This window comes from Notamacropus eugenii, chromosome 2, assembly GCF_028372415.1.
Source record: "Notamacropus eugenii isolate mMacEug1 chromosome 2, mMacEug1.pri_v2, whole genome shotgun sequence".
NCBI classification, from domain to species: Eukaryota; Metazoa; Chordata; class Mammalia; order Diprotodontia; family Macropodidae; genus Notamacropus; species Notamacropus eugenii.
In genome coordinates, this window is record NC_092873.1 from 199,511,851 (window position 1) to 200,665,283 (window position 1,153,433).

Here is a 1,153,433-nt window from a genome sequence, read left to right on the forward strand (position 1 = left end):
CCTTCTCACAGGGGCTGGTGAGAAGGGGGGGCAACTATCCCCACCTCTCGATGGAGTCAGTCGAGATAGGCACCCCTTGTGCTTCCCCTAAATCCCCTTGAGCCTCCATGGGGGCCAGCTGAGGCAAGCAAAGATTCCCCCCAAGCCTCACTGGGGGCCAATCAAGGCATGTACAGCATTCCAGCTTGTGCATTCAACTCTAAGTTTCCCCCCAAGCCTTAATGAGGACCAGTTGAAGCAAACACAGCATTTGGGCAAACAATCCTAAGGGTTTCCTATTCACTGTCTAGTGACTACTTGTTTTATGGCCAACAGACAAAGAGGGCATATTGCCAGCAATAGCCTCACAAGGTTACATCACCTCATCCCTGTATCTCACTGCTCAGTCGCAGAGGGTGTTTATGTTATTTACCGTTATATAACTCTGCGCGAGGTTGGTGGAGATGTTTGGAACCATCACTGTGGGAACTCGTATCTAGTACTTGGGAACCATTGATTGTTATGGCTATGGATCCTGGGAAAGTGAACTCTGCAAAATAATAACAAAAATTCACTTTACACACGCTAAAATCCCCCTTACACTAAAATTCACCTTATATACAGTGCGCTCAAATCCTCAGGTATTTCTGGCAAAGTAGAATATTTGATCTTCAAAGTGCCTTGGCCTGAAAGTGACTGCTAAGTGCTAGAGATGTCATGAGATAAACTCAGCAGGATTTTATCATTCTGTTAAAGGATATGATGACTATCAAGCTTCTCTGTAGAGCCATGAACAATCTGCACTACAGGTTTGTCTGTTTGATGTCTTTAGGCCCCAAGAAAACTGAGCAATGGTGAGACTTTAGCAATCTTGTTATTCTCTTTGTTGCCGGGGGACTGTTAGCCTTTAATTTATCTAATTTTGAAGGGAGGGGGAAAGACTTGGGTAGGAACTATTTCTAATGCATAAAGCCCTTGTCTGTTCAATATTTCTTCCTTTCTTTTTCTCTTTCCTATCCTTTTTCATTTCCTTAGCTTTCTCCCGTCCACCCCATTTCCCCAGAGTGCAGTTTTATAACAGTACTGATAGAGGAAAGGAGAATGGCAACCCAGAATATTCTGACACCAGGAAACAGTTGGTGATACAAAGAATAAGAGAAGTCGCCTAATTCTCTGGAAGTATGTTCTCTTTGGGAAAGATACATTTGTAATATAAAGAGAAATGGAAATGGGACTGCCATTGGGAAGGACAGAGGAAGGGAGGGTTTGTTATGGGCTGAGGAAGGGACATAACTCTTGTTTACCCAGAGACAGGGTCACTTAGTTTCTTACCATGGGTCATATTTTCAAGAGTAAGCTTGAAAATATTTTATTCTTATTTGACAGTGGCAGGAACAGGGAGATGAACATGTCTGCTTAGGAGACAAAGTGAGGAGTGAATTTCTAGCTTAGATAAATAAATTATACTTCTAGCTGTCCTTGCACCAGGAACTTTGCACATGTGTAGCCACTTTTCCACTCACTACAAGAGAAGCACAGACTAAGATAACTGGCTAATTCAATATTGCTCAAAGTGTAGTCCAGTCACCCTAAGGGGCACCCAGTCCTTTTCAAGGGATCTGGGAGAGCAAAACTATTTTCATAATAATACTAAGATGTTTAGGTATAATCAACATTAACAAAAGCTCTTTAGAATCCTGAATAATTTGTAAAAGTATAAAGGACTCCTGAGACCAAAAAACTTGAGAACCACTGGTCTCTAAATTATATCAGCTTTCAAGAAACATTAATTAAGCAGCACTAATGCACAAGACACTGTTGCAAATACTGGGGAGACAAAGCCAAAGTGAAATAGTTCCTGTCCTTAACAAGCTTACATTTCCACAGTACTTATATGAAGGAAGTAAATATAAAATAACTTGAGGAAGGAGAGATTACTAACAGCTGGGAGTGGCTACAGGATCTGGGAAGGCTTCATTGAGGAGGCTGCACCTGAGCTGAGTCTTGAAAGATCGGAATTCAAAGGAAGAAGCATGGGGAACAGCGTTAGGGAACAGTATTGGAGGCCTGTTGTGTTGGGGGAATAACTAATATCCAGTTTGGCTGGAATGTAGACTGTGTACAGGAGGATAGAGACAAGGACCTGGGATTTTGCAGGTAAGGGGAACCCTCAGAGAAGGAAACTTCCTACCTACAGGTCAGCACCTTCTTTGTAACAGAATTTACAATCCCCAAGAATTGCCTGGAGCATGCTGAGAGACTAAATGTTTTATTCAGGGTCATTTGAACCGGGTCTTCCTGGTTCCTAACCTAGCTATCTATCTGCTTTGTGTTTTTGGCTCTTGAATATGTGGGAGTGGTTTGATATAAGGCTGGAAAGATAGGTTAGAGACAGATTATGCAATACCTTAAATGCCAGACTATTCCACTAGCCTAGAACAGAACTCCTCCTCATTGTTGTGTTCATCTTTCGTTGCCCAAGAAGACCATGCCATCAGAGAAATGATGACATGACCTGCACTTTGTTTTGAGTGAGGGAGGGCTGTGCAAGGCCACCAGCCTCACTTCTCCTCCAGAGTCATCTGAATCCAGTGAATTCATCAGGATGACTGGAGATGACCCGGGATGGGGCAATTGGGGTTAAGTGACTTGCCCAAGGTCACACAGCTATTGAGTCAAAGTGTCTGAGGTGACATTTGAACTCAGGTCCTGCTGACTCCTGCACTGGTGCTCTATCCACTGCACCACCTAGCTGCCCCAACCCCTCCTCATATCTACTTCTTGGAACCCCTAAGTTCCTTCAAGACTTAGTTCAAGCACTACCTCCTCCAGGGAACCTTTCTAGATTATCCCCAGATACTTCTTCCTCAAGCTACTTTGCATTCATAGCTACACATTTTATATATGTGTATGTATGTGTGTATGTGTATTTGTGCTGTCTCCCTCATCAGCATGTAAACAAACACCTAGAGGGCAGAGGCTTTCAAGTGTGTCTTTGTATCTACAACATGACAACAAGTCTACATGGTAAACACTTAAGAAATGCTTGTGATAGTATTACAGAAGCAACAGGCAGCCATTTATAGTTTGAATAGAAAAGTGACATGGTCAGGTCTGTTATATTGGTAACCATCATAGAGAATGGATAGGAAAAAGATGTCCTAGAATCAGGGAGACCAATTAGGAGACTATTTGTAATAGATGTGGTGAGTACTTAAGGAAGACGGTGGCTCTGAGAAGTTGTATGTGAGAAAGATTGTGGACGTAGAAATTAACAAACTTGGCAACAACTTGGATTTGGGGTTTGAGAGAGAGAGAGTAAAATTAGGACCAAACTTGAGTTAAGATTAATTCTAAGATTATGACACTGGGTAGAATGATACTGATGCCTTCCTTCAATAGAAATCAGAAAGGTTGGAGAAGTGTGAGATTTAGAGGGAAAAGAGAGAGAATTCCACTCTGGACATATATAGAGTGAGTCAAAGATTTGAGTCCTGGAAAATTCCTGGAAGAAGCCTGCTTGAAACAGGAAGTATGTTTCTGGGCTTCTCAGCTGTAGGTTCAACTGAACATTTCCTGGGGGAAATCTATAGAGATAGCCTTCTTAGAATACTAAAGCACAGAGCACCAAAATCAGTCAGAAAACCTAGAACTGAATCCTGGGCTCTGATAACTTAGTTGTCAGACTCACTTTCGCTCTCTGCTACTTAGTTTCTATGAAATGGGGGATTGGGACTAGATTATTTCCTTCTAACCCTAAATCCTACCTATGATTTTTATAACTTTCTTCTTTGTGTCTTTTATGCTAAGTCCAAGCATGTGATTAATTTTCATAAACATAGATATCTGGCAATATGGTGCCATGGAAAGATTTGAACTCGGAAGACTTGGATCCAAATCTCAAATCTGCCATTTACAATCTGTGTGACTTTTGTTAAGATACTATTCTCTGAGCTTTTGTTTCCTCATCTGCAAGATGAAGGTGCTAGATTTCTGAGATTTAAATTTCAGTCCTAAAATCATGTAATCCAAACATAAGCATTTTTGCATCATGGACTTGATTGTATATATGGTTTTTGTTCCTTGGAAACCTAAAGTGTAGCCATTAGTAACTTACTTGGTGCCCACCCTTCAGATAGTCCTTCATCCCCTTCTGTCTTCATCTGTCTGGCACCAATAGTTCAGTTTATTAGCAAGGAATGTCCCCTTCAATAAAGTTCTTCAAATTTTTCCTCTCTCTTCCTGGCAATTTCCAGCAATGAACTTGCCCCAGACAAGCTAGTCTTCCATCTTCTTGCAACAGTGGCCTCAAAACTATGCTGTGTTTCTAGAGGACACTGATGACAAGAAAGGCTATGAATTAAGGCAAATCCTTCTGCCCACTGTGGGAGGTAAGTGCACCTGCAATAACCAAAGAAGTGTAGCCAGTCTCCTTGGAAGTGGTGGGCAGAGAGGGATGACCCAGTACCTCCCTCATGGAAACTGTTTTTCAGTTTTGTTAGCACTAGTTAGAGACAGCCTTGCATTTGTTGCCATGCTTTTGATGATTGATCACACATGGAACAGTCAATATTTCCTTGCCCTGTCTGGCTTCTTCAAGCATCTAACTGACTTTTTTTTTTTTTTTTTTACTGCTCCTTTGCTGACCTGGGTTTTCACTTCTTGGAAGCTGGCTGTTTGATATTAAAAAAATGTATTTTTGTTAGCCTCAAGGCTCATAACATTAAGATGGAGAAAAGCTTCTTGAATGCACAATGATTAACTACATATTCTTTAGAGATGCTACACACAGCTATTCTTCTTCAAAGCATAATTTTTCGGGAATCATCAGAGCTCTCTCTGCCTCTCAAATGGTGTCTTGTAGGGTCAGAAGTTTCTGGCTTCAGGTAAAGAGGGCTTCAGTTAGTTAAAAGTTGGTTCAATTACATGGGTTAGTTTAATATACATGGATGGGTATGGTGACCACCAAGGAGTCCTTGTGAAACATGGACCTGTAATGGCTATAGATTATTAAGCACTTATTATGCACTGGGCACCATAGTAAGCACTGGAGATACAAGTGAAACAAGATGATCCCTGCCTGCAAGGATCTTACATTTTAGTGAGGCATAATAACGCATAAAAGGGGAACTCCAGGGTACAGGAATATGGCAGCAACATGACATAGGGATGGCTTGGAAGTAGTATAGAGACTTGAATCTGGGTGAGTAGGATAAAATCTGGCTTATCAGCACCCAGGGTTGATCCAGGTTTGTAGTCTAAGGTTCCAGTGGGACAAGAATGGTTCTGGAGTAGAAGACTTCATACCTATAGTGCCAAGCCCCCCAGACTCTTTGGGTTAATTCAATAAAACATATTTGTAAATTTTCAGTAATGATGGTACATGGGAATAAGTGTTGGATCTGTTGATTTAAATCTCAATTAACGTGACTATAGACAGGCTTTACCTTCCAGATCTTCTTTCTGTCATCTGTAAAAAAAAAAAAAAAAGGGAGGCGCTAAATAGAATGACCTCTGAGGTTTCTTCCTACTCTAAGCTACATCTGGGGCAGGTAGATGGTACAGTGGTTAAAATGTGGGGTCTAGAGTCAGATAGATTCATTTTCCCAAGTTCAGATCTGGCCTCAAACACCGACTAGCTGTGTGACTCTGGGCAAATTGCTTAAACCTGTTTGATTTAGTTCCTCATCTATAAAATGAGCTGGAGAAGAAAATGGCAAACCATTCATGAATGGTGGCCAATAAAACCCTACAGGGGGTCACAAAGAATCAGACATGACTGAAGTGACTGCACAACCATAGCCACTAATCACCACCACAATAACATGATGGTAAGTTTCATAAAACCTTGACTTCACATATAACTCTTACTCCAAAAAACCTATTGTGCCTGTTGGAACTCCTTGGAGATCAGTTGCTAAAGATGCTTTGTTAGCTAGTTGTGGGTTAATTACTTTTGCATAGCCCTAGTCTATCTGGGGAAAGTCCAAAAGACAATGGAGAACAAAGAAAAAGTCCTAGCAGTGGTGCTAGGCAAGAGACAGTGTTTTTCTCTTTTCTCAGTTCACGCATATTACTTTCATTGACCCTTTATAGAAGAAAGGACCCATGGAAGGGTTACTTAAAATCGTAATGGTTTCTATATATGTTATTTAATGATCAAACTCATTTTAACACTTCAGTAATAAGATATTTCCATACATTATTCTTTGCCTTACTAAGGAGTGGAAAGAAAATTGGATGTAGACTTCACTTGGGTTCACATCCCAAGTCCTTTGCTACTTTAGGCAAGTTGCTTAGCCTCTCTGGGCTTCAATTTTCTTATCTATAGAATGAAGGAGTTGAACTGGATGTTGTTGTTTGTCCTTCATTCTCAAAGAGGACTATGAAATCAGGGATGTGATGCCATGACTTACAAGTGAATTGGATTTAAGTGAGCCAGGCAAAGTCACCTGCCTCACTTTCTCCTCTGGAGCCATCTGCATCCAGACATAAATCAGGACAACTGGAGATGGCCCTAGATGGAGTATTCAAGGACCCTTCTGCCTCTAAATTCTGTGGTGCTAGGAACTTTTGCTACGAGCTTTTGTATGGCCAGTTCAATGTATAACCATGAGAAGTAAAGGGACATCTCTATTGGGGAAAGGAAGGAATCATCCTTCTCCACTGGAATACTGTTTTATAATTAGAGAGTCAGAGGTCTCTTTCCCTCTCCTTTTGTTTTTGTTTCATTGATACTTTTGTAAAAATCACTGTCATTTTCCAATAACCACACACGCATATGAATTTTTCCTCATAAAACAAGCAAAGCAAATTAGCCCTTTTCTGAGTCTAAAAACTGTCTGCCTCATTCCCTACCTCTAGTCTCCCCGCTTTCTGCCAGGAGATGGGAGGCTTGTTTCACCATCAGTCTTCTGAAATTGTCTTGGAGTTGATGAAAATTCTACAAGTCTTTCAACATTGTTATTATTTGTGCTACTGAGATCCTCATGCAAGGGGTCCCTTTCTGAAATTCATCTTTGTGGAACCCAAACAGAAGCTTAAGTTGCTGTTTGGCATACAACAGTCATATCTATACGGACAGACTGGGACAAACTGAAGTGAGGGAGATTTTGCATCAAAAATATCTGTGGTATGATTGCAATTTTAAAATTCAATGCAGCTAGCACAAGGAGAGTGGCTATGTTCTGAAACACAATTTGACATTTACTCTCATTTATTTTGAAATGCAAATGTATCCAGCTTTTGCAGCTTACTAGCTTATTAGTGATCATGCTGATAAGCTGAATTTTTGAAATGCTGTTGCTAAGTGATGTAACTTGAGGCATGTAATGAAACTTTCCAGTAGCTACTTGAATTGGGGAAAAAATTATCTTGGTTTTACAGGTTACTTGATCATCAACCTCATTTTAATGCTTGGATGATAAGATGCCTCTGTATACTCCCTACGGCACCTAATTAAGAACTTAGCACAGTTACGTCACTCTAGTCTTGTGTATAGATATAATAGGAAAGGGAAATCTCCGTTGGGGAAATTATGTCAGTGTAGCGCCTGAATAGCCCTATCTAGAGACTTCATAAAAGTTATCACAGGTTCCCCATCCAGTCAACATTTCAGTTCATAAGCCCTCACCAATGCGTTCACTTTTAATAGTTAGCCAGAAGACACAATTAATTCAAAGCAGAAGCATTTAATGGAATAGCACAATAGAGGAAGGAGCCATGCGACATTTTCCCTGTAATTCTGGTGCCTGCTCTTTCTCCCACAATTCTACACCAGAGCTAGACACAACCTGTTTCTGTTAGTTGTTAACTTAGGCCAAAGTCAATCAAATTAAGCTCTGTGTATATACAGGCAGCTAAGTGGCACAGTAGATATAGTACTGGGCCTGGAATCAGGAAGACCTGAGTTCAAATCTGGCCTCAGACATTTATTAGCTGTGTGACCCTGGGCAAGTCACTTAACCCTGTTTGCCTCAGTTTCCTCATATGTAAAATAACTGGAGAAGAAAAAGGCAAACCACTCCAGTATCTTTGCCAAGAAAACCCCAAATAGGGGCAAGAAAAGCTGGACAGGATTGAAACGACTCAACAACAACAACATGATGCGCTCTCAGAATTTCTCAATGATGATCTGTTTCAAAGACAAGCATTCCACGCTGTGCATGGGATAACAAGCATCATTGTCAGCCAATCCTCTATAGCAAATATGACCCATTTTTGGTGGCCATCACTCTCTTGGTAAGGGACTCTCCCTAAGTCAGCACTTTTTGTTTTATTTTGTGGAGGGGAGAAGACAAGGAAATTGGGGTTGAGTAACTTGCCCAATGTCACACAACTAGTAAGTGTGTAAAGTGTCTGAGGCCAGATTTGAACTTAGATCCTCCTGACTCCAGGGCCAGTACTCTACTCACTGCACCACCTAGCTGTCCCCAAGTCAATTTTTTTAGACTAATGTCAGTATGCAGTACAAATGGATTGTCTGGGAAACAAACATTAGTACATGAATGAGACATTTGGCTAAGTCATTGAAAAATTGTTTATTCTTCTTGACCCAACAATTTCCAAATGGCGTGGAAAAGGGTCTGGCCTTTCTTGTCCTTCTATTTTATCAACAAGTGAGACAAAATCCTAGAAAAGTCTTTAGTTCGCAAAGAATTTTTGTATATGGCCTATTGATAAACCACCCTATGTTCTCTGGATCATTGCTCATTTCCTGTTGAAACATTATGATTTACACATTTGCCAGAGGCTCTGAAGAATAGGTACTTTTGTGACTGGTGAAACATGAAATGACTGACAAAGGTTCAAACTTCTGAGCATATTGATATAAGCAATGCAAGACAATTGCCCAACAAATTGGAACCAGTTTCCTTCTTCAGCTTTGGCACTGGACTTCAAATATAAGGGGAGACAGACTTTTATACGTTAAAAACAACTCATTAAATAAGGCCAATTAATTAAAAGGAAACAATTAATTAACATTAGGTAATCTGATTTCTCATTGGAGGAAAGATTTGAGAATTTCCAAGTTGGAAGGGGAGAGTGAACAGGCGCAATTTCCTGACATCAGAAAAAAAGGTATCCTGCTCTCCCCACCTATCTGTGAATGATCAAAGGAACACAAAAAACAATAGCTGATTGATCATTGTGGGGCCAGTTTTCAGAATAGACCTCTGGGTTGCTTGAGATGCATGGATAATTGTGAGAAAATGCCCTGCATCAGTCTTCTGATCTGACCAGGTTTCTAGTCAGCACGACCTAGGTCCTTAGTTAAGGGTCTCTAAACAGCAAGTAGACGTGGTCCAGCTTCTCAGCCTCACAGGGTTAATTTCAAAAAGGGCAACAAAGTTCTATCACAATTTTCACAATTGAATAAAGTTGTTTTTTTTTTTTTTACACAAGACAGAAATTGGATTAGACCCAAATTGAAGAGAAAGGGAATGGAGCTAGCTTCAGAATTGAATTACAAGGTGGAGTCAGCGTGGTTCACTCAATTCCCACCACTGCTTGGTGTTTTATTCCTCTCCACTGTCAATTACCAGTTCCAGACCAACTTATCCAGGACAGTTTAATACTTGCATTAGTTTTTCCTTATGGTTTTCCAAGGGCTTCCCCAACTAACTCTTATAGACAGTCTACATCTCCAGCTACTTTCTTCAGCCTTTGAAAAGTGGCAGGTACATCTGAGCTTGCCTGGGTCACATGCTAACACTGGTAATAATCTTCCTAGGCATTTACTTCAATTGAAGGCTATTTTTTCTTTGTCTTTCTCTGTCATAAGAATCTAATACTATCTACCAAATAGGTACGGGTTCAAGGCACTCTATGGATTTGATTCCAATCAAAACTTCATCTTATTAGCTCCCACTGATGTATTTACTTTTACTAGTCTGCTACAATATTTAATGTCAAAAACATTCGTTGTAAGGGTAGGAGGTCTGCTAGTGAGTTGATCAATTACCTCACTTAAAGTAAGTGATAAGATGCCACATCTTAATAAATTTATTAGATAATAAGCACCTCCCTTTTCTACTAGGTTTGAACAAGTCCTGGATATCTCCTTAAGTCAGATATGAAATCTGTTTGGGTTGCCAGAGGGGCTTGCTCATGCCCTCTGGAGCTGGAATAAAATCACAGAGTCAGTTGGAATCTGAGATTTGAATAAGCAGTAGTCTAAGAGAAAGAATTCCAGACAAATCTCAGAGGAGGAACTGGTTGGAGGGGGAAGAGAGCACCGTGGCTTCATTTTCCCCAGTCCCTTTGTCAGAGATTCCCATCTTTTCATTGGCATTCTTTAAGTGGGACATCTGATGGTAGTGTCTGAATTGGGAGCTAAGGACAGATTGAACACAGATTTGAAACTCTACTAAGAGCCTAGGAAAAACAAGCCTAAATAAACAAAAAACCTACACCATATCTAAGCAGAATGTTTTGAAGACTCAAGCAAAAATACTTCCAAAAGCTATGAATTACCCCTTTGCTACATGTGCTCTCTAAGCTCTAGCTTCTGGACTCTGTATGTACTTCTGGGAGAGTATGTCACTGACTTTTGTGGGGAATGTTTATACCAGTTGTACCAATTATATGACTTTAGTAAACACATCTTTCTAAAAGCTAATTGGCTGGCTAATATATATTAACTGATCATTGTGGAGGGATGCACATTGGTAGGGGCTCATGAGTTATAGCAAAGCAGAAACAACTCCCAGAGGCATGAGAACACCTTGTAGATACACTGTGGAGACCCAAGTCACCTGTATAAATGGGAGCTGGCATAGTAGTTTCAAGGCACGTGCTTCATAATGAAATATCATAGTAAAAAAAACAACACTAGAACATTTTCCCCATAATCTTATCTATTCTTCTGTAAACATATACCATCACTGTGAAGAAGGAATATTACTATGGAACATGTATGTAAAGCACACCTGTAGGCAATGTATACTAGGGTACTCAAAAAGGGACAACTAATTGTCTAATTTTACAATGTTATCAATGTCTTCTTTTAAATCAGTGATGATATCATGATGCTCTCTCTGGATCAGCTCCCAACTGGGCATGTTGTCTCTTCTGTCTTGTCACATGTCTTCTGCTGTTCTTATAGTTGCCAAACTTCTCTTTGTTGACAGCCTCTTATGTTTATCTCTTCAGTCTATCTTCTGGCCATCTTGGCTCTAGGGAATGCTCTAGAGTAATGAGCCGCTCTGAGTCACCACACTCAGTCAAATGTGGAACAAAAGTCGGGGAGAGCGCTCTCAGTCTAGGATTAAGTATATGCCTTAATTCACTTCCTGCTGTTATTAGAATCAATATCTCTATCCCAAGGATCTATCTGACTTAGAGTTAGAAAGTCCTGTTTAACTCCAGTGAGTTCTTAATTGTCTATCTTCGTTCTCCTTCAATCCATCTTGAGGGTTACCTTCCAAAAAAAAGCCCAAAGAACCGTGTAGGTCTGAGACGGGATTATTCCATAGTTCTGTAAAATCCCTTGGCTCTTGGCCATGCAAATAACTCTGAGCAAGCACAAAAGCAAAGCTAATGAATCATTCAGTAAGTATTAAGTATTTACTATGTACCAGGAGTTGAGTGTACAGTGAATAAAGCAATCCCTACTCACAAAGAGCTTACATTTTTCTGGGGGAGGCAAAAAGTGTGTGTGTAGGTGTATGCACATACACATACACATAGATATACATATATAATATACATATATATACATATACATACGCATATACATATACATATTATATATTTATATACATATATATATATATAATTTTGGGGAAGGGCAGTGACATAGTGATAAGGCAAAAGTATGTTGTGGGCACAAAGTCTTACTAATGCAAGGGAAAGAAAAGAAGAGATGAAATGTTGCCTTTGAGATATAGAGAAAAGGCCAGTGCAGAAGGATGACTAGTATCCAATGAGGCTGCAAAGAAATCAGGGTCAGATTGTAAAGGGGATTAAAAGTTAAACTGAAAAGTTTCTGTTTGGTCCTAGAGGTAATAGGAAGCCACTGGAGTTGGTTGAGCAGGGGAATCACATGGTTAGATGTGTGTTTAAGGAAAATTACTTTGGCAGCAAGTTGACTGGTGTCATGAGGGACTTGAGGCAGGGAAACCAATTAGGGGACTGTTGCCCGAACTAAGATGATGTCTGTCAGGGAAGAGAAAAGATTATATTTGAGAGATGTAAAGTAAGTAAGTACAGTAATCTGGCAATTGATTGGATATGTAGAGAATGCTGAGGTTAAGGACCTAGGAAACTTGTTAAAACAGTTAGGTCATATCTTTCAGACCCGTGGTCCACATTCCTACATTTGTTATATATGTGTGACTGGTAGAAAAACCCACCAATAAGACTCCTTCCTAGGCTTTTAACCTTGCTTCACACCTGTGCTAAGGGATTTGAAGACAGATTACACATATAAGAATACATTCCTTGCCTAAATGAGCAGGTCCAAACACTCAAAGGTATGACTAAATAGCTTTGCTCCCTGAAAGCTGAACTACTCACATCCCACTCATTCCCTGTTGATTCAGTTTCTTCTGTATGTTGGGTGAGTCAGTAAAGTTCTTTCCTTCTCCTTTTGTCCTTTCTCTCCTACTTTCCTTTATGACATTTTGTCTCATGAATTGTCTATCCACCTTCTTTTACTAACTAAAAGGGGCAACTAGGTGGTAGAGTGGATAGAGCACCAGTGCAGGAGTCAAAAGGACCTTAGTTCAAATCTCACCTCAGACACTTGACACTTACTAGCTGCATGACCTTGGGCAAGTCACTTAACCCCAGGTGCCTCATCCTGGGTCATCTCCAGTCATCCTGATGAATATCTGGTCACTGGATTCAGATGGCTCTGGAAGAGAAGTGAGGCTGGTGACCTGCACAGCCCTCCCTCACTCAAAACAAAGTCAAGTGCAAGTCATGTCATTATTTCTCTGATGGCATGGTCTTCTTCGGCAATGAAGGAAGAACACACACACATCAAAAATAAGGCACCTGTTTCTTGTGCAATATTTCCCAGGAGCTCACTAAGAGGAACTTTATAATTTTGTAAATAAAGAAACTAGGTGACTTGTCTAAAGTCCCAGAGCTAGTTAATGGCAGGTTTATCCTCTTAGAATGATAAAAACAATGGTGGCCATCTTGCCACTTGGGTTCAATATATAATCCACTGAAGGATGTTTTGACTGGTCTGATTTTCTATTTTAAGCCTTCCACACAGCCTTACTCCATTACCTCATGAAAGCATGGAGGTGATCCAGGAGTATGGAAGGCTATGCCAGTGGGGTCCAGTCTCTAACTGATACTACCATGCTGGAAAGACTTTGAGATCCTGGCAACACACTGAGTCTGCTTTCAAAGAGCCAACCTAGCTAAATATATAGAGTGTCTTCACCAGTTTGCTGTCCAAGTGGTGATAAACACTTTGGCCATAGTAACTCAAGAAACAATAGTCAAATACAGAATGGCACTCAGCCTAATGCAATTCCTTCTGCTTTTGTAGCGATGGTGGCAATGGTAGGAAAATGAGCAGAGGGTAATAAGGATCATTCCACTTTAGATAAAACTATAAACATTAATTTCACTGTTAGCATTCTGAATATGAGATTCTTGTCCAATAACTGAATGGACATCTTGATAGAATTGTATATAAATAACTAGAATAGAATGGTAGATAATAACTGGAATAGGGTATGAATTAGAATAAAAGTGTCTAAAAGAAATATAAAATGCTATGTGAATTCAGAGGGAGATAATACTTGGGGCTAGAGGAGATCAAAGAAAGCTTCATGGAAGAGGCAGCATACTACCATAGAAAGAAGACTAGATCTGGAGTCAGAGGACCTTGGACTACAACCTGTGTCTGTCACTACCTTGGGCAAGCACCTAGACCTCCATTTTATTTTTAATCTAAAAAAGGAGGTTGGACTAGATACTTCTAAAGTCTTTTCTAACTCTACAGCAATGATTTTTTAAAGAGGTAGCACCTGAATCAAACTTTGAGGGATAACAACAGGTAGATATGGGAGCAGGAAAACTTTGAGGTAGAGGCTGATATGAGCAAAGTCATGAAAGTAGGGAATTTACAAGCTAGTTTTGAGGAATAATCAAAAGACAAATTTGACTGAGGATGTACATGGAGACTGAGTCATATGAGGTAAACCTAGAAAGGTAGGCCAGAAGCAGATGGCAAAGGACCTTTATTATTCGGCTAAATAATTTGGACTTTATTTATCATATCTGATGTTCAGAAACCATTTAAGTTTTATCAGTAGGACAGTGGTAAGCTTAGAGCAGTGTATTGAGAAGTTTGCTACTGTTTTGAGCAGTGGTGAATTTGAGAGTTGAAGGAGTCAAGTGACTTACACAAGGATGCCTAGGAATCCATGGGGGACAGGGAGAAATAGAAGCCTGCAGAGATCAGGCATAACAAATTCAGCAGCAGAACAAGTGGCCCTTTGCTGTACTCTGCTTCTTCAGTTGAAATCTAATGATAATAATGAATAGTAATAATAAATAGTAACTATTATTTATAAAGTACCTACTGTGTGCCAAGCACTGTGCTAAGTGCTTTATAAATATTATATCTCATTGGATCTTCACAACAGCCCTGGGATGTAAGTGCTACTATCACGCCATTTTGCCACTGAGGAAACTGAGGCAATTGGAAGTTAAATGACTTGTCCAGGTTTATACAGCTAAGAAGTCTCTAAGACCGTTGTGCCACTTAACTACCTGTCCCATGATGGGTTATTATTATCCCATTAGGGATGCCTAATCCCATGAGCATTAGCTGCTCTTAGAATATCAGATTTTTCAACTATCAGTCTTTGGCTCTGCCATATGCTGTGCCAGTAAGTGACAGATTCAACCACTGAAAGTTCAAGATATCTTCTGGTAGAGAGTAAGTAAAAAGACTGGAGTCCCAGCTCCATCATTTATTAATTTTGTGACTGGTCATTTAATTTAATCATTCTGAGCCTTTTTTCTCATCTGTAAAATGCAGGTAATAATAGCTGACAAAGCTACCTCCTTTAGGATTGTTTTTAGGCTCAGATGAAAGAACATATGTGCAAATGGTGAACACAAAGCTGTCACTTATAGTATACAGTAGACATACATTCTCATTGTGCTGAACAAGGTTTGTTGTGAATAAATAAAACCTATACCTCTTTTACTGGAGCATTTTTTTTTTGTTGGTGGGGAAGGGAAAATTTGACTAGAGACCACCTGTTCATTTTATATATTACTCAGATGAAAGCTGAGGCCACTAGAATTTCATCCAACTAGTGACTCAAAAAGGAGATATCTTGAATCAATTCAAGCCCCCTTCCTTTTTTAGGTTCTATATGGTGTCAAGGATCATGCAGCTCTTTAATAATTTTAATAATTGTTAAATAATATGTGCTAAAACATTTTCTTGGAATGATCCTATTATGCCATCTTTAGGGTTTACCCATTAGCAGCCTAATGAAGCCCTTCTGTGCACAGGAGGCTTTGGATGAAGTGCAAAGTGGCTGGCAGAACAGTGATGAGCTCAGAGCTTCACGGGACTCATTCATCAACGCCAGGAACACTGGCCAAGATTGAGCAGCAGCTTCCATTAGCCTCATGCTGACTTTTCTCACATCTTGCATAAGTTAAAGCAGCCTTGGAAATATTTTACTCAAGCCTACCTTCTCAAAAATTCAATTGATTCCTGACTGTTCGTCACATTCCAACACTATCCTACATTCACATCTGGTAGATGCAGAGTACTGGATTTAAAGTCAAAAGACCTAAGTTTGAATTCCAGCTCTTCTACTTGCTATCTGTGTGACTTTGGACAAGTAACTTCCTCACTCAGTTTATTATTACCTTGGTGACCTTGGGTAAATAACAACAGACCTTGGCCTCAATTTCTTTATCTGTAAAGTAAGGGGTTTAAACTAAATAGCCTCTGAGGTTCCTTTGAACTTTCAATCTATTATCCCACAACCACCCTGTCTTTCTTAGGATTTTATATTTTATCTCTCTCTATATATATCTATCTGTCATATCTCTATCAGCTATCTATCTAATCTGTCTGTCTGTCTATATATTGGATTTAGAGATAAGAGAATTGTCATTTGACTTTGTGAGAGACAAATCCAGGGTTCCAGTCCTTACCTAAGGAAGATAAGGAATCTCAAGGCTTTGTGATCCTCACAGCTTATCAACTGACATTGGCTAGAACCCTACTTGACAGCTGGGTCCTTCCTACAGTTTGTTAATAACAAGGAATTACAGATCTGAATCAAGAATAGAGATGGTCAAAGTTATGCTCCAAGACAGAGCTGGACAATGAATGTATCTCAACAGCTGCTGAAGGTAGATTGTTGAAGCTGGGCTCCTATCCAGGTGTAAGCAGAAAGAAAAAGGACTTGGCAAATATTGCAAAATGGCAGGATGAGCCAGGGTTGGAAGAGTCAGGGAAGAGGGATCCAGATGGGAGATTGAAGCTATCAACTGAATGACAAGTTTGTGTTTGTGTGTTTTGTACATATGTGCCTTTTTTTGCTTTTAAGGAGACATCTTTCAGAATGTGGGACCCATATAATAGAACTTCTGAAACCAAGGAAGTAAATATCTGAGGTTATTTCCTTAGTGTGCTCCTTTGGATCCCAAACTGAGTCTCAGACTTAGCAGGACTTCTAACTGAAATAATATCTGGATTGCCTTAATGTACCTTGGGTATAAGTTTTAGTTTCTGTTCAAATAACTCTAAGAACTCTCTTTTATTCTTCCACATTCTTTCCCTTATAAAATAAAGTAAAAACAGTCAAGTAAAACGAACCAGTACATCTCTCCAAGTTGACCACATTCAACATAAGGAGGTCAGTATACTTCATTATCTATCCTCTGAAATCAATATTGGTTATAACATTTAATCTTTTGTGCCTTCTAGTATTGTTTTCATTTCCACTGTTTTGGTCATTGTGCAAATTTTTTCTCCTATTCTTTCTTTACTTTGCATATGTTCATAAAATCCCATTCATGTCTCTCTGAATTCTTCATATTTTTCATTTATTATAGCATAGTAATATTTCAATATATTAAAATATGTATCAGACTGAATAGAAACATCTTGAAGACAGGGACTACTTAATTCTTGTCTTTGTGTCTCTAAGTCCTACCACAGTGACTAATACACAGCTGGCACTTAATAAGTGTTTAGGATTAACTGCTGACAATTTATTCAGCCATTCTCTGATGAGAAGTATCAACTTTATTTCCATTTTCTTTTTGCTACTACAAAAACTACTTCTATGGATATCTATATATACATGTATATATATATGTATATGTGTGTGTGCATATATGTATATTTGGTATGTTTTCACTTCCTTGGAGGACATATGCCCTGTAGTAGGATTGCTGAGTCAAAGAGAATGCATATTTTAATGACTTTTCTTGTATGGTTCCAAACTGTTTTCCAGAATGATATACTACTTTGCCAGTGATGTATGTGTGTCCAACTGATGAAGTAAAAGAGTTGTTCAGAAATCTTAAATTCAACATGTCCAAAACTCAACTCATTATCTGTTCTCCATATTCTCCCTATTAATTTCAAATACACTCCTGTCCTCACAGTCACTCAAGGCTGGAATCCTGTTTGGCATCCTTGACTCCTCATTCTTTACTTCTCCACATTTCCAGTCTCTTGCCAAGTCCTGTCAATTCCACCTTCTCATCATCTCTCATGTTGACCCTCTTCTCCTCTGACTCTGCTACTACCCTGGCATAGACTTTCATCATTTCACACTTGGACTATTGCAGTGGCCTTCTGATTGATCTTTCTGCCTCTGCCCTCTGCCCTTTCAAGTTCATCCTTCACTCAAATAGCAAAGAGATCTTTCTAATGTGTAGATCTGACCATGTCACTCCCTTATTTAGTAAACTCCAATGCTTGCTTCTCACCTGCAGAATCAAACATAAAATCCCTGACTTTTAAAGCCCTTCATAACCTCCTCTCTTCCTGCCTTTATGGTCCTCTTACACCTTACTTCCATTCACATATTCTTCGAACCAGTGACACTGGACTCCTTGTTGTTCCCCACCCATGGGACTCCATCTCCCCACTCTCTGCACTTTCTCTGGCTATCCTCCATGCCAGGAGTACTCTGCCTTCTGGTCTCAACCTCCTGGCTTCCCTGACTTTCTCCAAGCTTCAGCTAAAATCCCTTCTTTTACAGGAAACCTTTCTTGGGGCACCTTAAAACTAAGTAACGCCTCTCTCACATTACCTCCAGTATTTATCTTGTTTGTATATAGTTGTTAGTATATGATCTCCCTATGAGATCGTCAGATCCTTGACGGCAGGGACGACTTTTGTCCTTGTTTGTATCCCAGAGCTTAGCCAACAGGCAGTATGCATTCGTGTATATCATATGCGCTTAAGTGCTGATGACTTGTTGACTTGTTGGGTTTGATTTATGGAAATATCAGTATTTTCTAAATAGAAAGTCAAACCTATGACCAAACATTGTTATGATATCTTTCATATATGGAGATTTTTACTTATTCTCATTAAATGCTAAAACAGCTATTCATATTTTAAATGTTTTTTGACGTAGATTTTCCTTCTACCAATGAAGACAGCAATCTCTCCATGCCTTTTACAAGATGATCATGAAGAGTTGCTGTGACTGAAAAAATGCAGTGCCTGGCAGGCAATTTTATGCAGCTAAGCCTGAGATGAGTTAGGTTGGGTCTATGATGACAGGTACCAAGTATATCTCCAGGAATTTTGGCCCATGTGGATTCAATACTTCTTTAGCATAATAGAATGCAGCAGAGCTCATGACCCAGCGTCAGTTCCATGTCATGATGAGGTATCATAACTTTAGTGGAGGGATATACAGATAAATATGAATAAATTATGGTTGATATCCAGTTATTGGCAAGAGTGTTGTCTTCATATGGTCTAAGAATCATTTCCTGAACCAAAAGTGGATCAGCGGAGCTATAGCCATGGAAATAGTTTCTTGCTACCCAGATGAGGTTACAAAGAAGTCCTGCAGGTAGGCTCCACATAACTTTTTATGGTTATCTATTCTGTTCTAATTGCTTCTTTCATTTATAGAACATCCCAAAAGTCTTACTGCAGTTTTTACTGAATCTATATCCTGGTTTATGAAGAATTTATTGGGTAGAAAAGTGGAATGTTACTCCATTCAATTTAACAAGCATTTTTCAAAAATCTGCAATATGTTAGGCTAGGGGTGGGGAAAGTATGGCCTTACAGTCACAGGTTCCCTACCCCTGTGCTAGACCCTAGGGATACAAAGAAGAAAAACAAAATTGTTCCTTCCCTCAAGGGTCTTAAATTCTACTAAGGAGGAAAAAAAAGCCTAAAACCTGTTCTTTCCCTCAAGAGATTTATGTTCTACTCAGGAAAAAGCAACATGTAGACAGATAAATAATTACAAAATATGTAGAAAGCAAACACAAAGTAATTTTTGGAAAGAGAGAGGGCACTAACAGCTGGGGGAATTATGAAAGGCCTTCTGTTAAAAGTGGCTCTTGATTTGAGACTTAGGGTGGGTGCTAGCTATTTTCTCCTTAGGTTACTCAAGTCATTCCCAATGTGGCTATCTGAGGGTTATTATGCATACTTTCAGGTTAATACACCCAAATTTTTCCTTCATGATCAGCGACCCTAGCTAGCTAAGTGTGGTTATGGATCCTTCTACTCAGGTCGAGCCTTCCTTAGGTAAAATATGGTTCAGGAACTGGGTTGATAGGGAAACCTCAGTCCATGATAGAGAACCTGGGCTCATGGATGTCCTTGGTTCTAGAATCCTAGATTGTTAAAGGTAGAATCTCCAATGTGCACCCCCCTCATATTTTGTAGATGAAGAAACTGAGGCCCAGAGAAGTATCCAAGGTCAACTCAAAAGCAAAGAGAACCAGGACTTAGAACTCATTTTCTTAGTCTGGCAGCAGAATTGCATATCTTGTATAAAGGTGTTTCAGGACTCCAGTGACAACCCATTCTTGCCTCTCCTCTGGTCCCTGCATCCAGGAGAAGCAGATTGAATTCTCTTTTGTGATTTTTGTGGTTAAGAGAAAAAAAAGAAAATAGTTTTTTGTTATGAATCTTGCCTGCAAAACTTGCTTTGTAGCCAGTGGCAGAGCTGTTTAGGTGTGATTACAGTTTTATGCTTGAGCCAAATTAACTACCTTGGGGCAGCTTTAGGGACCTAATAAATACTGTAGGGAAGCCCGCTGTAGAAGCAGGAAATGTCTTTTAAATTTGATAAGGACATTTTTTTAATCTTCCATCAGACCTCTGAATCTGTGATTACTATCTGTATAAGTGCTAATATAAATATCAGTAGGAGACACTGTTGTTCTCATGCAAATCTTTGCAAGTAAATCTGCAAATGCTCTGGAAGTATTCAATGCATTGTACTCTGAAGTAGATGTTTAGCATCATCTGAAAAAAAAGAGGGGCCTTTTCCATTTGGCTGGTTCACATCATTTGTGAATTCCAATGTCAGCTAATAGGAAATATTTTTTGGTTCCTTGCCCACAACTTCAATCAGTGCATAACAGTTTGTTGGAGGAAGAAAGATCAGTTTATTTTTCTCCCCTTGCACGATGAGATACGTTTGATGTTTGGAATTTCAATCTGATGGCTTCCAAATATTCAAAATCATATTTAAGAATAAGAAATTTAAAGAAAAATTGACATTTAATTGCTTCATCATTGAAGTGTGACACTTGTTACTTCTGTGATCCGTACTTAGCATTTCAATTTAGTGACCCAATCTGTACTATTTAAGGTTGAGTCAAATGAGAGACATATTTGAATAATGAGCCCAAGCTTTCAATTTTAGTCGCTGCAGGGGCTGGTTAGCCAACATCTGGTTCCATGGCCACAGATTGTCTTCTTTCCATGACTGAACAACTGACAGAACACAGGATTGTAGACTGAGGGTTAGAAAGGATCTTAGAAGTAATTTATTCTACTTCTCTCTTTTTACAGTGAGAAACTAAGGCCCTGAGGGATTTATTGAGTTGTCCAAAGTTATGTAATAGGATCATAGAGCAGAGCTTAGAGGGGGAACACCTCATTTTACAGATGAAAAAACTGAGGATAAGAGGGACTTAGGTGGCTTGTTCAAGGTCAGATAACAGTTAATTGTAGAGCTATCATTTGAATGCAGGACCTTGAACTCCAAATCCATAACTCTTTTCATTTCACTGCATTTGTCAGTTATGTGTATTACTGATTTTGGGGAGATAACACTGTTACTAGTTAATTTTGTACCCTGGGCAAGAATATAAAATTCTGCCTCTTTCCATCCCAATATCAGAACATGCTTGGAATGAAAGAGGCATATTGTGTAGATCTTTCTACCCTTCCTTAACTTTGTGCATCTATGGCATGCGCTTTCCATGCCTTGCCCAAACTAGAGTGTATTAGAGCAGGCCAGTCACAACCCTTGTAGAAATGACTTTAAGTGAAAATCCTACTGAGAGAGGGTCAGCATAATTATCTTCATATATAAAGGAACAGATGTCTTTCCAGAATCAGGAGACATGGATAGATATACAAACATATATGGTCTGATTTGGGGGTTTAACTCTGTCTTGAACAAAGCTAAGGGAAAATACTAAATGGATTTTCCAAGCCTAAATGGGCTAATTTTCCCTTCTCTCTTGCCCCTCAGAGCATAATTAATAGTAATAAGTCATATATCTAAAGTTCTTTCTTGCTTCTAAAACTCATCTTGGCAACTAGGTGGCACAATGGTATAGCGCTGGAACAGGAGGCAGGAAAACCTGAGTTCAGTTCTGGCCTCAGACACTTGACTAGCTGTGTGACCCTGGGCAAGTCACTTAATTGGTTTCCTTACCTGTAAAATCAGGACAATAAGAGCACCTACCTTGCAGGCCTATTTCGAGAATTCAAATGAAATCATATCTGTAAAGTGTTTAGCACATAGTAGGAGCTATTTGAATGCTCATTCCCCTCCTCCCCCTCCTTTCTAATTCAGAGCACATTTTTTTTTTTTTTTTGGCAGAGAAAATAGAAGCAAAATAAGAAGTGGCCATCCCTTTTTTGGTATAATCAGGTCTCATGGTCCATCCATCCAGCTCAGTACCCCTATCTTTCCCCCTTCTTTTCCTCAAGATAGTTTACAACAGCATTTTTGTTGTTTTTGGTTTTCTTCAACATTATCAATTCATTGTGAACTCTATCACTTTCCACATTATGTTTATAGGACCAAGCCACGTTTTATATTCATTCTCTTTTGCCTTCCCTTATTTCCATCTTTTAAATTTAAAATTCATCTCTTTTAAATTTGAGTTTCTAGGTAATTACCATGTACCACCTATATTAGTCTCTAAACAATTCTCCCTCTTCTTCCTCATTTCTCCTTTCTGTCACATTCTACTCTCTAGCATACTTTTATGTGCATGCATCATATCTCATTTTCAATTGTAAGTTCCTTCAGAACAAGATCTGTGCTGTTTTTCATTTTTGTGTCTCACTGTTGGAGAGAGAGATGGGAGAGCTGGTTCAAAATGTGAATGAATTCACTTAGACCTCTGTAGCCTTTGGGAGCTTTATTGATGCAAAAGCAGAGGGCCTGAGATCTAGCAGGGCACAAAATAAAGGCTACAATATAGAAAAAGGGTCAGACTTATGTAGGATGATTTTAGGGTTTCCTTGTGGGCGTTGGAGATCTAGGGTAAGTCTTGCAAAATAAAGGCACAGGGTGAGGACTATGAATGACACAAGATAAGGAAATCCCATTCCCCAAGATGAGGGTGGGGACAGGGAATTATACGATCCAGGATAAGGGAAGTTTTGTGGTAAGGGGAGACTTTAGGGCACTAAGAACTTCACAAAGTCAATCAATATTATTTTATCTCTTAGGGCACTGTTTCTATCCACATCAACTTCACTTATGATTTGTTGACTATTAAAAAGCTTTTAACTTAGTAGAACCAAAAAACAAAAACCCAACTGAGTGAAATGAGGTTAAGTAAAGACCTCTCAGGCATGAATTCCCCAAAACCGCCACCCTCCCTGCCAAAGCTAAAATAACTAAGTGTCCCTCTTTGGCAAATAAAATGCTCCAGGATGGAGGAGAACCACCAAAGTTTTGGTCATGTGACCTGGTGTACCCTTCCTCCTTCACCACCCCTCAGGCCAGCCACACCAGCATTCTGGTAACTGGTCAGACAACTATGCCTGTCTGTTGAATTATTATCAGAGGAAGCCATTGTCGGTTGGTTACTTTGGGGTTCAGGGTGTTGACTTCCCTGAACTAGGTGAATGATATGTGCTTGACTAAAGGATTGATGCATGTGCTTGATTAAAGGGATTGTTAACCCCTCAAAAGTTGCCTTTCCTTTTGTGAATGCAGATCTAAGAACCTGTTGTAGTAGGTCCCCTTGTGGGGGTACTTACTGTTGGGGTACTTACTGTTACAAGGGCTACGATGAGCCCTTGTTACTAGATGGTCTCTTGGTGCTTTGTAACTCTAAATCTATGAAAATTATGCTATTGGGAAGAATCAGAGGAAAGGATGTCATAAAAGAAATGTATAATTGAAAAACATTGGCTGGTTATGTGGTGTAAGCACTGAGGAATATTGTAGTACATTGGGTGCCTCCATTGTGGTGAATCAGTGGGAAGACATGGAGAAGTCATATGAGTTAGGCAGTCATAGATGGCTTCCAGTCTGCATACACATCAGTGAAACTACAGATGCATTTGAATAGGTGGATAATGCTATCCTAGTGTGGATAACACTGCACCTAGTAAAGTACCTTGCACATTTTTTTGTGAGATAGTCTTGAGTCTAGATATATGGTTTTATTGGTATAGCAAATTATTAATACAGAAACTTGCTTCCCTGATTCAAATCAACTAATTGATAGCTTTTAGTCTTCAAGATTTGTCTGGCACTTTGAGATGTCAAACTTTTGTCTGTGGTAATAAAAATATTATGTAACAAAGCCAGACCTTTAACCTAGGTAGACTATCCTGATTCCAATTCTGTCCCTTCACTCTTTTGGACATGTTACCCATAGTAGGCATTTAATTAATGTTGTTGGTTTGGATTGGACAATCATAGCCTAAAAAACTCTTGAGTAATCCCACAAAGATCATAAGAAAGAGGCACTTTAGAGAACCTTTGTATCACTTGACATTTTAAAGCTTAACTGTCTTCTCATTTCTCTTTCTTGTTCCTTTCTTTCTTTATTGTACTATGGTTCATTTCAGTACGTACAGTGCAGTGAATACTTATGGTAATAGGTTCCATATAAATGCCAACAGAGAGAGATGAATAAAATTTAGGACATTTTATCTGACAATAAATTGTAAATACAGTCCCAGGTGTGTGTTGGGGATTTATTTTTGCACCTTCAAAGTTAATCCATAGCATTTTGGTTTAATTACTAATATAACAGCAACACAAGCTGAGTGATAGCATGTGCAGAGAGACAATTATTAAAGTGAGAAAGATTTATTCTATAACACTTTAATGTAGTTTACTCCAACTTCAGTTATAGCAACTGCTAAATGTGTTTTCTTCATTTTGCATAAGTAATTGGCAGCTCATTAACAGTCCATTAAAGACATTGGAAAAAGTCAGGGATAAAAATATACTCACTCATTCTACTTGTAAATTAGGTGCAAAATTTAAAGTTTTCCAAGTTTGTGACTGTCCCTATCTCTTTATTTTGTTCAGTTTCAAACAGCTCAAAAGGCAAAGAAGTTATTAACTATCCTCTGGGAAACCTGAAGATGAACTATCTAGTTGGAATGGGAGAGAAAAAACATATCTTTTGTAACATCTTTTTGTTGCTTAGTAGAGTACCCATGGAAGAAGATGTAGCTAGAGTAAATGTCAGAGCTTCCCAGCTCTGACTAGTCTCTGACCAACTTCCTCTCATCTCTGCTCTAGCCTCTGCTCCACCCTTCCTGCCTTATCCCTTTCTTCCAAGTGACTTAGACTCATGTGACTCGGGCTTCTGTGTGCAGGTCACATAGACCTATTAATGGATGGGAAAGATCTTCTTATTCCATCAAAAATGGAATCAAAATACATCAATTCCATTAAAAATACATTCACAATACGTCATGTCTGACTCTTTGTGACCTTATCTGGGGTTTTCTTGGCAAAGATACTGGAGTGGTTTGCTATTTCCTTCTCTAGCTCGTTTTACAGATGAGGAAACTGAGGCAAACAGGGCTGAAAGACTTGCCCAGGGTCACACAGCTAGTAAGCGTCTAAGACTGGATTTGAACTTTGGTCTTCCTGACTCTAGATCTGATGCTTTTATCCACTGCTACACCTGACTTCTCCTAGAATAAGGGTTTTAGTCTAGGGTTATTTCATAGTGTCATAGACAGAAGGAAATGGTTTTTCTATAAGATAGGGAAGAGTTTCTCCTGTCTCCAGGGGATTTTCCCCTTGAGGGGGTAGGTGTACAAATGCAATAATGAGGATAACACTATCTCACACTTATGGAGTGCTTTGTAGTGCCAATAAGATATTCACAGCGCCTGTGCGAGTGTTTGTCCTTCATTGCTGAAGAAGACCATGCCATCAGAGAAATGATGACATGACTTGCACTTGACTTTGTTTTGAGTGAAGGAGGGCTGTACAGGTCATCAACCTCACTTCTCCTCCAGAGCTGTCTGAATCCAGTGACCAGATATTCATCAGGATGACTGGAGATAACCCAGGATGAGGCAATTGAGGTTAAGTGACTTGCCCAAGGTCACACAGCTAGTGAGTGTCAAGTGTCTGAGGTGAGATTTGAACTCAGGTCCTCTTGACTCCTGCACTGGTGCTCTATCCACTCTATCTTAGCTGCCCGTAGGCAGGCACGTAATAAATGAATATGCCAGTGCAATTCTGAATTGAGCAATACCACAGACTTTCCACATCGATGAAAGAACCAAAACATTTAGACACCAGAAAGCTGAATCCATCATAGTAACAAAGCAGTCTGTACACATTATCAAGCCTTCTCACAAAGAAGTTGCCCTAAGCAAAATCATTAACAAGCTCTCTGCCTCACACCAGCCTGCTTGCCTGAGTCCTTCCCAGCTCTGACTAGTCTCTGACCAACTTCCTCTCATCTCTGCTCTAGCCTCTGCTCCACCCTTCCTGCCTTATCCCTTTCTTCCAAGTGACTTAGACTCATGTGACTCAGGCTTCTGTGTGCAGGTCACATAGACCTATTAATGGATGGGAAAGATCTTCTTATTCCATCAAAAATGGAATCAAAATACATCAATTCCATTAAAAATACATTCACAATACGTGCTTTAAGTTTGAAAAGCACTTTATGTACATTATCTCCTTTGATCCTCTTAACAAAAGTATATTGAGATTAGGTGCAATTATTAAATTACAGCAACCTATAAAACATCTCTTTTTTACAGATAAGGAGTTTGAATCTCAGAAATGTTAAACAACTTATCCAGAGTCTGGGGTGAAACCTAGGGTCTGATTAAAAGACTAGTACTCATCTGCTTGGTTGCACTGACCCTCCGATACCACCACCAAATGCCAATGAAATGAAGGGAAACATTAGCTTTTATCTAATTTTACCCCCTTTTTGTATTCGTGTTTTAGATACATATGGATTAATAAATTTTTTTAATTAGCTAAATTTCTTATAAAAATTAGTTCTTGTGCCATATTTTGTCTTAAGATTTTTTTTCTGAAGAAATGAATGTTCATTTAAATCTTCATTTTTGGAATCTTGCAACCAAGAATCAATCTATATGTGTTATTTTTTTTTATCAATTGTTTGTTGTTTATTCAGTATTTGGGGTTAGTATGACACTTGAGGAATTGGTTGCATTGTTGTACATATACAGATCTTTTTATATAATATGGAAATTTACAACTCTTGATATATATATATATATACATTATATATGCAGACAAAATCAGGTCCTCTGGAAAGGTGATACATGGGGCCATGCTGTAGCACCCTAATGGAGGGGAGTGCAAAGGTAATCAATGCAGCAATAAAGAATTACTACTGTATGGTGTTTTCTATCCAATAGTGTTGTCTTCTGGACCTAAGGGAACCTGTAGCACCTGCATATAAAGCAGGTAGTTTATATACCTGTGGGGCACTGGCTCTAATTGACACCAACCACTGAGACTCTACAAGTCATATCCAGTGTCATATGCTAACTACAATAGGGTTCTATTTCCCATTTCTAACTTCAGGAAGAAACTAGAGTGTGTTCACAGGTTTTACATTTCTGGTGTTTAGTCACTCGTCAGAGGAAGGATTTGGCCTATTTGAAAAGGGGATCATACATAACCCCTCAACCCCTATCATGTTCTCTCGATGGCAGCACAATCAAAGGTTTTAAAATTGCAGGTCCTTCTGAATTCCCCAAAAAGTATCTGCGCTCTTCTTTAAACAGCTCTCCTCCTCCAGATTCAGGTTGACCTTCACCACATCTGAAATGCCATTCTGCCCCAAGACTCATGGGACACTAAGGAAGACATCCTCATTACTGCCATATAGGCCCTTAATCATGGTGGAAATTGGATGCACTCTTCTAAGATTCTTCATAATGCTTTCTGCCAGATCTTCCACAGACAAGTTAATGGCACAGGAAGTGTAGCCCTTCAGTTTGATGACCTCATAAGTACTTTCAACCACCTGTTTATGTAATCTTTCCAATTCTCTGCATCAGCATCAGTTCCCAAAGGATGAAGGGTTTTTAGAGACATACCAGCAAGATTCACACTGCTCCACACAGGAACACTGGAGTTTCCATGTTCCCCAAGGACCCATCCATGACAACTTGAAGAATAGATACCATGTCTCTCATCCATTAGGTAACAGAAATGAGCAGAATCCAGATTGCAACCACTTCTAATAAAAGTTTTTAGGAAAGCCACTTAGCTTCCAGGCCATATATGTGAAAATATCCTCTGGACTGGAAACAATAAACAGCTTGCAATTAGGGCTATATTTAACAATATTGGGAATGATGAATTTAAAGATATTCACATTACACTGGATCAGATTAAGATGACTTTCTCCCTCCTGTTAACGTGCCCTAGCCATAACAATGACCAGTTTGGAGTTTGCAGTCACACTGTAGTCTTTGCCAGAAACTATCTTTGGCATTTTGAGGAAAAGGCTGCCATGGTGGAGATCCATCATCTCTCCCTTTAGTTTATCTTCTATTATATCCACTAGGAACTACTGTAGTAGGTCAGATCTATGGTCTGTATGTTGAGTACTCTGACTATCTTGGGAGAGGGTTCATTTGTCCTCTTAGATAACAAAAAGGGACTAGAAATCTATCCAATAATAAATGCATCATTTAGCTAACATGTTATGGATTTATTTTAATAAATTTATGCAAACCTTTTTTGAATCTATTTCTGTTTTCTGTCTATGCAATGTCTTGAGGTTAGAAGCCCAATTTCATTTGAAAATTTTAAGTCTCTTTTATGAGCCTCACATTGTTCTGGGCAAAGAATAGTTCCAGACACTAAAATTTATTATTTACTGTGCAAAGTAAGTATTTTATTTTTATTTTATTTATCCCATACTTACTTCTGAAAATGTGTATTCATCCTGTTTATATCTATTATGGTTTTTATAGATTTTGATGTGATCTCCTCTTAGTCAATAGCATAGTGCTCTCAGAAACCAGCAACTCACTACCTTCTAAATCTGATGACTAAGAGATGTTTTTTCAATTGAATTAATTTTATCTTCCCATACTAAAGGGTTATACTTCTTTCAATTTTCTTATAATGTCCCCCCTCCAACTCTTTGATCATCATAGTTACCCTCCATTGGGCCTTCTCTGTCTTAAGGTAGGAGGCCAAATTTGTATTTAGCATTTAAGATGCAGGCTTCATATAATAGGTGATATTTATATGATGCTTCAAAATTTACAGAACACTTATACACCCATTTAATCTTTACAACAACCCTGCAAGGTATCCAGTGCATGTGATTATGCCCATTTTACAGATGAGGAAATTGAGAGATTTGAATGGTTCAAGTTCACAGGGCTGGTAAATGGCAGAACTGGAACTCTAACCATTGTCTTCAGATTTAAAATCCACTGGGTTCCCCTCCACCCCCATTATGTTATACTTTCTCAATACTAGGAGCATATTTCTTATTCCTTCACCAGATCTCAATAACTTTTTAATGTAAAGACGACATGACATATTATGAATAGAGAACTGGTCTAACAGCAAAGAAAACCTGAGTTAATTTGTAAAATCTTATAGAAAAGATGATGGACAATTACCAGTAGTGTACCTCATAAATTGGCAAAAAGGTGTGTGCGTGCGTGTGTGTGTATATGTGTGTGTGTGTGTGTGTGTGTGTGTATACCTGTGTGTGTGAAGTGAGCTTACAGAAAACTTGGCAGACCAACAAAGCAAAAGATCCATCTGAGGGTATTAAGGGATGGACTTGACATGAAAACATGACTAAAAATGGAAAAAAGTGTGTAAAATATTCTTACACAATTTTTTTTCACTATCAAAGATAGTGGAGCCGTCATACTTAGATTTTTACATCACAATTTTAGGTGTATTTATAGAGAAAGTAGAAATGGATTTGAAGAAAACTAAGAAGAAAGCAAAAGCAACCAGACTCGACCAAATACACATAGAAGAAGTCCATGATGGAGTTGACACAATTTTGAGCATGTTGAGATATCAATTGCCAAAGTATCTAAAGGATGGGAAGATATAAAAGGTTTGGAAAAACTCTCAAATCTTACTCTTGTCTCCCCCAAATGGCAACAGAATATCAATAACTACCTGCTGGGGTTGGAAGCTCAATTCCGTGTGGGCGGTCTCCGGAGGGTAAAGGTGGGAACTTCTAAATCTTAGAGTTCTCACGAGGCCCCCCAGGAAACGACTGGGAATCGAGGTGAACCGAGCTATCTCGTGTATTTCCGCCTCTTCCCGTGAGAAACGTGATGGGAGAGAGCTCTCCCCGCCCTCGAGATTGTCCCGGATCTGGGCACACCTAACAGGCACGGTATTCAGATGCAAAATATGCGGCTGGAGAGTTTTAATTGGAGTCAGGAAAGCCTGAAAGCGCTCTTGGGCGGAGGGGCCACGTGTGAGGACAGAAGGCTCCGCTTTTCCTCTCTCCTCTCTCCCCTCCCCCTCTCTCCCCACTTACACTTCTACTTCCAATCTCTTATTGTAAGATCTTTGCCTCCTTGGGAGATTCTTTGCTCCCTCCTAAGGAAGAATTCCCCTGCACTTGTAACCAGAACCCTCAATAAAGCTCAACCCTTGTTCGACTCTGGAACGTCCTTTCTCTCATACGAGCATCCGGCTTGGCCAGCCGAAGACCTCGAGAGGTGAGGTAAGAAGACTCGGGTAGCCCACAGGCCTCTAGGCCTGGCAACTACCGACCTATATAAATATTTCTATTTAAAATTTTATGAGAACAATCTACACATTCATAGTGAATATCTTTGATAAAATTATTGGAAAATAAAAGGCAGACTTTCCCAAGTGATATTCCCCAGTAAGCCACAATCTTTATTATCACAGAATCAACTGAAGGATGTAAAGAAGACAAAAATCTTACTGTGATTATTGTTTGTTGACAATAAAGAAGTGATTGAATAAGTAGAACAAAATGCTGCCTTAAAAAGTCTCCTGATTCAAGATGCCTGCCATACATAGGTGAAAATTATACAGGGACTCTTGAAAGATATAACAGAGGTATCCTTGTTTGATAAGCCTCTGATCATTAATGTCAAATGAGGCATAAAACAGGAAGATGAATGTTCACCAAAGATGTTTTAAACTGTCATGGAGAATCAGTAGAGCAAAAGTTAAAGAGAGATTTCCTACAGATTTGAGTTCCTCTAGATGCTCCTGTTTGTGGATGATAATTGAACCAAAACCCTGAAACAGAAAGCTGCCTGCTCAATCTGCCCACAACTTTTCCAATATGATTAACTGCTGCTGCCTTTCCTGAATCCTAGCTAATAAATAACTAGAAGGTACTGAAGTGAGGTGATAATTATAATATTACTGAACTCTGTGCATTGCTGGGAGGGTCCAGACTCTTGGTTTCTGGAATTTGTGTCATGTGGAAGAGATCATAGGGTCTACTTATTATTCTGAGTAAATATCTTCTAGAGGCTAATCAGCTCCAAACACTCAAATCTAGCATCTTTTGTGTTCCCTTGGTTTCTGCTTTGCCTCTTCCGCTGACTTCAATTCTTCCTTGCTCTGAGTGTATGGAGTCCCTATTAACCTTTCCTTTGCTGGGGCCTGACAGGGAAAGAAAAAAGACTTTGAATCTTCTTGACAAATCATAACTAATAGCTTCCTAAAAGTATAACTCGGATTATTTTCTTACATTTTTCAATTCTGAAACACATCTGTTGCCTGTTTATCTGATCTCATATCTAAGATCTTTCTGTAGCTTACTCTAATACATATGAAATTTTGTCATCTGGAAGAGTTTAGTATTATTTGAACTCAAGTAAATTTTAAAAGGTACAGATGTTGGAGAGAATACAAAGACAAAAGGAGAGAGTCCCTGCCTTCAAGTAAATTTCATTCTACTGGGAAGACATAGCATGTATGTGACTAAATAAATACAGGTTATAATAACAAATACAAAGTAATTTTAGGTGGGTACAAAGAACCGGGAGAACAGGAAAGACCCAGAAGGGAACTAAGGTTTCAGGGTGGAGATGACGAGGCAAAGGATTCCAGACACAGGAGAGACTGTAAGGCATGAGGACCTTAGATGGAGTGCCATATATGGGCAACATTGTACCAGCCAATTTGGCTAGACTACAGAGTGCATAAAGGGTTTAATATGTAATCGCTGGAAAAGATGGAACCAGGCTCTGAAGATCTTTAGATATCAAAAAGGAGAAGTTTATATTTTAAACCAGATACAACAGGGAACCACTGGAGCTTCTTGAGAAAGGGAGTGAAAGGATTAGGTTTGTGCTTTAGGAATATAGTTTTGGCAGCTGTGTGGGGGATGGATTGGAGAAGGGAGGGATTGGATGTAGAGAAAAATCAGTTAGCAGGCCATTTATAATCCAGGCAAAGGATGATGAGGTTCTGAAACAGATGGACAGATGGATAAGAAGGTAACTGAATGGCTATGGAGACCTTGGTAAGACCTTGGCTCTAAGTTGCAAAGCTTCATGCCTCAGTGGAAAGAGGGATGTTAGGGAGAGAGGTGAGTAAGAAGAAAGGTAAAGAGTTCAATGTGGAGTTGAGACACCTGTAAGATATCTAGGGAGAGGTATCCTGTATATAGTTGTAGTTCTGGAACTGGAGCTCAGCAAAAAAGATGAATGCTAGAAATATAAAATTGTGGGTCATCTGCCTAGGGATTATAGTTAAACCTATGAGAGCTGATATACAATTGAGAGAGAATAGGAGAGGTCCCCTGTCAGATCCCAACCTTTGAGATTTCACTGTCATTTACTTCTTCAAGATAGTCATCCTGCAATTAGTATTTATATGTGAACAGTGTGCTTGTTGAATGGGGCAGAAAAGTATCTTTTGGGAATGGAGAAAAATTAATAAATCCATGTGTGAAGAAACAAAGTTTTTCCATTAAAATTTGAGGAAAGACATATATTGTTAGGATAATTGGGTAGATAACTCCTTCTCAAATGAACACGCTGAAGGATCTGAAGGCAGCGAAATGATAGAGCCTGCAGAGGATTGTGTCACTAAGATAATCTGCATGTGACTGTTTTCAGCGTCTGAGAGGTCAGCCTGAGCAAGTTAAATCAAAGAGTGAGAATGGAGGCTGTCTCATGCCTGGTCCACCATGTGGGGACTCACCCAGCATTTATTAGAGTAGCTATTTGCATTGGTAAGAATCTACTGGAGAGATTCTTCATCTGGGATTTCTTAGACACCCTAAAGTCACAAGGATCCACTAGAGGAAAAAGCCTAAAATTGAAAAAACAATTTTCAGATGTATTTTTTTCCTTTTGCTAGCCAGACCATTTTCTGTGATATAAGGGATTTAGTAATAGCTAACACTTACAATAATAATAGCTAGCATTTATATTAGTTTAGTGTTTTAAAGTCTGCAAAGCACTTTACAAATATAACCTTATTTTATCCTCATAATAACTCTTTGAGGTGGATGCTATTATTATTCCCATTTGACAGATGAGGAAACTGAGACCCAGTGTCTGTGACAGATAGTTTCTCTGACCACAGGTCTAGCTCTCTATGCACTATGTTACCCAGCTACCAGGGCTTTTGCTGGACCATTATATTAAATATGGAAGCTATTGTGAATAATTCAGATGTAACGTGCCTGTAGGATTAGTGTTTAACAACGGTATTCCTCTTAGTTAAGGGAATTTACTTCATTTAAGAAATAAAGATTGAGACAATTTTATAATATACTGTTGAAAATGTGGGAAAATGTGAGTACTAATAAAGAAATATGTAGAGAAAAATAAAACTTTGTCCATTTTTGGTAAATTAATTGAGGCTATTAGATACTTGTAAAATTTCTCATTGAATAGGGGTTTCAGGAAGTGATTAGAATCTGATTGCCAAACTTTTTACAGAGGATGAGACATTCCTCAATAGAATTAAAATGATGTTAATTTAGAAAGGATTATTTGGAGACAAATTATGAGAATAACTTGGAATAAAAAGCCATTTGAAATACTAAAAAGAACAACACAATAGGCTTTTCCATGCCATAGAATATAATATCACATTAGTAGAACCACAGACTGAGTTAGGATTTGTCTTAGGGAAGGAGCTATGTCCCCCTGGTGATGAAACATGGGACATTTGATTAATAAATATAATTGAAATCATACCACGGTGTCAGGTATCCAAAGTGAAGAAAACAAGTAGATTATTAGAAAGAATAAATCTACCATTTGGTAGATTTATATAAAGGATGTACATCCTGAAATTATCTGGCAAGAATGCTTTTGAGGACTAAAAAGACAATTTCGTGTTGGTAGAACACTTCAGCAAGCATATATCAATTTCATCCAATATACTATCTATTAAAAAGCTTGTAACTCTGCATTTGTAACTTAAGTGGACAGTTAACTTCAAAGACAGCATAAGAAAAACAGCAAAACGTAAAGCAGATATAATTAGACTGAAACAAGTATGCTGGGGTATGGTATACCTCCAAGAGCTAAAGATATATTTAATTGCTCTTGATTATGAACAAAAGCTGCCAAATTTTGATGGTTTCTTAAAAATAAACCAATCTGAATGTATTCCCCAACTACATACCACAAATTAATTGACTCATGGAAATTCAATTCTGTCTAGCTTCAAAATATCAACCCACATGTATGTTATAGACACTGACCAGGGTATAGTCGTTGATTGATCATACATGAGAGTAAGACTTATCAACATCCCACTAAGAGACTGAATAGTAGATAAGACTGCTCCATGTGGAAGAAACAGAGATTCAGAATATTTTGATGACAAATCTCTAACAGCAATGTACAAATGAAGGACTAGCAGAGCTATCTTTTGTTACAACTGTAGATTAGATGGACATAGGTGTAATGTATGCCTTCGTCTTACAAAACTCAAAGTCTGAATTGTAGGTTTCTGTCTCTTTCTTTCTCCGCCTCTGTCTCTCATTCTCTTGTTTGCTGCCTGGCTCTTATTCTCACTCTTGCTATCTCTGTTCTTATTACAATGATATAAGATTGTAACTGAAATAATGCATTTGGAATTAGAGGAGTTGAGTTCAAATCCCTGTTCTGTCATTTGCACTTTGGACAAATCACTAAACTATCTCTCTACTTGGAATCAATGATTTTTACATGTTGCTCTGTGAAAGGTGTTGTTTTAGAAATACAAATGAATCCACTAGTATCTATTATGTGCCTAAATAGATGCCAAGCACTACTGCACCAGGTGAAGCACTAGAGATGCAAAAATGATGAAAGAAATTATCTCAGCTCCCAAGAAACTTCTCAGATAGTTCTTGTCCTCAAGAAGCTTACATTTTAGTAATGAAAATGGACAAAGCAAGTATATCAAACCAACTATGATTGCTGGTTAGGTCCTCACTTTACCCTAATCAGGGGAAATAAAATGTGGGTGTTAGGCCTTAAGGTAATTTGAGTATATAGTGATGGATAGTTTGAGAACTAGCTGAAAATAGCTTTTTGCTATACCTGATTGAAGGAGTGTTTTTCTGTATTTCTCAGAAAAGAGAAGATTTGCTTCAGAGGGAAAACAAAGATGCTGTTACAGCTGACAATAGAAACACACACACATACATACAGAAAACCTACAATCTTCTACAACAAACCCTGGCGAGGTAACTAAGTGAAATGAACCGAAACATTTGTTCACATAATTCAAACAGAAAACTTCTACTGTCTGATTCCCTCCCACTCCCACTCCAGCCCCTGGGAAAGAGGGTTTCCCTAAAGTAGTTCCTTTGGGATAGGAGAAATTACTTTTTTAAACACATACCCACAGTGTCTAGACATGTGTCTGGTATATAGCATATGCTTGACAAATGTTTATCAAGGATTTGATTTGATTTAATTTAAATTGAATCAAAAAGTTGTCCCTCTGTTTCTCTTTCTAAAGGTGATATGCCTGATTAGTTTAGCTCTAGCTGCTTTCTTTGTTGTCTCGGAAATTGACCAATCTCCAAGTGATGACCTGGAATTTTGAGAAAATGTTAGGAAGAACATGTGCTCAGTTGGCTTGACTGTATGTTTCTAGTCAGGATTCTAATAAATATCACTAAAATATGAAGAGAATTTTTTCACCATCCTCTTGGAATTAGGAGATTGGAAGGAGATCTCAAAGATTCTGAAGAGGAACTAATTTAGGTTGAGTTCTAATATTAGCTTAGATTGAGAATTAGAAAAGACTTAAGAAACTATCCAGCCCAACTTCTTTATTTTACAGGTGAGGAAACTGTGACCTTAAGAAGGAAAAATGACTTACCTAAATTCATTCATACTTTGGAAAACAAAGATTCAAAACTAGGTCCTTTGACTCCAAATACAACATACTTTGTACCACTTAGGTTGTTTTCATTAACATGGAAGTCCTTTGGGAATAAGAATTGTAACATGTCATTTTGCCTTGCAAAAAAGGCTGTGTGCCATTAGACAATTAATACCTTTTTTTTTTGTTTTTTATGATGATTTGAAAGGATGCCTTGAAGTGCTCTGTAGCAATGGATTAATTCAACTTGATTTTCTTCCTAGAAATCACATGACCTTTCCCCAAATCAATTATTTGCTTGTTATTTATAATTCTACACTTACTTTTGGATCCCACCAGTTTGCCTGATGTGGAAATATGACTCTGATCTATAATTTTCAAGGTTCCCTCTGGAAACTTTCTTATAAATGAAAGTCATGCAGGCAATCCACCAGTCCTCGCTTGGTGGCTGTTTGCAATGACAGGTTATATATTTTGACTAAGAATTCCTGAATTTCACCCTCGAGTTCCTTTAAAACTCTGGGTATAGATTTATCAGACTCTCATTTGCTGATTAGGGCTGTGACATTGGGCACATTTACCAGTTTTTGATCTAGTCCCCAGGCTCTGTCTGCTTCAAAAGATAATTTGGAAATCTGAATATGTACACACACATATATACATATGTGTACACATATATACACACATATAAATTTTTAAGTCATCAACAAATGCAAATGTTCAATATGCAAAGAAAAAAGAGGAATGTATAAGAAATTGAACTTTTTTTATGTACAAATTGCTTTAAAATTTTTTTATTTAGTAACAAAATTGCTTTATTTGTCTCTTATACTTTCTGTACTTAAAAAAATTATTTAAAAACCTTTTGTGTATATCTATTATTATGCACTACCCCCACTCCAGAAGACCTCTCTTATAACAATTATGTAGTTAAACAAAATGAATCATCATGTTAGCTCAATCTAAGAATGTACATCCCATTTTGTATCTCTAGTTGAGTACTTCTTGTCAAGAGGTGGAAGGTATGTTTCATGATCAGTCTTTTGAGTCTCAGTTATTTGCTGCTTTAATCTGAGTTCTGAGATCTTTCAAAGTTATTTTCTTTCACTTGATTATTGCTACCATCAAGTACATTGTGCTCCCAGTTCTCATTTCACGCTGCATCTGTTCATATAAGTCTGTTTCTTCTTATGGCACAATAATATTATATTGTATTTACATGCTACATTTTATTCAGCTAGTCTCCAAATGATGGGAAAGTATTTTGTTGCCAATGTTTTGTTATAATAAATGGAATCCCAAGGTTATTTTAATTTTTACTTCTCATTCATTGAGTCTATTCTTTGACCATTTATCTATTGAGGATTGGTTCCTGTTCTATATCTTGGATATTAGATCTTTATCAGCTAAATATGCTTTAAAGACTTCTTCAGTTAATTGTTCCCCTTCTAATCCTTATTTCCGCAATAATGACTGAGGCGAAAAACAAATAAACACATATTTCATGAGTGTCTATTATTTGCAAGGCTCTGTGTGAAGAATGCAAGGGATTAATTTGATCTCTCTCTCTCTCTCTCTCTCTCTCTCTCTCTCTCTCTCTCTCTCTCTCTCTCTCTCTCTCTCTCTATTTCTCTCTCTTTCCAAATGTATTTTTTACTTCACAGTCTCCAAATCATCTTGACGATTTTCTAGCTGTCTTCTTTTTTTATATGTTAAAGAATTTTCCTAGTCCTTTACAAGGTAATCATTGATTTTTTTTTCTTTTTATTTGCTGCCTTGCACTTGACTCACCTTACCCTTGGTTGGACTCAGCTCTCCTTCCTTGAACTATTCTTCTTTTTTGAGGGGAGAGGACATGTCTTCTTCTCTACAACAGTTTTTAAAAATTTTGTTGTTTTGTTTCCCTTTGCCAGTTAGGTATGTAAAGTTATTCCTTGCTTACCATCCCCCTTCTTTGCCTTTCCCTAAGGCCTGACTTTTTCTTTGGCATATATTAATTCTAGGCTCCTAGTAAGGTTATTTTAAAATAGTCTTCAGGCTTTTTCTAAGTGGTTTATACATTAAACTATTTCTTCCATTTCCTCCTTTAATGCCTGCAGTTTTTCATGGTTTCCCTTTCTAAAACTGAATAACTGTGTGATAAATCCCTTGAACTTTCCTTTGAAAATGTTGAACTTAATTGTGTTGTTATCTTTTCTGCCTAGTGGTTTCCCCATATTCCCCTGCTTCCTGCTTCAGTTTCTGTCTTTCTCAGAATAAGCTCTATTTCTTTTTCCTTGTGGATTCTAAAAACTATCAGTTCTAAGAAGCAGTTGTTGGTCATAATTCTAAACCATACCCTTTCACATACTTTGAAGCAACAAATTATGTGTCAATAATGAAAGTCTCCATTGTTACTGCCTAATCTAATACTATAGCCTCTTCAATCTCATTTAACTCTTCTACATGAGTTTCATTATCCTGGCCAGGTGGTATTGATCTAATATTACATCTGCACTATTTGTTTGAAATTTCCCTGGACAGAGAGTCTAAAAAAAATTCTTCTGATCAGTATGATTTTTGCACTGTTTGTATCACCAATGATGACTTGCACATAAGAATTGGTATTCATATTACGTCGTTTGGCAAACATTTGTTAAACACCTACTCTGAGCAAAACACTATGCTCTCAAGCACTGGGTATATAAAGATCTCAAACAACCCTTGTCTTGAGAAGCTTGCATTTGACCAGGAAATGTCTGGTGGGGAAAAAGAAGTGAGTTGATTTATGTTTTAAGAGTAAGAGATAATAGATATATAAACTGAATCCTGCATTGGTACCCATAGATGTAAGAAATCTGGAGAAATATCTTTGGCCCAGGTGTTGGATCTCTTCTGAGGACTGATGGGAAGACATGGCCAAGCCTCATGCAAGTTAAAGTATGGAAGGGTTGTGATCTAGGATGCTGGAAGAAAAATCAGTATTAGTTAAAGTCCAAATCCACTGGAGAGCTCAAATTCATTTTATGGTATTCCTCAGATACCATGTGTTAGTTATTATTCCCATAAGTATAGGTGGTACAGTCAAAGGAGTGCTGTACCTGGAGTCAGGAACCGCAGAATTTCAATCTGGTCTCAGATGCTTTCTACTTGTATGACTCTGAGAAAGTCATTTGACCTCTCTGGGCTTCAGTTTGCTCATGTGTGAAGAGGGAGTAATAGTACCTACCTCTCAGGGTTTTTGTGAAGATAAAATGAGATATTTTTAAAGTATTTTGCAAACCTTAAAGCTCTATAGAAATGCTAACTCTTATTATGCTTGTTGTCGTTATGTAAATGCCCCAATCCTTATGTTGGAACAGGAGTCCTTCAACTTTTTGTTTCATAGACCCTTTTGGCAGTGTGTTGAATCCCATTGGCTCCTCAGAATGATGTTTTTAAGTTCATAAAATTAAATACAGAGGATTACAAAGGCAACCAATTATATACAGTTATCAAAACACCTTTTGAAAAAAGTTAGATCCCAAGTTAAGAATTCATAAAACAGAATTTCTAGACTTTAAATATAATTATCTTCATTCTATCAAGTCTTTAAGATGCTGATTATTACAAGATCCTACACTGATTCTAGCAAAGTAACCTGTCTATAAGGAGAACCAATGGATCTTGGGATAAATGAGCATTTTTAAAATATAAGAAAGAAATCATATTGGACAAAAAGGTAATATGGTAATAGTAATCCTATTAATATTGGGGAAAGAGAAAAGGTTTTCTAAAAGAAAAGAAAATGTTCCAACAAATGATCTTAAAAATACCCCTTCCACTCAACGGTCTATCATTACGAAGTGAGTCTTTAGAAGTACCAATGTGTTTGGATGTGTTTCTGTGTTTATTCAATTATTACCATTCCATAATATACAATATAATAGCCTTGAGTAGGCAGTGAAATAAATCCTTTTTCCTTTATAGCTCTAACTGTGAAAGAATAGCATGTCTTAGATGTGAATTTTGAGACAAAGCCAGAAAAAGAGGGAGGTCAGGGGGTGGAGTGTCAAAAGCTGACAGTTTTTATCATTTTCATTTTTTTCTCCACTTATTCCCAGAGGGAGGACAAATATCTTAGGGAGAAAAATAGATAAAGCAATATTTTTTATTTTCTTTTGAGCTTAGGTTAAATGAAAATTTTTTTTAATATATTCATGCTCAAAGTTTTAAAGAACGTTGTGCCTTCCTTCCTCTTAGTCATAGATGGAACAAATAGCTAGTGCCTAAAATAATATTCTCTGATATTATCTTCTACATCCTTAAGCAAAACAGTTATTGAGTTATTGTCTAATTCTGTACAGGTTGCTTTGGGAATGATGCGTCCCAATGGTATAAGCTGGTAGGGGGAAGAAATAACCTTATACAAAGTAGCCCAGAAAATAGCCTCCAGTGTTTCTCTTAAAATGTAGTATGTGTTTTCAGAGGGACCTTCTGTTTGTTAACTTGTGTACTTCTGTTAGGAATGCAGAGCACACAGCCATAAATATTCAGTGGTTTGAAAATAATTTTGCATTGGTATGTCATTGTAGTATCTAAAACTTTAATTCTATGGCTTGTCTAGATAGAACCTACCCATTAAGTCATTTAGTTAAAGGGATCAATCATTTCAGAAAAAAACAAGTTAAAACAAAATATAGTCAATTTCTTAAAAAAAACCCAATGTTACTTGTTATGATATTATTGTTGTTGTTATTACTGTTATTATTATAGGGTAAGTGGGTGGTGGAATTAACAGGTGGCCCTGTCAAAGAGATTCTGTTGCCATTCCACCTTGATCCCCCTTGCCTTGTGTCTTCAATTCCTGTTTCTAGTGGCTGAGAGGTGTTACATTCTCTTCATCTCTATGGCTCAATGAATGGAGCTGATCTGAAGTGCAGAGTAGTGGTCATCAGATAAACATAGATATTTGATTCCAGGTACATATTAAAATCATTAAAGATCATTTCCAGAGTAAGAGAGTATTAATAACTGGGAGAATCAGGAAAGGAGGCGCGTAGGAACTAGCATATGAGTTGCAACTTTAAGGAAGCTAAAATCTCATACAAAAACCACAGAGGAAAGAGATGGAATGGTGTGTATTAGGAACATTTAGCAGCTAGTTTGACTGGATTAGAGTGCTGGAAAGGGAGTAAGGCAAAATAAATCTAGAGAGATGTGTGGGAGCCAGAGTTGGAGGCTCTTAAATATCATTCTGAGGATTCTGAATTTTGTCCTAGAGGCAAGACAGAACCATTGAAGGTTTTTGAGTGGGGGGATGTATGATGGTCAAATCTATGTTTTACTGGAGAATGGATTGGAGAGAGAGTAGAGTAGAGAGAGGGCCCAAGAAGAAGGGTATGCAAAAGATAATGAAGGTCTGAAGTAGGGTAGAAGCTGTGGGAATGGAGAGAAAGAGATGGAAGTGAGAGATGTTGTTAATGTAGAATTGACTAGGCTTAACATTGTAGCTGCAGCTAGTGGTACAGTAGATAGAGAGCTGGACCTGCAGTCAGGAAGTCTTGAGTTTATATCTAGCCTCAGGCACTAACTTTGTGACCCTGGGCAAGTCACTTAACTTCTGTCTGCCAGTTTCCTCGACTGCAAAATCAGGATAATAATAGCATCTATCTTGCATAGTTGTTGTGAGGATCAAATGAGATAACATTTATGTAATAATAAAAATTGCTTAGTGTGGTACATATATATATATGTGTACACAAAGGTATGTATGTATATATGTATATATACCCATATGCATCTATATATATATGTATGTACCTATATACATACCTATTAACATATATGTGTATGTATGTATATTTTATGTGTGTATATTATGCATGTATGTATGTACACACACATATACACACTATATATATATTCATATATATAGTGTATGTGTTTATTTATTTAGGACATATATAAATACCTCATTCCCTTCCCTTCTCCCTCTTAACAACCAATTGGATATATAGGGTAGGAGGGAGAAGAAAGAGCCAAGGATGCTTCTAAGGTTACATAGCTTGATAATCATAAGGATGGTGTTGCCATCAATAGAAATGGGAAACCTTGAAAGAGGATTGCTTTGGGGAGAAAAGATAATACATTGTTAACATGGTATGACAGATTTAGAGCTGGAAGTCAAATCAGGTCAACAAACGTTTCTTAGAGCACTTACTATGTGGCAAGAATTGTGTTAAGCAAAAGGGATACAAATAGAAGCAAAAATTTAGTTCCTGTCATCAAGAAGCTTCCATTCTAATAGGGAAGATACCAGATGAAAGAAACTGAAAGATGCATGTAAGGTGAGGTACCCCTAAGGAGGCATGGTAGAGAAAGAAGTCTAGAGAGTCATGAAACTCAACCCAGAGAGGGATGAAGGAGTTAACATTTCTGGTCGGGGGCCCTTCCTTAAAATAGAATGGGTAAAAAGCTGGAGGCTGGAGGCATCTTCAAGGAAGTAAAGGCTATTGAAGCATGGTATAAAGAGAGCTTTGAGAAAGGGACCCTAGAAATCATCAAGAGCAAACCTCTCATTCTGATAGATAAGGAAACTGAGGCTTATACAGATTCAGTGTTACATGACTAGTAAATGTCTGAGACAGAATTCAAACTTATCTTTCTGACAAGTCCAAAGCTTTCTCTATTTTACTACCTAACTATCTTAAATGTTGATTTTGAAATCCCATTAGGAATCTAAGTAGATACCCAGAAAGCAATTCATCATATGAGATTGGAATTTAAGATAAAGTTTAGAACTGGATGTATAGATTTGAATTTTTTTTTGCATAAAAATGATGTGGAACCCATAAGATCTGATGACAGTACAGGGGAGAGAATATATAGAGAGAAGTGAACAAAGTTAGAGCCTTGGAGGAAACTCACATTTATCAGGGAGGAGGAAAATGGTTATTCAGTGAAAAAGTTTGAGAAATAGTAGTCAGGTAGAAAAAGAACCAAAGGAGAACAGTGTCATGGATGTTAAAAGAAGAGAGAATATCCAGGAGGAGAATACAGTCAATAGTAACAAAAGCTGCAGAGAGGTTAAGAAGGATGAGTGGTGAGAAAGATCATAGTATTGGAGATATAAAAAAACATTGGCAACCTTAGATAGAGCAGTTTCACTAAAGTAGGGTCAGCATCATATAGAGAAGTAAATAAGAGGTTAAGAAAACAGACATGATGAGTACATACATAGTCCTTCTTATGAATTTGGGTATGAAAAACAGAGATTTTATTGTCATTCATTTCTTTCAGTCAAGTCTGACTTTGTGATCTTGCTTGAGGTTTTCTTGGCAAAGATACTGGACTGATTTGCCATTTCCTGTCCAGCTAATTTTACAGATGAGGAAACTTAAGCAAACAGGGTTAAGTGACTTGCCCAGAGTCACACAGCTAGTAAGGGTCCAAGGTTGAATCTGAACTCACGATGAATCTCTTCTTGATTCCAAGTCCAGTGCTCTTTCCACTTTAGCACCTAGCTGCTCCAGAAGAAACAATCTGAAATATCAGGGTCAAGTAAAGATCTTGTTTTTTTTTTTTTTTTTTTAAAGGAATGGAGAGACTTGAGCATGTGTATAGATGTTGATGAAAGAGCTAGTAAATAATGATAAATTTATGATCAGAGAACAGGAATGATTAAGGAGGCAAGATTTTAAATGAAGCAGGAAGGGATATTATCATGCCAGAGAAAGGAGGTTTTAGCTTTGGTAAGGAGGAAGCTCGCTTCTTCATCTGAAACTAAAACAAAGGAGGAGAGAAAAGAGAATGATTAAGTGGTGTCTTCATAAATAAGAGAAAGAAGAGAGGCTTACAACAAATAGCCTCTATTTTCTCAATAAAGTAGAAGGTGGGGTGCTCTAAAGTGGTGACACAGGAGTTGCAAGGAGAAAAGAGATTGGAAATGATGGTTGGAGAGTTCGTGACAGAGAGAAAATCATGAAAAATAAGAATATTGCTGTGTAGCAGTGAAGGCCAAGTTGAGATATCAAATTTGTAACAAAGCCAGTTATCATTGTTGCATGACTTTCTTCAGCATGTGAGTTGGAATAAAAAAAGTAGATAATAGGGGTGACAAAGGGTTGGAGTTTAGTAAGATATGGCTGGTGATAAGATGAATCAAGGACAAGGATAAATCAATTAAATCAGGACCCTGAAGGAAAAGGCAAAGGAGAAATAAATGGTAGAACAGGGAAGTGTGGATAGAAGGGGGATTTGTTTTGCCATCTTAGCCCTGCCCAACTCTTTGTGATCCCATTTGGGGTTTTCTTGGCAAAGATACCAGAGTAGCTGGCCTTTTCCTTCTCTAGCTCATTTTACAGAACTGAGGCAAACAGGGTTAAATGACTTGCCCAGGGACTCACAGCTAGTAAATGACTGAGGCCAGAGTTGAAGATGAGTCTTTCTGATTCCAGGCTTGGTATTCTGTTCACTGCATCACCCAGCTGTTCTAAGAATAGAAGGGGGCAAGGGAAGGAAATAAAGATTCATTTAGCATCTAATATATGCCAGGCACTGTACTAAATATTTTTCAAATATTATTTCTTTTGATCTTCACACACACCAGCTCTGTGAGTTATGTGCTACTATTATCCCCATTTTGTCTTTGAAAAAACTGACATAAACAAATGTTAAGTGACTTGCCCAAGGTCACAAAGTTAGTAAGTGTCTAAGGCCTGATATGAAATTAGACTTCCTGATTCCAGGCACAGTGTTATATCCACTGAGTCACCTGGCCACCTCAGGGACTAGGGGCAACAGTAAAGAACAGTTTCATGAGGCACAAGGCAGAGAAATACTGAAAGGAAATAGCAGGTTGGTGACACTGCAATAGGGAAAGGAAAATCCTAAAAGAAAAGAACCATGGTGGTAGATCCCATAAGGTGTTTCCTATAGATCCTCATGCAAATTGGGGGAGGGGGAGAATAATAGGTTGACTCATAACCTGGGGCAAGGTCCCTCTCACCTTATTCTAGTTATGGATCTGTCCATAATCAAGACCCTCTTCTCTCCCACTACCTCTACCCTACATGCTCTTAGGCTCAGGAATTGATATGACTTAGAGTTAGTTTTTCACATTGCAACTAATTATTTTTATAACTTAAAGGTTCTCTCTCTCTCTCTCTCTCTCTCTCTGTTTTTTCTCAATCTGGAATATCTTCTAGGGCTCACTGGGAATGGTGAAGTCAGGGGAGGGAAGGCTAAGTGTTAACTTGAGTAAGCCAAGCAAGTGCTGCATTGTTTTGGCCCTCATTCAAAGAGAAAGAAAAGTTAGTTTTCAAAACTGTTTTTATTGGTAGACTCCGTGGAGAAGAGCCAAGGAAGAGCATTGAAGCAATGCAGATTATTTTCTGGGGAGACAGAAAATTGGCAAAGCTATTGGACTTGGCTAGAAAAAACCTTGCATGGCTGCTGGGTCAGAAGGCACATGAGCATCTTTCTATGCTGAGTAAGAAAAATCACCCTGTCAGGAGCCTCAAATTTTGTTTGATAGTGGCCGACATTAGCAGCTTTCCAGGAGGCCATATTGAAGATTGCAACCACTTTCCTTCCAAACATTTTTTTATAATGCATTAGGTGGAAATTTTAGCTGCCAGCATGTAGTGTTCCATCTGGATCCAAGCAACAGAACAGCTCAAATTTGGATACAGCATCGTCACTGTGCAACCTAAGCTTTAAGTTTTCAATCATTATAGATTTGTAAGGACTTTCCAAAAATTACCACAAAAGTCCTGTTCCCCTTCGAATGAAGTTATACTTCACCTTTGAGATCATTGAGAAAAGTGTGTAAAAAAAAAAAAAGGATTGTTTCAATGAGCACAACATCTCTAGTCCCCACCATTTGCTAGTTCTCCAAAGTTAGGGGAATGCACAGACTTTGCTGAATAAAACTCTTGGGACCCCATTACTGGGCCCACCATGACTTAGATGCCCTATCTACTTCTTTCCCTTTTGCTTTTTTCTCTATGGATTCAGCACATTAAGACTGCAAATTTTTGTTCTTGTTTTCTCATAAAATCTTCTAATGAGTCAAGTAACCTTCTGCTGTATAGATTTTATTGGAAAAAAATGGACAGAATTATGCAGATTTGCACTATTGGCTGAGTCTTGACTTTACCACCTTCAGAGAATTAACTTGATTCAATTCAAGACCAAAAGAAGGCTCTGGGAAACAATGAGATGAAAATGATGTTAATCAGATTGATTTATGCAAAAGATATCAGAGAGCTGAATAGATCTGGATTATGCAAACCAGAGACAATGTGCATCACAGTCAAGGCCACCAAAAATCTTAATTACAATTGTTTCACATTCCAGTAGACTAACCCAACAGTAACCCATAACAATGCTGTTAACAATGCAGCTACTACCTAAATATTTTAAATGAGAAAGAACAATGAAGGAAAATCAGTAGTTCTTGGCTTAGCCAATTACCAATTCTGATAAAAGGCTGAAGGTTTTCTTTTTTTTGACATACCTCTTGGTATTCTAAAATATGCCATATATACCTAGATATTCAAACTATAACTTTTTCCATATTAGTACTATTTCCATCAGACAAGGAACAGGTTGGATTTAATAACAGAGCTATTTATTTAAAAGTAGGAGCATATTTTCTTCTAAGTAGCACAATCATATGATTTTTAGTGTTGGATTACATATGTGTTGGCTCTACGCTTGTGATTTAGTCAATGTAGGGTATTCCCAATATGGAAAATCTTTTCTATTGCAGATCAACTAGTCATGTAGCTTATATTTTTATTTTCAAAAATTTTATTATTTATTTTTAGACATTTTTCCTTTTGAATTTTGAGTTCCAAATTCACCCTGTGTGGGATGGCTCAGGTCCCTACTTAAATCAATTACTCAGAGGCTTCTCAAAGTGATGACAGAAAAGAGATTTATTCGATTCTCGAGAAGTGGGGCTAACCTGTAGGAGTAGGAAAGCCAAAGACAAAGAAAAGGCAGTGATTTATATAGACCCTAACGCAAGTCCCTCCCCCCTCACTGACCATTATTCTCATTAGCTGAGAATATGATCTTACATTCTAGACACGAAATCTAACCAATCCCTTTTGAAATGAAGACATTGAAGAATTAGGTAAACTTTATCCAATCATTGAGACCCTAATGTACTACACAGTTTTATATCCTTATATGGAATTATTCTGTTCTAAAAATATAGTAACCTTGAGCCTCTCGGTCTTACCTCACCCCTGGGAGAAGAATTACAATCTGAGAAGTCTTCACTAAACCTATCCCACTCAACCCCTTCTTCCTACCCTTCCATCACTTTCTGAGAAGACAAAATATATCAATTGATTAATTATATATATATATATATATATATATATATATATATATATATATATAAGATCATGCAAATTATACTGCCATATTAGTTATATTGAAAAAACAAAGAAGGAAAGCAATAGAGTGAGAAAATTATACTTCAGTTTGTACTCAGAGTTCATCAGTTCTCTCTCAGGAGAGTGGATAACATTTTTTCCATCATGAGCAATTTGAAATTGTCTCAGATCATTGTAATAATCAAAGTAGACAAGTCATTCACTGTAGGTCACCATTACAACATTACTGTTAACTGTACACAATGATCTCATTCTTTTCACTTGACTTTGCAGAATTTCATAGAGATCTTGCCACATCTTTTCTGAAATCACCTCCCTTTTCATATCTTATAGCACAATCATATGTCACAACTTTTTTAGCCATTCCTCAGTTGACAAGAATCCCCTCAATTTCCAGTTCTTTGCTACACAAAAAAGCTGCCATAAATATTGTTGTACATATAGGTTCTTTTCGATCTCTTTGGGGTACAGACCTAGTATCGCTGGATCAAAGGGTATGCACAGTTTTATAGTCTTTTGGACATAGTTCCAAATTGTTCTGCAGAATGGTTGGACTAGTTCAATACTCCACCAACAGCTCTTTAGTGTCTCTATTTTTCCTGATCCCTTCCAGCATTTGTCATTTCTGATAGGTATAAGATGGTACCACAGAGTTGTTTTAATTTTCATTTCTCTAATCAATAGTGATTTAGAACATTTTTCATATGACTAAAAATAGCTTTGATTTCTTCTTTTGAAAACTGTCTATATCCTTTTTCCATTTATCAATAGGAAATGATTCTTACTTTTATAAATTTGACTTACTTCCCTATATATTTGAGAAATGAGGCTTTATTCAGAGAAACTTTCTGTATATTCCAAGCCCTCTGCTCCTTTAATGTGTAATCTACTAAATCTTGTCTGATCCTGACTGTGGCTGCACTATATTTGAGTTATTTCTTTCTGGCTGCTTGCAATATTTTCTCCTTGACCTGGGAGCTCTGGAATACTATAATATTCCTGAGGGTTTTCATTTTGGGATCTCTTTCATAAAGTAATAGGTAGATATTTTTTCAATTTTTATTTTACCCTGTGGATCTAAGATATCAGTGTACTTTTCCTGGATAATTTCTTGAAATATGATATCTAGGCTTTTTTTTATTATGGTTTTCAGGTAGTCCAATAATTCTTAAATTATCTTTCCTCAGTTTATTTTCCTGGTCAGTTGTTTTGCTGATTAGATATTTCAAATTTTCATCTTTTTTTCATTCTTTTGATTTTCTTTCATTGTTTTTTGATGTGTCATGGAGTCATTAGCTTCCACTTGCCCAATTCTAATTTTTAAGGAATTATTTTCTTCAGTAAGCTTCTGTACCTCTTTTTCCATTTGGATAATTTTTACTGGACAACAAGTCCCCACCCACCTAGCACAGAGTGGATTTAAGTACTAAACAGTCATTGTTTCTCTTTTACCCAGGAACTCTGAGGGTCTTTTCCCAGTTTGATTTTTCTTTTATTAAAGGAGCCATCCCTTGAGCAACTACTTAAAGAAACTTATTCATTGAATGGGTGTATCTCATTCAAAGTGAGAATGCTATAAGACCATAGCATGAAAGGGCCAGGGTCTCACATTGGATTCTGGGCCATCTTCAGCTGTCCTGAAGAATATCAGACCACTGGATCCAGATGTCTCAGGAGAAGAAAGTGAGGTTGGTGACCCTGCACAGCCCTCACTCCCTCAAATCAAAGTCAACTGCAAGTCATGTCATCATCTTGATGTCATGGTCCTCTTCAAGAATGAAGGACAAACACAACAACAATTTTTCTCTGTAAAGAGTTTTTCTTCAGTGAATTTTCTTCAGTGAATTGACCTTTAGACAATTTCTATTCTTTAAGGTATTATTTTCTTCATTTTTTTTGTGCTTCTTTTCTTTTCATAATTTTCTTGTATCACCCTCGTTTCTTTTCTTCTACGATGCTTATTGCTTTCTTTGAGTCATCTAGGAATTCTTTTTGAGTCTGGATCCAGTTATCATTTTTCTTAGAGGCTTTGTTTGTAGCTGTTTTCACATTGCTGTCTTCTTCTTAGTTTATGTCTTGGTCCTCCATGTCATCTTAGTAAGTCTTTATGGTCAGGTTTTTGTTGTTGTTGTTTGCTCTTTTTTTTCCAGCCTATTTTTTGACTTTCAACTTTATGTTAAAGTTGGGCTTTGCTTACTTGGGGGCAAGAAGATATTGTACAAAGCTTCTTTGTGCTGCTGTTTTTAGAGTTAGTTTTTGCAGTCTACAGGTTTTCAGTATTTCCAAGGTGGTATGATCTGGGGAGAGGTATGGTCATTGCTCTTTTAGTGTACACCCAGGAAGGGTGCTACTCCCCTGTAGCTGTAAGAATTAATGTTTCTTTTTGCCTTGGAACTGTGACCAGATCCCCTGCTTTCCTGAAGTCACAACTGCTAGTGCTCCTCTCTGCCTTAGAACTTTGACCAGGACCCCTGATCCCCTGTGACTGACCATAAGCACTCTTCTCCATCCTAGAACTGTGACTCAGAACTGCTGTGGGTAAGAGAATTGCTGAGCAGCACCACCTACTTCTAGAGCCAGCAAAGGGTCCTCTGTAATCTCTGACCAGTTGCCTGACCCCCTTACCATCTTTGGACTGAGAGTTCCCAAAGCTACATTGCTGTTGCTCTCTGGGTGGACTTTCACACTGGTGTCATAGACCTCTCCTGCTGACTTCTTAAGTTGTTTTGACTGGAAAAACATCTCACTCTGACCTTCTGCTGGCTCTACCTCTACAAAATTTCATTTGAGGAGTTATTTTAAAGTTGTTTGAAGGGTAATGTTGAGAGAATTCACCTGGGTTGCTGCCCATATTCCACCATCTTGGCTACATTTTATTTGTAGTTTTAGAGAATTATCTAAGTGCACTGAGAAGTTATCTGCCTTGCTCAAAGTCACAGAGCCAGTATATGTCAGGGGCAGAATTTAAACTCTTCCTTACTTCAAGGTTAGTTCTCTATCTAGTATAAAGTGGTTGCCTCCCAAAGTACAAATAGGGTAAAACACCCCAAACCAGATTTCAATTGTCTTTGCATATCAAGATTTCTTAGAAGTCAATTCAACAAATATTTCTTAAGTACCGATTATATGCAAGACATTGTCCTTGGTGTTGGGCATTTAAAGGGAAACTAGGTACTACCTCTTCTCTCAAAGAATCCATTGATAGAAAAAATCACATCTTAGTCTAGAAATATACAAGAAAGGTACCAACAGAGTGCTAGAATTAGCTGGACCTTGAAAGATTTCAGCAAGCAGATTGGGGGTGGGGGTGGTTCTTGGGAATGTTATGATCAAGGATATGAAGTTGAAGAAATGTGGACTCATCCTGGTTCTGGTAAGCAGTCCAGTGTGGTCAAGTGTAAAAGTACATGAAAGGGAATTGGATGAAATAGAACTGTAAAGTTGGATTAGCGTCACATCATAAAGGAGTTAGGTTGCCAGACTGAGGATCTTGAACTTTGCTCACTAGACCATAGGGAGTCATTAAGTTTTATGGGCATGAGTGGTGATGAACTCACAGCTGAGCATTAGGAAGATTCATCTGACAACAACCTGGAGTATGAAAAAAGAGAGACAAAAATACTGGCAGAGATGTTAAGAGGCCAACTGCATAGCTTAGGTGAGAAGTGATAAGGGCATAGTCTAGGGCGGTTTTTTGGAAATGGTAAGGAGGAAATGATTAAAAAGATTTTGGAGCTAAGACAGGCAGGATTTCTGTGTATGTGTAAGATGAAGGCTAGGGAGAAGTAGTAAATGGTGTAGGATTATGAACATTGGTGACTGGACAATGGTGGTAACACTGATTAATGTAAGGAAATGAGGAAGGAGAACATGTGCTTGATGGTGGTAGTGGTGGTGGGGTGGGCGATGATGAATTCATTGCCAGATGTGTTTGTCAGAGTACAGGCTTACAATGCTATGGGGCCTTTAAAATGTTAGAGAGGGCAAGACCACCATGATGACTCCCAAATAAAAGGAGCTTAGGGAGGTCAGGAAAAAAGCTCAGAGAAAGGAGCTCATGTTGTTGTTCAGCAGCCTATGTGGTGACTCATTCCCACAGTTGACATCCAGCTTCACCAAGATTCTGATCAAGGCTTTGTTTCATTCCTGCTTTTTTTCTATTCAGATTAATTAGTTCTTTTCAGTATCTAAATTTTGTCTAGCTTTGCTATGCAGCTTCTTTAATTGTTTGTCTGCATGGATTTGATACTCTCCTTCCCCCATACCTAGACAGATCCAGTTGATCACAGAAACACCTCACAGTGGATCCTTCTCAGTAGGTGGGGAGTCTTTTGTTCTTTGCAACTATGGGATTCTATAGATTTATTTAATCCTTTGTCTTCTAGAAACTGTATAATCTGGCTCCATCTGTGTTGAGTTTCAAGTACTCAAGGGACATTTTGGTGGCATTTGCTAATGTAATTGGGGCTTGGAAAATGAGTGGAAAAATCAGGACTGAACTAAAAAAAAGATTGGAGCTTGGGGATGGAGTTAGATAAGACATCAGAGTGCCAAGCACCCAAGAATACACACTGTATATTGATAGAAAATCTTTCTCCACGGACCATTCCAAGAGCAGGAAGAAAGTGTACATCTCCATGGCAGCTCTTATAGCAATTCTTGGAGAAAGTTACTTTTCCTATCAAAGCCATCCAATTTGATCCAAAACCCAGTAAGATCCTGGATCTGGTGGTGATGGTAGATGCTAAAGCTGCTTTTAATACAGACTCAGGAGCTACACAAATGTTAAGAATCCAGCGTGGTCCAGGAGTTTGTGGTAATAGCCAGCTCCAGACCCTTGACTGGGCTTCACTCTAATTATATTTTTCTATGTCACCCTGAAGTATACACTAGTTATTCCTAGTTCTGCTCTCTGAGGACAAGAACAAGATTAACCCTCTTCCACATGGCAAGTAGTGTTTTGTTTACTATGCTAAACATTCCTAGTTCCTTCAGGAAATCCTTGAATGGCATGTAAAGCTTCATATCTCCATGTGATGCTTTCTAGTTTGTCTATGTGACTCTGTGGTCAGAATACAACCTCCAGATGTACTCTACCATGGCAGAATATAGCAAGAATGTTTCTTCTACGTTCTAGATTCTCTCTCTCTCTCTCTTTCTCTTTTAATATGCTACGATTGATTAACTTTTTTGAGTTTTTTTGAGTTGACACATACTGAGCTTATAATTTACTAAAATAAAAATAATAATAGATAATATTTATACAGTGCTCACTGTATGCCAAGCACTGTTTTAGGTACTTTATTATCTTATTTGACTTTCACAACTACCCTGAGAAGTAGGTACTATTATTATCCCCATTTTACAGATAAGGAAGTAGAGGCAAGCAATAGTTAAGTGACTTGCTCAAATTTGTACATCTATTAGGTATCTAAGGTTGGATTTGAACTCAGGTCTTCCTGGTTCCAGTCCCAGGCTTTTTTTTACTGTACCACTCATCTGCCCTAGACTCCTTTTAGACCAGCTGTTATATAGCTACAGCTCCCTGTCTTGTACTTGTAATATTAATTTCTTGAACCCAAGTGTAGGAATTTACCTTTATGTTGATTAGATATCATTTTCTTAGACTGTCCATTATTCTAGACATTTGGAACCTGATTCTGTTAGTCAATATTTTACCACTCTTAGCTTCATCTCATCTGTTTTTTATCCAAGCCATTGATATGTCATTTGGCTAACTAATGATGAAGCAAGCCTCCTTCAACCAAGTAGAACTGTTATTCCTTTCAAACTATCTCTCTAAGAAGAAAAAAAGAAGTGGGGTAGAGGTGGGAGGGAGAAGGCAAAGGAACAAGTATTTATTAAGCATTTATGATGTGCCAGGCACTGTGTTAAACACTTTACAAAATTATCTCATTTGATCCTAAGGGATGAAATATCTCATTTGCTCTAAAATATCTGAGGAGAGGTGTGTGTGTGTGTTTTCTGAGTTCCCATTGTAGAATAGTATAGAAGTACTTCAATTATCTACTCAGCTCCTATAGTTCAAGATTCCATATGGGGAATAATGCCTCCTCCTAGAGAGCCTCCTAGGAATCCAGCAATGTATAACTCCTATATACTCCTTTAGATATTTTTCTGAGTCATTCTCAGGAAGATGTTGAAAACCATGGTGGAACATAGGTTGTTGGAAAGGGGAAAACAATTTGGCCCCAATATGTACTGTGTGGGCAGCTAGGTGACACAGTAGATAGGGCACTGGACTTGGAATCAGGAGACCTCATCTTTATGAGTTCAAATCCAGCCTCAAACACTTACCAGGTATGTGTATGAGGTATGAGCAAGTCACTTAACCCTGTTTGCCTCAGTTCCTCATCTGTAAAATGAGTATCTCTACCAAGAAAACTGTAAATGGGGTCATGGAGAATTAGACACAACTGAAACAACTCAACAATAAAAATGTACTGTATATAGTGAATACTTTTATAGATTCTATGTTTTAAAAGAAGACTAAGTAATTTGGGATTAATAATGATTAAAAAAATGTATTTTACTACCAATTATTTCTTATTTACTACAGTAATGAAATTTAGTTTTGAGCCATGCTGAAATACTAGGTTAGAATATTGCCCAGAACTATCAATGATTGTTATCTAATTCCTCCTTTGACCTTTAGTCTGTATCTTTTTTGTTCATTTTTTTTGAAGAAGGTCTATGATTTCATTGGTTTGAGGAATTTCCAATGTGAAAACTCCCTCTATCACTGCTCATTGGCACCTGCTCTGCAACCTTATCTTAAAATCTTAGAGAGTTGCCTGGGATCACAGTCAATATAAGTCCAGTCTTTTTGACTCCAAGGGTATCTATTTATTCATTATACTACACTGATTCTTGGCCTATATAAGTATTTACTGGAAATTTGGATTTTGGTTCTTTGTGTAAAGGACTCTGACCTATGTTATTACAGTATTCCTTGGAATGTTTCCTTTTTCCAACACAGTATCTGATAAGGGAAATGATAATTATCATGTATATGCATTTATAGACATCATGTGTTTACTATATAAAATACCTTAATGCAACTTTAAAAAACATGAAATCATCATTTCTGATCTTTATTTAATCCTGGAATCACAAAGGCAAAGAATACAGCTCATGATGAAAGCCTCCCTTCCCAAGAGTATGAAATGTTTTTTGCGAACTGTGATGGTGCTCCCAAAGGCAGCTGTTTCTCCTTCTCTCTCAGATATTTCCCCTTCTCACCATGTTTATTTGAAAGTAGAAGTGCAGAAAATTCATGAAATGAAGCTATGAACCTGATGATATTGTTATATGATGACAGGGATGGAGGAGTATTTGCACAACCAAGGAAATGTGATAATATTTACTTTTTTCTTGCTTTTCTCTTAACAGAGTACATACTTTAATATACCAGGGGATCTATCATCTCATCAAAACATCACTCATTGTGTGTGCACCTGAGAAGATATAAAATGCAACCTAGCTACATCTTTTTTTGTGTTACTGTTGTCCCCATTCTCCCATGGTTCCTCTAAGATGGTCCATTGCATTGCATATATATATCCAACATGAATGATTTATAGTCATTGGTTTTTCTTGCTATGACTACACAAGTAACGCTTTCCATCAGACTTGATACAACTCAGGAAGCAGAGTACATAACGATTATAGTTACGTTCTAATCATCATAATTGTGAACATCATAGATGGGTTAATCCAGCTTTAGACACAAATTAATTACTAGCAGTCTCAGATGATTACTTTATCCTGTACCATCCCCAACTTATATACTTGATTTCTTAGAAGACCAAATGATATTAATATTCACCAATTGATATAAGTAGTCTTAGATTGTTTTAATGTGTATATCTGTTCTTTTTTCCTTAAGTGAAACATAAATTATATAAGGACAGAAAGGATATCTATTTATTTTACACTATCGTCTTTCTACCCTTCCCATCAGTGTTCTACACATAACAGTGGTTCAGTTAAGTTACTTGACTGACACTCCTTAAGAAAGTTTTCCAGGGGCGGAGCCAAGATGGCGGAGTAGAAAGACGCACATACACATAGCTCTGAACCCACAACCCATAGAATGGCTACAGGGAAGTAACTCACGGCGAATTCCGCACCCAGAGGCCACGGAACATAGGAGCGAGGGAGATTTCTGTTCCAGAGAGACCTGCAAACCTCTCGCGGGGGGTCCTTCGCGCCGCGGACTGGGCGCCGGGACTGGGAGCTGAGTGCAGCCCTGCCGCGGCCGCGGCACCGAGAGGAAAAGATCCGAGCAGGCTTCACAGACAGGATCTCCAGCGGCCACGCGGGTCCCTCCACCCACAGAGGGATCTGCAAACCTCTCGCAAAAGGTCCGTCGCGCTGCAGACACAAAGCCCAGCCTGGACCTGCTGCGGCCACGGCTGCGGCACCGAGAGAAACAGATCCGAGCAGGCTTCAGGGACGGGATCTCCAGCGGCCGCACAAGTCCCTCCACCCACAGGTGACAGGGGTGGGTGAGAGAGTCTCTTTGGCGGGTCGAGAGGGGAGTGGGGTGCCCCCATAATTCAGGCCCCCCCCCCGGGAGGTAGAAGCTGAGAGGCGGCTGCAGACAGGGGCTCCCCAAGCGGACGGGAGCTTGAATCCATTGCGGAAGGTCTGCGCATAAACCCCCTGAGGGAACTGAGCCTGAGAGGTGGCCCTGCCCCGATCTCAGCACCAGATCATAATCTCATACTGAATAGCAGCACTGCCCCCGCCAAAAGCCCTGAGGCTGGAAGCAGCATTTGAATCTCAGACCACAAACACGGGCTGGGAGGATCAGGAGGTGAGGTGGGTGTGAGGAAAATATTCAGAGGTCAAGTCACTGGCTGGGAAAATGCCCAGAAAAGGGAAAAGAAATAAGACTATAGAAGGTTACTTTCTTGGCGAACAGGCATTTCCTCCCTTCCTTTCTGATGAGGAAAAACAATGCTTACCATCAGGCAAAGACACAGAAATCAAGGCTTCTGTGTCCCAGCCCACCCAATGGGCTCAGGCCATGGAAGAGCTCAAAAAGAATTTTGAAAATCAAGTTAGAGAGGTGGAGGAAAAGCTGGGAAGAGAAATGAGAGACATGAAGTCAAAGCATGAACAGCAGATCAGCTCCCTGCTAAGGGAGACCCAAAAAAATGTTGAAGAAATTAACACCTTGAAAACTAGCCTAACTCAATTGGCAAAAGAGGTTCAAAAAGCCAATGAGCAGAAGAATGCTTTCAAAAGCAGAATTAGCCAAATGGAAAAGGAGATTCAAAAGCTCACTGAAGAAAATAGTTCTTTCAAAATTAGAATGGCACAGATGGAGGCTAATGACTTTATGCAAAACCAAGAAATCACAGAACAAAGAGAGAAGAATGGAAAAATGGAAGATAATGTGAAATATCTCATTGGAAAAACAACAGACCTGGAAAATAGATCCAGGAGAGACAATTTAAAAATTATGGGACTACCTGAAAGCTATGATCAAAAGAAGAGCCTAGACATCATCTTTCATGAAATTATCAAGGAAAACTGCCCTGAGATTCTAGAACCAGAGGGCAAAATAAATATTCAAGGAATCCACAGAACACCGCCTGAAAGAGATCCAAAAAGAGAAACTCCTAGGAACATTGTGGCCAAATTCCAGAGTTCCCAGGTCAAGGAGAAAATACTGCAGGCAGCTAGAAAGAAACAATTCAAGTATTGTGGAAATACAATCAGGATAACACAAGATCTAGCAGCCTCTACATTAAGGGATCGAAGGGCATGGAACAGTATATTCCAGAAGTCAAAGGAACTAGGACTAAAACCAAGAATCACCTACCCAGCAAAACTGACTATAATACTTCAGGGGAAAAAATGGTCTTTCAATGAAATAGAGGATTTTCAAGTATTCTTGATGAAAAGACCAGAGCTGAAAAGAAAATTTGACTTTCAAACACAAGAATGAAGAGAACCATGAAAAGGTGAACAGCAAAGTGAGGTCATAAGGGACTTACTAAAGCTGAACTGTTTACATTCCTACATGGAAAGACAATATTTGTAACTCTTGAAACATTTCAGTATCTGGGTACTGGGTGGGATTACACATGCACACACGCTCACATACACAGAGACAGAGTGCACAGAGTGAATTGAATAGGATGGGATCATATCTTTAAAACAAAATGAAATCAAGCAGTGAGAGAGAAATATATTGGGAAGAGAAAGGGAGAAATTGAATGGGGCAAATTATCTCTCATAAAAGAGGCAATCAAAAGACTCATTAGTGGAGGGATAAAGAGGGGAGGTGAGAGAAAAACATGAAGTCTACTCTCATCACATTCCACTAAAGAAAAGAATAAAGTGCACACTCATTTTGGTAGGAAAACCTATCTCACAATACAGGAAAGTGGGGGATAAGGGGACAAGCAGGGTGGGGGGGATGATAGAAGGGAGGGCATGAGGAGGAGAGTGCAATTCGAGGTCGACACTCATGGGGAGGGATAGGATCAAAAGAGAATAGAAGTAATGGGGGACAGGATAGGTTGGAGGGAAATATAGTTAGTCCTATACAGCACAACTATTATGGAAGTCATTTGCAAAACTACACAGATTTGGCCTATATTGAATTGCTTGCCTTCCAAAGGGAAGGGGTGGAGAGGGAGGGAGGTAAAGAAGGTGGAACTCAAAGTGTTAGGATCAACTGTTGAGTAATGTTCTTGCCACTAGGAAATAAGAAAAACAGGTAAAGGGGTATAGAAAGCTATCTGCCCCTACAGGACAAAAGAGAAGATGGAGACAAGGGCAGAGAGGGATGATAGAAGAGAGAGCAGATTGGTCATAGGGGCAATTAGAATGCTTGGTGTTTGGGGGGGGAGGGGATAAAAGGGGAGAAAATTTGTAACCCAAAATTTTGTGAAAATGAATGTTAAAAGTTAAATAAATAAATTTAATAAAAAAAAAATAAAAAAAAAAAAAAAGAAAGTTTTCTATAAGTGTATGCAAAGAAGACAATGTGACAAATTGTCAGAAGATCTAGGGTCAAATTCCTACTCTGATTTCTTTCTCTGAGTGAGCTTGGTCAATAATTTAACCTTTCTGGACCTCAATTTGTAAAATGAAGGGGGAGTTAGAATTGGATGAATCCTAATATCCATTCAAAATCCAAATCTATGATCCCAGACCTAGTTGGGATGGAGAAGCTACTTATATACTCCTTTTTCACTTTTGCTTTCTATGAGGAATATCTTTTCTGTGGGGTATGGCTATGATTGTTGGCAATGTAAACTTTGGGTACTTCCTTTTCCACCCACCATCTCTGGGGAGCAATGGATTATCCTTCTCATTATGTCTCTAGTATGTAAGCATTATTCAATGTTAGGCCCAGAACTGTCAACACCAATAGTCATGATGAACATCCTTTGCTTCCAGTCAGTGATTCTTAGCTTGGTGTCTACATTCACCTTAACTCTGAGTGGAGGGAAGTGTAAAGGAAAGATATTCACTTCATGGCTCAGTGGGCTTCATTGTGCATTGGAGAACCAGAAGCCTGGAACTGAGAATAACGAAAACACTGTGTATAACTAGAAACCTGTCTCTAGGGCATTTGCTTCCTGAAACTGTATATCACATCTTCTGATCTCTGTATCCCAAGAGAGGCAATTTAATGAATGGAGAAAAAAAGAAAAATTATGCTGATTGATAATTAGCAACCTCTGCATTCAAGTTCTGTAGTAACTTTTTGCTTCTCACAAGGTCTCCCCATAGTTTAGAAAACAGGTATTTTGACAGCTTTGAGTTTAAAGAACTACATTTTAAACAGTTTTATCATTTTGTTTTTATATCAGCTTTATTTCTGAATCTCTCTTCCCTCCCTTCCAAAGAAAACCAAGCAAATCAGTAAAACTTATCAGCATATCAACTGATAAGATACGTAATATTCTACACTAGAGGTGGGAAACCTGCAGCCTCAAGACCACATGTGGCCCTCTAGGTCCTCAAGTATGGCCCTTTGACAGTCAAAGGAAAGACCTAGAGGGCCATAAGTGACCTTGAGGCCTTAGGTTCTTCACCCCTGTTCTATACCTATAGTCTCCTTTCATGCCTGGCACATTGTAGACATGTAACGATTGCAGTCTTTTGTTCTTCAAGAGCCAAAATGACATCATTTTGTTGTGGTCAAGGTATAGTGTGTCTGACTGTGGTTAATCAGAACAATATGAGCTAAGAAGGCTCTACTTTCTACCTCTGGAACACAAATAGATTATATGAACTTATTGACTGATTCACCCTGATTAGGAAGAAAGAAGGGACATTCATTTTCTCCATCTTCTCCAGGCCCAAGTTTCTTGGTCATAATGATTAAACAATGTTCAGTTATTGGATTTTTGTTACTTCTCTTTCTGTTTATTTTGTTCTAGTAATTGTATATATATCTTTCCCCCAGTACTGCTTATATCACTACAAGGCAGTTTGGCTTACCAGACATAGTGATGATCTTAGCATCCTTAGCATCAAGAAGACCTGAATTCAAAACCTACCTCAGATACTTACTAGCCATATGATCCTGAGCAAGTCATCCAGCCTCTCTCAGAGACTCGAGTTCTTCATTTATAAATAATACTAATAAAATGAGATAATATATATTAAATGCTTTGTAAATATTAAAGTACTGTATACATATCAGCTGTTTTTATTATCAGCTGCATCAGTTTATATGAGTTTTCTCATGCTTCTCTAAATTCTTTATAGTCACTGTTTCTTATGGTGCAATGATAGTTCAATAAATGCGCATCCTCCATTCCCCAATTGATCAGCACCTATTTCATTTCTATTATGCTGCCATGAATATTTTAATGTAAGACCTTGTAAAGAACTAAATTTAAAAAAATACCTATATATGCACATATTTGTCCATGTATAGAATTACACATCTCCTCTAAAATTTTACCAGAATGCCTGATTAAGGAATAGAAGTCATACATCAATCTCTAGGCATCTTTGAAGTCATCAGTCTCAACATTTTCATTCTGCAGATGAAGAAACTGAGTAGTTGAGTGACTTGCCATGGATCACACTATTATTTAGGGTCAGATGTGGAACGCGAAAGCTGGTTCTTGCAGATTGTAAATCCAGTACCCTATTCATGACATCATGCTACCTCTCAAACCAAGTGGTGCTGAATTCCCTAATTCTATGGCAACAAAGCTTTGGTTCTTATTCAGTTATGGCCCTTCAATCTACCCTCTGATCCCTTTCCCAATGGTATCTGTAGTAATTAGGTTGGCTTTGGTTTAAGAGAGTATTGGCCTATGGGCCTTCTGCTTCTCACTCATAAAGGTATGGGAAGCTGTGTATACAGTGGGAAAAGTACCAGAGACCTGCATTCCAATCCTGACTCTGCTCATTATGACCTGTATGATTTTGGGCAAATCACTTAATCCCTTTGGGCTATGGTTCTTCATGTGTAAAACAAGAATGGTTGGATCATGTGATCTCTAAGGTTACTTCCAGTTTTAAATCTATGATCTTGTCTGATGTAGATATCCATTAGTATTCATAATAATAGTAACTTGCCTTGAGGAAGATTTCACAAGATTATGATAGAAGAAATCCCTGCAGCCAGACATAGAAAAGATATCCACCTTGACTGAACGCAAAGGACGCAAATATTGATAGAGACGAGACAGGATAGAATGATATCGGTCTGTGTCAGGAAAGAAGAATGGAGCTTAAAGAGCAGAATCTTAGATCTTAATCAATTAAACGTTGGAGATACAAAGACAAAAGGGAAATAGTTCCTGCCTTCAAGGAGCTTATGTTCTAATAAGAGTAAAAACGTACATTTTTTTCTTGGTCCTGTGATTTCATCTGTAAAGGAAGATCATATTGAGGAAAACCCTTTACCCCTGCAGACTGGCACCTTTCCTGCCACTTCTAGTCTTACAGTGTTACATGGGTGAGGGGTGGTCCCTGAGAGATCAGTCCTATGTGGTGTCACATAGCCAGTACATATCAGAGGTAAGACTTAAAAGCCAGGTCTTCCTTTCTCTGAGGCCAGCTCTCTATACACATTGCAAACTGTAAATACACACATACACATACATACATGCACACATATATTCGTGTATGGAAAGTATAGACAGTACACACAAATATATGGAGAATATTTAATTTTATTCTCAATTTTATATACATATTATATATATACAAGATGTTCATTATATATGGTAGAGTATATATACCTCATACAACAAATACACATGTATGTATATATGTATACATGTGTACATATCAATGCATATATACATATACACATATATGCATAAAACTTTGGGTAGTTTTGGGAAGGAGAGTGCTAGCTGCTGGGGGTGGGGGAGTGGATCAGGAAAAGTTTTATGTTAAAGGTGGTACTTGAGCTAAGTCTTGAAGGAAATCCGGAATTCCAAGAGTCTAAGATGAGAAGAAGAAGATGGGTTTGAGCTATGCATATGCAAAGAAGATGAGTTTTGGCAGCACTTGAGACTGAAGTGTAGCAGAGAGGTTGGAATAAAAACTATGTTTGTACAACAAGTTTCTCCCCCACAGCTGCTAGCCAGAAGTACGTGGGCTAAATAACTATATAATCAGAGGTTCTTAAACTTTGTGTCATGCGTTCCTTTGGCAATCTGCTGAAGTCACTGGACCCGTTCTCAGAAAGATATTTTTAAATACAAATAAAGTATATAAGATCTCAATTTGAAGGTGGCCTTACCAACAACACAGTTCAGTTTTTATGTTTTGACAAAAGCAAGCACTCATAAGTCATTAAATAGTTAACAAAAGGAGATTTACCTTTCCTTAGCCAACAACGATCTGCAACTAGGAAATGATCCACTTAGCTTCACTGGAGAGGCATTCCCCTTACCTCCCTTGTTTCCATATGGAAAGGCGTCTGGTCATAAGGGTAAAATATGAAGAAGGACATGAGACTTGTATTATTTTCAGAAATGCACCAAGTTAGAGGACCTCTACTGTAAATGGGCAGGATTTTTTTTTGTCTTTATATGCATTAGGGAAATAGAGGCTAATCAGTTCTGGGACTGCCTTGTGTCCTTTTACAGAAAATTGATCCCTGCTGCAGGAGGGAAGGAGGCAGGGTAGGTGTAGACTCCCACAAAAGAGATGGGATAGGGAAAGACTTAGGAAATAGGTTGGAAGGGAGAAAAAAACTTAAAAAATGGATGTGGTGCCAGGAAGATGCCTCATAGTTATGCCTAATTTTTGTTACTGCAAATAAGAAGTATCTCTTTACTACCTCCAAATGAGGTCTTTCCTGATGCTTCTGGCTCTTACTCCGTCCTTTCTTCTCACCCTTCCTTCACCCCCCCCCCCACATTACCTTGCTTTTTCTATTTTTATGCTAGGAATTAATAATAATGATAAGGCAGGTATGTGGTGAAGTAGATAGAGTGTTGGGCCTGGAGCCAACTTCCTGAGTCCAAATGTGGCCTTAGACACTTACTAGCTATGTGACCCTAGGCAAGTCACTTAAGTTTTTTGCCTCAGTTCTCTATCTATAAAAGGAACTGGAGGAGGGAATGGTACACCACTCCAGCATCTTTGCCGAGAAAATCTCAGATGGGGTTACGAAAAATTGGGCATGACTGAAAACGACTGAAAAGCTACAATGATGGTGATGATGGTAACAAAAATAGCCCCTATTCATATAGTACTTACTATATGCCAAGCATCGTGCCAAGTGCTCTACAATTATTAGCTCCTGTGATCCTCACAACAATCTAGGGAAGTTCGTGCTATTATTTTACAGTTGAGAAAGCTGAAGCAAACAGAAACTAAGTGACTTGCCCAGGGTCACATAAGTGTCTGAGGCAGGATTGGAATTCAGGTCTTCCTGACTGCAGGTGACTGTAGTTAACTATTCCCATCTTGAGAAGCCACAGTTGTAAGCTTTCAGTTCTTGGCAGTTGCCATACTGACATACAACCTTTCTTAGATCCTGAGCTTCTGGGTTTGATTTCTGGGCACATTGTTAACACTCCTTTGTCCTTCCTTTAGCTGCTGTGGTGTGTCAAATAGTAGATTAGGGAATAGGGAAAGCTGAGAGAACTTTCAAATGTTTTTCTTGTTATAATGGGGTGCTAATAAGCCTGCTCAGTGGAGCCTGCAGAAGGGTAATTGACAGGAATCACAACCAACATTCTTTGGACGTTTGGGAGGTTGTAGTTTGGGGAAAAGGTGACAAGGTAACTGATTTTCAGGTATTTTAAAAACAAAAATATTAACTTAAAAATTTAGCTTAACAGTGTATGAATAGAAAACAGGCAAATATAAGCAGATGGTCATGGGGGAAGGGAACAAAATGATTAGCTCTTGTCTCCAGAGTCAAGTTGGAAGAGTACAGAGTACTCTTTCTATATTAAAGTTGTCTATAAATGCTGTCTTGTAATAGAATAATAAAAATATTTACTTAATTTAAAAAACCAGTATGGTTGTAATTGATTCAATTAATTTCTCTTCTTGCCTGGGTGTCATTTCTGTATCTGTCAATAAATTTGTTGCTGGAACATTTTATTTCTATACACAAAAGTAGAACTCATTAATTGCTAAGCACATTCTGACATTCAGTTTGCATTGGTACTTCTGCTAGTTTGTATTTCTTTGGATAGCATATAAAAAGAGAACATTACAGTATGGAGTACTATCAGTGAGCCAAAAAGTAGGAAATTGCTAATATCTCAAATCTCCTCTAAGGTAGCTTTTTATTATTTCCATAAAGCTTATACTTCGCTTCAATCATTGTTTATTTTTTCCCCTCCTCTGTCCTTTCTTACATTCTGAAATACATTCTCATCCCAAATAGACTATAGATAGCACAAAAATGTCCTCAAGTAATTGAAAACAATGTCTTTGCTTTCAGGGCTTCTTTTGATGTAGATAAAAGTTTCAATATAACCCCTTCTCTGGCAATTTTCATACCTATTTCTTCATTTTGGGTGGAATTTAATATAAACCCCAAAAGGCTATGTGATCATCAAAGGAAGACTCCGCAGGAATATGCACACAGACAGACAGAAACAAACAGAACAACTGTTTCTTTCATTGAGGAATTTCTGAAGTTACTGAAGATAAAAGTTTCTCAAGAACTTGGAAAAGCTTTGTCATTGCAGATGAGACAAACACATACTTAAAAGCATGGGGGAAGACTTGTGTGAATCTCAAATCACAAAACCTTATAATGAAATGCTCTTTCTACCATTTTACGTGTGTGTCATGCAAAGATGGATTTTTCTTGATGCTGGCTCCAAATAAGCAAGTTGTCAAGTTGATCAAGACAAATAATCCAAGCATATATCCACACGGAAAAAAAATAACTACTGGCACCCAGCAATTACCTGTGATTCATTTTTCAGCCAATGGCACTATTATGTGGATTCCTGGGGATACTCCTAACAGTTAGAATCTCTTCCTGGGGGCAGAATGAAAAATTGTTTTCTTCTTTTCCCAGCAGCTTAAGAGAAAAATGATTGTTTGCTTGTGTTCCATTCCCAGACCACTTGAGGGAGGCCTCTGGGCTGTACTGTCACTGTTGTTTGTTTATGCTTTGTCTATAATGTTGGTTATAGAGCACTTCAGGGGATAACTGAGCAGCTTTGATGCCAGGAAAATAATAATAATAAGAATAAATTTTTAAAATAAACTGTCAAAAACTATTTTTGAACCTGAAACATATTTTTATCTTATATGCTATGCCCCAAGTATCTATTATAAATAAAACTCAAGTGTTTAAGATTGCTGTAGTCTCGAAAAACCTGAAGATTTAGCCTTTCTTTGTCCATACGCCCTTTCCCTTGCCTTCTCATATCCTTCCTCCTGTCCTGCTTCTTTTCTGGGGGAAACAACATTCTCTCCATATCTGGAAATGTCTATTCTCTGAAACTCCTAGTTTTCTATTTAATTGGCATCTCCCTGAGTGTAACCACACAGGAGAGAAAACTAATCCAATTTTGCCAGATTTCAACTCTTTTGCCTCCCTGTAGAACCTGTAGAATTACCCTAATCCAACTTGGGAGATACCTCAGTTGTCTTCAGGTATGAACTCCAGAATCCCTGAGAAAGCTTGGTGAAGTCTTGCATGAAAACTTAGGAAAAGCATCTTACTTGAACTGGGGGAAGGGGCTACCTCCTCCTTCTACCTAAGATGACATAGGGGGTCAGCAGCTGCCTTAATTTAGAGTGAGGGGGGTTGCCCTGGCAATCTTCACTCTTTACATACCTTTCCTTCTCTCCTTTGCCCTCTCAAAAACCTCTGCTTTAAAAGGAGGGTAGATATTATTCTGTTTCATTGTGAGCTGAAACACAGAAGGAAGAGTAGACATTGATTCTGTTTGGAATTGTCACAATGCAAAAAAAGGCAAACTCTAATCATAACCTTAGGTAAATGCATGTTTCCACTAAGTAGGATAGCCTTTAAAAAGATGATACAATTTTTTCCATGTACTCTCTAGATGTGATAAAGATAAACCCTCGAAGCAAACTTGAACCTTTACAGAATCAGCCTCATGTAGAGCAGCTTCAGGGAACCTCAATTCCCTCAGTTCTATTTCTTACTATTACTAAGCTATTACTGTTATTGTTACTAAACTATGGTTTAAAGCTGGCCTCCACCTACAAAAATTTCCCAAGAACACTATGTATTACAAATGGAGCTGGTTGGTTGTTGTCCTTCGTCTTTGAAGAGGACCAAAATGACCTCACCATGATAAATGAAATTTTAGTGTGTCCAGCTGTGGCTGATCAGACCAATATGAGCTCGGAATGCTCTACCACAGGTTGGGCACAGATAGTCCATGTGAATATTTGGGGTGGATATCCCAAATCTGCACATCCTGCATTTACTCTGTGCTGTCTCAATTCTGCGTTGGTCAAAGAGCACAGTACCCTTTCTGATGTGGGCACGCCATGCTGAGCAGTCCTGTGCCAGTGTCTCCCACGTTGCACAGTCAAATCCAAGTTCTTGAGAGAGACCTTGAGAGTGTCCTTGTATCTTTCTTCTGGCCACCACATGATCGCCTGCCCCATGTGAGTTCTCCATAAAATAGTCTTTTTCGCAAGCGTACACTTGCATTTTAACAACGTGGCCAGCGCATATGAGTTGCGCTCTCTGAAGCATAGTTAGAATACTTGACAGTTCAGCTCGAGTAAAGTGTCTGGTACCTTATCCTGCCAGGTGATCCTCAGAATCTTCCTAAGACAGTTCAGATGGAAGCAATTCAGTTTTGTGGCATGGCACTGGTAGACTATTCATGTTTCACAAGCATATAACAATGAGGTCAGCACAACCGCTCTGCAGACCTTCAGTTTGGTAGTCAGTCCAATACCTCTTCTCTCCAAACCTTTCTTCAGAGCCTCTCAAACACTGAACTAGCTCTGGCAATGAGTGCATCAACCTCATTGTCAATGTATACATCCCTGGAAAGTACACTACCAAGGTAAGTGAGCTTATCCACAGCATTCAAAACTTCTACATTTGTTGTAACCAATGGTTCCACGTGTAGATGGTGTGGTGGTGGTTGATGGAGCACCTGTGTTTTCTTGGTGCTAATTATTAGGCCAAAATTAGAACAGGTAGCAGAGAATTGATCCATACTTTGTTGAATCTCAACTTCAGAGGCTGCATTGAGTGCACAATCATCTGCAAATAGGAAATCATGCGTCAATACTCCCTCCACTTTGGTCTTGGCTTGTAGCCTTTTCAAATTGAAGAACTTGCCACAAATGGGGCTGTTCTCCCTCCAAGGGACACACTGGGGTGCTCAAACTCACCACTACATGCACATTATAGAGATAACTCCCATATCTATGTCTCTAACACTTAACTTTTTCCCAAACTCCATTCCCACAATACCAGCTACCTATTGGATATTTCCAACTGGATTGTCCTGTAAGTATCTTAAACTTAACTTGTCCTAAGGCAAACTCATTTGCTTTTACTCAAACACATCACTTTTCCTAACTTCCATATTTCTGTCAAGAAATCATCTTTCAAGTAACTCAAACTCAGGTTCATAACTTTAGAGTCTTCCATGATTCTCCCCTCTCCCTCACCCACATATCAATTGCCAAGTCTTATTAATTCTACCTCCATGGCATTTCTCCCATCTTTCCACTCATCCAGCCCTAACTATATAGTTCAGGTCCTTACAACCTCTCATTGGGACAATTGCAATAGTTTACTGACTGGTCTTTCTGCCTCCAGTTGCTTCCCTATCTAATTTATTATCCACAAAACTGTCAAGGTGACATTACTAAAGTAAAAGTCTGACTATGTCACTTCTCTGCTCAAGCAACTCTAATGGCTCCCTAATGTTTCTAGGATACAATACAAATGCCTTTGACCTTGAAAGCATTTCACAATCTGATTCCAGCCTATTTTTCCAGTCTCCTTTCATATAAGTCCCCTTTGTACTCTGTGGTCTCCCAAAATGGTCTTCTCCCTGTTCTTCACATATAGCATTCTGTATCTTACCTCTCTGTTCATTGCAAAGCATGTCCTCTGTGGTTGTAATGCACCCCTTCCTCACCTCTTCCTCTTAGAATCCCTAGCTTCTTTCGAAATTTAACTCAAATAACACTTGCTATAAGGAGGCTTTTCCTGATTTTTCAGCTATTAGAATCCTTTCCCCCCATTATTTTTCATTTACTTTATATGTGTCTTGCACTTATTTATGTATTTCCACATTGTTTTCTTCAAGGCTTAGGAATTCTTCTATTAGGCCACAAAAGGACTTTCAATTTTTACTGGCCCATCAGATTCTTTCACACATTCCTTTAAAGTCCCAGCAACAGACCTCAATCAGTCAACAAATATTCATTAAAAGTGTCATATGTGCTAGGAATTGTGTTAGGCTCTGAGGATACAAATATAAAGCAAAAAGTCTCTATTCATGAAAAGCTTACAAGAACTCGAAGAGGATAGTTCTATCTATGAATTCCACACCAGCTTGTTGATTGTGACTGTGTGTGGATACCAAAACATCTGGTCCTTTGTTTTGTTCAATTAAACTGCTGCCAGTTCAGTACATTTCTCTAAAGAGACAGGCAAACCCATTATTTAAGCAGAAGTCAGGTACCTGGGGTCCTAGTACTGCTACTGCTCCTAAGTTACTCTGTCATCATCTTTCTAGAAGCCATGGAAAAGTTTTGGACAAAAGTACACAGCCCAGTGTAGTGATGAGGATCAAGTCCTGCTCATTCTTGTTGCTATGTGTTCTTTGAGCAACAAATGACTGGAGGTAGCTCTCTGTGTCTCTCAGAGAACTAATTACACCTACCCCTTTTATGAGTGGCAGTATATATCTTGTTGTCTAAAGCAGAGATTCTTAAATTTTTGTGCAGCATAGAACCCTTTGGAAATATGATGAATCCAATGGATCCTCTCTCAGAATAATATTTTTAAATGCATAAAATTCAGTAAGATTATAAAAGAAAACAATTATATGAAAATAGTTATCAAGATATTAAAAAAGAAAAGTTCACAGACAACAGGCAAAGAATCCTTGGGAAATGATTAGTGTATGTATGGATCTATCCAGTCAGACTCTTTTGAGTTGTAGTTTTCCCCTCCTCCCTTGAGAAAAACCCCCCACTCCTTTTCTTTCATTTTTTGGGTGTCAACAGAGTTATTCCCCTAAGAATCACACAGTTGTATACAATTCTTTATTCGTAATGATAGGAAAAGGAATAAAATTGAATACTTTAATCAACCACCACTGGTTTCTTCTGCTAACATGAGCCTCCTAAACTCAGGCAGCACATTTAATCTACAGGCAAGCCCTGAAACCTAGGAGTTGAAAGCTACATAAATAGTTAGTTCTGATATGTATATTTAAATTTAAATTCAAAATTCAAATTAAATTCGGAATTTAAATTCAAATTTGTCACCAACTCACCTAGGGGGGTCATATGGCTAAGCAGGGTAGGTCTTAATCCCAACTCTGTTATCTTCTCACTTTACCCTAATCCTCGTTTTACTCGACCCTCATCTTGGTTTTCCTGGATCCTCTGGGTTCTTTCTGGTTCATATTTATACCAGTAAGTTGGCAGAGTGTGAATTGCCCAGGTTTCTTAGTCCTATCTAAATGACTTGGAAGGTAAATAACTAGTCTAATGCCATGACCTCTTTTCTGTCCTTTCTTCTTAAAAAATTTGTGTCCTAGCCATGTCCCACCTCACTTTCATTCTCAAGATGGATCCCAGCTCTTCCCTTTTGCTCATTCCATCTTGTTGCAACTTTGAAACTTGGTAAGTGAACTCATGGGATCTTTAACTCAGTTTGCTATATTCCCCTCTGCAACTTAGCGAGGTAGAGTGAGGAGGGAATTACATATAGATTTTGTACCATGTTGATTATGGAGTATCCAGGGCATGTTGGAGCAGCTTCAATGTTTAAGAATTAATGATCGGTGTAAAAACAGCCTGTAACATGTGGTTTGTTTTTTTTTAAGACTCAAAACATTTTTGTCCTGTTCTCTATACCCCCAAAATATCTGTTTATCTAAGACTTTGGTATTTAGAATTAAAGTAGTATAATTGTGTCTATACAATTCTGTACCAACTCAGAGATATATGCTGTGCCTACACAATGCCAAAAATCTGATTTACTTTGTTAATTTAATTAAATAGTCACCTAATTTAGTCATTTTTAAATGGCAGTCAAATGAATTAAGTGGAAGTCAGTAGTTCTAACCTAAAACTATCCCTGCCACTAAGTTGAGCTTAATTTTGGGCAAATCAGTTAATCTTTCTTGAACTCAACTTCCCATGAATACAAGAGGGAATCAAAATCACTAAGAAGGCTAAGGTCTCCTCCAACTACTAGTAACAATACTAGAAGCTAGAATTTATGTAGTGCCTATTATGTGCCAGCCACTGTGCTAAAAATTTTACAAATACTATCTCATTTGATCCTCAGAACAGCCTTGCGAGGCAAGTGCTATTATTATCTCCATTTTACAGTGGAAGAAACTGAGGCAGATAGAAGTTCATTGACTTGTCCAAAATCAAATGTCTGAACTACACAAGTATAGAATTCACACAAGGTAAGTAATCATATGAAGGTCGGAAGAAATGATACAAGGACATTCTTTAAGTCTCTCAGAAGAATTTTGGAATTGTAGAGTTTAAAATTGTTTAACCTTAAATAAAAGAAACTGAGGCAGAAGTCTGAGCCAATGGCACTTTATTGAAGTAGATCCCAGATCTTCCTCATGATCTTGGTCTCCAAGACCTTACTTTTTAGGATTTAATACCCAAATATGTAAAAGAGGCTTGGTAAAATACAGAACCTTATTGGTTGATAGACCTTGCTCTTGAGGGTCAAAAATTAAGATGGGCAAGGCAAGGGTCATCTCCAGTGACCAAGTGGTCCCTGTGGTCACAAGATGGTTGTGACCACCAAGTGGTCACAAGATGGTTTTAAGATGGTTACCTGCTCATGTTGGGCAAGAGAAGGTAGTCTGAAGGTACAAAAATTAGTTAGGGGATTTTCCAAAGAATCAAGGGTTTGGACATGGAATTTCAGTAAAAACAAGATGGAGATATCTGTGTCAGCATTCTTGTGACTGCACTAGTAAGCTTCATAGCTGGTAAACAGATAGTGAACATTGGATTCAAGTTTGAGGCCTACTATAAATGCCTAATATAAGAAACTACCTTATCTAATTATCCCTGTGTAATTTATGCAAAATATCAAACTAATTAATACTGATTGGAATAGATTAGGGGTCCAAATGAATCATTCCTCACAGAACTGATTGCAAGACATGGGAGACACTGGCAAAGGACTGCTCAGCAAGGTGTGCCACTGTCAAAGAAGGCACTGTAGTCAAGGAGGGAAGCAGAATTGTGGTATCTCAAAAGAAATGTGAAGTGTACACATTTAGAGACATCTCCACTCCAGTTGTTCATGGGAACTATTCATTCCTCACCCGTGGTTGAGCCTTCCGAACTCTGATTGGTCTTATCAGCCTCAATGGGATATACTGTAGCTTGACTCCAACATAGTGATGTCATTTTAGTCTCCTTTGTGAATGAAAACTACGACCAACCAACCCTGAGGTGAGATTTGGACTCATCATTCCTTTTAGCTTTTAAATCCTGTGATTTGGTGAATGAGTTAATTTAAAAGAACTTAAATTGCGCAGGCAAATCTTATGATTTGAAGTTCCATGTAGAAAAAGCATTAGTTTCAGTAGAAAAAAATAAATTCAGATAGTAATGAGTAAAATCAATTATTTACATCAGGCATAGAAACCCTATTACTTCCATGCTTTTGCTCAAGAGTTCCTTATTTTTGGAATGCCTTATTTCTTTACTTGTCCCATTCATCCTTTCAATACTAACTCCAGTGTCACCTCCTATTTAAAGATTTCCCAAATCCCTGTTGTTTTTTTCTGACCTTCCCTTCAGACCTCACATAGAGCTTTGTTTTGTGCTTCTCTAACACACTTATATAATGCTGTAAATTATAGTTATATATGTCTGCTTGATATGTGTAAGTGGCACAGTGGATAGAGCACTAGATCTATAGTCAGGAAGACCTGAGTTGAAATCCAGTCTCAGTCACATACTAGCTGTGCGACCCTGGGCAAGTCACTTAACCTTGTTTACCTCAGTTCCCTCAACTGTAAAAAGAACTGGAGCAGGAAAATGGCAAATCACTCCAATATTTTTGCCAACAAAACCCCAAACAGGGTCACTGAGAGCTGGATGTGATTGAAACAACTGAACAAAAACAAAAACAAAAAAGTGTGTTTTTTATCCCATTATGAGACTAAAATTTCCCAGGAAATGAATGGTCTTTTCTAAACATCCCATATTCCCCAGAACCCAGTACTGTGTGCTTAGTACTTACTTGTCAAATGAATGAATTTTTCACCATTCAAGTGACTATTGTGGCAAGGTATAAATATTGTGGGAGAATCACAGTTAGATTATCATAGGCATATGAGAACTGATTGTATTTATGATGGACTTTTTGTAGGTATTAGGAAGAATTACTTGTCATAATTGTTGTTTAAAAGGTGGGATGAATTCTAAAGGTTTCCTGTAGCATTTTCTTCTCTGTTGACCTTTAAAAGCAGAAGAGACCCTTATCTATCAGAGAAAGTTCATGCAATTGAACCAAAGGCAAAGAGATGGAGTTTTCATTAAGGTTGAAAACTGGGAAGAATTCTAGTGGCTTCACAATGTTAGTCTCAAGTAGTTTGTTTTCAACCACAGACAATCTATTTTTTCTGGATTACCAAACCCCTTCTCTTATAATTTAATAAGAAAAATCGTGTTTATGTTTTCTAAGTATCATTGATTTTTTCCCTTCCCATTTCTGGACTTCAGAAAAAAAAAAACTAAGGAAAGTTTCTCAAGTTGAGTTATCACTAATAACTATTAGTTATAACTAATAGTTATACTATTATATAATAGTTATATAGAGATATATAACTATCTACAGTTATATATAGATATATATAATCTATATACATAGATTATATATAGATATATATGTATAACTAATATAACTATCTAATATCAGTCTTTATTTTTACTTACTTAGTTGCCACTCAGTATTGACTTTATTTGCATTATTGATTATATTCTTTTGATTTGCCCTCATTCTGCATCCAGCCATATAAATTTTCTTTTCATATTTCTCTCAATTCTTCATATTTGTCACTAATTGCAATGCAGGAATGTTTCATTAGACACATACATAGCAGCACGTTTTGACATTTCCCAATCCATTTTCTAATCCTGTTTTCTTTCCAGCTTTCTGTCATCACAAATAATACCGCTATGACTATTTTGGTAACATGTCAATAATCTCCTTGGGAGGGAGTCCCTAGTTGTGGGACATAAGAGTCAAAGGGTTTGGACCAGGCTGGAGAATCTGTGGCCTGGAGGCCACATGTGGTCCTCTAGGACTTAGGGGTGGGGGACCTGTGGCCTCAAGGCTACATGTGGTCTTCTTGGTCCTCAAGTGTGGCCTTTTGATGGAGTCCAAGTTTTATAGAACAAATCCTTTTATTAAAGATTTTTTTTTTATTAAGTGCTTGCTTTCTCACAGTCTCTCCAATTTTAGATTTCCCATTTTTTCCTATTTTTGCTAGTTTGATGGTCAAGAAGGTTGTACTTATTTTCATTTTTCTGCTTCTTAATGATTTTGAATAATTTTTCAGATGGCTGTCATAGTTTGCATTTTATCTTTTGGAAACTGTTCATATGCTTTGACTCCTCATCTATTGGAAAATGGTTTTTAATCTTATGGTTTTGGGTCAATTCTCCATAGATTTTGGATACTAAACTTTTATCAGGTATATTTAGTACAAATATTTTCCCATTCCATGTCTTTTATTCTGAATCTCACTTCAAGGATTTCATTTTGATAAAAGCTTTGTAATTTCCTGTAATCAAGATGGCTATTTTATCATTTATGATGTTCTCTATACTGTCTCATTAGAAATTTTTCCCTTAATCATAGTTGTAAAAATAAAGTATTTCATTCCTACATAGGTTATTTATGGTATGACTTTTATACTTAGATCATTTATCCATTTGGAACTTAATTGTGGCAAATGATGTAAGATGCTGGTTAAAAAGTTTTTTTTTTCCACTGGAGTATTTTTCAGTTTTTCCTAGAAAGATTCTCTTTGTCAGGAGTTTGATATCTTAGGTTCACTGAACGCTATCCTACTCTGAACAATTTTTCCATCTATTTTTCTTTCCTAGTTCATTTTTTTCATCTAGTTGTCTATTTTTTCTTTTTTATGTGTGAGGCAATTGGGGTTAAGTGACTTGCCTAGCACCATATAGCTAGCAAATGTCAAGTGTCCCAGGCCAGATTTGAACTCATGTTCTCCTGACTCCAGGTTCATACTCTAACTACGTGCCACCTAGCTGTCCCTTCTATTTTTTAAATAACAGCTATTTTGATAATTATTGTTTTGCAATATAATTTGAGATTTGATAGGGCTAAAACACTCCAACATCTTCTTACTTTTTTCATTCTAACATTTTGTTAATTTTATTTATTATTCCAAATGAGCTTTGCTAATGTGTTATCTAATTATATAAAGTATCTCTTTGGCAATTGATTGGTACAATGATAAATCAGTAATTTGCATAATATCATTTTTACTATGTTGGCACAGCTCAGTCATGGTCATTTAAATCTCTGCCATTATTTAGATCTTTTATTTCTGTAAATATTATTTTGACAGCTGTATATATGATAGCCTGTGTGGGTCTTAGTAAGTTGACTCCTATATATTTAATGTATCATGCTGTTGTAAATAGGATGTCTCTTCTATCCTTTCTGCCTGGTTTTTGCTAGTGTCAAATGGACTTTGCAAAAACGCATCATGAATGATTTTCCTGAGACAGCAAATATTTGGCTAAAGTGGGGAAAGGTCAAGGAAATGGTCCTTGAAATCCTAGGATCTAATCATATATAAGGAACCAATAAAAAGTTATTAAACTAATTATTAAAATGAGATATATCAGATGATACATTATGAGGTACAAATAAATCCCTTGTGTGAGTCAGAAAGGATTAACTTCTTTGGATGAATAAAAATTGGATACGACCTCTGCAGCCTTTAACAGTCATGGTTCAGAGAGTCAGAGGAAGTTCTATCAGGAGTCAGTAGCTAAGGAAGAACCCAGACCCTAAGAGGGAATCACTCAGAGGGGATAATAGGGAAGTAATTTTTCTCCTGACCCTCCCATAAACTATGGTACCTAGCATCAGAATTGCACACCCCAAAGGAGGTACCCCATATAGCAGTTGGAGAGTTGGTTCGAGAGGTTTGAGTTCCAGCGAAGGAGTAGGGACACATTTTCCTGACAGACATGGATACAGAGAGGTAATAAATAGCATCCAGAAGTGTCTCCATGGAGCCAAATCACTGACAAGAGAAAAAAGAGCCACTTACGGACTTGGGAGTGCTGGGTATGGTAATCAATAATTAAACTGATGAGAGGATCAAGATTCCAGGAGACCAAAAGAGACGCAGGAGGAGTTTTGTAAGAACTCCAACAAGAGAGAAAGGAAATTAAGGCTTTCTTTAAAGTTCTGAAGTTGTGAGTTGCTTTGTCCATATGTGTTCCCTGAACATGTGCCTCACTACCATTGTATTCTAAGTTTATGCTTCCTCTTCCAATTGATATTGTATGTGATTGTAGGAGAGTGATCAATAGGGGTGAATCTTTCATAGGTGGTTTGATTACTAGGTCATCTAAGCAAATGCTTTCATTAATACTTAATTGTGTCAGTCGTGGTTGTGGTTGTCTAGAGAAAACACACCAGTGTGGGCTATTGAAATATAGTAGTAAGAATGTAGTCCCAGAATATATCATATGGTACCCAAGAGTAGTAGCCACCCTCTGGAAGCCCAGTGTACCAGTGTGAGTACAAGTCAAAGAAGGCCAAAGTGTAATATACAAAATAAGCTAATAATTTTTGTGGATCTATTTTGTACCTTGCTATTTTACTAACGCTACTAATTGTCTTGATAGCTTTTTTGGGTTTTATTTGTTATAATTCTCTGGGTAAATCATTGTATCATCTGCTTATAGAAATAATTTTGTATCTACTGTATTTTATAATTATTTTTAACTTTTCTCTATTTACTATGAGTTCACATTACTCATTTTTTATTTTGGCAATTTTATTTTTTTCTTCTTTTGAATAGTTTTGCTAAAGCTTTTTTTATTTCATAGTCATTTTCAAAAATAGTTTCTACAGTCATTTTTATTTCTACTTTATCTATATTTCCTCTAGTTTTTAAGATTTCTTCTTTTGAGCTTATTTTGGCCTTGTTTCTTTGTTAATTCCTGGTTTTTACAATAGTCACACTAAATCCATTATTTTTATATTTTATTAATATATGTTTTCAAAGATATATTTTTTCCTGCATCTCAGAAATTTTGATTTCTCTTCATTGTTATCATTCTCTTTGCAATTACTGTTTCTATGAGTTGTACTTCTCGGTACTCGTTATTTGGGGTGTTATGAAGTCTCCATTTGCACCTTTTGCTTGTTTTTTGTATTAATTGCTAATCTTTATTATGATCATCTATAAAGCCTGTATTTAGTACTCCTACTTTTGTACATTTATTAATTCTTGGTGCCCTAACACATGGTCTATTTTTATAAAGGTAATGTATGATGATGAGAAATATGTCTATTCTTTTATTCTCCCATTTAGAAAATAGTATAAATCTTTCAGATTTGACTTTTCTAACAATTTGTTAAATTCTAGATATTCTTTTAAAAATATTTTTCTGTTGCACTTATCCAGCTGTGGGAGGTGGCAGCTGTGATAGATGATTAATTAGGTCCCTATTTTATTCTAATCAGTGTTAATCAGCTTGATATGATTCTGTAGAGGTAGTGATTATAAATTCTGTATATTAGGCCCCAGAGCTGTGAACTGCAGATGATAAATTCACTTGTTTAATCATAGGAAGCTAACTAGAAGACCTCCACTGTTGTTTTTGCCTTGTTATGGTGACCAAGCGCAGTATGGCAGTAGTGATTCAATGATGTGGAAAGTCCCCCACCTATTTTTGTTGCCTCTCAGTCTTTCATCGTCTCTCTGTTGCCCAAGATAAGGAGATAGTCATGGGCACTTGACCAGTAAGTGATCCTGCTTGCTGGTCTGTGGCCTGCCTGTTGGTTGGTTCATTGATGCGTATAGTTGCTTTGACATCGGTTTATCAACCCAGACTGTGAGTCTGCTCACTGGCTCAGTAAAACCTGAAAGGCCAAGATAGGTCTGTTACAGTCTCCTCATCAGGTCATTTATCAATCAACGAGATGCTGTATTTTATGTAGACCTTGCTGGTGGAACAAAGTCAAGATCTATCAACCAATGAGGCTCTGCATTTTACTGTGCCTCTTCTGTATCATCTAGGTATCAAGCGCTATAAAACGAGGGCCCCAGAGGAAGGGAGCATCTCAGAGCATGAGGTTCACTTCATTGGAGGGGTGTCATGGACCCTTTGATAAAGTGCTATTGACTTGGAGCTTTGTCTCAGTTTTACTAGATGAGGCAATTTTGAACCCCATAGTATAGTAGGAAGAACAGTGGATTTGCTGCCAGAGGAGCTAGGTTTTGGATCTCAGCTCTACCCTAATGAAGTTTCCCTATTGATCTCTTGATGTGAATTTTGACGCTTGTAACGGAAGTCTCTTCAGTTCTGCTCCCTTCAAAGGACTCTTAGGTGGCTGTGGTGGTTGCTGTTGCCATTATTTTTGCTGTTGTTATTTAAAAACCTCAAGCAGCAAATGGCATAGGAGTATGAGGTAAGCTAGGTTTTTGTTTGTTTGTGTGCTTGGTAAGACCTTTTCTGGTTCAGGGTTAGATCTCCTCAGTGATGAACCTTACTCTAATTTATAGGTATCATTCAGCACATTTCCCAAATCTTCATCTCTGTAGGCTATGATCTTTTGTCCAACAACCACCAAAGAACCTTGGTGTTCAGGGTTCCATAGGTTTTTAATAATATTCTGAATAATATTCTGCCACCAGGCAGAATAACCAGGCAGAATATTATGGAAATAAATGGCTTGGTAGTCAGCTAGGTGGTATAGGGGAGAGAGAGAGAGAGATAGAAGAGAGAAGAGAGAAGAAAAAAGACAGGAGAGACTCAACTTCCTGAGTTCAAATCCAGCCCCAGACACCTACTAGCTGTGTGACCCCAGGCAAGTTACTTAATCCCGTTTGCTTCGGTTCCTCTTCTGTAAAATGAGTTGGAGAATAAAATGACAAATCATTCTAGTATCTTTGCCAATAAAATGGATCACAAAGAGGCAGACATGACAGTATGATCAAACAATAATAAACCTTTCCGGTATGTGGGGAAATCCCTGGGGCTGAAGTTCTATAAACAACTTGCGGGTCAGGACACATGGTGTAGGACCCACAAGATCAGTAAATAACATAAAAGAGGAAAATGGTAAATGTTGGAAGGGCTGTGAGAAAATAAGTGCATTAATACAGCGCTGGCAGAGCTGTGAATTTGTCTGCCTGTTTTTGAAAGCATTCAGGGCCTAGACCTAAAAAAATCATTAAGTTGTATGTACTGTACATAAAATATCCTTGCTGCTCATGTACCTCAAGGAGGCAAAGACAGGGGAATGTCTCATATATACTAAAAATACACAGTTGTATAAAATTCCATATATACGAAAAATATAGCAGCATTTTTTGTAGTAATAAAAACTGGAAACATAGTGGGTGCCAATCGACTGGGAAATGGATTTACCATGATGATAATATCATCAAGGAAAACAACACTGAAGGATAATATAACTCTGATCAATACCATAATCAGTCTTGACTCCAGAGAATGGGCAGTGAAACTGACCTCTCTCCTTTTAGGAGAGCAGTGATGGAGTCCAGGTGCAAAATGAGGGAGATGTTTCATACATGTTGTTATACGTTTCTGTATATGTCAATGTCAACTGTGTCACTTTGTTTTGTTTAAGTATGCTTCTTTTTTTTAACAAGGATAGGTTCTATTGTTACAGGGTGGGAGCAGAAGTATCAAGAACCCCCATCGTTTTAAAAAGCATCCATAAAAGAAGCGCATCTGGAGAACTCTAGGTGCTCTCTGCCAACAAGGCCACTGACTTCTAGGAGTGTCTAAACTAGGAACTTTCTATCTCCAGTGTTGCAAACACACCTTGTAGCATTACTAGTATGCAGAGGTTTGGAAAAGCCATCATCATATCCTTGTGGTCTCTGGGATTCTCATTCTCATTTACTTGATTTGCCATATGACAAATGGTTCTGCCATCATGATCTATAACCTGACTTTGGGGCAGCTAGACAAAATGATCACATCCTGCCTGAGGCATAATACAAACCTGCTGATTATTAGACCAACCTTAGAGTGAGGAAAGGACAACCCTTACCTATCAATGTGAGTTGTAAGCTAGGAGGAGATCTAGTGTAAACTGAGAAGTCAGGAATTATTGATAAGAATATAACTGCAGAGCATTAAAATCCAGGGTTTTGAAATAAGCAGAAAAATTGGTTGCCAATTCAGAAATCCATGCTGGGAGGTGTGTATTAGATCAAGAAGCAAACTGCAGGGAGTGTTGGAGAGTTGACCATTTGTCTTACTCAACCTGTCACCTCAAAGTTTCCTTCTTTCTATGATTAGTTTGTGCCTCCTGCTTTATCTTGTCCTGACTCAGCAGAACCTTTCTTATATAATTTCCAGATGGAAGCTTTGAATAAGTCTCAAGTTTGCAGAACACAAAGCTACTCTTCTACAAAATATATACTGGTATACAGTGAGATGGCTCCATCTAAGCACCATGGTGTTGGAAAAATTCCTTCCACAGGATATTTTTGCTGTCTGGACCGTGATTGACTTCTAGAAGAAGGGAAAGGGATTCCAATTATAAAGATCATTCTCCCAAATAAGTGGAGTCTCTTCCTTTAACAAGTATCTATCCTGTAACAGGGGCAGCTAAGTGGTGCTGTGGATAGAGAACCAGTGCAGGAGTCAGGAGGACCTGAGTTCAAATCTCACCTCAGGCACTTGACTCTCACCAACTGTGTGACCTTGGGCAAGTCACTTAGCCCCAATTGCCTCATCCTGGGTCATCTCCAGTCATCCTGATGAATATCTGGTCACTGGATTCAGATGGCTCTGGAGGAGAAGTGAGGCTGGTGACCTGCACAGCCCTCCCTCACTCAAAACAAAGTCAAGTGCTAGTCATCATTTCTTTGATGGCATGGTCTTCTTCGGTAATGAAGGACAAACACGTACAATCTATCCTGTATACTTATTTATGTGTTCTGTGGGTTCCCTGGTGCTCTTTGCTTCTTCCCTTCTGCTCTGTCCTTGGTGCCTGTGCTGTGTCTGTTCCTCCTTGTCCTGCCTGATGTCTGTCATAGTGGAGGAGGCTGTAGTTTCTTTTTACCCTTGTCTTCTATCGGCTTGTTCCCTGCAAGAATCTCATTATGAAGAGCCATTCCTCAATTGATAAATAGTCAAAGGATATGAAAAGGCAATTTTCAGGTGAAGTAATCAAAGCTAGCTCTGAATTGCTATTGATTACAGAAATGCAAATGAAAACAGCTCTGAGTTACTATCCCACACCTAATCTGGCTAAATCTGACAGAAAAGGAAAATGATGAATGCTGGAGAGGATATGGGAAAATTGAGTTGCTAATGAACTGTTAAGGAAGCTGTATAATGATTTAACTATTCTGTAGAATGATTTGGAACTACACCCAAAGGGCTATAAAATCATGCATACCCTTTGACCTGGCAAAACCATCACTAGGTCTGCATCCCAAAGAGATAAAAAAACCAAAAGGAAAAGGACTTACATGCACAAAAATATTTATAGTATTGGCATTCTTTTTATGGTGCCAAAGAAGTAAAAATCGAGAGGATAGCCATCAATTCGAGAATGGCTGAACAAATTGTTATATATGGTTGTGATGGAATATATTGTGCTTTAAGAAATAATGAGCAGGATCAATTAGAAAAATCTGGAAAGACTTAGATGAACTGATAAAGTGAGATGAGCAGAACCAGAGAACAGTTGGTACAGTAACAGCAATATTGTATGATGATCACCTGTGAATGACTTAGCTATTCTCAGGAATACAATGTTCCAATACAATTCCAAAAGATTTTTGAAAAATGTTATCCATCTTCAGAAAAAGAACTGATGGAGTCTGATTGCAAATTGAGGCATACTTTTTTCTTTATTTCTCTTGAGAATTTTGTTTTTGATCTGTATTTTCTTTCACAACATGACTAACATGGAAATATGTTTTGCATAACTGCACATTTCAAATTGCTTTTCTACTGAATGGGGAGTGGAAATGGAAGAAAGAATTTGGTACTCAAAAATTTTTTTTTAAATGTTAAAAAGTGTTTTTCCACGTGATTGGGGAAAATAAAATATTTAATTTTAATTTGTTTAATAAAATTTACTTTTAATATATTTATAAATGTATTAATTAGTTAATAAAATATTAATTATTTAATACTTACTTAATATTTAATAAATACTAATTATTTAATATTTAATAAAATATTAAATTTTAAAATAAAAATTTAAGAAGAATCTCATTATGCTGAGTCTTTATTTTTTAGGACAATTTTTTGCTTCTTATCAGCTGAAGTGTTTTGAACTAAAGAGTAAGTAGTTATGGATGGGCTACTATCTGCATCATTAGAGGAAGAATTGGTGAGATCATGAATTAACTGATGTGTATAAGAGTGTATTCAAATATGGCCATATCTCTGGCATATCTTCCTCTCTCTGTCTCTGTTTCTGTCTCTCTGTCTCTGTCTGTCTGTCTGTCTGTCTGTCTGTCTCTCTCTCTCTCTCTCTCTCTCTCTCTCTCTTTCTCTCTGTGTCAACAAACTCTCCATAACTCTTGCATTTTTTCCTAAATAACCAGGACTATAGTAGTAGGTTTGTCTATGACAGAAGATACTACTTGTTTTCCACCCAAAATGGCATCATTTTCCTGGCTGCCATACATAGTTGACTCACGTTTAGGTTTGGGGTTATGCTGTTCAGACCTTCTTTTTCATACTCCGATCCTACTTTATCAGGTTGCTATTGTGTAATAATTCACATGTGTTCTTACTGGATTTCTTTACATTTCACATAAAACACTCCTTCAGTTTGCCTAGTTATTTTGAGACTTGGTTCCCATATACTGTAACAGTAACAGTGCCAACCAGCTGGGACTTTCTGACAACTTTATGAGTGTATGCACTTTCCACATCCAAGATATTTGTAAAGTTTTTGTATAATACTAGGTCCCAAACAGTGGAAATCTGGAAATGGATTTTGATAAAGCTCTCAATTTGTACCCTGATAATCAATACATTTCTCTAGAGTCAAAGAAATGCAAAGGTCATAGATATTTGGGTCATTTCAGCAAAAAAGAAAATCTCATGATTTTCCTGAAATTGTTTGTAGTTGAGGACTATTTTTTGTTAGACAGAAATTCCCCCAATAATTACCTTTCTTGATACCTTATTATTTTTCCGATGGAATTCTGATCAGAGATGATGATGATAGCAATAACAATACACATTTCTGTAAAATGCTAAAGTTTACATATAGTTTTATACCTATTACCTCATTTGATCTGAAAAAAAAAAAAACCAAGTGAGATAGTGCTATTATTATCCTCATTTAATGAATTAAGAAATTGGTTCTGAGAAAAGTAAAAAGACTTGTTCAGGATCACATAACAATAAGCATAAGAGGTGGGTTGTGAACCTAATTCATTCTAATGCTTATGTCCAGCACACTATCCCCTAAAGCATGCTACTCCTCTGAAAAGTTCCGAACCTCCCTATCAGATCACAATTTATTGACCAGTTTAAAAATTTTACCAGAAGCAGTTTTTAAAAAATCACATCTCTTTAACCAAATGATGTTTAGGTAAGTGTTTTTATCTCTCTGGTCCTCATTTTTCCCTTCTGTAAAATGAAGAGATCACTTTTAGATAGTTCCTAGAGCATCTTCCAGATCTAATGTTTTATCAAATGATCAATTAATCAGTAAGCATTTATTTAAAAACACTTGCCACGTGCCAGGCACTGTGTTAGGAGCTATAAACTCTTTGATTTTCATTTTTAGTTTATGCCAGGATACTTACATTCATGGAATTTTTACTAAACTGCCAGTCACAATTCATTTTTATGAAAGTAGAAACTGAATGAGATGCCTCTTTAAAACCACACTTACTAGTTTTATGTTTTTGTTTCCCCACTAAAGAAGTAAACAAACCAACTTCATCTTAGAGAATTTCAATAGATTTTCTTGTTCCCTTTGTTAATTGCAACTGGTTTGGGGGCTTTGCTTTATTAACTTGGATTTGCATGCAGAACAAGCTAGTAAATTAGTGATGAACCTCTGTCTTCTAATTCACAAGACATTTGACTTTGAGTTCAACTTTTCTCCCCATTCAATTGGACTAAATCTACTGGTAGCAATAATTCTGAGGTTTAGACTTTTATTAACCTGTAGTTATTCAGGTTCAAGATAGTAGCTGCTAAGGTTCATAAATGAAATAATTGTATATCATATTAAGTAATATTCTTGTATTTTTAGATTTATAAACTATTTGCCTAACAATAACTAGACTTTACCTAGTGCCTACTATGTGCCAAGCTCTGTGCTAATTGCTTTACAAATATTATCTCCTCTGATCTTCCTATCAACCCTGTGTTGTTGTTGCTGTTCAGTTGTTTCAGTTGTATTTGACTCTAAGTGACCCCATTTGAAGTTTTCTAGGCAGAGATACCGGAGTGCTTTGCCATTTCCTTCTCTCCAACTCATTTTACAGATGAGGAAACTGAGGCAAACAGGATTAAATGACTTTCCCAGGGTCATACTGCTAGTAAGTGTCTGAGGATGGATTTGAATTCAGGTCTTCCTGACTCCAAGCCCAGCACTCTATTTACTATGTCACCAGGATCCCCCAACAACCCTGTGAGACAGGTGTTATTATAATCCCCATTTTGCGGTTAAGGAAACTAAGGCAAAAAAAAGTTAAGTGACTCCCAGGATCACACAACTAGTAAGTGTCTGAGGCAGAATTTGAACTCAGGTTTTCTTGCCCAGCACTCTCTTCACTTAGTTCCCTTAACAGAACTGCCAGATAGGTCATGTGAAGAAGACATACATACATACATGCATACATTTATATGATACATACACATACACACATATTAATCTTTTTCATCTAGAACTATGAGTTCATTGTATAGTGAAAACTCCCTCTACTAACACAGACCTAAACTACTCTGCAATTTCTAATCATAGAGACTTCTCTGGTGTCACTAAAAAGTTAGATGACTTGCCCAGGGTCACATGATCATTTATAAGGCAGAAACCTCATAATTGAATCAGTTCTTCCTAACTTTGAGGCCAGTTCTCTATCCACTAGGCAACACAGCCCCAATGTAAACATTACCATTCTCATTCTATAGATGAGGAAATTGAGGGTCAGAAAATTAAGTGATTTGGCTAAGGTAAAATAGCTAGTGTCAGAAATAGGATTAGAATCCAGGTCTCCTGGTATCAAGTCTAATGCTCCTTAATGAAAGAAATTGCCATGTGATGTGAATTATGATAAACATTATATTTTACCATTAATTATGGTGGAGGACCACATTAGGATTATTACATCAATCATTTGTATTAGGTATCAATTGATGTCTGTGCAGAAGTAGAAATATCATAGATTAAACAAAGTAATACTTTTTAAACTTTATTTTTTTCCAAATACATGTAAAAATAGCTTTCAACATTCATTTTTGTAAGATTTTGAGTTCCAAATTTTTCTCCCTCTCTCCCTTTCTTCCTCTCTCCCCAAGACAATCTGATACAAGTTATACATGTACAATCATGTTAAACATGTTTCCACATTAGTCATGTTGTGAAAGAAGAATCAGAAAAAAAGGGGAAAACCAGGAGAAACAAAAAACAAAAAAAAAAAACGTGAAAATAGTATGCTTTGATCTGCATTCAGACTCCATAGTTCTTTTTTCTGGATGTGGATAATATTTTCCATCCTGAGTCTTTTAGAATTGTCCTGGATCATTGTATTGATGAGAAGAGATAAATCTGTCATAGCTGATTATCATACAATGTTGTTGTTACTGTGTATAATGTTCTCCTGGTTCTGCTTACTTCACTCAGCATCAGTTCATGTAAATCTTTCCAGGTTTTTGTGAAATCTGCATACTCATCATTTTCTTTTAGCACAATAGTATTCCATTACATTTATACACCACAGTTTGTTCAGCCATTCCCCAGTTGATGAGCATCCCCACAATTTCCAACTCTCTGCCACCACATAAAGACCTACTATATATATTTGTGGCCCCTTTTCCCTTTTTCATGATCTCTTTGAGATGCAGACCTAGTAGTGGTACTGTTGGATCAAAGGGTGCATACAGTTTTATAGCTTTTTGGTCATAGTTCCAAATTGCTCTTTAGAATGGTTGGATCAGTTCACAACTCCACCAACAATTCACTAGTGTTCCAGTTTTCCCACGTCATCTCCAACATTTTCCTTTTCTGTCATATTATTCAATCTGAGAGGTATGGTATAGTATTTCACACTTGTTTCAATTTGCATTTTTCTAATCAATAGTGATTTAGAGCATTTTTTCATATTACTATAGATAGCCTTAATTTCTTCATCTGAAAACTACCTGTTCATGTCTTTTGACTATTTATCAATTGGCAAATGACTTCTATTCTTATAAATTTGATTCACTTCTCTATATATTTGAGAAATGAGACCTTTATCAGTAACATTGGCCATAAAAATGGTTTTCCAGCTTTCTACTTTCCTTCAAATCTTGGCTGCATTGGCTTTGTTTATGCAAATTTTTTAAATTTAATGTAATCAAAATGATCTACTTTGTATTTCATAATGTTCTCTATCTCTCATTTGGTCATAAATTCTTCCTTTCTCATAGATCTGACAGGTAAACTATTCCTTGTTCTCCTAATTTGTTTATGGTATCATCCTTTATGTTTCAATCACGTATCCATTTTGACCTTATCTTGGTATATGGTGTAAGATGTTGGTCTATGCCTAATTTCTGCCGTATTATTTTGCAGTTTTCCCAGCAGCTTTTGTCAAATAGTGAGTTCTTATACCAGAGGCTGGAGTAGTTGGATTTATCAAACAGTATATTACTATAATCATATCCTACTGTACCTAACCTATTCCATTGATCACCACTCCATTTCTTAGCTAGTACTGATATGAAAGTTATAAAATATTTAGGGAAGCTTTCCTTACCAAGCAAAAATACCAAGGATGGAGTGTGCTCTTTTTGTTAGATGAGGTTAAAAATTCAGCAAAGATGTGAGACGTGTTACACAAAAAGTTGACAGCTAGCAGCCATGTGTAATTGTCAGGATAGCCAGTCACAGTTGGCCTGAATTTCATATCAACACCATTACTAAAGGATGCTGAAAACAAACACATAGAATGTTCTCTCTCTCTCTCTCTCTCTCTCTCTCTCTCTCTCCCCTCACATACACACACACACACACACACACACTCTAGAAACAGATAGTGTTCACGAAAAGTCTTTGTATCTCTAGACATTGTTAGATTTACGAGGTTACTTAACCCGAAACTGTTTACATAGCATTCATCAGAAAGAAAAAAGTATTAGATACAGTCTCAAGGGTCAAGGATTAAAGACAGCATTTCTCAGTATCAGACAGGAGAAGCTTTTTCTAACTAAAGACTGACATGTAGAATTTGGGACAATATGAAGACAAACTGCAGAATAGCAGTACCATAAGATGGGAAGTCAGTGTCCAAGGTCATTTCCAATATATTCATTTGGTTTAGAATAATTATGAAAATAGACATATTTTCCATTGCTTATAGTATATATGTATATGTATATGTATGTATGTATGTATGTATGTATATGATACTATTATCAAGTCATTAGAGATCTCAGTAATGTAAGAAATGCCATTCTGTATGCTCTGTGGTGCTGCTTTATTTTTTTCTTCTCTAAAATGCTTGGTCTTTGAGAAGGGAGGGGAGAAATGAACCCATGGTATATGGCAAGAATGACAAAGTGGCTGAGTTGGTTTCATAGTATAATGGAGAGGGGGTGCAATCGCTATATGGAAGCAACTGGAAAGGCCAATTCTGGAAAGACATGATAATGTGTAAGAGAAGCACCCTGCTCCCCAATTTGGAGGAGGTGAAGTTATTCCCAAACTAGTTCTGTTACGATAACCAGTTGATAAATAGATTGACTCCTATTTGACTGTGTAGCTGGAATAAGGGTATATTCAAAAGGCATAGTCTTCCAGGCTGTATCAAATACATCTTGTATCTGGGCCTTTCCAGACTGGCTGGCATTGAAGAAGGAAGATGAGCTATTGTAGACTTCTGGTAGGGGAAGGGTTTAGGGTTCTCTCTCATCCAGTGCTGTCACAAAGCTGAGAGTGAATAACTTTGCTGTTGCTTCTGTCTATGTTGTATCTATTCTTTCCTCCTTTAAAGTAAAAGGACCTTTTGAGCTTGGAAAACTTTGAGAACAAGTCACATGGAAGTCCAGAGTAGAGTCCATGCTGAGTTTCATGGTTAGCCAGCCCCAAGACAAGGCCCTATCAAATGACCTGAGGGACCCAGCCCAGAAGTTGCAAAGAGAATACATTTTATGACCATGCCACATTTGGAAGTGAGCCAGGTGGAGTAGATGATATGGAGAAACTATGTCAAGTTTGAGACTACTCCTCTGAGACTATGGTGGTATAAGACAGATAGATGGTTTTGTTTGTTTGGGAGAAATGTTTGTACTTTTGTTTTTGCTATTTCTTTGAAATAAATATACCTTTGGAAAGCTAATTGATTTTGTTTGGTAAAATGGAACTGGGGTGCTATTCACTGGTGGTTAACTGCTATGGTGATGGCATAGTTTATGGAGAGGAGCAAGTCTTATGCCTGACCTGCAGGCTGCTTGTCCTCCTGTGGAGCTCGCTAGTAAAAGAATGAGGTGGGAGAGCGCGTCATGAAGCAACTCCGATTTATTCAAGCAAGCACTCTGATTATATAGTCTCTGCCAGCCAGCCCAGCGAACCATGGTAACAGACACACAAACAAACCTGAAACTATAGTAATGAACACAAGCTGGAACTATAGTAACAAACACAAACCAGGGGTGGGGCCATCCCTTCGAGCACCATCTTGTTCACCCTTCCCTGCACCGGACTCAGTTTACCTGATCTCTGTCAGTGTGGCATCCCAGAGGGTGTGGAGGTCAGTGCCCCTAACAGTTAACACTGGGGAAAACACCATAGAATGGGGATTTGAGCTGAAGGCATTGCATAAGAGATGCTCCAATCCCTCGGTGGCATCCCTAGATTCCTGAGGGTAAAATATGGCCCCATTTGGGGACCTGTCTCCTTTGTGAGAGTAGGAGTTGGGGAAGAGATGCCTCTGATATTACAGAAGCTACACTTGAGAGGCTTGAGTTCCTAGGGACATACAAGCTTAACATCTACAGTGAATATCTTCCCTTCTGTCTAAAGGTTCTATGGATTTCAAAAGCTAATTCTTATGTGGGGAAGGAGATGCTGAGATGGGACCAAGATGAAAATGGATCACAGTACTAACAGTGAAAAGGTTGGCTTTTACAGCACAAACAGTGATTATGTTTCTTCTCATGCTGCGTGGGAGTGAGTGAATTGATCTTGGCTATCAATAAAAACCTCAAGCATGTGCCCCAAAAGTCATCTCAATGGTAGAACCAACGTGGAAACTTACCCTTGGATCGAACATTGCTGACATTTCCTGGGGAAGGTAGGATGCTGGGTACCTCCAGAGCAGAATATGGTTTCTGGTCACGTTTATGCTCTAGAAGTCTCATACCTCAAATACGTTTTTAGTTATTTTTTAAAAAATTAGTCTATAATATATCTTACATAAGAAAAACAAATGAGATTTTAAATTGAGTCTAAACTGGTTTTTAAATGCCAAATGATTGGACCTCAAATAAAAACAGCTCCCCCTTTTAGGATGTTCAGAGAACCATGTTGATTTCTTTTCCTGAAGATACCTTCTCACAACATCACTGAGAGGGAAGGAAGAGGTAATCCATAGCCGTTTACCTCTTCTCTATCCCAGCACTGAATGGCGCTCATCTTCTTGTTGTTCACCTCCAACTGAGTCTTTTGGAGTTCAAGGAGTCACTAGAGTAGACAGAGCACTGGGCCTAGAGTCAAAAAGACCTGAGTTCAAATCCAGCCTCAGATGCTTACTAGCTGTATGACCTTGGCCAAATCATTTCACTTCCGTCTACCTAGCTTTCCTCATCTATAATAATTATGTATATATAACATATTAATATAATATATTTATATAATATGCATATATAATATATATAATATAACATTATATATACACACATATATATAAAATAGCACCTACTTCCTAGGATTCTTGTTACTGTTGTTCAATCATTTTTTCATCATGTCCAACTCTTTGTGACCCTCATTTAGGGTTTTCTTGGCAAAGCCATTGCAGTGGTTTGCCATATCCTTCTCCAGTTTATTTTACACATGAGGAACTGAGGCAAACAGGGTGAAATGACTTGCCCAGGATCACACAGCTAGTAGGTGTCTGAGGTAGAATTTGAAGAAAGGTTTTTCTAACTCCAGGATTAGTTGTTTATCTACAATGCCAAATGGCCTTTTAAGATAGAAAGGGTCATCTGCTTCTCAAGAGATGATGTATTTTAAATGTGAAATGAGACATATATTCTTGGAGATAGCCAATGTAAGGATTTGTTCTGTTTGATCATGAATATTCATTGTAAGGATTTTATTATTTTTTATAACTGTTTAGTGGAGGAAGAAGTGGGAGGGAGAGAAAGTAAATTATTGTTAATCAGAAAATAATAAAATTTAATATATGGAAAGAAAAATAGGAAGGGTATTGGAGACAATGCTGGATGAAAATCAAGTGAAAGAAAATATGTTTAAGCCCCAACTTTTTGCAGACACAGGAAGAGAAGGGGCAGGCACAGGACAGTTCTGGTCTAGTATTTTGAAGGCTTGTTACACTTGGCCTCATAGGGCAGAATCAGGAGTGATGTGTGGAAGTTACAGAGGGGTAAATGCCTAAGGATGATGAAAAAAACCTTAATAAACAAGTACCAAAAAACTTCTTAACAATTATTGCTGTCCAAAAGCAGCATAGGGTATCTCAAGAGGTAGTGAATGCGGTATGGCTAATATCTTTCTTTCTGCTCACTATCCCAGAGTCAAACTGCTATATACTTTCCTTCAGGATTTTAGGGATACCTCTAAGGGGTTGGAGTGTCTCTTTATTGCTGTCAGCTTGAACCTCTGTTTTGATTTTTTCTCTCCAAAATATGTCCATTATAAAAATAAAAATACCTGTCCACAGTCTCCTCATTATAATAAACTATGCTTGACAAAGGGCCATAGGGCCAGCAGGGGTGGAAGGAAAACATTGAGTGTATAATAGGATAAATATAGAATAAATTATGTTTTAATATGTATTTTTCAGAGGTACAATTAGCATTCGAGTCTGATTTTACAACAGTTTGCCAGGTACTCTTAAAGTTTCAAAAATTATGTGTCACTCAGAGATTAGTCATCTAAAAAAATTACATTGGGCTGTTGAGATTGATATAGGCAGCCTTTGTCAGCTTTCTTTTATTTGCCTGGATTTGACAGTATAAGCAAAATTTGGGTGGCATTCCTGCTAGGAAGATCATGGTTTTAAAAATGTAATCTGAGTAAATATTAAATATTTGTTCCATGGATTAGAAGGGGAGAGGGAGGAAAGAGTGTTTATTAAACTGTTTTTCATTTTCTCAGTTTAGTTTGTTATTTTTTATTTGCATGCCCTTGGTCATAGTTGGTCACTTTTTCTCATGGTTGTCTCATTATCTTTATAAAATTTTAATATTAAAGGAAATTGAAAACAAGCAAAATACTTTCCAAATCAAAACTCTTCCTATATTACTTATGACAAATGAATAGCAAAACTTTACAAAGACAATGTTTTCCAGCTAAGAAGAGAAAACAAACAAAACCCCAAACCTTTGCGAAGCCTTTCCAAATGCGCCAGATGGATATTAGATTACACCAGAGACTGAAGCTTCATAAAATCAAAAGGGGGAGTACTCTAAAAATGTGCTCTAGGGAATCATTTGACTCTGGCAGCAGGTGAGGATGGTCTAACTTTAATGTCAGTTCTAACTATAATGCCCACGTCAATGGACATTATAGTCCATTTCAATCAACGCTGATTGAAATTCATGGATCAGTGGCTGGCTAAGCCCCAAATTATACTTTTCACATTTAGTTTTTTTCTAAATGATTATAGCAAATAGCATGTGGCACAAAGCTTTGTTGTCTTATGTGGACGTTTAAAAACTCAAAGCAAATTAAAATACTTAAAATTAGTTGTGGCTCTGTGCATGGGGAAAATTATAAAAATTCTGGGTTTGATTCTATTTCCACCACCAGAATTCTATGACAACTCATATAACTAGCTTGCTTACAGTTTATTTCTTTGTATAGACAACTGTCATGACTGAAAACATGGCTAACATCAGCATTAGATTGGGGGTTCCTGCTGATGTCAACAACATTGTGAAAAATAATAAATGTTGCAATGGATATGACAATTGCCAAAGGATATCGCCCTCTGCCAGGGTATGGTTGTTCTCTATTATCTTGGACTTTTTTCTCTCCTTTAATAGCTAATCAGTTACCTAAGCTTCTTAATTCTTTCCCACAATATCTCTGATATCTATTCCCTTCACTTTTTTAATGCTGCTAATTCTGGCATTTGGACCAATCAGATCTGGGATTGCCCTGAAAGGCATAGCTTCCAGGAATAAGAAGCTGATAGTCTTATACTTCATCTTAGATCACATCTATATTATTTTGTCAATCAATCAATAGACATTTATTACGCGCCTACTATGCTAAGCATTGTAGATGCAAATATGAAAAAGAAGACAGTTTTTGCCCTTAAAGTGCTTACAATCTAATGGGGGGAGCAGAGGAGTAGTGGGATGCTGGAGGTGAAAGTACCAAACATGGATACATAATGGAGAAATCCAAAGGAAAGCACCCGATGGGAAATGGAGATATATAACTGACCTGTGCTCCCTCCTTAAATAGCGGTTGTGAGAAAAGAGGTCTCTACCTTCCAATCAGAGGAAGGGAGGAGTTTCAGGGCCACAATGTAAGGACTTTGATAAACTGGATAGATTCCAGAGGAAAATTACAAAGATGAAGAAGAGATCAAGGTATTATCCTATCTAACCTCCTCATCTTACAAATGAGGAAACAGAGGCCCAGAGAATTTAAGTGACTTGATGAGTGTTATATAGCTACCAGGTATGAAAAATGGGATTCAAACACAGGGTTTCCTGGCTTCAAAACCACTATCTACTATACAACACTGCTTCATGGAGTCTTGGACTCACATCCTCTGAGGATCAACTGAAGGAACTGGGCATGTTTAGCTTGGAGAAGAAATACTCAGGAGGGATCTGAGAGCTGTCTTCAAGTATTCTGAGGGAAGCCAAGTGGAAGAGAGAGTAGATTTGTTTTGTTTGACTTGACAGGGTAGATCCAGTGGGAGAGAGTTCCAAAAAGGCAAATTTAAACTGTGTCAAGAAAAACTGTAACAATTCGAACCAAACAAAATAAAATGGGCTGCCTCAGGAAGTAAAGGGTTCATTTTCATTGGAAGTCTTCATGCAGAGTCTGGTTATCCACTTGTCAGGCATATTTTAGTGAGGACTCCCTGTGCTCATGGGTTGGAACAGATGGCTGTTGAGGTACATTCCAATCTAAATTTTGTGACTGTATGATTCTTTGACTGTCGCAGTAATCTCTTTACAAGTTTTATTGAAGCCACTAACTCCCCTCCCTGATCGATGTATTCTTCATATGGCAATCAGACACATCTTCCTTACACACAGATCTGGTCATGTTACATCTCTGTCTCAACTCTTTCAGTGGATCTGAATTGCTGATAAAATTAAAACTCCTTGGACTCACATTGAATGGCCTTAACAATCTGATTTGGCTAGTACTCATATTTTCTATGAACTCTATATTTCAGTCTAACTGGACACTAACCATTCCCTATATATGTCCTATATTTTTCTGCTTCCATACCTGTTCTTATGTGATTTTCTATGTCTGAAATATCTTCTTCTCCTCCTCTTACTTCTCCCTACCATCAACTTAAGTCCTTCTTATCCTATAAAGCCCATCCCAAAAGACCTTCTTGGCTCCTCCCAGTTGGTAATGAATTTTGGCTCTTTGAACTTCATATGATACTTTGTTGGTATCTTTCTTGTGATGCACAGGTTATATTCTCTTATATCATCCAATTTGCAGAGAGGCACTATAGTGTCATAGATTAGCCAGCTGACTTTGGAGTGAGGAAGAAAGATCTGAGTTCAGTTCCTGTCTCTGGCACATATTGATAGTATTGGGAAGGTCACTTAATGTCTCAGTTCCCAGGTAATTGCTAGATCTGTAATCATAGAGGGCTCTTCCCTACTAGGAGTTCCCCACACTGATGAAACCATAGGTGTGATGTATTACATTACAATGAGTTGGGTATCTTATGTTTTGTCATATTATGTTACCTTACATTATACCATTTTCATTTATGATCAATGACCCTCTGATTAATAAGTATTAGGCACAGCATAACTAGAGACAAGTAGCTCACCAGACATTTCACTACTGAAATGGAAGGGATCCAATATAGTTTACAAGTCAAGGACAGAACTCGTAAAGATATTAAGATCCACCAGATGCTCCTATTTGCAGATGACATCGTATTGATTACATAAAGCCCTGAGACATTGCAAAGTCATTTGGAAGTGACCTGTAATCATTTCAAAATATTTGGCCTGTCTTTCCTGCAAGGAAAGACCAAGTAGATAAAGAATGTGTATTGCCCAGATTTCAACGTGCATTTGTATGGAGGCCATACAAATGCAGGCCCTGTAGTGCTTGTCCAACAGTATGTACAGCTGTGATAGACAGATGGAAAGTGGGATTGCCTCAATGTTGAAAAGGAGGATGGTGGGCTAGATTACTTTAAATATATCGCAAAGCTTTTTTGTTGACACTAGGCTTCCTATGAAAGCAAAGGCCTATCTTTTCCCATTAACAATTTACCATTGTTGTGCTAGAGCAGCAAGATGTGGAGCACCACTGCCTTTGAACAACTAAAGATGAGTATCAAACAATGCTCAATGGAAATGTGCCTGGTAAGCATGAACAAGCCAAAATATATAAGCCATTGAGAAAACTTGAAGAATAGGAGGAAGGGGTGTCATCAAGTGGTTGTTTGACATGAAGAGAGAAAAGGGTAGCCACACCTCAAGAATAAGTCATAAAATGGGATAACCAGAATGCTCCATTAGTACCCGCATAATGTTGGAGGGAAATGAGAATGCCTTCAGCATGTTGGATGGACTTTAAGGGGTGAACTTTTGGGAAAGCATGAATGGGAGTTGCACAGGATCAGCAGATGTAATGAAGGAAACTCCAGAATCAGTGAGATCATAGATTGATTTGAGTATTCTTAAATATCCTATAATATCATACTATATAGTGACAATATGGGGGAAAATAGTGCATGTAATAATCTCCCTCTTAAACTGTAAGTGCCATATAGGTAGGCCCTTTGTCTTTCCTTCAGTGTTTAACATTTCTGCATACAGTAGGTGCTTTCTAAATACATCTTGAATGTTTGTTGTGGAAATATCTTTCCAGTGAAAACTTGTACAGTTGTTTGAATGATGGGGCTCTAAATGTCAGAATGTTTTTCTCCAGCACTGAAGACTATCACAGAAAGCAAGGTTCTTACCTCTTCAACAAAAACATCCAAGGTTCTCTGCAGGAAAAAAATTTAAGAATGACAATGAAGAGAAATGTTCATTTGGAATTGTTCCAGGGTTTCCTGGTCTAGAATTCTATGAAGTGGCAGGAATATCTTGGGAAAGAAAGTAGGAGACAAGCTGGCAACATAAATTCCATTTAGTTGCCCAATATTCTCATTCTTTTCAACAGCCTCGGGTCATAGGTGATTTCCTTCATTCTGAAAAAACTTACCAGGCAATAGAAGACACAAAGATGAAAGGACCAAGAAAGAACCTAGGAGAGACAGGGCCTTTCTTTTCTCTCCAGTTTCTTCCTTATAAGAGTTTTCATTTATTTATCAGACTTTACTTAGACAAAAACTTTATCTTGTACAGCTACTCTCTATTCTAGAAGATCACCCTTTTCTATTTTGAGTTCTCTTGGAGAAATCTCACAGCACTTCATGGGAGAAATAACAACCAAATCTACTTAAAATATTTCAAAGATTTTTTATTTTATAGTTCCTTCACATCCCCGGATCATAGCCTTTTCGCACCACAGCATATGGTCTCCATGAATTGCTGTGCCAACCTCTGCTTTTCCAAATTAATTATATGGTGACCAGTCTTATGGCTCTGAGCATTAAGAGTAGAAAAGAGTTCTGATTATCTATTCTAATCATCTGAATTCAACTGGCTCATATGAACACATGTACCTCCCCAATCTGGGAAGTACTTAAGCTTTCTCTTTATTCCAGAAGTCTCACTTGATTCTTGCTTGACAGGAAAAATTCTAAAAAAGAGAGTAAGAAATTTTCCTCTATACTAAATCATCACTATTTCTGTAGATCAAAGGATAAAAATAATCCAGTGGAAGATATATTTAGCATGACAGGTCTGCTTATTTCTTTCTCAATAGACCAAATGCAGAATCACCAAAAAATGCTCCAAGTGGTGTGGGTTGGAGAGTTGGAAGAGTTTTGTTGTTATTATTATTTTGTTTTTAATGCCATCAGGAAAAACAACAAAGCAAGAAAGGACAAAATTATGGTTATTTTCACTTGAATTTCATTTCTTCACAACAGATACAATTTATTCTATTTCTCATGCAATTAAATTCAAATCAACAAAAATTTATTAAATGCCTCCCAATTACAAGAAATCAAGGAACCAAAATGGAAAAAAATAGAAATAATCCCCCTTTACTGAATTGAGCCTCTGTCTGTCCCTTCTCCCATTTAATCTTTCCCTTCTTCTAAATTGGAAGAACACAAACCAAAACAACTAAGCAACCTCAAACACATTTCCATAATGACCTCATTAGATAATATGCACCAACACCTGGTTGTTTAATCTTGTCAACCAACAGATACTTTTTTGTTCTTTAGAAAGAAAACCAATTTGAATACTTTTCCATCAACTCTCCCCTCCTGCAACTATTTTTAAAGTGTTAGCATATTAGCAATTACAATTTCTTTTGCCAAATGTAACTCAATCTGTCTTCTTTTTAGGAACATTGGCTTCCTCACTTCCAATTTGACTTGCTCTGATTGAAGTGATCCTCCCTACTAGCACATAGTTCAATAATTATGATTGGCTTTTCTATCTGTTTTAGATTACTCAACAATTAAACAAAGATGAAAGTGATGAGAAAGGCACAGATATTTTGACAAAATTATCATTCTCATTAGATATTGGTCAATCCCTATAGAGAAATGACCATATTTTACCTTAGGGGGAAGTAGAATGTGGGAGAAGTAACAGGGACAGAACTATGATCTTATTGGTAGAGAGAACTTCCAGAGAAGGAAACTCCCTCTACCAATGAAAGTCAAACTTACAGTCTTACAGAGTTGCTTGGGTAGGCACTGAGAGATTAAGCCTAGAGTCATTCAGCTACTGTGTGGTAAAAGTGGGCCTTGAATCTACTTCTTCCTGGCTCTGAGGCCAGATCTCTTTATATCCAGTACTCCAAGGACTCACTAGGAAGTGGTGATTTCTAAAGAACATACTAATTTACCTCATTAATAGGGGAAATAAACATGTAGAATTATAGCTCTATCATTCTGTGATATTGATATCACTTATTTATCCAAGGTTTTAACAATTTCATTCAATAAGCATTATTAAGCAAGGCCACCATGTTATATAAAACCAAGAAGAGATAATGGCAGTCCAAACCTATGTCATTTCAAAACACAAGGTCATATATAAAACAATATAGTGGAGGGACAGAAAATAATGAAAATCAGTGGAAAGGAAAATGGATGTGTAGAAAAGCTTGGCCAGGGGAGTGGAGCCAAGATGGCAGAGTAGAAAGACACACATATGCTGGCTCTCCCCACACAGCCCATAAAATACCTGTAGAGAGGGACCCTCAACAAATTCTGGAGCAGCAGAAGTGGAGAACAACAGAGTGCAGGAGATTTCCAGCCCAGGGTGACCTGAAAGGCCCACAGGAAATGTCTGTTGCACCAGACATGGAGCAGAGCCCAGCCCAGCCTTGGTCACTCGAGAACAGCCCTCAGGGGTGGAATCTCAGTAGCAGTGGTTTGCAGATCCCTCAAACTACAGGTGCCAAAGATCAGTGACAAGGTTTTTTCAGCAGGCCAGGAAGGGAGAAGGACCTTCCCATAGCTCCAGCTTTAGGCAGTGGCAGAAGAGGCCACATCAAGCAGGCAGCAGCAGTTCCCACAGCAGCCCCTACAGCAGCCTGCATCCATTGTAGGATCTTAAAAACCCTGGGGGCACTGAGCAGCCCATTCTTATCTCAGCCCTGTGTAGAGACACTGAGGGAGCTGATCTTTATCTCACACTGAATGGCAGCCCTGCCCATGCAGCTTATCTGAATTGACATTGCTGGCTTGGTGGAACTGGAGGCCAGGTGGCTGTGGAGAGGAAATTCTGCTAAGATTCTGGGCACAAAAATCTCTTCCTGCTCCCAGACCAGTACATGTTTGATTGTGCCACCTTGGAGGAACTGAGACCTTACAGATTCCAAGAGTATTCCCTACTCTTGACAAAAGACCCAAAAGTCAAGTAACTGGTTGGGAAAATGCTCAAAAAAGGGGTAAAAAAGACTATAGAAGTTTACTTTCTTGGTGAACAGATATCTTCTCCCATTCTTTCTGATGAGGAAGAACAATGCTTACCATCAGGGAAAGACAGAGAATTCAAGGCTTCTGTATCCCAAACATCCAAAATAAATATTCAATGGTTTCAGGTCATGGAAGAGCTCAAAAGGGATTTTGAAAAACAAGTAAGAGAGGTGGAGGAAAAATTGGGAAGAGAAATGAGAGAGATGCAAGAAAAGCATGAAAAGCAGGTCAACACCTTGCTAAAGGAGACCCAAAAAAATGCTGAAGAAAATAACACCTTGAAAAATAGGCTAACTCAATTAGCAAAAGAGGTTCAAAAAGCCAATGAGGAGAAGAATGCTTTCAAGAGCAAAATTAGCCAAATGGAAAAGGAGATTCAAAAGCTCACTGAAGAAAAGAGTTCTTTCAAAATTAGAATGGAACAGATGGAGGTCAATGACTTTATGAGAAACCAAGAAATCACAAAACAAAACCAAAAGAATGAAAAAATGGAAGAGAATGTGAAATATCTCATTGGAAAAACAAGTGACCTGGAAAATAGATCCAGGAGAGACAATTTAAAAATTATGGGACTACCTGAAAGCCATGATCAAAAAAAGAGCCTAGACATCATCTTTCATGAAATTATCAAGGAAAACTGCCCTGAGATTCTAGAACCAGAGGGCAAAATAAGTATTCAAGGAATCCATCAATCACCTCCTGAAAGAGATCCAAAAAGAGAAACTTTTAGGAACATTGTGGCCAAATTCCAGAGTTGCCAGGTCAAGGAGAAAATATTGCAAGCAGCTAGAAAGAAACAATTCAAGTACTGTGGAAATACAATCAGGATAACACAAGATCTAGCAGCTTCTACATTATTCCAGAAGTCAAAGGAACTAGGATTAAAACTAAGAATCACCTACCCAGCAAACCTGAGTATAATACCTCAGGGGAAAAAATGATCTTTCAATGAAATCGAGGACTTTCAAGCATTCTTGATGTAAAGACCAGAGCTGAAAAGAAAATTTGATTTTCAAAAACAAGAATCAAGAGAAGCATGAAAAGGTAAACAGCAAAGAGAAGTCAAAAGGGACTTACTAAAGTTGAACTGTTTACATTCTTACATGGAAAGACAATATTTGTAACTCTTGAAACTTTTTTCAGTATCTGGGTAGGTGGTGGGATTACACACACACACACACACACACACACACACAACACAGAGTGAATTGAATAGGATGGGATCATATCTTTAAAAAATGAAATTAAGGAGTGAGAGAGAAATATATTGGGAGGATAAAGGGAGAAATGGAATGAGACAAATTATCTCTCATAAAAGAGGCAAGTAAAAGACTTTTCAGTGGAGGGAAAAAGGGGGAGGTGAGAGAAAAAACATGAAGCTTACTCTCATCACATTCGACTAAAGGAAGGAGTAAAATGCATTCTTATTTTGGTATGAAAACCTATCTTACAATACAGGAAAGTGGAGAAGAAGGATAAGTGGGGGGGGGGGGGGATGATAGAAGGGAGGGCAGTGGGAAGTGGGAGCACTTAGAAGTCAACACTCTTGGGGAGGGACAGGATCAAAAGTGAGAATAGAAGAAATGGGGAGCAGGATAGAATGGAGGGAAATATAGTTAGTATTACACAACATGACTATTATGGAAGTCATTTGCAAAATTACACAGATATGGCCTATATTGAATTGCTTTCCTTCCCAATGGGGATGGGTGGGGAGGGATCGAGGAAGAGAAGTTGGAACTCAAAGTTTTAGGAACAAGTGTTGAGTATTGTTCTTGCATACAACTAGGAAATAAGAAATATAAGTAATGGGGTATAGAAAGTTATCTTGCCCTACAGGACAAAAGAGAAGATGGGGATAAGGGAAGGGAGGGATGTTAGAAGGGAGGGCAGATTGGTGGTAGGGGTAATTAGAATGCTCAGCATTTTGGGGCAGGGGGAGGGGAGAAATGGGGAGAAAATTTGGAACTCAAAATTTTGTGGAAATGAATGTTGAAAACTTAAATAAATAAATTTAAATACAAAAAAAAAAATAAAGTGATGTTGAATTTAAAAAAATAGAAAAGCTTGGCCAGATAGACTCAGAGGTACCAAGTTCAAGTCATTTCTCTTACTGTCTATATGGCCTTAGGAAAATGACAACCTCTCTGTGCCTCATTTTTCTTATCTTAAAATGAGGTTAGACTAGATAACCTCAGAAATCCCTTGCAACTCAGGATTTATGATCCCATGGCCTAGGTTTAATCTTAGCCCAGTTACTTACTACCTGTATGACCTTAGGAAAGTCATTTAATTTTTTTAGACTTGATTTTTCTCCTCTGTAAAATGAAGGAACTGGATCAAGGTCCATTCTAGCTTGTTTAAGAGGACAAATCAGTCAAATGAAGCTTGGAGAATATCTTTTCAAATTCAACCTCTGTGTGATTGAGCCTCTCTAAGCCCGAATTTCCTTATCTGTAAAATGGGGATAATAAACCTACCTTTGGATTAAATATGATAGTGTATATAAATTACTTTGCAAACTTAAAAGTACTACGTAAAAGTGAGCTTTTAATATTTTATTCTGATATTATGTCTCAGGTACCATTAGGTTCTAAGGAATATAAAGAAAAGAAAACATTTTAAAATTTAAAATAAAATTTAATGTAGTCTACAAAATGACATGACATGCAGTATGGCATAGTGGATGATGACGCCAGGACTTGGTTAGGTTAGAACATTGCCTCCGATCCTTGTTAGCTGTGTGAGTAGCTTAGTCTCTCTGAGTCTCAGTTTTCTCTTCTGTAAAATGGATGTAGTAATGACACCTACCTCACAGAGGGGTTCTAAGGATATAATGAGAAAATGTATAGAAAGCACATTGTAAATCACAAAATACTATTTATATTTCAGCTCTAATTATTAATCATCAGTGTATAAGGGTGGGAGTCACTTGAATAAATCATTCACCCTACTCTATCTAAAATGTGCTAAGATATTTACTGGGGCACGTGTGTCAGGTGAAAATATATATCAATTATTCAATAGGTGTGAATAAGTTGTAGATAGCATTGGGTGTGATAAGAAGTCTATTTGGATTGGCTGAGGGACTTGGTCATAGCATCTGCAGTCCGTTTAAAACCAAGGAAGTAGTCTGAATGCCTGGCTTTGGAGATGAGAAAGCACTCTGATTAAAACCTAGAGAATGAGTAGATTGGGGGTAGTGGATAGGGAGAGCAGCTAGGTAGCTTAGTGGATAGAGCACCAGACTTGGAGTCAGAAAGACCTGAGGTCAAAACAAGCTTCAGGCACTTATGTTTTATGACCCTGAGCAAGTCACTTAACCCTGTTTGCCTCAGTTTCCTCATCTGTACAGTGAGCTAGAGAAGAAAATGGCAAACCACTCCAGTGTCTTTGCCAAGAAAACCCCAAATGGGGTCAGAGAGAGTCAGACATGACCAAAACAACTCAGCAACAAGGGGATGAGAGAACAGAGTCTTGACCTCAGCTTCAGTCTTCATCTCTTCCTCTTCCCTCTAAGCTGGCAGAGAACTGGTGGTTTCAGAGGACCAAAGAATTTTGGACACCCCCACCACCCATTAGCAGCATCCTATCCCCTCAATGGGTGGTGACAATGTTGCATTTAATGCCCCAAAGCAGACTGGATGAAAATTCAAAACTTTATAAAAAGCCTAGCAAAGAGAACCCCCTCTCAAAAAATCCCAGCATATCATAATTAAAGGAAATATCTTAAGGGACTTCTAAGAGCTTTGAGTGTTCCCTTGGCCATGTTTACTCTCTAAGCTTGAAACCATTTTCCTCTGCAATCTGCATGTACTCTTAGTAAGTGTGTCATAGACCTTTAGGGTATTGTTTCTATCAACTATTCTTACCATATCATCTTAATAACCAACACAATAGAAAAACAAATTCTTGCTGACTATAAATTCTGATAATCATGTTGAAGAAACACATGAGTGGGGGTTTATGATGTATCTAATACTAGAAAAACCATCCCAAACCCTCAGGAGTATCCTAACTGCCCTGAGAAGTGGTAGCCTTACTCTGGGGACCCATCTTGCTCATGCTAATAGAGGTTTGAAGAATCACTTCAGTGCATGTGCTTATGAAGTATGTGAGTATATGTATTTGTCTGTGTGTACATAAAATTTATGCAAGGTAAATACAAAATAATTTCAACAGGGTTCTAGTAGGTAATAGACCTAATTATGAGTTCATACTTGAGCTGAGTTTTGAAAGGAGCTGAGGATTCTAAAAGGTGGAGCTAAGGGAGGAATTACATGCCAGGCTCAGGGTACAAGAACCCAGAGACAAGAGATGGAATGTTGCATATGAATACCAGAAAATAGGGCAGTTTGGTTAGAATGTAAAAGTATGGAGAGAGTAATGCATAATAAGCCTGCAAAGGTTGATAGCAACCAGATTGCTAAAGACTTTAATTGCCAAATAGAAAAGTTTGTAATTTATCCTAGAGGCTATAAAGAACCACTGGAGGATTTTGTTTTGTTTTGTTTTCCAGAAGGAAAGTTTCATGGTCATCTGTGCCTAAGAATGAATGTGTTTAAGATTTAGAATAAGACGTGGGTGCAGATCTTGTTTATAATACAATATACATGACTTGGCCAAGTCACTTTACCTTGCAAGCCTCAGTTTCTTCCCCCCTAAAATGAGGGAATTGGAGTGGAGGACTACTAAGTTCCCTTCACCTCTAAATTTATGATCCTTTGGTTACCGGGTTTGCCGGCTATTTGGTTGATGAATTGGATGGAAAAGGCAAGAAGTTATTCGATCTCCACAACATCTCTCAACAAATATAATATCAGGATTTGAGGTGGTGAACCAGATATAGATTCCTTAAGAAAGGAGAAATAATTCTCAAGGGAAAGTAGAGAAGCCCTGCTAGGAAATGAATAGGTTGAACTTCAAAGGAGGAGAGGTTTGCTGAATGGCAGCAGCAGAGAGAGAGCCCAAAGGTATGAGGGAGGAGCAAAGAGTGTTCCCCCTCCTGCTCCTGATCCAGCTTTAGGGAGCATGAGAGAAGGTGCACCAAGGACTAAGGAACATGGCAAAGGATAAAGAACCCTTTGAAAGTGAGTGCCAGAAGATGGCCAGAGTATAGGAGGGAGAGGTAGATAAAAGTAAATTTCTAAACATTAGAATGAAATTCCAAGCCAAACAAAGGAAAAAGGGTGGACTGGAACTGGATTAGGATTTGGATAGGAAGGGCTGAGGTAGATGGGGATGAGAGAATGGAAAGTGGTAGAAAAGGAAAGGTAATTTTCCTCTTACACAGTTAAAGATTAGGAAAAGTAGGATTTTGATAGCCATAAGAAAACAGGTGAAATGGAATATATCTGCCAGGGTTTCTATAGCATTCTTTTCTCCTGGAAAGCAGTGAGTTGTCATATAAATAATGTAAGTTTTCTATGTGTTATATGAGGAAGAGAAAAAAGACACTGGAAAATGAAATTAGGAAGAATTATTAGAATTAATTAAACACATATAGAAAAATCTGTCCCAGTGGCCTGATTTCAAAGGCATTCAAGACAAAATATTCGTGAGGGAAAATTTCTGAAAGGAGAAAAATAACATGAAGAGTATTATTACTAAGACAAAAGGGAAAAGAAGAAATCAGTAATTACTGACCCATATGCCTACTTAGTAATTTCTGTAAATTCTTTGTGATAATGGTTAATGTTTGTATTGTGCGTATTCTTGAAAAAATATATAAAAAACAAGCAAGCAGGCTTTCACAGGCAATTATCTACAGTAGGCCCCTTCACAGATACCCAACTGACTAAAATTTGTAGAGAATACAAGATCCCAGTGAACTAATTTTTTGATTTTTCTTTAAAAGCATTTCATTAGGTAAAAGAAAACTTATCCTCAAAGGAGACTCTCATATGGATGTATTAAGATCATAAAATTCTTTGTCTACAGATGCAACATTGCTCAACAATAACTGATCATCAATATTAAGTAAGGGGTATACTTCTGAAAGATTTTTGCCAGTTTCATGCATGTGTCCTACACAGACCAAAGGGAAAGATGTTGTCCTTATAGATGGTGAGATTCTCCTGATGTTCCCATTTGCAGTGATAGTCTTCTGATTATATTTATCCATGGAACATTACCTGACCTCCTCCCTGAGACTCATGAAGACCACCAAAAAAGACATTGACCTAGCAATAAATACAGGGAAAATTGGATGAAGATGTAGATATACATGCATGTATGCATGCATATGTACATGTATACATATACATACATATACATATACATGAATAAAGAATCACATGTTGTCCAGATCATGCCCTGCAGTTGCATAGGCAACATAGATGTACTAATCTGCGACACTTATCTTGAACATACGTTCATACGGACAATGAACTGGGCCCAGAATTGAATAGGGAGAGGAAATTTGAGATCAAATTTGAGAAACTGCATGGTATTTTCTTCCCAAGATGTTCCTTGACTTAAAAGACCATTTTTAAAACCTTCAGTATGTTTTTGATATCTCCTAGTAAAACTACATCTTGTGAATTATGGACTACCATGTTCTCAAATAAATCAAAATTACAAGTAATTCAAAAGGTAATAGAAAAGCACATGATAGATGTAAATAGACTGATGTTTACTGGTGATGACTCATACACTAAAAATTGTATAAATGCCATCAGGACATGCAGGACTAAATAAAGGAGGTGGGCTAGTCATGAATGGAGAATAAAGGATAGTAGATGGATGACTATAACGTTGTGCTGATATTTTCATGAAATATTAATAGACCAGCAAAAAAACCTTCCAAGACATAGAGCAGATGCTCTGGGGAGGATTTATATTTTTTTTAATTTTTATTCATTTATTTTCATTCATTCATTCATTTATTTAACTTTTAACATTCATTTCCACAAAATTTTGGGTTCCAAATTTTCTCCCCATTTCTCCCCTCCCCCACCCCAAAACGCCAGGCATTCTGATTGCCACTATCACCAATCTGCCCTCTCTTCTAACATCCCTCCCTTCCCTTGTCCCCATCTTCTCTTTTGTCCTATAGGTTCAGATGACTTTCTATACCCCATTACTTGTAGTTCTTATTTCCCAGTACCAAGAACAGTACTTGACAGTTGTTCCTAAAACTTTGAGTTCCATCTTCTCTTCATCCCTCCCTCCCCACCCATTCCCTTTGGGAAGGCAAGCAATTCAATATAGGCCATATCTGTGTAATTTTGCAAATGACTTCCATAGTAGTCATGTTCTGTAAGACTAACTATATTTCCCTCCATTCTATCCTGCCCCCCATTTCTTCTATTTTCTCTTTTGATCCTGTCCCTCCCCAACAGTGTTGACTTCAAATTGCTCCCTCCTCCCATTGCCCTCCCTTCCATCATCCTCCCCACCCTGCTTATCCCCTTATCCCCCACTTTCCTGTATTGTAAGATAGGTTTTCATACCAAAATGAGTGTGCATTTTATTCCTTCCTTTAGTCAAATGTGATGAGAGTAAACTTCATGTTTTTCTCTCACCTCCCCTCTTTTTCCCTCCACTAAAAAGTCTTTTGCCTGCCTCTTTTATGAGAGATAATTTGCCCCATTCCATTTCTCCCTTTATCCTCCCAATATATTTCTCTCTCACCCCTTAATTTCATTTTTTTAAGATATGATCCCATCCTATTCCATTCACTCTGTGCTCTCTGTCTCTGTGTGGGTGTGCATGTGTGTGTGTGTGTGTGTGTGTGTGTGTATGTGTGTGTATATGTGTGTAATCCCACCCACTAACCATATACTGAAAAGTTTCAAGAGTTACAAATATTGTCTTTCCATGTAGGAATGTAAACAGTTCAACTTTAGTAAGTCCCTTATGACTTCCCTTTGCTGTTTACCTTTTCATGCTTCTCTTCATTCTTGTGTTTGAAGGTCAAATTTTCTTTTCAGCTCTGGTGTTTTCATCAAGAATGCTTGAAAGTCCTCGATTGCATTGAAAGACCATTTTTCCTCTGAAGTATTATACTCAGTTTTGCTGGGTAGGTGATTGTTGGTTTTAGTCCTAATTCCTTTGACTTCTGGAATATCATATTCTATGCCCTTCAATCCCTTAATGTAGAAGCTGCTAGATCTTGTGTTATCCTGATTGTATTTCCACAATCCTTGAATTGTTTCTTTCTAGCTGCTTTCAATATTTTCTCCTTGACCTGGCAACTCTGGAATTTGGCCACAGTGTTCCTAGGAGTTTCTCTTTTTGGATCTCTTTCAGGCAGTGATCAGTAGATTCTTTCAATATTTATTTTGCCTCCTGGTTCTAGAATCTCAGGGCAGTTTTCCTTGATAATTTCATGAAAGATGATATCTAGGCTCTTTTTTTGATCATGGCTTTCAGGTAGTCCCATAATTTTTAAATTGTCTCTCCTGGATCTATTTTCCAGGTGACTTGTTTTTCCAATGAGATATTTCACATTCTCTTCCATTTTGTCATTCTCTTGGTTTTGTTTTATGATTTCTTGGTTTCTCATAAAGTCATTAGCCTCCATCTGTTCCATTCTAATTTTGAAAGAACTCTTTTCTTCAGTGAGCTTTCGAACCTCCTTTTCCATTTGGCTAATTTTGCTTTTTAAAGCATTCTTCTCCTCATTGGCTTTTTGAACCTCTTTTGCCAATTGAGTTAGCCTCTTTTTCAAGGTGCTATCTTCTTCAACATTTTTTTGGGGGTCTCCTTTAGCAAGGTGTTGACCTGCTTTTCATGATTTTCTTGCATCTCTCTCATTTCTCTTCCCAATTTTTCCTCCACCTCTCTACCTTGATTTTCAAAATCCTTTTTGAGCTCTTCCATGACCTGAAACCATTGAATATTTATTTTGGATGTTTGGGATACAGAAGCCTTGAATTCTCTGTCTTTCCCTGATGGTAAGCATTGTTCTTCCTCATCAGAAAGGATGGGAGGAGATATCTGTTCACCAAGAAAGTAACCTTCTATGGTCTTATTTTTTTTCCCTTTTCTGGGCATTTTCCCAGCCAGTTACTTGACTTCTGAGTTTCCTTTCCACACCCTCCTCACCTCTAGATCCACCCAGTTAGTGCTTGGGGGCTGAGAATCAAATGCTCCTTCCCAGCCTCAGGGCTTTGGGCAGGGGGCGGGGCTGCTATTCAGTGTGAGATTAAGTTCAGGTGCTCAGGTGGGGGCAGGGTGGCCACACGGGACTCAGTTCCCTCAGAGGGTTTATGCAGAGACCTTCAACAATGGATCCGGGATCCTGCCTGCTTTGGGAGCCCCTGTCTTCTGCTACCTCTGCTGCTGCCTCTGGAGGGGCCTGAGTTATGGAGACACCCCGCTCCCCTCTAGAGCCGAAAAGACTCTCTCACTGACCTTTGGTGCCTGTGGGTGGAGGGACCTGTGAGGCTGCTGGAGATTCTGTCCCTGGAGCCTGCTCGGATCTGCTCCCCTCAGTGCCATGTGGCCAAGGCAGGACTGGGCTCTGCTCCGGGTCTGGTGTGCGACGGACCTTTCGGGTAAGTTTTTCAGGTCTCTCTAGAACAGAAATCTTCTCCACTCCATTGTTCTGTGGCTTCTGCTGCTCCAGAGTTTGTTGGGAGTTCTTCTTTACAGATATTTTATGGGCTGTGGGTTCGGAGCTTGCATATATGTATCTTTCTACTGTGCCATCTTGGCTCCTCCCCCAGGAGGATTTATAGAAAGAAATGGATAAGAATCACAGAGGACAAGAGGGTATAGATGAGTTGAGATTTGTCCTAGTGGAAAGAGTACTCACTGATGAAATCATGGAGGTACTCATAAGTCTTAGGAATGTATTCCACCCTTTCATGTAGAATGAAAAGAGAAGACTCTGCTTTCAAGTAGCTTACCATATAAAAGGAGAAAATGTATACCTTAAAAAACCATGCAATAAAAGATGAATATGACATTCAAAAGAGCCATACAAGCAGTGTATTAAGATTAATTTGATGATGAAGAGATCACTTTTGTCTGTGGGGGAGGATAGAAGGGTAGGGAAGGCTTTGTGACAAGAATGGGACCAACTTTGACTTTGAAAGAAAGGAGGGTCTTTGACAGAAAGAAGATGGGAATAGTTCTTTGGATACAGAGGAGGAAATGGTATGCTCCTACAAGAACCCTATCCTGCTTTTCTTCTATCTACCTAGGTTTATACCTACTAGTCAGGAGATCAAAGTTGAGTCTCAGATCTGCCATTTAATTACTGTGTGACCCTGAGAAATCCCCTTCACTTATCTATTTAAAAGTTTCCTCTGAAAATGGGAGTCGTTAAACCTACTCACAACCATTTTTTTACTGGGATGTTGTGAAGATAAATAAAATACTGAGCCCAGTTCTCTCTCCTCTCCTCTTCTCTCTTCTCTTCTTTCTCTCTCTCCCTCCTTCCATCTTTCCCTCTCTCTTCCCTCATCTGTTTCTTTCTGTGTATATATGTATATACAAACTTGTAGAATATGTCAACATATATATATATATATGTGCATATATATATGCATATATAGTATAAAAGAAATACAAGAAAAATATATTTTTAAGTTCTAAAGCTAGAAATCAATAATATTGACTTTTAGATAGTCTCTGAATTACCAAAATATTCCTTCCATATCACAAAACTGAATAATCTTCTAATAAATATATACATAAAAAAAGTACAACCATTTTGCAGTGGAAATAGGAATAATGTAATAATTGTTTCTTTAAAATTATCATTTGAAATCTTTATTTTATATCAATGAAAACATTACTTTCTGTAATAATCTTTCAGAACCTCATTAATAAAAACAGAGGAAATAATACTTGCATCATTATAGGATCTGAGAAAGCTTTTCTGTTTTCTTTTGGGGCTTGTTCTTTTTGGAAATAAATTGGATTCTCTTCTGGACCTTTTCCTTTCCCTTTCTGGGACCCCCTTCCTTTTCTGGAATCTTATATTCCTGGAATCATCACACTAGAAACTTTTACCACTCTAACTTGTTAGTCAAAAAAGGTTCCACCCTTTCATGTAGAACTTCTCGTCTTTTTCCTTATCCATCCTTATCCATGCTCTAAAGCATGGGGTGACGATAGACTCATAAATCTCACTTATCAAAACTAGGATGAGTGAGTAGAGGCAGCCAGGTGGCACAGTAGATGGAACCCTGGGCCTGCAGTTAGGAAGTAGAGTTCAAATCAGACTTCAGACATTTACTAGCTGTGTGACCCTGGGAAAGTCACTTAAACTGCCTGCCTCAGTTTCCTCAATTTTGTAAAATGAGGATAATAGCACTTACCTCACATTGTTGTTTTGAAGATCAAATGAAATAATATTTGTAAAATACCTAGCACAGTACCTAGGACACAGTAGGTGCTTAATAAATGCATATTCCCTTCCCTTTCCCTTGGCATAATTAGGTGCAGAGTCATATAGGTAGCTTTTCATAGGACCCTCATAGAAACTTTTCCTTCTGCCATGACTTGAAGACCTTTGGATCTAAGGCTCTGGTTATGTCCTTGTCTATATCCCTTTATCACATTTTCCCCTTCTACTTTGGAGAGGTTGTTGCCCCGGTTTGGGATTGTTGTCATAACATCTTTACCTTCCTGTCCCAGTGTGCCTATTTTAGCACAGAGTAAGCACTTAATACATGCTTTCTCTTTCTCTCTCCCTCTCCCTTCCTCCCTTCCTCCCTCTCTCTCACTTTCTCTCTCCCTCTCGCTCTCACTCTTGCTTCTCCCCCTTCCTTCTCTTCTTTGTCTCTCTGTCTCTCTCTCTATTTCTCTTCTACCCTTCAATGTCTCCAGTTAAGCTATCTTGTAAATGATTTAAAATATAATAAATGAAGGCCTTTGATTTCAGTATTGACTGACAGGTCTAATTCTTAAACACTCCCATGACCACTGGATCTGCCTGCAATGGTCATCTTGTTATACAGTTCTGAGGAAAACTTTCTAAATCCTAAAGCATCATATAAACGTGAAGCATACACCCTTGTCCAAGTCAGTTAATTCACCTCAATGTGGTACCTATACCGTATATTTGTGAGGTGTTTTTTTTAACAGCACAGAACAGTATGAACAGTTCCTCTAGCAACCAGTGTACTACAAAACATTATTTAATAAAACAATATGTTTTTCATGAATCAAAAATCATAGCAATTAGATTTTGCATTTACATTGTTCCAATTTAATTAATTCTTCTAATTTACAAGAAGCATAGAATGCTTTATCGTTAATTCTGGTCCTAGAATCAGTCTTAGTAGTATCCTTTGAGACAGGAGGGCACAGTTATGGTAATTCAAACTTGGGGGAAGAATGGTTCAGATTGGTGACCTGACCTTTCCAATGGGGACAAAGATGTGTTATGAGAGTAATCTAAAGAAGAATGCCTAGTTAAAAAAGATCTAGCCAATTAGCAATGAAGCAAAACTCCTCACCTGCTGGCAAGGGGAAGCAGATCTTTGAAAAGATAATAATAACATCTTGCATTTGTCTACTATTTTATCCTCACAAAATTTTTTTCGTATATTATCTCATTTGAGCAACACATCAACCCCATAGGCTAGGTAATTGAGAGTGTTATTTCTCCCATTTTATAGCTGAGGAAGATGAGGCTCAAAGAGCATAAAGGGCTGGTCCAAAGTCACACACCCTGTAAGTGGAGGAGCCAGGATTGAAACTGATTCTAAATACAGCTCTCTCTCTGCAATCCTCATGAGTTAGTCTGGGGGATTCAGATTCCCCACTTTTCCCAAGGCTATTAAAAAATAACATGCTTCAGTTTGTATTCTAACAACATCAGTTCTTTCTCTGGAGGCAGATAGTACTACTGCTTCTTCATTAATCCTTTGGGGTTGTCTTGGATCACTGTATTGCTGACAATAGTGAAGTCATTCACAATTCTTCGTTGAACAATATTGCTGTTACTATGTTGTTACAATGTTGCCCTGGTTCTATTCGCTTTGCATCATCAGTTCATGAAAGTCTTTCCAGGTTTTTCTGAAATCATTCTTCTTGTCATTTCTTATAGCACAATAATAATCTGTCACAACCATATACCACAACTTGTTTAGCCATTCCCCAATTTATGGGCATCCTTTTGATTTCTAATTCTAAGCCATCACAAAAAGAGTTGCTATAAATATTTTTGTACAGATAGGTTCTTTTCCCTTTTTTGATTTTTTTGGGATATAGACCTAGAGGTGGTATTGCTGAATCAAAGGGTATGCACATTTTTATAGCCCTTTGGGCATATCCAAAGGTATTTATATTAGGAGGATATGAAGGTACTTTTGTGGGCAGGGATGGGCAGCTGTTTTATTAAGATCGTTGTCATGATCCCATGCATTTATCTGTAGCCACAGACATGCATCAAATTCAACATACATTTGTTGAAATTTCAGGAAGAAGTAAAAGAAATCTCTGAGATGTTAATAAGACTTTCTATTTTCAGTAACTGTCAGTTATACCTAGAGAGGTCTTCTGTGTCTAGTCAATATTTTTGCTCCCAGCACATGTCAATTGCCATGCCTGTCTGAATTCCTATTACGCCAACATTCACCCTGGTCACCTACCTCAGGCTATGTTCTAACCACCTCCTCTGGATTCATTTCTATGGAACAAATGTATAACCTATTGAGGACTGCTTTTCTCAGACAATGAATACTAAGAAATGAAACAATTGTATGGAAAATAAACAAGTATTATGCTGAAAAGGGAACTGAATTGTGGGATTGGCAAATATAATTTTGCATGTTTTAAGTAACTTCTTTTAGGGAACTTAGAACTTGGAAAAATTAATGAAGTAGCAAGTGAATTCATTTTACTGAACTCCAGGTCTAACATTTTTCTAGATTGTAAGCATCTTGAGAGCATTTATTTTACACCTTTCCATAGTCCCCATTGTGCTTAGTAGAGGGCTGAGCTCATGGTGCCACTCAAATGCGTAATGATTGATTTTGTAGATGCAAGAAGTGACATGATACAAGAAAATGAGAGCTGAATTTGGACTCAGAATCTGGGGTCGAATCCTGGTGACATCATTTACTAGCTGTAGGACTTTAGACAAGTTAATTGACCTCTCTGGGCCTTGCTTTCCTCTTCTGTAAAAGGAGGAGTTGCCCTAAGTGACCTCTAAGATTCCTGTGTGCTAGAAAGCAGCAACTAGAATTGTAAATATCAATAACTCTGCCTAGAGCAAATTTAGGGGTACTGTATGCCAGGAGAATAGAGTCCCTGAGAAAGAGGTGAAAGTTCACAAGGATCCAAAGGTCAAAGAGTGATTGAGCTTAAGAGAAGGGTGTCGATACTTTCTTAACAGTGTGAGGGAGGCCCTTGGTAAAATGTAAAACTGTGAAAATGTGAACCTTTCTTTTTAATTAAAATAGTATTAATAATAATGAGTAGAAATTATACTGAATAAACTATTCACATAGTATTACTATTATCTCCTTTCCCCGGGAATTTCAAAGAAGCTTATGATAGGATTTTTTTTTTTAAAAGGAGTCCAATTTTTTTTTTCCTTTTAGAATATAACAAAACAAGAGAGTTTGTAGACATGATATCTATTGTGTAAAGCCAGGAATACCTGTTGAGTAGACTCAATTATCTGTGCAGCCAATTTCTAGTCTCATGTTGGTTTTTCCTATCATTCATCACAGTTGCAGGCTGCCTCCTACTTCTGTAGGTCAGTATGTACTCAGGGAAGACAAAGTAATTTTAATATTAGCCAAAGGGCAGCGTAATTAGGATACTAAATTTGAAGATGAAAAAATCACATTATACATTCCAAGTCCAAATCCAAATAATTCTTGAATTCCTTCCTAATCTGAATTACTTGAACCTTACTTTATATCTTAGTGGTATACATACATACATACATACATATATATGTGTATATATATATATACACACACACACACACACACACACAATGGGAATTTGACTATTTCTAGATAATGCAGAAGGAAATCTTTTTGTCTTAAATTAAGTAGTTTATGTTTCATTTTCCATGATGATCACTCAACTCTATTTTTCAAATCATCTTGGTAGCTAATTTTTTTTATTTTAAAAATGAAATGCATTTATTAAAATGGAAAACATGATATCATTTTAGAAGAGATATCAGAAGGCAGTCCAATCGCTCTCTACATTATGAATTACATTTTTATGCTCAATTTAAAAGAAATTTGCTCTTGTTCTCTGAGTGGGTGGTACCTTAGTGGATATATTATCTTGATCAATTGCTGCTGCTGGAGTGCAGAGCCTACCTTCCAAGGGGCCCTGCTACTACAAATGATCCAGCATTGCGCACTGAGTATGCTGGAAGGTTTTTTCTTGAGGGGGGGAGAGGGAAATGGAGATATTCTCTGTGACGCTTGTCCAGCCATGACCTGGGTATTGGTTTGACTATAATTGTTCTAAGGGGCTACTGGTAGGTAATTATTGAGATGTTATAAATGTAACATTGAATAATTGCTTGCTGTCAAGGTCAAATGATTCAAAATTTTCAAAAAATAACTGAATACATAACCTCCTTATTTGAATGAGCAATTTTATATGTAGTATAATGAAGATCTACAGGATTCGATAGTTTTTTATCAGATGGAAACTATTTTTGCCAAATAACCTCTACTTAATAGAAAATTTGTGGCCTCTTCCCCACTGACTTTTAATTTTGATATATATATTAATTAAGTGATTAAAAAAATTCTTCCTCTCTCTTCTCCACATCCCTTACTACTCCCCATTCTGTCTAGGATTTGAGTTTTTTAGAAAAGCAACAAAAGATTGACTTCTAATTATTTTATGGGAAAGTATGTGGTAAAAATAAATGCAGTTTAAAAACAGAATAAAAATGAAATTTTTTTCACAGGTTTTTTCAAAATGGTAGGAAGACCTATCAACAAAGCAATCAACAACTACTTATTAAATACTTTTTATAGCTCTTTTAATATGTAATCTATTTTTTTCAGTTTTTAACATTTGTTTCCACTAGAATTTGAATTCCCTATTTTCTCCCCATTTCTCCCCATGCCCACTCCAGGAGAGCATGCACTCATCTACCCCTTCCCCCAGTCTGTCCTGCCTTCTATCACCCCCTCTTCTTCCATCCTCCTCCCCTTTGTTTCTCTGTAGGGCAAAATAAATTTCTATACTCCATTGACTATACATCTTATTTCCCAGTTCCATGCAAAAACAATTTTAATATGCATTTTTAAAGCTTTGAGTTCCATATTCTCTCCTTTCCTCCTTCCCCACCCACCCTCATTGAGAAAGCAAGCAATTTGATATAGGTCATACATATGTAGCCATGCAAAACACTTCCATAACAGTTATGTTGTGAAAGACTAACCACATTTCCTTCTGTCTTGTCCTGCCCTCCATTTATTCCATTCTCTTCCCGACCAGTCACCCCACAATAGTGTTTGCTTCTGATTATCCCTTTCCCTAATTTTCTGTCCCTTCTATTATCTTCCCTCTCTAATCCCCTTCCCCACTGCCTTCCTGCAGGGTAAAATAGATTTCCACACTCATTTGAGTGTGTTACTCCCTCCTTAAGCCAAGTTCCAAGTGAATAAGGCTCACTTATTCCCTTTTATCTCCCCCCTCTTCCCCTCCATTGTAAAAGTTCTTTCTTACCCCTTTTATGTGAGATGACTTACTACATTCTACCTCTCCCTTTCTCTTTCTCCTAATATATTCCACTCAACAGTAAATTATATTTTTTAGGTATTCTCCCTTTAAATTCAGCTTACCCTGCTCCCTCTGTCTATGTATGTATGTATGTATGTATGTATATGTATATATATACACATACATACACACATATATACACATATATATATACCTACACATATACATACACATATATAATATACACATACACACCCATACCTCCCTCCTACACACATGTATTCCCTCTAACTACTCTAATACTGAGAAAGATCTCATGAGTTACATATATCATCTTTTCATGTAGAAATGTAAACAGTTCAACTTGAATGAGTTCTTTATGGCTTCTCTTTCTTGTTTACCTTTTCATGTTTCTCTTGATTCTTTTATTTGAAAGTCAAATTTTCTATTCAGCCCTTGTCTTTTCAACAAGAATACTTGGAAGTCCTCCACTGAAATTCTACTTTTTTTCTCTGAAGTAATATACTTTTGCTGGGTAAGTGATTCTTGGTTTTAATCCTATCTCCTTTGACTTCTAGAATATCATCTACCAAGCCCTTTGATCCCTTAGTGTAGAAGCTGCTAAATCCTGTGTTATCCTGACTGTATTTCCACAATACTTGAATTATTTCTTTCTGAATGCTTGTAATATTTTCTGCTTGACCTAGGAACTCCGGAATTTGGTTACAATATTCTCAGGAGTTTTACTTTTGGGGTCTCTTTCAGGAAGTGATTGGTGGGTTCTTCTCATTTCTACTTTACTCTCTAGTTCTAGAATTTCAGGACAGTTTTTTTTGATAATTTCTTGAAAGATGATGTCTAAGCTCTTTTTTTATCATGCTTTTCAGGTAGGCCAATAATTTTTAAATTATCTCTCCTGGATCTATTTTCCAGGTCAGTTGCTTTTCCAATGAGATATTTTACATTGTCTTCCATTTTTTCATTCTTTTGGTTTTGTTTTATAATTTCCTGATTTCTCATAAAATCCTTAGCTTCCATCTTCTCCATTCTAATTTTTAAAGAACTATTTTCTTTAGTGAGCTTTTGGACCTCTTTTTCCATTTGGTCAGCTCTGCTTTTTAAGGCATTCTTCTCCCCATTGGCTTTTTGGACCTCTTTTGCCACTTGGGTTAGTCTATTTTTAAAGATGTTATTTTCTTCAGCATTTTGAGTCTCCTTTAGCAAGCTATTGACTCACTTTTCATGGTTTTCTTGCATTGTTCTCATTTCTCTTCTCAGTTTTTCCTCCACCTCTCTTACTTGATTTTCAAAATCCTTTTTGAGCTTTTCTGTAGCCTGAGACCATTTCATATTTTTTTGGAGGTTTTAGATGTAGGAGCCTTGGTCTTGCTGTCTTCCTCCAGGTGTATGCTTTGGTCTTCCTCTGGTTGTATGCTTTGATCTTCCTTATCTGAAAGGATGGAAGAAAATACCTTTTCACCAAGAAAGTTGCCTCCTATAGTGTTATTTTTTCCCCTTCTTGGGCATTTTCCCAGCCAATTACTTGACTTTTGAGCCCTTTGTCAAATGGAGGGTATACTACCCTCAGAGGTTTTGTGCAGCTGTTCTTTGAGATATCTCTAGGGACCTATAAGTTCTCAATTTCTCCAAAGTGGCATAAGCAAGGGAGAGGTGTTTACTCCTCTCTTGCCCTGTGTTCTAGACTGTGAACAACCACAAGCACTCTTTTCTGCCCTGGAACTGCAAGTAGGATTCCCTCTTCACAGCCGCCACCAGATCTGTCACACCAGCACTCCTCCTCACCCCAGGACCACCACTCAGAACTGAGACTCAGATCAGCCACTTGATTCCCCCACTGTCTATAGGCTGAGAGCCCCAGATGTGGCCACTGCTGCCATCCTCCTTATTAAATCCTTTTTAAAAAAATATCAGATATTGTATTAGGTGCTAGTAATGCAAAGTAAAAATGCTATGTCCTTGCCTGTAAGGAGCTTCCATGACCCTCTGGGTTACTTCTGGAAAAGTGAGCTTCCTCTGAGGTTGTCTAGAGTGTCTATGAGATCAGCCATATACTGTCATTGAAAAAACAATAGCTGCGCCAGATGACTGGGCAAAATGATTTCTTCACAGATTTTCTATGCAACAATTTCTTTAGATTTGCTTTTGTTGTGATAATGTTTATGCAGTTTTCTGACAGTTCTTTTACAGTTATTCACTTTGTTTTAATTATCATGAAAATTGTTTTAAAAGCTCAGAGTCCAAGGAATTAACCTTGGAGGGTCATGGATTAATCAATGGAAAGGGGTCTAGCATTTTTGAGTTTCCTCATCTGTAAAATGAGCTGGAGAAGGAAATGGCATACCACTCTAGTACCTTTGCCCAGAACCGCCTCCCCCCCCCCAAATGATCATGAAGAATTAAATATAACTGAAATTGACTAACCAACAACAATGACAATTCTTGAGTGGTGTCATAGAATGTTGCTCTGAATGTTGCTTATGTCACAGCTCATATTGCAAATGGTCTGAGATCTTGGGAACAAAGACCAAATAATGGTTTGGTGATGCTCCCTGTCTTTGTAACAAGGTTAATCAACACTGTATCTTGGACAACACTCTCTGAGCCCTTCCCATTCTTTGGAACATGTCTTCATCAGAAGTTAGGTGACCCAGACACTAGGAAGAAATTAGATCAGATAGTGAACCTGGGTGAATGACCATTTTGATGACTCCCTATTCTCCCTACCATGACCTTGGGGAGTCTGTTTGCTCCAATTCTCTGTTTTCATATGGGGTTTAGGTAAAATGGGCTCCAATAGGAGTTCTATTAATTTGTAAGATGATAGTTTAATCTGCTTTAAGCTGCAGAATATTTCATAAAAGGAAAGTAAAATTACAGAGAAAGGCCAAATAGCTACTAATACTTGCAGGAGAGAATAAGGAATAAATGTTTAGGACTTGGATATGTAGTTCTATTGTGAAAAATAAGCTTTCATTAACTCAGGAAGGCTCCCTTTATGTCCTATACAAATGGACATGCTCAATAAATATTTGTCATTAATAATGAGGATAAAAAAATTTACATGCTGACTACAATGGGATTTTAGATTTATCTGGTGATCTCATTTCTACTCACAGATAACTGAGGGACTATATTTAAATTGAGGGAATCTTTCTCATGATTTTCCCTACACATATTAAGAAGAACAACAACCCTATTCTTTTTTAAGGGGTATAGTGTTATTAGCAAATGGTTATGTGCTCTAACAGAGTAGGGTCTAGTGTTGTGATTTCCTCTATACCTTTTTCTACAACAGTTTTGTGAATAATACCTTTAAAAAGGTACCTAGAAGCAGCTAGGTGGAGCAGTGGAAAGATTTCTTGACCTGGAATCTAGAAGACTTATGTTCGAATCCATCTTCAGACACTTATTAGTTGCCTTAAGACAAAGAAGAAACTCCTAGAAAGTGGTCTTGGGGGCTCTCCAGGGCACTCTGCCTCTGGGACACCCTCCCTCTCTTAGAAGAAACCAAGTAAATAACTTTGCCTGAACCATGAGTATTTAAAAAAAATAATTCACAAACTTTCCTTAGTCCTCACTGTGAATCTTCATCTAGGTTCACCAACCCTCCTACCTTAATACAAAATTTCTCTCTCTCTTTTTCTCTTTCTCTTCTCTCTCTCTCTCTCTCTCTCTCTCTCTCTCTCTCTCTCTCTCTCTCTCTCTCACTCTCTCACCGTATATATACATATGTATGTATGTATGTATGTATGTATGTGTATTACAAACACACTATATAAAGAGAGGTTCCCTAGAATCCCTTGGGCACACTTTCTTTTCCATTAGCCCTGCCAATCCAAATGCAACCATCTAGGCCTTCCAGAATATAAGCCCCTCTGCTCACTACATATGCTTTAGCTTTCCATCAAACCACATCCTCAACTTCCCCACCAAACTATAATCACCATTATTGAGAACTATAGCTCTTTGGTGAAAGTACTACCCTGTAGCCACGTGGAGTTGGCAGTCCTTGCCTCTCCTCCTCTTCCTGACTCACCACTGTTCACTGTTATCTGGAAATAAGTCCATCAAGAAGCTGCTCCATTGCCATGGCATTCAAAGACTCTAGCAAGACACTTGTGGAGCCGGAAGTGGCCATTCACCAGATCTGTATCAGCCTCAGCATACTCAACATGAAATCACTTAAGAAAGTGCATACTGAGCAAATTAGAGGAGTCAAAGAAAATAACTTGAAAGTGAAGGGACCTGTTCGAATGCCCACTAAGACACTTTGAATCACAACTAGAAAAACTCCTTGTGGTGAAGGTTCAAAGTTTTGAGATCAGTTCCAGAAGAGAACCCACAAACACCTTATTGATTTGCACAGTCCTGAAATTGTTAAACAGATCATTTATCATCAGCACTGAACCAAGTGTAGAAGTTGAAGTCACCATTGCAGATGCCTAATCAATCATCTCTTTTAATAAACTGATTGCAACTATGAAAAAATATTTATTGAGAACAACTATTGAACGTTTCTCTAGCACTGGAATACACTAGCTGTGTGAGCCTGGGCAAGATGACCAGTGTCTGGCTCAGTTTCCTGAAATATAAAATAGTAACACCTGCCTCCCTGATAGGGTTGTTGGGAGGATAAAATAAGATATTTGGAAAGCAGTTAGCCTAGTATTTAGGATAATTTAAGTGCTTAATAAATTCTTGTTCCTTTCCCACATAAACATCAATCATTAGACCTACCAAACCACCCAAATTAGACCTTATCCACATTTAACAATGGCAGCCTCATAGCATAATTTCCCTTGCTTCCTCTAAAATCTGTCACTATCAGAGAATATCAAACATTGTTAATTACATATTATAGTAGCCCCACAGATGGTAATTCTCATTAAATAAGACAAAATAAACCCCCCAATTCCAAAGAGAAGAGAGACAAAATACAAAAATGTCTTTAAGTCCTGATGCTAAATTTCTGCTACTGTCATTGGCACTTGGTTGGTTGACAAGAAGGAAAAGACCTCAATCACAGATAGTTGATGTAGAAGAAGGATTAGGAATAGGGTAGGCAGCTATCTCAGGAAGAGATAAACAAGGTCGTTGGAGGCATGAAGCAGAAGGTGCTACAACTAGAAATGGCAGAGGTAACTGTCAAGGATTCTGGAGCAGAGGGAGGGAGAGCACACAGGGATCCTCAGGGAAAAGACCAACAGCTTCAGCATCATGATTAGAGCATACCCTTTCACAGGCTGAAGCCATTGTCAGGTGAAGTCAATCAGCCTATAAAAAAAAATAATTTTAGAAATATATTGATCTGATCTTACTCTCAGACTGACCCCTTGATCTCTCTGTGGTGTGAGAGCAAGTTAATTGAGTGGAAAAGCTCTGTGAAAGTGGTATCAAAGGCTCATGGAAGACTAATGCTTCCTAGGAGATTGATGTCCACACTCATAGAGGAATACTGGGCCTCTTTTTTCATGTGTGAGTTTATATCTCTTCCCTGGGATTTGCCCAGACAGGGAAAGACAGCTTGGTCTATGGGTCAGTGGGAGAATTTGGAACCCTGGAATGCGGAACATGTGTGTGTGTGTGTGTGTGTTAGTTATAGGCAATAGGAAGGAGTCCAGAATGAGATGATCAAATTGCTTGAGAATCAAGGAACTGATCATTTTGTTAACCTAATGAGCATCTATGAAGTGCCTAGCATGTTCTAGATATAGTGCTAGATGCTGGAGGTATAAAGACAAAAATGAAATTTTTCCTGTACTTATGGAACTTACATTCTGTTGGAGGCAGTTTAGAGTGAATAATGACTAAAAATTAGGCTAATTAAGGTCTCTGCTTTCAAATTTCCCAAGAACTATGTTCTAGATAGCAGGTCTACCAACTAGTCACATAGTAGATGTGTGTGTATGTATGTATGTGTGTTTGTGTTCATCCTTCATTGCTGAAGAAGACCATGCCATCAGAGAAATGATGACATGACTTGCACTTGACTTTGCTTTGAGTGAGGGAGGATTGTGCAGGTCACCGCATCACTTCTCCTCCACAGCCATCTGAATCCAGTGACCAGATATTCATCAGGATGACTGGAGATGACCCAGGATGAGGCAATTGGGGTTAAGTGACTTGCCCAAGGTCATACAGCTAGTGAGTGTCAAGTGTCTGATGTATGATTTGAACTCAGGTCCTCCTGACTCTTGCACTGGTGCTCTATCCACTGCACCACCTAGCTGCCCCCACATAGTAGATACATAAATCCTGAAGATGTTGTTGTCAAGAAGTTTACAGGCTAATACATAATATACTTGCAGTTTCACATATGATCATCTTTTTTCTTTGCTTTTGTTATTTCTCAAGTTCATAATAAAATAAACTTTTTTAAAAAAAGGAATTTATAGATTAGATAAGGAAACATGTAAAAATGTGAAAAGTGAGTCATTCTAAGTTTGGGCCTATGTCATGCATTAATTTTCATTTAAATTCACTGGAATTCACAATGTTAAATTGAAAAGGGGTGCCTAATATTGGAAGGTAGAGTACACAAAGTGAACGTTCCCTCATAGTGAAGGGGAAGACTTCAGTAAAACACCGCAAATAAGTATGGGAGCTGAGCCTATAGGCACTCATTGGTTCATTCATTCTCATATCTGCTATGTCTGAATTCCTGCATTACTTGCCACCATGAAAATAGGTAGATGAAATGTAGTGCTTTTATGACCATACCATACACTACCATACTATACCATAGGAAAAAACTTGCTACATATTTCTCAAGGCAGGAGATGCTTAGGAAAGTCCAGGGGGCAAAAAATAAATGAACTCAGGATGGCAAGCTCTTCTATGACTGCAATGGCTTACTTCCATGGAAGACTCCTTTTAACTCTTTCAACCACTCTGCACTATATTTGCTACTACACGATGACCTATTTTATTTAATTTATCTAGCTTGTTGCTGCCATTTTTCAGACGAAAAGGTGCAGATTTGTAATTTCATCAAAGTAGGGAATTCCTGGATCAAGAAATTCCCTTTGTTAATGCAGACTAGAACTGTTTAGCAATTCATGATCTTAGAGTTGCCTATGGAACTTGGAAGTTTGATGAATAGCCTAGGGTCACACTATCAATATGTCTCAGAGGTGAGACAGACACCTAGGCTATCTTTTTTTAAAAAAATTCTGAACTTAAGAAATAAAACAAGTATTTCCATAATATAGCAGAATGGAAGGTTGGGGAAGATGATTGTACATGAAACTGCAAATCTATTATATACAACTTGAAACAATTTCATTAAAAAGAATGACAATATTGAGACAATATATCAAATCCTATGAGATACAGTAAAAGCAGTAATCAGAGGAAAATTTATGTAAATTAATCTTTATATGTCTATGTCTCTAAATGTATACACCAATAAAATGGAGAAAGAGAAGAAGAATGAATTAGGTATTCTATTTAAAAAAATTAGAAAAAGAGCAAACTAAAAATCCTCAAACACTAAATTAGAAATCCTAAAAATTAAAGGTAAGATTAATAAAATTAAGTGTAAATACCCATTGAAATAATAAATAAAACAGAGTTTATTTTATGGAAAAAAACCAATAAAATATATAAACCACTGGTTAATTTTATTAAAAAAAAGAGAGAAGAAAACCAAATCACTAATATTAAAAATGAAACGGGTGTATATGCCACTAATGAAGATGAAATTAAAACAATTACAAGGAGTTATTTTGCCTAATTATATGCCAATATATTTAACAACTTAAGTGAAATGGAAGAATATTTACAAAAAATATAAATTGCCTAGATTAGCAGAAAGGGAAATAAAATACCTAAATAGACCTATTTTCAAAAAAGAAATTGAACAAGCCATAAATGAGCATCCTAAGAAAAAAGTACTAGGGCCAGATGGATTTGTAGCCAGGCTATATTTACTTTGAGTCTGATTTTCTGTTCGCTATACCACAATGCATTTAAAAAATATTTTATTGTGAACTTAAGAAATAAAACAAGGATTTCCATAACAGAATAGAATGGAAAACCAGAGGATTGCACCTGCTATCACAGATACATTATGCATAATTTGCTTTTCCTTTCAAGCTTACAACAGAGTTATCATGGAACTTTCACCCACTGCTCTCCCTGCCAACTTTGAGATGGCTACAATTAGACACAACTCTCTCTCTCTCTCTCTCTCTCTCTCTCTCTCTCTCTCTCTCTCTCTCTCTCTCTCTCTTTCTCTCTCTCTCTCTCTCTCTCTCTCTCTCTCTCTCACTGTCTCATGGTTGTGTGTGTGTGTGTGTGTGTGTGTGTGTGTGTGTGTGTGTATGCAAACATCATCTTCCTTCATAGGATCTTTGTGGTTAATTTGGGTATTCATAATAGTAGAATGACTTGGTTACTCAAAGTTCTTAAAAAACAATACTTCTGTTATTGTATATGGTGATTCTTTGGTTTTGCTCATTTTGCTCATTATTTCATGGTGGTTTCTCCATGTTTTTCTAAAATCATTGAGCTTATCATCTCTAATAGCAGAGTAATATTCTATCATCAACATATACAATTTGTTTAGCCATTCCCCAATTAGTGGGCATCCTCACAATTTCCAATTCTTAGCTATCACAAAGAGACTCATTATAAATATTTTAGAACATATAGGTTCTTTTCCTTTTTCCCTAATCATCTTGGGAAACAGACCTAATTGTGGTATTCCTGGGTCAAAGGGTATAGGCAGTTTAGTAATTATTTGGGCATACTTCCAAGTCTCTCTCCAAAATGGTTGGATCAGCTCATAGATCCACCAACAATGAATTAGGCTCCTAATTGCCAATCTCATAGGTGTAAAATGTCATTTCGGGATTGTTTTAATTTCATTTTTTAAATCAATAATGATTTAGAGCATTTTTTTGTATGACTGTAAATTGTTCTGATTTCTTCATCAGAAAACCCCCTATTCATATCCTTTGACCATTTATCAGTTGGGGAATGACTCACATTCTTATAGATTTAAAAAAATTGTTTATATATATATATATATATATATATATATATATATATATATATATATATATATATATATATATGAGTCTATATTTGAGATATTAGACCTTTATCTGAGGAATGGTCTATAAAAATTCCTCCCCTCCCCCAATTTTCTGCCTTCCTTATGATCTTCACTACATTTGTTTTATTTGTACAAACCCTTTTTAATCTGATGTAATCAAAATCATCCATTTTATATCTCACAATGCTCTATCTCTTGTTTGTTCATAAACTGTCCATCTGTCCATAAATCTAATAGGTAATATCTTCCATGTTCTTTGAATTTTCTTATAATATCTCCCTTTAAATCTAGATCATGTATCCATTTCCACCATATCTTCTTGGTAAATGGTGTAAAATATGCCTAATTTCAGCTTTCCCAACAATTTTTACCAAATAATGAATTTTTGTCCCAAAGACTTAAGTCTTTACACTTGTCGAACACTAGGTTACTATATTTATTTGCTGCTATAAATTGTATGTCTACTCTGTTCCACTGATCTTTCTATTTCTTATCCAGAACCAGATAGTTTTGATAATTACTGTCTTATAATATAGTTCAAAATGGTACTGCTAAACCTCCTTCCTTTACATTTTTCCCACATTGGATTGCATTCTTGCTTAAATATCCCAGAGTTAATTAAGGATGCCAAGCATGGGATTTCCTAATGTCACTTCCCTTTCCAGACGAGTGCCAATATTATTCTTTGTCCTTCTACCCCTCAGGGCACTGGGTTTACTAGTTCTTTCCTGGAAAAAACCATGTTCATTTCAATGGTTCCAGGAGAATGCAAATTCTTGGAAGACTGGGACTACTTAATTTTTGTCTTTGTATCCACAGAACTCGACCCAGCAGCTTATATATAGTAGACTCCTGACAAATGTAGGGGGGCTTAAAGCACGGATGTTTTGCTGTTGACTACAGTACAACAGGAATTTAGAAGAAAGAGTTGAGGTACAGGTTGTCGATAAACATTTGACAGAAGTTAAAGGGAACTTTCTAACCTCAAGTCAAATAGACTTGAATTCAAGATGTTGCTCAAGATGAGAAAGAGGAAGCAAGTTCAAAGACAGATGGAATGCCTACAGGTTATTAAATTGATAAAGTGTTTTGTGTTTTAAAAGAATTTTCCCTCAGAAGTTAACTCCCCTACTTGCAGAAAAAAAGCCACAAATAACTAAGAATCTAGGATCTGATAGATTTATCTCCTTATGGACAGAAAGCCAATGATGTTTTAATTTTTTTCCTATACTGATAACTGGGTTCATGAAGGACCTGCCTCCATCATTACAAGAATTCAAGCTTTTAGTCTCTGAATTCTAAGATAAAAGAAAGAAGATAGATCTCACTCCTTCTGTTATGGAGAAGAACTTCATATGAGGACTTCAGCTAAAGCCAGAAGCTGATATCATAGAGAATCTCTGCAACCCCATGTCCAAAGGAACATGACTAGGTGATAATCATGGGAAAAGCAAATCATCATCCAGTAGTGGTCACATGAGATTAGCAGGGAGTAATGCCCTGAAGGGACTACCTACTTGGCAAACTATATATCATGCCCAACAATCACAATGTTATGACATCACCAGAAAACATTGGTAAACCTACATTGTTGGGGCTTCAATAAATGTCACCTGGCCACCCTTATTCCCTATGTACGTGCCCCCTTGATAAATACTCACTCTACATATTCACTTCTCCTACTGATTCTGTGGGTATTTATGAGACAGCATGTCCCTCTTATTGGGGGAAGTATTCTACTGCTCACCTTACTATACTGTTTCATGAAATTCCTTTGCTTTAACTGATTGTGTTTTTTGTCTGGCTAGTAAGTAGGGACTTGTAACTACAGTTTTTGAATAGATGCAGACCCACACAGTACCTTGAACAGAAGATGGCTTAGAGGGGGATAGAGGGCCACACATAAAAGGGTATGACTGAGATGCTACATCTATATTTGTTGGATTAAATTTGTTCATTTCTCTCACAGCTCATTGACATTTCTAGAATATAACTCTAAAGTACATTATCAATTTTCCCCCTTTTCCCTTTTATTCCTCCCAAAGAAAAATTAATGAGATGTATTTGTCATATAATTCTTTTCCCCTTTATGTCTTTCCCATTAAGTTTGAATTAATGAATTAAAACTACAGATACTGCATTTTTCTAAATGTCACAAATTTCATAGTTGTTGCCATAAATGTTCACTTTAATGTAAAGAAAAGGAGAATTAAAAATGACTGAAAGAGTAACACAGAGATTGCACATGCCCAACAGTATTTGAGCTCAGATTGCACAAATAACTTGAAGCAACTATTGGAAGGTTTGGGGATGTGAATCAAATATTTTGGATGATAAAGATGAGACAGCAGGTGTCGGGCATGGGATAGATTAACTACGGTGTTTTGGTAAGATTAGCATTTAAAATTCGGCACAGGTCAAATTTTACTCTTATGCACACACAATTAGAGATTTCACTGAAGTGAGAAGCAGCTGGGCAGGTACATAAGAGCCAAATTTGGAATCCTAAAGGATTTCAACTGTAAGGATGTGTTCAAAGAGTGATACCAGGAAAGGAGCGGAAGAGAAAGAAGCATTGTCAGTGGAAATAGCAATAATTCTTTGTTGGAACAAAAGCTTTAAAAAATTATTGTCCCACCAATCATTGTTGAAATGTGTAATAAATCCATTTTCGGTGGTTAGTGGCTATGCCAGACACATTCATGAAAGCAAATGCCCAGAAGCAATTAGCATGGACAGTTCTAACATTCATCTGACTATGCTAGCAACTCTGGTAGGGTAACATTGTGAGCACAGTGGAGGGCTGTAGGGGCAAGTGCTGTGTGAATGAGCTTTTATCTGACATGGTACAGCAGGTGTTGGATGTGGAAGAGATTACTGTGAAGTGGTGAGGCAAAATAGTGAATATTGACAAAGAAAGGAAGAGTGTTATGGTGAATGGAGTAATGGGCACGGGGCCAGCAAGCCCTGGATTCTAATTGGCTTGTGACACTTACTAGATATGTGACTATGAGCAAGTCTTAACTTCTCTGAGGTTCACTTTCCTAATCTATAAAATGGCCATAAAAATACTTGTAGTACCCTCCTCACAGCATAGTTGCATGGCTCAAATAGGATAATGTATACAAGATTTTTGCAAACTGCTACATAAATGTCAAATATTGTTTGTTAAGCTTATAGGCAAAATGACCATCTTCTGTGAAGAATTTTGTAGAAATGATGCATGAACATGTGTGTGTGTGGGAGTGGGGCAGCCTGGGGCAACTTTCAGTGATCTCTAATTTTCTTTCCAAATCAAAGATTTTATGGAGGTAGGAGATGGAATATCCTGCTTGATGTATAGCAAAGATGTTAGTATGGATGAATAAAAAAGTGAGTGGAAGGCAGTAGAAGGTAAGAAGGTTGGAAAGGTATGAAGTCACATGGATTCTCTCAATTAGGTGTTGATCCAATTTCATCTATAAGTACTGTTGAAGGAATCTGGCTTAACTGGGTTTCATAGCAAACTTCAAAGCTTTGTAACTATTTCTCTCTCTGGAAGTATTACTTTCATTTAAAATGTTTTATTGACACCTACATTTTCAGTATATCATTCTGTTCACTCACTCTTAGAGAACATCCTTTTTTAATAAACACTAAAAAAAAGGAAAGAAAAAAGTTCAACAAAACTAATGTATCAAAAAGTCTGTGTTCCACACCCATGTTCCCTCACCTCTTCAAAGATAGACCAGGCTGCAGGTTCATTTTCTCCTCCATCATATCAAATATTTTAAGGTTTCACTTCTTGTAAACCCCTCTCTTCACATTTTTACTCTATCACATTCTATAAATGATCTTGCACTTTTGAATCATTGCCCTTGGCTGCTATGTCCTTCTGTTTGGAAACGAGATCAAATGTTTCCTGGATGAAGCACTTTCTGTTTTTTTCTTGCCTTCCCATTGTGTTGACTGTTCTGTATGAGTTCAATTCCACAATATTTTGAAAATCATATTTCACCAATTTCTCATTTTTAAATTTCGATAGCTTATTGAAAAAGGGTTGGAACTATTATAATAGATTAAGTATCATCTTATTTTATCCTATATTGGATGTTTGATGTTAATTTTTTTTACTCTAACCAGTCATTGAGAAAGAGACAGAAATGGAGACAAAGAATTCTAAAATGATTCCAGTTTCAATAACTAATTTCCTATTTAAGATGTAGTCAATTTTGTCTAAGGTAACATTGTACAGGACTTTCCATGTCTAGTATCCTCTTGAACGTAATATACATGATATACAGGCATTAAACTTCTACATATCCTAAACAGTCCATACATATAGCCATCTGCATGCTTATACATAGTTTAGAACTATTCGACAAAGACATGTATATGCTCCCTTGCTCCAACCTTTACATTTAAATCACTAAATATCAAGGTATATGGTGCCTTGGGTTGGAGATTGTCAAATCCTCCCTGAAATTTGTTTGCTTTTTTCATCCCCTGCAATATTTGTTGACACATAAGTTGCAATAATTTCCATGGTGATCTGTTTTCATATATTGACTAGCACTTAAAAAATGATCACTGAACCCCATAAAATAAAATTTCTTGTTGCCTTTGGACACACACAAAACCAACTCTGCCTACTTTTCTCTTTATCTCTTTAAGGAGAGTGTCACAGAAGTTCTCATAATATGCTGTCTTGCCATTTAGATGCAAACTTATTGTCTTATGGCTTCATTTATGCAAAATTATGTTAAACATATTTGGCTCAGTTTATTAATTAATTGTTGCATACATTTAGAGAACCAAATGTTTCCGGAGAGTCCAAAAAGATTTTTAAGATCTATCATTCTCTTTCCTACCATTTCATCACTGTCACTATGGGAACAAATAGAGAGTCAGAAGGACTGACTATTGGCCTTTTTGTATTTTTCAAGGGTTTCTGTGGCCAAGGAATTCATCTTCTAGCAGTCAGTGTTCTGATGGTGTACCTCTTTATATATAGCTACGCTTGTTCTCAGAAAACACTCATAGTCATAGATAGTCTGCCACTGGAGCTATACTTGAAGGTAGTTTTCCAACTTGGTAGAACCTGCCACAATCTGTGCTCTGTTTGCATAGCCTCTGAGCAAATGGGCTTATCCTAGCTCCACAGTAAGGTTTCAGAGTAGGATTTTTATGGAGGAATGGCAACATACCTTGAAAGAATAGTAATAAAACAAAAATATACAACTCTAAGTCTTTATTGTTTATAGAGGACTGGTTTCTCTAACAATGTAGCCAAGTAGATAATGAAAGCATTATTACCTTCATTTCACAAATGAGAAAAATTGTTCTGTCTGTGGTCACAAGGACAGTAAATGTCAAAGGCAGGACTCAAGCCCACCTCTTGACTCTTCAAATAGAAAATTATTTTCACTTTTGATAAAGGATGATAAGTCATACCCCCGAAGATCTGGAGATATTTGGGGAAAATTTAAACTTTGAGCGTATGATTTTGGAGAAATACAATATAATTGGTTCCTATTTGGGCTGAGGTTTGTTCATTCTGCTAATCTAAATTTGGAGGCCCAGAAATTTTAATAGTTTTGTTTAGTGGGAATCAATGTTTTCCACCTTCTCCCTACTTGTTCAGTTTTAATACAAATTCTGTATCTGCTGATCCAATCCCTAGAGGAGATTCGATTGGCCTAGATAACCTCTGAGATCCCTTTTATCTAAAAATCTGATTCTTTCAGATAGTACTAATTATAGGAATTTAGGGCTTCAGTCTTCATTCTGTTCAAATTGTCATTGATTGTCACTGAAATTCCTGAATTTAACACAAAAACTACATTTGACCCAGGCATGGTCAGCTGCCCTTTCTCTAGTATTAGTCGGTATTATATCTTCACTTTAAGGCTATATTTGTGGGGGGAGGGAAATTTGAAGAAGGGTAGTAATGAACAATTCTAAATCCAATTACTGAGCTATGGAACATAGCTTTTCTTCTCACAACTGTGAACATATCTAGCCCACTAATGCTCTGGAAAAATAAAGCTCTGAAGTGCCTTAGTCTAGTAAAAAAAAAAAAAGTTGATATTTTTTATTCAACTCAAAAGTCTATTACTTTGTACTTAGAGTAGTATTACTCTTCTTGCCATAATTATTTCTTGCAGAAATTTTCAGTTTGGAACAGATATGTAGTCTTGATTGTTTGCTGTAGAAGTCAAATTATTTAAAAAAAATTTCAGACTTAGGACCAGCAAAATGTTAAGAAATTATCACTCATAATTTAAGATAATCAGTTTAATATCTCCAAATATACTAAAATTATTGGCATATTATCTCTTTCAAAAATTATCATTCATTTATTTATTTTTAGCATTCATTTTAAAAAATTGAGTTCCAAATTCTTTCTTTTTCCAGCCCCTCCCCTACCCATTGAGAAGGTAAGCAATAGGATATTAATTATACATGTGAAGTCATGCAAAACATGTTTCCATATTAGTCATGTTTCCAAAAAAAAGAAGCAAGAAAAATAAAGTAAAAAAGTATGCTTTAGTATGCACTAAGAGGTTGTCTGTTCTCTCTCTGGAGGTGGATAGCTTTTTTTCATCATAGATCCTTTGGTATTATCTTGGATCATTGTATTGAGCATAGTAGTCTTTCACAGTTGACCATTGTTGCAATTACTGTTATTATAGACAATATTCTCCTGGTTCTTCTCTCCTCACTTTGCATTAGTTCATATAAATCTTCCCAGGTTTTTCTGAACTGAACATCCTCATCTTACCATATTTTCTTAACCATTGTCCTCATCTTCCTTTTCCAATCCATGCTATACTATTTTACTAAAATTTACTGACATACTATTTTACTGCCATTACTTCCCCTTCCTATAGATTTTCCACTGCCAATAGGATAAATGAAGTACAAAATTCTTAATCTAACAACCTTTCCTCTATTACTCTCTAGTCAACTTGTTTCTTCTAGTAGAGGTTATGAACATCCTTACTTCTGTGTCTTTTTTGTTTCCCTTGCCTAGAATGCTATCTCATTTTCCTTTGGTTACTACATTTTATATACATTCATTATTGAAGATCAGAGGATTTTTACCTGGAAAGGATCTTAAAAGTAATTTAGTTGTACCCTTTTATTTTACAGGTAAGGAACCTGAGAGCAAGAGAAGTTAAATAACTTGTCCAAGATTATACAGGTAGCAAGTTGAATAATGGAACTTATTCACTCTCACTCCAAAGTGAGTGCTCTTTATACTTTATACTAAACTAGATATTCAAGCAGAAACTTATCAGTGATGTTGCAAAGAGGAATGAAACTGGGTCATTTTTTGTTTTTGTATCTCCAGTACCAAGATTAGTGTTTCTCACATATCAGGCCATTAATAAATGTTTGTATTGAATTAACTTGGACTTAGAGAGCCATTGAGGTCCCTTCTGGTGCTAAAGCACTATGATTTCTTACCCTTGACTATGGAAAGTGAAGCTTATCTTTTCTTTAGTTCAGCAAATAAAGACAGCTCTAGTAAGTGAAGGGGCAAGATCAGCAATAGCATATGAAGCAATGAGGATGAAGAAAGATGAGTTTCAGGGGCATGGAGGTTTCCCCATTTCATGCTCATTCATATCCATATTAGTACATTCTATAACAGTTACCCTTTCTGCATTTGCTTCTCTGTCAATAACACAATACCTTACACATTGGGGACACTATACGATGATTCAGAGAATAAAAAAGGTAAAGTTATAAACTGCTTATGGAAGGGACCCTGAGGTGAAAACTACTCTCAACAAGTACAAAAGCAGTATTGTTATTTTACATGCTTTAATCTTATCCATCTTTATCTTATTTTTTCCATTTCTGACTAAGAAGAGATTAAGATCATTTAGATGCAGCAGAAAAATACAGATAGAGAATCCTTCTTGAAAAATTACTAGGAGTGAATGCAAAATTGGAAGTGCAGACACAGCACCAATTTGTGAAGTACCAAATATATGTATGTATGTATGTATGTATGTATGTATGTATGTATGTATACCTTAAAGATAAAAGAAACCAAGACAAATGTGAAAGAACAGGGCACCAAAGACCCAATCCTTCATGACTGACACTTGGAATTACCGTAAACATTGTTTTAATAATTAGGTTTCTATAATAATTTGCTATCAGGTTAAGCCAAAATGCTCAGTTAGGCTGAGTTTTCATTCTGATCTCAAAAATGTCAAGTCTTGAAGGCAAATTTCAGTGGTCCTACTGGGACTTTAATATCTTGTGGTAGACAGAGTTTTGGGTTCCTTTCAAGGTAAATCATCAGTAAATGCTCTATGCTTTTGAGGTAGAAGTAGTCTTAGGATGGAAAACTAATGTGCAAAAGGAGGGAAACATGTTAATTCCAAGAAATGTATGTTTAATTTGGACTATTTTGAATTGAAATAGATGTAATGAGAGAAAACAGACTCAGAAAAAAATGAGGTTCATTGAAATACCTGTTATCTACATTCTCAAATTTCCAATGCCCAATTAAATAGCAGAGGATGACTGTTGTTAACAGGAAGGGGAAGTAAAGGTTTAATTGGTCTAGTTTAATTAATTTTCACATGTTATTTCCCCATCCCCTCTCCTTAACTATGCTCCTCTCACAATTAAGCATGCCCAGTCTTTCCTTATTGCTCCTGCTTCTATCCTATTCTTTCAAAACTGAGACTAAAAGTATTTCTCATTTACTCATTCCCCTGCCTTTAGTTTTCTTTAACCAACCTGTAGGAGCAGCATTCCCGCATTTTCCTAATCCTTAGCTCCCGCACTGCTACTCTCTTGGTAAATGTTTGGTAACAAACCTATGTATTCACTATGTTTCAGAGACAGTTGGTTTAAAGTATAAAGATAAAGAAGGGTGCACATTATTCAGCAGGTACACTGTCCCTGCAATCTGTATTAGGAAGAATGAAATAAGAAATAGATATTTTCCCTCAGCTCCCATTACCTTAAGACTGCAGAAATAAATGGCATTTATTATTTCGGATCTGGATAAAATTGATATTCTGGATCCCTCAAAATTTTTGTCTAAAATATCAATTTGGTCAAATGTATGTAAAGCACTTTGAGAAGCTTAATGCAATATATAAATGTCAGCTATTATCTATGAGGAGATGATTAAGACATCAAACCAGTTGTTTTTTCCCCTCATAAAGATATGATCTCTTTTCAGTCTGAGGAGTCTCTTGATGCAAGTACCTACATATCTTTTTCCTCTTTTCAAGATTTTTTTTTTTTACAATAGAAAATTTCATGAATTTCAAAGATTGAGGTTTGGGTTGGTCCAATGTTTTTTTTCTTCTACTGTTCAGAGTGAGCAACATGTAGGAAACCGGTTGCCCACCCATGTCCTTAAAACTTAGTATTTTCACCACAGAAGTTGTATAAAGCCGGAAATAAGGAAAGTGTCCAACAGGCAAATATTGCCCAGCTTCTTGCCGCTGTCCGGAAGAAAGTGGTGCTGGAGTTTCTAGCAAGGCAACGTACAACTCCTACATTTTAGGATAGGGAGCAGAAAATAAGCGAATAGGGACAACTGGATGATGAGAGAGGACAGGAGGGGCTGGGGAAAATTAAACACCTCAAGGGCTCCCTCTGCCGAGAGGAAAAAGTGACTATCCCAGCAGAGCAGCATCCCCGCATCTCCCTGTCGCTGCCCCCAGTGCTGCCCTTCCTTTCCTCCTCTCTTGGCCTCTTACACTCGGAGAAAGACTACTAGCTCCGCGGGTGAGGAGGGAACCTGCCTGACTCACTCGTTGAAGGTGAGGGGAAACCTGCGGCTCACCTATGCCTTCTTCCCAAACCCGCTGCTTCAAACGAAGTAGGGTGGAGTAGAGGTAGGGATAGGTGGGCGGGGGGCTTGGGGAAGGACAATCAGAGTAAAATAGATTTCTGTGATTATGGCCTCGCTTCACCTGGCTGGACTTCACTATCGAACGCGAACAGGAAAGAGAGCCTATCTGCTGACGCTCTGAGTAGTGTGAAAGCACTTTGGAGTCGCTGCGTGAGGAGGTAGAGGAGGAGGAGGAGGCAGCGGAGGCAGCGGTAACAGCAGCCACAGCAGCAGTAGCAGCAGCAGAGTGAGGGTGCGCGCACTCTGGGCTAGAGTGAGTGAAGGCTGGCGCCGGGGCTGGGGCTGGGGCTGGGTGAGGGCTTACACGCCGCTCGCCCGCGGAAACAGCAGCAGCCGCGCTCAGCCTCTCTGCCCCTCCAACCACAGCACCGCCTCTCCCCTGCAGCGTCAGCCCGGGGACTCCCTCTTTCTCCTCCTTCTCCCCTCGTCTGGCCAGACCTGGGGCAGCGCAGAATGCGCCCAGCTGCTGCGTTCTGATCGCCCTCCCACAGCCGCCGCCGCCGCCACAGCCGCCACCGCGATGATCTCCCCCGAGCAGCAGCAACAGCAGCAGCAGCTGCAGCAGCAACAGCAGCCCAACCATGTCGTGGCTACCATCGAGAACCTGCCGGCCGAGAGCAGCGGCAGCAGCGGCGGGAGCCTCTCTGCCTCGTCCGCCTCCAGCGTGCGCCAGAGGATCAGGAAAATGCTGAACAGGTGAGCGGAGCTGCGAGGGGAGCGAGGGCTAGCCTGCGCTGACCGCGAGGGGCGTGGGCTGCGGGGACCCCAGCAGCCGGCAGAGGCCGGAGGGGCTTCCCTTGCTCCAGGGCTCGCACTTGGGCCCCCTTGGGACTGGGCTTTGGGCCCGGGGACTAGGGAGAGGGGGGAGTGGTTCTGCCTGCAGCACTACTGAAGGAAGCGCACCCCACTGGCGGCAGCGTTGTCCCAGAGAGAGAAACTAGGGGCCCCGCTCTGGGGGGCTGGCAGGGGCGGTAGTTTGGGAATGATATTGTGCCCTGGGGATGGCTCTTTCCCCTGCGTGTGTGTATGTGTGTGTGTGCGCGCACATACGCACATCTTGGTGTATAGGAGGAGGGGAATGCCCTCTTCCTTTCTTTTTAGTCCTCGGGCAGCTCATTACCAAGCCCTGTGCACTAAGTAGCCCTTGAGGGACCAGAGGGTAGCCAGGGTCCTTTCTTGTTGGGGTGGTCATCTAGAAATAGGCTTGGATGCAGCCGCGTCCCACTTCAGGCAAGCTGAGCCCCTCATTGTGCAAGCTACAGGAAGGCGGGGAATGGTGTCGCTGCTGCTGTCCAGGCGAAGAAAAGGAGGCAGGGGCAGGGCTTCTCTTGGCTTGTTTCTCGTGCCGACACACTGAGCCCTTTCTGGGGTGTAAAGACGGAGGGAAAGAGGCAAGAGGCCTGGAGCAAACCCAGGCAAAGTATGAAAATGGAAGGCTGAGGAGTTGAGAGACGGCTTGGGAAGGTGAATGTTGGTCACAGGTCCTGTCCAACCGACCTGGTGGTTCAAGAAAGAAAGGGAGGGGGGAGAGATGGACCATGCTCTGTGGTCATTTATTAGCACGGGGCATTCATACCTCTTATAGCTCTGCCTGCGATTGGGAAAGGAATCATCTTTTAACTGGCTTGAGGTGAATGAATTGTTGCTTGTAAGCATTTACATGGACAAAGAAGCCTGTCTACGTGCTTTTGTGTGCCTCCGTATTGGTGTGCGTTTCTCTGACTTCGTAGGGGTAACTCTGGAGAGAACCTTGGTCTCTTGCTCTGTTCATACAGGTTTCTCTGTGGTTTTAAATCTGAGTGGAAATACATTTCGAAGGAGTTCATATCACTTTAACTGACTGGAGCTAGAAGTGGGAGTACACAATGTCTACCGAAATAGATCTGTAAAATCAGCTCAGCTGGGGCTCCATCTATTCATTAGCTCATTATTTTGCTGGGTGGTTTAGGTATATAAACCCAAACAAACAAACAAAAGAGCCCAGTCTCATGACTGGAAAAAGATGTTAGACCTCTTTCTGGGAACTTAAGCAAGTTTCTCGTATCCGAACAGGAAGAAATGCACCGAAACAGACATGGGATATTGTGATGGAACCTCAAGCTTTTCTTTTGCAGGACTTGTGGCAGAGCGTAACACTTGCCAGAATATTAGACTGTAAAAATAAAAAATAAAAAAAAAACAACAACAAATAAGTCAAGGGGATGTTCCCTGCTTTGCATTCTATACAAATTTCTGGTTTCCTAAATGATAAATCTGCAATGAGTTTTAGAAAAAAGGTAACTGCAATATCATCACATTTACATTTTCCACTAATTTGAGACTGAATTAAAAGAAGAGATGAGAAAATGATTTTCTCAGACCAAGAAACTCTCGTACTTTGATGAGCTTTTTGTTATCCCGGAAGGGAAGCTGATGTAAGCCTGAATAGACTTCCCCCCTTTCCCCTAAACTGGTGATAAGTAGATAGGTTCATTTTCCTTTGTTTAACCTCAGAGTTTTAGAAATTCCATTTTAGTGCATCACATATGCTGTGCCTTAATAGAGATAATTCAGTTTAGTGGAAAGACTAGTGGATTTAGGAGTCAGGAGGTCTGGATTCTAGTTAGCTCTGTGGCTAAGTTCCCTTGTAGTTTTAGGTGAGGCATTTCATCTCCCAGTTTTTTCATCTGTAAAATGGGGATAGTAGTTCTGGCCCAAACAACTCATAAAATGATTACAAATAATCAAAGAAAATGAAATATGTGAAAGCACCATGAGTAGCACATCATTATTCAAATGTAAAGTAGAATTTTTGTTTGGTTTTTGGTAATGGCAGAACATATTTGTTAATCTTTCTGACCTTCTATTGATGAATAGTAGTATTTCTGTTTTTACAGAAGACGAAACCAAAGCCAAAAGGTTAAATGAATGACATTTAATCACAAGTGCATCTATAAATAGAACTATCAGGCCATGCTTTTAACACTAAGATCACTTAACTCTAATACCCAGAAAACTTCTGTTGAGAAATTCATTGAAGCTATATTATTTCTGTTGGCAGAATGCTACCATTGTCTTTAGCTAATGAAGTTTCCTTTTCCCTCAAGGACAAGTGTAACATACACTTCTTCTGGGAAAGAGCATCTTTGGCTGGAGGTTAGAAATATCAGAACAAACAGAAGCTTATCCCTGATGGAATAATTTATTTAGCATGATTTTTTTTTTTGGTTGATTCTGCCTGGAAATGAAAAGCCAATATGACTAGAACATCAGTAGTGGCTGCTAAGTGACTCTAGATCGAAACAGAATGCTGAGTGTTGGTCAAGAGTGGAACTTCTGTCCACATCTTTGAAGGAAGGAAATAAGCATTTATTAAGCACCTACTGTGTGCTAAGCATAGTGCTAATGCTTTACAAATATTATCTCATTTGACCCTCAAAATAACCCTGGGAGGTAGATGCACTTATTATTCTCATTTCATAGATGACAAAACTGAGGTGCACAGAGGTTGTCATTTATCCAGAGCCACACAATTAGTAATTTTCTGAGGCTGGATTTCAACCCAGATCTTCCTAGCCATTGACCTCTTCGGTCTGTTTCTTCTGTTTCAATTATCCTTCACTGTTAAATACTCAGGCCAGGTCTCAGTCCTTAGCAGAAATTAGAGGCAAATCCAGATGTTGTTTCTCCAGTTTCATACCATGCAAAAGCAGGTGTAATAGCTTTGCCACGAGTAACTGTAGAGAATATTTACTGATTAGATATGACACTCTAACCTTGATCGGTTGTCTTTTCTGTTGTCTTGTTGGACCCAGGAAAGGACGACTAAGAGAATTCAGATGATGCAGTATGAGCAACTGCATTATAATTATATTAGTACCTCAAGCACAACTCACCTTCCTGGCAGTTTGTCTCAGACTAAATAATGTAAAAGTCACCTTTTCACTCAAAAGGGGGCAACATACAGTATAACATATTAATAGAGTGCTTCAAGATTTCCTAACTACTTTGTAACAGTACTGTGGGCAAAGGTAATGTGAATATTGTTGTCCCCATTTTATAGATGAAAAATTTGGAACTTAAAAAGATTAAATAATGATGCTGAGGTGAAACTACTAATCCAACAGTTGCTGAACCTCAAATTTGAACCCAATTTTCCAAACTTTATGTTCAGCATTCTTTTCAGTGTACTAAACGACCCATGGCCTATAGGTAGAAGAGATTTTCCAAAAAAGAAGTGTTTTTAAAGAAAATTATTATGGTTTCTTTTTTTTACATCAGTCATTTCTTTTTATCTGCCCCACGCCCAAGCCACTGAACCTTTTAGTGTAATAAAGAAAAGTATTTATGCAAAGTGATGGATACTGTAACTGCCTCTGACAATGTGTAACATATTCATCATTTGTACTTCCTACCTCCACTACTACAAGGAAGAAAGTGTGTTTCTAGAGCTGTTATTCAGAACCAAGATAGTTTGTTAAAAATCCTTTAGTGTTTTATTGCTTTTCTTTCCTTTCACTTTACTGTAGTTATTGTGCATATTATTCTCTTGGTTCTGTTTACTTCCCTCTGAATCAGTTCATGCAAGTCTTCCCACATTTTTCTGAATCCCCTGTGTTGTTTCTTATAAGTGCAATAATCTTCCATTACTTACAAAGGCCGTGATTTGTTCAGTTGCTTTGCAAGTGATGGGCACCAATTTTGAGAATAATTATAATAGCTAGCGTTTGTATATTGCTTTAAGACTTGCAATGTGCTTTACAAATATTATTTATCCTCACAACAACACTGGGAAGGAGGTGCTATTATTATCTTCTTTTATAGATGAAGTAACTGAGGCAGATCGAATGACTTGCCCAGAGTCACACAACTAGGATGAATCTGAACTCAGATTTCCCTGACTCCAGGTCCAGTATTCTATCTGCTTCAACACTGAGCAGCCTGGCATTGTTTAATGTAATGAAAATTAAATGAGTTCAGTTTTAATATGGTTGCTTTTTGTTTTATTTAAATAACACATAAACATATATATGCTCTTTATTTTTGAGTAAGATGTAGTTAGGCTCTTGTATTTTATAGACTATATGGAGGAATTTCCACTGGTTAATAAAGGTGCTATCTTGTAGGAACAATGTGGATTATAATAGCATACAAGGCTTCAGTGCTCAAAGGTTACCAGAGAACCTTTTTTATAGAAGCTAAAGAGACCTTTCTCTTGTCATTTTATTTATACTATTCAAAACAAAGGTATAAGCTTCTGCCTTCTTCTTTATTTCCTGATGACTGGGAATGACATTTTGACCCAAGTTAGGAAGAATAAAGCCTAAGCAGCTCTTCTTTCCTTCTACTATAGCACCATATTTAGTGCATGTAACTACGTCTTGTACTCAAGGCAGTGATAAAGCTTCACGATATGTCCATCTCATAAATGAATATATGACATAATTTACTTGAGATAATAATACTAACCAATATTTGTTGCAGTAATTTAAAGTTTGTGAGCTGTTTTATATGCATTATCTCACCTGAGTGTCACAACCCTTTTTTGAGGTAGGTTAATTATATATATTATATATAATTATAGGTTAATTGTTCCTATTTTACATGGGATATAAAACTGAGAAAACTGAGATGAAAAAACTGAGCCTCAAGGAAGTTATAGGATTAATCCATGCCCACAAGCTAGTAAGTATGAGACAGATTTGAACCCAGGTGTTAATGAACTACAGAGCCAGAGCTTTCCCCACTATGTTACATCTTTTATCAAGTGCAAGCCAAAAAGTCATGGCCTATCTATTAACTCTGAAAAAAACAAACAACATTTTTCAGAGTTAAAGACAAGTTTTACTTTTGGGACTTATTTCCCTCTTATAGCCATTGAGTCTTTGACTTAGAAGGTACCTGAAAGGTCCTTTAGGCCAATTGCTCTTTGAAACACGAGTGTCCTATGGAACATTTACACTACATGATCATATAGCTTCCACTACACTTCCAGTTATTGCGTTTTCATCACTTCCTTAAGCATCCCATTTGCCAAGGTCTTATGACCTCTGACAGCCAGGATCTTGAGATGCAGGCATTCTTGAGAAAGTGAAAAATAGATCATAAGATATTGTCAAGGTCACAGATGTCATTGATCTTGTGATACAGATTTAATTTTTCCAAATCCTTCAGTGGCTGCTGTGCCCAAGACCTCATTCAGTTTACAGAGTAGCCTGGTACAGGAGACTTCCCCAGAGATGTAACCCCAGGAAAAGACAGACAAACACTAGGATGGGTACCCATCCCCCTTATAATTGCACTACTATGCCACTATGTGGTCTCACTTAATTCACTAGCTTCTCCTCTCTTTAAGACAATTAGTTCTGCAGCAATATAATGGATTGTTGTTTTAGTCATGTCCAATTCTTCATGACCCTGTTTTTGGGGTTTTATTGGCAAAGATATTGGAATGGTTTGTCATTTCCTTCTCTAGCTCATTTTATAGATGAGGAAACTGAAGCAACCAAGGTTAAATGACTTGCCCAAGGTCACACAGCTAGGAAATGTCTGAGGCCAGATTTGAACTCAGGAAAATGAGCCTTCCTGATTCCAAGACTAGTGCTCTACCCTCTGTATCACCTAGTGGTCTCATATGATGGACTAGCTTTTATAAATACTAGTCATGAATTCCTTGTTTTAATTTTATGGCTGTAGGTGATCCCAGCATGGAAAAGAAACACTTAGTACCTTCATAAAGACTATGGGTAATAGCTGCTGCCTTACTGCTCTTCCCCTTCCCCCCAATAAAATGCCATATATTCCTTATGTGATACATTATTTATTGTGCTATTATTTATAAGGCTGTGGGTCTAGAACTGGAAGGAATCATAGAGGCCATCTAACCCCACTTTATAGATGAAGAAACTGAGACCTATGGAGGTTAATTGCCTTGCTCAAAGTGAAACAGGTGATGGTAGTAATTAGTAGTAGTAGTAGTAGTAGTAATAGTAGTAGTAGTAGTAGTAGTAGTAGTAGTAGTAGTAGTAGTAGTAGAAGATGATGTTGTTGTTGTGACTTGTCCTTCATTCTCAAAGAGGACCATGACGTCAGGAAGATAAAAGACCTGACTTGCAATTTAATTGTATCTCAGTGAGGGAGGGTTGTCCAAAATCACCAGCCTCACTTTCTCCTTCGGAGCCATCCAGGATCAGTGGCCAGATTTTGATCAGGAAAACTGGAGATGGCCCAGGATGCAGTGGGAGACCTTGGCCCTTTTAAGCTAAAGTATTTTCAAGTTCTTACTTTGAGCTAGCCAACACCCATTCAGTAAATGGGACTCTTAAAGAAATGAGTCTAGGGATGGCCCCTTTTATAAAAAAATCAAACCGGGAGGAGAAGCCCCTCAGGGCTGCTGGCCAAAAGAGAAACAGTTACTATTTATATTCATTCTGAGCTAGAAGGGCCCCCCAAATTACCATTAAGTGGTGCTTGAGCAGGGACGTATTGTTGTCCAGCCAATGGTGAGAAGCAGCAGCCGCAGTAGCTGCTGCTAACATTTTTGTGGTATGTGGCAGACACTATGCTCAGTGCATCACAATTATGATCTCATTTGATCCTCATTAAAAATCCTAAGAGGTAGATGTTATTATTATCCCCATTTTACAGATTAAAAAGCTAAGGCAACAGCAGTGAAGTGACTTGCCCAAGGTCACACAGCTAGTAAGTATCTGAACACAGGTCTTCCTGACTCCAAGCCCAACGCTCTATTCACTGTGCCACCTAGTTATAAGTAGAAGGGGTAAGATTTTATTTTTAACGCAGATTTTCAAGTTGTTCTTTAATCTTGAATTTCTTGCAAGTGAGGATGATAGACACATTTGGATTCCTTTTGTTTTCATTTTTTATCTTGTATCTCTAATACTTAACCCAGTAATGGGTGTTTAACAGATACTTGTAGAATTGAACATTTTTGCATTAAAATATTTTCCTCTGAATACCTGATAAATGACCCAGATAATTCTGGTTTAAAAATTGCCAGAATGAGAATTGATTGCTTATCTATAAAGAAATTTAAATATATTTGCTTTACCATATAGTGAGGATGTGCAAAAACCTTGATAGTAATTATTTGCCTGTCACTTGTAAGGATTTCCTAATCATGGATATCCATATACCTACTTTTGTTTCATTTTCCACTGTCAACTTAAGGTTAAAACTTATTTCCAAAATTATGAAATATTTTAGTACTAACCTGAGGGCACTTAAGTGATTGCGCACAGGAGTTATAGGATCATAGCACTAGAACTGCAAAGTACCTTTGAGGTCATCTAGTAATAAATATAATTAATAAATCTGTAAATACTTTACATGTTTCATCATAAAGCATTATACAAATGTGATGATGATTATACTGATACTAATAAAGAAATTGACACCTAAAAGGGTAAAGGGCTTGCTCAAGGTCACACAGGTAGTAAATGCCAGCTCAGACACCAGAAACCACATCCTCTGGCTCCAAATCCAGTGCCTTTGTTAAAACAGTCAATGTCAAGAGGAAAGGGTACCATTTAAGACCCCTGTAATCTAATCGAAACATTTTCTTAGACAATTAAAAGAGGTAGGAAGGAACACAGGAATGAACACTGTGCTCATTCAAACACAGATGCCATAAAATAGAGCAATGTCTAAAATTAGCTATTACACCTAGCTAATGAACAACATCAGTACTATTCTGGGCAGTCTTCCCTCATCAGGTGCGAAAGCTTTCCCTGAGAAATTGATAGTAAGGATGCCATTTGTGGCTTTACCTCATGCTACCTAATCTAACAGATGACACAGTAAGGAGGGGGAGTATAAAATAAAAAATCAGCTATTAATGAGGATAATCGAGACAAAATTATTACAAACAGTAGCAGGTGGTATGTTGCAAAGAGACATTTTCAAGACCTCTAGTAAATGACGCATGTCTGAGGAATAGATTTTAACAAAGGGCATAGCAGTAAAAATAGAATAAAACACTATACTGCAAATTTCCTTTTATTCAGAAATGGGATGTTTAGGTTAATTAGATATTTTAGTTAAGTAAAAGGCATCATGTATACCACACATAGATGGACAATTTTTATAATAAAATTTTCTTAGTAAACCTGTATGGAATACAATTCATCAGTTTTTGATGATTCAGAAAAGACCTTATGATTCTTTTCTATCTTAGTGTAACTATTATGAACATCATTTATTAGGGATAACTAGTAGATGTAGGGAGTATAGGAGTTTAGATAGAAAGTGTAATGTGAGGTCTCATTGGGAGATCCCTGTGATAATGACTGCTATATATGCAGATATACACACATATCTATATGCAACTACTATCTATCTATCTAGTGAGAATATGCAAGATGAGAAAGTTGTGACTAGACAGTGGTTAATGTGAAAAAAAGATGGAGATTTCTGTGTAAGCTCAAAATGAGTCAGCACTGTAACAGAGAAGCCAAAAAAATTAATGCAGTCTTGGATTATATGGGAAGGCATAACATCTAGAACATGGAGGCAGCTTTAGTGTGGTGATACTCTTGCTGTGCTCATCTCTGATTGGACCACACGAGGACTATTGTGTTCAGTTTCTACTCCATACTTTAGAAAAGATAGAGACATGCTTGAGAGTTTCCTTTGGCGGATTGTCAGGATGGAAAGGGGGCTCAAGACTATGCTATATCAGAATCAGATTAGGGGAAGTTTAGCCTGGAGGAGAAGAGGATTTAACATGAACATGATAGTTGACTTTAAGTGTTTAAAGAGCTAGCATAAGGAAGATAGGGAATTAGAATTTCTCTGACCTGAGAGGCAAAAACTTGGAGTAATGGAGACAAGTTGTGAATGGGAAGATTTCAGCTCATTGTAAATTTAGAGAATGTGCTCTGAGCTCACAGCAAAGTGAGACCTGTTAACATTGCTCTGTCCAGATTCCTGGGGAGAACCCTGAGGGATTTGGGAGAGCTTCTTCTCTAATGTTGTCAGCTTGAGCCCCAGCAGTTGTCTTCCTACCACTATTAGCTCCTAGTGACTACTCCACTTCCATTTAACCACTTAACAACAATGAGTTTTTACAAAGAGCTATTTTCTTCAAAGATGTAACAACGACAACCCTCTTACACATCTGGGGCATATTCTCCCTTATACCACCTCAATCTCTGGGTAGAGTAGACTCATTTACAACCTAGCTTTAATGTGACACTGCTGCCAGATAAGTCCTTGTTTCAACTCTTACAGGGTAGCCTACTGAAGACAATGCCAGAAAGTCACTCCTTGCTCCTGGGGCCATGAATGATGGAGATGCTGGTCTCCTACAATGAAAGAACATATGCCAAGGCAAGAAAATAAACTGGACTTGTATTCATAGGACTACATGTTCTTAGAGGGGAGAAGGGTCCATGAGCCATTCCCTTATAGCATTGTCTTTCATGGGACTCCTTGAGCAAAAGAGTCAAAGAGATCCCCTAAGATTGAGCAGCCAAAGTACGACTAAGGCTGTAGTTGATAGATTGTCTTGAATGCTTCTACAGGTGATCAAAGATCCTTCTATTTACCATAGAGTAAGCCAATTGAATCAGTTTCAAAATATCTGTTACCTGCTCCAGTGTGTCTTCAAGGTACTTCTATTACATTTATTCATTAATAATAATGATGATGAATAAGTAACATCTAGCATTTATATACAAGTATTATCTCATTTGATCCTCACAACAACTCTGTAATAATAAATTATTATCCTCATTTTACAGCTGAAAAAACTCAGGCTGAAGTCTTACCCAGGATCCCTCCATAGCTAATAAGTGTTTGAGGCAGAATTAGAACTAAGGTTTTCCTGATTCTAAATTCAGTCATCTATCCACTCCATCACCTAGCCATCTCCGATTCAGAACCAGGCTCCCTAGCTTCTCCGTGTGGGGAGATGCCATCAGAGGCTGTCTTTGAATGTGCTAATCCCTGTTAGTAGATACTTTAAACAAATATAACTATACTTAAGAATGAATGCAATACCTCTGGAGGTCTGGATGTTGTCAAGGGGATTCTTGGTCAGGAATTGAATGAACTAGATGCCCTTCAGATTCCTTTACAGATCCAAGTTTCCATGATTATGTACTGATTCTGGAAATTGCTTTAAAAATTTACTGATATCAATTAAAAAAATCTTTAAGTCAAAATGAAATTAGCTTATTTACTTTTTTTAGTTGTGTCTCATCAAAGTGCTATGGAGAATATGCAAAACTCAAATGCAATGACCAGAGGCTTCTGGTTATGTTGATTCCAGGCAAATTGTGATTTCTTATACCTTTAATACTAATAAAACTGTTTCAACTTTTATAGTGCTTTAAAATATATGAAAATGGGGTGGGGGATGTTATGTGTAATTCTATTTAGAAACACAAATCACAACTAGCCAATACAAAATGTGCCTAGAATCATACTTTTTTCAAGTGTGGCAAACTTTATGACTGTGTCCACCTAGTGTTTCTAAGAAATGTTTAGATTAAAAAGGTGAACCCTTTGACCTCTTCTATTATTTTTTTCTATATGTGTATATGTGTTTACATATGTGTGTACACATCACTGAATATCTGAAAATTTCCAAATATTTGGCATCACATAGGTAAGTGTGAGGTTTAAAAATTTTCATCCATATATTTTGACTTTAGCTCTGGCATTAGAGTCCAGAAACCTGGAGCTGAATGCTACCCTCTAACAGCGATGTGACCTTAGGAGAGTCATTTAACTTTGCACCTTAGTTTCCTAATATACAAATGAGGATAATAATATTTTCACTATTTCAGAGGGTTCTTTTGAAGGTCAAATGAATATGAGATAAAGCACTTTGTAAATTTTAAGGCATTATTATAAATATTTGTAAGGTATAGGTAGCTATAACTAGGTATTCTGATACCTGGGGTAAATTCAATTGAGATGGCCTGGGGCACACCAAGCAGAATCCATGGGGTCTACAAGAGAGAGTTTGCCAGGAGAGAAACCAGCTTTCAACCTCTTCTCTGGATCTCTGCTGCTCTGTGACTTAGCTCCTACTTTTCCCAGGGCTTGCCTTCTCCATCATCCCCCATGGGCATATGTGTTGAGAGAACAGGTAAGTGCTGGGATTGCACTTTGGACCACTGTTAGAATAAAGCACATCTGTTATACAATGCATGACCCCAATATGATGTTAGTACCCGGGAAAGGCCTTGGTTGTCTCATCCTAGTTATGGCTCAGACAGAACTTCTTTCCCTATATTTCATTGTTGCATGGAATTGATCCTGGGTACTTGAAGTTAAGTAAGTAGAATACAAGACCTGTTAGGTCCTACCTACCTGGGAAAGCTTCAAATATAGACCAAGTGATGAATTTCCCTGAGCATTAAACTTGAAAATCAGGAGAGACTCATAAATTAGTTGTCTGCGTTCAGGGTAATGGATATTTTGACCATAGCAACTATTTTAAAACAGCCTACTATATCTGAAGCATTGTGATCTTTAGCATTGGAGAGAGTGTCCACATGGATGAAATAGTAGATCCTTGAGATATTGATGTAATTATCGGTAGCATGTAGAAACCTGCTTGAATAAGTCATAGCCAGGGAAGGAACATGAAAACCAACAGCAGAACGAAATATTAGGGACCTTTTAAATAATAACTGTACCACAGAAAGAAATTTCTTCTAGATAAAATTTGCCTTGTCACTGGTTTATCAGTGGCAGCCTGACTCAACTCTGTTAAAACACAGCGTTCTTAATTTTATTCTGAGCCAAACTCTAAGAATAATGCCTAAATTCCCCTGAAAACATTTGACTGCAAAACAAGAAATACATTAAAATATCTATGCATTCATGGTTCATTGCTGTTTAATAAAAGTTAAGTTCCTCACAAAATACAATTTTGTAATAGCAATGGCTAAACTTTACAAATGAAGGTTATGGGCCACTGATTCCAACTCTGTTTACCAAAATTAATTAGAACATTCTCCTGTAATTGTTTTCATACCTATTATTAAGGGCAAAACACAGAACAAATACATAGCAGAATTTAAAGGAAATCATTCTAATCACTCCCGGAATTAGGGAGACAGAAAAAGAGGTAAAGGTTGCTGTTAATCATCTTTGGCTAAAGTGAGGCCCAGAGCGCCCCAGTTCTTACCTTATTATACTACGTGGTGAGTCTTGCCTTCTCCTGCTGTAAACTAGCTGTGTGCCCTTGAGAGGGACAAAATCATTCTGAGAATTCTGCCCTTACTCTCAAGGCAGACAAATAGAAATAAAACAAAAATAAAGTAAAAAGAGCACTTATCTTCCTCCATAAGTGATAATAAACTCTTTCAGCTCATGAACAAAACAGTTCAAATGATTCATAGTATTTTTCACCTTAATGAAAAAAAGGCATTCGCTCAATAATAAAAAAGAATCCTCATCAGAATCCTTGAAAGTACTTAATGTCCCGCAATTCTATCTTCTGGCTCAAAACAGGAGAATGAGCTTTCATTATGTGTTTCAGAAAAGACAGAAATGACCCCAGATCCAAACCTGATTCTCACTTTACAATGTGAGGATGAGCGCACTAGAAACTATCATCATATAGTTCCCTGAACGTCTTAGCATATTGACAGCTTTTAAGTAGTGGATAAGTGGATAAGGGAGGCTTAAATTTTGTGAGGCCTATGAAGAAGAAATGCAATAGTTTATTATCCCTCATAATGTTTGCTGCATAATGATACAAATATTTCAATAAAATTTAAAATTTGGCCAACAATTGAATGTCTGTGCTTTTGTCTCATACAAAAGACCTGGAAGATGTTAGGCTGAGTAGATCATGTGCTGGACTTCGAGTCAGAAAGACCTGGGCTTGGGATTCCACCTCTGATACCATCTATGTGACCATTAACAAGTAACTTAACCTCTGAGTCAGTTTCCTCACCACTGTACAACATATCTCATAGGGTTGTGAGGCTCAAATAAAATTATATTGCTAAAGTGCTTTGTAAAACTTATCTATCTATAGATATATATGTATATATACATCAAAAATATCATATTGTATATGTGTGTGGATACCCACGTATATGTGTGTGCATATATGTATATGTATACATACACTTGTATATGTATGTATATGTATATATATATGCACACACATATACGTGGGTATATATGTATATGTATACATACACTTGTATATGTATGTATATGTATATATATACATGTACATATATTTGGCTCAGAGGCTAGGTCTGGAGTCAGGAAGACCTGTGTTCAAATCTGGCCTCAGACACTCACCAGCTTTGTGACCCTGGGCAAGTCACTTATTTTCTATTTGCCTTAATCCACTGGAGAAGGAAATGACAAAGCACTCTGATACTTCTCTCTCTCTCTCTCTCTCCCCACATACATATATACACGTATGTATGTGTATAAAATATGTTTTATATATGTATATAACACACACATATATACATGCATATACATACATATATCTTGTAATCATGAGGGTTGACCTAGATAACCTCTAAGGTCCATTCCAGCACTAAATCTATGATAATCATTATATTAAAGGTAAAAATATGTTTATTTTATATTATATGTAAGATATAGTAATTTTGGTCATATTTATATGTTACACATGAGAGGAAGTATGGTGTAATAGAGAGTAAACTTCCCAATCAGAAAGACCTGGATTCAAGTTCTGCTTATGTAAGATTCTGAGTGTGGGACCTTGATGAATCTTTTACTTATGGAGTTGCCTTATGGAGTGCCTTATGGAGGCACTGACAGCCTAAGACTTTAGACCCAATGCTTGTAGATCACTTGGCTATCTGCATGGATAAAGGGCCTTTCTTCCACTGATGAAATTGCAAGTTAGGACAAAAAAAATGTGGAAATAGACCAATCAACTAATAAGTATTTATTAAGCACGTAGTATGTGCCTGTCACTGTGCTAGATCTTCCAAGTGTTTGTCAGAGAAAAAGAATTTCCATTCATAAATCAGGCTTCTTTTCTTACTTTGTGAAGAATAATCATTAATTTGAGTAAGACCTTATGCTTTGTTTACAAGGTGTCAGCACATTAATGTTGAACTTGCTGTGAAATGTAAGATGAATAAAATTCAAACATATTTTGGAAATTTCAACCCGTTGTTTTTCACTAATTGCCATCCATGGATTTTCATCAAGACATAGCATATGCTTTAGACAAACAAATCATTAACCTTGACAGGAAAAGTGTAAACAGGAGCTTCTTTCTTGAGTCAGCTAACGGCTTCATTCTTTTAAAATTTAAGAATCCATTTCATGTTGATGGAAAGATTCTTCTTTTCTTGCTCTCCACTTCTACCCTCCAGTAAAAGGCATTATCTGATTTCACTGGAACTTGAGGGAAATTCCTTCTATTATGAGATTCAAACAGGATGCTGAAAAAAGAGATGTGAGTGAATTAGAGTATAGTTCAATGCCTCCAACTTCAAATCAAGGAGCAAAGTTTTCTTGACATTGCTGTTGTCCTCGTGTCTTTCCTAGATGCTCCAAAGCTACGTCAGCATATGAAGTCTAGCACTAACACTCCTTCATTCTTGTCATTTTCCTTATGGAGCAGCTGCCTTGTCAGTCTGGGTTGGAGATTGAAACATACTGATTTAGCAGGGCATGTCTGTTTACTGAGATGCATTTCTTTATCAAAACAGAAAATAAAAGAAAAATCTTAAAGAGTGTGGGGTGGGGGAGAGAGAAACTAACTTGATTTAATTGTCAAAAGGCATTTCTTGGGAAGATAATTTGGCACAGCACATATGTTTCTGCTGTCTGTGTAACTCTGAGTGATGGTGTGTAGAGGGTACCTGTTGTATGTAGAAGACAGTTTGACAGACCTTGTCACAGAGGCTTTGGGAAAAGGTTAGTGCCTCTTGAACTGGGGAGGTTTCAAAAGAGCAGCAGCCTAAATGGCTCCATAGAGGAATGGGGGAGGGATGGACAGAGTGGCTCTGATGGAATGGACAGAGCAGCTTTAATGTGCTAATGAGGGACAGCCCAGATGCCAGCAGTGATCAGAGGAGCTCTTTGTGACTCTGGGTCTTTTGAGATGGCTGCAGTCTCTGTCCTTATCATGGATCCTGCCGCAGGCAGAGAGAAACACTGGCACTCAAAGAGGTGCTCTGCTTTTTTACTTCGACAGATAGCCTTACCAATCAGCTAGTGAATGCTGAGGAGAATTGAATGGGTTGAGGAAAATCCTAGGGTGGAGGGGGGGCCTTAGGGGAGAAGAAGGGAAAAAAAGGAAGGAGGTTGGTGCTGGGTGATGTGTTTTGCTCCACTTAAATGAATGGTGGTGCTCTCCAGCCCTTCTGAGCTTGGTGAGATGAGTTCCAGTCAGTCCAACAGACAGTGGTCATATCCTACAAAATGGGGAGGTCAGTTAAAAACAAAATAAAATTAGAAATGACCACAGGGATTTCTTTTCTTGAAAGTAAGTGTGAATGCTTTTCGTGTTTATATTGTTCAGTCGTTTGAGTCATGTCCGATTCTTCATGATCTGGAGTTTTATTGGCAAAGATACTGGACTGGTTTGCTCTTTCCTTCTGTAGTTCATTTGACAGATGAGGAAACTGAAGCAAACAGGGTTAAGTGACTTGGCCAGGGTCACACAGCTAATAAGTGTCTGAGACCAGATTTGAACTCTGAAAGATGAGTCTTCCTGACTCCAGCTCTAGCATTCTATTCAGTGTGCCACCTAGCTGCCCCTTTTAATTTATATCACAGTCATTTCTAGATATACTTCAGTGTATCTCCAATTACACCCTCCTTGGCAACATAGGAAAATGGTTAAGTAAAAACAACTGATGAAGTGATCATGTCTGACAATGTAGGCGGTCTTCTGCCTCAGTAGTTTCTCACTTCCCTAGTGAGAGGAGTATGATAGCATTTCATGTCTGTTCTCTGGGACCAGGATTAGCTATGAAAATTCTAACAGCCAGAATTCAACTTTCTTTTTAATTGACATTTTTGTAGCCACTGTACTTGTCTTTCTTCTGGGCCAACTTTCTTTGCATCAGATCATATCAATCTTCCTGTTTCTCTGAATTCCTCAGATGCATCATTTTCTTACTACACAATACTCTTCTTTTGCATTTATACATCACTCTTTTTTTTCCCAACTCATGGACCTATGTCTTATCTCCAGTTCTTTGATACCTCGAAAAAGGGCTGCTAGGAATATTTTGCTCTATATGGATTCTCTCTCTCTCTCTCTCTCTCTCTCTCTCTCTCTCTCTCTCTCTCTCTCTCTCTCTCTCTCTCTGTCTCTCACTCATATCTAGTCCCCTAAAATACAAAATGGTAGATTCCACCCTTAACCGACGTTATTGCAATAACCTTTTGTGACAGGTCTAGGAATTAGAGTCTAATCTCAGGGGTGGGGAACCTGTGACTTTGCTGGTCCTCAAGTACAGCCCTTTGACTGAAATCAAACTTCACAGAAGAAAGTGAATTTGGGATTTGTTCTGTGAAGTTTGGATTCCATCAAAGGGCTGTACTTGAGAACCTAGAGGGCCACATCTGGTGAAACCATAGGTTCCCTCCTCCTGGATTGGACCCTCGATGACAGCCTCATGGTTGCTTAAGAACATAAAAGTGCCACTCCCTTCTGTTTAGGGCTCCTCTGACTTGGCAGATGTCCAAAGCTCACACCAGTCACTATACCACTATATCCTGCCCTGCTAACTAGAGATGTATTTCCATAAGGAAAGACAGTGACTGGGGAGGAGGTGGTGAGAAGCTCAGTGTCACTGTATCATTGTTGCATATCTTTGCTGGGTTAGCAAAGTAAACCTCATTTTGTCAAATGCTCAGTGACTTATGAGTGCCTCATTTTGTCTCAGTATTGAACCTTAACTAACAGGCGCTAGCATCAGGCCCATCCATCTCTAAGACTGTCTTATTGGTTTCATAGCCTTCAGTGTCTTCCCTCTCGAATCTGTCCTCTACAGAACTGCCAAACTGCTGTTCCTAAATCACAAATCTGACCATGATTCTTTCCTGCTCAAAAACATCCTCTTGCTCCTAGGATAAAATAAAAACTTTAGAAATTTGGCTTTTAAAGACCTTTACAATCTGATTCCAGTCTGTCTTTTCTGGTTTACTATACATTATTCTCCTTCATGAAAGGGAAGTGCAGGAAGGGAAAAAAGTATTTATTAAGGACTTACTATGTGCCAGACATGCCCTTTATGGCATGAAGCCATAACAAGCTCTGCTTGCTGGTTCTTATGGGGGAATTTCCATCTCCTGTCTCTGCTTTTTCTGTCTGACTCATTCCTGCCTTGTCTTTACCTCACAAAGTGTCTAGCAGCTTTTGAAACTCAGCTCGGGTGCCACATACTACCTGAGGCCTTTTCTAAGCCTCTCTGTTGCTAGTACCCTCCCCGCTCACAATTATGTTGTATATATTTTGCATTTAATTTTCTATATATGTGTTATTTCTCTTGATAAAATGAAAACCCTAGAAGGAAAGGACTATTTCATTTTTGTCTTTGTGTCCATAGTGCCTACTATGATCCCTGGCACATAACAGGACTTTAATACATGCTTATTTGATAAAGGAATTGCCACTTATTCACTCAGCTAATTTCCTTCCCATCTTCCCACTCCATGCGCTGTTCCTACTCAACATCTGCTTATAAATCAATGGGGTTTCTAATTTCTCAAAACTCCTTGTCATACATCATATATGGTCCTCTCATTTACTTTCCTATTTTTTGCACCTGTACAACCTCTTTGACCAGAATAGCTCTTTCTCTATGCCCCTTCCTTCAGTACACTCAGGGGCTAGTTTCTAACACCAGACTATCACAAACACCAGTGTCAAGAGTACATGCATCCTAGTGTACTTTTTAATTAAGGGCCATAAATGGCAACTTCAGGCAGTTATATTCCCTCACCACTCCCAATGCACAGCTGTTGCCTCTTTCCTGGTGTTTTCAGACTCTATACATATGTTTCCTATGGTCTTTTTTCTTTCATTTCTTTCCAGAGGTAGATGGAAACCTATCATGAAGGCCTCTGACAAGAAAATGCTACCATATTCCATACTGAGAATTTTATAATGTCGCATGAGAGTACATTCTGGCTATAAGTTTTCTCGTATTCAATACATCCGTGAAGTTCAAACTACTTGGTGTTGATTTACCTACAATGTGGTTTTATTGGAAAGTGTGATTATAATCAATCAACTAACTAGCATTTATTAAGGACGTACTATGCTCTAGGTAGGTATGGTACTAGTTGGTTCTTGAACTGAGACCAAGGAAACTGTATTCTATGAGATGGGAGGAAAGAAGGGATATATTCTATGCATGGGAGACATTATTTATACCATTATTTTAGTGTTTATTTCTATCCCCAGAAATATTTCCTTTTCCCCACTTACAATGGTTCAATTATAACATTATTTAATATTTAATGCTTCAGATATTTTGTGATTTTATGGATGAGACTATTCTATTGCCACACGAATTGCCATGGCCAAAAACAAAAACCCCAACAGTAATCACCTGGTGCCCAACTGCCTCTCAGACGTTATCTAAGTTTGCCCTCTGACAGTCATAGAGCAGTCCCTCCCTGGGAGCATATTCAAAAACTTTACAAATTATGCCAGATGAGATAATGTACGTAAAGGTCTTAGAAAGCATTGCAAGGTAAGCTCTTTGAGGTCAGGGACTTAGTTTACTTTTGGTTTTGTAATCTACAAGTACTTTGTGACTGGCACATAATAGACCCTTAATCACTTGATTAAAACTTTGTAACATCAAGTTGTCATTGTGACAACTAGCTACTGTGCTTTCAGGCTCCATCTCAGAGTCAATAGGAGGCAATGGAGAAGGACTTTACCATAACTCCCCTTTTAAAGATAGTGATGCTTGGTTTTAAAACTTTCCCCGTATTTATCTCCTGATATTCTGAGAAGATTGGATATTTTTCCATCAAAATCTCCCCTTTTATACTTATTCTTTATGTTTTATGCTTTCTCATCCTAATTGGACACATTGGTTTCAGAAAGAAGTGTGACCTTTCCTGATCAAGCCAGCAAGAAGTGATAAGTTGAAAGTATTTGGGGCATTGAAGGTCTTATTTACACAGTTTCTAGAAAATAGATCGTTTTCAGCCTTAATGTTGATAAATGGGTTTATTTGTGTCCAATACAACAACACTATAATTATTACATTCCTTGCTCCAAAGTAACCTGAAAGTTGGCAGTAGATGATGTCATAAGAAAACAATGTTTAAAACATTTGTACCAAGTGGCATTCAATTGCTCAGCTTATATGTTCATTTTTAAAGGGAAACTGTGACTTGTAGTTGTATGTGAAAGAGAAAAGACTGAAGAGATTATGTGGAATTCAAATATATCTGGCTAGCGGTTGGCTAGGGGTGAGGTATTTCTTTGTAGAATTCTTCCACCCTTTCCCCCTCTTAATTTGACACATCTGGCATATAGCTCCAAGTAAGTGATTTAAGAATGGGAAGGTTTTCTTCCCTTCCATACTGCAAGGTAGGTAAAGTGGATAACATAGTTTTTGGAAAAAGATATTTACATAGTTTGATATGTCTTGCATTATCTCTTTCCAGAGAGAATTAATTAATGGAGAGGTTAGATGCTTAAAGAAGAGGACAGGTTGGGAAAGTTGAAACCTGGGAAAATATTTTCTAAGAGGAACTCCTGAATTTTAAGCATCAAGAATTCAAATGCATCATGTTTCCATAGGTACAATTTCCATGTTAGGAATTTGTACTCCAAATATCACTTGTTAAACTCAGTTAAAGATGTATTAAGCACTTGTTATATGAAAAGCAAGGACCTAGCAACTAAATAGTTGTCTCCCCCATTAGACTGTGAACAACTTCAGAACAAGGAGAGACTATGCTTTGCCTTTCTTTGTATCTCCAATGTTCTGCACAGTGCTTGGCATATAATAGGCATATTCTAAGTATTGATTGACTGATTTTTCTTTCCTTTTTCTTTATTTACTTAGTTATTTTAAGTTTTAAACATCTATTTCCACAAAATTTTCTCCCCATCTCTCCTCCACCCCAAAACACCTTGCATTCTATTACCCCTTCCGCCAATGTGCCCTCCCTACTAATGCCCCTCCCTTCCCTTATCCCTATCTTCTCTCTTGTCCTGTAGGGCAGGATAAATTTCTATATCCCATTACCTGTATTTCTTATTTCCCAGTTATACACAAAAACTTAACTGACTTTTCTAGAGGAGGGTCAGCAGACTATTTAGAATGGGATGCCAAGTTGTGACTCTATTTCTGTTTACACATAGGGATTATAGGACAGGAAAGAGGTAGGCAAGGGACAGATGTATTTCCCTAATACATTCTACCTGTTACAGATTCATCTGCTGGTAACGGCTCATCCCTTAAAAAAACAAAAACATCCTTGAAGGGTTTATTAAGACTAGGAAATATTTAATGGGCACCCACTTTCTATAAGGCACAATGTTAGGAGCTATGGAAATACATTGAAGTGCAAGGCAAGGTCCTATCCTTGTATGACTTCCTAGTAATATATGTGTGCCTTAGTTTCCTTATTTGTAAAAGGAGGAAGTTGAATTTGATGCCTCCTAAGGTCCCTTCCAGCTCTAGAGTTATAATTCTGTGATAGTTTAGCTTAATCATATTTTGATAATCATGTGAATATAGTAAACCATATGGGGGCAGCTGTGTGGTGCAGTAGATAGAAACTGGGCTTGCAATTAAGAATACTACTCATCCTAAATTCAAATCTGGTCTTAGTAACTTATTAGTTGTGTGACCCTGGGCAAGTCACTTAATCCTGTTTGCCTCAGTTTTCTCATCTGTAAAATGAGCTGGGGAAAGAAATAGTAAACTACTCCAGTATCTTTGCCAAGAAAACCCCAGATGGGGTCATGAAGAGTCAGAATAACAACAACCATATACATTTGGATATATTGAGGAAAAAAAATCACATAAAACCTGCATTGTTTTCAGATCTCTGCCCAGGAAAATATGATGGGAAAATCCTGAGGAATGTAAGCGTAAGCAAAGAGGGATTTTTTGATTTTTTTTCCTGGAGTTCAGTTTCCTAGGCTCAGGCTAAATTGCAAACATCTGAAGGATTAATTGCCTTTGAACCCTGATAATTCACAGCTGTGCTGAGTCAGGTTGGTTTTGTGCCTTCTGGCTCTGAGACAATCAGGGGCTGAGTCTTTCTTATATATTTTGGGAGGTTGCCATTTTGCCTTGGGGGATGGCTCGTGAGAACGACCTTTGGATTCCTTGGACCAGACTTTGGGTGGCTATTTGTTAAGAGCCCCCCACCCCCCCAACTACTCAGATGTTGGTGGTCTTCCAGTCTGGTAGCATATGTAGATGGCTGTATTATTCTGCTTATACAGTTGGAGCCCTGTGTATTGGATTCTTTCTTGGATTACTTATTTGTACTTTTCTGTTAATTGAAGTAAGATTATTAACCCTTTTAAAGCTGTCTTTCCTTTAGAAAAGCCCATCAAAGAATCTATGCTAGTACACCCTGACCCCGGTGTGCTAGTGTGGTTGCTACTACAAGGAGGGAGAAAGCAGCAGCAATTCTCCTTTTGTTTCATGAGGTTGTTAAAGATGATGGCTCTCTTTTCCTTCTTCTCTTAGTCTTTTGTTCTTGATGAAGGAAAGTTGTTTTGGTTTTTTTTATCATGTTGGCATGGGGCGGGCAATATGGTATTCTGTAACCGTATCAAAATCTATCACCTAAGGAGAGTCCATAAAACAATCAGGTGTTTAATCTTTCATATTGCCAGTATTCCTGCATGGGTGCCTGTTGTTACTGCAGCGAGGTCAGCAGTAAGCCCCCAAACGTGAAGTGCTGATGTGACACAAACGTGTGCTCAGGGGACGATGATTAACTGGAAGACAAGCTAACCTCAGCAATAAGAAATACAACCCAACGGTGGGTTTGTCATAGTGTTTACAGGTGACGCATTTTACACTGTGAGATTTTTGTTTCAAAAATCAAACAAGGAAAAAGGGGAAAAATAATAGGCAGTTGATAAAATGTTATTCCTTCTGCTCCTTCCTTGTCTTTCTTCCTTTTCTATCCCACTGGAAGCAGAAGTTGCTTCCCTCATAACCTGCTGCCAGTCCCTTTCCCTCTCCCTTTCTCCATCAAAATGGATGATCTTGTTGCCTTCAATCAAAGAAAAGGGAAAGTTTATTTATTTCAAGGGTTTTAAACCTGAGGTCTGTGAAATTTTTTAAGATCAATGTTTTGATAATTGTATTTCAATATAATTGTTTTTCTTTGCAATTCTATACATTTTATGCATTTAAAAACATAATTCTGAGAAGTTCACAGGCTTTATAAGACTGCCAAAGGGAGGGAAGGAATAGAGGTCATCCATATTGCTCCCTTCATGTGGATGAAGGTTTTGGAAGGGAGATAAGCTCATGGAATGTATGGCCCATCCTTAGAGCATGCAGTGAAAGGACTTCTAGCACTGGCAGAGTTCATAAGAATCCTTGCCTATCTATGCCACAGTTAAGTTATCTTAATGTTCCCTTATATGTATATCTAAGATAGAAAACACATCATTTTGGGAGGATTTGGATTCATGGGATTGAAAGCAAGAAGGGACCTTAGAAGCCATCTAGTACAACCCCTCGTATTCCGCAAATGAAACTCAGGGAAGTTAAATGACTTACCCCAGGCCATGTAAGTAATAAACATCAGAGAGTGGTCTGAAGGGTTCTGATTTGCCTCCACTGTATGATGGTCAAGATAGATTGTAATATTTCATCCCTGAAAACTCCTACTTAATTCATAAAAGAAATGGGAATTAGACTTGCTGATAGTAAGCATTTGTTCTCAGAAAAGAAGAACAATGACTTTTGATTCAATAAATGTGACTAACAAGACCTGCTAAGGAGAGAAGTGACCAAGCTATGCACAAACTATTTTGCCTGAATTAAATGATACTGCTTTTACAGCATGTCCTACCAGCTTTGTTCTTCTATTCCTTCCTGGTGTGGGTGCTAACATTCACATGAAAATCAAAAGTCATAAAAATAGCTTAATTATGATTTTTTTTTTGCCCAGAGCAAGACCACAATTAATAGGATATGTAGCAATATTTCTGTAACCCTTCCTAATGAAAAGAAGCTCTACCATGAGTAAAGAAAGAAGGGGAAATGTCAAGCCTAGTAATATGGCAGCAAGGATTCAGTTCACTAGGTAATAGAATAAGGCATAGAAACCAACTGAGCATTGGGCAGGGAGAAGGGTTGCAGTTCCAGCAGGACAGTGAGAGGAGGTAGTGCTTAGAAGGCAGGTAGCTAATAGTGTTGTGGTGGAAAGGATAATGAATTTTTATACATACACACACCTATATATGTGTATACACACACACATACACATATGTATATATGTGCGCACACACATATATTCATAATTTATTACATTAAATATTTTATAATCACATTGAACATTTTTTAACACTCATTTTTAAAAATTTTGAGTTCCCTACCTCCTGCCCCTCCCCCACCTCTTGAGAAGGTGAGCAATATAATGTCAATTATACAAATGAAGTCATAGAAAACATAGTTCCATATTAAACACATTTTAAAAAATAAAATAAAAAAGTATGCTTCATATTTTCTCAGAGTTCATCAATTCTCTCTCTGGAGGTGGATAATATTTTTTAACCATGAATCCTTTGGAATTCTCTTGGATCATTGTCTTGATCAGAGTAACCAAGTCTTTCACAGTTGATCATCATTACCATATTGCTGTTATTTTGCACGTTGTTCTCCTCCCTTCATTGTGCCTCAGTTCATATAAGTCTTCCTAGATTTTTCTGAAAGTCTCCTGCTTGTCATTTCTTATAGCACAATCATATTCCATCACAATAATATACCACAACTTGTTCAGCCATTCTCCAGCTGATGGGCATCCCCTCAATTTCCAACTCTTTGTCACCACAAAAAATACTGCTATAAATATTTTTGTACAAATGGTCCCTCTTTCCTTTTCTTTGGTCTCTTTGGGATACAGACCCAGTCATGGTATTGCTAGGTCAAAGGATATGCACAGTTTTATACCCTCAGGGTATAGTCACAAATTGGTTGGATCAGTTCACAGCTCCACTGTTAGTGACCCTATTTTTCCACATCCATCTAGCACTTGTCATTTTCCTTTCTGTCAAATTAGCAAATCTGATAGGCTTGAGGTAGTATCTCAGAGTTGTTTTAATTTGCATTATGTTTCATATGACTATTGATAGCTTTAATTTCTCCTTCTGAAAACTGTCTGTTCATATTCTTTGACAATTTATCAATTGGGAAAACACTCTTATCTTTATAAATTTGGCTCAAAAGGGTAGGGAATTTGAAGAAAGAGAAGGACTGTGTTCAAATCCTACCTCTGCCACTTGATATCAATGGGATCATGGGCAAGATACTTTCTGGGTATCGTGGTCTATAAAAGAAGAGGCTAAGACTGGATAAAGTCGAAGGTCTTTTCTAACTCTTAAAAATCTTGTGATTTGATGGTTGTTATTCTTAAAACAGGCAACTTGTGCAGATATACCTGAGATTTGGTTAGATGAGTTAGTCACAGGGAATCTTGTGTAATGTCCTTGTGAATTTCAAGTTCTGACAGCAGTGTTGGGTTTTATGAGTTCCTCCATGCATTGCTTCCAAAGTTGCCTCAGAGTTTGTGTTATCTTCATTAGAGGAAGCTGATTGATGGCTGTGAATTCTTCACTAACATGAAGCTCACGTAAAAGGTATGAAAGAAAAATAATGTTCTTGACTTCAGCTTTGTCAAACCGGTAGGTTTTATAGCTACCCAGAGGCCTTCAGCAGAGTTTTTCCTCTTCCTTTCATTTCCTCTCAAGTAGATCAAAGTTTTTTGAAGAAAGGGCTATCACTTGGATGTAATCACAGAAGGGAATGAAAGTCATGAGCTACATTTCATTGAATACCTCTATGCCTTTCTATGGATAACAACAACAGCTGGCGTCCATATAGCACTTTAGAGTTTGCAAGGAAGGCGCTTTCTAGAAGGGGTAGTTTTTTTCTTCTTTCTGATCTTTAAAGTTGAAGTACTTGGTACTCATTAAACTATTTGATCCTCACAACCCAGTGAGGGTTATGGATATTATCAATTCATATCCATTTTACTCATAAGGAAATTTAGTTCTCAGAGAGATTAATTGACTCACCTTGGTTTACAAAGTTAGTTAAGTACCTAAGGTAGAATTTGAATCCAGATCTGCCTGACTCTTTCTAGTTCTCTATCTTCTATGCCAAATATTGCTTTCTAAATTAATTTCTATACTCTAAATCGTTAACATGTAATTCTAGACACCAATAGTTATTAACTAAGAATGAGGCAATCAGTTTCTTATGAGAATGAAGACCAAACAATCCTTCACTCACTTCATCTACTGAAAAAAATATGTATATGGAGATACATATATTCTCCCTCTCCTTCTCTGTTTCTCTTCCTTTCTTTCATGACTTCAGGAATTCCCAAACAATGTTATATGTTCTTTCGAATTTCTAATCATCAGTAAAATTTGTGCTTGAAATGTGTATGTGTGTTACATTGTTACAATGTAAACTATATTAGTGATTTTGGGGGATTGATGTCAAGAGACAGGTTCAAATCCCACCTGTAAGATTAGTGTAACTGTGTGTGACTGTGAAGGAATCTCTTAAGCTCTTTGAGCTTTGGTTTCCTCATTTGTAAAGTGGGGATCATAATATGTCCCAGTCCTCAATTACTGTGGGACTTAAAGGGGACTTCAAAGCAGAATTAGAAAAACTATTGATTGATTTGATCCAATAGGTATGGCATGTCTTTGGTGTGTTTTAATTCATCATTAAAGGGGATGTTATGTGGCTTTACTTAGAATACCAAGGTTGGGAACATGGAGGGGAAGACAAAGCAGTAAGAATATTTGGTCAGCAACATCCCCTTCTCACCCTGGTCCAAATAGAACATCACTAAACATCTCTAAACTAGGGCATTAACTGATGACTCAAAAATTAGGCCAATGTCTCTCCCATTCTGTACCCTCACCACCACCCCTTCCAATTCCTGTACCTTTCCACATATTATATGGGAAAATATCGCTGAAGATTGCTCAGCCTGACACTTATATACTAGTACTGTTTCTACAGTACTACCTAAAAACTCTCTATTTCTAGGTACAGGTTGGACTCCTGGAATTCACTTCAGTGCATGTTCCCAGGTGATTTTTTCTGTCCTTTTCCCTATTACTAGCAGATTCAATAAAGGTCAGGTTCACACATAGTTTTCATATGATCTTTGGATGGTTGGTTATCTGTCTTACCTGGTTGCTGGAGAATAGGCAGAAGTCAGTCAATTACTAGATATGTCTTAGAGTTGGAGAAGTCTCTACGTGACTTGCATTCTGTAGTTGTGTACCATGTTCTGATGAATACTGGTAGACAGGAAGAGTGGGACACTGCTGATCAAAGTGTGCTGTGCTCTCATCTAGATAGTTTCATGTGACTAGCCAGTTTACCCGTGAATACATTCCTTGAAGGAAAACATGGAAGCCATCAATCCATGCCTCATTTTCTAGAAGCCCCATATGATACTTTCACTCTTTGAACTTTCATGAACTTCTTGATTTTGGTCAAGTTGGGGCACTCTTGACCCATACTATAAGAAATCACTTTGTAGGAAACCACATTTTTATTACATCTGCCATTTTCAAAGGAAAGCTATGAATTGTACATGGAATTCATTGTGGAATTTTCTGTCTTTGATCAAAAATACTAGACTTGGAAGCGAAAGATGCAGGTTTTAGTAAGAAATTCAACATTTTTAAACTGTCTGTTCAGTTCTAGGCACTTGACAATTCAGTGTGATCTCCTGCTAGTCACTTCGGTCATTTGAACCTTAGATTTCTTATTTGTAAAATGAAGACATTAGAGAAGATGAGCTCTGAAGTCCCTTCCAATTCCTTGATATAGATAGGTTAATATGTGACCTGACTAGGAATCTGAATCAAAGACTAGTTTTGGTATGTATCTTGATAAATTCATTTCAATGGTTTGGAGGCTTAGGATCCTCAAAGACTCTGCTTTGTTATCTTTCCTCTGAGACTGAGAAAGGAGTCTCAGGGAAGAGGGAGCTTAATGGTACCATTCATGAGGGAAAAGAACTCATTGGGATCATTGCAGAGAAAAGCAACATATTTATGTGACTGCTATCAAGAAGATTGACAAATGTTTCTTCTTCAAAGGTGATGTGCTAGAAAGTTGGCAGACCCTAACTGAAGTTTGTAAGAATTTGTTTTGTCTCCTCCTAAGATCACTGTGCTGCTCCTGAGTGCCTCAATCATATTTATAACATGTCACATCTATCATTACTTCCTTTACAAAAGGAGAGAAATATTTTTTAGGGAAAAAAAATAGAAATCTGTTTTCCACTTTTTTCTTCTGTTTAAGAACAATATATATGACCATATGGCAACAAGTTCAGAGGTATAGAAACTGAATTAAAAAGACTCAACTGGTTCCTCCAGTTTAGCCCCAAACACAGTCCCCTTCAAATCACCTTGCCTGTTTTCACTGTGTGGCCCATTTGTCTCAAAGCTAATGGCTAACTAATGGTTTGAGTTCTGTCATATATACTCCCTAGTGATTCAGTTGCTAACTGGCACATCATTTGATAAGCTTTATACACCACTGCCTTACTATATCTACTTCAGATTATTTCATATCATTCCAGATGGCATTTTCTGTGAGATGGCCCACCTTACAAATGGGTAACTTTTTAAAACATCTCTTTATCATCAGTTTATTGAACACAGAGATTTTTTTCCCTTTCTCTCCCCCTCTTCTTCCCATCTCTCTTTCTTCCCCTCCTTTCCACTTCTGTCTTTTCTTCTCCCTCCCTCTCTCCCTTCCTTCCTTCCCTTCCTTTCATCCCTTCATCCCTCCATCCCTCCCTTCTTCCATCTTTCTCTCTAAATACACAGACACACACATATATTTATGTATGTGCATAGATACATTTTCTTGTTATTGTGCTATTAATCTGCACTTTATGTAGATGCCTAATAGATCTTTTACTATCTTACTAGTAAGAGATCTTCTAACTTCTTCATATAAATCCAAGCCTTAACATACAGACTCATTATGTTCTAGGTTGCTGAAAGAAATTTCAGAAGCCATTTCAAAACCATCATTACTGATCTATGAGAAATCATGAGAGAAGGAACGGAAGATTAGAATTTGACAAATGTCGTAATTTGCAAATGGGGAAAATGGTAGATTATCGAATAATAAGCTTGACATTTAGACTCTGGAACAATTCTAGCATAAATTAGTACACATCATTTAGGGGGAAAATGTAGCAGTCACTGGGTAACATAAGAGCATATTATGCCATATTAAAATAAGTATGGATCTCATCAGAGTACTTGACAATTTCCTATGAAATCCTTATGGTCAAGATAGTGTGCTACTCTATATAATAGTATCCTTAGATAGAGTCATAATTGGTTGAACATCTGTACCCCAAAAGTGCTTACTAATGGCTCTATGCCAACTCAGATGGAAGTATATATTAAATTTTTATAGAGGTCTATTCTTGGCCCTGTCCTATTTAACATTTTTTAAATCTCTGATTTGGATGAAAATTTGACAGCTATATAAAAGATGCGGGAATTGATAATGTGGAGAGACTCCTCCTGTATTGGGAGATGAGAGAAGGATTCATGGAGAAGGTGATATTAGAACTGGGCCCTAAAGGAAGAGTAGAGATTTTAAAAGGTAGTTGGTGAAGGGATGGGGAAAGAATTACAGATATAAGGAGCAATATGGACAAAACTGCAGAGGTAGTAAAGCATTGGGTATATTGGTATATGCCAAGTAGTCGTATTTGACTAAAGCACAAAGTGCCTGAAGAGAAGAGGGGGTGAGAGAATGTTGGAAAGCTTGGAGACAGATATTTAAAGGACTTAAGTGCCAAGCTAAAGAGTCTGGGCTTTATTTGGTAGGTCATTGGGAACTATTAAAGGTTTTTCAACAGAATTACATAATTAGAGTTGCATTAGTAAATTCATGGAAACACTAGAGGAGGAAGAGAGACTGAAGCTGTTGGACTAGTTAGGAAACTATTGCAGAAATCTAGGATTTGAAATAAGATGGTAGCCATAGATAAGTGGAAAGGAGAGCATGGATGTGAGAAATATTGGAGGGATAGAATGGACAAGACTTGGTAACTGGGGGGAAAAGGGACTTCTAAGAGACTCTTGTTTTCCCCTTGGAAATTCAGGTTAATACACATTGCTTATCCACACCAAAGGAAGCAGATTAGGAGGATAATGCTCATGTGTTTGTATGCAACCTAAGTAGTTGTACAGTGTGAATCAGAGTAATTTATTGTTGTTGTTGCTTTTAGAAACTCCCCCGGGAGTTATTAAATATCACCAATGACAGTTAGAGATCTAATTGTTCATGGAGCTCTGTGGATTCCAAAATATCCCATCTTATTAGAAACAAGGTTTTGCTTTACTTTGGGGAAATTGTGTGTTAGTCCTTGGGTTTCTGGCAGTTTGTTAGTTGGATCCATTGAGTAGATAAAGGTTGTTTGGCCTTGCTTTTTATTCATATTACCTAGTTTTCTTACTTTATTTAGAAGAGGTACTTTAGAACCCTCAAAAATATCAGCTCACTGATATCTATGGGAATGGTGCCGTATGTCATTAGGTGAGTAGGATAGAAATAATACTAGATACTGGCATTGTGGCAATATTTCCTGATTGAGAGGCATTGATGGTTGAAATGGGCATCCATTATATAACACTTTGGCAATGATGGATAGAGGTCTTCCACTGTAATTGTGGAGAATTTTGATAGAAGCTAACTTTGATTACATAGCTAATTTTTTTTTTGTGGGAATTGACATGAAGTTGTATCCTATTTCCAATTAAATATTCATTTAAACCACAACTAACATTTATATAGGGATTACAACATACCAGGCAATGAGTTAAGCACTTTACAGGAGTTTGCCCAGATTAACAAAGCTAGTAACTGTCAGGTTAGATTTGAACTCAGGTCTTAGGCTCAGCCACTCTGTCAACTGCGCTACCTATTTGCCTCTAAATATTTTAAATAGCAAGATCCTCTTTTTTTCTCCTTTCCCCTACGTTCAGTTACCTCTTTTGGATATGAATAGAATGATAGTGTAGGGTAGTTTTGTCATTCCCTAAAAACATAGGCCAGATCTGTAACAGAAGTGGAATGACTAGGACCTTGGCTCAGGGCACCAAAATCTAGAAGATGCTGATAGCATTCACTGGCTTTCAACATGTAGAAACAATTGAGCTTAGCTCCTATTTAAGAGACTAGTTAGTTAAAATAGAAAGCAAGGTGTGCTTTGTTCTACTTGCTCCAGGAGCAAAAATTGCTAGTTATGGCTCTGTCAGAGACACATCCTGAAACATATCCTAAGTAGTAAAAAATCTACCATTATGCCAACAGGAATAAGTAACTTAGTTAACTTTGTAGAGCAGGTTTTTTACTGATTCACAGTAAGGCTGACTTCATACTATAAATGGAATTGAAAATGGGAGAACAGTGGCATAAATACAACAGGTTTGAATATTGTTCAGGGTTTCTCTTCTTCATATATATTATCATCTGGTATTATCCATTCTCAGGTGTTTTTCTGTCCATTCTTTTTATTGTAACCTACTCCATGTCAATTAAGCAAAATGCATCCAAATGAGACCCCATAAAGTCAATTACTGCAGAACCTTTTTTTCATTTTATAATGCAACTACTTAAAGAAATCATTCCATTTCAGGAATATATTTTCCTAAAAGAAGGTATACTACAGTTGTATTTCAGAGCAAGCATGAATGTCATGTGATGCAGTGGTTGCCATGGGAATTAATCACCTTCTAAAAGGAACAGAACAGAATACAAATCCATGTAAATTGCCCAGAATGCTAGTTAGAATTGCCCCCTGGGCACCTTGGGTTTTGAAAAAATTCCAAAAAAGATAGGATATTCCCTCCCACCCTTTACTTCCTCCCTTGCTTAGAAAAGGGAATAAGCTGCTTTTATACTCCTTTTGCCTAGCTTTATCCTTTTTGTCTTGTATACTTCTGGAGATTCAGTGGAGTTTAGGCGGGCTCCATTCCCCTCTTATAGATAATAAATAAGAAGATACAGGGTTAGGTGAGTTTTATCAATTCACAAATATATTTTTTTTTCTTGAGCCTACCCCTGAAACATCTGGTATATTCTCTAGAACAGCATCTTGGAACTCAAAACCAGGTACTCTACTGGGTTGGCTGCTAATTTTTTGCTTTTCATATGTATATGTGCATATTTAAATAATTATAGCTAGTATTTATAAGGCTTTTCAAAGTTTGCAAAACATTTAGTGCAAATAATGAATCTTCAGAAGTGACCACACATGTTTGAATTTGCACTATTCAAAGTTATAATTATGTAAATTATGGTAATTGGTTCATGGCTAGTGGAAATATGTAATGTGAATTCAATAATTTGATTACTTCAGGGGATTCATTATTCTCACTAATTATGACCTAGATATTTTTAGGTCATTTTACATCTCATATCTCATTTTACCTTTATACCAATTTTGGAAGGTAGAGGCTCTTATTATTCCCATTTTACAAATGAGGAAACTGAGGCAGACAAATATTTTGTGACTTGCCCTGTGTTATACAGATAGTAAGTATCTGAGATAGCATCTGAACTCAAGTCTTCCTGACTGTAGGCCTAATGCTCTGTTCATTGGGTTACGTAACTACCGTAAATGGCAGAAAAAATTACTAAAAATTAATAATTATTAATAATAATTAATTACTACAAATATACATTTGATAAGAATCAGCAATGAAGTAATGATTAGAGAGCTGTCCTTGGAGTCAAGAAAACCCAGGGTCAAGTCATGCCTCTGAGAATTAATGTCTGTGTGATTGAGTGAATTACGTAACCTTTCTGGGCTGGTAGGCAGCTAACTCTGACACTCTAAGTTACAGAAATAGAAGGAGTTTCCTCCCCACTTCATCAATTGCACCGATAAAATCTCAAGTCTAAACCAGTGTCTCCTTATTCTTCCCTCCTCATCTCCAACAAATATTCTATAGGAATAACAAATCAAGAAAGTTTGGAAAGCTGACTTTTGTGCATATTTCTTTGGAGACAGTAAAAGGGGCTGAGAAACTGTAAAAGTTGCTAAGTAAAGGGAATACAAGGGAGTCAGCAGTATAACCCTAGTGTCCAAAACCCAAGGAGAGATGAGCAGTTGTCATTCTGTGCTGAGAACGGGATTCATCTTCTTAACAGCTCCTTGTAGGTCAAGATCAGAAGCTACCAATCCATTTAAAGGTAATTCCGTGTTCCTCAGTATATTGTCATGATGGAGAGCAAATCTCTTCAGAAGCCTTATACGTTTCTGTTTGGTTGGCAGAAAATAAACTCTTCATTCTCGCAGCACAAAGTGAGGGCAAAGCCTTTTCTTCCTTCTATACATTCTGGAAATAACAACAGCAGAAAGATGAAGCTTTTGAAATCTGCTATTACTTTTCATGCCCTTGCTACTTTCCCTCCAAATGTTCCTTTTAATATTTCTTAAAATCCAATTAATCTTTCAGATTCTAACATTGTACCTGTATTTAAAAAAAAAATTCTTTAAAGCGGTTCAGGAAAATTAGAATTAAGTTTCTCTCGAATTAAGTTTCATTCTACAGAGATTTTATTGGAAATGATTCCACCTGGCAAGGCCAGAGGCAATAGAGTTTAGTGTGATGGAGGAAGATGTTTTTAGTTAAGACAAATTCAGAGGCTATAAAGTCTCCCTCCCTAACCAGTACAACAAAAAAAGCACTATAGTAATCGTAACTGACATTTATATAGCACCTCAAGTTCTGCAAAATACTTTCTTTAAAGCAAACCCAATGAGGTAGGTACATGTAAAAGCAAGTACCCTGACATATACAGGAGGAACTAGCACAGGTTCTTTAGCTCTGCTTTTCTAAAAGGAAAGCAACTTGTGGCATCAACACTTTAATCAAGCATGTAGTACTTCATTCACTTAGTTTGGGGGAAAAAGTCAGCACCCTGAGCTTTAGAGAAAATACAAACAGAGAAATAAAGATCAACAGATAGGGCTTCCAGCTGCCTGACTGTAAGCAATACATATATCACAGATCAACAGACAGATCTAACTGTCTGACCACACATACATAGTTACCAGAGACAGAAGCACCAGCATGGGAGTTTTCAAATCCCAGTCTCATCTGGCCAAACAAACACTTCCAATGAGTAGGCCCCAGAGTAAAATCTCACTTCAGAGTATGTATACCTTTTCAGAGCCAGAGGGCATCACAACCCTTGAGAACCAGTACACTAGAAATTAACAAAAGGTGTGGGCCTTCCTACAAATCTCCCCTAATCAACTCCCTTTAATGGGCAGGCCCATTAATGAATGGGGAAGCTCTTTAATCTCATTGGCATTACAGTACATTACTCAGATAATATAGTGAGGAAACTGAAACTTAGAGAAGAAAGTCAACTTTTTCGAGGCCATACAATTAATATCAGCCAGAATTTGATCACAAATTTCTTCCCTCAGGCCAAGGACTGGAGAGATTGTGTCTTGCCCATTCCAGAGACCTTTTCCCACTATGTTGTATGTATCTTGAAGGGTTTTAAATGAGTGAATTTTAATTCTTGAAGCTATATTTTCATCATAAATTTTACTTAATATTCTTTTTTGTATGGCTTTGCCATGAAGAAGGTATGGGCAAAAGAACTCTCATTTATAGAATTCAATTCCACAAACATTCATTAAGTACTACCTAGGAGACAGACACTATGCTAGGTTTGGGGGTTTTAGATAGGAAAAGCATTTATTAAGCTCTTACTATGTACCAGATACTGTGCTAAAATCTGGGAATTCATATACTAATGGGCAAAACAGCCCTTATTCTTGAGAAGTTTACATACTAATGGGGGAAGACCACACAGTAAGGGCAACTAGAAAGGGTCAGGGAGTGGGGGAAGGAGGCAAGGCAACTGATGAGGAGGAAGAGGTGAATTCTGGAGAATCCCGTTAAGAATGAAGTGATGCATGGCTCAGGTCACTCCAGAAATCATGGTGCAGACAGGAAGGCATATAAAGACAAATCTTGTTGGGGAGAGACAACATGTACACACAAAGAAATTAATACAAAGTCATTGATTGGGAGAAAAATAGGAGGTTCTGGAAAGGCTTCCTACAGAAGGTAACATTTGAACTGAGCCTTGAAGGAATCCTGAGATACTGAGAGTTGAAGAGGAGGAGGAAGAGGAGGGAGAGAGAGAGAGAGAGGATTCCTGAAGAACTATGTTCACCAAAAGTTACTTATAAAGTGAATCTTACATTAAAATAAATGCTCATTGAATTGTATTCAATTGTCCCATTGACTTCTATGACCAAATAAGAGATGCATTCCCCTATAAAAACACATGGCCTTAAGAAATAATAAAACCAAACTTGAGTACCATTAAAAATAACAATTAAATGAAAACACTTTTCTGATAATATTTGTACTACACTAAATAAATCTCAAAATATAAGACTTTCTACATTTACCCAATTACAGTTCGATGAGATGCTATTGTTTTGCTTTTTTGATATTTGTATAAGAAAGTTAAGGATCTAAATAAAGTACAAAAAACATTACATGAGAAATTGAACAAAACACACTGGCCTGAAAGTCACTAGGTATGTTTGAAACCTCTTTCCTAATTTCTAGAGTAATATTTTCACTGCTTAAACAGCTCATATACCAGTCCCTCCTTATTACCCTTTTGTAATACTCCTTGCATTACAAGAGGAAAAAAAAGAAAATTCTTGGAATTAATCAGAGTAGAACAAAAGGAGAGATTTCTTTCTGTATCAAGTTAACTTGTGAAACTTTCAGCTGTAAAATGCCATCAAACTATGATTGGGTATGGATAAATGGATGGGAAGCTTATGATTACTAATAACAACATTAAAGGTCAAGGAAAGCTGCTCTCTTCTGGGTAAATTCTGATCTCATGGAGGAAAAAAGGAGTACAGAGAAATGACCACCCTCCCAGAATAATACTGTCCTACAGAAGCTCTCTATATGTGACATTACACAGTTGACTGAGTCCATTTTGGCTCCCCTCCTAACCCTCACAAAATTCCTTTAACGGGGTCACTGACAAATGTTGAATACTAGGCTTGATAAGCCAACAGTCTGATCTATCATAGAAAATCAAGTTTCTTAATGAGTTTTAGGAAAGGATTATAAAACAGGCAAATATATAATAAGATGGTAGTGTTCCTCTACTAATCTCAAATGAGACTAGTGGTTTTCTGGCCTGCCTCCAGAAACTAATCTAAATGTAAACATCACTGGGGAAATGAGGCTCAACACCAGACTTTCATTTCATTTTTAATGCCTTTTCCCCATCTGGTGTGTGGCCTTGCCTTTTGTTTTCTCCTTTCTCTATTTTTCCAATCTTGTGCCATTCTAGGCCTTTTGCTAAGTGGCTCTCTGTGCCTAATTGAGTTAGTAAACTCCTCCAGGAAAGGATCATACCTATTTCAGTGTTACTTACAGTGCCTAGTTCCCAGAGGACCCTTAATAGTTATTAAGCAATAATGATCCTTCAGACAGTCATTTTAGAGAGGGAAGATAGACTAAGCACAATTGTGGGAGTCAAGAATTCCGAGTTTTATCCCCAAATACTAGTGCTGATGACTAGTGTTGACCTTGGACAAGTCCTTTAGATACTTTCTACACTTAGTAACAGTTCTTATTTAACCCTTTCATCACCTTTTGGCTTTCTTCATGGGTGGGCTAATCTGATGTGACAACGTCCTTTCACACAGGAGGACAATGTTTATCGTCCAAGAGAGACATTGGGGAGTATGGTTTCAGGAAATGTCAAGAGGAAGCAAACCTTGGGGGGGGGGGCAAGCAGGTGAATTACTATGTAATGACTGTTATAGGCAGAAAGGGTGGTAATATTAGCAGGCTTAATTCATTAGAATATATGTGAAGTACCTATTTTGTGTAAAACACTAACTGCCAGGCATATTGATCTCAGCTTACCTGATTTTATTCAAAAAAAGATATAGGTCTCAAAGAGTGCCACACTCATCTTGGTTAAGGTGCCTGAGAGTGTGCACTCATTAAGAAGTGTGTAGATTTGTGGATATACCTAATTAAAACTTAGCCCCGAGCCCCTTAGATAATGACCAAACCCTGCCTTCCTACTTGAATTTGTTATAGTTCAGTCTTAGTCACATGACTTTTTAATAATGCAGTCAGCTCTACTGAGAAACAGACGAACTAGTCTAGATAGTTATTTTTACTCTTAGCAAGAGAATCAATGAGCAAATTAATAGTACATAATCAGAGAATAATGAATAATAAATATCTGCAAACCACTTCAAGCCTGTCACTGTCTTAGCTCATCAGAGTACTCCAAGATTTAGGATTAATGCAAACCCAGGAGTTTAAGGAAATATACAATTTTAGTTGTCCCTCAAGTGGGAAAATGAGTGTGAACAACATAGTTTGCACAGACAGGTGCACTGATGTCAGATGGAGAGCAAGAACTTGGGCTCTTGATGGCTGGGTACAGAACTTGAAATCCAATACAGATTTAAACAATGAAGGTTTGTGCATTCCTTAATCTTTAGGACCTCTGACTGTCTCTGACCTTAGCTAGCCCATTGTTGAGCAAAGTGAGTGAATTCAGAAGCTAATCTGGGCAAGGAAAAGTCTGACATCATCAGTGCTGTCCTGACTTGTCTCTTTCCTAATTTAAATGTGACACCTCCTTGCTCCCACACATGCATCTCACCAATTCTTTTGACTACCTCTTTTGCTCATTAGACCAAAGCAGTGGAGAGAATGGGTGAAGGATAGGTATGGCTGTGTTAAAGGCAAGACTGCCAATTGGCTATTCTGGGGAGGGAGAGATTCAACCCAACTTTTCACCCTCTGATTTTTACAACACACCCCTCAGATTCAGGACTCAACCTCCTTGGTGTTATACTACAGTCCTCATTTTGGAGACAGTTATCCTAAAAAGACACATACACTATTCCTAACACATATGTGTGTTTGGGGCTACGATCCCTAGCATACTTGCCATCCATTCAGGAGGATGCAGAAATGATTTGGAGATTTCCAAGTAGCCCATTTTAAAGATTAGATACGCATGGATATCCCTACTTAGTCTACTTTAAAAAACCTTCACGTGGTCCCAGTTCACTGAGTGTAACAGATTGTAACAAAATCTCCGCTCAGACCCTTCCGTTGACTCCTCTGGCTAGCATTTTCAGACTTGTGATCTGGTCATGTAAAGCGGACCGCTTCTCCATCCTCAGATTTCCTTACTGCCAAGAATAGTTTGGAATAGAAAATGAGATGAATAGTTCATATTTCTATTGTATTTTAAGGTTTTTCAGTCATTTAAACACATTGCCTCGTTTGTTCCTCAAAGCAATCTCTTCAGGCAGGTGCCATTACTGCATTCATTTTACAGATGAAGAAACTGAGGCTCAGGCAAGTTAGTCTGTCCAAATGTGCACACAATATATTATAATATATATAATTATATATCAAAGACAGGATTCTAAACATGTTCTCCTGATTCCATGTCCAGCATTTTTTCTACTCTGCTGTATTGCCTCTAAATATGGGCATTCCTATTCTTTTTGGCTCTGTTGAGACTATGGATTAAAATCCAGTGTTTGATCTCCTCTGATTAGAGGGAACTGTCTTTGTCTGGCTTCTCATAGCCTCTGTATCAGTTTTCCCACTACCAACCCTGCTTTGCTACCCACAAGCCTTATCTTCTGACATTCCCTGCTAACTGTTCATTGGTTTTGGACTCACGGTACCCTGTTTTGCCTACCCCCAGTAAGTGCTATGGAAGACTTATGGATATCATGACACAGTTATCACCCTTGGCCACATTCCTGGCCTAGACATAGAAATACATATTGTCTGTGTGCTTCTCCTATTTCTCCAGGATTGCCTTTGTCTTTCCAAGAACTATGATTTCATCCTTAGATGGAGGCTCTTGGTGAGGAGGCTCCTCTATCAACTCATACTTTTATCATCTTTGCCTAAGTCAGTGAGAGGTTAAGAGACTTGCCAAGAGGCACGCCATCAATATCTGGCAAAGGACTGGACTTGAACATAGATTTTCCTGAGTCCGAGGCCACCAGCTCTTTATCTACTAAGCCACACTTCCTTTCAGAGGATATAGTATGTATGTGTGTATGCATGCATGCATGCATGTATATAAGCAATATATGTATGTGTAGATACGCACGAACATGTTTGCACATTTATGTATATATGCATATATGCATGTTATATATAAAAGCATGTCATGTAGTACATATATACATATGAAACAAATGATCAATGAAGCTAGAATAACACAAATAACATTAAATAGTATATTTTATATAAAAGCTAAAGGTGAGCTGTATTAGTGGGATAGTGAGTCAGTTTTATGTTTAGAAACAAGAATTGGGGAAAATTATCAATTCATTTCTGATTTGTCTGGGAAGACTTCATGGAAGAGGTAAAGTATCAGGAACTATAAATTTCATTGTTGAATTTCTTTTTGTTACATGACTTAGCTCTCCATTTTTTTGAGGTGTATTGTAGGAAGAAATGAAATGATGTAGTAGATAGATTGTTACACTCAGAGTGAGGAAGAACTGGGTTCAAACCCCACCATTGGTACGTAGTACCTATCTGACTGCAAGCAAGTTAGTTCACTTATCTATGCCTCAGGTTTGTCATCTGGGAAATGGGGACAATAGTTTTCATATCACAGGATTATTAAGAGGCTTAAGTGAGAAAATATCCTGAAGTGTTTTGCAAATGTTCAAGTACCATAGAAATGTCAGTTGCTGCTATTACTACTACTACTAGTACTGCTACTGCTACTACTACTACTACTACAACCACTCCTATCATGATCATCACTATTATAGTTGAAATATATATAACTTTAAAAAAATTTGATGTCTTGTTTTCCAAGCGTTCACTGCAACATTTTGAGCTTAAGGTCTTCTCAACCAGATTCATAGCCTGTATTAACGAAAAGTAAGGGTGAGCTAGGTGATCAAATGATGATGAGAAAAAAACAGATAGGGGCTGATGAATGTTATATATGAAGATGATAAAAGGAAATTAATGGGGACTTGTAGAGAGATTTGAAGAGGTAGAAGGAGTACCATGTTTGCTGATCTCTCTCACCTTCATAAATGGTTAGGTTGAATTTGGCTATTGGATGTGTCAGTTTCCATTGATTTTTAATTCCATTATGCTTGCTTATACATCATTAATTTCCAACAACATAAAATTAATTTTTTCAGAATCACCAACTTTTGCCAGGTGTCTGAGAAAACTTGTCAGAATAATAAAGTAGAGATAGAAGGTAGTTATCTAGTCTAACCCTTTTATGTTACAGATGGAGAAACTGAGGCCCAGAGAAGTGAAATGACTTATCCAAGGTCACAAGGGAGTATATGGGAGAACCAGGATTTAGGTGCAGGTCTTCTGAATCCAAATCTAGCACACTTTCCACTATGTTAGCAGAGATAACTTTTATAAGACATTATTTCCAAAAATTATTAGTTAAATATATGCAAGACTATATATAAACACCACAAAGTAAATTGTGAGACTTTACTACTTGGAAAGTACCATATGATAAAAGCTAAAATCCATATCACTGAATTATATTACTGGACTTCCCGTTATTGCTTATTCTAAAATGAATAGCTCTTCAAAAGTTCATTTTCAAAAAATGAATTAATGATAAATTTAAAGCTATTACCAAGCATTAAACAAAAAATTTCCTTTCATAGGTAGTGCATAATAATCAAACATTTATTTAGCAAAAAAAGTAATTAACCTCTCTCCAGGATTTTGCACTCTGAATAAACAGGTAATAAATCATAGAAAACTTGCACGCAGCAAGTCTCTGGGAGAGCCAGGAATGACTCATAAAAGTCTCCCAACACCTGTACTCGAATAGATGTGAATCCGATTACCGTCCAAATGAAGAAGTATTGGTAGTGAACTGCAGAAAAGGGTGGGTGCATTGGGCAATAGCAAAGATGTCTCAGTTTCCAGTAAGCCTTTGTCCAGATTCACGACGGATTCAAAGTTTTGGAAAATTTGAGAACTCTAGTCTGACTACGGTCCCCATGCCACTTCTGCTCCTGCCAAATTTTCTAATTAATTTTATGGAAAGGGAAAGTTAAGATAAATGAAAACTAAAAACTTGAGACAACATTCTCTCACTGGGCATTCATTCTTCTCTTTGTGACTGCAGATCATTGGCTTTCTTCAGTAATCGACTTCCATGAATCCATAGGAAGCTGGTTAACACTAAAAAAAAGTTAGACAGATAAAAATTGGTCAAGAAGTCTCAGAACAAAATTAAACATTGTCTCTCTTCCCTTTCTTTGTACCATTTCTTTTGACTTCGTTCATTGGGAACCGTTGTTTGTGGGGAAATTTGGAGAAAGGAAATTTTCTTGAGTAAACATTAGCCATTCCAAAATCTCGAGACTTAGGAAACAACAGAAGAGATTTTGGAGGTAAGGGTCTGACTTTTGAGAAATATATTATAATAGAAAGGATTCTTGATTGTAGCAAAATCACTTCCCCTCTCTTCAGTTCACATGTAATTCAACTCCCATAGGTAGAAAATGAATGGGGTTGGAGTAGATAATCTCTAAACTCATTTCCAGCTTTAATGGTTTTGTGAAATCCCCCTGAGTGAGGCCAGTGAATATTTTATGACATAATTTTTAAGAGCCAAAATAATGTTTTAGAGAAAAGCCCAAGATTGCAGTAAACTTCATTTCTATTTTTCCTGTTTACTTCTATAAATTTCTTGTCACTATTTTCCTGACACAGATGGGGGAGGGGGAGAGGAGGGTAGTTAAAGTGAGAATCTAGGCCTTGATCCTCCACCTTCTTCAATAACCTTGGTAAATAATTTAGAACAGGTACTTATGCAAAAGTTACACAGCAGTAAGTGACTGCAATGTTGTAATGTCCATGAATAATTCCCAGGGGACTCAGGGCTAGAGGGGATAAGTGGGGCATTAAAAAACTTAACAAGAGTAGACCTGACAGCTGGGGGCCAGTCAGGGGCAGCAGAGAGCCACAAGTGTCCTATATGTGCACTGGTGCTTCCAAATAGGTAGGTAGCTGGTTACCAAATACTGTGATAACAGCAAAAACCAGGTGAAGTCTGGGAGTTGAGCCATCCCTGGGATCCTAGGGCCAATCAAACCACGAGAAGAGAGATGGGGATGAGAGCCAGGATCCCACATTCATAATGGAGAGGCAGAAAAGTTCAGAAAAAGCAGTCTGAATTAGGTCAAGATCCGAAATAAGGCAACCAAGGTGTGGAGTGATCAGACCATTGAGATTGGAGATAACCTGTGCTGCTTTAGTTACATTTTGAAGGCCTCATTTGGCTCTTATACAGCTTCCTCCCTTCCACCTTCTCATTCAAGTCTCACTTAAAATCCCTACAGGGATGGTATAGGAAACCTTCCCCAATCCCTCTTAATTCTAGGGCCTTCCTTCTGTTGATTATTTCCTATTTATCTTGTATATTGTCTGTGCATATTTGTCTGCTGGTCATCTCCCTGTTAGATTGTGAACTCCACAAGTGCAAGGATTGTCTTTTGTCTCTCTTTATATCCCCAGTGCTTAGTTCAGTCCCTGGCACGTAGTAGGTGTTTAATAAATGTTCATTGACTGACTGACATACTTCACAAGGCTCAACTCCACTAGACCTTAATAACTGCCCAGACTGACAGAAGACCCTCTTCTTTTGTGCTAGTTGCATTCAAAATGAAAGTGTTATTTAGAGAAGGGAAAAAATACATAGATTATAGATATGGAGATTCTGTGATACTAGGTTTATTAAAAGAGTGCCAGATATAGGGAGGTGGGATAATTTGTAAAAGAATTAAAGAATCATCTTTTAGTCCATTCCTCTTGTGGTGTTAGCATGAAGTTAGTAGATAGAGTTGGACTAGAAATCAGGAAGACTTGAGTTTAAATCCTGTCTCAGAAAGCTTATTGGCTGTGGGATCTTGGAGAATTCACTCTATCACTCTGAATCTCATTGTCCTCATCTGTAAAGTGAGGATGATAACAGGTCCTCTCTCATCACCTTGTCCTGAGGATCACAGAGAGTATTTGTAGAACTGTTTACACACCTTAAAGCACTACAGACGCTTCACTATTACTATTTTGCAGATTAGGAAACCTGACGCCCAGACACAACCTAACTTTGGCAATTAAAAGACTATTTATATTTGTGATTACTTTTCCTTTTACTGATTCAGGTTGGGAGCTTAAGCACCTTTAGCAGAAGCTGGGTTAGAGAAAAGTAATATTAGAAGTAGTAGTAGAAGGAAAAGTGGACTTGGCCCCCAAACAGCCACCCAAATTGGGTGACCTTGAATACTTCATCTTGCCTGAGTCTCACTTTCTTCATTTGTAAAATGGGAATAATAATGGTTATAACTGCCTATCTCATAGTTTTGTGATGTGGTCCTGTAATGTAAAGTGTTTTGTAGGCCTTAAAGGGAAGAGCCATAGCTACTTGGTCACTGTTTTCCGTATAGAGTTGGAAGTACCTGGGGAAATCTTAAGCAGATTCCCTTTTTACTGGCAGACCTGCAGCTCCCTTCTAGGGGAAAGGGATAGGGGAGACAGAAAAGGAAAGAGGCCTATGTGATCAATTCCGATATTCCTAGGTCAGAGGCTGAGTGTGGCCAGCCTCTGATCACTCCTTTCATTCAGTGTGCTACCTTGGCATTCTGGTGGGATATTTCTGAAGTCCTTTTAGAATCTCTGTTGCTGTTGCTTCTGATGTGTGTGTGTGTGTGTGTGTGTGTGTGTGTGTGTGTGTGTGCGTGCATGCATGTGCATGCACAGGGAGTTTGCAAGGAATATGTTTTGATTTTCTTCTTAAAATGGATAGGTGCCATTTTAAAAAAAATAGAAAAATATAATTAGCAGAGTTTCTCTGTATTCATTGCTTCTGATCCCCTGGCAATCAGGGAGTGAAGATTACCTTGGAGGGTTAGGGATAGAATGCTTTAATACAGGGGCTCTTAATACCAGAAGGATCATGTGGTCAATTGTTGTAAAATTTTGCTTATTTTTCCAACATATTCTTAAATTCTAGTCTTTCTCTGTGTCCTGGACCTCTTTATTAGGCTGCTGAAATTTATGGACTCGTTCTTGAAATGGTATTTTGTAGCCCATGTTCATAATTGAAAGAAATGAAATTTCAGCTAGAGGTTAGTGAAGATAAAGATGTAATTTTTTTCCTCATCCATGCCTTTGAAGAAAGCCTTAGGACTAAGAAAGTATAGTTTCAGTCATAAGGAAAGCTTTAGAAATGTTATCCCTCTGTCTAATATGCTTTTTAGCCACTAAAACTGGCTTTACCTTTTACCTTTAGATGCCTTTCATTTTATGCTTTCACATTCATGCATGTACTTCTTTAAAAAAATATAAAGGTAATTTAAATTTGCAAAAGCTTTGGAAGTTTTACATAGTATATTATTCATAACAAAAGGAGGCCACCAGCAAAGTTCTCTTAGGTCCCTTCTAGCTTTAAATCTGTGATTCTATTGTCCTGAGTTGGTAACATAAATATCACCATTCCCATGAAGACACTGAGACTCACAGAAGTAGACCAGCTTTCCTCGGGTGGCATAGCTAGTAAGTGTTGGATCTGGGATGGGAACTGAGGTGTACTGACTTCAAAACAAGTCATTAGGCTTTCCACTACACTACGTTTCCCTCTCGTAACTGAGGACTGATTTGTACTTAATCTTGTTTTTCTCTATTAGATACCTGATAGCAGAGACATAATTATAGGGAGCCAAACATCCAGCACCTTAAAAAGTAGTTGGGAGTGGGTTGAGGCATCAGTAGTAGTGGCACAGAAAACAGAAGGGATGGCACTATTAGGACAGATCTGCCAATGGGTGAGTTGTGATGGGAGCAGGTACAGCCCATTTCCTGAAAAAAAACTCTCATATGCCAGTTTTTTGTGGGTGTGGGTAGGTGGAGGGATAGGTTGGAGAGAGTCTCTGTCTCCCAGAAGAATGATTCAGTAATACTGGGAGTTTTGGGGTAGAGCTAAATGAGGGTACTGATTCCCATTGCATAATATGGGAGATTGGTGCCCACTATGTGTAGAGATTGCTGCCATGTCCCAGAAGGGTACTACCATGGTGTCCTTGTGAGGCAGACTCCTGATATTGTATACTGTATTTGTTGACTTCCTTTGAGTGAATTTAAAATTTCATCATTGTATACAGGTTGGCTTCTTTTGATGTTTTAAAGTTTTGACTTGTTTGCTATGATGTTTAAATTAACTAAAAAACAGGACAGAAATCCTGTTCTGATGTGTAAATTCTGTATTGAAAAAGAGGTGTTCCTGAAATAAAATGAAGCTTTTAGCATCTTAAGAGAAATATCCTTACTTAGAATCAATTACTTTTAGACTTTGATGCCTCAGGTAACATGTATATATGTGTATGCACATTTATACACATATATTTGTGTGTATGTATATTATATATATGTGTGTGAGTGTGTGTGTGTATATATGTGTATATATATATATACACACATATATATATACGTATATATATATATATAGGAGAATTTTGCTATTTTAAAATGCATTGAATCTAATTATCTTCCTTTAAGGTAAATCCCATAATATTTTCATTGTTTTCTGCTTCTGTGATAAAGACAAGATACTTCATAGAGTAGGAATTAGCCCTTTTACAAGTTGAAATCCCAAAGACCAACCAAAGTTTTAAATCTCAAATCTTGTGTAACTTGATTTAGAATTAGGGGCCTACAAGGTCCCATTTCATCAGTTTCAGGTAGGTAACTTGAATCTCTTTCTTAGCAAAAGTATCCTAGTTGCTTTTGGAGATAATGGATCCTTTGGCTAATAACGTACCCAACAGAGCTCTCAACAAATACCTAATGATGATTCAAGTCAGTCATGAGAAGCAGAAGTATAGCAAGGAGTGAATTATTCATAATACTTACAAAGAATATTTGAGAAATATTTGAATGACCAAATATTTCCATTAAACACATATTTATTTAGCATCAGCTTTGTGCCCGGGATATTTACAAATATATATTCTTTAAGTGTTCATTTTGTTTGCTGGAGCCTTTTCAGGAAGTAAACATAGGTACTTTCTGCAATTTTTTTCCTCTAACACCTGGGAACATCTGTCATTCTTGGAAAAGGGTGATAAAATGATAAACTCCATAGATTGTATTGAATTAGTTCCTAAGGACTGAGTCAACTAATTTTTGTCATAAACGTGAAACAGGAGGACTTGAAGTTTTGAAAGAGCAAGGTAAGGTTAGCTTTCCCTTTCAGTCATTCAACTAAGTACATGTTTGTTCATGCATACTTTCTCTCACTTCCCTCTGCCTCCCTCACTTCCCTTCAGCTTTAGTGAACAAACTTTTATTGAACCCCTGCAGAATAGGAGGCACTTCTATATATTGGGAACTGTTTGAAACCTACCTTTAAGGAACTTACAGAGAGATGAGAATCAAACACATGAAAACATAACAATTAAAGCTTGTAATCCTACACACTTCTCTCTTCTACCGTGCTCAACTTTATCTATGGATCAGGGTAACTCAACATTTTTATGGATTTCCTATGTGCTTTTGCACTTAATAGGCCCTGGGACTATGAAGATGAAAAACAGCACTGTCTCTGCTCTAAAAGGGGCTACCCTCTAAAAAGAGAAAAGACCCCAGCTTGTATAGGTAGCATCTATCCCCTCCTAACTTTGACATGGGTCCCCTAGACAGGCCTTCCCCAGATTCAAGCCACTTTGTGAATCTGTATCTTTTCCAAATCCCAGCTCATAAATTCCCAACTAATGTATTTACTTGTAGTAGTTAGTCAGAGGACACAATTGGCTCAAAGCAAAAACATTTAATCTAATAGCACAAAGGGAAAAGTAGTTGAAAAGTAGTAATAAAACAGTTCCTTCATAAATATGAGGCACACTCTCCCACAAACACCCATAACCATCAGTGGTAAAAGGGAACATGCCTAAGGAACATGTTTGGAAAAACAAATATGTAAGGAACATGCATGGCTAATACACATGTATGTAGGGTTGTGTAGATGAATGGCGTACAAGTCATACACATATGGAGCGGCACACATAGGGCATATATGTGGCCAGGCCATACATATGGAAGGGAACAAATATAGAAAATGTGAACTCTTCCTTGTGTTTTATAGGGATACAGATATGTACATGAATGTATGTCTATGTTTGTGTATATGTATAAAATCAGGCACATATACACATATGTATAAGCATATATAATATACACTCATAGATATGTAATGTTACATGATACTCCATGTGCTATTCCATATATGGTATATAAACACACCATAAATTTTATATATGGTATGTGGGTGTGGGTGTGTGTAAACTGAGTGCCAGAGATATTAAGAGACTTACCCAGTGTAAAAAAAAATTAGCAAGTAGGCTGTCCCCACAGCCCTAGGGGATACAGGCCCTCAGTGCCATGCTACCCTTAGCTGCACTGCGTGGACCCAGCCCCAACTGGACCCTCGGTGTCCCTGCCTCCTGGACTGGGTAAGGGCTTCCTCTTTCTCTCCCCTCCCTCCTTGTTCCCACCTCGGGTCCAGGTTCATGAATTATGTAGGCCACCAGCAGAGACCCTTTTACAAAATGGTTCATTGTATCAGAAGAATATGGTCCATGGCAATGACTTTGAACCCTGCTTTTCTGGACAGTCCTCAATGGCTGACTCCTACCTTTCCAGTTACTATGTACCATCTATTGGATTTCCTTACTCAGTGAAGCACCATGGTCAACTGGTGGTGATGCACTTACTCCATGTCTCACCTATGGACAGCGATAGACAGCTTAGTAATGGCTGCCATCATTCCATGCATGATGCTGGTTTTGGATAAACTGGATGTCTGGGAAAAAATATCTATCAACACAAGTTTAAATTTCTCCCACAAAACCCTACATTTTCAGTACGGGGAACAAGTGGATCCCAAGGACAACAGACTCAAAATTCAGCTTATGGAAGCAGTTATAGGTACCTACCCAGTTCTTTGGGTGGTACTAATGTTGATGGACAGAGAGATGCTAATGACACTTTTAATAAAACACCTTGAATGAACAGCATTGAACAAGGAATGGTTGGGTTTAAGACTGATGGAGATGTGACAACACCTACAGTTAAGAAAGTAGGGTCTGTTAACAGTGTTATAATAACCAGCACCCTTTTTGGTAATGGTGGGCCAAGTGTAAACTTAGCAGTTTCAAAACCAACATCTTGAGCTGTTGCCCGTAAACCTGCAAAGCCATAACCTTTAAATGATAACAAAAAGTAGACTTATAATTGGGGGTGCTTTACCTCTGCCACCTATAAAACACAATATGGACATTGGCATAAGAATTGGGATAATAAGGAGCCTTGATCACAGCTCCCACTGCCTAGCAGATTCCATCACCTCGGTCTCTCCCACAGCCGCAACAACACATTGTTCAGCCTATTTCAACTGAACCTCCTCCTTTGGCCTAGACTCGCTATCAGCAACTACCCGCAAACCAATGGATACTCCCTTGTAACCAAAATGAAACTTCTGGACAAAGTGGAGGACAGTGGCAATAGCTATTCTACTGGAAATACCCAAACTCATTCTGTTCCAACTGGAGAATCAAAGCCTGACCTGGAAAAACTGGAAACTGCCCATAGTTAGAACCTTATAGAATTTAACTGAAACCTTAAAGATGAACATGAGTTCGTAATAAAGAGTTATTCTGAAGAAGATATTCATCGTTCCATGTCTTATAGAACATGAAAACACACAATTAGGCAGTGCTTTCAGCTTTATGAACTGTAAGGCTCCTGTCTATTTGCTCTACAGTGTCAGTGGTAGTGGACAATTTTGTGGAGTAGCTGAGATGAAGTCACCTGTGGAGTATGGCACTAGTGCTGGTGTCTGGTCTCAGCTCCAGATCTAGGAAGGGACTGGAAGGGAAGTTTGATGTTAAGTGGATCTTTGTCAAAGATGTGCCCAACAAACTGACATGTCAGACTGGAGAAAAATAACAACAAACCAGTTACAAACTCCTGTGACACACAAGAGGTATCCTTAGAAAAAGCTAAAGTAGTGCTTAAAATTATTTCCACTTCCAAACCCACAACCTCCATCTTTGATGATGTTTCTTATTATGAAAAATGCGAAGAAGTGTGCAAGGATAAGACTGCATGGGTGATCAAAACTGGGGTCCACGAGCAGGCAAAGTGACATGCTGGTGATGTAGTATTATCATTCATGTGCAGTTGTTGCCAATCTTCAGGCTTAATTTTTTAGGAATGAGAGAATTGAAACAAACAAGAATGATTAACTAAAATAGTTCACAAACTAAAAAATGCTGATGCTAGGCATCAGAACTGACTAAGCTTTCAGCTCCAATATAACTTCTTCTCATGCAGAGGAAATTAAATTGTTACATCTTTAATTACTTAGCAGTTTTCGTTTTTTGCCCAGGTAGACCCGCATTAAGTTGTATTTTTTCTAAGTACAGTGCTCTAGAACTCATTAATAAAGTAGTATTTTAAAGTCAGTTATCAATCAGACTGACCCAATAAACTATAAGACAAGCATCTTTTTAAAAAAAAGTCTAAAAAAAAGACAGGCCTAATGCTTTCCTATAGATTGTTTTATAGTTTTGGCCAAAATGATGTTCCTTTTCTTATATTCGCAGTAATTTTATATATCTATAAAAATGTCCCTTTGTACTTCCTCCTTTTATGATTTTATGGCAAACATAAGAAACCATGTATTATTTTATCATGTAAAACATTAAAAAATACTGAAATCAAAAGGTGTCAGATCATTTTGCGAATGTTATGCCATTTGTTTTGTCTGTGATTATACTTCCAAAAAGCCAGAATTGTCAGTTTGATTTTCTACGAAATGAGGAAAAATTAAATTTAAAGTTTGCAGGTGCTGTGGAAAATTGTTTTGATTTCTTTAACAAAAACAAACGAATCCCTTTCAAGTTCTGTTAACCAGAGCTTTTTGACTGCGTTTGCTATTCCATATCCTGCAGAGAATATTATTTTCTCTCAATCAAAACGGCTTTATTAATTACATAGCTTAATAATAGTGATGATGTGATGCTATCAACATGCAACATTTTGGAAAATGTGTTTTAAACCTGGTATTCTTAGTCTATTACAGACATTTTTAATTTTTCCCTTATTTTTTACTCGAGAATCTTAGTGCCTTATACCAATAATGCTGAGTTTTAGTGTAGGAACTAATAGGGTAGAAAGTATGATGGATTGTGCCTCAAATGTTTAAAATGGGCAGTGTACATGTTTAATTTTTTTTTTCTGTTGAATGAGTAAAATAAAAATTTTTAAACCTTCCCCCCAAAAAAATAGCAAGTGGCTAGGATTTGAACCAACATTCTCTGACTCCAGATCCAGAGCCTTTTGTGTTATACACTGCATTGTCAGTTATAGTAGAATATAATAGTAAAGGCCAGACACTTCAGTCTAAAACAGAAGTGACAAATACTGCAGGCACAAAGCTCCCAGTAGTCAGAACAGATTAAAATGTAATTAGGAAATATTTAGCAAGATAAATAAAATTACAATAGAGCATAGTGTTAATATGTGAGATTTTAAAGTGAATTTGTGGCCTGCAGAAATCCACATCTATGGTTTATGACCTCCATTTCTATTTGAGTGTGACACACTGTTTTGGAACAGTGCAGGTGGACATTTGACATTTGAAGGTGGAAAGATCACTTTCAACTGGAGGATGGGGAATGGTCTTCTCACAAAGGTAACACCTGACCAGAGCCTTTGAAGTAAAGGAATAATTTCCAGTCCTTTAAAAAAAAAAAAGTCATTGGCTACTGAGTTGACCAGAAAACAAGAGGTGAATGTAGGTGGTTCATGCTAATATTAAGTTTGAATTGAGGATGTCTGGGTCACGTAAGCAACAACATGGTGGACTATATGTTTTCTCTGACCCTTCTAACCTCTCAAAAACAGAAATTATACAACAAAGATAAAGAAACTCCAGCCATTCCCATAGTGTATAACAACAAGAATTCAAAAGAAGGTTAAAAAATACTCACAATCGAGAAAGTGACCCCCATTGACCCTGAGCTCACTCGACAACCCTCCCATACCTCCCATGCTACAGGCTATGAAGCTTCTCTAGCAGATTCAAGGAAGGACATGACATACTCACACATACACCCTGGATGAGGCCTGGGGCTCTTGATGACTGAGACATCTACATCTGCTTATCCAGGAAGGGAGGGAAGGAATTGGGACCCTGCAGGATGGGTGACAACTGGCACCTCAAGGAACAATATAGACCCAGGCAGATTTTTAGGTAAATGTAGAAGAAGCAAAAAGGGTCAAGAGGAGAGGGTAGAGTTGGGGATGGGGAGAGAGGTGCTCTGTCATAAGACAGTGTCTTCACTGATAGCTATAATAATTTGCATTTTCCTGAGAGAGAACCATAATGTAAAAGGAAAGTCCAAGGCAGTGTTAGAAAGTGCCTAGAGGGAAAAACCTGGAATGGATATTTGGAAGCTTTCATTGTGTAAAGAATACAGAGAAAAGTGATAAATCAAATGCTTTTAGTGACCATGAATGTCAGCTCCTTGAGGGCACATAGTAAGTACTTAATTGCTTTTTGGCTGATTGGTTATATGCATATATGTACACCCATATATACATATACACACATACATATAGAAATAAATGAGTATATATCAGCTTTATCTAGCTATATTATCTCTATATAATTATCTCTCCATACAGTATATATGACATACACACATGTGTATATGTACATTAGTATATGTACATCATTTTCATGAATATAGGCACTCAGTAAATATTTATTGATTAGCTATAACATGATATGCTTTATTTCAAATTCTGGAAAATGTATTGTTTCTGTAATATGAGGGTTACCCGTTATGGCAGGGTAAAGGATACAGGTAAGCTAACTAGACTTTATGACTTCTCAGTTTTAACAAATAATTAATTTTGAACTTTTGAGTTGATATTCTTATTCAGGCATAGCCCCTCTCACCTTTTGCTTGTGATATGCCTTCTAAACCTTCCCAAGTGATTGCAGTAATCCTTAAGGTTTAAATTCTTGCATAAAAAGTAACTGCATCTGCATTTCGGAGATTTGCTGGGTAAAGGGCAAGATTAAAAAATTCTCTTGTCACCAGGTCACTTGGCAGAATTTCCAGGGGCAGGGGACGACTGCTGTGCAGCACCTCCCTCCACCTCATTCCCCTAGAACTTGCCATCTGGCAAGTGCCAGATTTCTCCCTGGAGTGGTCCAGCCCTGGATACTGAGGTGAAGTTCAGTCATACCCTGAAGGCATGAGTTGATGAGATTAGACTGTTTTTCTCCCTGGTCTGTACCATTTTTAGGAAGGCGGTGTGGGTGAAAGTGGCTCTACGTTCAAATAAGACCATATAGACAGGAACGTTGTCATCCTGCTTGAACAAATAAAAGTTTAATACCTTTGTTGGAGTAAACAGCAAATGTTCAAAATCATCACTTTCTAAAAATAAAAATTCCAATTCCTCCTCCCCGTCCTTGGGCTTTCAAACTTGAAAACAAGTGAAGACATGTTTTTGATATTGCAGTCACCGAGAAGAATCTCTTCTGCCCTTTGCAGTTGGTGTCATGTTTATTAAAGTTGCGTTGTGTCTTTCACAGCAGGGACATAAAAAAAAGCTTTCTTCTGGAAAGTAATGAATTAGTATGAGATTTTTTTGGATAGAAAGAATTTTGTATTTTTTTTTTGGAAAAGACTAGTAAGATGGTTGATATGCATTTGTGATAGTTCCTAAAATGTTAACATTTAATATGATGAGTGTTGGGAAAGGGCATTTGGGTGGGAGTCAGGGATAGATTAAGGTTCTATGGGAGGGGAAGGGGAGCCAGTTCAATGGAAAAAAAGAGACCAATCTGAACATTTTTCAAGGACCACAGAATATCTTTAGTTCCATCCATAGCCTCAGTTGCATGTTCTGCTGTTTCCTACAACTCCTCTTTCCCATTAACCAGACTTTTTGATACCTCTACTTTCAAACAGAAAAGTGGGATGGGTGAAGCAACTCCCCCCCCGCCCCATTCTACACTAACCACTCCCTCCTCATCCTGATCAAATTTTCATCTCTGCTCCTGATTCATTTATTTGTGAGGAAAAGGGATAGGAGGAGAGGATGAAGTAAGAGGGATGTTCCAGAGGAGTTTGTACCTGCTAAGAAATATGTGAGCTGAATGATGCCTCAAGAATAGAATGATTTTTCTTCTCTCCATCCCTGACCCCAAACTTGCTTCCATGTATTAGATATTTTAGATTCTTTTGACAGTGAAAGTATTTTGTTTTGCATCACTTTCTCTTTTTTCAAAGATAAACCCCCCCAAATCTGCCATCCCCAAGGATTATGTGATATATTACAAGTACACATTTCATCATTTTTTCTTAGTAATTGCAGAAAAATTAGTCCATTGGTAATTAGATGATTCAAATCAAGGAGTTCAGTTGAAACTGAGAGTCCTCAGCTCATTAGACAACACCTCCTTCCTTCTGAGCTGGCATCTGACATTTACTAATTGTGTGACCTTGGGAAAGTCACTTAACATACCTGAACCTAAATTTCCTCATCTGAAAAATAAAGACGTTGACTCAGGGGATCTATTACATCCCTTGCAGGTCTGCATCTATATTGCTAATATTTGTCTCAGGACATATAACATGAAGTAGAAGAGAAAGTGAAAAGCCCTAGGTCCCTGGAATCATAGTTTTCAGAGAGCTGTAAAAAGTATTCATCTAGGTAAGATTGAAAATAAGACTTAGAATCATTTAATTTAGAGAAAAAACCTGAGAGCTGCATTTGGCAAGAAGCCAAACTCTTTGAACAAATCCAACCCCCCATACAATCAAAACTGTTGTCTGCAAGGTTACTAACCATCTCTTAATTGCTAAATCCCATGGCCCTTTCTCAATCTTCTCTCTATTTGACATCTCTTCAGTTTTTAACACTGTCAGCCTCTTGGATACTCTTCTCCTTGGCCTCCCTGACATCTTTCTTTCTTGTTTCCCTTCTGCTGTTCTGGTTGCTCCTTCTCAGTCTCCTTTGTAGGAGTATCATTCATTTCCTCACCATAGTAGCCATACTAATCTAGTAAATGACAAAATCAGTGATCCAAGTTTTTGGAAATCAAAATGGGTACATAATTTACACATAAAGGGTGATACCATAAGCAAATTAAGAGAACATGGACTCATTTATCTGTCAGATAAGGGAAGAATTTAGGAGCAAAGAAGATACAGAAGTATTGCAGAATGTAAAATAGATAATTTTGATTATGTAAAATTTAAAAGTTTTTGCACAAGCAAAACCAATGCAACCAAAATTCTATGGAAAACAGAAAACTGGGGGAAAATTTTACAGCAAGTATCTTTGACAAAGCCTCATTTCTCAAAAATATATAGAACTGAGTCAAATGTATAAAAAATACAAGTCATTCCCCAATTGATAAATTGTCAAAGGATATGAACAGGCAGTCTTTAGACAAAGAAATCAAAGCCATCTATTGTCATATGAAAAAATTCTCTAAATCACTATTGATCAGAGAAACGCAAATTAAAATAACTGAAGTACTTACCTTTTACCTATTAGAATGACTAATATGGCAGAAGAAGAAAGTGTTGGATATTGGAGAGTATGTGGGAAAACTGGAACACTAAAGCATTGTTGGTGGAGTTGTGAACTGATCTAACCTTTCCAGAGAGCAATTTGAAACTATGCCCAAAGGGCTATAAAACCATGTATGCCTTTTGATCCAGCAATACCACTTCTAGGTCTGTATCCCAAACATATCCAAAAAAAGGGTAAAGGACCTATTTATACAAAACTGTTTATAGCAGCTCTTGTGGTGGCTAAGAATTGGAAATCAAAGGGATGCCCATCACTTGAGGAGTGGCTAACCAAGCTGTGATATATGATTGTAAGGGAATATTATTGTTCTATAAGAAATGACAAACAGGATGATTTCAGAAAAATCTGGAGACTTGCATGAACTGATGCATAATGAAGTGATCAGAACCAGGAGAACATTGTACACAGTAACAACAATATTTTTCAATGAAGAACTGTGAATGACTTAGCTATTCTCAGAAATACAAGGATCCAAGACAATCCCAAGGGACTAATGATGAAGCATACTATCTGCCTCCAGAGAAAGAAGTGGTATTGATTGAATATAGACTGAAGCATGCTGTTTTTCCACTTTCTTTCATTTTTCTTTTATTTAAGGCTCGTACAAAATGACTAAATTGGAAATATTTCACATAATTGCACATACATTTCTGGTTGCTTACTGTCTCAGGGAGGGGGAGGGGAGAGAGGGAGAAAGGGATAGAATATGGAACTCAAAACATTAAATAAAAATGTTAAAAATTGGGGGCAAAAATCTCACTAAGCATGGGTGTTCTCCAAGGTGCTAGCCTCATCACACCTACAATCCCTCTGGATGGTCTCCACTAAGAGATAACTTGCAGATCTGTCTAGCCAGTCTCAATCTCTATTTTGAATTTTAGCCCTGTGTCACAAGTTTGTTGCTAGAGATTTCCATCTGGAGGTTTCATTAACATTTCAAACTCAGTAGGTTAAAAAACAAAGCAACAAAATCAGAATTCATTAATCCTTTCCCCCCAGTCCTCCTCTAACCTTCCCCATTTCTGGTGAAAGCATCACTATACTTCTAGATTCACCAACCCTGACTCCCTCCTCTTCTTCATCTCTCATATCCAATCAATTGCCACATCTTGTAAATACTGCTTCCACAAATTCCTCATGTCCATCTCTTTTCTGCTCACACAGTTATTACGTTAAATTAAACTCTCATTACCTCTCACATTTGCTACTGCAGTAAATTCCTAATTAGCCTCCCTTGATACCAGTCTCTCCCCTTCTGAACTATTTGTGACACTACTGACAAATTAATATTCCTCAGGCAGAAGTCTAACCATGTTGCTCTCTTGCTCTAAAATCTTCACTGGCTCCCTATTGCCTCTAACTCCCTAGCACAGCATTTAGAGCCCACGATAATTTGGCTGCCACCCACCTTTCCAGTTTTATTTTCATAACCGCAACCTTATTCCAACCAAACTGGCTTGCTAGCTGTTACCGTACTCTGTGCCTTTACACAGACTCTATCTACTGTTCCCTCAGACTCTGCCTGGAATGCACTCCTTTCTCACTTTTGCTTCTTGAACTCTCTATTTCCTTCAGGGCTCAGTTCAGGTGCCATTCACAGTTTTAGTATTCCTTCCCTTCTTGAATTACCTTATATTAATTTATTTGTGTTTTTGTGAAATCTCCTCTTCCATCCTCCTTCCCACTAGAAAGATTTTTTCTTTCTTCCACTGGTTGGAACAGTACCTGCAATAGAAGTGCTTAACACTTTTATGTGTTTATTATTGCCTTTAAAAAATTAATCTGTTCCTTCAACTATCCCTTCTACCAAACCTAAAAACAAAAGTCCCCAGTGTATTAAATATAATAGGTAATTGATTAATATTTGTTGAGTTGTATTAAATGATTAGAGCAATGGTCTTCAAGTATAATTAACAATCAACACTAATTTTTATCTCTGTTGAGAAAAATCTAAGAGAAAAATAGACTCAACTTATGGCTAAGACTTCACTTCACTATTTCAAAATAAAATTTATGATTTCATCTGTTTGATTACCTTCAGATAATGGAGACTTGACTGTAGGAGATGTTGAATTCTGCCATCAAATCTGTAATGTAGTTGGAGCGCTCTAGTCATGGATAATGCTTCAAAGAACTGATTAGAAATGTGATTTTTAGAGTCAGTGCTGGGTGAGAACCCTCTAATTAGCCCCATAAGGAGTTAATTTCTTGATGAGGTGCATCAGTTATTGAGAGCTTACCAAAGGACATCTTGGATTTTCATTCCTAGGAAGTTGTTCATTGTGTAGTGGTCTCATTTTTGAGCCTGGGCAGCACATGCTCATTGCTTTCCAATCAGAATGATCTGTATGTGAGGAGCTCGCTACATCCAGTGACACGGGTCTAGTGCTAGGAGTCCGTTGGTGAGGAATTCTGCTCCTGGAAGCCCCTAGACTTCCTTTCAGTTGCTGATCTGATCCTGGTCAGGAATGTATCTCTAACACTTTCAATATATAATCTGATGTGTCCAGGAAGTAGGTAACATACATTTATTAAATGTTTGCTGTATACTAGACACTGTGCTACATGTTGGAGATGCAAAGACAAAAAAATTATCAAATAAAAAATAAATGATTATTGTTTTCAATGAACTTTTGTTAGGGGAAATAAAATATGTGTATGCAAGTCTATACAGAATACATGTATACAAAAAAGAAAAGGTTGAACTAAATGATATATAAAATCAAAGAATTTTAGAACTTCCTGGGATCTTAGACATTAACCAGTCTGACTTTTTTTTTTTTTTTTTTACAGTTAATAGCAAAATTCAGAGAAGAGCCCAAGTCACATAGCTAGCAGATGTCTCACATTCTGTAGACACCCTGGTTCACTTGTGTAGAACCCTGCAACAATCAGGCATTTCTTCATGTCACCATACATCTCTGCATGGTTTTCTGATCATTGTTTCGAAACAGAAAGACTGCCAGTGTTCTTGATTTTACTTATTTAATATGCTTTCTATGAAAAACTTGTCTCTAGGGAGAAGAGACATTGTAATGCTTCCATTGGGGGGGGGGTGTGGAATGAAAAAAAATAGTGAGTAACTCTTTTCAAATTACTAGTTGAGCTGCCTCATTTAGTTTTTTAAAAGAGCTGTTGCTGGCCCAAGAGAATACTCTTGCCCATTTGTGTCATTATCAAGGAAGTAAGGGTATGGGTATACAGAAAAGATCATGACTCTCTTGGTTTTTAGAATGACTTGATTCCTTGAATCTGAACACTAGCTGTTATAGGATCTGCAGCTGTGTAAAAACATTGTATATACCTTAGCACCTTTGATTTTCCCCTTCATAAGAGCAAAATGAGTGTCATGACATTTAGCCAGTGTGCAATATCAGCAGAGAATCAGTGGCAAGAGAATGTTTCTTGATTGGGCTTCTTTTACTTATTGACGAAGCTATGTGGCATAATGTATAGAACTCTAGATTTAGAGTAAAGAAGATCTGGATTCTGATCTTGCCTCAGACACTTACTAGGCTGTGTGACCCTGGGTAAGTCACTTGGCCTTTCTCAGCCTATAAAGTTAGATTAATAATAGAATCAACTTCCCAGGGTTGTTGCAAGGATCCAATGAGACTATATAAATTGCTTTATAAACCTTAATGCATTTGGCTACTATGTATGACCCATGGAAAGAATGGTACATATACCATGAAAAGAATGATAGTTGTCATTGTGTGTATGTCTGTATGTATGTGTGTGTGTTCGTCCTTCATTGCTGAAGAAGACCATGACATCAGAGAAATGATGACATGACTTGAACTTGACTTTGTTTTGAGTGAAGGAGGGCTGTGCAGGTCACCAGCGTCACTTCTCCTCCAGAGCCATCTGAATCCAGTGACCAGATAATCATCAGGATGACTGGAGATAACCCAGGATGAGGCACCTGAGGTTAATTGACTTTCCCAAGGTCACACAGCGATTGAGTGTCAAGTGTCTGAGGTGAGATTTGAACTCAGGTCCTCCTGACTCCTGTACTGGTGTTCTATCCACTGCACCACCTAGCTGCCCATGTATGGAATGGAAAAAATGACAATAATTGTCATGTTACATATACCATGGAAAGAATTAACAACAACAGTAATTAATCTTCTTGGTATATACATACCATGTCTATCCATATGAAAGAATGACAGTAGTTATCATAGCATACACATATAATGGATGTGTTTTTATATACATACATGTATGTATGTATGTATGTATATAATAGAAAGTGAGAATAATTATTATGGTACATGTACCATGAAAAATAACAATAAAAAGAACTTTATGGTCTATATATCTATATCTATATAAAAGAATGACAATAATTGTCATGGCACATATATGTATATATATACATGTGTATGTATGTATAGATACATATGTCTGTACGTTTATACTGGAAACTAAGAATAACTATCATGATATGCATGCCATGGAAAAAATAATAAGAATAATAATTGTGTTTATGTGTATGTGTATGTGTGTGCATTATGGAAACAATAACAATATTTGTCATGGTACCATGGAAAGAATAACAAGAATGATGATCTATCTGTGTATATACATACACACAAGAATTTACATGCACATGAAAGAATAACAATAATTGCCATGATACACATACACACACAATAGAAAGAAAGACAATAATTGTCAGGGTACATATACCATGGAAAGAAAGATGATATATATATGTGTGTATATGTATATATGTATATACATACATGCATGTATGTGTGTACATGTGTGTGTACACGCATATACGTCTATCTGTCTATCTGCCTGATTGTTTCCTTACCCTCCTACCTTGCCATTTCATATATTGCAGAAAAGTTACTTGTTCTTGCAAAAGCATTTGGAACTTTTGGAAGAACACTTTCTGCTCTGTTGATCTAATAATCCCCTGCTGCTTCCATGGGAGAGCTAACAGAAATGTCAATGTGGTCTTACACCAATGGGAAAGTTATAGGATTGAAACAGTACAGTCAAAACCATGTTCTAAGTCCCTCCAAATGAACTGAGTTCTGAAGAGAAGCCTGTCTATTCTCACCCAACATTGACTCCAAAATCAGATTTTTAATCAGTTATCTGAAGCAACAACCAACACTAGAATTCTCCAGCTGGGTTATAGATTTGACCACAGAACTCAACATGTCCTACAGTCCAGTCTCCATTATCTGGTGGAATTTTGTTATCATTGAGTCATGTCAATCATGTCTGATTCTTCATGACCTCATTTGGAGCTTTCTTAGCAAATGTATTGGAGTGCTTTGCCATTTCCTTCTCTATCTCATTTTATAGGTTAAGTGACTTGCCCAGAGTCACACAGCTAGTAAGTATCGAAGGCTGGATTTGAACTCAGATTTTCCCGATTCTAAGCTCACACTATCCCAGTGTTCTAGCCACCCCTTAGAATATATACTCCTTAAGTTTTTGGAATCTTTTACTGACATTCCGTCATCCTGCTCAGCTTAACTTGGTGCTTTATTGACACAAGTAGGATCTTTGGTTAATCTTTGTTGAAAGAACTTTACTAATAGTTGACATTTGTTTGTGGCTTTAAAGTTTGCAAAACTCTCTCCAAAATTTCATCTGAGGTCCACAACAGGCATAATTTTATAGATGAGGAAAATAAAGCTTACAGAGCCTGTGACTTGCCTAAGGTTAGACAGCTAGTAAGTTTTGGAGGTGAATTTTAAGCTAAGGCCTAGCTGATCCCAAGACTACAAGTCTACTATGATACCATCTTGCTTTGTCCTTTTTTGGCTTTAACTATAAAGACAAAACAAGTTAACAAAATTTTCCTATTTCTTCTTACCTCTCTTTATTCCATCACGCTCTAGGTCAGTATTAACCAGCCAACTGATTACCTCCCTGCCACAGGAAGTGTCAAGAACTATCAGCTTTGTAGAGAGTCCAAGCTCCATGTTTGCTGATCCTTGACATCATTCAGAGAAGTTATGTTTTCCTATCCTAGTATGCAGTAGGGAGGCTGGGATAAAACAAGTACATAACTTTTCCAATGTGTTTCATTATTTCTTTTTGGAAACTAGCTTCCCAACAGTCTTCCTGTCATCAAATAGGATTTGAAGTTATGGAAATAGATAAAATCACCAAAGAAGAGAGTGTAGAGAGAAAAGAAAGTGATGCTGAGGTTTTTCTAATGGATCAACTATTTTAATTGTCCTAGAATTTCTGTCTTACAAATAATTTCTAGGTTTTAGAGCTCATCAAAGGAAGATGATATATAAACAGAATTAAATTAATCAGCTATTACTATAGTTATGATTTTCAAAGCTTTCCCATATTCCTTTGTTTCCTATAGAGGCTTCCAAATCTTACCTATCCAGAACTTAGGCAATTGAAGGGATTTGGGGGTCGAAGGTCAATGGAGTTGGGATGGGAAAAGTCATTTTCCTTACCTCTTTTGCTTTCTCCAGGTACAATAGAAATAGAATTTTAAATTGCTCTTTTGGACCAAGTTTTGTAGGATTCTCATTGTTAATGGAATCTCTTCCCCAACATCCCTAGATTACTTCCAGGTTAGCAAATCTGCATTTCTTCCTTTTCTCCCTCACTCCTTAAGATCTTAAATCTTCAGGGAAATGAAAAGTAACTTCTTAGTGCAATGGAAACTTCTGAATTTGGAGTCCTAGGACTTGAGTTCAAATTCTGACTTTACCACTTGCCAGATGACCATGGGTGAGTTAAACATTAAAACCTGTAGAAGCTGTAAAATAGGAGATTTGAAATGGATAACCTTTATACTTCCTTTCACTTCTGGATCTCTGATCTTATGATCTGAATCTTTTCATGAAACTATTAAAGATACCTATCCAGTTCAACCATTAAAGATGAGGAATCTAAAAAGCAGTGAGGCCAAATGACTTGTCCAGTTTCACAAAGTTAGTGTTAGAATTTGAAAATATGTCAATTTAAATCTAATTCAAGCAAAAAACAAATCTTGACTCACTAATATGTTCCAAGGTCTATGAATTGTGGGAAGACCTAACTCCAAATTTTTGTTCAGCAGATATAATCCACATCACTGAGTTCAACTTCTTTTTTTATTATTTAAATGATATTTTGGGAGAAGCAAAGTTTATATGACTTTGAAAAGTTTTCAGATACCAGCACTATTAATATTTATGATTAATTCCTAGGCAAGCACAGTTTATATTACTTAGGAACCAAGTACACATGATCTTTAGCCAATTGATTTCCACTATTTAGTTTTGAAGTGAGTATGACTTCATGCAAAGTGCAGAGTAATTTCCCCCTTAAAATTAAGATAACCCAGAAGATATTTTGAGGATAAACATTGCTTGGTATTTAATGGAGCCTGAAATTGTTTTTCCATTATCCATTATTCAGTTGTTTTTCAGTTGAGTCTAATTCTTCATGACTCCGTTTGGGGTTTTCTTGGCAAAGATACTGGAGCAATTTGCCATTTCTTTCTCCAGCTCATTTTACAGATGAAGAAAATGAGGTAAACAGGGCTAAGTGACTTGCCCAGGGTCGTCACACAGCTAGTAAGTGTCTGAGGCCAGATTTGAACTCAAGGAGATAAGTCTTCCTGACCCCAAGCCCAGTATTCTATCCATTGCCCATCTAAATGCCCATAAAGGAGACTAATCATGTGGAAATAAAGTCTTGAAAGTATATATTTAAAAAAATTCACAGGTCCCATGTTATCTTGAACTAGATATTTTACACTTGGACAAGAATATTCCTTACTGCTTGTATGATTTGGGGATGTCATCTAGCTTTCCTCTGGTCTCAGTTTCTTCAACTATGAAATGAAAGGATTGTATGACCTTGGAGATTCTTCCAGCTCTACATCAATAATCCTATGATTCTACTGTTTATTTCAGTAGCTTGAATGTAATCTGGGAAGAAGATATTTCATAGCATTTGGAGACAGGAAGAAAATACCAGGATGCATTGAAAGGAATTTAGTTAGAACTAAAAGTGTCAAAAGTTTTGGAAAGAAGACTGACTTGATGGAAGTACCACATTTCATTATCGCTTCACTTCCTCAGTGGAACTACTCCTCTCCGAACGTGTACTCAAGTACTGAGGATAGGGCTTATATTGACTACATTTCTTCAGCTCAAGGACTGTTGAATTTTTGTTTTTGCTTTTGACAAAAAAAAAACAAAGTTTCAGTTGTAGCAAGAGGAGAGGTTTTTTTCCTCTCGTTTTTATGTAGGAAAAAGTTGTTAGAGGTTTGACTTGGGTTTTTCCATGAAATTGTTCTATATAAATACCTCTAAGGTCCCTTGCAATTCTAAATCTGTAATGTTATAACTGTATATGGGATAAAACTTAGCTGAGACTTCAGAGATAACACCTTTCCAGAATAATTTTCTTTACTGCAAAATTGTAGAGCAAGCTTTGATCCATCTTGAGGTCAGTGGGAAGTTCACAGAATCTGAATCACAGCCTGTGAAAGTTAGAATGGACCTCAGTCTCCATCTAATTCAATGCATATTCAAAAGGAATCCCTGCTGTAGTATATCCAACAAGTGGTCATCCAGCCTTTGGCCATGCAGAAGTCTTATGGAAGAAATATTTAAGAAAGGGCCACCTATAATTCCTGTTACTTAGAAAGGCTCAAGCTGTTGAATTGCTTGAGTTCAGGGGGTTTGAGTGGCAATAAGGCTAAAAATGACCTGGTATTAGCACTCAGTCTGGCACCAATATGGTAAGCCCCTGGGAGCCAAGGGCTACTAGGGTGCTTAAGAACAGCAAACAGCTTAAACAAAACCTAAGTGCTGAACCTTCAAGAGCTAGGTTATTGTATTATATGTTGTATATTATTATTATACATTATAATATTACATATTATAATATCATGTAATATGCCTAAATACATTACTACTCAAGCCTTATTTGACTTAATACTATAGATCTTTTTCATCCCAGTTTGGAAAAAAAACCCCAAAGATGGTTTAAGCTTCTGTCCTGATCATTCTATTGGAATCAGGCCAGTGAGGAGCCAGTATACTTCCAGCCTGGGTGAGGTTGGGAGACCCAGTCTTGAAACAAAACAAAATTTAAGAAGGAAGAAAGTGACAAAAATATGTTTGAAGGCACGACCTGAATTCCTTTCTTTTTTTAGACCTGTGGAGACACTGAGGAATTTTTGTTTTTACCTAAAAGGCAAGCACCTCCCCTTTTTCAAATGAGATAATATATCTACAACACTTTGCAAGCCTTACAATGCTATATGAATGATAAGCATTACTATTATTAATGTGCAGTATTATACTTAAGAAATAATTATAATAGTAATGCTAATGATATTCTGGTAAAGGGTCCATTTGCCAGAAGTTGTACCTTCCTTGGGGATATGGCTCAAGGCTGTGGCAATCCAACCAAAACAACTGACCAGGGGGCCCTATCCCCATGTTGCTTTGTCCTGGAAGCATGACCCTGACCTAAGGCTGGCACTGCTGCAGTGGGGGTGGGTGGGATTCAAGGGCAAGGGAGGTGAGGAAGGATTCTGCCCCAGTTACCCACTGGGCTGTCCCTAACGTGTCCCATCGAGCTTGAGGTGTCCCCTGCTAAGTGTCTCTCACTGGAATGCAGAGTGTCTGAAAAGAACAGTAAAAGTACAGCTGCGACTGAATGTGGCATGTGCGGTGGTTGCCAGCTGGTGGCCCTGCTTCTGGCTGCTCCCTGTCTGCCGAGCAGCCATCTGCTGCGACTTTAATGAATGAATCTCCCTCTTTCTTATTTTTGGGCAGAACAATAGCTTTTGCAGTGTGATCTGCATTCCAATGGATGGAGTCACTCTTTGCGCAAACTTCTATGTGGTCTACTGGGAGTGGGGGATGGAGATGGTATATGTGTGTGTGTGTGTGTGTGTGTGTGTGTGTGTGTGTGTGTGTCCATCCTCTCTTATAGGTGGGAAAGGATGACAGGTGTTGAGGCAGTTCACATTCTTTGGGGAAAAAAAATCCTGATTTTTATGGATGCTTTTTGTGTTTATATCACATTTATTTCAGAATATATTGCTTCTCCCTCCTCTACCAGTTACGTATCCCTTGTAACAAAGGTTGAAAAAGAAAGAGCGAGAAAAACAGTTAGACAAAACCAACCACTGATGAAATACATGCGATATTCCACAACCCATACTCCCTGTCTCCGATGTGAGGGAAGAGAGATGCACTTTCTGAATTCTTCTTAGGACACACTTTGGTCATTATTCAGCATTCAGGTTTACTTTTGTTCTCCATTTACATTTCTGTACTCATTAGAACAGATTTACACACATATTATTTATATACATACATACATACATTCATGCATACACACATATATCCATACATGCATGCATGCATATATATATACAGATATATAGGGATCAGTTTGCCTCTTCCCCGTAATAGCTGAAGATTTGCTCTGTCCCTTTTTCCTTTATAGTATACAGTTCTCCACACCTCTTTTCCATATTTAGCCTATTAGACAGGAAGTGTGAGAGTGGGAGTGAGAAGTGATGTCCCGGGTGCCTTGACTTTTTCTTGTATCACTTGACCTTCTCTGGGCCACCACATTCCCTTCTCTTTCTCCAGGCTCTGGCTGGTATTCGACTGCTTTCTTCCACTGGAGCACACTTGCAGGAACTTCGGCAATGGCTTTCAATCTTTCTCTTCCCTGTGGTGTTCTTTAAACTGAGAAGCAGTTTGTTCTTAATTACAATGCATAAAAACAAACAAACAACCACAACACCCCACGGGACAGATTGAAAACTTTCCCAGGAAAGGATTGATTTGATGCGTGGGTTAATCATTCCTGAGAATAGTGATGTTTTTGTCTGCTCATCCATAAAAGGTCTCATCGCTACAATCTTTAGTTGGACAGGTCTTTACTAAGGTAAAGCAGAGGGTTTATATGGAGAATAACTGTGCTTGTTCTTGCTTTGGAAGGGCACGATTCTAGAGATCATCCACTTTATTCTTCTTTTCAGCCAGAATTCTTCCAGTGAGGTATAAGAGCAAATCACCTGTCTTTGTTTGAACTATCACCAGAAAGGCTGCAAACCACATGGCTAGCTCACCCTCTCATGAACCTGCCTTAGTTTAGGGCAACCTATCAATCATCTGGATGCTTGTTCCATAGGATGCCAAGCATCTGGACATATGAAAACATATGGGGACTCTTGTAGACTTGGCATTTTGGAGGCAAAACAGACAGATGATTGGGTTTTTTCCACTTTTTAATCAGTGGAATGGTGGTACCTTCAAGGAGCTTTTCTGGACCCCAAGTTTCCATATCTGTAAAGATGATTAGCTAAAAATATTTATATTCATTTATGTTCAGATCTGTCTTTGCTTGCAGGGAGAGGACGCAGATCTGTGGAATAACAGAATTGATGGTTGAAAATTGATAAACATATTTGCTAAATAATATGAGACCCAAATCAAGCAAATCATTTGTATTTTACTTGGTGGTTTTGCAAAGTAATATCATGAGACTGGAAGTGACCTTGAGAGAGGGTATAGCCTTTAGATAAAAACAAGTATAGGCAATCAAGGATTATCTAGAATTGAAACAATGAGAAAGTTCAAATAATCAGAATTTTATTTTCAATTCCATGCCAGAATAATTGAAGTTTCCAAGTTAGACCTTGAGGCATTGGAAGGTCCTGAGCTATTTTCTCAGAACTAGGTCAAATAAGACAGTATGGTTTGAATATTAGTGTATTTAATAACAATAATAAACAATAGCTGGCATATTTACATAGTTCTTGAAGAATTCAAAGCATTATATGCATTATCTCATTTAATCGTCATAGCAGTTCTATGAAGGAAGTAGTATTATTACCCTCAGTTTACAAATGAGTAAACTGAGGCTGGGGAAGTTAAATAATTTTTCCTACAGTTGTACAGGTAGTAAGTAGATTTAAAGGCCAGATTTAAACTCGGGTTTTCCTGACTCCAAGTCCAGCATTCTTTGGACTGTGCCACCTAATTGCCTATATTTTATTGTATCTTTAAATACTTCAAAGGTTTATGATATCAACAGTATGGCTAACCCTTCCATGGACACACACTACAAGGCAAGTCTTAGTAGGTGGTCTTCATGAGTTACGGTGGCTAACATCAATTTGCCTTTCCAAATTTAACTAGACTTGGCCCATCTTCACTCATCACTCTGCGTGATGGATTAATTCAGAATCCATGATCAGTCCTATGAGTAAAACTTTTTTGACTTATGAACTACCATACACTATGCTGATGATTTACTTCCATTTATGAGAAAGTATTAGAGTGGGACCTTAGTGAGACTTACTGTAATTTAATGATCTATACAAATTAACAGTCTATGACACCGCAAACTTGTAGAATCTTGGAATTGAAAGAGATCTTAAGGGCCATTGAGTCCAAACCATACCAGGAAAACCCAACAAAATAAGACCATTACAACAAAGTTGGGAAATATTCATTTAACCTTTTTCTTGAAGAATACCAATGTTCAGGAGTCCACTTTCTCCACAGGTTGCCTTCTTTACTTTGGAACAGCTCTAATTGTTAGGAACTCTTCCCTTACATAAATTTTCAATTTTCACTTTTGCAATTTCTACTCATTGCTTCTATTCTTGCCCTCTAGTTCCATTTTTTTATATGAAACTTTTCTTTTTTTAATATGTAATTTATTTTTGAGTTCTTAACATTCACTTTCACAAGAATTTGAATTCAAAATTTTCTCCCCATCTCTCCCTACCCCCTACCCCAGAACATCACGTACCCCATCCACCCCTTCCTCCAATCTTTCCTCCCTTCTATTACCCACTGTTCTTCCATCCCCCTACCCCTCTATTTTCTTGTAGGGCAAAATAGATTTCTGTGCTCCATTACTTGTATAGCTTAATTTCCAGATGCATGCTGAAACTATTTTTAACATTCATTCTTAAAGCTTTGAGTTCCATATTCTCTCCCTCCCTCCCTACTCTCATTGAGAAAATAAGCAATTCAATATAGGTCATACATGTGTAGCAATGCAAAGCACTTCCATAATAGTTATGTCGTAAAAGACTAACCACATTTCCCTCTGTCCTATCCTGCCCTTCATTTATTCCATTCTCTCCCTTGACCTGCCTCCCACAATAGTGTTTGCTTCTGATTATCCCTTTCCTCAATTTACTGTCCCTTCTATTATCTTCCCTCTCCTATCCTTTTCCCCCTTGCCTTCCTGCAGGGTAAAATACATTTCCATATCCAATTGAGTGTGTGTTATCCCCTCCTTAAGCCAAATCCCAAGAGAGTAAGGCTCAATTATTTCCTTTCATCTTCCCCCTCTTCTCCTCCATTGTAAAAGCTCTTTCCTGTGATGTGATTTGCTACATTGTACCTCTCCCTTTCTCTTTCTCCTAGTACTTTCCATTCAACAGTAAATTTTATTTTTTTTAGGTATTCTTCCTTCATATTCAGCCCACCCTGTGCCCTCTGTCTATGTGTGTGTATGTGTGTATGTATATATATATATATATACATACACACACATACACATACATGTATACACACATATACACCCATGTACTTATACATACCCACACATACATAATATATACATACTTACATACCCATATACACCTACATATATATATTTCCTCTAACTACCCTAATACTGAAAAAGGTCTCATGAGTTACAAATAACATCTTCTCAGGTAGGAATGTAAACAGTTCAACTTTAATGAGTTCCTTAAAGCTTTTCTTTCCTGTTTATCTTTTCATGCTTCTTTTGATTCTTGTTTTTGAAAGTCAAATTTTCTTTTCAGTTCTGGTCTTTTCAACAAGAATGCTTAGAAGTCTTCTATTTCAATGAAATTCTGTTTTTCCCCCTGAAGTATTACACTCAGTTTTGCTGGGTAGGTGATTCTTGGTTTTAATCCTATCTCCTTTGACCTCTGGAATATCATATTCCAAGCCCTTCGATTCCTTTGTGGAGAAGCTGCTAAATCCTGTGTTATCCTGATTCTATTTCCACAAAACTTGAATTGTTTCTTTCTGGCTGCTTGCAATATTTTCTCCTTGTGAGCTGGGAACTCTGGAATTTGGCTACAATATTCCAAGGAGTTTTCCTTTGAGGATCTCTTTCAGGAGGTGATAGGTGAATTCTTTCCATTTCTATTTTTCCCTCTGGGTCTAGAATATCAGGGCAGTTTTCCTTGATAATTTATTGGAAGATGATGTCCAGGCTCTTTTATTAATCATGGTTTTCAGGTAGACCAATAATTTTAAAATTATCTGTCCTGGATCTATTTTTCAGGTCAGTTGTTTTTCCAATGAGAAATTTCACATTGTCTTCTGCTTTTTCATTCGTTTGGTTTTGTTTTATAATTTCTTGGTTTCTCATAAAGTCATTAGCTTCCATCTTCTCCATTCTAATTTTTTAAAGAACTATTTTCTTCAGTGAGCTTTTGAACCTCCTTTTCCATTTGACCACTTCTGCTTTTTAAAGCATTCTTCTCCTCATTGGCTTTTCAGACCTCTTTTGTCATTTGAGTTAGTCTATTTTAAAATTATTTTTAAATAATTTATTTAAATTTTCTTCAGCATTTCTTTGGGTCTCCTTTAGCAAGCTGTTGACTCACTTTTCATGATTTTCTTGCATTGCTCTCATTTCTCTTTCCAATTTTTCCTCCACCTCTCTTACTTGATTTTCAGAATCCTTCTTGAGCTTTTCCATGACCTGAGACCATTGTATGTTTTTTTTTGGAGGTTTTGGATGTAGAAGTCTTGACTTTTATATCTTCCTCTGATGGTATGCTTTGTTCTTCCTCTTATGAAAGGATGGAAGAAAATACATTTTCACCAAGAAAATAACCTTGTATAGTTTTATTTTTCCCCCATTTTGGGGCATTTTCCCAGCCAGTTACTTGATTTTTGAGTCCTTTGTCAAGTGGAGGGTATACTCTAGGGATGTGTAAGTTCTCAGTTCCTCCAAGGTGGCACAATCAAGGGAGAGGAGTTTACTCCTCTACTGGCCTGTGCTCTGGTGTGCGAGCAACCACAAGCACTCTTTTCTGCTCAGGATCTATGAATAGGATTCCCTCTCCAGAGCCTCCATCAGTGCTACCACTCTAGCACTCCTCCTCCCCCCAGGATCACCACTCAGACCTGAGACCCAGAGCAGCTGCTTAATTCCCTCATGGTCTTTAGGCCAAGGCCTCCAAAAGTGGATGCTGCTGCTGTTGCCCTGGGGCCAGACCCCCCCTCTCACCCAGCCAGGTCAAAGAGCTTTCTTACTGACCTTTGAAGCTATCTTTGGCATTTGTGGGTTGAGAAATCTGAGAATCACAGCCCTGAAGCCTGGTCCAGTCTTGTTCATGCTGTGCTGCATGTCCAAGACTGGGCTGAGCTCTGCTCTGAGCCTGGTGTGTCAGACCTTTCCTGTTGTCCTTCCAGGCTGTCTTGGGCTGGAAATCTCTTTCACTCTGTCTGCTTCTGCAGCTGTAGAATTTGTTTAATTTTTTTTACAGGTATTTTATGGGCTATGGGGGGAGAGCTAGAGCACGTCTATCCTTCTCCTCTACCATCTTGGCTCTTCCCTCCTCTAGTTCCATTTTTCAAAAAAAGAATATAATCTCTCTTCTGCATGAGAGCATTCAGATACTGAAAGATCATTATCTTATCTTCCCTGCATCTTCTTTTCTGCAGGATAAACATTTTTAGTTCCTTCAAACCATCCTCTTATATTATGTCAGTCAAGTGGCTGAGTGGATAGAGCACTGAGCCTAAAGTCAGGAATACCTGAGTTCAAATCCAGCCTGAGACATTAACTATGTGACCCCAGGCAAGACATTTAACCTGTATGCTTCAGTTTCCTCTGTGGTAAAAATGAGGCTAATAATAGCACATAGTTTGTGAAGATCAAATGAGATAATATTTGTTAAGTTCTCAACACAGTGCTTGGCATATAGTAAGTGCTTCACGAATGCTTATTCCCTCTTACATGGGGTTAAAGTTCTTCACCATGCTGATTGTACTCCCTAACTTTATCAATGTCCTTCTTAAATTGTGGTGCCCAGAACTGAACACAATACTCTAAAAGAGCCCTGAGCAAACCAAGGTATTATTATACAACTTTTAGTTTCTTATTCCTGGAACGTCTATCTTAATGTAGCCCAGAATTGCTCTAGATATTTAGGCTGCCATATCACATATGTTGAATGTTGCCATCCTTCAGTCAACCCTTTGGAAAAGGTGTGTTTGTCTTTCGTTGCTGAAGAAGACCATGCCATCAGACAAATAATGACATGATTTGCACTTGACTGTTTTGTGTGAGGGAGGGCTGTGCAGGTCACCAGCCTCACTTTTTCTCTACAGCCATCTGAATCCAGTGACCAGAAATTCATCAGGATGACTGCAGATGCCCCAGAATGAGGCAATTGGGGTTAAGTGACTTTCCCAAGGTCACACAGCTAGTGAGTGTCAAGTGTCTGAGGTGAGATTTGAACTCAGGTCCTCCTGACTCCTGCACTGGTGCTCTATCCACTGCACCACCTAGCTGCCCTTGGAAAAAATACTGTATTTGAAGTCAGATTACTTGAGTCTAAATCTCAGTTCTGCCACTTAACTATTTGTGTGACATTCAACACATCTCTTCACCTATCTGGGCCTCACTTTCTTCATCTGTAAAATAAGAATTTTGGACTGAATGACCTCCAAGGTGTTTTTCCAGCCCCAAATCTGTGATCTTATGGCTATTACCAGAAAGTTCTTGCTTACAATTCAGGATATTTCCTGTCCCATCCTTTATGGCTAAAATTTGCACTAGGTAGTTTTGATAATTAGCCTAATTAAGAGAACCTGTATCATTTTAGAGATTAACATTCCTAGTTCTTATACCTATTTGCTCTTAAAAACAGGTTAGGATAAAGAATCATTTTCATATGAGAAGGATTATTTTTCAAGGATGCAGTAAGGTTGAGTATTTGACCTGTATCCTCTTGAGATGGTAAATTTAGATCTGAGAGGAAATTCAGAGACCATTTAGTTAACCCCTCCATTTAGTAGATGTGAAAAATGAAGCCCAGAGAATTTAAGTGCTTGCTCAAGGTTACATAGATAGTTAAATGGTAGAACTGAGGTTCAAACCCAGGTTCTCTAACTCCAAATCCCCCTTTCTTCTCACCACACCTTGGTGCCTCATCTTTATATTCTCCTCCCAGGGCACCTAGGACAGCTCCTTTTGTGTAGCAAGCTTTAGTGAAAACAAGCAAGGAGCTTCCATTTCAGAGTCTAGTTTATCCATTGCTATATAGGAATCCATCTTTAAATGGGCAAGATGATGCTAAAACTAATTCTTTAATGAAGGCCACATAATGGCTTTAGAAACCAAGAAGTTGGCTGTTTCATGCAAATGCTGACCGTCCCAGCTCCCAGGCAAGTTCTGAGAACTACATTTGTCAGGGCTCAGGCCAGACACCCTGCTGCTGGGATCCTTTCTCTCTGGGATGAATCGAAGAATCAGACAGTCATGAGACCGGAGCATTTGAAGGAATCAACCTCTTCCCTCCTGCTGTCCACTCCCTTACCTCCCATTTCTCAATTCCTGAGTTTATTGCACTGTCGGGAGAGACATATGTAAAGGATTTACAGGCAAAAGGAGATGTAGTCACTGAACCGTGGAAAACAGCCAACATGATAGGCCTGTCTATGCATGGACCACCCCAGAGCTTGGCTGCAGGGGGAAGCTGGGAGTGACCCCCATTAAAAAGCTGCACTCATCAGTTAACCTCCATTGATACTACAATTCTCTCCCCTCTGGCAATAATTTTGGCCAGGTCTCTGCCTCATCTCACTCTATTGACTTGACTTTGGCCTCGCCACTTTCAGCTGTGTCCTGATCCCCACCCTGACTTGATTCCCTTCCTGTAACTCCATGTAGCCCACCAGCTTCCAGGGAAGAGGACTCCTTACATATATAATTCTGTCCCCAGCCCCTGATTGTAATACAGCACTGACTCTGTGCAAAGCACTGCAAAGCTAAATGCAAAGGAAGAAACAAAGATATAAAAAGCTTCTTGTCCTTAGAAAGTTTATAATCCAGTATGGCAGACCAGGGATATCTACAATGAATTCTGATGCAAAAAGAAATATGGTTCGTACATAAGGCAGGCATAGTGTACTCAGTACTGAGGAAAGAGAAATCAGTCATAGTTAGGAGAGTCAGGGAAGGTGTCCAGGAAGAGATATCACTTGAACTGGATTTTGAAAGATGAGTAGGATTTCATGCAGCAAAAGTAGAATTTGGGACTCATTACAGTAATGAGCCACAGACTGAGCAAAGGTGCAGAATGGTGTAAGAAACATCTGGAAATAAATGCGGATTAGGATCAAATGGTAAAGGACTTTGTCAAGCTGAGTAGTTTGGATTGTGTGCAGTAGGCAGTGAGGGCACAAAAAGTTTCTGACAAAGATTGGAACTCTGTTTTCAGAAGACATGTCTGTTAGTTAAGTAAAGGATGGTTTGGAAGGGGTAGGAGCTGAAAGGGGGAAGGATAACCAAAACATTTTTACAATTATCTAAATGAGAGACGGTGACAACCTGTATCAGGGTGGTGACAATAAGGATGGAAATGGAGGGATAATTGGTTCTCCCTGGGCCTGAGTGACAAAGTCTAAGCTTAAATCCTGCTAGAGAGTTTTCCATCATACTCAAGTCTTGCAGTTAACTTGGACAACCCAAGTATCCCTTCCCATATATTTGCTCCCTCCTAATCCATTTATTTACTAGAGATCTAAACTGGTAGTGATTTGGAGGAAGCCGGGGTCATAGAGGGAGGCTGTAGCATTGGAGAATGACTACTGGCTCAGGATGTTTGCTTAATGGAACTTTTTGGCCATCTAGATGTCAACTTCTCTGACCCCTACCATGCTAAGCCTAATGCTGTTAGTTACCTACACATAGTTTCTTTTTTCTTCTAATCTACATCTGTTGTAAATTTACTTGTTGCATATCTGGGAGCTCCTATCAGGGTCAGAAGGTATGAGAAATAGAGTTAAAAGCAAGGTGAAGCTTCCCGCATTCAGGAGTGACCTAATCACAATCTCAGTTTTCTCTTTCCTGATATTGGTGGAATTCCTTGTGCTCAAGCCTGGCTGGATTCTGGTTTTGCGCTGTCTGGTTTACTCTTAAGCCCTCCTCAGGGCTCTCTACATTTCCTTATCTACTGAAAGTTACTCAATTGTGGGTGAGCTAAATAGACACGTTGTCCATGATGTCATGAACTTGAGAAGTGGCATAAAAGACAGGAAAAGCATTTATGATCAGAGGACACCAATTGTCCAATGAGAGGAGGTCACACTGGAAGACAGCAAGTTTCAAGCAAAGCAGAGGAAGGTCTTCAGCACTGTTTGAAAAAATTCTGAATTTAAATTAACCCCTCCTCCCCCAAACAGTATTTTCCTACACACACTAGATCACAAAAAGAAGATTCTATATGAAACCATGAATTTCCATTTCATACATTTTTTTTTGCTTTGGATTTCTTCTCTGAGTAGAATTTATGGAAGGAAATGAACAAGGATTTCACAGAATGAGAAGGTGTGAACAGGCTGTTCTATCCGTATTTGGGGAGAAAACACCTACTTCAGTATTTGGAAGAAACAACTACGGTGGCTGAGCTTTTTTAGTTGTGGCTGTTCAGTCATTTCAGTTGTATAGGCCTTTTGGCTATAGAGACAGGGCCATTTTCCCCACCGCGTAGGCAAAATAATATATTGCCGCTGGGGAGGTTTACAAGAAAATCAGAAGCCTGCAGTCAGAGTTGTAATTTAGTCTCTGGCTTGTGACACCATTGTTGTATGTCCCTTTCTTTGTGGTTATATAGGTTGTAGGAATATATTTCATTCTGATGCATTCCCCAGGTTCACAGGCAGGTATTAGCTTCTGAGCAGCAGGAGTTCTACCCATCACAGAATAGGGCACCTCAAGCCCTTTCTTTCTGGTCAGTGACTAGAATGAGGGCTGCCCAACCTGCCAGGGGTGGTTGTGAGCTGCAGTGCTGGGGCCCAGGGGCTTTCCCATGTGGGAGAAGAGCACTGTTCTTTTTGGCTTTCACCAGACAGAAGGGACATAGATGAGTCTGCACAGACCTATCGCTTCATTTTCTTTGATGTACTATTCGGAGGTATTCTGCAGGGCCAGATTCTGCCTCCCTCCATTGTGGACTACAAACTGCGATTAAATCCTCAATGAGTGCTTCTTTACTAGGCAACCGGGGAACAGTGCCTGGAATCCAGGCAGTTCATTGATAAAACTAGAGGTTGAAAGCATGACTGTTCCTTTTGTGTAAGTGCATCCAGGCCTCGTTAATGGGCTCCTGCCCAACTCTGCCATCTGATTCAGCCACTGTCTCATCGGAGCCATGGCAGAGGCCATTTTAAAGCATCTACAAGCAAAGCTTTTAATCTCGTATTGGGAAATTTCAGGATCACCAAATGTTATTGAGGCTCTGGGAGTCTGATTTGCTTAAAGTAAGTAGCTCCCGTTTTGCAGACAAAACAGGGCAGACTGTGAAAGTTTTAGACTTCAGCAGATCTTGGCAAGAGCTGAGCAGATCTAAGGTTCTTGAAGAGTGGAAATGTTTTCAGTATATTCTTTTAAAAATGATGGAAATTCAAAGTTTTAGACATTTCTCATAACAGGATAATAAAAAGAATGGGGATGGAGTGGGGAGGAAAAAATATAATATTTTTCTGATATTTTGTCCAAAGTACCAGTTACTGTTATTTTTGTTTTTAATAAAATCTGATAGTAGTGACTTCCTTTACAATAAGCACTTAAGAGTTTTTGGAGGGTAGAGAGATGGATGGTGAACTTTTCTTTTTATGACTGAAGTATGAAGGACAATGTCTTCTCCTCTTGCTTATCAACTGTGTCACTGATTATTTCCCCTCTACCCCTCATCCCCCTCAGACTATATCTAGCTGAAAAGAGAATTCGCAGAACAATAGAAAGATCCCAATGTTCATTTGAAGTTTTAAAAAATCCTTTGAATTCTCCTTTTTTGACCCATTCTTTATAGAGAAGGAGAGGAGAAGAGAAGGGAATAAAAAGAACTTGAATGCCTATTGTGTGTCCAGTGCACTATCACTGTAATACCTCACTATTAGAGACACCTAGGTGGTGGTTGGCTGGAATTCAGGAGCAGCTGTCATCAAATTTGGCCTCAGACACATACTAGCTATGTAATGCTGGACAGGTCTGCCCCTGTCACTAACCACTGTCTGCCTGGCCAGGTCTACTGCTAACCACTGTCTGTCTGAGTTTTTTCAACTGCAACACAGTGATAACAACAGCACTTACCTCCCAGAATTATTGCGAGGATCAAATGAGAAAATATGTGTAGTTCTGGCACATAGTAAACACTGTGTAAATATTAGCAGTAATCTCCATTGTCTAGAGAATCCAGAGAATTGAGAGTTCTGAAAAGTCTGGGTTTTCCTGCTGTTCAAGTTACTTTCTGCATAAGACACGATGTTAGAAGGTTTTGAATAGTCAGACAGATAGATTTTTAAGCCTGATTTTAGTTAGGTTTTTTTTTGATAGTAGAAAGAATTCTGACCCTGAAGTCAGTGGTTCTGGGTCCAAATCATGCCTCCAGTGCTTACCATATTTGTTATTTTAGGCAAGTTAATCTCTGTTAGCCTCAGTTTGCTCTTATCTAAAGAAGAAGGAAGAGGAGGAGGAGGAGGGTTGGACTATATGATCTCTGAGGTTCCTACTAGCTCTGATTCTATGATCCTTTGAACTCATGAGAAAAATTAAAAGTACTTATTAGGTGTAGGAGGGTTTATATTCTGTGGGTAAGCAAAAGAAGTAAAAAAATATAGCTGCTGCTTCCAAGGATATTATAGATTAGGATGAGAATTATGGCAATCCTATAGTAAATAGCAGGAAAATATAAGGAAATTATCAACAATAGAAATTGAACGTCAATGCTATAGAATGTAGAGCAAGAAAATGATGAATAAGAAGTAGTGCTCTTTAGAGGGAAGTTTTTAAAATTAAATTTAATTGATGCCTCTTTTCTTTGCTACCACAATTGCTTGTCCATAATCTCTCTGCTTCCCACTCCAACTCCCTATTCAAATATCCCTCGGACCAAAACAGCAGATCTTGAAACATCTGAGGAAATAGACGGTTGGTGATTGAAAAGATCTTTTCAACCTCCTGGTAACTGAAGGCAGCTAGGTATCACAATGAATAGTGCCAGCCCTTGACTCAGGAGGATCCTAATTCAAATATGACCTCAGAACTTACTAGATGTGTGACACTGGGCAAGTCACTTAATCCTGTTTGAATTAGTTTTCTCATCTATAAAATGAGCTGGAGGAGGAAATGGCAAATCACTCTAGTGTCTTTGCCAAGAAAACTCCAAAATGGGGTCATGAAGAGTTGAACATGACTGAAATGATTCAACAAAAATAAAAATTGACACTTACACATTATCATGCTAGACCATGTCATCAAACATGTAAGACAGCTACTACAGGCATTATCATTTGTTATAATTCTTATTTTGCAGCTTAGGGAATGGAAGCCCAGAGGAATTGCTACATACCCATAGTTCCATAGCAAAGGTCAGAGGTGGGATCTAAACCTAGCTCTTCCTAACTTGAGGGAATCTAATCCTTGCTCCAGTACATCACCCTGTCAACGTAAACAAGATAAACTAGATAATTTTTATTTTATTATGTATTTAAGTGTATTTGCCCTATGTGAAACAAAAGGTTGAATCAAGATTTGTGTAAAGTATAAAGTGTAAAGTAGGGCATGCAGAAACATCAGTAGTCTTGGAGTCAGAAAACTACTGGTCAAATCCTCTACAAGTGAGGAAAATGAAGCCAGTGGAGCTTGCTTCTTAGTGTGAAAGAAAGGATCTGAACCAGTCCAAGGTCCTGAATCCCTATCCAGTGTTTTCTCAATGGCAAGTGGAGAGAGTCATGCTGTTTTATAGCTCTGTGTGTTGTCATAGTGGCAGCTGTAACATTGGAGAACATGGACTTCATAGGCAACCAGAGCCTCGTTCTAAGTACTCCTTTGGGGTCTAGGTCAGATAATCACTTCCTAAATTGTAAATGCAAGTGACAAAACCTTGGAGCAAGATCCTCCTAGAACTTCTGCAGTTAATAGATAAATGATAAAACTTCATTATACCAAATTTGATCCAATAACAAATAATGTCATAGCAAGGTTTCAAAACATCATAGCAGAATATTTTAAAGAGAAAAAAAATCTTTTAGCATCAGTGAAATGGGGGTAAAATATAGAATGGTTTAATATAGTATGAATTTAAAAAACCTCCCTACAGTCATATTTAGATATAGGAAATATGATTTTAGAGGAAATCCTGTGATAAAATAACATGTGAAAGAGCTTTTCAAATTAACTTCTCATGCTTTCATCTAAAAATGGTAGCCAACATTGGAAGCACTATAGAGGGGAAGCATTAATTTAATAGGACCCTTGTGAACTTAAAATATAACTAACATCTGAATAGCAAAAGCATGGAAATGGGGTGTAAATTGACATACATAAGTTGGTGTATATCTAACACACGTAGATGCATGTAAATATGCTATTATGCAAAATAACCATTTTCTATATCTATAATGTATGTGTAATTTATATCAATATATGCACGTAGAGGCAAGCTGGTGCTGTGTGAATAACCTATACCCTGACACAATTCAGACACCATGCATAATTCTAATGCACCGCTCTGGGCTTCTTACAAAGAGCTTTTTTTTTTAAAGTTACTATTCTTGGATGTTCACCAGTACCTCAAAATTAACATGATGGAAAACAAACTGATCCATTCTCCCTCAGAATCTGTCCCTCCTTCTGCCTTGAGTATTTGTATGAGAAATAGCACCATTGGCCTTGTTCCTATATTCAAAGAATTCTTGCCATCTTTGATTTTTCTTATTCATCTCTCATAACCACTAATAAGTTCTTTCATTTCTACTTCTGCAGTTTCTCTTGCATCAGGCACCTCTTCTCTGTTTCTGCTGGCACTACTTTAGTTGGAGGGACCCGGTACCCCTTGCCTAGATTTCCCAATAGGTTTTCCTGCATGTCTCTACTTTCTTCTGCCTTCAATTCATTCGATTATTGGACTTACCTGTCTTAAATAAAATTTTGGTCAGTTGTCCCTCAGAACTCTTGAATGATTTTCTTTTACCTAGTTATCTATTAAAAAGTTCTAACTCAGTTTGGCATTCAAAGCCCTGTGGCATCTGGCACTGCCATATCTTTCCAGATTTATCTCCATTCCACTTATTAGGTGTTCTAGTCACCTACTTGTTTCTTATTATGCTTTCCTCTTTTGGCTCATATTTCTCTGTGTCCCTGAAATGTCTCCTGTCCTTGACCATCCTTTGAACACTAGTTCAAGTGTTGCTTCTTTCATGAAGCCTTCCCTGTTTCTTAGCCAATAGCATTCATTACCCTTAAATTTCACCTAGCACTTTATACCTCTCTCAAGTAAGTATTACTTTGTACAATATTACATATTGCGTATTTGTCATTCCTTCCCATAGACTATGAGTTCCTTGAGGATTATATCTTTTCTAAGCATTCTACCTTATCCTACTAACTAGCATGGTAAAAATGAGCTGTCTAATAAAAGTGGTTGAGTTGAATTGGATTTCTAGGGGAATCCTATGTGATTCCCAGAACTGCATTCTTCCCCCTATATTTACCAGGGCCACCTATAAAGGATATTTTTACAGATAATATTAGAGAGTCATACTCATAGTCAGCTAGTATTACTACTGGCCTACTATGTGCCAGGCAATATACTGGAGAAACAAAGGCCAAAAAAAAACAAGCAAGGCATAACTGATGGAGTCAGGAAGACCCGAGTTCAAATTCAGCTTCCCACACTGATAGGCTGTGTAACCTAGAGAACAATGTTTGTTGTTGTTGTTCAGTTGTGTCCAACTCTCCATGATCCCATTTGGGGTTTTCTTGGTAAAGACACTGGAGTGCTTTGCCATTCTTTCTTCAGATGAGGAAACCAAGGCAAACAGGAGTAAGTGACTTGCATAGTGTTACACAGCTAGTAAGCGTCTGAGGCTAGATTTGGACTCAAGAAGATGAGTCTTCCTAACTTGAAGTCCTGCCACTCTATCCACTGCTCCACCTAGCTGCTTATTTATTCAGTACTCCATGAAACTCTCTAAGATTACTAAGTTCCAGAGGAGTTGCTGATCTGCCCCAAGGGAGAGACATTTTCACACAGAGGGATCCCTGTAATGACAAAGAGCAGACCTACTCTCCCTCCACTAAAAAAAGGATATGTTAGCTTTTGATTTTATGCAACTATGTAATTTGTATATGAAACTATATATTCAGTATTGATGACCACCTTTCATCTTAATCACTAATTAGAAAAATCATTCTTTAATCATTCAGTAAGTATTTATTGTGTAACAATCAATCAGACAACATTTTTAAGCACCTGCTATGTGACAGACACACAGACACAGTGCTATGTATACACTGGAAATACAGAAAGTGGCAAAAAAAAGTCAGTCCCTGTCCTCAAGGGACTTATAGTCTAGTGGAGGAGACAACATACAAACAGATATTTACAAAGCAAGCTATATATAGCACAAATAGGAAATAATTAAGAAAGGGAGGCACAAGAATTATGAAGGGTTGGGAAAGGCTACCTGTAGAAGATACATGTTGAGGAGAATATAAGAATCCTTGCCCTCGAGGAGTTTATACTATAAAAATGGAGATGAAACAAGCAGACAACCCAAATACAAAATACATGAAAAGGTCTAAGAAGTGCCATAAGAGCAGTTCAAAGTGAAAAGACTTTGAACTTTTGCAGAGGAGGTCAGGATTGGAGAAGGGAGAACCCCTATCTGACTTGAAGTTCACACCCTTATGAGGAAGGTGAGACCTGAATTAGAATTATAGTCAGGCAAGTTACACTTTGTTCCATGTCAAAAATAAGGTCCCTAATATCCCAATCCTGTTACTGTGCAAGTTCTAGCTAAAGTAATCTAAAATAGATATGTGTTTATCTTGCCAAATCAGACAAATAAGAGAAAAAAAGAAACAGAGATGAGTTATCCTCCAGTGACTCCAAAAGCAAGTTGCCAAGCTCTGTGGTCATTAGTGGATAATTTGCAGAAGAAATATTTGTTGACAGGAAAAAAGAAGACATATTAGGTTGTTTTGAATCAGCCAATGTACAGTTGAGACAGGGATAGACATTAATCAAAATCGATGAGAGAGGGTAGCTACATAGAATGAAGAGCTAAAATGACCCATAGAGAACATGTAGTCCAGCTCTCTTATTTTACAAATGAAACTGAGGCTTAGAGAGGCTAAGTAATTTGCCCAATATCACGCGGATAGTAAGTGGCAAAATTAGTATTTGAATGTGTGTCCTTTTACTCCATGTGTGGATAACAGGGAGAAAAGATGCATCATACTGTGGTCCTATCTTAATAGCACTTTGAAAATGGTAAAATATTTTAGAAATACAAATCAAAAAGTTAGTCTGTTTTCAAGAGCGACCTGCATCTTAATCTTTCTCTTATCAGTACAGTGAAAAAAGAACCATTGCTACATGGTACCTCCTTTGTTAGATACCCAACCCTCTTACAGCTCCCAGTATCACTTGGCTAAGAGAATACACAATCTGTCCTGAAGTCAACACGTTGGATTTCCATATAAACACAGATTCCCATAAAAACCAAACAACAGAAAAGAAATAGAAAGTGTTAGTGTACTAAATTATATTAAATTTCATATGGGCCTATTGCCTGCTTTTCTTTTGGCACATATACTTGTTTACTTCCACACTTTCTGGAGGGAGTCATTTATGGTCATTGACTGCCATTGCTTTCTCACTCTTGGTCCCCATCAAGGAATGATCACACAAGAGCATGCAGAGTATTCATAAAGGATGCTAATGACTGATGTTTACAAGGATCATTCGGTGGCGAGATGGGCTGAGAAACACTGCTAAGAAGGTGCAAGTTCAAAACCCCAGGTGCTTTGTTGTTGTGATGTTAATTTTCGCGTTCCTTCCACTCCTAATTGATTCTCTGCTCTTACATCTCTCTCCTTTTGTGACATCATCTTTAAATCAAGAATACAAATAACTTCTCTCACAGTGGGTGGCTAAAGAATAAGTGAGAAAATGCTTACTATCTTTTCTTTTGGGAAATTTGAGATTGATAACCTCCACTGAAATCCTACTCTGGTATCTTATCCTGGCATGAAGAAGAGCATGTGTTCTTAAAAATGATTTCAGCAAAATTCAAGCTCTTATAGGCTTTACCTTGTTGAAAAGATTTAGACTATAGACTCATTGATGTATTGTATGTCTGTCATCCCAACTAGTCTAGCTAACTTATAGATCAGAGATTCTTAACCTTTATTTGCATCAGGGACTTCATTAGCAACCTGGGACTAAAGACTACTTTTTAAAACAATATTTTTAAATGCATAGAAAATATGGATACATATGTTATATATAGATATATATATAAGATAAAATATATAGGATTACAAAGAAAATAAAGTATATTTAAATATACTGATGATGCATACGTATATGAACTTGCATGTGTGTGCATACATGCATGTATATACACATATAATACACTCATATTTGATGAACCTCAAGTTTATATATGTATGTGTGTATACACACACATATGTAATGTATGTGTATACACATGCATGTACACATATGTGTATACATGTACATGTACACATGTGATTTGTGTGTGTATATATGTGTATATACACACAACTTTCTGGTTAAGAACTTCTGGTCTTTCAAATATCTCTATATATGTATGCATATTGTATCTGTATGCACACATATATATTATTTACACACATGTATATGTAATGTATATATGTGTATACACACACCCTTCTTGTTAAGAACTTCTGGTCTTACACATATGTATATATACATGTGTGCACATATACATACACATATGTTACACACTGCACATAGATGTAATGTGTATATGTATTGTGCACACACCTCCTTCTGGTTAAAATTTTCTGACCTTACACATGTGCATGTATATGTACACATTTATGTCATATACACATTTGTAATGTATGCATATGTACATATGTATATGCGTGTATATATGTGTATATATACACATACCCTTCTGGTTGTTAAAATGCATGCATGTGCATATGTATATCTGTATGTAATACATGCATGTGTATGTATGTATATATGTACGTGTGTGTGTATACACACATACCCTTCTGGTTAAGAACTTCTGGCCTTACACATGTGTATACATGCATATGTGCATATGTATGTATATGGTATATGTCACATACATACATATATTCAAATTCATGGACCTCAGGATAAGCCCTTCTGGTTTAGGGGCTTGTCCCCAGCTTTGCTGAGGGATGATGAGCTTTTGGGTTGTAGAAACTGTCAAAGATCATCTCTTAAGTCATGGAGGAGATGGGGTCTGTGTTGGTAGTGGGAATACCAATGGTGACAGACTCACAGATCTGTGACATAGAATAAAAAATAACACCCCAGAGTCCAAGGTGCTCGGTACTCCTTTGGATATTGCCCTAGGAGAAGGATGTCTAATACAGATCTCTATGTGAAACTTGGAAATGTGATAGCTTAATTCCTGAAGGATAAAATAAAAATTTTAAGCCTTTAGGAATGTTTAGTTATTTTGCTAACAAACATTTTATAATTTTATTCTAGAACATGCCTGAAACAGTTCTGAAAGTCCCAGAATTATTTAGAAGCAGTGAACAGAAGTAGTACATCAAGGCCTTTGGGCTCATGCAGAAGATAAGACCATACAGAAACACAGATGAAAGACTTGCATCCCTTTCTTTTTCTACTAGGCTTTTCATGCCTTTTGGGCAATGGTCTGATTAATAAACAGTTCCAAACCAAAAGCTCTGTGGCTTCAGTTTGGTTGGGCATGCAGGGAAAAGGATTTCCAAGGGTTTCTCAATACTCAAGGGCATTTAGGGACAGTGTTCAATATTTTTCCTTCTTCCTTCTGCCCTGTTGGGGTTTATGTTCAGCTGTAGGGAATGGGATCCCCAATGTATTTCTTACGAAGAATGACTTTAGCTTCTCCTAGTGTCACTCATATTTTCTAATCTGAGCCTTAAGCTGAGGTTCATGCTGGGCATTTTATCCAGCACATACAGAATTCAATTTCATCCATGGTGTAGTGGAAAGAGTTCTGTTTGGAGAGTCAGAGAAATTGGGTAAAACTCTTGACTCTCCAGGTTTCTAAATTTTAGTCTCCTCATCTTTAAAAGATGGAGCTGGAGCACAACCTGGTCACTAACTGGTTTTTTCTAAGGTCTTTCCTAGTTCTAAATGCTTTGCTCCATTCAACAAATACTTATTCAGTGCCTACTGTGTACAAAGCATTGTTACAGAATTTCACAATCTACTACAGAATTATGAATTTGCCTAATTTGCTAAAGATTTGTAATTTTATATTTAAACTAAGCATGACTAGATCAACGATTAATTTGCATATGACTCCAAGTTAGCCTGTTATGTTTTGTTTCTCCTTGTTGGAGCTGTGATCTCTCTGTATAGGGAACTCTCTTACCATATAGACCAGCACCTGCTCTGCAACTGATACTTGTAGAGAGTTACTTGGGGGCAGTGATATGTTACCTGACTTTCCTAGGGTCACGCAGTGTCACAGACACACCATGCTGCTTCTATTATACACTATTTTTTTTTCTTTTTGGCCAGGCAGTCAAGGTTAAGTGACTTGCCCAGGGTCACGTAGCTAATAAATGTCACGTGTCTGAGACTGAATTTTAACTTATGTCCTGCTAACTCCAGGGCTGGTGTTCTATCAACTCTGCCACCTAGCTGCCTCTCTATCATATATACATATGTACATACATACATACACATGTGTGTATGTGTATATGATATCTCTTCTCTTCCCCTCCCCCATTAGAATGTAAGCACCCTGAGAGTAGGAACTGTTTTTGAACAGCCTCAGTATGGATGAAGTATGTTTCAAGAATAGGGCACAGTCTAAATCGTTGTACAGAGGAGGGAGAGAGAGTGGGAATATCATTAAATTGAGAGGAAATAGTTAATGGAAGGAAGGCACTTGAATTAGGAAAGGTTGGTTCAGTTTGGTATAAATAGTGTTATTAAACAACAATTACTTGCTCACTTCTGTGATCTTTGACCAAGGAGTTAATGACATAATGATGGAGTAAAAGGCTAGCCTTGGAGGCAGGAAGTCCTGGTTTCAAATTCTGCCTCTGACGCAGGTACACATCAGTTGTGTGACCATAATGAAATCATTCCTCCTCTTAATGCCCAAAGCAACTTTCTAAGATTAAAAATTATGAGTTTGGATTTGTTGAAAAGTTTTTCCATCATAAGGAGTCTTTCATACCTGATATCATAAGTCTAACCCCCAAACAAACAGGGCAATGGCCATTTTTTTCCGGTGACAGTGTGTAGTAGGGAAGTAGCTTGTACTGTTCCCATTTCCCAAATAAGCAAACCCTGTCTACATACGTGATTCAAAACATTTGTATATCTGGAGATATAGATATATTTGGAACTGAAATTCTTAGTTTCCACGCAGATGGTTGATGTCCTCAAGATATAGACTTGCTCAAGAGTTCTTTGCGAAGCCAAGATAGGATGAATGCCAAAAGCAAGAAATATACAAAGACAAGTGTTTCTCACTCTATATTTTTAACTCTCTGAGCCCCCCTCTCTTCTTGCTGTGATTGTTCTCTTAACACGAATAAGGAAGCATCATTCCTCATGAAAAATTCTTCTACTGTCCTAGTAAAGAAAAACAAAACTCCAGGTGTAATATTTTATGAGGCAATGAGAATTATTTATTTTTTTTCCATTCTTTCATTTATTAAAACCTCCTATTGTTTCTTTTTAACTTTTAACAGTTTTGAAATTGAAATCTCTCCTCCCCCACCTATCCCTGCCCTGAAAAAATGCAAAGTCCTTGAAAAAAATATTTTTTTTAATACTTTAGAATTCACCCTCATTTGAAACAAAACTACAGGGGCCTTGTGTAATCATCTGCTCACCCAGAGAGCAGAGGCTGGTCTATTTCCAAGCAAACAAAGGTTGTATAACAAAGGGCAAAACAGCAGGAAGATGTTAACTCTAATCACTTCCCTCCCACCAACATGGTGGAAGCCCCACCAGCTCACACTTACTTAGAACATAGATTCAGACAGCTCTGGAATGTGAGTTCTTAGCAAACAGTTAAGGAAGAACCAGCTGATTGTGTGTTCGTCCTTTGATGCCAAAGAAGGCCATGCCATCAGAGAAATGATGACATGACTTGCCCTTGACTTTATTCTGAGTGAGGGAGGGCTGTGCAGGTCACCAGCCTCACTTCTCCAGAGCCATCTGAATCCAGTGACCAGATATTCACCAGGATGACTGCAGATGACCCAGGATGAGGCAATTGGGGTTAAGTGACTTTCCCAAGGTCACACAGCTATTGAGTGTCAAGTGTCTGAGGTGAGATTTGAACTCAGGTCCTCCTGACTCCTACACTGGTGCTCTATCCACTGTGCCACCCAGCTGCACCAGCTGAGTATAATGTTGTAGAGAAGGGGAACTTTTATTAAGACACATATAAAAAATGCAGAGTGTAGCAGATTTTTGAATATCACTAAGACAACGCATAAGATTTTGATGTTTGGTGTTTTTTTGTTGTTTATTTCCTTCTTTTGTTTATTTTTGTCACTTTGGTATTAGTGTAGTCCTTGTCACAAGAACACTATCTTTTAGTGAGGTCATGAGTCTGTGACTCTTATCCCTTGGTTTCATGACAGAATTCAAGAGTTTTCTCAGGAGAGGGCTACATTCTGAAAACCAAATCAACAAGTGCCTACTATGTGCCAGGCACTAATATTAGATGTTGGTGATACAAAGCCTTAAATGAAACCACCCTTGTCCTCAAAGAGATTACATTCTAAAGAAAAGGAGATACTATTTATTGCTTTTCACTTTAGAAGCTAAAGAACTGGTGTTTTAACACTTTTCGGGATTGGGAGAAGAGTTCAGTAAAGAAACCATTAGGCTAATAACTGAACATCAAAGGTAAGTAGGGTAGACCTATGAGAGTTCCACAAGGCAAGTTGATGATCTTAAAGAGAAAAGAGTCTTTGAAATTTGTTGATTTTCTTCTGAACCTGCAGTTGTTTATTCCTCTAATGATTGTGGTCCCTGTTGGGAGGACGAATGCCATCTTACTATTTCAGTTATGGGACAGACACCCAAAGTGAATTGGTTGGCTCCATTCTTTGAGAGTGGACTCTTTTTGATAACCAGTAAAAGAGAACAATATACTATTCTCAGCTTGTTTCAACCTTTTCTCTTTGCCTCCTCCTGAAAGCACAGAAGATGAGGGGAGAAGGGGGTCATCCACTCTGGGGGCTGACAATCATTGCCCTTCAGCAGAAGCACAAGGTGAACCGTGTGACTTGCCTTTGTGCCCAGAAAGGATAGTTGCTGGACATTGTCATCTTGAACACTAGCCTTCTAACCATAAAATGTGAAATTCAAGAATCAGGCTTGGGGATTGCTACGTAAGAAACCCCGAGTTTGAAAGTTCAGAATTCTGACTATCCAGAGGAGGAAGACTACCCAAGTAGCATGCCTTTTAGAGAAAGGGGGGAAAGGTTGTTCACATAGTTTTCATAGCGAGGGGAGTAGAAGAAGACTAAGACTGTATCATGGGTGGTCTTAAAAGACATAAACTTTGCTCTTTGTTATTGCTGTGAGCTATTCGGACAGGTACAATGCCTGCTTAGCAATACTAAGGTGTTCTTCCCTTCCTGAAAGAGAATTCAAGTCCTTAGGTGGCACAGTAAATCAAGAAGATAAGTATAGTGTGCAGGTAAGACCCACAGGAAAGGGAGAATGGTTGTTTATGAGATTGTTTATGGAATAATATGAGCCTCTGAATCCTTTCAATGTACTGTGTTATCTGTAGGGTAAAATAAAAGTCTTCTTTTTCCTAATACGCTTTTGTTACCATGAGTACTTGTATGGGAACTAAGGGCCTCTTCACCCACATTTCTATGTCTCTATAGTGAGCTGGAAATGAACTATACCCAATTTTTATTTTTGGATCCCCTACATTAAGGTATGAATAGGAACATAGCCAAAGAGAGTGAATTTGGGGGTCAACTTGATACATGGGAATTGGTATGAATAAAGTCAGTGCTGGGGGATAGCCTGGGAGAGGGAGCTGTACCACAGCTTACAAATACAAGAACAATCTTATATCCTGGTTGATCAGTGATAAACTTTAGCCAAATTCAAAACATTCCTTAGGTAGAGATTGCAGCTAAAATCTGCTATTAGTAGGAAGTTCGAATAAAAGTGAACAGAAAGGCATTGTACTTGTTTTGTGGAAGTCATTTTAATCTTGCACCGATCTAAGACATTTAAATTCTCCCCCATTTCCATTACTTCCTTGTTTTTATAGCTGTATTTCCCACAGTTCTTTTTCTTAGTTTAGAATGTCATTTTTAAAATCTCTGGTTCTTGAAGTTCCATTTAATAAAAATACCAAAAAAGTCTTGGGGTGGGGGGTTGAGTGGGGCTAGAATCAGAATTATCAAACATTTTTCAAGAGTGTTTGCTTTCAGTAAATTTCTAAGCCTATATGGCAGAAAGATTAGATTAGCTAATTCTACCTGGACTTTTGCAAACCTACACCCAAATTTCTTAAACCCTATGAGCCTTTTTTTTAGTCCTTTTAGCATATGACAGAAAAGCAATATTGCATCAAATTTCAGAAATATGAATTGAGAACATAAGAACCAGAGACATTCATTGGAACTGCTGCATCTCATTTCCTCCTGGATAATAATTTCACCTGATCCTATTGCGAGGGAAGAATGTTCCTAGTTCCCAATAGCAAGTATGACCCATATTCTTGCTTTACAAAAAAAGTACATCTTGCTATGTTATCTGATGCTATTAGAGGCTATGCTTATGAATGGCTTACAATCTGAAGGTTCCATTAATGTTAAAGCTATAACTGTGACTCTGTATTTAAAGAGCACTGAAAGTACTTTTAGCCCTTCAGCAGGTAAGGACAAAAAAAATAGAGCTTAGCTGTTCCTTCATAGCTTCTTCCCCATCTTAACCTCCCTGTTGCTGTCTCTGCACTGAGGTCTTTGTGTATGTGTGTGTATGCACACATACACATATATATTTGTATATATGTACATATGTATGTGTGTGCATGTGTGTATGAATAATGGACAAGAAACTCCCATACACGTATCCAGTGTCAGTCCTGCAAGTATACATGACCCCAGGGTCCCTCCGTCCTTTTTTGAAGCTGATGAAGAATGAGACTCAGTCTTAGACAAAAGGTGCCAAAGGTCTGGGACCCTCCAAAAGCGATAGGAGCAGGTGCTGACCTGAGCTGAACAGATGTCATTTCCTGTTGATGTCACTGGTCTATAGCCACTGAACCTTCTACTTGGCTTGTGTCATCTATCAAAAGTCCCACCCTGCTTTTCATCCCTACCCCAACTGCATAATTTGTGTTTCCCCAGGTCTAAATATTGTTACTTAGGATTTTCTTTTAATGCTAGCTTTCATTTAGTCTCTCCGTGATGGAAGGGCTGTGAAATTTGGAGGATACCAGAAATCTTTACCCTTTTAATCTATCTAAATACAAATAATTGTCTTGAAAGCATATTGTGCCCTCTCATGTAGACTGGGAGCAGTATAGAAAATGAAGTTAGGGAGGGTAGGTTGCAATATAAAGAATGATTTGAAGAGTGTAATAATTCTAATGGGCACCTTTCCAAACCATTGGAGAGAAAATTGCCTCATGTAGCTAATCAGAAATGTTATGTTTTTAAAGCTTAGTTCAGATTTGGATTGATAATACTTCATCTGGAGGAGGAAGATGGGGATCCCAGGTTATTTGTCCCTTGGTACATTTCATTTGATATATGCTCCCATGTCCCCCTAACATGTCACTTCCCCCTTGACTTTCTTGACACTTGCCTATTTTGGGGTCTTCTCATAGGGGGTTAGATAACTACTTCCCTTACTCTGAAATGTTTAATTGTTGATTCTTTGGGATGAACAGCCTGAGGAGCACAGTAGATATAATTTTGTTCACAAGAAGCTGTTTTTTAGTCCACATATTGAAACATTTTCTCTATCTGTGTGTCAGTCATGCATAAGTATTTTTCATCTGAAAGATTTGATCCCTTTCACAGAGACAGACAAACTATATTATCTCAGCCAATAATCCTTTGCATTGTACATTAAAATTTTTATCCATAGACATCAAATTCTAGATTATATATGTTCAGTTTAATATGTATATGTGCACTACATAATACATATATGTATTGCACAATATGTATATACATATGTATATGTATATATGTGCTATGTTGTACACATACATTATATAACACACTACACATTATATACATGTTATAACATGTGCATGTGCTATAACATACATGGTATATTACATGCAATACACATATAATACCTATATACCTATGTGTGTGTATATATATATCTGTATATACATACATATGTGTATACATTTAAAATATTTCTGTTTTATGAATGGGCAAACAGTCTAGAAGGAATAAAATTTCTTTCAAGACTGTAATGGTGACTGACATATAAAGTTTTCTTTTGTTTAAATTACCCAAGGAGATATTTATTTCTATAAAGTTAAAATGATTTAATCTAAATTTTCAATTCTTCCCTCTTTTCATTCTCTGTGATCAATATCATCAGTCAGTTTCATTGAGTAGCTTCCTTAGATTGTGTCACTAAGCTATCTACTCTTGGAGCTTCAATTTCCTATCTTCTCTTTTGCTTCTAAATATACTCTTGCAGTCTGGACTGACCTCATCATTGAACTGAAGCAACTCTTTCTCTTTAAAGTTGTCAATGATCTTTTAAAAAATACTTATTTATTTATTCATTCATTTTTAGTCTTTACCATGCACTTCTATAAGATTTTGAGTTGTAAATTCTCTCCCCCTCCTTCCCTAAAATGGCAAGCAATCTGGTATAGTCTATACATACATTATGCATATACATTCATATTGAATATATTTTCACATTAGCTCAATCATCTTTTAATTAAATAATTTAATAGCTTTTTTTCTCTCAGCCTTCATCTTTCTTTACTTTTGTGCATCCTTTGACACTACTGACTACCTTTTCTTCCTGGATACCAACTCTTCTCTAGTTCTCTCCATTTCTCCACCTACCTTTTAAATCATTCTTTTTTAGTCGTCTTTGCTGGGTCTTCATCTGGGTCATTCCTACTAACTGTGTCTGTCACCTAAGGCTCTGTCCTGGGCCCTCCTTCCTTCTCCCTCTACTGTTTTGATCAATGAATTTCATCAGCTTCCAGGGATTCAATTACCATTTTTGTAGATGATATTCAAATATATATGTATGTATGTATGATATATATATATAATATGTGTGTATATATATACGTACACGTATTTATGTAATATATGTACATACACATATATACACATGCATATATGCTATAATGTATAATGAATATATGTGTGTGAATATATATTTGTATATATTTATATATGTGTGTGTATATGTACATATATATGTATATGTAGACATTTCAAATTCAACATGTCTTAAACTGAATTATCTTTTCATCACATCCCCTCACCTCTCTCCAAAGATTATAAAATGCTTGCAGCTTCAAAGCAATGTTATCAGTGAGTCTGGGGAAAAGATAGCTGGAGAGTAGGCAGTAAAATGAAATATGGATGGAGTTTTCTTGAAGTAGTGGGTCAGGAGAGACAGTCAGGACTAGGGCAGGGGTGCCAGGGTGAAAGTTCTACAAATTAAAGAGTTGAGGAACTGGGGCTCAGAAAAGTTATAGGATTTGTTTATGGTGACATGGCTAGTGTCAGAGTACACCTTTTTCCTCCAAAATAGAGATGCCAATGCATTTGTGCAGATAGACTATTAGATAATTCTTATTTGTTCTCGTGACTACTGTTTTTAACCATTTATTTATTTTTAGCTTTCAACATTCACTTCCATGAGATTTTTAGTTTTAAATTTTCTCCCCCTCCCCAAGATGACATGCAATCTGATATAGGCTCTAATTACACATTCATATTAAATATATTTTCACATTAGTCATGACGTAAAGAAGAATTAGACCAGGAGGAATGTTGTCATTAGTATTGAATGATGTCCTTTTGTTTGTTTTGTTCTGTTTATCTGGACCTGTGATCTGATCAGTGCAGGAAAATCCTGGTATGGGAGTCCCTTCCACACTGGTTAGCAACTCTTCTGCAATTTACAATCTTTGAGAGGTACTTGGGCTCATTGAAATATTAGGTGACTTGTCCAAGGAGATGGTATTAATACACTGGTATTAGGGATGGATATATACTGCTTTCATAATCTCTGAAGAATGAGGCGTAATCAAAAAATTCAGCCAGGCCAACTGGTTTTGTCCTATCTCCAGGACTGACAGCTCATCTAAAAGTGCTGGTCATCACTACTTCCATCTTCATAAACTGGGGCTAATAAACCCACTAAATCTTTCAGTCACATTGAATTGGCCAAGTGGAGATCAAGTCCAAGGTAGATCCTCCCCATGTGTCACTTGTTGGAGAATAAATTAGATTGGAGGAGGGAAGTGGATGCTCCATCAACTTTTTCAGTCCAAATTTCAATACCAGAATAACGATTTATGATACTGTGTTGTGTCTACTCAGTAAATATTGAGTGAATGGAGGAAAATCCATTTTCTTTTTTTTTTAAATCAGGGTACTACTACAGAGAAAAGAAACTTAATTTTTCTGAACGTTTTTTTGAATCAGCAAAAATGAAAGCTCTGGAGCAAAGTAGGGTGTTATTTCTGAATTCTAGAAATATAGAATGATCTATTGGAGTGACCAAGATTCAAGATGTAAAGGAATCTTTGCAAAATATGAGAAGGATCTGGGATTTACTAAGCCATCAATCAAGATGAAATAGGCCTATGAGTTGACAGAAAAGTCTTATAGAATTTAAGCAACTTGCCTGGGAATACATAGTTTGGATTGGACCCAGTTCTTCCTGACTTCAAGGATTTAGTCTATCCATTGTTATACTATTATCCTCTAAGAATATGTAGGGTGGGTGGTATATTGGAGTTGAACTGTATAACTGATCTGTTAAATTTTCAGTGTGAGAATTTGTCTTAAAAATTATTATTTTATTGAGTCTTTAGACTTAAGAAAGTGATGGAAAAGATGTTACTAACACAGATAAAACTAGCACACCCTTTTGAAAGGTTGAGGGACAACTATGGTCCATGGCTATGCTAACCACATCTATTTCAATTTTGCAAGCTCTTACATTTTACTTTTAGGACATTTTTCAGGATTGACTAGCATTGATGAGCTGAAGAGATTGGAATCTTTGCTTCCTTCTTTTGATGGCTAGAGTTAAGTTGATTAAAATGCTTTTTTTTCAATGTAGTACTTAAAATTCTCCAATGGTATTGCATAGCCTCAAAAGAATTAAGAAGATAAAATAGCTTTTGGAAATCTCTTCCCAAATTTATTTGACAAGATCAGAAACTTTTGATTAGAATTAGCCAAATTATAACTGCAGAGAGACAAGGTGCTTCCTTTCCCCAATTTATAGCTCTATAATTGGGGACTTCAATTAAGATTTATGCAGGATTGGTTGGCAGTGTCCCAGGATAATTACTGTGAAGTTGTTGAAGCAAAGAGGCAAGCTCTGGTGTCTTCAGAAGTTCTCATTTTTTCCCCCTTTTTCCTTTTTTTTTTTTTCAGTCTCACCCCTATGCAATGCTACAGTTAATTCCTGATGTATGTCTCTCTTGTCTTTGGGATGCAGTTAATTACTGCAGGAAGGTATGGGAAATGACCTGAAAAATGGGGTGATGAGAAATTGGAACTTCTTCCCTTGCTATCATGCTAGGGTGATGTTCCAATGTAAATTAGAGGTAAATGAGTATGTGCACACCTGCTTCATGCTGTACTGTGCTGAAGAGGCCCCAGGAACAGTTTCAGAAAACTCTAAGACTATGGACTCCTTTCCCAAATTAATGGGTTATTTTCATTATTTCTATTTCACACTTAAATATAACTGCTTGAGGTCTTGAAATATTTTTTAAAAAGCAGTTAGCTTTTGCCTTCTCTGAAGGCTTCTGCTTCCTCTTTTCTGATATTCCTAAATCTGAGCCATGTGCAAAATCAGGTGTATTTGCAAAAATGAGAAGATTTTTCCTTTTTTCTTATTCACTCTAATCCTATGTTGTAGGGAGAAGGACATTGAGATTACCAGCAAGATAGACTTAAAAATAAGCTAATTCTCAGCCACTAAGGCCTTAAACTATATTATGTTTTTCTGTTTTTTAAAATAAATTTATTTGTTTTTAGTTTTCAACATTTACTTCCATAAGTTTTAAATTTTCTCCCCATCCCTTCCCAAGATGGTGTGCTTATATGGGTTCTACATTTACATTCTTACTAAACACATTTTCACATTAGTCGTGTTGCATAGAAGAATTAAAATGAATGGGAGAAACCATGAGAAAAACAGAAAAAAACACCATAACACAAGAGAAAATAGTCTGCTTCATTCTGTGTTCTGATTACATAATTCTTTCTCTGGATGTGGATGGCATTTTGCCTCAAGAGTCCTTTGGCAATGTTTTAGGACCTTGCATTGCTGTGAAGGGCTAAGTCTATCAGAAATAGTCCTCTACCCTGTGGCTGTTACTGTGTATAATGTTCTACTGGTTTTGCTCATTTCACTCAGCATCAGTTCATATAAGTCTTTCCAGGTTTTTCTGAAGTCCTCCTGTTCATCATTTCTTATAGCATAATAATATTCCATTACATTCATATACCACAGCTTGTTCAGTCATTCCCCATCTGATGGACATTCCCTTAGTTTCCAGTTCTCGGCCACCACAAAAAGAACTGCTATAAATATTTTTGTGCATGCGGGACCTTTTTGCATTTTTTTCTCAGACAAAGTTAAGGCTAAAATATGTTAAATAAAAGAAATAAACAGGGTAACGACATTTTGATAAAAGCTACCTTAGACAATGAAGCAATATGAATACTGAACTTCTATACACAAATACTGTTTAAATTTTTTATTTTTTAAATTTTTTTCTTAATTTAATTATTTTATTTGTTTTCATTGTTGGACAATCATTTCCATATATCTTAGATTTTTTTTTTCCCCTTCCCTCCCCCTCATTCCCTCCTCTCTCCCCACTCCCTCCCTGAGACAGTGTACAATATTATATAGGTTCTACACAGACATTCCTATTAAATATATGTTGCATAGAAGAATTAAACTGAATGGGAGAAACCATAAAACAAAACAAAACATAATACAAAAGAAAATGATCTGTTTCTATCTGCAATCCAATTCCATAGTTCTTTCTCTGGATGTGGAAGGCGTTTTGCCTCAAGAGCCCAGTGGAAAATTTAAATCCATGTATTGCAATGAAATACTAAGTCTACCAGAAAAATTCCTCACGCACTGTGGTTGTTGCTGTGTACAAAGTTCTCCTGGTTCTGCTCCTTTCACTCAGAATCAATTCACATAAGTCTTTCCAGGCCTCTCTGAAGTCTTCCTGTTCATCATTTCTCATAGCACAATAGTATTCCATTACATTCATATACCACAACTTGTTCAGCCATTCCCCAATTGATAGACATCCCCTTGATTTCCAGTTTTTGGACACCACAAAGAGAGCGGCTGTAAATAATTTTGTCCATGTGGGACCCTTTCCCATTTTTATGATATCTTTGGGATACAGTCCTAGAAGTGATATTACTGGGTCAAAGGGTATACACTTTTTTGTAGCCCTTTAGGTATAGTTCCAAATTGCTCTCCAGAATGGTTGGATCAGCTCCATCAACAATGAATTAGTGTTCCAACTCTTCCACATCTTCTCCAACATTTATCACTTTCCTGTTTTGTCGTGTTAGCCAATCTGATAAGTGTGATGTGGTACCTCAGAGTTGTTTTGATTTGCATCTCTCTAATCAATAGTGATTTGGAGCATTTTTTCATATAATTATAGATAGCTTTAATTTCTTCCTTTGAAAATTTCCGGTTCATGTCCTTTGACCATTTACCATTTGGGGAATGACTTGTATTCTTTTAAATTTGACTTAGTTCTCTATATATTTTAGAAATGAGGCCTTTATCACAGACACTAGTTGTAAAGATGCTTTCCCAGTTTTTTGCTTCCCTCCTAATCTTGGTTGCCTTGGCTTTGTTTGTGCAAAAACTTTTCAATTTAATGGAATCAAAATTATACATTTTGCACTTCATGTTCTCTATCTCTTGTTTGGTCATAAATTTCTCCATTCTCCATAAATGACAAACTATCCCTTGCTTCCCTGATTTGTTTATGGTATCAGCCTTTATACCTAGATCATATACCCATTTGGACTTTATGCTTGTATGTGGTGTCAGGTATTAGCTTATGACCAATTTCTACCATACTATTATCCAGTTTTCCCAGCAGTTTTTGTCAAACAGTGAGTTCTCATCCCAGAAGCTGGGGTCCTTGGGTTTATCAAACAGTAGACTTCTATAATCATCAACTGCTGTGTCTTGTGTACCTAACCTGCTGCATTGATCTACCCTTCTATTTCTTAGCCAGTACCAAATCATTTTAATGACTGCTGCTTTATAATACAGTTTGAGATGTGGTATGGGTAGGCCACCTTCCCTAGCATTTCTTTTAATTAATTCCCTTGATATTCTAGACCTTTTGTTCTTCCAGATGAATTTTGATATTATTTTTTTCTAGCTCTAGAAAATAATTTTCTGGTAGTTTGGTATGGCACTGAATAAGTAAATTAATTTAGGTAGAATTGTCATTTTTATTTTATTAGTGTGGCCAACCCACAAGCAACTGATATTTTTCCACTTACTTAGATCTGACTTTATTTGTGAGAAAAGTGTTTTGTAATTCTGTTCATATAGTCCCTGGGTTTGTTTTGACAGGTAGACTCCCAGATATTTTATAGCGTCTACCATAACTTTAAATGGTTATATTATGTTTTTCTAATATGGTACAATGGAAAGATTACTGAATTTAGAGTCAAGGAATCCCAAGCTTGGCCATTTCCTGTCCATGTGACCTTGGGCAAGTCACTCTTCTTTTCTTGGCTTTAATTTTCTCGCCTATAAAATGAAGAAGTTTTGCGAGGTGGTCTCTGAGATCCTTTCTAGTTTTGAATCTATGATCCCATGAAAGTGAAATGTGAGATGATGTTAGAAAATTAGAGACTGGAATCATTTGAGCTGAGCCAATATATTTAGTATATGCCTAATAAGTCCATCACGATTGTTATTTCAGTCTTCACAGTTAAACGCTAGAGTCTAATATTTTATGACTTTTACCTCCATTCATCTGTAAAATGAAAATATCAAAGGGGATCATTGCTTAAAGTTCCTTCCAGCTCCTGCATTGAACTTGCCAACACCTCTTAATTCTAATACTTTCCCTCTGGTGATTGCTTCCTATCTATTCCAGATATACTTTGCTTTTTATACATTTATTTGCATATTCTCTCCCCTCCCCCGTTAGATAGGAAGCTTCCTGAGGACAGAGACTTTCTTTTGCCTTTTTTAAATATCTCCAGCACTTAGCACAGTGCTTGGCACATAGTAGGTACTCAACCAATGTTTATTGATTCTTAATTGCTTGATATATTAAAGGCCCTACATGCTCACAAACAGGCGTTAATTCACATCCACGCAAATACAGAAAGGATATTCCATTTATTCTCTCTCAAGGTCAAATTAAAAAAAAATTTGTCTGTAAGAATATTATCTGTTCATTTCTATAAATGATTTTGTTCTGTAAAGAAGCAAAGCATGATATATTTGTTGAATGGATACAAACTCAGTTTGGGAGGAGCAGTAGATGTTTGATAGCAAGTAAATTCAGTTTCATCCAAGATTTGATTGTTTTTTCTGAAGGTCAGTGCTATGAGCTGAGTGCTGGACTGTTGACTGAGAGGTCAGTGAGCTGCTAGAAGCCAGTTACCTGATTGAGGAGGGAGATTTAAGGGAAAGAATTTGACACACAGTTTCCCAGCCATTGGGGGTTACATCTTTTGCATATATAATTTTCCGTACCATTTTACTGTCCTGTCTTGCAGGAAAACTATCCCTTGAGTAGAAGAAGGATTACATTAAAATAGGGTTTTTTGGTAAGTAGTGGGGCTAGGCATTTGAACTTCATTCTTGTTTGTTGCTTAGGAGTAAGGGAAGGGCAATAAGCATTTACAGAATGCCTACTATGTGCCAATTGCTTTACAAACATCTTATTTGAGCCTCATAGCAACTTTGTGAAGCAGATGCTGTTATTCTCCCCATTTTATAGCTGAAGAAACTGTGGTTAAGGGATTTGCCTAGGGTCCCACAGGTAGTAAGTTTCTGAGATTGGATTTGAGATAAGATCTTCCTGACTTCCAGGTCTAATACTCAATCCATTGTGCCACCTATCTGCCTCTAAGAATGGTGGAAATAATTAAAGAAGAATTGCAGAATGGGTTGAGGTAGGCAGCTTGGTATAGTAGGGAAAGTACTGACACTACAATAACAAGACCTCTGTTCAATTCCTACTTGTGGTACCTTAAACTTTCTAGGACTCCATTTTCTTATCCATAAAGTAAGGGAGTTATACTAGATACCTTTCCATCTCTGTCAGTATTTCCCAAAACCAGAATTAGGAAGGTTTATTAACTTATGAAATTACTTTTAACTTTTTTTCAGTAGTGCAAATGGTACAAACTATCTTTGTTTTCTCTGGAAGCCCTAAATTACAGAGTTTTGTGCTATGTTCAGTTATTTTGTTAATACTCTGTGGCATCCAAGACATTCTCTCTGCAAAGTACATTTCTGAAAACTTTCTTCTTATCTCAGAGGATATAACTTTTAATTTCAGTTTCACTTTGGAAAAGGTTTTCAAGGGAAATTTACATCTTAAATCAGACTACTGGAGAGAAGAAATGAGCTACAATTTCTTTTTATGGGTGACTTGGGGTAGGAAGAATCTGAAAAATCATTTCCAGTTTAAAAGAACTACATGTAGTGCTGCCATAAAGCTTTTTAAGCCCAATCTCCAGCCAGGAATAATGCAGTAAAAATCTCCTAAGGAATTTCTTCACACCAAGCTTTCTTGTACCATAATGGTGATCATCTCTCTTGAATATATTTATTAACTTTTTTTAACCTACAGACTATAAGCTCCTTGGGGATAAAAATTGTTTTCCTCTTTGCTATGTAGACTTGATACCTAGCAGAGTGTCTTGTACATAGCAGGTCCTTAATAAATACTCATTAAATTGTATTAGAAATTCATCATATTTTTACATCTGTTACCTTGTGTGATGAATGCAAAAACCCTGAGAAACATTTTCTAGGTAATTAATCAATTTATTAATTAGGCTAGCTGACAAACAATAAATTGATGTTCATTGCTCTCTCTCTATAACCAAAGATGACAAGGGAGACTCTGAAACACCTTAAATCAAGGGAGTACCTTCTGATAGGGAACTCCCTAGAGAAGTGAAATTCAATGAGGAGGTGGACTAGAAGGAGGGTGGCTTCTCCTGCTACCTGAGAATGTGGCTTGATCACGAGTCTCAGCTGCTTTTAGCAGTCTGGATAAAGGAATCCTTCTTCATCCAAACCATTCTGGTTGGTTTTCTCCTTCATTAGTCGAGTCACCCTAAAGTCTAATGGAGGACTTTGAGGTCAGGGGCTCCTTTCTCCAGGGTAAGGACTCTCCCAGACTGGATTCTATTTATAATCTAAACAGAAGTTAGATCTCCTAATTGGGTTGGATCCTGCCAAAGATTGAAAAGCATGTGTAATCTCAATCAGTCATGTTCTTCAGAGACTGACTTTGTAATAATGAGGAAATTGAAGAGAAAAGCCTGGATCCCAATTGAATAATTATTTATTAATATAATAGTGAAATAATGATTTCTCTCACTTGTTAAATCCCTGTCCAGTAGGAGTCCCCATTTCTTTCTAGGGCAATGCTGTCTTTCTAGTTCCCAAAGTGAGGAGAGGTATCCTACCTCTCCTTTTTCTTACCCCTACCCCCATTTCCCCAATAATTGCCAGGTTCTTTCTACCTTCACCATGTCTCTCACATACATTTCTCCTCTCTGTACTCGCACATCTAGAACCCTAGTCCAAGAGATAATTATGTGAGTAGAAAAAAGGGAGCCTACAATAGAGATATTGTGAAGGCAGAAAACACAATTTGGGGTGAGTGTGAGTAGTCCAGTGCGACCTCTGGGTGACCAGAAAGATGCTGGTAACCTCAATAGAAATAGGGAAACTGCAAAGGAGAAAGGTGACAAGAGAAGGAAGTTCTGTTTTAGACATGTTGAGTTTGAGATGCTTATGGGTCATCCAGCTTAAAATGTTAATTATGCATTTGGTAATGTGAGACTGGAACTCAGGAAAGAGAGGTTGATGGGATCACCAACTATCAGTAAGATGATATTAATTCATTTAATCATTTACTCATTCATTTCATTCTTTCCAAGCTTTAATTTGTTCTTGAATACCCTTCCCACCATATCTGGTCACTGAATTCAGGTGACTGGAGAAGTGAGGCTAGTGACCTTGCACATCCTTTCCTCTCAAAACAAAGTCAAGTACAAGTCATGTTATCATTTCTCTGATGGCATGGTCTTCTCCAGCAATGAAGGACAAACACAATCCTGTGAGTAGATGCAGCTGGTTGAATGGGGACTCAGCTACCTGGGTAACTCAGTTCCTCCTCTCCTGTCTGCCTCCCCCTCCTCTTCTTTCTCCTCTCCAAAGGAAGGTAAATTTGGATGGCCAAAAGATGCCCAGTTGACTTGGGTTTTACTGGATAGTTTCCCTTCCTTTCCCCTTCCCTTCCCTTCCCTTCCCTTCCCTTCCCTTCCTTTCCCTTCCCTTTCCTTCCCTTCCCTTCCCTTCCCTTCCCTTCCCTTCCCTTCCCTTCCCTTCCCTTCCCTTCCCTTCCTTTCCCATCCCATCCTTTCCCAAAGCCTTGAACCTACTGCACTCTGAAGCTCAGACCCCTGTGGGTCCTTGCATAAGGGCCCTTCTGGACCCTCCTAGCTTTACAGTGATTATCAATAGTAACTGTTGCTGTTTACCTCCCAGCCTGATGTCTTTCTTTTTCTTTGTCTCATTAAAGGGACCATACTCTGGCTACTTCTTAAATAGACCTATTCAATGAATGAACATTACCTCACCCTAAGTGAGTAGCTGCAAAGACCTTGGCGTAAAAGGGTCAAGGTCTCCCAGTGCATCCTGGGTCATCTCCAGTCATCTTGATGTGGTCACTGGATTCAGATGGCTCTGGAGGAGAAGTGAGGCTGGTGACCTGCACAGCCCTCCCTCACTCAAAACAAAGTCAAGGGCAAGTCATGTCATTATTTCTCTGATGTCATAGTCTTCTTCGGCAACAAAGGATGAAGACAACAGCTTCATTTAACCAGTTTCTTTTTTCCCATCTCTTCTATGAATATTTTTCTCTGCCCTAAATTAGATAGTGAATTTTCTTTAGGATCACTCTCATCTAAATATACATTCTTCATTACACTTTACTCCTTTCCATTATTATTATTTTTTTAAAAAAAGCTGGCTATCTAGAAAGTTCCCAGATGACAGTTCACTCACTTTGTGTGACACATAAACCAGTACCCCAGTCAATAAAATGCTTGGTAAATACCTTTTAATGATAACATTCATGGACAGAGCCAGGACTCTTAGGCCACTGCTACTTCCATTAGACTCATCTCCTTTCTTAAAGTATCTTCCCATTTGGCAGTTCATAGAGAGTTCTTGAAAAATCTTAAAATAACGATAACAACAACAGGTAATATGTCAATAACACTTTAAATTTTGCAAAGTGTTTTACTGATGTTATTCATTTGTTCCTCACAATAACTGTGTTAGATGTTGTTATCCCCATTTTACAGATGGGGAAAATGAGGCTGAGAGAGATTAAGAGATTTCCTACTTAATTAGTTAAACTTAGTGCTTATAGTTTCTCTCTTACACTATCAGAGGCAAGATTTGAACACTGTTCTATATCAATATGTAACTTTTGTTTGGCCAGTCTCAATTTCTCTCATCCTAAAGGCACCAAAGGTTGGTTGAATTAGAAGTTGAATTACACTAGGGCATTTTAATGCCACAGTGCTTGTTCTTTGAGGGCCTTCAGGGTGGGAATAGTGCAGGAATAAAGAAAAACCTGGTCAAGCATGGATTCCATTTTAAACATGGCAATAATACAGAGGGTAGTTAGTTCATGAAATGAGTAGAGGGACAGGCCTAGGAGTCAGGAAGACTCATCTTACTGAGTGAGTTCAGGTCTGGCCTCAGACATTTTCTAACTGTGTGACCCTGGGCAAGTCACTTAATCCTGTTTACCTCAGTTTCCTCATCTGTAAAATGAACTGCAGAAGGAAATAGCAAATCACTCCAGTGTCTGTGCCAAGAAAACCCTAAATGGAATCATGAAGAGTCTGACACGAGTGAATTGACTGAACAACAATAATTCATAATTATGAGTGAAAAGGATTCATATTTCAATGATGGTAGAGCTGGGGAATTCTCGGTTGCCCTCTTTGACTTTAACAAAGAGGATTTAAAAAATTTTTTATTGGTGCTATTCAGATCTAAATATACCCTTCTCCCCATTCCTCACCCAAGAAGCCTCCAGGAGGATTACATGGAGGAAATAAGGTTCTTAGGAACTCACTGACTGAAGCAAGGCTTGGGACTAGTCCTTCCCACAGCTGGTTTTCTTTTTGCAAATAGAATCAGATTACATATTCCTCCATTTATTTTTCCTTCTCACTGATCTAAGTTACTATGCCCCTTCTCCCTTTCCAACACAGACTTCCTTTAGCAGTCTGCAACTCGAAGAGTTCCAATCCCATTGTGGCCAACCTTGGCCTCAAAATTTTTTTGAAAAGAGAAAAATCGCACTTAAACAGTTTTCTTGAAACAGAAAGGCACTTAAAGATATTATTTCTTCCTTTTCCTCACTTCTGTTTATAATCTTAGCCCAAGGTCATTTCAGAAGATCTGTGGTATGGAGCATCAAGCCTACCGCTAAAACATGGTGCTAACTCATTATTGCCAGCTGTCCTTGAGGAAGTTTGTAAAAGATACAGGTGCTCTCTGCTTCAGTCTTGTGGCCTGTCTGCTCAGCAGGACAGGACAATATAGCTTTTATTTATTTATTTACCTTGGAAGATTCCTGCAGTGAGGCCGGCATGTTTGTTTAGTGACTTTCTTCGCTCTGCAGGCAATCTAATTGCTTTTCAGTTTTATTCCCTTGCTGGGATGTCCTGGTGGAGCCTGCACAGATAGGAGTCTCCTTTGGCTTCCAAGCTCTGGGATCAAGGCTTTGAGTTATTTCATCAGAGAACCTTGTGGATTCTCATTGGTCCCTGTGTGTGGTGATGATGTGTCTCATCCAGTGATTGAAGGTTTTTTCCCATTCCATTTCAAGCATTGATCTCACTGTTTGAAACAGCCTTTCTGGGTCAGTTTCAGAAACCTAAGTTTCTGCCAGTTGTAATCGGTTTAACAGAATACATTTGACTATAAGGGACATTTTCCTATATCTTTTCATAAGAAAGTTATAAAAAGGAATAATTTACATAGGCACATAAGATTTTTTTTTCCTCCTCATTACTCAGTTATTCTGTTCAAGCCCTGAAGAGGACACTGAGGTGTTGACATATGGAAGAGGAAAACCCTCCGCTAAGTATATTTGTTAACTGGATGGCATCATGGAGAGAGTACTGGACTTGGAATCAGGACCACCTGAGTTCAAAATCCATCTCAGACCCTTATTAATTATGTCCATGAGCAAGTCATTTAACTATTCTCAATCTATAAAATGGAGATAAATAATAACAATTGCCTTCCAAGGTTATTGAGAGGATCAAGTGATATGTAAAAGCTGTATAAATGCCAGCTAGCTATTAGCTCTTATTACTGGGAAAGCTGGATTCTCCAATCCCATATAAATCCCTGGGAGGGTTTCTGCAGCTGCCTTAGTGTCTAAGTCAATGTTTGGAGAAGGCAGCTGGATGTTAGGCTGGGTGTCATCTAGGAATACTACCAAGACTCTTTGTTCTTCCAGGGAAAAGAGACTATATAGTTGCATAAAATTCTGCTTAAAGAATTTAGAAAAAGCTCAAACTGGAAGTTGTTATCATAAATAGCTTATCAGTCAGCAGTTATGGAAAGGAAAATGTGCTGCAAGAATCCTATTATGTTAATATTTCATTACTAGGCTCTATTACTAGGTTCACATTTGCTCAAGTTTGTTAGAGGAGTTGGCTCTTTTCTGTTGTTTTCTATTACTAAACATAGATAGCTGCAGTATTTTCCTCTCAGTTTTTCTCTCAGTCCTTTTTTTATGTTGTGCCCTGCAGAGGGAAAAGCTCAAGGGAATCCCTTAATCCTTTATCCTCTCCATGAGACCTTTACTGATGGATGGATGGGACCAAGGTGTCATCACTGTATGTCATCACTGTCATCACTGTTCCTACAGGGTGTGTTCACCTCTCTCTCCCTCTCCCTCTCTCCCCCCTCTCTCCCCTCCTTCCCCCCATCTCCTGCCTCCCTCCCCCCTCTCTCTCACTTCCTTCCTCCCTCTCTCTCCCTCCCTCCCTCCTTCTCTCTCACTCCCTTCCTCCTCTCTCCCTGTCTTTCTCTCTCATTCTTACTCTTGCTCTCTAGTTCTATACCTCTCTCCCTCCCCCTTTGTCTATTTCTTTCCTCATTCTACTTTCCTCCTCCTTTATTTCCTCCTCCCCCTCTGCCTTTCTTCTCCTTTCTTCTTCTCTCCTATTTCCTCTCCTGCTTTCCCATTCCCCTCATCCCTCTCTCCTGCTATCTTTTTTCTTCATTTCCCTTTTTTCTTTCTTCTTCCTCTCACCTTTCCTCTCTCCCTCTCCTGTCTTCCCCTTTTTCCTTCCTCCTTTTCTGTCTCCCTCACTACCTCCTATAGCATCATATTATCATGCTTCTATATCATAGTAATAACACAGCCAAAATTTTGATTCAAATTGACATCATGATCTATTATCTATTGGATCTGTGTCTACCATGTTGATATAAGACCCCTTTGCATCACTATGGAAATCCGTTTACTCCCTATGAGGTACTCTGTATTTAAAACAAACTGGCCTATTTGCTGTTCACCAGACTTCCTATCTCTTGTTTCCTATGACTTCAATGCTTTCCCTTTCCACTGCATAGTCTCTTAGATTTAGAGTTAGAAGGGACCTTAGAGTTCATTTAGACTAGCCCTTCATTTTACCGATTAGGAAACTGAGGCTCAAGGTGAAAGGACCTGTCCACGCTCATGTAGGTAGTAAATGGCAGAGCCAGGATCTGAACCCAGATGTTCTGCTTCCAAATCCACTGTTCTTTCCATTACTACCACAATATCCATCCCACTTCTTGGAACCTCTAGCTCCCTTCAAAGTTCAGACCAGGTGATGCTTCCTCCATGAAGCATTTCCTGATCTCTTAATGGCTTCCTGCACCCATGAAAAATTTTTAAAAATTTCTTTGTATGTGCTTTGTATTGGCTTACATGGTTTATTTCTATTTATTTTGATTGATTGATTTAATATTTTGTTCTTGCTTACATGCTTTATCCCTCTCAGAAGAATGCAGGTTCTGTGAGTGCAGAATATGTTTTATTTTTGTCTGTGGATCCCCGGTTTTTAGCATAGCACCTTATACACAATAAGTATATGCTGCATGCTTGTTGAATTATCTCCCCTTCTCTGATTCTTTCTTACATTGATGAGACATCTTTAAAATATTAGTGATTAAAATAAAAGTTATTTTGGTTCTAACCTTACTGGGAGGGAGACATCATGATATAGTGGCTAGAGAGCTGGTCTGCATCAGGTGGGTTTAAGTCTGACCTCTGCCACATCCTAGACCTTTCAGTGTCTTAAGTTGCAGAGAAAGTACTAATCGACTTTTGTCCAGGAAGTTCCTCACTGGGAGCTCCCTGTACTGAGGTCTGATCCAAACGAATGGCAGACCAAGACATTTAAAAACATTGTACCGTAGTATGCTTTCACATAATTTTTGTTTATTTTTCTCTTCCTTTTGAGTTAACATATGTACTTGTTAAAGACGCACAAATAGGTTAAAGATGCAAATTCATGGAAGGAAACCAAGAAGTCAATATTTAATGTAGATTTGTATTAGATTAGGTATGTTATCTGTAAGATAAGGTATTTCTTAAAATGTCATCAAATGAGATATTCTTCCTCCTATGCCATCATTCTTTCTTCCTCCTGATAGGTTTTTTTAATTATTAAAGTAAGAAAAGCAGAAATTATTTCAATTTTCCCTGAGAATGGCACCCAGAACATTAGCTGTTGTGATTAATGTAGAAAGATAAGTTGACATTTAATTTGAGCAGAATTCATAGCATACTAACGACAATGGGAACCTGAGGAAATAATGACTTTCCAGGCAAGAACTCATGCATTACAAATTAGTTACTGCTTAGATTTAGACAATTGGTAGCAATGTGATTGGATGGAGCAGCTGGCTGTGGAATTTTAAGGAGGCAACTAGAGTTTTCTCATAGAATTGGGAAAGGGTGATACCAATATCTATCTGCCTATCTGTTTATCTGTCTGTTCACGGAGAGAGATGGAATCTAACACTTTTACTCAAAGGGTACTTATATAGATCTAAAACTAGAATCAGGATTCCTGTTTTTCTTTCCATTTCTTCATATAATTCCTTGGTTTCTTCATATATTCCCTGATTGTTATAATGAAAGGATTCCGACCTGAATTTTAAAATACTTCCTATATGGCCCCTAGCAAATTCCTTGGCCCTACTAGAACATCATTTCCTGAACTATATAGTTAGGGTAATCATTCGGAATTGACTGACCCACATATTATGGGGGAGAGTGGCACTCAAGCCTCTCCTCTTTCCCAGCTTTTGCATTGTGCAGAGTCCTAGAAGCCACCACTACCTATTATTTCAGTTTTATGCAGAAAAAATTCTGTCCTATGTGCTCTATGTGCTACAAACCATATCCTCAAAGCCAGCCAGCCAATTCATTACTGTATTCTACAGGCCTCAACGAGGACCAGGCAATAAAATATGGCTGGACCACTGGCAATCCATGCCCATTACTAAAAAACAAAACAAAACAACAACTTCAAGACACACGCTCTCCTGATGGTAGGCTGGCCAGCAGCACCAGCTGCCTATATGAGACATAGCCCATTATTATTATTATTTGTAAAAAAAAAAATGGGTTTTGTTCACCCCACATTATAAATCCTTCAAAAAAGTTTCCTTCCTGAGGTTGCAGTAAGTCATTTAATTCACCTGCTTCCATTTGTCAGTTCTCCAATACAGCAGAAATCAGTTATGCTAAACTTTCAGATAAGTTACGAAAAATCTTCACCCACAAAATTTTCACTAATTTGCCTTCACCTTACAAGTATCAACGTGCTCCTGGATATGAGTGTAGGGAACCCAAGTATCTTGAGGGAGTTCAATAGTACTGTGTAATATACTTTAGACTAAATTAAAATTCTTGCCTGTGGTACAATTTCTATTAAGATGGACTTAAATACTTGTGGACTCTGATGTGTAGGTCTATGTCAACTTGGATGTTTGGGCAGCCATGCTAGGTTGGGTGGGATAGAAGTCAGATGTTTGAGTCACAAGGGTTACGCCTCTCCTGAAAAGACATCCTACAAAGTCTGTGGTATTATCTACTAATATTTCACAAGACCTCTTTAAAGAGAATAAAGTGGGTGTCAGCATCAATGGATTTAAATCCCACCTCTGATACATACTGGTTTTGTCACCCTGGCCAAGTTATTTAACCTCTTTTCTCCCGCTATCATCCTTTTCCCCACACCCACCTCCTGGCAAATTTCTTAAGATTCTAGGTTGCAAAACAGATGAAGATCTGCACCGGTGGAAGAAATTTTCCCCACTGGGAGTACCGTTTACTAATGAAATCACATTCTTCCTTTTGCTATCCTGATCTTCCCCAGATTTTCAATCCAAATTCTTTTGGTGGAAATTCCAGTAATTTTTCTTTTTTTTTCTAAATTTTATTCATTTTATTTTTAATTTATGAAATAAAACAAGCATTTCCATAACATACTAGGAAAAAAGATGATTGTACATGAAACTGCAAATCTATTATATGCAACTTACTCTTCCTTTTAAATATACAACAAAGTTATCATGTAAATCTCTTGTTTCCTTTTTATCCTTCCCTCTCCCCCTCCCCTAGAGGTGGCTATTACTAGACAGAAATATGTGTGTATGTGTATGTATATGTACATACATACACATATTTGTGTGTGTATGCATATACATGTATGTGTGTATATATGTGTATACATATATATGTATGTGTATATATGCATGCATGTATATACATGTGTGTCTGTATATGAATAAAATCATTCCAGACATACTTCTATTTATAAGTTCTTTCCCTGGTTGCAGATAGTGTCTGTCTTCCTTCATATGTCCTTTGTAGTTAATTTCAGTAAATTTTCTTATGCCTTCCAGCCTGACAGCATGAAGGAATAAACAAGTTGTGCAAACATCCTAATAGGAATCTAGCCTGGAACTGCAAGAACCATAGAGTCACAGCAGGATAAGGACTTGAGTGAAATAAGTGCTTTGAATTGGCTGTAGAGTTGAGACTGTTAAATGAGCATTGATGATGACCACTTATTTGTATTGTTTGTTTTCAATAGTGTGACTCTGATAAAAACAAACATTAGACAGTTCATATGTAGTGGATACAAGGAACAAGGATGTGACTGACAAATATCAGCAGGGTACAAGGTAGCCACAATGCTGTTGTATGTTACGTATAATATTTTACAACAGTGTTGAAAGACATTTTAAAATACATTAACTATCTTGTCTATTTATATTTCTGCATATATACACATACATGCCCCATAGAGATACATTTAGATATCAAAGGAGAGTTTCTCTGGATATTCATTATGGCATCAAAGATCATTGAAAGTCATCAAACATCTGTAGTTAAGCTGCATCGTTATCTTGTTTTGCTGTTCAGTAGCGTTTGACACTTTGTGACCCCATGGAACTTATTGTCATGGGGTTTTCTTGGCAAAGATACTGGAGTAAAGGTTTGTCATTTTCTCATCTGGCAAAATTATCTAGACATATGTCATTTTAGGGCATACATTCCATATGGCATTAAAATTTTTTTAGGGAAATTGTGAACCAAGTACATCTAATCTTAGACACCTCATCATGAGTTACTAAAGAGGAGAGTAGGCATCTCATAATCATTTCCATTTTTTTTCTTCCTAATAGTCCTTTTCACTTTTGGAGAAATGTAAGATAGATTTAGAAGCAGCTGACTTTGTCTTATGTATAAACCTAGGCCACACCACAGAATGACTTACCAGTGGCATTGATCACTACCTTACTGGGAAGTTCTTCTGTGATGGCACTGAAATGAAATCATTCTTCTTGATTGTCAGCAGTAATAGAGTGTTCTGTATATTTCAGGCAAGATGACTGTAGCTTATTTGAAGTTTTAAAGCACCAGTTACTGAGTACTTGAAAAAATTAACTAGATTATATTTAGGTTAAGGGTTATCATTAGTTTATTTGGCAACTTTTATGTTCTTGTGAACATGAAGTGGAAATGATAGTCAAATTGTTCAATTGTCTGTTACCTCTAAGGTCTCTTTTCTCCAGAGGGGAACTTGTATTGAGCTTGTCTGATACAAACAGAGAGTCAGTGTCTAATTGGATGTGACCGTATCTATCAACATTGCTTGCTTCTCTAATTCTGTTATGTGTTGAAAGGAGACAGGGGTAGTAGATGGGAGGGCAACAAACATGAACTGACACTGATACCTGTGAACACTGTGTCCCTATCACATAGTCTATAACAAATCAAAGGAAGAAAACCCAGAGCCTCCTTGCTTCTAATAGTATCTTCTATATCAACACACCCAACTCCCCAGCTCTGCCCCCCTGCCATGTTAACTCATTCATACCTAGCATTCTATCTTACTTATGTTGTCCCACCCTTGAGGCTGACTTTCTGTATCCACTAACCCAATCAGATATCCCAGCCTTCCTACTACCCCTAAATAATAGACATTTCTATGCCATTCACTTTCATTCACCTTATTTATTCCTATATGGAAAGGGATCATCCAAGGGGAGCTATAGATACCACTATCATTATTATTATTTTAATTTTAAAATATTGATATTTTTGTTTTTATATCACTTTCATTCTGAGTATATATATGGATGTATGTGTGTGTGTATATATATATACACATATATATTATATATGTAATATATAATATATACGTATATATATCTCAACATGTCTGTTGATTACTTTGGGGCTTACTGACTGGAAGTGTTTGCTTGGCTAAAAGAGGACTCTGGGAAGCCACTAAAGGAGCCTCCCGGCTTTGAGAACTCAGATATAAAGTGACTCATAGTGTATATATATGTCCTGGATTGGCAAATTAAAGCCTGAGGGCTAAATACAACCAACCACCTCTTTTTGGTATGGTCTAGATAGCTAAGACTGTTTTTAAAACATTAGAATGCAAGTTTCTTGAAGGCAGGGGTTTAAAACCTCTCAGTTCTCAGGGATATAATAAAAAGATGGAAAACTTTCATTTTTTTTCCCCTTAAGTATTATACTCATTTTTGCTGGGTAGGTGATTCTTGGTTTTAGTCCTAGTTCCTTTGACTTCTGGAATATCCTATTCCATGCCCTTCGATCCCTTAATGTAGAAGCTGCTAGATCTTGTGTTATCCTGATTGTACTCCCACAATACTTGAATTGTTTCTTTCTAGCTGCTTTCAATATTTTTTCCTTGACCAGGGAACTCTGGAATTTGGCCACAATGTTCCTAGGAGTTTCTCTTTTTGGATCTCTTTCAGGCGGTGATCAGTGGATTCCTTGAATACTTATTTTGCCCTCTGGTTCTAGAATCTCAGGGCAGTTTTCCTTGATAATTTCATGAAAGATGATATCTAGGCTCCTTTTTTGATCATGGCTTTCAGGTAGTCCCATAATTTTTAAGTTGTCTCTCCTGGATCTATTTTCCAGGTCAGTTGTTTTTCCAATGAGATATTTCACATTATCTTCCATTTTGTCATTCTTTTGGTTTTGTTCTGTGATTTCTTGGTTTCTCATAAAGTCATTAGCCTCCATCTGTTCCATTCTAATTTTGAAAGAACTATTTTCTTCAGTGAGCTTTTAAACCTCCTTTTCCATTTGGCTAATTCTTCTTTTTAAAGTGTTCCTCTCCTCATTGGCTTTTTGAACCTCTTTTGCCAATTGAGTTAGCCTATTTTTCAAGGTGTTATTTTCTTCAGCATTTTTTTGGGTCTCCTTTAGCAGGGTGTTGACCTGTTTTTCATGCTTTTCTTGCATCTCTCTCATTTCTCTTCCCATTGTTTTCTCCACCTCTCTAACTTGATTTTCAAAATCCTTTTTGAGCTCTTCCATGGCCTGAGCCCATGGAATATTTATTTTGGATGTTTGGGATAACAGAAGCCTTGATTTCTATGTCTTTCCCTGATGGTAAGCATTGTTCTTCCTCATCAGAAAGGAAGGGAGGAGATATCTGTTCACCAAGAAAGTAACCTTCTATGGTCTTATTTTTTTTCCCTTTTCTGGGCATTTTCCCAGCCAGTGACTTGACTTCTGAGCTTCCTCTTCACACCCACCATGCCTCCAGATCCGCCCAGTCAGGGCTTGGGGTCTGAGATTCAAATGCTGTTTCCCAGCCTCAGGGCTTTGGGTGGGGATGGGGCTGCTATTCAGTGTGAGATTAAGTTCAGGTGCTCCGGTGGGGCAGGGCTGCCTCACAGGGCTCAGTTCTCTCCGGGGGTTTATGCAGAGACCTTCAACAATGAATCTGGGCTCCTGCTTGCTTGGGGAGCCCTTGTCCTCTGCTGCCTCCGCTGCTGCCTCCCAAAGGGGCCTGAGCCACAGGGACACCCCACTCCCCTCTCAGCCACCCAAAAAGACTCTCTCACCAACCCTTGTCACCTGTGAGTGGAGGGATCTGCACAGCCACCAGAGATTCTGTCCCTGAAGCCTGCTCGGATCTGTTTCTCTCGGTGCTGCGGGGCCAAGGCAGGGCTGGACTCTGCTCTGGGTCCGGTGCGTGACGGACCCTTTGGGTCAGTTTTTCAGGGCTTTCTGGAACAGAAATCTCCTCCACTCTGTTGTTCTGTGGCTTCTGCTGCTCCAGAATTTGTTGGGAGTTCTTCTTTACAGGTAATTTATGGGCTGTGGTTTTGGAGCTAGCATATGTATATCTTTCTACTCCGCCATCTTGGCTCCTCCCTCAAGATGGAAAACTTTCCAGGGGACTGTACTTACTGACCTTTATTCTTCATTTCCCTTCTCTTTGCAAAGAAAGGAGAGTTAGATTTTCTTAACTTTTCCTCTTTTTCCATGGGACTACGTATGATCATTGTTATACCACAACCTTCAGTTTTGATTTTCTGTTCTTTCCATTTACGTTGTTTCTCTCCTTGTGTATATTTTGCTTAATCTACTCTGCATCAGTTCATATAACTTTTCTCTGGCTATTCTGAGTTCTTCACTATTATACTTTTTTACATACTCATACTCATTCCATCACATTTACATACTACAATTGGTTTTGCCACCTACTAGCCAATGAACATATATTTCATCTCCAGTTCTTTGCTATCAGAAAAAGTATTACTATTAATATTTTGGTGCATATTGGGCCTTTCTCAGGTATATATCTAGTAGGATATCACTGTTTTTAGTTATCTGTGATTGCTTTCAGACATTGGCCTTACTATACAAGTACGGTGATATTTGCATTGACAAATCCTCTAGCAATAAACTACTCTAAAGTCATTTAGTCAGTCAACAAGCATTTATTAAATATTTACTATTTGCCAGCCACAGTGATAAGTATTGGGAAAATAAATGCAAATAGAAAGATGGTCTCTTTGTTCTCCAATTACATCTAACTCTTCATGACTTGGTTTGGGGTTTTCTTGACAAAGATACAGGAGTGGTTTGCCATTTACTTCTCCAGATCATTTTACAGAGTAGGAAACTGAGGCAAGCAGGGTTCAGTGATTTGACCAAGGTCACATAGCTAGTAAGTGATTGAGGCAGATTTGAACTCAGAAGACAAATCTTTGACTCTACACCTGTCACTCCATTTACTGTGCCACCTAGATGCCCCAAAAAAATTTATATTTACTTATGTTCTAGTTAGGACAGACAGCACAAAAAAAAATCTATAAAGGGGGAAAGGCAAAAGTACCCAACTCTGCTCATCAGGGGCATGATAGGGGAAGTAAGGAGTACAGCCTGAAAAGGAATGAGATATGTCTGGTTTGGGCAACCTCATTAAATGGGTATTTAATGGGAGGATACATTCAATCAGAGGGATGAGGCATAGGGAGGGAAGTTACACTTATTTCTAATGTATGAATTCTAGGGCAAGAATGAGATTCCAGGATGAAGAGCTGGGGCATGGCAGAGGAAGCCTGGAGTAGAACCTAGGGGGGAAGGATTTGGGGAAAGTTGCAGTGATTTTGGCACAAGACTGGTGGCAGTCGGTTTGGGACTCAGTTTTGGTGAATCAGATGATGGCCTATTATGGTCTTTCAGGACCTAAAGAACCCTTCCTAGAGAGGTCTGTTCTTCCAGGGATCATGTGATCCTGACCCAAAGAAGAACAGGTTTTTAATGTAGTAAGTCATGCTCAGTCTGAAAGTCATTTGACAGCAAACTGTTTTGGGAGATGAGAGGGTTCCCAGAATGGGCTAAGATGGCTAGAGTTGAAATCCCCCTTAACCAGAGAGAAAAGCTGAAGAAATACACAGCTGAGATATATTCTGAAATATAGTGCTAAGTCTTCTATTTAATTTCCACCTCTAGTAAATAATTTTTTGACAATGAAGCATGTTGTTGAAACACATCCTCTTCATTAATAGAGGTATTACTATATAATTATGTGATTTCCATAATTCCTTGTAGACTGTTTTACAGCTTGGGTGGAAATGTATGTGCAATATCCATCAGGCAGATGTTTTCCTTTTGATCAAAACAATAATGAATTACTATACAAATATAGTAACGAGAAAATTGAAAACAATTATTTTCTACATTATAATTAGAAAGTTAAAAAATACAAATGCTTTGTAATAAGAAAGTATTCTGAAAGAGAATCTTAATAAGCAAACTTCATCAGTCCCTTCTTCCTCACCAAAATGACTACATTTTTGCTTCTTCATGCAACGGAAAGATGTAACTAAATGATACTTGGGTCAACAATATCCTTTTGTTGAGGACTCAGGAGGATGCTGCATCCTAGGGATTTAGGTCTTTTGGTCTTCAATATTTGAGTTTTTTCTTCTGTGGTTGTACAAGGTACATCTTGACTGAAGTCCTACTATAGTGTGTCATTATCATGTAGAAGTAAACCTTGAAATGCCAATAGAGTACAATCTCTGGTAAATCTGACTCCGGTAAATCCTGTCTCAGGAATTAGACTGTAAACGTGTTGTGATTAAGGATTGTTTTGTTTGTTGTATTTGTATCCAACACAGTGTGTGGCATGTAGTAGACATTTAATATATGCTAGTTGACTGATTAATTGACCAGCAGCCTAGGTGACTTTGGGGCGGTTTATCACTGGTTGACTCTACATGTTACAAAGGGGTGGTATTATGCCCACAGCAATGAAACAGTAGATTCTTAGAGTGTTGAAGTAAATACATGGCAGGATTTTGCTTATCAGGGATGATTCATTATTAGTGAGAATGTATAACTTAGATATCATTAACCTTGGCTTTCCATTAACAATCAAAACATTGTTTGGCTTTTGAGATATGCTGAAATAAACTTCCAGAGAGAACCATTGTGTGGGACTGGGGATATCAGGAGGCAGACCTGAGTTGGTCATTTGGCCAGTTAGTGGCAAAGATTGACTCCTGTTTAGACCAAAGGGTCCATGTTCTTGGGTGTTTTCAAGTGGAAAGAACAAGAAAGTGGAAGAAGGTGATGGGACAGTTTTATACTTGAGAAATGACATCTGTTTATTGGGTACAAGATGCAAATGATGAATGATAACACATCATTCTGAAATGATTGACCCCATTGAGTGCAGAATTGAAGAAGTTAGGGTATGCTGGTAAAATACTTTTGATGATCTACACATTTTTGTTTTTTGTAAGTTAGAATGAAAATATGTTTATGTTTGCCTATACTGTATAGAAAAAACTAAAATATTTCTTTTTTTCTCTACAGAGAAAAATATTGAAAGCAATAATACCTTAGTACCAACTGGAACTTGGTATTTAAGGAACATAGTAACAGGACATTTTCTGCTGTATTTCTTTAAGAAATGAATTATTATACACTTAGAAGGTGGTCAGTGTGCCTGCTACTAGTCCGAAAATAATTAATCATTTTATATTGCTTCCAAACTGCATATATGTTTATTATACAGTTTCTCATGAAATAATTAGGTGTCAATCTGTTATTTTTTCCTTCATGATTTATTTCTGTCTTGCTCAAAACTGATATGCATATTTTTGATGAAACAATAATTCTACTAGATTGAATTGGAATGAGGGGTTCAGGGGGTAGAGAAGAGTTGAGATGAAAAGAAAAACATCTTGTAACCAAAGATGTTGCATACCCAAAGTAGAAAGGCCTGGAGGAAAAAGGTCAACAGTTTTCTAGCATGTTAATGAAACTTATTTTAGAGGAATTGGGCCTGTCTGATGAAAAATAAAATAAAATTAGGCAATCTTGGAATTTTCCCTAGTTATAAATGTCACTTATTCAAATGAGGAAGTGAAGATAAAACTCTCTATCTGTCTATCTATCTTCAGTTTGCAAAAGTTAGGACTGAAACAAACATCAAAGCACATCTATTCCACTATGCAAAAAAGTTAATTCATTTGCTCAAGTACGCGCAGGTAGAAGAAGCAGAATCCCATACCAGGTCACCTGACTCTAAGTCCAGAGTTCTTTCCACTACATGAACATTTGAACAGATTTTTGGCATGGTATAGGGATACCACAACACCTTTGATTCTACAGTCTATAACTCTGATACAGTGCAGAATGTGATAAATGCAAAGGAAGAATCCAGCATATCTTTCAAGAAGTTTGTAGAGGGAGTGATCTAGCTCCTGAGTTGGATCTGAGGATGAGAGGGAGTTTGTTCCAGGAAGAGTAGGCAGCATGAGGATGAGAGAGGACAGGATGAGATAGGGGATGGTGAGTAGTTGAGTTTTTCTGGGATGTACAATATGTGAAGAGGAATGATATGAGCTAAGTCTAGAAATATAGATTGGAGTCACATTGTTGAAGGGTTGGCATGTCTGACTGAGGAATTATTGGGTAAGGGAATAGGGAACTCCCAAAGGTTTTTGAGCAGATTAGTGACATTGTAGATCATTACATCAGGTAGATTATGAGGGCAGCAGAGCAAAGAATGGATCAAAGAGAGGAGTAATTAAAGAAAGAGAGAACTAGCTCTACAACTTGAATGGGGTATTCAGGAAGAACTAGTAGTTCTGGTGTGAGGGTAACTGATAGGCCTCAAACCTGGTCGGTGAGTTAGGGGGACATCTACCCCCAAGCTCATGAAGACTTTCCCTGTAACACTGAGCAGATGACAATAATTTGTTCCAGTGTCCATGAAGGCAGCTGAAGCAGGACCTGTGGAGTGCTTAGAGCTTGGTCAGACGTTGAAGACACCAAGGTAATTCATTGCATCCCAGGTCATTGCCAGTCATCCGGATTTTTGTCTTACCACTAGACTTTGATGACTCTGGAAGTGAGAATGAGGATGATGCACTTTTTGCAACTCTGCCTCACTTAAATCTAATTCATGGAGTCAAGGCATCACCCTGTGTGGTCATCGGTCCTCCTCAAAAATGCAGTACAAGCAGCAACAGGAACTTAGAGATCGTCAAGTCTAGCCTCCCCCCTCATTTTATAGGTAAAGAAACTGAGGCCAAGAGAGCTTAAGTGTCACAGCCTAGGTTGCTTAAGGTCACACAGATAGGTAAATGGCAGAGCCAGAATTCTAACTCAGGAGGGCGGAGCCAAGATGGCGGAGTAGAAAGACACACATACACATAGCTCCAAACCCACAACCCATAGAACAACTACAAAGAAGTAACTCATGGCCAATTCTGCACCCAGAGGCCACAGAACATTGGAGCAAGGGAGATTTCTGTTCCGGAGAGACCTGCAAACCTCTCGCAAAAGGTCCTTCGCGCTGCGGACTGGGCACCGGGACTGGGAGCTGAGTACAGCCTTGCCGCGGCAGCGGCACCGAGAGGAACAGATCCGAGCGGGCTTCAGGGACGGGATCTCCAGTGGCCGCACAAGTCCCTCCACCCACAGGTGACAGGGGTTGGTGAGAGAGTCTCTTTGGCGGGTCGAGGGGGGAGTGGGGTGCCCCCATGGCTCGGGCCCCCTCAGGAGACAGAAGCTGAGGGGCGGCGGCAGACCGGGGCTCCCCAGGCAGGCAGGAGCCTGGATCCATTGTTGAAGGTCTGTGCATAAACTCCCTGAGGGAACTGAGCCTGAGAGGAGGCCCTGCCCCAACCTGAGCATCTGAACTTAATCTCACACTGAATAGCAGCCCTGCCCCCGCCCAAAGCCCTGAGGCTGGAAGCAGCATTTGAATCTCAGACGCCAAACGCTGGCTGGGAGGATCAGGAGGCGAGGTGGGTGTGAGGAAAATATTCAGAGCTCAAGTCACTGGCTGGGAAAATGCCCAGAAAAGGGAAAAGAAATAAGACTATAGAAGGTTACTTTCTTGGTGAACAGGCATTTCCTCCCTTCCTTTCTGATGAGGAAGAACAATGCTTACCATCAGGCAAAGACACAGAAATCAAGGCTTCTGTGTCCCTGCCCACCCAATGGGCTCAGGCCATGGAAGAGCTCAAAAAGAATTTTGAAAATCAAGTTAGAGAGGTAGAGGAAAAGCTGGGAAGAGAAATGAGAGACATGAAGTCAAAGCATGAACAGCAAATCAGCTCCCTGCTAAAGGAGACCCAAAAAAATGTTGAAGAAAATAACACCTTGAAAACTAGCCTAACTCAATTGGCAAAAGAGGTTCAAAAAGCCAATGAGGAGAAGAATGCTTTCAAAAGCAGAATTAGCCAAGTGGAAAAGGAGATTCAAAAGCTCACTGAAGAAAATAGTTCTTTCAAAATCAGAATGGCACAGATGGAGGCTAAGGACTTTATGAGAAAGCAAGATATCACAGAACAAAGCCAGAAGAATGGAAAAATGGAAGATAATGTGAAATATCTCATTGGAAAAACAACTGACCTGGAAAATAGATCCAGGAGAGACAATTTAAAAATTATGGGCCTACCTGAAAGCCATGATGAGAAAAAGAGCCTAGACATCATCTTTCATGAAATTATCAAGGAAAACTGCCCTGAGATTCTAGAACCAGAGGGCAAAATAAATATTCAAGAAATCCACAGAACACTGCATGAAAGAGATCCAAAAAGAGAAACTCCTAGGAACATTGTGGCCAAATTCCAGAGTTCCCAGGTCAAGGAGAAAATATTGCAAGCAGCTAGAAAGAAACAATTCAAGTATTGTGGAAATACAATCAGGATAACACAAGATCTAGCAGCCTCTACATTAAGGGATTGAAGGGCATGGAATAGGATATTCCAGAAGTCAAAGGAACTAGGACTAAAACCAAGAATCACCTACCCAGCAAAACTGAGTATAATACTTCAGGGGAAACATTGGTCTTTCAATGAAGTAGAGGATTTTCAAGCATTCTTGATGAAAAGACCAGAGCTGAAAAGAAAATTTGACTTCCAAACACAAGAATGAAGAGAACCATGAAAAGGTGAACAGCAAGGAGAAGTCATAAGGGACTTACTAAAGTTGAACTGTTTACATTCCTACATGGAAAGACAATATTTGTAACTCTTGAAACATTTCAGTACCTGGGTACTGGGTGGGATTACACACACACACATGCACACGCACACGCACACACACATGGAGACAGAGTGCACAGAGTGAATTGAAGAGGATGGGATCATATCTTAAAAAAAAAATGAAATCAAGCAGTGAGAGAGAAAGATATTGGGAGGAGAAAGGGAGAAATTGAATGGGGCAAATTATCTCTCATAAAAGAGGCAAGCAAAAGACTCATTAGTGGAGGGATAAAGAGGGGAGATGAGAGAAAAACATGAAGTCTACTCTCATCACATTCCACTAAAGGAAAGAATAAAATGCACACTCATTTTGGTATGAAAACCTATCTTACAATACAGGAAAATGGGGGATAAGGGGATAAACAGGGTGGGGGGAATGATAGAAGGGAGGGCATGGGGAAGAGAGTGCAATTTGAGGTCGACACTCATGGGGAGGGATAGGATCAAAAGAGAATAGAAGTAACGGGGGACAGGATAGGAGGGAGGGAAATATAGTTAGTCCTATACGACACAACTATTATGGAAGTCATTTGCAAAACTACACAGATTTGGCCTATATTGAATTGCTTGCCTTCCAAAGGGAAGGGGTGGAGAGGGAGGGAGGTAAAGAAGTTGGAACTCAAAGTGTTAGGATCAACTGTCGAGTAATGTTCTTGCCACTAGGAAATAAGAAATACAGGTAAAGGGGTATAGAAAGCTATCTGGCCCTACAGAACAAAAGAGAAGACGGAGACAAGGGCAGAGAGGGATGATAGAAGAGAGAGCGGATTGGTCATAGGGGCAATTAGAATGCTTGGTGTTTGGGGGGCGGAGGGGATAAAAGGGGAGAAAATTTGTAACCCAAAATTTTGTGAAAATGAATGTTAAAAGTTAAATTAAAAAAAAAAAAAAGAATTCTCAGGTCTGGTGACTCCAGGTTCCTCCTTCCAAGTTCTGTGCTCTGCCCAGTACAACATACTTCCTTGACCTTTGGCAGCTTCTGCCCATGCTGCAGTGCTTCTGAAAGGGCCATTGCACTCAATTGCCTCCTAAGCAGCACTAGTTTTCAAGCAAAGATCAGAGAAAAAAAAAACCAAACCCTCAAATTTCCACCTACAATAGTGACATGAACAAGATCCTTCTGTCATTCTCAGCAGAGTCCTGTTTTCTTCCATCCTTCCAGTTCTAAAAATGGAGGTCTGCTCTGAGCTGTCAGGCAGCTCCACTATTCTGAGAGAAGCCTGTCAGCCCAAAGAAATACTCCCCACTTGTAGCCTGTCAAACAACTTAGGATTCTTCTGCATTAAAAGGAGCCCATCTGAGAAAAAAATGCCTCCCACACAGAAGTTATAAGCAGATATTCAGAAGTGATTATTAATTGGATGAGCTCTTATCATAGGAATCTAGGTTGGGGGTCCTGTGAAGTCTCTTTGTTGTACTGATGAAGGAAAACAGAAATCAAATGATGATTTCCAATCCTATAAGCAAAAGTCAATTTTTTTTTTAGTGAGGAGGAGATAGTATTAGTTAAAATGACCTATTTAAAAGCTGAATGTCTTGCATGAGTGGCCAGTAGTCCTCTTGGGACTAATTGCAATGCATTTATCCAATGCAGACGAATGTAAATGTGTATTATGACTCACAGAGAGAAAGTAAGCCCCAAATCAATACTTTCAAGGATAGTGTGTGAGCAGGTTTTTGGAGTTTTTTTTTTGAGAAAAAAAACCTGGTTCAAGGGTTTTATAAGAAATTCCTAAGCCATTTGCATTGAATTTATTTTCATACTTGCTTTTCTAAAACACAGCTAAGTCCACTGGGACTGACAAATGACAATTGTTCTCCTACTTTGCAAGCTGTTTTGTCCTGCCTGTGTTTTTCAGAGGAGCTTAGCCCAATTTAGCATGTGAGTATGACAGTTAAGCACTTAAATTCAGAATCTTCTTCCTGCCAAAACCTAACTCAGAGTGGCAGCTGACATTTTTTATTTCCTCTCGTTAAAAGCAGTGAGTGGGGCACTTCCTCTAAGAATGCACCTGCATTGTTTTAACAAGTCCATTGCATGATAAACCTTCATTGAAAGAAGCGTCCATTCATTTCGATGATTGGTTATAATTCTGGAACTTGAAGCTTTGCAAGGTAGTTTCCTGCCTTGAACAAATCAATATTGTTAGACATACTCTTTTCCAGCTGGTGGTGACTTATGAGTGTTTGGTTTCATCTAGATCCAGAGGCAGAATGGAGAAGTGTATGGAGTGCTGGCCTGGGAATCAGGAAGGTCCTGCCTCTGATGTTTACTGTGTGACTGTGGGCAAGTTATTGAACTTTGCCAAACCTCAGTTTTCTCATCTATGAAATGAGGGTTATAATATCTGTAGTATCTCCTTCACCTGTTGTCATGTGTCTCCAATGAAATAATCCATGAAAAACATTTTACAGACTTTAAAGAGTTATGTAAGTATCAGAATTTATTATTTGCTTTTGTACTTGTTTTTCACACTGAGATGCTTTCTCTAGTTTGTATAATAGTAATTGGCATTAAATTATTTATTAAATGATTAATTTTGAGAATTACAAACATCCACTATTTAGTGTACATCTATCGTATGAACAGTTTTCTTTAAAAAAAATGATAATGACAATGATGATGACGGTAATGTTCATGTTTGACCCATGGACCAGACTGTCCATGGAGTTTTGGCAAGGAAGAGTGGTTTGTCATTTCCTTCTCCAGTGGATTAAGACAAACAGAAATTAAGTGACTTGCCCAGAGTCACACAGCTAGTGTCTGAAGCTGGACTTGAACTCATTTTCTTGACTCCAGGCCCAGCACTCTGTCCACTGTCCAGGCCCTAGTTATGTCCTGCTGAGGATGATTATGATGAGACATTTGCATTTATATGGTGCCTTAGGGTTTGCAAAGTGACTTGCCAACATGATTTCATTTTATCCTCACAATAACCCCAAGGAAACTGAGGCAGGTAGGTTAAATGACTTGCCCAGGGCCACACAGTTAGTAAGTGTCTGAATCTGGGTTGGAATTTGAGTCTTCTTGACTCCAAGTCCAGAGCTCTGTCCACTGTACCACTTTTATATAATTCTTTGTGGCTAACAGTCATGCGTTGTTTTGCTTGGTTCTCACCATAGCCGAGTGAGAGGAGGAGTGTAAATCAAGCATTACTATCCCTGTTGTTAGATTAGGCAGCCAAGGCTCATGGAGATAAAGTGACCTCTACAATGCAAAGATGTGGCAGATGAACCTACCCAGGTCTTCTGTCTCCACGTTCAGTGACATTTTTGCTATATTATACTGGTAGGCGTTGTAGGGATAGGACAAAAATATAAGACATAGAAGAGTTTAATCATTTATTATAATCTTTATAAACGTATTTTAGTTAGCTTTGTTTTATTTAGATTTTTTTTTAGGATATTTTTTAAAGTTGAGACCTGAAAGTAATTTCCAGAAGAAAGAGAAGTAGGAAGCAGGAAGAGTATGAGTTGGTAAGAAGAACCCTAGCCTAGGAATTTAGAGAAGCTAAGGTTTACAAGAGACCTTAGAAGTCTTCTGGTCCCTGAAAAGAAATCCCCTATACAACAAACTTTATGCAGCAACAGTGTCTTGTTTGGACTTTCCATCGATCTCTGGTCCTGCCTCCTTCCCCCACTAGTGTGTTGTGTGTGTTCGTCCTTCGCTGCCTAAGGACACCATGACATCAGAGAAAAATAATGACATGACTTGCACTTGACTTTGTTTTGAGTGAGGGAGGGCTGTGCAGGTCACCAGCCTCACTTCTCCTCCAGAGCCATCGGAATCCAGTGACCAGGTATTCATCAGGATGGCTGGAGATGACCCAGGATGAGGCCATTGGGGTTAAGTGACTTGCCCAAGGTCACACAGCTAGTGAGTGTCAAGGGTCTGAGGTGAGATTTGAACTCAGGTCCTCCTGACTCCTGCACTGGTGCTCTATCACCTAGCTTCTCCTCCCCAACTAGTAGCTTGACATTGAAGAGGTCACTATACCCTGTGTCCCTCGGTTTCCTTATTTGTTAAAAAAAAGTGGACTCATAACAGTTATTCTGCCTTTCTCATGGCAGTGGCTGTGGAAAGGCTTCATAAGTAATAAAACATCAGACAAATGTAAGGTATTATTAATACAGAATCTATGCAGTGGGCTCTAGGTTCTGTCTTCACATGACTGCACTAAAGAGATGATTGGTTACTGTCTATATGCTTGTGGGCACCTTCTTCGGGTGCTAAAAACAATGCTGATCTTTCTCAGGGAACTGGGAAGTCCCTACCATTGTGTGTGTGTGTGTGTGTGTGTGTGTGTGTGTGTGTGTGTGTGTGTGTGTGTGTGTGTGTGTGTGTGTGTGTGTGTAACATGGGGGTGGCTTATAAAAGAAGGCCCAAGGTTATAGAAAGAATGTTGGATTTAAAGTCAAAGAACCTGGATCTGAGTCCGGTTCTACTGCTTACTCTCTGAATGCCTGTAGTCAAGTCACCACCTCTTGGAATTTCACTTTCATGATCTATAAAATGAAGGGACTAGACTAGTTTTCTTTGATCCCTTTGAGTTCTTAAAGCCATGATTCTCTTATCTCCGAAATGATGGTTTGTAGAACAGGAAGCCAGCAAGAGTCCTGATGCCCTGAACTTCTAGAGCCAGTCCCACATTATCTTGCATTTATCTTGTTTGTATTTTGTGTGAAAGGTGTGATAGAGAGCCAGCACAAGAGCTGGCAAGCTCTGGGTTCAAGTTTCACCCATGACATGTGCTAGCTCTGTGACCTTCCTCAAGTCATTTGTTCTCTGAGTGTCCCAGGCAACTCACTGGACTCCAAATGGCAGAAAAGACACTCACCTGCATTGATAGAGAAAGTTCTTCACTGGGAGCCCCCTTTCCCGATGAGCTCACACCAGTCCCACCCCATCTCCCCATATTTGTATATACCTGTATATGTACATGTTGATTAGGGTAAGCTTATGAAGGGCAGTGACTTTTTAAAAAATTTTTGTCTTTGTATCCGAAGTGCAAACTGCCTTGCCCAGCTCACCTAGAGCAGGTGTTTAATCAGTGCTTATTGCCTGATTAATATTTTTTCTCTGACACATAAGGAAATTTTTAAAAAGTTAGTTCTTGAGTTTAGAAACTTGATGGGGGGCAGGGCCTAAAGGGAAAGGGGTTATGTTGCAAAGAAAGGGAAACATTGCCTCTGGTACTCCTGAAAAGTTTTGCTGGTGCCTTTTATTTTTCCATCACATTTATTTCCAAATAGTACCTTTCTCTGATCCAGTGAGCCTTCCCTTGTAGCAAAGATTAAAAACAAAAGAAAGTGTTCAACAAAACCAGCTGATAAATGGACCTTGTCTACTTCTAGGAGCAATAATTCTACTGTCAGTTCTGAACAGGTACAGAAATGTGTTCCAAAACATCTGGCTCAATAGCTAATATATCACAGACAAGTCTTGATTTCATGATGTGGGACAAATTTCATCTGCCAAATACAGATCGTGACTGTATTTACCTAACTCAGCTAAGTAAAAGGTCTTTTCCAGCTAGTATGTGTTATAGGAAAGATTTGAACCCAGACCACCCCGATGGAATCATCTGTGTAATATACCATGTAAAAAAGAAAAATTAGGAAACTTCATTCTTTTGGACCTGACGTGACTTTTCAAACTGAGAAGAAGTTTTAAAAAGTTTATGGCATGTCAGAACTATTTCCTATTCAGCTCTTTTCTCTTAGAGAAATTTTTCAGGAAATGGCTTAAGGTTGCTTTTTAGATGCCTTGGTGAAACTGCCAAACCTGATGGCTTCAAAAGAGATGGTAGTGTGGGGAAGAATTGAGTTTCTTATTTTTAGATTAATTGATCTCTCTCTATGAGTCATCTGGCATCTCTAGGAATAGTCTACTTTGGTTGGTTTCTCTCCTTCATAATTCGCCTGAGGTTCCAAATCAGAAAGACAGGATTTCTGCAGATGGCAATAGGCCATGCTTCATTGCTGGTCAAATAACACAATAATGATGTGACTTGTTCATCCATAAAAACTTGTGGAAGTGCTTGGAACATCTGCACATAATGAAACTATTCATGCAAAGAAAGCTTAGAGCCTTGTTTACCACAGAGGAGCTGCGAGGATCTCTTCTAGCCCTCAGATTGTGTCAAAAGCTTCTGCTGCCACTGGAGAGAAATGTCAGCATCCCATCAGCCTGATGAGCCAGGCCATAGAAATTGACTCTCTCTACACCGGTGAATGGGCAGTTAGGTGGTACAGTCGATAGAGTGTCAGGCCTAGAGTCAGGAAGACTCATCTTCCTGAGGACAAATCTGGCCTCAGACACTAGTTGTGTGACCCTGGTCTCAATAACTAGCATGATCCAGACCTAGCATTCTGCTTACTGTTCTTTGGTACTCATCTTCATGCCATGTCTACTCTTCACTTCCAGCTTGGGAAATGCTAATGAAATCAATTCTGTAATTCCCGGAAAGGACATGAAAGTTTGATTCAGTGTTCTTATATGTAAAATGAGCTGGAGAAGGAAAGCAAACCACTCCTGGATCTTTGCCAAGAAAACCCCAAATGGGGTCATGGAGAGTTGGACATGATTGAAAAACTACTGAATGACAACACACAGGTAAATTCCTAGTCTGATCTGGAGCAAGGTTAAAATGTTCTTAGATATTCTTGAGCCTGGGGCAGCAGTGTATTTTTAAACTAACTAAAGTCAGTAATATGGAGGGCTGGACTTATGACATATCCACACTTATCATACTTTCTTCAGAGTACTTAACCAAAGTGAATTAAGAGTCCCCAAAGATGTTGAAGTTTGATCAAGCAAATGTTGCAACTACAACTCTTTTATTACAAAGATTTCAAGAGCCCATTGAGTGGTCCTCTCACTTACAACATTTGATAGGACAAAAGTGAAGTATAGAGTGAAAGAGATACCCCGTCCTTCTACCCCAACAACTCCCAAGAGCCTGGAATTTTTGATTGGATCAATCAAGCAGAAATGTGAACTAGGTATGGAATTAGGTATAAACTAGGCTTTAAACACCTCCCTTGAATCATTCTGTCAATCAGAGTCTCTATACAAGGTTCTGAAAAACCTTTGATCAATTTAGAAATCCTTACAAATCATTGGGTGAAATGAAATGACATTACTCAGGAAGTATGTTTAGATTGATTGAGGTTGTGACTTGTGGGTTTCCTATAAAATTATAAAACCATTTGGAACTCAGGAATGACTGAAACATTTGGAAGCTTACTCATGGAAGCTTCCAGCTAAACCCTTGAAGAGAAATTGTTTGGGGAAGTGTGAGAGGAGGAGGCTTGGCCTCAGTCTCAGCCTCAGTTCCAATCCCTCCTACTCCCTATCATTTCCTCCCTTCACTTTGGCAAGAGGAGGACTTTATGAGCTTCAAAGGAGTGAGAATATTTTAGACTTCCTGTATGCTACCAGTATCTTTAGAATAACTGACAGCAGTTTCTGCATTGGGAGGTGAGGGTAGACATGTCCTCATGATGAGAAAAGTCAGGTTTAAGAGTCTCTGCAGGTCTCTGCAAGGAGTCCAGCCGATACACTACATTGCACCCAAGGAGGACTTCGTGTCCCCAAAAGGGAAGGAAAGGCCTTCCAACAACCAGGAGCTGTGCTCTCATAACACGTGCTCTCTAAACTTCAGATTACTTTTGTCTGAACTCTGAATGGACCAGCAGGAGAGTCTGCCACGCATTTTGGGGGTGATTTTGGACTAATTGTTCTTATTCTATTATCCTTTTCTTAAAAAAACCCCAAATTATGTTGGATTTAGATTAATCACTTTTAACTGATGACCATGAAGGGAAGCATACCAGTGCGGGCCCCTCTACTCAATGCTAGGGAGCTTCCTCCTCATTTTTCTACACCCATGCCATGTTCATTTTTACTGCCATGACTTTGCCTGATTGATTCTGATATTTAGAATACCATCCACTCTCCCACTAACTTCACGTCACTTTGTTGTACATATCTCTGGTGCATTTAGGTGGTAGCATATGTCATAGCTTTCTGTGTTTGTAACTCATCTCCCTCCTATGCTATATGTTCCAGGAGGCTTATAGGATCATAGATAGAGAATCAGAAGGGACCTCAGAGGTCAGATAGTTCTACTCCTTCATTTTACAGATGAGGAAACTGAGACCCTGGAGATGAAGTGATGTTCCTAACATCACATAGTAAGCATCATAGAAAAGATTTGAACTCAAGTATACCAGCTCCAGAGCTAAGGCTCTTCCTGTTGTATCATGAGAACGATGATACACATGTTGTATCGTGTAAGGACCACTAGAACACATCACATAATAGATGCCTTATAGTAAAGGTGGTGCTCAACAAACATTTTGTTGTTGCTGTATATGGGGGTTTACAGTTTTCAAAGATGGCTGTCCCAGCTCTCCAACTCCCACCCTGGGCCCTGCTTGCTCTTAGATGCTGAGAGGTCTCAGGGACTAGCATGATCCAGACTGATCATGCTGTTTACTGCTCTTTGGCACCGCTCTTCATGCCATAAACCCCTGTTTGCTCTTCACCTCCACCACCTCCAGCTTGGGAAACGCTAATGAAATCCATCCCGTAATTCTGGGTAAGGACATGAATGTCAGTCAATTATTCTGTGTCTCCTTTCATCCTCCCTGTGACTCCCCAGTCCAAAACGCCTTGTCTGCCTCTCCCTCATACAGATTTTCTTCTCTTTGTTGTTGTTCAGTTATGTCTGATTCTTTGTGACCTCCTTTGAGGTTTTCTTGGCAGAGATACTGTAGTGGTTTGCTGTTTCATTCTCCAGCTCATTTTACAGATGAGGAAACAGAGGCAGACAGGGTTAAGTGCTTTGCCCAAGGTCACACAGCTAGTAAGTGTCTGAGGCCAGGTTTGAACTAGGGTCCTCCTGACATGAGGGCTGCCCTTGTTTTCCTTTATTAGAATGTAAACTCCCTCCAGACAGATAGTTTTTATATTTCTATCCCACTGTTTAGTACAGTCCTGACGCACTGTAAGCATTTAATGAATACTTCTCTTCATTTATTTATTTATTCATTCATTTATTCATTTACTTTTTCAGATAACCTTAGCGTTTTATTTGAGCTTCATTAAAAAAAACCCTTTGTGTTAGGATAGGAATTCTTTTCTATCTCCCAGGGTGCTTTGAATGCATCCTAGGTTGTCAATACTGAATTGAACAGTTTAAGTACTCAGCAGAAACAACTGAATGGCTTTTTAGGATATCTTCCAGTATTCTGGTTCTAGGATTCAAGGTGACAGTATAATTTTAAAAAATAAAAGTCCCAAGAAATCTTTAAACAGTCTTTCCAGTCCTTCCAGCCTCATTATTCTTTGTCCATGCCATGTTCATTTCTGCTATTATGACTTTGCCTTATTGATTCTGATGTTTGGAATACCATCCATTCTCCCACTGACCTCACATGACACTTTATTTTATAAAGCTGGTGCATTTAGGTGGTATCATGTATCATAGCCTTCATCTCCCTCTTAAGTTGTGAGTTCCATGAAACTTCTAAGGATCATAGATATAAAGCTAAAAGGGACCTCAGAGTCAGCCTTTATGTAACTCTATTATAAAGAGTTAGCTATAATATTTTCCTGTTGGCTAAAGAGTTTCACCAAAATCAGCTTTTTTAGGCTTATTGTATCTATGAGAGTTCAAAGGCCTCTTACGGCAGCTGAATCTGTCTTTGAATAAAATTGGATTGCATCTGATTAAAGCTACCCAATGTAGGAACATTCTTTATAGAGCCTTTGTTGATGGATTATCCTTTCTTACTTACTTAGCAGTTTATAAGATGTGACTGTAAAGCAATGAGACTTAATGTACATAGCAAGACTTATGCATCCAAAAAATGTCGACGCCCTTAAAATACATGCGCATGCCAGGGATAGTTAAAACAGACCTATTGCTTACTCTTTAGAAGATCCTCAATCATGATGAGTCTTCATCCTTTGAATTTGAGCTTGATTTTTTGAAACGTTCAGAGGTGGGTGACAAGACTGGCAAATATGCTTTTTGGATTAAAAACAAAAATGAAGAACAACGTATCAAATAAATGTCGTTGATTCCCTTGTATGCCTTTTAAATTGCTTCTAAAGGCAATTCTCCTAGAACAGTTACCCCAAAATGGTGTGAACAGTGACAGCATCATTGCTGATTAAATCCGGTCTCCTTATGTTATACTTCCATTGGGATGGTAGCTGTTTGGATTTCTAACTTGGGGAATTTTTTTAAAGTTTATTATCTTTTTGTCACATTGTGTGCATATATAGCAAATTCTCTGGGTTGAGAAAGTCAAAATTTGAAATTCTCAGTATTGGTTATATTGTCTCTGGGGTCTTTAAAACTCTTTGTAGATTCAGTTACTTCTTCTTTTCTAATATAGTATAAGTAGTCCTAACCCTGGGAACCAATGACTACTGCTACTATCTACAGATGATATGAGGCTGGAGACACATATTCCTTGTTAAAAAGTAGATTAATTACTCTCCCTGGTTAGGAAAATTGCAAAGTTGCAAAGTACTAACATTACCCTCCATCATGTAATAATAAGTAGAAGAACATTAAAATAGAGAATTTGGAAAAGAAGCATGGTCCACTATGCGAAGCTTATTGTGTTAGGAATGCCTTGGATTTCTCTCTTAGTAGTTTCTATTCCCTATGAATAAAGGAGAATCACATATCTTTACACACACACACACACACACACACACCACTGCTTTTATTTGCTTTTGACTTTAATAAATCAACGGATTAATGATCTCATCAATGTGAAGGGCTTTTCTAGTGGCAGAGACCACAATCCAACCATACCTTTTTATCCAGTACTGTTGTTGTCCATATTCCATGGAAATCCTCCATAGGGCCTATACTTAATTTGTTGAGAGTCTGGCCATCCTCTTGATTTCTCTTTTTTTCCAAAAAATGTTGTTTATTTATTTATTTAACATTCTTTTTAAATTTGGAGTTTCAAGTTATCTCCCTCCCTCACACCCTTTTCCTATCTCTCCTCCACACACTGAGAAGGCAAGCAAAATGATATCAATTAATTATATATAAGAAATCATGCAACATTTCCATATTAGCGATATTGCAAAATGAAAAACAAACAAGTGAGAAAATTATACTTCAATTTGCACTCAGAGTTCATCAGTTTTCTCTCTGGAAGAGGATAGCATTTTTTCATCATGAGTTATCTTGGATTGTCTTGGATTATTGTACTGATCAGAAAGTAGCCAAGTCTTTCACAGTTGATCATCATTACAACATTGTTGTTACTCTGCACAATGACCTCCAGGTTTTTCTCATTTCACTTTGCATAATAAGTTCTTATAGGTCTTGCACTTTTTTTTTCCTGAAACTATTTCCCTTGTCATTGCTTATAGCACAGTAGTATTCCATCATAATTGTATGCTACAACTTGTTCAACCTTTCCCCAACTGATAATTTCCAATGCTTTGTTTCTACAAAAAGAACTGTGATAAATATGGTTTTGACAGATAGGTGCTCTTCCTTTTTCATCGATCTCTCTGTAGTACAGACCTAGTACTAGTATTGCTAAGGTATGTACAGTTTTATAGCCCTTTGGGCATAGTGCCAAATTATTCTCCAGAATGGCTGGACCAGTTCACTACTCCACCAACATTTCTTCAGTGTACCTATTTTCTCTCATTCCCCCAACATTTTTCATTTCTGATAGGTATGAGGTGGTATCTCAGTTATTTTAATTTGCCTTTCTCTATAATCAATAGTGATTTAGAGTGTTCTTTTTCCATATGACTATAAATAGTTTTGATTTCTTCTTCTAAAAACTATCTCTTCATATCCTTTGATAATTTGTCAATTTGAGAATTACTCTTTTATAAATTTGATTCAGTTCCCTGTACATTTGGCCTTTAGAGAAACATGCTCTAATTTTTTTTATTATTTCATTGTCTATGGTACCTTTTCACAAAATGTAGTTTCTCTGATTATCTCTTTTAATTAGGTTTATTTTTGCTTTTGCTTTGTCTGAGCTCATGATGGCTACACCTGCCTTTTCTCTTCAGATGAAGCATAACAGATTCTACTTCAGCCCTTTATTTTAACTCTGTGTGTTTCTTTTTCAAGTGTGTGTCTTGTAAACAACATATTGTTGAATTCTGGTTTGTAATACATTCTTCTATCTACTTTTGTTTTTATGGATGAGCTCATCCCATTCTCTTTCACAGCTGTAGAAATATTATGTTTTCTCAATACACAATACACAGTATAGAAATATACTACCTATATTTCTCTCTGTTGTATTTTCTACTGTTTATCCTTCTGTCTCTTATTCTGTCCCTTCTCTAAAGTCTATTTTATTTCTCACCACTGATTGCCTCCCTTAATCTGCCCTCCCTTTAATCATCATTCTCCCCTATCCCTTTCCAGTCTTATTTCCCTTTTGCATAAAGTAGATTTTTAAACCCAAATTGGTATGTAATTGTATTCTTTTCTCTTTGAGCCAATTCCAACGAAAGTAAGGCTTAAGTGTTGCCTCCCACTCCTTCCCCTCATTTTTCTCTCCAGTGTAAAAACTCCTTCTCTCTTTTATGGGAAAAAATTTTCCCCATTCTGTTCTTCCTTCCACCTTTCTCCTGGTGCACTCCTCTGTATTATCTTTCATTTTTTTTTAAGATCATCCCAACGTGATTGGTTCATATGTCTAACTTCTGTCTATGTAAACTTTTTTAATTGCCCTAATAATGATAAAGTTCTTAAGATTTACATGTATCATCTTCCCAATAGGAATGTAAACAGTTTCACTTTATTGAGTCCCTTATGATTATTCTTGCATGTTTACCTTTTTATGCTTCTCACAAGTCTTATATTTGAATGTCAGATTTTCTATTCAGTTGTGGTCTTGTCATCAGGAATATCCCCTGTTTCATTATATGTCCATTTTTTCCCTTGAAGGATTATATTCAGTTTTGTTGGTTATATTATTCTTGGTTGAAATCCTAGCTCCTTTGTCTTCTGGAATATCATATTCCCAGCCCTATAATCCTTTAGTCTGGAAATTACCAAATCTTGCATGATCCTGACTGTGGCTTTATGATATTTTAATTGTCTCTGGGTGCTCCTTGACCTGGAAAGCTCTGGAATTTGACTGCAATATTTTGGAAAGTTTTCATTTTGGTATCTCTTTTAGGAGGTGATTGGTAATTTTCTTTTCAATTTCTATTTTTCCCTCTTGATTAAAGATATTGGGTCAGTTTTCCTCGATAATTTCTTGGAAGATAATGTCTAAACATTTTTTTTTATCATGGCTTTCAGGTATCCAATAATTCTTAAACTATCTCTCTAATCTGTTTTCAAGGTTGGTTGTTTTTCCAATGAGTTATTTCACATTTTCTTTTATTTTTTTTCATTTTTTAAATTTTGCTTTATTATTCCTTGTTGTCTCATGGAGGCATTAGCTTCCAGTTGCCCAATTCTAATTTGTAAGTAACTATTTTCTTCAGTGAACCTTTGTACCTTTTTTCCATTTGGTCAATTCTGCTTTTTAAGGCATTTTTCAGTGAATTTTTGTGCCTTTTTTTTTTTATCATTAGGCCAATTCTGTTTTTTAAGGTTTTATTTTCTTGTGCCATTTTTACTCAAGCTGTTAATTCTCTTTTCATAGTTTTCTTGCATCACTCATTTCTCTTCCCAATGTTTTCTCTACTACTTTTATTGCTTTCTTTAACTCTTCTAGGAATTCTTGTTGGGCTTAGGTCCATTAACTTTTTTATGAGGCTTTCATGGTAACTGTTTTCATATTGTTTTCTTTTTCTGAGTTTATATCTTGGTCTTCCCTATCATCACAGTATTTTTTTGTGATCATGTTCTTTTTTTTTCATTTGCTCATTTGTTCCAGTTTATTTCTTGACTTTGAACTTTATGTTAAAGTTGGGCTCTGCTCACTTGGGTAAGGGAAGGCATTGTCCCAAACTTCAGGCTTTTTTAGGCTTCTATTTTCAGAACTAGTTCTGAGAGTCTGCAAGTTTTTTTTGGTGCTTTCATGGTGATATGATCTGTAGGGGGATGTAGTCACTGCTCTCCTGGTCTGTACTCTGGTTTTCACCCAGGAGGAGCCCCTGTTTCCCTAGAGTTTCAAGTGTTAGCACTCCTCTCCTCCTTGGAACAGAGCTCAAGTAAATCCCTTGTGACCTACCAGATGCACTCCTCTCCACCCTACAACTGTGACCCAGTATGGGCAGTGCAGTATAAGAAACAGAATTGTCAAGCAGCACTAGCTACATCGTTTGCCAGCATAGGGTTCCCTGTAATCTCTTCCTGAATAATCATCCAGCCCCTTTACTGTCTCTGGACTGAGAGCTTCAGAAAGGGCTGCTATTGTCATCATGGCCACCTCTGAGGCCCACTACTGGTGTCACAGACCTCTCCTGCCAACCTCCTAAATTGCCTTTGGCTGGAAAAATGTTTCATTGTCTCGGCAACTCTAAAATTTGATTTGAGGAGTTATTTTTAAAGTAATTTGAAGGAGAATGTTGGGAGAGTTCAGCTGGGTTACTGGGTTACCTGTATTCTAACATCTGCCATCCTCTTGGTCTCTTGTCATTACCTTGATACCAATGAAGGATGAATGCTCTCTCTTGCTTTTATACTAAGACTGTTCCCTCTTTCTTGGAATCTCTAACTAACTGGAATGGAGATGAGAAAATTACTTTCTTGTTGATTGATTTTTGCCATAGGGTCACTGGAGATATGTAGTTCCTCCATTTGCCTACTTCTAAAAAATGACTTGGTTTGTAAAACAAAATGACAAGATTTTAATCTCACAATTTTGTCCATCCCTAGAATTGTTAGAAAGGGAGGCAGAGTGGTTAGAGACATGGGTTCACACAGCTAGTAAGTGTCAGGTGTCTGAGGTCAGATTTGAACTTGGGTCCTCCTGACTCCAGGGGTGATGCTGTATCCGTTGTACCACCTAGTTGCCCCAGCTTCACCCTTCCTCAGAGTCTCAGTGGTTTGGGGATCTCTTTGCATTCTAGGTTAAGAAAATTCCTTCCCTATCTATGTTTTAATTCCACTTTCCTCTTCCTCCTTTTTTTCTTCCTCTTCTCTCCTCTCCTCTCCTCTCCTCTCCTCTCCTCTCCTCTCCCCATCTCTCCCTTTTCTGCCACAAATCTCTAAGTGATTATTATGGTTGAGATTATCCCTTTAGTGAAGACTTCTTCAGAGAATCATAATGTCTAAGTTGAAAGGAACCTTGAAGGCCAACTATTCAAACCACTCTTTAACCAGAATTCCTCCACCTAACACTCCCAACAGGTGGTCATCTGCTCTCTGGATGAAGCCTCCAGTGAAGGAGCAAGCTACTTCTTAGAGAAGACCTTTTCACATCCTAATTACTAGGAAGTTATTCCACACATTGAGCTGAAATCTATCTCTTTACAACTTCTTTCTATCCACTTTCTTCTGTCCTCTAGGATTAAGAAGGAGTCTAATCCCTCTACAACTTACGAGCTCTTCAAAAACTTAAAGATGATTATCAAATCTCCTGTCATCTCCTCTCCAGGCCAGATGACCCTATTTCCTTCAACCAGTCCTCTACAGCATAACTTCCAATTATTTAGCCACTTGGGTTGCCTACCTTTTGATATACTGTGGCATATCACAGTAATAGCTAAACTTTATATAGCTCTTTAAGGTTTGGGAAATATATATAAATATAAATATATATATATGTATATACACTATCTATCTATCTATATATATATGAAAATAAAATCTCCCTTGATCTGAGGTTATTATTATTCTTCTCCCCATTTTACAGGTGAGGACACTTAGGCTGAGAGGTCAAATGACTTCCCTCTTGTCGCAAAGCTAAGTGTCCATCTAAGGTGGAATAATCTTAGCTTTTCCTGATTCTAGCACTAATACTCTATCCACTATACAAAAGCAGCTTTCATGGATATGAAGGGTGAAGAAATCTCATCTAGACATTTTAGATCCATTACGTGTTGGTCAAATTTAAAATAGCAGAAACTACATTATTTGATGACAAGTATATGTGTGAAGAAAAGGAAATAAATGTATTGTTTATTCATTCAGACAAGATACTGCTGAACAAACCCTGAATGATGTAAGAGATGAGAGAATCTTATTAATGCCACGGCTACTTTGAAAAAGTTAGAATTTGTACTTTCTGGCTTGAGTGAACACTACAGAAGATGATCAGGGAAACTGATTTCCTTTTTTGACAGCATGTGTAATTTGGCTCTTCTCAGCATGATTCTTTTTCTCAGAATCAGCACAAATCATATGATTAATGAAGTTGTGGCCAGGAAGACCCCCAATACTTATTTATTTTCTTATTTCTTTAAAATATTCAGATAAAATGGATCCTTAAAAAAATTCTGTTGTGGTTTTGGGCACAAAGTACTTCAGAAAAACCCTCTTCTCTGTATTCTTCAGGCTAAGGAATGGTGATATGAAGAACCAAGGCCTATAGGAAGAATTTACTCTGATTAGATGATTATTTTCAGTCACATTATGGCCTATCATTCTGTCTACCTGTTGTCTGATGACTATATGCTGGTGCTAGCACAGTCATCTGGTAATAACTTGGTTCTATATGAAGAAGGTCCCCAAACCTCTGGATGTTCTACAAAACTGAAATAATCACTACTTTTGTAGGATTCCCCTATGGCATCCCTTTTTACTGTAACATGAAAATCCGTATTTCTAGTTATAACTGAGGAAGGAGAATAGTTATTGAAAGGGAAAAAAGGCAGAAATTGGTAGAGGGAAGAAGAAAGAATATTTATTGATTTGCTGTTGTTTAACAGCCAAGTCCTGCCACAATGTAAAATACTTTTGAACATTTATCTACTGGACCAGTTCAGTAAATATCCTCTTTAAGACCCATATTCTAGAAGGTATATTTACCTCTTTCCTTTTCTCCTCAACCCCTTAGCACTGCTAGACTGACAATCTTGAGTAGGAGAGTGTAATTATTTTTGCAAAAGCTCTCAGTAGATGTAAAATGTGTTCCATGGGTATTGTGCAAAGACAATGAGAGGAAGTGCTCAGCTCCTTGGCTGGACCTAGCAGAGTGAATTTACACAAGGACAAGGAAGATGGGTATCAAGGGTAAATAAGCTTCAGATGAGTTGCAACCTTTGAGGGGAATACCCAAATCAATGAGGTTACTGAACCATAGGTTCCTAGATTGAGCAGAAAGAGACATTAGGAGACATTTAATACAACTTCATAATTTTTTTAGTTCCAGGAAACAGGCCTAGAGATGTTAAGTGGCCTATATATTGAAACATTCTGATTTTGCCAGAAAATAAGGGTATTATTGGGATTAAAACTTATTATAACATTATTTGTCATAGAATTGATTTTAATGTTAGTTGGATCAGATTGAGTCTGCTTTAATGGGAAGAACATTGGCTGTAGAGTAAGAAGACCTGGGTTCCAATCCAGCTTCTGACACTTACTACCTATGTAACTTTGGGCAAATCATATAACCTCTCTGGGTCTCAATTTCCTCATCTGTAAGATGAAGGGGTTGGACTAGATGGCTTCTTGAAGTACCTTCCTATTAAAAATATTTTACTATGTGATCTATGAATCTGTAAAATATTATATTAGAGTAAAAGGATCACTTGAATTGGAGTCAGAGGACTGGTGTTCAAATTCTGGTTCTTTCACTTATTGCCTGGGTGATTTGGGGCAAGTTAATTCCCCTCTCAGGTCTCAGTTTCCTCATCTGTAAAATGAGGAGATTCAATTTGCATTTGTCAAAGACTCCTTACTTCTCAAAATATTTGATCTTGAAGTTTAATGAAATTTCAGGTTGTAGGTGGTGTCACAGCATGGAACACAAGGACAAGCTTTCTAGTGAGATTTGACTGTTACAAATACAACTCTCCCTACAAAATGATTGATTTATTGTGTTTAAATAAAAATTAGCTTTTCACAAGAAGCTAATATCACCTCTTGTTGAACTGAGAATTATTTCTGAGGTCCCATTGATTTGTTCTTGACTATCTCAGCATCATTTCTTGAGAGGCCCTTGTCTATGAAGACGCGTACTTGGTAGCACAGAATGTGGCCTGAATAAATATGTAGCCAAGTCATCAATGGACCACTGCTTCTCAGCTAAGCAGGCAGTCTTCTTGGAAGATGATAATTATGCAGGATAATTTTATTGCCCTGGAAATCCTATTTTGAAGTTTTTATTTTCATTCATTTTAAGTGCTCAAAGTGAACAATTTCTCTGAATATTCTAAGAGATCATACCAGCATAAGGCTCACAGTGTTCCCATTTAGCTCACAAAGCTCCTAGTACCATTTCAGACAGCTAAGTATGCTGTTTGTTGACTGAGACTTAAATGTTTATGGAATAAACCAACCTGAAGACTCTACTGGATTGGACAATAAAGCTTCTGACCTGTTCCACATACTATACAGAGATCTATTTTGATTTAACCAGTCTAATGCTAAATTCATCTTACCCTCAAGGGACATAATTCCTATTTCTGTCAGTAGTAGCAGTATTTTCCTGGTGTCCAGAATGGAAGCTTCAGCTCTACTTTTACCCCCTCCCTCTTTCTTGCCCAGAACATCCATCCTGTTACTAAGGGGATAAATCTTCCTATATCTTTTTGCCTCCTTTTCAGTTCTGTGGTTACTAACATAAGGTAGGCTAGTATCACCTTAGCTTGGAGTATTGGACTGACGTTCTAACTTCTCTCTTTCGCTGCAGATTCTCCATTGCACTCTCTTGTCATCTTTATCTTCCCCAGATACTACTTGGACCTTGTCATGGCCTTCCCTGAAATCATGTTCCATGAACCATGTCCTTGAAACATGGGTCTCATGTTGTTCTACCTGTAAGGAACAGATATATCAAGTGATGTAGCTCAGTCCTCTGAGGTATTCTCAAAGTCTGGTCCTTCATTAATTCTGAGATTTTTAGTGTTCCATGGCTCACAGTGATACAATACCACCAGACAGATACTGATATAAAAAAGATAATTTCCCAAAGGCAATCCAGCCAGCTCTCCTATTCCTGAACCAACTTCTATACACAGTGGAGAGGAAGCATGAATGCCGTTCCCCCCAAAAGTGTGGTACAAACTGATAACATGAAGTTATTAAAGTTTTGGATTTATAAGAAATGGATAATGCACCCATTAAGAGGAAGTTATTTGAAGTTTTTGCTGTAGTGGTCATCTAAGGAATCACTAAGAGTGACTGAAGCATCAATCGGGGACTAATCCAGTATCACAGTCTATATATTCCTATTGCAAAGGACTCATAAAAGGAAGCAGTGTGTGGCTTTGAAAACTCAAAATGGGTAAGTGATCCTTTTCAGCCTGATTTGCTTTGGGATCAGAATTTCAGCTTTTATGAACAGATGAAAAGTGACTTAGACTAACAGATGCAGATATTGTCAGCATCATTCAAAAAATTGTTTTCCAGAATGAAAAGCAGCCCCTAATTTTGTGCTTTTAGTGACCAGATCACTTTGGTGTTTTTCTTAGTATTCTTCTCCATAACCAATAGCTCCTATACTTGCCTCTATCTCTGAGTTAGAAAGCGGTCAAACCTTAAAGATTTCCAGTTGACTCTGTTCAGATAATTATTGCACACCACTGACCATCTCCAATATCTTCCTCCAATAATTCATGGGGCCCTGGAGGTGACTAAGGTTCACAAGCACAAGCTCTGGAAGATCCTAAGTTAGAAAGGCATCAGGTAGAGGTTCAGTGATGGTGCAAGGCCAAGTCTAGCTAAATTCACATAAACCTGTTCTTCAGAAGTCTAAACCTTTGGAAATATAATGGAGAAGAGGGAGGGCATAGAAAATCATGAATACCAAATTGCCAGAAATAGATGGAAATGCCCAAGGGTGCTAGTGACCTCCTTCCCTAACCCTTTGTTTATTTTGTTTAAAAATTTTCTATATTGTATACATATATGTATGTGTATGTATATATTTCATATTATATTTTATAGATGCATATATCTGTATATGTCTCTCCCAATAGAGTATAAGCTTCCTGAAGGTGTGAACTGTTTGATTTTTGTCTTTGTATCTGTAATGCCTAATAAGCAGTTTACATAGAGGAGGAACTTAATAAATACTTGTCAATTGATTGATTAATGAAAGGGTCACTCTTTGCCTGAATGGAGGACCATTAAAAGCAATTTTTTTCTTGAGATAATGAATAACTCTGTATTTGGGTGCCCTAACAGACAAAAATGAGAAGTCCCTGTTCTGAAAGAATATAGGTCCTACTAGGGGTGAGTTGGATGAGGAGAGCAGGGATGTATATTATAATAAAACCCTCAAAACACTGACAGTCCCATGCAGATAGAGCAAGAAACACACCAAATCAACAGACATTATTTTATAAGGTACAAGATATTATCATTCAGGGTCACCATAGCATGAAGCTAAATAATACCTAGTAAACCAGCCCCGTTCATTTATGAAATTAGACTTTATTCCCAGTCTATAAATAGATGAACTGAAGAGCAGAGGAGCTCAAGGTCTTCTGGCTGAGGTCACAGCCTGAATTTCTAGAATTTAGAAGAAACCCATGTGAGTTGATCAAGCATTCTCACATGGCCTCCCTGAAGTGTCCTTCTTTTGCAGATGTAATGAAACTGATGTAGAGATTTTTTTCTACCATTAGTACAATGAAGAAAACAAAATAGAATTCTTTGACTCTACTTGTCTATTCTTCAAGAAGCAGTGTTATATAGAGCAATGAACTTTGTGTTAGGAATGTTTGAACTCATATCCTGCCTTAGATTCTTATTAGTAGTATCTCCCCTGGTCAGTCACTTAATCTTTTAATAGTCTCAGTTTCCTTATCTATAAAATGCGAATATAAATACTCCCAGTACCTACTTCAGGGTTGTTGTGAGGATTAGATGAGATAATGTATATATAAAGTGCTTTGCAAAGTTTAAAGGATTTTACGAATGACAGCTGTTGCTACGATTCTCGTCTTTGCTCAAATGCTTCATTGGCATTAGGAAGTCAGGCTTGTATTGTTGCATATGTTCAGCCCCATTTGCACCAAGCACAGAAGGATAACCTTTCTTTTTCTATATTTCTTACCATCTTTGAGCTTATTATTTGTTAATATTAGGATTAATAATGATAATAATATTGTTTAGACCTATGATTGATGGAAATCCCAATACAGAAACTTCCATGCACATCTGTAATGCATCAGTCTTAGAATGGGCACTGCAAGGGTGCTTCCTATAGCACTGAAAAGTTAAATGACTTCTCCAAGATCATACGGTTTGTGTGAAAGGTAGAACCTGAACTCAAAATTTCCTGATTGTGACACTGGTCTATCTACTACACCAAGACATGCCTACACTACCTCAAATATCCAATTGATTGTCAGGTCTTTTCCATTTTCATGGCACCTCTTTTGGGTTTCTCCTTTCTACTCAAATAAGCAGGACCTTGGTATGGACTCTAGTCACCTTATTTGTGGATTATTCCAATAACTTGCTTGTGAGTCAACAAATGTAGACTTCAGAATATCTTTAAAAATGCAACATATAAATGACCTTGACGTAGTATTGATCCATTAAAAATTTTAGGATTACATTCTTAATAGATATTGCCAAATACACGTAATTACCAAGCTACATGGCACCCAGGGTTTAAAAGTTATAATAATGGTTAGCATTTGTGTAGCGCTTTAACTTTTGCAAAGCACATGGCAGATGTAGTATCATTTGATCCTTAGAATGACCCTCTAAGATAGGTACTACTAGTATCTCCATTTTACAGATGAGAAAACTGAGGCTGTGACTCAAGGTGGCTTATGCAAGTGGATGGCCAGGGTCGCATAGCCTGTAAAGGTCTAAAGTAAGAGTCAAATGTAGGTGTGCCTATCTACAAGTCCAGTTCTCTCAGTACTATTGCACTTAGCTGCCTTTGTAGAGATGTAGTAGAAGATATTGAAGGCACATAGAAACAGATAAAGTGCATATCATCTCTATTGTCCTATCTGCTCTCGGAGTTTTTCTGATGATGCATTCACTGAGCCTATAAAAGACACTCCTACATATCAACATTTTTATTCAGTTACCAAAAGCAATTATTTTATCCATCTGCACAATATAGTATAGAACATCAAATTTAAAGGAATAAATAGCAGGCAAGTGACTTGTCCCAGTACTGTCTATTGGAATTCGGTCAAAAATGATGACATGATGATTAAAGTTAATTCATTTAGTACTTGAAAATTTGTAAAGCTTTATATGTATACATATATATACATATATATATATATATATATATACATATACACACATGCATATGTGTATATGTATATATATTGCCCCTACATGATACCCCTTCTAGTGTTCTTATTTTTCCAAGGGTAAGGAAATTAAGTAGGTCTTTTTATACCATTAGAACTGTTATGAAAACAAAATGAAATTATTTGCTTCTATTTATTTCTCTCTTGGTGAAGCAGGGTAGTGTGATCACCAGAGAATGGGATTCTGGGTAAGGATGACATATGTTCAAATCTGGCCTCAGAAACACAAATGGCTATGTGATCTAGTGCAAGTCATTTAATCTCTTAATGCCCCAGGCAACATTCTGAGAAGACAAATTGCTAAGCAATTGCTTGCATGGATTGGTAAAGCTGAGTTTCTCCACTAAAAGTTGGCTGTACAAATGAAACCATAGATCTAAGCCAACCAAAGGGAAAAAAAAGTCCCTATTTTTTGGATAAGGAAGTAAAATTACTTTCCCAGTCTATGGAAGATCTGGATTCTAGTGTTAGCTCTTCAGGTGTTTGTCAGGGATGTCAGTTTCTCAATCACTTATGTGAATATTTTAATAAATGCTTATTGAATTGAATTGGATCCTGATTCTGTCTTTCCTCATTGTATAGGTTTCTTATGGGGGCAGCTAGGTGGTGCAGTGGATAGAGCACCAGTGCAGGAGTCAGGAGGACCTGAGTTCAAATCTCACCTCAGACACTTGAAGTCACTAGCTGTGTGACCTTGGGCAAGTCATTTAACCCCAACGGCCTCATCCTGGGTCATCTCCAGTCATCCTGATGAATATCTGGTCACTGGATTCAGATAGTTCTGGAGGAGAAGTGAGGCTGTGACCTGCACAGCCCTCCCTCACTCAAAACAAAGTCAAGTGCAAGTCATGTCATCATTTCTCTGATGGCATGGACTTCTTCAGCAATGAAGGATGAACACACACACGCACACACACACAGGTTTCTTATGAAGAAAAATGGGAAAGTGCATATGAATACATTTTAAGGTATTAAGAGAACAAATGCTTTATAAATTTGAGTGACCATAATGAGTAATAGATGTGCAAATCCTTAGTTTCATTGAAACGATCAATTTCCATATAAGACTAATCTCTAGAATATATGAAACCAATTACAATGAAACAAAAGACAGAAAGAACATTATATGGGAAATCCTCTCCTTCCAAAGATCTTACTTGTGAAAGTCCTGTATATATGAATGACTTCTGCCATGGCTCACTCTGCACAATTCCTTACTCCCTGCCAAGAGAGCAATCAATGATGACTCAAAGCCAGAAGGTGGGTTCTCTCAATAACTTTACAACTGGGTCTCCCTGCTTCAAGTATCTCCCTTCTCTAGTCCGTCTTCCTCACAGATGTCAGCATGATATTTCCCCACCATGGGCTTAACTGTATCATTCCTGTACTCAAGAAGGTTCAGTGTCTCCTTAGTGCATCTGGGATAAAAGACAAATTCCTCTGTCTCCAGCTTATCTTTATAGGTTCATTTCATATACCCTGTTTCTATCTAACTGGCTTTCTTGTGGTTCCCTTATGCGACATTCAATCTACCTATCACCTCCATATCTTTGTTAAGCCTTACTTTAAAAATGAAATAAAATTCTCCCATACCTGGAATGAATTCCCACATCCTAACTTCCTACACCCTACCTTCTACTTGACATCTCTCCTAATAACCTCAATTTCTGGTGCCCCCCACAGTTACTTTGGATTTACTTTGCATAGATTTTTGTTACTCTTATCTTTGAGAGGAAGCGTAGGAAGCCCTGGGAGATGTAATGTTTAGAGTGCTGAACTCAGCATCAAGAAGATGTGGGTTCTGGTCCTAACTCTGGCATACACTGGTTGTGGGATGCTGGACAAATCACATGACCTTTCCAAGCCTCAGTTTCCTCATCTGTAAAATGAGGGGTTTGGGTTCTTGATCTCCAAAGTCCCTTTCACCTTTAATTTCATAATCCTATGATCCTTATACATAATGTCTCAGAGCCTTTAGTAACTCCATGAATATTCAGTTGTAACACAATCTTCATTGGTAGAAGGGATTTCCTCCTTTAGGGTTCCCTTTAATAGTAAAAACACAGGCCCATTCCAAAACACGTCCATCTAGGGGCATGCTCCTCCCCTTAATAGAATGTATTAGAATGTCCACCTTGAGGACAGGAAATGTTTGTTTTTTGTCTTTGTATCTCCAGCCCCTAAATGGTGCCTGACACTTAATTCATACTTCATAAAGGCTTGTTGAATGCTGAGTAAATGATTACTCTCTAACTTTTAGGACTATAATAGTGGGAAATGTATTTTTAAGGGTACAACAGTACTAAATTTGGAGTCATAGGATTTGGATTCAAATTCTGCCTCTTGTACTTTCTGTCCTTAGGTGAGACCTCTAGGTCTAAATTTCCTCATGTATAAAATGAAAGATTTGCATTGTAGGACTTCTAGAAGAACTTTTAGCTCTCACTCTGTTGTTCTATGATCCTATGGGCTCAGAACTTATTTTCCCATAGAAACAAAGGCATAAATGATAGTTAGCAACTAGAATACTAATAAGCCATGCAATCTTACAATATGAGACTGGAAAAAGATCTAAAAGTTATCTAGTATTTCAGGATTCCTTTCTATAAAATTCATTCAAATATATTATTTGAATGTCTACTGATTTATACAGAAGACCTAGATATCTCCATTAAACCAATTCATCAATCAAATGTAAATTAGGTGTGAATAAGTTTTTTTTTTTATCTTTATTTATTTATTTAACTTTTAACATTCATTTTCACAAAATTTTGGGTTCCAAATTTTCTCCCCTTTTGTCCCCTCCCCCCACCCCAAAACACCGAGCATTCTAATTGTCCCTATCACCAATCTGCTCTCTCTTCTATCATCCCTCTCTGCCCTTGTCTCCATCTTCTCTTTTGTCTTGTAAGGCCAGATAACTTTCTATACCCCTTTACCTGTATTTCTTATTTCCTAGTGGCAAGAATAGTACTCGACAGTTGTTCCTAAAACTTTGAGTTCCAACTTCTTTAATGAATAAGTTTTAAATAAACCTGAAAGGATCATAGGAGCTTTGGGTCATTGGATAAAAGCATATAATACCACAGGAAAAATCTAGAATTCACGATGATCTCTGGGGCTGTTGATAGAGTAGCAAACATATCTAAGGTCTCACTATGCCACTAATAGGAGTTTTGTTGGGCTAAATATATCAGTGAAGTACTCTTGAAAGGAAATTGCCCAGGGTGGGGAAAAACGTTCTGTCTCTGTCTTCTCTCTCTATCTCTTTGTCTCTGCTTCTGTTTCTCTCCTTTTAAACACTGAAAAGACAGAACATCTGGGTTCCCTATTGTAACAGCAAGGACCCCAGCATACACAAGAGTGTCTGCTGTACAGGTTCTTAGATCTGCTTTTCTAAAAGGAAAGCAACTTTTGCGGGGTCAACAATCTACTTTAATCAAGCACATATATCATTCACTTAGTTCAGGGTAAAAAGTCAACACCCTGAATTTCAGAGAAAGTACAAAATAGAAAAACTTCAGAGAAAATACAAACAGAAATAAAGACCAAGAAACAGGGCTTCTAAATGTCTGACCATAAGCAGTACATCACAGATCAACGGACAGATCCAACTGTCTGACCTTACATACATAGTTACTAGAGAGAGAAGCACCAACATCTGGGTTTTCAAATCTAAGGGACTCCTTAGTGGCTTCCCAGAGCCTCATCTGGCTCACAAAGCTTCTTCCAAAAACTAAGTCCTGAAGTAAAATCTCACCTCTAAGAATTTATACACTTTTCAGAGCTGAAGGGCAGAATTCTCTGACCCAGTGCCTCAATAGAAATTAACAAAAGGTATTGAGGCCTATTAGTGGGTGGGGAAGATAAAGATCTCTTCCCATAACCCGCCTTAAATTACCATTACACTTATTGATATGGCTGGTGCCACTGTTACCCAGATCTGGGATGGTGTCTCTAGAGCATCAGTGGCTAATGGCAGTATCCACATCTGATACTAGGTTTTGATTTTGATTGATTTTTCTAAAGTGCATGTCTGTTCATGTAACCCCTCAAACTTTATTCTTAATAAATTCTAGTGCCTCCCTTTTATCACTAGGATCATATGTAAATTGTTTGTATTCAAAGCTCTTCAACCTGTACCTTTCCTGTCTTTCAGTGTTCTCCATGCACTCTGTGGTCCAGCCATAGTGGTCTACTTACTGTTTTTTATACACTAGGCTCCCTCTCCCAACTCCCTGCTTCTGTATAGGCTGACCTTCAAGCCTGGAACCCTCTTCCTCAGCCTCTTAGAATCCCTGGCTTCCTTCAAGAGTCAGCTCATGTACTTCCTTCTGCAGGAGGCCTTTAACAGTTCTTCCAGCTTCTCCTGCCATATCTTCAGATGTTAACTTCTATTTCCTTTGTATTTTTGTTCAAATTGGAATGTGACCTCCCTAAATTTAGGGCTTATTTTCACTTTTATCTTTGAATCTTTTTTATTAAGCACTGTGCCTAGAGAATGGGGTACTTAATAAATGCTTATTAATTTAAAAAAAAAGAATGTTTGGTGTGATTTGTTCCTTGTACATCCCTGCTAGAAAGGATCACTCCATTCCTTCATTTTTAAAAAATGAGTTTTTATATGTCTTGTTTTCATGTCACCTAAATTTCTCCCTGTATCCTTCCTTCTCCCCCATCCCCAAAGAGCCATCCCATGTAACAAAGAATTAAAAAAAAAAAAAAGGAAGAAGAGGGGAAAAATCAACAATGCAGAGCAATACATCAAAAACTTGACAATATGTGTATTGTTCCATACCCAGGTATCACCTCCCATCACTATTACTTCTACAAAGGAGTAGGGAAGGTGTTTTCTCATATCTCTTCTTTGAGACCAAAATTATTCTTGATAATATTGCACAATTCATTTTTTATTGTTTTGTGGTTCCATTCTTTTCTAAGTGCTGACAAACCATTTGTTCAGTAAACTATTCTCAGGAATTTTTACTTGGGATTAGCACAGTTTTCAAACTTTAACTTTATCCATTTTGAAAAAATTGAGACAGTGTCTGTCCGTTTCTAATCCTCTGGAACTCTCATATCTTTTGAAATTTCTAGAAAATATTACTCAAATTGGCCCTGATATCACTTCTGTAAATTTATTTTATGCAATTTGTTTTGTGCTAATATACACCATCTGTTTAACAAATTATTCCAGGGAATTTTACTTAGGATGAGCATAGTTTCCAAAATCTATCCTTGTCCATTAAAAAGAAAATAAGGTATTTGTCCTTTTCTCCATTTCCAGAGCAGCTAGGTGGCACAGTGGATAGAGTGCCAGGCCTGGAGTCAGGAAGACTCATATTCCTGAGTTCAAATCTTGCCTCAAACGCTTCCTAGCTATGTGACCTGGGCAAGTCATTTTACCCTATTTCCCTCAGTTTCCTCCTCCGTAAAATGAGCTAGAGAAGGAAATGGCAAACTGCTCCAGTATCTTTACCAAGAAAATCCCAACTGTGGTCACAAAGAGTTGGATACAGCTGAAATGACTCATCGATAACAAAGACTTCTGGAATTCTTCTATTCTTTGAGATGTCTCAAATGTTACTCAAACTGGCAATGATGCCATAGCTATAAATTTCTTTTGTGCTATGAGATGCAATTTGCCTGAGCTCGGAGATAATCTCATGTATAAGAGCTCCTTTTCACCTGAATAACATCTCATTTCTCCCTCTAAATGTGTTATACCTTTTCAACCTTTCAAAAAAGGATGAATGAGAAAGCATTTATTAAGTGAAAGCATTTATTAACTTAATAAATGCTTTTATTAAGTGTTTACTATGTGCCAAGAAATGAAGATGCAAATTCAAAAGCCAAGACAGGCCTTACCCTCAGTTTATATATGAGGAGACAACACCCATAGGGGAGGATTAACTTGGAAGAGACCTTCCTAACTTCTTCCGATTAGAATCTTTAGTCTTTGAAGGCTTATCTCAGTTTCCACCTTTTCCAGGAAGTCTTTAATATTCCCCCTTCAGTTCTTAACTTAGTGTCTGTGAACTTTTAAGAAAAATATTTTGATAGCAATTTCCTTTTCAATCATGTTTTTTTTATACATTTGAAGTTATTATTCCATAGACTTCACCAGATTGTTAAAGGACACCATCCTACAGGCTTCACCAGATTACCTAAAGAGTCCATGAAACAAGCAAACAAAAAGGGTTAGGAACTTCTTTCCTAGATGCTAATGATCTGTCCCCCCTCAGATTACCCCATATTTACTTCTCTATTTAATTATTATATTCCTGGAATTTAAAGTCATTGAGGGCAGGAACTGTTTAAAATTTTGTCATACCAAGATGTATTTTCATCTAGGAAATAATGGTTGATACTTTAACAAACAAATGGTGAGTTTTTCAATTGTGTCTGATTCTTCATAACTTCATTTGGAGTTTTCTTGGCAAAGATACTAGAATGGTTTGCTATTTCTTCTCCAACTCATTTTAGAGATAAGGAAACTGAGGCAAATAAGGTTAAGTGATTCACCCAGGGTCACACAACTAGTAAGTGTTGGAGCCCAGATCTGAACTCAGGAAAATGAGTCTTCCTGATTCCAGGTCTGGCACTCTGTCCATTGTACCATCCTGCAGCCGCAGTAAATAAATAGTCTTCTCCAAAGTAAATTTAAATTTTGGAGGGTGAAGTAAAACACATTTCTTCCTCTTAGTCTTATCCATTTGGTTCCAAATAGTTGCCCAGCCACACTGATATTTCAGTGAGTTTCAATCAAGTGATTGCTTCATTTTCTTTAGGGAAGGAATTGAACTCTAGACCTGAGTATGGCAGTGGGATGTAACTGTGCTAGTGACTCAGAATCGCTAATCCTGATGTACTCATTAACTTCAATACTCTAGGAATTCAATTCCATAAGAACTTACTAAAGTCACTTGACTCCTTTTCATGTCTGTTTCCTCTTTTGGAAAGGGAAGTAATGGCTTCCAGATGAACAAGAGGATTAATTAGTTGCTCATTAAACCATATGTATGCATTTTCATAGTTTATTAACAAGATAACATTAATAATGATAAATAAGAAGTGTCTTCTGATCATTTAAGAATGAATTCCTATTCATACTTTTTCATTTATTCTTTTTTAGTGATTGGATTACAATTACTTACCTGAATGGCAGAAGGCTCTATCGTATTAAAACATACAAAAGGCAGAAAACACAGTAATTAAAGTTTTAATGGTAAAATCATCTACCTACATTGTGCAAATATGCAGACTTCTTCTGTGCTTCAATTATTATTCTCCATATATAATTTTATCTCCAAGAATAAAAAAATACTTTACAGAATGCTTTGTTATTCAAAAATAGTACTTTACAGAATTACAGTATTATTCAGTTATCCTCTTGATTTTACCATGAAATAAATAGAGCTCATTAAGGAAAATAATAACTCATTCATGCAATTACTTCACCTTTCTCCATCTCTATTTCTACCTAAATAACCTGCAAAAATGACAAATGGGATGTGAGAGTGGAAAGAGCATACTGACTAGAAGGGTGGGGGTATGAGCAATTAGGAGACCTAGGATTTTAGTTCATTCGTATCCCAACATGAACAGATAATTCTCATTCTTTGTGCCTTGATGTTCCCACCAGCAAAATGAAAACAAAAATACATGCCCTTTCTCGTAGGGAGCCCATGAGACTACAGTAATGCAACATATGTAGAAGTAGAAGTCATTTAGATTCTTAGGCAGAATTGCTGATTATTCTAACTTACCTTGGTCATTACCTAGTCCAGTTCTTATTTGGGAGTAAAGGTTATTAAGTCACAGAAAAGTGAAACAATTTGCCAAAAGATATAACAGTATTCAGTGGCAGAGCCAAGCCAGGAAGCCAGGTCTCCTGACTCCTTAGTACTGTGTATTTTCCTATATACTGTATTGGTCACAGTTTTAGTAAAAGGTCAAATAAATAACTAAGCCAATGGTACTCATGAAGGAAAAGGAATCTCTTTTAACATCCTCTAACATTATCAAGAGGGATACCTTCCTAACTTTTTTTGTTACTGTTCCACACCTGATATTTCATCATTATGGGGATCTCCCAGAAGGGAAACTTTCTACCCATGGAGATCAGTAAGTTACCCAAAGCTTACAGTTTTACAAAATTTCCTGGGCAACTAAGAGGTTCAATGACTTCCTTGTGGTCACTGAATGAGTTTATGTCAGAGGTAAGATCCTTACCAGGTCTTCCTGACCTCAAGGTCAGCCCTCTCTCTATTAACCCATGAGCCTTCTTACTTAATTGTACTTCCCATTTACCTACCATACAGAGGAGAGATAGGAAAGAAACGAGGCAAGAGAGGACAGGAAGTAAGGAAGAGTCTTTTGAAGGAGGAGGATATAGGCTTAGAATTATTTTTATAATTTAACAAACCCAGTAAAACTACCCTTTCATTTATCAACAATGGTAGGAAATGTGATTTACCCGTGCTTCATACCTAACACATGTCATTTTTTCCCAGACATTATCATATATTGGTGGGTTGATTTTAAGCTCAAACTTGGTTAGTCTAAAATTCAAAATTGCAGAGAAGGTCCTAACCGGCATTAGTAGAGGGAGTTTTCTATCCCAGCAAAATCAAAGGTCCATTCCCTATCCCCTTATATTAGGAAAGATCCTGCTGCTTGTGTCTTCATGTATACTTATCCCTGACGTGTTAAGTGGCTCTTGGCAAATCACTTAACCTTTCTGAAGTGAGAATAAATGCTATTTCATTTGCTCCCCATAACTCAAGGGAAATTCTGAGATGCTGTTAATGAGTTTTGAGCTCCTTGGAGACAGGCAGAATGCTTCCTCTTAGTAATTACTTATTTTGTTTTATTTTGGATCTGTGATTTTAATAGTATGGGGAACTTGTGGTAGGGAAACTCTGCCCTCTGATGAAGGGTCTTTAATTTACAGAGCTGGACATTGTCTTGGGACATTGTTAGGAGTCAAAATGGTACAGTGGAAAGAATACTGAATCTGGAATGGGGACCTGAGTTCAAATCCTGCTTCTGATGATTACTGTCTGTGTGACTTTGATAAATTACCTAACTTAACCTGGACCTCAGTTTCCTCATCTGCAAAATGAATGCCTAGATGACCTCTGAGGTCCTTTCTAGCTTTGAATCTGTGATTCTATGGCTTAGAAATGTGTGTAAGGTAGGACCTAAACTCAGGTCTTCTGACTACAAGGTTAGCCCTCTATCCATTACACACACTGCATGCTAGTATATTATCTTCTTCTTTTATCACTACTACATGTGTAAAATATATAAAAAAACCCCATAGGTTATATGACTATCATTACTGATGGCCAGTAGATGGTACCATGGAGAGAGCTCTGGACTTGAAGTCAGGAATATCCAAGTTCAAATTTAACACTTAGCAGCTGTACATGTCACTTGGCCTCAGTTTCTTCAACTATAAAATGAGAATCCTAATAGCACCTTACCTCTTAAGGTTGTTGTGAGGGTCAAAATGATAATACTTGAAAAGTGCTTTGTAAAAATCTAAAATATATGGAAGTGATTGTAGAAAACTGAAAACAAATAATTAATGAAAAAATGCTTTGTAAACTTTAAATTGGTTCTTTAAATGCTAGCTATTGTTATTATTACAAATGTCTTATCAAATGATAAGAAGTGTGGTTGCAAGCTTTGTAGACTACAACTCTGGTCCAATCCATTTGCCCCTTGTAAAGGTTGGAATTTTAGTGATTTTTTTTCCTAAGCAATTTGTTCATTAGTGCAGCAGTAATCATGAAAATAGGTCAGAGCCCTCTTGGAGTTGAGCTGTTACGTCCCCCTAGAGAACGGCACTTAAATATTAATAGCATCACTGGGAAAACACGGCAGCTATTTCCCTGTTTGCTGCAACTCAATGAGGAGTTGTTCAGTGCAGGCCCCAATGCACTCCCCAGATGAATGGTTGTTATTGTGAGAAAATGATCTCCTACTAATGCAAGACGTGACACTGGGAACAAAGACTGGTTTTAAGCATGATGTGATGAGCTCACCCAAGTTCCCATTTGGGAACTTTGATGCTCGTCCAGGTGCCAGCTTTCTGCATATATGACATACTGGAGGGAGCTTTAGCAACTGGGAAATGGGCCATTAATTGCTGACTTACAGCGTGTGAATTCTGAGGTCAAATAGGGTGAGATATCATAATTTCTATTTTTTATGAAGTTTCTCCATGTGGAAAAGAAAAGCTGTTTTTTCTTCCCATGGGTGAAGGAAGAGAAGACAACATTTTCAACTTTGTTGTAAAAACCAAGGCAAATAAAAATGAATGAAAATCCCAATGTTTAATTTTTTTTGACAATTGCATAATCTTTTATATGGGGCAAATTCAGCGTAGTGACTCTTACCATGCTCTTTGTTGAAACAACAGCATTATTTTGGGAACACTATGTTTGGGACCTAAGGCTGTCTGTGGAGTGCTAAAAGAACCAGTTAAACTCTAAGAATCAATTGATTCTTGGTTTATGTGATACCAAACAACCTGATTGCTTGTCTTCCCTCCCTCCACTCCCCCAAATCAATTACACTTCCACCCCCACTGAATCACAGTTATTTTGTCAACTCATACCTGTAGCCTTCATATGTTGAGTATGCTGTCATCTACTTTCATTCATGCAGCAAATGTTTTCTTTATGAATGATGCTGTATTGTTAATATATCCTAGTTATCATACTAGCTAACTACCTTGCTGGAAATCTATATATTTTTTTAAATTTAAGAATGTAGTGACTGTTTTCACCAGCAGGTCTATTTTATGTAATGTAAATAATGAGTAAAGAAGATTTGAGTGATTCTAGGATCCCTTATGCATTTTGCACTGTCTTCTAATAATAATAATAACAAATATAATACATAATATATTATATAATATATAATTATATATCATATAACAAATAGAATAATAAATAGAATAAGCAGCAAACAGAATTAATAGTGATTATTAATATGGTTATCTTGGATGGAACTTGAGTTTAGGGAGTTCCCTATGTGAAATTTCCTCTTTTAAAGCAGATAGAACTTTCTGGGCAACCTCAAGTCTTAGAGAGTTGCTTGAGTCAATAGCAGGTTAAGGGATCTGTCCAAAATTGCATAGCCTGGGTGTCTCAGAGGCACTGTTTGTATCCAGCTCATTCAGGGTCTTTGCTCAGCCTTCTTTTCTTTATACCAAGCTTCCTCTTAATTAATAACAAGGAAAAGGGTGAAGGTACTTCTGCTATCATCAGCTAAACTGAAAAGAACTATTCTATAATGTATATAAACCTAGGATTGACTTTTCCCAAGTGTATGACATGGGCTTAGCACCTTTCTCTGCACCACACCACCATCAACTTGTAAGTAAAACCCCGTTGTTTAGATTTACAGCCATTGAACTTACTCAAAACTAAAAGTGACAACATGTTATAGAAGACAGAGAGGTAGCCTTGGAGCCAGAAAAAGCTGGGTTCAAGATCTAATCTGTCTTTGATACAGACCATCTGTATGTCCTTAGGCCCCAAGTAAATTTAAGATTATAAATTTCAAAAAAAGTACCCTTCTGCTTTAGTAGAATGAATTCCTCACACCAAAGGTTCTTTATTTGAGATCCATGATTTTTTTAAATATCCTGCAAACCATTTCAATATATTTGGTTTCTTTTGCACTTTATTTTATGCATTTTAAAACACTGTAGGGCTACTGTCTACCACTATTTCCCTCCAACTTGGGTTAGGCCCACCCCTCCTTCTCTTCCATGACAGAGACTAGTTTTCCCTAAAAGGAGACAGAGTAGATATTACCTTATTGGCTCCTGTAACCTTGACCCAGTTTCCTGGTCACCTAAAGGGGGAAAAAGTTCCACCCCCATGTAGTTGGGGTGCCTCAGACTCAGATTTCTGAAGATTGTGCTAGTCACTATATCCTGCACTGATGACCAGACACATTTCCATATGGAAATGAGGGGGACTGTGTCCAGAGAAGCTAAGTACCACTCTCTCCTTGTCATATATCCTTTTCATGTTAGGGCAAAATAAACCTCCTTTGTTAAATGGAAATTTTTTTCTCTTCACTTAATCCCAGCATTGAATTTGAACTAAGACAATGTTGGCCTTAGACCTGCCTCTGACAACCATGAGGTTCTATAGCCTCTGCCAGATTGCCAAATGCATCGATGACACTCAGAAAAACTCGGGATCCCTTGGACTATGCCAGTGCAATCACAAATCTGATCCTGGTCCCAAAGTGTCTTCTTAAGTAAAGGAATACAAAGGTGCCAATTAATTTTGCCAAGAAGAGGAAGCGTCAGTTTTTATGTGACTTCTCTTTACCATCATGCTATGAATTTCCATGGCATCGTGGATTTCCTGACAAGCCATTTCAATGTTGTTAGAACTCAGAACTGGTTGTGACATCAGTTTTTGAATTCTTCACGGGAGGCTCCTTTGTTCTTCATGGATATTCATTCTCTAGTTTCTGCTGCCTGGGATATTCTATGGTTATCAAAAGCTCAAATCTAAGTGGATCTTCTAAATAAGCAACTTGGCAACTACATGAAACTATGCTCATTATGTTTCTTCTCCTCATCTGTCATAAGCCGTGTTTCTATGACTCTTCTAGGAATGGCCCCAAGTTCTTATTTCTGTGTACTTATATAGACTACTCATTGAGTAAAGTACTTGAAGTTAAGCTCCTTTTTAATTTGTTTTGCTAAGATCATCATAATTTGGAAGAGAATGAATAGTTCTCTTTGGAGGAGTCTTTTGAGGAGAAAATATTTACTAACAGCCTAATAATAAAGCCAGTGTTTTGAAAAATACCCCCCAAAAAAGTCAGTGCATTCTGTACTTCCTTGACAGCACTTACTACAGTCTACCTTCTTAAGCTTCTTGAGGATAGAGACGGTTTCACTTTTGTCTTTGTTGCTTTAGCCCCTAGGACCATACCTGGAATATTGTGGACCCTTAATAGATACTTTTTGATTGATTAATCTTATAGCCTTTATCTGATTGTAAGTCTCTTTAGGGCAAAGGGACTATATCTTACCTATTTTGATGTCTCCCATACTACCTAACTCATTGTCTTGTGCATAGTTAGTATTGAAGAGTTGTATTAAATTTAATTGAATCATTAGTTTACATTTCCTTTCTAAGATATTTTAGCAAGAAAAGTCCATATCTCCATGTTAACACTCCCAGAAATGTAGTCCTATTTGGAACCAGACTGCATTGAAAAAAATGTGCTGTTCTGTATAAGGTATGAAACAGATGCCACGGGGCTCATGTAAGTGACTAAATATTGACGTCCTTAAATTTTGTTTCAGAAATTCATATTTCTGGAGATCAGAAATAAACATACTGACTATTTTTAGAGTGGCTTGCTTAATGCTTCTCTATTTTAATAGCTATTATTGGAGGTCCTTAGAGACAGAACAGCATATTGGATAAAGTGTTGGGAGTGGAGTCAAGAAGACTGGGCTTTAAATCCCACCTCTGATGCTTCCTAGCTCTCTGCGCCTGGGCAAATTATTTAACCTTAATATGTCGCAGGCAACTCCCTAGCTTGTATGGGAAGGATAAAGCCCAGTGGAAAAACACTGGTGTTGGAGTAGAAGACCTAATTTGAAGATTTGACTCTCAACAATGGAACCCTATGTGTGTGGGAACTTGTTATTTGAATTCATTTTTAAATTTTAGCATTTAAAAAAAAACTGGAACAATAGCTCTTTGACAGCTGGAAATCACTAGTGTTTATCTGATATTTGCACTACCCAATAGGGCTGTATATCATAGTAATCCAGCTGTGGGGCACTGGCATTAAAGATTACCATATAAATCCAAATTTTGAAGTTGAAGAAAGGTTTTCTACAGTAGAGTAATGTGACCTTAGGCAAATCATTTGATCTCTCTGGGCCTTGGTTTCGTCAAATCAAGTCAAGTTAGCAAAAATTGATGAAGGCCTACTGTGTGTCAGGTACTGTGCTAAGTGCTGGGAATACAAAGAATGACAAGGAGATACATAAACAATTCCTAGACTCAAGAGCTCGCAGTCTAATAGGGGACACAACAAATAGACAACTGTGTACAAACAAGATAAACAAGGTGGTTAGACTAGATGATCTCAGAAGTTCTTTCTAGCCCTGAACCAGGGTTCTAATTTCTACTAAGTCATTTATAGCTTTCAATCTGTTTAGTGGAAGGAGTTCCCAACTCAATCCTGATGCAACCACAGGCCAGGAACATCTGCTCAGATTTGGTTTATAGTGGGGCAAGTTGCCAATATGAGGTTCCTTTGACTAGTTGTAACAATATAGCATCATGATCTGGATTGTTAGCACAACCTAATTGACCTTATGGTATCAGTATAATATTTTTTCCTTTGATTAAAAACATACTCTAGAAATCACCAGTGTTTATCTGTTTACATTACCCATCAGGAGGACCTGAGTTCAAATCTCATCTCAGACACTTGACACTCACTAGCTGTGTACCTTGGGCAAGGCACTTAACCCCAAATGCCTCATCCTGGGTCATCTCCAGTCATCCTGATGAATATCTAATCACTGGACTCAGATGGCTCTGGAGAAGAAGTGAGGCTGGTGACCTGCACAGCCCTCCCTCACTCAAAACAAAGTCAAGTGCAAGTCATGTCATCACTTCTCTGATGGCATGGTCTTCTTCATCAAAGAAGGACGAACACGCTCCCACATTACCCATATTGATACATGTTGAGGTAGTGTAGCTATGGTGGTGGGATGTATATGCATTAGAGATTACCATATTTATATCACAAGTTGAAAATGAAGAAAGATGATTTTCTACAGTAGGTGAATGTTTTAAAGAAACATTCTATTAGTGGACTATATCATCACAGAAATATATAATTGGAATAGAAAGTGGCTGACCATGAGGTGAGAGCAAAGGAGAGAGAGCAGTTGTCAGTCCATGTCCTTCAATAGTGACTTTCTTATATCAAGGAAAAGAGGGAAAGTTCCTTTCCATCAAACTCATAGGACATGGGCAAGCATGATGGGTTGCATTCTGCATTGTTGGAATATATTTCTACACTGACCAGATCACAGATTTATTTGAGTTTTCAGTTAGCATTAATAAATGATGCACAGAGTGCCATTAGGTATATGACTTTATATGCTGTAAATAAAGGGAATTCACTTCTTTTTGTGCAAAGAATAGTTAGAGTACCTAATATCCACAAGGCACCAGGTTCAGTCGTTTCAATTATGTCCAACTCTTTGTGAACCCATTTGGGGTTTTCCTGGTAAAGATACTGAAGTGGTTTACCATTTCCTTCTCCAGCTCATTTTACAGATGAGGAAACTGAGGCAAACAGGGTGAAGCAATTTATTCTTAGCTAGTAAGTGCCTGAGGCCAGATTTGAACTCAGGAAGATGAGTCTTCCTGACTCCAGGCCTGGCACTCTATTTACTTTGCCACCTAGCTGCCCCTGCAAGGCACCATAGTGTTATCTAAAGATAAATAAAATATGATCCCTCATCATGAGGAGTTTACAGTTTAGTGGAACATGTTTATGTAGTAAACATAATGTAAAGAGGTAGAAAGATTTAGAAAAGAAAGAAATTACATCTTTTTTAAGGATAATGCAAGTCTTCATAGAGAATAGACAATGGTGTATAGGGGAGAGAGTTCAGAGCACATTTAGAAAAGAATGATTAATGGAAGCAACCCTGGAACTGGAGTCAGAAAACCATGGGTTCAGATCCCAGCTATGACTTTTATTATCTATGTGACCTTTGAAACTTTCTGAGCCTGTTTCCTTATCTATAAAAATGGTGATAAAACTACCTCCCTTATCTACTATGTGTAACCCAGGGGGCAATTGGGGGGATTAAATGAGTTATTAAATGTCAAAATGAGTATCACCAAAGAGTAAAGGACACAGGGTGCAAATAACAGCATATACATCCCATTGTCTACACAGGAGGAGATCTCCTTTGTCCTTTTCAGCTCTCGAGCTTGTAAACCTATGAGCCTTCATACTTGGTCACAGATGCACACTCTATGCTTGACATATATATCCAAATCGCTAAAGATTGACACCAAGAGTAGCGAATAGAAAACTGTCCGGGAAAGTTCCTCTCCTGCATTTCTACCAGTTTAACTGACTGTCCTTAGAGTCTTTACTACAGACTAGGACATCAGGTAAAAGACCACGTACCTGGAAGTGACATACTTAGAAGTCAGTATAGGACAGAGGGCCTGGACTGGAACCTCTCATCAATGTTTTACTGCCAATTATTTGTGGAACTTTAATTTCACCTTGACTACCTATTAATTCTTAATGTCTAATTCAATTAAACAAATATTTATCACTGCTCTAAGCAAGATGCCCTTGTCTTTTGCCTTCCCTTCACCTCCTCCTTAGAAATCCTGGCTTTCCAGACCCCATGGAGTAAAGAATGGCTTTCCCCTTTCTCTTCCTTCATTCCCTCCCTTCAGCCTTCCAGTCTTCATGGAGATGGAGTGGCCAAGTAGGTAAAGCAGGATGGCTGCTCACATCTCTTGATGAGCTGAATGTTGGAGCTGGGGTCAAGAGGGGTGACCAATTCTAATCCTTCTAGGGAGATAAAAAGCCACCAGGTCTTATCATTTACCTTGCAACTATGTACTGATATACTCCTGATTTTACCAGCTGCCTTGCCTCCATGCCTTCCAGAGGCCAGGAAACTGTCATCTGACCTAATGCATCCCAAGGCCCCTCTGATCCCATTGAACCCTCAGGACCTCCAGGCCTTCACAGCTATTCTGAAGCTGAATTCTTATGTCATCTCCCCCAAATGTACTGTGAGCTTCTTAAAAGCAAGGCCTGTTGTGTTTTTTCCTTTTGCATCCCTGTAGCACAGAGCTTGCTCCATAATAAATGCTTTTTAATTATTTGAATTCATTAGACACAGGAGTTACAAAAATTAAAATGTACAATCTTTGTACACAAGGAATTTACTTCCTGACACCCAGTCTAGACACCCTTTCTATTCCATCTGAGGGGAAAGGTGGGGGTCAGTGCCTCTTATTTCCCAGATATAGGCAACTCCCAGGATGAAGCTCTTTCCCCGGTGTAGAATGGTAGCTCATCTGTAGTTTTTATTTTTAGCTTATGGTCTTAATTGCCTGAAGGCACTGAGAGGTTAAGTGATTTGCCCATGGTCAGGCAGCTAGGAAGTCAGAGTAAGTGCTTGAATCCAGCTTTTCCTGATTTGAAGGGTAACCTTCCAATCCATTCAGGCCATTACTCCATGGGGCCTTTTATCCCACCTATGAAGACAAGAGTACTTGTTAGCGCAATTCATCTACAACTCTGATGTGAGCACTCAGGAAGGAAGGAAGGAGGGATTGGGACAAGAGAGAGAGCAATTGGGGAGGGGGGAGAGAGGTTGGCAGAGAGAAATTGGGGAGGAGGAGGAATTGAGAACAGGGAAAAGGAAAAGAGTTACTGGGAGAGGGGAGGAGGGAGAAAAGGAAGAGTGTTGGGGAGGGGGAGAGAGAGGGTGAGGAAAAAAAATTGGGGAAAGGAAAGAGAAAAGGGAGATGGAGGGGAGAGGGAAAGAAAGTTTGGGGAGACAGATTAGGGAGAAGTAAGGGAAAAGGGAGAGGGATTGGGGAGAGGGAAATGGAGGGGAGGTGAGAGGGAAAGGGACTGGGTAGAGGGAGAACACAGATTTTTTAGATGAATTAACTCCAAATGACTGGAGTTCTAGTCTGGTAGAAAAGTAGGATAAAATGCAACATCAGACTATGGTATGTGGGGAGCTCTGTTACAATTTTGTGGTTCTTCTCACCTGCTCAATGAAAGGAGGAAATGAATAGAAAAAGAAACTGTTGCCTTTTACAGAACCTTAGTGTCCTTTCCAAACCATGTGGGACACAGAATGAATGTGTATTGAAATGTCTATGGATGTGGTTGCTTTCCATGGAGATAGTTCAAGCTTGCAACTCCCCTTGTATTTCTCTGATAGCTAAGATGTGGTCGTAGAGAGTAGTGTCCTGTCCTATAAAAGGAATCTCTTTAATGTGGTGGTATTTTGACGTGTCTACCTGAACTATGCCCAGAATGATCTCCAGTGAAAGGCATGTGCTGCCCAAATTATCCCCCCTCCTCTGTCCCAACTAGAAACAAGGTGACGTAGAGGTAAAATGTAGTTGACTTAGCATACCATTGGCCAGTGAGGAAAAGCCATTTTTATCTGCTCTGAATTGAACATTGAAGACTCTCTTACCATTGGCCATCTCTGTGGATTCCCACAACTAACTGGAAGTATTGAAGATAACCTATCTGCCACCCTAACAATATGCCTGATCCTTTCTGGTAGTACATTGACAAGCCTGGATTCCTGCTACTGGGTCAATGAGGCATATGATGAAAGAAAGTCTGAAAAAAAAATTTATATATACATATATATAATTTTTTTTTTTGCTTCCCATCAGCATGGCCCTAGGTCGGTAGATGCAACTGTTCTTTCTCATTATTTTGGCCACCTATTGGCTTTTACTATGGCATGTTGCCCCAGCAGGAGCTTTGACCTTGGTCTTCTGCTAGGCTTTGAGTCTGAGGCCTGTACAATTCCAGATTCATTTCGGGAAAGAACGCATTTCTTGTATTGTTATTTAGATACACAGATTGGTACTGAGGTGAGCATGCCACACACTGGCATGTGCAGTGTGTGAAACAACAGGATCCTTGAAATGCCTTTGCAGTAAAAGACAGGCATCAGTAGCTCAAGAGAGGAATGGGGCTTAAGGGTGAAACCATCATTGCTTGTTTAAAAGAATGCCTTTTCTGACATTCCAATTGACTTTGTTAAGGAGTTTGTACACAGGATGCTCCAAGGTTAAGGTTTTATGGAATGGTAAGTGAGTTGAGCTTTAATAGTCAACTGCAACTAACTGGTCTCCAGGTGATGCTTCCTGGTTGGTGATAAAAGTATATTACTCCTCACCAAGATGAGGAAACAAAATGAGTCTTTCATAATATTTTTTATTTTGGTAAGGAGCAGTTTTTGTATTCTTAATAAGAGGACCATTTCACACCTATAATATACATTTCTCAGACAGCACAGTCTCCCCAAATTGCTTCAAAACCTCTTCAGAATAGCATAGAAAACACATAAGACTGTGGAAATTTTTCTTCCTCACATGATATACAGCCATGGCTACAAAATTATGATTCTTTTGAGGCAAAAATGATTCTTCAGCTCTCTCTTAGCTGTGAATTCTTTCCAAAAAGCCCTCTTTTCTTTTGTTTCTTACACTTAAAAGTTGGCAAGTCTTCTTCTTTTTCAAGGTTACTATCAACCTAATAACACAAGTTATTTGTCCTCAAAAATAATTTTCAAAGTCAGGTTTTGTGCCTGTCTGCCATTTTAGCTCATTTGCAGCTGATTAATTTCAGGAAAGGACTCATACAGTGGCAAGATAGAGAGAATTCTACATCCTGAGTTGTTTGGGTAGACCTGCTGAGTTGTTCTACTATGACAAAGGATTAATATTGCACTTGGTTAGTCTGAGGGATATTTCAAAATGGGGAGATGATGGATGTATACCCTGAAATCTTATTATAGTTATAAACTAAGCATGGCTGGAGCTCTTGCCACCTGAGAAGCTAATATGAGCAGAAGCAGAGAGGCGTGTGTGTGTGTAGAGGAGGGAAAAAATAGATAGACTTTGCATGTGACACTAAGCATATGGATTCATCCCAACATTGATAAAACATTTGGCATGATGAAAGTACAACATCTGGATGATAGTCGGAATTTTTCACTTTTCATCCAGATGTTTTAGCATGTGTTAACATAGCCACTCCAATCCACTTTGGAGAAAAGATCTCTTTCTGAAAACTCGATGCTATTAATAGCTAAGAATGGACTAACAAAAGAAAAGGAAAAAACAATCATTGGGGAGAAAATTCATTGAAGAATAAGAATCAGATGTTAATACTGTATAATAAACTAATAAAATACCCATTTCTCCCTCACTGTTCATCTTTGACTTTAAAACCAAGCTAGATAAAGCCAGTTTACATTTTATTGTTTTCTTTCAAATTTCTGTAATGTGAAGTGAAGAAGAATGTAACAAAAGAGGGGAAAAAGCAGGATATTGATACAAATACAGAAGGAAGTGGAAATATTTCAGAGATCACAGACTCATTTAGCACATAAGTTATTAAATATCCTGCTAGACTCTGTATGTCTAGCTCTATAAATATCTTGATAATGTAATTGGCTTCCTTGGTAATCCTATATATTAATTTTGTGCATTTACAAACATTATTCTGAAAAGGGGTGCATTGACTTGGCCACTGTGCCCAAAAGAGAAAAAAATCATACATAGAGTATTTCCGTTGAGCAAGGCCCTGTACCTGGTCCATGACACAAAAATAGTTAAGAAACTTTGGCTCTGTATAGAAACTAAATCTTTGTACTCTGTGGTGCCTTTGTCTTTCTGTGTGTTTGTCCATTTTTTTTCTTTTTCTCTTTTTTTTTTTTGCCCATTCTCTCAAGGTGGAGGTGATACTAAAAATCAGGACTGAAAAATGCGCATGTGCAGTGTAGCTTCATTCTTTTCCCACTCTGTTTTACGTGTCTCAAGAACTTCTAGAGAATGGCTGAGCTCATTGTCAGGTTTGTGAGAGGTACAAATAGGTGTGGCATGGGGTGTACATACTGTCATAAGGAATTCTTTGGCATCTTTTTTCCCTTTAAGCCATCATTATGTCCCTATGCCACCAATAGTAATTTCTGCTTAAATTTTGTCACATAACTGGCAACATGCTTACTTTCTCAAAGGTACCAAAGATTCCAGCTGCTATCCATTAGGATTACTTGTTTTACTATGAGAACAGCTTATGAAAAAAGTTTTTGCTGTTTTTGTCCTCTATGCAGTTTTGTAAAGGCGTTTTTAATTTAGCCACCACTTTTACCTGTATGTTCCCTCTGGCAGTCCTGGTTTCCAAGATTTTCTTTTCTATTAAATGCATTTGTTTCTGATTACTTCACAAATATACTCTGGCATAATTTCCCTTGTCAAATACACTTTTATTTCTGTTGTCTCCTATGTCTAACTCTTTGAGTCTCCTTTTTATATTCTAATACCTTTTGGATTTAATAGCAAAATAGTCATTAGTGGCTAAGTAAGTGTTGATTAATTTTTTTTTAATTCTGTAAGATGCAACACATTTGGATTTGACCATTTTAAAATTAATGTTGGGTGAGAACAAGAATTATTTTTAGAGACATATAAAAACTTGGGCATTATCTTTTCTTAGTATTCATATATACTAATGTTTTCATATGGAATTTAATTGAAGTCAGGGTAGATAGGTAGCATAATGGGTAGAGTGCCTGGCCTGGAGTCAGGAAGACTCATCTTCATGAGTTCAAATCTGGCCTTAGACACTTACTAACTCTGTGACTCTGGGCAAGTCACTTAACCCTGTTTGCCTGAGTGCCCTCAAATATTAAATGAGCTGGAGAAGGCAATGGCAAACCAAATGGAATCATGAAAAGTCAGACATGACGGAACAACAACAAATTTGTTTTTAGTTAGAGAGAAGCAACATGACTCTGGCTAGAAAGCCGCCTTCTGGGTCAGAAAGATTTAGATTCAAATTCTTTTCCTGACACATTAGTGACCTTGTGCAAAGCATTTAGCTTGTATTTGTTTCTTTCTTTTTTTTTTCATTTGTCCAATTTTGCTTTTTTTTTAATTATTTTTTAATGTTTAACAATCACTGCCATACAATTGAGATTTTATCCCCCCCACACCTACCCCCCACATCCCCCCTCCCTCCCCACGACTGCATACAGTTCTGTATAGGTTCTACATATACTTTCCTATTGAGTACATTTTCACTATAGTCATACTATGTAGTCGGACTAAAATAAATGGAAGAAATCATATAACAAATCAAAACATGATACACAAACACATACACATACACAAACATGATCTGCTACATTCTGCAAATGACTTCCATATTTCTTTCTCTGAGTGTGGAAGGCATTTTGCCTTAGAGAACCACCACTGGGATTTTATTATTTTTTTTTTTTAAGAAGTTCTTGTGTTATTACAAAATTCCAAGTCTACCAGAAAAAACTCTTGCACACTATGGTCATTGCTGTGCACAAAGTTCTCCTGGTTCTGCTCCTTTCACTCAGCATCAGGTCATATAAGTCCTTCCAGGCCTCTCTGAAGTCTTCTTGTTCATCATTTCTTATGGCACAATAGTACTCCATTACATTCATATACCATAATTTATTCAGCCATTCCCCAATTGATGGACATCCCCTTGACTTCCAGTTTTTGGCAACTACAAAGAATGCTGCTATAAATATTTTTGTACATGTGGGACCCTTTCCCATTTTTATGATCTCTTGGGGATACAGTCCTAGTAGCGATATTGCTGGGTCAAAGGGTATGCACATTTTTGTAGCTCTTTGGGCATAGTTCCAAATTGCTCTCCAGAATGGTTGGATGCGCTCGCAGCTCCACCGACAATGAATTAGTGTTCCAACTCTCCCACATCCTCTCCAGCATTTATCATTTTCTTGTTCTGTCATGTTTGCCAATCTTATAGATGTGATGTGGTACCTCAGAGTTGTTTTGATTTGCATCTCTCTAATCAACAGTGATTTAGAGCATTTTTTCATATGATTATAGATATCTTTAATTTCTTCTTCTGAAAATTGCCTGTTCATATCCTTTGACCATTTATCAATTGGGGAATGACTTGTATGATTATACATTTGAGTCAGTTCTCTATATATTCTAGAAATGAGGCCTTTATCCCCCTTAGCTCATATTTCTTCTAAGAAACTCACTGAACTCTAAGCTACAGATAAGATGCTGACCTGCATCAGTCAAAGAAGTTTCTTCCCTAGGAATTCCCTATATAGATAACATTATTGGATAAAAGGAGGGAGGATAGCGCAAGTAGACTGCTAGAAGCATTTTAATACCTTGGTTCTTTAGGCTTGGGCATACAGCATAAAATGCAATGGAGATGTCAATTATGCATTTAATTTAGTTCTTATAAACAACCCAACAGGATCATTCTGGTCCCAGCATGGAACTTTTGGCTTGAAGTGTTAGGTTTAATCATGCCTGCTGATCAAATCAGTTGCCAAATCTGCATTTCAGATTGTGCTATGTTTCTCTTGTTTGAACACGACTGAGTTCATTCCATGGTCTCTTAAAATTGGTACAAATATGATAGAAACTCAAATCTAAATTATACGTATATGTCAAATCCTTCCATATATACATATTTCTACATTTTTCTTGTTTATTGTCTGAGGTATAATAGCAACAATAATTTATATTTATATGGTATTTTGAGTTTCATGAGGAGAAACTGTTGAAGGAAGTAGTCAAGCTGTCACAGACCTTTGATTTCTAGAGTCAGAATTTTCACCATTCAAAAATCGCAGTCATTCAGTAAGAGTCTTAGAAAGTTGTCCGAATTTCAGAGAAGTTAAGTGAGGTGCCCATGTGGACACGCATCACAAGTGTCAGAGTCAGGGCTTGAAAATAGATTTTCCTAACTCCAAGTATAATCCCCATTGTAGGGAGGCAGTACAAACACTATTATCTTAATTTTACAGATGAAGGAACTGTTGGCAGTGTGGAATAGTGCTGGGCTTGGACTCGAGAAAACTTAGGTTCAAATCTCACTTTTGATATTTGTTAGCTGTATGACCATGAACAAAACAGTTAACATCTCCCAGGCCCATGATTCCTTGAGATTACTCTTCTGGCCCAGAAAACAGAGTGTTCCTGAAGCCACAAGTAAATATGTCAATTCTCATCTGTGCCTAGGGGTTCACCCACCAATTCATAGAGCTAGAAGGAATCTTAGAGGTACTTAGTTCTTCACTTTGCAGTTCAAAAGACTGAGTGGGCCTGGGAAATGTTAACTGTTTTGTCCCTGGTCATATTGTCATCACAATATTTTCATGACTGTATACTAATTGATGGTAGAAGTTGCTTCCCTTTCAAAAGACTGAATCAGTTATTTTAAAGCATTTGTCTTAGAGAAGGCAATTAATAGAATTATACATCTGAGGAAAGGTTAAGTAGACCTGGTCTTTAAAGAGTTAATCAAAAAGGACAAAAGTAAAACAGCCCCTGTTCCATAGGAACTTTAGTTCTGTGAAAAGGATGCACGTGTTTAGAGTAAATATCATATAAATGTGTGAATATATATATATGTGTGTAGATATGTTTATATATGTGTGTATATGAATATATACAATATGTATAATGCAAAATTAATACACAATGATTGAGGTGGACATCGACAAATGAAAGGTCTGTTAAAGGAAGTAACACTTGAATTGAGCCCTGAGCATTGAAGGAGAAGATGCAATTTTGAACATAGGGAATAACAATGAAAAACCCAAGAGACAGAGTCTGTGGGTAATGAATAATCATTTTATTGATTATGTTAGCTAATAATCAACAAATTGATGGTCAGTGGTTTCTCTTAATAATCAAAAACCTCTCAAGGGAGACATTGAATTGCTTGAAATACCTTTGTGAAAGAGTGACAAGTGAAAATCAACCCTGATTGTTAGAGGTTTAATGAAGAGGTAGGCAAGGAGTCTTCAGTTCCTCCTGCTGAGAATATGGTTTGATTGTGAGATTCAGCCTCCTCCAGTAATCTGGACCTGGGAATCCAGACACAAACCACTCTCATTGATTTTTTCCTCCAGGAACTGGGTCATCCTAAACTCCAGTGGAGGTGGTACATTTCCTAGGAGCTAGAATTTGCCTAGATTAGATTTTGTTTACACTCTAAACAGAAGTAAGGTCTCCTAATTGGGTGGAGTCCCATCCAAATTGAGGAGGATGTTTCCTGAGCATTAGGGAAATCTCATCAATTAGCTTTGTCTTTCAGACTGACCTATAACAGTAATGAAGATCAATACTTTTCATAGTGTCTTAAACATTGTAGATGCTTAATGAATGACATGGTCAGATCTGTGTTTCATGAATATGAATCTGGCAACTGTAGAGGACAGAACAGAGAGACTGAAAGCAGAAAGACCAATTAAAAACTTATTGCCATCATCTAGGCAAAAGGTGACTCGAGCCTGAGTTGGGATAGTAGCCACCCAAGTGGATAGAAAGAGACCATGCATACATGGAGGCAATTAGCTAAAAACTTTCAGTGACTCTCCACTGCCCACAGGATAAAGTTACAGCTCCCTAGGTTGTCACTAAGTCGTTCTGCAACTTTCCCTATCGTAGGCTATAAGTTCTTTGACAGGCACAAAAATAAATGTCATCTTGGGCTATATAAATAGAAAGAGAAGAGAATATGTATACTCTATCGTGGCCAGGCTAGGTTTGAAATATAATGTTCAGTTTGGAGAGTCACATTTTAGGGAAGATATTCACACACTGGAGCTTATTTGGAGCTCTATTATGATAAAAAACTTAAAACGTAAAGAAACTTAAAACCATGTTATATGAAGGAGAGTTAAAGGAACTGGATATTTAGCTTATAGAAGATAAGAGTTACAAAGGACATTGATCTCTGTCTTCCAGTATTTGAAGGGCTATTACATGGAAGAGAGACTGGAAGTATTATTATTGGCCACTGAGGTCAGATGTAGGATTGATTGGTAGAAATTATACTTCAATTCAACATTAAAACAAAACAACTTTCAGAACAATTAGAATTGTCTAAAAACAGAATGGGCATCCCTTCTTTTCTCTTTCTCTTCTATCTTGGGCTACTTGTTAGTTCTCATGGGGTCAGCTATCTGCAAATGCCTCCTGGATTGATACATCCACCTATGTGTTGATAAATGTTTAATAACTGGGGATCTTGGTTCATGCTTCAGGTAGTGGGTTGATCTAAGTGACCTCTAAAGTACCATTTAACTCAAAAATTGTATAAGTCTACCTTTCTAGCCTTGTTTAATTAAATATAAGCTCCTTAGGGAAAGAGACTGTCCCCAAACAACTAGCACAGTGCTTGGCACAAAGCAGGTACTTTATAATTATAGGCTTATTGATTGTTGACCTCTAGCCACTCACATATGTAGATCCTTGTCTCCCTTCCGATACCCAAATAGGTATTTTTTTCAGGCTGTGCCTTTGTGCACATAACCTTTCTCTTTTCTTCTCTCCTTTCACCTTATCTCAGGCTTAACCATTTATTAATGCTCAGGCAAATTCTACTTTGTGGGGTTCTCCCTAAATGCAGGCTGAAAGCAGTCCCTCTCTCTTCTGATCTCCTATAACAGGTATTGTTTGTACTAATAATAACCTATATTGTTAGCTTTCTTTTCCTACGGATGTGTTTTATCTCTCCAATTAGACTAGGGGTTTCTAACCTTTTTTGTGTGATAGACCCACTTGGCAGTTTATGGAAACATGGTCTGTTTGACAGAAAAATGTTTTAAAATTAATAAAATAAAATACACAGTATTACAAAAGAAAAAATGTTTAGGTTGAAATGCAGTTATCGCATTTGTGCACCCCAGGTTAAGAACCTCTGAACTAGAATATAAGTTCCCTTAAGATATAGCTTATTCTTCTTTGTAGCCTTCTGATCTCTTCAAAAAGGAAGTGTTGATCCTGTTTAAGTTAAATATCTCATAAATATTTGTTGATCGATTCCCACCTAACTATTCATAATTGAAATTTATATTGTACTTTTAAGGTTTGCAAAGTGCTTTACATGTATTATCTCATTTGATTCTCACAACAACCCCATGGGATAGATACTATAAATATTATTATTTTATAGATATGGAAACTAAGGCTGAGGTTTCAGTCCATAGTCATACAGCTATTCAGCATCACAGTTTTTCATTACAACTTTGTTTATGATCTCTGTATGTCCCCGTCCCCCCCGACAGAAATTCATCATACTTCTTTGGGAAAGCATTAAATGCTCAGAGCATCAACTCTTTTAACCTTTTAATTGAAGAAACATCACATCTGTAAAAACTGTCTTCTTTCCGCTCTTAAAAATGCTTCCATAAATCTTTCGTCCCCTGGACATAGATGACTTTACCCTAGAGCTAATGGCAAGAAACAACTATGTAGTCCCTTTCTCTGGTCTGTGATTTTCCTCCTACCACCTTCTGAATGATTGCTTTTCAATCTGGTCTATTTAAGGAAGCTCATTTGTTCTACTGAATGTGCAGGAGATGGCCTCTCTTTCTGTTGGTCCTGACAGGTCGAAAGCAATTACAGACAGTGGAAGACAAAAATGAACTGTTTATTGAATCATTTAGTTGTTCTAAATGTGAAGAAGTAACAGAGTTTATTTGGGATATTCAGTGTATCCTAGTCTAGAACTGATCCTATCAGTGGAGTTCAAATAAGGACCTTACAGGCCTGGAGTCAGGAAGACTCATCTTGACTTCTCCTCTGGCCTCACACACTTACTAGCTGTGTGACCCTGGATAAATTACTTGACACTATTTGCCTCAGTTTCCTCATCTTTAAAATGAACTAGAGAGGTAAATGGCAATCCCCTCTAATATCTTTGCCAAGAAAACCCCAAATGGGGATCACAGAGTTGGACACAACTGAAACTTTTCAACGACAATAAGAGTTTATTTCTTAGATTCTCTTGAATATACAGTAAGGACTCCAGTTGCCTTGTACTGTTGATTGGAACCAAAATAAAGGAAGAGGGACTGGGACTTTACTCCAGGCCATTGATAGGACTTTCAATCTGCAACATAGAAACAACAGGTGTTAACACCTAGTAGCAAAAATAATTATTTAAAATAAACCACTTCATGGGATGTTTGAGTTTGCTCTGCTTCTTTGACACCATGCATAGTAGTTTCTCCCTCAATAGCATCTCACTTCCAGTGTCCTGAGGCTTCCATCTCTCCACCACAGAGAAGTTTCTTTCCTTTTCCTTTAAACTGTGATTGTACCTCAAGATACCTCCTCAGAACCTGGTTTGTAACCCTTGGCCCAGGTCAAAATTCTTTGTCAGCTTTATTCCAGTTGGTGTTCCAAAATACACCAGCTAAAATCCTTCTTGCCTGCTAGTTTTTGTCAACTAGGATTTATCATATCCTTATATGGCTGACCTCTTAATCACTCCTCTACTCATTTCTACCATTTTTACCTTCTATGTGAAAGTCCGCTTATTTTCAGTCAAGTCATGCTGTCCGAATCCTACAATCACCTCTATCATAATTCCAGTACTCTTTGTCACTCTTTCCAGTGTAGGTAAGTGAATTTTCTTTTCAACGTCTCCGCCCTACTACCTCATTTATTTCTGGTGCAAATGCTTGTTTCAAGTCTATTGTCAATTCTCCCATCTTAGGCTCAAAGTTCATCAGCAGATATTTTCTGAAACATATAGAAGAAGTTACCAGTATTGGAGCTTTTAGGCTCCAATTCCAGAGCTCTACAAAGGTTTTCTTCTATAATTTTCAAGTCACAAAGTTTTTGTACATTTAGACTGCAGTTTTCAAACTAAATGTCTTAAACAAGTATAATCAAAGTCATACTAAAAATGTAAACTATTTTAAACAGTTTCAATCAAATGTTTCTGATTGTTTTCAATTATATTAATTTCTTCAAAACTATAGGGTTCCCATGCATTCATTCTGTGCTTGACTCAAATATACCAGAATAATTGACCTAGTTAACAATGGCGTGTTTATTTCAAGGTTGATGTTAGGAGATTGTGTCTTCAATTGTGTACCACAGGCTCGATGTAAAAATTAGACCAGTGCTGTTACCAGAAAGGAAAAGCTTAAGAAAGCAGCTCTGAATGACTGAACCTCCTGGAAGTACCAAATACTCTCTTGTCTGGGTCAAGGCATAAGCACATGAGTGAGGTGTATGTTTTCCTACACAGGTTGTAAGAAGAAGCACTTCTTGGAACAATAATATTCAGGTCTCTGGACTCCTGCTTGGTGCTTTCACCTGTAGTACCTAGTTGGGAGAAAGGCATGTATACGGCCCTCAAACTCAAGCTCAATTGTAGCTGCCTATCAGAATAATTAAAATTTTATAGTGCTTTAGATTCTGCAATGTACTTTACATATGTAGTTTCTCATATGATCCTTTCAGCAACCCTGATATGGATAGAATTATTATCTCCAGTTCACAGAAGAAGAAATACAGGCAGAGAGAAGGTAAATGATTTGTGAAGGATTTCAAAACTAGTAAATATCAGGAGAGAATGAGAACTCAAGTCTTGCTATTTCAAATCCATCACTCTATCTACCAAACCATCCAGATTCTTCTATTGCAAAAGGAAAATATATATGGTATTACTAAGCATCAAACAACTTCTGTATGATATACTTTAATCACCAAGCATTTATTAAGTGCTTACTATTTACCAGACACTGTGCTAAGCACTAGAGGTACAAAGAAAGGTAAAAACATGGTCCCTAACCCTCAAGGAGTTCATATTCTACTGTGCATAAACAAAATATATACACGATAAATTAGAAATAATCTTAGAGAGGATTACTAGCATTTCTTCACTTTGACCTCAAATACAGAAGATTTATCTGGCAAGAAGAGCTGGCCAATGTGTATCCTTCTGCTCATAACTATGACCTTGTTCAAAAGAGACCACTCACTGAACTCCTCACCAATTCCTCTCACCCTCCCCCTAAAATACAGATTTTGAAATTTGTCTAAATTCATTTATCTAAAGCTTGGTTAGCTGGTCTTACTTTATTATTAGTTTCTGGTTTTTTGGCTCTCGGTTAATAGTGATCAAGTCTTGAATTGCCTGACAGAATGACTAAAGCCAAAAGTCCAGATGGATAGAAGGAATGTCTTTTCTGTGGAGATGGGATTCAACCAGATGGACAGGAAAATGTTGTTTTATGCAATACAAAAATGATTAGCCCCTAAATATTTAAAATTCACTGATATTTCAATGAATCTGTGAACACTTTCCTAAAATAATGTCAGGGCATAGGATCTGAAGACATCTCATTCTTGTGGAACATTGTTTTGCATTTGCAAACAGTCTTTAGTCTTTAAAAAGAAGATATTTGGTATAGTGGAAGGAGCCTTAGATTTATATTCAAAGGCTCTGAGTTTAAATCCTGGCTCTAATGTATACTGCCTATATAATCAAAGAACCATAGGTTTAGAGGTTTTGAGATGGGAAATCATCTAATTAAATGCCCTCATTTCAGAGAAAAGGAAACTGAAGACCTGAGAAATTAAGTGACCTCTGTCCAAGGTCATACAGGTACTATCAGAGTTAGAATTCAAGCCCAATTTGCATTGACAACAAGTGAAAAACTCTCTCTATTATACCATGTTCAACTCATACTAATCACTTCTGATCTCTAAGCCTCAGATTTCTTATCTAAAGTTGAAGGAAGCTGGACTAATGGTCCTCTAAAGCTGTTTCTAACCCTAAATTATATGATTATATATTTTTAAAAAGCTCATTATGAAACTATTTCATTATAGAACAGAATTTATTTCAAGGCAAGTCTGTCTTGAACATCAAGGTGTTTAGTTACTGAAATACAAAATGGCCTCATTATAAGTTCATCAATATAGCAGCCCACTATATGTACATAAATATATGTGTGTGTGTATGTGTGTGTGTGTGTGTGTGTGTATATATATATATATATATATATATATATATATATATATATATATAGAGAGAGAGAGAGAGAGAGAGAGAGAGAGAGAGAGAGAGAGAGAGAGAGAGAGACACTCTCCTCAACCTCTGAGAACATTAATAGGTAGATGGAACATCCTTACCTAGCTTACTAAGTTGTCTATAACCATACCTAGAGGCAAGGATATAAACTAGGTGACGTTTCGAATGTGCCAGATACTCTTTTTTCACAACAGTTAGCTTCCTGGCACCGGATAAAATGGTTTTTTTTCCTCTCTTTGATTTTCCCCTGTTGTCTCATTATGGAATTGTGAAATTGCAAGTATATTTTAAATATATTGAAAGATAAAATATTCTACTGATTTCAAGAATAATCTAAGTTGTCTGACAATATCCACACTACAGATCTCTGTATTTCCTTTACAAATGAATTTTTTGAGATCGAAGAAAGGCCTAAAGTTGTATTGAAGTTAATGTGCATCTACATATTTTATTTCTATTTATTTGGGTAGAGTCGCAGCAATGGATTTTAAGCATATAGACCAATTTCTTCCCAATCTTATGTCAGACTCACTGATATGATAACCTGTACAAGCAATATTATACCTAAATTAAAACGCACATTTGCTGAAGTGAGGATTTTAGTAGACTGATGGTAATGGTAGACTGATGACAGCAGAATCTGGAAGGAGAGGGGACCTTTGGGTAGCATTCCTTTCTGGGACTTAGAGTGAATTGTGTATATGGATTTGGGTGGGCCAGGTGCTTTGAAGCCTCCCTTTTCAAAGAGAATGGTATATAAAAACATGAAATATATTTCTTTCCTTGGCTTCAGAAGATGGGAAGATTCTCATACAGAGGCTTCATTTATACAATGAGATTTTTTTAACAGTTCAAGGGGTTGTACATTTTTTGATTCATCATTTTTTCGATCATCTTTTAAAAAATTATTCTTTTTTTACTTTATGGAATAAAACCTACATTTTTATAACATAAAGATGAAAAAAAGATGATTGCACATGAAAAGTAACCTTTTCATATTTAGAATGAATTCTCAGAGCAGGGCAATAGAAGAGTGGATTAGAAGGACAAAAAAGTCTCAAAGGTGAGAATGAGGGAGTCTTTACTTCTCTAGGGGACCCTACAGCACCAAGCTCAGGAAATCCTTTATCTCTTTTTTAGAGAAATAAATTCTTATTATTGACATTGGAAAGGACCAAAGATTAAGGAAGATCATTTTAATAGTAAAAATTTTTTAAAATATTTTCTTCTTATAAAAAATTTAGGTCCAGGGGGTCTTATTCATGTGAAGAAAAGGAAACTGGATGAGAAAATGTCTAGCTCTCACTTTACCCATCTTGCATTATTAGAATAAAATAGGCAAGCTTTCGCACACAATATTTCACAGCAGATTTCATCTTTACAGTCATGTAATTGGCTGAAAAAAATAAAGAATGCAAGATTCTACTGAATTTATTATTTCTCTGTTATTTAAAAAAAAAAACTATTTGTTTCTTTGTAGTAAAATGGAACCTTAAAGGTATTCTTCAAACCAGCTCTTTCCCATGCATGTATTAGGATCACACAAGATTCCTTGATAGATATATGCACAGAGACACCTTTGTTTGATTCTCTGATTATCAATATTCACTGAGACTTGAGTCATGCATGCTCATCAAAGGAATTTGTGGAGGCATATCTAATGCAGATTCCAAGTGGAATAAGGATTCCCTTAGATGGTAAGAGATTCTTTTACATGATGGCAATCATCTAGGTACAACTTTTTGTGGGTGGCATTGTATTCATTTCTTCTACTTCCAGAATAAAAAAGAGCTTCCTAAACGAGATGCCTAGTCATTCAAAGGTATTTGACTGTACAGTCTACAAAGGAAAAATCAACTAAATGAAGAATATTCATAGTCCATACTATGAAATGCAATTGGATGGTAGCCCATTGATAGAGCCAGCTCATCATTATTTGGAGAAGACATTGCAAATAGGGCTTAGAATTGAATAGCAGAAGGAAGATAGTTGGCTTTATTGCCATTTGGAAATTGTCCAGAATTTTGAGAAATCCACAGCTTCTTCTTGAAACAAAACTCTTCTTCTTAGACCAGTGTATTTCAGTAATTTCATATGATTTTTGAATGAATGAAACATTACCATCACCAAAGAATCATGATAACCCCAAGAACAATGGAGAGATGTATCATGGAATTATATAAGCTTCAACATATTACCAGTGGCAAGTTGAAAGGAAGAAGTAGAATTAAAAATGTAATCTAGTTCATGTAAGACAGGTGCATCTAGGTGATGTAGTGGATGGCCTGAAGTCAGGAAGACTGATCTTCCTGAGTTCAAATCTGGTTTCAGACACTTATTAGCTATGTGACCCTGGGCAAGACACAAGTAAAATAAGCTGAAGAAAGAAATGGCAAACCACTCTTTGCTAAGAAAACCCCATATGAAGTGTCAGACATGACTGAAACAACTGAACACCAAATACGTGAGACAGAAAAGAAGGTATTGGATTGCTAACAGCAAGAATAAAGGATAACAAGTAGACAGCCCCCATTCTGCAATTTGTATGGAGGTCATACTAGAAGATCTGAAAGAAGGTCTCAAAGATGTTGGGTGGGCCATCTTTGGAGAATTTATGGGAGGACATAGATAAGAGTCACAAAGGATGAAATGGTATGAATGGAGTGATGACCACGTTGATGAGATTATGTATCCATTGAAGTACATTTTACATATTCTAGTATCCCAGCAGCTTGTACAATGCCTTAGAGATAGTGAACATCTCTTTGTTGGATATGAATTTGTAACACTAGGGTCTCTGTGTAGCTTTTTTTTTTTTAAACTAAGTGTAGGAAACACAAAAGCAAATAATTCTTATATATATATATATATATATATATATTAAAAAACAACCCAGGAGACAAAAATATAAGAAATTCTGGAATATGGAATATTTCAGCTTTGGAAGCTCTACTTTTCTGAGGTTGTACCAATTCAAATTAATTGAAAATCTAACTGCAGACCTATCAAGGTGTCAGGTAGCAATTTTTCCTTCTATAGCTCTTGTCCTCTTCAGTCCTTAGACACAAAGAAGTTATGACATCTTTTCCAAATGCACAGAGAAGCTATATTTGCAGATAGAAAATCGAGAGTTTTTGCCTCCCAAATTTTATGATTCTTTATAGGATTTGAGGACCATGAATGAAGGTTGCAATTATTCAGTCAGTGCTCTGAATATGTGGGTTTGCCAATCTCCAGAGCACAAGGAGTTATTGATAGTTTTTGAACCATTTTAGTTTCTGTGAACTTATAGTTAGCTGCTCCCAAATCTGGATAAGAAACAAATATGACTAATGAAATTTCCACAAGCCATTATTTTTTTTCAAAGATTGAGTCATCTGTTTTTTCAAAAGAATTATCTTTCTTGAGATGAACATCCTTGGTGGATACTTAAATCCTCTGCAGGCTACACTTGGGCTTCCTCTAACACGCCTCAGATCTTCATCTTGAAGCTTCATGCAAGACTTGGAATCTAAATATAGAAAGTTCTTCCTGACCTTGTAACCTTACTCTTTGATTGTAAGGCTTCTTCTAGAACTTCCATTTAAAGAGACTACCTAGGTCTGCCATGTTTCAGTCTTGTCCAGGTTCACTCTGAACATCCTCTACTATGCCCCAGCCAGTCCCTTTGTCTCTCCCTCCCTCTTTTTCACCAACCCCCATTATTCTTCCTTTTATGTATTATTTTCTCCTATTATAATGCAAGCCACTTGAGGGCAGGGACTTTCTTCCTACTTGTTTGTGGGTTCCCAGTGCTTTGTACAGTATTTGGCACACAGTAAATGTTTCCTGGCAAATAGAGGAAGAAGAAATGGAAACAGTGTCCAACTTTATATTCTTGAGCTCAGAGATAATTGCAGACGGTGACTGCAGCCATGAAATTAAAAGATATTTGCTCCTTGGAAGGAAAGCTATGACAAATCTGGACAGCATACTAAAAAAGCAGAGACAATACTTTGGCTACAAAGTTCTCTATCAAAGCTATGGTTTTTTCTAGTAGCAATGTGTGGCTGTGAGAGTTGGACTATGAGGAAAGTTGAGTACTGCAGAATCAATGCTTTTGGATTGTTCTGGAGGAAACAGCAAGGAGATCAGATCAATCAATACTTAAAGAAATTAATTCAGACTATTTATTGGAAAGTCAGAGAGTGAAGTTGATGTTTAAATACTTTGGCCACATAATGAGAAGACACGACTAACTAGAAAAGATGCTGATGTTGGGACTGAAGGCAAAAGGAGAAAGGGGTAGCAGCATATGAGTTGGATCGATAATGTCATGGAAGTAGTGAACATGAGCTTGGACAGGCTTTGGAAGATAGTAGAAGATAGAAGGATCTGGAATGCAATTGGTTCATGGGATCATGAAGAGTTAGACTCAACTGAATGACTTAACAAACACAAATGTTAGTTGACTTACTGACTGGACTCCAAAGAATTTTGTTTGGACTTAGACTTACTACCAAATGAATGTTAGGTAATAACAAAGCTGATATTAGAACTCTGGTCTCTTGATTCCTAGCCCAGGATTCTTTTCATACCACCTTATTCTAGAATGCCACTGAGCTTAATGGAAAGACTTGTAAGCCCCCAGAGGAAATCTTTCTATGTCTTGTCACTGTTGTATATCTCACTCTCTATTTGGGTTCTTTGGTGGTTCTGTGATGTCACTGATATGACTATTCCTCCAGTGATGACAATCATAGATCATTTTACCATCTCATCCAGTGTGATTCTTATTTATGTTCTTTCATAATTCCTGTAAAACCCCTATCCAATATGCTCGACTTCTCTTTATGTGTGTGTATGTTTGCATATGTGTGTATGTATATGTATATATATGTTTGTGTGTGTGTGTATTTCATGAGTACCAGTTCAGTACTTGGGCTGACCATTCTTTGCTCTTGTTACATAATCAAGTAACTTTTTTTTATTCTTTCTCTCTCTGTCTCTGTCACACACACACACACACACACACACACACACACACACACACATAAACACCCAGGCCCAAAATGATTGATATCTTTTGCTTTTCTATTGCTTATTTTCCTTAATAGATTCTTCACTTTTTGTACACAGAAACAACTACAGTGTGTGAGGAATTTTTCTGGTAGACTTAGTACTTGGTTGCAGTTCAAGAACTTAATCCCCAATGGTCTCTTAAGGCAAAATGCCTTCCACATCCAGGGAAAGAACTATGGAATTAGATCATGGAGTGAAGCAGATCATTTTCTTTTGTATTATGTTTTGGTTTGTTTTATGATTTCTCCCATTCATTTTAATTCTTCTATGCAACATGACTAAGGTGAAAATGTATTTAATAGGAATATATGTGTAGAACCTATATAAAACTGCATGCCCCCTCAGGGAAGGAGTGGGAAGGTAGGGGGAAGAGGGGGAAGGAGGGGAAAAATCTAAGATATATGGAAGTGATTGTAGAACACTGAAAACAAATAAAATAATAATAATGATAAAAATGAATTAAAAAAATAGATTCTTCACTCTCTTCTACCCATTGAGCCATTCCTGATAAGAAATAATAAAAAATAAAGAGAAAAAAGCACTTCTATAAAACTAAACCAAGAGAACTCTAACATTATAGCCAATATTCTGCTACTCCACTTTGGTAATAAGGGAAACATATTCTGTTATCATTTCTGAATGGCAAAGCTTGGTCATTATAATTAAATAACATCCATTTGTTTGCTTTTTTTTCTTTCTATTTACATTTTTGTAGTTATTGCATATATTTTTTTTTTACGGGATGGTTCTTCCTTCACTCTGAATCAGTTTGTAGGAATCTTCCCCATGCTTCTCTAAATTCAGTATTTTTGTCTCCACTTAATGGTACGGTAATGTTAACCAAACATTTCCCCAGGGGAATAAGAATTGTGGCTTTGTGCTCAGTACAAAATATTACAGAGTGACTATTTATATGGATTATTACATTAATGCCTGAATGTATTTCTTCTTCTAATCTATATATACTATGTATAGGTATTTTGGTACAATATTGCATTACATGTTTAAACTATAATCTATTTAGTCCTTCCCTCATCAATGTGTATCTCCTTTGATACCAGGTCTTTGCTAACGCAAAAGAGCTGTTCTACATTTTTCTAATCAGTTATGTCATTGTTATTTTTATGCCATGTCTCATGGACAAAAAAATTATTGCTATGATGTTATAGCTTATTTATAACTACCAAGTGTCCACTGCCTGTTGGGCCATCCTCAATTTTGACTTGTTGGTGATTATGAGAGATTTATAATAATGTGGGATCATAGATCTAGAGCTGTTAGGAACCTTAGATATCATTTTACAGGTTAGAAAACTAAGACTCAGAGAGTATAAGTGAACTTTCCAAGGTCACAAGGGTAATGCTATTCCACAATTTTCAGGGAAGAATACTGATGTTAAATAAAATGTGTGTGTGTGTGTGTGTGTGTGTGTGTGTGTGTGTGTGTGTTTATTTATGAGCACATCAAACTGGGGAGCATTGGAAGTGCTGAAATGAAAAGCCATTCCTTAATGTTTATGGTCAAAATGTGAATAAACAGTTCAAGAATTATAAACTGTTATCATCCATATTAAAGAATACACCAAATCACTAATATGAGGGAAGCAAGTCAAAGCAGTCTTGAGGTTTCACTTGATACACTAGAAATTGGCAAAGATGACAAAAAAGCAAAAGTTGTCAGTGTTGGAGAGGCTGTGGAAAGATTAGTACATTATTGGTAGAACTGTAAATCAGTAAAATTATTTTGGAAAGCAATTTGGAATTATGAAAATAAAGTTATTATAATGTTAATATCCTTTGACCCAAAGAGTCCACTATTACACATAAATTCTAAGGAGGTCACTGATGAGAAGAAAGCCCCTGTATACACCAAAATATTTATAATGGAACAGTGTGTGGTAGCAAAGAATTGGAAACAAGGTAGATGCCTATTGGTTGCGGAATGGCTAAACCTATTGTGGTACATGAAAAGAAAGGAATACTATTATGCTATAAGAAACAACATATATGATGAATACAAAGAAGCAAGGAAATACTTTCATGAACTGATGCAGCGTGTATTAGATTAGACTAGACAATGTAAATGGAAAGGACAAAATAATCAGAAGTGAATGTTGTAAAATTACAAAGAATAAGCATGGTCCCAAAGAAGAGATATGAAAAGAAACTTCCACCTCATACCTTTGTGGAGATGGAAGATCCATGGGTGTGATATATTGCATATATTTTCAGACTTTTGCAATATATTGGTGACTTTTGCTGGGTTTGACCTCTTTTTTTCTTTTAAAAATACATTGGTTATATGGACTGGCTCTATGGGAGGGGAAAAGGAGAGATACACTGGGAGAAATTTTTGTGATATATAACACAAAAGATATAAATAAAAATAACTTTAATAAAATGCAGCAACAGTCCCCAAATGTTTCTCTCTTTCTCTCTCGTTCTCTCTCTTTCTCTGTCTTTTCTGAGTTCAACTCATTGCCCACTGTTCAGCTAAAGTGTCTGTCTAGGCTGTAGGCACTGATACATTTAATCAACAAACTTCTCATCCAGTAGTTTGTCATAATTTGTACAGTAGTTTGACTTTATCTGCCTCTTTATTTTTGTTACTTTTTGGATTAATAAACTGTTTGTTATTTGTTTGTTTGTTTTTGTAATAGTGCTGGATCTCATTCAAGAGGCCTTTATTGTTCCTTGGCTTGATGTGATCACCCTACCCTGTCACTTAGTGAAATTCAGAGCAAGTTATTGGCATTCAATAAATATTAATTGAATTGAATTTGGCTGCTGGAATCCAAGTTTCAAAAACGGTCATTTTCCCTGAAAGATTAGCTCCTTGTGGCCTCACTTTTGGCTAATTAATGTCTTTTTTGGGGGGCATGATCTTGGTTTCATAGAAGCTTAGACCTGATTAAAGAACAATACAAACTTTATTATAAAAGATATTTCTTCCAGAGAGTACAAGGCACTTTACATTTATTATTGCCTCATTAAATCTCCTAATAGCCCTACAAGGCTTGTATCATTATCTCCATTATCAGGATGAGAAAATTTCATGATGTACAACCATTTGCCTGGAGTCAAAAACGAGATTCAAGTAGAGCGAAGACAAGAAACTGGTTTTCCTGTTTCTTTTTTATAGTCATGTAGAGCACTGCCTACCAGTTACTCCTGGATGCTAAGTGGTTTTAGGCACTAATGGTGATATAGGGGGAGTTGAGGAAGGAGAGGATATAAAAGAAAGAAGGCAGGAAATAGTGATGGTTACAGTGAACAAGAGAATTTTAGCAGCTGCAGTACTTGGGGAAATCATTTTTAGCTAAAGATACTTCATGTGTGATTCTTACAGACATGTGATGGTCACTCAGAACCTATAACTAACACAGGACTAGAGAAGCTTTGTATCAGGATTCTGGTATCCTAGTTGGAACATACTGTCCTCTCAGTGACTATTGGTCCACTTCCTTCTCTAATGCTAGCCACGGTTCATGTCTACCTTCCCTGCCCCACCCCATGAATATATTTGCCAGTCTTTTTTCATAATTATGATATCCCTTTCAAGAGGAACTGCTCTCCTGGGGTGATAGCACATAAGGTCCAAAAGTCCCTAGGTGATGTAGTACACACAGCATACAGTGCTAGACCTAGAATCAGGGAGATCTGGGTTCAAATTTCATTTCAGACCCTAACAAACCATGTGACCCTGCGCAAGTCACTTAATCTCTACCTGTCTCAGTTTTTTCAACTGTAAACGGGGTTGTTATGAAGACCAATGAGATATTTGTAAAGCACTTAGTACAGTGCCTGGAACATAGTAATTCCTTAATTAATGCTTATTTTCTTCTTTTCTACATAAAATCTCATTTCCTTCTTCCACCCATAGCAACAACAGGCTCTCTCATCTCTTTTTTAAGGGTTCCCAGTCTTACTGGTTGGGGTGGTGCATATCTGTAATCCCTATTATGGAGGAGGCTGAAGCTGGCAAATTTCTTAATCTTGGAAGTTCCAAGGCTAGGTTGCTCAAGTGTCCAAACTGAATCTGGCATTGGTATGTAGAACTTCTAGGAGCAGGGGGTTATCTCCAGGATCTTTGAAAGAGGGATGAACTAGCCCAAGTCAAGAATAAAGCATCCTGTGATGATCAGAGTAGGATGGGGCCTGAGACCAGCCCCTAGGCCTCTAACTTTACACAAGGTAAAGAGATAAAGTCTTAAAAATTAAGAAAAAGTCTCCCATCTGTTTCTGCTGCCTAATTGTGTCATAGAAGCCTACCTAGAATGTCAGACATGGAGACTCTCCAATATGGAAGTCCATTTAATGTAATCTGTACCTGAAGAATAATCCCCTTAGCGAAGTAGATAAGTGACCTGAATGGCCTTTGCTGGAGAAACTTGAGTGAGGAAGAACCCACTGGCTCTGAGGGCAGCCCATTCCACTAAAATTTTTTAAACAGGACACAAGGTCAATTTCCTTTGGTTTATTAATTAAGCATTTATTAGGTATTATGAGCCTAGAACTTTGATGACAATTGGTTGACTATTAACTGTCACCAATTATAATTCACTTCACATAATAGTGGCTTGATAAATGTTTCTTAAACATTTCTTCCTTCAATCTGGGATATTTACAGGGATATGCTGGCAAATATTTAACAACCGACTCTCAGGAAAGAAAAGCAAAGGTAGTTTTAAGTTTGATTTGCATTATTAACGTTTTCTCCATCATTTTTCCAAGTGAAGACAATCAGCAGAATAAGTCAAATCCAAATTTGTAGTATTTGTCAATTTCCAAGCATAAATTTGTTGCTGTTCCATCATTTCAGTTGTTTCTGATTCTTTGTGACCCATTTGGGAGTTTCTTGGCAGAGATGCTGGAGTGATTTGCGATTTCCTTCTCCAGTTCATTTTACAGATCAGAAAATTGAGACAAACAGGGCTAGGTGACTTGCCCAGGATCACACAGCTAGTAAGTATCTGAGGCCAGATTTGAAATCAGAAAGAAGAGTCTTTCCTGAGGCCTGGCACTCTATCCACTTGGGCCACCTAGCTGTCTAAATACTCATGCTTAAAAAAAAATTATCAGTCAGGTCTCACCAGCTGGTTCAAGCTGGCTTCTGCATATCCCTGGATAGCTCTAATTTTAGAAAACCTTTCTTCATAGTAAGCCTGAATCTGCATCTTGGCAATTTCTGCCTGTCACCAATGGTTATGCTTTTGAGGACCAAACAAGATAGGTTAAATCCTTTTCAATCTCCTTTGCTGGATCACTGATCACATCAGGAACAGTAGTCTTGAATATTGTCTAAGGCTCTGTCTTGGGCCCTCCTATCTTCTCCCTCTATGCTATTTCATTACATGATCTCATACCCTTTAGGTACTTGAAGACAGCTATCATCCTCTGTAACTCTAGACAAGTCACTTCATTTTCTTGAGTCTCAGTTTACTCATTTTCAAAAATAAAGCAATATAGTATATAGAATGGGCAGCAGATTCAGAATCCAAGGACTTTCATTTAAATCCCAATGCCCTCTCCGCCATTTAGTAGCTATGTATCCTTGGACAAATAGTCCCTCTTCTGTACATCCTATTTTCTCCCCCATGTATATACACATTGCTTTTCCCCATGGGAAATCATTCTTAGTTACAGCTCTGGGATCAGTATAAAATGATTTCTTCTATAGATTATTTTATTAACACCTGCATTTGTTTTCTTCTTCTAATCTCAAACTTATAAGAAAAACAAGGTTAATGAAAGTTCTGAGTTCATAGGATCAGAGGTCTAGAGCTTGAAGAAGAGACCTCAAAGCGTATCTTTCCAACTTCCACAGTGAGGCCCAAGAAAACCATGTGACTTGCCCAAGGTCCATTGCCAGTTAAGCAAACGTTGATATGGGATTTGAACCAGATCCTCCGACTTCCAAGATATCTTTCCTCTTTGACTGATGGAACTTTGCACCTAGAGTTGTCTGTTTGGAGTGTTGACACTGAAAGAAAGAACAGTCATGTCATCATTTAAGAGTCACTGTTTTATTATTTTTTCCCATTTAGTTATCATACTGGCTCTGCTTTTCATGAAAAATTGTTGTTTAATTTTCTAGTAATGACACAAAGTAAATTTTCTTTGGTATATTAATTAAGCATCTATTAGGTATTGTGGGACTAGAACTTTGATGACAGTTGGCTATTAACTGCTACTGATTATAATTCATCTTAAATAAGAGACTTGATAAATGTTTATTAAAAATGTAACAAATTACTTTATTATTCAATATTGTTAATAATGGAATGATTCCCCAAGCCTTCATGATAATGGGTATAATGTAAATGAAAATGTAAACAGATCAATCAACTAATAGTTATTAAACATTTATGTACTCAGCACAGTGCCTGGCACATAGTAAATGCTTAATAAATATTTTTGAATAAATGAATGAGTGGAAGACACTGATTAGGATTGATATCTGTCCTCCAAGAATTCATGCACTGCTTGTAAAACTCTAGGGAATAATAAAAGAAAATTTAGTGTTGAAATATCTGGTAGATATAAATACTGTTATAGTTCAAAAAAAATGGACTGATCAGTAAGGACAGGGCTAGTCAGACCGAGTTTGTGGCAAAGGCAGGAATTCAATCTCCATTTTTAAAATTATTTCCCAGGCATATAGTACTTTGTAATGTTTTGTTCTCAGCCCTTGGATGTCTATTTTGAATTTTTCAGTAAGAGTTCTAGGTTTTTCTTTTCTTATGCCTTTCTTCAGTGCTTGACCAGCATTTACCACAGTGTCTGGCACATAGTAGGCACTCAATAACTGTTTATTGATTCCAATCATATTTGGAATTCTCTTGTCCATTCCATTCTCTTTTTTTGAGGTTCCACTGTTAGCTATTGCATAATTGTTCTTTTTTTCAGATTTCTCTTTGTCATTCTCTTACCCTCATAGAATTTCTTACTGTATTGAGATTTAGTCTTTGCTGGGTCCTTTCCTAGTATCACTGCTATTTTTTAAAGGCATTTCTTCCTTTTCCCTTCATTTAGTTATAATTCTTAATTTATTTGGCATCGTGCTTCTTTGAAGTTGAGTTGGGCATAAGCAGAATGTCTAATTCAACTCTCATAGCTGAAATTTTGAGAAGGAAGTATTTAAATGGTGTCTTAAAGAAGGGGAGTGATAAGCAACACACACGTAAACATATAAAATGCTAGTTTTGCTATGTAAAATTTTATGCTTGAAGATATAAACTTAATGGCTTGGAAGATACTAAGGATGTCTAAACAATACTGAAACTGTTAGTGACACATGAGCAGAGAAGGGCTATAGTTAGGGTGTATTGTAACAAAATAGGAATACCTTGAGATAGGTAGGTAGGTAGGTAGCTAATGTTTGTGTGGCACTCAAAGGTTTGCAAAGCTCTTTACAAATATTATCCCATTTTATCCTCACAACAACCCTGTGAAGAAAATACTGTTATTACCCCCATTTTACAGATGAGAAAATGGAGGCAGATAGAAGTTAATCAACTTGCCCAGCATCATATAACTAGTAAGTGTCTGAGGTCAAATTTGAACTCAGATCTTCCTGATTCCAGGTAAACTGTCCACTTTGGATATTTCTTGTTTCCCAGATCCATGATGCTTTGTTATACAAAGAATTTCCTCTAAATTCAGATATTTTTGTCTTAGGTTCAGTTTATAATTGCCTTCCTAACTCTTAGCATCAATAGCCCATGTGGACAACTGGTTTTGACCAGAGACCAGAATTCTGTTTATTCCATTGGATCTTATTTTGAACCCAATTTGTCCTCCATTCCCAGTCTCCTCTGTTTTCTCCTCTATGCCCAGTAATTGCTGATAATCTCCTTTGACCCCTTATATTCATATGCTCCAATTAAGACACCATTTTCTATGTACGCCTGCCACATATACACATTGTATGTGTGTGTGTGTGTGCGCGTGCACATGCATTTGTATAACCATAACTAGGGTAGAGTAACCATGGCTTTGATCCATTATGATGAGTTTATAACATCTATGCTCAAGGACCTTGAAATCTAGCTGAGACAAGACCCATGTACAGAGAAAGATAACTTATAGGTTTGGGTGGTACAAATTGAGTAGCCAATAACTGTGATACTGGGTGCTTTAGGGATTGAGAAGGAAAAATAATGTTGGTGACAGAAGGCTTCACAGAAGAAACTGAAGGAGGTAAACAATCATTTATTAAGAATCTATTCTGTGCTAGTCTTTGTGCCAAGTACTTTACAGATATTTTTATCATTTGATCCTCATGACAGCCCTGGTAGGTAGATATTATTGTCCTCATTTTACAGTTAAATGATTTGCCTAAAGTCACGTAGCTACTGAATGTCTGAGGCCCAATTTGAATTCTAGTGTTCCCTATTGCAGGCACACCTAGCTGTCTCTTGAAGTATGTGTAATCACCATCACAGAAATAAAAGAGCTTAGCATTTTGTTGGCAAGGATAATTAGTTAAAATGGGATCAAGCAAGTAGAGGACTTTGTTTCCTTCCACACAAAGTGGGCCTTGGTCCCCTCAACTGGAAGGCTACAGGGAGGGGTGATAGCAAGGAAAGGACATATTGATCCAGTGCCTTGAGTGAAATAATTGACACTCTTTGATATTTCTTTGTCCCCTTCCCCACCCCCCCAGTAGAGTTTTCTGCTTGTTCTGAGGTTTTGAGTTAGTTGCCCCTGGTGTCAAAATCCTTATTTACAGCTCTGACGATGAAGGATAGACTCAGCTGAATGACTAAAATTCACAGAAAATTCACAGCTGATAATAAAAAAAAAGCTTCATCACCTTCACTCTTTGGCATGACATTTAAGGCTCTCTGTAATATGGTCTTAATCTGCCTTTCCATTCCTCTCTTCCAACATGAACCTCTTTAATCTATTAAACAAGCTGCTAATTGACCTCTGAAACATTCATTCTCCCTTTAAGAACTAAAATGTCATCTTCCACCTTGTTTGCCTTTCTAAACCTTCTTCCTCATCCTTCAATATCTGGTTTATATCCCGTCTCCTCGATGAAGCCTTCCCTCACCACAACTATTTCCCCTTCTTTCCATTACACCAAGTACTTTATGTCTGTTCCATTCATTTGGTAATTAACATGTCTTGTCTTCCTCAAATAGCCTGCATATTCCTTTTTAAGGCAAGACTATAGGAATTTTGGATTTTGTGTTTAGAGATGAAGGAGACCAGAGGCTAGCTAGTCCATGTTTTAGACATTCTTATGGTTCCTTTACCTCTGCATGAAGTAAATACTTGGGAATTTTTGTTAATTAGTTTATGATCCCCACACCTCAGTTTGAACACACATTTATATGCTGCCCTGTACTTGCACATAAATAATCCCATTTAATTCTCATAACAGTACTGTAAAGTAGAAAAGGCAGGCAGGCATTATTATTCCCATTTCACAGATGAAGAAACTGAATTCTAAGGATTAAGTGATTACCCTCCAAAGCTCATAAAGAGTCAGAACTTAAACCCATGTTGGAGTCATTTGACTCTATGTTCAATACTTTCTCCACTCTACTAAACTACCTTAATTTCTTCTTACCCAAATCTTTTGTCAGAATTCCTAACCAGTAGGAGAATTGGATGTCTTGATTTTTTTATTTCTTTTTATTTTTCCTGCCCACTCTTTAGGAAGATACCAGTGAGAAGTGAAATGTGCAAAAGGCAGGTCATCATAGGGAGAGAAGGTAAGCTCTGTTACAGAACAAGAACTATATAATTAGTCCCTGAAAAATCATAAATCAGTAATCTTTCTTATGTATTCACAATATTTCAGTTGACAAAAATGTTCATGGTTGTGACCAGTCTGATTTTTGAAGAGCATGACAGTCATATAGGCTATTAGGACCTCAGTGTTGGAGCTAGAAAGGATCTGTGGCACCAAGCATCTTATTGCTGTCTCTTAATGGGGATGGAGTGACCCCAAACTATATTTGTGATTGAGTCATTCCAGTCATATCTGACTTGTCATGACCCCATTTGGGGGTTTTCTTGGCAAAGATATCAGAGTGGTTTGCCATTTCTTTCACAAGCTCATCTTAAAGATGAGGAAACTGAGGCAAACAGAGTTAAATGACTTGCTCGGGGTCACAGAACTAATAAGTGTCTGAATCTGACCTGGAAGTCTCAAATCTTCCTGACTGAAGGCCTGGCACTTTAAGTATTGTGCCACCTAACTGCCCCAAGTAAATAGTAAATAAAACCATTTATCTAGGCAGATAGAAAAGAGAAATCAGAGAAGGCATGCAGAAGTGAATATGCCAAACAATATACAGAATCAAGTTTTTCCACCGAGAGTGAGATATCTTGTTTCAATTCCCCAGTCTCTAGTGTAGTAAGTTGAGGAGAGGTTCCTTTTGAATTTAATATTTAAATTATTCACTTTTCCCAGAGTCTTTCTCTCCCTTATGGGAACTTTCCCTGAAAAAAAAAAAATTTGAAACCGTGTGTATCCACTCTCAGTGCTGAAAGACCAAGTTTAAATTCTCTTAAGCTTTTGATAACTCCAGTCTTCACTTAAGCATGGGACATTAAATAATTAGTCTCCACCAGTGATGAAAGTCCTGTGTAATTGGGCTTTGAGCTGCAGACCATGTAAATAGATACAATGGAAAAGATGAAAAAGTTATATAACCATGATTTTTCTGTTTGATGAGAGTAATACTGCCCAAATTATTCTATTATTTATGCAATAAATATGCTATGCATCTTAATGAAGTGTGGGGATGATGACATAGGAGATAGGAAATCTGTCTTGGAGTAAAGAAGACCTGAGTTAAAGTCCTAATTTTGAAGTATACTGGCTTTGTGACCCTGGATAAATTATTTAACTTCTCAATGCCCCCACAAAACTATGGCTGGGTTATAAAGCACTTCATAGTATCAAAAATTTAGAATAGGAAGTGACCATAAAGAATATCTGTTCCAAATCCTCATTTTGCAGATGAGAAAACTGAGACCCAAGAAGTTAAGTGCTTTACCCATAGTCACACAGGAGAACGAAGAACTGGGATTGAAATACCTGTCCTCAGTTTCCAAACCCTGCTCTCTGTCCATTATATCTGCATTAGGAAAGAGAGTTTCCTCATTAAACATTCTCCACAAATCACAAATGGAACATGGGCAGTGAGGGGTGGAATGGGAAAATAATGAAGAATTAAAAAATAAAATCTTAGCAATTGCTCATGCAAAACCTCTTAATTGGTGACTCTTTCTCTGCTTGTGTAAGGTCTCTTCTGGGACAGCTAGGTGGTGCAGTGGATAAAGCACAGTGCAGGAGTCAGGAGGACCTGAGTTCAAATCTCACCCCACACACTTGACACTCATTCACTGTGTGACCTTGGGCAAGTCACTTAACCCCAGTTGCCTCACCCTGGGTCATCTCCAGTCATCCCGATGAATGTCTGTCACTGGATTCAGATGACTCAGGAGGGAAGTGAGGCTGGTGACCTGCACAGCCCTCCCTCACTCTAAACAAAGTCAAGTGCAAGTCATGTGATTATTTCTGATTGCATGGTCTTCTTCAGCAACGAAGGACGAACACTCAAGGTCTCTTTTAAGTACAAGGGAGATTTGGAGGGTACTTCAGATTGTAAAACAATCTTTAGTCTAGAACTTTTCACTATTTTGGATCCCAAACTCTCTTGACCTCATATCATGACCTCCTTTGGCTACTAAAGTGGATAATTTAATTGCTTCTTTAACAAATATAGTATATTTGATATTAGCAAATGTTACTTTTTCAGATATCAAGATTTATTAAGCATTTAGGTTCTCCTTTAAATATCAAATGGAGAGTTTGTGCTACCACATTGGTCATGGCTAAGCAACAAATCATGAAGTGTCTGAGTACAGGCATTGTTGATGCACTGATATGACCAATTAAATATTTGAGGCATAAGAGCAGGATTTTTTTTATTACTGGCAGAATGTTACATTCAGACATCATAGTTTAAAGAATCTAGCTTGGGTCTCTTAGGAAGAGAAGCCTTTGAAGAGAATCTATTGAATATCCTTCATCCTAGAATGTGCATGCTCAGACCAGGGCTAAAGTGTGAGAGGCTTGGAGGGTGGTAAACACTATCCAAGTTCAAAATCCTAGCTATCTCCCATTTAATTACATCCATGTTGATTGCATCAAGATCGATTTTCCACAAAGTCAATGAACAGCTGGATTTCTTGTAAGTTCAAATCTCAGGTGGTTTAACTTGATTTAGAAACAGTCTACAAACTGAAATTCTGTTCCCCTCCTTTGTTTTTTTTTAAAATATATAATCTTGAGATAAAGTATTTTAAATGATATCCTATATAATTCAATCCATTAAGCATTTATTAAGCCCCACTGTATGTTAGGTGGGGGCACTGGAAACTTTAATGTGTTATGTGTCCATTGTAATTATTATTACCTTCCTTCTTCAAACTCTTTCCTTTAGGATAAGTTTTCTTTAAATAAAAAAGCTAAACTATCAATTTCAACCATTTCTTTGATTCAAAAACCTTATTTTGTTTGTTTTATGTTAAGTAATTTGATACTTTTCTTGTTCAGAAGCAGGAGGAAGCTTTAATTTCCCTCATGAAAGGAGCTCCCAGTAAGGAAATCCCTTCTATCATGGCAGATCTGTAGTTGTTCTCCAGGTTGCTTTAGCGAGTTTCCTGGAACCCTGAGAAATTAAATAACTTGTCCAGCATCACAAGGTCAATACACAAAGGCAGGACCTTTTAACCCAAGGTTTTCTGATTCCAAGATTGGCTCTTTGTCCTATTCCTTGGTGTCTCTTATTCTTCTTTTTATCCATGCCTATAATGGCATTAGTGGAGGGAATTCCTGGTGAGAAAATCCTCTATCACCAGCACAGAGACAAAGGAATAGATTCAATTTTATTCAAATAAACATTTATTAAATTACTTTGTTGAGAGCACTATGGAAGTGGAGTTTATACATGCCACAGTAGAGGGTGGAATTACACTGTGGAGAACCTTAAAAGTCAGACTAAAGAATCTGAAGTTTTTACAGTGAGTTCTAGGGAGCCCTTGAAAGGTCTTGAGTAGGTGACTTGACATGACCAGATCTGCTCATAGGATTGTGATGGGGCATCTTTGTCAGGAATCAATTGGGAATTGGAAGGGGAAGAGATGGACAAGGGAAAGAGTGGAGGTGTGAAGACATGTTAGAAGGGTAGTGCAGTGCTCCTACCAGGGAATAATGGACACATGAAGCTTTCATTCTTAGGTGATTCACAGTATACATTTTAAAGGAGTAAGACTAATTTCTAATAATACCAGGAAAAGGAATGGTGCTATATTTATTTTATTTATCAAAAGCAGTTGAAGGTGTGATGGTTCGCATCTATAATCCTTGCTACTGGAGAGGCTGAGGCTAGCAGATCATTTGAGCTTAAACTTGATCTGGTGTCTGCACTGAGTGCGGCAGCAACATCTCCAAGAATGGGAAGCTCCCAGGCTCCCTAAGGGAGGAGCAAACTGGCGTGTGGGTTGGAAATGGAGTAGGAGAAGACTTCTAGGCTTATTTAGAATGGGGTCAAGCCTGAGAGTGAAATAGGGAGATCTATTCTCAAAAAAAAAAAAAAGAAATTGAAAGCATTTATTTATCAATTTAGTTGGAATTCAACCATTTAAAATTCAACAGGTGAATCCTGCATATTTCAATGATATTTTGTTGTCATTTTATATCAAAAAGACATTTTATTTTTCCTTTAACTGAAAACTGAAAGCTTTTGTGTTCTGGAAAGTTTCATTCAAGAATACAATATAATGAACACTTTGCCTATCGTTTTAAATGTAGATTTTTAAATGTTTAGCTATTTTGCTTATAAATGTGAAATTCACATTTTTTCCATAGCAGAATAAAATGAATAAACTATTTCATTCCAGGAAATGTGACAAATTTCACATATTGGACTCCGTAGCTAAGTCAGTCTCCATGTTCTTTATATTTATTTATGGATGGGGGAGGGGGGGAGCACCTTTTCTTCCTTTCTTAATTCCTCAAACTTTTCTCACTTTGAATGACTGGTTCCAAAGATAGAAGAAGAAAGAAACTACTGATATTGAAAGCTGAATTATCACATCAAGTAATCTCTAAGGAGCTGAGGCATTTATATAGCCTCCACCAAAGCATAGAAGTAGATTATTTTATAACCTTATCAGCAAATATATATGGTTCCAATATTTTGCCTCCTACATAGAGATGGACTGTATTGGTATCATGGAGGGCCGATTGTTGGATGAATACAGCTAGGTTTTCATTAATACACATAATGAATCTTCCTGAGGTGATCACATTATTTGTATTTTCATTGGGTTGGAACCAATTACCATATTACACATAATTATAACTTGGAATAGTGCAAATTTAAATACATGCTGCCACTTAAGGAATTTATTATTTCTATTAATTGGGACTTAACTGTATATCATTGCTGACCTTTTTTAGGAATTAGGGTTGTACCATACTGCTGAATATTGAGAGATTTTTTATGGGGATCAAGGGAGGTCTACCCTTGCGAGTACTGGCAAGAAAATGTTGAGGAAAGCCTGTGAGCTACTGAGAGCCAATTATAAATTATTTCTTAAAAAAAAGATAGCATAATTACCTTGTCTCAAATATTATATAAGACATAATCACTATGAGCTCAACCTAAAACTATCTTTAATATTTATTTTCCCCCCTTATCAAAAGCATTTAATGACATCAGGTTCAAATGTTAACATTTAAGATATTTCAAATTCTTCTTCCTTACCCCTACCTTGTATTCATTTGCCCTCTTGCCTGAGGTTGTCTTTTGCCTCCACTGTACCAAATTATCCACCAAACTACTTAAAAGTGACTAGACCTTCTCTAGGAAGTTTAGCAAATGCCTTTGAGAAAACCCTTTTAAAAAGTTGTTATCCTATCACATGATCCATTAGGTAAAAGTGGATGAAACTAAATAATAGTATATATCGAGTCCTGTGATGATGCCTTGTTAGAAAGGTTAGTAACTCACCATTCCAAATGATTAGTTGTAGGGTTTTTTTTAACACTAACATTGGGTAGACATCCTTCCTGGCATGGGATGCTTACTACTTGGAATGATAAAACATCTGTTACCTAAAAAGACTTATCTGTTACACATTGTGTCTCCAGAGTAGGGACACTCCCAAAGCATGATTAGGGTTCAATTACGTGTCATGTTAAGAAATAGTGTATTTTATATTTTATTTAATAGCAGAGCAAGGGAATGACAGTATTCCTGCTCCTTTAGAGTGTAAACTCCTTAAGAGCAGCAATGGTTACATTCTTTGTACTCCAGCCCCTACTAAAGTACCTGCACAAGGTAGGTGGTTCCTATACACTTATTTGTTTGATTTCATTGGTATTCCTTAGTTGGGGGGACCTGTGAGTGAATAAAAGCATCACCCATGATGAGAAGACATGGATAGGCCACAGTATCTGCGCTAGTTGAGGGAGAACCAAAATTTATTAGATTCCGGATCCATCAAAGTATTGAAGAATTTCCTTGTATCATAAATTCAGTGGGCATCATAGGTGGATGTTACAGAGAGGTGGTTTTAGGCTTAGTTTTAGGAAAAACTTAGCTTTAGGAAAAACTTGCTAATAATTAGAAGGAGAGCTGGCAATATGTTTTTGAACTCTGCATGGAGACTTTTAAATTAGACATATTGAACAAATATAAATCAATTCACAAAAGCTTAATAGAAGGCATCTGGATTTGTATTTCAAATCTTGATGTAGTCAGGCAAAAGGAAGCAATTGTAGCTGACTGTATCATAATAAATGATGAAGTTGACATCTTATATTCCAGCTCAGTGAAGCTGAGTAAGTAATTCAAGCATGGGAGGGAAAAAATAATGTTGTGATAGAGAATGATTCTATCTTAAATGTAGGGGGTGTGCACCCAGGCATTGTACCGGGTTCTCATTGCCCGCTGCCCATTGTCCTTTCCCTCTTTGCCACGGAGGAGGGTTTTGTTCTGGAATTGAGGCTCTCTTGTATAAACACCTCCGTTCACATCATATTTGAGGATGCCTGATCGAAGCATAATTTTTCATATACTTGAACTCTGCCTTTATATATATGACCTTTACAGGGAAAGGAAGAAAAAGACAGTCCTGGAAAGAGGAAAAAACAGGCTTATAGATAAAAAGGAGATCCAAATGGAAATTCTGGCTTGGGTCCCTGAAGGGGAGACCCAATTATTTGCAAAGGTACTTGTAGGGAACTATGTGGTCCCAGATAAGAATGAATAATCTAGTCCCAAGAGAGAGAGAAAAATATGTACCCTCCCCTCAAATGGCAATGACAGCTATGGAAGCTTACTGAACCAAGCCAAGAGCTTCAAGAACATGAACCAGTATGCATAGAATGGGAGTAGCAGAATCAGGAAATTTTACAGCAAGTTGAGGAATGCCAGGACCTCTTAGTAGGTCCCAGATGATGCTAAGTTCCTAGTTAGAAGACTAGGAACAGTCCCTGCACTGTCCTGAACAGTGCCCAATTTCTGGGCAAAGTGCAGAAGTTTCAGAACCACACAGGGAGAGCAAGAGTCGGAGTCCTAATGTATAGTAGTAAACTCACACTTTGCCTTTCACTTGTACAGTTATATCAGAAGGATGGAATAGATCCCCAGGAGAGATGGGTTTGACTGGAGATTGACTAGCAATCCAGAGAGCTTTCCTCTAAAGCAAGGGGAATTAGTATGCAGGAGATTCATTGAGGAGGTGTGGCTCAACAGAAGTAGAGTGGTAAACTCTCTAGTGACTCCAGGTAGGTCGGAACCTTAACTTTTCCCTGAGGAAATTCAGACCTCCTGAGACAGAGGAAGAGCTGCCTTGACTGTCATTGGTTCAGGTATGAATGCTTTTTGTTTTGTACTTTCTGTTGGGTGCAATAAAACCTGTCTCCTACTCAGTGTATTGCTATCCTGATTATTTGTATTAGAACTGGGGGCCCTTTAGTAATTTCAGCGGAATCTCAGACACAGTGAATTTGGGAGATTCTTAGGAGAAACTACAGGGGAAGGCATAAGCAACTGGATATGAAGGGGAAGGGTTTTGAGATCATACAATATTCATTTCTCCAAGTGTTCATTAAATATCTATTATTTGCCAGGAACTAGCACTGAGAGTTCTAAGATAAAGAAAAAAAAAGAAAGAAACAGCATTCTGTCCCTTATAGCCCTAAATCCCATGATCCTTTGAAGTCATTTAAGCTAAGATTCAGTTTCTTCATCTGTAAAATAGGATTAATGATGGTGATACTACCTACCTCAGCTTTGAAATGAGGAAAGTTCACTGTTAGCCTTTAAGCACTATGTGAATGAGTTATTAGTATCATATCATTATAATTATTAATCCAGTGGTGATTACTATTTCTTCTATGTAAATTTCATTACATTCCAAAGTCTGTGGAAGGACTTAAAAAGTCATCATATCTCTTGGTCCGCTTGGCAAGAGTATATTAAATTTAAAAGATAAATTCATTTGATTAGCATTTATGGAGTCACATGCCAGTGCCTTACAAATCCCCATTCCAAACAAGTCATTAATAACGTAGGCAGACATGCTTCTTGGGTCTGAAATACTCATGAATGGCATTGAAAACATTTGCCCTATAAACAAGCACCCCTCCTAAATGCCCCAGGTTGACTTTATTATGTTGAAAGTAAATGGAATGGATGGAGAGAGATACTATGAATAATTTTGATGATTGCCATCATCTTCCAATGGAACTCCTGGGGGTATTACTTGGGGCACAAATTCGCTTTATGAATGTAAGCGAATTGTTCAAGTAGCTAAATTTCATGTCAAACACATTCAATAAAGTCAAAGAATCTTTACCCAGTTAGATGGAAGCTGAATCTGCCAACAAGGAACTTCAATATTTCAAAGATTTGTAATTTCATCTGTGCGGCTACTCCCTTCACCAAAGTATATTGTAACTCCTTTATGCCTCAGGCAGAAGATTGGATGAGTTTCTGAGGTTTTGATGAATGGAAATTACTGAGGATAAAGGCAAGAAAGGAAATTTGAACTAAATTGCTGTCAGTTTATCAGTTAAGATTAACCAACTGGATAGCCACAGGCTGTTCTCCCAGCCTGAAAAACTGATGGACTTCTGAAGAGCAGAGAGGGCAAAAATGGTGGGATCAATTGCAGATAATGCCAGCGTAGGGGGTGGAGTGTAGGAGTAAAACACATAGGCTTTAGTGTCCTGTTTTGTTCCTACTACTGATGTTTTTTATAAGGCCCAAGGAAATGCCATTTTTCCCCTTCCATTTCACTTCCCTTTTCCCTTCCATTATTTAGAGTGGAACTCAGCCAGGGTTATCCTGCTGTCCAGAGGATCTAGTGTGTGTGACTGTAGTGTTTTCCAAAGGAAGTCCATATAGGAATGTTCATGGAATAAAGATAAGAAGGAAGCATAATTTTCTAAGTTCAATTTCAGATTCATAGCTGTTTGAGTGATTTTTTTACTTGGCTGAGTGTGAGCAAGTGAAATGCTGACGTTATAGAGAACTTGAAGATGCTTAAAGCATAATGCATCATTAATAACTGTTTCAGGAGAATGGTTTTTAGTGTGTGGCATAACTCCCCTTTATTAAGAATGTAGGGAGCCAAGATGGCAGAGTAGAAAGACGCACATACACATAGCTCCGAACCCACAACCCACAGAACGGCTAGAGGGGACCAACTCACGGTGAATTCTGCACCCAGAGGCCATGGAATATTGGAGCGAGGGAGATTTCTGTTCCGGAGAGACCTGCAAACCTCTCGCGGGGGGTCCTTCGCGCTGCAGACTGGGCGCCGGGACTGGGAGCTGAGTGCAGCCCTGCAGTGGCTGCGACACCGTGAGGAAAAGATCCGAGCGGGCTTCGGGGACGGGATCTCCAGCGGCCACGCGGGTCCCTCCACCCACAGAGGGACCTGCAAACCTCTTGCAAAAGGTCCGTCGCGCTGCAGACGCGGAGCCCAGCCCAGACCTGCGGCGGCCGCAGCTCCGAGAGGTGCAGATCCGAGCAGGCTTCAGGGACGGGATCTCCAGCGGGGGGCACAAGCCCCTCCACCCACAGGTGATGGGGGTCGGTGAAAGAGTCTCTTTGATGGGTCGAGAGGGGAGTGGGGTGCCCCCATGGCTCGGGCCCCCCCCGGGAGATAGAAGCTGAGAGGCGGCTGCAGACAGGGGCTCCCCAAGCGGGCAGGAGCCTGGATCCATTGTGGAAGGTCTGTACATAAACCCCCTGAGGGAACTGAGCCTGAGAGGTGGCCCTGCCCCACCTGACCACCTGAACTTAATTCTCACACTGAATAGCAGCCCTGCCCCCTCCAAAAGCCCTAAGGCGGGAAGCAGCATTTGAATCCCAGTCCCCAAACGCTGGCTGGGAGGACCAGGAGGCGAGGTGGGTGTGAGGAGAATATTCAGAGGTCAAGTCACTGGCTGGGGAGAATGCCCAGAAAAGGGAAAAGAAATAAAACTATTGATGGCTACTTTCTTGGAGAACAGACATTTCCTCCCTTCCTTTCTGATGAGGAAGAACAATGCTTACCATCAGACAAAGACACAGAAATCAAGGATTCTGTGTCCCAGCCCACCCAATGGGCTCAGGCCATGGAAGAGCTCCAAAAGAATTTTGAAAATCAAGTTAGAGAGGTGGAGGAAAAACTGGGAAGAGAAATGAGAGGGATGAAAGAGAAGCATGAAAAGCAGATCAGCTCCCTGCTGAAGGAGAACCAAAAAAATGTTGAAGAAATTAACACCTTGAAAACTAGCCTAACTCAATTGGCAAAAGAGGTTCAAAAAGCCAATGAAGAGAAGAATGCTTTCAAAAGCAGAATTAGCCAAATGGAAAAGGAGATTGAAAAGCTCACTGAAGAAAATAGTTCTTTCAAAACTAGAATGGCACAGATGGATGCTAAGGACTTTATGAGAAAGACAGATATCACAGAACATAGTGAGAAGATTGGAAAATGGAAGATAATGTGAAATATCTTATTGGAAAAACAACTGATCTGGAAAATAGATTCAGGAGAGACAATGTAAAAATTCTGGGACTACCCGAAAACCATGATCAAAAGAAGAGCCTAGACATCATCTTCCATGAAATTATCAAGGAAAACTGCCCTGAGATTCTAGAACCAGAGGGCAAAATAAATATTCAAGGAATCCACAGAACACCGCCTGAAAGAGATCCAAAAAGAGAAACTCCTAGGAAGATTGTGGCCAAATTCCAGAGTTCCCAGGTCAAGGAGAAAATATTGCAAGCAGCTAGAAAGAAACAATTCCAGTATTGTGGAAATACAATCAGGATAACACAAGATCTAGCACCCTCTACATTAAGGGATCGAAGGGCGTGGAATAGGATATTCCAGAAGTCAAAGGAACTAGGACTAAAACCAAGAATCACCTACCCAGCAAAATTGAGTATAATACTTCGGGAGAAAAAATGGTCTTTCAATGAAATGGAGGATTTTCAGGTTTTCTTGATGAAAAGACCAGAGCTGAAAAGAAAATTTGACTTTCAAACACAAGAATGAAGAGAACCATGAAAAGGTGAACAGCAAAGAGAAGTCATAAGGGACTTACTAAAGTTGAACTGTTTACATTCCTACATGGAAAAACAATATTTGTAACTCTTGAAACATTTCAGTATCTGGGTACTGGGTGGGAGTACACACACACACATGCACACACACACACACATACATAGAGACAGAGTGCACAGAGTGAATTGTAGAGGATGGGATCATATCTTAAAAAAAAAATGAAATCAAGCAGTGAGAGAGAAATATTGGGAGGAGAAAGGGAGAAATTGAATGGGGCAAATTATCTCTCATAAAAGAGGCAAGCAAAAGACTTATTAGTGGAGGGATAAAGAGGGGAGGTGAGAGAAAAACATGAGGTCTACTCTCATCACATTCCACTAAAGGAAAGAACAAAATGCACACTCATTTTGATAGGAAAACCTATCTCACAATACAGGAGAGTGGGGGACAAGGGCACAAGCAGGGTGGGGGGGAGGATAGAGGGGAGGGCATGGGGAGGAGATTGCAATCCGAGGTCGACACTCATGGGGAGGGAAAGGATCAAAAGAGAATAGAAGTAATGGGGGACAGGATAGGATGGAGGGAAATATAGTTAGTCCTATACAGCACAACTAGTATGGAAATCATTTGCAAAACTACACAGATTTGGCCTATATTGAATTGCTTGTCCTCCAAAGGGAAGGGGTGGAGAGGGAGGGAGGTAAAGAAGTTGGAACTCAAAGTGTTAGGATCAACTGTAATGTTCTTACCACTAGGAAATAAGAAATACAGGTTAAGGGGTAAAGAAAGCTATCTGGCCCTACAGGACAAAAGAGAAGACGGAGACAAGGGCAGAGAGGGAGGGTAGAAGAGAGAGCAGATTGGTCACAGGGGCTATTAGAATGCTTGGGTTTGGGGGGGGGAGGGGATAAAAGGGGAGAAAATTTGTAGCCCAAAATTTTGTGAAAATAAATGTTAAAAGTTAAATAAAAAAAAATAAAGACAAAAAATTCAAACAGCAAAAAATAAACAAAAAACAACAACAACAACAACAAAAAAAAAAGAATGTAGTCATTATTGCTGGTTTCTTTCCCTCCCTAGTTTACGCGATCAGCTGGTTACAAAACATACAGCCTTCATAAGTTTCCAAGATGCTCTAGGGAAGATGGGAAGCCCCTTGTTGGAAATGATTGGAAAACATTCTGTATTTAAACCACTATGTCTTCCAAAAGTGCCTTTTCAGTGGATTAATGAATACTTTTTGATAGGATCTATAAGTAACTTTGATATCCAACTTACAATGTATGCAGTTATGTTGGTAATAATATTTTCGTCTTTAATCATTCTTATCTTTTGCTGTTTTTCTGTCAGCCCCTGGCAATATTACATGCATTTGGATTGAAAGAGCAGTTTCTTAAAATAAAATGCATTTCTGGCTATAATTTGATCAGTTTTACTTTAGTTTCAGTGCCATGAAAACATAATGAAAAGTCTGAACTCCAGAACTTAGAATTCTGAGGTTGTTGTCAGTACAGAGAAGCTATTCATAGCTTTTCCCCAACAACCACAATATTTCCTTTCTCACTAAAGTTATTTGTAGAGTTTTTAATATATTCCTCTGATAATAAATACAAGGTGAGGTGGTTTTATTGGCATCCATTATTTTATAGATAATGAACTATGTGGGTGAGACAGGAAAATACCATCAATTTTTAAAAAAATCAAACCCAACAAAACATACAAACCACACATCTTTGTCCCCCCTCATATTGCACTGCAGCAAAGGCAAAAAAAAAAAAAAAGTGTGCCCTGATTGCTACAGCTGTCAACCTTGAAATTGGTCTTAGGTAAGAAAAAAAAATTCAGTGTAGTCTTGCCACCTTTAGTTCCAAGTTGCTTCTTAAACTTGAGAAAATTGGGGATTTTAGGAGAACTTTTTGTTCTCCAAAATTCAATGGAGGATTCAACAGGTGTGGAAAGGGGAACCATAAGAGGGAGTGATAAGGTGGTGGAACAGTAGCAATGCCAATATGTGTATGTAGGGGGGTCATCTCAAGAACTAGTAATGTTGCATTTTAAAATATTACGTTCACATGTCAAGAATATTAGATTGATTTAGTTGGATTATTGAGTGCCTATAGTGTTGTTTAAGTAGCCAGGCATTTAATAAATGATTTTGTTAAATTTTTATTCCAAATGAATATAAGTCCAAGTGGAAGTCATCACCTCCTCCCTCACTTTATCCTGACAAACTTTTAAAAACAGATTACTTTTAAAGTTCACATAAATCTTGTCTCACTTCATCATCAGGCCTCCCTAGTCTCCCTTGATTCTCAGCTAAAATCTTACTTTCTGCAAAAATACTTTTCATCTTCATACTTGTACCTTTCCCCTGAGACTTTCTCCAATGGATCCTGGGTATATCTTGCTTATACATAGTTATTGGCATGTTGCCTCCTTCATTACACTGGAACCTCCTTTAGAGCAGGAACTATATTTTGCCTTTCTTTGTATATCTTCTGTATTCCAGAAGATGGAAAATTCCTCCTGGTACCTGATGTGTACTTAGTAAATGCTTGTTGACCCGACTTCCAAGGAAAAAAACATCCCACACCTTCAACTCTTGCCACAGTGATTTTTCTTCACAAGGCAGTATTTCTCTGGAATACTTTTTATGGTTCAAATACTATTTAATTTTTGACAGAATATGGCCGATTGCACGGTAAAAGGAGCAACAAAAAAAAAAAAAAACAACATAAAATCAGAAATTTCTTTAGCCAATACAAAGTAGATAATAATTTAACAAATATACAAAAAAGTAACAAATGACCAGCTCTTTAGTAGAATGTGATTCCACGTAATTTGGCCACTTTGAGATGAGATGGTCCATTCAGAAACTTTCAGAGCTATCATGTTGTTTGTTTTAAAAAAGAAAAAAAAAAGATTGGCTTGAATGAAATTAATGAAGAAGGGGATGACCTCCAATTTCCATTTACATTCATTAAAATGGAAACTACTTACAAATGGAAATGTTCATCAAAAATATTAAATAACTAGTTACTAGACATGATACTGTGATAATCACTTTTTAATAATCCAGTCGAATCCCCTTAATTTTATTTGTTTCATTGGAAAAAGTAATGATTCTTTAGGCAGAGGACTTGGATTTGTATTCTACCTCTGATTTCTCTGTGGAACCAGGGAAGTCAGTCTCCCTGGGCCTCAGTTTCCTCATCTATTAATTAAGAGGGTTGAACTTGATGACCTTTGAGATACTTCCTACCTCTCTAGCTATGATTCTAAGTCCCTATTTCTTAGAATTCCAAGTATAGTGGATGCCTGCTTTGTTCATCCAATGAAGTAGTCAGCCCAAGTCTTAGAGAGCTGAAAGTCTCTTCTAGTGCTCATCACTTTCCCATTCTGAAAGAGAAAATAAACAAATTAAATAGAACTGGTCTTCAACTCCCAGCAAGCTGGAGACTTCGATCATGGACATGAAATTGCTTTTCTTTATAAGCATCAGTTGAAATCACCATTGCATAGCAATGAGATTTAATAAAGAGAAACTGTTGATGGCTAAGACATGTTGTCAGTCCTGCTGCTGTTTATTTTTAGACAAAATCGATTGAACAACCTGTTTGGTCCCAATTCCTATCCCTCTAAAATTGCTTCTTTTGATGGATTTTGTTCCTTTTCTTTTTTTCTAAATACTGACAGTAGTCTAGGACCTCCTACAGCTGGCTTATTTGATAGGTTCAATGATCATTATGAAAACAGAATGGATGAAAAGTTTGCATCTTTGTCACATATTGCTATTTGCAGCAAAAATCCACGATTAAGGTCTTCTTAAGAGCCAAATGAGAGACATTATGTCAGTTCAATCTTATTTCTTGGGCTTCTTCCCCCACTTTGTACATAAATCTGAATACACTAATAGAGATGAAGGCAACCTACTTACAAAATACAATGATTCTCTTACAGCAAAGAGTCTTACATCAAAGTATTTTAGTTTACATCTCTGGACAGATTTTTTTTTTATAGGTTATGTTATGATATTTCTCTTTTTTTTCTCTTTTAAATTTATTTATTTAAGTTTTCAACATTCATTTCCAAAAAATTTTGGGGTTCCAAATTTTCTCCCCATTTCTCCCCTCCCCCCACCCCAAAATGCTGAGCATTCTAATTACTCCTATCACCAATCTGGCCTCCCTTCTAACATCCCTCCCTTCCCTTATCCCCATCTTCTCTTTTGTCCTGTAGGGCAAGATAAATTTCTATACCCTGTTACCTGTATTTCTTATTTCCCAGTTGCAAGAATAATACTCAACAATTCTTCCTAAAACTTTGAGTTCCAACTTCTTTTCCTCCCTCCCTCCCCACCCATTCCCTTTGGGAAGGCAGGCAATTCAATATAGGCCATATCTATGAAGTTTTGCAAATGACTTCCATAATAGTCACGTTGTATAAGACTAACTATATTTCCCTCCATCCTGTCCTGCCCCCCATTTATTCTATTCTCTCTTTTGATCCTATCTCTCCACAAGAGTGTTGACTTCTAATTGCTCCCTCCTCCCATAGCCCTCCCTTCCATCATCCTCCCCACCCTGCTTATCCCCTTCTCCCCCACTTTCCTGTATTGTAAGATAAGTTTTCATACCAAAATGAGTGTGTATTTTATTCCTTTTTTAGTCAAATGTGATGAGTGAGCTTCATGTTTTTTCTCTCACCTCCCTACTTTGTCCCTCCTCTGAAAAGTCATTTACTTGCCATTTGCCCCATTTCATTTCTCCCTTTCTCCTCCCAATATATTTCTCTCACCGCTTAATTTTATTTTTTTAAGCTATGGTCCCATCCTATTCTATTCACCCTGTGCTCTCTGTCTCTTTCTCTATCTGTGTGTTTATGTATGTGTATGAGTGTGTGTGTGTGTGTGTGTGTGTGTGTGTGTGTGTGTGTGTGTGTAATCCCACCAACTACCCAGATACTGAAAAAAGTTTTCAAGAGTTACAAATATTGTCTTTCCATGTAGGAATGTAAATAGTTCAACTTTAGTAAGTCCCTTATGATTTCTCTTTGCTGTTTATCTTTTCATGCTTCTCTGGATTCTAGTGTTTGAAAGTCAAATTTTCTTTTCAGCTCTGGTCTTTTCATCAAGAATGCTTGAAAGTCCTCTATTTCATTGAAAGACCAATTTTTCCCCTGAAGTATTATACTCAGTTTTGCTGGGTAGGTGATTCTTGGTTTTAGTTCTAGTTCCTTTGACTTCTGGAATATCATATTCTGAGACCTTTGATCCCTTAATGTAGAAGCTGCTAGATCTTGTGTTATCCTGATTGTATTTCCACAATACTGGAATTGTTTCTTTCTAGCTGCTTGCAATATTTTCTCCTTGACCTGGGAACTCTGGAATTTGGCCACAATCTTCCTAGGAGTTTCTCTTTTTGGATCTCTTTCAGGAGGTGATTGGTGGATTCTTTCAATATTTATTTTGCCCCCTGGTTTTAGAATATCAGGTCAGTTTTCCTTGATAGTTTCATGAAGAATGATGTCTAGGCTCTTTTTTTGATCATGGCTTTCAGGTAGTCCCATAATTTTTAAATTGTCTCTCCTGGATCTATTTTCCAGGTCAGTTGTTTTTCCAATGAGATATTTCACATTCTCTTTCATTTTTTCATTCTTTTGGTTTTGTTTTGTGATTTCTTGGTTTCTCATAAAGTCATTAGCCTCCATCTGTTCCATTCTAATTTTGAAAGAACTATTTTCTTCAGTGAGGTTTTGAACCTCCTTTTCCATTTGGCTAATTCTGCTTTTGAAAGCATTCTTCTCCTCATTGTCTTTTTGAACCTCTTTTGCCAATTGAGTTAGCCTATTTTTCAAGGTGTTATCTTCTTCAGCATTTTTTTGGGCCTCCTTTAGCAAGGTGTTGACCTGCTTTTCATACTTTTTTTGCATCTCATTTCTCTTTCCAATTTTTCCTCCACCTCTCTAACTTGATTTTCAAAATCCTTTTTGAGCTCTTCAATGGCCTGAGATCACTGAATATTTATATTGGATGTTTGGGATACAGAAGCCTTGACTTTTATGTCTTTCCCTGATGGTAAGCATTGTTCTTCCTCACTGGAAAGGAAGGGGGGAGATATCTGTTCACCAAGAAAGTAACCTTGTATAGTCTTATTTTTTTCCCCTTTTTTGGGCATTTTCCCCAACCAGTTACTTGACTTTTGGGTCCTTTGTCAAGAGTAGGGTATACTCTGGGAATCCATAATATCTCAGTTCCTCCAAGGTGGCACAATCCAGTGTGTACACTGATCTGGAAGCAGGGAGATTTTTGTGTCCAGAATCTTAGCAGTTACCTCTCCACAGCTACCTGGCCTCCAGTTCCACCAAGTCAGCGCTGGGGGCTGATTTTCAGATAAGCTGGATGGGCAGGACCACCATTCAGTGTGAGACAAATACCATCTCTCTCAGGGCCTTTACAAAGGGCTGAGGTAGGAGTCAGCTGCTCAGTGTCCCCAGTGCCCTCAGGTTTTACGATCCAACAGTGTATGTAGGCTGATGTAGGGGCTGCCTTGAGAACTGGGGCTGCCCTGAGAACTGCTGCTGCCTGCCTGATGTGGCCTTTGTGACCATTGCCTAGGGCTGGAGCTATGGGAAGGCCCTTCTCCCTTCCTGGCCAGCTGAAAAAAATCCCTTGTCACTGACCTTTGGTGCCTGTGGATTGAGGGATCTCAGGACCCGCTGCTGTGACTAGGGATTCCACCCCTGAGGTATCCTCCTCCCAGAGTCTCTTTGCACCTCGGCCAAGGCTGGGCTGGGCTCCGCTCTGCGTCCGGTGCAACCAATGTTTCCCATACACCTTTCAGGTCACCCTGGGCTGGAAATCTCCTCCACTCTGTTGTTCCCCACTTCTGCTGCTCCAGAATTTGTTGAGAGTCCCTCTATGCAGGTATTTTATGGGCTGTGGGGGGAGACCCTGAATATGTGTGTCTTTCTACTCTGCCATCTTCGACAGATTTTTTTTTAAACAAATTTTAATATTACAAGAAACCTTACATTTTGGCATTGTTAGCATCATTGTTAGACCTTTACCAATAATTATTCAGGACCAGAAGAAATGGAAAAATGTTTATATTATGATATTTACTGGCTTTGTTAACACAGAAAAATCATTTCATATCCTTGAACCTCAGTTTTCTCATTTGTAAAATGGGAATAATATGCTGATCCTGCCTATATCATGAATGATTGTGAGAGAAAGCCTTTTGTAAACCTTTAAGAGTTATATGTTGACTGTCATTGCTAAATAAATATATGCTTAAGCAAAACTGAAAATTATTGGCTTCTTTGCAATACTCACGTTATTCTTGTTAAGGGAACTTCAGCCATGGTTTTTTAAAAGACTCTTAAAATGGGAGGGTTTTTTTTCCTGTGATTATTAGAGTGTGATTTGAAGAATACTTAGAGGTATGATTATAGGCATAGAAATTCTATTTGAAAAAATACCTTGAAGAGAAAAATGTAAGACAAAATTTTATAGGAATTATTTAAAAGATGCAATAGATTTGGTTGCTATGATTTTAGAAATAGCTGATTAAGGACACTTTCAGAGGGGTAAACACAAATCAGTGTAGTTAATGTTAAGACCTATGAGTAAGAAGTAAAAAAAAATTCAATAGATAAATGAGTCATTAGTATGGATACTTTCTTCATTAATTCAGATGAATTAATGTCCCTTCCATGCCTTACTCACTGGTTCCATGCGGTGCTATGGTAGCAGGGCAAGGGGCAGGGAGGAGGGAGGAGAAATCAGCATCTTTAATGATAGTCAACTTTTTGGTACAGAGCATTTCCAAGTAGAGCTAATCTGATGTTGGGATGGTAGTTCATCACTAGGTCCCAAGCCTTACCAGCTTATCACTCTCTGCGGCTAAGGCTTCTTGAGAACCCAAAGTCATTTCTATTCTAAAAGGCATCAGAGTTCAATTTCACTGAAGAAAAAATGAGGAAAACATCAATAAATCATTCCATTGTCCATTCTATATGAAATGAACTAGAACTATAATAAATTTTAAGTAAAAGATATTGCTGTGTTACCCTTAACAAGTCACTCAAATTCTCTATGCCATGATTTCCTCATCTGTAAAATAAGGGATTTGTACTCACTGGTCTCTGAGGTGCCTTCCATCTCTAAATATATTTTCCTACATTCCAATGTTAAATTTAATAGAGAAGGAAAGTAGTTTGTTCTTTAAAGATATATCCTAATTATAACATCTTAATATCTAGATGTTTGAAAGGCTTTTGTGTGTCTTGACATTTCCTAATATGTGCATATTTGTTTTGGGAGGACAGAATAGCCCAACGATGAACTAACTTGTCCTTTTCTCATCCAGTTGTTTTTATACACTTTTATGTGTCGGAACTGAAGGTTTTTAGGTGGGAAATCTGCTTTGGGTGAGCCTTTTGAATGCTGCTGTGAATTGAATTTGTCATCAGATATTCATAGAAATCTTATTTAGAAAAAGAAGTGTATTTATTTTCTTTCTAGATAGCTCACTTGAGTCTGAATACCATCAGGAAAGTATTCCAAGACACCAGTGGAGTAAAAGAGAGTGTGGAGCAGGAAGAGGAAAAAAAATGAAAGAGTGAACTTCTGAAAAAAAGAGCTGAATATTAATACAACACAACATAGATATGTCTTCTTCCAATGCATTTTCATTGTCTTATTTTGAATTTAATGAGGAAAATTGTTTCTAAAATTCCAGGGTAGATCATTTCAGTGCAGGAAACTGGACCAATTACCCAAAGCTTGCCTTTGATTTTCATATTTGAAAGTCAGAGGGCTAAAGGTCATCTTCTTTTTCATAATGGAGGCCTTGTATGAAAATGGGCCTAGTCTTGTCATACAGAGGGGTCATTCTTTCTCTCCAACTGTCCCCAGGACTATTTGTTGTGAGTCACTGGTGAACATTACCAAATCATAAGAGAAGTCTTATTAAAGAGAAAGATGTCAAAAATGGATAAGAAAGAGATTGTTGCCATCAGTAAGGATGGGCTCCCATTTGGAGCTCACACCAGAGAGAAAATCAGCCTGAATGACACTCTTGACACAGAACCAAATGAAGACGCTTCATGTTTCAAGTTGATGATGTTTTTGAACTAACGTCTTGGGTTAAGAAAAGTTAATACAAGTGTCTTTTTTTAATATGTTGAAAGGATGATGATACACAGGAGTGATATTATCCATTATCTCTAGTAACAGCTGATGTGTGGCAGTTCTCTCTTATTGCACTACAAGCTGGTAGGGAGCTTATGATCATCATCTTAGCTCATAAGTAGGTCTTCCTAACCATCATTAAGCAACGTTTGAAGAATGTCACATTTATATAATATGTATAATATATAATTCTGTTGCAACTTTTAGTATATAATAAGAATACCTAAGGGAAAGTGGAGCTAAAGAATTGTAAGTTTTATAAATATTATTTCACTTGATCTTTATAACAACTTGAGATAACTACTATTGGTAATAAAATTGATATGGTGTTTTAAGACTTACAAAGTGCATTACACATATTATTTAACTTAATTTTCATAATAAGCCTATGAGGCAGGTTCCATTATATTTCCATGTTACACATTAGGAAACTGAAGCTCAGAGAACCATAGTTATCTAATTATCAAATATTTAAGTTTGTAAATGTTTAAAAGACCTTTTATAGGCATTCCAAATCCAATAAGGTATAAATAGAGATGCTATCAATTAACAGTATCTATTCAAGGATCTGCTTTTTTTCTCAAGGTTAACTTCATTAATTTAACCTAACTAGTCACAAACCAGTCAGTGTCAGAAATGGAATTAGAATCCAGGTCTTGCCTGATTTTTCCCACTACAGCTTATTGATCTCTTCCCATACCCTAAATAAGGGGTAGAGAGTGAACGCAAAGTTACAACACCCAGCCACCACCCTAGTTCAGGTCCTCGTGTCTTCCTCTTCTCTGTACTATTGCTACATCTATCTGATCTGCCCTCCCTTAGTTTCTCCCACTTTCAGACTGTCTTCCACACAGTGGGCAAATTAATATTCCTAAAAGCACAATTTTTACTGTCTCTCTGTATGGTCCAAGAAGATACAAGGGCTCGCTACTGACTTTAAAATACAAATTTCCCCTCTTTTAATATCTAGAACCCTTCATAACCTGGTCCTCCACACTTCTCCCTTTAGAATGATTTCACATTCCTCTTCCTTTCCCTGACACATTGTGTATTGCAGTTCACTTGTCCTATTTGCTGTTCTCTATGTGACATTCCATATCCCTTCTTTCTCTCTTTGCCTAGGGCTATCTTTCAGACCTGAAATATATTCTCTTTGCCTCTATGTCTTGGAACATGTGGTTTCCATCAAGGTTTGTGTCATGTTCAGCTCTCTGTAAGGTTTACCTGATGCGTCTATTTGTTAGTATCCTCTCTCCCTGCTTCCCAAAATGTTTTGTATCTAATTTGCCTATTTTTTTCTTTTCCCCAGTAAAACATATTTTTTGAGGTCAGCTACTTTGCATTCATCTTTATATCTCTTAACATGGTTCCTTGCCCATAGTAAAAACTTAGTAAATACTAGTTGAAATAAATACACCTCAATGGCATTTATACCTTGTATATTTCTTCTTAGAATTCATTGTGGCACCATCAAGTCTAATCAGAAAACTTCTGAGGTAGAACTTTCTGACACTTTGGGAAGCAATGCAGAGACAAATGCACATTAGATGTAAGAAGAACAGGATCTAAGAATACTGAAAGCCAATTAGACAATCAGAAATACAGCACCCTCCTTCAGACTCTGTCCCTGAGCTGCGGGCGATCCTGGATGAATCTCTCTCCAGCCATTTTGATTTTTATGGTAGCAATGAGTTTCTGGAATCTCAGGATTTCCTAGTGGAAAGAATCTAAATCAAAATAAAAAAAAATAAGAACAAGGCCAGGAATATTACGTCTTGTCCAAAGCACAACAAAAAGCTGAAGGTGCTACCCAGATATCTGATAGGGTTGTCATTCATCTTTCAAGTAACTTTACCTGATCAGTTTGAATCTAAGAGGGTGAAAAATGGTTTTCTGAAAACTTTTTGCTTCAATCCTGTAGTGTAAAAAGACAGTGTATCACAGTGCAGTATTTTACTTCAAGTTCTCAGTACTTGGATGATCTCAAGCTAGGCACTTCATGGCTACCATTGTAGACTTCTGTTTCCCTATCTATGCAATGAAGGCTTTGACCCTTAAAGGCTTCTTTCAGCTTTGTACTTCTAATCCCATAAGATATTTGTTCAGTTGTTTCAGTCACATTCAACTTTCTGTGGCTCAATTTGGATTTTTTTTCTTGGCAAAGACACCAGAGTGGTTTGCCATTTCCTTCTGTAGCTCTTTTTTACATTTGTGGTAACTGAGGCAAACAGGTATAAGTCACTTGCTAGATAATTTAGGGAAAACAAAACTCCACCTCAATTTGAATTAGCTCGATTAATTTGGAGAGGGGAGATGGGCAAGAAACTCAGATAACCATGCGATATTCCCTAGTCTGCACTTGTAGATGTGATGCCCAGGGAACTACAATTCTGGACTTTTTGTTTCTAAACTCGGTGATATATCCATTGTATACAATTATATAAAGTTTTCCAGATTAGAAACTCCAACTACAGCAAAAGTCTTTATTTTGCAAAAATAAATTTGGCTGGATATTTTAGAATAAGACAGAATAAGATTTTCCAACCCACATTTCAATATGTTGTAATATGCTTTCTATACGAGCTGAGAAATAAGATGGAAAGGAAATGATTTCTTTTCGCTGATTTCTCCTTAGGGGTTTTAAAAATGTCATTCTTTGTACTTAGAAGGAGAAAAGTGATTGTGTCCTTCTGCCTGAAAATAGATTTTGGAAGATTGTTTTGATTCACAAAACTAAATGATGATTGCAAATTCTAAATAGTGAAGTCTGCTTCCTGAGATGCCCAGTGTCAAAGGACTCCTTTGCCATTTTCTGTTGAGCAAATTTACTCCATATTTACTCGATTTCCAAATTACATCAGTTTGGTTCCCCTTCTAAAATCTACTCCAGAAATTGAATGGTAAGTAAGTAAGGATTTTAAGAAAAAATAAAATGAAGTGTCAGATATCTGCTTATTATTTTTCATTTTAATAGCTTTCTTCCATAGAGAACTTAATAATTTTCAGAACATTTATGCAAATTATTTTTGCAGTTGAGTCTCACGACAACCCTGTAAAGTAGCCAGATAAGTCCCATTTTCCATAGTAGAAGACTGGGGCTCAGAAGAGCAAGTGACTTAGAGATTTAGCACTGGAAAAGACCCCAAAGGACAGTTGTTCAACTCTCTCCTTTTACAGATTAAAGAATCACAGCCCAGTGAGGTTAAGTGATTTGTTTGAGATCAAGCAGGAAGTTACATATCAAAAGAGGGATTTGAACCCAGGTTCATTGACTCCAGAGTAATTGCCATCCTGCATTGCTTTCCTTTGAGCAAAGTCAGACTGTTAGAGGCAGAACAACAGGATTTTGCCATCACAGGGACAAGGACTAGAACATGATTGATATGAGGAACTCCCTAAAGTCAGCACAAGTCCTGAAATCAGGGAGACTACTCTTTATGAGGTCAAATCTGGCCTCAGACACTTACTAGCTATATAATCCCAGCCAAGTCACTTAACCCTGTTTGCCTCAGTTTCTTCATCTGTAAAATTGAGCTGCAGAAAAAAAGTGGCACACCACTCTAGTATCTTTGACAAGAAAATCCCAGATGGGGTCATGAAGAGTTGGACAGGCTGAAAAGGATTGAACAAGAGAACTTCCAGATGAGGAAACTCCCTCTAGCAATGCAAACAGAACCTTCTCTGCAATTTATAGCTATAGAGGGTTGCCTAGAGCACTGAGAAGTTAAATGATTTGCCACATAGGGTCATAGAGCCAGGATGTGTTGGAGGCAGAACTTGAACTCAGGTTTTCCAAGCTCCAAGACCAGTTCTCTACCTACATGATAGCACTGCCTCTAAGCATAGTATAATTACAAAATGAAAAACCTTAAGTACAAAATTAAAAAAATAAAAATAGTAGATCTATCAGGCACATCTATAAAGAACAGTGAAACTTTAGAGAGATTTGTTTTTAGAAAATTGATATAAAATTTGCTTTAAAAATTAATTTCACTGGAATTAATTTTATTTTTTTAGAAAAGATTTCTTTCACAAGATCCAGGATTTATAAACACTGTGAATTCTAACCATCTAATTTATTGGTTTTTCTTTATGTGTCTTTGAGAGGTAGACAAAGTGAGAGGGTAGTAGCATTGTTATTCATCTGACCTTTTTGGAAATGAAAATAAACAAAGATTTATTTTTGCCCAAGCACCAAAATAGATAAATAACTGGAAAAAAGAACTTTGTCCAATAAAGAGGATACTGGCTTTTTCTCCATTTTATGGCATAAGATATTTTATAACTTTCTATAAGTTTGATTTTAAACCTGAAACAAGCTTCACTTCAACCTTCAAGAATGAGTTCTTTATTTCTTATTTGGGCATGGAAAGAATATTTGAGCATTCTTTAAAAACAAAGCCTCTTCATTTCTTTTCTCCTAGGTCAGGGATTATTAACCTCTTCTGTGTCATGGACAGACTGGAGAAGTTTATGGACTGAATCTCAAAGTAATGTTTTTAAATGCATAAAACAGGATTAAAAGGAAATCAATTCTATTGAAATATAATTTATATCAATTGATAAATGCACAAGTATATACGCACACTCTGTGTGCGTGTGTGTTTTATTTTTTAAAAGCAAGTTCAAGAGCTCCGGGACAAGAAGCCCTCTCTAGGTGACCACATTTAATTCTGCATGGAGATTCATGACTTTATCCTGGTTTTTTAAGCAATTAAAAGGAATCCTTGCAAACTACTGGCCCTAACACCTGATCTCAAGTTAGAAGACATTGTGAAACTACTGTAAGAAATAAAGTCAAGGTCACACTATCTTCATCGAGCAAACTGGGCACATTTCCATGCTGCCAGCTTGCTAGACAGAGTTTCCAAAGGTTTCACTCAAATGCTATTCCCTTCCATTACCTAAAAGGGAAAGTTATCCACAAAGCCAAAGGCAAATACCCAATTGATCTTGGTGCAGCCCTTCCCTGAAAGCTCTGGAGTTAAATTGTGTGCTACTCCCTTTTTACTTTTAAAGAAAGACTAAAAACCTCCAAGGGAAAATTTGAAGATTTAAATTTGAGACATTGCCTCTGAATTTCACAAAATCACGATTAAACCGTTCTTCTAGTAAGTCCTAATTTTAAAAATGTTCTCTCTGAAAATTATAGGATACTAAATAAAATACCTTCTGTGAAGTCTTTACTCTGAATTAGAGATGACAATGAAAATAACTTAATATATACTTTGCAGAACACTTATTAAGTATAATTCTTCTTTTAATGATGGGGAGTGTGACTTTTTTTATCTTAAAATGATTATTAAATGTTTTAAGTTCATATATGTTTTAATGGTTAGCAGTCTCGAAGACAAAATGCCTTTGGATGGAGCTATTTAAAAATCCTCTCTTATCTCCAAGGATAATAGCAATGAAAAGAATCTTTTCAAGGATGTACTTTTTACTCAAGGTTAGAGTTAGACCTAGCATATAGATATCCTCTTCCCTGAGTAGAATCTGGATATCAAAACAGGTTTTTTTTTCCAATGAGGTAGAGTCAACTTTATATCATGGACCTACTCCAACAAAGGATTATTTATTTTAAACTGAAAGGAACCTTAGAGATCATGTAGTACAATCTGTCATTTTACAAAAGATGAAAATGAGAACCAAAGATATTCAATGACTCCAGCAGTTATTAAATGATATCCACAGGCTGTAAACGGGAGGGTCAAGATGTGAATCTACACCTTTTGGTTTCACATCTTCAGTCTTTCCCCTGGACCACAATGCTTCTCAATAAAAATGGACTGGAAAAATTTTTAGATTTTCCCATATTTTTCCAATATAATTTCTTTCCTTCCTTTTACTGGCAAAAATCTTGTGGGCATTCTTCCATTTCTATCTGTTCATTATTTATTTACTACTTAACCCCTGCAATATTTTTCACTCCTACCATACAACTCAAAGGGCACATTCTTGAAGATCACCAATGACCTTCTACTTCCCACTATTCTTTTTCTATCAGTCTGTAGAATTGTGATCCTTTCCTTCTTCTTTTGTTCCCCAATTTAACATTGATCAAGCAACTATTTTATACGAAAAAATGTTACATCGCTTCCTTTTTGAAACATTCTCCCCCTTTCCACTGCTCGAGCTTTTGTCCACATTCAGACTCTAACTTCCTTTGTGACCTTTAAAAAGTTTTTGAGATTCAGATTGTTAGACATGGAAAGGCTCTACTCCAAAATCTTCATTTTATAAATAAGGCCCAGTACCACAAAGGGGCTTGCCTAAGATCATACAACTGGAAAATGGAAGGGCTAGAACTGGAATACAAATTTTTTGATGAACCCAGTGCTCTGTCCACTGTCGTGCTGTTCTTGAACTTTTGCAGCCTCAGTTTTCTCATCTTTAAAATGATGTTGTACCTCATAATATCTAAGATCTCTATAATGGTCAATAATCTATAAATGTTACATTATTTTAGTACTCCTTTACTTCTTCAAGTATTCCAAGAGCACTAGATAGATCCAAAGGCCTGGGTTCAGATTTTGGCTTTGTCATTTACTGTCTGTAGGACCATGGTAAATTAAGTAACCTCCTTGGTTCTCATGTATAAAAGTAAGTGGTTGAAAAAATATAATAAAGGGTCCTTAAGGGCAAAAACTATTTCATTTTTTGTTTTATATCCTTAGTGCCTAGCACAGTGCCAGGCATGTAATAGGCACTTTTAAATTGTTTGTTAAGGTGAATGGAATGATTGACTAGATGACTTTTTGGCTCATTCTGTGTCCAGTTCTGCAATATATGATCCTTCGCTGATTCTTCATTTTCCTTGTACCCTGATTCATCGGCAGTCCTCAGTAATCAATCTTTGATCTTCAAGCTGCTCAGGATCTCTGGCCTCTAACAATGTCATCCAACCTTATAGCTTCATCTCTCACCACAAAGCAAATGAGTCGGAAATTCAAATCTCTTACCTTTCAAGTCCCTCTTTCAAGTCCCTCATCTCCAATCATCCCAGTTAACAAACCCATCAACAAACATCTATTATTATGCATGAGACCCTGCTTTGGGTACTGGAGATGCAGAGACCAGAGTGAATGCACTTAAGCTTTTATGGTAGTGGAGGAGACAATCATGTTCGTCCTTCATTGCTGAAGAAGACCATGCAATCAGAAAAATGATGACATGACTTGCACTTGACTTTGTTTTGAGTGAGAGAGGGCTGTGCAGGTCACCAGCCTCACTTCTCCTCCAGAGTCATCTGAATCCAGTGACCAGATATTCATCAGGATGACTGGAGATGACCCAGGATGCACTGGGAGACCTTGGGCCCTTTAGGCCAAGGTCTTTGCAAGTACTCACTTAGGGTGAGGCAACAGCCCATTCATTGAATAGGCCTGTTTAAGAAGTAGCCAGAGCACGGCCCTTTTAATGAGGTCAAGAAAAAGAAAGATATGAGGTTGGGTGGGAAACAGCAACAGTTAGTATTGATAATCATTGTAAAGCTAGGAGGGTCCAGGAGCCCTTAGCTGGGGCCCCTTGGAGTCCCAGTTTCAGAGTGTAGTAGGTTTAAGGTTTTGGGAGAATACAGGGGAATGGAGAGGACAGGAGAAATGACAGGAGGCAGTAAAACCCAGGTCAACTGGGCAACTTTTGGACACCCAAATTTACCTTCGTTTGGAGGGGAGGAGACAATAGGTTCATATATGAGTACATACAGAATATATGAAAAGCGAATATAAGGTAGCCAACTGGGATTGGCTTCATGGAAAAGATACTATCTGAACTGAATCTTGAGGGTAACCAGAAATTCAGTGTGGTGTAGAGGTAAGGAAGGGAGTACATTCCAGATATGGGGGATGACATTTTCGAAAGGATGTTCACTAGAATCTCAAATTCAACATGGAAGTTTCTGTATATTTATAGTCAAACTCTTCTCAGTCCAGCTTCTCTTCCTCACATTCCTATTTCTTCCAGTGTTATTTACACATTGCCCAGCTTTGAAAACTCTTTTCTCCTAAATGCCCACATTCAGTAACTAGGTCATATGAATTGTTCTGTCATATTTTTTGTGGTTTTTTGGGGGGGCGAGGCAGAAATTGCAAACAAAACTTTCTTTTTATTCTCATTACCACAAAACAGTCTAGTTCAAAGAGTTGCTACTGTGCTACTTCAATAACCTCTTAATAGAGCTATCTGCTTTCAGTAATTTTCCTCATCTCTAATCCATCATATATAAATGAATATTCCTGAAAAAAATTTTATCAATCATGTCATTCCCTCCTCAAGATTCTTCAGTGGCTTCCTATTGTCTACAGAACAAAGTCTAAAGTTCAAACTCCTTAAATTGATTTTCAAATAGGACCCAGACTAAATTGAGCCCTATAGCTTTCTAATAGAAACCCTCTGCTCTGGCCAGATTCTTTCTTTCGTTGTTGGTTGTTATTGAGTCATTTCATTCATGTCCAACTCTCCATAACCCCATTTGGAGTTTTGTTGGCAAAAATACTGGCGTGGTTTGCCATTTCCTTCTCCAGCTCATTTTATAGATGAAGAAACTGAGGCAAACAGGGTTAAACAAGCGTTTGAAGCTGTATTTGATCAGGTTCTTCTGACTTCAGGGCCCGTGCTCTAGTTGCCCCAGGTTCATTCTACTCATTGATTTGGGGAGGGGGGGTTGTCTTTGTAATTCTAGCAACTACCATAAGGCCTTACAATCAATAGGCATTTAAGTGCTTACTATGTGCCAAGACCTATGCCAAGTGGTGGGGAATTTAAGAAAAGCAGAGAAAATCCCTGCTTTTCTGGAGCTCACAGTATAATTCAGGAGACAATCTGTATAAATCAGAACATTGAAGATAAATGCAGAGTGGATGGGAAGTAACCTAAGAGGGATGCCACTAGCATCTGGGAGGACCAGGAAAAGCCTTCTGAATGATAGAACTTGAGCTGAGTCTGAAATGAAGCCAGGGATTCTAAAAGTCAGAGGATGGGTGGAAGAGCATTCAGGCACAGAGAACATTCAGTGCAAAGATAGGTCAAATAGTAAATATTTAATAAATGTTTGCTGAATTGTCCTAGAAAACTTTTTACATATCCCCTCTTCCTCCTTTTACATTATATAGAATGCTTTTTGCCCTGCAGCTATCCAAATCCTGAACTAGAGTTTATTTCATACAGCAGGTCCTCTGGGAAACCTTCCCTGGGCATCCTAATTAGGAATGATCTATTCCTATTCTAAATACCTAGATCATGTACATTCTATAAAATTTTTTTGAGCTCACATCCTTTCTTGCCATGTATTGTTAGTTCCCTTGTCATTTTTAGATTGTATATAGTACTTCCTCAAAAAAAATCTAATTTTCTTGAATCTGGTCCTGTACCTCATACATTATAAGACATTGGACTTGAAGTCAAAAGGGCCTTGGTTCAAATCCTGACTTAGAATCTTAGCAGCTCTGTGATCCTGGTCAAATCACTTAAAACTCAGCTAATCTGTGAAATGGGAGTGTTGCATTATTTGATCCCCAAGGAACTATTCCATTTCTAAATCTATGATCCTGGGATACATCTTGCAATTCCCTACATATACCATTTAGGCAGTATGGTGCAAAAAAAAAAAAAAAAAAAAAAGAAAAGAAGAAGAAAGAAAGAGCAATGGATTTGAAGTCAGAGGACCTGTATTGAATCTCAACCTTGACATCTACTTAACCTATGTGAACTTAGGCAAGTAACCATACTTTTCTGCATCCAAGTCTCTCCATTGGTAAAATGAACTAGATAGGTTCTAAGATTTCTTACAATATGGATCTAGAAACATCTGAGTAGGTGTTCAATAAGTAACTTGCCATTTGGTTGACTGTATTTTCCAACTGCTTCTCATTGCTTCTCTCTCTCTCTTTCTCTCTCTCTCTCTCTCTCTCTCTCTCTCTCTCTCTCTTTCTCTCTCTCTCTCTCTCTCACACACACGCACACACACATACACAGAAATCCTCTAAGCTCACGCTATTTAAATCTTCACTATTTAAAGCCTTTATTCTAGCTGAAGTATTAGAAATTCAACAATTTTTGCTGTATATAAGGACTGCAATAACTCCATTCAGCATGTTTACCTAACAGTGGAGGAGTGCTGAAGAGCCTGAGTATTTTACTAGTTTTAAATCTTCTCTAACTCCCTCCTCCCTGTTGGAGGTAGATGAGATTGGTAATGGTTCTTTAAAAAAAAATCTCATTGTATCACCAAAAGCAATCATTAAACAACGTGAAGATTATAATGAGGGCATTAAAAAAAGAGAGACACTCAGGGAGGTTGATTTTTGCTCCTGTGTTTCTCCAAGGGAATTGAAAAAAAAAAAGACTGCCTTCATTTAAACAGAATTCCAGGGTCTAGGACGTACATTTAAACTAGAAATCCTTGCAAAGAAGTAAGAATTTGAGGGAAATAATAATCAATTCTTTATTTAAAACATGTCACTAATACAATAATGCCAAGAGCAATTGATATAAAAGGTGAAACCTTTGGGGGGAATCAGTTAAACTTGCTGTAATTCTGCCAAGCATTAAATTCTTTATCATCATTCCTGAAGAGAATTGAGTGTGGCTTTCACGTTAAAGAGGAAGTTGTACCAATATATCGAATTAATCACTTGATGTATTATGGATGACATCAAGTTATATGGCTCCACTGAAAAACACATTAAACAGTTACTTCTTCCTGTAGATACTTTCCCCAAAGATATCAAAATGTCATTTGGACTACAGAAGTGTAAAATTCTTAATGTGTGCCAGGGAAGAACAGAGTGAAGGCGGTATGCTTGAGTCAGAAGGTCAACTTAAACCAGTAGGTCAACTTAAACCAGTAGGTAAAGGCAGCTTTTTACAATTGTCTTGATCTTCTCCAGACTAGACACAGGATTATTAAAGAGATAATTGAGATCATTTATATTGAGAGAATGACTGTCAACTTGAAATAAAAACTTAAGGCAATGAACATATTTTCCGTGGTTAATATCAAATAAATACTAATATTAACATCTGCTTTTGCCTTAGTGAAATGGGATGTATGAAATGTCCACACAAAAATCTATGCAATGGTTTCCAGACACAAGGTCCATCACCTCAAGATAACTACAAAAAAACTAGTACTTCCTTTTCAAAAAGGAGGAAGATTAATAGATGTTCTCAGATCATATGATCAAAGGCTTACAAATTACAGAAATCATTTTGAAATCAACTTCACACAATGGACATAAAGACTGACATCAGGGTCTGTCAAGTACAGCTGAAGATGGCTTATCTCTGAATGGAGCCTATGAAGCAGCTAAGATCCAAGAGTGGAATCAAAATGCCTTCAATGGGCCACATCTACACGAACTCAATAGACAATATGTCAGCAAAGAAGTGTCAGGCAAAGGGATGATGATTTCATGGACATTTCTTTACAGAGGGACATATAGCTAGGTAGCACAGTGAATAGAGCAACAGGTCAGGAAGACTTTCAGTGAGTACCCCAACACACACAGTGGGGCCTGCTATCACAGATCTGCATTCATAAAAGGAAAGGCAACTTTTGAGGGATTAACGATCACTTTAACCAAGCACATGTATCATTCATCTAGTTCAGGGGAGGCAGCACCCTGAGCTTCAAAGAAAATACAGAGAAATCAAAGATCAACAGACATGGCTTCCTCTGCCTGACCATAATTCAACAGACAGGACCAACTGTCTGACCGGATTTACCAGAGAAGCAAACAGAAATCTGGGTTTTCAAGGGGGACGGGGCTCCTTAGTGGCTTTCCAGAGTCCTCCTCCGGCCAAACAAACACTTCCAGTCAATAAGCCCCAAAGTAAAACCTCACCCTCAGAGTATTTATATACTTTTCAAAGCCAGAGGGCATAACCCTCTGACTCATTGCCTGAATAGGAAAAACAAAAGGTACTTGGAACCCTCCTACAAAACAACACCCCAATCTAGCTTCCACATAATATGCAGGCCCATCCATGGGTGGGAAAGATCTTCCTTAATCACATTATTCAATCAGAGGCACCTTTAGTAAAACAAAAACAGTGATTGCCATCTTGAAGACACATCTGCCTGAGTTCAAATCAAGCCTAAAACACTTAGTAGTTATATGACCCTGGGCAAGTCATTTAACCTTCTTTGCCTCAGTTCCTCATCTGTATAACAAGCTGGAGATGGAAATGGCTAACTGCTCCACTATCTTTACCCAAACAAACAAACATTCAAATGGAGTCACAAAGAGTTGGACATGATTGAAAAATGGTTAAACAGCAACAACAACAAATTTACACTTGTTGAATTCAAGTCACCTGACCTGGGCAAACTGCATCCTCTAGGATACTGGAAGAACTGCAAATGTGATTTTTAGCAACTCATAGTAATGTTGAAAGACTAGAAAATGGGAGAGGTAGCACAAGATTGGAGAAGGCTAAATGGCCAGATTTTCAACAAGGGAAAAAATAGATCAATGAGCTTGACTTCAATTCTTGAGAAAATTCTAGAATGAATCATTAAAGACATTATTAGTGAACATTTAGAAAAAGGAGGTGGTGATTATAAAAATCCATTATGTATTCATCAAGAGCAGGTTATGGCAGCAGATATAAGACTAACAAGATTTCCATGTCTGTTTGTTTATTTTTTGTTACAAACTTACTACCCAGTAGGGAGAATACTGTAAAAATACTTTACCAAGATTTTTTGCAAAACACATGACACAGTATACTATTTTTGTAGAAAAGATGGAAAAGCTAAATATATAAGACTCCAATGTTCTAATATAATTAAATGATCTTGGAATTAGCTAAATGGTCAGATTCAAAAAATAGTCATGACTGGTTTAATGAGAGTGTGGAAATGATCTTTAGGGGAGTACTCCAGAGATCTGTGCTTGACCTTGTACTATATAATTTTTTTAATCAATGACTTAAAGGCATAAGTGGCATGTTCCTCAAATTTGCAGAAAACACAAAACTGGGAAGGATAGCTAATATACTAGATGACAGATCCAGGATTCAAAAAAATCTTGACACTGTAGACAGGGGTTGAAAGCCTGCAGCCTCAATACCATGTGTGGCCCTCTAGATCCTTAAGTGCTGCTCTTTGATTGAAAGCAAACTTCACAGAACAATCACCTTAATAAAAGGATTTGTTCTGTAAAACTCTGGTCAAAAGGCCACACAAAAGACCTAGAGGGCCACATGTGGCCTTGAGGCCAAAGTTTCCTCAACCATGCTAGGTCATTGGACTGAATTTAATAAAATGATGCTCAACTAGGGAAAATGTAAAGTCTTAAACTAGGGTTTATATAATCAGCTCCCCAAGTAGAAGATGAGGGAAGCATAGAAAATATCAGTTGTTTACCTAAAAAAAAAAATCTATCAGGAATTTTATTTATTAACTATCAGGGATCTCTAAGTTGAATGAGTCAGTAGCGAATTGGGTTAGTTTTGAAAAAAAAAAGAAAGCAATAAGATTTTTAAGAGAGGCATTGCTTCGCAAAGAACTGCTATTTCAAATCACATCTGGAATATGGCATTCATTTCTGGGTGCCATTGTTTTATAAAATGAAGAACATACAGAACAAGACAATGAAAATGATAAAAGACCTTTAGTCTATCATGTCATATGAGATTTGGTTGGAAAAACTGGATATATTTAGCTTGGAGAAGACTCAGGGATAGAAGGTATGATGGCCATATTTGAATATTTGGAGATGTATCATCTGGAAGAGGGATGTGACGTATACATCATTAATCAGAGGATGGATGACCACTTGTTGCATATGCTATAGTGGGACTTCATTTTGTGTACAGGTTGGAACTGCTATTGAGGTCCCTTCCTGTTCTGAAATGCTAGTATTTTTGGCATGTATATATATATATATATATATATATATATATATATATATATATATATATATATATATATATATATACAGTTCCTGAAAATAATGCCGAAGTTCTCTCATATTCAGAAGTGTGCATCTATTTTTAAGTAAAGATCTGACTATTTTTGGAAAAGAGAGGTAATTTTCAAGTTTGGACTCAGCATGTTGTCTTCTAAGTTCGAGTTTCAAGATAGTTTGTCCAGAGGGGGTGGGAGGAAATCAGACTTAAGCACCAATTCATCCTGACATTTCCCTATAGGATGGAAAATGTATTTAAATTATTGAAAGTACTGCAGTTCTTTGACCTGATAAGAACAAAGTTAGTTCTTCTTTTATAATTCAGTTTCTTTGCAAGTGGAGAAAAAAATTAGATATGGATTGGGATAAGAATGAATGTGGGTCTTATTTTGGGAGACTGTTCTTGATTTTCTTCTTCAAATGTAAAGAAAGGTTGCATGGAGCAGACACTTGGGTAAAAGTAGGTAAATATAAAAATAATAAGAAATAAAAGTAGGTAAATAGAAGAAAAAGCTCATAGAATAAGTGTGAATTAAGTTGAATTAGCCTGCCCCTTGACCTTGACCATTAGTGATTTAAAGACATTCTGATATTTTATTCTGATTCTGATGGTATGACCGTAAGATCATTTTCTGTTATATTTGTATATCGTCAATCAGTTTTCATCCTCCCTCTATCCCCTTATTTTTTTCTCCCCATATATGTTTCTGTATCTTGTTCTTTGGAATTGAATCTTATTCAAGTTTTGTTGTCATTGTTCAAATATTTCTCTCACTAGTTAAGATTATGTTAAATTCTCATTTCAGTATGGACTCAGAGAAGCAGTCAGGAGTATCTAAAGCCCTCGAACACCACCTCTTGGAAACTGTGAACATTAATATTCATCTGCCACCTACTACTGTCTCTATGGCTATCAGCCTCCTACACTTGCTATTCATGATATTCCTGACATTACTCAATCACCAGTCACATAAGAGCAAATTATCCCAAACCCCTACTGTTCATCCTCATCTTTCTCAACCCTACCCCACACGTGTTGCACTGTAACTCTGTGCACTGCTTTCATTTTGCTCTTTGGAATTCCCATTCCATCCTTAACAAACTTCCCTTCAACCTGAATCTTTTTCTTTCACAGTCCTTCCATCTACTTGTCCTCACTAATTCCTGGCTTCCCCCAGATAACATTATATCCCTGGCCATTTTCTCTAACACTTCACTCACATCTCCCAACACACTGGTCCTGCAGGGGAAATCACAATAGTCTTTGCCCCTCCGTTTTTACTTTCAGGCTCTCCCTTTGCCACCCACCATCACTCAGCATACTTTCCTCTTTTGAAGTTCACCCAGTTAAAATTTCTTCAGCCTATAGATCATGGTGGCTATCGTGTATCAATCACTACCACTCTCCCCCACCCACAGCAGTCATTTTCCTTTTTTTTTTTTCAAGAAGTTCAGCACCTGATACATCATTTTCCTCTCCTCCTCCACTCTTGGCCATATGCTAAGGGATTATAGTGTCCATGTTATTAGTCCCTCAAACTCCTTAATCTCCCAGTTGCCAGATCTCCTCAACTCTCTAGACATACCCCTTTCCTCTACCTTAACCACACACCAGAAAGGTCCTACCATTGATCTCCCCATTACCCACAATATTCAACTTCCTTAAAAAACACCTTTATTTGACCACTATCTCCTATCCTTCCAAATTACACACATTTTTCACACTCATCAAGATCCCTAATCCCTCCATCCCTCACTACTTTCTAAGGTCATTACCTCTGCTCTGACTTTACTTTCTTTCCTTCTCAGTCTTGACAATATAGCTAATCAACTTAATCCTACTCATCTGATTGCCTCTCATCTTTTGCCTAACGCCAAACTTGTATTACTGTCACCATCTACCACCTATTCTTTTGCTTATGAGACGTTGAATGGAGCCTGAGGAAGTTAAACAACTCTGCTGAGTGCACTATGAATTCGTATAATTACAACTAGGCCTTCACAGCAGCAAGTCCATTCTTTTATTCCTTCCTCACTGAGTCCCCATCTCATTTCTCATAGAAGCTATTCCAAATTTTCTCTTTTCTCTTCAAGCCCCATGAATCCCCCTCCCCTGAAATCTCTCAACTGAGGATGTTGCCTCTTGCTTTACCGAAAAAATTAAAGCCATTTGCCAGGAGATTCCTCTTGTTCTCTTCTCATAAGAGGCAGTTGGTGGTATAATAGAGTGCTGTGATCAGGAAGACAAGTTCAAATCCAGCTTTACACACTTAATAACTGTGCAACCTTAGGAAAATCTTTACCTTTTCCCCTCTCAGTTTGGTCCATTATAAAATGGGGCTAATAATAGCATCTACCATGCAAAGTTGTTGTGAGTATCAAGTGACATAATATTTGTTAAAACAGCAACTGCACATTTATCACAGTATTTGGCACATAGCAGATGCTGTATAATGCTTGTTCTTTTTCCTAATCTTTTCATTATCTCAAAACCCTTTTTCATTATCCCCCACTCTCTAATTCTTTTGCCTTGTCTTTGATAATGAGTTAACCCTTCTCCTCCTAATCAAGGTCAACCTCTCTATGTGTGCATTTGATTCATTCCCTTAAATATTCTCCAGGGGCTTTCCCCCTAAGTCATTCTTCTTTGTTCTCATCTTGTTGACTCCTTTGTATCAAGTGGTTTCTTCTACAGTGCCTCCAAATATGCCCAAGTATCCCCCATCCTTTAAAATAAAAAGCCTGTGAAGTCACCTGGATCCATTTCTTTTCCCCTCTTTTTCGTCCAAACTGCTAGAAAAAAAGATCTCCAGATTCACTGGCTTCAAATCCTCTTTTCTCTCACTCTCTTCTCAGAGCTTTGGCATCTGAGATCTGACTGCATCCTTCAACTGAATCTCTCTCTCTCTCTCTCTCTCTATCTCTGTCGCTGTCTCTGTCTCTCTCTGAGTCCAACAGCTCCCCATGAATTTGATTACCATGTCTATGCATATGATTCATAACTCTATACATCTAGCCCCAGACTTTTTCCTGAGCTGTAGTTTTTATCATCATTTGTCTCTTGGAATTCACACACTGGATATGCTGATGATGTCTCAAACTCAACATGTCTAAAATAGAACTTATTATCATTCCCCTAATACTTAAGGCTTTTGTAAACTTCTTATTTCTGTTGATGATACCACTATCCTTCCAGTCTCCTAGGTACATAAACTCATTATAATCCTTGACTCCTCACTCTTCCTCACAGTATACAGCCAATATATACTCATATCTAGGTGTTTCTACCTCCACAATATATTTCATGTCCAGTCCCTTCATTCTTACTTACACAGCTACTGTCTTGGTTCAAGTACTCATCACTTTTTTGCCTGGATTATTGCAACAGTCTCCTAATTGGTCTCTTCACTTCAAGTCTTTATTGCAGTCCATTCTCTCTGTGTTGCTGCCAAAGTGACTTACCTTAGGCACAGACCTAACTATATCACTCCTCTGTTCCAGTGGTTCCCTGTTGTCTCATTGAATAAAAATCAACTTCTCTGTTTAACTTTTAATACCTCTCACAGGCCAACCAATCTTTATAGGCTCATTACACATAGTTCACCTTCCCACCCTCCACCCTACCCCACCATCTTCATACTGCCCAACTTGGCCTTCTCTCTGATCCTCAAACCCTGTGCTCCATTTATCATGCCTGTGCCCCTATAGTAGCTGCCCTTGATGCCTGGAATTCTTCTTCACTATCTTCTTCACTATCAACTCATAGATTCCGTGTCTTCCTTAAAGACACAGTGCAAATATCACCTTCTATAAGGTGGTGATCTCCCTAATTGCTAGTGTCCTAAATTTTGTAGGTATCTACTTGGTATATGTTCTCTTCATATTTATTCTGTACAAATATATGTATGTATGTATGTATGCATATTTGTTTATATATATGCATGTGTATATATAGACATAAACACACACACACACACACACACACACACTTATTGTCTCTTCCTTTAGAGTAAAAACTTCTTGAGAGGAGGGATTGCTTCATTTTTTTATATTTATTTTCCCAGCTTCTAGAAAAGCACATAGTAGATGCTTAATAAATTCTTGTTAATTGATTCATTAACCCAGTTCCAAAGACTTCCTTACTTTGTGCTTTAAAGACCTTCAGTATTGCATTTTACTCATATCCTTTCTCACAGTTGAAGTTTCACACTTAGCTGCCCTCTTTCATTTCAATATCTTGTTAAATATTTTCTTGAAGAATCAAAAAGATGGTTTTGAAGCTTGATAGCTAAGGGCTGAATCCAGCAGCATGGCATTTACAAATCCCTCTATTAGAGTTGGCAGGAATTAGCTTGTGAATATGGCATGTGAGATCATACCCAGAGGAGTCAAATGTTTCATTACAATTAGATTTCCTTCCTCTGAAGCCTATGGTGTCACTGATTGGCCTTGCTACTAAAATTCCTTAGGTTACTACAAGTCACTTTTTCTTTTTGAGACTATGACTTCCCTCTCAACCTTGACAATTTTATGAGACATATAAAAATAATACAGAATTTTGACAGGCATTCTTATGGTTGGCCTCTTCTGGTAATATCTAGCTATGAAGTTATTCTTTGTGACAGAAATAATTTTATTTAACTTATTTATCATTTTTGAAAGATGGGAAAATGGAGTTTGCCAATTTTATAATCCTTAAACCTGATCTCTGATCCTTCTAATTGGGAAGAACAAAGACTCCCAGTATAAAACATCCTAAAATGAGATAATTTGTCCAAGAATGTTGATCTAATTGAAGATGATTTAATTCATATATGATGCATTATGCATTAATGGCTAGGGAATGTTTACCTAAGACAGGCAAGAGGAAGGGAGGGAGACAAGGGTGAGAGAGAAGAGAGGGGAGGGGGAAAAGGGGAGAGGGAGACAGAGAGACAGAGACAGAGAAGAATCTGCAGTCATTTCATATGGAGATGACAAATTAAATTTCAGAGGAGTGGCAGCTGGCCCTAATTTTTATATAGCAAGCTTTATTTCCAATGACTTTATGCATTTTCGGTGGCATAGTGTGGGAGAGAACACAAATTCTATATCAAGGTTGGTAGTTCAGTTCTACTTTAAACAATTGCAATGAGATTTGAGTTGGTGAGTTTCTCTTGGACATAGTTAAGTGCAAAAAAATTCCAGAAAGCCTTCTTGATGGTTGCCAAGGATTGGGACTGTGCTGCATTGGTCTGGCTCAACATCTCAAGGAACAATGCTATGCCAGGTGGATGAAAAAGGGAAAGCTGCCAGGCATCGCTGCCGTTGTGCCAATTGCACTCCTCTTCACAATGTGCACTCTTCACAGCTGAGCCCAAGAATCCTCTATTACACTGTTTCTTGAGATCTTGAACCAGATCATTACAGTGGGAAGACACTTTATTTGGAATCAGAAGATTGTCAGTGGAATCAAAGATTGGTTTCTTATATGTCTGTCTTCAAAGAATTAGCTTATTTTCTCTGAACCTCCATTTTCCTCATCTTTAGTATCGTGGATTAGTTGACCTGTAATCCGTTCTAGTTCTAATTCTATGAATCTATAAACTATGAGCCTTTCAGTCATCACTTTAACATTTTTCTGATCCTGTGCTCTCTATCCCCTCACAGAGAGAGTCTCATCTAACCAGCCTGCATGAAGTGCCACCTGTCCATTTCTCCTAGCATGAGTTAGTTTATCCTTGACTCCAACAACATCCAGAGTATATAAGGTACATTACTAGACTCCCTGAGATTGAGGAAATGGACACAAAGAAGTGCTGCATGATCTCAACCCTGGAAGAATGCATCATTCAATTCAATTGAACAAGCATTCGTTAAGTACATCTGGGCTCACTGGGAAGTATGCTGGGTTTCAAGGCAGAGATTCTGGTTTTGAATCCTTTACTATTGTTCTGATCCTCCAAGGAGTAAGTCACTTCCTGGGCTGACATTTCCTCATGCTCAAAATGAGGTTTCCTTGTTGTTTTCCAAGTTCAACTTGAGCCATCAAGTCATCAAAGAAATGATTATGATAACTCGTTCACTTTTCCTCTCGCCTGGTCACAATCAGTGCATATTCCATTCTTGTGCTTTTCTTCCCTGCTCATTATTTCATGAAGCTCTTTCCAGACGTCTTTGTACCCCCCATGTTTGTTGGTCCTAAGGTTGCCCCAGCTACTGGTGTCCTCCTTCCTCAGCCTCTTTTGTATTTATTTTGTATGTATCCTAAACCTACTTATAAATGCAGGCATTATCTCCACTGTTAGAATATCATCTCCTGGAGGTTAGAGACTTTAATTTTGTCTTTTCATCTCCTGTGCTTAGCACTGTGCCTGAGAGCACCTAATAGATGTTTGTTGATTGACTAATCAATTCAGATTGCAAAATGGAACTTTTTCTAACTCAGTACATTTATCTTTTCTAATAGTGTAATTTGTAAGATTCTTCTGTCTCCTCAAAGGCTTTGCATTGGGAATTAATCAGGATAGACAAAGTGCCTCAATCCCCATTATGAAAGAGAATTTATGTTCTTTCTAGGAGAAATCCAGTTATTAATTTCATATAATCATCCTTTTAGCTTTATTAAATAGTTCATCAGGTATTACGGTCACATCTTCAGGGTTCTCGCCCAGGAGCTATCCATAACTGCAACCCAAACTGTGTTAGAAGACTAATGAAAATATTAAAGTGACAAAATAGTATAATTAGGTGTGCAGATAACAGCAAGACCCTAACTAATAGAACTTATACAATCGCATTTGTCTGTTTATTTGTATGTTTGTCTTTGAACTGTACAAAGCCCTCATTGTAGAAATGCAATCTCTTTGATATCAGTTGTGGTATTTCGAAAACATCCTGATTGCCGTTTGGAGCCAGTAGTTCTAAGGACATTTCTCCAAGTTTTCATCAAGAAGTCCTGGCTTATTCATTGTACTGGACAGTTGAATTCTACAGAGGTCTGGGGTTAACTTGAAAGTGTACTGTATTTCTTTCTCAATGTATGTTAACGGTTTGCTCAAGAAATGAATGGGAAATGCAGCATAAAATTGGCAGTATTACCTTTTTATTGAGCTTACATACACAGTTTAACCTCTTAGTGATCCAATGAAATAGGAAATGCCGTTTAGTAAAAGTTTTTTCCTCTTATTCTTGAATTTACCTCGCAGTATTTAACTTGTGGTTAAAAAGTAATTAATAAGAGTAGGAAAAAGTCTTCTCTAGAACTGAATTGCAAATACATTTGAACCAAACATAAAGGTGTCTCATTTCTTCAAGTCCAACCTCAATGTTCTCCATCAGTATCTCCACTTCTTCGCCCCATACCTCTTTCATTCAGGAATTCACAGGACTCAAATCATGATAGTAAGATCATAAGTGTAGAGTTAGAAGAGACCTCAGAAACCATCTAGTCCAATGTCTTTATTTTTTTCTGTTCTATTTTAATTTTTATTTTCAGTTCATGAAATAACACAAGCATTTCCATAACGGTAGAATAAAAAAAGATGATTGCACATGAAATTGCAAATCTATTGTGTATAATTTGCTATTCCTTTTTAAATATATAATAAAGTTATAATATAGTTTTCTTTATATTCCTCCTCCATGGACTGCTACCATTAGACACAAATATAAGTGAACATATACATATGTACATACGTACATTTACATATATGCATATATATGTGAAATATTCTATCCATACTTCTATTTATCAGTTCTTTCTCTGGGTGCAGATAGTATTTTCTCTTATAGGTCATTGGTAATTAATTTGGGTATTTATAATAGTCATAAAGACTTAGTTGCTCAGAATTATTTTTAAAACAATGTTGCTGTTACTGTGTATAACATTCTCTTCATTCTGCTTATTGCACTCTTCATTGTTTCCTGAAAATCTATCCATGTTTCAAACTCTTAAAATTTGAGATGAGGGCCACTAGGGCCCTTCAAAGTTGTGACCTGCTCAGAATCACACAAGTAGTAAGTGACAAGGGCAGAATATGAAGTCTTCTCTTTGATGCTAGATGCCCAGTTTCATGCCCTCTCTTGCCAGTTACATTGCCAAGTATGAATTAAATGCATGTATATTACCTGGAGAACATGCAATGAAAGAACCTGAAATAAGGAAGACATATCAGGTGAACTGGAATCTTATTGGTACCATCTAGAAAGATCAATTCATAGTTCAAGGCAGCAATAATTTGTTTCTTTTCTCCCTCAACTATTATGCAAAGCAGAGCAGAGGCTGGGAGCTTCTGAGGCTGTTGTATCACCAAGTGACATTGAAAGGAGCCACTACCACTGACTTATCACCTAAAAGAGGGAAGATGACTTGCTGTTTCATAATATCCTACAGGAAAGTTTGCCATACTATAGCACAATAGAATAAAATTCAAAAAGTATTTTTTTAAGCACCTGCTATGTGCCAGGTACCATATCAGGCCCTGGAGATATAAAGAAATGAAAACAGTCTTTGGATTCAACTTTCTTGAATCCATTAGGAGGGGGGTTAGAAGCAACATGTATGCAGACAAATACAAAACATATAGAAAGAAATTCTGATAGGAGTGTCAATATGGGAGTCTGAGGGGAGAATCAGGGAAGACCTCATGTAGGAGGTGATATTTTGAGCTGAGGCTGGGAGGGAGCTCAGGGTTTTGAGACTTAGTGAGGAATGAGAGCAGTCTAGGCATAGGCAACACTGATCAGAGGCATAGTGATGGAGGAAAGTTGTATATGGGGAACAGCAAGGACGCTAGTTTGACTGGAAGAATGTGTGAGCAGGAGTAATATGCAACCATCCTGAAAATATAGGTTTCAACCTCATCATGAAGGTCTTTAATTGCCAAATAGAGGATTATATATTTTATACTAGAGGCATTTGGAAGCTAGTTAAGGGAGGGATGTAGTCAGATTTGTAGAGAGGTTGAAATGAAGGGGGGGAAACTGGAGATAGCAGAACCTTTTAGAAATCCATTGCAGTAGTCTAGGCAAGAAGTGATGAGACACCAAACTAGACTAGTGGTCCTGTGAGTGAAGAGAAATGGAAGGAGGCAAGAAGCGTTATGCAGATAAAATTAAGAAGACGTGGCAACTGATTGGCTTTGGGGACTGAGGAAAAGAGAGGAGTGGAAAATGACTCCAAAGACAGTCAGAATCAAAAGACTGAAGAATAAATTAGCATTTGTTATCCCTTATCTCTTTGTTTCTCAGGTGAGACCTACCTCAATGATGAATGCAAGGTAGAATTTTTCTAGAACTGAACCTCAGCCAAATAGGACAGGGTCAAAAGCAATATTGAGTTTCACAAAGATATAGCAGTCAACTATTCTGAATTCACTCAATCGTTCAACAATCATTTATTACGAAAAATTACTGCAATGCTTCCTAGTCAGCACTTGAAATGGTGAGGATATTTCAACAAAAGTTCCTTAACTTCCACAGATAGTAATTAAGTTACTTGGTTTTCCTCAATAATTTTCTACTTTTATTTCCCCTTCTTCTTAGAAAGAGAATATATTGGTAGTAGGATCACCTTATGAAAGATTCAGTCGAATAAAAGTATAATATTATGGAAGTTTGGGATTAGAATTTTAAAACTTGGATTTGCAATATATAATATGTTGTGACTATAAGTAAAACATTTAGTTTCTCTGGGTCTTAATTTCTTGGTCTGTAAAAGGAAGTATTGGATTAAATAATATCTATGGTCCTTACCTGCTCCTAATATTGTATAACTGCTTTCAAAATTAATTCACATAGTATTTTCTTTTTAATGAAAGTGTTAATGAAAAATTGTAAATTATGAAATGTACTCTTAACTTACGAATATTTCCATGGAGTTATAGAATTTAGTTTTACTGGAAATAGCATAATAGGTTGACTAGAAATAGCATACAGAAATAGCATTAGCTTCACTTGCAAATAGGAAGTGATCCTATATTGAGATCCATGGTTCTCAAACTTTTTTGGTCTCAGGACCTTTACACTCTTGAAAGTTATTGAGGACCCCCAAAAGTTTATGTTTTGTGGTTTATATCTGTCTGTGCTTACCATATGAGAAATGAATATCTTAGTATTATTATGAAAATAGGTTTAACCTTGTGGATCCCCTTCATGGATCTCAGGGATCACTCTTGGAGAACCATTAGCATAGACAAAGGATACTGCTTATAGTCTATAATATAAGGTAATTTGGCAACCAAAAACTAGATGTTTTTGAGCATCTACTATATTTCTTGAACTGCAATAGGCATTGTGGGTAGGGAGAATTGGGGAGAAGAAGGCACAGAAGAAGTATAACATTTGGAAAGGCACAATCTAATTGGGGAAACTAGACTAGTGAAGATTAATAGCACATAATATATAGAGTAATAGTAAAAATGTCAGGTACAGTAAATTACTTCTGACTCCAGAGCTCCTCAAAGGGAAGAAATTTTGAATCAACCAATCACCTAGCTCCAGGAGAGGATCATAGAACTTGAGAGTTTGAAGGGACCCTATAAACCAGTGGAATCAAACTCCAATAGACTCAAGGCTACTAAACCTTAAAGAAGAATCCCTGAAGGCAGCTTATTAGCTTTAAAAAAAAGTTCCACGTATTAACATTATATATCTTTCATTGCAATTTTATTTAGTTTATTAATACTTGTCAATTACATTTTAATCTGTTTCAGGCAACACTTGCTCAACTGCATTGGCCCAGTCTGTATTTTACACCTTTGCCATAGATGACCTAGTCCAGGACCCTCATATTTACAGGAAATAAAATGTAAGTCCAGAAGGGACTTCCCCTGGATGACATAATGAAGTGGTGACAGCAAGAACTAATCCCTAGGTCTCTCAAATCCCAAGGCTAAGCTTCTTTCAACAAATTGCTAACTTATTTTCAGCAAGTTTGGTCCTCAGTAAAGGGCCTTGAGATGGAAAAGTTTGAGAACCACCGGACTATGATATTTGTAAGTAATTTTCTGTTAACTCTAAATCCTATAATTCCATGGAATTATTCATTAAGTGGGAGTGCCTTTCATAATTTAGAGGCAGCTGTTAGTGTAATGAAGATAACACTTTGAGTCTGGAGTCAGGAAGACCTGAGTTCAAAACCAACATCAGATACTTACTAGCTGTGGGATGCTGGGCAAGTTATTTAATCTCTTTTTGTCTCCGTTTCTGGGGGGAAGTAATATTGCTGATCTCCCACAATTGGTGTGAGGAATCAAATGAGTTTGTAATGAGTTTTTACATTTGTAAAGTGCTTAGCACTGTGCATAATACATAGTAGATGCTTACTGATCTTCCAGCAGAGTGGCTGGCCAAGCAGAGCTGGGCCAAAAAGTGAGGCTGGCCATGTTTGTCATTCACTTCTCTTTATCTGTCCCTTTGCCCTGTCCTCTTCTGGGCTTATTGCTCTGGGGTCACCCAGCTCAATGGAGGAGCTAGATCCTTGGGGTTCCAATTCTAACCCCACCTCAGATTCCTGAGGAAGAATTCTGTTTTTGGCTCTGTTCTAATTTACTGATAAAGATGGGGAGAGGGTAAGGAGGGAAAAGGAAAGCTTTTTTAAAAAGTACCTGGAGTATAAAAGTGAATTGGGTGTGGAATAGTTATTCTTACTATTACTCCCTCACAGGAAGTGGAATGCTAGGCAGTAAAGAATTGTGCAACAATTAGGATCAGTTTAGAGACAAAGTATTCAAACCTCATTGGGGCATCTGCAATGGAGCTGTTTCCTTAGCTCCTTTCTATTTCACCTCTACTGAGAAACCTGATAAAGGTGAAGGTGGTTCTTTCTTTCTGTGGTTTCTCTCTGGCAGAGGGAATCCTTCCATCTTAACTGGTCTGCCTCTACTTCTGTGACTGATCTAGTTTAGGGGTGAGGAACCTGTAGCCTAGAGGCCACATATGGCCCTCTAGTACAGCCCTTTCACTGAACTGAAACTTCAGAGAACAAATATGCTTAATAGAAGTTTAGATTCCATCAAACAGACACACTTGAGGACCTAGAAAGCCACAGCTGGCCTCAAGGCTGCAGGTACCCAATCCCTGATGTAGTTGCTGATAATTCTCAGGTTCCTAGGAAGATAGAAGACACCAGCTGCTTCAGGAAATCTCATAAGACTGTTCCCTAAAGGAAAGAAGACATAAAACTGGAGGTGGCCTCATCCTAGGCTGTCCTAGGAGGCCATGAGCTCATCACTTGCAGACTGGTAGAGAAAAGGCCTTTCCCCACCCTCTCCGGAGCTCAGAGAGTTAGTCATCTTTCACCTCAAGGTCAAAGGGACAAAGCAGCCTGGTTGTTCCAGACTGCTCCTTTAGCAGAGGCATGAAGTTCTACCTCAGCAAATGATAAGAAGAATCTCCATTCCTGACAAGGGGCAGTCAGAGACTAGCCAACAAGCTCTAACTTGGGAGGAGGGAAGGGCCCTTCATCATGTATTCCTGGTAGGGTGCTACACTGCTACTCAGAAGTGTGACCTTCCCTATGCTCCCCAGGACCAACTAGGAACAGGAAGAGTGACTGTGCTCTATCATTTTAAGTCATAGGCCCTGTGATTTCATTGCTATAGGGAATTCCTTCAAGCAGTGCAGATTGGTCCTTTCTCTTTGACTTATCAAAGGAGAATTGTCTGGGGCATTGAGAGATTGAATGATTTGCCTAGTATCTACCAGAGGTGAGACTTGAGCCTAGTTAGTCAACTGGAGTTAAATGCCTACTATGTGCCAGGCACTGTGCTAACTGCTGGGGACACAAAGAAAAAACAGGCCTTGCTGCCAAGGAGCTCATAGCCTACTGGGGAGGCAAACGCTTATGTAAAAATAAGATATTTGCCCAATAATTTGGGGATAGTTTTGGACGGAAGGTACTAAGATAGAGTGCTAGAAGAGTCTTCTTGCAGAAGATGAAACTTTATATTAGACTTGAAGAAAACTAGAGGAACTAAGAGGTAGAGATAAGGCAAGAGAACATTCCAGGTATGGGTGATAGCCCATGAAAATGCTTGGAGTCAAGAGAGGGCATGTCATGTGCAATGAATGCCAAGAATCTACTGGATCACATAGGACAGAGAAGGGAATAAAACATAAGAAGACTGGAGAAACTCAGGTTTTTCTGACTTCGAGACAGATTTTCCTTGTTGATTATACCATGTTACCTCTCAATCTATGAATTTCTGAAAAAAAAAAAACCCATTGGTAAATAGGGAATACATAAAGAACTATAATGAAACATGCCTTAAGCTAAATTTTCATTTGGCCTGAGGAAAATGAATACATCTTTATTTTTGAAGTTTATTTTATGTTTAATTTATGGAATAAAATAACATTTCCATAACATAGTATAACAAAATGATTGCACATGAAATTGCAAATCTATTATATACAACTTACTACGAGAGCCAGAAGCATTTGAAGGTTTTGTTTTTTGTTATTAACATCAAGTATTTTAAGTGGGCCCAGGGTGAAAGAGGCCAACTTGGGAATCAGGTGATCTGGCCCCCTAACCTTGTCTTGGGTACTAATTCACTGTGCCTCACCGGACAAGTCATTTGATCTCTCTGGGCATCAGTTTTATCACCTGTGAAACGAGGACATTGGACTAGATAACTTCCCAGGTCAGTTTCAGTTCTAAAATGCTGTGATTCTTTGATGAAACTGATTTGTGGAGTAGTTCAATTTAAAAAAAAATTAATCTCTTCCTTTTGGGAAATTCTGGAGTCAGCAGTAATCTGATTTGAACACTCTACTACCTAATGCTTGGTGCTATTCTCCGGTGTTTCCTGCATTACTTGTGTTTCCCAAGTAGATGATAAGCTTGCATGCTTTTTTACTTCTGTATATCTTCCCTCCTATGATTCTCCTTGTCATCTACCACTGCCTCTTAGTGCCTTGTACAATGCAGGAAATATACTAGATGCATATTCCAAATGCTAGCTGTTTAATTCCCAAACCACTCTTAACATTGCAGCTTATTTCTGCTTCTTGGTCCTAATGAAGGTTTTTGTCACTGCTAAAACAACATTGCTACACTTACATCAAGTGACTAGAATTGCTTTTTTTGAGGCTCTGCGTTTAAAGAAAACCCTGGATGTACTTTGCCAAGTAACTTTCATTCATTTTTGTATTATTGAAAGATAAACAAATCCATACATCTGTGATTCAGTTTGGCCATTCTCCTTTCTTATTTCATAATGAAATGCTTTAATGTAGAGGTTCTTATCATTTTGCATGATGGACCTGATTGGCAGTCCAGGAAGCCCATGTTCTCTTTTCAGAATAATATGTTTAAATGTATAAGCCAAAATATTTGATTGCAAGAGAAATGATTATATTTAAATAGTTATCAGCTTATATAAAAAAAGTTTCTAGATCCCAGGTTAAGAACTTCTGCTCTGATGGAACATTTAGAAACACTGTCTGGGATTCTCAGAAGAAGGAAGTGTGAGAATGACTCAGAAGATTTACTCTTTAAGTGATTTCTACAGATCATTAAAAATAAAAGAATTAGTTGGGGTCAATGATTCCAAGTCATTCATTCACGGTAGTGATCTTTTATCATGTACACTAAAGGAAGACAAAGAGGAAAGGGTGTACCTTCGATTTTTCTGTCTCCTAGAAAAATTTCATTCATTCAATCACCATTTCCTAAATGCTTATAACATACAGGGCACTTTGCTGGGTGCTTGAGGTATTTTAACACAGTTTCTCCTACCTTCCTACGGTTTCTAATCTAGAAAGAGGAATATGATATATATACATATAAAATGTAAACTGGGGACCACCACAGGGGCAACGTAGCATGGTATTGTTACTGCAGAATAATGATTCTGGCACCAGAGAACCTGGGTTCAAATCCCACTTGTGTGGGATGGGTAAGTAACTTACCTTTATTGATTCTCAGTTTCCTAATCTGCAAAGAAGGTATTGGATTAGTTGTCCCCTGAGGTCCCTTGCAACTCTAGTTCTATGACTCTTTGTAAATAATAACTATAATAAAAAATAGAACATTTATGATTTAGACCTTTGATTTCATCCATGTAAGGTATTCCTTGTGGAAACCTCACACTGCCAATGCAAATTAGCAATCTATCTGTAATTTATAATCATAAAGAGTTGCTCATGGCGCTATGAAATTAAGAAACTTGTCCATGATCTTATAACCAGGACGTGCCAGAGTCAGAATTTGAACTCAGGTCTTCTCTCTCCCAATCCATCACACTGCCAAATAGAATATGAAAACGCAAAAGAATTCCAAAATGCTATTTTTAGGTCCAAGGAAGCAAAAGTCATTTCCAGCTGTTAGGGGTTTAAGGAAAGTTTTATTGGGTAAGTGGTGTTTGAACTGAAGGAAGACTCACAAGTTCTAGGCAGTATATAGTAAATGCAGTAAAATACCAAAGGTGGTGTGATGATGGTAAAAGAATGGTAGAGTTGGAGAATAACAAACAGTGCAGTTTGGTTAGGAGTATAGGGACCATACAGAGAAATAGAGGTAAGGCTGGAGAGGTATATTTGGGGGCATGGAGGGAAGTTAATGTTAGAACATGATGGGAAATGTGATGATAAAAAGGTATCAATAAAATTTATTATAAAAATAAGAAGACTTATATAGTGTTTAAATAGTCTTATCATCATTTCCTTCTGCTTAATCAACAGGAAAAACTGTATTTAGGATTCAATAGAGAATAAGCATCATATAATGCGTGTAATGCATCATATAATCTAAGCCTCAATCTCTGTGGTGATTCCAGATGGACTTCCATTGAGTGTAATCCAGACAGGCAAAGCTTCCTAGAGTAAGACTCTCACAGGAACTAGAAGAGCCTCTGTTAGTGGGAAGCCCTGATGCATTGATCTCAGGCAATAATTGCCTGCGCAGAGACCACAAATGGGTGGTTTCAATAGATGTGGTTTTTTTCCCTTTTATTCTCCAATTTCCCCATCCTTATCTCATATAAATAGACATTCTTACAGAGATAATAAAACATTATGGATGGCATTGCCATTCTCAAAGTAGTGAAATTGTCCTTATGTATACTCTTTTTGGGGGGTATCAGGGACCCTTCTAATTTCCCTGACTTCCTTCAAGACTCAGCTCAGATCTCACCCTCTGTAAGAGGCTTTCCTGTTCAAGTCCTCCTCCCATCCCCCCACTTCCTGACCCCTCACCTGGCTGGTGCATTTGCTCTGAGATTACTTTCCATTCACACTATATAAATCTTGTAGTATAATTTTTTGGTATTGTCTAGGTGATTTTAATTACAATATGAATTCCTTGAGTTCTGGGATCATGATTTTGCTTTTCTTTGTATGTCCTTTCTTTGTGTACTTTTTGATTGACTAACTTTATTGGTGCAGGGACATCTGGATGTGGAAAATTCCTTTATTTAGTGCAAATTAGTGTCTGTGGGGCCTGGAGTCAGCAAGACTCGTCTTCTTGATTTCAAATCTGCCCTCAGACACTTACTGGTTGTGTGATCCTGGGCAAGTCACTTAACCTTGATTGTCCCAGTTTCCTCATCTATAAAATGAACTGGAGAAGGAAATAAAAAACCACTCCAGTATCTCTGCCAAGAAAACCCCATATGGGGTCACAGAGTCAAACATGACTGAAAAATGACTGAAAACAACAACTACCCACTTTCTCTAACAGATAAGGTGACTTGTCCAGGATTCCATAACTCACTTGTGTTAAAACTGGGATTTTGAACCCAGTTCTGACTCCATGTCCATCTTTTCATCCATGGTGACAAGATGCCTCTCTCCTTTCCTTTATTCCCTTAAAATCATTGATCTATGCCTTTAGAACAAAGCCTTGCATTTAATAAGCACTTGATAAATGTTTGTTAATTTCATAGCATTTGATTTTCAGTCACTGAGCAAATTAAGGGAATAAGACTAAATGAATATTATTCCTACTTACCTTAAAGTGATTTCTTTCTTTCCTACTATCTGGTCAGTGGAGACTACTTTGACCTTAAGCTTGAGGAGTATAAGAATAGAGGGTCTGTAATCTACAAACTTCTCCTGAAGTTCTTAATGTTTTGATTGGCCTTCAGGACAACTTGTGGCATATTCATCCATTTTTCAGTCTACCTGAAAATATGCAGCAGAAGAAACCATAGAATGCCGTGTGTTCTACTAACGCAGCAGGTTGGGTATTTGATGTGAATTTTATTTGGAGACTGTCAACATATAAAAGCTGATACAAAATGTTGCAGATACACTTAGAGGTAGAAAGGATAGGTAGAAGCTATAGGTTGAAAAATAAATTAAGCAGACTTGGAAATAAAACATATCTATTCCCAGGGAGTAACAAGAAATTATAGTCATCTAAAGATCTCCACACCCAACAATAAACTGATTACCTGAAACCATTTGTCATGATTTCCATGTTTTAATTTTCTGGCTCACTAAGTTCCTTTTACTGTGGTGTTTAGAATTAGCATTGGTAGTCAATTTATCCTCTTTCTCCATAGGGGGAAAATAAAGATGGTGGAAATCTAATGTCTCTCCTTAATTGATATCTTATGATGGGACCAGTTGGGTAATGATGCCTGCTTGTTTCACTGACATTATCTTAACAATGCAGCAGAGTCAGGGATTTTATTAAAATTTCTTAGACAAATAAATAGGATAAATAAAATTTTAATAAATACATAATAAATAAATAAATGTTTTATTAAAAATGAAAACAAAAAACTTGAAGAAGTAAGGTCAGAGAAGTTCATTCTTTCAGTCAGTCATACACACACACACACACACACACAAAATACAAGGTCAAAAGGCATCAGAGTTGGCAGAAAGCCTTGCCCATAGACAGAAACCATGGAACATTAGACTTGGAAGTGACAGAAAAGTTCATTAAATCCAAATTGTACATAAGTAGCAGTCCACTTTACAACATCCCTGGAAGGTAGTTTTGAGTGTCTTACATCTACATGAATATACCCAGTGTCTGGGCATTTCCTGGCATTTCCTGAGGAAAATATTCTACTTTTGAACAGCAATTTGGAAGATTTGGACAATTGCTAAGAAGTTTTTCCTTATGTTTGAGGTAAAATCTGCTCTCTGAAATGTTCACTTGTTGCTCCTAATCCTTCCTTCCTGAGATACATCCAAGCAAGACTAATGCCTTTTCTACATGACTGCCATCCAAATATCAAATAGTTGAAAGCAGCATCACATTTCCTCTGGCAGTCTTCTCTTTTCCAGGATAAATATCCTTAATTTCAAAGGAATCTTACATGACATTGTCTCCCACCATTCTCATATCTTTCCTCTAGATGCTTCTCAGCTTTGCAGGGTCCTTCCTAAAACTTGGTATAGAGAACTGAGTAAAGTACTTCAGATGTGGTCTGACTAGGACATCCAGAGTATAGCAAGAATATTATTAGCCTCCCAAATTCTAAACACTCTCCTTCAATTTGTGATAAGATTCCATCAGCTTCTTTAGTTGCGACATTATGCTGATGCCTCATTGAATGTTCGGTGCATGAAAACCCACAGGAATTTCTCATGTGAATTGTCGCAGTTGGGCTTTCTACTTCCTGTTCTTCTGCAATTGACTTTTTGAGTGCAAATATAGGTATTTACACTTCTTATTGTTACATTTCATTTTATTAACCCCAGAACATCTTTTTAGATTGTGAAGATCTTACTGGCTGCTGGCTTTTTCTTCCAATGAGGAGTTTTTTCTGCTAGCTTTTCATCATCTACAAATTTGATGAACGTGTTCCTTCATCCAAGTTGCTAATAAAAATTATCTTCAGTACATAGTAGGCACTCTAATACAAATAATGAATGAACAAATGAATGAATGGTAAAGCATGTGCCCACTTATATATACATACAAAGGGAACCAAAGGCATCTAAGTGATGCAGTGGATTATGGTACTGGTTCTATAGTCAGGAAAACCTGAATTCAAAACTGGATTCATATACTATTGGCTATATGACCCTGGGCAAGTCACTTAACCTTTGTTTGCCTCAGTTTTCTTATCTGTAAAATGGGGATAATAATAGCTCCCAGGGCTGTTTTGAGGGTTGGATAAAAGTATTTGTTAAGGGCTTAGATAGCACTATATAAATGTTAGCTATTATTATTATTATAAAAGTCAAAGGCAGACTGATGAAAAATCAATTAGGCTAGAAACAAAATGAAGAACATATAATTTTTTTAAAAGCTAGGAAATAGTAGTGGTCATCTATTTTGGGGAATAATGTCATTGAAACTTTTCTCTTCCACATTGTCAGAAGTCTTAAAATTAATAGATTTTAAAAATTAGTTTAGCTTAGGTGCCACAGGCATATACAGTATGCTAAAGGTGATTGCCTGATAAGAATAAAGGTGACATATGTTATCCCCTAAATTGATTTTAATCTATATAAGCAGAGGGATCATCTTTAGTTACACTTCCTATTCTCCCCAGTTCTGCCCATAGAAGATGCATAATGATATTTTTAAAAACTGAGTTGAGTATAGTGACTACTCTAGCTAACTCAGTTTCCTCAGCTGTAAAATGACTCAGAGAAGGAAATGGCAAACCACTACAGTGTCTTGACCAAGAAAACTCCAAATGGAGTTGGACACAACTGAACAACAACTTTGATTAGCTGACTTGCCCACATCCTGCTTCCAGTTTCCACATAGTTCCCAGAGTTGTTTTTCAACAGAGCCACGTGGCTTCTCATAGAAGCACAAGATCATAGATTTAACACAGAGGGTGACGAGAGGTCATTTAATCCATGATGAGGACACTGAGGCCCAGAAAGGTAAAATGGTTTGCCAAAGATTGACCCTGATATTAAATTACAGATACAGTATTGAATCCAAGGTTCTCTGGCTTCACATTCACTGCTCCTATTCCTAAACCATACTGGGTCTGGAAGGTTGCTTTAGTAGTAGTATTAGCAGATGAGCATGGAGTATTAGCTTTTGCATTCAAAATTAGGCACTGCTGTGCAAATCAGAATACTCCTTGGGTCTTCCCACATTTTGTCTTTGGTGTCCATCTTGGTAGTATCATGCAAAAGATGTGAAGAATGATAAATTAGTTGCATGATTTTTAAAAAGAGCTATATATGTTCCCATTACTATTTTGTGTGATTATTCATTTCTAATGGTTTTTCTGGGCCCTAATTGAGCTATTAGAAACTGAGCCAGGTTTGAAATGGAGTGAAAGTGCTTGCAGCATATGCCAGAAACTCTTCAGAGTTGATTGAAATGGTGGTTGGGGAGAAAGCTTTTCAGATTTTCATGGACTCTTGTTGGTTTCATAACTACAAAATGCATTAACTTCTTCACATTTATTCCATTTAATATTTGTATTTAACTATGACATAGCAAATTTGGCAACAAAAACTATTTTCTATGGAAGGTCATTTTAAAAAATTTGCTTTATTTGGATCTATTTTTACATCAGTGTAAGAAATTCCTCATGAGTTTCTGAAATGATTCTTTATAGTTTTAGAGAGTTATCTGATTACTGAAAAGTTAAGTGCCTAGTCTTACATTGCACAACCAGTATGAGCCAGGAGTAGAACCTGAACTCAGGTTTTTATGATTTCAAGTCTTGTTCTTTATCTACTACTTGACCTTCCCTCTACCTGAAAGCAAACAAGAAACAAAACAAATATAAACAAAAACAGAGAATCACTTTGCCTCTCCCCACTGCAGTTTTCCTCCCTTCAGTGTCATTGGATAAAATAAACCAAATTTTAAAAAAATCTCATTATCCCCTACTTTTTACTGGGAACAATAATAGTACAACAAAAAAATCATAGAATGTTAGAATTAGAAGGGATATTTAGAGATCAAAGGCAGCATGACAGTAGGAGAGAAAATAGTGGATAGAGCACTAAATTTGGATTTGATTGAGAACTGAGTCAACTCATTTCTCAGACACTTAGTAGCTGTGTGATACTGGGCATGTCTTTTGATCTTTGCCAGCCTCAATTTCCTTAAGTACAAAATGAAGTAGTTAAATTTAATAACCTCTAAGGCCCCTCCAGCTCAAAATCTATACTCCTGTGAGTATGCTCTTTTATGTCAACTTCTTGAAACACTTGGTGGGTCAAGTGACCTGTCCAAGGTCCTAGTCTGTCCTATTTCACTGTGCTGGATGTTTTGATTGTGAGGCTCTTAAGCTAAAAATCAAGAGGTGTTACTTCTGCCTCTTTCCTTCTTCATATTTTTTCACAATAAGCTTTAATATTTAGTATTTAATATTTAATATTCCTTTTTCCTGTATACCTTGATTTATTGCAAGGAGATGTTCACTGAATATTCATTGTTAAAACAAAGCTTTCTAATTAAATTAACATTCTCCTTTCAAGCCATCTCCATGGAAAGTTGATCCTTCTTCCATTCCACCAGCATCACTGGGCTAGGAAATCAAAGAATATTCCTTGCTCTTCACTTCTCTTTCTAGTTAAATCCTCTTCCACCAATGCTTAACAAATTTCTCTTCTTTTCTCTTCTTTCCCCCATTGATATCATTCTTGATTATTTCAGCATTAATGTTAATGACCCATCTAACCATGATCTCTGAGCTCCTTCACTTTCTTGGCTCTTAAACTCTCTTTTTACACTCTATTTCATAATGCCACTGGACTTGGTTATTCTTCAAGCTGTTTGATGATCCAAGACCTTGGAATCTCATACTGCCTCTCTGATCATATAACAGAGAGCCCATGTGCTCAAATGGTATTTACAATTATGAGAAGTCTAGACAAAGACCCTCAGCATGTTGGATTGACTTCTTATAGAGAATAAACGGGAGGAGATGGACAAATCATATAGGATAAAAAGGCCTGAGTAGGTTGTAAGTCATACCATTGGAGGAAGTAACTCCATCTGTGAGATCCCATATCCATAGCAGTATCAAAATCATGTATATGTATTATCTTTCCTAATGGACTGTTTACTTCTCGAGGGTAGATACTGTATACATATCTTTAGATCCCCATTTTCTAACATAATGCACTACATATAATAGGCATATGGTGAATGGATATTAAATTTATTGAAGTCAGAGCATTTGTTAAAATGCTAGAGAAGCTCGTGTGCATGCACACATGTGTATGTGCATACACGCATACATACACAGAAGGATGCCCCCAGAGAAAATCCCTTAATCAAAGAGTTGATCAACTGAGGAAAAACTGGAGCTATGCATTTTGTAGGGAGCTTTCTAGGTCTGCCTTCACTTTCTTCCATTGCAAAAAAAAAGGATCTACTTGATGGAATAGCAGACGTATTTATGTATCATGTACATGACTGGTTACTGTAAGTAAATTTCATTCAGTCCTTAAGCCTATTCAGATAGGTCATTTTTTAGGTCATTTTTTATTTTTCCAGCCACAGTTTTCTGAAATGGCAAGAGGGAAAGAACATCTACTCTAGCTCTTTACTAGCTAACAGTTAGAAAGCTAAAGCAATCATGCAGACAAGAAGCTAACTTTAAAAAAAATCCCAGAAAAGAGGTCACCATTGATTCTATTTTCAATCGAGGTGGAAAAACAATCTGGCTCCCATCCTGTGTGTAAGATACTTAAAGGTGATCATTATCACCCTTCAGTTTTCTCTTTTCCCATGAGTAATCTCATTTTGAGTAACCTCATTTCATTGACTTTTCTCTGTCTCATTTTCTGACCATTTACATTTGTGGTGTTATCCTATATCCTCTGCAATGTCATCACACTCCACTATGAAAATGAACTGGATATGGGACTCCAGTAAAGGTCTGAAGGGTTAGAAGTATCATGGGAAAATTACTTCACATGCTGTTTCTTAGGTCATGATATGTTGATTGATGTAGTGAGGTGAAGTAAAAGACTGAGATAAGAGGTGACTGGGAAGGACACTTAGAAGTGAAAAGAAATAGTGACAGAAAGGTAGCTGAGAAAGCAGTGGGGACCAGATGACATCAGTGACAAAGGATAGAGTGGCCTGATCCATTCTTTCCTGCCATAGAGAAACAAATAACATGGGTAGAAACTTAACTGCAATTACTGGGGGAAAAATTTTTCCTCATCAGAGCAGTAAATGGGAATTTTTTCATCTTAAGCAAGTAGCACAGAGCATGCTGTCTGATAAAGGAATGCATTTCCCCTTGACAGACACAGAGAGACTGAGACAGAGAGACCAGGATAGAGACAGAAAGACAAAAATTGAGAGAAAGACAAACAGAGACAGACATGGACTAACAGACTCTGAGACACTATGGAAGTACCTTCCTATTTGAACCATTTCCCCTATATTTTAATTTTTTTGTTTTTGTAAACAAAATTTTCTGCTAAGGAATTTCAAGTGCTCTCAGTGGCCTCTAAATTCATTAGCCTGTGGCAAAGTCTTCATTGCTCTACCTTAGTTATTGCTTTAGTTCAAGGCTGAAAGAAAGTAGAAACTAAATCTCTTCTTCCCTAAGATAAAAGAGCAAGCAGATTAAATAATTACACATTATGTTACCCAACTAAGGTATTAAAGTGTGCAACGTATCTACAAGTATGTATCAGGTACTTCTGACATTCAAAATATATTCTGTACTTTTTTCAAGGCACTGTTAGGCTTTTATTACACCAGTGACACATATAACACATCTCCATTGGCTCCAAGAAGAAAGATGTGTGCCTGAAAGGGAGACTGAATTTTTCTCCACTTGATCCAGTATTGTTAAATTGACTGGACAGAGCAAGTAAAAAATAACAACTATTTAGAAGTTGCTGTGCTCTCCCAATACCATGAGTTGTGGCATAGTCATGGGGCTAATAGCTACTCAAGTAGATATGCAGATTTAGTTTTGTAGTGAAGAGGTAGCCTTGAACTTGAGAAGACATGTCTTCCCAAAAACTGCTTGTGATGTGTGTAAAAACAGAATAGGGAAATGTTATGACTGTAAAGGATGAAGCAAAAAACCTGTCATTGTACAACTCATTAAAGTTGTCCCCAAGGAACTTTCTTTTCAGAAATGGAAAGCAAATAATTAAAGAAATCCTTTTGGTTAAATCCATGGAAGCCATAATAGTACTAGGCAGAGTCAAGTTCATGAGTGGAATTTAGTACTTGGCCTTTCATGTGTGTGCAATTTCCCTTTGTGGTGTATTGCTATGTGCTTGCAGATACAGATGTCCAAACTTGAGGGAATAGCCAGCAGACATGTGCAAAGTTGTTTTCACAAAATTAGCACCAGTAGGGGCTAGCAGTCATTGACACATCCAGTATGTGGCTGACACTTTAAGCTGCACTGATGAAAACCTGGGGTTTCTCCTTAGTAAAATTTTAATTGGGCTAGTGTTAGCATTAAATCATGTTTAGACTTTAACCATCACTCATTCTATTTTTTCTGTCTTCCAAAGATTTGTGAAACTAAATAGAAATAATAACAAAATATGTATGGTGGGAAGGATTTGAATTTCCTTTTCTCATAATACCAGGTAAGGCAAGGCAACCTCTCCCTTCCTATCCCTCAATGTTTTTTTGTTGTTGTTGCTAATTCTTTCTTCTTTTTCCTTTCTAAGGAGCAAGAACTCAAAAATTATATTTTAGTTCTGGTCATATAAATGCAGAATTCTAAATATACCTATAGAAAAATATCAGATTGCCCACTGAGTTCATTGATGCAGAACAAACAAAAAACCCTGACACATTTATTGTGCACCTGTGTGCAAGCTGTTTAAAGTATTGTGGGAGATAAGATCATATATGCCCTGTGCTCAGCAAGCTTAAAATGTAAGAGAAGGTGTATCGAGACCTATATAACATTAACTACATAACAAGGCTCTGTTTGATAAGCACCATTTGAAAGGTATAAAAAAGTGTTGGGATTCAAAAAAAAGAACTCATGATTTGTAGAGGCTTGCTGAAAAAGGCCACATTTCTGTTCAAATCAAATCAGTTCAGTTCATTTAAAGAAGCATTTATTAAGATGCTATGCTAGGTTCTGAGGATACAAAGATAATCCTCAGCCTAGGAAAATAATTGGAATTTCATCAGGAAAATTATGTGTGGAGTTTGGAAAGGGTACATTATTGGTAGAAATAGAGTAGCACTTCTGATAAAGGAAAGACAAAAAACACTCTATACTACAAGAAACTTTCTAATTTCTGTAGGGGCCACCATTTTACAGTGACTATCCCAGTGATCCAGTGAGTAAGGTAGCATGCTACTGAGGACTGCTTTTATATGCTGGACATTCCTAGTTTTGTCCTTGATTTTTCTGCTTACATTTTCATTTTTTTTTTTGCTTCATGTGACTCAATTATAAGAGGTGTTGCAATCCTAAGCTTCTAAATGGTGCTGTATGAAGTCAAGGTCATTTTTTAAAATGACCTCAAGCAGAGGAGATTATAAGGATTTTTTTTTTTAATCCTCTACATTAGAAAGAATCTTGAAGAGGTCATTTAATCTATTTTCCTTCCTTTAAGCGATTTCTTATACGGTTAGTAACTTAAAGCCTTTCCTTATGCTGGGACTTTTGGCAGACCCTAAGGTAACTGTAGAAACTTCAAGGTCACTGTGAGATTCAGGTCAGGACTCAGTACTCAGTAGTCATTCCTATATGCCCTCTCCTGTACACTCTTACTCTAAAGCAGGAGTCCATAAGCTTCATGTGCATCTTGAGGACCCCTTTGTCTGGTTAGTGAAGTCTGTGGGCCCCTTCTCAGAATGAAGTTCTTAAATAATTGAAGGAAATGCTAAATTTCAGTGAGATTAGTGAAAATAATGATATAATAATTTTCTCATCCAAGATAACGGAACCCCTGAAATACATTCCCTTCCTTCCTTTTTCCATTTTTCTTTCTTCTTTTCATTATTTGTTTCTTTTGTTTCTTCTTCTTCTTCTTCTTCTTCTTCTTCTTCTTCTTCTTCTTCTTCTTCTTCTTCTTCTGCTGCTGCTGCTGCTGCTGCTGCTGCTGCTGCTGCTGCTGCTGCTGCTGCTGCTACTACTACTACTCCACTACTGCTGCTAAATAATAGCTAGCATTTATATAGTGCTTATTATGTGCCAGGCACTGTGCTAAGTAAAAATATTACAAACATTATTACATTTGAGGAAACCAAGGCAAACAGAGACTCAGTGACTTGCTCAAGGTCACACGGCTACATTTAAGTTCAAGTCTTCCTGATTCCGAGTCCAGCTGTCTATTCATTGTGCTCCCTAGTTGCTTAGACCACAGGTTAAGAACCCTTGTTCTAAAGGTTCCTAAGGAATACTTACCCTTCTCTCTCCACCAGGAGGTTGATCTGGGTGGGATTATTTCTGTCCCTTTTTAATAGGAGATCTCCAGTCTAATTAAGCACTTTCAGGTACTCATGAAGAGTATACCTTCATGATTTCAATACATTTATTATTCAATACATATTATTATTCAATACGTAGATTTCAATATATTCAGACCCAGAAAGTTCCAAATTTGTTTCTGATCACTGGATTTCTGCATATTTATCATATTTTAGTTTATATTATAGCTTTGTGTGAATATTTTCTCTCCCATGTTCAGTTGTTAGCTCTTATTTCACATCTTATTTATTTTGATATTTTCAACACTTAGCATGATCCCCTGTCCATAGCAGCTACCTTATAAATGTTTGTGGAAATTTTCTTGAATTCCTTGGCATTCCATTGGAGAACAATCACAGTCAGAAAGATTAAAATAGATGCTTAGGATTATAGTTATTTGAGTCAGAAATCATATCCAGGGTTTCTGAAAAGTCTATTTCTATTCTTCCTTCCACTATATATCTAGTATATCATCCATATGCATCCAGTATATCATATCATATAGTAAATATATTGTTTTATTCTTCCTGGTTGGAAAGGGTGTTTCAGTACTATTTCTTTGAAAAATGTCTGCACATTAAGGATATATACTTTTACTAATATCTTTGGGAAAATTTCTTTTTAAATGCTTGCTCTACACATTTCCTTCCTTTCTGCTCCAATAACTTTTATACATCAGGTAGAAAATACTTTTGGCCAGCAAAAATGATTCACAGATAATAGGAATCTAAGAACTGGAAGCAACTTCAGAGGCCCGCTGATCTAATCCATACCCTTTTGAGTATGTTTCTTATAACTTCCCCCAACAAGTGGCCATCCAGCTTCAGTTTGAAGACATCCTATGCAGTTGATTTCCCAGTCTGCATAGTGAACTCATCTCTCTCCAAAAATCATCCTTGTATTACTAACAGCTTAATGGATATCACTACCTGGATGTCCCATTGCACAACTCAAAGTCAACATATCAAGAGCAGAACTCAATTCTCCACTCCCCCAGCCTACACCTTTTGCTAAATTCTCTGTTCTATCAAGGGCACTAGTGTCCTTCCAGTCACCTAGATTTGCACCTCAATCATACTCAACTCTGTACTTTCATTCATCCTCCTCTGTAATCAATCAGTTGACCAATCTGTCAATTCTTCCTCTGTATCATCTCTCCATTCTCACAAATAACACCACCCTAGGTAAGGCCCTCATAACTTTTTACTTGGACCATCATAATGGTCTTCTGTTCAGTCTCTCTCTCTCTCTCTCTCTCTCTCTCTCTCTCTCTCTCTCTCTCTCTCTCTCTCTCTCTCTTTCTCCTTCCCTCCCTCCCTCCCTCTTCTCCCCCCCCCCCCCCCCCCATCTCTACCCTCTCCAATCCAGTTTCCACACAGTGTCAGATATTGCTCAATCATAGGACTGGTCGTATTGCTTCCATGCTGACTAAGCTTCAGTACCTCCTTTTAGCTCCATTATAAGATATGACCTTTCCTGGCAGGCAGGACCTTTTCATGGTCTGCCAACAATTTCCAGATTGATTTCACATCACCTTCCCATCATGAGCTCTTTGCAGCTAACCTGTTCTGCTTGATGCTGCTCCCCATATACAGTGTTGCCTTTCCCACCCCTCCCCTTTCCTTCTGCATACCTTCCCTGATGGAGTACAGGCCCAAGCCAAGACCTTCCCCTGTACCAAAAAAGGATTTGGGTCCCATTTGTCTATGGGCCTTGAAAACCCCACCCTGAATTCTCCTTGAATTTTCCCACTTGGTCAAATTTGAGCCATCTACCCATTCCAGTAATCCTTTCAACAGACCTTTCCTTGTAGCCTCAGCCCAATCTCTCAGTTCTCTGTTGTCCAGACCTCCATTATCTGTTACCTCTGGATCACCCCTGGTTACTCCCCACTGCTGATCTTATTTAAACTCTCTTCTCCCTTGGCCACTTGGTCCAGGTCCTTGGCATTCTGGTCCTTCTTTGTTACCTCCCAGTTACCCCAGCCTACTGGCCACTCCCATCAAGATCTTCCCTAGACCCCTTCTCCCAGTCACCCCAGACTACTTGGCCACTCCTAGATCCATCCCACAGTCTTTCTGTATATAAGATCCATCTTCCCTCCATTAAGGCACTCAGATTCCTTAAGAGTCTAGCCAATGCTTAGATCCCTTTAGAGTCTGGTCAATATGACAGATTTTTAGAATCATGCCCACCTTGTATTGGCGTTTTAAAAAAACTTATCTTTGGCTGAAAGAAGGTTGGAGTCGAATTCATTCAGGCAGGACCCAGGTGTCACTATACCCCAGACCTCAATATCCACAGTACTTGAAATGCTTGCCCTTCTCACCTACACCTTGTAAAATTCCTAAATTCCTTTCAGGCATACTGTAGGCATCCCCTCCTAAAGGAGGTCTTTCCTGACTCCCCTTAGTTACATGTGATCACTTTCCCACCTACCCAATTATTTTGTATTTGCTTGGCATGTGTCCTATATTTACTTTGTTTCTCCTTAGTGGAATATAAGCTCTTTGAAAACAGGGACGGCTTTCCTATTGTTTATTATATCCCTAGTACCTAACAGAGTTCCTGGTACATAGTAGGTGACAATAAATGTGTGTTGAGCATTTGGAAATGCTTGGGAAAAGGCTTTGAGGAATTATCTTCCTTAGGCCCAATTCAGATTTTCGTTAGACTCTCCACAAATATCTCTATTTTCCTACAAATGCAAGAAAAGATATTTTGCTGGAGCCCAGCACTCTGATATATGGATAGTTGGCTAACAGTCTTAGTATGCTAGCTAAATATTTGGTCCATTCCTATGATTTCATCTATTTGGGGAAGTCCTATGAGCCCACAGATTCCTTCCTTTATCACTCGATTATTATTCTTGAAATTATATTTATGTATTTTTTCCTGTAAGAATATTATTCTCACTTTCCACTGATGGAGTTTTCACATTATTCCTTTTAGCTTGTTTAACCAAACCTGTTTTGATTGATTGTCCTTACCTTCAGGGTGCTATCTTTTCTATTTAGATGTGATCAGCAAATTTCTCTGGTGAGTCATATTTCCCCTCCCTCCACCTGAAGATGTTTGACTGCTAGTAACACATTTACCTTTCATAATACTAGCAGAGCCTCTCATGTCCTTGCTTATTTCAAGCATTTATAAAACACTTACTGTATTTCAGGCATTGTGCTAGGTGTCAAAGATGCTAAGACAAAACCAAAACAGTTCCTGACCTCAAGAAACTTCTACAAATCTCACCATATTCCTTTCTATTTTGTGGTCTGACCAGTGCCAGGAAGGGAAGTTGAAAGTAAATTGTCATGTCAGACACATTCTGCTCAAAGATCTTATACCTGACAGTTCTATTTAGTACCTTCAAAATTTACAATTATTTAATTTATGATTTTTTTGTAGTGTCCTTTCTACTGGAACTTAGCCAGAATTGCCTCTCCTCAAAAAAGTAGAAATAAAAACCTAGCTGAAATGATATAGAAGTATATTTTTATTACCACTATCTTCTCAGTTATGTTTAGAAAAGCAATCCCCAGACTCTTTGGTTGCAGATACCCTGAAGCATCACCATTTTCTAATGCCAGGCCAATCATTATCCATTGGCATCCATATTGCCCAAAGAAACACCAATTAAATTCACTGACTGAGAACTAGATCACAGAAGCAGAGTTATTGACTTAAATCAGCTTTAAAGTTCCACAGCCATACACTATCCTCTAGGCAACTTGGGCTTATTGGATTTGGCGATTTGTCCATTTGAGTTTGTGGCTATTAATGTAATGATTGGCATTGCTTTTAAAGGTTTTCCTACAAATGCAAGAAAAGATATTTTGCTGAGGCCCAGCACTCTATGGATAGTCAGTTATCAATCTCATCTAGTATGCTAGCTAAATACTTGATCCATCCTTATGATTTCATCTATTTGGGGAGTCCTAATGTGGAAACTTCTACTAATGTAGATTGTTAGCTCATCCATAACCTAGTTTTTTAGGAAGTTGCCTGGGAACTGAGGGGTTAATGAACCTACTCATGATCATACAGTTAGTGTGCCTCAGTTTCCACAATTGCAAAATAAAAGAATTAAACTAGATGATTGTCAAAATTCTTCCTAACTCTAAAGTTCTTCTATGTCTACACATCCTGGCATATTGATGCCATCATACTTTCTCCCTACCCAGATGGTGCTGGGAGGTTGGGGGCAGAGGGAGCAAGAGAGTTATAGAAGATTACTATTTCCCTTCTCTGCATTCCTTTCCACTATCAATCTGGCAACCTTTGTATATTTTCAAATAGATTTTTCTGCCTGTATTTCTTGCTTTTTAGAAAATGTATGGGGGTATGGGGCTTTTTTTATATAATAGAATCCTAATTTACTTTTTTTCAAAACATTTTATTTTCAACTCACAGAAAAAAACAAGCATTTCCATAGCACAGTACAGTAAAAAAAAGATGATTGGACATGAAATTTCAAGTCTACCATGGACAATTTGCTATTCCCTCCAATATACAGTTATCATTTTTTCTTCTTGTTACTTTTTTTGCTTTAAACTATATCATTTTCCTTACTTTATTCCACAGTCTTATTTATGAATGCAAATGATCTCATTGTTCTTACTTATAACACTCTCCATTGTGTTGAGGGTAAAAGTTGATTGGTGAAGCATCTGCTGATGCACCTGATATTAAGCATGTAAACACATCTGGAGAGAATTAATATTTTGGCATCCCAACCATGTATTCTTAGATATCAGTGACCAGACAGATTGAGAAAAGATGTCAGTACACTGCATTATTCCAATATTCCAATATTAATTGTACAAGCTGGCCTGTGGAAATAAAACAATAGACATCTATTCAGTTTCTAAATTTTAGTTAGCCCAAAGTACAGAAATTTGGAAGATGTCAACATGACTCTCAGAAATACTTTTTCTTCCTAAAGCCTCAGTGGCCACATACTAGGTTATCTTTCCCTTACCTGCCTCTATACTCAGCAATGGCAGTATATTTTCTTCCCTTCCCTATCCCATAGTTCTATCCCAGCCCTTAGATTCACCATCCCCATACCTCTGTAGCAATAACCAATCCTTCAATAGTATAGAAACATTTTTGTGTCCTGGCAGTATATGTCCTTCAGCTGGTGGCTGTATCTGTCTCCCCTCCTCCATTCTTTCAGCAAGGATGATTTTTTTTTTGTCAGAACAGAAGTTTTCTGGTGCCCCTGGCTATACTTCTTCCCCCAATCAAGTACTTGCCCTTAGGTCAGCTCCCCTGTCTATGTGTGCTCTGACTCCCACTTTTATCCCAGATGCAAAGATTCTTAATTTCATTGTGAGAATGGATTCAACTACAGACTATCCATAGGCTAAGGGCATCGCTATATTCAGAAAGGCTCACATCAGAATTTTAGTCACCATTTTTAGATGACATCTTTGAACATAGCATTTCATAAGGATCTTCCGCTAAGGGGAAATTTAAGAGGAACATCATTACTGATGAAACCAAAAGTCTTTTAAAAATGGAAAAGATGTCATTGCCCATTCATCTGGATTAGAGATGGAGCATTCTCCATGAGGCAGATTCATACACGGCAGCATTATCGATGTAATTTGATCTTATAAGAAGTTGTACTCTCTGTGTTACTAAGGAGAACATTTTTCCACTCTGAATTGTGGAGAGTGAGGGACTGGTTTGGAGTATCTTACCTTGTTCTTGTTTGATCCCCTTGTCTGCCCTTCAGATATTACTGAAACACCTCGATGCTCCTCAGTTAGTCAAGTATGAATGTCAATAGTGGATTTTATGATCTTCCTTCCTATCCTTTGCTGCCAGTTGTAGTATATGAGTATGGGTCTGTGTATCACTTTTCTTCTGGAGACTTTGAGAGCCATATCTAGGATAAATGTCAACTGTTACATTTGGGTAGTTTGAGAGCCTGGGTTGGACCAGGTTTGACAGTGACATTTTTCTATGAAGATAACTTTGTATAGGAGATTTTATTCAAATCACAAATCTAATTTAGAGAATTATCCTGCTGCCAGCACCAGCCGAGGCAGCTGATAATGCCATAAGGGTCATAATTCACACCAGTTAAACAAACTATACTAATCCATCACAAAGAACAGTCAGCTGCAACCTTTATAAATCATTTGAAACAATGATGAGTAAATATTTCAGAATGAAGTTTTCATCCTTACTAACCCAAGGAAGTTGGTATATTATCTTTGTATCTCCGACTCATTTTCTCCTTCCTTTTCCTGCCCATGAAGAAATGCTTCCTATTTGTTGGAGTAGAAAGGGGATGGAATCAAAAGACCTGGGTTTGAATTCTAGTTTTATAATGAACTTCAGGGCTTCTTAATTTTTTTCTACTTACAACCCCTTCAATACTTCTGAAATGGGGGTCACTGGGTCATGATGCACAGTTTAAGAAGCACTGATTTGATCAGATCACTTAACTTTCAGGGCCTTGGTTTCCTCTTCTGTAAAATGAAAAACTCCAAGATATTTTCTAGCTCAAAACCCTATAATCCTATGATCCATTTCTAGGGATTTTAGGGATTATACTAGGTACCATTAGACTGGGAGCTCCTCAAGGGTAAGGATCTCTTTTGCCTTTCTTTGTTTCCCAGTGTTTCACATAATATTGGCACATGGCATAACTTTAATAAATACTTATTGAATGACTACTATCTGTACTCTGTCTTCAAAAAATAAAAATGAAGAAACATTAAAACTTTCCTCTCTGTAGATATTTTATTGTTGTAAACCACCCAAGTGTTCAGTGCATGGAATTCTCACTAATAATGATATCCTTTTTTAATTAATATTATGAGGAAGAAATCAGTTTATTGGGCCAGGAAGTATAATTATTGTAGAGCTTACATATAAAGAAATTTTTATATTTTCAATAATAATTGTGTTGAACCTAGAGGTAGAGAGAATAGGCAATCAACAAGGAAACAGCATACAGAGAAAGCACAATGAAAACTACCTTTTGATAATGCTTTTTAATAAATGCACATTTTTAATACCAGAAATTTCTGCCCTCTGTGGTATGTAGATATTTATTTTATATTTAAGGCAGCTTCCAAGTGTTACCATGAAGACTCAGAGTAACTGCGGGACAGTAACTTACAGGGGTCAAAATTCCAAGAACTTATGTAGCTTTGCTTAAAACACATAAAAACCTTGATTCCAGCTCTGACTTGTAGTAATAGGCCTTGAAACTCAACTGAGAAACCCAAGACTCTTGCTTCTCCTCTTCTTACTCCTATGTTAGAATGAAAATCAGCTTGTGACAACCCATAATTTCTTCCTGTATTTTCTCTTAGGTCTTCTTTCTTTTATGTTTTTTTCATATCTCAAATGCCATCCCCTACCTTCATTATGTAAAGGCCTTGCAAGTTCACTTTCTAATTTCCTCTCTTAAAATCTAGGCAAAAAGTATCTTAATATCTGCATTCCCATAAAGGTACTGGAGCTAAATATTTGCATTTGTCAAAAGTGCCACCCCCAAGGCAAAAGGGGGCAAGACTACCAGAAAAATTAATGTCAACAAATTAAAGCTCTTCTCTGAGTGTGAGCTGTTTGTTGCTAACTTGGAGGGAAAATTGAGCCAACACACAGTTGGCAACAGTGGAGCAGAAAAGGAGTGGGCAGCTCTCAGAGATTTGGGGTACAGCACTGCATTTGCTCATCTGGGTCAGAACACTCACAAACACCAAGACTGGATTTGATGAAAATGATGGAGAAATTCAGAAGCTGCTAAATGAAAAAGGAGAACTCCACAGGTTTTACCAGCAGGACAGTTCATCCACCTCTAAGAAGGCAGCATTTAATTCTATCAAAAACAAAGTACAAGCAAAGCTTAGAGAGATGCAGGATTCCTGGCTCAGTAAGAAGGCAGATGAAATTCAGTTTTATGCTAATAGTGACAATCCAAAGTGCTTTTATGATTCCCTCAAAGCTAGGTATGGACCAAAAACTTATGGTGCATCACAACTACTCAGTGCTGATGGAGTCACATTGATTAGTGATAAAGACATGATCCTAGAGAGATGAGCTGAACACTTCCATAGTGTTCTCAACAGACCATCATCAATCAATGCTGAGGCCGTTGTCCGTTTACCTCAGATTCAAGTCAATGTCTCCTTAGCTGAACTTCCAACTGAAGAGATTTTGAGGACCATTAGTCTCCTTTCATGTAACAAAGCACCTGGTACTGATTCTGTAACAGCTGAGATTTACAAGGTAGGGGACCATTGCTCGTACAAAAGCTGACTGAAATTTTCCGGGTTATATGGCAAGAGATCGTATCCCAGGAGTTCAAGGATACTTCCATTGTCCGTATCTTTAAAGGTAAAGGGAATAAGTTGTCCTGCAACAATCACAGGGTGGGGCGGAGGAATAGTCAATATGGTGTTTGCTTCCCAACAACTTGAGGAGAAATGCCAGGAACAGAACAGAGGTTTGTACACAACATTTGTAGATTTGACCAAGGCCTGTGACACTATTAGTCATGAGGGCTTATGGAAAATTATGTCTAAATATGTCTAAACTTCCAGAGAAGTTCATCAGTAAATATTGTGTATCAATTTCATGATGGCATGTTTGCCCGGGTTTTTGAATAGTGGACAACGCTCCCATGCCTTCCCAGTCATCAATGGAGTGAAACAGGGCTGTGTGCTTGCTCCCATGCTTTTTTTTAGCGTGGTATTTTCAGCCATAATGTCAAATGCTTTCAGTGAAGATGAACACAACATCAAGGTCAGCTACCATACTGATGGTGAGTTTTTCAATTTGAAAAGGTTACAAGCCAAGACCAAAGTGGAGGTAGTGTTGGTGCATAAATTTTCTGTTTGCAGATGATTGTGCACTCAATACAGCCTCTGAAGCTGAGATGCAACAAAGTATGGATCAATTCTCTGCTGCCTGTGCTAATTTTGGCCTAATAATTAACACAGGTGCTCCATCAGCCACCACCACACCATCCATACATGGAACCATCAGTTACAACAAATGAAGAAGTTTTGAATGCTGTGGATGAGTTCACTTGCCTTGGTAGTGTACTTCCTAGAGATGTACACATTGACACTGAGGTTGATGCATGCATTGCCAGAGCTAGCTCAGTGTTTTAGAGGCTCCAAAGAAAAGTTTGGGAGAGGAGGTGTTAGACTGACTACCAAACTGAAGGTTTACAGAGTCGTTGTGCTGACCTCATTGTTGTATGCCTGTGAAACCTGGACAGTATGACAGCACCATGCCAAGAAACTCAATCGCTTCCATTTGAACTGTCCTAGGAAGATTCTGAGGATAACCTAGCTGAATAAAGTACCAAACACTGAAGTGCTTGCTCGAGCTGAACTGCCAAGCATTCAAACTATGCTTCAGAGAGTGCAGCTCTGATGGGCTGGCCACATTGTTTGAATGCAAAATGTATGCTTGCCAAAAATAGAGAATAGAGAATTCACATGGGGCAGGCCATCACATGGTGGTCAGAAGAAGCAATACAAGGACACTCTCCAGGTCTCTCTCAAGATCTTTGGATTTGATTGTGGGACATGGAAGACACTGGCACAGGACCTCACAGCATGGCGTGCCCACATCAGAAAGGGTCCTGTGCTCTAAGAGCAAAGCAGAATTGAGACAGCACAAAGTAAACATAGGGTGCATACATTTGGAGTAACCATCCCAAGTGTTCACACGGGCTATCTGTGCCCAGTCTGTGGAAGAACATTCCGAGCTCGTATTGGTCTGATCAGCCACAGTCAGACACACTGAAGCTTGAATTTATCACGGTGATGTCATTTTCATCCTCTTCAAGACTGAAGGAGAACAACCCACCAACCGGAGACATAATTAATTTCATTTTTAGAAAAATGAAAAATGATAGCATAAATTCAGAGGAAACAAATTAAAACTTTTGAAAAGCTAATTATTTGTTGAAGTCTAGTTTTTCTACAAATCTGTCAAATACCTCTTTTATTGAATATCGACATTTTTCATTAAGGTCAGGCTTAGATTTCCAGTGTGTCACTTTGGGATGCATTTGGAGTTCCTTACCTTTTTAGAACACATTATTCCATATCGAATTACAGTACATGGTGTATATAGATGTCTCATGTTATTTGCATTTCCTTTCCTTTATATTTTAAGGTCCTCTGTTCACTTGTAGAAATCAATTTGTCTTTGGAATTTTAACCATTATTTGTATTAGAGTTTATGGTGTATGGTTTCAAGGTTTTTTTTTGTTGTTGGTTTTGTTTTTTTTTTTTTAGAGTAATCTGTGGGTTCCCTTGATTAGCATTTTGTTTTCTGGGTGCAGGAGTTCTGGACAGTTTTCTCATATTTTTTTGGATTATGGTGTTTAAGTGTTTTGATTTGTCATGTTTTTCTGAGAATCCTATAATCCTTGATTTGTCTCTGTACATCTTGTTTTATAGATCAATACATTTTGCTTGTATGGAAATCATGTTTTCTTTTAATGTTATTGTTTTTTGCTTCTCTTCTTCCAGATTAACCTTCACTTCTGTGTATTTGCATTTCTAGTTATCGTTTCTTTTTTTTTTAATTAATTTATTTAACTTTTAACATTAATTTTCACAAAATTTTGGGTTCCAAATTTTCTCCCCATTTCTCCCCTCCCCCCACTGCAAAACACCGAGCATTCTGATTGCCCTTATCACCAATCTGCCCTCTCTTCTATCATCTCTACCTTCCCTTGTCCCCATCTTCTCTTTTGTCCTGTAGGGCCAGATAACTTTCTATACCCCATTACCTGTATTTCTTATTTCCTAGTAGCAAGAACAGTGCTCGACAGTTGTTCCTAAAACTTTGAGTTCCAACTTCTCTTCATCCCTCCCTCCCCACCCATTCCCTTTGGAAGGCAAGCAATTCACTATAGGCCATATCTGTGTAGTTTTGCAAATGACTTCCATAATAGTCGTGTTGTATAAGACTAACTATATTTCCCTCCATCCTATCCTGCCCCCCATTGCTTCTGTTCTCTCTTTGGATCCTGTCCCTCCCCAAGAGTGTTGACTTCAAATTGCTCCCTCCTCCCATTGCCCTCCCTTCCATCATCCCCCCCACCCTGCTTATCCCCTTCTCCCCCACTTTCCTGTATTATAAGATAGGTTTTCATACCAAAAGGAGTGTGTATTTTATTCCTTCCTTTAGTGGAATATGATGAGAGTAAACTTCATGTTTTTCTCTCACCTCCCTTCTTTTTCCCTCCACTAAAAAGTCTTTTTCTTGCCTCTTTTATGAGAGATAATTTGCCCCATTCCATTTCTCCCTTTCTCCTCCCAATATATTTCTCTCTCACCCCTTAATTTCATTTTTTTAAGATATGATCCCATCCTATTCAATTCACTCTGTGCTCTCTGCCTCTGTGTGTGTGTGTGTGTGTAATCCCACCCAGTACCCAGATACTGAAATGTTTCAAGAGTTACAAATATTGTCTTTCCATGTAGGAATGTAAACAGTTCAACTTTAGTAAGTCCCTTATGACTTCTCTTTGCTGTTCACCTTTTCATGGTTCTCTTCATTCTTGTGTTTGAAAGTCAAATTTTCTTTTTAGCTCTGATCTTTTCATCAAGAATGCTTGAAAGTCCCCAATTTCATTGAAAGACCATTTTTTCCCCTGTAGTATTATACTCAGTTTTGCTGGGTAGGTGATTCTTGGTTTTAGTCCTAGTTCCTTTGACTTCTGGAATATCCTATTCCACGCCCTTCGATCCCTTAATGTAGAAGCTGCTAGATCTTGTGTTATCCTGATTGTATTTCCACAATACTTGAATTGTTTCTTTCCAGCTGCTTGCAATATTTTCTCCTTGACCAGGGAACTCTGGAATTTGGCTACAATGTTCCTAGGAGTTTCTCTTTTTGGATCTCTTTCAGGCGGTGTTCTGTGGATTCCTTGAATACTTATTTTGCCCTCTGGTTCTAGAATCTCAGGGCAGTTTTCCTTGATAATTTCATGGAAGATGATGTCTAGGCTCTTTTTTTGATCATGGCTTTCAGGTAGTCCCATAATTTTTAAATTGTCTCTCCTGGATCTATTTTCCAGGTCAGTTGTTTTGTCCAATGAGATATTTCACATTGTCTTCCATTTTTTCATTCTTTTGGTTTTGTTTTGTGATTTCTTGGTTTCTCATAAAGTCATTAGCCTCCATCTGTTGCATTCTAATTTTGAAAGAACTGTTTTCTTCAGTGAGCTTTTGAACCTCCTTTTCCATTTAGTTAATTCTGCTTTTTAAAGCCTTCTTCTCCTCATTGGCTTTTTGAACCTCTTTTGCCAATTGAGTTAGCCTATTTTTCAAGGTGTTATTTTCTTCAGCATTTTTTTGGGTCTCCTTTAGCAAGGTATTGACCCGCTTTTCATGCTTTTCTTTCATCTCTCTCATTCCTCTTCCCAGTTTTTCCTCTACCTCTCTTACTTGATTTTCAAAATCCTTTTTGAGCTCTTCCATGGCCTGAGCCCATGGTATATTTATTTTGGATGTGTGGGATACAGAAGCCTTCACTTCTGTGTCTTTGCCTGATGGTAAACATTGTTCTTCCTCATCAGAAAGGAAGGGAGGAGATATCTGTTCACCAAGAAAGTAGCCTTCTATGGTCTTATTTTTTTTCCCTTTTCTGGGCATTTTCCCAGCCAGTGACTTGACTTCTGAGTCTTCTTTCCACACCCACCATGCCTCCAGATCTGCCCAGCAGCACTTGGGGTCTGAGATTCAAATGCTGCTTCCCAGCCTCAGGGCTTTGGGCAGGGGCGGGGCTGCTATTCAGTGTGAGATTAAGTTCAGATGCTCAGATGGGGGCAGGGCCGCCACACAGGGCTCAGTTCCCTCAGTGGGTTTATGCAGAGACCTTCAACAATGGATCTGGGCTCCTGCCTGTTTGGGGAGCCCCTGTCCACTGGGGCCCCCCACTGCGACCTCCCCAGGGGTCCTGAGATATGGGGACACCCCACTCCCCTCTTGACCAGCCAAAGAGGCCCTCTCACCAACCCTTGTCACCTGTGGGTGGAGGGACCTGCGCAGCAGCTGGAGATTCTGTCCCTGAAGCCTGCTTGGATCTGCTTCTCTCAGTGCTGCGGGGCCAAGGCAGAGTTGGGCTCTGCTCTGGGTCCGGGGGCGTGATAGAACTTTCGCATCAGGCTTTCAGGTCTCTCTGGAACAGAAATCTCCTCCACTCAGTTGTTCTGTGGCTTCTGTTGCTCCAGAATTTGTTGGGAGTTCTTCTTTACAGATATTTTATGGGCTGTGGGTTCGGAGCTAGCATATGTGTGTCTTTCTACTCTGCCATCTTGGCTCCTCCCCCTTTCTTTTTTTTTAAATGAGATTTTTTACTCTGCAAATTGTTTTTGTTGTGCAGGCCATAAATTCTTCTTTTGTCTTATTTCTTCCCTAAATTTGTCATAAACATCTTGTTACTGTGGTTTCTTGCTTTCCTAAGAATCCAAAGTGTTGATTCTTTCTCCCCTTCTCTTGCAACATTTATTCATAGATGTCTGGACTCTTCTGTCTGATCTGGTAGCCATATTCTCTTCTGTTATTATCTTTCCCTTTGGTTTCCCTGTTTCTGCTCAATGTCTTCAGTTGAGTTTTAGTCCTTCTGAGATCTTTTGTGGTCTTAGTCTTTTTTCCTCTTTATACTTCCCTATAACTCACTTTGTGATTCTTTCCATTCTGGGAAATTCACATTTCCTGGATTTCAGTCTGTGCCCCAAGTGATTTCTTTGGGGACAATACTGGACCTCACTAGATTCTGGGCTCTTTCTCTCAGGCTTACTGGAATTCCACATAGCCACACAAACATATCCTCCTATTCCTCAGTTCTCTGACGGAGCTCTGTTGCAGCACAGAACACTGCTACGTTGCTGTCCCTGAGCAAACTTAATACTTTTTGCTTTTCTGCCACTAGGAAGAGAGAGAGAGTAGAATTATGTTCCATGGCAAACCTATCTGTCAACTTGTGCAGATCTGCTGCTGGAGTCTGGTGGGTAATTGGAGAGGTTGTGCTGAGGGAACACCTTTTTGAGTCTTAGATTAGATTGCTGTGCTGTTAATTTATTCAGTTGTTACTTCATGAAGATTCTTGGTATCCTAAACTATGGAGATGGATGAAATTGCTTTATTTCTTATGCATAATTCATGTTTTAGAGAAGTTTGGAAGGTTATGTGAATTGGAGAAATTTCTAACCCTCTATCTTGTTGGTCATATGACCCAGAAGTCTAAATTAAAACTTTTGAAATAAAATAATTTTATATGTAAGTGATTATATATGCAAATGTAATCCTGTGCATTAGGCTTCTCCCTGGCAGGAAAGGATCGGGTCATCTCTGGGGGACTTCTAACTTATCTGACTCATTGGCCCCATTTAAATAATCTGAAACCATTTAATATTTTATCCTGGAAGAGTGTTTTCTTTTCAATTCCCCTTTGAAGCATTTAGACTGATATGACTCAAAACATAAACCAGTTTTCATAGAGATTATGGGAAACACATATAGACAATCTCACATCAGAGCCTGTAAAAGTAGTAATATTCATCAATTATCAACTTTTGCTTTTGTGGTCTTAGTCATTTATTGTATTGCCTTGAGTTAGGCTTGAGCATGGGACACATGAATGTTGTTTCTCTGAAATGCATTTCTTTTACTTGAATATTGTAGGTATCTGTGCACTGTTGCTTCTTTATTTCTTTCTGCTCTAGAAAATGTTTCAAATGACCGTTCCCCATCATAGAACTTTCCAAAGCTAAGGGTTCCATAACCTATTGGCTTACTTTCTATAGTTCTCTGCTCTCAGCATATGGATCAGGCCACTGCTGTCCACTGTAGATCTTTTGCTATCTGGATTACTCTTCTGTTAGGCCATGTTTCCTGTACTTCTCTTGTGCAGGATGATGGTCATTCCCTTTCCTAGGGGACCTGATATCTAGCTCCAAAGTTACAGATATGTCTGTATTATAGTCCTAGGTGACTCCATTTCTAGAATCCCTTTTGCATCAGGCTGTATACATATGGTGATATTCAGTGGCTGATGACTTTGTCCTCTTTCCTAGGTGCCCCCCCCAGCTATGTATTTTTTATCTGCCTCAGTACTTTCTGTTTGTCTAATGACTTAGAAGAAGAAACATTGATGTAAATTTTTCACAATCCATTGCAATTTCCCGTGGGTGAATGGATAGTGTAATTCAAATTATGCTTAGGTACTTCTCCCCAAAGAGAAAGGAACTTTGTACTATCTGCCAACTCAATGAGAATTTTTGAAGTTTTCCACATTTTTTTGAAATCAGTCTTATGCTTGTATTGGTATAGCAAAACTCCTTTTACCAACTTGATCTTCAAAAGTTGCCTGGTGCTCTCAGAGGTTAAGTGAATAATCCAGGGTCATATTTCTTATGAGTGTTAGAGGCCAAATTTGAATCCAGGACTTCCTGATTATAAGGACAGCCCTCTAATCACTGAGCTATGATACTTCTCATGCCTTTCATGCTACTCAAGCTTTTCCTTCCCTCACTCCCTCCATCTCTTTCTCTTTTCCTCTCTCCTTCTTGTCCATTCTGTCTCTCTATCTCTGCGTCTTTCTCTCAATTTCTCCACATAAACATACACATATGCAAATATACATATGTGTATATTTGTATACACATAAAATAAAATTAAGCAAGTTTCCTTTCTCTCCACCAAATTATCAGCCTGCTTTCTGTCACAGTGGTAATGCCACTAGCTAGAAGCTGTGTTTGGTTCTATATGGAATCCACCTAATATGTACTCTGAATCTATCTTGATGCTGAATGATTATACAGATTATCACATAAGTTGCAAAGAACATACTATACCATAATGTGCAGAGAAGTGAAACATATGAACAGAGGAAGTTCAGAGGGTAATTGGGGGGACGCATTGATTAATATATCAATATTAGAGAAAAGTGGTACATTTAAGAAGGATGGTCTGTATGTGGTTGGGGATTGCGGCAACACTTGAAGGGAGGAACTCTTAGATTCAAACTTCTGTTCATGTGCTGTAGAATTTCCTAGAGGACAGAGTGGTAAGCAGAAAAGATTGGTCAAGCTGGAGTCCATAGGATTTTGTTCCCTTTCCTTAAGCATAATACCATTCTACATTTACTAGTTAGATTGAACAAGAAAATCTTATCTTCTCATGCTTGTCCTCCCCTCCTATTCATGGAATAAGGCTGACAATAGGAATCTATACCAGGAACCCACATTTTTACTTTGTGAAGTGGATTGCCCATCTGCCTCTTGGGATCAACCCCTAAAGATTCTGGTTGAGGCCCATCAGATACTACTATATTGGCTGGTAGATATTATTCAAGCCTTCTTTAGCCAGGGTGACTTTGATAGTTGCGACGGCTATTTTTTTCTCTCTTATTACACTGTCCTGATTGGTGGTAAGATATTGGCATAAGGAGGTGGAGATGGATTCATTCATTGTTTCCTTTATTCTGTTAAAAAAAGATAATGATGGAATCATTGGTCATTTAAATGTCAAAGTCCCAAAGCAAATGAGATGAAACGTTACTGATTTACACTTGTCCCTTGCCTACTTTACCAGAGAAAGCAGTGTTAGTTTATAGAATATGCTTATCTATATGAGTGCACCTTTCATGCAGCTTGACAAAATTGTTTGTGAGTTATGGACCAAATATGATGCTGAAAAGGCAGAGGACAGAAAGATGGAAAATCCATTAGACCTGTTTGATTTTCAGAGAAATTTATGGCTCTTGTTTTTAGAGTACTCTTCTTATATCAAGGGACAAATTGGATGAATGGGGGAAAGCACCCTCATGGCACCTTCTCTCATAGTAAACAAACACAAACTAGGGTGTAGGGAAGACTGCATCATGAATAGCAGCTTTGCACAGTGGAAAGAGTCCTACACAAGGCAGAGGTCCAAGATTTGGGTTCCAATCAGAGCTCTTCATTTACTGCCTGTGTGACGTAGAACAAGCCATTTAATCTCTGTGGGCCTCCAGAAACCGAAAGTTTTGACTCCATAACTTTGAAGGTCTTTTCTAGTTCTAAATCAGTTATTCTATTCTAGTACTCTTTTGTCTGCCACCCTGTTGGAGAAGATTTAATTGACATTCCAGTTAAGCTTAAGGTGGGTTGGCTTCTAGACATGCAGTGTAGAAGGGGCCCCAGAAAATTGTGGTTGTTGAGTAAGATTACCTCAAACATGCCTTCCAGGAGCAGCAGGGTAGTTCAGTGGATGGAGCCCTGGTACTGGAGTCAGGAAGATCTGAGTTAGATCTGGCCTCAGACATTTACTAGCTTTGTGACACTAGGCAAGTCACTTGATCTCTACTTGCCTGTGTCTCTTCAAATGTAAAATGGAGATAATAATAGCACCTACCTTGCAGGATTGTTGTGAGGATCAAATAGGATAGTAACTGTAATCACAGTGCCTGCCACACAGTGAGTACTATATGAGCATTAAGTAATATTATTATTATGATCATTATTATTAAATCTATGATCCTATGGCTAACTCTAGCGAACATATAGTTAATTGAGTTGGGACAAGATATAGAGATACAAGATATGGAGAACTCCATCCCAAGGAAAGTCCTGTGCATTGACTAGCAGTAAATACAAGTAAAATATATATATATATATATATATATATATATATATATATATATATATATATATATATATATATATATATATAGAGAGAGAGAGAGAGAGAGAGAGAGAGAGAGAGAGAGAGAGAGAGAGAGAGAGAGACACAAAGAGAGAGAAAGCGGGGGGGTTGGAGAACTGAGAACCCAGATACCAAATACCAGAGAAAATTTTCCAGAGCTAACAGTGGATAATGCAATATAGTTTAGTTGCCTTTCTTAACTGCAGTACCCCCAAGTATATTTAAAGCAAATAATAGTGCCTGTTGCATATAGGGGGATGGCTGGAAGGTTAAATGAGAGAATATATAGGCTTATCAGCTAACCTTATGAAAAGGATGCATATGTCATCATATAGGGACTAGAATAAAGCACCTGTAAATAATCCAAGGAAGGAGTCTTGTTCTTTTGAAATTCAAATTCTTAGATACATAGAGAGCAAAAGAAATTGGAGATAGGAAGAAAATGGGTGAAAACATATATTGATGAAAATCCCTGTGGAGTACATGAATTTATAGTTTTCTAAGTGAAATATAAATAAGCAAACAATTGAGAAATCTCAGGAAGGGTGATGTATTTCCAAAAGGAAAGTCAGGGGGAACCTTTCTTTCAGAGAGGATAACTGCTGTGAAAACCAGTACCCTATGGGTTTCTTTGCAGATGTCTTGCACAGAGTATGTTCACACACACACACACACACACACACACACACACACAAACACACACAAACAGACATTCTTTTCCCTGAATTTGCTTGGATTATTCTAAAACAGACTACTTAGCTTTGATTTCTGAAGTGAATAGGGAAATAAGGGATTACTCTAAAACAATGCGTTAATCCAGATCCCCAAAGTGGACAAGGCAAATATGTTAATGAATCTGAACTAAGTCCCCCTTCCACTTCTACCCAAGAGGGAGTCAGTGTGATGCGGTAGAAATAGATCAGGAGCTAGAAGCAGGAGATGTGTTGTTTAGAATCTAACAGGCCACTCAAGCTTTCTAAGCCTCAATTTTCCTGTGTGTAAAATAGAGATAATAATTACAGTAGTATTGTAAGGTCTTTGTGAAGATCAAATGAGATAATGTATATAAAGTGCTTTACAGACCTTAAAGATTATATAACTATTAAGTACCCTAAAGAGTTTAAGTCAACTGGATTACTCCTTGGCATTTACATACATTGGTGCTTATAGTCACTAACCAGGTAGGTAAACCTTTAAGAGACAAGAAGTTAGGATGACTAGGAAACGTCTTTGAGCTCCTCCTCCTCAGCCTCTTGTACAAACTGAGGGCTTGTTTCACACATTTTATTTGGTTCATAACAGTTATTTATATAGCCAGAATAGAGGGGCTTATTGCTGTTTTTAAGGGGAAAATGGACAAACTAATGTAAAGAGGCAGAAATAAGAAGTGTGATTTTGGAGCACCTGTTTTTTGGGTGATGGAGGGATTAGGAAAAGAAAGATTCATGCTGAATGGCAGTTTTAGGTTGGTGAGGAGTCATCATTTAAAAATGTTCAGCCCTTCAAAAGAGACAGTTCTGCTTTGATCTCCTTTGCTTCAGATAGAAAGAGGTGTGACAATGAATGATTTTGTTCCGGTATCTCAAGGGTATCTCTTTCAATGGTATCTCTTGCTTTATTTTTCAATCTGAAGTAAATAGGGGAGAAATGTGATTATTCTAAAATAATGTGTTAATCCAGATTCCCAAAGTGGACAAGGAAAATATATTAATTAATCTTTCAATCTCTCCATCACTTCTTAGGTCCTTTCTCATACTCTGCCAAAATGAAAGCCTTTGCAATAGAAGAATTGATGGAGGAAGATGTAAAGGGTGGGAAGGGTTTTAATTCATACTTATATGTCTAAAATAAGGAAGGAAAACATGAAAAGGAAATTCTTGGATAGCTGGATATAGTGAATATAGTGTTGGAGGTGCAATGTAGAAGACATGGCTTTGAATTCTACATATGTCAAAGTACTATATACTGTAAGTCATTATTATTTCTCATACAAAATGAAGGCAGTCTACGTGTCTGTCTCTATCTCTATCTCTCTCCGTCTCTATCTCTTCTCTCTTCTAAGCTTTCTTTTCCTCTTTTTTCTCTTTCTCTCTCTCTCTCTCTCTCTCTCTCTCTCTCTCTCTCTCTCTCTCTCTCTCTCTCTCTCTCTCTCTTATTTCATTGTGTCTACTCAATGACCTACAAACTTTTGCCTCCTTAAGTTCAAGTTATGAGCAAATACTGTGTGAATTTCTGCTTAGGGTTTTGCCTCCTTTAGGAATTGGCCCTATCCCTTCCCTGCCTCATCTTCACAACTTGGCCACAGTGCATTATAAAACAAAAGATAGTTGCTACTGTCTTCATCCTTGAGAAGTAGAAAGGAGTAGCACCAGCTTTGATTATGGCTCTCTTGTTTTCTTCCATCTGCAGGCCTGGAAAGCCTGAGGTGTTTTTCATCATGGGTCTTTTTGGAATTGTCTTAGATCATTGTCTTGAGCAGAGTAGCTAAGTCTTTCACAGCTGGTCATTGCTACAATGTTGCAATTTTTGTGTACAGTGTTCTCCTGGTTCTACTTACTTCACTTTGCCTCAGTTCCATGAAATTATTTTTTAAATATATTTATAACTGCATTATTGCAAATTATTTGATAGCTGTATTTAAATATATTTGATATTCTTTGTAATCCTATGTGTTTTCTTTTTTAATACATAATTTCTTTATGTTTTGTTTTTAGCATTCACTTCCATAAGATTTTGAGTTTTGAATTTTCTCCCCCACTCTCCCAAAGATGGTGTGCAATCTGATATAGGCTTTACTTACACATTCATATTAAACATATTTGCACATTAGTAATAATATAAAGAAGAATTAGAACTAATGGGAAGGACCATGAGAAAGAAGAAAAACAACAAAAGAAAAGGAGAGCAAATAGCATGCTTCCATCTGCATTCAAACTCCCCAGTTCTTTCTCTGGATGTGCAGAGCATTTTCCATTGTGAGTCTTTTGGAGTTGTCTTAGATCCTTGCATTGCTGAGAAGAACTAAGTATATTAAGGTCAGGCATCACACAATATGGCTGTTACTGTGCACAATGTTCTGCTGGTTCTGTTCATTTCACTCAACATAGAAGTCCAGGTTTTTCTGAAGTCTGCCTGCTCTGTGTTTTCTTTAATGCATTTGAAAACAGAAGTATGAGAAGAGGTCCATATGCTTCATCAGACTGCTAAGTGAGTCCATGACAAAAAACACAATGATTAAAAACCATTACCTAGAGTATGTGACCATAGCATCACTGAGTACAGACTGTGTGTGAAGAGAAACTTGAGAATATCTCTATAATAATGCAGTGGTTGCATCCAATATAGCTACATTAGTCACCTCTTTTCTAGATGTGACATCCTTATGAAACACTTGTGTCTTTCTCTGAATAAGAATCCTAGAATGTTAGGATAGGATGGGGATTAACCACAGAGACCACATAGTCCAACGTATTCATTTTACAAATGAAGAAACAAATAACTAAAAAGGTGGAATGACTTAGCCAAAGACAGACAAGCTCTCAATCTTGTAATTTTTCCATTATGATGCGCATGACCCTTTTCCAGTAGAAATGAATGTTCATCTCAGTTTTCTAGATCTCCAGGGAATTGGGTTAAGAAAGTGAAAAAGATTCCAAACCCTTTGGTAGTTCATTCTAGGATTAAATGAGGAAGCAGCATAGAATAGAAAAGAGAAAACTGACCTGAAAGCCAGGAAGATTTGGGTTCAAGTTTCACCTCTGATGGCTACTGCCATTATAACCCTGATTTAAGTGATGTAAACTCTCAGTGGTCTGGGAAACTCTTTAAGAGTATAAATTGCCGAGAAGATATTGACATCTATTGATTAGAAGGAATTTCTTCCTCAAAGAATTCCACATACCAATGAAATCACAGGCCTAGTCCATTTCCCTGTTCCTAATTTATCTAAATATATTGTAAACTTTAATGATACATATGACAGATGTATGTGTGTATGTACATACATAAGTAGATATAGATATGTTAGAAGTGGCAACAGTAAAATATGCATGCAACTTTATTTCTATTCATTTTTTTTTATTTTTCCAAAACTTATTTTATCGAAAGCAAATAGTCAAAGACTTGTGTGGCATCTAAACTTCTACCAATGTGTTCTTTTGGCCGTAGAATATATCACTATTTAAGTTCTAAAGGAACCCCTTGTCTTTTTGTAAATGGATATAGACAGTGCAAATTTTATAAAACTTTAAAAAGTAAAGACAAATGAAATGGCTTTTCCAAATAATAGCCAAGGCTGAGTTTTATATGCCAGTATTCTGCTACAATTTGATTTTGGTACCATATTGAAATTTCATGGATGGGTGTTATTGAGTAGAAGAGAGATGAAATTGCATAATGAATAGCAGGTTGGTCTTAGAATCATGAAGATATGAATTTAAGTTGCACTTTTGACAAAATTGTATTGCTGTGGGAAAATAACTTCTCAGCATCTTGGGCAACTGTCTTCTAAAACCAATCTTCATTGGAATAGAGTGTTTCTCTGCTCATGTTTAAGCATTTATCACATTAATGAATTAATGCGTCTGGGCCTAATATTTAAATAAATACATGAAATAAGGGGGAACACAATGGTATGGTTTCTTCTAGTTAAATGGACTTGGTTTATAAAATTAAAAAATATTTTTATAGAAGAGTAGATGAGACAGGTGAATGAAAACAAGATGAAAAAGTTCTACCAGAAGGCAGACACAGTGCTCTCACTGATTCTCTTTCCTGGATGGCAAACCCAAAGAAGAATCAAACATTCCAACACTATCTAATTGAATCATTAAATCCATAATTAATGCTGTTCATCTCTGCTATTTCCTCTTCCCAGTTACGAGAGGTATATTATACTAGAGACTGAAACATGCCGAGCAGATGGCTTGGTGGCCTTCCATGGATATCACAAGCAGCTCATTCGGATGCTATTTATACACACATCTAGATATACCAGGGAAATATAGCAGAACCTCCTGAGCTTGATTCCTATTATATTGCTGATCCCTGGAAGAGTTGAGACTTCACATTTATTTCATTCAATGTGTGCTACTTAACATAGGGAACTAGGTAGCATTGTAGCTAGAGAACTTGACTTGAAGTCAGGAAGACCTGGGTTTAAATCCTGCCTCTGACATGTAGTAGCTGTATGACACAGGGCACATCATTTAACCTCTCTTAGCTTCAATCTCCTCGTCTTTAAAAGGGGAAAGGTTATTAGTACTACTTCACAGAGTTGTTGTGGGGATCAAATGAAATAATATTTGTAAAGTGTTTTGCAAACCTTGAAGCATTACATAAATACTATTATTTTTTATATAAAGCATTTTACAAACTGTTAGGTGTCAGTAATAGTGGTCTGTGGTGGTGGTAGCAACAGCAATCATGGTAGTAGTTTAGAACCTAAACTAAGGGTGAATTTTGAGTTAAATTTACAACAATCAGTTCTAGGTTTGTACTAACTGGAGTTGGTAATTCCAAAGCCCCTTTGTTGTGGAACTGCCTAGAGAGTTTTCAGTACTGAGGGCAGAGAAGTGGAGCAAAGTGAATGAATGAGGAGCACCAAGATATATACTCTAATTTCATGCTTGTGTGTGACCACTTTTCTTCCAATGACTTCTGTGCAAATCTGGAGTCCTTAACTGTCTCAAGAATGTAGGTAGCAGAAGGAAATCTACCTATAATGACATGCATATTCCTCAAATACATAATTGGTTTTTAACTTCTAATGTGAAATCCCTATGACTTCCCTGTAGGGCACAAACTTTAAGTGGAAAATTTAGCTGCCAATTTCAAACGTAAATAACATTTCACTTTTGATAACCTCTTCTCTGGTCTCCATGCCAAAACCCTATCAGCTGACTGAATTTGGAACATTGTCATATTCTCAAAACTTTATATTACCTAAATTCTCTCAAAAGAAAACATTCAACTCAAGCAGGAAGCAATTTTTAAAGCATCATAAGAATCTTCTCAGTCACTGTGCTTTTTCCCATATGTCAAGACAACAATGTTAGCCCATCAACCGGATCAACAACAGAGTTGTTGCTGTGGAGTTATTTATATTAAATCACTCAAACTCTCTTCTCTTTGCCATTTTTGTGTGGGTAAATGGCACTGACAATGAGGTGCAATCTGCAGCAATGGCAGTGTTTTTCTCTATCCAAAATCATGTAGAAGTCAATTGTTAAAGACAACCTTGTTAACATTGGGCTCTACCCCCAGTGACTTCACCAGGCAGTCATCTTGAGTTTACATCACACTTTTCCTTTTATGTAAAGTGGTATTACAAAGTATTTACTTTTCTGCTTGCATTTGAAATGATTAGGGTGAATGACAAGTAGTTTTAAATGAAAGAGCACAAAAACATTTCCTCTGGTTCTCTACATTAAAACTAAAACTGTCAGCAGAACATATGTTAGAAAATGCCTCTTGGTTTGATACACTTAAGATTTCTGCTTTGGCTAAGCTTCTTTGTTATACTTCTGTCTTTTATGAAAGACAGCTCTGGTGAATCTGTTGGTCTATGAGACAAAATTTATTACCTAGAGCTGACCTGTTCTAGGTAACTTTGCTACCCCAAGATGATCTCCTGATGACTTCCCATTCCCCTAGAAAGGGGCTTCCCCTCCTGAGAATAGAGGTTTATGTTAAAGAGTTTCCTCCAGGTACTTTGAGAAGATTGCTTAAAGTGACTGTTTTTTTATACTTGGCCATTTAAGGTCAATCCCACTCATCTCAAATTCCCTATCCACTTCATCTTTTCCCTCATTTTGCTCCTTAACCTAGCATATTATAAGCAAGCAAGCAAAGACCCTGACTCTATGTAGGTCATGCTGAACTCATGAAAAAACAAAGAAGACAGTCAGGTTAGTTACCTGTTGCTGCAAAGTTTACTCAGATTCAGAAGTCTCGGTGTATAGATACTTTGGACAAATGTCCAGCTTTGGTGTTGCCACTGGAAAACACAGGAACTAAGATAACTAAAAAATTTGTACATAATCAGTAAATATGGAATGTATACACTGGTTTTTCTGATACCTAACATGATGTACATCAGAAGTTCTTACTTGGGTCTGTGAACTTATTTTTAAAAAATATTTTGATAACTATACTTCAGCATAATTAGTTTCCTTTGGAATCTTGCATACTTTATTTTATGCACTTAAAATGTTATTTTGAGAAGGGGTCCATAGACTTCATTAGACAAACAAAGGGGTACATGATGCAAAAAAAAAAAAAAAAGAACCCTGGATGTAGATAGACAGGTGCTGCTTTATCTTTTTTTTTTTTGATGCTGCTTTATTTTGTCCCACTGATAACAAGAGCTGCCCTGCTGAGAAGTGTGTCTCTTAGAACAGCTGTAGCATAGAATGCTGACAGCTGCTGCTTCATGGGTGGTCTGTTGCTCCCATGACAGCCTGCTGATTATCAATGCTGAAGAATTGGGCACATCTTTGTTGGCCCCTGCTTTAACATGTAGGGAACTGTCCAATTGCTGCTAACTTAAAGGCAGCTGTAGGGCAGGCTTGGCCTTCTAGGTCACCCGTAAAAGTACACATGTACCCAAATGAAGTTGAATGTAGCAAATTGAAGAAACCCCTTGTTAAACTCAAACCCCTGTTTAATCATACTATTGTACCCTCTTCTAATGCCAGACCTAGTTCTATATATCTCTTTGCTCTCCTTTAAATTTTTTTCTGAATGTTTATACTGTTCCTGCTTCTACTTTATACTTTGTATTTCATCTTTATTCCCTCAGCCTTGAAATTTCCATCCTGGTTACCAGCTCTGGTTTATCATATGACTATTTTTGCTTCTAGCTGTTGAGGAATTTTTCATCTGTGGCTTTTTCTTGCTTTCCAACATGGCAGGTTCCAATCTGTACTGTGGAATTTGTGCAGCCTCAGTTCCCAGCAGTTCCTTTCCCTAGTCCCACTCTGGGGAAAAGGCCAAGAAGAATGGCACATTACCATCCCCTGATAGTACCTGAAATGCTGACACAGAGAAACTTGAAGTTCCAACCTTGCTAAACTAATTTGACGTTAGAAATAACTGAGGAAAGCAGAAATCAGTCTACTATAAACTGAAAAAAAAATGTAAATAGAAAGCCTCCTGACTAGAAAATGCCATACAAACTCTTCTAGACAAGGGGGTCATTGATCCATCAAGAGACGTTCCTGTTTTGATGACTAAAAGGTTTCTATATACGAGGACTTTTAAAGTCTCTTATAGACTACCTGAACAACTTTGTGACTGCTTTGTTAAAGTTATATGCATTTTTGTTTTGTGATAGGTTGATGGCTTTGTCTTTGTTGTGTTCTTTTTTTTTTAGTGATCCACAAATAGTTGTTTACAGTTACGTTTATACCTAACTTTCTCATAGTTAAATTACTTTTCTTTTTTTCTGCTGAGCAGTGCTGTATACCAGCTACTCTCAATAGCATAAGCAGATTGTCAGCTCCCTAGAATGGGGCTTCTTCTCCTAGGAACAAAAGTATATTACTCAGATTTCTTAAAGTGTTTGGGATTTTTACGCTTGGCCATTTAAAAGCAGCCCCACTCTTCATCTCCCTCTAAATTCTGTGTCTGTGTCTACCTCTCCTTCCTTATTTTACTGTTTATATGTGGATATTATAAGAAAGCAATGAAAGGCACAGCCTATGTAGGGTACACAGAACTCATGCAAAAATTTGAGTTTTGCATGCAAAATATGTCAGTGGATATGTTAAAATTTCTAAAAAATTTTCTAAAAATTCTAAAAACAAAAACAGAAGGAAACTATTGAGTACCATTAGCTTTCCTTCTGTAGTGCAGCCTGTATTTGTGGTCCATACCTACTTGCCAGTGTATAAATGGAACTGGCAGTTTGGTTTCTGTTTGACAAGTGAAAATTGGGCTCTCAATCAAATGGACGCTTAGGAGCACTCCCAGTTTGGCCAAATATATTTTACCTTGGATGACAAGTTAATTTGTATTAACTTAAACATTTTTTTCTGTTTTAAAAATCTATTTATTTTCAGTTTTCAACATCACTTCCACAAAATTTTGAATTTCAAATTTTCTCTCCATCTCTCGCCTTTCTGCACTCCTGGACAATGTGGATTCTGATTACCCTGTCCTCTAATCTGCCCTCTCTTCTATCCCCGTGCCCCCCCCCCTTATCTCTTTCCCTTCTACTTTCCTGTAGGGAAAGAGAGATTTCTTTACTCCATTGCCTATATATTTTATTTTCTAGTTACATGTAAAAACAATTTTTAATATTCATTTTTAAAGCCTTAAGTTCCACATGACTACACATGTATAACCTACCCACATTGAGATGGCAAGCAATTCGATATAGGCTCACTTATTTCCTCTTACCTTCTCCTTCTTCCCTTCCATTTTAAAAGCTTTTTCTTGCCTCTTTTAGGTGAGATGATTTACTATATTCTACCTCTCCCTTTCATGAATATCCTGGCAAAATTCTGAATCTTGAAATACTACAGACTCTCCACCTGGAAGGCAGAACCAAAACATTTATTCAGACACCAGAAAGCCAAATCCATCATAGTAACAAAAACTGATACACAGTAATGATGTCCAGGACAACACCATCCCCAAACCTTCCCCCTGCTAGGTTTCCCACAAACCAGGTCCAATAAACAAAATCATAAACAAGTTCTTTCACTCCCAGTAGCCAGGAGCCCTCATCCTTCCTAGCTCTGACTTCTCTCAAGACTCACTTCCTCTCAGCTCTGCTCTAGCTCCACCTCTTCCTGTTCCACCTATTCAGCAAACTCCTCCCACCACAGTCTCAGACTTCATGTGACTTGCGCAGGTCACATGGGCCTATCAATGGATGGACAAGATCTTCCCATTAAGAAGGAAAATTACATAAACAATAAGCAAAAATACATTATCAATACATGGTGTTATTTACTATTTTATAGACTTGTATTAGTCACGGCCTCTCTGGTATTCATTTCATTGCTCTGTAAAATGAGAAGATTGAACTAGGTGGGGATCTCCTCAGCTTTTCTCACATTTAGTAATATTCTGGTTGGCAGCTGACACCTTCCAGATGTCTGAATTGGGTAAATGTGGTAGAAAAATCCACTCTTTCTGCCATCAGGGAACTCTTGCCATTGTAAGGAAATGTCACCCAATGAATCACAAAATAGAAGTGTGAGTTTCTAAAGGATTTATATGGAAGGTTCTCCTTGATCCAGAAAAGTGGTTGTGAAAGGTTCATTTAGACCCAATTGAGGGAAGTGAATTTCAGTATATTTGTGAGATCAGACTCTTCTCATTCTAAACTGACTCCTTCTAAGGACCTTCTGCTCTTTAGAACAGAACATGATACCTAACAGTAGAGCATATGTTGTATGGTTTAGTTGTAGGCAGGGCTTCTTAGAGGTTTGACTCTTAACCTCTTTTCCCTTTTCTCTCTTCTGTCTGATATCCTAATGCTGTTCCTATCCTTTCTTTTCACTTTCCATGAAGGAGCAGTTTCTTGACCCTTCCCCCACCTTTCCCCATACCTCTCCATACCATACCCCATACAGCTCAGGTTGAGCAGTAAAGAGAAACTTTTTATATACTTTGTCTTTTCTTTCTTATCAGCTTTACCTGAAGTAGAGTAGTCCATGTGGCTTCATTTTCAAATATTTTACATGGCTGAGGAAAGCGATATATAATGATATATTTTATATGCTTAGCATTTTTGTTGTATATTCTAGTTTTATTGTTGTTCAGTTAGTTTTCAGGTGTGTCCTAACTCTTTGTGACCTCATTTGGGGTTTTCTTGGCAAAAATATTGAAATAATTTGCCATTTCCCTTTCCAGATCATTTGACAGATGAATAAATGGAGGTAAATAGGGTTAAGTGACTTGCCATAGGTCACACTGCTAGTATCTGAGGCCAGATTTGAACACAGAAAAATGTCTTCCTGACTCCAACCCTGGTATTTTATCCATTGTGCTACCTAGCTGCCCTCTGTTTTTATTATATAGGAACAATTTTTGACAGATGAATTATTTCTTGTTTTATTTATACCTTACTTATGGGCCCATGTTCTCACTAGTCCAACTAATACAGGGATGGCCCATTGTCAGATTCTTGAAGACAAGGACTGATTTATTTTTTATCTTTGTATCCCCCAGTGTCTAGCACAGTGCCTGGTATATAGTAAATACTTAATAAATGTGTGTTGCTTGATTGCCTGGTGTACCTGTTACCAAGCTAACAATGTTCCTATATTCAGTGTACTGATAGTTCCCAGTGAAGTTCTCAATTTCCTGAGGAAAAACCATGGCAAGCAAGCAGGTAGGTAAAAAACATTTGTTAAACACTTACTCTAAACCATGTGCTGTGTTAAGCACTAGGGATACAAATATAGATGAAAAGGACAGTCCCTGCTCTCAAGGAGCTTATATTCTAATAGAGAAAAGCAACACACAAAATGGAGCTGAAAGGGGGTCAGGACAGGGAGGTACCCTTGTGGGCATGAAAAGAATGACTGCAGGGTAACAAATGAAGTTGGGAAGCGAATGAAGTAGGGCCTGCCCAGGCCTATCCCCAAAATGGAGGATGAAGAAGAGTATACTAGTAGGAGAAGGGAGCTATAGGAGAGAGATTCCAGGGTAAGAAGGTCCCAGGTACTGAAGGAAGTTCCAAGGATGGAAATTGGGAACCATGACAAAGTCTGGAGAGTCAGCAGCACAGATGAGAAATGAAGTAGATTTTTTTTAACCATGTTATTTTCTGGGATTTAGCCTTGTAGGTATTTTATGGTTGAGGCCTAACAAGATCCCAAGAGTCAGTTGGTAAACATATAAAGAGCAGAATATAATTATAAATATAAACAGTAAAGAGGGCTGGTCACCTTGGATGACTTGGAGAAGTCATTACACTTTCCAGGGGTACCTAAATACCCTTCAGGTCCCTTGCCTGACCCTCTCTCAATTTGTCTCTATTGCTTCTAGCCCTGAAATCCTGAATAGTCATTTATAACAGTGTGCTGATCCATACATAGCTACTACTAGGAGATAGATGAGGTCCTGAGAGAATCCTTTAAAATAAGCAAACTAATACTATTTTTAAGCCTCTTGAAGGAAAGGGATGGATTCTTGCTCATATATATAAATATATTTTCAGTAGCATTCAATGCAGTGTGTTGTAAATAAAAAGTGCTCAGTTATATTAGGTAATTAATGGATGGAAAATGTGCCATGACATGAGTTTGCCGGAGAATCTGAATGTTCTTTTACAAGGGCCATCAGCATGATTTAAGCTCTTAGGAACTCCTATATTTCTATATGTTTTAGGGTGTCTCTATAAAACATTGACCATATGATTAAATGTCAGAAAATAACCTTGCAGGACTTTTAAAAAAATTTCCTGAATCAATTGATTATCTAAAAGCCTTTGTCCAGCATTATTCCGTGCTGCTACTAAAGGGAATTGTTTGGAAGCTCATTTGTACAGTCCTTCTCAAATGCTGAAAACAATCAGTTCAGCTTGTGTTCCATTATTATTTTGTTCATTCTTAGCAAGCTCCCACCAGAGGCAGGAAAATGAGTTTAGCTCCTTACCTTGTAGTGACACCTTGGTATATTGTCTTCTCTCGCTGTGAAAATTAAGCTTCTCATAGGATAAAATTGCTTTACTTATTACTTTATTTTGTTTTGAATCATGCTAAAAGCATATATCTCTGAGTGCCACTGAAGGCATTTCTTCAGGGGAGATTATAATAGCTTCAAGTGGAAGCTGAGAAAACACCATGCAATTCAGGGAAAAAGGTTTGCAAAAGGACAGGAATGACGCAAGCTGAAAACAAGTTTCTCAGCATTCAAGGCAATGAGGCAAACAGAGTAGGTGCAAAAGAAGGTGGAAACAAGAAGTCAGGCAAAGTCATTCCAGAAGCCTGATTTTTTTAAAGAATTAGACACAAAAACATTCTCTCCATCTTATCAGGGTTGAGAATTTTAGATGGAATTCCTTGATTGTTGCCAAACGTTGTAAATTCTGCCTCCACAATCTTGCTCCTACCTGTCCCCATCTTGCCAGTCCCACAGCCACCACCTTAATTTAGGTCTTTATCCTTGTGCCCCTGGACTATTGTGTCCCCTAAAAGAATATGAGCATCTTGATAGTAGAGACTGTGTAAATTTTTGCATTTTTATCCCCAGCTCTTGGCATAGTGCCTGACATATAGCTGGCTTTTAACAAATGATTATTGATTGATTGATGGTACTGGTTCCTAATTGACCTTTTCTCAGTTCTTATCCTTAATTTTTCAGTAGTGTTTGACACTACCACTCTCTTCTCCTTGACACTTTTTTTCTCTTTTGGTTTCTATTACCCTATCCTGGTTCTCTTTCTACCTATCTAGTTATGCCCCCGGTTTCTTTGCCAGTTCTTCCAGGTTATGTCCTAGATCAGGGGTGGGGAACTTGTGGCCTTGAGTGAAATTTGGATTCAGTCAAAGGACCACATTTGAGGACCTAGAGAACCACATGATTTAGAACCATGAGTATCCTCCAAGGCTCTGTCCTAGATCCTCCTTTCTTCTCCCTCTTTCCTATTTCATTTCATGATCTGATCAACTCCCAGAGATTCATTTATCATTTAGGTTTTGATGAGTCTCACATCTGCCTATCCAGCATTAACTTCACATTTCCAGACTTCCATTTCCAACTGCATATTGGACATGTTGAACCAGAGGTTCCATGGACATCAGCATGTCCAAAACAGAATTGATTATCTTCTCCCTCCAAACCTCTCCTTCTTCCTAGCTTTCTTATTACTATGAATATCACCACTATGCTCCCAGTCATTCTGAGCCTTAACCTAGGTGTCATATGCATGGCTGCTCACACTCATTCCCATTTCCAACCTATTTCCAAGTCCCATTGATTTTATGTTCATAGCATCTGTACACTCCCTCCTCTCCTCTGATACTGCCACCACCCTAATACATGCCATCATCCCCTCATGCCTAAAGTCTTTGCAAAAGCCTGCTGCTTTGTCTTCCTGCCTCAAGTTTTCTCTCCACTCCAGTTCACCCTCCACTCAACTGTCTAAGTGATCTTTCTAAAGTAAAGGTCTTGCCACATTGTCTGTCTATTCAGTAAACTCGGATGATTTCCCCATAGCCCCCAGGAACAAATATAAAATCCTCTGGCTTTCAAAGTTCTTAATGACCTGGCCCCCTTCTCATCTCTGCCCCTTGAAACCTTTTATGTCATAAATTGAGGGCCCCCTCCTCCTAGAAGCCTTTCTTGATTCCTCCTAGCTTTTTGTGTACCCCTCAAATACTTTATTTCACTAATACTGTATTCACTTATCTGTTCCTGTTGCACTCTGTCACCCAGACACTACCCCCAATAAATTTAAGTTCCTTGAAGGTATTTTTTGTCTTTTTATCCCCAAGACTTAGCACAGTGCCTGGCACATGATTGATGCTTAATAAATGCTGGTTGAATTGAGGAACAGCAGGCACAGTGCATCACAGAATGTTCTGGCCCTCAACCTGTCCATTCCAGGGGTAACTAGGTAGATAAAGCCCTGGGTTTAGAGCAAGGAAGATCCAAATTCCAATTTGAAACTCAAATACTTCCTAGCTGTGTAACCCTGGGCAAGTCACGTAATTCTGCCTGCCTTGGTTTCCTCAATTATAAAGTGGGGACAGTAATAGCATCTCCATGCCAGGGTTGTTGTGAGGATCAAAGCAGACAATATTTGTAAAGCAGTTAGTATAATGTCTCTTTCCTTACTTCCTTTTACTATTGTGGTCATTATGTAGATTGTTTTCTTGCCAACTTACTTATTTTACAGATGAGGAAAATGAGGCCTATAGAGGTTACATGACTGGCACAAGGCCAAAGAGGTATTAATTAGCAGAGCCAAAATTCAAACCCAGATCTTTTGTTTCAAGCCTATCACTGTCCACTATATCACAATGCCTCTCAAAATGCTTGGAATGAAAAGGAGTGCAAAGTATGTCATATTAACAATAAACAGGAGAAAACCATATTTGCATATGAAAGTTTGTGGAAATTGCAACTTTAGCATTTACTATTAAGGTTCTTAACTTTTTTTGTATCGTGGAACACTTTAAGCAGTCTAATGAAGCCTATGGACCCATTCTTAGAATAATTGTTTGTTACTTATGTTCAAAATTAAAGGAAATGCTAAATTTCAGGTAGAAGTTGGCAAAAATACAAATATCTTTTTTTTTCCCGATCAGGTTCGTAGATCCCCTGAAATCTTTCCATGGATTCCATGTTAAGAACCACTGGTTTTGTATAACAACAACTTGAAAGAGTATCTGAGCCCTTAAAAGAAAAAAATCCTAACTAACCCAGTCATATAATGTCTTTTGCAAAAGAGAGAATAAAAGGATACACACGACAAACCTCATTTAGGGGTTGGGATATATTTTAGGCTTTTGAAAGAGCCATGTTGTACTTGCTAACAAATATCACTAACTATAATTCTGAAGGATGAATTTTGTCAGGTTTTTAACATCAAATGAGCATGTTTTTTCACCTGGAAATTCAGGGTCCCTGTGGAAGCATAGACTAATGACTTGGAAGATACTGAAAGAAGCCAGGTGAGCCATGTCCTCCACTTCTGGCAAGGCCAGACGTAACCCAGATGAGACTGGAGGAGGTACCTGAGCTTTAAAGGAACATAACAAAAAAAAATGAGCTCCCCCCCCAGCCTGATTATTCAGCAGTCTTTATTAGGAAATTGTGCTTTCATGTTGTAATTGAAACCCATTTCTTTTCATGCAAAAATCAGTGAGGAGAAACAGCCTGATAAAAAGAAAATACCACTGGATACGAAGTCAGAGGACCTGGGCTCAAATTCTGTCTATGCTGCATACTATCTGTGTGACCAAGGTCAAGTCACTTCACTTCAATAGGCCTTAGTTTATTATTGATAAAATTGTGGGGTCAGACTAGATGATGTCTGAAGTCCTTTCCAGTTCCAAATCTATGACTTATTATAAAAATGGAGAACAAGTAGTTATAACTCATTAGCTGAAGACTATTAGTATGTTTTTACCCCTAGGCCCATTGATTTATGGACTATGAGATTTGGAAAGAATAATGGAGAACTTCTTTTTCAACCCTATAATTTTACATGTGAAGGCTGAGCCATCCAGATGTTCCTCTCTCTGTCACTAGGGTCAGGTAGATTGGCTTATTATGTCCATCCCAGAGCCCTGGAGAAAGTATCTTAAATCTTGTATTTGTCTCTTGTCTAGGGTCTCCCCAAAAGCAATTAACTGGGTCCCTTTTAGGAAGGTATTCAATATACAATGTGGAATAGATATAGGACAGCTCTTTATTTCTTCCACCACAAAAGGAATGCTTAAGATGCAACAGAATGTTTTGACAAAAATGAAAACATGACATAGTAACCTTCCACTCCTATTTTACACTCTGAGGAGGTTAATTTTTAAAACATAAAGCACTTTGTGGTACTGCTCACAAGGAATATCACCTTCACCTTAGCTCTGTGCTGTCTAAGCAATTCACTCAAAATACATATCTTCTGCCAAGTCAGAACTTGGTTTGAACTTATCCTCCATAACACTGTTCATCTCTAAGAAGTTGTTTCAGGGATGACCACCTGCTGGGAAATCAGCACCAAGGTCTAGGAGCTCCCGATTTCTCAAATTAGCTAGGTTTCTGCCAGAGCAAGGAATATTCATCACAGGATCATAATTAGAAATTCTGCATTTTTTAAAGCTGTGGCCAACAGATTTGTTTAGCCAACATTCTGAACTGATGACTTTCTTCTTGGGAGTCCCAGCCTTTGCTTCTTAAAAGACCTCCAGTGAAGGTCAACATCATCACTTCTTAGGTCTGAGGTTTGGGTTTTTCTCTTTTATTTTTGTTTTTGTTCTTTGATTTGTAACTTTCAATACCAGATAATTGGGGGGAAGGGTGTTTCTTGGCAAGTGCTTAATTGATATAATTAAGTAATGAAACATAGTGTTCAAGATGACCTTATAAAGTACTGGATTTTAACTGACTCCTGCTCCCCAAAATCTAGTGATTGTTTTGTGATGCATTATCTGTAATGTCTTATTGGTTTGGAGAAGTAGCAATTATATTGCATCTAAAACTGAGAAATGAGGTTATATGTATGGGTTTCTTTAAGGGGGATGTAGACATTACTGTACATTGAGGGCTGAGAACAGAGGTCAAATGCAAAGGTTGCTTCAGAGTTATGGCTTTGTTTAAAATATTTTGCTGGTCCAGCTGAATTTGTCATTAGTAATTTCATCCATAATTCCTCATTTGTGAGCAGCTGCCAATGAGGCTATCATGAGAGAATTTGGTCAAAAGTCTTTCTGCAGTCCAGACATATCATGCAATCGTTAAGCATAATACAGTGGTGTAAGGCAGATGATTTGTGTTTAGTGTGTCAGGGTTTGCTTCACTGTAGCCGGAGAGGAAAGAAGGATTAGTACAGATTTATTGTGGATGAAAGAGACCTAAGAGTGCTTGAAGTAGGAAATGCTGTCTGTGTAGTAGATGCTCAATCAATACATATTTATTGATTGAAGGCAAGGTGCAGAAAGAAAATCAATAAAGGAGGAAGGCTGTGAGATAGTGGGGGCGTAGAGTGGGGAAGGAGTGAAAGATGCATAAATGATTCATGAATTTGTATGTGGGAATTGTGTATAACATGGGCTGTTCAGTTAATTCCTGGTCTGATCTCTGAAGTTTTCCTCTCATCCTTCTCTCCAGAATCTAACCTCGCCTCTGTCGTCTTTATCTCCCCAAAGTCATCTGCCAAGTCACCTTGTATTTCAATCATCCTAATTTCCCCGGACCTGGCCTCATTTCCACAGTCACTTCCATGCTTATCTTGTCTTTCCTCAATGATCATTCCAGACCTCACTTCCTCCAGTTAAACCATTCTGATTATGGAGACCCAGAATGAATTTCATTGTCCCAGAGCAGAATGGACATTTAGCTATTCCTCTGAGACTTTTCGTGAAGCAAAATAATAATGATGAACAAAAAGCTGTAAGAGAAAGGATGCAAAGAGAAAGGACTGTTTTTTTTCCACCTTGTTGCCACAAAAAAGGCCTGAGAGTAAGTTCTCCATGCCCTTCCTGTGAACTGACAAGAAGCTAGTCATTTTGAGGTTATAAATTACTATACATGATATTGATTTATGCATGTATGTACCATTTGGCTGACTTTGTATTAATAAAGGGAAGTCCTCCTCTTAGAATGTTTCATATGTTAAGGAGTAATATGTTACTTGGAGAAAGTGATGCAGATGCATCCATTAAGCTATATCTGCTTCATTTAAGATGTATGTGGGGGAATAGATAGAATGCTGGAGTCATGAAGACCTGAGTTCAGATTTAGCCTCAGATACATACTAGCTGTGTGACCCAGAGCAAGTCATTTAATCAGTTCCTGCTTCAGTTTCCTCAACTAGGGATAATAGTAGGATCTACCTCTCAACGTTGATGTGAGAATCAACTAAGATATTTGTAAAATGTTTAGCACATAGTAGGTGCTTAATGAATGCTTATTCTCTTCCCCTTCCCCAAAAAAGCAAAATCAAAAGGCCTTGAAAATTAAACTTAAATACAAAACAAAATTTCAGCTTACTTCTTCTGGAGAACAAGAAAGGAAAATATGTCATTAGGCTAATCCTTCCTGAACCTTGAAAGTTACTTCTCTGAATTCCAACTCTTTTGTAATTAAAAGTAGAAAAGGCTGATTGTAATTTGACTGAGCTGATAGAATGACTGAAATAAAAAGACTAATGGATGTGAAGACTGACAACTTTGTCCTTAGTATTATAAGTAGTGACCCAGATGACAGCATGGTGTAGAGAACAAGTCTCAAAGGGGTTCATTGCCCCTGGAATACTCCCTAATGTGTCTAAACCAAATTAAATATATTTTGGAAATATTTAACAAAATAAATAAAATACAATAGAACAGATAATGTTAAGATGTGGTTTTCTAAGTTAATATGCTGTGGAAAGGAACCATATATATGATTTAGTGGCCCATTTCTATTTGAGCTTGACAACTCTTGTGTAGAGGAAAGAATACTAGATTTGGAGTCATTGGGTTGAAAATCCAGCTTTGCTACTTTCTGTGTAACCTTGGACAAGTTGCTCATTACCTCTCTAGGCCTCAATTTTCTCATCTGTAAAATAAGTGTGTTTGCTTTCCATTTGATTAAATACAACCAGCATTTTATTAAGCACCTGCTATGTGCCAAACATTGGCCTAGGCTCTAGAAATACAACACAAAAAAATGAAAATAATCCCTGCCCTCAAGAGAATTTCATTCTACTGGAGCCAATCTTGAAGTTTCTTTCTAGCTTTTAAATCTTTGATCTATTTCTAGCTCTTAAAAATCTAGTCCTTTAAAAAAAAAAATTTTCTCTGTAGATATTTAGAATATATGACTAAGAAGCTAACCATGCCCGGGCTACTTTGGATAGTGTACAAGTGTGGATCTAAGAGAGACAGCTTGGTGGTATAGTGGGCAGAGTGTTGGAGCTGTTTAGAAGAGAGAAACCCAAATCCCAGCTCTGCCACTACCTTACTAGCTATGTGACCATGTGCAAGTCCCTTCACCTCCATGTACTGGAGTTATCCAGTGCTACTGGCCTCCTTGCCATTCCTGGCACAAGAAACTCCTCCCAGTTCTAGGCATTTTCAAGGTTGGCCCCATGCCTAGAATTCTTACCCTCCCCTCTCCTGGCTTCCCTGACTTCCCTCAGGTCCCAACTAATATCCTACCTTTTAAAGATTTTCTCAGTCCTTCTTCATTCTAGTGCCTTTCCGTTAAGATTATCTCTAGTTTATCCTGTATGTGTCTAGTTTGTATAGAGTTGTTTGCATGTTGTCCCTCCCCCACAATTAATTAAACTGTGAGCTGCTTGGGTACAGAAACATTTCTTTGTATCCCCTGCACTCAGCATAATGCCTAGCACATGGTAAATGCTTAAAAATGCTTGTTGACTTGGATAGAATTTCAGTTTCTCTATTTATAAAATGGAGATAATGCTTGCTTATGCTACCCCAGTGTGTGTGTGTGTGTGTGTGTGTGTGTGTGTGTGTGTGTGTGTGTACGTGTGCCTTATAGGGTTCTTAGGAGGAAAAGTGAATTGTAAACTTTAAGGATGCTTTATAAACTTAAGCTGTTATCTACACATCTTCTTTACAGATAGGAATCATCAAAGATCTCTTCTTTAACCATAGGGAGAGAGAATAGAGAAAGCAAAGATGGTAAACTTCTCCAGGGCATATTCAGGGACTAACCACCCAAGAAAAAAATAGTGAGACAAAAGACAGCAATGCATGAGCTTGGTATGGTGGTAAGAGACCATCCTCCCCACACACACACATCTTGTGTAATGGGTTTTATCCTATCCACGTTAACAATCCTATTTGCTTGTTGTTTGACTAAAAATATTAACACCTCAATTGGGAAAATGACCTTTCAAAGGAGAGTCTGGTTTAAACAATACCAGCCTAATTATTTCACACTAGTTTGCCTCTAGAAGGAAAGGGATCTGCATTCATTAGGTGGCCTCCTGCTTTCCTACTATATAGTGTTTACATTAGATTAAGGCATGGAGGGAAGGTAAGGACTTATATCTGCTCAAGAAGGTTTTTCTCTGCTCGATAAAACCATGTGAGGAAGACGGAAAAATGAGGGGTACCTCTGAGTTATATCATGTTCCGTGGGACTGTCAGGGAGCAAGGGGAAAGCTTGGGTTATCTAAGTCAGAGTTGACCTGGTAGATGGTGGTGCTGAGCCAATTTGGGGGTCACCTTTATCTCAATCAGAAGCAAGAATGAATCACAGTGCACACACAGACGAGATAAACCCAGCAGTCCTCTACTTCCGAGGAAAGCCTTTTGTCTGTGGAGGAAGTAACAAGTCTCAAATTTAGCAGAGAAACAAAACAGGCCTCATTTTGTGAAGGGTCTGGGTGTGAAGATAAGATGGTTCCCACCAAGATGAATGGCATGTTCCTGAGCAGCAGAGCACCAACATTTTGTTCAGAGCCCTGGTAATATGTACAGACAGTTTGAAGTGAAGAGAAAGCTGAATTTGGCATCAAATTTGGGTCCAAATCTGGACTTCCTCACTTATTACATGTATCACCTTGGAGAAGTCACTTTCTTATTTTGAGGAAATGAGGGGGTTCTCAGCTGTCTATAATACGAAGGGGTTGGATTGGATGACCTCTGAGAGATTGTCTCTAAATTTATAATTCTTTATCATGACTAGCAAAAAGAAACAAAACAGAAATTCCTGAAATGAAAATGATGTCTTCAGCTCTGTTTGTTTGTTTTCTGGGGACCCTTTTTTGGGGGGAAAAGGGAGCTACCGAATCAAAAAATTATTCTTTCTTTGAAGCCGTGAGATGCTAGAAGCTTCTTTCTTGGCAGAAGTTCTTCCACAACAGCATAAGGCGACTTTCAGCATTATGTCTGCATGTCAGACATTAACAAAATTACACTACAACACATTTGCCTAACTAAGTTATGACTTCTATATTGGGGTCACCAAGTCTTGGAAGCATGCAGAATAGGTCATCACCAGACTCTAGTTTCCAGGGGACATGAATTCACTTTGGAAGAAAGGGAAATGTGAGCTCATGTTAATGTTCTGGGCTGTGTTTAAGATGGAGGCTGCTAAATTTTCCTAAAACTGAATTCAGTGGTCTGACAGACGAATATCACAGCAGTAAAGCTGCGTTCTTGTTGTAAAGAGTAAAGAGGAGTTACAGATTAGTGCCTCGTCAATAACAATAGCAAAATCCACAATAATTTTGTGTCACCAAGTCATTATCACACAATATTTATTCAGTACCATGATGCACATGGAGAGGTGCTCATGAGATTCATCAGCTATCATCTCTCTAAGCCTTATAATTTACCTGTGATGAGTAAGGAGCACATACTATTATCTCCTTTTTTTCAGATGAGGAAATGAGGCCAAAATGGACATTTCAGAGAGAAACAGAGCACTGGGACTTTCCATTTGCCATTCTCAAATTCAGCCTCCACAATCTGAGTCACAGTAGTTTAGTGGAGAGGCAGTTTACAACCGAAACATGTTTTCTTTGCTTCAAATGGGCAGATATGATTGAATGTTAAAGAGTCCAAATATGATGAGAATCCAAGTGGGGGAAAAGAAGAACGGTGTAGTGGGAAAAGGGCTGGACATGGAGTCTTCTCTGTCTGCTATTCACTGCCTACATAATATTATATATGTGTCTTCTCCTACCACCACCCTCATTACCCCCTCCACAGTTGCTTTGTTTTTATTTTTTTATAATTATATATGTATGTATTCTCTCCTTTAATAGGATATGTGAACCTCAAGGGAAGGGACTATTATAATTTTGCCTTTGTATACTTACTGTCTAACATAGTGCCTGGCATATTGTTGTTCCATTATTTCAATCATTTCCGACTCTTTGTGACCCCCATTTGGGGTTTTCTTGGCAAAGATACTGGAGTGATTTGCCAGTTCCTTCTCCAGATCATCTTACAGATGAGGAAACTGAGGCAAACAGGGTTCAGTGACTGGCCCAAAGTTACACAGCTAGTAGGTATCTGAGGCCATATCTGAATTCAGGTCTTCCTGACTCTAGCCCTCCATTCTATCCACTGCCCCACCTAGCCTCCCTATATAGCTGCCTGGCATATATGAGGCATTTAATAAATGAATGTTGATTGATTGACTTCATTTGTCTAGACCACAGTTTCCTCATTAGTAAAATGTGTTGGACTGCCCTTTGTAGCCTGAACCCTTCCTACCTTTCCAGTCTTTTTATACCTTACTCCACTCTAGGTATTCTTCATTCCTGTGACACTAGCCTTCCTCATGCTCCTTACATAAGACACTCTATCTCCAAACTCTGTTCTTTTGCCTGGTTGTCCTCTATGCCTGCCTCTCTCTCTCTCTCTCTCTCTCTCTCTCTCTCTCTCTCTCTCTCTCTCTCTCTCTCTCTCTCTCTCTCTCTCTTCCTCTCTCCTTCTCTCTCTCTACCTCTCTCCTTCCCCTCCCTCTTCCTTCCCCCTCTACCTCTACCTTTTTCCTTCCCCCTTCCTCATCACCATCTCCTGGCTTCCTTCAAGTCCCAACGAATATTCTCCCTTCTATAGGAAACTTCTCACAATCTCCCTTCAGGGGGCAGGGAAAGTTTCTGTCCCTGTGTGACTTATGTCCAATTTTTCTTGTCTATATCTCATTTGTACATGGTTGTTTACATATTTTTTTCCCCTGAATTAGACTGTGAGTTTAAGCTACTAATATCTTAAAACTACATTAAGACTTTTGGAGATACTCTATATAAATGTTAGTGGCTGCTACTACTGTCAATCTAAGCTCTGAATGGTTTAAATAGGTATTACTATTAAGTGGCTATTAAATAGCTACTACTATTACTTTAAGCTATATTAATTATAATTATATATAATAATAAACTGATATCCTCAATTAATTACTATCTAATATAATAATATCTTTAAACTCACTAAAACTTTTGTGGACATATTGTATAGCACTCTAAAGTTTGCAAAACATTTGAAATACGGTTGTAAGGACCATATCTCCCTGACCCAAAATACAAAGATGACATGATTATTTAGAAAACACCTTCTCAATCAAGTGGGTAATCCAGAGAATTTATGCAAAAATGTTTCTCTCACATTGTATGATTTCCTAGACCACAAAGGATAGTACCTAATACAAGCTTTAAAAAAACCCCCTTTCACATCTAGTTATTAAGAAAAAATGCTATAGCATAGCAAATATAGGGGAGGTCAGGTTTGCTCTGTCTAAACAACAGAGATAACTCAATATCAGCATCAGCACCAGCATCGTCAAATTCAGTCAATCACATAAACATTTATTAAGAATCTATTATATGTCTGGAATAGTGCTAGATACTGGGTATATGACGATGACCAAGAAAGGTGCTTACCCTAACCAGGAGGAGGCAACATGGGCACATAGAAGTATTCATTTTTTAAAATACCAAGGAGGTGATACTTGAGCATATCTTTGAAGGAACTAGAGGAAAGCTGTGAGTACATTTCAGGAATAGGCCATAACCAGTGCAAACTCATGGAGGTGAGAGATGTGACATTGTTTGTGAGGAACAGCAGCCAGGTCAGTCTGGCTGGACTGTAATTCACATGCAATTCAAGACATCACCCTCTTGATGTCATTGGCCCTCTTCAAGAATGAAGGATGAACCACTATAACAAAAAAGTGTACAAAGGAAAGGAAATGTAATAAATTTGGAAAGCTACACTGGAGCCAAATGATGAAAAGCATTAAACTGATCACTGGAAGATTTTGTATTTTATCCTAAAGGCAAAACAAAGCCATTGAAGCTACGTGCACAGCGAACTGATGAGATCAAAACTCTTATATCATTTTGGTGGCTAGGTATTGAGGAAAGAAAGACTTGAGAAAGACGATCTCAATAGTCCAGGCAGTGGTGATTAGCAAAGAGGATAGAGGTGAGAGATTTTGGGGAGGTAGAATTAGTAAGACTCAGCAACTGGTTGTATTGGATGCATTGGATATGTGAGGTGAGGGAGGTTGAGGAGCCAAACACTCCAACATTACAAACAAGTGACTGAAAGGATGGTGGTAGGCTCATTGGAAGTAAGAGGTTCTAAAGTTTGTTGGGAAAGGTGGAGGATAGATAGAAAGATATGTGCTCTATTTGTTCATCATCATCGTGAGCATTAGCATTCTCAAACAGCAATAAAAAGATTTGTTAAAGACTTATTGTGTGCAGTCTCTTTGAGGGCTGGCAGTAGATATAAAGTTTAAATATAACAGTCTTGGATCTCAAGGAACTTACTAGTAAGTAATTCATCCAAAGCCTCTTGCTTTTACCTGAATTAATAGATAAATTTATGTGGTCAGGTGTTAAGAGGCTCTCTGGTCTAGTCAGTTTGTTGGGGCTTTATAGTGTGTGTGTGTGTGTGTGTGTGTGTGTGTGTGTGTGTGTAAGTGATGATTACACTAGATCAGCTCTAAGATATCTTTCAATTAAAATATTGTAGCCCCCCCCACATAGGGCTGTTGCTCTACTTTGTACTCTAACTTGCCAGTTGGGTTTCCAGAAGCAAATAACACTCAGCTTTCAAAAGTAAACCCAAAGGACGGGGTCAATTAGAAATCCCCATTAACGTTAGTCAGCCACGTTTCAATCAGACTTTAGGAAAGAATATCTGTGGTGATGGTAGAGTAAGGAATAAGACATCTGCCCTCAAACTGTGGGAAGTGCTCTCCCACAAGCACAGGTATTCCATAGGAGAGTGAGCTCTAAATGTGGAGGACAGATGTAGCCAAAGGATTAATTCACAGCCTCTAGGTCTTGGAACACTTTCTTTAAATCCATAATTGGAATTCTTCTGCGGCACAAGGGGTCCCACTGCTTGAAGTTGCTTCCTTCCTTATGCAACTATCTTTCTGTATCTAACCGTATCCAGTTTTGCCCTCAGTATGTCTTCTGGATGCATTGTCTGTTACTGGCCTGGTTTCTCAGATAATATTGCTAATAAGCAGGGAAGGATTCCCCAAGAATTATTCTTTTGTGAGGTCTTGGCTAAAATTCTCCAAATGGAAGTTCTTTCAGCACTAGACTGGCTCACTGATGGTTGAGTACTACTGAAATTCCTCTGTTTAAAGCCCCTACAATGATGTGTTGCTTATTTGGTTAGACAATTACTCAGTTTCCTTCTTAAATTACTCAATTAAGGAGAAGTGCTACTGTGATTAAATTGCGTGGTTGCATTGTGGTTTGTCCTTCATTTTCGAAAGAGAACTGTGACATCAGGGAGATGGTGATATGACTGGCAGTTGACTGTTTTGAGTGAGGGAGGGCTGTGCAGTCACCAGCCTCACTTTCTCTATAGCCATCTGGGTGCAGTGGCCAGATGTTGATTAGTATGACTGGAGATGGCCCAGGATGCAGTGGGAGACCTTGACCTATTTAAGTTAGGGTCTTTTCAAGTTCTCACTTTGAGTGAGGCAACACCTATTCAGTGAATAGGCTATTTAAGAAGTGAGAAAGGGGATCTCTCCTTTAATAATAATAAAAGCAATCAAAATGGAAGGGGAAGAGCCTCAGGGTTTCTGGCCAAAACAGAAACAGTTACTCTTTACATTGACTCTGAGATAAGAGGGGCCAAAAAACAATTTTAGGTGGTGCTTGGGCAGAGACCTAGTGTTGTCCAATCCATGAGATTTGGAGTGAGATGGGTTTAATGCGTAGTCTTTGAGAAAGAAACCTAACCAAATAAACTCCAAGTTAGCTTTTGGCACATTTTAAAACATAATCATGTCCATTGACTGATTGATTTAGTTGAGGGGTCTGAGGCTTCTGAGATTAAGAAACTCACCCTTATACTCCAAGTTTATGTATTTATATTCCTATATGTTGGGATTGGAAGTTCAAATCCGTGTGGACGGTCTCGGGCGGGTAAAAGTGGGACTTCTAAATCTTAGAGTCTTACGAGGCCCTCCATGAACAGCGGGGATTCGAGAAGGTCAGACTGAGCTAGCTCGGCTAGCTCGGGTATTTCCGCCTCTCCCCGGGAGATACGTGATGGGTGGAGTCTCCCTGCCCTCGAGGTCGTCCCGGATCTGGGCACACTATTGTTATCTAACAGCACGGTATTCAGATGCAAACTGTGTGGCTGAAGGTTAAGTAGGATTGAGGAAGCCTGAAAGCTCTCTTAGCACGTGAGGAGCCAAGAGGACAGTAGGCTCCGCTTCTCTTCTTTCCTCTCTCCCCTCCCCCTCTCTCCCCGCTTGTACTTCTACTTCCAATCCCTTAAGATCTTAGCCTCCTTAGGAAATCTCCCCCTCTTCCTCCTAAGGAAGACTCCCTGCACTTGTAACCTAGACCCTGAAATAAAGCTCAACCCTTGTTCGACTCTGGAACGTCCTTTCTCTCATATGAGCATCCGGTTTTGGCCAACCGAAGACCTCGGAGGTGAGGTAAGAAGACTCGGGTAGCCCACACAGGCCTCTAGGCCTGGCACCTATAAATTATGATGTCCTGAGAGGGCAGATCTTTGAGTGTGGGTATTTAATTTGCAATGTCTTCCTTCTCTTTCTCCTTGATTTCAAAATCTACAGAGGACTCCAAGCCTACATGTAAGAGTATTTTGAAAACCATTAAAGTAGAGAAACGAACAGAGAAGAAAAAGGGAAGAAATGGAAAGGAACAAGCTCTTATTGAGTACCTACTGGACTCTAAACCCAGTGCTCAATCCACTTCACCACCTAGTTGTCTCTGGAAAGAGGAGAGAGAAGAGTAGACAAGGAGAGCTGTGTAGCTAGACGAAAAGGGAGAACGCTGGTAAATTCAGACCTCAGGCAAACAGCAAGAACCTCAGGTCTTGTTAATATTTCCCATGCATGCTACATGCACACAGATAGTTGAACAATTTATTAATAAAAAAGATTCAGGAAGATTAGATTAAGTTATGAGGTAGCAGAAAATCATTTGTTAGGAGGCAGTCACAGGATTAAATTCCATATCTTTTTGTTTCCCTTGTAGAATCTCTTTCCTTATTATCCATATGTGTTGACTTTAAAAGAAATATTCTTTACATATAGCATTAGACATACAGAAAAGCTATTTAGAAATACCAATTGAACTGACACCCTGCTAGACCCGATGTATAATAGATGCTTAATATCTGTTAGTTGATCGAGTGTTATTGCCAGAATTTTTCTTGCAATAAAACAGATATTTTCTTTACTGTAAGAGCCCGTGTGAACACGTACACACACACACACACACACACACACACATACACACACACACACACACACACACACACACACTCAAAAACAGGAATCAGAGGCCATTTGGTCTAGATTCTTTCCACCAAATCAAATCACTCATGAAATACATTCCCATGTATCTATGGGTAGTCTATTTCAGAAACCTCCACAAGGGCTCCTTAATAATCCATTCCAGTATTTAATAATCTTCCCTCCTAGGAAACTCCTCTGACTCATAAAATAGGTTATGGTACATGAACGTAAGAGACACCTAGATGGTTCAGTGGATAGAGTGCTGGGCCTGGATTGAGGAAGAACTAAGTTAAAATTTGGCCTCAGACATTTACTAGCCTTGCCTGGTCAAGGCATTTAGCTTGTTTTCCTTAATCTACTAGAGAAGGAAATGACAAATCACTCCAGTATCTTTGCCAAAAAAAAAAACTTATGATCAGTATTGTGACCATGGGGTCACAGAGAGTCAGACATAACTGAACAACAAATTTAAATATAATGTGACATTTTTCTGCTATAAGAAAATAAGATTATGATGACTGCAAAGATTTACGAGAAAACTATGAACTGATGCAAAGTGAAGTAAGCAGAACCTAGGAAACAATATACACAGTGAGTAAAACAATGTAAATGGAAAGAATGAAAATTAAAAGCTATAAAATCTCGATGATCATATTTGACCCCTAAGAAGTGATATGAGAAGGCACTCTCCTCTTCTTTGAAAAAATTGGGGGACTAGGGCTGTGAGTACTTCATATGTTAGACTTTTTTGATCTGATGGTTTGTTTTTCAGAATTTATTTTCTTTTTTTGGTTATAAGGGATTAATGGGAGGAGGGAGTGAAGAGTATGTTGGGAAATATAGGTGACATTGAAGCAAAATAACAAAAATGAATTTTTTGTTAAAAAAAGTAAAATTTACCCTTTGTCTAGCTAAATCTTTTAACAACTAGAGCTTGAACTTCTGTCTTATTCTTTCCTCAGTGGAGGTAGAGATCCCACATATGTGCTCTAAGCATTATAATAAAAACCACAGGATCTTGGCAGCATCAATTGAGAATGGTAAAAGGATTCAGAGTTCACCTAATTCAAATTCATTTTACAGATTAAGAAACTGAGGTCCAGAAAGATGAAATTCACAAACATAGGAAGTGACAGAGCTGGGATTCAAACCCCAGCTTTCTGAATTCAAATCTAGATACCACCAAGATTCAAATCATGAGTGGGCATAAAGATGATTTAATAGAATTATATGTGTGTATGTATACACCACACTACAATGATTTTTCCCCGAAGCTCACAATTTATCTAGTATTATCAGCTAGACTGTAGGCTTCTTGAGAACATGGATTGTTTTCACTTCATTTTTCACATCCCCGATGCTTTGCACAGTACTTGGCACGGGAAGTGATTAGGTGATTAATAAATGCTTATTGATGAATCAGTTTTTAGAAAATTGATTTCAGGTGTTGCCTTCAGAAGCTATGACAAGAAGATTCTTTCTGTATCCAAAACACTATGAAAGTGTTTTGCGTACATGCATATACATACACATGTACATGCTGATGATACCCTCAGGAAATATGAAGTTGATAAAATGAACTCTTACTTTTGTCTTCCAAATGTAACATGAAGCCTGTGGTTTTATTTTCTTTCCCAGTTTGAGGGAAAATCGTGATACTCCAGTATACTGGAATTGAAGAATCTACCTTCTCAGATTGCTTCTATAAAAGCAGTTTCCTCTGATTCTCTCCTTCCCCTCCTTCACCTTTTGTTCTGGGAAAATGGACATAAAACAATCTAGAAACATAAACTGCATTGTTAGCTCAATCCATTAGCAGCTCAGCTGTGGTTAGCCTGAAACAACATGACAACTTATTCCCAGTTGAAGATTGTCCCATGCATACCAATATGAAAGGACTGGTTACAAAGGAAAGCTGCTCATTAAAGTGTTTTTGCTAAACCAGGAAAGCTTTCCTTTCCTTGTAGTGGTGTTCAGTGCACTCAGTGCTACATAGAGTACTTTCAGTGTCTGTGGCAATGGGAGATAGGGAAGAGACAATTAAGATATGCCAAGGATTGACAGACTTCATTTGAACTGTTTCTAAAATCTCTCTCCTGACCCCTCACCAAAGCTTTTTGCCAGAGCTGCCAAAAAATATCAAAATGGTCTCATTTGAATTTCAGCCCCTTTATCTAGGCAACCATTGGCAAAGGCGCTAATGAGCCGAAGAACAGCCAAAAGGCAGGCAGTAGGAGAGAAAGGCAGGGTAACTGGTTAATCCACACCCTGAATAAAGAGGCTCTGAATAATTGAGTTGGCTGTAAAATAAAACAGGCCATGTCTCATAAAGGCTCAAAGATGAATAACACGTTGGATAGGTTATTGGGGGTATGGAGGGAAAATGGTACATTGATCAGCTGGTGGTAATCCAAGGCTTAAAACAGGGAGCTAAATGAAAACAGGTTCCTGATATGAGCCAAGAAAATAGGCAGCTTCATAGTCACCTGAGAGCTTTAATAAAGTGATTTTGTCTTCTGATGATGAGGTCCTAAGTAATTGATATCCTAAAGAGAATTTTTTAAAAACTTATTTTCAACAAGCCAATATTTATGTTTGTTTACTTCAGTTCAGCTTGTTTTATGATAAATGTCTATTCCCATTATGAAAATAAAATATCAGGAGAAAATATTTCACTAGATCTGTGGGTTCAATTAAAGTGCTGGGTTGAGAAAATTTAGAGGAAAACAATTTCCATTTTTATTGGGATAATCCAGCCCAAGCACTCCCTTTGGCCTGACTCCAGATATTTTGCTGTGTTTTTAGCAGAAGCAAGGATAAAAAAATAATGATAATATTTAATTGTTGCTATAAGGCTAATCTTAGAAATGAAATATCAAATGACTCCCCCCCATTGAGTTGCCATGGGGATGGGAACTATACAAACAGATAATTTAATAAATGGCAAGAGGAGAAATTGACCATGTGTACTTGTGCCTGGAAAATGCCAATTTCAGATCCTTCTAGACTTTTGAAAGTGATTGCTGCATGGCAGGCTAACATTGCTCCTTTTATCCTGCTTCTGTATGTCAAGCATCACTGTAGAGCCCTCCTGGGCCATTGCTGACTGAATGCTTGGCCCTCCCTTCTGAAAAGGACATTCATCATAGGAAGGCACCCTGCTAAGTATAAAATCGAAAACAATTCTTTACTGACACCTTTCAGTCTTCTTCAATGGATCTCAGTCCGTTTTCACAACATCCTGCTGTCCTTTGGAATGGACTTGCTTGGAGTGAGCATCCTTTATTTTACCTCTGTGACAGTTGGTGTGAATGGGCATGGTTATGCCAGGTTATTCAGGCCAGGGGGCATTTACTTCGGGTGTTGAATAACATACTTTTCTTTTTGACTGGAGTCAGCAGGGGCCTATTCAGCAGGTTCAGGTTTAGCCAGGGTTGGTCAGGTCTGTAGCTGTCTTTTGCCAAGAACTGTGAACTCATCTGTAAAAGCACCAATTATGTATCTATGGTTGCACGCTAATGAATCACAGTTATGCAAATGTACTCCAAGTAGAAACTCATACAGGGCCCAAGTCAGAGGACCTTAAGAAAGCTTAATTTTTACTGATGATCTTACCCTCTCTCTGAGGGAGTAAGCAGCTCTCCCTTCCAAGAAGAGAAAATGAATGAAGAAAGAGCCTTAGACAGGAAAATAAGGTATCTGAATTCCATCTCTCCTTTGCCACTAACTACCCATGTGATCTTGATTTATGATCATGTCCCCTCTTTGGGATTGTTTCTTTATCTGTAAAGTGAGGTGATTGGACTAGATTTAGGAAGGGCATTGATGTGATATCCCATGTCTTGGGGGTTGAGGTGCTCTTTCCTTCTAAAAAATCCATGTAAAAATTTTTGGTCCCTCCCTTCATACCAGCAAACATCTGAATTTTTCTTTTTCTATTATAGGGTGTTTACAATACCTTACTATGTATCTGGTCATGGGCTATATGTAGGTCACTGTTAAGTAAGAATATTAGCCTTTGTGTGTGGCTTTCTGGCTTTCACTTTCATTTTTGAAAATTTTAACTTTTTACTTATTTTAACTTTAAAAAAGAAATTGTGTATATTTGTGGCATTAAAAGATAAATACTGATATTATAAAACACTATACATATGTTTTATTCATTTCTAAGTTTCTAAACATTTTCTGTGTTGTTTGTTGACCTTTGCGTGTCGTCTCTGTCTTCTGCAAAACTCCCCCCAAATTCCCGTTTAATTTCTTATGCTCACCCAAGATGTATCAAAGTCTCAATGAAGAAAGACATGATGTGGAAGGGATAACTGTATTCCATCTACCATCTTTGTGTTCCTTTGCATGGGCTCTCTTACATGCTTGAAATATATTCCCTTCTCACTTTTACCCTTTGAAGTCCCATCTTTCAAGACTCAGCCCAAGCATCATCTCCTACAAATTCCCTTCCCTGAACAGCTCTCCTCAACTGTTAGTGTTCCTCCCTTGTTATTCTGACTATTTAGTATTCATTTACATATATTATTTCCTTCTACATATTATTCCAATAGAATATAAGCCCTTGGTAGCTCGTTGGTTAGTTAACAAGCATTAAATGTTCACTACGTACCAGGTACTTTACTGAGTGCTGACAATACAATAAAAGACAAAGAAGGCTTATCCTCAAGGCACTTATATTCTAATTAAGGAGAAATACTTTAAATAATGAGATATACATAAGATATATTCAGAGTAGATGGAAGGCAATATGAAAAAAGAAGGCATTAGCACCTGGGTAGACTAAAAAAGGGGGGCTTCTGGAGAATTTAGGATTTGAGAAGTCTTAAAGTACGTCAGAGGTAGAAGTGTTGGCATACCATCTTCTAGGAATGAGGTACAGCAAGTGTAAAGGCCCTGAGAGAGTAGATGTAGTGTCATGTTCTAGGAGCTAGAAGATTTCATGGAGCAGGATAAAATGTGACAAGACTGGGAAGATAAAAAGAGATCTGATTATCAAGAGCTTTAAATGAAAAGGTCCCTGAGAAGGGGAGAGTGATATGTAATTTAATAAAAGCATACCTAAAAATCACCTTGGTTGCTAAGTGGAGGATGTATTGGAGTGGACAGAGACCTGAGAGAGGAAGACCACTTGGAAGGCTATTGCAATAGTCCAGACAAGAGATGATGAAGACCTATACTAGGTTTATGGCTATCTACGTGGAAAGAAGGGAACATACAGAAGAGATATGAAAGTAGAAATGACAAAATTGGAAATGTGACTGTGAATCAGAATTGAGGAATCAAGGATTGACCATCAAGGCTTTGAGCTTAGATGACTGGGATGATGATGATATCCTCTGAAGTAGGAGAGGAAATTCCGTAGGCATCTTAATATTAAAAATTTAACTCATCTTTCCCCCAGAAACCTTCCCTTTCCTGACTTCCTAATTACTGCTGAGGATATCACCATTCAAACTTGCTCTTCACTCCCACTCCCAGTAAGTTGTTAAGTCCTGTCATTTCTACCTTCAAATGTCTCTGATATATTTCTTCTCATCTCCACCACCCCAGTATAGGCCCTCTTCACCTCATGACTAGACTATTAAAATAGCCTTCTAGTTGGTCTTCTTATTTCAAGTCTTTCCCCACTCCAATCCTTCCTTTACAAAAACTTTTACCCGCACCACCTCATTCAGTAAACCCTAGTGGTTCCCTGTTGCCCCCATGATCGAATATAAAATTTTTGGTTTGCTTTAAAGCCCTTTAAAATCTGCCACCTTCTTACCTTACCAGTCTACTTACTTACTTCTTACTTAACACTGACCTTCTTTCCATTCCTCTTACAATACATCATATCCTGTTTCTTCATTGACCATCCCCTAGATGGTCAATTGGGAGATATCCTCATCTCTGCCTCTCAAATGTTCTCAGCTAATATCCCACTTTCTGCAAGTTTTTCCACAATCCTCCTTGATTTTAGTCCCTTCCCTCCAAAATTATTCCTGATTTATGTTGCAAAATGTCTTGTTTGTACATAGCTGTTTGCATAGTTGTTCCCCCTCACAGTGAACTGTGAGATCCTTGTGAGCAGAAATGTTTTTTGGCCTTTCTTTGTATCCCTAAGATTAACACAGAGCTTGGCACATAACGAGCTCTTAATAAATGCTTGTTGACTGACTAAAAGTGGAGAGAGTGTGAGGGAGGAAAGATAATGAATTTTGTCTTGGACATGCTGACTCTGAATGCCTACGAAACATCCACTTCAAGATAACGAAAGGCAATTGGTGATGTATGACAGTAGCTTTGGAGAGAGGATTGATTTATATACATTCATTCTGGAATCATCTGCATAGAGATGACAACTGAAACCATGGAAGCTGGTGAGCTCAGCAAGCGAGATATCCTAGAATATAAAGATGCTTAATAAATGATTTTTTCAATCAATGATTAGATGATGAATTTGCTTTCACAGTTTATATATGAGGACAAAGGGTTGACATTTTTGAGCCCTCCTTTGGATCCACTAGTTGGGATTTTTGGTTAGTTAAGTTTAAAAAAAAACAAAACATGTGAGGCTAGAGCAAGGTTTGTGTATTTTTATATATATATAACTATAGACCCCAGTTCCTTTGTACAAGCCAATTCTGTGAAATGAAGGTGGGTGGAGAATAGATAATGGCAGGAGGTCCTAGCAACTGCTAGGGGATGAACTGAAATGAAACATGAATTAACTGCTGAAGAAAAGTAAGTAAAAGAATATGGCAAGGGGCCACTAAAGCTTACCAGCTAATACATGTTCTCACAAACTGCAGGATCTCATCTTTTTAATAAAAAGTACCATTAGCCAAACATATACAATGATAGGCATGTATACATACAGAAGTATCAATAAATAAGACGAGTTTTACTTTTTTCATAGCTATTATTCATCTTTAATATCACAAAGTTTTATTGTTATACCTTGAATATGCAGTACTCAGTTCCTTAGATCCCAAACTGACATTTTTATTAGTTTCTGAAATTCAATTTAACCATCATTTGTTAAGTACTTATGTTGTGCAAAGAACTATGCTAGGCAATGAAGAAATAAAATAAAAATGAAAGCTACTCAGAATCCTAGATTTAAAGCAGGAAGGGACCCAGAGGTCACCTAGTCCAACTGCTTCATTTTTTTACAGATGGAAAAATTGAGGTCTGGGGAGAATTAGTGACTTGCCAAAAATCATACAGCTAATCAGCACCAGAGGTAAAAGGGGCAGCTAGGTGGTGCAGTAGATAAAGCACCAGTGCAGGAGTCAGGAGGACCTGAGTTCAAATCTCACCTCAGACACTTGACACTCACTAGCTGTATGGCCTTGGGCAAGTCACTTAACCCCAGTCGCCTCATCCTGAGTCATCTCCAGTCATCCTGATGAATATCTGATCACTGGACTCAGATGGCTCTGGAGGAGAAGTGAGGCTGGTGACCTGCACAACCCTCCCTCACAAAACAAAGTCAAGTGCAAGTCATGTCATCATTTCTCTGATGGCATGGTCTTCTTTGGCAATGAAGGACAAACACACACACACCAGAGGTAAAATTTGAACCCAAGTCTTATAGCCCCAGAGCCACTGATTTTCCCATTGAACCACCCCAACATTTCACACGTAAAGATTTTATAGTTTATTGCGGTAACACAAAATCCTTGGAGGAGGGCAAAAACACTAATTGTGGGCTTCAGGAAAGTTTTCTCTTAGGGTGTGACACCTGAGCTAAGTCATAAAGAAAGCTAAGGATTCTAAGAGGTAGGCAAAAGGAGAACAGGTATATTCCAGGCCTCTTAAAAGGCACAGAGGTGAAATGTAGAATGGCTGAGTGTGAGGAACAGCAGGTTAGCTAGTTGGAATTTTTTTTGAGGATTGATACAATTTAATTTGCATTTCTTATTGGCTCCCCTCCTTTGTAGGAAAAAAAAAGCTTTAAATCTAATTTATTTATAAATAATTTTAACTCCACTGGTCTTTAGACCAATGATAACATTTTAGAAAAAAAAAAGAATAACCCAAGGACCCCAGCTTCTGGGATAAGAACTCATTGTTTGACAAAAATTGCTGGGAAAACTGGATAACAGTGTGGCGGAAATTAGGCATAGACCCATACCTGACACCGTACACAAGAATAAAGTCCAAATGGGTACATGATTTAGGTATAAAGATTGATACCATGAATAAACTGGAGAAGCAAGGAATAGTGTATTTATCAGATCTATGGAGAAGGGAAGAATTCTTTACTAAAGGAGAGATAGAATGCATTATGAAATGCAAAATGGATAACTTTGATTACATTAAACTGAGAAGTTTTTGCACAACCAAACCCAATGCAACCAAAATCCGGAGGGATGTAGTAAATTGGGAAAGAATTTTTACAGCTAAGCTCGGGGATAAAGGCCTCATTTCTAGAATATATAGAGAACTGATCCAAATGTATAATCATACAAGTCATTCCCCAATTGATAAATGGTCAAAGGATATGAACAGGCAATTTTCAGAGGAAGAGGTTAAGGCTATCTATAATCATATGAAAAAATGCTCTAAATCACTATTGGTTAGAGAGATGCAAATCAAAACAACTCTGAGGTACCACATCACACCTATAAGATTGGCAAACATGACAGAACAAGAAAATGATAAATGCTGGAGAGGATGTGGGAAAGTTGGAACACTAATTCATTGTTGGTGGAGCTGCGAGCGCATCCAACCATTCTGGAGAGCAATTTGGAACTATGCCCAAAGGGCTACAAAAATGTGCATACCCTTTGACCCAGCAATATCGCTACTAGGACTATATCCCCAAGAGATCATAAAAATGGGAAAGGGTCCCACATGTACAAAAATATTTATAGCAGCACTCTATGTAGTTGCCAAAAACTGGAAGTCAAGGGGATGTCCATCAATTGGGGAATGGCTGAATAAATTATGGTATATGAATGTAATGGAGTACTATTGTGCCATAAGAAATGATGAACAAGAAGACTTCAGAGAGGCCTGGAAGGACTTATATGACCTGATGCTGAGTGAAAGGAGCAGAACCAGGAGAACTTTATGCACAGCAACAACCACAGTGTGTGAGAGTTTTTTCTGGTAGACTTAGATTTTTGTAATAACACAAGAACTTCTTACCAAAAAAAAAAAAAAAATCCCAATGGAGGATCTCAAGGCAAAATGCCTGCCACACTCAGAGAGAGAAATATGGAAGTCACTCACATATTGTAGCAGATCATGTTTGTGTATGTGTATGTGTTTGTGTATCATGTTCTGATTTGTTATACGATTTCTTTCATTTATCTTAGTCTGACTACATAGCATGACTATAGTGAAAATATACTCAATAGGAAAGTATATGTAGAATCCATACAGAATTGTATGCAGTCGTGGGGAGGGAGGGGGGGAGTGGGGGGTAGGTGGGGGGGATAAAATCACAATTGTATGGCAGTGATTGTTAAACATTACAAAATAAAAAAAAAAAAAAGAAAAAAAAGAATAAAGATATTTTGTTTCCTGGACATTATTGGAAAACTACCAGCTATGGCCTATTGCTGAGTAACTGTTAAGTCTTTGCTTTCTTTTACGTGCTAACAATATTTGATTTCTTTTCCCATGGGGCTTCACTATTAACACAAGCAATTTTTGACACAAGCAATCCTGGGGTTGCAAGCTCATGGAAATAAATTTGCATTTGACTTTTACCACACATATTTGATACATGTGGACTGATACAAGTAGTGGGAGTGGGAGAAATTTTATCCCATAGAGGACAATATGCTCAGGAGCTTATTTTTCTGTCCCTACAGGACGTCTAAAAGACCTGTGTCACACAGCATTTCAATTTTTATTTAAACAGTTTTTTTAAATGTTGAGTTTTGAATACTCCCTCTAATTCCTCCCCTACCCATTGAGAAGGCAAACAATATACTACTTATACGTGTGAAGACATGCCAAACATTTCCATATTAGCCATGTTGCCCAAAAAAGCAAGAAAAGTAAAGAAAATTTTAAAAGTATGCTTAAATCTGTAATCAGAGTTCATCAGCACTCTCTCTCTGGCAGTGGATAGCATTTTGGTCCTTTGGAATTCTCTTGGATCATTGCCTTGATCAGAGTAGCTAAGTCTTTCACAGTTGATCATCATTACAACATTGGTGATACTGGGTACAATGTTCTCCTGGATCTGCGCACTTTGTTTTGTATCAGTTCATAGAAGTCTTCCCAGGTTTTTTGGAAAACCTGTCATCATTTCTTATAGCACTACATAGCATTTTTAGGAGACTGTATTGGACAAAAGAGTAGACTTGCTTTGAAAAATTAAGCATCCTAGCCATCTCTCTGTAAGGAATTTATTCCAATAATGTTTACAGAAGCAGTTTAGGGTAGAGAAAAGTGACTGGGCTTGGACATGAGACCTAAATTCTGGTCCTAGTTCCACTCTTTACTATCTCTGTGACCCTTGATGAATTACTTAGGCTTTCTGAGCCTTCATTTTCTCATCTGAAAAATGGGGTTAATAACTTCTGGTTTCCTCATACAGTTGATGTGGGGTTAAAATAAGAATTAAATGAGATTGGGTAGGGGCTGCAATAGGAATGGGATTTGTAGTCAGAAAACCTGTGTTGGAATCCCAGATCGGTCACTTATTGCATGTGTGCCCTTCCCCAACTCAGTTAACTTTTCTGGGCCTTGGTTTCCTGTTCTGTAAAATGAGAGAAGTGGACTAGATAATTTCTGTGACTCCTTCCATCTCTAAATCTGATTTCTATAAAGCAAAGGTGTAAATCTAAAGGACTACGTAAAATGCAAACTATTGTTATTATAAATTATAAAAGTTATCCTGGATGTTATGTCATTTTGGTTCGAGATCAGCATTGAGAATTATAAATAAAAGAGTTTTTTATTTTATTTGAAGAAAAGGGAAGAATCAAAAGCAGGCTAGAACCCCTGCTAAGGATAGGTGAGATGACAATAACTGAGGCTACTCCACTGAGCCATAGGATATGGCAGTCTAAAAAGCTAAGGCCATCTTGGACTATATTAGGAGAGGCACAGCTTCTAGGAATAAAGTGCTTGAAGTCCCTCTGTATTCCACTCCTTGTCAGACCACACTTGGAGTATTGTGGTCAGTTCTAAGTGTTACAATTTATTAAGGATGTTAATAAACTGGAGAATGTTCAGAAAAGGGCATATGAAACATTGAAGGACAGCAAGTCTACGTCATAGGAGCATCAGGTAAAGGAAATCATGATGTTTAGAATAGAAAAGAGAAAACTTAAAGGGGATTTCATTACTATCTTTGAGTATTTGAAGGGCTGTTATGTGAGAGAGGGATCAAAGTTGTCTGGTTAGGCCACTGAGAGTAGAAGTAGGATTTATCATTGGAGATTATGAAGAGACAAACTTTGACTTGATTTAAGAGAAAAATTCCCAGCAAGGAGAGCTGTCTAAAAGTGGAATGGCCTATTTTGGGAAGGTAGCTGGTTCCTTCCCATTGGAGCTCTTTGAGCAGAGCCTGAATGATCAACCACTTATTGGGTATTTTCTAATGGAGATTCCTTTTAGGTTGTGAGTAAAGTTAGACAGTTATTGTGTTCCTTTCCAACTCTAACACTCTGTGATTCCGTGAAATATTGGGATGGGCTAGAATCTTCACAGTGTGATTTCTTCATGGTATTTGAAGTTCTGTGAACATCAAGATATACTCACATTTCAAAGTTAAAAAGCCTCACAAAGGGAAATGGTATACAGCAACAATGATATTATTTTAAGAACAACTTGGAGCAACCAAATCATTTTGACTCTTATAAATACCCAAATTAACTACAAAGGACATATGAAAGAAGATGCTATCTGTATCCAGAGAAAGAACTGATAAATAGAAGTATGTATAGTATGGGGTGTACACACACACACACACACACACACACACACACACACACACACACTTGTTTCTAATGGTAGTCATCTCTAGGGAGGGGAAGGAAGTGGAAAATAAGACGGTTACATGATAACTTTATTATATATTTAAAAGAAAAGCAAATTGTAGATAATAGATTTGCAGTTTCATAGACCATCCTTTTTTTCTATTCTACTTTGTTATAGAAATGCTTGTTTTATTTCTAGTGTTCAGAACAAAAAAAAATTATCTTCTTATACCATCTATATAGTAGATTTCACTAAGTTCACTAGGGGATTTTATATGGCTCTTATATTCCATACATTTGTTATCATTTAGTATATAGTAAGACAAAGGAAAACTGAGCATAGTCAATTGGAGTCAGAAAATCCTGGGTTCAAATCTCACCTAAGACACCTGTTAGCTTTGTGACCCTGAATAGATCACTTAACTTTCTGACTCTGTGTCCTCACCTATAAAATGAGATGATAATAACCATTTCACAATGTTGTTGTTGAGTGTTGAATCAGATAATGCATTTAAAACCATTTGCAAACCTTTAAGTACTGTATTTTATTTTATTATTATTTTTGTCTATTGTTCTGTATTTCCAAATAGTTATAAGGACAGAGGTCCTATCTCTCTTTGTTTCTTCAACATATATCTCTGTTTCCTGGACATAGTTGTAACCCAACATGTCAAGGTTATAAGATTTTTTTCATCTCATGTATTTTTGAATGTTATCTTTATGCATATATGTTGTTGATGAAGAAGGTGAATTAATCTCCTTTAACAAGGAAGTATAACACACATTGAAGCAGCACTGGGTTTGGGAATGTTAGATGTTAATCTCACCTTTGAGACTCCATGTAGAATTATAAGATCATTAATTAGGATCGTAGATTTAGAGATGGAAAGGAATGTAGATGTTATATACTACAACCTTCTCCCTCCCTCTTTTTCTTTAACAGGTGATAAAACTGAGGCCAAGAGAAATGGAATGACTTGCCCAATGTCAACTAGGAAGAAAGTGAAAGAGCCAGAGTACCATTATAGGTCTTTCAACTCTAATTCCATCAATCTTTGCAGCAGTGAATCATAGCAAATTCTACTGCCTAAACACAAAGTTTCTGGACTTGAATGAACCTTAGACAGAATATGACCCAAAGCCCTCAGTTTAGAGATAAGGAAACTATGACCCAGTATAGAACTTCCATGCCTAATGTCACCTAGAAAGTTCATGACAGAGCCTTTTCTACTAATTTCAAACTGCAATAACTTCTTACTCAAGATAGTAGTGGCAGAAAATTTCCGAGAAAGGAGAAAAGAATCTTTTACCCAGTCTTTCATATCAGTGAAGAGTGCCGTCAAGATACCCCAGTGAGATCAGTGGCCAGACACCAGGCTCACACATTCCAGAGTCCCTCTAGAATGGTATCAATGCTATGTATTTACCCTTGGGTCAAATGTAGATCTTTCATTGTACAGCTTGTCTCTATTTGGAGTTCAAGGACTGTTCTGCACTGAGGATGAAATGATCTTTTCCTTGAGCCAAAATATCTTTGAGCTGGCCCGAGGATCAAAGGGGATGATTTGATTTTCAGAACTGTATAAGGAATCTCACTAATGGCAAAAACCAACTGCAAAATCATGAGCTGCTAGCTCTGTGAAGAAGCTGAGTGCCGTTGGCTTGATTTGGAATATTTTTGCAAAATTAAGGAGTAGAAGCTATTTTTAGGAGGAAAAATGTCACTTTCCCACAAAAATTAGTTTTTGATGTGGCAATGGCAAAATGTCTGGGTAGAGATGGTGAATTTCCACTTACAGCAAATTTACAGAAAGGTTAATCATATTGAGAGGGTCAAATGGGTCCTTTCTCACAGAGAGAAAATATGTTCAGAAGTAGAAAGTATATAAAAAGGGAACATTTTTCTTTTGCATTCAATTTCTGGAGTGATTTTTATAGAGAAACTGCCTTCAAGTTTCAATTAGAAATTCTTTTGAAATCATTTTCTCTCTTCTTGGAATGCTTTTGCATCCAGGATTCTCTTCTTGTCTGTCTTCAGATACGATGAAGTCTGCATTTAAAAACAGACTTCTCTGTGTCTCATTGTCGGACTTCACACCCCAGGGACTGGTCTTCAGCTCCTTGGCCTCCCTTGTCACGGTCTCTATTTTAGCCTGCTTGAGATCCTGATGTCCTTTCTGTTTGTCTCCCATCTCTCCAGCCACAGTGGAACGAGTTGCCCTGCTCGTCCATTCAGCATTCTGCCTCTTGGAAACTCTTAACCTTCCTCTGTCAAGGGCCTCCTGGAACACTGCTAGCTCCTTCTTCACTATACTCAAGCTGCTGCTTCATATCCTTTATTTCTACACAATTATAAATCTATTAGGGCGGTCAACATCTTTCTATTTCTTTTCCTTCTCTTCCTTTTTGGTTTCTTTTTCTCTTAAAAGCAAGACAGACAGACAGATAGTGTGTATATATGTGTATATATGTATTGTGTATGTGTGTGTTTATATGTATATTTTGTCCCAAAAGGCTTAGTTCAGTTTTAAGCTATTAAAGCTTAAAATTTCACAGACATTTGGGAAACATATGTATGTGTATATATGGTATATTCTATATATTTTCACACATGTATGTATGTATATATGGGTATATGTATGGATCTGTATTTATTGCACATATGAAGATCCATATTTACTATACACATACATCTTCTTTCTCCATTCAGTCTCTTTTTTCTTTCTTTCCTTTCCTCCTTCCCTCCAATTTGATAAGGAAAAGTGAATTTTTTGTAAAGTAAAAAGATTTTATTAAAAAACACATAAGTCAATCTTAGCTCTCAGCAATGCAAGGATCTAAGACAATTCCAAAAGACTCATGATGGAAAATGCTATCCACATCCAGAGAAAGAACTTTGGAGTCTGAATGCAGGTGGAAGCATACTATTTGCTCTCTTTTTCTTTTGTTGTTTATTTTTTCTTCTTTCTCATGGTTCTTCCCATCAGTTCTAGTTCTTCTTTACACCATGATTAATGTGAAAATATGTTTAATATGAATGTATAAGTAGACCCTCTATCAGATTATGTGCCATCTTGGAAAGGGGGAAGAGAGAAAATTTAAAACTCAAAATCTTATGGAAGTGAGTGTTAAAAACATAAAATTAATTAATTATTAAAAAGATAACAAAGAAAAACATAAGCAATTAAGATCCATTAGGGACAGCTAGGTAGCATAATGGATAGAGCACTGGCTCTGGAGTCAGAAGGAACTGAGTTTAAATCCAGCCTCAGACACTTGACACTTTATGATCTGTGTGATCCTGGACAAATCACTTAATCCTGATTGCTTCACCAAAAAAAGATCCACTGACATGAGTATGAGCATAGAGTATCACACTAGGGAAAGGGACGCTATCTATGGTACAGCCTGGAAGAAAGTAGTTCTTCTCAACAGAGAGTTATGAAGAACCTACTATGTACCAGAAGCTACGATGAGGTAAAGGCACTAACGTCATTTTCAAAATTGTGCATTCTTATGGAAGGCAATAGGCCTTATATGTGATGCTAGATCAGATAACTGATTGACTTGAGGAAAGAAACCAATTTCTTAATTTATTGTGAAATCCAGTACCCTGTCTGGAAAACTTGCTTGTCCAGTTGCGAGAAGGGTGTTTGAATTTTTATTGACCATCTCTAGCTTTGCTGCAACACTCTGGGTGAGTGTTCAAGAAAATGGTTCCTTGAATGAGCAGCTCAGGGTAGGAGGTGTTCAATGAAGGCAGGTCTGCAAACAGACAGTACCTAGCAGGGGCATGAAACTCAAGTGAATCTTTAATAAATATGATTTTGTGGTGACAGATTTAAGGCCAAGATGTACACTAAGGTAGCAATCTGAAGTCAACAATATTAAAAAAAAAAAACAAAAAAAACTAAAGGCTTTCCCTTCTAGGACTGACACAGAAGGGAAAGTATTGCTCTTGGGCTTGTAAAATTGAGAGCTGGAAGAATCTAATTACATTTCAAGGAAAAACACTGCAAGGTGTGAACATTTGAGTTCTGGGTCAAAAACTAAAATTCTCATCTCAGAGACCTACAGCCTAATCTATCCATAAAGCAAATAGAAAAAGAATGGGGAAGGGAGGTCCAGAGCAGTGTTTTTAGTATTTCTGGTTTCATCTTCCTGTGTTTCCCCTTTTGTATCAAAAGCTGAGGTTAGATTTCCTGATTCCTAGTTTTCTTTGTCAAAATTTAGCTGTCTTCAAATACTAGAGGATAGAGTTTCACTGTCTATTTCTCATTGGAAAGATAGCCACAATGCTAAGAGTGATGAGGGTGTGTTTTAGGAGGAGTAGAAGTTGAGGATCATGTTGCTCTGAGATTCTATAGGTTCCTTTTGGTCTTTTTTGGTTTATATTTATAAAATATGTATAGTTTACATTTATAAAGCAAGGTAGATTTAGAATGTCATTCACAGACAGGGCAGGAAGGGACCACAAAACCTATCTGGTCCACTCTCATCCTTTCGCAGATAAGAAAAAATTGAAGCATAAAAGTAAAGCAGCTTTTCAGGGTCATACAAATGGCATTTGAATCTAGATTCTCTGGTTCTAGAGTCAATGCTTTTTTTTTTACCATATCAGGATACCCCATGCATATTATTTCACAGAAATCTCCCAATATTACTATAAGGTAGAGTAATATAATATTATCATACCCATTTTAAAGGTAGGAAGTCAAGATTCATAGGGTAGTAGTAGTAGTAGCAGTAGTAGTAGTAGTAGTAGTAGTAGTAGTAGTAGTAGTAGTAGTAGTAGTAGTAGTAGTAGTAGTAGTAGTTAGTAGTAGTAGCAGTAAGAGTAGGAGTAGGACCTTGGGATCATAACCCACAGTTTAAGTAATGCTGAGTATATAAGGAAATTGAGGACCAAGGGAGGCTAAGTAACTTGCTTATAGTCACATAACTAATAAGTCCCAGTGTTAGAATTTGAACTCAGGTTCTTTGAGTTCAAGTTTAGTGTCCTTGCTTCAATATCATAACTTGTTCAAGGTAACATGGATAGCAAGTTGCAAAGTTGGGACTCAAGATTCAACATGGATTCTTCTAGGTCCAGATACCAGTGTCCTTTCTGAACTACTACATGATCTCACAAAACAAGCTTCTCTGACATGCTGCCCCACCATCATTTGTTAGCAAGTAAAGAAACCACGGTGCAGAAAGGAAGGTTGAGTGATTTGTTCCAGGGACACATCATGTGAAATTGAAGCTCAATGTTAACCCTCAAAGCACTCATGTTTCAGTTGGGCTGCCTACTTAATATGCTAGCAGACTTTCAGACTTTCCTCTCTTCTGAATCTCTTGCTTCCTAGCCAGTGCTGCTGATTTCATTCTGTTAGCCAATGTCTTCCCCTTTGCCCACAAGGATTCAAATTTTGAGTCAATCGTTCTTCTCTGTAGCCACATAAAATATTATGTTGACTGTTACTTTATTTTCTTGTGAAGTGGCAGATTAACAAAATATTTAAATACCCTCTCCCTCCAAAGAGGAGCAGATTATGTCTGGCATGACTTCCTGAGTGTGCAAGAGCTGTCCTAAGTGAAGAAAGTCTTGGGCAGCACCTGAGAGGTAAAGGAGAGGAAAAGCTTGGGGCATAGTGAAATTTCTATTTTTTGAGTGATTGAAGTATAAGAATATAGATCCATCTCCCTAGAACTCTGTGGAATTCTTTTCAGAATTTGTCATTTGGTCTGGCTTACTCCTCAGACAATTGAACTGTCCACCTATTCTGCATCCCTATCTGGGGATGAGAAAATTTCTGAACCTGGGTGTCTCCATGTGCATGGATCAGACACCCTTTGATCTATCTCCTACTCCAAAGACCATTGCTCTGCTTATCTGTGGGCTAAAGTGAGGTGAGAATCAGCACCATCCAAGGATATTCTCTAGGCTTGCTGATGGGCTCAAGTACAGCTGCAGTCAGAGAAGGCTTGTGTTCACTGTGTTTTCTGATGTGCCTGGGGAGTAATAACATAGTTATGCCTCATAGAAGTGTAGCAAAATGGTTTTTAATTTTTTTTGTAGCAGGTACCTCCATTGTCAGACTAGGAAAACCAAGGGACCGCTTTTGAGAATTATATTTTTGATTGGATAAAATTAAATTAATAGGATTGCAAAGGAAAGTAATTATGTTGAAATTCAGTTATCAAAATAGCAACAAAAAAGTTAATGGATGCGTACTATAGACTTAAGGTTTGCCAAGCACTTTCCTCACAACAGCTTCATAAGGGAAGTGGTGCAAATGTTACCATCTCACAGGCAAGGAAGTTAATGCTCAGAGAATTTAAGTGACCTGTCCAAGGTCACGTAGCTAGTGTCAAAACCAAATTTCAAATACATAACTGCAAATGCTATCTACCACTCTTTCCAATACTTCAAGGGTATTCCCCAGTTCTGAGGGGATATTGATGTATCTCTTGATGACGTGTGTGTGCCGAGCCCAATGCTGAACATGATCCAAACTGTCCTTCTTGGGTTAATTTACTCCACAAGTCACTTCAGCTTAGGTACTGGCTCTGTTCAAGTCTATTAATTGATATATGGCAACTCTCAAAGTTGGCGGGAGCCCCAGAGGAAATATTGTTACGTGTATTGTAGTGTCAGGTTCTCAACTATATGCAGGGGCAACTTACCAGGCATTAATTTGTCTTAGTCTAGAAACCAAACTCAATTTTACGGATGCCAAAATCATCCTGGTGACTGGGTATGTCAATTTTGATCCTTCCTAAGGGGTTTCACTTCTTAAATTCCATTTTTCCAGTCCTGTGATTTCATAAGAAGTAATTTGAAATAGGGAACTCTATTACAGCAGGTATTTTCCAACCTTTAGAAGGCTCAGAAGCATTGTATTTTTTAAAGTAGAATTTCAATCAAGTCATAAGCATTTAATGAGGTATATAATTATAGCTGACATCTATGTCCATTTACTTATTGCTTTTAGGTTTGCAATGTCATTTACACACTTTATCTCATTTGATTCTTACTATAATCCTTTGAGGTAGATATCATAGGTGTTATTTTTTTCCTATTTTACAGATAAGAAAACTGAAGGGGATATATGTATTAAGAAATAGCCTTACTCTCAATAATCTTAAATTCTGATGGGGAGAAAATAAATGCATGTAAAATATATATAGTACATAAATATAAAGTTAATAAATACAAATATTTGTAGTAGTTAAATACGTGTTTGGGAGGGAGGGTGCTAGCAGTTGTGGATATCAGGAAAGGCCTCATGCAGAAGATGGAACCTGCCCTATGTCTTCAAGGAAGAGGACTCTATGAAGCAAAGAAAGGGGGGCAGTGCATTCCTGGTGTGAGGAACAGCTAATGGAGAGGCACAACAGTGGAGTATGGAGTGACCTGTGTGAGGTATAGAGAGAAGTTTGACTAGAGCACAGAGTTTGAGAGTGGGAGTAGTGTCCAATGATGCTGGAAAGAAAGGTTGGGGCCAAGTTGTATAGGAGGAATTTTTATCTGATCTTAGAGGCTACTCTAGTGACAACAGATGTTGGTTGAGCTGGGGAGTCACATGGCCACATCTACTCTTAAGGAAAATTACTTTGGCAGCATTGTATAGGATGGACTGGAGAAACTTGAGGCAAAGAGACCAATTTTACCTTTCAGTAAAATAAGTAAGAGGTGATCAGGGCCTAAACTGAAGTGGTGGTTGACTAGGCAATTGATCCTGGTTGAGTGTAGCCAAGTTGGTATAGTAGTAGAAGCATGTAAACCCCTAGAGAGGGAGGGTCAGGACCTTTGCTGGGTGAGTCTTTGGGGAACCAGTTAGAGAATGTGTGGGCCTTAATAGCCTCACTCTAGTTATATGTCTAAAAAAGCCTCAACTTATGTAGCTTACTGACTGTGTTTGAAATATCACCATCTTCACATAAGCATGATGTCATGTAATTGTGTGAGCTATGATATCTTATTTCCATCTATTTTTATATAAGAAGGATCATGGAATTGTTTGGGCTCCACTTCATTCTGTGGTTCCTAATGCTATCAACTATTGTCAATGCTAGTTTAGTTTCAGCCTAATATGTACACTATCTACCCCTGTCTAGGAGTATCTGTGTTTTGGAGTTGCATGAACCTGTCTTTAATAGGCTTATCCTTTCCCTGAGTTCCTGCCCATGAAGACCCTCCTCCCCCTCACCCCTTGCAACAAACTCCAGAAGTTCTATCTTACTCAAGTATCTATGCAACCTTCCACTGTTGAAGAGTTTCTGCATTTGGGATAGCATGGGCTAGTCTCCGTCCCAAGTAGATGCCCTAACTCCATAAATGTCCTTTGTCGATCAATATCTACCCTGCTTAGTACAGTCCAGGAGTTTCTCTGTATTTGGAAGAGGTTGGCCATAGCTTTAATGGTGTGATTCAAGTCCTCAGTAGACTCACTGGTACTCTAACTCTTAAAATCCTATCTCAATCAAACATCTACCACTGTCAGATAAACTTGGTGCTTGGGGTAAAGTGGACTTTATCCTGACTGGTCCCTAGTCTGAGTCCCCATCCCAGCAGGTTCTCTGATCACCCTAAAGTCCTGTTTTATTTGTAGCATAGTAGAAGTAAAGGGACACTGAATTTAGACCCAGAGTCTATCACTTTCAAACCTATGCCTGAGAAAGTCACTCTGCTTCATTGCACCTCAGTTTCCTAATCTATGAAATGTTCTATTGACATCTAAAGCTATGATCCTAGACAGACTCCAAAGGGAATTTCATTTTTGTCCATTAAATAAATATCTATGGCATAGTAAAAGGACGAGTTGTGTGACTGTGGGCAAATTACTTAACCTGTGATGGGGAGACTCTCCAAGATTATTAAGAGAAGTTGCTTTTCTGCATCAGAGGAAGGAGTTTCCATACCAGGATTTCTCTATGTGAATAATGTTCTAGGGACAGGTAGCCCCCTTCCAATCACTGTCCCCTCCAAAAGAGATTATTGATTACAGTCATAGTTTATTTGTGTCTTGAAAGAGAATGGAAGATGATAAATTAATGGAAGGAAAGAAGAAGAAAGAGACACAAGTGACCAGGTTTTATTTTCAGATGGGAGAAAGGATATTGGCATTCAGTTAGAGTTGTACCTTCTTAGCCAGAAATAGCAAGGAGTATGAGAAAGGAATGTGAAGGATGCCAGGAAAAATGAAAATCAATACCACCAGAAAATGAGAATCTTGCAAGGTATGGGTATGTTTTTTTAAATAATGGTTCACAGAAAGTAAAAAGAGTGTTGGGAAGTTTATGGGAGGAGGCAGGAAACAGCGAAAGATAAAAGAAAAACCCTCAAGCATCCAAAAAAATTAAAACAAAAATGAGAGCCAGGGATTGCTTGTAAAAACAATTGAATTGGGACTGCACACAAATATAGGACACTGGTTTGGTCCCAAATTGGTACTGAGACATAAGGGCTTTTTAAGAGTTAGGTAGGATCCTGTATTTATCTGCCTGGAATATATGTATTTAGAAAATAGTTATATTTTCCTAGCCCACCCCATTGACAAAGACTCTTCAGTTTCATTTTTATGACCCTTAAGATGCTGGTTTCTGTCACAGGTTCCAAATGCATGTATACACAAGGTACACACACAAATGCTCTCACACATTCCAACCCCTTGCCTCCCTGAGCCTTAGTTTCCTCATCTGTAAAATGAGGTGACATTTGTACTACCTATAGTACATGATACTTGTGCAGAAAATTTGTTAACATTAAAATGCTATATGAATATGAGTTATTATACCTCATATGATTATTTACATATCCAAATTAATCCCCTTTGCCTATTAGAAATTCTATTAGAAAACAGCCAATATTATTTTTCATCCTTGTATTCTCCCTGCCTAGTACAAAACTTTGAACATAGTTTAGTAAATATCCACTTGATTTAAGTTAGAATACAAGCTTCACAAGAGTAGGGATTGTTTTATTCTTTGCTTTTATAACGTCTTACTAAGGTGTCTGATGCATAGTAAGCACTCAATTAAAGACTTCTTGATGAGTTGATTGAATTGAAAGGAGAAGAAAGCTAACTTAAATTCATACGTCAAATAACTGTCAGTCAGAATTTGAATCCAGTTCTTTAATTACTGCAAATTCATAACTCTTCCCACTATACTAATCTTGAGGTAGAATGAGATAGAGGTCAAAGAAAAGACTAGGCAGTATGCTAGAAGAAATATGAAGCATGAGAGATCATTTTTATCATTTTCAGTTGTGGGGTTTAGAAGTAGTAAATTGGCTGGACCTTGAAGGATAAGGGTTTCAGTGGAAATGAAAGGAATTTATTTCAGACATAGGAAGAAAGGGATAGGATGAACTCAGGGAAATAGTAGTAGTCTAGTTTTACTAAATGTAGTTCATGAAGGGATTGTAGTGAAATAAGACTAACAGGGTAGGTGAGATCCAAGTTGTTGAGGGTCTTAAAGCAAAACTAAGAACCTAACATTTTATCTCATAGGCAGTAAGGAACTACTGAAATTCTTTAAGCAAGAGAGTTACATGGACATTGTGCAGTAGGAAGATTGATTTGGCAGTTGTGTAAAGAATGGATTGGAGAGAGAAGAATTTACATCCAGGTAACCCAGCAGTATAATGATACAAGTAGAAGGTAATTATGGTTTGAACTATGGTTATGGCTATGAAGGATTTTGAGTTATTGTCATCTGAAGATTGATTGAAGGAATGGAAATGCTTATCCTCAAGAAGAGAAGACTCCAAAGAACATGGTAGCTGAATTAAAGTATTAGAAGGTCTGTCATGTCATCAGAGAATTAACATGATCAAAAAAGAGAAGGAGAAGAAGGAGAAAGAAGAGAAGGAGAAGGTGAGGGAGGAGGAGGAATAGTTACTCATGGAGGGATGGACCACTCATATACTCCATTGGTATCCTTGTGATTTCAAGAGCATATATGGATTGCCCCCATTGTATTGGAATGATCCTCTTTGGTCACATAGGATAGGTAGATGTGGACAAATTGTGGTCTTTTTCTTCTGAGGAAATATCCATGCGGATGAAGTCACAGATTTGGTGAATATTAGAACACTGAGTCTTCTGCTAACTGGTTCCTTGAAGCCCTCTCAGAATAACCTAAAAGTTGAATGAACTAAATTTTAGCTTAGCATCATCATAATCATATGGCATGGAACCTGTTAGAGTAGAATCTGTGGAACTGAATTATTCCTATCCTAAACACATTCTATTATGCATTGAAAGATAGTTCCTATTAACCCAGAGCTTTCAATCTAATCAAAGAAAAAAATGTAGGTACACTGAGATAAACAGACGAAGCAAAATGCTCATCAAAATGCTGTGGGTGCAATATCCATGAAAGAATAACAGCATGAGTTAATTCTCAGATGCTCAAGGAAAAGTTTGTGAAGAAATGCCACCCCACCCTGAATGACCTCATTAGACGTGTGGGAATTGGGGGGCGGGAAGGAGGAATTCTTTCCAGGTCTTATGAGCAATCCCAAAGTCTGTGTGTTCTTAAGCTATACTTTGGACATACAATGGATTATGAATGGGATGATAAAAATGTTAACTGTCAAGAGAAAGGGGGTAGTCTGATAAAGAAGCCAGGACACAGGAAACTGGGAGTTTCTGGTTTCTATTGTCAGGCCTGTGAACTGAGATTAAATTGATTTATGTAAAGTGCCTTCAAAGCTTTCAGGTCTTATATAAATGTGAGTTTTATTATTTTCATCATCTCCATTTCTTTGATAAGTTACATAATCTGTGTCTCAAGTGAACCCATCTGGTAAATGGGAACACTTTAATGCTGACTGTGATGCTATATGTCAGGAGAGAATTAATGAAATTTACTTTCGGTTTTTGGTAAGGAAAGAAAGGCTGTCGAATTATAGATTTTTAAAGTTCTTTGGAACATTTCTTAAAAGAATGTAATGCTTCTATTTAAATATCTATTCATTATGTGCTCAGCAGATATTTGTTGAGCCCTGAGTATATGTGAGGTGACATTGCTAGATGAATTAAAAAATGTGCATCAGATATTATCTCTACCTTTAAGATGTTTATATTCATGATGTAAAATATGTATATAAATAACTGTAATGCAGAACAGAATTTTCTAAGGGCATATGGAAGTTAGGAAGCAAGGTATTATGAAATGTAAAAGGAAGGCTAGAACACTTTTGATTAAGAGGAATCAGGAAAGGTTTCATAAAAGTCATGGTATTTCTGTTGGTCCTTGAAGAAAGATTAGAATTTCAGCTGGTAGAGATATGGTGGAAGAGCATTTCAGGAACAGAAAACCACCTCAAAAAAAGCAAAGAGGTAGGAAATAAAGAGTCTGAGTCCAGAAAGCACAAGAAGTTTAGTTGAGTTAAAATATGATGTAAAAGAAGGGAAGTGGTATAAGAAAAAACTAGAAAAAATAGATTAAAGTCAGATTATAGAGGATCCTAAATGTCAGTTCAGGGTGTTTAGAATTTGTTCAGTTATTCAATAGGAATCTTTCTATCAGTAAACAGAGCCATAATTAACATGAGACACCATGGCTTTGCTCCATTCACCTGTACTTGCTAGGGGTTGTGTTCCTTCCCCTCCTCCATGCAGTATCACACACCTGGCTGATGTGCTCCCTTTCCCAGCCCCCAAGTAGGCACCCCTCTCTCAGGATAAGCTTCCCACAAAAATGAAGCAGATTTTTCATGCCTTCTTTTCAAATTTCCTAGCCTGGGGCTCAACAGTAAAGGTGGCACAGCTTGGCTACTGCCCTCACATATAAGAAAACTAGCCCTAATCTTTCCTAATGCCTATCCTCCCCTGCCCTCCCTTTCCACTGGACCCTCTAGAATTACTTTATTCATTCCCACATTTCCTTTCATCCTAGATTTCTTCCCCTCACATTCTTTCCATCTTTCAGTGCTCACTGAAACCTTACTTTTTCCAAGGCTGGCGGTTTTCTCTCTCCTGCCTATAATTTGAGGAAGAGTTGGCATGTTTTCTACGGACTCTTTCAGACCTCTCTTTACCACTATTATTTAATACTCTTCTCCTTCTTTAAAATTTACTTCATCCTTTTCAGATCCTTGCTGTTGTCATCTATGTACCTCTAAGTTGCCCTCTCTTCCTAAGTGATTTTATTACTTGACTCATCATCTTCTTCCCGCTCCAGCCCTTACCCCTTTGAATGCCCTGGCCTCCCCCTTCTTCAACCCTGTCATCTCTGATCTATTCCAATGGTGCCCAGGCATGCTGCTCCCTAACTGATATATTTATACTCCCTTTCTACTCCCCATCCAACTAATTTTGCCCCAGGTCCTAGAATTCTCTACCAGAAGAACTAGCATCCCACTTCAGTGAATGATGTTGACTTCTCAGATACAAGAATAACAAGTGTTTAACCATGTCTTCATGTTATAGCATTCTGTGAACTAGAGAAATATGTGGCAATCCTTCAAAATGATGCAAAATGAGTATTAAAGGCACAACTCTATTGAGGATCCTCTCTGTCAAGGACCTTGCAGATAATACTGCTTAAAAACTTATTTTGCAGATGAAGAAACTGAGACTATTAGAGATAGAGAGATTTTCCCAGGGTTATACAGAATTGTTGTAAAAGCAGGGCCTAGAACACAAGTGTCTTGGGCTCATGCCACTCTACTGATGCTGACTTTCATGAGAAATAATTAGGCATGAAGACAATGTCGGTCATTTTAGAATAAATATGTTTTTATTTAGAGGAATTAGATTTTATTCTGCTTTGCCCCAGAGGGCAGAACTGGGAAATAGTTAGAGGTTACAGAGAGGCAAATTTAAGCTATATATGAGGAACAACTTCCTAACACTTAGAACTGTCCAGAGGAATAGGCAAACTTAGGATGTTTCCCTTCCCTGTAGGTCTTTAAGCAAAGACTGGAGGATGACTTGTTAGGATATCAGAGAGGAGATTCTTGTTGGACTAGTTAGCTTTTGAGGTCCCAATACTGAAATTCCTTAACTCACAATATTACATGCCCTATGTGGGATTTTATAGATTGGTGTTGTCTCTATACAGTAGAGACAATAACTTAATTTTTATGGCTCTTGGACCATATTTCTATTTATTTTTTGGGAATGGTATTCAAATGAAATTTGTATGTTGGCAGAGATGGAGCCTATCTTCTCTTTTACTATATTATCTACTTCTTACACTGCCTTTATGGTCCTTTGGAATCCAAAATTAAAACCCAGGACTTAGTCCAAATGTGGCCCACCTGTATCATGGGGTATGATCTACCTGAGATTTTTGGTAAATAGCCCCATCAGAATAGAACCTCCTTGAAGATTAGAGCTGTTATTGTTGTTGTTTCCTTTGGGTTTTATCATCAGTGCCAAGCACAGTGCTGGGAACAGAGTAAACAATAAATATTTGTTGACTGGGATTAGTAGGTCTATGCATTGTAACTACATGAAATTTCTGATAACATATCCAACCTCTAGTCAATGCTTGATTCTTGCTGGCTCCGTAAAAGTATATTCTTGTTCGTGAAGTCATTGATGTTCAACTAGAGAAATGCCATCAATTGAGTTTTAATTGATATACTTTGACTGAATATCTCTTATGGTACTCAAGAATTGTTCAATCTGTTAAATACCAGTATGCTCATTTATTTGATCAAAATTGATTAGTGACCAACAGTGGGCTTATTACTGTGTGTTTTTATTTAAATAAAGTTAATTAAACTGCTTTCACATTACTGCTAAAATTCATATTTTGAATAGCCAACAGGCTATTTATTATTCACTGATATTATCACTAGAAACATTCATGAGGCCTGCACACTCATTTTTGTGATTATTTTAAAAAATGGACTTCCCTTGTCTAGGACAATTTAGAAATAAAAAAAATGAATGCTTCCTATGCCTTCCACTAATGTATCTCAAGTAGCATTGATTATGTGCAGAAGAGAACATTCTAAAACTATTGCATTAAATATGTATCACAACAGATTTTTTTCATGAAAGAACTTCATTTTTTACCTCTGACATTAACTTAGATACATATTATGTAATTTCCAAATCAATTCAGAGAGATATTTGGAGTGTAATATCCCCCCAAAATTAGATAGCTTTCATAGGAACCCCTAAACCATTCTGCTTTGATTACATAATGTCTCCCATCTTGGTGTGAGGAATCTTCTTCATGTTATATCAAATTTTTTTCTTCATTATATGTCTAATCCTATATCTTTAGTTTTTTTCTCCATTTAGACCTCAGAAGCCATGATTAAATCCTAATCAATCAACCTATAACAACAATAGCTAGAATTCGTAGAACACTCTAAGGTTTGCAATTCTCTCTACTTAATAAATACCAGGTACTATGTCAGGTTTTGGAGATAATGAAGAAAAAAATGAAATAGTCCCTGTTGTCAAGGAACTTACATTGTAATATAGGTTGGGCCTATAAAATTAGGTGCAAATTTTTTAAAAAATTGTATCTACAAGATAAATATGAGGTGATTAGAGAAGAAGAGTACTAGCAATTTGAAATATCAGGAAAGATCATATAAATGGGTTCTTAATCCTTTTGTATCACAGATATGTTTGGCAATCTAGTGATACCTTTGGACCCTGTTTCAGAATGATGTTTTAAATGCAAAATAAATAAAAATATAAATTTTAATATATCATATTATATTTTAGTATGATATATTTTATTGTATTGTAATATGTATATATATATATATATTACATATATATATATATAATATAAAGAAACCCAAATATTAGTGAAAATAGAGATGTAATTTTTCCCATTCAGGGTCACAGGTCACCCAACCCCCAGGTTGAGAATGCCTTGGTAGTTGAAATATATCTTAAAAGAAGAGAGAGATTTTATGAAACTGGGACCAGGAGGGAGTATAATCAAGACATGGGCGACAGCCAGTGAAAAAGCACATGGATGAAATACTCTCTGAGGAAATGAGAGAAGGTCAATTTTCAAAGTGGTTTCGAAAGCAGTGAAATAAGATGGAGTTTTCTTGACCATGATAAGTAACTACCCCAAACAATAAACCTTTCCAGAGGAAACAAGAACTGCAACTATGATATTTTTCTATAAACTTTCTGAAAACTGGGTAAAATAATGAAACAAGTCTCTTTTGACAAAGTACTAGGCAAGCATAATGTGCTCAATAAATGTTTGACAAATGAATGAAAGGATGGCAAATCTCATTGAAAATTAGCTTCATATTCCCATCACTCAAGGAATAAATGTCAGTATAAGGTCAATCTAACTCCTCTTCTTTCAGAGAATGTCACTAACACAGTCACTGAGAAAACATTCCTCTGCATTCCATCTGTAGCTTCATAAGGTTTATCTATGACATGCTCTTAAAACAATCTGATTTATCTTACTCAGTGTAATTTAATTACAATTCCATTAAATTTCTGCAGAAGACAGGAGTAATTTTTTTGGTTATACCTTGATTCAGAGTACATATGTTAGTGTTTTTTTTTTTTTGTTATTTGAGTAATGAAGTTGAACTAAGGACCTTCATTGCTTATTCCAAGATAATCCATTTTATACATTTTACTTATCTTCTCAAGAACCCAAAGAAACAAAATGGAATAGAGTTTGTAATGTATGAGAGACTCCAACCACTGAAATTTATTCTCTTTTGCAATGTGCGTACTCAAAAGATAGGGACATCTTAGGAGTTCAACCTGGACAAGAAATGAAAACAAAAGAAATTGTCAAATACTAATTTAAGTGTCTTCTGTATGAAATCCTTTCTATTTCATTGTTTCCTTCCTACTTGAATGTCTGTCTACTTCATTATTTCCCCTGGCTTTTGGTTTTCTATGAAGAGAAAAATAATACTTGACTTTTGGGGTCAACATTGAATGTTATGGGGTTAATTAAGACAGCCTTCTTTTGAAGTTTCATGCTTTTCAACTTCAGGGAAAAGGGAAAGTTAATTTCCCCCATTCAAGTATAATAATGCAGAATTAATCACCAGTAGATGTGTTGAGACATTAAGCAGTGTTCAAAACAGGAATCAAGGAATCTTGCATGATCCCAATGTAACCATGGAGATCCGTTATTGAAGGAGAAATCTGACTGCATTTTAGTTTGTTGAATCAAATATTTTAAGTCAATAAATATAAGCACATTGGGAGTATATATTCTCTATAGTCAATTATGTGACTGTGGAAATGAAGTTTATTGTTGAATATTGTGAAGGAAATCCTGCTTGTACTCTTCTCATATTTTCCTCAAGGGTGTATTAATACTTATAGAGATTGTTCTCACAAATATATTGTCCAGATGAGAAAATGGGCACATAGATTAATAACAGTGGTGATGACGATGATGATAGTTAACATATATATAGCACTCTCAAGGTTTGCAAAATGTTTTTAAAACATTATCTCATTTTATCCTCCCAACAATATGGGAAAGTAGCTGTTATAATTATCCCCATTTATAGATAATGGTTTAGTAACTTGCCAATAATTATACATCTAGTCAGTGTCTGAGATGGGGGGGGAGAAAGTGAGGCTGATGACCTTACACAGTGCTCCCTCACTCAAATCATAGTCAACTGCAAGTCACATCATCATCTCTCTGATGTCTTGGTCCTCTTGGAGAACAAAGGACAAACACAATCTGTGAGTAGTCTAAGCTGCCTGGATGGGGACACAGCCAGTGGAGTAACTCAACTCTCCCTCTTCTTCTCTCTTTCCCTCTTTGGTTTTCCTGTCCCTGTCCAAATGAAGGTAAATTTTGATGGCCAAAAGCTGCCTAATTCACTTCAGGTTTACTGCCTAGATATTTTCTCAAAAACCAAGCCTTAAACCCAATTCACTCTGGAGCTCAGAGGCTGGACAATGAGTCCCTGTCCAAGCACCACTTAATGGCTATTTGGAGGCCCTCCTGACTCAGAGTGGATGTAAATAATAACTTTTTCTCCTTTGGCCAGAAACTTTGAGGGTCTTCCTCTCTGAGTTTGATTTTTTTTAATTAAAGGGGCCATGCTTTGACTCACTTCTTAAGGTGACTTATTCACTAGATGGACATTACCTCACTCAAAATGAGAACCTGAAAAGACCTTAACCTAAAAGGGCCAGGGTCTCCCATTGCATCTTGGGCCATCTCCGGTCATCCTTATGAATATCTGGCCACTGGACCCAGATGGCTCTGGAGACTGGTGTACAGCCCGCCCTCACTTAAATCAAAGTCAACTGCAAGTCATGTCATCATTTCTCTGATGTCATGGTCCTTTTCAAGAACAAAGGACAAACATAGCAGGTCTGAGGCAGGATTTGAACTCAGGTATTCCAGACTCCAGATTCAACACAGTCCACTGCACCACCTAACTGCATATGTAGTAATTACTGATGGCTTCTCAATCGCCTTTGTCTAATAAGTTGATGGTCTTACTGAACACAGATACGTGATTTCAAATTGACTTACAACCACAGAATTTGTGGGATGTAAAGGACCTCAGCACGGATATTGAATAAGTCATTCACAAAAGGAATCCACATCATAAAATACCTGATAAATGGTCATCTAGCCTTCTACTTTAGTGACTGTTTTCTTTGCATATGAAGAACATTTATTATCCAGATGATAGAAGATATGTGGGAGAAAATGGACAAGATTTCTACAGGATGAGAAGATGTAGGTAGGCTGTTATTTACCCATTGGACAGAATACTCACATCAATGAGATCACAGATTAATGAATCAATAAACATTTATTAAACATCTAAGGCAACTACATGGCTCATTAGATAGAGTTCCGGGCATGGAGTCAGGAAGACTCATCTTCTTGAATTCAAATCTAGCCTCAGATACTTAGTAGCTGTGCGATCTTGAGCCAATCATTTACATTTTGCCTCAGTTCCATCATCTATAAAATGAGCTGGAGAATGAAAAGGCAAACTACTCAAGTATCTTTGCCAAGAAAACCCCAAATGGGGTCATGAAGAATCAGACATGACTGAAAATGACTCAACTCCAGCAATAACATGTACCAGGCAGTTTGCTAAGCATTGAAATACTGAGATATATCTATATATCTGTCTGTATAAATATATATAGATATACATGTATCAAATTCTTCCATGCTCTTTGACAGAATGAGACAAATATTAAAGTTTTTACTATACAGTTTTGATGCTTAATTCACAAACACATATTAAGTAGACTTGTATTCAAGATCATTTCAGGGCCTCATGAAAATCATGCTGAATCTTTCTTTGTCCTACTTCAAACTCTGTATTTCTCCAAAGTAGTTCCTTTAGAGAAATCTTTTTTTATTTGAATAGGTTCAAACACAAGATATTAAAGTTAAAGTAGATTTAACAGTCATCTAGTTCAGAATTTGTATTTAATAGCTAAAGAAACTTCGGTCTGTAAAGGTTAAATGATTTTTTTCAAGGTCAAATAATTATGTTATTAATGGTATAGCTGGGACTAGAAGCCAAGTCTCCTTATAGCACTTACAATGGGGTTTTCCACCCAATATAATACACTACCTCTATATTCTTACTTTACCTTACATTTTAAATAGTAGCTACTTGGAGGGGAAAGGATTTGTGATTTTATAGGATAGGGAATTTCCAATGTAAAAATTTCTCCAGCTGATGTATATCATCAGCTCCTTCAAAATTTATATTTTCAGAAAGCTACCTGGGGCAGAGTAGTTTAATGGCATACCCTTGATCAGCCTGGGTATCAAAGTGGTAAGGTAGATATAGAACATAGGACTTATAGTCAGAAAGACCTGAATTCTAATCCTACCTCAGATACTTATTAACTGTGTGACTCTGGGCAAGACACAGACCTAAATACTTAGCTTTGTTTGCCTCACTTTCATCAACTATAAAATGGGAATAATAATAGCACCTACCTTACAAGATTATTGTAAAGAACAAATGAGATAATATTTGTAAAGCACATTACAGGACTTAAAACACTATACAAATTCTAGTTATTTGGTGATGATAAGAAGATCACTTCCAGTATATTTAGGTGGACTTGAACTCAGTTTTTCCTGACTCCAAAGTCAACCTTGTGTCCACTGTGTCCACTATAATCAACTTTGTTTATAGAGTTGGAATTTCACACAAGTATTTTCCTTGCCATATTAGGAGAAAGTGAAGAATACTTCCAAAATAGTAAGCAGACATCCCTTGCTGAAATTATGATAGTATATGTACAAAAGTAACACAGAATAGACAGGCACAGATGGTTTGGGATCTGCATTGCTGGAAGTATTATTCAAAATGATAGAATCATGAATCCATTGTATTATTTGGGTACCCAACTGCCCATAGCAGCAAGCACCCTGACACATCCAGGAGGGCCTGCTAGCACAGGTTCTTAGATCGCTTTTCTAAAAGGAAAGCAACTTTTGAGGGGGTCAACAATCTTCTCTAATCACATATACCAACAAAGAAAATACAAGCAGAAAAATAAAGACCAACAGGCAGGGGCTTCTAACTGTCTGATCATAAGCAATATGGTCAATGTCTGTCATCACAGATCAACAGACAGGTCCAACCGTCTAACCATTACATACGTACATAGTTACCAGGGAGAAAAGCATCAACATCTGAGTTTTCAAAGCCAGGGGAGCTCCTTAACAGCTACACAGAGTCTCATCTGGCACAAGAACCTTGTTTCAAAGAGAAAGCTCATAAAGCAAAACCTCACCTCAGAGTATATATACACTTTTCAGAGCTGGAGGGCATCACAACCCTCATGACTCAGAGCCTCATTAACAATTAACAAAGGGTGTGGGCCTTGTTTATGGGTTCCACCTGAGACCCATTAATGGGTGTGGAAGATCTTTAACTCTCGTTAACATTACATTAACATTACTATTATACTATATAGCCTTACTATTAAAGAAATCTGGAAATGGTCTCCAACATTAGGGATCTGGACTTTAGTTTTTAATAACATTTTTTTCTAAAAGCTTCTTATTAAAGTATCAATCTGTATAGCAAAATTTTATTTTCAGAGAATAGCTTTCTTTTAGAAATATAAATTTTACCCAACAATTGTGAATATTATTTTATATTTGTCTCATGTTCCAGAAGCCCTTCTGGATTTAACTTTCACCTAGTAAAAATATTTTAAACACATATATTCTCATTATGAACTAATGGCTTCCTGCATAGCAATCTCTCTAATATAATTTTGGGAGTTACAGGGCACAGTGGATTGAAGTTTGGGTGTGAAGTCAGGAAGACAAGGTCAAAACCATTCTTAGATCCTTACTAGTTATATGATCCTAGGCAAGTCATTTCATCTCTGTCTGCCTCTCTTTCTTAAACTATAAAACAGAGATAATAATAGCTCCTACCTTACATGATTGTTGTGAGGATTAAATTTGATAATATTTGTAAAGTGCTTAGAACAGTGCCTAGCTCAGAGTAAGTGCTTAATAAATTCTTGTTTCCTTTTCTCCTCCACTGTTTCTTGTCATCTTGAGAAGTAACCAAGAAACATGCTTAGATTTTTCACTCTACATGCATTGTATATCTCTCTACCAAGCTTTCTTATCCTCTCCTACCTCAAAATCAAGTATGAAACTGAAATTTTCCTCTTGGGACATATTTCTATCCCAACTACTCTTTTTTCTTCCAACCCCCAGACAGGACGTAACAGTGAAGAATGTTTCTCCTGGTTGAAATTTATTCTGACCACAATGGAAATGTCAACATCTTTTCTTCTTGATCCTTATAGATTTTTTGTGATAAATTGCCAAATTCTGTTTTTACATGAAGTTATTTTGTTCTAGATCAAAAGCAGTTTCGTTGGGAGAGTAGGTTCAGATGTGACAAATTTTTCAGAGATTTTTGATTCAATTAAGTTTTGAAATAAGAGAAAGAAAAGAATAAGAATGTGATTAGGGTACTGTAGTAGTGTAATTAGGTTGATATGGGCCTCAATGAACATTCAGGACCATGGACAGAACTGGCTGTCAATCTGATTCTGTCCCTTCTTCTATTTCTCTGCTCCCAGACTTTTATCATCAAGAGTATGGTTTATCCAATTAATCTATCAATCTGTGGCTCATACCCCTGCTTAGAGTTGACCACATTCCCTTTTCCTTCTCAGTTTGTTGTGTCAATCAATCCTTGTACTCAAAGGTCAAAACTTTAGCAAGCAGCTTAATTGGATTAAATAAAAAGGTTAATACAATTCAAGCAAAAGGCAATTCCTTCCCACTCCCTTTTTGCTACAAGGTGGAATCTCACTGTTGTTGAGTAGAGGACAAATTTCATGTACTTAATGAAAAGCTTCCAATTTCCACCTCACTCAGCTACCATACTGTTAAAGAAACTATGGCAAAGAAGGAGTGTTTCAATTGCTCACCACAGTCAGTACCACCTGGGAGCTCAAATTTTTCCTTTTGATTTGAACACTGGAGAAACCTTAACTTCTCTTCCATCAGATCTTCATGCTGCTCACTTATTAGCTCAACTGAACAGGAACTTACTTGCCCTATAGTGGCCTTCATTGCCCACGTAAGGATCCAGCTCACCTCTGTACACAAGTACAGGTAGAGTAAGGACTTCTTATGGTCCTTCCCTAGCTACTAGGGGAAAGAAGATCATGCCCTTGATAACAAACTTCTTCCTCATCAATCTCTCTCCTTCTATCTTACAGCCTCACTGAGCTTCATTTTTAAGGTCTGTGCACCCAGTGGGATCTGTCTCATATAAACTACATGGTCCCCAGAGACATCACTTTTAGAACTCATTTGCTTTCAGACCTAAAGTCTTCTGAGAGATACAATCTAGAGGCAAAGCATGCAAATCCCCAGATACAGGTCCATTATAGGTATAAATATGACTTTGTCTATTGTCTGTTTAAAAGAGATTTTAATATGCTGCTGAGATACTTTCAAAGGACAAGTGGAGAATTACAGTGATTCTGTGCTACTCTGATTTTCAACATTCCAGTTCCTGCTAACTGAACAATTGTGTTCATCTTTAGATATAAAAAGGATGAAGAAATATGGCAGCTAGCATCTAATCATAGCTTCTCTGACAAAGAGTCCATTTATTTCTTAGCTTTGCTGCTCAGTGCCCCTAAGTTTCCTGCAAGTACTTCTAAGCAAAAACATAGTCAATAACCTCAATTATTAATTTTTCCAACAAGTTTTAATTTTGTGTAGAAAAGTCCATCACTTAGTAGAATCTAATTTTACCAGTCTGCATGACTTCTAATATATTTCATCTCACACATAGAAATCGGTGAATGTTCAAAGAACAAATATAATTTGCTCATGTTCTTTATTTTCCAAGAAGGCAAAGTACATAATAAAATAAATTTCACATTCTATAAATTCAAAGAGAGTGAAGCAGCAGCCTCTTTTTTCACATCAATTTCTTTTGGGCTTTTTATTTTTATTTATTTGACAGATTTTAGATAATTTGCTTTTGTGCATTTGGCCTAGGGGTACACTTAATATCTTAAAAGTTAAACATTTTAAAAGTTAAAAGGATTTTGCTCACACAATGCCCAAATCCCTAAAGTTGTACAAAGATCAAGATGAGCAACAAGGTCATCTAGAAGGTAACCTCCCTTGTCCAGAGTTTCCAAAATGATGGTGTTAGCCAATGAAGCAACTAGAATAAGAACAGCTTGTTTATAACCAAGGGCAAATAATGTCGTAACATTCAAGCCGCCTAAAATATTTACTTGGTTCTCATTTATTTCTTTGTAAAATACTCAGAGGACAACAGCTCCTTTAATTTTTCCAATATTAGCTCAATAAACATTGGGACCCAAGATATATAAGGTACTATGCTATAGCTACTGAAACAAAGATCAACAATAATATAGCTTCTTTTCTATAGGAGCTTACAGTCTAATGGGGGAGATAGACTTTTTTGTGTTTGTCCTTCATTGCCAAAGAAGACCATGCCATTAGAGAAATGATGATGTGACTTGCACTTGACTTTGTTTTGAGTGAGGCAGGGCTGTGCAAGTCACCAGCCTCATTTCTCCTCCAGAGCCATCTGAATCCAGTGACCAGATATTCATCAGAATGACTGGAGATGATCTAGGATGCACTGGGAGACCTTGGGCCCTTTAGGTCAAGGTCTTGGCAGGTACTTACTTAGGGTGAGGTAGTGCCCATTCATTGAACAGGGAAAGGAAAACACAGGAGAGGAGAGGAGAGGAAAGTAGCCAGTAAAACCCAAGTCAACTGGACATCTTTTGGCCATCCAAATTTACCTTCCTTTGGAGATGAAAAGGAAGGGGAGGGGGAGCCAGACAGGAGCTGAGTTACCCAGCTAGCTGGGTCCCCATTCAGCCAGCTACATCTACTCACAGGATTATGAAATAGGGGCAGATAGGCTATGTACACAAGTAAGGATGACATAAGGTACAGGACAAATGAAAAAGAGAAAATGTGATTTAAAAAATTGAGAAAGGAACAGTCTTTCAGATAGGGATGGAACAAGTTAAGGAAGGGAAGAGTAGAATCTGGAAAGGTGTATAGGATTGAGGTAGCTCTTGAGCTGGGTTTTTAAAGGAGAGATAGGTTTCAATAATGAGCATATGACCCAGACATTATTACAGAGTATGTGGGATTAAGACATGTAAATATTTTTCTCCAGAGATGGGAAAGGGTAGAATAAGATCAGAGTAGAGCTAGAAAGGATTGAAAGGCAAGTGGGTTCCAGAGTGTGGAGGACCTCAAAAGCCAGGCTAAGAAGGTTGTATCAGAGAAGCCGCTGGGTATTGGGGCTTTAGTGATCACAAGCAAGAAGTCATAATAGGAATATTTCCTCTAGACACATTTGCAAACTGGAATAATCTAAAATAACAAATGCTTTTCAACAGCCAGTGTAGGACCAAACCACTTCCTTTGCCTTCCTTCTGTGATTATCTTTCATTTACACACTATATATTGTGTAAGTACATACAGTATTGATTTACATGGTCTCTTCCCAAATCAAATGAAAGCAGATATTGTGTTTTTATTTTTCATTCTATCTCCAGCAGTGAAGACAGTGTCTGGAACATTGTAAGCTCTTGATAAATATTTCTTTATTGACATCTCAGAAACATCTTCCTATAGTGAATACAGGATCGTTGCTTTAAAGTGAATTGAAAGAGATCTAAGAGGTTTTTGTTTTGTTTTACCTAGTCCAACTTCCTCTTTCAAGGACATAGTAATAGTAAGTTTTAAGCCAGGTCCTTTGATTCCATAAACAGTACACTATCCACTGAACCATATTGTTTCCCAGTTCCCCAGGAAGCACCGATATTCAAGAAAAACCTAAACAAAAGGCAGTATAGAAAAAACTGAGATAAATCAATTTTAGGTCTGATGCTTATTTTCCACCCCCACCCACCCTGATTGCTTTGTAGCTATGAGCATCTGTTCCGTTATTTATTTCCAGAGAAGGAAGAGCCCTCTGGACAGATGTCAGGTCTCCTGTGTCCAACGATTGGATAAAGTCATTCTTCTTTTGCAGTTCTCTATAGTAGCAAGCTTGCTGTGACTCATCATTTCCCTACTGCCTGTATTTTCATCTCTTCACTATACTCTTCTCTTTCCCATCCTATCTTTGCAATATAGTGCTATCTGAAAATGTCTGTCTCAGCTACCCTTTAAACTCATTAGGCAGACTTCTTCTACTTTATCATACTTTTCTTTTTCTTGCCAATCCTATCTATACAAGCCTTTCTATTTATACTAATTCTATTTGTGCATCCCATACGAAAAGGAGAGAAGGAGACCTTCCAACAAATAAGGGAATATCCTTCAAAAAGGAGGCAAAAGAGGACAGAAAAAAAGTATGCTCCTTTTCTCAGAAGAAAAATTCAAGCAATAGAATACATAAGAAAGAGCAGCACTTATAATGCTATTTATTTAAATCTCAGTTTAACCATATTTGGACATAAGGTTGAGGGCATATACAGCATATGTACACACATAACTCAAGTTTTTCTAAGAAACAAAGTAACTTTTTTTAAGTCAGGATAGAAAAAGGAGGTTGAATTGAAGATTACTCTTAACCCTCTCCATGATTCTGTCCTTTACAACCTTCAGAGAATTGTGTTATATATGCACAAAATGATCCTACTAGGAGCCATTTCTAATGTTTCTAGAAATAAACCCTCTTAGTCAATGTCTACATAAATTTCACCTTGTCCAAAATTTTGTGTTACAAGAATTTGTGTTCTCAAAACTTATCATTCCACAGCCTATCTATGCCACCCATTCCCCTCAAAGATAAAAGTCTCACTGTAATTCATGATAAAATGACATTGATTTTGATGAGACACCAAAGAAGTATTCTTTAATGTTTTAAGGATCCTTGATTTCATCCCTCTGGATTAAAAAAAAAATGATACAGAATTCTTGTCTTTCTGTGTATCCCTAGTGTTAATATAGTGTCTGGCACATAATAAGTACTTAATTTGTTAACTGTACTTATTCCACCAACATGAATTGTGACTTAGCAGATGGTCTTTGGGAGTTTGCAAAAATGCTTTACATACATTATCCCATTTGAACCTCACAACAACTCTGTGACGCCAATCAGTCAACAAGCATTTATTAAGCATGGAATATATGCCAGTTACTGTGTGTACTAAGATCTGGGAATCAACCCCTATCCTCAAAAAACATATAATTTAATGGACTACATAATGGGAATGTTATTTGTTCCATTTTACAGAAGAAGAAATTGAGAATTAAGGAGATGAAATGACTTATTTATAGTTATAACAACTAGTAAACATCCAAAGTTGGATTTTGACCTGGGTCTTCTTGGTTCCTTATATAATTGAATGAGGTTATGAAAGCAGTATGTCAGAATTGGAAACTATGAGAGGAGTGAATGAATAACCTACTATATGATAATAGTAGCAGTTACTAATACACCATGTTTTCTGCCCCTAAATTTTCCTTGTTCATTCAAAGCCATATTTGTTATCAATTTTTTTGACTTTATGCTTGGGTCTGATATCTTTTCTTCTTTATTTTTGGCCACATTTATAATTTTTTTTTGCACACTTGAATATAATAAGCATGAATGAAAATCGCAGTAGGAATCACATACTATTTCTAAGTGGGCAGTCTTAGCTTTCATATTTCATTTATAGCCCCAAATCAGTCAGCACTGTTGTAGATTGCTAGTAAGCACTAGAAAGATGCTTTTAATGGACCATAAAGAAATTTATCTGCACTGGCATGTATTCATGTTTGTCAAGTTTTCTCTATAAAACTGTATAACCATTCACATTTACTAAGGTCTAGAAAGTAGCTCTATTTCACCTATTATACTGTGCACATGAATGTGGGGGGGGGGGTTGTGCATGTGAAACACACATACATGTGTATGCACACACTGGTTTCTCAATCTCCATTTCTTTGGAGTTTGTAATGTCTTCTATTTGTAAGGTCTACAAAAAGACATTTTGTAATGTCTTCTAACAATGTCTTGTTATTGCTGATAAATTTGAAAAACACTATGAGAAAACCACTAAACTGAGAATGGGTTGCTCAGAGTTCTATCTCCAGAATGTGATTCTGGTCTCTCCAAACTCAGAATGTGCTATTATCAGAGCTCTAGTGACTTAATATCCAATAGACTATCCATATATATGGCTAAATTGAAATAAATTTTCATAGTCTCTAAAGGAGATTTGATTTAGTTGAGAGGAGAAGAGGAGAGTAAGGGAGAATAAGAAAAGTAAAACATTTTAGACTCTTGTCTAATGGTCACAGAAGTTAACTCAGATGGAGAACTGACAATGGCTACAGTATAGAGATTTCTAGAATATGATGGACCTTGAAGGAAGAAAAAGCATAATAAATAGTTTTTTGCATCTCTTCCTGTTTTGTGCATTAAGTTCATTTGCAAGGCAGATAAACCCTTAATTTATATTCACTATCAAATCACATCAGTCACAGTTAAATGACACGGTCACTAATTAAAAAAAGAAAATTGAACACGGAAGTTTTGGTTTGTTTGACTACAAGAAGAGACCTGTGGTTTCCCAGTTGCTAAAGGGACAGTGGTAGAGACCTCAGAAAGAGGACTTTTTGATGAGACAGGCTTCATGGCTTCTTAGGTCCATCTTCACCCTACCCCCTCCAGTATATTTCTGGGAATTCATCATCCTGGTCTCCAGGAAAGTACCCCCTTTTTATTGTGGTTTGTGGGGCAGATGGTCTTTTTGGCAAAGCAAAGTCTATATCTCCTTGCCAGCTCAATTTGACAGCAAATTATTTGTGACTGGAAGGTTTTTTTTTGGTTTGGGTTTTAAAGTGCATTGAACAAGTTGGTGCCCACATCAATTAGGAAGTAACCACCATCTAAAAAGAAAAAAAAAAGCACTTTGCCTGCTTAGTGTTAACTAATTTTCTTTCACTTAGGTTTTCGTTCAATACAGTACACAAAACCATGGTGATTTTATTAGTATTTTAGCTTAGTGTGTTAAAGTATTGGGAAATGTTAGGAAATGGATCAGTGAGGTTTCTGCCTCCACCAAAAGCATAGGTCAACACTCCATCTGCCACTTAGAGGCAGCTTCCTAAGAGTTATCTACTAAGTCATAAATGGGTTGCAATCTGTGTTGGCATAGGGAAACCCTGACAAAACCACTGATCTTTCACATATTTTAGTAACATATGAAAGAATCTTCTTTAAATTCATGTCATGTACCCACAGAGGAAAAAAGTCATTTGATTTTTTGCTTTCCTTCCCCTAAAAAGATCTCCTGTGTTCCTGTCTCTGGATGTTTGTTTCCAGTATTTATACCATCTGTAATGCCCTCCACACTCTTCTTTAACAATTTATCACAGTAATGATTACAAACTGGCATTTATATAGAACTTTAAATGCTTCATGTACACTTTCTCATTTGAACCTCACAAAAACTCCTATGAAGAGGGAGATGTAGATATATAAGAGGGGCAGTTAAGTGTCACTATGGACAGAGCACTGGGCCTGGAGTCAGGAAGACCTGAGTTCAAATCTAGCCTCAGACACTTACTAGGTGTATGATCCTGGGCAAATCTCTTAACCTGTCTGCCTCAATTTCTTCATCTGTAAAATGGGGATAATAACATTTACCTCCCATAATTGTTGTGAAGATCAAATGAGATGACAATTTTAAAATGCTTAGCACAATGTGTCTGACACGCAATAAGCACTGTAGTAAGCTATATAAATATTACCTATTTTTGTTATTTTCATTTTATAGATAAGTCACAGGCCTATGGTCACACAATTAGTAATGTGTTAGAAGCAACATTTGAGCTCCACGTCCGCCTAGTTTCAGGTCCAATATTCTCTCCACTAGCTCATGTTGCCTCTCAAAAAAAAACCCTATCATTCAGGTTCTAGCCTAAGGGCCACCTTCTCTCTGAAATCCTCCATAACCACTGTAGATCACAACATGCTCTCCCCTCTGTGAAATCCTACAGCACTCAGATGTACGTGGCCAATTTGGACCTTGGTAGTCCCAGAAACCCAAGCTAGTTAAGTGAAATATTTGCTTCTGATGATGGCTACCATTTTTCTAGAGTGATCAGATGATGAGCTGAGTAAGGAGTTGTGTGTACTGTGTTGAGAATAACAAATACTGACAAATTCTAATCTGTAGACAGAGAACTATGGAAACTTCTCTGGCAAAAAAGAATGAGCTCCTTCACAGAAGACATCTGAATTGACTTTCAATGCTTGCTTTTTCCCAAACCTTTTAACATCCTTGATTGCTGAGATTTTTTCATTTTATTTTAGTATCCTGACAGTTGGTACAGTCTTTGGCATATAGGAGGCACAATAAATGATTGTTTGCATTAGATTATATTCTCTTGAATTATGTGAAGGTAGAATCTTAAAAGTAGTCTTGCATTGTTTCCACTTCTTAAATTCTTACAGGATTTTTACCCCCATAACACTGTGACTACTATTCTATCTGAGATCACTTATCATGACCACGTGGCCAAATTCAGTAGCCTTATTTCAATCTTCATCCTCCATGGCCTAGCTTTAGTATGTGACTCTGTTGGCCTTCCCATCTTATTGGAAATGTTTTCTTCTCAGGCTTTTCTAATTAGTTCTCCCTCATTCATTTGCTCCCTTTCTGATCTCTTCTTGATTCTGCCCTCTGGCATCTTCTCATCTCTTACTACAATCTCTCCGTTGGAGATCTTACCTAATACCATGGCCTTCAACTATTATGTCTACATGGATGAGCCCTACATCTATATTTTTCCAGCCTTCTCCTACATGTCCACCTCCCTGCTATAAATGTCAACCTGGATATCCTACCAGCAATTCTTTGTATCTAAAAGTGATCTTACATCTTTCCACTCTGCTCATCTTCACCCTTCCTTCTGACTTCCTTTTTTCTTCTAATGGTACCACTTTCTCCCAATTACCCAGTTTCACTAACTCCATGTAATCTTTGCCTTCTCATTCTCCTCCCCAATCCTAAACAGCTACAAAAATTCTATTGATTTTTCCCTTGAAATGTGTTTCAAACTCATTCCTTCTCTAAAGGGGCCATTCATGTATTCTTGTTACTATCACAAAGGTCTTTCTTATACTTCTTTTCCATTGCCACTTCCAGTATCCTTATTCAACATCATAATTAGTACCTTAACCTTGGATTAGAAATAATAATGATTATTATTATTAAGCTCTTTAAGGTTTGCAAAGTTCTTTACGTATCTGGTTGTTGTTTTTTTTTAAACTTGATCCCCACAACAACCCTGTGAGATACATACTATTGTTCTCCCTCGTTTTACAGTTGAGGAATCAGGCTATAAAGGCCTTAAATAAAAGATTTATACAGGGTCATCCTCCTAGTAAATGTCTAAGGAAGAATTTGAACCCAGAAATTCTGGACATTAAGTCTGAGTCTCAGAGTACTATGCCACCTAACTGTCTCTGTGTCTGGCTTAATTGCCTTTCCTAATTGTTTGTACCACTTCCTATCTTTCCTGTATATTTCCTTCAAGTGTATCTTCCTAATCCCATCATTATATTTTATTAAAGAACCTTTGAATAGCTCCCTATTGCCACTAAATTAGTTCAGATATTTTATTCTGACATTCAAGGCCCTCTATAACCTGACTGCCACCCTAAAAACTAGCAAAAGAATCTAAACTGCAAGTCTCTGAGTTGAAAAATTCCTCTCTGTTCATCTTTCCTACTGTCATTCACTTTTGCTCTTGTCACAGCAAAATGCCACAACATCATCATTTCAAAATTCAGTCATTGGAAAGGCCCTATCTGGGCTGGTGACTTTCCTGCTGTGGTGAAAGTGACACTAGAAGTCAAGATGAATCTTTGGAAAAGATGTCTTAATATTCTATAATCACAACTCAGTTGTGTGATAGGGTTTCATATGAATCAATAAGGGGTATGAATTATGGATTGACATAGGATAGAATAATAGAAGGAACTTTACAACCCTAGAGGCCACCAATCTATTCCTCTCACTTTACAGATGAGGAAACTGAGACCTATAAAGGCTAAATGCCTTGTTTGGGTCACAAGACTAGTAAGTGTCTAAGAAAGTATTGGAAACTACATTTTCCTAACTCCAAGTTCATGACTCTTTCTGCTACACCTTGCTATCTCTGTGTTCAGTTTTCACTGATAATTTAGTAGTGATAATAACATTGCCTCAAATCTAGGTATCTTCTGAAAGGTGGGGATAAATATGGGAATGGAAGATATGTCTAGATATGGGGTAAGAAAAGATGTGTCCTCTGAAAGATCAAGGGGACACTTACTTGATCAGAGCAAAATTTAGCCCTAAATGAGCTGCTTAAAAAAAACAAAGCAGCTTCTCATCGCTGTTTCTTTGTTAGTCCATCACTCCCTCTTGACTCTTCCAGATGCAACCTCTTAACTGTAACTTTGGTTATAAAGGCCTTTGGAACCAGTAAGTATATAGGTATAACCAATATACATAATAGTAGTTAGTAGTAGAAGAAATTATATCTACTTTACATTTTTAATTCCGTCATGGAATTTCTCTTATAGATAACAATAATTTTGTTCTGTGAGTACCTTAAAAGTGAAATGCTAAGTGGGCAACAAAATATTTTAATGATATCAGTGTAACTCCTAAAATATGACGGTGACTTTGGGCCCTTGGATTTCCTGGTGTCTAGCTAATCAGGCATTTATTCGTGGTGAAATTTTATCCAACTATTATTTCTTTCCTCAGTTTTCCCTTTATGCTGTTTATTGGCTTACCCATTCTAATTCCCTTCCTTAGTAGAATGTAAGCTCTGTGGGGGCAGGGACAGTTTCATTTAAGTCTTTGCATCCCTAATAGCTGGCACAGCACCTTACGTGCATTCAACCCTTAAAAGTGTTTGCTGAATTGAATCTGTAGCCATTATTTTATTTTCTTGCATCTGCCATAATGTTAATGCAATAGGTAATAGTGCCAAAGGACATGGTAGTTTCTCTCATTTCAAGGGGTCCTGGGACAATTCCCAGTTTTATTTAAATCCAATTTGCTTTGAAGATAATGTTGAGATTTTTCTCCCTCCTGTGATAGCTTACTACTGACTTCTCTTGTATTTCTCCTTTCCCTCAGGGAGATGATGATCTCTGTGGCCCTTGGACAGGTGTTATCCCTTCTTATCTGTGGCATTGGCCTAACCAGCAAGTACCTATCTGATGATTTCCATGCCAACACGCCAGTCTTTCAGAGTTTCCTTAATTACATCCTTCTCTTCTTGGTCTACACCACAACACTAGCTGTCAGACAAGGTAAGTGGATACTATGGGAGTCTCAGATGATAGGGCCTTAGACGTGAGTGCTAGTTAATTACATTTTAAGAAATATCTAAAATTGGGATGATAAGGGATAAGGTTTTCCTATTCTGTCGTATTATAACTTTGGATATCAGCAGAACAAATCAGAGTCCCAAATTCTTTCTTTTCTCTTTTTGTGATGATGCAGCGAATTAAATGAATGAATAAATCATAATGGAGCATGAATATTGAGGATTCAGCAGAGGGAAGAAAAGCATGTGTAGGCTGAATTGTAAAATCACTCACTCTGCCATTTTTTAAAAATATTCCTAATGCTTCTTCTTGGTTCTTTGTGGAAGTTCTCATTGATCTGCCTGGACAGATATATGTATACATATAAGGAGACACAAAACACCTCTTCTAATCATACCTCTTCATTCAGGTGAATTCATGATCTACAGAGAAATAATCTGGTTTGCATTGCCTTTTTGAAAGTAATCATCAGCAATAATTTATTTTAAGGAAACAAAATAAATGTTTTCAAAATAAACCAGGATGTTTACACAGTTATGTATATTGTTATATAGAGTTATACCTCTAAGGATTTATCCATGTGCTGTTACTTTTAGCATCTACTTATGCATCTGTGTTCACATGTGTGGATGGGGGATTTATACATGTGCTATTACTTTTAGCATTTATTTATGTATCTATGTTCACATATATGGAGGGGGGGGTTGTTTACTTTTATAGGGGAGGGCTGCAACTGTGGTTTCACTGCTGTAGTACAGCAATCAGGAAACTTGCTACCTGCTGGCTAAATTGGACCCACCTCCCTGTTTTTGTACAGCTCATGAGCTGAGAATGGTTTTTGCTTTTTAAACTTTTTTAAATAAACATTTTAATTAATATCTAATAGTTAGTTAATAAATTAGCACATTTTAAATTTATCTAAAAATATAAAATTCAGCTAGAGCAGTTGGGTGGCATGGTGGCTAGAGTGCCAGGCCCTGGAGTCAGGAAGACTCATCCTACTGACATCTAATCTGACCTTAGACACTTCCTAGCTGTGTGACTCTTGGCAAGTCACTTAACACTGTTTGCCTTAGTTCCTCATCTGTAACATGACCTGGGAAGGAAATGGCAAACCACTCCACATCATTGCCAAGAAAGCCCTGAATGCGGTCACAAGGAGTCAGACATGACGGAACAAAAACAATGACATAAAAAGCATTCCTGGGCTGTATAAGAACAGGCTGGTGTGTCAGACAGGACTGGAAGGTCATAATTTGCCTATACGTTTTGTGGGATATTCCCAATAAGGAAACTCTCTTTACAGATGCATTTCTTCAATTGTTTTACAACTAATAGTCTCCTTGGGGCACTAAATTGTTAAGTCACTGCCCTAGAGATAAACAGTCAGCCAGTGGTGTCAAATACAGGACTAGAATTCATGTCTTCATGACTTGGAGACCTGCTCTTTATCCTCTATGCTACATTTCATCTGCTCTGTGTCTGTGTATGTGTATATGTATGTGTGTGTGTAAGCATATATGTATCTGTTTAAATGATTTTTGGCCCAATATATTTAATTATTATGATTCAAAGAATACCAAATTTGCTTCATGCAAAATGAGACAAAATAAGCATTTGAGTAGCCTCTGAAATCTAGTTATGTTGTATGCACAACTAGATGCTCCCTGAATTTGACATACGGGCTTCTATCTCTTTGAAGCTATTCCCTTCTTTCTTCTCCACTTCCTTCACACCTACAACATACTCCCGCTTTCAGAATCCTTCTCAGTAAAGCCTTCCCTCTTCCTCTCTTCTCTCCTAAAATGTTCCCAGTGCCTTTGTCAGGTTCTCTCCTTTACTACCATCATAGTCTTCCCTATATTAGACTTATCTTAGTACATATCCTACCCCACATCCTCAAAGAGACAGTAAATTTCTCAAAGGCAGTGACTGTAACATTCTTGAATCTCTGTGGCCCTATTGCCATGTACCAATCCAATCATCAAGAAATCTTTATTGAATTAAATTGTTTGGTTTTTATCCCCTCCCAAACTCTCCAAGTCTGACTCCGTTCATGGCTTCATGTTATCTACATTCTTCTGAGGTGGCTATAGCACCAGTGCAAGCATCCTTAAGATTCTCTGCTTCCAATTTCTATATATAATCTGGGAAACCTGATTAGACAGCCAGATGGATGGATGGACAAGAATAGTAGCTAAATAGGCAGATGGACAGAGAGTCAGGAGAATAGACATATAATGTATGTTCTATATAGATAAATATGTTACATGAATTACATATTTTATATAGTCTTATATTGATATGTAAATATGCATATACTATATTTATAAATAAGACAAAACTTCAAATTGATCTAATCATTTCACTTTTTTAAAACAAGTTATAATGTAAGAAGAGCCCAGATGGTGATGAAGAGATGTTCTATGAAGACTTTCCAAAATTTTAACTCAAAGGTTAAACTAAACTCATCTACCAAATAATACATCTTGGATGGGTGTCCATTTGTCTCCAGCCCAATTTCATACTGGTGCTTTGTTCGCTCTATTGTTAATGTTCCATCACATTTGATTCTTTGCCATCAATAATCTGCTCTGAGTTTCCTACCTTAAAAGTTTTGTGTCTAGTTCTCCTTTTGCTAGGGGCTAATGCTTTGTTGGCTCAGACTCCCTCCAGATGGGCTTATAACTCCAAGAGTCCTCGCTGGCAGCACATGAAGAAACACTGGATGAATATAGCTATCCAGAAAAAGCATCAGCTTCAGAAAGGAACTGTGCTATGTTTCTCCCTAAGAAGAGCAAGATGAGGCCCATGTTGCAATTTGGAGAAAGTTTGATAATTTGGATGAAGTTCAAATAAGCATTAGCTTCAATAGGCTTTTTCTCTCCGCTAACGACTTAGTTCATTAACTAAAATTTCTCAAACTCTTGGATATGCCTAAATAACTTCTCATAAATAAATTTTAGTGGGAATTATTTCTCCCTTGGAACTCTCGGGATGGGAGAAGAGAGAATTCCTAGTTGAATCTAAAAATGCAGAAACACCAGGAGTAGAAATATCATGAACAAAAGTGGGGAATGAACAGGATTTGGGGCTGCATTCAATTCAGTAAGAAATTATTTACCAGCAAGCAATTGTGTTAGACATAGAAGCTGTAAAGACAAAGATAAAGCATTCCCTGTCCTCAATAAGCTTCCATTTTCATGAGGAAGTAGGAATGTATGTGCTAATATGAAATGTTTACAAAGTAAGTACAAATTAATCTGTGCTAACAGATGAAGAAATCTTGTAAGACTTCTTGTAGGGGGTGGTGCTTTCAGCTGACCCTTGAAAGGAGCAAGGGCTTCCAAGACGCAGGGAAGGAGAAATAGCCATCAGGAATGAGTTATGGTCTGTATAAAGGCATGTTGGCAGAAGATGGAATGTCATGAATAGAAAACAGCAAGTAGGCCAGTTTGACCCTTGTGACTAGAAAGCTCTCCCTCCTATACTCTGACTACTAACCTCCCTGGCTTCCTTTAAGTCCCAGTTAAAATCTAACCTTCTACAGGAAGTCTTCTTCAACTGATTTTAATTCAAGTGCCTTTCCTCTGTTAGTTATTTCCTATTTATCCTGTGTATAACTTGTTTTGCATGTATTTGTTTTCATGTTGTCTCTACCATTAGATTTTAAGCAATTTGAGGTCAAGGACTGTCTTTTGCCTTTTTTGTATCTCCAGCATTTAGCACAGAACCTGGCACATAGTAGGTGCTTAATAAATTTTACTGATTGATTGAATCAAACATAGGATGTATACTAAGCCTAGAAAGGTAAGCTGGAATCAGATTGTGAAGGGCTTTAAATGCCAGTCCTTTAAATTGCCAAATGAGGCAATGGGGAGCCACTGAAGCTTCTTGGGGAGTCCTTGATTTTCTAGTGATGTGGCTTTTAAACTATGACTTGGCTAAGTTTCTTATCCAGAATGGAACAGGTATTCAGACCTTTCCTTTAAGCATTTGATAGCAGTAATTAAAAATCTCACAGTAGAGAAATCTCCCTAGGTGATACTGTAAACACATACATTTTTTAAAAGTGAAATGATTCAATTAATTTGCAATATAGTCTTGTTTCTGTAGATGTATAGTATAGTATATATTTCCTTAGACGTATAGCAGGCTCTTCTTACATTATAACTTGTTTTAAAAAAGTGAAATGATTAGATCAATTTGAAGTTTTGTCTTATTTATAAATATAGTATATGCATATTTACATATCAGTATAAAATATAAGACTACATAAAATATGTAATTCATATAACATATTTATCTATATAGAACATACATTTATATGTCTATTCTCCTGACTCTGTCCATGTGCCTATTTAGCTACCATTCTTGTCCCTCCTTTGTGCAGTGATGTGGACTAGTTTGCCATTTCCTTCTCTAGTAGGATGGATATCCATCCATCCATGCATATATAAAGCCTGTTTTATATAGAGAACATATAAATTTGACTGTTCGTCTCCCTAGATGGAGGCAAAAATGGTCAAGAGACATTTACTAATCAAAGCAGAATAAGTTTTAGAGCTAGAAACAACCTCATTAATCATCTAGTCAGCAAACTGCGACTTCTGTAGTTTTTTACATTTTAAACAAAAAAATTAGGCACAGAGCTGCATTTTGCCCTCAGGCCATAGTGTGACCAACCCTGATCTAGTCCAGATTCTTCATTTTACAAATGTGAAAAGTAAATCTCGGGTAAATTTATATGAGCAAGGTCACAGGTGCAGCAAGTGGAACAGCCGAGACTCAAACCCAACCATAGACTGGGTTTTATCAAATGAGATATTAGCATATAGTAATATATATATATATATAGCATATAGTAGGTGCTAAGCATAATGAGTGTTCATTCCCTTTCCCCTCGTGACTCCAAATGCAGTACTCTTTCCAACATTCAATGTTATTCTTTGTTTTTCCTTTGGCAGATGAAGTGCACGTTCACTTTTGTTTCTTGGATGGCCATAGCTAGTGACCAACTTTCTTTGAGAAATATTCCTCCCATGTTTCTCCTTCATTCTCTTTCTCTTTTGCTCTCCTCTTTCTCTCCTCCTTCCTATTTATCCCTCTCTTTCCATTTTTATTGGCACTTTATCACCCCACCTCCTGAAGTATTGAATGCTAGGGAGGCTGATGCTTGAGTTCAGGATGTCTGATTAAGTTTGCAGAGAGTAAGCAGTCACTCTGATTCTTTTGTCTTGCTCTTTTGAACCGTACCCTGAGATCTTTAACAAGAAAGGAAATCAATAACCAAAGCAAAAATATGCTACAAAGGATCGACTGTTTTACATTGAGATCTTGGAAAGATACGTTGTTTCCATTACTGAATATCAGTGCACTAATAATATAAATACCATACAAATATTCTTTATAACTGATCCTTCAGGCTTTATTTTTCAATGAAAATCATTTTTATAAGCTCTTCCAGTTTAAAATAAAAAGCTTCCCCACTGAAAGTGGTCTTAAGAATACAGCCTGTATTTTGTAGCTCAGCAAATTCCCGAAACAGAGGAATTGAAATATCCATTACATATTTTACAAGGACACACAAAAAGGATAAGGCCATATGAATGAATACTGGTAGAAATCAGAAATGAATTTCATCCACTAAGTGTTCTTAAAACAATAATGAAAGAGGACCTATAGGCATTATTACTCCAAGTAAAAAAGATTTTCAATGAGAATGTTGATGTCTGCATACTCTCCCACACAAGCTGCCCTCCAGACTTGAAATGCACTCCCTAAACTTTTCTACTTGTATCCTTTTTTCTTAATGGGCTGCTTCAGGTACCATTCTCCTCCATGATCTACTTCCCTGTTCTGTTCTCCCTACCTACCTCTCAGGTAAACATTCCCACCTTTAAAAATTCCCTGAGTCCTTGGGCATTACTCTCATACTTATTCCACTCTATCTTCTGTTAACACTTATCTGTTAGAATGTTGTATCCCACTTATTAGATTATAAACTCTTTGTAAAGGAATGAATGATAATGCATTTATTAAGTGCCAGGCAATTAGTAAGCAGTAGAAAGAGATGGACAACTCCAACCCTGAAAGAGCTCACCTGCTACCTTTTTGGAGGAAAAGACGAAACGCTCAAAAATTCCAAGAGTTAATCTGCAGGGCAGATGGAAAGGACCAAGGGTTCTTAGGGTAGCCAAGGAAGTCATACAACAGTGCCAGGGATCCATATAGCTCAGGGACAAAGATAAAGACTATGATGTTTTTCACGATTGTATCTTCAGACTTGCTTAATGCTTTGTACAGAGTAAATGCTTACTGAATGTTTACTGGATGGAATTTAATTAACAGCTCATTTCTAAGGGGGATGGCTGAAGGCATTAAGGCAACTTAGAAATTTTGTGCCTGAGAATGACTTGTTATCTTTCTAGAAAGTTACGTAATGGAAGTCGTTCATGAGAAATATGAGAAATTTCCATGTTACCACATTCAGCTGACGTATCTCTGAACCATGCCCCTTTCTATCATCTCACAGTCCGTTTAGATGCATTCTCATCACAAACATGTGCCGGAAAAACCCTTTTTGGACCAAATATTTCTTTCAAATGAAGTCAGCCTGAAGAAGGAACAATACTACTTGACAGAGATCCTTAGCATCTCATCTTCTATTAACGGATCCCAGCTGATCCCCTGAGAGTGTACAAAATAAATCTTTGATAAGAGAGAACAAAGGAAAATATAAGAAATAAAATACTGTAATTCAATGAAAAGCAACAAATATATGAAATACAACAAAATATGGAAAGCCCTTCTGAGATAATGTAAATTTCTTGAAAAACAGAATAAGTAGAATGGACTACACACTGGTTATGATCATATGAGGAAAGTACATGAGAACAAAGGGCTAACGGATCCTTTTAAAGGCTTCTCTAACAGTAATGGTAAGAGTAATGATGATAACATTTAGGTAGCACTATGTGCCAGGTACTATGCTAAGATGTTTTATAAATATTATCTCGTTTAACCCTTACAATAACCGTGTGAGGTAGGTGGTGTTGTAATTGACAAATTTGAAGCAGATAACAATTGTGACTTGCCCAGGTTCACACAGCTAGTGTCTAAGGCTGGCTTTGAACTCAGATCTACCTGATTGCAGGCCCAGTGTTCTATCTACCTAGCTGCCTGAGTGACAGAAATAGTGTTATTATATGCTACGCATTGAAATTAACTAATTTTAATGTAAATGGTCATAAAACAACTGCTTGTCAGATTGATGTTAGTGTTAAGCTTTTAATTAAAATGCTTCATACAGCATCTTTTGGAAAGCCATGCGGTGGTTGGAAACACAATTAAACTGTCATTATCTATATGCAGATTGCAGCATTTTATGCTATACCATATTGGATATTTCTCTATTTCCCTCGGTACTCCCTCCCTAATTTAAAAAAAAAGCTGTTTAGATTTAAATAGTACTCTAAACACATGGCACCAGGACTCAGCAAAGTGAAGGACATCAATAACATAGCTATGATATGAACTTAAATCTTATGTCTTCCAAATCTGATTCATTCCTGTTAAAAGCAGCACTAAGTGTTTATATTTTTTCACTAATAAATCCTTTGAGAGAGAATCATGTCCCTACTGATAGTGGTTTATTTTAGCACATTATTGTAGAAGGATGGTGAGAGATGTTTGCTCCTCAATGAGTCTTTTATGTTTTCTTATACTTGTTTACTTTTCTCTTCCTAGTAAGGGAAAATAGCTTTCAACTTGCTTTTTTCAGTCAAAACATAGAAACTGATTCAATTTCAATGGCAGGTAACATATTGTACACTTGATGGGATATGAAAGAGAAGAAAACATTGTTTGCTTTTGGCTCACCATCAGAACATAAAAATGGAAAGTATGCCATGTTGGTGGACCTTAGTGGTCCACCCATTTTGAGGTTTTTCCAAAGTGCATACATGACATTCAATACATATAATTGTGCTGTCAGCTAGTGCTTTGGGAAGCTCTCTTCCCTCATTTTGATCTGCTACACACAACTGAAGGAGGGATCACAGTTCTCCAAAGGCCCAACTTAATCCCAAAGATGGCATTGGGAGAATCTACAAGATGTAGTAAAAGGACAGGTCTTGCAATCACAGAATTTTGAAACTAGAAGGAATAGTGGAGATCGTGTAGTCCAACTTGCCCATTTTATAGATGAGGTCATTGAAACTCAGGGAGGTGAAATGACTTGAGAGTATCCATGGCTGAGCTGGGATTTAAACCCAGCTCCTGATTCTAGACCCATTGCTCCTTCTAATACACCAAGGTTGTCAAAGACTCAAGTGCAAGTCCTACCTCTGCCACTTCCAAGCCCTGTTACTTTAAGCAAGTCAATTAAATATTTGATCTTCAGTTGCGTCACCTGAAACATGGGAATAATACTATTATACCATCTACCCTGAAGGATGGTTGTGAGGATAAAGTGAGTTATAGTATGGAAAACTTTTCCTAAGCCTTTGAGCCTTGTATGAACGTCCACTACCATAATCATTATTACTATTACTTCATATTATTATTAATAGCTGAATGAAACAAGTGATTAGATGGCTGTAATTGGGCTCACGTTCTACAAAAACAATGTAAATGCTACAAAAGCTACATTGTTAACAGGACTGGATAAATATGCATCAGCTCAAACTCAAATCTAGGTAAGAGTAGATACTTTGCAATATTTTACAACTAGCTGGGTTTTTTTTTTTAATAAAATGTACACTTTTCCAGAGAAGCAATATCTCCACCCCTCCAACACTCAGTGTCACTCAGGGCAATGAATGCCTTCTGAGAGTGAAGGAAATTTACACCAGTATGTGACTCCATCTTCTATGGCATTTTATAATGCCTTGAGATACATCATCTGGGCTCCACGCAAGAAACCTAGAAACTCTTTCTTTATAAAACAGACTCTCCATCACTCCTTGTACCAGATACTTATTAGTAATTGATCTTCCCTTTCAATAACTCCACTGCAGGCAGAAGAGAGGTAGGAAGGTTTGTTCATCCTATTTCATCTGGTTTCCATGCTGACTATTAATTCCTAAATCTCATTCCTGTGTTCATCTATCCATGTGGAGAGCTGGCACCCAGGAATACCCATTCCTGGCACGTAGCACCCATGTTCATATGGGAGATTTGAAGGGTGGTTACAAGATGATAACTGTATTGCCTGGAGGAGATAAGCCCCGTTCTGCCAGACTGGTGCTTTGTATGTAATTAGTGTAAAAATTCAGAGGAATAGAGTTTATCCTCACAATCATCTTTCTCATTAAAAACGAATCATAATGAAAGAACAAAGCAGTCCCTGCAGTGAGTTGAATTGCTTTCCCTAAGTTTTCATTAAATCAGAGCGCAGCAGCCGCCCATCTTATGGAACACGGTTGCAAGCAACTCACAAGATTTGCAGTAAAACCCCCTTGAAGCAAAAAACTATTTTCCCCCTCTTTCTTGCAGGGCTGGAATTGCCTTGTATTTATCTTAGATCACAGTGATCCTGTTCTCTGCTTAAGCTTATTTTCTTTTTCTCTCTGATTGCATTGGTTTCCATTTTGGAGATTTTGCCAACCAAGAGGGGGATCATCTAATTCACCAAAGCTTATGTATCAGACTTGGGAAACAGGCTGCTTCCCACTAGGTGGTTTTCTAACAACAAAGTGAAGTAGCCATAGCTTAGTGACCCCTCCTAAGAAACACGAGCATAATGCCTGCAGTGAATAAAAGCAAACAGGATCAGAGCCAACGTACCTGTCCTCGCGTTTTTGTGTTGTTTTTGTCCTTCCAGGGAGACAACAAAGTATGGTGGAAAGAGCAGAGGAATTGAAAATATAAGACCTGCCTTTGACTTCCAGCTCTTCCACTTGGAACACGTAACTTAATATCTTTGAGTCTCATTCTCCTCAAATGTAAAATAGAAGTTTAACAATACTTGCACTCCCTTCCCTATCTCAAATAAGATTATGTACATAAAGTTCTCACAAAACTTTAAGTTCTTTATAACTGGAAGGTTTTATTTTAATATTTTTCTTACTCTTTTTACTTGTAAATAGCTAGCAATAGAATCACTTCTGTAGGAATGTGTATGGAGCTGGGGGAAAGGAAGAGAAAATAAATGGTTGTTAATTGGAGGGAAATGAGAGGGGGAGGGGGACAGAGACAGAGACAGGAAATATATGTGTCTCTTGAAGGGCCAAATTCAGGAGAATTTCTAAGCATCAAGATTTGACTTAAAAGGGTATTTGGTCTTTTCTTATTATTTCCATACGTATTGCTTAGATCACAAGTTCCATTTACCTCTCAGAGTTTATCAAAGGCAAGCATATAGAGCCATGTTTCTGTATTCTTCATCCCAGACCTTTTTCCTAGGTCCCATTTTTAAGGCTCAGGTAATTGTGTTAGCAGGAGTCATACAGGTAAGGTGAGTTAGAGCCCTTCTAGACTCTAACTGCCTACCACTTTCTAGTGGATGATATAAGTGAGTAAAGATGTGACACTGCTAGTACTATAGCACCTAATTCCCCAACGCCCAAGCATTTGGACTGTACCCATTTGGGTGAAACCGAAGATCTAGTTAGGGAATGATTTCTGAAAGCTGGCATTCTAGAGCACTGTTGAGTTGGCAAGGGGCTTGGTATACATTTTCTCATTTGGGCTTCACCACAGCCCTGTGAGGAGGGCAATATAGATATTATTATTCCCATTTTCCAAAGGAAGAAACTAAGAATCTGAAAGGTTAAGTGAAGTTACACAGCTAAGTAGGTGCAAAAGGTGGAATTTGAACTTTTTTTGAGTTCTATTCACTATATCACACTGTGGATACACTTCTACCAGCAAAATGACAATTGATTTTTAAATCATCTTATAGTTTATAAAAGGATGTTTCTCATAACAACCCTTTGAGGAAGTTAACACCAGCGTTGTTTTCTCCATTTTATAGATGAAGAGACTGTGGCTTAGAAAGATTAAATAATTTCCCCACAGTGATTAAGAGGTAAAGCCTGTACCTACACTACAAATTTCTGCCATTACACCATCAAGCTGAAACTAGAGTGGGGAGTGAAACAGCAATTTCCTAGAATAATTTGTGTGAAAAGAAGCAAGTCCATCCCTCCATTTGGTGGATCTTAAAACTAGAGATGACAAAGAATCTGATCCAAGCCCCTCATTTTACAGGGAAGGATGCTGAGGCCTAGGGAAGCTAAGCAACTAGTCCAAGGTAAAAAGTCAGAGGTAGGCAGGTGTTAGACGAAAGATTTGAACCCAGATCTTTCTACCATACTGCAATGCTTGCTTTCAGCCATAGCCATTCCCCAGTGATCCCACACAACCAGAAATGAAAAAGGAGAAAGGTTAGAAGAGTGAGTGTCTAAGATTATGCTTAATGTAGTAGGAGTTTAAGGGTTGTGGAGGTTTGTTCTTATTTGAAATGCTTTATTTCTACTCTCCATTTCTGGGGATGAGAAAAATATTCTGCAACATACTTATGCCTTTCTTTTTATGCATTATTTTTTTCTTCTCTTCCCTTGCGCCTCCATAAACATATTTCCCTTGTGTGTACTTATGCGCGCGCACACACACACACACACACACACACACACACACACACACACACCAAGAAAAGGAAGAGACAATAGAAAGGATAATGTAATAATTGCTTTAAATCTATAAAAAAAGAACTTCAATTATAAACTCTGCTCTGACCCAAGGAAAGATCCATTTTGATTCACCTTAAGGAAAGAGTTAACTTTGTTTAATCCATGGCTACTAATAGTCACCCATTATTCAAGAAGGATGTGAGATTATTAAAGGAAGCCTATGGCAGCCTTAATGATAAGGCCTTTAAAAAAAAATAGTCCATAACCAAAGAATGTTCACACTAATGATAATGAACTGTGAATTAAGACAAAAACAGATCATTGCTGCATTTCTGTTTGGTAATGCTCACTCAAGCACATGCTGCTTGGAAAGGTCAGGTAATAGAAATGCTATTTGTCTGAACTGCTATATCTTTTTGTCTCTGAGTGTCTGGGAACAGGCAGTCCATTCCTAGAACTCATACTTATAATTCCATTGAGGAAGACAAATGTCCCCATGTGATATCATGAGAAATGCCCTGAAATACTTCAAGAGACTAAAATTTTAGTTCAGATTGTGCTCTTAAATTGGTTACATGACCTCGAGTAAATCCTCTCTTTTCTTTGGGCCTCAGTTTCCTCTCCTGTATAATGAATACATTAGAATAAATAATCTTCTAAAGTCGTATTCAACACGAAGTCCTATGGTTCTCAAAGTTTTTGATTTCAAGAACGTTTTACATTCTCAAAAAATATTGAGGACCTTCCAAAGAGGGAGGTTTGTTTGTGTGGTTTATGTCTCCTGAGATTTACCATATCAGAAACTAAAACATCTTAGTAATGCTTGGTTGGATGACTAGGTGGAACAGAGGATAAAGTAGAGTCAGGAAGATTCATCTTTATGAATTCAGATCTGATCTCAGTTACTTCCTAGCTTTGTGACCCTGGGCAAATGATTTAACCCTTTTGCTTCAGCTCCTTATCTGTAAAATGAGCTGGAGAAGGAAATGGCAAACCACTCCAATATCTTTGCCAAGAAAGTCTCAAATGGGTTCACAGACACAATGAAAGTGACTGAACAACAAATGTTTGATGAATGATTCTTAAAAGCAAAGTGTTTATTTTTATTAAGAGAATAGTCTATAAACCCTATCAAAGGGTTCTCAGGTTTCCCCAGAGTTCTCCAGGCCACACTTTGAGAACTGTTGCTCCAATCTATCATTATAGGAGTTAGAGTTCTTTAGATGCTTCCTATGGTTGCCACTCTTCCTAATAAAAAGTCAAAGTCTTTGTTTTAGGAATCAGTTAATCAACAATCATTTATTAAACACCTACTTTGTGATCAGTATTTTACTGAATGCTGGGAATTCAAAGACAAAAAGAAAAATAATCCAAGTTTTCAGGGAGTTTACAATATTGCCGGATAAGGCAACATACATATATTTAAATGCATATAAAATACATACAAGTTATTTTAGAGGGGAAGGCACAAGCTGCCAAAGATGAATAGGAAAGATCTCCAGCAAAAGGTGAAATTTTAACGGAATCTTGAGGAAAGTTGAATGATTTTACATATGTGTACATATTTGTGCTTAACGGTAGCCATCTCTTGAGTGGAGTGTAGAGGGTGGGGTGAGGAGAGGAAAGAAAAAAGGGGAAAAAATTTGCATGATAACTTTATTATATGTTTCAAAGGAACAGCAAGTTCTACATAATAGATTTGCAGTTTCATATTCACTCTTTTTTAAATTTTTCTATACTGTTGTGGAAATGTTTATATTATTTCTTAAGTTCAGAATAAAATAAATATTTTTTTAAAAGCCAAAGATTCTAAAAAGCAGAAATGAGCAGGAAGAATATTTCAGGTAAGGGGGAGCATCAATAGAAAGTTATGGCTCTAGGAGAAGGAATATCATGTGTGAGGGACATTCCGTGGGCTAATATATGGCTGGATTGTAAAGTACTTGGAAAGAAGTGGTATATAAGAAGACCAGAAAAATGGGAAGGGGCCAGTTTATAAGAAGCTTTATATGCCCAAAAGGGAATTTAGTATTTAATTCTAAAAGTAATAGGGAACCACTAAGTTTATTGAGGTTAGATGTGAGTTCTAGGAAAACCACTTGGGCATCTGGAGGTGATGTATTGGAATGGAAAGTGACTTAAGGTCTAGAAACCAGTTAGGTGATAAGATTGAACTGGAGTGATAGCCTTTAAATAACTCAAGAGCTAGTACACAGAGAAATAAGCTGAGCAAATGAATATTTTATGATGAAATGTGTGAGGCCACGATGTTGTTAGATGAGAACTATCTATGACTGAAAATGTATGTGATATATATTCAAACATCCCCTGCTCTAGGACATTAGCAGAAGAGTAACCAGGAGGTTCCAGTGAGGATGGAAGTCAGGAATACTGAGAAACATAGCAAAAAAAGAAATGGGACAGACAGGTCAAGCAGCTGAGGAGTGCCACAGATAACCAAAGGTGATAAGAGAGATGGAAACATGATCAAAAATTAAACCTAATACAAGATCCAAGATCAAGGTTAACAAAGCACAAGATCCAGGTTTTGCATTGCAAGAGTACTATGGGAGAGATTAGAGATTCAATCAACTGAGAGAATGGATTTATATTTTAGCACTCCAAGTCTTTATAATATTTTTCCATTCAATTCAAGAAACATGTATTCAGCACCTATTGATATATATATGAGGTGCTATGTTAGGCGCTTAGAATACAAAGATAAAAATGAAAGAATCCTTCATCTCAAAAAACTCACATTCTCCTGGTTGTGTGCAACATGTACATAATCAGATAAAAAGTTATGCAAAGTAATTTCAAAAGGGCGAGAACACAAACAACAGGGTGAAAGAGGGAGAGATCAAGAAAAATCCAGAGTAGAAGCTAGCCCCTCAGCTGAGCTTTGAAGGAAGCTGGGAATCCTATGCAGAGCAGGTGGTGAAGGAAGCAAAGCATTGTGTGAAATCACCTGTACAATAATGCAGAAGTGGACAATGGAACAGATTAGGCAAGGAATAATTAGCAGTTCAGTTTCACTGGAATAGGGAATATGTGAAGAAGACTAAGAGGAAATAAAGTGGGGACTGTAGGCGGGAGTCAGAATGTGGAGGACTTTTAAATACCAGGTTGAGGATTGCATACTATCTTGGAGACAATAAGGAGACTTGGAAGATTTTTGACTAGGAAAATAATATGCTGAGACTGATTCTTTAGGAATGTGAATTCAGCAAGTATGTGGAGGATAAATTAGATAAGGGACTGGACTGTGAGTTTTAAGCCTGTCTATGTGCTAGTCATCTGGTTTTTTCAACTGGACCAGACATATCATCTAGAGAAATCCTTAAGCAGTCATTATCTTTATTAGCCTCCATAGTATCTATAGGGTTGTGGGTTTAATCACACACCCAGTCACACAATGAGCACTGTGCCCGCAACTTCATTAACCTTTGTGGAATTTAACAGTGGAGGACAACGGGGGAAAGCTTAAACCATCTAATCAATAATGAGAGTGTACTTGCATTAGTTGTTATCTCAATAAAAAAAGGAGCCATGCTCCCATTGTTCTCTGATGGGGCAGCTAGTACATTTCTATCTGTTTTATAGATTAAAAACAAGACGAAGATAATGGGGAAAAAAGAAAGAACTGGAACTCTCCAGAGTGGTGAGTGGCATCAGGCAGATTATAAGGTGTGGAAAGTTCCAGACGTTGTTACCTGCATTCTGTCAGTATAAGCTCAAAAAAAGGCGAAAAAGCATGGCTATCATATCATGTTGAACCATCTCTCACAGCCATTGCCCTGTAGGAAGAGCCCAGCACAAACAAACCCTATTGACTGCTTGGGACCAACCACATCCAAAGCAGCGAGCTCTGTGGCTACGAATACATTTCAGCCTTGTGCTTTAGTGGACTTCATTTGCTGAGACTGAAACACCCAGCTGGGCTGAGTTAAACTCAGGGCCATTGTGGCACAGCTTTAACCAAGCTATTGATTTGAAAATTTGGTAGGCCATGAAGAGGCTAAGTTTGACCAGTCTAGAAAAAAAAAAGAACTAGGCTTTTTAAAATAAACACATTCACTTGAGAAAAAAAAATTGAGGTTGTTGAGGTTGGACCTGTAATTTAATTGAACACCTAACATCAAAACTTCTTCTCCTGATCATCGACTTGTCTGCTAGTCTTAGACAATTGCCTGGGCTCTGAATGATTACATGACTTGCCCATGCTCACATAGCTAATATGTGTCACAGGAAAGACTTGAATTCAGATCTTCCTAATTCCAGATCTATCCATTATGCCTCATTCTCATAACTGGCAAAATGCCAATCATCCCTATGGTAGGGTCATAGACTTAGAACTGGAAGGGACTTGTATAGGGTTCATCTGGTCTAGCTCCTTATTTACATATAAGAAAGATGAGGATGAGACAGGTTAAATGACAGGCCCAGGGTCCTACAGGTAATATGGCACTTCAAAGTTTGCAAAGTATTTTGCAAATATGTCATTGTGTCCTCACAACTATTCTGAGAAGTAAGTGCGATTATTATAACCCATTTTGCACTTTAGGAACCCAAGGCAGGCAGAGGTTAAGTAACTTGTCCAGGGCTACACATTTGTGAAGTGTCTGAAGCTGGATTTCAATTCAGGTCTTCCTGACTCTAGGTATTATGTTCTATCCACTACAAAACCTAGCCACTTTAGCTTTTGAACACACGTCCTCTGACTCAAAATCCAGAATTTTCTACTCCATATAGACTATAACCTCCCCCAAAATGGATACACAAATGAACATATATGTCTATACATGGCTTCAGAAGTTAATTACCATACTTTATTGCTTCAAATAACAAGTACTGTTCACAGACAGTAAAATTACAGTGATTTTTGGTGTCTAGTTATCTAAAACCATCAATAGTGAAATAAAATGGGGCTGCAAAGGACAGCACCATTTTGTATTTATATTATATAAAATATATTTATTTTAATTTTATCTGTTTCATGAATAGGTTAGGACCAGTTCCTTACCTTATCAGAAATTTTTTAGGAGAATTCTCTTGGTACTGAGCTATAAGAAGTGCTTAGGTGATAGCTATATAGGCTGTCTTCAGGCTTTCACTTAAAGCCCTTTCAGACAGGTTCAGCCTGGAACCTGTCTGAGATTGTACTCCCATGGCCCAACCTTAGAGAACCTAAGGTCACCTCTAAGCTCTGACAAAGCATGGGAATTGGGCTTTTATTCAGGAAATTGTTCCCACTGTTGAAATTAATTATTCATTACTTGTAATTAAAATCAACAAATTCAGTCATTTCTCACGGAGAAGGGAAATTTTCTCAGTGTGAATGCTGCCCTTATCATTCAATAGGGCACCATGTGTCTGCCCACACACATCCCTCTCCTTTTGTGCCCTCTACTTGCTAAGTCCTGCTTTGAATTAGAAAGCCTGACAGATGTTCTCTACACAAATCTCTATGCCCTCTCCTCATGTGCTCCTGTGCTGTCTCATTTAGAGACATCTCAGAATGAGATCTATTATACCCCTTAAATTCCAACCCTGTGCTGATTGATTTCCATGAGCTCAGAATAGTCAACTATTTTCCTTATCTTGGATGATATCAAAATGTTCTTCTGTCCCAAATATCTTCTCCCTCCTCATCTATCACCAAGCATATGTCACAGACGAGCATAACACTAAAGTCAGATTGAGGTTAAAATGGCCTCTGGAAATAGAAGGATGGGATCATGAAGATCTCACCTTTTATCCCTTTGAGAATTTATTACCTTTCCTGAGTATTTCTTAGATGAAGTCATTACCTCTCCAACCTTCAGTTTCCTGAATACATAGTAGTATCGATAGTAGCCAACTTACAGGGTTGGTGTGAGGATTGAAGGCAATCATGTACATAAAACATCTTGCAAACTTTAAAGCGCCATGTTAATGCCAGGTATTATTTCTATTCTATTCTGTTTTCCATCCTGATCTAAACTATCTTATTCTATCCTATCCTTTCCTTCCCTATTCTATTCAGTTCTGTTCTATTACTGTATTGCACTGAGACATAGACCATGCTAGTCTCTAAGAAACTGAAAATGATTACCACTCGAAGAGCAATGGAGAGGAGTCTGGTAAGTGTGGGCAGACTGTAACATATGATAAACAGAGAATGAGGAGAACCAGAGTAAATGGTGTCATCAAAGAAATGTCTGAGCAACAAAACATGGGCTGCTAATACGATGAGATCAAGGAATGACCAATGAACAGCCTGTATGCTCTGCTGGTATACTCATGATGTCAACAGAAAGCAAGGAAGCATATCAAGTAGACCTCCCTGTGGCAAACTTATGGAGGAGCTTAGACAAAATATACCTGGAATAGGCAGGCATGGATGGGTTGAAAACTGTGTCGTTGGTAGGGACTTCTACATCAATGAGATCACCAGTCCATTAGAGTATTTGAAAGGGTCTTATTACCTTTGTTGTCATTTTTGTTAGATATGATTATGGACTCACTCAGGTATGCTCTGCTTCTGCCTTTGATACTCTAAGTTTCTTTTAAAAGTTTACTTTCATCTTATCTTCCTCCAAAAGAATGGGGACCAGAGAACTGTGCTTAGTGGCAGGCAAGTTAAGAAGTAGCCTTAGGTGTAGCAATGGGAGGGAAGCACAGTAAGAGTTACTTTTTAATTCTTAATCCTAGAAAATTCTTGTTTTCATGGCATATAGATCATTTTGTGCTAAGTCAAAAAAATTATAGGTGTGACAATGAAGGATCAAAGTCTCCAAAATGAGCAGTAACATCCAGGGTGAACATTTTTCCAAAGGGGATGGGAAAGGACACTTTCTACTTGGCCTAAGATATACCAAGTTATTACTGCTAGAAGTAGAAAGAGGGTTTTTCTTTATTTTGTTTTTTCTTAAAGAAGGATTCCCTATTCTCTTATTGACCAGATGAACAGAAGGAGAAAAACTGAGTTCCAAAAAAATACCTTTAAATAAATTGGCATGTTATTTTCTTGTGATAAACAGAATGCAAATATTCTTTCAACGTTTCAGTTGTTCCTTGATGATACAAAACCGTCTTTGGAAATTAATGCTTTCTCTTCCAGGTTGTTGATATATTATTTTAGTAATACATTGGGGTAGCCTTTAATAAATGTTTCTCCTGCAGTTTCACTTTGAATATGGCTTCCCAAAGTACCTGATTTATAATGAAATGGAGCTGAAATATAGGTAAATCCAACACATAATTATGAGATGAATGTTTCCTTTTCAAGTCCATCAATAAATTCTGTTTCTCTAAGTTCTTTCATCTAAATCCCTTTATCCAATGCTTCACAGCAAGGTGAAAGCAGAAGACCCAGGGAGAATTGCATTTCCCTCCCAGTGATACTGTAGTGTAGTTTCCCTCCATCTGAGCTTTCATTTGTCAGGCTCTAGTTCTGATTGTCCCCCATTTTTCCTTCTAATATTAAGCTTAAGGAAGAGTTACAGGAGTAGCTGCCCCAGATCCTATTATTTAGGAGACCTGAGCTACTTTTGGAGGCCAGAGCTGGTGGAGATGGCCTGAGGCAACAGGGGTTTTTACCTTTGCTAAGGTCCATTTGATACTGCAAAATCTGCATCCTTTTGCCTCCATTTAAGTCTCAGTGGTTCCATTCATTTGCCTGAAACAGATTGTCATCAAATATGTTATAAAATATGAGCCATGTACACACTGTGAATACATATGCATGATGCCCAAGTCTTTTGATGGTAGTCCGATAGCCTGGACAATTTGGGGGCCTTCTACAGTTACCCCAGTGGTGTAGCTCCTGAATATTCCCAGAGCTTAAGATATAGAGAACGAAAGGCAAGGGTCTTTCAAACCCTGAAATGGCCTCCCTGTCTCAATCCTTCTAGCATAAACCTTTCAAAGAAATCTAAAACAGCATTCAGACCAGGGAACTGCCCTTCCTTAGCAAGTACTACCTAGGACAGGTGATAAAACACTTGGAGGAGGGGAAAGAGAAAAGTAAAGGGTGTTTTATTACTGTTGCTCTAAAAATTTTTATGTTTTTATTTATAAAATTACTTCAAAGCACCATGTTAATGTCAGGTATCGCTTCTGTTCTATTCTGTTCTATTATCCATCCTATCTATCATCCATCCATATAATATGTTTATATTATATGTTTACTTTTACATTATTATATTTTTATATTATACTGTTGCTACAAAAATTTTAGGGGCACTCTTCCCTGAACTCATTACTTAGAATCTCAAGATTTACATTTATGTTACTGCTTCCATTGTTTCAGGGTGGCACCAAAGGCTGTGGATACAGATCTTCTATTATAAACTGACCCTCTTTGTTCTTTGCTGCAAAATCTGCTCTTCTGGTGCTGCTGCTTGTCATCTCCAAGTACTTGAACTGATTGGTGGCCGGGGGATAGATATATGAGCTAGGGGAAGAAGGAGAGAAATGGGAGGTCACACAGAGAGATGAGAGGTCCAGCCCCTCCTTTCCCTCAGGTCACAGTAATAAATTATTTAATTTATTCAAACAAATTATTCATCTCCAGCAATTATTTCTGATTCCACTGGGCGAACAGGTTAGCAGGATCCACAGCCCAGTTCAAGGGCAGAAGGGACAGGCATGAGCAACCAAAGCTATTTCAATCATTTCTACAATAGTCAACACCACATATTTGCCCATATGCTTTAGAAAACCTGAAATGTTAGCCCCGTTTACCTCATGGCTGGCCTTGGTAGAGCACTGGTCAGAATTTGACAAACATTTTCAAGTCTGGTCTAACCAGACAAATGTTAATTAGGTTGTAAGTTTTTTCAGTGGTCTTATACTTATATAAACAGAAAACAACATCCAGCAATACATGTACATATTCTTCTCCAAAATATTTCATATATTGATAAATCATTTTATTTCTTAAGCACCAGTAACACTACCATGTACTTCTGAATCCCTTAACTCATATGGGAAAACCTAAAGAGAGTCCTTCCATTTTAAACCTCGAAAGGACTTTAGAGACCACCTAGTCAAACACCTTCATTTTACATATGTGACCTACAAAGATTAAAGGGCATGCCCAAGGTCATACAACTAATTAACAGCAAAACCAGAAGAAGAATCCAGGTTCTGAACCAGCCAGTCGCTTCTTTTTCCACTACATGATGTCGGAAGACAGAAATATCTGGGCAGCATATTAAAGGAATATGCTACCTCTATTATAAAAATGTCTTTTTTACCAAACCTGCAAGATCTGAGCTTTTCATTCTAGGGAACTAAAGCAAAATGAAATTAACTTTGCTGGCACAAAGCTTTGATTTATGCAAAATTTTAATGACATTTCTATAGGTAAAACTTGATGAAAAATACATCTACTTCAGGTTGGAAATTTTATCACTGTGGGAAAATCTAATGAGCTTTTGGATTGTGTTATTGCAGAGTAAATGCAAGTTAAAACCTCTCATTTTAAATTAAAGTATAAGGAAGACGACCATAATTTAGATCATTTGGATGCATGTGGCATCTCACTTTTATCTGCAGCAGAAAAACTCTGAAATAACTTTCTGATACCTTTTGCTGGGATGACACTGTCATTGAATATCCTTTGGAACAAGTGACACTCTGCTTCTCACTGATTCTAGGCAGAGAATAAGTAAAGGTTCTTTAAAAGAGAATATCGTCATTTGTGCTATTGAACTTGAAAAATAATGTGGCAAGTTCATCTGGAAGAACAAAAGGTCAAAAATAGCAAGAGAATCAGTGAAAAAAAATGTTAATAAAGATAGCTTAGCAATGCCACATTTCAAATTGTATTACAAAGAAGCAATCATCAAAAAAAAAATCTGGTGTTGGCTAATAAACAGTGATGGATCATAGATTAGGTACACAATACACAGTAGTAAATGACCATAGTAAATCTAGTGTTTGCTAAAGCCAAAAATCCAAGCTTTTCAGGCAAGAATTCACCATTTGATGAAAATTTCTGGGAAAACTGGAAAGCAGTTTGGCAGAAACTGGGTATAGATCAACTCACACCATATACCAAAATAAAGGTAAAAATGGATAAATGATTTAGACATAATGGGTGATAGCATAAGTAAACTGAGGAAGGATGGGAAAATGTACCTATAAGCTATATAGATGGAAGAGTTTATGATCAAACAAGAGACAGGGAGAATCATGGGAAGCAAAATGGACAATTTTAATTTCATGAAATTAAAAAGGTTTTGAACAAACAAAACCAATGCAGCCAAAATTAGAAGGAAAGTAGGAAACTGTGGTGAGGGGGAAAATTGTACAGCAAGTTTATCTGATAAAGTTCTCATTTCTCAACTATATAGGGAACTGGGCCAATTTTATAAAAAAAAATTAAGCCATTCCCTAACTGATAAATGATCAAAGGATACAAATAGGCACTTTCCAGAAGAAGAAAACTATCAATATCCACATTAAAAAATGCTCTAAATCACTCTTGAATAGATAAATACAAATTAAAGCAACACTGAGGGATTACCTCACACCCATCAGATTGGCTAACATGTCAGGAAATGAGAAGAACAAATGCTGGAGGGGATGTGGAAAAATAGGGACACTCATATGAAATTGTGACCTGGTCCAACCACTCTGGAGAGCAATTTAGAAATATGCCCCGAAGGCTATAAAACTGTACACACCCCTTGGCCACTGTATCCCAAAAATATCAAAGAAAAGGGGGAAAAGACTATATGTACAAAAGTGGCAAAAAAAAAATGGAAGTTGTAGAGATGCCCATAAATTAGGAAATTACTAAAGTTGTGGTAGATGATTGTGATGAAATACTATTGTGCTATAAGAAATGTGGGATGTTTTCAGAAAAACCTGGGAAGGCTTATATGTACAGATGCTTAGTGAAATGAGCAGAACCAGGAGAGCATTACACATAGGAACAGTAATGTTTTAATGATGATCAAAGACTTAGCTAATCTAATCAAGACAGTGATCCAAGACATTTATGAAGGAACCATGATGAAAAACACTATCTACTTCCAGAGAGAGAACTGATAAATTCTGAGTATACATTGAAGCATCCTTTTTTAACTTAAAGTTCTTGCATTTTTGGTGTTTTTCTGCAACATGGTAATATGGAAATATGTCTTGCATGACTTTACATGTATAATTGATATAATATTGCTTGCCTTCTCGCTAGGTGAGGGAGGGGCAGGTGAGAGGGAGAGAATTTAGAACTCAATTGTTTTAAAAAAAATAAATATTAAATGCTTTAAAATCTTGTTTAATGAAACAAAAACATTTTTTAAAAAAGAAAAGTAATGTGGCATAGCAGATAGGGGTCTTCCCTTGGAATCAAAAAGACCTAGGTCTAAGTCATGTCTCTGACATAGCTGTATGACCTTGGACAACTAATTTATTTTCTTAACTCTCCAGGCCCCTTTCTAAACTATTAACTCTAGAGGAGTTTTTGATCTATTAGCAGATGGAGGTTCCATCTCAAAAAATACTCCTTTCTAATGAAATCATAGGTCATAAACTTAAATACTCTAATGGTTTTCACAAACTGAGTGTCAGGAAACCTCTTATTTCTGACCCACAACAACAACAAGTAAATACTTATAAAATAATTCAAATTTACATAAAGCTTTACAGTTTATAAAGCATTTTCATAATAACCCAATGAAGTATAGAGGACAAGTATAATCTCTGTGATGTGGATGGGCAAAGAGAGTCTCATGGAGATGAAGTGACTCCCCAACCACACAACTACTAAGTGACAAGCCCAGACTTCAAACTCACTTTTCCTGATTCTATATCTAACATTCTATTCATTACAACACACACTTGACACTCTCTGGTTGTGTGACCTTGGGCAAGTGACTTAACCCCAAGTGCCTCATCCTGGGTCATCTCCAGTCATCCTGATGAATATCTGGTCACTGGATTCAGATGGTTCTGGAGAAGAAGTGAGGCTGGTGACCTGCATAGCCCTCCCTCCCTCAAAACAAAGTCAAGTGCAAGTCATGTCATTATTTCTCTGGTGGCACGTTTGTTTCGGCAACGAAGGATGAACACAAACACACGCACACACACACACACACACACACACACATTACATCACATTAGTCCAACCTTCCAATTCCTGTACAAATTCCATCTATAATATCTCTGACCAATTCATTCTCTTCTGAAAATGTCTGGTGGGTGGGAAGCACATCATCTTACAAGGCCTCCCTTTTTTTTTTTGAACATGATTAAGCCAAAATGTGTCTCCTGTTGATTTCCACTCATTGTTCCTGCTTCTTTTTTCTGAAGATTTATTCTAATAATCTGTATTCTCCCTGACACAGATACCCCTCCCTCAATGATCCATAACAACATTTATTAAGTCAACAACCACTTATTAAGTATTTACAATGAGATTGCCACTGTGTTAAGTGCTTGGAATACAAACACAAGTAGAAAGTCTCTGCCCTCAAGGAACTTAGATTCCAATGTAGGAAGACCATACATAAAAGGAAGCTGCAGGTGGAGAGAGAGATAAGGTATCTTGCACAAGATAGATAATCTATTCATGACTGCCCATCCATAGCCCTCTACAAATTTGTTACAAATGGCCCATCATACATGCTGGAAGCATTTCTCATGCTCTTCTCCTAGAACAAGGTTGCCAAGGGAACATACTAGCTATCTCTTAGTTACTTCTCATTGTCACTATTTGTTCAGCCTATATTCTTTTTTGCTCACAAATTTCTTAGATGATATCCATTACAATTTTTCTCCTGAGTAAATCATTTGTAATGTATGTTCACTGCTCACATCTTCCATCCACCTCTCCTCTGCCTTTTAGATTACCCTTGATTTTGTAGGGATTATAATTACCCAATCTACAAGAAAAACCACTAAGACAGATCTCAGAGCCAATGGTACTTTTTTAAGGAGTCCATGGTTCCCTCTTATAAAGTTGATCTCAGATCTTCTTCATGATCTGAGATAACCCTGGTCCTGAGGACCTTGTTTTTATAAGGCTTGATACTCAAATATATAAAAGAGGCATAATAAAATACAGAATGTCTTCAGTTTATAGACTTTGCTCTTGAGGACCCAAATGACACCTGAACAGGGGGACAGGGTCATAGATTAGGTGAAGCATGGGGCATCTCCACTGACTAAGTGGTCATAAGATGGTCATAAAGTGATCACCTGCTCATGTTGAATAGGAGATAATGGTCCAGCAGTAAAAAATAACTTAGGAGACTTTCCAAATCATCAAAGCATCCCACCTATGCTAGGTTACAACATGGAATTTGAGTAAAACAGGATGGAGATGTCTTTGTCAGCATTTTTTGTGGTTGAGCAAGTGAGCTTCATAACTGGTAAAAAAAAAAAAAAAAGTAGTGAACATTACATTAAAGTTGGTGGCCCATCATAAAAGCTTCTTATAAGAACCTGTCTTTAATTACCCCTGATTAATACTGATTTAAGGGTCCAAATGAATTATTTCTTACTACTTCAGTTCTTCAATCTGTTGTCTTCCATGACTCAGAGCCATACACCATCACCAGAATAATATTGATGTGATGGAAAAATTCCTTTGTTTTAAGAAGAAACCTGGAGTCATTGAAAGAACTATACAGTTTCCCAGTGGCAATTCAGCTCACTTTCCTCCTGTTTAATTCTGAGTGCAATTCATTGTCCATTGTGCAGCGTCTACCCAAGAAACAGCTACTGTCAATTGAACCAAGTGGAAAATAGACAACTTTATCCACTTCGTTATTCCTGTGTAATTAGTTAAGGCCAAATATTTTGAATAATTGTAAATGTCATTTGAGTCTTTGCAGTATTGTAGAAATTGATGCAACTAGCACAGTGTCATCTGGCAAACGGGACCATCTGGAGAAACTAAGCAAAATTAACCCAATGATAGTTAAAGATAAGACTGGAAGAACAAGAAACAAAAAAATAGAGAAAATACAAAGATAACTATAACTATTCTTTTTAACGTCAAGAACAGAGGAGTCAATACTTTGAGATTGTAATATCATTGTTTTGAAGGTCTTTATGAAGTATAAATGTCACTGGGAGAAAAAAAAAACATAGATTGGGAAAAACATCATGTCAGACCATATATACATGGAGCAGATCTGTGTTGAATATGATACAACTTTGATTTCACTGAGGAATTGATTCATAAGATAGCTGAAAGAAAGAAAGATGTCAAAGACATGAAAAAAACTAACGTTATTTTTATAAGAACAACTCTAATAACTGACTCATGAGCCTTCTTTCTCATTTATATAAAATTTTATGAGAATAACATATGAATCCTATGATGATGCTCAAGATAAATAATCATCTCTCTGAAGTCAAGTTCTCTAAGTATCTGAATACAGGTGTTACAAACTGTGTCTTCTTTTCTTTATGTACACATCCACAGTTTCTTCAACATTCCTCTTATTGAATACTTTTATTACTCCTCATCTTAGTTACCATGTCCTGAACATGCTGTACTTAGCTTTTAAAATACATCAAAACCCCCAGATCTTTTTTCAGAATTTCACTCTATGTATATGTTTCCCATATTATAATTCTGAAGTTGATTTTTTGAACCCAAATGCAAGACTTTGCATTTATCTCTATTGATTTTAATCATTTTAGATTCAACTCAATGTTCTAGCCTATTGAGGTCCTTACTTGGTCATCCATTGTGTTAGCTATTCCGTCTAGCTTTGTCTCATCTGCAAATTTGATAAGCATACCATCTAAGCCTTTATCCTGGTCATTAATAAAATGTTGAATTGCATGGGGCTATGCACAAATCTCTGGGATACTCTACTGGAGACCTCCTGGACATTGACTTTGAACCATTAATTACACTTTGGATGTATTTAGTTTTATTATTTTTTAATCCATATGCCTCTGTCTTCTTCATGCTCACAGTATGAAATATTCAAAAGTTTGGTTTCCTTTACCTTTTGAAGGATGAAATTCACTGACATATCATTATCTACTCTATTTTTGGCAGAGAAAGTACCACTTGATATCTGGATAACTGAAGTTTCTCATCACTCCTACCTCATGCCTCTGTACCAGAACTGTGATATTTTCTTTTTCTGTCCAGATAGCCTCCAATGTAATCCATTGACGAAATAATTTATTTTCCCTTCCTCTTTTGACCTTTACTCAAATATTCTCCATTGTGCTTCCTTCCTTTGATTCCTAGATTTCCTCACAATCTTACTATACAGTGCCACCTACCCTATCCCTCTTTTACCTATCCTACTTCTTTTGAATAAGCTACACATGTCTAGAACCACAGTTCGGTCATGGGCTTCATTCCACCAAGTCTCAATGCCACCCATGAGGTCTAATTTATCCCCTTGCATTTGACTATCTAATGTCTCTTATTCCTAAACTTTGGTCATTTGAGTATAGACAGCTCAGGTCATGGGTTTTACTACTGACTCTGTCTCTGGATTCTATCTCCTAGTATCTGTGGGTGTCCCAGATAATATTCTTATTCCTTTTTTTTGTGACTTCTCTTTATAATATCCAAAATGGGAGACCACAGAGAGGCATTCTTCTCCTGACCCCATTGTTTTAGTTTAAAGCCTTTCTGATTAACTTTGCAAGATACTTGACATCTATGTTGTTCTCAGTTATTATTAGATACATTGCGTCTCTGACCAGGAACCTGTCAATTCTGTATTCTAAATTGTGATACAGAAATCTAAATCCCATTGTCAGACACAAGCTTCTTAGCTCATTGATGATTTTCCAAATTAATTTTTAATCTTCAGTATCTCCTACATTCAGTGACCAAAATGAAGAAACTGTTTTGATCTTCAGTTTCTTGTCCAAGACTTCATAATGCTTGGCAATACTTTCTAGGTTTCTTCCAAAAGTGTCACGTATTCACATAAATCTTCTATTCCCTTCCTCTTTCCTTCTAAATGGGCAATAAGCCTACAATTGGGACACAAAGAGACAGTCATTGGTCTGTACCAAAAATACAAACATCATATGTTTGATTCAAGTCATGGCACAATTTCCCCTAGTATCTATAATGGTTGAGACTTTCAGCCTTATTTCTTGAAAGTAATTGTGAGTGTTTATGCCTTACCCCTAAGCATTTGATTAAAGTTTTTTATCATTAAATTACCAGCTTTTAAAAGATTAAATTGTTTTATAATTTATTGCACCCTCTAATCCAACCTTTTTGTTTAAACACAATTTTTTCTACTTCCTTTTCCTTACCTTGCCTTACCAACTATTTTCTCATTATACTTCTTTAATCTCCCTCTTCCCTTCCATTCCCTAATCCTTTTTTTATCCTTAATTATTCTCAATCTTGCTTCTCTTATATTCAGAAAGTAGAATGTAGACCAATATTTGGGCCTGGATATAATCCTCTTTCAAATTTTCTTTCCTTTCCTCAAAATATGCTAAATTTCTCCTTCCCAAATTCAGCCTCTGACCTGTTACACTAGTCCAGAGCCCTGTATGTCTCCTTACATAACACAATATCTCTCTTCTACTGTTCCTTCTATTACCTTCTCTGATGGAAGTCAAACATTGGACTTCATATCTTTTTTTGACCCATGCATAGTAGATTGAGATTATTACCTCCCTGGTTTTGGCTATTATAATTAAAGTGACTGGATGATCTATGAACATTAATGACAACATAGATCATAAAACCACATACAGGGTCATAGATTCCAGACTGAAAAGGATTTTAGAAGCCAACTTGTCATAGAATCATAATATAGATTGAGATCTGAAAATGACTTCAAGAGCCACCTAATCTGATGCTCCCATTTTAAACTAAGACCTAAAGAAGTTATGTCACTTGCCCAAGGTTACACAGATAAAAGTGGAAAAACTAAGATTTGAACCTGTGTTCTCTAATTACAAACCCAGTGCTCTTTGTATTGAAGATGACATTAGTTTTTGGGGCTGCCAACAATTGATTCATACTGAGCTTCCAGTTAATGTAAAGCCTCAAGTTTTTTTCAGATTAATTTTTAAACCAGGTCTCCCCATCTTATTCGTGTACAGGTGATTTTTTGAGCCAATGTGAAGTCTTCTTTTTAATCCTTATTACATTTTATCTTGTAAATTTCATTTCAATTATTGAATAAAGATTCTGTTGTCTAATATATTAATAATCACTCAAAGATTCATCTCATTCACAAATTTGATAAAGCATACTTTCTGTGTCTTCATAGACATGGTTTAAAAGTGGTGAGAAGTATAGAATTTTGTGGACATGGAGAAGAACCTACCATTCAATTGTAAATCTATTCATTAATCAGCACTCTGTACACAGTGGCTCAATTAGCCCCAAAATGTAGTATCAAATATCCCATATTTCTCTATGTTGTCCGTATGGATATCATGAATAACTTTAGCTACATAATTGAAATATGAATATGATATGTTTATGCATTCTCCTAATTTGCCAATCTAGTAACCCTGTAAAATTGAAAAGAATTCATTTGGCATGATTGCCTCTTAATCTCATGCTGTGATTAAGTCCTAAAGGATGGGCAAGCATGGATGAGTTGTGGTCTGCATCTTTGGAGGGGATATCCAAATTGAGATCATAGATCTATTTGAGTATTTTATTATTTTGAGACTGGGTGTTTTCTTCCTATTTCAACTGTATTTAGTTCTGTTCAAGGGCAGATATCAACTTTATGGATTTTCTTAAGGATGATTTCACTCTTCTAAATGTAGAGAAAGTAAAGAAGGAAACTGCTGATTCTAGACTAGAATCTAACCAAAAAGGAATGGGCAGCTGAAGTAGAAATGAGTGGTTTCTTGGAGAGAAGTGGACACATGATCATAGAATTTATTTCAGGGATGAAGAAAACTAAAATTAGCCTGACATGCTCCCCATATTTGGGAAGAACACATTTTAATCCAGAGAAAGGATTGGTTGAACACCAGTGTTAAGATTCTGTGATTCTGCCTTTCCCTCTTAACCATGTTTGTTCTTTCCTTTCCAGTCTGATAATCATTATCCTTGACAGGGAAAACAAAAGGAAAAGCAATTGTTCTTTTTTTCCTCTATTCTTAACTTTAAAGCATTTATACTCACAGATTTTCTCCCTTTCTTATTCCTCTTTTTGTCCAGAACTTATTTTAAAGCCTTGTTTTCTTAAGCATTTTTCAAAAATCATAACTCATTTTGAGCTTTGGCTTTTCTAGAATTCTTGCAAGTCACCACACTTTTAATTTTTTAAATCATCATTGGTTGTGCACTTTCCCTGCTGTTTTTTAGTGCATATTCTTTCAAAATCTCTGTGAATTCTCCAAATATATGACTGTTCATGACCAGCATTCCCTTCTGACCATTAAAAATTAGAAAATGATGTTCACCTTCTCCCAAGGTTCTTCCTGCTTCCATTTGGTTAATTAGTTTCTTCTCATTGGTCAGCATAGTAGTTCTTTTTTCTTTCTCCACCATCTGAAGGATGAAGTTGTCAGCCAAGGAAGCCAAGAATTTATCAGAAATTCTGCTTTTTGTGGAAAATAGACCTCAACACATGTCTGGTATAATAGCATTCCCCCATCATGCTATATCTTGCCTTAGTGCCAATTCTATGATTTGTTTTATGAAAGAATCATATATAATCTCTATCTCACTGGGAGTCATATACTGCCACAATAATAGGGGAACTATAACTAGAAACATTTTCACTAATAGCAAGCAATTGGGTGGGAGGAGGACAATGGGGGAAACTGAGGTGGTAAGAGGAGGTAGCATGATCTGGATATCTCATTGTTCCACTGAGTCAAACCAATGCACTGCTGTTGGAGGACAGGGCAGAGCTGGACAGGAAAGGAATGGAGCTGACAGAGAAGACTAGTGGTGGGAGAAGCAGAGATGACAGATGTAGCATGCTCTTCAGTGGTAAAGGAAGAGTCTAGCAGGAGAGGAATGGTAGTAGTGGGTAAGGGTAGTTGCCACGAGTGAGGAGGAAGTGGCCCTGGAAAGAAGACTTCTCAGTGACCTCTAGATTATCCATCCTAGGGCCTCTGTCCTAGTAATAGCTCTGCATGAAGGTTGTATATATCTCTAATAGTTCCCTATTGCCTCTAGGTTCCACTGCTTAAATTTTAAATCCCTTTGCAGACTAGACTCAACCTACCTTTTCAATATTATTATACATTACTTCTCTTTCCGATCTGTCTAAGTCTAGCCAAAAGGTCATTATGCTGCACTTTGTACATGACATTACATTCCTATACCTTTGCACTGGCTATCTCTTATGTCTGAAATGCCCTCCTATCTCAACTCCATCTCTTAGAATCCCTTGTTTCCTTCAAAAGATCCAAGTGATATCTTCTACACAAAAACTTCCCTAATCTCTGCTAGATCCTAAGGGTTCTGCCCATTTGAAAAATTATCTTGTATTTATACATATTGATCTGGTATATATTCTGCACATACCTACATATGTCTTCCCCAGTAGTATGTAAGCTCCTTAAGGGCAGGGAGCATTTCTTGTTTTGTTTTTGTCTTTGTACAACATTCAGTAGGCATTTAATCAATTCATGTTGAACTAATTGATACAGATTGTAATTCTCTCACCTTTTTCAATCAGCTCTGTTTCTTATGAACAAGGTCTACCTGTCTGTTGCCATATTCTGGTTGTAAGTTCCATCCCACCACATAAACCAATGAAAATGTTATTACTTTTATGATAAAATGTTTATCATCGCTTTCATCTTACTCAGGAACCTGGATGTGCGTAGTCAAAAGAGTACTGAACTTAAGAGTCAGGAAGATCTGAGTTTGAATCCTGTTTTGGGCATTTCCTAACTGTGTGACTCTAAATGACTGGGCAAGTCATTTAGCCTCTCTTAACTTTAGTTTCTTCATCTGTAAAATGGAGGTAATAGTAATACCTATTCCACAGGATTTTTGAGATAATCTTTGCAAAGTACTTTGCTTAAAGTGCTATATAAATGTTAGCTTCTGTCAGTATCAATCACTCATACATTTTCTTTTGATGCATCTAAGATCTTAAGCATTGTTCTAAATTTCCCCCTTTCTTGTTATTTTTTTTAAGTCACAGAGGACTATCTTCATTGATTCTCTTTCTATGTCATATCTATTGATCTCTATAGTGTGTGATATAAAAATTTTATGTGGGCATTTGTCTCTATATTCCTCAAAATTCATTTTCATGAACCCCTAATCAGGTTGTTAAGCTGTCTGCCAAAGAAGCTCTTCCTTGTCATTGTGAAACACTTAGCTTTAGCCCTTCCTGGGTGTCCATCACCTTGAGCCATGGCCCAAGAAAATTAATTCAATTCTTGGACTAGATCAATAAGGTCCTTTACTTCCCATATACTCCTTTCTCTTCCCAGCTTCATTTGGAAGAGAGCACATAAATATCCCTATCCCTGTGACTTGCAATTCTCCAGTTTCCCATCAAGAACTTCATAGTCACTAGAAATGTATTCTGGGTTTCTTCTATTGGCATCATTCATTTGCCCAAATCAATTGAAATGAATAATGGTTTGTAGGTCAGTAGTCATAGTAGGTCTTGTCTCAGATTCTCCCTTTTCCCCTTAGTGTCTCACAGTTGTATCATCAGAAAACTGCTGAAACCTTTACATGTAAGTTGTTAAGATAAAATGAGATAACGTATGTAAAATACTATTAAAACTTCAAAAGACTGTATTATTGTGAATTTCTTCTAGTAGGATGCTAAACACTTTACAGTTATTGTCTCCTTTGTTCCTCACAACAACCCCAAGAGGTAGATGATATTATTATTCCTATTTTATTTTTATTATTATTCCTATTCCTATTACCAATCAGGAAACTAAAGGAAATGGGTTAAATGACTTGCCAGAATCACACAGTTAGTACTTTTCTGAGGTCAAATTTAAACTCAGATTTTCCTGATTCCAGACCCAATATTCTATCCACTATGCCATTTAGCTACCCTATCACTAGTATTGCTATTATCAATACTTTGATTACAACTTCGCTTGTTCCAAGCCCCAGGTGTCAGTAGATGAGAACTTTGTTTCTTACACAGATCTCCCTATACTTCTTACTTCTATTTTGGATTAGAAAGTCATGAATGGGTAAGATATTTGTAAAAATATGTGTGTATGTATTCAGATGCTACTTCCTCTTGACTTTGTACCTCATTGTGTTCTTCTAAAAATGGAAACTGGTTGTTTATGAAGTGCTTTTAGGGTCTCGGAGTCAAAGAAAATTGGTATGGCTATTTGGGTTTGTTTTGGGGGTTTTTTTTTGTTTTTGTTTTGTTTGGGTTTTTTGGTTTTTGGTTTTTTGTTTTTGTTTTTTGCTGTTTTCTGTGTTTGTTGTGTCATCTCTGCTCTCCGAGGAAAGAAGATCAGTGAAATATCTCAGTTTTTCTCCCAGCAAAAGTGTCCACTAAGATGTTTAAAATGACCCAAGTTGTCTTTGATCTGTAATGGAAATTAGTCATTTCCAAAGGGAAATGTTTCATAGCTGTAACAACCATCTTGACATGGAACAGCCTTCAAATTGGTGCCTTACCATGGAGAAGCAATGTTGTAGAACAGACCGAAGACCAGCTTGGTAGTCAGAGGACCTGAGTTCAAAGCCTACCTTTGATATACTGTAACATTAATTAAAGAGTTAACAATTCTTCCCCAGCCGTTAATGGGCCTATCTATCAAGGTAAGCTTGATTAGGGGAGGACCAGACCTTTTGTTAATGAGGAGCTGGTTCTCAAGGGTTGTGATGCCCTCTGGCTCTGAAAGGTGTTTAAATACTCTGACATGAGGTTTTACTTTGGGACTTGTTCATCGGAAGTGTTTGTTTGGTCAGACAAGACTCGGGGCAGCCTAAGGGGCCTCCCAGCTTTGAAAACCCAGGTGCTGGTGCTTCTCTCTCTAGTAACTATGTATGTGTGGTCAGATAGTTGGATTTGTCTGTTGACCTGTGATGTATGTATTGCTTACATTCAGACAGCTGGAAGCCCTGTCTGTTGATCTCTCTGAAGTTCAGGGTACTGAGCTTTCCCCTGAAATAAGTGAATGATATATGTGCTTGATTAAAGTGATTGTTGACCCCTCAAAAGTTGCCTTTCCTTTTAGAAAAGCTGATCTAAAAACCTGTACAGCAAGCCCTCCTGTGTATGTCTGGGTCCTTGCTGATACACATACCAGCTGAATTACCAGCAAGTCTCTTAAGTAACCCTGAGTTTTTCTCTGAAACTATAAGTTACTGACACATAGGTTATCTAAAATATTGGTGAGAGTTTCCATATTAGGAATTCAATATACTAATGAAATCATAGGTCTGGACTCTCCTTCCAGTCATCTACCCCCAAATTCTAGAAATTCATCATTATTGCTGAACACAAAAGACCCATTTTTGAAATCAGTTGCATTCATTTGATTTCATTTGAGAGTCTTACATAAAGCTTAGATAATGTAGGCTTAAAATATCTATGCCAGCTCTGCTGTTTGATTCTAAGGGGGCATTTTTCCCTGAAATCACTAAACACTAGAGAAAGTCCACTAATGGAATGGCAAGGATGTTTAAAGTAACAAAGATGTCTTAAAGAGACAGAATGCTGTATTGAATAGAGCAAGCCTTGGAAATCTAGAGAGACCTGGCTTTGAGTCCTGTCTCTGATACATACTATCTGTATGGTCCTAGCCAAGTCACTAAAACTCACATTGCTCTGGGCACTTCAATTGCTGATCTGATCCATGGAGACATTTCCTTTAATCAATTCCCAATGAAATTACAGCTCTTGTTTGGCTTTGTTTTTCATCTACATTCACTTTTCTTCATCATAAAGTAGGAACCTGAAGTGGCAATGATTCCTCACTCAGTGAATCCTAGGTATAGCAGAGCTTTTGTTCAGTTTTGTACTGCATTGGCCAACAGTTTCATAGCCTCCCTCCTCATCTTCCTTGATGCATTTGACTTCGATGTATTTGATTTCATTTTCTTCTCCATGTGAATTAGTGCAAGGAGGAGAAAACAAATGAGTCCCTTTTGGAAAAATGCCACTGCCACAGCACCAGAGTAATAGTGTGGAAATTTATACTGGTCATAAACCTTTTATAGCAGTGTAATTAGTAAGGCTATTAATACTACCCTAGCATCTCTGTGCTTTATTGCAGGGACACAGCTTGTCATCCCATAAATGACATCAGTAATAGTGCTTTCGGGCATCATGTAAGCTAGAGTACCTGACTCTGTATAGAACTCCACCTGAATCTCCATGGAAAAGCAAAAATTGGAAAATATTCACCTTCTTTCCACTTTTCTCTTTGCTTAGGAAACAGGTCATGGGGGAGAAAGGGTGAAGGAGATGTATAAATTGTCATCTCCTAAGGATTTTTCCCTCATGTAGTAGTCCTGAAAAAATTGGAAACTAGGCCACTGTATGGTTCAGGTTAGTAAATCAAATGCATTCTGCCCAGAACCATAGTTTATGGAGCTTGGGGGCTTTTATATCTTTGTTTTCCTGATCTTCGTGTCATTTTTAGTGGTGCCAAAGAGACTGGAAGAAAGAAGTTCATTGGCATCTGTGTTTATCTTCTGTCTTTCAGGAAGGAACTGATATGGAATCAGGTTTAAAGGATGTTGAATCAATCTAACCAGACATCATAGCTAAGATAACTAAAGTAAGACATTAAAGAATAAAATTGTATTCTAGTGCAAACCCTATTATCTATTCATTCTGTTATTATAGGCAGGTTATTGAAATCTCTCCATGGATCAGTTTTCTATCTTTTTAAATATGCCATCCTTTGCTCATGCCTCATTGTGGCATGGAGGTGACCATCAGTTTTCAGAGGCTATGCCAATAGAATGCAACAACTGGAAGAGTTTCTCAAGGTGGAAACATTTTGAACATGGGCCTGTTGTCTCAACATCAGTTGTTGTGTACTGGCAGGAATGGGGGACTGGCATCCTGAATGCTGCATGGAAGTTCAGAAGGTGAAAGCTGGTGTCAAGGTTGGGTCTCTCTGGAGTGTCATACCAAGGAATTCTGTCTTGGGGAAAGCAGGAAAAAAATGGGGGCAAATATCAAGGAGAGAGAAAGGATTTCCATTGAGTTAGGTTCATTGACCTTAGAACCATACCTTTCATGATCTTGGCTGCCCTCCTCTGACAGTCTCCATTTTTTTGATAATAATTTTTTTAAGAATAGCCAAGAGAGTGAAGGCCCTTGAGTCCAGGTCACAAGAGGACTGGTTGAAGGAACTGAGCATGTTTAGCCAGAAGGAGAGAAAATTCGGGGAAGATATGATAACTGTATTTAAGGATTTGAAGAACTGGCACATGGAGAAGGGATTAGATTTGTTCCACTTGGCCTCATAGGAAAGAATCAGGAACAATGTGAGGTAAATTTAAACTTAATGACAGGAAAAACTTCCTATAATCATAGATATAATATACCTATTATATATACATATATGTGTGTGTACGTGTGTAAGTATACACATATATATATATGAAAAACTTCCTACAATCAGAGATATGTACCTATTATATGTCTGTGTGTATATGTGTGTACACACACACACACACACACACACACACACACACACTTATATGAAAACTTCCTACAATCAGTCCAAAAGTAGAATGAGCTGCACAGAAAGATAATGGCCTCTGCTTCTTTGGAGGTCGTCAAGCAGAAGTCAAATGACCACATATCAAATCCATTATAGTGGGAATTCCTTTCATGTGTGGACTGGACTAGATGGCCACTGAGGTCTCTTAAAATTCTCCAGTTCTGTAATTCTATGAATGTAATCTTCCTGAGAAAAAATGTTTTTATTGTCCTTTGAAGCAGCTAGGTGATAAATTGGATGGAGTGCTGGACCTGGAGGCAGGAAGACAGGATTCAAATATGACCTCAGATACTTACTAACCATGTGACCCTGGACAAGTCACTTAACTTCCATTTCCTCAACTGTACAATAAGGTTAATAATAGTACCTCCTCCAGGTGTTATGAGAATAAGATGAGATTATATTTGTAAGCACTTAGCATAAGACCTGGCACACATAGTAAGTGCTTAATAAATGTTTATTTCCTTCCTTTAATGTGGTCTTTAAATATATGTGTGAGTGTATATTCATTCATTCATTCATTTATATGATGTATGTACACATATGTAGATATATGTGTACATATGTATACATATATATTTTCTTTGACTCTTTTAATGGCTTACTAGAGGACATGTCATGATAAAGGAATAGATTACACCATTAAGATTCAAAGCACAATCATCTGACCTAGATATATAACCTAACGACTGCCCCCTGCCCAGGTCTTGTCATATGTCTCAGTGGGGAAATTTTGTCTTTCAGGTCTTTCTCTCCTCTCTGCACCTATATTCTTGTAGATAGTTTGTTGTTTTCCTAAATTAGAATTAGAGCTACTTGAGAATAAGTCAAGTCAACAAGCATTTATTTAGCATCCACTATGTGCCAGGCACTGTGCTAAGTTCTAAAGACATGAAGAAAGGCAAAAATGATCCTTGCCCTTAAGGGGCTTACAATCAAATCAAGAGAGAGACAACAAGTAAACAACTCTGTAAAATAACATATAGATAGATAATGGATTGGAGATCTTCTCAGAGGAAAAGCACTAGTATTTGGGAAACACTTCTTGTAGGATGTGGGATTTTAACTGAGACTTAAAGGAAGTCATGAAAGGCTTCTGGAGGCAGAGATAATGAGGGAGAGAATTCCAAACATGAGGACAGGAAGGGGAAATTCACAGAATCAAGAGATTGGGTTTTCACTGGATCGTGGAGTAGGTAGAGGGGAGTAAAGTTCAAGAAGACTGGAAAAGGTAGGAAGGGGACCAATCTATAAAGGGCTTTCAAAGCCAAATGGAGGATTTTTTTTATTGGATCCTGGAGATGATGGGGATTTTCTGGAGTTTCTTGAATGAGAGCGAGGAGTAACATGATCAGACATGCACTTTAGAACATCACCTTGATAGCTGAGTGGAGCATGGAAATAGAGACAGTAAAACTAACTAGAAGACTGAGTAGTCAAGAGGTGAGATGATAAGGGCTTGTGATAAGGTCAGTACAGTATCAGAGGGGAGAAGGGAGCACATATGAGAGATTTTGCAAAGATAAGATCAACTGGACTTGGCATGGAAGATAAGAGAAAGAATGAGGAGTCAAGGATGACACTGAGGTTTTAAGCCTAGATGACTGAAGATGGTGGTGCTCTTAACAGTAACAGGGACGTTGGGAGTAGAGGAGAGTTTGAAGGGGAAGATGACCAGTTCCGTTTTGGATATGTTGAGATGGCCAACAAGATATCTAGTTCCAAATGACCAATAAGTGATTGGAGAGGTGAAACTGAAGGTCAGAACATACGTTAGGGCTGGGTAAAGAGATTTTAGAATCATTTGCATATAGATGACAGTTAAAGCCATAGGATCTGATGGGATCACCAAATGAGACGGTATAAAGGGAAAAAGAGAAGAAGGTCCAGAACAAACCCTTAGGGGGATACCCACAATTAACAAGCATGGACTAAATGAAAATCCAGCAAAAGAGAATGAGAAGGAATTAGAAACATAGGAGAAAAACCAGAAGAGAGCAGTATCATGAAAATGATCGGAATAATTCTATTGCTAGCTATTTCCAAGTAAAAAGAGTGACAGAGATATTAAAACAATATCTTCTGGTTATACAGTATCTAAGGCTGCAGAGGAATCAAGAAAGATGAGGACTGAGAAAAGACCATTAGATTTGGTAATTAAGAGATCAATGGTGACTTAGAGAGAGCAGTTTCAGTGGAGTGATGAGGTCAGAAGTCAGGCTGCAGAGAGTAACGAAGATAGTGAGAGGAAAGAAAGTAGAGGCACCAATTATAAATGGCCTTCTGAAGGAGTTTATCCACAAAATGGAGCTAAGATATAGTATAATAGCTAGTAGAGATAAACAGATCAAGTGATGCCTTGTTGACGATGGGGGAGAGACATGGGCATATCTGTAAAGAGTAGAGAATGAGCCAGTAGAGAGGTAGATATTGAATATTATTAAGATCGTGCTCGTCCTTCGTTGCTGAAGAAGACCATGCCATCAGAGAAATGATGATATGACTTGCACTTGACTTTGTTTTGAGTGAAGGAAGGCTGTGGAGGTCACCAGCCTCACTTCATTGGTTAGTGAAGAAACATGTATGAACTGGTGCAAAGTGAAATGAGAAGAACAGGGAGATCATTGTGAGCAACAATGGTAATGTTATGGTAATGATCAACTGTGAAAGACTACTTTGATCAATGATCCAAGACAATTCCAGAGGACTGATGATGAGAAAGTGTTATACATCTTCAGAAAGAGAACTGATGAATTGAGTGCAAATTGAAGTATAATTTTCTCATTTTATTTAATTTTCTTGCTTTTTTGTAATATGGCTAACATGGAAAAATATTTTGAATGACTTAATGTGTATAACTGATATCATCTTGTTTACCTCCTCAGTGAAAGAGTGGATTTGAAACACAATATTTAAGACAAAAAGAATATTAAAATTAATTGATAAATTGTAAAAACCCATAAAAAAGAGAATGGGGATAAAAGTGGGGCAATCTGCTAAAATAGATAAGATGGAATGGGATCGTATGTGAATAGAGAGGTATTAGCTTTTTCAAAGTCTATCTCTTCATGTGAGATGGGATAAAGGAGGAGAAACTCGTGAAAGGTATCTGTGTAATGAGATGAGGAGGGGAGAAGAAGGAGCTCTTGGTAAAGTATCTCTTTTTTTCAGTGAAATACAGAGCAAGCTTCCCAGCTAAGAATGAGGGTTAAGGGGTGATTAGAGGTTTGAGGAGGAATAAAAATTTTTAGAAAAACTACTATAGTGAGTGGGGTAGTGAATTAAGACATACAAAAGGATTGCCCTACCACAATGAGAACCCAGTTTAAATTAGGTAATGTAAATTTGTATTGGACTTAATCATCATGGCTTTGTGATTTTCTCTAGCTTCATTTAGCAGCCTGTGAATAGAAGTGAAGACAGTGGATGAGCAGAGTAATACCAGGATGGTGGTTGGTAGGGCAAGATTAGTAATAGACCAAGGAAGGAAAGGACTCAAAAGAAGAAGTATTGGTTGATGACTATGGGGATTTAAGGCTGGGGGAAGGTAAAATGACAAAAGATTATAACAATATAAAAAAATTTCAGAGTTCATAAACCTGGAAGTAGAACACTTGTGGTTGATAGTAAGATCAAGAATGTGACTGTCTTTGTCAAGAGGAGTAGGTCATGGAAAATGAATAGTTTGAAGAAGTGAGAAGTTGGGGTATTTGAGAGGATATCGGTATATGTATAAAAGTCTCCTAGAATGAGCACAGTTGTTGGAGAGAAAAGAAAGATGATGAGCTTGGCATTGAAGTCATTGAGAAAGGAAGGAGATTCTGGAGGTCCATAGATAACAACTACCAGAATCTTAATTAAGTGATAAATATGGATTGAATGGTAGAGGGGATAGTCTTGAAGTGACAACGAGGAGCAGAGACATCTACTTCCATTTTCTCCACTTCCGATGCATCCTTCACACATCTGCCCAATTAATATTTCTAAGATACCAGCCTAATGTAGGGAGATTAATTAGGAAGTTTTTCCAATAATATAGTATCTTCTCCCCTGCCCAGTAGAGTGTAAGCTTCTCCAGGGCAGTCTGTTTGTATGCTCAGCAATTATTCATAGTATCTTGCATATAGTAAGTACTTAATACATATTTGTCATATTGGGTTAGAGGATCTGACTTGAGGTAGTATGGATGAAAGAAAGGAGGTGGAAGAGAGGTGGACATTCAACATCTGTTGAATGGCAACACTTGGATAGGAGAATGAACTTGAAATGAAGGATAACTTTGGAGGACTGGAAGGATGGTGGTGACCTTTACCAAAAGAGGGATGTTGAAAGGGGTAAAAAACTGAGGGCTTTTGGGGACAATTTGAATTTGAAATGCCGATGGAACATTCAGATGGAATATTCATCAGGCAGTTGGCAATATGGGAATATGAGATTATAATATTGCTGGATTACAGTAGTGTCATGAGTCACTATGAGCAGATAATATTTAATCAAATAACCAGTTTATTTGGTGATGAGCTTCCTACTAAAACTAGAGAAATTAGAGAAGGACAGATGTACTAAAGAAGATGATGAGTTTGTTTTAAACATGTTGTGTTTCAGGCAATAAGTACCCTGTCTTATTCATCTTTTGACCTTGCTTATACATGCTTAATAAATAGTAAATGAATGAAAGTTTGCACAACCCTCTAGAAATCTGAAACTAAATTGAATGCTATACTCATATTATTTGTACTATATTGTACTTTCTTAGTACAATAGTACTAATTGTAGGATTGTCTCAACACTTCTAAAAGAAGTTGATCCATTATAATCAAATTTCCTTTATTCTTTTTCTATCTTGGACAAATTTTATCTCAGCATTTTGTAATGCTTTCCTTCTTTCTCTCTACCACTAAATCAGGATTTCTTAGAATGATTGAGAGAGTGAAAAGAATGATTCTGCAATGAACCATGTATATATTTCAAGTTGCTTACTAGTAAGCACTTAGCTTCCCACTCCAAGGAATATTTATGTATTTTTTCCTGTTAAGTGCCTAAAGTTCATAGTTACACGCAAAACCTAAAAATGAAGAAGATAGAATATTTGCCCTCATTCCTGCAAAGTTCTCCTTCCTCAGTTCAAATTCCTGGCTTCCCTATCTTCTAAAATCCCACCTCCTTTCATTATCCCTCTTAATTCTAATGCCTTCCCTCTACTGATTATTTACAATTTATCTGTATATAGCTTTTTTGAATGCAGTTGTTTTCAAGTTGTCTCCCCAGATAGACTGTGAGCTCCTTGAAATCAGGGACTGTCTTCTGTCTTTCTTTGCACCCTCAGCCTTTAGTACAGTGCCTGGCATGTATCAGATAGTATTTAAAAATGTTTACTGACGAGCTAACTGCATAGTTTGAATTTTTCCTTTGGTTGAAAGATGCTTAATTGCCCTGTCTTGAGTTCTGGATACATTTTTCCCCTTATTCTAAAATGTATTGATATTATCATATGCATCATACTGCATGTTCCTAGAATTCTTTAATTTTGGAAAACTTGCTTTGGCATGAATCATTTTTATTTGGGTACTATCATTTCTATTGTTGGAAGTAACAGTTTTTAAATGTATAAAATTAAAATTCTGAATTTCTTGCACGTTGTCTACCAGATGGTATTTTTGTTCTGTTTACCTTAGTTCCAAAATTATAAAAATGTCAAACTATCAGATATTTCAATGTTCTATTTCTCTCTTCCACAAATACATACTTTCAGCATATATATATATATATATATATATGTATATACTATATGAGTGGATGCATATTCAGAGAGAGAAAGACAGACACTAGTAGAATGTCTAACAGAAACATGTTTCATATATATATATACACACACACACATACATACATATATATGTATGTATAGGAGAACTTTCTGATGAGAGCAGTGTATCTGTATAGTGAATTAATTGGCTAACTTAAGTTGGAAAAGCAAGCCATGTACAGAAGATGGAGACAAAGTTAGGTAACAGAGGATGAAAACAAAAGCCTAATAGCCATTTAAAAACAGTGTCAAATGAAATGAAGACTGGTGATGAATTTTAAGGATAAGAAAATATATTTTTAAAAGTTATATTGGAAGAGGTATATCATAGAAAAAATAGGATCACACTTAAATTACTGCAATCCTTCCAAAAATATGACATCCAAAGTTGAATTCAAAAAGCTAGAGCAAGTCTAGAAGATATCAGCCATCATAGTTATGGTACTAGAGATCAGGCCATTGGGTTGGTTGAAAAACGTCAATCTTAGAAAATTTCTTTTCTCAGAAACGACTTGAAAGCTATCATTGGGTTGGTTGAAAAACGTCAATCTTAGAAAATTTCTTTTCTCAGAAACGACTTGAAAGCTATCTTCACTGGTAGATTACACTTCTTCTGTTCCCAGTCCACCCCCCCCCCCCAAAAAAAAACAGAATAAAGAGCAATGGATAGAGGATGTGGAGAGAGATTTTTATCTTGATGCAAAGAGTTGTTTATTTTTTCATTCTTTTGGTTTTTCCCCCAATTTTATTTATTTATTTATTTTCAGTTTTCAACAATCACTTCCATAAGTTTTAAATATTCTCCTCCTTTCTTCCCCCTCCTTCCCCAGGATAACATGCTATTTTATATGGATTCTACACATACATTCTTATTGAACACATTTTCACATTAGTCATGTTACATAGAAGAATTAAAATGAATGAGAGAAAGCATGAGTAAAACTAAACAAAATCAAACATAATAAAAGAGAATATAGTCTGCTTCATTCTGTGTTGTCCTTTCTCTGGATGTAGATGGAATGCAAAGAACTGTTAGAGCTTTCCAAAAGTGAAATTGCTTCTAGAGGTTGTGTACTGGAGCAACTGGAGAGCGGGATAGGGATATGGGGATAGAGATGTATGTCCATGTGTGTACATGTATGTACATGTTCACAGAGAGACCTTTCTCTGCTGCTCTCCCTCCATCTTCATTCACATAGTGATGTCATTGAAATATAAAACTGGGAAGAATTTTTGATGCGTCACTTTTTAGATAAATGTCAGAAACATTTAAGCTATGACTTTTGTATGTATATACATGAATCATTCATATAGTCAAATCTCATTTAACCTCATATAGATCACCCTTGAGAAATGTTTAATCCCAGGTTAGTTTTAGCTCTGCCATGTAGGGCAAATGTGCCAGGGGTGGGGAACCTGAGACTTCAGGTCCACATGAGGCCCTCTCAATAAAAGGCTTTGTTCTGTGAAGTTTGGATTCAGCAGAAAGGTCGCACTTAAGAACCTAGTGGACCACATGTGACCTCTAGGCCACATGTTCTCCACCCCTGTCTTGGCCTTTCTTCAACTGATTTAAGCATAGGGAAGGTGATGGTTTCATTTTACAGGATGAGCAAAAAAATCTTCATACTCTTTTAAACTACTAAAGCTTAAAACAGCACTAAGACTTGTAGGATACCTTAATTAATTCTACCTTAATTAAGCCATAGTTAGAGTATTATTATCCTTCCCACAATGTGATGCCCTGAACTGAATTTGAAAAGCTTGAATATGTCCAGAGGAGAGTGGCCTTCATATTTTTAGTATTAATGTAATCTCAAAGGTTTCATCTTAGCATCTATAGGTATTGTTTTATATGTTGGGTAGATGTGGAGTTTTGTATAGCTGTGCACTGATAAAATTATTAAAAATGTATTGAGCTCAAATTCCACCTCTAATATGTAGTGGATATGTGTCCTTAGTTAAATCACTTAACCTCTCAGTGTCCCATGTAACTCTTTCAAACTATAAATTTTAGAATTGTTGCTGCTCAGCATTATTAGAGGGAATTTCTTCACTAGGAGTTTACTACACCATTGAAATCCCAGGTCAAGTTAATGAGTTGCTTTGTGCATGCATGTGTATATGTCCTTAAAAACACCATCCTAGGCATGGAGCCATGATGGCAGAGTAGAAGCAGGGACCATTTAGACCTCTCCCCTCAAATCCCTCAAAAACACTATCCTTCCATCTATCTAGCCTATCTATCTAAAATCCATCTGAGGGTCTATTTTGTGTATGTCCATTCCATTTGGGGAATCTTACCCCAGAAACTCTTCCTCTCAATTTACACATAACATATCCTTACATATACCAGAGGCTCTGAGGCTCTGGCTATCAATATATTACTATCTGCTCTCTATACTTAAGAATAATTCACATAGCAGTAGATTTCAATAGAAACAGGACATTAACTTCTTCCTAGATAATGAATAAACAGCATAAATTATTTTTTTTATTTCCAAAAATCCTGTAACAGTCTTTTTCATTGAGCAGCAAGAGAATATGTCTTCTGGGTACCCTTTGAGTCCTTTTAGGTGAAGAATGGTTTCTAACACCATTTTACAATGCTAGACTCAACAGAGCTCAGAACCTTTTCTTAGAATCATCTGGTTGATTTATCTCAGCTGTGTCCAACTCTAGGTGACCCCATTTGGGGTTTTCTACTGGTTTGCCATTTCCTTCTTCAGTTCATTTTACAAATGAGGAACTTAAGACCAAGCGTTATTCATGTCTGCTACATATACAACACAATATCCAATTTGCATCATGAAGGAGTAAAGGTTGCGTATGAGAAAGACTTTCAATGCACTGAAAGTGACTGAACATTGCTGCCAGTACCACCTTCTTAGGCAGGGTTAAAGCAGTAACAAGAATAACTTATAATTACATGGTCTTTAGACTTACAGAGCATTTTCCTCATAACAGTACTCAAAAGGTAGGTAGAAACAATATTATTATCCCCATTTACTAGATGAGAAAACTGAGGCTTAGAGAGGTTAAAGGACTTACTCATAATCACACAACTCAGAAGTTATCGGTGTCAGAATTTAAAACCAAGTCTCCTTAATCTGAATCCAGCACTCTTCCAATATAGTAAAAACTTCAGGAAAGGGGACGAATTAGACACCAATTAAATCTCTCAAGATCTCTCACAACCCTATGATTCTCTATTCCAGTCTTTGAAAGGAGTCAAATTCCTGAAGGCTTCTGGCTTCAAAACAGAAGTATGAGTATTTGCTGCGTTGTTTTTGTTTTTTGCATGTGGGTGTCAAACTATGTGTTGAGTAGTTGAATACCTATGTTTTCTTTCAATTTCAAAAGCTAATATTTCATACCTCCTTAGTCAGCTTAATCTACTGCAGGGAATTTTTTTTTAATCTAATGAAACATCACATTTCCTAATGTATAGTATTTCCTAAGAAGATGCTAATGATGAAGAACAGGTTCAGAAATTCTGCTTTGTTCACAACGTTACGCAATTTCGTTATTGTTTCTACATATTTCTAACATACATATTTTAGACTTAGCCTATAAAGCATCTAGTTGGGTATTGTAGACTTGTCCAAAGCCTGGAATACAGAGTTACCATTAAAGCACCCCTTTCTACTCTAACTTCTTTATTATTTGCACAGCTTTGTTGTATGGTTAGATGAAACAGAACATATTTTTGCTCCTTTGGAAATGATTGGGCTGGTAAGACCAGCTCTTTGTTCTGACACCAAAGTCTATCGAAGACTTCACACCAAACTTCGTTGCTAAAAAAAGGAGTTCTATTTAGCAAATGGGTGCCATCCATCATAGTAATTCCAGTGGTCTTAAAACACCCACCACCAGCAGCAGCAATATTGGGGTTGTTTTCCCCAGCTGCAAAAATTGCTATTAACCTATTTGGAACATATGACAGAGGTCCAAGGCTAGAGGCTATGAACTTCTGATGTATATACAAATGCTAGAAATATAAAAGCAGTAGCACACCAGTAGTATGCATGTGTGTGTGTGTAGGTGTCCATGTTGTAAGTGGAATTTAGACTTCCATTCTTCCCAGTGAGATGTGTTAGAAGCAGGTTGAATCCTAGATGTTGATAGACATGATTGAGACAGCAGGTAAAACTGTGAGAGGGAAATATTATTAAGGAAAAGTAGGGTATATACGCGGAAGAAATGGACAGAATGACTGAAATGTTAAGAATAAATACAGAGGGCACTTTTCATATTAAATACTGGTATCCCTGAAAAATCTCTTTCAAAAAATTTCTTTCAAGCATCTGCTTCTCATTAAGTTCTAGTTACTCAGAATCTAGTCCACGCTAATGTTGAAGAGATAGGAGAAATGACCGATGTACTCATGTTAAGGGATGCACCCTTTTAATGAGATAGCACAGTAAGATAGAGTGCTGCCCCTGAAGTCAGAAAGACTTAAGTTCAAATATATCCTTATTAGCTATTTGACCCTGGGCAAGGCACTCAAGTGCCTCAGTTTCCTCATCTGTAAAATGGGATTAATATTATCTGCTTCCCAGGAGTTGTGAAAATAAGATGAGATAATCTGTAAAGCATTTTGTAAACCTTAAAGCACTATCCAAATGATAGCTATTTTTAAAAGTACTAATATCATAGAGGCTCATGCTGGGTCTTCAGGACAACAGGAAAATTTACTTAGAAAAAAAGAATATAGAAGAAAAATTTCATATGACTATAATCATCAGCTTTAATATCAAAGTTAAAATCATGAATTCATGAGTGGGCCTCCACTTACCACGGAAACATGAGTGGGCCTCCACTTACCACTGAGCGCTGAGTGCTAGAAAATTGTTTGAGACCAAAACTCTTTTCCTGCCATGAGACCTCTGACAGTCTTCAAAATAAAGTTTTCATCTTTTCCAATCTGGTGATCAATTCCTTCCATCTGCCTGCAGGCTGGCTAATGGCATCTGATGAGAAATGAGCTTCTCAGATGACTTGAACTAAAGCCAGGTTCCCAAAGGTTTACGCTATCTCCAAAGCTGATTGAAACAGTTATTTTCTGTGATGTCCCAGTTCCTACTCTAGGGTCCACTTTTTTATCATGACAGTTCCTTCCTCTTGTGTTTGAAGTCTCAACCCCCCACTCTCTCAGATTGTATAGCTTGAGGAAAACTCCATTTTTGTCTAAGGTATAAACCTAGGGTTTTCTCACTACTGATGCTCTGAATATCAACTGTCAGAGTCAAGCTCAACTTATTCCTTTCCTCACCCCCTCACATTCACTCAGTGGATGACTGTTGTCAGAGATGCTGTGGAAAGAATTGATTTTTATCAGATTTGGATAAACCTGCCTTGCCTCACAGGTCTTCTGAGATTCTGTGATTTTTAACTCTGTGAGGTTGGGTAAGTGACTTCATCTTCATATCTCTCAGTTCCTTTATCTGTTCTAAGGAAGGGTAGAGAGCCAAATGATCCCTAAAGTCCTTTTTCTCTGACCTCTTATGATCTGTTATCTTGTGACTCATTTCCTTTTTCTCTCTTTTGGTATGTCTGTTGAAAGGGACATGCGTATTCGTGAGTAACCCCTCCCAACTTTTCCAGAAATGTGCCACCAAGAATCTATGGCAACAGTCTTCAATACCAAGAAATGAGAATGGTGTTCTCTCATCATGTCATCAAGGGAAAGAAAAGTTTACTTGAGTTTGCTTCACCTTTTGGTCAAATAGCTTATTTCTCTTATGAGAAGCCAGCCTACGCATGGATTTATTTTTGGTTCCACCCCACTGCACTCAACAGAACCTTGATCAGGTTTTCCTTAGTTATGTGGGTGGCAGTGCCCATGCTGAGACTTCAGAGGATGCCTGATGAAACATCTCTCTGAGGAATAATGTGATAACCCAGTCTTCCATCCCACTCACAACACAGACCCTAATGAGTCATTTCCATTTTATGTAGCACATCCAGCTAAATGCCCTACATGCAGAAAACAGGGTTTTCTCCACCAACAGTTAAAAATAGTTTTTGTTGCAGCCAACTCAGAAACTCTTCTTCCAAGTCTATCATTCATCCACCATCTGTGGACAGGAAAGACAGGTAGGCACAAGCCATGACTCTAGTGCTTCCTTTCTTCATTCCAAGAGCAGACACAAATTCCTAGAAATGCAAACTCCCTGAGGGTAGGAACTATTTCATTTTTTTGTCTTTTTCCTTGTAGCCCCAGGGCTTAACAAGGAGCCTTTCTCCTAGTATGAATTTAATGAATGTTTGTTGAATGGAACTGAACCGATTTTGTTTTCTGGAGAGGTTGTGTAGTATTTTCTATTGCTATTACGTGCAGACCATTGAGCACAGTAGGCTTCCACCCAGGCATTTAATAGAGATTGGCTCTGATTGCACTATTCTGTGTAACCAACATCAAATTAAGCAATAAACCCTTTAATGTAGCATCAAACTTTAAAATGGATCCCGAACCCTAAGCATCAAATGCCAACTGGTTTTGTGGGTCTCCACTCAATAAAATGCAGACATCTTTCTTAAAAATTACATTCTGATCCCCATTCCTATGTTTTTTGAGATTATTTCCACCTTCCTGCAAGCGATCTTTACTTTCTAAAGGCCAGCAAGAAAGGAGGTGAAAAAATTCTGTACTCTCATAGCCACAATCTGCTAAAGTTCAATGGAGCATTAGGATGAGGAATTTGGTTAATATGAAGTGTGGGGAGTGGGGTAGAGGTAAGAGGTAAAGGGGAGAAGATGAATGAAAATATTAAAATATCGAGCTCTGGATTTCTGAATCTATAAAATGCATCTTCTTGCTTAAATGAGGCTCTGGCTTGAATCAAACCCCTGAGTCTGCCAGTGTTCTTATAAATGTCCATGTAGGAACTCACAGTTGAATTGTGGAGACTTTACATTGTCAGCTTATAGCAGGAAGGGCTGGGAAGGTGGGGGAGGGGTTGAACCTACTTTACATGTGAAAAGGACATTTTCTAAAACAGCTGGTTCCCCACTAGGAGAGCCCCTTACTGACTGGCAGTGGGTTTGTCGTGGCTTTATTCTAATAAACTTGCAGATAAGATAAAAGCTGCTTTAAATTTAAGGCTTTTTGCCCTGATCCTCAAATCTGTTGCTTCCAAAATGAATCCAAATTCAGACCAGGAAGAAAAAGGTATTTTAACTGAGAGCTCTCCTGCCAGAGAGAGCCCCTTCGGGACTGCCTCTTCCTTTTCTCCTGCTTTTTTTTTTTGGTGGGAAAGGTTCTATTTTCCTTGAAATCTTCATTTGATTTGTGGCATATTATTCGCTCTTGTACATTAAAATGATGAGTAAGCACTTGGACCAATTTTTCATACGACTGCTACAGAGCTCTCCCACCAAAACACTCATTTAGACAATTAAATCAGCTCATGAACCCAATTATGTCATTTGTGCATATGAACGTGTGTTTTCAATTTTTATAAGCTCCATTGGTGGGGGCCTCATGACAAGCTGGCCCTTGAAACTGATGAATGTGTGTAATTGCTTACAGGTGCCTCAGCTTTACTCTCAGAAGTTTCTTACCTCTTGCTGCACACCAAAAGAATGAAATATTTCACATTTTATATCAGATTTCTTATCCCATGTGACTGTGTGCTTTTGATTTAATTTGATTTTTGAGGCTGGATCACCCTATCTTACTAGGCTGGAAGGGTAGCAGTCACTCATGGCCCAGTCCTACTGCTAATCCCATTTCTGAACTGAGTTAATTCACCCCTCCTTAAGTAGCCTAGTCCTGCCCTCCACCCCAGGTTCATCATATTTGGTGTTGGACTCAATAAAACATCCGTCAGGGCTTTAGCCCTAGCTCAGAACTCCACCAGCCTTATTAACCTTTCCCAATAGCAAGCCCTAGGGAATGGTGGTTTGTGCCACCCCTGGCAGCATGACTGGGCTTTTCTTTAACAAGAACAAATCGGTGCAGAATAAACATGGAACACATGTAAGGGACCATGTACATGTGACATAATACGTCCATGGTCACACAACTATCCACTGTCAGAGGGAAGTCTACTGTTCTACCTGCTATGACACGTTGCCTGTCTGGTTCCACAAACCAAAGATACTTTTCAGTTAACAAAAGATAATTTCTGAAATGTTTGGTCCTATAGTTGAAATGTATGCCATGTGTAGGAGGAATTTTTATTCTCTCTACATATGGTTATTGGTATTTTTTACTTTGCAGCAAGACCATAGTCTTCATTGTGACCAGAGTCAATTCTTAACTATACACATGGGTGGAGGAGAACAGGGGCTAGATTCATTTTTTAAAAGAAAACTAAAACTGAATACTTTCCAGAAGGGGCTTTTGTATATGTCATATTCCAAATGTTATCTTAATCTTGCTAATATTAAAATTAGTTTGCAGTTCCTCAAGCCAGGATCATCCCCAGGGAGTGATCTCTGTCCACCCTACTACTTCCTTCACTCCCATATACATTCATTTTTATACTGAGAACTTAGGTTAAAATGAACATCAGAGGGGAAGATATGTCACAAACAAATAATAGGCAGCCAGAACATGTCTGGTTGGAAGTTGGAGGTGGGAGAGAGGTGGTGTTGCTAAGCAGCCAGCCCCAGAATTGTTTGGAGTGTCTATAGAAGAGCACCTTAGGGCTTTTTTTTTTAAAGCACCAGCTAGCTGATTTTCTGCCTTCTCCCCCTGAAGGGTGCCTTATGTTCGTGCTACCTGGTTCTCCAAAACGATGTTGACTCCTGAGTAGCAAAAAGGCGACTGGCTGGACATTTGGGGGAATCTGGTACAGAATCAATTGATGAAACAGAAATTCCCACAGAAAGTCACAATTTGACTGCAATGATGACCTTGGTTATTGCCCATTCACCTGGAGATCAGTACCTAGTGATTTGCTATGTCCTTGTATGACTGGGCTTCCCAAGGGGATCTCCATCTCTTCCTCTCGAGTTGCAGAAGACAAGGATGAGTCCTTTTGCTTTATGCTCCATTTCATCATAGCATGTTGGAAAGACCACTAGACTTGGGGTGAATAAAAACTAAATTTTAATTTGTGCTTTTAGTTACTTAAGAATTCTATAGGTCAAGTCACTTGAATTCTCTAGTTCTGCATTTTCTAATCTACAAGATGGGTAGGGTGAAACTTGCATGACCTGTTTAATAGATTCATGGTTAGAATGAACTATAGAGATAATCTACTAAACCTCCTTATTTTGCAGTTGAGGAAAGTGAGGCTCAAACAAATAGACTAACTGCTCAAATTCACCCAGGTAGTAAGAAGCATGACCAGGAGTTGATACCGGGTCTTCCGACTCTAAACCCAGAATTTTATCCATTACATAATGCTGCCACTCAAGGAAATCACCTTATAAAATTTAAAGCACTGCACAAGAATTATTATGATTATTTGTCTTATATTCTGATCTGTTCTACTGGGCATGAAATAAAGTAGGGAGTTAGCTCAAAGATGCCTCACTCCTCCAAAAGACTGACCATGCCAATACTGTCCATATTCAATAAAACTAGCATACTAAGCAAATTTTCTTTAAGAGAGTTAAGCTTTGTTCTCAGAGAAAAGTTGAGAAAATTAGTGTGGGCAGCTAGCGAGGTGGCACAGTGAATAGATTGCCAGGCCTAGGGTCAGGAAGACTAATCTTCATGAGTTCAAATCTGGTCTCAGACATTTACTAAATGAGCTGGAGAAGGAAATGTCAAAGCACTCCAGTATTTTTGCAAAGAAAACCCCAGAAGGGGGTGTGAAAAGTCAGACACAACTTAAGCAAATGAATAACAAAAATATCCCCCACCACCACCTCTACAGAGGTGGGGCACTATGTGTGTGGGATATTTCACAGACTGTCAGACACAGATACTGTGTTAATTTTGCTGAACTTCTTTTCCCCCTTCTTTACTTAAAAAAACTTTTTTTTGTTATAAGGAATGACTTGCTAAAATGGGGAGACAGGAAGATATATTCTGAAATGGGGATGATGAAAGAGCAAAAGAAACTAGAAAATTTGGTGGTGGTGTTATTACCACTGTTTTTGTTTTAAAAGAAAACTGCTCATCTCAGGTCCCTATTTCTATTTTTGCCATGCTGAGGGTTTCTTGGTGATGTTTTTGGTGTTTTGACACTACAACAAAGAGGAATCATGCCCAAACTCTCATGTCATGTCCTCATGATGGGGTTGAGACAATTAATCTTCTATTTCTTGCATCAGGCCCCATCCTCACCTTTGCTCCCATCCCCTTTGTACATAGAAGCCAGATGCTCTGGGGTACCCTGGATCTGAAGGTGATAATTATCTTCAGCTAAGAGCAGGTGCTTCTTATTTCAGCAGCAGTATCTCATTATGTAGGCTCTCAGCTATCAAAAGTCATTTGTGCAGCTAAACACCAACCCTGGCTGCCAGACTCAGAGGTTGCCCCTCCTGAAGGGTTGTTTCACTCATTTGCAAGCTAGAGTGGCCTCTTGGAGCAGAGTGCTCACATGGGTTGATTTGTCTCTGAACTGCCTTCATTCCCTCTCTCTCTCATTCATCCCCACCCCACTAACTCTAATCTAAATGGTTTATGTGAGGATCCTTGAGCATATTATAATTGAGTTCTATGCTCTGCAGAATTCTGTGTGTTCCCATCCTGCACTAGGCAATCAGCAGGAACCATCCAGGTGTCCCAAGAAGGGGGCTAAGCCAAGTTGCTGGAAAAGATGTGTCTGGTTCCAGCCAAAATTTGTAGGAAAAACTGTCAGTAAGAGACTCTAGGGAGAAAGTGGCTGTAGAAGTTCTTAACACAACCTAAGACAGGCTCTCACAAGGCTAAAGTAATATTATTGGAGGACCTGGTGTTAATTATTGTTTATTCTGCCCCTGCATAGAAGATGTATGACTTGGCTTCATTCCTCCTCCTGGACCTTCATGCCACCTTATCTCAAGTCCTTTTGGATTCCTACTTAGTTTTCTGACTGATCACAAGAAGTTTCCTCTCACTGGGTCCTCCTGTGGAGTTTTCAATTTCATTTTCAAAGAAATCACAGTCACACTCTATAATGAAACTGGGTGGACAAGCTGTCACTGATGACTTGCCTGCTGCTTTAGCATGTCATAGTCATGGAATTTGGTCAGGAGGACTTACATAGCAATCAGCTGCCATTATTCACCAAAGCTGTGTGGTTCTGGGTGGTTGTGGGGTTAATATAGACATGAAGGAAAACTAGATCACATTATGCATAGACTTTTTTGAACAGGAAAGGTAAGTTAAAGGGCTACTAGGAAGAGCTGCACTTGCAAGGAAAAATAGAAGGGACAAATAGAAGGCATACCCTGACTTTCACAGTCATCAGGAAACTGTAGACTGAGGAAAGAGAGGGTCCTATGACATTAATCCAAAGCAGTGATTCCATTCAACTCAGAAAGCATTTATGAAGTACTTATTATGTGCAAAGAACTGAGCTAGTCTTCCTTTGTGGGAAGAGAAGGGAAGACGAGGGGGAGGAAAGAAGTGCCACTTTTCACCACCACTTCTGGGTTCTACAACAAACATGCTAGCAGGAATGAGTCCTAAGAGTATTTTCCTACTTTCCACTTTCTGACTCATGGATCAACATCTTATTGTGGGGATTATGGGTGAGGGATAGGGTTCATGAATTCTAACCTCAAATGTTATAATAAGAGCAAAAGCCTTCAGCAAAAGAATGTATATCTCTTGGTCTTTGGTCTGTCCTTGGGGAACTGTGGCAAGGGAAAAGGAAGGAGTAAGAGTAAATGAATCTTCAACCCAATGTGAAAATCCCCAAACCTCCCCTAAAGTTGGGTAGGAAATCCCTGTATCCTCTTTTAAAGGAAAAATAGTTAGAAGAGTAGTTAGTAAATAACATATCCTCTTGAGATGCTGTTCCAAGAGAGCAGAGGGTTCCCCATGTTCTCCTGTATCTCCCAGCAGGACAAATGAAAATGCAATTTGAAGGGGGTCCACAGAGCCCAGATCCACATCAAACTTATCTTTATAAATCCATGTTTTTCTCATGTGGAGTAGGAAATTAGATCATGTTCAGAGGAGGAAACCAAGATAGTGAGTGGTCAGGAGACATATCATTTGAGCAAAAATAGAAAGAAGTCAAGGAGCTTAATTTCTATTAATTATTTCAAAATATTGATTATTTTTCATAGGCTTCCAAAAGTTACTAAATTGGAGAATTATAATGATGTATATCATCAAATCAGGTGTCTAGAACTTTCCAGTTGATAAGTGATGTACAAAGCAGTTTTTATTTTAAACATACTACCTCCAAAATCCAAAATATGATCCATTTGAATAATGTTGCAGCTTCAAGCCAGTCTTCCAACAATTCCAGGTCACTAGCTTTATATGAACTACATTCCAAGGTACTGAAAATGCTAGTAACTGTGACTGAAGACCCACTCTTAGTGAGGCTGCTGCTTACTACCCCATGTGACCTTGAGCAAGTCAGTTACCTTTATTGGGTTTCAATTGCCCCATATGTAAAATGATGGAGTTGAATTAAATGGCCAAAGGAGGCCCTTTCAACTGTAAACTTATAATCTTGTTATAAAGGATGAGATTCTAGTGTAATGGTACGATGAGTCATCAAATATATAAAAAAATGATTTATATTCTACAATCCCCTAAGAGATGTGAATTTCTTTGGATGGATCAAGAAGGGGCTGCTGTGACTGACCAACCAAACAAGCTTACCATATTTTTTGACTTCACAGTACAGCAATGAATCAGTGAGACTTTTGGAGTGCCTTGAGAAGGTGGGTACTTGTGCCTGCACCAGGGTACAGTAAGGGATGGGAGGAAGGAAGCCAGAGGAAATATTATTCTCCTCTACCATAATTGATCATGGCATTGAAGATTCGATCAGAAGGAGATAATGTATCCAATCATGAGCAGAGAAAACCACAGTGAAGAGGGACTTAGATACAGAAAAACAGTCACTCAAAGGAGGAAGCAATTCCTTTGAACCCAAAAAGAATGCTCACTGTGGATTCAAGAAAGGTTTTCCAGTAATCAGAAGTTATGTATTTTTTCCCTTTGGCCATGTTCTCATGTGTAACTCATTATCATTATACTCTAGTACCCTTGACTCTGTATAGTGTGGCCCAGTCTTTATAGGGGAAGAGGTACATTTTAAACCAGTGAACAATAGTACTGGAAACCCCAGTGAGCCTTAGGGTTACATCTAGAACACTAGTTAGTAATCATTTTCTAGACACTTAGAGAAGGGCTAGCCAGTGTGAGTGGAAATTAGAGATGGGAGGAAAGAGAGAGCTGCTATGTTACACTATGAACTAGGGATATTTAGCCACAAGAAGACTAAGGAAGTTCCCTGCTAATTGTCTTTAAAGATTAGATAGCATTCCCACTTGTCCCTGATACAATGAAATAGAATAAAAGTTAGCAACTATGGAAGTAATAAAATTAATAGCTAACATTTATATACTAATGTAAGGATTGCAACATATTTTACATACCTAGCCTGAGCATCCTGGTTTTTCTGTGCTTATCTCCAAAGAGCAAGACTACAGGATAGAAGATAACATGATTCAGATTTAAGGAATATAAGGTTAGTAAAACTATGACCAATGGATGTAAGAGAGAGGGAGAGAAATCTAAGCTCAGTAAAATAATTAATAGCAACAACAATTGGCTAACATTTATATGATTTTACAAATATCTCATTTGCTATGTGATAATATCCCCATTTTACAGATGAGGAAACTGAAGCAGGCAAAAATTAAGTGACTTTCCCAGGCCACACAGTGTGTCTAACATTGGATTTGAATTCAGGTCTTCCTGACTCAAAGTCTGCTGTTTTATCTACTGGGCCACCTAACTACCATATATGTAAGAAATTACTGTCTATTGAATGGAGCTGTCCAACACTGAGAAAGGCTGAGTAACAATGTAGTGAGTTTCCTGTCTCTAGAAATGCTCTAACTGTAAACACTAGATGTCTATTATTCTAGATCAGATAGAAAGGATTCCTGCAGCAAGAAAGGTTGGACCAGTTAAGTTGTAATGTCTTTCCCAGACAGTATTATTGCTTTCAGATAGAGAAACTCTAGAAAGGCAAGTCAGTCTAAACAATACTGAAAAAAAGATTCTCTTGATCACCACTGCCTCATTCATTCCAGGAAATGGCAGACCTCTCCCTAGGACTAGGCCCTTGTAGGTTCACTTAATCTGGACTTGAATTTCCTTGCTGAGAGTCAAAGTAACATACAAGGAACCCAGAGCCAAGATGGTGGAGTAGAAAGACACATAAACTCTAGCTCTTCCCCTACAGCCCATAAAATACCTGTAAAAAATGACTCAACAAATTCTAGAGCAGCAGAAGCCACAGAACAACAGAGTGAAAGAGATTTCCAGCCAAAGGTAACCTGGAAGACAATTAGGAAAGGTCTATCCTATGGGACGCTGAGTGGAGCAGAACCTGGCCCTGGCCATGCAGCACTGGGAGGAACAAGGCCAGAACAGGCCTCCAGGACAGAATCCCTAGCAGGGAGGGTCTCAGATCCCTCAACCTACAAGCACCAAAGAAAGCTTCAAAGGTCAGTGAAAGGGCTTTCCCAGCTGGGTGAGAGGGGGGCAGTGTCCCCCTGAGCATAGGCCCCAGGCCATGGGTGGCAAAGGAAGCAGCAGCAGTAGAAGCACCAGCAGTGTCCATCTGTGAAGCACTCTGCCTAAAGCCCCTGGGGGAATTGAGCAGCTGATCTAAATCTAAGCCCTGAGCATGGTCCTGGGGTAAGCAGGAGCACTAGGACCCTCCTCTTGACAAAGGATTCAGAAGTCAAGTAACTGGCTTGGAAAATGCCCGTAAAGGGGGAAAAAAATAAGACCATAGAAGGTTACTTTCTTGGTGAACAGGTATTTCCTTCCATCCTTTCAGATGAGGAAGAAAAATGCATACTGTCAGAGGAAATCAAAGCTTCTGTATCCAGTACCTCCAAAATGAATATGCAGTGAGCTCAGGCCATGGAAGAACTTCAAAAGTGAGTCAACAGCTTGCTAGAGGAGACCCAAAAAAATACTGAAGAAAGTAACACCCTTAAAAATAGCCTAACTCAATTGGAAAAAGAGGTCCAAAAAGCCAATGAGGAGAAGAAGGCTTTAAAAAGCAGAATCAGCCAAATGGAAAAGGAGGTTCAAAAACTCACTGAAGAAAATAGTTCTTTAAAAATGAGAGTGGAGCTGAGGAAAACTAATGACTCTATGATAAACCAAGAAATTATAAAACAAAACCAAAAGAATGAAAAAATAGAAGATAATGTGAAATATCTCACTGGAAAAACAACTGACCTGGAAAATAGATCCAGGAGAGAAAATTTTAAAATTATGGGACTACTTAAAAGCCATGATCAAAAAAAGAGCCTAGACATTATCTTTCATGAAATTATCAAAGAAAGCTACCCTGATGTTCTAGAACCAGAGGGCAAAATAAATATTGAAAGAATCCACCAATTACCTCCTGAAAGAGACCTGAAAACAGAAATTCCTAGGAATATTGTGGCCAAATTTCAGAGTTCCCAGGTCAAGGAGAAAATACTCCAAGCAGCTAGAAAGAAATAATTTGAGTACTGTGGAAATACACCCAGGATAACACAGGATCTGGCAGCTTCAACACTAAGGGATCAAAGGGCTTGGAATAGGAGATTCCAGAAGTCAAAGGAACTGGGATTCAAGCCAAGAATCACCTACCCAGCAAAACTGAGTATAATACTTCAAGGAAAAAAATGGTCCTTCAATGATATAGAGGACTTTCAAGCATTCTTGATGAAAAGACCAGAACTGAAGAGAAAATTTGACTTTCAAACATAAGAATCGAGAGAAGCATGAAAAGGTAAACAGAAAAGAGAAATCACAAAGGACTTTCTAAAGTTGAACTGTTTACACTCCTACATGGAAAGATAATATTTGTAACTCTTGAGACTTATGTCAGTATTTGGATAGGTCGAAGCATTATACACACACACACACACACATAGAGAGCACAGGTTGAGTTGAATAAGAAGGGATGATATCTATAAAAAATAAAATTAAGGGGTGAGAGAGGAATATATTGGGAGGAGGAAGGGAGAAATGGAATGGGGCAAATTATCACTCATAAAACAGATAAGAAAAATCTTTTACAATGGAAGAGAAAAGGGAGGAGGAGGGGAAAAGTGAAACTTACTCTTCACACATGACTTAAAGAAGGAATAACATGCACACTAAATTTGGTACGAAAATCTCTCTTACACTACGGGAGAGTAGGGGAGAAGCAGACAAATGGGATGAGGGGGATGATAGAAGGGAGGGAAAATGGGAGAATGGAGTAACTAGAAGTAAACACTTTTGGGAAGGGACAAGGTCAAATGAGAGAACAGAATAAAGGGGGGATAGGGTAGGATGGAGGATGCACAACATGACTATTATGGAAGTCTTTTGCAAAATGACACATATGTAGCCTATATTGAATTGCTTGCCTTCTCAGTGGGGATGGGTGGGGAGGAAGGAAGGGAGAGAAGTTGGATTTCAAAGTATTAGAAACCAATGTTGAGAATTGTTATTGCATATAACTGGGAAATAAGAAATACAGGTAATGGGGTATAGAAATCTATCTTGCCCTACAAGAAAAGAGAGAAGATGAGGATAAGGGAAGGGTGGGGTGGATAGAAGGGAGGGTACATTGAGGGAAGAGGTAATCAGAATGCAAGGTGTTATGGGGTGGGGGGAGGGGAGAGTTGGGAGAAAAATTGAAACTCAAAATTTTGTGGAAATGAATGTCGTAATCTAAAAATAAATAAATAAATAATGGGGGGAAAAGCCATACAGGGAACCCTTGAGTAGTCAACTCAACTGGCCCATAAGGGATAGTGTCTTTCTAGGAATAGCCATGCTAAACCACAACTCCAGGTGAGTCTTAAAGGAAATTTACTTTGTATCTCAGTTTGTTGAGTATAGACATGCTTCAATAATGATTACACAATTATCTGTTGAAAGAAGAACTCGGTGTCTTCTAAGACTTTTCACCTTCATCATTTTGCCCCAGAAAATTACCTGCCTTGACCCTCATAAGCCAAAATTAAAATTAAAATGAAGGAACAAGAGGTTATAGGCCAAACTTTTTGGTTGTGTCATGTCTCTAGATGTTGGACTTGCTAGTTCCTTAGGTCCCAGTTGGTTACCATGGTGTCTTCCGTCTACTGTCTAAACTTGTAAAAGTATTCACAAATTCTTAAAACTTTATTGTGGGGATCAAGTAAGGTAAAGTACTTTGCAAATCTTAAAGCGCTGCATAAATGACTACAGTTATTAGCTCTTAATGTACACAGTGCTATATTTGCTAAATTTAAGAAATTCAAGAACTTACTCATTTGATGTAGTTGAAATTTTTTTGATTTAATTTTTACTTTCTTTAAAATTGCAAAAATAGACTTTATTAACTGATTTCATTTACGTTATTTGAGTTTTAATATCTTTAAAATTAAGTAGGACCTTTAGCAACATTGTCTTGAGTGTTTACAACCCAGAATTGTAGTTAATATTGATTTTTTAAAATCATGAACAGAAATTCTTGTTTTCTAGAGTTACATTCAGGATTTCTGTTACTGATAATAGTCACCTCATTACTTTAAGGATTCTTGTAGACTCTCAGTACCCTCTCCACCAAAGCAGAGTGCAATTCCTGGCATATAGTAAGCATTTGATAAGTGCTTGTTGATTCAGTTGGTTGATTGATTGATGGCCTTCGTGAGTATATTTGACCAAAGAAATTTGTCACCTGGGAGCCGACCTTCTGGTAATGAGCCTCTCCTCGCTTAGCTGGGTTTGTCCTCAGAAGACAAACACATCTTGTCACCCTGCCCTACACTCAAAACTTTGCTAGTCTTTGAACTCAACTAGCACCAAGGGCTGATGCCATCACACCAGAAGAGTAGAACCTTAGTGAAGGATAAGAAGATTACTGTTAAAGGTTACATCAAATAGTATATTTGGTTTGATGAGTATCACACTAAAATGCATTGGGTTTAGTTTCTACATTTACATTCTCACATATATTCTACCCCCACCCTAGGATAGGGATGGAAGGTGACATTTTGTATTGCCTTCCAGCACAAAGATGGATGAGTCTATTATTGGAGGATAACCTTTTGCTTTGTTTGAAAGAGTAGCTTTATTTTGATTCTTCAAGCTCAGGGTCCCTTAAGCGGTTCTTTATTGAGTATGTCCAATTTTAAGCAAATATTCAATAACAGATAAAAGCAAAAAGCATTGTTAAAAGTTATTCCCTATTTCTACATTCCACCCCAGCCTTTAGTAAATCTGATCCAAACAGTCCTACTTTCAGCTTAACATCTGCTTTGCCCAGTCTTCTCACATGCCACTAAAGGCCATGCCAGGTTTCAATAGAGACATGTTAGAAAATCTGTTCATCTATAACAGGGAATTATAGCTAAAATTTGATCTCCTTATTTTATGGAATCCAACCTATAGTTAGGAGAAGGCACATCACTACACGATCCTATAGTGAGGGCAAAGCACATTTTTTCTTGGATAAAGAAGTAGAAGAAAAAAATGCCCTAATTGACCATTGAGTTCTAAACCAAAGTATGATGTGGGAATAAAGATATAGAATCACAGAATGTAAAAGTTGGAAAGGACCTTAACATTAATTAGCTGAAGATTTTACTGAGGAATGAGTTGCTCTAATATCAGCTAAATGTGAAACCAGAAGAAACCTAAAGTGATTTTCCAGTGCCTGAATTCCTTCCAAAAATATAGAACACCACAACCAGACAGTGCGTTAGTCCATTAGTCCCAGAGACTTGCCAGCGGCAAATAGAGGGTAAGTGACTTGTCCGTGTTTATATAGCTGCTAAGTAGCAATGGCAGTTATTAAATGAGTCTTCCTAACTCCATGTCCCGAAATCTATCTACTATACCAGGCTACTTCAATGAACCTTTAAGACTTCCTTGAAATAAAGAAAAAAATAAAACATTATGTGCTAGGAGAAAAGTTAGACCCCCCCCCCCCAAAAAAAAAAGATACAGCCAGTCAGCATTGACATAGAGCTGATAAATTTTCAGAAAGAATTTGTCACAAAATGTTCATATTAAATTAAGGAAGCACAGATCATGAAGTTAAGATTCAAAGTTTAAAGTTTAGGTTATAAACAATTAGCTATATAGAATCAGTAATGAATTTAACTCAATTTATTTATTTTTTTAAATTATTCCTAAAATTAAATTAAATGCAATGAATTTAATGACAGTACATAATGAAGTACATATACTTTATTGTGCCTGGGGCAAGAAGCACAAGATTCCCTTTAAAGACGGAGGAGCAAGTCCCCAATCCATGGGGGGAGGGGTGGGGAGAAGAGGGAAGGATAGAAAGAAGGCAAAGGATCTGGGTTACTCCTTTGTTTTCAAAGAAGACCATGACATCAGAGAAATAATGGCATGACTTGCACTTGACTTTGTTTTGAGTGAGGGAGGGCTGTGCTAGCTGCTGTTGGGTGGAAGAACTCAACCCAGCCAACTTTCTGGTATCTTACTATTTTAGCTAATTATTCTTGCTAATGAGGTTCTAAACAGGCAGCTAGGTGGTGCAGTGGATAGAGCGTTGGGCCTGAAGTCAGGAAGACCTGAGTTCAAATCCAGCCTCAGATAAAACTGTGTGACCATGGGCAAGTCACTTAACTCTGTTTACCTCAGTTCCCACATCTGTACAATGAGCTGGAGAATGAGCTGGAGAAGGAAAGGACAAACCACTCTAGTATCTCTGCCAAGAAAAATCCAAATGGGGCCATAAAGAGACAGACATGACTGAAACACAACTGAACAAAGAAAAGGTTCCACACTCTTATTTCTGAATGACTGAAGGATCACAGTCTTGTTAGTGCCTTCTACATTGGGCACTCTGGGTCAAAGTCCAAATCATCTACCCTAGTTACAGTTTTGCCCGAGAATGATTAGGAATACAGACATTCTTTAATCTAAAGTTGGAACCTCATAAAATATAACTAAAAATCTTTCTCCTAATGTTGAGATTAGGGGTGCTCAGGAACCCAAAATACTGACATGCTGGCCCTGCCCAAATGAGTTCTACTCAAGTCATCTGTTAGCCAATGAAAACCAGCATTTATTAAAGACTGGCCATTTTGGGTAGACTCTTAAAGAGCCTAAGCATTTGTGACTCTTGAACTGACAAGCAGATCATATTGAATGTCTGCTAAATTTAATCTCAGATTAATCTGAGCACCTGCATGGAGACAAGAAGGAGTTTATATACAGAAAGACTGTGGGAGGAATCTTGGGGTGGCCAAGTTGTCTGGGGTAACTAGAGGAGAGGTTTAAGGAGGATCTTGATGGGAAGAGACAATGGAGAGGTAGCCTAGTTTAAGGATAACAGATCTGGGCAGAGATTGATAGAATCAAGGGTGGGAAATAGCCGAGGGCAATTGGACAAAGCAATAATGGAAGGCATATGGCCTCAGGCAGACACCAAATTAAGTGGGAAGAAGGAGAATTCTAGGAGGTTCCCAGAGACTGTATCCCATCACTAAGATGTTCAAACTTTTGGTATATCATTTCTGTGTCACAGGTTACCCAGTTTAACCCTAAGATTTTTTCCCATCTAGGAAGCTTTTTCTTGTTGGGCCCTGGAAAGTTTTAAATGGACTGTTAAAAAATTGTAACTGAGTATACAACTCAGTCTTCTCTTCTGTCTGCTTCTGGCTTTGTATTGTTTTCAGGACTATATATCTCTCATCTGTTCAAGAGAGTCAAGTCAAGTGAAATGATAAGATTAGTCATGTTCTCCAGAGTCAATGGACTTGTTTATTATTGATCATAGCTTCTCTATTTCCTCCAGAGAGCATGGCCTCTTCGATCACCCCTTCTCTCTCTCATTTTTACTTTCTCCATATGTATTGACTCCTTCCCTGCTTTCAACAAAGTTGCTAAGCTCTCCCCTATTCTTTAAATGTTTTTTCAACTGACCCTGCCATACCTCAAGTGATCCTCCTAGATCCCTACTTCCTTTTATAGCTTAACTCATAGAAAGTCGGACTAACTCCATTTTATTTATTCCTGCTCCTTTCTGATCCTCTTTCAATTTGACTTCAGATTCCATACTAGACTGAAACTATTCTCCTCTAGTTTCTACTTGCTGAATTTAATTCAACATTTATGAAAAGCATTTACTACATTTAACCATCTCCAGTCGTCCTGATCTATATCTTGCCACTGGACCCAGATGACTCCAGAGGAGAAAGTGAGACTGGTGGCTTTTGACAGCCCTCACTTAAATTCAATTCACCTGCAAGTCATGATATCATCTTCCTGATGTCATGGTCCAAGGAATGAACTACGCTTAAGGTACTGTATAAGCCTTAGGCATACAAATACAATAATAAAACCACCTCTGCCTTCAGGGATCTTCCCTTCTACTAAAAGGGAATATGTGTCAATACAAGAGCAAATACAAAGTGATATAAAATAAAACTTTTGGTACATTCTTAATCCTTATCCTTTTGGAGCTCTAGATTCATTCCTTTAAGCCCCCCACCCCCTTCAGGATATTTTCTTTTCTGGAACTTTGTTGCAATGTAAAAAACCCTGGATTTTGAGTCAGAACTTCTGAGTTCAAATCCTAATCCTCTATTAAGATGCTAATCCTACCACTTATGTATGCCTTTTGTCAAATTTCTTAATCTCTCCTGTCTTTAATTTTTTTTCACATGCAAAATGAATGGGTTAGAATGAATAATCTGTAGGGTCCTCTGTGATCCTATAATCCATGATGGTACTTTCTCATGGTTTTCTTCCTATGTATCTGCTTCTCAGTGTCTTTTATTGTAACAACCTCTAGGTTCTGCCTTCTAACTGTGTGTGTCCCTCAAAGTTCAGCTTTGGGCATTCTTCTAATCTTTCCTCTTTTAGCAATCTCATCATCTTCCACTATTTCACTTGTAATCTCTATTCATATATCTACCAAACCAATATATCTATCCCTTTTCTTTTTCCTGAGCGCCAATCTACATCATCAATTGCCTACTGAACATTTCCACCTGGATATAAAATAATCATCTCAAAAACAATATGTGCATGGAAAGCAATCTGGAATTATGCCCAAAGAGATATTAAATTACCTATACTCTTTGATCTAGCAATACCACTACTTAATCTATTTCTGAAGCTAATAAGGGAAAAAGGAAAAGAATCTATATGTTCTAAAATGTTTATAGCAGCTCTCTTTGTACTGGCAAAGAACGGGAAATTGCAGGGCTGTCCATCAGTTGAGGAACGTCTGAATAAGTTGTGGTATATGACTGTGATGGAATACTATTGTGCTGTAAGAAGTGATGAGCTCAGTGATATTAGAAAAACATGGAAAGAGTTGCAAGAAATAATAAGGAGTGAAATGGGCAGAACCAAGAGAACACTGTACACAGTAAAAGCAGTATGGTTTTTAAGACTGACTTTGAGCAAATAAGTTAATATGACTATTATAAATACCCAAATTAACAACAAAGAACACACAAAGATGCTATCTGCATCCAGAGAAGAATTTTATACATATATATACACACATATACATACATACACATATACATACACATATACACATATATATGTGTGTACATATGTATACATGTACACCTATTTGTGTCTAATGATAGCCATCTCTGGGGTATGGGGAGGGAAGGTAAGAAAAAACAAAGAAATTTACATGATAATTTTGCTGTATATTTCAAAAGAATAGCGAGTTGCACAAAGTAGAGTTAATTTCATAGTCAATCATCTTTTTTATTGTACTATGTTATAGAAATATTTGCTTTATTCCATAAATTAAAAATAAAATTTAAAAAAATGATCCAAAATGGAGCTCATTGTCTTCTCCACTAAACTTGAACTTATCTTGCTTGTTTCTTTTGAGAATATCACCCTTTCCTGTCACCTGGGTTTACAACCTAGAAATCATCCTCATTCATCTCCCACTTCCTATCATTTGCCAAATCTTGTCAGTTCTATTTCTACAAGATTTCATGTCCATCCCCTTCTTCACACTCACACAGCCACCACCCTAGTTCATGTCTTATTATTACAATATTATTACAATAGCCTAATTGATCTCTCTATTTCCAGTCTTCAGTCGCCTCTCTACTCTATCTTCCTCATAGCTGTCAACGTACTCTTCCTGAAAAATGTCACTCTTCTACTCAGAAGTCTTGATTTGTTTCTTAATTCATCTAGAATGAAATAAAGGCTCCTTTGACTGACATTCAATACTCTTCACCATCTGGCTTGAGCCTGTTTCCAAACTTATTTCATTTTACGCACTCTATACGTATTACAAACTCTACCAACACTACCTTCAAGTCAAACTGGCCTTCTTGCTGCCCTCTGAGCATGGTATTCCATCTTTTATCTCTCTGTCCTTTATTTAGGCAGTCCCACATTTCTGGAAAATACTCCCTCTTCATCTTGATCTACCTTCTGTCTCCTGATGGGAATGAACCAACCCTATCCAAGACAATTAATATTCTGCCATTCTTAAGCAGGGGAAGAGATACTATAAATACCTCTGGTTGTCTGTTCTACTACCATGTCAGAAAATTCTTTGTCTAATCTATCATTCTAAATTGTAATTGAGACCCTCTAGAGGCATTTGAAGAACTAATATCCAGGAGTGTATTTGTCCACTAAACATTTTTTTTTTCAAAAAGAACACACAAGCTAAATTAAATAAATCCAATAATCTTTTTAAATTGAGAAATTCACAAGGGCATACTTCCCATTCTTTTCAGTGCATCACTTGTCAGTTCCAAACCATTTTTTTCACTTAGTTCTTAATCAGAAGCCACTGTGTTAATTTCAAAATCCTAAAACCTGCAGGCCTACAGGATACCAAAATCAGTGCTGCTATACTAGCAATCAGTTAAGGACTGTTGAATTTCATTACCTTAATCAGCAAACATATAATTGATGGGAGATTATCCTTCAGGGCTGCTACATGAGATAAGAATTCCTGGTGCTATCTTTTCAGCTACAGGGGATTTTGTTCATGCTACTCAACCATTTCTCCTATTTTTTTTTCTTCTGAAGGGTTAAATTGCATGTTTTGCCCCTTGGAAAAAAATTCTCAGGCAAATCAATCACCTTCCCAACCTCCTGTGCATTTCACCTGACCCTTTATAGTTTTCCCCATGGTTTCCTATCATTCTAATACAATGGCCATACCGTGGTTAGGATGTTTGAAGATATATTGACTAGCACTTAACTCTTGGACTCTTAACATGTTCTAATCAGCTTTATAGTTATTGCATATTTATATACGTGTTATAGCCTCCTTGATATGTGTGTATATATTCACGTGTGCACATATGTACACACATAGGCATATAGATGTGTATACATATACATAGTAATACTATCAACAAAAAATTTAAATAAAATAGATATTGTCTCCAAATAAAACCTTAAACCAATTATTTGTACTGCAATATATAAAATAATAATATAAATTAAATTCTAATTAGATAATATGTTTATAGAACCTAATGTTGGATGAAACCTTAGAGGTGATTTTTTTATAACTTCCATTTCATAGATGAAGACGCTGAGAAGCAGGTAGGTGATGTGACTTACATTGCTAGGATTATATGCAGGTATTATTATGATTATTTCTGCCAGGCATTGAGCTAGGCACTGGGGAAACAAGTACAAAGAATGAAACAATTCCTAACTACAGGAAGCTTACATTCATATGTGTAAATTTATGGATGAATATGAAGAACTAAGACACATCCTTTGTGAGGAGGATTTAAAATTCAAAGACTATACTATTTTCCTGTTGAAGGCAATGTAGAGAATGAACTATGGAACCCTATTTGTGTCACCACAAATCAACTTTACGGTCATGATCCATAGGCATCCATCTCTATGGCAGCCAACTTCATAATGGATGGGGCACGTGAAAGCTAGCATGGTTGTCTCTGGTACCAGGCTTAACTAGTTGATTTTTCTAAGAATCAGCAGTCCCTACTCCCTGGACTATGACCTCCTTAGCCAATGCCTTATGATGGATGACAAGAGCCTCAAGCAAGTTATGCAACAACATCACAGAGGTCTGAGCAAGGCCCAAACCCCATGAAGCAGAGGCTGTCTTTGCCTCTCCTTGGTCCTGTTCCCTCCTTGCCTCTGTGTGAATGTGACTGCAACTGCACGCTCGGTGCCTGAGGGTTTGTGAGCTGTGATCATGTAGAATGACTTGTGTTGGGAATCACAGTAAGGAGCAGCGAGAGCTGACGTAACCAGGAGTAGCAAAAACGTGGCTGGCAGGAGACGTTTTCCATTTTGGAACAGACCTGTAATTTCACTGATTTGGACAGTGCCTAGTGAGGAAACTCCCTCTACCAGTGCAGACTGCCACTAGTTCTACAACCTAGAGTCATCGGGGGTAAGGAGAGCAGCAGCAGCTTCTGGGAGCCTGAGTGGACATATTTATAGGCTGACTTTTATTTACCTTGGCCTCTTATACCTTGGTCACCTTAGAATGCCACCAGCCCCACTTTTCCCTCCTGTGAGGCTGGCAGAAAGTTCAGTAAGATGCTAATTTATGTTTTCCCTGCATGGGAGATATTAGGTATAGGGAGGTCTCCCTAGAGTATACCTTCAGATGACTAGTATGGACACCTGAGAAGAGATCCCAAACATGTTATTTCAGAATATTTTAAACTAGGTAAAATGTAGTGAAATTTTTTATAGCCTTTTCTAGACAGAAGCGTGCCCCCTGTCCATGTGTATATGAATACACACTTGTTTATATACACATGCACATGTGTATATAAGTACATGTGTGTCTACATGTACATGTGTGTGAATACATATACACATTGTTGTATATTACATATAAATAACTGTGTACATGTATACATATTTGTGTGTATATATGTACATGTGTTATAAATATACATTTATTGCATATATATAATTTATAGATATATGCATATATTGTATATGAATACATATAGACACATACATATATGCTCACATGCACGCATATATGCATGTGTCTAGCTACATGCATGTATATGTGTATACATGTGTGTGTGCACATATACATATACATACACTTGCAGCTTCATTTGGGGTTTTCTCCAAAGATATTGAAGTGGTTTGCCATTTACTTCTTCAGTTCATTTTATGGATGGGGAACTTAAGTGAACAGGGTCAAGTGACTTGCCCAGCCTAGTAAGCATCTGAGGCCAAATTTGAAGTCACAGAGATAAGTCTTCCTAACTCTAGGCCCAGTAGTCTCTCTACTGCAACGCCTAGCTGCTCCTAATACATATGTGTGTATGTATAAACAATACATATGTGTGTATACATGTATACACACATTTACAAAATGGCTTGCAAATTTTAGAGCACTAAGTACCCTTAGAGTACAGCTTCAAAAACATGCTGTCTCTGGTTGCCCCCTGTCCACATGGAGGTAGGATAAAGTTAGGGGAGAGCCTCACAAATGTTTCCATCCAAAAAAGAAAACCCAAAAAAGCCATTGTCTAAGGGACATCTTTGAATTTATTTCTTTTCCCACTGCTACCTGTCCTGTTGATCCTTTGCCTCTCCATTGAGACCTCTGGTACCTCCCTGTACCTCTCACCCCCAGTTTTCCTGCTGCCTCCCAAGGTCCTGTGTGAACACATGTCAATAATGCCTTCTGGTCTCCCTCCAGTCCTTTACCAGTGTTATTCCCATTAGCTGTTCTCACTGCCTTTTTTGCCAGGTTATACTTTGGGGAAAAGGCTTTTCACACCTTTGTTAAAGTAACTGTCATCACAACTTTGTCTTGTTAGTATTTGAGTTGTATTACCCTGCTTATTGTCACTTCTACAGGGACAGTGGTATTCAACGTCTACAAACCTGAGAACCTTACTGGTAGAATACTGCTATTTCAAAAATGAGCCTTTATTTCACAGAGATGTTTTTGGGTCACTAATAAAAAAAAATGTAAACCTTTGTAATATATATATGGGGGAGGGGGAAGGAGTGGGTATGTGTGTGTGAGTATTAACATACATGTAAATAGATGTGTATATATATTACACATAGATGTATAGGCATGTACATAGATGTATGTATATATGTATGGTGATATATATATATACATGTATATATTTGAAACACCTTGGTTATTCTATGAACACTGAGCTAAGAGTCAGGACACCTGAATCCCACTCTCCCACTAACTCATTGTTTGATCTCAAGCAAGTCAAATTACTGCAATTTACTTTTCTTTAAAATGGGTGTTATGTTACCTTTCCTAAGAGGCAGGCCTGGTAGCTTGTAGGTGCTGGGGATTCCAAAATACAAGGGTACAGGGAGCATGCCAAAAGAATTTGACCACTCAAACCTTCTTTCAGTCAGAGTAGCTAAGGAGGTTATTTGTGACTCCAGTAGGAGCTGGCAAGATTCCTAGTGAATCTTTGAATTTGATTGGGGTAAGATTGGCATTTATATACAAGAAAAGACTGTGAGAAGATCTGGATAAGATTTAGGAGTGGTAAAAGGGCAGCTATGTGGTGCAGTGGATAGAGTACCAGTGCAGGAGTCAGGAGGACTTGAGTTCAAATCTCACCTCAGACACTTGACACTCACTAGTTGTGTGACCTTGAGCAAGTCACTTAACCCCAATTGCCTCATCCTGGGTCATCTCCAGTCATCCTGATGAATATCTGGTCACTGGATTCAGATGGCTCTGGAGGAGAAATGAAGTGACCTGCACAATCCTCCCTCACTCAAAACATAGTCAAGGGCAAGTCATGTCATCATTTTTCTGACGGCGTGGTCTTCTTTGGCAATGAAGGATGACTATACACAATCTCTCTGGTCCTCTATTATCTGTAAAATAAAGAATCTGAGATGACCTCTAATGTCTTTTTTCTCTCCATAGTACTGGTGCATAAGGCTGGAAAGTCAGCCTAGATGCTGAAAAGCCAAGTTAAAGAGTTTAGACTAAGTCATGGGGAGTCATTGAAAGTTTCTAAGTAGGGAAGAAGTATAATTATAGCAGTGCTTTAGGAAGATTCATCTGGACATGGTGTGCATATATCTAAATAATGGATAAGCAAACTTAGGATAGCTAAATTAAAATAATGTAGGAAAGAATAATAAGCAAATTCATTAAATGCCATCTTTTATACTTTTACTTTGAAAAGTAATTGTTTATCTGTTTAAATATAAGTCAATACATTGATTAAAAACTGACAGATATCAGCAAATTTAATTTTGTTTGCATTTCCTAAGTCTGCCTCAATTTCACAAGTCTTATCACTTTTTGAGAAAACAATGGATCTGAATAAGAAGAGCCGGTTTCTAAGTGAACTCTGACACTAGCAGTCTAAGTGTAGAAAAGTCACTTTATCCTCTCAACCCTCAGCTTCTGTCTGTAAAATGGGTATAATGATACTTCTAATACTTATCAGCAGATTTTGGGTAAGGAAAATTCTGCAAAACATATAAAAATTTACATAATATGCTAATACCTCAATGCCTTGTGAAAGGCATTATTTAACTCCACTAATGTCATTATTAGTTTGAGAGGCAGCTTGGTACAATTCATCAGCCTCAGATTTCAGAAGCCCTGGGTTCAAGTTCCATCTCTGAAGCTTACTGACCATGTGAATTGAGCAAGCCTCATAACCTCTCTAAGTGGCCCTAGCAGCGTAATAAGAAAACCAACAAGTAGACTAGCTCCTTTATATGCTGTAAGAGGGCATTGTATCCTCACTGTGAATTGTCTATACTGATAAAATTCCAGACCTGGATCAAACAAAACAAAACAAAATATTATAAATAGAAGTGAAACATAATTCATTACTTCGCTGACTGTCTCTGTTGCTGCAAACATCAGCCCTCCTTATTTGATGATGCACTTTATTGTGTACCATTTGCTGGCTATATTTTATGTGCTTCTCTCCTTTGCCCTTTATTTTCTAGCTTTAATATTGGGGCAGAAGCAACAGGAGAAAGCAGGGAAAAGGGAGGGTCTTTGGGACCTATGGGACATTTGCACGGGACAAGGATGACCATGCAGCAGAACCAACCATGCTGCCCCCATTATTCTGTCACCTTCCCAGCTCCTGGAAGTTGTTGAGGTTTAGAGTTGGGAGAGGTGGTTCAGGTATGAAAGAATTCCCTTAGACCTTCTTTATAACTATTGGGAGTTTTATATGTAAAGTAGCATGGGTCTCCTAGCAAGAAAGCTAAGTGAGACCTTGATATTTGGGGGAGTTATGCTTATATAGAGATTTCAGAAAGGTGATGTAGTTTTAGAGGTTTTTATGGAGATTAAAGATGAAAGACAGGACAGGATCGGGGAGACAAAGGGAATTCTTTATGGTTTAAGGATTTAAGGACAGGCAGGAGGATACAGTTTAAAAATGAAAGGGACCCAGGAGACACAGAACAAGGGAGACAAAAGCAATTTTTTGGGTACAGGTTCAAGATAAGGGGGAAAAGGACTTTAGGTCACCTTCAGAATAATCTAGGGACTTCACAAAATATTGAAAAAGCAACCTTTAATATTATTTTTAACCTTTAGGGCATAGTTTGTATCCACATCAGGAGTGACTGCCATGGTATGCTTCTTGGCAAAGCCCAAATGTCTAATGGCCCAACTGACTTTGTCCCATGACAGCCTTATCTTGTTTTTAGTTGTTGGCCTAAAAGCAAAATGTTTTATAGGCCACTGGGAATCCCCTGATCTATTAACCCTATTAAAAAGGTGTCATACATCGGATGTTGCAGGGTGGTAAGACTGGTCTGCCAGTCAAGTAAGTCAAGGAAAAATGCATATTGTACTTCATTTATTAGCTGTGTGACCACAGACAATCCACTTTTGTGCTTCAATCAATTGATCTGTAACTTGAGATTGGGAAGACCTGTAGTGACTAATTCACAGGGTAATCCTGGAACTAGAATGAGATAATGCAGTAAAAGACACTTTGTAAACCTTAAAGTTTACATAAATATCAGCTGCCAATCAGTTAATAAACTTTAAGCACTTACTACATGCCATGCCTTGTGCTGAGTGTTAGGGATACTGTCTTTACTAGAGTAGAATTTATGCAAAACTAGTCAAAGTCTATCCTTTCTTTAATGCACATGCCCTGAAAAGCAGACTGTAGTATATAACCTGACAGCAACTAGGAGGTGCAGTGGTTGCACATAGGACTCAGAATCCAGAAGACCTGAATTCAAATCCAGTCTCCCATACTTACTAGCTTTGTGACTGTGGGCTAGTCACTTAACTTCTTGGTGCCTCAGCCTTTTTTCTTCTAGGAAATGGGGGCAATAGTAACCACCTCTCAATTATTGTTAGGATTAAATGAGTTAACATATGTAAAGAGCTTTGTGAGCCTTAAAGTGCTACAAGTAAATGCTACTTATTTTTGTTGCTGTTATTATAACTCCCACCCATCTTCCATTTGGCCACTAAAGTGATTAGCACCTTAAGGTGGGCAATCAAGTCACCCCTCCCCAACTGAATAAACTCCAGTGACCTCCTATTGTCTGTGGCAGCAAATACAAAATGCTTAGTTTGACATTAAAAGCTCTTCATAACCTAGCCTCCTCCTATGACAGCCAGGTGGTGCAGTCAGGAAGGCTTGTCTTTGTGACTTCAAATCTGGCCTCGAGTACTAGCTGTGTGACCCTGAACAAGTCACTTAGTCTCATCTGCCTCAGTTTCCTCATCTATAAAATGAGCTTGAAAAGAAAATGTCAAACCATTCCACCAAGAAAACCACTCCAGTATCTCTTCTCACAGAGGTTCGGACACAATTGAACAACCCATGTGACCTGGGGAAAAATAACCTAGCTTCCTCCTATCTTTCTGTCTTCCTATGCCTTATCCCAGCACTGTGATCTTGTTCCTAGAACTAGACACCCCATCTCTTGACTCCAGGCATTTTCTCTAACTGTTCCCTTTGCCTCCTCCTCAACTCTAAATTGACCTCCCTGCCTTCCTTTAAGTCCCAACTAAAATTCTATCTTTTACAGGAAACCTTTCCCAACTCCCTTAATTCCAGTGCCTTCTCTCTTAATTCCTATGCCTTCCCTCTTTAAATTGTTTCCTGTATTTCCTGCATATTGTTCACTGTTGTCTCTTTCATTAGGTTGTGAGTTCATTGAGGGCAGGGACTGCCTTTTGTCACCTTTTGTATCCCCAGCCCTTAGCACGGTGCCTGGTAATATGTTGTTCAGCCATTCAATCATGTCTGACTCTTCATGACCCTATGGACCATTACATGCCAAAACCATGGGGTTTACTTAGCAAAGATAGTGGAGTGGCTTACCATTTCCTTCTCCAGCCTGGTACATAGTAGGTGCTTAATAAATCTTGCTTGATTGAACAAGGAACTCCAAAGAAGAACAGGATTAAAGGATGACATCAAGGAATTACCATGGGATTTGAGTTTTTGAGGGTGCTAGGGTAGAAAGGCAAACTAAATTACAACAAATCAAAAAAAGAATTGTTTTTCTTTAAAGATTCACTTCTTCAAAATAGTCCAGAGTGCCTTTTCAGGTTTTCTCTGTGTGAAAGGGTTGGGATGACTGTTTTGGGGTATAGAGGTAGGGCAGACAGGTGATACTGCTTCTCCTTCACTCCCACCATAGCCCCACCTCTTGTTTTTCTTTGGCTGTGATTCAGCTGTGAACTTCTCACAGTTCAGCTGCTACCACCTGAGGTCCAGGAAGGTTGGGAGCCAAGGGTTCTTTGCATGGCCTGGTTGGCAGCTAGTCAGACTTTTCCATTCTCATAATGAAAGATGAGCAACAGCAGGAAGAGCTAGGCATGGCTTGCGCTCGATCACTTGGAATTGGAACAGGCCCAAAACATGGAGCTGGCCATTGAGAAGCAGCAGTAGTGTGGCTGTACTGGCACAAAGCATAAGGTTGGTCTTTTACTATTATCACTAGTCAATCCCTCAGAGACAAAGTGGTTCAAAGGAATAGGGAGTAGAGAATGGAGGAGGGGTTTGGCTTTTTGCCTGAAATGTAGTCTTAACCATTTCTTTTGCCACCTGCTGTCCGGGTGCATAGTGGGCCATGGATTTGGAATTTTAATTTGAACGTGCATGTAATAAAAGAAACTCATGTACAATGCTGCTGGAAACTCTGGTTGGTAGTTTGGTGTTTTGTCCCACGGTTATTTGAGTGTGTTGATCAAAATATAATAGAACAGAATCTGTAGAAAGCAGCAGAAATGATTGCCCCATTGGGTTAGTTTTACAATTTAGATTATGAGGTCATAGATACAGAGCTAGAAGGGACCTTAAAGGCTGAGTTCACCCCCTCATTTTACAAATAGGAAAATGAGGCACAAAAAGGCTTAAATGACTTGCCCAGAGTCCCGTAGCTAATATTTATCTAAGAAGGAATTGGAATCTAGGGTTTCCCAACTCCAAGTACTGACTGCCTCTAATGGGGAAATGGTGAAAGTCAGGTGGTACACTGGATAGAGCATGAGACATGGAATCAGGAAGATCAGAACTTGAATCCTGTCTCAGACACCTAGTAGCTGTGTGACCCTAGCTAAGTCGCTAACCTCTGTGGTCCTCGGTTTCTCCAGTAATAACAAGTACTTCATAAGTTGTGAGGATCAACTGATACAAAAAATGCTTTACAAACCTTTAAGTGCTATATAACCATTATTATTGGTAATGGAACAGTGATGGAAATCTTAGGGATACTTTAAACCTGACTTTAACCTTTTTTTGTGTCATAGAACCCTTGGCCAGTCTGGTAAAAATTATGTACTCCTCAGAATAAAGCTTTTAACTGCATAAAATAAAGCATATGGGATTACAAAAGAAACCAGTCATATTGAAATATAGCTATCAAAATATTTTAAATTCACAGAGCTCAGCTAAGGACCCCCTGCTTTAAAGTAATTTTGCACAGTAAGAAGAATATCTTCTATAAGGGAAAATAAGTCCATACTGTGCAATGAAAGGGTTCTTTATGAACATTCACACAGAAGCCCTACATCTTCCATCACCATCGTATGGTTGTCATAATTGTACTTCCAGAAAACAAGATTGATTTCTTTGTAAACCAGTGGTGTTAATAAATCTTTTCCTTTGTGGGCCATTTTCCAAAGGAATGGAAGAAACCCTGTCATGAAACATCACACTTCATTGATTGAGTTCTAGGGTTGGATGCCTCTTAGGCAGTCACTTGGGAAGCAGAGGCTGTAGTCTGAGCAAGGATACTCAAAGTTGGCATTCCCTCAACTGTTTATGAGCAACCTTGGGAATCACAGCCTAGAAAGAATAAATGTAACTGTTTGGGCATCAGAAAACCAACCAGGATTGGTTTGTTTTTTTCTTCTACTCTGAGTCATGGAATATGATGAACTAACGAAATGAAGTTGAGGATTGCCCAAAGAGCAGTAGAGAAGTACGTCGTGGACATAAGCAATCTGTGACATGTTATACACAAAGAATGATCCTGGAGAAGTGGAGCAAAAGATATCAAAAAATGTGTAAACAAAAAAGAAGATAGACCAGTAACATAGTAAGAGCAACAGATAACTCACACACAACTCACATTTTCCATAGCAAGACTATGAAAATTTAAGAAAAGTCTCCAGACTATTGGGTCAATACCTATGTCAAACTTAGGAGAAGACATAGATGATGTTCAGCAGAGATGGACAGGTATGGCTGGGTTGCATTTTGTATTCACCAGAGAGAGTACCATGTTAATGAGATCACAGATCCATTTTGAAGGATGAATAATTCATACATTCAAAAACCACTGTATCGAATGAATACTAACTTTAAAGAATCTGCTGCTGGGAATTGAAAAGGGCAAAATGAAGGGTAAACAATGAAGAGATCCATGCTAGCCATGGGGGATAGTGCAGTATATTGTAGAAGATTCTGTATTCAATTTCATTTAAGTACATTCATTAAATGCTTACCAAGCGCAGTTACTATATTAAAGATACAAAGAAAAAAAGGTCCCTACTTTCAAGGAGCTTATATTCTATTTTAAGCAAAATACCTGGTACGTAATGGATACATAATAAATATTGACTCATTTATTCCCTTAACTTGAATTTTGCAAACATCTTGTACCCAGAAAACCTGGAAGCATCAAGGAGGAAATCTTAAATTATGTCAGGTATAGTGCATTAAACTTGAGTGGTAGACAAATAAATTTAAAGCTTTTGGTATCACTTTTAAAAGATCTTCTGGAATTAATTGTGTTGGATTATATTCTAGAATCTCTCATCAAATACACTGGAATTACATAGGACTTCTTATACCCTTCCATTTTATGAGAGATTTGGGTTTGGGGGGCTTTCTTCAATGTAGTTCAATTTAACAAGCATTTATTAAGATCTACTGTGTTCATTCCTACATGGCACGGTAGAAAGAGCACCAACACCTGAGTTAGGGAGACCTGAGTTTAAATCCAGCCTCATATACTTACTAACTCTATGAGCCTGGGTAAGTCACTTAAGACTATTTGCCTCAGTTTCTTCATCTGCAAAATGAACTGGACAAGAAAATGACAAACCACTTTAATATCTTTGACAATAAAACCCCAAAATGGGGTCACTAAGAATTGGACAAGACCAAGACAACCTAACAGCAGCAGTGTCCTGTGTACTATGCAAAGTTCCAGGTATTCAAAAATTAAATAATATATAGTCCCTACCCTCACAGGGCTTATTATCTAAAGGAGTAAGAGAAAACAAAGCATGTATGTCAATACTCATATTGTGACATTAAAGAAGTTACTCAAAATGGCTTATAAGCAAACAACCCATAATGAAGTACTCTGCTCTCAACAGACAAGTAGGGGACTACAGATGCAAAATGTAGTATACACTCTATCAGTTGGTTATGCTTAAGTGTTTTTTCCTTCTTGCAAGGGAAAGTTCAGTAAGAGAGGGATAAAGGAGGAATGAAGTCAGCATGAGAACAAAAGGCAATACTAAAAACTTTTAAATTAAAAATAAAATGAGCATCTAAGAGAGATGATATCAGAGCACTGAAAATAAAAAATACCTCCAGACAGAAAGACAAGAAAATTAAATTCAAAGAAGGGGGAGAGGAGAAAAAAAGAGGGAAAAGAAATTTACAGGGTAACATGGTACTATATTTAAAAGGAATATCAAGTTGTACATAATAGATTTGCAGTTTCATGTGCAATCATCATTTTTTAGCATTCTGTGTTGTGAAGATGTTTGTTTTATTCCATAAATTAAAAAGAAAGAAATAAAAATTCCTAATGGTAATAAGATAAAGTGTTAGGCACTGCAAATACATAGCTGAAACATGACATATTCAGTAGCTATGGAGTTTGTAGTCTAGAAGGAAGGAGAAAGCAAAGCCCTAAGTGAAAATGATAAAATTCCTTTTTTTTTTTCACCAAACATTGAACCATTTGAGCACCTAGATATGATGTAAAGAATGAGAAGTCACTGTTTGCATCTGGAGTGGGACAGGGTCCAAAATAAGAATGAAACGCTGCTCCTCTTTACGAATAGATGGCTTTTTGTCACCAGACTTTACTCATCGAAACCCATCAAAATTCCTTTTATCATAATGGACTGACTAGCACTTACTTCAGTCTTAGTGAATAGTCTCTGTCATGGCATCTTCCTTTATGTACTCTTGGTATAGGATCTCTATATGCTTCTCTAGGAAGCATTTGAAAGCCTAACTATTGAACAGCTCTGGAATGCTGAAGGCAGACTTTGAGGCATAGTTCATTTAGAAGTTGACGAAAAAAATAAGCTGACAACTACTTTGTGAGCTGGCACTTTCAGATGTGTTCTGTTCCTCAGGGAATCTATATTTGGCTAGACAGCAAGGTATTGAGGCAGATGAGGAAGAAAAGCTCTGAGAATAGCACATTGAATTTTCCTATGCTGTCTTATATCTCAAAAAAAAAGAGAGAGGTAATTTAACATGCATATGAGAAAAGGGCATTTTCCCCAATTTTTAATAATGAAAGAGAGACCAAAGAAGTACTTTCGACTGCACATTAAAGGTTATTTGCCTGCACAGAAAAGATGGAACGTGTTGCTAGGCAACAAAGTTATCCAGACAATGGTGGTCCATGAAGGGTAGGAGAGTTGCATGAGTCTTTCAGAATAGATTCTTGTCATAACAGGAACCAGGCAGACAAGCTCCTTTCAGACATGTGGCCATGATAGGAAATGACAGGCAGGTTTTTCTTACTCTACAAGAGAAAGTAAACAGTTGATAGATTGATAGATGTAGAAAAACATGACGTTTTGAATGATATACAGTCCATATTCTATGTGGTTAATTATTTTTACAAATTCAGGAGAACTTGGGTTTATTGGAGTCAATAATTTCCCCACTTTTCAAGTTTGTGTATAATGGTAGAACATGATGGCCAACTGGGTAGAAGCAACTGATTTTTATGTATATTAGAAAACTCTTATGAGCTCAGGTTGTTACTGAGTCTGTTTCTCTAGCTTCTCCAGAACTATAGTTTCTAAAATAGAATTTTAAAAAAGATTTGGCAATAGCATATCTTTGTCATATTGAGCCCAGTATATCTCAAATGCACAGATTTATCCTTAAAGACAGGGAGCATATTCATCAAACCCACAGGTTTAAAATATACCCTGATTACTTTCAGAGAAATATTAGCTTAAAAAATACCAGAATACCAGATAACTTCTTTTCATGAAATTTTGATTTTAATACAAAAATAATCAAAAGCATATACAAAACAAAGCAAGAATATGGAAAAGAGACAAAAAGGATTTATGTCTTTACACAGTTTATTTCAAATCAGTTCAACAACCATTACACATCTCCCAAGTTCAAGGTACTGTGTTAGGTCCTGGGGCTACAAAGACAAAAACAGGATAATACCTGCCTTTAGGGAATTATTTTAAACTGCGCTTGAAGTTTGGGACCAAGGAATCTTCTTGCTAAGGCCAAAACCTCTGGAGTCAAAAGGGGGGAAAAGATAGATCCCAGATGGCAGTTCCTGACACACCATGCCCAGATGAGTCTGACACTTCCCCCTCGTTTAATTTCTACACTGCTGTAGTCTCTACACTACTTGATTCTATAGCCCCAGACAGGCAAATGCATGGCATGGCAGAAGTCACTTTTTCCAAGAAATGTAAAATATGTCAAGTGCTCCATGAATATATGTATAGAGCCAAAAGGAACCTATATTTAAAAACAAAATCTCAGAAAGAATTTCAAGAGCAACTTGAAATGTCACAGATAGGATTCTGGAACTAGAATCAAGAAGACTTGAATTCAAATCTAGCCTCAGATGTTTACCAGATGTGTGACCGTGGGAAAGCCACTTACCCTCTGCTTCTTCAGTTTCCTCAACTGTAAAATGGGGATAATAGCTTTCTTTCTTCCCATTTTCCTTCTTTCTACCTTTTTCCCTTCTCCTTTCCTTCCTTCCTTTTTTCCTTCCTTGACCTAGGCTTGCTCTATTAGAGTGCCCTCCCAACTCTCACTTTCTCTAGAACCATAATCATTCACTCTACTACTTCAGAATTGTGTTGGCCAATTTCATATTATTGGTGACCATCTGCCAAAGACACCTACCTTTTAATATTAATTGATCATTGTTATGAATAATAACATGCATAATATTATCACAGCCATGACTGTGAAGTAACTTACCACTATCCTGAAATCAAAGCCCAATGACAAGAACACATTTGAAGCAATTAATACTTACAGAGTGTTATTCAGTGTGCACTTTTGGAACTTTGCAATAAACAAAAACAGATTTGGATGGATAGATAGGTATAGATACCAAGGTCATTTCTATCTGAACTCTATAGAAAAAGATGAGAACAAAATAACAATTTTAAAGCTCTCAAAATAGAGACACAGCAAAAGTAATCAAAACCATGCATGAGACAAGATGGTAGGGATAATTTATATCTCAATGTTTTGTTTCAATTACAAAAACCAACTGTTTTATAATATTGATGTCATGGTATATATTGCCCTGGTTCTGCTCATTTCTCCCTGCAGCAGTTCATAAAACCCTTTCCATATATCTTTGAAATCATCTATTTCCTTGGATAATTTTGAAGGCTTTTATAAACTGATGCAAAATGAAATTAGTAAAACCAGGAGAACAATTTATGCAATAACCACTGAAAATAAACAACTTTGAAAGCAGTAAGAATGCTAATTAATTCAATGACCCTCCATGATTCCAGAGGACTGGTAATAAAGTATGCTATCTCTCCCTGAATGAGAGATAATAGATTTAGGATGAAAAATTAGTTAGAGAGGGAGATATTACATAACCAAAGAGAGAATTTGTTTTGCTTGACTGTGTTTATTTCTTAGGAGGAATTTGTTTTTCTTTTTTCCCAGTAGGGTGGGATAGAAGGAAGAGAAAACAGGTATGTTCATTTTAAAATTTAATTCTTTTACTTGCCTGTGCAGTAGTTCACAGAACATTATACATAAAAGAATAATAGGATAGTGATTTGTCCTAGTACAGTTTCTAACTTAACTCCATTGGAAAAGATGAAAATGATGAGATTCTCAACAAAAATAACTGATAGTAACTGAGTAGAGCATGGAAACTGTGGTTCAGAGCAGGTAACAGATTTGTCCATGTTCTTACAGTTAGCAAATGTTGGAGGTAAGATTCAAACATAGATCTTCTTAACTTAAGCCCAGCACTCCATCCACTACATCAGGCTCCCACCAGACCAGAATTCCAAAGGGTCAGTGCCCAGAGCCAGCACCTGCACCTTCCTTTTTCCCTTTTTCTCTTGCCTCTATATGGTTACATGCACTCCAGGCATAAAGAATGACTGTTCCAACGCTGTTCATCAGTTCCTTTGATTCCAGGTTGAGGGATGAGGAGTTCATGAGAGTATTCTCTACCTGGGGTAGGAGTAACATGCATAAAGAAGTAGGAGAATAACAGAACCTGATACGCATGGTGATGAGAAAAACAAAAGGCTCTTGGAAGAGGAGCTGATACTGATGGTTCATTCATCATGGCCATAGCTGGGCATCAGGCCCTTCAAAGTTGTGATGCCAGATCTTGAGGTTGGTCACAGCAGTATTTTGTTTATGAAAGTATAATTTTTTTCTCAGTGTCAACTGTCAGAAGTAACATGTCACTAATTGCTAAATGGTTGTCAAATAGAGTCCCTTCATTTTCCATCAACAAACACTTAGTAAGCTCTTACTATGTGTGTGGCAGAATTGTGCCAGGAATATAAAATCTTCTGCCCTCTGGGAGCTTATATTACAACCCTGTAAAGTAAATGCTATTATGATTTCCACTTTACAGTTAAGGAAACTGAGACAGACAGCAGTTGAATGATTTGTCCAGGGTCACACAGCCAGTAAGTGTTTGAGGGTGGATTTGAACTAAACCCCAATGCTCTCTCCACTGTGCCACCTAGCTGTCTCCAGGTGTTGGAGGTGGGATTCAAAACCAGCTTTTTCTAACTTCAGGTTTAGTGCTCTATTTCCTCCAAAGCACCACCTTTCGAAAATAGAACCAGTGAGTAAAGTCAACCTGTAGCATGTTACAGCCAGAGAGCTATCATAAATGTCCTCTCTTCAGTTCCTGAAATTGCCCCATCCTTGCTGCCCAGAAGTAATTGATTACCTTCTATAAAATCTGTGTGAGGGGATCCACAAATTTGATATGATTCGCAGGTGAGTTACTGGTTTCCATACTAGAGAAGAGATAACTATAGTTGAATTGATGTGGGAAGGGAATGGTATAATTTTCTAAGGCAACAGAGGGCAGAGTTCAATTAATTTCACAAATCTTTATGTAGCATTCACTATGAACAAGTCTCTAAAAATTTAGGATTTGGGCAATGGTAAAAAGAAGGTGAAAATTCATTATTCTCAAGGTCCACATAGCAAGTGCTCAAGATTTATTTCATAGAGATCCTACAGAATGGGGCTTAATGAGCGTTATTTTGCATCTGCCACTAATCTAATTACTATACTGCCTATATTTCCTCATTATCTTCTTTGAAGACTTCAAAATGTATCAGATATTATTGCCACATTAATCCTCATTATGCCTCTGATTTCAGAGGTTGATAAGATAGCAAAAGGTGTCAGATTTTACATATGGTAAAAGTAAGACAAGTCTATTTTATCAAATCTGCAACAGATTTGGGATGGGAACTCCAAGTCTCCCAACTGTTAATGCAGTGCTCCACTCCAAATCTCTCCACATCAGCTCCAAGTCAGGGAGTATTGCATGCAAAGGACCGACTCATTCCCATTCACATTGTCCTAAACAAAGTTTTAATTTTCAGTGGGTCAAAGTTTGTATGATCATCTATTTGCCTAGAGCAAGTGAGTCAAAATACCAAATAGCCTTGTTGTACATAGACCTCCCTTCCAAGTCTCCACCTCCTGCCCCAGCCACCTCCTGCCCCAACCACTTCTTTGGGCTTCCAACCTCAAATGGCAAGTGTCTGAGGTAGAATTTAAACCCATTACTTATTTAACTCCATTGACTAATATACGCTGCCGACAACTCGAAGATGGCAGAGTAGAAAGACGCACATACACATAGCTCTGAACCCACAACCCATAGAACGGCTACAGGGAAGTAACTCACGGCAAATTCTGCACCCGGAGGCCACGGAATATTGGAGCGAGGGAGATTTCTGTTCAGGAGAGACCTGCAAACCTCTCGCGGGGGGTCCTTCGCGCTGCAGACTGGGTGCCAGGACTGGGAGCCCAGCCCAGACCTGCCGTGGCCACGGCACCGAGAGATACAGATCCGAGCAGGCTTCAGGGACGGGATCTCCAGCGGCCGCACAAGTCCCTCCACCCACAGGTGACGGGGGTCGGTGAGAGAGTCTCTTTGGCAGGTCGAGAGGGGAGTGGGGTGCCCCCATAACTCAGGCCCCCCCGGGAGGTAGAAGCTGAGAGGCAGCTGCAGACCAGGGCTCCCCAAGGGGGCAGGAGCCTGGATCCATTGTGGAAGGTCTGTGCATAAACCCCCTGAGGGAACTGAGCCTGAGAGGCAGCCCTGCCCCGACCTCAGTACCTGATCTTAATCTCACACTGAATAGCAGCCCTGCCCCCGCCCAAAGCCCTGAGGCTGGAAGCACCATTTGAATCTCAGACCCCAAACGCTGGCTGGGAGGATCAGGAGGCGAGGTGGGTGTGAGGAAAATATTCAGAGCTCAAGTCACTGGCTGGGAAAATGCCCAGAAAAGGGAAAAGAAATAAGACTATAGAACATTACTTTCTTGGTGAACAGGCATTTCCTCCCTTCCTTTCTGATGAGGAAGAACAATGCTTACCATCAGGCAAAGACACAGAAATCAAGGCTTCTGTGTCCCAGCACACCCAATGGGCTCAGGCCATGGAAGAGTTCAAAAAGAATTAAGAAAATCAAGTTAGAGAGGTAGAGGAAAAGCTGGGAAGAGAAATGAGAGACTTGAAGTCAAAGCATGAACAGCAGATCAGCTCCCTGCTAAAGGAGACCCAAAAAAATGTTGAAGAAATTAACACCTTGAAAACTAGCCTAACTCAATTGGCAAAAGAGGTTCAAAAAGCCAATGAGGAGAAGAATGCTTTCCAAAGCAGAATTAGCCAAATGGAAAAGGAGATTCAAAAGCTCACTGAAGAAAATAGTTCTTTCCAAATTAGAATGGCACAGATGGAGGCTAAGGACTTTATGAGAAAGCAAGAAATCACAGAACAAAGCGAGAAGAATGGAAAAATGGAAGATAATGTGAAATATCTCATTGGAAAAACAACTGACCTGGAAAATAGATTCAGGAGAGACAATTTAAAAATTATGGGACTACCTGAAAGCCATGATCAAAAGAAGAGCCTAGACATCATCTTTCATGAAATTATCAAGGAAAACTGCCCTGAGATTCTAGAACCAGAGGGCAAAATAAATATTCAAGAAATCCACAGAACACTGCATGAAAGAGATCCAAAAAGAGAAACTCCTAGGAACATTGTGGCCAAATTCCAGAGTTCCCAGGTCAAGGAGAAAATATTGCAAGCAGCTAGAAAGAAACAATTCAAGTATTGTGGAAATACAATCAGGATAACACAAGATCTAGCAGCCTCTACATTAAGAGATCGAAGGCCATGGAATAGGATATTCCAGAAGTCAAAGGAACTAGGACTAAAACCAAGAATCACCTACCCAGCAAAACTGAGTATAATACTTCAGGGGAAAAAGTGGTCTTTCAATGAAATAGAGGATTTTCAAGTATTCTTGATGAAAAGACCAGAGCTGAAAAGAAAATTTGACTTTCAAACACAAGAATGAAGAGAACCATGAAAAGGTGAACAGCAAAGAGAAGTCATAAGGGACTTACTAAAGTTGAACTGTTTACATTCCTACATGGAAAGACAATATTTGTAACTCTTGAAACATTTCAGTATCTGGGTACTGGGTGGGATTACACACACACACATGCACACACGCACACATACATAGAGACAGAGTGCACAGAGTGAATTGAAGAGGATGGGATCATATCTTGAAAAAAAAATGAAATCAAGCAGTGAGAGAGAAAGATATTGGGAGGAGAAAGGGAGAAATGGAATGGGACAAATTATCTCTCATAAAAGAGGCAAGCAAAAGACTCATTAGTGGAGGGATAAAGAGGGAAGGGGAGAGAAAAACATGAAGTCTACTCTCATCACGTTCCACTAAAGGAAAGAATAAAAGGCACACTCATTTTGGTAGGAAAACCTATCTCACAATACAGGAAAGTGGGGGATAAGGGGACAAGCAGGGTGTGGGGGATGATAGAAGGGAGGGCATGGGGAGGAGAGTGCAATTCGAGGTCGACACTCATGGGGAGGGATAAGATCAAAAGAGAATAGAAGTAATGGGGGACAGGATAGGATGGAGGGAAATATAGTTAGTCCTATACAACACAACTATTATGGAAGTCATTTGCAAAACTACACAGATTTGGCCTATATTGAATTGCTTGCCTTCCAAAGGGAAGGGGCGGAGAGGGAGGGAGCTAAAGAAGTTGGAACTCAAAGTGTTAGGATCAACTGTCGAGTAATGTTCTTGCCACTAGGAAATAAGAAATACAGGTAAAGGGGTATAGAAAGCTATCTGGCCCTGCAAGACACAAGAGAAGACGGAGACAAGGGCAGAGAGGGATGATAGAAGAGAGAGCAGATTGGTCATAGGGGCAATTAGAATGCTTGGTGTTTGGGGGGGGAGGGGATAAAAGGGGAGAAAATTTGTAACCCAAAATTTTGTGAAAATGAATGTTAAAAGTTAAATAAATAAATTTAATTAAAAAAAAAAAAAGATTACAACTCCCTGAGAGCTCAGATGATGGTTAGCTTTTTTTTTTTTAGCAACAAAGTGTTTTTAATTAAAAAAAAAGAAAAAAAACTAATATACGCTGCCTCTAAATGGGAACCCACACTCAAATAGGCACATGAAGTCCAGATCATTAAATTAAAAATCGAACCAACTGAGCTATCTAGTAGAAATAGGACTAGGGATAGAGATGGTATGGATAGGGTTAGGGCCTAAGACTATGATTTCATTTGTATAGGGATGGCTAAATCAGTAAAAGAAATCCCTGGGATCCCATATCTTGTGCTAAGAATTTAAGGGAAGCAATATTTCATATCAAAATTGACTAAGAGGCAGGAGAACTGAATTACTCACCTGGCTCTGCTATCTACTAACCGCATCACCCTGAGTGAGTCTCTTGCCTTCTTTCGGTCTCAGTTTTCCCATTTGCAAAATGAAGGAATTGAATTAGATAATTTCTAAGACCCCTTCCAGTTCTGACGTTCTATGATTGTTTGGTTCTAAATTACAAAGTCATCTGGTCTCTTTATACAGAGCTATGTCACAGTGAGATTTGTATAGTGTCTGTAGCCCTACATCCCATTAGTTCATTCTAACCACTATCCAGAAACCTGGGAACTTGTGACTACAAGTCCAGTGTTATTTCAGTGGCACCTCTGCTACCCCCCCAAAACATTTTGAGGGTGTCATGGAGAGTCAGCCGCTTTATGTGTGCACATGTGAACATTAGATATGGATACCTCATCATAATGTAACAGAGGAGATCCATGCCATTAGAGTGGATTTCATTTTCATATATATATGTATATATATATTCTTTGATTTCTGCTCTGGCTGACTACTGGCAAAGAACATATCATCTCTGTTAAACAGGTCACAAACTTGTGTGGTCTAGCTAGCCCTTAGTTAATAATCCTACTTTGCCAGTATCCTCAAGAGAAGTGCTTCTTAGATTTACAACTACATAGGACTTTCTGAAGTTGTAATGGAAGCCCGACTGAAGCAAGTACTGCCTGAAGATACTATAAATGATTCTAAAGAATGCAAGACATTGATAATAATAATAGCTAACATGTACATACCCCTTTACACTTTTCACCTAGGCAGCTAGGTGATTCATTGCTTAGAATGTTGGACTTGGAATGAGATCAACCTAGCTAAAAAATCCTGCCTCAGACACAACTTGTGTGACTCTGGGCAAGGCACTGAGCCTCTCTTTGCTTCAGTTTCCTCATCTGTATAATGGAGTAAATAAAGTGGGGAAAATGCCTACTTCACAGGGTTGTCAAGAGGCTCAGAGAAGTGTGAAATACTTTGCAAACCTTAAAACATTATACAAATTTTGATGAATGTTTATATAATTTATATGTAATTAATAATATAATATATTTAAAATTTATATGTCACCTGAGGTTTTCTACCTGTATGATTCAGACAAGTGTGTATTATCCCACATTCCAGACTTGCTAAACTGCGCTATCAAGACTCTTGACCTCTCTTAGCCTCAGTTTCCTTATCAGCACAGTTTGGATAATAATGCCTAGAAAGTATTTATATTACCTGTTGTGAAGATCAAGTGAGAGAAGGTATGTAAGGTAGGATTACAGTGGCAAGAACATTGAAGGTAGAATCAAAAGTCATTTGCCCCTCAGTTGTGTCCAGCACTTTGTGACCTCATTCGGCATTTTCTTGCAAAAATACTGGAGTCATTTGCCATTTCCTTCTCCAACACATTCTACAGATGAGGAAATAAGCAAACAAGGTTGAGTGACTTGCTCAGGGTTACACAGCTAGTATCTGAGGTCACACAATTGATATATGTGGATATGAACAGGCCATTTTCAGAGGAAGAAATTAAAGCTATCTACAGTCATATGAAAAAGTGCTCTAAGTCACTGTTAATTAGAGAGATATAAATCAAAACAACTCTGAGGTACCACACCACACCAACGAGATTGGCTAACACAAAATAGGAAGTTGATAAATGTTGGAGATGTGTGAGAGCTGGAACACTAATTCATCGTTGGTGGAACTGTGAGCTGATCCAACCATTCTGGAGAGCAATTTGGAACTATGCCCAAAGGGCTACAAAAATGTGCATACCTTTTGACTCAGCAATATCATTTCTAGAGCTGTATCCCAAAGAGATCATAAAAATGGGAAAAGGTTCTACGTGTATAAAAATATTTATATCAGCTCTTTTTGTGGTGGCCAAGAACTGGAAATTGAGAGAATGCCCATCTATTGGGGAAAGGTCAAACAAGTTGTGGTATAAGAATGTAATGGAATACTATTGTGCTATAAGAAATGACAAACAGGCGGACTTCAGAAAAACCTGGAAAGACTTATATGAACTGATGCTCAGTGAAGTGAGCAGAACCAGGAGAACATTATATACAATAACAGCCACAGGGCGCAAAGACTGTTTCTGATAGACTTAGCCCTTCACAGCAATGCAAAGACCTGAAACATTCCCAAAGGACTCTTGATGCAAAATGCCATCCATGTCCAGAGAAAGAACTACGGAATCAGAACGCAGAATGAAGCAGAATATTTTCTCTTCTGTAATGTTTTATTTTGTTTTCATTTTTCTCTTGGTTTCTCCCATTTGTTTTAATTCTTCTATGCAACATGACTAATGTGAAAATGTGTTCAATAAGAACGTATGTGTAGAATCCATATAAGACTGCATGCAATCTCCAGAAGGGAGGAGGGATGGAGGAAGAGAAAAGTTAAAACTTATGTTTTAAGTTGAGAACTGAAAACAAATTAATTTTTAAAAAAATATCTGAGACCAGATTTGAACTCAGGAATATGAGTTCATCCCCTCTATCCTGTCTGTCCACTATAGCTGCAATAGAATTAAAAGACTTGAGTATAAATTCTGGGTATAATGCTTTATAACCTACATGACCTTGTACAAGTCACTTAAATTCTCTGGACTTCAGTTTCCTCACTTGTAAAATATAAATATTAGATTCGATGACTTAGAAGTAACTTCTGCTCTAAATTTATGATTTTGCTGTGAAGTCTTTGTAATCGTTAAAATGTTACATAGATGTAAAGTATTATTATTAATTTGACTTAACATCAAGAAGTACTGAGGATGCCAAAGAATGCACCAAGAAAGTGCCTTCATTTAACTTCCTGCAGAAGGGGTTCTATATAAGATCAGACCTTGCTGGTAATTACCATTTTAAGGCTGCTGCTCATTTTGTTAACTTGAGTTTTCTTTCCACCTCCAGATAAAGCCTATTTAATCACAGAAATGTGTATACTCTGATCTCGGACAAAAGACACCCCAGCAGTGGCTGGTGCTATCATCTTTCTCTTCATTGCTCTGATGTCTGGTTTTTAGTGAGGCTAATTGTCAGTAAAGGTGGTGCGAGAAGAAAAGGCTTTGCAGCTTATTTTATTAAAGGTGCTATAGAAATTAATTGCATTATTCTTAGCATATCTGACCTTTGGCTTTCCTTTCTTTGTATTTGGTGGCTCAAGATGGACCAGCAAGTCTGTGAAACATACAAAGACAGAGTTGCAGATCAGCCTTCCCTTCTCCCAGGGCCTCTGGTACATGACAATGCCTATCCATCTCACCAGCCTTCTGTGTTGGACATGACCCATGTGTGTCCCAGAACAGATGCGCTGGTGATGGGGCTCAGGGTCAGCCCTCGGGAGATCAGCCTGGCACCTTCTGTCATGTTGTCTTTTGAATTCACTCAGCGAGTGGCATGAGTCCTGAGGCAAAGTTGGTGCAGATGCAGCTTTTATATCATGTGGCATTGGTTGATATACAGGTCTTTGTGGGGGAGAAAAAAAATCACAAAACTGACAGATTCATCTGGTAATGTGTGGAGATATCAGGGCCAATTACAGGGAACTGCCAAGAGACAAATGGGGTCACTCTCACATAAATAGAAGAGAAGGGAAATGTTTTTGTCATTAAAAAGACTAAGTGCAACTTCCTCTCAGTAAATGTACCTTAGAGAGATCATTGGATTATAGACTTAGAGTTGGAAAGAATCTTGCAGTCCACCTAATTCAGCTGTCTCATATTATGAATGAAAAAACTGAAATCCAGAGACTTGCCCAAGGTCATACAAGTATAAGTAACAAAGGTAGGATTCTAAAAATTCTAGAAAAGCCAGAACTTTCTCTAAATTAAGTGAATGCTACTCTGTTTCTCCTACAACAGCCCTAAGCAGGGATTGGTAGCAAAACATGGGGCCATGGACTGAGCTGAAATCTTCCATTGGATAGGCTGAAACCTCCATGGTTGAGAAATATGGTATAATGAGTTCCTTTTCCCTTTTCTTTGATCTCTTTTTCATATAGAACTAGTAGTGGTAGTGCTAGGATAGTTCCAAATTGTTCCACAGAAGGGTGGGACTAGATCACATCTTTACCAACAGTACATCAGTGTCCCTTTTTTCTGTATTCTTTCCAGTATTGTCCTTTTCTCTCATGTTAGCCAATGTTTGATAGATGTGAAGTGGTATCTCAGAATTGTTTTAACTTGCATTTCTCTAATCAATAATGAATTACAACATTTTTAATGTAACTATTAATAGCTTTGATTTCTTCTTCTGAAAACTGTTTATATCCTTTGACAATTTAGCAACTGGAGAATGGCTCATATTTTTGGAAATTTGACTTGGCTCCCTATATATTTGAAAAATGAGGCCTTAATCAGAGAAACTTGCTGTAAAAATTTTCCTTCTTTTCTTTGGCTGCATTAGCTTTGTTTGTGCAAAGCCTTTTTAACTTCACATAATCAAAATGATTCATTTTACTTCCTATGATTTTATCTGTCTCTCATTCGATCACAAACTCTTTCCTTATCCATGCATTTGACAGGCAAATTTTTTCATGCTTCCCTAATTTGCTTGTGATATTCCCCTCTTTATCTAAATCACTTATCCATTTTGACCTTATTTTTGGCATACAGTGTGAGATTGTTGGTCTATGGCTAGCTTCAACCAAACTGCTTTCCAGTTTTTCCCACAATTTTTCTTAAATGGTAAATTCTTGTCCCAAAATCTTGGTTCTCCACACTTATCAAGCAATAGATGACTATGGTCATTTACTTCTGTGTGTTATGAACCGAAACTGTTCCACTGATCCACCACCCTGCTTTTTAGCTAATACCTGATCATGTTGACAATTACCCCTCTGTAACATAGTTTCAAATCCAGTACTGCTAGGCTACCTTCCTTCACATTTTTTTTTCACTGACCCCCTTTACATTAAATACTTGACTTTTAGTTCTTTAATCTAGATGAACTATGTGTTTTCTAGTTCTATAAATTACTTTGGTAGCTTGATTAGTACGCACTGAATAAGTAAATTTAGGTAAAATTATAATTTTAAATGTTTTATTTACTTTATTCTGAACTTAAAAAATAAAATAAGCATTTCCATAATAGTAGAATAGAAAAAAAGATGCTTGTACATGAAACTGCACATCTGTTCTGTACAACTTGTATTCTTTTTAAATATAAAAGTTATCATGTAACTTTTTTTCCTTTTTTCTTACCTCCTCTCCCCCTGCCCTAGAGGTGGTTACTCTTAGACACAAATGTATGTGTATGTGTAAAGCTGTTCTATACGTATTTCTATTATCAGCTCTTACATATAGCATCTTCCTTCATATGTCCTTTATAGTTAATTTGGGTATTTATAACAGTCAAAATGACTCAGTCACTCAAAGTTGTTCTTAAAACAATATTGTTGTTACTGTATACAATATTCTCTTGGTCCTGTTCATTTCACTCTTCATTATTTCATACAGTCTATCCATGTTTTTCTAAGATCATGGCGCTCATCATTTCTTATAGCACAGTAGTATGGCATCACTATAATATACATCAGCTTATTCAGCCTTTCCCCAATTGATGGACATCCCCAAAATTTCCTGTTCTTTGCTACCCCAAAAAAGAGCTGCTATAAATATATTGTTATTTGAAAATTATTATTTTTACTATATTGGTTCAGTCTATGCATGAGCAATTAACATTTCTCTAGTTCATGATTTGTCTTTGTTTGTGTAAAAAGCATTTTGTAACTGTCCATATAGTACCGGGATTTGTCTTGGCAAGTATACTCCCAAGTATTTTATTTCTTTATTCTCTTTTATTTTCTAAATAATATGGAACGTTTCATGAATCTGCATGTCGTTCTTGCACAGGGGCCACTCTAATCTTCTCTCTTTCATTCTAATTTTAGTACACATGATGCTGAAGTGAGCACCCAAGTATTTTATAATGTCTGAAATTATTTTAAATAGAATTTCTCTTATTTCTCTTCCTGCTGTGTTTTGTTGGTAATAACTAGAAATGCTGATGAATTGTGGTTTATTTTATATCCTGTAGCTTTGCTAAAGTTTTAACTTTTAAAACGTTTTTAAACTTTTTTTCAGTTGGTTCTCTAGGGTGCTCTAAATATACCATCATATCATCTGCAAAAGAATGATGGTTTGGCTTCCTCATTGCTTATTCTTATTCTTCCTTCTTGTCTTATTGATACAGCTAGCATTTCTAGAATATTAAATAATAGTGGAGATAATGAACATCTTCATTTCAACTCTTATTAGGAAGCCTTCTAGTTTATCCTTATTACAAATAATGCTAGTGCTTGGTTTTAGATAAATATTACTTATTATTTTAAGAAAAGTTGCTTTTATTTCTATGCTTTCTAGTGTTTTTAAAGGAATGGATGTGTCTTTTGTCAAAAGATTTTTTTGCATCTATTGAGATAGTCATCATTTTTGCTGTTTTTGTTATTGATGTGGTCAATTATGTTTATAGTTTTCTTAATATTGAACCAGCTTTTTCTGGGCAATATGCAGAAAATATTCAGATTGTTCTTACACATAATCTCTATTTAAAAATATTCCCATCGTCTACCAAATAAAGCCCAAATTAAATAGCCTGATATTCAAGGCCCTACAGAATCTGAATCTGACTTGCCTTTTCTGTCTTACTTTTTAATGCCTGCCATGTATTTTCCATATATCTTTCATCTACACAGTCATTTGCATATTTTCTTCCCTATTACGATGGGAGTTCTTTAATGTCAGTGACTGGTTTTGGTTTTGGCCTTTTTTCGTATCTCCAGTGCTTAATAAATGCTTGTAGATAGTGGTAATGATGATGGTTGTGGTGGGATGTCAAAACCATCTTCCTAAAGGACAGACCTCACTCTATCACTCTTGAGATCAAAAACTTCAAGGGCTCTTTATTTTCTTTTGGACAAAATAGTAACCCTCCTACCTAGTATTTAAAGCTATCCAAAATCTAATTCTAACCTACCTTTCCAGACTAATTTCACATTTCTCCCCTTCACATACTCCATATTCCAGTCACCGAAAGTCAGTATTCCATCATTTGTCTCCTCATCTTTGGACAGTCCTGCCTAGCACAGTTCCTGGCACATAGCAGGCCCTTAATAAAACTTGGTTGATTTATTGAATAGTCCATTTAAACCAAATGATGAGCTTAAAGTTTTTTCTCTTTTGTTTTATTTCTCAATTATAAGTTAAAAATATGTTTTAACTGAGCTTAAGTTTTGATGTGATACTTTAGGCACTAGCATATACTTACAAAGAGATATCTTGAAATAACTAACTATATTGGACAGGTCTGTCTATTAAAAGTGGGATCAAACAACATTATCAACATAAAATTTTTAAAGTCACAGCAGAAGTACGATTCTTCTTTGAGGCTGTTATTGATGGTGGCTGCCTTATCCTTGTAAGTAGAACCATTCTTTTGTACCTTTATTCTTTCCAAGAAGATCAAATGATCTTCTGAACAAAGCACGAAGCACTAAAAATCACCCTAAGTGAGTAGCTGCAATCTCGAGAACTATTTTTGGAAAGAGGGGTCCTGTGACATCCTCCCAATCCCTAGTTCTAGACCCAAAGTGTTTAACAACTGAAGTCCCATTTTCCTACACAGGATTTTAGTTGTCTTGAAGAGTTGTGGTCTTTCTCATTCATGTTTTTACAACTGGAAAATAGGGCCTTACACATAGTAGGCAGTTCATAAACGTTTGTTAACTTGAAGGGAGGATGGGACTGAGGGTGCTTTTTGCTCTACGAGGCACAATAATTAGATTAATTTCACATCAGAACTATGAAATGCTCTAGAGGAATATAGCACAAAAAACTGCTATCTAAAATTTTACACATTCACCTCCTCACAAGGGGCTAGCATACAGAAATCCAGAAAAGGAAGACAATTTTCACAGATTTCAGCTGAGTTTGTGTTAAAGAGGAGTTTTTTAACACAAAGCTCATAGGTTTAGAAGTTAAGAAATGTTTCTTGTCAAATCAGAATGATTATTAATGTTCATGACTCGTGAAAGGCGCTGGTGGTTCAAAGGTTTCACATTTTGAACTAGAATAATTTACTTCTTTCTTATCATACAAGGGCTATCCATCTAGAAGCAGTGACATAAACCCACTATTAAGTCATTTACCTTGTATATAATTAAGCTCTCCACACTCACCATTTTCCTGATGCATTTGTCTTGTAATAAATGGCTATCAGAATCCCACGGTGGGCATATTTTTTTAGGTGGGCACCTTTCCACAGTGGCATCAGCACTGCTTCTTTCTCATTTAAGTACTAATTTACCTTCCACTGATGCGGTGTGACATTGGTTTCCAAATGGTAAGAATCACATGCCTTTTTCCTGTCCTTGCTATTCACCTTCCAGAAAACTGCCAGTGAACTCTGACTTGCAATTTTATTTTAAGGTATCACATTTACCAAAAACACACCTTCCTGCCTCGAAGCAAACAGCAAAACTTTTCAAGGTGCTGCAGACCACAGACAAGAGTATCTTAATACAATACTTTAATTGTTGTTGTGTTATGTTCATCCTTTGTTGCCGCAGAAGACCATGCCATCAGAGAAATATGACATGACTTGCACTTGACTTTGTTGTGAGGGAGGGAGGGCTGTGCAGGTCACCAGCCTCACTTTTCCTCCAGAGCCATCTGAATCCAGTGACCAGATATTCATCAGGATGACTGCAGATGACCCAGGATGCACTGGGAGACCTTGAAGTGATAACTTCAAATGTAATATAATCAAAATTATTATAACTGTGAAGTCTGTGAAAACACTTTGTGTGTATTATCTCACTGAAAACTCCGAACAGCCTTATTAAGAACTACTGGTATTATCTTGTTACTTCTTCCAAAATACCTCTTCCACATAAAAAAGGGGGAAAAGATCCATTTGTACAAAAATATTTGCACATGTGGGACATCAGAGCAAATCATATCCCATTTGAAACTTAGTAGAGAAGACTCAGAAGAGTTGAATGATTTGCCCAGGGTCACACAGATAATAGGTGTCAGAAGTAGGATTTTAATATAAGACTTCCTGTAGGTTATATGTCCAATTTTTGAACCACCATGCCACTGCCTCTTTCAGAACAAATATAGGTATATTATACATATAATGTGCATAAATGAATGAATGTGCATGTCTACATATAATATATATTCATTCATTTATGTCACATTGCCTTTTTCAAAGATATATATTATACATATAAACACACATATATCTTACAGTGACTTTCCACGATATGTATCCGTATCTGTGTATGTCATAATAAATGCATATTTATTGTAATACACATATGTACATATATACACATGTATGCACACACACAGGCACACAATTTGGTCCAAAATTGTGGTATAGAAAACTACTGGTGAGAACACTCTGTCCCCTCACAAGAATTGCCAACTTTAACAGATTGAGAAAGATTAGTGACTTACCCTGGTCATAAAACTAGTTGGTGTTGGTACTCAGGTCCAATACTTGAACCCAGGCCTTTCTGGCCCAACACTTTACTCAGACCATGTTGTTTCTCATAGGAAATAACGCTATCAATCAATTAAACATTTATTAAGTGTTTACTATGTTTCAGATACTATTCGACTTGGGAAATTAGGCTAGAATAATTATTGTATTTTTAACTGCCTTGTGAGATCTTATTTAGAGTTAGTATTATCCTAATGTGCTTTATAATATGTAATTGAGAACTGTGGAAAACTGTGTTTTCCTCCAATTCAATAAACAGATACTTTGAACATAATGTACAGTGGTAAGCATAAGACTACAGTGTCATATTTAGCAGCTATTTAATTTTTTTTGTTAATAAACTTTCCAGTCATAAGCATTGTCTATATATACTCCCCATTCCCTTAAACTCTAGCCTCATGCAAACTGCTGGATTCAACATGGATATTTTGAATAAAAAACATCTCAGTTGGCTCAAGCCCTAATCTTTGCTGGAAAGGAGCAAAGGACAGGGCAGACAATCTCTAAATTCATCTAAACATAGTGTCCATCTTAGTAGAAGAAAAGATAGGAAATATACATTTTTAAAGTAACACATTTAATCAGAACTGAAATGCTTAGCAATGGGACAGGAAAGACCTTTATACATACACTCCCAAGTGACTTGTAGGGAAAACCTAGGAAACAATGGTTTTTCAATGCAGCGTGGGCACAGAAAAGTTGTTTTAGGTACCAACAACTAAATGTATTAAATATGAGTGCTTGCTAAAAGCAGTATCATCCAAAGGCACAATTTTTTTTCCCATTTTTGTGATCTGATCAGACCAGGGTTGGCCAGCTACCCTTGTTAGCACTTGGATCCTTTCATTCATGGAAAACTTGCTTCTCCTTGAGGCAACATATTCCACTTTTTGGCCAGCCTGATTGTCAGGAAATTTCTTTATATGTCACACCAAAATCAACCAGTCTGAAACTTCCACTTTCTACTCTTAGCTCATGTTCCAGGAACAAACTGGCAAGTCCATCTTCCAAATGACAGTAGTCCCTTCACTTGCATGAAGAGAATTCATTCTGTCTCCTCAAGTCTTCTCCATATTAAACATGCCCAGTTCCTTCAGTTGATCTCCACAGGCCTGTCCTCTAAACATGCTTCAGAGTTTCATTGTACTTCCTAAAATGTGATATCCAGAAGAAAAGACAATACTCCATGTACAATCTAACCAGGGCAGAGTATGATAGGCTGTGAAAAATCCCCCTTGCTGAATACTATTCTATCAACCTTAGATGGCATTCATTTGGAGAGCTGCCATATTTTACTATCAGAATCTTACAAAGATCTTTGAAAATTCCTAGGTCTTTTTGTTATGAACCACTGTCAAGCCAAATCTGCCCCTCCACACTATACTTGTACAACCTACTTTTTGAGCCAAAATAAAGAATTTTACAGGTATCCACATTATATTTAATCTTGTTAGATTTGTTTGTTTTATCCTACCAAGATCTTGTGAGATCCAGATTCTGACATTCAATAATTTGATTGTCTCTCCAAGTTTCCTGTCATCTAGGCCATTACCCAAGTCTGTTAAAAATGTTGAGCACTAAATGATAGGTCCTTGTGACACTCTACATTCCTTCTGGTTGAATTCACTCCATTAAGCACTACACTTTGGATTCACTCATTCAACCAGTTCTGAATTGACCTACCTTGTGTTACCCATTTCACATCTCTGAAATTTGTGATCAAGGATATCAAATACCTTGCAAAAATCTGAGAACCCTATGTTGAAAGCTAAAAATTGAACCCTAGGAGCTACCTTCATTTAGTGGATAAGAAAATGAAGTAAAGGAAACACAAAAGAAATAGATAAGGAAAATTCTTAATGTACAGAATTCAGAGTATATCCCAATAGGTTCATTTCATTCCAAAATTGCTTCCAAAAAGCATTTATCACTAACTAAAGCAGGAGACATTGGTTCTTGCCCAAGTAACAAGCTCTAGTTCAGTTTTCCCCAGAACTAAGACAGAACAACTATGTCTTTGCCCTAGGGCAGAATATTTAACAGATATCTACGGCACCTTCTAGGGAATGCTTCCTCCCCTGCCCGTCCCATTGCTGCCAATTGCATCATACAAATAACACCAATGTTAAATTTTCAGCTTTTGGAAAACTTGAAATTCCAAGTCTACTCCATCATCAATCATCCTTCTCAGAGTTATCCCTTAACATTTAACCATTTCCTTCAAAGTTCTAAAAAAGAGAGATGGCCTAATGGCCTGAAATTTTAAGCCTTGATGAAAGTGTCTATTGAAACTGAGCGCTTCAGCTAACTTGTATGGTCCCTCTCTCTCAGCAGTGGCTGTAAGTGAAGTGTGCACTTGCCTCTGGTTATGCATAAAATTGTCATGAATATGAAGGATCACTTTACGAGTGAAAGTCTTCCACGAAGATGTGGCCAGAGGAATAATTGGTCCCCTTGTTTCATTAGCAGAGGGCACCTTGGCTGGTACACTCTTGCAGTATTCTCATTCTCTATTTGGGTGACCCCTGGTGACCTCATACTGTTAACAAGAACAGTATGAGTCAGTGTTATTGGGAGACCTTTCGTGACTCTGACCCATGTTTTTGGAAGGAATGTGAACTATTAGAGCCTTTGTGCTTAAAAACCTCTTTCTTTCCTTCCTTCCTTCATTTGACAAAGAGTTATTGGATATCCACTGAATAAATGGCACCATACCAGGTAGTAGGATTGTTACTGCTTTCATTAATAACATAGCATATAATAATACACCCAATAAGTTTCAAATCATCTTCAAACGCTACCTTCTAGCAACCAAATAAATACTGTAATGGTATTTCTTTTTCATTCAGCCATATCATGGCCAATGCATTTTGTGTGGCAAATTTTTGTTCCTACAAAATCAAATTTTTTTTTAAAAAATCATAATTTATTACATATTTTTACAGTCCTGCCTATTTTACCTCTGAATGACTTTCTAGTCTATCCCCTCCATTCCTTTCTCATTGCTATCACTCTGCTCAAAACACCTTCAATGGCTCCCAGTATCTACAAAATCCAATGTAAATTCTTTAACCTGGTTTCCTAGAACCTTCATGCTCTGGCCTCAACCTACTTTTCTAGACCTAAGTCTCACTACTCCCATTTCTGAACCCTCAGCTCCAGAAAAACTGAATAATTTGCTGTTCCCCAACAAGACTTCAGGCTCTTCTTCTTCCCTACTTGTGCTCATGTTTTCTCTACCTTTGAAATACTCTCCTCACCCATTTCCATCTGTTAAAATCCAGCTCCTGTGTCAAGGAAATATAAACTTTGTTCTTGCATTATAACCCTTCCCAACCTGACTCCCATCTACCTTTCCAGCCTAATGATCTATTACTTCTCTGTCCTCTCTCTATCATCCAGCCAAACTGATCTTCTTGCTTGGAATTTATACCTAAACATTCAAACTTCTGTGTCCTTACTATCTTCACTTGTCTGAAATACACTCTCCACCCCCTCACCTCGGCCTCTCAGGATCCTAGTTTTCCTTCAAAACTCCACTCAGATGCCTCCTCTATGAGAACATTCCTTGCACTTCTCCCTAAAATTAGCTTATATTTATTTTGAATAGAGTTACAAGTATATTTCTTACATGTCATCTCCCACTATAGAATATAAGATTCTTGAGGACAAACTCTTTGTTGTCTTTTTTTCTTGTGGTTTATACATCTCCAGTGTCTGTCACAGAGTAGGGGTGCTTAATAAATGTTTGTTGATTCATTGATTCAAGTGCTGCCTTTTAAAAAATTGTTCAAATGCCCACTTTCTTAATGAACTTTTTTCTTGATCTACTGCCTACATGTTGTCTCTCCTCTTGGCCCCTTATCTGTTTACTACACTCATTACATTCTTCTACGTAATCTAATTATTTGTGTATTGGTCTTGTCTTATTTTTCCTGACCTCATGGACAGAGATGCCAGCCTACCTCCTGCAGTACCTAGCATGCTACCCTGTATAGCGTGGGTGTTGCATAAAGATTTTCAAATGAATTAATATATGAATATTTTTGAATGATTAAGTACTTTACTCCCCTTCTTAAAAGTAGAATGCCTTTAAAATCTTAACCTATAATCCTTATCTTCCATCATTGACTTTGATTATTTCTTCTATCATCTTTTCTCAAGAAAAAAGTCTTTTGTCCCCTTCAAAATTTTAGGAAAGTCTTCACAATTGCGTTGGTACTTCTGGTAACTTCATCATATGGAGCTATAGAAGCATTCTGGTATTGTAGATCTTAGGAATGCCTGGGAAGGGGTTGATGACCCGGTATGCTTCCATGGTAATGGGAACCATACAGCTAAGTCCCCAGGTGGCACTTTAAAAAAATTCCTTTTCATGATTACAATGAAATAAAAGATATTCTCTCACCTCCCAGGCTTATACTGCTACATGAGTGTATTACATATTTCAGGTGCTTTAAGTGAAAAAGGAATGTAAGAACATGTGTTTGGACTTTTCACACACTGCAGGCTCCATCTTTGGTAAAACAGTAAGGGAAATTAATCATTCCTTTGGGTCCATATAATGTTTTCCTTTGATTGACAGGAGCTTGAGAACATTGTGGAAGTATAATTTCTGCACCATCTATTGGGATATAAAGTATGCTTACTTTGGTGAACTTTGTATTCTGTTTATTGCATGAATTAATCAAGCTATTGGCAATTTTGTAATGAGCACCTTTTTTTTAACTCTCGGGTTTGGGATTTAATATACCTTTGATTTATTTTCTATGTTCAACCTTTCATGTGTGTTCAAAGTGTCTTTCCAGAAGCAGTGTTATCATATGTTGAATAAATAAATCTATAATGATGACCCCAAATGCTACACCCAAAAGGTATTCAGTAGGTTTGCATACACTCAAAGCTATATGCCCCCAACATGTTTACTTTTACTAGTTAGTCAAAAAAAAATACAATTACTTCAAAATAAAAGTATCTGATAAAATGGCTTATGAAGGAAATTAGTATTGGACCATTTGTCTCATAAACCTGGGTCATACTCTCCAATACATTCACACACCATCATTGGGGAGAGTAGATATGCTTAGAAATCACATGTAGGGAACATACATTGCCAGGGCAGATTCATGAAGGGCAAACATATGGGAAATATATGTGGCCAGGGTTCATGTATAGGGGGGATAATGTATGCTTCTAATGCTGCAGTCACCAGTGTTTTGTGGTGATGTCAAAGTTGCAGAGCTCTGTACCTTTCCCTCACCTGTTTACTCTCCCCACCAGTGATCCTCCACTTTACATGATGTAACTCCACTGGGATTCCTGCTGGTCATTATTCCTTGTGACCAGTCATCTCAGGTCCAGTTTGCTACAGAAAGCTTCTCTCTGAAGGGATTGGGGGAAGGGGTTTAGGGAGGGTTAATATGGTACTGACAAATCTTTAGTCATTGTCAGAGGATATCAGTCACTATATTCAGCTAATAAAAGCTAGGCATTCAATTCAATACAAATTAATTACTTATGTGCAAGGCATTATGCTAGAAAGCTATTTTTTTATATCTAAATAGCTTTATACTAAAGATAATAATAATATCCAAATTCATAAATTATCCTTTAAAACTCCCAAAGAGTCCAAAACATTTCTAAATTTTCTCTAAACTATGGAAATTTCCCAAATACCAGGATTTTTTTCAAGATTTCTTATTCATATTTTATTTTGTTTTGATCAGACTCGAGTTCACAATAAGACAAAGCAAATGTTCTCAAATCTCAGAGCTCTTCTCTACATATTGATGCAGAATAGGATTTCGCACAAGGTAGACACTCAATAAATGTTTATAAATTGAAGAGAAAATAGATTTGAACATTGTGGAGAAATCTTTTCAGTTCTACTTTTAATATGAATTATCTTATTCATTGTTCTTTGTCACCAAACTTGAAACCAAGAAAAGTTATTTTAGTCAGAGATTCATGACTAGATTTGGTTTTATTTTAATTTAAGTCACAGAGTCATGTTAGATTTTGTTTTATTTTATTTCATCTTGTTCACCGTGCCTTGTGGGGCATCATTCTAAAGTTGGCCATGAAACAGATCATGGATAAAGGTGCCCTGAACTTGGTCTATAGGAAAAATCCATTTCCTGGCAAGTGTGCTCTCTCCTTTGAAAATACAAGGATATAATTGGGGAATGACTAAACAAGCTGTGATATACAAACATTATGGAATATTATTGTGCTATAAAAAATGACAAGCAGGATGCTCTCACAAAAGCTGGAAAGACTTATATGACTAATGCAAAGTGAAGTACACAGAACTAGGAGACCATCATACATAGTAACAGCAATATTGTGCAATGAAGAACTGAATGACCTGGCTGTTCTCAGCAATACAGTGATCTAAGACAATCCCAAAAACTAATGATGAAGCATACCAGCCACCTCCAGAGAAAGAACTGATACTGTTTGATTACAGAAGGATGCTATTTTTCACTTTCTGTTCTTTTTCTTTTGAGTCTTCTCTTACAAAAGAACTAATATGAAATGTTTTATGTGATTGCACATTATATAATATGTATCTGATTATTTACCATCTCAGGGAAGAAGGGAGGGAGAGAGAGGGATAAAATTTGGAATTCAAAACTTTTAAAATACAAATATTAAAAAACCATTTAGACATCATTTGGGGGGGAGTGTGTGTGTGTGTGTGTGTGTGTGTGTGTGTGTAGTGAGGACGGAAGAAGAAGGAGATGTGAAAGTGACTACCATGTCACAAAACTGTTGACTATTCAGTCACTGTGTTTAGACTCACCCTTGCCAAAAAAGATATTGGATTTACTTGTTTTACTGTAACTCTATTCTAAACAAGACTATCAATTTAGAAGAGATATTTGGCAGATGTGGATGCCTGGCCTTTCAAACTTCCCTCAATTCAAAAGCTCTCCCTCATCAGTCACTGACTGCCTTAACACCACCAAACTGCATTTTCCTACATTACTGGAGGTGTGTTCAAGTCAAGATTCTATCTTGACTTGAAGCTACTACATGTCCATGTGGTAATCACAGTGATTGAGTTTTGACCCCAGTTAGTAGGAAAGGCCCTGGGTTCAAATCCTACCTGTAATGCTTAGTTTCTTTATAACCTGATGCATTATACTGGCATGACCTTAAGCAAGTCACCTAACTTTCCTAGCCCTCAGTTTCTTCATCTGTAAAATAAGATCAAGAGAGAGAACCTCTGAGGTCCTCTTCAAAGGAAGGTGTTTATGGTTGGGAGAGTCTACTATGTAAGCAGATCCTAATGAATGTTCTAATGAGGACGAGAAGAAAAAAGAGGATGAGAACTTTCCTAAGAATCATAAGTTCAAGTTACAATTAACCCACTTACTAGCTATGTGACTTTTATCAAGTCATTTTACCTTATTGGCCTCAATTTTCTCACCTATTACATGAGGGAGTTGTACTAGATTGGAGCTTCTTAACCATTTTTGTGTCATAGACCTCCTTGGTATTCTATAAGACTTCCTCAGAATGGTTTTATTTGCTTTTAAGTAAAAATAAAATACATAGGATTACAAATAGGTAATTTTTTCATGCAACTTCATAGGAACTAACATATATCCATGGATTCCTTTGGGGTCTGTGGGCTAAAGTTAAGAATCTCTGAACTAAATTATCTCCAAGGACCCTTCTATCGCTGATGCTTGTGAGTCTAATGACTTTACAAAGATTACCTCACCTGATCCTCATAACAGTCTTCTGATATAAGCAGGGCAAGAATTATTGGAGAGGCAGTATGGTGTGGAAAGTCAGCCTGTCAGTCAGCAGGCGTTTTTTAAGCACCTACTATGGGCAGACACTACTACAGACTGGAGATACAGAGAAAGGCAAAAGAGACCTCTGCTCCCAAGGAGCTCACAGTCCAACTGGAGAAACATCATACAAACAACTGTAAAAGGAAGATGTATCCTGAACAAATTGGAGATTATCAGCAAAGGGAAGGCATTAACATTAAGGGGGATCAGGAAAGACTTCTTGTAGAAAGTGGGCCTTTAATTGAGATTTGAAGGTAGCCATGAAAGCCAGGAGACAGAAATAAAGAGAGAGAGAGTGCCTATAGTCAGGAGATAATATGTCTAGTATAAGCAACAACAAAAAGGCCAGTGTCACCAAAACACAAAATGAGTTGTGGGGCATAAGGAATCAGATTAGAAAGTCAGGAAGGGGACCAAGATGTGGAAGACTTTGAGTCAAACAATATTTTATGTTTGATCTTGGAAATAACAGGGAGACACTGGAGTTGATTGAACTGGGAGGGTAGGAGGCATGTGACTTTAGAAAGATCAGTCTGACAACAAAGTGGAAGCTGGACTGGAGTGGGAAAAGACTAGTGACAGGAAGGCCAGCCAAGTAGGCTATGTAATAGTCCAGGTATGAGGTGATAAAGGTGAGTACCAGAGTGGGGACAGTATCAGAGAAAAGGGGAATAGACAAGAGACATTATAAAAGTAAAATCAAAAGACCCATGGCAAAAGATTAGATAGGAGAGAGACAGAGAGAAAGAAAGGAGATGAAAGAGGATGATGAGGAGGGGAGGGGAGGAAGAAAACTTGCCAATGATACCTAGGTTGCAAACGTGATACCTTCCACAGTAATAGGAAAGATAGGAAAATGGGAGGGTTTGGGGGGAAGAAAATGAGTTCAGATTTTTAAGTTACAGACCTGGTCTCTGGTCTTTGATATTTATTAGTTGGGTGACTGTGGACAAGTCACAACCTCTAAGTCTGGATTTCATCATCTGTAAGACAGAAATAAAAATATCTATAGAACTTTTCTCATGGGGTTATTGTGAGGATCAAAGGAAACTATACACACACATATATAATTTTATAAAAATTAAAACACTATATAAAATGTCAGCTGTTATTCTTTTCATTTTAAAGATGAGCAAACAAAGGCTCAGAAAACCTTGTCTTACCTAGACTCACGTAGCTAATAAATGGCAAGGCCAAGACTTGAACCCAGGTCTTATCACCCCAGGTCTAGTGTTCATTCCACTACACCATGCTTTCCCTAAAGTATCTGCTGTGGCTATGTTGTTGAGGTCTACTTGGTATAGGCTAGGACATGCCTGAGACTTTACCTTCTCTCTCCATCTCTCAGGAGTTGTACTGATTCCAAAGAAGTAGCTGGGACCATAAGGATCACTTTAGCATACCATTTTCAGAAAGGGAGTTTCAAACCTAAATGAGGCAGTTTAGTATAGTAGAAAGACCCTAAGACAGAAGTGAAAGGGGAGGGGTGGAGCCAAGATGGTGAAGTAGAAAGACACACATATCTACCTCTTCCCCCACAGCCCATAAAATGCCTGTAAAGAAAGACTCTCAACAAATTCTAGAGCAGCAGAAGCCACAGGACAAGAGAATGGAGGAAATTTCCAGCCCAGGGTGACCTGGAAGGCTGATGGGAAAGGTCTGTCCCACTGAACTCAGAGCAGAGCCCAGCCCAGCCTTGGCCACATAGCACTGGCAGGAGCAGGGCTGGAGCAGGCTTCAGGGGCAGGATCCCCCGGGGACAGCATCCCTGAGGGCAGCAGTTCACAGATCCCTTAACCCACAGGCACCAAAGGTCAATGAGAGGGCTTTTTCAACCAGGGGTAGAAGGCAGCAGAGTCCTTCCCTAACCCTGGCCCCAGGTGATGGCAGCAGCTGTGGTGGCTGTGGCAGCAGCCAGGGTCCATTGTTGGAGTGCTTAGCTTAAAGCCCCTGGAGGAATTGAGCAACTGATCTGAACCTCAGACCTGAGTGGTGGCTCTGCCCCTACCTAAAGCCCCTGGAGAAACTGAGCAGCTGATCTGAATCTCAGCCCTGAGCCTGGTCCTGGGGCTTGGTGGAGCTGGAGGCCCCTGAGAAGTAAACTCCTTTCCCTTGATTGTGCCACCTTGGAGGAACTGAGAACTTACAGGTCCCCAGAGTATACCCTACTCTTGACAAAGGACCCAAAAGTCAAGTAACTAGCTGGGAAAATGCTCAAAAAGGGGGGAAAAATAAGACTATAGAAGGTTACTTTTTTGGTGAACAGGCATTCTCTCCCATCCTTTCAGATGAGGAAGAACAATGTTTACCACCAGGGAAAGACAAAAAAGTCAAGGCTTCTGCATCCAAAACTTCCAAAATAAATATGCGATGGTTCCAGGCCATGGAAGAGCTCAAAAAGGATTTTGAAAATCAAGTAAGAGAGGTAGAGGAAAAATTGGGAAGACAAATAAAAGCTATGCAAAAAAAAAATCATGAAAAGTGAGTCAACAGTTTGCTAAAAGAGACCCAAAAAATGTTGAAGGAAATAACACCTTCAAAAATAGGCTAACTCAATTGGCAAAAGAAGTCCAAAAAGTCAATAAGGAGAAGAATGCTTTAAAAAGCAGAATTAGCCAAATGGAAAAGGAGGTTCAAAAGCTCACTGAAGAAAATAGTTCTTTAAAAATTAGAATGGAACAGATGGAAGCTAATGACTTTATGAGAAACCAAGAAATTACAAAACAACCAAAAGAATGCAAAATGGAAGATAATATGAAATATCTCATTAGAAAAACAACTGACCTGGAAATTAGATCCAGGAGAGAAAATTTAAAAATTATGGGACTACCTGAAAGCCATGATCAAAAAAGAGCCTAGACACCATCTTTCATGCAATTATCAAGGAAAACTGCCCTGATATTCTAGAACCAGAGGGCAAAATAAATATTTAAAGAATCCCCCAATCACCTCCTGAAAGATCTAAAAAGAAAAACTTGTAGGAATATTGTAGCCAAATTCCAGAGTTCCCAGGTCAAGGAGAAAATATTGCAAGCAGTTAGGAAGAAACAATTCGAGTATTGTGGAAATACAATCAAGATAACACAAGATCTAGCAGTTTGTACATTAAGGGATCAAAGGACTTGGAATATGATATTCCAGAAGTCAAAGGAACTAGGATTAAAACCAAGAATCACCTACCCAGCAAAACTGAGTATAATACTTCAGGGGGAAAAATGGTCATTCATTGAAATAGAGGATTTTCAAGCATTCTTGATGAAAAGAGCAGAGCTGAAAAGAAAGTTTGACTTTCAAACACAAGAATCAAGAGAAGCATAAAAAGGTAAACAAGAAAGAGAAATCACAAGGGGCTTACTAAAGTTGAAACTTTACATTCCTACATGGAAAGACACACACACACACACACACACACACACACACAACACAGGGTGTGTTGAATAGGAAGGAATCATATCTAAAAAAATAAAATTAAGGGGTGAGGGAGGAATATATTGGGAGGAGAAATTGAATGGAGCAAATTATCTCTCATAGAAGAGTCAAGAAAAAGCTTTTCCAATAGAGGGGAAAAGGGTGGAGGTGAGAGAAAAAAAGTGAAGCTTACTCTCATTACATTTGGCTCAAGGAAGGAATAACATAGACACTCAATTTGGTATGAAAATCTATCTTACACTACAGGAAAGTAGGGGAGAAGGGGATAAGTGGGGTGGGGGGAGATGATGGAAGGGAGGGTAAATGGGAGGAGGGAGCAATTAGAAGTAAACAGTCTTGGGAAAGGACAAGGTCAAAAGAGAGAGAACAGAAGAAATGGGGTGCAGGATAGGATGGAAGGAAATATAGTTAATCTTACACAACATGACTGTTAGCAAAACTACACATATATAGCCTATATTGAATTGCTTGCCTTCTCAGTGGGGATAGGTGGGTAGGGAGGAAGGAAGAGAAATTGCAACGCAAAGTTTTAGGAGTAAATGTTGAGAATTGTTTTTGCATTAAACTGGGAAATAAAAAAATACAGGAAATGAGTTATAGAAATTTATCTTGCCCTACAGGACAAGAGAGAAGATGGGGATAAGGGAAGGAAGGGGTGTTAGAAGGGAGGGCACATTGGTGGAAGGGGCAATCAGAATGCAAGGCATTTTAGGGTGGGGGGAAGGGAGAGATGGGGAGAAAATTTGGAACTTAAAATTTTGTGGAAATGAATGTTGTAAACTTAAAATAAATAAATAAATATTTGAAAAAAAAGAAGTGGCCCCAGCTTCCCAGAAACTCCATTTAGCTTGGCTGATGCTCCACCCAAAAAGAAAAAAAAGTGAGAGAGGAGAACTTGACTCTCAAATATCTTTCATTTCTGCAATTCTTGCTACAGTAATGATGGACCTCACTGTATTTTTGTGTCCAGTATGGTTTATGTGTCTTTTCTAATAAGTCTTCTTATTCCATTGCAAAATAATGTAATTTTTTCTATTCATTTCTGAGAAAATGTTTTCCATGGTGAACTAATAACCTGCCTCATCCTTCTCAGACCTAAAAACTAATTTAAAGAACTGATATTTATAAGAAAGATTGTGGACTAAGTTAAGATTCATTTTCTCCATTAGGCATTTGGTGTGATCAGAAAATGTAACACTGCAAAATATTAGAATCCTTGCCAAATGTGTGATATGTTATAGGTCCCAAACCCAAATTCATTTCTACTTAATTCTTTTTCATCCAGGAGAAGAAAACTTGCTGGCGATTTTGAGGCGAAGATGGTGGAAATATATGATCCTAGGCATCATAGATCTAGAAGCAAATTACCTGGTAGTCAAAGCTTACCAGTATACGACACTGACCAGTGTACAGGTAAGTGAGAGACTTCTTGCTTTCTTTCACGACTCCTATTTTCTGGGGTTATTTCCTTGTGTTGAATGCTGGCTCCTCAGCCATGGTAATCTGAATTTCCACACTGACCAATTTCAAAAGATTTTATAAGGATACAATGATAGGTATATTAAAATATGTAATATGCATCAAGATGATATAATATCTCTGTGTAGTGAGAATGGAATAACAGTCATGATAAATATTTTCCACATTGCTGTAATCCACAGAACACTAAATCTAAAAGAATAATAGGATAATTACTTTCCTTAGGACCATTTATATCTAAACTCCATTTTAAAATGAAAAAGTATTATTTAATTATAATGTTATTATTATTGTTAGTGTTATTAATTATCTTTTGATTATATTATTTTTTGATTAATTATATAATTGTCTATTGATAATAATAATAATCTCTCACTTCTGTGTAGTGTATTGTGGTTTGTGAAATGCTTTATATACGTTTTATCATTTGAGCCCCACAGCAAACTTGTGAGGTAGGTGTTATTATTATCCCCATTTGCAGATGAGAAAACTGAGACTCAGGAAAATTAAGTAACTTGATTATGGTCAAACAAATAGTAAGTGTCAGAGGCAGGACTTGAACCTGTGTTTTCCTGATTCTAAGTCCAGCATTATACCCACTTCAATAGGTAGGACTCTGGCATTTCTGTTCATATTTTTTCGTAGTTCAGCTCTAATCAGACATTCATTTTCCCTTGCATTCACTAATATTTTATTTCCATTTCCAAGAAGACAACTAAATTGTTACCTTGCATGATACCGCTTAATTTTTTTTCTTTTTGCTACTTAAAGGATTATCAATTGGCATTTTAAAAAAACTATTAGTGTTTAAAATGAGAACTACTTTTATAATTCTCTCCAATAGCAATTTTTAAATGGGCCTTGTATAAATACCAAAATTGCTTAGTCATTCCTAAAACTGCATTTCTCAAACAACTTGACCAAAAACACTCTTGGGAATGAAATATATTGATCAAATCTAGAAATATTTTTCCAAACATGGGGCAGGGGAGCAGAAGAGGAGAGAAATGATATATCCCATGGATAAAGTGAGGTTGGAAAAATTTGGAAGCAAAAATAACTAAATTCAACCTATTTCTGATTTGAAAAATTTACTGTACATGGTATTTTAGATATATATGTGGTTTTACATTCATCCTTCAGAAGATAATACGACTACTTTTCATTTTTTTCAGTGTCTGCCTTCAGTATACAATATGAAGGCCTGACTTCAAATCTTGCTTGTGGCACTAACTGCATGATCCCAATAATATGACTAAACTTTTTTCTGCCTAGGAAGCTCCCTCTTACCTAAGTTACAGAAGGGTTGAGATCTACCTCCATACTGAGAGTTTCTCATGCTAATGAAGTCATAGAAACTTGAAGTACTCATATCCTTATTACACTGAACACCAAGATCACCACTGAACACAGACTGGTAAATCCTACCCTAAAGATGTTATTCAGATCATGCTCTTTCAATTCAATTAAAAAAATATTAAATGCTTATATATCAGACACTGTGCTGAACACTGGGGATACAAATAATAAGAGAAACCATCCCTGCCATCAAGGAGCATACAGATGAGTGGGGAAAGACAACTCTCAAAAGAAAGCTAAAAGGGGAAGGGGTGAGGCTGGGAAGGTAGCCACTGGTGTAGTAGGTACCTTATGGTAGGGCATGGTGTTCCATGGTGTCAAAGTTAAACAGAGATGTAAGTGTAAAATAAAGTTTTCAGGAATCTATTAATTTTCTCAAGAAGTACTTATTTAGAATATTCCTAAACTCTGCTGCCAAAAAGATGTCTTTTACCTTTTATGACTTCCTCACAGGTTTACTATGAGGCTCAGTGGAGATCATGAATATAAAGCATTTGGCAAACTTCACAGTGCTATATCAATATCAGTTGTTATTATCATCACTAGTATTCCCATACAGTTATCAAGGCTACTTGAATTTTTCATTATTTATGCTACATGTTTACTTTTCTGACTGTATCCTGAGTAGCTAAACTGAGCTGGTTTATTTCACTTTCAATATCTAGTCCATTTCACACTTTATTACTCATGAAGTAATAGAATGATGACTTCAGTCATTCTAAGGCTACAGAGAGAAAATAGACCCAAAGGTAGAATTTCACTAAGATTTGATACTTAGATCTCCACTGAAGACTGCCCCAAAATCTTATCATACCTACCACCAGACCATGCTAGATTCTTTGGTTGCCATCTCTCTCTTCCACAGTTGTTTATATGCCCATCTTTCCCCTCTATTAATTTAGAAGATCCTTGAGAAGAAAGTACGAGTATATCCATCTGTGAATGCTTACCACCTTGATACCACAGGGCATCTATCACATAATGATGGAAGAGAAGCTTTGGTGATGGAATCAATATTTGTTAATGAATTTATATTGGGGTGAGGGTAAGAGATAGTAACAGGTCAAAGATGACTTAAAGATTGCAAATCTGGGTGCAATGATGCAAAGGATGATGCTATTTTTCACAGAAGCAGTAAAATTGGGTGAAGGGATGTGTTTATAAGGCAAAGACAAATAATTTCAGTTTGACACTGTCAAACTGTCCAGGTCAAAGATGTCTAGCAGGCATCTGATGATGTGGACATAAAACTCTGGAGAGTGAAGGCTGATTTTGTGGATTTGCAAATCATCCACATAGAGGTGACAATTAAGCTCATGGAAGCTTATGAGTTGAGCAAGAGAGACAAGGACCTGGGAGTGAGTCTTGGAACATATTCACTCTTAAGGGAAGGGACACAGATGATGAAACCTACAAAGAGACTGAGAGCAATCAGATAGGAAGAGCACCGTGAGTGTGCAGTGTCATGAAAGCTGGGAGAGGAGAAAAGATCAGCAGTGGGTGATCACCAGTGTCAAATGCTGCAGAGAGATCATGAAGGATGAGTGCTGAAAACCAACCATTGGATTTAGTAATAATCATTAGTAATCTTGAAGTGGTTATTCAATTGAATAGTGGTCAGACAAGGTATCACAGGTAGTTGAGAAATGAATGAGAGGTGGTGGAAAGAACAACTACGTATTGCTAACTCATCATTATGCATCAAAGGGTATTAAATATAAATAAAATAAATACTCCCATACTTAATGTGTCACAATAAGATGCTGCGCAACACACTGTTTCTCTTGATTTGATAGATCATTCTGACTAAAACCCTCAAGAGAAATATCACAGGAAATTTCCTAAGTTCCTTAAGGGATAGAATGATTAAGGACTCATATCTTCTATAATAACAAAGTGTCTAGAGATATCACTTTTCTTTAAAGTAAGAAATCAGGAAGAAATAAATTTTATTTAAGATGTACATTAAACATCCAGCATGTTTGAAAAAATGTATGTTTCAGTTGTCAAATCCTACTGATCCTATCTCTATATTTCTTTCATTTACTCCCTTCTCTCTGGAGCAGCTAGGTGGTGCAGTGGATAGAGCACCAGTGCAGGAGTCAGGAGGACCTGAGTTCAAATCTCACCTCAGACATTTGACACTTACTAGCTGTGTGACCTTGGGCAAGTCATTTAACCCCAATTGCCTCATCCTGGGTCATCTCCAGTCATCCTGATGAATATCTGGTCACTGGATTCAGGTGGCTCTGGAAGAGAGGTGAGGCTGGTGATCTACGCAGCCCTCCCTCACTCAAAACAAAGTCAAGTGCAAGTCATGTCATCATTTCTCTGATGACATGGTCTTCTTTGGCAATGAAGGACGAATGTACTCCCTCCTCTCCACTCCCACTGCCCCTAGTCCACACTCTCTCACCTCTTTCCTGGACAGCCATAATTGAATTCATTCTTGATACCATCCCCAGAGTGGCCATTTTAGTGCATAGATCTGACCATATCACTTCACTGCTCAGTAATACTTTGTGGTTTCTCATTGTCTAATATAGAATTATCTCTGTAAGACAAAAGACAAACTCTTTAGCTGGGTTGTTACAATTTATCCTCATCTCATCATCCTCATCATGAACAACAGCATAGTATATAATAATATGGGGCAATTATGATTATGACACGGTGGGTAGAGTCCTAGACCTGGAGTCAGGAAGACTTACCTTCCTGAGTTCAAATCTGACTTCAGGCACTAGCAATGTAACCTTGGGCAAGTCACTTAACACTATTTGCTTCAGTTTCATCATCTGTAAAGTGAGCTGGAGAAGAAAATGACAAACCACTCCAGTGTCTCTGCCAAGAAAAATCCAAATGGGTCATGAAGGGTCAGATACAACTGAACCACAACATATAATATGAACAATCATAATAATTATTGGCATTTATGTTACACTTGCCAGTATTTAAAAAACGAGATCAATTCTGCCGAACTTGTTTCACACATTTTCTCATTCAATGCTTACAACAACCTTGTGAAATAGACACTACAAACATTATTATCCCTCCTCCATTTTACAGATAAAGATCACCAGGATCAGAGAAATGAAATTATCTTTTCTTGTTCAAACAGCTAATAAGTGTCAGAGGCAGGATTCTAAGCCAAGTCTCCTGATTTTTTTTCCCCACTAGACTGTGGTTCTTCTTAACTACAGCGAGTTAGGCTGTTCAGTTTTCCTTCACCTCATTCTACTCTCTCCTATTTCTATACAATTCTATATGCTCCCATATTGCCCCACAATAATAGCAATAGCTAGCATTTATATAGCACTTTAAGGTTTATAAAACACTTTACAAGTATTATCTCATTTCCTCAACAGCCCTGGGGGATTGATATTGTTATTATCCCCATTTTACAAATGAGGAAACTGAGGCAGATAGAGGTTAAGTGATTTGCACAGGGTCATATAGCTAGTTAGAGGTTTGAGGATGGTTTTAAACTCAAAACTTCTTTCCTCTGAGGGCAGCTTTCCATATACTTAATCATCCAACTGCCTCTATTAAAATCTTATCCTTCTTCAAGGCCCAGCTCAGGTGTTAGTGTCTCCCTGAGGTTTTTTCTGATCACTTCAACTGGAAATAATTCCTCTCTCCTCAAATCTCTCAAGCTACTCTGGCAATTTTTATTATCATGGCATAATTTGCACAGTGTTAAACTTCTTTAGGCATTTGTCTCATTCTTTCTACTAGACTGTAAACCTCTTAAGACCAAGAACTATATTGATCCATAGTGCCTAGAATAATGCGCTGTCCACGGTAGGTATTTACTCACTATTGTTGGATGATTTAGGGTGAAGGAACATATATTTTTAATTAACTTCAATTTATATACAGGGCCCCAAGAAATTGAAAATATGTGCATATTCACAGTAGGGAGGAGAAGAATAGAAAAGGGTCTGTTTTATGATGCAACATGATACAGAGGAGTACTGTTCCCAAACATGGACAGATGGTAGTGAAGAATGAGAAATGAGGAGCTCCCTCTCCCCTCCATCATTAAAAATGTATAATACATGGGGATAAAGGGAAATATCAAACTGACATATTCTTCTTAAATTAAAGATTGTAAAGATAGATTCAATTAGTAGCTTCTGAATTTTTTTCATCTTCAAACCATTTTATACACAATGATTATTTCTAGTAGCTGCAGCCCATCCACTCCTCAAGTCTACCCTTGATCCCTTCAGTGTTGAATTCCACTATCACCTAATCCTCTCTGCCACCTATTTCAGATAAATTGTTCGACAGGCTATTTTAACATGATGTATTCGGGGAATCCATTTAAGTCATTCTGCAGCAATTCTGAAAATACAGAGAGTCTCATTGAAATCCTAACTGGCCTTAATCAGAATTGACTGAACAAGGAGAAAAAGAGAAAAGTAGAGAATAAGTTGCTAATTTTCCTAGAAACCCTTTCCCACTCATGATAATGAAACCTATTACATGATTATCAGTGGTGGAAATAGGAATGATTTGGTCTGGGAATCCTGAATGTATTGCTGTCAAGTCACTTGTGTTCTGATTACTGTTTGTAAGCTAAGGGAACTAAGAAGGTCTCAACCTGTTTCCTTGCATTCAAACCAATTCAAAAGGTATTTCCCAGGGATTTACTATGTTCCCAGCCCTGGATTCCTACTCTTTTGATAGTACAAAACTTAGTTTCCATTTAAGAAGGTCTCCCAACCCAGCTATCTCTTCATTTCCTACTAAGTACTACCTAGACTGAACTACTGCCTGCCCCAAGCTGGGTGCCCTCCTCCCTATCCTGTCGCCACTGCTTTTCAGCTTCCTTTTATGTGTGACCTTTCCTTATTAGATTATACTGTTCTTGAGGGCAGGGAATCTCTTCTTCATATTTGTATCCCTAGTGCGTAATAGAGTGGCTGGCACATAGTAGGCTCTTAATAAATGCTTATTGACTGACTAATTTAACCACCTCTCTTAGCAGGAGCACCTAGAATTGACCCTAGGTCTGTAACACCTGGATAGATTTGGAGTAAGGAAAACCAGATGGGCCTCTTTTCCTGTTATTCTTCTTGCCTTTTCAGTGTATTCACCACTCCTACGATCTGTGATAGAGACAACGAACCTATACATGGCACTTGAAAAATGTCATTTCTGGTGCTTTGCCCATCATAGACAACAGCTGAAGACAGTTGCTAGCAGACAAGGAAGGAAAATGTATTCAGAAAAAAGATGATGAAAGAGAGACATTGGCATGAAGAAGCCAAGCTGTTTTCTTTATGAGAAAGTGAAAAGCAAGAGGGTAATTCCTGTCTGAGAAGCTTCTTAGGATCACACCACTATGCTGGATTTAGGAGGATTTTAGTCTAAAGACACCCAGTGCATATGTTTCTCTTGACTCATGGAGAATGAGCACATTGTAACTGGGACTGTGAAACAGATTAACAGTGACATTTGGCTGAATTGGAAAGTCTGCATGTATTTTTATAACTCTGGGAAAGAGACCATTTTAGTAGAAAACTAACTTTGTACCATCTTCCCTTTCCCCCCAAGATATTGCCCCTCTTTCCTCAGCTATGTAGAACAGAAGAGCAAATATGCTGAAATGATCTAGATCACAGATGCAATAATCTAGAGATAGAGGGAACAACAAAGGTCATCTAGTCCAACCTTCTTTTTTACAAAGGAAGAAACTGAGGCCCAGGGAAGTTAAGTGGTTTGTCAGAGTACACACAGGTATAGTTATCATCATGGATGGAATTTAAACCCAGGTCCTCTAATGCTTAATTAATGGTGTGTGATTACAAGTTCATAAATCTAGAGAGAACCTCAGAGGTCACTTAGTTCAAGGTTTCATAAACTTTTTCCACTCCAGATCCCTTTTTGTGTTTAGACAGAGTTTGTTGGTGCTGCGTGGCCTCAGGGCATGGCTGGTGCCAAGTTCATGCTTTGTGTTCAGAATCAAAGTTGCAGTGAAATCATGTAACACAAAATGGGCAAGTGCTGCCAAAAACACCTCAGATTCATTACACATTTTATTTTTAATTAATTTCTGGTCATTGCAAGTTCAGAAACCTTTCACTGTTGCCAAATTTTTTTCAATCCCATATGGGGTCACTAATTCTAGTCCAACCTCTTTTTACCTAGTAGGAAACTGAGACCCAGAGAGAATAAGTGACTTATCCTAGATCACAGAGGTATCATTAATCTCAGAGGTGGATTTTGTGAAAGGAAAAAATGCATATGTTCTCAAATACAATAAGCAGCGAGGAGGTACGGTCCTGGAGTCAGGAAGACCTGAGTTCAAATCTGTCCTCAGACACTGACTAGCTGTGTGACTCTAGGCAAGTCACTTAACCCTCAGTTAAGTGCCTCACTTTCCTCATCTGTAAAATGAGCTGGAAAAAGAAATGGCAAACTGCTACTATCTTTGCCATACAAAAAAAGATCCCAAATGGGAACATGAAGAGTCAGACGTGACTGAAAAATGTCTGAATGACAAATCCAAAGTACTCTCCTTATAAACAAGTTTCCATTTTTTTAGGCATTCTTTAGCTTTTAGGTCTATGCCATGTGTAGGAAATTATTGTGATTTTCTGGGTCTGCTTATTTGTGAGATATGCCACTCACAGAATTGCTGTTCACTTGTTTCTGTCATATTCAACTCGTCATGACCTGAGGTTTTCTTGGATTTTCACCGTGCCACCTAGTTCCCCATTCACAGAACTCTCACATTGGTAGAGAGTTCATAAATCATCAAGTACATTCTGTATCCAAAAAGAAATCCCCTCTCCCCACTCCCTGAAAAGTGATGATAAAGCATGTTCTTGAGGATCTTCAGTGAAGGAGAACCTTCTGCCTTGGAATGCAGCCCAGTCCACTTTCAGATAGCTCACATCATAGGAAAGCTTTTCATTATCTATGTTAAGCCCAACCCTATGTCTCTTCAGCTTTCATCCCATATCCCTAGTCCAGAGCCATGTAGAGTAAAGCTAATACCTCTCTTGCATGATGGCTCTTCAAATACCTGGAGTCACCACTGTGTTTCAGCTTGTCCAACCCAAGCTTCACCCATTCTTTTAACTAGTCTTTGCAACAGTATGACCTGTAGTCCCCTCACCATCCTGACCAAAATTCCATAAGAACACTGCCTTGTGTTAGCTCTCATCAGTGTCTGAAGGGAAAGGAAGAAAATAACATTTTCCATTTCTTTTTACAGCTCTCATTTTCATTTATTTTCTCATCAGCAGGGGAAAAATGTATCATACCTACACTAGACCTAAAATCAAGAATATTTGAGTTCTAATCCAACCTCAAACACTTACTGGCTATGACGTTGGACAAATGACAACTCCTGTGTGCCTCAGTTGAACACACTGCCTTATTTATACAATGAGGTTAATAATAGCACCTATCCCAGAGTTATTATGAGGATGAAGTGAAGTAATAATTATAAAGTGCTTTGCAAACCTTAAAGCACCACATAAATGCTACCTCTTACTATTATTATATCAGTGTTATAAAGATATGTTGTTGTTCAGTCGTCTCTGACTCTGTGACCCCATGGACCATGTCATACCAACACTGTAAATGTGGGTTTTCTCGGGAAAGATACTGGAGTGATTTGCCTTTTCTTCTCTAGCTTATTTTACAGATGAAGCAACTGAGGCAAACAAGGTTAAGTGACTTGCCCAGGGTCACACAGCTAATTATTGTGTGAGGCCAAATTTGAACTCAGGTCTTCTTGACACTAAATCTAGCACTTTTTCTCTGTGCCAACCAGCTGCCCCTGGTTGTTAGCCCTCAAAATTATTTTGTATTTATTCTGTGTATATTTTTGTATGGACTTATCTCTGTATATTCTGCTTTCCCCCAGAAGCATATAATTTTCTGGAGGAGAGAAACTATTTTAGTTTTCTCTTTGCATTCTCTGTATGCTTAGTTCAGTGTGTGGCACTTAGTAGGTGTTTAGTAAATGCTTGCTTGATTGAATCACTTCTGAGAGAATAATTAAATGGCCTTTATATTTGCAGCGGGCTTGAATTTCATTCTCTATATATGAGCTCGAGAGTATTTCTGTGTACATTGGAAATAGCTCCCTTAGGCTTGAGTTTAAGATTATGAGGTAAGCTTTTAAGACTATATCCTCTTCTTTATCCTTGCTGTTTTTACACATCCCTGGTGTAGGTCCGTGGAAGTTTAATGACTATTCTGGGGGTATATCTCAAGTACATTTAAAGGCAAAGCTTTCAGAAGTAAGCAACATTCATACCCCCCAGAGGTAAAACTCTATTTGGATTCTCCTCTAGTTTCCTTAGATCTGGACTTTCCTGTTCCCTTGAATGTGAAACTGTCATAAATATGTAGTAGCTCAGCTCAAAATGCCATATGTTACACTTCACTTGCATTGTAAGGCTTTCTGTCAGCCCCCCTGACCTCATGCAACACCTAGACACACCATCAAAGAAGCAAATGTAAACCTGCCTTCGGGCTTCGTTGTGTCCCATTATAATGTCCATCATCACCTCTTTCCCAAAATGAAATCTGTCAGAAATCCCTCATTAGGGAGGCACCCTACCCCTTCTGAAATCCATGGGCTTGGATTGGTACCCCCCAGGGGCTGTCAGGTAATAGCACTTGAGTTGTGTGTGGCACTTGTCTCTCAATGGACTCATAACAGCCATGCTGGCAAGGTTAGGATGCATGGAGTTGATTCTAACTGTACTTTGTGTTCATTCCCAAAGACTGGGTGTTGGACGAGGCATCTCAGTGAAACACGCTATCCCTTAGAATTTGTAGCTAGATGAGATCTTACAGGTCTTCTGATCCCTTTCCCCAATCCAACCCATCATCAGTTTCACAAATGAGGAATCTGGTGTCCATAGGTTAAGTGATTTGCTTAAGATCCCAAAGTTGAAAAGAGAGAGCCAGGATTTGAACCCAAGACCTCTGACTCCCTAAACCAGTGGTCTCTCTGTTATATGACACAACCTTCTTGGGTCACCTATATCTTCTTTTCCCTGAGACTTGGAATCACAGTATAGTATAGTGAGAATAGAATTGAATTCCAAGTCAGAGAATCTGGGTTGAAATTCTGGCTTTACACTCTCTGTAATCATGGGCAAAGTCACTTCACTTCTCAGAAACCCAGTTCCAACATATGTAAAACGAGGGATATTGCTGGAATAGATAAAGTGTTGATTAAGGGAGTGAGGTAGTGCAGGGACATAGAGCACTGAGCCTGGATTCAGGAAGATCTGAGTCCAAATCTGACCTCAGAAACTTAATGGCTGTGTGACCCTGGACAAGTCACTTAACCTCTGTCTTCCTCGGTTTCCTTAACTGTAAAATGGGGATAATAATAGCTACTACCTGCCAAGGATGATGTAATAAATGACATAAGATTTATAAGCATTTAGTAGTGACTGATATATAGTAAGCACTTAATAAATGCTTGTTTCCTTTTTTAATTTTTTTTGAGTCATGGATCCCTTTGGCAGTCTAGTGAAGCCTATGAACCTCAGTATTTAGCACAGTACCTGGTATATAGTAGGTGCTTAATAAATGCTTATCAACTGACAGACTAACCTCAAAGTAATGTTTTTAAAATGCATGAAATAAAATCTATAGGATTACAAAATTAACTAAAGATTGGTGAAAATAAAGCTGTAATTTTTTTTCATCCAAGTTCATGGACTCCAGATAAATCTAAAAATCCCTAAACAATGCCTAAACAGTCCCTTAAAATTCTAATCCTTCTGAGTTAAGTAGATATATCACTGCTTCTTTTCATTATAGCTCCATCACAATGGAGGATTCTATGTTTAGGTTATTGACCAAAAGGAAATGGTAAACTGGTTTCAAATTCTTGATTTGTCTGAGGCTCCTTTTCTTGAGCCTTTCATATAACAAAAATAACCACAGTGATTGTGGTTTATGGACTTCAGGAAACAGACCGTAATAGTTGGACTAATGTGTATTCTGGTAAGTTTCAGCTCTTATTGACATTGAATCAGGTAGTCCATGTGGAAGCAAACCAAGCGCCCACACACACTGCCTGTCCTTGCATATTTTATACCCTGTTAATGCAGAGAGTTCCTCTTAGCCTATTTTGAGATGAAAATTAAGAAAAAATATTCCCTTATATTATTCCCTCTCCCTACATACTATTGTTTTCCTACTTGAAATAGAAACTTTAAAAATATCAGCCTATTTCAAAGCTGGATGCAGAGAGAGAATACTTGATCAGAATTAAAAGAGAAGAAAGCATCAGGAGGTCCAGATTCCAGTGACTTTGGCCGTTGATTGATTTTTATGTAACTTTGGTTGAGTTACTGTTCTTTCATAAGTAGGGATGACAATCACATCAAGATTAATGAAAATTATTACCAGATGTTCACATAATTCCTCCCACCTGGTCTATTTTAAAAGAAAATATCAAGGGAAAGAGGAAAGGGGTAGGAATTTTGCAATATGATAATCTTGTGCAATAAATATGGTAATAAACTATTTAGTTATATATCTTCACATCCCCCACTCCAGTAGTTAGAGCTCTTTTAAAGCTCTAAAATGTTATCTGACTTGCGACAGCAATAAATTTGGCTTATTTGAATAGGTGTGCTATGTTTTCAAAAATGGATGTGTTCCTAAAAAAATTATGTGAAATTCAAATGTTTACAGTTGAATTCATATTTTAATTGCATTAGTAAGGGTATTCTTTAAAGAAAGTTCATGATGAATCATTTAAAAATTAAAGAACATTTTTCATGATGGAAATAATTTATCTGTTGAATGTATTTGTTTGGTGAGTTAAGTTTTTATTTGAATTTGTGTAAAGCAAAGCAGCCCTTATCTTAGAATGCTACACCTACACAATGAGAGGGAATCAATCAATAAACACTTATTAAGCCTTTACTATATGCCAGGCATTGTGTTAGGAACTGGGAGTACAAGACAAAAATGAAACCATCTCTACCCTCAGTGAGCTTTTATTCTGTCAATGGACATATACACAAAAAACAGATACAAAATGATTTTAGGGGGAGAGCATAAACCCTGACTGGATCAGGATGCTTTAAAAAGGGGGGTGGCAATTGGTCTTTGACATTCTCCTCAAATAGTTTCACATGAAAGTAAAGCATTGCTGGGAGAACTTATTCATCTGATACCTACCTAACTATTGTATCCAGCCATCTGGCAGCATCCACCCTTCCTACCAGCCCCTTGGTCTGATACTGCCAACCTCAATCCTGCTTTGTTCTGTGCTCTGTTCATTTTGATTACTGCCCCAACTTGGATTCACATCACTGACTGGCTCTGTTCTCTCAATTTGCCTTCTGCCTAGAGTTGTTCCAACAGATCACCCCATCTACACCTCCCAGGCAGCTCTGCAGCACCGCCTACTGGCTCAACCCTACCTACCATAGTGAATCCTCAGATATCATCAGAGTTAGGCTAATAGGATGAGTCTTCTAAAAAGCTTCTCCTTTCTATGATTTCGTCAATTACCACTAGCAACTATAAATTTCCCTAAGAAAATAAAAGGGAAATATAGATAAAATAGAAAATGTTGGTAATTTTTTCTAATGGCTAGCCAGTTAAATAAGATGAAAAAATAAACTAATCTTTATTGAAAAAAATACTATATAACTATTTAGTCTGAAAAATTAATTTTATTAGAATGCAAGAGTACTCAGGTTGATTTTTTAAGGTTTTAATTCTAATCAATGAAAAGCACCTTGCTTTTCAAATGTGGATACATGGCCCACTAGCAAGTTAGAAAAAAAAAATTTTTTTAACTCTATATGCATACAACTATCATGGACTGTTTTTAATTGTCAACTGCAACCATTCCCCAATGCTGTGCATTACTATGCAAAGTCCTAGAAATAAGATGCATTGGAAGGTTATCAGATTTTTTTTCCATTTAGTTATTGTCTGGTCCTGAAAGGGTTCCAGATCATTTAGTGCAAAGGAGAAAGTCTAAAATCTGTTGTGGTGAATTTAAAATGTGACTTTTTTTTCTTGCTTGCTTACTTTCTTCCTTTCACTTTCTTCCACATGTAGTATTGAACTAGAAGTCTTAATTTCGGATCATTATACAAAAATATTACAGTTCTCTAAATCATACGCTAAAAATGACATCAATTTTGTAATGTCATGCTATTTTGTTCTGTCATTTCCATCATGTCCAACTTTTTGTGATCCCACTTGAGATTTTTGTTGGCCAAGATGCTGGAGTGGTTTGCCATTTCCTTCTCCAGTAAGTTTAAGTGACTTCCCCAAGGTCACACACAGTTAAGTGTCCTAAGTTAGATTTGAACTCAGGTCTCCCTGACTCCAAGTCCAGTACTCTACCCACTGCATCATCTAACTGCCCTTTCATTGCTATGGGGAACTGTAACTGAGTAAACTCTGTCTGCCAGAGCAGATGACTACCTGCTCTACAATTTATTATCTTAGAGAGCCTAGGGCATTGAGAGATTAAATGACTTTTCCAGGAGATCTGAATCTTCTTGAGGCTAACTCTCTGTCTACTACACCAATTGTGCCTCTATAAATTACATTTTAAAATGCCTACTCTTGAAGAGATGATATTCTGATATGATCGCATCATTGCAATAAAGGAGCCTGAAATGATTAGTTTCAAGGAAATAACACTTACTTGGATATCTAATAAGTCCTCAATTTAGATCCTCCTGCCTTGTTTCCATTACCTAGTATCCACCCCAGCTACATGGCCACAGGAATTCCTCCTTTCCCCACTGCTGCCTTTTAGCATTTTCTCCCTCTTCCCTGTCCTTAACCCCCTTTTGTTTTACCTTCTGCAAGCTTATGACTATTTGTGCCATTTATTACTAATTATGCCATTAAATTTTAATAGATTCCTACTGTGTGCAATGAATGCACTGTGATATGTGTGCTAACAATATAAAGAAAGGAAAGACATGAGTTTGGGGACATAAAACCATTGGAGGAGAGAACACCAGGAGATTTCCTTTCTGTATTGGGGGGAGGGATGGAGACCTTTAAGCACTGGTCACTATTAGTGAAGACCCTGGAACCCCATGAGGCCACTGCTAGAGAGACTATCCTTGAGGGAAGGAGCAGGGCAATGCTAGATTTGGCCAAATAAGAGTTTACCCAGAAAATTGCCAGTTTGTCTCTGAAGTATTTCATGACCTCCCTGATCTGTCCTTCCTCAGAACATAATATGTGCATACCTGGATAATGTACTTATATTCAGTTTTTTATTTTAGCTCTTTACATACACTATATCTATCTTCCCTTCTAGATTATAAGCTCCTTCAGAGAAAGACTTAAGTCTTATTCATCTTTTCATTTCCATTAGTCTTATATTTAATAAATATGTCAAATGAATGTTAAAATTTTCCCATGGAGTTTGGGCCAAGATGGTGAAGTAGAAAGACGCACATACACATAGCTCCGAACACACAAACCACAGAACGGCTAGAGGGGACCAAGCCAGGGCGAATTCTGCACCCAGAGACCACGGAGTATTGGAGTGAGGGAGATTCCTGCTCCGGAGAGACCTGCGGACCTCTCGCGGGGGGTCCTTCGCACCGGACTGGGCGCCAGGACGGGGAGCAGAGTGCGGCCCTGCCTCGGCCGAGACACTGAGGGGAGGAGATCCGAGAGGGCTACGGGGACGGGATCTCCAGCGGCCACGCGGGTCCCCCCACCCACAGAGGGACCTGCAAACCTCTCGCAAAAGGTCCGTCGCGCTGCAGACGCGGAGCCCAGCCCAGACCTGCGGCGGCGGCGGCGGTGGCCACAGCTCCGAGAGGCACAGATCTGAGAGGGCTCCGGAGGTGGGATCTTCAGCAGCGGCACGGGCCCCCCCACCAACAGGTGACTGACGGGGGTGGGTGAGAGAGTCTCTTTGGCCAGTTGAGAGGGGAGTGGGGTGCCCCCAAGACTCGGGCCCCCCCCGGGAGGTGGGGGCTGAGAGGCGGCTGCGGACGGGGGCTCCCCAAACGGGCAGGAGCCTGGATCCATTGTGGAAGGTCTGTGCATAAACCCCCAGAGGAAACTATGCCTGAGAGGCGGCCCTGCCCCTGACCACCTGAGCTTAATTCTCACACTGAATAGCAGCCCTGCCCCCGCCAAAAATCCTAAGGCGGGAAGCAGCATTTGAATCTCAGTCCCCAAACGCTGGCTGGGAGGACCAGGAGGCGAGGTGGGTGTGAGGAGAACATTCAGAGGTCAGGCCACTGGTTGGAGAAAATGCCAAGAAAAGGGAAAAGAAATAAAACTATTGAAGGGTACTTTATCAGAGAAAAAACACTTCCTCCCTTCCTTTCTGATGGGGAGGAACAATGCTTGCCATCAGGCAAAGACACAGAAATCGAGGATTCTGTGTCCCAGCCCACCCAATGGGCTCGGGCCATGGAAGAGCTCAAGAGGAATTTTGAAAATCAAGTTAGAGAGGTGGAGGAAAGACTGGGAAGGGAAATGAGAGGGATGAGGGAGAAGCATGAAAAGCAGATCAGCTCCCTGCTAAAGGAGAACCAAAAAAATCTTGAAGAAATTGGCACCTTGAGAACTAGCCTAACTCAGCTGGCAAGGGAGGTACAAGGGGCCAATGAGGAGAAGAATGCTTTCAAAAGCAGAATTAACCAAATGGAAAAGGAGATTCAAAAGCTCACTGAAGAAAATAGATCTTTCAAAACTGGAATGGCACAGATGGACGCTAAGGACTTTTCGAGAAAGACAGATATCTCAGAACATACCGCGCAGATTCGAAAAATGGAAGATAATGTGAAATATCTTATTGGAAAAACAACTGACCTGGAAAATAGAATCAGGAGAGACAATGTAAAAATTCTGGGACTACCTGAAAACCATGATCAAAAGAAGAGCCTAGACATCATCTTCCATGAAATTATCAAGGAAAACTGCCCTGAGATTCTAGAACCAGAAGGCAAAATAAATATTCAAGGAATCCGCAGAACACCGCATGAAAGAGATCCAAAAAGAGAAACTCCTAGGAACATTGTGGCCAAATTCCAGAATTCCCAGGTGAAAGAGAAAATATTGCAAGCAGCTAGAAAGAAACAATTCAAGTATTGTGGAAATACAATCAGGATAGCACAAGATCTGGCACCCTCTACATTGAGGGATAGAAGGGAATGGAATAGGATATTCCAGAAGTCAAAGGAACTAGGACTGAAGCCAAGAATCACCTACCCAGCAAAACTGAGTATAATACTTCAGGAGAAAAAATGGTCTTTCAATGAAATAGAAGACTTTCAAATTTTCCTGATGAAAAGACCAGAGCTGGAAAGAAAATTTGACTTTCTAACACAAGAATGAAGAGAACCATGAAAAGGCGAACAGCAAAGAGAAATCATAAGGGACTTACTAAAGTTGAACTGTTTGCATCCCTACATGGAAAGACAATATTTATAACTCTTGAAACATTTCAGTATCTGGGCACTGGGTGGGAGTACACACACACACACATGCACACATGCACACATACATAGAGACAGAGTGCACAGAGTGAATTGAAGAGGATGGGATCATATATTAAAAAAAAAATGAAATCAAGCAGTGAGAGAGAAATATTGGGAGGAGAAAGGGAGAAGTTATATGGGGCAAATTATCTCTCATAAAAGAGGCAAGCAAAAGACTTATTAGTGGTGGGATAAAGAGGGGAGGCAAGAGAAAAACATGAGGTCTACTCTCATCACATTCCACTAAAGGAAAGAATATAATGCACACTCATTTTCATAGGAAAACCTATCTCATAATACAGGAGAGTGGGGGACAGGGGCACAAGCAGGGTGGGGGGGAGGATGGAGGGGAGGGCATGGGGAGGAGAATGCAATACAAGGTCGACACTCATGGGGAGGGAAAGGACCATAAGAAAATAGAAGTAAAGGGGGACAGGATAGGATGGAGGGAAATATAATTAGTCCTATACAACACAACTAGTATGGAAATCATTTGCAAAACTAAACAGATATGGCCTATATTGAATTGCCTGTCTTTCAAGGGGAAGGGGTGAAGAGGGAGGGAGCTAAGGAGGTTAGAACTCAAAGTGTTAGAACCAAATGTAATGTTCTTACCACTGGGTAACAAGAAATACAGGTTAAGGGGTCAAGAAAGCTATCTGGTCCTACAGGACAAAAGAGAAGACGGAGACAAGGGCAGGGAGGGAGGATAGAGGAGAGAGCAGATAGGTCACAGGGGCAATTGGAAAGCTCGGGTTTGGGGGGGGGAGGGGAGAAAAGGGGAGAAAATTTGTAACCCAAAATTTTGTGAAAATAAATGTTAAAAATTAATAAAAAAAAAATTTTCCCAGAAATGACCATTTCAGATATGTAAAAGTACTTCTATTCCCAGTTATTTGATTTTTAAATATTAAAATCTTATAATTAAAAAATAAAATAATGTACCTTTGGACCTCCAGAGCTGGATGTAGGGGCAAGTACAGGTATCTTCTTTGTAAGAAAACTCATCATAAGGAAAAATATTTGAAAATTTTACAAACACATATCAGGAAGAGGTTCTTTTTACTTTGATGCTGAGAACAATTCTTAAGGTCCTCAGTGTGGGTAAAGTCTTTATTTAAACAGATCAGAGCCCCCTTCTTTGTCTTCTTATTCTATGGAATTTTTAATTTTTTTCATAAATCTGTAGAGTATCCATTCAGCGTGCTAGATACCTTCCAGTGATTCTTTTCATATTTTGGGGGGAGGATATGTGACTGTAGCCCCCTAGGTTCTGTTTTCTTTCATTAGCTATGTAACAGTCTCACTGCCTCTTCTTGTCATGTATACATTCAGTGATGACTTTTACAGGAGACGTTATGAAGGTAAACTTGACAGGCCTGGGCAACCAACTGGATATGGGGGGAGTCAAAGAGATTGAGAATGACTCTTAGTTTGCAAACCTAGGTGACTGGGAGGATGGTGGTACCTCTGATAGTGGTAGAGAAATTAGAAAGAGAGGAAAATTTTGGGCAAAAGATAATGAGTTTAGTGGACATGTTGAATTTAAGATGTCTATGGGAAATTCAGTTCTATCTAATAAGGCTTGTTGTACTCCCCTTCCTTTTGTGTACTCTGCTATAGCCAAACCATGTCCTCATCTCATCCTGCTTTCTTTTCTTTTAGCTTTGCTAATTTCTTTTTTTTTTTGTAAATGTTTTTTTATTTCAAACTTAAATACAAAATGAGAAAAGGAAAAAAATATATTGCCATGTACACAGCAGACCATAAGAGAGGATTATTTATATTACATATATATGTGTGTGTATGTATATATACATACATACATATATATATATATATATATATATACACATATATAGATGTGTGTATGTCTGATAGAAGTTGGAGATGTAAAACTGGAGGTCAGCAGGAATATTAAAAAGATAAATAGCTTTAAGAATCAGTGCAGAAATGGCAATTAAATCCATGGGAGCTGGTGAGATCACCAAGTGAAAGAGTTTAGAAGGAGAATAGGGCCCCAGCACGGTCTTGTGGGATAATCATGGTCAGCGGGTATGATGTAAATGAAGATCCAGGAAAGGAGAACTGAGGATGTAGGGGGAACCAGGAGAGAGTAGTAAATGATTCACAGCTAATAGGTATCAGAGGTAAGATCTGAACCCCTGAGTTCCTTAGTCCAAGTCTAGCACTCTCTCCACTATGTGGAATTTACTGACAACTACTGGAGAATGATGGAAACTTCAGAATTTTTTACTTGGAAAATCAGTATCTCTCTGAAAATCCCACCCACCCTCGGTGCAGTTAGTGTCCTTCAGCTTTTCATTGTTTCACCCTACTTTTAATGTTCACAGCAGTAACAGTTATGCAAGGTAAGAGCATCATTAGTATTCTATCAGAAGACTCTCATTTTCCCTAAAATATATGCTTTTAAGTGTCTCTTTAATGTCATTTTCAAGTTCTTATGTTCATTCATCCTTTAAAAAAGAAATATAAATCAAGTCTTAATGGACTGAACTACCTTTTTCAGATTAATTTAAGACAGCAACACTGTATCACAGGCCTGTTAACAATAATAAATTATTATGCTCTTGGACACAAAAAGTTTATAATTTTCTTGCAATTTGGCTTGTAATATGCATTAATATTAGAAATACTTCTAATCTGTTCTCTTTTCTTCAAAAGGTCTAATAAACCTTCAAACATGCTACAGCACAAAAACGTAGGTTAAGTAAACTATGCAACTGGTGAATTTAGTGTTCATTCCCATTAAACTCCTGGAAAGATTATTAAATAAGTTATTTAAAAGCGCTAGGAAAGAAAACAATAATCTCTAAAAGTCAAAATTAGTTCACCAAGAATATGGCAGGCCAATTAACCTCATTTCTCTTTTTGACAGGGTTACTAGATAAAATCAAGAAATTACTTTAGATATTGGATCTGAATTGCAACAAAGCATTTACCTAATTATTCATGATATCTTTGTGCAGAAAAATGGAAACCTATAGACTAAATAAGAGAAAAGCTTAGCGGATCTGTATCTAGCTGCCACATACTGTTGATTCTATATGACAATATTTCTCCTGTCTATCCTTTCCACTCATACTTTCAGTATCTTATTTCATAATCTTTATGAAATTTACCTGAGCTATTGAAATAGCCTCTTATTTCTAAGAGAGGTCTTCTCTACCACATAGTCCTCTAAATGTTCCAATCTGACCAAGTCACTTCCTTGATCAGAATCCTTCCATGGTTCCTATAAACTCTTAGGTTGATATTAAAGGTCCCCTATAAACTGGTACCAATTTATTGTACCTTTCCAGGTTTGTTTTATTCCCCTTGTCTTCATGTGCTCTGCTATAGCCAAACCATGTTCTCATCTCATTCTGCATTCTTTTTTTTTTAAACTTTGCTGAATTCTTTTTTTGTAATTTCTTTTTTATTTTAAACTTAAATACAAAATGAGAAAAGGAAAAAAACGTTGTCATATACACAACAGACCATAAGAGAGGATTCAATATAAAAGAATAAATTTCCATTTCAAGAAAACCTATATAATAAACATTGCTCCTTGTTTTCAAAACTGCCTAGCTTTTTCCTTGTTGATTTTCTTTTGTTCTTCGCTACACACTTTTTACTCAATTTTTCCTTTCCCTGCCTCCCCTAAAGAAGGCTACAATTAAGCATGGAGACATATATATATATGTATGTGTGTGTATATATATATATATATATATATACACATATATATGTATATGCATACTCACATATATATACATAGATATCTATAAGTATACACATATACTCATGTTATATATATATGTATGTGTGTATATGTACATATGTATACGTATGAAGCCATACTATGCTTATTTTCTCTGATCATCTGTTTCTCTGCAGGTGGAAGGCATCTTCCTTCATAAATCCAAGTCTTTCCGTGTTTTTCTAAATCAACCAGCTCATCATTTCCTACACCGTAGCAATATTCCAACCCAATCACATGCTGTCTGAGAGATCATCTATGAAAGATTTTTTTTCCAATTTTCTGCATTGCTTCTATTCTTGGCTACATAGGTTTTATTTATACAAGAAAATTTTAATTTAAGATAAGCAAACATTCTTTTTACACTTCAACTATGCTCTCACTTCATAATATAGTTTAAGGTCTGATACTGCTGAATCTACTTCTTTTACATCATCCTGCATTCTTTTTGTATGTATGTAGACCAACCCCTGTGCCTAGAGTAGCCTCCCTTTACCTCTTCACCTTTTAAAATTCTTTTCTCTCTTTGAGACTCAATACACAACTGTCACTTTTTTCATAAACTTCTCTATTTCCCTCAGTTGAAAAGGAACTCTCCCTCCTCAGATTTGTCAATGACCTTTTTTTTCAAGATTTTCCTTTACTCTTAGAACATTGTACCTTGTATCATACTGATTTTTATACTTGTCTTATTCCTTTACTAGACTGCAAACTCCTTGATGATAAAGGACTGTACTATTTTATTCTTTGTATCCATGGCACCTAACATGTTGCTGAGCCCAGACTTTCAATAAATATTTATTAAATCTTGATTTGCATTTATAATTTGTTGAATCACTATATTCAACAAAACTGGAGCTGGAAGGAATGTCAGAAGCCATCTAATTTTATATTTTATTTTTCTCCAGTTACATGTAAAAACAATTTTAACATTTGTTTTTTAAAATTTTTGAGTTCCAAATTCTCTACCTCCTTCCCTTTCCTCTTTCCCCTCATTCAGAAGACAAGCAATTTGACATAGGTTATACATGTGCAGTCATGCAAAATATATTTTCATATTAGTCATACTGCAGAAGAAAGCACAAACCCCCAAAAAACCTAAGAAAAATAAAGAAAGTAAAGAAAAAGCATCTTTTATTTGCACTCAGATTTCATCAGTTCTTTCTCTAGAGACGGAGAACATTTTTCATCATAAGCCCTTTGGAATTGTCTTGGATCATTGTACTGCTAAATCATTCACAGTTGATCACCATACAATATTTCTGTTATTATATACAATGCTCTCATGCTCCTGCTATTTCATTTTATATCAGTTCATATAAGTTTTTTCAGGTTTTTCTAAGAGCTCATCATTTCTTATAACACAACAGCATTCCCTCACAAACTATATAGCAATTTGTTCAGGCATTTCCCAGTTGATGGACATGCCCTCAATTTCCAATTCTTTGCCACCACCAAAAGAGTTTCCATAAATATTTTTGTACATAGAACCCTTTTCCCTTTCGTTTTATCTTTTTAATCTCTTTGGGATACAGACCTAGTACTGGTATTTCTTGGTCAAAGAATATGCTGTTTGGGCATGTTCCAAATTGTTCTCCAGAATGGTTAAATAAGTTCATGACTTCACCAACAGTGCATTAGTGTCAGTTTTCCCACATCCCCCACCCCCAACATTGCTATTTTCATTTTCTGTCATGTTGGCCAATCTGATAAGTTTGAGATGGTACCTCAGAGTTGTTTGAATTTGCATTTCTCTAATTATTAGTGATTTTCAGCATTTTTTTATATGACTAGAGATAGCTTTGATTACTTCATCTGAAATCTACCTGTTCATATCCTTTGACCATTTATCAATTGAGAAATGGCTCTTATTTCTATAAATTTGACTCATTTCTCTAATATTTCAGAAATGAGGTCTTTGTCAGAGAAATTTGCTGTAAAATTTTTTTTCACTGCTCTGATTACTATGTATTTCCCTCCATGCTATTTTCCCTACTTATCCTACTTTCTCTCTCCTTTCTTCCTGCCCATTCTCAAAAGTGTTTTGCTTGTTAGAAGCCATCTTGTGCAATCTCTCCATTCACTTTACACTTCAGGAAACTAAGGCTCAGGGAAGCTAAGTGACTTGTCCAAGGTCCCACAAGTTCCTCATTTCTGTCAGGTTTTTTGTTGCTCAGTCATTTTTCAGTCATGTCCAACTCTATGTTTTTTCTTGGTAAAGATACTGGAGTGGTTTACATTTTCTTTTCCAGCTCGTTTTACAGATGAGGAAACTGAGGCAAATGGGCTTGAGGGATTTAGCCAGGGCCAAACAGCTAATAAATGTCTGAGGCCAGCTTTAAACTCAGGAAGATCAGTCTTCCTGACTTCATACCCAGCACTGTATCCACTATGCCACCTAGCTGCCCCTGTCAGAGGTGCTACCATCCCTTTAGTGCCTCAGGTTCATAAATTTATGCCAACTGCCACAATTAAGTTATTTTAAAAGTCACCTGTACAGGTTTGTTACTTAGTCATTTTTAGTTGTATCCAACACTTCATTACACCATTCGATGTTTTCTTGGCAAAAATACTAGAGTGGTTTGCCATTTCCTTCTCTAGCTCATTTTACAGAGAAGGAAACTGAGACAAATGGGATAAAGTGACTTGCCCAGGGTCACACAACTAGTAAGCGCCTAAGGGCATATTTGAACTCGGGAAAATTAGTCTTCCTCACTTTAGGCTCAGCACTCTATCCACCTAACTCAGTTTTGGTCAAAGGAGTGATAGAGGTGACACATTTTAAAGAAGGACATTTTGAGAATAAAGTGCCATTTGAGGATTTCCTGAATGAACTGGGCCTGAATAGCCTAGGGGGGGGTCTTACTTACTACACAATAGCTATCATCAAGTATTTAAAAAGTCATCTTATGGAGGAGGGATAAACTCCTTTTTTTTTTATTTTCAGAACCAATTATAAGTAGCATGGGGTAGCAATTGCAGGGAAGCAGATTTCAATTCAATGTAAAGAAGTTTTTTTTTTTAATAATTAGAGCTGTCCAATAAAAACTATGGTGAACTATAAAAATATGCATTCCCTTTGACCCAGCAATACCACATCTAGAGTTGTATCCCAAAGAGATCACATGTACAAAATTATTTATAGCAGCTCTTTTTGTGGTGTCCAAGAACTGGAAATCTAGGGGATGCTCGTCAATTTAGGGAATGGCTGGACAAGTTGTGGTATGTGATTGTAATGGAGCATTTTTGTACAATAAGAAATGATGAACAGGAAGACTTCAGCAAAACCTGGAAAGACTTATATGAACTGATGCTGAGTGAATTGAGCAGAACCAGATGAATATTGTACATAGTAACAACCACAGTGTATAATGACTGACTTTGGTAGACTTAGCCTTTCTCAGCAATACAAGGCTCTAACACAATTCCAAAGGATGAATGATAGAAGATGCCATCCATATCCAGAGAAAGAACTATGGAGTCTGAATACAGAGTAAAGCAGATTATTTTCTTTCTTTTTTCTTTCTCATGGTTTCTCCCATTCATTCTAATTCTTCTATACAACATAACTAAAGTGAAAGTATGTTTAATGGGAATGTATATATAAAGGCTGTATCACATTGCATGCCATCTTGGGGAGGGGAAAGGGGGGGCAGAAAATTTAAAACTTACAGAAGTGAATGTTGAAAACTAAAAATAAAGAAATTAACTTTAAAAAACCTATGTTAATGAATTTCTATCACTGAATGTGTTCTAGTGGGCATTAAAGGTACACATATCAGGGATATCATAAAGGGTTTTTGAATGAGCTGAGAGGTTGGATTAAATGTCTTTTAAAATCTCTTCTAACTCAAAAATTCTATCACTCTGAAATGTTCTTCATTAACATAAGCTGACTTGACCTTCTAAACTGCTAAGCTTTTCAGTCAGGTCTGACTCTATGTATCCCCATTTGGGGTTTTCTTTGTAAAAATACTGGAATGCTTTGATATTTCCTTCTCTTGTTCCTTTTACAGATGAAGAAACTGAGGCAAGCAAGGTTAAGTGACCAGTCATTTTTAGTTGTGTCCCACTCTTCGTGACACCATTTGGGGTTTTCTTGGCAATGTGTTGTCATTTCCTTCTCCAGTACATTTTACTGATGAGGAAACAGTAGACTTTCTACAATTATTATACTAATATATTACATAGAAGCAGCAAGGTGGCACAATAGATAGAGTTTAGGCCTTGGAATCAGGCCAGATTTGGCCTCAGACACATAAGTGAGAATCATATAGGACAATATTTGTAAACTCTATCTAGATACTAACTGTCATTACATGAATAGGACTTTCCTATTTTCAAAGCTCTTATATGAATCACTGAAACATTCGTTCCACAAAACAGATATCATCAACCTCATTTTGCATATGACAGAACTGAAGACTGAGCCAGTGTTATGTTTGTGTGTGTGTTTGTCCTTTGTTGCCGAAGAAGACCGTGCCATCAGAGAAATAATGACATGACTGGCACTTGACTTTGTTTCGAGTGAGGGAGGGCTGTGCAGGTCACAGCCTCACTTCTCCTCCAGAGTCATCTGAATCCAGTGACCAGATATTCATCAGGATGACTGGAGATGACCCAGGATGAGGCAATTGGGGTTAAGTGACTTGCCCAAGGTCACGCAGCTAGTGAGTGTCAAGTGTCTGAGGTGAGATTTGAACTCAGGTCCTCCTGACTCCTGCACTGGTCCTCTATCCACTGGACCACCTAGCTGCCCCTGAGCTAGTGTTAAGTGCCTTATGAACAGTCATATAGCTAGCAAGTAGCAGAATCAGGATTAGAAGCTAAGAGAAAGGACTGCACAATCCAGAATTCTTTCTATTGGATCACATCAAGTCTTCAAGTATAAGTTACTTTGGGGGCTTAAATGGACTACAAACTAAATATAAGTCATCAGTGTGATATGGTAGCTCAAAAATGAAAAGGAATCTTGGGCTACATTAGTTATAGTGTCAAAAGCAAAGAGAACAATATTCCCCTCAGACTACATTCAGAGTATTGTATTCACTGGCCGGCACTACATATTAAAAGATATTGACAAATTGAAACAAATCCAGAGGAGGACAGCTGTGATGTTAAAGGGATCATTGGAGCCATGTTCACATTGGGACTGGCTGAAAAAAATGGGACTGTTTACTGGGAAAAGAAAAACATTTGGAGGGACCTGATTGTTGTCTCTGAGTCTTTGAAGGGCTATTATGTCAACAAGGGATTTTAATGATTCTGTTTGGCCCAACGGGGCACAACCAGGAGCAAGGAGGCTTCTGATAAGCAGAGGTCCTTAAACTTAGGCTCTAAAAAAGCAAGGGATTTTAAGGGATGAAGGTGAGGAAGGAGAGTATTCCAGGTATATTGCAAAGACCCAGAGAGAGAAGATGGGATTGTCTTGTATCACTCTGGTTAGAATGTAAAGCATATAAAGGAAGAAATTTAGAATAAGTCTAGAAAGGGAGGCCAGAGTTAGCTTTTGGAGGATTTTAAACACCAAACATCAAAGTTTGTATTTCATCTTAGAGGCAATAAGGAGTTTGTTTGCAAGTTGACCCATGAAGTATTAGATGGGCTGTAGTGTGTCCTGGGGGAAAGAATTCCTATAGCTGGAGTCTCCCATGATGCCATAATAATATTCTTTGTGGATTTGAAAACAATTTGTATGTGCTAGCCTGCAAGAGATTTCTGTTTAAGGATCCTAGGCAGGCTTGCACTCTGTGAGTAATTCCCTCGATCTCCTAGTAACCTTGATCTCTAAATAATTGCCCCAAATTTTTCATGTCTGGAAATGACCCCTTTTTTTTTCTCTTTGGTAGTGGAAGTACAGGTGCTTCAGCAGCTAGAGGTTTATGAATGGCAGCAGAAGATGCAAAGAACTAGCTTGTGATAAATCCTTATGAAGAGTAACAAGAAAATTGGCTAGGCAGGAATCACTGTGTAAATCCTGGAAACACACATTTCCTAGAAAATGGATGCCAAACAGCCCAGTGAAATATCTTGTTAGTTTGGTTTACTTGGGCAGGGTAGGAGCACCTAAAACAATGCCCCCTGGGATATTTTTAAAGAATGCAATAAAGAACATTTTATTATATATATATAATTTTGTATGTTAAAGAATATATAACAAAATATACCATTTTTAGCCACATATGGCTTCAGGTATGTGGTTTACTGAATGTGGGGACAAAAACATATTTTTTAAATAGTCTGAAACAAAAGAGAAGCCATATTCTGAATTGGAATAAGCCATAATAACATAATAATAACTAATATACCTAACAATGTATTATTTAGTCAGATTTGAAGTTTATAAAGCACCCTGGGAAATAGGCAGCAAAAATATCAGTATCCCCATTTTACAGATGAGGAAACTGAGGTTCAGAAAGTTGAATTAACTGGCCCTAAAGTCTGAGGTCAAGTATATTCCAGAAAGCCTGTCTCTATCAGAAAAGCAGCCCTCTTAGGGATGACATTCTCAGTTACATTTGAAAGTGACTCTGGGGTAGTTACATTTCTAGGCCACAGAATTAAAAAGGATAGTATCCCCTGTGTGGTCTGTGAATATGAAATTTTCCAGTTATAGGACTCTCTTTGCACTTGGCCTTTCAACCAAGAGAGAGAAGCTTGGTATATCAGACACTATGGGGTTTGCTTTTGTTTTAAAATCCCTTCCTGATAGGTTTTCAAATTTGCTCCCAGAGAAAGGGCCCATAAAAAGATCTGTCACCTTTAGAAACAACAAGAGATTCACCAGTTAGAAGCTGAAGATGGGAGCCCAGTGCTCACCTCCAATTCCCTGAATCACCTTCTCATTGTAACACCTTAGTGTGAGCCACTGACAGATTGGGCTGGAGTGGGGAAGGGGAAGCTGGGGAGGTTCTTTTCCAGGAGTATAGCTGGAGGGCAGTGATAATGAGAAGCTGAAAGTACGAGAGAGAGCTGTTTAAAAGGTAGAAAATTCAATGAACTCTGGAAAGGCAAGAGTAGGTCAATCCCTCATTATTCTGCACTAGACTGGGAGCAGGTGTTTCTACACTTTTTTTTAAAATAATGACACATACTGGCATCTTTCTCTGTGTAAGATTGACCTTTTTTTCTTATAGACTTTGACTTCTGCTTTGCAAAGATTCAGTATGAGTCAGGAAGACCTTCATTTGAGTCCTGCCTCTTACACGTCCTAGTTGTGTGACCCTGGCAAAGTCATTTTACCTCTCTCACTCTTATCTGTAAAATGCAAGTAATAATAGCACCCCCTCAAATAATTGAAATGACGATCAAATGATATGAGATGGAAAGAATTTTGCAAACGTTTAAGTACTGTATAGATGTCAGCTAATATTATCAAAATATTACATGTATTATATAAGTAATATTATATATGTTTTATAATATTTCTATAGGCATGTTAGATGTCTCAATAGACAGAACACTGGATCTGGAGTCAGGAAGACAAGTTCCAATCCTAGCAGTGTGACCCTGAGCAAACCACCTAACCTCTGTCTGCCTCAGTGTCTCACCTGTAAAATGGAGATCATAATAGCACCTACTACTAGGGTTGTTGTGAGGATCAAATGAGATATTTGTAAAATCCTATGCAAACTTCAAAGTGCTATATAGATGCTAGCTGTTATTATTACATAGTAATATATGGAGCTGGAGAAGGAAATGGCAAGTCATTCCAGTATCTTTGCCAAGAAACACCAAATGAGGCCACAAAGAGTCAGGCATGAATGAAATGACTGAAAAACAACAAATTTTGCAGACTAAAGAACTTTACTTTAAGACATGTATCTGAGTAATTTCTTTATATATCTATATCCTTCTATGTCTATGTGAAAATCTGAGTAAATTTCTTACTTCATATGTGTATATAATACACACATGTCTACATATACACATATGTCTATACATTCATGTGTATACATGTGTGTATTATGTGTGGTGTATACGTATCTTATCCTATGAAATCAGGAAGAGTTATTGCTTGAATTTGAAATGAAAGGCAATGTTGATTGTTTCCAAGAGTTGGTTATTTCCAGTTCATCCTCTCTGTAGCTTCTCTGTGAGTTGTTTTCCCCATTAGACTATAACTTTCTTGAGGGAAGGGACTGTCTTTTGCCTCTTTGTATCCTGGGTGCTTAGCATTGTACCTGGCAGTAGAAGGTACTTAATAAATGCTTATTAACTTCCTACTTTCCCACAAAAAAAAAAGTCTTTCTTGAATTAACACATACCATCTGTGTACATATTGTATTACCTTCCATAGAATATAAACTCCTTGAGGGCTGGCATTAATTTTCATTTAGTTTTCAAAATCCCAGTGCCTATTGCAGTGCCTTGCAGATCATAAAATTATGGATTCATAAAGAGAGAACAGAAAAAGGCTCAGAAGCCATCAAACCAAAACTCTTCACTTTACAAATAAAGAAACTGAGGCTCAGGGGAGTTAAATGACTTACCCAAGGTCATACAGTTCACCAGCATTTTATATAGGATATAAATCCAAATCCTTTGATTCCACAACCTGTACTTTTTCCACTGTACCACACAGCCTCCTTAGAGCAGACACTTCATAACTGTTTGCTAGATAGATTGGACTTCACTCATTTAACATACAGAAACCTGGGCTCATAGACATGGAGTGACCTGCTCATATAGACACACAGCTAGTAAGTATTAGAGCCCAAATTTGAACGTGGCTCATCACCTCAGACTCAGGGCTCCACATCATCTGCCATGATGCCTTTCTAATGCCTATAGAATAGGATGTCAATATAGAATAGAGCCAAGAGAGGCTACCTTGTACGACCTGCTTCAGGGAGCTGATATGAAGAAAACAATCAGCCTGGAAACTCTCTAGAAAAGGGAGATATCACTAAGCCAAAGAGATGCCCTCTAAATATAAGAACTATTGCATTTCATTACTATAATAAACCAGTGAATCTGTGATCTCATTGATATGAGAATTCCATCTGACAATGCACATGTAACTGACACCATCTTGTAGGACCCATGTATTGTCATTCTGTAAGCTCACCACAGGGGATCCACCCAACAGGGCAGGGAGGAGACCTTCCTTGAGTTCTGATATTGCATAGTTACTGTTGGAGCCCCCTGGCTGTCCATTGGTTATCCCTCCATCTTGTTATGTATGTATCCCACTCATCTCTGAGAGGCATATTATCAAAATGAAGATGCAAGCCTGTAATGTATCAATTTTGTACATCAGCTTAAGGAACTTAATCTTTGCATATAGAGGATAGAGAGCCAGCCTTGGTGTGAAAAAAAGACCTGGGTTCCATTTCTGTGTCTGATGCATAACTGTCATTGTGACCCTGTCCTCACAGTGACTTAATTTCTCAGTGCCTCCAGGTAGCTTTCTGGTAGGATAAGTTTTTCTAGGTGACATTGTGGATAGACTTGGAGTCAAGAAGATTTCAGTACTGATCCTTTCTCAGATACTAGCTGAGTAATTCTGGGCTATCCACTTACTTCTCTGTATCAATTTCCTTACCTATAAAATGGGGATAATAATAGCCTCTACCTCATAGGGTCATTGTGAGAATCAAATGAGATGATATATGTTAGAGCACTTTGCCAACTTTAAAACATTTTATAAATGTCGACTCTGAGATTCAGGGCACATACTGACCTTCAGCAGTAGTGAGAGATTCTTTCTTGGAGAGGTATAAAAAGATTTTCCTTTGGTGGGGCACTGCCTGCCTAACATGTTTGTAAACACAATATAGTTTCATTATGGAGATTACCTATGACTTTTTATGGCCACTTGAGCACGTAGATCAATTTCTTCATGTTAGCCTAGTGACCTCTATCCATCTTTTTGATGATTGCAAGACATCAAAGTAAATGCTATTTTTATAACCCAGAGATATCCTGTTGGAGTCAAAGAATTTCGTTAAAACCTGTTCAACCTAGTCTGTTTTGAAAGAATGCAGAGTCACAGAATTACAAAGATCTCTAAGCCCTATCTGTGCCTGAAAAAGAATACCCTTACATCAATAATGGCTATAATTTATATGGTGATTTATAAACATTACCTCATTTGATCCTTACAATAACCCTGAAAGGTAGGTGCTATTATTACCCTCAATTTTGTAGGTGAGAAAATCAAGGCAGAGGTCTTGGCAGGGTTACCTAACCAGTAAGAATCTGAGGCTAGATTTGAACTCAGGTCTTCCTGCCTCTAGGTCCAGCACTCTATCCACTGCACCACCTTGCTCCCTAACCCAACAAATAATCATCTAAGCTCTACTTGAAAATCTCTCCTGAGGAGGAACCCACTAATCTATTCTACTGAGAGAACTCATTCTCAGCATAGAAAATTCTCATTGTTAGGACACCTTCCATGACACTGACTAGAAATTCACCTCCCTGCAGATTCTACTCAGTGCTCCGTGCTCCCACTTCTGCCCTCTAAGGCCAAACAGAACCACTCTTTCACTCAATAGTCCATTAAGTATTTGAAAGTTAAGAAGTTCCTTAAACAAAATTGTGTTCTCAAAAACCACCTTAATTCCCAGTTTCTCACTTCTCATCCTCCTTTCTCTTCTGAAACCCCTGCCTTCACTTGACAGCAGCGGTAAAAACAAACAAACAAAAAAAAACAAAAGAAAACACCCAACATCCCTGTGGCCTTCAGTTTCTTGTCTAGGATTTCATGATCCTTATCTATATTTTCTGCTTTTATCATTAGTCTCCAGCACCTAGGTATTGTAGTAGATAGAGACTCATCTTCCTGAGTTCAAATATGGTCTCGGACAATTACTGGCAAGTTACTCAGACTCTGGGCAAGTTACTTATCCCTGCTTGCCTCAGTTTCCTCATTTGAAAAATGATCTGGAAAAGGAGATGGCCAAACAGTCTGGTATCTCAGCCTAATGGGGTCATGAAGAGTCAGACATGACTGAAAGAACTAACAACAGCGACAACAGCAAAGTAGGCAGTGGTATCCTGTCTAACAAGTTGGGGGAGCTTCTTCATCATACCCTGGATACATACCCAAAGAGTAAAAGCAACAGTAACAGTTATGTAGCAATTTACATCTATTAACTCATTGGATCCTCATGACTAAAATAAATCAGGCCAGACTCACCTTATTTCCTCCCTGGACATGTTACTTGACTTAAAGGACTGTCATATGAAAGGTTGATTGGATGTGATAAGTGCCCAAAGGGTAGACCTAGGAATAATGTGTGGAAGTTGCAAAGGCAGATTCTGATTTAATCCAGAGGTAAATTTCCTAGCAATAAGAGTTTTGCCAAAGTAGAGTGGTTTGCTTTAGCCTTCGGAGGGAATGAGTGCCCTATTATTGGAAATCCTTCAAAAGAGACTAGACAACAAATCCAGCTTCAAGGAGTAGTTAAACTGAGTGACCTGTGACTATACTTGAATCCTTGATTCTCGGAGCCAATCTTGCCAAGTCAGCATAGCATTGTGCACTAACGAAGGCTGAGATCCTGTACCACTCTGAACCAAGGAAACCAAATACAATTCAGTATTTTTACTAAAAATACATGGTTACAAATTGCTATGCAATTCCCATGTATGCTAAGTGACAAAGTAGTCTAGTTAAGACATTCAGGGTAAGCCTTCTAGCTCTCTCTGTACCCAGAATAAAGGGCTAGAAACATAAAATCAGATTTTTCTCCATCTGATATTTTGTACCCATTTTATCTTGATCTTGGAACATAATTAGATAGAAACCCAGTGCTTACTTGTACCCAGTTAGTCTCAGTGTATTTATGCAAAGGGGTGAAAGCAATGATACCTCAAAAATGCATGAAACAGAGATGTTATAAAAATAATTTTTGTGCCTCATTTGCTGTGGTCATCAGGCACTGATCATATAAGATAACTCCTTCCAACAGCATGGACCCTAACATACACAGGAAGGCCAGCTGTACAGGTTCTTAGGTCTGCTTTTCTAAAAGGAAATCAACTTTTGTCAACAATCTACTTTAATCAAGCACATATATCATTCACTTAGCTCAGGGGAAAAAGTCAACACCCTGAGATTCAGAGAAAATACAAACAGAGAAATAAAGACCAACGGACAGAGCTTCCAACTGTCTGACCATACATACATAGTTACCAGAGAGAGAAGCACCAACATTGGGGTTTTCAAAGCCAGGGGGCTCCTTAGTGGCTTCCCAGAATCTCATCTGGCCAAATAAACACTTCCAAGCAGTAAGTCCCAAAGCAAAACCTCACTTCAGAGTATTTATACACTTTTCAGAGCTGGAGGGCACAACCCTCTGACCCAGTGCCTCAACAGAAATTAACAAAAGGTATTGATGCCTATTAATGGGTGGGGAAGATCTTTAACTCTTCCCCTACCCTCCATTAGCCTTGTATTAACATTACACTCTTTACTGACTATGAGTTTGCCATCTAAAACTATATTTACAGAGATGTTACAAGGATACCCGCACAAATGAGTGAGCATTGAGCAAATTCATATGTGGTTTATCTTTGAAAGCCTAAGGACCCAAAGGGCTTCCTGATTAAATAATTGAGACTAAAGGTTATTGTTATATGGATATTTGAAGAAACATATGCTGAGCTCCTTGGGAATTCAAAACACTGATGAAGCCTTTCATAATATGTTCTTCAGTACTGTGATAAAAATTATTGTAATATAGATGTAACCAAGAACTGCATACTCAATCCTGATCTCTTCAGGAAAGAGGACTGGGCCTGGAGTCAGGAAGAACTGAGTTCCAGTCCAGCGTCAGCCACTTCCTGTCTATGTGACTCTTGGCCACTGTTTGTCTCAGTTTCATCATCTGTAAAATGAGGTTAATAAGAGTACCTACCTCCCAAGGTTGTTGTGAGGATCAAATGAGATAAACTGTAAAGTCCTTGATACTGTTCTTGGTGCATAGTATGCACTACGTAAATGTTAGCTCTAATAGTATTTGAGTTTACTTCTTCATTTTATGCCATATTGCTTGTAATCAGAGATTTTTGACTGGTAGGGGAAAAACCCTATCAGGGAACAGTTCTCCCTGCAGTCACTTGTAATACTAATAAAAGTGTCTCTGACCAAGTTTAAACAGAGTGAAGTATGTTTCTTCCATAACATAATACGTAAGAAGTTACTCATATCTATGTTTCCAATATTCAATGACATAAAAATGCATTACTCAAGAGCATGTCATTAATGATAGCCATTCAACTAAACTGTCCTACTGAACTTTATGGCAAGTCCAAGAGAGTAGGGTTCTCATTCAATAGAAGGTGATTATGAAAAATGTTAAAGATGTGGTGGCATGATGCAAATGGGGAGTGCAGAGGGCCTAGTTTGGATCAATCTATCAGTAAATATTTATTATGTCTACTCTGTGCCAGGTACTGTGCTGAGGATACAAAAAGAAACAAATAGCAGGCCCTTTCCTCAAGGAGATTCCATTCTAATAGAGTAAACCAGGAATAAAGAAAATTATATTTGGCCTCTGTGTGACTTTAGACAGGTCTCTTCACTTCTCTGGGTCTCTGTCTCATTATCTCTAAAAAGAGATCAGACGAAATGATCTTTGGGTAGTACAAGGCTGAAGGTGTATTTGTTCTTTATTCTTTTTTCCTCTAAGTCCCTGTATAATTTGAGAGGGTCTTATATACTTCAGAGGGAAGATCATCCAATGTACCACACACAATTGAATGAATGAATGCGGTTGATAGTGATGGTGGTCACCAAAAAGTTGATCTTTGGTACAATACTGCAGGGATGTAGACCTTTCGTTCCACCGCCTGAGATCTCCTTTAAAGACTAACAAGATAAGAAAATGCCAATAGTGGTTCATGGATGTGAATATTTCCACTGTGAAACAACATCTGTTTGGATTTTAAAAAAACAAAACATTTTATGCTCCCATGAATGATTCCTTACCAAGCATCATTTCACTCATTAAATGGGGGTGAGATACAGTCCATGTAGACAGGCATAAGGGCAGTGCATCTTGTGGGACCATTAACTGAACTTGCTAATTAACGGTGCTACAACTTCTCTTTATAAGCATGGTAACTCCTACTCCATAATACTGCCCCCCACACACACACACTCTTAGGCCCTCCCCACACCTAATATCCCCTTGGTTCTGATTTGTCATTCAATCATCATAGCCTTACTTTGCATTCATATATCCCTATGTCATGTCAGAATGCTTTATCACTACAATACCTCACCCTGTGGAGTGAGTTAGCATTCTAACTTTTCTTCCCCTTTTACAAGGAAAACTGAGACAATGGATAGTTCAAGGATCTGTATAACTCTTAAGTATTGGTAGTAAATGAGACATTGGAAATTGAGGATGCTGGAGTCTGGTCTTCTTTGTAGTGCCAGGAAGTTGGTGCATTTTCAGGGCTGCTTTGGCTGGAAATAATATTCAGCTTCTAGTGGTAGGTTAGCATATTTGAGGCATGCTTGGTCATTTATCAAAGTTTCTCAAGGCTGCAGAAAGGTAGACACACTAATACACTGTTGGTGGTGCAATAAATTGGGCAATATAATCTGGGGGAAAAGAATTTAAACTATATTAGAAAAGTGATTCAACTGTGACATTGACCAAAGAAATTATATAAGAAAAGTGATTAAACTTTGACCCAGAAGATCCTACTGTTGGCCTCAGGGAGGTCAAATACAGAAAGAAAGTCTATACATGTCAAAGATTCAAGGCAGCATGCTTTTTGGTTGTAAAGATCCAGAAATAAAGTGAGTGTTCAACTGAGAAATGACCAAATGTATTGTGAATATGGTAGAATGTTATTGTCCTACAAAAAATAATATAGGCAAGGAAATTGGAGAAAATAGGAAGACTTTTATGAACTGATGCAGAGTAAAATCAGTTATTAGAATGACATTCTACATAAGGACTACAATAATATAAATTTTTATTATTGCTGTTGTTTGCCCTCCATTTTCTCAAAAAAGGATCAACAACATCACAAGGGTGATGTCTTGACTTCCCCATGAATTGGACATAAGTGGAGCAGAGCTGTGCAAAGTCACCGCCTTCACTCTCTCCTTCAGTCATCAAAGTCCAGTGGCAAGACAAAGGTCAAGATGACTAGCTATGGCATAGAATGCAGTGGGAGACCTTGGCCTTGCTAAGTTAAGGTCACCCAGGTCTTATTCTGTCTGAGGCCACAACCATTCACTGATTGAGGGCTGGGTAAGAGTTGAGACAAAAGATAAATGAAAGGAAGGAATCAAATGAAGCCAAGTCCCCTATAAGCCTCCAGGGGATACAGACAGCTAGATTTGGAGTCAGGAAGACTCCAAGAGTTTAAATCTTGACTTAGACATTTCCTTACCTGTGTGATCCTGGCAAAATTATTTAACTTCTCTCAGCCTTAGTTTCCTCATCTGTAAAATGGGGACAAAAAGAGAACTTTCTTCACAGGTTGTTTGAGGATCAAAGAGAGAGAGAGAGAGAGAGAGAGAGAGAGTGTTTGTGTGTGTGTGTGTGTGTGTATGTGTGTGTAGAGGGAGAGAGAGAGAGTGTGTGTGTGTGTGTGTGTGTGTCTGTGTGTCTGTGTCTGTGTGTGTGTGTAGAGGGAGAGAGAGAAAGAAAGAGAGCACATTGTGCAAAACTTCAAGGGCCATAGAAATAACTATTATCCTTACTAATTAACACTTTTATTTCCTCAGTCCTGAATTCAGTGGAAGTCCTTTACAGGTGACAAATGAATGTTTATGGATATACAGCGAATGTTCATTGATAAAACTCCAATTCCACTGAATTGTGCAAACCTGTTAAAGTATCTACTTGGAGCCAAGCACCAAACTGATGGTGAAATAGCAGTATTTTATACTTGCTCCTATTCTTTCTCTCCCAACAGCTCTTGGACTGCTTTGTCATCCCAGTAGTGATACTCCTGTCCTGGTTCTTCCTGCTGATTCGATACAAGGCTGTGCACTTTGTTGGCATTGTGGTCTGCATTCTGGGAATGGGCTGCATGGCAGGAGCTGATGTGCTTATGGGAAGACAGCAAGGCGCAGGTGAGTCCAAAGAAGTTTCTTACATTGATTTTCTGGACACAACTTATACGAGGAGCCACAAAATTTATTTTTTCAGTATTTGAAAGTGTCCAATTTCCTCAGTATGTACACTTAGACAGATGGCGACCCCCTCCCACCTTGACAGTCTTTATGAGTTACTACAGCCAAAAATTCATCATCTGGTGGCAAATCTTCTGATGATGAATCTTTTTAAACTTAGCTAGACTAGATATTCAGAAGTCAGGCGTAAAGCCAGGCACCTCATATATTCTAGGCCAGGACTGAGCGAACTGTGGCCCCTCAAGTCATATCTGGCTTGTCCCCTGTTTTTTTATGACTTGTGTATAGGGAGCAGGCCAGATTTGTCAACCTTTATTATAGGCCTTTTTTCTTTGATAGGATCTTCCAGAGTTTATCTAATGTTGGCCATTAGCCTTCCAGTCATTCCCATGCTACCATGAAGTATCAGAGTAGGACTTTAGTAAAAGAAAAAGTTTAAGGTTATCAGCAAATGGACCTTGAAAATTTCCTCTTTTCAGTGGAAAAAATAGCTGGAGTTTGGTACAGTTGTTGACTTCAGGGATCATTCAGTCTGGGTCTTCAAGGACAGAGATGCAGAATTCTGTCCAAGTATGTAGTGACTATGGTCATGAACTTAGGATCTTCCCTTCAAAATCCTCTACTTGCATGTTTGGGCACCTATCTTTTAAGCTTTTCAGTAATGTTGAAGAGAAGAGAAAGTGAGGACTTTTAAATTTGAAGTAAGAATCAATTATCGGTCACCAGTTAGAGAGTCCTGGTCCACAGCATGATCTCAAAAGTAAAACCTTTATTAATGGAGGGCCATTTCTATAAAGATTTCTTTTAAAAAATACTATATCGTAGTATTACAAATAGGTCTGGTAGGAATATTAAAAAAAGACCTACTTTGTTCAAGCATGAGAAACAAGTTAAGAATAGGAGGTAAGCCTTTCTTTAAGTTTAGTAGTTTATAGGGAATCAGTCTGGGACTATCCTTTCTCCTGGGCAGCTAGATGGTACAGTGGATAGAGCACCAGTGCAGGAGTCAGAAGGATCTGAGTTCAAATCTCACCTCAGACACTTCACACTCACTAGCTGTGTGACCTTGGGCAAGTCACTTAACCCCAAGTGCCTCATCCTGGGTCATCTCCAGTCATCCTGATGAATATCTGGTCACTGGATTCAGATGGCTCTGGAGGAGAAGTGAGGCTGGTGACCTGCACAGCCCTCCCTCACTCAAAACAAAGTCAAGTGCAAGTCATGTCATCATTTTCTCTGATGGCATGGTCTTCTTCAGCAATGACAGACGAACACAGATCCTTTCTCCTACATGAATGATTAAGTATCAAAGTGAGAATGGATCTTTCTGTAGGAACAGAAATCTCATGAAATAAATACCATGGATAAAGGTTGTGTATTCTGCTGGCAAAGTTACACCTATAGAATGAATCCTTTCAAGTAGAGGGTGACTACTGTGTGTTTTGGACAGGATTATCATGCTTTCTCTTCCTTCCCTATCTATAGTTAATTAAGGGACTATAATAGGCTACTTTGGTATGCATGTAGACACAGTCAGTGTGTTTTCAATCTTATTAGTCTGGTCACCCTTGTACAATCTGTTTGAACAACTCAGACAATATTGTCTTTGCCTGAAATATTGACATTGTTGTCTATAGTCACTATTTGGTTACACAATTATCATGGGATTTTTGAATCATAGATTGAGAGCTGAAAGAGACCTGAGAGATCATCTAGTTCTTAACATGAGTCTATTGATAGATTTCAGAGACTTTATGAAAAAAATCCCATCTTATTTTCACTGACCTCTAGCTGAAATTTTTATAAACATCATTCTGAGAAAGAGTCCACAGGTTTCATCAGAGCATGCATGACATAGGTTTCATACAGAGATGCATGTCACAAAAAGAGCTTAGGTACCCTTGATCTAACCCAACTGTCTCATTTTGCAGAAGAGGAAACTGAGACCCACAGAGATCAAGTGACTCATTCAAGGTCATATAGCTAGTAAGTTGCAAAGTCAGAATCTGAACCAAGAATTTTCTACTGTTTCTTCTTTCACTCCAGTCTCTGATGGTCAGGTTCTTGCTGGTCAGCAACTTCTTGCCAAGGCCATCTCCCCTACACATACTTTTGATTCAATCTCTTCTCATCTTTAATGGTAGCTTTCTCCTACTATCTTACCCCAGTTCTCTCTTATTCATCCCTTTCTACTGTACCATGCTTACTCCATGCCCTCAAGCATCTGCTTCGTTCTCTTTGTGATTGTGGGTCCTGTCCCAGCCACTGACCTGGCTGCCCAGGATCTTAGGAAGGAGAGAGTAGGATAAGATCTCTGAGGCTAGATGAAACTACCCTCAGGATAAAGAGTGAGGGGTCAATCTGCATAGCCAAATTAAAATGTTTATTAATAATAACTGTAATTTATATAGTGCTGTAAGATTTGCAAAGTTCTTTACAGATATCATCTCCATGCCAGAAGGTTAAACTTAACTTGAATTTGTTTCATTTAGTCACCTCCCCTAATGGCATACACTGTTTGCTATTCCTCCATCTCTATACACCCAGCAATTCTTTGTACCTCTCTGGCTTGGGTAAATGAAGCATTAGCTGAGGTGCTCTGTTTTAAAAAGGAAAAAACACAATCCATTCAGGGGCCATTTATAATAATCCTATTTGGAAACAATACAGACATGAGTAAACACATCCCACATCCCCAAGTGAGACTTCAGCTGTCTGTTGATGGCAGAGACTACAATTGGTTTTATGACACATAAGAGATGGGTTTTAGAAGAATGAGACATCATCATTATGTTTTACCTTCTGTGATACTGAAATGATGCCATACCCAGTTGGCATTATTACAGGACATACCAAGTCTAGGATCCCAAGAGTTCATTTTACTCTAGAGTCTTGGTTGGCCACAGCTTTCATTTTTCATGAAGGTGTTCAAGAATGAAGGATGAACAACCTCGTCATTCAGCAGGTTGAACCATCCCCAGATCAAAACAGTTAAATGCTGCTTGTGAGATGGCAGCAGACAACATTTGATTTCAGCCTAGCCTAAGGAGTTTATCACTCTTTCTCCTTCCCTCAGCCAATCGTAATTATAATCATAAAGCTCAAATTCCAGACTGATCAGGTGCTTTTTGGATAGCTCCTTGAAGGATAACATTCCACCTCAGGTAGACATTTGAGATGGTATGAGTCATGTATTCTAAAACTGATAATCCAAACTTCATTAAAATAATCCAAAATGGATCACTACCCCAGGTTAGAGAGCTTTTCAAGGAAAAGAATGAACTTAACAATCTGTTTTATGCTGTTAAATCCATATTGCCCCACTTTAGAGGTGTTGGGAGTTGTCTCTGGCAACTTGCTAAGGTAGTGATCTGCCTGAGATGCCTCAGCTCCAGAAAAGACTTTAATTCCACTTCTTTGGAATGTCTCTATATTCAATAAAATTCAAACCAATCAACATTTATTAAATATCTACTAGGTGCAAGACATTATCTGCATGGAGTTCCTCTTGGAGTGATTTTTTGCCCAAATAAGAGCTTTTGATGCCATCAGGTACTACCCATTCTAGAGAAAATTCCCAGAGCATAGAAGATGACTTTGTGCTAAAAACATTACTTTTGATTGCTGACCTGGTGAGTTTAACCTTGTTCTGAGAAAGAAGTTGAAGACCCCCCTCAGGCCATAGGGCTATAGATATAGGTATATGGGGGCTAGAAGGGAGCTCAGAAACCCTAATCTAATGACCTCATTTTACACAGAGGAAACTAAAGCTAAATGAAGTCCAAGTGATGTGCCCAAGGTATCATTTGCAGTGGAGATCATGAGAAGCTTTCAAACCCACATCCTCTGATTCCAGACTCATTGCTCTTTCCATTGAACCAGCATCTAAATCCACTTTGGAGGGGGTCTTGCCTTGGAGGTTCAAATCAGAACAAAGAAAAACTTGTAACTACTTACCCTGCAAAGGAAGATTTTAAGTCTAGATATCTCCAGATCTCTTCTAACTCACTTAGAAAGAGTTGTTTTTTGCTGCTGTCATATTTTAAAAATGGGTGTTACTAGTATGTGTGTTTATCTCTGCACCTGGGTTCTGTGTGAAGTGTCTCTTGCCAACAGTAGAGCCCAGAATCTCTATTTATTAGTGTTTGGGGAAGAGACATTCATTAAAAGAAGCTGCCTCACATCTTTTAAACATTTAGAGTTTGTAAAATGACCTTAGCAAGACTCCCCCCAAAATAGAGTCTTGCTACTCTTCTGCATCTCTAAAATAAAAGGAAAACATGTGAGACTACCAGAAAATAACAAAGCTAAGAGGAAACTCAATCAACTGTTTATTAAGCATTTACTATGTTCCAGACACTATGCAGAGGACACTCAGGATACAAAGAAAGGACCTCCCCCCAAATTCCTGCTCTCAAAGAGTTTATATTCTAATGAGGGAGGCAACAGGTGCATAAGCAGGTAAATGGAAGATACCTATGGAAAGTAAACTTGGAGGGGAAGACTGTGAAAGGTCTCCTGCAGAAGAGATATTTGAGCTGTCTTGAAAAAAAGCCAAAGAATCTAAGAAAAGAAAATGAGAAGGCAATGACTTCAGGTAAAAAGGCACAACTGGAATGCATTGTGCAAGGACTAGCAAGTACACCAGTATGGCTGAATTGTGGAGTAGATAGAGGGCAGGAAAATGTAAGAAAACTGGAAAGCAAGAAGAGGGCAGATTGTGAAGGGCATTAGGTGCCAGACAATGAGTCTGTGTTTGCACTAGGATCAAGGAGGACGCTGAATTTTGTTTTAGGTATGTTGAGTTTTTGTTCCAGTTTGGGACATCCAGCTTGAAATACTCAGAAGGAAGTTGATGTGGGGGTTTTGTTCAAGAGAGACGTTTATGACTAGATATATACATCTGGGAGTCATTTGCATAGAAATGATAATGGAACCCATGGAGTTAGTGAAATTAACAAGTGAAATAAAATAGAGGAAAAAAAAAGAAGAGGGCAGAACTTTGAAGGACGTCCACAATTAGAGAGTATGACATGAGCTTAGCAAAGGAGAATGAGAAAGAGCACTCAGAAAGGTAGGAAAAGAGAACCAAGAGATAGCAAAATCACACACACACACACACACACACACACTCGCAGGACAGAAAGAAAAAGAGAGAAGAGAGAGAGAGAGGAGAGAGAGAGGAGAGAGAGAGAGAGAGAGAGAGAGAGAGAGAGAGAGAGAGAGAGAAGAGAGAAGAGAGAAGAAAAGATATAAGGGTAGGTAATCAATAGTATCAATGCTACTGAAGGATGAAAATTGAGAAAAAGCCATTACATCTGGTGATTAAAACATCATTAGTAACTTTGGATGGTGGTAGCTAGGTGGTGAAGTGGATAGAGTGCTGGCCTGGAGTCAGAAAGACTCATCTCCCTACATTCAAATCTAGCCTCAGACATTTATTAGCTGTGTGACTCTGGGCAAGGCATTTAACCCTGTTTGCCTCTTTTCCCTCCTCGATAAAATGAACTGGAGAAGCAAATGGCAAACCACTCCATTATCTTTGCCAAGAAAACCACAAAAGGGGTCACAAAGAGTCAAACATGACTAAAACTAGTGAAAATAAAAAACTTTGGATGGATCAGTGTCAGTTGATGGTGATATTTAGGAACCAGATTGAAGAGTTTAGAAGACTGTGAAAGGACAGGATGTAAAAGAACTTAGTAAAGATGGTTTTTCAAGGGGTTTAAGCAAGAGAGATGGGATTATAGATACCAGAGAAGAATCAAATAATGGTTTTTTTTTTTTGGTTTGGTGGCTTTGTTTGTTTGTTTTCTTTTTAGGGCAACAGAAACATGAGCATGTTTGTAGGCAGGAGCCAGTAGATAAAGACTGAAGATCCGAGAGCGACTGGAAATGATAGTGGAGAAAAGAAAAAAGAATAGGAATAGATAGAAAAAAATAGGAATTTGGCAACAAATTTTGATCAAAATAGTTTGATATTACAAAAAGTATTTACTATTTTTCAACATAGTCTTTTTTGCCAAAATATATTTCTCTCATTTTATTTTCCAATTATTCAAGATTTTAATTATCCATTGTTTGAGTGTTCACTAGGTGTATCCATTTTACCCCTCTTCCTTTAAGTTAAAATTAATTCAACTGATCACCATATGGGTTCTGGTCATGAGCTAAGGCATTAGATCTGATGATTATAAATATCTGATTGATAAATCATGAGTGCAAAATGCCCAATTTTCCAAAATTTGTTGACGAATCCAAAAGTTTCCCAGAGGTACTATCAGAAAACACTGTCCCACAGGGGTCAACTTGATGAGAACATTTTGCTTAAGTTTCACCAATAGAAGGTGTCCCAGCATATTGAAGGCTCAACCAAGCTACTGTCCACTGGAGGAAGCCTTTTCTGATCCTCCTTAGTTCTCTCTTTTTCCTCAGGTTTTTTTTTTTAAATTTATATGTACTCCAAGCACATTGAAAAAAATGTAAAATCTTTGGGGGCTGAAAATACTTTTTTTCCCCGTTTTGATCATATATCCCCAGTCCAGTGCCTTTCCCATAGTAAATGCTTTTTTAAAAGTATTTGTTGAATTGAATTGGACTCATCCTCACCCTCACTCAATCTCATGCTCTTTGACCTCTTGGAATATGATTGAGAGGAAAAATTTGTCCCTCAAAAAATACTGCATCACTTTTCTGAAATTTCCCCAAACTTGTCAAAGAAGATAGTATCTGAATTAATTGGCATCTAAATCTCAAAAACTTATAAAGGTATGACTGATAGTCATGATAAAAATATATATAGATCAGAGAACTAGGGAGAAGCAGGGAAAACAAATTTAGTTCTGAACTTTTAGCCAGAAAGGGACCTTAAAGGGCACCCAATTCAACTCTCTCATTTAAGAGCTTGTGTCCTTCACCCCCACTGCATAATAATAGCTAACATTTTTGTCCCACTTTAGGGATTGTAAAACACTGTATATTCATTATTTCATTCAATTTTCATCCCAACCCTGTGAGTTAAGTAATTCCATCCTCGATATCCCCATTTTATCTATAAGGAAACTGAGACAGAGTACCTTTGCCCAGAAGCACAAGCTTATTAAATGAAAGACCAGGGTCTTAAACTCTCGTCTTATGACTTCTTATCCAGAACTATTTCCACCATACTATGCTGTTTCTCCTGATAGTTTGTCATGTACATTACAGGAATATCATTGATTTCCAAAGAATTTGAATTTAATAAAATGCGCAACAAAAAACTACTTTTGAAAACAATTTAATTTTTGGTGAGCCAGAAGACATTCCAGGATCTTACAAGGACATGAGATCATTATGATGAATTTCAATTATCTTTGTATTAATAAAGTGCTGATCACTAGAGTTTTCAGTTAATAGACTTGCTAGACAACAGAGAATTCACAGAGCCTTTTTCAAACTTGGGCATTAAAATAAATGAAAGGTCAGTGAAATCATATGATCTGTTTTTAGAATTTTTCAAAGAAAGATGGGAACCCTCATCCCATAAAAAATAAGCAAAGATGATAATTTAATTTTTCTGTAAGATATAGTTAAATTTTTGAATTTTCCAAATGTCATTATTTTATAACTAAAGGCAAAAAAGTAGTTGACTGGTGTAAGTGATATTTCATCAGACATCCTAAGGCATGGACATTACAGCATTGTCTCTTCTTAACAACTGTTTGTATGTATGTTCTTAAAAGCATGACCTTCTGGACCCCCCAGAGAGTAGAGCTAGAATCCCTGGAATTCTATACCAAATATGGCCTTCAAAATGACCCTCGAGGCTTATTTCCGTAATGTTGCCATTGCCCAGGACAGGTATGGAGTTCTTTCAGAACTGTCTGCCAAACCCATTTATACTCTATGCAAGAATATCAAACAGATGGAGAAAGGCCACAGGAGTGGAAAGGCTACCTGCCTGCTGAGAATTCTGCCTATGGCCTGCTGCTCTGATTGTATGCTGTGTCTTTCTCCTGGAATTTCTATTTATATAACTGCCAGATCTCCCTCGGGATAACCATCCGCCTACCTGGAGCACTACCTCTTGTTTGCTGGCAGACCCCTGCTGCCATCTGTATCACCAAACTGCTGGGAATTCCAACCATTCTCCAGATAACAGAGAATATTTCTGAGTCCACCCTCCTACCTATCTTAGCTTCCTTCCTCTACTTGCTGCTGAGACCTGCCCCAATTTCCTGTCTCAACTCAGCAAGATTGTCTAGTTTCCAGGTCCCAGACAGCTCCTGTCTAGCCAATGCTGCCAATCACTAAACCCCAATACTGACAAAAATGGTTTTTAGCTATTTTCAAAAACCATATCCAATCTCAAAGGGCTAAGGTTTACCACCGCTGCTGATGATCAAGAGACTGGGATGCAACGTCTGAAGGCAATTCCAAAAAAAAAAAATTTCCAGAGATGTATTGCCCTCAAAATTGTTATACAGTATAGTTTCCAAAAGTCTAGTTTGAGGAAGTCAGCATATAATATGATGTATAATCCTGGTCTGTTTGTTTAAAAAATAAAAAAAAAATTATCTCCAAGTGTTCCTCACAAAATAGAGACAGCAGGTATATTGGGAAGCATATATAATCAATGAGTGCTTACTAAGCACTTTCTGTATATGGCAGGCATTTGACTAGGGTCTGGAAATACAAAGACAAAAATGGCGCAGTCCCTGCCCTCCAGGAGTTTATATTCTATTGGAGGGAACAACCTATAAACATGGAAGGGCATACAAAATACAGGGTGTTCCAGAAGTCTTACGGCTGTTTTCGATGTAAAACTAGGTTCATCTGATTGGGTCAGCCAGCTGCTGCAGGCAGGAAGCCAGGAGCCAGGAGGGAATGCATACTTACAGGGGCAAAGAAGCCCAGAGTCCAATGGTGTGGAGCAATTAAGGGCAGTTGCTTTCTTCCTGGCTAAGAGCCATGGGAAGAGAAAGTTGTGTTGAGGGACAGCAAGGGTTATCTCTCCCCACCTGGGCTGGCTGGCTAGACTCAGTGCTTACTGGTCCCAGCCACTGTTCTCCTCTAAAGCTATTCTCAGTCTTTGAAGGGCAGAGCAGAAAAGCCCAGATTCCAGGCTGACTCTTGTTTCTTCAAAGTCTACCTGGCCTCAGGATGGAGGTGATCAGATTTCTCACCCTGGGGTACAGTTTCCTCCTTCTTCCAGTGTCTCTTTCCGAGCCCTTCCCTAAGAGCCAGTTTCAGCCACCTTCAAACATAGCCTTTAGGGATTCTCTGGTCCAAGACATCTACTGCAGTGCATTCTAGGATGAGCGTGCCTCCCACCATAATTTGGGTGGGGAGCTACTAGCAGCTGAGAGGGTCAAAGGGTCCCATGGTTGGTGGAGATGAGCATTAAAGGAAGTATGGACTCTAAAAAGCAGATCAGAAGAGGGTGCATATTCCCAGGCATGAAGATTGACCTATGCAAAGGCATGAAGATGGGAGATGTAATATTTAATGTGAGGAAGAACAAGGAAGTTTTGTTGGCTAGACCACAGTTTCCTAGCGGGTGGCTTTGTTTCTTAATATTGCCCAGTGGACATAAAAAGGAGCACAGCTTTCCTCCTTCTCACCCTACACCAATTACATTTGAGCATGTACTTGTGTACTTTTCAGATCCTAATTTATATTGTATTAATAATAATAATTGGCATTTATGTGCCATTTTAAAGTTCATAGTGCTTTACAAATATTATCTCATTTTATCCTTGTAACAACTGTAAAGCAGGTATTCTTGTGCCTATTCTATAGATGGGGAAACTGAGACCAAGAGAGGTTAAATTATTTTCCCAGAGTCACACAACAAGTAAGTGTCTAAGGCAACATTTTAACTCAGGTCTTCCTAACTTCAGGTCCTGCACTGTATCTACTATGCTATCTAGCTGCCTCTGTGGAAAAAAAGATAATGTTTGAAGGTTTTCAAAGCATTTTATATATGATATCTCATTTGTTCCTCACCACAACTCTGAAAAATAGGTGCTATTATTTATTATCCACATTTTACAGAAGAGGAAACTGAGGGGCAGAGAGGTTAAATGACTCAATGACTTGTCCCGGGTCACACAGCTAGTATCTAAGTTGAGACTCGCCTGGCCACCTAGTTGTTTCCTCCACGGACCAGGACTTATTATCTTTGTTCCTCTCTCCTAGTGCAATAGGTTGTATGCAAAAGGTACTTAATAAGTATGGATGGAAGGAAGGAAGGAAGGAAGGAAGGAAGGAAGGAAGGAAGGAAGGAAGGAAGGAAGGAAGGAAGGAAGTGAGAAGAGAAAAGAAGAGAAGAAAGGAGAGAGGAAGAAAGGGAAAAAGGAAAAGAAAGAAAAGGAAGGGAAAGAGAGGGGAGGGGAGAAACAAAGGAAAGGAAGGAGGAAGCAAGCAAGCAAGGAAGTCCTGAAAAATCAGTGACGCATAACCGCACTCCCTCTTATGATCTGCTTTTTAGAATCTGCAGCTTCCTTTAAAGCTCATCTCAGCTGGCCATTTTTTCATACCTGTCCACCTTTATAGACAGACCTTTCAGCCCATACCTCATTCAAAGCTGTACGTCCATTTAGTAGGGGCACGTAGATGGCACGGTGGGAAAAGTACTGGACCTGGAGGACTCCTCTTCCTGGGTTCAAATCTGACCTCAGACATTTATTAGCTGTATGATCTTGGGCAAGTCACTTAACCCTGTTTGCTTGGTTCCTTATCTGTAAAATGAGCTGAAGAAGGAAATAGCAAAACACTCCAGTATCTTTGCAAAAAAAAAAAAAATGCCAAACAGGATTCACAAAGAGACAGACACAGTTGAAACTACTGAATAACAACAACATCCGTTTTTGCATATAGGCATATATATCTGGGACCTATACTCAAGGGGACAAGATCAGAAATTCTTCCCTGGCTAAGCCAGGATGTAGTCATGGAAGCACATTTTCCTTCTCTTCCCTCATCCGTTGCACATCCTGCTACACTCAGCAGGAAAGTGGAACTAATTATGGCTAATGTTTATGCGAGAAATTTGTTGAAATATTAGATTCAAACAAAAAATATATAAGATTTATAACATTCTTTTTCCGTAATGGAAAACATCAGTCTTTTAGTAAATTATATTTATTTTTCCTATTATGCTAATACTTATGTTAAATGAAAGGGCAAGGACTTAGGAATTTCAGCCTGTCGTTTCTTTGGTTCTCATTTCTTTAGAAAGCACCCATTTCTGCCCACTGTTAAATTCCTAAGAGATTCTTGTATTCATGGAATCATGAAACCCAGAGATACCAAACTCAAATAGAACCAGGGACTACTAATCCATATATAAGGATCCCTGGGGGCCACATGTTGACTAGCTTCAAAATGTAATACTATCTATGTTTTATTATATTTTTATTTGTTTTGTTAAATACTTCCCAATTCCATTTTAATCTGGGTTGGGCTGCTCTTGAGTGTTGTGGGCTTCATGTACCCTCAGATAAATTTTTGGCACCTTTAAACTAGCCTAACCCTCTCCTTTTGCTTATGAGGAAACTGAGGCACAAATCAGTTAAACTATTCACCCAAGTTCATGTGGAATTAAATAGCAGAACAGATCATCTGACCTTAAACCCAGCAGTCTTTCCATTATTCATGTGACTATAATATTTTCTGAGGTGAATACAAGAATCTCTTAGTTCACTGTGGCAGAGTAGGGTTCCCTTTATGGATAATCTCACATGGTGCTATATGTTTTTGGTTTCCAGGAGAAAATAAGCTGATAGGAGACCTGTTGGTCCTAGGAGGAGCCACACTCTATGGCATCTCAAACGTGTGGGAAGAATACATCATCAGAACCCTGAGCCGGGTCGAATTTCTAGGAATGATTGGACTCTTTGGTGCCTTCTTCAGTGGAATTCAGCTGTGAGTAGAAAGAAAAAGTGTTTTTATAGAGTATAAATCACTGATCAATTCTCTAGCTTTTCTATCTCCATCCCTTGCTTCTTATATTTAATGGATTTAGTCACTTTTCATGAAAATCAGCAATAATTGTTATGTCCCTACCACCCATACCTCTTTTAATGTCTGAAAACTAGTAGTCAGCACTTTCATAAAAGGCAGAGCATCAGAACCAGAAGGGACCTCAGAGGTCGTCCAGTTGGCTACCACCTGATGCAAGAATTCTCATGACAACATCCTGACAAGTGGCCTTTCAATTTCTACTTAAACTCCTCCAGTAAAGGGAACCCACTACCTCATTGGGCAGGCATTCCATATTGTTACAGCACTAATTGTAAGGAAAGTCTTCCTTTTAATCTAAAATTTTAATTCCTTTGTATTTAACTTACAATAGACTTGAGTCAAATTTTCTAGGAGACATGTAGAAGTGCATCAGATTTTCCGGACCAGTAGGGTGGTATTTAGTGCATTGTAAGAAATAAATGGAAATGACATGATCTGATGTACTTGACAAGGTGACAAGACCTCACCTATACTGAACAATGTAACTCTTGAGGCATAAGAATTCTCCTCTTAGCACATGTCATCAAGAATCTAATCCACTACCTAGAGAGTTTTTTTCAATTCAACAAGCATTTATTGAGTATCTACTATATGTCAGAGTTTGGTATAATTTTAGTTCAAATTAAATAGCTACCTATTGTTTAAAATTAAACAGCCACCCATGTATATGTTCTTTCAGAGCAGTGATTTACCATGATGGGAATATACACCAATTATTTTTCTCTTTCAAAAATTATCCGTTTTTCTTTGGCCCTCTTCTGTCTCTACACTCTCTTGGTGACCTCAGCAGTTTATGGGTTTAATCTTTATCTCTACGCTTATGATCTCCAGAATGACACATCCAGACTGTTTCTTTACTGAACTCATCCTGCATCGCCAACTGCCTATTGGTCATTTCCAATTGGATATTCCATTGGCATTTCGAACTCAGAATGTCCAAGACAGAACTCATTACCTTTCCCCCAAAACCCACTCCACTCTAGAACTTCCCTGTTACTACCAAGAGCACCACCATCTGTCTAGTCCTCAGGTTTACAAGAACAGTGTCTTTCCCACCTCCTCCATTCTTAATTCACTCCATATGTCTAATCACTTACCAAATCCTATCACTTCTACTTCCACAATATCGTTCATGTCCATCCCTCTTTCTCCAGTTCATACAGCTACCACCTTTGTTCAAGTCCTTATTGACATCTGCTGGACTGCTGAAATAACCTTCAGATTGCCTCAGGTCTCTCTCCAATTCATCTTCCAAATATCTATCAACATGATTTTCCTGAAGTACAGGTCTGACCATCGCTCTCCTATTCAATAAACTTCAGTAACTTCCTATTACTTCAAGTAGTAAATATGATTTCCTCAGCTTGGCATTTGAAGCCCAACCTGGTACCAATCTACTTCTCCAGCCTTATTCCACATTAGTCTTCTTCATGTACGCAATGCTTCAACCTCACTTGATTCTGCATTTTCCCTTACAGTCTCCTTTCCCCATGCCTTCCCACAAGTGCTTTCTCCCAGCCTGTAACTCAGCCCCACCTCTTAGAATTCCTAGTTTCCTTTAAGGATAAATTTAAATATCACCCTCTCCCTAGAACCTTTACTGATCTCCTCAGCTGGTAAAGCTTTCCATCACTCCTCTCCCTGCATAAAATATCTTGTATCAATTCTAAATTCAAATCTAAAAAATACTCTCACTTGATCCTACTATCCCTTCTATCTCTTGTGCTATATTTCTCTTGATGGACTGTCAGCTAAACTTTTTGAGAAAAACATCTATAGTAGGTAATCTCTTCTCCCTTATAAATCATCTAATTTGGCTTTTAATGTCATCTTTCAACTTTGGTATTTATGCATATGGAAACCTGTATAACTAAGAATTTGGGATGGGACAGGGAAGGCAAAAATATGGCCCCCTACCCTTTAACAACTTCCATTCTAAAGGAGGAGACTACACACCATTAACTAGGTACATCGGAGATATATCCAGTGGGAGATTATTTCTGAGGGAAGGCATTAGTAATGAGTTGGGAATGGGAGACATCGGGAGAGATTTTCTGCAGAAGATAGAATATGAGGAAGCAAAAGAAAGGAAGGGAAACATCAGGCACAGAGGGAGGAGTAGCCAGTGTAAAGGTACAAAAGTGAAGTGCAAGGAACAGCAAGAAGGCTCGGTGTCACTGGACTGAAGAGTACATAAAGAGGAATAAAGTATAAAAAGAGCTAGGTTGTTAAGGGCTCTAAATTCCAATACAACATGTTTCATTTGATCCTGAAGGTAATAGGGAATCCCTGGAGTTTGAGTAAGGAAGTGACATGGTTATACCTGGACTTTTAGAAGACAATTTTAGCACCTGAGTAGAAGGCGGACTAAAATGGTGAAATACATGAGGCAAGGAGATTAACCAGCAGGCTATAGCTATAGGCCATGTGTGAGGTGAAGTGGGCTTTCACCATGGAAGCTGCTGTGTGAGTGGAAAGAAGTGGACTTATACAAGAGATGCTGTGCAGGTAGGAACACCAAGACATAGCAACAGACTGAATGTGTGAAAGAAGTGCTAGAGAGGAGTTCAGGATAACATGGAGTTTGGAAAGCTGAATAACTAAGAGGATGGTAGGTGGCCTCAATATTGGTTGGGAAGTTTGGAAGAGAAGGTTGGGAGGAAAGATAATGAGTTCTGTTTTATATGTGTTCATTTTGAGTTGCCCTTAGCACATCCTTTTCAAAATGTCCAATAGGCAGTTGATGTGAGATTGGAACTCCTAAGAGAGGTTAAGATATAGATCTAGAAGTCTTCTGCATGGAGATAACTGAATCAATAGGAGCTAATGGGATCACTAAGCAAGATAAAGAGGGAGAAGAAAAGAAGGTCTGGACAGAACCTTGGGACACCCATGATTAGTGGGGATGACCTGGATGAACATCCAGCTAGGGAGACGGAGGAAAAGCAATTAGAAAGGGAGGAAAAGAACCCAAAGAAAGTAGTGTCACAAAAATTTGGAGAGTATCCAGGAGTAGGTAATCAATAGTGTTGAAGACTGCAGAGAATCAAGAGATGGCCATTAGATTAGGAAATTGAGAGGTTATTGGTAATTTGGGGAGAGCAATTTCAGTTGAAGGATGACATTAAAAGCCAAATTAGATGATTTATAAGGGAGAAGAGAATACCTACTACAGATGTTTTTCTCAAAAAGTTTAGCTGACAGTCCATCAAGAGAAATATAGCACAAGAGACAGAAGGGATAGTAGGATGAAGTGAGAGTATTTTTTAAGTATAGGAGAGGAGCGGGCATGTTTCTAGGTCCCAGGGAAGGAACCAGCAGTAGAGAGGGAGAGATAAAAGATCAGATAGAGAGTGGGGTTGATAAAGTGAGTGCTCTATTAGAGAGGATAGGAGGGGAATGAGATCAAAGGTACATTTAGAGGTGTTAGTCTTGGCCAAAAAAAAGAAAAAGAGTGAAGAAGGAATAATAAAAGATTATGATCAAATAAAGGAATTTCAAAATTCATGAACATTTAAGTGGAATGCTTGTGTGGTGATGATAATATCAAGGGTATGACAATCTATCTCTGTAGTTGAGGCAGAGGAGTAGGTCATGGGAATTGAGTAGATTGAGGAACAAGGATGTTAGAGTATTTGAGAAAATATCAATACATATGTTAATGTCTCCAGGTATGAAGGCAGAAAGACTGTGAACTAGGCACTGAAGGAAGAATGTCCTGGAAGTCAAAAGATAATGATCAGGACCTGAATTTGATGATAAATTTGAATAGTGTAAACCTCAAAGGAGGAGAGGTTGATGAGTGATTGTGGTAGAAGAAGTCTAGAAGTGGCAGTGTAGAGTTAGAAGTATTCTGACCCCCACCACACACCATGGCTGGAAGGTTCAAGTGAAAGTGAAACCAGCTGGAAAGTGTAGCTGGGAATATGATGTCACCAGACCCCAATAAATGCAATAAGATATAAAGAGTTAGAAAGAAAATAGTTTAAGATAAAAGCAGGTTTCTTCATTGGGTATAGGGCATTCCAAAGGACAAAAGAGGACAAAGCAAGATGGTCTTGTGTAGGACTTTTGGGGAAATGGTTGAGAAGGATAGGACTAAGGAAGCAAGCACTTGAAGGCAGGGAACAAGGCTTGCAGTTGCAGAGCCAGGAGTTCAGAATCACTGGGAGAAAGAGAGAGAACTGATATATGCTTACCATTGAAAAATGAGTCAAGACAGAGTTATGGTGGTTGGAGAGTGATAAGAAAGGCAGGTGATTAGGCTGTTCAAGGTTGTTCTTCAAGGTCCAACTTCATGGCAGTTAATGATGATATATCTCAGAAGCTTCAGGAGGTCAGCCTCATAATAGGCAGGAGCAGGTGGAGGTATGGCTCTGGAGAAGCAGGTCAGGAGGTAGAAGCTGACAGGGAGAAATGGATCTGGCCTAGGGGATGGCCTCTGGAACAATGCAGAAGGCCCTAGAATGCAATGGTCTGTATAGGCCTTGACACAGTGCCCTCTGGGAAAAGCCTAGTAGTTAATAATATTCTGTCATTGGAAATTGTAAATCATCATGTAGGAGTACCTTTGGAATCGTCTCTTCTCAATTCATATAGCCGCCACCCTAGTGCAGTCCCCCCGTTTCTCACCTGGACTACTGCAATTGACTTCTAACTTGTCTCAAGTTTCTCTCCTCTGCAATCCATCCTCCACTCAGCTGCCAAACTGAAAGCATGGATCTGACCATGTCACCCTATGCCATCCCACCCCCTATTGTCTAGGATCAAATATAAACTTGTCTGTCATTTAAAGCTCTTGATAATCTGTTCCCTTTCTATCTTTCCTGTCTTCATAAACTTAATTTTCCCAAATACACTCTATATTACCAACTCTGAAACTTGGAGTTCCTAAATAAAACACTCCACCATATTTCTTGTCTCTTGGCTTTTGCACATTTTATGACCTATGCCTGAAATTCTTTATTCCTTCACTATCACCTCATGGCTTCCCTGACTTCCTTCAAGATTCAGATCAAACCCCACTTTATATATGCAGCTTACTCCAAACCCCTTTTCTCTAAGATTGCCTTTCATTTTCACTGTACGGTACATATTGTCTATGTACATAGTTACTTGTGTATTGTTTTCCCCTTCCCCCTAGCCAGTTAGAATGTGAATTCCTTTATAGCAGAAACTATGATTTTGCCTTTCTATTGTTAGGGCATAGCATAGGAGCTGGCAAATAGTAAGTGGTTAATAAAAATTTGTTGACAATTTTTTTTTTAATGTGCAAAGCACAATTCTTCATCAATAGCACTGGAACCCTTAGCTAGGATGGTGAAGAATGACTTTGGAATTATTCTAACTCTGCAGTGTACACCTTAACTTACTCTATAAAATATGTATTGATCAATTAAGTTGTAACCTCACTGGTTCAGTGTCTGAAATAATCTTCAAAATTCTTTCTTGGTATTAAGGTTCTTTTAAAATAGAAGTAGTTGCTTTAAGAGATGATATTTCTCCCCACTCCATTAAGCACTGGAGATCTGGTAATATGGTAGATGGAGCATTGGACATAGAGTCAGAAAGATCTAAGTTCAAATCCAGCTTTATGCACTTACTTAACTGTGTAACCCTGGTCAAGTCAGTTAATTTTTGCCTCGGTTTCCCAATCTGTAAAATGGAGACAAGGATGACCTCTACGTCTCAGGGTTGTTGTAGGGATCGCATTACCTAATATTTGAAAAGCACTCACTATGTAAATTTTAAGCACTATGTAAATGCGAAATGTTATTGTCTTCAAGCAGACCACATGATATTTCTTAAGGGTTGATGCATATTTTGAATAATAGTCTCTGAGGCCCTTTCCAACTCTGGAAATATACAATAAGATAAAACATGTGAAAGATACACTCTTTTTGTCCCCCAAGAGTTATCCAACTTGAAGAATTAATAAAGAAATTCAGAATGGGCTGAGCAGTGGAGAGAGAAGACCCTGCTAGAAAATATTTTGTGTTTTCTTGTTCATTTTACGCTTAATGTAGGTTTTTAAGAACAACACCACCTAAATTTAGTACTCTGTATGTGTGTGAGAGGGGGGAGGGGTGGGTGGAAGGAAAAAAGTATCCCAGTTTCACTGTTTTACAACAAGCATTTTGCCAATTAATTGACTTTCCTGACTAATTTTTTTAAGTGCACAGGAATTCGATTTTAAATTAACCAGGAGCTAACATCTGTATTTGGGTGAAATTGACACTGTAAGACTAATGTAGGGGGGAGGTAGAAGGGAAAGAGAACAATAAAGATCGATGGGGTTCAAGGGATGCAGGTGAACTGAGACGGATTGGAACTCTTATGTTCCCCTTGGTTCCCTAATTGAACTTCTTGCTTCCTGTCATTGATTGGCCACCATTAGACTGAGAGTCAAAGTGTGACATTAAGCACTGATGGAAGAATGTCCTGGAAGTCAAAATAATGATCAGAACCTGGATTTGATGATGAATTTGAATAGTGTAAACCTCAAAGGAGGAGAGGTTGATGAGTGATTGTGGTTAACCACTCCTCCTCTACCCAGTGAAACATCTCTTAAATTTAGGAGATGTAAAAGATAACTTTTTGCTAGGGCTATAGTTGAGGAATGTCCAGTACCATTTAGGACTGTGTGAGCCTTCAGCATAACGTATCTATCATTTAGAGCCCAAAAAATCAAAGTATTGTAGAGTGTTTTTGTTTTTGCCAAATTCAAGTAATAGTACATTATAAATCCCTATGAGGTACTGGGGGGAGGGGAGGAAGAGACAGCTGAACTCTTTTTTGCCCTAACATAATATCATCTTCACACAATCACCTCTGACATCTATATTCTACAGACTGCTCATATGAAATCATGATTAACCTCTTCAAACTCAGGAGATTTGAAAATATAATCTTTTTTTTAGAAAGTTCAACCAAATAAATTGGCAGGGTGTATTGAAGTCAGGTGAGGGAGTGGAGAAAATGGATAGATAATTTGCTTCATTCAGTCATTAAAAGGTATGAAAGACTAAATTACATACTCACATCTCCGTGGACTAAAAATTATTCAGAGGTAAATCTGAAACTGACTAAATAGGCTTGTCCCAATGTGCTTTGAAGAGTCTTCTTGCCCTTACTTTGTTTTTAATTATATCCAAGTTCATTTGGATGAATCAGGGCAAAAATAGACTCCACTGTGTTCCTGTTTCTTACTCTTTACTTGCTTTTCTCTTTTAGGGCTATAATGGAGCACAAGGAACTCTTGAAGGTGCCCTGGGATTGGCAGATTGGTAAGGAGATGGTTGACCTTATTGATGATCCTATCTGTGAGAACCCATAGATATTTTCTTTAAGGAGGGAATGTGTGTGGGAGTGAAGATAGTGGTGGTGGTGAGGAATAAAGGAATAGGAGGAGTAAAAAAAATATAAAAACTTTTGGAGTTTGACCCTTACAAAGAAAGGGTCATAGACTGGAAGTTTATGTTCCCTAACAATTCCTAATTGAGTTCTCTGACCACTGACATCGACTAGCCACCATTAGATTGGAAGCCAAAGGATGTCATTGAGTAATGCTCCACTTCACCCCAGCCCCCCCTCCCCCCAAAATAGCAATGAAACAGGACCTAAGTCTGAAGGGAGGAAAAGGATGACGATCTGGCATGACCAGGAAAATCACTGCAACAGTGAAAAACTGATGTCATTAAGAACTAGCAGTTTATGGGGGAAGGGGAAAAGATAAAGAGGTTTAAGAAAAAAACATAAAAGAAAACAGACTGTACAAGGCATTCTGAGCCCATAAACCCCTTTTCTGATGGGAGCTGTAAGCACAGAACTAGTTAATTGCTTTCCAAATGGATTTGGTTTTGAGCTGGTTTATAGTCATTCTGCACATCCTGGAATTCACTTGTTTCTCAGATTCCTTTTTCCTTTTTCAATTTAGAAAATGGTTTTATGATCTAAGGTGATTTTGTAAACCTCATATATTAAGCCAGTTGGCTAAAAGGAGCAACATTTCCGGGCTTGAAATTTATAGAATGGAAGACTTGGTGTCTGTTCTTGTACATGCTGTCTTATTGCCTTTTGAGGTCTGGAAATTCAAGGTACAGTACAAGGAAAGGAGAAACACCACAAGACAGGAGCTAGCAAAGAAAAAATGAAACAAGCCATTTTCATTGAAAGGAAAATTCCCGGAATAAGAAGGAACAAGATGGAAACAGGTCAGGTGCTCTGGAATCCCTGGTAGACTCAGGCACCCCCCAAAACCAGGAAAGTCCGGTGAATTTTATAGGATTCTTATCTGAGTCAAGCAAGATCAATCATTGGGGGAAAGTAGTGGGGAGCCTGCACGTGGTATGCAGACTAAGGTTTTGGGACTGATGCTGATTCATTGGGTCAAAGGAGAGGATATGTAGAATGCCTAGAGAATGCACAGCTAGTTGATAATCCAACTTCCCAAGGGACTTTCCAACATTGATCCAGGCCTTACTTTAGGGGGGGAATCAGGGAGTTCTAACTTCCCTGGTTCTTTGGTGGTGGGGCAGAGAGCCTCCTGAGATCCTTATACTTGTACAGACAGACCATGATATTGTATGTTCCCATTGCTAGATGGAATTCTCTTTATCATATTTTAACCATGGTCCATCTGCCAGAAGTAAGTTGTGATCTAAAAGTGTATTGAAGGCTTGTCTAGTCATGCTTTGAAATAAAGTGTATTAGTATATCAGTATCATTTTCCCCACCACCAACACCTGCATCCAAGGACAACCTACTGCCAACAGAAATCTTCTTTGCAGGAATATCTGAAATTGCCCTATTCTTTCTGAATCTCTCTGAGGTTTGCATCTATTGTCTTCAGGACCCCACAGACCCATCAGTTGGCTAAAAAACCTTACTAGTTCACTTTTAGAAGTTTTGAAGCTGTGTTACAATTAATTGAAAATCAGGCTCTTAGGATTTTTTTTTCCAAAAGGGGTTGGATGAGGTGTAGTTTGAAGCTGGGAAAGAAACAAACTGTAAGTTGTAGATATATTTGCTTTTGATCATCTTAGAACCATGAAAAAACATTCTGAATGCTTGGTAACCCTTCAAATAACTCATGAGTAGGAATTAATTTTTATTGCTGGTAATAATAATGATCAGAAAGAATATGTGTGCCAACTATATGGATGTCATATGTGCTTCCATGGGATTTTTTAATTCAGGGTTAGCTGAATGCACCATTAAAAGAGAGTTCCATTTTTGTGCTCTTATACTGCCTTGAAAATGCTCAGGGGACGTCAGAAGGCAATCAGATGTGTTAGGCTAATCACAGAAGAATCTGCGTAGGGACAGTGATTGGACATGTGCTCAATTTGACCAATTTGATGTAGAATGGTCATTATTTGCTTTTGACCCCTTTAGATGGGGGATTAGTAAAAAGGTTGGTTGTTTTATTTGGGGGGTTTTGCTGGTTTTTTACTCTAAGAATGAACTTCTTTGCGATTTTCGGAGAGGACAGAAGTAGTTTACTTTAGTAGATAGAGTTCTAGACTCAGAATCAGGAAACCTTGGATTCAAACCTCCTCTTTGACATTTAATGTCAAATATGCTTTGTAGCCACAGGCAAAATGACTTAACTTCTCTGAGGTTCAGTTTCCCCAATCTCTAAAATGGGAATAATGCTAATGCCCTCAGTACCTACCTTACAGAGTGATTGTAGGGGTTACATAGAGCAGTGTATGTAACTTTTTGTGTAATTATTTATGTAACAACAATTTATTTGTCTTTTAAGCACAAATAAATAGCAGCTATTATTTTCATCCCAACCGAACTTCTCAGCTCCTTAGTCAAGGAAGAAGTCTGACCTCTATTCTTAAATTTTATGAACAAAGGATTTGGGGAGGAAGAGGAGGAACCTATAAGTCAGATATTTGATTTCACCCCTAGGGATCTGCAGGTGTCATAGCAGCCCCGGTCCCACTGTACAAGGAAGAGTTAGGGTGTAAACAAATGAACTACAACTTCCCTAGAAAGTACCACAGGAGATGGGCCCCAAATGTAATGTTTCTCTATCTTTGCCTCTGTCTTTTCTCCTCTTCCTCTTCTTCTCTTTCTCTCTCTTCCTCCTAGTCCTCCTCCTTCTTTCTCTCACCCCACTACCTCTCTCTACTTCCTTCCTTCTTGAGAGTGTGTCGACTAAACTTCAAGTGCCCTTTCCTCACTAACACTCCTCTCAGTGGTGCCCCTTTCCCCTGCCACTTCCAGTCCCACCCCAAATCTTATATATTTTTGAAGTTAAAAAAAAAAGGACAGTCTATCAATGGAATAATATAGGTATCATTTTTTTTTTAATCCTTGGCAAAAAAGTCATTTAATGAATGGCTGTTTCACTATTCTTTCTCTTCCATTGTATCAGCCAACTGCAGAGGGCAATTATTTGAAAGTATTAAGTTAGAAGAGTTCCCTTCTCTACTCAGTAGAACTAGTCCTGATTAGCCAACTAAGCCAAGTAAAAGCTACAATCCAACCCAGTGAAAACATCCTCTCCAGAGCCTTGGTGCTCTGGCCACAGCAGGAAGGCTAATAAATAACTCATTGAGCTCTCTCCTCATCTGCTAGAACTGTGTTAAGAATTCATAAACTAACTTTAAACTGTTCTCAAATTCAAGTGCCCCTGGCTAGAGAAAGTCTGAAATGTCCCATCTTACTTGGGTTTGTAGGCTCTAGGTTTGTTTCTGTTCTGTTTTCTGAAGGCCAAAAGGAACCAAATGACTTAGCAAACCCAGCCTTCTCTAACCATTTTCCCTTTCCGAGTTGTGCCTGCCTCTTGTCATGACTTCATTCTGAAGTCGGGGTTTCATTTTCCTTCTTTCTGCCTGTCTGTATCTTTCCTTTTTCCTCCTTTTTTCTTTCCAGACCTGTAATTTTATCGTAATAGCAGTCGGCTCTATCCCTGCAGTTTGATACCTGCTCTATAACTTATAGTTTTAGAGAATTGTGCAGGGCACTGAGGGGGTAAGTGAATTGTCCAGGGTCACATAGGTTCTATGAGGCAAAAGGTAGGTTCTCAATCCACTATCAAAGCAGCTTCTCAGCAAGACCTTCTTGCTTTGGCTTTCTTAAAATCCAAAATAGATTTTAAAATGTACAGACAGGCCACACTAATAATAACTCACATTGATATAGCCCTTGAAAGTTTGAAGAGTGGTACAATGGAACTAACATGGGCTTTGGAGCCAAAGGACCAAATTTCTAATCTGATGTCTGATTTTAACTCTCTGCGAAATCTTGAGTGGGTCACTTAATATCCCACAGCATCATCTCCCCCGTCTGTAAAATGAGAGAATTAGATCTCTGAGGTTCCTTCCAGCTCTAAATATATGATCCTGTAATTGATCAAACCTCATAACAAAACTGGAAGGCTCAAAAATCCTGCAGGCAGGACAGCTAAACCTGGAGTCCATGAACTTAGGTGGATAGATAGATGGACAGACAGACAGACAGATAGATTTGTTGTTGTTCAGTCATTTCTGTCATGTCTGACTCTTCATGACCCTATTTTGGGGTTTTCTTGGCAAAGATATTGGGTTGGTTTGCCATTTCCTTCTCCAGCTCATTTTACAGATAAGGAACTGAGCCAAATGGTAAGTGATTTGCCCAGGGTCACACAGTTTGTAAGGGTCTGAAGCCAGATTTGAACTCATGAAAATGAGTCTTCCTGATTCTAAACCCATTGCTTTATCGACTGTACCACCTAGCTACCCAGATATAAACTGTATTTCAATATCATTGTTTCCACTGTGATCTTATGTATGTCTTATTTTATGCAATTAACAACATTAGGGCGGGGAGGGACCTTTAAAGTCATTTAGTCTAATCCTTTCATTGTATAAATAAAGAAACTGAGTCCCTGAAAGGCTTGCCCAAGGTCACAGAATTATTAAGTGGAAGAGACAAAATTCAAACTCTGGTCTACTGTCTCCAAAGTCTGTACTGTTGAAGGCAGCTGGGTGGTGCAGTGGGTAAAAAGCTGAGCCTAAACAATGCAGATCAGCACTGGTTCAGCAGCTTATGAACTTAGGGAGTTGCCTGGTGTCACAAAGAGGTTAAGTGACTTCCTTGGGTCACATAGTCAATATGTATCAGAGGGAACACTTGAACATTGGTCTTTCCAATTGGTCATTCCAAGTCCAGTTCTCTATTCACCACTCCATGCTACCATTCATACACTGGAGACAATTATTATGTTGCATAAAATGTCCAGAAAAATAGATAGCCAAAGAAAATAGATTTGGTGGTGGTTTGAGGTATCTGATGAGTAATGGCAAAGAATCTTTTTCCTGATTACAGCTGCAAATTTCTGTCACATACTTGTTTAATACTCATTGAGAGTCCATAATGTTCCAGGCACCATTAGAACAGAAGTATAAACATGCAACCCTTCCTTGACTCTGCCGCAGTGTCTCAGAAAGTGCAGAGACCCATTCTCAGGAAGAATGTGCATGGGAGCACCTTGTCTCCCACCAATGCTCAGATTAGAAAAGCAGCGTCTTCCTGTTGTGTTCATCGGAGATTCCAAAGGTGAAGCCAAATACATTTCCATGCATATTTATACACTGCTCATGCAAGAAAGGCTTTAACTTTTGCATTTTTAATGAGCTGGTAGTAAGGCAAATAAATTATAAAAAGCATGAAACCCAAGGGCAAAGAAAATAATTTTCAACTTTTTTTTATCAGGGAATATGGATTCTTGAGAAAGGATCCAAAAGCCTATATTATTAAAGCTGAAACATCCACTGTAGAGGCTGCTGGCATTAGTAGATAGGTGACTAATCCAGCTTCCTCTCCCATGATTCCACCACACTAGAGGGAGCTATTGGCTTGAGCTTTCCTCCATTAGCTTTTGCAGTATTGGGGAGGGGGGCGGAGGGGAGAGAAAGGAAAGGAGGGGCATAGATCTGATGTGACTTGTATTTCATTAAAGGCTAAAATCTATTTAGGATTCATACTGTGTGAACACTCCTCCTATGAACAAATCACATTTTTCTTTGGAAGCCTCATGGGACTTTGTGGTCAAAGAATGATAAATGGGTATCTGAATTTTGGTGCAAAGACACAACTGCTAGAGATTTCCCAGTATAGGACAGCCACAGAATTAGTATGTCATCGCAGATTAGGGCTGACCAGGCCAGTCTTCTGACAATTTAAGTTTAAAATGGGGATGAAATGAGACAGTAATAGTGAGTTTAACAATGAATAAAAGGAGATTTACTTAGCCATAACAATCAGAAGGATATTCAACAAGACATTGAGCAGAGGAACCTTGATGACTCAGTTGAGCACAGTTCTCCTGACTCAAATGTTGCCCATGGTGGTCCACTATTCAAGCATCAGAGAGGTCGTGGCTTTTTGTGCTCAGGTGACCCAAAAAGAGTAGCAGTTGTCTAAGCCTTTAATTCCCTGAGCCAAATAGACTTTGAGGATGATTTCAATGCTTTCAAGTTAAAGAACTAGTCCACTCTCATGGTAGCTGTTCCTACTGCTACTCATATGTATAATTACAGATATACGATAGAGCTGTGCAGAGTGAGAAATTGACCCCTAGAGGATTTTTAAAGCAAGTTTCTTTTCATCTTTATCACCTCTGTTGTCCAGCAGGACTCATTCAATGAATCACAGAACTTAAGAATTAGAAGGTACCCCAGCACTGATCTGGTTCATCCCATTCATGAAAAGAATCCTTATTAGACCACACTTGTCAAAGTAGTCAAAACAGACTTTGCTTCAAAATATTAAAGGGGTGGAAGCCCACAGTTTCTCAAGGTATCTCATTCCACTTTTGGAGAGCTACAATTGTTAAAGTTTTTTGTGTATTTGTTTTCTGACATAATGCCTCAGCTGGTTTCTTTGTGACTGCCACCCATTGCTCCTGGTTCTGACTTCTGTGGCCTAGTAGAACCTATTACTTTCTCCTAGAATCTTCTCTTCTCTGGACTAAACTAGTCTGATTCCTTTAACTGATTCTCATGACAATTGAGCAAAGATTCATTTCTTTTCATATAGAAATGGGAAGTTTCTGGTAAATCCCATTGTTTCAGTGTTGGTGTTTGTTGATCATGTTTGGTGTTTGTTGATCATATTGCTTTTCATACCTAGAAGAGACACACTGTACCAGTCTCATGTTCATTTCACAGGCTAATTACTCAATTACCCAAGAAAGAGAGAAATTCATAAATGGTGAAACTAAGAGCCTTGGCCTACGATTTAGTTTTTTAATAAATATTTATTAAGTACCTACTATGTGCTAGACACTATGCTAAGCACTAGATTGATCATTTTAAAGTGGAAAGTGTTCTCTGTAACATCTAATTTGAATCTTGCAACAAACCATGTAAGAAAGGTCCCATATGCTTTGTTATTCCTATTTTATAGATAAGGACACTGAAGCTCTGAGAAATGATGTAATTTGCCCATGGTTATATAGTTAAAATATGCAAGAGGTGGGATTTAATACAGTAACTTAGATCCAGAAATGGAAATGACCTTAGAGGTCATCTTGTCCAGCCTGCCCTCATTTTGCAGATGAGAAGACTGAGGGTAAAAGAGGTTAGTGACTTGCTTGAGGACACACAGACAGGGAGGAACAAAGCCAGGATTTGAACCTTTCACTCTGATCATTACACTATACTATACTGACTCCTGAACTAAGTTTTCCTGTCTTCCAGCATAAGACTCTAACCACTCTTCAGGTATCAGGCAGCCATTCTTTCTTTTCCTCAAATCCAACACACCTTCTTCTATCACCATAACTTTTCATAGGTTGTCCTCCTGTGCCTGGAATGTGTTCCCTCCTCCCCTCTATCTCTTAAAATCTCTAGATTCCTTCAAGACTCAGCACAATTGCCACCTTTTACATAGGCCCTTTCTGATTCCTCTGTTTCTAGTGCCAACCTTCCAAAAATCATTATATGTGTGTATTTATTTCATATAGATTTTTATATGTACATGTTTCCCTGGAAATAATGTAATCTCTTTGCAGGAAGGCACTGTTGTGCTTTTTTCTTTATATTCTCATTGACTGCAAAAAATATATACGTGATTTAGCAGTAGTAATAGTAAAGAAGTCCTCACTCAGAAATTGACCATTTTAATAATCAATCTTGTCTCTCTACTACAAAAAAAAAGGAAGGAGAGAAGCATTGGAGGAAGGGAGTTCCTTTTAGGGGTGACAGAATAGGTCCTGAGTTTTTCTTTCATTGACTTCCACCTTTCATGCCTCCTGAATAATACTGCTCTCCTGGAGAGGATACCATGGTTCATACACTCTGCCCTATGCTTGCTCCCACAGGACTGTTGTACGTTGGCTTCAGCGCCTGCATGTTTGGCCTGTACAGCTTCATGCCAGTAGTCATAAAGAAAACCAGTGCAACATCTGTCAACCTCAACCTCCTCACTGCAGACCTGTACAGCCTGTTCTGTGGATTGTTTCTCTTCCATTACAAGGTGAGTGGAGATAGGAAGCTTGGGAAGAAGCATTCTGTTGGGCCAATTGCTAGTTGATAGGAATGAAATCATCTAGGGAATTTGCCTTTCATCTCAGTGATGGATTACTCTATGTGTGATGATGTTTCCTAGGGCTTTAGTCCCAAAGCCTATGTACTTCTGCCCTTTTAGACTCTATGAGCAGCAGGTACAAGGACACCAAGAAATCTCAGGTCCAGATTTTTGGATGTATCATGATCTACAATCCTCCCCAACCCCATTTGCTACTTATTAGTTGCCAGAGGTGACATGAATCAGGAGGCAAGAGTGTAATCTTCCTTCCCTCTCTCAAATTACTTTGATACATCCATGGCTCCTGATTTCATCAGTGTGACATGCCTCCCACTGCTGTATACAGTATAACCCTATTTACCTTTTCATCCTATGTAATTCCTTTTTATGTTTCCCACTATCATCCATGGGAGAGGGGGGGAAAGGGAGAGGTGGGACCCAAAGCTCTTCTCTTGATTTCTGAATGTATCATCTATAGACAGATTCCCTGGAGGAGCCCTTCTTTTCTTTTAGTATTCCAGGGATACCAATATAGCATCTGAGATTTTATAGAATCAAAGGATCTAGAATTAGAGATCAGAGGTTCATATACTTAGAACTAGAAAGGACCTGTGAGGCCCCAGTGTGTCCCCTTCATTTTTATAGGTGAGGCTCAGATTGGTTAAGGGAGTTTTGCAGGTTCATTCTGAAGGTAAGATGAGTACCCAAAGTGTTCCTAATTCTAAGGCCCATCACATCTCCTTCCTTCCACTATACCACAGTGCCTTAAACCTCACTGCCCCAAAGGAGTATTCTCTTCTGCCCTTAGACTCTGGGTCATGTTGTCAACTTGAATGTGGATAAATAAGAGTAAAAAAAACACTAAGTCAATGTGGGACAGTAGAAAGACCACTGGTTTAGAAGTTAGAGGTTCAAATGCTGCCTACATGGCTGTGGGCAAGGTAATTTCCCTGAAACACCATATGAGTCAATCATTCCCTACCTCTCAGGGAGGTACCTACCCAGGCTATGCCAAAAATCCACACCTGCTGCTGTCTTCTTAAGTAGCCAGAAGAAGAGATGTGGAATCACTGTGATGCCAAGGATCCAAAGGGTTGCTATTACAGGTCTGGCAGGACTTGTTTCATATGGACAGAGCATTGCTGGGCATAGGCTTGAACATCTAAGCAGATATGGTCCATTAATGGGACCTTATTAGCTTCCCTCAAAAAGTAATACTGTCCTTACAGCTTTGTTTTATAAAGTATTCTAGGCACATTAAAGACAGGTGTAGGGAGTATTTTTGTGTGTTTCTGAGACAATCTTTCTTTTCATATTGAGATCTGATCACTTTTTCCAAGAATATGCCAGGGTAATTGAATTTAAGTGTATCATATACCATGCTTACTAATAGTATTTTGGTGAAAATGTACTCCTGATTTGGATGCAGTCTCCAAATGACTAGAGTCAGTCAGTAAGCATTTATTAAGCACCTGTTGTGTGTCAGATACAAAGAAAGACAAACTATAGAGTATTTGGCCTCCAGTAGCTCACAATTTAAGAGAGAGACAGCTTGCGAATCACTGTGTTCAAATAAAATATATACAGGACAAATAGGAAATAAATGGCAGAAGGAAGGTACTATAATTAAGAGGGATTGGGAAAGAATTCCTACAGAAGGTGGAACTTTAGCTGAGACTTGATAGAAGATAGTAGGCATCCAGAGAAGGGAGAGCATTCCAGGCATGGGAGACAGAAAAAAAAAGGCCAGAGATGGAATGCCATTTTCTTGGAAGAGCAAGGGGGCCGATGTCACTGAATTAAAGAGCATGTGGAGGATAAGGTGTAAGAAGCCTGGAAAGGTATTTGTGGGGGAAGGCAGAGTAAGTTATAAGGGCTTTGACCACCAAAGAAAGGATACTGGAAGTGATAGGGAGTCACTGGAGTTTATTGAGTATGTGAGTAATATGGGTCTGAGTGGAGGATGGAATGGGAAGAGTCTTGTGGCAGGTTGACCCACTAGCAGGCTATTGCCATAGTCCAAACATAAGGTGATGATAGCGGGCACTAGGGTGATAGCAGTATCAGAGGAGAAGAAGGGGGCATATTCAAGAGATGTTGAAATTGACAAGCCTCGGCTACCAATTGGATATGGAGAGCAAGAGAGAGGAGGCAAGGATGACACCTCGATTGTGAGCCTGAGGGACTGGGAAGAAGATGGCAGAGGTTGGGGAGAAGAGGAAGACCATGAACCATGTATGGAACTCATTCAGGAAGCAAGAAGAATATCCTGAACATCTGTAGATAGCAGCAGGACTGAAGGAACTGATTACTCCAAGAGCTGCACCAGAGAATGATATTTGTAAAGTGTTATTAATATTACTGTTAGCCAAAAATTGAACCTAAATCCCACAGAAAGAACTGTGGATTTGAAATCAAAGAACCTGTATGTTGCCATGGACAATTAATCTCAATTAATTAATCAGGCATTATTATTAAAGATGAGGAAACTAATGAATTAATCTAGGTCATTTAATCTCTATGAATCTCAGTTTTCTCATCTGTAAAATGAGAGGACTGTCTTAGCTGATCTCTAAGGGCTTTTCCAACTCTTAATCTATGATGTTGTGACAAATACACAACTTCTCCCTTAGCATCTCAGAGCTGGGAGGGACCTTAGAGATCATCTAAAAGAGGAAGCTGGTGGCAGGGGGATGGTGTACTGAACCTGGAATCCAGAAGACCTGAGGTCAAATTTGACCTCAGACATATACTAATTGTGTGATGCTTGGCAAGTCAATTAATCTCTGTCTGCCTTGGTTTCCTCATTTGCAAAAAGAGGATAATAATAGCACATGCCTGAAAGGGTTATTGTGAGGATTAAAAGAGATGTTTGTAAAGTGCTCTTCAGGTCTTAGAGCTCTATATAAATGTGCTCTGTTTTTATTGTTACAAAGTCCACCCTCCCTTATCCTTTCTGAGTTAACTATGTTCATAGTCCTCCTCACAGCATGTAATTATCAAAAGGATGTTAGATTTGAATTTTAGAAGACCTGATTTTGAATGCTGGCCCTGTTACTTAATATTCGTGTAAACTTGTTTAGTCGTTTTCAGTTGTGTCTGACTCTTCACAACCTCATTTGGGGTTTTCTTGGCAAATATACTGGAGTGGTTTGCCATTTTTCTTTTTCCAGCTCATTTTTCAGATGAGGAAACTGAGGCTAAATAACTTGCCAAGGGTCGCATAGCTAGGACTGTCTATGACTAGATTTCACTTAGGAAGGTAAGTCTTCCTGACTCCAAGCCCAGCACTCTGTATCATGTAACCTCTCTGGGTCTTAGTGTCCTCATCTGTAAAAATGAGGAAGGTTAGTTAGATTAGATGATATCAAGGTTCTTCCAGTTCTGTCTATGATTACTTAACACTTGATTGATAAACTGTCTTGTATTGTTCTAGGCATATTTTCTATAGAGGCAGCTAGGAGATGGTGGATGGAACAAGGGAAATGTGAGTTCAAATGTGACCTCAGACACTTCCTTGAGTAAGTTGCTTAACCTCTGTCTGCCTCAGTTTTCTCAACTGCAAAATGGAGATCATATAGTAACACCTATCTCCCAGGGCTGTTGTGAGGATCAGATGATAATATCTATTAAACACTTAGCACATAATAGGAGTTCAATAAATGCTTGTCTCTTTCCTTCTATATATTATCTAACTCTGATAGAAACAAGTAAAGTCCTGTTCAATTTCCTATTAAAAAAAAAACCTACCTCATATTTTATAACCATTTCTGAAGGAACAGACCAGAGAGACAGATATCTCTATTCAGTCACTTTTTCAAGTTCTTGAAGGCATGGGATCTTAGATTTAGAGCTAGGAAGGACCTGAGAAGCCATCTAGTACAATTCCCTCATTTTACAGATGAGGAAACTAAGGCCATTCTTGGTTAAGTGACTTGCCTGGGGTCATCCAAAGAGTTCATGGCAATCAGGGTTTAAACCTAAATCCTCTCATTCCACATCCAGCATACTTTCTACTATACACACTGCCCCTCAAGTCAAAGGAGAGGGAAGTCTTGTAAAGCTCCCCTAACAATATTCCACTTTGGCTTGACTACAGCAGGGATTCTCAAATTTTCTGGTCTCTGCACAGCACTCTTAAATCTGTATGGATTATATAAAGCCTTGGTTATTATGAATTTGTTATGAAATTTCATTATTATTATTATTAAAATAATTTTGACCTTGGGAGCCCCCCCCCAAAGAAAGAGTCTTTGGGACCCCCCATAATCCACAGATCATATGTTGAGAACTACAGCACTATAGTATTTGCCCTGCAATATTTATATGCTGCCACCAGGTGGTAGGAGAGAATCACAGTCACCCAGTCCTTATCCTAGAGCATTCTAGACAGAAATCAATAAATTGACCCATTAATTTTTTATAATAGATTTATAATTAATAAAAAGTGGCTTAAAATCAATTGGTAAACAGTACAGCTGATGAAATTTAACCGTTTAGATACAGTAGCAAAAGTTATATAGTGCTAAAGCTAAGTATCTTTTGGTGTGTTTTGTTTTTATGTTCATATGTTACCCTGAGCCTTCTTTGAAGACTCTTGTAACAAAGCAAGGGCAGTAAGAAAAACTGATACTGTGACCTCATCTGAAAGTACATGCAACATTCTACATGTGTAGGAATGCGCCACCACACACGTACACACAGAACTTCCTTTTGTGGGGGTTTTTTTGTTAGAAATCTATGTTCTCTCCCTTTCTACTCCATTGAAAAAAAGAGAAAAACAAAACAAATTCTTTGCAACAAATATTCATGATCAATCATGTATCCATATATATATATATACACCTATATGCATATGTAATATGCAATAAATTTTACATAAACATGGTATATAAATCCATCACCTGTCTCTCAAGATGGTATATTTCTTCACTGATCCTTTTAACCATAGGTGTTCATTGTATTGACCAGAGTTCTCACACCTTTCCGAGTTGTTTATCTAATGTTGCTATTTTATAAATTATTCTTCTGGTTTTGCTTAATTCACGCTGCCTCAATTAAAATAAGTCTTTCTATATCTATCTGCACATGTATTACCCAGAGTTCATTGGGAAATAGCCCAAAGAGTGAGGTTACATGGAGGTGTGGTTTTAGGCCTGAAATGTCACTAAGTCAGGTGATGGTCAGGACTGACAAAGGATTACCAGGCTGCTCTCATCAATGTCTTGTTAGAGAAGATAAATGTAAGGGAGTATATGTATGTCTAAGCCTAGGATACATATGATTGGTCAGTGAGTAGCAAATGTCATCATGACCCAGTGCATAGTCAGTTCAGCCAGTACATAGCTGGTTCATACTAATAAATTCTATGGTACAGCTGGCTACTATGTCAGGAAAAGAGAGAAAAGTTTTGCTAGGGCAGGCTGTGTCCTTGGGCTGGGGAGAATCTGCCTGGGATAGTGTTTTGAGGCTAGGGAGAGATGTGATTTTAGATTTGGGTCCAAGCACATGCAACCAAGAATACTGGTAAAGTGCTTTGCAATTAGAGGTACTATATAAATACTTATTCCTAGCCTCTACTTCTCTCTCCTTCCCTCTAAAGCCTTTTCATAGCACTATTCTTTCTTGAAATTCAGTCTGTTATCATCCACTGTCATACCAGACATCTCCACCTGAATATCCCAAATGAAGTATATGTAAATGGAACTCATCTTTCCGGCCCCCCCCCCACCTCAGGAATCTTCCCCTTGTACATACCCCACTATTTCAGTTGTGGGTATCAACATCCTTTCAGTCACCCAGGTTTATAATCTCAGAATCATCTTCGACTCTTCTTTGCCCATACCCAACCACACCATGGTTCAGTCCCTCATCATCTCATCTAAACTATTTTAATAGCCTAATTGTTCCCCTTACCTCCTCTTCAAGCCTCTCTCCTCTCTGATCCATCCAAAACAGTTGTCAAGATAATCTTCCTACACTCGAAGTCTGACCATGTCATTCCCTTGCTCAAACAATTCCAATGGCACCTTATTGCCTCTAGGATAAAGTAAAACTCCTCAGGCTGACATTAAAGGCCCTCTTCATTCTGGCTCCCACCTACCTTTCTAGACTTATTTCACATTACTCTCCTTTGTTCACTCTTCAATCCAGGCAAGATGGCCTGCCCACTGTTACCCAGAGTCATCAAACCATCTTCTACCCCCATACATTCACACAACCCATCTACTATTCATAGAATATATTCCTGCCTCATCATTGCCTTTCAGAATTCTCCTCTTCTTTCAAAGCTCATTTCAGGTGCCACCTTCTTAGCAAAGTCTCCCTCTTGCCCTTAGCTGTCAGTACTATTTCCTTCCTCAAATATTCTGAGAGTTCAGATATCTCCTTTGTCCCCTTCATTCCCTTCTTTGTATAGTACTTAACCTGTGCACCTGTTGTATCCTTGTAACAGAATGGAAGTTCTTGAGAGCAAGGACTGTCTCCTTTTTTGTCTGTGTACCTACTACAATGACTTGGACGTAAAAGGCCCTTAATATGTTGAATTGTTTGGAATTGAATTGACTAGATACAGATGCTCACGTAACATTGCACAAAGAAACAGCATATCCCTGGATCTGGATTCCAAAAAGCTGGGCTGGAATCTTGACTCCACTAGTTATTATCTCCATGACCTTTGGCAAGTCATTTGAACCTCTCTGAATCTTATGAACTTATAAGCAACCTGCTAATGTTAACATTAGAAAATGATCCCTGGGAATCTGAGTCTACCTACATGTGTAATTCTGGCTTATCCTTGGGTTCAACTCACTCAAGGTTAAATTGATTGCACTTTCCCACCTTCCTAGCAGCTTCCCATTTTTAACACTGATCTGTAGTTTTCCTTCTAAGTCCAAGGAATCAGCCTAGAAGGAGAGATGAGGCCCTTGTACAAAGCTTTCATGCTTTTGAATTCATTTTCTGCAATGAATATCTGAGTATTCCTCAAGGGAGAAGAAATTTAAGTTATTCTTTCTCACAGTCACCAGGTTCTATTCTAGCTAGCATCAGGTTTTCTGCAACTATGTAGTATTGTATTTTCAACACAACATTTGGCTTATTGAATGTTTATGCTCTAACTGGTTTTCCTGATAAATATGAAAAGTTTAAGGTATTCATTTTCTGGCAGTGTCTTAGAGTCAAAAATTTCCCCTCATTATGGAAACATAGCAAAAAAAAAATTAGGAGACATACTTATAGTTTTTTATTAATCCATCATTGTCTCAAAATTGTTCCAAAAATAGGCTTAAAGGACATCCATTTTTCTGTTGTTTCTCACTGAGTTTAGCTTTCCCATCACAGACAGTGACACTCTGTTCTGTCACCCAGTCATCAGTTTGTTTCCTTGGAGCGAACTGTCCCTCCAGTATTAGAGAAGTACACTTTGAGAGGTGAGGGTCACTGTCACAGAGATAGTTTCCTTAGTCTAAATTAAATGGTTAAATGAAGTTCTCTTGTCTAAGATGGATTATTCATTTTGTGCTGTTTTCCACTTGTGGAAAATCCATTCTATCCCCAGTCCAATGAGGCCTGCCCTGTTCCTGGGACTTATCAACACACTGATAACAACATTGACCAGTCACTCAAATTTCCCATCCCTGGGGAGCGAACAGCCTGGTTCTAAATTAGAATAATCTGAAAGGTATAGTGCTCCTTGAAGACTAGCATTTTATGAGACTTTCAAGAAACAGATTTTTTTCTTACGCTATACCTTTTATCACCTGGCAGTGATATTGAACTCAGAGCAGTAAATCTATAAGAAATCCATGGGCTTTAGAGACTCCAAAATCAAACGCAGAGAGATTTACATTGAAGCTTTTTTCTTTTACGTGTCAGTTTCTAGCCAAGAACCTTGGCAATTACTATGGGCAAGCCCATCAAGACAACACTGGCTAGAGAATGCACATAGATCACTTGCAGAATCCTTGTTTTCTGTCTGTACAGTCCCACAGCATCAGTTTATATAGACACTATGCTTACTTGATATAATGTAAACAGAATTCTCAGAATGCTTCATTGTAGCCTGCCGGCTATGTTAATAGAGCCGGCCTTACCAAGATAATGAAGTCTCTTCCCAGGAGTATCCTAGCTAAGTGTGGCTGGTCAGCAAAAGGTTGGCCACCAAGTGATGAATTGTATGGTCATAGCAATTCATGAAAATATCTACTAAGCCAGAAAAGGTCTAGGCTTTGCATAGGTTAAAGGAGAACTCTTATCATTGAAATCACGAATGTTGTCAAGGTCACCTCCTACAGTAAGGATCTTATGAGAAAAGAATGAAGTAGGGAAACAGTATAGAAACTTCATGAGAGAAATTGATTTGGAGTCAGAAGATCTAGGTTTGAATCCCAGCCAGTCCATTTAACTGCATGACACCCAGGGCAAATTATTTAATCTCCATGGGAATCTGTCTTTATCTGTAAATACGTGTGCATGTGTATGAATAGATGGATATATACATACATACATATATGTGTGTGTATGTGTATATATATACATGGAGGAGAGTGGGAACTAAAAGTCTCTTCTAACTCTAAATTTGTCAGTTGCGTTGGGGGAAACAGCTTCAGGCCTTTGATGCTGAAAAAGAATTAAATGCCTATATACCTTATTCTATGTACATTTTATCAAATTTTTTTTTCCATTCTAATGCTCTTAAACAAAAGAAATTTCTTTTCTCTTTCACCCTCAGTGGAAGTGTATATACATACTCTAATGTTAGGAAGATTTTTAAATTTTGAATCAGACCTATGATTTCATTGGCCTAGACAGGTGTTGTTGTTTGTCTCAAAAAGGATCAAAAGGACATCTTGATGTTGGTCAGCATACGACATGTCCAGCTGTGCCTGATAACACAGGTACAAGTTCAGAAGGGTGTACTACTACAGGTCAGGCACAAATAGCCCATATGACTATGGGAGGGAATGGGTGTATAAGTAAGGTATATAGATAACACACAGGAATAACAAGCATATATTAAGAACCTACTATGTGCCAGACACTCTATGCTGAGTGGAGAACACAAATATAGGGAAACCAGTCAGTCCTGGACTTGAAGGAGTTTCCATTCTAATGGAAGAAGATAACAGATAAAGAGGAGCTTTAAAAGAAGGTGGGCAAAAGGGGAAAATGAATAGGGAAACCCTCATGAGTAAACTACAATGCACACTTAGGTAAACTCCCTCTATCAGTGAAGGGCATATGAGTGAAAGCTGTTTGAGAGCACTTGGAAGTTAAGTGACTTACCTAGACCGTATGTATGTATGAGAGGCAGTGACCCAGGTTGTCTTGGTTCCAAGTCTAAACCTCTACACACTACTCCATAATAACTCAAGTGAGAGATATGGACTTAAAGTACACTGCCTCCATCCTGAACTTTAGCCAGGAGTGATGGAACCTTTTGCTTGTACTCAGTGTTCAGAGGCAGCAATCCATCCACCTTCCATTTCTTACCTTGCCATGTTCTGACCCTTAACCCTGCTTCCAGCCTCATGAATTTTATAGCTGGCCTCAGTGGTTTTGGTAACTTCTCCCATCTTTTTTAACTGGCTGATAAATTGAAAGACAATATTAGAGCTTTAGAATTATATATTGAAAATGTTCTGTCTTCACATGACTCTATCTCATTGTCTAAACCAGGGAAGGGGGCGAGAAGGGGCGATGGCCTCGAGGCCATATGTGGCCCTCTAGGTCTTCCTTCAAGTGCAGCCCTTTGTCTGCATCCAAACTTCACAGAACAAATCCCCCTTAATAAAAGAATTTGTTCTGTGAAGTTTAGATTCAGTCAAAGTGTCACACTTGAGGACCAAGAGGGCTACATGTGGCCTCGAGGCTGCAGGTTCCCCACCCCTTCACCAATAAGCCAACTTAAAACTCAATCCTTTATATACAAAATGGTAAGTCCCTAGATTTTGGCAAAGAAGGAGGAGAGGGAGAATAAGCATATTATTAATAATAATACTAATAATCCAGGAATTGATTATTAAAGTAAAACTATTCAATTTCTCTGCTAACATGGCACCATCCTGCCCTTTCAAAATAACTCACCTTCTTAGGAGGAGGTAGAAGTCAATACTCCATGTTGCCTTGATATCATTAAGGAAGGTAACTGACTTAAAACTTTCCATTACCTTATCCACAGTTCAGTGTCATTGCTGGATTGCTTAAATAGCAATGGTTGAGAAAAATAGAAAAAAAATTTTAATTGGATCCGTTTAAAGCGAAAGCAACAATTCATAAAGACTTGTTTCTCCTGAAGCTCCCCAGAACTGTGCCACTTAGTGAATCCAATTCCAATTTCCAAGTAGTTTGATTCCATTGGATTTCCCACTTGAACTATAATATCTAAGGAGAAAGAGGTCATCATGACAAATTTAATTCCCATGTTGGAACTTCATTTGTTATGCAGATATTCACTGCTGACAAAAGAGAAGCCACTTGTCCCATGCAGAGAATTTCTGGTTTTCTAGGAAATATAATCAACCCAAGATTTTTAGCATTTCAACAGTGTTAGTTTTCATCAGGAAACTTTTGGCATGTTTCATTCTCTTTATTTTGGTGCTAAATCTTTTTTTTTCTTCAGATATTTTAAGAGATTTTTAATTTAAAGATTTTCTAATATTCTCCTGTCCTTGGGTAAGGAATTCTGGTTATACACTTTGCTATCAAGTCCAGAGACATCATACTCTATCATATGTCATTATGCCAAGCACTCTAAATTGTATTCCACGCTGACAAGCTCATCCTACTATTTCTTACCTAGGATTTGGCAATGAAAATTCAATTGCCTGGAGTGGGGCAGTCATTTTATTAAAATATTATGCACTGAATTTGAAAGGCCATAATTCTTGAGTTACAAATATGAATGGCAGAGATAACAACAGAAAAGGAAACCCATAAATACAAAGGATAAAAAGCCCAACCAATTCCGAAAGAGAATTGACTAAAGGCTCCAACTATAGCTAACGTAGAGTACAAATAAGAAGATCCAAGCTTTACCATCTTGGACATCCCTTAGATTTCATAGGTGTGGGTACTCTCCACTGATGAATTGGTATCCAAAAATTTCCATAAATCCCCTGCAGAGTAATCGTTCATTAAATCTGTCAACAAAAGTTTATGAAATTGCTATATAAGGCATCGTACTAGGCTCTGAGTGTCTACCCAACATGATCTGCTTCTTTTCATATCTTAAGAGTAGCAATACAGCACTAGGCTGTCTTTTTTCTTGTCTCTCCTCCATACTTTATTTCATCTCCTTAAAGACATCTTTTATTCCATTTCTTGCACAAAAGTCATCATTGGCCATATCTAATTATTAGAATCACCTACAATTGTGATTCTTCCAAGATAGTAGTTAAATAAAAGGCTCTCCATAACAAGGGATCTTCATGGTACTCAACAGTTTAGAGCCATGCCTATCCTGACTTGTAAACCCAGTAATTCTCATGCTAAAATTGCTTACATTTTTCAAAAAAAATCTCAGTCTTCTTGATCTTGGGTGCTATTTTGTGGGTTGCAGCTGAATAAAATTATAAGCAATTTTATTTGTGGAATTGTGGGAAGTAAAAGCCAGAAGGGACATAGTGCTAATCTGTTTAGTGGCATGAGCATGTCTTCATTCTCAGGGCACTGCTACCCTCCCCTACTTGGTGATAGCCATGTGAAATATGTGCTGCACTTTCTATTTTAAAGGGGCTATTTTTAAAAAGCTGTAGCCTTTGTGCACATGCTGCCCTTGTACATAAATGTAACTATAAATGGAAGATTTCAGAACTAATGCTTAGACACCCACTGCCTTTTTTCATATTTACCACAGGCTTGCTTACTCAATACTAGAAAGGTTAACGGGAGAATTGAGGGAATTATAATTAAATCCCAAATGCCTTTCACCTGCAAATATCCAAGAGAAAAAAGTATAAGTACCTTTGGCCTGGATTTTCTGAATCCTTCACAGTCTCTCTCAGGCAAACCTTTTGAGCCACTTCCATTGTTCAGAGGAGACATACAGAGATATTAGGGGTGACGTTGTGAGATTGAATTGCAATTAGATCCTGCCTGAATTCTACCATATCTTTCCTCTTGCAGTCTCAATGCTACCCTAGCTACCTTTCCTATTTCCATGAAAGCTAATCAGAGTATTGGAGCTCCAGACCTTAAACAAGTGTTCACGACTCACAGAAAGATTCTAGATTGCAAAGAAATATTGATTAAAAGCCACATGGAACTATTTGCTTTTATGTCCTCTTTGAGTCTACAGATATGGGTTTAGAACCCATATATGAGGCTTCCCTGCTTGGAAATGAAGCAAAAGTGCATATAAATATTAAGAGATGGCAGAAGTCTATTCTTCAGTGTTAACAGAGAAATAAGAAAAATGCCCAAGTAAAAACAAGATCCTCTGTTTATTTTTGTCATTATCATAATGTTACAGCTATTTTGCAGCTAACAAAATTGTCTATCCCTTTTAATATTCCAAATACCTATTTATAGTCATCTGACTACTTCTGTTATTTGGTTGTAAGTTATCTTTTAAAATCTCAAACTCTGAGAACTATACCTAAGATATAAATTTTTCTGTTAGCTTCCTCTCAGATTTATTCCTGAAAATGATGTCTGGAAGGCCAAATTACACAGAAGGAGACACAGTGTTCTGCAGTTACTGGGTGATGTTCTCAGCAGGGCTGTCTTTCATTTGAAACTTTCATGCCAAATGCCCCATAAAAAATGGATAATTTTGTTCTGAAATGGAAGGATTGAGTTGCCTTTGATAGCAAGAAATCTAGTAAAACTTTCAGCAGAATTTTATAAATCAAAGATAGTCCTTGAGCCTGTATCATTGGTTTTGACAGGACTTTTCCAGGAAATTTTCAAGGGAAAATCTATCAGGTTCCTGAGAAATTACATCCTTTTAGAATCTATCTTGGCAAAATTAAAATAATTGACTACAAAGTAAAAATATTAGTCTTTACAAGTCTTAAGCTCCTGGTTCTTTCACTAAATGAAATGCTTATTTGGGTGTTATGAAAACAAGGTCTTTGGAAAGTCCTCAAAGAAATTTACACACAAGCATTTGCATTGTTTATGTATGTATATGTGTGTGTGTGTGTGTGTGTTAGGACCTTAAAATACATATGGAATACCATTCTTTTATGTGGTGATACACACACATAAATTGAATCTCAGAGTTTTCTAAGATTACATAGCCCCTTTACTTTCTGTCAAAACCATCTTGCAGTTAGATTTATTATTCATAAATCATCAACCAGTTAATTGTGAAAAAAGTTATACCTGGCTATAAAAATGAGTATGCTGTATAATAGACTATAATAGTCCTCTCCAAGTTAGTCCCAAACCTTCAACACCAAGAAATAACTATGTCATATGCTAAGTATGTCATAAAGGTTGGTCATAAAAGCTGCTAAAGGCTATAAAAATGATTTTATAAATTGCTTGCATTGTCATGTCTGTGGACATTGTTTCAAAAGGCTGATCAAAATTGTTGATGAACAGCTTTATAATATGACATCTCTGGGTTTAAGGGATAAAAAAGACCATATGCATTTGTCTTTGGTCTGAGTATGGCTGCTATATATGCGCAGTGTAATGTGTAATCCTGTATGGGTGTCATCATTAAGATGTTTGTCCATTCATTTGGCTCTACCAAATAAAGAGAAAGCATAACCAATAAATCAACTGAAACAACAAATATGACCTAAATAATAACCGCGACCTGAGCTAGAAGGAAGAAGGAATGGATCAAGCAGTTGTTTTGTTGAGTCATTTTATTCATAGCCCACTTTTTGTGACCTTGCTTTGGGGTTTTCTTGGTAAAGATACCAGAGTGGTTTGCTATTTCCTTCTCCAGATCATTTTATAGATGAGAAAACTGAGGCATATAGGGTTATCAGGGTCACACAGGTAGGAAGAATCTGAGGTAGGGTTTGAACTTAGGTCCTCCAGACTCCAGGCTTGGCACTCTATCCACTGTGCCACCTTGTTGCCCCAAGCAGTTATATCAGAAGTAAAAAAAAAAAAAAAAAGGCAAGTAAGGCATTACAACATAATGAAAAGGCTCCCTCCATGCTTTCAGACAGTGAGGCTCAGGAATGGGGAACCTACAACCTCAAGGCCACATGTGGTCTTCCAGGTCCTTCGGAGGGGCCTTTTAACTAACTCCTTTGAAAATTTCCTGGAAAAGTCTTGTCAAAACCGATGACACAGGCTCAAGTTTTGGATTCAGTCAGAAGGCCACACTTGAGGACCTAAAGGTCACATGTGGCATTAAGACCACAGGTTCCCCACCCCTAGGATGTACTTTGGGGATGGTAATTATTACATCATTACTAAATTCTTTTCTCTTATAGACCCTTTTCTCTTATAAACCCATAGTTTCAAAAGAAACTATGATATTATATTGTATATTAAATGTTTTGAAGGAAATTAGTCCTTTTCTATAAGAGACTTTTGCATCACTTGGTCATTTCCTTTCCCATCTTCCTATCCAAATACATATATTCTCTTTGCCTTCTCCCCTACTCTCTCTTCCCATCTCTCTCTACATATATGTTTGAGAGAAAAATGTTATACATGTATATATGCACACACATGTGCATAGGTATTTATTTTATTTGTATATATTCAAACATTTCAAAATATTGTACAGCTATGAGGAACAAAAGTTGTGATTTTCCTATACTAGGGTAGCTCATTTTTAAAGCCTTAAAAGAAAATTTTAATTTGGGTGAATTGTATTAGCAAGACAGTTCAAAGTGAATTAAGAAGAAAAAACAAGCAGAGTTCTCAAGGACTAGATTACTTATTACAGAATAGAATACTTATGAAATTGTAAACTTTCACTAAGGAATGACTGAAGAAAAACTTGAGTCTGATGTCAGACTCAAGACTTGGTGATATTTTATAATCAGAGAGTAGGAAATGTCTTAGAGATGATGACCACTGCATGAAAGGTATCAATCTTCATGCTTGATTGAAAAATGCATTTTTAACTGCCTGCTTTGGTCTGAGTCTGGAACTATACCATAATGCTCTTTGGGAATATACATCTCATTCATTGACTTTACTTCCTTTCTTCTGTACCTTTTTCCAGTGTATGTTAGAGAAGAAAATACAGAATCCCAGTATGAAAGGACAGTTGATATATCATCTTGTCAAAGGGTCTGCACTCTTCTTTCATAATAATATCTAATGATGATCGTGCATTTCTGCAGACTGATAACAGAGAGGCTTCCAAGTTAGTCAATAATCCTTTAAGCTTGTTTTAAGTTATGTTCAGATGGTGGTGGTGGTGTTCAGTCATGTCCAACTCCTCATGACCCCATTTGGGGTTTTCTTGGCAAAGATACCAAAGTGGTTTACCCTTTCCTTCTCTGGCTCATTTTCAGATGAGGAAACTGAGGCAAAGAGGGTTAAGTGACTTGTCCAGAGTTGCACCATTAGGGTTGCCTGAGGTCAGATTTGAACTAAGGAAGAGAAGTCTTTCTGACTTCAGGTCCAGCACTCTAAACACTGCACTATCTAGCTGTCCTATTCAGATGGTAGAGGTGTTCTTACTCTGTATAGAGGAAATTCTGCAGTAGATAGGTTGTTATTGAAAAATGTGAGTGACATCTATATGGCAGAAGAAAAAGTAAAATCCTTCCATGTGACCAACAGAAAGTACTATTCCCTAGTAAAAGTTTATAGTTTCATCAGAAATAGAGGTAGAGAGAGACTCCTGAGGTCAAATCCAGCTTCAGCTGGTCATGTGACTTTGGACAAGTCACTGAATGAAGATAATATTATCTACCTTACAAAGTTGTTGTGAGGGTCAAAGGAGATGAGATCATGTATTTGAAAGGTCGGGAGGGAAAATATATATATATATATATATATACTCAGTGTGTGTGTGTGTGTGTGTGTGTGTGTGTGTGTGTGTGTGTGTGTGTGTGTGTGTGTGTGTGTGTGTAAATATGGGTATGTATAAACCTCCAGACAGCACAGTTTTCATAACCAATTTAGAGTTTGTATCCTTCTGGGTTCCACTTGGAAATTAATTCTCCCAGTACTAGGGAAGGCAGCAAAGAGAACTTCATGGTAGAATTTTTGGTATTGATGTAGGGACAAGATTCCAATGTCTAAGGAGTAACTTCACATTTCGCTTTTCGTGGATGCAAATACAGTCAGTTCCTCTATAATTCATGCTTTGCGAATGCAAATGTGTTCGAACATAAATGATTTATTAGGGAACAGAGGATATAATTCAGTTTTTTAGTTTGTTCCTGAGAAAGAATGAGAACTCAGAAAACTGCCCCACTTCACAATAACTCACAAGTCATAACTGTTCCTACTCTCACAAGCAAATTTCAGGTCTTTTTCACGGTAAAGTTCATATTCGTTATATATCTTCTGGTATAGTAGAAATCATAGGCAGAAGAGGGCTGGTCCACACTACCCCTCCACCACCTTTTGTCCTGGTTGAGATGCCCAGAGGCCCAGTTTTGGCTGGCCCAACTTGCAGGAGACTTTGCTAGCTCAAGACCAGGGCTACGGCCACTATTTATTGTATTTTTGTATATCTTAACCATTTAATATGAATAAAACTGTGCTATCATTTTAATTAGAGTGCCACTGATGAAGCTTTTTAACACTGTGCCCCTAACCTCCTCTTCCTCATAAGATTTGCAGGCTTTATTGTGTGATTTTGCAAAATGTGGTACTTTCTGAGAACACATATGCCACATTATAGCAAAACTGACTACAGATACTGACATGGGAATCTCAGTGTAAATTCTCATTCATAAGAGAGGAAAATAATAATTCAAATTTATAGAGAACTTTATACTTTGCAGTACTTTCTTCCAATAACAAGGATGAAACAGAGAGACATTAGGACATGCAGGTACATCTAATTAGCGGTTAAAGTGTAAGTACAGGGTCTAAGAATAATAAGGTATAGGTACTTGGACTCAAAATGTTAGCTTCAGTTATGGAATGAAGAACTAATTATTAGAAGCAGATCATACTTTAATGTATTGCTACACGCACTCAAATGATTTACGGCCAGTGAATAAGTAGTTGATGTAAATATTGAACCCACTGAGCTCCAGAAATGTTGAGGTCCACTATTTTTTGAATCTTCTAAGAGCCTTTAGTGAGTCTTTAAATAAGCATGTACAATTTTGCTTGAAAGAGATAGAAAACTTCAGTGGGGACCACCTAACTCAATACAATATGTAAATTCATATAAATGATTCCCACAAAATAATAAAATTGTTAACTGTAATCCTAAAATATGGAACACAATTATTTCAGAAAAGGGGATGTGAATTATCACGGTACTGTTCCTCAGCCCAAAGAGAACTGCCATTCAATTACCTTAGAATGGAAGAAGAATTAAACAGTGCTATAGTATCTACAAACAAAAGAGAGAAGAATAAAGCCAAGCCTTAGCTAGCCTTCCTGAATGGTAAGGGAAAAGAGTAAACCAAGGTGAGTCTTAAGAAGTGAGTCTTAAAAGTCTCACTGACAACTTCCAATCAGGTCAGGTCACATGATGGAACCTAGGCCTACACATCCTCCTCCCCTCCACTCCCAGAGCATGAGCACTCCCCTGCATTTCTTGCCCTGCCAGACCTGAATATCCATGAATGTCTGACCCTTTTCCAAAGGAGGTCAGTTTTTAATCAAGAGAATCCTAACTCATTCATAATGGAAAAGCACTTCCTTAATCTGTACAACCTGATTAGTCAGGTTAACTTCTCTAACTAGAGCCAGTCAAGGAAGGGTCAGCTCACTCCCACCTCATCCCATTCCAAGCAGCAAGAAGGTAACTAACTGGGTATCGACTAATAATTCATAATCTAGCCAAGGATGGCTAAGCAAGTAGCCTCCTAACATAATGAACTGTTACTTTATCCTATTTAAAAGTCAATGAATGGGGGAGAGAATGGAAAGCTATTGCAAGCAACCTGTACAAGTATTCCTCATGATGAGAAAAGCCGATATACAAAAATTCAAAGTCACCAGACCAATAAAGTAGGTGATTATTACAACTATGATCAAGAAAGCATGAAAATTGAACTAGGGGAACAGGAAGGTAACAGCTGCTATCAATAACACAAATGAGGGTATCCGCCACTTTCTCAGTCTAAGGCTACCTTAAGGCAATATATAAAATTAAGGAGAACTCAGGCCTTTGGACTAATGTTATTAAACAGGCCCAGCTATAGAGCTGATGGTGTTGGAATAAGGGAGAGCAAGAGATCCAGATGAGACCTTTTGGTAGCAGAGTGTTGTGACTCAAGACATATGGTTGCTTGGATGGCTTTCTCTGTACTTCTGTATTTATACTCCTGTGTTGTGGGAAAACCTTGTGTATTGGGTTGCACTGAAAGCTGCCTGATGTCTTGATCATAACAAATATAATACAGCTGGGTGATGAGGACTATCTATCACAAGCTAGATTCTTGCTCACCTTCTGAGCCCCTATTTTCTCTGCTTTTGTCAGAATATAAGATCCTGGCAACCAGGGATCGTGTAACCTTGGTGATCATTTGCATTCTTGAAGGATTTTTTTTTTTTTATTACAAAAGGATTCACTGAAACATTCCAGTACCTAGTAATATTCCTGCTGCATTGGTAGTTATTCAGAAACCTATTACCTTTCCTATAAAAGCTGGATAAGCCTATATTTATTTCACCAAATCCAACTTGGAATTTAATTCACTTCAACATATATGTGTCTATGTATGTATATGTGTGTGTGAATACACACATCCAAATTGCATTTTTCCTACTTCCATATCTCCATTATTTGGATGCCTCCACTTCAAAATCTTCTGACTGAATACTTCTCTATTTCATCATTGATATCAATTCCTGATCTTCTTCCTAAGTGGAATATTAAAATAGAGACCCATGGCTAACTTCTTCACTTTGCAATCCTGCCATTAACCAAATTATAGAGAGTAGCTCTGAGGTGACTCTATATAAAACTTATTCAGGTAACCATGAGACTCCCAGTGTCTTTTTCATTTCTAAGAAAAGGACTGAAGAAGATACATCATGCTCTAGGGTAAGCATTAATGAATAGGGATGAGAAGAATGAAAAGGTGAGCATAAGAGCCCCTTTGACATCCATTAATATTGTCAGTCATTTATCTCTGGAGATGTTTCTACCAGGATTGCTTTGTTCATTTGACGGTAATGATGTTCTAGTTTCCCCAGAAAGTTTCAAATCACACTACTCAGATCTTTCTGTAGAAAGAAAAAAGCAAAGGAAGATGAATCTGTGGATTTGCTGAGACCTATTATTTTTTCTTAATGGAATGGGTAATAGTTTTCAGTTCTAAAGCCCCTAAGCTATACTCTAAGCAACTTTCACCAGCTTTAGATTCAATCTTCTGCAAGACCTACCTAATCCCACCTGAACAATTGCTACTCAATAATGAGCTTTAAGAAACTGGATGTTTTGTAATGCCAGTATACCAACACTGGAAAGAGTACTACTGATCAGTATGCAGCCCATATAAACACATCTCATCTCCTTTGACTCTGAATTGTATCACATTTTAAGAAGGAGATTTAGAGTACACAGAGGAGAACCATCCTAGGATGATGACCTAATCAGCTCCTTGATTACCCCATAAAGGTTCAGTTACCATCTTTATGCAGGTGTTTCCCATAATTATATATCTATCCTGAGTCTCACTCCTGGGTACCTGTCCCCCATCATTAATTGTCTATTGAGCATTTCGAAATGGATATCCCATAGGCATCTTAAATTCAATATATCCAAAACAGAAATCATTCTTCCCCCCCCCCCCCGCCAAAATCCCTCTTTCAAACTTTCCTATCACTATTGTGGGTACCACCATCCCTCCTGTCACTCATGTTTATAACATAAGTGTAATTTTTGACTCATTACAGCTCCACAAATATCCTACACCCCCCCCCAAGAAACTATAACCTGTCTGAAGAGAGCTTCTTGATCATTGGGTAGGGAGAGGACTTCTACAAAACTAGAAGCTTTGAGTTATCCCTTTACCAAATGTCCTCTCTAAGATTGAGCCCACTTTGACTTGGATTCCATATCTAGTTATGGGACAGGCTCCTCAGACATTTGGGGAGAATATTTTGTATCTGTTTCTTATTATATCACCTCAGTAATACTCCTTTCTGAAAAATACTCCTGTTTGAAAGCTCCTTAAGGATAGGTGACTAATTTTCAACTTAAGATCTTGAAGGGAAACACATTCTTGCAGACTCAAGCCAATTGCATTGTAGAATCGCTCCTCTTAAGAGTCATTCTAAAACCAGGGGTTGGGGGTGGGGATCAAAATATAGACAGACTAGCTGTGGAAACCTGACTTGTTTGCAAGAGTGAGAATTGGGATTAGCATGTCCCAGAGTTTAGGTGGACTGTATACTCAGAGGTGTGCTGATAAATGTTTAATGAGCAGCTCCCAAAGGGGAAAAAAAGCATTCATGGCATACTTTTAGTTTAATTTGCATTATAATTTTCTTCATCAGTATCTTAAGTCTAGACTATCAACAGATCAATAAATAAAGCCATGACTTATGGCTTATCTGATTTCCTAAGTGTAAATGTTCATTCCAGTTGGCTAACTAAGCCAAGGCAGTTCAAGCTGACTCCAGCACAGCCATGACTAATATGTGCTCATGTTGTCTTTGTTTTTAAAATATAAACTCCTTGAGGGCAGAAATTATTTCCCTTTAGGCTTTGTAATTCCCAGGCTTAGTATACTACACTGGAACATTCTAGGTACTTAATAAATACTTGTTTATTGATTGCTTGAGATGCTTCAAGATCATGCTTTCTAAAGATTAGTTAAAGAAACTAAAAATGCTGAGCTTCAAAAAGATGAAATTTCGGGAGAAAATGATAACTGTTTTCAAACAATTGACGAACTATCATAATAGAAGAGTGATCAGACTTATAGTTGACTCCAAAAGGTAAAAAACTATGAGCAATGCTGGGAATGTTATAGTCAGATTTTAAATGGATGTAAAAGACAAACTTTCTAACAATTAGAGATGTCCAAAAGTGGAACAAGATGCTTTAGAAAGATGATAGTCATATATCTGGAGCTGGGAAGAAACTTAGAGAGTATCTGGTATAATGCCTTCATTTTACAGATGAGGATCCAGAGAAGTTAAGCAACTCACTCCAGTTAGTAAATAAGGGAACTGGAATTAGAACTAAATTCCTGTATCTCCAAGTTCAGTGTTCTCTATACCTGCCCCAACCCTACCAGTCCACTAACGGACAGCTACACTTCTCTGAATTTCATCAGCCCTCTTCTCCTCACCCCGTCTTACTACAAGATCAGTAGTACTGATCTTGGAACTCACAGATTATGTGTCCACCTTCCCCTGGGGCCCCTATCTCCCCTTTCTGATTAGAAAAGGTGCAAAGTGGAAAACTCTTCCCAGATCTTCCATTAAAGGCCAACTATCTCTTCACTTCTACCCAGCTATACTACTCTGGACTTCATCATGCTCTCTCCCTTCTTTCAGCTTCTTTTGTATACTACCTTCCCTCCCATCAGATTGTGAGATCCTTTGTATCCCCACGGATTAGCACAGTGTCTGGCATATAATAGGCATTTAATAAATGTTTATTGACTAACTGCAAGGGAAAAGCAAATGACCAACTTGTGGATTTATAGAGGGGATTCTTGGTCAGGTATGTGCTGGGCTAAATTCTGGGCTAAATTTCAATTCGGATTCTTTGATCATATAACTTGGGACAGATGCATAAAAAAAAGTAGCAGAAATAAGCAGAAGCAACACTTTGTAATAACTAGATTTATCATTAAATCCTGTAAAACCCTTCAGCACAACTGGTTTTGTTATAATGACCTTCCTCTGCTGGGCTACAGAAAACAGAAAGCTGTGAGAATAAGTATTTCGATCAATTCATCAAACCAAGTGAAAATGTCTGTTTGGCATATAAAAGATAAAGGCAGAAACTCATTTTAGCTCCTTGTTTTGGCCTGTTCCTGTACTCATGTGTGAAAATACTCAGAGGTGGGGGGGGGTGGACATATGAGCCTCTAAAAGCATTCCTAAGGGCCTTAGATGTGATCAGCTGCACAAATTATCCTGCCAGATGAATTAGTTTTACAAACAGAAGGCCTCATAAAGCTATCCAGGTTTCTTGCTTAAAATGAAACCTTGCCCCGGAGTGGTAGCATCAGACACAAGCACATGCCCAAAGAGAATTCCACAAGAACTCAGCCCTGCCTTCATGCATTTTCTTTTCTTTAGCTGCTGGATTGCTTAGAGAACTTGTTGTGATTTGTTTTTAAATCAGACTCTTAGCAACTTCTTGCTGTCCTAACATGGACAGAGAAGTCATGTAAAGCTCTTCATTCATCATTCATTCCTTTTTTTCCCCTTAATATATTGAAGTTGATTTCATATTCACTGTTAACTGGATAAGGGCAATGGGAGAAAAAGCAGAGGGGCTATTAGTCTTTAAAACGTGAGCACATTCCAGTGAACTGTTCTGTGTAGCATCCTAGAAATATGGATTTAGAATTAGAGGGACATTAGAAGGTGATCTAGCCTACTCATTTTACAGATGTAGAAACTGAAGTTGAGAGAAATGATACACATAACAAGTAGCGAGGACGAGATTCAAAATCAGGCCTTTGACTCCTAGTCTAGGATTCGTTCCACTACACCACACCATATCTCTAAGGTAGTAGTTGTCTAACTTTAAATCGTCCGCTCGTTGGGATATTCTTGTCAATTGTCATCAAATTGGCAATCAAATCAACATTGCCATTAGTTCTGGAAAGGACAGGTCATTTGGCTATTGGTTTATTTCCCTCATCACCCCTAGTAACTTCCCAGACCAAAATATCCCTCCTATCTTACCATTGAGACTTTCTCAGCTCTCTCCTCTCCTCAAATCTAGACTTGGTATCTATCGCAACACTGACAGATTTCCTGCAAAAGCACATGGCAAAGGCCTACATATGGATTCCCACTCAGCCCAAGATAGGAGTCTTGAAATTATAAGTAACCCTGAGTTTGAGAGTTTGGTCACTCAACCTTCTAGGGAGAGAAGATCTCCAGAGGCAGAGTGTTGCTTGGAGAAAGGTCTTCTACTTGGAGAGCCAAATCAATGATTTTCTCAAATAGTGAAAGGAAAAGGGATTGCTTATTCAGTAGCCCCTAAATTATTTTGACCTTGTAGGGGGAGTTTCTTGAAGAGTTAGTAAATGATGGTAAGAAAAGAAGAGGGTACCAAAATTGCAGTTCCTTTTTTTGGTGAGCTGATAGGTTATTTAAGTGATTGATGGGTTTTGTATACCTGAATGTGAGTCTTTTCCATCTAATGCATTTTCTGGGAGGTAAAATAAAAGTTGCTCTTTACCTGATAAACACTTGGTTTCTAAGCATTGATATAGGAGGTAGGGATCCTATCATATATTTTTGGGAGATATAGACTCAAAAAATACCTTGAGTGTTCTAGAAAATTCTGCCAGAAAAACTGTAGCTAAAAGGAATGAGCCAAACGAGTGCAGTGGGTGGAGGGAGAGGGACCAACTATCTTAGGGCCAAGTCCCAAGGATCTGCCCTGATCCCTTTGAGACCAGAGTCTTGAAGGGTGGGTTATACTATAATTAGAAGGCCCCAAATTATCTTTAAAAAAAAAAAAACCTTGACTCTTCCTTGACAATTTATTACCCGTTTAGTAAACTATAAAACAGAATGTTTGTCTTCTCATATATCCTTTAATACTAATAGAAGTGGTCACTGTCACCTCAGTTGAATGCAAACCCCAAAATGAGAAAGTCAAGTTACCCCTATGTTTGTGTGGGCTTTTCTATGGAGCCAGTTCTGTCTGGTTTTCTTGTTCTGGATAGTATTTAAACCCAAACGCTGGCAACGCTGTGGCTACATCAGTCAAATTCCTTAGCTAAGGAACTCACACCATGTTTATGGTCTGGCTTGCATTCTCTAGATTCTCAATATTCTTCCAATAAGTGTATGCTGACCTTTGAGGCTTACTATCTTTTTTCCCTAAACCTACTCCTTCTTTTTCTCTTTAACTTTTTATTTTTCCCATGTACTATCTTTCTAGCCAACCATGTTCACATCCTCAACTCTTCAGACCCACCCCCTCTATCCAATTACTTGCCAAATCTTCCAATTCTATCTCTGCAACAGTTCTCACATCCATTCATTTCTCTCTCCTCATATCAAAACCATCACGTGGATTGTATTACAAAAGGCTCCCTGCAATCAGTCCCTTCTCTCTACAAGCCGTCCTCCACAGTTCCAAAATTGAGATTATTATAAGTTTAATCATATCATTCCCCTATGCTAGAAACTTGGATGTCTCTATACTACCTTCAGGGTAAAATACAAACTCCTCCATTTAGTATTTAATGTTCTTCACTGTCTGGCTCCAATCTATCTTTCCAAGTCTGAAATATGCATGTATACGCACACACTGGTATACATTCCAACCAAACAAGTCTACTTTCTGTTCCCTATACAAGATATTCTCTCATCTCTGTCCCTTTTGTTTGGGCTTTTCCCTAGGCCTAGAATATTCTCTGTCTCCGCCTCTGCCATTTAAAACCCTTAATTCCTTTAAGAGGCCTTTTCTGATTACCCCAATTTTTAGTCAATTCCCACCCCCCCATTCTGAATTAGAAGGAACAGGAAGAGATAGGAGATCAAAATTTTGTATGAGTTTATCTGGGTAAATGTTTTTCCCAATTTATGATCCTGGAGGGCAAGGATTACTTATTTTTGTCTTTATATCCAATACCTACCACTATTCCTGGCACATAGTAAGTTTTCATGACAAATGTTTATGGAATTGATTTTATGACATGATAATGTCCACGGAGCAGTGAGCCACTCATACCCTACAAAATTACATTATTCTTGTTCGAGTAAATTTGCTTCCCTTTTTTAAAATCAGTTTCTCTCAAGTCTCAGGATCAGATGTAGCTTTCCCCCCTTCCCTTCCAAGCGCTTCCTCTTTAATCCATTTGTCATTGTTTTCATCTCAGAAATCATAAAACCAAAGTAACAACTCACAGTTGTACAGCTGAATAGGTCAAGAAGATCTGTGGCATTCTTTCCTTACAACAGTCTGGATCTGGAGTCACTGGAACTGAGTTTGAATTTCGGCTCTGCTAATTTACTCCTTTGGTGACCACGGACAAGTCGCCTCTTCTCTGACTGTCAGTTGTCTCATATTTAAAACAAGGGAATTTAGAAACAATGAGGGAAAAGGAGCACTGATCAGTACGTAATGATTCCTGTGGCCTGCCTATTTAGTTTTAAAATGTTTTATTGTACTTTTATTTATTTTGTTAAATATTTTCTCAACTATGTTTTAATCAGGTTTGGGACACGCTAAGGAGTATTGTGGGCTGTGTGTTTGATACATTTGTTCCTGGTCACTGAGGTCACTCCCAGCTCCAAACCCTATGGGAAAATAGAAGGTCCCACTACTTTAAGCAAAGGAATTTAGTTAGTGATTTCACATAAGCCTAGGAACCAAGAACAAAACCTCTCCTCCTAACTCCTAGGATCCAATGTAAAAGCAATTTAATTCAATTCAACAAAACAGTTATTAGGTGCTTTAGGAAGCAACGAAAAGAGCCTGGATTCAGAATCAGAAGGCTTTGTTTGCAAACCTTAAAGCACTGTAAAATATTAGTTATTATCAGATGAAATGTTCTCTAAGTTCCCTTGCAACTGTGTGCAAAGCACTGTTCTAGGCTCTAAGGGAGAAACATTTTAGATAAGATACATCTCTGCCCTGATGGTCCATATGGTCTGTCGCTTGAGCATTTAGAAAGCTCCATCTGTGATAACATTAACCTTGATTAATGATTCATCATCGTACAGAGATTATTAATTTACATTCAGTCACTGATAAAGCCACTTAGAGCCTTAAACTTTTTCAAGTGTCTGAGGCCTCCAAATTACCCAATGCAAACCCCTGTCAATTCAGTCTTTAGACAGTATGTGTCTAAACCATCCTCAGAATATGACTTGCTCCTCCAAAACTTATTCATGTCTTTCTGGTCTGGAAATCTTAGGAGGAATCCTCCTCCAAGGTTTCCTTATTTTGACATGGTTCACTAAACCATTCAGGTGACTCCTATTCAACCAACAATCAACAAGCATTTATTAAGTGCTTATCATGTGCCTACGCTGAACACTAGGAATACATATGCAGGCAGAAAGACAGCCCCTCTGCCCTGAACAAGCTTACATTTACAAAATATAAAAGTACAGTACAGATTTTAATAATGATCTTTTTTCCCCTCACTATAGAAAGCAGCAAATTTTATTCTAGATTCCTTGTCAAAAACAAATTTTGCCTAGCCATTGGTATTATCAGCTGAATTCTGCCACAAAACATTCTTACTAGGAAACTCTCAAACACCCTTTCTATGCACTTTAGCAACAGAAATTGCTAATCCCTCCTTGTTGGCATTTTCCTGAAGTGTTATCAAGGACTACCCCATATTTCTGAGCTTTTAGTAGCCACTGGATTCCTAGCTCTCTCGGTCTTATCCTTCATAGGTGTTTCTTGCTGGATAATGAATCCATAGGTACCTTTTGCTTTCACAGCAGCAAACTGAATGAGGGCCAAAAAAGATGGTGATCCCTCCTAAAATTTCAATAATCTGAATGTATCAAAATCAGTAATTGATGGTCAAAGCTTCAGAGAAAGCCCCTTTCACTTGCTCTGGGAAGAGTCAAGCAACAAACAGTGTCTTTCTATTACAGGCGGTAGCCTGACTTAATGGGTAGAAAGCTGATCTCCAAGTCAGGAAAGGCTGTGTTGAAGTCCTTACTCTGACGCATACTGGCATTATGAAGCTGGGCCTTTCAGGGAGTGCTCTAGGCAGCTGTCAGGCTTTCAGTATTGTTTCATTACTTGGGAGTTCCTTATACCAGTGAAATCATAGGTCTTTCTCTTGTTCTGTCCTGCACATGAGTCTGAAGGCATTTTCATCTCCATTCACCATCATGTTCCAGAGTGTATGTAGAGTTAAGTTCATCCAAGAGCCTGGCTCTAGCCCTCCAGTGGTTTAAAATGAGATAACAGTAAAGTGCTTTGCAAATTTTATATTGAACATACATACCAGCTGTTAAATTGCTTCCTTTTGCTAGTCTAAGTTAGAATTGCAAATAATACTTTTCCAAGTTTTTAACATTTATAGTTATGGGACAGGATAAATTCTTATTCTTATCAAGCTAGTTTTAAAGTGATCTCTAAACTGAATCATTTGTATCTCCTTATGTATCAAAGATTGTTGCACTTTGTGTTGATCACATGAGGCTTCCACTCTTTGTTTTTTGTTGTTCAGTCCTTTCAGTCCCATCCACTGCATCATGATCCCATTTGGGGTTTTCTTGGCAAAGATACTGGAGTGGTTTACCATTTCCTTCCCCAACTCATTTTCTGGCTGCAGAAGTGAAGGCAAATAGGATTAAGTGGCTTGCCTAGTGTCACATGGCAAGTAAGTGCCTGAGGCCAGATTTCAACTCAGGAAGATGAGTCTTCTTGACCCTAGCCTGACACTATCCACCACACCACCTAGCTGCTCCATCACTTAAGGCCATTTCCTGTGTATGTGGCATCAGGAATACAGCCTTTAGCTCCATCTCCCATTTCCTTCCTTATAGCACTGGACAGTAACACACTCCTGTATCTGTCAACTTGAATGTAACAAATACTACTTTGTTACAGGGATGACATTAAATTGTTTCATCTGTCTACATCCTTCTCACTGCCATCTAGAACTTTCAGGTCTCTTTTTATCCTTCATGAGTGTAGTTTGACATATCAATATTAGTTCTACATGTGAGTGCTAGACATGGAATCAGGAAGAACGCATCACTTACTAGCTATCTGACACTGGGAAAGTAACTTCACCTCTTTCAGTCTCAGTTTCCTCATCTGTAAAACGGAGATAATAATAGCACCTACCGTACAGGGTCCATCTGAGAATCGAATGAGATAATATTTACAAAGCACTTTGCAAAACTTAATATGATACATAAATGCTAGCTATCTGGCAATCAGTTTCATCTTTGCCCTCATCCTTAATGTCTCTTTAAACACCTGTGACTACTAGAGTTCATCAGTCTTCTCAACTTGCCAGGGTGAGTCATACCCACACCAGACCATGGCCCCAAACTGTTCCATCTGTGAGACCTGGAACTCTGAAATCCTCTTCTCTTTCCTCACTCTTACTATTGATATTTGCTTGGCATGCTCCCTGATAACAGAGTGGCTATTTGTTCAAGGACCAGCCTAGCTAAATTTGAAGAAGCTCATCTGATAAAGGTCTCATTTCCAAGATATATGAAACTGATTCATATATATATATATATATATATATATATATATATATATATATATATATATATATATATATATATATATATATATATATATATATATATATATATATATGGACAAGAGCTATCCCCCAATTAATAAATACTAAAGGAATATAAACAGGCAGGTCTCAGAAGAAAAAAAAGAACAAGCTATCTATAACCAAACTTTTTTAAATGTCCTAAATCACCAATAATTGGAGACATACAAAGTAAAACAACTCTGATGTTCTCCTTCACATCCATCAAATTGACTCAGATAAAAAAGGAGAATAGGTTCATCACCAACTTGGCTATACGGTAAGGAATTTTTTGTCCACAGCGATGCTTTAAGATTACTCTTAGAGGTGTTTGTTGCAGATTATCAATGGAGGTGTGCCATCTTAACATATTGGAGGATACTGATGGCATTTTCCCATCCTCCATTTTTCTCCCAAGAAAGGTCACTGAGTATCTCAGTCAGTGTTTTGCTTTCCAGCACTCTCTGAACTTTGTTTAATGGATCTTCCTTCTATCTCTTCTTTTAGATCACAGACCTGTGCCAAGGGTCATAGTTGTCTTTTTGCTCTATTTATAATTTAGGATTTTGCCAAAAAAAAAAAAAAAAAAGGTAATCTGTCAAATACTTCATCTTTCCTTCCTAGAATTAAGGGACCTGAATTTAAAGGTCTTGTATTCTAAGTTATTTTGTTTTTTCTTCCCCACCTACATATTCTAGATCTCTAAGACTCCCCAGTTTACAGACAGGAGAATTCTGGTCAGTTCTTTGCCACACTGGAGTCTCTTGTGAGTCCTGAACTGTTGCAGGTCTTTTCACCACTAGGCCTTGGGATTGTCCAATAATGAATAGCTGATTAGTGGGACAGGTCCTAGATGAAACTTTCTGTGGGAGAAACATTATGATCCAAATCTCCCATCAAAGTAAGAGACTTTGAGCCAATTATCTAGTGCTGCCACACTGAAAATATTGGTTTGGGTGGGTACAGTGTGGCTGGAGGGCCTCATGGTGAAAGCCAAAATGTCTGGCTTACCCTAGTGATCTTGTCTCAACTTTCTCTTCCTTTCTCAAAGGAACACTTCCTTATTACAACACCAATACCAGTTACAGTAATGAAGCAAGTGATCCAGGGATACTGCACCTAAATCACAACTCATGACATGCCAGTTATCATGAACCTAAGAAAGCTACCCTTGCCAGCTAGTCATCATTTGGATGGGTTTATGTCTCTTCCCCATCTATCTACACACTTGGACATCTATATCAGTGTTTATTTCATATATCTATTTTTCCCATCAGAATTATCTGTCTTTGTGTCATAAAAATTTCATCCTTAAGAACATCTAATCCCTCCTTGGGCTAAGAACTCCCTGAAATCTGCTGTCCCAAAATCTGGAGTACAGGCCAGACTGGTCCAAGTTTACCCCATTTGGTTGTTGTTGTTCAATCATGTCCAACTTTTCAGGAGCCCATTTGGGGTTTTATTGGCAAAGATACTGGAGTGTTTTGCCATTTCTTCTCCAGCTCATGTTACAGATGAGAAACTGAAGTAAACAGGGTTAAGTGAACTAGAGTCACACATATAGCAAGTGTGTGAGGTCAGATTTGAACTCAAGACGAGAGTCTTCCTGATTCCAGAACTGGTGACCTATCCACTATGCCACTTAGTTGCCCTTTACCCCACCTTAGCTGTCACTGATTCTAAGGCTAAGTGGTCACCCTCCTAAGGTCTTCATTATTTCTACGTCAGTCACTGGTTCCTTCTAAATCGTCAGAATCAGATCCAGAGAGGATGTGTTGCCCCTCATCATTTCCTATACCATTTCTTCAATTAAATTATCCTTCAGGCAAGTCAGACGGTAGTCAAGATTTGGCACTTTGAGGATATAAAGACAGGCAAAAGCACAGCTCCTGCTCTCAAGAAGTACACTTTTTAAGGGGGAGACAACATGTAAATAATTAAGCATATCCGAGATATATTCAAGTAAGATGAAAGGTAATTTCAGAGGAAAAGCACTCACAAGAGGAGAACCAGTAAAGGCCTCCTACAAAAGGTGAGATTTAAGTTGAGTCCTGAAGAATTTATCAACTGCTCTAGTTTTAGAGAAAGAGAGATGGAATGGAGAGGAGAGGTCCCCTAATCATTATTATATCCTACATCCAACCTAATTTTGTGGTCTGTTTCCCAAACTCATTATTTTTCTTCCTTCTCCCTGTGTGGTTCCTCCTATCACATTATGTCTATTTTTCTCTTCATTAATCATCTCCTAAGAACTCCCCACCATGCTGCCCCCCTCCAGTTTGTAGGGTTGGCCACATAAGTATATATTTCTAATATGCGGTGCCACTACGTAGCTCCTTCTACCTAATTTGTTACAGTCTTCCATGACTATATTCTAGTCACAAGTCACACCCCACCAAGTCTTAGTGATACTTAGAGAGCCAAATTTATCTCTCTGCCTTTAGATCTATAGTTCACTTTTTTATGACCCATACTTTATATATAAATACGTGAGGCCTTGTGCTTCTATTCCAGTCGCTCTTATATTTTGTCTCATGAGAATTGCTGCCACTCCACTGATATTCTTCTACCTTTGTTGTACCTGCTACTTTCTGGTTTGGCAGATGTACAGTTTTCTCCCTTACCACTCCATTTTCTATGTAATCAAACTTTTAAAATCAGACTTGTAGATCTTGTTAATCTTTTCATCAGACTTGTAAATCTTCAGGCCAAATGTATTCACTTCAGGTGCATTCCATTCCTATCCAAGACATTCCTATGGCAAAATCCAAACCATAATCTCTAACTCCATCTTTTTTACCAACTGTTCACTTCCCACAACTCTTTTCTCTTCTGGAGTCCCTACCTTCAATTAAGAGCAGTGATGGTAACAATACTTTTGCCTCTAAGGTCTTCAGTTTCTTTGCCATTTCTTCATATTCCTCAGCAATTGCTTCCTAATTTTTTTTAAGAATTTTTTCCCATACTAATCATCAAAATTAGATAATCATCATTTGGTAAATCTGAAGAGACTGTCCTCTAGAAGGGAAACCAACCTGCATTCTGTGTGCATATAATTGTTACTATGACAAACACATTATTATCTCTGAAACTCTTTATAAAATTCCCCCTTTCTGGAATGAAAAGTCTCAATTCTCCATGACTCTTACTTCTGTCTCTTACAGGTAATTTTGTCTTATTTGCTCCAGGGGGAGTGAGAAAGGGAGTTGAGGATCGAGCCTTACTCTACCCAGTCCCCTGATAGTTTATGTTCAATATTGGAATGAAATGAGAATCTTGAAAGTCACTCAACAGTTTAGGACATTCATTCAATAATAAGAAATTTACTAAGCTGCCAAAAAAGGGAAATCGACAAAGACATTCATTGAGGATCCTCTACGTAGAATCAGCTGAGCAAATATCCCCTGCACCTGGGGGGGCCCATTGTGGTACACTGTCCAAGCATCAGAGAGTACCTGGGGCTCAAGTGGCTATTTTGTAATCATTGATACTAACAGCATGAGTCTTTAGTTCCTGGAGACAATCAAGTGTTGAAAATGGCTTCGATCTTCTCATTCCCCCTTAATCTTGGTGCCTTTCTTCTGGTGACTGTCTCCAGTTTAGGCTGTATGCTGCTTGTTTGCACATAGCTGTTTGCATGTAGTCTCCTCCATTAGACTAGAAGTAGCTTGAGAGCAAGGATTGTCTTGCCTTTCTTTTCATCCCCAGCACTTAGCATAGTACCTAGAGCTCATAAAAAATAATGGACATTTATTGTCTAAGACAAAGCTAGCCCAATTTGCATAGGGGAGGGAGGCAGTGTAGGAAGGAAAGATAAAGATATTATTCCTACTACAAGTAAGGTAGGGACTCTTGAACCAGGTTTCATTTGTGGTGTGATTTCCTCCATCTTCTGAGAGTTTTCACATGCTTTTCATGAAATATAGTGGTATTCAGCCCCTTGTTCAAACATATTTCACCTTCACTTTGGAGATTCCAAAGATCTCCAAACCCTAATGTAATTAGAAGCTTCCCTCAGCTGCTGTCTGGAAAATGGTCTTAAATAAGAATCCAGTTTGCCATGCCTAATTTCCTCTTCCATTCTCTTTGACATTTGCACATTATGACACCTTCTATCACCATCTTACTTCACTGTGTCAACTTCTTCTGACATTGGTGTAAAGAATTTTGAAAACTGTAAAGCATTATAGAAATATGTTCATTATGTAGCATTATATTAGTATCATTATGCTGAACAGCCTTCATACATGAGTGTCATTCCTCAGCTTTGTAAAGCTTTGCAATCTGTCCCTGTTATGAGTTAGATAAAGTAGCTCACAAGGGCATGTTGGGAACTTATGACAGTAATCTGGGCCTAAGGGAAAAGACACCACAATTTAGACTTCACAGCAGCTCTTTGTCCTCTACTTTTGTTGTTCACAGACATTTCTGGAACGGAGATGCTAAGTGCTCTGCTCTGACTAGAAAGGTGTCTGTTTGTTCTTATAGCCTACTTCTTTTAACGGCGATGTGGAGCTGTTACCTGACGCTTTAGTGACTTGTCGGTTCTAATCTGTTGAGAACTGAGAAGAACTGAAAGGATTTCAGTCTATTTTCTCTGTCCTCTGCCTCTCCTCTAGTCTTGACAGCCCATTTCTCTAATTTTCCTCAAGAAGCTTGAGCTCTAGAATTTATTTGCAATTAATGATTTCACCATAAGTCCCCTAGATTTTTCCTGTTCTTAAAGTGGAGACCGTATTTTGAACCAATGGGGACTCCATTAATAAGACTTAGTGCAATTGTCTTGTTAAAATCGAGCAAAAAGGGAGGAAGAAATGCAATGAAGCCATTTTCTTTGCATTTCCTATTTTTTTTAAATGGGTTGTAATTGTTCCTCATGTTCAGATCTTTTTCTAGGTGCATATAGTATAGGATTACAACATCCCAATGAATCTAAATTTTTCATGACAAATATATGTTGGAGCCTCTTTATAGGGTTCTTAAAGTTCATTGGGGTGGGTGAAATCATCTTTAGATGAAAGATTATTGTCATGAGGTTTTCCATGTACATCCAGTGATTGAGTATTTACAGGGAAACTCTGTAAAAGAAGAATTAGGCTAATTCTGCTGGATCCCAGAAGGCAGATGCTGCAAAAGAACAAATTTAGTATCATTGTAAAATTAAATTTATTGGTGGGGGAGGAGGGACTTCCTAACAATTAGAATTATTCACCGGTGGAACAGCCTAGTTTAGGAAATCATGGGTAGCCCATTTATGGAGGTCTCCAACAAGAGTCTTTATCCACACTTACCAGATATACTGAAGTGGGGGTTCTTTGGTGGGGTATTAGACTCAGGTGGCTGCTAAGGTTCCTTCCAATTCCGAAGTTCTGTGATATTGAGAAATGCTCTTGGATAAAGTCCCCTTGGAGAGGTTCCATAATAGATACTTCTGCCCCATACCCAAATTCATACCTTAGTGAATTATATTTGATGAAATTTTTGTAGAAATTAAAGAAATGTTTATTAGAAACAGAGAGATCATTCTCACGCTATGTCTGAGCAAAATAGTATGCTTCTACTTTAATCACTGGGGCAGTTGGTGGGCTCAGTGGATAGAGCACTGGGCCTGGAGTCAGCAAGACATGAGTTCAATTCCAGCTTCCTACTCTTACTAGCTGTGTGACCCTGGGCAAGTCACTTAACCCTGTTTGCCTCAGTTTCCTCATCTGTCTAATGAGTTGGAGAAAGAAATGACAAAGAACTCCAGTATCTTTGCCAAGAAAATCCCAAATGGTGTCATGAAGAGTCAGACATGACTAAAAAATGACTGAACAACAACATAAGTTTGATCATCAAGCAAAACTGAAAATCCACTCCTGGTGAAGTTCCTTCTTTGTTGTTAGTTTCATCACTCAGGAACATTGCCTTATTAGTCATTGCCCCCCCATGACCAGTACTCTACTGCTAAATAGGTGAGTTACATACCTACTCTCCTCACATACACTGTAAGGAGACTGGAAATCTGAAAGAACCTTCTTTCCATACAGTTTTCTTTTAAAATTATTATTAATAATAATGTAATAATCATTATGTGAAGGACCTATGATTTCCTCAATGTGGAAATTCCTTCACCAAAGCAGATTAAGGAAGGGAAAAGGAAAGAGAAGGAAGTAAGCATTTATATAGCACCTATTATGATTTCCTCATTGGTTACTACAGTGCCTCGCACATAGTAGGTACTAAATGTTTTACAAATATTATCTCATTTAATCTTACAACAACCTCCCAAAGTAGGCACTATTATTATCCTCATTTCACAGCTGAAGAAACCAAGGTAAACAGAGTTAGATCATTAAACATTTAGTAAGTTGTGTGAAGCCAGATATGAATCTGAGTCTTCCTGACTTCAGGCATAGCACTCTATCTATTGTACTGTCCAGCTGCCATCTGTAGGACAGACTCTGAAAGGATGACCTAAGATTCAGGAAGTCCATTGACTTACCCTGTTTTCATAGCAACTAATAAGATCAGAGACTGCCTTGGATCGGGTCCTCCTGACTCCAAGTACCCTATGGACTAATACTACACTGTCTCACCAGGAATCATAATAATAGCATTATTATATAGCACTTTATAATTCCTCACAACAATCCCAGGAGAGAGAAATTATAGGTATTATAAAAGCCCCACTTTACAGATAAGAAAACTGGGATTCCAAGAGATTAAGTGGCTGGAGAAAAAAACATTGGTAAGAAAGCACTGATGAATGAAATGTGGTTATTTGTTTTAAACAAATCACATATTCACTTGCCAGAGTCTCATAACTGCTAAATATCACAGGTGGGAATTCAACTTAGATCTTCTAGCTCTCAGTCCAGCATTCTTCCTACTCAACCACAAAGCATGGCACAATCATTCTTAAAGGGAGAAGAAAATTAAATATTTAATAGCTAAATAAACACTATTATTATAGCTAGCATTTATATAAGGTCTAACTGTGCCAGGTATCATACTTAAATATCTTGCAAATATTATCACACTTGATCCTCACAACAACTCTGGAAGGTAGGTGCTATTATTATCTCACTTTTATAGGAAACCGAGGCAATCAGAGATTAAATGAATTGCCCAAAGTCACACAGCTAACAAGTGTCTGAGGCTGAATCTGAACTCATATCTTCCCAAAACTCTATGTGCTCCCTAGATTCCTCAGAAAGTAAGGTATCTCTGAACTTGAATCTAGAACATGGCTCTGTTTGGAAAAATTGGCACAGGAGTTTTTGCATCTTGACTGTGGAGAGGTTTCAAATTTAGGAGAGGAGAATAAAGTAGAAAGATGCTTTTTGTTCTTGATTCCCAAAGCTCATTCATTCTGTCTTCTTTAATGAAACATAACTTGTCAAATGCTCCTAGCCTTTTGCTGCAATATTGGTCTTTTTTCTAAGAGCTAGTTTTTGAATATGCCATTTGTAAAATAGTCCTTCCCCTCCCTGAACTATCCAGTGGTAGTTAACATTGGACTATGGTCATGGACCAATTGCCTAATTTGTGTCTTCTCTGGGCTCCTTTCCTCCCCGCCGTTCCCCGGCCCCACTCCTGTTCTCAACTTCCCTTCTGGCTCCAGAGTTGTTTATTAGCATTCATCCTCCAGGACTGGCTTGGGGGAAATAGGATAAGGTGATTCAAAATGGCGAATTTTTCCTTTTGGGTTTAATGTTTTATTAAGGCTGAGAAAGTTTGCCATTTGGCAAAAAGTGGTATTTGAGGTTTGAGAATTACCTACAAATTTCAATTAATCATTTACTCCCTGTGATGCCTTCTACCAGAGAACACTGGCTGCACACACTTGCACTGATTGAATGATGTGAGAAAGGGTATAGCCAGCAATGGGACAAAGTGACTGACAACTCATTGAAATTCAGATACTCCAAGGACCTCATTTCTGACTCACTTCCCTCTAGAAAAACAGACTAATTTGATTTTTGTCTATCTTCCTTCTCCCTCTCTTCTGGTAGTCTAATAATATGCAAGATGGTCAAAAAGTTCACAGAAAGAAGAGAAACAAAAGGTTAAGTATGGAGATCCATCAAAGCAAAGAATCAGGAACCATTTCTACTCCAGTGCCTCGTCTGTAGGGTGATCTCAGGCGACCATGAGGGTTCCAACTAGCCTACATGCTAGCCAATAGCGTGAAGGGTTGGGGGAATCCTAGCCCCTCAGTTCTATGTCTTTTTCCTATCTTTTGACTTCTTGCTCTATCAAGACTGGAGAAAGAGTCTGAAACTCATTCATGCTTATTCAGTAAGAACTGATAATAACTTAGTCTTCTTTCCATGAGGTTGGGATGGCAGTATAATTACCTCAGTAAGGCTTTGGTAGGGAGAAAAAATGTGTTATTACACCTAACAATCTAATCTGACGGAGAGTTCCCAAAGTTAATAGCACGGCCAACTCTATAGACAAAAAAGCCTTCAGATCTGATTAAAGTAAAGTAAGAGTGATCAAATACAGCTGCATTAATCAGGCCGCAGATGTAGAAAAGAATGTCTGTGGCTGAAGGAATTAAGTTCTAGTTTAAGTTCCTCTGCCAGCAGGCAGAGGGAGGGTGTGAGGCAGAGGGACCTTCTGTCCTAAAACAGACCAGTCGTCAGTGGTCTCCTCTACCTACAAGTCCAGGACTTTGTATAGTACAGAAGAGGAGGGGTCACCTATTTAGAGCTGGAAAGATATTAAATATTATCCAGTTTATCTCCTTCACTTTATAGATGAACAAACAGACCCAAATATTCTGCCCAAGGCCACAAAGGTAGGAAGTTAGAAAGATGGTCTCAAATCCAATTTTTCTGCCTCCAAATCCTGTAGTCTATCCTTTCTGGAACACCACACTTGTTTTTGTAAAGAAGGGAAAGTACTCATTCTCTTAGCAAATGACTTCCAATGAAAATTCACAAAGGATTCAAAGGTCTAGAAAAATTTCCTGAATGCATCAAAATTCCTGAATGCATGTACAAAAAGAAATTCACTTTTTTCTTCTTTATTCATCTTAATACTTTACTTCTTTTGTTTTTTGGAGGCAATCAGAATTGAGTGACTTGCTTTGGACTGCACACCTGTTAAGTGTCTGAGATCAGATGCAAACTCAGTTTCCTCCTGACTCCAGGGCCAGTGAATAACTCACTTTTAAAAATAGGACTACCTAGAAGGCCAAGTATGTTAGAAAAGCAGCATGCAGTATATTTAACCCAATAATGTTTTGGTGGGGAGACAACATTATATTAGACCTTTCTAACAATCTAATCTGGAATTGCCAAAGTTGATAACAAGGCCAACTATGTAAATGAATAGCCTTCGAATGTGATTAAGGTAAAGCAAGAGTGACCAGATGTTTATGGTTGCATTAAAAAGAATAGATACATTATCCATCTTTTCTTTCAAATTTGTGTGTTTGTCCTTTGTTGCCAAATAAGACCATGCCATCAGAGAAATGATGACATGACTTGTACTTGACTTTGTTTTGAGTGAAGGAGGGCTGTGCAGGTCACCAGCCTCACTTCCCCTCCAGAGGCATCTGAATCCAGTGACCAGATATTCATCAGGATAACTGGAGATGATGCAGGATGAGGCAACTGGAGTTAAGTCACTTGCCCCAGGTCACACAGCTAGTGAATGCCAAGTGTCTGAGGTGAAATTTGAACTCAGGTCCTCCTGACTCCTGCACTGGTGCTCTATCCACTGTACCACCTAGCTGCCCCTCTTTCAAATTTAATGAAGCCATAGACAACTAACTCCTTTTTTGAGTAATATTAGAATGGTATTTTTGCTTTTAACTTATATACGTGTGCATGCGTGTGTGTGTGTGTGTGTGTGTGTGTGTGTGTGTGTGTATAATATAAATGTCTAACTAGCCCTCCCCCCACATGCCTCTTCATTCCTCCCACACACTTATTAATGATTTATGCCTCATCATTTGGGCTAAAAATTCTAGAAAAAGATATACAGTGCTTATGAAAAGAAAGAAACTGGAAAGGAGAAAATTCATTTTCTAAAAAGAAGACTAACAAAAATTACTAAAAACCTGTTCAAAAGAAACTATCATTCAGAGCTATACCTAGGGCAAGACAACTGGGGTATTGTCCTGGGATACAAAAATATAGATAGTATTGATAGCATTTGCACTCTTTCAGTAAGATAGAAATGATTGAATTTACTTCCAGGTCACATAACCCAACAAGAGGGATGACTAGACATTTTCTCTGACCCTTATAATCTCTCAACCCTCTCCAAAACAGAATTTATGCACCAAAGATAAAGCACTTTTAGTTATCTCCATTATCTAGGACCAGGAATCCAAAAGAAGGTAAAAATCTCCATAAACTGAGTAATTTTAGCTCACTCAGCACCACCTCCCTCACTACACACCATGCTATTGGTAGTAAGATTGCTCTAGACCACTTGACCTATGAGCTCAACAAAATGCAGCCGTTCATGCTGGTCCTGCCCTACCACTTTCCATTGCTATAGAAATCCAAGATCCAAACAGCAGAAATTTGCAGAGACCTTAATAGCCAGCATCACAGCAATATTCTGTGCTGCAAAAGATCTCTACGATAGAGCAGAGGAAGAAAGGGAACAGGAGAGAATATATATATGAGCTTGAAATAGAGTTCAACTCCACATTCTGACATCCCCCTACTCCCAAAGCTTCAAAGCTAAAAACAGAAATCATTCTAAACTGCAGGCACACCAGCATGGTTGTACTATAATGTACTCTATTCTGCCAGGTCAGAGAACTGAGAAAGAGAGGGAACCAGATAGAACATTTAGTGTAGGACTATGTAGCAACCTACTAAGCCTGAAGGAAAGAGTTTAATAATTGAGTAACAACAGGAAGCAAGGACAAAGATCATCAAATGCAAAGAAATTCAGCTATCACAAGACTACTCAGCACTCACCATAAAATACAGGAGGGAATGGAAGAGCAATGGAGCTCAAGATGCAACCCGAGGTGACCTTCCCTGCAAATCTGAGTTTAATCATTAATGAAAAAAGGACATTCAATAATGAATAAACATTAGAAAGTCAAACCTGGAGAAATGGCTTGCCTCTCAAACTCTCTAGATAACATAAATGTGAGAGAAGTGAAAAAAATACAGCAACTAAGGACAGCAACAGTATGACAGCAAAGGACCAGTAAGAGACTTCTTTCTAAATATGTACATGAAACAAACAAAAGCAAAGGCAGAAGTCAGATGAAGGTAGAGCCTGGAGCATTATGGACAGAACCTTGTGGCATCCCACCTACAAGGGAATCAGTATCTTGTGGGACTAAATTACAAAAAGTGACGGTACATAGAAGAGGAGGGGAATAGAGTAGAGTGTGTGACTCACCCTAGTCAAGAGCTAGCAATGAGGGGAATGTGACTCCTGTGATCTTGCACCTACAGAAGGGTGAGTGAGGAAGGGGAAGGAATTATCAAGGTGAAGAGTGGGAAGGAAACCTTGTTTTGGTGGTGAAAAGAGGTTCTATTTATGAAAGCTATAATGGGTAAAGAGAAATGTTCTATGAAGGAAGATGAGGACCATGTGTAGATGTTTGTAGGGATTTGGTGCTTGAAAAGACCATTCATTCTTCTCCAGGAGGGAGTTGAAGTTCCTGTGGGAGTCAAAGGCCAGGGACCCAGGGAGGAAATTTTGAGTCACTGGTGGATTGCAAAATTGGGGACTTTGTTGAGAGGGCAGGGCAGTATCTTCTCGTCATTTGAAGGAATTAGCATTTTTCTGAGTGAAGCACAATAGAAAAGGGGAATTTATGGGGCAAGTTCTACAAGTCAGCTGCCAAATTGCTTGGAGGGGAAAACTCAGAATGGATACCTTGGGAATTTTGATTCCATGTGAAATACACAGAATAGAGGGGGAAATGAAAATTTTAAAACTAATGAATGAGATTAGTTAAAGGGGAAGAGAAGAAGGGGGAATCTACTTGACTAGCTGAGAGGAAAAAGAATGAAATAATTAGATAAAAGAAGGAAAGAAAAAGAATGAATAAGTAAAACTCCAAAGGCAAAGATATGAAAAAAGGGAAGGAATGTCAGGGGTGAAGGAAAGAGAACCAGTGGGAACATGGCACCTGAAAAAAAGACTAAGCTAAAGTAACTGGAAAAAAATATATATAATATTTGATTACAGTGGAAGAGAGGAGAAAATCATAACTTGGAAAAATAAATATTAGAAATAAATGGAGGAAAATGTAAAACTAATTCATAATTTTAAATGTGAATAGATTAAACAATTCCCCCCTCAAATGAAAAAAGAACAATGAACTAGGTAACAAAACAAAACCCTACAATCTATTACTTCCAAGAAACACATTTAAAAAACAAAGACATTCATAAAATGAAAATGGAAAAAAAATTTACTATGCATCCAAATCCAAATAAGCAAAAATTGCAGTTACTCTATCTGACAAAGCAGAAATAGACATTAAAAAAAAGAGATAAACAAGGAAACTACATTATGCTGAAAGAAACCATATGCAAACAAACCAATATCAGTAATGAATTTATATACTCCAAATAATCTTAGCATTCAAATTCACAAAGGCAATAACTACTGAGCTACAGGAAGAAATAGACAGTAACACAAGTATCAGGACTAGTGACCTGAATATCCCTCTCTTAATATTAGATAAGTTTAACAGAAAACAAATAAAAAAGAAAATATGGAATTGAGCAAACTGCTGGAGAACATAAAGCTAAAAGCCTTATGGTATCTTCTAAATAGGATTGTAAAAGAATATCCATATTTTTGGGAATCACATGAAACTTTTACCAAAAATAGGCCCTGTATCCTTATACACAGAGATATGGCAAACAAATGTAAAAAGACAGAAATAGTAAATACTTCTCTTATAAACAATAATGAAATAAAAATAGTCATCGTTTGGAGAACTATAAACAAAAGACACAGACTGAAGTAGACATAATATGTGGGTAAAAGAACAAATCATAGAAATAATTATTATATGAAAGAAAATTGTATTGATGGGACAACATATGAAAATTTCTGAGATACAGGTAAAACAGTTCAGAGGGAGGGAGAGTTGATAATCATATCCCTACAAACATACATTAATAAAATAGAAAAAAGAGAAGATAAATGAACAGAATATCCTGTTTTAAAAAGTAGAAAGCCAATCAATAAACACCTAATATAAACACAAGAGCATATATGAAAATTAGAAGAGAAATAGACAAATCAGAAACTAAAAACACAGAAATAAAAGTGTAAGTTAATTCTGTGAAAAAGACTAATAAAACTGACATTTAGTTAATCTGATTAAAAAGAAGGCAAAAATAAAGAAGAAAATTATCAAAGTCAAATCACAGCACAACCAGAAAAAATAAAAAGAGTGATTAGAACATATTATACACAGTTTTATGCTAGCCAAGACAGAAAAGAAATAGATGAATACATAAAAACATACAAAATACCCAAACTGTCAGATTAGATACAGATGTTTAATCTTAGAAAAGGAAATAGTACCAGCTATAAAGGAATTAGCAAAGACAAAAAAGAACTTTTGGTCCAGATGGATTTAAAGAATTCTATCAAAATTTTGAAGAACTTCACAAATTTTTCTCAAAAACTTGAGGAAAACGAAGCACCCTTTGAGAATCCTTCCGTTAGTTAAATATAGCTCTAATACTTAAACTAGAGAATGGTAAAACACAGAAGAAAAACAGTAGGCTAGTATCATTAATGAATATTGACTCAAAAGTTTGAACAATATCCTGTCAAACTACAGTGATTTATCCAAGAAATCATTCATTATGACCAAGTTAGATTTATACCATGGGTGCCAGGATGGCTCAACAGAAAAACAATCAAGAGAATCGATCACATGAAAAATCAAAACCTTCAAAGCCACATGATTATCTCAAGATATAGAAAAACCCTTTAACAAAGTAGAGCACCCATTGGTCAAAAGGGAGGGAGAGAAGAAAGGAGGAAGGAAAGGAGGATCCTACAAAACATAGGCATAAAGGGACATTTTTTAATTAAATAAAAAGTATTTATCTAAAACTAAACACGAACATCATATGTAGTGTGAAATGCCTTAGAATATTTTCCAGTAAATCTAGGAGAAAAGCAAAGGTATCCATTCTCTCCATTATTATTTTATATAGTTCGAGAAATGCTAACAACTGCAATAAGAAAAAGAAGAAATTAAAGGTATAAAGACAGGTAAAAAGGAGATAAAACTATTCCTACTTGCTGATCATATAACAGCATACTTGGAAAATCATAGCAAATCACCAAAGATACGGATTAAGACATTTAATAGCTTTAGCAAATTTGCAGGCTACAAAATAAGCCCTCAAAAATAATTGCATTTCCACATAATAGTTGCAATCCAAGAAGCAAAGTAAGAAGGAAAATCCCATTCCAAATAACAACAAATTACATAAGAAACCTGAGGATCTACAGAGGCACACAGAACACTTGTATAGATTCAATTATGAAGAGATTCTTAAAGATATAAAGAACAACTTAAATAACTGGCAGAATATTCAGTGTTCATGGCTAGGCCATTCCAATTAATATAATTTTATTTTGTGCATTTTAATACATTATTCTGTGAAGGCGTCCAACCGCAAGTTTCACAACAGGAGTAAATGCCAAGAGGGGTTCATGACACAAACAAGATTAAGAATCTTTAATCTGGTCTAACTCTCTTATTTTACTGAGAAGGAAACTGAGACCCATAGAGAGGAAATGACTTCTTATGTTTCATTTTTTTATGTTCATAACTTAAACATCAAATAAAATTAGTATTTGCTTGTACAAGGCAGGCTGGAAGGAAAGAATTGTACATAAGCTGCAAATCTCTATTATAAGTGAGTTTTCCAAGGTCACGCTAGTAGTTAGTAGCAAAACTGAGACTAGAATTCAAATCTCCTAACTCCTAGACTGAAGCCAGTTATTTTAGAATAAATCTATACAAAGGGTTTAGTAGTGTTAACAGAGTTAATGCCTTGTATTTTCCCCTTCCTTTCCATTGGACAGCTTTCTATTGTGATGGAAGGTCTCTGAAGGTAGGCACTGAATTCCCTTTAGCTCTAGTCTTTCCTGATTTCTTTGGAGACGGTCTGGGGTTTCTCCAGAGTCATTTCTGTGTCCTGTTCCAGCTGTTACCCAAATCCAGGCTCTGAGGCATTCTAGTTGCAACTGGGGTCAGCTCAAATCTTGCCTGTGATGCTTACTACCAGTGTGACTCCTGATAATAAAAATGACAATACTACTATACCAATGAAATTACCAAGGGAATATTCTATAGAACTTAAAATTCATTTAGAAAACAAAAGATCTGGAACACCAAGGGAAATGATGAAAAGAGGTAGGAACAAAAAGGAACTACCATTTCCAGACCTTAAACTGTGTTTTAAAGCAGCAGTCATGAAAACTGTCAGGTATTGGGGTGGGGAGAGGAGGGGAGAGAAGAGACCGAGACAGAATAGGCTGGACAAGGGAGAATCAGAAACAACGAAGCTAGGTAATTCAGTGTTTGACAAAGTGAAAAACAAATTAAGGAAAAATTCCTTATTTGATTTTTTTAAAACTTGGGAAAACTAGAAAGCAATCAGGCAGAAATTAGTTTTAGACCAATACCTTACACTATAATTCTGTAACATATCTTAATTGCACAACCTTAATATTGGAGATGATACTATTAAAAAATTAGAAGAGAAGCAGATCCTATACCTTTCAGAGCTCTGGGTAGGTGATGATTTTTTAACAAACAAAAGACAAAATTACAAAAGGTAAAATAGATACCTCTGATTACATGAAACTAAAAGCTACTGCACAGACAAAATTGAAGCACCCAGGATAAGAAAGGAAGAGAATGAATGGGGGAAAAAATTGTACCAAACATCTCTAAGGGTTTGGTATCTGAGATATAAACAATTCATACACATACATGTACATATATGCATACAAATATATATATATATGTATCCAAGACATATAAACTATTTCTATGTATGTATATGCACATATATACCATTCCCCAATACATAAGTGAATAAAGGATATGAAAAAAATGATTCTCAAAAGAATCATGAAGCATTCATAAAAGAAATTTTTTTTTCATATTCATGAAAAAATGCTCCAAAATCACTAGTAAGAAAAATCAGCATCAAAATTACCTGAGCTTTTACCTTACTCCCTCCAAACTGGCAAAGATGACAGAAATGGCAATAATCAATATTTGAGGGTTGTAGGATAATAGGCTTTGTTGTTAGAACTGCAAAATGGTACAACTGTTTTGGAAAGCAGTGTGGGATAATGCAAAAAAGTACCAATTTTGAAGTACCATTTGAACCAATGACCCCATTACTATACTTATACCACAAGGAAGATATTAATTAGAATAAAGTCCCCATATACACCAAAATATTTATAGCAGTACTTTTTGTGATAGCAAAAAACTGGAAATAAAGTAGGTTGGAGAATGGCTAAGAAAATTGTCATACATGAATATAGTACATGGAATATTTTTGTGCTGTAAGAAAATGATCTGTGTGATGAATATAGAGAAGCATGGAAAGATCTACACAAACTGATGCAGAATGAAGTAAGCAGTCAAGAAAGCAACATACATAATGACTACAATGTAAATGGAAAGAACAAACATGCAGACAAAATCAAAATTGAAAATTGTAGCAAAATTATAAAGATTACTTTAGTGAAGAGATAAGAGGACATCACCAAATCACCTATTCATGGAAGTGAGAGGTCCATACGTGTTGTCCGTTGTGTATGCTTTCATACTCGTTCAATGCATTAATCAGTTGTGCTCATTTTTCCTTTTTTTAAAAATGTTTTTAACAAACACTATTTGTTATATGAGATCCTCTCTAAGAGGGAGAGAAAGGGAGATACTAAGGGAAACTATGATACTGTCAAAAACCCAAAAGATAGCAATAGAAACTTATTTTAGAAAAATAAATACTAGAGTCAAGATGGTGGAGTAAAAGCCAGAACTTGCTTGAACTCTCCCCCAAACCCCACCAAATATCTGTAAAAAATGACTCTAAACAAATTCTGGAGTTGTAGAAGCCACAGAATGATGGTGTGAAGCAAATCTCTAGCCCCAAACAGTTTGAAAGGTGGAGGGGAAGCATATATTGCACAAGGCTAGAAGTGAACCACAGTCCAGCAAGGGCCACACCAGCATGGATGGGGCCTGAGCAGGCCATGCACTGGGGGTGTGGAGGAGGGTACTGAATCACTGGGAGCCGTGATGGTTTCCAGACTTCTTGACCCCAAAACACAGAGGACAACTTGGAAGGTCAATGGGAAAAGCCTGTCAGACCTGAGAGAGAGAGCAGAGTAGTCTGGCCCTAGTGCCAGGGTGCCAGAAGGGGAGGAGATGGCTGCTATAGCAGCAACAGCAGTTGCTCTAGGCCCACTAATTGGGGGTAATCTAGTGGCTACAGTACACCCATTCACCACCACTGGAAGCAGAGAGCTACCTTGACAAAGAGCTCAAAAGTCAAATAATTGGCTGGGGAGATGAGCAAAAACTGGAAAAAAAAAATCAGGCTACAGAATCTTACTTTGGTAACAAGGAAGATCAAAACATACAACCAGAAGAAGACAACAAAGTCAAAACTCCTCCATCCAAAGCCTCCAAGAAAAATATGAATTGGTTTCAGGCCATGAAAGAGCTCAAAAAGGATTTTGAAAATCAAGTAACAGAAGTAGAGCAAAAACTGGGAAGAGAAATGAGTGATGCAAGAAAATCATGAAAAATGAGTGAACTGTTTGCTAAAGGAGAACCAAAAAAAGCTAAAGAAAATAACGCCTTAAAAAATAGACTAACCCAAAAGGCAAAAGAGATTCAAAAAGCCAATGAGGAGAAGAATGCCTGAAAAAGCAGAATTGGTCAGTTGGAAAAGGAGGTCCAAAAGCTCACTGAAGAAAATAATACCTTAAAGATTAGAATGAAGCAAATGGAAGCTAATGACTTTATGAAAAAATCAAGAAATTGTAAAACAAAACCAAAAGAATGAAAAAATAGAAGGCAATGTGAAATATCTCATTGAAAAAACAACTGACCTAGAAAATAGATCCAGGAGAAACAATTTTAAAATTATGGGACTACCTGAAAGCCATGATCAAAAAAAGAGTCTAGACATCATCTTTTAAGAAATTATCGAGGAAAACTCCCCTGATATTCTAGAATCACAGGGTAAATAGATATTGAAAGAATCCACTAATTACCTCCTGAAAGAAATCCCAAAAGGAAAACTCCTAGAAATACTGTAGCCAAGTTCTGGAGCTCCCAGGTCAAGGAGAAAATATTGCAAGCAGCCAGAAAGAAATAATTTAAGTGTTGTGGAATCATAATTGAGATAGCACAAGATCTAGCAGTTTCTACATTAAGGGATCAGAGGTCTTGGAATATGATATTCCTGAGGTCAAAGGAACTAGGATTAAAGCCAAGAATCACCTATCCAACAAAACTGAGTATAATACTTCAAGAAAAAAATGGTCATTCAATAAAAGTGGATTTTTAAGCATTCTTGATGAAAAGATCGGAGCTGAATAGAAAATTTCACTTTCAGATACAAGAATCAAGAGAAGCATAAAAAGGTAAACAGGAAAGAGAAATCATAAGAGACTTACTAAAGTTGAACTGTTTACATTCCTACATGGAAAGATATTTGTAACCCTTGAGAGTTTCTCAATGTTAGGGTAGTTGGAAGGATTATACATATAAACAGAGGGTACAGAGTGAGTTGAATATGAAGGGATGATATCTAAACAATAAAATTAAGGGGTGAGAGAGGAATATATTGGGAGAAGAAGAAAAGGAGAAATAGAATGGGGTAAATTATCTATCACATAAAAGAGGTAAGAAAAATCTTTTACAATGGAGAGGAAGAGGAGGAGGTGAAAGGGAAAGAGTGAACCTTACTCTCATCAGATTTGGCTTAAGGAGGGAATAACATGAACACTCAATTGGGTATTAAAATACAGGAAAGTGGGGGGAAGGGGATAAAGCTGGGGTGGGGGGAGGGGGGATATGATAGAAGGGAGGCAGAAAGGAGGAGGGTATAATTAGAAGTAAACACTTTTGAGGAGGAACAGAGTCAAAAGAGATAATAAAATAAATGGGGACAGGATAAGATGGAGGGAAATATAGTTAGTCTTTCACAACATGACTGTTATGGAAGTGTTTCGTATGACTACACATGTATGGCCTATGCTGAATTGCTTGGCTTCTCAATGGGGTGGGTGGAGAGGGAGGAAGGGAGAGAGGTTGGAACTCAAAATTTTAGAAACAAATGTTAAAAATTGTTTTTACATGTAACTGGGAAATAAGACATACAGGCAATGAGATGTAGAAATCTATCTTGCCCTACAGGAAAATAGAGGTGAAGGGGATAAGAGAAGGGAGGGCAGATTGGGGGACAGAATGTATGCTGTTTTAGGGTGGGGGAAGGGAGAGGGGGCAGAAAATTTGGAACTCAAAATCTTGTGGAAGTGACTGCTGAAAACTAAAATCGAATTAATTAATTAATTAGAAAAAAAGACAGATACCCAAATTTAGTATCTGATGAACAAAATTATTGCATAAAATAAGTCACCCACCATAGGTGAACACTGGACAAGCTCCATCTTTCTCTCACTAACTCTCCAGTAATATCTTCCTAGTATCTTAGGGTCTATACCTACAAGGGCTAGTATCCTGGGGTCTCTCCCTGCCACAGAATTTTTCTTTAAAAATTAGTTTAAGGCCATATTTCATGCTAGATAGATAATAGACAGATGGCATTTGTTAAGCATTTAGTATGTGTCAGTCCCTATGCCAAGCAAACACTGATTATACAAACTGCATTTTGTGCATAGTTATTTGCACAGTCTATATCTTATCTCCCTTTCTAGACTGCATTTTTTTAACGATGGGGATTAGGAGTATATTTCACATGAAATTTATTTCTAGCTTCCTCATCTGTAAAATGGCAATAATAACAGCATCTAAACTCACAAGGTTGTCACGAGGACCAAATGGAATAATATATGTAAAGAGATTTGCAAACCTTAAAGTGCTATATAAATATTCTCTGTTTATCATTTACTTATCCCTCAGTATAGTGACTTGTATACAGTAGGCACTTACTAAATGGATGTTGCATGAATAACTGAATAAGCCTGTGGTCTTACTGTGTTAATGACTTTGGTTTTATGTCTGCTTTAGTTTTCAGGACTTTATCTCCTATCCTTCTTCACTATCCTCATCGGGCTGGTTCTCTACTCCTCCACCTCCACATACATAGCCCAGGACCCTCGGGTATACAAGCAGTTTCGAAACCCTTCAGGAACTGTTGTAGACTTACCAGCCTCTGGGCAGGTGGAACCTTCAGTCACCTATACCAGCCTAGGTCAAGAGATGGAAGAGGAGCCCCATGTGCGAGTTGCCTAGGATTAGGCCTTCCCAAACCACTGAGGAGGACTCAGTGGCCACGTGTATGCCCATCATCTCTGTATTGTACATAGAGAAAGGTATTTACCAGGTGCAGTTTACACAGGTGGACTGCAAGGTAGCAAATCTGAAAGCCTCTTGCAAAGAACAAGCTCATTATCCCTGGAGACCCATCCTACTTGGAGAGGTGTCTGTCTAGGGTATACACTGACCGCAATTCCCTCTGCATCAATTACTGTGAAAAATTTTGAATCAAAATATAGTATTATTATTGTTTTTTATTATCATTACCGTTGTTATTATTGAACCAATATTCAAGAGGGGATTTTGCACACCACCGCCACCCCTATCCCAAATACAAATTAAATTGCTACCTGTTCCACAAGCAGTTGCATAAATCCCACTTTTCTATGGCAAGTCACTTTTTAAGAATCATATTTAATTTTTTTTTTGTGTAGACTTTGTGAGTGATGCATGCTGCAGGTGCTCCACCCCAGAAGAGTTTTAGTTGGCCTAGGAATTGGTTGTTAACAGTTAATCCACCACCTGTTGGATTGCCAGCTCAATAGGTCATCTGTGCTGTGACCCTTGTGGGGAGGGGCAACTGACCATATAATTCTCTATTCTAGGAATAGATCTAAAATGAACATTTTAGGCTTTTTATATTTGCAATCACTACATACTCCTCCAGGCCATTGCTTTCTGTTGTGCCATGAGGTTTCTGCCAACCAGGTCCCTATGATAAATAGGGTCAGGATGTATCATTGCTTTGGGTTATGGGGAAAGTCCAGAAACCAAGTCATTTTTTTCAAGATACTTGTTTTCACCAAGTCTACCTTCCCTTCTGCTTCCTCTTTCCTCCCTACCCCACCAAAAAAAAAAATTCCCAGTGTTTTATTTTCCTCCTCCTTCTAGATTTTTTTCAGTGAGATAATGTGGAACAGAATCAGGGCACTCAAAGAAGTCAATGCTATCTACTAATTGTGAGGCTTCCTTTTTTCTAAATGTACCAATAAAGAAATTATGTTCATTTTGTAAGTTTAACTGATTGTGCCGTTCACCTAAAGAGTTTAGGAACAAAGTCAGTAAGGCACCAATGGCAATTCAGTTGACTAGACACCATCACAATGGTAGAGAAACCATCATTTTACAATTATGCATTTGAGGAATGTTTAATATCCATCTGGCAAGTAGAACTAATCTTTTAAGATATTACATTCTTAATCTGTCTTGCTTTTTTTCTCTTTGGATAACAAGAGTCTGATGGCTCTTTTAAATACATTTTTTTGCCCTGAAAATGACCCTTTTTTCCCAAGGACCAAAAGTCAAGAATCAAAAAAGGGTCCACCTAATTTCCCAGTTCTAGCTGTAACCTGCGAGTATATGAAATATCTTCCATGTTTGTCTGATGCAGAGAAGGCAATGATAAAGGCAAAGGGTATAGAAAGAAAAGGTAAATATTTGTGAGATTTTTTAAAAGTTAGATAAACAACTGTGCAAATATTAAGCACACCAACTATACCATAGGGTTTCTGCAAAGTAGAAAGGAGCATTTGTACTCCTTTTGACATGCTAAAATCACAAGACAGTTCTAAAGAGGTTGAACCAGGCCAGTACCCATGCTAAAGTGGAAAGCTATGCCTTAGTATTTGTCTGAAAGTGTGTGCATTGGTTTTGTATTTTTCAATCACGCAGGGAATAATCTGGCCAGTCCCTCACTCCAGGAGAAAGATCCCTTGGGACAGGCGATAAAAACACTTCTGTTCAAAATCCATTGTCTTCTCAGATAACCCCTTAAAAGAATGTGTTTATCTTCTGGCAAAATCACTATGCTAAAACTCCCCCGATCCTGAGGAATCCTGCCATCTCCTGTACTCTCTGCTACCTTTTAAACCAATTAAATACCTTTCTCTGAGCATTATGTCTATTTGGGTCTAAAGACCTTTAAAGACTGTTGTTTTATTTCTGTGTTTACATTCCTTCATTTTGCATACTTTTCTTGGTTTACCCTGTTTTTAGTATTTATTTTTTAAGCCAAATGTTTGTAGTCTTCTTTTTTTATTCATTTTTATGAGACTAATTTGTAGATGTTCAGTAGTCTTATTAGGAACAACTGGATAGAAGGCATTTCCAAGTCAGTTCACTGGCTTGGGAGTTTTTAAAAATTTAAATTAAAAAAAAGGTTTGCAATCAACAGATGGCTTAAATCTGCCATTTGAAACATTTTTATAGAATATTTTAATTGACTCCATTGTATGGAAACCAAGTGTGAATGTTTAGAAATGCACTGTACACCCTTCATCCTCACTCAGCAAGCTCTCCTCACAAAGACCTTCCCGTCACTGGAGTCACAGTGTTGCTTCCTTCTCCAGTTAAAGAGGTGAATAATGTCTTGAACTGACCCCCAGATCAGAAGGTTTCAAGGGGCCCCCAAGAGAAAACAGGGGCATATAAGCCTTCCGATTATATACAAATATTAATTAGCCTAGTAAGGAAGGTTGAGAAGGGGGAAGGTAGGAAGGATAATGTCATTCCAAGTGTTCTCTTTCCTACAATTTCAGAACCTCTATAGACACCAGCAGCAATTCAATTCTTCAGCTCATAACTCTCTACTGGTTGAATAATACTTTAGCAGTGTGGGCCAGTGGTTATATAAATAAACCAGAGCTCTTGTCAACACCACCACCCCTTGGGAACTGAGCAACCCTTAGCAAGACAATTTTTAGCTACTGAATGGAAAACTACCTACCCCCTCCCCACCTAAGGGAGGGTATGGACCTCCCAGAATTATGGTTAGGAGACAGAGCTATCTTGGTTCCAACTTTCCAGAGCTGCAAACTTGGAAACACACAACATGGTAGACCAAGCAATTGAAAAAAAAATTGCATCACTGTGTCATAATGGAAAAGTTTCAGTGTTTAGTTTAGATATTGCTAACTTGTGCTATTAACCTTCTGACAAGCGTGTAGTATGTTTTCTGTTTCATTTTGTTTTTGTTAAAGCCATTTCATAGTCCCAAGCTAGCTAAAAGGAAAAACTTTACCCCATGGGTAGGATTCTACTGGTAAATCCCATAATAAGCACACTAACCCTGACCATTGCAAATGGGAATCTAAACCAAAAAGAAAAGAAGAAAAAAAAAGAGAATCTGCACCAACATGCTGAATCAACACTTTTCTCCATTTTTGATATTTGCATGCTCCTATATGGACTGGCTGTGGCAATGTAATGCCTGTATAATGTTTTCAAATAAAAATAAATGCTTTATGAAAGCAAAAGGTTATGGGTTTCCTTGCCTGTTTCTTTGCTGCTGTGATGTCAGTTGAAACTCTCTTGGGATGCTGAAAATAGCAAGAAAAGTAGATAGCAAGCAGAGTGTACCCTAAAATAACAACCCAGGAGAAAGCATTTCCAAATTAGGTAGGAGTGCAGTGGGTCCCCAGAGATCTGCCTTCAAAGGCAGAACTGATACTGGTTCTACTGTGCTCGATTAATTATTTATCCAGTTATTCAAGGAGCTTTGGCAAAGTCCTCCAAGCCCCCAAGGAAAAAACAAATTGAACTGTTAAATCTTGCCCACCAATTAAAGTTCTACTTAAAAATTCTAAGGATCAGAGGACATGGCCTTTGGGATTGTGCTGAACCTAAAGGAAGCATCTTCTGCCAGCATGCAAGTTTAAAAATGGAAGAGGTAGGTGCGTCGTACATTTCTACCCAGGACCCACTTCTGAGGTTGTTCCACACCGATCCCAATGGCTTGCAAACTTGCAAACAGCTCACTTTAGGCCTTATATAGTCCTAGAGTGAACGATGCAGAGTTTACATTGTTTTGGCCTGTGTGTTTACAGTAAAACTTCACTAATTTGGACTGGTTGCTAAGAAGGCCAAGTTATATTGTAGAATATTTATTTTTAAATGATTTATAAGGAAATGGAGTAATAAAAATGGTTAAAGTGTGGTCACATGAAGTTCCTCCTTTATGTCTACAGAAGGTTTACTTGCAATTAGTACATTAATCATTTATACCTAAATATGTTACCAAGTTTTAATAAACAATTTGTTCTCCAAAAATAAAATATTTCTCGTTCCCACTCATCCCCAGTGTTGATGACACTGTTAATTTGCTTAGCAAATCCTTTTTCTCCCCACAGTACAGCACAGCCCATGTCCAGATTCTTAGCAATTCTGATTTAGTGGAGGCCAAACGAATAAAAATGGGAAATAGTTTCATATACTATCAGAGTGTAAACCTCTTCAGAGACATGATTCAGTTTCAAATCTTTTCACATTCCCTATCAGCTTAGGACCATGTTATGTACAAAGGGAGCATTCGGTCAATTTTGTTCATTAAGAGATTGAAATGAGAGTAAAGTTGAGGGGAAAAAAAGTAAAACTAATCAAGAGGTCTTCAAGTCACTTTATTATCCTGATGATTCATGGGTAGAAGAACAATCACTGAAAAAACTGCTATTCAAATTACAAGCAGGCTTCATACAAGGCCTAGAAATGTAAGACACAGGTGTTAAACTTTCAATTAAGAAATGTTCACATTGCTTTCTCCTTGTATTTTTTTATTGTTTTCAAAAAGGAATGGGCGGGGCGGGGGGGGGAGGAAGAGAACAGGGAAGAGCTCTGTAAACATTTAAACTGGCCTTTCATTTTTTTTTTAATTTTAAGAAAATGCTTTAAAATATGGGTTCTTCTTCTAAAGTCCAGTAGGCAAGATAGCAATTTGGTTATTCTATGTGACTTGTAAATAGTGTCTTTAAAATAAATGATTTGTGAATTCTACTTCATTTTTATCTCCTGGACTTGCATATTGACCTCACTCAAGTCATTTATCTAGCAGAGCTTCAAATGCTTGGCAAACCATTTAGTTTAGTCAAACAAATCAATTATTTACCATGAATTCTGCCTTTTATTCCCCTTGTTGTGAGGAGTGCTTGAAATGGATGGTCCGAATGCTATGAAAGCTCCTCCTTGTTCAGACTGATTTCTATCAGTCCCTAAATTCACATAACATTGTTTGAGGGGAAAATCTCTCCTGCTTGGTACTGCCTGCTAGTTTTAGACATGATTTTGCCAAGATTCCCAATGAAGCATCTTAGATTTTACACTGAGTCTCTTGCTACACACAAATCAGTGGAGAATACATTGGCAATGATAAATCTCATTTGCATAGTTGTTCACTTGTCTGATCTCATTTAATCTTCCCATCAGCTACATCTAGTAAATAATAATAACTTGCTAAAGTTTATAAAACATCTAATAATGGTAAGACTAGCTAATGTTTACTATGCACTAAGCACCATGCTAAGCAATTTATAAATATTCTCTCCTTTGATCCTGACAACAACTCCATGAGGTAATTACTTTTGTTAGACCTATTTTACAGGTCAGGAAACTGAGGCACAGACAAGTTAAGTGACTTGTCCAGACTCACACAGAAGGTGGATTTGAATGCAAGTCTCTGGCTCCTGGATCAGCACTCTATCCACTGCAGCACATAGCTGCTCCAAATAAGTGCTTCACATATGTTCACTCATTTAATTCCCGTAACAACCCTGTGAAGTAAATACTATTATTATCCTCATTTTACAAGTGAGAAAACTGAGGCACAGAGCAACTAAGTGACTTGTCACTTAGTCACACAGCTGGTAAGAGTCTTAAGCAGGATTCAGATTCCAGCCTTCATGACTCCTACTTCCACATTACCTTCTATTATCAATATCCTATTTTTTACAGATGAGGAAACTGTGGCTCAAACGACTTGGTTAAAATCCCACTGTTACTACGTGACAGGGCTGGGACTGCACCATGAGGTTTGGTCCTTCCCATCACAAAACGCTTACTTCCTTTGGTCCACAATAAGACTAGTGGTTATTGTGCTCCTACAAAGGATGACCAAACTACCCTGCTCATTTGTTTGAGCCAAAAACTTTTCCCCCTTAAAATTTCTTATTCCATGGTCTATATATGGTAAGAACAGTCTATTCAGATGAGGCGTGATATTCTACAGTTACCATTCTGCCAACCAACCAGGTGACTCATGGTATCCTATAGCAGGACTTCTTAAACTACGGGTCGAAAAATATGGGGTCGTGAAAAATTTGGCAACAGTAAAAGGTTTCTGAATGCTCAACGACCAAAAATTAATTCAAAATCATACGCAAAATGAATCCAAGTTGTTTCTGGCAACCCGTGCCCCTGTTGCATTGGGTAAGTTCACTGCAGCCTTGGCTCTGAACACAAAGGAAGCACACTTTGCATGGTGCATGCCCTCAGGCCATGCAACGCCAACGAACAGCTGCTAAAACCCAAAAAAGGGTGGAGAGTGGGAAAAGTTTAAGAAACCCTGTCCCATAGCATTACCAAAGCCTGCAGGGCACCACAGTATTTCACTGATGAGTCCAGCAAAATGCAGCACAAACATGAACACTCTGTAAAGAAGGATCAGAGACCATCACAGTGAGTAGGACCATTGCCAGAATATCTTTTGCACTGCAAAAGCAAAAATTTCCCCCTAAGCATTCCAGATGGTTTGAACAGAACAAAGGAAGAAAGTATTCCATTTAGAGCAAAGACCAGGTCCAAAATCCACCTCTCCCTACCTGGGATGACCTTGAGCAAGTCTCTCTAAGTCTCCATTTCTTCATCTGTAAAATGAGTGTGTGGGTCAGAGACCACCGACTCAAGTGAAAATCGGAGACTTTTCAAGGTAGAAGCAAAGCAGCAAGATTTTATTACAAACTCACTAGAAAGGGCATCTCCTCTCTGATAAGTAATCAGGAGAGTAAGGCTTGCAGAAGGCAAGAAAAAGATTATATAGTCCTAACGCAGAAATCCCCCACCCACCCTCCTGGCCGTTACTCCCATTGGCTGGGAGGCAGACTCACAATCTAAACAGGGCAATTTAACTTAAAACAACCAATGAAAAACTAACACAACGCTCATAACCTTATTCGGCATGCAGTATGCTGAGGTGGCACTCCAAGGAGGGGTTAAGTTTCAAGTTTCTTCAAGGTCACATAATTTCTGGGAGGTAGAAACTTAGGCCTAACTACCTACTAGAAGCCTATTGTCAAGTACTGAGAAGTCCTCACTGACTCTTTTTCACTCAGGAGGATATTAGACTAGATGGTCTCCAAGGATCCTTCCAGCTGTAGTCTATAAGATATGATCCTATCCCCTCCTCAAAAAAAGGGAAATTAAAATAATCAAAGGGATGGAGGTCCTGCAGACGGAGGACAGATAACAAAGGTTAGGTGACCAGCTGAGAGCACTTCCTTAAATACTTCAATTGTTGGTCATAATAACTCTCATTTCTATAACTTTAGGGTTTATAAAGTATTTTCCTCAAGACAACCCTGTAAGGTAGAGAGTTTTGAGTCCTGCTGCCCCCATTTTTAAAATGAAGTAACTGAGAGTCAGAAAGATAAAAGCATTTGCCCAGGGTCACTTACTTTATAAATGTCCATCAAAGATGGGATTTGAACCTACCTCAATAAAAATCAGTGGTTGGACTGTCCTGTCCAGCTATGATATTCTGTGATGTTTCTTGTTTCTGACTCCAAAGTTCTTTCTACTGACTTCACTTCCCCTAAGTAGAATGAAAATGAAGCTGCTCACCAAACTTCAGAAGGAACAAACTAGCAGCACTCCTTCAAGCTTGAAGAAATTAGTTTTAGAATGAATAAAAGGAAATATTTTTTGCTATTGGCATTGTTGTTTATTCATTTTCAGTTGTGTCTAACTCTCTGTGACCCCTTTTGGGGTTTTCTTGGCAAAGATACTGGAGGGATTTGCCATTGCCTTTGCTCATTTTGATGAGGAAACTGAGGCAAGTAGGGTTAAGTGACTTACCCAGGGTCACACAGCTACTGAGTGTCTGAGGTTGGATTTAAATTCAGGTCTTCTTAACTCCAGACCCAGCATTCTATTCACTGCGCCACCTAGCTGCCCCTTATTATTAGCAATGCTAATATTTTTACATTTGCATAGCATTTTAATGTTTGCAAATCTCTTTATATACTTGATCTCAGTTGAGTCACCCAATAACCGTGTGAGGAAAGTACTATTGATATCCTTTTTCCCCATTTTGTAAGTGAGGAAATAGGCTCAGAAAAGTTCAGATTTGACCTGATTACACAACTATTAAGTGTAAGGATTTGAATTTGAACTCAGGTCTTCCTACCTCCAAATCCAGCACTTTATTCACTATGAAATTTATGGGATGTATTGTTCTCAAGAGCTAATACAAGCTGAAAATACAAATAAGTCTTAGGCAAATTCTTGGATGAGAGCTCCAGAATGAGTTATTGAAGGAAGTTTAAGTTCTAAGATTGACATCATAGAGGAGAGCCTACTTTTACACAGCTTAATGCCATGTCAGAGACTGAAACTTACTGAATTCAAAACAGACTGAATGAACCAAAGTTCTGACCCAGTGCAGTCTCTAATTTTATGTAGTTCTTTCTAGGATTTCTAATATACTGGTTTGTTTTTGGGGGAACCGCTATGAATAATCATCTTTAGACATATCATTCCATAATGGCAACCCAAAGGTTTCCTCCGATTTATCACTTTATCACTACCTAGTATCAAGGCAATATAATATAGTAGAAAGTTCTAGATTTAAAGTCAGAGGACCTGAATTAAAATCTCAGATCAACTACTACTCTCTATATGTTTGAGACTTTTTTCATCTGCAAAATGAGGGAATTGGATTAAATAACCTCTGAGGTCTGCTCCAGTTTTAATATATGATTCTATATATGTGTATTAATCTATCAGCAAGAATTTATTAAGCACCAGACTGTAGGGTCCTGGCCCCGAAGGGATTACCTTCTAGTGGAGGAAACAATACGTACACAATAATGGATAAACGACATGTACAAAGGGACCATTTCATCTGTTCAGTTTTCAATGAGTTCCTCAAAGACGGGAGATACCTTCTCTACTCTTGTTATCACCTCTAACATCCAATAACATGGTTTTCACAGTAGACACTTAGCCAATACTTTTAAAAATTCATGAATAAACAAAATAAAGATGGAGCGAGTGAGAATCATTCGGCACATGTAGATACAACACGAGTTTAGAAATCCAGCCTGGAAAGTTAAATACAGTAGAGGCGTAGGTGCACCCTTGGGCAGCTAGGTGACACATTGGATAGGCTTAGAGTCAGGAAGACCTGAGTTCAAATCAGATCTCAGACACTAACTGTGTGATCCTGGGCAAGTCACTTAATTCTGTTTGCCTCAGTTTCCTCATCTATTAAATGAACTGGAGAAGAAAATAGCAAAGCCCTCCAGTACCTGCCAAGAAAACCCCAAATGGGGTCACAAAGAGTTGGATGTGACTAAAATGACTAAGCAACAAAAATATACATACGCTTAAAAGAAAGAGCCCCTGTGAAGAGAGTTGGATTTCCCTGGTGAGACACAGCTGGCAACCCATGGCAGTGGCTCAGAATCTGGTGACACCTGACTGCTATCCTCTTCTCCCTTGACATTTCATTAAATGGAAAGCGGTGGACTGCAGGTAGAGGCTACATTGCCTATTCTGGCATAGAAATATGGGAGACTCTCTAGGCCTTCTCCCTCATCTGTAAAATGAGGGGGATACACTAGATAACTCCGGAGGTCCCTTCCAGCTCCAAATCTAAGATCCTAAGACACCCTGATCATCCTTTGACCTTCCTAATTCTCTAATCCAGAGAAGATCATGAACCTGCCTTGTTGCAGGTTGTGACTGGTACCTACACGTTCTATGCGTTGATGCATGTTAAGCAATAGTGATAACTGCAGTTTTACAGCTGGCTGGCCATTTGCCAATTTCACAGCAAAGTAGCAAAATAATAAAAAAAAAATCTGCCTGCTCTTAAAATGATGACTTTTCCTAAATGAAATGACTAAAGAGAATGGAAACAGGCTAATCACCAGAATAATCAAAACAGTCTCATTATGGGACTCCCTGTGAGCTTTTGTTTGAATTCTCTAATGTAGTTTCTGGCATTAAATAGAATTTTAAAAAACTAAATAGGTCACATATGCACACAAATGGTTGGATGACTCTTAATGCTCCCCAAGATTCTGTCTACCAGCCTATGTTTTAATTAAAAGGAAAATTGTCAGGAAGGGAGGACAACTCAGCTCAGTGAGTTGGATATCACAGTTTCCAGGGTCCCCTTCTCTTTGCCTTCTTTTTGTTAAAGGAATGAGCTCACTGATGAGATGACCCCAGATGAGAGTACCACTTATTTCATTTTGAATTCTCTCAATCTTTTTCATAGGTATGCTTGTCAGGAGAAAGATGTCACATTCTTGGAAGATCTGGAGACCTCATTACCAAGGTAGAGCTTTTGAATCAGCACAACAGGTGGCCATGATCATAGAAAGATACTCTTCTGAGGAGCTGCGCAGTATGATGAATGGAAGTTGAACCTGGGGGGAAAGGTGTGGGGATGATCAAGAAGACCTAGTTTTTAAACTATTTCAGATACTTGCCATGGACAAATTATTCAGCTTTTCAATCTTGGTATCATTATCCCAGCACTTAGCACAGTTGCTGGCACATAGTAGGCACTTAATAAATGTTTATTGATTGACTGATCATCTATGAAATGGAAATTAATAATAGTTGCTATATAGGATCCTAAATAAAAAGCTGGAAGGTATCTCAGAGGTCATCTAGTCTAATCTCACTTTACAAATATGGAAACCACGGGTAAAGTGACTTGCCCAAAGTCATACAGCAGTAAACTTCAGAAGTAAGATAGGAACCCAAGTTCTATGATCCTAATGAGAGAGAGAGCCTAAAAAGCTCTGACTCCAGAATTCATGTTCTTTCCACTGTACCAAGCCACCTTAAAGAGTTATTAATGAGGATCAAATGAAACAAGAAATGTAAAGCACTTTGGAAAACTTAAAGGGCCACATAAATATCAGCCATAATGAATTTCTTCTTGTTATTGTCTTGGTACAGGTCTGTTTTTTGCTGGAGACTAGAGCATTGATTTGGGTACAGCTCTAGACAAATAAGGTCATTCAAGGCAGCTAGGTGCCACAGTGGATAGAGTGTCCAGTCTAGAATTAGGATAACCTGAGTTCAAATACAGCTTCATACTCCTACTAGCTGAGTGGCACTGGACAAGTCACTTCACCCTGTTTGTTCCTTTTTCCTTCTCTGTCAATGAGTTGGAGATGGAAATGGCAAACCGCTCCAAATCTCTGCCCCCAAATCCCCAAGAGTCAGACACAACTAATTGACTAAATTATTAAATTGACTAAACTAATAGACTGGTCACATAAATTTCAACTCTGTAAACCTGAGGAATCCATGACCTTCCATGACCTAGCTCTACCCTGTTCTTCCAGCCTTACTTCTTATAGCTCCCTTCCATGTTTCCTATGTTCCAGCTGAGCTGGGCTTCTTGTGGTTCCCTAAATAGTCACTGTACTTTCTCAGTTCTGTGAATCTTTGCTTCCTCTGATCTCCAAAATCCTGCCATTGTGCAAAGTCCAACCGAAGGGATGTCTCTCCTCTGGAGTCTTCCTTGATCCCCAATCAGAAGAGCTCTTCCACTCAACACTCTTGTACTTTATTTATATATCTGTTATTTAGACAAAGAGAAGCAAGCAGATCAGAAATATTAAAATTTTAGAGCTGAAAGAGAACTTAAAATTCTTTCTAGCCCAAGCCAGTAATTTTACTGTTGAGGAAACTGAGGCCAAGAGAGGTTACATGACTTTTCCAGAAATTATGCTTTTAATCAATTAAAGAAGTAGGCCTAGAATCCCGGTCTCTTGACTCCTAGTCCAAAGTCATTTCCCACTGTCCCTTGTTACTTCAACCATTTATTATGTTATTTGTTTTAACAATTATTTCTGGAGCACCCTAACGTTACCTTTAGGTTACTCAAACTGCTTTGGGTCCCCTATGTATCTGAAATAACTAGTCATTTCCCACTGTCTTAAATTAAATACATGACACCATATTAAGGCAAAGGAACATTTCCTTTAAATAGACTACAAACTCAAGAACAAAGAACAAGCACTCTCAACACCTACTTCCCAAAATTACCTCCTCCTATACCCCCAAGGCAGGATGGGTGCAAGTTGTGTTGCATTAGTAAATGCTTAACAATCAGCTCGAAAAAAAACAATAAATTGTGCCCAGACATACTTAAATTTAAGCTACAGTTTTCACATTCTCCCCCATCATTATCTAAAGTCTAGACAATCAACAAAATACTACATCAAGCTCTGATACTTAGTGTTTGCTGATTTCTGAAATGCTCACACTGAAAATGGAACAATCAGCTTCCCCCAGCCTACCCCCCATACAGCCCTGAGTTCAAGTCCCTTCTCCATTCCCCAGACTATTCAGCAAAGGGCTACAAGCTAAGAAACAAAAAGGGGTGTAATGACTCACTCATCAGCTAAACGCAGGAGCCTCAAGATCTGCCAGGCCCTGCAGTTTTGATGTCTAAATGATCCAGCAAGAAAGGCAGCAGCAAGTAGAACTTCTGAGAACAAGAGCCCCAGCTAAACTGTAGTCATTGCTTCTCAGGACCAAAAAGAGTTGCCCCCTCAACAATCTTGCACTGCAAGATTGAAGAGAAATCTTTTCTTAGTAGTGACAAGTGAGCTTTAATCTCACTGCAGACCCCATTTATTTCTCATCATTCCATCTTTCCTTTCTTACCAGTTCTCCCTTCTATTTCTGCCACCTGAATTTTCCTACATCTCATCTCTCAACTTTATCTATTCATTTTACAAATGAGGAAACTGAGTCACAGAGAAGGGACATGATTTTCCAAGATTATAATGTTTGCTCCAAGTCTCCTAGCTCCTAACTCAATGCTTCTTACTGTACCTTGTACCATGTGACTGTTGCTCCAGGGGCAATAAGGCAAGATCGATTCCCACCCCCATTCTGCTAGTATAACATGTTTTATCTCTTCAACAAAATTGTAAGCTCTACCTCTGTATCTTCCTCAGGAATTTATTCAGTCCTCTGTGAGTAATAAATGTTGGATGAAATAAATTGAATTGAAATTAAGTGGTTTTCCACATAGATCTTCCTGTCTATGATCTTTCTATGTGTAAAATAGCATGGAAAGCAAAGGATTTAAGGAGCAAGCAATGCAAAATCTTTGCAAGATGGAATCTATCCAAATCAGTATCCAAGCAGCAAAGGCTGAACCAAGGGTGGGGGAACTGCAGCCTCAAGGTCACACATAGCCCTTTAGGTGCTAAAGTGCAGTCCTTTGACGGAATCCAAACTTCACAGAACAAATCTCCTTAATAAAAGAATTTGAAACTTGGGCTCAAAGGGCCACACCCAGACCCTTACTTACTAAACTTACCCTTTAAAGTGGCCAAGAGCACTGGGAGGTTAAGTCATTGACCCTTGATCTTAGAATGTGCCAGAAGTATGACTCAAACCCAGGCCTTCCAGACTCCGAGGCTGGACCTCTATTCATGCAATCAGTAATATGAAAAGTAAGAATAGGCCCTGAACCTATGACTTCAGTGATGTGGGGAATGGCCCAGTGAGCTCTTTTCACCAATAAACCTTCTTCTTTGCAACTTATGGTCTTAGAACACTAAGAAGTTAAGTGATTTCCCCAAGGAGGCCCAGCCTGTACATCTCAGAGCAGGATTGGAATTCAGGTCTTCTTAGCTCCAATACCATCTCTCCATTCACTGTGCCTCACTGCTTCTTGATAAAATTAATACTTTATCAATGGATCTGTGACCTAGTTGATGTTTATTCCAGTAATACATATCAGAATTTATCCACGCAAGCCAATACTTTGGAACTCATCTGAGTTTTTCTGAGTTCACCACAAGGGTCCTGCTCAATAGCCTAAGGATCTTTCTCACTTTCTCTTGACATCATGAGGATATTAATGAAGCACATGGGGTGTCCCTCACTCTAGTCCCGTGTTCATTCGGTCTGTCTTCTTTTTCATTCACACATTTCTCTGTCTTTTGCCTTTTTTGTATCCCCAAAGCTTAGCATGGTTATCTGGCACATCATAAGTGCTTAACAAATGTTTTTTGATTTAATGATACCCTCGCTATAATTCCTTTTGCAAAATGTGTTGCAGTCTGTCACACCCACCAGACTCTTTGCCTTTGCTTTTTAGGAGACTTTCAATTTCAATTCCAAGCAGCAAAGGCTATACCAGGGGAGAGGAGCCTGCAGCCTTGAGAGCACGTGGGAGCCCCTTTAGGCCCTCAAATGCAGCCCTTTGACTGAATCCAAACTACAGTGTTTGGACTACAGTGTTTCACATTTTGCAACCATGTAGCATCATAAGAAAAATGTTGATTTTTTTTAAAATGAGCCTTAAAAAGATGAGGGTTCTGACAGATAGAGCGTGACTTCTTTACAATCCTACTATGTAGGAAAGGCTCTGAGTAAGGTACCATGGCATGAGGCATACTCATACCAAATATGTTTTCTGATAAAAAAAAAATCTAGCTATTTATACAAGGGCACATCACCAGAAGGCTGACCACCTGCTGGTGAAATTTTGCTGACCATAGCAACAACCCATGAAACAAATTTTAATGGCCCTCTGTCCTATAAGGCCTTCTTCTGTTTCTGTAGTAGTGATGATAGGGTCTAAGGAAGGGAAATAGATCACCAATAAATTTCAGTTTGACTACTGATACCACAAATCTGAGATCCTTGTCCAATGACCAACACATAGACATATTACTGGAGGAACTGAATTACATCAATCATGACAGCCTTGCTAGAAGAAAAAGGAGGAGAAGGAGAAGGAAAAGAAGGAAAAAGAGAGGGAAGGGGAGGGGGAGGGGGAGAAGAAGCTAAATACAAGAATGACTTACAAGAGGCAAATAAAAGACTTGGCAGAAACACCCTCTAACCTAGAGGCAAAAAAAAATATTTCAGGGTATATCTTGATATTATATGTCAAATTTTGATATTTGCAGAAAGGCTACCATATAAATCACTGTACCTTATGAACAAATATTTGTTGCTGTGAATGAACTAGTAGAGAATTAGTAATACTTTCCAATATAAGTCAAAATATACAATGATACTTGGTTACTTCAATGCAAAGGTGGGAAAAGGTGAGGATAGGGAGAAATACATAGGAAAGCATTGTTCAGGAAAGAGGAATAAAGGATGCACCTCATGACATTACATCATGAATGTTGTTTTTTTTTTAATTTGGTATTAACACCATAGCACCTTTTGAAAAAATTTATCATATATTAGGGCTCACAGATACTGCTGATAAATGTAAAAAGGCAGAAATAATCAATATACATTTTAAAGACCATAATGTAATAAAAATAGTAATTAGTTCAGGGAGCACAATGAAAAGATAGAGACCTAAATGGAGACTTAACAATTAATCCTAAAAAACTAGTGGATCAAAGAACAAATTACAAAAAATCCATAATTATGTAAAAGAAAATTATAATGATGAGGCAACATCAAATTTCTGGTATGCAGCTAAAGCAATGAGGAAAAAATACACCCTTGAAAATATACATTAACAAAATAGAAAAGAGGGTATTGATGAACTGATTACACATTTTTCTAAATTAAAAAGACAATAAGTAAATGCAAAATAAGCACAAAATAGGAAAATTTCAAAATAAAAATTAAAAATGGAAATAAAAAAGATTTTCTAAATGATTAACAACACTAAAAGCTGTTTTTTTGAGAAAACTAACAAAATCAATAAATATTTTGGCCAACCTGATTAAAAAAAGAGGGGGAAATTAAATCAACCAAAGAGAAAATTAACAAGTGAAAATCACAACAAAATTAGAAGAAATAAAAACAATTACCAGACTCCATTATGCACATTTATATACTCACAAAAGTGAGAACACAAAAGAATGAAAGGATTAACTTTAAAAATATAAAGTGCCCAAACTAACAAAACACCAAAAGAGATATCTTAAATAATCCGGTCTCAGAAAATGAAAGTGGATTGTCAAGGAACAAACAAGAATAAAAATACCCTGTCCTGAGGAATTTACAGTAGAATTTAACCAAACTAATGAGGAACAATAAACACCTATACTATACAAATCAGAAACTGAGAAAAGAAAGCACTCTATCAATCTCTTTTTATTGAGAAAAATAATCCCAGAATCATGAAAGGATAAAGCAAAAAGAAAAAAAACTACCAACCAATATCATTAATGAATATCAATTCAAAAAAAAATTCTGGCAAAAAAATTACAATAGTTTATTCCCCCAAAAAAATTTACCATTATGATCAAGCCAGATTTATACCAGAGATGCAAGGGTGATTCAGCATTAGGAGAATGATGAACATAATTAATTATATTTAAAACAAAAATAATTCCAAACTACATGATTATCTCAATAGACGAAGAAGAGTCTTTGACAAAATACAAGCAATTTATGCTAAAAACCCTTTGAGTTTTTAGCATGACATAAAAGTATCTTTTTTAATATGATAAAAATTATCTCAAACTAGATGCACTCACTCCATTCAATGGAGATAGATTAAGTCTTTTGTCAATATATATGTGTGTGTGTGTGTGTGTGTGTGTGTGTGTGTGTGTGTGTGTGTGTGTGTGTGTGTGGAGGAGGAAAACAAGCATACTCCTTTTCCCTGTAATTGTTTGACATACATGTAGAAATCCTAGCACTAGCAATAATACAAGAGAATGACATTAAAAATCCTAAAGATAAACAAAGGGAAGATAAAACTGTCCCTATTTAATAATGGTTTACTTAGAAATTCCTAGGATATCAGCAAAAGCATTACTGAAATAATTAACTTTAGCAAAGAATCAGGCTACAAAATAAACACACAAAAATCATTAGCATTGCCATATAATGATAACAAAATTCAGGATGCAAAAATAGAAAAGACAGTTCCATCCAAAATAACTACAAAACTGTATATAGTATTTGGGAGTCAATCTACCAAAACCCATTCAGTACTTGTGTACATACAATTACAAAATATACCTAAAGTAAAGAACTCAAATAAGTAAAAGTTTATTCAGTTCTCCTCATGGCCAGTCCTTAATGATATAATAAAAATTGCAATACCACCAAATTTAATTTACAGATTATATGAATCAAACTATCAAATCGAAACTACATAGAGCTAAGTAAATCATAATAACAACATTCATTTTATGGAGTAAAAGACATAGAATACTAAAGAAGATAATGGAGAAAAGGTAGGAAGGAAAGGAAAACAGCATTTCCAGACCTCAAACTGCATAAGAAGCAGCAATCATGAAAACCACTTTGTAGTGGTTAAAAATTGGAAAAGTAGAGCAATGGCACAGACCAGACAAGTAAGAATCAAAAATAACTGAACTCAATAATCCAGTGTTTGGAAGCCTAAATACCCAAAAAAGGAATTTCCTATTTGATTAGAAACTCTGGGGAAAACTAAAAAGCAGTCTGGAGGAAATTAGACTTAGACCAGCATCTAACACCATATTCCACAATAAATTGAAAAATAAATACATGATTGAGCATCAATGATTGTACACCAAAAAAAAAAAAAATCAGAAGAGAAGCAGATCATATGCTTTTCATGAGTAGAAGAATTCATAACCAAACAAAGGATGGAGACAATTTAAAAAGTTAGAGAGATAGTTCCAATTACATAAAAATGCAACACTTTGGCTTAAATAACACTACATTTTGGTAAGGAAAATGGCTAGTTAGGAACATAACTTTGTACCAAATATCTGTGATAAGAGTTTGATATCCAGGACATAATGGACAATGAACAGAACTACATAAAACCAAAAGCCATTGCTGCTGTTCAGTTGTGTCTGACTCTTCATGACCCCATTTGGTGTTTTCTTGTCAATGATACTAGAGTGGTTTGCCATTTTCTTCTCCAGCTCATTTTACAGATGAGGAAATAAGGCAAACAGGGTTTGGTGATTTGCTTAGAGTCACATAGCTAGTAAGTGTTTGAGATCCCATTTGAACTCAAGAAGATGAGTCTTCCTGACTCCAGGTCCAACACCCTATTCATTGTACCACCTAGTTGCCAAAAGCCATTACCCAATAGTGAAGAGTCAAAGCATATGAACAGTTCCCAAAAGTATTGTAAATGATTAACAGGCATGCAAAAGAAATCTTCAAATTACAAATAAAAAGAGAAATGCAAATCAAAACAACCCTGATGTTATGCCACACACAAAGATGACAAAAGACAAGAACAGCCGATGTCATAGATGTTATAGAATGATAAGTTTACTAATATATTGCTGGTGAAGCTTACAATTGTGTGGGTGTTTGTCCTTCATTGCTGAAGAAGACCATGCCATCAGAGAAATAATGACATGACTTGTGCTTGACTTTGTTTTGAGTGAGGGAGGGTTGTGCAGATCACCAGCCTCACTTCTCCTCCAGAGCCATCTGAATCCAGTGAGCAGATATTCATCAGGATGACTGGACATGACCCAGCATGAGGCAATTGGGGTTAAGTGACTTGCCCAAGGTCACATAGCTAGTGAGTGTCAAGTGTCTGAGGTGAGATTTGAACTCAGGTCCTCCTGACTCCTGCACTGGTGCTCTATCCACTGCACTACCTGGAAAGCAATGTTGAATTATGCAAATAAAAGGACTAAAAAGGCCACATCCTTTAGTTGACAGATTCCCCTGCTAAATATGCCGCCAAAGAGGTCACTAACAAAAAGAAAGGCTACATGTACATCAAGATATTTATAGCAGCACTTTTTGTTGTAGCAAAGAATTGGAAATGCCCATCTAATTAATACTCTTGTTGTAGTCTTTATGATTTTCCTATCTTGGTTTTCTTAGGCACTGTTTCCACCTCCTTGATAAATACATCTGGGACTGTCATGTTAGAATCCAAATGTGGTGGATTCAAATCTGCTGTCATGGAAAAGGAAAAGAATTTGTTATCAAAACCTTTGCAGATATTGTCCATCTTTCAACTGTTCCTTCCTTCTGGTTTCATGCTTACATGCCCTTATGACAAACTTGCTTGGTTAAATATCTAACCAAACTTTCTTTAAATCGATTTTTCCCTCCCATGCTTCTCATTGTTTTGTAAGGTAATCATATTCATAATCTTCTACCATGCTTCTATGTAAGATTTTACAAAGAAATACATATATACATATGTGTGTATATGCTATGCACACACACACACACACACACACACACACACACACACACACACACACGCTTTCTAAGTCAGCATTATCCTTGACTGTCATGTGTCTCCATTTGACCAGTCAGGTGATCACTTCTCAAAGGAATCTTTAAGCCCTCCTCATTACGGTAATTGATTTACACTGGCCAGATTTCTGTATGAAATTAGTCTAGCTGTGTTGATAGGTTTGGAGCTGTTTCAACTTTATGCTATATCTTTATTTTCCTTCTTTTTATTCTTTCTTCTAGTTTTATACTGATTTTGATCTTTACTCTAGCAAGTCAATATTCTGACACAGACAGCCACTGTTCCAGGAATGACTCCCACATCAGCATCAAGGCATTACCTATTCATTAAAATATAATCAATTTCCTTCCCTGTGATTTTATTTAAGGCTTATCTTGTCCAATGCTTCCAATTATTTTCTCAGAGAAAGCATATTGCTATGAAGTTTTGGTACAGTTTACAATTTTTGGCCTCAGTATTTACTCCTGAACTATACTTTCCAACATTTTACCATTCTCATCCTGTCGTTTCATCATTTTCAGTCATGTCTGACTCTTCTTGACCCCATTTGGGGTTTTCTGGAGTGGTTTGCCATTTCCTTCTCCAGCTCATTTTACATAGGAGAAAACTGAGGCAAACCAGGTTAAGTGACTTGCCCAAGGTCACATAACTAGTAAGTGTCTGAGGTCAGATTTGAGCTGAGGAAGATAAGTCTTCCTGACTCCAGGCCTGGCACTCTGTTTGCTGTACCACCTAGCTGCCCATCCTCATCCTATTTCCCCCTTTGCATTAAAGTCACCAGTTATCAAATACACACTAATTTTACTTGGAGGATCTTTTCAAATGCTTTGTAGAATTTCTGTACTTCATTCTCTGAAATAGATGTTGGTATATAGGTTGAAATTATTTCTGGGTCAGTCTTCTTGGAAATACTTTTCAATAGTAAATATTTATCATGAGAATAACTAACTGTAATATGAAATTGTGGGATTTCCACAAAGAACTTGCTGTCTTATCATGGTAAGCAAGTGATCTTGGTTTCTCAAAGGTTTTGCCAGTGCAATATAAGCTCTGTTAAGTCTATCATGCTAGAAATCTTAAAGTGTATCCCTGGCAACAGACTATATCTACTTTTTTGAAGTCCATGTCTAAGCGTAGAGAGATTCATCATCAGCAGGTTGACCATTTGGGAGTCACCCAAATTTCTTCTGTATCTATAGTAACCATGGCAGATTGGTCAAGAAGGAAGCAGAGAATCCTATGAATCACAGTGTTTAAACCTTCTATAAATATAATCTTAGTTGTTCAATATGAACACTTTGTCTAATGACCAAAAAGTCACAATACTTATATTGCATTGAACTGTATTACATCAATCTTTATACTCTCACTATAAATGAATGAATGAAGTTGCATCTAAATAGAAGGAAGGACCACAAATTCTTCTTAGAAAGGCATATAAAGCAATTGAAAGAGTTGGACCAGAGTTCACTTAAAAACTGACAGTTACATAGCTTAGGTTTTATAAATCAATTTGAAAAGATCATCAGTGCCTTTGATGCTCACAATGACTCTATGAATCATGTCGTATAATTATTATCCCCATTCTATAGATAGAGAGAAGAGGCAATGGGAGGATAGTCTAAACCAGGCATAATCTAGGCCAACCCAGTGATTCAGGTTCAGAGTTAAAATATATTGAGGCACCTGCTGACTATAGAATGAAGTAAAAATAACTTTACTGAAGAGTTTAAAAGAACATGATCTCTAAATTTAAAAAAAAGGATATAAAAGGCTACTCCCCTCTGACTCCATAGTCACCATGGCAACACTAGGTCAAGAAAGCATTCTCCAAAGCAGTAGAAGCTGTGATAAAACTTCTAACATGTATTGTCCCCTTAGGTTGTACCCTTTATACTTCAAGGAGCAAGAAACCAAAGGGTTTCCCATCCCTCTTAAAGAATCAGAGCATTCTACATGCCTCTGGAGTTGCCATATGGGGCAAAGGGCAAGGCTGACAAAGAAGAAGAGAAAGGCAGAGTGAAGGAACTGAGCAAAAGCGAAAGGAGAAGGAAGAGAATCAGGTAGAAACAGGGATATGAGCACAATCCTGATCAGCACTGACAGGCCAGCACAGAAGCCTACCCTCTCTTTCTGGGACACATCTGTGGTGGACCTACTCACATTCCCAGCGAGTCTCCCAACGGAGCAGCAGTAGAGTGAGCTCCTACTACAATGAATAATCAATGTGTCTCTGATTGTACATCTTGGTAGATGGCGAAATTAAGACTTCTGAATTCAAGCCCCAAGAACTTTTCAGTTAATTGCTTTGAAGAATGAAGAGAGTAGGCTTTTAAATCCAGACTTGCTTGGGATGTATTAGTACCAGTACATACAGATAGCCATGAGATCCTTTTGGCCCTAACACAATAGAATAAACCATTGCCAAAACCTCAGGGGGGAAAGAGGGGGAAATTTTAAGATGTTACATGAAAACACATCCTCATCCTCATAGCAAGGAGGTGACTAGCTAGTTTTATTTAAGATGCAGTTTCCTTTGATTTGGCTCTTAATATTGTAAAGAACCTGATCTTCACCTACCAACAAAATATACATCTATTTAGATTGACATTACAAAGTTGACATTTTCTATCATTATATAACATAATTCCCTTCTGTTTCTAATAAAATTGTAATGGTATTTGCTCTTTCACATCTGGATATCATCCCATTGGTTCCTGCTGAAATAATTTACTAAGCTTTCATCATAGTGTGCTCCATTTCCTATCATCCTATTAACCTGATCTTTTAATACTGAGGGTTCATGCCTCAACACTGGTACTACTTTTGACACTGCAGGAAAATAGTTTTCTTTAGAACTGAAATGGAAGCAACCTTTTGCCAGGCCTAGAGGCCTGAGGGCTACCCGAGTCTTACCTTACCTATCGCAGGTCTTCGGCTGGCCAAACCGGATAAACGTATGAGAGAAGAGACTTTCCAGAGTCGAACAAGGGTTAGGCTTTATTCAGGGTCTTGGTTACATGTGCAGGGGGAACTCTTCCTTGGGAGAGAGGGGACTCTCCCAAGGAGGCAAAGATCTTACAGTAAGAGAATGAAAGCAGAAGTGGAAGTGGGGAGAGAGGGGAGAGGGAAGAGCGAAGAGAGGAAAAGGAGCCTTCTGTCCTGTAAGGGCCCCTCAGCGCTAAGAGCACCTTCGGGCTTTCCTGACCCTACTTAAGCTCTCCTGCCTCATAGTTTGCACCTGAATACCGTGCCTGTTAGATAACAATAGGTGTGCCCAGATCCGGGCCAGTCTGGAGGGCGGGGATGCTCTCTCCCATCACATTCTCACGGGAAGAGGCGGAAATACACGAGATCTCACTCCTCAATTCCCTGCTGTTTCCTGGGGGGCCTCATGAGAACTCTAAGGTTTAGAAGCTCTCACCTTTACCCTCCCGAGACTGTCCACATGGAACTGAGCTTACACCCCCAACAACCTTTTATATTCCAGGCCAATGTTTCATCCATAAAGCCTTTTAAGGGATGGAAGGAAATATACTGAGCCTGAGTGACCTGTTCCCAGATACTGTATCTGGTCCATGCATACTTTTTACTTGAGGATGAAATCCAGTTAGGTTTTCTTCAGTGGTATTGTATATATTCATTAAATAGAAAATCTCAGCCTGCTACAAGACAATACACTTTTAAAATCAAATCATAATTCCCAGAGATAGCATATTAGTCATTTTTCTTCCAGCGTCCTTACCTGTCAACTCTCAGCACATTGTGTGTTCCAAATTTCCAGTACTATCAGCCTCTAGACAAAGATTTCATCAATTTTGGGATGTTGGGGAAGGTCTCATTCTTTGTGCTTAATTCACTTTGTAAGGTCAATTAGATGCTGTCTGGGATTATAGTCCAAATTGTTTTCTTTTTCCTGTACTTAAATCTTACATTTATTTCAAGGATTCACATTGAGAGGCAACTTAGATAGTGATTAGATAGGTAACCCTGGAGCCAGGTTTAAGTCCCATTCCTGCCATCTACTGACTGCATGACCTCAGAAATACCACTTAATTTCTCAGTTCACAGAACTTTCTAACAGTATAAGTTACAGAAAAAGCAATCTGTAGTGATACTAGGAGTCATAGGATAATGGGAATTTCTTTGATAGTTCCCTCTACCAGTGGGATAACCAGCCCAATCACCAGTGCCTAAGTACTTCCTCACCAATGTGCTGCTTTAACAATATTCTTGAGGGGAAAAGAGTGACACTGTATATTCCTCCATAATATGGCAAAGGAATGGCCAAGATTATAATGAATGATAGTTAATAACCAAGAACTGAGAGATATCATGACATAATGGTTAGAAAGTATGTCTGAGAGTTGGGAAATCCAGGCTCAGGTTCTGCTTCTGACACATACTGGGTGAACCTGGGCAGGACAAACTTCTCACTGCCCCAAGGCAACTCTATAAGATTGTAAACTGGAGACAAGATACATCCTAGATTGGTAAATGGAGAAGCAGCAATAGGTGAGAGACGTTGCTGGGACTTCAGTGTAAAAATGCCCTTGAAGTAAGAGAGCTGCTGCTAATCACCTGGAGAAGAGTTTGTCAAACTTCAGAAGAATTTCCTCAAACTACATGACTTGGTTCCAGCAGGGCCCTCATACTACCAGCTATTTATGTGGTACTCACTTTATATATGTAACATGATTTACAAATGTTTTGATTCATCTCTCCCCACCCCAAAGATACAGGCCAGTACTGTTGGCCCTGTTTTATAGACGAAGCATAAGCAGATTATATGGTATTCCTTCAATTCAATTTATTTCCTTTCTAATTGGCCACTTTCTATAGATAAGTACTCTATTGGGCACTGTTGGGGATCCAAAGATGAATTAGAAAGCTGCTTTCCTGAAGGAGCTTACAACTGGACCACAGAACTTTATTTTTCTCACTCTTTTACCTTTTGGACTATGCCCTTCAACCTGAACTCAAAAGTTAGGTCCCCCTGGGAGCAACTACCCTCATGGTTAAGGCACTCTGTGATTCTACATTCTTTCCATAGCTCATTAGCTTTATCTAGGTGTTTACTTTTGGTAGACATCAAACAGACACCATTAGCTCAAAGTAAAGGCATTTACCAAGATGATATAGTAAGATAAAATAAGAAAATATTCCTTCCATAAACCTACAACTACATGTAGCATCAGAGGAAAAGTAGAAGCACACAGAGGAGTACACTGGTCTAGAGGTGTAGACATTGGGAGACAGGAAAGAAATGACTCACCATTATGAGTCATTGGCAACTGCCTGAAGCAGAGGGGAGAAAACTTCGAATGTATAATAATAAGGATGATGGCTCAATGAATTGGGCATGCAGCTGAAAAAGCTAGCAAAAGAACAAATTGAAAATCCCCAAGAAAATACCGACTTGGAAATATTGAAAACCAAAGGAGAGATTAAGAAAATTGAAATTAAGAAAACTATTGAACTAATAAATAAAACTAAGAGTTGGTTTTATGAAAAAACCAACAAAATTGATAAACCTTTGGTCAATTTGATTTAAGAAAAAGAAAGAAGAAAACCAAATTACCAATATCAAAAATGAAAAGAGTGAACTCACCCCTCCAACAATGAGAAAATTAAAACTAGAAATTATTTTGCCCAACTATATGCCCATAAAATTTGACAACCTAAAAGAGATAGATAAACATTTTTAAAAGGATGATGATTAGAGTACTAGATACTACTAGAGTGGGAAAGGTTGCACTTCAGCCTGAAGAAAGCAGAGCAAAAATGATTGGCAGGCAGTTAAAACTCAAGAAAAATGAGAGGACATGGTAAAACAAACAAACAAACTTATTCATGCTCAGTGAATTCAAGTCACTAGGCATAAGTGAATCACATCCTACAATACTGAAAGAATTGCTTGGTTGGATTGTTGTACTGCTGTCAATGACCTTAGAACAATTGTAGAGAATGGGAGAGGAGGCACAAGACTGGAGGTGAGCAAATGTCCCAAATTTCAGAAAAGGAAGAGGAAGGAGTCTTCCATTTGTGTCAATGAATCTGACTTCTCTTCCTGATTAAAAAAAAACAAAACTGTAGACAGTATTTTTTAGAGAAGAAATGCGACAAGCCTATAATGCCAGACAATTGCTTTCTTTGTGTTACTACATGCAAAATCGCTGCGATGCCATCAAAATATTACACATTAATTTCAACCCAGTTTCTCATACTATACTTATAGACAAGATGAAAACATGTGGCTTACATGATAACAGGGTAGGTAAATTTGGAATGGCCTAACCCAGGGAATAGTCTTTTAATGTTTCATGTCAGCATGGAAGAGAATCTTAAGTGGCATGTTCCAGGAATCTGTGCTTGATCCTCTGCTGGTCAACCTTTGTGTCCATGATTTCAATTAAGCTATTGGTGGAATTCTTATTAAATTTTGAGATGACACAAGACAGAGACATCAATTTAGCAAACTAGATGACAATCAGGATCCAACAAGATCTTGATGGGAGAATAGTAGACCAAATTTAATAAGATGAAATGTAACGGGAATAAATGTAAAATGGAGACAAATCTAAAATGGAGACTATATAGCTAGAAAGCAGTGTCTGAAAATGCTCAGCAGACTTTAGCAGACTATAAGCTCAAAATGAAACCATGGTGTGATATGAAAGCTAATGTAATCTCAGACTGCATTAAGACAGGTATAACTTTCAGGAATAAGGAGGTGAAAATTCTGCTGTACTTTGCCTAGGTCAGAACACACCTGGAGTATTTTCTTTATTTCTAGGTGAATGTTGATAAGGTACTGGAAATCATGCCCCAAAAAGACAGATTGAAGCAACTAAGAATGTTTAATCTGTTGAAAGTAAGCCTTAGGAAGGACATAATTGAACTGTCGGAGTGTTAGAAGAGCTGTCATGTGGAAGAAGAATTAGCCTAATTTTACCTTTCCTTTGAGGGCAGAACCAGGAACAATGGGTGAACTTTAGAGTTAGAATTGAGAAGCAAATGTCTACATTACTCCATGTATAGAAAGGCTTCTTTGCCATTAAAACTGTCTAAAAGTGGAATGGGTAATTCAGTAAGTGATGGGCTCTCTGACACTGGATATCTTTATTAAGTAGAAGTTGAGTAACCAATGGTTAGCAACACTGCATGGGTGATCCCCATTCAGGTACCCAGTTAAAATAAATGGCCACTGAAATCCTTCATAACTCTCAGATTCTGTGATGTGAAGTAATCAGATTGATTGTGTCCTTTCTTCAATTGGTCCTATTTACAGTTAATTCATTTTTGTCCTATAACTGTCCAAGTCATAGCTGTCTCTGACCTTAGTTCAGAAATTTCAGTTGCCTTGTATGTTTAGAAATCCAATTGTCCTGTTAATCACTGTTCCATTCTTGTGTCAAGGAAATCTGATACCCTTGAAGGAGGCAAGTAGATACCAAAGAGTCTGGTCTAGTATCTTTACAACACCAAGCTATCCTCCAAAGGCATCTGGTTTGTTATCCAAAGAAATCAGATTTGTTATTTTTGTCCTTGCAGATGCAACTGACTCGAACAATGAACATTTCTTAGTCATAGGAGGGAAGGAGAGACTTGTTGCTTGACATGATTCTTAATTTCATCTAATCATATTTTCTTCCAGCTATGATCCTAGCCTTCCTGTTTTCTGTATTCTCTGAAACTATAAAAGAGATCTGTCCTCCTCATTGAGTATGTTAACTTAGCTGGGGAAACTTAGATCCTATTTATTGGTAAATTCGTGGTTTACTAAGAAATTGATCGTGTTTGGAACTTTGTGCCTCAATTTCTCTTATTTTAGCAAGAACAGATTGTGTGATAAACATAACCAGCAACGTACTGATAAATGTTTAACAACTCACTCTCTGAAAGCATGACACACTTTTTGATTTAATCTGCATTAATTACTGAGATTTTGTCCCCTTTGAGCAAAACAGAAGAGTTATATCATCTCTCTGGGTGCCTTGTTTTTTAAAAAGGGGGGAAGGGAAATGGATGGACTAGAGACATCCGAGGATTTTTTGTCTCTTAATATCTATGATTTGTTAAATAAGTGCTAATGAAGGCAATTGCTTCATGGTATTTTTTTGCACTTGCCTTATAGTGAGAAGGAGAAGGGAATAAGCATTTATTACCTATTATGTCCTAAACATTATACCAAATACTTTATAAACATTATTTCATTTGATCCTCACAAAAGGGCTGGGAAATAGGTGCTATTATTATCCCCATTTTACAGTTGAGGAAATTGAGGTAGACAAAGGTTAAGTGACTTGTCTGGCATCACATAGCTAGAAAGTATCTAATGCTAGATTTTCCTAACTGTAGACCCAGTGCTCTATCCACTGCTACCAGCCTTGTATTGACATATTCTATTCCAAATTCCCCTTTCCATTAGGATCAGTGAGATTTCTCATTCTTGTTAATCTCCTTCCCCTCATAATTCTGGAATTTGCCAACTCTTTTTCCATTTGGCCAATTTCCTTGGTCAGGGTGTTTCCTTATGCTGTTATCCAGCTCATCCCAACAATCCCTTCTAGATCCTAGAATCATTTTAGGCAATTGGCCAACCTCACAAGCCTGTCAGCACAACATGGTGGTATTTAGTAGAGCTGCTCAGAGACCAATGTTGTACAAGGATTGTATGTGCATAGATCTAAGTTTATTTAGAAACATAACCTCCCTGGGGAGGCTCAACCTAGAGTCTCTAGAGCATTCTCTCATTTATGGACTGAAGAGGTACAGTGAGAGTCACATGGATAACACAGGTTTAAAGACAAACATTTACAGAATGTCTTTTGGAATATGGAACACTATTTAAAAAATCATCATATTTGTGAAAATGAAAGACATAAAGAGTAGAGGCTATGATATTCTTAGGCAATATCAATATCTGATTCAATCAAAGAAAGATTTTCTGCTGTCACAATTGTGACCTATAGGGATACAAAAACCTATGTGCCCAGAACCTGGTACAAACTGAGTTGAATGACGATGGGGGGAAGAGGAGAGGTGCAAATGTACCCCAGAAGGGACAGTCCAATCAGGGATGTGGACATGCCAAGAGTGGGAGTGGTCAATTTCTTCTCCCTCTTCTCCCAGTCTCTCCTAGACTATAACCCTACTCCCTCATTCTCTCCTGTGACCTGCGTCTGTTCCAATCTCCTCAAAGTCACAGCTGCTGAAAGCACTATGAGGAAAAGGGAGAGTTTACCTTTTCCCAGTGTTGGCACCTGGATCAAAACTCTGCTCAACCTGCCTTCATTATGGCTTTATTCACAGCTCATTTCAGTAGCAAAGGATAGGAGAATGGCCTAACTAGGGTTTGTTGTATTTTTTTCTCACCTCTCTTAATGAGGCTGAATCCTTTATTTTTAGCATGTGGAGTTTATTGATAATGAATTTTTGCTTATTGTTAATGTCATTTTGCTTCTTAATGGGAAGATCTTTCCCATTCATTCATAGGTCCATGTGACCTGCTTAAGTCACATGGAAGCCTGAGTCACAAGAGTCAAGTCACATGGATCAGGATGGAGTAGAGCAGGAAGGGTAGAACAGGAAGAGGTAGAGCTAGAGCAGAGCTGAGAGAAAGTTAGAGAGCAGCCAGAGCTGGGAAAGACAGCAACTAGTGGGAGTGGGAGAGCTTGTTTGTGATTTGTTTAAGAGAGCTGGTTTGTGGGAAGCATAACAGAGGGAAGGCTTGGGGATGGTGGTGCTACCTGCATTGTTATTGTGTATAGATTTTTGTTACTATGATGAATTTGGCTTTCTGGTGCTTGAATAAATGTTTTGGTTCTGTCTTCCATGTGGAGAGTCTGTTGTATTTCACGATTCAGAATTGCGCCGGCATAATCATGGCCACCATAGGCATTGTAAAGGTCACATTGGTGCTACATGGGGCAGAAAGGAATTGATATTGAGGGGGAAATGATAATCAGTGCAGTAAGTCTAGGTTAAAGGTAATATTTTAGTGGTTTCAAAAGCAATCCCACTGTCCAATTCTATCAAGTGTCTGCTGGTACTTAAAGCCCTTTAGTGGTTAATCCCTAATCAGCCTCAATGTTATATGATTAATTCAACAAGTCTTTTGAGATTAAAATTTGGAATAAGTGAGGGAAAATAATGGACCTTCAAATAAACACAAAACTGACCCAGAGTATTTGCATAATTTTAACTCTCCATAGTATGGCTGTTCATCATTCAACAAATAGCTATCTGAGGCCCTATCCTCAGCAAAACTCTGCTTGTTTTTTTTTTTTAAATCAGGAGAAAAAACTTCCATCTGGGAAATGAGTTGTTCTGCTTCCTTCTCAAGCAGAATTTATTCCTTTAACCAACACTTTCAGTCTGACTTAAAAAACCCATTCTGCTCTCAGCGTCACAAATGCTTTTGAGCCCTAAATCTTGGGAAGCATCCTCCTGAAGTGTCTCCTGCTGACAACTATAAGTATCTTTCTTTGACAAGCCCAGTCTTTCACATCTACCAATTCATTTGAGAGCAGATGATGAAATCATTAATGGTTCAATATCAACATGAAAGGAAGTCTCCAGTTTCCCAGGGATATATGGTTGGCCAGGTGCTGTTCAATATTTTTTTCATCAGTAAGTTTGATGAAGGCATAAATTTCATACTTATCAAATTTTTAGAAGACATAGAGCTAGGAGGGTGAGCTAATTTGATAGATGTCAGTCAGGATCGAAATCAGAATATACCTAATAAGATGAAATTTAGTAAAGATAAACATAAAGTCTTATGCTTGAGTTAAAAAAATGGACTTCACAAGTACCAGAAGAGGGAGGCATGTTCGAACAAGAGTTAGTCTGGAAAACATCTGGGGCTTTTAGTGGTTGACAAACGCAATATGAGCCAACAATGTCATATATTACTAGTCATGAGAACTGATGCCATCTTAGACTGAATTAAGAAAGCCACAGTTTCCAGGAACAAAAAAGTGATTGCCCTTCTGTAGTGTACCCTGGTCAGACCACAACTGAAGTATTGTATATAATTCTAGGTACCACATTGTCATATAAGACAGAACAGTTTTGAATTAGCTAGAATGCACAGCAAAAGTCAGGGAATTGCTTTCAGAGACAGTATTTATATAGTGCATTAAGGTTTGCAGACACTTTGTTTGGTTGGTCATTCAGTCAAATGCCATTTATTAAGCTTGTCTTACATGTCAGGCACTGTCCTGAGACGTAAAGATGGGTGAATTGTGCTCTCAAGGAACTCACAATCCAATGGGAAAGATAACATGCCATGCACAAAGCTGATATACAAGGATACATTGGAGCTAATCTCAGAGGGAAGACACTAAGATTAAAGAAATTTGGGGAATTAAAGAGAATTGCTGAAGATGAGATTATCATTGAGATTTGAAAGAAGCCAGAAAAGTTAAGAGAAGGAGGAAATGAAAAAGGGGAGAATTCTAGGCATGGGACAGCCAAGTAAAAAATGCCCAGAGAGAAAGAGAGATCGAGTGCCTAGGGTGAGGAACATCAAGGAAGTCAGTCTTGCTGGATTGCAGAGTACTCAAGAGTTTAAGATGCATAAAGACTGGGAGGGTAGGCATGGGTGAGGTTATGAAAGGGTTTGAAAATGAGAAGATTTTGTATTTTATCCTAGAAACAATAGGGAGTCACTGGAGCTGATTAAATTGGGGGCAAGAGCAGGAGAGAAAGTGTGACATTGTCAGACTTGTGCTTAAGAAGACCAATTTGATAGTTGAATGGAAGATGATCCTCATAGCAACCCTATCAGGTAGGTGCTACTATTATCCCCCCTTTACTATGAGGAAACTGAGGCTGAGAGAGGTTAAATGACTTGCCAGGACCACACAGATAAGTGACTGAGGCAGAAGTCTAAACTTAGGTCTTCCTGACTCCAGAGTTCAGCACTCTATGCACTGTACCCTAGCTCCCTAGAAAATAAGGGCTATAATCTGGGCCAGGAAAGGCAGAAGATTGCATTCTTGTTGCCTTTGCTTAGTATTTGTTCTTGCTCAACTTTATTTGCATGACATTAGGAGAGGATCATGGGAGTGAAGTGGATTTCATAGTCTCAGTTTCCATACAGTTCCTGTGGATTTTGTTTTTCAGAGTCCTTAAAATGGATTTTGAAGCCACATGATACCCAAAAGAAATTTAAGTGGGAATTATAAGGAATTTATTAACTCACCCTAAATCATATTCAATTCAATCCAATAAATATTTATTAAGCACCTACTAAGTGCCAGGCATTGTGTTAAGTGCTGGGGATGCAGTCAATAAAAATGAAGACAGTACCTGCCCTCAACAAGCTTATAATCTAATGGGACAAATGGCCCATGCATTTTGAATGAGCTGATAAAAGCAGTTGAAAGAATAAAATTAATATTAGACTAGACTACTCCTGGTTTTTGTTATCTAATCTTGTCTAGGTCTGGTAGCTCCCTGTAGTTGGGGACCCTTTACCTTAGTAGTTGGGAACACAGAGTCAATAGATAGTAACAGACAGCAGCTTGATGACCCAAAGAGACGACAAAGTGTCCAGTAGAGACACAATATCCAGCACAGAAACAATACGATTTGCATACTGTCCAGCAGAGCATTGTTATCCAGCAGAACAACTTGTCTAAAGTCATAGGACTAGTAATTGTCAGAACTTGGAATCATCAAATAGAAAATAAGTCCTGAAAATGTGGGGGGATGTGACCATAGAACATTGTATATATTGTCAGAATTAGTTTATAGGTTAGTCAGTTTTGTTGAAATCCTCTTTATTCTCTATTACAAAGAACTGAAGGAGTAAGTAATGAAGGTGATTTTAAAATAAGATACTCATACTTTAAAAAAAAATGTAAGCTCTTTTCTGGCTTATAGAAGGCACTTAAATCCTTGTGGAATTATTAAATTGAACACCAACTCCAAATTCAGTGCACTTCTCCTCATGCCGCCTCTCTGGATAACTCAAAAACCTGATGTTAGCCAATAATTTCAGCTCCTTCCTTCATCAAACTTTTTCCCCAGAAATGTCTAACAAGCATAACATGAACAGATTTGCATTACTTCTTTCCTTTCCTTTCCCAAACCACCCTCTAACAGAGGAGCTAATGAGCAGTGAAATACAGGCAACCTCTAGTCAAGAGCTGCCTCTAATTTAAACATCCTCTTCTTCTCCCTCTTGAAGAAGTTATTTTAAGGAACACTTGATGCTGCAAAGGCACCACACTTTGCAATTTCCTCTAAAAATGAATGTCAGAGCATGGAAGTGAATCTGGCCCCTTGAAAGCTAGTTCAAGTATTTCTTTTTAAGTCCAACCTGGGAAATGGAGAGGAAAGAAGACCCAGGAAGATTCTGCTTCATGACTATAACACTGTAAAGTAAGACAAAACGAATTTCAAAAGCCTAAGGAGATTGTGCTCATAAACACAGTGAAACATGAGCATTGAAGATGTGACTGGAATCCACCCCTGGATCCCAAATTAATAAGGGTGGCAGAATGAAATTAAAGTCAAAAATGCCGAAGACAGCCTTCCCAGCAGTATTTAAGGAAACTACTGAATAAAACAATCATGAAAATTAAGCACTAATGAGAAGCTTGCAAAAATTGCCGCCAACTAAAGGTGGGAAGGCAGTAATTAGAAAATATGAACATAATGAGCTTTACCTTTCACAGGAAGGAGGGTACAGCAGTTGATATCCACTGAGGATCAAAGATCTATATCTGTAAGGGATTTAGAGACTAATTCAGTGACATCATTTTACAGCTGAGGAAACTGAGGCCCAGGGAGTTGAAGTGACTTGTCAGGAGCAACTTCCTCATATTACAGATGGAGAAATTGAGGCTCAGAGAAGTTAAGTGATTTACCCAAGATCACAAAAGTAGTGAAAGGGTGGGATTTAGAGCCAGATCTTTATGTCTAGAGCCAGCACTTTTTCCAATGTCCTCAGAGGAAACAGAGGAAACATCAAACAACTTACTTCCTTCAGCACCACCTCTCCCTAAAACTTTACATATAACCATGACTTTACGTGGAGTTAAGAAAATATTTGGGGCTGTTGTGGGATCTTTAATACTCTAGTGTTACTCCATGCAACACTTGGGCTGCCTAGATTACCCTTTCTTCTGAAAAGAATTGGAGGGGAGGAAGGAAGGGAGGGAAAGAGGGAGAGAGAGAGAGAGACAGAGAAAGAAAGAAAAGAAAGAAAGAAAAAGGAAGGAAGGAAGGAATAGAGAGAGAAAGATAGAAAGAGAGAAAGAAAGGAAGAAAGAAAGGAAGAAAGAAAGAAAGAAAGAAAGAAAGAAAGAAAGAAAGAAAGAAAGAAAGAAAGAAAGAAAGAAAGAAGGAAGGAAGGAAGGAAGGAAGGAAGGAAGGAAGGAAGGAAGGAAGGAAGGAAGGAAGGAAGGAAGAAAGAAAGAAAGAAAGAAAGAAAGAAAGAAAGAAAGAAAGAAAGAAAGAAAGAAAGAAAGAAAGAGAAAGAAAGAAAGAAAGAAAGAAAAGAAGGAAGGAAGGAAGGAAGGAAGGAAGGAAGGAAGGAAGGAAGGAAGGAAGGAAGGAAGGAAGGAAGGAAGGAAGGAAGGAAGAAAGAAAGGAAGGAAGAAACGAAGAAACAAAGAAAGGGAAGAAAGGAGGGAGGGAGGGAAAGAGGGAGAGACAGCAGACAGGAGACAGGGAGGGAAGAAAAAAGGATAGTCCCAATTCTGCACTACTATCCACAAAATAGAAAGAGAACCAAAGGAAGACCTTCAACATGTTTGGTGGCTCTTCTGTGGAGAAGTTACGGAAAGATTTAGACAAGAACTGCCCAGGATGACCCTGTAGGGCCAAACAGAACAAGACTGATCCCACCTCCACATTTTAGCCTTTCAAATACCTGAAGACACTCAGCATGTCACCCCCACATTCAGGCCCTCACAGTCTTCTCTTCTCCAAGCTAAACATGCCCATGGTTGAAAATTTGAACAATTTTCATTTGACATGAACTCAAGTCCCTTCACCATCCTGGTTGCCGTCCTCTGACCACTCTCTAGCTCATCAATGTCTTTCTTAAACTGTGCCTCTCAGAAGTGAAGACCGTACTCCAGATTGGGTTTGACAAGGGCAGAGAACAGAGAGACTGTCACCTCCCTATGCCTGGAAGCTACATCCCTCGTAATGCAGCCAAAGATTACATTAGGTTTTTTGACTGCCACATCACACCACTTCCTTCTCTTGAACTTGATGTCCCCTGAAACATCAACATCTTTCTTTCAGAACAACTGCTGTCTAACCATTAATCTCCCATCATAGGCTGTGACCTTGATTTTTATACCCAAGCATAATATGAATTTACATTAACCCCTACTGAATTTCATTTTATGAAATTCTGCTCAGTGGAAGCCTATCAAGATCTTTTTGAACTGCCAACAAGTGATCTCTAAAAAGATCAATATGAATACACAGAAAACTCACCAATTTACTCAGATTTTTTTTTTTCTTAATATGTAGCAAAGGCAGAAGAAAGAGCAGGTGTAGAAAGGATGGGAACTAGACCTCTGATTTTATAGGTATAATCTTAGCTGAGGAAACTCCATTTACCAATGCAGGCTGGCAACTTCTAATCTTAGAGAACTGCCTAAGAATATAGAATAGTTAATTGACTTACACAGGATCACACAACTAGTATGTGTCAGAAGTGAGATTGGAACCTATGTTTTCCTGGCTCCAAGAGTAACTCTCTATCCACTAAGCTACTCTTTTCCTTTTGTAAAAGAATATAAATTTAGAAACATGGTATATATACATATAGGAAATATAGGAAAATTGACTTGTGTGCAAAGTTCAGAATGAGTAAAGAAAGAATTAGAAAGCATGGTTGTTGAGCTATTATCAGTTATCTCTGACTATGGAAAATAAAAACAATACCGCATCACTGTAGAAGAGAAAAACATTCCATTTTTTAAAAAAAGAAAAGGTACAGAATATTATCTAAAAGCTAATAGGTCAGGGAACTTGACTTAGAGTTCTAATCTAAATTCTAGAATGTTTATCTTTTCCACAGGAAAGAAGGTATCTTTCCCATCAGGAAGGTACCAGAAGAAAGAGAGGTGTCTGTGACTTGCGTTGCTTCAGAAGAGTGGCATAAAAGAACTGACAAAAAATGGTCATGGAATGTAGTGCTTTGTTGGTGATCAAGAATGTTCAGTCATGTCCAACTCTTTGACCCCATTTGGGGTTTTCTGGGCAAAGATATTGGAGTTGTTTGTCACCTCCTTCTCCAGTTCATTTTACAGATGAAGAAAATGAAGAAAGCAGGGTTAAGTGACTTGCCCAGGGTCACACAGCCAGGACTGTCTGAAGCCATATTTGAACTCAAGAAGAGGAGTCTTCCTTTCTCAGGGCCCAACATTCTATCCAGCTAGCTGCCCCATGAACATTTAAAATAAAGAGTGGACTGTTTTATGGCAAATGTCCCAGAAGAGGGCCAGATGAAGATTCTGGGAAGCTAATCTAAGATGTCGCCAGGACAGCAAGATGGCAAGGTGAGTTTATGGGACCATCAACCCACAAGGACCACACATGGTGAGGCTGGTACGATCAGAGGTACCCTCCAATGACCATAAAAAACAAAATAACAGCAACAATGATAGTTAGCATTTATATAGCACTTACTATGTGCTTGGAACTGAGCGAAGTGCTGTACAAATATTATCTAATTTGATCCTCACAACAACCCTGGGAGATAGACATTATTACAGTTGAGGAAACTGAAGCAAATGCAGGTTAACTGACTTGCTCAAAGTCACACAGCTAGTAAGTGACAAGCTGGATTTAAACTCAGGTCTTCCTGGCTCCAGGGCTGGCACTCTATTTACTGGGCCACCTAACTGCCTAGTAATCAACCAGGAAACAGATGCCATCCCTACAGGAGTAGCGGAAGAGATTGACTGTGTGTTCCCCTCTTAATAACTTTGATGTTAGAGGGATGTCTGACTACCCTTCTCTGCGAATGGCCTCTAGGCACAGCTGGCCCATGGAGAAAGTAAAAAAATGAGAGCTCATGACTTAACAGAATCAGCTGCCACCACTGAGAAGAAGCCATAGGTTGCCACCCACTCAGGAGTTTTAATGTACTGCTATTTTTAATTTCATTCAATAAATGCACTCTATGCTATAATCAAAGGCTGTATTCTTCAGAACTACTCAAAGTTGGAAATGGATAAAATCTTAATGAGAATTGGAGCATAGACCGAAGATTATGTGATAATCTTAGACTAAATGAAGAGACATAGAATCTGGGCATACACTAAGGGGAATGCAAAGTGGAGACCCAGGCCAGGCTGCCCTTACTGTTGACCACACAGGCAGTCTTTATCTGTGCATGTATGTGGGGTAAGTGATGAGCAGCTGAAGAAACAGGAGAGCCTTCTGGGGGCTTATGCAGAAATTGCATTATGCACACCTAACTTCGTACTCTCTGTGCCCATTAAGACAAGTGGGCATGTAAAGAAGATATCGATGTATTTACATATTATTAAATTGATGGTTGGTGAACATCTTGAAAAGAAAGTGGTGACCACAAAGAGCCAACATTGATTCATCAAGAATAGGTACCATGTTTGCTTCCTTTTTTTCCACAGGGTCACTAAACTGGTAGATGAAAGCAGTGCTAGAGGTATAGTTTACCTAAATTTTATCAAAACATTTGATAAAGTTTCTCATGCTAGCACTAGAAAAATGTGAGAAGACATGGACTAAACAATATTGCATATGAGTGGATTCACAAATAGTGTTAAGACTCAAAGAGAGACCATTAATACTTAGATGTCAATTTGGTAAGAGGTCTCCCTTGGAGTACCTCAGGGATCTGTGGTTGGCCCTGTGTTAGCCCACAGTCTTCTCAATGGCTTGATTAAAGGCAGAGATTATATGCAACGAATTAATTAAAATTCACTACTTTGGGAGGTGATGGCTTTCCCATCTTTGGAAGTCTTTGTACAAAGGCTAGAAAATGACGTGTTGGATATGCTGTTATAGACATTCTTTTTGGGGTATTTGTTGTAGTAGATGATACTTTTTCCTCTGAGATTTCATTATTCTGTTCAACCCCACAGGTCCCCCACCCCACATCTGTGATTTTAGTATACTTGTCAGAAAAGACTGCCACAGAGTCAGAAAGAGCATGTCTTTGTCAGTGGGGGCTTTGTTTATCTTCTTCTTGGGAATTTCTATGGTTAGAGAGAGGCTCCTTTCTCCAAGACACCTGAAGTTATCCTAGTTACTCTCATGTGGCAGCAGAAGCCCCTAAATTGACTGAGACATAAATGCCTGAGATAAGACATTGAGTGTTGGGCTGCCTCTTCTGCTTTGTGTTTCTTCTCCTGGGAAAAGGAGACTGAACAGAGATCAGGAGAGATGGACTTTTCAGGAATGACTACATCAAGAGGTCAGGACTTCTTAGGTTCCTTGGTCAGTCAGAACTGCTGGGCAACAAAAGGAGATTTTGGTAACTCTATCCCACTCAGATATCATGACCGTCATGGGAGGAGAGACCTAAGTCATTGACTTGTCAGAATATATGGATTTTGAGGGAGTTTTTTAGATACTACATAGCTGACATAAAGATGAAATGATTATTCCACAAAATGTTATGTGTTTTAACCTTTTAAGTATCAACTTCCCAGGAGAGGATAATAGGACTTATGAATTCTAAAACTTTGTCAATGAATGCTTAATGCTTAAGCGTCTTTCATGTTTTAAGAATTTCTCTGTCATTATACACAGTAACTGCCACAGTATGTGAAGATGATTTCTGATAGACTTAGCCCTTCACAGCAATACAAGGACCTAAAACATTCCCAAAGAACTCTTGATACAAAATGCCATCCACATCCAGAGAAAGAACTATGGAATTGGAATGCAAAATGACGCTATTTTCTTTTGTGTTATGTTATGGTTTGGTTTTTCTCATGATTTCTCCCTTTCATTTTCATTGATCTATGCAACACAGCTAATGTGAAAATGTTTTTAATAAGAATGTATGTATAGAGTTCATATAAGATTGCACGCCATCTCAGGGAGGGAAGAGGAGGGAAGGTATAGCAGTAAGCACCCCAACATGCACAGGGGTCATACATAGCCATCCCCAAGCCTTCCTTCCATCAGCTCTTCCCACAAACAAGCTCCCTTAGGCAAAATCATTCCCTCTCTCACTCATGCTAGCTGCTCTGCTCTGCCTGCTCTCTCAGTCTCACTCTCTGTCCCTGCTCCACCCATTTGGCAACCTGCTATCACAGGTTCTTAGATCTGCACTCATAAAAGGAAAACAATGTTCAAGGGGTTAATAATCACTTTAATAAAGCATATGTATCATTCCTTTAACCAAGTATGTGTGTGTATGTGTATACACACATATATTTACATAAAATTCAGTTAGTTCAGAGAGTCAGCACCCTGAATTTCAAAGAAAATACAGAGAAATCAAAAGATCAGAGCTTCCTCTGCCTGAATTCAACAGACAATTGGACCCCAAATGTCTGACCATCATTATCAGAGAGGGAAGCAACATCCGGGTTCTCAAAGCTGGGGGGTTCCTTAGTGGCTTCCCACAGTCCTCATCTGGTACTCAAATCTTCTTTCCAAAAACTAAGCCCCAAAGTAAAACCTCACCCTCAGAGTATTTATACCATTTTTAGAGCCAGAGGGCATCCCATTCATTCCAGAGGGGCAGAAAATTTAAAATTTATGGAAGTAATTGTTGAAAACTAAAAAAAAAAAAAAATTAACTACATTTTTTGAAAAAAGAATTTCTCTTGTGTGGAAGAAATAAATAGCCATTATAAAGCTGATCCACACTGAATATTGAGTGTCTTTCTCAGTTGAGCATTCCTCCCATTAGGGGACACCCTAGACATAAGCCATGTCTAAGCTTTCAATGATTTCCTCCAAGGCTCTGGTATAAAAATCTAGAGATAAAAAGAAAGAGCTTAACCCCTATTTTTAGAGGCAAAGCTCCCGCTGGATTGAACCCAATCCACATGTGATCCTAGGGAGATTCCTAATAGTTCTGTTATTATATCTGTGATCCTAAGAATAAACTGAAAGATTTTTTTAAAATCTTGGCCATATGAAGAAGGATATCTGAGAAAAACATACAATTAACTGAGAGGCCAAATGGAATTCTTCGCTTACTGGTGAAGGAAGCTGGGAGGGGAGAGTTGGGGTGTTCATACCTCTGTTCCTAGTGTGAGAAAATCCCAGTGAGGGAACTCCCTCTTCTATGGCATATTAGCAAATGTTCTGCAATCTATAATCTTAGAGTTGCTTGAGCACTAACTAAAAGTGTAAATAATTTGCCCAAGGACACTAAGGTGGTAAGTAGCAAAGCTGAGATATGAACCCAGGTCATAGCCAGGTATAATGCCAATGCAATACCCACAGCAGCCACTATGGATATGCATGTGTATTTCCAGGGTAAATTTGCAAAAATATAAATTCTCTTCCTTAAAGATGAAACCAAAATATTTACTCAGATACCAGAAAGCCAATTCTACCATGGTAAACAACAAAGGTTGTACATGTTGTCAATAAAGGGAGCATAGCCATCCCCAATCCTTCCCTCCATCAGCCCTCCCCACAAATAAGCTCCCTTAAGCAAAATCACTCCCTCTCTCACTCATGCTAGCTGCTCTGCTCTGCCTCTCTTTCTCTCTTTCAGCTCTCTCTCTCAGCCTCACTCTCTCTCCCTGCTCCACCTGTTTGATAAGCTCCTTCCACCATCAGCTCCATGTGACTCAGGCTGTGGACTGGACCAGAGCTCACATGGGCCTATTGAGGGGCAGGGAAGATCTTCAAATTCCCTTAACATTATGCCAGGTAGTGAGTGTGAGGCCTGTACCGATTATGTATCTTTCTCAAATGATGGCATTTGAAGAATTTTTATCTCTTCAGAGTCTCAGCCTGTCTATAAGCACAGCTTCATTCTGTCCTATTTTCAGAGTCGCTTAGTCCCCTTTCCCTCCTCCTCCCCTACACTTCACAATCTTCTCATCCCAAATCCCCAGTCTCATCAGCTGCCATTGCCAGTCACCAAGTGGGTTTTTCTGAAGGAAACCCTAGTCCTTTCTTTGACAGGTTCTTCTTCCCCTGAAGACAAGCCCACGAAAGGGCTCCCAGAGAAGACTTCATCAGAAAGCAGGTTGACTTACAGTGCTTCATCTTCATCAGAATCTTTTTCTTTCAGCTCAACAAATAACAAGTGAAGTAGACAAAATGCTTTGTTTTGGCCCTGACTGTGATAAGATCAATTCACTTTGTATCCTATCCATCCCATTGGTTATGACTGACAATGCATTAGAATCAGACCTTGTTCAGGATTTACCATTTGTAAGGTTTGGGTGAGAAGTTTGTCCAGATTCACACAAATGCATTCATAGCCACCTCTGCCCATTATCAGAAAAGGCAATTTACAATTTGGCTATGACATGGGTTCAAATTCCAGCTCTTCTGCTTACTACCTGAGTAACCATGGGCAAGACCTTTAACCTCTGAAGGCCTTAATTTCCTCCTCTGTAAAATTAGGGGGTTGGACTAAATGACCCCCCTTTCAGCTTTAAATCTACAACCCAAAGATTGGAAGGGGTAGAGAGACAGCAACAGCCTGGTGTAATGGACAGAGAACTGGCCTGGGAGTTGGGAAATTCTGGGTTGAAGTCTTGCCTTTTGCATGTAGTCCCTTATCCTCAGATCCCAAAGTCATTTTCTAAGATTATTTACTAATCTTCTTCAGAAGAGGGAGTCCTCTACACTAAAGGGGTCAAACATACCACCTGACATGTGACAGCACTCCCTAACGGGCAGAACCAGATTCAGATGTAATTGGGAAATATTTAACAAAATAAAAATACAATAAAACATAGATTTTACATAAAATACATAAAACACATTTAAAAGCTAAGTCAATATGTGATCCCACTGGGATCTTTTTGACCCCACTGTCCTACACTAATGAAAGAACAGTTATAGTCAAACCAAGGGCTCCTTCACTACCCTTGAGGCAACACCTAAAATTTCCTTATTACTTATGCCTTTGGGCTCCAGCCTAGAAAACTCAGAATTTACAACAGAGCTTATCTGGGAAGGGTAACAGATAAATCACCCTCCACCTTGAAACCTTAGTCTGACCCAGTTCATCAGATTAGACTAGCTGAAAAGGCCCTAGCCAGGTAACCCTAGAGCCAAGACTAGAAATATTGGAAAGGTTCAAGAAGAGCAGTTTATTAACATTTGGCTACCGTGGCCAACAACATTCATCATCTGGTGACCAACCTTTTGATAATGAGCTCGTTCCTACTGTGCTAGACACGTGTATTTATAGCGCCTTACTGGGGTAAAAAAACCAAACGATTCTCCATGGCATAGTGGGTCGTTTAGCACATCTATTTTGTGCTAAATCACAAGATCGACACTGACTAATAACAAGAACAAAACTAATAATGAATGCTAGCATTTATATGGTGCTTTACATATTATCTCACTGGATCCTTACAATAACCCTGGGAAGTTCATGCCACTTATGCTCATTTTACAGATGAGGAAACTGAGGCAGAGAGAAGTTAAGAAACTTGCTCAGGATCACATAGCTAATTAGTGTCTGAGACAGGATTTGAACTCAAATCTTCCTGAGTCCAGATCAAGCATTATCCATTGTGACCTGGCTGCCTCAGGGAAGAGGCAGAGCCTCCAGTGAATGGTAACACAATTTCCAACCTTATCATTCATTGCCACATGACTACTCCTCTTATGCACATAAAAGAGTGTTCTAGAACTGACACTTATAAGATACCATCTAGGTACTTTTTACTAGGAAAAAGAAAGAGTATCCAAAATTCTCTAAAATAGGATTGCGACCTGGGTTTGATGATCTGCTTGAGATTCCCTCCCTACAATAACAGAAGAGTGGTAGTCTAGGGTGCTAAAAGGGGAAAAGAGAATGCTGGATTCAGAGAGACGATTTTGCCCACTTCTTAATTTTGTATCATTTGGGCTCCTGAACCCTGCCCAAGACCTCAAGGCTACCTCAGGTCCTAACAGGTTTAGCTCTGGGACTTAAAGGGGACAGAGGAAAGAGGATAAGTACTTATATTACACTTAGTATGGGTGAGGCGCTGTGCTAAGTGCTTTACAAATAGGATCCCATCTGATTTTCACAACAGTCTTGGGAAGTAGATGCTATTATTATGCCCATTTTACAGTTGAGGAAACTGAGAAAGCACCCAAAGCATAAGAAAAGCCTCCCCTGTGTCCTTACCATAGAATTTCAGCTTCTCAGATATAAATTCAGCCTCTCAGTCTTCCAAGATCATTTATTTTGTTCTCCGTTGTTGCTGATTCCTTCATGTCTGACTCCTTGGCTCTAGGTCCCTAGGATTACTTTCTTTGTTACTGTTCAGTCATTTCAGTCATGACCAACTCTTTGTGACTCCATTTGGCATTTTCTTGGCAAAGATACTGGAGGGGTGTGCAATTTCTTTCTCCAGTTGAGGAAATTGAAACAAACAGGGTTAGGTGACGTGGCCAGGGTCACACAGCTAGTGTCTGAGGTCAAATTTGAATTCAGGAAGATGAGTCTTCCTGACTCCAGGCCCAGAGCTCTATCCATTGCCCAACCTAGCATATCACTTCCAAGATCACTCTAATTAGAAATCTTTGCCCTCGGCTGTTTGCCTCCGGGAAGTTGTCCTTGCTACAAGTAGATGTGAGCCTGACACCTTAGCTTGAACCACTGACATCCTCTGAGCTGCTCTGTTGAGGTAATGTTGTGGTCCCACCCCTCCTCATCTGCCTCTGCTTATCCACTAGACCCATGCTACTGGTATAGCCCAGGTATCCAAGAGAAAGACTATCAATTGCTGGATAGTTCCTCATTATGATGAGTTCTACTTATAGACAGGTAGGTAGCACAGTGTTGGATGTGAAGACAGGAAGACTTGAATTCCTAGTCCTCCCTCAATACATTTACTTTTTGTGACCCTAGGCAAGACACTTAATGTTTTCCAGCCTCAGTTTCTTCTTCTGTAAAATGGAGATAAAAGCAACCACCCCACACAACTGTTGTGAGGATCCAATGAGATGATGCACGTAAAGCACTCTGCAACCCTTGAAGTGCTGTAGAAATGCTGTTTCTCATTGTTTTCATTAATGAGGATATTCAGCAGCATGGGGTAATAGATAAAGCACCACCCTCAGAATCAGGGACACCTGGGTTCAGATTCTACCCTTGACACTGTTACATTATCTGGGTAACCCCAGCAAGCTGAGAGAGAGAGAGAGAGAAGGAGAGTGTGAATGTGTGTGTGTGTGTATGTATGTGGTCATTTTCGAGTTGTGTCTGATTCTCCATGACCCCATTTGAAGTTTTCTTGGCAAATAAAACTGGAGTATCTTTATCCTCCAGGCAACGCTCAAACTATAATTTGCCAAGGAGGTTCTGCCTATATATACACATAGAGCCCTCACCTTAAGCTCCCTACACTGATGAAATCACAGGTCTAGCGTTTTTCATTTTTAAGCTTGCCATTTGTCCAAAGTGCCTCCTGTTCAGAAATATTTCCCTGCTTGATCTGTCATATGCCTGAAATTCCTATCAGATAGAACACTGAACTTAGAATCATCAGATATGATTTTGAATCCTGTTGAAACCTGACTCTGTTGTGAGCAAGTCACTTCATTTTCTCTGAGCAGCAGTTGCCTAATCTGTAAAATGAGGAATTTAGACTGGATGGTCTCTAAGGTCTCTTCCAACTCCAGAAAATATGATCTTGCATCACCCCTCTGGATTGAGGTATTGTTTCTAGAAGTCTCCTATCAATTACAAGAAGAAATAGCCCATCAAACTCTAAGCATGAATTGAATTCTCAGTATGGTAGGTCCCAAGAATGAGATAAAATTTGATTGGAGTTGCAGGAAAAGGACAAAGTTTAAGCAAAGTCTGACATCCTTGGCCTTGACCAAGGAGAACCAAACTAAGTGAGGCATCATAATATATAAATCCTAGGGAGCCAAATACCTTAGGTGGGATACTATTCAAGAATGTGGATCAGAGAGAGTGGTGAAAGGGGGGAAAGAAGGGTCTGAAAAAGGAAAGGTGGAAGTAAAGGCAAATACCACATACTTTACATGTTTACTGGGAATAAGTCTGAATCACAAGAAGTCCAAAGGAATCCACAGACTAAGAAGCAAGCTGAACTTGAATCATAGACTGTTGGAGCTGTAAGGAGCCCCAAAAGCTAACTTAAATTCTTCATTCTACAGATGAGAAATCTGAGTCCTGAGTGACTTGCCAAAGGAGACACAGAGCATAGGTGGCATATTTGAGACTGAAATCCAGGTCTGTCTTCCATGCCAGCATTCCTTCCATCCCCATGTACTGCCTCACTAGACAAAGATCAGGCAAGCTTTTATTTTCCTGACTTTTGCTTGAGAATCTGAGTCTAACAGTGTGCAGATGATTTCTCAGGGTAACACAGTATTGAATGCATAACAGGTTGTGCAAGCTTATGGTGATGTGTGAGAATTAAAATTACAAACTGCATCACATTGGCTGACAGTCTGTGCCAACTCAGGAATAATATGTGTAATCTTTCCCTGACAGGATGGATGATTCATTTACATGTCGGAAGATGCTTGGCAGTGGCTGCTGACACTCCACAGAGAGAGGGCTCTCCTTCCAACCCAGTTTCCCCTTGGACATCGATCATCTCCAACCAAGTTGGGCTAAAAATACGAGAATAGCAGGGGGCCAGCATATGCTATTGCTATTTGCTCCAATGTTCTCGGCTCATTAGCAGCTTCTTTACCTGGCTGGGTCCGTGAACTTTGCAGGCAACCAGCAGGCAGCTACTCTGTCCACCCTTTATGCTCATCCACCCCCACCTCTGCCTCATCTGCCTTTGCTCCTCTGTTTTCTCTGCCTCCCAACAAGCACTCGAGTTTTGGCAGCCATCCAGTCCTTTTTCCCTCCCTCCTCTGTCCTCCACCTCCACCTTTCTTTTTTGCATTTTCTACATTCAAGAAACCTTTAGTTAAGGGTTTTGTTGATGAATCACACTCATTTGAAATGATGGGCTTATTCCATCAGATTTGCAGAATCTGAGATACAGGGCAAGAAAAAGCTGAGGATGGGAAGAAGCACTGTGGGGATGGGCAAAAATATGTTGCTTCCGTAGGTCTGTGGTTGGCAATATGTAGTTACCATTTTTAGGGATTAGACTGACGTGTTTCCAAAACAGGAGATGAACTGGTGAGGTAGGTGAGTGAGAGCTAAGAAATACACAGTTGAAATGATAGGTTGCTTATCCTAAAAATGTTAAAGAAAACAAAGAAAGGTCTTCAGTGTTGTGAAGAAATCAGCTATAGAGGATTTTTTTAAAGACCTGGAGAGAATGAGAAAATGCATGAATTAGCCATGTTAACAAGAGGATATTTCCACTGAAGTGTTGAAATATATATATATGTATATATATACACATTTATACACATATATACCATATTTATATTATATAAATATATGATATAGCATGTTATATTATTGTGTGTGATTATTATATTGTTTACATATAATTATATATTATGTAAATATATTGATATATTATTTTATATTTAAATATATTACTTTTTTCATAATATATACATATATATGTATATATAGTTTATGTTCAACCTCTGACACATACTGTCTGTGTGAACTTGAGCAAGTTACATACATAACTTTTCACTGCTCTTGGCAATTTGTTAAGACTATGAGCACACAGGGGTGCAAAGAAGGCATCCACCAGCATAAGTGGAGGGAGTTTCCTCATCAGGGAGTCCCCTATTGAAATGAAATCACAGGCCTGGTCTTTATCCCTATCTAACAGCTTATAGAATACACTAAAAGCTCTTTCCCGTATACCATCTCATGCAGTCTTTTGAACATTTGTGAAGAAGTCACTAAGGCAAATTTCATGAGATTACAGGAATTCCTGACAGCCTCTATTGGGCACCACTAGTGATGGGGCACATAACTCTTCTCGAGGTACATCATTCCACTCCCAGACAATTCTATCATTTTGTTTTGTTTTGTTTTTGATCTCTTATACACTGAGTATTAGTATCATGGAAGCTTAGATCTAGGACTGGAAGGGATCTTAGAGGCCAACTGGTCCAACCTCTTCATTTACAGATGAGGAAACTGAAGCCCAGGGAAGTTAAATGACTTACCAAAAGTCACATAAGCAGTAGCTATTACATGAACCCAGGACCTGTTATTCCAGTACCACTGCTCCTCCCCTGGTAAGACTTTGACATTTCCACCCAAGTTTTAATAGTTTGACACTCTGGAGCAAGCAGAGTAAATCTCTTCCATGTAATAGCTATTCAAATGCCTCAAGACAGTGATTATGTCCATCCTAAGCTGTCTCTCAGGTAAATATCCCCAATCCCTTCATTCTATCCTCAGGTGGCCTGATCTAAAGTCTCCTCCATCCTCATGGTCTTTCTCTAACCATGCTCTGCCTTGTCACCAACACCAAGAACTCACTGCTCTAACTGTGATCTGCCAAGGGCAGAGTGCAGGAGGACTCTCATTTCCTTCATTCTGGACACTGCCTTTCTCCATTCAGTCTAGGATCACAGCTTTTTTAGTGCCAGGCCACATTGTTGACTCAAAATGAGTTTTTTATCTATTATAACCTCCCAGATCTTTTCCCCAAGAATTGTCTAGCTAGAACTCTTCCAATTTGTGGCATTGATTTGTTTTTTTTAAATCAAAATGGTATAATAAAAAGAGGTAAAATTGTGGTCAAAGGACCTGGGTTTAAATCTTACCTTTGTCATTTATTATCTTATCTGACCTTGAGCTAATTACTTAACTTCCTTGGGTCTCAATTTTCTCATCTATAAAATCAGAGTGTTGGCCTCAAGGTCTCTAAGGTCTTTCCTAGCTCTAAATCTTTGAGTATAACCATAGCATTACATTTATCATTATCAAAATCATCTTTTTTAAATTTTTAAATTTTAAATTTGGACTGTCAAAATATTTTTTTAAATCCAACTTTGTCATTTAGCACATTTAAAATATCCCTTACAGCTTTATGCCATCTATTTATTTGACAAGCATTCCATCTATACTTTTATCCAAGTCACTGATTTAAAATATTGCACCACATAGGACAGATCCCCTGGGCACACTACTAGTACCTGTCTCCATGTTGATATTGACCTTTGATAATGACTGTTCCTGGATTCAGGCATTCAATAAGTTACGAATGAAGCAAATTATACTATCAAAATAGCCCCAAATTTTCTATCTAACCCACAGGAATAGTACAAAAGAGCTTTTCTTTAAAATTTAATCTTATTTTCAGGTCTGAATTCTCTCCTTTCCAGTTAGCCCTTCCCCACCCTTTGAGAAGGCAAGAAAAAACAAACCTATTACAAATACATATCGTCAAGTAAACCAAATTTTCTTATTAGCCATATCTGAGAAAAGAGAAGAAAACACAAGAGGCTTCAGAATGCACTGAGTTCATGATCTCTCTAGCTGGAGGTGTGTGGCATATTTCATTAAGGATTTTTTAGAATTATGATTGGTCATTGTGTTGATCAAAATTTCTAAGTCCTTCAAATTGTTTGTATTTAAAATACTATTTTTACTGTATTAATTGTTCTGCTTGTTCTTCTTACTTCACTTTACATCAAGTCTTACATGTCTTCTTGCGTTTTTTTCTGAAATCCTTCTCTTCATCATTTCTTATAGAACAATGCTATTCTGTTACATTCATATGCCATAACTTGTTTAGCTATTCCCCAACCGATGGGCCTCACCTTGGTTTCCAAATCGTTGCCATGACAAAAAGAGCTTTTATAAATATTTTTGTATTTATTGGTCCTTTTTTATTTTTCTTTGATCTCTTTCAGGTATACAAAAGATATGCACAGTTTAATCACTTTGGGGGACATAATTTCAAATTGCTTCCCAGAATTATTGAGTCAGTTAGCACCTCCACCATCAGCATATTAACATACTAGTTTTCCCATTGTCTCCCAGAATTTATTGTTTCTATTTTTGTCAATTGGATGAAGGCGAGGTGGTACTTCAAAGTTGTTTTAATTTAATTTGCACTTCTCTAATTATTGGTTATTTAGAGCACTTTTTAAATGGCTATTGAGAACTTAAAATTTTTGAAAACTTCCTGTTCATATGTTGACAAAAGACATATGGGTGGGTTATGGGCATGTGATTCTAGGCTACCAACAGTGTACTCAAGGATAATAACACCAATATTCCAACCCTTCAATCTGCTATTTACTCATCTCCTTATAAATCTTCTCTCACAAGGTTCAAGGCCAGTTTGGTAAATATAAAAAGGACTAGTCTCAGAAATTATCAAAATTATAAATGCTCTTTCTTTTATCATCTCAGACATTATACTGAAACAAAAGCACCTGAACTACCTTAATTTTTCAATTTTAAACTGCAAACATCAGGTTAGACAAAAATCACTGCTAATGATCATTTATTAGAGTATCAATTGATAAAATCACATAGTTAAGACAAGGTGGAAATTATGGCTCACTGCTAGACTCCTCTCTGCTCTCTGAGGAAAGAGGAGAAATAAGTTTGAATGAAGTCATGGTCATACTTGATGATCATCATTTTCCTCTCCAAATGTTCATAAGTCATTCCTTGAGTAACGTATTCTAGAATTTTGACAAGAATCTAAGTTAAGACTTATAGTTTACAATCTCCACTCTCTTCTTGAAATTAACTACCCTTTGCTACACGTTTTCAGCCCTCACCTATATTGGCAATCTTCTTGTTATTTCAGTGCCCTACCACATAATTTAATGAGTTGAGCTCCCTGAAGACAGTTAAGCATGTTGTCTCCCTCATTACAATGGGAACTCCTTGAGGGCAGGTACCAAGGGCTTTTGCTTTTATTTGTTTATCCAATGCTTGCAAGGTATGCTGTAAACATTTTTAAAATATTCTTGGACTAACTCCATGTAGATGCATCCTGAAATCTCAGGATGGTCTTTCCTGTGTGGATGGACTAGCCAACCTTCTTTGATCTCCTCCAGGAGACTCTGCAATGTCCAGGAGCTTGAAGCAATCAACAAAATTTCATCAACAAAGAGGAACATCTGGAGGAACTCACCATCAACATTAAATCCCTCCCTCAATCTGTGCTGTGTGCTAGATCTCTTTCATAGAGAGATCTAGAATGATCTTGGTGAGCATATATCCCCGTTTTCTGCCTCTCCTAATGTTTGTTCTTAGAGAATTATTGAATGGGTTATTCCTGTTCTATCTTACAAGGAATCTTGAATAATCTTGATGTAGTTATAAATCTATATATCTTACAACAAGATGATACTTTGTTGTAAAAGAGCCTGTAAGGCTCCCACTGAATTGAATTGTCATCTTTTTGGGGGAGAGGGGAGGTTCATAATCCACAAACAATAAGCATAAGGAGATCTTATATTCTCTACATTTCAATCAATTTTAAGATGGTAAAGATATGGCCCATTGTTGACTACCATTTGTGAAATATTGCTTTTTCACTAGTAATACCCTGATCAAGAAGGGGAGAGTAGGTATATTGGTCAGTAGTTATTTTCTTGGTCGCCTTTTTTTGGTTTTGTAATTACCAAGGTTCAAGATTTTTCCCCCATGTCTTTGGTCAGCTCCTCAATGCCCTTAGAATTGTGTTGCCTTTAGTACAGATATCCTCTATATAAGCTTGGTCTGTTTCTCCCATATTTTTTCTTTAGCTTTATTTCTACTTCCTTTAAAATACTCAAGGGACTACCTTGTTAGAATTCAAGTATGGGAGTTCCACTATCCTCAATGGAATCAATAGTTAGCCATCTAGCATTTATTAAGCTCCTGTTAGGTATCAAACACTGTGTTAAGTATTGAGGATGCAAAAAAAGACCCAAAACAAAAAATAAAAACTGGTCCCTTGCTGTCAAGGAACTCACAGTCTGATTAGGAAGAAGACATGGAAACAACTGTGTACAAACAAGACATATACAAGATAATTAAAGGGAATCAGAGGGAAGTAACTAAGAGCAAAGAGGACTGGGGAAAACTTTTTTTGCTAATTAATTTATTTGTTCTCAGTTTTCAACAATCACTTCCATAAGTTTTAAATTCCCCCCTTCCTTTCCCATGATGGCATGCAATCTTATATGGGTTCTACACATACATTTTTATTAAACATATTTTCACATTAGTCATGTTAGGGAAAACATCTTTTAGGAAATAGGACTTTAGTTGAAACTAAAAGGAAGTTAGAAGGCAGAGATGAGGTAGGCATAGGCAATAGGCAGTGAAAATGCCCAACATTGGAAAATGGAATGTCATGTGTAAGAAACAGCAGGGACGTCAGTATCACAGGATCATAGCATATGTGGTAGTGGCAGGGGGTGGTGGTGGAAAGTATAAAAGACTGAAAAAGTAGGAAGAGGCCAGGTTATGATAGAGAAAAGTTTGTTATAAAAAACCTTTTCCATTTTTATTTTGTATATACTCTTCCCTTTTTCATCTTAGAATGTCATTGGGAAAATTTTGCTAAGTTTGTTATCTTGGAAAGCTTTCTTCAGGCTGGTTTAACAACCAGAGCATCTTTTTGCTTTATGAGATGATACTGCTCGTAATCATATATGATCTCTCTGTAAGGTTGTCCAAAGAGTTTATATTCTAACTCAGGGTTGTCTTTGGCAACCATCTCTCTCCATTCGGTAAATGTTTGCTAACTAGGGTGCTTTCTGCACTCTTAGTCAAGTTGATATAGAAATTAATTTACATTGGTTTAAATTCTGAATGAAATTATCGCTGTTGGTGTCAATGTTAATTCTGTTGTCCAGAAGGTATTTATAATAGGAAGTATTTTTTATTTTTCAACCAATTATTTAAATAATTCAGTTACCTCATCTTGGTTGTGTCATATCTTTTTCTCATTACTATTTTCTCTTGTTTATTATAAAATCTGATCTTATCCTATCTTTTAAAAATATAAATTTTTATCAAGCCCCACTTCAGTCTCTTTGAACCACTTTCTCTTCTCATTATAATCATTTATTCACAGAGTAAAATAATTCCCATGTTACAAATAAGTAAATTTAGGCTGAGAAAGGTTAAATCTCTTCTTCAGGCTCACATAGCTAGTACATAATAAAAATGGGATGTTCATTCAGGTCTTCTGACTCTGAGTACCAAAAACAGGTATGATAGCCAACAAAAGTAATGCAATCTGAAGCTACATTAAAAGAGATATCGTGCCCACAAGTAGGATACTTATTGTTCTACCATATTCTGCTTTGGTCAGACCATGTCTTCAATTGTGAGAGGCACATTTTAAGAAGGACACTGCTAAGAGTGAAAATGCAGAGGACCTGAGACATAGTAGGTACTTAATAAATGCTTGGTGACTTTCTAATTTCAAGGGCCTTGGAGAAGCTACAGAAGAACTAATTAAATAAACTGTAGATAACTTGCCTTGGGAAATGAAGACTCAGGATAAACAAGATAGCTGTCAAATATTTGAAGAGTTGTCATGCAGAAGGGGAATTAGACCTTTTCAATCAATAAACATTTATTAAGCACCAATTATGTCTCAACCACTCTAAGTACTGAGGATACAAATACAAAAAAAGAAAGTCCCTACCCTCAAGAAGCTTATAATATAATCTAACAATGCATAAAAGGTAGCTGAAAGGGGTAGGGCAGGGAAGGTACCAATTGGAGTCATGGTGGAAAAGTCAGAGAAATCCCAAAGTAGTCTAGCCAGGCTAGAAATGAAGTGTTTTAAGCTGAACTCCCTTCTTAAATGAAGTTCATGGCTCTGATTCTCCTGTAGAGGGTCAGAGAAGGTGGTGGGTGGTGATTTTCTGCTTGGCTCCAAAAGGAGGATCTAGGAAAGAGGGGTAAAAGTTGTAAGAAATCAAGTAGAGCTATCCAAAAATGGAACAGGTTACATCAGTGGGTACCTTCCCTCTCACTAGAGGCCTTTGCAACTTGTCAGGACATTGAAAAGATTATTATTCAGATATGGATTGGACTGGATGCACTTTGTCAAGTGTCTAAAATCAGCTCCTCCCTCAGATAACATATGATGCATGTTACTCAGCCCAGTATATGAGAAGATACGAGGGAGGACAAATGAGTTGATGGTTTAAATTATCTGATATTTCCTATGTTACTTTGAGGTCCTTTCAAACCCAGGGACTCTGTGATTCTATGCTATAGTGACTCCAGGGTTATTACAACTACATATAAAGTAACATATCAATAACTTCTATTTTGATCTTATGCTAAAGAAAATTTTTTTTAATAATGTTAGGAGTTTTTTTATAATTTTGCGATATTTTTGTAATAATTTTTGTAAATTTTTTGTAATAGTTCACCTGTTCTAAACTGGTTTAGTAACCTGGCTCTTCAATGTGGGTAGCAGCCCATATAGCCCTGAGCACATAAAGATGGTAGTTACACAGAATTTATAATATAACTAAGACAGGGACACATTCACTGATTCGCTCCAGGCATACCCCAAGGCAGGACACAAATCACACATTCCTTCTCCCACAGTTCCCAACAATCCTCTTTTGAAATCTAATCTGTTCCCCTTGAATGCCAATAATCTTAGAGTATGAAGGGATTTGTGAAATAACCAAGTCTATCCCCCATCCAAATCCTAACTTCCTTCTATAACACAGGTCTTCTTTGTGTCATGGATCCTTTTGGCATGACTGCCCTTTGATAATCTGGTTAAGGCTATAGATCAGCTCTTCAGAATAATGTTTGCAAATAATTGAAAGAAATATTAAATTTTAGTTACAAGTTAGTGAAAATAAAGATCAAATTTTCCCCCTCAATGTCCACAGATTCCTCTAAAACCTGTCAGGTCCGTGAACTCTAGATCAAGAGCTCTTGATCAAAAGTAACTTATGTTCAAGTCCTGAATTCTCTCTATAAAGCCCTGACAAGTGGTCATCCAGGATGGAAAACCCACTACCAATTGAGACAACCCACAGCTTTGTCAGGAATATTTCCTTTTGGGGAGCCAAAATCTTCCTTCTTACAATATCAACCCATTGTTTCTAGTTCTGACTGCCAGAGGCAAGTCATTTTTCAAGTGATAACCCTTCAAATATTTGAAGACAACTATCACATAACCCTCAAGTCTTCTCTTCTCCATACTAGACCTTCCAGTCCCTTTAACTAGTCTTTGTGCCACCTGGTTTTTTACCATCTCATTCCAGCTTATCCACTTATTTGTCTTCTAAACAAAACATCTAGGGGGCAGAGCCAAGATGGTGAAGTAGAAAGATGCATATACTCTAGCACTTCCCCCATAGCCCACAAAATATCTGAAAAAAATGACTCTCAACAAAGTCTAGAGCAGCAGAAGTCATAGAACAAAAGAGCAAAAGAGGTTTCCAGCCAAAGGTAATCTGGAAGGTCAACAGGAAAGGTCTATCTCACAGGACGCTGAGCAGAGCAGAGCACAGCTCTGGCCATGCTGCACAGGGAGGAACAGGACCAGAATAGACCTCCAGGGCAGAATCCCCAGCAGGGAGGGTCCAAGATACCTCAACCCACAAGAGACAAAGAAAGCTCCAAAGGTCAATGTAGGAGGGCTTTCCCAGCTGGGCAAGAGGGGAAGGGGTTTCTCCAGCAATAGCCCCAGGCAACAGCACAGGTGGCAAAAGCAGACTGCAGGCAGCTACTACGGTGGCCAAGAAGCAATCTGGGTCCATTGTCCAGGCAGCTCAGCTTAAAGTCTCTGGTGTAGGGAGCAGCTGATCTAAACTCCAGCTCTGAGTGATGGCGCTGCCCCCATTCAAAGCCAAGGGGAACCCAGCAGCTGAGTTGAATCTCTTGACAAAGGATTCAGAAGTCAAGTAACTAGTTGGGAAAATGCCCAAAAAACAGGAAAAAAATAAGACCATAGAAGGTTACTTTCTTGGTAAACAGGTGTGTTCACCCATCCTTTCAGATGAGGAAGAACAAGGCTTACAATCACAGGAAGTTAAGACCCCTGCCTCCAGAGCCTCCAAAGTGAACTTAAATTGAACTCAGACAATGGAAGAGCTTGAAAAGCTAGTTAGTAGTTTACTAAAGGAGAACCAAAAAAATGCTGAGGAAAATAATACCTTTAAAAAGAGGCTAACTCAATTGGAAAAAGAGGTCTAAGAAGCCAATGAGGAGAAGGAGGCATTAAAAAGCAGAATTAGCCAAATAGAAGAGAAGTTTCAAAAACTCACTGAACAAAACAGCTCTTTGAAAGAGAAAATTGAGTTCAGGGAAATGAATGACTATGAGATAAACCAAGCAGTTAAAAAACAAAACCAAAAGTTTGAAAAAATAGAAGATAATATGAAACATCTCATTGGAAAAACAACTGACCTGGAAAATAGATCCAGGAGAGACAATTTAAAAATTATGGGACTACCTGAAAGCCATGATCAAAATAAGAGCCTAGACATTATCTTCCGTGAAATTATCAAGGAAAACTGTCCTGATATTCTAGAACCAGAGGGCAAAATAAATATTGAAAACATCCACCAATCACCTCTTGAAAGAGACCCAAAACCAGAAACTCCTAGGAATATTGTGGCCAAATTTCAGAGTTCCCAGATCAGGAAGAAAATACTGCAAGCAGCTAAGGAAGAAACAATTCAAGTAGTGTGGAAATCCAATCAGGATAAGAGAGAATCTGGCAGCTTCAACATTAAGGGATCAAAGGGCTTGGAACAGGACATTCCAGAAGTCAAAGAAACTGGAATTAAAACCAAGAATCACCTACCCAGCAAAACTGAGTATAATACTTCAAGGGAATAAATGGCTTTTCAATGATATAGAGGACTTTCATGCATTCATGACAAAAAGACCAGAACTGAAGAGAAAATTTGACTTTCAAACGCAAGAATGAGGAGAAGCATGAAAAGGTAAGCAGAAAAGAGAAAACATAAAAGACTTTTTAAAGCTGAACTGTTTACATTCCTACATGGAAAGAAAATATTTATAACTCTTGAGACTTTTCTCAGTATTTGGGTAGGTGGAGGGATTGTACATACACACACACACATACACACACACATAGACAGAGAGTAAAGATTGAGTTGAATCAGAAGAGATGATATCCACAAAAAAAATAAGATAAAAATTAAGGGGTGAGGGAGGAAAACAGTGGGAGGAGAAAGGGAGAAATGGAATCAGGAAGACTATAACTCATAAAAGAGGTAAAGAAAAATCTTGCTCAGTGGAGGAGAAAAAGGAGAAGGGGAGAGGGGAAAAGTGAAGCTACTCTCTCCACATATGGCTTAAGGAGGGAATAACATACTGACTAAATTTGGTATGAAAATCTATCTTATACTACAAGAAAGTAGAGTAGGAGGCAACAAGTGGGGTGAGGGGAATGATAGAAGGGAGGGCAAATGGGAGAAGGTAGTAACTAGAAATAAACACTTTTGGGAAGGGACAAGGTCGAATGAGGGAATAAAAAAATAAGGGGGGATAGAGTAGGATAGAGGGCAATATGGTTAGTATTACACAACATGATTATTATAGAAGTCTTCTGCAAAATGACACATATTTAGGCTGTATTGAATTGCTTGCCTTCTCAGTGGGGATTGGGAGGGAGGGAGAGAGGAAGAGAAGTTGAAATTCAAAGTAATAGAAATGAATGTTGAGAATTATTATTGCATATAACTGGGAAATAAGAAACACAGGGAATGGGGTATAGAAATTTATCTTGCCCTACAAGAAAAGAGACAAGATGGGGATAAGGCAAGGGTGGGTGTGATAGAAGGGAGAGCTCATTGGGGGAAGGGGTAATCAGAATGCAAAGTATTAGGAGGTGGGGAAGGGGAGAGATGGGGAGAAAAATTAGACATGTTACAAAGTGATGTAAAAGCAATTAGTATTAAAACAACTGACTGAATTAATTACTGACACTAAATCAGACACATCTTTAGTTTGGGGGAAAGAATTTTAGTCAAAGTTTCCTAGAGGCAGGTAACTTGGGGTTAAATTTGGTATTGATGGAAAAGTTAAGGTTTTAATGGTAAATTTGATTTTATGATTGTTATTTAAGCAGGAACTAGAACAGATATAGAAAGGCATGTAAGCCACTTAAGACATGCCTCAAAAGATGTTCCTTAGCCAAAGTGAAATTATAGTCATATCTGAAACCTGGTAATTGGAAATTACTGTTTTAAGATGCTATGAGACTATTAACTGACTGTTCTGAATCTAACTCCAGGTATGGATAGCAAGAAAGATGGTCTGAGCCTCCAATCCATGATGCCAATAAACCTGTAAGATGCTGGTATGAACTGAAAAAGGTGATCTCATGGGAAGGATGGGAGAGTGACGGGTCAGCCGGGCTGAGGTAGGATTTTCCTGACTCAATTTCTCCACTGACACCTGGAAGACTCTAAGCCTCACTGGAAGCAAGTTGACAATCTACTTCTGCCTGGAACTGACATGAAGTTGAGGAGATATTATTTCCCTGCAATGTCCCTACTCTTAGTGGCAATTTCCTACAGTCAAAAAGTTTGTAAGCTTAATACCAGATCTATTAATTATAGATTGTTGGTAGAGGAATATCCAAGGTCAAGTCTAAAATTAAGCCATTAGGCTTAGGACTTTAGAGCAACAATAGGTTAGGGTCCTTTAATTCTTAATAATAGAATGGAGACAATTAGGTCAAGGGCTAATGAAGTTAGCATACATAGTTATTATTTGTGTCTCAGTTGGTTAATGTTAAAAAAAATTCATTTGTGGTCTATATTGTAAATGCTTTTATCACCTGACCAAAAGTTGGAATTGTTTTATGTGATATAAACTGTGTTAAAAATGAAAAATAAAAATAAACAAAACACCTAGAATTGGACACAGCATGCAAATGTGGTCTGAAAAAAAGAAAGTAAAATGATACTCTCACCACCCCCTCTCAGTTTTCTAGATTTCTAGTAATGACAGGAAATCTTTCCTGTGAAAATTACTTTAAAATTTTCCTTGACTTTCAGTTCAATGTGTTTAACAGTTCAATATGTTTTAACTGCTTAAAAAAAACTAATTCCAGGTCTTAAGAAGATTCTGAGGGGGCAGATCCAAGATGGTGGAATAGAAAGACACAGACACGCTAGCTCTGAACCCACTGCCCATAAAATATCTGTAAAAAAGATTCTGGAGCAACAAATTCTGGAGCAGCAGAAGCCACAGAACAACGGAGTGTAAGAGATTTTTGTTCCAGACAGACCTGACGCAAAAGGTCCGTTGCGCCCCGGACCAGGAGCACAGCCCAGCCCTATCTTGGCCAGGGCACTGAGAGGAGCAGATCCAAGCAGGCTTCAGGGACAGAATGTCCAGTGGCCGCATGGGTCCCTCCACCCACAGGTGACGGGGGTCAGTGAGAGGGTCTCTTTGGGGGTCGAGAGGGGAGTGGGGTGTCCCCGTGGCTCGGGCCCCCTCGGGAGGCAGCAGCAGAAGTGGGAGCAGACTGGGGCTCCCCAAGCAGGCAGGAGCTCGGACCCATTGTTGAAGGTCTCTGCATAAACCCCCTGAGGGAACTGAGCCCGTGAGGCGGCCCTGCCCCTACCTGAGCACCTGAACTTGATCTCACACTGAATAGCAGCCCTGCCCCCACCAAAAGCCCTGAGGCTGGGAAGCAGCATTTGTATCTCAGACCCCAAGCACTGGCTGGGAGGATCTGGAGGCCAAGTGGGTGTGGAAAGGACACTCAGAAGTCAAATAACTGGCTGGGAAAATGCTCAGAAAAGGGAAAAGAAATAAGACTATAGAAGGTTACTTTCTTGGTGAACAGGCATTTCCTCCCTTCCTTTCTGATGAGGAAGAACAATGCTTACCATCTGGGAAAGACACAGAAGTCAAGACTTCTGTATCCCCGCCCACTCAATGGGCTCAGGCCATGGAAGAGCTCAAAAAGGATTTTGAAAATCAAGTTAGAGAGGTGGGGGAAAAACTAGGAAGACAAATGAGAGACTTGAAGTCAAAGCATGAACAGCAGATCAGCTCCCTGCTAAAGGAGACCCAAAAAAATGCTGAAGAAAATAACATCTTGAAAAATAGGCTAACTCAATTGGCAAAAGAGGTTCAAAAAGCCAATGAGGAGAAGAATGCTTTCAAAAGCAGAAGTAGCCAAATGGAAAAGGAGATTCAAAAGCTCACTGAAGAAAATAGTTCTTTCAAAATTAGAATGGAACAGATGGAGGCTAATGACTTTATGAGAAACCAAGAAATCATAAAACAAAACCAAAAGAATGAAAAAATGGAAGATAATGTGAAATATCTCATTGGAAAAACAACTGACCTGGAAAATAGATCCAGGAGAGACAATTTAAAAATTATGGGCCTACCTGAAAGCTATGATCAAAAAAAGAGCCTAGACATCATCTTTCATGAAATTATCAAGGAAAACTGCCCTAATATTCTAGAACCAGAGGGCAAAATAAATATTGAAAGAATCCACCGATCACCACCTGAAAAAGACCCAAAAAGAGAAACTCCTAGGAATATTGTGGCCAAATTCCAGAGTTCCCAGGTCAAGGAGAAAATATTGCAAGCACCTAGAAAGAAACAATTCAAGTATTGTGGAAATACAATGCAGATAACACAAGATCTAGCAGCTTCTACATTAAGGGATCGAAGGGCATGGAATAGGATATTCCAGAAGTCAAAGGAACTAGGACTAAAACCAAGAATCACCTACCCAGAAAAACTGAGTATAATACTTCAGGGGAAAAATTGGTCTTTCAATGAAATAGAGGACTTTCAAGCATTCTTGATGAAAAGACCAGAGCTGAGAAGAAAATTTGACTTTCAAACACAGGAATGAAAAAAAGCATGAAAAGGTAAACAGCAAAGAGAAGTTTTAAGGGACTTGCTGAAGTTGAACTGTTTACATTCCTACATGGAAAGACAATATTTGTAACTCTTGAAACTATTCAGTATCTGGGTACTGGGTGGGATTACATACACACACATGCACATGCACATGCACACACACATAGAGACAGAGTGCACAGAGTGAATTGAAGAGGATGGGATCATATCTTAAAAAAAATGAAATCAATCAGTGAGAGAGAAATATATTGGGAGGATAAAGCAAGAAATGGAATGGGGCAAACTATCTCTCATAAAAGAGGCAAGCAAAAGACTTATTAGTGGAGGGAAAAAGAGGGGAGGTGAGAGAAAAACATGAAGTTTACTCTCATTACATTCCACTAAAGGAAGGAATAAAATGCACACTCACTTTGGTATGAAAACCTATCTTACAATACAGGAAAGTGGGGGTTAAGGGGATAAGCAGGGTGGGGGGGGAGGATGGAAGGGAGGGCATGGGAAGGAGGGAGCAATTTGAGGTCAACACTCATGGGGAGGGACAGGATCAAAAGAGAGAATAGAAGTAATGGGGGACAGGATAGGAGGAGGGAAATATAGTTAGTCTTATACAACACGACTATTATGGAAATCATTTGCAAAACTACACAGATTTGGCCTATATTGAATTGCTTGCCTTCCAAAGGGAAGGGGTGGGGAGGGAGGGAGGAAGAGAAGTTGGAACTCAAAGTTTTAGGAACAACTGTCGAGTACTGCTCTTGCCACTAGGAAATAAGAAATACAGGTAAAGGGGTATAGAAAGTTATTTGGCCTTATAGGACAAAAGAGAAGATAGAGACAAGGGCAGAGAGGGATGATAGAAGACAGCAGATTGGTGATAAGGGTAATTAGAATGCTCGGTGTTTTGGGGTGGGGGGAGGGGACAAAAGGGGAGAAAATTTGGAACCCAAAATTTTGTGAAAACGAAAGTTAAAAGTTAAATAAATAAATTTAAAAAATAAAATAAAAGTTATGTCACTTAAAAAAAAAAAAAAGAAGATTCTGAGAGTCACCTGGCAGGATAAGGTACCAGACACTGAAATCCTTGCTCAAGCTGAACTTCCAACCATTCAAACTATGCTTCAGAGAGTGCAACTCCAATGGGCTTGCCACGTGGTTGGAATGCAAAATGTACACTTGCTGAAAAGACAATGGAGAACTCTCATGGGGCAAGTAATCACATGGTGGTCAGAAGAAGTGATAGAAGAAACGACACAAGACACTCTCAAAGTCTCTCTCAAGAACTTTGGATTTGACTGTGCAACATGGGGGACACTGGCATAGGACCACTCAGCATGGCATGTCCACATCAGAAAGGGTGCTGTGCTCTATCAGCAAAGCAGAACTAAGACAGCACAAATTAAACATAGGATGCACAAATTTGGGATATCCACCCCAAATATTAAAATGGGCTATCTGTGCCCAACCTGTGGTAGAGCATTCTGAGCTCATATTGGTCTCATCAGTCACAGTTGGACACGCTGAAATTTCACTTTTCAATGGTGATGTCATTTTCATTGTCTTCGAAGACAAAGGACAACAACCATTCAAACAGCATCAAGTATCCTCTTCCTAGTCATCTCCTTAATAACAAAAATAAGGAATCCTTTCAAAAAAAATAAAGAGTTGACAATCTGAATAAGGATCCAGGGAAGACACAGAAACATTTTCATAAATGGTATATAGAAAAACTATCTCATCCAACATACTTACTGAATCTCAGATATGGAAAAAGTAATACTGTGTAGTTTACCTATAGGATTTACAAACTCTGCTTACTCAAGAAGGCAGCAAAGAGCTCACTCCTCAAAGTCGCTTTAAAAAAAAATTCCGTTGATTTGTTTGGTTCTGCCATGAGAAAGGCTAGGGGTTTTGCTTAAGATTTGGCCCCCTTTTAAGTATGTTTATTTGAGTTTGGTGGAATGAAATATAATTTTAAAATTTAAATGTAGAAAAGTGATATTTGAAAGGAAAATAACCATTTTTATCTCACTAAAAAAAAAAACTAATTCCAACTTGAATTACGTTAATAGAGATTTAGTGTCCAGAAAAAAGAAAGGTATAATAGTCCTCTTATACTCTGTCTTTGGGCAACTGCACAGTAGATAGAGTACTGAGCCTGCAGTCAGGAAGATTTATTCACCTTCTTGAGTTCAAAATGAGGCTCAGATATTTACTAGTTCTGTGACCTTGGGCAAGTCACTTAACCCTATTTACCTCAGTTGTCTCCTCTGTAAAATGAGCTGGAGAAGAAAATGGCAAAGCATTCCTGTGTTTTTGACAAGAAAATCCCACATGGGGCCATGAAGAGTCAGACACAACCGAACAACGCCCTTCCCTAATCAGACTATATCTGCAGTACTTTGATCAGTTCTGAGTGTCACATTTAAAGAGGGATGCTGACAAACTGGAACAAACTCAACAGAAAGCAATCAACTTAATGAGAAAATCATGCCATATAGGGACCAGTTGAAGAAATTGAAGATGTTTAGCCTGTGGAAGGGAATACTTGAAAAAGATTTGAGAGTTCTCTTTAAATTCTACATCTTCCCTAACAAGGGGTAATACAGCCTTTACCTGAAGATTTTTAGTAAAGGGGAACTCCCTATCTCCCAAGGCAGCTCTAACTGTTAAGAACTTCCCTTTATATTTGTCATACAAAGGAATAAGAATGTATTCCTATAGGAAAGAATGACAAAATCAAAAGACAAGCCTTATGACACTCCCCATAACTGTTCTGGAAAGATAATAAACTTTCCTATTGTAAAAGCCTATCACACAGTAGGTGCTTTTATGTGTCTATTAAGATTGGAAGGATAGATGGATAGATAGATGGATGGATGGATGGATAGATGGGTGGATGGATGGATGGATGGATGGATGGGTGAATGGATTGATTGATGTACAGTGAATAACTGTGGCAGGGCTTCTCAACAGAGAGTCTCCAACGACCATTCCTTATGCTTTCTTCCCCTACCCCTTCGTGGGTGATCTCTCTCCTGACATCATTAGGAAGTTGTGATACAGATCTGGAACTGGACTAATGGCTAACAGAAAGAACTTTACTTAACCATAGCATGGAAAGGACAATCAGCAAGGAAAACAACATTAATTCAGTGGAGCACAGTTATCCTACTTCGATGTTGGTTATGGTGGTGCGCCAGTCAGAGACATGTGTCAAGCATCAGGAAAGAGGTTCGGAATCTTCATGGACTGACCTTTTTTTTATTGACGAAAAAGCTACCTGTTCCTTAAGAGCTAAACCTTAGCCCCCTGGATTAATTAAATTTCAAGGAGTTTTATACCTTCTTAAGAAGAAAAACTAGTCTAGCCTTTATGGCAAGGACCTTAGTATATGTTAATCAATCAATCAGTATTTATTAAAAGATTATTTGCCAGGTGCTGTGCTCAAAGAACTAAGCTAAGCTATTTCTCCCACAACCTGCCATTCTGGCAACTCCTCTAGCTGTAGCTATTGGGCAGCTAAGTGGTGCAAAGGATAGAGTGCCAGAACTGAAGTCAGGAAGATTCATCTTTGTGAGGTCAAATCTGGTCTCAGAGACTTAACAGCTGCGTGACTCTGGACAAGTCAGTCTATCTTGTCTGCCTCAGTTCCTCGTCTGTACAATGAGCTGGAGAAGGAAATGGCAAAGCACTCCAATATCTTTGCCAAGAAAACCCCAAATGAGAACATGAAGAGTCAGAGAACCGACCTAATTGAACAACAACAGTAGCTATTGTTAACAAATCACTCAGATTTCATACTGTATTAAAGGAACAACAATTTTCTTAAAATAGCAAACATTGAATTATCAAGAAAATCATCAGGGGGTGGAGCCAAGATGATGGAGTAGAAGGATGCACGTCTAGAAGCTTTCTTCCCACAGCCCATAAAATATCTATAAAAAAGTGACTCTAAACAAATTCTAGAGCAGCAGAAGCCACAAAATGACAGAGTGAATGAGATTTCCAGCCCAAGGCAGCCTGGAAGGCCTACAGGAAAGGTCTATCATGCCGAGCACAGAGCACAGCCCAGCATGGACCAGGCTGTGGCAAGGACAGGACAGGAGTGGGCTTCAAGGTGCCACTGGCAGCAGCTGTGGGTCCCAGATTCCTCAACTCACAAAAGCCAAAGACAGTTTCAAAGGGCAATGAGAAAGCTCTTTCACTTGGGTGAGAAGGGACTGCTGCAGTCTGGCCCTGGCCCCAAGCAGCAGCAGTTTCAATTGTTGGAGTCCTGGCCTAAAGCCCCTGGGGGAATTGAGCAGTTGATCTGAATCTCAGCCCTGAGTGGCAGCCCTGGGGTGACAGGAAGTGCTGGCTGGCATGTTGGAGGTGGTGGAGGCTCTGGAGAGGGAATCCTGTTCACAGGCCAGGAGAGAAATAAGCTCCTCTCCCTTGATTGTGCCACCTTGGAGGAACTGAGACTTATAGATCCCCAGAGTAAACCCTCCTCTTGACAAAGAACTCAAAAGTCAAGTAACTGGCTGGTAAAATGTCCAAAAAAGGGAATAAGAATAAGACAATAGAAGGTTACTTTCTTGGTGAACAGGTATTTTCTTCCATCTGTTCAGACGAGGAGGAACAATGCATACCATCAGAGGAAGTCAAGGCTTCTGCATCCAAAACCTACAAAATAAATATGCAATGGTCTCAGGCCATGGAAGAACTCAAAAAGGATTTTGAAAATCAAGTAAGAGAGGTGGAGGAAAAATTAGGAAGAGAAATGAGAGCGATGTAAGAAAATCATGAAAAGCAAGTCAACAGCTTGCTAAAAGAACTCAAAAAATGTTGAAGAAATTAACACCTTTAAAAACAGACTAATTCAAATGGCAAAAGAGGCCCAAAAAGCCAATAGGAGAATGCTTTAAAGAGCAGAATTAGACAAATGGAAAAGGAGGTTCAAAAACTCATTGAAGAAAATAGTTCTTTAAAAATTAGAATGGAGTAGATGGAAGCTAATGACTTTATAAGAAACCAAGAAATTACAAAATAAAACTAAGAGAATGAAAAATAGAAGACAATGTGAAATATCTCATTTGGAAAACAACTGAGCTAGAAAATAGATCCAGGAGAGACAATTTTAAAATTATGAGACTACCTGAAAGCCATGATCAAAAAAAGAGCCTAGACATCATTTTTCATGAAATTATCAAGGAAAACTGCCCTGACATTCTAGAACCAGAGGGCAAAATAAATATTGAAGGAATTCACTGATCACCTCCTGAAAGAGATCTGAAAAGAAAAACTCCTAGGAATGTTGTAGCGAAATTCCAGAGTTCCCAAGTAAGGGAGAAAATATTGTAAGCAGCCAGAAAGAAACAATTTGAGTATGGTGGAAATACAATCAGGATAGCACAGGATCTGGAAGCTTCTACATTAAGGGACTGAAGAACTTGGAATACAATATTCCAGAAGTCAAAGGAACTAGGACTAAAACCAAGAATCACCTACCCAGCAAAACTGAGAATAATACTTCAAGGGAAAAAATTATCATTCAATGAAATAGAGAACTTTTAAGCATTCTTGATGAAAAGACCAGAGCTGAATAGAAAATTTGACTTTCAAACACAAAAATCAAGAGAAGCATGAAAAAGTAAACAGGAAAGAGAAATCATAAAGGACTTACTAAAGTTGAACTGTTTACATTCCTACATGGAAAGATAATATTTGTAACTCTTGAAACTTTTCTCAGTATTTGAGTAGTTGGAGGGATTACACACACACACACATACACACACACACACACATATAGACAGAGGGCACAGGGTGAGTTGAATAGGAAGGAATGATATCTAAATAAATAAAATTTAGGGGTAAGAGAGGAATATATTGGGAGGAGAAAGGGAGAAATGGAATGGGGCAAATTATCTCTCATAAAAAAGGCAAGAAAAAGCTTTTTCAATGGAGGGGGAAGTTAGAGGGAAAAAGTGAAGCTTACTCTCATCACATTTGGCTTAAGGAGGGAATAATATGCGCACTCGATTTGGTTTGAAAATCTATCTTACACTACAGGAAAGTAGGGGAGAAGGGGAGAAGTGGGGTGTAGGGGATGGATAGAAGGGAGGGCAAATGAGAGGAAGGGAGTAATTAGAAGTAAACACTTTTGGGGAGGGATAAGGTCAAAAGAAAGAATAGAATAAATGGGGAGGCAGGATAGGATGGAGGAAAATATAGGCAGTCTTTCACAACATGACTATTATGGAAATCTTTAGCAAAGCTACACATATATATATAGCCTATATTGAATTGCTTGCCTTCTCAGTAGGGATGGGTGGGGAGGGAGGGAGGGAGAGGAGTTAGGACTCAATGTTTTAGGAACAAATGTTGAGAATTGTTTTTGCATCAACTGGGAAATAAGAAATACAGGTAATGAGGTATAGAAATCTATCTTGTCCTACAAGGAAAGAGAGAAGATGCAGATAAGGGAAGGGAGGGGTGTCATAGAAGGGAGGGTAGATTGGGGGATGGGGTAATCAGAATGAACATTGTTTGGGGTTGGGCAGAGGGGAGAAATGGGGAGAAAATTTGAAATTCAAAATCTTATGGAAATGAATGCTGAAAACTAAAACTAAATAAACAAATTAGAAAAAAATTATCAGTTGGCCACCCTAACACAGCAGACTTACCCCAGGGGTCAAACTATAAAAGCTGGAAACTTTGGGATCATAACATGCCTATTATCACAGAAAACTCAAATCTTCAAAATTAGGAAATTTCTACTCCTGCTTGAAATGGGAATTTGGCTCAACATAAAAACTGTCTCTAATGGGAAAGTCCAATCTATCCAGGGTCTGAAAAGGCACAAACCTCATCTAGTCTGCAAAGCAGGCATCAGTAGGACTGATGAAACCTCCCAGTCCTGCATCAAAATGGTAAATCAGCCCCTAAAATCCAACCTTAGCATAGGGAAAAAGAAAGATCATGGTCCCTCAAGCCCAGAGGCAGGACACAGCATTCCACATCGTTTTCCTTCCTCCTCCTTGTCAGCTTTCATTTCTAAAAACTTCAGTACTACAAACTTACCCATTAAGATGCCATGTTTCCCCTAGCTAAGCAACCTGAGAAAGAAAGAGCAGACATATCTTTATCTATCTTTTGGAAAAGTAAAACATCTCCTTCCATCTAGTTCTCTGACACTTCTCCGATTCCTCATGACTCCTTGATCATCACAAAGAGCATGATAGCAATGAAATCTCTGGTTCCATCAATACAAATTCATCCTGGGTCAGGAAACCCAAACTAATTTTTAGCAGTAGGTTCTCTCTTTCTATCAACTCATTTTTCTACATCTTCTGTTCTCCCTTCCACATTGAGGGGTTCAGGGGTACAGAAACCCCAGCAATCTCTCATGTAAAATTTTTTGGCCCTCTCTTTGTACCAGAGAAGAAATCTGAATTTTTTCTTTTTCTTTTATGGGGCATTTACACTGTCTTATGGTAAAATTGGGGTTAAGTATTTGGTCACAAGATCTGTATCATTTGACGGCCCTCATGTGTTATCAGTATTATCTCCATTTTATAGATGAGCAAACTGAGGCAAACAGAGGTTAAATCACGCAACTAGTGAGTACCTGAGGCTGGATTTGAACTCAGGTCTTTCTGACTCCCAACCTAGTGTTCAATCCAACGTATGACCTAATAGCTTCACTTGAGATGTCTATCCTTTCAAACAGTGGTGTTTAACAAGCTATCATCTTCCTAACTTTTTTAAAGCCTAGAATTCATGTCTAACTTTGTCCAGAGTTCAACTCCTTGGTTTTAATGAAGTCTGAGATGCCATGGTCATTTTCCTTTAGGTTCCCATCATTTTGACTTAACCAATCAGACAATCAGTTTGTTATCATCAGAAATCAAATCCTTTTATCATTTCTACCCTCTAAAAAGTGAAATTATCAGAATAACAAGTCAAGAATCTATCAGATGGCATATTTTTAGCAGACTGAGAAGGAGGGAGGGAGGGAGGGAGGGAGGGAGGAAGGAAGGAAGGAAGGAAGGAAGGAAGGAAGGAAGGAAGGGAGGGAGGGAGGGAGGGAGGGAGGGAGGGAGGGAGGGAGGGAGGGAGGGAGGAAGGAAGGAAGGAAGGAAGGAAGGAAGGAAGGAAGGAAGGAAGGAAGGAAGGAAGGAAGGGAGGGAGGGAGGGAGGGAGGGAGGGAGGGAGGGAGGGAGGGATAGGTAGGTAGGTAGACAGACAGACAGACAGACAGATAGATAGAGAGATAGATACATACATACATATATACATACATAGATACATAGATACATAGATACATAGATAGATAGATAGATAGATAGATAGATAGATAGATAGATAGATAGATAGATAGGTAGATAGACAGACAGACAGACAGACAGAGTTTAACTAGTTATTTACCCGATCCATGAGCCAACTAGGGGCAAGGACAGAAAATGAGATATAGTATATTTTATAAGGGACCTCTTAGAACAATTAGTCCAACACCTTTGCTTATGGTTGAGGCAACTAAGACCCAGAAAGAATAAGTGATTTACCCAAGGCCACACAGGTATTAAGCGGCAGAACCAGAATTTTGAACCCCAGACCTCTGTCCCAATTCTTCATTCTTTCCATCACACTTCAATACTTCAGAAGATCTGACATTTTATTAGTACGAGTAGTCTCTACACTGGCACAGAATGTAAACCCTTCACACAATGAAAAATGATGTCCACAGTTGCTGAGGAAGAGTAGACAGCTTCTAAGTGTCCTTCTAGCTCAGTATTTTTCATCCTAAAAGATAGATACCAGGTATATACTTATCTAGGGCAGCTATGTGGTACAGTGGATAAAGCGCCAGGTCTAGAGTCAGGAAGACCCAAGATCAAATCCAGCCTCAGACACTGTGATCCTGGGTAAGTCACTTAACCCTGTTTGTCTCAGTTCCTCATCTGTAAAATGAGCTGGAGAAGGAAATGGAAACCACTCCAGTAACTTTGTCAAAACCCAAAACAAACTCAAATGGATAACCATGAGTCAGATACAATTGAAATGACTGCATAACATATATTTATCAATAATTACATAGAGATAGATGTAGGTATGTATCTATCTCATTCCTAAAGTCTTAAGCTTTAGTGGCTTAAAATTGCACTAAAATTTTTAAAACAACCTGTCTCTGCGTATGTATGCATCACACACAATATGTATACCCTACATGTTAATACAAATGTATTTTCATGTATATATGTAGATACATGCATGCATATGTGCATTGTGTGCATTTGTCTGTCTATATGTCTACCTGTCTATCCATCTGTCTATTTTTCTATCCTGTCTATTCACTCATCTATCTATCTATCTTTCTTTCTATCTATCTATCTATCTATCTATCTATCTGTCTGTCTGTCTGTCTGTCTGTCTGTCTGTCTGTCTGTCTGTCTATCTATCTATCTATCTATCTAGTTCCCAAAATCTTAGTATACTTTTAGGCTTTAGTAGCTTAAAACTCTAAATATTTAAAATTATTTATCAAGCTTTAATAGCTTAAAACTGCACTAAGACTTTTAGAGACTGGATAGATAAATGAACTGATGAATAGAGAGAGGGAGATTTCATATAAATATATATATGTATATATATAAAAATATGCACACATAACACACACATATGCATATGTGTATATACCTAATGTTTATCCTTTAGGATCAAAAATATTGAGCTGGAAGGAGACTCAGAAGCCATCTAATCCATCTTTCTCATTTTACAGATGAGGATTCTGGGTCTCAGACAGGTTAAGTGATTTGGCCAGGGTCATACAACTTCTAAGTGCCTGAGGGTTAATAATCCATAGAGCCTGGATCTGAACCTAGGTCCTCTGACTCTAGAACCTATAATCTTCCCCTTATGATTTGGTCCCTTTCCCTGAGTCACAACAGGTTCAGAGTCCATGGCCCAGCCCGTCCTCCAACCCTTTCTGCCTTGACAGAACCTGTACAAATTTGCACTCTTTTGGCCATAACCTTAAAAGAGCTTAGCATCACCTTCATACCACAACAAGACATTAGAAGTTCTTCCTTAATGTGAATCCTCAAAGAATTTACAGTTGTGTCCTGTGAGTACTTAGCATTTGCCAACTGCCTATATGATTGACTGTGGTATATAAGATTTGTAGATATTATAGAAACACAGATATTTTTCTTTATATAAAACAACCTGCTGTCACACAGTCCTTCTTACCTGTCATGCTAAAGGCACACTTATTCCTCATTCCTCCCATTAACTCACCCTGGAGGCATAAGGTAGACTCCAAGGCAGTCCTTAGCTTGCTTCAAAATGAGTGATACAGCTACTTCTCATGAGTCTTTCTCTAGGAACTCTATTTATAATGAGCAAGTACAGCAGAATACCAATAAAATACAGCTCAATTTTGCCCATATACAGGCACCCCACTGGTCAAATCAAGTCCCTTGAAATATATCAACTGCAGCAACAAAGCCTGTGGTTAGCATATGAGAATCCCATTCAAAATCCAACATTTTAAAAATGTTCCCTACTTTATTTTGCTTTCTTAACCCTACATTCTTTTAGCTCACCCTCAAAAAAATTGAGTATGTGTTTAACCCATGATGATGACTGAAAATATGTGAACTTTATAAGATATAAACTTCTTTTGTCAATGGCAAAATGATGTAGTGGAAAAAGCATGGACTTTATGGTCACTCAAAGTGGGTTTGAATCCCCTTTCTGCCATATCCTCTCTGTAGGACCTTGGGAAGTCACTTAACCTCTCTGGGCTTCAGTTTCCTCATCTTTACAATGAGGAGGTTGTACCATATGATCTCTAAGTTTCCTCTCAGTTATGAATCTGTGATCCGATGTTACATAATCAAGCAATGGGACTACTGACTAGCATTTTAGGCAAATAAATGCTGAAAGTAATACAATTTAATTAAACAAATATGAATGAATGAATGAATCAATAAACTCTGCCACTGGACTCTGATAGGTGAGCTCTCACCTTATCTGGCCTAGAACAAGGACAGCACTTCCCAGTCATTTCCAAATCTTCTTCAGCCATACACATGCCACTCTTCACTATATATCCGCCTTGCCTTTGTATGTTGTCTTTCGCTATAAAAATGTAAGCTCCTTGTGGGATGAGACCAGCTTGTTGGCTTGTGTTTATATCCCTAGCTCTTTGCACAGTGACTGTGATTTTTTTTCATTGATTCATTCTCTACTCTTAATAAGTTTACATTCTACTAGGAAGAATTAAGACATATGCAGATAAGTAAATACAAAATTTACTTATATATGTATATATATATATACACTTATATATGAATCTATATATATAAGTATGTATGTGTACATATGTATGTACACATACATACTTATATATTAAATAGAAGGCAACTTCATATCAGAAATGGGGAAGGAATTCACAACTTAGGGAATCAGGAAGAGCTTCCTGTAGGGAATGACATTTGAAAAACTAGGAATTCTGAAAGTCAGAGGTGAAGAATGAGTACATTCCAAGAATGCAGGATGTCCAGGGCCAAGGCATAGAAACACAAGATTGAATGCCAGGTAAGCAGAAGAGCAAATAGTCTAGTCAGGCTGGAACATAAAATGCATGAGGAGAAGGATTATACAATAAGCCTGAAAAGTAAATTGGAGAACAACTTCAAGAGTCAAAGATAAAAGTTTATGTCTTATCCTAGAGGCAACTGGGAGCCACTGCAATATCTTGAGCTAAGTAGTGACATGGTCAGATCTTTGCTTAAGGAATACCAATTTGGCATTTGTGTGAGAATGAATTAGAGATGGGAGAGATTAGACTTATGAGGAGGGACCAGTTAAGCATCCATTAGAATAATTCAAGCAAGAGGTGGTCTCTGTGTGAATGGAGAGAAGGGAAAGAATATGAACAATGTTGTCAAGGTTAGAATATAGAAGACTTGGCAATTAATTGGATATGGGAAGGGGAGAGGAGGAAGAAGGAAGATATGATAACTCATAAACCAGGATGACTGAAAGGATAGTGGTACCCTCAACAGAAATGAGAAAGTTCGGAAAAAATGTCTGAAGAGAAAGATAATGGGTTCCATTTTGGACATGTTGAGTTTGAGAGGCCAGCTGGAAGAACCAGTTAGAAATGTTGAATAGGCAATTAGTGAGGGCAAAAGAAAAGAAACTATAATCGGATACATAGATCTCAGATTAAAACACATGGAATTGATGGAGATTGGACCTGTGTGTATTGGTATAGATGTAGCAATGATGGGATGGGGTGGTTAGCATAGTTTAGCCAACTACATTCAACCTCTACCCTACTATTGCTCCACTGCCTAGATGGGGTCCCAAAGTAATATACGTAAAAAGAAATACAATCCTTGTCCTCAAGGAGATTATATTATAATCTAAGGTGACAACATAAGAAGGGAACAGAAAATGGAGGGGACAGGATGTTACAAGTAGCTGGTATAGGGATGTGTTTTTGAAGTTTAGAAGCCAGGAACTGGGCCAGGTTGGGAATGAAGGCCAGCTTGGTTCCCTCCACAAAATGAAAGCCCCAGGAGGAATTCACTAACAGTTTGATGAAAAGTCTGCTGTAGGGGTTGGATGTTGTAGTACAAGGAGGCCAGAGAGGAGGGGAGAAGGAAAGGGAAGAGCAAAGATAAGGGGAAGGGAAAGAAATTGCCATGTCCAAAGAATCAGTGGCATGGACTTAGAATGAGTAAATTAAATAAAGGGATTAGAGAGATTCTGGAGCATTTGGTTTAAGTTAACTAAAAGACAAATGTACACAATGAAGGCTAGCATAGAGTTGAAAATTAGTCCAAGACAAAATTAACTGTATGACTTTGTGCTAGTCACTCAGCATCATTTCTGGGTCTCAGTTTCCTCATCTGTAAAATGAGGAAGTTAGCTTATGGTTCTAAGGCTCTTCTCTGTTTCTAACTTAAGACCCTGTGACTTCCTTTTCAGAAGGCTGGCATTACTCACTGTTAGAAATGCTATATTAGTACTCAGTATTTACCATGTTAAGACTGATTTAGTTATTTGTATTAGTGTCTAAGATATCTTATAAACTGAGCTTTCATTCTTTTAATTCAAATCTTCTTGTACGAAATAACTAATACAGAAATGTTTTCTGACTGCACATGTACATACTATATCAAATTGCTTATTGTCTCAAAAAGGAAGAGGGAGACAGAATTTGGAACTCAAAACTTTAAAGTATGTACATTTTTTAATTGTTTAAGATGTAATTGGGGAAAAATAAATATTATATTATTTAAAATGAATTAATTAATGCTATGTTAGTGCCATAGAAGCAAATAAGAAGAGGTCATTAAACTCTTCAGTTCATATTAACCCACCATGAAAAAGCAAATGTTATTCTAGTTTAGTGATTTTTGTATGTGGTTAAGTGATGTTCATATTAGGAAAAAAGAAGACAGCCCATGTACCAAACCTAAGTATCTATATGATATTTATTGAATTATATTCTTATAGCCAGTTAAGAACTCAAGAGGAGATGAGGAAGTACAGAGAATCTTGAAAGTTGTACCCTGAGGTAGGTCCTTCCAGCTGTCTAAAGTGACCACCTTCAGGGTCAGAAAAGTTTGTAGAGGAAGAGCTACCAAGATGGTTTCCCAGCTTTCTCTTTTTATAAAGAAAGGTCCTATCTTAAATGTGCATTGGTGATGTTTCACCAGTTTTCTTTATTTCCCAGGGGTTTGGGGGCAGTTATTAAAGGGGATTTAAAGTATTATCTGTCAGTTATATTGTAAGGATGACTGTGAAAGACTTAAGCTATTCTGATCAAGACAATGATCCAAGACAATTTCAAAGGACCCATGATGAAACATGCTATCACCTCTAGAGAGAGGATGGATGAACTCTTAGTGCAGATTAAAGCATACTTATTTTCTATGTGCCTTCTTTCGCAGTATTGCTAATATGGAAATATGTTTTGCATGACTTCACATGTAACAGATATCATACTGTTTACCTTCTCAAGGGGCAGGAGGGAAGGAGAGAATTTGGCACTCAAAGTTTCAAAAAATGAATGTTAAAAATGTTTGCATGCAATTGGAAAATATATAAGAAAATAAATAAAAATATATTTTAAAAAATAAAAGATTATCTGTTACTCCACCCCTAAATTTTGGGACCTGTGAGCATTGTAATTGGTTGATGAGGCAAAGGAAAAAAGACAAGGGAAAGAGTCTGGTATCACTCTTAACTGAATTTTTTGATTTTTTGGGCAAGTCCTCATGGTTGGCTTTGATTGGACTCTGAAAAATAATTTTCTATAAACTACTTATAGTCTCATATATCCTACAAATGGAGCATTTGACTTACTTCTATGATAGATCTAGGAGTGGGTCTCTAGAGCCCAGAGGCTCCATTCTATACACAGATGCCATTAATTTAGAAGGAACTACATAACACAATAAAGGAAAAGTATCATTAAATTTGTTCATGGCTTGTATTTCTGACTTAATTCTGAACTCTTCTGAGTCAATCTCCATATTCTACAGTATGCTTTAGATGATGTAAACAGGTTTTTTGTTCAGTATTTTGTATATTGACGTATTTTACGCCTGAGGAAATAGTCTAGCAAGCACTTACCAGGGGCCAGAATAAGCCCTGCAAGAGCATTACCTAGTACTGAACCAAGGGAGGTAGATCAGGGTAGACAGGGAGAACTGCATGTAATCTATTTACAGATAGTAACAAGGCTTGGAAGTGGGTGACATCCCAAGAACAAAACCACTGGAAATGGATGATATAATCGAAAACAAAGCCATTGAAAAACCAACTAAGATCCCTAGCCAATAGATAAGGAAACACACCTCCCATCTTTCAGTAATAGACTAGTAGAATAAATTGTATAACAGTCAGATGTGATCACCATATTGGATATTTTTGCTTAATTTTTCTCACTTGAAGTAAAGATGGAATCAATGTGTAAATTTTATCGACAACTGTTTCGTCCTAACACACAAAACAGCACTTTGAACCACAAAGTGTCCAAACAAAGTAGACAGTTAAGAAAATGCTTCTTCCCCTCTATCCCATCCAAAACAAACAGTGAAGGATAGGAGAGGGAGTTTTGGTGACTTTTTTTTAAATAGACAAATCTAAATTGGTAAATCTTTCCAACCAGAAATAATTTATTTGACCTAATTCTTATAGATCATTTACTCACATCATTTAATTAAGCCTCTGGATTAAAAAATATATATTGCAATTGAATTGGTCATTTTATAATACATCATGAAGACAATTTCCTACCTAATGAATTTTCTTATTTTCAAACAGCAATTTATTAGAATTACACATGGACCTAGGCCTAACTGGCTGGTAAAACTTAATTTTTAAGAAAATAACCAAACCAACACCAAAGCTCTTGGAGACTTCCATGACCAGTAGAAGACACAAAAGTAAGGAACTTCCAGTAGGGTTTGCTGGAATTTTCAGAGAGATCAGGGGGAAATATGAAACATGAAAAATGAATCTTGGAGATTAAAGGAGAAATGGAGAGGGGGGAGTGAGTGGTGATCCACTGTGTCTAAAGCTGAGAAGATGTAAAGGCAAGTGAGGGAATCGATGGTATTGGTGATTCTGGTGAAATCAGTTCTGTCTCTGCGAACTGAAAGCAGCAGCAAAATACAGCTTATGCTCACTTATGCTTTCGACACTAGGAAAGCTTACTATGTGCCAGCCACTGTGCTAAGTGCTTTGCAATCGATCCTCATAATAACCCTGCAAAGTAGATTCTGTTATCAAACCAATTTTGCAGTTGGGGAAACTGAGGCATGGAGGGTTTGTGTGTGTGTGTGTGTTGTTGGTGGTGTTTTGTTGTTGTTTTTTGTTTGTTAGATAGTTTTAAGCGACTTGCCCAGGCTCACACAGTTAGTGTCTGAGGCAGGATTCAAAGCCTACATCTTCCTAACTCCAAGCTGCTTTCTCTACTATACCACACATTTCTGTTGAGTTATTCTCCAATTTTATCCTCCTCTCTCTCCTCCTGCATTCATTCAGGCTTGCCCTTGCACAGGATATATTCTACCTTCTCACCTTGGCCTATTGAAATTCTCTTCCTCCAAGGCCCACCTCAGGTGTGACCTCCACGACGCCCTCCATGACAGCCCAACAACAAGAATTCTCTTTCCTCACATTTTCCCAGAGCACTTTGTTCTCCTTTTTACCCATACCCCAGTCCATCCTGCACAATACTTACTTGTGACTATTTTCTATATAACCTATTGGATCTTAAACTCTTGACAGCAAGCATGAATAGAGGGCTGGGCCTGGAGTCAGGAAGACTCATTTTCCTGAGTTCAAGTCTTGCCTTAGACACTTCATAGCTGTGTGACTCTGAGCAGGTGACTTAACACTGTTTGCCTCAGTTTCCTCATCTGCAAAATGAGCTGGAGAAGGAAATAGCAAAGCACTCCAGTATCTTTGCCAAGAAAATCCCCAGTGGGGTCATGAAGAGTCAGACACAATTGAAACTACTGAAAAACAAAATTGAATTGGTCCTCAGTTTTCTCATTGAACCATATGACCTATAAGGTCCTTATTATTCTAAATCTGCATGTGTAAAACAAATTTCAAATGAATAAAAAAAAATAAGCCCTGATTATCCTAAGACCCCCTTCAGATTCCTAGATCCTGTTCCAATTGGTGGCCTTGTATCTGTCTGTTAAGCTGAGACTTGAGCCAGTAGTCAAAATGCAAGCTTACTAAATGTGATGTTTTTTACTTTTCAGAGTCAAATGTGTTTAAAACCATGCTGATTTTGGTCAAAATTTTACTGCATTTCAGCCAGTTCATAATTAGAGATAAAGAAACTAGAGGAAAGGGAAAAGAATCCATTTAGCTAAAAAAGGAGAAAATGTTGGCTCTGTCTAAAGGGCTCACTTTCCCCTGAGGATTACATGGCTGTTTCTTTCATTTTCTTAATGTTCAGTACATCATGAGATAGTTGCCTGCAGTAGAAAATTTAGAAAGCAATTGAATTTTAGGAATTAGCTTGTCATTTGTGGTTATTCAAACAGCAGAGGATTTATTTCCCTAAGCAGCCTGTTCCTGGGGATGCCAGCATTTCTGGTCAGAAGTGCTCTTACTGGAAATTCAAGAGAAGTCTTATATATGTATATATCAAATCTCTTCTTAATAGAACAGGGAGCTAGAGTCCCTTTATCTATGTCACTTAGAGTGCTTGAGTGAGTCAAATGCCATGCTTAAGGTAGGGTGTACATGCTCAGCAACAGCAGGGTCCTGGGAACCATTCCTACTGCGTCTTTGAGTTCCCATGGGCTAAAAGCATACGACAGCAAAGGTGAAGAGGTATTTACTTTAGAGTTCCTAGCAGCCTGCTAATCAAGTTCATTGATGTGAGGGGGATGAAGAAGGATGACCAGTATTCCCTTCCTGACTTAAGTAGTTATATTTCTGGCAAGACCTTGAACCCTAAAAAGTAATTTAGTCTGGTGCCAGATGGTGGAGGCCCTTGAGGCAGGCTCTTGGACACTACTGCCCATACAAACTTACCTGGTCATATCAATCTTGCCCAATTGGCTGCACTGGAAACCCCAAAACTGCCTGGATCATGAAACCTATGAATTTGTTCATTTCGTTAGTTTGCTTGGGGCTGATTGTCCTAATTGTCTCCCTAACGGCCCACTCCATCAATCATGGATAAATGTACCTGGGGGTAGCTAGGTGGCACAGTGGATAGAGTACTGTAATGGTAATTTAAATGGGAAGACCTTTCCCACTCATTAATAGGCCCAGGTGACCAAATCACATAGAAGCCTAAGTCACATGTGGTGGGAGGAGCTTACTGAATGGGTGGAACAGGAACAGTGGAGCAGATCTGGGAGGAAGTCCACCAGGCTAGTCAGAGCTGGGAAGGACACAGGCAGGCAGGCACCACTAGGCTCTGAGTGTTTTTTTGTTTGTGGGAAGGTGGATCGGGAGAGGCTTGGGGAATGGCTTTGTGCCCTGCAGTGTTAATGTGTATTGACTTCTTGGTTACTATGACAGATTTGGCTTTCCGGTGTCTGAATAAATGTTTTTCTTCTGCTTTCTATATGGAGAGTCTGTTATATTTTGTGATTCAGAATTACACTGACAGGTGGCCCTTGATGTTGTGAATATTACCTGGATGATACAAGTGCCAGATTTGGAGTTGGAAGATCTGTGTGACCTTGGACAAGTGACTTAACCCTGTTTGCCTCAGTTTCTGCCTCTGTAAAATGAGTTGGAGAAGGAAATGACAAACTACTCTAGTATCTTTGCCAAGAAAACTCCAAATGGTGTCATGAAGAGTTAGACATGACTGAACAACAGATATGTACCTGGGTGGCTATTTAAACATTATAAGCCTTCCAAGCTACTTAAGGGCAGGGACTGATAATTTTGTCTTTGTCTTCCCTATGTCCAGTACAGTGCTTTGCACATGATAAATGCTTGTTGGATTGAGTTGATTGGATCTGGATTGAGTTGGGTTAGGTTGTCTTCTGCAGTACAACCCCATCTGTCTAAATAATAGGACTCTGAGTTTGCTCTTGACCTTATTTCAGTTTTTGCTGCACCACACTCTTACTGTTCCTCATACCAGTCATACTATAGGATGGAAGGATGGATGGATGGTAGCGGATCAGTTTGACCAGTTACATGTAGAATGGATTTAGAACTGTCCTGTTACCAGAGGCATAGACATTGCCTAAATCATTCTATTTTTTCAAGTGTTTAATTCATATCAAAACTTAGGGACATGATTGACATGAATATCATTTTTGTTGTCGTTATTCAGTCATTTCAATTGTGTCCAATTCTCTGTGACCTCATTTGGAATTTTCTTGACAAAGATACTGAAATGGTTTGCCATTTCCTTCTCCAGCTCATTGTAGAAACTGAGGCAAACAGGGTTATGTGACTTGCCCAGGGTCACACAGCTAGTGTCTGAGGACAGATTTGAACTGAGGAAGTTAAGTCTTCCTGACTCCATGTCTGACACTCTATCCACTGCACCAGTTAGCTGCCTCAACATCATATTTACATAGCATTTTAAGTTTTGCAAAGTGTTTTCCTTTCTAAAACTCTATAACTTAGGGAGTAATTTTCCATTCCAGTACTCTATCCCCTGCACTGCACTGTCTCTTCCCAAGAACTTTATCTGGAGGTTAACAGGGAACCACTGAAAATGCTAGGACCGAAGAGTAACATGATAAAAATGGCATTTCAGTGGAAATTAGTAAGATAGACTGGTTTAAAGAAGAGGAATGAATGAAGAGGGATCTCTTCTGGTTCATCAATTTGCCAGGAGTTTGAATTAGACATCTAAGAGCCTTTGTAGCTCTAGGATTATGAAATTATTCCTAAAAGTACTTCCCTTTCAGAAATAGTTAGACATTATTAGGGCTGTTCCAGGAGGACTCAACCTGAAAATCTTCCCTTCTTTTTTCTAAATGGACTCAAGAGGTACAGACCTTTCCGAAAAACAAACCCAACAGATCATTCAGTCACTTACCAACTGGCGCTGAGTGGCTGGAGTCAGTACAAGACATGACGTGGAAGGTAACAACAACAGAGCCGTGCATCTTGAACTTCCTGGTTCTCAAGGAGTTTAAAAGTTTAAAAACTGGGTTGTTTCACCTTTTCTCTCAAACAACCTCAGAGACAGAAAAGACCTCAAATGTCATCAAAAGGGAAAGGGTGCTGAACATGGAGTTCAGAAGACCTGAATCTAAAACTCATGTCTGATATTTAATGGTTTTGTATCCAGGGGCAATTTTCTTTACCTATTTGAAATTCTTTGCTCCTGGGCAAATTTCCTGTAGCAAGGTGAGTATCAGATCAGATTATGTACATGTAAATTGTGTGTCTGAGGCCAGATTTGAACTCAGGAAGATGAGACTTCCTGACTCCAGGCCCAGCACTCTACCCACTGTGTCACCTTGCTTCCCCTAGGAAGCAGATGGGTTACTCATATCTATGTGGGTTATCTAAATGCAGCTTGAGGAAAGCTTTGCTCCCTCACCCCTTTCCTGGAAACTTTACACCTGCCTGGATAGCAGGGAATTGGGGCCACTAGGTTAGATGCTCTGTTTTCTCAAACTGGAATTATATCTACCTTCCCCTCTATATATTGCTAGTCTAAGGGGACATTATCCCATTCTTAGGTTAAAAAATGTTTCCCTAGTTACTATCTCTTAAGGGAGAAAGGGGACCCCAAGCTTGTATCCTATGACTTGACCCCTTCCCATCATATTCTACTTAGACAAAAGATCATCACAAATAGTAAAGAGTGAATAAACCCACTTATCTAAGGACATAAAAAACAAAAATCAGAACTTATAAAGAGCAGAATATATCTGACAATGGATAGTGAATGAGCTCTCCCATTGAGAGTGAAATATCTCAATTCAACCAACAGAGAAAGAGTCCTCTTTCCTCAAGAGAAAATTCCTCTAAGTCCCAAAGGATGTAAGCTGGAACTCAGGGGCATGTTGAAGTACTATCTCCTCTGTGAATCTGACACTTATCAAAGTCTTTTTTTCTTTTTATTTCTGTTTTTTCCCCCAAAAGAGTCTAAAATCATATTTGTCTTCTCTTAAGGCAGGAAAGAAGAAATATGTCTCTCCTCTCCTAAGTTCTCATGCCAACTGTGACCCTCACACAGGCAGAGGGCATGAAGTCAGCATCCTGTCCACCAGCAAGGAGAGTCTTATGAAAATTATCCAGGCTTGAACTCTGAGTTACAAACATAAAATATTTTGTAAACTTTGAAGCACCATATAAATACTCATTTAAATTATCTATTCTGACCCTTACCAAGCATCCTTTCAATGACATTCCAAAAAATGGTCATCTAACTTCTGTTTGGAGATCTTCTCCAATGAATAAGAAGTCCACTATTGCCACCCATCATTGTATGGCCCTAACTGTTGAGAAATTTTTCCTAGTACCAATTCTGTCTGCCTCTGTAGAAGCAGCTGTTAATCCTTCCAAATTGCTACCAAGTTCCAAGTTGCATGAGGCAGGTGAATGTTTATTTTAACAAAAGATAGACGGTTTAATTTTGTTTTTTGCTAATGCAATTGTGTGCCTTCAATGAAGAAAGTGCTTGCATTGCCCTTCCAAGGCCTCTCCTGTCTGGCAATTCCCTATACCGATGAAATCAGTATAGGTTTTAGTAAAAAGAGAAAAAGCTAATAATCATGGGATTCTTGGAAATATCAAACAGGATTATGTAAAGTTCTATACACCTGATCAGTAAGTTTGGATACCATCTTTTAAAGAAACAATTAATTTATAATATTTTTATTCAAGACTTTTGCTAATCTGATGTGAATACTTGGCAAAGGGTCCATTTCTCTTTGGCAGAGTCAGAGATTATGAAGCTATATCTAGTCACCTCGTGCTGATCGGCTGAAATGCTCTCCTAATAGCCTTCAATCTCAGACAATTTAGGGTCTCCTTGTAAGTCTGAAATGAATTTCAGAATGTCATAAGTAAATCTTTCTGTACAAGATGGAAATGTACCACTGAGGGAGCTTCAAGGATAAGATTAGGGCCTGTCTCCTCATACTCGACTTTATAGAAATTCAATTGAGTTTCACTGCTTAAATCAGACTCACTCTACAGATGAATAGCTCTAAAAAGATGTTGAAAAATGTTAATTTAGGAGAAAGGAGCAAAAATAACTATGGGGCCCTTCTCTGCACACTCAATGTGGTTTATGAAAATCTGCCCTATCTGACTTCCTTTCGTGTATCACTAGCCTTATTTTTGCTGACCATATGACAAAATTTTCCCTACCTGCCACAAGGGGAGTTTTTATATTTCCAAAAGAGCACTGTAAATGCACTACAGCACTATAGTAAATGCAGTGGTACACTCATTGCACTGATAGAAGTTAAAAAAAACCCAAATATCTTTTTTTTTTTGCTCAATTTTTCACTATTGATAACCAGTATAGTATTATGGATAGAGGGCTAGGCTTGGAGTGAGGAGATTTAGGTTTGAAATCTTGCCTCAGACACTTACTATATAATCATGAATAAGCTTCTTAAGAGTAGCTATGATATAGAATGCTTTACAATTTGGAAAGTGCTTTTCACCTGTTATTTCACTTGATCCTAACAACCCTCTAAGTTGGACGCTATTATTATCTTCATTTTAGAATTGAGGAAATAGAGGCTGACTTATTCAGAGTCACACAGCTAATAAATGTTTGATGTAGGATTTGAAATCCTTGTTTCTCTGAGTCAAGTGTTCCATTCATTATACCACCTAGCTCAGAGCCTCAGTTTCCACTTCTGTAAAATGGAAATTATTAAAGGCCTTTGTAATCTGATTCCAACCTATCTTGCCAGACTGCTTTCATGTTTCCCCACACAATTTTGCATTCCAGTCAAACTGATATATTTACTATTATCTGTCTACCACATACTGTCTCCCATCTTTGTGCCTTTAAATATACCCCAGATCTGAAAGGTTCTTCTTTCTTACCTCTAATTTTTGAAATCTCTAATTCCCTTCAAAACTCAGCTCAAGTGATGCCTGCGACATGGAGCCTTTCCTGATTTCCTCCTTTTTTCTCCCCAGGAAGTGCTCTTTCTATCCTCCCCCCATTGAAAAAAAAATTAATAAAATATTTCCTATTGTGACTTCCTTCCATGGGTCACTACCCCTACTTTTGCCAGCAATGTAACAGAATATTCCCCTTCTTGAAAGCTTTTTTTATTCCAAAAGGAACAGTATGTTTTCCGTGTAATGCACTGACACCACCATTACCCATTGTACACATTTTGCACTGGCTCACTTGTAGGCATGTTTCCCTTTAGTAGAAAATAAGCCCCTTGAGGGATGAAATAATTCCCCTTTTCTTTTTGGATCCTCAGCACCTACTAGAATGTCTGGCACATAGGAGGTATTTACTAAATGCTGTGAAACTGAATTTATTTTCACTGTCAAAGTCCCAGGGTTGTTGTGAGGAAAGCTAGCTATTATTCTATCCCAAAAAACAACACAGGCACTGCCATTAAATTCTGCTAATTGGGAAAATGTTTTGATAGAAATAGTGAAGGACTCTTGTAAGCTCTAGCTAGACTCAGCTGATCCAATCATCCTGCAGTAGTGTCCATTTGAACAATTTTCCCAGCAGGTGAATGAATGGAAAAAATTCTGGACACATCATATTCCTTCATCTCCAAAGTGGGGACCAACAAACTTTTTAACCTTAAGAAGTTTCCAAGAGAGTTTGCTGATGAATATTAAGAAAGTCAGGAAAACAAAGCCTCCAACATTAATACTGTTGTCCTGAAAACTTGGTTAAAGAAAAGGCAACAGGCTAAATGCATACATTTTATAATTTAATTAATTAATTAATCAATTCCCTATTAAAGACAACAGTAACATAATGCATTATGGAGCCAGAAATGTTCTGGCTACCCAGTGCAGAAATCTTCTGGCTTATATACATTTTGCCGTGAGAAAGAAACTCTCCTAATTGAACAAACCATAAATTTAGTAAGACAAGACAATTAACAAAGTAATGTTGGTCGGGCCTTGCGATTCCAGGCTGGGTAAACATATGTCTCGGTGACAAGGAAGGAAATCCCACCACTAGTGAGTGGCAGGCTTCCTGCCCTAAACAGATAACTGACATAGGAAAGGGTAAACAAAGTTCAATAGAAATTACGACCTAAGATGTCTATATTATCTTTACCATTAATATGCCATAACATAGTATGTGTCTACAGATAATAACATATAAAGGAAAGTCCCATTATTCAGGATAGTGTCCTAGGTTAAAGGTCTCCTAAGGAATGTAGAGTCAGCCTTGGCTGGCTTTGTTGACATAGGAAGAGGCATTTTCTAAGTTTGCTTCAGAGAGAACAAAGAGATTATTCCAAAATTTTATATTAAACATTATCAATACTAATGCTTTCTACAAGGCTTCTCTCTAAGACAATACTTTAAAAAGCGCAGATAACTAAAGTAAAACTTCACCAATCTTCCAGCAGACATATTTAGACCAGCAAATGGTAAATAGATTAGCTCTGTTTATCCACATTAACTAGATGACCTCTATAGTCTCTTCCAACTAGAAATCCTATAATCGACAAAACCGTCCTGGCCCAGAAGCAAAAAACTCATTAAGAATCAACAGGGGGCTAGAAGGCTCAGCCTCCGTCTCCAGGATGATCAAACAACTCAAACTGGCCAACTTGGTAAAGGAAATCAATACACCAAAGCAATACACAAAGACTGACTAGAGATTTCTCTGTTCAATTGTTCTATTATGGAACAGGAACCATTTGTACCTGATGTACAAGTGTTACCGGTCCATATCCCTCCCCTGCTCAACATCTACAATAGTTTCCTTATTGACTCCAGGAAAAAAATACTTTATCCCCCACCTATTATTCCATACCCTCCTCAACATAGTTCCTACCTACCTTTCCTGTCTTATTTCATATTAATCTCCTCCAGGAACTCTTTTCCAATCAAATTTTCCCGATAGCTATTCTTCAGATACAATATTCCATTTCCTAACAACATGCCTGCGCATAGATTGTCCAAAGTATTTGGACTGCACTCTGTCCTCACTTCTGCCTTGGAGAGTCCCTAGCTTCTGTCAAAGGCTCTGAATCATTTCTGATTCTTTCCTGCTCCCCTATCCCAATTCTACCTTCAGCTGTTAATACATTCACTCTTTCTCTCCCCCTCTCTCTCTCATTTTGTATTTCTTTATCAATTTCTATGCCATATCCAGGGGTGTGTTGGAGCCACATCTAAACTTGGGAGAATCCATTATTGAATTTTCAGTGGAAGCATTTACACCTCAAAAATATCAGCTGCTACAAATCAGGGCCTAATTTATTGTTACGTATGTAGACTTAGGAAAGTATTACTAATGTGGATTGTATTCTAAAGTGTGTACATGTTTTGTTTTCTTCCTGGAGAGCTCAGTTGTTAAATATTCACCAGTACACCTCTATTTCTCTACAAACATCCCTTGAGCTCAGCAGGAGTTCAGTAGAAGGCTCAGGGAATTAAGCCATTCCTAGCCTGGAGGCTTGTTGCCTAATAATAATAACTGGCATTTATATGAATGAGACTAGTATTACCTGGGGTACACGTATGTGGAAGTAGAGGAAGTCATTTGGGAATGAGTGTCAAGAATATCTCATACTTGCCAATTCCCTATTATTACCTGACTATTTCATTTTATTAAATACCTTTTCTTTGACCTTATTTCAGTCTGATTCAGTGAGGAAAAGAAGATACCATATAGGAGTTTATGAACTAAATGGAGCTTTAAGATTGCAAAGTGCTTTGTATTCGTCATCTCATTTGAGCCTCATAACCTACCTGCATATCTCTAACCCCTAGTAGATTAGAAGCTCTTTGAGGAGCTTTTTGCATCTCGCCCTCCCAAAAAAGGACTACCTTTTCTTTGTCATCTCTGCATCTAGCAAAGGGTATAAGTACATAGTAGGTGCTTAATGAATGATAATTGAACTTAACTTATGCCAAAATATTTATTTTGCATTTCTGTTTTCTGTAATGAGTTTTGTTGTTGTTGTTTTTTTTCATTTTGAGCCAGCTCAGTTAGGTGATATAGTGGATACATTGCCAGGTCTGAGTCAGGAAGACTTCCCGACTCTTCCTGAGTTCAAACACTCTGGCCTCAAACACTTACTAGCTTTGTGACCCTGGGCAAATCACTTAACCCTATTTGCCTCGATTTACTCATCTGTCAAATGAGTTAGAAAAGGAAATGGCAAAGCACTCCACTATCTTTGCCAAAACAACCCCAAACAGGGTAAAGAAGAGTCAAGCATAACTTAGCAGCAGATGTAGCAACAGCATAATCTAAACTCAATTCAAATGGACACGAATATTTTAGGGTGTATGGCATTACCAAGGATCTTCCTAGCATTCTGTCGCTAAAGGATTTGGTTTCCAAAACTGATGTGACTCATGCAATAATGCCAAATTGGGTGGCTTTACATATCCAGTGGTAACTGTAGCTTGTTATCCTTAAATCAGCCAGGGTAATTTTTCACCTGACTGCATCTGCTGTTGTAGCAGATCGTGTGCAGCACTTAGAATTCAGATTTAGGTCCTCTTAATGCCTATCTCCCCTTTCCCATCTCAGATAAGGAACAGAATTTCTACTTCATGACATTTAACTGATCTCTGACTCCAGTAGAATTAGAGGAAGGATGGGGGATATGGAAAGATTTCAAGGTATTGTTTTCAGATTCTCTCACAGGAAGTCTATCAGGCATGGACTTCTTGGATAAGTTTAACACAGCCACCACAAACTGGGCACTAAGACAAAGAAGTACTCTCATTTACTGAGACAGAAGGATCAAGCATACCACAAGGCTAATTTTTATGAGATTACAGAGCTTCTAGATTGATTTTTCTTGGAAACTCAAAGCTGTGAGCCACAAATCCAATCATTACTGAGAGGAGTATGGGGAGAATCTACTTTTAGCATCTTGATTATATCCAGTCTGCTGATTTTGCAGACTTGTCCATAAACACTTTATTTTGTGACTCTGATAAACCTATTATGTGACAGTAATAGATAGTAGCAACTGACATTTATAGAGAATTTTAAAGTTTACAAAACACTTCATATGCCTGAGTTCACTTGATTCCCAACAACAATCCTGTTCAACAGGTCCTGCCTACATAATTATCACCAGTTTATTGATGAAGTTAGAGAAAGTGGAAGACAGTTAGGAAGGGATGGCATAATAAAGATAGCTATGTCCTGAGCTCCAGTGATCCTCAGATTACCATTCTGAGAGAAAGTAATGTTGCCCATTTCTCCTTCCATGAATGATGTCATATACACTGCATTTGATGTATGGCAAAATCAAAGTGACCAATCAGGACACAAGACTAGTATTACCTGGGGTACACGTATGTGGAAGTAGAGGAAGTCATTTGGGAATGAGTGTCAAGAATATCTCATACTTGCCAATTCCCTATTATTACCTGACTATTTCATTTTATTAAATACCTTTTCTTTGACCTTATTTCAGTCTGATTCAGTGAGGAAAAGAAGATACCATATAGGAGTTTATGAACTAAATAGAAAATGGTACCATGAACCTATGGTAATTGCAAGAGAACTACATCAAGGGGAACCCCTAGGCCAGAGATGCTAAGGACTATAAGAGGGGCTCCATCTAGTCTAACTCTTACCTAAAGCAACAATCTCCAGCAAGTGGCCATCCAAATTATATTTGAAAATCCCTAGTAATAGGAATCTTACTACCTCCAAAACAGTAATGGACTGCTAAATTATTGGAAAATTTTCCTTATATTGAGCTGGAATCTGTCTGCATTTAACATCAATTTTAGGCAATTCTGTGTTTATATAAACATACATGTACATCTAAAACTGTCAATTAAAAAACAATCTTAGCTATATCACAATAAGATATTAAGTGCCTAAAATATGTAATGCAATGAAACAAAGGAAAGCCCACAATTTCCAGAATGCAATTCAACAAACACAAAAATCCCATTAGAAACTACATTTGCCATGAATCCACAAGCCTCAAAAGTCCAGTTAAATGACACAGGATCAAGACTTTTAATTCCCATGGGATTCTATTTTGGCAGCAAAGAGATGTCATCAGAGTGAAGAGATGACTTGGAGGAGGAAATAAAAGCCAACTTGGAGGACAAAAGATCCTAAGTCATGAGGCTGATCAACAACAGAGCCATAGATGTGCTAGATTTTTACCACAACTTGGGGCCTCTTGACACATTCACTCTATGGCATGAATTTTACTTCCTCCTAACTTTTAGCCCAGATCCCAAAAATTCCAAGTCTGATTTACCGAGTGTCTTGAAGAAGACAAAAGATGGTTTGGAAAGCCTAATCCCACTGAGCCACTCTTTCTCCAGCTCTAATCAATTATGCTCCCTGTGCCCCCTTTGTAAGAGAGCTCAGTACTTTTCCATTCTATTGTGATGCTCTGGGCCCAGCAATCACACTAATCCCCCCAGCTGTGGGCAGTCTTATTTGTTTGTTGAGCAACAAAGTTCAGGTTGGTTAGAGAGTTGTTAAATCTAGAAATATCTTATCCTAGAAGTTAGAGAGTTCTGGATAAAAAAAAAGTCAGCCCCTATTCCCATTCTCCCTCTCAAGATGGTGCAATTTCAGAGCCTTCTAGCCAATTGCCCTCTCCATTCTACTGCCTACCAACCCCAAACCTGAGGGGTGCCACCGATAACTTAGAGTCTTTTCTCTCCACACCTCAGGTCTATTAGTATATTCACTGATTCCCACCAGGGTCAGTCCTATGATCGTCCACAGTCTTTATACAGACCAAATTTATGCCTTTTATCCTAATTTTTGCTGCCTAGTATTAGACCTTCCATTTATAATATTGCTTGTCTTGGAATTGACCCTTAAAGTGTTGTTTCACCAAAAGGTATTTTTTAAAATACATTTTTTTCTCCAATTACATGTTAAAACAATTTTTAACATTTTTTTTTAAAGTTTTGAATTCCAAATTCTATCCTTTCAACCTCTCCTCCCACCTCCCTGAGATGGTAAGCAATCAGATATAGGTTATACATGTGTAATCATGCAAAACATTTCCATATTAGTCATTATGTACAAGAAGACTCAAATAAAAGAAAAAGAATGAAAGCAAGTTAAAAATAGCATGCTTCAGTCTGTATTCAAACGTTGGTTCTTTCTCTGGAGGTGGATAGCATGCGTCATCATTAGTCCTAACAAAAGGTAGGTATGTTTGAGGGGAATCAATTAAAGATGTTAGGCTATGCCTGTCTTTGAAAACAGAGAGACTGAAAATTCACACTAACTCTGGTGTTATTACTGTTTCTTGACCATGAAGCTAGGTGTCACTTTCCCCACCACTGATAATTAATTACAAGTTATAGAGCTCTGGGATAAGTGACCACTTCTCTGATCATCAATCTCTCCTATAAAAAAAGATAATAGTTAGGCTAGTTCTTCACTGGTTTAGATAAAGTGCTTTGTGAACCTGAAAGCACTTTCAAAATGTGCATTATCATTCATCAAGAGCTATTTGTCCAAAGCTGGCAGGGTACCCCAAACTATGCTCCAGTTTGTTCTCATTAGACTATGAGAAAGCATAATCAAACTATTTGAACTATGCAGCAGCTCCTAAAGAAGACCTGTTTTATTGGCCTGTCTTCAATTCTACTCAGTCAGCTTGAAGACCAACGAAGAGGTCAAGTCTCAGAAGCCTTGCTCCTGCTGAGCAGGGCTATCTATCAATTCTTTCTCCTCCCATGGTGCCGATGTTGGACACTGTAGTTCTGCATCCCATATTCATCAGTTACTATGTCTCTAGCGTTTAGTGAGTTATGGGGGAAAGAAAAGTACTCACTGGAGAATTTATAGCTTATTGAACCTGCAGAGTGAGTTATTGTTTGATTTCTAAATCCTGCCTCTCTTAATGACCAAGCCACCAATGACTCCACCACCATTGCCATGGATCCAGTGGCTGTGCTCCGGCCAAGTGTTCCACAAGAGTATGCAAGATTACGGCACATTGAAAAAAAAAGATTAGGGCACGTAAAAAATTCTTTGGGGCATATAACAGTTCAACCACAGAAAACATCCTGACAGGAATTTTCAAAAGGCAAGTGACAGCAATAGAAGCTAGCCAAACAGAGCAAAAATCTCTGATCTGGCCATAGTTTTTACCTAATTCAGAACACCAACCTGAGGGAAAGAAGATGAGCTGAACACCGCCCTCATTTTCAGGAATTTATGGAGAGAAACAGAGTGTGCCAACGGATTCTACCTGAGATCCATCATGATATAGCAGAAGGCACTGGAGGCATGATGGGAAGAGTACTCACCTAGGAGTCAGACCACCTGACCACCCTGGTCCTGCAGCCATGTAGCTGTAGGAAAGTCATTGATGATTTTGGGGATTCACATTCTTCATCTATAAAATAAGGGGAATAGACATAGGCTAGTCTCATTCTTGGACTAAATCTCACACAATGAACATCACATCCTAAACCATTTAGTGCTCCATGGAAATGGAGAAGAGGTGAGGCAGAGTGGATATTGTAAAGTAGCCATAATTCAGCTATTTTCCTTTCAGGCTGTTGTAGTAGGATCTCTGAATTCCTGGAATTTTATTTCTACTGTGACTATGTTGGAGAATAATGCCTTCCTATAGTTTCAGCCTGCTAGCATTCAATCTAGGAGTTTCACTGATCAGAGGCTTTCTTTGTTGTTCCAGTAGTAGTGAAGAAACAGAGACACTTGGAAAGCAACAATAAGTTCAGCTTGATCAGAGTGTGATGGCAAATATTTAATAAGTCTCTCAAAAAAAAGTAAGCACCACTCACTTTCAGGTTTAATCCACATTATTAACACTTTCTAAAATCTAGACAGTCAACAAAATGATAAATCAAGTCCTGATTTGTATCATTTTTTCCAATTTTTGAGGTATAAAGACACTGAAATTTTAACAATCAGCTTTTCTAGTCTGAGCTGACTCCAGGATTCCTCTGGATATTGATCACTTACCAAATGCAAGACCCTGTCCTAGAATCAGACTCGCAGCATCAGAGATTTAGTGTGAAGAAACCTTAGAGGTCACCTAATCCATCGCCCTCTTTTCAAAGATGACCCAACAAACACTGTGATGGTCAATGTTCAATAACTAGCTCTCTGAAAAAAGAAATGTATACACAACATCATTTTAAATTTAATCTGTCCTTGTTAATATTTTCCTCTCTCACTTTCTAAAACCTAGATAATTAACAAGACAATAAATTGAGTCCTAATTTGTAACATTTGCCAATTCCAAGGTGTAAATGTTCACACTAATTTAACAATCAAGCCTCTTCTAGCTGGTTCCAACACACAAGAACCTGAGGCACATAGGGGTTAAATAACTTGCCCAAAGTCTTACCCACTGGTTGAAATGTAATTTAAACTCAAATCCCATGACTCCCTAAGTTCAACATTCCAAGTTCAATACTCTTCAATACTGAACACAATTCAATACTGTATCATGCATCTCTCTTAAAACCTAGCTAGAGAGGCAACATGTATCATGTTGTTCAGTTTTTTCAGTAATGTCCAACTCTTCATGAACCTATGTGGGATTTTCTCGGCAAAGTTACTAAAGTGATTTGCCATTTCCTTCTCTGGTTCATTTTGCAGATGAAGAAATTGAGGCAAACAAGGTAAAGTGACTTGCCCAGGGTCACACAGCTAATAAGTATCTGAGGCCAGATTTGAATTCACGTCTTCCTGGCTCCAGGCCCAGTGCTCTATCCACTGCTCCACTTAGCTGCCTCTAACATGGATATAATAATTACTTATTTGGACCATAACTGTGATTTCATTAGCCTAGGGTTCAATATAGCACCTGCTCAAGTATCTTTAAGTCATAGCAAGTTTCCTGGCACACTGAGACAGTATATATCAGATGCAGAACTTGAACCCAGATCTTTCAGTCTCCTCTCCATCCGCTATACTATGAGGTCTCTTAATAATAATAATGGCTAGCATTTATATAACATTTTAAGGGCTTGTGAAATGCTTTACTGATACTATCTCATTTGGTCCTCACAACAACTCAGGAAAGTAGGTACCATTATTATATCCACTTTTCAAATGAGGAAACTAAGGTAGAGAGAGGTTAAATGACTTATCCAGGATCATAGGTCTGGTAGATCCTAGTCCAGTTCTCTATCTATTATGCTGCCTACTACTGTGACAACTACTACTAACCATCTTCATCGATTTTATAACTGATATTTCTATGATGTTTTACAATTTGCAAAGCATTTTAGATACATTATCTCATTTGAGATGCATAAATAGTACCCAAGGAAGGCACTATAATCATCATAATACCTATTTTAATAATACCTATAATACCTATTTTAAGATGAGAAAACTGAAATTCAGTGCGACTAAATCACTTGCCTATGATTACATAACTAATAATCATCAAAGGCAGCATTTGAACCAACTCCAAGGGCAACACTTTAAATTTTGATATTATGAGAGATGTTCAGGAGAAAAAGTGCAGCAGTAGACAGAAGACTGACCTTGGAGTCAAAAAGGGTTGAACCTTGATTTCAAGTTTTGCCTCTAAATATATACCAGTTTTTTAATCATATACCAGTAAGTCACTTAGCCTTCCAATGAACCCAGAAAAATCTTCATACCTCTGAATTTCGGGTGAGTTGTTATTCAATAATATCCAATTCTTCATGACTCCATTTGGAGTTTTCTTGGCAAAGACACAGAAGTGGTTTACCATTTCCTTCTCCAGCTCATTTTACAGAGGAGAAAACTGAGGCAAACAGGGTTAAATGATCTGTCCAGGATCACAAAGTTGGTAATGACCTAAAGCCAGACTGGAACTCAGGAAGATGAATGAGTATTCCTGACTCCACACCCAACATTCTAACCACTGTGCCACCTAGCTGCCTCCACATGTGAGTTGCCAATCTGTGACAGTGGAGAGATTTTTTTCACATCAGGTGTTTCCCACAATGATGAAATCACAAGTGTTGGCCCATAAAAGAGTAGGGGAGGGGGAGTGAGAAACATCCAAAAACAAAAATGTAACGAAAACTTCCAGAAGAGAAGCATCACTTCCAATAGATGGAGATTGTAGGGTTTTATTGAAAAGAAGTTTCCTGATCTGGGCCCTTAAATGATGAGGTGGTTTTCACAGCATCACAAAATCTTGAATTCAAAATAGACCCTCTTATCCTATTAATACTTGCCAAATCTAATGGGTTTTTCTCAGTCTTCATCCTTCTTCACCTCTCTGCAGCCTTTGTCACTCTTGATCATTTCCCAAATACTTTGTCCTCCAGATTTGTGTGATATTGTCCTCCCCAGGTTCTTCTCCTACTTGTCCTCAGTCACTCCTGCTGGATTTTCCTCCAAGTCCTCCAAGTCATTCCCACTAACTAGGGATGTTTTTAAGGGGATATTGGTGTAATAATTGACTCATCGAAAAATAATGTACCCAGGACACATTTTAATTTTAATATTCATTATTAACATTTCCTTCATTACATTCTTAAATCTAGGCAATCAACAAAACAATGAATCAAGTCATAATTTTTAGGATTTGCTGATTTCTGAGGTGTAAACGCTCACACTGGAAATTTAGCAATCAGCTCTTGAGAAGCATTTTGAGCTAGTTATAGCACATCTTTAGTCCTCAAATCTCTGTCCTGGGCCATTTTCTCTTTTCTTTTTATATTATCTTGCTTTGTGATCTTGTCAGCACTCCAAGGTATAATTCTCATCTCTATGGAGATTATTCCCAGATCTCTAACCTAAATCCTAAATCTAAATCCTAACCTCGCTGCTGAGTTTCAGTATTGTATCCTCAGCTGCCTGCTAGACATTTCATACTGGATGTCCTATCAACATCTCAAATTCAATATGTACCGAAAAAAAAATTCTCCCTCCCCCAACGATCCTTCTTATCTCATCTTCCCCATTATTGTTGAGGGCACTAATAATCTCTAGCTCACACAAATCAAAACCTCAGTGTCACCCTCAATTCCTTGCTCACACTCACCCTGTTTATCCAGTGCATTGCCCATTCTTGTCATTTGTCTTAGCAACATCTCTTTTCTATGCCCCCTTCCCTCCTCTGCCAGTCCCACCCCCTTGGCACAGGTGTGTATCATCTCACACCTGAACTATTTCAATAACTTTCTTGTTGATTTCCCCATCTCTAGTCCCTCCTCGCTCCAATACATCTTTCTCTCAGTGGCCAAAATAATCTTCCTAAAGGTTAGGTCTGACTGTCATTCTCTTACTCAATAAATTCCAGTCCCTTCCTATTACCTGCAGGATCAAAAAGAAAATGTTTTTAACCTGAGTCTTCTATTCTTCTGTTCTTCTTACCTTTTACTCTCCTCCACTCATTCTATGATCTAGTTCCACTGATCTACTTAGAGTTCTTCCAACATGAAATTCTATCTCTCATTTCTGCACCTTTCTCCTGGTTGTTCCTCATGTCTGAAATGCCCTCCTCCCTCGAATCTGGCTTCTTTCAAGGCACAGCTAAAATCCTATCTCTGCCGTTGGTTTAATTTGCTAATAGTGTCTTCCCTCAGAGAATATGTCCCATTTATACTAATATGTTTGTGTATTATAGACAACTATATTCATTTTCTCACATTAAAATTTTTGGTTGTTGTTCACTCTTTGTTCTCAAAAAAGACCAACGACATCACAAGAGTGATGACTTGACCATTAGAATGTGAATTCCTTGAGGACAAAGACCATGTTTTTGCCTTTCTTTTTATCCTCAAAACTTTGCCCAGTGCCTAGAACATGGGGAGCACGTAATAAATAAAAAAAATTTTATTATTAAAAATAAACAAAAACCTATAAATAAACAAGAATTCCCTCTATGATATACTCAACAAATGTCCTTGACTGAAGACTTCTCATAAGATGAAAACTACTGAGGCAGTCTACTTTACCTTTATTAGAAAGTGCTTCCTTATGACAAGCCTAGGTTTGAATCATCCCAATTTCTGTCCATTGCTTTTAATTCTGCTTTGTGGCACCAAATAGATTAATATCTATTTCCTCTTCCATATGAGAGCACTTTAAATACTTGAAGACAGTTGTTCTATCCCCTTTACATTTTCCCTTCTCCAAGCTGTGTGTGTGTGTGTGTGTGTGTGTGTGTGTGTTTCTTACAACCAATCCTTCTCACTCTAATCCATCCTTCACATAATTGCCAAAGTTTTTCCATAAGCTTAGATCTAAAGGTGTCACTCCCCTATACAATGATCTCCAATGGCTTCCTATTGCCTTCAAGATAAAATACAAACTCCTCTAATTTTTGTTATTGTTGTTCAGTCATTTCAGTAGAGTCCAAATCATTATGATCCTATTTGGGATTTTCTTGGCAAACCTGGAGAGGCATGCCATTTCCTTCTCCAGTTCATTTTACAGATGAGGAAACTGAGGCATATAAGGTTAAGTGACTTGCCTAGGATCACACAGCTAGTAAGTATCAGACACCAAATTTGAACACAGATCTTCCTCATTCCACACCCAGCGCTATATCCACTGTGCCACCTAGCTACCCCTGTTTGACTTTTAAAGCCCTTCACAAGCTGGCCTCAACCTATTTTTTCCAGATTCAATATGCATTACTCCCCTTCCTATACTCAATGAGTCAAACAGGCCTTTTGGCTATTCTCCATACACAGTATCCCATATTTGGTTATTCTGTCACTCCTGCCTGGAATGCTTTTCCTCCTCACCTCTGCTTCACTGAATCTTTTTTTTTCCTTTAAGACTCAGCTCAGACACTATCTTCTATGTGAACTCTCTCTTGATCCTTCAATTACTAGTGCTCTTTCTCCCTAAATTACCTATACTATATTAAGCTGTTGTACTAAACAACCTTATATTTTGTATTTATTCTCTAGGCTTCAAGGCAGAAATTTTTTTCTGGGGAAGAAAGATAGCTGGTGAAGAAGTAGAAGAGTTCAGAGAGAAATCTGAGCTTATGGCTGGAAGCCCTTCAGGAAATGGTGGTCTAAAGCATTTAGTAGTTACTTTTAATATATGTTTGTTGATTGGCTTAATTATGTGCAATGATCTTGAGGTTTTTTACCATCCTGATTACCATCCTCCAGCCACTTTTTAGTAGAAGTGATTATATAAAGAAGAGACTCAGAGGCAAGTGAGGACCCACAAAGGACCATTTGAGAGTACAACTTTTATGTTTTATGGAGACTGTTTTATGGAGAACTCACATAGGGCAAGTGTTCACACAGTGGCCAGAGGAAGCGATACAAGAACACTCTCAAGGTCTCTCTTAAGAACTTTGGAATTGCTTGGCCAACATGGGAGACACTGGCACAGGACTGCTCAGCAAGGCGTGCCCACATCAGAAAAGGTGCTGTGCTCTATGAGCAAAGCAGAATTGAGACAGCACAAAGCAAATTGTAGGATGTGCAAATTTGGAGTAACCACCCCAAATGTTCACAAGGACTACCTGTGCCCAATCTGCGGTGGAGCATTCCAAGCTCATATTGGTCTGATCAGCAACAGGTGGACACATTGAAACTTAACTCTAGCATAGTGATGTCATTTTGGTCCTCTTCGAGAAGGAAGGACAGCAACCAACCATATTATAACAGACCAGAGAAGAGGTGATGAGAATCTGAATTAGAGTACAGCAGTGTGAATGAAAAAGAAGGAATAAATGTGAGAGATATTTTATAAGTAAAATCATCACAATCTGACAATTGCTGAGATTTGGAAGGGGAGACTGATGAGAGAGAGGGAAAAGTAAAAGATTACTTACTCCATGGTTTCAAGCTTACATGACAAAGAGAATGATGGTGTTATCAATAGAAAAAGAGAAGTTGGGGAAAGGCAGATTTTGGAAGAAAAATGATTGGTTCACTTTTGAACCTATTGAGTTTGAGTACCCAGTATAACATCCAAGTGGAAGAATCCTGCAAGCAATTGGAACTAGGTCAAAGTACAGCGAGTCTATCACCTCCACCTCTCAAACTTCTTTCCAGCACCTCAAGTTATTGCCATTAACCTGTTTTTAATACAGCCTAACATAATTAGCTTTGTTTGCTTCAATATAGCTTACTATAAATAGCCACAAAAACAAACACAAAGGCTCATTCCATTGGGATTATGTTACTAGAAGGAAAGAGTCTAGATCAAGAAAAGTAATCATCTCATTGTATTTTGTCTTGGTTGGATGACATATGGAGTACTGTGTTTAGTTCTGAGCACCACATTTTATGAAGGGCATTGAAAAAAACATAGTATATTAAGAGGACAACAGAATGGTAAGGGAAGACTATACAAGACTCACTTCAGAGGATTGGGAATGTATATTCTGTATACAAGAAAAATTAATGGGACAGAAGAACTGTCTTCAAGCATTTGAAGGGCTGTCCTACAGAAGAAGAATTAGATTTATTCTGTTTGGTCCCAGAAGGCAAAACTAGGAGTGATGGATAGAAGTTCCAGAGAGGCAGATGTAAGTTTATTGGGCATGAAAAAACTTCCTAACAAATAAAGCTGTTCCAAACTGGAATAGATTGCCCCAGGACACACTTGGCTCCCCCTCACTGGCAATCTTTAAACTCAGGCTGGAAGACAATTTACCATTTATGTTCAGGTTTGGGCAGGATTAAATTGTGTGTGTGTGTGTGTGTGTGTGTGTGTGTGTGTGTGTGTATGATGCAATACTGAAACTCAGAGGATGAAGATGAGTACTTGAGAAAGAGAAGAAAGGAAATAAGGGGCAAGGAAGAGGAGGAGGAAGAAATGAAGAAGAAGAAGAAAAGGAATGAGGATGAAACAAGGGACAGGGGGAAGAAGAAGAACAGGGGTAAAAAGAGAAGCCTCAGATAGCTAGGTCCCTAGGTTCTCAAAGGGAGAGACTTAGAAATGAACTAACTCCTACAGGGCGGTGGGGATAGTCACATAATCTGTCACCCATTAATCTCTGAGACAAGAAATTCCCACTTGACTTTCCATTTTATTTTTTCTACCAATAGAGGTCACCATCCCCATTTCTACTCCTCTCCTCAGCCTACACTGGACATTTATGATGTATATACTCATGCCTTAAAATCATAAAATCACAGATTCAAAGCTGGGAGAAATCTGAAAGGCCATGGATGGCAGCCCCCTTATTTTATAGATGGGAAACCCAAGAAGTGATTTGCCAAAGTCACATGATCAGTGGCAGAGCCACAATTTGAACCCAGGACCTCTGGCTCCAAATCCATCACTCTTTCCACCACAGCCCACTAATCAGAATACTCTCCATAGCTTAGGATTTTCAAGTAGAAAAGTCAGGTTTTAACCCGCACCGTTAATTCCAAATCCAGTGTTCTATCTACTATACCCCTCTCTATGTTTTTTTTAGCTACACATGTTTTATGTAGCCAATTCATGTAAGTTCATACAAATGTCTTTTTCTAATGTCAGCTCCTTAGAAGCAAGAGCATAATAATAACCATGACCACTGTTCTCAGACATGCAAAATGGGTTGAGCTCTAGAGCAGGGGTAGATCAGATCAGCAGTGTTACCCAGCCCGTAGCATGCTGCCTAACCTTGAGTAACAGTTTAACAATTTCTTATTGGTTGGTTGCTTAATTGACTGGAAAGCACATTCAACCAGAAGTCAGGAAACCTGGGTTCTAATACAGGCTCTGCTACTAACTAGCTAGTGTTGGTACTGCTATAGAGTAAGGGAACCTGGGTTCAAATCTCAACTCTTCCACTTTGTACTAGAATGACCTTGACAAAGGAAGGAAGGAAGGAAGGAAGGAAGGAAGGAAGGAAGGAAGGAAGGAAGGAAGGAAGGAAGGAAGGAAGGAAGGAAGGAAGGAAGGAAGGAGGGAGGGAGGGAGGGAGGGAAGGAAGGAAGGAAGGAAGGAAGGAAGGAAGGAAGGAAGGAAGGAAGGAAGGAAGGAAGGAAGGAAGGAAGGAAGGAAGGAAGAAATTTGCTTCTCTGGCCTCAGCTGCCTCAACTGTAAATCAAGGGTTTGGAGCCTGATGAATTCTAAGGGAACTTCCAGACCTATTCTATGAGTCTATACCAGTGTTGTTAAACTCAAATAGAAATGGATCCCTGTAGGCTGCATTTTGACTTAGAAAGCCACAAATTAGCATCATCTGTGTTGTAATATACTTGTGTTTATTTTGTTCAACATTTCCCAATTATATTTTAATCTGGCTCAGGCCATACTTGGGAGTGCTGAAGAGTATGGCCAGTGACCATGAGTTTGACAACTGTGGTCTATACTAGGAAGCCAAAGGACTTGGATCCAAATCCTGCTTCTGTATGAGCTTAGGCAAGTCACTGAACCTCCCTGGGTCTCAGTTTGTTCATTTCTAAGATGAGAATATTGGACTAGATGACCTCCAAAGTATCTCCCAGTTCTAAAATCTATGTCTCTATGATCTATAGGCATTCATGGAAAAACAACTTAAGTCATCCTCCACCTGACAGTGATGGAGAACAACTCTGACAATTTTAAGGCATGAGGCCCCAAGGATCCTTCATCATCACCATCATGATCTAACAGTTACAGCAAAACCCATTCCAACAGGGTCTCAGAGTCAACTTCCTTGAAGTGCCATTTGGCCATAAATCCATGCTCTCTCCTCTAACATTATCTGCTCTAGTGCTGGCCATTTTATTAGGGATAACCTCATTTTGCCAGCACACAATGTTCTCATTGTCCCTCAGGAGTGCCCTGAAATCCCAAGGTAAACAGGCAGTTTCTTTGTAACCTGACAGAACACGATTTTCAAGGATTTCAGGATATGTATGGTTTTTGTTTGTTCCAGCTTTCAAAAGCTTCTAAAAACTGTCTTCTTTAAAATCCACTTTGAAACAATGGACAGCCCAGTCCAACTACAATCAGCCCTCTAGGGGGCAATGGTAAGCTGTTATCTGTGCAAGCCCTGGAGGCATCATTGAAACACCCCAGGCTTGACCCCTTTCTCCTTGGGCAGTTGGTTCCCACGATGGGAACCCTGTGTCTGTGCATTTGGGATTGAGGAAGAGCAAGGCAGGGGAGACACCATAAAACCAGGCACTAGAGGAAGTTGCTGGCATTTCAGTGAAGTATTAGGAAACCATTAACTCTGATTTTGACCAATGGAAGGGTTTTCCTTATGAATTGAAAGCTGAAGTCAAGCCCGGGTTGGGTTTTGTTGGTCTGTTATTCCATTCCTCCCTCTTAGAGAAATAAGGAACAGTATGTGCCAAGAAGCTATTTAAGGTTTTGGCTAGGGTTCTGAGGGAAATCAGAGTGCTCAACTCCCACTAAGGATTCTGAGATGACCTTGGGAAAGGGGAGTCAGCTGAAGGGTCTGTTTAGCATCCTAAAATAATTGGCTGTCAGAGCTCCTTCCACTCTAACCTACTAGTTTTGCAGATGAGGAAACTATAACCCCTGGAGGATCAAAGCTGTGTTGGAAAAGACCTTAGAGGCCTAGTCAACCTCTTGATTTTACATAGGAAGAAACTAAGGTTAAGTAAAGTTTAGTAACCTAAAGAATAAGTGACTTATTCAATGTTGCACAGTTAGCAGGAACAGAGCCAGAATTTGAACCAAAATCCTCTGACTCCAGAATCAGTGTTCTTTTTATTATACAACACTGCTTGCCAGTGACTTCCCTCAGGACAGACACTCAACTAAACAGGACTAGAAGCCAGGTCTCTTGACTCTCAAGGCAGAATGGGCACTACCCTAACTGCTGCCTTTAATGGGAATATTTATCTTCTCAGGACTAGATGCATGTTTGGAGGCTCAGTGTTCACTCAGAGTTGTCTCCAAAAATCTGAAGGGCTATCACACAGGAAAGAGATTAAACTTGTCCAGCTTGGCCCCAGAGGGCAGAAGTAGAAGCAGTAAGGGAAAGTTGCAAAGAAAATACAGGTTTATGTATGGGAAAATTCCTTTAAGATAAAATCTGTTCAAGAGGAGGTAATAGGTTCCCCCTTGAAGGTCCTCAAGCAAAAGGGTATGGTATATCTGTGGTATATCCTCAAGCCAAGGCTATGATATAACTGTGTTGCAGAGAGGGTGTTCAGATAGGGATTAGACCAGATGGGCTTTGAGGTCCCTTTCAACTCTGGCATTCTAGGATTGCTCAAGATTGAGGTTAGTTAGGCCAACTGCAAAAAGACAGGTCTTCAAATCTGACTCCATAGGGCTCATATATTATTTTGAGATATTTCCTAGCATTCCAAGATTTGTCCATTATTGTTAAAAATCAATCAATAATATTAACATATTATTAATAATAAATCAAACATTTATTAAGTGATTTATTAAGTTAAATGTCTACTATGTGCCAGGCACTGTGCTAAGTGCTAAGGCCACAAAAAGAGGCAAAATCAGAGCTTGCCCTTAAGAAGCTTAAAATCTGATCCAGGAGACAACATGCAAATAAACATATACAAAGCAAACTATTTACAAAACAAATAGGAAATAATTAACAGAGGGAAGTCACTGGAATTTAAGAGGGGCTGGTGAAGACTTTCTGTGTTGTTGTTCAGTCATTTCAGTCATGTCTGACTCTTTCTGACCTCACTTGAGATTTTCTTGGTAAATATACCAGAATGGTTTGCCATTTCCTTCTCCAGTTCATTTTACAAATAAGATAACTAAGGCAAACAGGGTTAAGTGACTTGCCCAGGGTCACACAGACTCCAGGCCTGGTGCTCTATCCACTGTGCCTAGATGCCCTGACTTTCTGTGGAAGGAAGAATTTTAGTTGAGACTTAAATTTGGAAATTCTCTAAGGACTCTTGTTATTCTTCACCATTCCCTTGTAAAAGAGGAAGAAATTATGCACTGTCAGTCCAGAATTCTTTCCGACATAGCAGAGTCAATCAGGGCTAAAAGTGTTTCCAACTCAAGGCTGGTTTGGTTGTGTTGGCACCAGTGCCCCAAAAAGATAATATCTCCTGAATCCCTTTAGTCTAGTCATTCATAGGGTGATCCCACTCAGATGAATTCTAAAGAATGTCCCAGTCAAGCAATCAGCAAACATTTATCAAGCACCTATTATGTGCCAAAAGCTGCCAGGTGTTTATGATAAAAATACAAAAACAATAAAATCCTTGCCTTTTAGGAGTGTACAACCCAGGGGAATGGGGAATAAACAGATTAGAAAGTACAAAGTAAGCACCAAGATGGAATAGCAATCGGTCAACAAACATTTATAAACATTTATTAAGTGCCTACTATGTGCCCACCACATTGCAGGAATAAATACAGCTGAGCTCCCTCCCCCAACACTTATAAAAAATCTAGAAAATCTACAAAAAGTCTAGAGTAGGAAATCCAAGGAAAAAAATCACACTGAGTCATTTTTCTGGCCTTGACCAGTTAAGACAGCCAGGTTAGTCATGTCTTCATTCCCCTCCATCCTGTACTCCTGATTCTTGAGACTTTTTCTAGCATGCCCTTTAGGTCTCTCATCTTTGACTCCAAGAAACTGTAGCATGCCCAATGGCCCCACTCTAGTAAAACCATCTGGGTAGATGGGCTAAACCAGGCTGAGGGCAACTGATGGGCTGCAGATCTGTCAATGAGTTAAGGGAATATCTACCCCAAGCATGTAAAGACTTCTTCCAGCAGAATGGGTAGATGAGAACGGTTTGTTTCAATGGTCATGAAAGCAACTGAATCGGGTGCTGTGGAGTGCTTGGAGCTTGGTCAAACATCGAACATGTCACCAACATCATCCAATGCCACCTAGACCTTCGCCAGTCATCTTGACTTTTGTCCTGTCACTGGATTTTGATGACCGGAAGAGAGTGAGGATGATGACTCTGTGCAAGTCTGCCTCACCTAAATTTATGAGCAAGTCAAGAAATCATCCCTTGATGTCACTGATCCTCTGAAAATGAAGAACAAACAGCATTAACCCCTTCAAGTGGCTGTCACTTCTACCTCCCTTTCTTGTATGTGTTATTTTCCCCCATTAGAAAGTAAGCTCCCTGAAGACAAGGATTCTTTCTGCTTTTATTTGTACTCCCAGAACTTATCACAGTGACTGATATGTAGTAAGATCTTAAGAAATGCAAGTTAACTTGACATGACTAGATGAAGTATACTACTCACCTTCTTATAGATAGATAATGGATTCAGAGTGCAAATCAAGACATTTTTTTACATGCCCAAGACAGGAATTTGTTTTGACTAAACATCTTTATAATAGGAGTTTTGTTTTTCTTTCTTTCTCAAGAAAGGCAGAATTTGGAGGGGTAGAGTCAAGATGGCTGAGAGAAACCAGGAAGTTGCTTGAGCTCTCCCCAGTTTCCCTCAGAAACAATGTTAAATCAACCCTCTTAAAGATTTCTGGGAATGACAGAATCCACAGAAAGACAGAATGAAACGATTTTCCAGCCCCAGATAACTTGGAAGGAATTCAGGAAAGATCTGTCTCACTTGGGTAAAAGGGGAGTGCAATCCAGAATAGGCAGCATCCAGGGAAGCCAGCAGGAGTTTCTTAGCCACAACAAAGATCAGCAATTGAGGTCCCCTGGTCCTGGCTCAGCAGGCCAGTTGGGAGACCTCCAGCTCAGCAGGCAAACTCCCAGCCCTGGAACCTAGGGTGCAACAAGTGAAACTAGGCTGGGCCACCCTAGCACAGCCCCAGAGGTCTCAATGAAGAAAGCCAGTGATCAGACCCATGACCTCCAGTGTAAGAAGCTGGGGATAGTGCTCCCTGTACCCCAGGAACAGAGCTCAACTTTTAAAAATGAACAAATAAACAAGAACTCTGAGAAAGCTATTATGATGACAGAGAAGATCAAAACCCAAACTCAGAAGAGGGTAACAATGTCAAAATGCCCACATACAAAGCCTCAAAGGGGAATATGAATTAGCCTCAAGCCCAAAAAGTCCTCTTGGAAGAGCTCAAAAAGGATTTTAAAAATCAAGTAAGAGATATAGAAGAAAAACTGGGAAAAGAAATGAGAGTTATGCAAGGGTATTATGAAAAAAGAGTCAGGAGCGTGGAAAGGAAGGCATAAAAATTGACTGAAGAAAAAATTTCTTAAAAAATAGAATTGGTCAAATTGGGGAAAAAATCCACTGGAGAAAACAACTCTTTTAAAAGTAGAATTGGCAAATGGGAAAAGGAGATACAAAAGCTAACTGAAGAAAATAATTCCTTAAAAACTAGAATTAGGCAAGTAGAAACTAAAGACTCTATGAGACATCAAGAATTAGTCAAATAAAATCAAAAGAATGAAAAAATAGAAAATGTAAAATATCTCATTGACAAAACAACTGACCTGGAAAATAGATCCAGGAGAGGTAATTTAAGAATTATTGAACTATCTGAAAGCCATGTTCAAAAAAAAGAGTCTGGACAACATCTTTGAAAAAGTAATCAGAGAAAACCATCTGATATCGTAGAATCAGAAAGTAAAAGAAGTCATTGAAAAAATTCACTGATCACCTCCTAAAAGAGATCCCCAAATGAAAACTCCAAAGAATTTATAGCCAAATTCCAGAACTATAAGATCAAGGAAAAAATACTGCAAGCAGCCATATATCAAGAAGTTACAATCAGGATTACATAAAACTTAGTAGTTTCTACATTAAAGAATCAGATGGTTTGGAATATGATATTCTAGAAGGCAAAGGAGCTCAGATTACAACCAAGAATCAGCTACCCAACAAATTGAGCATAATCTTCCAAGGTAAAAGATGGATATTAAATGAAATAGGAGACTTTCAAATTTTCCTGATGAAAAGACCTGAGATGAACAAAAAATTTGATCTTCAAATACAAGACTCAAGCATAAAAAAGTAAACAGGAAAGAAAAAAAAACATAGTATTAAATAAGGTTAAACTATTTACATCCTGACATGGGAAAATGATAGAACTCTTAAGAACTGTGTCTCTATTAGGGCCATTAGTAGGACTATACTTAGATATAGGGTGTAGGTATAAGTTGACTTTAATGTGATGATTAAAAAAAATATTAAGGGATAAAAAGAGTATTTTACTGGGAGAAAAGGAAAGGGGGAGGCAGAATAGGGTAAATTATATCACATGAAGAGGCATGGAAGACTTATTACAGTAAAGGGAAAGAAGGAATGGGGTGAGCACTGTTTGAAACTTATTCTCATCAGATTTGGCTCAAAGAGGGAGTAACATGCATACTCATATAGGTAAAGAAATCCATCTTACTGTATAGAGAAGTAGGAAGGGAAGGGGAAAAGAAAAGGTAGGGGAATGATAGAAGAAGGGCAGATTGAAGGAGGCAGTAGTCAGAAGCAAAACACTGGTGATAAGGGATATGGTAAAAGGAGAGAGAGAGAAAAGTACAGACAGAGGCAATCTAGGATGGAAGGTTAGACACAGTTAGTAACCAAAACTTTGAATGTGAATGGGATGAACTCTCCTATGCAATGGAAATAGATCACAGAATAGATTGAAAACCAGAATCCTATGTTACATTGCTTACAAGAAAGACATTTGAAGCAAAGAGAGACACACAGAGTAAACGTAAAAGGCTAGAGCAGAATATATTATGTTTCATTTGAGACAAAAAAAAAAAAAAAAAGCAAGGGCAGCAATTCTGATCTTAGACAAAACAAATCTAATTAAAAGAGATAAGGAAGAGAATGTACCAAGTAGCAGAGCATCCAGATTCTTAGAGGAGAAGTTAAGTGAGTTACAGGAAGAAAGAGACATCAAAACTATACTAGTAGGAGATCTCAACTTCCGCCTCTCAGAACTAAATAAATCAAACCACAAAATAAACAAGAAAGCAGTTAAGGAAGCAAATAGAATCTTAGAAGAGTTAGATGTGAGAGACACCTGGAGAAAACTGAATGGGGTTAGAAAATAAAATATTTTTTTTTCTCAGTGGCACATAGCACCTATACAAAAACTGACCATGCACTGGGGCATAAAAACCTCACATTCAAATGAAGAAAGGCAGAAATATTAAATGCATCCTTTTCAGATAATGATGAAATAAAAATTAAATGTAATAAAGGGTCATAGAAAGATCACTAAGCATTAATTACAAATTAAGTAATCTAATCCTAAAGAAAGAGTGGGTCAAACAATAAGTCATACAAATAACAATAATTTCATCAAAAGAGTTATCATAATGACAGAACATAGCAAATTATATGGGATGCAGCAAAAACAGTATTTAGGGGAAATTTTTTATGTCTAAATGCTTTCATGAATAAAATAGAGAAAAAGCAGATCAATAAATTGGACATGCAATTTAAAAAGCTAGAAAAAAGAAGAAATTCCATTTAAAACAACTGTAGACAATATAAAGTATTGGAGAGTCTACTTGCTAAGACAAACCCAAGAACTATATGAACACAATTACAAAATACTTTTCACGCAAATATCAGATCTAAACGGTGGGTCAGTGGAATAGATGAGCTACACAAGACATAATAGTCAATGATTACAGTAATCTACTGTTTGATAAATCCAAAGACTCCAGCTTCTAGGATAAGAACTCACTATTTGATTAAAAACCACTGGGAAAACTGGAAAATAGTATGGGGAAAACTGGAAAATAGTTAATGGCAAAAACTAGGCATAGAACAACATCTCACATTGCATACCAAGATGAGGTCAAAATGAGTACATGTATCCATTGTGAAACCATAAGCAAATTAGGAGAGCAAGGAATAGTTTACCTGTCAGATCTATGGAGAAGGAAAGAGTTTATGACCAAACAAGAGATAGAGAACATTATGAAATGCAAAATGGATAGTTTTGATTACATTCAATTAAAAGATTTTTGCACAAAAACCAATGCAACCAAGATTAAAAGGAAAGCAGAAAGCTACGAAATAATTTTTACAGCCAGTGTCTCTGATAAAAGCCTCATTTCTCAAATATATAAAGAACTGAGTCAAATTTATAAGAATGTAAGTCATCTCCCAATTGATAAGTGGTCAAAGGATATGAACAAGCAGTTTTCAGTTGAAGAAATTAAAGCTATCTATAGTCATACAAAAAAATGCTCTAAATCACTATTCATTAAAGAAATGCAAATTAAAACAACTCTGAGTTACCACCTCACACCTGTCATATTGGCTAATATGACAGAAAAGGAAAAAGATAGATGTTGGAGAAGATATGGGAAAATTGGGACATGAATACATTGTTGGTGGAATTGTGAACTAATCCAACCATTCTGGAGAGCAATTTGGAGCTACCAAATGACAAACAAACTGGATCCCTTTGATCCAGCAATACCATTATTAAGTCTATATCCCAAACATGTGATAAAAAAAGCGGGGCAAGGACCCACATGTACAAAAATATTTATAGCAGCTCTTTATGTGGTGGCAAAAAACTGGAAATTGAGGGGATGCCCATCAATTGGGAAATGGCTGAACAAGTTGTGGTATATGGATGTAATGGAATACTATTGTTCTATAAGAAATGATGGACAAGCAGATTTCAGAAAAATCTGGAAAATTTACATAAAGTGATGTTTGAGTGAAGTGAGCAGAACTTTGTGCATAGTAATAGCAACATTGTGTGACGATCAACTATGATAGATTTAGCTCTTCTCAGCGATACAATAAACCAAGACAATTCCAAGACTCAGAATGGATAATGCTATCCACATCCAGGAAAGAACTAGAGTCTGAATATAGATGAAAGCATTCAAGTTTTGCCTTTTTTTGTTCTTTGTTTTTCATGGCTTTTCCCTTTTGTTCTATTTCCTCTTTCACAATGTTACTAATGTGGAAATATGTTTACACGACTGCACATGTATAACCTATATCAGATTGCTTGCCATCTTGGGGAAGGGAGAGAGAGGGGGAAAAAAATTGGAACTCAAACTTTTATTAAAAAAATGAATGTTGAAAACTATCTTTACATGTAATTGGAAAAAACAAAATACTATTTCAAAAAAGGCAGAATTGGCAAGGAGAAGACAGATTTTTGTTGATTAAAAAATTTAATTTAAACAAAAAAGGAAGTATAGGATTAGAAAAAATAATTCAAAGGGATAGGGGTATCAGCACTGAGGAACTAAGGAATGAAAAGGGCCTCTTGAAAGGACACTCTTAATCTAAACCTTAAAGAGAGCTAGAAATTCAAAGAGGCAGAGTTAAAGAGAGTCTATCTTGAAAGACAACCAAAACATCAGTCTGATATGAGGCTCAAGTGAACCAACCATTCACAAGACAGACTATTAAGAAATAACCATGGAGAGCCATCATCTCGGAGGATCCTGTAGGTCAGGAGTTCTTAATTTGTTTGTGTCATGAGCTCTTTGGCAGTCTGGTAATGTGCCCAATGGACCCATTCTCAGAATAATGTTTTAAAACAATTGAAATAAATGTTAAATTTCAGTTAAAATTAAATGGAAATAAATATAGAATTTTTTTCCCATCTATATTCACAGACCCCATTAAATCCATCTATGGTGATCCATGGACCCCAGGTTATGAACCTTTTCCATAGAGAGGCTCTCCCAGGCCTGTCCAAGTCTGAAGCCACAATTTGGGATCAGGGCTTTGCCCAAGCTAGTTTCTAGGAGTAACATAAAAGCAGCAGAGTTGACTTGTCACTCAGCTTCCCCTTTATAAGAGCAGAAAAGAGAACTTGGTGGCCTCCTTATACAGCAATACAATTTTAGGACTGAGTAGAACCTGAAACTTCTGAACTCTCTGTCCAGTGGTCTGGCAGAAAAGATTAGTCATAGAGTTCATGGCATACTGACTGGAAACATCCAGCTCCAGTCTATGTCCTGCCAAAGCACTCTTCTTCAGACTGAGGAAATCACTTCATGCCTTTCCCCAGATCTCTAAATCACACACTGACCTAGTACGTCTTGGTCTGTACCTGCATGGCAGCTTTCAATTCAAGTCAATTCAGCAGTCCAAAAAGCATTTATTATGTTCCTACTATGTGCCAGGCACTGTGTTAAGTACTAGAGATACTAAGAGAAACAAGGCAGTCCCTGGTCTCAAAGACCTTATATTCCTGGGCAGTCTTTGGCAGAGCACACCTCATGAGACCACACAGGTTAGTGGTAGAAGCTCCTCTCTCAGACTTCTCTATAAAATATGTTTAGGACAACACAGACATGATTTTTTTTGGACAGCAATTTAAGTTCACCCTTCAGGAACCTTGGTTTTATGAGGTCAGAACAAAACCAAGGGTCCATCTATAGTCACCATCTGCTGTTTAAAAGGCTGTGAAATGTCCTCTTGGCTTGTTTTAAATCCCAGGGTAATGATTCCAGCAGGCTTTCAGCAGCCTCCCACCAGTTCTATCTGTGAGTAGTTTGCCTTGTGACTTGCATACTGGAAACCTGTCCCATGTGCCTTTTCCAGATAATGAGGTATCAAGAGATGCCAGGCCTGGTACCTGATAGCAGTGCTATTAAAAGCCCTGAACAAACTATGGCACTTTTGATTAAACAAAACATCTCTACTGGATTCTCTTTCCTTGTGTCCTAAAATTACAGGCAGCTTTTTTTGCTGATCATTTCTGCCTCTGTTCCCTGGGTTGACTCTTGTTAGAGAAAATGGGGGCCTGAGTGGCTGCTTGATGGTTGTCCTGAGGACAGTTGTGCTTTTTGCTGAATCTTAGATTTATCTTTAATTTAAACTATCTTTGTTTTATGTTTATTTTGGAATAATCACTTCCTTAAAGAAGGCAGTTCAATAGGATGGAGCCTAAGGCTAAGACCGAAGAGATCTCAGCTCTATTTCCAGGTCTGCTCTTAATTTGCCATGTGACCTTAGATACCTCTTTGGGAGTCAGTCACCTCCTTTGTAAAATGAAGATAATAATATCTGCTCATCTGATCTCCTGAGACTTGAGTGGGATCAAAGGAAAAGTAGCTGATACCTTTGCATTGCCTTTTCCACCTTAATGGTGATTTCTTGGATGCTGCAAATCATAGGATCTCAGGATCATAGACTTAGAGTTGGAAGAGACTTCAAAGGCCATCAAATCCAACACTTTAATTTTATATACAAAGAAATTGAGGCTAAGAAAGATCAGTTGACTTGTTCAGATTTTCTATGTAGTGTCTGTGAAGGAATCTGAAGTCAGGTCTTCCTTACTTTAATTCCAATGCCTTATCCACTGAACTAGAATCTGTGGAAGTCTCCATCAGAAATGAGACTGCCACATCTCTTTGAGAGAGAGAGAAAAGACAGCAGGAACTGTCCTGCTAGGAATGGGATAAGAAATAACATAATAGGATCAAGGGATATTGTCTGTGTATTGTAATATTCTTTTAATTCCATGTCCTTTTTCCTGTCACCTTGCAATTCATACTCTCAAGAGATAAAGGAGAAAGGCCAATGTGACAAAGGACCAAATGGAAAAGGTATGGACGCTATGATTAGAATTGGCCAGAAGATATGTACTATAAGATCAATACCTACCAGGCTAACCTTTGTAGGTTAAGCTAGTTCTAACGCAAGGTAGCTGTTCCCCAGCATTTGATAGGTCCAGGGAACTAGGGGTCAATCCACAGTCACTTCTGCCCAGGCCCAATGTTCTGTGTTAATTGAGTATCTCATCTTGGTATAGCTAAGGAAACTCCTTTTGCTAACTGTTGACAAGTGTCCCATTTCATTACAATATTAAACCTAAACTATCATAAACCCAGCCTGTGACATCATGACACCATGAAGACAGCTTTTGAATTTGGAGCACTGATGGTCACCTGAAAAAGGCCTAGGGTGAAAAGAGTTACAAAAACTACCAAGTATTATGGATCCTTTTTTTGTTCATGAATCTGAGATAGGAAGTGGGTGCTCCCCAACATCTTTTCCACCTTCCTTTTTCAGTTGAGGCATGTAACACAAAGTATGCACACCCTTTCCAGCCATTGCTTTCCACAAGTTGTAGGTTTGTGTGGTTGGGATTCCCCTCTTCTGTATATAAAGATCTAGGAGGGTAATGAGAGAAAAGTTAGAAAAAGCCCTTATTCTCCAGAGAGAACTATTTGGTCTGGTTTCCTTTTCAAATTATTCTATATATAATAAACTATGTGCTCATGGCTTTAAATCTATGAATGTATCAGAAAGTGACCTGAGAGAGTGAATTCCAGACAGAGTATGATCTCTGAGCTGGTTATACATAGCCAGTTTCATGTTTTACTGTTTCGAGCAATATCCCATTCTACACCCTAGATTAAATTCAGATGTAGCTAACAAAGGAATTAACTAAAACTACAGTCTAGGTGCTTGAAACTATAAACCTTCCAGTGGCTAGTAGTGTTACGGAAGCCTCTTGTTAATGGGCTCATAGACCTAGATGTGGAAGTGCCTCAAAGGCAGTGAAACACCCTCATTTTACATATGAGAAAACTGAGATCATAGAGATCAAGTGACTTGCTCAAGGTCACACAGTAAGCATTATTTGTAAGTGTTCAAAGTGTCATACAAATATCAGATATTACACCTGTTATTAGAATATTAGTAGAAAAAGGAATATAGACTAGAGCAAGGATTTTTACTCTGGGGAGAGTAAAGTAAGCTGCAGGAGGTCCAGGGATAGAGTCTGAAAATTTGGATGGGAAATAAATGCATCTTTATTTTCATTATTCTTTAACTGAAACTTAGCATTTCCTTACAGTTATAATTTTTAAAATATTATCTGAAAGTCTAAAGAATAGAACAGTATGTGCTCCATTTTGAAAGATACATAGCATTTTACTTAGAAATTATAAACAACAAGAAGCAAATTTACAAGAAAGAAAAGATGGACAGCTCTGAACACAATGTGCAGCATCTATTATATAAGCTTTCTTGAAATGGAAATTTATTGCTGTATATTTTGACTCTTCTCATGTTCTGTTGTACACATGGCAATGCTTGTTTTTTTTCTTTTCTTATTTTGTATCTAAGTTTATGTCTCTTTTTCTTTTCTTATTGTATAAGTAAAGCACAGTACTTAAGTTTAAAATAAATTAATAAAAAATTGTAAACTACAATGAGAATTAATTCTATTTCAGTATAATGAGAACATAACAGTAACTGGAAATTGACTCTTCCATTGTTTCTAAAGTCTTATTCAAAGGTTAATGATTCCACCTTTCCAGTACCTTTCATATCTGTCCACTTCTCTCTGCTCACACCCCAAAAACATTGATCCAGACCCTTATCGCTTTTCACTTGGACTATGGTAATAGATTCCTTACAAGTCTTCATATTTACAGCCTCTCTTCTCTCCAATCTATCCTCCAATTGGCAAATTGATCTTCCTAATGCATATGACTGACTAAAATAATATCTAGCATTTTATAGGTTGGCAAAGTATTTTTACATATGTTAACTAGCCTTCCCTCACTGAAAATAAAGTCAAGTGCAAGTCATGTCATTATGTCTCTGATGGCATGGTCTTCTTCGGCAATGAAGGATGAACACACATATATTAACTAATTTGATTCTTACAACAACTCTGTGACGCAGGTGCTATTATAGTCCCAGGTTTACAGATGAGGAAATTGAGGAACAAAGGGGTTAAGTGACTTGCCCAGGGACACACAGCTATTAAGTGACTAAGGTAGAATTTGAATTCAGGTCTTCCTGACTCCAAATTCTATATTCTATCCATTATGCCACCTAGATGCCCCTATGACCATCCTACTCCCCTGCTCAAGAAGGCTTTCCTGAACTCCACAACTCTAAAGATTGATGGGTGGAAATTACAAAGGCAGACTAACTCCATTGTAAAGAAAAACTTTGAAGGTTCAACTGGACCTTGGTTCTGAAACATTTGTTTCAAAATTGATGACATCCCTTCAGACAACTAGAGATATCCTGTTTTATAATAAAATGAGTAATAGAAATCACCCAAGTCAATAGTGGATCAAGGGCTCTTTATACCTTACATTTATGCAACATTTTCCATATAACAACACTGTGAAATAAGGAGCACAAATATTAACACCCTTTAAATGACCAGGAAAATATGATTGAAAGAAATGCAGTGACTCGCTTATGGTCATATGATTCTAAAATATCAATACAAGATGTGGCAAAAGTCTCCTGACTCCAAGGCCATTGCTCACTCTTTCTACTATACCCCATTCTGCAGGGGAAGGAATGAGAAAGGGAATGCTAATCTGTCAGTTCTGCTACTTGTTATAATTGTGGTAAAAGAACTACTCCATGAAAAAGAATATGGGGATTATTGGATAAAATGAGGAGGCAGAAAACATCTATGGTTCTCATATGTCCTCCTGATAAGGACCAGCTCTGAGTCAGTAATCCCTTTTTTCCAGTTTATTAAGTATTCCCAAGGCTTACCAGGTATTTTGTAAATCATTAAATTATTAGCTGTTTAAAATGTAAGCCTGGGGAAGAATTCCTCCTATTATAAATGTCCACCCCAAAATGAATTTTAATCTTTCCTAATATAACACTGTGACATCAGCATGGAAGTACAAACAACTATATTGGGGAAGAGATGTCACTCTTTGAAGTATGAGAATCAGTCATAGCTGGCATTCAAATAAGATTTATTTAAAGACCAAACAAATGCAAATACGATGGATAAATAACTTGATCTAACACATCAGATCATTGCTTTTACCTAGTGGATTACATACTACAAGAGAAACTCTAAGAAAATGCCATTCAATATTACAGTGAAGATTTCCCAGAACAGCAAAAGAAAGGTTATAGAAAGAAATATCTGTGACTTCTTCAGAATTCCAGAACAATATTAATATTTGAGAACTATTGTTTACTTTGATGATCCTTCCCTGGCATCTGAAAGGGCTCAAATAAGAAAAAATATATAAAGCATTTTACAAATTTTAAAATACTATATAAAAGTCAGGGATGGTGATGGATGGTTGATGAAAATAATGATGAAAAATTACGAAAATAACTGAAGACCAAAACCTTTGTCTCCGCTCACCAGTCAGCAATCCTTTTGCTATATAACAAAAGATTAAATGGCAGGAATGTATCGGCTTAGAGAAATGATGCATTTATGAAGCAATGTTAAGCGGAGAAATCAAAGTTTGCGCAACAACTTCTATTTGTACCTCACCCCACGCCTGACTCATTGCCAAGATGGAATTCCCAACATTAATGTTCCTTCTACACTCGAAAAGACAGTGTTAGAAGAACTTCATCGTAATAACCTTTTGTAACTTTATACTGTTACAACCTTTCATTGCAATAATCTTTTATAACTTTATATTGTTACAACCTTTCATCGTGAAAACTTTTATTGGAATGCTTGAACCTCACCCAACCCTTATGTTTAGACCTTACCTAATGTTTGTATTAGAACCACTCGTGCTGTTGCTGTTGAGTCCTTTCGCGAGCTTCTGATTTTTCCGTAACCCCACGGGGTTTTCTTGGCAAGGATACTGGAATGGTTTACCATTTCCTTCTCCTGCTCATTTTACAGATGAGGAAACTAAGGAAATAGGATTAAGTGACTTGTCAAGGGTCTCCCAGCTAGTAAGTGTCTGACGCCAGACTAAAACTCAGGTCCTCCTGACCCCAGAGCCAGTGCTCTATCCACTACGCTACCTAGTTGTTTGAACCATACCCAATCTTTATTGAATGGTTACTTACTGATATACATCCCAAGCAACTCACATGCTTTATCTGGAAATTACCTATGTGCAGCATTTGTGTCCTTGCCTCCTTTATGGAAACTTCCCATGTGCAAATCAATCAACTAATTGTGTCCTTATATCCTTGCTTGAACTCTGTATAATAAATCTTACAAAGATTTGGAAGGAGTAAGCTATATCAATTTCTGGCTCTTCCCTCTGGGGAATGACTTAATAAACTTCTTTCTAAAACTTTTTCAGGTTTGGGTTTTGTTCTCAACTGACAGCAGAATGAAGTCATCTGTAATTTTCATCACCCTTTGGTTAACTCTAAGCCCCCAGTCAGAGATAGTATTTCTGGCAAAACACCTCAGCATATAATTTATCTCTACGTTTTCTTCTTGATGTTTCCTCATCTCAAATGCACCTCCAATAAGTACCCCCAGACTAGCAAAGGGCTCTGACTAAAGACAAAGTAAATGTCTAAATCAAAGAAAGATAAACATTCATTCAGCCCAGGGATGCTCATTTCCGTATCTGAGTTCCTTTCTTTGGGATGGTTATCTCTGCCTGTCATGTTTCCATTCTCTCAGCTCTACATGGCTTCTTAGAGCTTCCCTTCCTCCAGCTCCATGTGTCTCCTACTTGACCATTAGTCAGGTTACTCTTGAAGTCTGTCACCTGAACTAGTTTCTAACAGTCATCTTAAGGCATAGTCTGTCATTCCTATTGCACTGTTTCCTTTTTTGATTCACTTAAAGAGATTAATTTGAAGTTCCAAAAAGGCATCACCCGGTGCAGCTACGTTTCTCACAATTGTTCATTGTCCCTTTTTCTATGATTAGTACCTAGATTTTCAAGAGCCATTGCATTACACATACAAATAAATACCATGGGATTCAACTGACTAAAGTGTTGACAGAAAACTGATCTTTTTCCCTTTAAAAAATAATTTTGAGGACAAAAGCAGAAAGATAAGGTTCTATACTGTTGTATTGATTATCAAGGAAAGTCCAGAATGAGAAATGCTACTTTTGCTGAAAAAGAACAACAGGAAAATGAGAATCTGATGCTCTTTATTTCCGTATTTCTCTTCTCTCCCCCTTTGTTCCTTCTTTCCCTTCTTTGACTCCCCCTTCCTCTCTCTGCTCCCTTTCTTCCAGGCTTCCTTTTCAATATTAATGTCCAAGACCCAGTCTTTATAAAGTTCTCAAATACATTTAAATTTTGGCAATTTTGCCTGTGTGCCTGAGAGACATAAATTCTCCCTGTTATTTACTCATCAAAGCCATGTTGTTTAAGAAAACGTTGGGGCAAGATTTTGAAAGCAATTTATAAAGTCACTCAGCAGAAAATGGAGAATGTTTTCAATGAGTTGGAAAATTGGATTGAACAGTATCATGAAAAATGGTTATATCAAAGCTTAGAAATATGAACTGAGTTGTGTTTTTGTATACTATTTGCTGTTTCCTCCTATCTGCGTGTGTGACTGAAATTATTAAAGCTTAAAGTTGCACAAGAATACAGTTTCCTGTACTAAAGTGAAAAGGAGAGGGGAGGGGAGCCATAAATAGCTACAGGTTGAAAATGAGTCACATTTGAATCCTAAACTAAAAATGTTTTTGAAAACTTTGTTCCAGTTTGATTAAAGGACAAACAGATGGAGAAGTCCTTGTGATTTTCATATTTAACTTGTTTTTATAATTTTCCACTCACTTTCTTAGAGATAAATGCCAGAGTTGACACCATTAACTTTATGTAAGTCTCCCTCCTGAGTCTGCCTCTGAACACATAATGACCCACACAAGTGCTGTAGAGAGCCAAAACAATCACTTGGGCAAGGGCGTGGAAAAAAGAACTAACCTTTGAAACGAATTCTTTTTGATTGCTCTATAGACCAGGTCAAGGATTCCTTGCTAAACACATGGATTCCAGGTCTAAAAATGGGAATCTGTAAAGGTCCAGCAGAAACAAACTGATGAGGGAGGTGAAATTTGTCATCCACATCCTACTCACCCTCTCTCCAGTCACCTGGAGGAGAAACTATCAAGAGATGATATGCACAGGTACAAATTATTAGAGAAGAATTCCTTCTGAGTTTTTTAATTGAGTGACAGTGAGGCAGCTGAATTGATGGATCTCAAGGGAGGTTTTCCTTTCATTTTGGCAAGCTGTAGACAAGTGGAGATGATGGGGAGTCAGGATACTGTGCCAGCAGGGCATAGAGGCAATTGCAATTAAATTTGTGTCTGCTTCCAGTGGTCAGAAGGGAGATGTCTGAGACTGAGGAGAGAAACTGTTCCTGTCAACGTGTTAAGCAACCCCATGAAGGAAGAACCAAGCTGGATCAGCCTGAATCATTCCACCATTTCACAGGTATAAAAGGTGGTGCAATGGATAGAGGGCTAGCCTTGAAATCAGGAACACTGAATTCAAGAGTTCAAAGTTCCTCAAACACTAACTGTGTGACCCGAGTCAAGCCACTTAAATTCTCTCAAACTCAGTTTATATGCCCGTCTTTCAAATGGAAATAATAATAGCACCTGTTCTACAGGATCAAAAGAGACAACTTTTGTTCAAATTTGAAGCATTATAAAAATGTGAGCTAATAAAATAATGCTACTATTGTTCTATAAGAAGTGTCATGAAAAGGATGGTTTCAGAAAAACATGGTAAGATCTATAAGCTGATTCAGAGTAAAGTGGTCAGGCCCAGAGAAACAGTTCATACAATAACGTCATGGTAAAGACTAACAACTCTGAGAGACTTAAGTCTTCAGACCAATGCAATGTCCAACCACAATTCCAGATGACTCATAATAAAACATGCCTCCTGATCAAAAGGAAGGAGACATATATTTTGGACATATGGCTAACGTGGGAATATTTTCTGCTTGACTATATTTATCACAAAGGTGTTTTTTTCCCCTTTTTTCAAATGGGAGGATGAAGGCTAAGTGACTTGAGAGGAAGGAGATTTTTGTTTATTGAAATAAATTTAGTTTTTAAAAGTAGGTCAAACTACTGGTTGTCTCTGCTTGTGTTATGTCTTTTAGCTCAAAGCCATAATAACACAAAAGCTTTCAAAAGAATTACAAATTGAAGAATAGGATATATGGTAAAATTAAGTTCTTCATAAATATTTGGAGTTATTTCTTTGATGCATTTCAGAAACAATTCCCACCAGGAATAACAGTTGATGGGTATAGCTCAGTCAAGCCATTGTATGATTTCTCTGACAAGTTTCTCCCACTGATTGGAGAAATGCTCTCAAGTTGTTCATACGCAAATGGTGATGTCATTCAAGCAGAATAGGTCACCTGGTCAGAGAACTAATTCGTGTCCAATTAATTTTGTCATTTTGCATTTGGGGTTATAATCATGAATGGGAATTCCTCCTCAGGATTCAAAGATGCTAAGGGCCAGACATACTGACCCCTAAATAGTTGACAATTTGTTCAAGAGGTGATACAATGGAAATAACACTGCTTCTAGTCGGAGGACCTGGAGTCAAATACTTGTGTGATCTTGGTCAAGTCACTTGCCCTGTTTCATCCTTAATTTCCTCATCTATAACATGAGAAAGCTGGACTAGATGGTCTGTGAAATCCTTTCCAGATCTGTATCTATATCCCCACGATCCTATGAAATCATATGGCAGTATCTCCCTAGTAAGGAGACATGAATAAGCACTTCATCCCCTTCATGCCCTAGAACTAAGGGCTATTTTTTCCTGATTTCTTCCTAGAGCTTCAAATAAAAGCACCTATCCTTGAGTATCATAGGGGTCACAATCCATCATGGATTACAAGACCCAGTTGTCATTGTAGCTCTATATTCACTACTTCTCTATAGGTAAAATGTAAGCATATATGTTATATATGAACTATAGAGCAACTAGATGTTTGAATGGATAGAGCACAGGGCCTGGAGTCAGGAAGACCTGAGTTCAAATGTGGCTTCAGATGCTTACTAGTTGTGTGACCCTGGCAAGTGACTTAATCTCTCTTTGCCTTGATCCTTTGGAGAAGGAAATGGTGAACCACTCTAGTATCTGTACCAAGTAAGTCCCATAGACAGTCTAGTCCACAAAGTCATGAAGAGTTGGACACAACTGAACAACAAAGAACTATAGGGTTGTTTCATGGTCCCTACTATCCTAACATGGAAATGAATGAAACCTGATTCCCCCACCCCACAACTGAGTCATCTAAAGGAAGACATAGCATTCTGGAGTCTGAGTATACAGAACACTCAGAAAACCATATCCAATACCAAATGTGGAGGTACAAGCTCTAGGAGGTGGATCTTCATGATTTAGTAATGTAAGTCCCTCTCTTCTTGAGAAGGGATATTATTAGCCAGCACATTTGTTTTTACTAGATTTATGATTTCCTTGGTTTAGAAAACCCCTATCAAGAAAACTCCTTCTATCAATGTAGGTCAGTCAATCAACAATCATTTATCAAATACCTTTCATGTGCCAGGTCAGAATCTTCTTGGCAACTTATAGTCTCAAATAGTTGCCTAGTGCCATAGAGCCTGTCAAAGTCAGACTCTGAGCCCAGGTCTTCCTGACTCCAAGTATGGTTCTCTATCTAATATGCCTGCCTCAAGTCAGCTCCTAATAAAAATCTTTTCTGCCCATCACTAGGGTTACTCATTCATTTACTCTCTTCCCACTAGGCCTAGCATCCTGGCCCTATGTAGTAGATCTGTCGTTTTTGCTCAAATAGGACATCCTATGAATCATCTTATTCTTCAAGTCAAATGTCCCTCCCAGTTGTGTTTATTTGGAATGGGATTTTATGTGTTTATTTGGAATGGGATTTTCTCCCTTTTCTACATTTACCCCAAGTCTGACCAGGCAGAACCTGCTTCCTTGAAACAATTAAGGTAGCCAACTACTGAGCAGGAAACGTGGAACTTCTGCCATTGGCCTATGTCTCATACAACAACATGGCTCCCACAAATCAACATTCCTAACCTCAACTTTCTCCAAGTTGTACACTCAATCAGGACTTTTATGGTTTTCACCAAAACTCAAAATACGAAGTCCCTAATGGATGGGGTCAAGGCAAAGATATGTGGGATACCTATCAACTCTCTGAGTCACTTCTGTAAATATATCTGAATTTGAGAACATGTTCTATTAATGCTAAGTTAAAAATTTTAGGTTAAAACATGGACAGGGCATGGCAGTTTGGGCTGGGCATTTGATTGAATAATGGGAGACGGGGTGGCTAAGGAGAAAAATCTCTGGCCCTGGCTTTTTATTTTTGCTTTGACCATATGGGCTACATGGGGCAAGTGGAGAAAGAGCATGGCCCTTGTAGCTAATCTGAACTCTGGAAAGACAATACAATGCTTCACTTTTATTGAATCCAATAGTTTAGCTGTCCCAAGTGAATAGACCTCCTTCAGCTGTGATCAAGAGAAAGTATTGACACTTGAGGAAAGTCACTGAAAAAGAAAGACATGAAGGTTCTATCATTCAATTGCTATGTGATATCTATGCCAGGATACTAACCTCCACCATTCAAAACTAAATTCAAACTTAAACTGTTTTCTTCTCCTAGCTTACCTATTTCTGTTGATGGCACTGCCATTTTTCCAGACACAAAGATTAAGTCACTGCAGACCCTTCCCCTCCTTTCCCTCATCCTCTAATCCAATCAGTTGAAAATTAAGAATGAGATAATCAGAATCACAGAATGTCTAAACTGGTGGCAAACACTAAGATCATCTTATCTAAACTTCTTTATCGATGAGGAAACTAAGAATAAACAAAGATGAAAGTCTTAACCAAAGTCACATAGATAATCTCTCTCAAATGAGTTCCTTCTTTTCTAAACTTTAACTGCTACCACCCTACTTCCATCTTCATTATGATTCAGATGGATTATTGTAACTGTTTCCCAACTGGTCCCCAAATCTCCAGCCTTTGATCCCTTATCCCACTTAAGCACTGAAAGAGATAAATTTTCCAGACACACATCTCTGATGATGTCACTCCTCAACTCAAAAACCTTTAACAGCCTATGGGGGATAAAGTCTATATACTCTAGCCTAGTATTCAAGGGCTTCTTTTAACATGGCTCCAACCTACCTTTTCAGCTTTATCTCACATTACTGCCCTCCCTTTCACATATTCTGTAACTCTAGCCAAACTAGACTACTCCCCATCCCCTGGTTTTTGAATTCTCTCACCTCTGTACCTTTGTTCACACTGTTGTCTCTGCTTGATATGCTCTCCACACCACCTCCAATTCATGGACACCTATTGAAATCCGACTTATCTTTCAAGATTCATATTAAATGTTAACTTTTCCATGAAGCTTTCTCTGATCCCCAGAGTTCAAAGTTTATATTCCATCTCTGAATATCCTGAGCATTTTTGTCTCTGAAGTGACATTCTAACTTCTATTACAGGCATCTTCCCTATTAGACCCTAATCCCCTTGAAGACAAAGATCAAATCTTCTTTATCTAAGAATTCCCCACATCACATAGTGTTGTGTAAAGAAGTGTTCAAAGTTTATGGAACGATTGAAGCTGCCAACCAGGTCTAGGACAGATTTGACTCTAAGAATAGACCATGTGAACTAAACATACCATAACTCTAGGCTCTTATCTTGAGGCATAAGTAAAGCTCTTATTGATTAAACCTATAGTCCTAAGCACATAAAGTGATAGCAGATGCGAGAGCTTATAAATACACTTGAGTCAGTGTATTTATTTTTTTTAATAGAATTCACTAAGCATTTAGCTTTTATTTAGCATTGAACTGGTAGAAAGAACATTCATTGGGTGCAAGTGGGGTTGCCACTCCAATGGGTTGTTACTTCTGGTCCTAACTCTGCCACTTTACTGGCTATCAGGCAAAGGGCTTAATATCTTTTTACTTCAGTTTACTAATCTTTTAAATAAGAATAATATTTACCACAAAGGAAGATGAGAATAAAAGGAAATATTTCATTCATTCTACAAATATTTGTTAGAAATCTTGCAAACTACTGAAGAATTCTTTTATAGAGTTAGAAAAAATAATAACAAAATTCATCTGGAAGAAAAAAGGCCAAGAATATGAAGGGAGTCAATGAGAAAAAACATGAAGGAAAGCAGTCTAGCAGTTTCAGATTTCAGAGCATATTACACAGTGGCAATCATTAAAACAGTCTGGTACTGGCTAAGAAATAGAATGATAGATCAGTGAAATAAATTAGGTACAGAATACACAGCAGTAAATGACCAGAGTAATCTGGTGTTTGATAAACTCAAAGATCAAAGTTTTGAGGGCAGGAACTTACCATTTGACAAGAATTGCTAGGAAAACTGCAACGCGGTTTGGCAGAAACTAGGTACAGACTAATATCTCACACCATATACCAAAATAAACTCACAATAGGTGCATGATGTTGACATAATGGGTAATATCATAAGATGATTAGGGAAGCATGGAAAAATTTACCTGTCAGATGGGGAGAGTGAGTATATGACCAAACAAGAAATAGACAGGATCATGGGAAATAAAATACATCATTTTGATTACATGAAATTTAAAAAATTTTGCACAAATAAAACCAAAACTGCCAAGATTAGAAGAAACTGGAGGAGGGGGGATTTACAGCAGTTTTCTCTGATAAAGGCTTCATTTCTCAAATATATAGGGAACTATACTAAATTTATAAAAATAAGAGTCATTCCCCAATTGGTAGATGGTCAAACTAGGCAGTTTTCAGATGAAGAAATGTTCTAAATCACTACTGATTAGAGAAATGCAAACTAAAACAACTCTGAGGTACCGCCTCACACCAATCAGATTGCCAACATGACAGAAAAGGAAAATGATAAATCCTACAGGGGATATGGAAAAATATGAACACTATTGCACTGTTGGTGGAATTGTGAACTGGTTCAACCATTCTGGAGAGCAATTTGGACCTATATCCAATGGGCTATAAAACTGTACATATCCTTTAGACAAGAAATGCCACTATGAGTCTGTATCCCAAAGAGATCAAAGAAAAGGGGGAAAGTCCCATATGTTCAAAAATATTTATGACAACTCTTTTTAAGGTGGCAAAGAATTGGAAATTTAGGGGATGCCCATCAATTGGGAGACTGACTGAACAAGATGTAGTGTATGATTGTGACAGAATACTATTGTGCTACATAAGAAATTATGAGCAGGATGGGAAGACTTATATTGACCGATGCAAAGTGAAGTGAGCAGAACCAGAGAACACTGTATACAGAAACAGCAACAAGGTTATGGTGATCAACCATGAAAGACAACTACTCTGTTCAAGATAACGATCTAAGACAATTCCAAAGGACCCATGATGAAAAATGCTATCCACTTCGAGAGAGGGAATTGATGGACTCTGAGTATAGATCGAAGTACACTTTTTTCACTTTCTTTACATTTCTTGATTTTTGCTTTGTTTGCAACATGGCTAATGTAAATATGTTTTACATACCTTCACATGTATAATTGCTATCATATTACTTGTTTTCTCAATTGTTGGAGGAGAGTGAGAGAATTTGGAACTCAACTTTTTAAAAAAATGAATATTAAAAAACAAAATAAGAGGGAGAAATCTATCATGTACATACCACAGTAGCCTTGCAGGAGTTACAAGATTTAGATAAGACTAAGTCCCAGTCCTCAGTTTATAGCCTAAGTGTATTAGAGACTTGCAAATCAAAGTGTTGTTTGATATCCTGAGGGGTTAGTGAAAACATTACACATTTGTGAGATATCGCAATTGTCACCATCATCATTATCAGTAGTAGTAGTAGTAGTAGTAGTAGTAGTAGTAGTAGTAGTAGTAGTAGTAGTAGTAGAAGCAGCAGTAGTTGTAATAGCCATTGTCGTCACCATAGTCGTGTTACTGTTGTGATATAGTGGACTGAGCACTGAACTTGGTGAGGGGAAGTTCAGCCCAAATCTCAACTCTGTTATCACTTGTATAACCTTGAACAAGTCACTTAATGCCTTTGGGCCTCAGTTCCCTCAAATATAAGATGAAGAACTAGATGATTTCTAAGTTTTTTTCCAGTTTTAACTCTGTGAGGATGTATGTGTATGGGAGATGGGGTGTGGGTGTGTGGATGTTCCAAACTCCAACAACGTATAAGTCATTACCAGCGTATAAGCCATGATTACAAGGAATAAAAACAATGCAAAAGAATAGAAAGCAATGAAGACTAAAATGAAGAGCAACTTGGAGAGAGAGGCTTAGAAATTGGTTTTTTGGAGATTATCACTTTAAGAAAGTGTGCCGTTCCTCTTGGATTTGAATGGGAGCACCTGGGGTCAAATTCTGGCTCCCATATATATTTATTGCCTTGTGATATTAAGAAAATCATTTAATCTAGTTAGGCATCTATATTTCCCATCTATAAAATGAATTAGATTGTAAGCTCCTTGAGGGCAGGCACTACCTTTTCCCTCTTTTGTAACCCTTCTTTTCTAATAGGGCTTTGTCTGGCACATAGTGGCCACTTAATAAATGTTTATTGAATTAAATTAAAACTCTGAGATCTTTTTCAACTCCAAATGTATGAACCTATGACATTCCGTTCTGCCACATGGAAAAAAGGTAAAAGGGACTCAAATAAAAGAGACATATATTCTCCAAGTGCTCCCATGCAAAAGAAGAGAAAATCAATTGTAAAAGAAATGTTATTATCTGAAAAATGAAGGGATTGAATGTCATTTCACTGAAGCCTTCCTATACTCTACAAAAACCACAAACTTATCCTGGGCCTCTCCAGAGGGGTCTTTTTGTCTCTCCAAAGGAAGTCAGTGTCTTCCTTGAGACCAATTTCCTGGGCACAGCAGATATCACTGATAACTTTTTCCTTTCAGTAACTGACCTTATGAGTGAAAAACCTGGTTATACCTTAGCCGTATGTACCTTTGTGGTGAAATATACTCCATTTAATTGCTTTCTCCACATTTTTATATCTTCTGTGTATGTGTGTCTGTGAGGGTGTCCATATGTAAAGGGACTTATGTTCCCAGGGTGCCTTTTCATTGTCATTAATGAAAATAGAACTCCTGTAGTTGTAAGAGATCTGAATACCTGGTCTGTCTGAAAGTCGAAGTATTTGAATGGGTCTGATATCTGAAGCTGGGTGGGCAGCAGGCTGCTGATGTGCCTTTTCGATGAGATGGACAAAAGCGACTTGTCAATCAGAAGTAAAGGGAAGAAAGCAAAAAAAAAATGAGGATTAATAATGAGAGAAGTTGGCGGAAATGATAAAGAAGCAACCTTAATGATCAAGTCAGAGCCTTAAATGTTGTCTGTAACCTACTTTTAAAAGCAAACAAGACTGCCATTTTGTGGCAACAACGTGGAAGTTTCTTAGGTGACTAGCTCTTTGTTGGCAGCTCTAACCATTTCTTATGTTATGATCTCCACCATGGCAACATAAAAAGTCATGTTCTATTGGCAGGAGCAGCAAGGAAGCCATGGTTTCTTTCTTCCTTACTCACTTGGAATTATTGACCATTCTCTTCACTAATGTCCCATGATTTAAGGAGGAAGCTATCCTCAGGGGGGACTTTGAGGTAACTCCAGTAGAGAATGATCAATTGCTGATTTTCTTAAGCTATTACCGTCTCTTGTCCATCCCACACAGCTCCTTTTCCTATCTTGCACAAAAAACCCCATTAATTTTATTTGTCAATAGATAGGCATGTTAGGAAAATGGGTGAAGACTGTCAGTCTCCTTTTCTTCATGCTTTTCCCTCTGCTTTTTTCTTGATTCCTCCTCTCCCTATAATCTGGGCAAGCTGCTCCTTCATGGAATAATGTGGCTCAAATGAAAATGTCATACATACTAGTTCTTTATAATGAAATTTGATTTGCTTAATTCCATCATGCTCTGTTGAATTTTCTTTTATAACCTTGTTTCCAAAGATTTTGTAGACTGAGTATTTATTAAGCTATGTACCAGTCACTGTGCCATGCATAGATACTTGTGTTTGTATTCAGAACTTCAGTATGCAATGGATCCATGATCTCAGCAATATGGGAATTATCTCTATTGGTACAGATAGCAACTAATACACACCTTTTTTTATATAATTGGTGTGCATAATCTCCCAGAGAACTATCCAATCTCCATGGAGATTTCCAATGTACCTGAAGGTTTTCATATAGGTCAAGTTCCAAGGGTTCCAGAGCATCATTGGGTTTTCTGTATGTCATCCCTCATTCTTACTACATGACCAGACTACTTCTTTTTCCAATCATACATTACCTGGATATGAATTTAGACCTCACTCTTTCCTTGTAAACTCTTACACTTCAATGGACCTCTTATACATTTTACTGCATCATTATATGTTTATTATATGTAAATGTGTCTTATTTCTTCATACTCAATCCTAAACTCCGTGAGGGCAGGAAATATGTATTTTTCCATCTCTGGATGCCATCAACAGCTTTTACATTATAGGTACTTAGAAAAACTTGTTAACTTGAAAATTCAAGTTTGTTCTATTATTTTGAAAGAGGCTGGGGCACTCAGCAAGGGTTGAATGAGAAATAAGAGCTAGATAAAGAATACCTCTGAGATGATTAGACCAATTTTAGTCAGGAAAAGCATATTTCTGACTAATTAGTACTAAGGGGACTCAAATAATTAGATTTATGTAAACAGCAACTGACAGGTTGGATGTATGCTATGAAACAATTTTGACAGGACAGTGTTTGGAGAGAAGCCCTTTGAATCCTTTCAAGTACTGTCTTCCAAGAAGCTAAATTAAGTAAACAAATGCTGTCCCTGTTTATAGATTTGTAATTAGACCCACAGAATGTTAGCACTAAAGCAATGTTAAAGATTGTGTAGTCAATGTTGTCTCTGTCTATCCTGTTTTATAGATGAAGAAACTAAGGCTCTTGTCCTAAGTTATACAAGTTTGTCATTAACTAGCTATGTGACCTTTCTCAATTTTTCGCCCTTTGTTACCTCTCTACAACATTTGACCAGTCTCTTTTCCCGGGACATTTTTTTTTCTTGTTTCTCCTACTAACTCTTTAACTGTTCCTTCTCAGTCTCCTTTGCCAAATCATCATCCCTATCTACCCCACCTATGTATTCTTCTTTTCTTTCTGCAATGTCTCAGTGACTCCATCAGCTCCCATAGTCTTAATTATCATCTCAATGCAGATAACCCACACATCTCTGTATTCATGCCAGTTTCTCTCTCACATCACCAAATGCCTAGTAGATACTTTCTATTTCAAGTTCTAGGGACATATCAAAGTCAACAGGCCCAAAATAGAACTCATTGTATTCACTGCTGCCACCACCAAATCCATCCCTTTTCAAATTTCCCTATGAGTGTTAGACTACATTCCTTCCAGATATTCATATCCAATTATTAGCCAAAATTTTTCACCTCCATACTCCTTCATCTGTCCTCTTCTCTCACAGCGTCTAGTTCACATTCTTACTATCTTTCAGTAGGATTACTGAAGTAACTTTCTGACTGGTCTCCCTGCCTCAAGTCTCTTGCTACTCCAATAAATCTTCCATATAGCTACCAAAGAGATTTTCTTGAAGCATAGTTCTCATTCCTCTACAAAATAACCTCCAGTGGTTCTATATAACCCTGATCAAATGTGAAATGTGGCATTCATAACTCTTCACAACTTGGGCCCAAATTACCTTTCCATTCTTAGTATTCTCCATGCATTCTACAGTCCAGACAAACTGGTCATCTTACTCACATCATACACTCCATCTTTGAATGGACTAGCCTCCCTTCCTGGAATGCACTTTCTCTTTTACTCTACCTGTTAGAATTCCTAACTTCCTTCAAGATTCAGATCCAATATCATTCTCTCTATAAGGTCTTTCCTGATCCCCCTAGAAGCTAGTGCCTCCCCCCAAAAAAAATTCCTTGTATTTTTTTTATAGATACCTACCTATAGATACCTGCATGCTTTTCTCCTCTAATAGTTTATGATAGTAATAATTTCTTCAAGGACCAGGAATGTGACCTTTTTATCTTTGTATCACAACAACTTAGATGGTCTCTAACACATAGTAGACACTTAATAAATGCTTACTGATTGTTACTTTGGATGGCCACTTGAACTTTCTGGAGAGTTTCCTTATGCCCAAGATAAGGTGCTTGAACTAGATAATGTCAAAGATCTTAAAATAACTAGTACGTGTATGAATCTCATTTGCTCCATCTAAATCTATGAAGGAGCAGATTCCTTTAGAAATATATCTCATTCAAGAAAATGTCCTGAAAAAAACTTTTGAGAAACAGTCCTTTTTCTCATATTATCATACAACTCATTACACTTGCAAACAGCTTGCAAAAATCATCTCATGCCAAAAACAGTGTGAGCTGACGCATCTGAATAGATATCACCCGTCTTTAGCAGTGTCAGCTTCATCTCCTGGACATGCCTATGTCCTCTACAATTTATCATACCAACAGGCTGAGAAGATAAGCATTATATGCCCTTACCAACTTTGTATATGGTAGATATGTGGTAAATATTTGTTCAAGTGAAAATTCTGGCTAGCTTCATAACTTTGTGAGAGGTAGGGGATAGTGAGAAATAAAAACTAGAATCAGTCAAATAAAAAAATCTGATTAAGGCAATTTTTGTCAGGAATAGCCTACTTCTGACTAATTAGTACAGAAGAGGACTAAATAATTGAATTTAGGTGAGTGATCCTATAAAAAATATACCAAGATTTCCCCAAGAATCTGGCATGATGCCATAGAAAGAGCTTGGACCTGGGAGGCATGGAAAGTAATCCCAGCTCTACCACTAATTAGCTATGTGGCCTTAGGCAAGTGCCAATATTTTGTGTTTCAGTTTTTTCACTGATTAAATGGGGAAGAATAACCTCATTTCTATTTGCCTCTAACAATTCTATAATGAATCACACAATCTCAGATTTAGAAGGGACTTCAATGACTGTATAGTCCAACTGGTACCTCTGATCATTCTCTCAACATGTCCAACAAGCGACTATCTAGACTTTACTCTTGAAAACCTCTTGTTGAAATGTTCAATCAAGCCCGCCTCCCGTCCCTACTTATAGACCAGAAGTCCAGGCTGTAATTCTCTTTCCCGTCTCTCAAGGTGGTGGACAAAAAAACCCCAAGGGAAACAAAGGAAAAGAAGGTTAAAAAGGAAAAGAAGGAGAGCAAAAAGGAAGATGTGGCTGAAAAGGTGGTGAAAAAGCCTCGAAAGCATTGTAATCGGAACCCAGTACTGGCCCGAGGGATTGGTAGGTACTTCACGTCTGCAATGTATTCCCGGAGAGCTATGTACAACTGGAAATATGCTGCACCAAAAACCCGGATTGAAAGGAAAAAGAAAGAGAAGGTACGTGCTTCTATCTCAAAGCCAGCTGGTGGCGGTAAGAATGGAGGAACCCGGGTGGTAAAGATTCTCAAAATGCCTAGGTATTACCCTACTAAGGATGTGCCTAGAAAGCTGCTAAGTCATGGCAAAAAGCCCTTCAGCCAGCAAGTGAGGAGACTTCGAGCTAGCATCACCCAGGCACCATTCTGATCATGGTCACTGGCCGCCTCGGGGACAAGCGAGTGGTTTTCCTGAAGCTGCTGGTTAGTGGATTGCTACTGGTGACTGGTAGCCTGACCATCAACCGTGTTCCTCTGAGAAGGACCCATCAGAAATTTGTCATTGCCATCTCTACAAGGGTTAACCTTTCAGGTGTAAAAATTCCAAATCATTTTACTGATGCTTACTTCAAGAAGAAGAGGCTCCGTAAACCCAGACACCAAGAAGGAGAGATTTTTGATACAGAAAAAGAAATACGAGATTAGAGTAGCGCAAGGCTGATCAGAAAACAGTGGACTCACAGATCCTGCCCCAAATCAAGAAAATTCCTCAGCTCCGTGGCTATCTGCGTTCTGTATTCTCTCTCTCCAATGGAGTTTATCCTCACAAACTGGTGTTTTAAATGCCTAGCCGAGAACTCTTATTAAAATATTTGGAATAACTAAAAAAAGAAAGAAAGAAAGAAATGTTCAATCAAGCCAACAGATGTTCTAGTTGTAGATGGCTCCATAATTCTCCAGATTCCACTGTGCCTTGGCATCAAGAGCTTCACCTCTCACATTTCAGCTCCCCTTTATATGTTGTCTTCCCTCAATAGGATGTAAGCTCTTTGAGGGCAAGGATTTTCTTTTTGCTTCTATTTTCATCCCCAGTGTTTAGCATAGTGCCTAGCACATAGTAAGCACTTAATGAATGCTTGTTGATTTGACTTCTATATTAGGCTCCAACTGATAATTAGCATTGACTCAAAAGTAAATGTAAGTTCATTCGGTTTATGTGCTTACAAAAGAATATTTTATCTTTTTGCTTAGAAGCCAAAGACAATTTTGCCAAATAATTGGCATCATTTCACATCTGGTAAGATGCTAGCTAGAGTTAGTAAAAATCAAATTGGGAATTACTTGAAGCCTCTTAGAAATTCAGTTAATATTAGTCATTTATCAAGGATTTATTAAGTGACTACTATGTCCTAGGCTATAGAGCTACAAATATAAAAGTAAAATAATTCCTACCCTCAAGGAGTTTACATTTTGTCAAGTAAGATCTGACAAGTGATCATCCAGTCTCTGAACATTTACAGTAATGGGATCTTACTTCCTTCTTCAATAAGTAGCACTGTGGCAAATCTGACCTCAGATATTTATTGCGTGTGACTCTGGGCAAGTCACTTAATCTCTATCTCAGTTTCGTCATCTATAAAATGGGGATAATAATGGCACCCTGAGGGCTGTTATGAAGATCAAATGAGATAATATATATAAAGGGCTTAGTACAGCGCCTGGGGACATAGTAAACATTATATAGATATTAGCTACTATCATTAGTCCTTCTAAGACAACTGATTTCACTTCTGAGAAACCCTCAGTGCTAAAGGCTTTTTTCTCATGTCTTCTCTAGGAGATGGCTGTCATGATCCTAGTTCAAGGGCTTGAATTTGCCTCGTTCTCAACCAGCCAAGTGTGCCACCTTGGACTCACACACCTATATGATTGCACCCAGGCCTGGAATGCCCTCTCTCCTTCTGTTCTACCTGTTAGCCTCTCTAGCTTCCTTTAAGTCTCAACTTAAATCCCTTCTTTTATTGGAAGCCTCCCCCCACCCCTCTTAATTCTAGTTCCTTCCCTCTGTTATTTCCTATTCATCTTGAATATAGTCTGCTTTTTATATATTTGTTTGCATGTTGTCTTCCCCATTAGACTGTAAGTTCCTTGAAGGTAGAGACTGTCTTTTGCCTTTTTTTGTATGCCCAGTGCTTAGGACAGGGCCTGGCATATACAACTCCCATGGGCAGGCCACGTTGTTCAAATGTAAAATGTACACTTGCCAAAAAGACTATTTAATGGAGAACTCACATGGGGCAGGCAATCACATGGTGGTCAGAAGAAGTAATACAAGGACACTCTCTAGGTCTCTCTTAAGAACTTTGGAATTGCCTGTGTGACATGGGAGACACTGGCACAGGACCACTCAGCATGGCGTTCCCACATCAGAAAGTGTGCTGTGCTCTATAAGCAAAGCAGAACTGAAACAGCACAAAGGAAATGTAGGATGCGCAAACTTAGAGTAACCACCTCAAATGTTCACACAGACTATTTGTGCCCAACCGGTGGCAGAGCATTCTGAGCTCATGTTGGTCTGATCACAGTTGGACACACTGAAACTTGACTCTAGCATAATGATGTCATTTTGGTCCTCTTTGAGAATGAAAGACAAGAACCAAAACCAAAACCAAGTAGTGCTTAATATTCAATTGATATTGATTAATTGATGTAAGACAGGATGAAAAAGAACCTCCTAAAAAGGCAAAGATATTAAATCAAGATCACATGCTTTAAGAATGAGTAAAAAATAATAATAATAAATGAAGGCATTTAGACCATGTCAGGAACCGTAGGGGAAAGAAAAATGGTCTCATCATTATAATCAAGTAATCATAGATGGCATTTTACCTAAAGATTCTCTAGTTAATTATGACAGTAAAGTCGGTGGATGTCTCTGTGGGTGGGAAAAGACTAGAAAGGATAGACTAAGATAAAAGGAAAAAATGAGCTTAAATCCCCTGAAAGCTTCAGAGGCTTAACTTTAGATGCCAGATTCTTTGACAAATAACCAATGAATTTTTTTGTGGGGGGAGAGGGAGAACAGAGCAGGAATGCAATCTAAACTGTTTCATTTGCTCAGTCCCCATGGGGTTAATACCTTAGGATTTGAAAGCCAAAGTCAAAAAGCATACAGTGTTCTTTGGGGACTGCATCTGTGATTGTTTTCAGATAGCATACACCTATTGCCATTCTTTCCCATGGAATCCTAAGAAGTGAGCTGGACTGGTCACTTTCACTCACAGCCAGACATGGCCACATGACTGTCTCATGAGAAAACCACCAAGTGTTTCCCAGGAGTTCTGACACTTCATTGTCACAGGACAGACCTTGAATTCCTTTGTGAGATGACACTCATGGTCACTTAGAGACAGTCTATAAATACAGTATCTGGCTTTTCAGATGCCACTTCATCAATCCTCACCATGCTATGTAGATGACAAGGATAATAAAACCCCATTTAGAAGCTGTTCACAGTCTACAGACCTAGATGAAAGGTCAAACCATGTCCCCTATGTGCATAGTGACTTAGGATGTATCTCTCTAATACAGGAAGGACATAACAGAGTGTCCCCATAATTCTAGCATCATAGACAGTCTGTACAGTAATACTCTCACACAATATGTTAAATGGAAAGTGAGGAAGAGGGGCCTATTTATAGTTTGAAAATGGAAAAATATTTCTAGACTTTTCAGCCTAGGAAAGCACATCAGCTGGCCTCTCCTTCAAGTTCCAGCTCAAGTCCGAAGTCATCCATGAAAGTTTCTGTGACTCCACTAGTCCCTCATTATTCTTTTTCTTTTCGGCATTCCTATTGAGGAACAACACAGTATAATGGAAAGAGCACTGGATTTGGAGTCAGATAACCTGGATTCAAATCTTGCCCCTGGCACATAACTACCTCTGTGACTTTCATAACTAACTGTGTGACTTTAGACAGTCACCTAGCCTCTCTCCAAGACTGGCATGTGAATAGGAGAAAAGTAATTCAAGACTTTAGCTAATGTCTATGATTTTTTTTCTGAGTATTTATCCTCTCCTCTTTTAAACAACTTCAGAAGTGATCCCTCAATGTCTCAAAATTATGACCCTAGCACAGGCTTCTTCTGCATATACTTGTCCTAATCTAATTGATCTTTTAATTTTTTATGCTATTTCAATTTCCTATTGGAACATCTTAGAGACATTGATGTGCAGCAAGAGTCCAAAAGTGATAACTCTACTGACTTACATGGGGGGGGAAAAGTTTGTTAAAGAAATCTTGACAGATCCTTTCCATTTTTCATCTACTTTTGTCTCATTCCAGCTTTTTATCCTTAAGTACCCTCAGGATGACTTTGCTTAATTAGTTTTCTTGACAAGTTTTCCGTAAACTTGGTTTTTTTCCCCTTCTATTGCTTCTTGCATTTCATGAGATAATACTGTTAATAATCATCATCTACCTCTGTAAGATTTTACAAATGAGTTTATATTCCAAATTAGCATTACCATTGGTTGTTATATACCTCTGCTTGGCAAGGAGATCAAGTGTGTGATGACCAAGGCAGTTTTTAGGCTCTTTAGGTATCCCTGTTGCATCAATTTACTTACATTAATTATACTTCCTGACAAAGAATCTTCCTGGCAAAGAAAGGAGTTGGCCTAGTTGGTCATGAACATTAGTCAAGCCAAAGAACATAGAAACGTATACTCTGATAGAAGAGATCTAGAATAGAATACAAGTCAAAGAGGGAGCCCTGTGAATAATGAGGTTCTTCAGATGCTCCCTAGTGGCAACCAGCCTGGTAATACTGCATAGCCTCCTAGAAGAGATTTATAACTACTCAAAAGAGTTTGGCCTGACCATAAATACACCAAATGAATGAAGAATGTTTTTTGTCTGATTGTGACATCCAGTTAGATGGACAATCAATGAGCTTGTCTATCTGTGTGTATATTTGGGAAAAAAGGGACGAATGCTCAATAGATTAGGTTCAGAACTGAAAAGAAAGAGGAGTGAAGGTCGGATTGCCTTCAGGAAACTGCAAATTACCTTTCACGTCCCCAAGACTCTCCTGGAAACAAAGGCCCACCTTCTTAATATGAACATTCTGCTAAGTGTTGCTAAGTGGAAGCAAAAATTTAGAAAACCGTAGACCCTAAAGAACTGAATATGAATGTCATGCAAAAGGCAATTAAAAGGAACATACTGGGTGTAAGCAGGCTAGAACACACAACCCATGTGTAAGTAGGCTAGAATATAAAAGCCACAGAAGAATAACAAAGCTAAAGGGTGTCTTCAGAAAAATCTAGGCTAGGAAGAGGTATGTCAGTGAATGATAAGAGCAAGGAATGAGAGGTGGACAAGGAGAGTGCCACATTAGAATCCTGGAAATGTCAGAAGACACCAAAGAGGACCTCTACTCTGTTAGGTGAATCTTCAGTTCCAGCACTCAGGAGAAACATGGATAAGAGTTGGAAAAGAGAACCAGTCATGCTTGGGTTATACATATCATTGGAAGAAACATATAAATTGGGATCATATGCCCATTTGTACATTTGAGTAGACATTTTTAGAAAATGGTGAGACTTTATGTTGATATCTAGTCTTTCATTTATATTCCTTTTTTTTTTCACTCTAGCAGTACATTTCAATAAGTTGGATTGAGGTTGCCTTACCTTCATATACTGTCTTCATTTTTATTCTTCTAATTTGGTACTGATTCTGATCTCCATTCTAACAAGTCAAAGGCCTAATTAAAAATAGGAAATTGGATCATAAATGACTTCCACATTAGCAGTCAATCATTTCCTGTTAGAGTATAATCAATTTCATATTTTTGTGATGTTATTTGGTGCTTACTATAGCTGGCACCTACCAGTACTCTTCTTGAATAAAGTATTCAACTCTTTCTGAATCATGTGCTCCTTCCTTCTGGGTCCCCAGAGGGTGAAACTGATAGTTCCCCCACAGCTATGTACTAAGTCAGTGAGAGAAAAAGAAAATGGGTCTAGGGTCTCTATTCTGTTTCATTTGCCCTTCTCAGTTCCAGGTGCCAGTGATGATTCCCACTGGACTCATGGGGAGTTTGATCCATGGTAATCTTGGGCCCAATATCCCAGGTGAGATGCTACTGTCAGCCAGCCTGGCAGGAAAGTCAGGATGACTGGAATTCAAGCCCAGGGGAGGGTTTTGGACTTACAACTGGGACTATGCTATACAGGAACTGAGATAGGACGTGAACCTAATCTCCTGGCCTTCCTTAGAGACTGGACTGGTATGGGGAGGGGAGAGAATATGACTCTTATGTGTTGAGGACTTTTTGCATATTTGTGATTATACCTTTGAAGTAAATATTCCTGTGTAAAAACTTAGCTCTTCGCAGCAATGCAAGGTCCTAAAACATTCCCAAATGACTCGAGGCAAAATGCCATCCACATCCAGAGAAAGAACTATGGAACTGGAATGCAGAATGAAGCAGACTATTTTATTTTGTGTTGTTTTGTTTTGCTTTGTTTTTTCTCATGGTCTCCCTCACTCATCTTAATTCCTCTATGCAACATGACTAGTGTGAAAATGTGCTTAATAAGAATGTATGTATAGAAACCATATAAGATTGCATGCTGTCTTGGGGAGGTAGGGTCAAGAGAGGGGGAGAAAATCTAAGACTCATGGAAGTGACTGCAGAAAACTGAAAACAAATAAATTAATAATAAAATTGTACAATAAAATAAATTTTAAAGTATTCATAATACAAAAGTGTGAGATTTTTGTCTAATCTAGAAACCTTTGATGGCCTTCATTTCTTATTCCTGAACCAGGTTTTCTAAAGTATTTTTACCATCCTCTTCTCCATGTCCACCTTTACACTGAAACTACTGAATTTTAAAGTATATGTTGATTTAATTTAGAGGGTCTTAATGAGTTCTGGATATGACTTGCCTACCTCTTCTGCAACAACAGATGTTGGGTCCGTAAGTGGTAGTTATCTTCAAGCTGATTTTTTTTAGCAAATGATTCATCACGAGTACTGCAATAAGAAATGACAAAGTATTTCAATGAATAATTTTTCTCCTTCCTTTGGGACATACTATGAAACTAACTCTGCCACATTCTTTATTTGACTCTCCAAGGAGAAAACCTGTGAGTCATCTTTCCATTTAGCTATAACTTGCTTTTGTCTTCTGATTTCATTTAAAGTGAGAATGTCAAAACTGATATGATTTATCCACTAGTATATCAGTTCATTGATCACTGGAAAATATTCAGAGAATATCTGTAATGAATTTTAGAAGGTACAGTATCCTCATTAAGGGCTAAACAGTAGTTATAAGGCACCATAAATCAAATCATTGTCTGGAATCCTGGACTTTGAATTAGTATTAGACAGAAAAAGTCAAAAGAATAGACTTATTCTTAGGCTGGATGAGTTTTGTTAGTTGCCTTCAGTAAGATATGGTAGCTCATACATAATCCCAGGAGCATCTTCTAGAGGACCTAATAACCTACAGGAAAACCCTTTTCAACTTGGACTCTAGGCTGTATGTTCTCATTCACAATGGCAAACACCTTTCATCTACCTCTCATCTCTCAGTGATTTTACATTGAAAGAGATAATCTAAAAATGACTGGATTCTTAGCACCTTCTATCTATCCCCTTTTCTACAATTGTGCCACTTCAATACAGAAGCGAAAGGCAACTACACAAGATTAAGAGTCACTGTGCATTTTTGGTTTGTTTCATGGGTGGCCATGGCCAACAAATTTATAACCAAAGTGCCTTTTTACTGGTGATAACCTTAACTAGGCTAGCCTTTGGAGAGCAGTCTGTTGCCAGGACTCTATCTGAAGTCATTCTGGCAGGATAGCATGAACCAGTACTTGTACTGTACTTGAATTACTACTTTAGTAGCCTCTATGAACATCCTGAACATGTGAGAGCCAACAACAGCTACCTCAGGTTTGAGGTTCTGGCTAGGGCTGTGGTTCCGGACAATAATCTAATTTAGGGGTAGAAAATTCCTTATAACTACCTGGAGCAATGTAACTATATCATGTTAAACCCCTGGAGCAACATACCTAAATCACGGCTAGGGTAATTAAGTCTAATTCACTCCCAATATCTTCTTTGACTGGTATAAAAATGAAGTTAGGCAAGAAGAAAAACTAAAAAAGAAGACCCTGTCATACTACTCCACCCTTCTCATCCACATATTTGTCATTATTATGAATTAAAAAACTTGACTTTTGTGCTGAGTCATATTCAAAAATAAGTCTTGTCTCCCTATATCCCCTACATAGTGGGCATATTCATAGGTGGCACAGTGGATAGAGTGCTGGGCCGGGAGTCAGGAAGACCTGAGTTCAGATTTAGCTTCAGACATTTTCTAGTTGTGAGACCCTGGGTAAATCACTTAATTTCTGTTTGCCTCAGTTATCTCAACTATAAAATGGGAATAATAACAGCACCTCACTTGCAGAGTTGTGAGGATAAAATGAGGTATTCATCACATAGTGCCTAACATATAACAGGTTTAAATAATAATAAGGAAAGTTTATCCTCTTCCCTTTATTTGCCTTTCTTTTACACATCTATTACATTTTATTTTTCATTATAATTATTTGTGACATATCCTCCTTCTAAACTTTAAGCTAATCTTTGTGTCTCCACCAGCACCTATTAGAGTCTCTTTCCTGAGCTCTAGGCCTGTGTCATTTTGAACTCAATGACCAAGAAGTGTCTCAAACTCAACATGTCTAGAAAAGAACTCATTATTCTACCCCCAAAACCGTTCTCTCTTCTGAAATTCCCTATTACTGTTGAAGATACTACCAGCCTCCCAGAAATCCATATTTAAAACCTTGGGGTCATGCTCAACTCCTCAATTTATCTCACCCAACATATCAAATCCATTAATAAATACTTTTTCTACCTTTATAATATCTCTCCATTCACTCAGCCACCACACTCGTTTAGGCTTTCATCACCTCTTACCTAGACTATTCTAATAGCTTTCTAATGAACTAGTCTCTCTGCTTCCATTCCAATTCAACCTACATTCAGCTACCAAAGTGATTTTTTGATCCTACCATTTCTCTACTCAATAAAGTCTAGAACTTGTATGTTACTTCTAGTATCAAATATAAAGTCTTCTGTGTAGTATTTAAAGTTCCTTACTACCTTTCCATTTGCCTGAAACTTTACTGCCCTCTGGATTGTCTGTCATACAGTATTACTGAGTTGTTTACCATTCCTTGCACATCACACTCCATTTTCCATCTTTGTGCATTGTAGTGACTGAATGCTCTCCCTCCTCATTTCTGTCTCCCTGTTTCCTTTCTTGAAGACTCAGCTGAAGTCACATCTTCTTCAGGAGACGTCTTTCCCATTCTTCCTTGCTGCTAATGTCTTCCTAGCTAATTTTACCTTTCATCTACTATGTGTGTATCTTACACATAACTAGTTATTTATGTGTTGCCTTACCTCCCCTCCACAACAGAATGTAAGCTCCTTGTGGTCAAGGAGTGTTTTCATTTTTCTCTGTATCCTCAATACTTAGCACAGGTCCTGGAATATAAAACATTTAACAAATGGTAGTTGATTATCAGGTTGCTTTCCACACTCCAGGGGTGGGGAACCTGTAGCCTCAAAGCCACATGTGGCCTTGTACGTCCTCAGGTGCAGCCCTTTGGTGGAATTCACATTTCACAGAACAAATCAGGGATTTCTGTGAAGTTTGGATTCACACTTGAGGACCTAGACAGCCACATGTGGCCTTGAGGCCACAGGTTTCCCACCCCAAGGGTTGAGGTGATGAAAACCTGCATCAGGGTGGTGGCAATATCAGAGGAGAAAATGAGGTGTCTGTGAGAGATGTTACCTAGGCAGAAATGGCAAGACAGAGATACTAAGGACATCTGACTCCAAGTCCTGTTGCTATCACTCAAAACAGAAAGCTCTAGTCCTCTTATCCCTGCATGTACACATTTTCCTCCCTTCTGGACACTATAGCAACCTCAGAAACTTGTTATTTATATGTGGAATATAATCAAGTCATCAATACGTATTTTTTTGTTTGGGGGAAGCGAAAATGAGAGACAGAGACACACAAAGACAAAAACGGTGAGGGAGAGTGAGAGAGAGAGAAAGAGAGAGAGAGAGAGAGAGAGAGAGAGAGAGAGAGAGAGAGAGAGATCTAAGATGCAGTTACAGATCACCCCTACTGTCTACACTCTTAGTCACTGTCTCCACACACTAACAGAAGCTAGTAATCTCAACATTCACCCACAGAGATTTTGTCATCCCAACATGCTCTGTGCCAACCTCCCAGACACTCTCTCATCTCACTCTTAGACACACACAGACTGATTCCTGTCTGTCCACACTGAGGCTTCCAAGTTCTAGGCAGCCCATTTATACATACCAAACTGACTCAGTCATGCTAAAGTTCTTTCTCTCGCTCTCATTCATAATACCTTTCTCACTGATTCAAACTGTGTCAAACTGTGACACAACACAGTTTTCAGCCAATATTCCTTCCTTCAACATATCCACAGGCTAGTATCTACCACCATACCTTTAAGGAGGCTTCCTAAAAGGCACAGGAACAAAATGATGTTTGAAAGCAGCTGTGTGCCTCTGCTGCCCAGCTGTCTGCCCCTTAGTCATCATTCTCAAACTTTACCCAGACTCTGGGTCCCAGAGGGTTGCATCTGATAACCATGAGATATCCCTATGATCCTTTTATTCAGTGCTTATTTTTCTGAATATTTCTATAATTAACAAAATGATGTACTAGTTTCTCTTCTCTTAAGTCAAAAAACTTTTCAAACTCTCAGGAGCACTCTCTTTTTGGCTGCCAGGAAGTTTCAAACCAACTCTAGCCACAATGAGATGCAAGCAATGGAAACTCTTCCATGTCTACAAATATTTTTCTTGGCTTATTCTCATTTAAATCCTATAGAACCCATCCCGGCAAATGAAAGATCAAGCACAAAACCTCCTATGAAAGGAATAAAGTGACTTTTTTGAGGGACTAGAAAGGGGGGGATGTCTACCACCAACCAGAATACTTATTCTTCAGTCATATCCACAAAATAAAAATCAAAACAACCCCACTGCCTATTTGGTCTTCAGAATTCAAAGGAAGAAAAAAGTGCAACAGTTCAAATAAAGGCTTTCTGACAAACAGCTCCTACTTTTCATCAGAGGGGACATCATTGAGAAGACAAATAGATTCCACGCATTGCTTTGTTCTGTCTCAGACACAGCCTGTTATATGTTTATTAGTCCATGTGGTCTGATAGAGAATGCATAACAGAAAGAAAGAATCCAATAAGACGTATGAGGAGATATGGTAAAGTAGATAGAGCTGACCTCCAAGGCAGCAGGAGCTGAGTGCAAGTCCCATGGCTGAAACATCTTGTTTTTGTAACCCGGGGCAAATCACAGTCTCTCAGTGCTCTCGGCAACTCTAAGACTGAAAAGAAAAGGAAGACCTGCACTGGTAGAGGAAGTGGTTGCACCTAGGAGTTCCCTATGTTAATGAAATTCCAAGTCTAGTTACTATCCCTCTACTTATATTGTGGGTTACTCAATTTTAAATAAGAGTTTCTGGGCTAAAAAATTGCCAGGAAGCAAACAGAGCAATTTTTTTTTCAACTAACAAGGGAATTGACATCCTAGCTGCAGGTGATCACATGCCAGTTATGTACAGTCCACTAATTCTCCCTACAAAGCCAGCCAAAGCCTACAGTTTGTCCCTGAAATCTGAATAAAATTAATAACAACTTCAGTAGGAGTACACATAAGATACTGCCTCCCTTTGGGAGCCAAATGCTGTTATCTGGAACACTTGCTCTCAAAACTGAGGAGCAGTACTGAAGCCAGAAACAGAAACATTTCTCTTAATGGATTTTGACCAGGGTCACTGGATTAAAAAGCAGTGTTTAATCCGCCTCTTCTCCTACTGCGTGGATTTGCCTTTCCCTAATGCTCTGTTTATAGAAGCACAGTGCGTTGCTTGGAAAATGATTATGAAGTTATAAAGATAGCTCTGTGACTTCACCTTAGTCAGGAGGAAGAAAGATAAAGGCCACTGAATTAGAAAATCCCTTTTTAATGCACATTCTCTCTTAGGAATGTGTTGTAATGGCAACCATAAGAAAAACTTGTCCCGCTGAAAATATTACAGGGTAATTAGCTTGAGGTGCTGAAGGGGATTCATCTCTTTTGTCCAAGATACCATGTTCTGAGATTATCCCAGGGTTTACAATAAAGAAATCCATTTTTTGGTCAGGTGTTCTAGGGGTTGAAGCAGATGTGACTTGTAGGAAATCATGGGTTTGAGTAATGGAAGGGAAATTTAGGATAAATTTTATTGAGATCAGATGACCTTTGGTCTTTTGTCACCATTGAGGGAACAGAAATAGGTGGGGATCCTAACTATGAAAGTAAGGGGAGGTTCATTCAATACCTAAACCATACATGGAACCCATTCCCTTTCCCTACAATTCATGCTATAGACAATTGCCACATAAGGAAGCAGTGCCTTATAATCCTCCACCACCTCCACTACAAAGACTCCAGTAGATGGAGGAAAGAGGGAATATCATTCCTAGCCACTGGCAGAATTGCCAGCCTTGACTCTGGCCTCAACCATGCACTTCAATGGAATTATAATATAGATCAAGAGTTCTTAATCTTCAGTTTGTGAACCCCTAACCAGTGCATGGATAGATTTCAGGGGGTTCAAAATCTTGAATGGGAAAAAAAATGACATTTTTTGTTTTCACTAACCACTAACTAAAATTTAGCATTTCTTTCAATTATGAATGTAGACAACAAACCACAGTATTAGCAGTACCTGTCACTTTTTCACTAATAGAGATCATAAGTATTTTCATATCACATAACAATTGTTACAGATATCTTGAAATACCACTTACTCTCAATACCATGTCACAATTTCTATAGTTATTAGATCTTCCACTGGATCAAACATGATCACGATGTTCTTATCTAGAGACCATATTTCAGTATAATTAGTTTTCTTTGTAATCCTATGCATTTTTGAAAATGGGGTCATAAGTTTTACCAAACATGCTCCATGGGACTAGAGGGAGGTTTCTGACTCCATTACCACTGATTTCAAAGAAATCTGATTCTGCCAAAGAGGAAAATAAGAGAGAAGTGGTTTTCTTTGATATACATTTCTCATCTTAGGGCCTCACTCACCATACAACTTTCCAGGTTGTCATTATCATTGACCCTCTTGATCTCTATTTTGATCAACTGAATATTCTGTCCACCAATAATTGTCCATCACATGGCTTGCAAACTCATCTGCCAGTCTTTGCAATGTCTTCTCACAGTCAAATCCCCATACAGCTTAGTCTAACTATACAGACTCTATCCTTCTCTGACTTCCCCTTCCATTTGGCCTCCAGAACCCCCACTGCATCATCAACAAAATCCTTTTTTGTCCAAAGTTTCTTCTTCTCACACTCACTGTATCGTCTGGTGCCCATGGAACCCTGGCTTTCCCCTGATGACACCTCACCCTGATAACACCCTCTCCAGTGCTGATTATTTTTCCCCTCATTCTCCTTGATATACTCTTTGGTCCCCAGTGCCACTTCTAGACTCTCTCTTTACTATCATCACTTAACAATCTCTCTTCCCTTGGGGTTCACTCTATCCAACTATAGCACCTTGTCCAGACCCTTGCTGCTACCCTCAACTGTTAACATTACGTTCTCTCCTTGCCTTTGGAGTTCAGCTTATGCTAGTGTAGTTGCTACTACAAAGCCCTATCCTATATGAATCATATGAGTCAAAGTGAAGATGATACTCATTGAAAGGGTGAAGGTACTTTGTGATCAACAGAAATCCAAGCCTTTTTTATACGGTAGAACTGCTGAAGTCTGGGTCTTTTACTAAGCACTATGTGCAAGTGGAAGTGGACAATCAACCAAAAAATATTAGTATGTTCTCTATGCCATATGGACAGGGAGGGCATGGTGTACAAAGACAAGACTAAACACTAAATTTTCAGTGTTTCATAATTCAGCAAATGCTACAATAGACTGTTTCAGTTCATCATCTTAAGGTGTTTACTATCTAATGGGGGAGACAAGACACACATATATAAAGTACACCAAATAGACATATACTAGATATGATGTAAATTTGGAGAAAAGACTAGCAGCTAGAGGCATCATGAAAGGATGATTGCAGAAAATAACATTTGATCTAGATCTCAAGGGAAACTGGGGATTCTAAAAGATCAGAGTGAAGAGGGAGTGAATTCCAGGCATTGGGGCAGTCAATGCAAGGGCACAAAGATGCAAGATAGAATGTCATGTGTTAGGAACAATGAGAAGTCCAGTTTGGCTAGACCACAGTGGATGTGGTAGAGTGAGGTACAATAAGGCTGGAGAAATGGGTTGACATCAAGTTGTGAAAATCTTTAAATACCAAACAGAGGAATTTCTATTTGATCCTTAAGATACTAGGTCAACACTGGAGTCTGTGGAGGAGGGTGGTGACATGGTCAAGCCCAAGCTTAAATAAATCACTTTGGCCACTCTGTGGAGGATTGCTTGGAGTAGAGTTGAGATGAGGTAGTGACAATAGGAAGCTATTGTAAAAATAAGGAGATAGGTGGTGAGGGTATGAATTGTGGAAGTGGCTGTATGAGCAAAAATAAAACTGATGCTAGGACAGACATGACAAGATTTGCCAACTGATTAGATATCCAAGGTTTAATGAGGAATCAAAGATGATTCCTTGGATGATTCCAAGGATGAGTCCAAGAATGATCAAGGTTTGCAAAACATAGTGACTAGAAGGATGATAGTACCTTCAACAGTAATGGAGAAGTTCAGAAAGGTTCATTTGGAGGGAAAGATAACAAATTCTGTTTTGGACATGTTGAAATTGAGGTGCCTGTGGAACATTTAATTTAAAGTATCTTTTGAGTAGCTGGAAAGTGACAAGGGCGAGATCATAAATATGGAGTTCATCTGCTTAGAGATAATTGAATCCATGGGAACTAATGAGATCATCAAATAAAAGAACATAGAAAGAAAGGGAAGAATGCCCAGGACAGAAACTTGAGACACAGAGGTACAGTGGAGCCACCTCTAACTGCCTCCTAAGAGACAATTGTTAAATTTTTAGTGTTTCAGAATTCAACAAATGCTACAAATCAGGGCTTGATTTATAGTTTTGTTAAGTGTTTAAACTTAAGAAAGTAATGGAGAAAATGCCAATAATAAAGGTTAAATTTAAGAGGTTTTCATGCATGCATTTTTTTTTGGAGTGCTGGTTGGTAAATATTTGCTAGCACACCTCTGGGTATGCCCAGTTAGTGGGTATGAAATGGGTATATGAGTGGAAATAGTCATAGAATCAAGAGAGAGAAGAGTGTCATGACAGACCAAAGAGCAGAGAGTATCTTGAAATCATATATCAATCATATCAAATGAGGAAGAAAGTTTAAGAAGGATGAAGCTTAGATTTGGCTATTAACATATCACTGATAACTTTGAAGAGAAAAATCTTAATGGAATGATGAAGACAGATGGAAAGAGTAGAAGGCTTATTAATCCATTGCTCCACCCACTATAGACAGCTGTTCTTTGATACTCACTATACCATGACCAAGTCCTGCTATGAACCTCTTCAAGGCGTAGAGATAAAATCTATGCTACTACATCATGAGCAATTCCTACTAAGCTGGAAAGGCTTCAGGTTTGTGTTGGGAGATGGGAGGAGTCTGTTATTGAAGAATCACTCTAAGAATTTTCTGAGAGACTAATCTCTCAGCAAACAGATAATGAATGGGGATTTATTTTTGGCCATGAGTACTCATGCATACAATCTATTGTGCCATGAGAGGGGTATGATCTCCATGGGAAGTGGGAGAGTCCAAACCAATAGAATCACAGAGCTTAAATGAAGGGCTTCAAGAAGACAACCTCTCAGGTACCTTCCAACTCTAACTCGAGAATCCTAAGATAAGATGACTCTTTTTTAAAAGCTGTGGCCTCTAGTTGCTACTATAGGGACCAGATGTTTTTGTCCTCCAATTTCCATCTTTCTCAACCAAAAATGGGCAGTCAAAATACTTCACAGACCTCTCAGTCCCCTGGGCTGGCTGAGGCAAAGTTTTCTCCCTAATTCCTCTCCTTTTACTCCTCTTCCCCTCATTTTTCTTTCTATACAATGGAGAGAGATTAGCTTGGCCCACCAGGTTCTGTCTCTCCTAGAGAGATACCCAGAGTGACTATAAGCAAAAGAAATTTAAAAAGTTGGCCAGAATATGCCACCAAGTAGTCTCCTTGACCACTAAACCATTAGAGGCTATTAAAAACCTGCTTAAAACTGACCTACTTTTCACTATCACTTATAGTCAGACTCACATAAACAATGGAGAACAAACTCTTTGGCTAAAAAATTACACAATTGCACAGTGAATAATCTGTGACTATTGAAAGCTCTAGGGGAAAAAATTCCATCTCTGCAGACAGAAGGGAAGGAAAAGGAAGAAAGTGGAGATGACTTTAACTACTTCCCTTCATAGTCAATTTGGGATCTATCCATTTCTGCTCATGGCTTGTCGTTCTGACTGCCACATTTCTCTGTAACTTGGGACCCATTTGCCAGCAGTTGACATCAGGTCTTCCTCAAATAGTCTCTGCTCTCTCTCTCTGCCTATCTCTCCTATACTCTCAGTTGCTCCTCTAATATAATCTTTATTTCTAGAAACATTCCACAGAGCTCTTGACCAAAGTCTGAGATGAGGTGGGTGGGTTAGTGTAACAAAAAGTGCAAGAACTGGAGACTGAGAACTTGGGTTCAAATTCGTCTACATTTATCTAAAAAGGGAAAAGGTCAGAGGAGACAATCTTAATAATAATAGCAGGCATTTATATAGCACCTGAAGGATTACAAGGTGCTTTACAAATATCTCATTTTACCCTCACGACAACCTTAAAAGGTCCATGCTATTATTACAATCCCTCTTTTACAAATGAAGAAACTGAGGCAAACAGAGGCTGTGATTTGCTCAGGGTCACAGAACTAGTAAATGTCTAAGGCTGGATTTAAACTCAGGTTTCCATGACTTCAGACCCAGTGCTCTAATCATTGTACCACCTAGCTACCTGCTTAAGAATCATTCTAGCTCTAAATCTATGATCTTGTGATTTTGTAAGGTCCCTTCCAACTCTATATCTATAAGCTTATTATCCTAAAAGTTGTAAAAGCTCATATTTGGGTCTCTCAGAACAAACTGCCACAGGATGAGATTATGTCCTGGTCTTGGTTTTGTCCTTTTCTAATCCACTATGTCTCTGTCACTGAGGTCATGTTGTAACTGAATATCCATCTATTAGTACTAACAGCTGTTAATATAGAATGGAAGGCAGGATAACTCCCTAGCCAAACTCCTACGCCTCCACAGGATAGTGATTTATGATTTGCTTCTTCTCTATCAAAGACATGGGCATTTCATATCATGTCTCAGTAGGGATTTCTCATCACTACTTAGCCTTTGTCTGTTGACTTTGCTACCCTTTCTTATAAGAGAAAGGGTTTTTAAACACCTACAGGAAAAAAAAAACTGTAGGGGAAAATATAAAATTCTTGTGTTACCCATCAAAGTAATAATTTTTTAGCTACAATTCATATTTATGTTTATTTTTTAAGGCAAACTAAAAGGAAAACAATAATTGGCTCAAAATAAGTCAACCATCCCGAACTGTTTTAGCACAGATTAATCACTAAGCGTAGGGGGTATGCAAAGTAGACAGCTGTTTTGGACATAATAAATAGAGGTCAAAAAGGCATGGTTTTTTACACTACTGGTTATAAATACACACTTTTAATGAGAGAAAACTCTGCTTTTCCTGGCATACAGATATTAATTTTGTGATAAGTCAAAACCCCTAAGTTACACTGGAGGCTCACTGCTGGACAGTAGCCTGGAGACATGATGTCCAAATACCAGGTTGGGGGTGGGGAATATAATTTTCAAACAGCCTAAGTCACAAATATGCCTTATCCCAACATAGTTTATGGATATGCCTATGTTAGCCATCTTCTGTGTAGCAGCTCTCAGGATAACTAGTCCCCTGGGAAAGAGGATCATCTCCTGGGAGCAGCTAGCATGAGGATTCAGGTCCTATTTGTTGAAGGTCAATCCAAGGAGTAAGCTATGTGAGTTTATGAGGTGCTTATTTTCATCTAAGTATCTCAAACCCCACTCTTCATTATTCTTTACAACATCTGAGTCATAATTATTAATAGCTTTGATCAAGTGCTATAGTTTAAGAACGCCTGTCGGGGATGCATAAAATTGAAATATCACCAATAAAAGTATCAGTAAGTAACTGAGTAAGTAATGTCATCAAGTCATGTTGCCTGGCAGTGGTCTCTTTTCTGGTTGGTCTTTTCATTACCCATTGCCTTATTCTGACTGCCATGACTCAATACACACAATTCAAGGTGCTACTAACGTATGAATTTCTGAGTGTAAGAATAAGGCTAAGTAATGGATGATAGGCCCTCCTACATTTAGCCCTTATTATTAATTAAAATGAAGTTTTATCCTTTCTTTCTCTTCCTCTTAGGGTCTCTCAGTCCATCTAACGCCTTGTTAGCACAGGTGGCCATATAAAGAAGGCTAAGTCTAAGAACCATGCCACCCACAAGCAATCACAAAAATGGCACAGAAATGACTACAAGAAACCTAGGTCACAGAGATATGCCTCTGAAAGGGCTTGACCCAAAGTCTCTGAGAAATATGCACTTTGTCAAGAAACACAAGCAGGGGCTGGAGAAGATGAAGGTCAAAGACACCAATGCAATCAAGGCCAGAGCAAAGGTCATCAAGTCCCTGAGCACCAACAGTACCAAGGTCAAATTCCTCAGGCCCAAGATCCCCAATGCACCAGCTTCAAGATGGCCACCAAGCATCCAATGCCCAGCCTCCAGGATCACAAAGCCTGACTTTAAGGTTGTCAGAACCACTGACCCCAAGATTGCCAAGGGCACCAAATCTGATCCCAAGACCATCAAGTCTGATTCTAAGGTCACAAAACCCAATGATTCCAAGACTGCTAAGCCTACTCACCCTAAGGGCAATCAAACCCAAAGATACCGGACCTAGGGCTCCTAGTCCCAAGCCTTTAAAAACAGATGTTTCAGGAGAGAAGGACTTATTTAAATCCTAAACCACTATTTTTTTTTCTCAGCCAGAGGATGATTATCTGCTATTTTGTTCAAATAAAGGAAATGGTGAGTTATAAGGAAAAGAAAAAAGTGAAGCTGCCACCCTGTCATTCAGATAGTGACAGAACCCAAACTAGAACTTCAATCTCAGTATTGCTCCCTCCTTTATTTAGTACCTCATCTACCTTTCAATGCAATGCTTCCTTATTCAAAATCAATCACCCCATTGCCTTAGACAAGTTCTATTCTCTAACAGAGAAAATAACAATACTTAGAATTTATGACATGTTTGAGAATTTTCCAGTCTTATATACCCATTCCTCAGAGCTCAAGGTGTCAATTAACTAATCTAATAAACGAATCTTCATGATTCCACTAATGGGAGACACCTAGAAAGCCATTCCTAAGTAACATATTTTCACTGTGACCCTCTGAATTGACCTCCTCCCAATTTTCTAATCCACGATGGAATTTAATAGTGGGAATTTCAATCCACAGCAGATTTTTAGGGGAGATTTATATGACTGGGGTAGGGGAAGGAGAGAAAAGGAATGAGATAGTGAGTGAAATAAGATATTTACCATAGATGATCTCTAGGTCTCTTTTCAATTTTAAAATCTTACCACATCCCCCCATATCACCAGTTCTGTATCTGTTTTAACTCTCTCTCTGAGCAATGAAAGTTATTATTGAATCATAATCTCCAGAGGCTACATTATTAAAAGCACAATTGTTAATAAAGTGGAGAGGGCTAAATATCCTAGCAAACAACCTTACCAGAGGGAATTCACTTCTTCACTGAATGTATGGTGAGGGTGGAAGCGAGAAGAGGGAGAAGCAGTTAGAGGCCAAAGTTTCCAAAGTACATTAATCAAGGACTTCAACCACCTGGAGTTTTAAGCTCATTATTGTATGCAAATTTCTTGATTTTTCTTTCTAGCTTGATTACATTAGTAAAATATTATTTCTAGGTTCCTCCTCTATTCCCTCTTCTCCAAGCTAGCATCTAGGCAATGTATTATTAATTTGACTTTGGTGAGAGAATGATTTCTTTACTCCTTTCAGGCGTTTGTGGTTTCTTACGCTGTCTTACATTTGTCTTCCTCTCAGCAAGAAATGAAGGAAGTTTTGAGGTGCTGATTGACTTCAACTAGGAATTGATGTTTTACTTTAAAATAAAAAAAGTAGGTATGGTTAGAAAAAAAAAACATTAAGTATTGTAAGTGAATTCTTACAGATAGCCAGGTCTGGTCTCTTCGTGTTTTTTAAAACCAGATTAATTTTATTTCCCTTTACTTTCTTTTGAGGCATATTGCAGAAGGGTAACTCGAGAGCCAGCCTCTAAAGTCAAGAAGAACTGAGATTTGGTACCACCTCTGGCACATGCCAACAGTGTGACCCTAATCAAGTCCCTTAACTTCTCGGTGCTCTGAGCAATCAAGACTATAAATTGCAAAACAGTTGCTAATCTACCAATATTGAGAAATAGTTTCTTCAAAGAGAATTCCCTACATCAGTGAAAAAACAAGTCTGAACCAAGTTCCTTTCATTTAATTTTGGTAGCAGGAAAAGGAGTAAGGAAATGTATCCTCAGGTGAACATTGTAAAAATGATTGGGAGGACAAATTGTTTGTATAATAGAGAGAGGGTGTTTTCCTTTTCTTCTCTCCTTCCTCTTACTGCAGAAATTCTAGAAAAACATTTAAGTTCTCCCACCTGTCATGAGATGTAGTAAGAACCAGACCCAAAGAATTTTAATAATCTATCCCAGAAGGATTTCTAGGGCTTGAAAGATAATTGTAGAGAAACTGGGACTTTTTTCTTCAAGCTTCTAGTGGGGAGTGCTCTCTCAGGAAGATACACATCACCTGAGTGCATAAGGGAAAAATTCAGTCCTTGTAGTCACCACATCCTAGCCTGCTATTCATGACAGACACCCATACGAAGCTAAAAGGGGTAGGATGTGGTCCTGACTACTGGGAGGCCAAAAGTCAACATGAACTATGATGAAAAGACAGGGCTTTAAACTTCTTCCACCTTCCACTACAATTGTCTCCAGCCCTGATCTCTGACCTCCTTTGAGAAGAACAACGGCTCCATTCAATGATGAACATTCTCACACCTGGTCATATCTTACACATCCCAGTGATTCTGAACCCTTGGAGGTCATCATCCAAACCCTATTGCCCATCCCCCACCTCTTGATTCTAATCCCCACCTTTCCACCTTAAAGTTCCAACCTTCCTGTGCCCTCTGGAATGCCCATTTCATAGGCAACAAACTTCCCTTAATCTTAATCCTATTCTTCTCCCACTCCTTGCATCTACCAGCTATTATTGAGTGTGTATAGGAGAGTTCAGAAAGCATCTCTGGTGTAGGGCTTACTGAGCCCTCTTCAGAGCTATTCATCCAGCTTTGGTGTCCTGTCACCCAGCTCTCAGCTGTGGTTCCAAGAAGCTCTAGCATGCACAGTGGTACTGGTAAACTGTCTTGGCAGACAAGCTAAACTATGCTGAGGGTAACCAATGGGCCTCAAATCCATTGGTGAGTTAGCAAGATGTCTATTCCAAGCATGTGAAGACTTACTCCAGCGAAATGGGCAGGTGAGAAAAATTTATTCCAAGGCCATGAAGACAGCCGAAACAGGTGCTGTGATGTACTTAGAGTTTAGTCATACATCAAAGACATCAAGGTCATCCCCTGTATCCCAGGCCATTGCCAGTTGTCCTAACTTCTGTCTTGCCACTGAACTTTGATTACTGGGAGAGTGAGGCTAATGGTTTTGTGCAACTCTGACTCAGTTAAATCCATTTCATGCAGGAGTTAAGACATCAGCCTGTGACATCAGTGGTCCTCTTCTAAAATGAAGGACAAACAATAGCTATTACTGAAATCTGGCTCTCCACACCTCCCCCTTTCCAATGACACAGCCTCCCTGGCCAATCTTTTCATTATTGACTTGAGACATTAGCCAAAGGAGTTGGAATATTCTTTGCTACCTGTTGCCAAGGTTCTCTTCCTACCTTCATTACCCATTAACTTCTTCTTTGAGGTTCAGTTTATTCATCTCTGCGACCCAATCAAAATCCTGATGGCTTAACCTCTTCCAACCTGGCTTCTAACTTCATGATTCCACCTAAACTGCTCTCTCCAAAGTTACCAATGCTCTCTTAATTGCCTAATCCGATGGCCTTTTTTCAATCCTCATTCTTCTCAACCTCTCTGTAGCTTTTGACACTGTTGGTCACTCCCTCCTCCTTGATATCCTCTACTCTGTCTAGGTTTTCAGGACACCACTCTTCTGATTTATTCCTAACAATCTGACTGTTCCTTCTCTGTCTCCTTGGATATATCCTCTTCCAGATTACACCCTCTAACTGCAGGTGTCCCTCAGGGTTCAGTCCTGGACCTTCTCTTCTCCTTCTAGACTACTTTACTTGGTGATCTTCTCAGCCCCCATGGATTTAATTACCACCTCTATGCTGATGGTAACCTCTGTGCTAACCTCCAATCTCGTATCTCCAACAGCCTTTCAGATATCTCAAACTGGATGTCCACTAGACATCTTAAACTCAATATGCACGGAACTCACTTTTCCTTCTAAACCCTCCCCAGTTCCTACTTTCCCTATTGCTATACAGGGCAACAGTTATCTTCCCAGTCACATAATCTACTTGTCACCCTCAGGTTCTCACTATCTCACATCCATTTGTATCCAATCTATTGCCAAGGTCTGTTGATTTCACCTTTGCAACATTTCTTGAATACACCCCCATCTTGCCTCTGACTCTGCCACCACTGTGGTGAAGACCTACATTATGTCATACCTCAACTATTGAAATAGTCTGCTGGTGGGTCTTCCTGACTCAAGCCTCTCCCCACCCTACCCTTCATTCAGTGACCAAAGAAGTACTGGTCCTACCATGTTATCCCTCTATGCAATAAACTTCAATGATTCTCTATTGCCTCCAGGACCAAACACAAAATTCTCTATTAGACATTCAAAGCCCTTTATAACCCAACCCTCCCCACACTTTTCCAGCCTCCTTGCACCATATTCCCCACCACATACTCTTTCATCCAGTAACACTGGCCTCTTGGCTATTCCACAAACAAGATACTTTACATCTCAGCTCTGGACATTTTCTCCAACTGTCCCCCATGCCTAGAATACTCTCCCACCTCAACTCTACCTAGTGACTTCCCTGCCTTCCTTCTAGTCCCAGCTAAAATCCCATCATCTACTGGAAATCTTTCTCAAACCCTCTTAATTCTAGCACCTTCCCTCTGGAGATTATTTCCTCTTTATCCTATATATAGCTTGTTTGTACATATTTGTTTGCATGTTGTCTCTCCCATTAGATTGTTATTTGAGGGCAAGGACTGTCTTTTGCCTCTTTTTGTATCACCAGCACTTAGCACAGTGTCTTTTACACAGTAAGTACTTACAGATTAAGTAGAGGCACCTTGTATGAATATATATATACTATAATATTGAAAGAACTATCTCTGCTTTCAGTATAGGAAACTCTGATATACACCTGAAGTGCTACCATGTGGTACACAATAGAGAAAGCAGTTCCATAGTAAAAAGGGATAGCAGTGCAGTAGCTAAGGGCTGTGGAAACTGCAGGAGATGCAATCCTAAGGAGATTTTCAGGGAAGATTGGCCACAGAACTATAGGAGACCACATTCTAGGAGCAGAGGGGAGTCACAGGTTCTATCTTCAGGTACAGCACTGCCTCTGGGCTGCTCCCCCAACTCAGCATTCACAGATTTACAATTTGGGTTCTCAATGGGGTGAGAATTCTCAAAAGCTAACAGGGTATCAGGGGAGTCACAATCTTCATTGTCATCGTCATCATTTTCATCATTGTCACTGTAGCTGAGACCGGGTCTCCCTCTAAACTAATGTCAACTAGCATGCAAGTTTTGAACTGTTCTGTTTCTAATCTTGGTCATTTCACCTTTCCTGGCGGTAACACATTTGACCCACCTGTGACAGTCTAGCTTGTCCCCTCCCCCTTCCTGCTGGCCTTTGGAACCATTGGAACCATATGGGACCTTTAGGACTACTGAGTCTACTTCATCTTGCTAATTTAGTTCACTAGATACAGATGATGGACCAAGCGAGGCATGCAAAGTCTTACTTTTCTAGGACAAGTTTTTAGAATACCTGATGAAGCTGTTGGTCTATGAATATGAAATTACTTCCACTTTCAACCCTAAAAAGAAGTGGACCAAAAAAATCTGCAAGCAGTTCTCTTATCCCTTGTACAGTCTGTTTCTTGGGATTCTCCTGTCCTGGAAGAAAGGACATTTTAATTAATTTTATTTTTAATGTTATCAATATCAATTCCTCTTATAGTTGCATCATAATCATTTTTGAGTAAACATCCTGCCTCTGCCTCACTCCTATGAATTAAATTTTCTATTGCAATAAAGAAAAACAGGCAAAAACAAGTGATACAATAAAAAGATGTGCAACATTTTGCCCTTGGAGACCCCTGCCCCTCTGCCAAGAGAAGTATATTTCATTATCAGACATTTAATACCACTACTGACTTTTCAGTTACTCAGAATTGGGCTCCTACTAAGGATCTTTTCATTTATAACACTGTAGGTGTAAGGTTATATGTGTCCCATGTGTATCCAAATGACTTATCAAAATGTGGATCAAGAGAAGTATTGACAGATATCTCTGAAATCTTGCCCACTCCTCTCCAAGGAAGACTGCAGTTTCTGCCTTGAGCGAAGCAGAAGGGTTATAGGGCTGGGTACTATTTCCTCCAGGCTCTTTGAAGGGCACTAGACTTCCCCCTTCCCAACTAAATCTACAGGCAAATAGTTTGAAAACAAAAACTTCTTTTTGTTGCTAGCCAGCTTGTGCTCACTTATTTGTTACCTTCCCACTAAATTCTAGTTACATAAAAGACTAACAAATAGTGAAGCTTAAATCCATTTAGCCATTTAGCAAACAGAAATTGGAGAAATTACACAGATTAGAAAATCCCAGGAAATATACAGGAATGAACTTCTTAGATGGGAACATGGTGAGACCCAGATCTCACCCAGGTGAAATGCCCCCAAATCTCTAAAGAGGCAAGCTAGAAATCAGGAAATAGCTTCCCTTACAGATCTGCAGCTTCCTGAAGTCCTTTCATACATCTTGGGGTATCCAAATATGTCTCCCAGAAGCTTTTATTCCAACTCAACCCCTTACAAAGTCATGTAACATGCATCAGGACTCTCCAGCAATCTAGTCACACTCCATGGACAGCATGGAGCAAAATGCCCCAAGGTTGACTGAAAACCAAATTACATACTTATTATATATACTGTCCTTTTGGTTCACCTATTTCACTCATACAAATCTTCTCACATTTCTCTGAAATCCTAAAATTTATCATTTCTTGCCATCAATGGGACCATAGATTTAGAGCTAAAGGGAACCTTAAAGTTCTTCTAGTCTAGCCCCTCTTTTTACAGGTAAGGAAATGAGACCCAGAGAGGGTAATAGATATGCTCAAGGTTGCAAAGTGACAGAGCTAATATTTGAACCCAGGTTCTTTGATTCCATTTCCAGTCCTCTTTCCACTATAATACACTGCCTCAATCTTTCATACTACATATTTCATACTACAATTTGTTCAACCCTTCTCCAATCATATATATCAGGGTTGAATTGGTCAGTAAGGGCCACCCCATGGAACACATCAACAATTGCCATTCATGGTTCTGATCACCCACGTGGGAGCTTTGGGTCCTGCCTCTGGACATGTTTGACTCACAGCTAAGAGCTTTAATATGACAAAAAGTCATTTTATTGGGTACAGAGCCAGAAGAGCTTATGAACTCAGTGAATGTATAAAAGGGTACCAATGCCTCCTCAGCCCCTCTCTTCCCTTCTGACTACTAATCACATCAGTGCTATTTCAAGATGCCCATTTAGCTATAAGCATATGACATTTAAAGCACATGTACTTCCTGGGCAAGCCAGAGTCTAGGTTTGGGCTATTTCTTTTGTGTTTGCTCTTTCTTGATCTTGGGTAAATGAGTACCCATCCCAAGATAGATGGATATATCTAGGTTTGAGGTGACCTTGAAGAGTGTGAGAGATCTGGAGGGTTTGGGTCCTTTCAGATCATAGATGAATAGAAGCAGGGGAAGAGCTCCTAGCAAATATGCTAGCAATTTTGTAGACAATTTTCATTGTTTAGTCGTGACTGACTCTTCATGACCCGACTTGGGGTTTTCTTGGCAGATACTGGAATGGCTGGCCATTTCCTTCTCCAGCTCATTTTACAAATGAGGAAACTGAAGCAAACAGGATTAGGTGGTTTCCAAGATCACTCAACTAGTAAGGGTCTGAGACCAGATTTGGACTCAGGAAGATGAATCTTCCTGGCTCCAGGGGGGACAATCTACATCACAGACTTAACACTGAAATGGATCTTAGAATCTTTAGTTCCAGAGTCCCTTAGAAAAGGACCATCTGGTCAAACTCCCTCAATCAATGGGTACTATCAAAGTATTGTTATTGATATTTGGGGTCTCTTTTTTACCTCCTCAGGCTATATTCTAAATAGTGTGTTTACTCAGAGTATGAATAAAATATTCAAATATTCATAAGGACTATTTGTGCCCAACCTGTGGTACAGCATTCCGAGCTCGTATTGGTCTGATCAGCCACAGTCAGACACATTGAAATTTCACTTTACAATGGTGATGTCATTTTGATCCTTTTTGAAAATGAAGGACAACAACCACGAATAAACTGTTTTTCCAGAATGGGAGGAAATAAAAAATGTTAAAAGTCATATGATGGTTGTTGTAATTATTGCTGTTTTATGTTATCTCTTTTAAGAGAATTTGCATTTTAAAACAGGACAATAAAGAGATGATAATGCTTAGCCTTAACACTAAAGAAGGGGCAGCTAGGTGGCAGCCAGTGGATAGAGCACTGGGCCTGGAGTCAGGACAACTGAGTTCAAATGTGACCTCAGACAGTTACTAGCTGTGTGACTCTGAACAAGTCACTTAACCCTGTAACACCAGATTTCTTCATCTGTAAAATGAGCTGGAGAAGACAATGGCAAACCACTCCAATCTTTGCCAAGAAAACCCCCAAATAGGGTCACGAAGAGTCAGTCACAACTGAACAACAAAGAAATGCAAAGGAAAGAATTTCTAATTGTGGAATTTCAGATATTTGTTCAGTAGAAAGTGGGAAAATACCATTTTTAGTGGTGAGGAAAGAGGGAGAAGGAACTCTGTCTGAAATCCAGAAACTTCTAGTTCATATTTCCAAGGTGGCCACTAATTCCATAAGGAATGTGATCCTCTCCCGAAGTATGTAGAAAGGAAAAGGCAGCCTCTACCCTGCCAAGTCCTACCTATTTTTTGGTCCTAGACCCACATATCCGGAATTAACTGGTCCAAAATGTGGACACAAGATAGACAGATACAAACATATCTTAAACCTTTATTACTACTCCCTTTAAATTATATTTACTGGACACTGGCTTTCTCATCATATTCAGCATTCCATTGTAACTACTTCTCCTGTATAACATTTATCCTGTGCTTTGTTTCCAGATCTCTTTCAGGGTTGGTCTGACCTTTCAGTTATTACCTTGAATACTGTTTGCCACCAGACATCATTACATGAATATTGAGTAAAACTTTCCAAAAATGCAAAACAAATCCAATTATTTTCAATCTCTGATTTAAGTACTTGCGGAAAGGTTATTTGTGGCAAAGTACGAGAGTTTGATTGCTTAACTTAACATATACTGGAACTAAATATGGACAATTCAGTCCAACATATCAACATCATTTACTCTTAAAGCCTAGATTCTGCACCCAAAGTGATTTAGTATACATTTTCTCCAGATACTTAGATTAACAAGCTAGCGTGTATTGCTGGTAACCCTTTCATATGATTGCTAGGTACAATGAGATTTATAGATACAATGAAAGGTCAGAATGCTTGAGATAGTAGAATTTTCTGCAGCAAATTATTATCGGTCTTGTTGCTAAGCTCGACAAAAATAGAACAAAGGAGATTTGCCTTCTTTACTTTGTCAACAGTCTGAAAGGTCTGGAGCAGGGGTTCTTAACCTTTTATTTATGTCATGGACCCTTTTGGCAGTCCAGTAAAGACTATGGAACTCTTCTAGAAAATTATTCCTAAATATATGAAATAAAATACAAAGGGAACCAAAAATTTTAGAAAATGAAGATAGTCTTTTATTCCCCATTCAAGTCCATTAATCCCTTGGGGGATCCATGGACCTCCATGTTAAGAAACCTGATAGAGTCGACCTGAAAATAGCATTTCTGTCAGTCAAAAAATCAGTTTCAGTCACCTCCTCATCTCCATAGTTGAATTCTTAAAGACTAGCATACTTCTGGAAATCTGAATAATTTGAGTATCGGGTAGTTGGAAGGGAAGTCAATAGTGACAGCTACTTCTATTATTATTTCAAAATCCCTAGATAAAAAAATATTCTGACAAAGTGAGCAAATCATATTTTCATTCTGGAAAAAATACAACTAAATTAGGGGTAAAGGAGAAAGGTAGCGAAATTATCATAAGACAAGCTTTAGATTCCAGTTCTCAATTTCTGCCAGCCAATCAGGCAACAGATCTTCCTGAGCAACCAGTTCCTACAAATCACTAGTTTTGATGCTGTTGTTTTCCAGTCATGCCCCACTCCTTGTGACCCCATTTGGAGTTTTCTTGGCAAAGATACTAGAATGATTTGGCATTTCCTTCTCCAGCTCATTTTATAGATGAGGAAACTGAGGCAAGCAGAGTTAAGTGACTTGCCCAGGGTCACCCAGCTAGTAAGTGTCTGAGGACAGATTTGAACTCAGGAAGATGAGTCTTCCTGACTCCAGGCATTGTGCTCTACCCACTGAACCATCTAGCTTCCTTGGTGCTACTGGGGGAATCCAAAGAAAGGAGACCAGAGTCCTTCCCTGCCCTCCATTCATCATAGAACCTTAGCCATTTCAAGGTGCAGGCTTTTCTCCTTTAAATGTAAAATCCATCCTCACACTCTGTGCCTTGAATGGATGTCAGGTGCACTATGCTAGTTCAGATTATTTTAGTGAAGTCTAGTTTATTTCTACAATATGCACATTTGTGCTTTTTCAGGAGACCTAAAATACAGGTCAAGTACCTTTTTTTGCAGTTTGTTAAATTGATATTTCTCTTCTATTTTAAATCATGTTGCAAACTCAGAAGCATAGAGTTTAGACTGTTTTCTCAGAGCTCCTTCTCTACCTTAACGCCTAGGCTACATAAAACTGATTTAGGTAATAAGCCTAAATAAATAATTTGTAAAAACCCTAGTAAATAATCAGTAGACTTACTGAGGTCTCCACTTTGGGCCTAGCACTAAGCTAAGTACTGGGTGGGGCTTTTAAGACAAGTAAGGTAGACATTTGAAAAAGCAATCAGCAACATAGGCCTTACAATAAATGAGTTAGGGTCAAATACTTATTGTAATGTCTTTCAGTAACACTCTTTCAGAGGTTAAAAAATGAGGGAGGGCACATAAAAGGGACAGGAATCCAAAAGAAACTTCATGGAGAAAGAAATTATACTTTGCAAGATAAATTTCTGAATTCTAATTCTGACCCCTTATCTATTTCTTAAAAAATCTTTGTATTTCTAGTGCCTTGCACAGTGCCTGGGACCTAAGGAATTTAGAATTTAGAAGTTTTAAACTTCTCTTTTTTAAATATTCAGTAAAGTACACAAAACATAATTCTTTTTTCAACATATCATGCTAAATACCAAGGATGGCTGTTTTTGTTCTAGGGCAAAAATGGAGGTAATAACTTACTCCTAAACTCTCATCACTGACAAAATCTAGAAGAATTATGTTTATGTATCTGAGGGATCATCTGTGGGATTTTCTTTGAGCTTCTTGGAGAGAGGTGGTGGTGGTGATTGATAATGATGATGATGATTTGATGATTACTGGAGTAAAATTATAAAAAGAAGTTAAGACTTGGAGTCAGAGGACCTAGGCTCAAATTCTATCCGTTACTATGTGGGAGAACTTTCTTTAGGTGATTAACCTTTCTAAGTTGCATCTATAAAATGGGAATAATAGAATGGAAAGAACTCTCCCATAAAACGGAGACGGATAGCAGAATGGATTAAAAGCCATAATCCAACAATATGCTGCTTACAAGAAACACATTTGAAATGGGGGGATACACATAGGATAAAGGTCAAAGGATGGAGCAGAATATATTGTGCCTCAGCTCATGTAAGAAAGGCAGGAGTAGCAATCCTAATCTCGGACAAAGCAAAAGCAGAAATAGATCTAATCAAAAGGGATAAGGATGGAAACTATATCCTGCTAAAAGGCACCATAGACAATGAAGCAATATCATTACTAAACATGTATTCTCCAAGTGGTATAGCATCCAAATTCTTAGAGGAGAGGTTGGGGGAGTTGAAGGAAGAAATTGATAGCAAAACTATACTAGTGGGGGACCTCAACCTCCCCCTCTCTGAACTCGATAAATCTAACCTCAAAATAAACAAGAAAGAGGTTAAGAAGGTAAATAAAACTCTGGATAAGGTAGATATGATAGATCTTTGGAGAAAATTAAATGGGAATAGAAAGGAATATACCTTTTTCTCAGCGGTACAGGGAACATTTACAAAAATTGACCATGTACTAGGACATAAAAATCTCACAATCCAGTGCAGAAAGGTAGAGATAATCAATGCATCCTTTTCAGATCATAATGCATTAAAAATTACATGTAATAAAAGGCCATGGAAAGAGAAACCAAAAATCAATTGGAAACTAAATAATCTAATTCTAAAGAAGGGTTGGGTTAAAGAAGAAATCATAGAAACAATCAACAATTTCATTCAAGAGAATGACAATAGTGAGACAACATACCAAAACTTATGGGATACTGCAAAAGCAGTTATTAGGGGAAGTTTTATATCTCTGAATGCTTACATAAATAAAATAGAGAAAGAGGAGATCAATGACTTAGGCTTGCAGTTGAAAAAGCTAGAAAAAGAACAAATTGAAAATCCCCAAGTAAACACCAAATTAGAAATACTGAAAACCAAAGGAGAGATTAATAAAATTGAAATTAAGAAAACTATTGAATTAATAAATAAAACCAATAGTTGGTTTTATGAAAAAACTAATAAAATTGATAAACCTTTGGTCAATCTGATTAAAAAAAAGAAAGAAGAAAACCAAATTACTAATATTAAAAATGAAAGGGGTGAAATCACCTCCAATGAGGAGGAAATTAAAACAATAATTAGAAACTACTTTGCCCAACTTTATGCCCACAAATTCGATAATCTAAACGAGATGGATGAATATTTTAAAAAATACAAATTGCCCAGATTAACAGAAGAGGAAGTTGAATACTTAAACAACCCCATCTCAGAAAAAGAAATTGAACAAGCCATCAATGAACTCCCTAGGAAAAAATCTCCAGGGCCAGATGGATTCCCAAGTGAATTCTATCAAACATTTAAAGAACAGTTAATTCCAATACTACATACACTATTCTTGAAAATTGGGGAAGAAGGAGTCCTCCCAAATTCTTTCTATGATACAAATATGGTTTTGATACCCAAACCAGGAAGAGACAAAACAGAGAAAGAAAATTATAGACCAATTTCCCTAATGAATATAGATGCAAAAATTTTAAATAAGATTCTAGCAAAATGAATACAGCATCTTATCACGAGATTAATACATTATGATCAGGTAGGATTCATACCAGGACTACAGGGCTGGTTCAATATTAGGAAAACTATTAGCATTATCGATCACATCAACAACAAAGCTAACAAAAACCACATGATTATCTCAATAGATGCAGAAAAAGCTTTTGACAAAATACAACATCCATTCCTACTAAAAACATTGGAGAATGTAGGAATAAAGGGAACTTTCCATAAAATAATAAGCAGTATCTATCTAAAACCTTCAGTAAGCATTATATGCAATGGGGATAAGCTAGATGCATTCCCAATAAGATCAGGGGTGAAACAAGGTTGTCCATTATCACCACTATTATTTAATAGGGTACTAGAAATGTTAGCTGTAGCAATTAGACAAGATAAAGATATCCAAGAAATTAAAATAGCCAAAGAAGAAACTAAGTTATCACTCTTTGCAGATGATATGATGATTTACCTAGAGAATCCCAGAGATTCAAGTAAAAAATTACTAGAATTAATAAACAACTTTGGCAAAGTTGCAGGGTACAAAATAAACCCACACAAATCTTCTGCATTCCTATATATTAGCAACAAAGTCCAACAGCAAGAGATAGAAAGAGAAATCCCATTTAAAGTTAGGGTAGACAGTATAAAATACTTAGGAGTCTACCTGCCAAAACAAACCCAGGGATTATATGAACACAATTACAAGACACTTTTTGCACAAATAAAGTCAGATTTAAGTAAGTGGAAAAACATTAGTTGCTCATGGGTAGGCCGTGCTAATATAATAAAAATGACAATTCTACCCAAATTAATATACTTATTTAGTGCCATACCAATTAAACTATCAGACAATTACTTTCTAGAGCTGGACAAAATAATATCAAAATTCATTTGGAAAAACAAAAGGTCCAGAATATCAAAGGGACTAATGAAAAGAAATGCTTGGGAAGGTGGCCTAGCGCTACCAGACCTCAAACTCTACTATAAAGCAGCAATTATCAAAACCACTTGGTATTGGCTAAGAAACAGAGAGGTAGACAAGTGGAATAGACTTGGCACTCAAGATGCAGTAGGCAAGGAATATAGCAACCTTCTGTTTGATAAACCCAAGGACCCCAGCTTCTGGGATAAGAACTCATTGTTTGACAAAAATTGCTGGGAAAACTGGATAACAGTGTGGTGGAAATTAGGCATAGACCCATACCTGACACCATACACAAGAATAAAGTCCAAATGGGTACATGATTTAGGTATAAAGATTGATACCATGAATAAACTGGAGAAGCAAGGAATAGTGTATTTATCAGATCTATGGAGAAGGGAAGAATTCTTTACTAAAGGAGAGATAGAATGCATTATGAAATGCAAAATGGATAACTTTGATTACATTAAACTGAGAAGTTTTTGCACAACCAAACCCAATGCAACCAAAATCCGGAGGGATGTAGTAAATTGGGAAAGAATTTTTACAGCTAAGCTCGGGGATAAAGGCCTCATTTCTATAATATATAGAGAACTGATCCAAATGTATAATCATACAAGTCATTCCCCAATTGATAAATGGTCAAAGGATATGAACAGGCAATTTTCAGAGGAAGAGGTTAAGGCTATCTATAATCATATGAAAAAATGCTCTAAATCACTATTGGTTAGAGAGATGCAAATCAAAACAACTCTGAGGTACCACATCACACCTATAAGATTGGCAAACATGACAGAACAAGAAAATGATAAATGCTGGAGAGGATGTGGGAAAGTTGGAACACTAATTCATTGTTGGTGGAGCTGCGAGCGCATCCAACCATTCTGGAGAGCAATTTGGAACTATGCCCAAAAGGGCTACAAAAATGTGCATACCCTTTGACCCAGCAATATCGCTACTAGGACTATATCCCCAAGAGATCATAAAAATGGGAAAGGGTCCCACATGTACAAAAATATTTATAGCAGCACTCTATGTAGTTGCCAAAAACTGGAAGTCAAGGGGATGTCCATCAATTGGGGAATGGCTGAATAAATTATGGTATATGAATGTAATGGAGTACTATTGTGCCATAAGAAATGATGAACAAGAAGACTTCAGAGAGGCCTGGAAGGACTTATATGACCTGATGCTGAGTGAAAGGAGCAGAACCAGGAGAACTTTATGCACAGCAACAACCACAGTGTGTGAGAGTTTTTTCTGGTAGACTTAGATTTTTGTAATAACACAAGAACTTCTGAAAAAAAAAAAAATCCCAATGGTGGACCTCAAGGCAAAATGCCTTCCACACTCAGAGAGAGAAATATGGAAGTCACTCACATAATGTAGCAGATCATGTTTGTGTATGTGTATCTGTTTGTGTATCATGTTCTGATTTGTTATACGGATTCTTTCATTTATCTTAGTCTGACTACATAGCATGACTATAGTGAAAATATACTCAATAGGAAAGTATATGTAGAATCTATACAGAATTGTATGCAGTCGTGGGGAGGGAGGGAGGTAGTGGGGGGTGGGTGGGGAGGGATAAAATCGCAATTGTATGGCAGTGATTGTTAAACATTAAAAAAAAAAAAATTAAAAAAAAAATAAAATTAAAAAAAAAAAAAAAAAAGAAGACTTCAGAGAGGCCTGGCCAAGTGTAACCTTTTCTTTCAACCCTGCTTTAGAAGGCTTCAGTAGGCTCTTAATGATCAATACCCAGTTCATATAGGCAAAGGTAGCTGGGATGGAGAACATCTGGCTACCACCAGCCTTCCCAACCAAACAAGAAGAAACTGACTTGTTCATGACTGGCCTCAGGGAACTGATTTCCTTGATGAATTTTTCCCCAGGTTCAGGAGGCTGTGAGGAAAAACAGAAATCACTAATCTTTCATGGAAATAATGTAGCATCTCAAATCCAAAGCTCCAATCATTCAATGCCATTCCATTTCGAATTAATATTTAGCACTGAGTGACCAGGAACACTGAGGTACACGTTCTTGGGTCTATTTGTACATTCTCTTCTTGTCTGCTGGAGCTAAAAATACAGTTCAATCTCACTTTGCAATATATTTCTTCCTGAAGGGTAGGATCACGGATTGTGAAAATGAATATCAAAGAAAAAAAATGTAAGTCTCTGCCCTCAATAAGTTTACATTCTATTGAGACAGAGAAGATGTATACATATAGATAGGTACAAACATACAAAATAAGCAAAGTCACATGGTATACCTTTATTTCATTGCATTTGAATAGTTTTATTGACTGTAAGTTTCTTAAGGGTAAACAATTCTTTCTTCTATACCTCTGTATTATTCCTCATAACGGCCAACACATTGTAAGTATTCAGTAAATATTTGTTAAATGAATGCATACGTGGTTACATTGCAGAGCTGCCATCAATGACCTCTAACATCATAGAAAGAAAAGGTATTACAGGCCTGGAGATAAGCAAATGTCTCATTTTTCAAAAATAAAGAGGGGGAAGAGAGAAAAGGTAGTATCTTCAAACTATTTGCCAGTGAGTTTCACTTCAATTCTATGAAAAATTCTAGTTACAGAGGTGGGGAACTTACTATAGGTTCCGCACCCCTGTATTTAGCAAATATTTTTAGAGGAATGGTTTGTGATATAAAAAGAAGCATGGTGAGCACTAAAGGCCAGCAGCTGTTTCTCAAGAACAGGTCATGGCAAACTAATTTAATTTTCCTTCTTGAAAGACTTATTAGGCTGGTAGATCAGAGGAACGTCATAAACATTATATACTTGGATTTCAGCAAAATGTTTGACAGTCATGTGTGCTATTATTACGGCCAAGACAAAGAAATGTGAGTTACAGTTGAGTGGATTAGGAATTGGTTGAATGAACAGACTCAAAGAGGAGTCACTAATGAGCCAATAACAGATAACTCAGACAGTTTCTTTAGCTATCATCCCTTTACTTTCTGAATCAAACCATTCATAAATGAGTGTAACATATAACACTACAGACCTTTTATTGTTTAAGTTCACTATGAGAGAAGATTTCTATGTGCCTCTTCCAGCTTACAAATTTTGCTGTGTATTGAGTAAGAACACAGAATTGGTCAGATGGCCAATATTACATAATATATAGAGACCCCAAAGGAATGGTAATTAACTGAATGATGTATCACAGTGTATGTGTGCTTTTTATCACAGTGCAAAGAGGATATGAACTGATTATCCATTTGGCCAACTCTTCTTACAGCAGTTATGTAGGATTACATATGGACAAACGTAAAAGTCCTTCTTAAAGTGAACATTTGGAAATGTGATTTTAAAAAATTAACCTTGGCACTTAATACAATTTTTCCCCTTTGGGGATAAATAATTTAATTCATAAATGGAAAAATATCACATAGATAAAATATTTTTATTCCATGCACTTTTTCAGGAAATGAACCTAATAAATGCAGGAAAACTAAACTCTATTATTGTTCATTTAATTTCCTGTCCTTGGAACATTAACTCTTTATTCTTCAGTTACATTCATCTCTAGAAAAACATACCTTTCTTTTTTTTTCCCCAAAAGGAAGGGAGACAGCAGGTATTAAGGTAAAATGATCTTTTGTGAGAAGTTCTTGATGAGAGGTAGTGAGTGTCCTGATGCCTATCACTGGTGGATTAGAAATTGACACAAAGAAAGCTCTACAGGAAGACAAAACAGCTACTGCTAATTAACCAAAATGAATGGGTAGGAAAAACAATAAAGGGAAATATTTGTTTTACAGGAGCTTGGTAAGACATTCAGTTGAACTAGGAGGCTAACAAACAAAAAATGGAAAAGACCTGGCAAGATTTCTTCAACAATTTTTTTTCTCCAATGAATGGCACAACGAAAACACCACATATGAACTCCTGTGTTATAGACACCAGTTAAAAGATGAGGTAGAAATGGCATTAAAGAGGACAAAGATTGAAAGATCTGCTAACTCAAACCCTAGGTTCTCATCACTTCCCATAGACTACTGCATAATTTACTACTTAGTGTCCCTGAGTTTTAAGTTTCTTCTCATTCCAATTCATCCTTTAACTTTTACCACTGATTTTCCAACAATGCAGGTGTAATTATATCAATGCCTAATTATTTAATAAATTCCAATGACTCCTTACACTTACACACACACACACACACACACACACAGGTGTGTGTATACAGTTATCCCTTCCACATCATGGTTGTGATACATTGCAGGTTGGCATAAGAAATTAAATGGGAATTTTGAGGAAGATTTGTGGAAGCTACAGATGACACACAAAGGTCAACAAATGACAAAGAGCCTTGTAATACCAATGTGATACCCATAGTAGCTGCTATGGATATGCATGTATATTTCCAGCGTAAATTCACAAAACACAAACTCTCTTCCTAAAAGATGAAACCAAGATATTTATTCAGATACCAGAAAGCCAGTTTCACCATGGTAACAATGAAGTTTGTATACATTACCAATAAAGGGAGCACTGACATTCCCTCCCTTAGGCCTCCTCACAAACAAGCTCCCCTAGGCAAAATTCCAACCTCTCTCACTCACACTAGCTGCTCTGCCTCAGCTCTGCCTTCTTTGTCCCAACTCTGTCCTCCCTGCTCTACCTGTTGGGCAAGCTCCTCCCACCATCAGCTCAAAGTGACTCAGGCTGTGGGCTGTGCCAGTGCTCAAAGCAGGTCACATGGGCCTAATAAGGGGCAGGGAAGATCTTCAAATTCCATTATAAGTCTATTGTTATTACATTACATTCAAATTACCATTACAAGCCTATAACCAAAGACAACCCAAATTTTACAAAAAGGTACTGTACATACCCCATAAAAGAAAAAAAAAAACCAGACTATTCTAATATGAAGGGAGAACCAAAAAATTTTATGTGGATTTTCCAGATTGCAGGGGCACTACAACTCTAACCCCTGCAGTGTGGGAGGGATAACTGTATATATAAAAGTATCACTCTCACTCGAATATTTAGAGTCATTTTTCAACACCTTCAAAATGGTATACTTTTTATTACACAGTACAGAACACTTCTGTGATTTACTGATATTCAGTCAACCAACAAGCATTTATTGGTGGCCTCCCATGTCCCAGGCACTGTTTTAAGTACTGAGGATACAAAGACAAAAGTGAAACACTCTCTACCCTTAAGGAACTTATATTCTGTTTGGAAAGAGAATATCATAATTTTTTCTAGCTTTAGAAAATAATTATCTGATAGTTTGATTGGTATGGCACTGTAAATTAATTTAGGTAGAATTGTCATTTTTATCATATTGGCTTGGCCTACCCATGAGCAACTATAGTTTTTCCATTTACTTAGATCTGACTTTATTTGTATGAAAAGTGTTTTGTAATTGTGTTCATATAGTCCCTGGATTTGTTTTGGCAGGTAGACTCCCAAGTATTTTATAGTGTCTACCCTAGCTTTAAATGGGATTTCTCTATGTCTTGCTGTGGGGCTTTGTTAGTAATATACAGAAATGCAGAAGATTTCTGTGGGTTTATTTTGTAACCTGCAACTTTGCCAAAGTTGTTTATTATTTCAAGTAGTTTTTTACTTGAATCTCTGGGATTCTCTAAGTATATCATCATATCATCTGCAAAGAGTGATAACTTAGTTTCTTCTTTGCCTAGTCTAATTCCTTTAATTTCTTTTTCTTCTCTTATTGCTATAGCTAACATTTCTAGCACCATACTGAATAATAGTGGTGATAATGGACACCCTTGTTTCACCCCTGATCTTACTGGAAATGCATCTAGCTTGTCTCCATTGCATATAATGCTTGCTGATGGTTTTAGGTAGATACTGCTTATTATTTTATGGAAAGTTCTATTTATTCCCATGCTCTCCAGCAGTTTCTGTTGGTTTTGTTGTTGATATGATCAATAATGCTAATAGTTTTCCTAATGTTGAACCAACCCTGCATTCCTGGTATAAATCCTACTTGATCATAATGTATTATTCTTGTGATAAGTTGCTGTATTCTTTTTGCTAAAATCTTATTTAAAAGTTTTGCATCTATATTCATTCAATTTTTGTTGAACAGTGAGTTCTTATCCCAGATGCAGGGGTCCTTGAATTTATCAAACAGTAGATTGCTATATTCATTGACTACTGTGTCTTGAGTACCTAACCTATTTCACCGGTCTACCTTTCTGTTTCTTAGCCAGTACCAAGTGGTTTTGATAATTGCTGCTTTAAAATACCAATTTGAGATTTAGTAGAGCTAGGCCACCTTCCCTAGCATTTCTTTTCATTTTTAGAATCATAAAAATAAATATACGATGACTAAAACAAAATGTATGGAAAGAATAAGAAATTGAACTGTAATGAATAAACTTGAAAAGCATCTCCCTCTTTTTATAGGAAAGGCGGGTAATTACAATGGGTATGATGCTGGCTTATGAGCCTAGGTTGATATCAGGCAACAAGAACTTAAGCACTGTGCTAAGCACAGAGAATACAATGAAAGGCAAAAACATTAGTCCCTACCCTCCAGGAGCTCATGTTCTAATGGGGGAGACAACATGTAAATGACTATGTAGGTACAAGATATATACAGTTTAAATAGGTGGTTTCAGAAGGAAGGTACTAGCAACAAGAAAGACCAACAAAGGCCTCTTGCAGAAGACAGTATCTAAGCTAAAGGAAGATCTGAGGCTTGAAGGAAGCCATAGAAGCAAGGGGAAATAAGTAGAGAACCTGGTCCAGACTTTTTTTAGGAGGTGGAGGAGAGCGAATGCAAAGATAGAGTCTAGGAGACAGTGTTGTATATTAGGAATAGAAAATAGATCATAGAAGAGTAAATAGATCAGTGCATTTGTATCATAGTGCGTGTGAAACAAAGTGCTAGACTATAAAGGAAGAGTTCAGGTTAAAGATTTTATATTTCATTCTGGAGGTAAAAGGGAATTGGTCCAATAGAGAGATGAGTAGAGAGATGACATGGTTAGACCTGTGCTTCAGAGAAGATGATGAATTGGAGTGGGGAGAGACTTGAAAGAGGGACTTGAAGCCAATAAGAAGACTATGGCAAGAATTCAGGTAACCTGTGATAAGGGCCTGTGTATTAGAGTGGTGACTGTATGTAAGTGGACAGTCAGAGATATAGAAATGTCAAGAATGATGTCAATGAAGAGATTTGAAAATGTAGAGTGAGAGTAAGGAGTTTAGGATAACACCTAGGTTTCAATCCTAGGAAGATGGGAGTGCCTCAATAATAACAGAAAAATTGGGAAGAGAAAAGGGCTTGAGGGAAAAATGAGTTATGTTTTGGACATTTGAGTTTGAGATGCTTATATGGTATCCAATTTGAGATATCCAAAAGACAATGTGTGACATGAGGATCATACCTCTCTAGAGAGAGATTAGGACTAGATATACACATGTGGGAATCATCTACAGAGATATAACTGAACCCAAGGGAGCTAAGGAGATCACTAAGCAAGAATAGTATAGAAGGAAAAAAAAAAAGGCCTAGATACTAAAGACTGACTGTGTACCTTCTAGATGAAGATTCAGCAGATGAAACTGAGGAATAGCCAGAAATAGTGTCACGCTGATCTAGAGGGGAAAGAATATCTGAGAGGGTGACTGACAGTGTCAAACGTTAGAGATGTCAGAAAGGATTAGGACAGAGAAAAGGTCATTAGATTTGAAAATAAGAGCATACTATAGTGACTTTGGAGAGAATAGTTTCAGAAGACAGGCTGACGAGGGTTTAGAAAAGAGGAATCAGAAAGACTGAGTGCAAATGGTTTTTTCAAAACATTTAGCCAGAAAAAGAAGAAATACATGACAATAACAATCAGGGATGATGGTATCAAGTGAGGGATTTTTTTAAGGATGAAGGAGACCTGGTCATGTTGTTAAGCAAGAAAGAAGGAATGAGTAGACAGATACTGAAAATTAAAAAGCTTGAGGATGATGGTAGGGGCAATCTAGAGAAGACAGGAGGGGAGAGAAGGGAACATGTAGAAGGCAAGGAAAAGGACTGCTTCTGGTTTTGCTTATTTCTTTTTCTTTTGTTAAAAGGACAGATTCACAGGGAAATGGGTATATTTTAGGAAATGGTGTAAAAACAAAAAAGAATAAAACTTTGAAAAGAAAAAAGAGAACATAAATGTATATTATTATCTAAAAAGAGATAAAAGGTAGTTTGGGCAGGAGGGGTAAGAGGTAGGGCACAAGCAGCTAGGGCTTCCCATAAAATGAATTGATCCTAAAAATAAACCAGAAATTCTGAGATGTGGAAGTGAAGAATTATTTGTATTCCAGGCATAGGGGACATACCATACAAAGGCAAAGAGATTGGAAATGGAATACTATGTATGAATATTAGTAAGAAGGCCATTTTGATATAGACTTTAGTGAATGTGAAAGGAGGTGGTATGTTATGCTGAAAAGTGAGGTTGGGGCCAGAATGTGAATGAAGAGCAAAACTGGGGGGGCAGAGGGGTAGGAAGAAATAAATATATTTTACATAATATTATAAAATTATATAATATATAATTAATAATATAATTAAAGAGGACAAAGATATTCTGACCCAAACCCTAGGTCCTCATCACTTTCCATACACACACACACACACACACACACACACACACACACACACACACTGCACTGATGTCCCGAGACTATATCCTCAGCTCCTTTCTCACAGTCACTTCATATATTCAATCTGTTACCAAGTCTACTTATTTACCTTCACAATATCCCATATATGCCACATTCTTCCCACTTACTTAGCCATCATCCTGGTGCAGCTTCTAATCAATTTATACCTGGACTATTGCAATACCTACTGGTTGGTTGCCCTGCCTCATCTCTCCCCACTCCAATCCATCCTCCACTCAGTTGCCAAAATTATTTTCCTGACATGCAGTTCTGACTATATTACTCTCCTCAAACTTTAGTGGCTCCCTATTATGTTTTAACATAAAATATCAAATCACTTTTAAAGCTTTTCATATCCTAGCCTCTTCCTTCCTTCCTAGTCTTCTTATACCATACTCCTCTTAATGTACTCTACAATCCAACATAGGTTTTCTTGCTGTTTTTTTTACACAGCACCCCATCTCCTTTTCACTGACTGTCTGCCATACCAGAAATCCTCTCCCTGTTCACTTCTATCTCCTAGCTTCCCTCAAACCCAGCTCAAATCCCACTTTGTAAAGAGGCTTTTATTTGGCTCCATTATCCACCCTAAGGCTACATACACACACAAACATTGATTACTTCCCATTTAACCTATAAGATTGTATCTGGTCTTCAATCAAGATGAGAACTGTGACTTCATTTGTCTAGAAAACTCCCAGTACCTTCTAATTTATTGTCTCTCAGAGTTGCCAAGAGCACAGAGAGGTTAAGTAACTTATCCTGAGTCACAGCTAGTACGCCTCAGGGGTGAGATTTGAACCCAAGTCTTCCTGGCTGTTTCTATATGCTCTATGACACACTATCTCCTCAGAATTTGGTGAACTTGGGAAAACCTTATTTTCAAAGAAATGTGTGGCTTAGAATATGTAATCTTTTGTGAACAGCCTAAAACTACTCAGTTTTCATTATTATTCAGACATGGAGAAAACTTTATTCAGGTTTGCAGCCCAATAAACAAATTTCAAGCCATAGTAAAATGATACCCCTTCCTTAAAAAAAAAAAAAAAAAAATCACTCCATTTAATTAGGATCTTATCCAGGTAGAATACTGTTTCAAATAGGGATTTTAAACAGTTACTAGTGATTTCAAATAGTTGAGGGCTGTTAAGGGGTCTTCTGTACTTATCTTTTTGAGTTGCAATTTTTTTTCTAGAAATATTGGCACCCAGAACATGCATGTGTCATGGATGAAGCTCCCCAAGCTGACATTTGTTGTTGCACCCCAAAATGTGTTCTTGGGAAGCAAGACAGGCGCCAGCCAGGCTGTACCAGGCTGGATAATGCTTGTGTAGCTAGGGTACTTTGCAGATAAATGGACCCTCCTATCTTCATAGTGGAGCAGTTTCCAATGGAAAAGAATGTGGCTTTTGCCATCACTTTGCTCTTCTGTGTGAGGAGTGATCTTCTATCCCCATCTCTGATGCACTGTTCTCCTCCCATGTCATGGCCCTTCCTGGGATCCCCTTCTCCCTTTGTCCTGCTATCATAAAAATGAAAAGTTCTATGAGGACTGTGAGCTCTTTGCCCCAGCTTTGAGTTCAGCACGCATGTTCACTCCTCTTATAATAAACCTAGTTTTCACATAAGTTTCCTGAACATGTGGCTTCCCCTTAATGAGTATAATCATCCAATGTAACAATGCAAACATTTGCACTGCACATTATTTCCCCATCTACTTTGTCAAGACTTATTTATTCACTCACCTGGTGCAGCTGAAATATTGATGACAACCTCTTTCTGCCTGGAGCTCCTCTTCATGAAATGCTTACTTTGTGGGAAAGAGAGGTCGGAAAGTCAAACCAGGAATCAAATCAAAAATGAAGTTCAAACCCTGCCTCAGAAAACTTATCAACTGTAAATTTAAGGAAGTCACAACTTTTCCCAGCCTGTTTCCCCATCCATAAAATGAGAGGGTTTGCTTAATAGCCTCCAAGGTGTCTTAGTGCTCTAAATCTATTATCCCTGTCCCAAGAAAATATATGACCGTAACCCTCAAGGTTGTAAATAATTTTCTATCCTATCTTTTTAGGAAAACTAGGGCCAGGAAAATACAGTGGAAGATGTGTGGATTAGAAGAGAAAATGGTCCTTAATTCTGGCTCTACCATTAACCAGCTAAGTAAACTTGGTCAATTTATCTAGCCTCTCTAGGATGTAGTTCAATTCAGAAATTCAGTGACCCCTACATAAAATAATCATCAAGATCACAGTCCTTTTCATTTTAAGGAGCAAACTCACCACACTTATCAGACTGGCTAACATTACAGAGAAGGAAAATAGCAAATGCTGAAAAGGGTATGGAAAAATAGGTACAGTATTACCTTGGTTGGTGGTGGAGTTGTAAACTAGTCCAATCACTCTGGAGAACAATTTGGAACTATGTCTAAGGGGTTGTAAAACTGTGAATACCTTTTGACCTACCTGGATCTGTAGCCTAAAGAGAAAGGAAATGGGTATATTATGTACAAAAATATTTATAGCAGTTCTTTTTGTGGTGGCAAAGAAATGGAAACTGAGGGGATGTCCATGGCTAAAGTTGTGATGAAATACTAATTATTATGCTGTAAAAAATGACAAAGGGTGATGGCTTCATAAAAATTTGGGAAGACTTAAATGAACAGTGAGCAGAACTAGAACTGTGTACAACTGAATACTGTAATGATAATTACAATGCTGTGAAAGACTTACCTACTCCTTTCAATACAATGATCCATGGCAATTCCAAGTCTCACAATGAAAAATGCTATTCATTTCTAGAGAGAACTGATGAACTCAAGTATGATTGAAACATATTTTTTTTTCTTTTTTATACTACAGCTAATGAAAAAAATATATTTTGCATGATTTCATATGTATAATGGGTATTACATCTTCCCTTTTCAACGGGTGAGGATGGTGGGGAGGGAGAGAATTTGGAACTGAAAATAAAAATAAACCAGAAATTTATAATACTAAGAATGAACCCCTTTCCAGTATTACCCTGAAGAAAGAGGATTTTGCCTTTCCATTCTGGCAAGTCATTTTTATCACATCCATTGAGGAATCTGTGATACAGGATTTACACAGTGCTCAGAGGTTGCAGTTTTTTTAAATTTGAGATGCCTCCTTATATGTTTACTCAGAGTTAGCATATTGCTAAGAGATCTGGCCTAAGAATGAGACATCTTCTATTTCAATTGGTGTCTCAGGTGGGTAGAATTCTCACTGTGATAGAATGAAGATTTAGGGTGCCTTCTGCTTTTACATGCAGCCCTCCTTACCCAGCATACTGTGATGCCCCAGATGCTGAGTTAAGAATCCTTCAGAAACTTTCTTAATTCTTTAGCAGTACCTTATCTGAAAATGAGCAGGATTCTCTCCTTGACACAAAGGGAAAGAAAATATACATAGGTTGTCTTCATCGGACTCAGGCTTTCATCTCAGTGGGACTACAAAACTAGATGATAAAACTTACAGTTTAGGCATTCTGAGAACTTTAAGGGGCAACAGAGATCTAATTGACAAGACTGAAGGCTAAATTTGTATTATCTGTGATCAAAAGCTCTCTGGGCTGTTCATTGTTTTGACTTCTCATTTAAAATAATGACAAGATTATAATAAAGCTTTAATTGAAAAATTAATCACCTCAGATAGTGGACAGCCATCATCAAGTGCAGATTCGTAGGCCCCGGTACAATCTCAAAGAATTAAATGTTACACCCTTAGGATTTGAATTAAGGAATAATAACCATTATGACAACACCCACATTTACATGGTGCTTTCAGGTTTACATAGTACACTATTCACAATTTTGTGAGGTGAACAGTTTTACTAGCTAAAGTTCAATGTGATTCAAGTGATTTGATCAAAGGCATATACATAGTGTTCAAGGCCATACATGAGCCCCATATTCCCTACTCCGGGTCTGGAGACATAATAAAGTAATAGCTTTTACTAGGTATAGGTTTTTTTGTGTTTTATTTTCACAGAAAAAAAATATTAAAATGGGAACCAAAAAAAGCTTTATGTCAGTATAAATTTAAATTTGAACATTTCAAAGGAAACTTCTGAATCACCAATTAAATTCTCATATCAGTCACTCAAAGGAGGCAAATAATTTTGTAAAAAATTTATTTCTCTGTAAATACAAATCCAAACATCAACAAACAATACTCCAGTGGAAAAATACTAGCCATTAACATTGAAAACTTTCTTTTTATTTAATAAATAGAACTTTGGCATTCAAAATTCTAGCTGTAAACCCTATTTTTTAAAATATAAAACCCCCCCCCAACACACACACAAAAAAACAAAAACAACCCCTTTACACAAAGAGGCAAGAATGATAGGCCTGAAGGCATAAGCCATCCAGTGGCTTCACTTCCTTTTTACAATGACTGCATTTCAATTAAGTCATGACAACTGTATTTACACATGAGGTATTCTGAATGGTTCAAAAACTGAACCCAATTTACTAAAACTACCAGTCATAGAGACTGATCTAATAATACACACTGCTGTGCTTTTAATGTAACTGCCTAGCACCCTACTTCTCACACCTATGAAATACTGTAACTGATAGATACAAATGAATACATTCTGATGGAGATTCCTGCTCACTTCAGAGGGATCAAGAGCTCAGCTCCAATGCCTAGGACCTACTCTTGTATTTATTAAATACTTATTGTTGGGAGAAAAAAAGCTTAAGAAAGTCTAATTAGAGAAGAAACAAGGTGCAATAATTATCGACATTCTTAAAGCTTATGTAAAATTGAAATGAACATGTGTACTGCAGGCAAAAAGGCACAAGGGTGCTGACTGTATACAACTGTGGAATTAATATTGCTAATGAGCTATCGATTTGAAAATCTAACCATGTTCAATATTAATATTTTAATTAAAAAGGATAATTGGATCCCAAATTTTATTTTCCCCTTCTAAGACAAATGCCTTTATGGAAAACCAGCATTATAAATGAGCAGAAGTCTACAGCAAGATCACTGGGGGTTAGGACAAATACAGCTGTCTTTTTGTAGACTAAGTAGGAAAACTTTTCTCTTGCTTGTAGAGAATAGAAACAAATGTCCAAATGGAAAGAGAATTAACTTTGGCTCTTGTGCCTGCATCTATTGGCAGTTTCAAATTGTTTAGCCTGAGTGTGGGGGTCATTCTAAGAATTGCTTATTACTTTAGTTACAAATATACAGTGTTACAAACCAATACAATAGATGCCAACAATGCAAGCTAGATGCGTTCTGAAGCACAACTACACTACATAAATACGTAGAGTTCAGGGCCTCAGCTGTTCTTTTTTCAAAGAAGAATGACTGACACTTTAAAGTACATTTTTAAATACAGTAATTTCTGTAAAAAATATGCTCACCAATTCCTACAAATTAATCATAAAGCTACAAATAGCTTTAATAATTAAGCCCACTAAGACAGAACTGTACAGTATCCATTATCAACTTTTTTCCAACTCTTGAGATTGTCTCTTAATAGCTACTGAAGAAAATGGATCATGACTAAAGCAATTTAATAAACTGTCCATGACTAAAATTGGTTTCACTAAATTATATCACTGTTAATATTAATAAAATTTGTTACTTATGTGAAATGGGTCCACAAAGTATTTTCAACCAGGTAAACAATCCAGCACATCTTACATCATCAAAGCTTATTCTTCTTCCAATTTGACAGGACACTGTAAATGAATTTGCCAAGAGATCACAATAATACCAAAGAGTATTTGCTGACAAAAAAGTCAAGTACTCTGATGTGCACAGATTAATTTAGGCCTTTGGCTGAGAAACCTGCCATTTATCTCCCTGTTTTAAAGTGAAGGAAGCAGACCAAATTTACATTTCAAAAATCAAATGACCAATATTCAAATGTCAATATAGTCTGAGTATTAAAAGGCCCTTCCTAGGAGCAAGCACATTAAGGTCAAAACAGTGCATTAAAAGGGTTTTTCACAACTAAAGAGAACCTTTAAAGTAGGCTAAATTTAAATTCTGAATATTTTCATATACCATTGCAATAATTTCTGAACATTTACAACTCCAAAGTAATGTTATTTATTTAAACGGGTTATTGAAGCATTTCCGGTTGGCCCAACTCACTCTCTTTCTTGAGTCTTCCAGTAAACAAAACCAATACCATTATTTTTTTTTTAAGTGTGGAGAAAGTAGGGGAGTGGAGGGGGAGGAGGGGGTTGCACACGGCACCAGAGGTGTTTTTTAAGAATTAGTCTATGATGGTTTCAGTTTTAGAAACTGAAGGCAAAAGTGCTAGTTTGCCAGTTTTCTATTAAATTTAGTTTTTAAAACTGCTCACCATAAAGTTACTTTAGTGCAAATTAATTATACACTTTAGAACATTAACTTATGAAAAAACAATACCCTGAAAAGACTTCATGACAACTAAGCCAAATGAATAAACAAACCTAGAAAAAGGTTGACCGTTAGGATTAAAAAAAAAACCCAGCAACTTATTATTAAACAGTACAGGAGATATTTAAACAAGAATATTTGGTGACTCAACTTGCTGATTGTCTACTCCAAGTCCAGTGACTTTTAAATTCCAGGGGACTATACTTATTCTATCTGCTTTACTGTAAGGCATTTTCACCAATGCTAAGAATTTCAGTTCTATAGAACAGAGAGATAATTTAACTATTTTAAAATATAATACCCATCCATTCTAAAGTTTTATCTTTGCATCATCTACTTAGATACAAATTTATTACTTTGGCATCTTATATACTAGAGGTGGTATTTTTGTTTCCCTTAAAAAATACAAAACAAATCAAATACATTATTCTCTCTGGTGCCTGTATCATTCCATACTATGTTAAAATGAAGATGAAGACATCATTACTGAACTGAATTAAAGATTCCTTAGTGACTGGGTCAATACCTCCCTTAAATAACCTCAGTTACTTAGTAAGGGAGTATTTTACACAGGCACTGGGCAGAATTCAAGTTGAATATATTAAAACCATTCCTTGAACTACAGCTGTAGAATATTTCCTTTATGAGGCCTGCCTCTGATAATAATGTGACCAGCAGTTTAAAAAACTCCAAATCTCATCAGACTGAAAACATGAAAATGAGTGCTGTCTGAAAGCAACCACCTCACGTGGCTACGTAGCCATTCCAACAATGCCTCCACTGCTCAGGTCTTTGCCTCAAGTTAGTATGAGAACTACAAAAATATTATACTTCAATTACATAGTTTTTACAAAAAAAATTCAATATTACCTTTTTAGTAATCACATTTGACTCTAAATAACTTTTGTTCATTTCCTAAAATTAAACTCACCCTCCAATAATGAAGATTTTCCACAATGATATTATTCAAAGAAGTATGTGCCATAGATTCTGAAGGCAATGCTAAAAGATTATTTTCAAAAGCATGTTAAGCAATGGCTGCATTTTGGGTTATAATGCTGAATTAATTTGGATGCATAAAATTCAATAATGCTTATTAAAAAATTACTCATGCTACCTTAGATTCACATGAGTTAGAGAACTAGCATGGTCAAGTCATGGTGAAGCTTCCCATTTGAGGAGCTGTGTCTCAATGGGTGCAACTTGGTGTAATAAACAAAGAAATCAGCTAAGTATGGATTGTATCTTGTGTTGGTGAATATTCAAATATATGAATGAAGATTGTAACTAACTATTTCAATAGCCTTCAATCTGAAATTTTGGCAGACAAAAATTTTTGTATGTCAAGAATTGGAACCAAAGTTAGGTTAATTTTGATTTTGTTGATCATATGTATACAGCCTTTACAGTCTGAACTAAACAAAGCTTTATGTTCACAATATTCTTTTCAGATGAATACCTTACCCTACCCCCCAAAGAAAAAGCTAACAGGAACTACCACGGAAAGATACTAGCACAAACTAATGCTAAATATTCCCTCACTCATTATGGTAACAAAAGTGTTTCATCATATCATACTTTCCCCAACAGGCAGCTTGAAAGCATACTAAAAAGCAGTTCACTTGCCTACATACTACTACAATGCTAACTCCTAAGACTGCATCTTTCAACAGTATGATTGTTCCAATAGCAAACGCATCTTCTGTGTCCCTAGGAAAGGGGCAGATGTTGTAAACCTTGCTTCAGTTAGTCCTTGAACATCCTAAATGTGCAATACAAACTTCTATTGGAAGGAACAATAAGTGAAGATACAATTAGTACCTTCCTTGGAACCTTCACTTTAACTCCAGAAACCTTTATAAATATTAAAATGCCATGGGATTAAAAAAAACAACAACAAAGCAACCCCACCTCCTTATCTGAATAATACTCTTCACAGCTTGGTCCTACAATCAGTAGTTTGAGAATAGAGATATTTTTTGTGTAGACTCTATCATAGTACTTTTCAAATGGTGATTTGAAATGCGGGTTGTTTTTTTTTTTTGCTTGATTAAATAAGTTCCATTGAAAACTATCGCCTAGTCCCATCCTTCCCTACCCGAAATAAAACAATACACAGAAAAACCTATATGCAGGTCAAATAGAAATGCAATCTTCCAATATGGCTCCTGAACAGAAAGATGAAGAATAGTTTACACAGCAGCACTGAGCAATGAGTCATTATTGCTGTGGGAACAATCCTTTTATCACTGGGTAATGCAGTTGTCTCCCATGTCCTGAGCATAGCGGTCTGATATCACAGTTCTTAGTTCATCGATCTCCTTCCGTAGCTGGCACATGTCTGACAGTTTTTTGGTCAGTGATTCTGGGCTGTGGTCATTCTCAGTCTCCTCAGTTGAAGAGCTCATGGCTGTGAAGATAAAAACGAAGAGAATTAGAGCTTCCCACATTTTCAACGCTATTTTGGAATTTTCAATTTTATTACCTCCACAAACATAATGCTATGTGTTAAAGAGTCAAAACTCAGGTAAAAATTATGTATCAATTTTCAATCTGTAAAGAAGTTAAAACATCATGACCATTAATTAGCACTTATAGACAACTAAAATTTGTTTCCCTTTTAAATATCTTTCTAAGAACTATAGATCTGGCTCACAGAATGAAGCAGACTATTTTCTCTTGTATTTTGTTTTGTTTTGGTTTTTCTCATGGTATCTCCCATTCATTTTAATTCTTCCATGCAACATGACTAAGGTGAAAATGTATTTAGTTAAGAATGCATCTGTAGCACCTATAAGATTGGCAAACATGACAGAACAAGAAAATGATAAATGCTGGAGAGGATGTGGGAAAGTTGGAACACTAATTCATTGTTGGTGGAGCTGCGAGCGCATCCAACCATTCTGGAGAACAATTTGGAACTATGCCCAAAAGGGCTACAAAAATGTGCATACCCTTTGACCCAGCAATATCGCTACTAGGACTATATCCCCAAGAGATCATAAAAATGGGAAAGGGTCCCACATGTACAAAAATATTTATAGCAGCACTCTATGTAGTTGCCAAAAACTGGAAGTCAAGGGGATGTCCATCAATTGGGGAATGGCTGAATAAATTATGGTATATGAATGTAATGGAGTACTATTGTGCCATAAGAAATGATGAACAAGAAGACTTCAGAGAGGCCTGGAAGGACTTACATGACCTGATGCTGAGTGAAAGGAGCAGAACCAGGAGAACTTTATGCACAGCAACAACCACAGTGTGTGAGAGTTTTTTCTGGTAGACTTAGATTTTTGTAATAACACAAGAACTTCTTACCAAAAAAAAAAAAAATCCCAATGGAGGATCTCAAGGCAAAATGCCTGCCACACTCAGAGAGAGAAATATGGAAGTCACTCACATATTGTAGCAGATCATGTTTGTGTATGTGTATGTGTTTGTGTATCATGTTCTGATTTGTTATACGATTTCTTTCATTTATCTTAGTCTGACTACATAGCATGACTATAGTGAAAATATACTCAATAGGAAAGTATATGTAGAATCTATACAGAATTGTATGCAGTCGTGGGGAGGGAGGGGGGGAGTGGGGGGTAGGTGGGGGGGATAAAATCACAATTGTATGGCAGTGATTGTTAAACATTACAAAATAAAAAACAAACAAACAAAAAAAAAAGAATGCATGTGTAGAATCCATATAAGCTTGCATGCCCTCTTGGGAAGGGAGGGGAAAGGGAGAGGTGAGGGAGGGGGAAAGGTGGAGAAGGGAAGGAGAGAAAATTTAAGATTTATGAAAGTGATTGTAGAAAACTGAAAACAAATTAATTAATTAAAAAAATTAAGTATCTTTCTAGGGTATGGAGATAGTTGTTAAATTCATATTCAGGCATTTTGTTAAGTGTTTTTAAGTAAAACATTTGACATAATTATGCTATCTTTGTAAGAATACATCATAGTGCAGATACATGAAATTCAGAACTGGTTGACTAGGTCAACTTTGAATGGTCTCTGTCAGACTGCTCCAGGGATTTCTATCTGACCCTCTACCATTTAATATTTTCATTAATAACTTGGATAAAGGTAGAGATAAAATGCTTATAAAATTTGGCGATGAAATAGAAAGTCACTAGCCAAGGTGCTATAATATCTAGGATCCAAAAAGACTTTTGACAGGATAGAATGATAAGTAGAATCAAATAGAATGACATTTAAAAGGGATCAAATATTATTCTTGGGTTGGAAAAAAATAATAAAACAACTGTTTCATTACAAAATAGGAGAGGCATAGCTAAATTGTAGTTGGTCTGAAATGATGTGGGTGTTTTTATAGACAGACAGCTCCATCAATATGAGTCAACAGTATTATCTGGAAGCCAAAAAAGTCACTTTGATCTTTGGCTACATTGAGATGCAGTTTCTAGAACAAAGAAATGACAGCCAAAGTGTACGATGCTCTGATCAGAGTACATCTAGACTATAAATGTTCAGTACTATACACTACACTTTAGAAAGGACATTGGTGAGCAAAAAGTGAGCTGGTGAGAGAAAACTGAAATAACTGAGGGTGTTCATCCCAGAAATGACTTGAGGAGACTTAATAGGGATTAGATTTCTGCTTGGCGGAGGCTGTAGAAAGTCACATTTACACTTAATGAAAATAAACACTTGCTAAAGACTATAGCTGTCTAAAAGTGGGATGGGCTACCTCAGGATACAGGTTCCCACTTACAGTAGGTTTTTAAACAAAGGATGACTGCCACTTATCAAGATGGGATGGGAGAAGGTTTGCTCAGTTAGAGGTAGGACTAAATGTCCTCTGAGGTATCTTCTAACTCTGAGAATCTGTACTACTTCACCAGTGCACAGGACTACTGGGCAATGTATTAAAATTCAGAAGAGAGCATCCTTCTGAGTCCTCTCTCCATATTCAAGCGCTGTACCTTTCACATGGTGCTAGATATATAGAGACATGCATGCAGAGTGGACAAATCTGGCAAGTAAGCATCTTACCTCTTAAAATGGTTTATGGTATGTTTGGTTTAGTGACATTAAAGTGTTAACTTCCAAATTAGCTTAGTTATTTCCATCATATTCAAAATAAGAATTACAAGGCAGTGTGGGAGAATAGAAAGAACAACGGTCAGAAAGATGAGTTTGAATCCCAAGTATAAAGCAGAGACAGATAAATGACAACCTACTAAAATCCATTTCCTCAGCAATAAGATAAGAGATTTAAACAACAATTACTACTCACCTCACAGTGGTATCATGAAACTTCTTTGAAAACCTTAAATTGCCCTAAAAATGTGTTATTTTAGTCACAGTTCAACTGCGGGATTTTACTACTCAATAAGGACAACAGACTCATTCTGAAAGGGAGAATTACTTGATTTCTAACACAGGGATACTTCATCACTTGTGCAGATTATTTCAGGCTCCGTCATTCACTCCAGTATTCCTCTGTGTATGTACAGAAAAATAAGAATTGCTCCTTCATGTCAATTACACTGTATTAATCTAGTCAATCCTGAGTTAAGTTGTGGTCTCTTTCATTTGACTTTCATGTATATACCAGACGCCTATTATATCATGGTCAGTACTAGTAGGTGGTAAGCATGTCTATCTTATCTGTTTCATGTACGTTCTATTTCAAATAGATCTCATTCTCTTTTAAATAGGACTTGAACTTTTTTCTCAGTGGCCTGTGGCATAATACTCCTATGTAGGAAAGGAGATGGCAAGCCCATATACAGCTTCTTTCTCTCATTACACAAGAAAAGTTGTGTTATCCAAATATCCAAATGCTCTTTGGGTCTAAAAGCCCACAAAAAGACAAACATCATGCTTCCAGTAAAAGAATACCTTATGTTTCCAGATCCTTGATGCCTATACTTTAAGCCTCTACAGTTTTCCTGATAAAAGTGCTCCCTTCACAGCTTAGTGGGCAGTCCTTGAAAATGACTATGCTCAAAAGCTTCATCTCTCTGCACTCAGCATGGGAATAAGATTGTTCAAATATAACTAGGCTGATCCTCTACCAAGAGAGGCAGGTTTCTTGACCTCACACTCACCTATCAATCTGCAAATAATTAATGCATATTCACTAAGGTGGGGAAACATTACCACCAAGAATCTGTAGACAACAGAGACAAGGTGCCAATTCACTCAATGTGACTTCTTTTATTTATTTATGATTAGGTAATCAATTCACAAAAAATACAAAATTAAAAGACAACTCTTCTCAGTGTCCCCTAAGAAATTAATAAAATATGTTTTTAAGTGCCTTAAACAAGGTCACTGGCCGTATCAGAAAAGTATTAACGTTTAACTCCCATTCTGGACACTTGCCCTTTATATACCTTTTAGCCTTCCAGATAATCCTAATCAGTCTGAGGCAAGGATGATTTCCTAGTTCTGCAATACTGAAACTGATCTGAATTTGCATCAACTGTCAATGAGATGAGAAGTCACACACTCATCTATATCCACAGATCAAACTGTGTGGATCTGTTGCTGGTTTGTTGTTTATGACTTTGTATAATTCATTTATGTCACAAAGATCATGGGCACCATAGTAAAGAGTGAAAAGTGAAAAGAATCTAAATTAAGGGTAAGGAGATTAAAGAATCACAGAATTTTAACAACATCCTCTTCACTTTAAATAAGGACTCTGAGATCAAGAGAGATTATAAGGTACATATGAGGTCACTGATCAGTTAAATGGCCGATATAAACTTAGAATTGAAGTCTAATTCCTTCTATATTTCTACTATACAATCCTAGGAGGAATGGGTTCTAATCTTGTTCAGTCTATATATAACTTCAACAAGGTAATTTCTCCATGCCTTAGTGTCTTTCTATAATTATAAGCCACGCAAGGTTTCAACTTAATTTGAGGATAAAATGAGATAAACATTAAAAAGGAGTCATTTCTATGTTATATAAACCGCAAGAGGAAACAAAGACCAACTATAAGTATTCTGTTGGGGAGGACAGATTTCGGATTAAAGAAAAATAAGCTACTTACATCTGATTCCAAGCAATAATGAAAGATTAGGCTCTTTGCCCTGAGCTCTCTGATTAAGAATACTGCATAATGCTTTCAAGTCGAACAAAGAATGGGACATTTCCTTGAACAATTGATCGACCATGTTCAAATTCAATAGTGGCTGAAGAGATAAGTCAGTCTGATGCTTCAACTGTTTCTTTTGCTGTTCTTCTAAGAAAGAACATTTTTCACTTAGTCTTTGGTTCTGCATTGGGGTAAAGAACAGAGTGAGAAGTTAAATGAAAACAGACAAATATAGTTTAAAAATACAAAAGTAAAAATTTTAATTAATAAGACAAATATTCTAAAACTGCATTTCATCTTAGTGATGTAATTTACTAGTAATTAGCATAATAATATTGGCTGCAGAGGGACTGTCTTCACCAAAAATTTAAAAAGCATCATTGCCATTTATTTTTACAAAAGGCAATTTACGTTTCAAATGTAATCCGAGTTTCCTGTACTCACTTCAAGTAAAGTTTCTGTTAATTTCATTATAGCCTTTTCTTTTTCTTCTACTTCTTCCTTCATTTTCTGCGTTGCCAATTTCTCTTGACAAAGTTTCTCTTGCATAGACTAGCAAAGAATCAGGAAGAAAGACATGTCAATACTGAAAGATGAACGGCAAAAAAAAAAAAGCAATGAGGATTTTTAAATTAATTTTTCCTTTTCTACAGTCCTCCACCTTTCTTGTAATCTTTAGGTCATGTGATACAACCAGAAAAAGACCACTCACCAGAGAGATAAGAGACAAAGTTTTCTATTATATAAAGAAAGAATGGCTAAAAATAAAATGAAGCTTTAAATCGTTGTTTAAATATTTTATTCCCAAGAGGTCCTTTTTAATAGCAAAAGTATCTTAGCAACTAAAATTTGTGCTAATTTTCTTTTAATCTTTTATTTTTCCATTATCAACAATGCACCAAATCTTCCCTCCTCCACAAGCATTATTTTCAGCAGCTGATTTTGCTGCTAAATTCACAAATCAAAGGCCTATTTTAGATCTCTGAAGTCCTATATTCTTTTGCTTTGAAAAATTAGACTATATTTATATAGGCACAGGACAAAGCAACATGAAGTAGTGTTATTTTTAAAATCTTCTTTACAGCAGCAAGAAGGACATTTTAAAATCATTTGGGTCATTTCTGTTATTAGTTTAATTATCAACTAAAAACCTAAGAACAACTTGTCATAAAATCTGCAGTAATTAATGAATGCTGAGGGATTTCTCATTGACTTAATTTGTTGACTATCAAAATCAATACATGTACACGTAGAAGAATTCCTTCAAGCTATTTTCAGAGCTATATCTAGTCTCTTTAGAAAAATGACTACTTGAATACCAATTAATCTATTATGAAGAGAATTTCTCTCCCCCAACCCATGACTTCTGGATTAAGCATAAAAAACATAGACAGAATGGATATTACCACTGATAAAGGTTTTTGGAGTATTAATGCTCTTACTCATTCATCTCAGTGAGTCATGTATTTAAGAGCAGTCCATAACCTTTTTTGTGTCATGGACTTTGTCAGCAGTCTGGTGAAATCTACAGACCCTTTCTTAAATAATTTTTAAATGTATAAAATATATAAGATTACAAAGGATAATAATTACAGTCAAATATAGTTAACCAAAAAAAAAGGTTTGTTTTTTTAAAAATAAGTTTATAGCTTCCAGGTTAAGAATCCTTGATTTAGAAAGTTTGTTTTTAAATTTGGTCTCCAGGTTGTAACTGGTGACATCTAATGAATTATGAAGAAAATAAAAACATTTTGAAAGGCTTATAGATAGTGACACATAGGAAACCTAATCCAACAAAGGCTTAGTAATTTGGGTCAAAAGGAATACTATCTATCCACGAACACAAACATTTGCGAAGCATCCTATTGAAAGCGAATATTAAAACACTGAGAGTTCACCTTTCATGGATGTTTGTACTTACAGATACTGGCATTCATTTGTAACTGGAGTCATCTACGCCGTTAATGACGTGGCATAATGTCACCAACTGATAAATGACTCATCTCCATATCACGTGCCTGGTATATTCTTTGGATGATATCCAGAATAGTGTGTTCAAAATGCTAGCTTCTGATTACTCCTAACTGCATGAAGATGTTGTCTGTATGTATTGCAAATACCAGATTTTCACAGACACATGAAACTTAAACATTTTCCCTAATGGTATTATAAGGAAACAGGTTCAGTGAGTTCATAACTTGCCCTTCATAATGCTTTAAAACCATAAATTTTTACTGATTTCATATACGAATATGCAATACTGGTAAATGTGCATAGTTTTCAATTCAATACAGTGTTCAATTTATTCAATAAATAGCAAAAGACTACATCAGGGGTTAATATGTTGGCATGTATGACTACCCATTCATTATGTGATATACATGCAATCTTTTCTTGATCAAACAAAAGGCGTTATCTGGTGGTATTATTGCCAGCAGTAGGACAATTAGATTTGGGTGATACATCAAAACCAGAATGCTAGGCAAGCAAATTTCAAGGACACTTTGCAAAAAGCAATTTAATAGTGAAAAAGACTACATACACAAGAATACTTCTCCCTGAAGAACCAATTGCTATATGATTTCTAGCTAAGAAAGCTATTTTCTTCTGATATTATGCTTCACTCAAAGCATCAATGCTATCCCATTTTGAACTGTGTGAAAACATATTATTCAATTATATTCAAATTTCTTCAAAAAAAAACTACCAAATTTATAAGCTTCACCAAATTCAAATAATATAATTTAAATATGAAACCATTAAAATATGAAATTTATTGTTAAAAATAAAACATCATGCTATTACTTATCATTTGAAAAGGAAAAAAAACCCCAGGGTATTCCTGAATTGATGAAGAATGCTTTCAATTTCTTGTGCCCCCTTTACACCTAATGTAGGAACAATGTAGTTAATTTTACTTTGGAAGGTATATATATGAATGTGTCTTGCTTCTGACTTCATATGAATCTAGTATAGTAAGTATTTAATTATTTCTTAGTTGTACCTGTACGACAGGCAAATGATTTTATTTTTCTCAAAGATTTACTTGTTACTAATCAATTTTTAGATTTTTTTTAAAAAAGACTTCATGCCTGTTGCAAATTAACTTATTCAAGTCTCCATTTAAAAAGTATTATAATGAAAGTTTTAAAAATGTTGTTATTGATAAAATTTACCTAAATAAGGTATGGTGGCTAGCGCTATAGTTGTAGTCAATAAGTCATAAATCTGAACTCTCCCTAAGAAACTTTGAAGTTGTTTGACCTGAAAGTCACCTAAAATCTCTCAATTCTCAGTTTCCTCGTGGATAATAAAAGTATCTCTCAGGGTCCCTCAGTCTCAAATGAGATAATATCTGTAAAGTACTTTTGAAATCCTAAGGCACTACATAAAGGTTAACTGCTACTATTACTTGTTTCATAAATTAAATGATCCGTTCAAATAATTTATATATAGATCTATAAAATATAGAAATTTAAATTATCAGTCTACTCAGAAATGATTAATATTTGTTGGCATTTCCAAAACTAAAAACTTGAAATGAAAACACTTTACCAAATGCTATCCTAAAAATCTCTCATCTCCACTGGCCTTACCTTTCCTATCTTCACAGCATATTCAGAATCAAGTTTACTAAGTCATTAGATGCAGATATTTACATGAACCATCACTTTCTACACAGTCAAAAAATGATGGGTTTAAAGTAAGAAGATAGGTAGCCTGACACCTGTTTCCTCCTATGTTAAACAGTTCGAGTGACAGAGCACTAGATTTAACTTGGATAATATTCTGTGTAAGCTTATTGTGAGAGGATTATTGCGAGAGGATATATATGTATATATTCATGCTTTTGAGTGTTATTCTAGTGTTATAGTAGAAAAGCTTAAAACTGCATTACTCCAGTGGGAAACCCTGTATATCAGTAAAGTGAATTAATAAAAGTATTACTGAACATGTAATGTGTTTCACTGAAAATATATGACTTATGAAATACATGAACATGTATATATATGTATATACATATATACACACATACACACCCACCCACACACCTCATCAAAATGTTAGCCAGATGCTGACTCCTGCCCAGGAACCTTTTCCACATTCTCACTGCAGGCCACTCCCCCTTCACAACAGATAATGAGTGCAGATCATCTGCCTACATCACTGTTCCCCAAGGTTCTCATGGCCTGTGATCGGGCTTCTTACTTTGCCTGTCACACATTAAGTGCCACTTGGTTTTTCTATTTGTCATGAAACTGAATGCCCCCTTACATGTTATCTCACAGAATTAAAATTTGAGCTCCTTTAGGGTAGGGACAGTCTTGGCTTTCTAACCGCATCACCAACACTTAGCACAGTACTTGGCAGCACAGTATTTGGCAAAAACTAAGTATTTAACGAATGCTTTTTCGATGAATTCAAAACATTTTAAATAACACTAACAATAATAAAAAATAATAATAAACATTAATAGCTAACATTTATTCAGTGCTTCAAGGTTTACAAAGTACTTAACTATTTGACCTCATTTTGATACTCAAAATAACTAATCGCTCTGAGGTGGTACAGTTATTCTGATTTTATACAGGAGGAAACAGGTCAACAGAGGTTAAGTGACTTGCCCAGGGTCATGTAGACATATATATCTGAGTCAGTATATGAGTCAGAATTTGAACTCTGGTCTTCCTGATACCCAGTCCAGTACTTTACCCAAAATGCCACCTGTCTGCCACTAATCTCATATATGAAAAAAAACTTAAAAGATTAAATAAAAATGGTAAATGCCTAACAAAATATTATATCTTTGAATTTTAATCTACCATTATTTCAACACTCCTTTTTCCTTCTTTTAATTGCTAAGTCAGCTTTTAAGTATATATTGCAGCTACTATAAAAAAAGAAACTCATCATTAACATAATAGTTTCTTAGAGCAACAAAGTACAAACTTCCTTTAAAAATGACAAACATTTGAGTAAAAGTATACTTAGTAAAAAAATTCTTATTCCTCTAAAATGAGCTTGATGAAAATTAATTTTTTTCCACATTCCAAGTGCTTATTTAGTAAAAAGCAATTACTTACTTTCACTAAATACTCAAATATAAGTTTTGGTAAGAAAACTATAATCAAATTAAATGTGGAAAAGGACTGAAATGCTCAAGGAACAGGAAGTAATTTCAAAAATATAAGAACAGAATTATCTGGAGAATAGTGTCATGACACCACATCAATGAAGGACTATAAAACTAGATAAGGGAAAATTGGTTTATTAATAATATATACTTATATAATATGTTTAGCTTATTAATAACATGTATATATAATAATATAATAATTATTGGTATACAGGGATATGATAAAAGATATTATATGGTTGTTGCATGTTGTATTATTATACATTACATTGCATTAACCCATCATACAGAATTCTGTTACATAAACTACTTATTAATAATTATATGTGTAATAATTCCAGAAAATTTAAAATACCTTCTTTAACACTAGGACATTTGTATTTTAGCTGTCCAATTTTAATATTTTATGCATTAAATATTTAACATTCCACTCATTCTACAATTAAAATCAAACAGATCAGTATAGCTGGACAAAATGGTGCATGGAGAACAGTAACATGTAAAAACACTGGAAAGGTAAAGATGGGATAAATATACAAAATATGTATGAAACAGAGGCAAGATAATCTTAGAGGGACAATCATAACAGTTAGGAAAAGTGGAAAAGGCCACCTGCAAAAAAGATGGGATTTGAGCTCAATATTCAAGGAAGCCAGAGAAACACAAAGGCAAGGAGAAAACACGCTGGTAGATCCAGTACAAAGTCAAAAGTCTAGAAGCCAGAACATGGAGTGTCATGAAAAAGGCACAGCAATAAGGTCAGTATTAGTGGATCCAGGAGTACTCAGAAGGAAGTGATATCTAAGAAGACTGGGAAGGTAAGAAGGCACCAGGGTAAGAGCAATTTTTTTTAAATTATTAAATTTTTAAAATTATTTATTTTCTCTCCTTCCCAATCCCTAGTCAACCAATTTAAAAGAAAAAACACAAAAAATACTCTTATAACAATGTCTATGGTTCTGATTAGTTTTGGATTCTTAAGATTTAGCACTGAAGAATTATTTGGGGTTCAAAAGAGTACTGCATAAAGATTTTTAAATGGCTGCACAATAAAACCAATGTGAACAGGTAAAAGGACTTAGGATTATTTTGTTATTCAGTTGTTTGGTTGTGTTTGACTCTATGTGACCCCATGGACTTTTTGTCCATGGCAGTGGAATGGCTTGCCATTTCCTTCTCCAGTGTACCCCCTTTTTATAGATGAGGAACTAAATCAAGTAGGGTTAAGCAACTTGCCCAGACCTTCTTGATTTCAAGTCTAGTGCTCTATCCACTGCAACACCTAGCTGCCCCCAGGATTATTTAATCTGGAAAATTTTTACAATTTTATTCTCATATGGCTGTGGTGATCCACAGCTTGTGATTTCCAGCAAAACAACTAAAGCACAAGAATTCAAAATGCATTGTTAAATTTAGACATAAAACATTGCAATAAAGTTACAAAATGGGTCTGTGAAAGCTCCTTCTCTAAAGTCTTTTTAGTACAGATTTTCAGTAGTCTTGAAAAATTAATTCAGATCCTGCTAGGAAGGACAGATCACAGAATAACTTTAAGGAGTTGAAAGGGATCTTAAAAGTACAGAATGACTAACTAGCATAAATTGGTTTGGCAGTATTACTGAAAAGTGGTGGACCCTTCTCCAACAGCAGAGATTTCAGTATCTCATGAAGGAGCCCAGTCCATTTAGGGACAGTTTTCATTTTGTTGGAAAGATCTTCTTTATATACTAAATTAAAATCTATCTCCTCTAATGCTATAAACAAGCTTAATCTCCTTTACCATGAGAAGACTTCAGATATTTGAAGAGGGTGAACCTAAAATCCTTTCCTGCTTAGTCTTCTCTTCTCTACGCTAAGCATCCCCATTTCATTCACAAGAAAGAGAAGACATAAGGAACTCACTAAAGGTGAACTGTTTACATCATGGACAGATGATATTTGTAACTCATGAGACCTTTCTCAGTATTACGGTAGTTAGAAGGAATGCATGTATGTGTGTATGTATGTATGCGTGTATGTGTGTATATGCATATATAAATATTTGTATGTGTGTGCATGTGTTTATATACGTAGATAGATATAGTTAGATATATAGATTATATAAATCTATATATAGACAGAGGGCATAGGGTGAGCTGAATACGAAGGGAGGACACCTAAAAAAATAAAATTTAATGTTGAGAGGAATGTACTGGGAGAAAGAGAAAGAGAGATACAGAATGTAGTATATCATCTCACATAAAAGAGGCAAGAGCTTTTACAATGGAGGGGAAGAGGCTGGGGGTGAGAGGGAACAAGTGAACCTTACTCTCATTGGATTTGGCTTAAGGAGGAAATAATTCAATTGGGTATGAAAATCTATCTTACCCTACAGGAAGGCGGCAGGGAAGGGGACAGAAAAGGGAGGATAACAGAAAGGTTGACAGATTGGGGAAGGGGTAATCAGAAGCAAACACTATTGTGGGGCGACAAGTCAAGGGAGAAAATGGGATAAGGAGGGCGGGACAGGATAGAGGGAAATGTGGTTAGTCTTTTACAACATAACTGCTATGGAAGTGTTTTGCATGGCCACAGATGTAAGATCAATATCAAATCACTTGCTTTATCAATGAGGGTGTGTGGAGAGGGAAGAAGGGAGAGAATGTAGAACTCCCAAGTTTTAAAAATGAATGTTAAAAATTGATTTTGCATGCAACTGGGAAATAAGTTGTACAGGCAATGGGACATAGAAATCTATCATGCCCTACAGGAAAATAAAGGGGAGAGGAATGGGGGGGAGGGTGTGTGAAAGATGGGAGGGTAGAAAGGGGTGGATGGGGTGCATGCTGCCCTTGGGTGGGGGGACGGGAGAGATGGGGAGAAAATTTGGTATTTAAAATCTTGTGGAAGTGAATGTTGAAAACTGAAAAATAAATATAAGAAAAAAAGAAAAAGAAAGCAAAGACTAAAACTTCTGGGACCTACTCTTCATTTAATATACTATTCACATACCATCTTCTGCATGAAACTTTTCCTGATTCCCTCAACTTCCAGTGTCCTTTCTCAAACTGCTTTGTATTTAACTACTCTGTAGATATTTATTAATTTTATGTCTATGACATATATTTTCTTCATACTTGTCTTCGCATTAGAATGTAAGCTTTTTTCAAGTAGGGATTATTTCATATTTGTAAATTGGAATCCTCATCAATTAGCACAGTACTTGGAATATGTGGCACATGGTAAATGATGGAGAGTGTCAGTCAGTCAATCAGCTGATAAACATTTATTAAGTGCCTACTATGTATCATGCACTGTACTTAAAGACTGGAGATAAAAAGAACAGTTTTGAGGGAAAAAACATGCTGGCTCTCAAAGAACTCACAATTTAATAGGGGAAACAACATGAAAACAAGTATGTACAAACAAGCTATACAGGATAAATTAGAAATAATCAGCAGAGGGAAGACACTAGAAACAGGAAAGGTCTCCTATACATGGCAAGATTTTGGTTGGGACTTAAAGGAATCCAGAGAAACCAGGAGGTTGAAAAGCAGTAAAGTTTTGTAGGCACTGAGGACAGTCAATGAAAGTGCCCAGAGTCAGGAGACAGAGGGTATTGTTCAAGAAACAGTGAGACCAGTGGTGTTATGGACAGAAGGGTATAAAAAGACTGTAAAGGAGGGGTGGGGTAGACAGCTAGGTTATGAAGGGCTCTGGCTGACAGAGGATCTTTTTATTTGATCCTAGGGATGACATGAAGCCATTGACACTTATTTATTAGGAAGGTGATATGGTTCAATCTGTGCTTTAAGGAAGATCATGTTGAAATCTAAGGGAAGATTGGATTGGAGTGGGGAGAGATTTGTGGCAAGGAGACCAACAAGAAGGCATGAGGTGATAAGGGCCTACACCAGACTGTCATCCGTGTCGAGGAGAGACAAAATCTTAAAATGCAAATGTCTTATTGGTCAAAGCACTGACAACATAGGTATAAGGTATAACCTTTTAATTACACTTCTATTACTCTCATCCAACCTAAAAATACTTCAAAGAAATAAAAAGACTGTCATAAACCTAGAAACACTTTAAAGAAAGACAAGGAATATATTTCTTCACCTTTTTTTAAATTCAGGGAACAAAACAGAACAGAAAGCCATTTTTCCAAATATTTCCTCACAGGAAATATACAGAATTAGTGAATTTAAAATTTTACCTCAGTGTTCCATATTAGGAAATGAGACCCTTGCATTACACATGCAGATAAACTCCAGTTAAGTTATGGGTATTTGATTTTGAAAATAAAGTTTCCATTTCACATAGCAGGATGTTAGAGCCATGGCACCCTCACAATCTGGAAAACTTGCATAAAATTTTTTGGCCCTCCTTTCGTATCAGAGAAAAAGTCTGAATTATAGTATAAAAAGACAAACTATATTACATTATAAATATTATATGCATATTTTATGCATTTTTGAGTTTCTAAACTTTTTCTGTGTCTTCTACAGCTTCCACAAAACTCCAAAATTCCTATTTAATTTCTTAGGCCGACTCACAATATGATCACAACCATGAAAGTTGTGATGGGGAAGGGACCATTGTATTTTCTTATACTTTCTTATACTGAACTATATTGAAATAAGCATAAAATTTTCCTTACCTGAATTTCTAACACCATTCTGTCAATCTTATTTTGCTGGCTGTCTATTACCTACATAAATAAAACACATATCATTCTATAATCAGTTCATTTCTTCTATTACTTTGACCAACAAAACACTTCTAGACCTCAGTCTCATTTATGAAAACTTTAGTGGGATTATTCCTTTTGCAAAAGGATTTTGCAACAGGGTATATCTGCCCTAGCAAGGTCAAAGAGATCACTTTTAATCATCTTAATCACATTCAATTATAAACAACTTTTTAGAAACACATTTAATGCATAAATGTGTATAACCTTTTCTAATTACTAATATTTGTGATCCTTACTTCTATCCCAAGTTTGACTTCATATAAAGAGCTCAAAATTACAAAGAAAATCATTGTCCTTTTATTTAGCTGAAATATTTTTCTTACATTAAACATACCATATAATTTCCTCTCTATCTAGAAAAGCTGGCTAAATTTTTCTTCCCAAAGAATGAATGAAACCACAGCATCATCTAATACAATTACATTAAATAAACAGGACTTTTCACTTCCTAGTTCAACCATTAAGGCTGCAGAACACAACTCGTTATTATTCGTATTTATAGTGGAAATGTATTGCCTCACCTTACTGGCATTCTCATTCTGTTCTTTGAGGTGATCATTTTCATCCTGAAGTTGTTTTGCATCTAGTATGGGTAGCCGGATCCCATCTTCAAGACACCTTTCAACTTTCTGTTGTAAACTGTATTAAAATTTGAAAGACAATTAATGAAAAAAAGCTCGAATGGCTAACTATAGTCAAGATCTCTAAAACAAGATACTTCTTAAATGCCTATGGCATTTTGTATGACTGTAGAATCCAGAGGTGTAGACAAGGAAAGAAGTGCTGTATTTGGCTCCAAACATACCAACACTACAAAGTTGAAGTCCTGAAATTGTTACATGCTTAATGCCTCTAAGCATTTTCGCTTTCATTTGGGCTTTTCTATTTTCTTTTCTGGGCAGCCAGATGGCATAATGAATAGAGTGACAGGTCTAAAGTTGGGAAGACTCACCTACCTGAGTTCAAATCTGGCCTCAGACACTTCCACATTATGTGACCCTGGGCAAGTCACTTAACCCTGTTTGCCTTGGTTTCCTAATCAGCAAAATGAGCTAGAGAAGGAAATGGCAAACCACTCCAGTATCTCTGCCAAAAGCACTAAGTGGCATCATGAAGAGTCAGACATAACTGAAAAACTTAAACAAATTTTCTTTTCTAAATACCATTTCTAATTCCTAAATATCTTTCTCTTTCATCTCTACCTAAAATTCCTACCCAGTCTTCCAGTTTTCAAGACCCATTACAGGGAGCAATTCTTCTACATTGTTGCCATTGACTGTAGTATTAGTTGTGTCCAACTCTTTGTGACTCCACTGGAATTTTTTTTTTTTTACAAAGATACAAAAGTGGTTCTCATTTCCTCGTCCAACTCATTTTTCAGATGAGGAAACTGAGACAAACAGGGTTAAGACACTTGCCCAGGCTCACACATCTATCTACTAAGTGTCAGAGACCAGATTTGAACTCAGGTCCTCCTGACTTTGGCGGGGGGGGAACAGAAAAAGAATTGGGTCCAGTCTCTCGCTCTGGCTTGTTATTCTCTGTATGTGTGTTGCAAAAAAACACAAAGAAAAAATTTATCTTCTATTTCTAGATTGAGGTGAATTATCCTCCCTTTTCACCCAGTTAACACAGCTAACATGAGTCTGTCTTCTTTTCCAGGAAAGGAAAAAAAGTGCCGTACTTCGAATCTACAAGATAAATAACGGTCCTGAACTGCACAATGACATCAGTGAGTTAACTTGGCCAGGTCACAAATAAAAAGTGATGAAAAAGGATGCTCCAGAGAGTTTTTATTTATTACTAATGTAGGACGGCTCTGTAGTACTTTATCATCTGTCATAAAAATGTTTCCACAATCAGTCTCAAAATAAAAAAGCATAAATACTTTCTAGAATGGCTTGCTTCCTCCTAATTTAGTATCAAAAGAATACTTATAAGTATTTTTAGGATTTCAAGAGAAACAAAATCCATTATCAAGATTAAAGTTTTTTGGATGTAAAGGGCAGTCAGCTATAATAATGGAAAAAAAAATGTCTGGTGAAAAAAAAAAAAAAGCATGGTGAAAGAGCCCTTGATTTGGAATCAGAGTCTGGAGGTTCTAATCCTGACACTGCTACTAATTAGCTTTATCAAGATGACCAAGTCACTTCCCTTCTCTGAGTCTCACCTTCCTAACCTGTAAAATGAAGGGTTTGATTAATTGATCATTAATACCTTTTCCAATTATAAAATTCTATGATTTTTTTCTAAATGCAGAAAAATTATTTTTTGAACATTTTATGTGATGAGTAGTGTGACTATTTAAGCAACTGTTTTGATTAACAAAAATATTCATTAATGTTTCAATGGCTTTTTACATATATTTATTCCAATAAGCAATTTCATGGTATAGATTTTTAAATACCAAGAGATTTCAAGAGTATCACTTAAATGAATTAGCTGCTGAAATTGATCAAAGAACCTGAGAAGTATTTCAGAAAGTTAAATAAACCATATAATTGACATTTAATCACAGACTACTGTAGAATTTTAGAAATGGAAGAAGTCTTGGAGGTCATCTAATCCAACATGCTCATTTTACAGACGAGGAAACTAAGGTTCAGGGAGTTCATTTGGCCAAGTTCACATACTTTTAATGGCAAAGCCAAAATTAGAACCCAAACCTTATTCTATTTATGTAAGTTTAAGAAAGTTATTGGTAGACTGTTGACTGTAAACATTTTCCCATTTCAGAAAATGATGGTGGATTCCATTAACATTACCGAATAGTACTAAATAAAGTAGATCTACACAATAAGGCTACTTCATTTTACATTCAGTTCAGAGACTAACCCAACAAGATACAAATGCATTTAAACACATTCAAATATGTTCATTCAACAAATGAGTACAAAACTCATTTCAGTGGGAGTCTGAAAAGAAAAATAAGACAAGCTCTTTGGCTTCACTGACTTTCCATTTTTAACAAGCATGATAATGTGTATGCTCTATTACTTATGAAAATTAAACAAGAGATTAAGTACTATGTTCACAAGCAGAAGAGAGTACTTCTAGCTAGAAGGGCAGGGAAAGCTTCATGAGGAGGTAATGTTTCAACCTATTATAAGTTATACTAGAAAGCAACGTGATACATGTATGTAATCATGTTTGCAAGACCCATAACTCTCTAATCTTCAAAAAAAAAAAAAAAAGAGCAAGGTAGGGGAATTATGGATAGCTATACAGAACAACCATAACTGAATCTATGGGAAAAAGAAGAACAAATCTTAATCAGAGAAAATCCTTATGAAGTGGCTCTAAGCTTTAACTCAGTACCCTTCTCACAATGGATTCCTATTGCAAGGGTATATGCAGGCTTCTAGGCTTGTGCAAGGTGAGCATTCATCCCCTCACTCTCTGCCTATCCTATGGCAAATGGCACACACTGACTTTGCCCAGGGGAGACGGAGAGGGAGAGGGTCAGAGAGAGAAACTAATTCAGCCCAGATCTGAGGAGGAAAGGAGATGAGTCAAATGGGAATTGAGAAGGAGGCCAATTTTCCTTACTGAAGCTAAGGAGATTGAAAAATGGCTAGGCCCAGTCCTGTCTGCTCAGAAGAGACTCCGGTACTCCACTCAGTAATAACCCTAGAACTTCACCAAAGTAAAAGAACATAGTGCCGTTTACACTTCTCTTATGCTCTCTAATTTTAAATACCTATATATATATCAAATGCCCCTTATATCTGATAGAGGCAGTTTTGCAAACCAGCAAAGGAAAAGGGATCAGAAAGTGATAATGTTTGTTTTTTGTTTTAAAGGCTGATATCCCAAAATTTTCATGAGAAAACCCCTAAATGAGTCCAGAACACAAATCAGCACAAAGGCTCTTAAAATCAGAAGAATGAATGCTCAGAAAATACAAAACCTCCACAATTATTAACAAGACTACAGTGAAAGAATGCCTGATGAAAGTAGAATAATGCGCACTTCTAAACCAGTCTAATCCCTCTTCTACCACTCAAACTTTACTTGAATAAAGTTACCAGGTTTCCCCCTGAGTCATTTCTTCTCCAAGTTAACATTCTAATTTCCTTCATGTGATCCTATTATGATGGACTTCAAGTCCCTTTGCCATCTGGGTCACCCTACACCCTGAATATTCTACAATTTATCAATTCTCTTTCTAAAAAGTAGTGTCTAGAACTGAGCACTACATTCAAGTGTGGTTGTTCTAATCAGAACAGAGAACAGCAAGATCATCTTCCTTATTCTATAGTCTATTCTATTAAGGCTGCAATAACTTTCCTGGCTGCTTCATCAAACTCCTGGCTCTTATTGAGCTTACAATTCACCAAAAGTCCCAGGTCTTTTTTTATACAAACTACATACAATCTAGCCATATCTCCCACATCTGGTCCTGGAGTTCCCCTGCTCCCCTCCAAAAACTATACAAAAATCACACAAGTAAGTGTAGCCCGCCACCTTTATCTCTATTTAATCTAATATTACCAAATTCATCCCCTTTTTCTAGCTGGCTGCTATCTTTCTGGATTTCCATCCTGTCACCTAACATGTTAACCCCTTCCAGATTTTTGACAATAGAACAATTAAAATAAATCTCTGCATCACATCAAGAGAGCTTTCAATTGGCATTAATCTTTTAATTGCTACTTTCTGGGTTGAGTTCTTTAAGCAGTTTCTAATCTATGTTACTACAGGAGCATCTGGCCTGTATCTCTCCACCTTATCCATAAGGACATCTAAGAATCAACAATGATAGCCCTACCAAAATTCAGGCATGCAGCATTCCTCTGACTTATTAGCATAGTTAATCTGTCTAAAAGATATAGTGCCATAACCTGCCGTTTTGTAATCCATGCTAGCTCTTAGAGATCACCAGTTCCCTTTTTAAGCACTGATGAGCCAATCCTTTAAAAATATATTCAAGAATTTTGCCAGGAAACAAAATCAAACCTCTCAGTATATATAGGCTGAAGAATTTATGTCCTGACTTTTTGAAAATCTTGACATATACTTGTAAATCAGTCTTCAGACATCTCTCCTGATCATGTTTAAATACCACCAAAAGCTACTCAGCAATGATACAAAGGCTGTTGGAATATAGTTTTCTGGCCTAGTGACTTGATCTGAGTTAGATTAGCTGGGCACTATTTCATCATATCCTCATTTAACCTGGGCCCTTCTTACCCTTTGGTTATGCTAGCTTTGTTACAAGCAATATATAGAACTATTCGGGATTATCAAGAGAAGGAATAGACATACTCCTGAAAGAATTCAGCTGGTTCACAGAAGACTTGCCCCAACCCTTAAACAGTGATAGGAATGTTCCTGTAGCTTTAACCACATAAAGAAAGTAGAATGGAACTAAGATGAACTGCATAGCAATGCATGTGACTGGGTCAAGGATGAAAGGTTGAAGGCATACATGTTATGTAGCAGACACCAAGTAAATTAAGTGTGCCAAGACTTAATTAGACTGCCGAGGTGGATATAAAAGAAACAATTTGTAATAGATGGAATACTTATTTTCTCTTGTGAATGTCTATTAATTATCCCTCAAATCAGTGAAATAAGAAGCCTGTATCAGCATTGAGAAGTTAGCAATATCAAATTAATGTTTCTTTTCTCTATTAACCCCAAACTCTTGACAAGATAACAATGTTGCATTCTTAAACATTATGTAGATATCAGGCTATGCAATGTTGGCCAATGGCAGAACTCTCCACAAAGAAACCATACTCCCCTTTATTAATGTCACAACTTTACCGTAAGTACATATGTAGTTATTATTTGCATCTGAATTACTTAATCCAAATCTCCAATTTCCAAATTTAAGATAGTCTAATGCCACACTGAAAAAACTAACAGATTTCACACCTTTGCACTGTGGTAACCAACTCCTTTTCTTTCTTCCGTTGACAAGCTAGCTGCACCTCTTTCTCCTGACACTGAATTCTGATCTCTCCAAGATTTTTCTCCATATCTTTTACAGTCTCTTCTAAGTTCTTGTTTCTTTCTTCTAGGATCTGCAGCTAAGAGAAAGTGTTTATATCACAAAAGTTAGGTAACAATTTAATAAATGACTATCAGAACGTTTATTTTGGAGATTTCATATTCTCAGGAACAAAATGTGCACACTAGTTTCACTTTCATTTCTTAGAAATTTCACGCATGTTCACACAAAGTATGAGAGATGGAGTCAAGGCTGGGGAGAAAGAAGAAACACGAGGCAGGAGAACAGATCGTGGCAGAGAGATGGAAAAAATCTGAGAAATTTCATCTACTTGGATCTCTACCATCACTACTTTTCACAGAACCTACCATGGAATTTCCTTAGTTTTTTCATCGTCTTATCTTCTATTCCTTATACAGCTTTCTAAACCAAAGCACATATCCTCACTCCAAACACACTACATACATTCAACATTCACACTTTCTTGTGAAAAATGTCATTTCACTTTAGAATAAAAGATTAGGCAAGGATTAAGGGGAAGGCAAAGTGAAGAATAATGATATTCATGTGGAAAGAGACTATGGGAAAGGGCTTGACAACAGGGGGGACTGTCTTGAAGAACTTGAGTTAAAAAAAATAGATCATTTAAGCTCAGTAATTGTCACAATGTTTTGAAGGAACAATTATTTCAAGATAACAGATTGGTCACAGAGCCAATTTGGGGAAGATATAGAAGCAAATAGATACAGTTCGGGTGGAATAATGACAAAGGACCAGGAAACTGGTTGGAAATAAATGACTTTTTTGGGATAGGACTAGGAAAAAGTATAAAGAAGAGGTCATGAGAACAGTTTAAAAACATCAGGGGAAAAAAATATATCTAATTGATATTCTCTGGAATGGAACTGGGCTTCAACAAGAGCCCTATGAGCATTTGTGCCATACAGGTTCATTTGAAACAAAGCAAATTTTTGATAGGATTGAAGTACTATGCATTTAGATGTATGAAGCCCATGATATATTTTAATCCAATGGAATTAAACAAATGAGATTAACTCACACCCAGATAAAAATATTTCACTTCAGTATTTAAATTCATTAAACCTCAAGAAGCATGTTTCAATATTTTATTATTCATCCCAATAAAAAGCAAGAGCCCCTCTTTACCTGTTGGCTCTGGTTCTGTACATCATCCAGAGTTGGCAGGTCAGCCAAGTACTTTTCCAAGGTCTCAATTCGTCTTTGTTTCTCTTTGTTTTGTTCAGATTCCTTCTGACATTTCTTTTTCAGGCTACTAATATACCTATCTCTTGTTTTAAGCTAAAACGAGAATATATGTTTAATTGATGTTTATATGAAACTGCATTAGAATAAACCTGTGTTTCAATATTCAGAATCACTGGATACAACAGGTGCACTTATTTCACAATAAAAACATTATTACAACAATTAATGCGTGTATATGCATGTGTGTACACACACACACACACACACACACACACACACACACACACACACTTTTACTTACTTTAAGCCAATAAATGCACATGAACCTGAATCGATAAGGTAACAAGTATTTGCACAAATGTGTATGTTTTGTATATATGTATATTAGTTATTTAACACTATTTGAAAATAATCATTTTTCAAAAGACAAAAATCAGCAATAGTTACCACAATAATTAAGATCAATAACAAAGATGAGACAGGAAGAAGATACTTAAATGATCATCTGAAAGGAGGTGATCACTCCTACCACTTAAAGCTCCTAAATTATTTTTCTGGTTTTTAAAAGCTTATCTATATTCCCTCCAAAGAACAATCTCTTCCTATACTCAAAACTTTGGTATTTTGATTTCATTTGTTTTTGCTTAAAAAGGCAAATAATTCCATTTTTAGACCTCTCTGCTACCTAATTTTTCTCATATGAAGCTGAAATTTGCCTCCTTATATGGCAGGTAGGTGGTACAGGAGAGAGAGCACTGAATCTGAAGTCAAGACATAAGTTCAAATCCAGACTCAGAAACTTACCAGTTGTGTCTCTGGGCAAGTCACTTAACCTCAGTCAGACTGAGCTGCCTCATCTGTAAAATGCTATTATCATAGTACCTACCTCCCTCACAAAGCTGTTATGAAGATAAAATCAGATAATATTTTAAAGTTTTACAAACCTTAAAGTATCATGTAAACGCTAGCTATTGTTGTTGCCATTATTAATGTATCTATGATTTCCATCCTCAGTTCCTAAATTCTGTCCAGTGGGTTTAAGTAGAATAAATCTAATCTCTTTCACAAAATTCCTTTCTGAAAGCTAACACAGAATCAGGGATCTCAGAGTTGTAAAGGACATAAGACAAACCCTACACAAACACGAATCCTCTCTACATGACAGCCAAAAAACAGTAATTCAGTCTCTGATTGAAGATATCCAATGAGTAAGACCCTATGATCTCCTCAGGCACGCCAATCAACTTTTAGATAGCTCTAATTATTAGAAATTTTTCTTTGTAGTAAATCAAAATTTACTTCTCTCATTTCTATACGATGTTTTTATCTCAGTTTTCTTGGGCTAGACAGAATAAATCTAATCACTCTTCCACATCACATCTCTTCAAATATTCTTGCAGGAGGAAAGATCTGGCTAGTAACCTGGCCTAGTCCTGGGCAAATTTTATTTTGATTCCTATTCTTGTTACTTCAAATTAGGTACACTATCACCCATTTATATCAATCAATTTTCAAATGGTACTGCACTATAAAGGACCTTCTAAACTCTAGTAGCTCCACAATCTGTCAGAAAAGGATTCTATGCTGGGTAACGCAAAGATAAAATAAAAAGGAGTTCTGATCCACAAGGAACTTACATTCTATTGGGTGATCCAAAGTGGGAAAGAAAATTAAAAATGGCAAGAGAGCATGAAGTTTCCTAAAAGAGGTAGCAGGTAAACTAAGCCTTGAAAGAAGTTAAGGATTCTAAGAACTGGCCCTAAACCATGAGTGTGATGCACACATGTTAGGGATTGGAATGTTCAGTTTAGAGAATAGTAAGTAATCTACGAAATCAGTCTATGGAGGATTTTTAAAAACATATCAAAGTGAAGACTTTATATTCTGCCAATGATGATTAGTAAGCAGGAACATTACTTGATCAGATTTGTGGCAGATTATTTTTGTCAGCTGTGTGGAAGATGTATTAAACTGGTATGAGTGGAAAAAAAAGATCACTTATGAGGCTATTGCAGTACTCTAGATGAGAGGTTGATGAAGGTGGTGTATAGTTGTCACAAGAGGAAAGAAAGGGAAATTTGCAAGAGATACTGCAGTGATGGAATAGACAAGCGATGGCTACTGATTGGCTCTTGGTACTGAGAGAAAGAGAAGAGTCAAGGAAGTCTTGGAAATCATGAACCTGGGTAAATGGAATGAATTTGCTGCCCTAAAAACAAATAGGGAAATTTGGAAGAGGAGCAGGTTAGGAGAGAAAATAATGAATTTCATATTGGATATGTTAAATTTGAGGCACCTACAGTACATCAAGGCAAATAAGCAACAGACAGCTGATGGTGCAGAACTAGAGGTCAAAGTAAAGACTAAAAGATTAAGGGCTGGCTATATGGATTTTGGAATAACCTGCATAGAGACAATTCCCTGGGAACTGATGATATCACCAAGATGGAAATTTGTAGATGGAAAAGAAAAAAAGTATCATATTGTCCACTTATAATACCCAGTCAGACCTTTTTTCACATGAACTATGGTCTAGGAATACCTCCCCACCCTTACACTTGTGAAACCTAATTTATTTGGGGGTCTAAGTGTAAGAGTTCACATTCATCTAAACTAAATTTGGCTTATCATTCCAGTCTGTCACAGTTTCCGGATTCTATCAACTAACATGTTAAACTAACCTTTTTTATCTGAAAATCTGACAATTATAAGTATTTATCTAAGTCACTGAAAAAAATGTTAAATTAAATGATGAGATAACATAGAATAGAGCGAAGAGGAAGCCAATGACATTCCATGAGAGCTTCTTCTCGATTCTCTTCGTAGAACTTGAAAAAAATCTTTGCTGAAGTATAGTTACATGCTTTGTCTATCTATCAGTCTAACTAATTACTTAGTCTACTAACCTACCAGTCTATCAGATCTATGCAGTCAAAAATAGAAGAGAACTTAGTTTGGCACGACCTGTTCATGATGAAGGCATGCTACATCTTTGCTGTCACCATATTTCCCTTCTAGATGATATCATAAAATTTTTAAAAGAACTGAAATCAGCCTCTCGGGCAAGTGGTGTTATGACCTACGGTGTCCATCATTGAAGTACAAATCTAGACGTTGTACAGATCTGCAATACCTTTCCTGCTTTCCATTATCTTTCAAAATTACTGACAGTGGCTCACCAATAACATCATCCAGTTCTTTCAGAACCCATGAATGAAGTTTATCCAGGCCTAGATATTATAATTCAAATTTCAAGTTCGCTCCATTTAAATGAAGCTATTTTGACAAAGTAAGGCTCAGGTAAGGAAACTGGTTTTTCTTCCATACTTTTTAGGAAAAATTTCTGTTTGATATGCCCAGGAGATAAAGAATACAATGAGCTTCTCTACTGTCACTGATGTCAATCCTCATTGAAAAACATTATTGGAGACTCACCCTACAAGACAAAACACAATTTACCCTAAATGTTGATTAGTAAAATTGTACTTAACTGATCGGTGATAAAAAACCTTGAATTAAAAGCAGCATGTAGATGATGGAACAATTAACTACACTGAGTATTGCGTCAACTCTCCAGTAACAATGTGTACTACTACGAAAATACATGATATTATGTTCTAAATATATTATTTAGGTTTACTTGTGTAGGTGTGTATTACTTCAGAGAATACAAAAAAGAGGAAAAATAGGTTCAAATCATAAAAGATTAAGGTAAATAGGAAATTTGCCTAAAACTATAACCCTGATACTCTGACTTCTTTAATAAGACAATATGATGAAATTAAAGTCTTACAAAAGAAAACTTTATAAAAAGAATCTTAATTTAACTACATTAATTCTCAGTCAATATAAATTACCCTCTCTTATTAAGTATGAGCACAACTATTCAATTATTTTAGAAGTTATCTTACTCAGAACTTTCAAGATGAATTCCTATTTCCTGAGATGGGAAGTAACAGAAAATGGAGTCCTACATTGTACAATCAATAGTATTTACTTTGGTTAAAAAAATAAGAAGAAGCAGATGAAGAATGATTAAAGAAAAATAAAATAAAGCTGAAGACTGATAAATTCTTATAATGTTTTCATTAAATCATAATTAATAGATTGACTAATCTAAGGGGGAAAATACTTGTCTACCCTTACCATCAATGATTATTTACAGACTATTCATAGCAACTATGACATTGTACTAGAAAAATACACTGTGGAATAGGCATAAGACAGAGGACCTTGAGGAATTTTTACTTGCCAGCTGTCACAGAAAACAGATGATCAGGTAAGAGAACTTTGTAATACGCATTTGTAGACAATAAATTCCATTTTAATGATACAAATGCCAGTAAGTATGATGAAGGTAAAGTCATATATTGGGGAGCCCAAACCTAGCTGAATGCAGAGAGTACACCAATTTCTAAGCTCACTATAACTTAGGAAGTTGAAAAGAAAAAGCAATAGTTCAACATCAAGAAACTTGGCTCTAAGCCCAACTCTGCTAGTAATTATCTATTTAACACTAGGCAAGTCATTTAAAGTTTCCGTAGGTTAACTTATTCAGATATAAAATAGGGATATCATCTCACAAGGCTAGGATAAAGATGAAATAACATCAGAAATGGCAAGTGCTATGAAAAAAAGTTTAAATGCTATACCAATAGGATAACAGGAAAACAGATTTAGCACTGGAAGGTATTTTAGTGATCACTTAGTACTACTCCCTCATTTTGCAGACGAACAACTTTGAGGAGCAGAGATAAAGGTCACACAAGTATTAAGTGGCAAAGACAGGATCTGAATTTAGGGCGTTTAAATCAAAATATAATGCTCTTTTCAGTATACTGTATTGTCTTCTTGTCTCAGAAAAGCAGAGTTTCTGCTTGGTCAAATATTTCAAATTGAATCCAAGCAAATCATACATGGAAAACTTAGCCTGATTTAATTCTTCCTGGAAGCAAGACACAAACTGAAAATGATGACAGTAGGGTGAAAGATTATTACTCCTATACAAGAGAAAATAATTTACTGGTGTCAAACTTTGACCCTGGCATATAACTTTACAAATTATACATACTGGTTACAAAGAAATAATTTAACATTTCTATATATCCAGGGTGCCCCAAAAGTCTTAGAGGAATTTTAAATTTTAATAGTTTAAATATTGCACATTCAGCACATTTTATAAAATAATTATATGCTCATCTGTTATATAAACACATACATATCCAGGATTCCTGCTCCCAAAGAAAGATTTCAAGATTTTTCCCAGATCTGCAGACTGTCTTGGAAACCAATAAAGCCAATCAATTGAGTTTAAGTGGCCACTATACTAAGAGATCAGAAAATAAAACGTAAAAAATGTTTACCTTCTCTTCCAGTTTCTTCTTCTCTTCATTAGATTTGCTTGCACTTTGCTTGAGAAACTCATTGAGCTGTAGAAGCTCTTTTTCAGCAGAACTAAGCTTTCGTTCAAGTTCCTCATGTTCAGGGTGAGATATTGATCGGTCGGTAAATGAAGACTGAAGTGAAGTATTATCATATTGTGGTTGCTATGTGACAAGGACAAAACGGGGTTAAAAATATTTATAATCATCTTAATAACCTAGAATAAATCTAGAAAGAAAAACAGAAATCAGTTTTATCGTATGCTTTTGTACATTCATATACAACTCAGTTATAGGAGAAACAGACACAACATCATGTCTATCTCTTTAGAAGCAATGGCATCAAACAGTACAAACTATTCTATAAAAACAAATGCTGGATACAAATGTTCAAAATTTTGAAAAGAATATTCCAATATCTCATAACAATGCCTCATGAGAACATGAATCCAATCGACAGAAGCTAGATTTTGGAGTCCAACACATGGGATCAGATGACTTGGGTTCAAAGTCTGGCTCTTATTCACTAACAATGTGATGTTGTGCAAGTCAATTAGCCTTAGCAACAGAGTTCCCTTTCAGTTCTAAAATACTATGACTCTAAATTTTAATGATATTACTATTTCTTAAAGTACACAGGATTCATAAAATATATCTGAAAAGAAACATTAATTCAAATCATGTGTCATCCCACAACCTTGAAACAGAGAAGATAATACAAGGCTGAAACGGTCTGTGTTGGAGGGGCTGTGCAAAGACAGGAAAATTAAGAATCTGCTGGGAGAAGATGTGCCAGATTATCAGGAAAACAACTGTAACTGTTGATTAACAGACATTAATTGCCTATGTGTCAGGTGCTAGAGACAAAAACATAAATCGTCTCTAGTCCCAGGGGATTACAGAAACATGAACTATCTACTAGGTGGTACAGTGCATGGAGTGGTAGACTTACAAGTCAGGAAGACCTGAGTTCAAAGCCTGCCTCACATACTACCAAGTCTTTGACAACAGTTTCCTCATCTATAAAATGATGATAAGAGCACCTACCTTAATATTAATATGGTTAAACACGTTAAGAGAAGAAAACAATGTGTTAAGAGAAGAAAAATATCAAAGATTCAAAGAAACATTGAGATGACTAGATGAAATGATGCTGAATTAAGTTAAGCAGAATTAGAAGAACATCATGTAAAGGCTGTCAAGCTCTGATTAATTTTAATGGCCAATAGCGGTTCTGCACAACTAAGTTTTGAAGCATGTTCCTATTCTGAGAAATAGTGAAGAAATGAGAGAATAAAATTATGTCAGACTCAATCATTTTGTCAGTTGTTTTTACATAAATATTACTCATTAATCTGATGGTTAAATGAGAAGTTTAAGGGGCATGGGTACTTTCCTGTGTAAAAACAAAAAGTAATAATAACACTTAAAAATATAACTAAAGCAATCAGTCTTCAAAAGAGTGAATGTTACTATTCCATATGAAGTTACCCCTGCTAAAAATTAACAAACTAAAATGCAAGACTCAAATTAGATAGGGGAAAAAGGTCCCCAGCTTCATTAATAGCTATTAATAAAGAACAACAAAGGCCATATATACTGTTTGAAAGAAAAGAAAAACAAAACAATCTCCTTTCCCACTGAAAAAAGACAGAAATAGAAATTGGGTTATCAGCGGTTCTTAAGGATAAGAACTGATTTTTTACCTCAGAAGTAAATAAAACCTACATCTACACCTAGCAAACATTTTTTAAAAGTAAAAATTAAACTAAATTAATTAATTCATTAAAAAAATTAAAAATAAAATTAAAAGAAGTCTTTTCATCTCTTCATGGGAATCAAATTTGGTCATTATTTCACAACCTGTGGCCAAAATATTCACCTCAATATGGCCAACCAGTCTCAAGTAGGCAGCACACAGACGAGACAAATACACTTTCTCATCAGGTGGGTAACTCAAGGCCTTTCTACCTTGGTAGGATATACCAGAGCTTGAGTCTACAAAAATTCAAATGTCAGTTACTTCTACAACATAATGAGGCATGAAGATAGGATCTAAGTGGAAAGAACTAATACATTCTCCTATAACAAAGTGTGCCCTTAAGATTTCTAAAGGAAGGCCTATAATTTAAACAGTTATCAACAACAATATACCTACCACGTGGTAAATACTGGTAAAAAGAATTTAGCAAATCAAAACCCTCTTTTCTTCTTTAGACCTATCCAACACTAAAAGAACATAAGAATTTTTAAAGTTTTAGGATGAAAGCCTCAATTCTCTATTGACTCAAAAGATAACATTTCTTTTGTCTTTCAGATACATAAATATCTTACTTTCCTCAATCCACCTTAAATTAGCACTAAGTGGCACAGTGACACCGTTGGACTTGAAGTCAGATCAGTGTTCCAATCCGGCCTCAGCCACCTTACAGTAAGTTACAAGTCATTTAACTCTGCTTGCCTTAATTTTCCTCATCTGTACAAAGGGAATAATAATAGCCCCTACTTTCCAGAGCTACTGTGAGAATCTAATAAGATAATATTTCTAGAGAACTTCGCAAACCCGAAAGCACTAGAAGTGCTAATTATTATTATTATTAAATTAGTTGATGTTTAAAAATATATACGTATATTTAAAATACAATCTTAAAAGAGCTCCCAAGGCAATTTATCTTTTACAAATCCTATTTAATGAAAACTACCATAGATCAAATACATACTATTTCTTTCACCAATCAACATGGTCATTTTCGCTATCTGAAAGAATTAAAATAATCAACAGTGACAGAGAATTTTAGCCATCACATTTATACTCTTCTAATCATGCTTTTACTTAGTTTTTAATGAAAATGAAATTATGCTAGGTTGTAAATGTTTACTACTCTTAGTCCCTAGAATTATTCACATGATGCTCCCCTGACCTTGGTACACTGCTCTTATTTTTCCAAAGGGGATTTACTTATAACTTCTAATTTCCCAGAAAATATCCAAAATTCACCTATCACATCTTTTTTTGCAATATCCTTTAAGGGCCTCCTCTGCCCCTTTCGCCCCCACCCTCCCCAAACTTATCTTTGCTTCCTATCTTAGAGAGCCCTCTGCTGGATGGATGCTATCATAATGCCTTTAATATTTTCTTTATACTCTTCAAATTGCACATTTACCATCTTGATTATGTAATTGTGATGCTAGACTCATGATGGAAAATTCTATCCACATCCAGAGAAAGAATTAGAGAGTTTCAATGCAAATCAAAGCATACAATTTGTTCTCTCTCTTTTTTGTTTTGTTTCTTCTTTCTCATAGTTCATTCCATTGGTTCTAATTCTTCTTTGCAACATGACTAATGTGAAAATGTTAAATATGAATGTATATGTAAGAACCTATATTGGATTGCATGCCATCTCGCAGAGAGGGAAGTGGGGGAGGGGAAGAAAATTTGGAACTCAAAAGCTTGTGGAACTGAATGTTGTAGACTAAAAATTAATTAAATCTTTTTTTAAAAGCAACTAGTCTTTCCTGGTGCTCCTCCTTCTCTCTTTGTAATTGCTTCTTCAGTCTCCTTTGCTGAGTCTTCATGTCACTCCCACTAACAGTGGGTAACTCAAAGGCTCTCTCCTGGCCCTCCTCTTTTATCACTATACTATCTCACCAATTCTTAGTAGCTCCCATGGGTTCAAGTATCATTTATAATGATGTATTTGTATATATGTCCTAGTCCTTCTTCTAGGCTCCCATCCCACCAGCCTAACTGATATATCAAAGTAAATGTTTCACATGGACAAAGTTATTATTATGTCCATGATAGAACTCATTATCTTTCCCCAATCCCCTTGCTATCTTCCCAACTTTCTTAATGGTCGAATTAAGGCTCATATTCCAATGTTACCATCTAGTACTCACTAGCCTCACGTCCAATATCCAATTCCTTGCACCAAATCTCATTATTTTTACTTGTACAGTATCTCTCACATTTCCACTTCTTTCTACAGTCCCAACCCTAGTGATGGCCCTTACCACCTCATATTTATAGGAAAGAATGTGATGGCTGATTTTTCTACCTCAAGTCTCTTACCAGGTTCACCCACCCAATCTCACTTAGCTGTGAAAGTGATACTCTTAGAGTCCAGGTCTGACCATGTCACCTCAGCCCATCATCAAATTCAATAAAGTTCACTGTCTCCCTTTTACCTCCACGATCAAATATACAAATATATAATTATCTGTTTGGCATTTAAGGCCCTCCACAACTTGACCCTTTCCTACCATTCCAATCTTCTTACCCTTAACTCCTTTCCGTGTACTTTAAAATTCAGTGACCCTGGCCCTTTTTTGTTGTTCTCTGAACACTACACTAGAATTCCTAACTCCATGCATTTGCTTCATTATATCCCCCCCTTCCTGGAAAGGCACTATTGACTCCTAGCTTCCTTCAGGATGAGTATAAAATCCTACCTTTCACTGAAGGCTTTTCCCAGTTTGTCTCCCTTTCTCCCCTTTTTCTTCTAAGATCATCATTTATTTATTTTATGTAATATGTGCATAGAGGGCTATATTTTCCCTCCCATTTTAATGTGATCTCCTTGAGAGTAGGAGATATATTTTACTTTCTTTGTATCCCCAGCCTTAGGACAGTACCTGCAATATAGTGTTTAATAAAATGCTTGTGGACTGACTTGATATAAATGGAACTCTGAAATTTATGATAGGGAATTTCTTGGTAAAGCTGTCTTATAATAAACTGGTATTTCAATAACTAAAGTATAAAACTGATGGAGAAAAAGTTCACAACTGATGTTCACATAAGGCACTTTAAAGTTCACAAATAACTTCACAACTTCATATTGTCTCATTTGAAATGCATCAACTTGCTCTTATATGTGAGGGAACAAGCACCTTGTCCATGGCTTTGCAATTATTAAGAGTAGGTAGCAGAATCTGCACCCAGGTTTCCCTTGACTCCAAGTCCAGTGATACATATACATATACATATACACTAATTTCAAAATGCCACCACACCTTATACGTGAAACAAATGTGGCTAAAGCAAAGAACAACAGGTGAAAGTTCCTAAAGATCTGTTCATTCAATCTCTAGGAAAATTACACAATTACTTAGTTCAATGATAGATTCTTTTAGGAATAAGGTACAGTATAGAAAACATTCACAAAAAATTCCTTCTCTCTCTTACCTCCACAACTGCAACATAAGAATCCTCACAATCTACATAGTGAACCAACATGGCATGTTGTGCTCGTAATTCATTATCCCTTATCCTCTGATGTAGATGGGAAATTTGTTGTTTCTGCCTACAAGAGAAATTCAAGTTTGGTTACCATGAAGAAAACCCAAAAAAGTAGTAAGCACTTCTCAGAGGAAGTTCTCATTTTACCCTAGTTGCAAGGACATAAAATCAACTTTAAAAACTCTTTTGTTGAACTTAATAAACATAAAAATTTTTAAATTATATGTTGAATTTAATATGAAAGTACAAACACTCCCTTGGCTTGCCTGGGTCCCCTTCTCAACTTCCCTCTGTTTGTCATTTTTAATATTCCATCGACATTTTTTTCTTTTGACGTCACTCGCTACCTAGTTAGCCCTCCATAAATCTGCTCCCCAATGAATCAAAGAATAAAAAGTAAATATAAACAAAGGCCATCCCTTGCACTAAATAAGCACAGTCAAAAAAAAGTCAGACGTTAGTCATGTCTGAAAATATCTATGTCTCATTCTCTATGTACAGTTTACCACTTTTCTGCCAAGATCTAAGAATTAATTATGCTTTATTATCAGTGTTCTGGAATCAATGATCAAAATATGTTTAAATCTTTAAGAGTTGTTTCTTTTTCTATTATTCTAAACACTGTTCTCCTGGCGCTACTTCACTTCATACAAATCTTCCAAAGTTTCTTGGTTCATTTTATATCAATGTAATTCATGTTTTCTTGTACTAATAAAGTATAAAGAAAAAAAGGAAAAATGAATCTAGATTGTGATTCATTCCTTTCATCATTTCTCAAAGCACAATTATACTCCTAACATTCTCTAGGAATGTATTCCTAATTTAGTATATTATTCAGCATCCTGATTTATACCTTTCAACAAAATGCATATCCAACAAACAATGGAGAAGAAAAATACATTTTTAAAAATAAATCATGAATAAATAAATTCCAATTATTTATTTTATTATTACATCTCATTTTGCTACACTGGAAAATGCTAAATTTAAGGGTATAATAAGATTTAAACCTCTTTGTCAAGTCAATAAACCATTTATTTGCCTAATATGTTACAAGCCTAATATGCCTAATTTGTTACAAGCACCGTGCTAAGTTCTGGGGATGTTAGAAGGGCCAAAATAGTTTCTGTCTTCAAAGAGTTCACTATCTAACTGGAGAGACAAAATACAAACAATTATGCACAAACAAAACACCGATAAAATAAGTTGGAGATGCCAGAAGGAGGGCACTAGCAGCAAGGAGGACCTTCTTGCCAAGAAGGTAGGATTTAATATGATACTTTAAGGTAATGAGGAAGCAAAGATGAGGAGAAAATTTCAGACCACAGAGACAGCCAGTGAAAATGCTTGGAGTGAGGAGATCAAGAGTTACTATGCATGGAACAAAAAGGAGACTGAAGTCAATGCACCAAAAAGTACTTTAAAAAGATCTGAGTATGGTGTAAGAAGACTGGAAATATAGAAAGGGACCAAAATATGAAGGACTTTAAAAGCCCAACAGAGGACTTTATATTTGATCCTGGAGATTATTAATAGGAAGCCACTAAAGTTTGTTAAGCAAAAAAATGACATAGATGGAAAAGCAGATCTAAGAACCATCAAATCCACATTGATGAGATCATCAAAGAAAAGAGTATGGAGCAACATTTCTCAAACTTAGTGCTCTCAGAGACCCTTTGCACTCTTAAAAATTAAGTATCCCAAAGAGGTTTTGTTTCTTTTGGTTGTGTGTGTGTGTGTGTGTGTGTGTGTGTAAGTAAAATATATATAAAAATATATAAAACATCAGAAATTAAAACTGGTAAATTTTTAATATTTATCACCTCATTTAAAATAGTAACGGTGGAGGAAAGTCTTGGCAACAGATTAAAACTTGAAACTTTGATAAACAAAACTAAACAGAACTAGTTGTGACAAAAGGAAAGGTATTAGAGACAAGAGTGAAAATAATTTCAATATTCTGAAATGAATCCAGGAAAGTAAGTAAAAGGTGGGAAGATCAGGAAAGAAGTTTACAGACTACTAATTGAGAAGAGGAGAGCAAAAACAAGAGACAGAGATTTAGTAGAAGACAAACAGGAAAGAATTTTACAAGACATTGTGAAGCATGATTTGACAGCATAACACAGAAGGACATCTTCTTTCTCCATAAAAACTTTTAAATAAGGTGATCCTATCAACTGCCTCATAGTAGTTGACATAATAGTACAATGACCCCCCCCCCCCATCATTTCAACTATTTGAGATCAAATAAACGCATGAAAAAGAAAAAAGATGCATCTAGAAAATTCACTGCTATCTTCAATTTATGGATGAATTTCATTTGTTTAATAAGGATACAATCTAGATTCATTTTTTCTTCTTTTTTCCCCCCTGTTGCTCTATTAATACAACAGAACTGAATGAATGACATAATAGATATAAAATTGTTATTCAGACAATAATTCATGCTGTAGGATGCAAAATGAAGTCAAAATAAGAGACAGGAGCTCCAGAGGAGGAGCTAATAAAGTTTGCAAAGCCTGTGGAGACTTTCATTATCAGGGGGAAAAAAAATTACTAACAATTTTTTAAAAAACTATTGTTATCTTGTTCTAACATTACCCATATTTCCCATTATATTAGTCAGCATTTATATAGAGTGGGGGGGTGGGGGGGGGGGAGCGGGAGGGGTGAGAGGAGAAGACCAGCAGTCTTAAGGCCATATGTGGCCTTCTAGGTCCTTCAGTGTGGCCTTTTGGCTAAATACAAATTTTACAGAAAAAAAATTCTTTTCTTCTTATTAATACATTTTGGTTCATCTTTTATAGTATATTTTATTTTTAAAATGAATGTATTCAAAATATCCAAGAATAAAATAAGTTTCAACAAAACAACCCTCTCAGACTGACCTGCACAATTAGAACATTAGTAAGCCATAAGGGGGTAAACTGACGGCTGCTCTGCTCATTATTTAGCTCTGAGGCTGGCTGGCAAGATTTTACAGGTTTTGAATAGCCTGTTATCAATTTTTGACAGCAGTGCACTGTGTTTCCATTTGGAGTGAAATTTGTGAATAGTCACACAGCTCAACAGCATTTTTTAATTCTGTCTGCTTAACAGCCCACCATGTCAAAGAAGACCAAGAGAACGCTGAAGGAAAAGAATAGTTATTAATGAGAATTATCTTGTTTCTGCTAAAGATAAGATAATTTGCTTGCTTTGTGATACTGAACTATCAACATTAAAGAAATTCAATGCTCATCAGCATTGTAACGCTCATAAGGACCACAAATATTTTAAATTAGAAGGAGAGGCATGAAAGGTTGTATTGTAGAAAATGAAGATGAAAAGCAAAGACAATTCTTTGAAACCGCAATAAGACCTGGAAATAATGCCACAGAAGAAACTTATAAAGAGAAAGCCATTCAGGAAAAAAGGGAAGCCGTTCAATGACGCAGAAATTGTGAAAGAATGCACTATCACAGTTGTAGTATGCTTAGACCCTGGTAACATTTCAAAGTACAAACAACTGCCTCTTTCAAGAAGAACCATAATTGATCGGCAGCAATGAATTAGCTTCAACTTCAATTGATACTACTGATACAGTGTATGTTTTATACTTCATTCAAGTCATAACAGAAGATTTTCTTTGCTACTAAGAGTTACTTGATTTGGGCACTCTAGCAAACAGAACACAGGGAAGAGATATCTTTAACAGCTTTCAAGATTAATGTCCTTAAGTTGGACTGAATTTGGTAAATTTAGTGAGTGTATGACAGGAAAACATGAACAGTTTATTGCACAGATTAAAAAAAAAAGTATTAATTGACAGATCCAAATCCTCTCATTTCTTTTCATTGTATTTTGAATCAGTAAAATCTCTGTGCAAAAGCTACTTTTTTTGGTTACACTTTACAACAAGTTCTAAGTATTGTTAACTATATTCTTGCAAATGCAACACAGCATCATCAGTTTCCTAACATGCTAAAGGTGAACAATGAAGTATTCAATGTGGATTTGCCTTACCATTCTAAAGTACATTCGTTATTGGAGGAAGAGGCGTTAGGCAAAATTTTATCTCTGCAAGAACAGATAGTTAAGTTTTATTAAGAACGGAATCAGTAATGTGAATTACTGAAAGATTTCCATAAATTAAATGTCAAAGGTAAAAGGCAGGCATGATAGCAACGAATGCATCATCAGAATGCAGAGATCTTCCTCTAAACCCACAAACTGTGACTCATCCATCTATGACTCTGAACACAGGCCTTTCTAATTTCCAGGGTTACATGAAAATAAAGATTTTTTAAAAATGACTTTATGAAACAATTATGTATACACAGTTTTGTGGTTTGTTTTTTACTTTTGCTATTTCATTCATCTATCCCACTCAGTAATAATTCCTAATTGTAGGCTTACAAGATACTCTTCTGCCAATAATCCTGTGAGGAAGAATGGAAACTCAGAAACATACAGTGACTTGTCTACAGTATTGGTATTTTGTGCTAGCAATTTTGAACTCAGAAATTATAGTTAATAACTAAATATTAACCATATTTGCATTTTTTAATCTACATAATTGTTCTGATTTTCTGTGCATACCTTGCCTGACACACATCAAAAATCATATAAGATTACTTGAAAAACAAGTAACTGTGTTTCATAAATCTCTAATTATGAATTTCTTAACAGTGTAAAAGTATGCTTAATATAGGTTTCTGTCACTGTCATGGAGGATGCCCAATACAGAATCTAAATGGAAGATTCATTTCCCATATATCAGAAGGTCCTGCACATTAGCAGATAACGTTTTGCTGTGTCAAATCCTGAGACTTTATAGAACCTTCAAACTGAAATCCATAATTAATCAAAGAGTGTGGACTAGATAGCCATGAAGGAGAAAGTCAATGGAAAAATAATGTGTTTTGTCCAGATTATAATATGTAGTTAAATGGACAGGCTTAGATGTCTTTCAGGAGGAGAGAAAGGAGAAAGACCAGAATGGGGGAAAATTATACTGAACAAATACAGGAACGAACAGTAAGTTAAAACAGAAACACAAGAGTCAGTCAGGAAGCAAGCATTTACTACACTGAATGTAGGGCTAGGGGGCACAGTGGATAGAACACTGGTTTGGGAACAAGGAACGCTGGTCTTCCAGAGTTCAAATCTGGCTTTAGACACTTACAAGCTGTGCGATCCTGGGGAAGCCACTTAAGCTTGTTTTTCTCAGTTCATCGTTTATAAACTTAGCTGGAGAAGGAAATGGCAAAGCACCCCACTATCTTTGCCAAGAAAACCCCAATTGGGGTCACGGAGGGTCAGAAAGGACAGAAATGTTGGAGCAACAATAAAAACGTTACAGATATTATGCTAGCAAGGGAATAGAAAGCTAGACTGTAGGCGTGGGTATTTTTATTGTTTTCCGTTTATTTTGTTTGGGGGAGGGAGGAACTGTGTAGAATCTATCATGATCCTAAGCTTCTCTCTGAAATAAGACCAGTCTTTTGGCCATCCAGTGATATATGGCTTGGCTCTGGGTTGCAGATACCACTTTATCTAAAGAATTAACATTACTGGCCATCTCAAGGCCAACACTGAGATGTATAAGCATGATGCAGCATATTACCAATGAAGAGCTGTACCAAAGAAACAGCACAAAGGATGTTACCAGAGATGGATGACCAGAAAAGGACACAGGCTTGTCATGATGCAAGAGAAAGGATCATTTGTGAGCAACCAGAATGCTTTGTTGACAGCTATAAAACAATCTAAAACAAAGCACTCAGCATACATAGTAGATCATCTGTGGTAGTTATTGTCTTTGTTTTTGGAGGGAACATGGGCAAAAGTTATAAAGGGTGAAAAGCTGTAAATGAATGTAATCTATACCACTACAGGTAGTGGACAGTGTACATGCTGATGAGATCGCACACTCAATTAAATAAGTTGGTAAATGGGAAATTAACAATGAGTATGTTACTACTTAGGACTGAGAAAAAACTCAATTCAGTATACATTTTATATACCATGTATATAAAAACCATGTATAAAACAAGGTAAAAAAAGTACATAGATAAAAATTGGCATAATCTTTTCCATCAAGCAGCTTTACAACACAATATATGAATGAGACAGGCATACATCTAATTTACAATAGAAGTCAGAAAATGCAATTATCTTATCAAGAATCTACTGAAGGAACACTTAGGGATTTCTTAAACCATTCTGGAAAATAAAGAGTAATAGCTATGGAAGGAAAATTTCAGATTTAGCATAACCCAAAAACTCAAATATATACTGACCTGTCAATTACAATTTCCTTCTGCCTTAGCAATCCTTCTTTAATTTTCAATAAAGATTCCCATCTATTGAAATCATGGTGGCCAGAAGATGAATAATTTTGACGAGATCCAGTCAAAACCTGAATAAAAAGTGTACATAATTAGAACAAATCCACAGAAATACTAAAGAAATAAATATCTGAGGGTTCAAATACATACTTTAAATTTCCTGCCAAGATGGCTGCTGGACTGTTCAGTTTTCCCACATACCACTGTACAAAAGTTAACATTCACTCAAACCAAATAATGATGAAGAAATCTGATGAAAGACTACAGTGACATTTTCTACCACAGAATTGCACAGTCATCCAAAACCCCAAGGTGAGTATGAAAGGAAGCTCCCTCCAGCAACAGAGTGTACAGGACAGTGAGAGAGGACACCCATAGCCTGGCAAGCATCTGAGACTAGAGATCCCAAGAGTGGAAGGTTTTGCTGAGAAGGGCCTGGGATGAGGGCCTTGGAATCCCTTGGAAGCAGCAGCAACTACTGACCAACTTAGTGTCTCAGAACTTTAACTGGGGCAACTCAGGTGTCCAAGGATTCTGAGATCCCTAACACTCTGTCCTGAGATCACAGCGACGGCTCTGAAGATCTAGAGCTATACAGATCAAAGATCCAGAGGGAACTAACCACAGGATATGGAGGTCAGATCAAGAACCCAGGGAGAGAACTTCCCTTTCTCTCAGGGAGGGAATGGGAGAAATCAGCAATACTGATGTACCTACTCCCCCCTTCTAGCTAACATTACTTTTAAATTCCCAAGGAACAGACGAAAGCATAGACAAGCAGGCTATTTTGAAAGTAATGGGTATTAGTGTTTATTTTCTACTTGTTTTTGTTTTTTTAACGTGATATGAAACAATTTCCTAGACAGTCTTCTTTGAGTCTGGCTACATAGAAGGAAATACTTTTAGTGTTTGATTTCAGGCTTTACTAGGGGTTTTTAAAACACATTTTTTTCATCACCCCCCAAAAATATTGTAGTCCCCAAAACATATGCGCAAAAATCCTTTCAATGTTTAAATCTTTCATAATTCTAAAGATTTTGATCATTCCCGATCCATCTAGTAAGACTATGTTGCTACTTGTAGAAAATCTTATATACTAGTACCCAAGGTAAAATTAAAAATCTTAGTCAACACCATTTTTATAGTAAATTTTTCTTTTCTCCAGTAAGGGCAAACTACTACAAAAATTTCTTCAGATTCTTATGAGATGGGTACTATAAAGACTAGTTGGGTAGAATAAGAAATATATTCTGTCCTTTGAATGGTACACATAGTATATATTGCTTTATGCCTCTATAACTAATATGTTTCTTAAAAGCTGCCTGCAAAGTTAATCTCCAAGTGTCTAATCTTATTTTCTCAATGAACAATTTTTTTCCCTTTGTGAAGAAACCTAGCTCCAAAATATTCTGAAATCATACTTAATGACTTAGAAAGCACTTCAGAATAGCACACCTAAATTCTGGAGAAAAAAAGTTTTAAAAAGCTCAAACCAGTTAAGTTAGAATTATCCCCCATTTCAATGAAACTTGCAGTCTTTCAGTCAAGACTGCAGTCCATTGTACAAATCTTACCTTGACCTTCTAGTGCCTCCAAAAATTGCATCTCTAAAATGGATAAATTACTTCACCACCAATTAAAAATTCTTTTCTTTTTTCAAGACCCAAGTGCATCTAAATATCCTATCTTCAATGAAATCTTACCTATTTCCCTAGAAAGGAAGTGATCTCTCACTCCTCACTCTTTAATTTTTCTTCTCATCTCTCTTATCTAGTTATTCCCCTATATTGAATTACAGTTATTTGGATACATGTCATCCCCTGTTACCAGAGAATATTAAGTTCAATGAGGGCAAGGTCTATGTTGTTTATATCTTTAAATTCCTAATGTCTAGAATAGTACCTAGCACACACTAGACATTCATTTCCTTAATAAAATTTTAACCTGTCTGACTCTGAGGTACTAGCTGGGTTTCCACAATGGAATCAATAGTAAAGCAGTTGTATCTATACAAATATTATAAACAACAAAAAACACATGCAGTTTGTAGTTATTTGAATGGGGCTTCCCTTTCTATTATTTCCTCCTAGAGTTCATTGTTCTATAGAAATGCTGTTACTTTATTGTAACAGTGTCTCAATTGGAAAATCCCAGTGAATTTGAAAAGAAATTCAGGGAATCATCACGTAACTGACAAACAGAGGTAATAAATCTATCTCCTCTACACTTGTGCTTCAGATATCTCTGATAAAGGTACGAGATCCAAAACTGCAGTTAGGTCCCAATTAGTGTGAACAATGTATTCCCCTTAATTCTTATTGTAATTCAGTCATTTCAGTAGTGTTCAACTCTTAATAAACCATTTGGGGTTTTCTTGGTAAAAATACTGGAGTGGTTTGCCATTTCCTTCTCTAACTCATTTCAGAGATGAGGAGATTTAGGCAAACAGAGTTAAATAACTTGCCCAGGGTCACACAGCTAATGTAAAAGGCCAGATTTAAACATAGCTCTTTCTGACTCCAGACCCAAGCTCTATGTACTACACTACCATTCCCCTAGAAGCAGTCCCATTATTCAAATTCAAAATGCATATTATCCAATGGAACCAATGATCATATTTTACATAATCACTACTTCAAATAATGCTAATTCAAATACATGCAACCACTTCAGGAGGTTCATTATTTACACGGAGTACCTAATACAAATAAACAGTCATCCCCCAGTGAGTAAGTGGTCAAAAAAATAAAGAGCTCCTTTTTAAAACTGCAAATAATCATATGAAATTCAACCCAGCAATGAAATTATTTTCCTACTAAAAATATCAAGTACTCAGTAATGTCTAGAATGAAAAACTGCTTCATTCCTTTCAGATAATTTGTGATATTAGACACAATAAACAATTCTGTAAAATAGTTTGGAATATGGAGTAACAAATCCAGATTGAAAAATTTCAACAAATCATATAATGAGGATAATATTCATACTTTTTGAAACAGTCCTTTTACCACTGTTTTACCACAGTTTACCACTGCATCAGTCTTTGTAATGACTAAATTATCAGTGATAGGCAGATTTTTTTTTAGTCCCCTATCCTCCCATGTATTGTGTTCTTAAAGGTTTTGCACTGTTCTTTAATATGCATAATTGATTAAAAGACATCTCTTCATTGAAAAATATCTTGGTAGAATAGCATTCACAAGATTCTTGGGTTCTGTGCTTGACTTTGGAGGAAGTAGAGAAGAAAGAGGGAGGGAAGGAAGCAAGGGAAGAACCCAAAAACACTGATTATGTTTGACTTCTAAAACATTTACTTGCTGGGACTCCTATCATATCCTGAATACCACTATATTTTCTATCAATAGAAAGTTCTTTACACTCTCTAAAGAATTCTATTTGTGTAACTAAAACAAGGGCTCCAGTTTTCAAGGCTTCTTAAAATTTCTTTTGTCACTATCCTTGGAAACCAGGTATAGTACAGTTAATAAAAATTATTACATGCTTTATCATCATATTCTGTAAATACCAGAGGCTATTTTGAGTAAAGTTTTAAGTTGTGTCTACACATTGTGTGTGTGTATGTGTGTGTAATTACTGCAATAAAAACAAAAATTAAATTATCAGGTATCTATTATTGTTAGTATCAATTAGTGAGCTGTAAAAGAGCAATGTGAACCACAACTGATTATAAAGGAATTTACAGGCAATAAACACAAAATCTATCAATACTTCTGGGAAAATATGTAGAAAAGTGAAGATCTGCTAAAAGCAAAATCCACTTTAAAAGAAATGATCACACACACATATACACATATTCTATGTCATTCCAACAGAATCATGAGTTTGGTTCTTTGACTTTACCAAGAAAGAATGTGTAGACAGCCATGGTAAGAGACACAATATAGAAAAAGAATGAGCAAAAGAGACTGAGGAGAAGTCAGACAGACAAGAAACCTAGAGAGAAGAGTGTCTCAAAAACCCAGAGACCAAAGATTATACAGAAGAAGTAATCAACAGTTTCAAATGTTGTACAAGGGTCAAGCAAGACGAGGGATGAGAAAGTGGATTTGGTGATTAAGAGTCACTGATAATGGAAGAGAAAAGCATTTCACATAAGTGCTAAGGTCGGAAGTCAGATTTGAGGAGGCTGAAAACTGAGTAAGACGAGAAGTAGAGGCATTGAGGTGTAGAAAGCAGACACCTGCACCCCTTCCCAAGTATAACTGTGAAAGAAAAGAAAGATATGGGATGAAAGTTTGAAGGAACAGCAAGTGCAGTTTTTAGGAATGAGAAGACCTGGGGTGTTGTTTGAGGAAAGGAAAGAATGGTATTAGACTGGGGTCTAAGAGAGCTAAGAGAGAAAAAAGAAGGGAATGGGAACAAGGATATCTGTAGAAAGGTTGACCCTAGCAAAGAGAAGGAAAGGAAAGGAAAATATGTAACTATGTTGTATTAACTGCTTTGGACATTACGATGAAATAGTAAAATTATCTTTGTTTACTTTCTAATCCTGCATGAAATAAATCAAATAAAGTATCTTCTCTAAGTCTGTTAATGGATGAAACTATAAGCAGACAGAAAAAAAATCTGAAAAAATATAAAGAGTATTTCTATGTTTTATGTGGAAATTGGTTACTGAATATATCCTTCATGCACAATGTACAGCCTGTTCCACTTGAAAACCCTTGTAACTGGCAGCTTGATATCTATTGTAGGCCTACAGGAGGATAGCCATATCTGTATACTGGAATGTTTTCCTTCGCTCCAAAAATAGCATGTAGGCAAGCAAGACCCATGGGTCAAATTCCTTGAAAACATGCCATGAATTAAAATGACATAATTAGAAATGGATTTTCCCATATTAAAAAAGTAGAAAACAGGGACTAAGCAATGAATGTGCAACTTTATATAGAAATAACTAAAAATACAGTAGGAAACTTCCTAAAATGTCTACAAGTAATGAATCAAAATAAAAGTAAAAATTTAACATGATAAAAGTATCAAGTTCTTATTTTCATAATTCATATTTGTTTTAAACTCCAACAAATCTGAAGGTGAAAAAACATAACTTCAATGGGTTAAAGAAGTTTTATAAAGGCTTCTTTAGAAAGTTTCCCATGGATTCTATAAACATATTTTGGGAAAGAACTGAGGCTACTTGATGGCTTTTCAGAAACTGAGTCAAGAATTTTTCAAAAATATTTCTACAGATTAGAACCACATGGCCTTGGTGATCCAGTTTTTCTATCCCTTCATAAATCTTTCTCCTTCTTTGGCATCTCCAGGGGTTCTTAACCTGGACTCTGTTAACTTAGCTTTATCATTTTGAAAATCTCCATTTAAGAAGGGAGCTCAGATCAGAATATTTCCTCATTTCTTATTTAACTGCACTATTTTGGGACTTCTCTGAGTTTTTGAATATGCCCCAAGTAAGATGTCTTCTTCCCAGCCCCTTTCCTTTTGTGTGTTACCTTCCCTCATTTGTATTCCCAGCACTTTTGTACCCCTTAGCATAGTACCTGGAGCATAGTAGGAACTTTAATGTTTATTGATTCATAATTGCATTTCAATAAGAACGGTTACCTTTCTAATTCTATATATTTTCTTTCATGCACTTAAAGTCTTAAGTCTTAAGTATCACTAGCCTGCCAAAGAGATCCATCATCACACTCATGCATACACGCATGGTTAAAGAACCCTTGCTCTAGGATCAGTTTACCCTTCTGCCCAAGGGGATATGGAATACCTTGCCTTTTAAAATTTCATGAATTCACTCTCCCCTCCACTTATGTATACCAAGTCTGATGTTTCATAGTTTCAAAAAGTATCAATGCCTTTGGATTAAGAAGAGATCAAACTCAAAGTACAAAGCATAAGAGTGTACTTCAACCCATCAAATCCTGATTTTCTACCTCAGTCATATGGCTGGCAGTCTGTCTTTCAAACAATAAAAGGCAATCATCATTAGAACAGTTTTTCCCTTCTGCCATTTACTCTTGAAGACTATACCATACTTAGTAAATGAGAATTTATTTTCCTTCATACAACAAATACTTTAAAACTCTATATCATTTGATGTAGTATATCTGGGAGGTCATGCATTCAATGAAAATAGTTTTGGAATCCTCTATTAATGGTATACTAAAAAAAAACCAAAAAACCTACCTGACACAAAAGAAATCTATTTCAGTGCTTAATTATTGTAAGGTACTCCTCCCTTGGTCAGATACATTTTTCTTCCTCAATCCCACTTCTTCAGTCCCATTTAGTCCCCTCTTCCCTCTTTCTACCCAGGCATAAAGACCTCATGTGAAGATCAGACTAAAAGATAACAACTCATGGAGCACACCTTGGGAAGCATATTTGTAAGTACCTGATCTAAACAGGTAATAAAGCTGGCTGAGTACCATAAATGCAAAGTTACTTAAGTACTGAGGGAATACTTGAGAAAGTTTGGTTACAAAGCACTTAATAGTAGATTTTGAGGACTCCTTGACATGAGGACAGATTAATTCTCATCTTCATGCTGTTAAACATTAATGCTAAGGTCACAACAACTGGGTATCAAAAACACCAAGACAATGAATTAAGTGCCAACCAGAGTAAAAATCCTGTTCCTTTCTCATGGATGCAGGATTTTAAAAGGCAGACAAAAAACAACTTTTCATCTAGTATTTTCTAGCTGAACATCATTTTACATAGTTCTACTGTACCACTGTGTTCTCAGAAAGATAAGAAGGTACTTATGCGGTTTCAAAAATATTACAGTACAAGCAGCCCCCATCTTTGTGGTTCAGTCATTCAGTAGTGTTCAACTCTTCATGACCCTGTCTACCAAAGCAAGCCAATACTTGGCAAAGATACTGGAATGGCTTATCATTCCCTTGTCCAGTGGATTATAGCAAACAGAGGTTAAGTGACATGCTCAGGGTCACATAGTTTGAAGTAAAGTGTCTGAAGCTAAATTTGAACTCAGAAAGATGAAGCTTCCTGATTCCAGGTCTCATGCTCTATTTACCCAACTGCCCCATGATGAGTTCATTTATTACTACCTATATTAGCATATATATTGTGTGTTTGTCCTTTGTTGCCAAAGAAGACCATGCCATCACAGAAATGATGGCATGACTTGCACTTGACTTTGTTTTGAGTGAGAGAGGGCTGTGCAAGGTCACTAGCCTCACTTCTCCAGAGCCATCTGAATCCAGTGACCAGAAATTCATCAGAATGACTACAGATGACCCAGGATAAGGCAATTAGGGTTAAGTGACTCACCCAAGGTCACACAGCTAGTGTCTGTCAAGTGTCTGAGGTGACATTTGAACTCAGGTTCTCCTGACTCCTGCACTGGTGCTCTATCCACTGCACCACCTAGCTGCCTTATGGACCACAGGAACTCCCCATTCCTCTACTATGGACAGAGATGACACTTCCTGCCTCTTCACTATTCAATACTCACAACTGCTACTTATTGCTCCAGGACACATTTTCTACTTTCATCAGCCAAATAAGGTACAGGCCAGGCAAAAAGCATTGAAATCTCCTATCATCGTATTTCTAGTCATTATCCCTTTCCTTATACTCTAAGAACCACTATCCTTTGTTTTCATCCTCTGTTCTTTACTCTTCCTTTTCTACAACCTGTTTCTTTCACTCTCTCCACAGCACTCTGGTTTTCCTATTCCCACCTTCACATTTCAAATTTCTACCATCTGGTCCTTGCTCCAAGTACTCTCTCTCCATCTAGAGTCCTGACGCAAGATGTGAAAGCCATTGTACATGGCTTTAGAGCTTTGAAAGTCCCCATTCCTGCTATTAGAGTAGAGAAAGGGCAAAAGTAAGAAATATCTAACATCCAGTTAGTCAAGCTGAATATATCTATTTGTCCACAGAGGTATTATTTCTGGTACATTATGGGTTGAAATTTGTTTTGTTTTGGTGGGCTGACATTATTTTAAACAAGGAAATGGTTTAAAGTTTCAAATAACAAGTCTATCAAGTAACTTTAAGGCTAGTCTTAGATGGGAAACTTTATAAACATGACACAAGATACTTAAAAACAATTATATGTCATATCTCTGTTTTATTTCACATTCTTCTATGAGGTACATTTAAAAACAAGTGAGAGGAAAGAGTATTTGAAGTAGTCAGAAGCAGTGTAGATACCACAGGAACACAGCTATAATCTTACTGGTGTTGTCTTCTTCTTTGGTGCTAACCTAGATCTGCAAATTATCAAGGGATACAAGAAATGTCCAGATGACCTGGCATAACACGCTAACATTTCAGGAATATATGAACAGTTTCACATCAAACAAGAAATTAGCTCCCAAAAGCTGTCAACATTGTTACTACAAAACAACAAATCTAGGAAAGCACTTGCTGTAGCCTTGAGTTCACAAAAGTAACCTTGAACTAATTTTGAAATCTTAATTTGGAAATGTATTTTATAGGCAAAAATCCAAAGTAACCATTTCAATTAATATTATCTTAGGTCACTAACAATTACATTCAGCTGATGTTTTTTAACAACTCAGTAGGGATTTGGGTTCTCAAAGGCTCTAAGCCAGTGAAGCACAAGCTCTGGAAGCAGAAGCTGGAAAGAATTTGGGTGCAAGAGTATGGGCCAAGCTAGAGCAATATTCAGGAGTTCTTCACCATAGGAAAGCAGTGATGAATTTTTGGCCATGACAACTAACACAATCTACTAAATCACAGAATGGTCACGATCCGTATCTGTAGATGAAGTATTCATATCTAGGGATCTATGGATTCTTTAAATAGAGAAGGAAAAACAAAAATTTCAAGACAAGCGCTTAACTGGTAACTAATAGTAAGTACTTTATTACATATTGATACAGAAAACCTTTCCTATCATATTCCCAAGAAATGCAGTATGATGACAGCAGTTGAGTAAGAAAAGCATTTAGAAGATTTGTGAATGTCATGAACAAAACAAAAAGTTATTTTTAAAACCAAATATATTTTCATTAAGAAAAATTACTGACTTTACACGAGGCTTAATTTTGAACTTAATAAACAGATGCTAAGTTTCATCTGAGTGTTTAAAATACTAAATGAACAGTTTATTTAAGAAATAAAAGCAATCCCAGCCAGAATCCTGAGAACTTCTCCATATCTATTTTAACCTATCTATAGCAGACAGTAAAGTATATGGAACATATTTTTATACCCTACTGCACAATAATATAACCCTAAAGAGGGAAGAGTTACATGAGAAGAGATATATAGTAAGAGAACAAAGCTTGGATTTTGTTCTTACTATCATATCTACTGTCATTATCTGTTGTTTTTATCACAGTATTAAAAATTATGATAAAAACATTTCCCCCATTTATCTACTCCTCCTTTCTTATCACAAATGCTTGTGCCAAAAAGCTTTTAATTTTCAATGTCAAAACAATGCATTTTATATTGTGTAACTGATTTTAGCCTTTGTTTAAGAAAACATCTCCTACCAATAACATGAATGGTAAAAATTTTAAAAGCCATTATCCAACTGAAGTGGTCAAAAGATACAAACTGATCTCAAAAGAATTCCAAATTATTAATGGCATATAAAAGAATTCTCCAAATGAGAGAATTGCAAGTCAAAACTAGTAAGATTTCACCTCCTACTTAGAAAATTGTTGGAGTGATTGTAGTAAGTAAGACAGGCACAGTACTGCATTACTAACGGAGCTGGAAATTGGTATAATTATTTTGGAAAGCAATTGGGTATTATGAAATAGAGAGGCTAAAATTCCCATATTCAGAAATTTCACTGCTAAGTATATGCTTCAAGGAGGTCACTACTAATAAAAAGGATCCAATTAAGGTAACAATAAAAACATACAATAGATATTATAAAAACATATAATAGAACTAAAAAGGAGTCCTATGGCCCTAGGAGTCAAAATGTTGGAAACTCACCTCTAACACTTGTTAGATCTTTGAAGACTGTCATTTGACCTTCCTGAACTTCAGTTTCCCATATGTAAAATGGAGTAACTATGTTGCAGGACTACTATGAGATTCATATGAAATAACCTATGTGCATACTTTAAAACATTATATAACTATATCATTAATCAGAAAGTGAATGATTACATAACAGGAGCAGCCCAATTTCAGTTTAAAGAACACTAAGTCCCTACTATATACACAAAGCAAGATGATGGTCACTAATGAAAATACAAATAAAAATGAGCCCTTACACTACCTTTCAACAAGTTTATAGAAATTTCAAATTAAGCATATACAATGAAACTGACCAAATGGACCAAAATTAATCTTCTAGGTTCTGCTAAACAACATGATGGAAAACACAGTGGCCAAATGGGAATTACTAAATAATCTGACTGGTTCACTAATCAAGAAAGCACCATATTAAGGTGCAAGATGTAAAGTTTTAAGAATAAGTGGTCCCTGAAGGGAAGGAACAGTTCCTATTTAGGAAGTGTTTCCTGGAGCAAGGCATCATTTGCAAATATTGGCAATCTCCTTTGCTTGTACCAATATATAAAGATGATGGCAACATGCAATGACTCCCAAATGCAAGATAAGATATGAGACCCCAAAACCACAACTAGATACCAATTTTACCAAAGGAACAGTTAAGTCTTTTATATAACGTTTATCATGCTGTTGCTGAAATAAATCAGTCTAGATTCAAATTTAATATATAAGGTAATCCCAATCCAATACCTTTAGCAAATGGCATATTACCTTTGCTGTTCTTTAAGTGTGCTATCTCTCCTTCATATGCCTTTGTTCTGAGATCATTCATCACTCACAACATATCAAATAATACTGCTAATCTCCCTGTGTTTCCTGGAATAGTCTATCTGAAGAGATACTCCACTAATGGCTTTTAGATACAAGAATCTTCTTACATCACTTAATGTAAACAAACTAAGGCCAAAAGAGAAAAGTAACACAAATCGCATGAGGGGCTTCACCAAAAGAAAACCAATTCACCAAAAGGTCACAAATACTATGACATTCAAAACAAATGACTAATAATCATCGTTTTGTCTGTTTGCTTTGCCATATTCGTATTGCTTTAATAAAGAAACCAAGTTGTTTTAACGGTGAGTAGACACAGGGCATTAAATGAGGGTAGGGTTAGATCTATATTTTATTGTTTGAGGCACACACAAAGAGACACTCCACACAACCTGTCAATACTTCAAGGCATCTGTAATTTTGTTGGTGTGAATACTTCCTCCTTCAAAGAATCCTAACTTTCACTAATCTTTAAGTGCTGCTGTGGCATAAATAATTGATCATTTTGCAGCTAAACTGGATTTAGGTAAATTCACATTTAGATGGATTTCTACACTTAAGAACTAGGATCAATCATGATGCCAAGCAATGAAAAATTCAGCCTACCTCCTGGCAGAAGTGATAGACTAAATATATAGAGTACGACATATTTTTGCAAGTGGTCAGGTTGGTCTTCCTGAATCCAGGTACAGATTTCTATCCACTGTGCCTCTGACACAATGTGGCATTAAAGTGGGATGATAATTTTAAAGCTAATTTTAAAAGGGCTAGTCCTTTAAAAGTAAAAACATTCCCTTTCCAGGCCATCTTTGAAGCTTTTCCAGTTCGACAGACTGATAGTTTGAAAGCTGGAAAGGCTATTGCAGCCATCTAGTTCCCACTATAACATAACTGACAAGTGATATGTCCTGCCAGACTTTGGGTTCAATTCCCTAGCATGATGAGGCATCAAGTAAGATTTTGTTTTAACGGATAGAGCCCTGGACCAGGGTTTTAATTCCAGCTGAGATACTATCTTTCTGATGATTCATGCAGGACAAATAACACTACCAAAGGACCCCAGTAAACACTATTAAGTTTCAGGAAATCCTAGACAATTTTATGTAATTAAAGCTGTACATTATAACTTCTACGACTCTCTCTATTCCTTACTTGTCCATGATGAACTCTTTCCCTATCCATATATTTGAAAGGTAATGTCTAATATGATCTTTTATGTCTAGGATACATATTCATTTTGATCTTATCTTGATAAGTGGTATGAAGTGTTCTTCCAGATGGCTATCTGGTTTTTCCAGCATTTTTTGTCAAATAATGAGTTCTTATCCCAGTAGCTAGGGGTCTTTGGATTTCTCAAACACCAAACTACTAGGTTTATTTGCTTTGGTATACTAAGTACCTAATCTGTTTCCCTAATCAACCTCTTCTTTGTCAAATAGTATCAAATTACTGTTCTACTGCAATATGATATCCAGTCTAAATCAGACCCCTTCATACTATAAGATTCTTGATTGTTTTGTTCTTATACATGAATTTATTATTATTTTTACTATTAATTTTTCTAGTTCAAAAAAAAGTAATTCCCTGGAAGTTTGACTGGCTGAATACATAAATAAATTTAGGTAGCACTGACATTCATATTATAGTAGCTTAGTCTACTCATAAGAAATTATTATTTCTACAATTATTTAGGTCTCTCTATTTCCTAGAGTAACATTTCATAGTTAGTGTCTGATTGAATCCTGGAAGACACCACCCCATTCGCATCCCAGAAGTATTTCACACATTGTCCAAGTACTTTAAATGGAGTTGCCTATCTCTTTTTGCTGAGGTTCTCGAAGTTTTTCCTGGACTTCATCATCTCCAGAAACTCATCATTCTGCATGACTTCAAGAAGGGTAACTTCTCCTAGCTTTTTCAACTTCTTTTTATGTGCTGTCATCTTCATTAGAATTTGAGTTCTTTGAGGACAGGGACTCTTGCACCTTTCTTTGTATCCCCAATGTTTAGAGCATTATCTGATACTTAACAAAGATTTATCGTACTTCATAATTATAGACTGACTCTAAGTACATGATCATATCATCTGAAAAAAGTAAAAACTGTGTTTCTTCATCTATGCTTCTTCCCATCATTTTTTATATAATTCCATGATTTTATTTATATTTTGATCATTTTGTTATTAACATAATTATGTTTATATGAAGCCCTGTATTCTCAGTATAAATCTAGCCTAGTAATACTGTATAATCTTTCAGATGCTGTTATAGCCTCTTTGCTAATATTTTATTTGAAATAAAATTTTTGTATCAATCTGAACAAATAGGGAAGTATTAATTGCTCATGGGTAGGCCAAGCCAACATAAAAAAAGTGACAATTCTACCTAAGTTATTTTATTCATTGCCACATCAAACAAACTACAAAAGAATTAGTTTGAATTAGAACAAATAACAAAATTCATCTGGAAAAACAGTAAAGAAGAACAAGGAAATCAATTTTAAAAAAGGAAAAAAAGGAAAGATCAATGGAAAAAAGCATAGTACCAGATTTTAAACTATATTACAAGTGAGTAATCATCAAAATAATCTGGTACTGGCTAAGAAAAAAAGTGGAACATCAGTGGAATAGATTAAGCACACAATATAGAATAGTAAAAGACTATAATAACCTAGTGTTTGATAAACCAAAGATCCAAGCTTTCAGAGAAAGAACTCAACGTGTTGACAAAAACTGGTAAGCAATTTGTCAGAAACTAAGCAAAGACCAACATATCACACTATATGCCAAAGTCAAAACATACAAATTATTGAGACATAAAAGGGTGATATAAGTGAATTAGGGTGGCATGAAAAATGTAAATGTCAGATCTATGGAAAAAGGAAGTTTATGACCAAACAAGAGACAGAGAAGATTACAAGAAATAAAAATTTTAAAGGTTTTAAATTAAAATAAGACTAATGCAGCCAAAATTAGAAGGAAAACAGGAACAGAAAAAATTTTACATCAAGTTTCTCTGATAAAGGCCTCATTTCTCAAATATATAGAAAACCAAGACAAACTCTGGTAAAAATAAGGACTATTTCCCAGTTGATAAATGCTCAAAAGATATGAAAAGGCAGTTTTTAGATGAAGAAATCAAAGCTATCCTTAGTAACATGGGAAAATGTCCTTAAATTAGTATCGATTAGAGAAATCCAAATTAAAACAACTCTGAGATACCATCTCACACCTATCAGATTAGCTGACAGAAAAGATTATGTACTAATGCTGAAGGGGATGTGAAAAGAGGGGCGTATACACTGGTGATGGTGGTGTTAACTAGCCCAACCATTCTGGAAAACAATTTGGGAGTATGTCTAAAGGGCTATAAAACTGTGCATTCCCTTTGACCCAACAATACCACTAAAGGTCCAAATCCCAAGAGATTAAGCAAAAGGAAAAAGGACATATTTGTATAAAAATATTTATAACAGCTCTGTTTGTAGTGGCAAAGAGCTGGCAATTGAGAAGATGCTCATCAATTGTGAAATGGCTAAACAAGTTGTGGTATATGACTGTGATGAAAGACAACTGTGCTCTAAGACATGACATAAGTAGGATGGTTTCACAAAAATCTGGGAAGATTTATATAAATTCATACAAAGTGAAGTAAGCAGAACTAGGGAGACATTATACACAGTAACAGCAATATTGTAAAGACGGTGAAATGTAACTTAGCTGCTCTGATCAAGACAACGATCCAAGACAGTTCCAAAGGAACCATGACAAAAAATGCCATCCACTTCTAGACAAAGACCTGATGAATGCAGAATAAAGACATATTTTTTTTTGTCTGTTTTCTTTCGCAACATGTTTTATATAAAAATGTTTTGTATTATTTCACAAATATAACTGATTGCTTGCCTTCTTAAGGGGGGAGGGGAAAGGAGAGGGAAGGAGAGAATTTCTAATTCAAAATTTTGAAAAAATGAATCAATTTCACATGTAATTAGAAAATATTTAACAAAATAAAAATATATTTTTAAAAATGGAAAGTACAAATAAGTCCTGGGCAAGAAAGTGAAAACCTCAGGGGCACAGGTTGAGTTTTCCTCAAAACCTAATTACTGAAAGTAGAAGCACTGAAAGAGAAAGAAAAATTTTGATAGAACTGGGAACTGAGTTTCTAGAAGATGACTTAAAATGACAAAATGGAAAATATTATAATAAAAAAAACTTGAGAAATTTGATCAATGCAATAACCAACTGTGATTTCCAGAAGACAAATGAAGAAGCATGATACCTACACCTACAGACAGAGAGGTGGTAAGTCCAGTTGACAATTCCTAAATGACAAATGTGGGAATTTTGCTTGAGAGAGGTGGCCTATAATATAGCAGACAGGCAGGAAGGAAGGATCATAGCAGAATCTTTTAAATGTACAGACAAAAAAGGACATAATTAAGGACAAATAGTGAGTCAGTTCTGAAATTGGTAAGTTGAATTTGTTATAAAATTAAAAAAAAAGCAAGCTGTACTTACAAGAAATTCAGTTTCATGTATAATCCTCTTTCTGTTCTATTATGTACTGGGAAGTAAGTATGCAGTTCACTTAGTGTTTAACTTCAGAACAACTAAAATGTTAACACAGACATGCAAAAAAATAAAAAAGGATCCCCAATGAAATTACTTATATATTTCTCATTGTAGTAGAAAGAGAACTAGATTTAGAGTCAGAAGAACTAGGTTCCAGTCTTGGATCTACCTGTTAACTGAGGCCTAGAATAAATTATTCATCCTCCCTCAACCCTCCATTTCTTCTTCTGTGAAATGAGATACTAAATCAACTTACTACAGTAACCCTTATCATTTGTGGTAGTTGTGTTCTATAAAGTTACTGTGGACACTGAATTAGCAAATACTGAACCACAGCTCCTAGGGAAAATACAGGATTAGGCTAATGCAAGACTCTAATCACATTATTTTCCTGAATCACTTATAAGCCTAAAGATATCATTTAAAATATTTCTTATACTCTCATCAGATTTGAAAATCTGTTCTTCATATAACCCTTTTCTTGCCTAAGACTTAGCAGGCTTTTTAAAAAATTCTGCCACAGCCTCCTGATCCGTAGAGCCTCCCTCACCTACAAAATCACCTTTTAAAACTGATGAGTCAGGGGTGGACCCAAGACAGTGGAGTAACAGCACAGACTTACTAGAGCTCTTCCCCCAAACCCAACCAAATACCTGCAAAAAATGACTCTAAACAAATTCTGAAGCTGCAGAACCCACAGAATGATGGAGTAAAGCAAATCTCCAGCCCAAGACAGACTGAAAGGTCGACAGGAAGCGTCAATTGTACTGTGATGGAAACAGAATGCAATCCAGAGTGCACCACACTGGCAGAAACAGGACCTGAGCAGGCCTCAGGGGGGCTAAATCTCATACCTGTGGCAGTCTCCAGACTTCATGACCTCAAAAGGCTGAGGACAAATTGGAAGTCAGTGGAAAAAATCCATGAGACCTGTGTGAGAGATTTGTATGGTCCAGCCCCAGTCCCAGGACAACTTGGGGGTGAAGGAGCTTACGGCAGAGGCTTTTTCTGGAGTCTAGGTTCCTAGAGTGTGAGGGAGATCAAACAGCTAACTGTATACCTCCCACCCGCACTGGAAGCAGAGAACTACCTTGACAAAGTGTAAAAGTCAAGTAAATGGCTGGGGAAATGAGCAAAAACCAGAAAAATAATCAGACTATAGAATCTTACTTTGATGAAAAGACCAAAATATTCAAACAGAAGAAGACAACAAAATCAAAACTCCTCCATCCAAAGCCACCAAGAAAAATATGAATTGGTCTCAAGCCATGGAAGAGCTGAAAAAGGATTTTGAAAATCAAGTTAAGAGAAGTAGAGCAAAAATTGGGAAAAGAAATGAGAATTACGAAAGAAAATCATGAAAAACAAAGTCAACTTCTTAGTAAAGGAGACCCAAAAAATGCTGAAGAAAATAACATTTTAAAAAATAGACTAACCCAAATGGCAAAAGAGGTCCAAAAAGTCAATGAGTAGAAGAATGCCTTAAAAAGCATTATTGGCCAGATGGAAAAGGGAGTCCAAAAGCTCACTGAAGAAAAGCCAAAGGAATGAAAAAATAGCAGACTATGTGAAATATCTCACTGGAAAAACAATTGACCTGGAAAACAGATCCAGGAGAGACAACTTAAAATTTATTGCACTACCTAAAATCCATGTTCAAAAAAAGAGCCTAGGCATCATCTTTCAAGAAATTATCAAGGAAAAATGCCCTGATAATCTAGAATCAGAAAGTAAAATAGATATTCAAAGAATCCACTGATCACCTCCTGAAAGAGATCCCAAAAGGAAAACTTCTAGAAATATTGCAGCCAAATTTCAGAGTTCCCAGATCAAGGAGAAAATATTGCAAGCAGCCAAAAAGAAACAATTCAAGTATTGTGGAAATACAACCAGGATAACACAAGATCTAACAGCTTCTACATTAAGGGATCAAAGGGCTCGGAATACGATATTCCAGAAGTCAAAGGAACTAAGATTAAAACCAAGAATCACCTACCCAGCAAAACTGAGTATAATACTTCAGGGGAAAAAATGGTCATTCGATGAAACAGAGGACTTTCATGCATTCTTGATGAAAAGCCCAGAGCTGAAAAGAAAATTTGACTTTCAAACACAAGAATCAAGAGAAGCATGTAACGGTAAACAGGAAACAGAAATCATAAGGGACTTACTAAAGTTGAATTCTTACATTCCTATATGGAAAGATAGTATTTGTAACTCTTGAAAGTTTTCTCAGTATTTGGGTAGTTGGAGGGATTATACACATACACACACACACACACACACACACACAGCACAGGGTGAGTTGAATAGGAAGGGATCATATCTAAAAAAAATAAAAGTATGGAGTGAGAGGAATATATTGGGAGGAGAAAGGGAGAAATGGAATGGGGCAAATTATCTCTCATAAAAGAGGCAAGAAAAAGCTTTTTCAATGGAGGGGAAAAGGGGGGAAGTGAGAGGGAAAAAGTGAAGCTTATTCATCACATTTGGCTCAAGGAAGAAATAACATGCAAATAGGGAGCAGGACAGCATGGAGGGAAATATAGTTAGTCTTTCACAATATAACTGCTATGGAAATATTCTGCATAACTACACATGTATAACCACTACTGAATTGCATACCTTGTCAGTGGGGATTGGTGGGGAGGGAGGAAGGGAGAGAAGTTGGAACTCAGAGGGGTGTGATAGAAGGGAGGGCACTTTGATATGAAAACATATCTTACACTATAGGAAAATAGGGGAGAAGGGGATAAGCAGGGTGGGGGAGATGATGGAAGGGAGGGCAAATGGGGAAGGAAGCAATTACAAGCAAACACTCTTAGGGAGGGAAAAGGTCAAAGGAGAGAATACAAGAAATAGAAGGCAGGATAGGATGGAGGGAAATATAGTTAGTCTTATACAACATGACTATTATGGAAGTCATTTGCAAAACTACACATATATATAGCCTACACTGAATTGCTTGCCTTCTCAGTGGGAATGGATGGGGATGGAGGAAGGAAGAGAAGTTGGAACTCAAAGTTTTAGGAACAAGGCTTTGAGAACTGTTTTTACATACAACTGGGAAATAAGAAATACAGGTAATGGGGTATAGAAATTTATCTTGTCTTACAAGACAAAAGAGAAGATAGGGATAAGGGAAGGGAGGGGTGTTAGAAGGAAGGGAAGATTGGTGGAAGGGGTACATCAGAATGCTCAGCATTCTGGGGTGGGGGAAGGGGAGATATGGGGAGAAAATTTGGAACTCAAAATTTTGTGGAAATGTATTAAAAATAAATAAATAAACATTTTTTTAAAAGAAAAGAAAACTGAGTCCCCAAACGCTGGCTGGGAGGACCAGGAGGCGACATGGGTGTGAGGAGAATATTCAGAGGTCAAGTCACTGGCTGGGGAGAATGCCCAGAAAAGGGAAAAGAAATAAAACTATTGAAGGCTACTTTCTTGGAGAACAGACATTTCCTCCCTTCCTTTCTGATGAGGAAGAACAATGCTTACCATCAGGCAAAGACACAGAAATCAAGGATTCTGTGTCCCAGCCCACCCAATGAGCTCAGGCCATGGAAGAGCTCAAAAAGAATTTTGAAAATCAAGTTAGAGAGGTGGAGGAAAAACTGGGAAGAGAAATGAGAGGGATGAAAGAGAAGCATGAAAAACAGATCAGGTCCCTGCTAAAGGAGACCCAAAAAAATGTTGAAGAAATTAACACCTTGAAAACTAGCCTAACTCAATTGGCAAAAGAGGTTCAAAAAGCCAATGAGGAGAAGAATGCTTTCAAAAGCAGAATTAGCCAAATGGAAAAGGAGATTCAAAAGCTCACTGAAGAAAATAGTTCTTTCAAAACTAGAATGGCACAGATGGAGGCTAAGGACTTTATGAGAAAGCAAGATATCACAGAACAAAGCCAGAAGAATGGAAAAATGGAAGATAATGTGAAATATCTCATTGGAAAAACAACTGACCTGGAAAAGAGATTCAGGAGAGACAATGTAAAAATTCTGGGACTACCTGAAAACCATGATCAAAAGAAGAGCCTAGACATCATCTTCCATGAAATTATCAAGGAAAACTGCCCTGAGATTCTAGAACCAGAGGGCAAAATAAATATTCAAGGAATCCACAGAACACCGCATGAAAGAGATCCAAAACGAGAAACTCCTAGGAACAATGTGGCCAAATTCCAGAATTCCCAGGTGAAAGAGAAAATATTGCAAGCAGCTAGAAAGAAACAATTCAAGTATTGTGGAAATACAATCAGGATAACACAAGATCTAGCACCCTCTACATTAAGGGATCGAAGGGAATGGAATAGGATATTCCAGAAGTCAAAGGAACTAGGACTAAAACCAAGAATCACCTACCCAGCAAAACTGAGTATAATACTTCAGGAGAAAAAATGGTCTTTCAATGAAATAGAGGATTTTCAAATTTTCGTGATGAAAAGACCAGAGCTGAAAAGAAAATTTGACTTTCAAACACAAGAATGAAGAGAACCATGAAAAGGTGAACAGCAAAGAGAAGTCATAAGGGACTTACTAAAATTGAACTGTTTACATTCCTACATGGAAAGACAGTATTTGTAACTCTTGAAACATTTCAGTATCTGGGTACTGGGTGGGAGTACACACACACACACATGCACACACGCACACATACATAGAGACAGAGTGCACAGAGTGAATTGAAGAGGATGGGATCATATCTTAAAAAAAAAAATGAAATCAAGCAGTGAGAGAGAAATATTGGGAGGAGAAAGGGAGAAATTGAATGGGGCAAATTATCTCTCATAAAAGAGGCAAGCAAAAGACTTATTAGTGGAGGGATAAAGAGGGGAGGTGAGAGAAAAACATGAGGTCTACTCTCATCACATTCCACTAAAGGAAAGAATAAAATGCACACTCATTTTGATAGGAAAACCTATCTCACAATACAGGAGAGTGGGGGACAAGGGCACAAGCAGGGTGGAGGGGAGGATAGAGGGGAGGGCATGGGGAGGAGAATGCAATCCGAGGTCGACACTCATGGGGAGGGAAAGGATCATAAGAGAATAGAAGTAATGGGGGACAAGATAGGATGGAGGGAAATATAGTTAGTCCTATACAACACAATTAGTATGGAAATCATTTGCAAAACTACACAGATTTGGCCTATATTGAATTGCTTGTCCTCCAAAGGGAAGGGGTGGAGAGGGAGGGAGCTAAAGAAGTTGGAACTCAAAGTGTTAGGATCAACTGTAACGTTCTTACCACTGGGTAACAAGAAATACAGGTTAAGGGGTCAAGAAAGCTATCTGGCCCTACAGGACAAAAGAGAAGATGGAGACAAGGGCAGAGAGGGAGGAGAGAAGAGAGAGCAGATTGGTCACAGGGGCAATTAGAATGCTTGGGTTTGGGGGGGGGAGGGGATAAAAGGGGAGAAAATTTGTAACCCAAAATTGTGTGAAAATAAATGTTAAAAGTTAAATTAAAAAAATTTAAAAAAGAAAAAAAAGGAAAAAAAAGAAAAAGAAAAGAAAATTGCCACACACAAAAAAAAAACCCAAAAGAATTCTTGATGGAAACAACAGAGCTGAATAGAAAATCTGACTTCCAAACACAAGAATCAAGACAAGCATGAAAAGGTTCAACTTACTAAAGATGAACTGTTTACATTCCTACATGGAAAGATAATATTTGTAACTCTTGAGACTTTTCTTAGTATTTGGGTAGTTGGAGGGATTATATATATAAATATTTATAGACAGAGGACACAGGGTGAGATGAATATAAAGGGATGATATCTAAAATAAATTAAGGGGTAAGAGGAATACATTGGGAGGAGAAAGGAAGAAATAGAATGGAGCAAATTATCTCACATAAATAAGGCAAGAAAAAGATTTTTCAATGAAGGGGAAGAGAGGGGAAGGTGAGAAGGGGAAAACTGAACCTTACTCTCATCACACTTGGCTTAAAGAGGGAATAACATGTATAATCAATTTGGTATGAAAATCTATCTTACACTACAGGGAAGTAGGGGGGGAAAGGGGATGAGCAGGGACTGGGGGGGATGATAGAAAGGGCAGCACAGGGGAGGAGGGGATAATTAGAAGAAAACACTTTTGAGGGATAGGGTCAAAAGAGAAAATAGAATAAATAGGGAGCAGGATAGCATGGAGGGAAATATAGTTAGTCTTTCACAATATAACTGTTATGGAAGTGTTCTGCATAACTACACATGTATAACCACTATTGAATTGCATACCTTGTCAGTGGGGATTGGTGGGGAGGGAGAAAGGGAGAGAAGTTGGAACTCAGAGGGGTGTGATAGAAGGGAGGGCAGATTGGGGGAAGGGGTAATCAGAATGCATGCTGTCTTGGGGTGGGCAGAGGGAAGAGAAGGGGAGAAAATTTGGAACTCAAGATCTTATGGAAGTGAATGTTGAAAACTAAAAATAAATGAATTTTTAAAAAAACCCTATGAGTCAGCTATTACTAGTCAAAAAAGGTTCAGTATTTTCCTGATCCTGGATAACTAGTACCATAAACTTTTTTTGGCTTTCAGTCTCACAATAATGCTGTCCACTACACTTTTTTTATTGGTCATCATCTCATGAATCCACAAATTAGGCCAAGTTGCCATCTTTTCTACAACTTCATTATACATTTTTGTTGTTTAGTCATTTCAGTTATGTGCAAATTTTTTGCTGCTCTATGCATGATTGACTAAACAAAAGTATAGATTTGGGGGTTACAAATAAAATTTTGGCAAGTAGGAAAATTCACAAATAAAGGATCCAAAAATAAAAAGGACTGACTCTATGTAAGCCAGGGACAATGCTACATATTAGGAATAGAAATAGAAAACTGAGTGTCCCTGCCCTGAAGAAAGCTCACATTGTTCATAATCTTTATTGATTTCTTTCAGTTTTACATCACCTATATTTCTCAATATGCCCCAACCATCCCATATAACAAAGAATATAAAAGAGGAAATAAGAAAAGGAAAACATTCAATAAAACCAACCAATACATATGCTCTGCTCAAGGGCTATGTACTCCATGTACCCTTCCTTCCCAGCTACCTTATTCCTGGAGACTTAATCTGGATGTATTCTTTGCCTCCTATTTATCATGCCTATCTGAATACATCTATGTCCCCCAGAGAATATAAGATTCATAGGACCAAATAATTTCTATATTTGTGCCCAGAAACAGTGCCTTATACAATGTAGACTTTAACACTTGTTTGTTGAAAAGTGGGTCAACTTCAGAATGACTAAATAAGTTACGGCATATGAACGTAATGGAAACATTAGAGGGCTGTAAGATTCTGTTTTGAATACAGAAGCATGGGAACACTTAAAAATTGACATAAAGTGAAGAAAGCAAAACCAAGAAAATAATATACACTAACAATGTAAATGGAAAGAAAAACAACAAAACAATCAAAACTGAAGGCTATAAAATTATAACCACCAAGTTTGGTCCCAGAGAAGGGATATGAAAATGACCCTCCATTTATTTGCAAAAATGCATGGGTTATGTTTATTAAACATGACAAAAGTCAAGCTTTTTCATGAGTTGGTTAGACTGCCTTATTCTTTGTTCCAAGGTGCTACTCTCTGAGAATAGGGAACTGAAATACATAATGTTTTATGAAAAAAAATACCAATGAATATTTATTAAAAAAAACAAATTCCTCTTGCTCTTATGTTCCTACTCAAATGCTGCTGAATGGAATCGACTCTTCCGACTGAATCCAGGACAATTTTCAATTATCTAATCTCATCTGGGCCTTCATTACAGCAAATCAACCAATCATTCCTCCTTAATCAACCTATCCCACTCACTACAAAATTCCAAGCATTTTAATCCATTCTCAAATCTCACACAACACCCAACACACAACACCTCCAGTGAGGGTCTTGATTCATAAATAGATAAGAAAATTGAAGCCATTTACTGATGTCCCTCTCTCATTAAAAGCCAATCCCATTACATTCACCCTTATTCCATTCCCTCCCATATTTTCCAGAAGATTTTCCCTATATTCATCTCCTCTCTCCCTCATTTTCAAACCCCCTCTATCTACTGGTTCCTTCTCTGCTGTCTGAAAATATATCTGTCATGCCCAATCCTTAAAGAAGCCATCATCATATGGTCCAATCATCCTTACTATCCTCCCATTTCTCTTCCCCTTGCCTGCTACACTCCTTGAGAAACTTGTTTACACTAGGTGCTTCATCTTCTCACTCTCTTCTACACTCTCCGCACTCTGGCTTCAGACCTTCACATTCAACTGAAGTTGCTCTCTCCAAAATAACCAAAAACCTCTTAAACTGCTGGAGTCAATGGGTTCTTCTCAATACTCATCTTTAACTTTTCCACAAACCCTAAAACTGTTGCCACCTTCTCTTCTTAATCTCCTCTCTGAGTATGTATTCTAAGTATTTTACTTTGTGCAGTAACAAACATTATTCTGAGAATCAACAGCCTTAACCACACTGCCAAAGGGGTAAAGACAAAACATGGGAAAAGATTCAAGGAAACAGCCAGATGGAACACTGAAGTCAACAGTGAATGGTTTTCTCTGTTTGTTTGGGGGGGGGGCAGAATGGTTAAAGGAGTGCTCTCTTGGATTTATACTAAGGCTCTGTCCTAGGGTGCTCTTCTCTCCAGTGATACAGTCACCACCATAGATCAAGCCCTCATTCACTTTAGCCTGAACTATTGTAACAGTTTTCAAAGCTGGGACTCCCTACCTCATGTGAAAAAAAAAAAGTTAAAGGAGATGAGGCCCTCTAGAGGTCCATGGGTACCGCCTTTTGATTGAGTTTTACACAACAGATTCTTTTATTATAAGGGGATTTGTTCTGTGAAGTTTGGATTAAGTCAAAAGGCCACATCTGAGGACCTATGGGGCCACATGTGGCCTGATGGCCATAAGTTCCCCATCTCTGGACTGGGCATTAGGCTGTATAAAACAATCAATAAATATTGATTAAATGTCTTTAAAGCCAATTTCATACAATTTATGAATCAGTTCCCTTTTTGCCAGATACTGTGCTAGACACTGGCAATAAAGTACAAACAATGGTATTTCCACACTTACAAGGAGCTTCTATTCAGATGAGGGTCAGCTGAAAGAAATGAAAGATTTAGCCTGGAGAAGAAAACTTAACAGGAGCATAACAGTTATTTTCAAATATCTGATTGTGAAGTGGTCTTCCAAAAGTAGACTTATTCTGTTTTGGTTCCAAGAAGTAAAACAGGAATAATAAGTAAGATTCAGTGTCAGAATTAGAGATGATATAAAAAAAATCTTAATTAGAAGTAGGATAGGATCATCTGGGAAGTACTGGGTTCTCCTTCAGTAGATGTTTTTAAAAATATACTGCATGACTCACACACTGAAGAAATCTTTATTCTGGTATGAGTTTGACCTAGCCTATGAAATCTTTTTCAGCTCTAAGATTCTCAAAAACATTTGCTTTTAAGAAATACATGAGTATGCAGAGTTTGGTTGCACTTTGGGCATAGTTCCAAATTGCTCTCCAGAATGGTTGGATCAGTTCACAACTCCAACAGCACATTAGTGTCCCAATTTTCCCACATCCCTTCCAACATTTATCATTTTCCTTTTTTGTCATATTAGTCAATCTAATAGATGTGAGATGGTATCTCAGAGTTGCTTTAATTTGCATTTCTCTAATCAAGTGATTTAGAGCACTTCATTTGCCTATAGATAATTTTGGTTTCTTCTGAAAACTGCCTGTTCATATCCTTTGACCATTCATCAATAGGGAAAAATGGCTTGTAGTCTTTATAAGTTGGACTCAGTTCTCTTTATTTGAAAAATGAAGCCTTTATCAGAAATACTTACTATAAAGATTGTTTCCTTCTAATCTAGGTTGCACTGGTTTTGTTTTTGTTTGTGTTTATTTTTAATTTATTATAATCAAAATTACTTTTTTTTTCTATTTTGTAATGCTCTATCTCGTTTGATCAAAAATTCTTCCCTTCTCTATAGATCTTACAGGCAGACTATTTTAATGTCTAAATCATGTATCCCTTTTGACCCTATCTTGGTAGTATGGTATGAGATATTGGTCTATATCTAGTTTGGGCCCTATTGTTTTCCAGTTTTCCCAGCAGTTTTTGTCAAATAGTGAATTTTTATCCCAGAGGCTGGGGTCTTTGGGTTTGTGAGACATTTAATTACTGTGGTAATTTACCACTATGTCTCGTAAACCTAATCTATTCCACTGATCCACCACTCTATTTCTTAGCCAGTAGCAGATAGTTCCGATGATTACTGCTCTATAATATAGTTTGAGATCTGGAACTGCTAAGTTACCTTCCTTTGTATTTTTTTCATTAATTCCACTGATATTCTTGACCTTTTGTTCTTTCAGATGATTTGTTACTTTTTTTCTACCTCTATCAAATAATTTTGGGGAAGTTTGGAATGGCACTGAATAAATAAATTATTTTAGAGAGAACTGTCATTTTCATGATATTGGTTCAGCGTATCCATGAGCAACTGCTATCTTTCTAATTGTTTGGATCTGACATTACTTGTATGGAAAGTGTTTTGTAACTGTGCTCATATAGTTCCTGGGTTTGTCTTGGCAGGTAGGTTCCTAAGTATTTTATATTGTTTACAGTTATTTTAAATGGAATTTCTCTTTTTATCTTTTGCTTCTGGGCTTTATTGGTCATATAAAGAAATACTGCTTATTTATGTCTTATATGCTGCAACTTTGATAAGTTGTTTCTTAGTTGATTCTCTAGGGTTCTCTAGTATAGCATCACATCATACACAAAGTGATAGTTTTGTTTCCTCACTGCCTATTCTAATTCTATTCTAAGTGCCTTGAGGACAGGGGTTGTTTTTAACTTTCTTGGTATATAGCACAGTGCCTGGCATAGAGTAGGAGCTAAATATATGCTTGTTGACTTGGAAAGAATAAAAACTTCAAATTGAAATGCTGAGGCAATTCTAATGATTAATCTCAGCCTCCTCTTCCCTCTAACAGGAATGCTAGAGGGCAGAACACTAAGCTCCACCCAAAGCTTTCCTTTATCTACACATTTGCTTGGTCTCAAAATGCTCCCCCATCTTCTCCCTCTACACACATCTCTTCTGCCCCTACAATCTGCAAGGCCCAGACCAGTCAATCCTTTGCTCCTGCTTCTAACTCTGTATTTGTCCACCATGCTCCGATGAGTACCTTCCCCTGGATCTACTCCCACTCCTGTACCTAACACAAAGCTTGGCACATTGTGAGGGTTCAGTCAGAATCTCCTCCAACTCTAACCTCCCCCCTGTTCTAATGGTCAAGTTCCTCCTCAGAATCTACTCATACCAGCCATGAATACTTTTAATACCAGCTAAACCCTCAATCCTATTGACTACTACATTTCCTTGAAAGCAAACTCTTTCTGCGTGTGTGTGTGTGTGTGTGTTATTGTTCAGCATAGTGCCTAGAACACATAGCAACTCTAAGGCTCAGAATACATTCAAAAGCACACTGACATTTCTTAAGTGTTTGCACTCCTTGTTTTTTAAAAAGAGGCTTAGACTCTAAGACAAGAGTAGGCCAAACACAGGCATCTCTTCATACTTATACACAAAAGAGAAGAAATTCTTCGTTTGTACGTTGTTATTCCTACATACTATTTCTGCTAATTTTCTGAATCCCTAGGAAATTAATAAACAAATACATAATGAGCATATTAGAATTAAGCATACAGTAAACTTCTGGTTTATCAAACTAAATTACCACCAAACTCCATTTTCCAAGAATTGCAAACTTTCTTCTTTTTAATGACTTCAAATTTTTTCTTTTCCTAATAAAAAAGATATCCATCCAGATATGTTCGGATTTTAATAGATACCATCCAGATTTAAAACATCATTTTTTAAAGTTATCAAGAGTCTGTTGGCTTCTGTCTCTCCCCATTTGTCATAATATCAATATATACTGTAAATCTGTTTTAAATCTCCCATTCTCTGAATCTTCTGCTCTATAATAGTTCACAAAAGTAACAGAAATGTACTCTGGAATGAATGGGATTTAAAATTTTAGCTACACAACATTTTTCACTTGGAAAAAGTATTAAACACAAGAGAACAAGAGAAATATGAGGTTTTTAAAGTTCTGTAGGAAAAACTACTCATTTCATTCATTTTTATGTATACTTTTCAGGTATTCCATTTTTACTTTATTATATCCATAAAACATTTTCTCCCAAAATATTATTTTAAAATCAGTTTTCACTGGTTCTTTAAATAAATGGAGAATGAAAAAATGCTCCCAGATATGGATTCTTATCTTCCTCTGGAGGAATACCAGAAGATATCCATTTAAGGACACATAAAACAGCAGCTGCAGATTTTAAAGGCTACTTGATTTGCTTATGTAGAACTAATATCAATGCATATAAAAATGCAGAGTAAATGTACTATATTTTTTTTTTTTTACAAATTCCATAGTATACACTGAACACAAACAAAAATAAACAAGAAATCCCTAAAACAATACATCACTTTTTAAAAAAAGATTTTGGAATGCTTTTTGTACCTTAGAAATATTAAACTTAAGTTTTTATTTCTGAAAGCAGAAATTTTAAAATGCTTAAGCAAATTAATTACCTAGAAGAGATATATACCCATACACAACACACATATGCTAGCAATCACCCTTTAGCTGTTTTAATAAATTTTAATTTAAACTATATTTACATAGTAAGCATATGTCTATACATCCCTCCATATACATTAGCAAATTAGAGAGGCATAACCTTTGGGATCCAGCCTAAAAATAGCTGAAATAAGAATCCAGCAGAAACGCAGCATTTACATGTGAACATTGGTGAGACCAATGCTATGTAACAGAAATGAGTCAAATCTATGCCTACTCATTCCAGAGACCACGTTAGAACAGGAGTGTTAAAATCAATGGCTTGTGCTTTTGTTCTTGCTTAGCTTTCAAATAAATGACCTTTTTACAAAAACTTTAAAAAAAAAAAGAATTAAAAAGTGATTACCACTGAATGTATATGTATGCGTGTGTGTGTATGTATGCACATATGAACACGTACTAAGGATGTATCAATTTGTGTTTAAATGAAAAAAATTCAAAATTCTTTTAAACTTTTAATATTAGACAATCACAGAATTAAATATAAAACTGAACAGAGATAGCACTTTGGCCCAGTGACTCAATGGGAATGCATCTAATTAGAAGCATCAAGTTCCTTATTATTACTGCAACTTGAAAAGTTCTGTAAATAAATCACTTACTACTTGAAATTTTTACAATATGAAAATTTTATAATACACCAAAAACATCTAGGGGAGGGGATTCTTTAAAAGCTTTCTGAACAAAAACAAAACAAACTATCAAGAGCAAACATGGCACTCTCTTTTATATAAGAACCAGCCTTATAGTTCACCATTTGCTTTTTTCAATAAGTAAAATATCAAAGGCTGGTGACCTTTGCAGTTCTAAAGTAGTATTAATCACGGTTTCAGTGAGTTTGATTGGATAATCTCAGTGTTGAGGTATATAATAACCAATCACAACTTCTCAATTAGTGTATGACATCATGGGTCCTCCCTCTGAAACTTCTCTTTCTCCACCTACTTCAACTGTTTCCACAAATATAGTGACATTCAAAAAAAAGGTGCCAGTAAAACACGAGGACTTCAGACAACTGAGAGCATACTGCACTACATGTTTGCAATTATCTGAGCAGCCAAGGTAAGAGACTTATTTTTTAACTATCTTTGGTAACTCTTTAATCCACTACTCAGATTTTAGTCTTTTTTATATATGTTGAAACAAAGCCATTATGCTGTTTTTGAATGATTTGTATATTTTAGTTCTGAGCCAGACATCACTTAAAAATCTAATTAAAAAGTTTTGCTTCTAAATAAAAACACTTCCCCCAGAACACATTAATGCATATACCTCAGTTTCCCCATCTTTGAGAGGGGATAAGTCCTTTAAACACACACACACACACACACACACACACACACACACACAAAACACTTCAAGGTCAAAAAGTCCAAAAAGGACTAACATACCTTTAACACAAATTCATTTTATAAATACTAATTGTGAAATTATATTCACTTTTAGCATCTTTCATAATACTGTTATTATATACTTCCTCATTATCACTTCCTACTGAATAATTTTAACTGAAAAAATTAAGAGGTAACACAAGGATAGAACTTTTACTTACATCTTGTAGAATTGTAAACATTCCTGTGACTGTACAATACACTGATTTTTTCAGTAACAGTTACAACTCTTTATACTGAAATTAACAACTGAAGAATGTAAATGCCATAAACTTATTTCAAGGACTGTGTTTTTTTTGTTCAAGAGAAAATGCTTTTTTTAAAAAAGGAGCACTTCTACATGACCTAACACCATGTTAAAAATCGTGATCTAAGCTAAACTGAATACCAAGCATTAAAAGCTACTTGGTGATCCTCAAAATATTTATAGAACATAGGGAAAAATAGTCTTTCCTAATTAGAAAACAACCACTTGAATCTAATAATATAGAGTGCTTTCTGTTAGAATGAGAATTCTGGGCTGCTTCATTTGACTCTGCATGTGATTTAATATATTTCTGCCAATGACTGACTTTAAACCAGTTTTTTCCTTTCTATGTTCTTGTTTTCACTTGGGATAAAATATCGTTCTAACACATAATTTTACCTTCCTGCCCTAGGAATTTACTTGAAGCTTCAAGCATCACTATGATTTTTTTTTTTGAAAAGCGGGAACTTTGGTTTTCTCTACAACAGGGGTTCTTAACCTATTTTTGTGTCATAGAACACATTAACAAGCTGTAGAGGCTTATGGTCCTCAGAATAATGTTCTGAAATGTGTAAAAATAAAATACATAGGGAGGGAGATCAATTATTTTGAAACAAATTAATCAAAATATTAAAAATCAGGTTCACAGGTCCCAGATTAATAATCCCTGCTTAGCACAAATTTCATCTAAAGTTCCTTTCCACCTCTCACTGTGGTAGATATTTTACCTTAGTTTGTAGAGCTGTCTGTGCAAATAAGAAAATTTTAGCAAGCACTAACTACGGACCAGATAAGCTTTAAGAACAAATATGAGTTTTGAAGTCAAAGGACCTGGGTTGAAATTATTACTCTGCTACTTATTTGTGTACAATAGCAAGCCACTTCCAAGGCTCAGTTTCCTCATCTTCTAGAGTTGGCAGACCCCTTCTAGCTGTAAATTTATGATCTGATGTGCCATTTGTTTACATAATAATGGAGCTCTTTTAAGAATATGCTGTTTATTTCTATAAAATACTCTATCAGACACAAGAATACATATATACATATATATTTATACATGCACTTGTTTTAGAAATGATCAGATCACATCAAGATTAAATTAAATACCTTATATTTTAAGTTGGTGAGTTCCCATTAGAATTCAAAGAGCTAATCTCTAAAAGATTAACAAAATTTCAAAACCATGTACAACAAGGAGCTGGGGAAAATCCTGAATGAATAAATACACTGCTAAAAATCAATACGTTCTGTTTTATAACAGATTTTTATTTATACATGCTCAAGTTTAAAAGCAGTCTTTAAACTGAAAACTGGAACTTCTGGCTAAAAGTTGAATCAACAAATATAAGTTAACATCTAGGATGACTAACTTATATTCTTAGCATTAAAGCCAATTATCCATAGGCTAGCTCCCGAACATAATTTAAGATGTACCAGAAAAATGCAACGAGTGATAAAATTTAAGAGCTGAAAGAGATCTTAGAGTTGTCTCAGAACACCCCTAAATTTAAAACAAACTGATGACCAAAAGAATTCAGTGGCTTGCCAGAGCACACTGCTTCTATCAGAACTAAGACAAAAAAAAAGTCAGCACTCCTTCCTTATATTACTTTGCCCATCCTCATCTGATCAATTGACACCTGAAATCACAATAATGTGGATTTCATTCCACAACAAGATATAAAGTTTAAAATGTAAAATATGTGAGAGTTGATTTAAATTCACACTAAATTATAAATAACTAAAAGCTGACTTTTGTATAAGGTTTCAACTAGAGAATGACAGGAGAATGCAGGAGAAACAGTAGATATACCTTAAAAGAGAGAAAACAAAACAGGCCTAAAAAGGAGAGGTTGAGAGATTCCAAAAATCAACAGATCTCAAGAGTGCACTTGTATGCAAAGTACACTGCTAAGAAAAGCTGGGGAAGAGCGTTTAATTTCACTAATGTCACATAAGGGCCCTGCAGTTCAGGAAGGCTACCAGTGTTGGTTTCTCACATAAATTTTCTCTTCCTAAGCACACAGTGAAATGGTCAGACAATGATATCTGTACCACCTGACACACAATGAGTATTCAAGTTCTTTCACTTTACTGGCACTTCATTTTCTCACATACAGTTCCATATAAATAGAATATCACCCACAGGGCTGAAAAATACCATAAAATCCTATTATAAAACTAGTTTATCATAGTATAGGTTTCATTATATTGAGTCAAAGCATGTCCCTTTAGTAGGGCAAACTGCAAGGCAGCATGACAACATGTGTAAAGTAAAAGCCCAGTTGGAAGAACTCCTGGGATTCCTGTCCTGTCTCTAATAAAAGCTAGCTGTGTGACCAGGGACTGTCACCCTCTGCATCAGTTCCCTTATCTATAAAGAGGATATTAATAGCACATACCTCCCAGCGTTGTTGTGAAAATAAAATAAGATTTGTAAAGTGCTTTATATAAATATGTAAATATTTATATAAATATACATAGCATTATATAAATGCTAGCTATTTTATTACTTTTATTATTATTTTATTCCCTGGTCAGGTAGATATCAAAGGTCCATAGCACCACCACTACTGCTGCTGCTGCTGCTCACCTCATTTTGTTCCCATCCCCTCCCATTAAAGTATGCATGGAACTTATTAAGTTTCAGAAAGTGACATGTTTACTGATATTAATTACTTTTAAATCTCACTGCTGCTGCGTTAAAAGGAGAAATTAAAAGTCATTTGCTAATTGTTGATGGTAAATACATAAATAACATTTTAAAATTTGGCATGTGCTGATGCAGGATATTGTAAAAACAAAGGAGTAGAACCATTAAACAGAAGGAGTTAAATCTCCTAAAATATTGACATCATTACTGAAGAGAAATTAGGGTTTTTAATTTGTATTATTTCAATAATGAATTAAAATTTGTTTCAGAAGTCTTTAAATCTTAATTTTCAATTTATTAAATTTAAAATAAATTTAGAAATTAAATTGATAGTATTATTTTCTTAATGGACAAAATGTTCAACTTCTACCACCACAAGATACAGCGATGTGATTCATTTCTTTGTGTAACCTAAAAAAGTTATCTTCTAAACTGCCTTTTTTAATGAACAAATACAAATGTGCATATGATCCCTCATGACTGGAATGCTCTACTTCCTCAACTCCAGCTCGGAGACTCAGCTCAAATCCCCTCTCTGAAAATACCTTCCATATACTTTGTGTGTATATACGTATGTATACACACACACACAGCCAGAGTTTTCACCATTTTTTGTATCACCAGTTTCTGTCTAGCACAGTGCCTTCCATACAGTAAATGCTTAATACGTCCTCACATAAACTTGCTTGCTGATCTTAAATAGGCACTCATTGTTCATTTCTCAGGATTCAAATGGGTAAGTTGGAGTTGGGGGAGGGGGAATCACATAGGACTGACTGGAGGGTGCAACAATGTTGGCAGCTAGCTTTTTTTTTTTTTTTTGGTTCTTCATGCACTGACAAGTTAAAAAACTCAAATGACCTCTTTCTTAACCCTCTTCAAGCTGCCTTTCCCTCAGTGACCCTTGATTTCACTGTGAGATCTAGTAACATGAGAATTCCCTATGCAATTTCTCTACAGTTCTTATTGTACAGAGTCAATCAATTTTTCTGAAGTATCAATCAGACACATGGTTGACCAGAGGTGATCAGAGGTGTCACAGAGCAGATGTTTTCTTGAAGGGAAAGTATATTAAATTAGCTACAATATCATGGCTAAATCCCCAAGCCATATACATGGCCTTTCTTGTCACGGACAAAAAAGCAACACTAATACTCTCCCCTCTTCTTTTTCAACAATTATTTGTTTGCAATTCAAAAAAACATATAATAATTCAAACATTAAAAATTAAGACTAGACAAAAAGAAAATTTAAGCAGTAGTCTGAGGGCCTCTAGTGGTCATGTATGCTACCACCCAAACTGTGGCAGCCTTAATTATGTCTTTGTAGTTTCACATTTAAAAAGACTGAAAATAATATTATTGAAAATAATCAGCCAAAACTGCCTTCTGGATACAGACAAGAGTGATGATGTAAAACTGACTATGGATGACTCTTATGAATTCCCTTAATATCAATTTGCCCAAAAGCAACTGCAAGAAAAATCAACTCTATAAAGTAGTTAGTAATCAGATTATTTTATCCCAAAATTATCTAAAAACTATTAACCATATCTCTCTAAAGTGACTCAATTTGTAAAATAGACATATTATCAAATACAACCTTTAGGCCCAGTTATATTGACAGAAATATCCAGGCAGAAATAAAAAGAAAGTTTCATAAACTGCAGCTCTTCAGTCAGGGGATCCTTTGACAAGAAATTCTGTTTAATTTTGAGATAAGTATAGAGAATGGTAAATGGCCAGGAAAAACCAAGAGCTAGAAAGCTGTACAAATTCTAAGTGCAAAAAAGGAAAAGTGAAATTCTAAAAAAGACTATAAAGTATAGCAGAAATAATACAATTGGTATAACTCCAATGCATAATAGGCTGCAGAACTAGTTACCATCCTTCCAAACAAAAAAAGTTTCATCTATAATCCATTAGTATTTTTTCCAAGAGTACTCATGGGGCCTGGTGGCAGCATTCAAGTAACAGGCTGAACAGCCAACTGTTGAGTTAAGTTCTGTAGGGGATTCTTATAAACGTATGCATTTGAGTAGGAAAACTATGAAAGTCTTTTCAATTTCTGAGACATGGAGAATGTTGCCATTTCATAATGTAAACAAAATTCTCTTTTCAAGTAAATTTGTTGATTTTTTTAATCAAACTCCTGCCCCTCCTGCCCTCAACTTTCGGATTTTGCTGAGACTGAGCTATCCTTACTGGTAAGATCAGTAAGTGAAAACTCACCTAACCACACATCATCTACCAGGCCCATATTCCTTACGTCCTGTCCAATCATCCACCTACTTACCCAGCAGACAAAAGCCACACCTCATCTCTACCTCTTGCTCTTAGAATAATGAAATCAGTATTACAATTGTTATCATGTAAAGGCATGATAATCTACTGCCCTATAGTTTTCATTCATAATCCACATGAATGCCTAGACCAAAACACCCTTCCCTGAATAGCACTTCCTATGTGTTATATCCCTCTATTACCACTTCTCAGTATATTGCACTATATTAGTACGCTGTAAGTTTCCTCAGGTTTCTTGCAAAATTTCTCCCCTAAGTAACCACATCTGAGACATTCACTTTTCCCAAGTTCCTACTCTCAGCTGTAGTTTGCTGCTTGCTTTTCTAAGCCTGATACTGCAAAGAGCAAAACACCTCTATTCTATAAGATGCAAAACTGCCTGCTCTCCTGGGAAAATCCAGCTAAATTAAAGAAAAAAAGAGGGACTAGATTAGGGCGGTGGAGGTGGAAGCCTGGTTAATGGATAAGAAGCCTGCATGTCCAGGAATCCTTCTTAGTTACCAACTTAAACATTCAATGTGCCTCAGTTCTTTCAGCAAAGAATATTGAGTCATGAGCAAAAAATAAAAAATTGCAAACATAGCTCTATTAAACTATAAACTTCCTTGAGGCCCTGGCACATAGTAGGCACAATAAATATTTAAAATAAATTCTGTGAAGCAAGGGTTTATCTGTATTTTCAAACTGAAGTCTACAGAAAGTAGTAAATCAATTGGTTTTAAATTTCATTTCTTCTTCCTTCCCATTTATACTTTCCATTAATAAACAAAATTGTTACAAAACAAACAACAAAACAAACAAAGTTAAACAACAGGCTTAGAAAATTCTTATCAGGAAGCCACAAGTAACTATATTGCCTTGAGAAAATTTCTGTACTCCTAAAATAAACAAAAGTATTTTTATGTAAAACTGCTACCTACTGTTTGGATTTCAAAAGATTATTCCACATTAAGAGTGTTCAGATTCTAAATGCCAAGATCACAAATGCCCTTAATTTTCTGTTTTTCATTTACCTAAATAATACAAATCCACAATCAAAAAACCTAATATGGAAGTAGAGCACTATGTGAGATGACAAGGTTGGAATCCAAAATATAGTCCCATAACTGATTATCCCAAAGGCTTAATTTTTAAATAGCAGGCAAAACATAAGTTTTTAATCTCCTCTGCCTGTCTCCATCAAATATCACTTATGGCTACTAACAAGTTCAATTGCGGGAGATAAGGGAAAGGTATGCAACTCACAGCCAGCATGGCTATTTGTGAAAAGAAAAACAAACAACCAGCCCATCAACCATGGCAAAAATTTAGCTATAATGTAATGTAGGTCATAAAGAACTTTCAAAAACAGGGGTCATATTAACCTCATAATCTTACACACACACATATACAGAGAGAGAGAGAGAGAGAGAGAGAGAGCCCTACCTCTGTGTATAACAATCTGAATTTCTCAATTTCATAGATAGTAATATGTGGCTACTATTGTATTCTCAGTAACCTATTGCAGTTCACTGATTGCAATCTGGAATTTGCCCCCATAAACATAAAACAGGTTCAGTTAACTGGTTACACACTAATCAATAGTTTAATATTTAAATCATACGTGTTTTTAACCTAATCATATTTATAAAATATATTTTAAAATTATTTCAGAAAATGAACATCAGACAAAAAGACCAGAGATCTTGCCTTTAGTTCCTTTAATGCCAATTTGTTGCTTCTAGGATCCTTTCTCCATGAGCCTGCACAATTAATGAGGTCAAACTTTTAAGACATAAATCTCATTAGCTCTAAAATTCTATGACTTTAAGATACATTATTAATATGATAACTGATCAAACATACTTTCTTAAAAAGACTGTGAGTATACTGAGAGGCAGAATAATATACTGCCCTTTGAGTCAGAAAGGTTTAAGTTCAAGTCCCTCCTCTAACATATACTCAACTATGTGAGCCTGGGCACGATATTTACTAAAACAAATGATTAAGTTCCTCAGAGAGATCTGTATGTACCAAAGAAATAACAAGTCCCGTCTCTAGCTCTATTTAAAAAAAAAAAATCCTTCCTTATTCAATTCTACCCAAAACCACAAGATTTCAAACAAGACTTTTGCACTTGATTTCTTTAAAGTTGCTAATTTCCTCCTTGTTTCACATTTTCTTGCTCTATACTTTCTAACTTATTTACGTATGATGCAAGTTTTGTTGTTCTTGCCATTCAATTGTACTAGTCCTGTCTGACTCTGACCCCATATGGGTTTTCTTGGCAAAGATACTGGACTGGTTTGCCATTTCCTTCTTTAGCTCATTCTTTACAAATGAGGACTGAGGCAAACAAGGTTGAATGACTTGCTGAGGGTCACATAGCTATTAAAGTGTCTGAGTTCAGATTTGAACTCAGGAAGATTAGCCTTCCTGACTTCAGAGCTGGCACTCTATTCACTAGAGAACCCAAATGCCATTACCTAATTATGTCCTGACAGTAAATGAGAACACCTAATTCACCACAGAATTCACCACTTATTATCTTATACAATGCTGCTCATTCTACTCCTATACCCTACGCAGTGGAGAGAGTACTGGCTATGGAGTTAGAGGACCAGCATTTAAAATCCTACTTCTGACATCACATCTATACTTTGTGACCTGGGAAAGTCATGCAGGCATCCAGGGCCTCATTTTTTCTCATGAGGTCTTTTCTAGCTCCAGTCCCATGATTCTATAAACCTCACCCTGCCTTTACCATCTTGTTTTCCTCTGTCCAACCACTTCCGTAAATAATCAGTGAGTTCAATTTCAAGTAGATTACTAACACCTTGACCTATTGAGTCACCAAGCTCGTCAAACTTCCATGACCTCTACTACATCATCATCATCATCATCATCATCATCATCAATCATTATGGCTAGCATTCATATAGTGATTCATGGTTTGCAAAAGAAATATCCTTACAACAACCCTGGGAGGTAGGTACTTTATTATCCCCATTTGGCATACAAGAGGTTAAATGACTTGTTCAGAGTCATACAGAAGGGAAATGTCAGAGACTGAATTTGAATTCAGGGTTTCCTGACTTGAGACCCAATATACTACACCATCTGCAACCTAGCTACTGCTATTTAGGACAGCCAAAGAGGTGGTCACACAGACCTCATGATCACTCTAAACTGCTTCACTTCTAAGATTCAGAACTATAAAATTCTCTTATTTAATCACAATTCTCTGTCATTCCATTGCCTCACTCTTCTTGAACTTGCTTCTGTCAATCATGACAGTTTTACTCTCCAATCCTGTTCTTCTAGTCCACCACCTCTGTTCTGATTTTACTTCTCTCACAGCATTGACTCAAGTCAACCATTTCAAACAAGAACTATCATCTAGGAATGAATCTCTTCCCTTTTATCAATTCAGTTCCATTTTCCTGCCCCTTTAACATACAGACCTAGGTCGCTACCTTGCCCATACTCCCCCGCTACTGAAAACTGCAAAGGAATGAAACTGGGCTGACTGGATGCCCTAGAAATGTTATTGTATCAAAAGTTAATCAGACCCTCCCAGATACACTATATCTTTAATTTGACTGATTCTCCATCAAACTCCCACAATCACTCATCTAAAACCTTTCTCACTCTTAATACCTCCTTTCTTAACAGATGGACAGAGGACATAAAAAGAATTCATTAAGCCACTTTTTCTACACTTCAAAACCTTTCTAGCATGAATTTCAAAATTCAAAAATATCAAATTTATAAAAATACAGGCCATTCCCCAATGGTCAAAGGATATGAACTGGCAGGCAGTTTCAAAGTCATATGAAAAACGTTCTAAATAAATCACTACTGATCAATCCAAATTAAAACAACTATGAGGCACCACCTAGAAGATAGCCACTCTGATAGGCTAAAATGGTAGTAAAGGACAATGTTGAATGTTGAAGGGGATATGGGAAAACTGGGATACTAATGCACTGTTGGTGGAGTTGTGGACAGATCCAACAATTCTGGAGGGCAATTTGGAACTATGCCTACAAGATTATAAAACTGTATACATCCTTTGATTGAGAAATATCACTGCTAGCTCTATAATCCCAAAAAATCTGAAAAGAGAAAAGGACCAATTTGCACCAAAATATTTATAGCAGCTCTTTTTATGATAGCTAAGCATTGGAAATCAAAGGGATATCCATCAAATCAAAGGGAAATGGGTAAACAAACTATGGTACATGACTGCAACTGTGCTTTAAGAAATGACAAACAGGATGATTTCAGAAAAACCATTAACTGATATACACAGGTTAAGTGCACAGAACCAGGAGCACTTTGTATACAGTAACAGCAATATTGTTTAATGAAGAACAATGACTTCACTATTCTCAGCAACAATGATTCAAGACAATCCCAAAGGATTAATGATCAAGCATACCATCTATCTCCAAAGAACAGATACTGACTGAATAGACTAAAACATGCTATTTCACTTTCTTTCATTTTTTTATTTGAATCTTTTTGTACAAAATTACTAAAATGGAAATGTTTTACATAATTGCACATGTATAACTTTTATTCTCTGGTTGATTACCATCTCAAGGACAATGGAGGAAAGAAAGTGAGGGAGGGATAGAATTTGGAACTCAAAACTTTAAATAGAAATGCTAAAAATTAAAAAAAAACCTTTTCTATGGCTTCATCTATCACGTTCTTTCTTCCAATCTCAGAGGATGAGGTGGCCCTTTTCTTGACAAGAATAACTACCAGATACATCCTTTGATATTATCCCTCTTCGTGCTATCACTCTATCAATTAATCCTTCTCTCCCATCTTCAATTTCTATTTCCATCCCTCTGACTTGGAAACATGATGAGTCTCATCAACATAACAAAAATCCTTTCCTACACCTCATAAGGTAGATCAAGCTTTCTCCTCCCCACCTCATTGTTAAATATTTAGAAAATGTAGTCAACATTGCTTCCATTTCATCATAGATCACTCACTTCTTTATCTTCTCTAACGTTGGCTTGTCTCTACCCTTTAACTAAGCTGCTTTCTCCAAAGTTAGCAATTATGTCTTAAACTAGCAGATCCTTATTCCTTTTATTTTGACAGCTTACCCCATTCTTTTTGATATCTTCTTTTTTCCCCTCATCTTTACCCTACTGATTTCCATATTCTCCCGTGTAACCTAATCTCATTTTCTTCACTGGTTCATTCTCCTCTCAAATGCACCAAGTATAGTTGTCCCTGAAAGCTTTGTTCTCAGTCTTCTTTATATATACTCTCTCCTTTAATGATATCATTCACTCCCTTATCTGTGATTATCACTTTCTATGTAGATAAGATTGCATGGGCAGATATATTCAAAGTTCTAATTGAAAGTGCTAGAAACATTTCTGCTTTCCTGCCCCCAAAAGCTCCAAATTATAGAGGGAGAGGGTGCCACTCAATCTTACTTTACTCTGAACATCAAGCTTTTAAAATGAGGAAGAGCCTCAAAGGATGGAGGAAACAGAAAGTGGAGGGAGAAGGAGAATAGCAGAATTTACTCAAAAGTTATAATGTACTTACGGCACCAACTTGTAAGTCAGAAACTGCCTATTACACAAAACAATTCAAGTACCTAACAAAGCTACTAAAATATTTTGTACTGGTAAAAGTGTAGCACGAAAATTGTACAACTTAATAAAACTTAACTGTTTAATAGCATCTAGGAATATGTGACCACTAAAAAAAACCACTGAGTCGATCTTGCCAATTAACATTTTCCAATTCAGACATTTTATTTCAGCCAACTTCAACATCCATGGCATTGATTTCTATTGCAGACATTTATTTTAACAAGAGAATAAGGCTCCCTGATTATTTTAGGAGAAAAAGATATTTTTCTTGGGGCTACTAGAGCACCAATTGCTTAATAAATCACCCATCTCAATGGTAAAGTACTATATTGGTGAAACACAGCAGCATTTTCATACTGTGGCAGTCTAGTTTTTCACATCCTGGCTTCACAGATACTTGAGAGGCCTAGGAAACATAACTAATAACATCCCAAATGTTCTGCCACAGCAGACTCAACAGTGATACTGGGGCTTTTGTTTTATGTAGTAATAAAATGGCATTGTAAATAAAAATATCAATCCATAATAAAGATGGCAACAGTAAACTCTGAAGAATAAACCCTCCCCAAAGACCATTTATACATGTTTCTAATATTTTTCTTCTTTTATTAGGTCCAGATTCTATATGCAAAAAGAAGAACAAATATTCAAAGACCAACAGCTGTGTAGATATTTTAAAATCTGAACAAACAGAAACCACAAACAACTACTCTTTGCCTTCCTGGTGTCATGGAGAAAGTCCAGTACCTCACCCGCTCTGCCATAAGAAGAGCGTCAACTATTGAAATGCCCCAACAAGCACGTCAAAATCTTCAGGAACTCTTTACAAATTTTTGTCTCATATTAATATGTCTCTTGCTTATATGCATCATCGTGATGCTTCTCTGAAGGTCTGATACTTCCAATTCCACTATTCATCAGTATGGATATAAAACCTGTAATGCAATACGGAGAAGAAACTGCAACTGTACAAGGAACCACTTTCTGGGTGCAGGAATATCCCCATGAAAAGGATGTAAACAATCAGCTGATATATTCTCCTGCCGGATCCATCAAACTTGGAAAACATTTCCTTCAACAAGTTATTTACAAAAGCAATAGTCTAATTATGCATGATGCAACTTTATTTACTTATTAGGCACTGCTTATAAAAAGGCTTTGTTTTCTAATTTACACTAATGGGTCAAATCCACTTTATGTTCAAACCAACTATTTCACTGTTTGAGGGTCTGTGTAATTTACATTTTATTGTTATACTCATCAGATATTAGTAGTAATTCAAAATAATGCTTCACCATTGAAAACTGGAGAGCTTTTCATAATCACTTCAACTTCATAATATGAATAAAATTGTAGTGTATACCTTCATTTTTATTGTTTAGAATCACATACTTCCAAACTCAAAGAAAAAATTTTAATGAAATGTTAAAATAGAAAACTAGATTTTATTTTACACTACACATCATACCCCTCTAAGTCCTAAACTTGCCTTATATTTAAAACTTTTCTATTACTTGCAGCTCCAATTAATTCAACACTATGCCTTGGGAAATGAGTAATTCATATTTTTAGGTCAATTGAACCTATTCTTCCTCCTAAGGTGTTATGTTCTGGTAGATAAGGGAAAACAAATCAGTCAATACACTAGACCGGGTGATTAGCCTTGACAAAGGAGATGTTCTCAAGACATTTTACTTCAAGGTACTTCTGCCAAAGTGTACAACTGAGACATAGATTTGTTGAGTACCATATATATTATATGTACAAGAAAAAAAAATGTCATGTGTATCAGTATAAATTATCCCAGATTTTTAAAAATAAAAGATTAGCTATTTTATGCCACGTACACTTATTACCCTAAACTTCTATAGAATATTAACATTCCCCCCCATATATCCCAAGGTGGGATATATTACTAGTAGTTCATAACTAGGAGATGTTTATTAAGCTCCTCTTTAACATAAAACACTTCAACTGAATTCAGCATCTACAGTAACATCAAGGTCAGAGATGGACAAGGTAGAGGTGCTTTTTAATTTATTCTTTTGGATGGAAAGGATGTTTTTTAAATCTTTAAGAAAATTAAGTTCTCTAAACCACGATAAATGATCACAAAATTTTGTGCCTTATACATTAATATTTTAAAATTTTTTAACTGGGAGTTTATATTTATTAGTGCAAAACAAAGTTTTTTTTTTATTTGTGTACCTTTGAGGCATATTCATAAACCAGCTATTTTTGTGGTTTTAAAATAGGCCAACTTCTAAATAATTCCTGTCCAAAAGATGACAGCCTTACTATAGGTGCAGAGTTCCTTCAAAAAGCTTTGACAATATTTTTCCAGGGGGAAAACTGCTTGGTGAATCATAAAATCCCATGGAAATAAGAGTTCCTTGGAGTTTTACATAGAATGTATAGAGTAAGCATAGACAATACTAAAAGTACCAGGAAAAATACATTTACGTTAAGCAGTGAACCAGAAACTAGTCAAGTAGTGACATCTGTTGGTGTAGTGAAATACTAGACACGGAGGCAGAAGACTTGAGTTCCAGTCTTCTTTCAATTAACATGCTTATTAGCTATGTGACCTTGGTAAAAAGACTTTAACCAATCTGGTTCATCTTAGATAATTTAAGTTAATGGCTCAGTGAAGATTAAGGGTTATGAACAGGCTAAACTGATCTTGTAAACCAATCAAAATGTTAAGCTGTTTTCCTTCCAATTAATTTGTTCACTCACTGTGCTGATATTAAGTTTGTTTTTTTAATATTCAAGCAGAATTCATTACAATTTCTCTCTCCTGAGGAAAAGCTCCCCTTTTATTTCCTCTCATGAATATAAAATGAATCTATACTGTCAAAAACCATAGAATATTGTGCCTTCTACATAGAAACTAATTCCTTCAAATGAAACTCTTAAGATCATATACACTGTGACTCAATGATAAACTACATAATGGAAAATAGAAAGCTGTTGCATTAAAAATGACAAGGTAACAGATGCAAAACTGCAATATGATTCAGGAAAAGAAAATTCTAACATTACAATCTGATTAAAACTTTTAGGGAACTAACTAATTTAAAGATTATTTTGTATTATCATTTATATTGTGGTTGGTTAAAAACTTTATCTGATAGGTAAATATGATATTTAATACAAATAGTCACAATCACCTATATAAAAAAGAATGTTTTTGAATTTAATTAAACTGTTTCTACAATGCGCTCATCGTAATGACAATAAAACAATCTAAAGAAGATTGATTTGGCTTTCGAGGGTTGTTTTAAACACTGTACAGCAGTAGTAGTAATTAAGAGTCAAGATTACAACCTACAGTCACAAGAGGGCAGACTTCTATAAAATATAGAATGATTCCCCTAATAACTGTACCTGAACTTGCACTAAATAAACACTTATTAATGTAAACCAAGGGTATGCCTTTCCATTACCAAAACACTGTACTTTTTACCTGCATAAAAAATAGGCACCAAGCCCATACAGACTTGGAAAGTTAGCCAAGGTGTAAAAATGTGATAGGAATGTGATACAGAGGTTGGTCTGGATTGATCCAGAGAGCAAACTACAAGCAAAAGAGATCTTCACGCGTCATTGGCAATAGGAAAATTAATGAAAATTGGAGTTATTTGCAAGAATCACCTGTACATTCACGCAGAAAATGTTTTTGTTTGCATTCTTAATTTCTCTCTATATATAAATAAAATATGCTAACATAAAATAATTATCTAGAGGAGAGTTTCACAGCGAGGCCCTATTAACACTCAAATCAGGACTACCTTGCCTTAAAAAAAACTCATTTATCCTTCTCAACATAGTAGCTATTGCTTATAACAGGAAAATTCTAGGAGAAAATAACATAAGAAAGTAGACATGCAGCTTTAGCATAAAAAAATTTTGACTCTGGTCCTTTTCACAGGGAAAAACATTACAGCCTTATTCTACTTTTCAGCTCCTAAAAGAGCCCTTTGGTCTTAGAGGAATATGATAGAGAAAATGGATGCAGGGAGGGATAAGTGGAGGGAACCAATGCTAGTCTTTCAAAGGGGACAGAAGGGGGACCTCCCCTCTGGAGAGGAAGGAGTTGTAAGGAACAATATTACTGGGCATGTTATACAGATTCTAGAGATTGGTAAAGCCTTTGTTAAAAAGACTTTATTAAATGAACACCAATCTCAATCTCCTTGAAGGGTGAAAGTGACAGTAAGAATAGAAATTATAATGGCCTGTAAGGAGTTTGTTGTCACCTAATGCATACTCTGAATACCCATGAATGAGACATAGCAACTGCCTGGTCCCTCTTGGGAATCACAGTTGCTAAGGGTGACCAAAACTGAAAGCTGAAGGAAATCATGACTGTCAACATTATGTTTTGGTATTCTTCAAATTCCCTATTTCTTTCTATCAATCTATTTTTGATCAAGTACCTTTTCATTCTATTCCAAAAGAAGAGTTGAATGTTAATAAATCTGGAAAGTCTAACTTTGCCACTGATCAATGTTAAATATAAATGATCATCCCAAGATAAAGATTCTGCTGCTAACGGTGGCAGATTAGAATCTAGAAGCAATTTTAAGGTTTTGTTGTCACAGTTGTTTTTTTTTACTACCACTATCTTAAGTCATGTTCAAACCTACTATAAAACTTGTTTGGAGTACTAAAGAGAGGATAAGAGTGGCACTTCTCAAAGTATTCCCTAATCTTTTCCTAGGTACCCTGGAAACAAAAGGTCCAGGTGGCCATTTTAGTATCAAGATCTAGGGATCTACAGTCCTGACTGTAAGAACAGTGACAACAAAAACTGACTATGTGGAATGCACAGTTGTCAGGTTCACTTGACTCTGCCTTCTTGGGTAAAAGTAAAATATTCATGAACCCACTACTTAACCAGGCAGATATTTTAAAAGACAAGAGGAATATAAGATTAAACAGAATAGTATCCAAATCATTGTAAAAGGTCAGAGCTTAAAATGACCTCTGAGGAAAAATTAAAGACCTTGTCAAAAACTGTAACTGAAACTGTATGAAATTTTTATTTTTTTAAAAAATTAGTGACAAAATAATTTTAAATGTTCTTTAGCTTAATGAAGAATATAACTTTTACCCTTTGCTGGCAGCAGAGAACACTGATCTATCTGATCAAGTCATTAATTAAAAGAGCTATTGACATAGTAGAGAGGGAAGGGTGCTCAGTTTAGAGTCAAGAGGAACTTGCTTGTTCCCTGACTTAGTATCTAAGATCTTACTACTTAAATCATTTTACATGGCGGTGCTTCAGTTTCCTTCTCTGTACAATGAGAAGGATGGACCAAGTGTTTCAAGCAGATCTACATATATGCTTCCATAAGGCAGCTAGGTGGCACTACAAACAGAGCTGTGCGACTGGCCAAGGCACCATCTTCCTCATTAAAATGGAGATAATAATAGCACGTACATTCAAAGGCTGTTGTGAGGGTCACATGAGACAATATTTGTAAAGCACTTAGTACAGTGCCTGGCACACAGTGGGTACTATAGAAATACTAGCTATTATCTTTTTGTTATTTAGTAATGTTTTTCAGATGGGTCTGCCTTTTTGTGATCCCATTTGGGGTTTTCTTGGCAAAGATACCGAAGCGTTTACCATTTCCTTCTCTAGCTCATTTTAGAGAGGAGTAAAGTGAGGCAAACAAGTTTAAGTGACTTTCCCAGGATCATACAACTACAGTTAAGTGTCTGAGATTGGATTTGAACTCAGAAAGATGAATCTTTCTGACTCCAGACCCAACAGTCTATCCACTATGCCACCTAGCTGCCATTACATTCTAGACACGTGGGAACATAAAATGATGTTCAGACAATGTCAAAAAAATTAAATAAATAAATACAGCACAGCAAATGCACCAAATGTGTTTTATGACTCAAACAACAAATATTTATTACCATGTGCCAGGCACTGTGCTAGAGGTTGGGGATACAAATTAATCAAAGAATCCTTGTTTATAATTAGTCTACAAAGAACAAGTTCACTATACTGACTACTTTTCACCATTACAGAAGTACCCTCTCTCCCACTCAGAAAAAAGTGCAGAAATGCACAGGGTCCTTAAGGTCCAGCTTTCTGGAGACAGCAAATGGTAATCTAGGGGAACTGCTTCCCAACTTGCACTCTGTTTCCTGGTGGAATGTGCTGAGAAGACTCTAAAAGTAACCACTCTGGTGTATCTTAAGTCATCTGCTATATAAATTCTTGCCTTACAGAGTTTCCCAGGAACATGTGTACCGTAATGAGTAGATATATTTCAATTAAACAACAACTATTGAGTGCTCATCTGTACAAGTCAAGTGAAGCTCAAGTCTTAGATCTGTTCTTGCCAAGCAAAGTCTGAGCTCCTACAATGAAGTACCGGACACAAATCAGCTCAGCGCAGAAGTGAGTTTTCCTGACAGTAGAACTAAGGAGGCTTATAGTCTTATGAGGGATTAAATATATAATCAGAAAAATGAAATAGTTATTTTTTAAAATGGAGAGAACAGAAACGACTTGGGGCAGATAGGGGTGGGGAAATAGGGCAAAGAGATTAGACATAGAAAGTTGCTTCTGAGCTGAGCTTTAAAGGAAGCTAGGGATTTTAAGAAGTGGTAAGAAGAGCATGTGGGGAGTGGGGGAGAGATAGAGGAGATCCTCTGTAAAGTCCGGAAGTGGTAAATATTTGGACAGCAATCTAATCTTCCTTTAATTCAAAGAAATCATTATAACAGTGGTGGAATGATGAATGTACAGAATATCAAATTATATGGTTAAATGATAAATAGTGAACAAAAGAAATTAATATATAGAATAATTCACAAAAAGTAGAATGGAGCTGATTATAGAAGGTTTTTAAATAATAGGTTGCAAGTTTGTAATTTTAACATCATATCAAAATATGGAACCAAAGAAGATTTTTAAGCAGGTTAACAACATAGTCAGACCTGTGCCTATTTTTTTCAATTATGCTGAAAACAGATTGGAGAAGGGAGAAAAAGGAAGCAGGGACAATCAAACGGGGGCAATTGCAGAAGTTGAGGATAGAAGTAATGAGGATCTAAATTAGGTAGTACTTGTGATTGGAGAGAAGAGGAGAGGTTTGAAAGATGTTCTGGAACTAGAATCCATAAGACTTGATAAGTGGAGGTTTAGAGGACAAAAGGAGTGGGAGGTTAGAGAGAGGGAAGAGTAATGGGAAGAAAAAAAAACACTGCCTCTGGAATCAGAAGACCTCAGTTCAAATAAAAACTCAGCCATCTATGTAACTTTGGGAAAGTCACTTGGGTTTCAGGTAACCTCATCTGTGAAATGAAGGGGCTAGACAAAATAGATTTCCACCTCTCAAATATGATGATCCAATGAAATGTCTTCCTAAGCACCAAAACTTTTAAAAACCATTTCTAAAATGCATTTCATATTGTCTTATCTTTTTGTACAGAGAATAATAAATGCAATTTAGCCTGTAACTAATATCTCAGGAAATTATATTTTGTCCTTCAAATGTTCTTTAAAACTTTTTCTTTAATTCCTATACATTTAACAATCTTATCTGTCAAAACCTAAGAATAACCACCATACCCAAGTTAAGTAGGACTGTGGTTTAAAAGTAACATTTAAGAGTTCAGTTGTTATAACACATAACATCCACTTGAGGGAAGCAAACACCAGATTTCCAGTCTTACCTGTATAGGTGACTCACTCCCTTGTCTGAATTCTTCAAGTTGCTTCTGTTGCCAGGGAGCTAAGGTGAAAGCTTCATCAATAGGCCTACAATCAGGAGGATTTGCATGTAATTGATCGGTAAGCCACATCTGAGTTCTAACAGAGGGCTGAATAGGAATTCCACCTACAGCCTGCTGGCCTAGCATTAGATATTTTTGTTCATAAGGCTCTGAACTTGCTATAGAGGACTTGCTTTCAGGTAAGGCACTGTAAGTCTTGTCTAAGGCATGTCTCCTATGAGCAGGAGAGATTCCCAAGTCTTCTTTGCTACAGCTCTCAAACTTATATTTACAGTCCAGAGGTGAAGATCGTATTTTCTTCATTTCCTTATCTTCTAAGCGAAGCATCTCCATACTATCATGTAAGCAGCTGGGACCATTTGCCCTTAGTTGTGCTATTAAAGTCCTGTCTCTCTCTGACTTATCTAAACTGCTCCTGGATTCCTCAGATCGAACACTGCCATCTTGACTACAGTTATCTGGGAGGTTGAGTTTAGACAAAGATGACCATTTTCGTATAGGTCGTCGTATGTCCTTCATGTCAAGTGAAGACTCCAGTTCTCCTCGATTTCGGTTTCCCATTGTCTGCATGAAACCTGAATTCCATTTTGACCCATCTGATGTCAATGCTTCCCTGTGTTTGGAAACTGAAGAATTGGAATGAGACGGCATCACATGGGCAGTGGGAATTGTGACCAATGAGCGGCTGGGCTTGAATGATGATGTACCACTTGAAGTAGAATGGTCTGAAAAAAGAAATTTATGATTAAATCAAATATAAGAAGTCAAATTAAATCCCACTGACAAAAATTAAATATTGTTGAAAGTAAAAATAGGTTGTTTTCCCTAACACTTGTTATTTATCTCCTATGAGCAGGAATGAGTCTCCTTAAAGTGAAGGTTTGGGTTGTTTTTGTTTTTTTAATTCCTAATGAACTAAGTTAAAATCACCATCAAATGCTATTTGCCAAACTATACTATAAAGCCACATGCGTAGATTGGGCACTTCAAAGCTAAATCAATGGAGGTCAAGTTCTAGAATAGCCTGCCAAATAGAACAAGAATGGAACTAGTAATGGATTTCCTAACATCCAGGGACTGGCCTTGATAAAACTCAGAGAAGGTGCCCTTTCTACCTTTCTACTCTTCTTAAACCTCACTTCCTTGCAGGTACTCTTTGATAAAGAGTTCCTTGCTGTTACACGAATAAGACAATCCATCTCTCCCCTACAGAGGTTTTATCCGGGTATCCCTAATGCCAAGAACTCTTTCCTTCCTCTGTTCAGACTACTAATCTCTCCAACTTCCTTTGTAAAAGTCCCAACTAAAATTCCACCTTCCACAGTAAGCCTTCCTCAATCTCTCAATTCCAGTGCCTTCCATCTATTAATTCTTATTTATCCTGAACATATTTTGCTCTGCATATTTGTCTGCATGCTGTCTCCCCCTTGGGGACAATGACTATCTTTTGGTTCTTTTTGTATCCCTAAAGTTAGGACAATTCCTGATACACAATAGACACAATATATTTTGACTGACTGATAGCATTTAAGTACATACATATGATTTATATCTGGAAATGACCTTTGAAGCCACTGAGTCCAAGTCCCTCAAATTACAACACAATGAGACACACAGAGAATAAGTGACTTGATCAAGATCTCATATCTACTTAATGGAAAAGGCTGAATTTGTAACCAGGTCTTCCCTGGTGCCCAGCAATCCAATCACTTCATCACACTGCTTCACATGTCAGGCCATGAATTTTACTGTTCATTTCTTTCATTGATTTTGTCTCTGAATTTCAAGTTATCACTAAAGCTTTTTTACTTATTTTTGTAACCATTTTCTGTACTATCATAAGAAATTTCAGCAATATTCTCCATCCAACTTCTCTCTCTATTTAAGGCTCTTTTCACTGACTTCAGAAGACTACACAAACACAATTTTACCCTACTGAAAGGTACCACCTTACATTTCATAATACTGACATATTTTCCAAATTTTAATCTTTAAATAAAGTCTAAATTAGAATAACATTTACATAATGATTTAAAGTTTGCAAAGCATTTTGCATACATTATTTCAGTTCCATAACAATCCTGAAAAGTACTACTAGCCTCATTTTCCAAATGGGAAAACAGACTCAGAGATGTATAAGAACTTCTCCATTATCAAATACCACAGCTGAAGCTGGACTTGACCTTCCTGACTCTAGGTCCTGCACTTTCTCCATTTCACCACACAATCTCTCAGGAAACAATTTAAAATATCACTCACCTAGTATTAGCACACTTTAAAATCCACATGCTTTACTGTTTAGTTTTTAAGATTCTGCAAAGAACTTATCAATTTCATATCTATCCTTTCACAAAGAGACTCCACAAATTTTTCTGAAGCATAAACTTTTAAAGTAACCAATTTTTTTAGAAATGCAACAGCAACACTCAAAAAGGGGGGGTTATATATGCAAGTTTGGAAATTACAGGGAAATAGATGAATAGAAGGGGATGAAAAAAAGCTTTCCATAAATTGTGTATCCCTCCTACAACCTATAATTCAATAGAATTGAAAAACCAAATATTTATTAACATTTGTGTAGACTACTGTGTGAAGACAGACCACAGTGCTGGGTGGTGAAGAAAATACAAATTTAGTTAAGACAGATAGTCTCCACCATTAAAGATATATACTTGATCTTAATCCAAATAGGGCAAAGATACAATTGCTACAATCTAGTGGATGGCTAAGAAAAAAATGCAATTAGTGGCTGTATACAATATTGAATAACAAATACAATATTAGAAAAGGTGACAAATGAACTTGGCTTTGAAGAACATCTAGGAATTCAACAGAGAAGACTGGGGGGAGGGGAAAAGAATGTAGAGGGATGAGAAAGGGTCATTTCAAGCCTAAGGACCAGTATCAATAAAAGGGAGAGAGGAAAAAAAGTGCCAAGGTACATCTGTGGAGTGGAATAGTCCAATCTGATTGAAGCACACAGTTCACAGAAAAGTTCACTATGAAATAATGCTGAAAAGTTAGAACCAATGAAGACTTCTGAACAGGATTACAAAACTAAATCTATTGGTTATAAGCTCACTCTTGCAGTGATATACAGGTTTGGCTAGAGATGGAGAGAGAATGCTTCTTTTATTCCCAAAACAATGATAGCGATGCTCTTGGTGAATTCCAAATGACTATTATTAGACTCATCAATGCCCCAAAGGACATATAGGAATTTTCCAGTGGGTGTTAAGTGCTGATGATTGAAGACTAAAAAAGGTAAAGTGGTTTCCAGCCATACAGTTGTAGTTAGAACTGTAACTCAAATTTTCCTATGTTCAGTGTCCATCCTGTTTCAATTAACAATCCCAGTAAAAATATAAGATAGAGCCCACACTGCTCAAAACAACTTTTTACCCTCAGGTTCATTCTGGATGGTTCTGGGTAATTGTTATTAAACAAATGCAACTCAAACTCCTAGATCCAGTATATTCTCTATCAAAAAAAATAAAGAACTCTATATAAATCAACTAACAAAACTTTTAATGTGGATAGCCCCACTCCAGATATAAAAACAATATCTTCTCCCACAGGAGATTCCAAGATTGCCCACAGGGGGACAAGTGGCAACTCAAGCTCCTTGGCTGGAAACACAATTGAAATGCCCCTTACAGACAGACAGACAGACAGATACTTTGTCTCCAGTCTTCTTCTAGGGAGAGATCCTTCACTCTCATCCCACTCTTCCTACAGAGTTGCTTCTTTGAGCCTACTGCCATCTGCTCCAGCTACCATCTATCACTAAGGCTGCTTCTCTACTGTGGGGCAGCCATCTGCAGGTGGAGTTCTCATCTGCTTCTGGGTCTGGATCAAATCAATATATTTTCAATTCTTGTTAGTCAGCCTCATACTTACTCAGGGCTGGCACACAAAAGGAGCCCCTGTCAAGACTCTTTTTCCCCTTACCATACCACTCACTAAGTCCCTCAGTCTCCCCCTTTATTGAGGTGGAGGTGAAAAATTTACTTTCCACACCAATCATACCTCAAGTAACTATCTTTAAGTCTCAAAATGCCACAAAAAAGCATGAAAAAGAAGATTGCAGCTGAGGACTTTGCTTGCCATGCCTGCAATTTATTAGACCAAAGTTTTTTCTTCCTTATGCATCACTCTTAACCAAAAAAATATGTCATGTGGAGAGGGTGGGGGTGAATTAACCTTTAAAAGAGTTTCTTAACCTTTTTTTGTGGCAAGGACCATTGTGGCATCAGAGTGAGCCCCTTCTCAAAATAATGTTTTTACATAGATAAAATGCATGGGATTACAAAGGTGAAATTACCTGCCCAAAGTCACAAAGGTAATTAAGTGGAGAGGGCAGAATTCAAAACCAGGTTCTCTAACCCCAAATGTAGCTCACTCTACTGTCCCCCACTGTTTCCTCTGGATCTTTTCAAAATTCACAGGCTTTTACCAGCGAAGCATTGAAGGCCCATTTTCCTCTAAAAGCCAACCAATCTTTTTTCCATTTTATTGCTTAGCCACTTCTTGTACACAGATCATTGCTGGAAATGTCACACATCCAACTGCAAATAACCCAAAAAAGACAACCAAGAAAACTTCAAAACACTAATCATCCAAAGCCAATTTCTTATCTCTATGAAAGCTGTATATCCTTAATGAAAATATGGCTTTCTTTCACAAGCTATTTTCTATAACAAACCACATCAACTGAGTCACAAAATCAAATCAAAAGTACAAAGCATGCAAGATTCCCCTGTGTTTATTTATTAAGAGAAACATTTAATTTGGCAGAAATGTTACAATGTAACCTTCAAGGATCCTGCATATAACAGGTAGTCCGTTATTCATTTAAGAGAACAAAAAATTCCTTGAAAAATGCAATCACAGTAAGAAATGTATTCATGACCTTCTGATTATTACAATGAAGTGAGGCATGAAATAGGATATATGGTCACCAAACGTGTGCTTGTATGAAGTTTAAATGAAATAGTGAGCTCCTATGGATGGTGAAATCCTTGACTTGTTTGCGGATAACTATGTTCCTTACATCAAGCCCCATGACACCACACAGCCTCCTCAATGGAATCGATGCAAATTTCAAAGAGATCAACCTGACATTCAGTCTTACGTAGGAAACCCTATTATCCTGACAATGAAATTCAGCTGGCAACAATTTCAAATACAAATTTTACTTAAATTACATTGCAAATATATACACAGTATACACAAATATAAATTTTAACTAAATTATATTGTCAACATACACACATATTACGCATGCATATTTATTTACAATGTACATATATTTTATATGTACATATGTAGCTATATTAAGATATGTGTAAATGTAATCAATCATCAAGTATTTCAGGTGCTTACTGTGCCCTAGTCACTGCAGATGAAAAAAGAGCCCCTGGCCTCAAAGAGTTTATATTCTAATGGGGAGACAACATAGGTAAATTAGGACAAGATTAATATAAAGCGAAAGGAAGATAACCTTAAAGAGGATGGTACCAGCAGCAGCTGAATTAACTTTACCAAGTGTCCAAGATTCTATATTACTTCTAATACAAAGATTTTATGATTTACTAGAGGTTGGAAAACTCTTTAACAATAAACTAAGAACATAAATAATAAATTAAATGTATCCTTCAAACACACTGCCCTAGCTAAAGTCCTTAACTCATAATCCTAGTCTCACTGCCATTTAAATCTAATTGTATACCATTTCTTAAAACTGTCTTCAATGATATTTCTGGCTTAACATTGTCCAATCTACATAGAAAAATAGCACTATTATAGTCAACATCAATTCACAATCTAACAGGGAGTTCATTTCTGAGGTGGTAAAGGAGCTAGAATATACTGTTAGCAGGGAAACATAATGGACAAAAACGCATTTTGGGTAAGTAAGCTTTGCACTAAAACGCCAGAGTAGAACTCTTACTCTGAGCTATGAAAACAATAACAATAACATCTCTGCAAGTATTGTAGCTTTGTTGCAGATAAGCTGTTAATACTTAACAGAAGGAAAAACTAAGAGATGACCTGCAATTCGGATCCTGAGAAACTTGATTACAAATGGTAACTCTAGATGAAAGTTTGGAAGTTATGCTTCTATGAAGATAGTAACTAAATCAAATCTGAAAATTAACTCACAATTTTTCCAAGCAGCCCACAACTATTTTTTTTCCTATTGAATTCTTACAAATTGTTTCTTGTATTTCTAATCACAATGATGCAGGGCTGTAACTGAAATAACTGCATTTGGAATAAAAGGACCTGGGTTCTAATCAATATACTTCCAATATAACATCCTGCAAGTTACTAAACTATCTGTACACTCAGTGACTTCATCTACAAAACATGATCTAATTTAGATTTTTTTTAGAGATCTAAAGACACCCTGTTTTTTACAGATCTAAGATATCCTGTTCAATTTAAGACCATCACTGTTGCCATGATGCAAGATCTAAGAAATACAATTTCTGAGGTCACATTTATCTCATATTCAAGAATTTTATTCCAAGTCATTTCTCATATAGACCACAAGGTGAGAAGACACAAAAGACTATTTTAAAATAATAATAAAACTCAAGAGCATAAAACTCCAGTCTGAGAAGCTAGCCACCTAAAAACTCAATTGAGACTATCTTGCCTTCTCCTTTAATATCCTCTTTCTCCTTCAGCAAGACCTTATTTCCAGAGACACATTAAAAGCCACTTGTGGGAAAGAGAGAAATATAAGAATTCTCAGAAAAAGAAAGAAGCGTTGAAATAGACTGCCTTACATTTCCTCTAGGCTAAAGGAAAAAGCAATGTCTGGTAGAACAGTAGGTACTTAATAAATATCTATTAAATTGAGTATGGAATACTTTTGTAAAAAGTCGTAGCAAAAAGAAACTGGAAAGTAGTAGCTTACCGGAGGATCAGGATAGAGGGAAATTTGCTTTTATCTTTAAAAGAAAAAGGGACTTTACTTACCTGAAGCAATCGTAACATAGTGACAAGAGTGCTGGACTTGGAGTCAGGTAGACCTGGTTTCAAATCCCACCTCTGACACTTACTAGCTCCATGACCATGGGCAAGTCATTTAACCACTCTGAGCCTCAGTTTCTCCATCTGTAAAATGGGGATAATAATACCTATAGTACCTAGCTCACAGGGTTTCGTGAGGCTCAAATGAGATATAAAATTTTTTTAAGCAAACTGTACATCACTACACAAATGTTGTTATTAACATTACCATCATATTTGTACTTGTATTTACAGGTGAAGAAGCCTGTACAGGGGAAACAGACTGTAAACTAAAAAGGGAAATAAGATGAACTGGAAGAGGTAGGTAGAAATGGGATCAGGAACATAGGGAGAAGTAAGGAAATCTCATACTTTTAAAAATTAAGAAAGGAAGGATCATAGCTAACTATGAAAAGGGCCGCACAGATCACTCACACCATCATTTTACAGAAGAGGAAATTGAGCCCAGTAAGGTGGCTTTCCCAAAGTCACCTGGTGGCATATTCCTGGAATGGAACCCAAGACTCTGACTCCAAAGGCAGCCCTCACTCAACTGTACCACTCGGAATCCCAACAAGGCGGGTTCCAACTCTTATGCACAGCATTCAGGAGTCTCCCAAGCCAGGAACCACCCTAGCTTTTCTAGTCTACAGTAGGAAAGCTACTTAAAAGATGTTCACTTGACTTAATTACTAAGTACGTTAGTGTACAGGCCCTAGGTTTCTCCTTCCTGTTTTGGCCTTTGCACCATTGCTGAACATAGAGGGAGAGAAAAGTAATTTAGTCCCTTTGATTGTCATGATCAAAAGTTTGCTGAAGGGAGAAGACTACTGCTGCAGTTTAACTAAAATATATTTTTGTGTCATCTGAGGATTTAATTCACCATGCTCTTCCCTTTTCTCATTACCTTGAAAAAATAAGATGTCAGACCATGAATTTGCCTCATCTGTATTACAGGGTGCAACGATATCTAGTGCCCTCTAATGAAAACACTGTGGTCTACATATCAGCAGTTTTGGTGAGAAATTAAACAACCTAATTTCAGGACACTAGTTGACCACTATCACAGAGGCAAAGTGGAAGGGGTGGGGAAGAGGGCAAAGCAGGGTTGGAGACTTGAGCTGAAAACAATTGTAATCCCCTTTGGTATCATGAATAAAGGACTAGTCCTAGAGTCAATAATATACAACAGCTGTAGGACCCTGGGGAAGTCACTTTACATCTCCCAAAGCCAGATGACTGCCATAATAGTAATAATGTTTTATACATACACACGACATAAATATGATGTATATACAACCTAGAACAAAGGCAGAACTGAATACATACATATATATATAATGTAACTGTGAGATTATATTATGCATATATTAGGAAGATATCTGTAATTACATGCATTTATGCACATGCATTTATGTACATGGACATATATGTATTCAGCTCTACCATTTTGTTATCAGTTGAGTTCATCTGATCCACCTACAGTAGCAGTCCTCTATCCTTTCTCTGAGACTTTTCCCAACATCATCCCTCCCATACTGTCCTTAGCATTGCTTAACCAGCTTCAGATCAATGTAATGACACTGTCATTTATCTCCATCACTTGTCTGTTACGTACAAAGTAGTATAGATAAGATTAAATGCTGTGAGAACTCCTTGAATATATATAACCTGGATAGCTTGCCAAATAGCTAGTTTATCTCATCTCATTTAAACTGTGAAAGTTTTAGCACAATTGATCAGAACAAGAGACTGAAACAGGCATTTTTTATACATATACTTTTATAAGCAAATATTTATTATAGTATACACCAGGGGTGGGGAATCTGTGGTCTTTTGACTGAGTCCCAAATTTTACAAAAGAAATCTTTTTATTAAGGGAATTTGTTCTTAAGTTTGAATTCACTCAGAGGACCTAGAGGGCTACAAGTGACCATGAGATGGGGTGGAGGGGGTGGGAGGTGGGGGGGGGGGGGGAGGTGGGGGTGAGGTGGGTGTGGGTGTGGGTGTGGGTGTGGGTATGTAAACGCAACGGACCACCAAGTCACTGTTTCATTAAAAATGTGCCTGATGTCAATAAAAGCAAAGAAGTTACTACAAACAGAAAACTTAACCTCTGAAAGAAGAAGCTGAATTAGGTTGAACTGTAGCTAATATTAACAAAGAGGCTTACAAGACAAGGTAACAAAGAAGCAAGCTCATGAACCTCATAAGAATCAACACTCATGACTTCCAATTCTTCAGTTAATAGGGATTACTGACTTATTACTATTCATCTCCCAATTCCATCCCATTTCTTCAACCCAACAGCACAGATAACAGTCTGATGGATACTTCAGTCTTCTTTCTCTTATCAGCAAAGTAGCCACTGACAGTGGCAATATGTTTTAAGTAGTATTCTCATACAATAACTAGAAAATTTATGGTTTGCAAAGCAGTTACATCACAAAAACTAAGGCAATGTAATTATTATCAGGAGGTTACTGATATAGGTTTAAATATCAGAGGTGAGATCATAAACTTGGGTCTCTTATAGACTCCAGGGCCACTACTATTTCCTTTAAACCATACTACCTCTTGAATATGATAAGGAGAAATTTTTGTTAGAGTTGAAAGGAAACATAAAACATATCAGAGATGAAGAAGCAAAAACATTAATATTCTGAGGTTCTAAGAAAAATCAGCAGTTTTTTCCTCTATAAAATAAGCTCAACAAAGCTAGCACTGTCTTCAGCCAACCTGGGGGAAAAAGGAGGAGAGAATACGTATTTAACTAAGTACCTAACAAGTGCCAGGCTACATGGAGCAGTAGATAAGAGATTTGGAGTCAGAAAGACTAGTATTCCTAAATTCAAAGCTGGCCTCAAAAACTTAGCTGTGTGACCCTAGGGAAGTCACTTAACCCTGTTTGCCTCAGTTTTTTCATATGTAAAATGAGTTGGAGAAGGATATGGCAAACCACGTCAGTATCTTTGCCAAAAAAACCCTGAATGGGGTTACAGAGAGTCAGACACAACTGAATAACAAAATAGGCCAGGAACTGTGCTAAGCTCTTTACAAATACTGCCTCATTTGCTCCTCACAGCAAACCACCCAATTACACCATGTGTCAGGCTTTTGAGCTCCAGTCGATTCATTCTCAATCTGGGCAACCAGAAGGACGGCATCAGACACATAAGCGGTTATTTGCTTTTTTCTTCTCAATGGGGTGCTGATAATGGGAGCACCAACTCCTACAGCATCTTCTGGAATGGCTTGGTAAATGTACACAGAGTAGGAGAACAACTCCTACAACATTCCCCTAAGTCTTGATAGAGACTAATCGAGACAAGCACAGCATTCTAGTTTGTGCATTCTCCCTTAAGCCTTGATGGGGGTTGATCAAAGCAGGCACAGTTTTACATTCCCCCTGTGCATTCCCATTCCCCACTTACTGACCAATGCTCATTTGATTTATAGAGAAGCACAAAAAGAAGGAATTTTTCCCAAGAAGTAGCTTCACAAATTTCCATTAACTTTAGCAATATCGTGGTGATTCAGCATAGCACAAGAGCAATGATTGTTAATCAGCTTAACTATGATTCTCAAGTGTGGTGGAGATGTTTAAAAGTCATGAGCCTGGGAACCAATAAGATTGTTTATGGTCATGGATCCTGGGAACTCATGTCTATAATCCTGGGAACTATTATCTAAAAAAGAACAAAACCTACCTCACATACACTCCACCCCTATAGAATTCTGGCCCTTACACTCTAAACAGGTGACACCTTTCAGGGTCCTCCAGCCAGGAAACTAGAACATAGCATCCACAATCCGTAATAATAGCAGTACATACCACAATAACATAAACACTGCACTGGGCATCAACACATAGCACCAAAGCAGTCATGTACCCTAAAATAGACAAGTAACTTCTCCTTTTCCCCAAGACATATGGCCACAAGATCTAAAACAGGAACACAGCATTCAGTGTGTAACATAGCACACATCCCTTGTACATTATTTGGGAATCAAGGTCTTTAGGGAGCGAGCAGCCAGTACCTCTACACTTCAGGTATTGTTCAAAGTACTGCTCATATCTCAGGGGGTCCTGGGCCAACATCTGAAGTACTTCCCACTCCTGCCAGGCTGTATCCTCAGTAGATGGCACACCTATACACACTCAGTAGACCTCACACCTAGGCTGTGATTGTTGGGGTTATTAAAACTGCACCCACCCTCATCAAAAGACAGGGGAGCTTCCATTAACACAGCATGCTCCCCTAGGTCACAGTATGTTGGGATTGGAAGCTCAATTCCGTGTGGACAGTCTCGGGCGGGTAAAGGTGGGAGCTTCTAAATCTTAGAGCTCTCACGAGACCCTCCCAGGAAACGGCAGGGGATCGAGGTGAACCGAGCTATCTCGAGTAATTCCGCCTCTTCCCGTGAGAAACGTGATGGGGGAGAGATCTCCCGGCCCTCGAGATTGTCCCGGATCTGGGCACACCTAGTTACCTAACAGCACGGTATTCAGATGCAAACTATGTGGCTGAAGGTTAAGTAGGATTGAGGAAGCCTGAAAGGGCTCTTAGCACGTGAGGAGCCAAGAGGACAGTAGGCTCTGCTTTTCTTCCTTCCTCTCTCCCCTCCCCCTCTCTCCCCGCTTGTACTTCTACTTCCAGTCCCTAAGATCTTAGCCTCCTTAGGAAATCTCCCCCTCTTCCTCCTAAGGAAGATCCCCCTGCACTTGTAACCGAGACCCTGAAATAAAGCTCAACCCTTGTTCGACTCTGGAACGTCCTTTCTCTCATATGAGCATCCGGTTTTGGCCAACCGAAGACCTCGGAGGTGAGGTAAGAAGACTCGGGTAGCCCACACAGGCCTCTAGGCCTGGCAGTTGGCGTCTCCGAACAGGGACAGGAGCGCAGATATTCTGGGTGTTTTTGGGGAACACCCGGAAGGGGCTGTGAAAGAAGCGAGTCCCGAATCCTAGATTCGGAAGGAGAGAAAGAGTGAGAGAAGCTTCCCACACCCATGGGAAAAGGGCAGAGATGGGGAATCTATTGCCAGTAATAAAGCCAGAGGAACAGGAGGTCTGGGCTGAGAAACTTCACAGGGAATGCAGGAAGGCGGGGGTCACAATAGAGTTAGATGACCTCCGAGAATTTTGTAAAAGGATTTGGAAAGTTTCTCCTTGGCTCAAGCAGGCAGGAATATCAAGAGAAAAATGGGGAGCGGTCGGAGAGCAAATGACTGCTTATGAGCAACAATACCCTGGGGAGCTGGAGGATTTAGATTTCCTGATATTCGGGGTAATTAAGAGCCTGCTGGAAGGGCCGGAGAGGCCAGGGAGGGATTGGAATGAGAGTGGAAGCGGAGAGAGGGGAGGGGAGAACACGGGAGGGACGGAGAGTCCAGGCAAGCAGAAAGTTAAGCGGAAAGTTAAGGACCATAAAGAAAAAATAGACTCGGAGCTCCATCTAGCGGATGGAAAAGGCGAGGCAGGGGAGAATACGCCGTGCCTTCCCTCCGCGCCTCCTTATAACCTGCTCCATTGGTCAGACAGTCCAGGGCCACAGTCCAGTTTGGAAAAAGGAATAAGAAAGGCTATAGAGAATGGAGAAGATGTAGGGACATTTCCTGTGCTAGAAATAGCGGACCCCAGTGTTCCCGGTGGCGTTCGAAGGAGCCACATACCCATAGAGTGGAAGAGAGTGGCGACTCTTAAAGAGGCTTGTACCAAGCATGGCCCTAATTCACCCTTTGTCATAGCCATGCTTGAAACTCTCAGTGGTCAGTTCGTTCTGACTCCTAATGACTGGAAGAGCTTAGCTAGAGCCTGCCTAACCCCTGGGCAGAATGTGATTTGGGTATCAGAATTTTCTCAGAGGGTAAAGAGCACTACCGGTGGGCTAGGGGCTCAGGCCCCCCCAGGCTTATCAGCGATTTACAGGAACAGGGCAGTTTGAGGCTACAGGAAATCAATTACAGTACTCAGCCTCCGATTATGTCTTGATTGCCGGAATGGCTATTGCCGCCTGGAAGGTTATAGCCTCTAAGAAAGAGAGAGAGTTTCCCATGACTAGGATTACGCAAGGAAACAATGAGCCATTTACTAATTTTGTGGCCAGGCTGCAGGAGGCAGTAGGTCGAGATATGGGAGAGGAAAACCAAGGGACAGAGATAGTGTTGAGGACATTGCTGCGGCAGAATTGTAATCATGACTGCAAAAAGGCAATGCTGGGACTGCCAAAGAATGCATCTGTTGAAGAGATGATACAGAGATGTGAAAGGGTAGGAAGTCAGGTCTACTTGGCACAGGTGCAAGGGAAGTACCTGGCCGCCGCCTTAAGTAATATCTCTTTGGAGAAAAAATGTTTTAACTGCGGAAAACCGGGACACCTTAAGAAAGAGTGTAGGAAAGAAATAAGTACAGGGAGGGGCCAGGACCCTTGTTTTTCATGTGGAAAGCCAGGTCACTTAGCTAAACAATGTAGGAAGTCGGGAAACGGGGTGAGGGGCCCCTCGAGGGCCCCGAAAGTGTACCCTTTGGCAGAGAATCGGGACGGCCCCTTGGAGGGAGAATACAGGAGATTATGGGGCCAGAGGAAGGAATGCAACACCTTTACAGCTTAGAGAAGTGCCAGCTTGCAGCTCATCAGGTTGCCATGATCCCCCTGAGAGACCCCATACAGGAGGAATCCCTGATATTACAGAACCCCTCTCATGCACCCGTAGTTATATATACAGGAGTTTATCCCACTGGCACCACAGCACTTCCATGCTCCAATGTGGTAGCCGAGCCAGCTCATATAGACAATCAGCTTCCCGTAGCTATTGCCCTTCCTTTAAAGCACTCAGTTCAAATCCAGTTACTAAAGGAAATAGGACAGAATAGACCTGAGTGTACAATCTGGCTCAATGGAATTCCCATGACTGGCCTCCTTGATACTGGAGCGGATAGGACCTGCCTTAGCGGTCGCTCAGTACCCCGGCACTGGAAGCTCAAAGAAAGCCAAAGACCAGTGTGGGGAATAGGAGGGTGCCAAAATACCTTAGAGACAATGCACCCAGTAAAGTGGGAGGCAGAGGATCGCCAAGGGACCGTATGGCCGTTGGTGATTCCAGGACTTAGTTTTAACATCTGGGGCAGGGACATCATGAGCCGCCTCGGGATGAGGTTATCAAATTTTTAGTAAGGGCCATTGCTGTTGCTCTGGAGTCCCCACCCTTGAATTGGAAGTCAGACACCCCGATTTGGGTGGAGCAATGGCCCCTGACTCCAGAAAAACTCCAGGCACTACAAATATTGGTTAAGGAGCAATTTGAAAAAGGAAATATAGAGCCATCAAAGTCACCCTGGAATGCTCCTGTGTTTGTTATAAAGAAAAAATCCGGGAAATTCAGGTTCCTTACAGATCTAAGTAAGGTAAATCAGTCTCTCATGCCTATGGGAGCCCTGCAACCAGGTCTCCCTTCTCCTAATGCCATCCCGGATGGTTGGTCACTTATAATCATTGACATTCAGGATTGTTTTTTTTCCATTCCTTTAAACAAAGTAGATTGTCCTCGGTTTGCTTTTACAATACCTCACCCCAATAACGAAGGACCTGCAAAGAGGTATCAGTGGAAGGTATTGCCCCAAGGTATGAGTTGCAGCCCCACCATCTGCCAGTGGTATGTTAATCAAGCCTTAGAAAGCCCCAGACAGCAATACCAATGCAAAATCATCCATTATATGGATGACATCCTTATAGCTGCACCTCAGCTCAAGGAACTGGAGAAGTGTTTCCAAGCAGTAGAAAGGAACCTTTTAGGACTAGGATTAGTTATTGCTCCTGAAAAGATAAAGAGAGGACCCAGTTACAAATATTTGGGATATCAGATACAGGGCACCATCATTCGGCCGGAACCCCCAAAATGGGATATAAAGATCCAAACACTCAATGATGCTCAGAAACTAGTAGGAGCTGTCCAATGGATAAGATCAAAGGTGCCTATACCTTTACCTCTCATGCAACCTTTATATTCACTATTGACAGGAGACTCTGCTTTAAATTCCCCACGAACATTGACTCCTGAAGCAGCCAAGGCCATAGAGGCAATAAAAAAACAATTTTTAGAGTCCACCACATTTCAGTGGGATCCAGGAGGAGATCTGGAGGTATCTATTATCTCCACCACACCTCCCTATGCCATCATACACCAAAAAGAGAAGCCCCTAGAGTGGGTATATTTAAGTAAAACAGGAAGCAGTTTACTAAACAAGTGGGAATTTCTAGGACGGTTAGCACTAGAGGCAGTAAGAAGAGCTACCCACATATACCAAAAACAGCCAATTCTTTATGCTACACTCACCACTAAGGATGTAGAAGAGTTAGCTCAGAATCACGTTTCTTGGGCCACTATACTCCACTGGGCCCAGGTGAAACCAAATTCAACTTTCCTATTCAAAGAATTATTACAGTGGGCCCCAGCACCAGTGAAAAGGTACTCACCAAACCCAGCAGAAGGGCCTAACATTTTTACAGATGCCACGAAACATCACAAGGCATCTATTTATAATTCGGCCTCCCAAGAGATATATATAGTTAACACACCCTACACCTCTACTCAACAGAACGAATTGGAAGCTATAATCCAAGCTCTCCAAATATATAGTGACATACCCATTAATATTATCACTGATAGTCAATATGCATCTTTATTAACTTCACGGATTGAGGACTCTATTGTAGATTATCGGTCCAATATTTTTTCACAGTGTGAGCGGCTATTGACCACCATTAATAACAGAACACACCCTTTTTATGTTTTACATGTGCGCTCACATACAAATGGCACAGGACCAATTTTTGAAGGAAATCAAATAGCAGACAATTCACTATACCTGGTAGGGCACACTGTGGAACCACAAGAAAGGGCCCAAAAGGCTCATGATAGGTTCCACCTAGCCACAGAAGCCCTCTGCAAATTATATGGGATAACTCAGGAACAGGCCAGAAAAATTGTTAAGAGCTGTCTCCAATGTATCCCATTCCACCCATCTCTAGACCAGGGTGTCAATCCTCGTGGCTTGGCACCCAATGAAATTTGGCAAATGGATGTCACCCATCTTAAGGGCCAGTGCATACATGTGACAGTTGACACATGGTCCGGATTCCTTATGGTGACTTTACAGCCAGGTGAATCAAGTGCTAAAGTAATTCAACATCTTTGGCACTGTTTTTCTGTTTCAGGCTTACCCTTAGAAATAAAGACAGATAACGGCCCTGCCTATACTTCTCAAACCCTTACACACTTCCTCCGCAATCTAGGGATTCGACATGTTACAGGAATCCCCTACAATCCACAAGGCCAGGCCATAGTGGAAAGGGCCAATCTCACCTTGAAGGCGATCCTCGCTAAACAAAGAAGGGGAAAAGGTCGCCTAACACAATCAGAGCTTGATACAGCTGTGTATACACACAATTTTTTGCATATCTCAAGAAACTCACATACTACTCCAGCTATGAGACATTTTGTGACTTTTCCAAGACAACCCCGCAAGGAAAGTAATACCCAGGCTGGATATAAAGACACATGGGCCATGGTAAAGGATATGGCCTCAGGGAAATGGAAAGGTCCGTATAAGATACTAATATGGGGTCCAGGGTATGTTTGTATCTCCACAGGAAAAGGTGATGCATGGATTCCCATTAGAAGGATCCGTAGGTGGGAACCGATGTCGGAGACAGCGGAGACGCAGGAGGCGGAGACCCCAGAGAGCCCGGAGAAGGATCATACACCACCTGAGCCTGCTGCTGACAGCTTTAACTTTGCTGCCCAGAGAGGAAGCAGCACTCATCACAACCGCAGACACTGCTGCTGACAGCTTCCCATCTAGGCATCTCTTTCCACCGGCTGAAGGAGGACTTTGATATCACAAACCCAGGACATTGGGGGGGGGGGGGGGGAGGTGACCAATTTTCCACCTGTATAGATCCATTTGCAAGATTAAGGGGGGTGGTGACGTGTAAGGCGCCAACACCAGCTGCTCCTCTTAAAAAATGCTTTGGGATCAGTTGATTGCACTTCCCCTGTTGTAACTCAGCCATTTAGTTTCATCTTTGTTTTATTTGATGCCTCCCTTTGTCAGTTGTGCTAGCTGCAGATTTCTGTGTGAATGAAGTCTTGTTGTAGGGTACTCATATGCTAAAGGCCTTCCTTAATCCACTCAGCCTCCAGCCACTGTTTGCTCTAGAGCCAGGTGCGCTCCGCGCATAACAAAGAAGGGGAGATGTTGGGATTGGAAGCTCAATTCCGTGTGGACAGTCTCGGGCGGGTAAAGGTGGGAGCTTCTAAATCTTAGAGCTCTCACGAGACCCCCCCAGGAAACGGCAGGGGATCGAGGTGAACCGAGCTATCTCGAGTAATTCCGCCTCTTCCCGTGAGAAACGTGATGGGGGAGAGATCTCCCGGCCCTCGAGATTGTCCCGGATCTGGGCACACCTAGTTACCTAACAGCACGGTATTCAGATGCAAACTATGTGGCTGAAGGTTAAGTAGGATTGAGGAAGCCTGAAAGGGCTCTTAGCACGTGAGGAGCCAAGAGGACAGTAGGCTCTGCTTTTCTTCCTTCCTCTCTCCCCTCCCCCTCTCTCCCCGCTTGTACTTCTACTTCCAGTCCCTAAGATCTTAGCCTCCTTAGGAAATCTCCCCCTCTTCCTCCTAAGGAAGATCCCCCTGCACTTGTAACCGAGACCCTGAAATAAAGCTCAACCCTTGTTCGACTCTGGAACGTCCTTTCTCTCATATGAGCATCCGGTTTTGGCCAACCGAAGACCTCGGAGGTGAGGTAAGAAGACTCGGGTAGCCCACACAGGCCTCTAGGCCTGGCAACAGTAGGTTACAAATTCCACATAAGGAAGACAGGTCTCTCAGCCCTCCCCTCTATCAACTGGCCTTCACTGAGACTTAGGAGATATGTAGGAGTTGTGCTCCTACTCTGTATCTTCTCACCAACCCCTGCAAGAAGAGTAATTAGGAGATGCTGTAGGAGCTGGTGTTCCCATTATCAGCAACCCCTTTAAGAATAAAGTAAGCAGATAAACCCAAATGATGCCTCTGTTGCTGTCTTTCTGGATCAAGAGTGAACCTGTAAGAGGCCAGAGACCAAAAGCTCCTCCCGTGTCTCTTGCATGACACATGGCATAATCAGTGTGTTACCTGTGTTACAGTAAGTGACATTATTGTCCCCATTTTACAGATGGGGAAACTGAGGCTGGCAGTGACTTGCCTAGAGTCATACAGCTACTAAGAATCTGAGGTCACACGACCTTAGTTCAAGGTTCTTACTGACTCTAGGTCCTGACAAACTATCCACTAGACCTAGCCGCTTCTGAGTAACAAATAGAGGTTTAAGTGGTCACAGAGTACAGAGCTATTTATAAAGTGCCACATAGAGAGCACCCTAAAATAAGTCAGATTGAGTTTCATCAGTGTTGTAGTCTAGTAAAAACTTTGCTTTCCTGGTCTCGTCTCTCAGTCCAACAAACTGCCTATGCATTAGCCATGCCAACTCGTCCTGCCTAGTAATCTTTCTCTCTGCCCTGCCCCTTTGTCAGAACACAAACACATGCACACACACACACACGCATGCACATGCATGTACACATTTGGATCTTTTGTAAGCCTAAATGTTTTTATGCTTAAAAAATCTAGTTAGCTTCTTAACAGCCTCCTACCAAGCATGTGCCCTTGGGTAGGAAGCCAAGTAGATAAGCATGAACAGAACATCCTAAAACTCCAACCACCCCCATAAAACACCTGAGCTACTCTGATGCATACAGTGAAAGACAGGTGCAAGAGGCCCAGTGAAGGCTTGGTATAACCATATGCCAGATCCTGAAAACAGACTCTCACAAGACCATCAAGCAGCTCCTATATCTTGCTATGGCTTGGAACACTTTCACACCCAAGACTCTATACACATCTGCCCTTCCCCATCCCTACCTTTAGAGTTGGTATTTAAGGCCCTGATATGACAGCTGAATGAGCCTCAGTACCTACCCATTCCATGTTACTCATGGGTTTTCTACATAAGATACAGTATTCCCTTAAATACAGCAAATGTAAAGGATTATTAGTTTCAGGACTGCCTGGCTGAATCAAGTATTTTTGTGAAGCCCCTTTACTCCTAATAATAGCACCCAACAATCAGAAATGTAATGATATTTTTTGGCTTAGCCCAAAAAGTTAGCACAGACCACACACCCTACTATCCTCTCCAATATGAATCCATAAATATGCAAGGGAAAAATCTCAAATTCCAAGGGCTGCTCTACCATTACCAGAAATTTCAAAATATCTAACTTTTCATTTACTATACAGACATTACGAAACACAATGTGAAATGGCACGTTTTGAAGTGAAGTAAATGGACTACAAAACATGATAAATTTTTTTTTGAACTATGGATCAAATTTCCATCAACTCACACCAAATGAAAATGAGAAACCTTAAAATTAACAATTTAAGACCTTAATGGCTATGGCCTTTTGAGAAATTAGACAATAACTTGAGAGAGCTGAGCCAAAAAAAGAGATGTGTCTCATTTAGCACTAAAGACTTTAAAATGAAAAGGGCTGCTGCTGCTGCACTGTTCTGCTTCTGTTGGGGTTTGTTGTTGCTGCTGTTTGGCCACGATGAATCACAGAAATCAGTTGGCAAATTCCAATTCCTAATGTGTTTTCTTGGGTTACCTAATAGTAGCAGCAAATCCCCAATGGGACCCATGGCAATGACACTTAGACTACATCCAAGTTAGAGTGAAACCTGAAACCAGCTGGGAGTAGTGATTGTTTTTTTAAAGCCATAGAGTTTATAGCATCACTGAGGGTGCAGACTGGTGATACGTTCCTGCTAAATGAGTGCATGTATATGAATATACGAAACAGGCACTACTGTAATCTGAGAACTCAAGCAACTTAGCCACCCTTAACATAATCAAGTTTCCAAATCCTGAGCCAAAAAATTCAATCTCCCACCCCATACTCAAATTCGATTTGGAACAGATTTAAATTTGGAGCATCCTCCTTTTGCTTCTGGGAAATGAATATATTCTCTCCAGTCTGTCTTCCTCTCTTCACTAAAATTATATGGGAAAATAGTCATCACTTCCAAAGCTATTAATCTTATATCCAAACATATTCCTTAATAGAAAAGAAAATAGAGCAGAGATTAGGAAGAAAATTTTTACAACCAGTGTCTCTGATAAAGGCTTCACATCTAACATATATATAATTTAATCAGATTTATGAGAATACAAGTCATTCCCCAATTGATAAATGGTCAAAGGATATGAGCAGGCAGTTTTCAGAAGAAGAAATTAAAGTTTTCTATAGTCATGAAAAAATGTTCTAAATCATTATTGACAGGAGAAATGCAAATCAAAACAACTCTAAAGTACCACATCATGCTTATCAGATTGGCTAACATGAAAAATGAGGAAAATGATAAATGGTGGAGAAGATGGGGGAAAACTGAAACACTAATAAATTTTTGGTGGAGTTGTGAACTGATTCAACCATTCTAGATAGCAATTTGGAACTATGCCCAAAGGGTGATAAAATTGACCCTTTGATCCAGCAATACAACTTCTAGGGCTGTTTCCCAGAGATCATAAAAATGGGAAAAGGACACACAAGTACAAAAATATTTATAGTAGCTCTCTTTGTGGTGGCCAAGAACTGGAAATTCAGGGGAAGCCCATCAATCAGGGAATAGCTGAACAAGCTGTGGTATATGAATGTAATGGAATACTACTGTGCTATAAGAAATGATGAGCAGGTGAACTTCAGAGAGGCCTGGAAAGATTTATATGAAATGATGCTGAGTGAAAGGAGCAGAACCAGGAGAACTTTGTACACAGTAACAGCCACAGTGTGCACTGACTGACTTTAATTAGCAAATGCAAGGACCTATAACAATTCCAAAGGACTCATGATGGAAAATGCCATCCATATCCAGAGAAAGAACTATGGAGTCCAAATGCAGAGCGAACCATATTATTTTCTTTCTTTGTTTTGTCTTGGTTTTTTTTTTCTTTCTCATGGTTCCCACCATTTGTTATAATTCTTCTATACACTATGATTAAGGTGAAAATATGTTTAATAAGAATATATATGAAGAGCTTATATCAGACTGCACACCTTCTTGGGGAGAGGGAAGCAGAGGGAGGTGGAGAAAATTTAAAACTCCTGGAAGTGAAAGTTGAAAACTAAAAATAAATAACTTTTAAAAATAAAATAAAAAGACCTGGGGTGAAACAATCTTTTAGCCCAAGAAACTTGGAAGACTGGCAAGAAAGGTCTATCTCACTCAGGTAAAAAAAAAGGAGAACACAGTTCTGAACAAGTATCCCAAAAGCCAGCAGCAAGTCCCACTTTAGCAAACCAGCAGTGGATCTTAAGCCCCAGTGTCATGAAGCAAGCAAAAGCCAAAACCAGGACCCCCTATGTGCCTTGGCAGAACCAGGGGAACCAGTAACTCTAGTTCCAGGAACTACCACTTGCTTCAGAACAGCCCTGGGCAATCACGCATCCTCCAGCAGCCAGACTTCCACATGCTTCCGTGTAGCCACTAGGAAATGCAGAAATAACCCCACTGGACCTTAGCACATGCCAAACACCACTACTAGGACAGCAGTTCAGCAGCAGGTAAACTACCTGGTACTTATGGACTCTAGCAGTGCCAGCCACACACCCAGGGTCTCCCATGGGCCTCAGGGAAACATCAGCGCAGTACCAGGTAAACAGCCAGGACCTGAAGCCTTCGGCACAAGAAGCTTGAGACTGCGCCCCATCAACCCGGGAGCAAAGGTGGAAAAGAAAAGAAAAAGATGAAAAAAGATGAGCAAAAAACAAAAACAACAAAGAGAGTCTGATTATGACGACAGGGAAGGCCAAGACAAACTCAGAAGAGGACAACAATGTCAAAACACCTATGGGCAAAACCCCCCAAAAAAGGGGGAAGTGGTCTCAAGCCCAGAGAGCGCTCATGGAAGAACTCATAAGACAGGCAGAAGAAAAACTGAGGAAAGAAAGGAGAGTGATGCAAAAGAATTATCAAGAAAAGTCAACAGCTTGGAAAAAGAAAACAACTACTTAAAAAGTATAATTGACCAAATGGAAAAGGAAATATAAAAGTCAAGTGGAGAAAACAACTCCTTAAAACTTTGAATTGGGAAACTAGAAGCTAATGACTCTATGAGACATTAAGAATCAAACAAATTCAAAAGAATGGAAAAAGTAGAAGAAAATGTCAGAATCACTGGACTACAAGAAAGCCACAATTAAAAGAAGGACCTGGACAGCATCTTTCAAGAAATTATCAAATAAAACTGTCCTGATATCCTGGGACCAGAGGGCAAAATAGGCAATGAAAGAATCCAATGATTACTTCACTCCAGGGAATGTTATAGCCAAATTACAGAACTCTCAGGTCAAGGAAAAAATACTGCAAGTGGCCAGAAAGAAAATTCAATGTCAGGGAGCCACAATCAGGATTACCCAGGATTTGGCAGCTACAATACTAAAAGATCAGAGGTCATTGAGTATAATATTCCAGAAGGGAAAGGAGCTAGGACTACAACGAAGAACCTGGCAAAATTAAGCATAATATTCCAAGAGGAAAAAAATGGTCATTCAATGAAATAAGATTTGAAGTTTTTAAAAGACTAGAACTTAACTATATATATCTCTAATATCAAAATCCAAGAGAAGTCTAAAAAGAAAAACATAAGGGATTCAATGGAGCTGAACTGTTTGCATCCCCACACATGAAGGGGATACTTGTTATTCTTCAAAATTATACCACTAATAGTACAACTAAAAGGAATATTCATAGATGGAGGGTAGAATTTGTGGGAATAACAAAAATAATTAAGGAATGAGAAAGAGAAATTACACCGTATAGAAGGAAGGGATACGTAGAACAGGATAAATTATTTCATGAAAGAGAAGCAAAAAATCTATTACAGTGGAAGGAAAGACAGGAGGGTGGGATGAGATTAAATAAAGGGGGAGGGAAAAGGGACTGACAGAAGAGAGGGCAGACCAGGGGAGATGACAGGCAGATTATTTCTTATGGGATGAGACTCCCCATAAAACAGGAAGCAGATGGCAGACTGGATTAAAAACCAGAAACCTACAATATGTTGTTTTGAAGCAGAGAGACACACAGATTAAAGGTAAGAGCCTGGAACAGAATCTACTATGTTTCAACTAAAGTAAAAAAAAAAAAGAAAAGAAAAGAAAAGGAAAGGAAAAGAAAAAAGAAAGTAAAGAAAGAAGAAAAATCAGGGGCAGCAATCCTAATATCAGAAAAAACAAAAGCAAAAAAAAACTGACCTAATTAAAAGAGATACGGAACAAAACTTTATCTTGTTAAAAGGCACCACAGACAATGAAGTAGTATCAAAACTAAACACATATGCATCAATGATAAAGAAGTTGAGTGAGCTACAGATTCACGAGCAACCAAGAGATAGAGAACATGACAAAACGTAAAAACAGATGATTTTGAATATATTAAATTAAAAAGGTTTTGCACTAAACAAAACCAATGCAACCAAGATTAGAAGAAAAGCAGAAAGCTTGGAAACAATCTTTACAGTAAGAGTCTCTGACAAAGGTTTCATTTCTAAAATATATAGAGAACTGGGTTCATTTATAAGAATACGTCATTCCCCAATTGACAGTCAAAGAATATAAACAGGCAATTTTCAGATGAAGAAATCAAAGCTATCTATAGGCACGTGAAGAAGTGCTCTAAATGACTTCTGATTAGAGAGAAATGCACATTAAAACAACTCTGAGATACCACCTCACACCTATCAAATTGGCTAATATGACAAAAAAGAAAAATGATAAATGTTGGAAAGAATGTGGGAAAACTAGGACACTAATGCACTGCTGATAAAAATGCAAACTGATCCAACCATTCTGGAGAGCAATTTGGAACTATATCCAAAGGACAACCAAACTGTGCATACCAACAATAACATTACTACAGTTTGTATCCTAAAAAGATTATAAAAAAGGGGAAAGTACCTACATGTGCAAAAATATTTATAGTATTCTTTTTCATGACGGTAAAAGATTATAAATTGAGGGAATGTCCACCAACTGGGGAATGACTGAACAAGTTGTGATATATATGAATGCAATGGAATACTATTGGGCAATAAAAAATGATGAACTGGCAGACTGCAGAAAAACCTGGAAAAATGTGTACAAATTGATGCAAAGTGAAATGAGTAGAACCAGGAAAATACTGTACACAGTATCAGCAACACTGTGTGATGCTAAACTACAAATGACTCAGCTCTTCTGAGCAACATACTGTTCCAAAACAAGTGCAAAAGATTCACAAGTGAAAATGGTTATCACAACCAGTTAAAGAACTGATGAACTCTTGAGTGCAGAGAGAAGTACACTTTTTTCACTTTATTCTTTTTCATGGTTTTTTTTCCTTTCGATCTGTTTCTTCTTTCACAAATATAACTAATATGGAAATGTTTTACATGATAGCACATGCATAACCTATATCAAATTGTCTACATTTTAGGAAGATGGTAGGGGAGGGAAGAGGGAGAAAACTTGGCTCTCAAATTCTTGTAAAAGTGGATGCAATAAATTGTCTTGACACAGTTGGGGGAAAAACAGCATTGAAAAAGATTGCCAAAGAATGAGAGGAGAGGAAAGGAGAGGAGAGGAGAGGAGAAATGAGAAGGAGCTGCTTCAGTGGTTCCGTCCACACTCAATGGAGGCCTTCAAGTGTAGGCCACAGGACTATTTGGAGAATGTTTAGGATATATTCCTACTAAGGTAGTATTTGGAATAGATGGTCTCTGATATCCCTTCAAATTCTGAGATCCTGAGTAATGAGAAATAAAACTAGAGAGGGAGTATGGAACAAGATTATGACAGGATTTAAATGCCAGACTAACGAATATATCTTTATCCTATAGAAAACTAAAGTTTTTTAAGCACGGAAGATTTTGTTGGTAGCTTTTCGAAGAATAAGCTATAAACAGAAGAAAATAGAGGTAGAAGAATAGTTAATTGAGAGGCTATTGCAATAATGCAGGCAAAAGTTAATATAGAGATAAACTCTAATGGGAGCAGTGTAAGAGGAAAAGTGGGATGTAACACATGTGGCAGGAACAGCACTCAACAACTTATCAGAAGAGAGGGAAAGTCAATGATTATGCTCAATCAAAAGAGTCCTTATACATGAGTTCCTGCAAGTTCTAGGTATAACTTAAATTGTTAGAACCACTATTTCTACTTATATGTTTGACAGTTACTAAAAAGTCTACTATAGAAAGTCAACACATTTTCACTTGGTCATTTTGGGGTATTGTACAAATGAAATAAAATCAAAAATCAAATTGCAAAATCTATAAGCAGGAGACTTCTCAATCCACAAGCACCAAAAAGGTCAGTGGGACCTGGGTGAAAGATAGGGCTCGGTTTTGCCCCAGAGGGGGGTGGCGGCATCAGCAGCAAGGGATGCTTCTGGGGCTCTGGGCACACAGACAGTGGTGGGGATCGAGAGGCTGATATAAAAACCGAAGCCTGGGACAGTACCCCCCATCCCCACCCCCACTGGAAGCAGAGTTATACCTTGACAAAAAGTTAGAAAATCAAGTGTTTGGCTGGGAAGATGAGTAAAAGAATTCAGACTCTTGAATCTTACTTTGGTGACAAGGAAGATCAGAACATACAACCAGAGGAGGATGGCAGTGTCAAAGGTCCTATATCAAAAGCCTCCAGGAGGAATACAAATTGGTCACATGCCATGGAAGAGCTCAAAAAAGGATTCTGAAAATCAACTAAGAGAGGTAGAGGAAAAACTGGGAAGAGAAATGACAGTGATGCAAGAAAATCGTGAAAAACGAGTCAACAGCTTGCTAAAGGAGACCCAAAAATATACTGAAGAAAATAACACCTTAAAAAATAGACTAACCCAAATGGCAAAAGAAGTCCAAACAGTCAATGGGGAGACTGCCTTAAAAAGAAGAATGGGCCAAATGGAAAAGGAGGTCCAAAAGCTCACTGAAGAAAATGATCCCTTAAAAATTAAAACTGAGCAAATGGAAGCTAATATGAGAAATCAAGAAACAAATCCACAAGAATGAAAATAAAAGATAATGTGAAATATCTCATTGGAAAAACAACTGACCTGGAAAATAGATCCAGAAGAGAAATTTTAAAAATTATGGGACCACCTGAAAGCCATGATCAAAAAAGAACCTAGACACCAAGAATCACCTACCCAGCAAAACTGAGTATAATCCTTCAAGGGGAAAAATGGACATTCAACCGAGGGTTTTCAAGCCTTCTTGATGAAAAGACCAGAGCTAAATAGAACATTTGGCTTTCAAATATAAGAGTCAAGAGAAAGATGAAAAGGTAAATGGGAAAGAGAAATCGTAAGAAACTTATTAAAGTTTTTATATCCCTACATGGAAAGATTACATTTGTGTTAACTCATGAGACCTTTCTCAGTATTAGGATGGTTGGAGGAGATAGATAGCCAGACAGACAGACAGACAGAGATAACTGAGGTGGCACAGGATGAGTTGAATATGAAGGGATGATACCTAAAAAAATAAAATTAAAAAAATAAAATTAAAATGAGAGAGGAATATATTGGGAGAAAGGGAAAGATGGAATGGGATAAATTATCTCACATAAAAGAGTTAAGAAAAAGGTCTCATAATGGAGGGGAAGAAGCAGGAGGTGAGAGGGAATGAGTGAACCTTACTCTCATCAGATTTGGCCTAAGAAGGGAATAACGTACACACTCAACTGGCTATCTTACCCCACAGGAAAGGAGGGAGAAAGAGGGGATGACAAAAGGGAGGGCAGAGAGGGGAGGGGTAGTCAAAGCAAACACTTTAGGAAAAAGGAAAGGGTTAAAGGAGGAGAATAATTAGAGGATGGGATAGGATGAAGGGAAATATATTTAGTCTTTCATAATATGACTACTATGGAGGTATTTTGCATAACTACACATCTATAACCTATACTGAATTGCTTGCCTTCCCAATGGAGGTAAGTAGGTGGGGAGGGAAGAAGGGAAAGAATTTGGAACTCAAAGTTTTAAAAACAAATGTTTAAAAATTGTTTTTACAAGCAACTGGGAAATAAGATATATGGGCAATGGGGCATAGAAATCTATCTTGTCCTTCAAGAAAGTAAAGGAGAAGAGGGAGCATGAGAAAAGGAGAGGCAAACTGGCAGAAGGGGTAATCAGAATGCATGCCATCTCAGGTGGCAGGGAAGGGAAAGATGAGAAATTCTGAAATTCAAAATCTTGTGGAAATGAACACTGTAAATTAAAAATAAATTAATTTTTTTAAAAGCTATGAGCAGCTCAATTCAGCATTTAAAATTTGTAACATACATGATTTCCCTAGCTCAAATATTCCCTTCCAAACTGTAAGAGGCAAAAAGAAAAAAAATCACTGTCTAGTGATTGTTAACAGGAATGAAAAAAAATATATCACTGTGGAGTGACTGCTAACAGGAATGCAAGCAAAATCTACCACTAAGGACCATTATCAATTCAACTAAATTCAACAAGCATTTTTAAATAAGTACAACTCACTGAGCTAATAAACACTAGCATTATAAAGACAAGAAAGAAAAAAAACTGGACTTCCTCTCAAAAAGCTTTCATCCTAGCAATGTACTTAAATACAAAACAAACACACACACACACACACACACACACACACACACACACACACACACACACACAAAGGTAAGGGGAATCTAAAAACTGGATGAGAGAATATCAGGTACGGCTTTTACTTCAGGAGGAGATATATGAAATAACATGAAATAAATCTTAAAAAGTGCTAAGAATTCCTAGGTGCTAGGGAGTGGGGCATTCCAGGTATTGAGGACAGTTAGGCAAGGAAAACAGAGAAGTACTGATGGTCAAAGCATGCTAGCCACTATCCTGACATTTTGTACCTCTGAGGTACAAAATGAGACACATACATATGTTTGGATGTGGCCAGTGTCCGAATTTATTTCAATTCATGATACATCTGTTGCAATGTATTAAAATTGGGGGGTGGAAGGGGGAGTGTGAGGAGGATAATTAAGAGAAAAGAGAAAATATGATGCTGATAAAAAAAAAAAAAGGACTATACAAAGGCAGGAGGTGGAAGATTGTATACTGGGAACTGCAAGGAGACCAGATGGACAGAAGAGAGGAGTGAAAGTAAATCAGTCTGCAAAGACAGATGAGCTACATTACGAAGCATTTTAAATGCCAAGTGAAGGAAACAATAGAAGCCACTGAAGTTTCTCGAGAGAGGTTTGCTTTAGAAATATCCCTTTGGCTATGTGGAAGGCAAACTGAAAAGGGCAAAGATCCGAGGAAGGAGAAACAACTAACAGAGTATTACGACAGTAAATATAAAAGATGCTGAGGACCAAAATTAGGATGGTGGCTGGATTAATGAAGAGAAAGGACAGATACAAGAGACATTACTGAAACAGAACCAACAAACCTTAACAAACAGTAGGGGATCAGGGAGAATGAAGAGTAAAGGATAACTACAAGGCTGCAAACCCAGATGACTAGGAAGATAGTAATGCTCAAGAGAAAGAAAGTAATTAAAATTAAAAAAGGGTGAATTTGAAGGGTGGAGGGATAGAATGACAAATTTTGGGCATTAACTTGCACAGGCAGAAAAGTCCATCAGGCATTTGACAATCTGGAAATGGAGCTAAAGACAGAGCTAAGGGCCAGATACATATATGGAGGGGAAAGTTCAGGGCAGGGGAGGCTCAGGACAGACATGGAAGTAGAAAATTCAAAAAAGAACACTAGGCCAGGCAAACAGAGAGAGAACCCAAAGCATCATAAGGGGGAAGAAGGAGGAAAGGTGGAGAGGAATCAGAAAGAATCACAGAAAAACAGGGTGGCTTTTAAAGTTACATTTCTAATTTATCATATACTTAAAAAGAAAATCAAGTGTCAGGGAACAGAGTGACAGTTTCATGTACATCTCTCTCCAGTCTCATGTTATATCGTGTTCGTCCTTCGTTGCCAAAGAAGACCACACCATCAGAGAAATGATGACATCACTTGCACTTGACTTTGTTTTGAGTGAGGAAGGGCTGTGCAGGTCACTAGCCTCACTTCTCCTCCACAGCCATCTGAATCCAGTGACCAGATATTCATCAGGATGACTGCAGATGACCCAGGATGCACTGGGAGACCTTGGCCCCTTTAGGCCAGGGTGAGACAATGCCCCTTCATTGAACAGGCCTGTTTAAGAAGCAGCCAGGGCATGGCCCCTTTAATGAGGCAGAGAAAAAGAGACATCAAGCTGAGTGGAAAACAGCAACGCTTACTACTGGTAATGGCTGTAAAGCTAGGAGGGTCCAGAGGAGCCCTTAGACAGGGGCCCATTGGCTTTCCAGTTTGAGTGCAGTAGGTTTAAGGTTCTAGGATAGGACAGGCCAGGAGAGCGGAAAGGAAAGGGAAATGAAAGGGAGGGGAGGGCAGGAGCCAGTAAAATCCAAGTCAACTGGGCATGTTATGTATGAGACTGACTGATAAGAGATATATGTACATGTTATATATAGATAGATATTATATATGTACAGGTGTTCATTTACATATATATGTAAATGTTTATTTAATCTGATGTTCAATTCAGAAAAAAAAGAAAATGGAGAGAAAAGAAAAACCATGGAGGAGAAAGTAATCAGAAAGAAGGAATGATCAATGATTTCATGATACAGAAAGAGATCAAGGATAAAGAAGAGGCTCTCCTGGCATAGCTTTCAAGAATTTAGGAACCTCTATGAGCCCCTGAGGAGAAAAAAGGTTTTAGGAAACTTGTTAAAATGTTCTACAAAGGGTGAGCCATCAAAAAACACTACACTATCTGAAAAGTGCACCTATCAAAACCTTAAAGCTGAATACCTCAGCAACAGGTGTAATTATGTACCATGATAAAAAAAAAAAGTATCAATGATCTTAACTGTCTTCATGTCCAGTTTAGTCATGGTATATAAAAATATTAATTAGAAATAATCCTAGTATAAGCCCCCCTAAAAAAAAAAAAACCCTTAATACCTAGAAGTCATAACATATTTAACACAATTTAAAATTTTTTTCTAATATGTCATTTTACAATATTTATGCAATATTTATAAAAGGTTTATCAGACTTTAAAACAATTCCAATACTGACTGAACATTAGTTTAATTTAAGAACTTACCTTAGATTATTAAAGAAGCATACAAATACTTCTATGGCAAAAAAGTAAGTTTGCCAATGTTATTCATACTAATACCTCAGCAAGTATAAAAATAAATCTAGTCTCAAATGGGTTCTCAAATTATACTGCTCCTTTAAAGGAAGAGAATGTACCAAATAATCCAACATTATGTGTTTTATACTCCCCCAAAAGTCACAAAAATCTACCTTTCATAAAGCACAGATACTCTCCAGTTCTGAGTTATATATAGAGCCCGGTCTCTTAGCAACAAAATACTCCTAACTGAGAAGCTTCTTTCAAAATGCCTATCACACATGAAGAAAATTCAGTTTTAAAAATGCATTTCAGACTGATATCCAAAATAACTGCCATTTAATTAGAAGTGAATTCAAGTCCCACATCTGATAAGTGACAATGGGAAAGCATCTAAGACTAAGTTGTAAAGTGTTTTCTAAATTTTTTTTAATGGCTTCAAAGATTATGGTTTTTTAGGTATATTTTGCTTTTCAACTGTTCCCTCCATCCAAAATCAGGCTCTAGATTATGATTTTTTTTTAAGATTTATCCTCTGAATGAATTAAACCAATTCTTCAGACTAGGGAGTCATCTCAACAGAGCTCTGAGGATACAGTTGACCTTAGCTTTCTGTCATTCCAAGTACCAAAGGAAGGCGAACCCACAAACAATCAAGAAAAAGTGAACTCTAGAGCATACGAGCTCCACGTGTAGTATAGACCAGCACTTATTAAACTATGGGCTGCGACCCAATATGGGGTCACGTGACTGAATATGGAGGTCACAAATAATTTGGCAACAGTAAAAGGTTTCTGAACATGCAACAACAACAAAATTCAAAATCAAACATGCAATGAATTCCAGGTGTTTCTGGCAGAATTTGCAGTGTACCATAAGGAAACTTCACTGCAGCCTTGGTTCTGAAAATGCAACATGCACACTTTGCACTGTGCATGCCATCATACCACATGCAACACCAACAAACACTGCCAGAAAAACCCTGACTCAGATTCGAGATTACTATATGCTATGAACTGCAATGGGTTTTTTTTGTTTTCTGCTCTTATGGAAAGATAATAAGTTTAATTACAGAAAATAAAGACAATATTATCATTCCTCAACATGTATCAAAATTAGTGTATCTTTAGATTATAATGTTTTTGACTTCAGTTTTTAAAATTGCTGTTACCTCCTTTTACAGAAACATAGGTGTTTAATGGCAGCAAGTAAAGACAAAAGTCTTTTAATATTTCTCTACCACAACCTCTGAGTGTGATTATCAATTTTAATTAAACAAAAACAAATATAATTTCATAAACTAAAGTTAGTTTTTATTTGAGGTTATTAGCATTAGTTATTTACATTTTAGGGCAAAAATATTTGCTTACGGATAAGTGATCAAATCTTTAGACAAAAGAGGTAAAAATACTGATGACAATGTGGCACAGTCTTTGTTACCAGGTTGAAGTACACCTAAGTTGACAAGAAAATATGTTGAATCACTTTTTGCAACTTAGATTTACTTCTAATGACAATAATGGTATGCAAAAACCTCTCTGCTTAGTTTGTAATGAAATTTTGACTGTGGAGAGCATAAAATGAGACAAACAAAAGCAACATTTTAATACCAAGCAGGGAGCATACTACAATAAACCAAAGGAATATTTTGAACATCTTTTTTTAATATTTTGAACATCTTTTAAAATTTTTAAATGTTTTGAGAACTTTGTTACTGTCAATGAAAAGTATTTACTTGCAACTTACAAAACTTATTTAATGGTAGAAACTAAAATGCCCTACACAGTAGGAGAAGATCTCATGATACCTGCTACTATTAAAATGTCAGAAATACTTCTGGGGGAAAAGCATGGGGATGAAAATCATCAAATTCCTTTACTGAATTCTACTTCCAAAAGAATTTCTGAAATTACTAATGGCCAATTTCAGCAACTTATTGCCAGGCTTAAGGCAACTCAAAATTTGCAATTCAGTAACATGAAATAACTGATAGTAAGATGTTTCTGAAGGAAGCATATGAGGAATTATTGTTTTGTTGCCCTTTGGAAGGGCACGGCAGTCAAGTGGGGAAGATACATATCTTAAAGGCAAGGATTTTTCACAAATGAAGGTTTACAGTGGAAAAACTGCACTGGTCTCTGTACAGACAGTGCTAGAGCAATGTTGGATTTGTAGCAAAAGTTAAAGGTAGTGGCAATGAATACTCATTGAATGATCCATCTCATAGCCAAAAAAAATATCACCAGTTAGATGTTATGTTTCACAGTACTATCCAAATTATTAACTTCATTGAAAACCATGCCCTCAACAGTTTTTTTTCAAACTTTGGAAAGAGATGGACACCGTGATTATAAAAGCTTATTACTGCATACAGAGGCAAGGTGGCTCTCAAGAGGATGAAGTTTAAAACAGATAATTGAAATTGAAAAATGAAGCTGTTACACTGACTGAGCAGAAATCAGATTTTGTTAATTTTTTCATAATGACTTACAGCTTTCAAAACTATTATTTGTCAGGTATTTTCGAAAAAGTCAATGATTTAAGCACGCTGCTTCAAGGAAAAAATTGTAACATATTTATGTTACAAGATAAAATTGAAAGTTTTACTTTAAAAAGTTAACAAAGTGTAGGAAATGGCTCTTTAGAAATGTTTAGAGCTCCAGGTGATTTTATAATTGAAAATAACCTTCCCAAATATTTAATTGTAAAAGTTAGAGTTGATCATCTGAAATACCTGGAGACGTAGTTTCAGAAATATTTCTCCTTCAAATTTTGATTCTAAAAAACTAAGTTAGGTTCAAAAACTTAACTGAAAACCAATGAAATCAAACACATGCATCATCTGCCATTAAAAGGTCAAGAAGAATGTGCCAAGTTATTAAGCAATAGGTTTAAAGCTTGAGTTTCCGAAAAAACTGATAAATGAATTTTGGCTTGGGATTAGGACAGAAATTCCAACACTTTCTGAAATGGCCCTAAACAAACTTCTTTTGTACTATGTACTTATGTGAAGCGTCATTCTCGGCATTGACAATCATAAAACAAAATATCAATCAACTCTGAAAACAAGATGCTCTGGGTCCTGCAGTATCAAATATTCTGCCAAGATTTAATTCTTTAAGTAAAAATAAAAAAGCACATCCATCCCATTAATGTGTAAATTTGCTTGCATCTTTAATAAGTAGTATTTTTAATATGTATACCAAAGAATTGTTTTAAAATAAATTTTTTATTTATTATCAGTAAATGTTTGATTTGTATTTCTATTTTATATACCTATATACCCAGGGTGGTAAAAACTTTCTTGGGTGAAAAAGAGTTGTAAGTAGAAAAAGTTTAAGAAGCCCTGGTATAGGCTACCACTGTGAAGGCCTTTAAGGTCCAACAAAGTCCAACAAACATACAATATAGTCTGCAGAATTACGGAAATTTTAGACAGATGATATCTTGAAAAGTACATGCATCATTATAAAGAAATGTAGGTGTGTTCTACTTTTAAAAAATCAGATATGTGAAAAATTAACAAATTTACAAAAGTATGATCTAAGATAACCTTTATAAACTCTCCCAATAGAATATAAGTTGTGATAGGCACAATCACATATATTAAGTGCTTATCATGTACAAGCATTGTTTAGAAAAAATATAGTCAAGAAGCTTACAGTCTAGTCAGGGAAGACAACATATAAAAAGAAACAAAAATGGGGTCAGGGAGAAAGGTGGGGAAGAGGAGAAGGTTTGGAGATAACAAAGGTAGGAAATGAGCATTGGTGGCCTGGACATACTCCTTAAATGGACATTCTGGTAGGAGCCATCAGATAAAAGAAAGAGGCCCCTGAAGGCTCATGATCCTTCCAAAGTGCTGAATTCCAGGGCGAAGAGCTGAGGCCCAGTGAGGCTTCAAGGTGGTACAAGGCCAGAGAGCAGACTGGAGAAGAATGGGAGTACAAACAAAAAGAAAGACACTTCAAGCCCTCAAAGAGCTTGCCATCTAAGACGATAATGTATTGGGAATATAATTACATTGATTCTTGTAGGGTGGTCTAAGAATCTAGCCACCATGTAGGACACTTTTATTATTCATCTCACTCCCAATTAAAATATTAGCAAAATCATGAAATTTGCTATCTTGTATTCTAAAATTTTTATAAGCTAAAATTAAAATGTACATTAATCAGCTAAACCTCAAAATTCACCTTCCCCCCCCCAAAAAAAACCCCTCAGATTTCTATTATTTACCTTCATAGCTTCTCTCAATACAGTTACAATTTATCTTCATCCACAGTTCCTAATATTATTTTATGTTCAAATGACGGTTAATTTTCCTTTGGGCCTAATACCTCTACAACTGCTTTATATATACAAGAAAACACACTGACCTTTGACATGCTTATTTACAAAAGTATTCATAACAGCTCTTTTTGTGGTAGCAAAGAAGTATCACTTAAAGGAGTGTCCATCAATAGAGATGAATAGCTAAGAAAACAATGGTAAAGGAACATAATAGAATGCTACAATGCCATGAGAATGATGAAGGGGACAGTTTTAGACAAACGCAGGAAAACTTAATTGTATGAAGAGTAGATTGAGCAAAACCTGGAGAATTTATGCAACAGTAACACTGGAAAGGCAAACAATTTTGAAAAACTTAAGAACCACAATGACCAAACATGATACCACAGGAGATGATTAAACATGCCATCTACCTCCTGACAAAGACATAAAGATGAACTCAGTAAAGACTGATAAATTTTGGGGTGTGGTGAATAGAAATTTTTCTTGCTTAACTGCCTGTTTGTCGCAAAGGTTTTGGTTCTTTTATTTTCCCCATGAATGAAGCAGAAGAGGAAATGAAATTGTTAAGTAAAAATCTAATTTTTGCTAATTGTCCTTTTAAAATCCCCTTTTTGAACTTATTCCATTGAACTACTGAACATATTGAACTATTCCATCTGAATACCTCACAGACTGCTGAGACTTGTAGTCTATCTGTGCAAGTTATAATAAAGTTCTTGAAAGAAGGAACAAGCTATTCAACGTGAGGAAAAATGACAGAAAATAATGGTGCATTAATAAACATGGAGCAGCTTTCTCACTTCAGTCTATTGAAAGTGTTAATAACCAAGGAGTAATTCCGTTGACCGGGGCGGAGCCAAGATGGCGGAGTGAAAGCAACGACTCACCTAAGCTCCTGGAAAAACTCCTCTGGATATCTCCGGGGGGAGAGTCTGACCAGACTTTGGAGGTGTAGAATCCAGTGGGTGACGGACTTTGACAGATTCGGAGCCCAGGCTGAACTGGAGGGTCCACGGGAGGGATCTGTTCCGCGGGGGTAAGACCCCGGCGCACAGCGCAGCGCGGTCAGCGTGGCAGGGCGGAGGGGACCCGAGGAGCCCGAGAGTGGCGGGCGAGACCAGCGGAGCAGGAGATAAGCCAGGCCGAGCCGGTGAGAGCCGCTGAGTGCCAGACATCAGCGCAGCAGCCCTTGAAATCTTCAGCCTGAAGACGGACTTCGGTGGGTCACTACTTGAACTTCCAGGAACTGGGATGGCAGAGTGATCAGTAAGTGCTCTCTCCTCCCCCCTGATGACCGTGAGGGAACCATAAAATTCTTCCCCAGATTAATCCTGGATCAGCGGGAACAGCAGAAGGGGGCGGGTGGTCTCATAACACCAGAGGCTGGAAAAGTGGCAAAGGGGTATTCTTCCTACTGTGGCGGAGGCGATCTGGAGGGACAGACGACCCAGGGCAGAGAAAATTCGCACTGAGACCCAGGCAAGCCTCAGAGCCGAGCCCAAGGAGGGGCGGGAACACGCATTAGCTTCTAGGCGTGCCCCAGCCCTCCAGGGGAAAAGGGAAGACAATAGGGAAGCTGGGATCATCATCCCCTGACCTTGCCTTTGCCTCAAGTCAGCTGAGGAGATATCCTGAGGACAGACCACCCCTCCCACATACCTAAGAAGCTAACCCCAGGGTTGATTGGGGAAACAAAAAACAAAAGCCTGCTTTTAGCCTAGACACACATCAGCTCAACTTAAAGATCTGTACCTTCTGACTGAAAGAACCAAAAGCTACAACACTCAGTCAACATCATGAATTGGAAAAAGCAGACGAAAAGTGAAAAAACCATAGAATCTTTCTATGGGGATAAGGACCAAAACACAAACACCAAAGAGGTTAGAGCTGAGACTGTACTTCCATCTGAAACCTCAGATGGGACTATGAATTTCTCGCAAGCACAACTAGATTACCTGGAACGTCTGAAGAAGGATATAAAAGAAAAACTGGCCAATGATTTTAAAACTATAAAAAAAGAATTCACTGATGAGAACATCACCCTGAAAAAGAAAATTGAAGAAATGGAAAAGGAAGTTCAAAAATTAACTGGAGAGGATAATTCCCTAAAAGGAAGAGCTAATCAAATGGAAAAGGAAACCCAAAACCTAATTGGGAAAATTGATCAGATGGAAAAGGAAACCCAAAACCTAACTGGGAAAATTGGACTAATGGAAAAAGAAGTACAAAAATTAAATGGAGAAAATAGCTCCTTAAAGGGAAAAATTGGTCAGATGGAAAAGGAGATGGAAAAGCTAACTGAAGAAAACACTACGATGAAGATTAGAATTGGGCAAGTAGAAACTAATGACTCAATGAGGCAACAAGAATCAGTCAAACAAAATCTAAAGAATGAAAAGATAGAAGAAAATGTAAAATATTTAATTGGAAAAACAACTGCCCTGGAAAATAGATCCAGGAGAGAAAATCTAAGAATTATTGGCCTGCCAGAAACCCATGATGAAGAAAAGAGTCTGGACAATATCTTCCAGGAAATCATCAAGGAAAACTGTCCAGAAGTACTAGACTCAGAGGGCAAAATAGTCATCGAAAGAATCCACCGTTCCCCTCCCGAAAGGGATCCCAAACTCAAAACCCCAAGAAATATAGTTGCCAAATTCCAGAGCTATCAAGTGAAGGAGAAAATACTACAAGCAGCCAGAAAGAAACAATTCAAATATCAAGGACACACAGTCAGGATCACACAGGACCTTGCAGCTTCTACATTAAAAGATCGAAAGAATTGGAACCCAATATTCCGTAAGGCAAAGGAGTTGGGACTTCAACCAGTAATTCCGTTGACCCTTCTTAAAGATGAGTTTATAAAAGAGGTGTGAAGCTCCATCCCTACTCTCATTCTGTCCTACCCAAATTCCATCCAAAAGTATAGACCAAAATAAGATTAAAATGCAATTGGGGAAAGTTTAATGAAATATACAAAATACAACATTTTGTTGTAAAAACAGGTACAACTGCCTAAAGGGATGTTTTAATGAATATTTTTAATTATTTTTCAAATTACATGTAAAAACGATTTTTAACATTTGTTTTTTAAAATTCTGAGTTCCAAATTCTCTCCCTCCCAATGCTCCTTCCCCTTCCCTGAGAGGGTAAGCATTTTGATATAGATTATACATGTACGGACAAGCAAAGCCTATTTCCATAATAGTCAAGTTGTGAAAGAAGAAAAAACAAAAATTAATAATAAAGTAAAAAGCAGTATGCTTCAATCTGTATTCAGACACCATCTGAAGGATAGCATTTTTCATCATAAGCCCCACCGAACTGTCCTGAATCACTGTACTGCTGAGAATAGCTAAGTCATTCAAGTTGATCATCACACAATTTTGCTGTTACTGTGCACAAGGCATTCCTGGTTTTCTGCTCACTTCGCTTTGAACTGGTTCATGTAAGCCCTTTCAAGTTTTTCTAAAAGCATCCAACTCATCACTTCTTATAGCATAGTAATATTCCATCACAATCATATACTAGTACTTCTTTACTCATTTTCCTGTTAATGGGCAGGCATCCCTTCAACTTCTAGTTCTTTGCCACCACAAAGAGGCGCCATAAATACTCTTGTACATATTGGTCCTTTTCCCCTTTTTTTAAATATTTTCTTTGGGATACAGACTTAACTATGGTATTTCTGGGTCAACAGATACACAATGCAGTTTTATAGCCCTTTGGCATAGTTCCAAATTTCTCTTAGATCAGTTCACAACTTCACCAACAGAACATTAATATCCCAACTTTCCCACATCTGGCGGAATCCTTTTCTATTTAAATTTGACACCTGACACATCAAGAAGGCAGATTTAGTACTTTGTAAATGATTCAATGAGAAGGGGAAATAATACTACTTGTGCAACTGAGGTAACTGCTAGTGGTGGAAACTGAGTGAACCATATTGACTCCATCTTATGACTCAATTTTAGAGCTAACTCAGTTCCCTTTCTATTCAATTATGGGTCTAGTCCAATTCCTGACCTGTGAAAAAACTATATTCAATCACAGGAATTGTGAGGGGGCTTTGTTGCTTATATAAACCTAGTCCTATGTGGCTGGGAAGTGGAACGGGATTTTCAGGCTACTTAACTACAGGACCTGGATTATACTGACCAGAAACTCAGTCACAACACACAACAATCAATATGTCTTACATGCAAACTGGCCCGATACTGATGTTCCTTTGATTGTATTCACACACGAGGGGGGAACTGGGCCACCTCTTTTTCTGATCTCAGAAAATTGTACCTGTTCACTCTCCCACTCCCAACTTGGAAAGTCCCTAATCTTTCCTCTGATTAAAAATCACATTACCTAATTTTGTACCCTGGTTAATTTTCTTTTAATTAATTAGCCTTATTTGATTGTTTTTAATGTATAAAATTCTGTCTCCTCAAGTATTCAGGGAACAGTGCCAAAGCTGAGGAAGGTGACTGCTCCTGATTTGTTAGGCAATTGGCACACACTGCTTAATACATCAATATGCTACAAAGCTCAAACTTTTGTTTCCTCAGTCATTTTATCTTTCACCCACCACATTATCACCACACAACTCTATTAAGTCCTTAAATTAAATCTATGCATAAAGAAAAAGAAAGCCATACCTATATAAAAATATAAGTATCTCTTTTATATAATGTGACATTCACCTTAACTTCTTTCCAAACCTCTACTGCTAATTACAGAAACCTATCATTAAGAAAATAGTGATTAACCAAGTAACTTAAATAATTTAGTAATCTAGACAATATACTGAAGCTAGGAGAGAGTGGGGGGATGTTGGCACATGATCCAAGATGCCCAAAATGGGCCTATGTCAACAATTAATCCTGATAATAAAGAGAGGCTACTTGTATATGGCTATCTGCCTGTAAGAAAAGATTATTATCCAGCTTTAAAAACCAAGGCTTGGAAAACCAAAGAAACTGCTTCCAGATTTTAGCATTAAAGATTGAGAGGATTTATAGTATATAAAACAACACTAGTTTTCGTAGAAATAAAAAGATATGTTTTGTAACATTCTATTTTCAAAAAAATATATTTAGTACACTTCCAGGAATCTATTTCTAAATATGTAACAAATGACAGAACTAAAACATTTCTCTGGCCTTACTTCTAAATGCATTAAAGCTCAAATTACTGTTATCTTTTTTATATTTTCTCCTTGTAATACTATAGCCTATATACTGGAGGGGTCTTTTGGCCATGACAAAACAAAGAATAGAAAATAATGATCCGTATAGAGAAAGATGTCATAATAAATGGATGTGTGACGTTAAATTAAATTCTTTCAACTCTAAAAATGTTTTCATGAATGTTAGCTTAATAAAAAGAATTTTAAACAGATGCAAACTTCATCTGATCTATGAACATTCAGAAGAAAAAACTACTCTATATTCAATGGAAAAACTTAAATTGCTATGTACAAAGCAAAAACCGAACATTTTTCCCTACACTTTTTTTTTACCTGAAACTAACCTTCTTTTCTTCAAATACTGTGTCTTATGTTCTCTAGAGAACATCAAAGACAGCACAACTTTTTCTAAAAAATCCTATATAGCTGAATGGAATATATGAAACAATGTCATGATTGCTACATTTTTAAACGTGGTTAAAACTAACTTTATATAGTGCACAGTACTGAAGAATTTGCTTCACAACTTAAGCATTTAGTTCAATACAATACACAGCATGGTGCCCCAATTTTACTATGAAAAAAATGTGACCAATACAAAGGTGGAACCCAATTCCAATTCCTCAGCTCCCAGGAACAACAACAATGCCTACCATGATGACTACTAAATACTACTTCTCCCTCCTTCTCCAGCCTACTTCAGCCCAAAACAAGGGTGGTCATACCCTTCCTTCATCTTGCCTCACCTAAAATATTCCCTTTCTGAGAACAAGAACTCTGAAATTCGATCATCTATTTTTCCTCTCATTCCACCTCTCCCTCCCTCCTATACTCACCATGACCTCCAATTTCTCCAACCTTCAGCTCTTACCCAGACTACCATCATTACTCTGGCTACATTACCCTTTCTTTCCCTATTCAACCTTCTGCTGAACCAATTTAACTCTATACTAACCCCTACTCTCCATTTCCTCAATCCTAAATCTTGCAGTCACTCACACTGTGCCAAACTCCAACTGTGAATTATTTTCACCTTTACTTGCTACACTCTTATTAACATGCTGCAGAGCAAAGGTAGAATAAGTCACACAACCATGATGACTAGGTTCATTATAAACTTATGTTATCTAGTCTCTCCTGCGCCCTCACTTTAGCAAGGCAATCTTTTTCACTCTTCCCTAACTGATTCTAAATCCCACACTCCATTCTGACTGTTCTAAAGCTTCTCTTCTGACCTCCAATAGCAACCCTTCCAATACCGTTCTCAACTGAGGAGCTTGCCTGATGAAGCTATTTTACTGTAAATACCTTCTTCTCCCTCTCTCATCTCTTGACTCAATCTCAATCTTCACAATCTCTTCCCATCTCTGATGAAGAGACAGTCCTCTTCCTCACCAAGACCAACCAATACTCTCAGATCTTAACTCCTTTTGTCTTCTCCTACAGATTATTCCACTATTAGCTCCCTTCTCTCTCTCTAATTTTTCATCTCTTTCTATTTACTGGTTCATTCTTTCCTACATAAAAACATGCTGAGTCTCCCACACTGAGGAATGGTGACCTCTCCCCTCTCATTTTCCCTCTTACCATTCCCCAACGTTGTCTACTGGTTCATCACCCACATTATACTTCCTAAACCATGTGCATTCCCAAGACAGTTTCGAGGCTTCTATTTTCTCTCTACATTTCTTAATTTGGTGAGCTCACTGATTTAAATATCATTTCTATGGATATCACTTATAAATCTACATATCCAACCCTAGATTCTCTCCTACATGCCAGGCCCATAGCTCCAACTGCCTATAGGACTTAAAAAAAAAAAAAAACAACATTTTTTTCCCCAGTTATATGTAAGGACAATTTTATCATTCATTTTTTTAACTGAGTCCCAAATTTTCTCTCTTCCTCCCTCATCTCCCCCCTCCTTGAGACAGCAAGCAATTTGTTATAGGTTATGTATGTTCAATCACACAAAACACATTACCATATTAGTCATGTTGTAAAAGAAGACACAGACCCAACAGGGGGGAAAAAATGGCAAAAGAAAAAACACCGAAAGTGAAAAATAGTATGCTTTGATGTGTATTCAGACTCCATCAGTCCTTTCTCTGGAAATGAATAGCATTTTTCATCATAAGTCCTTTAGAACTGTCTATGATCATTGCTTTGCTAAAAAATGCTGCCATTCACAGAAAAGAAGTCCAATGATTTCTTATGGCTCATCAATTGAACTCACCTTCCACACTGTCAGAACAGGAAGTTCCAATGCCAGTGTCCCCACTGTCAGAAGCTATGCTATGTCGTCGGGTGTGGCTACGAGTGCTCGATGGAACAGTTGTGGCCTGCCACAAGGATTCAGTACCAGATGACCATGCTGTAGAAGAGTAATCTTGGCCTGTGAAGAAAGAAATTCAAAATTTAATACATAGAGGGAGTCCAGTGACAAAGAGGTTAATTAATTAATAAGCAAAAGATATCATTTTGTATCCACCAAGTCTAAAAACTCACCAAAACATTCTTCAGCAATGATAAAAATTTTAAAAATAGTCACTAATGGAGGAGTAGTACACACTAATACATTGTTAGTAGAGCTATAGACTGACAGAACCATTTTTCTTTTTGTTTTGATACAACTATTTTTGGAAAGGAACTTAAAACTATATAAACAAAGTAACTAAATATCCATACTTTTTGAGATTCCATTATTGGACTTATACCACAAGGAAACCATTGATAAGACAGTGTCATGTATACCAAAATTTATAGTAGCACTTTTTGTGAAAGTAAAGAACTTGTAACAAAGTAGGAGACCATTGACAGGAGAAAGGTTGAAAAATTATGATACATGAATGTAATGGAATATTATTACTGTGCTGTAAAAAACGATGAATGTGATGAATACAGAGAAGCAAAAAAAAGATGCACAAAATGAACTGATGCACAGTGAAGTGCGCAGAGCCAAGAAAGCAACATACACAACGACAACACTGTAAACAGAAAGAACGCTCAAATCAAAAAAAAGTGAACGGAGCAAAATTGCAAAGAGCAAATAGGACTCAAAAGAGGAGACATGAGGGGATGCTCCCAAGCTACCTCCTTCTGAAGGCGGGAGGTTTCCAAGTGCTGCACACAGCGTGTGTTCTCAGGTTTTGTCAATGTGCTGTTGGATATGCAAGTTTTTGTCTCCCTTTTTTGTGTTTAAAGTATTTAAAGTATTATAGAGAACAGTTTATGGGAGGAAAAGCTCCACTTCAGAGAAACTAATCATGTAAAAAACAAGGCATGCAATATTAAAAATTCATCAGAAAGATGCTTTTAGGAATTTATACCTCAGGAATTTGTTAAGGTATCACTGAGGTCTCAATTCACAAGATAATTTTAAACTTTTTTTAATTGAGGCATTATTTTAAAATAACATTAAAAAAAGAACATTAAAATGACAAATGTATTTTCAAAAATGCAGAGAATTTTACATATTATTGTTCACCCATAGATACATTACATGTAATTTCATGAAATTTTCTTTTTCTAATTTCTAATGTGATGTTAAAGAAACAGTAAATTGTTCTACTGAGAATTAATATACTAAGTTGTAAGAGCTGTCAAAGTGAATCTTTTCATTCTATGTAGGTAAAAATGCAAATACACTGGAACTAAGTTATCATCAATATTAATCAATTAATTAGTCAATCAAAAACTTCTAGTGAAAATGCTGGCTTAATCCAAGGCAGACAGATCAAATTCCTTATGTCAGGAAAAATCTGAAAATTGCACCAGGAAAAATAATTATCAAGAAATCCGATAGGCTATAGAAAGTTATTTCTTCTATCCCTGAACTGAACAAAAAGTCAGCCAGAAGCCTGTGGGAAATAGGAAAGGGGGCAGTCAGAAAAGCAGGTGTCAGAGTAGGAGAATGAATGAACGAAAAGCTAGTATTTTTATATAACACCTACTATGTGCCAATAACTTGCTAAACACTTATGCAAATATCTCACTTAATCCTCACAACTTCAAAAGGTAGGTGCTATTATTCTCATTTTACCAAAAAGGAAACTAAGAAAAACAGAGCTTGAGTGACTAAGAGGTTATGGGTCACACAACTAGTGAATGTTTGAGACTACATTTAAACTAGGACCTTCCTGACTCCAGGCCCAGTGCTCTATCTGCCTCTAAAGACAATCCCTGAGTAAAAAGACCAGGAAAGGTTCCTTGTAATGAAAGGTGAAAAGAGAGATCTAGGTTTAGAAGAGAAATGCAGAAGAGGAAGGGGAGAGGAAGGAGGAAAAGAACAGAAAGAGCAAAGAAGAGAAAGAGAAAGGGGAAGAGAGATGCAAAGATTAGATGACAGTTTACTTGACAGTAAAACTGATGAAAGTTTACTTGGAAAATGCTAGTGGACTAGCAAAAAAAAGCAATTGAGACAACAGGTTGAGGAAAGGTGGCTACACAGTTTACCACAAAATCAAGAGCACTGAATGAGGCCAAATTGTCAGATGACAAACTTTGATAGTCTTCTCAGCAATGTAAGGTTCTAAAACAACTCCCAAAGGCTCATAACAGAAAATGTTATCCACAAGAATTGTGAAGTCTGAATGCAAATCAAAGTCTACTATTTCCTCTCTCTTCCTTGTTTTGTTTTTTCTTCTTTCTTGTGGTTCATTCCATTGGTTATAATTCTTCTTTGCAACATGACTAATGTAAAAATATGTTTAATGTGAAAATATTTATCAGATTGTATGCCTTCTTGGGGAGAAGGAAGGGGAAGGAGGAGGAGAAAATTTGGAACTCAAAAGCTTGTGGAACTGAATGTTGTAAGCTAAATTTTTTTAAAAGGGGGAAAAAATCAACAGCATTGCTATATATAATAACAAGATACAAGAGGCAACAACAGAAAGGGAAATCCTATTCAAAATAATTACAAACTATATAAAATTTGAATTTATCTCCAAAGCAGACTCAATACTTGTATAAATTTAATTACAAAGCACTCCTTAGAGAAATACAAGATGAACAAAAGCAAAGAACTGCCATCCCAATTTGCATGTCATCCCAGCATACTTAGAAAACCCCAGAGAATCATATAAAACTGAGATAATTAACCAAAGCAATCAACAAGCATTAATTAGGGTAACTAGGTTCCAGGAAGGGTTAGAAATATAGGATACAAATGATGGAATAATCTCTATTTCTATGCTAATCATTTACTCCATTTAAAGTATCAGGATAGATAAAGCCACAAAAATAATCTGAATTTCTATGTAGCACTGACAAAAAAGGAGAAAATTCACCCAAAATAACTATAAAATTAATGAAATATTGAAACTAAATAATAAAGCAACATTATATTATATTCAACTATATTATAAAGCTATTTGATACAGTTTTAATAAGTAAAAGTGAGTCACTTGAACAGACTAGAAAAGAAATAAGTGCAAGAAGTAGATGGGCACATGATGAATCTAAGAACATAAAATTACTCAAGAAAGGACTATCTTTTTTATTAGAACTGGGAAAATTGGAAAGCAATTTGGCAAAAATTAAATTTAGACCAACAAATTACAGCTCAAAATGAATATAAACATGGAAGATAAAAAGAAAGATCATTCTGACTAAATAAAACTTAAAAATTTTTAAACTAATAAAAAGAGAAACAATAAGAAAAATTCTACAAATATCACCCAAAAGTCTAATAATCGAAATAACTACATATACATACATATACACATATATATATATATGCACATACGTATATGTATATCACAAATACTATTATTCTCCAATAAATAAATGGTCAAAGGACAAACAAAGTTGTCAAGAGAATTTCAAACTATCAATGATCATATGAAAACATACTCCAAAAAAAAATAAAAGAGTCCTAAAATTTATCTCACATCACAAAAACTGCTATGGAAAGTCAAAGTCCTAAGGGGAAAGAGGCATAGTTGGTGGAGTTGTGAAGTGATCCAATCATTCAGGATTAAAATTTGGAATTTTGAGGGAGTGAAGAGGACTGATTTAGGTTTTCTATACATCCTGATGAATATCTGGTCACTAGATTCAGAGAGGTCAGGAAGAGAAAGTGAGGCTGGTGACCTTGCACAGCTCTCCCTCACTCAAAGTCAAGTGCAAGTCATGTCATCATTTCTCTGATGTCACATGGTCTTCTTTGAAAATGAAGGATAAACACAACCCAAGAGTAAACTGAGCTGCCTGAGTGGGGACCCAGTTACCTGGGTAACCCATTTCATCCTCTCCCTTATGTCTCCCTCTCCCCTTCCTTTGGGGTTTATTGGTTAGATGTCCTTCCCTCCCCTCCCCCTCTTTCTCTATCCCTCTCCTCCTCCCTCTTTCCCTTCCTTCCTTTCTTCCTTCTTTCCTTCCTTCCTGTTCCCAAAACCTTAAACCCAGTGCATCCTGAAGCCCACAGGTTGGACAACAATAGGTCCCTGCCCAAACTCCACTTAATGGTTGGCTTAGAGTGATTATCAACAGTAACAGTTTCTCTTTCCCTCTCAGTTTCATTTAGTCATTTTTTTTTTTGCTCATTAAAAGGGTCATTCACTGACTACTTCTTAAACAGACCGATTCACTCAATGGGTGTTACCTCCCTGGAACTGAGGTGAAAAGGCCTAGACTAAAAAGGCCAAAGTCTCCCACTGCTTCCTGATGAATATCTGGTCACTGAATCCAGACGGCTCAGGAGGAGAAAGTGAGGCTGGTGACCTTGCACAGCCCTCCCTCCCTCAAAACAAAGTCAAGTGCAAGTCATGTCATAATTTCTCTGATGTCATGATCTCCTTCAAAAACCAAGGACATACACAATAACATACCTCAACTCAATAATGCAATTACAAGGCATATACTCCCCCAAGGAAGAAAGGTCCAAAATATGCCAAAATATTAATAGCAGCCTTCTGCGGAAACAATAAGATATACACTGATTGAGGAATGACTGAAAAAAGTTGAGATATTAATATAACAATATTATTTTCCAAAGAAATGACAACTGAGGGATTCAAATAAACTACATATGAAAACACATGAACTGATAATGAGCAAAACAAGCACAATCAAGAGAGTAAAAACAGTCATTATAACAAAGCAAATGACAAGACAGCCAAAAAGGATGTGGAGCTTTAATGAAATGAAAAACCAGTAAAGGGTCCAGGACCAAAGATAAAGGAAGCTACTTCCCTCTTCATGACACAGATATTGGACATTATTAGGTCACAGTTGTATAATTAACAGAATGGTCCCTGTATTAAATGTTTTCACTGAATTGTGATGGGAAGAAAGATTCCTAAGGGAAGGTTCGATCTTCAGATTGGAGGTAAAAATGAATGTGGTATAAAGTCAATATAAATCAGTAAAATATTTGAGCTTTTTTAAGCCTAGAAAATTGAGGACGGATTCTAAGAAAAGAGATGAAGAATTGATTTTAGAAGACACTAAGGACAAGTGGTAAGAGAATTATTAACATGATTTCTTCAAACTAGATACCACAGGTAAAAGTTAATGAAACAAGGAATCAGGAGTGGGAAAGAAAGGATTATTTTCTAAACTACTTCCTTATTTGGAATATTCTTATATTCCAATGGACCGATATGGGCACTATGCAAATTGTGGCCCAACTCTGTGCAATTCATGTGCTTCTATCTCCCTGAATAAATCCATTCAGAAGTTGTCAATTCATAATGCCAGAAGTCTTCTTCATGATCTTTTGACATTGTGTGTCAAGGCATGCCAATGAAGAATATGCTTTATCTACCAGTTATCCCTTCTTCTGTTTACATGCCTTGGGTCATCTTTCCCTAGTCAAACTCTTTTCTAATGATTTTCTTTACACTGTTCTTCCTGTATAAGCCCTTGTTTATGACGTGTTGCAATCTGTTTATGTCCAACCTGTCTTTCCATGGCCTTTTGGGTGATTCTCAAATTCAGTTAATGGAAACTGTTGTCTTCTGTGACATGGCCATAGAGCTTCACCGGAAAAATATCAGCTTTTAAAAAATGTGTCTCTCTCCAACAAAAGCCTAGAGCATGCCAATAACTCTCAATTTCAAATATGATCTAGCTAGCCTATACTCCTAATGAATTCTGGGCTCAATACTCTATCGCCATGAGGGTTCAGACTAAATTTCTGGGTTGTCCCAAACAGTGATTCATAGCATGAACAGGAAGCATTCCTTCATCCATTTGATTTTTCCCATGCGAAGTTAGGGCAAAATCATAAAGAATTACAGATCTCCCCTAGGAAGCTTTACAGTGTTCAAGGGCTTGATACAATCTGTAAATACCACCTGAACACATTAGCATTGGATGATCTCACTATCTATAAGGAGTTCTTAACTTTTTTTTGTATCATTGACTTTTTTTTGCAGTCTAATCAAACCTCTGGAATCCAACTCAGAGCACAATTTTTAAATGCATAAAACAATACATGGGATTATGAGGAAACCAAATTGAAAAGCAGTTATGATTTTTTTTTTAATCCACAGAAGCCTTGAAACACAAACTCTCTTTAATGAGGACTTGGCACTGACATGCTTTCTGATAGGAGCAAACAGCTTTGGCAAGCATCTCTCTATTTTATACTTCAGTTAATACTGATCACATGATCAGTAAAATAAAGTTCTTTCTGATGTTGTGGCCTTGGCAAAGAGTTCAGAAAATGTATAGTTCATTACTTCTTTACATAGGAAACTACGGATGCAGACTATTTCAGATACTGTTTATATATTGTTTGGTTCTACTGAACTTCACCACCACCACCCCTTTCTATCTTTTATCTTTATTATAAAGAATGATTCACTGGAGTAGGAAAGAAATGACTAAAAATGAAGGCTAAATAAAAACATAACAGTAAAAAAAGGATTTTAAGACTTTAACAATAAATGTAAGATTGATCTCTGGTGTGGCTAAGAAAGAAGGGGAAGTGAGTAAGACTGTATTATAACAAAGAAAGATACTTTACTCAAGAAAAAGACATAGCTGTGGATTACTATGGAGGGATGATAATACTAGGCTGTTAAAAAAAAAAACAGACATTAGGACACTTGTGCCATAAAAAAAGAAAAAACAGCATCTCAAAGTAGGAAAAACTGATTAAATTATAACTTCAAATGTTAATAGGGCAAATTCATCAAAAAAAAGTGAGTTTCAGAATGTGAAAGAAATCAAAAGTTGCTGCTTATACAAAAAGCCATTTTAAGAACAGGGAATCAAAGCAAGACTGGAATAAAACATATTGAGAAGCTAAATTTTTTTAAAATTGCAATCATAATTTTAGAACAAAAGCAAATATAAATGCCATTAAGAAAATATAAGAAGGAAAACTACACTGTGATTACATACAGGTAATAAAACAATAGCAAGACTGAAGGTATATGTGCCAATTAAAATAATAAAGTTATTGAAAAGTAACAAATGAAAAAGACAGTAGGCACATTAATTTTGGATGGTTTTAATGTTCCCGTCAGAGCTTGACAAATCTAACAAAAAGGAAACAACGAAAAAGATTTGACTAAAATATTTTTTAAAACTGGAATTTTATAAATGTACAGATGTTTCTGAACACACACACACACACACACACACACCAATGAAAAAGCTAGAATATTAAAAAGCAAAAGACAATAACTTGTACAAATTTATCCTGAAAAGCTCAGTATTTTCATGGACCTTCAACAAAACTCTCAAACATTCTTTAAGACATTCACAGCTCTCAAAGAGATTAAAACACAAACTGCAAAAAAGAAAATTAAGGAAAGCAAGCAGAGCTGTTTTACCTTATAAGCTCTATTCTGTCTAGGAAGAAAAGAGGGACTACTTAGGAGATTGAATGTTTAAACTAAAGTGTTCTTAAGAAAGGATAAAAAAAGGAAAAGCTGAAGGACTTTAGTAATTAAGAATATTATGAAATGTGGGCACAAAGAAGCGTCATTCAAACGATGAGAAGGACAAAAGGCTCATGAACTACACTTTAGTGTGGGAAAGGGAAACATCTAAAATATTAGATGAGTAAAGGCAGAATTTTAAGAGATTTGGGGTTATTAGGAAAAGGAGGTGAAAGAAGTTCTAACAATAACTTTTTTTTAAATATTTTTTAAAATAACAGAGCAGGCAGAAAGATTTAAGTGGAAATTTTAGGCAAAGTTCAAGAAATGAGAAGAGGTAGGATTGAGGTAGATGGGGACACAGAGACTCAGGTAGCAGGTGGTAGTTAGTTCTAAGTGACAAAAATTGGAGATAGAGGAATACGGGATAATATCAACAGGATATTAGGATATATATAGGATATATGCAAATGTAGGATATATACTAGTATATATCCACAGGATAAATTAGAATCAAGGTTATCATTTAAATTTTGTGATTTTATCCATAACTCCCCTATTTTGAGGTGATTATACAGACTTGACTGAAATGTAAAAAGAGCTATCTCCAGAAATAGAAAAGTGAGGGGAAAAGAAAGGTGTTTAGGAAAATGATTTCAGCTGAGGACATGCTGAGTTTGAGGTAGCAATAGACCAAAAAAAGGTGATGGCATCCAGTAAGCAAATGGAAATATGGGTTCTACCATAAAGATGGAGAACAAGGATATAATTCACATTCATGTAAATAATAACTGCAGGCATGGCAGTGGATGACATCACCAAAGGAGAGAGTGTACAGAAAGAGTTTAAGCTAAAACCTCTTGGGGAATCCATCACATTTATAAGCAGGAAGGCAAATAAAAATTCAATAAGGAAGAATAGAGAAGGCATGCTCAGAAACATAGGCAAGTCTTAAGAGTGCAATGCTAAAGAAGTGAAGCAAGCCATCAGTAAGTTAAAAGTAACATCAAGATAGATAAATAGGGGAGGAGCCAAGATGGCAGAGTAGAAAGATACACATATGCTAGCTCCGAACCCACAGCCCATAAAATACCTGTAAAGAAGAACTCCTGACAAATTCTGGAGCAGCAGAAGCCACAAAACAACGGAGCAGAGGAGATTTCTGTTCCAGGGAGACCTGAAAAACCGACACGAAAGGTCCGTTGCACATTGGACCTGGAGCAGAGCCCAGCCCTGCTTCCGCTGTGCAGCACTGAGGGGAGCAGATCCAAGCAGGCTTCAGGGACAGAATCTCCAGCGGCTATACAGGTCCCTCCACCCATGGGTGAAAGAGTCTCTTTGGCTCGCCGAGAGGGGAGTGGGGTGTCCCTATAACTCAGGCCCCCTCAGGAGGCAGCAGTGAAGGCAGCAGCAGACAGGGGCTCCCAAAGCAGGCAGGAGCTCAGATCCATTGTTGAAGGTCTCCATAAACCCCCCAAAGGAACTGAGCCCCATGAGGCAGCCCTGCCCCCACCTGAGCACCTGAACTTAATCTCACACTGAATAGCAGCCCCCCCACCCACCCAAGGCCCTGAGGCTGGGGAGCAGCATTTGAATCTCAGCCCCTAAACGCTGGCTGGGCGGATATGGAGGCGAGGTGGGAGTGGAAAGGAAACTCAGAAGTCAAGTAACTGGCTGGGAAAATACCCAGAAAAGGGAAAAGAAATAAAGACCATAGAAGGTTACTTTCTTGGTGAACAGGTGTCTCCTTCCATCCTTTTAGATGAGGAAGAACAATGCTTACCATCAGGGAAAGACATAGAAATCAAGGCTTCTGTATCCCAAACATCCAAAATAAATATTCAGTGGGCTCAGGCCATGGAAGAGCTCAAAAAGGATTTTGAAAATCAAGTTAGAGAGGTGGAAAAAAAAACTGGGAAGAGAAATGACAGAGATGCAAGAATAGCATGAAAATCAGGTCAACACCTTGCTAAAGGAGACCCAAAAAAAATGCTGAAGAAAATAACACCTTGAAAAATAGGCCAACTCAATTGGCAAAAGAGGTTCAAAAAGTCAATGAGGAGAAGAATGCTTTCAAAAGCAGAATTAGCCAAATGGAAAAGGAGGTTCAAAAGCTCACTGAAGAAAATAGTTCTTTCAAAATTAGAATGGAGCAGATGGAAACTAATGACTTTATGAGAAACCAAGAAATCACAAAACAAAACCAAAAGAATGAAAAAATGGAAGATAATGTGAAATATCTCACTGGAAAAACAACTGACCTGGAAAACAGATCCAGGAGAGACAATTTAAAAATTATGGGACTACCTGAAAGCCATGATCAAAAAAAGAGCCTAGACATCATCTTCCATGAAATTATCAAGGAAAACTACCCTGAGATTCTAGAACCAAAGGGCAAAATAAGTATTCAAGGAATCCACAGATCACCACCTGAAAGAGATCCAAAAAGAGAAACTCCTAGGAACATTGTGGCCAAATTCCAGAGTTCCCAGGTCAAGGAGAAAATATTGCAAGCAGCTAGAAAGAAACAATTCAAGTATTGTGGAAATACAATCAGGATAATACAAGATCTAGCAGCTTCTACATTAAGTGATCGAAGGGCGTGGAATAGGATATTCCAGAAGTCAAAGGAACTAGGACTAAAACCAAGAATCACTTACCCAGCAAAACTGAGTATAATACTTCAGGGGGAAAAAATGGTCTTTCAATGAAACTGGGGACTTTCAAGCATTCTTGATGAAAAGACCAGAGCTGAAAAGAAAATTTGACTTTCAAACACAAGAATGAAGAGAACCATGAAAAGGTAAACAGCAAATAGAAGTCATAAGGGACTTACTAAAGTTGAACTGTTTACATTCCTACATGGAAAGACAATATTTGTAACTCTTGCAACTTTTCAGTATCTGGGTACTGGGTGGTATTACACACACACACATGCACATGCACACGCACACACACATAGAGACAGAGTGCACAGAGTGAATTGAAGAGGATGGGATTATATCTTAAAAAAATGAAATCAAGCAGTGAGAGAGAAATATATTGGGAGGAGAAAGGGAGAAATGGAATGGGGCAAATTATCTCTCATAAAAGAGACAGGCAAAAGACTTTTCAGTGGAGGGAAAAAGAGGGGAGGTGAGAGAAAAACATGCATGAAGTTTACCCTCATCACATTCGACTGAAGGAAGGAATAAAATGCACACTCATTTTAGTAGGAAAACCTATGTTACAATACAGGAAAGTGGGAGAGAAGGGGATAAGCAGGGTGGGGGGATGATGGAAGGGAGGGCAGTGGGAGGAGGGAGCAATTTGAAGTCAACATTCTTGGGGAGGGACAGGATCAAAGCTGAGAATAGAAGCAAAATAAATAAAATTTTTAAAAAAGATAGATAAATAATAAGGAGAAAATGGCAGTGAGAAATAGTGCAGTATGGAGTAGCAGGCCTGGAATCAGGAAGATCATCTTCCTGAGTTCAAATCTTACCCATGAATACCTGAATAGCTAAGTGACCCTAAGTCACCCTGTTTGTCTCAATTTCCTCATTTGTAAAATGAGCTGGAGAAGAAAATGGCAAACTATTCCAGTATCTTTTCCAAGAAAACCCCAAATGGGATCATAAAGAGCTGGACATGAAAAATGACAGAACAAAGTAAGAAAGTCATATTTTTAAAAAAGACTGAAAGAATGGCATGCTGTTTCAGCTTTGAGGACAGAATATTAGAGGATTTCAGTCTCAATCTCAGATTTGCCACTTCTTCTGTTTTCTTCTCTGTGAAATGAGAAAGTTAAAACAGAAAACCTCTAAGGTCTTTTCTAGATCTAAAGCAATCAATAACGAAGCATTAGTAAGCAAATATGATCCTATTAACTACTTCAGAAGAATGGTAGGTAGAGAAACTAGACTTTAAGGAATTGAGTGCAGTGGGTGATAAGGAAATGAGAATTATTCTTTCAAAAACTTTAGTACTAAATAAAAAATAAAGAAGATGTGAGCATGAGAATGGCTGGGTGTCAAGTAGAGTTTGACTTGAGGAATTAGTAGGCAGAAAGGAAAACCACAACAGGGGGAGAGACTGAAGATGCTTGAGAAGAAATTATGGTTATATTTTAATATATTTAAACAAACACAAGGATAGGAGAACTTAATGAGATAAGGTTATAAATGAATTATGGTTATAACTTTAGAAAAAATGACTAACTCCTCCTATAAGATTAAAACTAAGATGAGGATAGATGAATACACTGAAAGCTTTAGAAGGAAAAAAAGGGACTGGAAGAAAGTAGCAGACAAATTTACAGACTAGTATAAATTATCTGAGATCTCATAACATTAAAATTATATGATGTGACTCAAATGAAATATGGAATGAACTTCAGCTAAAGATATTATTATGTTAGCTTTTTTAAAATCACAAATACTGAAAAAGAAATCCCTAAAAACATAAAAAACAAGAGAAAATAATGCTAATTTAATAGCCACCAAAATGAAGATAAACTTTTTAGGATAATTACTAAACATCTTTATAGATGTTTAAACATCTTAGACTTTTATTCCACAGTTCAATTTAGAAACCTAACTTATAGACATTTCTTATTTTAAGTTTGACTAAGAGTTCATGTATTACTTCATGTTTCTAAAACTGATTCAATACTAATTTCTTAGTGTACTTGTCACTCCAAAACACACAAGAAAGCTATTCTTTAGCATCCAATTTAATTTTCCCTTTAAATTACAATAATCTAGTACTTTCACTCCTCTAAAACAAGGGTTCTTAACTTTTGATAAGCTGTTAAAGGCTACAGACCCTTTCTTAGAATACTGTTTTCAAATGCATAAAATAAAATGTACAGAATTACAATTTTATTGAAATATATTTTTTCCCCATCCAAGCTCACAGACCCCTTGAAATCTATCTACAGAATTCTTTGGGACGTGTGGGCCTCAAATTAAGAACCTCTTTTCTGAGAGCAATTGTTTTCATGTCATTAAAATAAAAACCATATGTGTGTTTTATTTTATATATACACACAGAGGGTTACTGTGATCAGAAGTTGATTTCTGAATGGTTATACTCATGAACAAAGAGTTTCAACTTTAAAATTAGGTGTAGAGATGATATATTTTATGGGAAGCTAGAGAAATAGTTAAGTATATTATGTACAATTCAATTAAATATCTAGTAGAATAAAACACACTGGTAAAATTTCTTGACAAAACAGACTGGGCTTGAGTAAGAAACACCTCTATTGGGAGAGCCAAGATGGCAGGGACTCACTCACCTGAGCCCTCTCAGATTCCCATCAAACAACTTTGCCTCAAATTATGAAGCAAACAAATTATGCCTCAAAATGAATTCTGGAACAGCAGAACCAACAGAACGACAGGGTGAAATAATTTTTAAGCTCAAAACCACCTAGAAGATCAACAAGACAAATCTATATCCCTGGTGTGAGAATGGAGTACAGGCCAGTTGCAGACTAGCAGTATGCCTTAGAGGGCACTAAATCAACAGCTGCAGCTTCTGAAGCTCCTGGCCCACAGACCCTAGGAGTGTCAGAAAACTGGTCAGAAGGAGATTACAGGGGACCCTTTGCTGGCATTAGGCACAAGACTCTGTAACATTACCCTTATAGCACTCTGGGTCAGTACTAGGGCAAGGAAAGTACCAAAACACCACAGTATGTAGACACAGTGGGGCTGGGATCCTAGTTACAGTTCCAGAGAAGAAAACAATGCTTATGATCAGTCACAGATCAGAACAAAACCAGGAGGGCAATGACTATACCTCTCCTTCAATCATACCACCTTGGAAGAATTAGAACTGGCTCTGTAAAAGCAGTAGAAAAAAAAAACAAAACTGGAGCTTGGGCTAGTGCCCTCTTCATTCAAGAAATAGGTTGGAAAATGGACAAAAAGAACTTGACCACAGAAAGTTAATATGGTGACAGTGAGGAACAAGCACAAACTGAGAAGACAACAATCTCAAAAAAGCAGTAGTATCCAAAGTATTCAAGGAAAAATATGAATTGGTCTCAGGCCCAAAAAGGATTTTAAACATCAAATAAGAGAAGTAGAAGAAAAACTGGGAAAAGAAATGAGAGTGATATAAGAAAATCATGAAAAAAAAAGTCAACAGCTTGGTAAAAGAGGTACAAAAAATACTGAAGAAAATAACCCATTAAACAGAACAGATTAAATGGTAAAAGGGGCACAGAATTCCTCTAAAGAGAAGAACTCTTTAGTAAACAGAACTGGCCAAATGGAAAAAGAGGTATAAAAATTCACTCAAGCAAAAAACTCCTTAAAAAGTAAAATTGGCCAAATGCAAAAGAAAGTATAAAAAGCTCACAGAAGAAAATGATTCCTTAAAAATTAAAATTGGACAAGTGGAAGCAAATGACTCCATAAGATACCAAGAAACATTTTTTTTTAATTAAAAAGGAAAAAAATAAAAGAAAATGTGAAAAATCTTATTGCAAAAATAACTGAGCTAGAAAATAGATTAAGAAGAGAATTTAGGTAGCACAGTAAGTAGAGCACTGGGCCTGGAATAGACAACACCTACATTCAAATCCAGCCTTGTTAGCTACATAACCCTGGGCAAATCACTTAATCCGGTTTGCCTCAATTTCCTCATTTGTAAATTGAGCTGAAGAATGAAATGGAAAACCACTTCAGTATCTTTGCCAAGAAAACCTCATATAGCATCAAGAAAAGATGGATATAACTGAAAACAAATGAACAAAAATAACTGAAGAATTACTGACTACCTGAAAGCCATGAACAAAAAAAAAAAAAAAAAGCTTTAATATCATAGATCAAGAAATTATCAAGGGAAACTGTCCTAAGAGCCTAGAACCAAGGGGTAAAATAGAAATTAAAGAATTCACTGATGACCTCCTGAATGAGATCCCAAAATGAAAACTCATAGGAATATCAAAACCAAATTTTAGAGCTCCCTAGTCAAGGAGAAAATATTGCAAGCAGCCAGAAAGAAACAATTCAAATATCATGGGAGCCAGAGTCAGGAAAATATAAGATTTATCGGCTTCTAAATTAAGAATCAAAGGGTCTGGAACATGATATTCTGAAGGGTAAAGTAATTGGATTACAACCTAAAATCACCTACCCAGGAAAACAATATATTTAATGAAATAGAGGAGTTTAAAGCATTCCTGATGAAAATACTATAACCGATTAGAAAATCTGATCTTCAAATATAAATCTCAAGAGAAGCATAATAAGGTAAACAGGAAAGGGAAATGATAAGGGACTCAATAAGTTTAAATTGTTCACATTCCTACATTGGAAGATGATAATTTTAATTCCTAAGAACTTTATCATTAGAAGGAGTATATACATAAAGGGTGCAGATATCAGTTTACCATGATGGAATGATATCTGAAAAATAAAATAAGAAATGAGAAAGAAGGAGGCGCAAAAGAGCTTTTACAGTGGAGAGGAAAAAAGGGTGATGGACAACACTTGAACCTTAACTGGCTCAAAGAGAGAATAACATACACATAAAGTTGGGTATGGAAATCTATCTTACACTACAGGGAAGGAGGAGAGGAAGGGGCTGATAGAAGGGAGGGCAGGTTGGGGAAGGTAGTGGTCAGAAGCAAAACAGTTCTGTAAAAGGACAAGGTGAAAGGAGAACAAGAGAAAGAAGGATAAATGGGGAAAAACAGGATGGAGGGAAATACACATAAATCACAAATGTGAAAAAATTTTAAAGTTGGTGTCTCTGATAAGGGCCTCAATTGTCAAATATTATGGAGAAATGAATCAAATTTCTAAAAATACAAGTCATTCCCCAATTGATAAATCATCAAAAGACATGCACAGGCAATTTCACAAGAAAAAAAATCAAAGCTATAATCAATCATATAAAAAACTGTTCAAAATCATCACTGATTTGAGAAATGCAAATTAAAAGAATTCTGAGGTATGATTTCATAAGTATCAGATTGACTAATATGACAAAAAGAGGAAAATAACAAATGCTGGAGGAATGTAGGAAAATTTGGACACTAAAGCACTGCTGGTGGAGTTGTGATCTGATCCAACCAGTCTAGAGATAAAATTGGAACTACATTCAAAGGTCTATAAAACTGTATGTACCCTTTGACCCAGCAATACCTCTAATAGGTCTGTACCTCAAAGAGATTAAAAAAAAAAAAACATACAAAAAATATTTAGAGCAGTTCTTTTTGTAATGGCAAAGAACTGGAAATTTAGGCCAAGTCCATTTATTTGTCACTTGACAAACTGTGATTTTGATAGCATTACTGTGCTGTAAGAAATGATGAGCAGGATGCTTTCAGAAAAACCTGGAAAGGCTTACATGAACTGATGTCAAGAGAAGTGAGGAGAACCAGGACGACATTGTACACAGTAACAGCAATACTGTATGATGATCAACTGTGAATAAACTTAGCTAATCTCAGCAATACAATGATCTAAGACAATTCCAAAGGATTCATGATGAAGAATGATATTTACCTCCAGGGAAAGAACTGATGGAATCTCAATGCACATTGAAGCATACTATTTTCCACTTTTTTTAGTTTTTTTTTTTTTTTGCTGTGTTTTCTTTTGCAACATGACCAATATGAAAGTGTTTTGTTATGACTGCACATGTAGAACCTATATCAAATTGTCTGCCACCTGGGGGAGGGAATAAGAGGGGAGATAATGTTTTTTTTTTTAAATGAATGTTAAAAATTGTTTTTACATAAAATTGGGGAAAAAATATTATTTAAAAAAAACACCCTGTCTAAAATGGAAAGCTTAAGTCACTGTAAATAGGACAAATACTAAGACCAGCTTAGGGCTGTTATCATTCAGATGGAGAAATTTCAGGACCAGGGTACCGTGAGGTTATGAACACTGTCCTGTGATTACAGAGAACTGGAATGACCTAACAATGTGAACTTAAGACTTGGGTGCTGGGGAAGTGGAGGGCGCAGAAGGGGAGGGGTTTCCTAACCCTAGGAGATGGAAGCCAGCATAGTTATGAAGGTGACTGAGACCAAACAGAGCCAATCACCATCACCACCCACTACCACAACCACTTCCATCAAAAAAAAAAAAAGTACAGAACGAGGCAGACCCTGGAACCAAAGCCCCAATTCAGGAACAAAAGCTAGAGAGATGAATCATTCCAAGAATCACCAACCAGTATCCAAGATCACCAGAAAGATTAGCTGATAACTACAAGCAGAAACTCAAAGGCAAGCACTGATTTTTCACAAGGACTACATACATATCTAGAACAAATAAAGCAAGAGGAAAAAAATTAAAAGCTCTAGAGAAAAGAACTAAAAGGAGAATAGTTTAGAAAAGAAAGTGGTAAACATTATTTAGAAAATGGACTCCCTAAAACTTAGAAGAAACCACAGAAAACAATGATTCCATGGAACAGCAAAAAATTAAAAGACTTGAAAAAAACAAAACATATAAATTGATGTTTTTAAAAAACATGAAAAACAGGTCAAGGAGAAATAATTTTAAAATCATTGGACTCCCTGAAAATCATGATTAAAAAAACAATCATGATAAAAAAAGATACTATATATTTCAAAAAACCATAATGAAACTCCCCAGATTTGAACTAGAGGACCAAGTAAGAAATATAAATAATCCACTGCTTACCTCCTGAAAGGAGTCCCAAAAGGAAGTCTCTGGAATGTCATATCCAAAATGGAGAGCTCCCATGTCAAAGAGAAAATACTACAAGCATTCAGAAAGAAATGGTTCAAGTACCAAGGGACCACAGTTAGCATTACACTAGACCTGACAGCTACTATTAAATGAGAAGAGAGCTTAGAATACAATATTCCAAGAGTCAACTAAGATAAGACTTACAACTAAGAATAACTTACCCTATAAATCTGAGTATAATCCAAGGTGGGGAAAAATCAAACCTTTAATGAGATAACAATTAAGTATTTCTGAAGCAAAAAATAGGGCTGAGTAAAGAATCTTGAAATAAAACATGAGTCTAAAGAAACCTAGACAAGTAAAATTATTTAAGCAATTAAAAACTGCATATGAGGATGTAATGCTAGAATTCAAATGGAGGGAAAGAAAAAAATGCCCACTTTAGAACCTTAATGTCTTGAAAGGGTATTGGATAAGTTAAACAAGAAAAACAAAGGATCTCTAGGGGAGGACTGGTTCTATTTTTAAAATTAAAAAGGGAAAAGAGAAAGAACAGTAAGAGGAATATATTAGCATAAAAAAGGAAGAAGGGGATAGAATTTATGATTTCTTACGACTGGGATAAGTAGGAAGAAGAGTTTACAAACATGGAAAAAGGCATGTGAGGAATGGACATAAGAAGGAATGATAGACAAATGAGACTGTTTTGAAAGTAATATGTAAAATTTATCATACGCTTTTTTTAAAAAACAGATACTAAAAGGAGATTTATAGTTTCATATATTTTTTGTAATCTTGCTATATGTATAACAATGCTTTTTGGGGGGGTTTAAAGTTTAAATCAAAGTTTCAAATTTTTTCTAATGCTTCAATTTTCTAAAAAAGACAAATGGACCCAAAAGGAGGAGGAAAATGACAGGATGCTCTGTTAATATGTTGCATGTTAATTTTCACTATTTTCTTAAGCACTCTCTTTAAGGCAGAAGCTAGTTTATATATCCTCCATTTTGGGAAATCACATCTTGGGTGGAGGGGAGTACAAGAAAAGCAATCAACACCATTACTAAAGGAGTCTTAATTTTATAAAAGATTTCACTCAAAAACCAAGAGGTCTCTCTTAATTGTCCAGCAGAACTCTGATGTTAATTTATAGATCACTGATTACTTGATAGTTCTCCGACTTTCTCTGAGGACGAAGAAAATTAATATGAGAATTTAAGATAAAATAACATGGCTAGATTTAAATTTTTTTAAAATAACTACTGAATAAAGTTGAGGCTCACTACATAGTTTTCAAGTACTGTCAATGATTATAGCAAATCAAATATATCAAATGGAGACATCTATTTCTCTATTTCCATTGAAGAAAGAGGAAATGGATTTAAAATTGAAGGGAAAGGCGGAGAAGTAACTATCAAAAAGTAGTTTCCAAAATGTGAACTAAAACATATAGTATCTCAATCAACAATCAATAAATAAAAATAAATTAACCTTTATTAACCATCTACTATCTGCCAGGCACCGTGCTAAGGAACACTAAAAGAGGCAAAAGACAGTCCCTATGCTCAAGGAGCTTACAATCTAATGGTGGAGACAACATGGAGAGAGGCATTATTGCTTAATGAGTAGGTGAGTCCTTGGACTCAAGCAGATCTGGGTTCAAGTCCTGCTTCTGACACATAACAGCTATGACCATGGACCACTTAAATTCTCAGATGTCCCAAGAAACTATCTAAGATTTTAAGTTATACCAGCACTGACGATGGGAGGGAGTTCCTAATGATGGGGTGCTTGGGTGCATGTGCTTGGACCCCAATTCATTTCTCTTTAAAATCATATTTCTCCCTAGCCTCAAAACACTATCCCAGGCAATTTTCTCCCTAGCCCAAGGACACAGCCTGCCCCAGCAACAACCGTTATCTCCCTTCCTGATACATCAGGCAGCTGTACCTATAGAACTTATTAGTCTGAACCAGCTGCGTAATGGCTGAAGGGGCTATACTGGGTCATAACGACAATTACTACTCACTGACCAATCCTATGTATCCTAGACTTAGACATACATATACTCCCTTACATTTACTTTGTCTAACAAGACATTGATGAGAGCAGCCTGGGTATTTCTCAGTCAGCCCTCATCATTACTTGACTTAGTGATGTTTCAGGCCTAAACCCACACCTCCATGTAGCTCCCCCTTGGGCTATTTCCCAATGAACTCTGGGAAAATACCTGTGCAGTAGATACCAAAAGTGCATGTTCCTTTAAGAACTAACCACTCCCTAGTCCTGCCCTGAATCACTTACTGAGCGTATTTGACACATGCTTCACTACAGAATATACTATATAAACTTTACCTGTACCCCTCTAAGGTTGCAGGTTCCCTAAGAACTCTTGCCCCAGTGTAATAAATCTTTACTTTGACCTCAACAATGCTTGAGTCCATGAATTCTTCTCCAGAGGGCCCATGCAGGGAATTCCAGGCTTGGAGTTCCTGTACCCTCCCTTCCAGCCCTCATGACTTACAGTTTGAGCACCTGTGGCTACAAGTGTCCACATTCACATGCTTCATTTTTCTCCTTTTCATCTCTTACTTACACTTAATCATAAAAATTCTCTCTGGCAAACATCTGTCATACAATTCTGACCCCATTATTCTCTCTCAGTCACATGTACAATCTCCCAGTCTTGCAGCAACTCTTTCTACTTAAACCTTCACAACTTACTATCCCTACTGGCCTAAATAATAGCTGCCTAGCATTCATTTAAAAAAGAATATCTAAAAACATATTTTCTAAACAGAAAGATGTGAAATATGAGGGAAGAGTATAAAAAACACTAGAACAGGAAGAGGATGGGAGGGAAAGCAAAGAAAAAGAGGAGAAAGCATGCCAGCCCATGCTTGTGTACTTCCAACATAGAACCTAAAGCCGAGAGAGAGACAGAGACAGAGAGAGTCAGAGACACAGAGACAGAGACAGAGAGAGACAAAGAGAGAGAGAGAGAGAGAGAGAGAGAGAGAGAGAGAGAGAGAGAGAGAGAGAGAGAGAGAGAGAGAGAGAGAGAGCATGCTCTTATTTAGGCATAAGCAGTAATAGTGCCTTCTCCAGGACTACTGTAATTAGGGGAATGACGACTAGGGTAAGAGCCAGAAGGGAGGTCATGTTCTAGCCAGGAGGTAGCTGCCAGGAAAGAAAAAATATCAGGTTATCCTATTCTAGTTCATGAATAAGAAATTTAGCTACTTGGTAGCAAGGGCAAAGAGTATTGATTCAACTAGGATAAAGTTACCAACATCAAGCCAACAAGTACACTTACAGAAACAAAAACCCCATATTTTGTTCATTGTAATCACTATGTAGACAGCTATTAGATCAGCCTAAGCCTTTCACATCCATATTTATGGATTTATGAAAATTTACCTGCCCTCCCCCAACAAATACAGGAAGTAGAGAGCTATAGCATCACACTCAAATAGAAAGGGGGCCACTATACCATATATAAGGATGCCTAGAGGCTATATTTCTATTTATTTTGTTACATATTTCCCAACTACATTTTAATCTGGTTCTGGCTGCACTCCAGAGTGTTGTAGGCCTCACAGTGTCAAACTCAAACTGCAGGCGTGCATGCCGATTTAGAAAATCACAAATTAACATCTTCTATGTTGTACTGTTATTTTGTTTTTGCGCTTGGGAGTTTTGCAGACTCCGCACAAGTGTGACACCTCTGACACAGAAATATCATTTCCCTCAATAGAATGTGAGCTTCTATCTTGCTTTTTTATTGTATCCACGGTACTTGGAGCTTTTTTGCTTTATTCATTCAGTCAGTCATTCATTCACTTCCTACTACAAGTAAATAAACGGCCAAAGAAGAGATAAAAAGAACAATCTTCAGCCTTAATTCCAATGTTCTCAATTTCATGGGAAGAAACTTGACAATTCAATGAAAATCTTAAAACAAGATATATTAAATCTGGGATAAAGACTACTTTAGCTAAAAACAACACAACAAAATTTCATTACATTTATAAGACAGTTTGTTTACCTATTCCCCAACTGATAGACAATTACTTTGTTTCTAGCTCTTTGCTACCACAAAAAGTATAGCTATTTAAATATTTTGTTGTATATAAAACCTTTCTTTTTGTCAACGACCTCCTTGAAGTATATGTTAGCAAAGGAATTTCTGAGTCAAAGGTTATGGACATTTTTAGCCACTATTTGCACAATTTCTAAATGCTTATTCTAATTCACATATCTAATACAATCTATTAATGTGCAAGTTTTTTATATCACCTCCAACATTTATAATTTCCATTTTCTGTCGATGTGTGTCAAGTTGCTTGCTGTATGGTGAAATTGTTCTGATTTACATTTACTATTGGAATATTCCTTCACATGGCTGTTAATAAGATTGCAATTCTTCCTTGGAGAACTATTTGTTCTTATTCTTTGATTACTTCTCTACTGGGGAATAACTTCTGGACTTAAATATTTCTGTCTGTTACCTGCATTCCTTGGATAAAAACCATTATCTGAGAAATTTGATATAGATTTCCCCCCCAATCAGACACTTCCTAGATTTTTATCCTAGATGCAATCATTTTATTTATGCAAAACTTTTCAATTTCATGTGATCAAAAATGTTTTATCATTTTTAAATGTATTTATCCCTTATTTGGTTAGAAATTCATCTTCAACACATAACTATGAAAAGTAATGGAATATTACTATGCTATAAGAAAAAAATATAACGAATACAGAGAACTATGGAGACTTATATGAGCAATTAGATAATGAGGTAAGCAGAACCAAGAAAACAAATTCATAATAACCACAACAATACAAATGAAAAAACACCACCAACGATCAGAAATTGGCGATACTAAATTACAAAGTACAAGGCTTGGCTTCAATGAGAAGATTTAAGATATCTCCCCTTACTCCTTTAAAGAGATCTTGGAAAAAGAAGGAAATGCATGAGTATATGTTACAGATATTTTCATACCTTTTCATTGTATTCATCTGTTTTGCTGAATTTAAAAAAAAAAAAAGTCTTCATAAAAAGGAATGGCTCTCTTGAAGGGGAACGTGGGGAAATCTAGGTCATATGAAAAAATATACAGATAGATACACAGATAAAGATAAATATATTTTATAAGTACTACTCAAAAGGAATGAAGCAAAGGCTTAACTTTTACAGTAAGAGTACAGTCAACAGGTTCACTGTAATGACTAATTCTTATTACTCACAAAATCAAAGATCCAGTACTTCGGAAGAGACCTCAGAGTCTGTCTATTCCAACTCTCTCATTAGGAGTTCAAGTGACTTGCCCAAAGTCACAGAGGAAGAAGTAAATTATCAGAGTTGGCATCTGAATCCAGGTCCTCTTATTTGAATGCCAGTGCTTTCTACTTTTATTAGGCAGATTCTTAAATGAAAACAGACTAACATGTTTAAGTCCCATCAGACAAATCTAGTATATTCGTACAACAAAATTACAAACAAACAAACAAAAAAAAACCTGTTCAATGAAAGTAAGCAATAGATACATGGGCAAAATTCTTACCCTCACCTCACACAAGGGAGCATAAAAAAGTAAAGCAAACTGTAACAAATTATGGTATACGAACAGGAAACAATTTTTAAATTTTTATCGATATTCTTTGTATCATCTATAGTTCTATATATATATATATATATATATATATATATATATACACATATATATATATATACATATACTACCTCTACCCCACAGCCATTTTTAATAATAAATAAAAAAGAGAAGAAAAATATAGTTCAATAAAACACCAAAAAAGAGTCTTACCATCATAGTCACTCATAGTTCCCTACCTCTGTAAAGGAAGAGATGAAGAGGAGAGAGAAAAAGTACAGATGTTTTCTCAGATCTTTTCTTTGGGGCCAAACTGTTTCTGTTGTTGTCTGTCCTTCAGGAAGGTGATTATCATGACTTGCAAGTGAACTGGATTTAAAGTGAGACAAGACTGCAAATTCACTAGCCTCACTCTCTCCTCAAGAGCCATCTGAGTGTGGTGTCAAGGTACAGATCAGGACCACTGGAGATGGTCTTAGATGCGGCCAAAAACTCAATTTTATCATTCAGGTTTTTTGGGGTATTTGTTTTCATTGTCATCATTGTGCACATTATTTTACTGATTCTGCTGACTTAACTCTGTATCAGATCATATAAAGATGTCATCTGATGTTCTCTGCATTAAATAATACACATCATTTATTGCCAGATGAGAAGAGTGAGGGGAATAGAACATTACGGCTGCATAATTGACAATGAATTTATATTTATATTTTGACAGAAAGCATGGATAGACATGAACTGATACAGACAAACTGGCAGAATAAAAAAAATTCAGTGAATACAAAGTAGAAAGAATTTGTTTTTTAAAAAGTAATCTGAAAGCGGTATTATTATAATGACCAAGCTATATCCTGAAGACAACAGGACAAAAATGTATCTCCCTCCATGCTTTGCAAAGACTGGGGACTATGGATATGGAACACTGCATATTTAAACTCAACTGATATACTGGTTAATACCACTGAATTTTTTTTCTTCTTTCTTTCTTATCTTTATTACAAGAGATGACGAGGAGGGGGAAAGGATGCAGAAATGAATGTCATGTTAAAAATAAAATAAAAAATTTTACATGTCCAGGTTCAGAGTTCAGATATGTAAAAGAGTTCAAATGCATTCATAAAACATTTCTTCTTAAAATCATTCTCCATTCCTCAAATTAAAGTGACCCCTCTAAAACAAATTTTAATATCACATGGTTTTAAAGTTGTATCTTGCCAAGTATAAATTATGAAAAGCATTTAACTGTAATCAGAATAACAACAATAAAGAAATGATAAGTTTGTCATGATTTTAAGTATTCTTTATATTCATATTTTTTAATCTTAATATGTCTTACATATTTCTCACTTTCGCTATACAGAGGGATCCTTAACTTGAGATTCATAAACTTTTAGTGCTTAGTTTTATAATTGTATTTCAATAGAACTGGTTTCCTTTGTAACCCTATAGATTTTATTTTATGCATTTAAAAGTGTCCATAGGCTTCACCAGACTGCCAAAGGACTCCAAAAAATGTTAAGAACCTCTAGTCTTTAGTGAAATCATAATCAGGAAAATTACCACACTGTATGATTTTCCTGTACCTTTATATTCACAATATACTAATAAAAGAGACATCAACTCACCATTTATTGCCTTGTTTCAACAGATTCACATACCTTCCATTATTCAAGCCAAGAAAGTTGCTGAATTCCAATTACTAATAGCTTTTCCAGAATAGGATGGACTTTGACACCCACTACCCCCACCCCCTAACCCCCACCATGAAAGAACATATGCAATTATCCCTGCTTAGGCTAAACTAAGTTACACTTTATTGTTACCATAGCACCTTTGGGCCCCTCTAATTTAGAACCATAGCAGAGGAGCTTATTCTATGATGTAATCACTCTAGTTATCACTTCTGTAATTATGATATCACTACACTGCTTACATTTATACATCAACTAGATAGACATTAAGAAAAAACTGGTGGATTTAAAAACTGGGTGCTAGTAAGTCAATCATAGTACTTGGCTTCAAATCAGTTTTTTTGTACCATATTATTTTGGCCCTCTTGGAACAGATGTTAGATCTTGAAACAGTTTTAGTATTAGAGTAAAGTGGTCATTTAAGAGATTAAATAACTAAAGTTGGTTATGTAATTAAAGTCATAAATTAAATGTAATCTCTTCAGAAAGTACCTGCATAGCAGTGGAAGGGGCACTGAAATGAGAGGAGATGGTTCTTCCTTTAATCCTACTTATCGTTATAAAAACATATAGACCAAAATTTAAGATAATTCAAACTTAAAATGAAAGGATTCCTTTTTTGAAAGGTTACATATTTGCTTTCATAACTTTAAAAAGTTGACATAAAATACAGCAATTACCAAGTACTTTCAGTAACAAAAAGAATAATTTTAAACTCTTACTTATTAGGAAAAGGTACTGAATGTATATATATCTATGGCCCTATGGTTTCATTAATATAGGTAAGTACGCAGTAGGGAAACTTCCTCTACCAATGCAGGTCTGCTCCTTCTCTGAAAGTCTTGCTGAGTTGTCTGGCATACTAGAAAACTAACTGACCTGCCCAGGGCCTCAGAGCCAATATATGTCAGTGGTCATACTCTTCCCAAGGTCATCCTGGCTACAGAGCTAATCCACCAGGCAACACACCCCATTTCTTTTAAATAACAGAATATTAAAGAACAAAGCTACTGCATATATAGATAACCACTCCTTGAAAGCACAGAGATGAAAACTGTACAAATTACTTACTGATTTCAACAAAGACATAATTTACTGAAAATGCCAAGTATTCAGCCCTATGCAGCTTCCTCCAGTTTCCAAAATAGTAGTGACATAATGGCAGAAAGGGGGCAGACAGTGCTAAGAATTGCATATTTCTTAGACTATCTACCAAAAGCCAGTCCCAACATGTACTTTCTGTACAATGACAACAAGCCAAAATATCACCAGAAGAATTAAATCACATTCACTGACATCCTTACTCTAAGGAAAACCATAAGATAAAGAAGTTGCAAGTAAGTAGAATATGTCACAGGTTTTCCCATAAGAAGAGAATAAAGGAGTTTCATAATTACTCAAATGTGCAAAAAAAAAAAAAAGCAAGGCCTTACATTTATATATATACATATAATGAATATCACCAAGTTTTTAAAAAACCAAAGATGAGAACATGTTAGACACATATTAGAAAAGAATTTGTCTTAACTTAAAACTGGCTACAGATGTAGCACTCATTCAGAATCTGTGGTCTCTGTACAGTCAGATCAAAGGTCAAAGTAAATACCAAATTAGAAGAAACTTGAAAGATACTGCATGGAAATACTATAGCTTTAAAAAGACCTGTTTAAACAAAACTATCAATTCAAAAAAAAGACAAAAGGACAAAAGTAGAGACATTGACTCTCTCCTTTTCTTTAGATTGTTTAACACAACAAGGAGACTGAAAAGGCAATGTTAGTTAACTAAAATACATGATGATCTTGACAACCAGAAGAATATGGCAGCCAAGGAAAACACCAATCCAAAGTACAACCGCATTTATAAAACACTATCCAAAGAACAACATAAGACTACTGGCAGTTATTTTTCCACAAAACACTGAAAAGCAGTAGGGATGGAAATGAGCCTTCTAAGAACTTATAATAAAATATAATGAAGCCAGATCATAGGCTCTACTGGAGATTATTTCTAAATAAAACTGGAAGCAGGACAACAGACAAGAAAGAGATTTGCAGTATTTTATTCCACTCTACTCTTACATTTTGATTATGGAACCACTTCATTAGGTCTTTATTGTCATGACATAGAATGGACTACTATGTGAAGAAACAGCAAAAGCAATTAATAAAAAGGAAACACTGCTGGATCTAACTCAATACACAAAGAATTAAAACATTTACATGAAATAAGCTACACATTGGAAACACCAAAACAAAAGTCAGACAAGTCACTAGCACTCAAGGAGCTTATTCTATTCCTGTTAGAGGTTACATAATTTTCAAGGTACTCAGGGACCGATTTCCAACATCCCCGAGAGAAAAATTCTAAAAGAAAGGAAAAAATAATGGATACCACTTTTACCAAAATAACACACGCAAAAAAAAAAAACACAGAACATTAGCTACCACCTACACAAATGGCTACTTTCTCATTTCTTTAAAATTGCTTTGCGAAAGGTATATGCAATATATCTAGCTTGTCCTTAATGAAAATTAGGAATGAAATGGACAGGCTCTTCAAGATATTACACAACTAATAGGACTATAAATAACAGCTCACTGTCAACCGATTTTGTGAAACAATCTGACAAACAAAATGCAGCCTTGAAAGTTCTCAGACAAGATTCCTTCCCAGAAATCAGTCAGTCATTAAATCAGTCAAAAAAATGTTTATTAAATACCTACTAGGTGCTAGGGAGGGCTAAGCCGTGGGGATACAAAAAGAGACAAAAAACAGCCCCTACCCTTAAGAAACTCACAATCTAATAAGGATAGAAAATAAGCAAACAAATTCACACAAACAAGCTATACAAGATAAATAGGAAGTAACAGAGAGAAGGTACTAGAATTAAGAAGGGTTAGGAAAGGCTTCCAGTAGAAGATGGGGTTTTAATTGGGACTTAAAGGAAGCCAATAGGTAGGTATGAGGAGGAAGAGTATTCCAGGCATGAAGGATAGATACGCTTTGTGGCACTTATTGTTAGAAGGGGTGATCTGGATGAGGATCTAGCAAAAGAGAACTCACATAATATGAAATTAGAGAAAATAATTACAAATCCAACAACAGAGGTAACTGTTCAATGATCCAATAAGGATTGGCACCAGCTGAAGTGTAAAACAAAGAGAGAAAGAAAAAACAAATACTCATTTAAGGTGTACATCAGTATTTTGGAAGACGGTTCTCTCTGAAAACAAATAACAAACTCAACCTGTGAGTAGACCAACATTCCTGAATGGGGACCCAACCAGTCGGGTAACTCAGCTCATCCTCTCATCTCCCTCTCCCTCTCTCTCCTCTCCAAAGGAAAGTATATTTTTGATGTTCAGAAGGTTAACTTGGGGTTTAACTGTCTAGATTTCTTTTTCTTTCTTTTTTCCTCCTTCCTTCTTTCTCTCCTTCCTTTCTTGTTTCACAAAATCTTAAATCCAGTTCACTCTGAAGCTCACAGATTGGACCACAGTAAGTGGTCCAGGCTTAGAGTGAACATCAATGGTAACAGTTTCTCTTTCGAACAGCAACCCTGAGGGTCTTCCCTTCCCAGCTTTTTTGTTTTTTCTAATTAAAGGGTCCATCCCTTGACTCACTTCTAAAAGAGACCTATTCACTTAATGGACCTTACCTCACTCAAAGTGAAAATCTGAAAAAGCCTTAAAGGTCCAGCGTCTCCGTGGCCTCCTGGGTCATCTCCAGTCATATAAATTAGGACAAGTCACTGCATACTACAAAACCTTGTTAGTGAAATCCACAGTATTGTATAAGAGACAGGTCTTAACTATCCATAAGGGAAAAACCAAGTGGATTAAAAGTACTTATTTCCCAGACTCATAGTCATTACTATGGATAGCTTAAGGAAGGCAAATCAAAGATCAGCTACAGCAATAACCCAGTAGGCCAAAGATACCAACATGGAGTGAATTTAAGAAAATGAACTATGCTTACAATGACAACAAAATGGTCACTGCCACCAAAAATAATTTCCTTAACACCAATATTTTCCTGGAGATGTATTATAGCCAGGAGTCACAGGACCAGATAATCTCAGAACAATCAAAACTGCAAGTAAACTAAAGAACAAATGGAAAGACACATAGCAGGTCTAAGAAGAGAGGCAGTAAGACTGTGGGGAGTAAGCTAGTTTTAGGACTTTGGACAAGACTGCAAGGTATAGAAAAAGTGCCAAATTTCAATGACAGAGGGAATTTCCTTACCTGAGAGTTTACCATACTAATGAAATCACAGTCCCTGTCCCCATCCCTATATACACAAAGCAATAGATGCTGTAGGATGTTACCAATGATATCTTGTGAATGAAAATGACTTCATCAATAATACATATAATTAGAAAACAGAGAGTAGATCAGGCTCCCAGAAAGAATAAGATAAAATACAGGCAGCCTAAATAGTATATAAGTAGAAGACAATTTTTATCACAAGGGTCGACCTCTCCCTAGCACATTGGGTGGATCATCTATGGAGGATTTATAAATAGAAATAAATGAACTAGGATGTAGGCAAAAAAAAAAAAAAATATATGGGATCAGAAGAAGTTCGTTCCAAATTTCAACTATAGTACCGGTTACCTATGACACCTTGGGTAAGTCCGTTTATCTTCCTGGGGTCTCAGTTTCCTCATCTATAAATGAGGGGTTCGGACAAGATCAGCAGTTTTCAAAGATTGGTCTCCAAATTCCTGTGGATCCCTGAGACTCCTTCAAGAGTCTCAAAACTATTGAGACCTATGAGATAAAACTATTTTATAATAATACTAAGACAGTAATTACCTATTTAAATATTCCTCCCTTTTCCAACTACATATATATGTGGCTGGATTTTTCTTCATGTATTTTAACCAAAACTTTAACCAAAAAAAAGAATTCAACTGTCTTCTATTAAACCAGACAATAAGGTCAATTGCAAAAATATGTACAACAATGCCATTCTTCATTTTTTTTGTTTTGGAAAAGTTATTTTTCATAAAAAATGCAATTTATATTAACATGACATGGGTTTTATTATTTTTAAATAAATTAATAAATATTTTAATGTATCAGCTTTAATTTTGAATAAAATATTGATAGATACAACTCACATAAACAAAAAGCTCTTTGAGTTTCTTGATTTTTGAGAATATAAAGGTGTGCAGACGTGGAAGGTCCATTAAGTGTTTTACACAGCAAATATTTTCTGACTTTTCACAGTTATGGTGATTTCTTTCCCCCTTTTTCTTTCTTTTTTTTTTTTTTTTGTTCATTTGTTACATGGGATGGCTATCTGGAAGGGCAGGGAGAGAGGTACTAGAGGAAACTACGACTATGTAAAAAAACAAACACATAAATAAAAATTTATTTTTAAAATAATAATTTGCAAAAGAGTCCTTAGACCAAAAAGTTTGGGAACTGCCTGGACTAAATGCTCTCTATGATAAGAATTGCAAAGGATGAGAAACAGATTGAGACATCAAGGATGAGTGATAATTAAAAATCTATCTAAAAATTTTCGACACAACAGCAACCTAAACATCACTATGCTACTAAAATGCTAAAATTCTAACTGAATCAAGTACTTCACTTCAGCATTTTTACTAGTGATGTGTGTATATGTCTGTATGTATGTATATGAGAGAGAGACAGAGAGAAACTGGTAAAGAAAAGTACCTTAACAGTCAATATTAATCTAACATTACAAAATGAGTTTGGACAACCTAACATACCACTGACACTTTAAAATGGTACCTGAAGCAATTTTAGACAGTAATCTAAAATTTCCCACCAGAATGGCCTTTTTTTCATTTTCATCTTCCTCAATCTCTTTTACCTTATTCTTTCTTACTTTCATAGTTATTACTTAGCCTGGCTGGTGGCAATCAAAAGTAAAGACACTAATAACTGATATGCTGTAATAAAATCCTATTTGGAGGACAGTTTTAAAGTTTGTTTTTAAAACATTTTTTTTTTAAAACAGACATATGCTCCGAAGTGTCAGTACTAAAAATTGCCTACATGTATCAATATTGTATCAGTACCTTGACTTTCATCAGCCACTCCTATTTTTAAAGCCATGTTTTATTCTTAAAAAACAAAAAAAGTCATAAAGATGTTAAAAATTTTCCTCTTAATAGAAGACTGAATGAAAAGTGAAAAAACACACAATCACATTATTACTTATTCAAAGATATTTTCTACATTATCTTATATCACAGTCTAGATTTTCTAAGAGCTAGTATGTTTTCCCAGCAAAATTAAGGAACAGTCTAGTTTGCAGGCACATCAATTCAAACCCAGAAGTAAAAAAAAATACTTTTGCCAAAGTTAAAACATTTACATTTAGTTAAATCATCATTAGTTCCCTCATTTGTAAAATGGGGGAAAACAATATTTGGACAACCCATTTCAGCACTGTGCTGAGGAAAGTGTTTTAAGTCCCAAAAATCATAATGCAGTTTTAGGACAACCTATATAAATACGAGTTAACTGCTATTCATTCATTATAATCTATCTTTGCCATGGCAAGGGCTGGTACAACGTGATGGGATTTCAAAATGTCATCACTAAAATCAGTCACTTCCTTTCTTCTCTCACATCTCATAAAATGCATCACCCTCTTACCCTTTTACCCTAGCAATTCTCTGGTAGAAAACATTTTTAAATGGACACAATACCTCTATGAAACTAAGCACATACAACAAACAAAAAACCTCTTTTCTCCCCAAGTGATGAGGTTATAAAAAGCATACCAGATGGCATGAGACTCCAGAAGGAAACTTGCAATTAATAACTATCCTCACTATTTACAGACTAACCAGTCTTCTCTAACACTCTAATACTAATACATTTCAAAAGATTATAATTGTTGGAAAAAAACTGCAGGAATCTCAACTACAATCTACAAAAAACGTCAACTTCTGTAAAATAAGTATTTCATTCATATAGTTCGTCTGTTAAAATCAACAAATCTAAGGCTTCTGGATGTTTCAGACAATTATTTGAAAATGAATGTCCAAAACACTAAAAGCATGTACTGTTTGCAAAACTCTTCTCCTAGTATTAATACTCACATATGTTTGTCCAAAAAAAAAAACCACACCCCAAATTTCTGATGTAACTTTATTTGAAGTTCTGATTGAACAGCCATTCCGGATGTAACTGACATTGGCTTTAGTCCTGGCATTTTACAAAATGAGGCAAATATTTCAGGCTTTGTTTTGTAAACATAAGCTTGAAATTTTCTTGCAGACGCCCACCTGCAGTGGGCAAGACCACAAACCCCTTCTATGCAGAAACCCGGGACCCAAGTCATCTCTTGACTCCTGCCCAAATGTAGACGGCCACAAGAGACTTTTCGGGTGGCTAACTCCAACTCGGATCCCACTAAAGTCAATGTCACAAATGACACAATTAGAAAGGAGGGGTAACCCTGAACCTCTGCGGTCCCCTAGCAGTGCCTGCAAGAGCACGCCAGGTACAGCGCTCCCTTCCTCCCCACCCGGGAGATGCTCGGCTTAGCCGCGGGCCGGGCCCTCCCGGAGAACGCCTGGGGCGCGAGGAGAAGGGGCGAAGGAACAGCGGAGTTCTCGGCCGGGCTTCCCCGAGCCCTGCTGCGCTCGCACCGGGGCCGCCGCGCCCGCCTCGCCCGCCTCGCAAACCAACCCTCCACATAGCGGTTTTTTCTGGCTGCCTCCTCCTGACAGAAGGAGGCTCTCATTACCGCCCGGGCCCGTTCCCGGCCACCGGAGTGGAAGCGGAGAGCACCCGCCTCCCCACCGCGCCGGGGAGACCTGACTTCCTCTTGCTGGGGGCGGCTGGGGAATCCTGGGGGTCTTTCTGCCGTTCCCCCCAACAAAAAAACGAAACACACCCACCAATAGACACACCATGAACTGCATTTCCCGCCCCCCTCCGCACTGCAGCAGCCCCAGAATGGAGCCCTTCCCCCGCTTCCAGGCGGGGGGATGGGGGCACCCCAACTCCTCTCCGTTCCGCAAATGCTTCTTGGGGAAGGATCGTTTTTAAATCTACTCCACAACCCAGAATGCGGCGAAGAGGGGCAACAAAGGCAGAGCCTGAACCGGCAGGAGGTCCTGCCAAGCTGCCAATTGGGGGGCTGCGGGGGAGGGGAGGCGTCTGGAGATTTAGGGGAGCAGGGGCTGGGGCGGGGGCGCCGGCCCCGGGGGATGGGGGAGAGCAGAGCGCGTCCAGGGGCCCCGCCAGATGTCACTCGTGCAGCCTCAGGCCGACAGGAGGAGAGGCGGAGGAGAAGCGGGGATGGAGAGGACCGGGGAGCAGCGAGAGCAAGAGCGGGCGGGGGCACTCCCCGGGCCGGGCTGGGGCCGGGCAGGCAGCCGCGCCGGGCGCCCCGGGCCCGGGCCTGGCCGTTCCCGGCCGCTCGCTACTTACCCGTGGGGTAGCTGCGGACTCCGCCGGGGCCGCCGGGCTCCAGGGACAGGAATCGCCCCCACATGGCCGGCTGGCCAGGGACCGCGGGCCGTCGGGCCCTCGCTGATCCTTCCTCGGCGGCTCCTCGAGGAGGCGGAAACTTGTGCGGAAAAGGCGTAGGAGCAGAAGCCGGAGCCGCGGCGGCGGCGGCGGCGGCAGACGAGGGGCGGCTGGGCGGCTCGGCGGCTCAGCGTCGGGCCGGGAGCGGCAGCTGCAGCTGCGGGGCCGCAGCCCGGGTCGGGGTCGGGTTCAGGGGCGGGGCGCCGGCTGCCATGGCCCGTTCCAGGACACTAAGAATCGGGGGGCCCGGCTTCCCGCGGCCAGGCTGCGCAGCTCGGTCCGAAGTTGGCGGCGGTGGCGGCGGCTGCCGCTTCTCTCCGCCTCCTTCTCCGTCCTCCGCCCCTCGGAGGCCGGCAGGGGCGGGGCGCGGTGAGGCGGGGCCGGCGGCCCTTACATAATCCGCTGGGCGGAGCGGGAGGCCTGAGGGGCTGCTGCGGGGTGACCGGCCGCCGGGCGGGTAAGATTGGATCGCGACCCTCGAGGACCCGCGGTCTCGACCCACCCTCCGCACCCCCGGCGGAGGCTTCGCTGGCTCGAGCATCGCCCTCGCTGCCTTCTTCCCTGCGCGGGCAGTCTGAACCACGTGACCGTGGGGAAGCCCTCTCCCCACCCCGCGCCGTGTGAGCCCCCGCACCCCAAGGCGGGCAGGCTCCGCACCTCCCAACTGAAGACTGCAGTCGGAAACCTATTTCCTGCTCTGACTCATTACATCCTGTGACACTGACCCTGAGAAAAACCTGGGTTCGAATTCTGAGCCCGCGGCCTGCCCTCGGGCAGAGGACTGAACCTCCATTTCCTCGTAGTGACCTCCCTTGGCTAACATGAGGATAGGACCGTAACCTGGCAGACTGTGCGCTCCTTCTCCTTCCTTGGTATCCATTCCCAGCCTCGAGCACAAGGCTGGAGACGGAGTAGGAGTTTAACAAATTCTACTTATTATCTCCTCCGTAAAAGGAACTGGAGAATGGCAAGCCGGCCCAGGATCTTTGCCAAGAAAGCCTGCCATAAGGACTGAACCAGAGGAAGGGTGGCCAGATCCATGATGTTCCAAGTGTCGGAGACTTTGGGGGTGGAAAGCCCCTCAACTCCAGGAAAGGAATTCAAATTAGTGCCTCTGATTGAATAATGTGATGCAGGAGGATCTTCCCACCCGTGGATGGGCCTGCCCACTGTGGGAAGCTTGACTGGACTGGGGGAGTTGTTTTTAGGAGGGTCTCAAGTACCTTTTGTTTTTTCTAGTTGAGGCTCTGGGTCAGAGCGTTCTGCCCCCTGTTTCTAAAAGTGTATAAATACCCTGAGGGTGAGGTTTTACTTTGGGACCTAGTTTATGTAAGAAGGTGTGAGTGCCAGAGGAGCGCTCTGGGAAGCCTCTTGAAGGAGGTCCCCCCACTTTGAAAACCCAGATGTCAGTGCTTCCCTCTGGTAACTATGGTCAGACAGCTGAACTGTCTTGAATTCAGGCAGAAGAAGCCATGTCTGTTGATCTTTGATTTCTCTGAAGTTCAGGGTGCTGCCTCCCCTGAACTAGGTGAATGATATATGTGCTTGGTTAAAGGAATGATACATTTACGTGATTAAAGTGATTGTTAACAGCTTGAAAGTTGCTTTTCTTTTTTGAATGCAGATCTAAGAACCTGTGATAGTAAGCCTCCCCTGTGTAGGATGGGGTGCTTACTGTTACAACTAGTTCCTGCCATTCCTTAACGTCTTACTGCCTCAAGCACTCTTTGGCTTACCTAGGGCTCAAGTATACTTAGTTGAAAGGAGTTTGCCTCACTGAAGGAATCTGTCTGAAGCTAAGCCTCAAAGAAGTGATTAGAAAATGTACTTAACTGAAGAGGTGAAAATGTGGAAGTGGAGTTGTATTTCTGGTCATACTCAGTTGAGGTGTTGGTTAGAGGCTATATTCTGAAATTACGGTTATGCAAAACAAAAGATAAATATTTTTTTCCCAGACCATCAAAGGAAATAATGAAAAGAAATGCTAGGGAAAGTGGCCTAGCCGTACCAGATCTTAAATTGTATCATAAAGCAGCAATCATCAAAACTACTTGGTAATAGCTAAGAGTAGAAACTGATCCAACCATTCTGAAGAACAATTTGGAACTATTCCCAAAGAGCTGTAAAAATGTAAATCCCCTTTAACCCAGGATATCACTTCTAAGGCTGGATCCCAGAGATTATAAAAATGAGAAAAGGACTCACATGTACAAAAATATTTATAGCAGCTCTTTTTGTCATGGCCAAAACCTGGAAATCAAGGGGATGCCCATCAGTTGGGAAATGGCTGAACAGGTTGTGGTGTATGAATGGAATAGAATACTATTGTGCTATAAGAAACGATGAGCAGGCAGACTTCAGAAGAATATTTAAAGACTTACATGAACTGATGCTAAGTGAAGTGAGCAGAACCAGGAGAACATTGTATGCACTAACAGCCATATTGTACAATGACTGACTTTGATAGAGTTAGCTCTTCTCAGCAATGCAAGGACTTAAAACAACTCCAAAAGACTCATGAAGGAAATGCCATCCACATCCAGAAAAAGAAATATGGAGTCTGAATGCAGATTAAAGTATACTGTCTGCTGTTTTTTTTGTTTTGTTCTTTTCTTTCTCATGGTTCGTTCCATTCGTTCTAATTCCTCTATACAACATGACTAATGTGAAAACATGTTTAATAAAAATGCATATATAGAGCTTACATTTGATTACATGCTATCTTGGGGAGCGGGGTAAAGAGGGAGGTAGAGAAAATTTAAAACTTATGGAAATGAATGCTGAAAATTAAAAATAGTTTATAAAAAAGCAAAAAAAAATACTTTTTTTAAAAAATCAAGTCAGAATAAAAAATGTAAAAGAAACTGGGGAAGCAGACTAGATGAAAAGCAATCCAAGCCTTTTTGGAAGTTACATGGGAGGGGTCGGGGGGAGATCCGTTTACAACATTTACACAAATAAATAAATAGAAGATAATTGTTAATTTAAGGAAGAGAAGAATATTGGTAATAAATCTAATCAATGTTCAGAGATGGGCAGTGGTGGTTAGAAACCTTCATTCTACTCTCCTGATGAGGTCCTTGTGATACACCACAAAAAGTAGGCAGAAGAAGAGGGTCAAATTACACAGAGTGAGCCATATCACCCCTTCTCCTGCCCATACCCTAGAAAACTGAGTTCTCTATTCTGCCTGGGAAATTTCAATTTCCTCCCATTTCCTTGCATATAGCAATTAGGGAAGCACAAACAGTCCCAAAGGAAAAAGCAAGGATCCAGAGGGAAGAATAAAAGCTGTCAGGAATAGCTATGGCTCCTTTATTATCTTAAATATAATGCGTAATAGGATAATTATCCGTTAGATAGTTTCCATGGCAGCTGCATGTTAATATTCATCTATTAGGACCATTATCAATAGAAATTTCAATTGCTCTAACGACATTTAAATGCTTTTAAAAAGAACTGTATTGAGACTATATCTATCAATTGATATTAACCATATGAACCTCATTACTAGAGTTCCTGACACAAAACCAGGTTTAAGTCTTATCTCTGCAACCTACTGAAATGAGTCCTTCCATTAACACTTAACTAGCAGGGCAAGTCATTTTAACTACTATAAACCTCCATTTTCTCATTTTATGGATGACAATACAGATAATACATATTCTATACATCTAGTGTATTTACAATCAGAAAAATCAAGCTAGACAGAGAGACTAGGTCAAGAGTGAGAAAGTATACCTTTGCATACTCAACTTCCAGCAATCAAAGCCATCCACTTTTCCCAGCATAGATAAAGTTCAAGTCCCTTCTCAAAGCATTCAAAGATCTCCACATGCTGGAACTACCCAGTTCAAACGCCACTCCTCCATGGAGTCATCTTTCCTGATTTTCCTATTGGCAATGACCTTTCCTCTTGGACTTCACACAGCACTTTGTTTTGCAACTTTCTAATGAAAGTTTTTTATTTTACTAATATTATTTAATATTGTATATCACAGCTATTTGTGTTTGTGTCTTATCCATCTAAGAAGTCTGTAGATTCTGTGAGTTCAGCAACTATCCCTTATCTAAACTTTGCATATCTTACAGCACCTAGCAGAGTGGTCTGCACACAATAGGTGCCAAATTTTTGTTGAATGCCTTAAATGAGGGTGGAAACTGGGAGAAATCTTTGGAGGCCAGATATCAAAGGATCTTTCTGATCAGAGAACAGTAGAACAAGGACAGTGGTCAACAGGTCTGGGGTGGGGAAGATGACTAAACATGCAGGTCTGAAGTCTAGCAGGAGTATGGGGGAAAGGGTGAGACACAAAAGAGACACCTGCCACAGACCTGGACTGTCTCACACAAAGCTACCGTTATAGATTCTAGAGAAGCATGAAGAAGAGAAATTAGGATAAATTCAGCTTGCATGTGCTTGGAAGGAAAAAGATCATTCTTGTTTGGGGTCACTTCGAGCCCAAGGGGGATCAGGATGTTCTAGCTAGAAACTTTGGAGATTTGGGGGCAACCTGGGGAGGGTTCTTTGATGTGTATTTCTAAGCCCTTAGTCATTAGCATTAATTCCTGTAAATACAAACTGAGATGTGATTATAGATTCATAATTTAATAATGCAGCTCTGATTTTTCTTGAACTTCCCAGGACTATTTATTTTTCTTTATCATGCCACAGTAATAAAACAAAATTCAGCAAAACTGCTCTGACAATTAAAGTGGCTCACATGCAGTGTAAGAAGTCTGTGATGAATTAACATTTTCACATATGACTTGAATCAAATATGCTTGTTTTCACAGATAACAGATATTGGGGAGGGGAGGGGGAGGGGAATGACAAATCTCCTTGTTGCTTCTTAATTTAAAAAGAAAGATGTATGTTAAGGAGGTCAACATTTTTTTTATTCTCTTATATACAACTGCATTTGGAGGGACATTTAATTACTATTTTACATATAAAATTTCATCCTCCACAATTGTTAGAGGATGGATGGATATTTCTTGGAGCAATTTTTGATTTTCTAATGAGAAGAGATTCAGGATGGCACAAAGGAAAGAATAGTGAATTTGGAAAAAGAAGATTTGAATTCAGAGCCTGATTGTCCCACTTACTGTTAGAGTGGCCTTGAAGCAAGTCATTTAATATACCTCGATTTCCTCATCTGTAAAATAAGGAGATTGGGGCTCATGATCTAAATATGTGATTCTGTAAGTGTATGACCTTTATCTTTTTAGTATTCTTTAAATCTTAAACAGGCTTATTCAATGAATGGGTGTTGCCTCACCCTAAGTGAGTACCTGCAATGACCTTGGCCTAAAGGCCCCAAGATCTCCCAGTGCATCCTGGGTCATCTCCAGTCATCCTGATGAATATCTGGTCACTGGATTCAGATGACTCTGGAGCAGTGAGGCTGGTGACCTGCACAGCCCTCCCTCACTCAAAACAAAGTCAAGTGCAAGTCATGTCATCATTTCTCTGATGGCATGGTCTTCTTCGCATCAAAGGACAAACATGATTCTTTAAATAACCTAGCATAGCGCTATGGATATAGAGATTGTTAAATAAATATTTACCAAATGAACAAATGGTATGATAATATTTAAATCAAGCTTCATTATATTTAATATTTTTTATTCATCAAGTATATATACCTACACATGTACATATTACATACATGCATACATACACATACATGTATTTAGATATTTATTTATAGCAATGAATTGGTGCATTAGATACAATGCCAGTTCTGAAGTCATGAAGATATCTTTCTGAGTTCAAATCTGGCCTCAGATAGTGACTAGACCTGTGACCCTAGGCAAATTACTTAACTCTGTTTACCTCAATTTCCTCATTTGAAAATGAGCTGGGCAAGGAAATGACAAACCACTCCAGCATCTTTGCCAAAAAAAACCCAAATGGGGTCACAAACAGATACGACTGAACAACAACAAAAATACACACAAGTGTGCCCTAATGAGAAAATCCAAACTAGAGGCAGGCAAAATAAAGATTGTTTATATCTTAAAAGGCCTCTATTAAATATTAAAATAATACATAACTTATATAAAGTGATATATTTAATAAATTGATCATTATAGATATCGTAAACATGATAAATAATGATAACTGTTACATAAAGCAATACATTTCTATTCTCCAAGAATCTGTAATTTTATCAGTTTGGGTGCCCTTTCCACAGATACAAACTGTAAATCACATATAAAATGGTCTTTCTTTGAGAGTTGCTGTGATAAATACAGCCACCATCCTGTGACCAACTGGGTAATAAGCCTTTCCAAATTTAGCTATGTTAGTCTCTAGCTAAGACACACAGAGACTCCATTGTTGGGCCCCTAGTCAAAACCTTTCCAACATGGTAGAACCTGCCAGGATTGTGTTCCACAACATAGCCTTTGAGAGCCCAGGGCTCCCTCCATGCCACAGTGAAACATTAGATTGACTTTAGCATACATTTATATAGCAAATAATGCTAAATTATAGTCTTTCTGGAGAAAATGAAGATGACTCCTTGTAATGTTAATTATGTTAATGAGAATTAAAAATCTTCTCCATCCATTAATGGGCCAGCTCATTAAGGGAAGCTTGATTAGAAGAGATTTGTTTTGTAGGAAGGCCCACACATTTTGTTAATTTCTAATGAGGCACTGGTTCTTAAAGGTTATGATGCCCTCTGGCTCTGAAAAGTGTATATGTACTCTGAGGTGAGGTTTTGCTTTGGGGCTTACCGACTACAAGTGTTCTTTTGGCCAGATGAGGACTCTGGGCAGCCACTAAGGAGCCCCTCTGCTTTGAAAACCCAGATGTTGGTGCTTCTCTCTCTAGTAACTGTGTAACTATATAATAGTCAGACAGTTGTAATCCCTGTCTGTTGGTCTTTATTTCTCCATTTGTATTTTAAGTTCAGGGTGCTGACTTTTTCCCTTAAACTAAGTGAATGATATATGTGCTTGATTAAAGTAGATTGTTCACCCCTCAAAAGTTGCTTTTCTTTTAGAAAAGCAGACCTAAGAACTTGTACAGCAGGCCCTCCTGTATATGCTGGGGTCCTTGCTGTTACACCCCTAAACTGAATAATTTAAAATGCTTTGAATTTACTTTACAAGAGATGTAAATTTACTGGCCACAATAACAAAAACAAGATCACTACAAATGTTATTTTAAATGAAATACAAAATCCAGTGACAATTGTAAATATTATTCCGTAATTTCAATTGTGTCCTATTCTTCATGACCCTACTTGGGGCTTTCTTGGCAAAGACACTGAAGTGGTTTTCAATTTCCTTTTTCAGCTCATTTTACAGATGAGGAAATTGAATCAAACAGGTTAAGTGACTTGCCCACAGTCACACAGCTAGTAAGTGTATGAGGCCAAATTTGAACTCAGGCCTTCCTGACTCCAGACTATGTCCATTATATCCACTTCAACACCTAGATGCCCCACAAATGTAAAGAATAACTAATTAATAAGAATTTCATGTTTAAAAATGTTTTCAGACCATTTAAGGGAAATTCTATTAAAATAACTTTATGTATGACTTTTAAGTTATCTATCACTTCAGTTTTTACAGTTAATTAAACTAATAGAAGATTTATTTGAGGTCATAACAAAAAATAGGAGTAAAGGCAATATCTATAATTAAATACCAGTCTGGGAACCTGAGTTCCTAGTCTTGACTCAAACATTTTACTGTGTGTTTGGGCAAGTTACCTCCCAGTACATTATTTCATCATCTACAGAAGACAGAGGTTGAAATGGATAATCTCTAAAGTTCCCTACCAGCTTAAAATGCTATTAAACAAAAATATTTTTAACAATAATAACTGCACTCAAAGTACTTTCTGCCCCTCCTCTGATTGGTTCCTCAAAGAACCAACTTAAAGAAAGTGTTCGATCTTCAAATGCAGGTCTCCAGAGAATGATAAAAAGGTAAACAGAGGGGAAAAAACAAAAACAAAAACTTGCTACTCAATTAGGGCAAACTGTTTACCTCCCTATAAGGGAAGATGATACCTGTTAATCTTGAGAACTGTGCAGCTATTATGATAAAAGGGATATATGTAGAGGGAACGGGCATAAAGTAAATGATGTCATGTCAAAAATATGATTTAAGTATGAGAAGGGAATGTAATAGGAGGTGTGGAAAGGGGGAAGCAGAAAATGGCAAATTATATCACAGGAAGAAGTACAAAACTATAGTAGAGGGAAGGAGGGGAGGGAGATGAGCATTGTTTGAGAGGTACTCTCATCTGATTTGTTCAAAGGAGGGAACAATAACCTTAAGCAGATAATCCTAACTAGCTCTATAGGTAGTAGGAGGGGAAGGGGGAAGAAAGGGGAGGGTGGCTAAAAGGGAGGAAAGAAGCAATAAGAGTAAAGGGGACTAAAAGGGAGGGGGGCTAAAAGAAGGAGGGGAAGGCTGCAGGAGGAGGGGGAGAAAAGTGAATACTATTGAGGAGGGGAAGGGAGACGGGAGAGCTAAAAGCACAAATGGTGGGAAAGAGGTTGGAGGGAAATACACAGATTGTAATCATAACTGTGAATGTGAATGGAATGAACTCTCCCATAAAACGGAGACGGATAGCAGAATGGATTAAAAGCCATAATCCAACAATATGCTGCTTACAAGAAACACATTTGAAATGGGGGGATACACATAGGATAAAGGTCAAAGGATGGAGCAGAATATATTGTGCTTCAGCTCATGTAAGAAAGGCAGGAGTAGCAATCCTAATCTCAGACAAAGCAAAAGCAGAAATAGATCTAATCAAAAGGGATAAGGATGGAAACTATATCCTTATAAAAGGCACCATAGACAATGAAGCAATATCATTACTAAACATGTATGCTCCAAGCGGTATAGCATCCAGATTCTTAGAGGAGAGGTTGGGGGAGTTGAAGGAAGAAATTGATAGCAAAACTATACTAGTGGGGGACCTCAACCTCCCCCTCTCTGAACTCGATAAATCCAACCTCAAAATAAACAAGAAAGAGGTTAAGGAGATAAATAAAACTCTGGATAAGGTAGATATGACAGATCTTTGGAGAAAATTAAATGGGAATAGAAAGGAATATACCTTTTTCTCAGCGGTACATGGAACATTTACAAAAATTGACCATGTACTAGGACATAAAAATCTCACAATCCAGTGCAGAAAGGTAGAGATAATCAATGCATCCTTTTCAGATCATAATGCATTAAAAATTACATGTAATAAAAGGCCATGGAGAGAGAAACCAAAAATCAATTGGAAACTAAATAATCTAATTCTAAAGAAGGGTTGGGTTAAAGAAGAAATCATAGAAACAATCAACAATTTCATTCGAGAGAATGACAATAGTGAGACAACATACCAAAACTTATGGGATACTGCAAAAGCAGTTATTAGGGGAAGTTTTATATCTCTGAATGCTTACATAAATAAAATAGAGAAAGAGGAGATCAATGACTTAGGCTTGCAGTTGAAAAAGCTAGAAAAAGAACAAATTGAAAATCCCCAAGTAAACACCAAATTAGAAATACTGAAAACCAAAGGAGAGATTAATAAAATTGAAATTAAGAAAACTATTGAATTAATAAATAAAACCAATAGTTGGTTTTATGAAAAAACTAATAAAATTGATAAACCTTTGGTCAATCTGATTAAAAAAAAGAAAGAAGAAAACCAAATTACTAATATTAAAAATGAAAGGGGTGAACTCACCTCCAATGAGGAGGAAATTAAAACAATAATTAGAAACTACTTTGCCAAACTTTATGCCCACAAATTCGATAATCTAAATGAGATGGATGAATATTTTAAAAAATACAAATTGCCCAGATTAACAGAAGAGGAAGTTGAATACTTAAACAACCCCATCTCAGAAAAAGAAATTGAACAAGCCATCAATGAACTCCCTAGGAAAAAATCTCCAGGGCCAGATGGATTCACAAGTGAATTCTATCAAACATTTAAAGAACAGTTAATTCCAATACTACATACACTATTCTTGAAAATTGGGGAAGAAGGAGTCCTCCCAAATTCTTTCTATGATACAAATATGGTTTTGATACCCAAACCAGGAAGAGACAAAACAGAGAAAGAAAATTATAGACCAATTTCCCTAATGAATATAGATGCAAAAATTTTAAATAAGATTCTAGCAAAACGAATACAGCATCTTATCACGAGATTAATACATTATGATCAGGTAGGATTCATACCAGGACTACAGGGCTGGTTCAATATTAGGAAAACTATTAGCATTATCGATCACATCAACAACAAAGCTAACAAAAACCACATGATTATCTCAATAGATGCAGAAAAAGCTTTTGACAAAATACAACATCCATTCCTACTAAAAACATTGGAGAATGTAGGAATAAAGGGAACTTTCCATAAAATAATAAGCAGTATCTATCTAAAACCTTCAGCAAGCATTATATGCAATGGGGATAAGCTAGATGCATTCCCAATAAGATCAGGGGTGAAACAAGGTTGTCCATTATCACCACTATTATTTAATATGGTACTAGAAATGTTAGCTGTAGCAATTAGACAAGATAAAGATATCCAAGGAATTAAAATAGCCAAAGAAGAAACTAAGTTATCACTCTTTGCAGATGATATGATGATTTACCTAGAGAATCCCAGAGATTCAAGTAAAAAATTACTAGAATTAATAAACAACTTTGGCAAAGTTGCAGGGTACAAAATAAACCCACACAAATCTTCTGCATTCCTATATATTAGCAACAAAGTCCAACAGCAAGAGATAGAAAGAGAAATCCCATTTAAAGTTAGGGTAGACAGTATAAAATACTTAGGAGTCTACCTGCCAAAACAAACCCAGGGATTATATGAACACAATTACAAGACACTTTTTGCACAAATAAAGTCAGATTTAAGTAAGTGGAAAAACATTAGTTGCTCATGGGTAGGCCGTGCTAATATAATAAAAATGACAATTCTACACAAATTAATATACTTATTTAGTGCCATACCAATTAAACTATCAGACAATTACTTTCTAGAGCTGGACAAAATAATATCAAAATTCATTTGGAAAAACAAAAGGTCCAGAATATCAAAGGGACTAATGAAAAGAAATGCTTGGGAAGGTGGCCTAGCGCTACCAGACCTCAAACTCTACTATAAAGCAGCAATTATCAAAACCACTTGGTATTGGCTAAGAAACAGAGAGGTAGACAAGTGGAATAGACTTGGCACTCAAGATGCAGTAGGCAAGGAATATAGCAACCTTCTGTTTGATAAACCCAAGGACCCCAGCTTCTGGGATAAGAACTCATTGTTTGACAAAAATTGCTGGGAAAACTGGATAACAGTGTGGCGGAAATTAGGCATAGACCCATACCTGACACCGTACACAAGAATAAAGTCCAAATGGGTACATGATTTAGGTATAAAGATTGATACCATGAATAAACTGGAGAAGCAAGGAATAGTGTATTTATCAGATCTATGGAGAAGGGAAGAATTCTTTACTAAAGGAGAGATAGAATGCATTATGAAATGCAAAATGGATAACTTTGATTACATTAAACTGAGAGGTTTTTGCACAACCAAACCCAATGCAACCAAAATCCGGAGGGATGTAGTAAATTGGGAAAGAATTTTTACAGCTAAGCTCGGGGATAAAGGCCTCATTTCTAGAATATATAGAGAACTGATCCAAATGTATAATCATACAAGTCATTCCCCAATTGATAAATGGTCAAAGGATATGAACAGGCAATTTTCAGCGGAAGAGGTTAAGGCTATCTATAATCATATGAAAAAATGCTCTAAATCACTATTGGTTAGAGAGATGCAAATCAAAACAACTCTGAGGTACCACATCACACCTATAAGATTGGCAAACATGACAGAACAAGAAAATGATAAATGCTGGAGAGGATGTGGGAAAGTTGGAACACTAATTCATTGTTGGTGGAGCTGCGAGCGCATCCAACCATTCTGGAGAGCAATTTGGAACTATGCCCAAAGGGCTACAAAAATGTGCATACCCTTTGACCCAGCAATATCGCTACTAGGACTATATCCCCAAGAGATCATAAAAATGGGAAAGGGTCCCACATGTACAAAAATATTTATAGCAGCACTCTATGTAGTTGCCAAAAACTGGAAGTCAAGGGGATGTCCATCAATTGGGGAATGGCTGAATAAATTATGGTATATAAATGTAATGGAGTACTATTGTGCCATAAGAAATGATGAACAAGAAGACTTCAGAGAGGCCTGGAAGGACTTATATGACCTGATGCTGAGTGAAAGGAGCAGAACCAGGAGAACTTTATGCACAGCAACAACCACAGTGTGTGAGAGTTTTTTCTGGTAGACTTAGATTTTTGTAATAACACAAGAACTTCTTACCAAAAAAAAAAAAAAAATCCCAATGGAGGATCTCAAGGCAAAATGCCTGCCACACTCAGAGAGAGAAATATGGAAGTCACTCACATATTGTAGCAGATCATGTTTGTGTACGTGTATGTGTTTGTGTATCATGTTCTGATTTGTTATACGATTTCTTTCATTTATCTTAGTCTGACTACATAGCATGACTATAGTGAAAATATACTCAATAGGAAAGTATATGTAGAATCTATACAGAATTGTATGCAGTCATGGGGAGGGAGGGGGGGAGTGGAGGGCAGGTGGGGGGGATAAAATCACAATTGTATGGCAGTGATTGTTAAACATTACAAAATAAAAAAAAAAAAAAAAAGAAATGATGAACAAGAAGACTTCAGAGAGGCCTGGAAGGACTTATATGACCTGATGCTGAGTGAAAGGAGCAGAACCAGGAGAACTTTATGCACAGCAACAACCACAGTGTGTGAGAGTTTTTTCTGGTAGACTTAGATTTTTGTAATAACACAAGAACTTCTTACCAAAAAAAAAAAAAATCCCAATGGAGGATCTCAAGGCAAAATGCCTGCCACACTCAGAGAGAGAAATATGGAAGTCACTCACATATTGTAGCAGATCATGTTTGTGTATGTGTATGTGTTTGTGTATCATGTTCTGATTTGTTATACGATTTCTTTCATTTATCTTAGTCTGACTACATAGCATGACTATAGTGAAAATATACTCAATAGGAAAGTATATGTAGAATCTATACAGGATTGTATGCAGTCATGGGGAGGGAGGGGGGTAGTGGGGAGTAGGTGTGGAGGGATAAAATCGCAATTGTATGGCAGTGATTGTTAAACATTACAAAATTTAAAAAAAAAGAGAAAAAAAAAAAAGAAGAAGAAAAAAGAAAAAAAAAAAAAAGTGTTCTCCTCCATTTCTGACTCTCCAGACTTTTTCCACCGTGCCACAGCAACCTCTCACCCTGGAAGTCCAAACAACCCCTGAGGCTTCCTTGCCCAGAAGGTTCACAAGCACCTTCTAACATAAAATGTATACTCTACCCCAGAGGATCCTCTTGGATCTGATTGGTTGATTGTTCCACCAATCTCCATTTTTAAGAAAATGCCCAGGCCATCTATATCTTCATTTCACTCCAGGCTCTACTCTTGACTGTATGGCCTTTTTTCACCATGCTTGTGTTATCAAACTGCCCCCCCTTCCCTTTTCATCTCCCTTTCATGCTTTATTCCCAATTAGATTGTAAGTTCCTTAAAGGCTTAGCACAGTACTAGACACATAGTAAGATCTTAATAAATGCTTGTTGATTTAATTTATTGTAATTAGAGTTCATTTTTATTGTCTCTTAGAGCTTTCATTGCTCTGGACAAGCCATTTAAGTTGATGATTCCAATTTTATTTTCTGTATTATGGAAATAAAACCTGCCTCTTTGAGAGCCTCTTTGTCACATTTACTTTTTACAGAAAGAATTACTTCTGTGTAACATTGGGTTTCTAGTGGGAATTTACAGGCCATATCAGTTGGGAAATGGTTAAAAAAAAATTGTGGTCCTTAAATGTTACCACCATTCTCAAGTAGTATCTTCTGCTTGCCTTTGAATAGAAATGGTCTCATCATCATCATCATCATCATAGCACTTAACATTTTAAGAGTTATAATGCACTTAACAAATATCTCATTTTATCCTCACAACAAACCTGAGAGGTAGGTACTATTATTTTCCCCATTATATAGGTGAGGAAACTAAGGCAGACAGGGATTAAGTGACTAGCCCAAGGTCACAGAGCTTGATAGGAGTCTGAAGCTATCTAAATCTGAAGGATGACTTGCCATTTTAGCACAATAATTGGGGGGCACCTCATTAAAGCAAGGCCTTAACTCATCTGCTAATCCAATAGCTTCAGAGAAAATGGACCCTTACTTGCTCCAACTTACATAAGATTAGGACTCCCCTAACTAGTGGGAGAAAATACAAGTAGAGAAGTGATAAACAAGCAAGGACACTTTGGTCCTGAAGATTACAGGGCTATGAGGAGTGAGTTCAAATGGGACTCGCCTGACCCACTCATGACGAACAAGGCTGAGTTACTTAGAGCATGATTCATTATTCTAGAACTGGGAGTGGGAAGAAAGGGTACCAGCTCTTTATGAGGCTACAGAGATGATGGAGCAACAAGGGACGGAAGTATCTGGGACTTTTCTGAAACAGGGGTCAGAGAGAGGCAGTCACTAATCATGACGGCAGGTCCTCAGAGTGGAAGGTTCCTCCAGAGCATGGTCATGAACCCAACTTGATCCACATATTCCTTAAGCCAAATGACCACTGAGCTAGCTAGGTCTCTTCATCTTGTAAGAATTGCAGAAACCAAATGTCCTGTGAATGAATTGTTCAATTCCTCATTTAGAACATTTTTCAGTATTACAACCAACAGTGACTGTTTTTTCCCAACCAAAAATAGGTAATAAAGATAGGAACTGGCTCTGTGATTTCTTTGGTATTCCTCCTAGATAAGGAAACCTCCTCTACCCATGCAAGTGAGTACCTTCCCTCTCTACAACTTATAGTCTTACAGAGCCTCCTAGAGCATGAAGAGGTTAAGTGTCTGGGGTGGGGGGGATAGGGAGGGTTGGGGGAAGGTTTACACTACCAGTATGCGTCAGAGGCAGGGCTTGAACCCAAAGTTCTCCCTCCAAGGCAGTTTTCTCTCCTATATTAAACTACCTCTAATTAGTTAACAGTTGAGTGTGTATGTGTGTATATATATATGTGTATATATATATATATATATATATATATATATATATATATATATATATATATATATATGTATGGATGTATATATAGGCATTTAGGCATTGTATGCATATGTATAGTTGCTATCAAAATTCATGGACATAAGCTGTCAGTATCCAGTCCTAACATACAGGCCATAGTGTCACATTTCTGAAACAGGTGTTGACCAAGAGCCAAGACAAATAAAAGCATGGGACAATGTAACTACAGTTGTTCCTTCTATCAACGATTGTCTCATGGGCTTTAAGAGGGTAAATCCTTGAAGTTGATTGACATAGAGTAGGGATTCTGCCATAGAGTAAGAGAATTTGACTTCCTAGGTCCTTAGACCCAAGGCCCATGAAGTAATCCCAGGAGATGCAAGTAGACTGTGACAAGTAGCCTCAGCTCATATTTATTCTTGTATCATCTATTTAAGCTGACATTTCTGAGTCCCTGTGGTCAACACATAACAAACATGATGCAGCCAATTGCTCCAGAACTTAGAGAAGAATTGGGAATGGGGGGAAGAGGAGTGATGGGGTGTGCATGGTGTGTGTGTATGTGTGTGTGTGTGTGTGTGTGTGTGTGTGTGTGTGTGTGTGTCTAGAGGTACTGGACAGAGTTATAAATTCACCCTTAAAGCACTTATAACCTACCAACAAAGCAGTCCCTTCTTCCATCTGATGAGCTGTTCAATCAAGAGACCTTTCTAATTTTCCTTTTATAAAAGCCTCCCTTGCCCAGTCTCTTACAAGTGCAAGGCTGAATTTTAAATTATGGTTCACACTTATGTATATGTTTGCTCCTGTTGGTCTTTAAAGATGGGCAGCTTAACTGAAACAAACTGGGAGAGGACTGCCCAGAGGAGACTGCCACAGCTGTCCATATCTGAGAAATGGTCAATATGGCAGTAATAGTGCACTCTTGCTATGACACCCACACACTTGTAAGTCAGTCCTTTCAGAGTGAAAGGGGCTCTCAAGCACATCCCTCATAGGGTAGGAAATCAATCAATGAGCATTTATTAAGCTTCTTAGAAACACAAAGGCAAAAAGAGTCTCTGCCATCAAAGGGCTCACATTCTGATAGGGGAGACAATATGCACAGAATTCCACATACTAAATGTAGACAAGGTAATTTGGAGGTAATCTCAGAGGGAAGGCACCAAGTAAAGCTTCTTGTAGAAGGTGGGTCTCTTTTAGCTGAGACTTGTAGGAAACCAAGAAGCCAGTGTCAGATCTCTTTCACTGATACAATATCTAGGGCTGGGCAGTATCAGAATTTCCATGTTACCAGTCTTGAGTAAGATGACCCCTGCTCCAAGGCAGGTACTAAGCACAACCTAGGGTAAACAAGATGCACAAGAGGTGGAGACACATGTATATCACAATTCCTCTTCAGCAGCCTTCCAGTAGATCAGCAAAGCAAAAGTGAAGAATTCCCAAGGTAAACACTTTGCAGATGCAGCTGTATCCTTAAACAATTCTGCAACAGGATTGCAACAAGTCTTAAATGCAAGAGCAATTGTAACTGTTCTCCCTTCTTAAATATCCCAGCTAGCCATCACTTTTTCAAGCCAAAGTGGAGATGTAATTACTTCTGATGCATTTCATCTGCTTTGCTAACTGCCACAGACTCTGGATTTTGTCACTTTGCTAGAGGTTACTCCTTAAAGGAAGTCAGAAACTTCTGGAAACTTTACAATTAACGGAAGACAATGAGATATTATTTCACTAAGTACTGCTTCTCTGCACAAATGACAGAAAACTCAAAAAAAAAAATTTCTATTACCTTACTCCTATGGTGCCAAGAAATTTTAAGTTCATTACATCTCATTTAATATTATTGTTTCCCATCCAAAGAATTTCAGTATATCAGATGGTAGAAGAATATGAAGGTGTCTGAGGTCCAGGGGTTTAACTACCATCTAAACAGCCTATGAAGTGCTTAGGACCCCATGAAAGGAAAACAACCCCCTTTGTGATATTTTGCTTGAGGTTGTGGAATTTACACATATGCCACTGTGATATCCAGATATAATATCCAGAAAATCTGATAACTATTTTCTGATACACACTTAAAACACTGACAGAAGTACTACTTTGATGTGTCATCCTGACATACTTCTCAAAGGCAATATATTTCTAGGAAGGGCAGCTAGGTGATGCAGTGAATAGAGCACCAGTACAAGAATCAGGAGGACCTGAGTTCAAATCACACCTGAGACACTTGACACTCACTAGCTGTGTGACCTTGGGCAAGTCACTTAACCCCAACTGCCTCATCCTGGGTCATCTCTAGTCATCCTGAGGAATATCAGGTCACTGGATTCAGATGGCTCTGGAGGAGATGTGAGGCTGGTGACCCGCACAGCCCTCCCTCACTCAAAACAAAGTCAAGTGCAAGTCATGTCATTATTTCTCTGATGGCATGGTCTTCTTTGGCAACAAAGGATGGACACACACACATATTTCTAGCAGTAATTTACAGGTTTACAGGAAGTAATGCAGAGTGAAGACAGAAAAATTCTATGTATACATAGACAGACAGACAGACACACACACACACACACACACACACACACACACACAGTGCCTAAAAACTGCATGGATAAAATTATAATAGCAACAATGTTATCATACTATCAACAATGTTATCTATGTGGTGTCTCAAAAGTATTAGTGCAATTTCAGGCTATTAAAAAAAAATCCTTTCCCCTCCTTTACTATGTACAGAGTATTCTAAAAAGTTTTAGAGTATTTTGGGCTCATCTTTCCTTAAGGAAAGTCTCAGTAAAACAAGGAAGAAAAATATGCACATTTTGGGGGTTAACAATCAATAAATAGTGATAGTTTATAGACACAATTTCTTGGATCTGTGGGTGTTATTTTCATCTTGCTTGCTCATTTTCCTTACTTTTTTTGCCTTATGCCCTTGAGATGCACGGGATAGTGGCTTTGATTGGGGAAAGAGAAAACACTCAAATTCTACCTTTCCCACTTGACCTTTTGAGCCTCAGGAAACTCTCTAAAAACATATATTACAGGTGAGCTACCAACTTCGTGAGTCATAAGCATTTGCTCCTGTATATCTTTCCATGGGATAGAGATAAAAATGTATTCTTAAAAATGTATAGGTTTAAGAGCGAATGAATTCCTTTTTTAAAAAATAGAATAGGACATCTGGCATACTGTCAGTTTAATATGATTAATTTTTTAAAATAAAAGTAGTTCTTAATGAATTAAAACTAAATGACTCATACTGACAGGGATACAGGTATGCATATGCTCTACTACAAGCGAATACAGTGTAAATATGCTACAACCTTGTAAGGGAGAGGTTTACTTACTGAGCACTGTAGCGATTTCATTAGAACCTAAGCTCTAGCAGGTCTTCCAAAAGTCTGGCAAGAGCTTCAAGAACAAGTCCCAGGATGAACTATGTCTTTGTCATCTGAGGGCTGGGCTAGCTAAGTTCTGAGAAGCTCATAACTGGAAATTTGGATACAAGTAATATGTTCTTTTGGCACAGAAGTTTAGTGATCTGCCTCCATGAAGGAAGTAGCCACATGAAACTCTGAAGTACTTCTTTTGAAATATTGAAATACAGCATATCCCAGATGTCTTAGTGCAATCTCAAGCTTTAATAACTTCAGAAGTACAAATGCCACCAAAAAATTTCAAAAGGTTAAATATTTAAAATGTTGAGAAGGTTTTCTTATTCAATTTTAACATAACCTCTGCCTAGTTCTATATATCATTCTATTCAATTTTTGAAGTTGGTAAAAATTTTAATTAGCTTCTGCTCTGTGACTGAAAGGAGTAAGCTTTGAATTAACATCGGCCACAGAAAGAGGTTTTGATGCAAATGTGAAACTTTTGATGCAACACTACAGGAAAAAGTCAAATGAACATAAACCAGGTAAGCAAGACAACCAAGCAAGACTCCTCCTCCACAGATCCCCTAGTCAGAAAAAGTATCATCCAGAAACAATGCATAAAGCAAGGTACCTGGACTTGTTAAAATTAAAATATTTTCATTCAAAATTCACAAATCTAAAGAAGTATAGAATAAATTTAAATAACATGACATTTTTGTTCATTTGTAGCACTCATACTTCTGAAGTTTTTAAGTTTAAACCTACACTAGAATACATTGAACTTTGCTAGAGCTGGCTTCTCTGATTGTTCAATTTTCAGTAGGAGCATTTATAGCTCAGAAATGCCAAATGCTACAAATCAGGGCTTGGTGTACTGTCCTGTTGATTATCTAGGCTTAAGAAAGTGCATGATTAAAACAAGCAGATTAAATGTAAGAGTGCATCATACTATTTTTTCTTTCTGAAGAACAACTTCTACTTGGCTGTAGTGTTTAGAGCATATGGATATCTGAATTCATGTCACTATGAGCCATTCAATTATAGCTTATTAAGAGCTGCTTTTATTTTTTTAAAATTAACTATAATCTTATAGAGCTGACACTAAGCCATGTGTTTTATGATATAAAAAATCAGTTCCCCTTTAAACTGATAAATTTTAAAATGTAAATTTTCTTTTTTTTTTTATGTAAGAATATACAACAGCATATGTTTGTGAAACATTTACAAGTGGATCCTCTGCCTTTGGAAAACCCAGTATCACTACCAACCTGACCCCCTATCTCCATAAGACAATGTTATGGTAATTTTTATAACAAAAAGAATGTGACTTTTTCTCCTATTTTTTCTTCTTGGGAGGTGAGAAAAACCTCACCTGGAAAGCCCCAGCTTTTAATAAGTAAGGTATAAAGCTATTATTTCAGTATTCTGGTAAATTTAGTGTTTTTCAGGAATTGGCAAAGCTTGCATATGGATGTTTTTTAAAAGGATAAGAAATAAGACACCAGACATTGTGATCAAAGGAATTGGAATATGATATTCCATAAGGCAAAGGAGCTAGGACTACAACCTAGGATCAATTACTCAGCAAAGATGAGCATAATATTTCAGGCAAGGAGATGGACTACAACCAATGATCTATTACCCAGCAAGATTGAGCATGATATTTCAGGCAAGGGGATGGACATTCAAAGATTAGGATTTTCAGACCTTCCTGATGAAAAGGCCAGAGCTCAAGAGAAAATCTGATCTTCAAACACTAGACTCAAGAGAAGCATAAAAAGGTAAACAAGGGGGAAAAAAACTTGTTATTCTATACAGGCAAACTGTTTACATCCCTATATGGGAGGATGATACTTATTATTCTTGAGAATTGTATATTTATTATGACATTTAAAAGGGATATACATAGATAGGGGAGTGGGTATAAATTAACTGATGTGATGAAAGGGGTGTGAAGGGATTGTAATGAGAGAAAAGGAAGAGGCAGAAAAAGGTAAATTACATCACCTAAAGAGGCACAAAAACATACTATAGTAGAAGGAAAGAGGGAGGGAGATGAGCATTGTTTAAGCTTTACTCTCATCTGATGTGATTCAAGGAGGGAATAGCATACTTAGGTAAGTTATAGAAACCTAACCTGCCCTACAGGCAGCAGGAGGAGAAAGAGGAAAGAAAAGGGGGGGGGGTTAAAAAGGGAGGGAAGAAGTAGTAAGGGAAAAGGGAGGGGGGCTGATAGAAGGGAGGGAAGATCAAGGGAGGCAGTGATCGAAAGTAAATCTCTATTGTGAAGGGAAAGGGAAAAGGGAGAAATAAGAGTATAAATGGGAGGAGGGGTGCACAGGAATAGGATTGAGGGAAAGACATAGATAGTAATCATAACTGTGAATGTGAATGGGATGAACTCTCCCATAAAACAGAGGTGGATAGCAGGATGGATTAAAAACCATAATCCCACAATATGCTGTTTACAAAAAACATATATGAAACAGGGGAATACACACAGGGTAAATATAAAAGGTTGGAACAGAATATATTATACTTCAGCTGACATAAAAAAAGCAGAGATAATAATCCTAATCTCAGACAAAGCAAAAGCAGAAATAGATCTAATCAAAGGAGATAAGGAAGGAAACTATATCCTGCTAAAAGGCACTATAGACAATGAAATAATATCATTAATAAACATATTTGCACCAAGTGGTACAGCATCCAAATTCTTAGAGGAGAAGTTAAGGGAATTACAGGAAGAAATAGACAGCAAAACTATGCTAGTGGGGGACCTCAACCTCCCTGTCTCTGAACTTGATAAATCTAACCTCAAAATAAACAAGAAAGAAGTTAAAGAGGTGAATAGAATTCTGGATAATGTAGATAGGATAGATCTCTGGAGCAAACTGAATGGGGATAGAAAGGAATATACCTTTTTCTCAGCAGAACATGGCACACACACAAAAATTGACCATGTACTAGGACATAACCTCACAATCCAGTGCAGAAAGACAGAGATAGTCAATGCATCGTTTTCAAATCATGACACAATAAAAAATATATGCAATAAAGGACTACGGAAAGATAGATCAAAAATTAATTGAAAACTAAATAATCTAATCCTAAAGAATGAGCGAGTTAAACAACAAATCATAGAATCTATCAAAAACTTCATTCAAGAGAATGACAATAATGAGACAACCTACCAAAACTTATGGGACACTGTGAAAGTAGTTGTTAGGGGAAGTTTTATAACACTGAATGCTTACGTGAATAAAATAGAAAAAGAGGAGATCAGTGAATTGGGTATGTAACTGAAAAAGCTAGAAAAAGAACAAACTGAAAATCCCCAAGTAAATACCAAATTAGAAATACTGAAAACCAAAGGAGAGATTAATAAAACTGAAATTAAGAAAACTATTGAACTAATAAATAAAACTAAGAGTTGATTTTATGAAAAATCCAATAAAATTGATAAATCTTTGGTCAATTTGATTAAAAAAAGAAAGAAGAAAACCAAATTACCAGTATCAAAAATAAAAATGGTGAACTCACCTCCAACAAGGAGGAAATTAAAACAATAATTAGAAATTACTTTGCCCAAGTGTATGCCCATAAATTTGACAATCCAAATGAGATGAATGATTATTTTTAAAAATATAAATCACTCAAATTATCAGAAGAGGAAGTAAAATACTTAAAATAATCCATATCATAAAAAGAAATTGAACAAGCCATCAACGGACTCCTTAGGAAAAAATCTCCAGGGCCAGATGGATTTACAAGTAAATTCTATCAAACATTTAAAGAACAGTTAATTCCAATACTATACAGACTATCTGGGAAAACAGCAAAGAAGGAGTCCTATCAAATTCTTTTTATGATACAAATGTGGTTCTGCTACCTAAACTAGGAAGAGACAAAACAGAGAAAGAAAGTTATAGACTAATTTCCTTAATGAATACATATGCAAAAGTTTTAAATAAGATACTAGCAAAAAGATTACAGCAACTTATCACGGGAACAATACATCATGATCAGGTAGGATTTATGGCAAGAATGCAAGGCTGGTTCAATATTAGGAAAACTATCAGCATTATTGATCATATCAACAACAAAACTAACAAAAACCATATGATTATCTCAATAGATGCAGAAAAAGCCGTTGACAAAATATAACACCCATTTCTATTGAAAACACAGAAGAACATGGGAATAAATGGAGCCTTCCTTAAAATAATAAGTAGTATCTACCTAACATCAGCAAGTATTATATGTAACGGGGATAAGCTAGATGCATTTCCAATAAGACTGGAGTGAAACAATGTCCATTATCACCACTGTTATTCAATATGGTACTAGAAATGTTAGCTGTAGCAATAAGAGAAGAAAAATAAGTTAAAGGAATTAAAATAGGCAAAGAAGAAACTAAGTTATGACTTTTTGCAGACCATATGATGATATTAGAGAATCCTAGAGAATCAAGTAAAAAACTACCTGAATAATGAACAACTTTGGCAAAGTTGCAAGATACAAAACAAACCCACATAAATCATTTGCATTTCTATATATTACTAACAAAACCCAACAGCAAGAGAAAGAGAAATCCCACTTAAAGTTATAGTAGAAGCTATAAAATATTTGGGTGTCTACCTGCCAAAACAAAGGCAGGGACTACTTGAACAGAATTATAAAACACTTTTCTCACAAATAAAGTCAGATCTAAGTAATTGGAAAACCATCAGTTGCTTGTGGGTAGGCCAAGCTAATATAATAAAAACAAAAATTCTACCTAAATCAATTTACTTATTCAGTGCCATACAAATCAAGTTACCAGAAAATTATTTTCTAGAACTAGAAAAAATAATGTTAAAATTCAACTGGAAAACAAAAGATCCAGAATATCAAGGGAATTCATGAAAAGAAATGCTAGGGAACGTGACTTAGCCATACCAGATCTCAAATTGTATTATAAAGCAACAATCATCAAAACCACTTGGTAATGGCTAAGAAATAGAGGGGTAGATCCATAGAATAGGTTAAGTACACAAGAAACAGCAGTCAATGATTATAGCAGTCTATTGTTTGATAAACCCAAGGACCCCAATTTCTGGGATAAGAAGTCACTGTTTGACAAAAAGTGCTAGGAAAACTGGATAACAGTGTGGTGAAAACTGAGCATAGACCAATGCCTGACATCATACACAAGAATAAAGTCCAAATGGGTACATGATCTAGGTATAAAGGCTAAAACTATAAACAAATCAGGGGAGCAAAGGATAGTGTATTTGTCAGATTTATGGAGGAATTTATGACCAAATAAGAGATAGTGAACATTATGAAATGCAAAATGGATAATTTTGATTACATTAAATTGAAAAGTTTTTGCACAAACAAAGCCAATGCAACCCAAATTAGGAGGGAAACAGAAAACTGGGAAAAGAATTTTTACAACTATTGTCCGTGATAAAGGTCTCATTTCTAAAATATAGAGAGAACTGAGTCAAATTTACAAAAATACAAGTCATTCCATAATTGATAAATGGTCAAAGGATATGAACAGGCAGTTTTCAGAGAAAGAAATTAAAGCTATCTATAGTCATATGAAAAAATGCTCTAAATCACTATTGATTAGAGAGATGCAAATCAAAACAACTCTGAGGTACCATATCACACCTATCAAATTGGCTAACATGACAAAACAGGAAAATAAGAAATGCTGGAGAAGATATAGAAAAATTGGAACTCTAATGCATTGTTGGCGGAGTTGCGAACTGATTCAACCATTCTGGAAAGCAATTTGGAACTATGCCCAAAGGGCTACAAAAATGTGCATACCGTTGGACCCAGTAATATCGCTTCTAGGGCTATATCCCAAAGAGATCATAAAAATCGGAAATGGTCCCACATGTACAAAAATATTTATAGCAGCTCTTTTTGTAGTGATCAAGAAATGGAAATCAAGGGAATGCCCATCAATTGAGGAATGGCTGAACAAGTTGTGGTATAACAATGTAATGGAATACTATTGTGCTATAAGAAATGATCAACAGTCGGACTTCAGAAAAACCTAGAAAGACTTATATGAACTGATGCTGAGTGAAAAGAGCAGAACCAGGAGAATATTAAACATAGAAACAGCCACAGGGTGAGAGGGCTGTTTCTGATAAGACAGCCCTTCACATCAATGCAAGGACCTAAAACATTCCCAAAGAACTCTTGATGCAAAATGCCATCTACATCCAGAGAAAGAACTATGGAATTGGATCACAGAATGAAGCAGACTATGTTCTCTTGTGTTATGTTTTATTTCAGTTTGGTTTTTCTCCTGGTTTCTCCCATTTGTTTTGATTTTTCTATGTAACATGACTAATGTGAAAGTGTGTTTAATGAGAATGTATGTGAAGAATCCATATAAAATTGCATGCTGTCAAGGGGAGGGAAGGAGGAGGAAGGAGGAGAAAATTTAAAACCTATGGAAGTAACTGTTGAAAACTGAAAATAAATAAATTAATTTTTCTTAAAAGTATCAAACAGAGAACAAAAAAAAAACCTACAGGGAAAGAAAGATGGACAACTTTCAATATAACACACAGTATTTAATATATGGGCTTTCTTAAAATGAAAAGTTATTGCTTCATATTCTGAATTCTCTCCTATGTTGTTGTACATGATGTTTTTTTTCTTATTTTAAATTTAAGTTTATGTTACTTTTCTATTATGTATTTCAGTTTTAATTAAAAAAGAATGAATGAAAAAAAGAAAGGCATGGCTTTAGCAGATGTCAAAGTTTATATATCTGAAAACAAATTAATTTTTTAAAAAAGTTTATATATCTGTAGATATACAAAGAAAATTACAGTTCATAAAAGGCAGAATGATACAATTGATGGAGGGTCAAGTCTAGGAGTAAGGAAGACCTGGGTTCTTTTCCCACCTCTGACACATACCAACTGGATCATTTAACTTCTCAGCACCCCTAGGCAATTCTCTCACAAAATTACAAAGGAGTTACTGACCTCCATCATTTGGGGGGAATTCCCTCCTCCAGAATTCCCCACGAAGATGAAATCACTGTTCTAGTCATTAAAGAAATGCCAGGTGGTTTTAGTTTCCTAGAACTGCAGATAACAGAGAGTTTACTGTATCCTCATTTGAACTTGAACAGGTCCATGTTTAGAAAGATCACTTTAAAAGTAAGACAGTGCTAACAAACTGAGTATAGTCACCTATCATATTTGCATAGCAAAGGACAATGTTTGTATCTCCACTTTAGGTCCTATCAAACTCTATAAATGCTGCTTTTTATTACTGACTCTGTAAAGCTCAGGATTTGAGATGAGGCCTTTCCTGATCCATTCAGCAGCTAACACTTCCCCAAAAATTAGGCAGTTAGTGAATAAACATTTATTAAGTACCTACTATGTGCCTGGCATTGTCTAAACTCTACTAATACATGTACAAAAAAGAAAGACAGACCTTGCTCTCAAGGAGCTAGCTTACAATCTAACAGAGGAAGACAATATACAAAAGGAAGCTGAAAAGCAGGGCAGCGAGAGGGGACAGAAATTAATAGAATGTAAGCTCCTTGATGGCAAGGACATTGTAATTTTTCTCTTCATATCATATCATCATTATGTGGAAAATACTGGGCACTTATTAAATGTTTGTTGATTACTATTCAATTGATTGAATGAACAGTATAACTAACTCACTCTAGTCTAAAACATAGCACATTTAGAAGATGACAGTGAACAATCAAATATGAGCATATACTTCCCGAAGAGATAAAACTAATAATAATGAGGAGGAGCTAAGATGGCAGAGTAAAGGCATCTCTCCCCCAAATGCCTCCAAATATCTTTAAATGATGACTCGAAACGAATTCTAGAGAGGCAAAATTCACAAAAAGATGGAGTGAAATAATTTTCCAACCCAAGACAACTTAGAAAGTCAGGGGGAAAGGCAACTAACTCACTGGTAGCAGTGATGGTTTCCAGACCTCTCAAGCCCACAGACACCAAAGACAACTTAGAAGGATGGCAGGAAAGGCCTGTCAGACCTGGGTAAGAGTGGAGCACAGTCCAGCGTAGGCTGTACAAACACAGCCCTGGTCCCAGCAAATCAGGAGCAGCCCTTGGGAACCACTGAATCAGCAGTGGTAGTGGCTGTTTCTGGAGCTCTCAGCCCACAGACAGTAAGGGGGTCAAACAACTGGTCAGAAGAAGATTACAGGGGGTTGCTTTGGTAGCAATGAGGCTGGACTCTGTTGCTTTGCCTATACTTGCATCCAGGTCACAATCCTGGGTGGCAGTCCCAAGGCAAGGACAAGTACCAGCGCACTAGAACTTCTGGCCATAGTAGAGGGGGGACCCTCATCACAGTTCCAGGGGAGAAGAGAGTGCTTATGGTCACTCACAGACTAGAATACAATCCAGGAGAGTAGTAAATACCTCCCTTTAAATCATACTACCCCAGAAGAACTGAAAACTTAGAGATCCCTAGAAGTATCTCTGAAAACAGCTGCATAAGTTAAAAGTCAAGTAAGAGGCTGGGAATATGAGCAAACAACAACAACAACAACAAAATCTGACCACAGAAAGTTACTATGATGACAAGAAAGAGCAAAATACACTCAGAAGAAGATAACAAAGTCAGAGCTCCTACATCCAAAGCCTCCATGAAAAATATGAATTAGTTTCAGGTCATAGAAAAGTCCAAAAAGAATTCTGAAAAATCAAGTAAGAGGCAGAGAAAAAACCAGGAAGAGAAATGAAAGTGATGAAAGAAAATCATGAAAAAATGAGTCAGCAGCTTAGTAAAGGAGAAGAAAATAGTACCTTAAAAAGCAGATTAGGCCAAATGGTAAAAGAGGTCCAAAAATCCAATGAAGAGAAGAATGCCTTAAAAAGCAAAATTGAGTAGATAGAAAAAGAGGCACAAAAATTCACTGAAAAAAAATTCCTTAAAAATTAGAATTGAGCAAATGAAAGCTAATGACTTTATGAGAAATCAAGTGGCAATAAAACAAAACCAAAAAAAATGAAAAAACAGAAGATAATATGAAACACCTCATTGGAAAAACAAATAACCTAGAAAACAGATCCAGGAGAGATAATTTAAAAATTAATGGACTATCTAAAAGTCACAATCAAAAAAGAGCCTAGATATCATCTTTCAAGAAATTATCAAAGAAAACTGCCCTGATATTCTAGAATCAGAGGATAAAACTGAAATTGAAAGAATCCACCAATCATCTCCTGAAAGAGATCCCAAAATGAAAACTCCCAGGAATATTATAGGCAAATTCCAGAGTTCCCAGGTCAAGGAGAAAATACTGTAAGCAGCCAAAAAGAAATAATTGAAGTGCCATGGAGCCAAGTCAGAATAACACAAGATTTAGCATCTTCTCCATTTAAAGATCAGAGGCCTTGGAATATGATATTCTAGAGGGCAGAAGAGCTAGAATTACAACCAAGAATCACCTATCCAGCAAAACTGAGTATAATCCTTCAAGTGAAAAAAATGGAAACTCAATGAAATAGAGGACTTTTAAGGATTCCTAATAAAAAACAAGAGCTAAATCAAAAATTTTACTTCAAATACCAGACTCAAGAGAAGCATAAACAGGTAAAATGGAAAGGGAAATCATAAGAAATTTAATAAGGTCAAACTGTTTACCTGGAAAGATGATATCTGTAATGCATAGGAATTTTGTCATTATTAGGACAGACAGAAAGAGTACATATAGATAGCAGGCTCAGTTGTGAGTTAAATATGAAGGGATGCTATCTAAAAATATAAAACTAAGGGTAAGAGAAGAACATACTGGGAGAAAGGGGAAAGGAGGGATACAATGGGATATCTCACATAAAAGAGGCAAGAAAAAGCTTTTATAGTGGAGGGGAAGAGAGGAGAAATGAGGGGGAGTGAGTGAACCTTACTCTCATCAGAATGGGCTCAAAGGAGGAATAATATATACGCTTAACTGGGTATGGAAATCCATCCTACCTCACAGGAAAGTAAGAGAGGAACGGCATTAGAAAAGGGAGGAAGGGGAGAAATAAAAGGGAGGGTAGATTGGGGGAGGGATAATCAGGAGCAAAATAGTAGAGGAGGGACAAATAAAAGGAGAAAAAGAAAAGAATAAATCAAGTGGAAGGGAATAGTATGAAGGGAAATACAGTTAGCAATAGCAACTGTGAAGAAAAATTTTTGAAGCAAGTTTCTCTGATGAAGGCCTTGTTTCTCAAACATACAAAGAACTGAGTCAAACCTATAAAATGTAAGAGGCATTTCATTCCCCAATTGACAAATAATCAGTTTTCAGATAAAGTAATCAAAGCTATCTATAGTAATATGAAAAAATCCTCTAAATCACTATTGATTGGAGGAATGCAAATTAAACCAATTCTGAGGTACTATCTCATACCTATTAGATTGGCTAACAGGGCAGAAAAGGAAAATAACAGATGATAAAGGGTGGGAGAAAAAAATGGGACATTAATGCAACTGTTAGTGGAGTTGTGAACTGATTCTACCACTCTGTAGGGCAAGTTAGCATTACACTCAAAAGGGCTATAAAGTCATGCATAGCCTTTGACCTAGCAATACCACTACATCTGTATCCCAAAAAGAGATTTAAAAAAAGAAAATGACTTATATGTACCAAAATATTTATAACAGCTCTTTTCTGGGGGCAAAGAATTGGAAAGTGAGGACATCCATCAACTGGGGAATGGGTGAAGAAGTTGTGGTATGTGATTTTTGATGGAATACTATTGTGCTATGAGAAATGATGGGCAGGATGCTCTTGGAAAAGCCTGGAAAACCTTGCATGAGCTGAAGCAAAATGAAATGTACTATGTACAAAGTAAAAGCAATATTGTAAGATGATCAGTTGTGAATGACAGCAATACAATGGTCCAAGACAACTCTCAAGGACTTATGATGAAAAATGCTGTCCATCCCCAGAAAAAGAACTGATGGTGTCTAAATACAGACTGAAGCATACTTTTTTGATTTCTTTATTTTTCTTGAAGTTTTTTTTTCTTTGTTTGGGGTTTGTTTTTGTTTTTTGTGTTTTGTCTATGCTTTCTTTCACAACATGACTATTATGGAAATGTTTTGCATGACTACACATGCATAATCTATATGGAATTGCTTGCTTTGTCAATGAGGATCAATGAGGTAGGGTAAGGAGGGACAAAGGGAGAGAATTTGGAACTCAAAGTTTTAAAAACAAATGTTAAAACTTGATTTTACATGTGACTGGGAAATACAAAATACTAAATAGAAAAAGAAAAAACTAACAAAAAACTTAAGTCAACCAAGCCAAGTCAAACTAGGACCCAGTGATGCTCTCTGTAGGATCTAAAAATTAGTATAACAATAACTACTATAAGAAATAGAAGAGCTTTTGGTATGACTTGAGCAAACAGTTTCAGCACAGACCTGAAGCACTAATCAAAACTAAAATTTCAAGGAAAGATTGCTCCAAATCACTGTGAGAGAAATTCAAGCAATTTTCAAGTTTTGCCTCATACCTAGTAAAATCAGTAAAGATGACAAAAGATAGTAATAGGGTGAGAAGGACTATGAAAAGACAGACATGTTTACCGGAACTGTGAAGTAGTCCAACCGTTCTGGAAAGCACCATGAAATTATTGCTAAAGGACAACTAAAATGTCTATACCCATTGTTCCAGAGATCACACTGCTAGGCATCTAGCCCAAGTTCAGTAGCAGAAAGAAAAGTCCCATGCACTCCAAAATGACGATGGTAGTACTGTTTGTGCTATCAAAGGACTGGGAAGGAGAGGAAATGGGTGTCCTCTGATTGGGGCATGGTTTAGTGAATTGTGATGCCTGAATGGGATGAGACACTAATGCTCCATAAGAAATGACAACTATGAAAAATACAGAGAAGCATGAGAACATATGGGTTTATATGAACTGATGTACAAAGTAGTCAATCGAACCAAGGAAACAATATAAACAACTATATCAATGTAAACATAAATGGCAATAAAACAAAACTGGATTCTAAACAATTACAATGGCCCTGGGGGAAAGAAAGATGAGAAACACATTTTTCTCCCTTTTTTGCCAAGGCAGAAGGAAGACTCTTTTGCCAAACTCGGTTGACATGTACACTGGTTTTGTTGAACTATTTTTTTCTGTCTCCAAATCTTTGTTATAAGAGATAGCTTATTGGGTAAGGGAGGGAAGAGAAATATTCGGAAATTAATGAATGTGTTATAAAAACAAAAAGATATCAATATAAATAAGAATTTTTTTAAAAAAACAGACATTGATCACTGGCTTGGTTACAACTTTGTCTTGGAAGCAATCTACTTTGGGAAAAAATGCTGTCTCATAGACTTACTTTACAATCCAATGTGAGATTGAAAATTTAGAAATGATAGTGGACATAGATCATATACACCTTCATTGAAAAAGGGAAGAACACACAAAGAGGGAGGGTAATAGTATCAATAACCTCTTCCTATTTTCATCTTATAATTCCTTCCTTCCATCAAGGCTCATCAGATACGCTACTACCTACCTAAAGTCTTGCCAGTTTCTCCAAGTATTGAACTTACAAGTGTACATGTTATTTTTCAGCAGTAAGATAAAACCTCCTGAAAGACAGGGACTGTTTTAGTTTTATCTTTGCATCTCCAGTGCTAAAGACTATGCCTGGAAAATAGTAGGTGCTTAATAAATTCCTTTATAGCAATTAATCAAATTATCATTTCCCAAATTACAAAGTGAAAGCATATTAGAGACATATGAATATTAAATAGATTCATTATCATAAGTAATCATAGGGAATAGGAAAAGAACCAACGATGAATGAAACATCTGCAATTAAATGTATACTACTAATGCATATATCATGAGTGAGGACAGGATAAAAGAAACCTCAAAGGCCACTGTAAATACAAATTAGAATGCATTTGATGTCACTTTCCCACTTGGGAGATTATTCAGTAGTTTTGTGTTTAAGTGGTATTTTTTTCCATCACAAATAATTTTATGTGCATAGAGAAAGTGAGGATAGAGAAAAATTCAACTATTGACTTAGTAAATTTGGAGGGAATTATAAGTTCTTTAACCTACAAAAGGAGGAAGCTAAGTGATACAATAAAAAGAACGTTGAATTTGGAGTCAAGGGTTTTCAGTTCTCATCAATTTACTAGTATTATGACCTTGGAGTAACATATCTGGGTATCTGCTTTTTGTGGAAAAGGAAGGGATTAGACAAAATTATCACCATGTTGCTTCCAGTTCAAAAATCTATGATCCCGTGAGATATTTTCTTTTTTTACATCTGCCTCTTAGAATCCTTTACTTGCTTCAAGATTCAGCCCAAGTACCATCTTCTACATTAGAGGTTCTTACTCTTTTTCTGTCTCATTGACCCCTTTGGCAGTCTGGCGAAGCCTATGAACCCCTTCTCAGAATAAGGTTTTTAAATTAATAAAACAAAACACCTAGGATTACAAAGAAAGCCAATTCTATTGAAATTGTTATATATTAAAAAAAAATTTTAATCAAGTTCACAGATTCCAGGTTAATAACCACTCAAAATCTACATTTTCCTGATTCTCCATCTTCAAGAATTCTCCTTTCCCTCAGAATCACATTATATCTATTTTGAATAAATTCTCTCTCTCTCTCTCTCTCTCTCTCTCTCTCTCTAGAATGTGTATATATATATATATATATATATATATATATATATATATATATATATATATATATATATATATATATATATATATATATTCATATTGGCTCCTCTAATAGAATATAAGCTTTAGAGGACAGGGACTGCTTTACTCCTTTCTTTGTCTCTCCACTACCCAGCATAGCGCACCTAGGTTTTTAACTTACAAATCCCACTTCAGATACTTGCTAACTGTATGACCCTAGGTAAGCCTACATTTTCCCATCTGTAGAATTGGGAAAATAACAGTACTTGTTTCCCAGGATTGTTGGGGGGAATAAAATGAGACAATATTTGTAAAATACTTTGTAAAACATAAAGCTCTATATAAATGATTGCTAATGTTGTTATTGTTATTAAGAAATATTTGTTAATTAATTGATAGATTGAAGGGAACCTCCACAAATAGCCTATTGCCTCATCACAGAATAGAAGTGACTATGGATTCTCAAATGGTATGCCAGTGGAACACATGAACAGATAGCACCATGGACAGGTGAACAATGAGCTGGCTCCAGAATTGAATAGAGAGATGGGCTGAATATTTTGGCACTTGTATAGTATTTTCAATTACTCCAGGTAACTCCCTGATGCCATCTGGTTAACTCTAGTATTCTTCCATTGTGAGGCAATGTGTCTACAAATCACATTACCTCACAACCTCTGAAGAAGTACAAATTACCTACAGAATAATAGAAATATTCATGGTGAGCCTAAATAGGCTACAGAAAGTTACCAGGAATGACTTGTACACAAGACGTGTCAGGAACAACATCAAAGAAGGCAGGCCACTCATGGAGCAAGAACAAGGGCGCATTCATACTTAGAGAAAGTGAAAAAAAAATAAGGGAAGGCCTCCAACATGCAGATAAATCTTCTGTGGAAGACTGATGCAGGGAAAAGGACAAGGATAAGAATGACATACAATAGGAAGGTGTGAATGGGTCCAGTTCTGCCTCACTGGAGGAAGACAGATCCCTCATTGATAAGATCTGGGATCCACTGAAGCTCTGAGGTATAACATATTAATGGGAAGTAGCAGGAGGGCTAAGGCACTTGCATTTCTGTAGAAGGATTAAAGTTAGACAACAGAAAAAAAAAGACTTCTCTTTAAACTCTGTGAATAATGAAATGGAAGGCTACCCTTGAAATAGTTCCTCTGTTATCTGGGCAGATATTGCCTCACTTGTGAAAAATCAGTCTGGCTTTGGCCCTGTGTCAAAGGCTCAGTTTCAGATCAGGAAAGACTTGGGAGTACACTTTAGACCTCAATCCCGGAGACCTGCCCTAATTCCTTAACCTCCACACTTGGCCCTGAAACACATCATCATCTAGGCCCATCCACACCCAGACTGAAAGTTAGTGAGGAAAAACAAACCCTGTTCCTATGTTTGCTCTGGCACCACTACTCAGCCACACTGCAAAACATGTTACCAAAAAAGGATTTTACCCAATTGAAGATTTTGTCCTTCTCATTTTACCTAGGAATACTCCTCAGAGATTCTAGTTTCCAAAGCAGGCCTGCACAACACACAGTCCACTGACCACTTGTGGCCCACCAAAGTGACCTGCAGGTGGCATGTTGTGCAGGCCTGTCCAGTTAAGAGGGTACTGGGCCTCTTAATCACTTCTTCTTAAAGGGCCAGTGAGTCTTCCTAGCTCTCTCTGAAAACAACCTTGGGTAACCTGAACCACAGTTGCATCCTCTACATTTTTCCCAGCCCACCCAAAATGCTTGCTTGGGATGCAAGTGACCTCCACAGGCCAGATGTTGCACAGACCTGTTCTAAAGACTGTCAAGAATGCCATCAATTAATGAACGTTTATTAAGTACCTACTGTGTGCCAAACACTAAGCCAGGCATCAGGAACACAATTTTAAAAATGAATCAATCTTTATTAATAGAGAAACAAGTATGCGTAGATAGACAAATAAGATATACACATATTTACATACCTACATATATGTATGTACTATATGCCTGTATATATGCATGTGTTATGTGTTATGTACATGTACATTTTATATGAAGTTATACACAATAATGTGCATTGGATGTGTACATATGCTTACATATAAATGCATGTGAATATTATATGAGTGTATTATGTATGAACATATATACACATGCATGCATATTGTATATATACATGCCTTAAATGTGGAGTGTATATATATATATTCTTATATGAGTATATACAACATAAATATGAAGAGAATAAATAGAAATTAATAGAAGGCAGAGTAGCTCTGCCTTATAATGTACAATCACCTCAAAATCCACCAGAAATGGACGCTTTGGAACAGGAACACCTGAGAGGGTTATGTGCAAGGCTTCTGGGACTGTTTGCAGAGAGCTGGGACAGAGATGCAAGTCTGAGGCTAACATGCTAAATGCTTGACTCTGTGGAGCTGACATGGCTTCAAGGTGGAGGCAAGCAGAGGCCACCCCTGGGTCTCTGCTTCCTCCTTCTTCTCCCTGGATCTCTCTCCTAAATCTCCTCAAACACCACCAGAAGCTTTCACATATAGCCCTCCCGGGAGCACTTGTTCTAAAATACCTGTTTCTGGTGGATTCTGGGATAGCTGTACATCACAAGGCAAGGCTACAATAGCTAAATAAAAATAATAGAAAACATTTATGTAGCACTTACTATGTGCCAGGCTTACACTGTGCTAAGCACTTTAATATTATTATCTCATCTGATCCTCATAATAACCCTGAGAGGTAGGTGTTATTATTATCCTCATTTTACAGATGAGAAAACTGAAAAATAGGAGTTAAGTAACTTGTACACAGCTAGTGTCTGTGGCCACATCTGAACCCAGGTCTTCTTGATTCTGAGACCAGCATGTCACCAAGCTGCTCCAGAACAAGGTAGTTAGGGAAACAGAACGTAGTATTATGGGGAAGGAGGTCAGCAAGGGAGTTACATGGGTTATTTAGAAGGTAGTGCTTAAACTGTGTCTTGAACGTATGAAAGAATGAATAGGATTTATTAAGCACTTACTATATGTGAGGCACTATGCTAAGCCCTGGGAAAACACATACAAGCAGGCCTAAAGCAGCCTGGTTTGTAAATTGCCAGGGAAGTGTGGAGTACCCTGGATTCCATGTAGGATAAGGCATAGGTTCACCTATCAGATTCCAGTGTCCTAGGCAAGGACATAGTGCAATTTCTGGTAGGAGGAAAATAGGAAGATAGCAGAAACAGAGATAGAGAAAGATGAAGACCCCAAGGAGAGAGTACAACTTCCAGAATCTTGAAGGAAAAAGAATTCTGTAAGGCAGAGGAAGAGTGTATTTCAAGCATGGAGTATGGCTAGCAAAAGCACAGACACAGAAGATGCAGTGCCATGTTTAAAGAATAAGAGAGAAGGTCAAGGAAGGCCAATGGAAAGAAAATTATTTCGAGGGTGGGGGATGAGGGTGGTTGGACAGTAATGTTCAATGAAGCCAGAAAGGGAAGGGTCAGATTGTGAAGGGTTTTAAAACTGAACACAGGAATTTATATCTTATCACTGGAGTTTATTGAGCAATGGAATAACATGGTCAGATCTGTGCTTTAAAAAAAAAATCACCTTAGAAGCTGTTCAGAGGATAGACTGGAGTTCAGAGAAAGCTGAGGCAGGGGAGACCAATTAGAAAGCAGTTATGAGAATTTAGGTGAGAAGGAATAAAAGCCTGACCTGAAAGTGGTATCTATGTGGGCAAAAAGAAAGAACTGGATTAAAGAGAAGAAGTAAATACTGCAAGATCTGGCAAGTGATTGGATATGTGGGGCAAGATAGAAGTGAGGAAACAAGGAAGATGCCAAGGTTACAAACACAAGAGATGACCAGAAGAGTGGAAATGAGGTTGCAGTTAGCAGTTGAAGGTATAAATTTCTGAAGTCTTGGTATGATCTTTACCTATTCTTACAGTGTACTGTGTGAAGATCCCTACCTACACCATTCATACTTTTGTATCTTTTTCATTAGAGGCTGTGGGAATTTTTTTTTAGCCAATTCACCAAACATTTGCCAATATGAGCAAAGTTCAGGGTTAGACTTAGAAGATGAACGGGAGACAGTCCCTGTCCTAAGGAATTTCCAATATAATAAGGGAGATAATACATGTACTCCAAAATAATTATATCATAAGATGAAATAATAGGCAGTAAATTGAAATATAGTGGATAGAAAGCTAGTCCTAGAATGCTGAAAACCTGAGTTTGAGTTCTGTTTCTGACACATACTGACTGTTTGACTCGGAGGATCAGTTCAACTTTAAATGTCCCAGGAGACACTCTTAAGACTTTCAGTTTCAGAACAATTGCAAGTCGGCATTGGTAAAAGGAATTTTCTCACTGGAGAGTTCTCTATATATAATGAAATCAAAGGCTGGGTCCAAAAAGAGATGGCGTACAATAGACAAGTATTAGGACTAAAAGGAGGAAGAAAGAATTTCTTATTGACAGGATATGGAAAAGCTTCAAGGTTTAAAAAAAAAAACAAGGGTAGGCTTGGAATTGGGGTAGAGATGAAAGGAGGGTATGCTAGAGGTAGGACAAAATCAAGAGGACAATGCAACCCGATAGGGCTGCTCCTTTTCCTTGGCTTTTTTTTTTAAGGTAGTTAAATTCTTTTACATACTTAGAGGTGATATGTTTGCGGAAGGTTTTGCCAATTTAACAGTAAAGAGAATCCCGGAGGGACACCCCAAGCAAGAGGCACAAGGGATCTCATATGATCTGTTCTTTTGTCTACTTTGGCAAAAACTCAGGAACAACGTGCTGTTGATATACAGAGTGGCTAAAGTAAATGTGGCAAACTGCCCAAACAGGACCATACCCCAGGTTAGAAGATGGGGATTTTTGTAAATTCCTGAGTAACCAAAACTGACACATTCTTGAAGACTGTGGCTTCTGGGAGGAGAAAGAAGGATTATTGTCCTTCAGAGACAAAAGCCAAAACAACCACAGGAAAAAGATTTAGACCTGAGGGATCTATATTAGTCTTTTTTTTTATTCTTTTCTAAGCAAGACCAGGAAAAGAGCATACTCAATGACTACAACAGTACAACAGAATAAATGGAAAAAACAGCACAATCAAAACTGAATGATGAAAATATATAACATAAGGACGAAGCTTGGCCCCAAAGAAGTATGAGGCAATCCCTATTTCCATCTCCTTTGCAGAAGTCAGGGTGTTTGGGTATGATTTAAAATCAAACTTTTTTTAAAGTGTTGGTTAGTTTTGCACAACTTCTGTTTTCTTCCTCATTTTTTTTCTTCTTTATTTTAAGGAATGACTCTCTGGCAAGGCACAGGAGGAAGAGAAACAGGGAAATGTTATTGATATAAAAAGAACAAATGGGGAAAATATTTTAAATAAATAATACTTACAATGTTTTAACAACTTACTTTACTTTAAAGTCTTAAAATATTGCCTTTCCTCCTCAAATGTCTCTCATTCTCCTTTGCCTCTGTATTCTATGATCTTATTCACACTTGAGTTGGCAATCTCTTCTGCTGCCTTATCTCAGATCCTCTCCAGTACAGTTTCTGTAGGCTTAATTATCAATCAATAAATAAGCATTTATTAAGTACTGCTTCTTGCCTCACACAAGAACTATGCCATGTGTTGGGGATACAAAAATGGAAATGAAACAGTCCCTGCCCTCAAGGAGCTTATATTCTTTAGGATGAGAGAGAAATCACTTAATGAAAGTACTGTCAAGAAACTGAAAAAGATAATGAATATTGAATTATAGAATAAAATAACATATGATTAGAGTGAGATGTGAATCTAAAACTCTGATTAATTCAGGGAACATAAAAAATCATGACTGATTCTCAATAAAAAATACTTTAGTATCTATAAAATTAGAATGCTCCTATAGTAATTTCTTTTGAGCCTTAAGAAAACTATTTTTAAAACTTCAGTATCATGGAATGTAATAGCAGAAATAAACTTTTATCTAATCAATAATGCCCCAAATTATGGTAATTATGAGACTAGAAGAGTGAGCGAATCTACAATGGACAAAAGAATTCCAGTTTCCAAAATGTTAGGAGTTGACGTTTATTCACTCTTTCCATTTCTTGCTTTCCCTTCTCTCTTCTCACTGTTCTCTAATACCTCTGCAGTCAGGTTGATGACCTCATCACTCAACTGAAACTGTTCTTTCCAAAATTATCGATGATCTCTTTATTGCCAAATGTAATGGCCTTTTCTCAGTCCTTCCTCTGGGATACTCTCTCCTCTCTGGCTTTTCATGGTACTGCTCTTTCTTGGTTCTCCTCTTCCCTATATAACTGCTCCTTTTTGGCCTCCTTTGATGCATCATCCTCTATGTCAAACCCCTTAACTATATATGTCCCCCTCTGGTCCCTCTTATCTTTTTTCTCTACACTTTCTTATTTGATGATCTCATTATTTACCATAGATAAAGATAATTTCTATGAAGATGATTCCCAGTTCTATATATCCAATCCTAGTCTCCTGAGTTCTAGTCCTGCAGAACTGTCTGTTGGACATTTCAAATAGGGTATCTCATAAGCATGTCAAATTTAACCTGTTCAAAACTAAACTCATTGTCTTCCCCCCCACCCCAACCCAAACCAATACATCTTCTGAATTTGTCATTACTATTGAGGGTACCATCATCCTTTAAGACACTTGGGTTTACAACCCTATTGTCAGCCTCAACTCTTTACTCATCCTCCACATTCCATAAGGTGCAAAATCAAGTCTACTTCTACATCTCTCACATCTATCTCCTTCTTTAGACTTATAAAACCAAGGTAAAGACTTAAGAAAGAGGAGAGAAACACTGTTCAACAAAATTAACCTCCACACCAGCCTAGAGAGAATGCTCCCCACTAATGGCCCCCCCACCTCTGCAGAGGGAAAAGTAATATACTTTCTCATCTCTTCTCTGAGGCCAAGCTTAGCATGCATAATAACACAAACATTCAGTTTCATTTTATTTTTCTTTCCATTTCTATTGTTTCTTCTCTTGCTTCTACTTTCACTTTGCATACATTCATAAATGTCTCTTCACTTCTCTGGAGTCTTCATATTCAACATTTCTTAGAGACAGAACTTGTTATTTTATAACTCCCAGATGAGGAAGCACCCTTTACTAATGCAGGCCTGTACCTTCTAGCTCTAGAGGCATTGAGAGATTAAGTAAATATTCCCAAGGTCACAAAGCAGGTACATGGAGGAGGTGAGACTAGAATCCAAATTCAAGGCCAGCTCTCCATTCACTATGCAATGCTTCATTTCTTGTTTTCCAATGCAATAACATTCCATTATATTCATGTACCACATTTTCTTTGGCCATTCTCCAATCAATAAACATCCACCTCGTTTCCATTTCCTAGATATGACCTGATCTGTTTTTGATAGCTTGTGAGCTCTTTGTTATCATCAACTCTTTTCCTAGATACTCTCTAACCATCTCTTCAATGATTCATTTTAGAATTATCCCAGATATAGAGGTCAAGATCACTGGCATACAGTTTGTGATCAATCAACAAATATTTAATAAATGCTGGACATAGACAATCAAAAGTGAAACAGTCTTAGTCCTTGCCCTTGAGGATCTTATGATCTAGTGAGGGGGGCCAACATATTCATACATAAATATAAATAAAATATATGCAAAACAGATACAAGATAATGGTGGGGTAAGATCTACCAACAGATGTGGAAAGTTTCACATAGGAAAGGGAGGAAGGAAAAAACAAGGCATATATATATACTACTATGTGGCAGGCACTATGCTAAGTTCTTTTTATAAATATTTCATTTGAGCCTCACAACAACCCTTCAAGGTAGATCCTATTATCCTCATTTTAGAATTGAAACTGAGGCAGAGAGGTTAAGAAACTTGCCCAGGGTCACACAGCTAGTGTCTGAGGCCACGGTTCCAGCTCAGGCTTTCTGGACTCCAGACCCAGCAGGCCCTCTCATTGAGCTGAGCACTGAAGGAAGTTAAGAATTCTAAGGAGTGAAGTAGATGAGGGAAAACATTTCAGGCATAAGGGACAACCAGTCAAATAGATAGCAATGGCATGTATGTGAAACAGTAAGAAAGCCAGTTTGCCTAAACTAGAGAATTTGGGAAAGGAAAAAAACTATAATAAGGTTGGAATTATGTGGTAAAGATCTGGAGAGTTAGATACTGAATAGTGCAAATAGTGAATCATCTGAAATGGTTGCATTAAAAAAAAATTATTATGGCATATTTCCATTGAGCTGTAACCAATTACCATATTTTATATAATTATAATTTCAAATAGTGTAAATCTGAATACATACAACTGCTTCAGCAATTATTTATACTAATCAGGACCTACCCATAAATGGCAAATAGATTAATTTATAGTTGATTATTTATGGTAGAATCTTCAGGTAACTGAGAGCCACTGAAATTTATTGCACAAGGAATGACAGTCAGATTTGCCCTTTAGGAAAATCACATTGGCAGCGTGATTGGCAGATAAATTGTAGTTGGGGAAGAAATTTGAGGCAGGAGACCAACTGAGAAGCTATTGCAATAGTCCAGGTGAGAAGTGGTGGCTATGAGTTGAGAGGTCAGAGGGGAAAGATATTGTGGACGTAGGTAAGGTAGGATTTGGCAACTAAGAGGATGCTAGAGGGAGAACAAAGAGTTGAAAATAACACCATGATTGCGAACCTGGGTGACTGGAACAATGGTGGTGCTCTTAAAAAGAAAAATTAAAATTTGAAAGAAAGGTAGGTTTAAGGGAAAGAAAATGAGTTTACACCAGGTTTCCCACTCCTAGTTTAGAATCTGAGATGCTTATGAAATTTAACAGTTTAAAATATCTAATGAGTAGTCCATAATTGTGATGATTCATCACTGAAGCTTTCTTTCTGTTCTCTTTTCTTTGCTGAAAATCAAGACAATATCTGCCCTTTTCTAGAACTAAGGTCCTATTTCCCACAATCTTTCAAAGACCATGGACAATGGCTCAGCAGTGGCTGGCTTTAATTCCTCCTTCTTTCAGTAATGAGTCTTTAGGAGAAGAAGAAAGCAGTACAGGGAAAGGTTTGAATTAAAGATCAGAGAAGGAAATGAGCAGAGAATGTTTGAAAGATATAGCTCTTATTCTAAGAGATACATTTTATTTTTTTATTTTAGTTTTTCTTTTTAGATTATTTCATCAAACTACAGAAGGTGGTAGCCCCAAAATTGTATCATAAGAACTAATTACACATAACCAGTTGTGGAATTGCAATGATGTAATTATGAGTTATGTTTCTGGCTCCAAATTTCTCTTCTAAAAATAGAGTTTAATAAACAGTTCTTGGAAAAAACTATCTTTAACTATCCTATTCCCTTAACTCACCTCAGAAGTCACTCACACTTAGATGTACTCTGGAAAGATGGGTAGTAAAATGGATTCCCGTTCTTCAAGTTGATTACTTGAGACAGCATAATCTAGCACCAAGAGTAATGAATAAACAAAAGCCAGGAAAACATTTTATAGAATGACCATAACAAGGTAAAAGGGGAAAACAACAACAAAAGAAACTGAAATTAGCATAATTAAAATGATCAAGTTTGGTTTCAAAGCAGAGAGAAGAAAAAACACCTCCCTTCTTTCTTTATACAGGTAGAAGGCTATGATTGTGGAACACTGCATAAAATGTCCACTGATATATTGCTTACTTTCAAGAAACTGTTTGGTGTTCTTTTTTTTCTCCTCTCTTTTATTCTTTGTTATAAAAGACTGGTCTCTGGGATGTGGAAATAAAGATGCAAAAACAAAAAATAACAATAACAGTTTTTAAAATATAAAGATCACTAAGATAAAACCCAGGTGCTGTTTCCATCTCTTTCTATCACTAGCTGCATGACCTTGTGCACAAACTTGCCTCAGCTGCTTCAAATCAAAAGTGTGTGTGTGATTGGAGAGTAGAAGGTGGGGATATTGACAACCTCAGAACATCTCTGGTCCCCTCCTAACAACAAATTTTTGTTTTTCTGTCATTTGAGTCACATCTGATTCTTTGTGACCCCATTTCGAGTTTTGACTCTTGTGGATGCCATTTGGGGTTTTCTTGGCAAAGATACTAGAGTTGTTTGTGTGGTCCTTCTCCAGATCACTTTACAGATAAGGAAACTGAGATGAATGGGGTTAAGTGACTTGCTTAGGGTCACACAGCTAGTAAGTGTCTGAGGCCAAATTTGAACTCAGGAAGATAATCTTCCTGACTCCAGGCACTCCATCCACTATGCCATCTATTATATACATCAATCAATGTAATTTAACAAATATTTATTCAGATTATAGTTACCAGTGGTCTCTGTGCAAAAACAGTATGCTAGGTACTGAGGATACAAATTTTAAAAAATGGAAATAATCCTTGCCCTCATGAAACTGACATTCTGCTGAAGGGATACAATGTACACATGTATAAATAAATACAAAGTAATTTGGAGAGGAAGAGAACATTAACAAGTGGAAGTATCAGGGAAGGCTTTATGAAAAAGGGAAGACCCTGAAGAGAAATGAAGTAGAGGACAGAGAGTATTCCAGGCATGGGAAACAACTTGTATAAACATTACATTTGAGGAACGGCCAGTAGTACAGTTAGGTAGGAATGGGGAGTACATGAAGAAGTAGGAAAGGTAGTTTGGAAGCTAGACTAATATAGCGCATTGAACACCAGGTCTAGGTCTTTGATTTTTATACAAGAAGGTACAATGAGGGAAGAAGGGAGGGAAGGCAGAAGGCAGGAAGAAAGGAAGGAAATATTTATTAAGTATATAGTATTCACTAGGCACTATGCTAAGTACTCTACAAATATTATCTCATTTGATCTTCACAGAAACCCGGAGAGATGGGTGCTATTATTATTCTCATTTTACAGTGGAGAGAGGCAGAAGTTAAATGACTTGTAATATAGGAAGTATCTGGGACTAGATTTAATTTCAGGTCTTCCTGACTCCACAGTGCCTTCAGCTGCCTCTAAAAGGCTTCACAGCAAATTAATAGGAGAACACCTGGCTTTAAAAAGGCTTTTTTTGGCATTTGTGTGAAGGATGAATTGAAAAGGAAGGAGACTGATACAGTCAGACCTCAAAAGGTACCCTGAAGCATGTCAACCATTCACATTTTCTCCCCTTTCCTTACCTTTCTGAAAGCTGGTCAGCCTGGCAACTACGAAATGGAGTTGGTTTCACAGGTCCAAACTGACACTTGAGGAGATTTCCAACGTCCTGGAAGTTAGAGGATGTGGGCAGGGATTAAAGGATATGCTAGATGTCCTCAGTGACAAAGCTATGGCGCTTAGTATGGAAAAGTTGAATTCAAGACAGTCTAGAAGTATGTTCCCACTGGAATCTGTACTGTAGGACAAGACTCCTTGATTTTTATATCATTAATCTGATACTTATATTGTCTTGAATTGCTGATTCACTCTGGAGCTCACAGACTAGACAAGTCCCCACCCACCTAGCACAGAGTGGATTTAAATACTAAATAGTCATTGTTTCTCTTTTACCAAGGAACCCTGAGGGTCTTCTCCTCCCATTTTGATTTTTTTAATTAAAGGGGTCATCCCTTGAGTAACTACTTAAAGAAGCCTATTCATTGAATGGGTGTATCTCACTCAAAGTGAAAATGCTATAGGACCTGAGCCTTAAAGGGCCAGGGTCTCACATTGCATCCTGGGCCATCTCCAGTCATCCTGATGAATATCAGACCACTGGATCCAGATGGCAGAGGAGAAGAAAGCAAGGTTGGTGACCTTGCACAGCCCTCTCTCACTCAAATCAAAGTCAGCTGCAAGTCATGTCATCATCTTGATGTCATGGTCTTCTTTGATCATTTGCAGTCACTCTTCTCTACCCTGCATCTATGACCCAGAACTGGATAATGGGTGACAGAGTTGCCAGATGGCCCCCTTTCCTGCTCCCAGTATTAGTTCAGAGGTCCCCTGGGATCTCTTTCTGCCCCAGTGCTTGATCTCAATTGTCTTCCTCTCCCTGAGAACTATGCTACTGCCACTGGCACTGCACTGTGCTCCTGGCCATCTTCCACCCCAGTGTCCACAGATGTCTCTTTTTGTCTTCCTAAGTTGCCATTGGGTGGAAAAATGACTCACTAGGACTTTTTCTTGGCTTTCCTGATGAAAATTTGCTCAGACATGTTTTCTAACTTGTTGTGGAGTTGGAAGAGGTAGTCAAAAATGTTTCCTCTCCCTCTGCCATCTTGATTCTGCCTCCCTAGCCATTTTCTTTCCATCCACACTGCTATATCAGTTTCATTATGATTCCACTCAACATTCTTATGACATCTCAAACCAAGACACCCTTCTATTGTACCACTTCTCTCCCTATGCGTGATTTCCCCAAAATTTCATATTATACTCTCTAAAACTTAGAAGAGTGCTTGGCACATAATAAATATTTTTTAAATGCTTTTTCATTCAAAGATCAAATATTTAGATACAGAAGAGATCGTTGAGATTAAGTGGGTCAGTGGATAAGAGTGCTAGGCCTGGAGTGAGGAAGACATGAGTTCAAATCTAGCCTCAGACACTTACTATCTATGTGACCTTGGATAACTCATTTAATGTCTGTCTGCCTCAGTTTCCTCAAATGTAAAATGAGGATAATAATAGCACCTAACTCCTAGGGTTGCTGTGAAGATCAAATATAATAATTGTAAAGCACTAAGCACAGTGCCTGGCACATTTTTAGTAAATATTTGTTTTCTTCCTTCCCTTATTTTACAGATAAGGTGACTGAAGCCCAAAGTCACATGGGCAATAAACAACAGAACTGATGTTTGAACCTAGGACCTCTCAGTCCTGAGACAAATGAACACCCTGAAAGACAGAGTTTCTGGGTAATTAATAATCAATTTATTAATCAGGCTAGCTGGCAATCAATAAACTGATAGTCAGTAGTTTCTCTTGGTAACCAAAGATACCAAGGGAGACCTTTAAATCCCTTCTGAAAGGGAACTCCCCTGACAAGTGACTGGCAGACATTTAATGAAGTGGGCTAAAAGTCTTCAGCTCCTCCTGCTGAGAAAGTGACTTCATCAAGAGACTCAGCAGCCTCAAGGCATCTGGGCAGAGGAAACCATCTCCATCTGGACCTCTCCGGCTAGTTTTCATCATCATGAACTGGACTGCCCTAAACTCTAATGGAAGGGACCAGGGACAAGGAGTTCATCTCCCAGGCAAAGACTCACCCAAATTCTGTTTATAGTCTAAACAGAAATTAGGTCTCCCAGTTAGGTGGGGCCCTACCCAACTAAACAGCATGTGCCTTGAGGGATAGGAGTAAATCTCTTCACTCATCCCTGCCCTTCAGAAGTTGACTGACCTTTTCAAGAGTTGGATTTTAACAGAAATAAAAGGAAAAGTGTAAATTTAATCATTAGTATTAATGTGATAGTATAACATTAATTTTTCTCATTCCAATGTATTGCTCTTCACATTGTACCATGCGGACACTTCTATCAGGAAGCTTCTGTGAAAATAAAGTTCCAGGATCTTTAGATCCTACAGAAATATCTTTAGAGGTAACTGAATCCCTCTCACTTTACCTAATTTTACAGAGGAAGTGACTGAAACTAAGAGGGCAAGAAGCATCTTGCCCAAGGTCATACAAGTAGTGAGGACAGTGTTGGGATCTGAGTTCAGGTTCTCTGACTTGAAGTCCAATGATGATTCCACTGTACCATATATCTGCAACATACAAGTCAATGTGCTAGGCCTTGTGAAAAGGCAGAGAGTAGTTTCTGATTGGTTTTAGAACAATTATTCTGTGGCACTGTCATTCATGTCTACTTTAAAAGAAGGGACAGAGAATAGGAAGGCAAACTTCTAAATGTTTCTGTAGAAATGTAGAGACCAATAGTAAGACAAGCATGGAGACTACGTGGGGCAGGGCATAACTTTATTCAACTGGACAGCTCCCAAATTTCCTAGTGATGTAATAGAGGATAGAAAAGAAAGCATAGGAAATCATTGTTCAAAACAGTTCTTTAAATATATTTTCTTGTCTATTCCCATTTTCAGATGCTATAGACAATTTGGTTTTCATGTCAATTGGCTACTTTTTTATCTGGCTTGGTTTATTTTGGGTAGTCAGATCTTTGCTTAGCTCAACATTCTTCTCAGATCACTTAATATCCAGGAATCATGTTTCTGTCCAACAAATCTAACTTTCCAAAGTAAATAAGTTCTTGGAATGAAATCATACAGAGCTAAAGAGTTTTCAGACTTGGCTAGTTATCTAGTAAATACTGTCACTGTTATGAGATCTCTTTAAAAATTATTACTGTATCTAGTCAAAATGACCTACAAAACTCAAACAGCAAACCCCGCAAAATGTAAGCGTAAGAAATACCATCAAGGAAATGCACAGAAACAGACTGAACAGTCACTGCAACCTCCAGAAGGAGCAGCTGTTCTTTTCCCTCCAAAGGAAAAAAAAGCACCCTATTAATGGCTTTTCAATTTTGCTTACCAGTTTAAATGTGCTTTTTAGGAGTAATACAAATGTGTACAGGCCCTGGGGTTGCTAATAAAGCCTAAAACACAAAAGCAGAGTTCATCGTCAGTACCTGCTGCCTCCAGGCTTCTCTTCATCCTTGGCTGCTTCCACTTTCCTTACATCATTCCACCCATTTGTTCCTTCTAGTAATGAGTTCTTTGTTAGGATAAACATGGGGATACTATACAGCAGCAGTGAGACATACTAGACATTGAATCCAGATAAGATCTCATCTTTTTTTTTTACATCATAGGGAAGTTTGTAAACATTTTCATTGGAAACTTATTTCCAGGATTTTACTACAATCTATGCAAATTATTTTATTTTATTGATCCAATATAGGCTAGTATAAAACCTGAGTTCAATTTTTTATTGATATAAATTTCTCTAACTAGACCTATTTTTTTTCTTTCAAATGGAATCTGACTCTAGAGTGTGACCTGTATTCAGCCAGTCCTGTGCTGGAGCTAGCTCCAGTCGATTGTTGAATTTGAAGTGTGAGCCTTTATGCATTGAAAATCAGCAAATGCTACAAATGAGAGTTTGAGACAATAGTCTCATTGTTTGTCTAGACTTAATAAAGTGACAGAGAAAATGCTAACAATGAAGACTAAACTTCAAAATTTCTGTGGATACAATTTCAGAAAGCTGGTTGTAAAACATTTACCAAGAGTTTATTGGTTTGAACACTGGCTTTTTACTTACTATTTGTATGACCCTCTTAGAATTGTTGGTTTTATCCTCTATAAAATGAAATGGTTGGACTAGATGACCTCTAAAGCCCCTTCCAAATCTAAAACTGTGGCATTGGCTCTGGAGACAAAGTCCCTGAGTTCAAATATGATATTTGTCACTTACTACCTGTGGGACCCTCTGATTTTAGTACTGACAGAATGCAAATTTTCCATCAGTTCCCATCTTTCCAATTGTTTATAGAATTTTTACATGGCCTGCTAAAACAAGCAATTGAATGTTATTGCTATAATATAAAGTTTTCTATCTCCAGTGTGGATATTATTCATAAAGCACTTGAAAGAATAATCTAAATGATTAAATTATATTATTACAGATCCATCACTAGTATAAACCTCAAATCTAGAAGTTACACAGATAACATGGGGTTTAAGAAGAATAATATGAGATCATAAAAATGCAACCCTAGGTACCTCTCTGAAATGGAGAAATGCACAATGAGATGGAAAATTCTGTTGGCTAGAACAGACTTGGTCTTAAAGAGACGTCTTTTTTTCTCCCCCAACATTCCCATACACACTCCTTATCCCCAATAAAAGAGACTAAATGGCTATGTGGGTACCATCCTTGCAAATCTGGGATAAGGCTCATAAAGGGAATATTTCCACTTGTACTGCTGTACCAATCATAGACTTTTAGAGGAGTCACCACTAAACTCTAACAACCCAGGTACCCAGAAACCAGTCTATAACTTGACTAATTTATATAAAAACATGGAACTGAGACTTTTTGAAGTTTGTCAAAAGATAAAAGGACAGCATCACAATATTTCCAGCATGGAATTTACTTTGATAATGGACTACTGGCAAAATATAATCACCAGATCAAAATGGATCATTGACATTTGTATAGTCCTTTAAAGTTTGCAAAGTACCTTTAACAAATATAACTTATTTTCTCTTCATATGAGTCCTTTCCTTTCAAACTAAAGTGCTAGTAAATGTTTTTGGTAAGCCTTAAAGAACTATATAAATGGTCATTTATCATGACTATGATTATCATTATGATATATAGTTGGTTCTTCATAACTTAAGCAGCTAATACTTCTAAGTTCCTAGAATTCGAAAAGATGAGACAAGAGACAATGCTTAACACTACTATGATACTAAATCCACATAATCTTCAGTTAACCATTGTCTAATAAATAATTAAATGGGATTCTTCCAGACTGGGCTGGTGAAGAAAGAATTTCAGAGAAAGTATACAATAATAATATTAGATTTCATTTATATCATCCTATGTAGTTAATAGTGTCTTGCATCCATCACTTTGTTTAATACTCATAAAAATGCTATGAGGTAGGCAATATGAAAAGGTTTATGCCATGCCTAAAAGATGGGAAAACTGAGGCTCACAGAAGTTAAGTCAATTTGTCCAAAATCATGACTACTGGGGGGATAAAGAGAACCACTATTTGAACCCAAGGTCTTATGACACTAAGTGCAATAATTATTCCCCTTCTCCATATTGCCCAACATTATTAGCCTTCTCATCTTAACTCATTATACTACTTTCCCCTGAAGCTACCATTTGATAGTTGCAATGTTTCAGAACGGCCATCAGTATTCAATATGAACTTTAAATAATTAAAATGATAAATGAAAAATCACTTATATTTGTGATTGGTTGCCTGTTCATAAAATTGATGAAATATTTTCTTAATAAATTATACTTCAACAATGAAGTAATCCTGAAGTAATCCATCCATTTTATGGATAAATAGGAAAAAAAGGAGTAAAATCATCTATTCTTCACAGCTGGGTCCTAGAAACACTATGATTCAAGCAAGATAATAAAGACACTTTGAGATAGCTCTGAAAATTCTTGGTTCCAATTATGCAGTAGCACAGAGAAGAAGGGTAAGGCCTGATGTGATGGAACTTGTTTTCATACCCACAACAGACCTTTTGTGCGTATGACATTTAGTTGAAGAAATGAATGCTGACCTGGCAGTAAACAAGAGCACAGTCTATGGCGAAGTGGCTTCAGAGAGGTTCTGGTCTCTCTTCAATACAGAACAGTACAGTATGGAGGAGACACACATTTTAAAATTAAATGCCCCCAGTTGTTGGCTCATTTATTTATTTGTTTGAAAGCCCACAATTGGATACAGTCCTTAAAAACAAAAGCTACCCATTCACAGAATATAAATGAGAAGATTTTGGGAATAGAGCCCAAATTTCCTTTAAAAGAATTGTGTTTTATTTTCATTTGGGACATATTGTGTTATAGAAGAGTGAATCTTAGGCCACTCCACAGATTAATGACTAGGAACATAAGCGAATACTAGGAATTAGGTAGGTTCACGATAAAGTCTGGAGGTCTGAGATGAAAAGCAAATAAACAGCATGTGTGTACAATAATAGAAAACAGATTTGATCTTCATATCTCAGAGAATTTAAGTTTTTAAAAAATTCAAATTATTTAAATTGTTATATGCTTTCTCATTAAGTCTTTTAATTTTTGCCATGTTTTTTTGCTGTGAGTTTTTTATTTTGTTCTGTTTTAAGTCTCCAGACTATCAACAAACTAAGGTTAGAGACACGACAAACTAAGGCAACACTAGTTTTAAATACAAGCTCACTTACATTTTAAAAACACTAAGGAGGAGCAGGATGGAAGGCTACAAGCTATGTGGTCACATAAAACTGAAAAATGGTTGAGAGGACAATGAACCTGCAGACAGTTTGACGTGAGAACCAGCTAAACCAGATAGTCTGAGAGAATTTGTAGATAATACCAAGAAGGAAGGTAACAAACAGACATGAATTGGAACAGATCTGCCCGTGTTTTAAGTTCAATCTCATATATCTATCACCTAAGAACATATGAGAATTAGCCTAGCTAAGTCTGGTTTATCATCCAGTTAGCCACAAGGTGATGATTTTTTCCATCCAATGTAATTCTCAAACATTACTTATCCAGTGCAGAACTGAAATATATATGTCAGTGGAGAAAGCATATATACCAATAAAATAAATAATTACAACAGTGAAATATACATATCCTCCTTGAGAATAAAGGTGATAATTGTACTCTACCACCTTGGTATCCAATGCATTATGTGAAGAAGTGAAAATAATACTTAAGAAGGAAAAGCTTCTGGATTTCACCAAGTAAATACAGAAAAAATCCAGGGTGGAGGCAACATATTTTATAATTTATATATAACTATGATTTATTATATATTTATATATAATTATATTATATATAATATAACATTATATATTTATATCTAATTTATAATTCAGTAACTGAATCTCTAGTTACTTCAAAAAGAAAATTCCAAAGGCCAAGAAAAGATTCCAAAGGCTGCTTTTATCTAAAGAGAAATGACTGAAAAATGAGGAGACATAGAGCCTGCATTCTTAATTATATAAATTATATACCAAATTATATAAATTCTTAACAAGCATTATCAATGCAAGCATTGAGAGTATTCTTAATGAAAACATGTAAAAGGAAGAGTCAACTCTTAGTAGGTGCTTTGAAGTTGCAGACCACACCTTCCTTCAGTGCCCTGTTACCTCTTTACAAAGTATGAATGCCATTTTCTGGTTGAGCCAGAAGGGAGCAAGGGCACTGGAAAAACAATGATAGAACATGCCCCTTCAGGGTTTTAAATAGCTAAGCCCTGGAAACAGTCAGAATTTCAAGCGACAGAAGAAATGGATAGAAGTTGGAGAAGCACCTGGCTCTTTTCAACTCTTGGCTGGTACACCTTGCTTTGTATATATCTGTTTGCATGCTGTCTCCATCCTTAGATAGCGAGCTCCTTTTGTATTCCCAGTATTCAGCACAGTGTCTAACACATAGTAGGTGCTTCATAAATGTTTAATGATTAATTTGTTAACTGTATTCAAACATCATATACTCATAGCTTGTTAAGAGATAGACTTCTGAGAATAACCAACTCATAAGGTCTTTGTAACAGTTTGTGTTTGACTTATAACAAGGACTGCTGATAACTGGTTATTCCCACTTCAAACATTCAGAGCTTTTAACTCTATTTTATTTAAACCTAACATAATTCATATATGTGTGTATATACATACATATGTAATTTATCCTTTTTTATCCACTATAACCTTGCCAGTAACATTTCCTCCTTAACTCTTTCCGTACTTCCTACAATTAGTACGTTAACGAATGCTGCTTAGTCCCTGAAATAATACCACTTATTAGAATGCAGACTAAGATAAACACCAAATCCAGTAGGTCAACATGACTGGATGATTTCCACAAAGTAGGCCAGGAACATTCCATGATGTCAGGGAACTGGGCAGTCTTTCCTGGACCAACAAAACATTCAGGTCCCTCTGTACCTTTTGAAAATATGTAATGAGTTCAGCTCCCAACGCCACCCTACCCCCACCTCCATAGGGGATTGCTCTTCTTTAAGAATTGAAACCTGCAAGTTAGGCTTCAGTTCAAAAAACATATATTAAACACCTACCACACACTTAGGAAGGGGAGGTATAAAGACAAATAAACACAGCCCCTGCTCTTAAAGAACTAACAATTTAATAGGAGAGTTGAGATATACAAACAAATAACTATAAAACAAAATGGAATAACGAAGGGACACTTGGTAAGAAAGAAGTAGTAATTGAGCTGGACCTAAAATGACAGGTATAATGCCAACAGGCAGGAATCGGAAGGGTATAGTATTCCAACATAAAAGAAAATGAGAAAAAAAGCAAGAGGGCATTATGAGTCAGTCAATAAGTACGTGTACTGAAACCATACATAGTTCAGTTTGGTTGGAACACTGAGTATGTGAGGGAGAGAAGCAGGAGATAAAACTGAAAAGGCAAGTTGGTGCCAGACTACAGTAAATCTTAAAAGCTAGAGAAGAAGCTTGGTGTAGTGGACAGAGAGCTAGCCTCAGAGCCAGGAAGACCTGGCTTCATATCCTGGTTTTAATGCATGCAAGCTGTATAACCCTTGGCAATCCATTTAACCTCAATATATTCTGCATAACTCTAAGATTGCTGTTAAGTAGCAGAGAAGCTGCTGACCTAAATTGATAGAAGGCTTTTCCTCATCTGGGAAATCCCAAAACCAGTGAAATCATGAGTTGCCTCTATTCCCCATTCCCTTAAAAGCTAAGTCAAAGAATTTTGAACTTTATTTAGCAAATAACATAGCCAGATTTTTCAACAGATCAAGTCAACAAGCATTTAAATGCCTACAATGTGCCAGGTGTGGGACAGCTAGGTGATGCTGTTGATAGAGTGCCCAGGCCTGACGGTAGGAAAACTCATCTTCCTGGGTTCAAATCTGGCCTCAGATACTAGCTGTGTGACCCTGAGTAAGTTACTTAACCCTGTTTGCCTTAGTTTCCTCATCTGTAAAGTGAACTAGAGAAGGAAATGGATGGCAAACCACTCCAGAATTTTTGCCAAGAAAATCCCAAATGAGGTCACAAAGAATTAAACATGACTAAAAAGACTGAATAACAAAAATGTGCCAGGTATAGTGCTAAGTGCCAGAGATACAAAGGAAACCAAAAAACAGTCCCTGTTTACAAGGAGTTTCAGTCTAATAGGGTAGATAATATACCAACTATGTAGAAACAAGATATATACAGGACAAACTGGAGACAATCTCTTAGGTGAGGTAGTAAGATAATGGAGAACTGAGAAAGACTTCTTTCAGAAGGAGGGACTTGAGCTAAGACTTAAAAGAAGCCAGGGAAGCTGGGAGGAGGAGATGAGAAGGGAGAGAGTTTCAGACCCAGGGGACAGTTATGGAAATGCTTGTTTGAGGAAGAGCAAGGAAGTTAATGTCAATAAGTTACAAAGTATATGAGTAAGTGGAGAGAAGGGCATGAGATATAAGAAGAGGACTGTGCAGAAGGGAGAGATTCTAAAAGGCTTTGAATACCAGAGAATTTTATATTTGATCCTGGCGGTGATAGGGAGTCACTAGAGTTTATTGAATAGGGGAAGTATCATGCTCAGACCTGTACTTTAGGAAGATCTTGATAGCTGAGTTGAGGACAGACTGGAGTAAGGAAGGGGTTGTGACAGGGAAACCAACCAGGTAGTCCAGGCTTGAGGTGATGAGAGCCTGCTGGAGGGTGATTAGTGTCAGAGGAGATAAATGGGTACACAAGACAGGCTATGAAGGTAAAATCAACAGATCTTGGCAACAGATTAGCTATGAAGAGTGAGAGTGAAGAGTTAAGAATACTACCTACACTGTAAGCCAGGGTGACTAGGAAGATATGGTGCCTCAACAGCAATAGGGAAGTTAGGAAGGAGAAGGGTTTGAGGGGTAAGAAAAGTACTTCAGTTTTAGACATGTTGAGTTTAAGATGTCTACTGGAGATCTGATTTTAAATGTCCAATAAGCTGTTGGAGATGCAAGGCTAGAGGACAGAAGTGAGGTTAAGGCTGGATAAGTAGTTTTGAGAATCATTAGGATAGAGATGGCAATTAAACCCATGGAAGCTGATGAGATCATCAAGTGAAACAGAATGGAGAGAGAAGAGGGCCTAGAACAGAGTCCTGTGGGACATTCAGTGCTAGTAAGCATGACATGAATGAAGATCCAGCAAAGGACAAATTAGGTTAAAATTAGTCAGACAGGTAGGAGGAGAACAATGAGAGAGCAGTGTCACAAGAACCTTTATGCAGTATTTTTGTGTGAGAAATTCGACAGCATACAAATGACTGGTTTAAGATAATTTACCATTCTCCTCAAGAACTTTTTTGCACAAGAATTTTGAACTGTAAAGCAAATTAATTCTCATATCATCAAGAGGAAATATTATCAATTATTTATCTTTTAAAATAATCATCAGAAAAACCTAGAAAGACTTATACGAACTGATACAGAGTGAAGTGAACAGGACCAGGAGAACATTGTACACAGCAACAGCAACGTTGTGTGACGACCAACTTTGACAGACTTAGCTCTTCTCAGCAATGCAATGATCTAAGACAACCCCAAAAGACTCATGATAAAAATACTTTCCATCTCTAGAGAAAGAATTGATGAACTCTGAATGATGACCAAAGCATTCATTTCACTTTCTTTTCTTTTTTGGTTTGCATTTTCTTTCACAAAATGACTAATATGGAAATATGCTTTACACGATTACACATGTGTAATCTATATCAGATTGCTTACTGCTTTAAGGAAAGGGGGGGGGAAAGGAAGGGAAGGAGAGAATTTGGAACTTGAAATTAAAAAACAACAAATGTTAAAAAATCTTTTTACATGTAATTGGGGGAAAATAAAATATTATTTTAAAAAAATAATAAAATGATCATCAGAGCTCAACATCTTACAAAGATATATAGAATGCAATTTAATTTTCATTCCCAGTAAATAGCACAGAAAGAATCTAAGCATACTTTTCCATATCCATAGGTCTTTTCAGAGGAAACAATGACAAACCTACCTAGGGACCCTTAGGAATGGGGAACTGTGTATATTCACTATGGCCATATCCCTACAATGTGGCTGTATCCCCCAATGTGGCTACATCAAGTCTCCCCACCTTAATGAAGCTCCCTAGCACACAGGAGCATTCCATGATCAGCAGAATACAAAACTCCAATTCAATCAACCAAGAGATATTTATTAAATACCTAATATGTCCATGGCACTTTTTAAGGTTTCATAAGGAGTAGGTAGAAGAAGACATGATCTCCACACTGAAGTAGCTTACACTCTAGTTTCACAATAATGTTGTTAAGAAGGAAGGTCCTGACCAAACACCCTAAGAAATATATGTGGGAGGGAGTGCTTTGGGGTGCCCAGTGGCACAGCTAATGTTGCAAACAGCATAAGGGAAACCAGGATCCTTTCATTTAGTAAGGTGGTATACATTTCTTGGCTTATGTTTCAGGCAGAGTCGTGTGAGGTATCAAATGCTATTGAGTTTGAAAAACAGCAAACTGAAAAAACGTTCTCCTCTAACCCATGCTAATCACAAATTCCTTTTTCTTCCTTGTATTTTTTAATCAACTTAATTAATTTGATTAAAGTTGATTAAAAATAACTTTGACTTTCACATTTGTAATGGCAAGTAAAGGATCTTTTGGTTTTTTTGTTTTAGTATAATCAAGAAATATAATGCCTCTATTTGAATGTGACTGGGGAGGATCTTTCCCACCTATTGTCCATCCTGTGAAGATTTGTAAAAAGGTCCATGCCTTTTGTTAATGAGGTACTGGTTCTCAAGGGATGTGATGCCCTCTGGCTCTAAAAAGTGTATAAAGAATCTAAGGGTGAGGTTTTACTTTGGGGTTTAGTTTTTGTAATAAGGTTTGAGTGCCAGAGGAGGACTCTGGGAAGCCACTAAAGGAGACCTCCAGCTTTGAGAACCCAGATATCATGCTTCCCACTCTGGTAGACAGCTGTACCTGTCTGTTGAATTATGGTCAGGCAGAGGAAGCCATGTCTGTTGATTACTTTGGGGCTTACCGACTGGAAGTGTTTGGCCACAGGAGGATGCTGGGAGGCCACTAAGAAGACCCCTGGTTTCAAGAATCCAGATGTTGTGGTTCCCTCTCTGGTAACTATGGTCAGATAGTTGGGGTCCAACTGTCTTTTGAATTCAGGCAGAGGATGCAATGTCTGTTGATCTTTAATTTCTGTGTGTTTTCTTTGAAGTGTAGGGTGCTGAATCCTCTGAAACAGGTGAATGATGTATGTATTTGGTTAAAGGACTGATGCATGTGCTTGATTAAAGTGAATGTTAACCCCTCAAAAGTTGCCTTTCCTTTTATGAATGCAGATCTAAGAACCTGTGATAGCAGGTTGGGATGTATGTTGGGATGCTTACTGATAAAACATTAAAAAGAATTCTAGAGCTTGGACTTAGAAGTGTGTGACTCTCTTTAACATGTGATAATGTTTATAACACAGGGACAAGGGAAGCAAACTAAGTCTGGACAAAAGGAAATTTTAAAAAATTAGATTATAGCAAGAGAGATTTTAATTGGGCATACGTAAGAAAGGATTTCTGTTTAGAAGATGTTTGGACCTTTGGAGGTCCAACCCTTTGGAGTCTGCTACCAGAATTTGTAGAACTGACATCCCTGGAGACTTACAAGAGGTTTGCTCTGTACCATCTGGACTTTTACTTTCCTAGAGGGATAAAGCTAGTTGATCTTTTAAAGTTCCTTTGAGCATTGTGATTCTATACTTCTAATAATTCATAATCATTCAAAATCATAATCAATTCATAACATCTGGTGCCTATACAACCTGTTTTTTAAATTATCTTAATTAGGCTGGTAGTTAAGATCAAAGCAGCTTAATTGTGTGTGTTTGTCTTTCGTTGCTAAAGAACGCCATGCCATCAGAGAAATAATGACATGATTTGCACTTGACTTTGTTTTGAGTGAGGGAGGGCTGTGCAGGTCACCAGCCTCACTTCTCCTCCAGAGCCATCTGAATCCAATGACCAGATATTCATCAGGATGGCTGGAGATGACCCAGGATAAGGCAACTGGGGTTAAGTGACTTGCCCAAGGTCACACAGCTAGTGAGTGTCAAGTATCTGAGGTGAGATTTGAACTCAGGTCCTCCTGACTCCTGCACTGGTCCTCTATCCACTGCACCACCTAGCTGCCCAGCAGCTTAATTGTGTTCCTTTTGAAAGTAGTCTCAACATTCAAAGAAGAATCTACTTCTCTCCCATATCAAATACTGCATTTTTAAGCTTTATATTCAAGATATAGTATATACAGGTGCCATAAGAATGTCTCCTAGCCCTTCTCTTCCATTTCTTTGTCCACACCCCTCAAAAATGTTTGACTGATATCTGAAAGTCAGTTCAATTCAATAATTTTATGACAACTCAACAACAAATCAATAAATACTTTCTCAGGCCAAAAGAGGTTTAAGCAATTAAAGGACTTCATCTGTGTCAATAGTTCATCTTCTGATGCAGCTCATAATCCTTCCAAACCTTAATAGACAGTCTTCATAAATTATAGGGGCCAAAAATATTCATCAGCTGGTAACCAAATTTCTGGTGTCAAACTCCTTGGCATCTAACTAGGCTTGGTCCTTAGGTGACCTACATACTGTTTGTAGCTGGGCCTTCTACGGCTTAGTAAAACCTCTTGGAATGTGTGCTTTCCTGTCATAGCTCTCAAGAACCTCAGTTATATTCAGAGGCTGCAAAGTAACCAGTGGATAGAAAGTGGGAGTCAGGAAGACCTGAACTGGCATCCCACCTCAGACCCTCACTAGCTATGAGACTTCATCAGGTCACTTCGCCTCCCTCTTTCTTAATTTCCTCATCTTTAAAATGGGGACAACAATATCACCTACCTCACAGGCTGTTTTGAGGATCAAATGAATTAACATGTGTAATGCATTTTGCAAACCTTAACACACTGTATAAATGGGTGTAATTATACCCATGACGAATCATTAGAGAAGAGTTTTAGTGGAAGAATACCTACTGTTGGCAAGAAAATGAGTGACTCCAGAGGGTACAGTCCCTATCATGGTGCTTACTTTCTTAATAATAATCTTTTATCCAATAATAATAATCTATCTTGCAAGCAGGTAGGAAGAGGATTATGAATATTCACATACTATTGTGCTTTTCTATTCCCTATTATAGAAAGATTTTAAAGAGAGTTGTCAACTACTTATTAATATAACTGAGTCATAGAAAACATGCCTGATAAATTGCCATGATTCTCAAACATCACTAACTACTGAAGGATTAAACCTCTGTCTCAATAAAACCATTTCTTACAAACTATAAACCCCTCCTCTACAAGAGATGCATGAGCAGTCTGCGATTTATTCTCAGGGGTGTTTATGCAGAAGAAAGATCCCTCTGAATATACTTTTGCATGTTTTTTGTTTGTTTTGGGGCCTTTTTACCCCCTTCTGCCTAACAGATCTATGTGGAGAGTTAACTTCATTGTTTAACTTTCCACAGTTGTGTTTTTCTCTTTGTTTGGTTTCACCCAATGACTTCACATCTATATTTAATACTCTTCCCAAGTGACCTACACAGGAAGGGAGACAAAAAGCCAAACATACACACCCTCTCCCATGTTGACATACTTTAAAAATAATCAGTTGAAAATAGACTCCAGGAGGGACACCCACCCCCCAGCCAAGTTATAGGACAAAAACATTAGAAAATTCTACACTACGTTACATGGAGTCTTGCCATTAATTATCTTAATGTTCGTTCCTGTGGGTTAGCTAGCATGAATAAGACTGCAAGATGTCTTAAAGATAAAGAAAAATCTCATAAATTATGAGTGAACGGATGGAGAAGAAAGAAGTTCAGCAACATATTTTTTCCTAACAACACTCCCTGTAGATCCGAACAGTTATTTTACATCAGCGTATAGTTAAGTCTATGACAGCATTTCTATGTACATATATTTTCTCTGTGACAAGGCACACATGCAACCTCTGATCTAATCACACTTAAGAGAGTGTTTTGCTTTGTAGACCTAGTTGCTTCTTTTATGTCAACTTGGAAAGGATTTTGATGTTCATGTTTTATGTTTTTATTATCAAGAAATGAACTGACAACGTCATGACACACTTGCTCATTGATATAATAAACAAACAGATTTACAGACTGATAATGTTATTCTAATTTTACAGGTAAGGAAAGAAAAGGAAAGGCATACCAAATATGGAAAAAACAAATTTGTTCAATTTCATTTACAATCTTCCTTCAAATTAAAAAAAATAGTAATTAATAGCAACTGTAATTAGGAGTATGGTACAGGGAGAAGAGAGGCAGCATGACATAACAGATAGGCACTGGACTAAGTGACAAGAAGTCCTGGGTTCAAATCCTATCTCAGACACTAGCTGTGTGACCCTGGACGAATCATTTAACCTCCTTACTCCTGTTACTTCATCTGTAGAATAAGAGGGCTGGACTTGACGACCTCTCATGTCCTTCCAGCTTTAAATCTATGATGCCAGAAGTGCCAGATTTGGAGTCAAAAGTCTTGAGTTCAAATCCTGACTGTCATTGTATGACTCTGGGCAGTCATTTCACCACTTGGGGCTTCAGTTCCCTCATGTGTAAAATGAAGACGTTGGGCCAATGGCCCCTAAGATTCCTCCCAGCTTCAAATCTGTGATTCTACAGACTGAATGAAGTAATAAGTAAGTGATGTGTAAGAGGGTAATCAGAAAAAAAATCATCACATACAATGTAAAAAAGTAGTTCCTTGGGCAGCTACATGGAACAGCTGATAAAGCAGGACTTGAGTTCAAATCTGACCTCAGACGCTTGACACTTACTAGCTGTGTGACCCTGCATGAGTCACTTAACTATGATCGTCTCACAAAAAAAATTACTTAAAATCAAGAACATACATTTATTTTTCCAATTGGCAAATACATTATTGCCCCGAAAGTGTGCTTGCTTATAAAAGTCAAGTGTTTAGAATGTGTCTTCTTCCATTTTTATTGCAAATGTACACTTTCCCATAAAAATTAAGTTATGAATAGTGGTGGTAGAGTTCCCAAGCTAGCCCCCAAAAGCTTATTTATTTCTGAACTGGCTAAAAAACTAAACATTTATAATGAAAAATAGTAAACAATATTATAATATAGATGTTTGGGGCATAAAATAGTAAAACAGAATAATAAAGATTTTTTAAAATCTTTAATATTAATGCTTAAGAGGTCATTCTTTCTCATTTCTCAAGGACTTCAATACCTGACTGTGTTTTCCTCTCCATCCCAACCACTGCTCTCATATGTGGGGATTTCGTTGTTCCCTCAAATACCCTGGCCTTCTACTTCATCAATCCCTTTAATTCCCATGACCTATACTAGAGGTTTCTACAAGCTATAAACAGTTTTTACATTTTTTTTTAATTCAATGAGACTTTACTTCAAAATGTGGAAACTATTCTTAGCTCCCAACCTACAAAAACAGGCAGGCTGCTGACTGTAGTGTACTGACTCCAGCCGATTTTCATTTTCAATTCACTTTAGCCATATATACAAGTGGCCACACCCTTTGTCTTGCCATCACTCATAAGGGTTCTACTTCCATAATCAAAAACTCTGAAATTCCTCTTGTCTTCTATTTCTCATTGTACCTACCTTTTCTTCACCTCTCCTCCTTCCATTTCTCAAAGCTTTTAGTAGACCATCACATTGGCTCTGACTTCACTTTCCTCCTTTCCCAGATTTGATCCACTTTTACTAGCTCAACTTTACATTGTTCTCCACATTCAAATCACTTACTCCCTTACTTGGTTTTCCATCATAGTTTACCAAACTGGAACCCTGAATCACTCTCACTATCTTTCTTGCTTTTTACTCATGGATTACTGTATGACCTTGGAGGAAGTCAAACAACCATGCTGACTGAAGTCAATACAAATTAGTGTTATCTTATCTCAAATGGGCCCTTAATAATGTAACCTGGGGTTCAAGTTCATTTTTTAAGACTCTCCTCATTGGAGAAAAATGATTACAGTTCTCTGTGCCTGTAGAGGCAGAGTTGTTAAAAGCTTGAGAAAAGAAAGAGTTACTTGTTTTTCTGTCTTTCAGCTTTAGGAGTGGATACATACAATTCCAGGTTCTGTTCTGAGAAAGGTCCCTGGAAGCAGAGAAAGATTCCAGGAAGATGCTAACATGTAGAGGAGCTAGTACTTCAAACATGTTCCTGTTCCCAGTTTACATCTCTAGAGACTTTGAGAAATTTCTCTTTTGGTGAGATGTGTGTGTGTGTGTGTGTGTGTGTGTGTGTGTGTGTGCATCTGTCTGTCTGTTTGTGTCTATCTGTCTCTGTCTCTCTTTTGCCCCTCTTCTTCCCACCCACCTTCCCCCCTCTTTTCTCTCTCTTCGTTGATCTGTGATACCTCACTCAGCAGGAAGGCTCACTCACTCTGTGTATTATCTGATATATTCTAATTGATTAATCTGATTTCTGTTTGTTATTGGCTTAGATAAATAAATTTACTTATTATTCACTCTGTGTTATGGTTTTTGTACAACTGGCATTTGGTGGGGAGTTTCTCCTTCCTGGTTAAAGGGATAGCAATCAGGAGAGTGGTTGGAACCGAAAAATTATTTCTCACAGACTAACAATATTTAGTGGGAGAGAGATACAATTCTACCTTAGCACCACCCTCCAATTTCAGTAAGAGGAAAATGTCCAGTCCTGTAGCCACAATCTCCTGCTGCCTACCTAGAAGGAATCAGCCTTTTTTGGAGAAAAGTGGTTGGAGGAGACTCTAGAGATATACATATTCATACTTTTCTGTGAACTGTGTCTAGACAAACCCATGTGGATACCAATAATCTATACAAGCACACGTGTACACCTTTTGCTCTCTTTGATTTTCTATCGCTGTTTAAAACCTTTTCTTCTCTTTTCAAACCTCTTGCATCATCACTTCCCTCCTTACTCCCCAGCAAAAAACTTTAATTAATACTTTACTAAGGAAATAGAAGCCATTAACATGTCCAAAACAAAACTTTCTCCTCAAAAGCCTCTTCTGCTCTATCATCTCCCACTCCTTCCTCTTTTGCTGCAGTTTCTGATGAAGAGTTGGCCCTTCTATTCATTACAGCCAGCTTTCCCATTTGTGCCCTTTATCATTTCAAACTGGATGTCCTGTAGTCATCTCAAACCTAACATGTCCAAAACAGAACTCATCTTTCCTCTTCCTAACTTATCTATTTATGTGGAGGACACTACTCTCCTTGTAGTAACCATAGTTCACATCCTTGGAGTCCTCTTCAACTTTTTCTCCCTTTTCTCTCATATCCAATCAATTGCCTTTCTAATTCTACAATATCTACCACATCTATCCCCTTCCCACTACTCATACAGCCTCAGTCCTACCTTGGGCCCTCATTACTTCTTGCCTAGACTATGTAATAGCCTCCCAATTGATCTCTCAGGCTCAAGCTTCACTTTTATAATACATCCTCTATACAGGTACCAAATTGATACTCCTAAAGAAAAGATCAGAACGTGTTTCTCCCCCTACTCAAGAAGTTCTGGTGGGTTCTTATTGCTTTCAAGATAAAAATACAAACTCTTCTGTTGACCATTTAAAGCCCCTGTATTTTTCATATCCTCACAAGCTTATCTCAAATTCTACATCCTGCATAAGGTATACTCTGATAGCCTCATGCCAAGCTGCTAATGTCCTTCCTCCTCAACAAAATAACTTTGTATAGATTTTGCTTTTACTTATGAATATCTATGTTATCCTTTCAAACAGTCCTCCTCCCCCAGAAGTAAATTCCCTGAAAATAGGGACTTTCACCCATTTTCTTTCTATCCTAACGTTTAGCACATTATCTGACATACACTAGGCCTTTAATAAATATGAAGAGGCAGAGGAAGTTTTGTGAGGGTTCTAAAGGAGATTGATGAGTAATTTTAAGGATAGTAGGAATAGATGGAAGGTTTCTTACACTTTTCCTTTTCTCTGGACAATTCAGGAGGATCACCAGTATTACTCAAGATTAGCATATGTAATAAGCATCATTTTTTGTTAACAAATAGAAGGAATGGAAAGAGGAGAGGAGAAAAACACAGAAGACCAGAAGGATAAGAAAAGGAAAGAGGGATAGAAAGATATTTTCTTGCAGTAATGAAGCGAGTTAAGAGAAAAGGGGAAATTAAATGGAAGAGAAGGGAAGAAAAGTGTTAAAAGGATATATATGTGTGAACACTGAAGACCTGTACATTGGTTATATGTGTCTGTCTGTTAGAAGACATAGATGTATATGTATTCAAGGGCAGGAACTATCCCTCTTTCTTTAGTGGTATATTTTCCAAGTATCTTCAAGGAGTTATGCAGTCAATGCTATAAACTGTTTTCAGTTTATGGGTCTTTGAGCCAACAGACTTTACTGAATCTTCTGGAGCCATTACAGTTTATCGTTATCAGTTCAGCAGCTGCACACTAAATCCATCAGCTATAAATTCTGATGATACTTGTTTTGTAAGAAGTTATGCACACCAGCTAGTTTCTAAAGCCTGGGTATCTCAGCTGTTCAGAGGTAATTTCAACTGTACTGTGAGGGCAGTAGGACTCATTGCAGATTTCCACCTCAAATTAAAGGGGAAAGAGGTGGGGGAAATACTAATAAGAGCAAGGCTTTGAGGGTCACAGAGTTCTTTATGTCCATTATCTCATTGTATGAGAACTCAGGAAATACTTTTCACTAATGACTGCAGAAAAGGAGTCATTTTCTGAGTTTCTGGCACTGACCCAGAATTCCAGTGAAATGGAAAATCAGAATTGGCTACAATATTTAACTCAAGTGTGTGTGTGTGTGTGTGTGTGTGTGTGTGTGTGTGTGTGTGTGTGTGTGTGTGTGTGTGTGTGTGTTATCATCTATAGTGTAGGTCAAGCTCTGAGTTCAGTCATTCAATCTCTCATTCGTACTGATAGGTAAAGGCACAGGAGTGCAATGTTAGGAGTTTTCCCTGTTTTCTTCTGACATGTATTCCTGTATGAGGGACACCATAGCTAGCCTTGGAGTCAGAGAGATGTGAGTTCAAGTGCTGTCTCAACTGCCTACTAGCTATGCGAACATAAGTGAATCACTTACCCTCTCAGTCTCCCAGCAACTCTTTGATACGTTTCTGCCTGGATGAAGGGAGTTTCCACATCAATAGTTCATTATGCTAATGAAATCACAACCCAAAATAATGTGTATATGTATATTCCTTTGACTTTTACTTTGGAACTATTATATCCCACTCAGCCTCATATCTTTTCAAGATAAAGCAACTTTGAGACATTCAGATGTGTACATCTTTTGTTACATTTCCCATATATGACTATGTTGTCCTTGTTTGTTTAAAGCCTTTGGGGAAGTTTTGTTAAGCCTTTCAAAATATACTTTTATCCTGGAAGATACAACTCAAATGGTCACATTCAGGTTTGTGCACCATGAGCATAGCCTGTTACGAGGCACCATACAAAAGCCTGTGAGAGAGCAAACCTCAAAGAATCAAGGGAAATCAATTATTTTCCAAGCAATATTGCAAAAGGAGGGATAACATGACAAACTGTAGGGAGGGAATAACCCTTGTTTTCCATTCCTAAATCCTGCATTTACTTTCTGTTAACAGAATCAGAAGTAATTAAGATAATTTTTTTAAAAGCCTTCTGTGCTTTCAAAGAGAAATGCTAGGTTGGGTTTTTTCCCTCTTTAATTATTGATACCAGCTGGAGCCTAACCCAGACAGTCTTACTGGTAGGCTCAATATTAGTTCTTCCAAACATAAAAAAAAAAAAAAGAATCATTTAGTGCCTGAAGACACATTGGTGCTATAAAAACCAAGTCAACTTTTGGTAGTAATTTCTCCATAAGATATTCCCTCAGGCTACAAGAGGTTTATATGCCATGGTACACATCCAAAAATAAAAGCCACCACTACTTACTTCTCTCTTATCCAGTATTCACAGCAGAATAAGTTTAATTAATTATTTTTGAATGGTTTCTTAGGGTTATTATTTTAACTATAAAATATTAACCCTGATCCACTTTTGTGCTGCAGGCTTTCTCTTGACATTACATATCCATATATGACTGTGTTGTCCTTGCTACTGTTTTATGGTGCTGTCATTAGAATGTGGCCTCCTTGAGATCAGAAACTGTCTTTTATCTCTTTTTGTATCCCCAATGTCTGTATGCATAGAATGTGACACAAAATAGGTGCTTAATAAGATGCCCATTAATTTTACTGATTGATTTTATTGTTGGTAATGGTAATGCACTGGGGAAAGTCTAGTGTACTCTGTCTTCTATATTCCTTCTGAGGCCCGTTTTTTGTCAGGACTTCTGTTTCTGTCTTTGAAAATTACCCCCACATCTCCATTTTTGTATCTGTATTGGTTGAGACTGTCTAATGGACAAATGCCATGTGGGATATTTTTGGCAATCAATAAATGTTAAATAAAAATTATGAAAACTGAGTAGATGTCGGGCGTCTAAAGCTGGTCACAAACAACACATGGTTCCCAAAGAAACAGACAGTATGATTAACTGGTGCCTGGCGTGAAGCGCACCTCTACCAACTAAAATGATAAAAGCTGCTTCTTTCACTCTCAATATTCAAAATTAAGTATCCCCAACAGAACATGATCTGCTTTAAATCTGAATGGGTCTGTTCCTCCTCACTAATGTTTTCTGATAAATGCTCTGGTTTGGCTTTGACATTTATCTAACAGCAGGAGCTCATTATCCTGTGGCAACCCTGTGTTCAAAGACATGATTTCTTAATTGAATCCACATCTACAGTTAAAAAAAAAACAACAAATTGACACAAGCCCGTGTAAGTGACAATCTGCCTCTAACCCTCCTCTCCTAGAGCAGAAGAAACAGAGAAGTCTCTTGCTGAGAGTACATGTGGACTGTTCTTATATAAATTAGACTTGTAACGTTTGAAAGGACGGCAGAACAATCAGGCTGTTGCCATCTATTAAATGTACATAAATGTGGATAATTTGTATTTATTATTCTCTTAAAGAAAACATGTACATCTTTTCTAAAAAAATCTAGTAACTGTAGTGTTTGAGGGCAAGTGAAAGGAACCACATTTTACTTAAGGCTAAATAAGGGTTATTTGGAAAAAAAATTAAGAAGTTAGTTCCAAAAAGTATATCTGGGCAAACTGAGACTCCAAAGTAATATGCCCCAAATGATAGAGGAGAACTTCTTGACTATTTGGAAACTTGGCTTCCAGTTTCAGTCATGCTAAAGTCACTTTAACTTCCTGGACCTCAGTTTTCTCATTTCTAATGATAATAGCTAACATTTAGTTATTGTTCCAGGCTTGTGTAGGGAACTATGGTGTGAAAACTGCCTCTGCTGAAGCAGAACAGCCCCTTTCTATAACTTATTGTTTCAAGACAGCTGCCTGAGGGTTGTTGTTCAGTCATTTTAATCCTGTCTGACTCTTCATGACCCTATTTGGGGTTTTCTTGGAAAAAAATACTGGAGTAGTTTGCCATTTCCTTCTCCAACCCATTTTACAGATGAGGAAACTGAGGCAAGCAGGGTGACTTGCCCAGGGTCACACAGCTAGTAAGTTTCTGAGGCTACATTTGAACTCAGGAATATGAGTTCCTGACTCCAGGACCAGTGCTCTATCCACTGTACCACCTAGCTGCCTGCCCATGGCTGGGGTTACAAAAGAACTATAGGGCATCACAGAGCCAATATACGGCAAAGGCAGGACTTGAGTTCCAGTTTCTTTTCCTCCATGCCACATTACTTCTTGTCAAACACATTATATAGCATTTTAAAGTTTGCAAATTTTTTACATGCACCTTATCATTTGTGCCTCACAACAACCCTGTGAGGTAGATGCTGCAAAGCCTAGAATCCTTGTTTTATAGATGAAGAGACTAAGGGATCCGTAGTCACATAACCAGTAAGTATCAGAGGCCGTTCAACTAAGGTCCTTCAGACTCCAAATCCAGCACTTGTCTCACCATTCCCTTCTGTCTCTCTTGAGGGGAGAAAGGAGGAGTGTATTCTAAATAATCCCTAACATCCCTCGCCGCTTGAACTTTCAATAAGTCTATTACCTCATTTCAGTGTTATTATCAGTTCCCTAGCTCAAGAAACTCTAAATTAGCGTAAAATCAGACTATTTTCTGATGCAAACTATATACAGAGCTACAACTATAAAACAGCAATGCATATGGGAATGGTGCATAAATTAGCACATGTGTACCTGCATGGCGTCGTGTGACAGTCCTGCCAGAGCCAATCCACAAAGACTTACGGAGTTCCCACAACATACAGGCTTCCGCATTAGGCGCCATGGAAGGGACATAAAGAAAGCAAAGAGAGTTGTTTTGTTCTTAATATATTAGGTTTCTTGACTTTATCTTGAACTCAGCTCTGTTCTACAGCATTAAGGTATGGACCAAGATGATTTCAGGTGTCTATTCTGGCTGCATCCAAAGGCCCTGTGAGGACTATTGGTTGATTCCTGGGATACCCTTAAAGTTGAAACTCATCGACAGGCATCCCTTGAACAAACCACTTCTCTGGGCGACCACAAGGACAAAATTTGGACTGGATGTCTTGAGGCTTCTTTTGAACAAGTGCTATTCACTAGTTACATCAAGTGATCGTAATTACTCAATTGTTACTCTTTTACCCAGGAACCCTGAGGGTCTTCTCCTCCCAGCTTGATTTTTTTATTAAAGGGGCCATCCCTTGAGCAGCTACTTAAAGGAGCCTATTCAATGAATGGGTGTATCTCACTCAAAGTGAGAATGTGGTGAGACTTTAGCCCATCTCCAGTCATGGATGAATACCAGGTCATTGGACCCAGATGGATCAGGAGAGGAAAGTGAGGTTGATGACCTCGCACAGCCCTCCCTCACACAAAACAAAGTCAGCTGCAAGTCATGCCATCATTGTGATGTCATGGTCCTTTTTGAGAACAAAGGACAAACACCACCACAACAATTCTCTAGTTGCATAAAGTCACTTTAACTTCCTGGGCCTGAGTTTCCTCATTTCTAATGATAATAGCTGATATTTAGTTATTGTTCTAGACTTGTGTAGGGAACTATGGTATGAATACTGCCTTCATCGATGTAAAACAGCCCAGGTTTATCTGGTCTGAAGCCATACCCTCCAGAGGCCATTTGGTCATTGGGTAGAGAGACTTGTTCAGCGTCTTCATACATGGTAGCTTCTACTACAAATGCTATCTAGCTTTTTAGCTTCCTTTGTAATGGGGAAAATCACAAACAAACCAGCACTATCAGATCCTCAGGGTAGAACATACCCCATGGCCCATGCATAGAGTTGAACCCAACTCTCCTGACCACTTTGATGACTACTTTTTTGATTCAGAGCTGAAGGAATTAGAGCTTCGCGATTACAAAACAATCCTTTGGTTCTTGTGACAGCAACAGGGGGAGAAAGAGAAGTCAAAAGAGGATAGGCCACTGAGCCAAGAATTCCTGCTCAATAAACTTTAAAGGGATGGAAATTTTCCATTTTCCAACTCTATTCCCATTTGGTGAGAATACATAGACTTTGTGTGGTTCTCTTCTAGACCTGTGAGTTTGGGACAGGGGATTCTCTCCTCTGACCTACGGTGAGTGCTCATACATAGCAGCCAGAACATGGGTTTATCGGGGTGAACTTGAGTTCTCAAGGCCTCTGCCTTTCTCTTCTGCTATGTGGTTCTTTCTTTGAATTTAGATGACTAAACATCAATCCTGAGCAAAATATTTCCAGCCTTAGAAGCAACTACATAAGAAGGAGAGGTTGGGAATTCTTGAGCCTTTTAGGCAGAGCTCTATGGCAGCAGGAATTTCCTACAACTGCATGCTTTTAGGGTAAAATGACCACCTGTGGGAGCATAAACCCCACCCACACCTGACTGGACTATACAGAAGACATAGAACTTTAGGGGGTTGTGTGGACAATGAAGAGCTGAGGCTAAGGTGAATGGCTGTTTATCAGACTTGCAAAATGTTTTGTGCTTTGATGTTTTAAGTAACATCCTCTAGGAAGAGTATAATGGGAGATACTGGTTAATATTTCATGTTTTAAGTCTTGCCAAGGCACCTTATGAGTCTCTGTGCTTTAAGCATTTTTGTACAGAGAAAACTAATAGCTATTGTATAACTGATTTATGTTGCACATTGGGTACCTTTGTACTGCCTTTGGGAGTAACTCTAGACATGAAGTATACGTAAGCTTTAAGTGATTTTCTCTGGGGCTTTGTATGTAAGTTTGTAAGGAGCCAGAGAATGGGAGAAAGCCTGACTTTTCTCTTTAGTAGCCAGGCTTTCCTCAGTAATGAACCCAGGCAGCCTAGAGATGGGGGCTCAAGTAGTAGGAAAGAGCATCCTCAGGCCCCTACATCAGCAGTGGTCTGTTGTTATCTTGTTTTATAAATATCTCTCTTTTCTACATTATTTTTCTCCATGGTTGTAAATACTTGTCACTAGAATTTTCATCTTATTCTCTGCACTGGTTTTTAAAAAATTTCCCCACTAGGTCTTTTTCCTCATCATACTTGTCCACCTTCCCCCTTTTCAGTTCTCTTCCCACTTTATTCTTTTTTATGGTCATATTTCCTTAGCTGTTTTATGTGCTGCTATTTCCTGTGCCCAGTTCAGAACATCAGCTTCCTGTTGCTAGGAAACAGCTCCCCCACACACCCTCTTCCACTCTCAACCTGCACCTGGGCTGCTGTTACAGGCACAAGGGGGCTAACGCTGAGTGACAGTGATGTCTCCTCCTTATCCTGCTGCTATCAACACCCTTTCATTTTCATTTCCCTTCTAAGTTTCTGGCTTCTCCTTCCATCTAAGAATTTGTGCCAAGCGGTGACATTAACAAGAATGGAAAAGCCACTGGACTATATACAATTTATAAGGAGGATAAATTATTATCTCTGACAAAGAACTAACAAAAGCTTGGAAATATACATTTATACACATACATATATGAATATACATACACATATACACATATATGCATATATATAATATATAGCTAAAAACTATCATGTTTATTTATTCAGAGCATTTCCATGGACTCAAGAAATTCCTTCTCCCATTGTGGTTTCTTTAGTAATATGACTCTTGTAAGTTACTCTTACAGACTTTTTTTACTGACAGCCTTTAAAGAATCTACTAGTGATAAGATCCACTCAATGTGAAAACTAAAAAATTCTGAAGGTTCATAACAGAGCTCTGAAAATACTCATCCTTTCCAAGACATCATTCCTGATGTGATACACTGACTTTGCCAATTCATGTAATTAAGGGTGTACCAGGTCTTCCAGACATATTCTTAGTAGATTCCAAATTCTTCGGCAAGACTTTAATAGTGTGGTAGAGTGATTACTACATATGGTGGAAAACTGATGTACAATAACAGGTACCAAAACTCTGGAGAAACTTTCACAAACAAAACCTCTTTTACTCCTGAAATTCCACAAATAATTTATTTCTTGCCTAGGAATTTTGCATCTCTCTTTATACATTTATACAATGCCAGGTAAATCTGTCCTAATTAATCCTGCAAAGCCCAGGAACTATATCACTCTTCTTACTCAGCACTTTATGCAGATTTTTGTATTTTGTTAATTTATATTTGCTTATTTTTTATGAGTTATTAAATCTCCTCTCTCTCTCTGAGTCTCCCTCTCATTCTCTGACTCTCTCTCTCTCTCTCTCTCTCTGTATGTATGAGTGATGTCCTATCTCCTCTGCTGTGGTTGATCCTTGAAGGCAGGGACTGTTTCCTCCATTTCTAGCACTCTACAATGGACACAATTTTGCTGTCAGTATAGAACCAAGGCAGATAGGTGGCTCAGTGAATAGGACAATGGATCCAGAATCAGTCAGACCGGAATTAAAATCTCATCTCAATTAATTCCAGCTGTGTGATCCTAGGCAAATCACTTCATCTCTGCTTCAATTTCTTCATATGGAATATGATGACATATGAAGCAAGAGAAGGAAGATTTTTCTTTGTGTTAAATTCATAGCTACTCTGGAATTGGGCCTCTAGAGATTAATTATACATCTTTTTTCTCAGTGTCTTTTGTTCTTCAATCTCCTTACTCAACTCCTAACCAAATATGAGGCTTATTATACATCAGTTCTATTCCATATCATAGACATTTGTGTGTGTCACTTCCCACTCACTATGTCCAGTCATTCAACCTTTCTGGGCCTCAGTTTCCTCATCTATAAAATAAGGAAGTTGGATTAAATGGTTTCTAAAATCCTTTTTAGCTCTAAATATGTGATCCTGTTAGATTTTAAATTCTTTGGGGACAGATAATATTAGCATCCTACCCAGTACTTTCCACGTTGCTCTGACAATAATAAATGTTTTTTTAACTGAACTGAATGTCTTTTTTTATATTAATTTTATTTATTTTTAATGTTCTACAATCACTACCATATAACTTAGATTTTTTTCCCCCTACCTACCCCACACCTCCCCCCCTCCCTCCCCGAGACGCCATACAATTCTATATAGGATCTACACATACATTCCTATTAAATACATTTTCACTATAGTAATGCTGTGTAGAAGAACTAAAATGAATAGGAGAAATCATATAACAAACCAAAACATAATACGCACAAAAAAAAAAATGATCTGCTACATTCTGCGATTGACTTCCATAGTTCTTTCTCTGGATGTGGAGGGCATTTTGCTTTAGAAGACCATTGGGAATATTTTTTTCTTTTTTAAGTCCTTGTATTGCTATCAAGTTTCAGGTCTACCAGAAAAAACTCTCGCACACTGTGGTCGTTGCTGTGTGAACTGAATGTCTTGACGTCCATGAGCACCTAGAACTCCAGAGGTTATGGACTATCACACCCAGGTATGGCAGGCTGAAAAAAGTCAGCCATGATGCCCCAGTCTAAAATTAATTCCATTCTTTTATTAGCAATATCTGAAACTGTCCCAAACAACTATCTGATTTAGGATTGGAAATTCTTTGTAACACCTGTTTAACCCCTTATGGAGATCCCACGCCTTCCAAAACTCATTTCAGGAGCCTCCGATGAAAAAAAACAAGCAAGAAGTACACAGAGACTGGGGGAGGGGGAGGGAAGGAAATAATAACTCCCTGAATTCTCTCTGGATTGGGGTACAAATTAATCTGCCTGAAAACACAACTAACAAAAGAAGACAAGGTCATTATCATCCTCTGGGCTTACATACCTATCCTTATTATGTATGTGTTAGCAAAACACAGTCACACATACATATGCCTAACTATTGTGCTGAATTGTAGCCCCTATGGTCAAAGCTCCTTGAAGGTAGGAGCTGTTTATTCTATTTCTAGCACCCTAACAATGGAGATAATTTTGCTGTCATCATAGAACCAAGACAGCTAGGGCTTTCCTTTTATATGTCAATGAGCATTCTGAATCTCATTTTGGTGAGATAAACTACCTTAAAGTATGCTTAGAATGTAGGACCAGCATTGGAACTGGAAAACTGCTAAAGGTTATTTTTAGGGATCCTGTCCTCTGAGTTACTAGAGTTTGCCGGGAAGTTCAGAAATTTTTAATGTGATTTTTGTCTTTTACCTCAGCAGAGTCTCCACCATTTGAATGTACATTTGAATTTCCTCCAAGTATTACTAGTCAGTCCAGAGATGGAAAGGGTAATGCTAAATACACAATTCCCATCTGTGCATTCCCTTCAATTTCCTTTTAGCAAACCCAAGAAAAGTAATACCAACACAGAGCCCCACACCCACACTGGTTTCATGTTATATTAATGTCCTCTTTCACTTTATACATTTTGAAATATTAGCGGCTCCAGCAAATGATTTTTATTAGAGGTCCTGAAGGTAAGAATTGACAAATTCAGTCTTTGACCAATATTATTAGTCATAGTGAGCTTTAGGCTCCAGGGTCTCCTCTGAGTTTGCACTGCCAGGTTTAGAAAGTGTGGTACAGCTAGAACTCCAATCATAGAAACACAACTGAAAGGGACTTGAGAAGGTCATCTAATCTATTCTTCTGTCCCTGGAGGAAGGAGTGCAAACCTGTATTGTGAGGTGGCAATGAACGATCAGAAAGGTAATGACAATGAAATGAAGACCAAAATTCCAATGCCTCAAGTTAGTTCAAGTGTTAGCTTAGAGAACATTCAGGTTTTCCTTCTGAATCCAACTGCACTTAGAAAGTAGGAGAAACAGAACTAGACTGAGAGTCAAAGGAGCAGGGTTTGAATTCTGACTTTGCTGTCCACTTCCTATTTGACCTAGGACAAATTACTTAACCTTTTGGGGTCCCAGTTTCCTCATCTGCAAATGAGGTGATTGAACTAGAATTTAGAAATTAGATTATCTCTGAAATCCTGTCGTGCTCAAAATCCTATTAACTAACTTATCAGAACAACAAATTTTACATACTTCTGGTTCTGTGGTTCTCACTCTACTGTGCGGAACTATATTCTTTTATTTTCTGAACTATATTCTAAACTCCTGGGGGGATATTCACTGAAATCATCAGAGATTCACAGCTGGAAACATTCTACCTAGTGATATGGTTTCCTTATCTGTAAAATGGGGATAATAAAACCCTACAGTACCTATTTCATAGGGCTATTGTGAGTATGAAATGAGATCATGTATGTAATGTTTTATACACCATAAAACCATGTAAATGTCAGTTATTATAAGTTATCATTGTTATAAATGCAAGGGTAATAAAACTCACAGGTGCAGAGACTTTTCTAAATGCAGCATAACCAAAATATGAGCTTCAGAATTTTTAAAAGGGGGGGACCTTTTTCAAGGGCAAAATTCAAAAGAGATGAAAACATTGGGTTGTTAGGTTATATCTTTTCTATTTTTGAGCAAAAGAATTAAAACATTATAGAATACCATCTAATCAACCTCCTCATTGGAGAAACAGGTTTATAGTGAGGGGCACTTCATGTGGACTAATTAATAATTAACAGTTCAAAGTTACAAAATAATTTAGCAATAAAGGCAAGGTCATATATAAAATCCTCCTGGCTTCTAAAGTCCTTCATAACTTGGTTTTCCTACTTTTCCAGTCTTTTAACACCTTCTCCCCACCCTTCAGTGACAGTGGCCTACTAGCCCTTCCTCATACAGGTCACCCCAAATCCCAACTTTCTTTGGCTGACTCCCCATGCCTGCAACTTTCTCTCTTCTCCTCCCTACCTTCTCACTTCCTGCAAGTCTCAGCTAAAGTCTCACTTTTTAAAGAAGCCTTTTCCAGTTCTCAATCTTCATACCTTTCCACTCAGATAATCTTCAAATTGAAGATTTGGATAAATATACATACAGTGTGAGCTCCTTCAGAGCAGGGCCTAGTTTTTTGGTTTGGTTTGGTAGCGATGTGTCCCTAGTGCTTAGCAGAGTACCTGACAACAGTAGGTGATTAATAAAATGCTTGTTGTCTTTTTGACTTGATGTAAACCTATATTTCCTGACTCCAAAGTCAAGAATGTTTCTACTATTATTCCCAGCTCAATAACAGGGATCTTTCTAAGCATTCTCATTTCTGCTCCTTCCCCTTTTCTTCTGATATCCTTAAGTTATCCTAAGGGAAAAATAAACTAAACAAATTCCATTAAGAGATCCCTTGAAGGAGAGCCTGGACTCAGAAAAACTCAGACAATTCCCTTATGTTAAAGACACTTTCTGTCATGTCATGTCACTCCTATCCAAGATAGAAGATTCTTCCATTTAGCACTTGCACTCATTTTGGAATCAGAAAAGAGGTTTTAGTATTGCCTCGAAACTTACTATCTATATGTGACTTTAGGCAAGTCTCAACCTCTCTGGGTACCAGTTTTCTCCTCCCATAAATATGAGGGGGTTTGGATGAGACTATCTAAGTCTCCTTTCAGCTCTAAAGTCTATGACCACATTTCCTCTTCTATTATTTATCACAAAATAAAAGTCCAGTTCAACTGTTATACTAAACAATGCTAACCTCACTTTGGCTGTGTTCCTCTGCCTGAAGGAAAAGACCAGACTTCACTGATTGTTACAAACATAAAATCCCCCAATGAAGTGCCCGTCAATCTGGAAAAACTGAACATTATATATGGGGGAGGTGGGGGTTTGAGAAGAAAGCATTCCTTACTCAGGTCAAAATCCAAGATCGGGAAGTCAAGGGTGCTCTATTACAAGGGAATGTGCAAGGAAAAGTTGGCAGGAAGGGGCAGGCAATGCAGGCTCTTCTGGAAAATACTTAGACTTTACCCCCCAATTCACGGTCCCCAAGGGGGAACTTGGGGAAGGGCTGAGACCAAGCAGAGGGCACTGGGGCTTTGGGAGGGAGAAATAATGGGAATGTTCCCCGAGCCTTCGTGTTGCCTGGCTTCCCTCCCACATCACCAGCAAAACAACTGCTTAGCAACCCACGTTTTCCCACAACAGCTTCCCACCCATCGCGGTCTGCCCCCACTAGTTCCTCCTCCCGGCAGGCAGGTCCCGTTTTTGTACTACTGCTGCGGCGGTAAGCGCTGCAGAGCCAGGTCCAGCCTGGTCCCAGTGCCCCTTCTGCCCCTTCTGCCCCTCTCGGCCCCTCGGGGCACTCCAAGCACGCTGCGTGCTGGCTTCGGGACCAGCTAGACTGCTCTTTGCCCCTCCTCCATTTCCTCTTGTAAAGACAGGAAGCAAGAACTATAAGAAAGAACTCCATCCCCTCCTCCACTCCTCCCCACCCGCGGCAAAGTTCCAATAGCCTTAATTCCTTTATTCTGGGTGATCTCCTTAGGAAATCTTAGGAAAAGGTGCCCAGTGGAGCCCTGGGCACCATCCAGGGCAGCGCCCGGGGCTGAGCAGCCCCGAAGCCCCTCTGGGGACTTCTCTGGTTCCCCTCCCCCCTCACCTGTCTGTCGCCTCCAGGAGGACACAGGAATGCCCAGAGCCCCGCCCCCGCCCTGGCACCAGCAGTCAGTCTCCCGGACAGGTCTCTGGGCATCCTTCCCAGGTGGCAGAGAACATCTCCGTGAACTTCCCGAGCTCGCTCGGACCTGTAGGGGACCCCACTGCAGACACTGCAGTGGAGGTGGGGTAGGGGCGCTTTTCTTTTATCCTAGGGAGAAAAAAGTGAAATATTCCTAAGTTAAGAAACAAACTCACTTTTAATGGGCTTCTCGGGGCGCGCGCCGGCTCCACGTGATGGACAGGAAATGAGGGAGCTGGAAGCAGGTCTCGCAGGGTGGGCACCCACCACACCTCAGCACGCGGGCTCCGCTGGGCCCTCCGGGCACATGCCAGGCTGCCCAGCCCGGTCAGCGGGGTGCGGCGCGATGGGCAGCGCGCACCTGGAGGCCGGGGCTGGCCAAGAGAAAAACCTGGAGCGTGCTTGGCTCAAGCCCGGCCCCTGACCGCCGTGGCCGCCGGAGCCCAGCACAGGAAGGCTAGCTCTGTGGATCTCAGGTCAGTCGGCTGTCACCTCTAAGAGCTGAGTATCACACGGAAGGAGGCCCCCACAGGGCTTCCGAAGCCAGGAGGCTGCCAGTCCCCAGGGTGGGCGCAGCCAAAGAGAGCCAGTTCTCCATCACCGTGTGCTTTTTTATTGCTACCCGGAGTCTCAGTGGGGATGCCTCGGTGCTGGCTGCTGCACAACAGTGTGATAATCATAAAGATCTCCTATGCACCGGGAGCTGGGATAGACAAAAGCCCTAAACAAGAAAACTTGTGTAAAAAACATGAACAGAGCTCTTGGCTGAGAATCAGGACACGCTGAAGTTGTATCTGCAGTTGTGTGACCTTCTTCTCCCTTAACTTCTGAGAAACTCAGTTTCCTCCTCTGTAAAATGGATGTTTGGAGCTGGAAGTGAACCTTAGAGATCATTTAATCCAACTCTCTCATTTGACAGATGAGGAAACAGAAGCCCAGAGAGATGAAATGCTTTACCCAAGGGTACAGATCTAGTAAGTATGAGCCAAGACTCAAACCCAGCTCCTCTGGTTGTTACTAAAGGGCTTTATCATGGCTAATGATAGCCTTACTACTACTAATAATAATTGCAGTACCTAATTTAAAATGTTCATATTCATAGCATTATTAACAATAATAACTGACATTTGTATATCACGTTAAGGTGTTTTACATGCATGTCACCTGATCTTCCCAATATCTCTCTAATATAGGTGCTATCATTATCTCCATTTTTCAGATGAAGAAACTGAGGCTCAGAGAAGTGAATTGACTTGCCCTTGGTCCTATAACTAGTTAGGATCAGAGACAGGTTGTGTGGATCCAATGCATAGAAAGTGCTTGGTAATCATGAAGCACCATATAAATATGATGGATTACCGATAGTCACCAAATGCTCTCAATTGCACCTCCACAGTAGTTCTTGGTCTGTTCTCACCTCTGTTCCCACTGAAATTACCCAAGTACAGCTCATTACCAACTAGTCATGTCATTCCTACTGTGGAGTTTTGATTTTGATTTTGTGCTTAAGGGGATATCCAGCAACAATTTGAAGAATGGATGGGAGGAGGGAGAGAACCAGGATATCTTAGGATGCTGCAGCAGGTGGGAATGAGCTGTATCAGGGTCATTTCGGTGGGAATAGAGAGGAGCAAACAGTCCAAGAGCTATTGTAGAGGTAGAATCAACAGGATGGGTTTCCTCACTTAAGGTCACATGATCATACATAGCATCATAGATTTAGAGCTAGAAGGCACCTTTGAGACATTCTAGCCCAAATCCTTTATTTTAGATATGAAGAAACTGAAGCCCAATTAAATTAAATGACTTGTTCGGAGTCAGAGGGGTAGTAAATGACAAGTACATGATTTAAACTCAGGTCTTTTGACTTTGTACCCAGTACTCTTTCCATCACATCACAACGTTACACACTTACCTAGGTTTGTTGGTTTTGTTTTTTTTTAATGAAGCCTTCATGGAACCTCAGAGCAAAAATATGCCAGGATTCAGAATGTTATGTGGAGGAAGGAATAAATTTGGCAAGAAAGGTTAGAAGGAAAAGAAAAGCCCCTTTCTTTGGGGAAAGAAAGATCAGTCAGCAACCTTTCCTTTAATCATAAAATCCTGGACAATCATTATCAACGTTATACACAAATGGAAAAATACGCAACAGTCAATAAATATACATTAATCTAGAGTGTGGCATCCTCCTTCCTTCTTTCTTCCTCAGCAGGCCAGTTCAATGGTATGGAACCTGGCTCTTCCATTTACTACCTGTGTGATCATGGACAAGTCAAAATCTCCCTGGGCCTCAGTTTCCTTAACTATGAAAGAATGTCATTAGAGTAGCTGGCTTCTAAGACAGCTTTCAGCTCTAAATCTATGCTCCTGAAATTTTTGAAAGCATTAAATAGTTTTATTCTGACATGAAGTACCTACTTGCTGTTCTGTAAAATATCTTTCCCTTTAAGTTCCTAACTCTGGAAAACTGTTGTTTTGCTCAAGTTCCGGCTGACTCCCTCTAAACAAATATCTACAAGCAAAAGCATTGGACTGAGCGCTTCGGACCCCAAGGAAGAAAGGGGAGTTTTATCATTTTCCTGAAGCTGAAGATGAGTTCACACATTTTCTTCTGAAGCTAGATATTAACTAAACCTTTTTTTTTTTTTTGTAAACTTCCAGTGTCTGGTTGCAAAAGCCTGTCCTCCACCCCAGCTCCTCAACACATACACCCTTTTCCTGCATTTTCTTAATGGGAGAAGGAAAGCATTATGTGAGCATTTAGCCCTGATTCATCATCACTCTGTGCAACTTTCAGCACTCTTTAAGATTTTCACTTACATTCACATTTGCTTAAAAAAAAAAAAAAGACTTCTCCAAGGTTATGATGTTAGTTGGGTAACTGGATCTTAGATCTCTAAACAATTTTTCCTTTCCTTTGCCTCAGTCCTGCTTAGGGAAAAGTGCTTCTTAGAGCAAAAAGGCTGCAAGCAAGGAATTATAATAAAACCCCAGAATACAAAGATGCTAGTGTCTGTGTGCCAATGCCTGTGAGGAAAAGACAAAGGGAGGACAGAAAGATAAATGGAAAGGAAGGTTGTCTACAGTGTGATTGGAGGCCATTTATTATACTGCTTCCCCTGCCCCACCCTTGAACAGTGCCTGCATCAGACACTCATGGTTTATCCTTGAGGTGGGTCTGTGTCACAAGATCAACTCAGGGTGTGAAGACCCGAAGAAATCAGGGATAGAGGACAAAGCAGGGGGCTAGTGGCTGCCAAGATCAGTTACTGAAAGATAGGTCATGGACCTTCAGAGTCAGAGATAGTGAGCGGTGTCTGAAGTAGAAGCTGGATCAAATGCCAAACTCAGTTGATTTTCCGGCATGTGAGTATTTTATGCCTTGCTGGGGCTGGTCCAGTCCCCTAGCTCCCTTGAAATCCCCTCCAGCTGGAGAGTTCTGGCTTTCCCTGCCTGCATCGAAATGACTATTTCTAATCAGCGATGGACACCTACATTTGTATTTCCTTTCAAGATTTCAATTTGAGGCTCAGGTATCCTTGACCTCAGGCAAGAGGGACCAGGGACCAGCAAATAACCTACAACCTCCTTGCTGGGTTGCAACTGAATTGAAACCTCAGTACTTCTGGTTGCTTAGTGACAGTTACTACAATGCACTTCTAACCAAGCTCAGAACTGACAACCCTACAACCTTATCTCAAGGGAAGTGAAAGGGAGGCAGAAGAAGGATGCACATGTCTGACTCTCTACTCCTCATTCCAGTCAGTGGCAAGCAGCCAAGTAGTCCATTAGGTTAACTCTTTATCTGCCAGTCAAGGTCAAAATACATTCTGCTGACTAGTGCTTTAATGACCTTAAATTCTATTAGAAGCCATTTTTGTTTCAAAGCAGAAGAAAATTGAGGAATTGTTTAGCAAATATATTTAGTGTTCTTCTCAGATGAGGAGGAAAGTTTATGAAAATAAATACATCAAATCTATATCAGTTATAACTTCTATAAAGATATTAAATAGTACTTCAGGAAATGTTGGCAGAAACAAAGATTATATGACACTTGACAGCTCAGTCTAATGTCAGAGTAACTTTCCTGTCAGTTAACTGGTTGGATACACTATAAAGACAGGTGTCTTCTTAAGCACTATGCTTAGATAGCTCTGATAGCTACTGCCAGGTGAATGAAAATGGTACTTTAGCTTATGGTATATAGTTCTGAGGTTTGCTAATCCCTAAATATATTTAACTGGGGGAAATGAGATGAAACACACAACCAACCCTGTGTGTGTATGTGTGTGTTGATGTGGCTGCCTATGCATTCATACATTTTATAGATAAAGTTCTCTGATTCCATTGATTTAGTGGACTTCCAATGAGAAAACTCCCTCTACAAATGCAGTTTTCTAGCAATTCAACAACATGTAAAGGAAAATAAATCTTGAAAGGCTTAAGAATTCTGATCAATACAACTGCTACCATGATTCCAGGGGACAGATAATGAAACATGCTACCCATCTCCTGAATGGGATGTGATTGACTTAAGGGGCAGAATAAGACATGAATTTTTAGCTATAGTCAATGTGAAAATTTATTTAAAAGCATGTTGATTACCTTTTTTTTTTTTTTCCAATCAAGGAGAATTTACATCAGTTACTTGAGCTGCCATAGTGATAGTGCCATAATCCTTTATGCCACAGTCATGTGAGGCTACCTTGGGCTTTTTAATCCCTGGAGTTCTTAAAACTTTGCTTGCAGCTTACAGAAACTTTTTCTCAGTGGAGCCAATACCCTTTTTACCTTTTGAATACTTAAAACACAATTTGAACAAAACAGGAGAATATTTTAAAATATTATTATCCTCATGCAAAGAAAATTGCTTTTCCGTGAGAATCAAGATGCTCTTCTGAGTTATTAAGTTATTAAGGGAATTTGGACCCACCATGGGACAAAAGAGCTAGGAAATGGTTTTAAGGAATGGGTATTGGGACAAAGTTCTCTAAGGGGTCCTTAGAAGGAGCTGCAGAAGGAACGAATTGCAGTCAGGCAACAAGCGTTTATTGAGTGTGGCAGACACTATGCTAACAGCTGGGGATATAAATACAAACAAAAGAAAGATGCTCTCTCAGGGAGATTGCATTCTAAAGACTGAATATAAAAGGAAGCTTGTGGGGAAAGCTTGGAGAATTTAAAGGATCTTGACATAAAATTACATAAAAATCTAGACATAAAATTGCATAAAAATGCAAATGATGAACATCCAAACATTATATAACTAACTAACATTTGTGTATATATAGGAAGGGACTTTTGATATCCTTTTGTAAAACTCCCTCTTTTTTACATAGGGTCGGTGAGAGGGAGGGTTGCACTGCAGCATTTCTCATGAAGCCAGATATTAATAAAGAAATTTTGGCTCCATGAGGAGGAATACATGTGTACTCTTTCTCTCTCCGTCTTTCCCTTTCTCCTTCCCTCCCCACACTTCTCTCTGTCTCTTTGTCTCTCTCTACATATACAAAAAATATACGTATGTATATGTATATAACCAAAAAGCTATAAAGAACTATTTAGTACATACATTGTGAAATCTGACAAGAGTTTGGATTGATCAGGAAGACTTCAAGAATGGGAAATGAGTGTTTTTTTCTGATAAAGCTTTTCAAAGAGATGTGTTTTGAAGCTTTTGAAATGAAGGAAGAAGCCTGGATTATTAGAAAGGGGAAGGAAAAGAGGAAAGGAAAAGAGGAAAGGAATAGGCATTTCCATACTATCTACAATGTGCTATGCACTGTACTAAGCACTTTATAATAATTTGATTTTCATAATATCCCTTCAGGATATGTACCTTTATTATTTCCCAGGTCCATTAACTCCAAATCTAATGCTCCTTCCACTGGTCCTAGTATACAGTGGTTATCCTGGGTCATCTCCAGTCATGCTGATGAATATCTGGTCACTGGACTCAGATGGCTCTAGAAGAAAAGTGACATTGATGACCTTGCACAGCCCTCCCTCACTCAGAACAAAGTCAAGTGCAAGTCATGTCATCATTTCTCTGATGGCATGGTCTTCTTTGGCAAGAAGGACAAACCCACAACAGCAGTGATTAGGGGTGGACATGAGCTGAAACTGGTAATGAGGAGGACATAGTGATTTTGATTGACTGAAAGGAAAATCTCTGAATCTGTGATATGAGGTGAGGGAGAAGGAAAAAAGAGAAGTTAAAGATGGCTGAGCCTTCGGGCAGCAGAGTAGCCCCATGGATAACAATGGAAACATTCAGAGATGGTGAGGTTTTGTGGGAAGGACAGGGAAAGAAAATGAGCTGTTTCAGAAGCTTTTCTAGGTGGCAATTAAAACATACGTGAACTTAATGCCAGCCAGAAAACCAACTGACACTTTTACGTACAATCAGTTGAAAACTCCTGGTGGCATAAAAGGTTATGTAATCACTGGAACCAAAGTAAAAGAACTGAGCTTGAGTTCTAGCTTCTCTGCTTACTGACTGGATGACCTTGGGCAGGTAATTCCACCTCTCTGAGGCTGTTTCTCATCTACTCATTTGGATATTGTGAAACAATTGTTTTGTGCATCTCTTAGACCTCTAATTATGGATTATAGTTATTTGTGTATGTGTCATCTTCCTACTCCCATTAGATCATGAACTATGTAATAACAGGGACTATATTTTATTGATGACTGTAGCTTCCCTCAGTACCTAGCAGATTACTCTGCATAAAGTAAGTCTTTACAGTTAGGGTGGGAAACCTTCATCCTTTGATGAAATAGCTGAACTAGCTAAATCACAGAGAAACAGCTGAATGGTATAGAATGCTGGACCTGGAGTCAGGGAGGCTTGAATTCAAATCCAGCCTCAGCTACTCACTAGCTATATAATCTTGGGCAAGTCACAACCTCTGTCTGCCTCAGTTTTCTCATCTGTAAAATAGGACTAGCACCTACCTCCCAGGGTTATTATGAGGATAACATAAGATAATATTTGTAAAGTGTTATGAAAGCCTTAAAGCACTATATCAAGGCTGGTTATTGTTATTAGCTAGATTTATTGAAGAGCAAATGAGATAATGAATCGAATGTCCTACATAAATCTTAAAGGTCTAGAGATGACAGTTAGGTACTGCTGCTAGAATATTTACTAGCATACTTAAGAACACTGTGCTGTTTCTTCCAGCATGGTCTTTACATTTTCACTGTATTTGTGAAATGCCCGGAAAAGATCTATAAAGGAAATCTAGTTAATCACTGACCTACATCTCTCTTGGAAGAACATACCTGTTTCAATTATTAACAAAAGCGTCTTTTATTTCTCCCAGGCAGAAGAAAATAGCGGAGGAGCAAAATTTTGATGACATTGTTTAAAGGGCAAAATGTTCCATGCAGTATCTTCACTCCTGCCACCTGTCCTGCTTAACAGCTCTCCAAGCCAGGAGTCAAACCCCTTTCTGGCTGATAAATTAAAAATTTCTTTATCATCACTTAATTTTCTCAGGTCATCACTTTTTTTCTTTTGCTTTCTTTCTGATTATAATCTTTAGACATAATATGGTTTAAAAAGTAAGCCAAATTACCCCCCCAAACATTTGATTTAGGTTAATTTGTGTGTAGGATTCAGGTTGGATTCCTTCTATTAATTATTTTCTATTTATCCTATATGCAGCTTGTTTGTATATATTTGTTTGCATGTTGTCTACCCTGTTAGATTGTAAGCTACTTAGAGGGAAAGACTATCTTTTTCCTCTTTTTGTATCCCTGAAGCTTAACACAATGCCTGGCATGTATTGTGTGTATACTTAATGTTTACTGATTAATTAAGTGGGAAGATGTGTATATGGCAACTTAAAAACTTTAAAACACTTTAAGCTATCATTATTATTATTATTATTAGAAAAATCTAACTTAGGGAACATATTAAAAGAAAGAAATTGCTTACAGACTAAATAATATCAGTATAAATCTTTGGAAGATCGAATGTAATGAATAGATAAGAATGATTTGTAGTTAGTAGATCAAATGTTTGTCTCAAGAAAGTATTCCTAAAGGCCTGAGGCTGAGAATACTTTAAAAGTTTGTACTCTCGAATAGTTTAACTGTTTCCCCAAATTAGCTTAGTTACACTAAAATGTAAGCTTCAGCTTTTGTGAAGGTAACATTCCTAGAAAATAGCCTGAAAGTCAAAAACATAAATGTTGATACATTGAAGCTATGGCAAATAGGGTGTTGGATTCCTGTAACCACAAAAAACTATAATCTTTTGCTAGAGATTGCTGAAAATATACCCTTTTTCGATCATACAATTTTTTATAACAAAACATTCATTCTGATAATATACACTTTTCATAACACAGTGAAATAACCCATAATAACATAAATAACATGGTGAAATAACCCATAAAATGCAGTACACAAAATAAAATTGGTAACATGCAAAACATTTTTTCTTGCTAGTAATTCCTTACAATTTTGTGACTTTTTGTGCTAACATCTCAACTAAAAAAAACAAAAACATTCATTTCAGACAATATTCATTTTTCATAACGTGGGGATAATTACATCACAAATCTTGAATTCCAAAGGCAAACAATGAAAATTTGCAATAAATGCATAGGAATCTGTAGTGCCAACACATATTCATAGTTGAATATATGCCAGCACAATTCTGAATCATGAAATACAACAGGCTCTCCACATGGAAGACAAAACCAGAACTTTTATTCAGATACCAGAAAGCCAAATCCACTATATTAACAAAGAAATCTACTACACAGTAACAATGCAGAGGAAAACACCATCCCCAAACCTTCCCCACATTAGACTTTTCACAAACTAGCTCCCTTAAACAAAATCACAAACTCTCCCACTCATGCTAGCCAGCTGCCTGCTTTCTCTCTTCCCCTCAGTTTCAACTACTCTGATCAATTTTCTCTCACCTCTGCTCCAGCTCTGCCTCTTTCTGTTCCACCTGTTCAGCAAGCTTCTCCCCCCATAGACTCATATGACTCAGGCTTTCATGAAAAAAACAAAACAACACATAACAAAAGAGAAAATAGTTCACGTCATTCTGTGTTCCAACTCCACAGTTCTTTCTCCAGGTGTGGATGGCATTTTGCATCATGAGTCCTTTGGTAATGCTTTAGGTCCTTGCATTGTTGAGAAGGGCTAAATCTATCAAAATCAGTCCTTGAATGCTATGGCTGTTGCTGTGAATGATGTTCTCCTGGTTCTGCTCACTTCACTCAGCATCAGTTCATATAAGTCTTTTCAGGTTTTTCTGAAGTTCCCCTATTCATTATTTCTTATAGCATAGTATTATATTTATATACCACAATTTGTTCAGTCATTTCTCAATTAATAGACACCCCCTCAATTTCCAGTTCTTGACCACCACAAGAAGAGCTGCTATAAATATTTTTGTACATGTGGGTCTTTTCCCATTTCTATGATCTCTTTCAGAGACAGCCCTAGAAGCAGTATTGCTGGGTCAAAGGTTATGCACATTTTTATAGGCCTTTGGGCATAGTTCCAAATTGCTCTGCAGAATGGTTAGATCAGCTCACTGCTCCACCAACAATGAATTAACGTTCCAGCTCTCCCACATCTTCTCCAATTTTTATCATTTTTATGTTATGCCATGTTAGCCAGTCTGATAGGTATAATGTGGTACCTCAGAGTTGTTTTGATGTACATCGCTCTAATCAACAGTGATTTAGACCATTTTTTCATATGACTATAGATAGCTTTATGAATGATCATTTCTAAGCAAATGATTTCTAGTTCTCTATATAAAACTCTATTTTCTCATTGCCCACTGGATGTCATGTAGAAGTGTTGAAGTCAACACATTCAAAACAGAATTCATTATTCTTTTCCCCAAATTCTCTTCTCTTCTTATTTTTTCTCTTTGAGTTGAGGGCAGTGCCCTTAACGATGCTGCCTCATATTTTCCTAGAGCACTTTGTTCTAAAAAACCTTGCCTGTATGAGACTGACCTGTGTATGTGCTATTATCGCCCCTCAAAAGGATTTATTAATGTGCCAGGCTCAGTGTAAAGTGCTGAGTATACAAAGCAAAAGCAGAAAAAAAAAGTCCTTTCCCTCAAGGAGTTTATATTATTTAAAGGAACAGGCAACCCACTACGTGCATACAAGATATCTACAGTGTAAATGAGAAGTAATTCCATAGGGAGATTAGAAAATAGGAAGGAGCCAGGTTGGGAGAAACTTTCAATGCCAAATACAAGAGTTTCTATTTCATTGGGAGCCACGAGAGAAATTCCCCCTTGCAAGTTATAAGCTCTTCTAAGGGTAGAGATTATATTATTTTAAAAATTGTTGTATCCCTAGCACTTAGCACAGTTCCCTTATAATAGACGCTTAATATTATTGAATCAAATTTTCAGCAGCCAAAAGCCTCAGAAAACCATGCCATTGCCTGTGTTACTAATGTTTCACAGACTAGCTGGGTTAGGTGACTCAAAGCTAACAAGAACTCTTCTATCGATGTCATTTAACTCAAGTCCTTTTTAAATAACACAAGTTTTCTGTTCCCAGCAAAAACACTACATGCAGCGATTCCCTTTCTGTCATATGAAAGTTAGTAGGGAAAACATCTGCATAAAGATCAGGAAAGCTGATTGAGAAGATGAGAATCCTTACAAGAAAACATACGGTATTGGCTTGTAACCCACATACAGTATTGGCTTGTAACCCAAAACAGGGAATCCGGTTTCTTGGCTAAAATTTCAGTAACACAACTCCTCCTTGCTTTCCTAGGCCATCTCCCCTGTTCTGGTCTCTTTTTCCTCCCTTTGAAATCTTGACTCTAAAGCTAACTAGTCCAACTATACCCTGTTCTCTACTCTCAAGTCCCTCACCCCTTTACCCTATCATAGCTCATTTTTTTTGCAAAACACAGCCATGGATTACTTCTATCATCTGCCTACTCCTCCTTCTCCTTTGAAGCTGGAGGAAGTTGCACAAACACTGGCTGGACCTACTACAGATTTATGTTATCTAATCTCACCCTGGGTCCTCATAGCTACACAGTAATTCTTTTATTATTTCTACATCATGTGCTCCAAACTTTCTCTTCTCTCTTCAAATCACCTATAATATGATCTCCTTCTCAACAGAGGACCTTCCCTTATGCTTTGATGTAAGAACTGAGGCCATAAATCTGAACTTTCTCTTCTCATCATTTTATATCTAAAATCTCAACAACACTCTCCATTCCCTAACCCTTAGCTCTAACCCCAATCCTAACCCAATTTTTTAAGCTTTTCTTTTTTACTTCTGGTTTTGAACTATCCACCTTTGGATTTAGTGAAATCCATTAGCAGTTGTTTTAAAAAAAAATTAGAAAGATGACCAGTTTTTTCCAACAATTTTCTTCCAGGAATTTCATTCCTGATTAGTTGAGCACAGTGTGCTGGTCAAAACCCAATTTGCACTGCTCCCTCAAACTCTTCCTTTTCTCTGTTGGTTCTGGAGGTACTGCCATCTTGGAGGGCAGGCAGGGAAAGAGGTCCAATTCTTGCTCAAGTCAATCCCTTTATTTATGCCCTTGACCTTCATATGGTCCCTGGCTTAAAGTAGGTGCTTAATAAATTTTTATTGACTGACTATTCTTTCATGTCTCCCTCTGGAGCTTGCCTCCTTCAGTCATCTCTTTCTTTAATTCTCCATCCTGCTTTTCCTATGAGCACCTTCCCTGATGCTTACAAACATGTTCAGATCTCTTCTATTTTAAAGAATCTTCACTTGACCCTACTATTGCCTCAGGCCATCATTCTATGTCTCTTTTCTTTTTCATAGTCAAACTCCCAGGGGAAAAAAATGTCTACTCTTCCTACCTGCCAAGCCTAGAGGCCTGTATTGGGCTACCCGAGTCTTTCTTACCTCACCTCCCGAGGTCTTCGGCTGGCCACGCCGGATGCACATATGAGAGAAAGGACGTTCCAGAGTCAAACAGGGGTTGAGCTTTATTACAGGGTTTCGGTTACAAGTGCAGGGGCTCTTCTTTCTTAGGACGAAGAGGGGGAGATTTCCTAAGAAGGCTAAGCTTAAGGGAATGGAAGTAGAAGTACAAGCGGGGGAGAGAGGGGGAGGGGAGAGGGGAAAGAAAAGAAGCGGAGCCCTACTTTTCTCTTTGGCTCCACACGTGCTAAGAGCTTTCTGGCTTCCTCAATCCTACTTAATCTTCAGCCACACAGTTTGCATCTCAATACCATGCTGTTAGGTAACTAGGTGTGCTCCAATCCGGGACGACCTCGAGGGCAGGGAGACTCCACCCATCAGGTATCTCCGGGGGAGAGGCGGAAATACCCGAGCTAGCCGAGCTAGCTCGGTCTGACCTTCTCGAACCCCCGCTGTTCATGGAGGGCCTCGTAAGACTCTAAGATTTAGAAGTCCCACTTTTACCTGCCCGAGACTGTCCACACGGAATTGAGCTTCCAGTCCCAACATATCCCCTTCTTTGTTATGCGCGGAGCGCACCTGGCTCTAGAGCAAACAGTGGCTGGAGGCTGAGTGGATTAGGAAGGCCTTTAGCATATGAGTACCTTACAACAAGACTTCATTCACACAGAAATCTGCAGCTAGCACAACTGACAAAGGGAGGCATCAAATAAAACAAAGATGAAACTAAATGGCTGAGTTACAACAGAGGAAGTGCAATCAACTAAAATCCCAAAGCATATTTTAAGAGAAGCAGCTGGTGTAGGCGCCTTACACGTCACCACTCCCTTAATCTTGCAAATGGATCTATACAGGTGGAAAATTGGTCACCTCCTCCCCACCCAAGTGTCCTGGGTTTGTGATATCAAAGTCCTCATTCAGCTGGCGAAAAAAGGATGCCTAGATGGGAAGCTGTCAGCAGCAGTGTCTGCGGTTGTGATGAGGGCTGCTTCCTCTCTGGGCAGCAAGGTTAAAGCTGTCAGCAGCAGGCTCAGGTGGTGTATGATCCTTCTCCGGGGTCTCTGGGCTCTCCGGGGTCTCCGCCTCCTGCGTCTCCGTCGTCTCCGACCTCGGTTCCCACCTACGGATCCTTCTAATGGGAATCCACGCATCACCTTTTCCTGTGGAGACACAAACATACCCTGGACCCCATATTAGTATCTTATACGGACCTTTCCATTTCCCTGAGGCCATATCCTTTACCATGGCCCATGTGTCTTTATATCCAGCCTGGGTATTACTTTCCTTGCGGGGTTGTCTTGGAAAAGTCACAAAATGTCTCATAGCTGGAGTAGTATGTGAGTTTCTTGAGATATGCAAAAAATTGTGTGTATACACAGCTGTATCAAGCTCTGATTGTGTTAGGCGACCTTTTCCCCTTCTTTGTTTAGCGAGGATCGCCTTCAAGGTGAGATTGGCCCTTTCCACTATGGCCTGGCCTTGTGGATTGTAGGGGATTCCTGTAACATGTCGAATCCCTAGATCGCGGAGGAAGTGTGTAAGGGTTTGAGAAGTATAGGCAGGGCCGTTATCTGTCTTTATTTCTAAGGGTAAGCCTGAAACAGAAAAACAGTGCCAAAGATGTTGAATTACTTTAGCACTTGATTCACCTGGCTGTAAAGTCACCATAAGGAATCCGGACCATGTGTCAACTGTCACATGTATGCACTGGCCCTTAAGATGGGTGACATCCATTTGCCAAATTTCATTGGGTGCCAAGCCACGAGGATTGACACCCTGGTCTAGAGATGGGTGGAATGGGATACATTGGAGACAGCTCTTAACAATTTTTCTGGCCTGTTCCTGAGTTATCCCATATAATTTGCAGAGGGCTTCTGTGGCTAGGTGGAACCTATCATGAGCCTTTTGGGCCCTTTCTTGTGGTTCCACAGTGTGCCCTACCAGGTATAGTGAATTGTCTGCTATTTGATTTCCTTCAAAAATTGGTCCTGTGCCATTTGTATGTGAGCGCACATGTAAAACATAAAAAGGGTGTGTTCTGTTATTAATGGTGGTCAATAGCCGCTCACACTGTGAAAAAATATTGGACCGATAATCTACAATAGAGTCCTCAATCCGTGAAATTAATAAAGATGCATACTGACTATCAGTGATAATATTAATGGGTATGTCACTATATATTTGGAGAGCTTGGATTATAGCTTCCAATTCGTTCTGTTGAGTAGAGGTGTAGGGTGTGTTAACTATATATATCTCTTGGGAGGCCGAATTATAAATAGATGCCTTGTGATGTTTCGTGGCATCTGTAAAAATGTTAGGCCCTTCTACTGGGTTTGGTGAGTACCTTTTCACTGGTGCTGGGGCCCACTGTAATAATTCTTTGAATAGAAAAGTCGAATTTGGTTTCATCTGGGCCCAGTGGAGTATAGTGGCCCAAGAAACATGATTCTGAGCTAACTCTTCTACATCCTTAGTGGTGAGTGTAGCATAAAGAATTGGCTGTTTTTGGTATATGTGGGTGGCTCTTCTTACTGCCTCTAGTGCTAACCGTCCTAGAAATTCCCACTTGTTTAGTAAACTGCTTCCTGTTTTACTTAAATATACCCACTCTAGGGGCTTCTCTTTTTGATGTATGACGGCATAGGGAGGTGTGGTGGAGATAATAGATACCTCCAGATCTCCTCCTGGATCCCACCGAAATGTGGTGGACTCTAAAAATTGTTTTTTTATTGCCTCTATGGCCTTGGCTGCTTCAGGAGTCAATGTTCGTGGGGAATTTAAAGCAGAGTCTCCTGTCAATAGTGAATATAAAGGTTGCATGAGAGGTAAAGGTATAGGCACCTTTGATCTTATCCATTGGATAGCTCCTACTAGTTTCTGAGCATCATTGAGTGTTTGGATCTTTATATCCCATTTTGGGGGTTCCGGCCGAATGATGGTGCCCTGTATCTGATATCCCAAATATTTGTAATTGGGTCCTCTCTGTATCTTTTCAGGAGCAATAACTAATCCTAGTCCTAAAAGGTTCCTTTCTACTGCTTGGAAACACTTCTCCAGTTCCTTGAGCTGAGGTGCAGCTATAAGGATGTCATCCATATAATGGATGATTTTGCATTGGTATTGCTGTCTGGGGCTTTCTAAGGCTTGATTAACATACCACTGGCAGATGGTGGGGCTGCAACTCATACCTTGGGGCAATACCTTCCACTGATACCTCTTTGCAGGTCCTTCGTTATTGGGGTGAGGTATTGTAAAAGCAAACCGAGGACAATCTACTTTGTTTAAAGGAATGGAAAAAAAACAATCCTGAATATCAATGATTATAAGTGACCAACCCTCCGGGATGGCATTAGGAGAAGGGAGACCTGGTTGCAGGGCTCCCATAGGCATGAGAGACTGATTTACCTTCCTTAGATCTGTAAGGAACCTGAATTTCCCGGATTTTTTCTTTATAACAAACACAGGAGCATTCCAGGGTGACTTTGATGGTTCTATATTTCCTTTTTCTAATTGCTCCTTAACCAATAGTTGTAGTGCCTGGAGTTTTTCTGGGGTCAGGGACCATTGCTCCACCCAAATCGGGGTGTCTGACTTCCAATTCAAGGGTGGGGACTCCAGTGCAACTGCAATGGCCCTTACTAAAAATTTGATAGCTTCATCCCGAGGCGGCTCATAATGTCCCTGCCCCAGATGTTAAAACTAAGTCCTGGAATCACCAACGGCCATACGGTCCCTTGGCGATCCTCTGCCTCCCACTTTACTGGGTGCATTGTCTCTAAGGTATTTTGGCACCCTCCTATTCCCCACACTGGTCTCTGGCTTTCTTTAAGCTTCCAGTGCCGGGGTACTGAGCGACCGCTAAGGCAGGTCCTATCCGCTCCAGTATCAAGGAGGCCAGTCATGGGAATTCCATTAAGCCAGATCGTACACTCAGGTCTATTCTGTCCTATTTCCTTTAGTAACTGGATTTGAACTGAGTGCTTTAAAGGAAGGGCAATAGCTATGGGAAGCTGATTGTCTATATGAGCTGGCTCGGCTACCACATTGGAGCATGGAAGTGCTGTGGTGCCGGTGGGATAAACTCCTGTATATATAACTACGGGTGCATGAGAGGGGTTCTGTAATATGAGGGATTCCTCCTGTATGGGGTCTCTCAGGGGAATCATGGCAAACTGATGAGCTGCAAGCTGGCACTTCTCTAAGCTGTAAAGGTGTTGCTTTCCTTCCTCTGGCCCCATAATCTCCTGTATTCTCCCTCCAAGGGGCCATCCCGATTCTCTGCCAAAGGGTACACTTTCGGGGCCCTCGAGGGGCCCCTCACCCCGTTTCCCGACTTCCTACATTGTTTAGCTAAGTGACCTGGCTTTCCACATGAAAAACAAGGGTCCTGGCCCCTCCCTGTACTTATTTCTTTCCTACACTCTTTCTTAAGGTGTCCCGGTTTTCCGCAGTTAAAACATTTTTTCTCCAAAGAGATATTACTTAAGGCGGCAGCCAGGTACTTCCCTTGCACCTGTGCCAAGTAGACCTGACTTCCTACCCTTTCACATCTCTGTATCATCTCTTCAACAGATGCATTCTTTGGCAGTCCCAGCATTGCCTTTTTGCAGTCATGATTACAATTCTGCCGCAGCAATGTCCTCAACACTATCTCTGTCCCTTGGTTTTCCTCTCCCATATCTCGACCTACTGCCTCCTGCAGCCTGGCCACAAAATTAGTAAATGGCTCATTGTTTCCTTGCGTAATCCTAGTCATGGGAAACTCTCTCTCTTTCTTAGAGGCTATAACCTTCCAGGCGGCAATAGCCATTCCGGCAATCAAAACATAATCGGAGGCTGAGTACTGTAATTGATTTCCTGTAGCCTCAAACTGCCCTGTTCCTGTAAATTGCTGATAAGCCTGGGGGGCCTGAGCCCCTAGCCCACCGGTAGTGCTCTTTACCCTCTGAGAAAATTCTGATACCCAAATCACATTCTGCCCAGGGGTAAGGCAGGCTCTAGCTAAGCTCTTCCAGTCATTAGGAGTCAGAACGAACTGACCGCTGAGAGTTTCAAGCATGGCTATAACAAAGGGTGAATTAGGGCCATGCTTGGTACAAGCCTCTTTAAGAGTCGCCACTCTCTTCCACTCTATGGGTATGTGGCTCCTCCGAACCCCACCGGGGACACTGGGGTCCGCTATTTCTAACACAGGAAATGTCCCTACATCTTCTCCATTCTCTATAGCCTTTCTTATTCCTTTTTCCAAACTGGACTGTGGCCCTGAACTGTCTGACCAATGGAGCAGGTTATAAGGAGGCGCGGAGGGAAGGCACGGCGTATTCTCCCCTGCCTCGCCTTTCCCATCCTCTAGATGGAGCTCCGAATCTATTTTTTCTTTATGCTCCTTAACTTTCCGCTTAACTTTCTGCTTGCCTGGGTCCTCCCCTCCCCTCTCTCCGCTTCCACTCTTATTCCAATCCCGCCCTGGCCTCTCCGGCCCTTCCAGCAGGCTTTTAATTACACCGAATATCAGGAAATCTAAATCCTCCAGCTCCCCAGGGTATTGTTGCTCGTAAGCAGTCATTTGCTCTCCGACCGCTCCCCATTTTTCTCTTGATATTCCTGCCTGCTTGAGCCAAGGAGAAACTTTCCAAATCCTTTCACAAAATTCTCGGAGGTCATCTAACTCTATTGTGACCCCCGCCTTCCTGCATTCCCTGTGAAGTGTCTCAGCCCAGACCTCCTGTTCCTCTGGCTTTATTACTGGCAATAGATTCCCCATCTCCGCCCTTTTCCCAGGGGTTTGGGAAGCTTCTCTCCCCTTTCTCTCCTTCCGAATCTAGGATTCGGGACTCGCTTCTTTCACAGCCCCTTCCGGGTGTACCCCAAAAGCACCCAGGATTATCTACGCTCCCAATCCCTGTTGGGACGCCAACTGCCAAGCCTAGAGGCCTGTATTGGGCTACCCGAGTCTTTCTTACCTCACCTCCCGAGGTCTTCGGCTGGCCACGCCGGATGCACATATGAGAGAAAGGACGTTCCAGAGTCAAACAGGGGTTGAGCTTTATTACAGGGTTTCGGTTACAAGTGCAGGGGCTCTTCTTTCTTAGGACGAAGAGGGGGAGATTTCCTAAGAAGGCTAAGCTTAAGGGAATGGAAGTAGAAGTACAAGCGGGGGAGAGAGGGGGAGGGGAGAGGGGAAAGAAAAGAAGCGGAGCCCTACTTTTCTCTTTGGCTCCACACGTGCTAAGAGCTTTCTGGCTTCCTCAATCCTACTTAATCTTCAGCCACACAGTTTGCATCTCAATACCATGCTGTTAGGTAACTAGGTGTGCTCCAATCCGGGACGACCTCGAGGGCAGGGAGACTCCACCCATCAGGTATCTCCGGGGGAGAGGCGGAAATACCCGAGCTAGCCGAGCTAGCTCGGTCTGACCTTCTCGAACCCCCGCTGTTCATGGAGGGCCTCGTAAGACTCTAAGATTTAGAAGTCCCACTTTTACCTGCCCGAGACTGTCCACACGGAATTGAGCTTCCAGTCCCAACACCTACCTTTTCTCACCTACCAGTCACTTTTCAAATTCATACAAGTTACTTCAAACTTCACCATTGCTTCATTCACTAAAATCACTAATGATCCTTTTATTTCTAAATACAATGGTCTTTTTGAAGGGTTCATATTTCTTGACCTCTCTACTCTTAAGCTGGACTAGCTGAAAGAGTAAGACACTGAGGAAGAAACAGAAAGTAGTATCTGACATGCAGATCAAATCACTATCACTACCTTGACCACTATTTCCCCTCTGTCCCTATCGGAGACAACCTAGGACCCTGAGTCTAAAAGCCTTGGGAATATCAGGGCCCCTCTTTCCCACCAAACCACCAGACTTGTTTCCAGCCTAGCCCTCTACAGCTATCACTGAGGAGAGAAATCATTGTGGAGAGAGCACACAATCTCTTACATCTCAATAGCCTTAGAGAGCATCACTGTCATTTGGTTCAGTATAATCAGAGATAAACCTGTGTCAGGAAGAAAAGGACAAATTATGCCCAATATCATCTATTCAAGAAAGTAGGAAAGTATGTAATACATTTCAGATATTTTCATTAGAAATCATTGAAATATATTTCAGCCGATGATACTTTAAAACAGATAATCTGATTTGTGTGATATACTTCATTCACTTACAGTGGTGAAAAATGAGGCATCATTGTATTTCTACGTGAAAATAAATTAATTGAGGGAATCTCAAGAAATTTACTAGACTGTGGTGAGAATTTGAGGAAAAACTGAGGGAAAGACCTTAGGAGCTGTCAAGTAATATGTAAGTCCAGTAGTTGTTTTTGACCACCTCAAATGAACAATTATTTCATGTGCGGGAATGAATACATTTTATTCCATCTTATTCAACCACTTGGATAATCTTTCATGGCATCATAAGACCACTGGATGACTCATGATGCTGGGGGGGGGGGGGCGCAGGGAGGGAGGGGGAGAAGAGAAGAAAGGCTATTGGATAGGAGCCATATGTAACAGCTGCTCTGGTTACAGTGACTCACATAAGCTGATATCCTTTACTCAACACCCTGAAACTTCTGAATCTACCCCATCAACATCTTTGGGCCATAAAGGAGTTATCTCTTATTTGTTCTCATTCAATGCCTTTTTTAATTAGGAAGTTTCATGAAATAGTTGTACTGATCAAGGATCACCATGTCCCCCAGACATCTATGTGTAGCAGGCATCTTTTTCCCAGATTATCTGTATCAACTTTACAGTTATCATGAATTAATGTTTATTGAAGAGTAAGTGTATAGGATAGTCTAGCTTCCTTAGGGAATGGAAAGGGGGAAAAATTGAGAAAATAACCAAGGAGAAAGAGCTAATGCAACTTAGAGAGAGTGACCAATAATTAGGACAGTGTATTTACTAGTGACCCACCAAGTAAGCTTATGACTAAAAATGGATGCAGCTTTCAAGTAAGGCCCTTGATTTTTAATTTTTTTTTAAAATCAGCTGATACTAAAGCTCTTTCTCCCTTTAACTTTCTAGAGGGACATCATAAGAGAAGAATCTTAACCTCCTATTTCCATTACATCTTTGACAGCCCTCAGATCCCTTGTGGAAGAGAAGAGCTCTCCTACACGTAGTTAACCCTTCTACCTCTTAGGGTAAGAATAAGGATTGTAGGATAAAGATCTGAAATTCTTACCTACTCTAGTAGATCTGCATGGTATAGCTGAAAATGCACTGAATTTTGAGAGGACCTGGGTTCTAATCCTGCCTCAGCTACTTTCTATCTCTTAAACTCTGTAAATTCATTGGGTCTCAGTGTCATCATCTGTATAAGGATGTTAAATTGAATTGGCACTTGAATCAGAGGCCCTGGGTTCAAATCTTGTCTCTGAGGTTTAATTGCTGTGTAGCTTTAGGTAAGTTATTCATCCTTTTTGGACCTCACTTTCCTTACTTATAAAGATGTACAGTTCTACAACGTTATCAACCCTTGTCCTTTCTAAGGACACATGGACAAGCTCTTAATTAAACTTTTTTACATGCAAAGCTGTATGTCAAGCCCTTTAAAAAGCAGAGTCCTGGATGGCAGGCATCATGGTGTATATATGTATGTATGTTAAATGTGTTGACAAAAACACTATAAATGCCTAGCATATATATACATATATATATATTGACCTAATAGACAGCCCAAACCTAGAAATCTGTTTCACAGCAACAAAGCCCCTCTACCTCCCCATCCATACCACTCATACCAGTCTCTCCCTATCATTTTCCTTGTGCAACTTTTGTTTTTGCCAAGAGCAGTGCCAACTGGAAGCCCAGACTCCTTATTGCTCTTATTCCACAGACATCCAGGCAATTGCTGGGGTAAGCCTCCATCTGACCCAGCATCTGATCCTGCCAGCTGTGGTATGTTAGCATGCCCTCATCACATGCTTCAGCAGTAGAGTCTTAGCTGCTGGAACACTCAGCCCAGCAGCTGCAAGACAGGAGTTCACAGACCCAACATTACTTGGTTTCTCCCAGTTTATCTTCCTAGTGGCTTTCCTGTCTGGCTCCTCTGTTTTTGTGTCTATGCAGTTGGAACTATACACTGAAACAGACTTCTTGATTTCATTTTCTCTCTATTTTCCCACCCTCTTTTTGTTGTTGTTCGGTCATTGTTTAGTCACTTCTAATGCTTCATTCCCCAATATGGGGTTTTCTTGGCAAGGACACAGGAATGGTTTGTCATTTCCTTCTCCAGCTCATTTTATACATGTGGAAACTGAGGCAAACAGGGTTAAGTGACTTGCCCAGGGTCACACAGCTAGTAAGTGTCTGAGACCAGATTAAAACTCAAGAAGATGAGTTCCTGATACCAGGCCCAGTGCTCTGTGCATTGCACCGCCTCCCTGCCTCTTCCATCCTCTATCCTTAGTTATTTTCCCTCTACAATTCTCATCTTCTTTGTCACTCACCCTTCTATTCTTTCTCCATCCTCCCACCCCCTAGCCTTCTCCTTTTTAAAGTCTCTAGCTCTTATTTATTGAATCTGTTTTCTTCAGCTGAGATGGAGGGACTCCATCATGATACTAGGCTGGCCTCTTCATTTCTTCTCTTACCCCATAAACCTTTGGTGTGGAAAAAGTATAGCTCACCTACACTAAGTGTGAAATAGCTTCCTTTCTTCTCTTTTTTTTGAAGGCAATCAAGTTTAAGTGACTTCCCCAGGGTCACACAGTTACTAGGTATCTAAGGCTGGATTTGAACTCAGGCCCTCCTAATTCCAAGGCCAATGCTCTATCTACTGTGCTACCTAGCCGCCCCCCTTCTTTTCCTCAAATGAATAAGAAAGATAGTATGGTGCTGTGGAAAGAAAGCTGATTCAAGAGTCAAACACCCCAAGTTCAGATCCTTCCCTAATGGTTACTACCTGTGTGACTTTGGGCAAGTCATTTCACCTTGTTGGGCCTTAGTTTTCTCATTTGTAAAATGATAAGATTGGACTAGATGAATTCTGACCACAAACAGATATCCACACTCTGGGAAAAAGTCCAGATGCAGGGCTGGGTATCAGGGCAATGGATTGCTAATGCAACTTCTAAACCTCACAGCACTATATAAATATGGAACATTACTAGGTTTAGATTTAGCAAGAGCTGGAATGGATAGGTGTTTAGCGAAAACATTTTAAAACAGCACCCACCCTCTACCTTTGAAAATTCTAAGCCCTTTGGGTTGCTTCCCAGGGGAGGCTATGAGCTTTCACTGTAATGCATGTGGTTTGACTTAATACAAAATAAGTATCGAGTTATGGAGAGGAGAATTTTCTAATATTAAAATATGTACATTTATAAAAAGTGGTGAGTAGCTGGGTGAACCTGGGCAAGTCATTTAACCTCTCAATTCCCTAGGCTCCTTTCTTAGACTAAAAATTGCAGAGCAGTTGCTGATGCGTATTAGCAGATAACTGGTGCAGAGTACAGAGAACTGGAGTTAAGAGGATCTGAGTTCAAAACCTGCTTCACACATTCGTTAGCTGTGTGACTCTGGGCAAGTCACTTAACCTCTGTGTGCCCCAGTGCCATCATCTATAGAAGGAGGACAATAATAGTACCTACCTCCCACGATTGTTATGAGGATAAAATAATATTTGTAAAGCACTTTGCAAAACCTTAAAATGACACATAAATGCTAGTTATCATGATTATGGTTGGTAGAAGGAGTTTCCTGGACAAGTGAAATTACAAAGCCCAACACAGATTGATAGACAATAGGTAGAAAAAGCATCCCTTGCTCTTTACTCCCTACTATGTATTATACTTTATATGGTTCCCTGCTTTGCCTATGGTTGCAAAAATAAAAAATTTTAAAAATAGTCACAACCCAGGAGACCTAGAAGAGCATCCCCAGCTCCTGTGCTAAAAGCAGCCAAGGAGTGACTTTTGGTAACCTTGATCTTTCGTTTTAGCTCTGCAGGAAGCTGGCATCAGGGTGGGGTGAGGCTTAAGGGAGGCTGCTTTTTACAAGTCATGGTAACATGTGTTTGTCACAAACTCCTTTGGTGTAGGGACTTTCTTTTAATTCCTCTCTAATCCATGATATACCACGTCTAGTGACATGGTCACAGTCAGTGCCTAAAAAAGGCTTCAAGTGACTGTGCGAAGCTTTTATTTTGTAGGTGTATCTTTTTTCTGCTGTGAAGTCTGGGATTCTGTACCAATTTTTCGTCTTCACAATTGCCCTGACTTAAGGATCTGTGACAACCATTGATGTTAAAAAATTAAATAAAAAATTCTAATTCTGTCTGTGGATCAGATACTGTGGGCCGCAACCTCTTCTTTCATTATCTTTCGGCTCTCTCTCTCAAAATCACATGACAGACTGAATTAGAGTGGAACATTTTGCAGGACTTTCCCTCCCACCTCCTGGCACATTTCTTAGAATGCTACTTCCAAAGGAGGTCAGGCCTCAGTTACACAATATGTCCATCACTGCTGGTATGGTCTGTGACCTTGTCAAGTATTCTGTACACTTCACAAATAGCTTCTTTGCAAATCTGAGGCCGCTAAGAAATATAAAACTCCAAACTCCACTTTCTAAAATGGCAGTGTCTCCATGTATTCCAGTAGTTTGGGGACTTATAGGAGGTTTCCACAGAATAAATAGGCCAGTCAGTGACGCCTAAAGCAATAGGCTTTCATCATGGTGTATCCTAACTCACCTAACAGATCTGAGGAATAAAATGAGATTCAGGGACAAGGCACACAAGGCATGAGACATGCAAGAAATAAGGAAGAAGAATGCAGGGCAAAGGATATCATTCAGTCTTTGTCAAGAAGTGTGGAGGTGGGAAGTGAGAGACCAGGGAAGGCTTTAGGGTACTAGCCTTTAGCAAGAGGACATACAGGGGATAATCCTGTGGGGGAGCTGTTCTTGGAGATGGCAAACCCAGCCTCATCAGCCTTCTTGTCGCTCTTCCTAATGGGTGATGCCTAGATGAGTAAAATTCTGTCCTCCTCCACTGTAGAACAGCTGGATGTTAAAATCACAGGGCATGGATTTGATGTATATAAGGGAGAGGAGAAGAGATGTTCTTGCTCAGATGCCTCTGATTGGTTTCCCATCTCTGATGTCACAGGCAGAGAAATGCTAGGTTTTGACTTGCAAGGTCTTGGATGTATAGCCATGGGGTATATGGAGTATGTCCCAGACAGAAAGAAGCTAGGGAGTGGGGAATGAGATCCTTTGATATACAAACCCTGGTCACTGCCACAGAGCCAGTTTCCAGAAAGGGACCAGAGGAACAAGTCCAGAGTAAAAGCTAACTGTCACAAGAGCTTAAATATCCTGCCCTCCGCTCCCCCAAAAAATACAGCTTAGTCCCTAGAATCAAAAATATGACTTTGCATTCCTTTGTTATGAACATGACAGATGGATACATCAGCAATTTGGGAAAATCTTATTAGAATGAAAATCTAATTAGGAAAGGAACTCTTGGAATGCAGTAGTAGGCACATTCAACAAGGTTTGGATGGTGGTCAATATTTAGGACCGTTACTTGGTGGGAAATGTTTCCTCCTGCAAAGAGTACAAAAATGAGAAACCTCTCTGTGAACAGCTGTCAGGAGCTTAGCACGAACCAGGCCAAGAGGGAAAGGAAAATGCAGGTACTGCCCTCTCCTCCCACCTTTCACAATGGCAAGGGCAGTCAAGAAAGAGATAGAGTGAATGCTGCCCCCTGGGAAGCACTTCAGGGCATCAGAAGGTAAGGAAGGAGTTGGTGTAGATAGTTGCTGATGTTGGGTGGGTCCGACTCTTCCTGACTCTCTTTGGGGTTCTCTTGGCAAAGATACTAGAGCGGTTTGTCATTTCCCTCTCCAGTTCATTTTAGAGATGAGAAAGCTGAGGCAAACAGTGTTAAGTGATTTGCCCAGGGTCACACAGCTGGCAAGTATCCGAGGCCAGATTTGAACTCAGGTCTTCTTGAGTCCAGGCCCAGTGTTTGATCCACTGCACCATCTAGCTGCCTCTTGGTATGTTAGGGGTTTTTAACTTGGAGTCTAAGAACTGTATTTCAATGCATTAAGTTCCTTATGTATTTTATTTCATGCATTTAAAAACATGATTCTGAGCAGGTGCCCATAGCCTTCACTAAACTGCCAAAGGGCACCAAAACAATTCGATGGTGCAGTGTATACAGCACTGGATCTGGAGGCAGGAAGACCTGAATTCAAATCCAGCTATGTGAAGTTGGGCAAGTCACTTGACCTCTGTTTGCCTCCATTTATTCAACTATAAAATGTGGATAATAACAGTATCTACCTCCCAGGGCTGAAGAATGGATCAAATGAGAACATATTTGTAAAGTGTCTAGCACAGCGCCTCTCACAATGGAGGTGCCCGATCAATGCTTTCTTCTTTCCCTTTCCCTTCCAAGAACCCCTGGGTTGGTGGTTTGGAGAAGACGGAGGTCAGGCTGGCTGCTTGAAGTGCAGCATAAAATCATCAAAATAGCTGACATTTATATAGCACTTTCAGAAGGAGAGATAGCCTGGAGCTGTGGATAAAGAGCCAGCCTAGGAGTAAGGAGACCTGGTTTCATACCCTTCCTCAGACAACATACCACTTGTGACTGTGTGCAAGTCATATAACTTCTGAGCTCTCTGTTATTATAGGTAGCAGAATAGTTGCTGATAGCACATAGTAGATACTTAAAAAATGCTTATTGATTGGTGGAGGAAGCTTCTTGTTTGCCTTCCCTATACCAATGAAATCGCAGACCCGATGAAACGATAATTTGCATATATTATCTTATTTGGAAAGAGAAGCAATAGTTGCCATACTTGTGCATGGTGTAACGGGTGAAAATGAGAGTGGTTAAGTATAGAGTTTAAATGGAAGTGATACAGCATGCCCTGATAGAGAGATTGGGATCAGGTAAGTACTGAGCAGAGGTCCTGAACTTCCACACCTTAAGAGGAGAGGAGGGAAGTGTGGGTGAGTGGGATCCCTTGGCACCAACGAGACTGCCATAAGACTTTGCTGTTATGGGGACTGGCATATGCTTTTGTCCTGATTGTTAGTGCAGAGTAAGCAGTGATGACACAAATGGGGGAAATAGGATGGAGGGGGAAACAGTTATCAATCATAACCATGAGAAAAATTTTGAAGCAAAGCCTTATTTTTCAAATTTATAGAAAAATGAGTCTAATTTATAAAAATATAGTCATTCCTCAATTAATAAAAAAATACAGTGTTCAGATGAAGTAATCAAAGCTATCTATAACCATATAAAAAATGCTCTAAATCACTATTGATTGGAGAAATGCTAATTAAAACAATGCCCAGCTACTACCTCACACCTATTAGATTGGCTAATAGGACAGAAAAGAAGAATGATAAATGTTGGAGGTGATGTGTAAAATTGAGGCACTAATGCAACATTTGGTGGAGTTGTGAACTGATTCAACCATTATGTAGAGCAATTTGGAACTATGCCCAAATATTTATAGCAGCTCTTTTCTAGTGGCAAAGAATTGGAAATTGAGGGGATGCCCATCAATTGTGGAATGGCTGAGCAATTTGTATTATAGGATTGTGATGGAATACTATTGTGATATAAGAAATAATGAGCCAGATGCTCTCATAAAAACTTACAGCAATGATGGTAAGGTATAAAATCAGATTTTTTTTTATTGTTCTACTACACCATATCTAAATCACTGTCATAGCTGAGCTTAATTTTGGAAAGAGACTGGTTAAAAAAAAACACAATAGGAAACAAATCTCTACTGTTTTACAAGCCAACACATTCTTCCCTCCCAACAAAGTTCAGAAATGTCAACTAGGAATAAATTTTCATCCTTTCAAGGGGTTTTAACAAAGCAAGATGACGATGATTATGCACCCATCTAAATTAACGTAATGTTCAAATGATATGCCACCACCTCTTTTTTCCTCACTATCCACCAACCAGCACCTCCTCTCTCTAAATTAGTAGTGGTTTCAGGCAAAGTTTTCTCATTTTCCTAAGTGTAAAAGTAATCATGGGAATAAGAACAACTAAAATTATGCCAGATTGACCCATCAATGACAAGCAAAGAAAAGTAAAAAGTAGAAGGGGCTAATACAAGATTTTATTTATTCTGATTTTAATTATATTTATATCAAATTACTTTTGTTAGTGTTTCCCCATGCCTACTTTTGGTACTGAAAAAAAATGATTATTAATAACTAATGATTTGGGGAGATTCCGAGTTCCCCCTTTTCTCTATCCTCATTTCAAGACCTTATTCTCTGAAGGTTGAGTAAACCTTCCCCTCTATCCAATCCCATCTGATCTTCCAAGACATCTTAAGTCTAAGCTGAATTCCATTCAGTCAAGCTTGGCTGAAGACAGATTCTTTTGTCTAAATTCTCAATGCTGTGGGTGGTCTGGGTATAGATACAGTCTTTCTGTCCAAGGGTGACATGACGTCACTCTCAGCCCCTCATTGTAATATTCATTCTCTCATGAATTGCTAACCAATCAGAGTTGATTGCCATCCTTTGACACTCCTCTTCCAAAAGAACATAAAAGCAACCATAATTGTTTTTGGTCTAAAAGAGAGACAGCCAAATGACCATTCTTTTATTAAAATGCTGGCATTATTAATAAAAATAACTAAATTATGTCTCTAGATCCTTTTTAAATACCACAAGTACCCTAAATAACAATACTTTGGAGCGAAATGAAAATTTAATTATACTAAAATGTAATTGGGAAATATTAAGCAAAGTAAATAAAAATACAATAGACCATTGATAATATTGATATGTGGTTTTCAAAGTCAAAATGATGCTGGCAGAAGTCCTTAGGTATGGTTCAGTGACTCCTGTTTCTGTTTGACTTTGATGCCACGACCCTAAAAAGTTAAGTTTTTTCACCCTAGTATAATAGTATTATTGTAAGATATGTGTGAAATTTCCAAATTAAAGTTTTGATTTATTGTGTACCTCAAACCAAAACCTTGTCTGAGAGTCTTAATAAGAAAAAATTGATTCTTTATGAGGAAAAAAAGTTTTTAAAGAATTTTTTTATATTTCTTTTTTTTTTTTTACCACAGTCTCATTTATAGAGATATCCCTATCGCCCATTGAACCTTCCCTTAATAATGAAAAAGTTAAGTAAAACTAGCCTACAGAGACTAGCAGTATTTGCAACAGTTCTCACCATAGTACTCCACTCCTGTACTGAGAGGAGGAAGATGTTTCATCCTCTATTGTTTTGGAACCAAGATTAGTCATTAGAATGAATAAGAATTCAGATGCTTTTAAATATTTTTAATATTATTTCATTGATCATTCACATTATTTTCTTGGTTCTGCTTACTTCACTCTCTATCCATTCATAAGATTATAGGATCATTTCTTTAACTGATAATAACCTCCTGTCTGGCTACCTCTCCCTATGCCTCATCCTTCAGAAACCTGTTCTTCTAGTTGAGATCCTAAAAAAGATCCTCATTGTCTACTACGCAGTCTTATCTATTTCTAGCAAATCTGGCTCCACCCTATCTGTACAATCTATTTCCTACTAACTCCTCAATAAGCACTGTGCTCTAGTCAGTCTGGCTTTCTTGTAATATTTAACACCTCCCACGGAGGTTATAATGGACAAATGAGATAATAACTGTAAAACAATTAGCACAGTGCCTGAAGTATAATGATCACTATATAGGTATTAGCTATTAATATTATTTAGCTCACCTGGAAGTCATATTCCCTTCTATAATTAATGGCTTCTTATTGTTTGTTTATCTGCTTCTGTTTAAGCTTTTCAACTGAGTTTTCTTTTTCCTGGGATCTTTAGTAATTTCAGTCTTCTTTCCTTATATTTTCCCTTATTATTCTCTTTCTGACACCTTCCTCTTTGTAGTTTCCCTGAGAACTGGAGCTCAAAGCCATCTCAGTCTTCTCACATTATACTGACCTGAGTTCCTACCCCTAGTGACCACTACGGGAATAGAACTGGTCCCAGCTGGATGCTGGGCTCTTTCCCTCTAACTTAGTGGAGTCCATACATTCTATTCCTCAGTTCTTTGGCTGTGCTTTATTGCAACAGAACACTTCCATACTACAGTCCCAGTCAGAGCAAGTTCCTGCTTTTGGGCTTTCTGGTGGCATAGGGGAAACTGTAGGGGAGGGGATGGAGTTGAGTTTTATTTCAAGCCTGTGGGTCAAAGAAGCAGCCAGCGGAGGAAGGGTACAGAGTGAGAACATTAGTATTCTTGGCTCTTAGGACTATGAACCCTCATTAGAGGTTCTTGGTATCTTAGATTCTGGAGACAATTGAAATTGCTTTATCTCTTACACATTGTTCCTAATTTTGAGAAGTTTAAGGGATGGTGAGGATTGGAAAAAATGTTTAGTCCTTGATCTTGATAGTTTCCTCATCAGCCTGGTTTTCTACCTGTCCACAGAAACCCCACACTCCATGCATGTCCACATCGGTGACCTTGCTGCTTTCTGAAGTGCTATCTCTCCTCTGCTCACTTCACCTTACCCATTATGGCTGGCCCAGTGCTGTCCCCATCTCTTTTATGATGCTTTCTTAGATTAGTCCAATCCTATTCTCTACACTCCCATTACACTTATAGTAGATACCATATATTTGAACAATTAATTTCTTTCTATTGTATCATATATTGAATCTTATCTTTTCAACTAGATCAGGGGTGGGGGACCTGAGACCTCAAGACTACATGTGGCCCTCTAGGCCTTCAAGTACAGCTCTTTGACTGAATCTAGACTTGACAGAACAAATTACCTTAATAAAAGGATTTGTTCTGTAAAACTTGGACTCAGTCAAAAGGCTGCACCCAAGGACCTAGAAGGCCACCTATTGCCTCCAGGCCTCAGGTTCCCCATTCCTGAACTAGACTATGAGCTTTAAGGGACATAGCAGGTTAATGTCCCTGTTAGGGTTCAGTTTGGACAGTGTCCCTAGAATAAATCTTGTCTATTCTCAGAGCACCTAGCACATAGGTGGGCATATAGCAGGCACTCAGTATATACTTTATGATTTCCTTTTATCACTCAGTTTCTAGTAGGGTTTCAGATCTGCTCTTTCTTATGGCTTATACTAGTTGAGTACTTGCTACCTAAACTACTTTGTTATTCAAGATTGAGTTGAAAACACCTAAAGAAGAGCTTGACCTATTGAGGAGCGAGGAGTAGAAATCAATTTTAAAATGGTATTTTTAAAAAATTTAACTTATTCATACTCAGATTTATGACTAAAAGTCCAAGTCTTATTTTGTTTGGTTTGTCCTTTTCTCATTATACTGGAAACACTGGCACAAGACACATACTGTTATAACTACATTGAAGTGATTTAGGTTTTGTCCAAGTCACCAAAATATAGAGGATCTTGAGAGAACTCAGACTAATCTTAATATCTAGTTAGCAAGAATAATTAGTTTTACTAGGAAGCTACCAGATGTTCTTTTCTACTAAGCCTTCCTGGTCCCCTATCTTTTCCCTTCACCATCACAGGACTAATATAATCCCTCTCATCTTATAGACATCTTAGGGTCTTCTCTACCACCTAACCGACTAATTTGCTTGAGGTACCAGCTAGTTATAATCTTGAAAGCAAAATGTATGGTAGCGAATTGAATATTAAATTTGGAGTCAGAAAAACCTAGGTTAAAATCCTGTCCCAGATACTTACTAACTGTATTATCAAGCTATTTAACTGCTCTGGGTCTCAATTTGGTCATTTGTAAAAATAGATACCATAATAATTATAGTACCTACTTCACAGGATTAACATGAGTCTCAAATGAGATATTTCTAAAGCACTTTACTAATTCTACAAATGTCAGTTATTATCATCTTTATTAGTCTTAGTGATGGCAGTTCTTTTAATTTAAAAAAGGTCTTTAATTCACTATTTTTAATCTCCAAGTCACTAGTAGGGCTTCTTGGGCAGGTAACAGACTCCCTTGGCATTTGGTCAGTAGACAAATAATGAAAGACTTTCTTCCATGTTCAGAACTTTATGATTGCTCCACTTTTGTTTTTGGAACAGCAAAAATAGAACAAAGAAAACTAAACACAGAAGAGTAAGCTTGGTTAGTAAGAAAAATGACAGAATGAGACCACAGATTAAAGGGTAGCAGGAGGCTTAGTGCTGTGTCCATTTTCCTTTCTCATCATCCACAGTTTCATAAAGGTAGCTCAGATGGGAGACCCCTACCACATCGATCCCCTTCTAGTCTTAGGTCTTCAGACCTTATCCCACATCCTGAAGAGAATATAATTGATTAGGATATGGTTTACATAATGGATCAAGCCTATCAAACCCAGAACTCACCTGGGTATGCAGGAGCAAAAGCAGTAACAATATCTGTCATTTTCTACCTAGGTTCATTCACCTCCAGTCATGGACTGGAACTTCTCTATATAACAATGAGAAATCAAGGTCATTCTCCATACACAAAGCAAATTCTTTTGTAGGGGCAGAGGAGTGAAGTAGAAGACCTCCCAGCTAGATATCAGGAAACATGCATTCTAGACCTTGCCCTGACATTAATTAGGTGTTCAAGAGCAGAAAAGTCATTTGACCTCTCTGAGCCTTAGTTTTCTTTTTTTCCAAATGAGGATAATAATCTCTACTTCATTGGTTTTTGTAAGAATCAAATGAGATGATGTACATAACAGTTTGAAAACTGTTACGGGCTCCATCAGTGCAAAGGAGTGGGTATCCTGAATACAAACTGCTATTGGTTTTAATTTTATTGGTTGTTATTTAAACATATTTTAACTTTAACCTGTTCTCTTCCATCTCAGCAGAACACAAGATATAGCTGCCCAATGCAAAAAGACCTGTTTAGATGTAGGGTTTTAGGTATAGGGTTAATGGAATATAAGATCTTCCCTATCCATTAACAGGCCTCTCATAGAACCCTGATGCAGAGTCAATTAGGCTCTGGGCCACAGGGATTTCCATGCCTTTCCAATTAAGTAGATTTCCAAGCTTCCTGGCACTAAGTCAATCAAGATCTTGTTTGGAAACTGTATATCTCATTGCTTGGAGGGAGAGGTGTGGGAGGAGAGAGAGACTTGGGCTGAGGGAGGAACTTGCCTAGGTAACTAGATTGCAGAGAGGCTTAACTGAAAGAACACTTGAAATGTCAGTGCTACCTGGATTGGTGATGAATACCTTGTTAAATCTTGCCTTCTGGTATCCCAGTAGTGATGTTTTGAATAATGTTTTGGTTTGATCTTGGATGAAGAGTTTATTACATTTTGTGAACCAACTCTGGAAATACTTATGTATATTCATAGCAGCTGTTGTGAGTATCACCAAGTCCTTGGATTTCTCTGTAATCACCTGAAATTGTAGTAGTGGGCTACACCATTATCTAGCCCTGAGCTGTCGAAAAATAAGTACCTAATTAATGCTTGTTTGTTGATTAATACATGAAGGGAGGAATGTGATCAGAATGGTGAGGAGGCTAAAGACCTTGCATCATTTGAAAGAAGAAGCATCATTCAGTCCAGTAAAAATTAGAGTTAAGGGGAACATTAGAGGTATCTTCAAATATTTGAAGGGCATACTTGGCAAAGAGGGATCTGACTTCTTTTTCTTCTTGCTTCCAGACCACAAAACTAGGAACAAGTAGAAGTTGAAGAGAGGCAAATTTAAATGTAATATAGAGGAAGATGTCATTCTAGTGCCTTTCCACTGTTGATAATTTCCAAGTTATCCTATATATATCTTGTTTGTACACAACTGTCTACATGTTGTCTCTCCTCATTAGATTATGAGCTCCTCGAAGTTAGGGACTGTCTTTTGCCTTTCTTTGTATCTTCAGTGCTTGGAAAATAGTAGGTGCTTAATAAGTGTTTCTTAACTGATAATTACAGGTGATCCAAAATAAATGGACTGTCTCACAGGTAAGAGGCTCCCCATCACCTAAGGTCATCAAGCAGAGGCTATCTGAGCTCTTATCAGGGATTTCCTATCTAGATATGGGTTAGCCTAGAAGATGATCTTGGGGCTTTTTCAAACCTGAGATTCTGTGAACAGGAATCTCCTCTTCATCATCCCTGATGCACAGTGGTAGGTCCATTGACTCCAGGTTCAGAGTTGTTGTGCTTCACCAAAAGTGCACATTCTCTCTAAACCAGTTCCATAGATCTTATATCTTCTTGTAATTGTTTAGGAATTGCTTAATGTGTGCTAAATTTCATTCCCTACTGAGACCGGAAACTCCTCTACTGAAGGGACTTTTACTACTTTGAGAGCTCTCCCTGGAGCTGGTATAATCAGTGCCTGGCCACTTGGGGCACTCCATGACCTCTTGGGTGATGATTGGATGAAAGTTGAGAATGACTAATTGAAACTTTGGTTTGGTTTGGTCTTTTTGTTTTTATCCAAAACCTATCACTTACAGAGAGGGATAGGTTAAAGGGTACTGGAGTCAGGGCCTTACATTTAATATTTGCATGAGAAATTTGGGTCACTTAACTTCTTTGCCCCTCAGAGTCCTCATCTGTAAAATGAGACAGTTGGCCTTCTAATTCTTTATCTATGATCCAATGATTCTTTCTTAAAGAGTTAGAATTAGATAATATCCCAAACAATCTGCTAAAGAAAAGACTAAAGAAAAGTTTAACAGGTCCTTTAGGAACTGGCATACAGTTCCCAGTCAAGTAAGGGGAGTTCTGTAGAGGGGGTGTACACCTCTTTATGCATCAGGCACTAGCTTTTTCTGTGTATGTCAAAATTAATACAGTTTGAAAGGTGAATAATAGCTGTGCACCCAAGTAGAAGAAGGCTCAAGGCTGCCTATAGTTGTTAATTAGGCATGACTAGAAAACTAACCCAAGGGTACATGTGACAGTGTGTCTGAAGTTATTAAGGGTACAGAGATCAGTGGTATGGCTGTGTGTCAAATGGATAATAGTAGGAGCCTGTGAAGAAAGAGATTAAAGAGAGATATGGCATCCCCTCTGGGTTATTTCTTTGGAGTCTGGCAACTAATTTCACTGGTTCTTAGGAAACCTGTGGTTTGGTACTCCTAAAATTTTAGCTCTGACCATCTACACACACACATACACACACACACACAAGTGCTTTCCCTTAAACAGTTGTTAAGACAAATAGCTCTAAGCAAAGGCATTTACTAAGATGGTGGAGTAAGAACAGTAACAACAAAATATTACCCCTCTAAACCTCATGTGCACTCTCCCAGAAATACATACAGTCTGTGGGAAAAGCAGGTAAAACCCCACCCCCACCTCTCTGCTGGTAAAATTGTTCAGTTGGTCTCTCAGCATCTGCTCCTTACAAGGCACAGTGACTATCCTGACAGTCAGAGTCAATAAACATTTATTAAGTACTTCCCAGGTTTCTCCCTGGGAGTATGAGCTATTCTGGGAGGACTACCTTTGGTGTGAGAGCTGGTCAAGCCCTTTTCAGGACTGCTTATCCACCTTTGCTGTACACCTTTCACCCAACTCTCATCTGTGGCTCTAAGAAGTTGCTGCATAGGTAGTGGCCACACTCCACTAAAACTGTCGTCACAGATGATCAAATCAGATTAGGTGTAACCAACAGGACTCAAAGCTGTTGACAAGTTAGGGGAATGCCTACCCCAAACATGTGAAAACTTCCCCCAGCAGAATCAGTGAATGAGAACAATTTACTCCAATGATCATGAAGGTGGCTGAAGCAGGTGCTATGAACACTTAGAGCTTGGTCAAACATCAAAAATGCCAAGGTCATCCACTGCATCCCAGGCCATCACCAGTCATTCTGACTTTCTTCTTGCCACTGGATTTCAGAGACTCCAAAAGTAAGACTTTGTGCAACTCTGCCTTACTTAAATCCAATTCATTCATAAATCAAGACATTAACCTGTGATGACACTGGTCCTCTTTGAAATACAAAGGACAAAACCCACAACATTAAGTACCCACTATGTGCCAGGCAGCATGGATGTAAAGAAGATCACTTTGAGTTTATAGCTCACCCTCTTCTCTGCTATCAGGAGGTCATGATCTTTGAAGCTGCTTTTCCACAACTGTTTCTCAAATTTCTTCTCCAACTACTGCATGGGGTGCCTTGTGAATGAATAATTCTTTTGCTAGACTCTGTTACTATGGTTTGGGGGAAAGAGAAAAACCCCTCCTGTTCCTCCAAAAGTAAAGAACAAAGTTCTTTCCAGACTACTGTCTCTCTGTTCAGCTCTCTAGAATCAACAAATTCTCAAAATGCTTGACTGACCCCAGGGCTAGGCTCTTTAGAGCCCCAAGGGGAATGGTTGATCTTCAGCCTAGCCAATGATTCTCACCCTGCAACTCAACCAAAGAAATTTTCATATTTATAAAAGGGATAATGCACAATTAACACCTTGTTAATACAGGTTATTTGTGATGATATCAGTTGAGAATGTCCATCTCGCTGTTTTTCAGTAGGGATCTGTAGTACTTTGCAGATGAGTTTGAGTGTAGAATCTGGTAGCTGAGTAATTTAGAGAGTATAAAGTGAAAGAAGAGGCTGTCTAGTACCCTACACCTGCACAGCTAGTCAATTAAGTTGAATCCATGGTGGGTCCTAGTGCTCTACCTTTTCCCCAATTCCAGTGTTCTAGCAACAGTAATGAAAGAGCCTAGTCAGTTATTGGAATGGCATGGTTCTAAATAAGACTGGTAGCCTTTGCATAGGAAAATAGAAAATCTGGGGGATGAAAGTGGGATAGATGAGTACCAGGGGAATCCAGAGCTCAGAGCACCACAAAGCAAAAACAGAATGTGAATAAGATTGTGTCAGTGATGACCTTCTACATAAGACAAGTTCTCATTGTTGTTCATTCTAACAAAATTCCCATTGTTTTCACTGGTAACTTAATCAGTAGGGAAGTAAACAAAAATCCTAAAATTTGGACTATTCATTAAAGAATAATATATTCTGAAATCCTGAGAGGGAATGTGGATATAGAGCCAATCTAGGGATCAGAAAGACCTGTATATATTATCTGTGATAAATACCAGCTGTGTGGCCCTGGCAAGTTACCAAGCTTCTCAGTGCCCCCAAGCAACTTGGTAAAACTGTAAATTGTAGAGCTAGTGCTGATATGCCTTGGTATAGAGAATTTCCTTATGGGCCATTGCTTATGCCAATGAAATAACAGGTCTGGTCTTAAAAACTGGAAATTTTCCACTACCTGAGAAATGTTCACATGAAATCGAGGAATATTTTAACAAATAACCTGAGATGGAATTGATTTATCAAACATTTCTGTCAAATGGAGAGAGCAGCATATAGAAGTCATTCTTGGAGTAAGGAAGAGCTGAATTCGAGTCCCTTCTTTGAGAGGTATGGGCTGCCAGACTAGGGACAAATTAGCCCCCCATCCCCAATTCTCTTGAGTCTAAATTGTAGTATAGAGAGCTTTCTTCATCTAAAGTTCCCTGTACCAATGCAATCTCAAGTTTGATCCAATTCTATCAAATTGTGGTTGAACTGAGTCTCCTATATTTGTGAAGAAATAAAAAACAATACAGTTTCTAACAATAATACTTGACATTTGTACAAGACTTTGTTGGTAGTTATCGATAGCTCATATTTACTGAGGGATTGAAGGTTTGAAAAGCACTTTCCTTACAACAAGTCTTTGAGGTAGGTAGAAGTATTGTTTTACTCATCCTCCAGATAAAGAAAATAAAGCTCTGAGAAATTCTTCTAAAGTCGCACAGCTAGTGAGCTGTGGAGCTGGGGCTAAAACCCATGTCTTCTTTCTTCCCTTGCACCAAGATGCAAGCATCAATCTCAGAACAAGAGGGATAGTTAAGAAATAAAAAGCATTTGATGTATTTCTCTCTGATCTAGACTACTAGTTTCATGACTTCCATTTACCCAAACTTTCTGAATATAACGACTTTGTACTCCTTATTTTACTGAAGTGAACTGAACTGAGAGAGGAGGCACGGACAACACAGTATGGGGTGAGTGAACTCTTAGTTGAAAGGAGCTAAAAGAATTCAATGTAAAATCATTGAGTCAGCGTTCACAACTGAGACTTAAATGTTCCAGAGGTAAGTTACACATAGCAACTACTGTGTTAACAAGATACACCCCCTCCCTAGAAAAAGACTAGCACAGCGTACTATTCAGTCCCACAGTAGGCAGCCAACAAGAATTTGTTAAGCTCTTGTTATGTGCCCAACACTGTGCCCAGCCCTGAGGACACAAATACAAATAAAAAAAAAAAAGATAACCCCTGCATTCAAGGACTTTTCATTCAAATGGAGCAAGACAACACATAAAAGGCTGATGAAAAGCTGAGGGGAGAAGGCAGGTAACCACAGAAGGAGGTAAGGGGATGGTGGCAGTGACTTTGCTTTCCCAAAAGATGGAGTTAATCACTTCAAAGACATATTCAAGATCCTGTACCAAAGTATTCTGATAAATGAGGAGAGAAAGAAAAATAAAAATAAATAAATAGAGGCAGAATGGAAACAACAAAACGAAACAGCTGATTACTAATAAGCTGTCAGTCTTGTTAGAATCTTGGGTAACCCTGCCTCCTCCCTCTTCCACAACCACTCTGATCTGGCAATGATATCAGTCAGAAGTTGGGGTTATTCTCTGTGCTTTAAGACGATTGGCAACAAGCCTGACAATCTGGCTTGGGTTTGTGGGTTTGTTTTTTTTTCCTGGCTCTATAGTTAGTTAATGAGGATATCATCTCCCAAGTGTTACTGCCAGGTAATCAATCAAAAGCTACTTACTGAGAGGTGGCTGTGCAGGATCCTGAAGGAGATGAAGGAAGACAGGATCCTGGTCACATTTCAGTCAAACTAGGGCTTCAGAAATCTTTCCTTTAGGTTCCATTCATTGGGTCAAAGGATCTGAGATGTCATTTAGTTCAACTTCCTCAATTTATGGATGCGGAAACTGAGGCCCAGTAAGGTTAAGTAACTACCCAAAGTCATGGAGGTTTCAAACAGCTTAGCTGGGAATCAAAACTAGGTTTTTAACTCCATATTCAGTACTCTTCTCAATATGACATATTGCCTTCATCCATTCTTTTTTCTCCCCCGTTCTATACTTTCCTCTCTGTGCTCACAACCTAGCCCCTACAAGAGCATCATCCTTCAAGCAGAAAGGAGACAGGGTGGTCAGACTGCAAAAAGAGGTGACTTTTAAGGTTCTGTGTCTTATTTGGGGGCTGAGGATAAAAGGGGAGCTTTCCTCTGCCACACTCCCAACCCTCTACAATCGTTGCCTGTGTTTCCAAGAGTAAAAGCCCAACCCAGAGAGTCAGAAAGGGCACCTGGAGGATGTCAGTTTGCTCTGACAAAGCCCATATCCAAAGATGCCCTCTGAAGCAAGGACTACCTACACTACAATGAAATAAGGAATGGTCAAAGTGTCTGGTTGTTTCACTAAGCTGACCTTTATTACAAGGAGACTACTGGACTCTGATGGGCTAAAAACAAAACAAAACAAACCAACAACAATCCTACTCAGGCAAAGTGCTCTAGACAAAGTACCCAGTTGTGGGGACCAATCTATGATCTCATTTCTAAGGGAACAGACTCAAGGTTTTTCTAATATAGCTTTCCTTGGAGCTGTGCAGAGCACTGGGGCAGATTCTTTGAAAGAAGGCTCCCTGACTTCTAGGATTTGAATAGTAAACTTTTCAGGTTGACATTATATAAAAGAACAAAGATAAAATAGCAGGTTATTTTTCCCATCTCCCTGCTCACTGCTTAATTGCTGTACCTCACTATGGGTACATCGCTGCGCCTCATCAATGTCTGTTCATTGGATTATCAAAGGACTTTATTCTCCAGTTTATGTTTTATAAATAAGCTAAGGGGTAGAGCAACATTCTAGTTCAGTGGTAGGCTGCTTGGACACCCTGCCTAGGAATGTTATGGTTTTGAAGAGTGTCTTTTCCAGGTTTTGTGATGCTCTGGTCCATAGAACAGACAGTTTGGAGACATATAATCTCCACCTCCACCTCACACACACCTAACCCCTGCTGCACCCACCTTTCTTCCAGAACCACACAGATTGCTCATTGAAGTTTTTAGTTTGTCAAACATGCCAATTATTGGATTTTTCTGGGCACGTTTGCACAAAGCTTCTCTCGCAGAAACAGTAGGCAGAAAACACCCCAGTAGCCTGGTTTTTCATACTCTCCCTTCATCCCTGGGAGCAAAGCTCAGTTCCGAAAACTCTGAGAGTCAGTCTGAAAGAACAAAATAGAAACTCAGGCCCCAGGTGGGTTTTAGGGTCAATAAAAAAGAAAATCATGAACAAGAAACCTGATCTTCCTATTCCATCAGGGTATACACATTCATTTACATAAACAAGCAAGCAGTCAACAAAATTATTAAGTGTCTCCAAGGCATTATGGGAGATGTGGGGGGGGGGGGGGGGTACAAAGGCAAAAATGAGGCACACGCTCCAAAATAGTAAATTTGTCCTAAATGGGTTACAAAACAATTTTTTTCTATCAATGCTTGCTGTAGTCACACCCCTCAGCCCCCACGCTGAAGGGGACATCTGCTCTTTTTAAAAATAATGGAGAAATGAATGGAAATGAGAGACACCAACTTGAAATGTACACAATTGTATTTTTCATACAGTTTGTTTACGATATTACCAGGCATTGTCAGAAGGCAACCAATCTGGGAAGAAAATCTGCTATGAGGACGCATGAATACACCCAGCTAGGATGCTAAGCGTTTTTATTCTTAGGAGCCTGAGAACTGGGAAAAGTCTCTCATGCCAAGTAGTGATTGGATGTGTTATAGCCACTGAAGCTTCAGGTCCCTGGAGATCCTATACCCTCAAAACATCAGCTGCAAGCAAAAGAAGAGCAGCTAATTTGATACCTAATCCATTAATATTAATCTTTTTCACTACAGCTTCAACCCCTTTGACCTATCATCCTTCCCTTCCCTGCCGGGTAGAGTTTCAGTGGGAGACAGTAAGACTGACAAGGTTGTTTCCGTGTCTTCTCTAATGCCACTAAGGAATCATTAGAGTTTGTCTTTGGAAGGATTCTGAGTAACCTGATCTGATAGCAGAAGTACATTAATGGTTTGCTGTAAGCTCTTTAGTGATGTGATCTGTATTTTTTTAAGAGTCAAAGAGCATTTTTTTTTTCAAGTAAACCACAGCAGACTGGTGGTGACTTTTTAAGAGCAATAATTTTTTACATCAACCTTAATGAAAAAGGAAGCCCCTCTAATTACAGTATATCAAAACCGTGCTAGGTGAAAGTTTGATTAGCAGCTTTTAAAGGAGTATGGAAGTTAGAAAGCAGGTTACCATCATACTCTTTGCTCCTCCTATTAATCATCCAAAAGCAGGCTCTAAGTGTCTATTTAGACAAGATGCTGAGCAAAAGGAGCTCCAGAGAGAGTCTCTGCTTTCTGGGAGCTCTTAGTACAAGAAAGGGTGACCTATACAGACCTGCCCAGGATATAGACATAGTAGGATGGAAGCGTTATTAAGTGAATGAAGGAAAGTTAATAAAATGCTAAATCATATACAATTGCCAAGTAAGTATATTTTAGGAGTAGAGGTTTATCCAAGGTCACACTGTATGCATAAAAGGTCAGACATAAATCCAGTTATTCCTGACTCCAAAGCTAGCATCCCTGTCCTATAGTGATTTGATGCAGGTTGGCTACAATGGTTCATGCGCTTGAGCTAAAAATTCTTTAATGGTGCCTTAAGCAGTAAATAATTTCTTATGAATATTACAAATAGTGTATTAAATTACCCTGTGGTTTGTAACACATTTTTATTGTTGTTATTCAAAAAAGGTGGGAATCACTGCTCTCTTCCATACTTCCTCTCTGCCGTACTTACTAGCTTTTGAAAGTAGTCTTAAAATCTGAAAATACAAAACCAAAAATAAAGCAGTTCCTGCCTTCAGTGAGCTTATATTCTATCAAGACGGGGGCAGCTAGGTGGTTCAGTGGATAGAGTACCAGTGTAGGAGTCAGGAGAACCTGAGTTCATATCCCACCTCAGACACTTGACACTCACTAGCTGTGTGACCTTGGACAAGTCACTTAACCCCAATTGCCTCATCTGGGTCATCTCCAGTCATCCTGATGAATATCTGGTCACTGGATTCAGATGGCTGTGGAAGAGAAGTGAGGCTGGTGATCTGCACAGCCCTCCCTCACTCAAACCAAAGTCAAGTGCAAGTCGTCATTATTTCTCTGATAGCATGGTCTTCTTTGGCAATGAAGGATGAACACACACACATTCTATCAAGAAAAAAACTCACGTAGCCAGATAAGTACAATACAAGGTAAAGTGTGATAGAAACAAAGGATACTTCCCAACCTCTTTTTGTTAGGGCAACTGGAAAGACTTCATGGAGGAGTTAGTATCTGAGCTAAACCTCACATAAGAGAAGGATTTTAAGAGGAAAGAAAGAGGAAAACTGCAGATGGACTTTGCAAATACATGGAGATGGGCCAATTTTTATTTTATCCTAGAGTAAAAAGGGAACTATCAAAGTCTTTGAATAGGAGTGGTGCTCAGATCTACACATTAGGAAGACTACCTTGGCAGTTCTATGGAGGGTGGTTTGGGAAGGAGAGAAAGCAGAGAAAGAGAGAATAGTTAAGGGCCTATTGTAATGTTTCAGGTGAGAAAATATGAAGACTTAAGAGCGTGAGAGGAGAAAATAGACTTGAGACAATTGTGCAGGGACATTGCATGAGATTTGGCAACTACATATATATATATATATATATATATATACATATGTATGTATGTATATAGGTTTTCCCAGTCCTTTCTGAAAAAAACCAGAAATCCTTGTCAAGGCACCAGTAAACCCCAATCTCATTGGCTCAGTTTGGCTACCAATGCTTTTTTTTCTCCATGGTAGAAAATCTGCATCCTGAAATGCCAAGATCTTTAAAACAAAAAGCAGTTCAACTCTGCCTCTAATGCCCTTAGAGTTACTCTTTTCTTTGGATTCCTCTTGCTTGTCCAAGAGGAGAAGAAAAGGCCTTTCAGTCAGAGACCTAATTCAATTTATGGTGATTTTCCATATACTTTCTCTATTTTCATTCTCAGAAGACTGGATCAGGTAATAGTCCTTTACTTGATAATTAGCAGACAAATCTGAGGGTCTCAGGCCCCCAGTTTATAAAATCATATGTTTTTTCCTTCTCTCAGCTTAGTTGTGGGGGGGTGGGGAAAGGCACTGAGACACACCAAACTCTTGGGACAAAGTGTTTGCTCTTAGCACAACAGAATTTCCAGCCCCTTTATATGAAGATAAGCCCAACAAAAGTCTGAAAGGGATTTTTTGTCCTAGACCTGTACATCAGCAAAAATATTGAAAAATAACTTAAAGCACTTTCCTACCTTTCCAGCCTTCTCACATCCAACTCCCCTCTATGTACTCTGAGATCTAGGGACACTGGCCTCCTTACTGCTGTTTGAACTGGACAATTCATGATCACTGGCTACCTCCATGCTTGGAAGGCTCTCTCACATCACCTCTGTCTCTGGACTTTCCTGATTTCCTCAGGTCCTGTTAAAATCCAACCTTTTGCAAGAAATCTTTTCTGATCCCCCTTAATACTGGTGCCTTCCCTCTGAGGTTGTTTCCTATTTATCCTATGTATACACTGATAACGTAATATTTTACATGGTGTCTTCCCCATTAGACTATATAAGCTCATTGAGGGCAGGGACTAATTTTTGTTTTTCTTTGTATACCCAGTGCCAGTACATAGGGCCACGCACATTATGTCATGTCCTACTCTTAGTCACTAAGACCCCCATATAAGGTTTTCTTGGCAAAGATGCTGGAGTGGTTTTTGTCATTACTTTCTCCAGTGGATTAAGGCAGAGGTTAAGTGACTTGCCCAGGGCTCACCCAGCTAGTGAGTATCTGAGGTCAGATTTGAACTCAAGTCTTCCTGACTCCAGATCTAACATTCTATCCACTGAGCCATCTAGCTGCCTCTTGCACATAGTAGGTGCATAATAAAGGACCAGGCCAGAGGTTAATATCTCCTGTCAATGTTGTACCAATTCTCTCTCTGGTGTAATAGAGAAAACTGGTTTAAATACTATTGTCTATTACTGTTCTATCTCCACATAAAGTCACAGGATCATAGAGCTAAAGCTAGAAGAAACCTTAGGGGATATCAGCTTCCTCATTTTATAGATTAGGAAGTTGAGGCCCAGAGAAGTTAAGTCACCCCAAAGTCAGAAAGGTAATAAATTCCTGAACTAGGATTTGAAGCCTGGTTTTCTTCTGACTCTAACTAGAGGCAGTATTCATTGAACCACACTACCTTACTGCTGCTCATGTCTCATTGTGGTAAAGACATGACCTTTTGTTCTTGAAAAAGGATCTACCAAGATGGAAAGTCTTTGAACATGGATCCATCAACAGACTTTAATCTAAGGACTATTAAACTAAAGACTACTAACCATAGGAATATTTCTTCAAACTCAGAAAAAAAAAAAAAGAAAGCTACGAAAAACCATCTGTCATAAGAAGTAAGGTAAGAAAGGCCTGAAAAAGCCTCCTGAGTATAGACCAGGAAGATTGCAAACCATTTTTTCCATTTGAAATCTGGCTTCCAAGGCACTTGGCTTTTATTGAAAAAAGTGATATTTTTTCAGGGTTTGGTGATCTCCACGGAAGAAGAAAAGTCTAACTCTGTGATAAACGAGGAGAGAATCTCATTTTTCAAGTGTCTTGCTTCAAATGAAAGGGAAAGATTCTGTCGTGAGGACATAGCATTCTGTTTCCCTTCCTTCCTGAATTTAGCACATCAGCTCTTCAGGAAAAAGTTGGGACATTTTCCAAATAACAAATGTGCCAATTGCATAAAGACTGGAATGGGGCTAGGAGCTGCATCCCTACCTCTGTCCTCCCCTGACTTTTGTTCCTGAAAGCTTGGTTTCTATTCTCAAAATCAAAGAGATCTTCTTTGGGGAACTCTGGGTATATGCAATGAAATTTTTGTAGTTTTTCAGTCAGGACCTTAACTACAATGATGAGATTCTGCCTGGGAGAGAAAAGGTCCAAGCACTATCCTGGGAAGTCTTCCATTGACCTAAGCTCTGGCACCAAGCCCTTCCCTTCCCTTGTTTTCTTTCCTTCACTGAACTCTGCTCTCATGATCACTGTCTCTAGGAGGCTGCTTTGCTGTTTCCCATTTTTAATGACTTCATTCACAATCCAGTGGGCAAGTCAGCTTACAGCTAACATTCGGTCCCAGCCACCCTGTGGAGTCATTGAGAAGTTCACCATGGCTGGGCCAGGGAAATTTCCTAAGGCCCCCTTGTTAGAAGATCTGCCAAAGGGCTCTGATGAGAACATTTATGTCCCAGAGCCAGCCCCCAAGAACTAGGGAAAGGGACAGCACAGGAAAGGGAGCACACACAAAGAGGAAGAAGCCTAGTGATTACATTTGTGCCCAAGAAAGACAGCAGCCCGTAAGCAGTGTCTGAGCCCTGGGGATTCAGCTGCCTTTTGCTCTGGTGACATGTTTCTCATTTCCATATCTAGACCTCCTTCTCCGATGATATCTGTGCTTTCTCAGAACCCTGTGCCTGGGCCAAGTGCTTGTGTTGGCCCAGCTGTGAATTCTATGTACCAGAAATGATCCCATCTTCAAGGAATGTGAAATACCCTGAGTGCTCAGAGCCTCAAACTGGGGTTGAAAGATAGGGCAGTGACTAGAATGTTGGACTTGGAGTCAGGAAGACCTTAATTCAAATCCAGCTTCAGATACTTACTAGTTATGGGATCCTGGTCTAATCCTTTAACCTCTGTCTGCCTCAGTTGCCTCATCTGTAAAATGTGAGTAATAATTTCCCAGGGTTCCTGTGATGATTAAGTTAATGTTTATAACATATATTTTTATATTATATAAACATTTCATTGCATATGTAGTCATGTATATAACATATGTTTATAATAAATAACAAAAACCATATATTATATATAATAAACCTTCTATATAATATAATAAATAAACCATATATATGTCTATATTATTTTTGCAAGGCAGGTATGGAGTCTGGGAGGGAAAGTAGGCAGCAGCCACAGTACTCCAGTGTAGAATGTCATATTACTGGATCATCTGCTCACCTCCGTTCTATACCTCAAATCCTCTCAACATCTCCTTCTTTGCTCCAGTTTCTGAGGAAGAGGCAGCCCTTCTTGCCAAGGTCACCTCCACCCTCCACCTCTCTACTTTTGCCCTTGATCCCATCCACTCTAGTATCCTCAAGG

General features: G+C 37.9%; 3 protein-coding genes, 4 long non-coding RNA genes, 1 other non-coding gene and 3 pseudogenes across 16 annotated transcripts; 8 read left to right on the top strand and 3 right to left on the bottom strand.

The window, feature by feature from the left end:
- The first annotated feature begins 1,915 nt into the window (after window positions 1–1,915).
- LOC140523786 (uncharacterized) lies at window positions 1,916–54,956 on the top strand. Its single transcript, XR_011973471.1, has 2 exons — window positions 1,916–2,136; window positions 54,773–54,956. It is a non-coding gene; the product is annotated as an uncharacterized lncRNA (long non-coding RNA).
- Window positions 54,957–118,691: 63,735 nt separating this feature from the next.
- LOC140523787 (small ribosomal subunit protein uS10-like) lies at window positions 118,692–119,049 on the top strand (annotated as a pseudogene).
- Window positions 119,050–132,919: 13,870 nt separating this feature from the next.
- Window positions 132,920–702,944, top strand: SLC35F1 (solute carrier family 35 member F1). 2 transcript variants are annotated; one of them, XM_072643146.1, is made up of 8 exons: window positions 132,920–134,237; window positions 471,040–471,215; window positions 579,063–579,190; window positions 615,761–615,920; window positions 627,731–627,887; window positions 635,220–635,272; window positions 643,309–643,463; window positions 702,766–702,944. In XM_072643146.1, exons 1-8 carry the CDS (start codon window positions 134,062–134,064, stop codon window positions 702,859–702,861), a joined length of 1,101 nt encoding a protein of 366 aa, XP_072499247.1. In that variant the 5' UTR covers window positions 132,920–134,061; the 3' UTR covers window positions 702,862–702,944. The 2 variants fall into 2 exon arrangements, with proteins under 2 accessions (XP_072499247.1, XP_072499246.1); XM_072643145.1 differs by lacking the exon at window positions 702,766–702,944 and adding an exon at window positions 692,247–695,598.
- Window positions 181,295–183,143, top strand: LOC140526705 (YTH domain-containing family protein 1-like; annotated as a pseudogene).
- LOC140530547 (U6 spliceosomal RNA) lies at window positions 562,838–562,944 on the bottom strand. Its single transcript, XR_011975983.1, has one exon. It is a non-coding gene; the product is annotated as a U6 spliceosomal RNA (small nuclear RNA).
- A 36,858-nt stretch (window positions 702,945–739,802) lies between the features above and the next one.
- LOC140526706 (uncharacterized) lies at window positions 739,803–749,678 on the top strand. Its single transcript, XR_011974479.1, has 3 exons — window positions 739,803–741,962; window positions 746,733–747,684; window positions 749,001–749,678. It is a non-coding gene; the product is annotated as an uncharacterized lncRNA (long non-coding RNA).
- A 43,723-nt stretch (window positions 749,679–793,401) lies between these two features.
- On the bottom strand, window positions 793,402–840,038 carry LOC140526708 (uncharacterized). Of its 4 annotated transcripts, none has more exons than XR_011974482.1 (5): window positions 839,947–840,038; window positions 826,876–826,959; window positions 825,608–825,681; window positions 815,864–815,965; window positions 793,402–794,109 (listed from the first exon to the last, which is right to left on the bottom strand). It is a non-coding gene; the product is annotated as an uncharacterized lncRNA (long non-coding RNA). The 4 variants fall into 4 exon arrangements; XR_011974483.1 differs by lacking the exon at window positions 839,947–840,038 and adding an exon at window positions 830,406–830,530; XR_011974481.1 differs by lacking the exon at window positions 815,864–815,965.
- On the top strand, window positions 820,058–820,817 carry LOC140526707 (large ribosomal subunit protein eL6-like; annotated as a pseudogene).
- Window positions 840,039–870,052: 30,014 nt separating the features above from the next.
- On the bottom strand, window positions 870,053–1,075,748 carry CEP85L (centrosomal protein 85 like). Of its 5 annotated transcripts, none has more exons than XM_072643149.1 (14): window positions 1,075,641–1,075,748; window positions 1,073,850–1,073,941; window positions 999,087–999,245; window positions 956,976–957,760; window positions 908,966–909,084; window positions 902,625–902,742; window positions 897,416–897,598; window positions 891,993–892,145; window positions 890,750–890,904; window positions 885,388–885,505; window positions 884,774–884,824; window positions 875,442–875,549; window positions 874,953–875,178; window positions 870,053–870,332 (listed from the first exon to the last, which is right to left on the bottom strand). In XM_072643149.1, the coding sequence occupies exons 4-14, from the start codon at window positions 957,684–957,686 to the stop codon at window positions 870,169–870,171; spliced, it is 2,106 nt and encodes a 701-aa protein (XP_072499250.1). In that variant the 5' UTR covers window positions 957,687–957,760; window positions 999,087–999,245; window positions 1,073,850–1,073,941; window positions 1,075,641–1,075,748; the 3' UTR covers window positions 870,053–870,168. The 5 variants fall into 5 exon arrangements, with proteins under 5 accessions (XP_072499250.1, XP_072499252.1, XP_072499248.1 ...); XM_072643151.1 differs by lacking the exons at window positions 1,073,850–1,073,941; window positions 1,075,641–1,075,748 and adding exons at window positions 1,007,780–1,007,863; window positions 1,032,105–1,032,322; XM_072643147.1 differs by lacking the exons at window positions 1,073,850–1,073,941; window positions 1,075,641–1,075,748 and adding an exon at window positions 1,032,105–1,032,275.
- Window positions 938,020–950,294, top strand: PLN (phospholamban). The gene is made up of 2 exons (XM_072643152.1): window positions 938,020–938,124; window positions 949,881–950,294. The coding sequence occupies exon 2, from the start codon at window positions 949,998–950,000 to the stop codon at window positions 950,154–950,156; it is 159 nt and encodes a 52-aa protein (XP_072499253.1). The 5' UTR covers window positions 938,020–938,124; window positions 949,881–949,997; the 3' UTR covers window positions 950,157–950,294.
- Window positions 1,075,749–1,108,217: 32,469 nt separating the features above from the next.
- On the top strand, window positions 1,108,218–1,115,704 carry LOC140526712 (uncharacterized). The gene is made up of 2 exons (XR_011974484.1): window positions 1,108,218–1,108,685; window positions 1,115,538–1,115,704. It is a non-coding gene; the product is annotated as an uncharacterized lncRNA (long non-coding RNA).
- The last annotated feature ends 37,729 nt before the right edge of the window (window positions 1,115,705–1,153,433 follow it).

Excerpts from the sequence above, each read along its gene's own strand:
- SLC35F1 (XM_072643145.1), top strand. The coding sequence starts at position 134,062 with ATGATCTCCCCCGAGCAGCAGCAACAGCAGCAGCAGCTGCAGCAGCAA. Across the intron at positions 134,238-471,039 it reads ATCAGGAAAATGCTGAACAG|GGAGATGATGATCTCTGTGG; the intron begins GTGAGCGGAGCT and ends CCTTTCCCTCAG. Across the intron at positions 471,216-579,062 it reads AACACTAGCTGTCAGACAAG|GAGAAGAAAACTTGCTGGCG; the intron begins GTAAGTGGATAC and ends TTTTTCATCCAG.
- PLN (XM_072643152.1), top strand. The coding sequence starts at position 949,998 with ATGGAGAAAGTCCAGTACCTCACCCGCTCTGCCATAAGAAGAGCGTCA.
- CEP85L (XM_072643151.1), bottom strand. The coding sequence starts at position 1,032,168 with ATGTGGGGGCGATTCCTGTCCCTGGAGCCCGGCGGCCCCGGCGGAGTC. Across the intron at positions 897,599-902,624 it reads CTTATGTTGCAGTTGTGGAG|CAACCACAATATGATAATAC; the intron begins GTAAGAGAGAGA and ends CTTGTCACATAG. Across the intron at positions 892,146-897,415 it reads AGAAGAAACTGGAAGAGAAG|CTTAAAACAAGAGATAGGTA; the intron begins GTAAACATTTTT and ends TTCTCGTTTTAG.